This window comes from Marasmius oreades, chromosome 10 (assembly GCF_018924745.1).
Source record: "Marasmius oreades isolate 03SP1 chromosome 10, whole genome shotgun sequence".
In the NCBI taxonomy this organism is placed as follows: domain Eukaryota; kingdom Fungi; phylum Basidiomycota; class Agaricomycetes; order Agaricales; family Marasmiaceae; genus Marasmius; species Marasmius oreades.
This window is the reverse complement of record NC_057332.1, coordinates 683,994-1,700,728: the sequence shown is the minus strand read 5'-3', so window position 1 is coordinate 1,700,728 and position 1,016,735 is coordinate 683,994. Positions and strand designations below refer to the sequence as shown.

General features: G+C 47.3%; 361 protein-coding genes and 6 non-coding genes across 399 annotated transcripts; 174 read left to right on the top strand and 193 right to left on the bottom strand.

The window, feature by feature from the left end:
• The first annotated feature begins 15,791 nt into the window (after positions 1-15,791).
• E1B28_002624 (uncharacterized protein) lies at positions 15,792-17,169 on the top strand. The gene is made up of 5 exons (XM_043159554.1): positions 15,792-16,098; positions 16,159-16,382; positions 16,437-16,591; positions 16,654-16,872; positions 16,930-17,169. Exons 1-5 carry the CDS (start codon positions 15,836-15,838, stop codon positions 17,134-17,136), a joined length of 1,068 nt encoding a protein of 355 aa, XP_043003157.1. The 5' UTR covers positions 15,792-15,835; the 3' UTR covers positions 17,137-17,169.
• A 28-nt stretch (positions 17,170-17,197) lies between these two features.
• Positions 17,198-18,838, bottom strand: ACTR2 (Actin- protein 2). The gene is made up of 8 exons (XM_043159553.1): positions 18,768-18,838; positions 18,674-18,716; positions 18,270-18,623; positions 17,997-18,219; positions 17,875-17,938; positions 17,718-17,820; positions 17,490-17,665; positions 17,198-17,436 (listed from the first exon to the last, which is right to left on the bottom strand). The coding sequence occupies exons 1-8, from the start codon at positions 18,807-18,809 to the stop codon at positions 17,266-17,268; spliced, it is 1,176 nt and encodes a 391-aa protein (XP_043003156.1). The 5' UTR covers positions 18,810-18,838; the 3' UTR covers positions 17,198-17,265.
• A 15-nt stretch (positions 18,839-18,853) lies between these two features.
• Positions 18,854-20,889, top strand: E1B28_002622 (uncharacterized protein). The gene is made up of 11 exons (XM_043159552.1): positions 18,854-18,954; positions 19,028-19,098; positions 19,151-19,194; positions 19,264-19,340; positions 19,394-19,491; positions 19,553-19,755; positions 19,805-19,866; positions 19,917-19,977; positions 20,031-20,247; positions 20,304-20,408; positions 20,465-20,889. The coding sequence occupies exons 1-11, from the start codon at positions 18,915-18,917 to the stop codon at positions 20,735-20,737; spliced, it is 1,251 nt and encodes a 416-aa protein (XP_043003155.1). The 5' UTR covers positions 18,854-18,914; the 3' UTR covers positions 20,738-20,889.
• Positions 20,890-21,059: 170 nt separating this feature from the next.
• Positions 21,060-21,269, top strand: E1B28_002621 (uncharacterized protein; the record flags this gene model as incomplete). Its single annotated transcript, XM_043159551.1, has 2 exons — positions 21,060-21,185; positions 21,237-21,269. The coding sequence occupies 2 exons, from the start codon at positions 21,060-21,062 to the stop codon at positions 21,267-21,269; spliced, it is 159 nt and encodes a 52-aa protein (XP_043003154.1).
• Positions 21,270-21,310: 41 nt separating this feature from the next.
• E1B28_002620 (uncharacterized protein) lies at positions 21,311-22,349 on the top strand. Its single transcript, XM_043159550.1, has 7 exons — positions 21,311-21,423; positions 21,479-21,495; positions 21,552-21,704; positions 21,762-21,886; positions 21,942-22,100; positions 22,168-22,203; positions 22,256-22,349. Exons 3-6 carry the CDS (start codon positions 21,654-21,656, stop codon positions 22,193-22,195), a joined length of 363 nt encoding a protein of 120 aa, XP_043003153.1. The 5' UTR covers positions 21,311-21,423; positions 21,479-21,495; positions 21,552-21,653; the 3' UTR covers positions 22,196-22,203; positions 22,256-22,349.
• E1B28_002619 (uncharacterized protein) lies at positions 22,275-27,735 on the bottom strand (the record flags this gene model as incomplete). The annotated part of the gene is made up of 20 exons (XM_043159549.1): positions 27,505-27,735; positions 27,090-27,452; positions 26,736-27,032; positions 26,041-26,687; positions 25,872-25,988; positions 25,797-25,817; positions 25,462-25,746; positions 25,293-25,410; positions 25,157-25,242; positions 25,030-25,107; positions 24,867-24,981; positions 24,406-24,815; positions 24,046-24,344; positions 23,774-23,992; positions 23,610-23,727; positions 23,423-23,556; positions 23,128-23,367; positions 22,966-23,069; positions 22,523-22,914; positions 22,275-22,466 (listed from the first exon to the last, which is right to left on the bottom strand). Exons 1-20 carry the CDS (start codon positions 27,692-27,694, stop codon positions 22,275-22,277), a joined length of 4,425 nt encoding a protein of 1,474 aa, XP_043003152.1. The 5' UTR covers positions 27,695-27,735.
• Positions 27,736-27,820: 85 nt separating this feature from the next.
• E1B28_002618 (uncharacterized protein) lies at positions 27,821-29,291 on the top strand (the record flags this gene model as incomplete). The annotated part of the gene is made up of 5 exons (XM_043159548.1): positions 27,821-28,051; positions 28,108-28,196; positions 28,243-28,395; positions 28,448-28,521; positions 28,576-29,291. The coding sequence occupies exons 1-5, from the start codon at positions 27,881-27,883 to the stop codon at positions 29,289-29,291; spliced, it is 1,203 nt and encodes a 400-aa protein (XP_043003151.1). The 5' UTR covers positions 27,821-27,880.
• On the bottom strand, positions 28,529-31,266 carry E1B28_002617 (uncharacterized protein). 2 transcript variants are annotated; one of them, XM_043159547.1, is made up of 9 exons: positions 30,862-31,266; positions 30,676-30,805; positions 30,484-30,620; positions 30,359-30,427; positions 30,264-30,297; positions 30,171-30,205; positions 29,897-30,116; positions 29,487-29,843; positions 28,529-29,436 (listed from the first exon to the last, which is right to left on the bottom strand). In XM_043159547.1, the coding sequence occupies exons 1-9, from the start codon at positions 31,157-31,159 to the stop codon at positions 29,316-29,318; spliced, it is 1,401 nt and encodes a 466-aa protein (XP_043003150.1). In that variant the 5' UTR covers positions 31,160-31,266; the 3' UTR covers positions 28,529-29,315. The 2 variants fall into 2 exon arrangements, with proteins under 2 accessions (XP_043003150.1, XP_043003149.1); XM_043159546.1 differs by having other exon boundaries at positions 29,363-29,436; positions 29,500-29,843.
• Positions 31,267-31,349: 83 nt separating this feature from the next.
• On the top strand, positions 31,350-32,705 carry PSMA7 (Proteasome subunit alpha type-7). The gene is made up of 9 exons (XM_043159545.1): positions 31,350-31,401; positions 31,452-31,489; positions 31,551-31,592; positions 31,645-31,771; positions 31,822-31,946; positions 31,999-32,124; positions 32,174-32,350; positions 32,402-32,462; positions 32,521-32,705. Exons 1-9 carry the CDS (start codon positions 31,380-31,382, stop codon positions 32,616-32,618), a joined length of 816 nt encoding a protein of 271 aa, XP_043003148.1. The 5' UTR covers positions 31,350-31,379; the 3' UTR covers positions 32,619-32,705.
• On the bottom strand, positions 32,701-36,902 carry E1B28_002615 (uncharacterized protein). The gene is made up of 3 exons (XM_043159544.1): positions 35,991-36,902; positions 35,263-35,936; positions 32,701-35,202 (listed from the first exon to the last, which is right to left on the bottom strand). The coding sequence occupies exons 1-3, from the start codon at positions 36,880-36,882 to the stop codon at positions 32,962-32,964; spliced, it is 3,807 nt and encodes a 1,268-aa protein (XP_043003147.1). The 5' UTR covers positions 36,883-36,902; the 3' UTR covers positions 32,701-32,961.
• A 142-nt stretch (positions 36,903-37,044) lies between these two features.
• E1B28_002614 (uncharacterized protein) lies at positions 37,045-38,786 on the bottom strand. 2 transcript variants are annotated; one of them, XM_043159542.1, is made up of 7 exons: positions 38,542-38,786; positions 38,235-38,488; positions 38,118-38,171; positions 37,861-38,053; positions 37,531-37,793; positions 37,413-37,466; positions 37,045-37,356 (listed from the first exon to the last, which is right to left on the bottom strand). In XM_043159542.1, the coding sequence occupies exons 1-7, from the start codon at positions 38,607-38,609 to the stop codon at positions 37,160-37,162; spliced, it is 1,083 nt and encodes a 360-aa protein (XP_043003145.1). In that variant the 5' UTR covers positions 38,610-38,786; the 3' UTR covers positions 37,045-37,159. The 2 variants fall into 2 exon arrangements, with proteins under 2 accessions (XP_043003145.1, XP_043003146.1); XM_043159543.1 differs by having other exon boundaries at positions 37,045-37,466.
• Positions 38,787-38,800: 14 nt separating this feature from the next.
• On the top strand, positions 38,801-42,180 carry E1B28_002613 (uncharacterized protein). The gene is made up of 14 exons (XM_043159541.1): positions 38,801-38,966; positions 39,017-39,305; positions 39,371-39,457; positions 39,512-39,787; positions 39,842-39,905; positions 39,962-40,111; positions 40,169-40,247; positions 40,312-40,475; positions 40,535-40,902; positions 40,958-41,015; positions 41,080-41,249; positions 41,313-41,595; positions 41,647-41,712; positions 41,777-42,180. Exons 1-14 carry the CDS (start codon positions 38,839-38,841, stop codon positions 42,028-42,030), a joined length of 2,436 nt encoding a protein of 811 aa, XP_043003144.1. The 5' UTR covers positions 38,801-38,838; the 3' UTR covers positions 42,031-42,180.
• A 1,726-nt stretch (positions 42,181-43,906) lies between these two features.
• E1B28_002612 (uncharacterized protein) lies at positions 43,907-44,713 on the top strand (the record flags this gene model as incomplete). The annotated part of the gene is made up of 1 exon (XM_043159540.1): positions 43,907-44,713. The coding sequence occupies one exon, from the start codon at positions 43,907-43,909 to the stop codon at positions 44,711-44,713; it is 807 nt and encodes a 268-aa protein (XP_043003143.1).
• An 18,629-nt stretch (positions 44,714-63,342) lies between these two features.
• E1B28_002611 (uncharacterized protein) lies at positions 63,343-64,420 on the bottom strand. Its single transcript, XM_043159539.1, has 3 exons — positions 64,407-64,420; positions 63,561-64,357; positions 63,343-63,492 (listed from the first exon to the last, which is right to left on the bottom strand). Exon 2 carries the CDS (start codon positions 64,295-64,297, stop codon positions 63,596-63,598), a length of 702 nt encoding a protein of 233 aa, XP_043003142.1. The 5' UTR covers positions 64,298-64,357; positions 64,407-64,420; the 3' UTR covers positions 63,343-63,492; positions 63,561-63,595.
• A 23-nt stretch (positions 64,421-64,443) lies between these two features.
• Positions 64,444-65,655, top strand: E1B28_002610 (uncharacterized protein; the record flags this gene model as incomplete). The annotated part of the gene is made up of 2 exons (XM_043159538.1): positions 64,444-64,717; positions 64,781-65,655. The coding sequence occupies 2 exons, from the start codon at positions 64,444-64,446 to the stop codon at positions 65,653-65,655; spliced, it is 1,149 nt and encodes a 382-aa protein (XP_043003141.1).
• A 231-nt stretch (positions 65,656-65,886) lies between these two features.
• On the top strand, positions 65,887-67,143 carry E1B28_002609 (uncharacterized protein; the record flags this gene model as incomplete). The annotated part of the gene is made up of 3 exons (XM_043159537.1): positions 65,887-66,106; positions 66,158-66,626; positions 66,675-67,143. 3 exons carry the CDS (start codon positions 65,887-65,889, stop codon positions 67,141-67,143), a joined length of 1,158 nt encoding a protein of 385 aa, XP_043003140.1.
• Positions 67,144-67,325: 182 nt separating this feature from the next.
• Positions 67,326-69,733, top strand: E1B28_002608 (uncharacterized protein; the record flags this gene model as incomplete). The annotated part of the gene is made up of 12 exons (XM_043159536.1): positions 67,326-67,423; positions 67,485-67,749; positions 67,804-67,846; positions 67,897-67,990; positions 68,045-68,177; positions 68,229-68,427; positions 68,487-68,666; positions 68,717-68,881; positions 68,938-69,046; positions 69,109-69,165; positions 69,221-69,387; positions 69,444-69,733. The coding sequence occupies 12 exons, from the start codon at positions 67,326-67,328 to the stop codon at positions 69,731-69,733; spliced, it is 1,800 nt and encodes a 599-aa protein (XP_043003139.1).
• A 13-nt stretch (positions 69,734-69,746) lies between these two features.
• E1B28_002607 (uncharacterized protein) lies at positions 69,747-71,076 on the bottom strand. Its single transcript, XM_043159535.1, has 4 exons — positions 71,048-71,076; positions 70,441-70,994; positions 70,034-70,387; positions 69,747-69,971 (listed from the first exon to the last, which is right to left on the bottom strand). Exons 2-4 carry the CDS (start codon positions 70,978-70,980, stop codon positions 69,795-69,797), a joined length of 1,071 nt encoding a protein of 356 aa, XP_043003138.1. The 5' UTR covers positions 70,981-70,994; positions 71,048-71,076; the 3' UTR covers positions 69,747-69,794.
• Positions 71,077-71,167: 91 nt separating this feature from the next.
• E1B28_002606 (uncharacterized protein) lies at positions 71,168-78,627 on the bottom strand. The gene is made up of 15 exons (XM_043159534.1): positions 77,783-78,627; positions 77,506-77,731; positions 76,983-77,447; positions 76,714-76,914; positions 76,392-76,663; positions 74,453-76,334; positions 74,245-74,397; positions 74,054-74,183; positions 73,546-74,003; positions 73,248-73,489; positions 72,631-73,197; positions 72,460-72,574; positions 71,789-72,401; positions 71,457-71,737; positions 71,168-71,398 (listed from the first exon to the last, which is right to left on the bottom strand). The coding sequence occupies exons 1-15, from the start codon at positions 78,454-78,456 to the stop codon at positions 71,372-71,374; spliced, it is 6,306 nt and encodes a 2,101-aa protein (XP_043003137.1). The 5' UTR covers positions 78,457-78,627; the 3' UTR covers positions 71,168-71,371.
• Positions 78,628-78,752: 125 nt separating this feature from the next.
• E1B28_002605 (uncharacterized protein) lies at positions 78,753-81,847 on the bottom strand (the record flags this gene model as incomplete). Its single annotated transcript, XM_043159533.1, has 2 exons — positions 78,753-80,483; positions 80,537-81,847. 2 exons carry the CDS (start codon positions 81,845-81,847, stop codon positions 78,753-78,755), a joined length of 3,042 nt encoding a protein of 1,013 aa, XP_043003136.1.
• Positions 81,848-82,027: 180 nt separating this feature from the next.
• E1B28_002604 (uncharacterized protein) lies at positions 82,028-83,287 on the bottom strand (the record flags this gene model as incomplete). The annotated part of the gene is made up of 4 exons (XM_043159532.1): positions 82,028-82,148; positions 82,205-82,296; positions 82,350-83,080; positions 83,128-83,287. The coding sequence occupies 4 exons, from the start codon at positions 83,285-83,287 to the stop codon at positions 82,028-82,030; spliced, it is 1,104 nt and encodes a 367-aa protein (XP_043003135.1).
• A 168-nt stretch (positions 83,288-83,455) lies between these two features.
• E1B28_002603 (uncharacterized protein) lies at positions 83,456-84,452 on the bottom strand (the record flags this gene model as incomplete). The annotated part of the gene is made up of 4 exons (XM_043159531.1): positions 83,456-83,677; positions 83,738-84,022; positions 84,070-84,274; positions 84,328-84,452. The coding sequence occupies 4 exons, from the start codon at positions 84,450-84,452 to the stop codon at positions 83,456-83,458; spliced, it is 837 nt and encodes a 278-aa protein (XP_043003134.1).
• A 70-nt stretch (positions 84,453-84,522) lies between these two features.
• Positions 84,523-86,581, top strand: E1B28_002602 (uncharacterized protein). Its single transcript, XM_043159530.1, has 8 exons — positions 84,523-84,671; positions 84,726-84,844; positions 84,903-85,368; positions 85,421-85,596; positions 85,649-85,893; positions 85,948-86,168; positions 86,216-86,319; positions 86,378-86,581. The coding sequence occupies exons 1-8, from the start codon at positions 84,595-84,597 to the stop codon at positions 86,485-86,487; spliced, it is 1,518 nt and encodes a 505-aa protein (XP_043003133.1). The 5' UTR covers positions 84,523-84,594; the 3' UTR covers positions 86,488-86,581.
• Positions 86,582-111,465: 24,884 nt separating this feature from the next.
• Positions 111,466-112,092, top strand: E1B28_002601 (uncharacterized protein; the record flags this gene model as incomplete). The annotated part of the gene is made up of 6 exons (XM_043159529.1): positions 111,466-111,490; positions 111,568-111,685; positions 111,746-111,787; positions 111,842-111,930; positions 111,988-112,016; positions 112,069-112,092. The coding sequence occupies 6 exons, from the start codon at positions 111,466-111,468 to the stop codon at positions 112,090-112,092; spliced, it is 327 nt and encodes a 108-aa protein (XP_043003132.1).
• Positions 112,093-116,979: 4,887 nt separating this feature from the next.
• On the bottom strand, positions 116,980-117,523 carry E1B28_002600 (uncharacterized protein; the record flags this gene model as incomplete). The annotated part of the gene is made up of 2 exons (XM_043159528.1): positions 116,980-117,242; positions 117,295-117,523. The coding sequence occupies 2 exons, from the start codon at positions 117,521-117,523 to the stop codon at positions 116,980-116,982; spliced, it is 492 nt and encodes a 163-aa protein (XP_043003131.1).
• A 71-nt stretch (positions 117,524-117,594) lies between these two features.
• Positions 117,595-118,126, bottom strand: E1B28_002599 (uncharacterized protein; the record flags this gene model as incomplete). The annotated part of the gene is made up of 3 exons (XM_043159527.1): positions 117,595-117,665; positions 117,722-117,751; positions 117,811-118,126. The coding sequence occupies 3 exons, from the start codon at positions 118,124-118,126 to the stop codon at positions 117,595-117,597; spliced, it is 417 nt and encodes a 138-aa protein (XP_043003130.1).
• A 195-nt stretch (positions 118,127-118,321) lies between these two features.
• Positions 118,322-118,661, bottom strand: E1B28_002598 (uncharacterized protein; the record flags this gene model as incomplete). The annotated part of the gene is made up of 2 exons (XM_043159526.1): positions 118,322-118,592; positions 118,651-118,661. 2 exons carry the CDS (start codon positions 118,659-118,661, stop codon positions 118,322-118,324), a joined length of 282 nt encoding a protein of 93 aa, XP_043003129.1.
• Positions 118,662-120,246: 1,585 nt separating this feature from the next.
• Positions 120,247-124,613, top strand: E1B28_002597 (uncharacterized protein). Its single transcript, XM_043159525.1, has 12 exons — positions 120,247-120,465; positions 120,522-120,599; positions 120,651-120,827; positions 120,879-121,001; positions 121,060-121,624; positions 121,683-121,819; positions 121,869-121,985; positions 122,043-122,276; positions 122,338-122,730; positions 122,791-124,002; positions 124,063-124,238; positions 124,296-124,613. The coding sequence occupies exons 1-12, from the start codon at positions 120,421-120,423 to the stop codon at positions 124,498-124,500; spliced, it is 3,462 nt and encodes a 1,153-aa protein (XP_043003128.1). The 5' UTR covers positions 120,247-120,420; the 3' UTR covers positions 124,501-124,613.
• A 740-nt stretch (positions 124,614-125,353) lies between these two features.
• On the top strand, positions 125,354-125,436 carry E1B28_002596. The gene has a single exon. It is a non-coding gene; the product is annotated as a tRNA-Asp (tRNA).
• A 63-nt stretch (positions 125,437-125,499) lies between these two features.
• Positions 125,500-127,189, top strand: E1B28_002595 (uncharacterized protein). Its single transcript, XM_043159524.1, has 8 exons — positions 125,500-125,597; positions 125,658-125,798; positions 125,851-125,976; positions 126,039-126,062; positions 126,113-126,228; positions 126,287-126,558; positions 126,611-126,958; positions 127,012-127,189. Exons 1-8 carry the CDS (start codon positions 125,538-125,540, stop codon positions 127,125-127,127), a joined length of 1,203 nt encoding a protein of 400 aa, XP_043003127.1. The 5' UTR covers positions 125,500-125,537; the 3' UTR covers positions 127,128-127,189.
• Positions 127,190-127,368: 179 nt separating this feature from the next.
• TXNL4A (Thioredoxin-like 4A) lies at positions 127,369-128,063 on the bottom strand (the record flags this gene model as incomplete). Its single annotated transcript, XM_043159523.1, has 6 exons — positions 127,369-127,394; positions 127,449-127,518; positions 127,575-127,602; positions 127,658-127,705; positions 127,757-127,800; positions 127,851-128,063. 6 exons carry the CDS (start codon positions 128,061-128,063, stop codon positions 127,369-127,371), a joined length of 429 nt encoding a protein of 142 aa, XP_043003126.1.
• Positions 128,064-128,120: 57 nt separating this feature from the next.
• On the top strand, positions 128,121-129,507 carry E1B28_002593 (uncharacterized protein). Its single transcript, XM_043159522.1, has 4 exons — positions 128,121-128,377; positions 128,434-128,545; positions 128,598-128,730; positions 128,786-129,507. Exons 1-4 carry the CDS (start codon positions 128,130-128,132, stop codon positions 129,004-129,006), a joined length of 714 nt encoding a protein of 237 aa, XP_043003125.1. The 5' UTR covers positions 128,121-128,129; the 3' UTR covers positions 129,007-129,507.
• SYF1 (pre-mRNA-splicing factor syf1) lies at positions 129,054-132,385 on the bottom strand (the record flags this gene model as incomplete). The annotated part of the gene is made up of 8 exons (XM_043159521.1): positions 129,054-129,511; positions 129,565-129,646; positions 129,701-129,886; positions 129,942-130,229; positions 130,284-130,362; positions 130,415-130,656; positions 130,706-131,746; positions 131,813-132,385. 8 exons carry the CDS (start codon positions 132,383-132,385, stop codon positions 129,054-129,056), a joined length of 2,949 nt encoding a protein of 982 aa, XP_043003124.1.
• Positions 132,386-132,577: 192 nt separating this feature from the next.
• E1B28_002591 (uncharacterized protein) lies at positions 132,578-137,574 on the bottom strand (the record flags this gene model as incomplete). Its single annotated transcript, XM_043159520.1, has 11 exons — positions 132,578-132,754; positions 132,815-132,910; positions 132,968-133,498; positions 133,555-133,809; positions 133,872-134,110; positions 134,202-135,279; positions 135,332-135,536; positions 135,605-135,785; positions 135,841-136,010; positions 136,078-136,836; positions 137,009-137,574. 11 exons carry the CDS (start codon positions 137,572-137,574, stop codon positions 132,578-132,580), a joined length of 4,257 nt encoding a protein of 1,418 aa, XP_043003123.1.
• Positions 137,575-138,800: 1,226 nt separating this feature from the next.
• Positions 138,801-139,604, bottom strand: E1B28_002590 (uncharacterized protein). Its single transcript, XM_043159519.1, has 3 exons — positions 139,297-139,604; positions 138,987-139,244; positions 138,801-138,934 (listed from the first exon to the last, which is right to left on the bottom strand). The coding sequence occupies exons 1-3, from the start codon at positions 139,579-139,581 to the stop codon at positions 138,830-138,832; spliced, it is 648 nt and encodes a 215-aa protein (XP_043003122.1). The 5' UTR covers positions 139,582-139,604; the 3' UTR covers positions 138,801-138,829.
• Positions 139,605-139,612: 8 nt separating this feature from the next.
• Positions 139,613-141,009, top strand: E1B28_002589 (uncharacterized protein; the record flags this gene model as incomplete). Its single annotated transcript, XM_043159518.1, has 8 exons — positions 139,613-139,637; positions 139,692-139,802; positions 139,853-139,980; positions 140,034-140,254; positions 140,301-140,492; positions 140,553-140,636; positions 140,694-140,768; positions 140,834-141,009. The coding sequence occupies exons 1-8, from the start codon at positions 139,635-139,637 to the stop codon at positions 141,007-141,009; spliced, it is 990 nt and encodes a 329-aa protein (XP_043003121.1). The 5' UTR covers positions 139,613-139,634.
• GLT1 (glutamate synthase [NADH]) lies at positions 140,986-148,859 on the bottom strand. The gene is made up of 17 exons (XM_043159517.1): positions 148,077-148,859; positions 147,795-148,006; positions 146,350-147,736; positions 144,997-146,297; positions 143,243-144,942; positions 142,996-143,180; positions 142,880-142,940; positions 142,659-142,820; positions 142,381-142,595; positions 142,269-142,321; positions 142,138-142,212; positions 141,895-142,079; positions 141,766-141,845; positions 141,624-141,708; positions 141,276-141,567; positions 141,153-141,214; positions 140,986-141,089 (listed from the first exon to the last, which is right to left on the bottom strand). The coding sequence occupies exons 1-15, from the start codon at positions 148,757-148,759 to the stop codon at positions 141,511-141,513; spliced, it is 6,441 nt and encodes a 2,146-aa protein (XP_043003120.1). The 5' UTR covers positions 148,760-148,859; the 3' UTR covers positions 140,986-141,089; positions 141,153-141,214; positions 141,276-141,510.
• Positions 148,860-150,666: 1,807 nt separating this feature from the next.
• On the bottom strand, positions 150,667-152,652 carry POP3 (RNase P and RNase MRP subunit). Of its 2 annotated transcripts, XM_043159515.1 has the most exons (11): positions 152,456-152,652; positions 152,375-152,403; positions 152,251-152,323; positions 152,082-152,194; positions 151,988-152,028; positions 151,822-151,928; positions 151,696-151,773; positions 151,526-151,647; positions 151,332-151,480; positions 151,205-151,282; positions 150,667-151,153 (listed from the first exon to the last, which is right to left on the bottom strand). In XM_043159515.1, the coding sequence occupies exons 1-11, from the start codon at positions 152,609-152,611 to the stop codon at positions 151,116-151,118; spliced, it is 984 nt and encodes a 327-aa protein (XP_043003118.1). In that variant the 5' UTR covers positions 152,612-152,652; the 3' UTR covers positions 150,667-151,115. The 2 variants fall into 2 exon arrangements, with proteins under 2 accessions (XP_043003118.1, XP_043003119.1); XM_043159516.1 differs by having other exon boundaries at positions 151,332-151,647.
• E1B28_002586 (uncharacterized protein) lies at positions 152,653-153,994 on the top strand. The gene is made up of 5 exons (XM_043159514.1): positions 152,653-152,957; positions 153,036-153,479; positions 153,532-153,609; positions 153,665-153,717; positions 153,772-153,994. Exons 2-5 carry the CDS (start codon positions 153,462-153,464, stop codon positions 153,794-153,796), a joined length of 174 nt encoding a protein of 57 aa, XP_043003117.1. The 5' UTR covers positions 152,653-152,957; positions 153,036-153,461; the 3' UTR covers positions 153,797-153,994.
• Positions 153,995-154,887: 893 nt separating this feature from the next.
• Positions 154,888-156,402, top strand: E1B28_002585 (uncharacterized protein). Of its 2 annotated transcripts, none has more exons than XM_043159512.1 (5): positions 154,888-154,999; positions 155,056-155,134; positions 155,185-155,276; positions 155,324-155,729; positions 155,779-156,402. In XM_043159512.1, exons 3-5 carry the CDS (start codon positions 155,199-155,201, stop codon positions 156,000-156,002), a joined length of 708 nt encoding a protein of 235 aa, XP_043003115.1. In that variant the 5' UTR covers positions 154,888-154,999; positions 155,056-155,134; positions 155,185-155,198; the 3' UTR covers positions 156,003-156,402. The 2 variants fall into 2 exon arrangements, with proteins under 2 accessions (XP_043003115.1, XP_043003116.1); XM_043159513.1 differs by having other exon boundaries at positions 154,888-155,134; positions 155,779-155,936; positions 155,986-156,402.
• Positions 156,403-156,477: 75 nt separating this feature from the next.
• Positions 156,478-158,092, top strand: E1B28_002584 (uncharacterized protein; the record flags this gene model as incomplete). Its single annotated transcript, XM_043159511.1, has 8 exons — positions 156,478-156,764; positions 156,818-156,904; positions 156,961-157,293; positions 157,345-157,368; positions 157,427-157,531; positions 157,588-157,710; positions 157,771-157,878; positions 157,934-158,092. The coding sequence occupies exons 1-8, from the start codon at positions 156,681-156,683 to the stop codon at positions 158,090-158,092; spliced, it is 1,023 nt and encodes a 340-aa protein (XP_043003114.1). The 5' UTR covers positions 156,478-156,680.
• Positions 158,093-158,174: 82 nt separating this feature from the next.
• E1B28_002583 (uncharacterized protein) lies at positions 158,175-161,412 on the bottom strand. Its single transcript, XM_043159510.1, has 9 exons — positions 161,224-161,412; positions 160,348-161,170; positions 160,233-160,292; positions 160,089-160,179; positions 159,616-160,033; positions 159,351-159,565; positions 158,766-159,295; positions 158,392-158,700; positions 158,175-158,331 (listed from the first exon to the last, which is right to left on the bottom strand). Exons 1-9 carry the CDS (start codon positions 161,305-161,307, stop codon positions 158,180-158,182), a joined length of 2,682 nt encoding a protein of 893 aa, XP_043003113.1. The 5' UTR covers positions 161,308-161,412; the 3' UTR covers positions 158,175-158,179.
• Positions 161,413-161,926: 514 nt separating this feature from the next.
• On the top strand, positions 161,927-163,712 carry E1B28_002582 (uncharacterized protein). The gene is made up of 10 exons (XM_043159509.1): positions 161,927-162,420; positions 162,481-162,539; positions 162,600-162,739; positions 162,797-162,954; positions 163,015-163,195; positions 163,258-163,273; positions 163,329-163,441; positions 163,498-163,516; positions 163,566-163,611; positions 163,664-163,712. Exons 1-10 carry the CDS (start codon positions 162,053-162,055, stop codon positions 163,692-163,694), a joined length of 1,131 nt encoding a protein of 376 aa, XP_043003112.1. The 5' UTR covers positions 161,927-162,052; the 3' UTR covers positions 163,695-163,712.
• Positions 163,713-163,854: 142 nt separating this feature from the next.
• E1B28_002581 (uncharacterized protein) lies at positions 163,855-165,435 on the bottom strand (the record flags this gene model as incomplete). Of its 2 annotated transcripts, none has more annotated exons than XM_043159508.1 (7): positions 165,354-165,435; positions 165,117-165,302; positions 164,847-165,065; positions 164,670-164,792; positions 164,420-164,605; positions 164,014-164,364; positions 163,855-163,956 (listed from the first exon to the last, which is right to left on the bottom strand). In XM_043159508.1, exons 3-7 carry the CDS (start codon positions 164,976-164,978, stop codon positions 163,855-163,857), a joined length of 894 nt encoding a protein of 297 aa, XP_043003111.1. In that variant the 5' UTR covers positions 164,979-165,065; positions 165,117-165,302; positions 165,354-165,435. The 2 variants fall into 2 exon arrangements, with proteins under 2 accessions (XP_043003111.1, XP_043003110.1); XM_043159507.1 differs by having other exon boundaries at positions 164,847-165,062.
• A 115-nt stretch (positions 165,436-165,550) lies between these two features.
• E1B28_002580 (uncharacterized protein) lies at positions 165,551-168,054 on the top strand. The gene is made up of 7 exons (XM_043159506.1): positions 165,551-165,850; positions 165,904-166,131; positions 166,182-166,346; positions 166,398-166,861; positions 166,910-167,377; positions 167,445-167,795; positions 167,849-168,054. Exons 1-7 carry the CDS (start codon positions 165,590-165,592, stop codon positions 167,994-167,996), a joined length of 2,085 nt encoding a protein of 694 aa, XP_043003109.1. The 5' UTR covers positions 165,551-165,589; the 3' UTR covers positions 167,997-168,054.
• A 139-nt stretch (positions 168,055-168,193) lies between these two features.
• Positions 168,194-170,127, bottom strand: E1B28_002579 (uncharacterized protein; the record flags this gene model as incomplete). Its single annotated transcript, XM_043159505.1, has 5 exons — positions 169,894-170,127; positions 169,737-169,838; positions 169,500-169,688; positions 169,246-169,451; positions 168,194-169,195 (listed from the first exon to the last, which is right to left on the bottom strand). Exons 1-5 carry the CDS (start codon positions 170,093-170,095, stop codon positions 168,194-168,196), a joined length of 1,701 nt encoding a protein of 566 aa, XP_043003108.1. The 5' UTR covers positions 170,096-170,127.
• Positions 170,128-170,264: 137 nt separating this feature from the next.
• E1B28_002578 (uncharacterized protein) lies at positions 170,265-170,639 on the top strand (the record flags this gene model as incomplete). Its single annotated transcript, XM_043159504.1, has 2 exons — positions 170,265-170,425; positions 170,492-170,639. 2 exons carry the CDS (start codon positions 170,265-170,267, stop codon positions 170,637-170,639), a joined length of 309 nt encoding a protein of 102 aa, XP_043003107.1.
• A 441-nt stretch (positions 170,640-171,080) lies between these two features.
• E1B28_002577 (uncharacterized protein) lies at positions 171,081-171,923 on the top strand (the record flags this gene model as incomplete). The annotated part of the gene is made up of 4 exons (XM_043159503.1): positions 171,081-171,263; positions 171,321-171,398; positions 171,452-171,652; positions 171,708-171,923. 4 exons carry the CDS (start codon positions 171,081-171,083, stop codon positions 171,921-171,923), a joined length of 678 nt encoding a protein of 225 aa, XP_043003106.1.
• A 124-nt stretch (positions 171,924-172,047) lies between these two features.
• E1B28_002576 (uncharacterized protein) lies at positions 172,048-173,125 on the top strand. Its single transcript, XM_043159502.1, has 3 exons — positions 172,048-172,763; positions 172,813-172,867; positions 172,922-173,125. Exons 1-2 carry the CDS (start codon positions 172,060-172,062, stop codon positions 172,838-172,840), a joined length of 732 nt encoding a protein of 243 aa, XP_043003105.1. The 5' UTR covers positions 172,048-172,059; the 3' UTR covers positions 172,841-172,867; positions 172,922-173,125.
• On the bottom strand, positions 173,104-175,314 carry E1B28_002575 (uncharacterized protein; the record flags this gene model as incomplete). Its single annotated transcript, XM_043159501.1, has 4 exons — positions 175,263-175,314; positions 174,346-175,212; positions 174,083-174,295; positions 173,104-174,029 (listed from the first exon to the last, which is right to left on the bottom strand). Exons 2-4 carry the CDS (start codon positions 174,845-174,847, stop codon positions 173,104-173,106), a joined length of 1,641 nt encoding a protein of 546 aa, XP_043003104.1. The 5' UTR covers positions 174,848-175,212; positions 175,263-175,314.
• On the top strand, positions 175,173-175,752 carry HIS3 (imidazoleglycerol-phosphate dehydratase; the record flags this gene model as incomplete). The annotated part of the gene is made up of 4 exons (XM_043159500.1): positions 175,173-175,222; positions 175,276-175,366; positions 175,420-175,604; positions 175,656-175,752. 4 exons carry the CDS (start codon positions 175,173-175,175, stop codon positions 175,750-175,752), a joined length of 423 nt encoding a protein of 140 aa, XP_043003103.1.
• A 53-nt stretch (positions 175,753-175,805) lies between these two features.
• On the bottom strand, positions 175,806-179,537 carry E1B28_002573 (uncharacterized protein). The gene is made up of 18 exons (XM_043159499.1): positions 179,442-179,537; positions 179,232-179,392; positions 178,982-179,176; positions 178,829-178,928; positions 178,427-178,771; positions 178,267-178,370; positions 177,906-178,216; positions 177,405-177,853; positions 177,274-177,353; positions 177,090-177,220; positions 176,920-177,031; positions 176,816-176,865; positions 176,710-176,764; positions 176,538-176,658; positions 176,435-176,478; positions 176,123-176,372; positions 175,942-176,052; positions 175,806-175,889 (listed from the first exon to the last, which is right to left on the bottom strand). Exons 1-16 carry the CDS (start codon positions 179,476-179,478, stop codon positions 176,361-176,363), a joined length of 2,307 nt encoding a protein of 768 aa, XP_043003102.1. The 5' UTR covers positions 179,479-179,537; the 3' UTR covers positions 175,806-175,889; positions 175,942-176,052; positions 176,123-176,360.
• A 305-nt stretch (positions 179,538-179,842) lies between these two features.
• Positions 179,843-181,460, top strand: E1B28_002572 (uncharacterized protein). Its single transcript, XM_043159498.1, has 2 exons — positions 179,843-180,753; positions 180,804-181,460. Exons 1-2 carry the CDS (start codon positions 179,949-179,951, stop codon positions 181,382-181,384), a joined length of 1,386 nt encoding a protein of 461 aa, XP_043003101.1. The 5' UTR covers positions 179,843-179,948; the 3' UTR covers positions 181,385-181,460.
• A 471-nt stretch (positions 181,461-181,931) lies between these two features.
• Positions 181,932-185,853, bottom strand: E1B28_002571 (uncharacterized protein). Its single transcript, XM_043159497.1, has 20 exons — positions 185,566-185,853; positions 185,469-185,513; positions 185,399-185,408; positions 185,323-185,337; positions 184,494-185,266; positions 184,397-184,441; positions 184,323-184,332; positions 184,253-184,267; positions 183,775-184,193; positions 183,680-183,724; positions 183,617-183,626; positions 183,541-183,555; positions 183,226-183,488; positions 183,089-183,162; positions 182,909-183,027; positions 182,649-182,857; positions 182,554-182,596; positions 182,393-182,494; positions 182,226-182,335; positions 181,932-182,161 (listed from the first exon to the last, which is right to left on the bottom strand). The coding sequence occupies exons 1-20, from the start codon at positions 185,781-185,783 to the stop codon at positions 182,056-182,058; spliced, it is 2,646 nt and encodes an 881-aa protein (XP_043003100.1). The 5' UTR covers positions 185,784-185,853; the 3' UTR covers positions 181,932-182,055.
• A 1,461-nt stretch (positions 185,854-187,314) lies between these two features.
• E1B28_002570 (uncharacterized protein) lies at positions 187,315-189,819 on the top strand (the record flags this gene model as incomplete). Its single annotated transcript, XM_043159496.1, has 4 exons — positions 187,315-187,665; positions 187,728-188,401; positions 188,476-189,041; positions 189,095-189,819. The coding sequence occupies 4 exons, from the start codon at positions 187,315-187,317 to the stop codon at positions 189,817-189,819; spliced, it is 2,316 nt and encodes a 771-aa protein (XP_043003099.1).
• Positions 189,820-190,192: 373 nt separating this feature from the next.
• Positions 190,193-192,084, top strand: E1B28_002569 (uncharacterized protein; the record flags this gene model as incomplete). The annotated part of the gene is made up of 3 exons (XM_043159495.1): positions 190,193-190,544; positions 190,592-191,829; positions 191,881-192,084. 3 exons carry the CDS (start codon positions 190,193-190,195, stop codon positions 192,082-192,084), a joined length of 1,794 nt encoding a protein of 597 aa, XP_043003098.1.
• Positions 192,085-192,469: 385 nt separating this feature from the next.
• Positions 192,470-193,935, top strand: E1B28_002568 (uncharacterized protein). Its single transcript, XM_043159494.1, has 2 exons — positions 192,470-193,038; positions 193,103-193,935. The coding sequence occupies exons 1-2, from the start codon at positions 192,673-192,675 to the stop codon at positions 193,820-193,822; spliced, it is 1,086 nt and encodes a 361-aa protein (XP_043003097.1). The 5' UTR covers positions 192,470-192,672; the 3' UTR covers positions 193,823-193,935.
• Positions 193,936-196,251, bottom strand: E1B28_002567 (uncharacterized protein). The gene is made up of 10 exons (XM_043159493.1): positions 196,121-196,251; positions 196,015-196,061; positions 195,802-195,957; positions 195,453-195,755; positions 195,354-195,392; positions 195,219-195,291; positions 195,149-195,154; positions 195,018-195,079; positions 194,865-194,965; positions 193,936-194,810 (listed from the first exon to the last, which is right to left on the bottom strand). The coding sequence occupies exons 1-10, from the start codon at positions 196,175-196,177 to the stop codon at positions 194,209-194,211; spliced, it is 1,446 nt and encodes a 481-aa protein (XP_043003096.1). The 5' UTR covers positions 196,178-196,251; the 3' UTR covers positions 193,936-194,208.
• Positions 196,252-196,324: 73 nt separating this feature from the next.
• On the bottom strand, positions 196,325-198,362 carry E1B28_002566 (uncharacterized protein; the record flags this gene model as incomplete). The annotated part of the gene is made up of 10 exons (XM_043159492.1): positions 196,325-196,552; positions 196,612-196,725; positions 196,786-197,072; positions 197,127-197,300; positions 197,364-197,375; positions 197,432-197,585; positions 197,642-197,765; positions 197,829-197,942; positions 198,011-198,068; positions 198,123-198,362. 10 exons carry the CDS (start codon positions 198,360-198,362, stop codon positions 196,408-196,410), a joined length of 1,422 nt encoding a protein of 473 aa, XP_043003095.1. The 3' UTR covers positions 196,325-196,407.
• Positions 198,363-199,971: 1,609 nt separating this feature from the next.
• On the top strand, positions 199,972-202,630 carry E1B28_002565 (uncharacterized protein). Of its 2 annotated transcripts, XM_043160714.1 has the most exons (11): positions 199,972-200,031; positions 200,119-200,381; positions 200,445-200,808; positions 200,867-200,924; positions 200,984-201,097; positions 201,154-201,277; positions 201,335-201,491; positions 201,554-201,790; positions 201,846-202,123; positions 202,203-202,319; positions 202,380-202,630. In XM_043160714.1, exons 3-11 carry the CDS (start codon positions 200,542-200,544, stop codon positions 202,558-202,560), a joined length of 1,533 nt encoding a protein of 510 aa, XP_043003093.1. In that variant the 5' UTR covers positions 199,972-200,031; positions 200,119-200,381; positions 200,445-200,541; the 3' UTR covers positions 202,561-202,630. The 2 variants fall into 2 exon arrangements, with proteins under 2 accessions (XP_043003093.1, XP_043003094.1); XM_043160715.1 differs by having other exon boundaries at positions 199,972-200,381; positions 201,846-202,319.
• Positions 202,631-203,362: 732 nt separating this feature from the next.
• On the bottom strand, positions 203,363-204,316 carry E1B28_002564 (uncharacterized protein; the record flags this gene model as incomplete). Its single annotated transcript, XM_043159491.1, has 4 exons — positions 203,363-203,540; positions 203,596-203,891; positions 203,957-204,063; positions 204,118-204,316. The coding sequence occupies 4 exons, from the start codon at positions 204,314-204,316 to the stop codon at positions 203,363-203,365; spliced, it is 780 nt and encodes a 259-aa protein (XP_043003092.1).
• Positions 204,317-204,523: 207 nt separating this feature from the next.
• Positions 204,524-206,319, bottom strand: E1B28_002563 (uncharacterized protein; the record flags this gene model as incomplete). The annotated part of the gene is made up of 10 exons (XM_043159490.1): positions 206,202-206,319; positions 206,119-206,133; positions 205,784-206,068; positions 205,640-205,723; positions 205,570-205,576; positions 205,325-205,512; positions 205,186-205,265; positions 205,108-205,129; positions 204,936-205,051; positions 204,524-204,880 (listed from the first exon to the last, which is right to left on the bottom strand). Exons 1-10 carry the CDS (start codon positions 206,299-206,301, stop codon positions 204,524-204,526), a joined length of 1,254 nt encoding a protein of 417 aa, XP_043003091.1. The 5' UTR covers positions 206,302-206,319.
• Positions 206,320-209,346: 3,027 nt separating this feature from the next.
• Positions 209,347-210,103, bottom strand: E1B28_002562 (uncharacterized protein). Of its 2 annotated transcripts, XM_043159489.1 has the most exons (3): positions 209,927-210,103; positions 209,654-209,865; positions 209,347-209,589 (listed from the first exon to the last, which is right to left on the bottom strand). In XM_043159489.1, exons 2-3 carry the CDS (start codon positions 209,858-209,860, stop codon positions 209,413-209,415), a joined length of 384 nt encoding a protein of 127 aa, XP_043003090.1. In that variant the 5' UTR covers positions 209,861-209,865; positions 209,927-210,103; the 3' UTR covers positions 209,347-209,412. The 2 variants fall into 2 exon arrangements, with proteins under 2 accessions (XP_043003090.1, XP_043003089.1); XM_043159488.1 differs by having other exon boundaries at positions 209,654-210,103.
• A 645-nt stretch (positions 210,104-210,748) lies between these two features.
• Positions 210,749-211,213, bottom strand: E1B28_002561 (uncharacterized protein; the record flags this gene model as incomplete). The annotated part of the gene is made up of 4 exons (XM_043159487.1): positions 210,749-210,787; positions 210,849-211,018; positions 211,076-211,095; positions 211,149-211,213. 4 exons carry the CDS (start codon positions 211,211-211,213, stop codon positions 210,749-210,751), a joined length of 294 nt encoding a protein of 97 aa, XP_043003088.1.
• A 518-nt stretch (positions 211,214-211,731) lies between these two features.
• Positions 211,732-212,248, bottom strand: E1B28_002560 (uncharacterized protein; the record flags this gene model as incomplete). The annotated part of the gene is made up of 2 exons (XM_043159486.1): positions 211,732-211,943; positions 212,002-212,248. The coding sequence occupies 2 exons, from the start codon at positions 212,246-212,248 to the stop codon at positions 211,732-211,734; spliced, it is 459 nt and encodes a 152-aa protein (XP_043003087.1).
• Positions 212,249-212,919: 671 nt separating this feature from the next.
• On the top strand, positions 212,920-213,775 carry E1B28_002559 (uncharacterized protein). Its single transcript, XM_043159485.1, has 3 exons — positions 212,920-213,228; positions 213,285-213,396; positions 213,458-213,775. Exons 1-3 carry the CDS (start codon positions 213,001-213,003, stop codon positions 213,670-213,672), a joined length of 555 nt encoding a protein of 184 aa, XP_043003086.1. The 5' UTR covers positions 212,920-213,000; the 3' UTR covers positions 213,673-213,775.
• E1B28_002558 (uncharacterized protein) lies at positions 213,776-214,519 on the bottom strand. Its single transcript, XM_043159484.1, has 4 exons — positions 214,387-214,519; positions 214,215-214,329; positions 213,973-214,155; positions 213,776-213,914 (listed from the first exon to the last, which is right to left on the bottom strand). The coding sequence occupies exons 1-4, from the start codon at positions 214,442-214,444 to the stop codon at positions 213,830-213,832; spliced, it is 441 nt and encodes a 146-aa protein (XP_043003085.1). The 5' UTR covers positions 214,445-214,519; the 3' UTR covers positions 213,776-213,829.
• A 149-nt stretch (positions 214,520-214,668) lies between these two features.
• E1B28_002557 (uncharacterized protein) lies at positions 214,669-217,325 on the bottom strand. Its single transcript, XM_043159483.1, has 16 exons — positions 216,978-217,325; positions 216,827-216,930; positions 216,717-216,775; positions 216,609-216,663; positions 216,419-216,547; positions 216,257-216,358; positions 216,176-216,197; positions 216,041-216,115; positions 215,898-215,979; positions 215,612-215,842; positions 215,319-215,552; positions 215,244-215,264; positions 215,177-215,184; positions 214,997-215,126; positions 214,908-214,929; positions 214,669-214,835 (listed from the first exon to the last, which is right to left on the bottom strand). The coding sequence occupies exons 1-16, from the start codon at positions 217,192-217,194 to the stop codon at positions 214,785-214,787; spliced, it is 1,542 nt and encodes a 513-aa protein (XP_043003084.1). The 5' UTR covers positions 217,195-217,325; the 3' UTR covers positions 214,669-214,784.
• Positions 217,326-218,053: 728 nt separating this feature from the next.
• E1B28_002556 (uncharacterized protein) lies at positions 218,054-220,664 on the bottom strand. The gene is made up of 5 exons (XM_043159482.1): positions 220,339-220,664; positions 219,975-220,292; positions 219,080-219,885; positions 218,813-219,028; positions 218,054-218,756 (listed from the first exon to the last, which is right to left on the bottom strand). The coding sequence occupies exons 3-5, from the start codon at positions 219,414-219,416 to the stop codon at positions 218,302-218,304; spliced, it is 1,008 nt and encodes a 335-aa protein (XP_043003083.1). The 5' UTR covers positions 219,417-219,885; positions 219,975-220,292; positions 220,339-220,664; the 3' UTR covers positions 218,054-218,301.
• Positions 220,664-222,450, top strand: E1B28_002555 (uncharacterized protein; the record flags this gene model as incomplete). The annotated part of the gene is made up of 11 exons (XM_043159481.1): positions 220,664-220,835; positions 220,935-221,017; positions 221,114-221,205; positions 221,261-221,409; positions 221,479-221,522; positions 221,576-221,648; positions 221,718-221,877; positions 221,939-222,025; positions 222,083-222,100; positions 222,153-222,193; positions 222,270-222,450. The coding sequence occupies 11 exons, from the start codon at positions 220,664-220,666 to the stop codon at positions 222,362-222,364; spliced, it is 1,014 nt and encodes a 337-aa protein (XP_043003082.1). The 3' UTR covers positions 222,365-222,450.
• E1B28_002554 (uncharacterized protein) lies at positions 222,441-223,027 on the bottom strand. The gene is made up of 4 exons (XM_043159480.1): positions 222,906-223,027; positions 222,784-222,849; positions 222,673-222,726; positions 222,441-222,610 (listed from the first exon to the last, which is right to left on the bottom strand). The coding sequence occupies exons 1-4, from the start codon at positions 222,954-222,956 to the stop codon at positions 222,560-222,562; spliced, it is 222 nt and encodes a 73-aa protein (XP_043003081.1). The 5' UTR covers positions 222,957-223,027; the 3' UTR covers positions 222,441-222,559.
• A 151-nt stretch (positions 223,028-223,178) lies between these two features.
• On the top strand, positions 223,179-224,605 carry E1B28_002553 (uncharacterized protein; the record flags this gene model as incomplete). Its single annotated transcript, XM_043159479.1, has 4 exons — positions 223,179-223,275; positions 223,345-223,405; positions 223,967-224,059; positions 224,110-224,605. The coding sequence occupies 4 exons, from the start codon at positions 223,179-223,181 to the stop codon at positions 224,603-224,605; spliced, it is 747 nt and encodes a 248-aa protein (XP_043003080.1).
• A 3,445-nt stretch (positions 224,606-228,050) lies between these two features.
• Positions 228,051-230,675, top strand: E1B28_002552 (uncharacterized protein; the record flags this gene model as incomplete). The annotated part of the gene is made up of 2 exons (XM_043159478.1): positions 228,051-229,455; positions 229,519-230,675. The coding sequence occupies 2 exons, from the start codon at positions 228,051-228,053 to the stop codon at positions 230,673-230,675; spliced, it is 2,562 nt and encodes an 853-aa protein (XP_043003079.1).
• Positions 230,676-231,654: 979 nt separating this feature from the next.
• On the top strand, positions 231,655-233,028 carry E1B28_002551 (uncharacterized protein). The gene is made up of 8 exons (XM_043159477.1): positions 231,655-232,008; positions 232,067-232,078; positions 232,142-232,182; positions 232,237-232,270; positions 232,324-232,488; positions 232,551-232,653; positions 232,712-232,766; positions 232,824-233,028. The coding sequence occupies exons 1-8, from the start codon at positions 231,759-231,761 to the stop codon at positions 232,842-232,844; spliced, it is 681 nt and encodes a 226-aa protein (XP_043003078.1). The 5' UTR covers positions 231,655-231,758; the 3' UTR covers positions 232,845-233,028.
• A 4,747-nt stretch (positions 233,029-237,775) lies between these two features.
• E1B28_002550 (uncharacterized protein) lies at positions 237,776-240,794 on the bottom strand. Of its 2 annotated transcripts, XM_043159476.1 has the most exons (9): positions 240,653-240,794; positions 240,386-240,600; positions 239,732-240,285; positions 239,658-239,678; positions 239,548-239,599; positions 239,305-239,494; positions 238,606-239,255; positions 238,506-238,547; positions 237,776-238,447 (listed from the first exon to the last, which is right to left on the bottom strand). In XM_043159476.1, the coding sequence occupies exons 3-9, from the start codon at positions 239,923-239,925 to the stop codon at positions 238,160-238,162; spliced, it is 1,437 nt and encodes a 478-aa protein (XP_043003077.1). In that variant the 5' UTR covers positions 239,926-240,285; positions 240,386-240,600; positions 240,653-240,794; the 3' UTR covers positions 237,776-238,159. The 2 variants fall into 2 exon arrangements, with proteins under 2 accessions (XP_043003077.1, XP_043003076.1); XM_043159475.1 differs by lacking the exons at positions 240,386-240,600; positions 240,653-240,794 and having other exon boundaries at positions 237,963-238,447; positions 239,732-239,784; positions 239,838-239,968.
• Positions 240,795-240,818: 24 nt separating this feature from the next.
• YPT1 (GTP-binding protein of the rab) lies at positions 240,819-242,293 on the top strand. Its single transcript, XM_043159474.1, has 7 exons — positions 240,819-240,992; positions 241,054-241,173; positions 241,418-241,430; positions 241,485-241,568; positions 241,632-241,762; positions 241,825-241,928; positions 241,990-242,293. The coding sequence occupies exons 1-7, from the start codon at positions 240,927-240,929 to the stop codon at positions 242,084-242,086; spliced, it is 615 nt and encodes a 204-aa protein (XP_043003075.1). The 5' UTR covers positions 240,819-240,926; the 3' UTR covers positions 242,087-242,293.
• E1B28_002548 (uncharacterized protein) lies at positions 242,294-243,424 on the bottom strand (the record flags this gene model as incomplete). The annotated part of the gene is made up of 3 exons (XM_043159473.1): positions 242,294-242,614; positions 242,674-242,759; positions 242,815-243,424. The coding sequence occupies 3 exons, from the start codon at positions 243,422-243,424 to the stop codon at positions 242,303-242,305; spliced, it is 1,008 nt and encodes a 335-aa protein (XP_043003074.1). The 3' UTR covers positions 242,294-242,302.
• Positions 243,425-243,471: 47 nt separating this feature from the next.
• Positions 243,472-245,497, top strand: E1B28_002547 (uncharacterized protein; the record flags this gene model as incomplete). The annotated part of the gene is made up of 10 exons (XM_043159472.1): positions 243,472-243,754; positions 243,810-243,871; positions 243,928-243,966; positions 244,021-244,070; positions 244,241-244,329; positions 244,383-244,561; positions 244,617-244,781; positions 244,843-244,949; positions 245,008-245,202; positions 245,254-245,497. 10 exons carry the CDS (start codon positions 243,472-243,474, stop codon positions 245,495-245,497), a joined length of 1,413 nt encoding a protein of 470 aa, XP_043003073.1.
• A 193-nt stretch (positions 245,498-245,690) lies between these two features.
• E1B28_002546 (uncharacterized protein) lies at positions 245,691-246,072 on the top strand (the record flags this gene model as incomplete). The annotated part of the gene is made up of 3 exons (XM_043159471.1): positions 245,691-245,750; positions 245,806-245,943; positions 245,998-246,072. 3 exons carry the CDS (start codon positions 245,691-245,693, stop codon positions 246,070-246,072), a joined length of 273 nt encoding a protein of 90 aa, XP_043003072.1.
• Positions 246,073-246,291: 219 nt separating this feature from the next.
• E1B28_002545 (uncharacterized protein) lies at positions 246,292-248,119 on the bottom strand (the record flags this gene model as incomplete). The annotated part of the gene is made up of 3 exons (XM_043159470.1): positions 247,651-248,119; positions 246,569-247,587; positions 246,292-246,513 (listed from the first exon to the last, which is right to left on the bottom strand). Exons 1-3 carry the CDS (start codon positions 248,105-248,107, stop codon positions 246,292-246,294), a joined length of 1,698 nt encoding a protein of 565 aa, XP_043003071.1. The 5' UTR covers positions 248,108-248,119.
• Positions 248,120-248,374: 255 nt separating this feature from the next.
• On the top strand, positions 248,375-249,660 carry E1B28_002544 (uncharacterized protein; the record flags this gene model as incomplete). Its single annotated transcript, XM_043159469.1, has 5 exons — positions 248,375-248,670; positions 248,728-248,787; positions 248,851-249,013; positions 249,065-249,489; positions 249,632-249,660. The coding sequence occupies exons 1-5, from the start codon at positions 248,379-248,381 to the stop codon at positions 249,658-249,660; spliced, it is 969 nt and encodes a 322-aa protein (XP_043003070.1). The 5' UTR covers positions 248,375-248,378.
• Positions 249,661-252,808: 3,148 nt separating this feature from the next.
• E1B28_002543 (uncharacterized protein) lies at positions 252,809-253,164 on the bottom strand (the record flags this gene model as incomplete). The annotated part of the gene is made up of 2 exons (XM_043159468.1): positions 252,809-253,009; positions 253,063-253,164. 2 exons carry the CDS (start codon positions 253,162-253,164, stop codon positions 252,809-252,811), a joined length of 303 nt encoding a protein of 100 aa, XP_043003069.1.
• A 399-nt stretch (positions 253,165-253,563) lies between these two features.
• SNZ1 (Pyridoxal 5'-phosphate synthase subunit snz1) lies at positions 253,564-255,592 on the bottom strand (the record flags this gene model as incomplete). Its single annotated transcript, XM_043159467.1, has 13 exons — positions 253,564-253,609; positions 253,659-253,699; positions 253,761-253,796; positions 253,846-253,887; positions 254,048-254,073; positions 254,145-254,183; positions 254,239-254,414; positions 254,487-254,692; positions 254,752-254,841; positions 254,929-255,021; positions 255,218-255,253; positions 255,349-255,378; positions 255,476-255,592. The coding sequence occupies 13 exons, from the start codon at positions 255,590-255,592 to the stop codon at positions 253,564-253,566; spliced, it is 978 nt and encodes a 325-aa protein (XP_043003068.1).
• Positions 255,593-255,762: 170 nt separating this feature from the next.
• Positions 255,763-256,881, bottom strand: E1B28_002541 (uncharacterized protein). Its single transcript, XM_043159466.1, has 2 exons — positions 256,681-256,881; positions 255,763-256,627 (listed from the first exon to the last, which is right to left on the bottom strand). Exons 1-2 carry the CDS (start codon positions 256,861-256,863, stop codon positions 256,472-256,474), a joined length of 339 nt encoding a protein of 112 aa, XP_043003067.1. The 5' UTR covers positions 256,864-256,881; the 3' UTR covers positions 255,763-256,471.
• A 230-nt stretch (positions 256,882-257,111) lies between these two features.
• On the top strand, positions 257,112-257,769 carry E1B28_002540 (uncharacterized protein; the record flags this gene model as incomplete). The annotated part of the gene is made up of 2 exons (XM_043159465.1): positions 257,112-257,244; positions 257,303-257,769. 2 exons carry the CDS (start codon positions 257,112-257,114, stop codon positions 257,767-257,769), a joined length of 600 nt encoding a protein of 199 aa, XP_043003066.1.
• A 160-nt stretch (positions 257,770-257,929) lies between these two features.
• E1B28_002539 (uncharacterized protein) lies at positions 257,930-258,547 on the top strand (the record flags this gene model as incomplete). Its single annotated transcript, XM_043159464.1, has 1 exon — positions 257,930-258,547. The coding sequence occupies one exon, from the start codon at positions 257,930-257,932 to the stop codon at positions 258,545-258,547; it is 618 nt and encodes a 205-aa protein (XP_043003065.1).
• A 975-nt stretch (positions 258,548-259,522) lies between these two features.
• On the bottom strand, positions 259,523-262,945 carry E1B28_002538 (uncharacterized protein). The gene is made up of 7 exons (XM_043159463.1): positions 262,892-262,945; positions 262,686-262,843; positions 262,570-262,634; positions 261,927-262,517; positions 261,012-261,865; positions 260,552-260,953; positions 259,523-260,500 (listed from the first exon to the last, which is right to left on the bottom strand). The coding sequence occupies exons 1-6, from the start codon at positions 262,906-262,908 to the stop codon at positions 260,899-260,901; spliced, it is 1,740 nt and encodes a 579-aa protein (XP_043003064.1). The 5' UTR covers positions 262,909-262,945; the 3' UTR covers positions 259,523-260,500; positions 260,552-260,898.
• Positions 262,946-262,996: 51 nt separating this feature from the next.
• Positions 262,997-265,636, top strand: E1B28_002537 (uncharacterized protein). Its single transcript, XM_043159462.1, has 12 exons — positions 262,997-263,042; positions 263,096-263,283; positions 263,333-263,575; positions 263,626-263,707; positions 263,764-263,917; positions 263,981-264,483; positions 264,549-264,804; positions 264,853-265,004; positions 265,059-265,120; positions 265,173-265,382; positions 265,435-265,500; positions 265,556-265,636. The coding sequence occupies exons 1-12, from the start codon at positions 263,012-263,014 to the stop codon at positions 265,616-265,618; spliced, it is 2,010 nt and encodes a 669-aa protein (XP_043003063.1). The 5' UTR covers positions 262,997-263,011; the 3' UTR covers positions 265,619-265,636.
• Positions 265,637-265,715: 79 nt separating this feature from the next.
• Positions 265,716-266,819, bottom strand: E1B28_002536 (uncharacterized protein). Its single transcript, XM_043159461.1, has 8 exons — positions 266,748-266,819; positions 266,458-266,699; positions 266,328-266,406; positions 266,245-266,275; positions 266,186-266,190; positions 266,025-266,128; positions 265,846-265,968; positions 265,716-265,796 (listed from the first exon to the last, which is right to left on the bottom strand). The coding sequence occupies exons 2-7, from the start codon at positions 266,630-266,632 to the stop codon at positions 265,850-265,852; spliced, it is 513 nt and encodes a 170-aa protein (XP_043003062.1). The 5' UTR covers positions 266,633-266,699; positions 266,748-266,819; the 3' UTR covers positions 265,716-265,796; positions 265,846-265,849.
• Positions 266,820-267,122: 303 nt separating this feature from the next.
• E1B28_002535 (uncharacterized protein) lies at positions 267,123-268,193 on the bottom strand. Its single transcript, XM_043159460.1, has 4 exons — positions 268,059-268,193; positions 267,918-268,004; positions 267,527-267,867; positions 267,123-267,463 (listed from the first exon to the last, which is right to left on the bottom strand). The coding sequence occupies exons 2-4, from the start codon at positions 267,936-267,938 to the stop codon at positions 267,172-267,174; spliced, it is 654 nt and encodes a 217-aa protein (XP_043003061.1). The 5' UTR covers positions 267,939-268,004; positions 268,059-268,193; the 3' UTR covers positions 267,123-267,171.
• A 1,125-nt stretch (positions 268,194-269,318) lies between these two features.
• Positions 269,319-274,362, top strand: E1B28_002534 (putative NRPS-like protein biosynthetic cluster). Its single transcript, XM_043159459.1, has 6 exons — positions 269,319-270,439; positions 270,494-270,937; positions 270,989-272,227; positions 272,286-273,205; positions 273,262-273,610; positions 273,669-274,362. The coding sequence occupies exons 1-6, from the start codon at positions 269,347-269,349 to the stop codon at positions 274,253-274,255; spliced, it is 4,632 nt and encodes a 1,543-aa protein (XP_043003060.1). The 5' UTR covers positions 269,319-269,346; the 3' UTR covers positions 274,256-274,362.
• A 383-nt stretch (positions 274,363-274,745) lies between these two features.
• Positions 274,746-276,058, bottom strand: E1B28_002533 (uncharacterized protein). 2 transcript variants are annotated; one of them, XM_043159457.1, is made up of 7 exons: positions 275,854-276,058; positions 275,727-275,788; positions 275,659-275,664; positions 275,490-275,602; positions 275,055-275,435; positions 274,908-274,988; positions 274,746-274,860 (listed from the first exon to the last, which is right to left on the bottom strand). In XM_043159457.1, exons 1-7 carry the CDS (start codon positions 276,038-276,040, stop codon positions 274,857-274,859), a joined length of 834 nt encoding a protein of 277 aa, XP_043003058.1. In that variant the 5' UTR covers positions 276,041-276,058; the 3' UTR covers positions 274,746-274,856. The 2 variants fall into 2 exon arrangements, with proteins under 2 accessions (XP_043003058.1, XP_043003059.1); XM_043159458.1 differs by having other exon boundaries at positions 274,746-274,853.
• Position 276,059: 1 nt separating this feature from the next.
• E1B28_002532 (uncharacterized protein) lies at positions 276,060-276,852 on the top strand. Its single transcript, XM_043159456.1, has 2 exons — positions 276,060-276,227; positions 276,282-276,852. Exons 1-2 carry the CDS (start codon positions 276,204-276,206, stop codon positions 276,687-276,689), a joined length of 432 nt encoding a protein of 143 aa, XP_043003057.1. The 5' UTR covers positions 276,060-276,203; the 3' UTR covers positions 276,690-276,852.
• Positions 276,853-277,105: 253 nt separating this feature from the next.
• Positions 277,106-278,071, bottom strand: E1B28_002531 (uncharacterized protein; the record flags this gene model as incomplete). Its single annotated transcript, XM_043159455.1, has 2 exons — positions 277,106-277,849; positions 277,904-278,071. The coding sequence occupies 2 exons, from the start codon at positions 278,069-278,071 to the stop codon at positions 277,106-277,108; spliced, it is 912 nt and encodes a 303-aa protein (XP_043003056.1).
• Positions 278,072-278,112: 41 nt separating this feature from the next.
• On the bottom strand, positions 278,113-278,431 carry E1B28_002530 (uncharacterized protein; the record flags this gene model as incomplete). Its single annotated transcript, XM_043159454.1, has 2 exons — positions 278,113-278,229; positions 278,288-278,431. 2 exons carry the CDS (start codon positions 278,429-278,431, stop codon positions 278,113-278,115), a joined length of 261 nt encoding a protein of 86 aa, XP_043003055.1.
• A 251-nt stretch (positions 278,432-278,682) lies between these two features.
• On the top strand, positions 278,683-280,144 carry E1B28_002529 (uncharacterized protein; the record flags this gene model as incomplete). Its single annotated transcript, XM_043159453.1, has 3 exons — positions 278,683-278,818; positions 278,872-279,327; positions 279,384-280,144. Exons 1-3 carry the CDS (start codon positions 278,749-278,751, stop codon positions 280,142-280,144), a joined length of 1,287 nt encoding a protein of 428 aa, XP_043003054.1. The 5' UTR covers positions 278,683-278,748.
• Positions 280,145-280,349: 205 nt separating this feature from the next.
• Positions 280,350-282,069, bottom strand: E1B28_002528 (uncharacterized protein; the record flags this gene model as incomplete). Its single annotated transcript, XM_043159452.1, has 9 exons — positions 281,505-282,069; positions 281,241-281,443; positions 281,124-281,185; positions 280,929-281,068; positions 280,806-280,863; positions 280,698-280,751; positions 280,558-280,644; positions 280,444-280,502; positions 280,350-280,379 (listed from the first exon to the last, which is right to left on the bottom strand). Exons 2-9 carry the CDS (start codon positions 281,348-281,350, stop codon positions 280,350-280,352), a joined length of 600 nt encoding a protein of 199 aa, XP_043003053.1. The 5' UTR covers positions 281,351-281,443; positions 281,505-282,069.
• A 1,268-nt stretch (positions 282,070-283,337) lies between these two features.
• E1B28_002527 (uncharacterized protein) lies at positions 283,338-283,722 on the top strand (the record flags this gene model as incomplete). The annotated part of the gene is made up of 3 exons (XM_043159451.1): positions 283,338-283,501; positions 283,556-283,594; positions 283,653-283,722. 3 exons carry the CDS (start codon positions 283,338-283,340, stop codon positions 283,720-283,722), a joined length of 273 nt encoding a protein of 90 aa, XP_043003052.1.
• A 156-nt stretch (positions 283,723-283,878) lies between these two features.
• On the top strand, positions 283,879-284,433 carry E1B28_002526 (uncharacterized protein; the record flags this gene model as incomplete). The annotated part of the gene is made up of 5 exons (XM_043159450.1): positions 283,879-283,985; positions 284,037-284,094; positions 284,147-284,167; positions 284,232-284,267; positions 284,322-284,433. The coding sequence occupies 5 exons, from the start codon at positions 283,879-283,881 to the stop codon at positions 284,355-284,357; spliced, it is 258 nt and encodes an 85-aa protein (XP_043003051.1). The 3' UTR covers positions 284,358-284,433.
• Positions 284,434-285,056: 623 nt separating this feature from the next.
• On the top strand, positions 285,057-287,388 carry E1B28_002525 (uncharacterized protein). Its single transcript, XM_043159449.1, has 3 exons — positions 285,057-285,278; positions 285,332-286,226; positions 286,281-287,388. The coding sequence occupies exons 1-3, from the start codon at positions 285,073-285,075 to the stop codon at positions 287,100-287,102; spliced, it is 1,923 nt and encodes a 640-aa protein (XP_043003050.1). The 5' UTR covers positions 285,057-285,072; the 3' UTR covers positions 287,103-287,388.
• A 142-nt stretch (positions 287,389-287,530) lies between these two features.
• E1B28_002524 (uncharacterized protein) lies at positions 287,531-290,209 on the top strand. Its single transcript, XM_043159448.1, has 12 exons — positions 287,531-287,772; positions 287,826-288,156; positions 288,215-288,397; positions 288,449-288,606; positions 288,664-288,759; positions 288,812-288,936; positions 288,985-289,340; positions 289,396-289,577; positions 289,626-289,630; positions 289,684-289,733; positions 289,793-289,919; positions 289,975-290,209. The coding sequence occupies exons 1-12, from the start codon at positions 287,578-287,580 to the stop codon at positions 290,069-290,071; spliced, it is 1,905 nt and encodes a 634-aa protein (XP_043003049.1). The 5' UTR covers positions 287,531-287,577; the 3' UTR covers positions 290,072-290,209.
• Positions 290,210-290,230: 21 nt separating this feature from the next.
• E1B28_002523 (uncharacterized protein) lies at positions 290,231-295,172 on the top strand. Its single transcript, XM_043159447.1, has 11 exons — positions 290,231-290,308; positions 290,371-290,453; positions 290,516-290,662; positions 290,720-292,007; positions 292,060-292,209; positions 292,260-293,334; positions 293,394-293,897; positions 293,960-294,129; positions 294,185-294,708; positions 294,764-294,868; positions 294,924-295,172. The coding sequence occupies exons 2-10, from the start codon at positions 290,404-290,406 to the stop codon at positions 294,825-294,827; spliced, it is 3,972 nt and encodes a 1,323-aa protein (XP_043003048.1). The 5' UTR covers positions 290,231-290,308; positions 290,371-290,403; the 3' UTR covers positions 294,828-294,868; positions 294,924-295,172.
• E1B28_002522 (uncharacterized protein) lies at positions 295,173-298,480 on the bottom strand. The gene is made up of 7 exons (XM_043159446.1): positions 297,535-298,480; positions 297,434-297,467; positions 297,372-297,376; positions 297,184-297,319; positions 296,722-297,128; positions 296,196-296,655; positions 295,173-296,140 (listed from the first exon to the last, which is right to left on the bottom strand). Exons 1-7 carry the CDS (start codon positions 298,344-298,346, stop codon positions 295,613-295,615), a joined length of 2,382 nt encoding a protein of 793 aa, XP_043003047.1. The 5' UTR covers positions 298,347-298,480; the 3' UTR covers positions 295,173-295,612.
• Positions 298,481-299,191: 711 nt separating this feature from the next.
• On the bottom strand, positions 299,192-299,836 carry E1B28_002521 (uncharacterized protein). Its single transcript, XM_043159445.1, has 3 exons — positions 299,794-299,836; positions 299,687-299,743; positions 299,192-299,631 (listed from the first exon to the last, which is right to left on the bottom strand). Exons 1-3 carry the CDS (start codon positions 299,818-299,820, stop codon positions 299,482-299,484), a joined length of 234 nt encoding a protein of 77 aa, XP_043003046.1. The 5' UTR covers positions 299,821-299,836; the 3' UTR covers positions 299,192-299,481.
• Positions 299,837-299,910: 74 nt separating this feature from the next.
• On the bottom strand, positions 299,911-301,567 carry E1B28_002520 (uncharacterized protein). Its single transcript, XM_043159444.1, has 2 exons — positions 300,173-301,567; positions 299,911-300,113 (listed from the first exon to the last, which is right to left on the bottom strand). Exons 1-2 carry the CDS (start codon positions 300,731-300,733, stop codon positions 299,985-299,987), a joined length of 690 nt encoding a protein of 229 aa, XP_043003045.1. The 5' UTR covers positions 300,734-301,567; the 3' UTR covers positions 299,911-299,984.
• Positions 301,568-312,826: 11,259 nt separating this feature from the next.
• E1B28_002519 (uncharacterized protein) lies at positions 312,827-317,247 on the top strand. Its single transcript, XM_043159443.1, has 27 exons — positions 312,827-312,921; positions 312,972-313,180; positions 313,502-313,696; positions 313,751-313,804; positions 313,872-313,904; positions 313,960-314,075; positions 314,126-314,186; positions 314,237-314,275; positions 314,326-314,438; positions 314,498-314,519; positions 314,567-314,601; positions 314,651-314,681; positions 314,736-314,800; positions 314,863-314,900; positions 314,953-314,997; positions 315,050-315,391; positions 315,446-315,535; positions 315,589-315,817; positions 315,870-315,954; positions 316,022-316,032; positions 316,083-316,198; positions 316,258-316,378; positions 316,436-316,438; positions 316,499-316,575; positions 316,634-316,763; positions 316,813-316,838; positions 316,891-317,247. The coding sequence occupies exons 2-27, from the start codon at positions 313,176-313,178 to the stop codon at positions 317,089-317,091; spliced, it is 2,283 nt and encodes a 760-aa protein (XP_043003044.1). The 5' UTR covers positions 312,827-312,921; positions 312,972-313,175; the 3' UTR covers positions 317,092-317,247.
• Positions 317,248-346,559: 29,312 nt separating this feature from the next.
• E1B28_002518 (uncharacterized protein) lies at positions 346,560-348,239 on the bottom strand. Of its 2 annotated transcripts, XM_043159442.1 has the most exons (5): positions 348,116-348,239; positions 347,981-348,059; positions 347,789-347,928; positions 346,943-347,737; positions 346,560-346,884 (listed from the first exon to the last, which is right to left on the bottom strand). In XM_043159442.1, the coding sequence occupies exons 1-4, from the start codon at positions 348,209-348,211 to the stop codon at positions 347,012-347,014; spliced, it is 1,041 nt and encodes a 346-aa protein (XP_043003043.1). In that variant the 5' UTR covers positions 348,212-348,239; the 3' UTR covers positions 346,560-346,884; positions 346,943-347,011. The 2 variants fall into 2 exon arrangements, with proteins under 2 accessions (XP_043003043.1, XP_043003042.1); XM_043159441.1 differs by having other exon boundaries at positions 346,938-347,737; positions 347,789-348,059.
• A 320-nt stretch (positions 348,240-348,559) lies between these two features.
• On the top strand, positions 348,560-349,551 carry E1B28_002517 (uncharacterized protein; the record flags this gene model as incomplete). Its single annotated transcript, XM_043159440.1, has 2 exons — positions 348,560-349,000; positions 349,057-349,551. The coding sequence occupies 2 exons, from the start codon at positions 348,560-348,562 to the stop codon at positions 349,549-349,551; spliced, it is 936 nt and encodes a 311-aa protein (XP_043003041.1).
• Positions 349,552-351,042: 1,491 nt separating this feature from the next.
• Positions 351,043-352,612, bottom strand: E1B28_002516 (uncharacterized protein; the record flags this gene model as incomplete). Its single annotated transcript, XM_043159439.1, has 2 exons — positions 351,043-351,813; positions 351,872-352,612. The coding sequence occupies 2 exons, from the start codon at positions 352,610-352,612 to the stop codon at positions 351,043-351,045; spliced, it is 1,512 nt and encodes a 503-aa protein (XP_043003040.1).
• Positions 352,613-354,078: 1,466 nt separating this feature from the next.
• E1B28_002515 (uncharacterized protein) lies at positions 354,079-358,329 on the top strand (the record flags this gene model as incomplete). Its single annotated transcript, XM_043159438.1, has 14 exons — positions 354,079-354,212; positions 354,269-354,342; positions 354,395-354,450; positions 354,503-354,523; positions 354,581-354,670; positions 354,733-354,745; positions 354,805-354,887; positions 355,164-355,228; positions 355,281-355,592; positions 355,648-355,854; positions 355,912-357,085; positions 357,136-357,376; positions 357,434-357,768; positions 357,826-358,329. 14 exons carry the CDS (start codon positions 354,079-354,081, stop codon positions 358,327-358,329), a joined length of 3,309 nt encoding a protein of 1,102 aa, XP_043003039.1.
• Positions 358,330-358,536: 207 nt separating this feature from the next.
• On the bottom strand, positions 358,537-360,375 carry E1B28_002514 (uncharacterized protein). Its single transcript, XM_043159437.1, has 3 exons — positions 359,349-360,375; positions 358,865-359,291; positions 358,537-358,804 (listed from the first exon to the last, which is right to left on the bottom strand). Exons 1-3 carry the CDS (start codon positions 360,193-360,195, stop codon positions 358,699-358,701), a joined length of 1,380 nt encoding a protein of 459 aa, XP_043003038.1. The 5' UTR covers positions 360,196-360,375; the 3' UTR covers positions 358,537-358,698.
• A 929-nt stretch (positions 360,376-361,304) lies between these two features.
• Positions 361,305-362,122, bottom strand: E1B28_002513 (uncharacterized protein; the record flags this gene model as incomplete). Its single annotated transcript, XM_043159436.1, has 5 exons — positions 361,305-361,343; positions 361,403-361,538; positions 361,597-361,642; positions 361,888-361,935; positions 362,113-362,122. The coding sequence occupies 5 exons, from the start codon at positions 362,120-362,122 to the stop codon at positions 361,305-361,307; spliced, it is 279 nt and encodes a 92-aa protein (XP_043003037.1).
• A 172-nt stretch (positions 362,123-362,294) lies between these two features.
• Positions 362,295-363,613, bottom strand: E1B28_002512 (uncharacterized protein; the record flags this gene model as incomplete). Its single annotated transcript, XM_043159435.1, has 5 exons — positions 362,295-362,638; positions 362,687-362,837; positions 362,885-363,226; positions 363,279-363,463; positions 363,508-363,613. The coding sequence occupies 5 exons, from the start codon at positions 363,611-363,613 to the stop codon at positions 362,295-362,297; spliced, it is 1,128 nt and encodes a 375-aa protein (XP_043003036.1).
• Positions 363,614-363,822: 209 nt separating this feature from the next.
• Positions 363,823-367,489, top strand: E1B28_002511 (uncharacterized protein). Of its 2 annotated transcripts, XM_043159434.1 has the most exons (9): positions 363,823-363,929; positions 363,985-364,019; positions 364,075-365,101; positions 365,153-365,216; positions 365,265-365,546; positions 365,594-365,651; positions 365,709-365,779; positions 365,834-366,053; positions 366,105-367,489. In XM_043159434.1, exons 3-9 carry the CDS (start codon positions 364,210-364,212, stop codon positions 366,384-366,386), a joined length of 1,869 nt encoding a protein of 622 aa, XP_043003035.1. In that variant the 5' UTR covers positions 363,823-363,929; positions 363,985-364,019; positions 364,075-364,209; the 3' UTR covers positions 366,387-367,489. The 2 variants fall into 2 exon arrangements, with proteins under 2 accessions (XP_043003035.1, XP_043003034.1); XM_043159433.1 differs by having other exon boundaries at positions 363,837-364,019.
• A 176-nt stretch (positions 367,490-367,665) lies between these two features.
• E1B28_002510 (uncharacterized protein) lies at positions 367,666-369,649 on the bottom strand. Its single transcript, XM_043159432.1, has 10 exons — positions 369,502-369,649; positions 369,167-369,434; positions 369,016-369,111; positions 368,922-368,962; positions 368,661-368,871; positions 368,557-368,609; positions 368,411-368,506; positions 368,088-368,355; positions 367,948-368,033; positions 367,666-367,879 (listed from the first exon to the last, which is right to left on the bottom strand). Exons 2-10 carry the CDS (start codon positions 369,206-369,208, stop codon positions 367,729-367,731), a joined length of 1,044 nt encoding a protein of 347 aa, XP_043003033.1. The 5' UTR covers positions 369,209-369,434; positions 369,502-369,649; the 3' UTR covers positions 367,666-367,728.
• Positions 369,650-369,829: 180 nt separating this feature from the next.
• E1B28_002509 (uncharacterized protein) lies at positions 369,830-370,879 on the top strand. The gene is made up of 4 exons (XM_043159431.1): positions 369,830-370,009; positions 370,057-370,225; positions 370,285-370,750; positions 370,813-370,879. The coding sequence occupies exons 1-3, from the start codon at positions 369,843-369,845 to the stop codon at positions 370,747-370,749; spliced, it is 801 nt and encodes a 266-aa protein (XP_043003032.1). The 5' UTR covers positions 369,830-369,842; the 3' UTR covers position 370,750; positions 370,813-370,879.
• Positions 370,880-371,000: 121 nt separating this feature from the next.
• On the bottom strand, positions 371,001-371,817 carry E1B28_002508 (uncharacterized protein; the record flags this gene model as incomplete). Its single annotated transcript, XM_043159430.1, has 3 exons — positions 371,351-371,817; positions 371,225-371,291; positions 371,001-371,165 (listed from the first exon to the last, which is right to left on the bottom strand). The coding sequence occupies exons 1-3, from the start codon at positions 371,731-371,733 to the stop codon at positions 371,001-371,003; spliced, it is 615 nt and encodes a 204-aa protein (XP_043003031.1). The 5' UTR covers positions 371,734-371,817.
• A 1,215-nt stretch (positions 371,818-373,032) lies between these two features.
• On the bottom strand, positions 373,033-376,637 carry E1B28_002507 (uncharacterized protein). The gene is made up of 6 exons (XM_043159429.1): positions 376,250-376,637; positions 376,081-376,192; positions 375,939-376,031; positions 375,626-375,885; positions 373,685-375,575; positions 373,033-373,624 (listed from the first exon to the last, which is right to left on the bottom strand). The coding sequence occupies exons 1-6, from the start codon at positions 376,504-376,506 to the stop codon at positions 373,241-373,243; spliced, it is 2,997 nt and encodes a 998-aa protein (XP_043003030.1). The 5' UTR covers positions 376,507-376,637; the 3' UTR covers positions 373,033-373,240.
• Positions 376,638-376,690: 53 nt separating this feature from the next.
• On the bottom strand, positions 376,691-378,357 carry E1B28_002506 (uncharacterized protein). Of its 2 annotated transcripts, none has more exons than XM_043159427.1 (4): positions 378,147-378,357; positions 377,199-378,094; positions 377,128-377,149; positions 376,691-377,069 (listed from the first exon to the last, which is right to left on the bottom strand). In XM_043159427.1, exons 1-4 carry the CDS (start codon positions 378,238-378,240, stop codon positions 376,753-376,755), a joined length of 1,329 nt encoding a protein of 442 aa, XP_043003028.1. In that variant the 5' UTR covers positions 378,241-378,357; the 3' UTR covers positions 376,691-376,752. The 2 variants fall into 2 exon arrangements, with proteins under 2 accessions (XP_043003028.1, XP_043003029.1); XM_043159428.1 differs by having other exon boundaries at positions 376,691-377,064.
• E1B28_002505 (uncharacterized protein) lies at positions 378,339-385,233 on the top strand. Its single transcript, XM_043159426.1, has 17 exons — positions 378,339-378,476; positions 378,533-378,731; positions 378,791-379,437; positions 379,490-379,782; positions 379,837-380,326; positions 380,384-380,565; positions 380,622-380,676; positions 380,726-381,233; positions 381,289-381,906; positions 381,960-382,368; positions 382,426-382,746; positions 382,797-382,945; positions 383,001-383,214; positions 383,264-383,830; positions 383,889-384,270; positions 384,320-384,802; positions 384,856-385,233. The coding sequence occupies exons 1-17, from the start codon at positions 378,466-378,468 to the stop codon at positions 385,118-385,120; spliced, it is 5,793 nt and encodes a 1,930-aa protein (XP_043003027.1). The 5' UTR covers positions 378,339-378,465; the 3' UTR covers positions 385,121-385,233.
• Positions 385,234-386,957: 1,724 nt separating this feature from the next.
• E1B28_002504 (uncharacterized protein) lies at positions 386,958-387,573 on the bottom strand. Its single transcript, XM_043159425.1, has 4 exons — positions 387,484-387,573; positions 387,356-387,437; positions 387,156-387,306; positions 386,958-387,107 (listed from the first exon to the last, which is right to left on the bottom strand). Exons 1-4 carry the CDS (start codon positions 387,499-387,501, stop codon positions 386,990-386,992), a joined length of 369 nt encoding a protein of 122 aa, XP_043003026.1. The 5' UTR covers positions 387,502-387,573; the 3' UTR covers positions 386,958-386,989.
• Positions 387,574-388,023: 450 nt separating this feature from the next.
• E1B28_002503 (uncharacterized protein) lies at positions 388,024-392,387 on the top strand. The gene is made up of 18 exons (XM_043159424.1): positions 388,024-388,393; positions 388,458-388,784; positions 388,836-389,040; positions 389,095-389,297; positions 389,347-389,602; positions 389,658-389,761; positions 389,808-390,058; positions 390,109-390,404; positions 390,456-390,755; positions 390,811-390,871; positions 390,922-391,034; positions 391,087-391,199; positions 391,255-391,360; positions 391,417-391,597; positions 391,653-391,787; positions 391,839-392,086; positions 392,143-392,286; positions 392,343-392,387. The coding sequence occupies exons 1-18, from the start codon at positions 388,107-388,109 to the stop codon at positions 392,373-392,375; spliced, it is 3,363 nt and encodes a 1,120-aa protein (XP_043003025.1). The 5' UTR covers positions 388,024-388,106; the 3' UTR covers positions 392,376-392,387.
• A 185-nt stretch (positions 392,388-392,572) lies between these two features.
• E1B28_002502 (uncharacterized protein) lies at positions 392,573-393,101 on the bottom strand (the record flags this gene model as incomplete). The annotated part of the gene is made up of 4 exons (XM_043159423.1): positions 392,573-392,611; positions 392,672-392,719; positions 392,773-392,900; positions 392,963-393,101. The coding sequence occupies 4 exons, from the start codon at positions 393,099-393,101 to the stop codon at positions 392,573-392,575; spliced, it is 354 nt and encodes a 117-aa protein (XP_043003024.1).
• A 243-nt stretch (positions 393,102-393,344) lies between these two features.
• On the bottom strand, positions 393,345-394,577 carry E1B28_002501 (uncharacterized protein; the record flags this gene model as incomplete). The annotated part of the gene is made up of 6 exons (XM_043159422.1): positions 393,345-393,578; positions 393,635-393,692; positions 393,742-393,791; positions 393,845-394,226; positions 394,277-394,392; positions 394,443-394,577. 6 exons carry the CDS (start codon positions 394,575-394,577, stop codon positions 393,345-393,347), a joined length of 975 nt encoding a protein of 324 aa, XP_043003023.1.
• A 797-nt stretch (positions 394,578-395,374) lies between these two features.
• Positions 395,375-396,669, bottom strand: E1B28_002500 (uncharacterized protein; the record flags this gene model as incomplete). Its single annotated transcript, XM_043159421.1, has 5 exons — positions 396,287-396,669; positions 396,077-396,211; positions 395,912-396,019; positions 395,697-395,861; positions 395,375-395,632 (listed from the first exon to the last, which is right to left on the bottom strand). Exons 1-5 carry the CDS (start codon positions 396,656-396,658, stop codon positions 395,375-395,377), a joined length of 1,038 nt encoding a protein of 345 aa, XP_043003022.1. The 5' UTR covers positions 396,659-396,669.
• A 2,179-nt stretch (positions 396,670-398,848) lies between these two features.
• E1B28_002499 (uncharacterized protein) lies at positions 398,849-399,663 on the top strand (the record flags this gene model as incomplete). The annotated part of the gene is made up of 6 exons (XM_043159420.1): positions 398,849-398,932; positions 399,000-399,015; positions 399,076-399,149; positions 399,210-399,356; positions 399,421-399,546; positions 399,604-399,663. The coding sequence occupies 6 exons, from the start codon at positions 398,849-398,851 to the stop codon at positions 399,661-399,663; spliced, it is 507 nt and encodes a 168-aa protein (XP_043003021.1).
• Positions 399,664-399,980: 317 nt separating this feature from the next.
• E1B28_002498 (uncharacterized protein) lies at positions 399,981-401,838 on the top strand (the record flags this gene model as incomplete). Its single annotated transcript, XM_043159419.1, has 10 exons — positions 399,981-400,183; positions 400,239-400,354; positions 400,410-400,581; positions 400,631-400,719; positions 400,785-400,838; positions 400,893-401,220; positions 401,274-401,415; positions 401,485-401,533; positions 401,594-401,703; positions 401,758-401,838. The coding sequence occupies 10 exons, from the start codon at positions 399,981-399,983 to the stop codon at positions 401,836-401,838; spliced, it is 1,344 nt and encodes a 447-aa protein (XP_043003020.1).
• Positions 401,839-402,388: 550 nt separating this feature from the next.
• On the bottom strand, positions 402,389-404,444 carry E1B28_002497 (uncharacterized protein). 2 transcript variants are annotated; one of them, XM_043159418.1, is made up of 6 exons: positions 404,332-404,444; positions 403,507-404,281; positions 403,323-403,436; positions 403,038-403,262; positions 402,741-402,986; positions 402,389-402,693 (listed from the first exon to the last, which is right to left on the bottom strand). In XM_043159418.1, the coding sequence occupies exons 2-6, from the start codon at positions 404,075-404,077 to the stop codon at positions 402,605-402,607; spliced, it is 1,245 nt and encodes a 414-aa protein (XP_043003019.1). In that variant the 5' UTR covers positions 404,078-404,281; positions 404,332-404,444; the 3' UTR covers positions 402,389-402,604. The 2 variants fall into 2 exon arrangements, with proteins under 2 accessions (XP_043003019.1, XP_043003018.1); XM_043159417.1 differs by having other exon boundaries at positions 402,389-402,688; positions 403,507-404,278.
• A 144-nt stretch (positions 404,445-404,588) lies between these two features.
• On the top strand, positions 404,589-406,460 carry E1B28_002496 (uncharacterized protein). Its single transcript, XM_043159416.1, has 4 exons — positions 404,589-404,701; positions 404,752-404,988; positions 405,052-406,069; positions 406,127-406,460. The coding sequence occupies exons 3-4, from the start codon at positions 405,290-405,292 to the stop codon at positions 406,148-406,150; spliced, it is 804 nt and encodes a 267-aa protein (XP_043003017.1). The 5' UTR covers positions 404,589-404,701; positions 404,752-404,988; positions 405,052-405,289; the 3' UTR covers positions 406,151-406,460.
• Positions 406,461-406,673: 213 nt separating this feature from the next.
• E1B28_002495 (uncharacterized protein) lies at positions 406,674-409,092 on the bottom strand. The gene is made up of 6 exons (XM_043159415.1): positions 408,914-409,092; positions 408,244-408,854; positions 408,155-408,196; positions 408,046-408,108; positions 407,921-407,988; positions 406,674-407,864 (listed from the first exon to the last, which is right to left on the bottom strand). Exons 2-6 carry the CDS (start codon positions 408,823-408,825, stop codon positions 406,850-406,852), a joined length of 1,770 nt encoding a protein of 589 aa, XP_043003016.1. The 5' UTR covers positions 408,826-408,854; positions 408,914-409,092; the 3' UTR covers positions 406,674-406,849.
• Positions 409,093-412,169, top strand: VPS1 (vacuolar protein sorting-associated protein 1). The gene is made up of 11 exons (XM_043159414.1): positions 409,093-409,350; positions 409,411-409,470; positions 409,527-409,581; positions 409,643-410,078; positions 410,133-410,352; positions 410,401-410,730; positions 410,791-410,940; positions 410,992-411,101; positions 411,162-411,496; positions 411,565-411,796; positions 411,874-412,169. The coding sequence occupies exons 1-11, from the start codon at positions 409,189-409,191 to the stop codon at positions 411,890-411,892; spliced, it is 2,109 nt and encodes a 702-aa protein (XP_043003015.1). The 5' UTR covers positions 409,093-409,188; the 3' UTR covers positions 411,893-412,169.
• Positions 412,170-413,301: 1,132 nt separating this feature from the next.
• Positions 413,302-415,069, top strand: E1B28_002493 (uncharacterized protein). Of its 2 annotated transcripts, XM_043159412.1 has the most exons (4): positions 413,302-413,852; positions 413,912-414,184; positions 414,238-414,327; positions 414,570-415,069. In XM_043159412.1, exons 1-4 carry the CDS (start codon positions 413,328-413,330, stop codon positions 414,636-414,638), a joined length of 957 nt encoding a protein of 318 aa, XP_043003013.1. In that variant the 5' UTR covers positions 413,302-413,327; the 3' UTR covers positions 414,639-415,069. The 2 variants fall into 2 exon arrangements, with proteins under 2 accessions (XP_043003013.1, XP_043003014.1); XM_043159413.1 differs by having other exon boundaries at positions 414,238-415,069.
• Positions 415,070-415,170: 101 nt separating this feature from the next.
• On the top strand, positions 415,171-416,717 carry E1B28_002492 (uncharacterized protein). The gene is made up of 7 exons (XM_043159411.1): positions 415,171-415,395; positions 415,447-415,685; positions 415,755-415,763; positions 415,828-415,923; positions 415,974-416,019; positions 416,080-416,453; positions 416,513-416,717. The coding sequence occupies exons 1-6, from the start codon at positions 415,308-415,310 to the stop codon at positions 416,355-416,357; spliced, it is 756 nt and encodes a 251-aa protein (XP_043003012.1). The 5' UTR covers positions 415,171-415,307; the 3' UTR covers positions 416,358-416,453; positions 416,513-416,717.
• Positions 416,597-418,213, bottom strand: E1B28_002491 (uncharacterized protein; the record flags this gene model as incomplete). Its single annotated transcript, XM_043159410.1, has 4 exons — positions 416,597-417,289; positions 417,354-417,558; positions 417,625-418,064; positions 418,121-418,213. The coding sequence occupies 4 exons, from the start codon at positions 418,211-418,213 to the stop codon at positions 416,597-416,599; spliced, it is 1,431 nt and encodes a 476-aa protein (XP_043003011.1).
• A 564-nt stretch (positions 418,214-418,777) lies between these two features.
• WRS1 (tryptophan--tRNA ligase) lies at positions 418,778-420,526 on the bottom strand (the record flags this gene model as incomplete). Its single annotated transcript, XM_043159409.1, has 7 exons — positions 418,778-418,879; positions 418,948-419,473; positions 419,534-419,756; positions 419,812-419,858; positions 419,921-420,040; positions 420,093-420,356; positions 420,420-420,526. 7 exons carry the CDS (start codon positions 420,524-420,526, stop codon positions 418,778-418,780), a joined length of 1,389 nt encoding a protein of 462 aa, XP_043003010.1.
• Positions 420,527-420,626: 100 nt separating this feature from the next.
• On the bottom strand, positions 420,627-422,873 carry E1B28_002489 (uncharacterized protein). The gene is made up of 3 exons (XM_043159408.1): positions 422,373-422,873; positions 422,216-422,315; positions 420,627-422,161 (listed from the first exon to the last, which is right to left on the bottom strand). Exons 1-3 carry the CDS (start codon positions 422,707-422,709, stop codon positions 420,913-420,915), a joined length of 1,686 nt encoding a protein of 561 aa, XP_043003009.1. The 5' UTR covers positions 422,710-422,873; the 3' UTR covers positions 420,627-420,912.
• A 1,348-nt stretch (positions 422,874-424,221) lies between these two features.
• On the bottom strand, positions 424,222-425,508 carry E1B28_002488 (uncharacterized protein). The gene is made up of 4 exons (XM_043159407.1): positions 425,326-425,508; positions 425,037-425,269; positions 424,951-424,959; positions 424,222-424,889 (listed from the first exon to the last, which is right to left on the bottom strand). Exons 1-4 carry the CDS (start codon positions 425,414-425,416, stop codon positions 424,605-424,607), a joined length of 618 nt encoding a protein of 205 aa, XP_043003008.1. The 5' UTR covers positions 425,417-425,508; the 3' UTR covers positions 424,222-424,604.
• Positions 425,509-426,192: 684 nt separating this feature from the next.
• On the bottom strand, positions 426,193-428,201 carry E1B28_002487 (uncharacterized protein). The gene is made up of 4 exons (XM_043159406.1): positions 428,033-428,201; positions 426,564-427,979; positions 426,311-426,505; positions 426,193-426,248 (listed from the first exon to the last, which is right to left on the bottom strand). Exons 1-3 carry the CDS (start codon positions 428,117-428,119, stop codon positions 426,311-426,313), a joined length of 1,698 nt encoding a protein of 565 aa, XP_043003007.1. The 5' UTR covers positions 428,120-428,201; the 3' UTR covers positions 426,193-426,248.
• Positions 428,202-428,241: 40 nt separating this feature from the next.
• Positions 428,242-429,055, top strand: E1B28_002486 (uncharacterized protein). The gene is made up of 3 exons (XM_043159405.1): positions 428,242-428,352; positions 428,407-428,945; positions 429,005-429,055. Exon 2 carries the CDS (start codon positions 428,437-428,439, stop codon positions 428,902-428,904), a length of 468 nt encoding a protein of 155 aa, XP_043003006.1. The 5' UTR covers positions 428,242-428,352; positions 428,407-428,436; the 3' UTR covers positions 428,905-428,945; positions 429,005-429,055.
• Positions 429,056-430,072: 1,017 nt separating this feature from the next.
• On the bottom strand, positions 430,073-431,595 carry E1B28_002485 (uncharacterized protein). Its single transcript, XM_043159404.1, has 3 exons — positions 430,541-431,595; positions 430,354-430,482; positions 430,073-430,297 (listed from the first exon to the last, which is right to left on the bottom strand). The coding sequence occupies exons 1-3, from the start codon at positions 431,570-431,572 to the stop codon at positions 430,121-430,123; spliced, it is 1,338 nt and encodes a 445-aa protein (XP_043003005.1). The 5' UTR covers positions 431,573-431,595; the 3' UTR covers positions 430,073-430,120.
• A 240-nt stretch (positions 431,596-431,835) lies between these two features.
• E1B28_002484 (uncharacterized protein) lies at positions 431,836-434,425 on the bottom strand. The gene is made up of 14 exons (XM_043159403.1): positions 434,127-434,425; positions 433,901-434,071; positions 433,733-433,846; positions 433,611-433,671; positions 433,466-433,557; positions 433,388-433,408; positions 433,302-433,338; positions 433,195-433,244; positions 433,013-433,136; positions 432,837-432,956; positions 432,762-432,788; positions 432,425-432,698; positions 431,990-432,329; positions 431,836-431,926 (listed from the first exon to the last, which is right to left on the bottom strand). The coding sequence occupies exons 1-14, from the start codon at positions 434,406-434,408 to the stop codon at positions 431,903-431,905; spliced, it is 1,737 nt and encodes a 578-aa protein (XP_043003004.1). The 5' UTR covers positions 434,409-434,425; the 3' UTR covers positions 431,836-431,902.
• A 750-nt stretch (positions 434,426-435,175) lies between these two features.
• E1B28_002483 (uncharacterized protein) lies at positions 435,176-440,163 on the bottom strand. Its single transcript, XM_043159402.1, has 9 exons — positions 439,934-440,163; positions 439,802-439,882; positions 439,634-439,746; positions 439,417-439,567; positions 439,031-439,365; positions 438,913-438,980; positions 437,407-438,858; positions 437,137-437,352; positions 435,176-436,802 (listed from the first exon to the last, which is right to left on the bottom strand). Exons 1-9 carry the CDS (start codon positions 440,057-440,059, stop codon positions 435,238-435,240), a joined length of 4,107 nt encoding a protein of 1,368 aa, XP_043003003.1. The 5' UTR covers positions 440,060-440,163; the 3' UTR covers positions 435,176-435,237.
• A 785-nt stretch (positions 440,164-440,948) lies between these two features.
• Positions 440,949-441,308, top strand: E1B28_002482 (uncharacterized protein; the record flags this gene model as incomplete). Its single annotated transcript, XM_043159401.1, has 1 exon — positions 440,949-441,308. The coding sequence occupies one exon, from the start codon at positions 440,949-440,951 to the stop codon at positions 441,306-441,308; it is 360 nt and encodes a 119-aa protein (XP_043003002.1).
• Positions 441,309-441,330: 22 nt separating this feature from the next.
• On the top strand, positions 441,331-442,975 carry E1B28_002481 (uncharacterized protein; the record flags this gene model as incomplete). The annotated part of the gene is made up of 3 exons (XM_043159400.1): positions 441,331-441,343; positions 441,397-441,751; positions 441,804-442,975. 3 exons carry the CDS (start codon positions 441,331-441,333, stop codon positions 442,891-442,893), a joined length of 1,458 nt encoding a protein of 485 aa, XP_043003001.1. The 3' UTR covers positions 442,894-442,975.
• Positions 442,976-443,613: 638 nt separating this feature from the next.
• Positions 443,614-444,464, top strand: E1B28_002480 (uncharacterized protein; the record flags this gene model as incomplete). The annotated part of the gene is made up of 3 exons (XM_043159399.1): positions 443,614-444,002; positions 444,061-444,130; positions 444,198-444,464. 3 exons carry the CDS (start codon positions 443,614-443,616, stop codon positions 444,462-444,464), a joined length of 726 nt encoding a protein of 241 aa, XP_043003000.1.
• A 478-nt stretch (positions 444,465-444,942) lies between these two features.
• MFS1_3 (MFS sugar transporter) lies at positions 444,943-447,156 on the top strand (the record flags this gene model as incomplete). Its single annotated transcript, XM_043159398.1, has 13 exons — positions 444,943-445,116; positions 445,171-445,208; positions 445,264-445,279; positions 445,329-445,465; positions 445,544-445,692; positions 445,757-445,836; positions 445,887-446,301; positions 446,352-446,376; positions 446,424-446,447; positions 446,501-446,558; positions 446,612-446,714; positions 446,768-446,967; positions 447,025-447,156. 13 exons carry the CDS (start codon positions 444,943-444,945, stop codon positions 447,154-447,156), a joined length of 1,551 nt encoding a protein of 516 aa, XP_043002999.1.
• Positions 447,157-447,553: 397 nt separating this feature from the next.
• E1B28_002478 (uncharacterized protein) lies at positions 447,554-449,757 on the top strand. Its single transcript, XM_043159397.1, has 8 exons — positions 447,554-447,808; positions 447,873-447,995; positions 448,053-448,149; positions 448,204-448,309; positions 448,372-448,699; positions 448,753-448,896; positions 448,949-449,085; positions 449,148-449,757. Exons 1-8 carry the CDS (start codon positions 447,710-447,712, stop codon positions 449,344-449,346), a joined length of 1,233 nt encoding a protein of 410 aa, XP_043002998.1. The 5' UTR covers positions 447,554-447,709; the 3' UTR covers positions 449,347-449,757.
• A 1,080-nt stretch (positions 449,758-450,837) lies between these two features.
• Positions 450,838-452,582, bottom strand: E1B28_002477 (uncharacterized protein; the record flags this gene model as incomplete). Its single annotated transcript, XM_043159396.1, has 3 exons — positions 450,838-451,688; positions 451,741-452,080; positions 452,151-452,582. The coding sequence occupies 3 exons, from the start codon at positions 452,580-452,582 to the stop codon at positions 450,838-450,840; spliced, it is 1,623 nt and encodes a 540-aa protein (XP_043002997.1).
• A 1,609-nt stretch (positions 452,583-454,191) lies between these two features.
• On the top strand, positions 454,192-454,720 carry E1B28_002476 (uncharacterized protein; the record flags this gene model as incomplete). Its single annotated transcript, XM_043159395.1, has 4 exons — positions 454,192-454,243; positions 454,308-454,529; positions 454,595-454,615; positions 454,674-454,720. 4 exons carry the CDS (start codon positions 454,192-454,194, stop codon positions 454,718-454,720), a joined length of 342 nt encoding a protein of 113 aa, XP_043002996.1.
• On the bottom strand, positions 454,308-456,127 carry E1B28_002475 (uncharacterized protein; the record flags this gene model as incomplete). 2 transcript variants are annotated; one of them, XM_043159393.1, is made up of 7 exons in its annotated part: positions 456,083-456,127; positions 455,965-456,026; positions 455,769-455,911; positions 455,650-455,712; positions 455,144-455,587; positions 455,011-455,089; positions 454,810-454,952 (listed from the first exon to the last, which is right to left on the bottom strand). In XM_043159393.1, the coding sequence occupies exons 3-7, from the start codon at positions 455,865-455,867 to the stop codon at positions 454,810-454,812; spliced, it is 828 nt and encodes a 275-aa protein (XP_043002994.1). In that variant the 5' UTR covers positions 455,868-455,911; positions 455,965-456,026; positions 456,083-456,127. The 2 variants fall into 2 exon arrangements, with proteins under 2 accessions (XP_043002995.1, XP_043002994.1); XM_043159394.1 differs by having other exon boundaries at positions 454,308-454,952; positions 455,965-456,127.
• Positions 456,128-456,212: 85 nt separating this feature from the next.
• E1B28_002474 (uncharacterized protein) lies at positions 456,213-460,443 on the top strand. The gene is made up of 7 exons (XM_043160713.1): positions 456,213-456,421; positions 456,469-457,195; positions 457,262-457,488; positions 457,543-457,597; positions 457,657-457,908; positions 457,959-458,120; positions 458,174-460,443. Exons 1-7 carry the CDS (start codon positions 456,357-456,359, stop codon positions 460,301-460,303), a joined length of 3,618 nt encoding a protein of 1,205 aa, XP_043002993.1. The 5' UTR covers positions 456,213-456,356; the 3' UTR covers positions 460,304-460,443.
• Positions 460,444-460,650: 207 nt separating this feature from the next.
• Positions 460,651-461,536, bottom strand: E1B28_002473 (uncharacterized protein). Its single transcript, XM_043159392.1, has one exon. The coding sequence runs from the start codon at positions 461,481-461,483 to the stop codon at positions 460,656-460,658; it is 828 nt and encodes a 275-aa protein (XP_043002992.1). The 5' UTR covers positions 461,484-461,536; the 3' UTR covers positions 460,651-460,655.
• Positions 461,537-461,622: 86 nt separating this feature from the next.
• On the top strand, positions 461,623-462,539 carry E1B28_002472 (uncharacterized protein; the record flags this gene model as incomplete). Its single annotated transcript, XM_043159391.1, has 6 exons — positions 461,623-461,627; positions 461,677-461,835; positions 461,889-462,002; positions 462,055-462,170; positions 462,224-462,388; positions 462,442-462,539. The coding sequence occupies 6 exons, from the start codon at positions 461,623-461,625 to the stop codon at positions 462,537-462,539; spliced, it is 657 nt and encodes a 218-aa protein (XP_043002991.1).
• Positions 462,540-465,047: 2,508 nt separating this feature from the next.
• E1B28_002471 (uncharacterized protein) lies at positions 465,048-466,466 on the top strand. The gene is made up of 2 exons (XM_043159390.1): positions 465,048-465,135; positions 465,192-466,466. The coding sequence occupies exons 1-2, from the start codon at positions 465,051-465,053 to the stop codon at positions 466,451-466,453; spliced, it is 1,347 nt and encodes a 448-aa protein (XP_043002990.1). The 5' UTR covers positions 465,048-465,050; the 3' UTR covers positions 466,454-466,466.
• E1B28_002470 (uncharacterized protein) lies at positions 466,467-468,892 on the bottom strand. Its single transcript, XM_043159389.1, has 9 exons — positions 468,477-468,892; positions 468,298-468,417; positions 468,163-468,241; positions 468,085-468,101; positions 467,116-468,032; positions 466,987-467,063; positions 466,757-466,930; positions 466,641-466,694; positions 466,467-466,582 (listed from the first exon to the last, which is right to left on the bottom strand). Exons 1-9 carry the CDS (start codon positions 468,669-468,671, stop codon positions 466,563-466,565), a joined length of 1,653 nt encoding a protein of 550 aa, XP_043002989.1. The 5' UTR covers positions 468,672-468,892; the 3' UTR covers positions 466,467-466,562.
• Positions 468,893-469,279: 387 nt separating this feature from the next.
• On the top strand, positions 469,280-472,333 carry E1B28_002469 (uncharacterized protein). The gene is made up of 9 exons (XM_043159388.1): positions 469,280-469,989; positions 470,051-470,451; positions 470,503-470,638; positions 470,696-470,833; positions 470,895-471,108; positions 471,183-471,333; positions 471,390-471,578; positions 471,637-471,798; positions 471,856-472,333. The coding sequence occupies exons 1-9, from the start codon at positions 469,292-469,294 to the stop codon at positions 471,915-471,917; spliced, it is 2,151 nt and encodes a 716-aa protein (XP_043002988.1). The 5' UTR covers positions 469,280-469,291; the 3' UTR covers positions 471,918-472,333.
• A 150-nt stretch (positions 472,334-472,483) lies between these two features.
• E1B28_002468 (uncharacterized protein) lies at positions 472,484-474,774 on the bottom strand. 2 transcript variants are annotated; one of them, XM_043159386.1, is made up of 6 exons: positions 474,324-474,774; positions 474,183-474,263; positions 473,982-474,123; positions 473,286-473,918; positions 473,038-473,203; positions 472,484-472,981 (listed from the first exon to the last, which is right to left on the bottom strand). In XM_043159386.1, the coding sequence occupies exons 1-5, from the start codon at positions 474,647-474,649 to the stop codon at positions 473,075-473,077; spliced, it is 1,311 nt and encodes a 436-aa protein (XP_043002986.1). In that variant the 5' UTR covers positions 474,650-474,774; the 3' UTR covers positions 472,484-472,981; positions 473,038-473,074. The 2 variants fall into 2 exon arrangements, with proteins under 2 accessions (XP_043002986.1, XP_043002987.1); XM_043159387.1 differs by lacking the exons at positions 472,484-472,981; positions 473,038-473,203 and having other exon boundaries at positions 473,231-473,918.
• NTF2 (Nuclear transport factor 2) lies at positions 474,757-475,552 on the top strand. The gene is made up of 5 exons (XM_043159385.1): positions 474,757-474,903; positions 474,967-475,038; positions 475,098-475,202; positions 475,257-475,330; positions 475,412-475,552. The coding sequence occupies exons 1-5, from the start codon at positions 474,814-474,816 to the stop codon at positions 475,446-475,448; spliced, it is 378 nt and encodes a 125-aa protein (XP_043002985.1). The 5' UTR covers positions 474,757-474,813; the 3' UTR covers positions 475,449-475,552.
• E1B28_002466 (uncharacterized protein) lies at positions 475,553-477,466 on the bottom strand. The gene is made up of 6 exons (XM_043159384.1): positions 476,835-477,466; positions 476,526-476,779; positions 476,377-476,461; positions 476,264-476,310; positions 475,846-476,208; positions 475,553-475,789 (listed from the first exon to the last, which is right to left on the bottom strand). Exons 1-6 carry the CDS (start codon positions 477,266-477,268, stop codon positions 475,728-475,730), a joined length of 1,245 nt encoding a protein of 414 aa, XP_043002984.1. The 5' UTR covers positions 477,269-477,466; the 3' UTR covers positions 475,553-475,727.
• Positions 477,467-478,848: 1,382 nt separating this feature from the next.
• E1B28_002465 (uncharacterized protein) lies at positions 478,849-480,265 on the bottom strand (the record flags this gene model as incomplete). Its single annotated transcript, XM_043159383.1, has 4 exons — positions 478,849-478,921; positions 478,972-479,532; positions 479,593-479,831; positions 479,897-480,265. 4 exons carry the CDS (start codon positions 480,263-480,265, stop codon positions 478,849-478,851), a joined length of 1,242 nt encoding a protein of 413 aa, XP_043002983.1.
• A 304-nt stretch (positions 480,266-480,569) lies between these two features.
• Positions 480,570-482,695, bottom strand: E1B28_002464 (uncharacterized protein; the record flags this gene model as incomplete). Its single annotated transcript, XM_043159382.1, has 11 exons — positions 480,570-480,735; positions 480,804-480,920; positions 480,975-481,552; positions 481,606-481,754; positions 481,811-481,931; positions 481,985-482,050; positions 482,102-482,113; positions 482,165-482,202; positions 482,254-482,368; positions 482,416-482,487; positions 482,537-482,695. 11 exons carry the CDS (start codon positions 482,693-482,695, stop codon positions 480,570-480,572), a joined length of 1,593 nt encoding a protein of 530 aa, XP_043002982.1.
• A 461-nt stretch (positions 482,696-483,156) lies between these two features.
• E1B28_002463 (uncharacterized protein) lies at positions 483,157-483,443 on the bottom strand (the record flags this gene model as incomplete). The annotated part of the gene is made up of 3 exons (XM_043159381.1): positions 483,157-483,209; positions 483,262-483,368; positions 483,424-483,443. The coding sequence occupies 3 exons, from the start codon at positions 483,441-483,443 to the stop codon at positions 483,157-483,159; spliced, it is 180 nt and encodes a 59-aa protein (XP_043002981.1).
• Positions 483,444-483,613: 170 nt separating this feature from the next.
• Positions 483,614-485,468, bottom strand: E1B28_002462 (uncharacterized protein; the record flags this gene model as incomplete). Its single annotated transcript, XM_043159380.1, has 11 exons — positions 483,614-483,718; positions 483,774-483,890; positions 483,948-484,240; positions 484,295-484,338; positions 484,395-484,508; positions 484,570-484,691; positions 484,743-484,933; positions 484,995-485,109; positions 485,168-485,218; positions 485,278-485,354; positions 485,405-485,468. 11 exons carry the CDS (start codon positions 485,466-485,468, stop codon positions 483,614-483,616), a joined length of 1,293 nt encoding a protein of 430 aa, XP_043002980.1.
• A 176-nt stretch (positions 485,469-485,644) lies between these two features.
• E1B28_002461 (uncharacterized protein) lies at positions 485,645-488,743 on the top strand (the record flags this gene model as incomplete). Its single annotated transcript, XM_043159379.1, has 15 exons — positions 485,645-485,671; positions 485,838-485,901; positions 485,966-486,048; positions 486,107-486,151; positions 486,213-486,515; positions 486,571-486,930; positions 486,978-487,041; positions 487,099-487,192; positions 487,247-487,315; positions 487,369-487,646; positions 487,701-487,912; positions 487,966-488,102; positions 488,163-488,186; positions 488,246-488,578; positions 488,641-488,743. 15 exons carry the CDS (start codon positions 485,645-485,647, stop codon positions 488,741-488,743), a joined length of 2,196 nt encoding a protein of 731 aa, XP_043002979.1.
• A 248-nt stretch (positions 488,744-488,991) lies between these two features.
• E1B28_002460 (uncharacterized protein) lies at positions 488,992-490,973 on the bottom strand (the record flags this gene model as incomplete). The annotated part of the gene is made up of 14 exons (XM_043159378.1): positions 488,992-489,060; positions 489,111-489,170; positions 489,229-489,273; positions 489,328-489,402; positions 489,455-489,479; positions 489,533-489,721; positions 489,772-490,037; positions 490,086-490,116; positions 490,261-490,283; positions 490,356-490,362; positions 490,491-490,579; positions 490,640-490,670; positions 490,728-490,891; positions 490,962-490,973. The coding sequence occupies 14 exons, from the start codon at positions 490,971-490,973 to the stop codon at positions 488,992-488,994; spliced, it is 1,086 nt and encodes a 361-aa protein (XP_043002978.1).
• A 198-nt stretch (positions 490,974-491,171) lies between these two features.
• On the top strand, positions 491,172-492,080 carry CIAO2B (Cytosolic iron-sulfur assembly component 2B). The gene is made up of 4 exons (XM_043159377.1): positions 491,172-491,367; positions 491,425-491,577; positions 491,638-491,733; positions 491,783-492,080. Exons 1-4 carry the CDS (start codon positions 491,190-491,192, stop codon positions 491,875-491,877), a joined length of 522 nt encoding a protein of 173 aa, XP_043002977.1. The 5' UTR covers positions 491,172-491,189; the 3' UTR covers positions 491,878-492,080.
• An 868-nt stretch (positions 492,081-492,948) lies between these two features.
• On the bottom strand, positions 492,949-494,900 carry E1B28_002458 (uncharacterized protein; the record flags this gene model as incomplete). The annotated part of the gene is made up of 14 exons (XM_043159376.1): positions 492,949-493,245; positions 493,315-493,391; positions 493,472-493,574; positions 493,649-493,730; positions 493,802-493,844; positions 493,907-493,967; positions 494,023-494,078; positions 494,132-494,221; positions 494,295-494,310; positions 494,361-494,419; positions 494,471-494,507; positions 494,564-494,739; positions 494,790-494,796; positions 494,862-494,900. The coding sequence occupies 14 exons, from the start codon at positions 494,898-494,900 to the stop codon at positions 492,976-492,978; spliced, it is 1,116 nt and encodes a 371-aa protein (XP_043002976.1). The 3' UTR covers positions 492,949-492,975.
• A 1,272-nt stretch (positions 494,901-496,172) lies between these two features.
• On the top strand, positions 496,173-497,275 carry E1B28_002457 (uncharacterized protein; the record flags this gene model as incomplete). The annotated part of the gene is made up of 6 exons (XM_043159375.1): positions 496,173-496,207; positions 496,270-496,409; positions 496,482-496,668; positions 496,726-496,869; positions 496,923-497,067; positions 497,126-497,275. 6 exons carry the CDS (start codon positions 496,173-496,175, stop codon positions 497,273-497,275), a joined length of 801 nt encoding a protein of 266 aa, XP_043002975.1.
• A 705-nt stretch (positions 497,276-497,980) lies between these two features.
• On the top strand, positions 497,981-498,693 carry E1B28_002456 (uncharacterized protein; the record flags this gene model as incomplete). Its single annotated transcript, XM_043159374.1, has 3 exons — positions 497,981-497,998; positions 498,050-498,280; positions 498,340-498,693. 3 exons carry the CDS (start codon positions 497,981-497,983, stop codon positions 498,691-498,693), a joined length of 603 nt encoding a protein of 200 aa, XP_043002974.1.
• Positions 498,694-499,153: 460 nt separating this feature from the next.
• On the bottom strand, positions 499,154-500,645 carry E1B28_002455 (uncharacterized protein; the record flags this gene model as incomplete). The annotated part of the gene is made up of 3 exons (XM_043159373.1): positions 500,462-500,645; positions 500,044-500,405; positions 499,154-499,932 (listed from the first exon to the last, which is right to left on the bottom strand). Exons 1-3 carry the CDS (start codon positions 500,581-500,583, stop codon positions 499,154-499,156), a joined length of 1,263 nt encoding a protein of 420 aa, XP_043002973.1. The 5' UTR covers positions 500,584-500,645.
• Positions 500,646-500,749: 104 nt separating this feature from the next.
• On the bottom strand, positions 500,750-502,148 carry E1B28_002454 (uncharacterized protein). The gene is made up of 4 exons (XM_043159372.1): positions 501,844-502,148; positions 501,438-501,773; positions 501,341-501,387; positions 500,750-501,270 (listed from the first exon to the last, which is right to left on the bottom strand). Exons 1-4 carry the CDS (start codon positions 502,118-502,120, stop codon positions 501,073-501,075), a joined length of 858 nt encoding a protein of 285 aa, XP_043002972.1. The 5' UTR covers positions 502,121-502,148; the 3' UTR covers positions 500,750-501,072.
• A 596-nt stretch (positions 502,149-502,744) lies between these two features.
• Positions 502,745-503,318, top strand: E1B28_002453 (uncharacterized protein; the record flags this gene model as incomplete). Its single annotated transcript, XM_043159371.1, has 3 exons — positions 502,745-502,870; positions 502,932-503,208; positions 503,266-503,318. The coding sequence occupies 3 exons, from the start codon at positions 502,745-502,747 to the stop codon at positions 503,316-503,318; spliced, it is 456 nt and encodes a 151-aa protein (XP_043002971.1).
• Positions 503,319-505,134: 1,816 nt separating this feature from the next.
• E1B28_002452 (uncharacterized protein) lies at positions 505,135-505,992 on the top strand (the record flags this gene model as incomplete). Its single annotated transcript, XM_043159370.1, has 5 exons — positions 505,135-505,231; positions 505,301-505,499; positions 505,553-505,596; positions 505,655-505,801; positions 505,868-505,992. 5 exons carry the CDS (start codon positions 505,135-505,137, stop codon positions 505,990-505,992), a joined length of 612 nt encoding a protein of 203 aa, XP_043002970.1.
• Positions 505,993-508,502: 2,510 nt separating this feature from the next.
• E1B28_002451 (uncharacterized protein) lies at positions 508,503-509,359 on the top strand (the record flags this gene model as incomplete). Its single annotated transcript, XM_043159369.1, has 4 exons — positions 508,503-508,867; positions 508,920-508,963; positions 509,023-509,169; positions 509,235-509,359. 4 exons carry the CDS (start codon positions 508,503-508,505, stop codon positions 509,357-509,359), a joined length of 681 nt encoding a protein of 226 aa, XP_043002969.1.
• A 1,595-nt stretch (positions 509,360-510,954) lies between these two features.
• Positions 510,955-511,046, top strand: E1B28_002450. Its single transcript has one exon. It is a non-coding gene; the product is annotated as a tRNA-Cys (tRNA).
• A 339-nt stretch (positions 511,047-511,385) lies between these two features.
• E1B28_002449 (uncharacterized protein) lies at positions 511,386-512,591 on the top strand (the record flags this gene model as incomplete). The annotated part of the gene is made up of 4 exons (XM_043159368.1): positions 511,386-511,622; positions 511,680-512,055; positions 512,135-512,465; positions 512,531-512,591. 2 exons carry the CDS (start codon positions 511,386-511,388, stop codon positions 511,833-511,835), a joined length of 393 nt encoding a protein of 130 aa, XP_043002968.1. The 3' UTR covers positions 511,836-512,055; positions 512,135-512,465; positions 512,531-512,591.
• A 3,497-nt stretch (positions 512,592-516,088) lies between these two features.
• E1B28_002448 lies at positions 516,089-516,184 on the bottom strand. Its single transcript has one exon. It is a non-coding gene; the product is annotated as a tRNA-Cys (tRNA).
• A 3,368-nt stretch (positions 516,185-519,552) lies between these two features.
• E1B28_002447 (uncharacterized protein) lies at positions 519,553-521,584 on the top strand. The gene is made up of 3 exons (XM_043159367.1): positions 519,553-520,207; positions 520,267-520,393; positions 520,573-521,584. Exons 1-3 carry the CDS (start codon positions 519,557-519,559, stop codon positions 521,301-521,303), a joined length of 1,509 nt encoding a protein of 502 aa, XP_043002967.1. The 5' UTR covers positions 519,553-519,556; the 3' UTR covers positions 521,304-521,584.
• A 56-nt stretch (positions 521,585-521,640) lies between these two features.
• E1B28_002446 lies at positions 521,641-521,740 on the top strand. Its single transcript has one exon. It is a non-coding gene; the product is annotated as a tRNA-Cys (tRNA).
• A 2,950-nt stretch (positions 521,741-524,690) lies between these two features.
• E1B28_002445 lies at positions 524,691-524,783 on the top strand. The gene has a single exon. It is a non-coding gene; the product is annotated as a tRNA-Cys (tRNA).
• Positions 524,784-524,959: 176 nt separating this feature from the next.
• E1B28_002444 (uncharacterized protein) lies at positions 524,960-529,544 on the top strand (the record flags this gene model as incomplete). Its single annotated transcript, XM_043159366.1, has 8 exons — positions 524,960-525,296; positions 525,348-525,397; positions 525,448-525,699; positions 525,753-526,407; positions 526,471-526,511; positions 526,576-528,715; positions 528,778-529,237; positions 529,301-529,544. 8 exons carry the CDS (start codon positions 524,960-524,962, stop codon positions 529,542-529,544), a joined length of 4,179 nt encoding a protein of 1,392 aa, XP_043002966.1.
• A 1,271-nt stretch (positions 529,545-530,815) lies between these two features.
• E1B28_002443 (uncharacterized protein) lies at positions 530,816-531,813 on the top strand (the record flags this gene model as incomplete). Its single annotated transcript, XM_043159365.1, has 4 exons — positions 530,816-530,847; positions 530,906-531,259; positions 531,328-531,530; positions 531,587-531,813. 4 exons carry the CDS (start codon positions 530,816-530,818, stop codon positions 531,811-531,813), a joined length of 816 nt encoding a protein of 271 aa, XP_043002965.1.
• Positions 531,814-532,240: 427 nt separating this feature from the next.
• Positions 532,241-532,922, top strand: E1B28_002442 (uncharacterized protein; the record flags this gene model as incomplete). Its single annotated transcript, XM_043159364.1, has 4 exons — positions 532,241-532,244; positions 532,300-532,418; positions 532,480-532,733; positions 532,793-532,922. The coding sequence occupies 4 exons, from the start codon at positions 532,241-532,243 to the stop codon at positions 532,920-532,922; spliced, it is 507 nt and encodes a 168-aa protein (XP_043002964.1).
• Positions 532,923-533,097: 175 nt separating this feature from the next.
• Positions 533,098-534,185, top strand: E1B28_002441 (uncharacterized protein). The gene is made up of 7 exons (XM_043159363.1): positions 533,098-533,191; positions 533,248-533,286; positions 533,351-533,461; positions 533,525-533,628; positions 533,690-533,722; positions 533,783-533,904; positions 533,973-534,185. Exons 1-6 carry the CDS (start codon positions 533,159-533,161, stop codon positions 533,826-533,828), a joined length of 366 nt encoding a protein of 121 aa, XP_043002963.1. The 5' UTR covers positions 533,098-533,158; the 3' UTR covers positions 533,829-533,904; positions 533,973-534,185.
• A 273-nt stretch (positions 534,186-534,458) lies between these two features.
• On the bottom strand, positions 534,459-536,330 carry E1B28_002440 (uncharacterized protein). The gene is made up of 4 exons (XM_043159362.1): positions 535,953-536,330; positions 535,779-535,897; positions 535,201-535,713; positions 534,459-535,144 (listed from the first exon to the last, which is right to left on the bottom strand). The coding sequence occupies exons 1-4, from the start codon at positions 536,244-536,246 to the stop codon at positions 534,691-534,693; spliced, it is 1,380 nt and encodes a 459-aa protein (XP_043002962.1). The 5' UTR covers positions 536,247-536,330; the 3' UTR covers positions 534,459-534,690.
• A 469-nt stretch (positions 536,331-536,799) lies between these two features.
• E1B28_002439 (uncharacterized protein) lies at positions 536,800-538,555 on the bottom strand (the record flags this gene model as incomplete). Its single annotated transcript, XM_043159361.1, has 14 exons — positions 536,800-536,844; positions 536,904-537,092; positions 537,153-537,225; positions 537,284-537,308; positions 537,365-537,400; positions 537,446-537,467; positions 537,525-537,552; positions 537,613-537,631; positions 537,689-537,729; positions 537,779-538,043; positions 538,098-538,246; positions 538,302-538,315; positions 538,371-538,483; positions 538,537-538,555. The coding sequence occupies 14 exons, from the start codon at positions 538,553-538,555 to the stop codon at positions 536,800-536,802; spliced, it is 1,038 nt and encodes a 345-aa protein (XP_043002961.1).
• A 768-nt stretch (positions 538,556-539,323) lies between these two features.
• On the top strand, positions 539,324-541,120 carry E1B28_002438 (uncharacterized protein). Of its 2 annotated transcripts, XM_043159359.1 has the most exons (10): positions 539,324-539,397; positions 539,450-539,518; positions 539,574-539,640; positions 539,696-540,119; positions 540,179-540,271; positions 540,326-540,347; positions 540,399-540,581; positions 540,629-540,693; positions 540,746-540,920; positions 540,975-541,120. In XM_043159359.1, exons 1-10 carry the CDS (start codon positions 539,365-539,367, stop codon positions 541,002-541,004), a joined length of 1,161 nt encoding a protein of 386 aa, XP_043002959.1. In that variant the 5' UTR covers positions 539,324-539,364; the 3' UTR covers positions 541,005-541,120. The 2 variants fall into 2 exon arrangements, with proteins under 2 accessions (XP_043002959.1, XP_043002960.1); XM_043159360.1 differs by having other exon boundaries at positions 539,450-539,640; positions 540,975-541,089.
• A 142-nt stretch (positions 541,121-541,262) lies between these two features.
• On the bottom strand, positions 541,263-542,201 carry E1B28_002437 (uncharacterized protein). The gene is made up of 4 exons (XM_043159358.1): positions 542,128-542,201; positions 541,810-542,075; positions 541,537-541,721; positions 541,263-541,480 (listed from the first exon to the last, which is right to left on the bottom strand). Exons 1-4 carry the CDS (start codon positions 542,172-542,174, stop codon positions 541,457-541,459), a joined length of 522 nt encoding a protein of 173 aa, XP_043002958.1. The 5' UTR covers positions 542,175-542,201; the 3' UTR covers positions 541,263-541,456.
• Positions 542,202-542,303: 102 nt separating this feature from the next.
• E1B28_002436 (uncharacterized protein) lies at positions 542,304-543,458 on the top strand. The gene is made up of 4 exons (XM_043159357.1): positions 542,304-542,609; positions 542,676-542,926; positions 542,990-543,362; positions 543,419-543,458. Exons 1-4 carry the CDS (start codon positions 542,351-542,353, stop codon positions 543,439-543,441), a joined length of 906 nt encoding a protein of 301 aa, XP_043002957.1. The 5' UTR covers positions 542,304-542,350; the 3' UTR covers positions 543,442-543,458.
• A 599-nt stretch (positions 543,459-544,057) lies between these two features.
• Positions 544,058-544,936, top strand: E1B28_002435 (uncharacterized protein; the record flags this gene model as incomplete). The annotated part of the gene is made up of 1 exon (XM_043159356.1): positions 544,058-544,936. The coding sequence occupies one exon, from the start codon at positions 544,058-544,060 to the stop codon at positions 544,934-544,936; it is 879 nt and encodes a 292-aa protein (XP_043002956.1).
• A 1,052-nt stretch (positions 544,937-545,988) lies between these two features.
• Positions 545,989-546,418, top strand: E1B28_002434 (uncharacterized protein; the record flags this gene model as incomplete). Its single annotated transcript, XM_043159355.1, has 2 exons — positions 545,989-546,062; positions 546,130-546,418. The coding sequence occupies 2 exons, from the start codon at positions 545,989-545,991 to the stop codon at positions 546,416-546,418; spliced, it is 363 nt and encodes a 120-aa protein (XP_043002955.1).
• Positions 546,419-547,229: 811 nt separating this feature from the next.
• E1B28_002433 (uncharacterized protein) lies at positions 547,230-548,581 on the bottom strand. Its single transcript, XM_043159354.1, has 6 exons — positions 548,425-548,581; positions 548,160-548,370; positions 547,989-548,111; positions 547,850-547,930; positions 547,445-547,782; positions 547,230-547,377 (listed from the first exon to the last, which is right to left on the bottom strand). The coding sequence occupies exons 3-6, from the start codon at positions 548,088-548,090 to the stop codon at positions 547,290-547,292; spliced, it is 609 nt and encodes a 202-aa protein (XP_043002954.1). The 5' UTR covers positions 548,091-548,111; positions 548,160-548,370; positions 548,425-548,581; the 3' UTR covers positions 547,230-547,289.
• A 562-nt stretch (positions 548,582-549,143) lies between these two features.
• E1B28_002432 (uncharacterized protein) lies at positions 549,144-552,626 on the top strand. The gene is made up of 12 exons (XM_043159353.1): positions 549,144-549,298; positions 549,360-549,460; positions 549,513-549,839; positions 549,897-550,012; positions 550,067-550,583; positions 550,636-550,923; positions 550,981-551,000; positions 551,054-551,309; positions 551,361-551,837; positions 551,901-552,158; positions 552,233-552,310; positions 552,402-552,626. The coding sequence occupies exons 1-12, from the start codon at positions 549,271-549,273 to the stop codon at positions 552,447-552,449; spliced, it is 2,514 nt and encodes an 837-aa protein (XP_043002953.1). The 5' UTR covers positions 549,144-549,270; the 3' UTR covers positions 552,450-552,626.
• A 74-nt stretch (positions 552,627-552,700) lies between these two features.
• E1B28_002431 (uncharacterized protein) lies at positions 552,701-556,666 on the top strand. The gene is made up of 9 exons (XM_043159352.1): positions 552,701-552,724; positions 552,802-552,905; positions 552,970-553,860; positions 553,913-554,548; positions 554,599-554,951; positions 555,002-555,230; positions 555,284-555,803; positions 555,864-556,083; positions 556,137-556,666. The coding sequence occupies exons 3-9, from the start codon at positions 552,986-552,988 to the stop codon at positions 556,487-556,489; spliced, it is 3,186 nt and encodes a 1,061-aa protein (XP_043002952.1). The 5' UTR covers positions 552,701-552,724; positions 552,802-552,905; positions 552,970-552,985; the 3' UTR covers positions 556,490-556,666.
• Positions 556,667-557,433: 767 nt separating this feature from the next.
• On the top strand, positions 557,434-558,076 carry E1B28_002430 (uncharacterized protein; the record flags this gene model as incomplete). The annotated part of the gene is made up of 4 exons (XM_043159351.1): positions 557,434-557,509; positions 557,567-557,703; positions 557,758-557,820; positions 557,873-558,076. 4 exons carry the CDS (start codon positions 557,434-557,436, stop codon positions 558,074-558,076), a joined length of 480 nt encoding a protein of 159 aa, XP_043002951.1.
• A 413-nt stretch (positions 558,077-558,489) lies between these two features.
• On the top strand, positions 558,490-559,325 carry E1B28_002429 (uncharacterized protein; the record flags this gene model as incomplete). Of its 2 annotated transcripts, XM_043159350.1 has the most annotated exons (3): positions 558,490-558,750; positions 558,826-558,949; positions 559,006-559,325. In XM_043159350.1, the coding sequence occupies 3 exons, from the start codon at positions 558,490-558,492 to the stop codon at positions 559,113-559,115; spliced, it is 495 nt and encodes a 164-aa protein (XP_043002950.1). In that variant the 3' UTR covers positions 559,116-559,325. The 2 variants fall into 2 exon arrangements, with proteins under 2 accessions (XP_043002950.1, XP_043002949.1); XM_043159349.1 differs by having other exon boundaries at positions 558,826-559,325.
• A 750-nt stretch (positions 559,326-560,075) lies between these two features.
• On the top strand, positions 560,076-561,182 carry E1B28_002428 (uncharacterized protein; the record flags this gene model as incomplete). Its single annotated transcript, XM_043159348.1, has 3 exons — positions 560,076-560,621; positions 560,679-560,830; positions 560,888-561,182. Exons 1-3 carry the CDS (start codon positions 560,157-560,159, stop codon positions 561,180-561,182), a joined length of 912 nt encoding a protein of 303 aa, XP_043002948.1. The 5' UTR covers positions 560,076-560,156.
• Positions 561,183-562,596: 1,414 nt separating this feature from the next.
• E1B28_002427 (uncharacterized protein) lies at positions 562,597-564,437 on the top strand. The gene is made up of 3 exons (XM_043159347.1): positions 562,597-563,397; positions 563,463-564,083; positions 564,161-564,437. Exons 1-3 carry the CDS (start codon positions 562,718-562,720, stop codon positions 564,312-564,314), a joined length of 1,455 nt encoding a protein of 484 aa, XP_043002947.1. The 5' UTR covers positions 562,597-562,717; the 3' UTR covers positions 564,315-564,437.
• Positions 564,438-564,861: 424 nt separating this feature from the next.
• E1B28_002426 (uncharacterized protein) lies at positions 564,862-565,506 on the top strand (the record flags this gene model as incomplete). The annotated part of the gene is made up of 1 exon (XM_043159346.1): positions 564,862-565,506. One exon carries the CDS (start codon positions 564,862-564,864, stop codon positions 565,504-565,506), a length of 645 nt encoding a protein of 214 aa, XP_043002946.1.
• A 1,598-nt stretch (positions 565,507-567,104) lies between these two features.
• E1B28_002425 (uncharacterized protein) lies at positions 567,105-569,871 on the bottom strand. The gene is made up of 12 exons (XM_043159345.1): positions 569,641-569,871; positions 569,527-569,588; positions 569,295-569,468; positions 569,066-569,243; positions 568,926-569,014; positions 568,736-568,873; positions 568,459-568,679; positions 568,065-568,397; positions 567,908-568,013; positions 567,795-567,853; positions 567,332-567,724; positions 567,105-567,270 (listed from the first exon to the last, which is right to left on the bottom strand). Exons 1-12 carry the CDS (start codon positions 569,820-569,822, stop codon positions 567,211-567,213), a joined length of 1,995 nt encoding a protein of 664 aa, XP_043002945.1. The 5' UTR covers positions 569,823-569,871; the 3' UTR covers positions 567,105-567,210.
• Positions 569,872-569,890: 19 nt separating this feature from the next.
• E1B28_002424 (uncharacterized protein) lies at positions 569,891-571,003 on the top strand. Its single transcript, XM_043159344.1, has 3 exons — positions 569,891-570,102; positions 570,159-570,243; positions 570,304-571,003. Exons 1-3 carry the CDS (start codon positions 569,949-569,951, stop codon positions 570,842-570,844), a joined length of 780 nt encoding a protein of 259 aa, XP_043002944.1. The 5' UTR covers positions 569,891-569,948; the 3' UTR covers positions 570,845-571,003.
• A 126-nt stretch (positions 571,004-571,129) lies between these two features.
• E1B28_002423 (uncharacterized protein) lies at positions 571,130-572,194 on the top strand (the record flags this gene model as incomplete). Its single annotated transcript, XM_043159343.1, has 2 exons — positions 571,130-571,450; positions 571,499-572,194. The coding sequence occupies 2 exons, from the start codon at positions 571,130-571,132 to the stop codon at positions 572,192-572,194; spliced, it is 1,017 nt and encodes a 338-aa protein (XP_043002943.1).
• A 1,661-nt stretch (positions 572,195-573,855) lies between these two features.
• E1B28_002422 (uncharacterized protein) lies at positions 573,856-574,606 on the top strand (the record flags this gene model as incomplete). The annotated part of the gene is made up of 1 exon (XM_043159342.1): positions 573,856-574,606. Exon 1 carries the CDS (start codon positions 573,911-573,913, stop codon positions 574,604-574,606), a length of 696 nt encoding a protein of 231 aa, XP_043002942.1. The 5' UTR covers positions 573,856-573,910.
• A 355-nt stretch (positions 574,607-574,961) lies between these two features.
• On the top strand, positions 574,962-575,816 carry E1B28_002421 (uncharacterized protein). The gene is made up of 2 exons (XM_043159341.1): positions 574,962-575,124; positions 575,187-575,816. The coding sequence occupies exons 1-2, from the start codon at positions 574,990-574,992 to the stop codon at positions 575,742-575,744; spliced, it is 693 nt and encodes a 230-aa protein (XP_043002941.1). The 5' UTR covers positions 574,962-574,989; the 3' UTR covers positions 575,745-575,816.
• Positions 575,817-576,303: 487 nt separating this feature from the next.
• E1B28_002420 (uncharacterized protein) lies at positions 576,304-577,196 on the bottom strand (the record flags this gene model as incomplete). The annotated part of the gene is made up of 4 exons (XM_043159340.1): positions 576,304-576,558; positions 576,612-576,763; positions 576,839-577,075; positions 577,136-577,196. The coding sequence occupies 4 exons, from the start codon at positions 577,194-577,196 to the stop codon at positions 576,304-576,306; spliced, it is 705 nt and encodes a 234-aa protein (XP_043002940.1).
• A 300-nt stretch (positions 577,197-577,496) lies between these two features.
• E1B28_002419 (uncharacterized protein) lies at positions 577,497-580,792 on the bottom strand (the record flags this gene model as incomplete). The annotated part of the gene is made up of 7 exons (XM_043159339.1): positions 577,497-577,542; positions 577,614-577,734; positions 577,791-578,132; positions 578,193-579,436; positions 579,489-579,657; positions 579,711-580,040; positions 580,096-580,792. The coding sequence occupies 7 exons, from the start codon at positions 580,790-580,792 to the stop codon at positions 577,497-577,499; spliced, it is 2,949 nt and encodes a 982-aa protein (XP_043002939.1).
• A 393-nt stretch (positions 580,793-581,185) lies between these two features.
• E1B28_002418 (uncharacterized protein) lies at positions 581,186-584,271 on the bottom strand (the record flags this gene model as incomplete). The annotated part of the gene is made up of 2 exons (XM_043159338.1): positions 581,186-583,771; positions 583,825-584,271. 2 exons carry the CDS (start codon positions 584,269-584,271, stop codon positions 581,186-581,188), a joined length of 3,033 nt encoding a protein of 1,010 aa, XP_043002938.1.
• Positions 584,272-586,086: 1,815 nt separating this feature from the next.
• Positions 586,087-587,634, bottom strand: SF3B4 (Splicing factor 3B subunit 4). Its single transcript, XM_043159337.1, has 5 exons — positions 587,559-587,634; positions 587,431-587,497; positions 587,230-587,375; positions 587,035-587,163; positions 586,087-586,981 (listed from the first exon to the last, which is right to left on the bottom strand). Exons 1-5 carry the CDS (start codon positions 587,604-587,606, stop codon positions 586,394-586,396), a joined length of 978 nt encoding a protein of 325 aa, XP_043002937.1. The 5' UTR covers positions 587,607-587,634; the 3' UTR covers positions 586,087-586,393.
• Positions 587,635-588,247: 613 nt separating this feature from the next.
• Positions 588,248-588,968, top strand: E1B28_002416 (uncharacterized protein). 2 transcript variants are annotated; one of them, XM_043159335.1, is made up of 4 exons: positions 588,275-588,510; positions 588,561-588,602; positions 588,653-588,724; positions 588,784-588,915. In XM_043159335.1, exons 1-3 carry the CDS (start codon positions 588,329-588,331, stop codon positions 588,666-588,668), a joined length of 240 nt encoding a protein of 79 aa, XP_043002935.1. In that variant the 5' UTR covers positions 588,275-588,328; the 3' UTR covers positions 588,669-588,724; positions 588,784-588,915. The 2 variants fall into 2 exon arrangements, with proteins under 2 accessions (XP_043002936.1, XP_043002935.1); XM_043159336.1 differs by having other exon boundaries at positions 588,248-588,510; positions 588,561-588,968.
• A 224-nt stretch (positions 588,969-589,192) lies between these two features.
• CDC42 (Rho GTPase) lies at positions 589,193-590,783 on the top strand. Its single transcript, XM_043159334.1, has 7 exons — positions 589,193-589,248; positions 589,317-589,438; positions 589,612-589,674; positions 589,739-589,795; positions 589,845-589,917; positions 589,981-590,315; positions 590,375-590,783. The coding sequence occupies exons 3-7, from the start codon at positions 589,627-589,629 to the stop codon at positions 590,441-590,443; spliced, it is 582 nt and encodes a 193-aa protein (XP_043002934.1). The 5' UTR covers positions 589,193-589,248; positions 589,317-589,438; positions 589,612-589,626; the 3' UTR covers positions 590,444-590,783.
• On the bottom strand, positions 590,586-594,961 carry E1B28_002414 (uncharacterized protein; the record flags this gene model as incomplete). Its single annotated transcript, XM_043159333.1, has 16 exons — positions 590,586-590,737; positions 590,789-591,019; positions 591,077-591,099; positions 591,157-591,419; positions 591,485-591,544; positions 591,614-591,713; positions 591,787-591,949; positions 592,012-592,169; positions 592,242-592,463; positions 592,528-592,572; positions 592,639-592,797; positions 592,872-593,051; positions 593,102-593,747; positions 593,800-594,126; positions 594,178-594,446; positions 594,517-594,961. 15 exons carry the CDS (start codon positions 594,959-594,961, stop codon positions 590,876-590,878), a joined length of 3,204 nt encoding a protein of 1,067 aa, XP_043002933.1. The 3' UTR covers positions 590,586-590,737; positions 590,789-590,875.
• On the bottom strand, positions 594,517-596,654 carry E1B28_002413 (uncharacterized protein). Its single transcript, XM_043159332.1, has one exon. The coding sequence runs from the start codon at positions 596,612-596,614 to the stop codon at positions 595,217-595,219; it is 1,398 nt and encodes a 465-aa protein (XP_043002932.1). The 5' UTR covers positions 596,615-596,654; the 3' UTR covers positions 594,517-595,216.
• Positions 596,655-596,700: 46 nt separating this feature from the next.
• On the top strand, positions 596,701-597,462 carry E1B28_002412 (uncharacterized protein). Its single transcript, XM_043159331.1, has 3 exons — positions 596,701-597,039; positions 597,094-597,243; positions 597,294-597,462. The coding sequence occupies exons 1-3, from the start codon at positions 596,986-596,988 to the stop codon at positions 597,345-597,347; spliced, it is 258 nt and encodes an 85-aa protein (XP_043002931.1). The 5' UTR covers positions 596,701-596,985; the 3' UTR covers positions 597,348-597,462.
• A 382-nt stretch (positions 597,463-597,844) lies between these two features.
• Positions 597,845-599,754, bottom strand: ADE13 (adenylosuccinase ade13; the record flags this gene model as incomplete). The annotated part of the gene is made up of 9 exons (XM_043159330.1): positions 597,845-598,483; positions 598,545-598,718; positions 598,772-598,894; positions 598,951-599,131; positions 599,184-599,213; positions 599,275-599,393; positions 599,463-599,570; positions 599,618-599,660; positions 599,717-599,754. The coding sequence occupies 9 exons, from the start codon at positions 599,752-599,754 to the stop codon at positions 597,845-597,847; spliced, it is 1,455 nt and encodes a 484-aa protein (XP_043002930.1).
• A 39-nt stretch (positions 599,755-599,793) lies between these two features.
• On the bottom strand, positions 599,794-601,437 carry E1B28_002410 (uncharacterized protein). The gene is made up of 10 exons (XM_043159329.1): positions 601,218-601,437; positions 601,140-601,165; positions 601,075-601,087; positions 600,997-601,021; positions 600,872-600,932; positions 600,539-600,813; positions 600,432-600,483; positions 600,287-600,364; positions 600,147-600,223; positions 599,794-600,089 (listed from the first exon to the last, which is right to left on the bottom strand). Exons 1-10 carry the CDS (start codon positions 601,358-601,360, stop codon positions 599,958-599,960), a joined length of 882 nt encoding a protein of 293 aa, XP_043002929.1. The 5' UTR covers positions 601,361-601,437; the 3' UTR covers positions 599,794-599,957.
• A 1,056-nt stretch (positions 601,438-602,493) lies between these two features.
• On the bottom strand, positions 602,494-603,174 carry E1B28_002409 (uncharacterized protein; the record flags this gene model as incomplete). Its single annotated transcript, XM_043159328.1, has 2 exons — positions 602,494-602,913; positions 602,974-603,174. 2 exons carry the CDS (start codon positions 603,172-603,174, stop codon positions 602,494-602,496), a joined length of 621 nt encoding a protein of 206 aa, XP_043002928.1.
• A 3,916-nt stretch (positions 603,175-607,090) lies between these two features.
• On the top strand, positions 607,091-608,480 carry E1B28_002408 (uncharacterized protein). The gene is made up of 8 exons (XM_043159327.1): positions 607,091-607,201; positions 607,253-607,322; positions 607,376-607,486; positions 607,542-607,615; positions 607,671-607,800; positions 607,863-608,149; positions 608,220-608,249; positions 608,319-608,480. The coding sequence occupies exons 3-6, from the start codon at positions 607,401-607,403 to the stop codon at positions 608,023-608,025; spliced, it is 453 nt and encodes a 150-aa protein (XP_043002927.1). The 5' UTR covers positions 607,091-607,201; positions 607,253-607,322; positions 607,376-607,400; the 3' UTR covers positions 608,026-608,149; positions 608,220-608,249; positions 608,319-608,480.
• E1B28_002407 (uncharacterized protein) lies at positions 607,853-609,291 on the bottom strand (the record flags this gene model as incomplete). Its single annotated transcript, XM_043159326.1, has 3 exons — positions 607,853-608,200; positions 608,258-609,013; positions 609,085-609,291. The coding sequence occupies 2 exons, from the start codon at positions 609,289-609,291 to the stop codon at positions 608,498-608,500; spliced, it is 723 nt and encodes a 240-aa protein (XP_043002926.1). The 3' UTR covers positions 607,853-608,200; positions 608,258-608,497.
• A 170-nt stretch (positions 609,292-609,461) lies between these two features.
• Positions 609,462-610,507, bottom strand: E1B28_002406 (uncharacterized protein). The gene is made up of 2 exons (XM_043159325.1): positions 610,047-610,507; positions 609,462-609,981 (listed from the first exon to the last, which is right to left on the bottom strand). Exons 1-2 carry the CDS (start codon positions 610,245-610,247, stop codon positions 609,565-609,567), a joined length of 618 nt encoding a protein of 205 aa, XP_043002925.1. The 5' UTR covers positions 610,248-610,507; the 3' UTR covers positions 609,462-609,564.
• Positions 610,508-613,405: 2,898 nt separating this feature from the next.
• E1B28_002405 (uncharacterized protein) lies at positions 613,406-614,729 on the bottom strand. The gene is made up of 4 exons (XM_043159324.1): positions 614,650-614,729; positions 614,421-614,596; positions 614,006-614,362; positions 613,406-613,934 (listed from the first exon to the last, which is right to left on the bottom strand). Exons 3-4 carry the CDS (start codon positions 614,204-614,206, stop codon positions 613,518-613,520), a joined length of 618 nt encoding a protein of 205 aa, XP_043002924.1. The 5' UTR covers positions 614,207-614,362; positions 614,421-614,596; positions 614,650-614,729; the 3' UTR covers positions 613,406-613,517.
• On the top strand, positions 614,668-616,240 carry E1B28_002404 (uncharacterized protein). Of its 2 annotated transcripts, XM_043159322.1 has the most exons (10): positions 614,668-614,864; positions 614,915-614,947; positions 615,007-615,061; positions 615,117-615,275; positions 615,331-615,361; positions 615,414-615,474; positions 615,525-615,645; positions 615,704-615,870; positions 615,931-616,069; positions 616,120-616,240. In XM_043159322.1, the coding sequence occupies exons 1-10, from the start codon at positions 614,830-614,832 to the stop codon at positions 616,186-616,188; spliced, it is 870 nt and encodes a 289-aa protein (XP_043002922.1). In that variant the 5' UTR covers positions 614,668-614,829; the 3' UTR covers positions 616,189-616,240. The 2 variants fall into 2 exon arrangements, with proteins under 2 accessions (XP_043002922.1, XP_043002923.1); XM_043159323.1 differs by having other exon boundaries at positions 615,704-616,069.
• On the bottom strand, positions 616,241-618,338 carry ERF1 (translation termination factor eRF1). Its single transcript, XM_043159321.1, has 7 exons — positions 618,150-618,338; positions 618,049-618,088; positions 617,752-617,990; positions 617,265-617,697; positions 616,990-617,206; positions 616,423-616,939; positions 616,241-616,363 (listed from the first exon to the last, which is right to left on the bottom strand). Exons 1-6 carry the CDS (start codon positions 618,233-618,235, stop codon positions 616,635-616,637), a joined length of 1,320 nt encoding a protein of 439 aa, XP_043002921.1. The 5' UTR covers positions 618,236-618,338; the 3' UTR covers positions 616,241-616,363; positions 616,423-616,634.
• Positions 618,339-618,391: 53 nt separating this feature from the next.
• Positions 618,392-619,155, top strand: E1B28_002402 (uncharacterized protein; the record flags this gene model as incomplete). Its single annotated transcript, XM_043159320.1, has 2 exons — positions 618,392-618,714; positions 618,771-619,155. The coding sequence occupies 2 exons, from the start codon at positions 618,392-618,394 to the stop codon at positions 619,153-619,155; spliced, it is 708 nt and encodes a 235-aa protein (XP_043002920.1).
• Positions 619,156-619,951: 796 nt separating this feature from the next.
• Positions 619,952-622,466, top strand: E1B28_002401 (uncharacterized protein). The gene is made up of 7 exons (XM_043159319.1): positions 619,952-620,099; positions 620,155-620,324; positions 620,379-621,328; positions 621,385-621,434; positions 621,494-621,778; positions 621,833-622,057; positions 622,120-622,466. The coding sequence occupies exons 1-5, from the start codon at positions 620,018-620,020 to the stop codon at positions 621,685-621,687; spliced, it is 1,446 nt and encodes a 481-aa protein (XP_043002919.1). The 5' UTR covers positions 619,952-620,017; the 3' UTR covers positions 621,688-621,778; positions 621,833-622,057; positions 622,120-622,466.
• Positions 622,467-622,549: 83 nt separating this feature from the next.
• E1B28_002400 (uncharacterized protein) lies at positions 622,550-626,976 on the top strand. The gene is made up of 23 exons (XM_043159318.1): positions 622,550-622,635; positions 622,685-623,034; positions 623,085-623,300; positions 623,357-623,498; positions 623,557-623,655; positions 623,714-623,895; positions 623,956-624,073; positions 624,124-624,293; positions 624,346-624,438; positions 624,504-624,641; positions 624,696-624,818; positions 624,890-625,055; positions 625,112-625,175; positions 625,248-625,309; positions 625,361-625,456; positions 625,518-625,541; positions 625,599-625,639; positions 625,700-625,867; positions 625,927-625,972; positions 626,030-626,075; positions 626,136-626,379; positions 626,443-626,485; positions 626,544-626,976. The coding sequence occupies exons 1-23, from the start codon at positions 622,599-622,601 to the stop codon at positions 626,783-626,785; spliced, it is 2,910 nt and encodes a 969-aa protein (XP_043002918.1). The 5' UTR covers positions 622,550-622,598; the 3' UTR covers positions 626,786-626,976.
• A 133-nt stretch (positions 626,977-627,109) lies between these two features.
• Positions 627,110-629,244, top strand: E1B28_002399 (uncharacterized protein). Its single transcript, XM_043159317.1, has 3 exons — positions 627,110-628,258; positions 628,318-629,093; positions 629,159-629,244. The coding sequence occupies exons 1-2, from the start codon at positions 627,404-627,406 to the stop codon at positions 629,080-629,082; spliced, it is 1,620 nt and encodes a 539-aa protein (XP_043002917.1). The 5' UTR covers positions 627,110-627,403; the 3' UTR covers positions 629,083-629,093; positions 629,159-629,244.
• An 82-nt stretch (positions 629,245-629,326) lies between these two features.
• E1B28_002398 (uncharacterized protein) lies at positions 629,327-633,282 on the top strand. 2 transcript variants are annotated; one of them, XM_043159315.1, is made up of 15 exons: positions 629,327-629,389; positions 629,456-629,664; positions 629,727-629,831; positions 629,897-630,002; positions 630,076-630,147; positions 630,219-630,251; positions 630,324-630,694; positions 630,811-630,941; positions 631,017-631,230; positions 631,293-631,379; positions 631,457-631,714; positions 631,788-632,254; positions 632,305-632,356; positions 632,414-632,491; positions 632,560-633,282. In XM_043159315.1, exons 1-15 carry the CDS (start codon positions 629,375-629,377, stop codon positions 632,786-632,788), a joined length of 2,427 nt encoding a protein of 808 aa, XP_043002915.1. In that variant the 5' UTR covers positions 629,327-629,374; the 3' UTR covers positions 632,789-633,282. The 2 variants fall into 2 exon arrangements, with proteins under 2 accessions (XP_043002915.1, XP_043002916.1); XM_043159316.1 differs by having other exon boundaries at positions 629,327-629,664.
• A 647-nt stretch (positions 633,283-633,929) lies between these two features.
• Positions 633,930-634,229, bottom strand: E1B28_002397 (uncharacterized protein; the record flags this gene model as incomplete). Its single annotated transcript, XM_043159314.1, has 1 exon — positions 633,930-634,229. One exon carries the CDS (start codon positions 634,227-634,229, stop codon positions 633,930-633,932), a length of 300 nt encoding a protein of 99 aa, XP_043002914.1.
• A 10-nt stretch (positions 634,230-634,239) lies between these two features.
• Positions 634,240-636,628, bottom strand: E1B28_002396 (uncharacterized protein; the record flags this gene model as incomplete). Its single annotated transcript, XM_043159313.1, has 2 exons — positions 634,240-634,483; positions 634,542-636,628. 2 exons carry the CDS (start codon positions 636,626-636,628, stop codon positions 634,240-634,242), a joined length of 2,331 nt encoding a protein of 776 aa, XP_043002913.1.
• Positions 636,629-639,388: 2,760 nt separating this feature from the next.
• Positions 639,389-643,780, bottom strand: E1B28_002395 (uncharacterized protein). Its single transcript, XM_043159312.1, has 9 exons — positions 643,377-643,780; positions 643,308-643,320; positions 642,668-643,254; positions 641,934-642,609; positions 641,767-641,872; positions 641,372-641,685; positions 641,128-641,281; positions 640,377-641,063; positions 639,389-640,322 (listed from the first exon to the last, which is right to left on the bottom strand). Exons 1-8 carry the CDS (start codon positions 643,442-643,444, stop codon positions 641,008-641,010), a joined length of 1,974 nt encoding a protein of 657 aa, XP_043002912.1. The 5' UTR covers positions 643,445-643,780; the 3' UTR covers positions 639,389-640,322; positions 640,377-641,007.
• A 217-nt stretch (positions 643,781-643,997) lies between these two features.
• E1B28_002394 (uncharacterized protein) lies at positions 643,998-649,072 on the bottom strand. The gene is made up of 21 exons (XM_043159311.1): positions 648,433-649,072; positions 648,289-648,375; positions 648,025-648,231; positions 647,809-647,961; positions 647,679-647,754; positions 647,248-647,612; positions 646,883-647,197; positions 646,653-646,817; positions 646,366-646,588; positions 646,130-646,312; positions 646,018-646,077; positions 645,812-645,961; positions 645,732-645,755; positions 645,626-645,677; positions 645,516-645,562; positions 645,377-645,456; positions 644,932-645,325; positions 644,773-644,877; positions 644,685-644,719; positions 644,339-644,624; positions 643,998-644,272 (listed from the first exon to the last, which is right to left on the bottom strand). The coding sequence occupies exons 1-21, from the start codon at positions 648,886-648,888 to the stop codon at positions 644,226-644,228; spliced, it is 3,510 nt and encodes a 1,169-aa protein (XP_043002911.1). The 5' UTR covers positions 648,889-649,072; the 3' UTR covers positions 643,998-644,225.
• A 792-nt stretch (positions 649,073-649,864) lies between these two features.
• Positions 649,865-650,401, top strand: E1B28_002393 (uncharacterized protein; the record flags this gene model as incomplete). The annotated part of the gene is made up of 3 exons (XM_043159310.1): positions 649,865-649,895; positions 649,947-650,286; positions 650,341-650,401. The coding sequence occupies 3 exons, from the start codon at positions 649,865-649,867 to the stop codon at positions 650,399-650,401; spliced, it is 432 nt and encodes a 143-aa protein (XP_043002910.1).
• Positions 650,402-650,748: 347 nt separating this feature from the next.
• E1B28_002392 (uncharacterized protein) lies at positions 650,749-652,170 on the top strand (the record flags this gene model as incomplete). The annotated part of the gene is made up of 8 exons (XM_043159309.1): positions 650,749-650,920; positions 650,981-651,112; positions 651,171-651,261; positions 651,317-651,377; positions 651,439-651,632; positions 651,695-651,774; positions 651,828-652,005; positions 652,059-652,170. The coding sequence occupies 8 exons, from the start codon at positions 650,749-650,751 to the stop codon at positions 652,168-652,170; spliced, it is 1,020 nt and encodes a 339-aa protein (XP_043002909.1).
• An 813-nt stretch (positions 652,171-652,983) lies between these two features.
• Positions 652,984-654,848, top strand: E1B28_002391 (uncharacterized protein). The gene is made up of 6 exons (XM_043159308.1): positions 652,984-653,180; positions 653,238-653,879; positions 653,940-653,955; positions 654,016-654,113; positions 654,177-654,258; positions 654,325-654,848. Exons 2-6 carry the CDS (start codon positions 653,379-653,381, stop codon positions 654,399-654,401), a joined length of 774 nt encoding a protein of 257 aa, XP_043002908.1. The 5' UTR covers positions 652,984-653,180; positions 653,238-653,378; the 3' UTR covers positions 654,402-654,848.
• A 1,243-nt stretch (positions 654,849-656,091) lies between these two features.
• On the top strand, positions 656,092-657,604 carry E1B28_002390 (uncharacterized protein; the record flags this gene model as incomplete). Its single annotated transcript, XM_043159307.1, has 5 exons — positions 656,092-656,573; positions 656,631-656,688; positions 656,748-656,956; positions 657,010-657,205; positions 657,261-657,604. The coding sequence occupies exons 1-5, from the start codon at positions 656,334-656,336 to the stop codon at positions 657,602-657,604; spliced, it is 1,047 nt and encodes a 348-aa protein (XP_043002907.1). The 5' UTR covers positions 656,092-656,333.
• A 166-nt stretch (positions 657,605-657,770) lies between these two features.
• Positions 657,771-659,956, bottom strand: E1B28_002389 (uncharacterized protein; the record flags this gene model as incomplete). Its single annotated transcript, XM_043159306.1, has 11 exons — positions 657,771-657,951; positions 658,009-658,125; positions 658,186-658,766; positions 658,829-658,977; positions 659,032-659,146; positions 659,205-659,270; positions 659,325-659,336; positions 659,398-659,435; positions 659,497-659,611; positions 659,671-659,742; positions 659,795-659,956. 11 exons carry the CDS (start codon positions 659,954-659,956, stop codon positions 657,771-657,773), a joined length of 1,608 nt encoding a protein of 535 aa, XP_043002906.1.
• A 201-nt stretch (positions 659,957-660,157) lies between these two features.
• Positions 660,158-661,413, bottom strand: E1B28_002388 (uncharacterized protein). Its single transcript, XM_043159305.1, has 2 exons — positions 661,147-661,413; positions 660,158-661,077 (listed from the first exon to the last, which is right to left on the bottom strand). The coding sequence occupies exon 2, from the start codon at positions 661,027-661,029 to the stop codon at positions 660,418-660,420; it is 612 nt and encodes a 203-aa protein (XP_043002905.1). The 5' UTR covers positions 661,030-661,077; positions 661,147-661,413; the 3' UTR covers positions 660,158-660,417.
• A 380-nt stretch (positions 661,414-661,793) lies between these two features.
• On the bottom strand, positions 661,794-662,207 carry E1B28_002387 (uncharacterized protein; the record flags this gene model as incomplete). Its single annotated transcript, XM_043159304.1, has 1 exon — positions 661,794-662,207. The coding sequence occupies one exon, from the start codon at positions 662,205-662,207 to the stop codon at positions 661,794-661,796; it is 414 nt and encodes a 137-aa protein (XP_043002904.1).
• Positions 662,208-662,295: 88 nt separating this feature from the next.
• Positions 662,296-664,863, bottom strand: E1B28_002386 (uncharacterized protein). Its single transcript, XM_043159303.1, has 11 exons — positions 664,589-664,863; positions 664,494-664,532; positions 664,354-664,447; positions 664,168-664,295; positions 664,028-664,117; positions 663,892-663,969; positions 663,771-663,836; positions 663,576-663,713; positions 662,783-663,520; positions 662,535-662,633; positions 662,296-662,446 (listed from the first exon to the last, which is right to left on the bottom strand). Exons 1-9 carry the CDS (start codon positions 664,808-664,810, stop codon positions 663,317-663,319), a joined length of 1,059 nt encoding a protein of 352 aa, XP_043002903.1. The 5' UTR covers positions 664,811-664,863; the 3' UTR covers positions 662,296-662,446; positions 662,535-662,633; positions 662,783-663,316.
• Positions 664,864-664,956: 93 nt separating this feature from the next.
• Positions 664,957-667,362, bottom strand: E1B28_002385 (uncharacterized protein). Its single transcript, XM_043159302.1, has 8 exons — positions 666,868-667,362; positions 666,613-666,807; positions 666,484-666,551; positions 666,366-666,425; positions 666,233-666,313; positions 665,775-666,181; positions 665,512-665,716; positions 664,957-665,454 (listed from the first exon to the last, which is right to left on the bottom strand). The coding sequence occupies exons 1-8, from the start codon at positions 667,240-667,242 to the stop codon at positions 665,145-665,147; spliced, it is 1,701 nt and encodes a 566-aa protein (XP_043002902.1). The 5' UTR covers positions 667,243-667,362; the 3' UTR covers positions 664,957-665,144.
• A 78-nt stretch (positions 667,363-667,440) lies between these two features.
• Positions 667,441-670,057, bottom strand: E1B28_002384 (uncharacterized protein). The gene is made up of 12 exons (XM_043159301.1): positions 669,351-670,057; positions 669,209-669,302; positions 669,134-669,156; positions 669,045-669,074; positions 668,903-668,996; positions 668,752-668,851; positions 668,671-668,699; positions 668,451-668,619; positions 668,328-668,398; positions 668,053-668,276; positions 667,874-667,999; positions 667,441-667,818 (listed from the first exon to the last, which is right to left on the bottom strand). Exons 1-12 carry the CDS (start codon positions 670,012-670,014, stop codon positions 667,565-667,567), a joined length of 1,878 nt encoding a protein of 625 aa, XP_043002901.1. The 5' UTR covers positions 670,015-670,057; the 3' UTR covers positions 667,441-667,564.
• Positions 670,058-671,218: 1,161 nt separating this feature from the next.
• On the bottom strand, positions 671,219-671,752 carry E1B28_002383 (uncharacterized protein; the record flags this gene model as incomplete). The annotated part of the gene is made up of 3 exons (XM_043159300.1): positions 671,219-671,349; positions 671,405-671,609; positions 671,669-671,752. 3 exons carry the CDS (start codon positions 671,750-671,752, stop codon positions 671,219-671,221), a joined length of 420 nt encoding a protein of 139 aa, XP_043002900.1.
• A 391-nt stretch (positions 671,753-672,143) lies between these two features.
• Positions 672,144-672,469, bottom strand: E1B28_002382 (uncharacterized protein; the record flags this gene model as incomplete). Its single annotated transcript, XM_043159299.1, has 2 exons — positions 672,144-672,257; positions 672,311-672,469. The coding sequence occupies 2 exons, from the start codon at positions 672,467-672,469 to the stop codon at positions 672,144-672,146; spliced, it is 273 nt and encodes a 90-aa protein (XP_043002899.1).
• A 416-nt stretch (positions 672,470-672,885) lies between these two features.
• Positions 672,886-673,269, bottom strand: E1B28_002381 (uncharacterized protein; the record flags this gene model as incomplete). The annotated part of the gene is made up of 1 exon (XM_043159298.1): positions 672,886-673,269. The coding sequence occupies one exon, from the start codon at positions 673,267-673,269 to the stop codon at positions 672,886-672,888; it is 384 nt and encodes a 127-aa protein (XP_043002898.1).
• A 1,616-nt stretch (positions 673,270-674,885) lies between these two features.
• Positions 674,886-675,878, top strand: E1B28_002380 (uncharacterized protein; the record flags this gene model as incomplete). The annotated part of the gene is made up of 2 exons (XM_043159297.1): positions 674,886-675,587; positions 675,645-675,878. 2 exons carry the CDS (start codon positions 674,886-674,888, stop codon positions 675,876-675,878), a joined length of 936 nt encoding a protein of 311 aa, XP_043002897.1.
• Positions 675,879-675,946: 68 nt separating this feature from the next.
• Positions 675,947-677,242, bottom strand: E1B28_002379 (uncharacterized protein). Its single transcript, XM_043159296.1, has 5 exons — positions 677,092-677,242; positions 676,987-677,038; positions 676,573-676,932; positions 676,167-676,512; positions 675,947-676,116 (listed from the first exon to the last, which is right to left on the bottom strand). The coding sequence occupies exons 1-4, from the start codon at positions 677,193-677,195 to the stop codon at positions 676,180-676,182; spliced, it is 849 nt and encodes a 282-aa protein (XP_043002896.1). The 5' UTR covers positions 677,196-677,242; the 3' UTR covers positions 675,947-676,116; positions 676,167-676,179.
• A 1,108-nt stretch (positions 677,243-678,350) lies between these two features.
• E1B28_002378 (uncharacterized protein) lies at positions 678,351-680,497 on the bottom strand. The gene is made up of 8 exons (XM_043159295.1): positions 680,215-680,497; positions 680,028-680,157; positions 679,286-679,968; positions 678,960-679,235; positions 678,883-678,902; positions 678,649-678,824; positions 678,555-678,591; positions 678,351-678,496 (listed from the first exon to the last, which is right to left on the bottom strand). The coding sequence occupies exons 1-8, from the start codon at positions 680,441-680,443 to the stop codon at positions 678,455-678,457; spliced, it is 1,593 nt and encodes a 530-aa protein (XP_043002895.1). The 5' UTR covers positions 680,444-680,497; the 3' UTR covers positions 678,351-678,454.
• A 1,437-nt stretch (positions 680,498-681,934) lies between these two features.
• On the top strand, positions 681,935-684,320 carry E1B28_002377 (uncharacterized protein; the record flags this gene model as incomplete). Its single annotated transcript, XM_043159294.1, has 12 exons — positions 681,935-682,037; positions 682,094-682,181; positions 682,250-682,443; positions 682,505-682,671; positions 682,737-682,891; positions 682,951-683,101; positions 683,157-683,258; positions 683,316-683,505; positions 683,561-683,641; positions 683,700-683,726; positions 683,785-684,081; positions 684,146-684,320. The coding sequence occupies 12 exons, from the start codon at positions 681,935-681,937 to the stop codon at positions 684,226-684,228; spliced, it is 1,638 nt and encodes a 545-aa protein (XP_043002894.1). The 3' UTR covers positions 684,229-684,320.
• Positions 684,321-684,576: 256 nt separating this feature from the next.
• On the bottom strand, positions 684,577-686,151 carry E1B28_002376 (uncharacterized protein). The gene is made up of 5 exons (XM_043159293.1): positions 685,955-686,151; positions 685,532-685,900; positions 685,300-685,479; positions 684,700-685,237; positions 684,577-684,637 (listed from the first exon to the last, which is right to left on the bottom strand). The coding sequence occupies exons 1-4, from the start codon at positions 686,127-686,129 to the stop codon at positions 684,711-684,713; spliced, it is 1,251 nt and encodes a 416-aa protein (XP_043002893.1). The 5' UTR covers positions 686,130-686,151; the 3' UTR covers positions 684,577-684,637; positions 684,700-684,710.
• Positions 686,152-686,232: 81 nt separating this feature from the next.
• E1B28_002375 (uncharacterized protein) lies at positions 686,233-690,062 on the top strand. The gene is made up of 12 exons (XM_043159292.1): positions 686,233-686,320; positions 686,375-686,861; positions 686,913-687,729; positions 687,789-688,202; positions 688,255-688,357; positions 688,408-688,830; positions 688,882-689,011; positions 689,066-689,160; positions 689,210-689,290; positions 689,344-689,437; positions 689,490-689,753; positions 689,819-690,062. Exons 2-12 carry the CDS (start codon positions 686,430-686,432, stop codon positions 689,936-689,938), a joined length of 2,973 nt encoding a protein of 990 aa, XP_043002892.1. The 5' UTR covers positions 686,233-686,320; positions 686,375-686,429; the 3' UTR covers positions 689,939-690,062.
• Positions 690,063-690,539: 477 nt separating this feature from the next.
• On the bottom strand, positions 690,540-690,974 carry E1B28_002374 (uncharacterized protein; the record flags this gene model as incomplete). The annotated part of the gene is made up of 1 exon (XM_043159291.1): positions 690,540-690,974. One exon carries the CDS (start codon positions 690,972-690,974, stop codon positions 690,540-690,542), a length of 435 nt encoding a protein of 144 aa, XP_043002891.1.
• A 1,452-nt stretch (positions 690,975-692,426) lies between these two features.
• On the top strand, positions 692,427-692,864 carry E1B28_002373 (uncharacterized protein; the record flags this gene model as incomplete). The annotated part of the gene is made up of 1 exon (XM_043159290.1): positions 692,427-692,864. The coding sequence occupies one exon, from the start codon at positions 692,427-692,429 to the stop codon at positions 692,862-692,864; it is 438 nt and encodes a 145-aa protein (XP_043002890.1).
• A 634-nt stretch (positions 692,865-693,498) lies between these two features.
• E1B28_002372 (uncharacterized protein) lies at positions 693,499-694,509 on the top strand. 2 transcript variants are annotated; one of them, XM_043159289.1, is made up of 4 exons: positions 693,499-693,637; positions 693,690-693,766; positions 693,824-694,014; positions 694,088-694,509. In XM_043159289.1, exons 1-4 carry the CDS (start codon positions 693,540-693,542, stop codon positions 694,391-694,393), a joined length of 672 nt encoding a protein of 223 aa, XP_043002889.1. In that variant the 5' UTR covers positions 693,499-693,539; the 3' UTR covers positions 694,394-694,509. The 2 variants fall into 2 exon arrangements, with proteins under 2 accessions (XP_043002889.1, XP_043002888.1); XM_043159288.1 differs by having other exon boundaries at positions 693,499-693,766.
• A 486-nt stretch (positions 694,510-694,995) lies between these two features.
• Positions 694,996-696,556, bottom strand: E1B28_002371 (uncharacterized protein). Its single transcript, XM_043159287.1, has 5 exons — positions 696,264-696,556; positions 695,944-696,213; positions 695,624-695,894; positions 695,323-695,569; positions 694,996-695,253 (listed from the first exon to the last, which is right to left on the bottom strand). The coding sequence occupies exons 1-5, from the start codon at positions 696,367-696,369 to the stop codon at positions 695,083-695,085; spliced, it is 1,065 nt and encodes a 354-aa protein (XP_043002887.1). The 5' UTR covers positions 696,370-696,556; the 3' UTR covers positions 694,996-695,082.
• Positions 696,557-696,693: 137 nt separating this feature from the next.
• E1B28_002370 (uncharacterized protein) lies at positions 696,694-698,495 on the bottom strand. The gene is made up of 6 exons (XM_043159286.1): positions 698,005-698,495; positions 697,811-697,949; positions 697,461-697,752; positions 697,337-697,407; positions 697,108-697,283; positions 696,694-697,048 (listed from the first exon to the last, which is right to left on the bottom strand). Exons 1-6 carry the CDS (start codon positions 698,309-698,311, stop codon positions 697,011-697,013), a joined length of 1,023 nt encoding a protein of 340 aa, XP_043002886.1. The 5' UTR covers positions 698,312-698,495; the 3' UTR covers positions 696,694-697,010.
• Positions 698,496-698,842: 347 nt separating this feature from the next.
• On the bottom strand, positions 698,843-700,079 carry ADK1 (Adenylate kinase). Its single transcript, XM_043159285.1, has 4 exons — positions 699,878-700,079; positions 699,604-699,811; positions 699,358-699,543; positions 698,843-699,154 (listed from the first exon to the last, which is right to left on the bottom strand). The coding sequence occupies exons 1-4, from the start codon at positions 700,023-700,025 to the stop codon at positions 698,914-698,916; spliced, it is 783 nt and encodes a 260-aa protein (XP_043002885.1). The 5' UTR covers positions 700,026-700,079; the 3' UTR covers positions 698,843-698,913.
• A 2,020-nt stretch (positions 700,080-702,099) lies between these two features.
• E1B28_002368 (uncharacterized protein) lies at positions 702,100-705,124 on the top strand. The gene is made up of 5 exons (XM_043159284.1): positions 702,100-702,267; positions 702,341-702,875; positions 702,939-704,132; positions 704,183-704,962; positions 705,022-705,124. The coding sequence occupies exons 3-4, from the start codon at positions 703,512-703,514 to the stop codon at positions 704,948-704,950; spliced, it is 1,389 nt and encodes a 462-aa protein (XP_043002884.1). The 5' UTR covers positions 702,100-702,267; positions 702,341-702,875; positions 702,939-703,511; the 3' UTR covers positions 704,951-704,962; positions 705,022-705,124.
• Positions 705,125-705,382: 258 nt separating this feature from the next.
• Positions 705,383-708,077, top strand: E1B28_002367 (uncharacterized protein). The gene is made up of 4 exons (XM_043159283.1): positions 705,383-705,703; positions 705,759-707,065; positions 707,127-707,902; positions 707,960-708,077. The coding sequence occupies exons 2-3, from the start codon at positions 706,448-706,450 to the stop codon at positions 707,892-707,894; spliced, it is 1,386 nt and encodes a 461-aa protein (XP_043002883.1). The 5' UTR covers positions 705,383-705,703; positions 705,759-706,447; the 3' UTR covers positions 707,895-707,902; positions 707,960-708,077.
• A 201-nt stretch (positions 708,078-708,278) lies between these two features.
• Positions 708,279-708,648, top strand: E1B28_002366 (uncharacterized protein; the record flags this gene model as incomplete). The annotated part of the gene is made up of 2 exons (XM_043159282.1): positions 708,279-708,295; positions 708,348-708,648. 2 exons carry the CDS (start codon positions 708,279-708,281, stop codon positions 708,646-708,648), a joined length of 318 nt encoding a protein of 105 aa, XP_043002882.1.
• A 758-nt stretch (positions 708,649-709,406) lies between these two features.
• On the top strand, positions 709,407-710,717 carry E1B28_002365 (uncharacterized protein; the record flags this gene model as incomplete). Its single annotated transcript, XM_043159281.1, has 6 exons — positions 709,407-709,560; positions 709,612-709,748; positions 709,808-709,939; positions 710,011-710,171; positions 710,237-710,524; positions 710,573-710,717. The coding sequence occupies 6 exons, from the start codon at positions 709,407-709,409 to the stop codon at positions 710,715-710,717; spliced, it is 1,017 nt and encodes a 338-aa protein (XP_043002881.1).
• Positions 710,718-712,083: 1,366 nt separating this feature from the next.
• On the top strand, positions 712,084-713,951 carry E1B28_002364 (uncharacterized protein). The gene is made up of 5 exons (XM_043159280.1): positions 712,084-712,453; positions 712,516-712,580; positions 712,641-712,925; positions 712,976-713,237; positions 713,290-713,951. The coding sequence occupies exons 1-5, from the start codon at positions 712,343-712,345 to the stop codon at positions 713,746-713,748; spliced, it is 1,182 nt and encodes a 393-aa protein (XP_043002880.1). The 5' UTR covers positions 712,084-712,342; the 3' UTR covers positions 713,749-713,951.
• A 2,881-nt stretch (positions 713,952-716,832) lies between these two features.
• Positions 716,833-719,305, top strand: E1B28_002363 (uncharacterized protein). Its single transcript, XM_043159279.1, has 4 exons — positions 716,833-716,902; positions 716,954-717,788; positions 717,843-718,353; positions 718,547-719,305. The coding sequence occupies exons 2-4, from the start codon at positions 717,002-717,004 to the stop codon at positions 719,004-719,006; spliced, it is 1,758 nt and encodes a 585-aa protein (XP_043002879.1). The 5' UTR covers positions 716,833-716,902; positions 716,954-717,001; the 3' UTR covers positions 719,007-719,305.
• Positions 719,306-719,408: 103 nt separating this feature from the next.
• E1B28_002362 (uncharacterized protein) lies at positions 719,409-720,779 on the bottom strand (the record flags this gene model as incomplete). Its single annotated transcript, XM_043159278.1, has 2 exons — positions 719,409-720,162; positions 720,217-720,779. 2 exons carry the CDS (start codon positions 720,777-720,779, stop codon positions 719,409-719,411), a joined length of 1,317 nt encoding a protein of 438 aa, XP_043002878.1.
• A 169-nt stretch (positions 720,780-720,948) lies between these two features.
• On the bottom strand, positions 720,949-722,905 carry E1B28_002361 (uncharacterized protein; the record flags this gene model as incomplete). Its single annotated transcript, XM_043159277.1, has 9 exons — positions 720,949-721,146; positions 721,200-721,347; positions 721,402-721,556; positions 721,612-721,857; positions 721,911-722,167; positions 722,224-722,287; positions 722,346-722,405; positions 722,462-722,662; positions 722,717-722,905. 9 exons carry the CDS (start codon positions 722,903-722,905, stop codon positions 720,949-720,951), a joined length of 1,518 nt encoding a protein of 505 aa, XP_043002877.1.
• A 379-nt stretch (positions 722,906-723,284) lies between these two features.
• On the bottom strand, positions 723,285-724,364 carry E1B28_002360 (uncharacterized protein; the record flags this gene model as incomplete). The annotated part of the gene is made up of 1 exon (XM_043159276.1): positions 723,285-724,364. The coding sequence occupies one exon, from the start codon at positions 724,362-724,364 to the stop codon at positions 723,285-723,287; it is 1,080 nt and encodes a 359-aa protein (XP_043002876.1).
• A 2,890-nt stretch (positions 724,365-727,254) lies between these two features.
• E1B28_002359 (uncharacterized protein) lies at positions 727,255-728,846 on the top strand (the record flags this gene model as incomplete). The annotated part of the gene is made up of 4 exons (XM_043159275.1): positions 727,255-727,570; positions 727,622-727,996; positions 728,057-728,221; positions 728,272-728,846. The coding sequence occupies 4 exons, from the start codon at positions 727,255-727,257 to the stop codon at positions 728,844-728,846; spliced, it is 1,431 nt and encodes a 476-aa protein (XP_043002875.1).
• Positions 728,847-729,238: 392 nt separating this feature from the next.
• E1B28_002358 (uncharacterized protein) lies at positions 729,239-731,082 on the top strand (the record flags this gene model as incomplete). Its single annotated transcript, XM_043159274.1, has 3 exons — positions 729,239-730,156; positions 730,218-730,918; positions 730,992-731,082. 3 exons carry the CDS (start codon positions 729,239-729,241, stop codon positions 731,080-731,082), a joined length of 1,710 nt encoding a protein of 569 aa, XP_043002874.1.
• Positions 731,083-731,436: 354 nt separating this feature from the next.
• On the bottom strand, positions 731,437-733,478 carry E1B28_002357 (uncharacterized protein). Its single transcript, XM_043159273.1, has 3 exons — positions 733,432-733,478; positions 733,328-733,371; positions 731,437-733,273 (listed from the first exon to the last, which is right to left on the bottom strand). Exon 3 carries the CDS (start codon positions 733,077-733,079, stop codon positions 731,877-731,879), a length of 1,203 nt encoding a protein of 400 aa, XP_043002873.1. The 5' UTR covers positions 733,080-733,273; positions 733,328-733,371; positions 733,432-733,478; the 3' UTR covers positions 731,437-731,876.
• A 491-nt stretch (positions 733,479-733,969) lies between these two features.
• E1B28_002356 (uncharacterized protein) lies at positions 733,970-736,181 on the bottom strand. The gene is made up of 12 exons (XM_043159272.1): positions 735,886-736,181; positions 735,259-735,838; positions 735,194-735,201; positions 735,095-735,144; positions 734,969-735,040; positions 734,876-734,899; positions 734,628-734,811; positions 734,534-734,560; positions 734,440-734,475; positions 734,269-734,384; positions 734,122-734,199; positions 733,970-734,058 (listed from the first exon to the last, which is right to left on the bottom strand). Exons 2-12 carry the CDS (start codon positions 735,397-735,399, stop codon positions 734,012-734,014), a joined length of 783 nt encoding a protein of 260 aa, XP_043002872.1. The 5' UTR covers positions 735,400-735,838; positions 735,886-736,181; the 3' UTR covers positions 733,970-734,011.
• A 737-nt stretch (positions 736,182-736,918) lies between these two features.
• Positions 736,919-738,115, bottom strand: E1B28_002355 (uncharacterized protein; the record flags this gene model as incomplete). The annotated part of the gene is made up of 5 exons (XM_043159271.1): positions 736,919-737,106; positions 737,191-737,277; positions 737,333-737,453; positions 737,516-737,812; positions 737,873-738,115. 5 exons carry the CDS (start codon positions 738,113-738,115, stop codon positions 736,919-736,921), a joined length of 936 nt encoding a protein of 311 aa, XP_043002871.1.
• A 1,165-nt stretch (positions 738,116-739,280) lies between these two features.
• On the bottom strand, positions 739,281-741,735 carry E1B28_002354 (uncharacterized protein; the record flags this gene model as incomplete). Its single annotated transcript, XM_043159270.1, has 9 exons — positions 741,315-741,735; positions 741,003-741,249; positions 740,904-740,941; positions 740,701-740,844; positions 740,526-740,640; positions 740,336-740,472; positions 739,687-740,270; positions 739,507-739,623; positions 739,281-739,452 (listed from the first exon to the last, which is right to left on the bottom strand). Exons 1-9 carry the CDS (start codon positions 741,471-741,473, stop codon positions 739,281-739,283), a joined length of 1,713 nt encoding a protein of 570 aa, XP_043002870.1. The 5' UTR covers positions 741,474-741,735.
• On the bottom strand, positions 741,721-744,489 carry E1B28_002353 (uncharacterized protein; the record flags this gene model as incomplete). The annotated part of the gene is made up of 5 exons (XM_043159269.1): positions 741,721-742,587; positions 742,637-743,538; positions 743,601-743,952; positions 744,010-744,286; positions 744,371-744,489. 5 exons carry the CDS (start codon positions 744,487-744,489, stop codon positions 741,898-741,900), a joined length of 2,340 nt encoding a protein of 779 aa, XP_043002869.1. The 3' UTR covers positions 741,721-741,897.
• An 885-nt stretch (positions 744,490-745,374) lies between these two features.
• On the top strand, positions 745,375-745,911 carry E1B28_002352 (uncharacterized protein; the record flags this gene model as incomplete). Its single annotated transcript, XM_043159268.1, has 1 exon — positions 745,375-745,911. One exon carries the CDS (start codon positions 745,375-745,377, stop codon positions 745,909-745,911), a length of 537 nt encoding a protein of 178 aa, XP_043002868.1.
• Positions 745,912-746,139: 228 nt separating this feature from the next.
• Positions 746,140-746,933, bottom strand: E1B28_002351 (uncharacterized protein). Its single transcript, XM_043159267.1, has 2 exons — positions 746,833-746,933; positions 746,140-746,769 (listed from the first exon to the last, which is right to left on the bottom strand). The coding sequence occupies exons 1-2, from the start codon at positions 746,859-746,861 to the stop codon at positions 746,208-746,210; spliced, it is 591 nt and encodes a 196-aa protein (XP_043002867.1). The 5' UTR covers positions 746,862-746,933; the 3' UTR covers positions 746,140-746,207.
• A 568-nt stretch (positions 746,934-747,501) lies between these two features.
• Positions 747,502-749,010, top strand: E1B28_002350 (uncharacterized protein; the record flags this gene model as incomplete). Its single annotated transcript, XM_043159266.1, has 1 exon — positions 747,502-749,010. One exon carries the CDS (start codon positions 747,502-747,504, stop codon positions 749,008-749,010), a length of 1,509 nt encoding a protein of 502 aa, XP_043002866.1.
• Positions 749,011-749,684: 674 nt separating this feature from the next.
• E1B28_002349 (uncharacterized protein) lies at positions 749,685-751,051 on the top strand (the record flags this gene model as incomplete). The annotated part of the gene is made up of 2 exons (XM_043159265.1): positions 749,685-749,725; positions 750,013-751,051. 2 exons carry the CDS (start codon positions 749,685-749,687, stop codon positions 751,049-751,051), a joined length of 1,080 nt encoding a protein of 359 aa, XP_043002865.1.
• Positions 751,052-751,283: 232 nt separating this feature from the next.
• Positions 751,284-759,401, top strand: E1B28_002348 (uncharacterized protein). 3 transcript variants are annotated; one of them, XM_043159263.1, is made up of 19 exons: positions 751,285-752,157; positions 752,208-752,284; positions 752,334-754,982; positions 755,035-755,088; positions 755,138-755,266; positions 755,315-755,482; positions 755,621-756,351; positions 756,406-756,474; positions 756,534-756,596; positions 756,640-756,729; positions 756,786-756,890; positions 756,946-757,029; positions 757,087-757,147; positions 757,205-757,242; positions 757,295-757,452; positions 757,503-757,662; positions 757,722-757,770; positions 757,839-757,925; positions 757,984-759,401. In XM_043159263.1, the coding sequence occupies exons 1-19, from the start codon at positions 751,355-751,357 to the stop codon at positions 758,061-758,063; spliced, it is 5,655 nt and encodes a 1,884-aa protein (XP_043002863.1). In that variant the 5' UTR covers positions 751,285-751,354; the 3' UTR covers positions 758,064-759,401. The 3 variants fall into 3 exon arrangements, with proteins under 3 accessions (XP_043002864.1, XP_043002862.1, XP_043002863.1); XM_043159264.1 differs by lacking the exons at positions 756,640-756,729; positions 756,786-756,890; positions 756,946-757,029; ... (5 more) ...; positions 757,839-757,925; positions 757,984-759,401 and having other exon boundaries at positions 751,284-752,157; positions 756,406-756,554; XM_043159262.1 differs by lacking the exons at positions 756,406-756,474; positions 756,534-756,596; positions 756,640-756,729; ... (7 more) ...; positions 757,839-757,925; positions 757,984-759,401 and having other exon boundaries at positions 751,284-752,157; positions 755,315-755,634.
• A 47-nt stretch (positions 759,402-759,448) lies between these two features.
• Positions 759,449-761,160, top strand: E1B28_002347 (uncharacterized protein). The gene is made up of 12 exons (XM_043159261.1): positions 759,449-759,572; positions 759,628-759,669; positions 759,742-759,851; positions 759,907-759,969; positions 760,022-760,190; positions 760,252-760,261; positions 760,319-760,449; positions 760,508-760,528; positions 760,589-760,640; positions 760,698-760,718; positions 760,784-760,860; positions 760,914-761,160. Exons 1-12 carry the CDS (start codon positions 759,560-759,562, stop codon positions 761,057-761,059), a joined length of 855 nt encoding a protein of 284 aa, XP_043002861.1. The 5' UTR covers positions 759,449-759,559; the 3' UTR covers positions 761,060-761,160.
• Positions 761,161-761,180: 20 nt separating this feature from the next.
• Positions 761,181-762,984, bottom strand: E1B28_002346 (uncharacterized protein; the record flags this gene model as incomplete). Its single annotated transcript, XM_043159260.1, has 8 exons — positions 761,181-761,468; positions 761,527-761,630; positions 761,683-761,852; positions 761,908-761,921; positions 761,989-762,153; positions 762,210-762,407; positions 762,524-762,823; positions 762,877-762,984. The coding sequence occupies 8 exons, from the start codon at positions 762,982-762,984 to the stop codon at positions 761,181-761,183; spliced, it is 1,347 nt and encodes a 448-aa protein (XP_043002860.1).
• Positions 762,985-763,243: 259 nt separating this feature from the next.
• On the bottom strand, positions 763,244-764,545 carry E1B28_002345 (uncharacterized protein). The gene is made up of 4 exons (XM_043159259.1): positions 764,470-764,545; positions 764,160-764,352; positions 763,694-764,101; positions 763,244-763,622 (listed from the first exon to the last, which is right to left on the bottom strand). The coding sequence occupies exons 1-4, from the start codon at positions 764,514-764,516 to the stop codon at positions 763,311-763,313; spliced, it is 960 nt and encodes a 319-aa protein (XP_043002859.1). The 5' UTR covers positions 764,517-764,545; the 3' UTR covers positions 763,244-763,310.
• A 458-nt stretch (positions 764,546-765,003) lies between these two features.
• Positions 765,004-765,628, bottom strand: E1B28_002344 (uncharacterized protein; the record flags this gene model as incomplete). The annotated part of the gene is made up of 3 exons (XM_043159258.1): positions 765,004-765,182; positions 765,276-765,534; positions 765,605-765,628. 3 exons carry the CDS (start codon positions 765,626-765,628, stop codon positions 765,004-765,006), a joined length of 462 nt encoding a protein of 153 aa, XP_043002858.1.
• A 1,122-nt stretch (positions 765,629-766,750) lies between these two features.
• E1B28_002343 (uncharacterized protein) lies at positions 766,751-770,621 on the top strand. Its single transcript, XM_043159257.1, has 20 exons — positions 766,751-767,364; positions 767,422-767,506; positions 767,584-768,040; positions 768,104-768,141; positions 768,198-768,207; positions 768,262-768,315; positions 768,367-768,393; positions 768,453-768,461; positions 768,512-768,601; positions 768,653-768,834; positions 768,895-768,912; positions 768,971-769,043; positions 769,109-769,159; positions 769,226-769,304; positions 769,362-769,405; positions 769,462-769,790; positions 769,855-769,875; positions 769,945-770,080; positions 770,140-770,329; positions 770,384-770,621. The coding sequence occupies exons 3-20, from the start codon at positions 767,847-767,849 to the stop codon at positions 770,435-770,437; spliced, it is 1,599 nt and encodes a 532-aa protein (XP_043002857.1). The 5' UTR covers positions 766,751-767,364; positions 767,422-767,506; positions 767,584-767,846; the 3' UTR covers positions 770,438-770,621.
• Positions 770,622-771,102: 481 nt separating this feature from the next.
• E1B28_002342 (uncharacterized protein) lies at positions 771,103-771,704 on the bottom strand. Its single transcript, XM_043160712.1, has one exon. It carries the CDS (start codon positions 771,572-771,574, stop codon positions 771,260-771,262), a length of 315 nt encoding a protein of 104 aa, XP_043002856.1. The 5' UTR covers positions 771,575-771,704; the 3' UTR covers positions 771,103-771,259.
• A 2,014-nt stretch (positions 771,705-773,718) lies between these two features.
• On the top strand, positions 773,719-775,155 carry E1B28_002341 (uncharacterized protein). Its single transcript, XM_043159256.1, has 4 exons — positions 773,719-774,002; positions 774,074-774,551; positions 774,712-774,765; positions 774,946-775,155. The coding sequence occupies exons 1-2, from the start codon at positions 773,722-773,724 to the stop codon at positions 774,504-774,506; spliced, it is 714 nt and encodes a 237-aa protein (XP_043002855.1). The 5' UTR covers positions 773,719-773,721; the 3' UTR covers positions 774,507-774,551; positions 774,712-774,765; positions 774,946-775,155.
• A 1,641-nt stretch (positions 775,156-776,796) lies between these two features.
• Positions 776,797-780,507, bottom strand: E1B28_002340 (uncharacterized protein). Its single transcript, XM_043159255.1, has 8 exons — positions 779,776-780,507; positions 779,627-779,720; positions 779,472-779,533; positions 779,170-779,222; positions 778,977-779,114; positions 778,230-778,917; positions 777,962-778,164; positions 776,797-777,907 (listed from the first exon to the last, which is right to left on the bottom strand). Exons 1-8 carry the CDS (start codon positions 780,176-780,178, stop codon positions 777,149-777,151), a joined length of 2,400 nt encoding a protein of 799 aa, XP_043002854.1. The 5' UTR covers positions 780,179-780,507; the 3' UTR covers positions 776,797-777,148.
• A 635-nt stretch (positions 780,508-781,142) lies between these two features.
• On the bottom strand, positions 781,143-781,958 carry E1B28_002339 (uncharacterized protein; the record flags this gene model as incomplete). The annotated part of the gene is made up of 4 exons (XM_043159254.1): positions 781,143-781,256; positions 781,320-781,444; positions 781,500-781,696; positions 781,750-781,958. The coding sequence occupies 4 exons, from the start codon at positions 781,956-781,958 to the stop codon at positions 781,143-781,145; spliced, it is 645 nt and encodes a 214-aa protein (XP_043002853.1).
• Positions 781,959-781,965: 7 nt separating this feature from the next.
• E1B28_002338 (uncharacterized protein) lies at positions 781,966-783,202 on the bottom strand. The gene is made up of 4 exons (XM_043159253.1): positions 782,840-783,202; positions 782,573-782,774; positions 782,170-782,512; positions 781,966-782,076 (listed from the first exon to the last, which is right to left on the bottom strand). The coding sequence occupies exons 1-3, from the start codon at positions 783,095-783,097 to the stop codon at positions 782,178-782,180; spliced, it is 795 nt and encodes a 264-aa protein (XP_043002852.1). The 5' UTR covers positions 783,098-783,202; the 3' UTR covers positions 781,966-782,076; positions 782,170-782,177.
• A 95-nt stretch (positions 783,203-783,297) lies between these two features.
• E1B28_002337 (uncharacterized protein) lies at positions 783,298-785,650 on the top strand. Of its 4 annotated transcripts, XM_043159249.1 has the most exons (9): positions 783,298-783,383; positions 783,440-783,565; positions 783,623-784,277; positions 784,332-784,455; positions 784,513-784,656; positions 784,710-784,751; positions 784,806-785,002; positions 785,055-785,240; positions 785,293-785,650. In XM_043159249.1, exons 1-9 carry the CDS (start codon positions 783,324-783,326, stop codon positions 785,418-785,420), a joined length of 1,662 nt encoding a protein of 553 aa, XP_043002848.1. In that variant the 5' UTR covers positions 783,298-783,323; the 3' UTR covers positions 785,421-785,650. The 4 variants fall into 4 exon arrangements, with proteins under 4 accessions (XP_043002848.1, XP_043002851.1, XP_043002850.1 ...); XM_043159252.1 differs by having other exon boundaries at positions 784,806-785,240; XM_043159251.1 differs by having other exon boundaries at positions 784,710-785,002.
• Positions 785,651-786,054: 404 nt separating this feature from the next.
• E1B28_002336 (uncharacterized protein) lies at positions 786,055-787,403 on the bottom strand (the record flags this gene model as incomplete). Its single annotated transcript, XM_043159248.1, has 5 exons — positions 786,055-786,507; positions 786,561-786,712; positions 786,782-786,882; positions 786,948-787,326; positions 787,385-787,403. 5 exons carry the CDS (start codon positions 787,401-787,403, stop codon positions 786,055-786,057), a joined length of 1,104 nt encoding a protein of 367 aa, XP_043002847.1.
• Positions 787,404-788,474: 1,071 nt separating this feature from the next.
• Positions 788,475-789,907, bottom strand: E1B28_002335 (uncharacterized protein; the record flags this gene model as incomplete). The annotated part of the gene is made up of 6 exons (XM_043159247.1): positions 788,475-788,681; positions 788,737-788,809; positions 788,870-788,962; positions 789,018-789,152; positions 789,209-789,399; positions 789,452-789,907. 6 exons carry the CDS (start codon positions 789,905-789,907, stop codon positions 788,475-788,477), a joined length of 1,155 nt encoding a protein of 384 aa, XP_043002846.1.
• Positions 789,908-790,003: 96 nt separating this feature from the next.
• On the top strand, positions 790,004-792,954 carry E1B28_002334 (uncharacterized protein). The gene is made up of 15 exons (XM_043159246.1): positions 790,004-790,127; positions 790,189-790,256; positions 790,309-790,434; positions 790,486-790,707; positions 790,763-790,877; positions 790,939-790,988; positions 791,044-791,346; positions 791,407-791,478; positions 791,530-791,694; positions 791,746-791,868; positions 791,923-792,130; positions 792,191-792,270; positions 792,329-792,499; positions 792,562-792,672; positions 792,734-792,954. Exons 1-15 carry the CDS (start codon positions 790,043-790,045, stop codon positions 792,878-792,880), a joined length of 2,046 nt encoding a protein of 681 aa, XP_043002845.1. The 5' UTR covers positions 790,004-790,042; the 3' UTR covers positions 792,881-792,954.
• Positions 792,955-793,256: 302 nt separating this feature from the next.
• E1B28_002333 (uncharacterized protein) lies at positions 793,257-795,455 on the bottom strand (the record flags this gene model as incomplete). The annotated part of the gene is made up of 3 exons (XM_043159245.1): positions 795,246-795,455; positions 794,807-795,187; positions 793,257-794,743 (listed from the first exon to the last, which is right to left on the bottom strand). Exons 2-3 carry the CDS (start codon positions 795,072-795,074, stop codon positions 793,257-793,259), a joined length of 1,755 nt encoding a protein of 584 aa, XP_043002844.1. The 5' UTR covers positions 795,075-795,187; positions 795,246-795,455.
• A 517-nt stretch (positions 795,456-795,972) lies between these two features.
• E1B28_002332 (uncharacterized protein) lies at positions 795,973-798,190 on the top strand. The gene is made up of 8 exons (XM_043159244.1): positions 795,973-796,373; positions 796,430-796,540; positions 796,601-796,844; positions 796,927-797,039; positions 797,103-797,129; positions 797,182-797,306; positions 797,361-797,445; positions 797,499-798,190. The coding sequence occupies exons 3-8, from the start codon at positions 796,630-796,632 to the stop codon at positions 798,113-798,115; spliced, it is 1,182 nt and encodes a 393-aa protein (XP_043002843.1). The 5' UTR covers positions 795,973-796,373; positions 796,430-796,540; positions 796,601-796,629; the 3' UTR covers positions 798,116-798,190.
• Positions 798,191-798,507: 317 nt separating this feature from the next.
• Positions 798,508-799,716, bottom strand: E1B28_002331 (uncharacterized protein; the record flags this gene model as incomplete). The annotated part of the gene is made up of 4 exons (XM_043159243.1): positions 798,508-799,016; positions 799,078-799,261; positions 799,315-799,396; positions 799,451-799,716. 4 exons carry the CDS (start codon positions 799,714-799,716, stop codon positions 798,508-798,510), a joined length of 1,041 nt encoding a protein of 346 aa, XP_043002842.1.
• Positions 799,717-800,270: 554 nt separating this feature from the next.
• E1B28_002330 (uncharacterized protein) lies at positions 800,271-800,603 on the bottom strand (the record flags this gene model as incomplete). Its single annotated transcript, XM_043159242.1, has 1 exon — positions 800,271-800,603. One exon carries the CDS (start codon positions 800,601-800,603, stop codon positions 800,271-800,273), a length of 333 nt encoding a protein of 110 aa, XP_043002841.1.
• A 1,452-nt stretch (positions 800,604-802,055) lies between these two features.
• E1B28_002329 (uncharacterized protein) lies at positions 802,056-802,485 on the bottom strand (the record flags this gene model as incomplete). The annotated part of the gene is made up of 3 exons (XM_043159241.1): positions 802,056-802,101; positions 802,161-802,310; positions 802,367-802,485. 3 exons carry the CDS (start codon positions 802,483-802,485, stop codon positions 802,056-802,058), a joined length of 315 nt encoding a protein of 104 aa, XP_043002840.1.
• A 128-nt stretch (positions 802,486-802,613) lies between these two features.
• E1B28_002328 (uncharacterized protein) lies at positions 802,614-804,207 on the bottom strand (the record flags this gene model as incomplete). Its single annotated transcript, XM_043159240.1, has 6 exons — positions 802,614-803,117; positions 803,176-803,440; positions 803,493-803,658; positions 803,728-803,753; positions 803,821-803,950; positions 804,009-804,207. The coding sequence occupies 6 exons, from the start codon at positions 804,205-804,207 to the stop codon at positions 802,614-802,616; spliced, it is 1,290 nt and encodes a 429-aa protein (XP_043002839.1).
• Positions 804,208-805,271: 1,064 nt separating this feature from the next.
• E1B28_002327 (uncharacterized protein) lies at positions 805,272-806,486 on the bottom strand (the record flags this gene model as incomplete). The annotated part of the gene is made up of 4 exons (XM_043159239.1): positions 805,272-805,780; positions 805,842-806,025; positions 806,082-806,163; positions 806,221-806,486. The coding sequence occupies 4 exons, from the start codon at positions 806,484-806,486 to the stop codon at positions 805,272-805,274; spliced, it is 1,041 nt and encodes a 346-aa protein (XP_043002838.1).
• A 248-nt stretch (positions 806,487-806,734) lies between these two features.
• Positions 806,735-810,269, bottom strand: E1B28_002326 (uncharacterized protein; the record flags this gene model as incomplete). Its single annotated transcript, XM_043159238.1, has 19 exons — positions 806,735-807,183; positions 807,234-807,342; positions 807,393-807,517; positions 807,569-807,615; positions 807,669-807,780; positions 807,835-807,913; positions 807,969-808,076; positions 808,125-808,273; positions 808,330-808,519; positions 808,572-808,630; positions 808,683-808,823; positions 808,876-809,036; positions 809,087-809,200; positions 809,255-809,264; positions 809,315-809,462; positions 809,515-809,588; positions 809,648-809,812; positions 809,870-810,082; positions 810,137-810,269. 19 exons carry the CDS (start codon positions 810,267-810,269, stop codon positions 806,735-806,737), a joined length of 2,586 nt encoding a protein of 861 aa, XP_043002837.1.
• Positions 810,270-810,419: 150 nt separating this feature from the next.
• Positions 810,420-812,424, bottom strand: E1B28_002325 (uncharacterized protein). The gene is made up of 4 exons (XM_043159237.1): positions 812,124-812,424; positions 811,197-812,070; positions 810,723-811,144; positions 810,420-810,663 (listed from the first exon to the last, which is right to left on the bottom strand). The coding sequence occupies exons 1-4, from the start codon at positions 812,382-812,384 to the stop codon at positions 810,496-810,498; spliced, it is 1,725 nt and encodes a 574-aa protein (XP_043002836.1). The 5' UTR covers positions 812,385-812,424; the 3' UTR covers positions 810,420-810,495.
• Positions 812,425-812,450: 26 nt separating this feature from the next.
• E1B28_002324 (uncharacterized protein) lies at positions 812,451-813,496 on the top strand. The gene is made up of 3 exons (XM_043159236.1): positions 812,451-812,565; positions 812,623-813,187; positions 813,241-813,496. Exons 1-3 carry the CDS (start codon positions 812,491-812,493, stop codon positions 813,294-813,296), a joined length of 696 nt encoding a protein of 231 aa, XP_043002835.1. The 5' UTR covers positions 812,451-812,490; the 3' UTR covers positions 813,297-813,496.
• Positions 813,497-813,980: 484 nt separating this feature from the next.
• On the top strand, positions 813,981-815,330 carry E1B28_002323 (uncharacterized protein). Its single transcript, XM_043159235.1, has 6 exons — positions 813,981-814,102; positions 814,157-814,419; positions 814,489-814,851; positions 814,913-815,008; positions 815,062-815,109; positions 815,171-815,330. Exons 1-5 carry the CDS (start codon positions 814,030-814,032, stop codon positions 815,068-815,070), a joined length of 804 nt encoding a protein of 267 aa, XP_043002834.1. The 5' UTR covers positions 813,981-814,029; the 3' UTR covers positions 815,071-815,109; positions 815,171-815,330.
• On the bottom strand, positions 815,273-817,404 carry E1B28_002322 (uncharacterized protein; the record flags this gene model as incomplete). The annotated part of the gene is made up of 5 exons (XM_043159234.1): positions 817,143-817,404; positions 817,029-817,091; positions 816,817-816,977; positions 816,493-816,753; positions 815,273-816,428 (listed from the first exon to the last, which is right to left on the bottom strand). Exons 1-5 carry the CDS (start codon positions 817,239-817,241, stop codon positions 815,273-815,275), a joined length of 1,740 nt encoding a protein of 579 aa, XP_043002833.1. The 5' UTR covers positions 817,242-817,404.
• A 304-nt stretch (positions 817,405-817,708) lies between these two features.
• Positions 817,709-820,206, bottom strand: E1B28_002321 (uncharacterized protein; the record flags this gene model as incomplete). The annotated part of the gene is made up of 13 exons (XM_043159233.1): positions 820,053-820,206; positions 819,858-819,982; positions 819,686-819,800; positions 819,549-819,604; positions 819,329-819,499; positions 819,184-819,270; positions 818,787-819,102; positions 818,435-818,659; positions 818,246-818,371; positions 818,032-818,181; positions 817,931-817,965; positions 817,834-817,875; positions 817,709-817,771 (listed from the first exon to the last, which is right to left on the bottom strand). The coding sequence occupies exons 1-13, from the start codon at positions 820,171-820,173 to the stop codon at positions 817,709-817,711; spliced, it is 1,632 nt and encodes a 543-aa protein (XP_043002832.1). The 5' UTR covers positions 820,174-820,206.
• An 887-nt stretch (positions 820,207-821,093) lies between these two features.
• On the top strand, positions 821,094-824,583 carry E1B28_002320 (uncharacterized protein; the record flags this gene model as incomplete). The annotated part of the gene is made up of 16 exons (XM_043159232.1): positions 821,094-821,415; position 821,472; positions 821,528-821,669; positions 821,720-822,069; positions 822,123-822,635; positions 822,694-822,827; positions 822,881-822,906; positions 822,976-823,141; positions 823,203-823,467; positions 823,522-823,639; positions 823,701-823,714; positions 823,768-824,014; positions 824,068-824,092; positions 824,151-824,273; positions 824,331-824,480; positions 824,538-824,583. Exons 7-16 carry the CDS (start codon positions 822,891-822,893, stop codon positions 824,581-824,583), a joined length of 1,170 nt encoding a protein of 389 aa, XP_043002831.1. The 5' UTR covers positions 821,094-821,415; position 821,472; positions 821,528-821,669; positions 821,720-822,069; positions 822,123-822,635; positions 822,694-822,827; positions 822,881-822,890.
• A 1,928-nt stretch (positions 824,584-826,511) lies between these two features.
• On the bottom strand, positions 826,512-828,885 carry E1B28_002319 (uncharacterized protein; the record flags this gene model as incomplete). Its single annotated transcript, XM_043159231.1, has 10 exons — positions 826,512-826,832; positions 826,890-826,979; positions 827,052-827,138; positions 827,215-827,391; positions 827,460-827,467; positions 827,531-827,720; positions 827,803-828,388; positions 828,467-828,689; positions 828,773-828,804; positions 828,872-828,885. 10 exons carry the CDS (start codon positions 828,883-828,885, stop codon positions 826,512-826,514), a joined length of 1,728 nt encoding a protein of 575 aa, XP_043002830.1.
• Positions 828,886-829,553: 668 nt separating this feature from the next.
• On the bottom strand, positions 829,554-830,210 carry E1B28_002318 (uncharacterized protein; the record flags this gene model as incomplete). The annotated part of the gene is made up of 5 exons (XM_043159230.1): positions 829,554-829,582; positions 829,644-829,777; positions 829,839-829,891; positions 829,951-829,986; positions 830,124-830,210. 5 exons carry the CDS (start codon positions 830,208-830,210, stop codon positions 829,554-829,556), a joined length of 339 nt encoding a protein of 112 aa, XP_043002829.1.
• Positions 830,211-830,474: 264 nt separating this feature from the next.
• Positions 830,475-832,056, bottom strand: E1B28_002317 (uncharacterized protein; the record flags this gene model as incomplete). The annotated part of the gene is made up of 4 exons (XM_043159229.1): positions 830,475-831,434; positions 831,489-831,717; positions 831,770-831,861; positions 831,922-832,056. The coding sequence occupies 4 exons, from the start codon at positions 832,054-832,056 to the stop codon at positions 830,475-830,477; spliced, it is 1,416 nt and encodes a 471-aa protein (XP_043002828.1).
• A 1,722-nt stretch (positions 832,057-833,778) lies between these two features.
• On the top strand, positions 833,779-836,598 carry E1B28_002316 (uncharacterized protein). The gene is made up of 13 exons (XM_043159228.1): positions 833,779-834,571; positions 834,626-834,701; positions 834,752-834,822; positions 834,874-835,082; positions 835,133-835,172; positions 835,233-835,459; positions 835,522-835,558; positions 835,632-835,660; positions 835,723-835,795; positions 835,850-836,073; positions 836,143-836,225; positions 836,283-836,399; positions 836,460-836,598. The coding sequence occupies exons 1-13, from the start codon at positions 834,346-834,348 to the stop codon at positions 836,539-836,541; spliced, it is 1,494 nt and encodes a 497-aa protein (XP_043002827.1). The 5' UTR covers positions 833,779-834,345; the 3' UTR covers positions 836,542-836,598.
• A 178-nt stretch (positions 836,599-836,776) lies between these two features.
• On the top strand, positions 836,777-839,204 carry E1B28_002315 (uncharacterized protein). Its single transcript, XM_043159227.1, has 2 exons — positions 836,777-836,895; positions 836,966-839,204. Exon 2 carries the CDS (start codon positions 836,973-836,975, stop codon positions 838,734-838,736), a length of 1,764 nt encoding a protein of 587 aa, XP_043002826.1. The 5' UTR covers positions 836,777-836,895; positions 836,966-836,972; the 3' UTR covers positions 838,737-839,204.
• A 1,023-nt stretch (positions 839,205-840,227) lies between these two features.
• E1B28_002314 (uncharacterized protein) lies at positions 840,228-842,038 on the bottom strand (the record flags this gene model as incomplete). Of its 2 annotated transcripts, none has more annotated exons than XM_043159225.1 (7): positions 841,837-842,038; positions 841,690-841,775; positions 841,447-841,637; positions 841,316-841,385; positions 841,027-841,241; positions 840,826-840,947; positions 840,228-840,743 (listed from the first exon to the last, which is right to left on the bottom strand). In XM_043159225.1, exons 3-7 carry the CDS (start codon positions 841,463-841,465, stop codon positions 840,228-840,230), a joined length of 942 nt encoding a protein of 313 aa, XP_043002824.1. In that variant the 5' UTR covers positions 841,466-841,637; positions 841,690-841,775; positions 841,837-842,038. The 2 variants fall into 2 exon arrangements, with proteins under 2 accessions (XP_043002824.1, XP_043002825.1); XM_043159226.1 differs by having other exon boundaries at positions 841,447-841,519.
• Positions 842,039-842,181: 143 nt separating this feature from the next.
• On the top strand, positions 842,182-843,343 carry E1B28_002313 (uncharacterized protein). Its single transcript, XM_043159224.1, has 4 exons — positions 842,182-842,656; positions 842,720-842,807; positions 842,878-842,901; positions 842,962-843,343. Exons 1-4 carry the CDS (start codon positions 842,470-842,472, stop codon positions 843,203-843,205), a joined length of 543 nt encoding a protein of 180 aa, XP_043002823.1. The 5' UTR covers positions 842,182-842,469; the 3' UTR covers positions 843,206-843,343.
• Positions 843,344-854,641: 11,298 nt separating this feature from the next.
• E1B28_002312 (uncharacterized protein) lies at positions 854,642-855,729 on the bottom strand. Its single transcript, XM_043159223.1, has 5 exons — positions 855,622-855,729; positions 855,361-855,545; positions 855,226-855,293; positions 855,038-855,156; positions 854,642-854,963 (listed from the first exon to the last, which is right to left on the bottom strand). Exons 1-5 carry the CDS (start codon positions 855,698-855,700, stop codon positions 854,698-854,700), a joined length of 717 nt encoding a protein of 238 aa, XP_043002822.1. The 5' UTR covers positions 855,701-855,729; the 3' UTR covers positions 854,642-854,697.
• A 937-nt stretch (positions 855,730-856,666) lies between these two features.
• On the bottom strand, positions 856,667-858,826 carry E1B28_002311 (uncharacterized protein). Its single transcript, XM_043159222.1, has 5 exons — positions 858,270-858,826; positions 858,065-858,206; positions 857,196-858,008; positions 857,068-857,134; positions 856,667-857,003 (listed from the first exon to the last, which is right to left on the bottom strand). The coding sequence occupies exons 3-5, from the start codon at positions 857,924-857,926 to the stop codon at positions 856,782-856,784; spliced, it is 1,020 nt and encodes a 339-aa protein (XP_043002821.1). The 5' UTR covers positions 857,927-858,008; positions 858,065-858,206; positions 858,270-858,826; the 3' UTR covers positions 856,667-856,781.
• Positions 858,827-859,655: 829 nt separating this feature from the next.
• On the top strand, positions 859,656-861,059 carry E1B28_002310 (uncharacterized protein; the record flags this gene model as incomplete). Its single annotated transcript, XM_043159221.1, has 1 exon — positions 859,656-861,059. The coding sequence occupies one exon, from the start codon at positions 859,656-859,658 to the stop codon at positions 861,057-861,059; it is 1,404 nt and encodes a 467-aa protein (XP_043002820.1).
• A 1,509-nt stretch (positions 861,060-862,568) lies between these two features.
• On the bottom strand, positions 862,569-863,506 carry E1B28_002309 (uncharacterized protein; the record flags this gene model as incomplete). The annotated part of the gene is made up of 7 exons (XM_043159220.1): positions 862,569-862,581; positions 862,644-862,757; positions 862,867-863,029; positions 863,098-863,140; positions 863,227-863,273; positions 863,344-863,379; positions 863,431-863,506. 7 exons carry the CDS (start codon positions 863,504-863,506, stop codon positions 862,569-862,571), a joined length of 492 nt encoding a protein of 163 aa, XP_043002819.1.
• A 2,871-nt stretch (positions 863,507-866,377) lies between these two features.
• On the top strand, positions 866,378-868,419 carry E1B28_002308 (uncharacterized protein; the record flags this gene model as incomplete). Its single annotated transcript, XM_043159219.1, has 8 exons — positions 866,378-866,412; positions 866,479-866,491; positions 866,544-866,756; positions 866,814-866,905; positions 866,969-867,578; positions 867,628-867,784; positions 867,855-868,316; positions 868,379-868,419. The coding sequence occupies 8 exons, from the start codon at positions 866,378-866,380 to the stop codon at positions 868,417-868,419; spliced, it is 1,623 nt and encodes a 540-aa protein (XP_043002818.1).
• Positions 868,420-869,413: 994 nt separating this feature from the next.
• E1B28_002307 (uncharacterized protein) lies at positions 869,414-871,383 on the top strand. Its single transcript, XM_043159218.1, has 6 exons — positions 869,414-869,774; positions 869,831-870,301; positions 870,362-870,418; positions 870,468-870,572; positions 870,633-870,997; positions 871,045-871,383. The coding sequence occupies exons 1-6, from the start codon at positions 869,768-869,770 to the stop codon at positions 871,330-871,332; spliced, it is 1,293 nt and encodes a 430-aa protein (XP_043002817.1). The 5' UTR covers positions 869,414-869,767; the 3' UTR covers positions 871,333-871,383.
• A 4,389-nt stretch (positions 871,384-875,772) lies between these two features.
• On the top strand, positions 875,773-876,934 carry E1B28_002306 (uncharacterized protein; the record flags this gene model as incomplete). Its single annotated transcript, XM_043159217.1, has 3 exons — positions 875,773-876,629; positions 876,707-876,721; positions 876,777-876,934. Exons 1-3 carry the CDS (start codon positions 875,837-875,839, stop codon positions 876,932-876,934), a joined length of 966 nt encoding a protein of 321 aa, XP_043002816.1. The 5' UTR covers positions 875,773-875,836.
• Positions 876,935-877,049: 115 nt separating this feature from the next.
• On the bottom strand, positions 877,050-880,461 carry E1B28_002305 (uncharacterized protein; the record flags this gene model as incomplete). 2 transcript variants are annotated; one of them, XM_043159215.1, is made up of 4 exons in its annotated part: positions 880,203-880,461; positions 880,038-880,156; positions 878,112-879,985; positions 877,050-877,983 (listed from the first exon to the last, which is right to left on the bottom strand). In XM_043159215.1, exons 3-4 carry the CDS (start codon positions 879,971-879,973, stop codon positions 877,050-877,052), a joined length of 2,796 nt encoding a protein of 931 aa, XP_043002814.1. In that variant the 5' UTR covers positions 879,974-879,985; positions 880,038-880,156; positions 880,203-880,461. The 2 variants fall into 2 exon arrangements, with proteins under 2 accessions (XP_043002814.1, XP_043002815.1); XM_043159216.1 differs by having other exon boundaries at positions 880,207-880,461.
• Positions 880,462-880,996: 535 nt separating this feature from the next.
• On the top strand, positions 880,997-884,840 carry E1B28_002304 (uncharacterized protein). Its single transcript, XM_043159214.1, has 14 exons — positions 880,997-881,446; positions 881,510-881,678; positions 881,752-882,309; positions 882,364-882,470; positions 882,523-882,587; positions 882,639-882,671; positions 882,723-882,932; positions 883,002-883,121; positions 883,189-883,313; positions 883,370-883,623; positions 883,683-884,191; positions 884,259-884,283; positions 884,347-884,538; positions 884,598-884,840. The coding sequence occupies exons 3-14, from the start codon at positions 881,974-881,976 to the stop codon at positions 884,710-884,712; spliced, it is 2,091 nt and encodes a 696-aa protein (XP_043002813.1). The 5' UTR covers positions 880,997-881,446; positions 881,510-881,678; positions 881,752-881,973; the 3' UTR covers positions 884,713-884,840.
• Positions 884,841-884,899: 59 nt separating this feature from the next.
• E1B28_002303 (uncharacterized protein) lies at positions 884,900-887,352 on the bottom strand. Its single transcript, XM_043159213.1, has 15 exons — positions 887,235-887,352; positions 886,784-887,177; positions 886,621-886,733; positions 886,555-886,568; positions 886,350-886,498; positions 886,026-886,290; positions 885,933-885,973; positions 885,861-885,879; positions 885,785-885,812; positions 885,703-885,724; positions 885,613-885,648; positions 885,521-885,545; positions 885,389-885,461; positions 885,187-885,333; positions 884,900-885,127 (listed from the first exon to the last, which is right to left on the bottom strand). The coding sequence occupies exons 2-15, from the start codon at positions 886,803-886,805 to the stop codon at positions 885,095-885,097; spliced, it is 987 nt and encodes a 328-aa protein (XP_043002812.1). The 5' UTR covers positions 886,806-887,177; positions 887,235-887,352; the 3' UTR covers positions 884,900-885,094.
• A 3,870-nt stretch (positions 887,353-891,222) lies between these two features.
• On the bottom strand, positions 891,223-893,478 carry E1B28_002302 (uncharacterized protein). The gene is made up of 15 exons (XM_043159212.1): positions 893,288-893,478; positions 893,046-893,233; positions 892,881-892,993; positions 892,815-892,828; positions 892,616-892,764; positions 892,291-892,555; positions 892,200-892,240; positions 892,124-892,142; positions 892,039-892,066; positions 891,963-891,984; positions 891,874-891,909; positions 891,795-891,819; positions 891,656-891,728; positions 891,434-891,592; positions 891,223-891,376 (listed from the first exon to the last, which is right to left on the bottom strand). The coding sequence occupies exons 2-15, from the start codon at positions 893,065-893,067 to the stop codon at positions 891,341-891,343; spliced, it is 1,002 nt and encodes a 333-aa protein (XP_043002811.1). The 5' UTR covers positions 893,068-893,233; positions 893,288-893,478; the 3' UTR covers positions 891,223-891,340.
• Positions 893,470-896,547, top strand: E1B28_002301 (uncharacterized protein). Its single transcript, XM_043159211.1, has 9 exons — positions 893,470-893,765; positions 893,818-893,865; positions 893,929-894,009; positions 894,064-894,139; positions 894,198-894,220; positions 894,285-894,294; positions 894,347-894,509; positions 894,564-894,979; positions 895,034-896,547. Exons 1-9 carry the CDS (start codon positions 893,594-893,596, stop codon positions 895,926-895,928), a joined length of 1,884 nt encoding a protein of 627 aa, XP_043002810.1. The 5' UTR covers positions 893,470-893,593; the 3' UTR covers positions 895,929-896,547.
• E1B28_002300 (uncharacterized protein) lies at positions 896,048-897,415 on the bottom strand. The gene is made up of 2 exons (XM_043159210.1): positions 897,274-897,415; positions 896,048-897,218 (listed from the first exon to the last, which is right to left on the bottom strand). The coding sequence occupies exons 1-2, from the start codon at positions 897,323-897,325 to the stop codon at positions 896,650-896,652; spliced, it is 621 nt and encodes a 206-aa protein (XP_043002809.1). The 5' UTR covers positions 897,326-897,415; the 3' UTR covers positions 896,048-896,649.
• A 1,787-nt stretch (positions 897,416-899,202) lies between these two features.
• Positions 899,203-900,661, bottom strand: E1B28_002299 (uncharacterized protein). Its single transcript, XM_043159209.1, has 6 exons — positions 900,465-900,661; positions 900,402-900,413; positions 900,259-900,349; positions 900,134-900,195; positions 899,471-900,073; positions 899,203-899,419 (listed from the first exon to the last, which is right to left on the bottom strand). The coding sequence occupies exons 1-6, from the start codon at positions 900,573-900,575 to the stop codon at positions 899,276-899,278; spliced, it is 1,023 nt and encodes a 340-aa protein (XP_043002808.1). The 5' UTR covers positions 900,576-900,661; the 3' UTR covers positions 899,203-899,275.
• Positions 900,662-900,862: 201 nt separating this feature from the next.
• Positions 900,863-902,375, bottom strand: E1B28_002298 (uncharacterized protein). Of its 2 annotated transcripts, XM_043159207.1 has the most exons (6): positions 902,166-902,375; positions 902,100-902,111; positions 901,956-902,046; positions 901,834-901,895; positions 901,180-901,779; positions 900,863-901,130 (listed from the first exon to the last, which is right to left on the bottom strand). In XM_043159207.1, exons 1-6 carry the CDS (start codon positions 902,274-902,276, stop codon positions 900,987-900,989), a joined length of 1,020 nt encoding a protein of 339 aa, XP_043002806.1. In that variant the 5' UTR covers positions 902,277-902,375; the 3' UTR covers positions 900,863-900,986. The 2 variants fall into 2 exon arrangements, with proteins under 2 accessions (XP_043002806.1, XP_043002807.1); XM_043159208.1 differs by having other exon boundaries at positions 901,956-902,111.
• Positions 902,376-902,592: 217 nt separating this feature from the next.
• E1B28_002297 (uncharacterized protein) lies at positions 902,593-905,081 on the bottom strand. The gene is made up of 6 exons (XM_043159206.1): positions 904,733-905,081; positions 904,017-904,666; positions 903,647-903,962; positions 903,282-903,568; positions 902,922-903,218; positions 902,593-902,866 (listed from the first exon to the last, which is right to left on the bottom strand). The coding sequence occupies exons 2-6, from the start codon at positions 904,198-904,200 to the stop codon at positions 902,685-902,687; spliced, it is 1,266 nt and encodes a 421-aa protein (XP_043002805.1). The 5' UTR covers positions 904,201-904,666; positions 904,733-905,081; the 3' UTR covers positions 902,593-902,684.
• Positions 905,082-905,795: 714 nt separating this feature from the next.
• Positions 905,796-906,860, bottom strand: E1B28_002296 (uncharacterized protein; the record flags this gene model as incomplete). The annotated part of the gene is made up of 4 exons (XM_043159205.1): positions 905,796-905,939; positions 905,990-906,592; positions 906,650-906,711; positions 906,776-906,860. The coding sequence occupies 4 exons, from the start codon at positions 906,858-906,860 to the stop codon at positions 905,796-905,798; spliced, it is 894 nt and encodes a 297-aa protein (XP_043002804.1).
• Positions 906,861-908,162: 1,302 nt separating this feature from the next.
• On the top strand, positions 908,163-910,447 carry E1B28_002295 (uncharacterized protein; the record flags this gene model as incomplete). Its single annotated transcript, XM_043159204.1, has 10 exons — positions 908,163-908,590; positions 908,647-908,845; positions 908,899-908,958; positions 909,008-909,130; positions 909,188-909,224; positions 909,281-909,312; positions 909,371-909,577; positions 909,638-909,683; positions 909,743-910,011; positions 910,069-910,447. Exons 1-10 carry the CDS (start codon positions 908,416-908,418, stop codon positions 910,445-910,447), a joined length of 1,527 nt encoding a protein of 508 aa, XP_043002803.1. The 5' UTR covers positions 908,163-908,415.
• A 228-nt stretch (positions 910,448-910,675) lies between these two features.
• On the bottom strand, positions 910,676-911,686 carry E1B28_002294 (uncharacterized protein; the record flags this gene model as incomplete). The annotated part of the gene is made up of 4 exons (XM_043159203.1): positions 910,676-910,819; positions 910,870-911,472; positions 911,534-911,595; positions 911,659-911,686. The coding sequence occupies 4 exons, from the start codon at positions 911,684-911,686 to the stop codon at positions 910,676-910,678; spliced, it is 837 nt and encodes a 278-aa protein (XP_043002802.1).
• A 111-nt stretch (positions 911,687-911,797) lies between these two features.
• On the bottom strand, positions 911,798-912,270 carry E1B28_002293 (uncharacterized protein; the record flags this gene model as incomplete). Its single annotated transcript, XM_043159202.1, has 2 exons — positions 911,798-912,130; positions 912,196-912,270. The coding sequence occupies 2 exons, from the start codon at positions 912,268-912,270 to the stop codon at positions 911,798-911,800; spliced, it is 408 nt and encodes a 135-aa protein (XP_043002801.1).
• A 598-nt stretch (positions 912,271-912,868) lies between these two features.
• E1B28_002292 (uncharacterized protein) lies at positions 912,869-913,987 on the bottom strand (the record flags this gene model as incomplete). Its single annotated transcript, XM_043159201.1, has 4 exons — positions 912,869-913,012; positions 913,067-913,693; positions 913,753-913,814; positions 913,888-913,987. 4 exons carry the CDS (start codon positions 913,985-913,987, stop codon positions 912,869-912,871), a joined length of 933 nt encoding a protein of 310 aa, XP_043002800.1.
• A 767-nt stretch (positions 913,988-914,754) lies between these two features.
• On the top strand, positions 914,755-917,078 carry E1B28_002291 (uncharacterized protein; the record flags this gene model as incomplete). Its single annotated transcript, XM_043159200.1, has 6 exons — positions 914,755-914,785; positions 914,860-915,001; positions 915,064-915,463; positions 915,530-915,830; positions 915,893-916,893; positions 916,950-917,078. The coding sequence occupies 6 exons, from the start codon at positions 914,755-914,757 to the stop codon at positions 917,076-917,078; spliced, it is 2,004 nt and encodes a 667-aa protein (XP_043002799.1).
• Positions 917,079-917,325: 247 nt separating this feature from the next.
• Positions 917,326-920,319, top strand: E1B28_002290 (uncharacterized protein). The gene is made up of 10 exons (XM_043159199.1): positions 917,326-917,349; positions 917,423-917,492; positions 917,548-917,765; positions 917,831-917,899; positions 917,959-918,006; positions 918,066-918,092; positions 918,149-918,315; positions 918,368-918,502; positions 918,550-918,909; positions 918,968-920,319. The coding sequence occupies exons 3-10, from the start codon at positions 917,753-917,755 to the stop codon at positions 919,787-919,789; spliced, it is 1,641 nt and encodes a 546-aa protein (XP_043002798.1). The 5' UTR covers positions 917,326-917,349; positions 917,423-917,492; positions 917,548-917,752; the 3' UTR covers positions 919,790-920,319.
• A 240-nt stretch (positions 920,320-920,559) lies between these two features.
• Positions 920,560-923,137, top strand: E1B28_002289 (uncharacterized protein). Its single transcript, XM_043159198.1, has 11 exons — positions 920,560-920,772; positions 920,832-921,267; positions 921,320-921,421; positions 921,477-921,577; positions 921,636-921,755; positions 921,813-921,820; positions 921,874-922,081; positions 922,140-922,270; positions 922,330-922,622; positions 922,674-922,865; positions 922,919-923,137. Exons 3-11 carry the CDS (start codon positions 921,362-921,364, stop codon positions 923,108-923,110), a joined length of 1,305 nt encoding a protein of 434 aa, XP_043002797.1. The 5' UTR covers positions 920,560-920,772; positions 920,832-921,267; positions 921,320-921,361; the 3' UTR covers positions 923,111-923,137.
• A 115-nt stretch (positions 923,138-923,252) lies between these two features.
• Positions 923,253-926,720, bottom strand: E1B28_002288 (uncharacterized protein; the record flags this gene model as incomplete). The annotated part of the gene is made up of 5 exons (XM_043159197.1): positions 923,253-924,112; positions 924,167-925,536; positions 925,592-926,490; positions 926,542-926,659; positions 926,710-926,720. The coding sequence occupies 5 exons, from the start codon at positions 926,718-926,720 to the stop codon at positions 923,253-923,255; spliced, it is 3,258 nt and encodes a 1,085-aa protein (XP_043002796.1).
• Positions 926,721-926,876: 156 nt separating this feature from the next.
• Positions 926,877-927,351, bottom strand: E1B28_002287 (uncharacterized protein; the record flags this gene model as incomplete). The annotated part of the gene is made up of 2 exons (XM_043159196.1): positions 926,877-927,017; positions 927,073-927,351. The coding sequence occupies 2 exons, from the start codon at positions 927,349-927,351 to the stop codon at positions 926,877-926,879; spliced, it is 420 nt and encodes a 139-aa protein (XP_043002795.1).
• A 1,305-nt stretch (positions 927,352-928,656) lies between these two features.
• Positions 928,657-931,645, top strand: E1B28_002286 (uncharacterized protein). Its single transcript, XM_043159195.1, has 22 exons — positions 928,657-928,741; positions 928,811-928,871; positions 928,931-929,282; positions 929,337-929,350; positions 929,402-929,506; positions 929,562-929,571; positions 929,639-929,656; positions 929,712-929,737; positions 929,793-929,818; positions 929,878-929,912; positions 929,962-929,986; positions 930,046-930,057; positions 930,115-930,130; positions 930,186-930,225; positions 930,280-930,380; positions 930,436-930,495; positions 930,559-930,586; positions 930,648-930,705; positions 930,760-930,784; positions 930,841-931,033; positions 931,092-931,180; positions 931,257-931,645. The coding sequence occupies exons 3-22, from the start codon at positions 929,124-929,126 to the stop codon at positions 931,297-931,299; spliced, it is 1,083 nt and encodes a 360-aa protein (XP_043002794.1). The 5' UTR covers positions 928,657-928,741; positions 928,811-928,871; positions 928,931-929,123; the 3' UTR covers positions 931,300-931,645.
• A 386-nt stretch (positions 931,646-932,031) lies between these two features.
• Positions 932,032-935,797, bottom strand: E1B28_002285 (uncharacterized protein). Its single transcript, XM_043159194.1, has 14 exons — positions 935,707-935,797; positions 935,457-935,645; positions 934,790-935,364; positions 934,654-934,737; positions 934,417-934,597; positions 934,302-934,365; positions 933,798-934,245; positions 933,528-933,740; positions 933,312-933,466; positions 933,146-933,249; positions 932,661-933,085; positions 932,379-932,599; positions 932,233-932,316; positions 932,032-932,164 (listed from the first exon to the last, which is right to left on the bottom strand). Exons 3-14 carry the CDS (start codon positions 935,017-935,019, stop codon positions 932,136-932,138), a joined length of 2,238 nt encoding a protein of 745 aa, XP_043002793.1. The 5' UTR covers positions 935,020-935,364; positions 935,457-935,645; positions 935,707-935,797; the 3' UTR covers positions 932,032-932,135.
• A 221-nt stretch (positions 935,798-936,018) lies between these two features.
• On the top strand, positions 936,019-939,397 carry E1B28_002284 (uncharacterized protein). 2 transcript variants are annotated; one of them, XM_043159193.1, is made up of 11 exons: positions 936,019-936,109; positions 936,174-936,400; positions 936,455-937,096; positions 937,151-937,333; positions 937,386-937,532; positions 937,584-937,608; positions 937,662-937,752; positions 937,809-938,009; positions 938,074-938,236; positions 938,299-938,489; positions 938,563-939,397. In XM_043159193.1, exons 3-11 carry the CDS (start codon positions 936,898-936,900, stop codon positions 939,355-939,357), a joined length of 1,995 nt encoding a protein of 664 aa, XP_043002792.1. In that variant the 5' UTR covers positions 936,019-936,109; positions 936,174-936,400; positions 936,455-936,897; the 3' UTR covers positions 939,358-939,397. The 2 variants fall into 2 exon arrangements, with proteins under 2 accessions (XP_043002792.1, XP_043002791.1); XM_043159192.1 differs by lacking the exon at positions 936,019-936,109 and having other exon boundaries at positions 936,149-936,400.
• A 136-nt stretch (positions 939,398-939,533) lies between these two features.
• E1B28_002283 (uncharacterized protein) lies at positions 939,534-940,323 on the top strand (the record flags this gene model as incomplete). The annotated part of the gene is made up of 2 exons (XM_043159191.1): positions 939,534-939,932; positions 939,988-940,323. The coding sequence occupies 2 exons, from the start codon at positions 939,534-939,536 to the stop codon at positions 940,321-940,323; spliced, it is 735 nt and encodes a 244-aa protein (XP_043002790.1).
• Positions 940,324-941,056: 733 nt separating this feature from the next.
• On the top strand, positions 941,057-941,650 carry E1B28_002282 (uncharacterized protein; the record flags this gene model as incomplete). The annotated part of the gene is made up of 3 exons (XM_043159190.1): positions 941,057-941,252; positions 941,305-941,470; positions 941,521-941,650. The coding sequence occupies 3 exons, from the start codon at positions 941,057-941,059 to the stop codon at positions 941,648-941,650; spliced, it is 492 nt and encodes a 163-aa protein (XP_043002789.1).
• A 1,051-nt stretch (positions 941,651-942,701) lies between these two features.
• Positions 942,702-944,186, bottom strand: E1B28_002281 (uncharacterized protein). The gene is made up of 4 exons (XM_043159189.1): positions 943,400-944,186; positions 943,136-943,351; positions 942,858-943,085; positions 942,702-942,805 (listed from the first exon to the last, which is right to left on the bottom strand). The coding sequence occupies exons 1-4, from the start codon at positions 944,105-944,107 to the stop codon at positions 942,746-942,748; spliced, it is 1,212 nt and encodes a 403-aa protein (XP_043002788.1). The 5' UTR covers positions 944,108-944,186; the 3' UTR covers positions 942,702-942,745.
• Positions 944,187-944,257: 71 nt separating this feature from the next.
• On the bottom strand, positions 944,258-945,708 carry E1B28_002280 (uncharacterized protein). The gene is made up of 3 exons (XM_043159188.1): positions 945,088-945,708; positions 944,758-945,033; positions 944,258-944,698 (listed from the first exon to the last, which is right to left on the bottom strand). The coding sequence occupies exons 1-3, from the start codon at positions 945,238-945,240 to the stop codon at positions 944,441-944,443; spliced, it is 687 nt and encodes a 228-aa protein (XP_043002787.1). The 5' UTR covers positions 945,241-945,708; the 3' UTR covers positions 944,258-944,440.
• Positions 945,709-945,718: 10 nt separating this feature from the next.
• On the top strand, positions 945,719-947,395 carry E1B28_002279 (uncharacterized protein). Its single transcript, XM_043159187.1, has 7 exons — positions 945,719-945,819; positions 945,877-946,127; positions 946,198-946,395; positions 946,450-946,891; positions 946,951-947,059; positions 947,118-947,268; positions 947,335-947,395. The coding sequence occupies exons 2-7, from the start codon at positions 946,085-946,087 to the stop codon at positions 947,370-947,372; spliced, it is 981 nt and encodes a 326-aa protein (XP_043002786.1). The 5' UTR covers positions 945,719-945,819; positions 945,877-946,084; the 3' UTR covers positions 947,373-947,395.
• A 3,818-nt stretch (positions 947,396-951,213) lies between these two features.
• E1B28_002278 (uncharacterized protein) lies at positions 951,214-953,025 on the top strand (the record flags this gene model as incomplete). Its single annotated transcript, XM_043159186.1, has 15 exons — positions 951,214-951,242; positions 951,304-951,334; positions 951,388-951,414; positions 951,471-951,587; positions 951,643-951,661; positions 951,714-951,745; positions 951,801-951,880; positions 951,932-951,983; positions 952,054-952,136; positions 952,192-952,290; positions 952,342-952,445; positions 952,494-952,543; positions 952,605-952,740; positions 952,794-952,894; positions 952,951-953,025. The coding sequence occupies 15 exons, from the start codon at positions 951,214-951,216 to the stop codon at positions 953,023-953,025; spliced, it is 1,035 nt and encodes a 344-aa protein (XP_043002785.1).
• Positions 953,026-961,826: 8,801 nt separating this feature from the next.
• On the bottom strand, positions 961,827-962,898 carry E1B28_002277 (uncharacterized protein; the record flags this gene model as incomplete). The annotated part of the gene is made up of 4 exons (XM_043159185.1): positions 961,827-962,005; positions 962,076-962,195; positions 962,272-962,349; positions 962,421-962,898. The coding sequence occupies 4 exons, from the start codon at positions 962,896-962,898 to the stop codon at positions 961,827-961,829; spliced, it is 855 nt and encodes a 284-aa protein (XP_043002784.1).
• A 2,953-nt stretch (positions 962,899-965,851) lies between these two features.
• E1B28_002276 (uncharacterized protein) lies at positions 965,852-968,006 on the bottom strand (the record flags this gene model as incomplete). The annotated part of the gene is made up of 11 exons (XM_043159184.1): positions 965,852-966,198; positions 966,270-966,382; positions 966,438-966,591; positions 966,654-966,899; positions 966,958-966,996; positions 967,060-967,402; positions 967,461-967,507; positions 967,563-967,605; positions 967,663-967,802; positions 967,853-967,925; positions 967,989-968,006. The coding sequence occupies 11 exons, from the start codon at positions 968,004-968,006 to the stop codon at positions 965,852-965,854; spliced, it is 1,563 nt and encodes a 520-aa protein (XP_043002783.1).
• Positions 968,007-971,034: 3,028 nt separating this feature from the next.
• E1B28_002275 (uncharacterized protein) lies at positions 971,035-971,694 on the bottom strand (the record flags this gene model as incomplete). Its single annotated transcript, XM_043159183.1, has 1 exon — positions 971,035-971,694. One exon carries the CDS (start codon positions 971,692-971,694, stop codon positions 971,035-971,037), a length of 660 nt encoding a protein of 219 aa, XP_043002782.1.
• Positions 971,695-973,201: 1,507 nt separating this feature from the next.
• Positions 973,202-975,107, top strand: E1B28_002274 (uncharacterized protein; the record flags this gene model as incomplete). The annotated part of the gene is made up of 5 exons (XM_043159182.1): positions 973,202-973,275; positions 973,340-973,502; positions 973,560-974,376; positions 974,433-974,589; positions 974,651-975,107. The coding sequence occupies 5 exons, from the start codon at positions 973,202-973,204 to the stop codon at positions 975,105-975,107; spliced, it is 1,668 nt and encodes a 555-aa protein (XP_043002781.1).
• Positions 975,108-976,093: 986 nt separating this feature from the next.
• On the top strand, positions 976,094-978,080 carry E1B28_002273 (uncharacterized protein). 2 transcript variants are annotated; one of them, XM_043159180.1, is made up of 8 exons: positions 976,094-976,268; positions 976,358-976,372; positions 976,442-976,811; positions 976,862-976,873; positions 976,938-977,028; positions 977,081-977,142; positions 977,194-977,787; positions 977,840-978,080. In XM_043159180.1, the coding sequence occupies exons 3-8, from the start codon at positions 976,701-976,703 to the stop codon at positions 977,981-977,983; spliced, it is 1,014 nt and encodes a 337-aa protein (XP_043002779.1). In that variant the 5' UTR covers positions 976,094-976,268; positions 976,358-976,372; positions 976,442-976,700; the 3' UTR covers positions 977,984-978,080. The 2 variants fall into 2 exon arrangements, with proteins under 2 accessions (XP_043002779.1, XP_043002780.1); XM_043159181.1 differs by lacking the exons at positions 976,094-976,268; positions 976,358-976,372; positions 976,862-976,873 and having other exon boundaries at positions 976,439-976,811; positions 976,880-977,028.
• A 121-nt stretch (positions 978,081-978,201) lies between these two features.
• Positions 978,202-978,306, bottom strand: E1B28_002272. The gene has a single exon. It is a non-coding gene; the product is annotated as a tRNA-Arg (tRNA).
• Positions 978,307-979,073: 767 nt separating this feature from the next.
• On the top strand, positions 979,074-980,928 carry E1B28_002271 (uncharacterized protein). The gene is made up of 3 exons (XM_043159179.1): positions 979,074-979,517; positions 979,602-980,702; positions 980,754-980,928. Exons 1-3 carry the CDS (start codon positions 979,162-979,164, stop codon positions 980,788-980,790), a joined length of 1,494 nt encoding a protein of 497 aa, XP_043002778.1. The 5' UTR covers positions 979,074-979,161; the 3' UTR covers positions 980,791-980,928.
• A 271-nt stretch (positions 980,929-981,199) lies between these two features.
• E1B28_002270 (uncharacterized protein) lies at positions 981,200-982,075 on the bottom strand. Its single transcript, XM_043159178.1, has 3 exons — positions 981,763-982,075; positions 981,626-981,692; positions 981,200-981,556 (listed from the first exon to the last, which is right to left on the bottom strand). The coding sequence occupies exons 1-3, from the start codon at positions 982,044-982,046 to the stop codon at positions 981,377-981,379; spliced, it is 531 nt and encodes a 176-aa protein (XP_043002777.1). The 5' UTR covers positions 982,047-982,075; the 3' UTR covers positions 981,200-981,376.
• A 351-nt stretch (positions 982,076-982,426) lies between these two features.
• Positions 982,427-985,648, bottom strand: E1B28_002269 (uncharacterized protein; the record flags this gene model as incomplete). The annotated part of the gene is made up of 9 exons (XM_043159177.1): positions 982,427-982,820; positions 983,245-983,414; positions 983,470-983,738; positions 983,794-984,069; positions 984,185-984,392; positions 984,436-984,506; positions 984,557-984,848; positions 984,902-984,968; positions 985,017-985,648. 9 exons carry the CDS (start codon positions 985,646-985,648, stop codon positions 982,427-982,429), a joined length of 2,379 nt encoding a protein of 792 aa, XP_043002776.1.
• Positions 985,649-988,446: 2,798 nt separating this feature from the next.
• E1B28_002268 (uncharacterized protein) lies at positions 988,447-989,136 on the bottom strand (the record flags this gene model as incomplete). The annotated part of the gene is made up of 4 exons (XM_043159176.1): positions 988,447-988,563; positions 988,615-988,702; positions 988,769-989,017; positions 989,078-989,136. The coding sequence occupies 4 exons, from the start codon at positions 989,134-989,136 to the stop codon at positions 988,447-988,449; spliced, it is 513 nt and encodes a 170-aa protein (XP_043002775.1).
• A 994-nt stretch (positions 989,137-990,130) lies between these two features.
• On the bottom strand, positions 990,131-990,934 carry E1B28_002267 (uncharacterized protein; the record flags this gene model as incomplete). The annotated part of the gene is made up of 3 exons (XM_043159175.1): positions 990,131-990,409; positions 990,457-990,573; positions 990,635-990,934. 3 exons carry the CDS (start codon positions 990,932-990,934, stop codon positions 990,131-990,133), a joined length of 696 nt encoding a protein of 231 aa, XP_043002774.1.
• A 2,113-nt stretch (positions 990,935-993,047) lies between these two features.
• Positions 993,048-993,921, top strand: E1B28_002266 (uncharacterized protein; the record flags this gene model as incomplete). The annotated part of the gene is made up of 3 exons (XM_043159174.1): positions 993,048-993,374; positions 993,426-993,526; positions 993,579-993,921. 3 exons carry the CDS (start codon positions 993,048-993,050, stop codon positions 993,919-993,921), a joined length of 771 nt encoding a protein of 256 aa, XP_043002773.1.
• A 1,916-nt stretch (positions 993,922-995,837) lies between these two features.
• E1B28_002265 (uncharacterized protein) lies at positions 995,838-996,501 on the top strand (the record flags this gene model as incomplete). Its single annotated transcript, XM_043159173.1, has 3 exons — positions 995,838-995,936; positions 995,992-996,092; positions 996,144-996,501. 3 exons carry the CDS (start codon positions 995,838-995,840, stop codon positions 996,499-996,501), a joined length of 558 nt encoding a protein of 185 aa, XP_043002772.1.
• Positions 996,502-996,651: 150 nt separating this feature from the next.
• E1B28_002264 (uncharacterized protein) lies at positions 996,652-997,927 on the bottom strand (the record flags this gene model as incomplete). Its single annotated transcript, XM_043159172.1, has 7 exons — positions 996,652-996,984; positions 997,040-997,231; positions 997,281-997,325; positions 997,379-997,438; positions 997,489-997,644; positions 997,694-997,819; positions 997,880-997,927. The coding sequence occupies 7 exons, from the start codon at positions 997,925-997,927 to the stop codon at positions 996,652-996,654; spliced, it is 960 nt and encodes a 319-aa protein (XP_043002771.1).
• Positions 997,928-998,090: 163 nt separating this feature from the next.
• E1B28_002263 (uncharacterized protein) lies at positions 998,091-1,002,698 on the bottom strand (the record flags this gene model as incomplete). Its single annotated transcript, XM_043159171.1, has 21 exons — positions 998,091-998,579; positions 998,633-999,091; positions 999,145-999,318; positions 999,483-999,635; positions 999,687-999,785; positions 999,834-999,929; positions 999,982-1,000,032; positions 1,000,082-1,000,156; positions 1,000,210-1,000,251; positions 1,000,300-1,000,329; positions 1,000,385-1,000,492; positions 1,000,530-1,000,592; positions 1,000,664-1,000,885; positions 1,000,930-1,001,031; positions 1,001,083-1,001,145; positions 1,001,213-1,001,446; positions 1,001,510-1,001,956; positions 1,002,010-1,002,126; positions 1,002,175-1,002,453; positions 1,002,506-1,002,638; positions 1,002,688-1,002,698. 21 exons carry the CDS (start codon positions 1,002,696-1,002,698, stop codon positions 998,091-998,093), a joined length of 3,447 nt encoding a protein of 1,148 aa, XP_043002770.1.
• Positions 1,002,699-1,003,774: 1,076 nt separating this feature from the next.
• On the bottom strand, positions 1,003,775-1,005,254 carry E1B28_002262 (uncharacterized protein; the record flags this gene model as incomplete). Its single annotated transcript, XM_043159170.1, has 3 exons — positions 1,003,775-1,004,838; positions 1,004,901-1,005,139; positions 1,005,187-1,005,254. The coding sequence occupies 3 exons, from the start codon at positions 1,005,252-1,005,254 to the stop codon at positions 1,003,775-1,003,777; spliced, it is 1,371 nt and encodes a 456-aa protein (XP_043002769.1).
• A 1,589-nt stretch (positions 1,005,255-1,006,843) lies between these two features.
• E1B28_002261 (uncharacterized protein) lies at positions 1,006,844-1,008,884 on the top strand (the record flags this gene model as incomplete). The annotated part of the gene is made up of 2 exons (XM_043159169.1): positions 1,006,844-1,007,873; positions 1,007,923-1,008,884. 2 exons carry the CDS (start codon positions 1,006,844-1,006,846, stop codon positions 1,008,882-1,008,884), a joined length of 1,992 nt encoding a protein of 663 aa, XP_043002768.1.
• Positions 1,008,885-1,009,024: 140 nt separating this feature from the next.
• E1B28_002260 (uncharacterized protein) lies at positions 1,009,025-1,010,338 on the bottom strand (the record flags this gene model as incomplete). Its single annotated transcript, XM_043159168.1, has 4 exons — positions 1,009,025-1,009,301; positions 1,009,352-1,009,773; positions 1,009,824-1,010,225; positions 1,010,282-1,010,338. The coding sequence occupies 4 exons, from the start codon at positions 1,010,336-1,010,338 to the stop codon at positions 1,009,025-1,009,027; spliced, it is 1,158 nt and encodes a 385-aa protein (XP_043002767.1).
• A 224-nt stretch (positions 1,010,339-1,010,562) lies between these two features.
• E1B28_002259 (uncharacterized protein) lies at positions 1,010,563-1,012,759 on the bottom strand (the record flags this gene model as incomplete). The annotated part of the gene is made up of 7 exons (XM_043159167.1): positions 1,010,563-1,011,342; positions 1,011,395-1,011,577; positions 1,011,633-1,011,909; positions 1,011,964-1,012,026; positions 1,012,084-1,012,349; positions 1,012,398-1,012,603; positions 1,012,651-1,012,759. The coding sequence occupies 7 exons, from the start codon at positions 1,012,757-1,012,759 to the stop codon at positions 1,010,563-1,010,565; spliced, it is 1,884 nt and encodes a 627-aa protein (XP_043002766.1).
• Positions 1,012,760-1,013,126: 367 nt separating this feature from the next.
• Positions 1,013,127-1,014,245, top strand: E1B28_002258 (uncharacterized protein; the record flags this gene model as incomplete). The annotated part of the gene is made up of 4 exons (XM_043159166.1): positions 1,013,127-1,013,576; positions 1,013,627-1,013,821; positions 1,013,875-1,013,967; positions 1,014,018-1,014,245. The coding sequence occupies 4 exons, from the start codon at positions 1,013,127-1,013,129 to the stop codon at positions 1,014,243-1,014,245; spliced, it is 966 nt and encodes a 321-aa protein (XP_043002765.1).
• Between the last annotated feature and the right edge of the window lie 2,490 nt (positions 1,014,246-1,016,735).

Sequence of the window (1,016,735 nt, the reverse complement as noted above, 5' to 3'; positions counted from 1 at the left end):
GGAACTATTTGGACACACTAAGTCCATATGATTTGATAACGTCGAAATGTAGGATAAGGTCCGTAGGCAGGAAATACCATATGGGACGCCTATGTAGGTCCATTCCACATGCTGAAACAAGAATGAAGAACGGTCCAGATTGGTCCAAAACATATGATTCGAATACGGAAAAGCTCCGTAGACAAGATTCTGCACATGTAGCAGTCCCTAGCGATAAGACTCCGCATGGATTCGTAGCTACAGTGCATTATTTTTAGAGATAAAACAAGTAGAGATAGGATTACAAAGCTAGCGTAGAAGTAGTATAAAAGCAGCTCATGTATCCGTAGATAAGCAAGTACTACCCGTGCGTAGGAAAGTCCTGAGTGGGTTGCCCGTGAGTAACTGCTCTTGACACCAATAGAGAGATTTGCCCTGTCTTTGTGCAGTGAAACGATAAGATTTGATTTGAACTATACGAGACCGTCGAGGTCAAAAACTAGAGAACTATCCGTCCGTAGGCCGCCGAGGTCTTGATTACTGTTTCGTGATCCGTCGAGGGTCTTAGCGTTCGTGTCCGCCGAGGACTTAGTTTTCGTGTCCGTCGAGGGCAATAGTCTCCAATCGTTCGAATTAGTCTTACCGTAGACGAAATTCATAGTCCCACTTAGTCCACTGGACAATAAACAGAGCCCCTACAAACCTTAGAATCCCGTAGCTGTGGTGTTTTTACACTTGCAGTTACACATTGATTTCATAAGAACTTCATACGATACTGAGACTGTGATCTTGTGCGTAACCTTTGCCAAGCAGTCCACCCTTGCAATCTTTCCTGGTGTGTAGAGTTATTGATAGACTTTACACGGAGGTTTACTAGTTTTTGGGTTGATTTGGTGTTGGTGCTACTCCCGTAGCTCTGATATTAGGTTGACTCTTGAGTGGTATACTTCGCCCATTAACGAATTGCCTTATAGACGAGAGTCTTCAACGTTCTGAAACCTGTAGGAACCAATGAAGCAGCCTTTTAAAAACCTTCGTTCATTTGCATAGGCCTTGTCTCATTCGCAAATACTTGTAGCAAACATGGGGACACTTGATTTTACTGTCAATTTATTGATTTCTTTGATATTGGTTGAAAAGACAGAAACAACTCCTAGAAGTACATCTGGAAGTAACAATCGGACGGATGTAACTATCTAAAGTCCACTTTGGACTTAAGGAACGGAAATAATGCCGGTGGCTATAACTTACAGCTGGAAACAAGAAAAGGGGCGGATGTTGTCGATATCCAGTCAGAAAGGATATTCTACCAGGAAAGAACCATAGAAACAATCCCTGGAATGTAGATTGAACAGTTTTGGACTATTCCAGATCGGATAGAACAAGAGAGAACAAGGGAGCACATGGGGACTCGCCTTGGAAACAAAAAGGGGTCAGGATGTATCCACATGCAAATGTCAAAGATATCCGACTCAGAACAGGAATAAAGAAAATATGAGGAAAAGAAATAAGGAATATTAAATTCTGGACAGTTTTATAGCTAATTGACATGTACTATACCTGATTAAGGGTACTTTGGTATCTCTGAAAGGGATTTCTCTATATTTTCGACTTGTTACCATATCTTCGACTTTTGATTATTATTTATTCGAAAAAGCGTATATAAGGAAGGGTGGTAGCAGCAGTATTTTCCCCAGTAACCTATGACAGAAGCCTAAGTGCTTTCACTAGGGGACTCTGGCTCATACTTTGCCCCACTTCTTCAAAGTTGGTGTTTGTATTTGGAAAAGATTAGATTTGAACTTTGAATTTGTTTTGAATTTGTTGCCACTTTGGTACTTGGAAACTTTGAACTTGTAGAGTTGCTTTGACTCGAATTTGAATTGAATTTGATAATTCTATTTGAACTTAGAAAGAATTGAACACCTCCTCGAAGTAGTGAACTTTGTAGAAAGCCTTTGTCATTTTGACTTGTGAACACAGAATTTAAATTTGTTCTGAACCATATAAAGCCCCACCTTTGAAGTCCTATCTTAGAGTTCTCAGTGAACCTTGCTGAGAGCGTCCATTGATACCGACCTCCACAAATCAACTACACTAATTGCTAGTGTTGGGTTTGGTTTTGTGCACTTTGTGCTTGGAGTGTGTTTTGCTGCACCTTGTAGTAGTTTTTAGTGCCATTACCGTGATGAGTTAACAGCAGCTCAGAAATGCTATAAGGAACAGAAGGACAAAAAGCTTATACTGCATCCTGAATGGAAGGTCAGAGACCGAGTCATGGTGACAGCCAAAAACATCAAATCGACTCAGCCGACCAAGAAGTTTTTGGAGAAGTATCTTAGTCCTTTTGAAATCATAGCTCAACCGTCCACAGTTGTTTACACTCTTTGGCTTCTGACAGAACTCCGCTCTATTCATCCCATCTTTCATGTCTCTCAATTAGAATCTATCCTTCCTAATCCTATCCCTAATCATGTCCAGGACCTGCCCAGACCTGTTATCGTCGAAGACTCTGAAGACCATTATGAGGGCTCAGAGATACTCAATTCCAAAATCGACCAACAGTTCCGATGCAAGCTGCAGTACTATGTACGGTGGTTAGATTATGAAGGTACTGACTAAGAATACTCTTGGGTTCTGGCTGATAACTTCCAGGCCAATGAGATCATTACAGAATTTCATGCTAAGTACCCTAATATGCCGGGTCCTTCCGGATCCTTATGATCCTTATTCACTCATTTCACTCTGTTCAAACTCGAGAAAAAACCTTTACAATTACAAGGCCCAAATGGCCAGTTCGATCCGTATTATTTAGAACTTTCCTATATTACTAAGGTCCGACTTCAGCCGCTTACTTTCCCTTACTCTCCTGTTTCCATATCTTCATCCTCCCCTTCTTTGCCGGTTTCTTTTGGCTCTTCCTCAGTGTCCTTTTCTTTCGGTACTTCTACTTCCACTGATTTCAAGATCCTTCTTCTCTTTTTTGGTTTTGAAGGCCTGGCCTCCGCTTCCGGGATTGCAATCTTGGAAGATTCTGCAAATAGTGAGCAAAAAGAAACGAGTAACAAAGAAAGACTTACTTTTAGAATGACCAATCAACTTGGTTAGGAGCTGATTTGTCCGCTTCTGCTCTCCTATCATCTCCTCCATCAGCTCTTCCAACCTTGTGTTATTGGCAATATTCACGGCCGATTGTCCTCCTCTGGTGAACAAACATCCAACCTTCTTAAGGTTGCATGCTGTTACGGATGTGCGGAGATCGACCGGACATCGATAACAGTAGTTAAATTCTTTTTCTTGAGTCGACATGTTGTCCAATCCAGACAACCATTGCGAACACCTTCCTGTTTTCGAAACCCTATTCCCCACATGTACTATTACAACACAGGCCCATGTCAGGTCTGCTCTTCGCTTTTCTCATCTCGATATTCCCAAAACTCCCCGAAGGGTCAGCAGCGTTTATGCTTCTGATTCCGACGATCCCTACAACACTCTACTCTCTCCCAGTAAACTCCAAGGAACCATTGATCGTTCACGACGCTCTTCTACCCTATGACCCCGACCATCTCCGATACTCTCCGAATTACAAATGGAGGAAATAGGAGAAGAAACGCCCAGGGTTGATAAAGGCAAAGGTAGAGCTGATGACGCTGATGATCCACCCAAAGATGGAGGTGATCCAGATGAAGATCCGTCGGATCCTCCTGGAGGTGGCTCAGGTGAAGGTGGTGGCCCTGGAGGTCCTCCGGACAATTCCAGAGATCCGGGAGGTTCTGGTGGTGGTGGCAGCGGTGTTCCTCCAGGTGGTCCTCCAGCTGGCAGAACGCTAGGCGGTGCTCCTTACCGAAACCTGTCTGATAATTTCTATTCCGCACTCACCAGTTATCTTACTGTGCAGAACGCGTTGCTTCAACAGATGCTCCGCCAAAAAGCCAAACCCAAGAAGGAACCTGAGACTTTCAACGGTTCTGATCCTCACAAACTCAAAAATTTCCTCACTGGTCTACAATTACAATTTAATCACTACCCCGACGTTTTCTCCTCTGATCCATCCGCGAAGGTCAATTATGGCCTCTCTTTCCTCCAAGGTACTGCTCTTGAATTTTTCGAACCTGAACTATTGGGTAGTGAATTTTCCGAACAGGATCCGCCAGCATGGATGGGTAGCTATAAAGCTTGGGTGGTAGAATTGCAGACAAACTTTGGCCAAGTGGACTCCACCGGAGAAGCTTCGGACAAGTTAGATTTACTCACTATGAAGACTACTGACCGAATTGCTCGTTATATAAGTGAAGTTCAACTCCCTTGCTGCTAGAGTTGGTTACAGTGATCCAGGACTCTGTCATTCTCAAGGATCAGGTCTCCGCACTTCCTGGAGGCCGTCCGGACCTTTACCATCCGCTTCGGGCCGCTGCGAAAGCAGGCGACCAACACTATTGGCAACATGAGGCCGAAAAAACCCGCGCTGCTCGTGGTCAATCCAACAATAATTCCTCTAACAAACCGAAACAATCTACTTCCTCTTCTACTTCTTCGACCAACTCCCAATCCCAACCCAAGCCAAAAGGCAAGGGACAACAACCCACTACGACTTCAAACACCGTCGCTTCCGGATCGGGTTCCACCGCTCCCCGTCTTCCCTTCTTAGATAAGTTAGGAAAAGATGGAAAGCTGAATGCGGCCGAAAAGGCCCGCTGATTGAAGGATGGGTTGTGTAGCTATTGCAGGGGTAAACATAAGGTTGATGATTGTCAAAAGAAGAAAACTAACCAAGCTGCGAAAGAGGCTAAGGCCCGTGCAGCTACTGCTTCCACTATGGAGCTAGCCAAGTCCGATGGAAAGTCGGGAAACTAGGCTGCGACTCCGAGACCTCGGCACAAGCTCGGAGTTGCACTGCACCGGATCGTGTCCGAATTGAGGTTACTCTCAACGCAGCTGCACTCTCTTCTCCTAATTCTCTTTCAGTCCTTCTATACTCAAACGCTCTTAGTTTCTCGGCCCTTATCAATTCCGGTTCTTCACATTGTTTTATTGATTCAAACTTTGTTACTAAGAACCATGTACATACTGTACCTATTTCTCCTATATCTTTACGACTTCTTAATGGTTCCCTCGGTTCCATTATTACTTCCTCTGTCTCTCTTCCTATGAAATTTCCTATGGGAGAAATCATATCAATTGACTTTTATGTCACTTCTCTAGATTCTACCTGCAACTTAGTTCTGGGATATAACTGGCTCAACCGCTACAATCCATTGATTGACTGGTCTGAAAACAGTATCGCTTTCCAAACTGACACGCATCCAAATCCGGCTGAACGTCCAGGTCCCTCTATCGAGGTCTTGGACTCTCCTTACATTCCTCTGCTTGGCCCGAGTAAACGCCAACAGGCAAAACTCCACTATGCATCCAGTTCTACTCCTTATCCTTTTGAGCCTATTTATTCTTACGCAGATCTATTAAATGCCCCTACAAACTCGGTTCCACTCGTATCCATCATCTCAGCTCGCGCTTATTTGAGGGCTACTAAGGAATCAGGTGTGAAATCCTATACTATGCACTTGGCCAACCCATCAGCTGAAACGGTAGACAGAAAAGCATCAGATGTCTCCAATGAAGATCTTGCATGTATCCCTAAAGAATACCACAAGTTCTCTGACATATTTTCTCCATCTATGGCGAAGGAACTACCTCCACATCGTTCTCACAATATTAAAATTAATATCAAGGAAACAGCAGATCCTCTGTACGGTCCGATATATTCACTATCTCCTGCAGAACTCAAGGCACTTTGAGAATTCATTGACGAACATATCAGTGCTGGGCTCATTACTCCTTCCAAATCTCCTTTCGGTGCTCCAGTCCTCTTCGTTAAAAAGAAGTCCGGTGATCTCCGCCTTTGTGTTGACTTCCGTGGTCTTAACAAGATCACTAAGAAAGACCGGTATCCACTTCCACTTATCTCCGACCTTCTCGATTCTCCTCGAAAGGCTCGAATTTACACCAAGCTAGACTTACGTCATGCTTATCATCTTGTCCGGATCGCAGCCGGAGATGAACCAAAGACAGCTTTTCGGACCCGGTATGGGTCCTTTGAATGGCGTGTTATGCCTGAAGGTCTTACCAATGCTCCATCTGTTTTTCAACGCTTTGTTAACGATATTTTCTCCGATATGCTTGATGTCAATGTCCTTGTCTACTTGGACAACATCCTCATATATTCGGATGACCTCGAGTCCCATAAGGAACATGTCAAAGAGGTTTTCCAGCGGCTCCGAAAAAACGGTCTTTACTGCAAAGCTTCGAAATGCGAATTCCATACAGATACCATTGAATACCTAGGTTACATTCTCTCCCCCGAAGGCTTGCGCATGGACATGGCAAAGGTCAAAGTTATTACCGATTGGCCTGCGCCACGCAAAATCAAGGATATCCAATCATTCCTAGGTTTTTGCAATTTTTATTGGCGCTTCATTTACGATTATAGTGCCATTACTGTCCCTCTTACCCGCCTTACCCGCAAAAGTGTCAAGTGGAATTTCGGACCAGAATGCCAGAAGGCCTTTGAAATATTAAAGGAGGCTTTTACTCATGCTCCAGTACTTACGCATTGGCTTCCGGACCAAGAAATCATTTTAGAAACCGACGCTTCTGACTACGCTTTAGCCGCTATCCTCTCCATTAGAACCGAAGACGAGCTTCTCGCTATTTTTGAGGCTTTTAAACGTTGGCGCCATTACCTGGAAGGCTCTGGAACTCCGGTTGATGTGGTAACAGATCACAAAAACTTGGAATACTTCACCTCTACCAAGATTCTCACACGTCGGCAAGTTAGGTGGTCCGAATATTTATCTCATTTTAACATGATAATTCGATTCCGCCCCGGCCGCCTCGGAAGTAAACTGGACGCTCTCACTAGACAGTGGGATGTCTACCCTAAAGAGGGGGATACCGCTTATGCCAGTCTCAATCCACACAACTTCCGCCCAGTCTTTACCCAAGAACAACTTTCCATTTCCCTCCGTGCTACATTCCTTGAAGGCCCAGTTCTTCGTGCAAGTGTCATCATGGACATTGAACAGCTTCACGACGATATCCATACCGCTCAATCTGAAGACGAATCCCTTCGGGAACATTTCCGGTCCGCTTCGGATCCCGAGAAATCTCGTTGGTCTTTAGATGATTCTGGTTTTCTCCGTCTCGATGAACGAATCTATGTTCCGGATGCTAAAGATCTTCCATTACGAATCCTTCGCATCTATCACGACCACATTTTAGCTGGACATTTCAGTCAAAACCGTACTCTAGAAACTATTCGCAGACAATACACTTGGCCTCGGATCTGAGAATTTGTCCGAGACTATGTTAAGTCTTGTGTTATCTGTGTTAGAAACAAATCACCTAGACATCGACCATACGGAATGCTCCAACCTTTACCGGTCCCGGAACGGCCATGGGATTTCATTGAGGAACTACCAGGATCTAACGGCTACAACTCCATTCTAGTCATTATTGATCGTGCTTCCAAACAAGCTATATTCATTCCTACAGACACCACAATCACTTCCGAACAACTTGCACGTCTCTTCATTATCCATGTCTTCTCTAAACACGGAGTTCTGAATCATGTCACTTCCGATTGAGGCTCCAAATTCATCTCTCGATTCATGTGCTCTTTAGGCACAGCTCTGGATATGAAGTTACACTTCACCTCTGGATACCATCCTTCGGCCGACGGACAAACCGAACGCGCTAACCAAACTTTAGAACAGTACATTCGAGTCTACTGCAATTATCAGCAGGACAACTGGGACAAACTTCTTCCGTTAGTGGAGTTTGCATATAACAATGCTCCGAACGCTTCCACTGGCATTTCACCATTCTTTGCCAACAAGGGCTATCATCCCAACATCACTGTTCATCCAGAACGTGACATTGCCTCTGAACAGGCCCATCAATTCGTTGTCGATTTAGACGAACTCCACACTATGCTTCATGACGAAATAGCAGCCTCTCAGAAACGCTATAAGGAACAAAAGGACAAAAAACTTATGCCTCATCTGGACTGGAAAGTCGGAGACCGAGTCATGGTCACAGCAAAAAATGTGAAGACCACTCAGCCGACTAAAAAGTTCTCAGAGAAGTTATCTTGGTCCTTTTGAAATTATTGCGAAACCTTCTAGAGTTGCTTACACCCTTCAGCTTCCGAAGGAACTCCGCTCCATTCATCCTGTCTTTCATGTCTCTCAACTAGAATCTATCCTTCCAAATCCCATTCCTAATCGTATTCAGGATCTGCCCGGACCCATTGAGGTTGAAGACTCTGAAGACCATTTCGAGGTCTCGGAAATTCTCGATTTGAAGCTCGACTGACGGTTCCAATGCAAACTACAGTACTATGTGTGGTGGTTAGGTTACGGAGGTACAGATGAAGAATACTCTTGGATTCTGGCCGATAATTTCCGAGCCGAAGAAATCATTTCCGAGTTTCATGCTAAGTACTCCAATAAGCCTGGTCCTCTCACTTCATTATAATCACTATCACTCATTTCAAACTATACAAAAAAGTAAAGAAAAATCAATACATTTTGCATCAAGCCGACAACTTCCGGAACACTGCTACAAAAAACATTGTCTATATACAAACGGCTGAGTTCGGCCGATCTACCCGCTCCTTTACTCTTCTATCTCCATATCCTTTTCTCCTTCATCAGCATCTGGCTCGGTTTCCTTTTCCTTCTCCTTATCTTTTTCATCCCTCCTCCTCGGTACCTCCACTTCCACCAACCTCACTATTCTCTTGTGTTTCTTCGCTTAATTCCTTAGTCTGTCCAACTCGGACTCCAATCAGATCTCATCTGCTTTCACTCTATCTCCTTTAGTTATCTCGAGTACTATATAAGATGTACTTCTTAATAGCTAGTACTTTAGAATTTAACTCGACTCTGGTTATCATTGATCAGGTCTAAGACAGTTCGACTCAGGGAGACGTTGTCCAATAACTTCGGCTACTGTCAAGACTCGTCACTCTCATCTCTCTCATTGCTGTCCGAAACATTCCGATCACTTCCGATCACTTCTTCACTTCTTCTTTCTATCTAACTATCATTCTATTTGTCAGATCCACTCGGGTCCGGTCGACCTCCGCACATCTGTAACAGAGTCCCCATGTGCTCCCTTGTTCTCTCTTGTCCTATCCGATCTGGAATAGTCCAAAACTGTTCAATCTACATTCCAGGGATCGTTCCTATGGTTCTTTCCTGGTAGAATATCCTTTCTGACTGGACAACGACGACATCCGCCCCTTTTCTTGTTTCCAGCTGTAAGTTACAGCCACTGGCTTTGTTTCTGTTCATTAAGTCCGAAGTGGACTTTAGATAGTTACATCTGTCCGATTGTTACTTCCAGATGTACTTCTAGGAGTTGTTTCCGTCTTTTCAACCAATATCGAAGAAATCAATAAATTGATAGTAAAATCAAGTGTCCCCATGTTTGCTACAAGTATTTGCGAATGAGACAAGGCCTATGCAAATGAACGAAGGTTTTTAAAAGGCTACTTCATCAGTTCCTACAGGTTTCAGAACGTCGAAGACTCTTGTCTATAAGGTAATTCGTACTTTTTGTACTTCGGATAACCCGCAAATAGACCTGTGCTTTGACTAGCAGCTTGGGCTTGCTCTAATCCTCACATTATGTTCCCATTTTGATTATATTATATATAAAAATGTTAAAAATGTGCTTATTTAGGAACTAGTAGAGTTTATCCGCGATAACGGAGCATAGAATGTAATTCGTCTAGATTGACAACAAACTCATGGGCCCGTTTGGATGCGATATCGCGTTCTGGATGGACAGTGATGTTCGGATGATAACCCTTGTTGGCAAAGAAAGAAGAGATGCCAGTGGAAGCGTTCGGAGCATTGTTATACGCGAACTCTGCTAAGGGAAGAAGTTCATCCCAATTGTCCTGCTGATAATTGTAGTAGATTCAGATGTACTGTTCTAAAGTTTGGTTAGCACATTCAGTTTGTCCGTCGGCTGAAGGGTGGTATCTGGGAGTGAAGTGAAGCTTCATATCCAGAGCAGTACCTAAGGAGCGCATGAATCGAGAGATGAATTTGGAACCACAATCAGAAGTGACATGCTTCAGAACCCCCTGTTTAGAGAAGACATGAATAATGAAGATGCGTGCAAGTTGTTTGGAAGTGATAGTAGTGTCGGTTGGAATGAAAATGGATTGTTTAGAGGCACGATCTATAATGACTAGGATGGAATTATAGCCATTAGAATTCGGGAGTTTTTCAATGAAGTCCATGGATATAGAATCCCATGGATGGGCCGGAACTGGTAGAGGCTGAAGCATACCATATGGTTGATGTCTTGGAGACTTGTTCCTATTACAGATAACACAGGACTTAACGTAATCACAGACCAGTTCACGGATCCATGGCCAAGTGTACTGTCGGCAGATAGTCTCTAGGGTACAATTCTGACTGAAGTGTCCAGCTAGAATATGGTCATGAAAGATGCGGAGGACCCAGAGTTGGAGATCCTTAGCATCTGGAATGTAGATTCGTTCATCAAGACAAAGAAAACCAGACTCATCTAAAGATCAACAGGATTTCTCGGGATCCGTAGCAGACCGGAAATGTTCCCAAAGGGATTCGTCTTCTGACTGAGCTGTTCGGATGTCTTCATGAAGTCATTCAATGTCCATAATGACACTAGCGTGAAGGACGGGGCCTTCGAGCAAGGTAGCACAGAGGGAGGAGGAGAGTTGTTCTTGTGTAAAGACTGGATGGAAGTTATGAGGATTAAGACTGGCATAAGCAGTATCCCCCTCTTTAGGGTAGACATCCCATTGTCTAGTAAGAGCGTCCGGTTTAGTTCTGAGACATCCGGGACAGAAACGAATAGCCATGTTAAAATGAGAGAGATATTCAGACCATCTAACTTGCTGACGGGTAAGCATCTTGGTAGAAGTGAAGTATTCCAAGTTCTTATGATCTGTAACCATGTTGACCAGATCTCCAGAACCCTCCAAGTAATGTCGCCACTGTTTGAATGCTTCAAATATCTTGGTGTAGATCCAAGCCCTCCAAGGTGAGTCTAGAAGGTCAGATATAAGAGGAAGCGGATACCAGTCTTTCTTTGTGATCTTGTTAAGGCCATGGAAGTTGATGCATAGGCAGAGATCGCTGGACTTCTTCTTGACAAAAAGAACCAGAGCACCATAAGGGGATTTTGAAGGAGTGATGAGCCCAGCACTGAGATGTTTGTCTATGAAGTCTCGAAGTGCCTTGAGTTCAGCTGTGGAAAGAGAGTAGATTGGTCCATAAGGCAGATCTGAACCATCCTCTAGATTGATCTTAATATCGTAAGGTCTATGCGGGGGGAGTTCCCCGGCTTTCGACTCGGAGAAAACATCAGCGAACTCATGATACTCCATAGGAATACATGCGAGATCCTCATCAGATAAATCCGAGGCTCTTCCGGTCACCGACTTTTCCGTTGTGTCTACCATCTGCATGGTATAAGATCGCGCACCTGATTGCTTTGTAGCGTTCAAGTAAGCATGAGCAGAGATGATGGAAACCAGCGGAGTCGAATTGGAAGGAGCATTAAGAAGATCTGTATAGGAGTAAATAGGCTCAAAAGGAAAGTGAGAAGTTTTAGAAGCATAGTGGAGTTTAGCCTGTCAGCATTTGCTCAGGCCCACTGGAATGGATTTGTCTGAGTCCTCGACAGAGGGAGTCAGACGGTCGGCCGGATTCGGAAGCATGTCGGTTCGGAAAGTGATACTGTTTTCAGACCAGTCAATCAACGGATTGTAGCAGTTGAGGCCAGTTGTATCCCAGAACTAAGTTGCAAGTAGAATCTAGAGAAGTGATGTAAAAGTCGATTAGAATGGTTTTGCCTGTAGAGAACTTCATTGGAAGCGAGGCAGAAGATGTAATAACGGAGCCGATGGAACTGTTGAGTAATTGTAAAGATATAGGTGAAATAGGTATTGTATGTACTAGATTCTTTGCAACAAAGCCTTTATCAATAAAGCAATGGGAAGAACCAGAGTCCACCAGGGCCAAGAAATTATATGTATCAGATGTAAGAGGAACTGTAAGTGAATTAGAAGAAGAGAGCGCAGCTGCGTTGAGTGTAACCTCAGGATAGACACAATCTGGTGCAGTGCAGCTCCAAGCTTGTGTCGAGGCATCAGAGTTGCAGCCTAGTTTCCTGACTTTGCATCGGACTTGGCTTTCTCCGGAGTAGAAGAAACTGTCGCTGCACGGGCTTTAGCGTCCTTCACAGTCTGATTAGTCTTCTTCTTTTGACAATCCTCAACTTTATGTTTACCCAACCCACAATAACTACACAACCCTTCCTTCAACCATCGGGCCTTCTCGTCAGCGTTGAGTTTTCCATCTGTTCCTAACTTCTCCAAGAATGGGAGACGGGGAGTGGCAGAGGACGAAGCGGAAGCATTGGAAGTGGAAGAGTTCGAAGTCTGTCCTTTGCCTTTCAGCTTGGACTTGGATTGCGAAGAGGAAGAGGAGTTATTGTTGGAAGTAGAGGTAGAGGAAGAGGATTGTTTTGGAGTAGAGTTGGAATTGGAATTGGAATTGGACTGGCGATTAGCTCGGGACTTTTCGGCCTCACACTGCCAATAGTGAAGATCTATGGCTTTAGTGGCCGCTTTGAGAGGATGATACAATGCCAGCTTTCCACTGGTGATGTTACTAACTCCGTCCTTTAGATGTTCAGGAAGACCTTTGTAAAAGGCATGCTGAAGAGCAGAGTCACTATAACCAATTTTAGCTGTGATGTCGTTGAATTTAGTAATATACGGTGCGACTTTCTCATTCGACTGCATAACCAAGTAATCCAACTTATCTGCTGCTTCTCTGGCAGCATCCACTTGACCAAAGTTAGTTTGGAGTTCTACTACCCAAGCTCTGTAGCTAACCATCCAAGCTGGCGGATCCAGCTCAGAAAACTCGCTACCTAATAAATCAGGTTCAAAGTAGTCGAGAGAGGAAGGAAAGTCCGTAGTTGACTTTGGAAGCAGAGTCAACGAAGGATTCGGAGAAATAATTGAATTGGAGTTGTAGACCGGTGAGGAAGTTTTTGAGTTTGGTGGGGTCAGAGCCGTTGAAGGTTTCAGGGTCCTTCGGTTTGGCACCTTTCTTTGGTTTTGCTTTTTCACGTAGCATTTGCTGAAGCAGAAGATTGTAAGTGGTGAGGTAGGTAGCATAAGCCGAAAAGAAACCCTCAGCTCCGCTGCCTTGTGGCGGACCATGACTACCATGTTGAACTTATCATTTAACATGTAACCGTGTCAGTCATAAGACTTAGACACAAAACTCCTTAGACATTAGTACTTACTCATGTACATACGTTTGTCACTGTACTTACACTATCATTCATAAGCATAGCACTTATCTACCAATAGCTTATAGACCTCTACTTAGATGACTGAGCATTCTCTCACATCTACTTATATCTACCAATAGCTTATTGACCTCAATGAGTTAACAAGAACCTTGTTACTCAGACACATTCATTAGACACTATCTTTAGATGTAGTCTTACTAATGATGGGAATAGTCTTACTCATTCCTTACTCATTGACATGAATATGCTTAGTACAACATAGCTATTATTATATCTACAAAGTAGTATAAAAGCTAGGTAGAGCAGCGTGTAATGACAGGTCATTCTATAGGTCATTGTATACGAATATCCTAACGCTTAACTCTCACAAGTTAACTCTCTCAAGTCACTAACCGCAAATAGAGTCATGCACCACTGTGCACCAAGCTAACAGCAATGCCTGCTTTCAACACACCACCTCCACCACCGCCAGGGGGACCACCACCTCCTGAGCCACCGATCGGAGGATCCAACAGATCCTCATCGGGGTCAGTACCATCATCAAAAGAGTCATCCTCGTCATCATCCGCTCTACCCTTGCCTTTATTCCTCCTCAGTGTCTCCAGAACCTCCTTGATGTGCATTTCGAAGATGATCAGAGATTGTCGGGGGTGCGTTGGTTGGAGCTGCAATTGCTGGAAGAGCATCGGGGACAATTGACAGTACCTTGGAGTTTGCTCAGAGATAGTAAAGTATTGTATGGGTCATTGGAATCAGAAGCATAAATGCTACTGACCCTTCATGAAGAACTGGGAACTTGAAGATGAGATATGCAAAGATGAGACCCGACATGGGTTGTAATTGGAGTAGGACGGGAAGGAAACATAGAATCAAAGATCTTGAACTGATCAGAGACGTCGTCTGGAGTGAACGACATTTCAACTCAAGAAAAAGAATTAAACTACTGTTAAGGATGTGTGGAATGACTCGGAACTGAACAGAACTGAAAGGAGAAATGATAAGATAAGATATAAGATATGTACTGAAGGATATACTAAAAGAGGAATGATCTGAGATGAAGAGAGGGAAGAAACAGAGTTGATCGGAGTGTGTCGGAGAACAACGAGGAGAGCAAAGGAGATAGTGAAGAGAATGACAGAGTCTTGACAGTAGCCAAAGTTATTGGACAATGGCTCCCTGAGTCGAGCTGCTTTAGACCAGGTCACTGGGAAACCAGAGTCGAGTTTAATTCTAAAGAATGTAACTACTAAGTCATACATCTTATATAGAATAGAAATGTACAAGGTCTGAAATGGAGACAGTAGTCAGATCCACATTCAGACTGCCAACTCCCAAGCTGATAGACTAGGCTTAATGGAAAGTACGGAGATTAAGGTAAGTGGAGTAAGTAAGAATGGAATGAAAGTGATGTTGAATAACGACAGAGGGACGGGCAAGTGACCTCTTGCTAGAGGGAATCCTAACAGAAAAATGGGGGAAAAGAGCAGAAAGGAATGTATTTAAAATACATAACTAAAGTATATATATAACAGGATAATAACAAATACGAAATGGAAACGATTGTGGTGGAGTGACTGAAGCACCCAGTATCACCAGTCTCTAACAAGTGATTGTGACCAGTCGGTCTGAATCAGTCCAGCATGGATGTAACAACTCCCTTATATATTTTTGAATCCCTAACCTAGCCCTAACCACTAACCTAACTGCTACAGCCCTAACTGCTAACAGCCCTAACCACTAACCTTGAACTACTAACCAAAAACTGCTAAGTTCAGCGACCAGCATCACCATGTGGTCAAACCAGGCTTATAAGCCTATTGCGTTAAATCCCCACCAAAAGCTTATACAGATTTTCCATATAAGCTCTGCCAATGATTATAATCCAACTTCTGTATATTTTAAGCAATGGTTATAATCATGCTACATGGTGTGTTGACCTGACCTCGAGTGGTCACCAAAGAAGGATAGCACTGCTCCCTACACTCGGGTAGTTCCACGTGAGCAAATCAGCAACAACTGTGTATGTCTTTCGCTTAATCTAAAATTTTCTGTCTGTTTTATCTTCAATCTGATTCTAGGTCTTCAATTTCTTGGATCCTCTTGAAGAGGACTACTTCAACCATTTCCAAGCATTGCAGATCCAAACTTCCACTTCCTGAAGCTCCAAAGATCGGTTTCCTTCAAGAAATTGTTGAGGAAGCTCAACTCCAAGAGCAGTTGAAAGTGAAGGCCGCAATTGAGAAGAAGAAAGCGGAGAAGGCTGCCTTGTCCAAGGCTAGTTCTTTAAAACCGTCCGCTCTTTCTGTAAGTCTTCGTTGGGGATGAAGGTTTTCGGAGCTATTACCCTAATTTGGTAGTAGCATCAATTTATGCCGTTACTGTATGAACCCCGGAAACGGGCCAATTTTGCAACCGACCCTCCCAGGACCCCCGAAAATGGGAGAGAGGATTTCCTTTACACGCCATGAAGCGTTCACTACCCGCTCGCTTTCTACAATCTTTGACATTGGAACGTATCTCTTACCGATCCAAGAGCACTAGCTTTATTGGCCTCGGACGTATGGGTTACGAAATGGCGCATAATCTCTTTTCGAAACAATATGCAAATGCTCAGGATGCTCATTTCATCGTCTGTGATGCTGTACCCGAACGCGCTCAAGCTTTTAGTGCATCCTTTCTAACTCGATTTCCTGGCGCTAAGATAGCAATTGCTCGCACTCCAGAAGAGTGCGTGATGAATCGTTTTCTATCAATGAATCGCAATCTCTTTAACATCTCTCCGTTCAGAGCAACTCTAGCTTCACAAAATATCATAACAATGTTACCATCATCTCGAGAGGTCAAAACTGTCTACAACGATGGAATCGTGCCGACTCTGAAGAAACTATCGTCTACGTCGCACAATACACTCTGTATAGACTCGACCACACTGAATGTAGATGTTGCATGTCAGGTTGCCAGAGACGTTGTCGACACCAACTCTCAGATGATAGATGCTCCGGTATCAGGCGGTTGAATTGTTCATCTCCACCTGGCATTCATACTTCTAACTACTTGCAGTTTAGGCGTTACCGGTGCAAAAGCGGGAACACTGTCCATCCTTGTCGGTGGTACCGAACCAGCATTCAACCTCGCAAGTCCCATCCTCGCAAACATGGGACAGCGCATAATTCACTGTGGCCCTTCTGGTGCAGGTTTGGGAGCAAAGATATGCAATAACGTGAGTTGGAGAACGAACTCGATATCAATTTTTCGTCCTCAATGGTATTAATACTCTTCTAGCTCATCCTCGGGGTACAACAAATTGTCGTTGGCGAAGCCATGTTACTAGGAGAAAAACTCGGTTTGGATCCTGCAGTTCTTGCCAGTGTGGTCAGCTCCTCTACCGGGAGCTGTTGGTCGGTTTCTGTTAACAATCCCGTTCCTAAATCGCTCCCCGAGAAGTCTCCTCCTTGTGAAAGAGGTTACGAAGGAGGCTTTGCAACCTCTCTTATGTTGAAGGCGCGCAAAACTCGAGATCTGTACCATCATTGTTACGTTGACATACCCTTCCCACAGGACATGGGCCTCGCTACTGATATCGCTGCTACGGTTGGAAGCCCTTTACCGCTTGGAGAAGCAGCCGAAAGTCTATATGCCCGCGTCATACAAGAAGAGCCAGACCTTTCCCAGAAAGATTTCTCATCCATCTACCGTTACTTGAGCAAAGCATCATCCGAGGGCAGAAAAGTGAGAGTTGCACAGGAAACACGCGGGATATCGTGAACGCTTGTTTTGTAACATTTGAAACTGGAAGGAAGGACAGACAGATTTCAACCTATTGGGGATGAAAATAACAGTATTCCATTCACGTCCAACATTCTACAGTTCTGCCTGCGTTATTCACTACAAGTTCTAATTTCCCCCTCTTCCTAGCTTGTCTAATGCCGCGACGCCTTTTTCGTACCACTCCTCCCTTGTAACCCAAAATTCCTGCCTATTCTTCATAATGTCTGCAAGTACCGCACCACCGAGGAAAACCATATGCTTCCGTCGAGGAGGATCCTCAATTTTTATCTTGAATTTCTATGGAACAGCATGGATCAGAGTGCTTAAATAGAAAACGGATTGGAACTTACGTTCAATCTCTCCGGATCCCCGTTCAAAACTCTCGTCAGATATAGCTGCTTCATCTCCTTTTCCAGCCTACTCGGTAAACCGGGGTACATGCTTGATCCTCCGGACAAAACGATGTGCTTATACAAGTCTGCTCGAACATCAACAGCTGCAGATTGAATAGTTTGGAAAAGCATTTCTGGAAAAACAAGTGTTAATCAGGACTCGTAACGAAAGGTTTGATGCCAAACCTGCAACACCAGGTTGTTCGATGTCGACCAGATGTGGTTGGAACATGCATTCAGGTGCTTCGAAACGCTCTGAGCCGACCTTTATCATTCTACCATCGGGAAGCTATCGGGGCCGCGCCTGAGTATCCCTGAGGTAGAGGGTGAAGGTGACACGGACCTGATAGCTTTCCACTAACACCGTTGTTTCCTCCGACAATCTGGTGTCCAGATCTAAATCATAGCTTCAAATACAAAGAGACTATTTAGGAGATCGTTTGAATAGACATAAATGCCTCGCACCTTACGTAGCAAAACTTCTCTTTGATTTCTCTTACAGTCTCAAAGTCCGCAGTCCGGTTGAATGCGTAACCTCTCATTAGCAACAACTTAATCAGGTACCTTGTCACATCTCTTCCAGCAATATCTAACCGCCTGGTCAAGTGTGGGAGCGCGAAACCATCGTAGACGGGCACGATATGTGTCACACCATCACCAGAGTCCACCACGACTCCAGTTGTTAGACCTATATGTATCGGTTCATAAGTTGTACTCTAGAGAGCTGAACGAACCTACCTTGAGCGTACAAAGTCAGTACGGCCTGAATTGCCACGTATACACCTCCGAATCCATATTCCTCAAACATAACCTCACACATCTTCTGCCTATTCGCTCTGGGATTCATCGGCGGTTCCGTCAATAACACCTTCTTGCCTCTTGGATCAACACGAAGTTTCTCATCAAACGTGTAGTTCCATAGATGTTTCATGTCTTCCCAGTTTCTTATGATTCCATGTTCCATAGGCTGAGTGACTTGCAAGTAATTTCTGTTCGCAGCGGCGTCGTCTCCAACCATGATATCTTTGATTTGCGTTGTACTCAGGCGTTCTTCGGCGCGGAGAATAGGTCTTCCAACTATGGAAGGGAACACTAAGGACGAGTGAGACGCGAAGTAAATTAATAGTCGAGAACGCATGCACCATGTTCAGGAAAGTTGGAGCCAGCGTAGCCAACTTTAACGAACTGTTGAAATGAGAATACTCATAAGGGCTCGAGAAACACGGAGAAACGCACTCCAGTACCATTGTCAACCACCAGCGGTATCTCTGAATCCATGATCGTGGAGGTTGAATAGAATGATTGTCGGAGATGTTTGGTCCCATTTGCATCGACAGGCGACGGTCACTTTCAATCTCCTTTCACTCGTCGCATTAGTCCACGATGGCAGAATCTTCGTCAAAACCGAACGTTTTGATTTTTGGTCAGTTCTTCAGTGCCAATCAACACTTGTCGCAAAGTCTAAGTTACAAACTCGGATTGGAATCTCCCTTAAGGCGGACTCAATACCTATTCGCGGGCTATCACTGGATACATGGTTCCAGAAGGGAGTGAGCCCTTGGTTTCTGTGCGTACCAATAGATTCTTTTGTTGTGGATAGTTGGCTTAAACCATCTCAGCATGTTAGGATAGTGGACAAGTATTCTGTTCATCCCGCGACGACGTATGTTTGCTTCAATCACTTTACTCTCCTTGTTCGGTACTCAACTCCAGCGGATATGCCATATTCCAGTTATCTCGGGGTTGAATTCACAAATATATTGCAGAGACCAGAAGTCGAGTACAAACAAGCTAATTTAACTGTTCCCTGTACGCTGGATCTCCCTTCAAATGAGTGTCCCGGCTACATTGCTTCCACACAGCAATCGCACAATCTATGTTTGACCCACCAGATGGTCAAGCACCGTACGACTATGTTTTCGATTTGACTGGGGAGATTAGACCCGATCGGACAGACATGGTTTGTTCTAGAGACTATGGTAGATATACTCCACCCTTCTCTCTCACATTTTACATTCTAGATTCAAGTTAACACAACATGCAACGTCTCAAGATTTCTTGGACAGGAAGCTGCGAAGCGCAATGTCAAAGCTTACATCCGCGTCACTCTTCCCTTCTACGAGACTTCGAGCAAAGCCACCACATCCGAGAAAGATATCAAGCCTCATGGTACAATTGGCACTTGGTGGCACGAAACATTACGCGTCCTTGGTGCGATTGAAGAGTGAGCGGTATTCTATTAAAGCTTCCCGATTATGACGATTTGCATTCAGTCTGAACTTGGTAATTTTGCGGATTGGTTTCGCGTACGGACCTTATATTGACTACGGGGAAAGTGAGTCGAGTTTTGCGTCTGTCATGCGGGACTCAATTATCGCTTTCCAGTGACTACGTTCATTACGGTCGCTGCTGTATACGGATATCTCAAGAGTCCCATGAAGTCCCTGTAAATAATTCCTTCCCTTCTCGTAGCTGAGCGCTGATACTGTCTTCATTCAGTTGGTCGCCTGGGAAAAACCCCATGAATACGGTGCATTCTGATGATATTGCAGGTGCCGCTTGGGCATGTGCGCAGTGGATGGCTTCTCAAGGCAGACGGGCCGCGAATGCATCGGCAGGAGAAGAGCTTGTTTTCCATAACGATAAAAGCAAGCTCAAAAGTGTCGAAGGGATGATTCCTCATGATAAAAAGATCATTGCTCCGCTGTTCAATCTCGTAGGCCATTTATCCTTCCTGTGATGGCCATTTAATGTTCTGAGGTTCTCTTACAGGTCGATGACTCACAGAGTACGCTCTTAAGCGTCGGTCAGGCGGTTACCTCGTTTTTCGGAACAACATTCGACTTTTTCAACTTGCCCGAAAGGACGGTGTACAAGGTCGCTTTGCTTTTGTCTTTACTCTGCTGCCGGGGCAAAATAACTTTCATTTTCAGTTTATGGATGATGATAAAGCTGTTGAAGACATCAATGAGCACCACGTTGGTGGATGGACCACTATGATCCTGAACTCAAACCCACCAATCCCTCACACACCTTTATCCGCATACATGGACCAATACGCTCTTGAAAAACGAACGGTCGCGCTGGATAGTACGAAGATAAAACAGATCGTGGGATACAAGCTGAAGCGTCCAGAATTCAAGCATGACGCCATTAAGGATATCGTTGACAAATGGAAAGACGAGCAGAGTTGGCCGATACTGTAGTAATGATGATAATTCGTTATTTGTTCTTTCATTTTTCTCCGTTCCTTCTACATTTCACTCCCAAGCTTTCGTACAAGGTGCCCTTCGCGAACTATGCGTTTTCCATCATGATCGATACAACTTTACGTTGAGAGACGTGCGTATTGAAAATTGGGGCCTTTTCAATTCTAAATCCCGCGTTGTTCTGAATTACACAATTTGACAACGTTGGGTTCGGCTTGGCGGAGTTTGAATTACTGAGAGTGTTCGAAATATTGAGAAATTGAAAGTGAAAGACGTATTTCAGCTCTCAACAAGCTCGCACGTCGACCTCATCTGGTCCATGTACTCCACCGATACCAGCAACGCATACGAGCTCTTACCTCAAGTTTCAATGGGCTCCGAAGAACAACGTTTGAACCCTGACCAAGAGCAAGAGGGTGATCGAGCTGCCCAGTATATAGCGTTGGTATGGCTTCGTACATTCGATGTGTTCCAAACGATAATGAACACCTGGCAGGGATCATCTGGGGTACACTCGATACTCGATTGACTGTAACACAACGCGACTGAAAGTATTTAACCGTCCGTCCAGGTTACACTGTTTACGACGTGGTTTGTCGTCCTAAACAGTTCCCTTGGACAACTGGGCTGGTTTGCCTTCCATCCGCCCCTTCAAACGCTCGCCATCTTTCTTGTAACATATGGTATTCCCATTCCTTTGCAGTTTATGATGAGGAACCAATTGACCTTCTTGTATAGGGATCTTAACGCTACAAGTACGGACAAGCTCAATTGAACGTTTCATCTACGTTTTCACGAACTCACCTTGTAGCCAACTAATCAACCTCAGTCAAAGGCGGCTGGCTTCAGACGACATCGAACTGCTCTCTTCTACGTCGCATTTCCCCTCGCCACTTTGGGGACTCTGTCTGTCATGTATAACAAGAGGCTAAAAGGCTCTGGCCATTTCAGGACTTGGCATGGGGTAATGATTTCTGGAGTCACAGCCATCTCAGCCTTGTTGATTGAAACGTTACCCCAGACTTTTGGCATCCTCTGTATGGTTTGGCTTCTGCTTCAGGTAGTTTTAGGAGGTGGGAGTGTATGGTTCAATGGTGCAGCCTTTGGCGGGGGTGCACGAGCAAAGGCTGTTTGGAAGTATCATCGGTATCATTCACTTCCCGAATTAAGACTCCAATATTCTTAATTGGTCTCTCCCCAGTCTCTCAGGTTATCTTCTCTTCTTTTTTTTGCTATTGACAGTCAATCTCGGAGGCGCCTGGTCTCAATGGGGTCAGAGGAACTTTTCTTACACCATGCGCCTAATGGTATTCGTGGTTTCACCTGCGTCCATATTGACCGCAGTCTATTCTCGTATAAGGTGATTGACTCTATATACATGATTGAAATGAGCGATACTTTATACTAATAACTGCTCATTTGTGTAGGTTCTCAAAGATGAAATTCTTAACCTGAAGGGAAGAGTAAGTTGCAGGCTACATGATTGGCTCCTAAATAGTAAGGAAACAACTCAAGATGACCAGGTACCAAATAATCAAGATGATGCAGGGGAAGGAATCACTTCGGAAAGGAAGCCAGGCAAGAAACGCTCCAGACGTTCCGACGTCGCTGTCCACAGCGTTCGTTGCCTTGGATCGCGCATCTCTTCTGGAGCAGGGGGGACGAGGATTTGAGCGGCATGCATAACAAGCAATACGTTTTTTAGAGATTCGGGGACTGCTTCGTACTGTAATCTGGAATTAAAGCCTTGTTCCATCAGAGATGAACGGGGAACGGACGAACCAGTTGATCACCCTTGCTAATGTTCATGAAGCGATCCAGCAAATCGAGCACTTCTATCCATAGTATGCGAATATCTGCTTGAGCCTGACTTTCACGAACTTCAAAGTGCATGAAAGTCTTGCAAAGCAATGCAGATGCCCTCAGCCGAGTCTCAATCATACCTTGAGGATCTCGCTGGAATACTTGGGGTCTCAATAGCTCGTCCAGAAGGGGAAATATAACGCGGTTGAACATTTCCTCGACTTGCGTAGAATCTGCCTCGTCAAGAACCGGATGAGGAGCAAGTAAAGTCCGCTGTAGTTGACTTATGGCACTTTGGCGCACTTCACGAACAGCATTCGTCGACTGTCGGCTGAGTGAGGATAACAAAGGCAAAAAGAGTCGCTTCCAGGCTGCAGACTAGTCAATATTGAAATTGTCAAACAAGACGACCAAAGAATTACCTTCCTCGCGCTGCAAACCAGCTGTGTCAATGATGGGAGTTATGAATCTCTTTGCGCTGGTTAAGAGGTCGACGGCTTTCTTGCCGCGCTCCACTATGGGAGCGCTGCTGATGTGTCAGCGAACAGGACATTCGAGACATTCGAGAGATGAATATGGCCCACCTCGCGGTCAAATGTTCTTGCCGCCTACCTTGCCGTTGTTGAGTCTCTGCAGACAGACCAGCATGGATCACAAAATCCTCCAAGAGAGTCAATATCCCGGCAAAATTTTCGACATTGACAGACTGAAGTTCCCCTTCGCCAACAAGCAAGCTGACAAGGTCAAAGGAGGCACGGGCAGCCTCTGGGTTGGAAATAGTTGAGCGAATCAGCGCAAACACCAACTTCCATTCGGTCTGCGATCTGATGGGGATACATGAGTGAAACTGTTCGTGGAAAAACAATTGAGATAACTTACCGAATAACATCCCGGTGTTTCTGTATGAGAAGCATCACTCCGGAAATGACCTGCTCTGCTACCGAATTCGCTGTCGCTGGAGGAAGACCGGATAACAGGTCGAACGACAGATACAATTGATCTCTAAGGGAAGGCTGATATCGGGTTTATGGACAAGCAAATCATGGCGAACATGTACAAGGCGTACCTTTTGCGCGAGGATCAGACAAAGTCGTAAAATCCCAACCACGGCTCGCTCAACAAGAAGTATGCTGTAATGGGATGTCGATGACAGTAGCGCAGACAAATGCTCAAATACGACTGGCCTGAATTGATGAGTGGCAATTCTTTTAGTTCAAGAAATCGACATACCATACGTCCTCAATGTGCTGTGGTGCCTGGCAGGAGATACTCACCATGGTCTCTAAAAGGAATACGGACGCAGGATCATAGGGCAGCGTGGTAAAATGTTCATCCTGACTGGCATTGAACCCATCATCAGAACCTTGTTTCAACTTTGCAACTGTCCGTTCATGGGCAAGTGCTTCTAGTGACCTGATACAGGCGACCAATGCCTCCTGCTCCAAGTGCCTAGTCGAGATTAGCCTCGGTGTACATATTCTGATTCGCAAAGATTTACCCACATGATTTGGCTGTACAGTTCGTCCAGCCGGCAGGAATTTACACAATCAATGGTACTGAGAGTGTTTTCGATATCAGAATCGGTTGCTTCAGGAACCATGTTTTCCGAGCTGGCCCCGTATGGTGTCATGAGATAGGAGGAAAGTGTGGATAAAAGACCTCCATCTCCTCTTGCAGATGGACGCTGAGGTTGAGCCGCTCTCAGAGGAATCATCGATGCGCCTCCGACAAAATCTTCCATTTGAAGCATTCTGGTCGGAAGTAACGAGTGGAGAAACAGGTTCTGGAACGTTTCAAAAATCTTGAAATTTCTAGGTGGTCAGGTATGTTTCTTGATGATAGAGCGTCCGAGGAGAACATACTTGTGTCCAGCCCTCTCGCAAAGCGTTGCCGTTGCCGTTCACGATATTAAAGAGAACCACAGCTGCCATCTGTCCTTTCACGTTCATTCCAAATTTAACAGACAGGTTAGAGACTGTGATGAACTGTCCCTCGACGTCTACTACAGGATAGTTGGGCACGGTTGATTGCAATGATTCTGGTAGAAGACCCGTAGCCTGAGATAGGGACACTACCACGAAATCGAAAACTTCGGGAAGTCGGAAACGACCTGCCAGTGTGGCGCACTGTCTGAAGCCAGCAATGGACCTTTGGATTATATGCTCATCGTCAAAGCTCATGAAAGCATAAGCGGTGGCCGTAATAACGGGTTTCCACACACTCTTGAACATGTCGACGTCGAATAGAGCGGAGTTGCATAACATGTAGTCGGCTATTCGATTGGTCAACGACAGATTTTTATGACTTCAGATATGTTACTTACTGGCTGATCGTGAACGAACAAGTAGTTCCTTCCATGCATATTCGAACCCCAGTTGCCCTGTATGTTCTTCCGGCATCACAATCTCCCGTTTTCGTATAGAATCATAGATGCTCCGCTATGTCAACGTCAGTAGGCTTCCTGAACCTCCCAAATAGAAGTATACCAAGAACTCAGAGGAGAAATCCTGCCCATCATTAACACCACGGAGATTTCGCTGATAATCTTCGATAGTCATCCGTTTCTGTATATTAGTGAGCTTTTAGACCATCCAGAACGCACATAGCACTTACTCTAACTTGTGGATTGTGAAGATCTGTATTAAGCAAGATGATGGAAAATGCTACCACGTAGACTGCGTCTTCACTCTTGATTTCCGCTACAAATCGTTCGTTAATAATGGTACAAGTACCCGTGAGCTCGTCATACCTGGCCCTGCAGCGAAAAACTTCGAGGCAAACGTATAAGTTATCCGATCTATTTGTTGAGATTCACCAGGCAGGCGGAAGGTCTCCAAGAGCTCTCTCATAGCATCGGCGATCGGTTTCTAGAAGTATGGGAATCAAAAACCGACTGCTTGAGAAATTAACTAACGTACATTTTGGAAATCGAATAGGTCCATGAAAGCCTTCAAGATATCAATGTTTTCCGGCTTCGAAATGAAATCGCCCAGTAACCGCTTATCAACGCGAGAACATCCCTTTAAAAATCGCGCAAGGCTCATTGGTTTGGTAACTTCCGAGGATAGGTCCGCGTAGATGAGTCCGGCCTCTTCAAGAAAAGCCAAGCCAGTCTTCGGTTTCATATTGAATCGTGAAGCACCGGTCAGAATGAGTTTTTTCTGTGATTTGACTTGCATGATACTTTCAGCTGAACGATACGTCTTTGAAGAAGATCAGATTTGTATAACGGGAAGGACCAGAGATTACTGACAGGGGGCCATTCTTCGGATAACTGTAAGGAGAAGGGTCAGGATCTTCCCAAATGAGGATAATAAAAAGTACAAACACCCTCTGCTCGTTTTGCTATGTCGTTCACAAAAGCGAGCAACATATCTAAGCACATGTACTGAGCATTTCGTTGTTGTACATCCACACCACCGGTGTAATGCCACGGATGGACAGCCTTAATACTCATAATCAGGTGGATATTCTTTCGTTAGAAAGGAATAACTCACGTTCGTCAGAAATTCGATGAGCCTTTCAAATATGTTCTCGCAATTGATATCGCAATCATAGTTGGTGTAGAGGTCTACCATGAAGCTTGGATGACGTGAAATCTGGCTCAAGGTCTCTAAAAATAAGTCTCTTGTCTCCCCGCGAGCAGGAGCAACAAGCACGCGTGTTGGGGTTGGTGAACTTTGTTCGGCATCAGGCTCAAGTTCCGAAGGTCCAAGGGCTGGGGTGGCTGGTCTAGGTGATGCCGGAAATCCGGTTGGTTTCTTGGCCATTGGGATTTGGATTGGTTTACCCCCGCCACTGGGCATTGGGGGCGCAAGTCTGTCGATCGTGAAAGCGAGAAACAACTCTTGCTGTAACTTCAAATGACCACGCATTGAAAGGAACATTGTCGATATGGTGCGGAGAGTAGCATGTAGAACTGTCAAATTGTCCGATCGTGCTAGCTGAAAAAGAAACTTGCATCCCGGGTCAAGAATCAACCCCTTCAATGAGGCGAAGGCGCCAATACGTGGCCCTGCCTCCTCAAGGGCAGAATTGAGGATTCCTAGGGCAACTAAACGAGTAGAGTCTGTGTGTTGCTGATCGTTAGGATCCAGAACATTTACGATGACCCTCAAAAGCTCCAATATAGAGGGTAAGCTGACTAGGACATTGTTAACTTGTTGATGCGACAAATCCAATGAGGACTTACAAGGTGTGCGGGAAGATGAAACTGACATTGACGCAGGTGAATCAGCATCTCGGACGTGATTTCGTTCTTCGACAAGTTCTTGTACGGCTTCTTCTTGCGCTGCTTCAGATGGTCGCTCTGAGTTATCGGGTATTGGTTTAGTTGAAGCCACCTTCATCTTGACTTCACCTTCGGCCGAATCTTCATCACTAGAGCCTAGCTTTGTCTCTTCTTCAGCTGGCTCTAGCGAGTGTAGTCGTGAAAAGACAGTTCTGACGAGTGCATGCATCGTATTTTCAGCGGATCGGCGAAGTATCTCTGGAACAATTTTGTGGTATGGATAAGTTCACTCGGAACCACAACGGTATAACTCACCGCTTAGGCGCATCTGACAGCAAGTAGTCAAAACAGTCTCCAGCATTTCGCATACCTCCACGTCATTCAGTAACCCGCCAACATTAGAACCACACAGGCTATCGTGAATGACGGTCATGATCTTCAGAATAACCACCTCGTCGCCAGAGCTATCGCTTGCCTCAAATTTACAGTGGGATACGGTATGACTGAGCTCCGATAGGGCGACTTCCAGCTCGAGTGAGCTCGGGGAAATTACACCACTGACGAAAAAGGCGTGCAGCGCAGACAACGCTGCAGAAGTTATGGGTCCAGTCGAAAGGGGCGAGCGGATAATGGAGAAAAAGGGTGAAAGAATATTAGACAGTGGTACAGTGTCGAGGTCTATTTCGTCCAGGTCACATTAAAAACTTTTCGAGGACCAGAAACAACACACCTTCAATATCTCGAAGGTCCCGTTTAAGATCATGGAATCCTGCCATCAGCTCATATTCGCTACTACGTTTCCTTTCATCGTCAGAATTGAGGGATCGACTCGATATTCGTAAGCCGAGATTGCTGCCCAAAGCAGAGCCCCGAGCATTCATGAAATACGTAGACGACGACCACCGAGAGTTCTTGCGCATAACGGAGGTAACAGAGAGAATCTCTGAGAGTAGAACATGTTTTTTTGACACTCTGATACGCGTCGTTGAGCGAGAAGTTGCCGTGCTCATGGAAGGTGAGGAACACTACTTGGGGAACACGTCGCGTAATTACAAATATCCTGGGACCATGTCGGCGCTCTCTCTCTTTGGTACTTTACCTTCATTATGTCGCGACCAAACTATGGATGGCTTCAAGGGACTACCGTTCGCAAGTCGGGAATCACGTCCTCTAGTTCGAATGCAACCAGGTCCTCAACTCCCCAAGTCCAGAGTACTTCCTCCACCGTTTATGGTGGAGGTGTGAAGGATCCCTCCGGTAGAACGGCCGAATACTTTGCAAGTCATTTCTCGCCAAGTTCTATACCATGACTTCTCATACATATTCTTTGTAGTCAATGGACGATCAATGCCCGGTCTGCCGAAGTGACAGATATTTAAACCCAAAGTTAAGACTTCTTGTGAGCTCATGTTACCATAAAATGTCTGTGGCTGTTTTCAAGAGTGTCGCAATAACTGACTTCTCGAAGGTGTGAATCCTGTATAGATCGTTTATTCACTCTTGGTCCAGCACCATGTCCAATATGTCAGAAAGTGTTGCGCAAATTAGCATTCTCACCTCAAACCTTTGAAGACCTGGGGGTTGAGAAAGAAGTCGCGGTAAGGAGGCGTTTAGCAAAAGAGTGCGTCGGCATATCATTTACCATTTCCCACTCTACCTACGATTTTCTAAAGGTTCAACAAACGACGCGAAGATTTCGACGATCTACGGTCCTATAATGACTATCTAGAAGAAGTGGAAGACATCGGTGCGTTATCGTGTGTAATCGTTTGATCATAAATAACAGGGACATGTCTCCCAGCATTTAATCTGATCAACAACATCAACGTCCAGGAGACTGAAGCCCGCGTCGCGACCTACAAAGCTGCAAATGCAGCCTTGACCGCTCTCAACCTTCAAAGAGAGGAGGCGTATGCACTTGCGCTTAAGGAACAAGAAGAACTGGACCGAAAGGAACGTGAAGCCCGTGCAGCTCAACTGGCTCACGAACAACAACTAGAACGTGAAGAGAAGGAACGAGAACAACGCGAGATAATTGACAAACTAGAGACAAGTCAAAAGGACGCGCGCCAAGTCGTCGCCAAGTCTCGAGCAAATGCGGCAAAGCGACTCGCTGCTGTATCTGGCTCAGGGAAACCTTCTGGACTGGCTGCTGTGGGATTCGGGTTTGGGGCTGATTATGCCAAGTTGCTCAAAACAAGAACGACAGGAAAGAAGGCATCCAACTCGGTTCCCGACGAGCCCCATATTCCGCTCCAGGACGAGTGGTATGCGTATGATGATCTATTTGTCTTCAAGGACGGGTATGACGACGTTGTGAGTGAAGCCGTAAGGAAGGATCGAGAAGGCATTATGAGGGCCGGAGGCTATATGGTAGAGGAGGCGTGGCAGAGAGCATTGAGGTCTGCAGTCGCAGGGTTGGATATTTCACCCTTAGAGGGCTTGACTGAGAGAGGAGTACCAGAGCCCACCGGGCCAGTGGACAGCGGGACAGACGTTGTTATGGTTTCTGTATGATGTAATCTGGCAATACTAGTGTACTCAAAGGATAGAATATACATGAACTATCCTTTCGCTAGTCAACGCTTTCCTTTGCGCCCTCTGGCGGTCCGTCAAAGGTTCTGTCATTGGGAAGTAAAGAATCTGATATTTGTTCTTTCTCCTGAGAGTCACGTTTGAGTGAGTAGAAATGACAGAAAGTTGATCACTGACTTAACCTTCTTACCTTGCCACTGGCAAAGTTTGATCACCTCCTTCCACAGGAAATCGTCCTCCTGAATTTTTCGAGTAGATGCACCGGTCTTCTTCTCGTTACTTCGTTTGCGTTCGCCTAACAAAACAATATCGTCGTCTCCTTCAGCTAGTAAATCCACATCTCCTGGTGGCCGGGGATTGCTTTCACCTTTGAGACGCTTTCTTGCAGTCGAATTGCTTGCACCAAGGAATACTATCTCCTCACCGCTATGTCGCCTTTTCTGGCCTAGACTTGAGAGACTTGATCTTGCGTCTCGATTACGCTGGGTAGAATATGCATGTAGGGCAGCTTTCCGTATTGCTTTGTTGGGCTTTCTATATCTCAGGTTTAGGCTCCCAACATTAATATGCAATGACAAAGCACGTACATAGATGGGTCAAATACCAACAAGTTGATAACTCCTCCTTTTCCCATCTCGTATCCAACTACCAGTCGTGAATGTCCGGCGTTTTGAAGTATCAACGGCATACAGTCGACAGAATGGACGGGTGTAGCGCCTGACAAAGCCTCATGAAGTGAATTCGAGGGGGGTACTTTGTACTTGTCGAAATAATCCACTATCCATTTGGTGAGCGGCCGGATGTCGCCTGTGGCGAGAATAAGTTAGCAAAGAGGAGGGAGCACAGTACTGAAGTACTGACCATCGTCTTCAGCCTGAAAATCCGCCAATTCAGCACTATATTACGCAAAGATTAAACTAGACATCGATTTGACCTCGACGTAAGATAACTTACGGAATACCGCGATGTACAAAAGCAGTACATAAATCTAGACGGAAAGGATTGGGTTTAATTCATATCATGCGGGAAGAGAAATCGAAGATGTGGACCTGACGTTCCTATCCACTTGTGTGTTTCAACGAGTCTATGCAACTGCTGATATCCCTCTTGATCGTAGCCTGTGGTAGGGTACCGCTTTCAAAAGCCATGAAAATCCGACATTCATTATGCATACCATCCTTCCATGCTTGTTCAATCCATTGTTGCAAGTTCCGAATTCCAGGAGATATTGGTTTATCAAGAAGAGGGAAGTACATTGGTTGAAAAGGTTGGTCCATCAGAGCTGCACTTGCCATGAGGAAGTTGCGATAGCTGAAGAGTTAATCCTTCTTAGTAGGTGTCGGATGAGGCAGGAAAAGGGCCTTACCCACAGCCCCAACCCATATCCCACATCTGATTATTGATGTAGGTCGTTCGTTCATAGCTCAACACCGCCCGTACAGTTATACCCTGGGCATGAGATTTCAGCAGTGCCTTCTTGAGTAGGGTAATGATTCCTGGAAGGGTGAAAATAGGTGAGAGCCGGGCAACGATAACTGCTTTAGCTGCGCACCGGGGGTGAAATTATCAGGTGGCGGCTCTTCCATCGCTGGATACCAAAAGACGTCCTGCTTCTTCTCCAGATTACTGAATAAAGGTGGTTTCCATTTGTCCCTCCTTTTGTTCGCCTTCTTGAAGCCTTGAGGATCCTCATTAATGTTTTGCGAGGTATCTGGTTTCGTTGAAACCCTGCTTGATGTGGCGATCTGGCTAGCGTCAACACCAGAGTCATGGAGGTGGTGTTCGTAGTGCGCCTGTTTATCAGATAGCGAAAGAGACCCAATGTCAGTGTAGCATATTTGACACTTCATTGAACTCGTCAGAACGGGGAAGAGCCAGTAATAGTGTTGTTGAGGGTCGGGTCAAGCTCAAAACCTTGGGGTCGATCGGGTTTCCAAGGGTCAGGGCTGGCGTCAAAGTTTCTTTTTCACGAGTCACGCGTCAATGGCACGTGCTGAGTCACGGTCTGTAGATTATGCAAGCCGACGCGCGTTAATAACTGTTCAAACTCACCTCTTTCCCCTCGTCATTATGTCTAGATCATACGATAGAGGTGGGATGTTTTAGCTATTGCAGTGTTCAAGTTAACTCACTCAGTCCCAGCTCTCACTGTTTTCTCTCCTGATGGTCATCTTTTCCAGGTCCGTTCTATTGATCGCGTCTACACTGGCAACTTACAAGTATCGATGTTTTGGTTCCTAGGTTGAATATGCTTTGGAGGCTGTCAGGAAGGGTACATGCGCCGTGAGTTCCTTCATCAGCTCCTTTATTTATCGGTTTCAAAACAGATCACTAGGTTGGTGTGCGCGGAAAGGACGTTGTGGTATTGGGTGTGGAGAAGAAATCAGTGCTTCAGCTTCAAGATCCCCGTACTGTGAGAAAAGTAGTCATGTTAGATGATCATATCTGCCTTGCCTTCGCTGGTGCGTGCACTACTCCTTTGACACTCGTAATATAACGTACATTTCTCCAGGGCTCACGGCTGATGGACGAGTATTGATCGACAAGGCCCGTATCGAATGTCAAAGTCATAGACTGACGGTTGAGGACCCAGTGACGGTGGAATACATTACCAGACACATAGCTGGTATTCAACAAGTGTGTCATTACAGATCGCTGATTTTACTCCGAAACTCACGACGGAACCCAGCGATATACTCAATCTGGAGGTGTCCGTCCGTTTGGTATCTCGACACTTATTGTTGGCTTCGATCCTCAAGACACCAAGCCCCGTCTATACCAGACAGAACCGAGTGGTATTTACAGCGCCTGGAAGGTAAGGCTCCTCCAGGCTTTTTGCATCCCCCGCTCTGAACACGCCTCAGGCGAATGCCATTGGGCGTTCTTCTAAAACCGTTCGCGAGTTTTTGGAAAAGAATCATAAAGATGATTTATCAAGGGACGAGGCCATCAAGCTGACGATAAAGAGTCTTCTGGAGGTTGTTCAGACTGGTGCAAAGAATATTGAAATCAGCGTCATGGAAAGTTATGGGAAGATCACGGTGAGGGGTAACTCCGATATCTGGTGCAAACGTGAACTCCAACTCGTTTAGAATCTCGATCTGGAGCAGATCGAAGCGATCGTTTCAGAAATAGAGAAAGAGAAAGAAGCAGGTCGGTACCACCTTGTTCCCGTCCAATTAAACTTATTGAACCCAATATCATTGTCCAGAGGCCGAAAGAAAACGATCGAGGTTAGCAGCAACAGCGGCCAGTCAAGCTTCGATGACTTCAAGAGCGTCGGGGGGCGGGGAGGAGCCAGCGCAGTGACGACGTGTAATCCACACAAAAAACTGTTTTACCAATATTTAGGAATACTACATCGAGCTGAGTAACCTCGAAGTATGTTATCTGAGCAACTAAGAAAGAGAGATAAGTTATTGGGAGATGTGATGACATTTACAGTGTATATAAAAAAAGCCGTGAGCCCCTATAAGTAGAGTTCGTTGGGGAACAGGTAGGCCGTGAGCCTAAATCTTGAGGTGACACAATCCATTGCTACAGTGACGAGAGGAAAACTGAGGTGTAAGATGAAAAATTTGTGATGCGAGTTGTATAAAGAAAAGAGATGTGAACGATTATCCAAAAACAACACAGAAACAAGGAGAAATTACTATCTTTTACCCCCTCGTTTTGGCAGCCTCTTAATGTGACGTCCCTGAGAGTTCGCGGGTGCTGCTCCCATGGTAAAGAGAGCACCTGCCGCAGGCTGAGTCGACCCAAACCCGCTAGGTGACGCACCGAAAGCAGAAGATTGCGGTAACGAAGAGCTGGGGGTAGCAGGTGACGCAGGCTGTGACCCCCCAAACGCGAAAGGATTGGAAGAGCCTGTAAATGCAGGAGTGGGCTGGCTGAACGTCGAGGGACTACTTGGAGCAGAGCCTGATTGCGGGGGCCCGAATGGGTTTGAAGTGGTATTCGACGATGAGCCAAATGTGAACGGAGTAGTAGAAGTAGACGGCGATGGTCCAAACGAGAATGAGCCAGTAGTAGAAGGCCTTGCAGGCTCGTTATCTTGTTTGTTGAATCCAAAAGAGAACGGAGAGCTGTTGGGCGTGGTACTGGTGTAATCCGCCTGACCAAACCCGAACGATGAGCTTGCAGGTTTACTATCCGTCTTCATGCCCCCGAAGTTGTTGTCATTGGTACTTGGAACGCCAAACGAGAACGACGAAGAAGCTGTCCCGGACGACGATTGGGCACTTTGCCCAAAAGGTGAGGACGTGCTGGTCCCGAACGGGAACCCTGAAAGGGAGGGTCTAGGTTCTGCAGGCTTTTGCGTATCTCTCGTTGGACTTTCTTCCATTCTAACTTCATTGTCTGGATTTGGTGGAGGTGTCACGGGTCGTGAAGAGAAGCCGAAAGAAAATGATGGTTTGGACTCTCCAAATGGGCTTGAAGTAACCGGTGCACCGGTACCGAACGGGAAAGATTTGGAAGGTTCCGCTGATGCGCTGGATGCGCTCGTCCCGTTCCCAAACGACAGTGACTTGGAGCTATCATTTGTCTCCGTCGAGGACGTAGCGTTGCCAAATGACAATGGTTTAGCATCCGTTGTAATCGATGATGCGTTGGAATCATTTCCAAACAAGAATGACTTAGGGGCATCGCTCTTCCCAGTAGAGCTCTCTCCAAATGCAAAGGGTTTTGTTTTGGGAGAATTGGGAGAGATGCCTATTGCAGAGCTAGACCCAAAGGCAAATGTACTACCGCTGGTGGACGCAGACGACGTTGTTTTTGTTTCAGGTCCAAACGAAAACGATTGTGTAGGTGCAGTAAAGGAGAAGGGAGATGACGTCGAATCTGCCGAGGTTAACGCAGAGTTCTGGCCCGCTGAGGACTGACCAAACAGGGAGTCCGATTTGGGCTTTTCAGCGACAGAAAAACCGGAGCCGGAAGACTCGGTCTTTTGGGATTGCCCGAACAATGATGGCAAAGCAATCGGACCATCATTCGTAGCCGATTTGGGAGGCTCCGCCTGAAATGCACTTTTTTCAACGGTCCCTCCAAACAAAGAGCTAGGTGAGGTAGCTGACAACCCTGAGCTCTCAACGGTGTTGCTAAATATTGACGTACTGGCAGTGGATGACGCAACAGGTAAGGAAGAGATTTTGGGCTGCCCAGTACCTGAAATGACTGTTGCGGAGGGACCAAGGGAAAACGGGAGGCTGGTTGCAGAACATGAACCCTCAGTCGCCGATTTTGTGAAGGAAAATGAAAGATTTGTATCTCCAGATTTTGCATCGCTCCGTTCAACGGCCCCTGTAGCAGGCCCACCGAAAGGCGACGTTGCGTTATGCGGCGTGAAGCTGAATAAGGCGGGTATACCTTCAAGTACACCACCAGCTTGAGATGAGGATGCATCGTCCTTCTTCTCGTCTCGCCACAAGGGAGTGTTGTTCTCTCTCGCCGGCACAGCAGCGGAGACAAGCCCAGGACTACCGGCAGAAGAGAGGGGGGGCGTGGAGGAAGAGGGTACCGCAAAAGGTGATGGAGAGTTACTGGATAATTGAATTGGCGCAGTCGGCGTTTGCGATCCTGGCGTCGGAGTGTTTTCGTTGGAAAGAAATTTACTGGAGGCAAAAAAGTTCGGAATTTTTCCTTCTGAAGTCGACTCCGCAGTAGTACGAGTTGTGGATGTCTTTGATGCTATTTCAGGAACATGGGACGGAGACGTTTGGCGACCGGGTTCGGTAGCCGGCACAGTGACAGCGGACGGCGTTCGCGTTGGCTCCGGTGATTTGGTGCGCGGCTGTGACATTGAGAAGGCGGAGTCAGAAGGCGTGAGAGAGAACGGAAGTGAGGGGAGAGGTGGCTCCTTGGCATTCGCCGCGTCGGCGTCGGCGGCTGTGGTCTTAAGACAGAAAAATGTATTAGAAGTTCTGATTGAGAGGATGAAAACATGGCGACGCACATCTTTAGCGAAACTGAAGCCAGCCGGGACTTGGAACACCGGTACTTTTTTCGCAGCTTCTTCCAATGCCGCCATCTCAGCTCTAAATTCTTCAGAAACTTCTTCGTCTTCTTCGAACGCCGCAGAAAACTTGGTCTTAGAAGGGCGGGAAGGACGACTCAAGTGCGAACGTGATGCCCTCCCTACCCGAAGCGAGGACGCCTCAGGTGAGCTGCTACTGGTGGCAGAAGACTTCGCCAAACTGAACCAATCCTTGCCGGCAGGGGGAGGTGGCGGTGGTGGGACTTGGGTTGGAACTGGCTCAACCTCTGATCCAGCGGGCTTATCTGATAGCATCATGTCGTCTTTGCAGGGGTCATCATCACGACTCTTGTGAAGGCTCTCTTCTTCGTCCTGCCGGTGTTTAGCAAGTCGCTTCTTCAAACCAGTAGTCCCCGCGTATGGCTTGCTTTCGTTATGCGCCATTTCTTTCTTCTCCTTGCTACTCCCTCGCCTTCCTCCTAACCTCACTCGATTGTCATCCCCCATCAAAATGAGTGACTGTTTACGGTTGAACATAGCTGTGATGTCGGCATTAGTATTCCCTGCTGTAAGGACCTTTGACCGTAGGCGGGTAGGAACAAGTGGAGTCCGATAGAAGTCAAGTTCTTGAAGGACAGCGGATGGCTGAGTTTCTGTTGCAAAAAGTATGCGTAAAAGATGAGAACGCAACAAACGTCAACACGAACCTTGAACTTGACGACCAAACAGTAAGGAGTTCCTCTGAGGCACAGTGGAGGTTGTCTGTGATGTCTGACGCTTCCGTTGAGAGTCCACCAAGGAGCCAAGTGTAGACGTCCCAATTTTTGGCCGCTGTTCATTGACCTGACTGGGACCTCGAACAAAAACGGGATACGAGCTCAGAGATGTAATTGGCGGGGGCTCTGAGGTATCGCGCTGAGGTTGAGGAGTCATGGAACTGCGCATGATAAAAGATGGTTTCCCTGATAATGGTGGCATGGAATAATCTCGAGGACGCTCGGCGGATTGCAGTTTCGAGTGATTGAGCTCTGCAGAGCCTACTAGGGACGTCGAAGACATCGAGCCATCTCTAGATGGAACCCGATTGTACGTTGTAGTCGAGGAGTGGGGATCTATTATCATGCTGGTCGAAAGCTGCCGCCGTAAAGGAGAGACGGTAGATCGCGTATTGATGTCGGACATGGTAGTAGATGGAATGGTAATGGAGGCCGAACGACTGGGTGGATTATATAAGACAGGAGAAACTTGACGGAAAGCAGAAGCTGGGGGATCCAAATAACCACCACGGTTGACTGGGGGAGGAGACAAAGATGGAGAGTTAACTCTCATTCGCTTCGGAGCAGGACCATCATCTACAGTGTCTGTATTTTGAACTTTGGTTTGAGGTATAATTCTCCTACGTTTCCCAGAGAAGTCCTTCTCGTCTTCAAACTCCTCGGATGAAGCGAAAAGCCGTGAAAACGGTGCAGCTACGAAATTCTTGATACTGCCGAACAACGAGGAGTTCCTGACAAGAGTTTTCCTCTGAGGGTGTGGTTTTCTCCTACGAGAATCGCGGGAGGGCGTCGACATTGCGGACGACGATGAGGACGACATCATGGTTCTTGTCAAAGTTGCGCAAATGCCGCAATCGGAAGCGCGACAAAAAAGTGACAATTGTGACTCCACGTGCAACTTTTGGGCGCTTAAACCAGCATTCAGTTGGACGACCTACGACTGAGAAGGATTTAAACTCCTAATAGTAATAATACGATTGTGTCCGACGCTGTTATCATAATAGTAGTCAAGGCACAGTCTTGAACTTGTAAATCCAAAGAAATCAATTACACAACTTTAAATCTGCAAGTCAGACTACCCTACTGTTTGGCATCTATTTTTACTGATATTTTGTAGTGTGGTCTCGAATCCGACGATGTCTATCTTTGTCTCGCTGAGTTCCGTTAAGAACACCAGCCTGTATGTGGCCCGTCCATTCTCGAACGACAGGATGGTCCGCTGTAGGAGTGTGCCCGCAGGAATCAAAAAGCTCCAAGTGACGCGCAAAATTGGATGTACGGTTGAATAAAGGTAGCGCTGGTTTGATTGATACGACAGGTCAATTATAGTAAGTAGAGAGGGAAGATAATTACCGTCTTCGAGTACTCGACAAGATTGAGTTATAGTCATCTTCTGTTGCTGCATGACTGGCCGGAGTTACAAGAGAAATCAGGCTAGGAAGTAGCCTCACACCGATCGAAAAACACTTACGGTAACCACACACGACGATAGCTGCATTGCACTCTACCAAAGAATGAACAAGGACCAGCCCTTTCTTCGCTATGGCATCTCGGATGAATATACACGCTGCAGGCATGAGAGTCAATAAAGATTCTTTCTGGTGAGAAAGCCTGACGTCGTGCCGCTCTATGAAAGGCGGCAAGCGCAGTTCGCAAGGTGATATGGACACAACATGCGTGATACCGAGTTCTTGAATAAGTGAATAAGCTTGTTTGATGTCATCAGGAAACTCGCTGCAGATGAATTATGTATAAGGGGCTTGATGGGAAACACGAAGAGTTCTGATAAAGGTATATTTACCTGCTCAGGAGGAGCTGTTCGGGGATGATTGGAGTTGTATCTATCATCTGGTTCAAAAAGCGGGTAACGTGCTGTTCTTGCATGCGTTTCCAGTATACGTATGAGGGATTATCACTGGACGGGTAATAATCACATTCAGCAAAGACGTCGAGCTGTTTTAAAAAGCCGTAGTTTGGCATCACAGATGGGCGAGCTAGGATCGTAGCCATGATTATTCACGACGGACAACAAAGGCACAGGAATAAGTTGGACGTTACATTGTTGTATGAGCCGCAATGCTGCATTGGGGCTCATGCGTCTGGACTGCATGACTTGGGAGGTTGCAGACAGCACGATTAGCAAGTAACAAACTTTAAGCCTGTTCGATGACTCACGATAGGCGACCAACACGGTGGTACTTCTGGAGACCCCCATGACACAATGGACCAAGACTCTACCACTGTCATCGAGAGCGTTCTGAATGAACTTGCATGCTTTTGGAAGATGTATAAGGATATCTTCGTATTCTGAGTCGGCGACACTAATGGCGAGGTGGTTGGGGCCTGTCGAATGGGAATTCTGACATACAGAGACAATATGTGTTATGCCGAGACATTCTTGGAGTTCTGAAGCTTTGGCAGATGCAAGGCTATGCAAAAAGAGTTAGAACGAGCAATGGTATAATGTATGGCCAGTACATACTTGCCGATGTAGAGCTGGTTGTCGACGACGTGGTCGATACTGGGCGGAGAAAAGGACTGGGAATCCATGGATAAAAGAAGGCAATGTGCGGCAACGAGGCAAACGGAGAAGTTCCAAAGCTCCACCTAAAGACAACCGTAGGAAACTTGCTCCCAAATTTCCCATCGCGTGTTGACCGACAAAGAGACATCAGTGGTAGTAGCTGTGAATCGTACGCGTGAACGATGTACAGAAGGATGGGTGCACGTGTCAAATTTGGAGATTTGATACGTAACGCGTCATTCTGCTTTTAGCACAATGCAGCTGCTACGACGAGCTCAACGTCTAACCGCGCGGAATTACAGGCTTTACTCGTCGGATTCAAATGTACATCGAGGAGCAATATATCTCGATTCAATATTTCCAATTCAGCTAGGAAGATTCGAGTGCGCCATACTCATTACACTTCGGCATTTTAATAATCCATTTCATTCAGCTTACGAGCACACATACGTTACTTTCGAGAAGAACGTCTCCTCGATTCCATACGCAAACGATTTTCGCCCATATCTCTTCACAATCTTGCAATTGAAGCCATTGAAACACAAGCCAAGGACGGCGGCGTCTTCGTCAAGTTTCAGTTTACCTCTGACCATCCTGAGAACGCGGTCAGAGACATCGAGTACGAATTCAGAAGCAGAGCCAATGAGGGCGGCGGTCTTTCGTCGTGGTCAGGAAAGCATGTCAAGGGAGTATGGCTAGTTCGCGGTACACCCTGGCTCGAGGTCGGTTTTGTCTTGCATTCAAATAGCGAACAAGAGTCTCATATTTCGTTCTACGCGTGGTGAAGGACATGTATCGCTTCCCTTCATTGATGGTGAAGGTTTCATTCGAAGGTCCCGACGTCCATGAAGAGTCTCTTTACAATCTTTTTCGTGTGAGTGGCAGTCCACCGAATTGTTTTACAGCCTAAGCCAATCCATAATTCCAGCCCTTCGGTCGAATTGCGCGCATAACAGAACCAACGCCGGTTCCTCCAGGCTCCCTAAGGTCCTCCACCATCGTTTTTGAACGAATTCACTCGGCCACTATTGCTCGAAACGTTCTTCACGGCCTTGAATTCAAAGATAACCCATCGTCGTACACAAGATTGCGTTGTATGTATGTCGATCCCATCCAGGCCCATGCGATACGGGACTGGATAGCCAAACACCCCAAAATTGTTCTTCCCATAGTATTTTTCCTCCTCGGCACACTAACGTACACCGTTAGTGCAATTCCTCATGTTTATTAGACAAGTCTGACCACCCGTCATTCTCAGATATTCGATCCAATTCGTGTCTTGATGGTCGAGGGTAAAATGCTTGACTGGTTCTCAATCAAAGGCATGTTAAGATTGTACTTCAGGATGTCCCACCACACTCATACACGCCCCTTCCAGAATTCAGACTGTACCAATGGTTAAGAGCAAACACATACGATCGCCTTTATTCCCCACACACAACGGATTCTCGCTCTGGTTTTGACGGGACCTGGAAGGAAAGAAAGGACGCTGAAGCGTCCCTCAATGCCTACCTCAATGACCTACCCTGTGTGTCCAACCCCCAAGTTCCAGATACCTCCATCCATGACTATTTTTTTGAATAAGCAACCATCACTTTCGTTCACGGCCCACAGGGAAGCGGCAAGTCGACCATCATAGAGTCTGCCGTTAAACACTCCGGACGGTGCCCTCACTTATACTTCTCCAACGCGCTCAACCATGTTTATTTTCCCGTTTCTGCTTTGCAGGAGAACATTGATTATTGACTGCCGAATGCTTCAAAGGGCTACGTCCGAGACACAATTAGTAGATGCTCTTGCCAAGCAGACCGGATATTGGCCGATTTTCTCCTTCCTCAGCTCCATGAACAACATGATTGATCTCGCCAGTGTGGGTTTAATTGGACAAAAAGGTTCGTCCTTCACCAAATGGCCAGTCGACGTTCAAGTCCTCTTATGCCATCACTTCCAGCCGGATTCAGTAGCTCCATCGAAGAACAGCTCCAACAGATCCTCGACGTCGTTGCTAAAGCTCTCAAAAATGTTCACCTCTCCGAAGTCAAGGCCCAAAAGAAACAGCGAGAGAAAGAGAAGAATCACTTGAAGAATGATGCAAACGCAACAGCTTCTTCTGAAGCGGATGAAGAGCCCATGAATGAGAAGCAAACAAGCCCCAAAGAGCTCGAGGATGCGAAAAGAAAACATAGTAAAGACGATTTTTCAACCGTACAATCCCTTCCCATTGTCGTTGTGCGCAATTTCGCTGTCAAAGGTGGGCTTAGTCGGGAGCAAGTTATGGATGTGCTCGCCAAGTGGGCAGCCAAACTCGCTGAAAGTCAAGTATGTCCTTGTCCCCTCTGGAGCAGCAGAAAAAGAAAAATTCTAAGTGCCGTAGATTGCGCATGTTATCGTCATCAGCGACAACAGAGAAAATTCCAAGAGACTTGCAAAAGGTTTGCGTTCTAGTATACCACTCACCACAATAGGCTGCTTATGCTGATAATAATATACACCCAGCTCTCCCCTCGAAGCCTCTCAATTCGATCCCGGTCTACGACGCTGATCCAGCGACGGCTCTAGACTACGTTCACAAGAAACTGAAAGACGCCGACATAAATGTACAACTCAGCCGCGAAGAGGTAACATACATTGAAAGACTCGGAGGGAGATCGTCCGATCTTGAAAGCGTAAGTTGATCTTCTCGTTACCTCTGTTGTGACTCTGAGACACCTAACATTTACGCTCGTCAGCTCATCCATAAAGTCTCCAACAAACAAAGCGTGAAAGATGCTATCGAGGAGATTATCAATCGGAGCGTTGCTGAGCAGCGGAAATGCGCATTTGGCGACGATGCTGAGGATGCAAAGAGCCTTCCTTGGACTCGAGAACAGGCTTGGTTCGTCTTGAAGATGCTTTCTCAGAAATCAGAAGTTCCATACCACGAGGTTCTGCTGGATTTCCCATTCAAAGGCGACGAAACGCCGTTACGGAGCATGGAACAGGCGGAACTCGTTGCTATCGGTACACATAACGGTACGTTTCACCGTCCTTTCTTTTCGAAGTGATTTAATCTCCCTTTCTCAGGTCGACCTTCTGTGATAAGACCCGGCCGGCCTGTGTATCATTGGGTATTCGAACGGCTCGTCAATGGTTCGTGCTTCTATCCGATCATGAAAGACATGAACTCATATAACTCATTAATAACGAATGCCAGATCCGACATTCCATGCAATACAAGAGATCGCATTCAATGAGGCTCTGATGGCAAGCGCTTCATCTACTATCCAATCGTGCGAAGATGAACTCCTCAAGCTCAAAGAAATCGGCTGGACACCGACTGCTTGGTTTTGGACGAATCCCGCTGCGAGAAGAGCAGAATATCTGTTCGAAAAGATGTTAGCTTCTGAAAAGAAACTGGAGTCTCTGGAAAAGAAGAACGCGGAGTTGAAGAAACGACTTTCAAAGTGATGTGTGACCTCAATTTCGAAGGAAGGAAAGAGATGAATGTACATGAGCTTACACCCCTTTACAATACTCACTGAATACTGATACTAGAAAATGAGTGGATGTAGTACTATAATTCCAAACATAATGCGTCAGGTCGTTGTGAGTCCCCCATATCGTCGCTTCTGCGGTCTAGACCGACAACCAGACATCATCCTGATTTTGATGGTTGTTGACTGCAGTGTTGGACGGGCGGTGCCCCTTGGTGCCCTGCCTTTGAACGTGGGCGGTGGTTTTTGGGCACCGCCCTATGGGCACATTTTGAGGCAGCTGCCCTTTAGTGACCTGCCGAGTCCAGCATTTTCGTGATGACAACTAATCTGCTACTTTATATAATCACCATCTATCTCCACATATGTTCACGATATGTAGAGTCACATGACAATGCCATAAATACTCAGCACAAATGTTTCCAGTGGTCCTCCTGCCCTACTCCTGCATACATTGACCTTTGGTAGGTAAAATATGCCATTTGGACCCATTTCCATCATGGGAGGAACAAGGGACATGAGAATTTCCTTTGCTGGACTGTGTTACAGCATTATTACGGCATGGTCAACATATGTTCACGATATATTGAGTTTATGGGATATATATAAAGTAGCACATATCTGTACGACATGGGCCAGTTTTGGTGGTGTAGTCTTATCTGATCTGATATTCTGAACTCCGATATCACCAATTGTACTTTCTCAGACAGACTCGGACAGACTTGTGGAGACCACCATACATCATGGGAAAGGCAGTTCAGGGGCACTAAACCACCTGGTGCCCGCCCCAAAGGCACCGCCCTGCTGCCTTTTGACAAAGGCAGTGGCATGCCACTGCCCTTGACAACACTGGTTGACTGGGTGGTCATAACTATTTCACTCCTTTCCACCACAAAGATGATACCTGACAATCTTGAGTCTAAGAAATCGGAAGCATGCAGATGGTCACATTTGTCCAACTGTGGTTTTGCAGGCCCCCTGAAAATCCCAGTAGAGCCCTCATCCAAAACCACCGAATTTTGTAAAACTTTTAGCCATCTTTCATGCCAAAACACCGAAATTTTGACCAAAATTGGCCTATATGTGTCATGCCAAAACACCACCCAGATCACCGAAAAATGGCTCCCCACCTGGAGGCATCATGCCAAAACACCGAAAAGCCCCATTAGCATTTTGGCACTTTGATTGCCGTGGGTTTTCCAGGTTGTGGCAATCCAAAAAAACCCGGGACCACCGACAACCATCACACCACTAGCCATCATGCAACCCCAGTCTGTTTATTCGCAACCTGATTCATGGGCCTGCCCAACAACCCAACAACATTACAATTGACCACCAAGAACCCTCAAAAACATTAACATTGAGTTTATTTACATGTGCACTTAGCTTACTGGGATCTATGATTAGTTGTGTCTGCTACAAACAGCATGGAAAATGTGGTTGTGTGGAATGGTCCAATGGTGTGGTTGTGTGACCATCAAAAATCCATGAAAACCCAGGTCAACCCCGCCATCAAAGTGACCAAATGCTGATGCCAACATGGTCTTTCAAACTGATGGCTGAGGTGTGTGCAGAATACCCAGAGGTCTTACATCGCCATCACCCCAACTCATTGCCATTGCTGAGAAGATTTTGAAGGATCAGAACAAGAAGCAAAGCCACAAGCCCTCTTTGATGCACGCCTCCACCTCGTCCAGATTTCCCATGGCTCAACTGAGGTCATCACAGACAAGAAAGAGTGTTAAATCGTTGTACTGAGGCAATAAAACATGGCTAACTCTAGTAGAAGCCGTCCTCTAAGCAGTCAAAGCACTGCAGACCAGAAACCAAAAGACCGACAAAGATTCAACATGCCAAGCACAAGTTTCCTTGAACATGCAAAGTCACTAATAACCAAATCCCCTACCAAGATCACTGAGAGTGTGCTAGGGACGAAGAGAGGGAGAGAAAAGAATGATACAGGTGGGTGTTCGACCAGACCAGCTGCTGACTTCATGAACAGGCCCGAACTGAGACTGGACTCCCCCACACCAGCATCCAACAACAGTGGACAACTGCTAGACGAGGACTCCATGCTGGAAGACAATGAAGGTAGCCTCCTAAACACAGAGCAAGAAGAAGCCAGAAGGCTGCTCTTCGACACCACCCCGACACCACACCAACATTTCGACCACCTAGAAAATATCGTACTCGGCATAGCAAGCAACATCCAAGACGACATAGGCACCATACTCACCTGGGTACAGGATACTGCCGCATCCGCCAACGAAACAAATGAAAACATGAAAATCCTGGTCACCATCAATGCCAAGCTCCAAGAAGAGGTGGCAACACTCAAAGGGCAAAACAGTGAGACTCGGACTATGCAGAAGAGGATACTCGAGGAGGTCGACAAACTCAGGAAAAGCAACTCAGAGCTAACCTGTCTACTAACAAACATGGCACCTACCCAAGGTGCTCGCCAGCCAGACCGCACAGGCACCGTGCCAACTCACAAGACGACGACAACCTTTGGCCCAACGTTCAGGCTCACGCTACCAAGCAAAGCCCCAACTATGAAACCTGCTGCACGACCCACAGATGCACACCACCCATCACGTCTCGTCGTTCGTTTCATACAAACTGGAGTGAAAGAGGATGACAAAGAGGACCCCTGAGCCCTGATGGAACGCCTCAACCTCAGCATAATGTCGGCCGCCCTCAGCCACAAACTCAAAAGCCCACCAACTGTCGTAGCGGTCAACTACAACCGGACAAGCAGCAGCCTCATAATATACGTGAGAGAAGATCAAGCCACCACTGACCTATGTTACGGATGTGTGGAGATCGACTGGACCTGAGTGGATCCGACGAATAGAATGATAGATAGATAGAAAGAAGAAGTGAAGAAGTGATCGGAAGTGATCGGAATGTTTCGGACAGCGATAAGAGAGATGAGAGTGACGAGTCTTGACAGTAGCCGAAGTTATTGGACAACGGCTCCCTGAGTTGAACTGTCTTAGACCTGATCAATGAGATAACCAGAGTCGAGTTAAATTCTGAAGTACTAGCTATTAAGAAGTACATCTTATATAGTACTCGAGATAACTAAAGGAGATAGAGTGAAAGTAGGTGAGATCCGATCGGAGTCCGAGTCGGACAGACTAAGGAATTAAGCGAAGTTACTAGACCGAATGGACACTCGGCCAAGTAGAGATAGTGGAGTAAATAATGTGAATGTGTGGAGTATAAGAATGATAGTAAGTAAAAGCATCTTGGTCTTTGTTACAAACAATCCTTGGTCATAGACTAGGGACTGAATGGAAGCGGACCGTGATCCGGTCGGTCCGGAATGGATCCGGCACGGATATAACAACCTACTACCCTTCGAAGAAGAGATCAGAAGATGTGTACTGCAGGAAAACCCTCAAGGCTATGAACTGAAAATCTATGTTGACAAGAAGTGGTTCAAAATCCAAGTGGACAACGTACCAAGGAAGGACTGCTTCAGATACATCTTCAAGTCAGCAACCCTCATGGCAGAACTAACTAGGAATAACGCAACAGTATCAAAGCTCCATCAAGAGGAACACATTACCATGGAACCCAGGTGGACAAGAACAATGGAGGACCTTATGGCCCAAGGAACCTGTAGGTCTTCGTTCATCTTCAGAACTGACTCAGAAGAAAGCGCCAACAATATAATCAAATCCAAGAGCCTTGCCGTCTTCAGGACATACTGCGACATATGGCCTTACCAAGACCGCCCACCAGTCTGCCAATGCAACAACTGCTGGAACATGGGTCACCACCACAAGACATGTAAGATGGGGGAGACCTGCAGGCTTTGCACCTCAAAAGAACATACCGAAAAAGCACACACAGAGGCATGCACAAAATGCCTAGCGATCAGGGAGAGCGAAGGAACGATGGAGACAGAACAATCGGTATATGATCACGACCTCTGCTGCACTAACTGCCTAGCTGCAGGAAAAGAAGACACCGACCACATGGCCAACAGTAGAAGGTGCCCAATCCATCTAGATGTGTTTGGTACAGCATGTACAAATGAAAAAGTGGCAATCTGAAAAGGAACCCCATACCAAGTTGCAGGACCGAAGAGGAGCCACAAGAAGAAGACTGACAAAGACAACACCCCGCCACCTGCCACTACCACTACCAGTGCAAACGCCTCCAATCATTTTGCAGCACTAGGGGATATCAACATGGACCTCAACAACAACTTGCCACAACCCACTGCTGGACCTTCACAATGATTTGTACACCACAGCACATTTCAACGAAGCCAATCCGGGTAGCACAACTTAACATGCAGAAGAAAAAACAAAACCTTCTCCTCATGCTCAACCAGACCGATAACCCATCTGACATTATCATCATACAGGAACCGCCATGGGGATTCATCAGTACTGACAAGAAAAGCGGAGCAAGGAAGAATGGACCACCAAGCATGTCAGGCTGGATACCCATCCTCCCAGTACTGTCATGAGACCAAGATGGCCCCAGGCCACCCACGATGGCCTACATCAGAAACCGAGAGGACTTCACAGTTGAACTGCACACTGACATCTTCGAAGACCCTTACATCCAATGGCTCAATGTCCACCAGCCAGGACACCGCACAGTCACGATCATCAACATTTACAATGTCCGGGAACACGGCGAACAATGCATCCTACAACGGCTACAACGACTGGATATCAACTTTGAGAACCCCACTATCATTACCGGCGACTTCAACCTTCACCACCCACTATGGACAACTGGACTGGGAGACGCAGACACCCTCACCACAGCAGTAGGAGACTGGTTTCAGGAGAACGGATGGTCACTACTAAATGACAAAGGAAGAATCACCCACCCGGCTCGACATGGCAGTGAACGTCTATCGGTACTCGACGCAACGTTTACCAACAGCCACACCACTGGAAATGACATCCTGCGGGACTGGTTTGTAGACCCAACACTGGCAGGCTCTTGGACCACTATGGAATTACTTTCACCATAGACCAAGGATCAGAAGAAGTCGAAAACATAGCAGGAGTCCGGTACAATGTCAAGGATGTCAACATGGAGGAGTTCTATGACACTCTAACCAAAGCACTACAGGAGAAAGAGGAGCTGCTGGAGATGCTTCTCAATGACAGAATTCCCTCCCCCCTAGAACTTGACGAGATCAAAACTTCACTGACAAATGCCATACAGATGATGCTCGACAAGGTAGCAAAACCCAAATCGAACAACCCCAGAGCCAAACCTTGGTGGGACCAAGATCTAGAAAACATCAGGACGGAAATCGCAGAAACAAGGATGGAACAGGCAGAACAACAGGATCCGAGTTCTCCAGAATCTGTAGAAATACGATCGAAGATCAAGCAACTATGCAGGTAGATAAAGAGACTCACCAAACATAAGGTAAAGAGACTCGCCAAATATAAGGTAAAGGAATGGGCAGAGGAGAAGCTCAACACAGCCAAAGGACATCAGATCTTTGAATTTACTGACTGGTCGGCGGGAAACCGAAACTACCCAACGCCTCCAATTTATCAAGGGGTCAACTCACCCAAGGCTACAACCCATGCTGAAAAATGCAATAATGGGCGAAGTATACCACTCAAGAGTCAACCTAATATCAGAGCTACGGGAGTAGCACCAACACCAAATCAACCCAAAAACTAGTAAACCTCCGTGTAAAGTCTATCAATAACTCTACACACCAGGAAAGATTGCAAGGGTGGACTGCTTGGCAAAGGTTACGCACAAGATCACAGTCTCAATATCGTATGAAGTTCTTATGAAATCAATGTGTAACTGCAAGTGTAAAAACACCACAGCTACGGGGATTCTAAGGTTTGTAGGGGCTCTGTTTATTGTCCAGTGGACTAAGTGGGACTATGAATTTCGTCTACGGTAAGACTAATTCGAACGATTGGAGACTATTGCCCTCAACGGACACGAAAACTAAGTCCTCGGCGGACACGAACGCTAAGACCCTCGACGGATCACGAAACAGTAATCAAGACCTCAGCGGCCTATGGACGGATAGTTCTCTAGTTTTGACCTCGACGGTCTTGTATGGTTCAAATCAAATCTTATCGTTTCACTGCACAAAGACAGGGCAAATCTCTCTATTGGTGTCAAGAGCAGTTACTCACAGGCAACCCACTCAGGACTTTCCTACGCACGGGTAGTACTCTGTTTTATCTACGGATACATGAGCTGCTTTTATACTACTTCTACGCTAACTTTGTAATCCTATCTCTACTTGTTTTATCTCTAAAAATAATGCACCGTAGCTACGAATCCATGTGGAATCTTATTGCTAAGGACTGCTACATGTGCAGAATCTTGTCTACGGAGCTTTTCCGTATTCGAATCATATGTTTTGGGCCAATCTGGACCGTTCTTCATTCTTGTTTCAGCATGTAGAATGGACCTACATAGGCGTACCATATGGTATTTCCTGCCTACGGACCTTATCCTGCATTTCAACGTTATCAAATCATATGGACTTTGTGTGTCCAAGTAGTTCCAGCATATGGATCCAGAGTTCCGAATCGCCATAGCACATGAACAGCGTGGACTCCGAGATCCGTTGTTCATTCCTGCCTGGTTCCTAGGTACTCTATCTGTGATCTGGGATCTGTATCATGTCTTTTTGTCTTTTCCTCAGATCGGGACTCAATCTACGGTCATATCAAATTTCTCCTAGTCTGTGTGGTCCTATGTCCGATTTCTTGTCAACTAAAATCCCCCGTAGAAGTAGGTACTCCTAGTATGAAGGTCTTTTGACTTTGTTAAGTTCTGCTACGAACGGTTCTGTGAAGACTACAAGTCTTCTAATAGTACAATCCCTTGATATGCCAGTGCATAATAGAATGTAGAGAGTAGAATTTGGTGAATTACCGCTTAAGTCCTCTGCTCATAGTGTTCTACAGGTTTTGAACGGTCATACAGTTTTCTGACACGATCTACGGCTCTCTCTAACTGGTCTAGCTGCGCCTACGGCACATTCTACTAGCAGCACTAGCTTTAACTAGCAATTCGGGCTCACTCTAGTTCTTAATACGATAAATATCGCCCCGTAGCACTGTTTAAAGTGCAAAAAGAACCTTGTAGCATAGTCAACTAAGTCGCATTAGCGAGGCCATACATACTGAATTATATCAAGCACCGCACAACCTCCTGAACCAGGAGAAAGCAGAACTCCTCACAAGAAATACAAATGACCTACCCTTTGTACCAGTAACGGACAACGAAATTGAAGAAGCACTTTGGGGGACAAGCAATACCTCAGCCCCTGGATACTCCCGTTGCCCTTCGGAAGCCAGGGAAAAAGGACTTCTCAAAGCCATGCTCATATCGCCTCATCACTCTACTTGAGTGTCTCGGGAAACTTCTGGAGAAGATTATAGCAAGACGACTGACATTCCACACAGGTCAACTCAGGCTGGTACCTGACAGACAGTTCAGAGGACACTCACATAGCTCATCAGAAGATGCCATACTTGCCTTCATCAATGATGTCCATGCTGCATGGAACCATGACAAAGCAGTCTCAGCACTTACATTTAACATTAAAGGCTACTTAGACTTCGTAAACCACAACTGATTACTCTGTGAACTGTGACACCAATGTATCCCACTGGAAGAGGTACAATGGGTGGCAAGTTTTTTATCGGACAGAGAGGCGGCCATATGCATTGACGGGAAGAGAGGAGTAATGAAACCAGTGGAAAATGGAATTCTACAAGGATCACCATCATCATCCATACTAGCAGCCTTCTACACAGCCAACCTTCTGGATCTCCTGCAAAGGGAGCCTGGTATTGTCCCCCCAGATAACAGCCACTGAGCCACTGACCTCACTTTGTTCATGTACGTAGACGATGGAAAGATCTTCATCGCCTCAGACTCGCTGGACTTCAACTGCTGAATGCTAAAAGAGGCATACTATAAAGTGGAGGACTGGCTTACTAAATCAGGTCTGGCTCCCGATATTGATAAACGAGAGCTGATGCACTACACCCGCAGAAAACGAGACAAAGACTCATCACCCTCAATAGTATTCGACCATGATGCAGATGGAGTCAGCTGAACAGTATCACCAACTAGCTACATAAGGTGGCTAGGCGTATTCTTCGACTGGAAACTCTGGTTTGAGAAACATGTCAAACTCATAGCTGCATCATGCGAAGCGGCGATCTCAGGCCTAACAATGCTAGCGAACACAATATGCGGTCTACACCAGACAAAGATGTGACAGCTATACATTGCATGCATTCAACCAAAATTCCCGTATGCAGTTGGAGCATGGTGGAAGGGTTGCCAGTACCAGATCAAACTGCTGGAGAAGGTACAATGTCGAGCTCTAAGACTAATATGTGCCGCATTTAGAACCACGCCTACATGCACCCTGGAAATCGAGTCATCAATTCCCCCCATAAAACACCTGGTAGAGCTGCATCTGAAGAAGACAGCCATCTGCCTTAACAAACTCCCCCAATCCCACCCCCTTCTGCAATGCCTACCATCACATTGGAGGAATCTCAGCTTCAGCAACCAAGCCGATGCTCAACTTGAACCACCACCACTACCAGCAAGAAAGTCAAATGCAGCGACCCACTAAAGAAAATCCACCCCACTCATCAGCATTGCCCAGCGAACAGCAGCTGATCATGAACAACTAAACCCGTTCCTCACAGCGCTGTGGGACCACACAGTGCATGACTTCCAAGGAAAGTTACACCTGCAACTTACCATACCCAGGGACGAAGACGAGAGAGATCAGGCAGTACACGCACACCGCCTCTATGCAACGAGACTAGCAGCCGACCCCCAGACACTGTTGGTGTACTCGGATGGGTCTTTGATGAAGAAAGGTGGCTTCCCAGCAGTGGGAGCTTGTCATGAACTGAACCAGGAGTAGTACCTACCGCCGACTTTTCCTCCTATACGGTCAACTGCGGTTGGACTCAGCCTAATCTACAGCACTTAGATTTTTTCAGCTCCTGGAGAGGGGACAAGGACATACTTGACTTTCAGCGAGTTTGGCTGCCTGGCACTTGGCGAGCACATCCATTTGAACTTGCCGCCAGACTAAGCCCACCTTTGGCACACAACAACAATGGGAAGGGATTGTATGGCTTGAAATTCAATGACATCCAATTTAGGGGACTCAGAAGCTGTTGCTTCTCAAACCAGGCTCTCTGGTAACTTAGTCCAGTGCTGGGCCATCTGAATCAGTATCTGAGGTTTGATGATTGTGGTTGTGGATGAGAGGGTGCTGGTGTATACACCGACGAATCATTAATCATTCATCAGGATGCTCATACACATTACCGGTATGTCACTATTACTATTCATGATGTCAGGAGGGTGAACTGCTAATGCGACTTTTGACATCTACACTACATTATGTCCATTTTAGCACAGATACTAAGTGCTTTGGAACAATATAGACATCGTATGAGAACTAGAGTAAGCCTGAGCTGCTAGTTAAAGCTTATGGTTGCTAGTAGAGTACACTAGTACAGCTGAGAAACAGCTAGAGAGCATCCCGTAGAGCTAGCCTGAAAACTGTAAGACACTACGCGAGTGGTCACTATTCAGAAAGACCACTCTCTGTATTCTATTATGCACAAAGCGATTAAGGGATATTAGGTTGAGGCTTATGCTTCAGTACTGGACTCATAGCTAGGAGGGATGAAGTCATAAACAGACTCCTGAAGAGAGAGAGAGAGCACTCTCGAACAAAGATGGACTTAGAGAAAGGTGCGCTGAAGTGTTGAGCGCTAGTGGTTCATACGGACCGAGTGGATGCTACAGAGAGAAGTAAAACACACACCCAAGACCAAAGACAAGATGAAGTCAAGTGCGAGCAATCAGAGAGGTGTCCAAACATGTGCAAGCATCAGAGAGAGACTGTCTTCGGACAGGTTGGAGAGAGCTAGCGCTCTCGGATAGGATTGAAGATCGGATTCCATGCACCGAACCATATGAGTTCTCGCTAAGAGACTAACTGATGAATAGAGACCAGTGACGTTAAGAGCTAGACTCTTCCAGACCATGTGCAGATGCCTGGCGGAAAGAGCTAGCGAAGTCAGAGGCACATGCTAGCAGTATTAGCAAGCAAGAATGCAGCTAGATAGCATTGCCTGCAAGAACCCAGCATGAGCAGGCAAGCCCGAAGATGATTTGTAAGCTAGTGTAGAAATTGTATATATACCAGGTCTGTATCTGTAGTCAAGGCAAGCAAGTACTGCCAGTGTGTAGGAAAGTTTCAGAGCAACTGCCCACGCATAGCCTCCAAATAGAGATTAGATTTGCCCTGTTAAATCAGTGATTGGATAAGAGATTGGATAAGAGCAAGCAATTCAGAGAACAGTTCTGAGACCTTCAGAGTTATTCAGAGAACAGTCTTCGTATTGAGTTTCATAGTCCACAGAGGACCCCTAGCTTTCCACTCTCCCTTCTAAGTCCACTGGACACAAAGTAACCCTACTACAAAAACCCCTAGCTGTTCAAGTGCATAGCACAGATAGCTGTAACTAAGAGCTAGCTTTCCCTAGTCTTCAGTATTACCCTTTTTGAGATAAGAAGTGTACCCTTTGACAAGCATTTCCACCCTTGCAATTCTTCTGGGGTGTTGAGTGGTGATAGACTCTTCACAACTGGGATAGCTATATTGTTGAGGATTGATTGATTTGTTAATGCTACACATAGCACTGATAGGTTGGTTTGTTCTTGAGGATAGAGGTAGATATATCATTCCCAGCATCCATTAATGCCTAAAACAACCCAACACCCACATAGGGCATACTCCGAGGGGTACCAAACCCCAGTACTCCGACCTACTACAAGATCATACTCCAGACTAATGCTGGCAGACCATCCTAAAGGCCTATCAGCAATAGAGGATGACAAGAGCTGGTGACCAAGGAGAATGAATAATGATGATGTCCAGTATCGTGAATATCCATGAACTGTGTGGTGAACTGTACGACGAACCATACTTCTATAACAAGAGTAAACCTTTGGCAATGAGAGCATCCTACGATGAGGACCGTATCCTCACAAGCTGGTACTCCAATGACAATGAGAGCATACAATAGACAGTACCCAACGTACACCAGTGTAGTGTACCACATACCTGTAACCTAATCCATGTGTACCCCATCCTGTACTCTAACATGAGAGAAGGGACTCTAGGACAAGTCTGGACCCCAATTAGATGGTGAGTCCCCTGACAAGGGCGACCTGGACAACATAGAGTGACAGAGTGAATGGGGCAGAGGCGAAAGGTAAGTGTTAAGGACGTGCAGAATGACTCGGAACCAAACGGAACCGATAACAGAAATGATAAGATAAGATATAAGATATGTACTGAAAGATATACTAGAAGAGAAATGATCTAAGATGAAGAGAGGGAGGAAATGGAGTTGATCGGGATGTGTCGGAGAGTGACGAGGAGAGCGGAGAAGATAGTGAGGAGAATGACGGAGTCTTGACAGTAGCCAAAGTTATTGGACAACAGCTCCCTGAGTCGAGCTGCCTTAGACCAGGTCACTGGGAAACCAGAGTCGAGTTTAATTCTAAAGAATGTAACTACTAAGTCGTACATCTTATATAGGATAGAAATGTACAAGGTCCAAGACGGATCCAATAGTCAGATCCGCATTCGGACCGCCGACTCCCAAGCCAATAGTCTAGGCTTTAATGGGTAGTACAGAGATTAAGGTAAGTGGAGTAAGAAAAAATAGAATGAAAGTGATTGTGACACGTCGGTCCGGCATGGATGTAACAGTATCCCCCTCTTAAGGTTCTTGCCCTCAAGAACCTTTCCGAGACGGAAACTGATGTAAATATAATAAGGTGGAATTCGAAAAAAATTGAAGTGAATCGGATCCGTGCGGAGTCCGATGAACATGATTTTCTAAGTTGAAAACGATCGAGTGATTGCCGAGAGGCAAAGGGAGACAAATAAGAAAAGGATATATAAAGCTTACCATGTAAATTTCTAAGTCCATTCCCCCTTAACCTCCTTCTTCCACCATAATGAGCGCAGTCCCCACCGAGTTTCTTCCCCTCCTTACACCTCGACCCACCCTTAACAAACGAAGGCCATTCGACAAGCTGCGTCTGATCAGGGTTGAGCCCTTCGATGCATCCAAGTTCACGCGCCCCGGCGGAGTGTCCGATATGGAGTGGGCAAAGATGGTGCAAGACGAAAAGAGTCGGATCCGTGCAGCGCAGGAGGAGTTGGATGAGTGGGAGTGGGAAAAGACGGTTTTTGAGGATGAGGAGTACAAGAAGGAAGTGAAGTCGGCTCAGGAGCAGGAAGCGTGGGATATCGAGCAGGCTGAGCATAGGGAGAAGTTGGCAAAATGGAAGCGAGACGTAGCTGAGCGGGTCCGACGGAAGCTGGAAGAGAGAAGGAAGGAGACGATATGGAAGTAGAGGAGTAAGGAATATAGACGGCCGATGTCGGACCTGAATAGATTAAAATTGTATATAGATTTGAATGTTACTGGCCATTTGGGCCTTAAAATTGTAGAAAGTTTTCTTGAAATTAAACAGAGTGAAATGAATGAATAAGGATCATAAGGATCCGGCGGGACCTGGTCTATTAGGGTACTTAGCATGAAATTCCATAATGATCTCCTCGGCCTGGAAGTTATCGGCCGGGATCCAAGAGTATTCTTCGTCAGTACCTTCATATCCTAACCACCGTACATAGTACTGCACTTTGCATTGGAACCATCGGTCAATTTTGGAATCGAGTATCTCCAAGACCTCGTAATGATCTTCAGAGTCTTCGACGATAATGGGTCCGGGCGGGTCCTGGACACGATTAGGGATAGGATTAGGAAGGATAGATTCTAGTTGAGAGACGTGAAAGACGGGGTGAATAGAGCGGAGTTCTATTGGAAGCTGAAGTGTATAAGCAACTGTGGACAGTTGAGCTATGATTTCAAAAGGACTGAGATACTTCTCCAAAAACTTCTTGGTCGGCCGAGTCGATTTGATGTTTTTGGCTGTCACCATAACTTGGTCTCCGACCTTCCATTCAGGATGTGGTATAAGCTTTTTGTCCTTCTGTTCCTTGTAGCGTTTCTGAGCTGCTGTTAACTCGTTAACGGCACTAAAAACTACTACTAGGTGCAGCAAAACACACTCCAAGCATGAAGTGCGCAAAACCAAACCCAACACTAGCAATTAGCGTAGTTGATTTGTGGAGGTCAGTATCAATGGACACTCTCAGCAAGGTTCACTGAGAACTCTAAGATAAGACTTCAAAGGTGGGGCTTTATATGGTTCAAAACAATTTAAATTCTGTGTTCAGAAGTCAAAATGACAAAGGCTTTCTACAAAGTTCACTACTTTGAGGAGGTGTTCAATTCTTTCTAAGTTCAAATAGAACTATCAAATTCAATTCAAATTCGAGTCAAAGCGACTCTACAAGTTCAAAGTTTCCAAGTACCAAAGTGGCAACAAATTCAAATCAAATTCAAAGTTCAAGTCTAATCTTTTCCAAATACAAACACCAACTTCGAAGAAGTGGGGCAAAGTATGAGCCAGAGTCCTCTAGTGAAAGCACTTAGGCTTCTGTCGTAGGTTACTGGGGAAAATACTGCTGCTACCACCCTTCCTTATATACGCTTTTTCGAATAAATAATAATCAAAAGTCGAAGATCTGGTAAAAAGTCGAAAATATAGAGAAATCCCTTTCAGAGATACCAAAGTACCCTTAATCAGGTATAGTACATGTCAATTAGATATAAAACTGTCCAGAATATAGTACTCCTTATTTCTTTTCCTCATATTTTCTTTATTCCTGTTCCGAGTCGGATATCTTTGACATTTGCATGTGGACACATCCTGACCCCTTTTTGTTTCCAAGGCGAGTCCCCATGTGCTCCCTTGTTCTCTCTTGTTCTATCCAATCTGGAATAGTCCAAAACTGCTCGATCTACATTCCAGGGATCGTTCCTATGGTTCTTTCCTGGTAGAATATCCTTTCTGACCGGACATCATCGACATCCGCCCCTTTTCTTGTTTCCAGCTGTAAGTTACAGCCACCAGCATTGTTTCCGTTCCTTAAGTCCGAAGTGGACTTTAGATAGTTACATCCGTCCGATTGTTACTTCCAGATGTACTTCTAAGAGTTGTTTCCGTCTTTTCAACCAATATCGAAGAAATCAATAAATTGCTAGTAAAATCAAGTGTCCCCATGTTTGCTACAAGTATTTGCGAGTGAGACAAGGCCTATGCAAATGAACGAAGATTTTTTTAAAAGGCTGCTTCATCGGTTTCTACAGGTTTCGGAACATCGAAGACTCTCGTCTATAAGGTAATTCGTACTTTTCGTACTTCGGATAACCCGCAAATAGACCCGCGCTTTGACTAGCAGCTTGGGCTTGCTCTAATCCTCATATTATGTTCCCATTTTGATTATATTATATATAAAAATGTTAAAAATGTGTTTATTTAGGTACTAGTAGAGTATATCCGCGATATCGTCACGGAGCATAGAATGTAATTGGTCAAGATTGACAACAAACTCATGGGCCCTTGCGGATGTGATATCGCATTCTAGATGGATAGTGATGTTTGGATGATAACCCTTGTTGGCAAAGAAAGGAGAGATGCCGGTGGAAGCGTTCGGAGCGTTGTTATACGTGAACTCTGCTAATGGAAGAAGTTCGTCCCAATTGTCCTGCTGATAATTGCAGTAGATTCAGATGTACTGTTCTAAAGTTTGGTTAGCACGTTTGGTCTGTCCGTCGGCCAAAGGGTGGTATCCAGAAGTGAAGTGAAGCTTCATATCCAGAGCAGTACCTAAGGAGCGCATGAATCGAGAGACAAATTCGGAACCACAATCGGAAGTGACATGATTCGGAACCCTGTGTTTAGAGAAGACATGAATAATGAAGATGCGTGCGAGCTGTTCGGAAGTGATAGTAGTGTCGGTTGGAATGAAAATGGATTGTTATGACTAGGATGGAATTATAGCCATTAGAATTCAGGAGTTCTTCGATGAAGTCCATGGATATAGAATCCCATGGACGGGCCGGAACCGGTAGAGGCTGAAGCATACCATATGGTCGATGTCTCGGAGACTTGTTCCTATTACAGATAACACAGGACTTAACATAATCACGGACCAATTCACGGATCCGTGGCCAAGTGTACTGTCGGCGGATAGTCTCTAGGGTACGATTCTGACCGAAGTGTCCAGCTAGAATATGGTCATGAAAGATGCGGAGGACCCGGAGTTGGAGATCCTTAGCATCTGGAACGTAGATTCGTTCATCAAGACGAAGAAAACCAGACTCATCTAAAGACCAACAGGATTTCTCAGGATCTGTAGCAGACCGGAAATGTTCCCGAAGGGATTCGTCTTCTGACTGAGCTGTTCGGATGTCTTCGTGAAGTCGTTCAATGTCCATAATGACACTAGCGCAAAGGACAGGGCCTTCAAGGAAGGTAGCATGGAGGGAGGAGGAGAGTTGTTCTTGTGTAAAGACTGGACAGAAGTTATGAGGATTAAGACTGGCATAAGCGGTATCCCCCTCTTTAGGATAGACGTCCCATCATCTAGTAAGAGCGTCCGGTTTAGTTCCGAGACGTCTGGGATGGAAACAAATAACCATGTTAAAATGAGAGATATATTCAGACCACCTAACTTGCCAATGGGTAAGAATCTTGGTAGAAGTGAAATATTCCAAGTTCTTATGATCTGTAACCACGTCAACTGGATCTCCAGAACCCTCCAAGTAATGTCGCCACCGTTTGAATGCTTCAAATATAGCAAGAAGCTCCTTGTCGTGGACGTCGTAGTTGAGTTCAGGAGGCGTGAAAGTGCGTGAGTGGAAAGCAATAGGGTGAATCTCACCATCCTCGGTCCAAAGGGAGAGGATTGCAGCTAATGCATAATCGGAAGCGTCGGTCTCCAGAATGATTTCCTGATCAGGAAGCCAGTGCGTAAGTATAGGAGCATGAGTAAAAGCTTCCTTTAACGTTTCAAACGCTTTCTGACATTCGGGACCAAAATTCCATTTGATCTGCTTCCAGGTGAGGTGGGTAAGAGGGACAGTGATGGCACTATAATCGTAAATAAAGCACCGATAGAAATTGCAAAAACCAAGGAAGGATTGGATATCCTTGATCTTACGCAGCAGAGGCCATTCAGTAATGACTTTGACCTTTGCCATGTCCATTCGCAAGCCTTCGGGGGAGAGAATGTAACCAAGGTATTCAATGGTATCTGTGTGGAAGTCGCATTTCGAAGCTTTACAGTAGAGTCCGTTCTTTTGGAGTCTACGGAGTACTTCCTTAACATGCTCCCGATGGGATTTGAGGTCGTCCAAGTAAATAAGGATGTCATCCAAATAAACAAGGACATTGACATCAAGCATGTCAGAGAAAATATCGTTAACAAAGCGTTGAAAAACAGATGGAGCATTGGTTAAACCTTCCGGCATAACATGCCATTCGAAGGATCCATAATGAGTCCTGAAAGCGGTTTTTGGTTTGTCTCTGGCAGCGATCCAGATGAGATGATAAGCATGACGTAAGTCTAGCTTGGTGTAAATCTGAGCCCTCTGAGGTGAGTCTAGAAGGTCAGATATAAGAGGAAGCAGATACTGGTCTTTCTTCGTGATCTTGTTTAGGCCACGGAAGTCGATGCATAGGCAGAGATCACCAGACTTCTTCTTGACAAAAAGAACTGGAGCACCATAAGGGGATTTCAAAGGAGTGATGAGTCCAGCACTGAGATGTTCGTCTATGAAGTCTCGAAGTGCTTTGAGTTCAGCTGTGGAAAGAGAGTAGATCGGTCCGTAAGGCAGATTCTGTTACATCCATGCCGGACCGATCCGGACCGATGTGTCACAATCACTTCATTCTATTCTTACTTACTCCACTTACCTTAATCTCTGTACTACCCATTAAAGCCTAGACTATCGGCTTGGGAGTCGGCAGTCCGAATGCGGATCCGACTATTGGATCCGTCTCGGACCTTGTACATTTCTATCCTATATAAGATGTATGACCTAGTAGTTACATTCTTTAGAATTAAACTCGACTCTGGTTTCCCAGTGACCTGGTCTAAGGCAGTTCGACTCAGGGAGCCGTTGTCCAATAACTTCGGCTACTGTCAAGACTCCGTCATTCTCTTCCCTATCTCCTTCACTCTCCTCGTCGCTCCCCGACACACTCCAATCAACTCCGTTTCTTTCCTCTCTTCATCTTAGATTATTCTTCATCTAGTATATCCTTCAGTACATATCTTATATCTTATCTTATCGTTTCTCCCTTCGGTTCCGTTGGTTCCAAGTCATTCTGCACGTCCTTAACAGATTCGAACCATCCTCTAGATTGATTTTAATATCGTAAGGTCTATGCGGGGGGAGTTCCCCGGCTTTCGACTTGGAGAAAACATCAGCGAACTCATGATACTCCGTAGGAATACATGCAAGATCCTCATCAGATAAATCCAAGGCTCTTCCGGTCATCGACTTTTCCATTGTGTCTACCATCTGCATGGTATAAGATCGCGCACCTGATTGCTTCGTAGCGTTCAAGTAAGCATGAGCGGAGATGATGGAAACCAGCGGAGTCGAGTTGGAAGGAGTGTTAAGAAGATCTGTATAGGAGTAAATAGGCTCAAAAGAAAAGTGAGAAGTTTTAGAAGCATAGCGGAGTTTAGCCTGTTGGCGTTTGCTCAGGCCCGCCGGAATGGATTTGTCTGAGTCCTCGACAGAGAAAGTCGGACGGTCAGCCAGATTCGGAAGCGTGTTGGTTCGGAAAGTGATACTGTTTTCAGACCAGTCAATCAACGGATTGTAGCGGTTGAGCCAGTTGTATCCCAGAACTAAGTTGCAAGTAGAATCTAGAGAAGTGACATAAAAGTCGATTAGAATGGTTTTGCCTGTAGAGAACTTCATCAGAAGCAAGGCAGATGATGTAATAACGGAGCCGATGGAACCGTCAAGTAATCGTAAAGATATAGGTGAAATAGGTATTGTATGTACTAGATTCTTTGTCACAAAGCCTTTATCAATAAAGCAATGGGAAGAAGGCCAAGAAATTATATGTATCGGATGTAAGAGGAACCGTAAGCAAATTAGAAGAAGAGAGCGCAGCTGCGTTGAGTGTAACCTCAGGATAGACACAATCCGGTGCAGTGCAACTCCGAGCTTGTGTTGAGGCATCGGAGTTGCAGCCTAGTTTCCCAACTTCTCGTTGGACTTGGCCTTCTCCGGAGTAGAAGAAACTGTCGCTGCACAGGCTTTAGCATCCTTCACAGTCTGATTAGTCTTCTTCTTTTGACAATCCTCAACTTTATGTTTACCCAACCCACAGTAACTACACAACCCTTCCTTCAACCGTCGGGCCTTCTCGTCGGCGTTGAGTTTTCCATCCATTCCTAACTTCTCCAAGAATGGGAGATGGGGAGCGGCCGAGGCCGAAGCGGAAGTGTTGGAAGTGGAAGAGTTCGAGGTCTGTCCTTTGCCTTTCAGCTTGGACTTGGATTGCGAAGAGGAAGAGGAGTTATTGTTGGAAGTAGAGGTAGAGGAAGAGGATTGTTTCAGAGTAGAGCTGGAATTGGAGTTGGAGTTGGACTGGCGGTTAGCTCAGGATTTTTCAGCCTCGCGCTGCCAATAGCAAAGATCTACGGCTTTAGCAGCCGCTTTGAGAGGATGATACAACACCAGCTTCCTGCCGGCGATGTTACTAACTCTGTCCTTTAGACGTTCAGGAAGACCCTTGTAAAAGGCATGCTGAAGAGCGGAGTCGCTATAACCAATTTTAGCTGCGATGTTGTTGAATTTAGTAATATACGGCGCGATCTTCTCGTTCGACTGCATAACCAAGTAATCCAACTTATCCGCCGCTTCTCCGGCGGCATCCACTTGACCAAAGTTAGTTTGGAGTTCTACTACCCAAGCTCTGTAGCTAACCATCCAAGCCGGCGGATCCAGCTCGGAAAACTCACTACCTAACAAATCAGGTTCAAAGCAGTCGAGAGCTATACCACGGAGGAAGGAAAGTCCATAGTTGACTTCGGAAGTGGAGTCAACGAAGGACTTGGAGAAATAATTGAACTGGAGTTGTAGACCAGTGAGGAAGTTTTTGAGTTTGGTGGGGTCGGAGCCGTTGAAGGTTTCGGGGTCCTTCGGTTTGGCACCTTTCTTCAGTTTTGCTTTTTCACATAGCATTTGCTGAAGCAGAAGATTGTGAGTGGTGAGGTAGGTAGCATAAGCCGAAAAGAAACCCTCGGCTCCGCCGTCTTGTGGTGGACCATGACCACCACCTCCTGAGCCACCGATCGGAGGATCCGACGGATCCTCGTCGGGGTCAGTACCATCGTCAAAAGATTCATCCTCGTCGTCATCTGCTCTACCCTTGCCTTTATTCCTCCTCGGTGTCTCCAGAACCTCCTCAATGTGCATTTCAGAGATGATCGGAGATTGTCGGGGGGTGCGTTGGTTGGAGCTGCGATTGCTGGAAGAGCGTCGGGGACGATTGACGGTACCTTGGAGTTTGCTCGGAGATAGTAAAGTATTGCATGGGTCGTTGGAATCAGAAGCATAAATGCTACTGACCCTTTGTGAAGAACTGGGAACTTGAAGATGGGATATACAAAGATGAGACCCGACATGGGTCATAATCAGAGTAGGATGGGAAGGAAACATAGAATCGAAGATCTTGAACTGATCAGAGACATCGTCCGGAGTGAATGACATTTCGACTCAAGAAAAAGAATTAAACTACTGTTAAGGACGTGCGGAATGACTCGGAACCGAATGGAACTGATAACAGAAATGATAAGATAAGATATAAGATATGTACTGAAAGATATACTAGAAGAGAAATGATCTAAGATGAAGAGAGGGAGGAAATGGAGTTGATCGGGATGTGTCGGAGAGTGACGAGGAGAGCGGAGAAGATAGTGAGGAGAATGACGGAGTCTTGACAGTAGCCAAAGTTATTGGACAACAGCTCCCTGAGTCGAGCTGCCTTAGACCAGGTCACTGGGAAACCAGAGTCGAGTTTAATTCTAAAGAATGTAACTACTAAGTCGTACATCTTATATAGGATAGAAATGTACAAGGTCCAAGACGGATCCAATAGTCAGATCCGCATTCGGACCGCCGACTCCCAAGCCAATAGTCTAGGCTTTAATGGGTAGTACAGAGATTAAGGTAAGTGGAGTAAGAAAAAATAGAATGAAAGTGATTGTGACGCGTCGGTCCGGCATGGATGTAACAGTAAGGATAGGAAAGGATAAAGGAGAACCAAGGATAAAGGACAGAGGACAAAGGACAAAGGACAAAGGACAAAGGACAAAGAACAAAGAACAAAGGACAAAGGAGATCAAATTCTAGGGAACTATCTACCACTAAGTACTCCTTATATACCTATCTAATAGAAAGGGTTGTACTCTTATACTAATGACCCCTTCTCTAAGATTAGGAGTACTTTCCTATGAATCGACCCATTTCACATGATATCTCCCTTGATTGTATGTGCATTCGGTTCAGTTCAGCACAGTTTGTACCAGTTTGGGCTTTGATGGGTCAGCAGGAACCATTCAGGGACACGGTTCAGGCCGAAAACCTGACCCAAACTGGTTAAACTGCAGTTCCTGAGTAAGTGAAAATATATTAAACTTTCTGTGACAATGATGGCAAATAACATCACTTAATGTGACAGTGATGTGATATTTCTTGTGACTAATAGGTACAAGTGACCCATTGGGTCACATGGTTCGAAAACAAGGTTTCTTGGGCCGAAACCGTTCTATATTTTGTTTTTTTGGCAAACCGTTTATGGAACCATTTTGGCAATTCAGTTCACAGTTCAGTTTCAAACTGGCACTAGCCTGAACTGATGAGAACACTACTGTAGATTGCGCATGTTATCGGAATCAGCGACAGCAGAGAAAATTCCCAGAGATTTGCAAAAGGTTTGCATTCTAGTATACCACTTGCCACAATAGGCTGCTTGTGCTGATAGTAGTATAAGCCCAGCTCTCCCCTCGAAGCCACTCAGTTCGATCCCGGTCTATGATGCTGATCCAGTGACGGCTCTAGACTATGTCCACAAGAAAGACACCAACATAAATGTACTACAACTCAGCCGCGAAGAGGTAGCATACATCGAAAGACTCGGAGGGAGATCGACAGCTGTTTCAATAACTGTAGGCCGTTTTCAATAAATTTTAGATGATGACCGAGCGTTCCCACCCCATAAATGATATCATAGCACCCATGTCTGGAGAAGAATGAGGAGTTGGAGAAAAGACTTGTAAGATTATGTGTGACCTCAATTTCGAAGGAAGGAATCAAATGTAATGACACACGAGCATACACGCCTCTACAATACTCACTGAACGTGATACTAGAAAACGAGCGTGAATTTAGTACTATAGTTCCAGACATAATACGTCAGGTCGTTATCAGTCGTAGCTCGCCATGAACATGAATGGCGTACCAACCGTCCCTCATATCGCAAACATGTTGTCGCTTCTACGAACTACACTCCGCCTCATGGCTGTCGTGGAAATCCATCGCAATTCCTCCGTAGACGTCCCATGTCTGAAACTCGAGTATTGCGTCACCAGGGGCATTCCAATCAAAGACATCAACACTGGTCGTATCCGAGTCCGATTCTGAGGCAGCATCGCCGGACGCATTCCAGTCGTTATCAGATATCCAGAACGTTGAGTTAATGCGCTTTTGCTGATGATTACAATCTGGTTTAGTGGGAGTAGGAGGAGTGACTACGATCCCAAGCAAAGCCTTGGAAACTGGTGGTAAGAGTATGACCGGGGACTCGCACATCGGTGTCCGTTCCACATCCGTTTCTACCAAGTCACAGCTCGCCTCTTCCCCTCCAAGAACTTCTTCGAGCCTAAACACCTCTGGTGAGCGAGAAACCGATCTTGAAGCCACTGAGAGAGTTTGGCCACCGCGACGATACACAGAAAAGTTATCGAGGTCTTCGAAGAACGCGAAGCCAAACATAGTTTCAAGTTCAGAGCAGTAGTAAGAATCAGACATGGAGTGAAAAGGATCATTGTGGAGACAGAAGTCCTGTACGTTGGCGGGGTCCTGCGAAGCTTGTTTCTTGATTTGCGAAGGCACGGAAACGTCCTGCACATTGGTTATGTTTGAGAATGGAACAGGATTAGAACGAGAAAAGAGCGTGGAAGATTTAGTAGTGGGCATGATAGTGATGGTCAGTGGACAAGTGTAGTACTGGCTGGCGGGTCGCCGGCACGCAGATTACTGCGGATTAATTATAGATATACTCAGGTTGCTTGGCCACATTACTCACCAGGCGCAGTTCTTTTTCTCACCGATTTAGAGCTGAAATGATCATCGACAGCAAGTCCATGGATCCTCCTCCGCCGTATCTTCTGCAACCGCCGCCGCCCCCTTTCTCAGCTATCCCAGCCAAATCGAGTCTTAGAGCTCAGAGGGCAAGCTTCTCTACATTGCCAGCGCACATCCTACTTCAGATAGTTTACTCCACTTTCCCTCAATCAGACGGTCTCTATGACGGGCAAAGTAAGTTGGAAAGGCAAAGAGAGAATCTGCATTGGATGGTCACTTCTCTGAGGCTAGTTAACAGGGCGATCTATATCGGTATGTTCTGCTGTATGGTTTTCTCAGAGGTGTCGTTCGACTTATTCTTTGTTTGACTTCCAGCGAGTATGCATATCCTGCGTTCAACTTATATACCGGCGTATGACTCTCTCATTCGCCCACCATATACATCGGATCCATTCCCGTCTGACCTGGCCGGGGTCGGGTCGGATTCCATCATCATAGCCAATCATAGGGAGCTTTCTACGCTCGACCATTTCATTGCTCTTCTGGCACACGAAGACCTTTACCTTGACGCAACCTCACTCCATCTCCCACGGGAAGAAGCGTATAAAGACCTATTCGATCTAGCACAGCCAAGGAGTCGGCTGGAGGATCTAATCAGAGAAGAAGGAGAGAAAGCTGGCCTTATTTACACGGGTGAACGGCCGCCACCGTCTCCTTCACCTCCTATGACGGCAGATGATCTAACCCCAAATCCAAGGATAGTATTGGAAGACACTCCAGTTCCTGGAGCCTCGGTTCATCCTACTTCCTCACAATCAGCTTCTCCGACGAAACCTTCTTTCAACCCTTTCTCCAAGTCGTCGTATCTTGCCCTAGCCAAAGACAAGATACGTCGTCGTTCCACGTCCAAAACGCCTCCGTCACCATTGACGCCTACCTTTGACGGACAACAGGTCCAAGGCCAAACGAGTCAACCATCCGATCCGGAGCCGCTCCCATTTGCTCAATTATCTGTTTCTTTCTCTCCTCGGAAGGTGGGGCTTGTCTTGATCATTACTACCACGACGGCGGGGTCATTCCAAGGGCAAGACTTTGGTGCATTGAGTTTGAGCATCACTGGTCCGAAGGACGGGGGTCGCACCTTGAAGAAGAATTTGGTAGAACTTTCCAGACCTCGGGAAGAAAAACTCGAGATTACTGCCAAGAGAGTTGTCAGAAGTTTACGAGAAGTTCTATTGGAAGATACATGATGTGGATTGGACCATAGTCAAATGATTTGGACAACTGGAAATGCCGTCCTTTATTATCTTTATCAACCATGCGACATTATATACTCTTTCACACTGCGGTATCAGCCAACTCCATGGTGAATTACGCACAAGTCAGATGGCGAAACTCAAGCGTATACAGTCAATACGCCTGAGAGATTACTCGGCTAATAAATTCATTTCAGTAAGCTTTTGTCCACAACCCTCACAATTATGAACGCCCTCAATTCGCCCACTCCCCACGTCGCCCTCGGTTTCACGCTGGCTATCCTAGTCGTTTTTGTCATCGCCAGGAAGCTCCGAACGTCTCAACAAATAGACTACTTCGAGCTATCTGGTGTCCCAGCGCCAACACCGCTGCCCGACTTTGACATTGACAAGGCCAAGCCTAGGCCGTATCGCCCTTTTCGGTGGGAGTACCACCAGAACATGTGTACGTCGTTTTCGCTTCTCCAAATATCTCGATAACTAATAAGGCATTTAGCACTGATGTCTATGGAGCCTGATTGGTGGTTGGAGCTCGAATCAACCTATCGTGAACGTATTACTCAGAGAAAGACACTGCACGCTCAGCATGGTACGGCTATCATTAACGCTCTTCCTGGAAGCGAGCTAGCATGTCGGGAGCTGATGGAAATGGTGATTCAATTCCTCTGTGCTCGATATCCCAACCAGTTTCAGTACCATCATCGAACGGGCACCTTTGTCAACCGCATCCTCGAAACCACAACCGATACGAACAGAATACACCCTCTCGTTTTTCTAAATGAAAATGTTCCTGAAGACTTTCTTATCCCAATGGAGGATCCCAGGACGGGGTTGTATGTTCTTTGTGCTGGGGTGTCTTGTTCGGCAGTTGGATGGAATCTCGGAACGAAGATAGGGAAACCGCTCCATGAGATACATGCCCCCGTTCCAGACTATGCAGAGAAAATGAAGTTCTCGATGGACAGGTGACTGAGTCAATCTCGGGGCGATAACGCTTATGAATCTACTTCCAGGTTCTTCTCTAATATGCCTTGCGATAAACCTATTCAGCGGGGATCATGGGGTTTAGAAGACGGACAGCCGCTCTTCGTGTTACCTGGTTCCCACGAAATGATTGCACGTGAAACTAGACAGCGTCCAGATATGAAGGTCGAGGACATTTATTTGCGGGTCGATTGGCAAACTCTCAGAAGATTACCGAGGTCGAAGGCGATCGTCTTCAATTTCAAAGCGCTTTTCACACCCATGACTGATTTCAGGAATGAGCCCTACATTCCGCGTCTTCTGTTAAAGATATTACGAGAGGGAAAACCGTCCATTTTGCAGTATAAAGGATTGTGGCACACGGAACATGTCGCCTTACCTGCGTTGGAGAAGTGGGCAAAGGAACAAGAAGATAAAGGATTAGTTCCTGCAGATTGGAAAGAGAGGAAACTCGATGAAAGTCCTTTTTTCCCAAACTGGGACAAGCAGAGGAACTAGTAGACTCAAGTACTCAATATTCAATAGTAGGCTGTAAAGGATAGTATTGGGTTAATACAGTCGGCACCGTGGTATCCGTGGGAAATTCAGATATTTCCTGTGCGGTCGTTTGCACAAAACCATCCACATTTATTCCTTCTAATCCCTTTTTGTCCCTTGATTATCGCAAATAAACTTTGAAAATGGACCAGATACTGGAAGTGGATACAAAAATGCTTTCAGAGATTAGGCGGTCAGTGCGAGACACTGGAGATCGTGGATTGAAAGTCGCGTCTAAATGGTGCGTTGCCTCATCGTTTATCATCGTCTTTTCATTGGAATCAAAGACAGAAAATGACCAGGTCGGCAGAAATACTCATGTCTGTACCGAGCACAGTCAAGGACGCGATGATAGGCGCGTGGCTCCCAGATCCAACATTATCCAACGCTACCGCAACATCATTCGACCACCTCGATTTGAACCGAGCACTGGAAGCCGAGGAATCGGATGAAATAGAAGCCGCTCGAAGATGCATGGAATCTCGCCAATATCTACGCGTTTCTCATTTTGCTAAAGGATGCCGAAGTTCAAAAGGCGTGTTCCTGTATGTTTATTCAAAATTTCTCGTAGGTGACCATCAGCTTGCTTCCAAATTCGTCTTGCTGAACTGACTTTGAAAGATCAGTGAACAAAGTGCTGTGGCCGATTGGCACAAGGCTGACGGTAACCGACTTAGTTTGGGGGAATGTTTAGATCTAATTTCCTCCTCATAGGCACACGATTTCAACCGCCGCTTCCCATCAACAATTCAATTGGTGAACTGCTCGAAATCATCGAAGACTCCAAGGATCCCTTCCTGAAGTTTCTGTGAGTCGTTGCTTTGCTTGTTCTTGTATTCCCTCTCATTAGCTCCACATCCAGTAAAGCTCTCTTTTGCCAACGCCTCTCCCGCACAGAGGATGCGATAACTCTCTTGCTCGAATCGTTGTCGGCTTATCCATGGAACTGGTCGGCGTGGCTTCTCCTTGCAAGCTGCATTGACACCAAAGAAGAGGTGGGGCCATATTTTTGACGATTTTCTCGCGCTGAAACAACGCCATGTTAGTTGGCCAAGGCCATTACACGTTTAAATCTTCCTCTAAACCATCCTTTGCCTAACATGTTACTCCTCAAAACATACAACGACCTCCATTCTCCGACAGCTTTCGACCTCAAAATTAGCGAACAGCTGCTAGACCGAAATCGATTTCCAAACAGCCTTTGGGTTATGACCCAACGGGCCAGGACATTATTTAATCTCGCTGGTGAGGCCTACGCCCAGTCTTCATAGTGTGTTGATCTCTGCTAACACCTCGATGACAAGCCCTTAGCAAAGCTGAGAATCAATTTGAACAGATTCTTAAGCTGGACCCCAACCGCATTGACGACATCGATGTCTATGCAGACATTCTGTACGCAGCACAAAAACGGGAAAAGCTGTCCGCGTTGGCTGATACATTTAGTAAAAAAGACAAAGACCGACCGGAGATATGCTGTCTACTTGGTGCGTGCGTTCAACTGTCACATACTGTACTATCCTTGATTGATCTGCAGGTAACATATGTCATATGCGGTTGGAACATGAAAAATCCGTCAAGTATCTAAAACGGGCGACTCGCCTTGACCCAACATGCCTTCAGGCCTGGACACACCTGGGTTTCGTGTTTATGGAGATAGGGAATCCGCCTGCTGCAATCGAGGCATTTAGAAAGGCGCTGGGTGCGTTAAATTCGCTTCGTCGATTTGTTTGATATATTCATATCTTGTTTTTCTAGACCTTAGTAAAAAGGACTATAAGCCTTGGTGTGGGATGGCGCAAGCATACATGATCTTGAATTTGCCTCTGTATGCTTTGTACTATTATTCAAAGGCGAACGCTCTCATGTGCGGTAATCACCATTCCAGTCTATCTCTAAGGCTCATTGTTTCGTTTCCGTTTGATACAGATCTTACGAAGCCTCAGTGTTGGAGGGGGTGGCATCTTGTTATGAGATTCTCGGGAGGTGAGTCACGAACTTTGCCACTTTTTGGCGAACCGCGTTCCAAGCAATCCCCTAGGTATCAAGAGGCCATTGCTTGTTATAGACGGATGATAGCGCGAACCTCGAATACAAGCCAGTTGGTTTCCTTGCATCTTAAAGTAGCAAAGGCGTATCGGGCACTGGACGATCTGGCGGAAGTTGCAAATTGTAATTATTGTGTTATAAAGGCTTTCGAGGCCGAAGGTGAGTAGTTTTCTTTTCTGCGCACTTAAAGGTCTCCTATTCACGATGCCTTGAAGGACATTATAAGCTTGGGCAGCCCATTCCAGATCAATTGATGCGATCCATGGTCGAGTGTGCAGAATATCATGCACGAGCACCAGAAGGCAACTTGCTTCTGGCCCACGACTATCTGAAGGTATGTTTGGCAACGCCCGGAGTGCCTATCGAGGCCAGCACGGCGATGAACGCGGTGCGTGCAAGAGCACGCCAGATTGGTTCGAATCTCGCAGACGACGAAGGCCGCTTTTCATTGGAACATAGAAAAGGAATGCTATTTCGTGAACGTGGATATGAATCGGTAAACTGACTCATGTACTTATCGTAAAATGGTTACTGAAGTCGATGTAACAATTTCCATCATCCATGGTTCATAGTCCAAATGCAACTGTAGCCATACCAAACAAGCCATTCAAAACCGAAACCCGACCTTGTTCACCTGCCCCTGCCGCCACGTATAACGGTACAAAGTGATCTTCTCTGGGATTTGCGAGCCGAAAACCGCGGTGCGCAGTGAGAGCCATCAGTGCACGCTTACGCGATTCGTCCTGTAACATTCATTGACGGTCAATCCTGCTTGTTGGAGAACGACACGTCGTGACAGTCATACCTCAGGTATTTGTACAGCATCGACGATTGCTTTGTGAAATTCGTGATATAGGGGTTGGGCCGTATCAGGGTGAAAACAAGAAAAATCCCGCAGGTTGTGTATCGGAAGTCCGCCAGCAAGGACTAGGATACCGTCTTTCCTGAGTTCTGCTACTGCTTTGCCGATCTTCCAATTACCTTCAGGGCTCATACTAGCGTCGATAGATGCTTGCACGATGGGAAGATCGGTGAATTCTTCTCCAAACATAATACGGAACGGGACGAAAACCCCGTGGTCAAGGCCAGGCCCGGGGAACCCTCTTCCATCTTCGCCTCTCGGCTCCAGTTTCGTCGTAGTACGTGTCAGGTACCCAGCCTGAACCGAGAATAAGTAAGGAATGGCGAGGGCAAAGGCAGTTTGGGACTCACGTCTTTGAAAAGCTGTACCACCCTCTTGGTCAACGTCGAGTCCCCCCGAGACTTGAATTTTAACTGATAAAGTGCTTCCGGGAATCCGTAATAGTCCATCAAGAGAGGATTCTCATCTCCGTAGTCTGTGACCAGCCTTTCCCCCAGTGTTTCCCAGTGGGCGCTGAATACCACTATACCCTTTGGATTGTACTTCTTCAACAATGTCGGACCAAAATCTCGGAGGAAGTTAGCGAGCGGTCCGGTCGGACCCTGCCATGCTTGGATTCCAGCGCGGGCAGAGGTAGTTGTGCTGCTGTTGGGATATGCAAGCATCGGGGATCCATGGGCGAAGAAAAACGCGGGGATATTGTCGGGGGTAGCAGGAAGAGCGTCAAGGGAAGCCCGCCACCCAGCCTCAGTAGTTGGGATGGTGTTCAGCATGATCCTTGGGAGAAATCCGGTCAGAATTCGCGAGTGTATCGGCAGTGGTAGCAGTCTGAGAAATATTGCGAGTAGAGCGAAGAGTAGGAGACCTTTTATATGAGATGCACGTCTCATAACAGATTATCGTGCTCGTAACAAAATATGACATCCAATCAATCATCAGAGGGTTGACTAAACTCACCAGTCAGCAACTTCCAATCATGATTACACCGTCAAAGCTTTAGCGTGAGAGTAACGTCACCAGCAGTACAGCGCACTTGTTTGTGCAATTTAGGCAAGTGTTGGCATGTGTCTACTCTTGTTTTGAGTTGAGAACAGTATTTTTTACACCTTTCAACGCTTGAAAGGGGCGGACAATAAATGTTACAATACAGCGTGCAGTAAAGAGGCAGTTAACCCAAATAAACGAGGAGATATATGTGCAGATAGCAGAAAGACAATAAACTAGAGAAGACGAGGCACGGACAGAAGGAGAAAAACCGAAGAAGGAAGCATCGGCATTGGTCTACTCTTGGAGGATTGATGTAGCAACCTGTATGATCTTTGTTCAGATATCACCAAACAAAACGTAAATTTGAGCTGATCCTTACGCTTTCAAGAAGCATTGTAACTTCGGGGGCAATCCGAACGAATTCTTTGCTCCAAAAGTCATATTTTGAATTCCTGAGCAGCTCGATGAATGTAACCAGGGCACCCCATGGGTGAGGACGGTGCACGATAAACCTTTCAAGCAACACCTTCGTCATGACCTCCCTGAAGACATCGTCCTGTACTTCATTGAAAAGATGGAGAAGGAGCGCACTGAACCAATGGGTATGGGCGTTGGGATATCGGAGATGAAGGACCATTGCACTGAGAAGGTGGTGTTGCCCTGGAAAGATATATGAATAAAAGTTAGGACGTGAAGACTGATAATTCGCACCTTCGACGTCCATATTGTTGGCCAAATACTGTAGAGCAACTACACCTGGTTCAGTAGAGATAAAGTCTGAGCTACCGCTTCTGGCCTTTGCTTGGGCAACAGAGGAGACTCCAATGTACATCACAAGGCAGTTTATTAGCGAGAGGTTGTAACCTTCGGTTGCTCCTTCGGTGCTATTAGGGAGTCGTAGTCTTTCTTTGAGCGACATCAAGAACGAGGTAGCTCCCCGGTTTAGCAAGTATTGATCCAGATTGCCCCGAATATCAGAGTTCTTCAAGCTGGAGGTAAAGTCAGAAAGGATGGGGGGAATGGGGCCCATTTCGGGCATGGTTTCGAGAGAAACAGAACGGAGATGAGGGTCAGGGAGAACGATAGTACGCGGGAAAGCACTAAGGACGATGTTGCGGAGTTGAATGCACCGAGCGGGAATAGCGTCGCACAGGGTGAAATAATATTCACTGAGGAATTCGGGGAAGTCGTGGAGAAGGACGAGGAGTAGACGTAATGTTCCTCGGTATAGGTCTCGAGCTGCAGGTTGGAGATCTGCATCTTTTAAGAACGGCGCCAAAAAGCGGAAGAGGGACAACAGGAGCTTGTGGAAAGCGGACCATCCCTTAAGGATCATTCATTAGACGGCTCAAGATAGTTGAAGCGGAACGAACATAACATACCTCTCTGTTCTCTGAGAGCAACAGCTTAGGCATGAACAATCGATGAGATATCAGACACATCCAGGAGAACGAGAATCCAGGGAAGTGGGTAGGTTGCAATGAGCTGAAGGCATCGCTAGATATCACTGCTGTCAGCGAAACGGCTTGAAGCGTGAAAAAGACGATCCGCACCTGATACAAATCAAGAGATGAAAGTATGCAGTCCCAAGAGCCGATTCAATTGCATGGAAATCATTGATTAAGCTAGAGAAGAATCGGAAGAAGGGCTTCTGCTGGAACCGGGGCCCTTGTTCTTCGTGTAGGTTTGCGAGAACGAGAACAAATATAGACAGAATCTTGGTTAGATAATGAACTTTCATTTGTTCATTATGTCCCGAAGCATCACCGTGGTATTTGATCATTAGGACGATCAGACGCGACATGGCATCCAATTGTATGAAGGCACTACCATAATCTTCTGTGCCGAGGCACTTCATGTAGTGGTTGACACTGGACTCCGCACAGACCCGGAAAAAGAGTAACGAAACCTCGTCTTCCTTTCCGAAACCTAACCGAGTGAGCTGCGTTACATAAGTAACGAAATTCCTCTCGGGAGAATGGGAACGTTGGAATATGTTGACCCATCCTTGGAAGCTCAAGTACAACTTTTCCTTGGTGTTTTCTACTCCAGGTTTGGTGGATGGTTGACGAATGGTCCCTCGTCTGACACCCCGGAGGTCGTCAATCAACTTGTCAACCCTACTCAATCGGGTAAATAACAACGGCAAATGTAACATTAAAAAGCTCACTCTTCGTTGGCTTTTCCGTTCGCAGAGAGAGTTGTCAGTACATCGATGGAGAACGTAAATTGATTTTGGGTAGCAACGGGAGGTTCGCTGGTCAAGCATTCCCGAATCAAGCCTGCGACATAGTCCATCAAGTTTGGTCGAGGGTTCATAAATAGCATTTTGGCAAGCTGTTGATCCAACGGGGACACACTGATCAATTGACTTCTCAACAGAGTGTAGGTTACGGGGGTGTTCCATTTTCGCTATGTAGATATGTAAGCATGTCTGTAAAAGGCAGCCAGTGGGGTGAATCACTCACTTCGTCTTCAGCGTACAGAAGCCACGTAATAGCTTCTTTCGCGACCTCGTCGAATGAGCGACAGAGGCTTTCAAGCAAAGCCACGAAGACTTCACGTCCGAGATTGGTTGGCGTCTTGTACAATAACTGCACGATCTTTTGGGACATTGCCAGTGGCGTGCGTCCTCGTTCATGAGCATTGTCGGCCAATGTTAGGATATTGCGGATAAGGAATCGAACGTCATGATTGACTGGGAGAGGAACCAACGACTGGATCGGAAGTTGTGTGATCAATGCTTCAAGGTCACGAACCATGACTTGGAATCGTTCCATGGCTTCTTGGTGACCAACAGTGATGTTCATAGCATCAGGAGGTGCAGGCGAAGGCGGGAATATGCCAGGAATGTGGATAGGCATGGTCGAGCCTGGTCTGCTAGCATTTATCATAGTGAGGTTTTGTATAGTATCCTTGCGGGGTCCTTTGAAAAGATCGGTTTAACAAGGTAGCTGAGAAACGATAGGGACTTACCAAATGCTTCATACACAGAGACTTGAACAGGTTGCACCCCAGAGGCCTTGATCCTGAGAGGTTCGGGGAGCGACATGGCGAAGGTGGATGGCTGAGAAGTTGAGTCCCAATAAGTTTGGCCAGGACGGGTCTGCATTGATTCAAACACAAGACATAAGAATCCATCGCCAGATTACAGGTTTGAATCTTACCTCTCTGTGTCGCCGACGCGACTCGTAAGCAGCCGAAAATGCCTCGTCGACATCCGACACGGCGCGTTCCATTGCAGCCTTTTCGATGGCCGCACACGCGAGTTCCAGGTTATCAGACACCAGAATCTCGATCAGGTTGGCTTGTTGGGAGACCTGGATTCGAGGCATCAACGATCAAAACCCACGGTAAGCTGCCCGAAAACCCTACCTCAGCAAAGCCCTGTTCGAGCAACAAAGTTCTAATATTAGAGGCGAGGCTGACCTTTAACGGCTCCTTGCAAGTAACCAATGCCAGACTTCCTGCAAGTTTCTGTGTCATGGAGTGTGCAGCCTTGCGCAACCTCTCCTCGTGGGCTTCTGTAGCGAAGTCCTTCGCAACCAACTCTCTCGTTGAAATTCCCGCGATCGTCACAGACCTTTCCACCACAGGCGAAATGATGTCCCTAACGGCACGATAGACTGCGAATTGAACTGACCTTCTGAAAGACGGGCTGTTATCTAACGACGAAAACTGCCGGTTGATCTGCACACTTCTTTCGAGATTGTTCAGAATCGCTTCGATGAGGGGGCCGAGCTCTGTCGTGGGATCCGAAGCACTCCCGGTCAATCCCAGTACTTGCTGAGAGTCGCTTTGAGAAGGGGGCTGTCCAGACACAGGATCGTAACCTCCCATAGGCAAGGAGTTGATGTCTTCCACATATTCCGGTAAGGGAGGTCCGGCCAAAGAATCAACGGTAGGTCTGTTCCTCAGAACCGCGCTGGGTTCCACTGAATCCAAGTCAATGTCCAAGCTTGTGCATAACACCTCGATTTCGAACTTGTAATTTAGCTTGAGATCTGCAAAGAAATATAATTCCGCCAGAAGACTCATGATTCCCATGAGCCAAGGATTCGGTGGTCGGAATACTTTCGAACGGGACCCTGCTTCGAGGACTTTGCAGACAAAGGGAATAGCGACGATAGTCCTGCCTGCATCATACCCCTCTGTGAGAATGTCTTTGAACGAAATACTTTTATGCTTGATGGGTTGATCCTTCGCGAGCGTAATGGAACCAAGCCAACCTCCGACGTTTTTTAGCATGGTACGCTCCGACCCCAAACTCAAGGTCCGCTCGGAGTTCAGAAGGTTCATCGATTTGACAAGCGTTTCATGCAGAATGAACATGTGCAATGGCTTCCTGTCAAGTGCGTCAAGGAAACGCAAATACAGGGAATGGTTATTTGGCTCGGTGCTGATTCGCTGGTCGACCAGATAATTGGCGAACCACCTTGCGTAGTCATCTACGAACAACTCTTGCATCTCCGAAAGCTTGGCATTGAAATTGCTGGGTGCGAGATTATTGATGATGAAAAGGATCTTGTCGGACAACTCTTCCGGTGGTTGCTCCATCTCCCCTCCAATTGGGTCCGGTTGAATCGCAGTGAACACAGGCGAAACAGCTTCAGATGCCAGTGAAGCAGGCCGGGCATCTAATTGTCCTCCATCAGTCGTCGATGCCAGGTACCTTTGCAAGACGGTTACAAGGTCTGGCCGTGCCTCCGCAAGATTGGCATTCCTGGCCAAAGCCTCGCACAAGGGCCGCCACTCCTGTAAACGAGATTCAAACTGGGACAAAGCCTGGATTCCGAACTTGAATAGGTTAGTCTCCGGTGGACAGTCAAGGGCGTCCAAGATGTATCTGATTGCGATGCCGAGGGAGATGTAATCGATAAGCTTGTGTTGAATGAGGGATCCGAATAGATAGCCGGTCATCAGAAGCTCGCGCATGGGGTATGAGGATTGGAAAAATTTGTATTCGTCGAAGAGGAAGTGGAGCATGCAGGCGAGAATTTCACGATCGCGTGTATTGTCAGAGGCTTTGTATTGCTGGAGCATCGAGATGACTTCGTCAATAGAGGTACTTTCATCATACATCTGCCTGTAGATGCTGTCAACCTCTGACTCGATCTCGGCTGAGTAGTTGATCACCGCATAACCAGGTTCTACGTCAGAACCAAGAATCATGCTCATCAAACGCGGGTAAACCTGTAGGCAGTGGTTTTTCACGTCATTCCAGAATGGCTGATCGTCTGCGTCCATCTGGTTCTGACTGTAAGATGGGATTCATCAATTACTGTCACCTAGATGTTAGCTAATAAAGACTCACTTAGCCCTCAACATCCGTAGAATGATGGTAATGGTGTTGACTCCGAGAGTCATGGTTCGACTTTCTGGCGGCGGATCGGCGATGCGCATGGTTTTCTCGACTTGCATCTTTTCTTCAAGGAACGCCAGGACAGCGTGCAAGAATTCCGCACCGTGCGCTGCAACGTTGTCGATCAGCCACTTGTCCAAGTTCAAATACTCTCTCCGAGAAGCGAGGGAAGCGAGGTCTAGAGCAAAAGCAAAAGGCCTGACCTCCAGCAATGACTCAAGGATCTGAGGAGAAGTGTTAATTGGTCGGCTCGATAATAAAGTGTGCCGCCCACCTTCAAGTCTTGAGCCACATCTAGGATGCGAGTGATGTTTAATTGATTCTCCTCGTAAAAATCGCGGAACGCATTTGCAAGGTAGGCAGGGTCGACCTGCCATATCCTCATGAAGACAAGCTGATGGTTGGTATGGCCAGCTAAAAACATGGCCAAAAGTTTCCGGGAGTATTCTAAGCGAATTTCATTCCACGGGGCATCCTGATAACAAAGTTGATCTTCAGTCGCAAATGGAAGGGGACAAAGGAGACAAAGAGTGAAAAACGTACCGGGACCTGTAGCAACCCCATGTGTACCAGTTCCGCGCTGATCTTTATTGCCTTATCCAACATATCCCTAACAACGTTTCGGATTTCCGTAGATTCGGAGTCGGCCATGCGTACCAAGACTTGGAAAAGGTCCAAAGAATTCCATGTATGACCCTGAACATTGGCTGCCAATGATTTGATTGTCGGGCTAGCGACAACAACATCGTCTAGCGTGACGATTCTTTGACCGGGAAGATGAACAAAGTTAAAGGTATCGGCAGGTAGGGAAAGAAGGGCGTCGAGGAGGCGGAGTTGGTAGAGGGAGTTGGACCAGATTGACCAGAAACCTGTCACTGCATGCGAATCTGTGTCACGGGGGCTATTGAGGAGGATGGCGATGAGGAGTTTGAGAGTAGGCGTGTCGATGCCATGACGTTCTGGTTGATCGAATGACTTGATGACATTGGCCCAATTAATGGAGGAATGCTGGCGGACATCGACCTGAGGATTCGTATCTCAATGACAGCCAACGAGAGAAACTTACGAAGTTACTGAAAGCACGTATTAAAGCAGGAACATCGCATAATGTAGCGCCCTCGGTGGCTTTCCGACTGAGAGTGGCTACAATTTCGATGACTTGTTCATCTCGTGGAGGGCTTGTGTCGGAGATACCAAAACGAACAAATAATGCGCGGACTACATCTGGGTCGTTGGTAATGTCGGGACCGAGTTGCAGAAGAACTTGTATTAAAGTTGTGCCGGGAGGGACGCTGGATGGGATCTTCATTTAGAAGGTTTCTGGCGGACATGATAGAGCTTACCTCATTGTAGGGAATATCCGCTGTAGGATGGGAGTAACCGTCTCTTGGCCATACTTTGTCTGTGCAGCAACGATGAGAGCTTGTCGTTGAGACTGGTCGAGGACAGGTGACTCTTGTGGGAGATCGGAGAGAAGATTGGACATGAGTTTTGCGACCTGATGAGGGGAAAGGTCTGCGTGGTCGAAGGAAGGGTTGTGGCAGAGGCTCAGGACGGCGTCTTCAAACTCGACGTTGTTCTGAATAATGGATGTGGCCTGCGTTACAAGGTCCTTTCTTGTGGAGCCTGAAGCGATAGAGGCGGCGAGGACGAGGCGTTCCAAAGGGCGCAGCGACACGCGATCAAGGAATCGGACTAGATCGAAATGTCTGAAAATTTCGCCCTCGCCTTTGTCAATACCGTCACGAAAACGGTCAGCTAGGAAAGGATCTCGAGAAATACGGTGGATCTCTTGGGTAAGAAGACGAAAGGTGAGCGTCGACGAAGAGTTCGAGTGGGAATGGACGATGAGGCGGCGAATGAAGTGAAGATAGGTTTCTATGCCATGCTGCTCTGAAAGAGAGCGAATCTCCAGCTGGTTACGTTCGAAATTGTCCTCTGTGAGGGTAGAGAGAAGAAATACGATTTGTGCCTTGACGATGGTGTGGATGTTGGTGGAATTTGGGGCGCTGTCCATATGCGAGGTCCTCGAAGATGGGGTCAACGAGCGCCGCGAAGGACCAACTGTTGCTAATTTTGAGGGCCCAATCGTGTCAGGCAGTCGAGACCGGTTTTCAGTGACGGCAAGGGATGGCTCGAGGACGACGAGAACGACGAGGGAAGAAAGGTCGGACGCTGACGAGGTAGACTCACGGTTCGATTACATAATCATTTGCGGACCGCTACGTAAAGGACAAAAGCCATTGTGTAGTACACCAATTGAACACTTATATATGTGAACCCACGTCCATAGAGCTATTCGGGTCTTGCTACTCATACTAGTGTGCTCTCGGGCAGCCCCAAGTAACTGGTTCGGCTACTCCCGCTTCTTGCAATCTCAATCTTTTCCAGCAAAATCTCCGGTTTACTCGCCCAATACCGAACCGTATGTTCTCCTGCAGAAATGTCTCCAAGCTGTACCGTCCTTTTCCAAACCAGATTTTGCACTGCATCCGTCCAGTCTTTGGGTAGGTCGCCTACCTGAGCAGGGGCTGCAACAAGTCGTACACTGTTGTCTGGTGCCGCCGAGTCAAGGGCTACCGCGAATTGCATCGGCTGATTGGGATCCGTATCGAGAGCCATGGTAAAGTATAATGTGGCTGAAATGTCTTTATCCGTCGTAAACCAGTAGAACTTGTATTCGAGCCACGGCCCAAACGACGACAGATTCGCGGTCGCTGGGAACAATCCTACTGCACCAGTTCCATTGATTGAGCGGGAGAGATATGGCACCTCCCGGTAAGCCACGGTGTCTTGTTCGCCATTACTAGTGAAATGTGCAGCATTCATCGATACATACCCATCTCCTTGGACGAAACCCGAGAATCCAGCGGGAACGTTCAACTTTAGCACGGGTAGATGGACCTCCTCATAATCACCGGCAGTCGAATTGGCACGGATCAACGTCGTCTCGTTAAACCCCTCTGGTACCCGATCCCAGTCAATGCTCACTTCCACTCGGTTATCCCAGTTCCCCTTCGTGAGGCGGCCTTTCGTGGGTGTCAACTTTACCCATTCCTCATCACCTTGTACGGACCATTCCAATTCAGATCTGCCCCTCGCATACATCTCGAACCATCTTGTGCGTGCACCATATGGGTCCATCGACGGCAATGTGACACCCGGTTGCAGCACGCCTCTCGAGGGCATCGCCAATTCAGAGCCCTCGTTGAAAAGGCCTGGTAATGGACCAACAGTACCCTCTACAGACACCCCCATCTGGCCCACCGCAGGTATACTATCCTGTCTCAATTGCACATACGACAAACTGATCAGGGCATCCCTGTAGGGTGGCCTCCAATCGCTCGTAAATCCGTAGCGCGGTTGTCTCATCAAATGAGCCCACTTTCCATTCAAAATTGTATCGAACTCCTCCTCCAGATCGTGATCTTCATCAAACAGTCTCAACGCCTCTGCTGCCCAGTCATTCGCAGAGTTTCGTCTCTGGTTAGCGTACTGCGCATTCTTTCCTTGAGCTATCTTGATGGAAAAGAATGTTGTCGAAGCCTTTATTGGGTGTAGAACTAGCTGGAAAAAAGCCGGTTTCCAGGCTTCTTGCAGCCTTCCATTGACAGCTTCTGCTCGGTGCGACAGCGACTCCCATGCTCCAACGAAACTTTCGCCTTCCCTGTAATTCAATATAGAGTATGTTGTCGGCTCTACATGCTCATGCCTTCGAAGTCCCATCAACCTCGAATACCCCAGAAACAGATCCGCTATCTCCTTCTGGTCCTCTTTGGATGCAGACGAAAATTCCCGGGAAGCGTAAGCCTGTAGAAAGTCTGGGATGGTCTGTGCCGTGACTGCGGACGCGTTATACGCCATCGTCATGATCATAGAGAGCGGTGTTTCCATCGGCTTGATGTCCCCGACGTTTATCACCCAAATCCGGTCTGCCCCTCGTTGCTGGGCGGTCGACAACTGGAATTGTGCCTTCCCCAGCGAGTTCGTGTTAATCCACTTGTACGACCTTGGAGTACCAACGTATTCCAGGTGGTAGTATATCTATCATGCGAGCGTTAGGGATACTTTCAGGTGGAGGCGTTCCCCGTACTTACACCGCTACCTCCGGACCTCGCCTTTTCCGCTTCTGTAGGCAATCTTCGAATGTTTCCAAAGTTATCGTCTGAGAAGAATAACGTAAGGTCGTCCGGAACTTGCAACCCCGACTCATATATTGCCTGCACCTCCTTGTATAACGCCCACACCTGCCTAACCCCAGTTTCGTTTCCATATGTACTCTTGATGAGCTGCCTCTGCGTCGCGAGCACATCTTCCAGAATTGCCTTAGGGTTACTCCCTTCAACGGCGGAATCACCGTCACCCCTCATTCCAACGGTCACATAACTCTCGCATCCACACTCCTTTGCTCTCTCGACTCCTTCCTTCATAAACTGTGTCACATTGTCCTTGTTCACCTCCCAGTTCCACCGGCCTCTCCCAGAGACCAACCACTCATTTGTGGCACGCTGCATGGGCTCTTGATGCGAAGTACTCATCACGATCCCATACAGGTCCGCTGTAACCTGATTTAACGGATCATCCACAAAGAAGGAGTTTCCGGGAGGCGGGAACGAAGGCCACATAGCTGGCCAGAGGTAGTTGGCCTTCATCCTCAACAACAACTCGAATAGTCTCTTGTAAAACTCCGTGTCAAACTTCCTGCTTGCTGGAGAGAAATTGGTTTGCACCCAACTGGCAAGGGCCGGAGATTCATCATTGATGAAAATGCCACGGTATTTGATGGAAGGAGGTCCGTGTATTGTCATGGTAGGAAGGGCGAATATGGGTTCTGTACGTTGGAGAGTTGGTACATCGGCCCACCAGTACCACGGACTGACGCCAAGTTGCTCAGAGAGGGTATAGATTCCAAAGATAGTCCCTCGCTTGTCGGACCCAGCGACGACCAATGCTCGGGATGCAGGTATACCGTTTCCAGGATCGTCGACGACGGAAGTCATGAACGTTTCCCACTGACCCTCAATGTGAACAGTATCGTTCAGCTTCCCGGATTGGACTAGGGATCTGATTAGTGGGGATGTTATACTTCCAATGATGATGGCAGAGCTTGATTTCCCCGGTGGTAGCTCGTTATCGGCGGAAACGTTGAACTTGATGATGGAAGCGATGGTAGATGCTCGTTCGACTCCGGTAACGTTTGAAAAGTCTTTGGATAGGGCTTCTGCTGCGATATGAATGCCAGGGAAATCCTGGGCATCCACATAGATGGAGGGTACAGAATCCAGTTTTAGTGCATTCTGAGTATCAGGAGGTGGCCCAAACGAAACGAAGTGCGGTTCGAAGAGTGCAGTTACGATGCTATTCGACGCAAGAATGACCAAAGCCGATCCTAGTAGCAGGAACTTCATCGAGGAAGATTTCAGAAGCTATTCCATCGACCATGGGACGATGGAGTGTGTCCATGCGTCTGCATGTCACCGCATCGGACCGTGCCAACAGAATGCAATCTCATGACTCTTCTCGCGTTTTAAATAGAAATGGCGAAGTCGTTAATCCCTTAACTGGAGTAGTCGTTGAAAGAAAAGCATCTATTGGTGCGTCGACACTCTATAACCAATGCCTTTACAGCGTATGATTGTCCGCCCATCAGTTGTCTCTTCGATAGCAAACTTTGCGTCTGTCAGTTGTTCCATTACCCAGATTGCTGTTCTGTTGTCGTTGCCCTATTAGCCATATACTCCAGGACCTGAAACAATATTCCGTACTTTGTGTGTAACGTCAACCCTCCTCGGCCACAGAGAATCTCTGAATAACCTTCAGCAAGGGCCATAAAGATGATGAGTTGGTCTTGCAGCCACTGGTGTGATCACCGTGATTAGTATTCTTGAAAGAAAGAGATAGAAAACATACTTCATCAACGCAACCTCCTGCATCTAATTGCTGTATCAAAAAACTCGCAGCTTGCTCTCCAACTTTTCTAGCGTCCACACCTTTCTTTCCAACCGCACTGGCTCCCAGAAGTCCACCTCCATCCAGTTCAGCCCAAAGAACTATTCCACTTCCAGCACCTACAGTATCCTCACGCTTTTCTCTCTTATAATCAATGTTGACCTCCGGGTACCCCGCCTTCTTCAATCTATCCATCGCACCGTTAACCATGTCCCTCCCAAGCTGACCCGGCAGTCCGGCCAAATGCGCTATCCCATAGATTGAACGTACGTTGCCCCGCTCTAAGCACGTCATATTCCTCAAGGGACCTGGAGTTGGTTCAATTTCTATAAATAGTTCCCCTCCGCCTTTCGGATAGTACCCTCTGCGTTTGATATGCAGAGTCACGTCGGAGACCCCAAAAGCTCTACGAATCATGGGCAGGAAAACATGGCGAGTGTAATCCACTTGTGGTGCTTGAATTGCATTGGTTCCACCCTTCAAAGTAAGAGTGCGCCGTTTCTCCCCGAACAATAAGAGTGGTAAGGCAACTTGGAATAGTAATGTCGTTGCGCCAGCTGTGACTGAGTCAGCTTCATGGTGAATTGGGTGACTACTCTGAGAACATGTGGGCGGCGTAAAGTAAACTTCGCTTGACCCGTTTGTTGCCCCGATGAGCTCAGCAGATGCAATGTTTGCAGCAAGTTCCAGGCCTATATAATCTTAGAGAACTGTCATGATGTGCCATCGAAGTACTTACCAGTTCTATGCTGATTCTTGAGCCCGGGTTGTGACCTGCCAGCACGTATGTTCTGAATAGTTACAGGTTTAGAAAGCAATGCAGAAAGCGCGATCGCGTTTCGTAGAATCTGTCCGCCACCCTCGAGTACGCTCCCGTCGATAACAACCCTAGTGGTCATTGTAAAGGGATGGTATGAGTATGACAGGCCTGATACATATGACTCGATGGAAGTGCGCTTATCAGAGCCATTCACGTTTAAAGCGGCATCAAACCGGTGTCGACAATGAGAATGGAAATGAATTTACGCCTCTCCATACTTTTCATACAGAATATGGATAGATAACCATTACTTTCCACTGCTTCTGCGTTCCGCAATATTCGAAAGCGCATGCTTTCCCGTGAATAATGTCACGACGCCCAACACTGCGCCGTACAACAAAACCTCTCCAAGCTTAAGCCGAACCCAGTATTGGAATAATAACACTTCGAAAGCACCTAGTGTAATAGTAAATGGAACGACGTGCAGCGACAGAAGGTGGGTAAGGCGAAGGTTAGTGAGTTGGGACCACTACATATGATTCAGAATGAGTGTGGTCCGACATGAACGTGGGACAGAGGGCCTGCGTACCAAACCGATGAGGATTGCCCATGGCAATCCGGCAACAAGGCCAGCGAAGACCGCCGAAACAACTTTTGGTGGCGTCTTGGGTTCCGGACGGAACGTATGTTCGATGTCTGGTCTCTTGCGATACAGTACTTCATCAGGGTGCTCCGTGGCCGGATGAGATGGGGGAATGAATAAATCGAATAAGGGTAACTTCAAGGGTTTGAATTGGGATGTTCCAAGCAGAAGAGTAACTTGCAACGGAGACGTGAGTGTGGGAGGGAGGGATGATGGCGGTTTTGCCATATTCTGGACGCGTTTGAGTAGGGCAAAACAAAAAAGTTATGTATACGCACCAACTCAAACTTAACTTTCCCAGAAGTTGATATACGGAGTGGTTGTATGCCTTCTTCGGTTGTGTTTGCGTCGTAGAATCGTAAGAAAGTCTGCTGTGGTTGAACCCCGTTGCCAGTTTCCTTGTCCAAAACTTGGAAGCTGAGTTTCAGCACATCAGTTTGTGTAAGATTGAGGGGAGACAATAATTTTTGGGCGAGGGAGAGTCTATACAGGATTCCTTAATCTCTTGGGTCTACGTGAAGTAGTAAACAACGCACGGCTCTGAACGCAACTGGGTTCCGTCTGAAGAAGATACAATAACTCGAGGAGATTGAAGAGTAAAAGTTGACAACGCTTGAGCAGTCGAGGTCACCAACAACAGCACTGGCCCGACAAAATGCATTCTGGTCCCAATCGTCGTGGTCAATGGGAGAGTCGACGTGTCCGTGTAGAAACGCGTTACTGCGTCGCCCGTCACCCACCACCCGTCACGCTCTCTGCCGCTCAGTGACTCGATCTTCTCGTTCCCACCACCATTATCGACAATGGACCTCACCGTTGCCAGCGTAGAACATATCACGCGTGAATTCAGAGCAGTAGTACTATCTGGCTTTGGGAATGAGTGAGTCTCTAAGACTTCGTTGGTTGATGTTGACTCAACATTTTTATATGCAAGACTGATCCCTCTGACGAGCGATCACGGCTCAGAACCTTGTCCAAAAGCCCTGATTCCAGTGGCCAATAAACCTGTGATAGATTATGTTCTTACTTGGATAGAAGGCTCCGGTATCAAAGGTAATTTCTGTCTTTACCGTAATAAACAACTTCCTATGATCTTCACCGATATTCATAGATGTTCTTCTAATATGCCCTACCACCCATAAGGCTGCCATTTCGCATCACATTCATTCCGACCTCACTGCCGCTTCTTCTTCCCTCCGAATTGATGTTCAGACCTACGACGAATCCACGGAAACGCCTGGTGGAACGTGCGCCCTCCTACGGCATTTCTCGAGCCGAATAACTGAAGATTTTGTCGTCCTACCCTGTGACTTCCTCCCCCCGTCCACTCTTCCGTTAACCTCAATCTTGAACAAATTTCGTACGGAAAGTATCAGTGATGGTTCTCTTGCTACAACCTGCTGGTTCGCGGCTCACCAACAGGAGAAAAACACAATCGTGGAAGAGTGGGGATCGCCACCCGCGCCTTCTCCGATTGTATGGGATGAATCAACGGGAACTCTACTGCATATTGACAGCCCGGATGATTTGGATTGGAATTCAGAGGAACTTGAACTGAGGATGTCCTTGTTGTCTCAGTACGGTCCTCTCACCATGTATACATTAAGTCGTATTAATAGAACGTACCAGTTATCCCAGAACTCGACTTTCGACAAATTTTCAAGATTCACATATTTACGTCTGTCGTCGGTCTATTCTTGATTTGTTGCACGAAAAGCAACATTTCGATTCACTCAGAGAAGAATTCATGCCATGGCTCTGCAAAATTCAATATCAAAGGTTGAAGCAGGAGAAGTACGGAAGGAGTGTGTATACTCCTTCTCGTCCCCCCCCCCACTTTCACTCATTCTTTGATAGTTCTGAACCCTATCACCAATGCGGCTACTCAAACAGTGGCACTCAATCACTCTTCTCTTCATTTTTCAAAGGGAAGTCGTGCCAAGGCAGGAGATTATACACCCGACGAGGAACCCCCTTCCCCTCTTGATTCTGACGCGATCTCCGAATTTTCTAGTCTACGGGTGGGGATTGTCATACACCAAGGCCCCGGCTATGCGACGCGAGTCAATACGATACAGTCATTAATGGAAATAAACCGACGAGTGAGCATAAAATGATATGCGTGTTCTGTCCCTCAACGAATTCTTTTCTTCTAGTTGTTGTTGGATACAACATACTCCCTTCCTACAGATCCCAAAAGTCGTTCCCTCATTGACCAAAAAGCTCAGATATCATCGGACAGCATGATCGGTGACTTTACTCAAGTATCGGAGCGCACGACAATAAAGAAGTCGGTCGTTGGAAAACATTGTGTTATTGGTAAGATGGCGAAAATAGTTGGGTGTGTGCTGTTTGATCACTGCGTGGTTGAAGATGGGTAAGTTCACTGGTGATCCCGCGGATCCGTGCTCATCTACTCTGCAGTGCGAAACTAGATGGGTGTGTTCTGGGGAAGAATACAAAGGTTGGCTCCAAAGCCGAGCTCAGTCGAGTTGTAACGCAGGCTGGTTACGAATTCAGTCCCGGAGGTAAAGTTTCAGTTTTCCTTCGTGTCGCACGGAGTTGATGACAAACGTACTCGTGCAGAAACGACCAAAAACGAGAAACTTGAGGTTACAGACTGGACTGCGGAGGTAGACAATTCGGAGGAGGGAAGTGATGACGAGAGTGTGGACGAAAACGAGGATGAAGAATAAGAAAATGATTCTCTCACATACTTAGATGATAGAAGTAACCAAATTTTGTAATAACGTGACATAGTGTTCTCATTAGGTCGAACCTGACCTGTGACCCAAAAGCGTGACCCGGGCCGGTGACTGGGTTCCTGGTAAACCTGTTTACCAACCTGGGTTCGGCCCGTTAACCACGTGGCCCGACCTGAAAAACCCAATGGGTCCCGAAAAAAAATAATATATTTTTTATTTATACAGTGACCCAAAAAACCATCCAGTTTGGTACATAGTCCGAGAAAATCCTTAAATAACTCCATGGGAAATCAATATTACATAAAACTCTAAGTGTATGAAATATAGCCCTACATCCCTGCTACACACCTTATTTTGTTCTGCACAAAAGTATTGACATTTGATGAAGTTAATTCTAAAATATGAAAAAAATCCAACTGGACAGTTTTTTTGCTTGACTATTTTACACATGTCATTATGACATATTGCATGATATCATGTTATACAGTAACGGCATAAATTGATGCTACTTATTACCAAATTGGGCAATGGCTCCGAAGGGGTTTGACTTCTTCACGTCGCTTCCTCACCTCTCACCTAAATGTCTTCACCAGACCCAACAAGATGATCAATGCTACAACAAATCCACCCCACGAACACCATTTTTTTTTAGTTGGGGATGAAGGTTTTCGGAGCTATTACCCTAATTTGGTAGTAGCATCAATTTATGCCGTTACTGTATATCATTAAATTTTGAATGACATCATTATTTGACTCTCATATGACATCATATGCTCCACTTTAGAATATAAAAATGTGATATTCCAACAGCATGCCTCGCCTCACTCAATCTCAGAAAAAACAAATTCTTCATCTCTCTACCACTACTGACCTCAGTGCTGGTAGCATTGCTCAGCAAGTGGGCTGTAGCAAGACTACAGTGACCACCCTTGTCTCCAAGAAGCTACCTAACAAGGAGAACTCTGTTGGGGGCAGGCCAAAGAAGCTCACACCTGCTGATGAATGCTATATTATTACACAAATGTGCTCAGGGCATGCACCAGCGAACGTCGACCTATCTGGTAGGTAGCTGACCTACCTGATAGTTGTCGACAGCCTGAACCTGTATGGTAGTGAAATGATAATAGTATTACAGCAGATACTTAGTTTGAGTGTTTTTGGCCAGGTATCTGCCAGATGCAGCTATCCTGAGGTAATCTGGGAGTGAACTGAGCACCCACCATTGATGTAATAAGCCCCGACAAATGTCTGGTAGGTGGCTGAGCAGAAGCCACCATCCTGAGGTGATCTGGAAGTGCACTGATAAACTACTGTTGGTCAAATGAGGCCTGATCAGTATCTGGTAATCAACTGAACAAAGCACATAAGCTGCAGTGTGATACTCAGACAACCATCGGGCATGTATCAGGTATTTATCAGGTAAGTTAGAACTTTTACCTTCTAAAAGAATAATTTCAGCGTTACTTGTGTTCTGGCATGATTCTGACACTCAGTTATATTAAATTACAGCTTGGACAACAAAGGCTAATTGATCAAGTCCTTTCACATTGCAACGATAATGCAACTTAGTTGACTATGCTACAAGGTTCTTTTTGCACTTTAAACAGTGCTATGGAGCGATATTTATCATATTAAGAACTAGAGTGAGCCCGAATTGCTAGTTAAAGCTAGTGCCGCTAGTAGAATGTGCTGTAGGCGCAGCTAGACCAGTTAGAGAGAGCCATAGATCGTGTCAGAAAACTGTATGACCATTCGAAACCTGTAGAACATTATGAGCAGAGGACTTAAGCAGTAATTCACCAAGTTCTACTCTCTACATTCTACTATGCACTGGCATATCAAGGGATTGTACTATTAGAAGACTTGTAGTCTTCACAGAACTGTTCGTAGCAGAACTTAACGGAGTCAAAAGACCTTCATACTAGGAGTACCTACTTCTACGGGGAATTTAGTTGACAAGAAATCAGACATAGGACCACACAGACTAGAAGAAATTTGATATGACCGTAGATTGAGTCCCGATCTGAGGAAAAGACAAAAAGACATGATACAGATCCCAGATCACAGATAGAGTACCTAGGAACCAGGCAGGAATGAACAACGGATCTCAGAGTCCACGCTGTTCATGTGCTACGGTGATTCGGAACTCTGAATCCATATGCTGGAACCACTTGGACACACAAAGTCCATATGATTTGATAACGTCGAAATGCAGGATAAGGTCCGTAGGCAGGAAATACCATATGGTACGCCTATGTAGGTCCATTCTACATGTTGAAACAAGAATGAAGAACAGTCCAGATTGGTCCGAAACATATGATTCGAATACGGAAAAGCTCCATAGACAAGATTCTGCACATGTAGCAGTCCCTAGCGATAAGACTCCGCATGGATTCGTAGCTACAGTGCATTATTTTTAGAGATGAAACAAGTAGAGATAGGATTACAAAGCTAGCATAGAAGTAGTATAAAAGCAGCTCATGTATCCATAGATAAAAAAGTACTACCTGTGTGTAGGAAAGTCCTGAGTGGGTTGCCCGTGAGTAACTGCTCTTGACACGAATAGAGAGATTTGCCCTGTCTTTGTGCAGTGAAACGATAAGATTTGATTTGAACAATACGAAACCATCGAGGTCAAACTTGAGAAACTATCCGTCCGTAGGCCGCCGAGGTCTTGATTACTGTTTCGTGATCCGTTGAGGGTCTTAGCGTTCGTGTCCGCCGAGGGCAATAGTCTCCAATCGTTCGAATTAGTCTTACCGTAGACAAAATTCATAGTCCCACTTAGTCCACAGGACAATAAACAGAGCCCCTACAAACCCTAGAATCCCCGTAGCTGTGGTGTTTTACACTTGCAGTTACACATTGATTTCATAAGAACTTCATACGATACTAAGACTGTGATCTTGTGCGTAACCTTTGCCAAGCAGTCCACCCTTGCAATCTTTCCTGGTGTGTAGAGTTATTGATAGACTTTACACGGAGGTTTACTAGTTTTTGGGTTGATTTGGTGTTGGTGCTACTCCCGTAGCTCTGATATTAGGTTGACTCTTGAGTGGTATACTTCGCCCATTATCTGGTGACCACCGCAGGGGGGATGGAAATAAGATTACATTCAGTATCGAACGAAATATTGTGAAATTCCGGTAGTTTTAGCCCTACGGCGAGAACTACAAAAACAACAAAAACCAAAAGAACTTCTCTCAGAAAGATTAGTTCACAGCGACGTAATACTCGCACTTCACTAGCGGCTGGCAAACAAGTCCTACAGACACATAGTCTTATGGCTTTAGCATCTAGTACCCCAGCTCAAGTACAGAGAGCTGGTCAGTCTTCTCGATCTACGCGCAATTCTACGCAAGGAAGAGAAGCTACCCAAGTTATTCCAAACGATTTAAGAAACCCCGGTTTCTCTTTTGACAGAAGTCCGAGAGAAGCTTTCCGAGATACAAGGTCTATGCAAGGTCCTAGAAACCAAGTGTTAGAAACCCCATACGAAACCCCAGAGATTTTAACTGAAGATATTGAACCGTTTTCTTCACCGTTATCATCTCTACCCTCCGAATACAATTCAGACTTCGACCTACGGGAAGAAGAGTTTTGTTCTTTTGAACTAAACCCAAGTTTATTTCTTGAAAGACTGTTAACAAGTATGTCCCATATATCGAATGACCCAGTAGCGGCAGGTGTGCCAGATGAAGAAAGACCGATAAAGAAGTCCTGGACGGAGTTCTCTAAAGGTGCTTTGAAAGAATTAGACAAGGATACGTCGAAACAAAGACTCCCCACATTCAACCGTCTAGATCCTGGAAATCTACGGGAATGGATGGCGGCTATCCTACAATATGGGAAAGTCAAGGGCTGGAAGTTAGATGAATCTTTTATCATTCTAGCAATGATTCAAATGGAGTTCGAGACCTCTCGACTCCTGGCACATCATTTGCCATCTACGAGAGGCTATAGTTGGGCCGCCTTTGAGAAAGAGATGTTTGATTCGTTCCCGTCGATTAGGGATTTAGAAATAGGAGCACTGGAGAATTTAGATCTGTTGAAGGCTAGGTTCTCTGGTATAGGAGAAGAACAGCTACAAAAGCTTACTTCGTTTAATATGGAGTTTGAGTTTGAAGCAGACAAACTTGCAGGAAGTTTGTTAAATCGAGAGAAGGTACAGAAGTTTGCGGAATGTCTAGACCCGACATTCTGGCGAGAGATCAGAAAGAGGCTACGGGACCCTCACTACGTTTGAAACCTGCAGGCAGAAAAGCCCGTAGAAGTAGATAGTGGGTGGGTGGCTTCCCAGCTAGACCCTTTTGCTTTCTCCCAAGTTAGGGATATGGCTTTGACCATAAGTAATGAGTTAGTAGGTGATTGCTACGCACCTCAGGGCTTAGATCCTGTTAGCTATACTCTAGGAGTGAAAGCGGCGGCTCCCGTAGGAACCCCCTTGATCACTCGTGCAAAAATCGAGCCTACGATAGCTCCATTGTCTTCGTACAAGAAGGAAATAGCTTCTGACGAGTTGACAATGAAACTTTTGGCCTCTGTAGACGCACAGAATACTCGAATGAACGACTTTGCGTGTGCAGTTGCTGAACTTTCGAAGAAGATGCCTGACTTCAGTCAGCCTAACTTCTACAAAAACATGCAAGCTATGGTGTATTATAATGGAAGCCAAGGGCAGAGTAGCGGTGGATCTAGGCCTTCGAACCAGATTGCATCCAACTCTACGGCCGCGGGGCAGCCATATAGGACGTCTACGGACAAAAATTGCATTATTTGTGATGAACCCGGGCATTTCTGGAGAGAATGCAGGCAAGCACAAGAGCTATCTCAGAAGAAGTGGATAGTTAAGAATGAACATACGAATAGACTGGAGATGTACGACGGGAATAACCTCCCACCGCCTGATCCAGTAAAGAAAGAATCGCGAGCAGACAGAATTAGAGCTATCGCTAGAGAGAAGGGATGGCCAGGTGCTGAAAAGACCAGTTTCTTCTTACAAGGAGACTTGGATCTTGATGATGATCTCCCAGACCGTCAATCTGTGCCTACGATAGAAGTTTTGTTACAGAGAATTGCTGCTTTGGAGGTAGAGACTCGTCGCCATTCGGGCGACAGCTCAAAACTAAAAGGTCCAATGATGGACTCCTCAGATAAGAGAGATAGATCTCGAGATACCCAGAGGAGACCGGAGGACCCCAAAAAAATTAAATTACCACCAAAACCCCGAGTAGTGATATCTATGCCATCATTCTTAAGAAAACAACCGTATGTGATACCCCAGAGAAAGCCTTTCAAAGAAGAGGTCTCTGAAGAAGAAGATGAAGCAGAATCGGATGAAGAAAAACCTCCGTCGCAGGTCGATAGACGTCCTTCTACTCCGCCACTGAGGCTATTCGATAAAATTCAGCCTGTAGAACGTGTCCCACAACCAAGGGATTCTGTATTGCCCCGAAGCGTAATTCCTGAAGACAAGGGTGCTTCAAAATCTAAGAAGGTTCATTCTGAAAACGTGAAGAAAGCGTCTACGGAAAATCTTCAAAATGTTGAAACGAAAAGATATAAGCAACGGGTGATTCAAGACCTAATTGACCAGATGATGGCCAATCTGGCTAGTGTTTGCTTGAACAAGCTCACGGCTTCAGAAGAGTTCCGAAAGGCATTGCTACGGCGAGTTAGGAATAAGCATGTTCGAACGAAGAACTATAAAGCATTCCTTCAAACGTTAGACTATCCGATAAAAGACTCTACAGCAGCCGAGGAACCTTTTGATGAAGAAGCAGAGTTTGTGAAAGTAGATAATATTGAGACTGTAGATTCGTTCGAGACCTTGGAAGAGGAAGAAGACGGATTGGAAGCGGGTTCAGTAGTTCACCGAGATGTTGTGGAAGTTTATCGCACCGAGTTAGATTCTGAAGAAAAACAGAAGGTTGTGATAGTAGCTGGATTGTCCGAGGGACTCAGATGTGTTTTTCCTGAGGTTAACGGTTCTACGGAAAGAGTAGAAGTGGTGATCGATGGTGGATCGCAAATAATCGCGATTGACGCATGGGTTGCTCAAGGATTAGGCTTGCAATGGGATCCGAATTCAGTGATTCACATGCAGTCTGCCAATGGACAACTGAAACCAACACTGGGAGTATGCAGAAATGTACCTTTCAAGTTTGGTGAAGTAACAGTATACTTGCAACTTCATGTGGTGGAGAAAGCTCCCTTTCAGATTCTCTTGGGAAGACCTTTTGATGTCCTAATGGAATCGAAAGTGCAAAACTTCAAGGATGGAGACCAGTGGGTTACGGTTTCATGCCCAAACAAAGGAATTCAAAGTGTCATTCCTACATACATGAGAGGGGAAGGTATTAAGATAAAACCTAAGCGGGAACCAACCCTACGGACGCAGAGTTCAGAGGAAGCACAGAAAGAAAGAGAACAACGAGGGACTGAATCTTCAAATTTTCAGTCCACCTTGATGAATTGATAGAGGATCAAGGAGAGGTGGCTCTACAAATATCTGTAGATGCTCACGGTGTTCCACGAATTGAAAAATATAAAAATTTGATAAATACAAAATTCTCTCGTACGGAGCTGGCTGGAGCCTTCATAGAAGCTTCAAATAGTGAAAGGACTACTAGTCAGTCTGATTCAAGAGTGATGAAAAACATTGATATAAACGAAAAAGACCAAAAACACACAGAAGATACAAAACACAAAAACAGTGCTTCTATTTCTCCTTGTGCTACGGACAGTTTTCTTTCTTTATATTCATCAGCACTAGTTTCGAATTCCCTAGATTCCATACACGGTGAATCTACGGAACGAGAACGGTTACTTTGTACTACTAGAAGAGGTTCAACCCTCAAAGGCTTCAACAGCCAAAAATTGGCACATCGATCAGACTCTTCTCAACAAGATAAGATAGATGAGCTTAGTGAGATCGCCGTAGACGGCAGAGCTTTACTCTTGAAGGCTCAAGATACCCATAGCCTATGTGAACTTGTTGATTCGCTTAGTACGAATTTCAAGGATCTCGCTGATGCGTCGAAAATCGAAGAAAATCCAAATAGATTGATACCCCCATTGCTCAGACTACGAAGTTTTGTAGGGGGTGCAGTTGAAAATGAAGATGCATTTGATGCAATGCTAAATGAAGCATCTACACTAGTAGACTATCATCAGAGGATGTACGAAAATCACTACCAAACCGACGAATGTATAGCTTTGGATTCGGATAGGTTAGCTAAGGATCCTGAGAAACATGGAAAGACTTTGTTCAATGAACTAGCTTTTCATAAGGAAAGATGGTTGCAAGTCTACGGGACTATAGACAACTTTCCTAAGGACCTTTATACGGGCGAAACCCCGATAGATGAGATTCTATCGTCTACGGACTCTCTGAATGCCTACGTTATCGAACTGGATGTGTGTGTACAAGAGATGGGGCTTGCTCTATGCAACTTAGAAGGAAAGCTTTCAAGAAAGAGTCTTCCTACGAATTCATATAGCACATTTTTGAGTAGCTCGCAGTCTATAGAACATGAGAACTATGTTTCCCAGGGTGCTACGGTGCTTGGAAAACATACAGTTCAGTCGGTCTATGGAAAATATAAGCCAGTAGCGCTTAAAGTCCGACCACAATTGGCTAAGATGCCAGAAGAATTCCGAGTTCTTAGGAATATTACTGGGGATCCACTTGAAGGGATGCCAGTACTATCGCCGCACCCTCCTGAGTTCAGTCCAGGAGAACGGTATACAGAAGAACGTAAGGAAATCATAGAAAAGAATCATAATGAAGGCTTTCTATGGCCCGAAGAAATGAAATTGGTACACCATCTGATGAAAATCCAAGAGAAAGGATTCGCTTGGAGTGCAGATGAAGGTGGAACATTTCGTACAGATTTCTTCCCGCCAATTAAGTTTCCAGTGTTGCCTCACAAGCCCTGGGTTGAGCGTAATATCCCTATTCCACCTGGGATTTACGAAGAAGTCTGCCAGATTTTGAAGGACAAAATCGCAGCAGGAGTATACGAACCTACTACGTCGTCGTATCGATCGAAGTGGTTCATGGTACTAAAGAAAGATGGAAAGAGTCTACAGCTGGTTCATTCGTTAGAACCATTGAATGCCATCACGATTCAGCATTCTGGGATTCCACCTGGAACAGCTGAGATTGCTAGTAGCTTTTCTGGAAGAGCATGTATAGGAATGTTAGACATTTGGGTTGGCTACAATGAAAGGCTTATTGACGAGGAATCGAGAGACTTTACTACGTTCCAAACGCCCTTTGGCCCCTATAGATTAGTGAAACTACCTATGGGATGGACTAATTCAGTCCCTTTGTTTCATGAGGATGTAACGTACATCCTACGGGAAGAAATTCCTCATGTTACTAGACCATACATTGACGACGTACCTATATGAGGACCCAGTACTAGATATGAGTTGCCCGACGGAGGCTACGAGGTGATTCCTGAGAATCCAGGCATCCGTAGATTCGTTTGGGAGCATTTACAGAACGTGAATCGAATAGTTCAGCGAATGAAGTATGCGGGAGGTACCTTTTCAGGTCCGAAGGCTTTCATTTGTTGCGCTGAAGGAATGGTAGTAGGCCATAGAGTGTCCTACGACGGTGAAAAACCTGTAGAGAAGTTTGCAGAGATCATTCTCTCTTGGGATCCGAAAAACTTCAGAAGCAAAACTGATATTCGATCATTTCTGGGGACTGCAGGACAAATGTGCATGTTCATTAAGGACTATGCTAAGAAGACAAGACCATTGAATAAGCTCACTGGAGCTTTTGTACCGTTTGAAATGAACGAGGAAGCTTGTGAAGCTGTCCGAGAGGTTCAAGATGGAATCTGTGATGCACCCGCGCTACGGCCCATCGATTATAAGAATCCGATGGGTATCACTTTGGCCGTAGATTCATCTTGGCAAGGTGTAGGCTATTACTTGTACCAAGTAGACACCGAAAATCCGAAAATGAAGTTCTACAATTACTTTGGGTCTATAACATTCAATGAGAGAGAAGCACGCTTCTCACAACCAAAAAGAGAACTCTACGGGTTACTTATGGCGCTACGAGCGTCGAAGTATCAAACTTTTGGATGTAGACCATTAACCGTAGAAACGGATGCCAGCTACATTAAAGGAATGTTGAACAATCTGGATAGTGCTCCGAATGCTAGCATTAACTGGTGGATTGAAGAGATCAGACTCTATCATTTTGAACTAGTTCATATTAAAGGACTTGTACATGGTCCAGATGGACTTTCGAGACCTCCTCCTGGTGGGATATCTACGCCTAGACCAGAAGGATGGGAAGAATTCCTGGTCGACGACGATGGTCAGCCAGTAAAGTTTCGAATGGGAGATGGAATCGAGGATGAACCTTTTGACATTGATACGTTCAAGGATGATGTGGATCCGTGGTCGGGTTATTTGGTTTCATTAGCTGAGAAAGAACCAAAGTTGGCTACATCTGTCTTTTGCTATTTAGAAGACTTATGGTCTGCCGTAGATGAAGCAAACTTTGTAGATAAGATAAGAAATTGGGCGCTACGGAAACCTCCAGACTATGTTTCAACATTTTTGAAGCAAGTACCAGTGGTCCCGCCTGCCATAGATGACAATTGGAACGATTCTCATCCATATAAGCCTATACATGAATATACGAATGAGATTAAAAAGTTCGATGAGAAAGTTCCGCAAATTGAAGAGTGGCTTCTAGATCCCGAAGCGGATTTTGTACGCAAGTTGCCTAAAAACGAAATGAACAGTTTCATTACATTGGGATCAAAATTCTTTCTAGACCCCGATGGGAGACTGTACAAATGATCTATGGATGGTTCTACACAACATAGGTTGTATGTAGTTCCTGATAAGAGGATGTGGATGCTCGTAGCAAGTCACGATCATCTGGGACATAAAGGAATGTTTGCGACTAAGTCGATCATGGAGAAACAATTTTGGTGGCCGCATATGGATAGGGACATGGATTGGTTCGTCCGTAGCTGTCAAGAATGCCAGGATCGAAGGCTCGATCTCTTGAGGATACCTCCAGTGGTTACTCACACTCCGTCGCTGTTCCAAGTGATCCATGTAGATGTTTTGAGTATGACTCCCGCTAGCAACAGTTGCAAACTGATTGTTCACGGACGATGCGCACTATCCAGATGGTCCGAAGCAAGGGCTATTCAAAGTGATACAGCCAGGATACTCGCAGAGTGGTTCTTTGATGATATCATTAGTAGATGGGGTTGTCCTGAGGAGGTTGTTACGGATAATGCACCACAAATGATTGCTATGGCAAGGTGGCTTACGGACAAATACGGTGTCCGTAGCATTAAGATTTCACCGTACAATTCTCAAGCAAACGGAAAGATTGAGAGAGCGCATTTCGATCTACGGAGCGCGCTTTCGAAAGCTGTAGCTGGAGACCTTGCAAAATGGTACTGGTTTTTGAAGCATATTTTGTGGGTGGATAGAGTAACAACTAGGAAAGACCTAGGTTGCTCCCCCTACTTCTTTGTTACCGGTGCAGAACCTATACTACCACTTGATATTGTGGAATCTACGTGGCTAGTAAAGCTACCCAATAGGTTTCTATCACGAGAAGAGTTGATTGGCTTTCGAGCGCAAGCTCTGGCTAAACACAGAACGCATGTAACAGCTATGCGAGATAGAATTACAGAAGAAAAGCGTAGACGCTTGATCAAGTACGAACGGGAATATATACACACTATAAAACCCTTAAACTTTGAACCCGGAGACTTGGTTCAAGTACGGAATACCGCTATTGAAAAGAACTTGGATAGGAAAATGTTCCCTAGATACTTTGGGCCTTGCGTAGTCATTCGACGTACTAAAGGTGGCTCTTATATCTTAGCGGAAATGGATGGAACGTTGCTACGGGGAAAATATGGAGCCTTTCGCATCCTACCTCATGCAGCGCGATACCACATTGACCTTCCTACGGAAATAAAAGATTTAATTCAGCTATCTAAGGATGAGTTAGAAGCCATGGCTAACGAAGATGAACCAACTGAGTACGAACTTGGAGTGGATTACATCTTCGACAGGGCTCAAAACCTGAGGCTGAATGGTAATGCCTCAGCTACGGCAGAAAATGATAATGAAATTGAGCTACCTAGCGAATCTGAGGATCCAATGGATGATCCAGTAAGAGTTACTAGGTCTGCTAAGAAGAAAGTTAGATTCTCTCAGATCTGACTGAACATATGAAACCGAAAAATCCAGTTAGATTCTAATAAAATCTAACTAGTGCACAAGTATACGAAATGACAGTAATATGAAAGGAGCGGACACCGTTTATCGCTACAGCCAGCCATTGTTAAAGAGTGATCTACGGAAAGATACACTACTGAATAGACTCCATGGGAGCACCTGCATCCACCTCAGTAGGCTGGTTTGTAGACCTCTCCTGTGCTGAAGTCGACGTAGCTGACTGTTCGACGGAAAGGGCGAGGCGGGAAAGGACTAGCTGATTTGCCTCGACGAGTTTTTCGTAGGCTGCCCGGTACGCTGCTCCTTGGTGAAGGATCGAAAAGGCCGATGCATTGACCTCTGTACGGAGGAGGGTCTGAATGGCGGCGAGGTTGGACGCAGAAAGGGAGTCCATACCAAAATGGGCCGGCATGCTGGCTATGACCTTGAGTACAGAGAGATGCGTAGACTCTCTGCATTTCTTCTCCTCTGTCCAACAAGTTGTCATAAGTGATGCTACGGCCATGAATAAAGAGAGGACGGTCCCAAGGTGGACACTCACCCTCGGATTTGGGCGTAAGGTCTACGCCTGCCTTATCGATACGAGCCTTCTTAGCAGGCTTTGCTTCGATCTACGGAAAGATTAGAAATGATTTATATGAAACAAATAATGCGATCTACAGACCTCTTTCTTCTTGGAAATGTGAATTTTCATAGGATCCTTCCCTTTAGTGGCGTCCTTCATCTTGAAGTCGTCATTCTGGTAAAAGGATTGAGCCGTAGATAGCTTGAGAACGAACTGGAGGGCTTACTTTAGTGTTTGCTTCTTCAGTATCAGAGATTTCAATAGTAGCTTCGTTGCGAGAAGAGCTAGCTCCCTACGGCGAAGTCAATATCAAAAATTAGAAAGATTAATAAAATAAGAGCTTACATTCTTGCGCTTGATAGCAGATGCCTTGTTGCGCACAGCGCACATCTCGACGTAGAAGGATTTGGCCTTTACGAAGTCAACGCTCTTATCGAGGGAGAACTGTTCGATGTCGGCGGTGACCATCTCGACAACGTTGCGATAAAGATCAAACGCAACATTGTCTTTGGCAGACTGGTAGCTTTGGAGCTTGGTCTGAACCTATGGCAGAAGCATTACAATGAAACAGAGATAGAAGAGGGGTGCTGAACCTACCACAACATCGAGAAGCTGTTTGGTGAACAGCTCAGCGGACAGCTTGTTAGCGTAGGGACGCAACTGGCTGACTTGTTCAACAATGGAGCAGCGCGTTCGACCCAGATTTTGGTGGGAACAAATTCGCTATGAGTGGACATGTTTAAATTGATATGAGAATGTAAGAGTTGAGAATTGGTTACTACGAATGCTGGTAGAGCTGGGTAGTGAAGAATTGACTATCTACGGTCAACCTTTTATACCTTTTACGCTCTACTATCCAGCCGTAGATGACTTTCTCTACCTTATGGTCCTAAAGGACTCCCGGATCCAACATCTAGTCAACAGGAGTTGACTGCTCATTTGTTTGGGGGAGAGGTACCTTAGGTTCCTGAAAATTTGACCGTAGATTCAAGTTTTGCGATTTGAACACCTACATGAACATACGGGTGTACCTACGGATCCTGAAATGATAATCATCACTTAGAAAAAACTTATAAGCGAGAACCTACACGAGAGATGCATAGCGATAGGAATGATTGAACAATGTGCTACGGATAGATTCATCTAACTCCGAGCAAGACATGTGAGCTACGGCTGATGAGACTAACTTAGCAATTAAAGTTTTAAGTTGGACTTATTGGATCTTAGCCACGCAGTATGCAAATCAAACAAGTTTTGATTGAAATACAAGATATGAAATTAGAAATACAAAAGAAGGATTTAAGCGCCGTAGAGCGTACCAAAATACAAGATATGATGACTACAAGTCCACTACAAGAAAGAGTCAAGAAGGGCTACAGTAACTGTAGGCTATTGATACAATACAAGAAAAACAAGAAATGATTACAAAAGATATAAAGTTCAAGTCTACCAAGGCAGAACTAGTTCCGAAGTGAAAAGCTAAGCTCTAATGAGGAGTTAGTAACAAGTTCTAAGATAGAAATGTTGAACTTACCATTTACGATACATGGGATAGCCAAAAGCTTCTTCGAATGCTCGCCTTTCTCGAGCCAGTTTGTTGAGAACTGCTGTGGTGACTGGAGAAAGGGGACAATGAACAACTGAAGGAGAAGAAGAATCCGAAGATCCTTCATCGCCCTCGTCATCGTCGTCCTCCTCTCCATCACTGGAGTCCTCGTCGCTACTCTAGAAAGGGAGTCAGAAGGAATCTACGGAGATATTAGAGGACTCACCGCTTCTTCGGCCTCATCGTCGATCAAGTCGCGAGCTGTGATATCTTCCTCCTACAAAGATAATTAATTAAAAGAAAGGATAAGAAGAAAGAATGACTTACAGATCTTGCAGCTGGAAGTGTCTCTGGCTCCTTTGCAGCCTCGATTGCAGGAGGCTCGGCTACGGCAGCTGGGAGGTCTTCAGCAGTGGGCAATGAAGACATGGGTTCCTAAAAGAATCAATAAGAAACAGATTTATAAGGAATGAAGGGCATACATACCACAGGTGGGAGAGGAGCAGGCTCCTCGATCTCCTCATCTACGGGGGAAGGGCGTAGATCCTTTGTAGTCACCAAGTTTGGTGTACCCACAACTGGCCACCTAAGTGCCTCTCCTAGAGCCTTGACTTGATCTGGAGTCATTGTAAAGTCATCATCGTCTTGAAGACCCTTCAGAACCTCTACAGGATCTCGTCCGGCAGCCCGTAGCGCTAGTTGGCTGGCTTGGATGTCCTTCCAGATAAGTCGACCAGAGTTGTAGGCCGCAATTTGAGCCCGTCGAGCCTGATCGAAGGCTTGGAACTCTCGTTGAAGGCAGTGAGCGACCTTCGCCAAAACTGAAAGAGTGATTAGATTTGATCTACGGGAGAAAAGAGACACTTACAGATGTTATTGCTAGAAGCAATTTCAATCTTTTTCGCCCCTGTGTGAGAATCATCAGAATCAAAGTACGAACACTTTTGTTTCCCTGAGAAACATCGCTGGCAGGTGGGTCGACTACCAGTTTTGCCACTGGGGGCCCAGATTGGTCGACAATCTGTGTAGCCAAAATATGTGCATCGGTTGCACGGGGAAAGCCGATCGAACTAGATAGAATTATAAGATAAGAATGAAAATATACGAGAAGAAAGATAGAACTTACAAAGGAAACCGAACGACCAGCAGCTACGATAGATTTGAAGCTCAATTTAGCTTCGTCAAAATTGAACTGCAGATCCATATCTGTGCTACGGTGTCAAATTCAAAGGCACTAAAGAGAAATCCGAGAGCTTACTATGTGCAGCTCCGACCCATTCTTCAGGGAACACATGGGAGGGTGCAGAAGAAGTCCATAACTCATCTACGGAAGCTCCTGTACGAGTATTTGGCTCTTTCTTCTTCCCCTTTGTCTTGGAACTCTTCGAGGGGGACGGATGGGAAGGAAGATCCACGACCACACCCTCTGACTCAGAGACAGCAGTCATAGGAGCCTTCTTTGTTCGGGATCGAGTTTTATAACGCTAAAAGGGCGATTAGAAGACTTGGACAGATTTAAAAGAAGAAAAGAGAACACTTACAGTTGGGGGAGGAGATCCCGTACCGTCAGAGCTCTCAGCAAAGACCACTTTTGGCCGTTTAGACTGAGAAGGGCCAGCTGTAGGAGGTTTGGGAGCCTAGAACACGATAAGAAAAACAAATGAGACAATTTCACAGAAACGTACCTTTCGTTTTTGAACTGGTTTTGAGGGACCAGCAACCAGAAGTGTAGAAGGACCAGCTTCGGACGAACCAAAAGCAGGTTGAACATTTGTTGCCTGGGGCGAACCCATGACAACATCCTGGGAGCGCGTAGCTACTGCAGGAGGGTCCGGAAGTGAGAGTAAAGGAAGCTACAGTGAAAGCTGAGCGTCCAAGAAAGAGAAATGAATAGAAGAACTTACCGTAGGCGGAAGAGTTGATCGGGGAGCGTTCGGAAGATAGAATTCCGGGGGCTCGGAGTCAAAATCAAACCGCTATGAAAATGATAAGTAAGAAAAATGCAGTTAGAAAGAAGCGCTTACACCGAGGGTGGCGAGTAGATTGGTGAACTCGGATTCCCCATACATCCACTCATCTCCCGGTACTTTCCAGTCGTCGGCGAGAAAGGACAGTGTGGCCATAATTTGCAAAGCAGGGGAAATCCACATCTCGTCACGAAAACGCACGATTTGTCGGTAAAGGTTGTTCTATGGCGAGATTAGATTAGCCCCAGAAGGACTGAAGATCAAGGAAAACGTACTAGAAAAGAACTATTCTTGTGGAATTCTGCAAACATTTGGGGTTCCTCTGTCACTTTTGCGATCAGGCAATTGTTGAGGCTGCTGATCCAAGTATGAAGATATTGGAGGTTGGCCTCCAAAGCATCGAGAATTATGGGTGATGGGACATAAGGTTCTGATACTGGGGCCTTGCCCTTGCCCTTGTCTTGCTTGGAAGGCATTCAATAAGATCTACGGCGTCGCGTTAGTACGTGACACCGTAGAAACACATAAGAAAAGAAACAATCTACGGGCCTTGGAGCAGACTCCGAAGCCTCCGTAGATTGTCTACACACACCTCGAAGACGTGGAGGGTAGCAACGAAAGAGATGTGAAGAACAGCGGCAAAGAGCGACCGTAGAGTGGTGGGAGAAAGGGAGGAATGAAAATTTCTGCTAAGTCCAACTGCTGCGGTTTTTATAGCCAAATCCAACATATGAACCAGCACATGACCGTAGAACATCGCAGAATGTTGTAGAATATTCCAGATCTACGGAAATTAAAGCCTCGAGGCTGTTGAAATCATCTACGGAATGATGAGGCCATAATTAAGAAATGATGGAAGTAATTAACGACGGAACATTGCATTGTAGGAGTTCTGGCGTGGGAAAATCATTTTGATGTCGGAACATTTCCTTTTTGGGAACATTAGCGCTGGTCAGCATAGAGCTTGAGCTCAAAATTTCTCTAAGTCAGAGACTTGACGGTTGTACACTAGAGTGTACACCGTAGATAAGATTAAGTAGATCTATGGGCCATTTTGAAGGCTTTTAGTAGAACTACCAAATGAAAGAGCTGTAGATCAATTCAAACGATAGAAGATGATGTTGTACTCAGTCTGTAGATGGACTGGGGACAGTCCTCTTTTGTTTGGGGGAGATAATGTGACTTAGTTGACTATGCTACAAGGTTCTTTTTGCACTTAAAACAGTGCTACGGAGCGATATTTATCGTATTAAGAACTAGGGTGAGCCCGAATTGCTAGTTAAAGCTAGTGCCACTAGTAGAATGTGCCGTAGGCGCAGCTAGACCAGTTAGAGAGAGCCGTAGATCGTGTCAGAAAACTGTATGACCGTTCGAAACCTGTAGAACACTATGAGCAGAGGACTTAAGCGGTATTTCACCGATAACGGCACTAAAAACTACTACTAGGTGCAGCAAAGCACACTCCAAGCACGAAGTGCGCAAAACCAAACCCAACACTAGCAATTAGCGTAGTTGATTTGTGGAGGTCGGTATCAATGGATGCTCTCAGCAAGGTTCACTGAGAACTCTAAGATAAGACTTCAAGGGTGGGGCTTTATATGGTTCAAAACAAATTCAAATTCTGTGTTCACAAGTCAAAATGACAAAGGCTTTCTACAAAGTTCACTACTTCGAGGAGGTGTTCAATTCTTTCTAAGTTCAAATAGAACTATCAAATTCAATTCAAATTCGAGTCAAAGCGACTCTACAAGTTCAAAGTTTCCAAGTACCAAAGTGGCAACAAATTCAAATCAAATTCAAAGTTCAAATCCAATCTATTCCAAATACAAACACCAACTTCGAAGAAGTGGGGCAAAGTATGAGCCAGAGTCCCCTAGTGAAAGCACTTAGGCTTCTGTCGTAGGTTACTGGGGAAAATACTGCTGCTACCATCCTCCCTTATATACGCCTTTTCGAATAAATAATAATCAAACGTCGAAGATATGGTAAAAAGTCGAAAATATAGAGAAATCCCTTTCAGAGATACCAAAGTACCCTTAATCAGGTATAGTACATGTCAATTAGATATAAAACTGTCCAGAATATAGTATTCCTTATTCCTTTTCCTCATATTTTCTTTATTCCTGTTCCGAGTCGGATATCTTTGACATTTGCATGTGGATACATCCTGACCCCTTTTTGTTTCCAAGGTGAGTCCCCATGTGCTCCCTTGTTCTCTCTTGTTCTATCCGATCTGGAATAGTCCAAAACTGCTCGATCTACATTCCAGGGATCGTTCCTATGGTTCTTTCCTGGTAGAATGTCCTTTCTGACCGGACATCGTCGACATCCGCCCCTTTTCTTGTTTCCAGCTGTAAGTTACAGCCACCGGCATTGTTTCTGTTCCTTAAGTCCGAAGTGGACTTTAGATAGTTACATCTGTCCGATTGTTACTTCCAGATGTACTTCTAAGAGTTGTTTCCGTCTTTTCAACCAATATCGAAGAAATCAATAAATTGATAGTAAAATCAAGTGTCCCCATGTTTGCTACAGGTAATTGCGAGTGAGACGAGGCCTATCCAAATGAACGAAGGTTTTTAAAGGCTGCTTCATCAGTTCCTACAGGTTTCGGAACGTCGAAGACTCTCATCTATAGGGTGTTTCGTACTTTCTGTACTTCGGATAACCCGCAAATAGACCCGTGCTTTGACTAGCAGCTTGGGCTTGCTCTAATCCTCATATTATGTTCCCATTTTGATTATATTATATATAAAAATGTTAAAAATGCGTTTATTTAGGTACTAGTAGATTATATCCGCGATACCGAGTTCTACTCTCTACATTCTATTATGCACTGGCATATCAAGGGATTGTACTATTAGAAGACTTGTAGTCTTCACAGGACCGTTCGTAGCAGAACTTAATGGAGTCAAAAGACCTTCATACTAGGAGAACCTACTTCTACGGGGGATTTAGTTGACAAGAAATCGGACAGAGGACCACGCAGACTAGGAGAAATTTGACATGACCGTAGATTGAGTCCCGATCTGAGGAAAAGACAAAAAGACATGATACAGATCCCAGATCACAGATAGAGTACCTAGGGACCAGACAGGAATGAACAACGGATCTCGGAGTCCGTGCTGTTCATGTGCTATGGCGATTCGGAACTCTGGATCCATATGCTGGAACTACTTGGACACACAAAGTCCATATGATTTGATAACGTCGAAATGCAGGATAAGGTCCGTAGGCAGGAAATACCATATGGTACGCCTATGTAGGTCCATTCTACATGTTGAAACAAGAATGAAGAACAGTCCAGATTGGTCCGAAACATATGATTCGAATACGGAAAAGCTCCATAGACAAGATTCTGCACATGTAGCAGTCCCTAGCGATAAGACTCCGCATGGATTCGTAGCTACAGTGCATTATTTTTAGAGATGAAACAAGTAGAGATAGGATTACAAAGCTAGCATAGAAGTAGTATAAAAGCAGCTCATGTATCCATAGATAAAAAAGTACTACCTGTGTGTAGGAAAGTCCTGAGTGGGTTGCCCGTGAGTAACTGCTCTTGACACGAATAGAGAGATTTGCCCTGTCTTTGTGCAGTGAAACGATAAGATTTGATTTGAACAATACGAAACCATCGAGGTCAAACTTGAGAAACTATCCGTCCGTAGGCCGCCGAGGTCTTGATTACTGTTTCGTGATCCGTTGAGGGTCTTAGCGTTCGTGTCCGCCGAGGGCAATAGTCTCCAATCGTTCGAATTAGTCTTACCGTAGACAAAATTCATAGTCCCACTTAGTCCACAGGACAATAAACAGAGCCCCTACAAACCCTAGAATCCCCGTAGCTGTGGTGTTTTACACTTGCAGTTACACATTGATTTCATAAGAACTTCATACGATACTAAGACTGTGATCTTGTGCGTAACCTTTGCCAAGCAGTCCACCCTTGCAATCTTTCCTGGTGTGTAGAGTTATTGATAGACTTTACACGGAGGTTTACTAGTTTTTGGGTTGATTTGGTGTTGGTGCTACTCCCGTAGCTCTGATATTAGGTTGACTCTTGAGTGGTATACTTCGCCCATTAACGATATCGAGACTGTGATCTTGTGCGTAACCTTTGCCAAGCAGTCCACCCTTGCAATCTTTCCTGGTGTGTAGAGTTATTGATAGACTTTACACGGAGGTTTACTAGTTTTTGGGTTGATTTGGTGTTGGTGCTACTCCCGTAGCTCTGATATTAGGTTGACTCTTGAGTGGTATACTTCGCCCATTAACGATATCGAGACTGTGATCTTGTGCGTAACCTTTGCCAAGCAGTCCACCCTTGCAATCTTTCCTGGTGTGTAGAGTTATTGATAGACTTTACATGGAGGTTTACTAGTTTTTGGGTTGATTTGGTGTTGGTGCTACTCCCGTAGCTCTGATATTAGGTTGACTCTTGGGTGGTATACTTCACCCATTATCATGTCCAACGGAAAAGGTACCCCCAGGAGAATGGCGGGTACTAGTCACTAGCACCTGCCATTCTCTAAGCCATCAGAAGTGATTTGGGCGTTGACAATGGGAACAGCGACAGGACCAATGGTGGACGTAAATGTCTTTGCACAAGTCCTGTCGATAGCTGCAAGTGGTAGGAGAGGGTTCAGTATCCGGATGGATGAAAGGGACACCTGGCATGTTCAGTTAGTACGTCAAAAAGACCATGTACAATGCCGTTGCCAAGTTGGTTTGAGCTCTCTCAATGTCTTGGCATCTCACTTCCAGTACCATCCTCCCTCTAGCTTCTCCCTTCCAGGTCATAAACTCCTCAGACGCTAGCCTACCAAGCAACGATGTTCAACCCAACAGCTTTCCCAACGTGTATGATATGTGTTGACCATTTGTGTCAGCATTATGCAAAGAAAGAAGTGCCATGTGTCAGGAGGGTGAACCGCCTATGCATATGCCAGGCCTCAAGCCCTGATGCTGAGGATAGCATATGCCTAAAACAACCCAACACCCACGTAGGGCATACTCCAAGGGGTACCAAACCCCGGTACTCCAACCTACTACGAGATCATACTCCAGACTAATGCTGGTGGACCATCCTACGGGCCTATCGGCAATAGAGGATGACAAGAGCTGGCAACCAAGGAGAATGGATAATGAGAGCAGACCTTCGGCGGTGAGAGTGTCCTATGATGAGGACCGTACCCTCATAGGTCGGTACTCCAATGACAATGAGAGCATACGATAGACGGTACCCAACGTACACCAGTGTAGTGTACCACATACCTATAACCTAGTCCATACGTACCCCATCCTGTACTCTATCACCGGAGGAGGGACTCTAGGATGAGTCCGGACTGCGATTAGACGGTGAGTCCCCTAATAAAGGCGACCTGGGCGACGTCGAGTGACAGAGTGAATAGGGCAGAGGCAAAAGGTAAGGATAGGAAAGGATAAAGGACGAGGGACAAAGAAGATCAAATTCTAGAGAAATATCTACCACTAAGTACTCCTTATATACTATCTAGTAGAAAGGGTTGTACTCCTATACCGATGACCCTTCTCTAATATTAGGAGTACTCTCCTATGAATCGACCTCTTTCACATGAAATCTCCCTTGATCGTACGCCGAGTCCAACCGCAGTTGACCATATAGGAGGAAAAAGTCGGTGGCAGGTACTACTCCTGGTTCAGTTCATGACACCATGAGCCTATTTAGAGCATCCATCACACCATATTGAGAATCTGGTATCAACGGTGATCCTGCAGATGCAATTAATCAGTTCGTAGTTGATAGCTTGAGTAATGGGTGGGATTGGAGTGGGCATTGAGATAGGTAGCGTGGAGTTAAATGTGGAGGCGACTGGTGTCATTGTCAACGGTTCGTAATTTGTGCTTGAGAGGAACAGTCAGTGATGGTGGAAGGTCTCGAGGCTGGGATTTTCCATGGGTAATATCGTCAGTCATTCCAGACACATTGAACTCCAGCGCTAAAGGCGAGAGTGGTTATGACATTGCCGTTGCAGTTCTTGTTGTAGGGACATCTCTGCTGCCTTCAAGAAATCATCAGTTCTTCTGAACTGTTATCGCGCTGAAAATCGGATTTGACCCTAAAATGCATATTTTTAATCATTTTAATAACATTTGAGTTATAAAATAAGGGAATGTAGGACTAGGGTGAGCCCGAATTACTAGTCAAAGCACAAGCCTCTACATGAGACTTTAGCAGTACGAAAAGTACAGAATTAGAAAGATGAGAGACTTCGCGAGGTTTTGAAAATGGTAGAAACCTCAAGAAGCAGCCTCTTAAAAAACCTTCATCTTTTGAATAGAAGGCCTCGTCTTACTTGCGGAATGCTTGGGGCGAACATAGGGAATTGATGGAACACTTTACTTTGACTTCACGAAGTACTGTTGGACAACTCGGACTTAAAGGAATTAACGAAGGATATATTGGACAAAGGACCTACATGCAGATTTAAGATAGAAATATCCGGCTCCCATGAAGTTATAGGAAAAAGGAAAGGATTACTATGTTCCGAAAACAAAGGAAATCTAGACCTCGCGAGGTTGACATGACAGTTGTTACCGAAGACAGAAACACAGGAAATATGTCATGAGCGGCGACTGGTTCTTTTCCTTATTTAGAGGACAACAGGACAAGGGTGATATAGGAGATATGTTTCCAAGGATATGTGGGCAACTCGGAGACCTCGGGAAGTCTAGGCTCTGTCATCGTAACATGGATACAGACAGGGGATTCTTGGCTTATTATTTTATTCATGGTTTCTGGCACAACCTCTTGTATTATGCCTGATTAGGCGAGTTTCTGTTCAACTGAAAGGGATTTTATTATTATTCTCAAGTTTACTGCATATCTTGGACTTTTATTATTTTTATTTTGAAAAGTGTATATAAGGAGGGAGGGTAGCAGGAATTTTCCCTCCAGCAGCCTACGAGTGGAGACGCAGTTCACCTACTAGGACTAGCTCAAGGATTTTACCTTTGCCCCTCACTTCATCGAAGTTTGGTGTTTTGTGTTTGGATTGATTTGGACCTATTGCAATTTGGATTTGATTGGATTGTTATTGGCATTGAACTTGGATTTTGAAGTCAATTTGGACTTATATTGAATTGGAATTGCATTTGGACTTGATCGGAAATTTGAACTTGAACTTGAACTTCGCGAAGTCTTGAGAAAAGCTTTGTTGAATCCTTATTGTTGAAATATTGAATTAGTGTTTTGTCTTATCATTTGATAAGAAGGAATAGAAACTTGATTGAATCTTAAAAACCAAATATCCCTATATTCTCTCTTTCTTAGTGCCTCTTAGTGCAAACTAAAGCCTTAAGAATACCGACCTCCACCCCTTACACTTGTGTATACTCTTCTTGGTGTGGTTTTGGTTTGTGCACTTCGTGCTTGAGGTGTGTTTGCTAGCCATATTTAGTGGTGTTACACAGAGTTATTACCGTCGTCTTCATTGCCTGGTTTAGATCCATCTTTGTCAATGTTAGGCTGAAATAGAAGGGAAACAACGTCTTACCAATAGCCAAACAGCCCTACTATTCTCATAGATGTCCTGATAGGCTCTGGGTATCGTCTTTGCTGCTGTGTTGAGTGATGTAGGTCTTGGAGTCGTGGATGTTGAACGTTGCATTCGGAGGCTGTGTTCTCTGGTCCGAGCCTACTACGTCATCATTTGCCACGCATTTTCTTCCAATTTCTTTGCTGTGCTAATGCAAGAAAAGCACACCAAGCAAATAGATCAACAAATCTATTGCTCTTAGTATTCTCTAAAGGTGGGGGTTCGAAAGTTCGGCTTGTCGAAGGTTACGCCTTCTTTGATTTCTCGAGATGTAGACAAAACTAACTCTGATTGTGAAGTCTGGTTCAAGATAGTAGAATTCTCTACTACTTATCACAAATCTGCAACTCACCTAGTTTCTTGATGTGTTGTAGTGGAGTGGTAGAAGGAGATTAGTAGTGAAGCTTAGATGGAGAGCACAGAGATGTTGTATAAAGACAAAAGATGTTGTTAAGTCTGAGGCTCTAAGGCTCAGACTGTCTAGCTTATATACATGAATTCTATCTAGGACCCCAGATACTATACTAAGACCTCTAATACTCTATTTGAATAGTAGCACATGGTGTGCTTGGTAATTGAGACTTCAGGTACATTCCAGAACAATGGTTCCTTAGCAACAATCTGAGAAACCATATGGTACACTGGGTAATCCTGGGAAACCACATGGTGAAGCCTGGGAAACCATATGGTGCAGTGGGTAACACTGAGTAAATATATAGTACTCTGGGTTGCTCAAGCATGCTTGGCAACAAGGATCAACATCTAGACATCTAGCCTGCCAAGGCTGTTACTAGTGCGATCTAGATCTAACATAATTCCCCCTGGATCTGATCTACAATCTGAAGTGTCTAGAATGGTCTAGAACAAGTCCAATGGTCCACTCCATCTTTGGAATATCTAGTGATATGATAAGATAAACACATGGCACAGATAAGATAAATGTTAGATAGGGATAAGATAGTGAAATCTGTGACACTACTGATCTGTTTTTATTTATATTTATATGAATCTAACAGTCTGAAGCCTACTTCGGCTTATGAAACGTGAACAATCTGTTGTGGCCCAAGTGTCTAGAGTTCCCAAGTGAACTATTCCAAATTCCAAATCCAAATCTGTGTTCTGACCAAAACCAACACACACTGACAAAGTCAGGGCAAAATCCAATCACTTTGAGAGTTCCTGCTTAATTGTACAATTTGGGCAGTACTAAACTAAAGAATCCTAGCTTTTACAGGGCTCCTTATATACCGCTCGAGAACTAGAAAATATGAAAAGTAAATAATAAATGGATTTTCTACTGAATCTCTGATTTAGATGAGAAAAGAATTGGAATAGACATCGAATTTCCTTCTTCGGCCATTTCTTCGTCGCTTTTGAGTATAATCTTCTTCTTCCCTCTCTCTTCTCAGTCTTCTCGGTTTCTTCCGTGTGCAGTCCTTGTAGGTCCAAGCCCCTCTTTCTTCCGGTCTGAAGTCAGACGCATGGTCTGCATATTCGATCACTCCTTTCCATTCCACATCTTTCCGCTGCTATGATCAAATGAATCTCATATCTCTTGTTCTCCTAATCTGCTCGATGTCTGAAAACACTTTCCCTCGGACAATTTCTAATCTCCTCTTATCTGACTTCTCTTATCCTATCTCTGAGTAATCTAATCTTATTCAGAAGTTTTCAATCCCAGATCTAACTTTGCTCTAATATCTGTCAATGTCTTAACAATCTATCTGTAATCTGTTTTCCTCGATGTCTAATAGAAGTAAAACAAAATAGTATAATATCCCTTGATTACCCAAAACATGTTACCGAAGGCAGAGAGGCCAATGAACATAGAAGGTTTGGAAATAGCTGTCTTCTCGAAGTCCTATAGGTTTCGGATTACTCTTCTCGAAGATCTCTCTCTATTCAATTTCCTTCAAACAGAGGTCTAGGGTTTTGACTAGCAGATCGGGCTATCTCTAGTCCTCTTATTTCCACTAATTATTATCTGTTCTTCTTTCTTAAAAGCAAAAATTGAAGTCTTTTATAGTATTGCATAAAACAGGCACAAAAGCGCTCAGTCCCTCCTCTCTTGCCCTGATGTTTCGAGACACTACCAGTCAAGGTTCGACTATATTCTACATTGACCTGCCCTCAACTGGCCTGTGCACAGCTTCAATTTCTCATATAAAGCCTGCTCAGTCCAATTCTCTCCTTCTTCCTCTCCACCGCCATCCCCTTCCTCCTCCCCTATACCTCCCGACTTTTACCTTCTCTTCTCCAGTTGCATCGACGTAAATCCTCCTGTCTCCTCCTCAAGGTATGTTGGAATTCCATCTTGAGCTGTACCATTCTGATCCATCCTTCGTCTCTGTCATAGCAACTGGCGCTTTCAAGTGTTGAAGATTGACCTAGGTACAAGGTGCGTAACATTATCCTTAATTTTTTGACTGTTGTTGACTGTCATTTGTTACAGTTCAGCTCGCCAACCACCACATATTTCTACATATATGCATGCCAAACCTCCATTCAGACCGACCATCACACTAAAAACCTCAGTCACTTGTAAGTCACAAAAGAATCCATTTTTTCGTGATGTTAACTATTCACTTATTTGCTTAGGCATTCCAAGTCGTCATAATAGTTCAAAGGTGTGAATGACTCACCACGTCTTGTCAGACATCGTTCTGACTTCATCCTCAGGTGTTTGCTGGCATTGTTCGATGACTATTGATACTAGCAAGATACTAGTCAAGTGAGTTTGAACCAATATTGTCATCTGAGGACTGCGTTAATTTGATGTGTGTTGTCGGCAGCTGTTTGCTAACTGTTGAATCTTCGAGGGCAATTGTCATGTCGTACATACATTGTATCCACTTTTAATCATGTATTCATGTCCATTTAGTCATGTTCAATATATATTTGGTTCTAGCAACATCGTTTGAACTATTACATGCAGTCACATAAGTAATAAACACCATCAGCCTTAGAGTGCTCAGGCTGGGAAAAGAACTCAGTATAAAGCTACCTGGTCAATACAAGTTAGTCTGATTCCATATGATGTCATATACTATTCTGATGCCCTCTGACTGTTAGGACTCGCTAACTTCGACAACAAAGGTTTAGGAAGTTACTCAAGTTCTTCAAGTATCAGGACAGTTCAATGGTTTGATTAGAGGCAAGATGTGAGCAGTATATGCTTCAATTGGATTCTAATACTAAGTACTAGAGGTTACAAGTTGTTCTTAGGGTTTGTAGAAGTAAAACAGTGAATAGTATTCAAAGTTATACACTACAGAAGTAAGGGATATGTTGGGAAGCTAAAGAGAAGGGTACAAAATATCTAGACTGAGGTTTCGGCTTGAAATCTCAGTGCTTTTATATCTATATAGTATGTACTTGTTTGTAATTAAGGCTGTATACTATGACAAAATGAATATTACATTACTTACATGAGTTTTAATGGATCGGATTTCACATTGGGTGTCCAGGATGAGGCGTACGCTCGGCCTTCGTTCCCAAGGGGTTCTTGGGGGAAGAATTATCAGAATAAGGAAGGTGGGTGAGGTGTCGACTCGGCCAGGTATGTCTGTTCCTTAAAGTTAGCCATCAGAAGAGTTGATACGTACACGCATCTCTTCGGTGGGAGGAAATTGATGTATTTCCTCGGGTTTATAGTGCTTATTCCAATTAATATATAGATTTCGGTGATCCCAGCAATGGGTTGTCTCCAAAATCTCCTTGATCTCCTATCTTGATATGATATCGTGTACTGGGAAGATGGTCATGCTGATGCAGTGTGATCGTGTGATAACGGGTGAACAACTGGGTTCGGATATTCGGAAGTAACGAAAAAGGTCAAAGCGGACGGCTTTTCAGTCAGGGTGTTCAAGTCGTAACACTGACCAGTACCGTCAATCTGACGATACTGATCAGACGCTGTCAGATAGGACTTACCTATCAGCCACATCAGGCTAGCTGGTTGTACCAGTCTTGCCCATCTGAGCTTGCCTGACTGTCACCAAAGCATAAATGCTAATGTCAATCAGGCGACAATCAGGTGAGCTTGGACTTACCAGGCTGATCACACCTAATGGGGGGTATCAACGCCTGACCAGAGTGGTTGACATTCACTGGCATGTGGGGAATGCTACTGAGTTCACTCAAAACCTTAATATATCACTCTCCTCTTCTATTACTCCCCATACCACCTGCAATGTCCTTCATAAACACAAGTTTCATGCTGTAGTGAAGAAGAAAAAGCCTTTTCTCAGCATTCACCATAGGAAGGCAAGATTGAAGTTTGCTGAAGCACACCTGAACTGGACTTTAGATGACTGGAAGAGGGTTATATGGTCAGATGAGACTAAAATCAATAGATTTGGGTCAGATGGGCACAAGTGGGTGTGGAAGGAGAAGGGTGATCCACTGTTAGAGAAGGAAGTTGAAGGTACAGTCAAGTTTGGAGGAGGAAATATCATGGTTTGGGGATGTATGGGGTGGAATGGAGTGGGGAAAATGGTAGAGGTGGAAGGGAGGATGGATGCACAGCAGTATGTGGACATTCTGGATGACCACCTGCCAGATAGCATTGAAAATTTACAACTTTCGATGGACACAGTCATTTTTCAGCAAGACAATGACCCAAAGTATACCTCAAAAAAGGCAGCAAAATGGTTTGATGAACATGGAATCCAGCCTATGGAGTGGCCTGCACAGTCTCCAGACCTTAATCCAATTGAACATCTCTGGAATGTCTTGAAACGCAGGTTGAATGAATATTCAACATAGCCTAGTGGAGTTTATGAATTGTGGGAAAGAGCTGCTGAGGAGTGGGGTAAAATTGAAGTGGAAGAGTGCCAAAAGCTTATAGAGAGTATGCCTAGAAGAGTTCAAGCAGTGGTAAAGGCTAAAGGAGGTCATACAAAGTATTAGAAGTTGAAATATAGTATAAATTTAGTGTAGCAAAAAAACTGTCCAGTTGGATTTTTTTCATATTTTAGTAATAACTTCATCAAATGTCAATATTTTTGTGCAGAACAAAATAAGGTGAGTAGCAGGGATGTAGGGCTATATTTCATACACTTAGAGTCTTATGTAATAATGATTTTCCATGGAGTTATTTAAGGATTTTCTCGGACTATATACCAAACTGGATGGTTTTTTGGATCACTGTATAGCCATCCAAAAGATTTTCATGAATGAAACCCATTTATCCTTCCTGGCTAAGACTGTCAACGGTTGATAGAGTGGGAAGGCGAGTAGACGAGGAACCCTCCCATAGTTCAGCTTTGGGTCCAGATTGGATCTGCGATTCTTGTCCATTGCAGTGGCTCCATATCCTGTACGAATCAAATGAGTCGAAAACTCAACAAAGTCCTGTGCAGCCAACTCAGGAACGCACGAAACACAGTCTTCAAACTTTTTGTGTTTCAACTGTTCCGTTATCGCGGATATACTCTACTAGTACCTAAATAAACGTATTTTTAACATTTTTATATTTAATATAATCAAAATGGGAACATAATATGAGGGTTAGAGCAAGCCCAAGCTGCTAGTCAAAGCACGGGTCTATGTGCGGGTTATCCGAAGTACAGAAAGTACGAAACACCCTATAGATGAGAGTCTTCGACGTTCCGAAACCTGTAGGAACTGATGAAGCAGCCTTTAAAAACCTTCGTTCATTTGGATAGGCCTCGTCTCACTCGCAATTACCTGTAGCAAACATGGGGACACTTGATTTTACTATCAATTTATTGATTTCTTTCGATATTGGTTGAAAAGACGGAAACAACTCTTAGAAGTACATCTGGAAGTAACAATCGGACAGATGTAACTATCTAAAGTCCATTTCAGACTTAAGGAATGGAAACAATGCCAGTGGCTGTAACTTACAGCTGGAAACAAGAAAAGGGGCAGATGTCGACGATGTCCGGTCAGAAAGGACATTCTACCAGGAAAGAACCATAGGAACGATCCCTGGAATGTAGATCGAGCAGTTTTGGACTATTCCAGATCGGATAGAACAAGAGAGAACAAGGGAGCACATGGGGACTCACCTTGGAAACAAAAAGGGGTCAGGATGTATCCACATGCAAATGTCAAAGATATCCGACTCGGAACAGGAATAAAGAAAATATGAGGAAAAGGAATAAGGAATACTATATTCTGGACAGTTTTATATCTAATTGACATGTACTATACCTGATTAAGGGTACTTTGGTATCTCTGAAAGGGATTTCTCTATATTTTCGACTTTTTACCATATCTTCGACGTTTGATTATTATTTATTCGAAAAGGCGTATATAAGGGAGGATGGTAGCAGCAGTATTTTCCCCAGTAACCTACGACAGAAGCCTAAGTGCTTTCACTAGGGGACTCTGGCTCATACTTTGCCCCACTTCTTCGAAGTTGGTGTTTGTATTTGGAATAGATTGGATTTGAACTTTGAATTTGATTTGAATTTGTTGCCACTTTGGTACTTGGAAACTTTGAACTTGTAGAGTCGCTTTGACTCGAATTTGAATTGAATTTGATAGTTCTATTTGAACTTAGAAAGAATTGAACACCCCCTCGAAGTAGTGAACTTCGTAGAAAGCCTTAGTCATTTTGACTTGTGAACACAGAATTTGAATTTGCTTTGAACCATATAGAGCCCCACCCTTGAAGTCCTATCTTAGAGTTCTCAGTAAACCTTGCTGAGAGCGTCCATTGATACCGACTTCCACAAATCAACTACGCTAATTGCTAGTGTTGGGTTTGGTTTTGCGCACTTCATGCTTGGAGTGTGTTTTGCTGCACCTAGTAGTAGTTTTTAGTGCCGTTACCGTTGCACTGGCAATGATGTCTGCCTCATTGATACGTGTGGTCTCAGGGTGCAAGAACTTCAGCATGACGTCGATGTCCTTACGCTCCCCATCTTCAATGTGTTGAAAGAATCCCTTCATTACACTGGTGGAATGCCTGGCGAGGGCGAAGGGCCTGTGTAGCCTATCAAGTTTGAGAACCGAAGCCAGTTTCTTGTGTGGTTCATACATGTAGACATCGTCGACTGGTGCCTGGTCGTCATTAGATTGTCTTTTTGTAACCTTCAGAGGGGGTCCATCACTGTGAGTATTGACTTCTACAGAGGGACTGATAATTTCAGGTATATAACCCCAATGTTTGATTTGGAACCGTTGAAGGTATCACAAATCTGCAACTCACCTAGTTTCTTGATGTGATATGGAAGAGTGATAGAAGGAGATTAGCAGTGAAGCTTAGATGGAGAGCACAGAGATGTTGTATGAAGACAAAAGATGTTGTTAAGTCTGAGGCTCTAAGGCTCAGACTGTCTAGCTTATATACATGAATTCTATCTAGGACCCCAGATACTATACTAAGACCTCTAATACTCTATTTGAATAGTAGCACATGGTGTGCTTGGTAATTGTCTGATTGGAAGACCCCAGGTACATTCCAGAGAACAATAGTACTCTGAGTAACACTGGGTAACACTGAGTAAATATATAGTACTCTGGATAGCTCAAGCATGCTTGGCAACAAGGATCAACATCTAGACATCTAGCCTGCCAAGGCTGTTGCTAGTGTGATCTAGATCTGACATAATTCCCCTAGATCTGATCTACAATCTGGAAGTGTCTAAAATGGTCTAGAACAAGTCCAATGGTCCACTCCATATTTGGGATATCTAGCAATAAGATAAGATAAACACATGGCACAGATAAGATAAATGTTAGATAGGGATAAGACGGTGAAATCTGTGACAGAAGGATAAAGAGGAGAACAAGAAAATATGGGAGGTGGTCGATAAAATCAAAGCCGGTAGTCTGAATTGCGCCCTGGCGATTGAAGTACCAAATGTTGACCCTGGTGTCTATAGTTTCGTCAGTAAAGATCATATATCCTATCTTACGAGAATTACTGACCAAGTGCAGCGAAATTTATCATGAACACATGACCAAAGTGGGCGTGCAAGGTTTTTGCAGCATAGTCAGTGACTTGAAGCACTGCAGACATCTGCTTGGATTTGATAGCTGGCTTTTTGGCTGGAGGTTCGTCACCGTCATTGCTGAATGGGCAAGAATGTTTTGTAGAATGGAAGTTTTCCTTCTGAATCGCAGCGGTGGACTGAAAAGGGAGAGCAGCAATCCACATGCAGCTGTGCCTTGATTTGAATGCTGGACAGAGATGAGCACCACGCAACAAAGGTGGTAAGCATTGTCATGTCACTTGCCTTCTGTGCTTGATGATGATTGAGGGCTTGGGAATTGAGGTTCTGGAAGAACATCTCCAGCAACTAATATCAAGTTAGTTATTAAGTAAGACGAGCAACGAAATCAATTGGCGACTGACCAGAAACCGAGCCCAAATCAGCACTAGTGGCTAAAACTCAAAGATTTAGAGAGTGTATAAGAAAAAACCTTACTGAGGTATGCCCTTACCTGTTGTTGAAATCAAAGTAGTATCCATTGTAACATCAAGTTCTTCCACAATCTCACCCAGGGGTAGCACGGGAAGCAACTCATTCTCCAACATATCCCCAACCTTAGAGTTAGATTGCACACTCTTGTTGATGACCTTCCGACGAAGTTTAAATTCCGAACAGCTCTGTACAACTGACCAATGCAACGGTTCTTGAGGTGTCTGGATTGAGTTGCAATCGGATAACAGAGAGGAGGCAAAGACGTTGACAATGTCAGCTTTCTTGGTGTGATGACATGGAATAGTCTTTGGATTGTTTATCTGGAAAGCCAGCATTCTGGGGGGTTGTCTGTTGATGTCAAGGAATGGAAAGGACGTGGTGCCACAATCCATCAGCAGCTCGAGTGCTCTATTTGATGCCTCAGTGAAAAGCGTATGTCATGCGGTCTCACCTTCCATTGCACAGCTAAAGAGTATGCCATAACAGACCAGTGAGAAAAAATATTTTCTGAGATGACCTGTATTAACATACTATTCATTAAGCTTCTCCCTCACTTCATTCATTATTGTTGTCTTTAACTCGGCTTCTTTGCTTTGGAATTTTGCAGTTCCATTGGCAAAGTTGAGTATGCCAGCGAGAACTTCTTCGAGCAAGTCAGGTTTTGCTTGCTGTTTGGACATCGTGGGGTCACCACTATAATCTCCACGAAGTCTGCGGAGCATAAAGTGAAGGAATTCCTTGATACAGCATTTTTCCACGTTCTTGAGTTCTTTGACAAGGTGAGGTCGAACATTGTCCATTCTATAAAAACTAGCAGTTCAGAGAAGCTCCAAAGACATGGAGTAGAAATGAAACAAACCTGAAGGTCATCGTCTCTGAAATTGCCCCCAGTGTATCACTCTGTGGTGTAGTGAGGAGGTTTGAGGCCCAATGAGAAATGAGTTGATTCTATTTTATTACCCGATTGAGGTTGATTGCAGTTGATTGACACTGATTTTGTGGAAAGAGAAATTGACAACCACTGATTTTCACCGACTGTCTCCAATCTTGTAAAACATCACCTTAGTCATTACCTAACAGCAAATAGAGACTTTGAATCAAATTTATCTAAGTCCTCAATTTCGGACGTCATCCCCAGTGAAAAGGCTTTTGCACTGCCACATACACCTTACTCCAACCCTTTGCCCTGATATCAGTTATCAATCCCCACTCTTTCTCTCACCACCACCATCACCCTTCCTCTCCCCACTTCCACCTTCCCCACCTCTCCTTCATCTCATTGCCCACAATTCTTTCGAATATCCAAGGACAGATGCTCAAGTTGAGAAGATATCAAAGGCTGACAGTCAGGCCATACGAAGAGTGGATGATTTGAATCAGTAGGCCCTAGGTAAGGTCCCTTCTCTGTGACAATGGCAAGTATGTATTTGCACGAATACGTGCTTGTCATTGTTACAGAGTGTGTGGGTACACATCTACTACTTTGATAGGTCATGTTTGAGATGGCTGTCTGGGTTGGGTGGTCTGTTTGTAAGTTGCGTTGTTGTTGTTTTTGTATCAATTTCATGCAATTTGATTAGTGAGTTGACAGGCCTTCCCAGCAGTAAAACTACTCAGTACAGCCTGGGCAAGTTAAATTTAATTTACTTGTCCTGCCATATCAAAGCTAATATTTTTTTCCCCTTACCAAACCCTAGTTCATGATGTTGAAGTACAAATCAAATTGAGGTGATGGAGGGGTCCCATTGTTCCTTCGTGTGAGCTTAGGGTGCATCACCACCCACCTTCTGTCCATGTTCTGAGCTTGCTGCAAGCTCAGAAGTACCCTGAATGGAAGTAGAGCTGGAGATGAGGGGAGCATGTTTGGTGGTGGGCGTGACCTGGGTGAGGCTCCCAGTTCACTGGGGGCATGAGGGGGAGAATATTCGGGATATGTTCTATTGCATTTGCTGTTGTTGCCAATCAATGTACATGATGGTGACTGATGGCTACAGCTCACCATGGTTGTGCACTGTAGAGCAATTGCGGCTCGGGTATGTACTTACTAGGTTCCTTGTATGATGTATTTTGTTGTAGTAGCAAGAATATTATTTATTTTGATTATTGATTATTATCTGGAATTGGATGGAGTCAATTTGAATCAGATATCCGATGCATGTGTACACTACCAGGACTAATCAATTAGAGTCGTCTCAAGTCGGCAGATTGTCCAGACTTCCACTTACAGTCAACTCCAGTTGATTGTTCACAAATCAGTCAGTAGGAATCGGGTTCAGTCGACCGGAATCAACGCATTTCTCATTGGGTTTGAGGTTTGAGGTTTTCTGCAGGCCACCTTGGTCCCGCTAAAATATTCAAACTCCGAGCCATGATATCATGTCTCATGCGCGCGGAGTTTGAATTTGGGGGGCAAGAACGAGTTGTCGTAAACTCGAACTCGTAATATCGTTCGGCTGAAATGTTATCTCAATCTTACCTCGGTTAAGCTGCCGTCGAGTACGTTGCTTCTTGGTTGCTTCTCTCCTACATCCTCTTCGTCTCGAGACTTTATTACACCGCGTTCTGTCGGTTCAACAAGTTTGTAATCCTTGTACAGAAAGAAAGGAAGGGGCGGATTACAGCTTCATAGATGGCTGCTAATGGTACTGCACCATCTGGACTTTCGGCACCCTCAGTGAGTAAAGAATTCGATATCTTCGATGATGCTTTGCCAATGACGCCGGGCTATAGTGGCGACAATACCCTTTCTTCGATCCAGTGTCCGTTAAAGACATCCATGACTCGGGAAGTACGCCGAATATCTTCAAGGTCAGAGCACAATTTGTCATGCAACCAAGTAATTCACTCGTTCTGTCATAGGCTACCCCGGAAATATCAACCATCTCCTCCTCCTCTGCAGGCGTATTATTCGCTGACATTCATGGTTCTATTCATCTTCTGAACCAAGATTTTGAATCCATCAGTAGCTGGATTGGACACGTCGGTGGAAGAGTGACCCATATGGTGGAACGGAAAGGGATTCTAGTTACGCTCGGCGTCAGTTGTCAAGATCTTCAAGTCATTTGGTTTTGCTGCTGACTATAACAGGAAGAAGACGCCGTCCGTTCACCGCTGCTGAAGATCTGGGATTTGAACCAGAAAGATAAGCGCACCACAGCTCCTAGTCTTTTACGTTCCACGAAAATACAACTGGGAAACCGACCCCACCCAGTACGTCTTGATTGTGGAGGTACCCGAGACTATTTAATCTTGATAGCCACTCTACTAGGTAACCACACTTGCGTTATCGGCATCCCTCTCACATCTCGCTGTTGGCCTCGGTGATGGAACCGTCGTCTTGTACAGACACCTCGATCAATCCCTGGCTGCTTCATCTACATCTCTCACCGCGCTTCCTAAACCACGCGTCATTCACGAATCTCCGACTGAACCCATCACAGGCTTAGGGTTTCGCGAACCTACCGTCACCTCAACACAGTCAGTTAATCAAATGAAGCGCAATAGCGCAGAAGAGAACCATTTTGCAGATCCAAACCTTTACCTATTCATAAGCACTACCAGCCGCGTCTTGGTATATCAGGCGACTGGCCGTGGGTCGGGAGCAAATGCCTCTGTAGCTGACGAGATTGGCTGTGGGCTTGGTTGTGCAGCTATGGATGGAGGCATTAGCGCTTTAATACAAGGCGAGAGTTTGACTGCGATTCAATCTGGCGAAGCCGGTCTAGGACGAGGTATGGGTGGTAGGGATTCAGGACGTGCGATGATTGTTGCCAGGGAAGAGGCTCTTTATATGGTCGGAATCGACGGAAGAGGTAACTGCTATGCTCACGAAGGCGAGTGGAGCTCCATAAGCTATCAGCTATACCTTTGAACATTCTTTATCATCTTCAGGCCAAAAGTCGTCAATTCACATACATTCGGCATACGTTGTGATAGTCTCTCCTCCAATCCTTCCCACTGGCTCAGCAGCTTCGGCAACCGTGCGGAACATCGCCCGGGCAGGTGATACTGAAGGTGAAATCACCAAAGCAAGTCCCATCCAACTCGCCCTTAAATTTTGCTGACCGCTGAACGCAGGTCACGATCTTCGATCCCGCCAACAAACTTGTAGCCTTCTCTGGCCCATTCAAAGGAGTACGTGAGGTTATCAGTGCACCTTGGGGTAGCTTATACGTCCTGGAGGATGATGGTGAGGTAAAGTTGCGCCTTTTCTTCGTTGTATCTCCTAGGTCTCACCATTCTGTTGGCCAGTTAACGCACCTATCAGAAAAGCCGACTTCAGCGAAACTCGATATGCTCTACAGCAGAGCATTGTACAGCGGTGCTTTGACGCTTGCACGAACGCACGGTTTGGATGAGAGCAATATCGCCGAGATTCATCGGCGATACGGAGACTATCTTTACGCAAGGGGTGAGTATGAAGCATCGATGGCACAATATATCAAGACTTTGGGACACGTCAAGGCCAGCTATGTGATACGAAAGGCACGAGATTCCCATCACGTCGTTCCTGATTCGATAATAACACTTTTGCGGTTTGTTGTAGTTTTTGGACGCACAACGAATTCACAGCCTTGTCACTTACCTTCAAGAACTACATGCTCAGGGACTCGCAAACTCTGATCACACTACGCTACTCCTCAACACCTATACAAAGCTTAAAGACGTCTCTCGTCTAGACAGTTTCATCAAGACAGAGTCCAAATCTCGTTTACGAGATAACTCCAATAAGAATGCGGGCGTTGAGGCTGAAGTTGAGGAGCTTCCGTTCGACTTGGACACAGCCATAAGAGTTTGTCGCCAGGCTGGTTACTTCGAACATGCAGGATATCTCGCGAAGAAGTATGAGAGGCATGAAGAATACTTGAGGATCCAGATCGAGGATGCTGAAAGGTATGGTGATGCCTTGGCATATCTCAGAAAACTTGGCGTTGATGCGGTCAGTTACTCAGTCACTTATATATGTACCGGATACTGAACATAAACACTGTACTCATAGGCTGAAAGCAACCTCGCGCGCTACGGACGCGCCCTTTTAGCTAATCTACCGGAAGAAACCACGCAATTGTTGATTGATCTCTGCACATCCTCGGGTACAACTCTCGAAGTTATCGATGCTACCGCGGAAGACACACCCAATTTAGCGAACAACAAGTCGTCGGTTCTTACAGCTGCAGCCACTGGAGGCGCATCGTACCTTTCGTACCTTTCCCTCCATCGTGGTCAAGCCTCCGACACAGCAACGATACCTTCCCCTTCAATCAAGACTGTCAAAGGAGGGGATGCATCGTCCGTGCGTGATGAGACAAGTACGGTAAGGAATGGTGAAACTGGAAGCCACCACGACACTCCCCGGACTTTGTCTCCACCCCCATCTGCAGTATCGGCGGGAACAGCAGCAGCAACAACTCTGGCCGCTTCTGGTTTGGTCGGGACTGCAGTAGGAACTTCTCGGCCACCGAGGGTGCAGCCCGCGAAAAGACTCAGTCCTCGTTTATATTTCGCGCATTTCGTAGACCACATGGAACAATTCGTGGTTTTCCTCGAGACGGTCGCGATGAGAAGGTGGGGTCAGAGCGTTGATGTAGACAACAACAGCTTTGAACCTCCCTTGCAATCCCCGGTTGACGTGGAGAGCGGTGAAGATGACGAGGGGAAGGACCAAATTGCGATTTGGAATACCCTACTGGAGTTGTACTTAACCTTGCCTGGAATTTCCGCCACCCCAACTTCTCCTGCACAAAGCGAGTCTACTTTGAGGGAGAAGGCTTTACTAGTTCTGAAAAGTGATAATCTACCTTACGACCCCACACATGCCTTGATTCTGTGTTCGAGTCACGGGTCCACAAAGGGATTGGTGCTGCTATGGGAGAAACTGGGGATGTATGAAGACGTGTTGAGATTTTGGATGGATCGGGACAAGGAAGGAGTTCCAGAAGCATCGGAAGAAGTGGTCAGGCATCTGAGGATGTATGGTCTTAAGTACCCTCATCTATATCCTATCGCACTACGATTCCTGACATCGTCATCGGAGCTTCTGACGAAACATCGGGAGGACGTGGTCGAAGTCGTCAGTCACATCGATCAAGAGGGTATCTTACCTCCACTAGGAGTCATACAGGTGTTGAGTAGGAACGGTGTTGCTAGTGTTGGATTAGTGAAGGAATGGTTGATCCAGAAGATCAAGAAGGAAAGAGAAGAAATTCAAACTGTAAGTTGTTCTGCTTTTTCGTTCAGCTCCTTGTAACATTCGACATTGACTCTTCATTAGGACCAGGAGTGGATCAATTCTTATCGTTTGGAGAGCGCCGAAAAACTCAAACTCGTGGAAGAGTTGTCTGATTCAGCTCATCCGAAGACCTTCACCGTCACCCGATGCTCGACTTGTAGTGCACAGCTTGATCTTCCGAGCATTCATTTCATGTGTAACCACAGTTATCACCAACGGTAAAAACTCTACTGTTCAATTCGAAATCATCAGGTCTAACGTGAACTCTTGATTAGATGCCTTACTGGAAATGATACGGAATGTCCTAAATGTGCCCGAGAACACGGGGTCATTCGCGACATTCGAAGGAACAATGAAATCCTCGCTAACCAACACGATGTTTTCTTGGCCGAAGTCCAGGAAGGAGGATTCAAAGCTGTGGCTGGCGCTTTCAGCCGAGGAATTTTCAACACTCCGAGGCAGGAAGACGCTGTCGTTTAGTTATGGCCGATATTTCTATCCAGTTGCTACTGCTTCATAATAGAGACCCCCGATTACCTCCAGTTACCGTTGCCCCAAATCTGCCCACTGGCGCCAATTTCATACGCTGCCGACTGAGACAGTAGATAGGCGGGTGATCGCGAAAATTACTGATTCTATTGCAACTATAACTCACTGTTATACTGTTATACCTCATAAGCATCGATACCGACATTATCACGAATAATGTCCTGCATCCTGAGTATATTACCCTCATGCGTGCCTTCTACGTCGTTCACTGTCATGCAACCAACCACCCAAAACCACGCTGATCACTCGTGATTAACCCCATCACACAGTTCTTGTCTCCAGTGCCAGTCTGTGCGGATCGTTTCCGGAACGCGTAATCTCCGTCACTTGCCGAGGCCACAGGAAGTACTTAAGTACAGTAGAAACACGCACGAGCAAGTCTCGAAGGTGAAAGTGATAGTCGAAGTGACTCCGTTGACTATGGCCGTGCCAACTCTGTGATGTTGAGGATATATGTTCAGTCATAGTCAAAATGGGTACGAGGCCAGTGGTCTCAGTCGGATCCATGAATTGAACGAGGGTTATAGATTCGGCTTGAGCTAACGGAGTCAGTATTTTGACAGTAGGAGCAACTTGTGGCTCACCAAGGAGCGACAAAAGCTCAAGAAGACAAGGAGGAAGGCTTCATTTTCGGGGGTTTCTAGAAGGGAGATAAGCGAGGAGAAAAAAAATCAGCCCTGCTTGGCCGCTTTATTTTGAACACGATGTGCACTGAGTCTTGAAGTTCGTTCTTCTTATGCGTACGGCCATGATAAATACTTCTTTGCACTAGTAATTTTTGTAATCCCTGGTAGTATATCGGTTAGTACACGCGCCTGTCAACGGTTAATGGCGCGCGAAAGCTGGGTTCGACTCCCAGCCAGGGAGATCATGCAACGTGCAGTTTTTGCGTGGACAATAATATAATTTATAAATGAGAAATCGAGGTACCGTGCGTGACCTGTGCTTTTGACCACCATCTATCGATCATGTCTAACGTCGATACGTCCAAATTTCTGATATCCGAATCGGAACTCATTATCGGTCAAGTCAGCAGTCTCATTAATTGACAATATCATTACCATCTCACGCGCCGTTGGACAATCCAGGCTCGAAAGCATAAAGCAGAGGAATTAAAAACAATCGGTGAACCACTACAACTCTCTGGGAAAGCATTGGCCATTGAGGTAGTGGGGAACTCGGTTTGGATCGGAGACAATACAACTGCAGCTCGTAAAATTGACTTAGAGGTGCGTAGATAGCTTTTGTTCTTTCTTTCTTCGCTGACAACGTGAAGTTCAGTCGCGACACACACTACAAATATACCGGGGCCACAGAGGACCGGTCTCCGCCCTTGCTCTCTTCAAAACCGTTCCTTCTGATGGTTCAGAACCTCGCCAGATTCTCATCACTGGATCTTGGGATCAGGTGTTTCGAATGTCCATAAATCCCCTCCAGACACGCAAACTGACGGTTGGCTCACCTTCCAGACAATCAAGTTTTGGGATACCAATGTATGTTTCTTCCAGACAAGTTGTTTTGCTACTGATATATGGAGCATCAGACAAAAGAGATAATCTCCTCAACTGACGCGCACTCCGACTTTGTCAAGAGTCTGCTGGTCTTTCCCAAATTGAATCTTCTCGTATCTGGAAGTTCGGATAAGCTTGTACGATTCTGGTGTGTTCCATCTTCGCTATCCACCATTAATTTCGACACTCATTCGGTTCGCTCGTAGGGATCTGACATCAGCTTTAAATGGAGAGCCTCTACAGAGCAGCGGCTCGATCTCATCGCATACTCGACCAGTTGAATGTCTTGACGGACTGGAGCTCGGTAATGGAAACGCCGAACTCTACACAGCGGATACGATGGGCTTCGCTTTCCTTTGGGCACTATCCAGGGATAACAGTTCACCCCCAAGATGGAGAGGAACACTCAAAACAGAATTCAAGTATCATCGGACCAATATCTCCGATTTACACTACGGGAACGGTCAGCTATGGACTGGTTAGTCATTTCTTCCTATATGAAGGGACGTAAACTGAACAATCCTCCTAAGCTTCCCTCGACGAAACAGTGCACATTCGCAACTTATCTCCGGCCCTCGAAAAGCAGAAACCACCTCCGCCTATTACGCATCCTGTTGGCGTCCGTTGTATACTCCCCCTCCCTTTGTCTGTGCTCGCCGAGCCGTATCTCATTACAGGAGCCGGAGATGTCTTGCGCGTGTACGACACGTCGTCCCTTACTGAACCTGAGCTACTGAACGAATTCGACGCTCACTGGCACGACATCACGGATATCCGCCTGTGGCTACGGAAGTCCCAAAATGATGGCATCGTCAAAGTAGAGCCATGGATCATTTCGACTGGGATCGATTCGACTATCCGGAGATGGCGGTTACAAGGTGTGTTGGAATTATGGACGTCGTGTTCAACCCCTGGACTTATCTCATAACAGACATATTGGTGAGGAATTCTGTCAAACCCAAAGCCGTTCACCCGCCTGTGAAAAGTGAATTCAAGATGACCGCCGAAGAAGAGGAAGAGCTAGCTGAGTTACTTGACTCAGACTGATTTCATCCTCGCCGCGTGAACTATCCAAGACTATCGACTGTAGCAAAAAATAATGATACATACCTCCCTAAATCAAACGACGAAACAAGACTTCACTCCTTGGTTTTCGTCAGGTTGCTGAGTATCGGTTACTCGAGGCTCCGAGTAGCGTTATAGATTAAAACAGGACTCTTATGGCGAAAAAAAATATGATCATATAACAAGGGGAAATACGGACAAAGGGATTTGACCAGAGAGGAACTTAATACCTGTAACGTGTGGAATAATCTAAAAAGATATAGAATGAGTGGAGTATGGAGGTAGCAGAAAGTTTCGGCGCACCCTTGGGAGAAACAACAAGACCACGCCCTTTGGAGGCACCTCGATAAACTGTTTCAATGATGTCAATCAACTAAGAGGGGAATCATGTAAGTATGTTCGGCGAGAGATGGGGATGATGATGCTCACTTCTTGTTTATTATCCATAGCCCAGTTACTGGGGGAGGGAAAGGTCATTGAAAGCACATGGGGAAAGGGAAGATGACCCTTACATCTTGTTGTTGTTACCAGTGCCCAAATCGATCATAATGTGCTTATTCCTGGATTGATTATTGTAAGATAATCTTAACACGATAGCGCCACCGTCCCACCGATAGAAGAACATGACTGTGCATGGGTCGTATAACTCGTACATCTTGAAGGAAACCATGAGTGGCACGTCACAAAAAACCATACTGGACGCACCTTGTTAAAGTCTGGTACCTCTGTAATGTCGCAAAGATAAATAACCGCGAAGTTCTGGACCTTTTCTGCAACTGAGTAGAGGGTTTCGTCCATTGTCATACATTGACTATCCCAGTCATGGCCGAATCTGATGACAACGATACGATCTTCTTCAGATTTTATAGCTTCGTCGACGTGCCAGCCAGAGGGGAGATGAGGGAGGAAATAGGACATGGCGGTTGAGAATCAAGAGGTTGCCGCCTTGTAACGTGACGGCCACGACCATTCTCTGCAACAACGATGAGCGGCCGTCTCGCATCCTTTCGTGGCCCTTCGACTCCCACCTCATCACCAGTGCAGCATAGGACAGCCAGCGGCAGCGTACCCTCTTCTCCATCGTCTTCCAGAGTAAATGAATCGACCTATCACCGCAAAACCAGAACCCTACTCCAAGAATTACGAACTATAACCGAAACATGGGATGATCTCGTCCTAATCGATGGCTTAAAAGCTGCAAAAAGCCTTGTTGACACTCGTACGGATCTCGAGTACGACAGTCCTTCTCAGATATCCTTTCCAATGCCATTCAATCCAATTCACCCAGCAATGCGCTCTCACTCATTCCCGATCGTCTTCCTCGCTCTCGTATGGTTACACCAAAGCTGGCTATTATGGAGAAACGAATAGTTGACCTCGAAAATACCATCTCTAAACTGGTGAGAATTCTACTATAACGCGAAAAATCCTGACACTCAACACCAAAGTTAGCAAAAACAATTCAGAAGGATGTGTGCCGTGATCGAGAACTTTGAAGCCCTTGTCATCGAAGCACACAAAAATAAAGGATGGCAATGGGTAGAGAAAGAACCCCTGTGGACTACGTGGTCTCTCAACAAGTTTGGTACGTCAACTGGAGGCACTCAATGATGATAAGAATCAATGTTTAGCGGGAGTAGCATCCACCATTCCAGATATTCTCGTCCCCTATCACCGGTCGCTCAATGAACATGTCACTCTGGTAAACATCCTTCGAAGTCACTCAACTCCCTTCGAAACCTCCCGAATCGCCATTGCGAAATGGGCGGAGCAAGCTTGGCTCGAAGATTCCAGTTGGGAGATGCAATGGGAGGACTTGTGTGCTGCAGAGGTTGACCATTGGAACTCTTCCAACAAATAAACGACAAGTAGATTATAGTGGGTAGTACAAACAACAGAGCAAAAACATCAAACATCCTCATCGTCCGATATATGTATCTCATCTGCATTAGCCGCAACTGCAGCGGAAGCATCCTCCGGCGGCTGGTACAGGGCAGTCTTCGTTGCTGCAACAAATCCTCCTACCTGTCTCTCAGCGGCTGCCATAGCATCTGGCGCCTCTGCAATCTCCACCTTTTTCTCCGCCCCATTCTTAGCAGCGATCGTCTGAGCGGCGATGTAGTGTGCCTCCGTATTGAACTGTGCCTGGACACTACGCTTGATTCGAAGCATCTCTCGGAAGGTGTCTTCTGATCCCGTCTCGATTTCGAAATCGTTCCATTCCTTCCAGAACTTTTCATTAACTCTGGGATCGCAGAATTGAGATGCGTGGGCGTAGATAGCCCGTGCACGGTCGATTTCACCGAGTTTGCGTTCCAAGGCTGCAAATCGTAGACACATTTCTGCGGTCTGCCGATCAGGGAGTACTGCGAGGAAAGTGTCAATACACAGAGTGGAAGAATCATGACTTGAACCTCACGTTCAAGAGCTCGCTCATAAATAGGTCGAGTTGCAGGCAAGCCGTAATTAGCGGTCGCTTTGGCAATGTAGATGGTGAACATCTAGAGTGGTGTGATGTTGGTTCGAGGGACAGATGTAGAGAAAAAAGTACGCACCTCAAACTTGTCTTCATCGGCCACCACTTGAGTTCCACGCTCATAGATCGACATCGCACGCTTAATCAGTCCAAACTCCTCTTCGAACTTGCCGTACATGAGGAAAAGAGGCTTGCAAGATTTTGCAGGACATTTCTCTAACGCCTGCTCAAACAAATCTCTTGCACGTTCAACTTTGGTGCCGCCCTGAACAGCCCAGAGTTGAGTTGATCTCGAAGGAGCAAATGAGGAACCGACTTACATAGCGTTTAACAAATTTGGAGAGGTAAATATTCCAGATTTCAAAGGATACCGGGAAGGTGAAGAGTTCGACGCCTCGCTCGTATACCTTGAAGCTTTCTTCGAAGTATTTGTTGCTCTCCAAGAAAGCAGCATAGTTTACGATGATCTGTGCGTTCGCAATCCGGAGCTCAAGGATCTTGTCGTACACTTTCTTAGTCGTCTCAACGGTACCTAACGACTCCTCTAGATCAACGTAAAATGACCATAGTTTCAAGGACTTGAATAGACGTGTCTGGGCTGATAATGACTGATATCAAATAGTTCAGCTCGGGGGGTAATTCTTTGAATAGAAACGACGTACATGGTCGTGGTAGTTGATTTTGGTGTCCTTGGGAATAGCAGCAGCCCTCTGCAGGACCCTGATGGCTTCATCGTGATTTCTGGAATGTAAAACGATGAGTAAATTCCAAAGGTAGAAGAGATTCGAGGTACTCCTGTCGAATTTCCAATTCAGCCCATTCACACCACACTTCTGCGAGGTCTTCCACAGCTTTGAAGTTAACCTTGGTAGCATTTTCCAAGATTTTCCGTGCACTATCGAGATCTTCTTCAGCCTCGCCAGTAGTGCCACCTTCCTCGTAAAACTTGGCAAAATTAATGTATAATCTATGAAGGTTGGCAGTTGCTTTCCGCGGAACAATTGTTTCAAGAGCTTTGGTGTAAGTTTCTGCGACCTAATGACAGCCATGAGAAAGGGAAATTACAGTGACCGTCTAAACCTACCTTTTTATCGTCTTGACCCCACAACGCAACCCTCTTCTCCCACTCCTGCACATCATTCGGATTGCGCCTAATCAAGACATCGTTCACTAGGAACGGCCGTCTGTCCATCAACTCCTCAAACCCCTTCATATGTACGTCCAGCTCTTGCTCCGTCTCAGCAGCCTCCTCCTCGTCCTCCTCGTCGTTGAGACTGTCCATCAAGGCACTTATTAAAGACTCTCCGAATTCAGCATAAGCATCGAATACTTGTGTAAAATCTCGAATTGTCAAAACCGAAGCGAGACCTTTTTCGAACATTTCTTTTGCACGGTCAAATTCTGAACGTTTGATCCAATAGGTCGCCAAGCCCGTCCAAAGTCGCCCAGCTTGATCCTTATAGACAGAGAACCCGTCCTTCTCGATAACTTGTTCAATGTTTATCCTGCGAGGGCTCGACGGATCCTCATCTTCATCATAAGCCGGAAGAGCATTTCCATCTGCATCAACCGCAACAGGAGGACCAGCTACGCGTATAAGTTGTCCATCGACAGACGCCGGCTCTTGGTCCTCTACCTTCATCGCTTCCTTTTCTTCTTCTGCTTTCGCAGCAGCAGCATGCGATTCTATAGTTTCTTCGACATCCAAACCAACATCATCGGAAAACTTCTCCACCAGATTGATCCAATCTTCCAAAAGTTGATAAGGGCTTTTACCCTCCGGGCTTGAGTACTCCCCTCTGGCAGCTTTACGAGCCAACGAAAGAAGCAGCTTAGCAGCCTCGAGTGGCCGAGGAGAACCCAACACCGGAGAGAGAAGAAGGTCGGTGTAGTGTTCCGTTACGCTAGGGTCAATCGCAATGTATCGACGAAACGCTGCAACAGTGGTAGCACCACCTCGTTGCTCGGCCCACAGTAAATACCGTACCCATATACGTTGGTGAAGAGATGGAGGCAACGTCCTCAACGCTCTGTCAAACGTCCTTCGTGCATGCGAATGAGAAAGTGGTGAGGGGCATAGAGGGTGGAAAAAGATGGAAGAGTACATCAACCATAGTCGCGGTAGCTACAGAAAGAGAGTGTGTGTCAATCAAATCAAGAGCAGACATTGAGAAAAAGCCAGTAAACGCACCTTGGGCAACCACATCAGCGCACGTTCAAAGACCGCAACCAAAGATTTCCACTCCTCCCACCCGATGGCCCCATTCAACCCTCCCTCCCATCGCTCAAGGTCCTCTTTTTCATCCACCAACGCGTCCTTCATCTCGGGAAACTTCTTTCTACCACCCGCTCTCTTTTTGATGACTTGTTTCCCCAACACGTATGACATGCGCATCGTCAAATAGGACTTCCATAGTTTGAATGAGTTCGGAAACTGCACGAGTGCCGATTCGTAAAGGTAGGTGAGGCGTTGAAGAGTGAGGCGCGCATAAGGCGTCGAAAGTGGCCCAAGTAGAGCTGAGATCTCCTCTGGAAGCTCGTGCTTTTCAATTTTGCTTTGAGCAGCGTATAATTCCCGAGTCGTATGTATCGCTGTCCACCATGCTCGAAAAGATTGAGGATTTCGTAAAAGATCTTCTTCTCGGTGCAGGTCTTTGGAAGTGAGAAGGTCTGGGTTCGACTTTGGGTGGGGAATCGGATTTGTGAGAGGGAAGAGGGACTGGAGCTCGTCCAGCGAAGGACGTTTTTGGGCTACAGACGGCATCGCAGTCAACCACTAAGTCTTACTCTCCCACGCTGGGCTTGACAATAATTCAACATGTTACGAAAAAAGAATACAAAATCTTATTTACAAAGAACCAATACGAAAAGATCATAGCAATCCTGGAAAAACAAAGCTTGGCAATACACACAATCGTTCAAAACCCATCAAGAGGGAAAAAGTAAGTCAAATAGTTCATGACACCGGCACAACCTTCCGTCGTAGAGCATCCTGTACATCAGAGATTGACCTGGCAATATCAAGAGTAGGAGGTCCCCCCGGTATCGGAATGGCAAGGCGCTGTTTCGTTGTGTTGAGCAACACCTGAACGTTAGGTACAACTCTTGGAATGAAATCAGTAATAAGTTTGTCCTGAACCGAGGAATTATTAGCCACTTTCACCCCACAGAACAACAAGTAAGACCGTCACACCTCTGGACGCAGCATAGCAACTGATCGTTGCAGCCACCACAAGGAAGTTTTGAGCGATTCATCGCTAGGAGAAAGCTCTCCGACTAACGCAGATAGCTAAAAGTTCGAACATCAGCTAAAGGAAATCAAAAGTATTACAAAAGATATACGGACTCGATGAACCAAAGTCAAGATAACGGCCTGCGAAACAAGAACTTGGCCATTCAATGGCATAATCAACTCTGGATTTGTATGCGCCAGCAAGTCCCGCAGCTTATTGGCGTCCTGTGTATGTAAAACACCAAGATAAATTTCATCCCATTGTTCCGGCTTAATGGGAGGAGTTCGGTCGGTTTGGGTAGGTTGAGGGATAGTAGCAGGATGAGAAGCCTGGGGTGCCGCAATGGTTGTAGAAAACCATTGCGGTATTTGTTGAGGAAGAACTTGTGGCGGTGGGAAGTTGCCATGACCCACAGGGAAGTTGTTCGAGGCTGAAGATGAAAGATTAGACTGGACATTCGGCTGTCGGAGATGAGGTTGGTTCATCGACGACCCGCCACTCGATCCTGAAGGCGAGCTATGGGGCTGAGGACCGGGCTGTATGTGATGAAGGGGTCCAGAAGAGGGGGGAGGATGGCTCAAAGTCAAGAACTTCACTTGATCGGACAATGTGCGGACGGAACGCTCAAGGTCGCGTATAGAATTCTACAAAGAAAAACGAGTGAGCAAAACATATCGAAACAGGACCTTGAAGGACTCACCTCTTGATTCCGCATGGCTTCGTTCTGCCACCCAGTCAACTCGGTCTTCATGGAATGAATCTCATTGCGAAGTTCGCGAATGATTTCTTGATGCATGGCAGTCGCTTGTTGCGAGTAAACCGGCATGAGCGTTTTCGAAATGGCGTCCTTGATATGACGATCGATCAACGGCGCCAGGTTGTTGGAAAGCAGATGCGAGAAATGTCCAGAGATGTCGGGTCGCAATAACAGTTTCTCAATTTCAATAGGCAAGTTCTTTGTTTGAAAGGATATGAGTGCCACTGGACAAACAGACGGAAAAACTCCAGGGAACGTACCTGGCTAATGATGTCAACCAAACCAGACCCAACCTGATCATGCAGAGCAGTCTTGACCTCGTGTTTCGTGATGGCCTCAAGCGATGGCAACACCGAATTCTGAACTTCGCTCTTTACAGCCATCTCCACAACCCTTGTCGTGTTCTTCGTGAGCTCATTCGAGATCAACTTGAGGATCTTTTCTTGTCGTGAAAAATCTTCAGCTTGTTCATGAGCCCGAGCTTCCTCCATGCGTTGATCTATATGTACAGGTCGTGTCGTGATAGAGGTTTGTGGCGAACCAAAGTCAACAGAAGATAACAACACGAAACAAATTAACCCATGACTTACGTTGTTTGTCCATCTCTTTGCCGAACATCTTGCTGATACGATTATGAAGGCTTTCTTCCGTCTTTCTTATCTCCTTCGTGATCGCCTGACCCAGAACACTTTCATTAACAAGACCCGTGTCGCCTGACTTGTTGGTATTCCGGTCACCTCTGTCCTCACCACCAAACTTGACCTTTCCGCCCCTTCCACCCTTGCTCTTGGGCTCTGTACGGCCCTCATCCCTCGCTACATCACCTTCAATCTCCTCAGAGGGCGGCGTCCGCATCCTAGGCGGGTGAATCGCAAGAGCAGCAGTAGAGGCGACTGGTTGTTGCGACAACCCAACGTTCTGACCACGTTCACGTTGATTCTTGTTAGACGTGTTCAACGGGGGATGCTCATAAACAGCAGTAGGAGCACTCGTGATCTGAGCAGCCATATGATGAAGCGGCGTATAAGCAGGGAATTTAGCTTGTGCAGTATTCATCGCAGCATCAAACCACTCCTTCCTAATCAAGATCTGATCAACGCCACTAGAGTGCACCGAAAACGCGACCAGAGCCAGCTCCCCAGGAGGAACTTTGGCCGCAATACAAGCGGCGTAGGATTCATCCCCGTTCGGATCAGCATATTCGGTGAGAATCACAAAGTGTATCGTAGGCTTGATGCCACTGAACTCGACAACTTGTTCGAAATAGCCTCTGATAGCTTCTTCACCGTTGCCAATAGACGCTTCAAGATTGATTCTGAGAGCAATCAAACTGTCTCTGCGACTATTGGCTACCCAAAGCGTTTGAATACGCCCGTCATAAATGGAATGACCAAACATGTCAGGGTCTTCATGAGCACCATTCACAAATTTGACCGTGGATAGGACGCTCTTTGTTGTCATCGAAAGTAGCTGGTATATCGTGCCGTTCTTGCGTCCAACAATAATTCTTCCGTCAACGAAAGTGAGAGAAGAGGGCACGTCTTCTCCTCGGACTTTATATGTCGAGAATGGAAGTTGGTCGTGGATGTTCCAGATAGTGAGGGTGGAATCCACGGAAATAGAAGCAAGAGTGTAATGAATGACATCGAAGTCGAAAGCTACAAGCGGCTACAGAATGGGCGGTTAGCACTGTGTGGATAAATACGACTCATGAGCTCACCGATAAAAGGGAAAAGGCCTGACTAATTTCGTGCAAGTCGGACTGGACAAGAACTCGTCCACGCATGACGTCGGCATCAGCAAGATGAAGCAAGAAAATTTGGGATTCAGAGGCAACGGCCAGCGTATCGGGTTCCTTTGGATGCCATTTGACGAGATTGAGGGGCAAATGGTCCGTGGGTCCGACACACAGTAATAGCTGACCACTGTACACGCATTTAATGGAACTATCAACAAAGAGGGGGTGGGGAGGGGAAACGGTCTTTCCACTCACGGAACATCATCAGTAATAATATCGGGTAGCTCCCAAACCACAAATCCGCCATCGGAAGTGACACCTGCGAGTCTGTTTCCGTAAACGGCCATATCGGTGACACTAGTACTGGGAGGGAATACAGCTGGAAGCTGAAGAAGAGTACGGTCGCCGCTAGAGCGAGAAATCACCCGAATACGACCTTTTGAGTTACTATATTGAGACAAGAACTCGACAGGAATTCGTGTACCACATACCCTTCGTCATAGCATAAGCCACCCATGTAGTCGCACCGATAGTGGTTCCAGGTAAAAACACAGTGTCCTGTTTCACGAGGGCAATGGCAGTCGACTTGACGGTATCTCGGGGAGACTGAATCTCATCCAGTGGTTGCGATACATCAAAAATAATGTTCTGTGCCTGTGGGCTGCTTAAATGGCAAAATAGCCTAAATAAGAAAAAACGAGTACAAAACGTGGAAAAGTACAACGCACCTAGGACTGTTCACATTCTTGGCATTCCTCCCATTCTTTGCTCTCAAGCTTCCTCTTGTTCCTGGGCCAGGCGAGCTCTCCTTTTCCCTTCTGCTAGAGTTGTTACTGGGACCACCGGTAGACTGGTTATGCTGACCACTAGGGGACTCTAGCCGAGCACGCTGAGCCTGCGCCTTGGGAGGAGAAGAACGAGGAGAAGCGTTGCGGGGTGGGGCTCCAGCGGGTTTCGGCGGAAGAGGAGGAGGAGGAACGCGGCTCTGGTCTCCGAGAGTATACTCACCCCCAGCTCCGAAGTAGGGATCATAACTAGGGTGAGATGTCGGAACAGGCGGTGGAGGTAGCTGGGCACGAGCCAAGCTCTCCAACAAGTTATCCACGGACTGGCGTTTTGGATCTGTTAAAGCAGTCCACGAGCTACTATCATCGGTACCACTAGTACCAGTAGAAGGGTTTGGAAGCGGTTTCTTCTTGACAGAGCTGGTAGAAGACAACGCATCAAATGGAGAAACAAAGTCGAACATGGTCTTGCGAGGAGAAGGTGGCTGCTGCTGCTGCTGCTGTTGCTGACTGGGAGCAGGCTGGGATTGGGGCGACTGATAGGACTGCATGGAGGGCTGCACGGCTTGTGATGTTTCGATGGCAGGATCGTGCTGTGGGTAAGATCTATATTCACTCTCGTGCTGGTTGGCAGAATAAGGTGGCGTTGGAGCCAAGCCAGAACTTCTATGGTTTTCGGGATAGTTTGACCTGGGTGGATTTCTAGAGAAACAAGGCGCGAAAAAAAAAAAAGGGTCAACAGACGAACAAGCAATAACGGAAAATGGAATTGTAAACGCGACAGAATGATGGATAGCCATGCTGAACCCTCGTGTGGGTTGCCGAGTAAAATAATAATAATAAAATGGACATGCATAGGGAACGAGGCACTCACCCAGCCATCAACTGCTCGAGAAGAAACTTTCCCTGGGCTTCGCTATGAGATGGAGAGGTACCAGACCGCTGGGAGGAGCCGGGAGGAGTTGGAATTTGTTGAGCTTGCGGTTGAGAACCTGCTGCAGCAGGTGCAGGCTGACTTGGAGCGGAAGGTGGACCACCAAGGAGAGAGAGAAGAGCACTCTGCCTGCTATCAGATACAGAGGAGTTTGAAGGAGCGGGAGGGGTTGCAGGATCGTCTGAGATCGACATGACGGGCGTAGTTGGAGCAGAATTAATGTTGGAATAGTCATCAGCTACAGATTGGGATGAAGAGGGATGATGGTCGGAGGGCGAGGCTGAAGAAAGGTTTTGAAATAAAGACTCGATCTGATTCGGGGACGATACATTATGGGATAGATACGCAGGTTGAGATTGTTGTTGTTGAGCCTGCTGCTGAGACTGCTGTTGTTGATGTTGCTGTTGCTGCTGAGGTTGTTGCTGCTGCTGAGGAGAGATTGTATGCGGCGGCGACGAACCACGAGAGAACAGGTCGAGAATGGACGCGTTGGAACGATTTTCCATAGAGCAGAGCGCAGGGAACGACGGGGAAGGTGTTGAGATAGAGATAACGGCCAAAAGTTATTCTATTTTTCATTATTTTCTTAAACACGCGCCAAACACGAGGCTACGGCAATCCCCTCCCGCGTCACGCGACGTCCAGGACTCGGAAATGGAAACTGAGACGTATCGGTGACTGCAGCTGGCTAATCGAGCTCAAGTTACGCTTCAGGGCTTCATATCTCCATGTACAAGGCCCCGAAGCAGACACGTCGTGCACGCGGGATCCTTCTTCTGTGCCATCACTTGTTCCTACTCAGACTGCGGTTGCCCTGCTAGCTACGCGCTGCGGAAGAAATTAACACGGAGAGGATACCCAATCCCGAGTAATCACAACTTCAACCTTCAATAGAACTAAACGCCGCTGAACGGTGCTACTCCAATCCTCAACCACCGCTGTAACTCCCTACTAGAAACCACGAATGGCAAAGGAATTGGCATGGTTTGCAGCGGTCGACCTCGCGCCCAAGAACAGAGGGTGAAGGCAAATGTCGAACGAGTACCGTTGGAACTTGGACGGCAGTAATCTCATCACAGGAACTAAGAGCTCTTCCTAGACCCCAGTGAGCTGCTCGTTTTATGTTTCATTAAGCAAGTGACTACAATGAAATTGTCAAAGTCACCTCGCCGTCCAAGGTTCTACATGAGTCGGCCAACGTAGTTCCGAAGCGGTAGTCACAAGGGGAGTTGTAGGTAATGGTCAGCTCCTCGTCTTTTTTGATATCACGAATACCTGACGACTGTTTTGGCCTCACGCAGATCAAGGTAAGATCTGAACGTGTATGGAAGCCTGTGCTCTAGAAGACGAGCCCTCAGAGGGGCGGCGAGACGTTCACGATAAAAGCCGCTGGTACTATTTCCCATCGTGTACGTTACTCGTGACGGTGGCGCCAAATCCGGGAAACAGAGCCCAGAAGGCGCCAAGATTGGGGGGAAACCAAAGTTGATACATACCGTGGTTAAAGCTCGGCCAAAAAGTTTCGATTACTCGCGACGAGGAAAACAAGCTGACCTGCAAAGTGAAGGATTTTAATTGGTGTAAACTCACCCTCTTTTAGACCACGAAACTTGATAGCGACCGTTTCTGTGAAGCGGTTCAAGCTAGCTTCGCCGCCGTTTGTAATAGGTCGCAGAACACGCAGGAAAGTTGTTGATTGGAGGAAGAGATTGCAAGATTGCGAATGTGAGGGACATGATCGAGAGCAAAGAGGTTACATTCCTACTGTACTTTCATGACAGAATCTATTCGAGCGGCCTGTATACGTCTTCGCAAATTTCCTATCACAAAGACGCCCGCAAACAAAGTAGACAGGACATATTGCATCTGATACTCATTTAGAGGACACTCATGTGAAAGAATGGGGGCAGGCACTCACGCCAACAACAAAGCCTGTTTTATGTTTTTGACAGAGTCTGACTGTGTACAACGACTCGAAAGCGTGCAGTCCAACGACGAACTTGAGACTATATTCCGGAAAGCGACCGACGTACGAGGCGACTAGATGCGCTGGAACCAAGAACGGAGATGTGCTGTCTCTGGGAGCATAGGCCAAATAGGCGAAGAGACCTGTGAGGATGATAGCTGGAGTGAGCGTTGGCGGATATGCAAAGGTGTTGATCGTCGGTGCTTTGATCTGAACGGTCGGTCAATGACACCGATTGAGAAACAGATAAAGTGGAAGACACCATTCCCAAGCCTTCCTGAGCCACCGCCTTCATTTCCAACAGCCTCGGCTTGACATCGTCGTACCCGGACAGAGGTGGGTGGATCGCGACTCGTACGTCCTGCTTTGAGCCGCTCTTGAGAAGACAACGGAGAGTGATGGCGTTGGAGTCGATGGCGGTCATTTCAGCACTCGTTATCGGTTCAGCGACTTTCCCAAACCATTTGGCGTATGCGACTAGCGTGTCCGGATGACTGGACATGTACATCCGGAGAAATGTCGATTTTTCAGCAACTGGGTCAGCCATCGTTGGCGATCGAAGCAAGTGCGCGCGCTTCTCACCTTTGCTGTAACCACGTCATGGTAGCTAACCCACGCTCTGCCCTTCCACCCCCATTTTTTGACGACACCTTGTAGCACAACGTCAAACGCGTACCTCTATCAGAAGACGCCTTGAAAGCAAAGCAGACTCGGGAACACGCTCAACTCGCTCGTTATCTCAATCTCACCGACACCGTTCTGACCAAAGTGCGTAACCTCCTCGCGATCATCCATTCATCCCTTACACTCTCCTCCAGAGAAAAAACAAGGATTACTCAAACGATGCCTTTGAATCCACCACCGCCTTATTACGCGACAACCCCGAATTCTACACCATCTGGAATTACCGTCGACAGATCTTACTCCGTGGCATCTTTCCACAAAGGTTCATCGCAGTTGCCATCTTTACAATAAATAATGATAACCCCCCATCCCCAGTTCTGCCGTCCAAATCAAGGATATCCTCATCCAAGAGCTCTCCATGACCACCGAGGCCCTCCGCCGCCTTCCCAAAGTCTACTGGATCTGGAACCATCGTCGATGGTGTTTAGAAGCCATCCCACAAGGTCCAGATGACGATCCAACACAGTGGAAACAGTCTGTCTGGAACAAAGAGCTATACGTCGTCGAGAGAATGCTCGACACTGATCCTAGGAACTGTATGTGATACCCTTCCCACTAATTAAAAGTCTTACATTTCCCCAGTCCACGCATGGAACTATAGAAGATACGTCCTCGCCAACGTCGCTCATCCCAACTCTGAAACACACGAACTCGCCTATACCACCAAAAAGATCGAATCCAGTCTCACCAACTTTAGCGCATGGCACCAACGCTCCAAAGTGCTTTCGTCCCTGTGGGCCAAAGGAACGCTTTCGCTTGACTCTAAAGAGGAAGGTTCGTATTCATATCCAACCTTGATCGATTTACACATCACCTCAATGGCCCAACACACAGAGTTCGATCTCGTCAAAAACGCCATCTTTACAGAACCCAACGATCAGAGCGCGTGGATATACCATCGGTGGCTCATGGGCCTTGGTAACACCCCCTCCCCCTTCCGCAATTCCCATTTCTGGCGACTGACTGCTCTTTCAGGTGCTGATAAAGAGCTGTTAGAACGGGAGATATCAGTGATACAAGACCTCTTGGACGAACAACCAGATAGTAAATGTACGCCCCCTGTTTCATCCCCTACTCATAACCAGTCCCCCACTAACTCCCTCCTCGCTCCCCAGGGGCCATGGATTCTCTCGTACACTACAAATCCCTCTTGATCCAAACAGGCCCCAACGCAGATAAACTCACTCTCACCAACGACTGCTTAAGGCTCTTAAACGACCTTCGCACTATCGATCCACAGAGACGAACAAGATATGATGATTTGGGGGCCGTATTAAAGACCAACCAATGATAAATTGTATACAACAACGAAGCTTTATGCTCATGTATGACCCATTTTAGCATTTGCACTCTCCAGCCTTGCATCCACAGCTATCACAAATCACAAAGTCATCAGTTCCAGCACTGTAAACAAGGGGGTACGTTCTAACTCACGTATCACCGCAGGTACAGCTGCTGTTGCCGCAATTGGCATGGTCAATGGGGACTTGGACACTCTATACGAGAGTGGTTTTTGAGTAATGGGGTAATGACGACGACGACGACCGGAGAACTTACGGTGAACATGATGATGATGATGATGAAGTAGTAGTTTATGAGATATCATTTCCTCGTTTGCACCCCCTTTTTTTATACTCCTTGGTATTTGCTGCTATTTGGATCTCTCATCGATTGATCTGGACCTAGCCTAGCCACAAAATCACTGATATCTGCCATGGGATCCTAATAACATTCGATACAAAAGTAAATTACATGCATATGATCATGACCCCCCCTTCTTTTCGGCGCTCCGTTACACCTCTTGCGCATGCAACCCACGGGACAATTTCGTAGGAGGAGGAACAAACGTCTTTCGGGACATCAGTAAACAAAAGACCGGCAAAAAAAAACACAAGGCATCCATACCCTCGTTTTGATACCCCCAGCAGTAGGCAACCTCGTGTTACCACTCAACCACGCGTCTACTTCCGCTGCAGCTCCTCGACCCTCGCTATGAAAAGGCACAAGGCATAAATAAGGCAACCCATCAACCCATATCACAACTCACTTGATTCCCCATACGATAAGCGACTGTCCACGACGACAATCACCAGCAGCAAACACTCCTTCAACATTCGTAGAGTATTTCTTTTAAAACAAATAAGTAACGAGCCTATGCAAAAAAAAAAACACATACTTTAGGCGGTGTCTGAACATTCGACCTCGCATCTTGCTTCACTCCAAGCGCCTGAATCACTTCCATCTGCGGTCCCAAAAACCCAAGTGCAAGGAACACCAACTGCGCAGAAAAGAACTTCTCCGATCCCGGAACTTCCTCCATCTTCCATTTCCCTCCACTATCCTTGGTCCATTCCACACGAACTAACAAAAATTTCATGTGAGGAGGGAGAATCAGGTGATAAACTAAAAAACGGCTTACCGGTATTCAAACCTTTCAATTTTCCTTCTTCGTCAACGACAAAGTCTTTGGTCGAAATACAATATTCTCTCGGGTCTAAAACAGTCCTTCTTTAGTATCCCATTAGTAAAGGAAATCAAGTCTAAACACACCACTCCCAAAATGCGCCGCAACCTCCGTATGTCCATAATCAGTACGGAAAATCCTACGAAAACCATCAACCATCCACCACGCAATCACTTATAAAAAAAGACCAATACATACCGCGGCCACTGCGGCCAAGGATTATCCCTCCCTCTCCCATGAGTAGGTTTAGGCAACAACTCAAAGTTCGTCACCGACTTGGCACCATGTCGCATAGCAGTCCCAATACAATCATTCCCCGTATCTCCTCCTCCAATCACAATAACATCCTTCCCCCTAGCACTAATATACGATTCATTCTGTAACTCCGAGTCCAAAAGCGATTTAGTGTTCAACTGCAGGAAGGAAGGAAGGATTAAGAAACGATATTCTTCACAAACGAGATTTCTACACATTACCTGTAAAAACTCCATCGCAAAATGAATCCCATCCGTGTCTCTATTAGGAATCTTAAGATCCCGAGGCCACGTCGCGCCAGTACATATCACCAACGCATCATTATCTGCGCGTATTTCCTCGACGTCAATATCAACTCCAACATGAGCATCGGGAATGAAGGTCTAGGATAGTATACGTTAGATAAGAACCCCAGTGGGTCAATTTATAAAAACCAACTTACGATGCCTTCCGCAGTCATAAGATCAAGTCGACGTTGAACTACACCCTTGTCAAGCTTCATACTGTCATCATCGTCAGATACGGTAAAAACGTATGCGCCACAACACACACACTTACTTCGGGATCCCGTACATCAACAACCCACCCATACGATCATTGCGGTCATAGACAGTCACTATATGCCCAGCCTTATTCAGCTGGTCAGCACATGCCAAACCTGCCGGTCCAGAACCTATAACAGCCACCGTTTTCCCAGTACGGAACGACGGTGGGTTCGGAGCCATCCAGCCCATCTCAAAGCCCTTAAAGTGACAATCGTCCATCATCAGTCTAAAACGAAGACAAAAGAATAAAAAAAACTCACTTTATCAATGATAGCACACTCGATACTCTTAATCCCAACAGGCTGCTCGTTAATCCCAAGAACACAAGCTCCCTCACAAGGAGCAGGACAAACACGTCCAGTAAACTCCGGGAAGTTATTCGTCAACAACAATCGATTCAACGCATCTCTCCACTGTCCTTTAAACACCAAATCATTCCACTTTGGAATGATATTCGAGATGGGACACCCTGTATCAGATTGGCAGAATGGAACACCACAATCCATACAACGAGCAGACTGGTATTTCAATTCATTCTCAGTCAATCGCGTAGAAATTTCCTTCCAGTCCTTGACTCGTTTGCGTGGCGGTCGGTAAGCTTCGGCAAGGCGCTTGTACTTCATGAACCCTCGAGTCTTGTCCAACTTCCCAAGTCGCTGTTTAGTAGTAGACTCGTCCACCATGGAATCCTCCAAATCGACCACAGAAGGTTCGTGACGCTTAGATAGCATAGCATGCGATTGAGGTTGAGAGCGGTTGGGGAGTAGGATGTCCTCCAGACCTTCGGATGCAAGGTCAACCTGGCTGGCAGTTCGAGATGGAATCAAATCAATGACGCTAGATCGGAGTTTCTCCTCTTTCGCTCGAGCAGCCTGTTCCTCCAACACCCTCTTATAATCAAGCGGCATCACACGTACGAACAACGGTAAAAGATGATGGAAGTCATTCAAAACTCGGTTGGCCACTTCTGAGCTAGTGAAGTGCCGATGGTCCTCGATGAGACTCCGAAGCGCAGCAATCTCCCGGGGATCAGTGACTTTTCCGAGTTCCACCATCTCCATGTTCACCTTGGAAGTAAACGTATGAGCGGTATCGAGGACGTAAGCAATCCCGCCACTCATTCCAGCAGCGAAGTTACGACCAGTTGTTCCAAGGACTACAACTCGCCCACCTGTCATGTACTCGCATCCATGGTCACCAGTCCCTTCAACTACCGCATTCGCTCCAGAGTTACGGACAGCAAATCGCTCTGCAGCTACTCCCCGAATAAAGGCCTCTCCCGAGGTTGCACCATACAAGCAAACATTCCCAATAATGATGTTTTCCTCAGCCTTGAAAGCGGAGTTCTTGGGAGGGTAGACGATAAGACGACCGCCCGAGAGACCCTTTCCAACATAATCGTTGGCATCTCCTTCAAGCTCGATGGTGATACCAGGAGCGAGGAAAGCACCACAAGACTGACCCGCAGAGCCCCTCATCCTAATATGAATAGTATCTCGAGGAAGACCTTCTTCTCCGTAGAATTTCGAGACTCGATATGACAACGACGTGCCGAGCGCACGATCCGTGTTGACGACGTCACATTCAATATGAACAGGTAAACCCTTGGTAAGCGCAGGCTCAGACTCGTCGATGAACTTGTTGTCAAGACGGATATAGAGCTTGTGATCTTGTTGCCGTACACGGTAAGTGGCTGCACCAGGTCGCATCTGCCATGCTGGTTTCAACACGGCAGACAAATCGAGGTGAGCGGTCTTTGTCGTCCGCAACTTTTCGTTGACTTTTAACATATCAGCTCGACCCACCATCTCATTGATAGTGCGGAATCCGAGCTTAGCCATGTAGGTACGAAGTTCTTCCGCTAGGTAATAGAAGAAGTTGATAACCTGTTCAGGTTGTCCGGCGAACTTGGCACGTAGCTGAGGATCTTGCGTAGCAATGCCGACCGGACAGGTGTTGACTATTGGAACACATTAAGCTTTGAACAGAAGATGTGGAAGCTAGGAACACATACGATGGCATTTTCTCATCATGATACAACCCATAGCAATGAGAGGAGTAGTTGCAAACCCCCACTCTTCTGCTCCAAGTAGACATGCAATAGCGACATCCCGACCAGTTCGAATCTGACCATCAGTCTGGACAATCACACGTCCACGGAGGTCGTTGAGGACAAGTGTCTGATGTGTTTCAGCCAAACCAAGTTCCCAAGGAAGTCCAGCATATTTGATGCCAGTCCAACGAGAAGCTCCGGTGCCACCGTCATGCCCTGATATGAGGATATGGTCGGCCTTGGCTTTAGCCACACCACTGGCAACAATGCCCACCCCCACTTCAGATACGAGCTTGACAGACACACGGGCACGAGGGTTCGCACACTTGAGATCATATATCAACTGTTTGAGGTCTTCAATGGAATAGATATCATGGTGAGGAGGAGGAGATATGAGACCGACGCCAGCAGTCGAATGACGAGTCCTCGCGATAGAGCCCGAAACTTTATGGCCCGGAAGCTCACCACCTTCTCCAGGTTTGGCACCTTGCGCCATCTTGATCTGGAGTTCATCTGCATCCGCGAGGTAGTTCGAGGTAACACCAAATCGTCCTGACGCAACCTGTTTAATAGCGGACCGCATAGTATCCCCATTCGATAGAATCTGAGACCGTTCGGCGTCCTCACCACCTTCACCAGTGTTCGACTTTCCACCAAGACGATTCATAGCGACCGCCAGGGTAGAGTGGGCCTCCATTGAAATGGACCCATACGACATGGCACCTGTCACGAAACGGCGAACAATTTCGTTCCACGGTTCGACTTGTTCGATAGGAATGGGTGTGGCGTTCTCGTATCGGAAGTCTAGTAGACCACGAAGGTGAACGGAGCGCGTTTGTCCATCGGCATTGCGCGCATAAGCGTCATAAGCTTCCCGGTTTCTTTCTCTGACAGCATCTTGCAGGTTCGCAATTCCGACCGGATCATTGATATGAGCCTCTCCGCCGTCTCGCCAATGGTATTCTCCTGATTCTGGCATCCCGGGAGGGATGATAGTTTCACGAGAAGGCCAACCACGCTCGTGCAGTTCGAAAGCATCCATAGCCAAGAGGTCAAACGTAGCGCCTTGCACACGACTGGCTGAACCGATGAAACACCTTTCAACAACATGCTGGTGAAGACCAAGAATCTCAAAGATCTGAGCACCCTTGTATGATTGTAATGTTGAGATACCCATCTTGGACATGACTTTGAGGATGCCGTTGTCGACGGAAAGTCGGTAGTTGTCCATGAGGTCCCTAACGGTCTTCCCCCCCTTGATTCTGTCAAAGATGGATCAGCAGATTGAAAAGGAGAGGACCGTGCATTACTCACAAGCCCTCACGACCAACTTTGTGAATCGTTTCCATCAACATCCAAGGGCAAATGGCGTCGGCACCATAGCCAAGAAGAACACAGAAATGGTGAACTTCCCTCGCTTCAGCCGTGTCGATCATAAGTGCAATCTTAGCCCGCTTCTTCTGTTGCACGAGGAAATGGTGAACACCTCCACAAGCGACCAAAGCAGAGAGTGGCACGCGATTAGGTCCAGTAGCACGATCTGAGAGGATAACGACCTTGACGCCATCGTCTATCGCTTGTGTCGCCTCACTGCACACTCGCTCAAGGGCTAACTGGTAACCAGGTAGACCCTCTTCCTTGGGGAAGGTGATGTCAATGGTTCTAGAGGGCCAAGCGGCATACGCCAGCTTGAGATTTTTCATGGCGTTCATTTCCTCGATTGAAATGACAGGAGAGGGTAATAAGATACGATGACACTGCTGAGGTTTCATCTCAAGCAAGTTGCCCTCGGGGCCCACGTAGGCTTCAAGGGACATCACGATACTCTCTCGGATGGGGTCAATGGGAGGGTTGGTGACCTGGGCGAAGAGCTGTCGGAAATAGTCGTAAATGAGTCGGGGTTGAGTGGCCATCGCAGCGAGGGGTGCGTCATTGCCCATAGACCCTAACGCCTCCTTGCCATCCGAAACCATGGGCAAGATCAGCAAATTCAACTGCTCGACAGTATAGCCGAACGCTACAAGTTTGGGATCGGTGCTGAGGGTATAATCATCGAGCACCGGCTCAAGGTTGGCTCCGCCGCGAATCGAACGCTTCACGATGTTAGGAACGTGAAGAACGTGAGATTCTATCCAGGAAGCGAAGTTCTGTTTGGCGGCAGTGGTACGTTTGAGCTCCTTGTCATCGACTATCCTCCCCTCAAGAGTATCGACCAGAAGCATACGACCAGGCTTCAAACGCCCCTTCTGGACGACCTTCTCAGGTGGAACATAAAGTACTCCGACCTCGGATGCACAAATCATGATATCATCGCTAGTGACAATAAATCGACACGGTCTGAGGCCGTTTCGGTCAAGATTGGCCCCGCAGTATCGCCCGTCACTAAAAGCGAACAAAGCAGGGCCATCCCAAGGCTCCTGAAGACATGCAGCCCAGTTATAGAACGCTTTCTTGTCAGGCTCCATGTTTTCGTTACCTTGCCAAGCCTCAGGGATGAGCATCATTACTGCCTCCGGGAGAGAAACAACTCCATTGACGACGAGCAATTCGAGCACGTTGTCGAAAGCAGCAGAGTCGGAGCCACCAGTTTCAATGATAGGATAAAGAAGGTCCAGCAACTCGTCTCCAAAGTGCTGTGAAGAAAGGACACCTTCTCTCGCATGCATCCAGTTTTTGTTCCCACGAACTGTGTTTATTTCGCCTAAGACGTGCGAAGTGAGTACGGTTTCTAGAATCAGGTTGAAACGGTTAGAACGTACCATTGTGAGCTGCCCATCGCATGGGTTGAGCTCGATCCCAACTGGGGAAAGTGTTTGTCGAGAAACGGGAGTGCACGAGGGTAAAATGAGACTTGTAAAGGACATGATTCAGATCATGGTAGTAGTTGTACACTTGCGGAGGTGAAAGTTGGCCTTTGTACACGATGTTCTTCGTCGAAAGGGAGCAGACGTAGAATCCCTTAGCGAGAGTACTTTATAACAACGGAAAGTCCAGAATTTGAGCTCTGATTATTGGCAAAGGAGAACAGAAAAATCACCGACATAGTATGTGTGGCATGTTTTCGTAGAACGTATAGCTGACGTTCAAAGTGTTTGGCATCGAATGTGCCACCTTGACTTACACTTCCGTCGCCGTAATGGGCGCGGAGGACTACGAAAGGTTGGAGGATAGTAGGTTCCTTGCTACTAGCTGCAGGTCCTAGGATTGTACCATCAGTCGGCACCTCTCTCCACCCGAGAACTCGCAAGCCGAGATCGTTGGCAATCCTCGAAAATATAGCTTGTTGGCTCTGAAGTTGAATAGGATCTGCTTTGAAAAAAACATTCCCAACTGCATACTCGCCGGCATCGGGTAAAGTGCATTCTATTTCTCGCTCTGCTTCCCGAACAAAGAAGTGGTGAGGTATTGCGGTCATAACACCTGCACCATCACCATCTCTACTGTCTGCTCCAGTCGCACCTCTGTGTGTCATCGCGCACAAAAGCTGACGTGCGTCAGAGACGATCTTATGGGCCGGTTCACCTTTTACATGACAGATAAAACCGACACCGCAAGAATCTTTCTCGTTCTCGTTGAGGTAGAGACCCTGGCTTGCTGGCAATGAGCCTGCCCATGAAGTAGGATCGCGTTCGACGGCATGAAAACTGGTGATATTTTCTGCAGAAGCGTTGTCGGAAACTAGTGGTAAAGAGTCTGAAGATTTGTCGATAAGAGCGCAAGCCATGAAAAGGTAAAAAGATTATCAAGGCAAGAAGTTAATCTTTGTACACAGTACAATGCTTTTGGGGGGCGTAGACACTCGTAGGAGATGGTCAAGGTGAAAAGGACGAATTGTGTTGAAATTTGACTCCTACGCCCTACACGGATCAGCGTTATCCGTAGCCAATCAGAATCGTTCCGATATAATCCTCATCTATTCCTGCAGCTCCCGGACGGTTCGGAGAACACGGCATTCCGAAGCCAAAGCTGCAAGCGAAGGGCCAAGCACTAATACTGTAGTTCTTCAAACCCAAGCATCCGCTGACAAAAATTCCACCATACTCTGTCCACAAGCAGAGTGAACACCACACGAGGAAGGCTGGGCCGCAATGTCCAGTAATACTTACCCCGTGTTCCCTCTTGAGATGAATACAAAATAACAGATAACAATGGTTTTAAACTCTTGGCACAATTTTCCGAACCGATATTGATCCTTCATCACTTTCGGCCGTCACGAAGTGGCGCGCTCTAGTTGTGTAAAAACGGCCCGCGATCTGGGCCTTCAGTTGAAGAATGCTCAAGTCTGAATGTGGAAGACGGGGGGAATCCTGATCAAGATATTTTCCGTCAGAAAAGTTCGTATTCCTCAAGACTGATTCTTACCATTTAACAGATATGGTTATAGGTACTTACGTCCAACGAGGAGTCGGTGAGAAAATTCAAACACAAGCGTGTATTGCTTGTATGAACACTTGCATGCACATCGATGCCGTTGTCGGTCTGGGGTCTGATTCATCTGTCCGATTTTTTGTGAGCGCTGGTGAGGTGTGAGAAGTCGTGCGGAGAGCAAAGATAGTTTTCGTCCCTGACCAACCTCTCACACTGTCCTCGTGCATGCTTCTATCGCACTCGCTGAGTCAGAGAGATCTCGAAAGGTCTAGCTTATGGTTGAAAAGAAGTTCTGAACGTAAAAGAATTGACGACAAGGGGAGAGCAGCCTGTAGGAGAGGGAAATAGCACCTATTTGCAGCCCTCAAGAAGACCCGCCCACTCCGCGGGTAAATATATGAATGTTCGCTCATCTAGATATCGTATCCTATGTGTGCGAGGGGACAGAGCCGAAGCGATGTCTGCCATTCGTCAATAACGACAGTGAATCACAAATCAAGACAACGCCTTATAGAAACTTGCGGAAAGAATAAGAATCCTACAGTTCAACGATGAGGGTGTTGACGAGTCGAGTTGAGATCCAATCTTGAGTGGACAACATCGAGAATATATACTTCTCCATGATGGGGAAAGATCGACTGCCACAAGCCTGGTTGCAATTAACCATGTCCATGAACCCTTTGAGTCTTGACCGTTCAGTCTCTTCGAGATAACATAAGTAGAGTACCAGCATGATGTCGAAGGAGGACCATCTTTCAAATTCGAAGCTGTTCATCTCATCCTTCCTATCCAACACCACACTCACATTCCCGTGCGCGAAGCGTACAATCTTGCCTTTCGTTGTGTGTGACCGTTTCAATTTGGAAAGAGGGCGGTTGATCACGGGACCGTGTAGCGCGTCACCGCACGTTCGAACTTCGCGACTCTGGGTCGAGCTCGGAGTGGTATGTTCTAGGCAACGAGGTAAAAAGAGTTCTTCGGAGTGCTTGAAGTTGCGAAAACCACGGTGGTGAAGTGGCGTCGACCATATTGTCTTAATCAACTATGCATGAATACATTCTCCGCTGTCAGAGACGTGCTGGGTTTCTCGTACGAGCTACAGCCAGGATTCGGAATGTTGATAGCGGTCGAGAATCGTGGGCAAATACAAGACTTTTTGGGTCCAGCCCTCCAGTATTTTTATCTTCAATCGTAGAAATGACGCGTCCAGATCGTAATGTCTGTATGCTGGAGAGAGAGAACCTATTGGTTTGGTAGGTAACCGCGGAGATCATTGGAGAGGTCTTAACATGAGGGTGAGTCTGAGTAGGTTCGCGGGAACGGCCCTACCGCCCGGTGGCCGGGTACAACCAGCGTCTGAACACGCGTTAGCCAGCAGTGAGAGGACACATTCATGTCGCAAACGTAAACAAATCGGGATATAAAGCTCCTCCGACGACCTGAAATAAACACATTGACTGTATAATAGCTATCGCGAACACGAGGCGAAAGAAGCTCGACCAAGCCTGCCAGCCAAGTTGCCGGAAACATGATATGGATTCCTCGACCGAACCAGAAAACGGGGTCTTTCACCTTGGTCTTCATAGTCCCAGCAAAGCACACGCAAAGAATAGAACTTGAGTTCATATCAGGGAATAGAATTATTCAGGACTGGTATGGACCTTTCCTGGTAGACTAGGTTGGACGCCTTCCTCAATTGAACCCATCCGGGATTAGCCCGCGCCGTCGTGTAGAGCACAACAAACCGCCGCTGTGTTCAAAATTAAAACTGTAATCTTCAACGCGAGGACAGTGAGTCTACCTTTGTGGTGACCATTGTATTGCCTAACCGTTTCTCCGGATGCCATTTCCCATAGTCTGGCCGTGTGGTCTGAGGAAGCTGGTACGATTAATTAGTCGAGCTTCCGAGCAAAGCATAGCATCTTTACCGGTGACAAGATATGCAGAATCTGCGCTAAAAGCACAATCCCAGACCCATCGTTGGTGGCCGGCTAACACCTTCTCTTGTTTGAACTCGTAGTTAGGAGAAATGGACCATATCTTGACAGTCGTGTCGGCTGAACATGTAGCAAGCGATCTGGAGGAGTTCGAGCGTGAAGTCCAAGGGAAACGTAGTGCTTACTTCACGTCAGGACTGAGGAGACATCGAGTCAGATATTTGTTATGGGCGTGGAACGTAGTGACAGCTTGGAATCGAGGGTACCCAGAACTCTCGTCATTAACTTTCCACACATAGCATTGGCCCTAGCATCTAGTCAGCCTACAGATGACGACCGGCTACGAAACACGGACTTTATTATTACCTGCCACTAGACATGAACCATCCAAGGCCAGACTGACTGAACGTATCGGTATTTTTCCAGCTGGGGTCTGATGGTACACTGAGCAACGAACGACAACATTGACGCCAAGCCTCACCAGCTCATGCGAACAGATGTTCTCCGAAAGGTCCCATTGCTTGATACTACCGGACTGGTCGCATGAAATCAATTCGCCTTGGTTGGGATGCACGCAGACATCATTAACTGAAATCAATATCATGGATGGTCAGGGGCGTGAAGTGGCAAAAGGTGGTGTTGCCGACCAGGATTTGAGTTATCGTAAGTGCGGTGGAGATGGCCACTCCTGCTCCCGAATGGTTCAACGAACATCCTCTGAGATGAACTGAAATGACGTACCTGAGATCCCAAATCTTGATCGTCGAGTCTTCGCTACCAGTTACCAACCATTTTCCTTCACTGTGGAAGGATACGGATGTTACGTTCTTGGTATGGCCTTCAAAGGTGATGAGCTTTTGCGACCTTTAGTCAAATCCGCACATAATCGAGGTATTGAAGAAGAACGCACAGGTTCAGAGGAGGCACTTGCTATATCATAGATATTGACCTTCTTGTGGATTGCCGCAGCCAAAAGGCGTTTACTGGAATGGCATTGATTGGGTTTGTTTATTGATTTGGATAGCAGAGCTTACTCTGGTGATATAGCTAGACGGTTTACTTGCTAAAGGGAACAAAACTGAGCGCCGTCGGCAGCGATGATGATTGGAACTGACCCCAGATTCGCCTGTACGTGTTATTGTACGCGAACATATACCACTCCAAGCTTCCCAAAAACGAATCTCATGATCATAAGAGCCTGTCACCAATATGACAGACATATCGTGTCGAGGGGCATTATTCTTTGAGGCGGAAGATGTAGGCGCAGGCATAATGATACCGCGATGGTCCGTGCGCGCTCTTGTCGAGTTTGGCCTTGTTTGAGTTCACCACGTCCGCCGGAGTCAAGTTGAAGTTCTTCAAGTCCTCAAGGCCTTAAGACCGGCGCAGCAACTTCGAATTCATACCCTCATGGAACTCCAGGCGAAATATCAGTTCTGGACCTCTCACTTGTGGACTCACCTCTTTCCGGGCTTCACCTAACCGACATGGACTAGGGTTCTCATGACTTCGAGTTCTTCTGCCCACGGGCAGGCGTTACTGTTGATGTTTGGCGCCATGAATAATGTGGATCTGCTCAGCAAGTAATTGTGGACTTCATTGTAATTACGTGCAACGGCAAGTGTATAGATCAAATCGTGCCTAACGCTGTTCTGATCTATGAACCCACACCTACACCTATTTTCGATGATGCAGATCCATCTTCATAAACTGTAGCCTTCCTTTACGAGGTCCTTTGCAGCCTGTATAAACACAGCTTGCCCAATACCCGATCGCTATGACATGGGAGCCTCAATCTATTTTGGCTCCCGATTTTTCTTTTTCTTTGTCACTATTTCTTCCGATACTCTTTCTGTGACGACTCGTCTTCTTCAGAAAACCAAGTCCTAAATGATTTGACTTTCATGAAGTCTCAGATCTATCACATCCCGATTCAACGCGTTGAGAAAATCGCCTCGGCACTACTTCGATCGAAGGGGCCTCTCGACAAGTTCATTTACTTTGGGTCAATCCTTTTGCTGGTTATAAGAGCACTACTCGCTTGAACACAGGTTACTGCAACCACAGAAACCATCCAACTAGTCCTGAGACTGCAAGTTTTTTGGCTATTTAACAAAGAAAATGACCAGCACGATTCCTGTGAGTCGTCATCCTCGCTCCTCTTCAAACACTGACACTGCGCCTTTCATAGGTAGGCACACGAGTCTTCTACTACAGAGCCGACGGCGTAGTTCTCTATGGGACTGTTCAGTCGGTATCTTTGACAGAGGTCGGTAGGCTTCACGCGCCATTTGGGATCAAGACTTCCATACTTATGTTTCTAGGGTACACGACTTCTAAACATCAGGGCCGATGATGGAAAAGTTGTAACCCTTCCGTGAGATTTACTTCGCTCCGCGATAATCCTCTACTCATTTCTCGGATCTAACAGACTTGACGCCGTCACGAGAGTTTAGCGGGATCGCAGACTACGTACACATTACTTTTACTTTGTCTTTTCTCCTTTGTGGTTTTGATTGAAATGTGCCATCTTGGAATGGTTATTATTGTAGAACGTTTACTTCCTCGGACCTGGGATAGATTTAGATTATTTACTGTATCCACAAGCATCATTGTATCATTCAACTATTACCCTCGCAAAATCATGCACACCTTGGGCATATGGTCGTATGTAGAAATAAGTGATCATCAAGAATGTGGAATGGTTATCAGATTCGTCTAGAATCATCCATCGGTTTGACACGAGTTTCTTTCCCTCAAACTCATGTTCATGCGATGGATAGAAGCTTCTCGTCATTCCATCTATATATTTCCCGAATCGAGATCACAAATATCCGAACGCATGTTGTAAACTTGTTATGTCATCACTTCGTTTAGAGGGAAAAAGGGGGCAAGATTGCGATGGGAAAATCAAGGAAAAGCATTGAGCAACAAGCAAAGGGCATTGAAACGTAAGGACATTCGGACTGCATACATCCCTTCCTCATTCAAAAAGATCTACACGGTTCATAGAAATGCACTGACAAGATCGCTGATGATATATGCCGAAGAAACTAGTCCAGTTTCAGGAAGCTTCGGCTGCGAGTCTGGTATATGGAGCGGCTCCTGCGTGACGGCGTAAGTGGGAGTTAACTCCGAATCGGTATATTTTGACGAGGTACAATTCTTGAAGTGCTAAGATCTCCGACAGACAACAAGGCCAAGACTGACTCCGAGCCCACCATGGCTAGCAGAATGAAGAGGGATTCACGGTCACTTCAAATGATGATCAGAGGGTATATAAGTAGAGGCGGGGAGGCGAGAGTGACACCGTCGCGGAAACAAGAATCAAGTAAGTACTTCAAAGAGTCGTGTAATTGAGGGTCATAGTAGAGAACTTGCCATACGGCGGGATCCAGAAAGCAACATTCTGAATGTTTCTCTCCGTCGGATAGAGGAATCGGTCCACACTCGCTAGCGCCACCGAATTAATTATACCGAGACCGTGGGAATGCACTGCGGTCCGAAAAATGCCGCCAGTGTGACTTCATGCACCTTTGAATGTCCAGAGCGTCTCAAACTGACGAGCAGCCACTGACTCAGGATTCACGTCAGTTCTATTCCCTCTTAATCATCTCTCAATTGGAGTTGAACTCTTTTTAGGTGATGGTAACGTCCAGGTACATACTTTTTTCCCGACCTTGAAGAACGAACTCTTCACCGAAAACCCAACCAGGCCGCCATAGCTCGCAGTGCAACTCGAGCTATTGCACTTTACTACTCTCGTCCTGTCCGGCTTTTTAGACCGTCAAAAGGCATGTTAAGGTTACTCGTGCTTTAATGTAAATTTATACCCTCAAATTAGTCTCGGGATGGCAGATGTTGAGAGGGATTGCTTCGCAAGATGGGTTGGGATTGTCACCGCAGTTCGTCAGATCCCTTATCCAAACACAAGGAGTACGTAGTCAAATCCTGTTGGGTAATCTGTCTCTGAGCATCTGCAGTTTACAGTCATTGCTAAACATTTTATTCCTCCACTCCTCGTCAACACCCTACTCGGAACAATACTGTTCGCGACATATACAGAAACCTCTCAAATCCTGGAACCTCGTATCGCAAATCACCCGACGCTGACAGCCGCAATATCTGGAGGGGTTGCTGGTTGTGCACAAGCTCTCGTAGCTGCACCCGCAGAAAATGTTAGACTACTTGTAGAAGGTGGGACGGTGTATCACTCTTGGTCTCATGCCTGGAAAGACGTCTTCCGCGGCACTGAACTACGCGGTGGCAAGTCAAGGACAGAGAATATTGGAGATGTCCGTGAAATTCGACGTTGGATGAAAGAGGTCGGGGAGATGGCCGGCCGGGGTTGGGATGGCTGGGGATGGACCTGTATAAAGGACGCATCAGGTACGCCTCGATGTGTATCATTTTACAGTATCCTCAATCACTATCTCAGGCTTCGCGATATTTTTCTCGGTCTTCTCGATTACCAAGCGACTGGCCACGGATGCGCGAGCTCACTCAGAATCCACCTTAAAACGGTGCGAGAAGAGAGAAACGTTTCATCATCTCATTCCTCGCGTTCTTTACGGATTTTTACTAGTATCAGGAGGGGTAAGAGCCGCTATATTCTGGAGAAGCACTTCTCACTTCCAGTCCATAGGTACTCGCTGGATTTAGTTATGAACTTACCATTCGCCCTTGGGAGTATGCCAGAAATACGGCAAGACTCGCTTATTTACACCACCTGGCGCATCCAGGTGAGCCCTCAACCTCAATCCCGATCATCCTCGTACGGAAGTTTCGTGAAGACTGGCGTGCATTCTTCCGCGACCCCAGTGCCTCCATTCCACCTGGTACGGCAATATCACCCAGTAGGCGACGTTTATTATATGCATTAAGGTCCCTCGTGAGGGTTGGGCCCTGGGGCGTGTCGTTTCTGGTTTGGGAAATATTCGGACCTACACTAGATGAATGAACCTACTACTCTTACTCAGAGACTATACTTCTCTTACCTATCAATTGAAAGAACTAGATTTTCAATGTCCTGATTTGGTCCTCTTACCACGGTTCGAGCTCATGATTGAATTAATGGGTAGCCTTCGGCTGTGGACAAGACCGTGATACAATGCCAGTCTCTATGACCCTACAAGGCATTCAAAAGTCTAATCTTTCTACAGTACTGTATATTCGCTCTCAGTTGGAGGTGATTATATAATAATCGCGTACTAATTATTAGAAGGTCGTCGAAGGTCGTCGATCGATCCTACATTGTCACTGACTTGCTCAAAAGCTACCAAAGTGATTCCCGCGAAGCTTTGACTTTACTTGTACTCTCTTTCTTATTTGCTTTCTCAAATGCCTCGCTGTACTCGTAAAGGCTGTGACAAGGAATACTCCGAATCGAGTACTGAGCCTTGTATCTTTCATCCAGGTAGCCCAGTAAGTAATTCGAATTCTTAATTTTTTTCTTTGCCTCACGATGTCCTGGTCAGAAATTTCACGAAGGGCTCAAGTCTTGGACATGCTGTTCGGACGTGAATAAGCCTGTTCTAGACTTCGACGAATTTATGAAAATACCTGTGCGGAACCGTTTACCAATCGCGATTTGCTGTCGACATTTAACTCCTTCTCTCAGGGATGCGCAGAAACAGACAGCCACACGCATAAAGCTCCAGAACCAGAACCATCCGTCTCATCATCGTCTTCCCAGCCCACCATTAGAGAAGAAAAACCGATTTCCGCGGTCGAACCACCAAAAACAAGCTCAATACCCGTTCGGATTGTGAACCAAGGCCCTTTTACAGCTTTGCCACATCCAATCCAAATAGAGGAAGAAGACGATCTGGATGTTCCTGTGCAGGAAGGTACACCTTGTAAACGCAAAGGATGCAAAACGACGTTTGTGAGCAATGAAGTTAATCGAAAGGGTGAAGGTGAAGGCACGAAATGTGTTTATCATCCAATGCCAGTAAGAGAATCTCCTTTTCTTAATACCATACTATTCATTGATCGATTCCAGCCTATTTTCAGAGAGGGAAGTAAGGTGAGTCACGCTCGGATAGTCGACGGTATTGCTTCAACTTTCTAAATCCACGTTTTAGGGCTACCTTTGCTGTAAACGCCGCGTTTTGGAATTCGAGGAGTTTCTCAAAATCGACGGATGTAAAACAGGTCGCCATGTTTTCGCGCCAAAAACCGATCAGCAGGTGAACAGATAAATTAATTCATTCACCACAAGTGACTGACCAGGCGAGCTTATCAGATGACAGACGAACTAACAGATTGTCGCGTCGACCATTATCAAACACTCGACAAGGTGTACGTTTCTATATTTGCTAAAAAGGTTGAGAAGGAGACGAGCAAGATTAGCTTTGAGGAAAACCAAGTAAGTTTACGCTCTGGATCCGTCCCTCATACAGGCGTTCACCATCTTTTCCCTATACAGGTTTCTGTTGAGCTACGACTTCCTGGTTCAAAGCGATTCGTCAAGACGATTGAATTGTTTGGACCAATCGAACCATCCGAATCCATTTTCCAAATTTTCGGGACAAAGGTCCGTCACTTTCTTACAATTTATAGCATCATTGATCTCACCACCAACCTGACAGGTGGAGTTGATATTGAAGAAGCAGGATACCCGAAGTTGGACAATACTGGAGAAACCTGTTCATGACCTGGGAAATATTAGTCTGACTTTTGGGGTTAGTGGGCGAACAGGAACAGTTGGAGCAAAGAGTGTTTTGAATGAGCAGAATAGAAACAAGTAATTAGCAGTGATGTGTGCTGAACTCTACTAGTCTACATGTTCTAAATTTTTACTAGACTTACTCATGAACAGCATTGATCTACGCGAGTTATAGTTTACCTGGTTTCTCGATGGTTGTAAACATCTGAATGACATCTCCCTCCCTAAGGTCAGAGAATCCAGCGAGATTGAGACCGCACTCAGACCCCTTTCTCACTTCAACAACATCCTTCTTGATCTGGCGTAACGTTTCCACTAGTCCTAGTGATCAATTTTTGATCAGTTATTGAGTCTGTTGTACTTCTACGCTGCTCGACAAACCTTCATGAACGATTTCACCATCCCGGAGTACCCTTGCCTGTTTCGTCCTTTCCACTACGCCGTTGAATACTCTGCAACCAGCGACTTTCGTCGTTTGTTTTGACTTGACTTGGATCTCGAACACTTGCAGTACGGTAGCCTCTCCTGTAACCGTCTTCTCAACGACGACTGGCAGAAGCGCGACGACGTGGTCTGTGACTTGCTCAATTAACCTATAAATGATACCAGAACTCGATATCGAGACATTGTTCTGAGCGGCCAAGACCTCCATTGATCTTGGAACGTGGACATTGAAAGCCACGATTATTCCTAACAGGAGTAAAGTAAGGTGTCATAGTCCAATGAAGTTATCCATAAATATAGAGATGACTTGCCTCCTGCCGTTTTCGCTAGCGTCACGTCCGACTCTGTGACATCACCTACCCCTGAAGAAATTACTTTCGTCGTCGCCAGATGATTCCCAATTCCCTGCACCACACCGACAACAGCTTCAGCACTTCCGCTCACATCAGCCTTCACAACCAGTCGTAACTCTTTAGGACCAGTCCTCTCATCCTCTCCTTCGATCACCTTTCCATCTGCCTCTAGCTCTCGCCTTTCACGCTCTTCTCTCCGCCTGTTATTGATAGCTTCGACATCGACTAGAGAACCTTCAAGGTCTACTTTGCGTTGACGATTTGCAATCGCTTTCTTGATAGTTGACTCTGAACCCTGCAAGACGTCATCACCAGCATTAGGTAACGTTTTCCATCCAGAAACTGTGACCGTCATCCCAGGGCCTGCGGACTTGACAGATTTACCGGACGAATCGGTCATTACACGGACCTTCGCCTGACTCGTTCCGCTTACGATATGTGAACCGACCAGTAAGCTTCCACGAGAAACCAGGACTGTTGCAACAGCACTATGTCACTTTTCAGCACTTTGCACGTTAACGTTGCAAAAACGGGGGTACATACCCTAAACCTTTATGCATCTTGGACTCCAGAATGTGACCATGAACGGGACCGTCAGTCTCGGCACGCAGATCCTGCATTTCTGCTATAGCAGAGAGGGTTTCCACGAATTCAGGTAGCCCCTGTCCAGTCAAGCCTGATACGGCTACGGACGGGACGTCGCCTCCAAATGCCTCCAATTGTATGCCTTCGGACAGAAGTCTCTTTTGAACGGCTTCCTGATATTAAGTTCGTCAAATCTGCGACCTATTCCCGACAATGAACTCACGATGTCGACGCCAGGCTTGTCCACTTTATTGATCGCAACGATAACACCAAGATTGTCTCGTTCCTTCTTAATAATTTCGATAACCTCTCGAGTCTGAGGCATGATACCATCGTCTGCCGCGACCACGAGGACCACAATATCTGTCACTCCAGCGCCACGAGCACGCATTGCAGAAAATGCCGCATGTCCTGGAGTATCCAAAAATGTTATTGATTTAGGTCCGCCGGTGATATTGGTATTGCCAGGGACTGGAACAGAGAATGCGCCAATATGTTGGGTGATACCACCAGCCTCTCCTTTAGCAACGGACGCTGACCGCAATGTGTCAAGAAGAGTTGTTTTTCCATGATCTACATGGCCCATGATGGTCACGACCGGTGGGCGGTGGGGAAGAGTACTAGGATTGGGATGCGGAGGGCTATTGAAAAATGGGGTCACAATGTAAGCCAACTAACGGAAAATGTTATACGAACGATGGGTATATATCGAACGCCATTTCATCACTGACGATGGGATTTTTCCCGAACTCTTCTGCAAGCAGAACCGCATAATCGGAGGTCAAGACTGAATCGGGGTGTCAGAACAAAAATCATAGGTACCGAGAGATATGAGTGTACCGTGATCATATGAAGCCTCCTCTGCCATCCCTGACCGTTTCATCCTACGCCGAAGCTGTTCTAGACGTAAACTTCAGTCATGTGTGAGCACCGATCGACTCAAACTGCACCCCACCTAGCCGTACATTCAACAACTGGGCCAGGGTACCAACAGACACAACGGAGGGTATATAGACGTCGGCAATAATCCTCTTCTCCATAAACGCCTTTGGTTTCTTGACGTTCTGTTTCTCTGATGTGCGTTTGTATCTCTGTTGTCTATCATTTAGGTCTGGTTGCGACGATGACGGCAAGTAGTTTAACCGTTCAATGATGGATCCTCGCCCGCGAGACCTTTTGTGGGGCTGTGGGTAGTCTCTGCGAGTTTGGAAAGTGGAGGGGTGCCCTATGCCGGAGTCCATTCCTTCAAAGAAGCCAGATTCTTCTGTCACAACTACTAAGGGGTTTTGGGTGGTATTTGGGATATTTTCGTATGACCGAGGCACAGATTTTTGCTGCGCAGACTGTCCTTGCAAATCAGACGCGATATCTCTCCTGTCTCCGCCCCCCATCCGAGTCGACCAAGTGCTACGCCTGGTTTTTGAATTATCATGGGTATTTTGATCTCTTGGTCTCACATCCACGTGGGGTAGGGCATCTCTGTTGTATTTATGTCTATCTGACCATTCTGTGGAATTTCTAGAGCGTGATGGTGGTGAATGTAGTGATGTTGACCACGGCGCTCCTTCTGATGATGAACCCGAGTGAGGGTAAGGGTGTGAAGTGCGTCTGGAGAACGTTCCGGAGGGAAATGAGGGAAAAGATTTAACTGTTGGGCCTAATGACGGGGTAGTTTTAACGGTCTGCCTTGTGCCTGCTGATGGATTCCGAGCCTGCCATTTTGTACCAGCGGTGGTTCCTCCCTCGATATTCGGTCTCGCCCATTTACCCAAGTCAACCTGGTGTCAATCTTTGAGTGAGAAATCAGGGAAAAGATTCAGAAAGTAATCACTCTTGACTTCACAGCCGTCGAAGCAGTCCTTGACTGGATACATCTTCGACAGACACTTGGAACTACCGTTCCATGTCGATGCATCGACCAAAGAAACTAGTCTAACACGTGACATTCTCCATCCACCTTTGTGCCCTCGACAAGCATACTGTAAGAGGACCCATGAAAATGGGTGGGAAGGTCGGTTCCAAAATCGGCCCATTTCCGCGGTTTGTAGGTGGACGAAAATATTGCCTTTTATGGTAACTTATAGGTGGAAACTGTCACCAACCTCCGAAATTGGACCTCTGGTAGGTGGATTGCGGAACCAAGCTCAAAAAAACAGAAAATATAGGAAAAACAACAATTGTAGCTACTGTACATTGTATTCAATATATCATTGGAGTTCTCCTAACTTCTCCGGCCTCAATTACGGCGGTTTCGTCACAAGTGACCTTGGTCATCATCCATGTCCTCGCCTTTTTTTGTTGGACGCTACCAAATGGTCTCCCCTTCCCGAGCCGCCATTTCCCAACACAGGCCTGAAAGTGGGATAAGAGAAGAGACAATGAGGATAAGACGCTGCGCACCAGAGATCTTACAATGGTTGAAACGTTGAAGAAGGTTGAAGCTGAGGTGGCCGTAGGTGGACTGGAATCGACCTTTTCCGGACAAGGGCTGTGTAGGTGGATTATAGAACGGGCCTTGATGATGTCATCATCGCCGATAGGTGGACTCTGAGTGGTGGGAGAACCGACTCTCCTTCCTAAAATGGTCGCCGGTAGGTGGATTCGGAACCGACCCTCCCACCCATTTTCATGGGTCCTACTGTAAGTCTGCGACAGCCTTAATGCTATATCGTGATCTCCTTCTCAGGGTCACAACCATTCCGCTCTCTCGATGCAACTCTATTGGTATGTTCCATTACCACAGGCTCTTGAGTAGCAGTCGAAGCCGAAGTCGAGGTTACGCAATCAGTCGGTTTCCAACTTCACGTCGTCCTGTTGGTTCGGGAAGATCTCGCACAGGCCATGAAACTACAGCTAATCAAACGAAGGACTTTGCCCAAGCGGAAGATGCCCATACTCACTCCTCTGAATCAGTGCGTTCGGAACAAGAACCACCTCTAGGACGCAGTCAAAACATAGATACTAGTACTGGCTATTCCACGGAAAGTCTAACTCGCCTATTGTCTCAAGACATCTTAGTCGTAGAAAGGTTGGTTGGTTGGTTTTGACAATCAGGACGATCGCTCCTCATGACTGAATGAATCGCCAGGCAAATTGAGATGCTCAACATTTTCATCGGGTTCGAGCAAACAAATAAATACTCAATAAGTACGTTGGTCCCGCCTTCTCCATGTCGTGTCCGAACATCCACCTGGTGATGATGAAAAGATAGCATAGATGGAACCCCTCTCGGATTTATTGCCGAAGAGCCTGGAGGTCTTCTTTCTTCTCTGAGTCGACAAGTATTCGCAACCCATCGGCCATTCCGAGCACTCATTATGGATACTGAAGGCAACCCTATCTTATGGGCACGTAGTCTTATCCGACCTTTGTAAGTATGACTCTAAATTTAATCTATGCTCTAGATAAGACGACCTTTTGCTTGGATCAACTCCAGAATGTACAGCCAGCGTCCGTCAGAAACTCAGGAAACCACAGCAGATGGTGTTCCCATTCTCGACACGTTTGGAGAAGTCCAACAAATATGGCACCCGTGGAGACGACGATATGACCTATTTCTCAGGTAGTCGTTCTCCTCACTTCCCTTTTTCGTGTCGGCCTGTGAACAGACGTCATCTCCCAGAGAAAGTTCAGAACGAATACTGTCGGTTGCTAATGAACCCCAACCCGAACCCCAGCCATCTACATTCAGTCAATTTGCTACGGTCGATGCCCCATTTTTGGCTTGGAGTTTCGCTCTCCGGGACGCTCGAGACGAAGAAATCGCTTTCATTGGCCGGGAATTCAGAGGCTTAGGACGAGAAGTAGGCACCTCTACTTCCTCGCTGATACCGGAAGAGCATTCATTCATCTATATTCGATAAAGATTTTCACGGATACAGGTTGGTCGACTGTTGAAGTATCATCCAATTACGGGACTTTAGATCTGGTTCGCAGGTCAATACTACGTATCTTTCGGCCCTAGGCCTGATTTACCGACGGCCAATGAGGGTGGTGCGTCTCCCTCACGCCAGACAGTTGTTCGTAATCTCACTCTAGACGAGCGTGCGGTAAGATTGATCCTTCTTTTTATCCAAAAATGTTTCTCAACATAACTTCGCATAAGCTCGTCCTGGCGCTCGCAGGTGCGTTTGACTGACCATCCGATTCGGCTGTGCTGATCGGTGTCTGTAGTCAACATCGACTTCGATTACTTCTCCCGTCATTCGGGACACCATGGGTAAGCGTTCCATCTCGGGTTGGTTGTGGTGGTTCTGATACCCCTCTCCCAGTAGCCTATTCACTTTCACCCCTTGGGAATGATCGTCTCGGCCCCGATACCTGCGAATTGCTTTTGCTTTGAGTTCGAGGTGTCAATATTCAATGTTCATACACGTAATCTACACGACGGTAATATACAGAAACAGTATGATCATTCCGCCCAAATTCTGCAGAAGTCACAGGATCCAATGGTATGTTGCTGTTATGAGATGAAGACCTTCCTTAACTTGCTATGATCACAAGTTTCTCCGGTTCTCGGGCAAGTAACAGTCCCTCCGCTTTTTGCGGTCATTTCTTCCAACGCCTGATGGGATCTGATAGTAAGTTCTCGGGTATCATACACGTAAAGAAGTAACCTGACCTCTCGAGAATATACATACCCGTTCGGGAATGCCATAGGCATGTTGTCCTCATCCATGATTTTGCCAGTAATCTGACAGACTATGGTTGAGTTAGCGTGGTGACTCAGAGGGACGTCTTCTGCCAGCTTTCCCAATCCTAGTCCTTGTGAGCCCGAACTTGACTCCATATCGCAAACAGGGCAGTCGATTTTTTTTGTGGATTGATCGTAACACACAAGGAGTTTCAGAGATGCTAGCCCAGCGTAGAGAGCAAGATTGAGAAGGGGCTCATTTGGAAGAAGGTTGAGGGAATAGATCGAGGAACGAAATGACTTGACGAGGTTTTTCCAACGTATTGGGTCGTAAAGACGCTGCCAGGAGTGTTCGTATCTGTCAAGTGAGACAAAGACAAATTTAAATCCTCACCTTGTAAGGGCCGCAGCGGGTCTTGGGTGAGAAAGCCAACAACGCGGAAGCCTGGTTAATCTGAGGAAGGTGCGTCTCTTGCCAAGGTGTAAGGTATTTTTGCAGATAGACAATGGCGTCTTCTTTATTTTCAGCCCGGCATAGTTCGATGTATTCTTGAAGCCGAAGATCGAACTCGAGAGTGCTCTACGAAAATTGAATATTGTCAGATAATAATACCCGTCGAACTTTTGACGAACTGTTGACGTACTTTCGATTTCTTTAGTGCGTTCTTATTCTCGCTGCACCAGGATAATGCTTCCATGCAGCTGTGACACAGGAGGGCGCTTTCTATGCGCTGAATGTCATTAAACAGACTAATGTCTACCAGCGTCTTTGGCACGACTCAGTATCCCTTTGTGCAGATAATTCGAATGATTTAACGAACCTCAATTTTCTTCTCTTGTGCAATGTGCCGGGCAGTCTTCTCCTTTCCATTTCGCAAGCACCAGTCAATCAGCCATCGATCTAATCTTGTATCTGCCCATCTTGCAAATTCCGGAGTATCAGAATTGGTCATGTTCTCGAGGGAAGAGAGATGTTGGAGCCTTTCACGTATGACGTCCTGAGTTGGTCTCCCGGATGTGTCGTGCAGTTCTGAGAGCTACTGACTTGCACGATTAAATAATTTGTAGCCGACAGGTCGTCGATATCCCACCTTGCGCTTGAGCATGTTAACTCTTGTTATCATTCCATCGATACAAGTGATTATGTCTGCATTGGTCACATCGTTGGATTCGATGCGGCTCGCTATTTCGTTTGCTGTATTCTGGAGGGCACCGTATTCCCTTTCTGCATGTTTCTGTGAGGCACGGAAGACCTTGCGATAGTTCTCATATGGGACCTGGTAGACGTGTCAGTTTAAAAGGAAATATAAGAGTGCAAATGAGCCTACCCGGACGAAAGGTTGCTCAAAGAGAAGGCTTCCCTCGACATTCAACTTGGACATAACTTGGGGGGAAGGGAAAACGAAGAACACGTAATTAATGTCACTTGATTACCCCGGCCCGTGCCAGGAGCGAACGTGATGCATCACGTGCCTAATCTCGTTGACTACACGTAACGCGTTTGTGACTCTTCTGGTTTACCTGTCACACACTTACTGTTCTCGACGCGTTTACGCTCTCCACCATGGTATTCCTTCCGCCTCCACCTACGACTCGCCCGTCTTATGCAGAAGCCTACAATACGATACTCACTGCTCATCGTTGCTCACCTCTCACTTCGGCGTCATCAGTCATTATGCTCGTTGCCCCCGACGTCGACGCTCTATGTGCCGCCCGTATGCTCGCCACTCTCTTCAAACAGGACGATGTGATACACCGCATAATACCTGTCTCTGGAATTTCAGAGCTTGAGAAGAGTAGGGATGAACTCATAACCTACCAAGAAGTGTGTGTCATGCTTTCTGGTTTCTACCTTTTCGTTAAATCAATTACATCTAGTTGCATTCTTTAATTTTAATCAACATGGGAGGTATCCTGGATCTCCCCTCGGAAGAATGGTTTGGAGACTTCCAGCTCAAGACAAAGGTCCATGTCATCGACTCCACTCGGCCTCAGAACTTGTCAAGTCTCTTTGGCGGCGGACCGAATGGAGAGCGGATCGTAATCTGGGATGACGGTGGTGTGGAGAAGCTGAAAGAAGAACAGAAAGCATGGGAGGCTTTGGCAGTGAGTCTCGGTCGTTCTATTTTCCCGATTATCCTTGACGGGTGATTTAGTACGAGCCGGAACCTGATTCAGATGAAGAAGAATCGGATTACGATTCACCTGAAGAGGAACAAGAGACTGAGGAGACAGACTACGAAGAAACCGGGGCGAGGGGCAAACGGCGGTCAATCGGTGACGGGGACCGTGTCGGGAAGAAGAGGCGAAGAGATGAAGACGTTCGTGAAATTCTGTAATCTGGATTGTGCTTTCTCACATGTCTTAATCAGCGTCCTCGGCGAATGACACACGATGAGCGCGACGAATATCTCACTCGACTAGAAAAACATTATATGGCAGGAACATGGCATGGCCAGAGCGCGTCCGGCACAATATATATCCTCGCAACGGCTCTGGAACGCGTCGATAACGATCTTCTATGGCTATCTATCCTCGGACTCACATTTCAGTACACGACGGCGCGTATATCTCGAATATTTTACGAACGCTATCATTCAGTGTATTACGACGAGGTGTTTCGGCTTAATCCCCCTCCCCCAGAGGGAGAAAAAGCACTCAAATCATTAAATCCTGACGATCACAGCATACGAACCACTGAGGAGTTGAGATTCATACTATACCGCCACTGGAATCTCTATGATGCCATGTTCCACTCAAGCTACGTTGCAGGGAAACTCGGAATATGGAGAGAGAAGGGAAGGAAACGACTCACTGGACTTCTCGCCAAAATGGGGTCAGTCTTTGAACGGTGTTTATGTCATTGTACTCATTATCCGCGTAGCTTCTCAATACCGCAGACACAACAACCTTTTACCCACATGGATATGGATCTCAGACGCACTCTTGTGCAAAAGTTAAATGATGTTGCACCCGAGTACGGCCTTGTCGAACTATCGTATCCGTCCTTCATGCGATGCTTCGGTTATCGTACACAACCTTTGTCCGCAGCTGATGCAGTCGAGGGAATCAGTGCACTTTTAGACGTCGCAGGTGGACTGCGAATGGAGATTGAAGTGGAAGGAGCTCGAAACGGTGGTGAGTGGTTTGGTGGTGGGAGAGTGTGGGAAGCCCCCCGCGCCGCCAACAGATGGAAAAGAAATGGAAATGAAGAGCGTGAAAACATTCCTCCTGGGGGCACGGCTGCAGATGTAGGACTCAAGAGTAAACAAGAGCATGGTCGGGAATCACCCCTGACAGTGGTCCCGTGGTGGATTCGGAACTTTTGGACAGCGTATGATGCTTTGACCGAGTGAGAATGTTCTCACCAATGACTTGTGCGCTTCCCTTTTTTTGCTAATTCAACGGTGGTTTTATAGCATTGGTCCGTTGTGCGAGTCTTTGAAGTTATCAATGTCCTTGCATAGAACCATCATTGTTCGAGGCACCTCGATCATCGATAAACAGGACATCCGCACCATGCGCAACCACCGTGTTGTCGTCATGCAACAAGGACCGGACCTCCCTCTCTTCTCACATCCAGGGGTGCTGTCCCGTCTAGCTTTATGGCTCGTCGACGCCCTCCGGGACAAGGTTCCGGGAACGAATGTTAGTTGCCGTACGAAACGGAAGAGTCTCCCGTTCGTTGTCGCTTGTTTGAATGAAACAACTCATTCATACATTGTTGTGGGAGTAATGGCTGCTTTAGATTTCGGGGATGTACGCAAAAAGTGTGTCATTTCTATTCTTATGTTTTGGCCCGTTCTCACGCGTGCACATCCAGTGAGTTTGGTCTCGCATTTCTGGACGCAAAGGAAAGATGCAACGCGCGTACACGACACAGTTCATTTGACACGAGTGTTCTCGAGATTAATGAGGCAGACCTGAAGATGTTTCTGGAAACATTATGCGAGGGTCCGGATGGTTATTGACCGAGGGCTGCTTAATGTCCTGAGTATATCTTTTTGGGCTTGGGCTCCTGTTGTATTTTATTAAGTATCTCAGTATCAACTGTTTACCAACGCTACTAGATGTTGTATAACCACCACCATCACGCTGTCACTCCGAGCATCTGAGCAATCACATTGATTTGAATACAATGTCATGAAACTTTAACGATATGGATTTATTACAGTACAAGGTCCCAAACTCCGTGGCTGTTGACCCAAGCGCGTCCTTCCTCACGGAGAACTTCAAGTGCCTCCTCGACGTTCCATTCGCCCACTTGTTCCCACATTCCGTCCCTTCTGAGGTACGACAATATCCTCTGTTTGGTTGGTCCTTTAATTGACGACGTACCATTCGTGTGTTGGGCGCACTTCCACAAAACCTTGATCGCCTTCTCCACTTCGATCGCGAAATATTGCGGTGTAAGAGACACATAGGACTCTTCGTCAGGTTCAGGATCAGAGATCGCAACTCCCTCTTCTTCCTCTGAGCACGAGTGATCGCCAGCAGCGGAAAATAGGGAAACCCCTTCGCGTATTGCAGAGGTAGAGGAAGTGAGATCGAAACTCGACGAAGTCGATCGTTCGCGCCACGGATTACATATGGTACTCGTCCGTTGAACAGAATCGATCGGGTGTACGGGGCCGTTCCATAACACTATACTGCCTTCGCGTGCAAGTTGTATGATCGTTGTTTTCCATAACCGCTTCATTCTAGCCGAAAGCTCCATCTGGTCCTCTCGATATGTGACTAACGAAGTGGACTCCAGGGTTTTATGAGCCTCTCCCCCTTTCTTCTTACCTTCCCTGGCTCGTCTCTTGGCTTCAGCTCGGACTACTTTCCGAGCCATCTCTAACAGTTCAGGAACCCGCCGGAGAAACGAGAGGGTGAATCCGCGCAGCTTCAAACTAGTCGGGTCAAAGTGTATTTTGTAAGGCAGATGTGGAGTCGATATATCGAAAGGTATCGACCGAGAAGGACGGGGCGTTCTTTCGTTATCGACCGTAGTCCGATGAGAACCCTTAGTTGGTGTAACAGTAGCATATGATGCAGATTCGTCGTCTGATCTAGCGTCAGCAACAGAAGAGTAATTATCCATGTAATGTTTGACATAGATCCGGAAAGTAATGGCCGTGAGGTCGCGAGTACGGAGCCTGGACGGATGACGGAGCTTGCGCGGAGACTGCAAATACGTGTAAGTCAAAAACAGCACAACAAGAACGACAAAAATACCTGTTGAGAGGACGTGTTTGACTTTGTAGGGCTCGAGGCTGTGGAAGTAGATGGAAATGAATGCAAGGGTGCCTGGGGGCCTGTTTCAGGCATAGAACTCGAAATAATTGGGATTCTGAATGGTTCAGAGGACGAATACTTGGACTTGTGCAGTGATAGTACATGTTTCCAATGCATAGGTTGCTCATTAGCGGATGTACATCGCTCTATACATGATCAGTTCAGTAACTGCGTCTTGTACCATCACTGCACACCTAGTTTGTCAACGACAATTTGTCGGGTCTCATGAAACTGAGAAATCTTTCCAGTTATTCGGATGCGTTGACCAATGTAAGCGGTAGGCTTGGGTAGTTGAACGATGGAAATTTTTCTTTTCTTAGACGGGGATTGTGGTGGGGCAGCGCATCGATGGAGGCAGTCAATCACTGACGTTCCATCGTCAACTTTAGAACCTGTTAGTATAAATTTTATACAATCGATGGCTGTCGCACTTGTGCAGATTATCCTATGCTCCAAAACCTGCAGACCAACCACTACTCCAAGTAATCTAACGCTTCTGCACGGTACGCGTTTTAACCAAAAGAAATCTTCCCCTGCAAATGTATATGAGTGTTCCAGGCTCTGCAGATAATGACCACTATGGCGAACCTTTGTCGTGATGATGACGCATTTGAAAGACATCCCGAATGAAACAGGAGGCTACTGCTTCTGGCGTTAAAACCCATTTGAAAATCTCCGCATTTGAGGGTAGGGGTATAGATGGTTGATACTGAGACGATGTTTTCCCCCTCTTTCTAGGAGTTAGTAGGACTGATCCGGTAATGTTCTGTTGGATGGAAGTGAGGCTCATTAAAGCAGTGACGATGGTGGCGAGAGCGGAACAGGGGCGAGGTCTGACAGTCACAACAAATTCCCCGTGACCGCGTGTGCAAGCGTGTGCAATCCGTGTGATCGACTGGCTGCGATTTTTTAAATTTTCTGCAGGAGTTGCTTCTCCTCCTGTCTCAAGTAACTCAAGCATGGCAGATATCGCTTTAGCAGGAGTCGGAGCTATTGCTGCAGCTCTTACTGGCCGACATTTTCTACGGAGAGCAGGGAAAGGAGCTGCAGAACAATGGGCCAAGGGAGGCTTCAAAGCAAAAATGGACCGACAAGAAGCAATCTCAGTTCTGGGATTGAAGTTCGTTGTTTTCGATAGCTCCTATTGATTTTCAAATTTAAAAAATTCACTCAAATTCTAATATAGGGATGGCCCACAGTTTGGTAGCCGTTTGAAGGACGCACATCGTCAAATAATGCTGGCCAACCACCCGGATAGAGGCGGTTCGCCGTATCTTGCAAGCAAAATCAACGAAGCAAAGGATTTGTTGGAAAGGCTGGATAAAAGACGGTGATTTTGTTAACTTACTACTACCTTATATTTGGTAAGTTGGTTTCACTTAGCTTTTGATTTCCTACACTGACCGCAGGCGTTCAGTATTTTGTCGCACTACTGTAGCTCAAGACACCCCTACTCTCTGTTATAACACTCACATTCGACGTCATCAGACTTTTACTTAGGGAGCTACAACTTATCATTATATCTTCCGATTTCTTTTTCCGACAGCTCCTTTTCCCAAAGGGTTGTCTCTCCGACTCCGAGGGATGTGATTCACCGACTGATTCACCGGCACCACACCATGACGAGACGGTAGCCCCTACTAGCCCCTCCTTACAGGGGCTGAAACATGCCTCCATGGAAGTATAAAGTAAGGACACTTCCCTCCCCAAATCTCCATCATCAGACTTGATCTCGTATCACAACGCCAACTACACAACAAACTTTCACCACCATCATGCCTTCCATGAAATCTACTCTCAGCTCCTCCAGTTGTCAATTCGAGGCCCTGTATTGCTCACTCTGCGATAAATACTTCTACTCTAAGAATATGCTCCGTCAGCACCTTGAATCCTCCAGCCGTCATCCGCGCTGTGAACCGTGCAAGAAGAGCTTTCTCAACATGAACTCCCTTCGCAACGTAAGATTCTATTAACCTCATTCCCCGTCTCACCTAACATAGTTCCTTTCTCAAAAGCACTACGTTCTTTCGTCGCGACACAACTACTGCCGTGAATGCGATAGGAGCTTCAAGACGTCTTCTGGCTTTAGAGTCGTACGTTAACTTCTCGTTCCCCGTCCCGCCTTGACTCATTCTTATGTCCATAGCATATGGAACACGCTCCTTGCCATAGAGAGGATTTTGACGATGACGACGCTGCCGAGTATGATGACTCCAACTACCCCAAAGATTGGGAAGATGAAATGGCTGCACGTCTAGATCGACAAGCCCACAAAGAAGACCCTATTATCACAGAAAACGACTCGAGCCCTCCAATGAGTCGTGTTGAAGTTGGCAAAGCTATATTGGTATGTAACCTCCCCATCTTTTTACCATGAACTGTGCTCAATGGTGTTCTCTCAGGCTTTGAAGAAACGAATTGCCAAGCAGTCTAAGAAAGTCACCCAAAGCTGTCCCATTTGCCTTTCCGTCCCCAAGTCCATGAGCGCCGCTCAGTGTGGACATTTGTTCTGCACGTCTTGCATCACACATGCGTTTGAGAACAATCATGGTTGTCCAAGTTGCCGCAGACCTGGCAAAGTCGCTCAGCTTCGCAAGGTTGACCTTTATATCTCATGAGGGAACATTTCCCCCTCTGCATGCTTGTATTACATACATTTCCACTTGTATCTTTAGCATAACGAACAATGGGCATACTGCTTCTATATATCTACTTTGATCTAAGTGTGTTACATAATCTCCCGCTCCTTGCCCAATGTTCGCGCCCTTCGCGCCCATGTTAAGGCGGGCAGCTCTTGTGCCTTCCGTTCACCGACTTCTTCCCTCGAATTCTCGTTCATTATACCAAAATATCATCAAAAGACATGAGGACATGGCGACGGAACACGGTTCACCGTCATCATCCGGGGAAATGCATGATGCACTGGACGTCCTATCCTCGGAGTCATCACCAATATCAACTATTCCTCTCGATCCTGACACCGACTATGCGGCCCTCGCAATACCCTCACTTCAATCAAAAAACAAGGCGAATTTACCTCCCCTCATGAATATTCCACCACAAGAAGACCCTCTCCTCCATCACATTGCGTCGCGAATCATGAATCACGGAGAGCGAGCCAAAGCATCGCGTACCGTTTCCCAAATGCTCCTTCACCTCCACGCCTGGACTCGTTCACCACCATTACCTATTCTTCGACAAGCCATTTTCAAGCTCTCACCAGCTGTGAAGGTGATAGGACATAAGCATTCTACCAAAATGATTTACAAGCCTGTGCCGTTGAGTGAAAAGCAAGGGATTTGGTTGGCGACTGAGTGGATATTGGATGCTATAAAGGGCCGGCAAGGAGGTCCTACGTTGGCAGAAAGAATGGCTAGAGAGGTCATTCTCATTCTCAAAAACGAAAGCAAGACGCTTGAGAAAAAGGAGGCATACCACAAATCAGCAATGATGAACCGGTATTTTTTCGCGTTCCTAACTTTTTTTGTCATAAGCTAAGTTTTTTAGTGGAAACATAGCTATTGCCCGCACCTAGCAGTCATGTCGGAAAGAAGCCATCCAGGTTTGTTTTGAAACTTCTCTCCACAACTCAACTTACGCTTTGCCCTCATTCTAGAATTCTTTTGATCTGTCAGTGATATCCCGAAGTTAAATTGCCTTGAACACAACGTTATCGGGGGGAATTGATAAAGTTTTGGACCAGCCGCTCAGTTGGTCGAAGAACGTCTCATGATCTATCACTTCTCATACTTCAGACACATTATTTCATGCCATTACTAAATTAGTCTATTTCCAATACTACCGAGTAAACAGGCCCTCAAAAAAGCTCCTTTCTTGGATATCCCTACTCTTTCCTCTAATCCCCCAGATACCCCAGTTCGTTTTGACCATAACTCTCGGATCGAAATCGGCTACTTCCCACTTCTCGCTCCCAAAGGGATTAGGGCCAGGTGTAACAATCCATTCGAACTCACCAGCAACCCCAGGTGCAGTCGACAATGATTTCACATCTCTTTCTACGTCCGCCGGTGAGAAGCCTGTCACGAAGATGGGACATTTAGAGGCCAGCAATCTAGGAAGAACGGGACCCCATTCCGCAGGTGAGCTGATCTGAAGTACGGGTTCACCCGTTTCTGAAGTACAAGTTGGAGAAGGGAAGCCAAAACCGGGCGAGAAGAAGAAAAACACATCACTGTAGGGGTCAAGTGTTTCTTCGAAGAGATGATCAACATCTGCGTAATTGCTCTGTAGTCCTGATATAGACATCTGATATGAATATGGGGTCGTGTATGACGGCACACCATATCGTGTCAAAGATGATCTTGTCCATTTGAGTGCTGGTATTGGAGCCGGAGTCGGGGGTTGGTAGACATTGGGGACATAAAGTGGCTTCTCTACAATATCGGTGGCAGAACTATCGCTAGATGTCGATTCATTGGATACTGCAGGTTCTGCTTGCTCTGATGTCGATGTCGGAGATGTCGGATCGTCTTGGGCTTCCTTCTGGGGTGCCTGCTGTTGTTTCGGAAGGGAAACTTGTGGTCCGACGAAGAGTACATGGAAGTTGGCAGAGGGAAACAGAAACCCCAATTGCTCCCAGACATGAGGAGGAAGAGATGACTCTGCGCGGGCGCCGAGGACGAATATCCGAACCTGCGGTTTGCCAACCGAAGCCTCGTGAGTCTCGGGTGCCCCAGGTTCGACATGAAGTGTGGATCTGATGGCTAGAACTACTGTCAACCAGGCAGGCATAAGCGAAAGAAGACCGTAAACTTACCAGCCATAGAACGACTGCCCTCCGGTGTCAAACGCTGGTTGTTCAACATGAGTGAGCTATGTTGGTGCAAAACACTCCCGATCGTAATAGGAAATGTTAATAATTTACTCGCATGTCTACGTGACCGCTCGGTGTCCATGGAATTGAACCCGCGTGTGTACCAGAATACATCCCAATTCGCGAAGGAAAGAGCTTCGTCATACCCCTGAGGTCCTGCAAGGAACAATGGGTATTAGGCCCAAAAGTTATACAAGTGTACTCACCTGGTAATTCAAACTCTGGGAACTTTCTACCGCTACGCAAGTCGTGCTCGTCTTCGTTAGCTTCTCTGAGACGGGAACAATATTTTTCATGTTCCTTATCCTCCTTCCAATGTTCCTCCGAACAATGAGTCGGCCAACCACAATCCGGACATTCGAATGACACGGTTTTGGGTTGAGCCTGCGTATGTGCATGTGCATGACTATGTGATGCGGCACACACTGGACATGGTGCCATAGATGAAATGACTTCACCCCTGCCACGAACTTGCGGAAAAGGAGATTTTGAAAATCGGTGAAACAGGTCATCTTCGGAGAGCAGCGGTTCTGGCTCTGGTCGTTCCTCTTTTCCCTGTGACTTGGAGTTGCGACCAAAGAGCCCTAGAAAAGTTCGACGTTGATAGAGACATGGAGAACAATAGTAAAATGTTTGTCGAGGTCGAACACCGCGAAGAAGACGCGTCGATGACCTCTGACAGACTTGTAGAGGAGAGGCCATGGCCATGGCGTATTCCGGCAGACGCCCGGCCAACCCAAAAATGATTTATTTGACGTTGTTTACTATCGACTTCTCTACCTCCACTCTGTCGGAATGGCGGCAAGACAGGCAACAGTTAAACGTTCGACGACTGAAACTTCGATAGAAGTCACCCTCAACCTGGACTGTGCTCCAGGCTCAGGCATCAATCAGGTCATCGATGTATCTACAGGAATCGGTTTCCTCGACCACGCGAGTTCTGTTCATTCATTGCGAGAAAAGGAGAAGTCAACTTTTCATCGCTATCTAGATGTATAGCGCTCTCGCAAAACACGGAGGAATGTCACTCACAATGAAGTGTAAAGGGGATCTATGGATTGACGATCATCACACTGCAGATATGTGACTAATCCGACATTCACCGCTCTGTGAACCAATGTACCTCTACAGGACAGTGCGATTGCTTTGGGAACAGCTTTCAAGCAAGCTTTGGGGGAAGTACGTGGAATACGGCGATACGGGACTGGTTTTGCTCCTTTAGACGAGGTGTGGAACAACTCATCTTACATCCTTCCTTCCCGTCTTCTCACATTCTACAGGCACTTTCGCGCGCAGTAATCGATATCTGTTCAAGACCGTACTGCGTAACCGATCTCGGTCTTAAACGTGAAAAAATAGGTGATCTATCAACGGAGATGCTTCCCCATATATTCTATTCTTTTGCTATTGCCTCCGGATGCACACTTCATGTAGACGTCCTTCGCGGAGAAAACGATCATCATCGGTGAGTCTTTCTTCAATATGATTTGTCTTGCTTTTTTGACAGCACTCACAGTGCCGAGTCTGCTTTCAAAGCATTGGCACTTGCCATCAAACAGGCAGTCGAAAGAACTGGAGGTAACGATGTACCAAGTACGAAGGGCGTTTTATGATCAGGCAATAAAAAGAAATCCATTTTCCATCAATAGAATAAAAGCACAACGATCGCTGCGATGTTTGTTGTCTATTGTACCTTATGGCTAGCATCTCAACCCCAGAATATGCATTGTTTCTCCGGAGGTGGGTTGAGCTATTACTTCTTATGAGCTCGCTTGACAATAAAAATAGGAAATATGACGCACTTTAGCTTTCTCTGAGCACTTGAAAGCCTTCGCAAACTGGGGTATGTTGAACACCGTCCCGTCGACACGGAAATTGTTTGGTGAATGCGGATCGGTCCGGATACGCTGAAGCTAAAAGCGGATCGAAAAGGGAACGGATATCACATTCGATGTCAAAGCTGGATACATCGAAGAGACGTACTGCGGCAGCGGGTTTCATACTTCGTGCCCATACGCGAGCGAAAGATATGAAGAACAGTTGTTCCCTCGAGTAGTTCAATCCGGGAAGTAGATACTCATTTCCAGCCTTGTAAGAGGACTCATACTGAGCCTCCCAAGCCCTGAACGCCTGAACCAGCCCTGTATCTCCAATATTCTCCCCGGAGGTTCTAAGGAGTGAAGGTTTTTAGACGCGTCCCTATGGTTGGGCATGTAGTGACTCACAGGTTTCCCTGAATGCCGGTGCATCATGTTTGAGTGCCGTGGTAAGAACAGAACAAGAAGACGAGCTCACATTAACGTGTACCTTTCCGCCCTTCCCGTCGTCAATGCTATATTCTGTCATAAAGTAACCTCGTAAATGATCCGCGAAGAGGAAAATAGTGTTGTTATTTTACCAGAGTACTGCTTCACAATGCAATTTTGCTTCTTTTGGAAGCCCTCACTTGTAGAGTTGGTCCACCACTGCTCCAGCTTTCCTGCTTGGTTGTACAATCTACCAGCAGAATCAAAAGCATGCTAGGCCAAAGTTGTGGCATTATTCCTTGTCGTAAGAGCAAGACTCCTTACCGTTAGCTCGTGAGAGGCGACGTGTCCGAAAGCCCCATAAGATAGATATGATGGCCTACGAAGATGATTCTCAATGTAACCCAGCGAGACAAACATTTGCACTTGCCAGTCTTTATCGAAGAAAGGTGGCTGGAGGATACCGGCAGGGAATACAATCTAACGCAGAAAAGAAGTCAATAGTCACGAAGGCGGAGACGGAAAGCTGCTGACCTCGTTAGCGGGAGGATTGAAATAAGCATTGACCATAGATGGATACATCTCCCAAGATTCAGGGTCTCTGGCTCGTCCCAGTTGCAACCATTTCTTAATCTCTTCGCTCATGCTATGACAGATCTCAGATTGAAACGACAACTACAAGAAATCAACTTGAAAATCCTCACAAGGAGCTTATCATGTTCCCAAAGAACTTGTCATCGTCAATCTTCACAAGGCGGTAATAAAACGCGATTGATCGGGCATCAGTTGTGTCCGGAGAGAGTGGATATCCAACTTTAACTCGTATCGCTTCCGCCTGAAGGCGTGCCCATTAAGTTGAGAATACTTTGGAAACTGGAATAGACTTACTTTTTCTGCAGCAGCCTTCGCCGATTTTTCATCCATCCAGTCGACCTTCTTGAGGGACTTCTCAAAAGCTCGAACAATGTCTACACGACCGTTAGTGAACTAGTCATCGGAATGTAAACAAAGCTGCTCACCGTTAATGACTTTCGTTCCCTTTTGTTTGGACTCTCCTGCAAATGTTTCGTTGACGAAATATCGCCCTGCTGCAAATCCAAGAGTCTCCTCTACCTGCCTAACGCAGTACTCCGCTCGATCCCCGACAGCGCCCTTCTTGATACCGCTTAGAGATTCTGCCAGCGTCCTTTGAGCTTTCCAGGCATCCGTGTTCATTCCTAAGTGCGGAGAAAGGCTCAGAGCAGCCTGAGCTATGAGGTAAGCCTCGATGACATTTGAAGATGTGTCGTTCAGAATGTCGGACAATAAACCGGCGAATTCAGGAGAAGTCAAAATGACACGTTCGGGATAGGTGCGAGGCGCAAATGTTGAAAAATAGTCATTGAAGTCAATTTGCGGAAGTGCTTCCTTCAGGCTGGAAATAGGGGCGGGATTATACGTTGCAATGGGGTCTCCCTGCAGAATTTCCCTTCGAGTGGGCTTGAACAGGTTGGCATAATTGACTCAAAAAGGATACTCACAAGTCCAAACTGGCCCGAGCGATTCGGGTCTCAAAATCGAGAACGCCCTTTGCAAGCTTGCCAGCCCTCTTGGTGCGGTTGACAGGTTTCTTCGGACCATCGTCATCATCGCCGCTTCCACCCCACGGTGGCCAGGGCCAGGGGGGCCAAGAATCCCCTCCGGCTTGCTGAACCAAGCTGGCGGACAATTTTGGTTTTGTTGATGGAGATGAACTTTCGTCACCATCGTCGCCGTCTTCGTCCACAGCAAGGAGCAACTTTTCAAGAACCTCTTGATACACTTTACGGATGTCATTGTCTTCGTAATATTCCTTAGAATAAGTTTTAGCACCCGAAGTTACGGCGACTGAGTTCACAATACCTTTGAAGGAAGGCCCAGCTCCGGTTGGTTGAACCAAAGCACCATATGATTCGGGTCAACCCCTACATCACCCTCGATTTCAAATGCGAATAACGCGCCAATTCCTAACAGTGAGTGTAAATTCGGACAATCAACTCAAAGAGACATCAAGGAGATTTACGACGGGAGTGTAAATAGGCTATAGCCTCAGTCAAGCCGTCCCTCTTCTGTTCTTTGGAGGACACTTCAGTTTTTTTACGCCGGTACAAGTCCTTGAGGGTGCGTAAGAATTCCAGCAGAGGCTCTTGACCGATTTCGTCTAATCTCTCTTCCTTTAGACATGAGTTGTACAAACCGCGAAGTTTTTGCAGAACTTCCTTGTCATGAGACGAGGACTGGAGGCTTGGTTCTCCGCTACTTTCCAGGATGGCTTGTATCACATGTCCATTATCTTGAGCCAGTTGTTCGAAGTTTCCGAAGCTTCCCTTATCAGCAGGTAACGGATGGGCCTTGAGCCAGCCGCCGTCTTTAGTTGTATGATTGATGAGAGTGGGTACGGGTAGTGCCAATAGGAGATACTTACTGACGTATTCATAGAAATTCTCGCAGGGATCCTGAGATGTGTCGAGAGAAGAAAGAATAGAAGCCGAAAGGATAATGCAATCAGACGAAATGCAGACAGGCTAGAGTGGAAAGTTCAGAACCAAGGAGAACATTGCACTGCGGACGTTGTCACCTCTTCGGGAATCTTGGTCGGGGTAGGTGGGGCAACGGTCTGAGTATTTGTTTGCGTTGTCGTTATTGCTGAAGTTGCGGTCTTTGTCTGGGTCAATGTGGCGGTGATGGGTGGTGACGGTGGTACTGGCTGGCCATGGCGTCCTCGCTCCACGTTCAGCTTGTGCTGGAGACCGGCAAACAGTCCAATGAATACCTGGATGGGCTATGTCAATGGAAGCCCTTCGTTCCGACATAAGTTCGTTACGCACCGAGCTGAGGACCAATAATACCAACACGAGGACCAGGAGTATCTTGGTGAGAGGAGTGAGGGGTTCTTGAGCAACAGCATTGAGGCGCTCAGAGAGAGTCGGGGTTTCTGGTTCTGTATTCTGCTCTTCTATATCTGGGTCTTGAAGAAGAGGTGCTATCTCTGTATTCGGTAAGAACCCCTACTTAGATGTTGAGCTGGTCGTACTTGCCTTGGTCAGTCGAGGACCTCGGATACCTGTCCGCCATGACAGTAAGACGAACCAAGCTCCTATGCTGCGCAAGCCAGGCTCTGTTGAAATGAGGCAAACTGCTGTCTGCGGTAAGAACTTTGCGTCATGCTGTGCATTGCGTGTTCCTACCGTAACTTTCCCACAATCCGCCTGAGACCAGTCACTCAACTGTAGAGATCTCAACCTCTGCGAGAAAAGATAGGTGAATGAATGTAGGATTTCTATATATGACCATGAACCAAAATGTTTTGAATAGCTGTAAGGAGAAGTGGGTGTAAGGTACTAAGTACGACGTGAAGTTGTGCCGGTCGGCTGGAACGAGCTCGGAGTTTGAACGGATCGGCCATATCGGCTATAGAACGAGTTAGGTAACGCGACCCAGGCTAAAACCCTCAACTGACAAAAAGGAAAATGAAAAGGACCTGAAAAAATGCCCATCAAGTTCCATCTCTACCAACGACACCGGGGCCCTGAACCCAAGTGTCCATGTCTTCGACGTCGAGTGCGCTGAACCAGGCCCTGGAAGCTACTCTCGAATCTCGGGCTAAGCGAAGAATCCTCCGTCGATTACCACCGCCGTCGACACCCACTGCAACAACTGTTGTCGACTTCACTTCGAATGATTACCTCTCATTATCAATCTCTCCCCATCTTCATAACCATCTTTTGACTACTCTCTCTCATTCAGAACACATTTTGGGCTCAGGAGGGTCACGCTTGCTCGTTAACCCCGTCACACATCACGATCTTGAACTACGACTGGCAACTTTTTTTCGTCACACACAGGAAGGAACGTTACTTTTTAACTCGGGATACGATGCAAATGTTAGCTTCTTTTCTACCGTGCCTCAGCCTGGGGATGTCGTCGTTTATGATGAATACATCCATGCGAGTGTGCACGATGGATTGCGATCGGGGTGTAGAGCGCAGAAAAGGGTTTCTTTTAGAAATAACGATACGACGTCGTTAATTTCCGTTTTGGAAGGCCTGTTAGACGAGAATGATAAGAACGGGCTGGGGCTGAGGTTGAGGAATGGAACGTCCTCTCTGTTCCTGGCAGTTGAAACCGTGTACAGTATGGACGGGACCTTTGCTCCTCTAAAGGCGATGATTCAAGTCTTGGAAGACTTGCTACCGTGCAGGAATGGATATTTGATTGCGGACGAAGCTCATGCGACAGGGTTGTATGGGCCTCAGGGTCGCGGACGCGTCGCGTTGGAAGGACTCGAAGGACACCCCAGGATTCTGGCGAGGTTGTGTACGTTCGGGAAGGCGCTGGCTGCTACTGGTGGTGAGCTGGTTCAAGTGTAATCTCATGGCCTACCGTTGACCTGTTTTTAGCTGTTATCTTGACCACCCCACTGGTAGCGAGATACATGACCAACTACGCAAGGCCGTTGGTTTACACTACCGCACTATCCCATCTAGCTATTATCGCTGCATCATGTTCCTTCGATATGCTAGAAGATGGGACAGCTGAGGCACTAGCAGAACGGGTGTTGGGGATGAGTCGGTGGTTTTCAAAACAACTCAGAGAACAACTCAGAGAGGAGAACATCGGGACTGAGTTCCTTCGAGTTGGTATTGAAGAATTTGATAAGGAAGAACCGGAAAGGTCGTCCCTGCACTTCCACTCTCCAATCATACCGTTGTTGACCCCACCGCCACCCTCCTTGACCGAAAACAAAAGTTATTCCCCGGCCCACGATCTCTCGTCTCATCTTCTGACGAAATACCGAATTCATGCGCGGCCGATCACTTGGCCTACGGTGCCTAAAGGTCAAGATAGAGTTCGCATCTGTTTACATGCAGGACATACGGAGGAACAGGTTGCAGCTTTAGTTGAGGGGGTTGTGGAATGGGGTAAGATGAGGGCGAGAGCGGTTCAGGAGGGTAGAGTAATGGTTAGGAATAGACTTTGAAAAAGAGAGCGTTTGTATTAATTTGTAGAGTATCAGGCTTTATATCTAAATTTTCCCTCTAGATTTTACTTGTACCACTGAGACATCTCAACTGCAAAGACCTCAACACGCGAGGGAGCCTGGCAAGCCCGGCTCGTTACGGAAAAAGATACTAGTCGTTCTTCCTTGTGTCTGGTAGTAGTACCCGGCTGTATATGCACTTTGAGCAAAGTACGCGCAAGCGACTATCTTCTTTGCTCAGTGCAGATCGGCTAGCCAGGCTAGAGCGAACCCCTATGTTTGATTATTGACTCCAAGGACGAGTGTGAATGTGGTGCGCATCGCTTGGATTCTGCAGAATGAAGATTGAGATTGAATAACGCGAATGATTCGATGGCGTTGGGCTCGCTCTACAATTGAGTGCCACGGTATCCTCTGTGAAATTGTCACCGTAATCAACCGCCTCTCCTCGTTATGTAATGCTCCTCACAGATATGATTCAAGCAGGAGATGTACTTTGGACATGAATCCAAGAGTCAGTCCTCAAGGGGCTCACGGAAGGTGAATCTGCCCTAAAAAAGATCGAATCTTCGATAATCGTTCCTACATACAGACCTCGAGGCACGAACCAGACCGATACTATACATATTTTTATGATCGTAATAAGCAGAAATTTGGCCCCATTGATGCTCTCACTCGTCATCGGAGGACTTCTTCACAGCTGCCTTGCGGTGCTCGGGTACCTCCGCATCCTTTGGTTTCTTCTTATCCACAGCCTCGCCAACGAAAGTCGGGAACCTGGAATCCATGACAAGTAAGTGAGTAATTGGAGCATGCCAGATAGTCATCAACCAAACCATACCTTGGAACACCGTCCTTCGTTAATTCTTGGAAGCGATAAGTTATTATCGCTCCGACCTTGGGCGGATCTTTTCGCTGTTTATCGGTGAGACCACTCCCGACATTGAACGTCTTGGATAAATCAGTCAGTTATTCACCACCGTGGTGAAGACAATGCTCTTCACAAACCTTTCCGGACTCCATTCCGCACTTGAGAGCACCTGTAACATTAGCGTTCTTTCCATGGCCAGCTGCATAACCGGTGACTATGGCTTCAGCGTCATAGAACGTCTGCGTAGCATGTATGAGTTTCATTTCAAATGAACAAGGGTCACCCATTTGAGACACACCTTGACCTTCAGGAGAGTGCTTGAACGATGTCCTTCGTATTGGCTGGGAAAGAAGATGAACGGACTTGCAGCAAAGCTCAGAATAACAACCTCACGATTTGGGTTTCCTCAACATTAGTCCCTCACCACCTAGTGACTCGATCTCCTTCAGCTTCTCCAAAACATGATCCCGACCTTTTGCCTGTTCATGTTCCACAACGACGACATGTTCCGACGCGTGCGAACCATTTTCTCCGAAGAGGTCCTTCAAAAGCTTGATGCGTGCTTCGAAAGGCTTGTTTCCATGAGAAGGAATGTCGAAGACCTATAAAAAGTTACGACTGATCCCTGCCGTAGTTCAATTGAGGAGTTTTACCTGGAATGTGATGTTCTTCCAGTGAGGAGAATTGACCGTCTTTACAACGGAGACCGTTGACTGAAACTCGCGTCGTCCACCGAACAATTCACCATCCAGCGTGACATCCTTTGGGAGTTCTTCACGATAGAGCAGTAAGCCTCTGAGCTAACATCTCTAACCAATATTGCCAAAACTCACTGTCCAAAAACCACTGCGGAGGTGTGAAGGGATTCCCTAAGCGGCTCAACATGCGTTTCCCATCGTAGTACGTCCTATTGGCGAACGTGAGCGGTTCCGGTTACTCAGAAGAGAACGATAAGAGAAAGTAAAGATACCTAACGCCATCCAGTTTCTCAGAGATCCACCAACCGGTGGGGTCAATACCCTTCTCCAGATCCCACTTGTTTGCGAGCAGAACCTGAGGTGTTTGAACTGCCGTCGTTCCATTATCATCCTTGGCTTTCTTTGCCCGTTTGGGCCGAGACGACCCAGGTTGAGGTCCATCGGGATTTTTGAGCTGAATACGGGCTGCTTCATACTTGTCTCCGAGCAGAGATTGGAGGTGTTTGCATGTTCGAGCATTTACCGGAACACCACCCTATCGTATCATAATTAGTGGAACAGCAGAACAATCCTAACGGGCGATTTACCTGGTTGCGCCAAGCCTACACAGAGTCGGAGACATTATGAACATGATTGGATAAGACGCGCAAAGATTAAACGTACGGGACAAGTGCTACATCAGAGGAATCAGGTAAGACCAAAACCGGGAGTGAGGTGGCAACTTACCAGTAATAGTGATCCCACGTCCGTTTGATTTTGTATACAGAATTACTAATTAAGTTATAAGAACGTGAATGTGGGGAAGAAGTCGGAAAGCAAACCTGGTCTGAGACTGAACCTCTCGTTCTCCTCCGTCTGCTAACAGAACGTTGGGCTTGATACCATTGATTTCTGCGAGTTCGTCGGAGTTGCTCGCAACCTTATCGTCCCCGGTGTCCATTAGTTCATCTGTCTCGCTTTCCTCCATTTCCTCTCCTTCTCCTTCCTCCTCCTCCTCCTCCTCCTCCTCCTCCTCCCTTTTGCGCTTTCCTTTGCTGGCGCTTTGGGGCTTGGACTGGGGCTTTCCTTGAGCCTTTGTGGATGTAGGTTTCGATGATAATTTTGAAGCTGGTTTCTTGGAAGGAGGTGCTTTCGCAGGCTCAGGATTGGAGGCCTTAAACTTGATGCGGGCTTCCTCGTAGACTTCCCCGAGAAGTGTCTGTAAATGTTTACAAGTTCGTGCATTGACGGGTTTTTTGCTCTTTGTGCAGTAATTAGCGTAAGAGCGCTCATAAGTAACCGTAATCTCTTTCTCTTTACCTGGTTTCTCCAGGCCTGCAAAGGAAGGAACGTCAATCAGAAAGCCGTTGTTGAGGACTCAGATACATACCGGACAATTGCTGTAAGTAATAGTGATTCGTCATGTCAAACAATTGTTGCTGTTCTTAGAGCGAAAGACCTCACCAGTAGTAATGGTCGCCGGTACGTTTCACCTTATAGGTGGATTTACTGTCGGAAATGAGGGATACAGCTGCACAACATGCGGGATTACGGTAAATACCTGTTCTGTGATTTAATCTCGGTCTCTTCGCCATCTGCAAGCATGACCTTGGGTTTGATTCCGTCAAAGTTGGCAAGCTCGTCATGTTCAGCGTTGTTAATATCCATGTCATTTTGAGCCTTGGTTTCGTCGTTACCGACCTCCGCGGTCTCATTCACCTGGTCATCCTCACCGCCATGTTCCTTATCCTCCCGTTGTTCTGCTGGCTCCCGGCCCTTACCCTTATTCTTGGGCTTCTCGGCTTCGCCATCCTTTTCTTCCTTCTTCTGGCGTTTGACGGGTGCCCGTCCACGAGCTTTGGGTTGCTCCTCGTCTCCTTCTTCCTCGTCTCCCTCACCTTTGTTGCGTTTTGCGGAAGCACCACCCCTACTGCGTGGTTTTCCCTGAAGCTCGTCCTCTTGCTCTTCCTTTTCTTCCGCTTTATCTTTCTTGCGCTTAGCGGGTGCACGGGCTTTGCCTTTACTCCTAGGCTTCTTCTCAGAGTCGTTGTTTTCTTCCATCTCCTCCTCGTCATTGTCTTCCTTGGCTTTCACAGTCGCACGAGCTTTGCCTTTACTTTTAGGCTTCTTCTCGACTTTATCCTCCTCCTTGTCTTCTTCCTCGACTTTCTGGCGTTTAGCGCCTCCGCGAACCTTGCTCGCAGGTTTTTTGCTGGTCGCACCTTTCCGTGATTGACCATCTGGATTTTTCAATTTGATACGAGCTGCTTCATAGTCCTCTCCTAAGAGTGATTGAAGGTGCTTGCAGCTGCGTGCATTGACAGGATTCCCTGCCTGAATTGAGATGCTAAAATCAGGACGATTCGACTACGCACACGATCCCGACTAACCTGGTTCCTCCATGCCTGCACGTGGCCAGGTTGAGCGCTCATCCAACATGGCAACAGTAAGAACACGGTTACTTACTGGACAGGTACTAGAACAGGGGTTTTCAGCAAATCATAGTTGTTCATCGGCCAGAGATTCGCCCACTCACCAATAATAATGGTCGAAAGTTCTCTTGACCTTGTAAATCCCCTTACTGTTATGTTGATTAGCTGGAATAAATCATGAGAGGTTATTCCCGGACACACCTCGACTTTGACTTTACTTCGGTTTCTTCACCATCTACGAGATTCACATTGGGCTTGATACCATCGATTTCCGCTAGCTCGTCTGTAGACATGGTGGTTTCTGGCAGAGAAGGCGTCCCAGTCACTGAGTGAGGTCGTAATTTGAATTTGAAGGCGATGCACCCGTCGCAGGCTCGCAGCCAGTCAAGCTTCAAGCTCAAGTCAAGTTCACAGTTCATCGTCACCCACCGTCATTCTTGTCAATCTGAGTCTGGGAAATTGAAGCCAACAGCACGTGGCCAACGTGCCTGCCTCATTCTCTCATTAATGTACCTCGAACCTTGTACATTCCGCTCAGCGCTCTTGTCTTAAACCTTTGAGGCTCCCTCTCTCCAGCTCCAATCATTCTCGTCAGACCATTCAGAGGTGGGATTGGTGTAAATGAAGACCAACGAAACAGCCGAACAGCTGCAAGTTACGATGCAAGCATTTGGTGGGTTGCTCTAATAGTACTCAAGTCCTCAAATCTTTCGATCAGCATCGGGATGTGCATTGAAGGCACCCCGCAGCCTGTGCAGGTAAACCTTTCTTCGTCCACATTGGGCAGTAAAATCCTCTCCACGAATCGCCGTTGATACTCTGGAGGAACAGAAAGCCCGCGACTCGGGTTTCTGAATTTATTCCCGCTCCTCGAGGCTAAAGTTGGCCTACTGGTCGGCGAGAATACCCCAGGTTTCTATTTTGGATGGTGAGGGGAGCTCGTAGCCCCTATGTGGAAGACAAACTGTAAAATGTAGGGTGAGTGACGAGCTCACTCTCAATGAACGAACCAAACCTGTTACGAAACCGAAGCTTGCGCATGCATGAAGATGAAGTACGAAGAAAAGAAGCGTGATGAACCTAGAGGAGGGTATTGCAATACTGTTTAGTCCAGGGATTCAAAGAGGAAACATCCGCGGCGCCAGGTCACAATAGTACCAATGCTGTCGGAGTTGATCTGGGATTGCATTAGGAAAGGAAAGCTTTTTTCATTAGACCGGTTGGTTTCGAGAGACAATAACGCCAGCATGAGCTCACTAAGAGAGGGCTTGCGACCAGAGGCGTTTCACCAAGACATTGTATGCTCCTTGGTGACACGTGCCAGGAAGTAAGATAGATAGATCGACCATTCCGCTACAAATTAAAGGCTCCACTTGAACGGACTATGGACGTACAGTTTGAGAGCCAAGCATGAATGCATCACGATTGGTTGTCAAAGGAGCAATCAACCTCCAATACCGACTAAGCCCGAAGTCCGTAACTCTGTTCGTCAGCTTCCTTTCCAGACATGATAACTTGATGGTACCCGTCACTCCGAAAAATGATACCTCATCTCGTCACCGTCAACTCTTCGACAACTGAATGAACGAAGAGTTCAGGGCAAAGGGCAATATGATTGACGGGGATCTATTGAGTTCCTGACACTAGAGGAATGATAAGCGCTAGGAATAAGTAAGGTGACGGCCCGGGCTGACAATGACCTTCGTGGAGCGAAATTGCAAAACGGGGGACTCCTTTTCACCGTCTCCATTCTACTCCCGTCAACTATCTACAGATTCCCCATATCCCAGCCCAGCACTTCATCCTCCGTTTCTTGGATTACTACTGACCTTAAAGGCTATCTTCTACATCTTAGTTCGATCGAACAGTTTTCAGTTTTGAGGTTCTACCACATAGTGCGATCTCCTTCACCCATTTCGCCCCCGAATTTCATAGTTCAACTCCCTTGCGATGGGAAACACGGCTTCGCAACAGATTTCTAATCAAAATTCCTTAAAGAGGTTCAGTTCGCCTCGCCATCCCAGACATCAGTCTGTCAGCCGGGGCTCCCAGGGCTCCCATCCAACCACCAGCTCACCCGGCGTAGATCCGACAAGTGTATCGAGAGAGAGAGATTCTTCGGAGGCTAAGCATAGTAGAGATTCAAGGAGAGATACAACGAAGGAGAGAGATGGAAAACACTACGTTCATCGCTCACTGCGCGTGAAAAAGAAATCCCTCGAGCTCCCCGACCTCGCACCGCTTTCCTTGAATCCATATCAGCCTACCAATCAAACGAGCAGTAGAACAAGTTCGACATCTGTGAGCGCTGCCTAATTGTGATTGATCCTGTGTAATACTGATTTCTTCATGATCACTCGCAGTTCTCAAAGTCACCTTCCATTCCAATCCCTGGACAACAAGAGTCTCATCGACACAGATCCGTCAACGCGGTCGATTTTTACCAGCCGCCGCCGCCCCAATTAGTCCAACCGACCTATCGAGACGCTGCCCGTAAGACTGGCCATCAGCAATCGGTTCAACCTACAGCACCACATGTTCCTCATCCGTCACTTCCTCCCTTCCTCCAGCCTTCAATCACACACACATCCGGACTGCTGACTCCGTACGCGTCGACAAGCTCCTTCAGAGAGTCTTCAAGTTCGCCCGGCGGAGATTCTAGTTCGATTGCTACCCCCGCTCAATCATCGTTCGATGACCATGCAGGAGATATTACTATCACAGCTGATATATCCGAGGCTGTCGTGGAATCTTCTCAATTCAATCCACTCACAGTAAATTCCTCCATTCCCTTGGGAATAACCAAAGTCGAAGAGGATACTGTTCTACCTCTTCCATTGCCCCCGGTTTCCGTCATAGCCGACCTCGTCGGTTCTACACAGTCTCAAACTGACGGAGGGAAGAGACGAGAAAGCTCCGATGGCGGCGACACGGAAGATATCATGGTCAAGATATCATGGCATGGCGGTGGTAATGAGGTGTTTTTGGCCCGTCAAGGTGATGAGAAATATATGAACAAGATGAAAATGGAACGCGAGTACGTCACCGTCTTTCACCGTCTTTTAATGGATCACAGATCATCCACATGAACTCACATCTTCTATCTTACAGAGGTTCCTCAAACACTTTTAGCACTGCTCTCTATCTCGCTCACGGAACTCATCATATCCGCTTCTTCGTGGATGAACAGTGGAGAGTTGCCGACGATTTGCCGGCTACTGTCGATGATCTCGGAGGCCTCGCAAATTATGTTGCGGTTGGGCCCGGATTTGCGGATAAGACCTTGCCCGGCTCTCCTTTACCTACCTCCCCGCCCATGTCTACGGCAACTTCGGTGATACTTTTAAATACACCTAAATCTGGTACAGCACACAAGGTGGAACCACATACACCTCCGCGGAATCTAATATCAACCGGTTACTCTTTCTGGGATCAACCGGACGACGACGATGAGGACCCTCAAGTAGAACCGGTGACTACTTCACCACCAGGCCAGCTGCGGACTAAAATGGCTGGTTCAACCCCTACTGGCCTGATGCGACTTACCACGACAAATACCTACGTTCCGAAATGGACGAATGAGATTCCGTTGGAGCTCATAGAGGCGGCAGCACAAGAGGAGGCCTTCCTGGCGCATCAACAGGTACAGCAAGCACATTACTACAATAAAGGAAGAGGTATGTTCTTCACACCTCACCTTGACTCCGATTGATCAATCTATTGCACTCAGGTTACCCACGAACCCAAAATGGGTTCATGCCTCTTCCCAACATCCCACCCGCCCCCCGCCTTCCAAGGATTCTCGAAAAGCTAATCCTCAATCAACAACAAATCGTCAGGAACACTGTTACATCCGCAAGCGCGGCAGGTCCACTAGCCGGTGCCAGCTTAGCCTCCCCAGGTGGTATCACAAACCGGATTGGAGGGATACCCACTCAAAATAGAGAACGGGAGAGTAGAGACCGGGTGAGATCACCGATACGTGATCGCGAACGCGACCGGGAAAGGATTGGAGGTGTCGACCGGAGGCGAGAACGGGATAAACGGAGTCTCGGTATGACAACTACCACTCCAATCGAGGAGAAAGAGTTCGACCTTAGTAGCTCTAGAGACAGGGAAGAGCGGCTCTTACCTGTCACAACGGCTAGTGGAACAGATATTACTGGGACTCCAGAGAAGCCATCATTACCACCTTCCCGTGATAGCCCGAGAGAAGGTCGACCGATGAGTCCTCCATCGCGAGGCGAGAGGCCTGACCAGTTTGGGACAGGGAGGCATCCGGCGGTGGTTGACAATCGAACGATCGCAGATGATTCATCTGTTTTGCCTGTTCCTTCGCACGTCGTCATACACCATCTCTGCACCTCTGCCATCAAGAACGGAGTTCTGGGGGTGGGTGCGACGACGCGGTACAAGAAAAAGTACATGTCAAGTGTTTATTACAAACCGACTTAGTGAACTCCAGAAGTGTGGAGGAGGTTGTATCTATTGCCGTCAATATGACTGGTGGAGGCGCGGAAGGGGCTTAAGGATACCTTGGAGATGCGGTGACTACAGTCGCTTATCTGGATTCCATGGCTCAATTTCGAGAACGGTCACTGAGGCGGGTTTTTGTTAGGTTAATTGCTTCATTTGTTTTGTTGTCGTGTGCGCGAATATTCCCTTAGATATTTGTCCTCCACCCTGACGATGCGGCGCTGTATTTTTAGTAAGTCTTAAGTAGGTAAAGTTAATATTTTTGTTTACTGTAACCATGTAAGTAGGCGTAGCTAACCATGGTCTTGACTGCCCGTGGGTCTGACGCGCGCGTTGACTCTTTTATCCCACGATGCGCCTTCGACTCGAATCATCTCCTCCCCTTCCTCATGTCAAAGTTTGGATATCCTCTTCACAGTCTCAAAACAAGCTCAGCGTTCACTCCTCTCAAAACAAACCACGGCCACAATCCATCCTAGACTTGAAAAAAAAAATATGTACTACGATCAAACCGCTCTCTGAAACAGGCGCCGGCGCGAATGATATTATTTTGGAGTTGGATGGGTTTGAGCTGCTTGATAATTTTCCGGTGGACGAACTGATTAGAGAAGGGGATATCATTCTGATTGGAGCAAGGGAAGGCGTTGCGACAAGCACTTCACAATCGTGCCCTGAAATTGGCAAGAAGAGAAAGTTTAACCTGAGTGAGTCTCTCTTTTCTTTTTTTATTAAATACTGAATCTGAACACAGACCCGTCTCAAGCTTCTCATTCTGAACGTACCAAAAAGCGACAAAAACGCGTATCTTTTTCACCCTTCTCATCAGAGTCCTCATCCGATTCATCGTCTTCATCTGAGTCCTCATCAGATTCTTCATCCTCTGAATCCGAGTCAGACTCTTCCTCGGAATCTTCTTCGTCCTCGGAAAGTGACTCCGAGAGCTCAGAATCAGACACGTCGTCGGCTAGTTCAACCACAAGTCCACCCTCAAAGGTTCCTACCAAACCGAAACTTCCATCGCAGAAACTCCTCAACGGGAAGTTTCAGAAAGAAGATGTCTCCCGGACGCATGTCACTCCAGGACAAGGCTCTGCTCAGACACGGAAACGAAATCTGCGACGAAGGTTGAAGCAGCAATATGACGCCCCGGCTGCTTGTGGTGAAGAGCTTCTGCCGCCTTTACAGACCCCAAAAGGACTTTCGGAAGCGAATCAAGCACCTCTAGGCTCAAGAGAGTTCGTTTCGACCCTAAACCCCTCCAAGAACAAACAAGTTGCCTCTGTAAATCATGAAGAAACAAGGATAGGACCTGACCGAGTTGATCCTGCCTCTACCACACCCAATCTCGACGCTTCTCGAAACGCAGAACTCAATCTCTCCATGTTTTCCCTTGGTAACAAGAACAAAAAGAAGGGATTTAAAAAGCAGGCACTGAGTTTCCCAAAAGTGATGGGGAAGATCGTGTTTTCCGCCGCCAAGCACAATGAGCAGTTGCCTCAGACACCACAGCTACTCAACGCTCGGGATTCAGGAATGAATCAGGAGACACAGGACCCGGTGCTTCCATACTTGTCGGAACCTGTTCCACAGGCGAGGCCGAGATTGATATCGCCTAGTGAGAAACAAGCGCTCGGACTACTGCCCAGAAATGTCTGGGTAAGTTCAGTCAATGTCGAAGAGGGACTAGCAAAGGCGAAAAGGAAGAAGAAGAAACAAAGTCCCCAAGTTACCGAGGGAATTGATAGCTATCGCGCACATGGGGGCGGATACGTTAGCTGTCAACGGGAGGAAGAGGAGGTTGTTGATACCTTAAATTACGGAGACAGTGTAGAGAAACCTGTACCAGTCTTGGATGGAGAACACGATGAAGACGAGGCAAAATCGAAACTTCTTTGGTCGATTGCTGAACGGTCGTTCGATTCACTACCAACCATAACCGTGCAGGATAAAGAAGTAGTGGTTCATACAGGTGTCGTTGTTGGTTGGAAGGTCAGATTTTCTCCATTCTCAACTAACATTCCTTGCTAACTAGCTATATAGGCTTTGGCGTTAAACCCTATTACCTACTCCCCGGACATTCTTCTCCATCTGGCTACCGTGCTCTCGACCTCCTCGATTAGCTTTTCAATTCGGAAGATTGTGCGACCAGGATGGGAGGAATACGTGGAGGAAGAGGCTCAAGAGGAGGAGATCGAATGGGATCGAGTTGTGAGCGATGGATGGAGGATTGTCAAGCCAAAGTGAACCATATACGCTGGCCGATTCACCCGGGATTTCCGAGCTTTAGAATTCGTCTCTCGCCCGACGCCGACTGAGTCGAGATGGCCGGTTGTAAGGATGGGATGCGGCTGGGCATTGTAATCGGGTGTTGGCAGCTCTGTCACGTCCAGTGCCGCACAGACGATGCTCTACTATCCATTATGATGATACTGTAACAGATATAAACGTGTTATAGTGGGGACGACCAAAGGTCATCATTCCTTTTCCCGGAACTCCGATATATAAATTTGCTTGAAAACAATGCCGGTAACTTGAGTCGAGATGCGGAAAGCAATATGAGGCGATGATCTATGATTTCCGTCAACTTTGCTGTACTCGTCTTACTTACATCTGGACCTTCTCCTTGTACTTCCATCTCATTCCAGTATAGGCAATAATAATCCAAAATTGCGACGGATAGATGTAGAGATCTGATTGCAATGACTCAAACTTCTTTCGGTCAGATTCTGTCGTTTTCATTCTACCATATCTGCACCGCCGCAGCATCTCTTATAAGACTCTACTGAACGGATAGAGCACAAAATCACAAACATACCGGGCCATTTGACGGACATGCCTGTCTACACCCTTCACACGTTCAGACCTCTCCTCAAAAAGTTGGTCGAAACACCCGAATATTTCACTGCAGTCGATTTGAAGATAGCTTTAAACCATCTCTTTTCGCCCGAGTGTCTTGCACCAGAACATATCGGTGCCTTTCTAACGGCCCTCCATATCCACCGAGTGGAACGAAGACCGGAATCACTGGCTATTGCTGCGAGTGTTTTGCGAGAACGAGCTCTGAAGGCAATCGTCGTGAACGGTGAAAACGATTTCGTGGTAGACATAGTTGGAACCGGAGGAGATGGATACAATCTGTTCAACGTCAGCACAACTGCTGGGGTTGTTGCTGCAGGTGCTGGCGCGCGTGTTATAAAAGTAAGTATGTCTCAAAAAGAAAAAGTTTTTCTCATTACTTTGTGGACTAACAAGTTTCTGATAGCACGGAAGTAAAGCATCTACATCTTCTTCAGGTTCTGCGGATCTTCTTCAAGCTTTAGGATGCGCCTTCGAGCCACCGCCTGAACTCTCTGCCACACCGCCTGAAGCAACCCCGATACCACCAATTCCTTTTTCATTCATCCTCGCACCACATTATCATCCCTCACTTGCAGCCCTAGCATCATTCCGCAAAAATCTACCCTTCCGAACGATGTTCAACGTCCTAGGCCCCCTCATCAACCCTGCGTTTCCGCAAGGTATGGTGTTAGGAGTTGCCGAACCTGAGCTCGGAAGACGGTTCGCAGAGTCCTTAAAGGAAGGCGGCGTAATGCGTGGTCTCGTCGTTTGTGGATACGAACGACTGGACGAAATAAGTTGTGCTGGCCCAACATACGCGTGGGAGCTCATAGACGGTCAGATAACCGAACAAACGCTTACCCCAGACCTATTTGGATTGGATTCACATCCACTCGTATCCGTTGTTGGGGGGAATCCAGTTCAGAATGCGGAGACGTTCCGGCGAGTGTTGAATTCGGGCAAAAATATACCGAAGGATGTCAAACCTGTCCTGGACTTCATCTTAATAAATGCGTCCGCATTGTTGGTCGTAGCTGGGTTGGCCAGCGACTACAAAGAAGGCGTCAAGTTGGCGTTGGAGAGTGTAGTCGAAGGCAAAGCTTGGCAAGCTTTCGAAACGTTCCGGAAGCATTCGGTCAGCTAAATTCGACTTTGGCCAACAGGGTGTCGGCCGTGACTTGGGGCATCGTTTCTTTAATTAATCCTAACTTATTGAGCCTATGCAAAGAGCATAGGGATAGAAATACGGTTTTACCCAGTCTGAGTAGTAGAGATAGGCATGTAGATACATGGAACAAATACAATTTATACACAAGTCCAAAAATTGCAACCAGAAATGAGGTGAGAAGACTCAGTGAAGAAACACCTCACTTGGCCCAAATGAAAGTGGTCCGAAACAAAGAACAGGTTACAATGGTGTCCATATGTGAATTCCAAGATGGAGTCAATGCAGAGAATCCATGTCATCCGAAGCAGTAGGGAGAAGGTCTACTGTAGTCCCAAAGAAAAGAGAAACGGTCCATCCCGCCCTCATCCTTGTACGCCCGTCGTACCCCAATCAAACCCGCTCAACCCCCTAGACATCCTCGAACCAGAGCCATCTGGCATACTTCCATTCAGTGGCAGGTTCCCCCCTCCCGGTGATCTGGAACCTGATCTAGGTGTAGGTTTTCTCCCCATCTGCCCAAACTCCCCCGCTAAATCATACACCGACATCTTATTCGGTGTCGTTGGTAAAGATCCGCCGTTCATAGAAATCGGCATCGGCAAAGTCATGCTAGGAACGGTCATGGGCATCGCCATGTGCATCGACCCTCCGTTCATGACCATCAACGGATTCGAGTGAACTCTCTTGCGTTTTGTTATGGGTGCTTTGGTACCGTTGGGGTCCAAAAGCATCTGCAAAGCCCACAAGGTCATAAACGCATCATTTCCGGCGTTATTCAACTGTACCGGTGGCAGCATGAGCGGCGACCTTCGCCCGTCTGGCGACGGGTTGAGTGTAAATGTGCGGAGAAGGTTCTCGAGGGAAAGAGTTGAACCTGCTTGTCGAACGACTTGACGGTGGCCCTGAGAAAACAACTTGCGTTCAAAAACTGCGGTGTCAATCGTGTAGATGTTGTGTGGGAGCTCTGCGAGATTTCATTAAATCTTCGTGGCGCGAATGAGACCAAATTAGAACATACTAATCTTCATTTCTTCGAGACGGGCTATATCGCCGCTAATTCCATGCCCAACAAGTACAAGATTATTAGCGAGGGTGTCGGAGTCCGGGCTCGCGAAGCTGCTATTGAAGATGTTGGCCAAAATGTCCAAATGAATAATCGGGCGACTCTCACCTGATGATAGTTTCTATTACTGACGGTAGCTTGGTTTTCGAGACTGCTTGGCTTTCTCCGAACTACATGGATGAGAGAAGTAGGATTAGATCCTCATAGAGCCTCATGTATGCCCTGTCTCAAAAACCTACCGCATACTGAGTGTAAAACCGTGCGCCATCACTCAAGTTCAAAGACATGTGCGACAAGGAAGAGACTCACATGCCAGGGATACGTAGGAGAGTGTTTATTCACGATCTTGTTCACATGTTCTGAAACGATGTAGTGTCCTTTCCTGTCGATCATCGGCGGTCAGAGACCGTCCACGTGGGCTTGTAGAGAGATGATGATGCCCACCTGTAGTTTTCGTCTGGTATAGGCGGCCAATGACCCACACTGCAAAAAACGAAACGACAGTCAGACAAAACTGAACCGGAAACACGACGCGAGACTTGCGCATCCAAATGTCCGCATCTAACAGCTGCATATCCCCACTCCAAGATTGTCCTGTCATTCCTCTCGTTCCATTCAAAGTCGATAGCTAGAAATGTGTGTTCTCTGCTCTCCCATAGTTCTCTGATCACTTTCGGCTCTCCTGCTTTAATTCGCTGCTTTCTCGCTGAGACAACGGCAGCAGGAAGCGCATTGTACAACTTTCGATAGGTCATATAGTCGTGCACGTGTCGAAGTTGTCGTTGAGAGGCTTCAAAGGGTACAATTTGTTGGATGTTAGCAGCTTCCGGCAACGTCTCTCCAAAGCTGCCATGTCATGAGAAAGCCGTATTTTACCAACCTCAGGACATACCGAGTCTTTATCATCTTCAGAAATGCCCCGACCGAGGTAGGCCTTGTCACAATGTGAGCCTTTCCCGTAACAACATCCGTTACCACAATGACCGGCCATGAAAACGCCAAAAAGGCTTCGAAGGACGAAAACAGATGTCCCCAAGATTTCTCATACCTTCCACGCAAGTATTCTTAGCATCCAAAAATCGTATACAGGCCATTCAGTCCTTACCAAGGAACGTTGTGAAGCTGGAAGTGGCCTACGTAGGCAGAATATACCTGGGGTTTAATTACAATGAGATGTCAATCTTGGACACTGATTGAAAAGCCATGCTCACCGAATGAAGATCATATTCCCACCCTTTGGGATCGACCAGCGAGAAATCCGTCGACATACCTTCAAGTTGACGACGAAGATGCCACGTACAAGGTGAAGATGAACGGTCGAGTGAAAGACGCGAAAAACGCTTACACGTAATTTCCCGAATAGCATGGGCATTATATGGTGCTGTCGGCAATGACAAATTAAAGCCTCGGTAAGTCCGACGTCACGAGTCTACTTTCTTTTCAAAAAGGAAGGGAAACTACCTAAAATGGACATATACTTTTTGTCTACGTCCGTATGTTAAAGCTGTTGGACTCTAAGTCTATGCGAATGGTTAATGATTCTACGAGCAACCAAGGTGCCCCCAATTGCAAGAGCCGATAGGAATATTGCCCACAGGTATCCCGAGAGCAAATGTCTAGAAACTGACAGGGAGAATATCGTGCTATATGGAGACTCATTTAAGTACCCCGAAACGCGACGGAAACATGAAAGAATACTCACCTAGTAATAATGGGGCCAAAAGCTCTGGATATGCATATGAAGAGCTGTAGCAACCCGTTCGCGGAACCGATGACCGAAGGAGGTGTGTAATTTTTAACTAACAGCATGTTCACTCTGAGTGCGTGTTAGTCGCGTTAAGACCGACATACGATTGAAACGTTTTTTTTTACTCACAGATAGGGCCAGATCCCAACTTTTGACGTGGCCAAGACCACTGCGATCCCCGTCCATAGTGATGCATCATACCCGGAACTACTCGTTTTCCCCACCAATGGGTCATATACCCGTCGCGCTAAGATATTTAAAGCTGGTAAGGCAAGAAAAACCAGCGGCCACACGTTAACGCAGGCATAATATATTTTTGCGTGGTCGAAGCGGCGTAAGAGAACCGGGAGAATAAGGAATTGAGAAATGGCACCGACAAATCCAGCAAATCCGAGGGAGTAGCCAATTTGTTGAACCTAGAAAAATAAGCTGTCAAGTGCGCCGAATCACGAATGTGTCTGTGCACTTACCGAAAGGCCTAATCCTCCTTGTAAAACGGGAGAATAACAGAACAAGACGAATACCACTTCGAACGAGACGGTGAGGAAGCTCAGACTGAAGGCGGATGCGCAGATTGTGCGGAATATTGGAATCGACAAAAGAAGTTTTGTGGTGGTTCCGAAGGTCGGTTTACTCTCAGCTCCCTGCAATAGGTCGGAATATTAATATGAGCGTGACCCTGAAGAAACGTTGGGTTTCAATGACACCTTTTCGACAGTCTATGACCAAACATGATCAAGACATGAAAACGTGCTGCGCAAAAACCGAGGCTCACCTCTTGAAGAAAGAAATACGTCAGTAAGAAGCCTCCAAAATTGATGGCGGCAACCATAAGGCATGGTAAAAAGTACTGATACTCTTCAAATATCCCGTGCCGGTATTTCTCTGGCAACACATCTGGATCTGAAGCAAAACCACCAATGAGCGGGCTAAAAAGGAACATTCAATATCTCTGGCTATAAAGCAACAGTTTGGAATCACGTACCCCACGATAGAACCAATTGGCCACCACACCGTAAAAAGTGAGAACGCGAAGGCCTCGTTTGAAGCGTCTGTTATATCACATAAGACAGTGGGGATAATCGACACGTTCCCAGAGAACATTCCAGCTTTACGAGACAAACAGATTAACAAAGATGGAAGTCCGCACCAAAAGCAGGTCCTGGACATACCCAATGCTCTAGCTGCGAGCATCGCCGGAAAACTCGAAGAAACGCCAAAAAGTAACGTTGCGATTGTCAGTCCGAAAACGCCGGAGAGTATCACAGGTTTGCGCCCAATCCTGTCTGCGAAACAAAACACGTGTAGCAACTCAGAAGTGAGCGCTTACGGGGGAAAGCACACGGAAATTTACCAGAGAGAGAAGCCCACGGATATATCGCAAGGAGCTGAGCGAGTGCAAATGCGCTCTCCTGGAGAACCAGCCACTAGTGAGGGAAAAGCTGAGTGCCGACGGGGAAGCGTACCACTAATCCACTGTACAGTCCTATCTTCGACGGATCTTCAGAAACGTTGAGGTCGGCCAGGAACTGATTGATGTAGGGGAATATTTGCGTAAAGTTTAGGGGGTCCACGAGCCTCAGATAGCACAGAATAAACAGTTGCAGCGCAAACGAGGTGGAGGACTTCTTTCTAATCTGCCCATTTTGAAGAAGTGGTTGTTGTTCATCGTCACAGGTCGCGGCGGGCAATCGTGGAGTCGACATGCCTTTAACCTGCGTGGAGCCAACCAGTAAGTTACCTGAGGGACTGATGTTTTATATGAAATTGGATCCCTATTTGGTGGCATGTTGTGTACTTACGCATCGAGCCATTGTTTTGCCTCTGAATGAGCCTTTGAGCGTCCTCGACTCTACAGGTGATAATTCAACTCTGATTAAAAAGTCCCGACCTCGTGGTGTCCCTAAATACTGCGAATGGATAATGGGAGTAAAAACACGATGCAGCACATAAGCAGAACAGAAAGGGTAGACTGAAGTCCTTTCGAGTAGCGACATATCTGCGGAGGATACTCCCCACTGGCGTTAGGGTATCGTTTGTACACGAGCATCGAACCCGCAAATAAGCACTGATAGAGGGATTCGAGGAAAGTTGTGCATGGAGTAAGGGTTTCTATAATTTGCTGGATAGATTGTCCGATGTCCGAGTCTGTTATAGATAGTCATGAGCTACTTAGATCGAGAAGTACTTGACATGAACGCACATATAAGAATACAAAATACAAGTACTTCCAGAAGGAGTGCATCAGAATACAAGGAAGTCGCACATAACATGAAGGGTTGAACGTTGAACATCTGGGGTCGGGGAGTATACCGCTGTCTCTCGAGGGATGATCGATGAATGATTGAAGAGGTTGTACACCTTCAAACGTAATTGAATTAAGTTGACCCCCTAGCTTCAATTGAAACACGATGCAGCCTCTGAATCGACTCGCATTCCAGGGTCAAGTACGGTCTAAATCAGAAGCTTTCAACGGAATAACGGAAGACTTCCCATACCGGTATGTAACACGAGCGTCGGATCATAATATATCTGCAAAGGAGAAACAAGAACGAGGTGAAGAGGATCGTCACTTGACGGTGGTCCTTCGCACTCTGGAGGACTCTGCGGGTCGTGCATCCATCATGATCATTCACTATTTATGTGCATGCGAATATGAGTTGTTGACCAGATTCCCATGTTCTTAAAGAAGACTCCGACATCTGTTGGATTTCATTCCCCGAAAACACGAGTCAGATGACGCGCATTGCAACGAGAGGGTCTTGACTACAGCCTTCTCCTTCCCAAGGATCTTAGGAGGGGTTACGCATAGGAGAACAGCATGTGATCTTGAGGTATCTTCACATTGAGTCAAAATTTGGTATAGATAAAGGCCTAGGGAATATCGAAGAAAGTGCGCTTCCTGTGTTGGCAGGTCATGGGAGCCGTCCGCAAATTAAACTTACACCGCCAATAGCTGAATAGATAGCCGACATATGTGCTACTTTATATAATCACCATCTGTCTCCAGATATGTTCACGATATGTAGAGTCACATGACAATGCCCTAATTACTTAGCACAAATGTTTCCAGTGGTCCTCCTGCCCTACTCTTGCATACATTGACCTTTGGTAGGTAAAATGTCTCATTTGGACCCATTTCCATCGCGGGAGGAACACAGGACGCCAGAATTCCCTTTGCTGGATTGTGTTACAGCATGGTTACGGCATGGTCAATATATGTTCACGATATATTGAGTTTATGGGATATATATAAAGTAGCACATATCTGTACGACATGGGCCAGTTTTGGTAGTGTACACGTGATCGTGTACACAAATTGCTGTGCTTGCCCCACTCGACGTTGGCTCAACGCTCTTGCAACGCTCACTACTTGTAAGTTGCGGATACCTCAATTATAGGGAGGTATTAGCTTATTTTCCTTGATTTCCTGCCCCGCTGACCAGGCCGTGGACCCATCAGCTTTTTACCTTGTACCGTTGCGGAAATGATTCTGAACAGACGCTATCGGTACCCACACTCAACTTGCCGAAGGTCGAAGCGTTGTTCAGCTGCCTCCTCGGTTTCGCTCGCATTCCCATCGGCCGCGCAAAAAAACCTCATTAGTTCTTTTGTTACTATACAAAACTAGCTAACTGAGCTCAACCACCTTCGAGAGCTCGCTTGGGGTTGAGTGATACACGTGAAACGGCTCAGGGATGTCACAACCGAAACAAAATAAGCCCGTAAGCCCAAGCTTCACCAGATCTTTCTCGAATTTTCGCTTATGCCGCAACTCGGACCGTGAGTCAAAGTGGGGCTTGGTGGGGCTATAAATTCAAATCTCACACCGAACACGGATCTTCAGGTGCCCGTCTCCCTCTTGATCCAGGTTGTCCTTGTCTTATGGTCGCTGGAAGAGTCCAGTCTATTTCTCAAGACGAATCTCTTCCTCTTCTCCATGATCATCGACGTGATGTTGAGCACACGACCCGTCCGTTGACGACGTCGTCGGCGACACCCCTCCCAAAAGCCCAACTTACTACTCTCTGCATTATCCGACTCGTCGATCCTATCGCTTACTGCCAGATTTTCCCTTATATCAACGAGTTTATCAGCTACCTCAATATCGCAGATGAGCCTTCGCAAATCGGTTTCTACAGTGGGCTAGTGGTGCGTAGGTTCTTTTATCGCTTGCTGGAGGATATCACTGAATTCGTTCACCTACAAGGAATCTAGCTTTGCTATTGCCCAGCTATGCTCTATTTACCAATGGACAAAGCTTTCAAGTATGCCATCTCACTTTTGACCCAGTCGACCAAAACCTGAGTTCACCGGTAATGCTTAGATACCGTTGGACGCCGTCCAGTTATCATGTTTGGTACTCTGGGTGTCGCAATTGCGACCGTTTATTTTGGAATTTCGCGTTCTTTGACGGAAATCATCCTCTCTCGATGTTTAGGTCAGATTGGCGTTGATTCCTTTCCCTTCGATTAAGCAAGACTGAATTGGGTCTAGCTGGAATTTTTGCAGGGACCATTGCCGTTATTCACTCCGTGTTGGCGGAAATTACTGATTCTACGAACCAAAGTTTGGCTTTCCCGATATATGGGCTGTTCTGGCCCTTGGGTTCGATTCTGGGGTTCGTTGCTCCAATTTCTGATCCTGACCTCTGATCTGATCGCGTGCTGTCCAATAGCCCTTTGATGGGTGGGTCTCTCTCGAATCCAGCCGCCAAATACCCTCAGTACTTCGCAAACACAATCTTCAGCATACATCCTTACCTACTGCCATGTATAGTCGCTGGGTCGCTGTCATTTGGTGCGGTGATACTCTGTTGGTTTTGCTTGAAAGAGGTACGTGTCATTGTCTACACGTTGTACATGTTTTGCCACTAATTTTAGTCGCCCTAATTCAGACATTGCCACCCAAGCGACCGCCCTCTATACACAAAGTCGACGTAATGTATGACGAAGGGAATGAACAAGTCGATGATTATCGAGAGTCAATGGGTGCCAAAGACTTATTGTCCATTTCTAGGATCCGTGCTTTGAGCCTTAGTAGCTTTGCTCTCAGTTTCAACGGAACGGCGTTTGATGTGTTGTTTGTTCTCTTCTGCTATTCACCCATTAAGGGCGGCGGCCTAGGATTTTCGGTAAGCAGCCCCAACGTTTAGTTTCCGGCTACCACTTATTTATTACATCCGACAGGCATCCCAGATTGGTTTCAGCCTTGCGACGGCCGGCACATCTTCGGCTCTCATCCAGCTGTTTTTCATGCCCTCGGTCCTACGGCGATACAAACTCGTTGATATTTACAATGTTTGTATCGCCTTTTGGCCCATCGTTTTCGCTATCCTCCCAGTTCTCAACCTGATCGCTCGTTCCGGATCTAACCATGGTGAACTAGATGCCCAGTCGACTTCTTTATTGTGGTTAGGAATCATAACAACTCTGGCTCTCTCTAGGGTTGCGTGCTTGGCTTATTCGTGCGTTTTTGTTTCTTTTTGTTCCTTTTACTACTTTCAATCTTGAGGACGAGCTTGAACTGAAGATGCATCCAATTAGTGTCAACATGATCCTAGTCAAAGAGGCTGCTCCTAATGCTATGGACCTCGCCACTCTTAATGGTCTCGTTCAATGCTTTATGTGTCTGTCCCGTGCCATCAGCCCTGCCGTAGTTGGGTTCGTACCCCTATCGTTCATTTGCTTCTCCCCCATATGCTGACTCGCCTCTGTTTCCAGCGCCATCTTTTCAATATCAGTAGAATACAATCTCCTTGGCGGTTACTTCTGGTCGCTGTTCATGGTGATATGCTGTCTTGTAGGATGTGTGATGGGTAAAGGGATATCAGTAGGTGCTGACCTGCAAGAGAACCAAAAGCACGAACCCAGCACTCGGAGCATGTATGGTGCGTTTGAATAAACCATAAGGGTATTTTAGACCTCTATAACGGCACTGTACATATCGGAGAGGAATAAAAGGCAATTTTACGGTTCATGGAGTTTGAGTTTACTAGACGTCGTCGGACACTACATAAACAAGGACGTTCAGATCAATATGGATCCCTAGCCTCTGGAACATATCACGGATTTGAGTATAAGGCGGACGGTCGATATCCAACTTTCAGTCGTATGTCAACAAGCTAGTTGAAGGAACTAACTTTCACTCTTTGAGAGGACGGACCGCACTCCATCCTTCACGCTGATGAAACAGAAGCGGAATCACATTTGAACTATCCACTTGCAGGAAGGCTTCTTACTAGAGGGCAACAGCGGCGTATTGAGCCTCCTATTCCCGCCGACTGGCTTGGCGGCAAACAACACCGGCGTACTTAACGTAGGCACGTCTGTCGCGGCGTAGTACGTATCCTAGTACAGGCATAACTTAGAAGGGTCTAAAGAATAATCTAGACGATAGATCACTTCAAATTTCAGCAGCTGTAGTACCAGCCTTTGAATGGATAGAGATTTGGATACCACCGAAATATTGAGAGACAAGTTAGACTCCAGTGACTCCGACACCGGTTCTTAGCTTCTCAAACTCACGGAATCAGCGAACGCCAAATTGCAGACTAGATTGCAAAATATGATGATTTGCTGATAATATACGGATCCACAATCATCACCAGCACCATAGGTATAAAAAAAGAATAGCGAAGGGCGAAGGGCGAGCAAAACACGACCGAGCTTAGCGGTTAGTATGTAGTTATTAAAACCAAGTTCCTTTAAAGCTTATACCCTGTCTTGGAAGTAGTAGGTTCTCCTTTTGAATACAGTTCCTCCAAAACAGCCTTATGCTTCTTATACGCATCCTTCCTCCGGATCTTCAAAGTTGGCGTCATTGCACCTTCCTCAATCGTGAATGGGTCTACCGTGAGATGAATCCTCCTAATCATTTCAAAGCTGAAAGGAAAATTTATGTGAGTGACAAGCCGCTCCTGGAATACAACGAACATACCCCTTTAGACCGTTCTTCTGAGCTTCATTCCCCAACAAGTCCAAGATCTTCTCATTGACACGTTGGTCTTTACATACTTTCTCCAAAGCCTCCAAGTCAGTTGGCATTATCTTCGTGCCTATGACGGATTCCACTGCGTCTGATAAGTAGATGGGATCTGCCACTACGACGGCGAGGAGATACGATTGGAGGGGATCGCCATGTACGTAGAGTTGTGCAACTGCGGGCGAAGCGCTGTACGTGTTTTCTAACTTCTCAAGAGCGACATACTCTCCTTGCGCCAGCTTCATGATGTTCTGCGTGACGTTCCAATATCATTAGGCCAAGTACCAAAAGCTATCAATCCATTGCTTCGACATACCTTAACTCTATCAATGATCTTGAACCTTCCATTCCCATCAAGAGTGGCAACATCCCCAGTATGGGACCACCCTTCTTCATCGATTGTTTCGCGGGTGTTCTTTTCATCTAGTGCAACAGAGGATCAATTTACAGTGATATCTCACTGAACAGAACACAAACCCTTATAGTATCCTGTGATACATTGAGGTCCTCGAACGCATAATTCACCTCGAGGGAATGGTTTGTCTTCGGAAGTGTAGTTCATGCTGGGCACATCTACTAGTTTGACTTCAGCAATAGCCTGTGGAGGGCCAACCGTTCCACTCGATGTTGAATCTCCGGTCCAAGTCTTGCAGATAACGGCGGCATTTTCGGTCATGCCGTACCTACATGCGGATCCTTTAAAGGCGCGAGATAGACCTTGCTCAGAAGTTGCACTTACCCTGTTAGAGGAAAGTGAGCAATATATATCTGAGGACATAGGGGGGGAACACCAGCGCACCTTCTATCACGTCACAAACTAGTGCAATCTTAAGGAAATCGAGCACGTTTGGGTTGATCGGTGCAGATCCCGACACCACCATCATTATGTTTCCTCCAAGGGCGGCACGAACCTACGCTGTATAGTGTTAGTGTTCATAACCAACAGAACGTCTTCACATGCCTTTCGGAACACGAGTCTGTCCCACAACGGATGTGTAATGTCTCCCGTTCTCTTCAATCTCTCCAACTTGGCGGCCACGGCCTTCTTGAAGAGGAGGCCCTTTAATCCAGGTGCATTCCCGGCTGCATTTGCAGCTTGATATATTCTGTTCAACACTCTGGGGACCGATGGGAAAAGGTGTGGCCCCAGAATTTGACAGTCTTCCAAAAGTCGAAGTGGGTCGCCAGTGAAATATCCAACTTTTCCGCCGCACGCAAGCATCCCTAGTTCAACGGTGCGCTTGAAGTGCAAGAGATAAAGATCGATTCCATAGTGGTAAGGTAGGGGTACTGACCCCATAGATGTGTGCCAAGGGCAGGTATGAAATCAGGCATCCTTCATCGGGAACTTCCAATCCGTGGAGGTGGGCGGTTACACCAATGGCAAGATTCCGATGGGTGATGAGTGCACCTGAAATGAAATGTCATTCATCAAGACCGCAGAAGAAATGATACGAAACATGATACCCTTTGGCATACCCGTTGTTCCCTGTAGCAAACGAAGTCAGAAGAGAAGTCCTTCCGAGTTTGGACGGATCGACTTACGGATGTGTAAGATATCGAGACCAATTGATCAGGGCGAGGGGGTATGGGGTCAATAAGTCGAGCTTTGCCGAGAGCCTCCACTAAATATGAACGTCTATCAGTGTTATAACTGGTGTAACTGTCGGTTAGTGGCACTTACATTCCCTGAGTTCCATCAATTTAACGCCTTGAGACAGGCCCCATTCGACCGCGATGCGTTTGGCCTCTTCGGATAAGTTGTCTATTGACACTATCATCTTGAGCATAGGCACTTTAGGTTTGAGTTTCAGAAGGGTAGGAATATGATCAGAGGTAGTGAACAAGACGCTGATATGTGCGTGATCAATCCTGGAATAATTGGTCCCCGTCAAAACATGCTAAACAGGGGACAAAACACCGACTCACATATATTCTGGGTAAAGAAAGCGCCTTTAATGTGGGTAATGTATGGAATATGAATGTGTAAAACGCGCACCGACAACGTCTTTCCCCAAAGTATCATATATGCTCACACCAACTTTTGCGTATGCGTGGAGAGCAAGGTCTATCATCTGCCACTCTAATGGTAACTCGAAATGTCAGAGAGGAGATGGATGGTAAATATTTGAACAACGCGCACCGGGCCTGTTCTGGGACCAAATTCCAACGGTCTCATATTCACCACCACCCAAGTCACCATTCTTGAACAGTGAATATAGTGCACTGCCAATAGCTCGACGACGGTCATCAACACTTCCCCAGCTTTCCCAGACGAAATGGTTTGCAAATTTGAGCGGATTGGCGGAGATCTGTGGGCGGTGTCCTAACATGGGCTGGTTTCGCCCAACTGTTAACCCGTTTTCGAATATTTCGGTGACCGTTGAGAAGGTGAGAGGTGCATCCTTCGATACCAGTCCCCATATCGCTAGATAACCATTCAGGAAGTCTTCGAGGTTGTATACGACAGCGACAAACCGTTTCGGTAATGACCTAGGAGAAAAATAGAGAAGGATGAGTTAACCTAAATGAAATGATGATGATCAAAGAATGACACCAACCTGTTTGGCCTGGCTTTTTTGTACCGGGAACCTCTACAGATTGCTTGTCGAAAGGTGCGTCGTTGGGAAAGGGCACGATTCGATTTTTGACGAGGGGCATGGTGGTTGTAATGAGAGAGCCAAGTTCACCATGAGCCCGGAAGCCGGAGGATAATTACATGTGAATCCTTTTCGGACGGCGGCCCGAAATATCACCGGGTTACTTTTAATTAGATAATCCCGCAATTTGAATTTGAAGTCACTCGGAAACCCCGGAAACCCGGCTTATCCGATTTTCCGGGTTGGTCTTGCCCAACACTGCACAAATTTTATTCAAACACATGGAACAACGTGCGCCCTACTGTAAATTCCGCTGAACAGCACTAAATTTTCGATTTGTAACTTGAGTAATTGATACAGAGGCAGTTTCACGTTGGGGGCCCAGTTTCTGGTCATAAATAAACTGCTTAGCAACTTGACCAGCGAAAGCGTTGCAATCTCGACTCGGAGACAGCGAGGATTATGCGGTCGTGGTTGTCGGTGTCGTCGCCAGTTTCTGTGTTCCACAGCAAGTCATATTGCATGGTGAGGGACGAGCAATTGACCTTTTACTATCGAGGGCTAGTGTTGTGCGGGCTCGGGCTCAGGCTTTGAAGGGCTCAAGGCTCGGGCTTGCAGTTTGGAAAGCCCAAGCCTTAGGCCTGAGCCCGGGCTTCTAATATGTAATCAATGTACATCTTTTTCGGGACTGGCAGGTTACCAAAATGGTCCATTACACCGAAGTATTAATGGCCGGCTCTGAATTTAATATAAATAATTCACATGACCGTAAATTTGCCGTAAATATATGCCGGCTGCTGGCCCCACTGTTGCCGATTACTTCCAAACAGCTTTCTTTGCCAAATTCTGGCACTAAGTTCAACAGACACAAAGGAAGGTGGCTCTGGGTTCATAGAATGTACTAAAAATTTGATATTTTTACAGCCATACTTCTTTTAAAAATTTGTACAGTAAGCCTGGGCCCAGGCCCAAGCCGTGGGCTTAGTGCCCGGAGCTTGGGCTCAGGGCTTGGGCTTGAGAATTTACAGGCCCAAGCCCGGGCTTCAGGCCAAGCCCGAGCCCACACATCACTATCGAGGGCCCAAATGAATATTCCGCTATCTTATCTTGCTGGACAGTGCACCACAGCATTAGAGAGAGGGTGGTATGAATACCCCGATCGCAGGTACGATTCGAGAGACGTGCCGACTCGAATATAGAGGATTTTATATTTATAACAATCAATTCAGTCACGAATTACCTGCCAGCATCTCTAGATCCCCCAGCTTGGCAGACTAATAACCAATAATGCTCACATATCCAACAGACCATGTAAGGATATTATAATGTTTCCCTGTAATACAGTCCTGCCAATGTTATAATGAATGGCCGGGACTACAGAGCTCAATAGCCATTATAATGATACCTCTGCCAATTATACTAAACCTTTTACTAGGCTATTCATTTCTGTACGCATTAAAATGTACTTGCCTACTACCTGCCTTAAATCCTAACAGGTACAGCATTGTGTACACATTATAATATCATTTATAAGCCTGTGCATTGGGAGAAACCGTCAGTCAACGGCATTATAATGCATACACGGTGCTGCACACATAACAATTGATTTGGAGAACCAGGCACAAAATAATGATTTATCATCCCGACAGACTACAGTAGTACCTCTGCAATAGTATGTTTTTCCGTTGATGATCTGTTATAAAATTTTAAAGATTATAGCGAATCAATCGCCGGTAGTCAGCAAAATAAAGTAGCCAACCTCTTTAAAATACCTCATAGGACTCACAGTTTCAAATCTATCCCGCCCACTGAAAGGCAATACCCCGATCTCAAAATCTCACTGTTCCTCAATTCACGAGTATATGAAAGGTATACAGTAGTGAGGAAAATACCCAAGGGAGCATGATCAATGATCCTGAGGGTGGGAGAATGCTTGGAGCGGCAGCAGATGTACACCGAACATGTGGAAACATATCCACTTTTGGTAGGTGTTCCTGAAGTCAAAACAAGAGCAAATTGAACAAAAAGAAAACAAAAATTCCCGAGTATGCTTATCATTCCCCGGGGGTTCAGTTTTCATATAATCTTGACCCTAGATGCTTGTAGACTAAGTAACTAAATTCTGGAGTCTTTGGGTGCTGAAATGAAAAAGTAAGAATGGCCATTTTGGAGTAGAAAGCCACTTGCCTTGCACACTGCAAGGTAGACTATCATTCGAGATTCAGCAAGTCATAACTTATTCACAGGCTATGAGGGAAGCTCTGAAATCTGTGTGATGATGAGTTTCCAGTCCTCTGGAGGTGTTTTTAGAAGTGCAGCATGTATTGCTCTCATACAAGGTATATATGTGTGGCAGTGTCAGGGTTTTCCGACATGGTTGACAGTGAGTGTAGGATAAATACATGTATATACTGTGGAATGCGGGTATTGGTGGCATGGCCCACTAGTGATACTGTTATAGTCTTGATTCTGGCCACTAAGTAGTAACTGTATGCTCACCATAATAACAAAAGGCAGAAGGGATGGATGAGTGCAAGTACTGGCCAGTCGTGACATTATTGATGGCGGTGCGCATCACAAGCGCATCACCGACACATCACCAAGTCACCGACCATATCAAATATATTTGTAATCGATCGGCAATAACGGAAATGGGTGCCGCCTGGCCATTCAGTATTTTTGACGTGTCTTTTGATTTTTTAGCCAGTTGGGCACTAGTCTCCCATTACAATGGATACAAGTTCCTGTAACCTTGGCTATTTATGGGACTGTGGCAGGGGAATATTAATGACAACAGGCCGCTTTATCCATTCTAATGCAGGTAGGATGAGGGGTCAGGTTGGATGCGTACAGTAATGGCTGTAGTGGGTTGTGTTCATTATAACGTTGAGGCTACCAGTGAAATACTACGTATACCATTATAATTGATACAGGCATGCTGTAACACATGCAACTCATTATAATACCTTGTGCACTGTATTACAGCATATCATTATAATACTCTTACATGGTCTCCTCACATATCATGTACATTCATTACAGTAGTTCGTATGGAATTCAACCATTTGGAATAAGGAAAGCCAACTGAGTCTCTTTCGCTCATTCATTTGCTGGAGAGATCTGTAAAGTCGTGCTGTCAAGGTTTCATCCCACGGATGAAGAGGTATCGGAGTCATCTGATGACTTTGGGATCGATGGCGAGGACAACGAAATAGTCATATGTAAATCTCTGGGCGATCATCGATGGCAACTGGATCTTTGTGAGTTCCGATATCATGTCTCCAAGTTCTGATATTGGCGTGGCTTCGCTTGGTAGCTCGTCAGGATCAATTTCCTGCCCCGGTTTGCACTACAGTCAATGGTAAGATGGGCGGTTCAAACGTGACGTGCCTGTCAAAAAGTAGTGGGCTAACCTTGTAGACCGAAGTCCTCCAAAATACATCTGTTTCTGACGACGACCCCTCCCGGAGAGTGGTTTCACATCCCTTGTAGTGTAAGTAGTCGACTGTATCCTCGTCGTCAATAGTCGGCCAACGGTACAGGTATGATAAGCATGTTGGTGCCAGGACATTCAACACTTTGTGGAGAGTGACGGCCCCCAGACTCCCAGAGGCATTCATCTCCGCTGAAAAGGGGAATACGTGCAACGCTTTAAACGTCTTCTCAGATCTGGGGATGCACCATACCATGGTTTGAAACCTTCGCTTCGCACAAGATGGGGGTGTGGAATAGGCTGAGGAGATCGCCAAGGTACCAACATTGTCTGCATATGGTGGCATTGTTGGGCAATCTGTAGTTGGTGTATTGTTTTTTGAAGCGACTTTGGAAAAATAACTAGAGTGCCTGGCACAAAACAAGTGGCACGACTGTGTGTGCTTGTTTACAGTGTTGTTCACCGCAATGAAAGCGAGCATCACAAGGTAAATAAATAATCATGTTCGGCGCAATCGGGAGAAAGAGAGTAAATAATTCGTTCGTCCTTTAAAACAAAAAAATATTTGTCGATGCGTTGAAGTGTACAGTATGGACGGTGCTGGGATATAAAATTTCAGCGGTCCGCGCCTACAGTGTCACTGTATCTAATACTTATAGGTGAGGGCGAGAAAGGGGTGGTTCCCAACCACCGTAAAGACGTCAGTTCGTCTCCGCCCGAGGTGCCAACCCCTGGTTGGTGAGTATTGCAGAAGTCCTTGCTGTGTGTTTGTCCACTGCGCCAGTCATGAGGCTTCCGGAGACGAAGGGTTGTAAATGGCAAAATAGCGGATATGAATGCATTGGCAGCTGAAGTGGTTGTCCAATGGGGCTTATGGGACGTCCCACCTGGGATGCTCGATCGAACCTCTTCGCCTATCTCTTAGTTCCCCCGACAGCTCATTCAGTCACAGTTGCACCAGTCACCCAACATCGGCGAATCATCGTATGCAGTACGCCAACGAGTCCTCTCTGCCCATGGGTATTTCTCACTTTCTCGTCGCTTCATCAATGAGTTTCACGATATTGAACATAAACTATACGCAGGCGGTATATCCATGGCCAAGGATGTTGTCCTAGAACACACATTGAACATAATCAGCACTCGAGGAGGGGCAGTTCCCGAGTGTAACTCACTCGTCGCTCACATCCCTGCCTGCTATAACATTCAATTCCGCACTGTCTGACTCGATGGCTCCGGATCACCAAGCGGAAGATCGAGCGTGCCCAAAAGTACCATGTTATTCGTATATCTATAACTCCCAAACCTGCCATATATCCTGATCCCACTAGTGGTGGCACTGTATCTACCACAACAGAAATCTATGTCAGTAGCATGTCCACAGAAAAAGCTCCAAGTTCACCTCTTGGTAGAACTGAACTCCTAGGAACAATCACACCGATTAAACCGTCCTCCAGCTAGACAGATATATCCACGAATGATGTAGCCAGAGACATCGCGGGTCATCGTAATATGCCTCTGAATAAACGGCAGCAGCCATTCGAGCGGATCCTACGACAAGCTATGTCGGGATTGGGCACGCTGTCATTCGAGTCAGAGCGGATGGTGACACTAAGAAAACCTGTGGAGAGGAGCCTAAGTATGGGTGATTGCCGCTTAAGATAATCTGTGAATTGTGAGGTAGATAAAAGTTCCAGCGTCAAGATAAGTAGCTACCTCATGAAGATCCTAGACGCCTGCTTTGTGCTCTTTAATGGCGGCCACTGAGTGCTTTCATCGACATATCCACTGTTCTGGATATCTGGTCTCGATTCAGATCATATAGGTCGTCTTCGTTAACATCGTCGAGATATTGGGGTATCCGTGAAATAGTTGTAGCCCGGGTCTTCTCCCAATCTCACCCAGTGACCTTGTTGTTTCCGGCAAGTTTGACATCTTGTCGTACCACCTCCATTCGCTTTGGAAACAAATTCCTCCCGAGCTGTTCCCAGAGCCACTCTTCTAATCTGTCTTCCACTTCCATACGGGCTGCCCCAAAGATCTCGGTTAAACCATCATCTAGCTGCTGCTACCTTGAACTCCGTAAGCAAAGTCAAGGTGATATGAGGGGATTGAATTCTCCATGTACATCAACACTATTGGGTGATAGAATATGAAGCGATGACGTTTGTGGTTCAAGAAGTGGGAAATAAAAGGTGGGATCAAATACGACGCCGCAGATGATCGACGTCCGAGGCCATGAAGAGCGGCGCATTGGTCGTCGGTATAATCTAAAGGGGAAAAAAAAAGTTGGCACATATAGTAATCAGGTAAGGGCATAGAACCTACCCCAAGGAACTGTGATGAACGCAGCCGTGATTGTTTGGTTGAAGTGGAGGGACGCGCGTGCTTGAAGACCTGGTGTCTGAGATGTTGTTATTGAACCATCCTGACAGAGAGAGATTGGCCGGCCTCCAGGGTCTACTGTGGGTAATCCTTCGGCCACCTTCAAGAATGGTTGAAAGCTCCTTGGTAGATGGCCGGAAAGAGAGAAGCGGTCTACGGGTTCGAGAAGAATGTGAGTTTCGCCTTGCATTCAATATTTTAAGCCGCTCGTTTGCCACGCAATTTCTCGTATACGGTCCCACAAGATCGTCCCGATCCGTCATCCACTGGAACAGGTAACATATCCACGTATCGTCTGGTCTCGCGGGTTATGTATGGGCTTGAAAGTTGAATCGGAACAGTCGTGGCCTGCGGAAGTCTTCAGCTTTGTCCTCGATGATAGCGATACATGAGCACACTTCAACGCTCCATTTCCAATAGGACACGCCCATGACGGTATATCGGTTCTCCCCAACGCATCTTTGAGAAGTCCAACATGGTCACGGTCAGTTGCGAGCCTAAAAAGTGGTTATGTGATTCAGCTGGCGACACGAAACCTAATCGGAACACCCATACCCGACCTGCACGTATCTGGACGTCCATCAGTGTCCTGAGTACACTCCGGATTGCAGAACGAGAACATATGTCGACCCAAAATCTGTGAAGGAGTTGGGTTGAGTCAAAACCAGAGGACAGAATTATCAGTTGTTGATGGCAATTACTGGGCTGGTTTCTGGTTTCCATTTGAAGGGAGGTTTTGAAGCAGAGGCGGCGACGATGAGCCCATACAAAATTGACGGACCGAGGGTGTGGCAGTTCGTGATGTTAGCCACTCGCACCCTCGCCGTTATTCAAATTGCCGTCGGTTCCGCCCTTTCGTGACCGCGTTGAACTTCCAACTTAGTATGACTCTTCAGTCTTGCTTCAGTCTCTCCTCTATCGACTACTACCACTCAGTCGACGATGCCTGCATTGCGAAGCTCGAAACTTTTCGTTACCAAGATAACGATAGATTCATTGCAACCTGAGGTCATCCTCCATGGCCAAACTGTCAAACGTCCTGCTTCACCTCTGAACTCCTTGAGCTCAGTCGACAAAGCTGTTCACAAGGATGTACCTCCAGATAATACAGAAATGTATTATCCTAAGACCGGGATTGAGCGGAAAGCATTCCAAACGAAGGACGGCAAAGTGAGCTTCACTCCCACATGTACCCCGGCAAAGGACTCAATCCCGATCATGAATAGGCCGTTCCACCCCACCATTGGGATGTATACGACTTCACAAGAACCATCCCTTATGGTAAAGTTACTACTTACAAGGAAGTTTCCCGAGCAGTTGGCGGTTCTCCGCGCTCAGGTGGGATTCTTTTTCCATGGTTACTGGATGTCGAACTCGGCTCACTCAGTCTAAACCCAAGTCGGAAACGCATTAAGAAGTAACCCGTTTGCTCCCTACATCCCATGCCATCGTGTTATTGCGTCCAACTTGTTCGCTAGTGGATACTGTGGCGAATGGGGAGCGAACAGCAAAACTGGCACGCAATACTTTCGGAAGTTGGATTTCTTACAAAAGGAGGGTCTTTCCTTTAGTGACAAGGGCATTTTGCAAGATCCTGACAAGGCTCTGTGGTAACCAAGCTTCAGCGATGTCGAGCATTCTTCAATATCTCACTCCTCTTAGCTCAAAAACACGTCTTCATTGTAACACAGCCCTACTAAATCGATATCCCAGTATAAAACAAAGTCCGCTCTTACGAAGGTGCTCAATCTGAGAAGCCTTTCAAAACTTTCTACTTGCAAGTGGCCACAACCTTTTGGCCGGCTGCAGTTGCATCTGCAAGTGATTGTAAGGTTGTCTCCACGTTGGGGTCCGTCCTAAAAGCTCAATCAGCTGCTGATACCTAAATGAACTCCTCAAACGCGTGACACTCACGATTGAAGGGCAGTAAGAGCATCAGTAGCGGACTGAATACCATTCGCAACTTGGTCCCTTGAGCCGGCAGGTGAAGCTTGGCCAGTAATGATAGACAGAGCAATCGTCTTGATACCGTCACCGGCAGCCTTCAAACCTGTTTGGGCAGTTGTAACCGCACCAGCCGCAGCGGGGTCAGTAGAACTGAGGAGATATATAAGAATAATCGAACATTCCAGACAGCATTATCAGTGATCACTCACGTGTCCACATTTTTGAGGTTCTTGCCACTCTTGTTAAGAGCAGCGACGATCTGTCCTCGTGCAACGTTACATGCGAGGTTTCCAATTTGACGGGATTCTAACGAGACCGCGGGGGCTAAAGGAGCTGAGGATCAGCGAGGGTTTCAATTCACGTTTGAAGAGGGTAACGTACCAGCCAAAGAGGCAGAAACAGCAAGGAGAACAGAGACGAGAGGGACAGCAAAACGCATTGCGAATGTGTGAACGAAGATGTTATAAAAAAGGTTTCAAAGTCAAAAACAAGTGGCAAGTGACTAGACACCAGGTCAAGCTAAGGAAACCTCCTTTCTCGAGCAGGCCTTTATATACTTTCTGCAGGAGATAAACGGGGTTACGGACATACAATGATCAGCATCATTCTACCCAAGTCAGCATCAGTATCCCTGGAAACGAGCCAACAAGCTGAGAATCGTAACGCCCAATCAGGAAGGCCAGTCAAAATTCCAAATTGTATTACTGTAAGTAACCAAGAGACAGTTGCAATCTGTAAGTACCATAACCTGGTCTCTCCTCGGGTTTTGCTGTCTGAACTCAAACAGAATCGCGGAATCCCATGAGATATTGCATGCTCTGGAACGCGGCCTAACGAGGAAAAGGATAAAAATGTTGAACTCACGTCAACTTGTCTATCAAAGCACAAAATATTTCACTTACAAGAGGGGAATACTGCGGTATCCTAGTAGGTTCGTGTGGAAAAGAAAGATCAATCAGTATCCATAGAGGCCAGAGAAAGTCATACTGACATATGTCCACTCAATGCGACTTCGATATACGTGAGGTTTCGCTCGGTATGCGCGTTTCCAAGAGCTCCCATACCGTCTACGATAAAACTGTCTCGTTTGATTGCGGTCTGGAAACCCTGAAGACCACCCCCTACCAACACAGTTAGTGGATAGTTCGGTCTTGAAACCATCTTTCCTCACATGTCATACTTCAAACAGCAATCAGTTAGATGTGATTCACAGCGAATGGATGGAGAAGTGAACTCACTTCTGGATTACAAGGCGAGCCCTGACATGATTTATCAGCCAGAATCAACACTCGCGAATAGAAAAGGAAGTCTACCCCTCCGCTATCAAGATGAAATCGGCCAACCCGTGGGCAATGACCGTGCGTTTGCTCTTTTCAATAACATTCGGAAGAACAACCCAGGAAGAGGGATCACTTGCATCGCCTTTAGGGAAGACGTCGATATCCGAACATTCACTCCAAGTGACATTTAAAGGTGCGTGTATCGCCTTCTTGACGTCCTCGCGGTCGAAATAAACAGGTGGGAGTTGAATCTGTTCGAAGGAGCCGCTGTAATGTCATTCGTAACATCGTGAGCGAAAGTCGTCCAAGCATCAGTGATCACTCACGGGAAACCAAGAACATCCCATAGCACGGGGAAGGTATCGAAGATTCGGTAAATATTAAACGCCGGGTTGACTGCCAATGCCGCATCAAAAATAGTGTCCCAGACATCACACCTTCGACTCGAGTTTGGGACGGGTAATGGGCCGATAGGCGGGGCAACAAGATGCTCGTTGAGATAGTCCGTATATCCACATGACGCCGCAGTGGCATTAAGCTGAGCCATAAAAGATTGGCTACAAGCACCCACATCAGTATTGCGCTTTTGTGACAATCATAGAAGCTTCTGACTTGAACGCAAAAACGTTTTCATATTTCTGGACAAAGTTCACGGCAGGAACCTGTTCTTGCAAGGCATCGAGACCGAGTACGGCTATTTTTACGAGGAGTACTGAGTTTGGCAACCGAAATGGAGAGGGTGACATTAAACATACGGTCTGCAATCCAGATGCCCTGCAAGTCCCATCCAGGTAACTCGGTAGGGTGCTCGTAAATATAGTTCGCGATATCTGATTTACAAGACAAGATGAACATTCCCATTTTCTCCGACAGAAAGGTCGAAACCTTACATGGAACATAAGCCCCAGCATACTAGGAAATAAATGTGTCAATCCAGAGCAAGAACCAACGAGGAAGAACTGTGAACACACGCTTTCACCCGAAAGATACAACTTCTTCCCCTTGAGCTCGGAGAAAATATCGAGAAACTGGTTGAAAAATCCGACCAGCTGTTCGGCGAGATCATCTTCGTTCTGAATTTGGAAGTGGAGATTACAAAATTGAGCTTCATGAAGAAATTTGATGGGACGTACTCTGATATTTGGTTTCCCTTGCGAGAAGCCCGTACCGACAGGTTGTTCCACCCACAAAACACTCGATAAATTCGTCCAGCTGTGCTCATTGACAATCGGTTTCGCCGTACCGACACCCCATTGGAATGGCTAGACAAAAACAAAAAACTAAGAAAGAGGGACCGATGACGGTGGAAATTTGACACCTCACCCCGTTCTCCTGCAGAAACCCTTCGAGAGAAGAGCAGCCCGGGCCACCGTTTGTCCTAATTAACGGCATGATCAACACTGCAACACTTAGTCGAATATGAGCACCTACCAGAAAATAACATCGTCCAGTGTGCCTTGGGGACCGGGCGGGAAGAACCAAAAGAATAACTAAGACCCCATGTCAAGCAAAGCTTTCGTGTCGCATCAATATTGCCTGACCTTGCGAGTTTCATTCGGATCGGAAGAAATGGGAAGCAAGCCAGACCAACTTGGACCAATGTCGAAATCCACCTCAGGAATGCTCGTTCCGTCAACGAAGAATTCTAAGAGAGGTCAGAAGACGTTCTGGACTTGAAAAACTCGAACGTACGCGAAGCTTTGGGGTTCTTGAATGTAATGTTCTTGACTTGAGCCCGTGAGTCCAAAGTAGTCGCCAACGTGTTGGACACAGGTCCCGTGCGTAACCGTTCGGCTGCGGCTTTCTGGCGAGCATGAAGCTCGCTTCTCGACATCTTCACAGCATTAACCGATGAGGAGAGCAGGGCGGCTGCTACAAGGAGTCCTGAAGCCAACAATTTGAGTACCATTCCCGATGCTGCGAAGTGGGGACTTGATTGATCCCGCGGGGAACGTTGGGGTTTTTAAGTTCCACCTGCTGTCCAAGTAGAACTGAATAGAAGCTATATCATGATGCGCATGGCATATGGTACTCTTTAACAGATGGTAACCGCCCACGCAACATGCACAAACCCATGGCCATAAACCCCAGTCCCTCTCCAAATAAAACGCCCATGTTAACCGGCGCACAATGTTCATTCCATTGAGGCAAATTTTCTCCCAAGCTATTCTACAAATAAAACGCCCGTGGAAACACCTGCAGCCTTCTGATAAGCGAACAATAATGGCGAGACAGGATATCCTCCCGAGTGTGCATGTCGTGTGGTGGTCGTAGTGTTATTGTCGTAACATCTTTCCAAGTCAATCCTTCAGCTTGGTCTAGAACATTCACTCTGTTGGTGAGAAGAACTGAATATGAAAACTCCGCGATTTCGAAGATCAAACGCACAACATGAACGTGCCTGGTCATAGTAGCATGACGATGTTAACCATTCAAAGTTCCCTACTTCCCACTCGTTTTGGAGGTTCAAGTCGGTATGTGAACTATGCGGCTTGGATCATCCCGAGAGAACTCTCTGATCCGAGAAAGTAGCGAGACAAAAATCTGCTGTACGGTAGAGTCGGTATGCAGTCGAAATACGAGTCTAGAGGAGAGAGGAGATGCACATTTTTCACACCAGACTCGGAGTAGAAAAAGTTGAAAAAGTTGAAAAACGACCAAACCTTTGCTGTTCCATTTTCTTTCCTTTCTGACCCAGAAAGAAGTCCTACAAGTACCTTTGAAAACCTTCATAGGGTGAGAGGAGGTTCTCAAAGGGTGAGAGGGAAGGGACAGATAAGTATCGGTGCTCCGTTGCCATTCCGAACCCGTTTATTTATAAAAAGACTTTCATGATACTATCATGGACTACAACTTTAACTTGTCCATGTCCATTATTATCCATCATTGGAAAGTCAAACGAAGAGTAGATAGCGACTCGAGATGGGTGTTCTCCGTCGCATATGACCTTAGACGGTCACGGTGTCGAAAGAGTGAGTCGCACTGCGATCGGAGGATACTAGTCTGAGCGTTCTCCCTAATGGTAGGCGGGAGGTGCCTCAGCACGCAGTGCGAGCAACGCATTCTCTTGCGCCAGGGCTTGTATACGACGTTGTAAGTCAGCCACCTCGTCCTCGTCATTATTGCCTCCATCAGATACCCGTCGACCATCTACGTAGGTTCCGTCGATGGTTAAACGAACCTGAGGAGGAGGGCGTTTTTCGTGGCGTGTCCTGGGAGGAATAGCGTCTGCCGTAGCACTGGAACTGTCCAGGCTCCTTCGGGGCGATGGACTGTTTGAAGAATCTGATCTCGAGATGGTAGGCCCGCTTTCAAAACCTTGACTTGTGGTTCCAGAGGTAGACGTTGTGCGAGAAGTTATAGACCTCGCAATCTGAGCTTCAGTGCGTTTCCAAGAAGAGGGACCGGTCGTGTCCATTTCAGATCCCTTTCGGTAGGCGATCAAAGCCGCCTTGTCAAGAAGTGAGGTGGCTAGAGAAAGTGACATCGCAATAAGCTCGGACGTATTTGGTGACGATGAGACCTACAGGAGCAATCTGGATTGGAGACAATCTTCTGGACATGAGATAATGGTTCAGTCGGACTCCTCGAGATGTTCTGGGTACCCGCAGATGGGGCCTGATTATGCGAGTCGTCTTGATTGTGGTTCACTTGACGGATCCCAGGCATATTGACACCGACGAACGGCGTTTCCAGCTGTTGATCTAGGTCTTTGCTACTAGGCCCAGCGGAAGTAGTTTGATCTGCGTCGTGTCATTGTATGATGTGAGCCGCAGATGACAATTACCACTTACACATCGGTTCGTCAATATCGACGAGTGTTCGAGATCTACTTCGATGGTTTCTCCGTCTCCAGCACCAGAAGAATAAGCACACTAACGCTGACCCGCATATGCCCCCGATGACTCCCCCTGCGATAGCACCGGAGCTCGACCTATTTCCTAATGTTTGATTATGGCTTCCTGACGAATTGGGAAAGATGGAGGTCATAGTCCCCGTTGTACTGTGATGCGTTGAACTACGGGACAATGTGTTTTTACCGTCGTCGTCGTCGTCATCGTCATCACCAGACTGGCGGCGCTCAAGGGGTGGTATGGGGTATGATCTTTGGCTTGACAAGTTCGCGGGCATTGCAGACGGATGTTGAAAAGAAAGAAAATCGAGCAGTCGGCTTTACCGTGTTAAAAACAATTCGGAAGCACAGCTTGACCTTTGGCATCACCATGCGTGTTTCCGCCGTAAGTAACCAACTCGTCCACAAATCGAAATCAACAACAGTCCATGCCCTTCCACGCCCTTGGTCTTCGAGACAGAACAAAAGCTTCGAACTATACTCGTTCCCTGGTCCTCGAGGGTTCGTTTACGATTCACAAGGAGCTATTTGGTAGACATAGGTAGCTCAGACGCTACCCGACCGGGAGTGATAAAGTGGACTTTGTGCGGACTTGTCAGCGGTGAAAATGTTATATCCGCGTTCTACTGCCCTTTGTAGTTCAGCTTGGCCGCAGTATATAGGTCAAGCTTGAGTGTAATTAGTCACCTCAGTCCTCCAGATCCCAAAACACTCTGTGAATGCTTTGGTCGAAACAGAAGTACCGTCCTGTATGGAGAGTAAGTTGCCGAGCCAATGAAGAATGGATGAACCGACGATGAGTCGACGTGCGAAGCGGGTAGGGAGTAGTGACTGACTTCGAGGTACATAGTAGGTCATAGAAACAGACTCTCCTCGTCGGGACCCCGAGGAAGTGTTGCGACATCTTCCATTTCAGGTGTGGATGCCCATGTGTGCAAAGTAGCGCTGTCTGGGAAGTCGAACACAGGGAAACCTTTGAAGTCTTGGTGACGACCGGCGCTCAGGAGACTCCAACGATTGTATTGACTATGAGTAAAAGTAGCATTCCAAAATAAGACGGCGAGATTGAACAACATAAGCTGCAAGTTGGGTTTGAACTGGAAAGGAGCAGTTGATAATTTAGGCCCCTTTCTCCTTTGCATGATATTCTGTCCCTAATCAAAGGTTAAAATTTACCAGGAGTGCAATGTGCGCGCTGACGTTTGACGAACGAAAACTCACGGACTTCAAACTTGAACGTTGAATGTTAACGTTACAGTCGCTTGGGCGATGCGGTTACGTAGTGGTGTTCGCAGATATGATATCGCCTGTTTCCAAAAACGACCTTCTCGCCACACCATGCTTTTATGATTGATTCAATCATCCGACGTCCATATGTTTCGACATGAAAAAAGGGTGTGAGATTGACTGCGAGATCTTCGCCCATATTAATCAAAAACTTCAGGAGGCACCTTGCCGATGTCGGATATCTTGACGCTTAACGAGAAACGATTCAAAAGCGGAATTTTGGAAGAATGAGAACGTTATGACTCACCGATATGTCACGCCGGTTGCAATAGTAAGTACTGCTTCCGGTTACTACGTATCCTGCCGGACCGGTGACCTCGTTCACCTCCCCGTACCACTGCCGACGTTCTTCAGCTCTCAAATAGCTAGATCTGTGGAGATTGCATTAATCTCGGGACTTTACTGTCTCTGTGAGTCAAATATCTCGTTTATGATTGTTTCCCGCTCCCCGTTGTCATTATCCTTGATTTATGTAGATTCCGTTGACGTTGGGATTCCCCAAGTTATAGACAATTGCAACCTTCAAGTCGGAACCGGAAGGCAGCGACACATAGATATGTCCAACCATACTTTCAAAGCAGTCATATTTGATGTGAGTTCATGGCTTACGCTCCAACTCCACATGTCTGGAACCCAAAGTTTTCGACGACATGCTTGTAACTTTTTGACGGCTCGCATTGACTTACAGATTGGTGGTGTGGTGCTCCGTAGCCCTTTCATCGCGATAGCAGAATACGAACGACTTCATGGAATACCTGAGAATTACCTCAACTGTTCGATGTGAGATGTTCCGCCTGCCACGAACTCCGCTCGTATAATTCTTTTATTTGTGTAGCGTGGCGAGAGGTCCACGGGGTGCTTGGCAGAAATTTGAACGGGGTGAAATTGACCTTTTCCCATTCTATGAAGCTTTTGGTCGCGATCTCTCAGATACAGCAAATGGAAACCTCTGGTACAAGGCGTATTGCGAACGAAAGGGAATCAGTAGGTCTCATTCGCAGGTGCTTAGGCTTATTCGAGGTTCGCAGCTTATTATCCTCTTCGGAAACCCAGAATGCCCGCGGTTACCCGAACATCTGAATGTCAATGGCCGTGATGTGAGCTCTCCGTCGCCTTTTGCTTCCCAGATGAGAACCTGAGATACCGCAAGCTTTTTGGCGCAATGATGCGCGTCTCAAGAGCTTACGATCCGCATATGGTAGAGGCAATTCATCGTATACGAGGTTTGTTTCAATTACTTTCTGCGCCTGCAACATTCATAACCAAATTCGCCGAAATCAAAAATTTTACAGCCGCCAAAAAGTACAGGGTCATTGCTCTAACCAATAACTACGCACGATCTACTGTTCCGCCCTCTGAACAGGCGTTTTTAGGGTGGGAGGACGGCGCGACACCTCAAGATCTCCGCGAACTATTCGATGACTTTTGTGATAGTAGCACGTTGGGCACTCGGTAAGTTCCTGAAGTAAACCCACCACCATGTATCACAAAGCTGAATCTGCATAAACTGAAGGAAACCTGAACGAAAGTTCTACATGATCGCCTGCGAGCGTAACAACATTCAACCGCATGAAGCAATCTTCTTGGATGATATCGGAATGTAAGCTTTGTACTTCAAGGGTGGCCGGCTGCTCTGAAGGTGCCAAACGACCTGAAGATACCCATGGCTATCAATGTGACTATCGTTAGGCGATTCCCACTGAACTGCCTTTTACTTTCTGTTTCAGGAACTTGAAAGCCGCGAAGGAGCTAGGTATGGATACCATTCGTAAGTCCCTTAAATGTATACATATTTCCTTCCCATCTTCCCTCGAACGCCTGACAAACGCTCATTCCTTCCTCAGACGTGCCTATCGGAGGTACACTTCGAGCAGTCCAACAGCTTGGAATAAAGCTGGGGATGGACCTGACCGGGAAGGAATATGGAGCCAAACTTTGACTTGCGATAGGATCGAATGGAAGAATGAGAAGGGGCCTGAGTATGTTACGGGAGACTGTTCCGTGGATGAAGGGGTGCTTCCTGTATCATTCATCAATAGATGGTATTTGTTCTAATCCAGAAATGATTCATTTAGAGTACAAGGAGCTGCAGGAAGTTAATTTTATGTCACTCCACGAGTACGAATTTCTCCAATTAGAAAGGTTTATCGCAATCCGGCGTCTTGTCTTCGAAGTAGTGCTTGAGCTGATTCCGAGCGGAGTTGAGATTGAGCGCATATGAGAGGAGTGAGAGAAACAAAAACTGACAAGGGGAACTTTTACGAGGACTTCACGTTTCACGAGAGGGGTTACAGATAGAAACTGAATCCACGAAAGATGAATGAGTCAAGGGGAGGATGAAAGGAAAGTTTAACGCACCAACAGTGCGGCCGTACCCATACCCACACCCCAAAGACTCAAAGTTGGAACCCATCGTTTCGCCAACTATTCCAGCGTGTTCAACTTGGTGTGAATGGAAGATGAAAAGTGACTGGACGTACGGTGACGTTGGCCTGAAGAGGAGTTTGACGGTGAAAAATTAGTCTAGACATTTGATGGTGAAGAAAAGAGAGCGAAAAGTCGTCTATGGTCTTTAACGCCAGGCAGTAAAGGCAGTAAAGGGTGAACGAGCGGAACGTGTCCCGAATGTCCCGAACGATAATGCAGACGGAAGTCACGTGGAACCCAATTTTCAACCCTAATATCGGGTCAGATGCGGAAGATTGACTGTCAATTCGCAAACCGGCATTTAGTCTCGAGCCTCATCGACATCCATGGCCAACCCTCGACAGCGCAGGAAATCTCGTTCTTCTTCTCATCGGCCAGTATCCCATTCAAAAAATGCAAAAAGAACTTTGAAGAAAATGCCTAGTACGTCGTAGTATAGTCTATCCTCGTAGCTATGAGCTTTAAAAGAGATATTGACTTGTTGATGGATAGCAATACGTGCACCAAAAGTGCTCCAGGATGCGTGGGACAAAAATAAGACCGTTAGACAGAAGTGAGTAGTTATTTGTTCTTAGTTTTTGTCTCTTCTTGGGTTTACTATATCGAGGATTGTTTCGAGATTCGATGCTGGATATGCTATGCTCAGATCATCGTCGTTCTTCGTTTGCTTGCACTCCTTTTATCCCTGAACAGGACTCGAGCCAAGTTATTAAATCGAAGGAAGGCCCAGTGTCTACGCCCTTCCTTTATTACCTGGTTCTTCAGTTATATCCCTCGATTCCCGGGTTGCAGGACTATTCGAAAAGATTATATCTCGCATCTTCTGGATTTGAAACGCTACCGTTTTGCCGTCAGATCAAGCTAGAATGCAGGGCGGAACACTTCAGATTCGGAGTATGATGTTCTTGGGTGTCAAAATTTTCAGTGGGAATCGCCCTTGTGCCTGTACCACTGCCTAGTGTCCCGCATCTCTCTCGACGAACGATTTGATCCTGCTTAACACAGCGGGGTTCCTTCATCTGCTCTCTTCTGTTGTTAATACGTTTCCCCTTAACTCTTTCCATTCTTTTCTGCGGCTCTGAGCGATATGACCGTATGTTGACTCTAAATCTAGTTACGCCGCCTTAGGGCTCATTCATGACCTCAACCCCTCCGCTGCTGGTGGTGCCGAGGTTGTCGATGTCGACATCAACCAGAACGATCAAACGTAGGTTCCTTTTTTCTCATGGTACTTATCGGCATTGAACCCCACCTTAGTACTCACCCTATTACCGATTCCGCGGTTTCATCAACCTCAGAGAATGGCTCTCAAGGCACCAGTGCCTTAGGCGCAGGAAAGCCTGCCTTGCCCCCTCAAGGCAGTACCATACCGAAAGGATACGGTAGAATCGTGCGTGATGAAGTTGGAAATGTCGTCCGGATAGATTATTCCGACGAGGAACACAACGATAAGCTTGTCGACAAGCGGTATCAAGATGTAGACACGAATATGGAGCAACTGGAGCCCGAGCTGGACACAAGCATAAAGGAGAAATGGATCGAGGGAATGGGTAGGCAGACGGGCCGCGCCCAAGTGATTGTCAAAAAACATTTTGTAGAAGGTGAGTCATGCGATCGTTTGTGGGATCTTTCCCTTTCTCCTGTTGCCATCCGCTCGGCTCTATTATCCCTTCTCCGTTGTTTTTCAATTGAGTTTACATGTCATCGCGTCTATCTCTATACGCGATTATCCCCGCGCAACTCTACTAAGTAGGGAGACTGGCACACGTCCGCCGATCCTTCAACTCGTTTCTTTCTCCTACCATTTCTAGTGATCTTTTCGGCACCTTGTCAGTCTGTTTTGACCCGGTATACCGCTTCAATCCTATCTTTGATTTATTCTTTGCAAGCGTTTTCTGACAAGGCGTGTCGATCCTGCTTGGCTCGATCCATATCAAGATCTCTTCGTATTCTGTGTTTCTTTCTTTTTTTCCTTTTTTTTTTTTTTTTGCTTCGATCACTGTGCAATTTCTAGCCACCCCCAGACCAATTGGATTACTCTTCGGCCTCAAGTGCCGGCAGAGGTCGCGATTTTGAAGCCCTGCAGCCTTCGACGACTTCCGACCCCCACGGTGGAAGAACGAGTTTGCCACTGATATGCTGAATCTTGTCGAAGAATCAACTTTCCGCGTTCCCCAGGCCATCAAATTAAACCATCAAAGATACGGGCTGATACGGATGCGCCACTTGGAAATCCCAGGCTTTCTTTGTTCTTTTTTCAATCGTTCCGTCTATTTCATTTTTTTCACATCCATTTTCTTGAATCAACTCCGAGCATCACTGGAGCATTTCTTCCATACCAGTTGTCTATTCCTAGTGGGCTCTCATTCGAGTCGGCACCGGCTCACGGGACACATGCAAGATCTGGATTTTCATTTATCATCGTCATTGCATTCATTGGCACCGGAGGTTTTGTCAAGCGCACATTGAGTGACGCTTATATGTGGTCACCGGTCCTGATGGAATCAAACCAGACGCCGGACGGGTTGTGATATATATCGCTCGTCACGAGTTTCCCGGATCCACGTTTTCTATCTAGTTATTTTTGGTTTAGAGTTTCTGTGCTTAGGGTGATTTCCGTTATCACCTACTCATTTTATCACCCGGTGTCTTTGTTTTCCGTCGGACGGGCACGCGGTTCCAGAGTTCAAAGGACACTCAGTGACTGTTCCACCTTCAGGACTGATCCGTTTCGAAGGCGCCTTTCTTCAGGCCCTTACTTCCGGGGGTTATCGAACTCTTTTCCCCATGTCCACGTTTGCGAGCTGTGTGGTCCATCCCGTTGCGAGGATATCTTGTTCTTTCCCTTTTGATCCCTTCTCATGGGCTCTAGGCTATGATTGCTCGGTCTTTTGTCCCCTAGGTGTGGCGTGGTTCGTTCTCTTGACTCTTTTTTCGCATGGTTTCGTTGTCATACTTCCGGTCACCCCTTACCTTCCTTCTTGACTGTAGTCAGACAACTACAGCATTTAGCGACCGGCAGTACGACCACCTGTCGGCCCTGTAGGTCTGGTCTGCCCGTTGGCGAGATCCGGTTCGACTGAAGCCTTGATTTTCGTCATGTCAGACGGGTTGTTCGCCCCCCGTCTATTACCATCTTACTTTCGCTCATACTTCTGTCGTGTCGTTCTTTTTTTTTTTTGATTTGGAATCAGCTCTTCTTGTCGGTCAAACTTGGCTCTTTCTTTCTTACGAGACGATCTCAGATGCCTTTTTGTATCGGACCACCGTCCTGGGTGCAGCAGACGTCTCTGGAGTCACTCTTTCATTTGATCATTCTCCTTTACCCTGTTGCTATTGCTACAGCTATCTCCTTCGATTCTTATTGAATTCCACCATGGAATGTAACCACGACCTGGGGAGTTCGATGGAGCCCATTTCATACCTATACCGATAGTTACCTCCCATCATGATCACTGATCCTTCGCAACTGGGTTGGGTTGGATACTTGCTTTCTCCAGACTCTTTCCGGATGAGAACTCGGTCACGGCACAGGATTTAACTTTTTTTTTTCATTGCATTCTTCTTCTCCTCGATATTTATCAATATTCTGCAATTCCTTTCCGTTTGTGGACCATCAATCTTTTGAGAGGCGGGGGGCTGGATCGCCTTTCGACATGGAGAAACCTTTTCCCCCTCCTCTCAACCTTCGCGACTTCATACGCTTGTACGACCTCAGCTTATTTTCGGTGCGGCGTTCCCGCGACGACGAATTTAATGCTTTCTACCACCTCCTTGCTCTAACGGTCTGACGTTAGCTACCCGCTATATGGATTAGCGATCTAGGAGCAAGGGGTGGTTGAGATTGGTCTTACGCTATGCCATCCTATTGTAGCCACTCCCTTTATTCATCCACTTGGGGAACCCATACAACTGGACACACGGACAAGAGCAAGACTTTGGCGCAGGGCTTCAACGATATCTGTCGCGATGACTGTAATCAATTGGACTGGGGGACTCCGTTAGCACCGTAGAACGTTTTTCAGTCTCCGGCTGTCGGGACGAGACGGCGGGGAGGCCAGAAGCTTCTTTGCTGCTACGCCACTGTCGGAATCATCTTTACGTGAATTCTTTTCCACCCTTTCATCCTACCGCTTTCTTTACTATGTATGTATGGCGGATCGTCTGGCGTTGGGATCGGGAAACGAGCGCTCTGATACAGATGACACAGATGCTCGTACTTCGATCGACGGACCCGGTCAATTCTTTTCTTCTGATATCTCGGAGGATTTGTTTTGGCAGATGGGCTTGTGTTGTGTCGATGTCATTTCTATATTTTCCTTGTCGTACTAGCACGCGGAGATGTGTCTTTGATGGGTCAGACGTTTGCGTCCGTCGCGTTTCTGATCCCAACGCTGGGGACTACCTTTCCTACTTCGAGACGTTTTCTTTTGTGGGGCCTCCTGTGTGCGTAATTGGGGGATGCATGCACTCCTTCACTGGACTTTGACCATTACGCATTGGCGAAACTCCTCTCCTTCATTTATTATCATTACGACGGCGCGGGGAGTATCTTTTTTAAACACAATCTCCATTTTGTTGATTGATCCATGATTTGCACTTTGACTTGACACTTATTCTACTTACCATCTGTTCGCACGGTCTAACCGGCCAATACTAACGTCTTTCTCCCCTAGACCTCGACAAACTATCGACGCTACGAGCCGGGACGTTGACGGCATCGTTGACTGGGGTCGGGCCACGATTCACGTCGCAGGGCGAAAGAGAGTATCTGGGAAAGCTGGTAGAGAAATACGGCCAGGACGTAGAGCGGATGGCCAGAGACAGAAGGCTGAACACAGATCAACGGACTGAGGGAGAGTTACGGCGGGCATTGGAAAGAGCGGGAATGCTGTAGTGTCTACCGCGCTGGATGCAATTTTCCGAAAACGGCGGCTGGGATGCAAGGTTTGCAGGCAGAGTAGATAAGGTTCAAGATCCCTTTCTCCCGATGGGGTTAGCCGCAGATGGTTAGATGTAAAATATTGCCGTCACACGTCGCATGTGACACCTGTCACGCATGCGCGATCCTCGATGAAAACACCTGCAAATATGAACCACTTCCTTCTTCGACTTTTACTCTATAATTGACTTTTATATAAGTACTTGTAAAAAGAAATGGTCCTCATCATCACGCCCCATCCCTCCCCTGTTCCTCGATGTCCCCCACGACGTCAAACCACTCGTCCTCGTCGTCCTCTTCCCGTGGGGCTCCCTATGCACGCCGTCCCTCGGGGCAGCCCAAGTCCTCCAGGCAGCAATTCAGCGCTTGCGGAGCCTGTCGCATGCGCAGAGTCAGATGTGACCTCAAAGACCTTCCCATCCCTCTATCGGGTCCTAACCCTGCTTGCTCGAACTGTCGCGAACGTGGTCTAAAATGCGTAGATGAATTCGCCGATGTCAAAGCTGTCAAGCTCTTGAGGAGGGGTAGACGATTACAACAGGTTGAGGCCATATATGGCAAGGCCAACAGCAGTTCCAACGGCGACTCTTCCGGCGCTTCAACCCCAAGGCCATCGACAATACCCAATTTACATCCTGATTTTTTTGTATCGCTGTTTTGGTCGTGGTTCAGCATTCAGAGACCCGTCCTGGATCCAGTCGAGTTTCCGGCACGTTATATCCAGGCGCAATCTCACGGCCAACCTCTTTCGCCGCATACTACGATCATCTCTATGCTTCTGGTCCTGTGGGCTTTCAGTTACGGTCTCGACGAACGCGGTATTCCTTTCGCGAGCTCTCCAGGTCCAATGTCCTCGAGAAAAGGTCGCACTCAGTCTATGCTCGGAGAAATTCTCGAGCTGCTCGATATTCATGCGATCATGCGCAGTCCAACATGGGACGGGCTTCGCATCCTCCTGCTGTTGCAGCCATTGGTTGACGAAGACGATTCCATTCATCCGCTCGACAGAGTCGCACTGCGCGACGCCAGCCTTTCTCAGGTCGTTTCCTTGTCTTCACTGTCACTTTCTTCTGCTGCCAATCCAGAGGATCATGCAGCAGTGAGGACAAGGCTCTTCTGGTGCGCATACATCCATGAGAGTATCACCGCCGGCTTGCGTGGTGGCCGGCTTTTCCTCACGACTGACGACCTCGATCTTCTCGCCCCAGTCCCTTCAGTTCCGCTTACTCCGAGTACTCTCAATTTCACCAACTTACATCTGTTCAGCCCTACATCATATGGAAATGGTTATTCGAACCATTTACCTTCTCCGATTTCCCCCACTTTCCCTCCGGATATTACGCCACCCATATCCTCTAGGAACTCACCCCCACTAGGTGGTTCTTCAACGCCTCTTTCCCTTCCGTCTCCTGACTCTCATCTGTTCGCCACTCCACTTCGTTTGTCTACCCTCATCCGTAAAGCTCATCGAATCATATTATCACCAAGAGCATCAAAAACCATTGAGGCGAACGGCGGCATCGTCGACGCCGTTGCAATGAGAGATCTTTGGAAAGACCTCGACTCCTGCTGGGAGGAATTAGCTTGCATTCGAAAGGCAGGTCACGGCGGCGAAATCGAAAAGTGGACCAGTGCCTGGCAACTTATCATTTTTGAGTGCCGTAAGTCATCCACGCAACTTTCCATCTTCTAGACTTGCTAGAAGGCGTTCTCTTCTTCTACAGATAATTTGATCAAAGAATCCCTCAAGCAGTTGGCACGCATCCCGTCATCGCCTGTCTCCCCCACCCCCAACTCTCCCGGCTCCCTCTACGAGGTAGCCACCCGAAAGTGCTTCCGTTTACTTCCCTCGATACTTGGTGTGGTCAAATACAATTTGACTTACGAGGCCACTGACCTTTTCCGCTACGACACCGGATTGGTGCGTGATGGCCTCTTCTATGCTGCATATCTCAGCGCCACCATTTCGAGCAGCGATCTCGTAGACTACGTCACCTCCGTGCAGCTCAAATCTGAGTCAGTTGACGACCCCTCATCGTCTTCATATAACGTTGTCGGATTTCGCGTGGAGGAGGTCCGGCCCGGTCTTCTCCCTATCTTGGACTCGGATGAAGGGGTTAATGTCTGCCTTGCCGCAATGAGTGAGATGGGGTGGACATTTAGTAATGGCGCCTCAGGTAAAGGGGAGCGAGAAGATCTCGTAGGCCTCGTGAAAAGCGTCTGGGAAACACGCAAGGGACAAGGTTTAGGTCCAAATGGATTTTCGCCGCCTTATCCATTTGCGCAGGGTGCGACAGGCACCTTTTATGGGATGAATCCCATAACGGACAGTTTAGATGGAATACCTGCCAGGTATTTGTCTGGGCACAGTTCGTCGCCAACCTCCTCTGGTGGATCACCTCATAGTGACCCAGGACATCCGCACTTGGCGAATTCGATGTCAACCCGTTCATTAGGAGAACTTCCCTACTCGTCAACGATAACAACAACAAGACCGACGACATACATCCCGCCCATTTCTCACCACTCCCAGTCCAATCACTCTTCTCCCTCCTCGTCCACTTCCCTTCAACTAGGTTACTCCTCCCACCCTTCCCCTCATCAACTGCAATCTCATTCTTCACCGCACTTGCAAAACAATCACGCTTCGCAACATCCCATCCTCCCGCCGCTGACGCTTTCGGCCCTTGTGCGAGGTGGTCCTAATACTGCTCCAGAGCTGGGTAATGGGAACGGAGCGACATGGGTAGACTATACACCTCCCGGGACGGCTGGCAGCGGTGCTGGCTCGCCAGGCGTCGCAGGATTCAAATCTGAGATTGGCGACACTGATTTTTACGCTCAACCGACTGGCTATGCCATGGAGTACGCCACTAGCTAAATCTCCTTTCTAAACGCTTCGAGGTTTTGATTCTTTTATTTGTATCTTTCGCTATATCCCACAATGGACCTGAATTGAATTTTGGACAATGCATCACTTTGCCTTACATTACTTATTTAGAACATCTGTTTATTATTTTCCCTCCTCCCACTTGTGACTTCTTGTTGAATATATTGCACTAATTGACTCCCTCCCTTTTCCTTTAGTTACAAAAGCCCTTGTATCTTACTTATGTGCCACTATATTCTTAGCTCTCCGCGTGTTGGTCAAGGATGGAAAATCCCTGTTATATCTGTTGTTGTACTCACTATCCATACCATCTTTCGTTTTTATCTAAGTCTATGTTACATGTTACCCATTCTCCTTCGTTCGAGTCCCCCTTTTGTCCCAGCTCAATCATTGCTTATTGTCCCTGCTTGATCATCTACTGTCAAATTTATTTCCATCATGCGTCGAAGCCGTGGTAGGCAAATCAGATACACGCGAAGGAATCGCGAGGCCAACATCTTGATGCTCGACAGGCTTCTTATATTTCGAACAAAATGATATCAACAAGCACGCGTGGTAGATTTGCTCATTTAGACACACCGACGTCGTAGCACAGGCTATGATCCGAATCGAATATCCTGGACTTTTATTTACTTCCCTTGAGCGGCGGGTACAGTCGGTCGAAAATAACTGCTCCGCGCCGTGGTTGACACGATTAATCCGCTAGGTACCGCCCATATGCCGCAGTCGACTCGCCTTCTAAAGTGCTATCTGTGTAAGACCGTATAGTCGACTCCCTGGGTCCCATGCTACGATGGAAGGCAGCAAGTGTACATCTAGGGTCACTCCAACGGAAAGCACACCTCGAGGCTAATGAAAAGACTGTAAAGGCCTTTTTCGTCAGTGACGGCCCTCCCAGAGGTTCAACCACGAGACAGTACCACATGGGCGATTGTGCCGGTGGGGTAGTTAGCGCGGACTTAGCGCTGGGCACTGCCCCCGGTTCCACCAACCGCAATTTGGAATATAAATACAAAAAGCTTGCACGAACTCTCTTGCTTTCGCTTACCCATCAATATTGACGTCAAGGAAACGATGTACCAGCAATCTTCATATAATCCTCAGCAACAACAAAATCGATACGGATATGCATCCGGAGGATCAGCACGCAGCACACAAAGCACTTATGGAGGTTCCAACGCTTCAAGGCACTCGTCACAGCGATATTCCAGCCAAGCAGCACCTACTAGTGCAGATCCTCAACTTTGGCAGTACTTCAATAATGTCGATACCGATAGGTCGGGAACGATTACAGTGAATGAGCTGCAGCAGGCATTAGTGAACGGTGCGCCGGGGCTCTCCCTTACTCTAGGATCTTCTGACCGGAATCATTCATATTTTAGGAAATTGGACGAGTGAGTATGGGTACATAGTTGAGAGATTTGTAAAGGAAGTTAAATTGAGTCTGTTCCGTGCAGAATTTGATCTAGACACAGTAAAGATGCTGATGTCGATATTTGTACGTTTTCATTTGGAGTTTCTTTACTTCTTCTCCCTCTAAATTTATGGTCAGGACGTCGACCGAAGCGGGACGATAAGCTTCAACGGTACCTTGTATCCTTTTAGAACCTCTCCGTGCATTTGCTCACCTCAAACTTAGAATTCGCTGGTCTATGGAAATATATATCAGAATGGCAGAGCGTCTTCCGCCACTTTGACCGAGACCGTTCAGGCTCAATAGAAGGTCCTGAATTATCAGAAGCGTTGCGATCGTTTGGATATCATTTATCACCGAACCTTCTTAGAATGATAGAGCAGAAGTATGGTGCGTTGAATTCTGGGCTCCTCTGTCCGCGTTACATAAATTCTGATTTGAATGATCGTTAGCTTCAGCTCCTGAATCAGGGTACGGCCCACCCCCGGGAATTACTTTCGACCGTTTCGTCCGTGCTTGCGTAGTTGTGAAGACGTTGACGGAATCCTTCCAACGGTATGGCTCGTCCGGATCTTCCGTTGACCCCGAGTCGTCTAATTAACTCTTACTGCAGAGCCGATGTCAGTCGCAATGGATGGGTGCAGCTGAATTACGAACAGTTTATGTCGGTGAGTGTGCCCGCACAGGTTGAGTCGGGGCAGCAACTGATCTCGTTGGTCATATAGATGGTCCTCAGCGCTCCTTAATCTATTACTTATTGAAGCTAACCTTGATACTCAAAACAAATACAAAGTTATGAACCAAGATATCTGATGCATGACTCTCTCACGATTCTTACATTGTATTCATCGCTGTCAGTACTCGTACATTACTTTTATTACTTTTATCTAATACCGTTGCCTCCGTAATCCCAACATGTGACACACCAGATATGATAAGATCGGAACAGATGATCACTCTTGGCTCAACTGCGGGGAGAACTCGCCTTTAAACGCAACCACCACCACCTCCTGCTCACTTCTGGACCAGTGATCGTTTGACTATGTTTTGTAAGTGATGTTCTCGTTCAATTGTTAGCTCTGTGGCTTACACTTCCTTCAGTTTGCCTTCCTATTTTCTGTACGCCCTAAGATCTTTCCCCTCTGATCCTTCAAAGCTTCTTAATGAACCGTCAGTTGGATGCCAGAATAAAATAAAACCAGAAGGCAACGAACAGCCTGCTCGTTTATGTCCTCATTGTCATAATGGTGAACCGTTCCACCTCCTAACACCGTAACTGACGACTTACGAGGAAACTTGCAGCTTCTGTCTTTGCCGCGAAGAGTACGACCTGGTTCGAGTTGTTCTTTATACCTGTAATACCTTTCGAATCGAAACACATCTGGCTTTGCGGGATCTGTCAATGGAGAGCTCGAAGTGGACCTGGGTGCGCCACACGTCCGTTAACGTATCATAAATCCTATCTGACGCTTTAACTCTTCGCGGACGCAGCCAATGGGAACCTCCTGTCGCAAACGGTGGTGGAATCCACACCGGGCAAGGACTTTTTAGCATCAATCAACCGTCTAACTTCCAGCCGGGATATCAGCCGGGATATATTCCCTCTCCTCAGAGCAAGTGATAGTTGTGTTACGCACCAAGTACATCTACGCCTTTTTATCTTTCCTGTAACATTATGTTCAGTCGATGCCCGCGGACAATCCATATCCGGCTTCTTGTACGTCTTAGTGGGGGCATATGGTTCTTGTCCCTTAGTTCTCGAAGTCACGGACAAGCTGCCGTATTTCCTCGAAGCTTGCTGTTCCCCGCTGCACGTGCGACTTAAGTCCTTCGACGTCGATGTCAGGGCGTCCCATCACTTCCGCTGCGTGTCTTTTCCGGTTTCTTTTTTCCGAGCGTCTGGATCGGAAATATCGTGTGCGTAAAATTTCAAACATACATACCTTATGACTGACCTCCCCTTCAGGCACTTCTGTGGTGTCAGGAGGTGAAGTACATTGAATTGGATGTCCTGTTCAAGGAACGGCGGGGCTAGGGGATGAATTGATATACTCAAACGACTTGCGTGCCACCTTCCCTGGCCTTGTTTAGCTCTCCAGAGTTCGTGTCAATCCTGGAAGCCGGCATCTCAGTGACGTCAAGGACATCAAGCATACTCTATACTTGCCAGTGTCTATCTCGCTCGAAGGTTCATTCATTCCAACGGCATCAACTTGTCGGTAACTATTTCTTTTTCTTTTGACGCGGCTTTCTAACATCAAGACAGGCGCCACATAACGTGCATCGTATGAGAAGAAGCTGATCCAGCCTTCTTTACCAGCATTCGGTCGGACCCGGGAACCCGTGGGTTCCCGAATTTTCGCTCTTACGCTTTTGTCGCACTTTTTTTCTGTGATTAATTCATCATTATATCCCGGTGCTTGAGCGACCTCATGTGAAGTGATGCAGGAGCCAGTTACCCGGATGAGAGGCAAGGTATGAACACTGTCCTTGAGTTTTATCGGGTACTTAATGTGTCAACTCCTTGTCAAGCTCCAGCCTGAGAAATTGGCCTGGTAAGATGACGAGTGTTAATATGCCCATCTACTTTCTGTTCCCGGAGGTGATACAAGATATCTTACGATGAGAATCAATCCAAGATCCAGAATGGGACCAAGTGGCTCGATCTACATTACCCGCTGCAAATCTCTGAAACAAAAGCTGCCGCCAGTTTCCATAAACGATATTATAACAGCTGCATTAGCACTTCTAACCTTGCTGCTGCTTTGTTGCAATGGTGAGTACCGTCTACCTGCTTCAACAGACTGTTGGCCCTTCTGATTTCGGGACTCCATATTCAGCGCCACACCGCGCATCCCAAAGGAGCCGTTCGAACTGGGGGAGTGGGGAGTGGGGAGCGGCGGCGTAATTATGTTCTATTCAGCCTTATTTCCCACTCTCGTCACTATCTGCATACCATCGACTCAACTCAACCCTTACGGAACCAAGATTTCTCATTACACCTGGCAAAGCTATTTCGCATATCATGATGTCTGTTCAATCCGTGCTCCATATGGACAGTTATCTTTTTCTTTGCACTCGTTGACGCACTTCCGTCCTTCTTGTTTGACCTTTCCAGCCTCGGACTGCTGACATGAGGAATTCTTTGGTGTTGGCTAAATTAAGCCTCGAGTTATCAATGTGAGCCGGATGTATATCTGCACGTAAAATCCCTCAAAACGCGATATGACGACACGTTCACCCTATTTCTCAAGCTTGTAAGCACAATTCGGACTTGAACATGTATCATGGAGCTAAATTACCTCAAATCTATCTGACACCAGGCGAAATCATAACTGCTGGAAAAGTCGGCGACTACAACGAATGACAGTCATCACTAGGAGCATCATGAAAAGCTCCACTGGGAAAAGAACGCTAGTCCATGATCCTGGAGTACCTGGCATGACCGTGAGGATTGCCGTGAACACTCTAGCTCAAAGGTCGTTTTTGGACGCTCGATGCCAGAGTTCAGTGGAAGATTTTGGGCACCAGGGCAAGAGTCCCTGGCCTGGCTTTCTCTGATGGTCCTAACTCAGCTGATACTTTGGATCTCAAACTTTGACATCGCACGTTTCTCAAAATAGTTCCAAAGTCCACCAATTTGTCCTTTCAAGTATCCGATCAAATCTGCTCGAAGTACTGTGGATGAGATGGACCATCATTCCAATATCCGGTCAATCATCAATCAACGTTTCGACCCCAGGACAGCTCAAAATGATATTGAGTCAGACACATCACACGGCTCAAAGAAACAGAACTGGTGGGAACGGGATGAACGCCGTACCGGTGGAAGGGCGATGGGCTGAGAAATAATCATGAATAAGAAAGTGAAACCAACTTCACCGGCTTCCTTCAATCTGAGACTTAACGTTCACTACTTCTAGTGAACTCTTTCGACATATGCCCAGATTGCGGTCTGAACTCCTTCAACAACGGCGGCTCTCAGACGAGGTTAAAAGAGTCATATTCCTACTTGAGTACCGCTTGACAGATCCCGACCCTCAACTACAAATGAAGTTGTGCCCGCATGTTCATGTGGCAATAGGGTCGACACTTATGCAAACTGTCCATCTCTCATTTACGGCAAAATGGATGGCATGGAAAATGGGTAGTCCTTGTAATTACCCTTGATTCTCACGCAAGGCGGCGGCGTAAAACCTCTGACTGAGGAATTTACCTCCTGTTTTACTGCCGAGATTTGAATTCAGGAGGGGATTACGGGTGTCAACCCTGTCGCCCGCCGTCCCGTAGGTGCTTGATTTTCTTCCCTCCTTCCTACTTACTTTTCTTTTACTGTCGTAAGCACGGTACGGTGTCATCCCGACTCCCAGATCGATCCTTCGCCCAACAATGGGGAAGACAAAGTCAGTTGGACAGCCTTTCCGACGCTAAGCTTTTCAACACATCGTTCGATAACGAGCCATACAAACTGGCCTACAGGGGACTTGCGTGAGATCCTAAAGAATCGTGGGACTGAGGGATTTATACTAAGGTGCAAGCAGAGTAAAACTCGTATTGTCATTGATTTGAGAAACTTCGAATCACTACTAGCGGTAGGTCGCATTGGATCTAATATTCTTACGGGCGCGGAGGAGGATCAATGGTATACATTCAAATATCACGGAACGAGGGACGGCCTAACGAAGCTTGGGTCAGTGACATCTAGGGCGTACATCACCACAAGGAGTACCAGGAATCAGGATCTTACCGACTTTCTGGACCCCGCTCGGTAAGGTCCCTGTCGTAAGTTCAAACTGGTGAGGGGTCGGAGGGTTATTTGAGGGCACGGTCTCGTGGGTGACAGTCGCCCAGTGGGGGTGGCCTTGCGAAGACTCTTTCCCCTCAAGTGGCTGCAGGAAGCTTGAACTTCATTTCGACTGAGCATCACGCACGCGTGGATGAAAAGTTAATCACATATCTTTCGTACAAGATCAATGGAACCGTCCTACAGCTGCGACTTGCTTTGGAAATGTTGGATCGAAACTGACATTCAGGGCAAACTTCAAAGTGCCGGTCCTCCATCTGATCCTGTTCAGAGGGCGTTAGCTGTCTGTCAGAGCTGAGTGTTCGATCACTCACGTACGCATATACCTTGAAAGTAATCTGGTATTGCCTGCAGGATGCTCCGTTAGAAGTGCCTTAAGGATAGTAGAACCGCTCACTTCTATGCGAATACCATATGTAGATATATACGCATGTCCTATGCATATGTCATGTAAGATGTTCTCAATGACCTAAGCCCCGCTGATAAGTTAGATAGTCCACCCAGCTGTTAACAAATGGTAGATCCCGCCATTGGAAGATCGACTTCAGCTTTTCTGGGCGTGATGGCAGTAAACTTGAATAGGTTTAGCCTGTACTACGGTGGCAGGTGTGCTCCGAATGTAAAAGAAATATAAAATAATAGTCCGGGTCCCAGATGCGAGTGAGTCAGAACGTGTAAGAGGTTTTGTGACACGTCTCCAATCCTCAGTGATCGTGGCCATAGAGCGTCTACTGTGATTCGAGAAATGATCGCAGCTCTAGAAAATCAGAAGAATGAAGAGTTGGCCGTTTGTTGTCGAAACAACGCGGAAGTGAAAACTTCCTACCATTTACACAACCATGGGAATGACCACCAAGGGCATCTTCGTTGGAAGCGGATCGTGCCAGAGAAGATGGGACAGGCTGCACTAGAAGGCCCTTAATCAGATGGTGATGTGCCTATTCAGCCAATGTTGGTGACTAGTCCCGTGGATATAGAACTTTGTGGCCACGGTCCCTTACATACACCACTTGAAGTAAGGACGGCGTTTGCGAATGAGGCGGGCATCGATGAGCAAACAGGGCAAAATTCATATTCCTGTGTCTACTGTATCGATCCCTTGATTAATGTTCAATCCTAGGATCAGCGGAACACGTTGTCTCTGAGAGTAATCAAACTTGATCTTGTATTACATACCCATCAAGAGCATACACCAACGGAAGTCGGACCTTGGCATTATAGAAAGCTGCAGAGAACCCATCGGCCTCATTTGCAACATCACAGACCTCCAGCAAGAAACCTACGCCGCATACGAAACGCCGTCATCGCTGCCGCTCCGCCAATGAAACCTCCAGCAGATCCTAGACTATAAACAATCGGCGCCGCAGGCCTTGCTGGTGTTCTTAGTACGCCCTGAATGTTCGCTGGCGGCGGCGACGATTGATCCAAGTCGGGCCCCCGCTTCGCTCGGAATTGTTCGTATGTGACGTTACGGTCGACGGTTCCTAAGAAGCCCATGGAGGGTGGATGTGTCGTATTTCCGATGAAGTGGACAGTGTAGACGCTCTGTAGGACGGACCTCAAGTTAGAACGTGTGCCCGTTTTTCCTCTAAATAGATCTTACACGAAGAAAAGCATCTCCAAGTAGCCAGTCTCCAGAACCGACCTTGAGGATCATGATTCAAATTCAATGACGGCAAGGTAAAGAAGTCGAGCATACTCACGTCGTCATTGGCTTGTATCCCCCCGATACACCATCCACTTTCATGTTCACCTTCGTCCCAGTTGACATCCTCATAATCGATGGGAAGCTCTACATGACGGTCCCTGTTCCCCAAGACAAGCCGAATGTCAACGGCCTTGTTGCAACGTACCTCCCAGATCTTCTCATTAGTGTTATACCTAGCAGCGGAACCAGTCGCTCCCCAGATCGCGTCGACGTCACTAGTAGGACCCACGATAAGTGTGGTGCCGGTGTCGACAACTGCGATTTGTGTGTCGCGTACTCCACGGACGGTAGACGGTGATAATTGCACGGGTTGTCCATCGACGATGAAAGTTTGAATAGAAACCTTCCAGTAAGTGTAGCCACTTGCACCAGCCGTGGAAACAGGGGTGAAGAAAAATTCAGAAAGGTGGGACGCATATTTCTCATCCAGCTGCCCAAAGGTCAAAGAGGAGGTCGGATCGTTAGGTCCAGGGCTAGTTCCGAGTTTGATGGCAAAATAGGGTTCATCCAGATATTTAAAGATGTTCTCCAGTACCGTTGGGGCAACGTTGGGAGAGATCGACGCTTCCGAAGGGAAAGAAAGACCGAGAATTCCAGAGTGCCCGTTACCAGCCAGATTCATGTCCTTGATGTCGTCGGCGAGCCCTGTTCACGTCGAGTGAGGGAGGTGTTGTTACAAGTAAGGACGACGTACCAAAGACTTGAGGTCTGATCTCGAATGATCCTAATGACACCACGTCAAGGGCGACAACTCCTGATACTGACCCTTTGAGATATGAAAGATCGAATGGCGTTCCCAGAGTTTCTAAGTCCTTAGACGATGGTTGAGAATATCGTGAAACCGAAGAACAGTCTTTTGAGGAACATTTATCCGACACGACCCACTTATTTGAGGATCAATCCAACGAAACGTAGCTCGTATAATAGAAAAGCTCACTAAATCTGAAGAACCAGTGTCCAAGATCAATGGAAAAGATTGCCCGCCAATCCTTCATTGTATGAGATCAGAACAAAATGAAGTGAGGCGGAGTAGGTCTTCAAACACACCGAATCGGGACAAGGTAAGAGCTGGTTCGGACGATTGACAAAAAGCAATTCAAAGAATATAAACAAGCCCTCACAATTTGTTCTGATTAGAAAGCATCATCGAACTTTGCGAACGGCGGAATCGGAGCTGGTCATTCTGGACTCGAGTAATGGGAAGTTTGGAACCTTTTTGATACTCGCCTTGAGTAAAAGGAGTGGATGGATTTGAAGTAGCAGCTGTAGTATGAAGTACAGTCATTGATAAAAGAGCGTAAACCAGAGAGGGCATAATGACATGTATTAGAAGAGAGAAGAGAGAAAGGTTCACACGTGCGCGAACATTGTGGCGCAACCCATCAAGATTATGAAGACAACACAGCGATCATCTATAAAAACGTGTTTTTCTCTACAGACAGTATGTAATTGCATGAGGCGAATATGGTCGAATCAACGAAGAATAAGGTGTTCTGGGTTGTCGGCCCGACCAACGAGGTCAGGGTAAGTACTGTATGTCCGGCGTCAAGCTTCGAAGTGTTGAATGACATAGATATGGTGTTTTGACTGTCTTCCTGGAATCTAGATTTTTCACGACTGCTTCACAGCTAGAACTGTTGATTGGTCTAATCCAGGACAAAACACAAAAGACCACCTGGGAAGAGCATAATAATCAGTTACTTAAGGAGAATCGGGTCCCATAGAATGCGAGGTGGTCCGTAAATCACCGCGAAACAAGCTACTCGCCAACTCACCAGGATCATGCATCGCATCATGGCCAACTCGACTCAAGGTTGTTCATGATTTCCCCCGTTTCACACCGCCCCCAAGCACAATATTCGTCGATTTGACTGCCTGGAAGTTGAAATAAGGCTGGAATCCAGACTGCGGGAAAAGAAGACCAGCAACTCGACTGCAAAGAGCATGAATACCCCAGTATCGCATGCTCAAAGTAGAAGATTGCCTCTTTCTAGCGAATGTGTCTGTAGCGTTCCTGAGCCCATGAAAGGGATAGTTCGTACAAGGCCCGAGTTCCGTAAACAGGCTGGTTGAACGCCGGCTCAAGTTGAGAGCCAAATCGATTGCTGAGGAGCTGTGCCAAACGTGGCGTTAAAAACGATCCTCTTGGATGAACAACTTGCAGAGAGCGATGGACAATAGCGGGATGCCGAGCATTACATAATCCCCCCAGGAGCAGACACGCGTCTTCACTGCCTTGAGTGGCCTTACAACTCGACCACAACCTCTACATAGTTCCTCTCTCAACCGTCGTCCTCTTCTCGCAAACTTTTTACGATGCACACGAGTGAATACGATTACCTCTTCAAACTCCTCCTCATCGGTGACTCTGGCGTTGGCAAAGTTTGTCGTCTCTCTGGCTCGGCAAACAAAGCATTGAACGACTCCTTTTTTTCTTTCACAGTCTTGTTTATTGCTGCGTTTCGCAGACGACACATACACGGAAAGCTACATCAGTACCATTGGAGTTGATTTCAAGATTAGGACGATTGAGCTGGAAGGAAAGACCGTGAAGCTGCAAATCGTCAGTACCTTTCTGTTTTGACTCTTATCTTCTTTTGCCACTTCTGTGCATTATGTGTCCCGATTCTATCTCTTATTTACGCAACTTGCGCTCATTTGTGGCGAGGTGTCATGCTAAACTGTGTTGACTGGGGTGATACCCCAACGCCACCCTTATCATGTTCCATATTTTCTAACCCTATCCTCATATCGTTTCCTTCCGTCACCATGCATAAGCAACTGACAATCAACTTCAACTTATACAGTGGGATACAGCAGGTAGCTTGTTAGGTGTTTGGGGTGTGAGATGACATATTCTGATACACTCGACAGGCCAAGAACGTTTCCGTACTATCACATCTTCTTACTACCGTGGCGCTCATGGTATAATTGTCGTTTATGATGTTACCGACAACGGTGTGTTCTCCAGTTCATCTCGGATTGATCGCTCTGCTCAACATATCGATATGTAACTTCTAGACACTTTCACGAACGTCAAGCAATGGCTTCAGGAGATTGACAGATATGCATCCGAGGGCGTAAACAAATTGCTCGTGGGTAACAAGTCGGACTTGACGAGCAAGAAAGTTGTGGAGTATACCGTCGCCAAGGTGTGTTTTTAGTGTGCGTTTTGTTCGTAGTCATAGTAGTCATTAATACTCTTGACACAAAGGAATTCGCTGACCAACTCAGCATCCCCTTCCTCGAGACTTCGGCTAAGAACGCAACCAATGTCGAGCAGGCTTTCTTGACTATGGCGAAGCAAATTAAGGACAGGTAATGTTCCAAATGCCTTTTACTTGTCACGTCTTGATTGCTCATTCGTCATCAATTACAGAATGGGATCTTCATCGACTACACCTGGTGCGGGCAAGTCGACGGTCGTCACACCAGGACAGACCCTGGCACAGCAGCAATCCGGCGGCTGTTGCTAAATCTCCTGGTTCTTTTCCCCATCTCTTGATTTTCCCATATTCACATTTGCTATTCCTCATGGACCTCCTTCCAGCTCTTACCTTTGGAGCTGAACATTTTACCAAGTAGATCATGGGTCCTCCTTATGTTTTACTGTGAATATAGTACTATTGCATAAAACTTCTTATAATATGGCATACTACGATTAGCGTGAAATATGTTTTATGACTATGACTTTAGCTTGATTCTCGAGCTTTCCTCTTCGCCTGAATGTCTTCCCAGGTTTGACTGACAACAGCTTTCATTCTGTCACGCCATTGGGTACTTCCTTTTCCGTCTTCGTCTTGGCTTGCGATAAGCATATATGGCACACCTCGGTCGCCCGATATGCTCACACCTGGAACGAGAGGAAGTTCCGCGAGAACGGGAAGAGAAAGAGACCTGGCAGTATTATGAAAGGAAGCGGGAGGCCCGAATATGTACTGTGGGTTGGGGTCCTTGCACGTCGGGCAGAGATAATAGGCGTTGTTGAGGACTATCCCGGTTAGCTTGAGACTGGAGTCAGAACAACGCGTATTGAAAAAATGAAAACGTTTTCCATGCTCACCGGAATTTCCAGTTTACGCAGCATAGATATTCCCCGTCGTGTATCTGAGAGTGAGACGTCTTGCGGGGTTGATACCAGGATTGTGCCTTTCCATCGAATGAGCCTGTCCTAAAAGAAAAGTGATGGATGAAAGCAACTGACCATCGACTTTTACTAGCTGCCCCACACTTAGCGGTATGTCCCCCGTTCCAGGTGGTAAATCCACAACAAGGACGTCCAAAGGGGGGTATTTACCCTCAAACGACCAGTCTACTTGGAATAACAGCTGTTGAACGGCTTTTTGAACCATCAAACCCCTCCATACTACGGGTGTATCTTCTTGTGAACCTTGCGACCTCGGAAGAAGATACGCCATAGACATCGTCGGAACGGCATGATTCGTAACCGGTAATAGAGCACCAGAAGAAGTCGAAACCTCTGGTTCTTGAGCGTGTTTGAGACCCATAAGAGTAGGTATAGAAGGTCCGAATATGTCTAGATCCAGGAGACCCACCCGCAATCGACGACTGGGTAGCAGAGAGAGCGCAGTGGCGACGTTGGCTGCGATGGTGGACTTACCTACGCCACCTTTGCATGATGAGACCAGGAGGACGTGGTGGACGTTGGGTATGGATCGCTTTGGTTCTATTCCTCCAGCTCTTCTAGGTATTTGAGGTGCGGGACGAGAGTTGTTTTTTGGTAACCCAAGCGGATTGTCGTGCGGATTGCGGATGGTGGTCGTAAACAACCGGCGAAACATGACATTGATCATGACGCGCGGACGGGCCCTCGTTCAGTACTCTCTATTTCAAAACACCCATGAGCAAGCGCGTACTCATCTTCCTCGTCCCTCTCTTTCGCCATGTCATAGCAGCCGTAGTCTCCAAAGTCACCAAACCAGAATCACTGTCTCCGGACAACCCACAAGGCGAAACGAGTTCAGCTACTTTCTGGTGGAAACTCGGTGTTTCTGCCGTCTTGGTTCTCATGGGTGGTGTATTTGCTGGCCTCACGCTCGGCTTGATGGGTTTGGATGAACTACATTTGCGAGTTCTCTCTGCTAGTTCGGACGATCCGAAGGAGAAGAGGAATGCTACCAAAGGTGCAGTTACTCTCAACTTAGTCTCGGGATTCAAACTGATAGACGCTCTGTCTAGTCTTATCTTTGATGAGGAAAGGTAGACACTGGGTTCTGGTTGTCCTCTTGCTCAGCAACGTCGTATGTACACCCCACACCATCCATACTGACCCGTTGCTGAAAGTTCTAAAAACCAGATTATAAACGAAAGTTTGCCCATCTTTCTTGATAGTGCTGTACGCTCTTTGCAATTCTTCTGTTCGTGAACATCTAATTGCGACCGATTCAAGATTGGTGGAGGTATCGCCGCGGTGGCGATCTCTACGGCTGCTATCGGTAAGTCATGAATTCTTGGATCCTATCCGAGACAACTCACTTCTTTAAAAGTTATCTTTGGGTACGCCCTCTAATTCGATTTTTGCACTCTGACTTACAGTTTGCTATCCATATAATAGAGAGTGAGTAACGACGTTCTGTTACTTTTGTATAATTAGACAACCCCCTAAACAGAGTGATTCCTCAAGCACTATGCGCACGGTATGGTCTTTCGATTGGTGCCACCTGCGCACCATTCGTCTTGGGTCTTATGTGGATTATGGGTATGTATCCCACCGGCTGATATTCTAATCAAGTATCTGAACTGGGACAACAGCTCCCATTGCATATCCCATAGCCAAGCTTCTTGATTGGACACTCGGCGCTAACGAGGCACACACGTACAAGAAGGCTGAACTAAAGAGTTTTTTACAATTCCATCGAACTGGCGAGGAACCACTTCGAGATGACGAAATCAGCATTTTGAATGGCGTTTTGGAGTTGAACAACAAGAGCGTGCGTGCTCGAAGATCTTTCACTTCCTTGTGACTGAACGTGTTCTTTTACTCAGGTCGAACAGATCATGACAGCGATGAAGGACGTCGTGACGCTTTCGGCTAACACGATTTTGGATCATGACACGTTGGATCATATTTTGTCGAGCGGGTTTTCGAGATTCCCAGTCCACGAGCCTGGAGACAAACTTGCGTTCATCGGCACTTTATTGGTCAAGAAGGTATACGATTTGATTTTTACATCCCGAATGACTTTTGAATGACCACCGACTTTCTTTGAAGCTTTTACAATATGATCCGTCCCAAAGGTTGCCGGTTTCGAAATTCCCTTTGTCGATCTTACCTGAAGCACCTGGTTCTATCAATTGTTTTCAAGCCTTGGATTACTTGTGGGTATTTAGTTGTTGAGTCTTGCAGCCTCGATTCTTACCTCTTTCTTTTCTATAGCCAAACTGGACGTGCACATCTATTGCTGATAAGCAAGACACCAGGAATTGCAGGCGGAGCAGTTGGAGTAGTCACCCTTGAAGATATCATCGAGGAAATCATTTCAGAGGAGATCGTGGATGAGACGGATAGGTATGAAGACAATGTATCAAAGAGAAAGGCCAGACGGGCGACGACAGCTACTATCATGCGAGGGTGAGGGCGCACGCCTGCTTTGTTTTGATTCCTTTGACGAAGGTATTCTAGGATTGTTGAACGTGGGCTAAAGAGACGGGATTCCGGTGGTGCCTCCCCAAGGCTTGGACCGGACGACAGTACTTCACAAAACAGGATATCTTACGCGAACGTAGCCAACAGAGTCTTACAGGAAGAGCCACCTCAAGAGGAGGATGAGGAGGGGCAAGATACGGAAAGGCGCCCATTGTTAGGGAACGGTGTTAAAAGTTTCTACGGTGCTTCGGGGATTAGTGAGAGTCCTAAGGGAACGTAGGGAGACAACCAGTGTTTATAGAGCATTTCTTACATCCTTTAGCCCCTTTCATCTTATTACTCATTGACTTGACCTGCTCATTGCTTGAAATTATCATACTTTCATGTTCTGTTCTTAGGATGGAGTTATGGGCAGTTTAGGGTTACCTAGGGTTAGTTGACATCACCATTTGAATTCAAAAATCTTCTTCACTATGTTTTCCTCCGCATCATCCAAAGAAAACCCGGACGAAGTACTCAAGAACTTTGTTTCTGTATGTTATACGAAAAAAAACCGTCCTCGTGTTTCTTCTAATTAAGTACTTGCAGAAGACACCGAATACGCGATACACTTTCGACAGTGAACGAGACGCGCCTGTATCTGAAATATGTCGTGAAAATGGTCCACAAAGTCGGGAATGCATTCAGATACGGATGAACTCCAAACGAATGTTTGAAGCAATGCAGGTGCGCAACATCTATGCGGCAGGCTTAGAAGTTTTATTGATTTCTTTCCGGTAGTCTTTGGGCTTTTTCTGTGCTCTTCCCATCGACCCAGGTAAAACGTATATGGAGTGCAAGCCTTTACCTAAGTAAATTGCCTCGCAACATACCGTCCTACGAACCCATGTAGAGAGAAGGAGAGAGGGGGAGAGGGAGCATACCCATCGTGTACTCTTTCACTCCTTACTCAAATGACCCAGTCTTTGGGACAAAGTGGATAACCTCTTTTATCATTCGAATTACGAATTCAGCTCAGCATACAATCCTCTCGTCGTTCGATGGATGAATCAAAGTTAAGTATGCGCAGACGTTTTATACCGATACGGGTACCTTATTCCTTTCACCAACATAGTCGATCCCGAGAGCTCCCTCTCTTGCCAGGTCCAACTGAGCAGACGTGGCCTTTCTCCTCACTTCCGAGGCCCTCAAATCAATGGTTGACAGCTCGAAATCATGAAGCGCACGTCGCGTAGCCCTATAAACGTTTTTATACTCTCGCTCAATGTTCAACTTGTCCTTGTATTGACTCTCAATCTGATCCATGAGGGTTCAATATTCTCCTGAGAGACTAGATAAAAAGGAAGCTCACTATAGTCTGTGCATTCTTCAGTTGTTTATACATCGAATGCTCCCCAAGCAGCTGTTCATAGGGTACAATCTCCATCACCGGAGTTGGGGCTTGACTCGGTATTTGTGGTGTCGTTGGAGCGCTACCATTATACGGTGCAGAAGCGGGCGACTGAGAGTTGACGCCGCCAGATGTACTAGGAGCAGCGGTAGTGTTAATCATACTAGTTGTAGGTGGTCCACGATGTCGAGGTCCCCGAGGTGGTTCAGCACCAGTGCCTCGGAATGGTCCTCCTACTCCTCGTCCAACACCACCAACACTACCTCCACGGAAATCTCCTCTTCCTCGTTGTGCCATTTGCATTCGAGGCTGTCTTGGTAGCTCTCCGGCCCCACGCGGTTCTCGCGGTGGACTAGGTTGTCTCGGTGAAGAAAATTGGGGCGATCGTTCATAGGTTTCGGCGGGTGCTGTTGGTATCATCTGTATGTCTCCATCCCCGTTCTTCGTTCCAAGTGGTGACTGCGGTATGGGCGACTGCCGCCCACTATCAACAACCATACCCTTGGATACCGGTGAAGATATCGACAGTTGACGTTGTTGATAACTGGGTCTCGGGGGCGAACGAGTTCTGCTTCTATGCCTTTCCATTACCGGTTCCGACGTTCTACTTCCTGACCCTCTCCCACCTTCAACGTGCTCTCCGAACTCAACCTGAGAATCCCGTCGACTGCCTCTTGACGCGCGTGAAGGAGGACGTGAATGCCGCCGTGTCGACAGACGATCAGGAGAAAGACTTCGGCGCCGATCATCACGATATGGAGGTGGTTGGTGCCGGCGAGGGGAGGGTGAACGATAACGCGACCGAGGAGAGGGAGACCTCGAGTACGGACTCCCAATAGAATGGTTCCCAAGTCTTAGACGTTTCGGGGGAGGTGGTGGGGAACGGGAACGTGATGAAGTTCGACGAAATGGTGGTGAACGACTACGACTGTATCGACGTCTAGGAGGTGGCGACCTTGAGTTATGCCTGTAGCTGTCAGCTAGATAGATTTCCCAGTTCAGAAGTTAATTTACTTTTTTCGACGGAGGGGGGGAATACGCACGGTATCTCGGTCCAGGTGAAAGAGGTCGTCTCCGATGCCAGTCGTCTCTGCGGTCTGGTGAACGGTCGCGAGGTCGATAATAGGAAGGTCGATCTCTGTCTCTATCTCTATCATAGCTCGGTCGCGGTGGGGGAGAACGCCTTCTATCGAAATCTCGACTTCCTCGGTATGGGGGAGGAGGAGGACCTCTTCTGTCATACTCATCGAAACGAGACCTCTCTCGTGGAGGAAATCTATCCCTATCATTCCAGACTCTGTCTCTTTCATGGTCTCTATCTCTTGGGTCGTAATCTCTGTGATAACTTTCTCGTTCTCTTCGAGATTCGTAATGGTCTCCTCTAGGAAGGTAAGAAGACGAAGGGTATCTATCACGGTCGTCAGGTCCTGGAGGCCCTAGATGTCTCGGGGGACGATCTGGAGGAGGTTCGAATGTGGGACGTGGAGGCAGATCTGCCATGGTCGTTGTCGCTGTTTAAGTCACTGTCAGCATTCCACGGTTGTTTGTCCCTATTGTTAACGCAATGAGTGTTCTCTCTTTCCTTCCGCCATCCTAAATCTAATTCATAAGACCTCACGCAGTTGAATCTTTCCGTTATAACTCGTCGACGTTGTATAAACTCTAGCTGAGGATTGAAATTTTTCCCCCCCGGACCGCTAAGTGTAGGTAACGGACCGTGCTCGATATTTATGTAAATATCCGGTCCGAACCCTTTTTAGGCTCATTCAAGATGTCTACCACCAGGATTCCACACCAGCCTTTACATCCCTCCGTGATCGACAGACTCGATCCAGATTATGCCAAATTTCACAACGACGTCCTACAATACATCGTACCTCCACACACGCTCCCCTGGGACCCAGCCATTCGTAATGCCCCCGCTGTACCTGGAGGAACAGCCCCGTTGAAAGTTGGCAAAACGCAGGATCTGGACTTGACCCATACAAAGTTTAGAGTGTTCACGCCGGAAGGCGCACCCCCGAGCAGCAGTGGATGGCCAGCTTTTATCTTTTTCCACGGAGGTTGGCGTGTTTCTCTTATTTCAGCCTACACCCTGCTTATTCTGTCGACGGTTGTAGGCGGGTGGACATTTGGAAATATTAACGCTGAGAATTCGTTTTGCACCAATATGTGTATTCGTGAGTTTTCATCTCAAATGAATGTAGGGCGCCTGGTGATTCTCATTGTCCTGGATATTGCAGATGCTAAATGCGTAGTCTTATCGGTCGATTACAGACTTGCCCCCGAACACAAGTACCCAGCCGCCGTAGAGGACGCTGTTGAATCTCTGCAATGGGTGATCAAAAGCGGAGAAGAGATTCTCAACATCGATGTAACTAAGATTGCGGTTGGAGGTTCATCAAGGTAAATACTCAAGCGTTAGAGTATCCTAGCTTATTTTCACGATTCCGTCAGCGGGGGAAACCTGGCCGCCATCCTCGCACTCAAAGCCAGCGAACCTTCCTTCATGCCCTCACTCCCTTCCCCCCTCATCTTCCAACTCTTAATTGTCCCCGTCACTGATAACACTGCGACAGCTGACCCCGGTGGCCTTTGGGAATCCAACAAATTCTCCCCCTGGCTCTCACCTGATCGTATGAACTGGTTTAAAAAGAACTACCTACCCAATCAAGAAGACTGGACGAAATGGGACGCTTCGCCTATATTTGCGCCGAAGGAGTTGATGGGGAAGACGCCGAATGCGTGGATTGCTATTGCAGAGTTGGATATCCTTAGAGAGGAAGGTATAGCGTACGGTGAGAAATTGAAAGAGGCAGGTGTGAAGCAGGTTGAGACCGTGGTTTTTAAGGGTGGGCCCCACCCTATAATGGCTATGGATGGTACGTTGACATGATGTTTTTCAAAATTTCTACTGAGGTGGTTCTATGGTGTTTTTTCCCGTGGTTTTTAGAGTGAGTCAATCCCATACTTTTCTTTGCTGAAAATCGAGTGCTAATTTATCGTTTACTGAAACCCGATTAGGGCTGTCAAGCTGGGAGCAAAGTTGGTAGCGGATGCTGCCCATGCATTGGGAAAGGCTTTCGGAACCATCTGAACTGTGTCTTTGTGGACAAACCTAAACCCCGATGTATATGTTCAAATCATCTATGTAGGTTCATATGGATCCGATCCTTGATGACGCCGTTTCTGCTTACCTATGGCCACATTCAAAATTCGGGAAATCTTCATCTTGTTTCGATTCAGATTGATAATACTGCGGCCTTCATTGGTCGGTTCTTCACTGGCGACTATTCCAATAGTCACCCCTCCGACATCCCTCATCTTCCAAGACAATTGCTGCAGGATGAATGTCTCGTCTGTCTCGTCTGAGCTGCACTCATTTGGAAACATCGAGTTGAAACTCTGAGTATTGACGGTACGCTCTTCGATATGGTCATCTCCCATCAATACCCTCTGTTATAACTTTCAGAGACACTCCCGGACGCGCCTAAAAGAGGTCAACCTTCTCGTTATCTACATCGTTGAAAGTAGTGCAAGGGTAGGTGTCGGAATCGAGGTTGGTAATGGTTGGCGATGGTCTGGAAATGCCTGCCAGCGTCGACCTTGACACCTTTTAGTGATGCTCATTCGGTCTAGGCATAAGCAGTTGTTGGACCGAGATCTCGATTGAGAATTGATCTTATAACTCCTCTTCATCAACTTCGTGCAATTGCAGTTGCAAACAACATCTCATTTCAACTTCCTAGTCGTTCAATCCCTACCCCACCTTTCATGCTATACTTTAACTCGTTGTAATACAAACCTAACGGCCTCCCAATACCACCTTGCATTAGCAGCGCACTAACCGCAATATCCCTGGATTTATAGGCATGTGTTTCATCAATTCTTTTCGCGGGGCACTGACCGTTCTTTTCGCGCCAACTCAGGATGCCATTTCTAGTATCAGTTGATTTTCATCCGAAATACCCGACCCTTTCGAGCGCGCCACCGCCGGTCATTGCTGGGTCACCCCTTTGGCTATGGAGGCTGAAGCGCTGAATCGCTGATCCTAAGGGGCCGCGGGAGTTCTGCTTGGAGTCCATTCTACGCTCGGATTCAGAGCTGTTGAATTCCCCGCTTGTTGTTATGGTTTCTCAGCGTCCATGGAGTCGTTTTGGGGATGTCTTCAAGAAAAAAGAATACCACCACAATCAACCGATTAACCGTTCACGCTTAGGTCCGACTGGTGGCAGTCTGGAGGAACTACGAAGAGTTACTTCGGGGAGATGGTTTCCGCGTTCGACCTCGGGCTCAAGACGGTCTTAGACAAGTGAGCTTGGCTGGCAAAGGCTTGACAAGAATATCGACATCTGCCACACGGAATTCGAGCCGCAATTGTATATACATACTGTTATGCAAGTACTGGGGGTAGGTGCTCCTTGAAAGGCTCGCTGAGTCTCCAGTCGTACTAGCTTAGGATGTGGGATCTTTTTCCACCATGAACTGTTGATTCTAGTCCGAATACTACAGTATCGCGGGAAGACAGATGCCCTCTAAACATATCTACCTTTTCGACGAAGATCTATCTTGACTGGTCCAGCTGTCTCTTGATTTTTTCCCATTCGCCTCTCCTCGTACGACGACGGATTTGAGTACAAAAGGTATTCTCATTCAGGTAAATAACAAGAAATATATACCGTATTCAATCACACAATTACGTGGTAGATATCGCTATCGACGACAGAACCCGTGTGGTGGCACGTCCTTGAACGTCAGCCCTTCGAATGGAGACTCCGGGACGATTTTGAATTATGCATAAATAATGGCTAGCGAGGCTGTATAATTGAAACGAAAGACGTCGAATAGTACCCAATTTTGTTTTGGAATCCAGTTTTAATTTTCTTGATTTTAAGCTTTGCCACCCGCTAACCACAGTCCCCTGGATAAAATGCCTGGGATTGACCACCATCCTCGGGTATCCACCTGTCCCTGGAGAATAGCATCACGATCAAAGAATCGGTCCGTTTATCCAGGCGATAATATCTTACGACTACTCACAACGTCAGGCCGCACATCTCCCGAAACCAGTGAAGCGTGTTATATTAGCGATGCATGGAAGCTCTTGCAACTCACATCAAAGAGTCATCAAGGAGCAGAATGGCTACATGTTGGATCCGGCAGGGAACGTGGGTGAGGACAAGACGTATCGTGCTCCTGAGCCCAGCATAACACCCCGAATGATGCTCGGTTGAATCCATTCACAAGGAATGACCGATGACCCAGTGGAAGGGATGAACCTTTGAACAGCTGTCCGCGTCGCAATTCAAGCTGTCGCGTTGACGTTGAAGCTGAGTGGAAATGGTGAAGAGGGATGGCAAACTTGGTGGCGTAACATAAATCGTCAATGCATTGAGCTAGATTACGCGCCAGACGCCCCTTGGTTGATATTCCACGGCGCTATGGACCATTTGAGCCAACATGTCTATGCCATTAGTAAGTCTCCCTTGTTGAGTAGGACAGCATAGTAGACTGGCAAAATACGAAGTCATCGAGATTTCTCTAGCCCTAAGTACGGACTTTGGATGATAGGCAACGCCACGTTCTGGTTTTTGAAGACTCTCGGAGCACAAAGACTTTGCGCGTGAAAATACCCCAAGACGTACTAGGGCACGTTCAATGACTTATGTCCGTCAAATGTGATGTTATAGGCCAGCTCAAGGCTAGCTGCGTAGTTCGTAGCACGCGAAAAGTCTTCTGTCTTCGACAAGACATGCGCAAAAATTCTGAACGCTGAAAATTCATATTATCTGGAAATCACCCGAGATAGTCAAGAATAATAACCTACTACTACCATCGACGTGAATCCAGGTTCCGTGTCATCTGCCAACCGCCTAAATATATATTTTCGATACCGTTGGTTGCGAACCTTCCCGTATTGACCTCACCAGCGCTGATCAGTGATCACCCTGGCGTTCGCCACTCCTGCCCCGTGTCTGTTCACGTTCGACTCCATCGATACCGAGTCCCCAGGGTTCATTTACACAGAGGGTGCTTTGAAGTCGTATCCCATGCTAGTCAAAACCTTACCTTCTTAACTCCAGCTCTCGTGCACGGGCTAAGAGCTCCAACTACCCAACTTCATCGCGACTGCCTGAATGGCACCAAGCCAGGCGAAGAGCATTGCTGCCCTGAAGGACTTCTTGCCCATCTCGGGTTCTCCTAAGTCAAGGAGTTGGATGTACATCTTGTCGTGGTGGTCTGCAATGGGAGGTACACCTGCACACCTTGGTCATAAGCACTCAATTGATTCTCAGCAACCTCAGCATGGGAAGTATAGAGCCTGTGAATTTTGAAGAAGCCCCAATAATGACTGGTCGGGAGCGATGTCGTTACAAGAAGGTCAATTGCAAGGAGTCCTGACTGGAAGGGTATGGACTTTGAGTTTTCATCGGTGCAGTTTGGCAGAGACGCACCGGCCGAAGATAGGTGGTCTGCTGTAAGGGAGAGTTGGGACTGCGTTGTCTACAGTAGTGGGGCAGATTTAGACACTGTGCGTCGGATGCGTTGATAAGCATCTTGCATGAATAAAATGTGGTCCGACTCCATGGTTTTTGTTGCGAGGCACGCAATGACTTGGTCCTGGGTAATTCACGGTACTGTATGACGGTGAAAGGTGGCAGCCTGGGAGGAAGTGACATTTAGAGAACCTCTCCGACATTGATGAAAACAAATTTTAAAAAAACCTCGACTTACAGGGGGAAACGAGACACTGGCTGCAGTGTATCCTGGCATCGCTAGTCAGAAGGTGTTTAATCACGCACGGGCGAGATAGTTGGCAAACGAGCTCGGTTGAACGATCACTTTTTCTCTCTCTACAGACAAACCTAAATATCAAAAATAAAAACAAGAGATTTATTGATCGCAGATCGCGGTTTTGTATCGCTATCGACTTTTTTCCGGACTTGGGACGATCTCTACCATCCTCGGGCAGCCATCTGGCCTCCCTTGAGGTTAGCGTCGCTATCGCAGGATCAGTCAATCAGTAAGGAGATAGAACCCAATGACTCACATCGTCAAGCCGACCATAGCCGGTCCCAGATCTTCCGAAACCTGTGAGTGAAGGGTGAACCATGGAATCGATTGCTCTGGCGATGCATCTCCTCCGACTCACCTCGGCCAAGACCTTTGGGTTGTTATAGTGAGTAACCTGGAAAGGTACGATCAGCTTTCGGACGATCTAGCAACTATGAACTCACCGCTTGTACAATCGCACGAGCGCGCTTCGCGGCATCGCCGGACTGGAAGAAAGGAGCAATTACATGTCAGCTCTCAATATCATGAAATTGCATAACAAAGGTAGGGTGTAGGGTAACACTGAAGCGGAGCTCTTGGAATATATGAATCAACTCAAAGGAACGAACAAATGGTATCACAGATTGAAGCGTTGTCAGGTCGTACCTTGAAGATGCCGGACCCAACGAAGACTAGTGAAACATTCAATCAGCATCAGTAGAGTAGGGGCAGATCGAAATAAACGAGAAGTATGGAAACGTACCACCATCGCAACCCAACTGCATCATGAGTGCCGCATCAGCTATAAGCTGATAGATCAACGAGAACGTATGGGAAAGTCGTATGACGAGGCTAACCTGGCGTAGCGATCCCTCCAGCCGCAAAATTAACGACAGGAAGACGCTTCAAACGTGCGACTTCCTTGAGAAGGTGGAAAGGAGCTTGAATCTCCTTCGCGTAGGTATACAACTCTTCCTCGTTCATACTACTTGCTTTCCTGATTTCGCTGTTCACAGCACGTTCATGACGGACACTAATAAAGGCCACAACAGCGGAAATACTAATCAATCTTCCATCTTCTCAGAGTAGAAACAGCATTACTCACGCTTCTACAACATTTCCTGTTCCCGCTTCACCTTTGGTTCTGATCATCGCAGCTCCCTCGGATATCCGGCGAAGTGCTTCTCCCAAATTACGAGCACCACAGACGAAAGGAACCTTGAAGTTATGCTTATTGATGTGATGCTCATCATCCGCAGGCGTGAGCACCTCGGACTCGTCAATGTAGTCCACGCCAATAACTTGGAGAATCTGAAGGTGATCCGTTACGGCGTCCTGAGCATAACGTTAAAAGAAGATTAATAACCCACTTGAGCTTCGACGAAATGGCCGATTCTAACTTTAGCCATAACGGGAATAGTGACAGCTTCGACAATGTCTTTAATCATTTTGGGGTCGCTCTGTTCAGTAAGGGTTTTTCAAATTTCATTGATCAGGCCTCTGTTCAGTGTCGCAGGTATATATAGCATATACGAGCATCGACTCACCATCCTGGCCACTCCTCCCTCCGCTCTGATATCCGCAGGTACTCTTTCGAGAGCCATAACCGCACATGCGCCGGCTTCTTCGGCGATACGTGCCTGCACAAAGAACATTTCAGAAAAATACAAGAAACCGAAAAACCGCGTGGATTATCGTGATAGAACACGAGATTTTGGAGGACCGGAGCATCTTGGCCGAGCTGACGGTAGGACAGTTAACGGTCAAACTGTCGCAACCGAGGTTGCTTCTCCATTGTCTTCGTACGTGAAGGAATGGTAAGGAATAATAACTCACCTGCTCCGCATTAACGACATCCATGATCACGCCACCCTAGGTATTGAGTTGAGTACGGTACGTCAATCAGGACCAAGAGTAAGCGAACGGATAAGAGTCGCCATGAGCCATGGGTATAGGGTATAACATACCTTGAGCATCTGCGCGAGACCCGATTTGACCTATCATATCGGGAGTTCACAAGAAAAATCAGTTCGTTCCGAATTGTTCAAGATCGAAAAGATCAGACAATGCGTTTCTATGGGAAAAAAAACGCACCCCGAAAGTTCCAAGACTGCTGGTGGCATTTGAGGTATTTGAACGTGCAGGAGCGACTGATGGTGTAGCTGAAGATCCAGCACCTTGAGGTATAGGCGTCGATGCTGGGCTTGTCATTGTGGTGGTAGTTGTGGTACAAGAGCAAGAGTAGAATGACTCAAAGTAAAGTCTGATCCACACTCTGTGAGGTACGGGTACGACGGCAGTCCGCCGACCCGCCTCGCTCCGTATCGTAACCCTCCAGAAATTCTTCAAATGAGAAAAACTGCTGAATTCACACGTTTAGAGCTTGGAAGAAGGCATTTCTTAGACTTATGAAGGCTTCAGCGCTCGCCAACACAACACGAGCACGGGCATCATGGAGTTGGCTTTACATATCTAGTTCTGACCCAAACCAATCATAGTGTACGTCAGACGAATATTCTCGGTGCCATCGTCTGATTCTGCAGTAGCGGGAAGTAGTTCATGAATCGAATGGCCTCGGGTCCTCAGTAAACTGTAGCTCGATCGGGTATAATACCAGTCATACCACCGGAAAGCTTGATTATGCTGATGACGCTGCGCTGATTTTACTACTCGGCCGGGCGTTGGAAGGCAAGAATACGACCAATGAACCCAAAAGGATAACAGACTGCGAAGCACGGTGGAGGAGTTGTGTCATCTGTAACCATCGATCGATGGAGGGTCATTGCATAGTGAAAGAGCTGCCTATGGTAGCAACGATGATCCAAGGAAAGTAGAGTAATTGAAACAGATTCTAGAGGGCGAATTGAATATTTTGAGACGGAATCGCGGCAGGAAGATGACACGAGACAGAGTCCCGACTGATTCGACGGTGATGAAGAATTAATGGAATTGATAGAAAACCCGAGCTCGGAGTGTGAGTAGGTGGCACGAATACAGTCCGCTGACTGCTCGCCTTTGTTCGCCCGTCCGTGTTGGGAAACTGTACCTATGCTAGGTTCATGGAACCATTTTCAACTGGATCCTGAGTGTCTAGAAGCCCCTTTGGGAAAGCCAATCCATGACCTGATTCTTCCATCTGCCACCCTGTATGACTACGTGTCTGGACCTCTGGGTGTGTATTTTGAGGCTGGCAGCCTCGGGAGAACCTGAGGGAAATAGGGAAGAAGATAAATCCTTTGAAAGCGCCTGTCAAAGTTGTAAGAGATTGGTTTATTTCTCGCGGTTTTCCGAGAGGATACCTGAGCATCACCGTCTACATTTCGGATATAGAGGAGATAGCGGGAACCTCCGTTACGAATATCAGAATAAACGGGAAGACTGCCATGCTGAGTTCGCTTGAGAGAATAAAGAGGCTGGGCTGCACGGTGTTGCGAGTGCAGGTTACGAAGGGCAGAAATTTGGGGCTTGAAAGGACGAAACATGCTAGCGAAGATTACGTTATGCCTCAAAGAAAAAAACCTTTTTGGTCCTAATTTAGGCGGTTCCCAGAATGGAAGGTGCCGGCAATGAATTGATGACAGCCGCCGTTCGACGGATTTGGAAGTAAATCCTAATGGCTTGTGGCACTACTGTGTTACTTTTACAACCTCAGCCCCGCTTAGCATATCATTTCCCTTGGATCTATAAATCCCGTCATGTCGCCCTGTTGCTTGTTTCCTTCCCCCCCACAATGCAGCCTACCTGGGAGTCCCCCGATTTCTACCTAGCAAGCCTTTCTCTCCATAACCATACCCATCCTCAGACCCACCCTCAGACCCAACAGCTCTATTCCTTCTGGAATTCCATATTACTTTCCCCATATTGTGAGTATCCTGGTCAATGCTCAGTCATTCTTTCGAATTCACCTATCTATTCTTTTAGTACCTCATCATCCCCCTTCACCTCAGTCGGACGCTAGTTCGTCCCCTTCAACTTCAACCACCTCGATAACACCACCCCTTCCGCCTCCTAGACGTCCGCAGCAAGCTCTACACGTCATTTGCAATGCCCCCATAATAGCCCCCAAGCCCCTGCCCTACCACTCACCCACTTTTCTAAAGTTTGAGCTTCTCCCAGACATTGAGGAAGACCTTTCGCATCCCCCTTACATACAGCGTCCTTCCAAACGAAAACGCGAAAACGGCGATAGTTCCGATGAGTTCGTCACCCGGAAGCGACGGACGAAAGACATAGCTGGTCCTCCACGCCCACCCAGTGTGTATCAGCGCGACAGCACGGTGATGAAGCACCGCCAACGCAAATTAGCGTCACGCGGAACGACAGCAAACCCACAGCTTACTTCAGACTCCCACTCCAACCGTTTTCCAACTCACCGGGCACGCCGATAAGGAGACTACAGCTTGTCGATTGCTAAAACTTCACGCGCGATCCTCACACACGCTAATTTGACTTCCGAATTACGCCCAGAGTTAGTACCTCCGCACACACCCCGATTTTCCAACGTGCCATCCATGATGCCAATCACACAGTCTTACCGAATCAATCTGCATGGAATCACTTGTCAAAAACGTACTTTGTCGCTCGAAACCTCCTGTTTTCCCGCGATCGGAAGAGCTTCTTGGATCTCTTGGGTTGGCGTTCCTGAGCGTGAACAATTCTTATCCGTCTACACAGGGTGAATCAGTATACCCTTTGTTCTCTTCAGGACAGGTTTCCTCGAACTATTATTTCCGCCCTGTTCCACCTTTTCATTCAGATCGCTGTCGCGTATTCAATGGTTTCATTTGGCAGGCGGGGTTTACTGCGGCACAGCGCTACAGCAACAACAATTATTCCTTCCGTCCGCGTCTCACAATCGACATCCCGTCCCTATACCGAAATTCCATTACTCCACTAGCAACAGGGTACCCTGGATCTTTTGATTTCCAACACAAGGCCACCCATCATCGGGGTCCTGTCTTACATCACCTGTCCTCATGTTGTCAAATAATAATATCGACAAGTATGTCATCTGTGGCAGTCACTTGCTACTACCGACACCGAACCACAATTCGTCGGAAGGAGAAACCGATCGCGAACATCTTCCGCCGCGGCCATACTTGCACTGACACCGTCCTCGTCCTTCCAATTTCCCACCATATCGTAGCCTGTATCAGTATTCCATAATCGGACTTCCACTTAACCTTTCGTCTCAGTTCACCCGCACATACTGTATTACTACCAATGCAATCATTTTCTTCTAACATAAAAATAGAACGTTCGCATTTAATATATTGCAAATATTATTCTCCCCTGTCCATCCATCGAAATACATCCATCCGAAAATTCCAGAATGAATACCTCCATTTCCAGTTTAAGTGAAGAATCACACTACTCAACAAGACTCTTATCGACGATGTGAAACCCGAAGGAGTCCCTTGTGGACAGCCGCTGCGTCCCTATCTTTTATCGTCACAAGCTGTGAACGAACAGTTTCATCTAAGTGAAGCTTCGAAGGTCACCTCATGGTTGGGAATGAATAATAATGAAACACATGTATCCCTATCCTCGTTTGGTTTCCTGTTACCTACCACGAAACAACCATCACGGTGAGGTGAGACTGACGCCGAAGGCAAAAAACATACCGCTCGGGCCAAGTTCGGGCTTATCGTTTGAACTAGACAGTCGCCGAAGCTCGATGTGTCAGGCCTGCATCATTAATCATTGCCCCTCTCGGGGTGCGACATTTAGCCCGCTGTGGGTTAAGTATTGTCCACGAATTCAGTTAATTTCGGAATCAAGAATTATACGAATTTCAATCGAACGAAGAAGCCCGGATTCTTATGAGGATCAGCATTAGAAAGTTACATATTCCCAAGGAACTGAGTTCCTATCTGTTCACAGTCAATATTAATGCAAATACATAGTCAGGGCGATTCGCTTACCCGTTTCCCGTCAAAGTCTTGGAATTGCATACTTACAAGTGCGAGTATTTTCTTCGTACGACTCGGCGAGCGGTCCCGTCAGGAGGAACGTTACTGTTTTCGTAGAATGATGGCCTGGACGCTTCCAGAGTTCACACTTCCATAGAGCGCAGGGTTGACGCAGGAGGCTGGAGCCTAAGGCTTGGAGAAAGACCGTGCCCAATGAAATCATCAGAGAGCGGCGAGCCCTGGATGCACAACGGAAATATGCAAAGCGACGAACCCGCGGGAGTAGTACAGAAAACTCCTTGATTCAGGACCACCGATGGTCGTAGCACACCGTAAAGGCCGACACAGTCAGGATAATACTGTACAATGAGACGCCGCGAAAGCCTGGACCACCAGCACCACACTATGTGCCCATGTGCGAAACAATTAAAGGACGCTGAGTTGCAGCATGATAAGGTCATGAACCGTGAAAAGAAAAAACATTTTTGCGCTAAATCAAACTTGGTACACACCATGTCAATTTATCAGTGGCGACCTACTGTCCTAGAGCAAGGAAAAGGGACGCCGGAGGGTGAGTTGATGTACATATTTGGATTTCCATGAGTATCCGACAGGAGAGGAGGCTAGAGGAGGCCGTCCGAGTGCATGTATAGGCCAAGTATGGAAGTGTCTATGCAATTACCGTTTCCATGCGTAAGTTGCTACAGTTCGATGGACGTTTGGGTGCAATATCCAAGAATAGGGTCAGGTCTGGTCTGGTTGGTATCGCGGGCATCCACTGCCAGGGCTGTCAAATGCCCGACTACAAAGATCAAGCGACAGCCGGCAACGCAATGCAAGTATTGCTTCTTCAGCTTGACGATATGTATTATGACGGGGTCCGCAATGCAACAGGTGTCTCCAACAGACTCCAAGGGTTGCCAAAGATGTATAGATCATTAGGATTCAGGTTCGCCTGAAGGTTGAAGTGCGGAAAACGCATTCATTTAGACCATATCCAAGGAATATCAGCTTGCACCTGATATGCGTAAGGATCTGCTCGATGAAAGGAGCTTCCATAGGCGTATGGTGGAGTCAGATGTAGCTTGGATCTCCAACTCGTGTCCAATGAGACCAGCCACCTAGAGTCTCCACCCAGAGTCTCCAGCTTAATACATCCATGAATTGAATAGGTGTAACCGATGTCAATTCCTGTCTTTCATAAAGCCTGAAAAGTGAATAAGTAGAAACCTTAGTATGACAGTAAAACGTACTTTACCTGTGGGTTCACGATTGGCCCATGACAAGGGTAAGGCAAGTTGCGATAGATACCAAATATCCTTTTGGCGACGGAATCCCGTGGAAGTTTTTTTACATCGGATACCAGTAAGTGAGAAGGCGAGAACGACTTCACGACATGATCATCAGTGGGTGTACGTGTGTCCAACTTCGTGGACTAAGATTCTCACGAAATATTGCGATGGATTACGTAACTTTAAATAAGATAAGATTGAGCTGTTTCAAACTCTGGTACTCCTACTTGGCTCAATGCCACCGGAAAGTATCCCGTCAAAACCAGAACATACAGGTCTCATAATGGATTATAGAGATAGAAATACAAACAAACTACTCCCGGTCCTCAGCCCTGTCAAGTTGCTGACGTTTCCGCGAACCACTACCACTGTGGAAAGGAATCAAAATCAGAAGATCTCATAGTAGACGAGACGAATGGAACTTACCCTGCAGAATCCAGGCCACGTTTCTTCCCAGTACTTGCCTCTGACAGGAACTGATTCACACCGAAGACATCCCCAGTATCCTTCTCGAATTGTACGGGACCTTCCCGAACCTCCTGTTCGTTGGCGCCTTCGAAACCAACTTTAGGTTTGCCCAGACTGAATCGATCGTTATCCAGCGCCTTTCCAATTCCCTCGTCCGTACCTCCACCAAAGGACTCATCATTACCCTCCTGAATATCACCTCGGGCTTTATATATCGCTGCTGCAGCGGTAGACCCGTGGAAGAGGGGTTTGTCGTAGAGATTGTAGGACTCGTCTTCGGCAAAGTTGCTCGATAAAGACTCTTGGTTGAACAACCTCGAATCCAACATACTCTCCTTCGAAAGTGTAGGCTTTGCAAGCCCCAAAGCAACTTTCTCGGAGATGTCGCGATTCTGCTGGCGTGCAAGCTGCTTGGCTCGTTGTTCCTGACCCATATTGTTCATTCTCATTTCACGCTGCCTATCGCGCCTCTTCTCTGAACGCATCTCATCGCGTATCCTTCTAGCCTCCTCATCCTCCGCGCTATCGTTGGATTCAGCATCGGACCCACCACTCTCGCTATCGCTTCCATACGCCGCTAATGATGATTTCATAGCAGCTTGAGTTTGAGCTGAAGGTTTCGCGGATGTGATGCCTCCTCTTTCTTCTCGGGAACGCTGGGCGAGCATACGCAAATTCTGCTCCTTTGCTTCCTTCTCCTTTTGAGCAATTTTCTGCTGCATTAACGACCGTTGTCGCACTTCCTCTCTGGCATGTCTGTCTGCAACGAAAAGAGCTTCCGAGAATTTGGCGAAGTTGTCATTAATGTGAACCTGTAAGAGTATCAACGTCAAAGTCAAGGTTTAGCTTAACCCAAATAAAGAAGCGGCATACGTCTTGTAGACCTCTACCATCTGCCGCCAGACGCTTGTCGAGTGGGATGGTGAAACCCTTGTTGTTCTTCCAGTTAGAGATGCATGGAGGGATCATCCACTCCTTCTGCTCAGCCGCGGTAGCTTTCCGAGGCGGACTACGTAGCACGGGAGGAGGAGGACTTGGTGGTCCTCTTGGTATTTTCTTATGCTTGAAACGAGGTGGCTCTAGCGGGTCTTCCACGACTTCTGTCATTTTAATTATCCTCTGCTTGAGGCCATCACCATTCTGCTGCCCAGGAGTATAACGGATGAACGATGTTTTCCCTTGGCTGTCAGGAACGTTTTTGGGTTGAGCTGCCTTTATCTTGCCGTGGACAATCTTTTCGAGGGCAGCGCGAGTCTTTTCTGCCGTTTCTTGAACGTCTTCTTCGGATGGTCGATCCATAGAGCGATCAGTTTCTTCGAGGTCCTTTCGGTAAGCAAGGGGGACTAAATCTTTAAATTGAGATTGGACGATTTTGCCGTGTCGTTGGCCTTGGTGTGCTATGGCGTCGTAGCGAACATTTCCTTCGCTGTCAACCTGCAGAGCTAGTGTATTGCCAGACGAAGCCTTAGAGCTAGTTCATCAGAACTTGGGTGAAGGAAAATGGGTAGCAACGCACCTTCTTTTTCCCCATTTCCAACGGATATTGTGCGATTGGGCATTCTGGATAGGATCCACCATCACCTATGCATGATTCAGAAGACTAAGGAATAAAAAACGATTGATTTGAAGTACCGAAGTCCTCTTGACGCGAAGGTTTCCAACCTCGACGTTGTCCATACGGTGGGATGGTGGGACGTTGAATTACTTGTTGAGAGCCTTGACCCAGTTGTGGAACGTCGTCATCCTCGCCATCTTCCAAGGTGGGTGCGTACGTAGGTTGAGGGAGGACCCTACGGATATTGTAAGTCAACCGACAAGAGGATTAAACTGAACCTTACGCAGCCAAGGCGCTCATTATCGTTGTTGTTGGTGGAGGATAAAGCAGAAGACGGGTGGGAAAGCTCAGCACACTGCCACCCTCTTGATTTGCCGGACAAACAGCCTTCTATTGCCCCATTATGTTGGACCACTGCTCAATATCTCATAAAGGTTACTTGCATTCACTCTGGCGTATTTTCTGTTCTCTTATTATTATTTTTCAGGAGGAATAGTCTTATGGTCTCGCTCCTTCACTCCTGATGCATCCCAACTAGCCTCTTCTTCCGAATCCCCCGTAAATTCTCTAATTCGCGAAGCCCTGATCGAAGGACGAACGTCAGAGGAGAAATATGAAAAGGGCAGCTATGCCGTCAAATGGACGTTCGTTAATGAGTTGGAATTAATATTCGTGGTCAGTTTCTCAGACTCCCTCTGCCAGGATATCATCTAATACCATATAGGTTGCGTACCAGCGTATCTTGCAATTGACTTATGTGGATGAGCTCCTATCCGCCCTCAAAACTCTTTTCGTGAAATTATTCCAGCCGATAATAACAACCTTTGTAGCTTCACTACACGCAGTCAATTCTGGGCAAGTCGTAGCCAAGGACGCTATTACACCGTTCAACTTCGCCACCGCGTTTGAAGGCTGGAATAAAGTGTTTGACAAAGTGTTAAAAAGTTTTGAAGATAAAGCTGCACAGGTCTGTTCGACTTTTTAGCTACTTTTCTAACCACCAACGCAAACCTACAGGAGCGCCAGCAAAGGTTGAGGAACGTTAACCGAACTCAACCTATCATAAACTCGACTCCACCCTCAGACGATCCTGATATTGGTACGCTACCCACAAATTTTCAATAGCAAACGATTGCTCATTTCTAAATTCGCCAGTGTCATCTGATACTCCGCAGGACGAACAAACAATAGCACGCAACGTTCAGGCACTCAAAAATCGTTTGCGGGGGCGGGGCGGTAGACGTGGAGGACGTGGAGGACGGACGGTTTCGGATACCGGAAGTGGCAGAGATAGCACCCCCACCTCCGAGTACGTATATCTCTTTCTTCTCGTATCACCCGTGACCCTTACCGCGTATTTCCGTCTGGCCAGCTCCGAGTTCCCGTCGAAGAAAAAGACTAGAACGAAAGCTCAGCGTAAATGGGGTGATGAAGCCCCATCAGAGTCCGATATGGCTTCGCTTGACTTTAGTTTGGACAAAGCGACATCGCCAGATGATCTAAATTCCCGTGATCTCCAAGCCTTGGTAGATCAAGCATCGCTTGGAACCTGTAACCGTGATGGACTCTATGAAGTGAAAGACTGGGAGTTCTCGAGAGATTCAGCTGGAATGGATGACACCGATAATGTAATATCACGCGCACTGCAATCCACCGAGAAGGCGTCATCTTCCACGTCTGGGTCATTTGGAGCTTTGAGCTCCCTTTTTACAAGATTAACGGGATCGAAAATTTTGACAGAGCAAGACCTCAAGCCCGTGCTGGAAGGAATGAAGCAGCACCTGATGAAGAAGAACGTTGCGAAAGAGATTGCAGATAAAGTATGTGAAGCGGTCGGTGAGAGCTTAGTCGGAAAGAAAGTCGGAGGATTCCAGAGTACGCCCTCGTTTTTGACTCTGAGCTAGGACACTCTCTGACCGCTCTTCGCTGGGCTTCGATAGGCATAAATTCTGCCGTTCAGGTCGCCCTATCGACTTCCTTGACTCGGATACTCACGCCGAAGACTTCAACAGATTTACTACTCTCGATTCGGAATAAGCTCTCGTCGCCGCTCGCGTCTACTCAACAGCGCATGCCTTACACCATCACCTTTGTCGGTGTGAATGGCGTTGGAAAAAGTACAAATCTGGCTAAAGTATGCTTTTGGCTTATTCAAAATGACCTTCGCGTTATGATCGCCGCTTGCGACACTTTCCGGTTCGTTTAACAGTCGGGTGTCAACGCTGTCCTTTCTAATAGGTGTAGGAGTGGCGCCGTGGAACAATTACGAGTTCATGCTCGGAATCTCAGCATGCTGGGCGTCAATGATGCAGGTGACAGCAAAAGTAAAGTAGAACTCTTCGAGCGTGGATATGGGAAGGATGCTGCTGCCATTGCCAGGGAAGCCATCTCTTATGGTAACTGTGCTTCACCTGTCTACGTCGTTCATCTCTGACAGCTTTGTGTCATAGCTCGCGATAACGACTTCGACGTGGTCTTGATCGACACTGCGGGGCGAATGCAGGATAATGAAGTGAGTGTCGATCTGAGACTCCCTCTTGTTCAATCTTGACAGATACATGTAGCCTCTCATGAGAGCCCTTGCGAAACTAGTTGCAGTAAACAACCCAGACAAGATTCTATTCGTGGGAGAAGCCCTTGTTGGGAATGAAGCGGTTGATCAGTTGACCAAATTTGATCGTGCTCTCCGCGACTTTTCTGCAACTTCGGGATCTGGAAAGGAAAGAGGAATAGACGGCATGTTAGTCACGAAGTGGGATACTGTGGATGATAAGGCGAGCTTTTGATGATAATGACTAACAAACGATGCCTAACATTGTCATGTAGGTCGGAGCTGCGCTCTCGATGACATACGTGACAGGACAGCCCATCATCTTCGTTGGTTGTGGTCAGGTCAGTGTCCTAGGATCTGTATGCAAAACACGACTGATTCTTATTTCGTGTCTAGACTTATACCGACTTACGACAATTAAGGGTTAGCAATGTAGTACAAGCCATTTTAAGTGATTAAGGATTAGCTCGTGCCGGGCGAAGTTAAATGGTTTTTGGGGCTTTTTTTTCATTTCTTTGTCTGCGCCTTGTATTCCGCAGGAGATATTTACATTATAAGTGAGAGTAATAAATAGCTATCAAACCGCTTTCCATTCCTCGGGCATGCATACATGCATTGCGAACCACAGATACGATTCCTGAAACGTCTGTCACTCCGACGTCGACGTGAATAAACTAGAAAGTCACCTAATCAATTAGTCGGCGCCCTGGCTGCTTCTGGCTCATGTTTCAACAGAGTGTTCTCTACATTCGCACCCAGTCGCTGACGGTCCTCGATTGATAAGGCGCGTGATGCGGAATACCCAAGTTCTAAACCGAACAACGTTGGTTACACGCTCACATAAATATGTAAAGCAGAGACTCACTAAGACTTGGATATTGCAACGGGATTTTATCCTCCCGCACCGGTAATGTGGAAAGATCTAACGGGATTGGGGGACCAATCCAGGCGCTGTGGATTTCGTGATCTCTATGGATATGAATTTAATATATCTGGCTTAGGATGGGAAATCCGATACGGACTTACGCTCGCTGCGAACAATGTGTCAGTAAGCCACAGAACTGACCGATGTACTTAAGACTCACAGCATGCTCTGTCAGAGGGTGGACGAGAATACTGGATACAACGCGTTAGAATTGCCGTCACGTCCAAAAGCGAGAAGGACCACCTCAAATTTCCTCTGTTCATGCAAAGATATGAGAAAACGGAAGAGAATGTCTCGGCAGGAGCCCAAATCTCGTATGAACCTGTAATCAATTTACTCAAACGCTGAACTTGGTAACCCAAGAGAGACTGACCGATAGGATGCGGACCCATTGGTTCAATATTCACCCGAAAAAGAGGAACCGCCACGAACGCGCCATTCCGCCTCAACTTTAAAACAGCATCTCGCAATATCAAGGCTTCGTGGTGCTCCGCTGAATTTTTCTGATGAAAATAGATATCTTGGGGAGGTACGTTACTGTCAGCCATTACGACCGCGGTTGATAAATCGAGACTGGAGACCCTTGAGAGTCATTACTCACGAAAGTGCCACTCCCTGTTGGCGATCAGCACTGAAGTAACTAGCACTTGGGTTTGTACATACTTTATTTCTGTGGTAAGGACAGTTTCAAGGTCTGTAGGAGGCGACTGCGGTTGGCTCATCGTGGAACAGCACCAAATTTGGCTCAAGTCACGGCTCTTGAGCTGTCTTGAGTTATGCTATAGAAATCTCCATAATAGCATTAATTTGGTATGAATTTCAACCTCATCATAGTCATGCATGTTATATTATAATTACCACTCAGAAATTCTTCTGTACCCTAGTAGAGAAACAACCCTTTCATTCGCAAACGTGCCGAATAATCCCTTTCATTTCGGCTATACAGTGGCCCTCCCGGATGCGTCGTTCGATCAACATGTCACAGTGTAGAACGACCCAATGACCCCATTCCTTAACAACTTAGAGCCAAGATTCGTGCTCCCGTGCGGGTACCGCAACGAATAACGAGTTGAACGGGATACATTCGTCATTTTGGTATCGGACCGCTTTCTGGAGGATTCTCCTCCAACCATTTCCGTACACCTTGTTTAGCTATCATGGTTACAACCCTTTTCCTATCCTCTTCCTTCCGTTCTCTGTACAGCCTCATGATATACCCACAAACACTCCACAGGTCCTCCCACTCGGCGTCAAAGAGTTCCCACCAACCATGAGGGGATTTGGATGGTAAGGAGATTTTGAGATGGCGTGTGGTGAGATATATGGCAGCGCTAACTATTGTTGGTACCTGGTAAAGCGAGAAGACTGGTGTTTGCATCCTGAAAGATACAAATTGAAGCGGCTCAGCTTCCAAACAGGATGAGGATGATTGAAAAACGCACGCATCATTCAGATAACCCCAAGCTTTCGTACATGCATCCTCCCGACTTGTCAATCCAAGCACGCGTAGGTAATTTATCAAAGTCCCGTAGGGTAACACGACATGAACATTGAACCCCAGGCGTTTGAGTATCTGCATCTCAGCGACAACCAACGCGTCCTTTAGGTCGTAAAACGTTGAACCAAAGTAAGACATAGGTGCGTATCGAAATTCGGCGGATTTGGGATTGATGGTGTGGGATTGGTATTGTTGGATTAGGTCGTACACGTTGATGAGGTCCCTCATCCTGAGAGGGCATTCTTCAAGTTTAGATGCCAAGTACAGTGCTCCCATTCCTACATCCTGTCGATTGGTGAGCGGAGAGAGCAAAAGTGTAACGTTTCTAGACGCACCCCAATTCCAAACTGCTTCATAGACGAGACATACCAAAACCTATGGAAAAGAATCTGCGCAGTCGCGACAGCGACTTGTTTTCTGTCCTCCGAGGACGATATAAATTTTTGAGTAAGAGCGGAACAGAGCAACAGTCTTACTGCTTCAAAAGTAGGCCAGCCTCGTGAATGAGTTTTGCGCCATAAGCTCTGAGATCTTCTTCCAATTCAGAAGGTATGCCGTCTTCTCTGGAAGGCGTATTCTCTATTTGAGATCGGGTAGCAAGAGGGTACAGATCGAAAGACATCTTCTGAGCGCGTGTCGGAGATCTCTCACGCTACAACCACCATCCCTCTCCTACAACTTCAAGATAATATCTACAGAAGCAACTCAGGGACCTCAACTTGCCTCTTGTTATCAATATAGCCTGTAGAAGGCTTTCCGAGTCGAAATAACCAATTTCATCACCCTCTTACGATTGCCTCGTCTGAGAAAGACATAAATCGCTGCCACTCAATCTCTATTCAAGGCACTCAAGTGCGACGTTTCAACGCCCCAGGAGAATTGCTAGTGAAGGTCAAAGCCATTGCGCTTAATCCACCCGACTGGAAAATGTAGACAAGTGGTGCGTTTTTCAAAATAATACCCTAGGATCTGACACTGATGATGTCGAAAGCGTTATAGAGAATCCTCGATGTGGATCAAACTGTCATCAACTCGAACGTAAGGTTTTTCAAGAAAACCAGGACGACTCGAGGGCGTTTAACAATTCACGAAGTAGATGCAGACCTCGTGGCTAAGGTAGCCTTGTCTGGGTTGTTGACCACAATGTATCTGACGTGTTCTGATAAACAGATCTCTTAATCCGTGTCGTATTCGCAAGCTGCATCGATACCTGTCGGTTGATGCCAAGGCCAACCTATACTTGTAGTCAGTGGGGCGGTTCGTTGGGCAGTGGTTGATGGACTCGGTCGTGGTGCTGAACGTTTAAAGTTGAATAGGTGATCTCTGCAGCGATTCAGCTGCTCAAGTCCGCCGGTTCCTCTAGAGTATCGTTATCATTATTGCGTATGCATCAGGGCATCAAAGAAAAACTTGGAGAGTCTCGATGGTACAACTCACCTCACCGATAAGTGTGATCGTGGTATGTATTTATATACTATCTTGACGTTCGGTAGACCCGCCTTCAACTCAGCCTAACAGAACAGAGGAACCTGGCGACTTGTTTGGCACACCCGAGAGGAGTAGAACGACCGAAGAGCGGGAGAGTAAGTGGTAATAAAATTGTCGTATTCCCTTCAGGAAACTAAGTAAACTATCGATATGAGTCATGGCGAACTTATCAGGGCGAAAGCTCTTTGACGCTGGGTGTGTAACGATTTTGAACTTCCGGCCGATTATTTCCACGTAGCCGACCGTGTTTAACTCTTGACTTATTTCGTAATTTTTATGGATTCCTCTTCACGACTAGCTCGAGTAATTACTCGACTTCAAAATTTGCCTTCAATAGCTCTACCAACAGACTATCCAAGGCTATCAGGCTCTAATAAACTTATCGAAGCTGCTCTGAATGCAGAGCTTCCAGAACAAACCTCGAGCAGTCTCCTCAAACTCGCGCTCTTCAACGAGAACGAAGGAATTAGTGATGATGAATCGGTTGATGAACCCGAACACAGACCTTCCCCGTTCCATCTCCTTCTTGCAGCATTTGTTGTTCTGCTACATCGTTTCACCGGAGATACGGACATAGTTATTGGCTCTTCATCTGCAACGGATATCCACCCCCTCGTACTACGATTATCTATCGATCCCACCGATCCGTTCTGGGCTATTGTCAGAAGAGTTCAACAGGTGGAGAGAGAGGCGGAAGGAGACTCGGTTCCCTTTGCAGACCTCCGCAATGCTTTGAAACTCGAAGGTCCTATTTTCCGTGTTCGATTTTTCGACGAGACGGATTCAGAACGTCCTTTGGACGATTTTATCCGGTCCACAAATCTCACGACCGACCTGACAGTATTCGTTTCCCGTTCTGCAACCACTTCCGCGCGCTCGGCTATAGCACCCCATCTTAATCTCAGAATTCTTTACAATTCTCTCTATTTCCGTGAACAGAGGATTTCCACCATTGTTGACCAACTCTCCGTTCTGCTACGAAGAGTTTCACAGAACCCTTTATCTCAAGTTGGTTCGGTCCCCATCCTTACACCACGACAAAAACAAGCCATTCCAGATCCCATAGCCGACCTTAACTGGTGTGACTGGAAGGGTGCTATCACCGACGTTTTCTCAAGGAACGCGAAAGCATTCCCCGATCGACCTTGTATCATTCAAAGTCTTCCTGCGCAATTCCTTTCCGACCCTCAAGAAAAACTCACATATACTTATGGCGCCGTTCGACGTGCGGCAAATGTCCTTGCCCACCATCTTCTGAAAGGGGGAGTCCAGAGAGAGGAAGTTGTCATGATTTATGCTCACAGGAGTGTTGATCTCGCAGTTGCTGTGATGGGCGTGTTGAAAGCGGGTGCAACCTTCTCTGTTATTGGTGGGTTTTCTCGTTAGCATCATTTCAACGGTTTTCAAACCATTGCTCATACAGACCCCGCGTACCCACCTACCCGACAAATTATATACCTTCGCGTTGCTCTACCCCGTGGTCTTGTTATTCTCAAGGGTGCAGGTACTTTACACCCCACCGTGCGTGAATTCCTCAACACGGAACTCAAGGTCCGTGTTGAAGTACCAGCACTTCGTGTCCTTCCTTCGGGCGAAATCTTTGGTGGACTTGCTGACCCGAAAGATTCCGACGTACTATCCTCACACGCCAACTTGGGCGAGACTGATCCTAACGTCATATTAGGCCCAGACAGTATTGGGACACTGTCATTCACAAGTGGAAGTACCGGAATACCCAAAGGCGTCAAAGGAAGGCACTACAGTCTCACTCACTTTTTCCCTTGGATGGGAGAGACGTTCGGATTAAGCGAGAAGAGTAAGTTCACGATGTTAAGCGGGATTGCTCATGATCCTATTCAACGAGATAGTACGCTTTTTGTCCTTCGTCTCCTGTTCAGGAAAACTCATATCTTGCTAGTGTTTACGCCACTCTTTTTTGGAGCTTCACTTCATGTCCCCACCGCGGACGATATCAATACTCCAGGACGGCTTGCGCGTTGGATGGCTGATTCGGAGGTCACGGTTACGCATTTGACTCCTGCCATGGGTCAGCTCCTTGCTGCACAAGTAGCCAACGTCCCGGTCGTTTCGCCTTCTTCCGGAGTCTCTGCTCCTAGCCCTTCCGCTGCACAGATACCTACACTCTCCTCGGCTTTTTTTGTTGGGGATCTACTTACAAAACGTGATTGCCTACGTCTTCAATCTCTCGCACCCAATGTGGCCATAATAAACATGTATGGTACAACCGAAACCCAACGTGCCGTCTCGTACTACCGTCTTCCCCCTCTCTCTTCCGACCCTTCATTCCTCAAGAACCAGAAGGAAATCATTCCAGCTGGGAAGGGCATGATAGACGTCCAGCTGCTTGTGGTCAATAGGACAGACCGGAATGTAATGTGTGCTGTTGGAGAAGTTGGAGAGATTTACGTCAGGAGTGGCGGTCTGGCAGAGTGCTATCTGGATGACGCTTCTTCCAAAGAGAAATTCGTGGAAAACTGGTTTGGTGGTATTGCCAATATCAACAGCCTGAATACAACAAATCCTTCCGGTGGTAATCCGCAAGGGTCGTTATCCCGAACGACTTCTGGTACTTCGCTATCACCCAACAACACCAATAATATTGATTTAAGTACACCTCCGCCTGCCATACCTTCTCCAGCAACCGTTGGACATAGTCGTTCGCTATCAACACACGGTAAAAAGTCCTCGCATCCGCTTTATGCTGATACGATCCGCTTCCCACCTACTGGTTTGCCCCCTCCCGAAGCCCGATACTGGAAAGGTATTCGGGACCGTCTATATCGTTCTGGTGACTTGGGCCGTTATCTGCCCGACGGTACTGTAGAATGCACTGGTCGCGCAGATGACCAAGTGAAGATTCGGGGATTCAGAATCGAGCTGGGAGAGATCGATACCTACCTCGGCACACATCCCGGGGTCAGAGAAAATGTCACACTCGTTCGAAGAGATAAGGACGAAGAGAAGGTGTTGGTAAGCTACTTTGTGCCTGCTCAAGGCGCGGAAGTAAGCGAGTTGGAAAGTGAGGAGGAGAGTAGTGCTGGTGGTGTCGTGGTGGGCATTAGGAAGTACAGAAGGCTGATCAAGGAGCTAAGGGAGTACCTAAAAAAGAAATTGCCCAGTTATAGCGTTCCGTCTCGTGAGTCTTTCCTATTCGTCGTTCTCAACACATACTGATGATTATCTATCTTCGTTAGTGTTCGTTCCCCTCCCCCGTATGCCCCTCAATCCCAACGGTAAGATCGACAAACCGGCCTTACCTTTCCCCGATACTGCGCAACTTGCCGCCATCGCTTCGATTCCGAGCACTGCTACCAGGGGATCTGTCACTTCTGGCGCCAAATCTACTGTTCACCATCGCCCTCCCACCGCGACTGAACACACGATCCTTCAAATCTTTTCCAGGATCCTCCCATCCAACCCGGTTCCCGAAACTATTCCACTGGACGAATCGTTCTTCGACATGGGCGGTCACTCAATCTTAGCTACGCGCCTGATGTTTGAGATCAGAAGGGTTTTCGTGGTCGATGCCCCTCTGAGCCTCGTTTTTGGATCTTCCAGAGAAGGAGGCGCGGAAGAGCCGAGTGCAGAGGGCCTGGCAAGGGCCGTGGATCGTTTGAGGAATGATTACAATACATTCGGAATCGAGACGGACGATCCTGGTGATAAGAAAGGAGATGGCTTGCTGGTTCCTCCTTCTGGTGGACGTGGAAAGAAACAGAAAAACCAGATTGTCGAGTATGGTCAGGATTACGAGAATCTAGTGTCCAAATTACGGGTTTCGTATCCCTCTGCTCCGCTGCTTTCCGCATCGTCCTCGACGGTAATCCTTACAGGTGCAACAGGTTTCCTTGGAGCATTCGTTTTGCACAACCTACTTTCTCAACAACGCGTGCGAAAAGTTATCGCTTTGGTTCGAGGTAAGGATCTCCCCACAGCATTCACCAGATTAAGGGAGGCATCGATGGATAGAGGCGTATGGGACGAGAAATGGGTTGAGGAGAAAAGGCTAGAGATTATCGTTGGCGATCTGGGATCGGAGAGATTCTGTCTGGGTGAGGATGTCTGGAAGAGAATCGGGGAAGAGGCGGATGTTGTACTACACAACGGAGCTTTGGTGGGTGTCCTTGCATTCTGTTGGTCTGTCTTGCTGAATTGCCGTGTCTGTCTTAGGTTCATTGGGTTTATCCATATGAAAAACTACGTGCATCTAATGTCCTTGCAACACTGACTGCCGTAGATCTCGCTGCCACCGGAAATCCCAAGTCGCTTGTCTTTCTGTCTTCTACTTCTGCTATTGACACAGAACATTATGTTCAACTGTCTGATACCATACGAGTGGACCAAAGAGGTCAGGGTGTACCCGAAGACGATGACCTGGAGGGCGCAAGAGTGGGACTAAAGACTGGTTATGGGCAATCGAAGTGGGTTTCTGAGAAGCTCTTATTCGAGGCAGGTAAAAGGGGTCTAAGAGGGCATATCATACGGGCCGGATACGTTGTTGGCGACACTCAAACGGCAGGTCGGTTCTATCCACTCCCTATTTCCAGATAGAGTCCTAAGCTTTTCTCCGTTCGCAGTGACCAACACAGATGATTTTATTTGGCGTCTCGTCAAAGGCTGTGTCCAGCTAGGGCTAGTCCCCAACATTAACAACACCATTAACATGGTTCCAGTTGACCATGTCGCTCTCACGACCTCCCTTGCAGCCGTTTCCCCTCTTCCAGATAAACACGATTTCTCGTCAGCTCTTCATATCGCTGCACGTCCGTTACCCACGTTCAACTCGATGTTATCCACGTTGTCCAAGTACGGTTTCGCAACGACTCAGACGGAGTACCTGACCTGGCGGGGCAAGTTGGAGGAGCATGTCATGAAAGTCCAGGACAATGCTTTATACCCGCTTTTGCATTTCGTACTCGATGATCTGCCAACGAGTACAAAGGCTCCGGACTTGGATGATAGGAACACAAGAGAGTTGTTGGAAAAGAGTGGCGTAGATAAGGAACAATTGAACGGGACGGTTGATGACGCGTTGATGGGGAGGTATCTATCATGGCTTGTGAGAGCTGGGTTCCTACCGGAGCCGGAGAACAGAAATTCGGATATGAGGTTACCAGAGATGGAGGCGGGAAAGGTAAAGGCTGCTGGGAGGAGTGGGATATAATTCACGTCAAAAGTAATTCTCAGCTAGAGATCTAGAGACCTATATCTCTGAAGTAGCATTCATGTACATAAAAATTGGATTTTTCCTGCCTACTACATTATCAAACACTCGAAATGGCCGGCTTCCCGAGAAAATGATGCTTGCGTCAAGGTAACCTGTGCCACGCTTTGAAGAGACGGGTGGGAGAATTCAAATTTCAAATATTCATCCGCTTAACACGTTGAAAGAACGCTTGGTTCAATCCGGAAGATTTTCCTCTTTGCTGAACACAGACTGATTTCCGCAGACAATGCTCTGTTCGCCGTGTTACCGTCCAAGGACTTGCTTAAAGGCCTGAGATAAGTCGATGAAATTCGGAGTATATTCACGACGATTCCGAGAATAAACAAGGTCAATGGTGGATCGAATCAATCAGACCGATCATGATAATCCGATTTCTCCAGGACTTGGCTGTTATTCATAAGGAGCTAAAGGACTCGAAGTCTTTTCTGTCCGAATCACGACCAATGAACAAATTGAAATTCGTGTACTTACAACAATAGAACCAAGCATTACACAAGAGGTTATCAAAATATCCAGAAATCAAAGACGCGGCAACCTGTCATCTACGAGAAGTAAGTAGTGCTAGGAGAGAAGTAAAGCATCGGTTTACCCTCTAAAGTTGTTTTTAAGTTCTCTCAGTGCTTCCATGACCTTGCTCTCAGGTGTATCGGAGGAGACCTTGGCCGAAGCCCTACACGGGACACGTATGAGTAATCGTAATCAAGAGGTAAAATTCTTTACTCTGCGGGTCACAGACCTTACGGCAGAATTCCCAAGTCGCATGAATACGTTCCATTCCTTCTCATCTCCAATGGTAGTCAAGCCAGTAGTAATTTTGTTATTTGCCACCAACTCTTCAAGTCTCTTGACGCCTTCACTTTCCGGCTCGATAGACTTTGCAAATGCAAGATTCCCGGCTGTGTACTCGTGTCCATTGAGAACGACTGTCGAGGATGGCAAGGTGGCCAAATAATTCAAGGCAGAGACCATTTCTGGCGCTGTACCCTCGAAGAATCGACCACAACCGCCAATAAAGAGTGTATCACCGGTAAACACTCCTCCAGGGTGGTTGTTGTTAGTGGGATCAGTGACATGAAAACATATAGAGTCCTGAGTGTGGCATGGGGTGGCTAGACATCTTGCAGTAAGGTAAATCTAGCTGTTCAGGTTGAGAGAAGGTGGTGTGACCCACTTGACATGAATGTTTTCGCCAATCGTGAATTCGTCTTTGTCCTTGACAAGTTGGGTTAACGCAGGTGTTTTGTCGCTTCCGCCATAGATTGTGATACCGGGAAATGTTGAAGCCTGTGGTCGCTATCAAATGAACCTTTCCGTTTCAAGAAATTAGCAGATCTACGCACGAATTTCTGGGCATTTCATCACAGGATTCTTTAACATCCAAGCAATGATTAGAGGACTGTATACGCACCTCGTTGCCCCCGCTGTGGTCATAGTGATGATGTGTCGTAATACCCGCAACGAGTTCAACACCTGGCGATGGAAGCAGATCCATCAGCAACGCATGTTTTCATGCAATGTCATGCATCTCCACAGACCTAGTTTCTCAGCAGCAGAGACAACTTTGGCCACATCGTAGGGGTCAACTGCAGCGGCCTTCTTCGAGGGCTCATCAATGAGTAGATAGGCATAGTTGTCGTCGCGAACGGGGACGGGAACGATATGCATTGTTGGTGGGAGTCGGGGGAACTTGACCGTGCGGCCGAAGCGTGTTGCGGCTTGCATGGTGGGTGGCTGTGACAACCAGGCTTGGTTATTCCACAATTGCAGTGCATGGTCATGCTGGTTCATGCAGTGAGGCTCCTGTCTCTCGACGATTTTCTTCTCGTCCATCACTTGCTCTCGACTGAGATTATCCTTAACCTTTTGTGCTGGACACTTCGCGCATATGTCATCTGTCAAGCCGCCCGCTGTATGTTTTCTATCGATTCATTCCACGGAGTCGCTCACTTCTCGTGATTCATAGACGCCAGACGGCAATCCCGGAATTGATGTAGAACAGACCACGAATCCGGTCTCAGGAGATGGTTTTCAGACCTCGGAACCAGTATCGTCAATACCGACACAATCCCTCAGCGACAGTACTCCCTCTTCTACACCGAGCTCAACTCCCACAAACGCTGGTGTCATAGCGGGTGGTGTCATTAGTGGTGTAGTCCTTCTTGCCCTCATCATCGGTGCTTTTATCCTCGTTCGTCGACGAAAACGCCGTATGGCTCCATCCTCTGAGTTCCTCGCTCAAAATCCTCACTGGAGAGCCGGAACACCAAACTCCTTGTCCGAACTCAACGGGGACAAGCTTCCTCTCACACAAGGATCATATATCTACCCCCTTGCGCCAGAAAAGCAGCAAAGAGGGAGTGAACTTGCTTAATTTTTGGAGATTGGCCATTCACATCTGAGACTCTTAACGACCGATTCTATGACATGCAAACCGGACTATGCACACTTTTGCCACATAAAAGCCATTGTATTTATTCTTAAGCTATTGGTAGATGGGTTCGATATGTGTTCAATGCCATGACATGATGTAGCTCATCTTGGTTCACCGTGTTCGAGACTGTTGCGAAGCACACAAATAACATTCACCTAGTTATCGTAGTAAAGTTCAGCGATTCAAGGTCATATTGGAGAATACAATCACTATCACAGCCAAACGACTTCCATCATAAGTTAATATATTATTAGGAATTTACATCCTTCGAAGGACCCCGGAGGATGCAGAAGGGCCCAACGCACATTATATAAGAGCGCGACTTGGGACCACGTTCGGGCACGGCATTTCAAAATTCATTCCCAGTAAAGTCGAAGAATCTTTCTCCCAACCCCGACATTTTTTGCCCAAACCGTCTCAATCTTTGGTGTCATGTTATCACATTTTCCCGCAAGATGGACCGCTTGAATAAATTCGGTGACACCACCACCAACACCAAAGTAAAATACTTTTGCCGCGATGAGGCATAAGTATGGCGGAGGGTGCAAGCTCCTTCGCGAGTCCAAACCGCATTGACTGGCCCCTTCGCAGGCATGATATATCAGCTTAATTAGCGAAGGGACACTCTCCATCCGGTATACGGTTTCGGAGGTGAGAACCATATCGTACTTGCCACCCGCCTTGTTAACATCGAACGTTGACCATGACCCAGAGAAAATCCGCAAGGAAATGCGGTGTTCAAGAAGAGATATTTCGAATGCTGCTTTTACTTCGTCTGTGATGGGTATATTGGCAGCGACAGCAGGATCAGGGGCAGGGAAAACGTTGTCATCCCTCTCATCTTCGTTGTTAGAGATCTGAGCGTTACGAAATGTTTCAGATGCTGGAGACATGTCTTGTTGAAGGAATGTTAAGTCTCGATGGGAGGAATGAAAGAGAAACCACCAACACCACGCCAGTAAGATATTTGGAAATGTAACGAGTTCCAACGCTGACGCGTTGTAGTCCTGGAGGTGAATCTCAGTCTCTTTTGAGTGGACAGGGGATGAGAAAAGTTCGTTGAGAATGTGTATCGAGGGAATCGCTGTCCCACAACCAATCTGAAAACGTTACCAGTCATGCACAGGCATAAAAATAGTATATGACGGTGTTACCTCCAAAATCCTTTTGCCCCGAGCGACGAAGGCGTCGGTCTTCTTGCTCCGATCGAGATAATCGACCAAGTCCAAACTGCATTCCCAAGTCTTCAGTCCGCCTTCATACACGCCCGGAACTAGATCGGACGGTTGGTCGATGAAAGCCAGTGCAGCTTTGTCCTGCATTTTGATGGTAGCGTCCTCTTCTGGACCACTCCCGTAGGAAATCAGCTGGAACCTCGCGTCAAAGAGATCTCTTCGCGCGATAAAACGTATTTCGCCAGATGAGAGAGGTACTTGAATGGGCGAGCAAGAAATTTGAGACGGTAATGAGTCCAGCTGAACTTTTCAAAGAGAAACACTTAGGCATGACTCGGCTCTACGAAGTGGAACTGAGCGTACGAGGTATTGAATAGATATTTCTTTCAGCTGCTTTTGAGACGACTTTCCGTCGTTGGTCTCTCTGTTCTCTTCATGCGACATTGTACAGATTTCGGGTAAATCGTCGTCAATTTCGTCGACATCAAAGTTGAACTTGAAGCTCATCTAAGCAAGAACAACTGTCAGTACTTTTGCGTAAATCAGAGTCAGATGGTCTACTGCCTTGGATGTTTGCGCGAAGACTTGATCAAAGAGTGTCGTTCTAGCCTGGCTAGCCGATCTGTACTGAGCTTTGATAGTGCTTTGCTACAGTGTCGTTTGTTTCGCATCACGTGTCAGTGCCACTTACGCGAAAATAACCAAAAAGGGATCGCGTCGGGCGGGCTTATCCCTTTTGTATTCTTTTGAGCATTGCAACGCCACTTGCCAACGGTCTTTGTCCTCGTACCACCACCATCTCTCCTTGGACTTCCTCTGTCCGGATGAAACTTCTTTCGCTACTAGCTTTAGGGAGTGCTCTGCCCTTCGGTGTTTTTGGATGGGGTGCAGCTGGTGAGTTCTGGAGCATCTACTTCACATCTTGTGCTCATATATCTGTTCAAAAGGGCACGAAATTGTCGCTACGATTGCTCAAATACATCTGCATCCCACTGTACTTCCAACCATTTGTGAAATTCTCAACTTTACCTCCACGAACCCGAACGAACCCCAATGCCACCTTGCGCCTATCGCGGCATGGGCAGACAAGCTGAAATACCGCATGCGCTGGTCTGCTGCCATGCATTACGTTGGCGCCTTGGATGACCACCCGTCGCAAACCTGTGCTTTTCCTGGAACTCGAGGTTGGGCGGGAAGAAAGGACATCAACGTGCTTGGTGCCATACAAAACACAACAGGAATATTAGAAGGATATATGAAGGGGGAGAGAAACATCAATGCAGCCAATGAGGCTCTGAAGTTCTTGGTCCACTTTCTGGGCGACCTGCACATGCCTCTACATTTGACTGGGAGAGATAGAGGGGGGAACTCCGTCAAAGTATTGTTTGACGGACGCCAGACCAGTAAGTTGGCCTTATTGGTGTTTGACCATGTCAATCTTGACAATTGACTTTGTTAGGTCTTCATTCCTTGTGGGATGGACTCCTTATCGCGAAAAACCTCCGCACAATCCCTTACAACTATAGCAGACCTCTCCCAATCCGCCAGGTTGAATACAATCTCCGAGGTGCCATTTACGATCCCTTCGTTCGCCGCGTCATGTGGGAAGGAATATATGGCTCCTGGAAAGACGAAATGTCTGACTGGCTATCCTGTCCGCAAACCCCCTCTTCCGACTTGCCTGGTCAGTTTTCACAATCATCGTTCAGCTTCCCATGGAACTCCTTCTCTACACTCTGGACTTCGATTCGCTCGTTGATTTATCACACTGGTGTTCAACAGACGACCGATGACAACGTTATATGCCCCCAGTACTGGGCGCAGCCAACCCACAAGTTGAATTGCGAATTGATTTGGCCGAAAGCTCTGGATGAACCTCCCTACGGCGGTCATACGAGGCCGTCGGAGCGGTTCGTTACGGAACACGACCATCACCATTATTCATCTGTAGAGGCTGAATTAGCTCAATTTGACCTAAATGGCCGATTCATCGGAGGGGATGGCGATGACATGGAAACCACGGGGCGAAGAGGCCATGGTGGAGGTGCCAGTCCTTATCTCGAGATGGATACACCCGAGTACACGGGTGTCATCGCAGAACGTCGCATTTTGGAGAAGCTTATGGCGCAAGCTGGTATACGGCTGGCGGGGATTCTGAACATGCTCTTTGTCGGGGAAGATGATGGCAAAGGATTTTTGAGCGTAATGATGGACACTTGAGAAGAAGGTTTGGCAACCGCCTTGTACAGTATCAGAAACTCTTCTGTGATGGATGTGTATCTGCTTCTTTGTTGCCGAAGCACGCTGACCATCTTGACGACTAAATAAATGTTTGCATACAGTTTGCGTACAATGGATGGAACTAAAATTCACAAAGCAAAATTCGACGTAAACCCATGAGAAATAAACGAAACGAAAAACTAAGTTAGCAGTCTTGGAGCTTGAAAGGTCCAAACTGGGTAGGGATAAACCAAGGGGGTGAATAAGACCGACCGATGAAAACCTCGAGAACCGCGCACCTTTGCATCGTCAACTGAAGCGAACCCGTCAGCGCCATCTGAGGCATCCAGGTAAATAGCTAGAGTGTGTGCATCAGAAAAGATGGTCAGGAGAGGCGTTATTGAAGTACTCGCAGATATCGACGTTGACAATAACCGACGTGGCACCGCACTGGCTCCATATATATTTTGAGAAGGAATTGCTCAGGTCTACGCTTTTGGCTGTGAAATAAAGGATGAAAAGTCGAGCTGGGGCGGAGGAAAATCTGACGGACTAATGGGACCGTTCAAAGTTGCCGAAGCGGATGATTGGTCGCTTTGAGCCTGAACTAGAATGCTGTGAGTTTTTTGAATCAGAATTTCGAAGTTCGATAGAGACTTACAGTAAGCTGTTGCTGAATGTACGACGTTGGCTTTTGATTCAAGTTGAGCATAGCCATTCTGGGAGATGGAGCACCGGAGTGTAAGTTTCATCAGAAAAAGAAATTGTAACGGATTGTTCTTACATATTTGACGCTATCTACTGTGAATTTTTTTCCTGAAGGGACTGTGACTGCGATGGTAGCCTGGCAGTTTTGGCGGAAAGATTGAAGAGATACGGAGGGAGTGAATTGGCTGAATACCGCCGAGACAGAAGAACGGTCGGCTGCACGAGAATGATTAATGGTCCGATCTCTTGAGACGCTGGAGATGAGACTTACTGCTTAACGTTGTCGTCCAGCTGCCAGGAGGGCAGCCGGACCCATTGAGTCCGATGGTATTGCTACAGTTGAATTTTCTCAGCATGTTTTGACCATGTACAGTTTAAAAAGACTTACACGGCGCCATAGGACTGAACAGCGTCCGGGGGACTGTCAACAGAGGCTGGTGATGACAAGGCAGAAGTCGCCGACAAAAAAATAAGAGCAATGGAGGAAAGGTAATACATGTCGAGTGGCGAATGATACTAGGGATAATCAAGTTGGGTATGCAGCTTACTGGTTCGCTAGGAGCTTGACGGAAGCTTTTAAATGATCTGAATCTATTGGGGTTAGAAAAAAAAATCAATCTACGTTCTAGAAGACACAAAGCTCGCTCTAGACCTATCAAGCTGGAAGCCGGGGGTTCCGCGCAGCTTTTCCCGAAGATTTATCAATGGCCTTGAATTGAATCCACGACTAAACTACGAAAACGACCCTCGCTTGCCAAGTTGTATGTGGCGTTCTGTTCCACGGTTCGGTGAAAGAAACTGCCAGCACCAGAACCGGTGACAGAAAACCAAAGAAAATCCGCCCGCGAAAGGCGTGGTGACAATAAGTATTTGAGTTGCTTTTCTTTTTAGTTTTTCGTTGAACGCATCAAGAAGCAAGATCTACAGCAACAGAAGCACCGAAGGTCGCTTGTTATTTCTCGTTACCTTGTAGCGTCCGCTTTGAAACCGCATTCCATTCATCGGCCGATGGTATCTGCAAGCTGCGTATGCGTTTGGAAGAGACTGCGGAGGTGAGCGCCAAACATGATAAAATCACCGATTCGGAAAGGGTGGTACTACATTTTGGCTGGCTGATTTCCTGCAAGTTTTCGAATATGACGCTCTCGAACGTTGGGCTTGAAGCATTGACGCCTTGGAGAAGTGGGAAGAACCTTCGGTACTCAGCACTGAGCAAGTCGCACTGGCAATTCTCACTAGCACTGCCACCGGCTTTTACGGTCATGTAAGCGGAGTTTGGAAAGCGGTCTTCGCCGAAGTAGCGCCTTGTTCGTGAATGTCGTCCACCAAGTCTTCAGTTCTCTTCCAGAAATCTTACGAGGTCATGCTGAATTTCGGAAAGCCTAGTCCTCAACTCCATACGTGACAAAAGGCTTTCTTCGAGGCGGCAACGGCAACTCGCACTCACATCAAACGCGTCCAACAGAGTTGCGGTTCGACCTATTCAACGCTGAATCCTATCCTCATACTCATGATCGATATTACATTCAAAGCGCCCCAAAGCCGAGAAAAATATCACGAGAATCTCGTCGACTTCTCGCCAAAGTTCACCCGCATGGGTCTCAGTCAATTACTTCAAACCGTGCACGAAAAAACGGACTTGTTCAGGAAGAGGACTGCTTTTTTTCGGGTGTACCTTCCTTACCATCTATTCATTCATCTTTCGGGTTCAGTATTCGAATACATGATTATGATTTCTTTGTCAGTTTTACCCGATTACTACGCGCATTGATAAGTTTTGCTTGTTCATAGGATCCTTGCTAAGACCGTGCGGCACGGTCGTTTCAGGTAAGTGGGTCACTTGAGTTGAATGGCGACCATCACCTTTTGTTCCCTTCCAACAAAAATCTTCGGGTGCTTCTGTGTCCACCAGCGTAATTTCCTTGGCAGCCTGCCTATCTGGCCTGAAGTCGTTGTTTTGTCGAACCGTGGACTCGTCTTTCGCTTATGCCTTCGGGTCACCTCAAGATTTTGCAACGGCAGTGGCAGACTGAGCTACCAATTACCATCTGAAGGGAAAAAACTTCGGCACATTCTGGAAAGTCAGTTATGCTTGAATAAAGATCCGTCTTCTGCCGCTTCCTATCAAGCTTTAAAGCATTCAATCCCTTGTTATTCAACATGGGAGCACTTACGACAAAATACCTTCAAGTAAATACATCAAATGAGTCACCCTTTCTATTTGAGTGTCTACTTGTTGCCTTCTCCGATTTGCTCCCTGACTTTATCCATTTTTTCTCTTAACAGTTTAGTCGAAAGTCCCGAACACATGAGGCCAACGTTTCCCGTACGGCCCCCACTCTAGGTACCTGGATAGCGGCTTTCGCAAAGGCAGCATCCCAAATACGAGCATTTGAAAGGTTTAAAAAGCCACCTTTCTTGCTGGTACTGGTCTCCCCAGAATCGCTCGTCGTTTCTACTGTTCTCGTATCGACTCTTCTGAATCATGTTCTGTTCTCTCTTCGTGACCGTCGGTCTTGCGCTTTCTGTCTTTGGTTTAGCGATTGAGGTCGAGGAACGAGCCTTTGAGGTCACCAGAACGTCGAACCCGGCGACATCCACCACTTCGATTTCGGTCCCTACCAGCACTGGGCCACCTAACTTCAATATGTAGGGTTTTACTGCATGCCAGTTAATACTGATGTTAACATCATGGCTCCTCAGAACCTCTCTCGGTCTCAACGGTTCAGGTTGCCCTCCAGGGTATGGTTTAAATTCATTCCCTCCGGCGCACAACGCATAGCTCACTGATTTCCTCTAGTTCTGCCTACTACATCTTAAACAGTGCGTTTGATCCCCCTATAGCAGCGGATCCTTTCAAATTCGCCTAGATGAACATACCGCGGTCACCATCACGTTCAGCCAATTCGAAGCTAGCGCCGGACCAGGTATCCCGCTGGCCGCAGGCCGCAAGAACTGTCAGGTACTTTGCTGTGTTTCGTGTTGAACACCGAAGTCAAGACTTACCCATTGCTAGGTTTCTCTAAATGTCCAGTAACTCAATCCCTCCAACTCCCGCGCTAGAACCCGAAGCTACTGATATTTGCATAGCGTCCCCCAGGGATTCTCCTTCGCTATCGTCGATGTCGACTATGTAAGTCCTCCCTTTGCCTTGCCCAAAATGAGCAACTAACAAAGTTAACAGCGTGGTTTCTACCAACTGGATCCCAAAGTCAAGGCATTGCACGATTCCGTCTACTATTGTAACTAAACCTCCCTTTGAATCCTTAACGGACGTAACTTACGCTTTCTCAGTCCAGGGTCAAATCATTCAAGGTGTGTTTCTCCGTAATTCTTCCAGGACGGAAGCAACGGCAGAAACTAAATGTTCCATCTTCAGCCGAGGCAACATCTACCCTCAGTGGTCCCGTGGATGGTTGGTATTCCCTGCTCCTCAGTCGTTCACTCAACGTCTTACGCGTATATACAGGCAACAACTACGTTTTCCGCGACGAGTTCAATTTGACACCCACCATTTATAGTCCATGTGGTGAAGACACGGCATGCTGATAATCTACCTACGTATCAAAGATCGAGACTCATAGATCGATAGGTTCTCAACGTCAATTCTCAAGTCCGTGTGGACAATTCTGGTGACAAGAATGCCTCCGGATATGTCGTCAACGATTCCATTGACGCCAGCATTAAGCAGGTAAGTCAATCAGACAAATTTCGCTGATAGAATACTCACCATTGTCGACACTTCAGACCTTCAACTTCCAGTGGCTCACGTGTACGTGATGAGGATGCATTGCGTGGAAGTCGAAAGAAACGAATCTGCCAATGAATCATGTTCAGCGTTCAAGTTTTTTTCTTCTGGGTCTTGAGTTTTATGGTTTCATTCAATGTAATCGATGGTCAATCAAAGTTTGTAGTTATTGGTGTTGTTGTTTTTCTGTGAAACGATGGCGTGAGGAAATCTTTGACAGACTTGAGCGCACTTCGTAGATCTTTGCAGCATGACGTAGAACATAGCCCGTTTCGTAACAGTGTTCCTTGGCCGTCGTTCCAATACAGTGTCCACCGTTCACAGGTACGAGGAAGTTCTGAGAGACGCTGTCCCGATACAAGTTTGTAGAAAAATCGTGTGGAAACTTGACTATTAGCGAAGACTTACGTAACTCAAGACCGTATTTGGAGCCAAGAGCTCTCGTTCCTGCTCACTGTCGACGACGACGACGATGAACTGGTTTACTTCACTCTTTTCGCCGGGCTCGTCGCAGCGGAAGGGACAGGCGATAATCTCCACACACGAGGCCTTTTCTATCCCATCTGCCTCTCCAATACTTTCCTCTCATCCCGATTCGTTCAACCCAGACACCCCAAGTATCTCAAATTATACATATCCGCCAGCGAGTCCTGTGTCATACGGCTATCTTCCTACTTCGTACGTCCCCAAATTCTCTTAAGTATCCTTTTTAAATGGTTGTTCTTAAACAGGTCAGGCTCACGTTCTAATACCCTCTTGCCAATGCATCATGACCAACTTCACACACCGCTCTCACCTTCTTCATCATATCCTCCTCTCCAAACAACATGGAATAGACTCCGGCTGTGGCTTAGTCGCGAATACCCCGAATTAGGGGATACTCTGAACTACGGTATTCTTCCTCAAGACCTGTCCCAGATAGAGTTGCAATTCGGTTTCCCTCTTCCTGCTGTAGTCAGAGAGTCTTATCTTATTGTTGATGGACAAGAAGCGGAGTCCGCAGCTGGCTGTGCAGACGGACTGTTTTTTGGTCTCAATCTTCTTCCATTAGAAGAGGTATTGGAACAATGGAGATTTTGGAGAGAAGTCGACGAGGATCCCAGTACTGGAGCCAATCCTCAGTTACGGCAGCATATGCAGTCATTACCACCTGGTTGGATTCGTAAAGAGTATTCGCAACGGGGTTGGATACCGCTTATAGCGGATAAGACTGGCAACTATATTGGAGTGGACCTCAATCCGGCTGAAGATGGAGTAGCTGGCCAAGTAATCGTATTCGGACGCGATTTCGATACAAAAGTTGTTCTTTACAATGGTGACGGACGTACCGGTTGGGCCAAGTGGCTAGCCAGTTTCGTGGACGACTTGGAAAGCGGGGAAGGTTTTGAAATAGGTGGTGGGAATGACTCTGGTGAAGACAGCGAAGATGAACTCGGTTACGAGAGTTATTTCTACGATGGAACTGGTCGAGGGCAAGGCGACGGAGGTGGTGATGCAACACCCGGACTTCGCCTCGCGGGCGAGTACAAAGGCTGGAGCGTTATGGAGGCTTGGGCCGATCGTAGCGTGAGGAAATGGTATGAGAGCGGAGTTATCTCTGAGAAGGTCGACAATGAGAAAGTCAAGGTATGGTTTATCGTTTCCGACTACGCGACCGTAATAAAGCAGTTTTTCCACTAGGCGAAAGTTGATATAGATGCCCTGGAAATCAACCCGGCTGCTGCAGAAGTAGCTATTCCAGTCTTGGCTGATACAGACGACGTTGAGAGAAAACCCTCGTCATCACATCTTGAGACCAAAAGGTCGCCCTCCGAGCTCCCTACCATTTCCATCACGAAACCTCCGTTGCCCATTCCCATTGAACTACCGACTCCACGGGAGATTGGCGGGCTGCCGTCACCTCCCGACTCCAGGCACTCTTCTTTCGACGAAGATCTGGAGGCTGGAAGAAGATCCGCGAGGGAACATACGCCTCATACTGTTCAACGGTCACAAGCCGCTTCGTCGCCGTCTGGTCAATCATCTACCTCACCTGAGCAAGCGCGAGCAAATGCAAATGTGGCAGGTCAAGAGGACTTACTTGCAGATGCTGAACCATTAACAGACCCCACTCCTGTCATTCAAGCTTCACCTCTCCTTTCGTCTCACACCGATGCCCAAGTCATGGCTGAACCTGAACTAATCGAAGTTGGATCTCTATCTGTCGACGAGGATAAGTCCCAGCACGATCTCGATCCTGATCTCACGATTCGGTTGGTGGGGGGAGGAGGGTCATCGGGCATTCTGCCGGAGGCAGAAACTGATACCGACGCCGGGCCAAGAATGGAAGAAACGGACACGAACGAAAAAGCTGCGGACGCTGATGCAGAGTCGATCGTATCAGCTGGTTCAGAGACGGGGGCAGGAAAAGAGGCTAAGAAACACAAGAAAACCAAAAGCGGACTTGCTGGTTTGAAGAAGTTAGGACAACTCGGACGCAAAAAAGATTCTATAAGTGCATGAAAGACGTTGTCTCGGCTCACACGAATTCAGCGCCGTAAGGCACATTCTTTCCCCCCTATTCATACCTCTGCTTTCCAGGAAGATTCCTTCATTTTTCGTCCTTGTTTACGTTTTCAATAATGTTCATCACTTGCAGGGATTTTTTTCTCATAGCATCATTTACTGTTCTCTGTCTCACCACCTTTAGTAAAGCTAATTAATGCACATCTGCGTAACAAAAACCTTCATGTAACCATTCGTATACCCCATACAATATTCCTCTGAATCCATGACTTCTAGATAGGACACATATTCAACTGATCTTTAGACCGACCAGAAACTCTCAATTCTGGTAGGTTACTGTAGAATTTTTCTGTCCTGCGTAGCCCGTCGTTAGAGCTAGGAAAATTGAGCGCTTATGTCACGTGCTTGACGCGTTTGTTCGTGTGCGTTGACCTTCAACTTTGTTTTTTGTCTTACGACAAGTTCGGTCACGATGAAAACGCTCCTACGTGTCATCTTTCATCCTCTAAGGTCACTAAATCTCTGGGCAGACGAACATCGAGATGACGAGGGAATTGACGTCCTCTACGCACTGACAGTGTTTTTCGCGCTTGGGATCTGGCTTGTCATTCAGCGGGAGAGAAGGATGAAAAATAGCGCTATCCCATTCAGATTCAGGGCACCGGTGGTAAGCAAACATCTACCTCGAGGTTGGTCTATACTTCTGCTTTTGCTTTATAGGAAGCAGATCCTAAATGGACTTCAAAAAAGATTTCTCATCCCAACCTCGAGTCGCACCTCACTGAACCCGACTTGTTACTGGTTCCCCCTTCTCAAGGACGACGCTACATTACCAGCTTTGACCCGAGTAATGGGCTTCATATTGCGACAACCCTCGCAGATAATGCTGCTGAAATTAGGGCCAAAATTGAGAAAGCCGTAGAAGCACAAAAAGAATGGAAACATACGGATTGGACGCAACGTAGACGAGTCATCAGGAGCTTGCAAAAATGGTTGGTTGAAAACCAGGAGCTCTGCGCGCGCGTGGCTTGCCGGGATACTGGAAAGACGCGTAAGTGGCTAGTTGGTTACCTTAATGTTCAATGTTCACTGATGGAGATATTGACCAGTGATCGACGCGGCACTTGGAGAGATTCTTACCACCTGCTCGAAAATGGAATGGCTTATGGAACATGGAGAACGTGTTTTGCGACCAGAGAAGAGGTCGCGAAATACGATTTTGACCTACAAGGAATCTCATGTTCACTTCGAACCGTTGGGTGTCGTTGCTGCCCTTGTTTCCTGGAACTATCGCGCGTAATTTCCTAGTTCGCCCTCATACATTGACTCATGGCCGTCATTAGCTCTTCACAATGCATGGTCCCCAATCTTGGCCGCAATTTTTGCTGGCAATGGTATCGTCCTCAAATGTTCTGAAAATGTTGTTTGGTCGTCGGGATGGTTTGTCAACGTCATTAAAGACTGTCTTGCGACCTGTGGGCATGATCCTGAGCTAGTACAGGTATGTCGGCCTCCTGCTCAGATCGAAACAATCACACTCATCAATCACACCATTCAGCTCGTATGTTGCTGGCCTGAGGACGCAGATGCTCTGACAAGATCGCCTCTGATTAAACACATAACGTTTATTGGTTCTGAGACCGTAGGACGCAAGGTATTCGACTCAATATTTGGTTTTTTTCGTTGCTTGAATAGAAATTTTACAGGTGGCCATCGCTGCCACTGAGCATCTCACGCCAGTTACATTGGAGCTTGGTGGAAAGGATCCTGCTATCATCCTGCCAAACACTGAACTTGACAAATGGATCAGCATGTGGATGCGTGGTATTTTGTGAGTGATCTCCGACTCGCAGAGAGCGTTCCTCACTCCGGAACGTAGTCAGAATGCCGGGCAGAATTGTATCGGTATTGAAAGACTCCTTGTCCACGCCTCGCAGTTTGATAAGCTGTTCGATATGCTCAAGGAACGGATTGACAAACTACGGTGTGGTTCGGTGATGTCTCCCTCGGCTGAAGGTTATCTTTCACCTGTAGATGTCGGTGCAATGATCTCAGGGGAACGGTTTGAGGGTCTCATGGCATTAATCAGAGAAGCAGACGAGGATGGCGCTACGTGTGTGGGTGGAGGCGAATACAAGCATGTCTATCACGATTCCGGAACCTACTTCAAGCCCGCACTGGTCGGCATAACGAACGGTATCACGGACGGACGTCCAGCTATCACACAACACGAAGGTATATTTGGAGAAGCAGCTGGCCTTACAGGCGACGATTAACGTTCGTGTTATAGTCTTCGCGCCTGTCGCTCTCGTCATCCCGTATGAGAACGTCGACGAAGCTGTTGAGATTGCCAACGGCACTCGTTACGGACTGGGCGCGAGCGTGTTTGGTCCTGACCAGGAGCAATGCGTGCAAGTCGCGAAACGACTGGAATGTGGAATGGTTTCTGTTAACGATTTCGCGGTTTTCTATGTAAGTTCCTTCCATTGGTGCCAACGCCCTTGCTGACTGATCTCTCAGCTCAAGTGACGTCGTACATCTTGTTCCCCGAGCCAAGGTACTAACTTCCCTCTTAAAGCCAAGATTTACCCTTTGGTGGCACAAAGGCCAGCGGTTATGGTCGCTTTGGTGAATCTGATTTAATGTGTAACTTTGCTATTAAATTTGTACTCAACACATTTTCTTAGGTGGTCCCGAAGGACTTCGTGGTCTTACGAACTCCAAGGTTATTGTTGTCGACAGATGGCCATCGATGATTCAAACTGGTATCCCCAAAGTGCTCGATTACCCTATTCGCTCGCTTTCGATAAGCCTGTGAGCGGTTCCATCTATATATCTCTTTTGAAACTTACGAACATACGCCATTCAGCGAGTTTACGACCGGTCTTGTGCGTTTCTTGTATGCGGAAGGGCGGAGAGCTAGACTACAAGGCTTAATGAGGTTGATTCAAGCTGTCAGGAAATAGCAAGTCGTTGTTTCGGATTCTATCTAGTTTCTCATTTACGGACTATTAATCATATTGATGAATGAGGGCTGCCCAGTTTGTGGAAGTAAGTAGAAGTGCCCAGCTGGTTCGGAGATGTTATGTTGTGACACAACTCCAAATTGGGAAATAACACTTTGTAAACTTTCCACCATCTTTGTTCAGGTTCGGTAAAGAGAAAGAGTTGTGGTGATCGCCTCTCGTTTCAATCCGAACTAGGTATTCTATCTGTTATACAATATAGTCATTCTCTTTATTGATTATGAACCCATCGTCCGTAGGCCAAACACTTGACTCTCGTTCGGCTTCCGAATATGCCTGGGGATCCAGAAACACTGGTCAAACAGCGTATTGCGCAAATAGAGTGAGCATCTTTTTTTTTCAAGCCGTCTTCGTCCCTCTGTATGAATTAACTATTCGTTCAAGAGAAATCTGTGAACGACGAAGCGCGCTCCTTCGCGAAATGTATCATTTACTCAAGAAAAGAGAGAACGTGGGGACAGTCTTGAATTTCGACAGCGGGGAGGAAGGGGACCTTCACGTTTTCTTGAATAAATTTCAGATGAAGTCCGAGTGCGTGTTCTTCAACTTCATTCAAACACTCCATTGAAAGCGTCCGCTTCCTTGTAGCCCACCGCACAATTATTTCACCTCCACTCCGGAAAACGAGTTGTTCTCTTTGGCTCCAGCGGAAGTCAAAACTTCAAGTCCTGCCTCCTCACCCTCATCTTCCATCGCCAATGTTGAGTCTGCGCTGAGAAGCAGATCTGTCTCATTAAAGCCCTCTTCGCAAGTTGTAGTTAGCAAAGAGAGCCCAAGGTCCCCGGCTATTCCTCCTCAAGCTGAATCCGACGATGAACTTGATTTAATTGGCCCTTCAGGACCGGTTTCGTCATACAATAGTCCGCCCTCCACACGTTCCGATCCAATTGAAATTTCGAGTGCTCCAGAAGTGGCACAGGTGCTACCTATTGGTGGAGACCGCGAGGATGACGATGCTGTGGAAGATATGAATCATATTACACGAAGCGTTTCACCAAAAGTTCAGCCTAGCTTTGAGGCAGAGGAAACCATTCATAGTGTGGCATCGTTCGCCTGTCCTCCTCCTTCGCCGGATCAGCAGCAGGTCGAGGTTCCGTTAGCGCTAAAAGATGGGGAATCACGTTCACCCTCAGCAGACGCACCAGAAGACAAACCAGAAGTCAGTGGCGGACACGATACGCCACCGCAAGCCCAGAGCCATGAGGATAATATGGATGTAGATCATGATGAAAGACCCCCTGCTCCCAAGGAAAGCACTCCTCAATCAAACGACACACACCCAGATGTGGAAATTTTTCAAGAGCAGCCTTCAGCAGTTGACGCTAAGGACAGGATGATCGTTGACGAAACCATAGACACTTTCCCCCAGCCGAGAGAGCGCTCTCCGACCCCTGCATCTCCAATCGCTGTAGCGGAGCCGACAATCAGACCGAAATTATTTATGATATCCGTCGATTCGAATCCAGAGCCACTTATTGAATATTCTCAACCTTCTTCCGTGTTCGTACCTATTCCCTCTTCCTCTTACCGTTCTTGGAATAGTGTCCAATTCCCGGCAGACTCTTCTGTCGAGAAGGAGCAAGCCCCTGCCTCGACACCTTCTCCTGGTCGGGTGAGGTTTGACGTCGCATCCGCATCCAACTACCCATTACCGCCTCTCAAGTCACTCCCTATCGAATTCAATCCAAATAAGAAGGGGAAGCATGCTAAACAGAGGAGAAAAGAGCGCGAAAAAGCCGAAAAAGCTGGCGGTCAGGTGAACAAAGAAGAATGGACTCCTTGGGGCTTCAATCGTTGGGTCATCACCATCAAAACTAACCCTCTTTACAAGCGAGTTTCCAAGTCTACTAAATGTCTTATGACGCGTGATTGGAATGTAGAGTGTCATTATCCATCTACTTGAGGATTTGTTCTCATATACATTGCAGGTTGCCATGAATGAGCTTAGACTCTTACGCACCGCAGAGCGAGTAGAGTATCTAAAGGCCAAGGGACGCTGGAGTTTTAGGCAACCCAAGAAGCAGCGTGGCGTAGGCGGATCAACAAAGACTCACTGGGACTACCTCTTAGAAGAGATGGTAAGTGGCATTCGTTTTGCAATTTCGGTAACCATTTGAATCATCCCTAGAAATGGATGCGCACAGACTTTAGGGAGGAGCGTAAGTGGAAAATGGCATTGGCCTATAATCTGTCAACTGCTGTGTTAGAATGGCACGCAGCCAGCAGCCTGGAGGAAAGGGTCAAGCAGGGAATATGTGTTCTTTGGAAACCTCCGCGTCGAGGTACTCGATCAACGGATGATGCGGCTGATGCGGAAATGGTTTACGACTCTGCAGAGAACGGGCATGACAACGCAGATGCACAGCCTTCTCCTGAAAAGTCGGTTGTTGACTATGGTTCGGATGACGATGAGGATGAAGATCAAGACAAGGATCTTCAGAGTGTTGTTGACACTCTCGATGCCGCTGCCATACTGGAGGAATCTCTCGCCATGCAAGAGAACGGGCAGTCCGATGTAGGTTTAAAGGATCTAGAACCGAAAAGGGAAGAAATCGACGATCCCCACGCATTAGAAGACACAATGGTCGTCGACTCAATCGAATCATCAGGCGCGCAACAGACAATCCAGAAAACTGAAAGCGGATCCAACAATGTTTCTTCTGGTCTCAAATCCACATCCAATGACCCCGTCCTCGGATCTAAATCCAATACACACTCTTCCGAACCCGCTAATCATCAGTCGAAATCGCACAAAAGGAATTTGTATGCACCTATACGGGAGCAGGTCGCGTATTCCGAGATTGACAAGCTCTTCTTGGATTTGGATGACTTTCATATCTCAGGTACCGACCCCCAGGATGGTCAGCTTTCTCAGCTGGTACTTCCAACGACCGATGTCTCAGAAATATTCCCAGATATGCAGCCTTATGGCCTGCTTAATGTCGCTCTGCCTGTCATACCTGAAGGAAAAAGGAAGTCAGACAAAAAATCCGAGCAGGACCCTAATAAAAGGGTTGACGAGACAGAAAGAACCAAACTCCTTCCGGCCTCGAGATTCATGCATATAAAACCGACTTTGATTAGTGCTCTAGAACCAGCACATCACTTCAAGGACGGGCGATGGCTCTCTTTCGACGATGCACCTATTGCTGTTGACTACGAAGGTCCTCCAATGCGGGCGTTCAACGAAGACTTTGCAAATAGTATGATCCTGCCCTGAGGTTCCTGGTATCCTGTAATGACTGACACATATCTCCCACAGAACTTTTTGACAATAAGCCTCTTCCAATTCAAATTGTCACCCCCGCGATTCCGTCGATAACAAATGCACAGTCACCTGTCAAAGACAAGACTAAGGACAAACGATCTATTGACCATTTGTGGACTGCAAACGACGACGCCCTCTTGAAGTCTCTGATTGAAAAGTACCCTAATAACTGGGAACTGATCGCAGGGTGCTACAACGCTACCAGGAAGGTAGTTTCTACGGATACTCGTACCTCGCGCGACTGTCAAGAGCGATGGAGGCAGCTTTGGGAGCAGGAGCAGGGGCGACAACGACTGGAGTCTGATGGAACCTCGCCACCAGGATCATCTAGCACCGCCATGACAACACGCGGCGTGAAGCGATTAGCGAGTACCAGTGTGTCCAGCACCATTGCCCCTGCCGGTAGCGAGCCAAAGAAACGACGGAGGCACTTGTTGATTCATGAGACGATCCGTAAATCAGTCAAAAAGCGGACGGAGTCAGCCCAAAAAGCTAATGGTAAATTGTCGTGATATCTATACTATTAACTCCCAGGCTAAAAGGTACTCCTTGCGTTCTAGTGAAAAAGCCACCCGTCCTTCACGATACACACATTGCGTATAACAAGTTGCCGAAATATTCTCCAGCTGAATTGAGCAGGATGAAAGTTGAATCAGAGTTGAGACAAACTCAAGAGATGCAGCTAAGAAACCGGCTCAATGGGCAGCAAGTCCGTCCACTGACCGGACAGGTGAGTCTGGTGAAATGACTTCAAAAACAGAGTAACTGAATGTTGAACGTACCAGCAACTTCCCCAGCCTGTTGCCGTAACCGGAACCGCGCCTGCCAATGGAGTGAATCGACCTGCAGCGAGTGCTCCGGTCCTGCCTAATCAAAACGTTGTACCTACGATGAGATCTCAGCAAGCCCAAGTCCCTATATCCCAACAGCAACGTGCCACCACACCCCTCATCGCCAACCAAGCCCGCATGTCACCTCAGCAGCAACATCAACATCCACTCCTCCAGCAGGTTCAGCAAGCTCGACCACAGCAACCGCAAATTCAACAACAGCAACAGCTTGCTCTTTCTCAACAGCAGGCACTTGCTGCAGCATTAGCACAAGTGCAAGCGCAGAATGCCGCTGCAGTAGCAGCAGCCGCCAACGGCGGAGGAACGTCTGCTACTCCGATTATCAACGGTACGGGCAGTGCAGCTCAAAATCCACATTTACCTGTTGCATACAGCAGTGTTACTTCTGCATCTCGAGATGCTACATCCTCACCTGCACATACCTCTCCTCCTCCCTCACGTACTTCAGCCACACCTGTGTCAGTCAACTCTCCCGTCCAACCACAAACTCAGCCTACTCAACAGCAGCAACAGCAGCAAAATGGCACCATCGGAGCGATGGGAATCTCTCGGGGTGGATATTATTTGCAGAACGTGACCTATTCTCAGGAACAAATCCAGATGTTGATGATGCAGATGGTCCGTGTGTTTTCGTCCCGTTCTATTGAGCGGCAGGTTGATGTCTTCCCTTTAGTACCAACATCAACAACAGCACCAGCAGCAACAGCAGCAACAGCAGCAACATCAACAGCAACAGGGCGGGCAGCAACAAAATGCTGGATTCAATTCCAATGCACAGACCTAATGAGGTTTATGCAGGGTGTTGGGATAAATTTAGAGGTATCAATGCCGGCCTTTTCTTGAAACGTATGTATCGCGTAGTGGCTATCTTGGTGTATTATTAGTAAAATCGTTCTTTCATTTCCAAATCAACTGATCATCGAGGGTTCTAAGAATAAGAGCAGCTACCAAAATAACTGGCCAATAAAAATAATTTGGTAACATTGAAAGTACGATGACTGTCCCCAAGGAGTGCACATTTATAGGACGTGATACAATACTGCTTGAAATATAAAAACAAAAAAAAAACATAATATCATGCAGTAAGAAAGGAAAGGAAAAGAAAACCGATGTCTGTTCATTTATAATGACCGTGTGGGGGTGGTGTGCAAAGAATTAACTAACCAATAACAGAAGTGGGTGTCCATGGCGGCAAGTAAGTTCTCAAGTCCGACCAGCAAAAAGAAATTCAAGAAGGAAACGAAAGTAGCCTAGTAAGTGGTAGCTGATGTAACGCCGACGACGAACCGGGAATGACACGGTGGAAGGAAGGGTGTGGGATGATGTGCTTGAGAAGCTAAAGGAAGACTGGTGGGAGCGGAATCACGAACGGGGAGGGGGGGTGGACAATGGCTCTCTGAGCACAAATGCCTCTTCCTTTCGCTTCTTCTGTCCAGCACACCAAGGCGTAGGTACCGACCCACCAATACCGACCCAAGGGTCCGGATAATTGCACCCAGAAACCTTGGTCATTGCTCCAGCATTATCGTTGGCATTCGCCCATCCATTACCAAGATCAACCGACTTGGTTGGTTGCAAACCAGAAACGGTTAGAGTTGCACCAGTAAGTGTAGGAATAGCACCACTGGCTGTGTACGTGGGTAGGTTAGCCACTGGGCCACCTTCCATGATTGATGCAGGCGGCCATGGATATTGTGCTAAGTTGACTTGACCGTTTCCGTTTTGAATCGTCCCGGTGAACGGGTCGGTGTTCTGGCAGAAACCATCAGCCTCGCGAGAGTTCTTTGGCATCCAACCGTTTTCATAGCCGAGCTTGTACGACCAAGCCGGGGATTCCACTCTTCCGGAAGCAGAGGAATTACCAATTTTCCATGTCCAGAAGAAGTAATTCTGGAAGTGAACATGTAAGCGAATCTCCATTCATAGAAGGGGAAAGTGGACATACGTAAAGCCCATCCATACTAGCCATGGCAAACTGCTTGATTTGAGTCTTGGTAGCATCGTCGAACCTTGTCCAATCCGTCCACTGCGTACAGTCTCCAACACGAGGGGAGGGTTCAGCGGTAAAAGTCCCATCGTATCGAACGCCTTGTCCGACACCGTTGACCCATAAACCACAGTCATTGATGGCATTACTGAACTCTCCTGCAATAGTCATACCAAAGTCAGCCATAGACTGGTTGACGTCTTTACCCCAAGCGCATGGAGCACCAGTACGTGTTCCCCAACCCTCGGTAGTTTGTCCTCCGAACGCGATGTAAGGATGAGAGTCGAGAGCAATTCGATCAGCATTGGCTAGGTATCCTTTGAAGTCGTTTCGGGAGAAAAAAGCGTCATGGAATGATACCCATGGCCCTTTCCCATCGCCACATGCTTGGCGAACAATTCTGTACCCTTCCGCGTAACTGTCAAAAGAAAAATATAAACATCAGATCGGTCCGAAAAAAGCCTAGACGCCTCAGATCACTCACAATCCAAAAACTGTTGGTTCACCCATGAATATTCCTCGTGGTTCGTTGAGAATACCGAACATGGTAACGACGTCGCGATACTGAGGTTGGCAAATGAACTCGGCGAGAATGCGGATGTAGTCGAGCGTGCGTTGGGCGTTTGCATAGCCCATAACTCCGCGAAGCAGGTTAATTTCACCTAATCTACCTGAATGGTTCCATCCATTCTGACTGCCAGGAACGGCGTGGAGATCGAGGTTGACGCGGATCCCGTATTTGCGGGCCCAGCCAAGGGCTTTCACAAAATATTTCCAACCAACCTTTGCAAGGAAAGGTTCACCCGGCCAAGTTTCGATAAGCCAGTAGGGAATAGGAATACGGACGTAGTTCAGACCAGCAGCGGCAATTTCAGCGAAATCTTGCTCGGTCTGGGTTGTATGATGCTCAGAACAAACTATTCATCTAGTTTTGGTAGAAACTCACGATGAACGTTTTGTAATGGTCTTCGATTTGGTTTAGCCCACCGTTCTGGGCATCAGCTGCCATAGCGGTGTGGAGTGTCCATTCATCGATAGCCATGGGATCGGATTTCTGGTACTTTTCGAATAGAGCGGGAACGCTATGTGGAAATTTGAGGTTAGTCAGACTTGTCAAGGGAAAGCACGACTTGCATGAACTACAGGATTACGATATGGTCAGTTTCGTGAAATGCATTCAAAACGAAGTTACATACAGGCTCTATTGTGAACCAACCACCAAGGTTGACACTAGGGAAGATATGTTTTTAGATGAATACGTGTGATAATCTTCTCGGGCAAAAAAGGATGGACCCACCCCCTAATTCTGTTGGCATTATGATCGAAGGTTTCATTGAGTGCGGGTGTCCACGACTGAGCTCTAGCACCGTTGTTGAAAGGATCGTTGACGTCGTAATACCAAGATCCACCGTAAGAGTTAGAATACTTGAACGTGGTTCCATCCTCGAGCGTGACTTGACTACCATCTCCTCCAGTAACAGCAGCCACCTTGCCTGTGCTGCCTTTGCTACCGTCACCACTTTTCCCTCCATTATGAGATGAATCACCGGAAGAGTTGCTGGACTCGGAGTTTGTGCTATTGGGTTTGACAATAGCGAAGTAGACGGGTATAACGACGGCGAGAATGATAATAATGAGAGCGGCGATGGCCGCAATGATCATGATCTTGCGTTTTGACTTTGGCGAAGAGTATGCCGCACGCTTCTCCGACAAATGTCGACTACGGCCTATAGGGGACATCGACATTCCGCTATCCTCAGCGACCTCGTGTGGATCGTCTCGATATTGACCTTCGTAGTTGGAAAGAGATTGAGGATCGCGAGTATCGTTCAAGGCGTATACAGAAGAGGAGTATTCGGATTGTGAAGGAAACGTTTGGTGTGATGAAGCATAGGAGTTTCGGGCACTTGGACCATCTTGATATAACGCCTGGCCAAGAAAACGAGGTTGTGCAGCGCCCTCCGGTAGCCCCAAATCATCTCCGGGAAGATCTAATGAGTGTGTATGTGGGCTGTAATTGAAAGAAGCGCCTGGAACAGGAGAAGGTGGATGTTCTAAGGGAAGCGGGTCGTAGGATACATTATCTAAGGGTCTGTTTGGTTGAGCCATGGCTGCTTAAGAGCTAGATAATGAAAGGTGAAGGAGATATCCAGCGAACAACGAGACAATTTGTTGCTGAATATAGGGACGTACCGCAGATGGCCCTATGAGGAGATGGTGGTAGAAGAACAAGAAGGTCAACGTCCCAGTCCGAACGGAGCTGGACTGCGCTGCACATCGGTCCACCTCACATGCCAAGTTGTTGATATCAATCATTTGACATTTCCTCACCATCACGGTGCTGTGTTTTTTTCTTTCTATTTTATTATTTTCTTCATTTTCTCTTCGTTTTCTTGCGCTTTGTTGTGATTCAGGCCGCGAGTTAGTTCGGTTTGGTTCAAAACATTTCATGTTTGTCAGCCGGTCCGACAAATGAATGCTGTGCACCAAGCCCGAAGAGGCTTGTGAGGCTTGCAAGAGACAGCTTGATTGAGATACTCGCTTGCGAAGAAGGTTTCAAAGTGTAGGATACTTGTCGTAACGTACCGATGGCGTAGCTATGTGTAGTTGGTATTTCATGCTACTTCTGTGGCTACATCCAGTTCTGTCGGATGGGATTACACCACGTTAAAGACCTTAGGCCCCCTTCGTGTGAACGGCTTAACGTTAGGTTAGGTTAGGTTAGCCTCGTTTCCCGCGCCAAATCGCGCCAAGTCATGTAGTGTAGAGTCTTACAATAAGCTGTCACTCTTTGTCACGCTGCTCGAACCCGCCGCGTTGTCGCGTCCGAGTCTTGCCTCATATCCGATATTCCTTTGATTCTACACATTCTTTACCAACATGGAACACCGAGTTTTTTCCGCTTCTCTTCTTTTGCCTGCTGCCGTTCCTCCCGCGACACTGGAATATGAGGAGTATGCCGAGGTTGAAGGCATAAACGGGTCATTTTGCGATGGCAGATGCAGCAAACGGTGTCGCACGCGGCGAGTGTGATGAAGTGTTACAAGTGTTACAATATGTGACATAACGAGGCTAACCTAACCTAACCTAACGTTAAGCCGTTCACACGAAGGGGGCCTTATACTAATAGGATTATTGCAGTCTCCTAGTCTCCCGGCTGGGCCGGCTCTGCTGGGTATCTTGTTCTGAAGTGTTCCGTTCATTTATCATAAGAGTGCATTGATGAGTGGGAGCTACAGCATGTTCAGTGTTCGCCACTTGTCGCCGCGTATCGGTCTTCTAAATCTTCTTGACCGCCATGCCCACCCTCAAAGTCTCTTTCTTTCGAAAACTCTTCCTCACCCTCCCCTTTCTTTGCGAGCTGGTCACGTAGAGAGGCAAGTTGTGCTTGTTCCTGAACATCATACATCACAGCTGAACGATTGAACCTAAATCGCTGAATAACCGACCTTCTCATTGGCGTATCGTGCTTCGTCTCCTTGTTCTTTAGTCTTCCATGAACCGTCCTAATCTTGGGTTGGGAAGGATCGTGTTCCGCTAAAATAGAGGAACTTACTCGTGCAGTTGCGCCTGTTGAGGACATGACGAATGTAAGAAGCAAAGAACCCAGCAGGATTCAGACGTCATGGGCTTATCAAACCTTCCCACAGTCTTGGTCCATTCAGGTAACTTTCAGGTAGTAACTTACGAAGTACAACAGTAAGTTACAGTATCACTTCTCTTCAAGAGATTCGTACATTCACTAAGCTATGCAGACTTCTTGGCAGCAGCTTCCCCCTTCAGTTTCGCGACAACGTTTTTCACGAGGGGACTGTCCTTCACCCACTCCCGGTACTTCTTAGCATCTCGGTAAATGGAGAGTGTTTGCTCCTGACTCTGGAAACAATTCGTTGGCCTCGGTACGTACGGTCTACGGTCATCCTTTAGTTACTCACTCTGACTCCACTATTTGGACCAGCGCGGATAACATATTCCCAAGAGAAGTACATGGATTCTGCAGCGGGATGGTTGGCATATCGTGAGGCCTCGAACTGCTCATAGGCCATTTCAAGCGCGATTCCGGCCTTCTCCCCAGTAACTTCGCTAAACTGTGTGGCAATGTCGCGAATAGAAAGGAATTCGGTGACGAGTTTGATCGCTTTGCCTTGGAGGATGATAGATGAAGGTCTCGCTGAATAAAGTAAACAATGCGACTCGCCTGTCCATTCTTTTGGCTCTCTGAAAGCCGGAACTACCCACGCGCCTAGGTCTGAGACGGAGAAGGCGAAAATAGGAATATCAGGCATGAACGCGATTGTCCATGTGAAGCCCTTTTCTTCATCGTAACTTGGTGCGAAGAAACTCGTCCAAAAGTTTTCGTAATACATGGGAATGTATACGAAGGTGTAGGGAATCCCGGATTCGATTACTCTATCCTCTATCTCGGCCTTGGACGTCCAACTAATGGCCTTACATTCTCCCTCTCGTCCTTCAACGGTGCTGAAAACGATGTACATCACTCCAGCAGTCTTGGCGGCATCGACGATATTCCTTCCGTGAAGCTGTTCCTTCTTATAGCCGTGCTCGTAGAACTGGGTCAAGCCGAATACTCCCCACGCACCGGTAAAGGCAGAGGTTACTTCGTCGAGGTTATCAAGTTCGGCCTTGACGACTTCCACGCCCTTGGCAGCCAAATCCTTTGCAGCGGGAGATCCAGGGTTACGGGTCAGACCACGAACGGTGAAATTGTGTGGTTCCTTCAAGAGAAAGTCGACCACGGAATTGCCCTGTCTAGGAAAAATTCAGCATCCAAGGATTGAACTGCGATGTACAGTATGGGGCTTGGATCTCACTGGCCGGTAGCCCCAACTACAACAATTAATCTGGACATGAAAGATGGAGACAAGTGTGCGGAAAACGGGAACTTGGATGATCAACGGAATAACTTTCCAGGAATTCACCATTTAAACGAGGGTCATGAGACTGCCCAAATCAAACATGCAGGGTTCATGGCAGATTTCATTAGCTTGAAGGTGCGGCAGGATAAAGCAGACTGCTTGTAAAAATGAATGCGAGGCTATTGGTCGGAAGTCTGACGGGTATCGGTAGCGTAGAGAAGAAGTCCCGTTTGTAGGTAAGAAGAAGTAAACGAAGAGCGACGCCGCAGAAGTCAATTGATGTAAGGAGATTTCGGAGATGCAGTCTGTTGATGGAAAATGAGGAGGCTCGAAAATGCGAATCAGCTCGGAATTGTTGGAGAAGGCTCGGGAGGAGAAGGCTCGAAAATATCGCTCAGCTCAGTGGGGCTCAGAGTGGGAGGGGAAGAAAGGAATTGAATTTTTCGGTACAACGTTGACAGATTTTATGTATCGTACTAAAGCCGTGCGTGTGAATAAAAGAAGAGTAATAAAAAAAACTTATATGGCTAATCTACTTCTTTCCGTGATAAGATAATAGATAGCGAGAATCTAATCAATCGAAATCCAATCCCTATCAATCCTCGTCAACGCTGACTTAGACTACGCTTTGAGGTGGGCTAGGTCTCAACGCGGCGCTTGGCTATTTAACCACAAGTTGGGCTAGGACTCGCAGGAGCGGACGGAAAGAGGATGAAGGAAAAGGAAAACGAACGAAGAGAATCTCACCATATTTAAGAATTTGAAAGGTACGACAGTAAGCGTGAACACGCCGTAAGAAAATTGTATCTGCGTTCGAAATAAAGATAAGTACGACTTCTTTTAGTTAGGAAGATCAAGATAAAGAGAATTGTCAAGAAATTAGGATCAAAGCAGAGACTCATCGTTAAGCGGAATCCACGAGGAGGCCAGGGATCACTACCACAGTGGCGCAAATTTTAGAGTTCGTCCTCGGACTCTCCGAGAGTGGCTATCAATTCCATCTCCTCAGTCAACGAGCGTGGTGGAAAACGCAGGTAATACTCGGCGAGTACAATCCCATCAGCGAACCACTTGTTAGTCTGCTTCTCTACCAGATCCCACAACTCTTTCGGTTCAAGATTCCTCCAACGGTCTCGCATATCGGGTTCGTTATAAATGACTTCAGCAGCGTCTTTGAACATAGCAGCTGCGCCATAACGGCAAACTTCGATTCCGGACGGTAAGTGGAAAAGACAGTCCTCGAGGATGTCAAATTCGGAACATAGAGAGGTGAAAGAGGCTTTGTTCATAGTAGGAGTTTGGTAATAGACGTAACGGAGAGGGATGGACTTGATTCGGATGTAGTCGACAATTTCGGACCATGTAAGATAACAGTCACGGCGATAAATGGTTTTCGTTACTGGAAGGAAAGGAGAATCTGTATCGAAAAGGTTTGATTTAGCCTGTAGATCACGATAATTATACGGAAAAGAAAAAGGAAGCTTAGCGTCGCCATGATAAGGAAATCCAACGAAATCTGGATAGCTCCCGCTCTCGCACCAAGATATGAGGTTTTGTTCTGTATAAGAAAGACCGTCAGCAAATTCATTGAGCGGACAGCAATCGGCATCATAAGTAAAATGATTGAGTCCGAGAAATTTAACGGAATAAATTGGTTTCAATTCGAAAGGACCGGGAATCGGAAAGTGAACGGCGAATTGGTCGAGAGAAGAATATTCGGGTCGCATCAAAGATGCTAAGTTTCGAGATAAGAAGGAATAATCGCAAAGAGGAGGAAGGCCAAATGAATCAGTCGGAAGGGAGACCCTAGGTGACGGTCTAGCCGGACAGGTGGTAAAAGCATGGGGAATGCGAAAGTTGCAAAGATAACAAGGGACTGAGGGAGTCATGATAATAAAAAGGGGAAAGAAACGTTCATCAAGAAGTCAATCGAAAGCTTAAAAGGTAAAGTTAACAGTGAATAAAATGACGTTGCGTTCAGGGGAAAGAACAGAGGGAATAGAGAGGGAAAGAAGTCGGGGCAACGAGGCTAGCTTCGCGAAGCATGGAAATTGCAACGGAATTCGAGAATTGCTCGATATTGGCGTAAATCGGTAGCACTTGATGAGGTCCGGGAAGAGCGGTCCTCAGTGTCTGATTCTCGGGTCTAAAGAAAAAAAGTCGTAGCCGCTGAGGATGTACATGTCCTTTTAAAATGGCACCACTCAGCTCTCGTAAAACAAAAGCTCCAGTATCTTTCTTTTCGTGAATAATATATGGACCTGCGTACGTCCATTTGCCTTTTGCTCCCTTAAGTCCGTCGAGATGTGATTCCCTCAACCATACGTACATTCCCGGCTGGTAGTCGTGGAAGTCGAAGATGGATCCGCGCGTTCTATGCATGAGGTCAATTGATTTCTGTCTGGTACGTACGATTTCTCGATTCGCTTCTTCCCAGCTCGGACTTCTTCTCTTCAACTGCAAGATCCGAATGGCTAATAGGTCTTCGTGAGTACGGATGCGATCCCAATCCAGTGTTTGCCACGTAGATTCAGCCATGTCGAATGAAAATACTGGATGAATACCGTATAGGAGATAGTACGGCGAGTACCCGGTAGCTCTTGATACGGTTACTCGAGATGCGAATAAGGCGGCAGAGAGGAACGTAGGCCAAAGTCCTTTTGCATCACCAGAACACTTGAAGATCGCTTCGAGAAGGGGCTGATGGGCTCGTTCGATCGGAGCATTTCCTTCCGGATGGTACGCTGTAGACACTATGACAGTACAATTGTATTGAGATCGTAGTAACTGTTCGACTTCACCTTTAAACTCGCTCCCCCCGTCTATTGTGAATTGAGGAACGCAACCGAACCGGCATATGATATCTTCATAAATGAACCTTGCGACTGCTTTTGCCTTGAGTTCTTTGAGTGCTCGGGCTTCGTACCATAAAATCGTCGGTTCGATAGCTTGTACAATGTAATTCATGCCGCCCTTGCCTGCAGGCATGTGTATACAGTCGAGATTGAAGTGTCGAAGGAGCGGGGCTTGCCAAGAGACGTTGTAAGGAATGAGAGGGAGGTCCCGGATGAGGCGTTGGCACTCGATACAGGAACGAACGAAATACGAGACAGAATCGAACATATTCGGCCAATAAAAACGTTCAGTAAGAAGTTTAAAAGTAGCATCCCTACCTTTGTGACCAACATGATTGTGGGCTTCAGCTATAAGCTCGTCGCGACGCTTGGGTTCTTCAACAACTAATCGAGGAGGTCGATCCGAGTTTCTTGTCTTCTTGTTGTGCCATAATCGATTGTCATGAAGGAAAAACCTACGAGCAGTCTTCTGAAATTTCAAACGAGACTTAGCGGAAACGCACCTTTCGGGTATAGTGCCGTTAAGAAGAAATTGGCGTATTTCTCTCCAGAATACAGCGCCATCTTGATCAACTGTTCCGTACTTGTGACCAACGTGAGTAGTAAGTGTAGGTAAGTTCTCGACGTAATGTTCGTAGACGTAGAACTCAAAATCGACTTGTTCATTACCTAGAAGAAATTGATCAGTAACTGCATAAGAAGAAGTACGAATTTTGAAGTCCGGAAAGGAACGTAGCTCATAAGGCGAGTATGAGATTGAAACTTGTGCAAAAACCGTAGAAGAACAGTACATGTCCTCAAGAATCATATCTTCAATGGTGAGGGATGAAGAAATAGTCGACGTAGGAAGAGTGGAAAAAGATAATTGAGAAGAGAGGGAAGAATATCGCAGATACAACGATTCAAGAAGATACTTAGCAGGTAGAATATCTTGCTCAACGGTCAAATGAGCGTCAAGAAAGCTCTCGATAAAAGCGTCGATGGATTCTGGAGTTTCTGTCTTGTCCTGGTCTTCGGGATGAGGTGGACGTCTTGAGAGAGCGTCTTCGAGCTTGTGTGAATCGGCAGTTACATGATGTAGCTCAAAATCGAATAATTTGATCCATGTAATCCATCGAAGAAGTGGGGCATTAGGAACATCATCAGGTTGGCGAAACATGTAAACGAGGGACTTAGCGTCATGGTCCAATCGAAAAAATACACCCCATAGTCGATAGCGAAGTTCTTTGAGGGCTCGAAAGATTCCATAGACTTCTGTCTTCGGTTGCCCGTAGTTTTGTTCGCGTTCATTGAATGTACAAGAGCCGTAGATGGCGGGATGCTTCTTTCCGTCACGAATCTGATAAACCGCCCATCCAGCACCTTTCCACGACGAATCAATACCAACCACAATAAGACCTTCGTCGTTTTTGCGATTGCGGCGGGGAACTTTGAGAGCTGCTTCGTAGTCAATCTTGATAAGGACGGGTGCATTCGTGATACGTTCAATTAAAATATCCATTGCCTGTTCAGCTTCGTCAGTAAAAAGAAAAGGATCATCGAGACCGTCGGATTTATGAAGAAGAATGGTAAGAGGCTTAGCGATCATGGCGTATCCCTTAATCCAACGTCTGCCAACTCCTGCAACTCCTAGGAATTGCCGAACTTCCGTTACGCTCTCGGGTCTTCGCCAATTGATGATCTTCTTGACTAGATTTGGCTTGATGATCCATCCTTCGAGAGAAACGATTGAACCAACAATCTCCAACTTGAAAGCGGCTAGGACGACTTTCGTTCCCGAAGCCGTAATTCCAGCGTTGATGAGTGCGCCTAGAAGTAAGGATAGATTAGTAGCATATTCAAATACAAACCGTCTTATCCGAGAGTTGTCCGGAATTGACTCGTCATTATATCTCGATTGAGGACCTTTAAGAGTACAGTCATCTAGATAATTTTTAGCGATATCACTGACGGTTGCGAGAGAATGTTCAACGCATCTTTGAAACTCCTGTACCGAATTGGTAAAGCCTTGAACGAGAGTACATTGCTGTTTGGCTCCGGCTGGCGACGTAAAAGCTTGAAGCGGGCGAAACTTGACATTGACTATGCGGGCGTCGAATCCAGAATAAAGATCGAATAAACCGTAGAGGGAATATCCGAGGTGATCTTCGGCAAATTCGTGAACATTAGGGGGAAGTGAGGCATCCTGTATGGTAACGGAGTTCAGCTTCTGTAAATCAATGACGAGACGCAAACCGTTCTTCTTCTTGACTGCAAACAGCGGCGAACGATAACTTGAAGTAGTCGGCTCGAATCTTCCTGCTTTTTCTTGAGCCAAAACTTCACGGCGGACTTCATCTCGGATAGCGACAGGGATAGGAATTGGAGGTAATTGCCATGGCGTGTGTTCGATGGTAGGTATTTCGTAGTCAGGGTAATAATCTCTAGAAAAGAAACCTTTTTCTTGAAATTCGAAGGCAAACGCACCTTCCTTTTTGAGTACAACCCAAGCTATCAGATCGAGTTCCTGTTTTGAGAGTATGTTAGATTCTATCTTCGATAACATCATTTCCAACCGTTCCCGAGTTACTCTTGAACCAAAGTTTGAGGTTTCCCAAGGTGGCGGATGAATCGGTAAATCGAGAGGTTCCGGAGGCGGTATTGGTTTAAATTCTTGAGCAGCCGGATTAGGAAAATAAGTCGGTACTGGGCGATGTTTTCGATCCACAGTCTTGTACTTTTTGGCGGGAGGAGGTATAACTTTACCTGTATAAGAATCAAAGCAGTCTATTAGCGCACGTCTAGCCCAAGGAGATGAATCGTAGGTATCAACAGGAATCGAAAAATCAGTCATAGCATTAATAGAATGGTAGAGTAAAGAATCATATTGAGAGGGAAGAGGGGCATCAAGAAGAAAATCGAAGTCAGAATACTCAGCGTTTCCCAATAACGCTTCCATTGATCTTCCTACAACAGCCGGAGTCGCATGGAAGATCTGTTTGTGCGGCTCCATCTTCAGAAATCCGAATCGTTGTCACTATAGTCTTCAATTCTTGTTGCTTGAGACGAGTGGCGAGGACATCCGATAGTGGTTTTGTTGCGAGAATCATTGGCCTGGGTAAGATTAATGATTAGTGTGGCTCGTTTACCTTCGTCCGGATTCTTCCACAACATCAGATTGACTAAACCGGACTGATGATATTGAATGCGAGCGCAATAAGTTGTCAAGAACGGTTGTCCAAGTATGATATCTTGTTTTTCCATGCGTTGATGAGAAATGAAGATGTGGTGAGGGAATTCGTGTCGTCCGAGTTGCATTGGTACATCAATGACAACTCCTTGAAGTTGCTCGGGACGTCCGTGTATACCTTTGAGGCTCCAATTCATACCTTCGAAGTCAACGGCGAGCGACGCACGATCTGGTAAGTCAACAGAAGCAACATTAAGCTCAGAACCGGTATCAATCATAGCTGAAAAAGTCTGTCCATTGATCTGTATATCCAAAGCTCCCGTAACCATTGCGAAGAATTTCTTCGACGGTTCTTTCATCAATGCTGACGAAGCTCGAGCAACAAATTCCTTTAATTGTCGAGCCTGATTGACTTCGTTTACGTTAACTACCAAGTCTTCAACTCGGTACTTATCGTTACGTTCGTCTCTCTCTGTGAGGCGCATATTAATCATGTCGTCAACATGATCAACATCCTCAGCCGAATAGATAGCTTCAAACGAATGAGAATCAATATACTCAGCTGCTTTAACGTTGTATTCTCGGCGAGATTTTGTAGCTTCCGAAAACATCTTCTGTAGGCCAGGACTATTGCCGATTATCTGTACGATGGGAAGCGAGACCATCTGCGACATGAGATGATCAAAAACGGCTTTTGGGTCAGCTTTTTGTTGAATATCGGATGTAAAATGATACGAAGGCTTATCTGTTTTAGGTTCGTTCATCTTGATGTCCTTTTGTTCCTTCGATTTCGAAGGTACTGACTCCTTCCATCCTTCTCTACGGTTTATCGGGTTAGTCGGTGGAGGTATAGCAATAGACTTATCCTTTGGCTTCGGTTGTTGCGGAGGCGGACGTTCGGTTGACGGACCAGGAATGCCAGGACCTCGAAGAGGTTTAACCGGTTCAGCGCGTTCCTTTCCTTTCGATGTAGGTTGTTCGGGTCTAGCCATAGGGTCGTATCGAATAGTCGTATCCTTTCCAGACCTGGTAGCGGGATTAGCGTCATGTTCGAGAGTCGAAGAAGCAAAAACCGGATTATCAAAAGCGGGACGTCCGCCAATGTAGAGATCAAGAGTGCTAGTTCGGGACGTTGACTGGTGTGGTGGTACGTCTCGTTGGAATCTAACCTGTCGTTGTTTGTCAGTGACTGAAGGAGAAGAATCGGACTTAGCGATAGATGGGTGTTCCCTAATAAAAGCGGCTACGCCTCCGTGTTGAGTTCTTGCAACCTTCGGTAAGTCTTTGCCGTTGTCGAGGATGTACTTGAGTTGAGATTCATCCCATTTGACCAAACCTTCGGATATTAACGCTTTCGTCTCTGGACAATGTGAAGGATGAAGCTTGTGATCGAGTTGAGGTCCTTCCTTTCCGCATATAAAACATCGCTTTGTATCGTAGATATTCGAATTCGGCCATCTATTAGAATCGGAAGACGGGTTTTGAGGTACGGGATTATTAGGAGTAGAAGATAGGAACGACAACACCTGTGCTTGGCTCAACTTTAAAGCCTCCATTTGCGCAGCAAGATCGTCTATTGAGGCGGCTGGTACGCCTTGTCCAGTCGTTCTAGTACCTGTCTTCGATGTATCAGTAGTAGGTTTAACTTTACGCTCACCTTCGTCGTCGAAACGAATGCGATTCGGATCGGGATCTGAATTCGCCTTCCATGGGTCATAGAAGAGACTCTTCGGGTCAAATCGAGTATACAAAATGTCGAGTACATCGTCAATACTCGGCGCATTCTCTCGAGTCTTCTGGTCATCCTTAAGTTGCGTTTCTAACCATTGCCGTTGAGCCTGAGGAAGACCTGCAATAAAATAATAACGGGAATCGGCATCAGTGATCGTAGAATTACAAAGAAGAACACCGCTAAGTCTCTCGAACGCTTGATAGTAATGTTCAATGGACGTTCGGGTGACAAACGGAGACTTTGCATTTTGTTTCTTGCAAAAGTTTTGAAGATCTAAAATAGTGACCGCAGGAGCGAGGTCAGATGAACCGTAGAGTCGAAGCAGAACTTTCTTGGCCCTCTCCCAAGTCTTGTCGAGAAGGTCTATATTAAAAGCGGAATTATACCGGATAGTGTCTTGAACTGTGATGGAAGAATAAAAATAAATTTGATCTACGGCCTCGTTTTCCTTAAGTCCGGCTCCGTCGCACATGCGTTTCAACGTCTCGAGGAACACGGTAGCACGTGTACCGGAGAAGTACGGAGCATTGGTAGCGCCAGGCGTTGGCATCGGACTGATAAGCTGTACCTGAGAGCCTAGACTGGTGTCACGGGACATCGGATTTTCGGAATCGGATTCGGGATTCCACGGGTTTTGGCGGTGTTGTGAAGTAGACATGATGAGGAAGTGTGTTCGTCAGAAAACGCGGAAAACCAAGTCCCTCGCGGTGGGCTCCACTGCGGCAGGATAAAGCAGACTGCTTGTAAAAATGAATGCGAGGCTATTGGTCGGAAGTCTGACGGGTATCGGTAGCGTAGAGAAGAAGTCCCGTTTGTAGGTAAGAAGAAGTAAACGAAGAGCGACGCCGCAGAAGTCAATTGATGTAAGGAGATTTCGGAGATGCAGTCTGTTGATGGAAAATGAGGAGGCTCGAAAATGCGAATCAGCTCGGAATTGTTGGAGAAGGCTCGGGAGGAGAAGGCTCGAAAATATCGCTCAGCTCAGTGGGGCTCAGAGTGGGAGGGGAAGAAAGGAATTGAATTTTTCGGTACAACGTTGACAGATTTTATGTATCGTACTAAAGCCGTGCGTGTGAATAAAAGAAGAGTAATAAAAAAAACTTATATGGCTAATCTACTTCTTTCCGTGATAAGATAATAGATAGCGAGAATCTAATCAATCGAAATCCAATCCCTATCAATCCTCGTCAACGCTGACTTAGACTACGCTTTGAGGTGGGCTAGGTCTCAACGCGGCGCTTGGCTATTTAACCACAAGTTGGGCTAGGACTCGCAGGAGCGGACGGAAAGAGGATGAAGGAAAAGGAAAACGAACGAAGAGAATCTCACCATATTTAAGAATTTGAAAGGTACGACAGTAAGCGTGAACACGCCGTAAGAAAATTGTATCTGCGTTCGAAATAAAGATAAGTACGACTTCTTTTAGTTAGGAAGATCAAGATAAAGAGAATTGTCAAGAAATTAGGATCAAAGCAGAGACTCATCGTTAAGCGGAATCCACGAGGAGGCCAGGGATCACTACCACAAAGGTCTCCCAGGACTGCCAATGCACCTGGTTGGCAGGAGTACATTCATATCTTTTGCCCTCTGGGTACTGTGTAATCACCACTTGTAGCGCTGGATAGCTTTGGCAGGCTTTTCGAGGACGGTTGGTAGGCGCTATTTGTACCACTCAAAAACAACGAAATTCACCTTCATTTAATTTTTTTTTCTAGTTTTTTTTCTAGTTATTCTTTGTGCAGAATATCTAGATGAGGCTTGAGATGTTCACGGTTCCGAGCGTCATAGGTTTGTCCACCTGGATAGCCACCCTTAATTGGTATGAATCGAATCCTACGCGGGAAGGCTAACATAACTGAGTTATCTGAAACCTCCAAAGACAGGGCCGAACTTGAGCTCATGAGCCTGATTAGTACTCGGGCACAAATCGCTACCTTCTGCTATAACTCTCATTTGCAACTGACAACTGACCCTGAACTTCATACACAATTCTGCCTGGTTATCCCGTTCCGTGCGGGAGCTAATTGAATCTCGCGCTTCTATAAAGACCTTGTCTGCAAGTCTTCGCCACCTTCTTCCATACTCCCTTCATTCACGCCGATTCACTTTTGCGCCAGCTGAGGATGTCTGGGATTACGGAGGCAAATTGGGCTGCTGCTGCGTCTCTCGGGCTGGATAACGAGACCACATCCACTCTCGCCACGGCGTTGGGTTTGATTCATATCTTACAAGTCTACACTTCATGCATGGTAGGTGTTTTTGTGATCCATCGTCTGTGTCGTCACTCCTATGATATATGATATTAGATTACGCTGGCAGTTTGGGACTGGCTTACGTGCTTGAAAAGTGAATATTTCTATATCTTCTTGGCCTGGCCAGAGAATCTGACACCCCTACCTTCTTTTAGCGGAGTGGACATACATCTGGAAGCGGGAACGGAGCTCGATCAAGTTTTTATATCCGCGGACCCGCTATTACGGTCTTTTAGCCTTCGCTCTCAACCTCTGGTTATTCAACGGCAACTTTACTGTGGAACGATGCAGAACCCTGTGCGTCGTTATTCTTTCTTCCACCCGAAAATCAATCTGAGCATGTTCAGTCACTACCTCATTGCCTCCACTTGCATGTAGGTGACCCTGGGATCAGGTATCCGCATATTCGCTACTCTGTCAGACATATGTGACTTTCGAATTTGCATCCAGAGGCAATATTGGCTGTTAGAACTTATGCCTTTCTTGGAAGAAGCATGACCCTTGGAGGGGTTCTTGCCGCACTGCTGTTGGGCGAGACGTGCTTTCTGCTCTACGTCTCCATTGCGGGTGTACATCAGAACCCTCAAGTTTTTCCCAATTCTCCTTGTACGGCATCCGATGTTCCAGGAAGACATATAGTTTCAGGTTTCTGGCTCGCGCCTGTTGCTTTCGATTTAATCTGCACCTTTATGACCGTGTATAAGGCGCGCCACACTTGGCTCTCTAACTGACTCTGACTGACATGAGGTCGACGTTATTCAGGCTTTCCGGTTGCAAACGGCGGGATTTGAGAGTCCCATTGTCAAGATTTTCTTGCGAGAAGGTCTCCTTTACTTCCTCGTGGGTTATTCTTGGGCCAATTCCGAATAAATATGCTCAATTTTCCGCAGGCCGTTTCTTTTGTCAATGTCTTGAATGTATGTGGTTCTTGTTTTTGAGGAATACCCACCATTAACACCCTTTAAGGCAGCGTTCATGTTCCAGAGGTTCGTCTCTACAGGTCATTTTCCTGCCGCCACATTCCCTGATCTTTCCCGTCACCAGTAACGCCAACATTCAGAATATCAATTGTGCGCAGAACTGTTGTCCCTCAGTTAGGTATCAACTGATCGGTTTCTTAGCTTTCCTTGCCCTAGTACTCTCTCAGGTCCTCTGTTGTCGTTTGGTGCTAGTCCTCAGGGAGTCGGGAAGCGGGTTCGCGAACAACTTCTCCAATCACTCTGACAACCATGCCGCATTCCGACTCAATGCAGCGCGTGGAACACAGTCTGGCATCAGCATTCTGTTCAACAGGATTAGGAATGATGGGTCGTACATCGGCGAGGACGTGTATGGTGGTGTCAAAGTCCAGGTATGTCCGAATCTTAGTCCTATGTGTAGACGCGTTCACGACTGACACGCCCGGCGCGCATAGGTTGACGTTGAACGCGACACTGATCGCGCGAGGAGGAACACGTTTTAATGTTAACAGCTCTTCTATATCTGGGCTGCATAAAATCATTCGCCATTCCATTCCATTTTGCTAGCAGATGATTTTGTTGAATTGTTCAACGTTACATGAGTTTTGACAGAGTTAGGTACTCGACGAAAAAACGGATAGATTAACCGAACCGTATAGTATCATGGTTCTTCGTCGGATTGGGTTTGAGCTTGAGAAATCGACGAGAGTTTGTGAACAATCATCTTTGGGCGCGACACAGCCACGCGACTGAGGTTCCCAAGTGACCGTAATTTCCGACTGGCTATACTCACAACCGGCGAATTCAATCTGCTCTTAAATTCGAAGCAGCGAGGCTCTGGTAAGAATCAAAATCCCGATATCCCCGTCAAGCTGCTTACAGTACTCGAGTATATTGCAAACTTGCCAAGTCCTTCGATCCTCCTCCATCGAAGCATTTTCAAGCTTCAAGAGTGTTCCGCGTGGAGATACACGTCTCATGCTCCATTCTCTGCAATATAGTGTACAGATTTAGCTAATCGTCAAGTGTGAAGGAGGAAGATACATGTGGATATCGGTGACGTCTGGCTCAGACGACGCAGCTTAGAGTCTAAAATGAGGTTCGTCAATGGATTCTCTTTGCCAGCACATAGATGCCGAGCCATGTGTTTCATGCCCTCCCATGCGACAATCCTCAATGTCTTTGAGCATATCCATCCAAAGAAGGCTTGACCTTATGGCATGCACGATGTGATTATCCGCAGGTTGCGATGGGCTTGGGTCCGTTCTCTTCACTTCCCTAGGTTGAACACACTCGCCTTTGTATAAAAGGAGCTCTGGCCGGTTCGATGCTATCAGTGTTTCCCTGCGGTTTTCTTTCTTCCCGTTATGTTCCCTCTGATTTTGCTGGGCGTAGTGCTCAGTTGTATCTCTTTCGCTAGTTCACTCGGCACATCTTGTTCGAGCCCTATAGGGTCCGGCACTGCTGCACCTGGAGATCCATACTGGTTGCAGAACATCAAACACCAAGGGACATCTGCCTTCAATGCAAACCCTAGTGGTTATCAAGTTTTTAGAAACGTCAAGGATTTTGGAGCCAAAGGTGACGGTGTGACGGATGATACTGTTGCTATCAAGTCGGTTCCCATCTATTAACGCGACTTTCCTTCACTCATCACCCTCCTTCGTAGCAATGCGATATCGTCAGGAAGTCGTTGCGGGGGAGGACACTGCGCTTCTTCCACGTAAGCGCTTCGTGCACTTTGTTTACTCCAGACGTAATATTGCTGACGCTCTCTCTATCTCCCTTAGCCTTACTCCCGCCGTGGTATTCTTTCCAAAGGGGTAGGTACAATCCGTCGACCATCTTACAAGAGTTCTCTCTCACTTTTCTTTTCAGAACCTATCTTGTCTCGACTCCGATTACCCCTTATTACTATACACAACTTGTCGGAGACGCGAAGTCGCCACCCACGCTGCTAGCATCCGCGAGTTTCGATGGCATGGCAGTGATAGGCAAGTTGCTATGTCCAGAATGTTGTTGCTTCTACTGATATCCATGACAGATGCGGACCCTTATATTCCTGGTGGTGGTGGTGCACAATGGTTTACTAACCAGAACAACTTGTAAGTCTGAGCGGAACCTCGAATCCCAAGTAACTTACCACAGAATGTAGCTTTCGTACTGTCCGCAACTTCGTGATAGACGTCAGACGGTGAGAAAGTCTTCTCTCATTTGGAAAGCTCTTTCTGATCTTTGGGATAGTGTTCCTGCTACGAAGTCGCAAGGCACAGGAATTCATTGGCAAGTGGCACAAGCTACAAGCTTGTATAACATTGTTTTCCAGATGTCCACCGACGCAAATACTGCCCATCAAGGTATGTCCCGAATGTCCAGTTTCCTTGCCTCGGATATCCTCAGACCTGTTGGTTTTCAGGTATCTGGATGGAAAACGGAAGGTAAAAGGTAGAAAAATTGGGATGAGTCATTTCTGACCAATTTATAGCGGAGGTTTCATGGCAGACCTTGTCTTCAATGGTGGTAAGTGATCAGGGTACTTACCGTAATGTTTTTTCTCACGTTTTCAAAGGCAAATTTGGAATGTGGGTTGGCAATCAACAGTAAGGGCTCTCCACTTGAGTTTCTTCCTACGTCTATTCTTACCTCCGCGTAAGGTTCACGGTTCGCAACGTCACGGTCAACAACGCTAACACCGGTGTCTTCATGAATTGGAACTGGGGTAAGGTTTAGCATATCAATATATGGAAGGCAAGTCTCAATCGAGGTATCTCGACTGTTTAGGCTGGACATTCCAAGGCATAACTATCAACAACTGTCAGGTACGTGGCCTGCATCTCAGATGAGCCCTCGTTAACGTAACGGGACCAATAGGTGGGCTTTGACGTCCAGACTGGCGGAACGACCGAAGCTTCACAGGTGGGCTGACATTGCGAAACTTTGATTCTGTCATTTGACACCGGTTGTTCAGACTGCTGGCGCGGAGGCCATCATTGACGCTGTCGTCACGAACACTCCGATCTTTGTTCGTACAACGCAGCCGAGTAACGGTAGACTGGCTGGTTCGATTGTTCTAAACAACGCCCGGCTAAACAATGTTCCTACCGCGGTTGGAGTTGTGGGCGGGGGGGTGGTGCTTTCCGGAGGAACGACCACGATAAATTCCTGGGGACAAGGAAACATCTATTCGGGCTCCAACGGTTCCCCCACATTTACCCAAAGCAATATTCCGGCACCCAGTAAACCCTCAGTACTACTCGACGGAGCGGGACGTATCTTTGGAAAGACTCGTCCACAATATGAATCTTATGCGGTACATGTTTCCTTTCGTCATCCGAAATCCTAACTCAACCAATTACTCGAATAGGTTTCTCAATTTGTGAGCGTTAAAGATAATGGAGCCAAAGGAGATGGAAGAACGGACGATACTGCTGCATTACAAGCCATTTTCAATAAGGTTTTATTCACCTCCATTTTCAACCCGAACGTAAAACTCAATGCCGTTGGCAGTTTTCTGGCTGCAAGATAATCTTCTTTGACGCTGGAACTTATGTCGTCACTTCTACCCTTACCATACCTGCGGGCACTCAAATGGTCGGAGAAGCTTGGTCGGTCATCTCTGGGCGTGGTTCCGCCTTCCAGGACATCAATAATCCCCAAGTTGTGGTGCGGGTAGGCCAGTCAAATTCGCAAGGAATCGTCGAAATTTCCGATATGTTATTTTCCACGATGGGACCAGGTGACGTGAAGTGACATGTAACCTCATCTCTATCCTGACTACTCTTCCCTAGCTCCTGGTGCTATCGTCGTGGAGTGGAATGTTAAGCAGCCTTCCGGGGTCAACGGTGGAGCTGGAATGTGGGATTCTCATATCAGGTGTGCAAATGATCGCGACCCATAGCAACATAGGAACACATCCTGACTTTTTTCGTCCTCCGAACAGACTTGGGGGAGGTATGATATGATACCTTCTCAATGAAAGTGCTTCATTAAATCTTGTTCAGCTGCTGGTACTAACCTAGAAACGAACTGCCCATCGAGTGGTTCCGGAGGTTTCAATAACTGTTTCGCGGCATACCTTGGTCTGCACCTCACCCCTGCGTCGACTGCTTACCTTGAGGTCGGAATTTATTTTGTCTCGGTGTTGACGTCGACGTTTAACAAAGCTCGGATCCTCAGGGAACCTGGGTTTGGCTTGCTGACCACGACCTCGATGGCAATGGCTCGGGCCAGATTTCAATCTATGGCGGTCGTGGGATCTTGTCTGAATCGGCTGGACCTGTTTGGATGATCGGGACTGGTAAGATACTTTATTTTTCTTCCGTACAGAAACTTAGGTATTGACATTGCGCCACAGCTTGTAGGTTATTCGCTGTCCTCCATGATATCCTCGGATTTTCATACCGTGACTTCTCTACAGCGGAACACTTCACTCTTTATGAGTACCAGCTAGTCAACGCTAGAAATCACTACATGGGATTGATTCAAACGGAAACAGTAGGGACTATGTTTTCTCGAATTCAGGAAGCGTCATTACTGAGCTCACACATTGCAGCCCTACTATCAACCAAACCCCGCGCCCCCTTCACCGTTCCCAATCAATTCTGCATTGAATGACCCAACCAGTTTTGACGGTGGGGCTTGGAGTCTACGCATTATCAGCTCCAGCGACATCCTCATATTCGGTGTGTTCTATGCGATTCATTGCAATTATGTCTCCTAATGATATCACAGGTGCCGGCTTCTATAGCTTCTTCCGGGTGTGTAATATGATTGCGTCTCCATTTTTGACGACTAAAAACATCTGTTTAGAACTATGCGCAAACATGTCTCGACACGATAAGTTGTCAGAATCAGATCGCCACAGTAGACACCGCCTCCAGTAACGTTCATATCTACAGCTTATCGACTGTAGGGACGACCTTCCAGATCAGTCTGAACCAGGGAGGAGTTGTGAACCAGAAGAACAATGCCAATGGATTCGCGCAAACTGTCACACACTGGAGCCCGTAAACACGACCACGGTGTCAACGGTGTTTCACCCCGTTATGTATGGGGACGTTGTCATTAGTGTACTTAGCTTAACTCTGGATTTTCTTCGCTTTGGGCTACAATGTAACATGTACGATGTTTTCTTGCCAACTATATCATTTCAAAATCACAGTGCACTCCAGTATGTATAAAGTATATCATTCGAAGGCAATTTATTAACCTCGTTATTTGACTACTTCCCAGCAAAAGTGACCTGAGTCTGCTCGGTAACCGTAGACTGCTCGCTTCAGTAATTTCTATCGTCTTGTATTGTCTTGTATCCTCAATGGCGCCTCCACCCACGATGTCAATACACTAGGGGTGTTCAAAGTTGACGGAACTTCCAAGTGCCAAAGGCCTGGCACTTTACCTAATGTCACTCCGCCAAAAAGGGAAATCACACGAGGCTGTGCACACACGAATGGATGGCTGATCATTTTGATACAGGGATTTGATTAATTCCGTGAACATGCGTTCCCTGGTGCGCCTGTCGGCTAAGCAAGCGCCCTCGGGTAATGGGCGGTTGTACGTGGCATACATACGGCCGATGATTGAGATTGAAACTCCGACTCTGTTCCGAAGTAAATCCGACGTTATCGATAGGACGTCTCGCACCTTTCCCTAGGAGTCTCGAGCCTCAAACATCTATGTCCAGCCTCCAGGAGCCTGTTTCCGAGGGGTTGAAAAACTCTCATAATGGAATGGTACACAATATATAGTATTCGAGTTGGTAGGAGACTAAGTACAGTGTATTTGAGGATGCAAGGTACTTGAACATGTTGATTCGCCTGTATAGCGACTATCAGTGGAGTTTTAATATCGCTGAACATTCTGACCCTGCCGAGCGTGAAACGCAGAGTTCGCGTGTTCACAGAATTAATCAAATCCCTGTAATATAATATTTTTTTTTCTCTCTTCTTTCCTCATCATACCTCATTCCATAGTTTACGAGTAATATCAGAGAATTTATCTGCTTCATGCAATGACTTGTAGAGGGTTTTGCTCAATTCTGGGAACATGTGATTTTAGGTTCACACTCAGCAAGGACGGATCAAAGCGCTAGCAATAGTGTGCCGCGGCATTCATCAGGAAGCTTGCCCCTCTCCTAGGCGAGGTAGCTATCACACGTTGAAAATTGGTGTGTAATTGATTATATTTACACCAAGTATACTTATCTTGAAGCACTGTATGATTCAATTCCCTTAGAATCAAAGAATTGAAAGGAAAGATATATTGATCAATAATGTCGGCTCACTTCAGTTTGAGGTCAGAGTTTGAAACTCAATCATATGCCACCTATAACTGCCCATTACCCGATAATGGGCGAAGTATACCACTCAAGAGTCAACCTAATATCAGAGCTACGGGAGTAGCACCAACACCAAATCAACCCAAAAACTAGTAAACCTCCGTGTAAAGTCTATCAATAACTCTACACACCAGGAAAGATTGCAAGGGTGGACTGCTTGGCAAAGGTTACGCACAAGATCACAGTCTCAATATCATATGAAGTTCTTATGAAATCAATGTGTAACTGCAAGTGTAAAACACCACAGCTACGGGGACTCTAGGGTTTGTAGGGGCTCTGTTTATTGTCCAGTGGACTAAGTGGGACTATGAATTTCGTCTACGGTAAGACTAATTCGAACGATTGGAGACTATTGCCCTCGACGGACACGAAAACTAAGTCCTCGGCGGACACGAACGCTAAGACCCTCGACGGATCACGAAACAGTAATCAAGACCTCGGCGGCCTACGGACGGATAGTTCTCTAGTTTTGACCTCGACGGTCTCGTATAGTTCAAATCAAATCTTATCTTATCACTGCACAATGACAGGGCAAATCTCTCTCTATTGGTGTCAAGAGCAGTTACTCACGGGCAACCCACTCAGGACTTTCCTATGCACGGGTAGTACTTTTCTTTATCTACGGATACATGAGCTGCTTTTATACTACTTCTACGCTAGCTTTGTAATCCTATCTCTACTTGTTCTATCTCTAAAAATAATGCACCGTAGCTACGAATCCATGCGGAGTCTTATCGCTAGGGACTGCTACATGTGCAGAATCTTGTCTACGGAGCTGTTCCGTATTCGAATCATATGTTTTGGACCAATCTGGACCGTTCTTCATTCTTGTTTCAGCATGTAGAATGGACCTACATAGGCGTACCATATGGTATTTCCTGCCTACGGACCTTATCCTGCATTTCGACATTATCAAATCATATGGACTTTGTGTGTCCAAGTAGTTCCAGCATATGGATCCAGGGTTCCGAATCGCCATAGCACATGAACAGCGTGGACTCCGAGATCCGTTGTTCATTCCTGCCTGGTTCCTAGGTACTCTATCTGTGATCTGGGATCTGTATCATGTCTTTTTGTCTTTTCCTCAGATCGGGACTCGATCTACGGTCATATCAAATTTCTCCTAGTCTGTGTGGTCCTATGTCTGATTTCTTGTCAACTAAATCCCCCGTAGAAGTAGGTACTCCTAGTATGAAGGTCTTTTGACTTTGTTAGGTTCTGCTACGAACGGTTCTGTGAAGACTACAAGTCTTCTAATAGTACAATCCCTTGATATGCCAGTGCATAGTAGAATGTAGAGAGTAGAACTCGGTGAATCACCGCTTAAGTCCTCTGCTCATAGAGTTCTACAGGTTTCGAACGGTCATACAGTTTTCTGACACGATCTACGGCTCTCTCTAACTGGTCTAGCTGCGCCTACGGCACATTCTACTAGCGGCACTAGCTTTAACTAGCAATTCGGGCTCACTCTAGCTCTTAATATGATAAATATCGCTCCGTAGCACCGTTTAAAGTGCAAAAAGAACTGTGTAGCATAGTCAACTAAGTCGCATTATCTCCCCCAAACAAAAGAGGACTGTCCCCAGTCCATCTACAGACTGAGCACAACATCATCTTCTATCGTTTGAATTGATCTACGGCTTTTTCATTTAGTAGTTCTACTAAAAGCCTTCAAAATGGCCTGTAGATCTACTTAATCTTATCTACGGTGTACACTCTAGTGTACAACCGTCAAGTCTCTGACTTAGAGAAATTTTGAGCTCGAGCTCTACGCTGACCAGCGCTAATGTTCCCAAAAAGGAAATGTTCCGACATCAAAATGATTTTCCCACGCCAGAACTCCTACGATGCAATGTTCCGTCGTTAATTACTTCCATCATTTCTTAATTATAGCCTCATCATTCCGTAGATGATTTCAACAGCCTCGAGGCTTTTAATTTCCGTAGATCTGGAATATTCTACAACATTCTGTGATGTTCTATGGTCATGTGCTGGTTCATATGTTGGATTTGGCTATAAAAACCGCAGCAGTTGGACTTAGCAGAAATTTTCATTCCTCCCTTCTCCCACCTGCTCTACGGTCGCTCTTCGCCGCCGCTCTTCTTATCATCTTCACCGCCGCTCTCAACGTTCTCGAGGTGAGTGGGGACAATCTACGGAGGCTTCGGAGTCTGCTCCGAGGCCCGTAGATTGTTTTCGCTTTTCTTATTGTTTTTACGGTGTCGCATACTAATGCGACGCCGTAGATCACATCCAATGCCGTCGAAACAAGATAAAGGCAAAGGAAAGGCCCCAGCACCAGCACCATACGTTCCATCGCCGATAATTCTGGAAGCTCTGGAGGCTAACCTCCTTTATGTGCATACTTGGATCGGAAGTCTCAACAATCGCCTTATTGCTAAAGTAACAGAAGATCTCCAGATGTTTGAAGAATTTAGAAAGAATGCGTCCTTTTTGGTGTGTCCCCTTTCTTTTCTCATAATTCTTCTCCTTATTTTGCCGTAGAACGACCTACACCGTCAAATCGTGCGCTTCCGCGACGAACTTTGGATTTCCCCAGCTCTGCAGATCATGGCTACTCTCTCCTTTCTAGCTGACGATTGGAAGGTGCCAGGAGAAGAGTGGATGTATGGGGATACTGAGTTCACCCATCTACTTGAGGTTCTTGGTGTAAGTCCCCATTCCCATAGCCTTTCTCTAGCTTATCTTTTTTATAGCGGTTCGATTTCGATTCCGAGCCTCCTGAATTTTATCTTTCGGAGGCTCCGAGACCGGTTCTCCCATCTACGGTAAGATTCATGTTCATTTCATTTTATTTTGGACGCTCAACTTTCGCCATAGCTTCCTCGTTCCGCTCCTCCCACTTCTCCTGTGGTAGCTTCAGGCTCCCAGGATGTTGTCATGGGTTCGCCCCAGACAGCAAATGTTCAACCTGCTTTCGGTTTGTCCGAAGCCGGTCCCTCCACACTTCCAGTTGCTGGTCCTTCAAAACCAGTTCAAAAACGAAAGGTACGTTTCTGCGGAATTATCTCATTTACTTTTCTTATCGCGTTCTAGGCTCCAAGTTCGCCTACGGCGGGCCCTTTGCGACCAACACGGCCTAAGAAAAGCCGAACCTTTGTCAAGAAAGTCGCCTTTGCTGAAACTTCCGACGATGCGGGGTCTCCCCCTCCTTCTGTAAGTGACTTCATTTCTTATCAAGTTTTTGAGTCCTCTAACCATCTTTCTTAGCGTTACAAGACTCGATCTCGGACCAAGAACCCATCTGCGGCAGCCGTAGCTTCCGAATCCGAGACTGTGGGGGAAGATCCTTCTTCCAATCCATCGCCTTCAAAAGGCTCCAACTCAAAGGGGAAGAAGAAGGGTACCACTACTCGAACTGGAGTATCCGTAGACGAGCTGTGGACTTCTTCTGCTCCCTCCCATGTGTTCCCTGAGGAATGGATCGGAGCCGCACGAAGTAAGTTCCTCTTTCATTTAAGTTCCATGCTAACATTGTAGCATAGATATGGACCTCCAGTTTGAATTAGGCGAAGCTAAGCTAAGCCTTGAATCTGTTTTGAAAGCGGGTCGATCCGTAGCTTTCGTAAGTCCTCTCGTTCTCTATTCGTAGTCTTTCTCTGACCAAACTTATTCAGTTCAATCGTTTCTCTCCCTGTGGCCGCTGCACCTATTTCGGCTACGCAGATTGCAAGCCAATCTGGGCTGCTAGCGGAAAGGCTGGCCATCGACCAACTTGTGCGCGCTGTTTCGCCGGGAAACAGAAGTGCTCTTACTTCGACCTGGACAACTCGCAAGCTGGCCTCAAGAAACTCGAGGCTGCATCGAGCAACAACCTTCGTAAGTTCTTCTCGTTCACCTTCTTATCGTTCCATTCTCACTCTCTGCCTCAAGTTCTGGCTCAGATTGTCCTATGGCTCCATCGTGAGCTACAGGCGTTCGAAGACCTGCGGATCACACAAATGGCCGCTTACAAGTCCGCTTTGTCCGTCTGGGACAATATTCAAGACAGTCAACGCATGCTACGGGCTGCAGGGAGAGACCCAATCGAGGTCTTCAAGGGTCTTCAAGAGGATGAAGCCTTCAAAATGACACCTTCCCAGGTCAAGGCTCTCGGCCAATCGCTCGGATGGTCTTTTTCTGGCACAGCCGTAGATGGTGTTGAAGGGACCACACTTTCCCCAGACCCCTTGGTACGTTTTTCTTTCATCTACAAGGTCTTTCTCAATCATATCTGGATTCCATTTTCTAGCCCTCTACTTCTGTCGATCCACCCGCTCCCGTAGCTACAACTGGGGGCTCTGAACAGGCCAGTGAGGCTGTTGAGGAGGGAGAAGAAGTAGTAGGATCTGATGATTCTTCGTCGGGTTCTTCTTCCTCCGCTTCAGCTTCTCCGTCCGCCGTAGCTGGGCCTATAGCTATCTTAGAAGAAGCAAAAGAGGTTGAGGGAGAAGAGGATTTGGGAGTCCCTTTCACTCCTAGACTCGTAAGTCTTTATTATCTTTTCTTATACTTTCATCTATTCATATTATCATTCTAGGAAGAGAAGATTACTGCTAAGGACCTAATCGACGATGAGGCCAAAGAAGCAGTGAGTCATTTCCCCATTTTTCCGTAGGTCTGTTTCAACCTTCAACTCTAGAGCACCGACGATTCAAGTACGGAAGAAGAGGAGGGGGACAGTGAGGACGAGGGAGAATCTTCGGATTCTTCCTCCCCTTCTGTCCGCCACTCTCTCGATCCAGTTTCCAAGGCAGTCATTGCCAAGCTGGATCAAGACAGGCGAGCCGTCGAGAGGGCGTTTGGCCTTCAGCCGCGACGCAAAAGGTAAGCTCGATATTTCTCTCTTATAAATTCAAGGTTACTAACTCTTTGTTAGAGCTTAGTAGTCTTTCTTCCCTTGGACTTTTAATATCAAATCTGTAATCATCATTTTCATGTCTTCTTGGTTGTATCAATAGCCTACTTTTATTGTAGCTTCTTGATTCTTGTATTGGGCATCTGCCCTCATCTTTTGTATTCTTGGTATGCGCTACGGCGCCTAAGTTCTCTTTTTGTATTTTTAGTTTCATATCTTGTAGTAGAATCAAGACTTGTTTGATTCATATACTGTGTGAACTAAGTTCAAATGTGTCCAACTTAAAACTCTAATTGCTAAGTTAAAGTCTCATCGGCCGTAGCTCGCGTATCTCTATGCTCGGAACTAGATGAATCTATCCGTAGCATATTGTTCAATCATTCTTATCGCTATGCATCTCTCGCGTAGCTTCTCGCTTATACATTTTTCTTAAGCGATGGTTATCTTTTCAGGATCCGTAGGTACACCCGTATGTTCATGTAGGTGTCCAAATCACAAAACTTGAATCTACGGTCAAATTTTCAGGAACCTAAGGTACCTCTCCCCCAAACAAATGAGCAGTCAACTCCTGTTGACTAGATGTTGGATCCGGGAGTCCTTTAGGACCATAAGGTAGAGAAAGTCATCTACGCCTGGATAGTAGAGCGTAAAAGGTATAAAAGGTTGACCGTAGATAGTCAATTCTTTACTACCCAGCTCTACCAGCCTTCGTAGTAACCAATCCTCAACTCTTACATTCTCATATCATCTTTAAAATGTCCACTCGTAGTGAATTCGTTCCCACTAAAATCTGGGTCGAACGCGCTGCTCTGATCGTTGAACAAGTCAGCCAGTTGCGTCCCTACGCTAACAAGCTGTCCGCCGAGCTGTTCACCAAACAGCTTCTCGACGTTGTGGTACGTTCAGCACCGCTCTTTCATCTCTGATTCATTGTAATGCTTCTGCCGTAGGTTCAGACCAAGCTCCAAAGCTACCAGTCTGCCAAAGACGATGTTGCGTTCGATCTTTATCGCAACGTCGTCGAGATGGTCACCGCCGACATCGAGCAGTTCTCTCTCGATAAGAGCGTTGACTTCACAAAGGCCAAATCCTTCTACGTCGAGATGTGCGCTGTGCGCAACAAGGCATCTGCTATCAAGCGCAAGAATGTAAGCTCTTAGTTTATCAATCTTTCTAATTTTCAATATTGACTTCGCCGTAGGGAGCTAGCTCTTCTCGCAACGAAGCTACTATCGAAATCTCTGATACTGAAGAAGCAAACAATAAAGTAAGCCTTCCAGTTTGTTCTAAACCTATCTACGGCTCAATCCTTTTATCAGAATGACGACTTCAAAATGAAGGACGCCACTAAAGGGAAGGATCCTATGAAAATTCGCATTTCCAAGAAGAAAGAGGTCCGTAGATCGCATTATTCGTTTCATATAAATCATTTCTAATCTTTCCGTAGATCGAAGCAAAGCCTGCTAAGAAGGCTCGTATCGATAAGGCAGGCGTAGACCTTACGCCCGAATCTGAGGGTGAGTGTCCACCTTGGGACCGTCCTCTCTTTATTCGTGGCCGTAGCATCACTTATGACAACTTGTTGGACAGAGGAGAAGAAATGCAGAGAGTCTACACATCTCTCTGTACTCAAGGTCATAGCCAGCATGCCGGCCCATTTTGGTATGGACTCTCTTTCTGCGTCCGACCTCGCCGCCATTCAGACCCTCCTCCGTACGGAGGTCAATGCATCGGCCTTTTCGATCCTTCACCAAGGAGCAGCGTACCGGGCAGCCTACGAAAAACTCGTCGAGGCAAATCAGCTAGTCCTTTCCCGCCTCGCCCTTTCCGTCGAACAGTCAGCTACGTCGACTTCAACACAGGAGAGGTCTACAAACCAGCCTACTGAGGCGGATGCAGGTGCTCCTATGGAGTCTATTCAGTAGTGTATCTTTCCGTAGATCACTCTTTTAACAATGGCTGGCTGTAGCGATAAACGGTGTCCGCTCCTTTCATATTACTGTCATTTCGTATACTTGTGCACTAGTTAGATTTTATTAGAATCTAACTGGATTTTTCAGTTTCATATGTTCAGTCAGATCCGAGAAAATCTAACTTTCTTCTTAGCAGACCTAGTAACTCTTACTGGATCATCCATTGGATCCTCAGATTCGCTAGGTAGCTCAATTTCATTATCACTTTCTGCCGTAGCTGAGGCATTACCATTCAGCCTCAAGTTTTGAGCCCGGTCAAAGATGTAATCCACTCCAAGTTCATACTCAGTTGGTTCATCTTCGTTAGCCATGGCTTCTAACTCATCTTTAGATAGCTGAATTAAATCTTTTACTTCCGTAGGAAGGTCAATGTGGTATCGCGCCGCGTGAGGTAGGATGCGAAAGGCTCCATATTTTCCCCGTAGCAACGTTCCATCCATTTCCGCTAAGATATAAGAGCCACCTTTAGTACGTCGAATGACTACGCAAGGCCCAAAGTATCTAGGGAACATTTTCCTATCCAAGTTCTTTTCAATAGCGGTATTCCGTACTTGAACCAAGTCTCCGGGTTCAAAGTTTAAGGGTTTTATAGTATGTATATATTCCCGTTCGTACTTGATCAAGCGTCTACGCTTTTCTTCTGTAATTCTATCTCGCATAGCTGTTACATGCGTTCTGTGTTTAGCCAGAGCTTGCGCTCGAAAGCCAATTAACTCTTCTCGTGATAGAAACCTATTGGGTAGTTTTACTAGCCACGTAGATTCCACAATATCAAGCGGTAGTATAGGTTCTGCACCGGTAACAAAGAAGTAGGGGGAGCAACCTAGGTCCTTCCTAGTTGTTACTCTATCCGCCCACAAAATATGCTTCAAAAACCAGTACCATTTCGCAAGGTCTCCAGCTACGGCTTTCGAAAGCACGCTCCGTAGATCGAAATGCGCTCTCTCAATCTTTCCGTTTGCTTGAGAATTGTACGGTGAAATCTTAATGCTACGGACGCCGTATTTGTCCGTAAGCCACCTTGCCATAGCAATCATTTGTGGTGCATTATCTGTAACAACCTCCTCGGGACAACCCCATCTACTAATGATATCGTCAAAAAACCACTCTGCGAGTATTCTGGCTGTATCACTTTGAATAGCCCTTGCTTCGGACCATCTCGATAGTGCGCATCGTCCGTGAACAATCAGTTTACAACTGTTGCTAGCGGGAGTCATACTTAAAACATCTACATGGATCACTTGGAACAGCGACGGTGTGTGAGTAACCACTGGTGGTATTCTCAAAAGATCAAGCCTTCGATCCTGGCATTCTTGACAGCTACGGACAAACCAATCTATGTCCTTGTCCATATGCGGCCACCAAAATCGTTTCTCCATGATCGACTTAGTCGCAAACATTCCTTTATGTCCTAGATGATCGTGACTTGCTACGAGCATCCACATCCTCTTATCAGGAACTACATACAACCTATGTTGTGTAGAACCATCCGTAGACCGTTTGTAAAGTCTCCCATCGGGGTCTAGAAAGAATTTCGATCCCAATGTAATGAAACTGTTCATTTCGTTTTTAGATAACTCGCTTACAAAATCTGCTTCGGGATCTAGAAGCCACTCTTCAATTTGTGGAACTTTCTCATCGAACCTTTTAATCTCATTCGTATATTCATGTATAGGCTTATATGGATGAGAATCATTCCAACTGTCATCTACGGCGGGCGGAACCACTGGTACTTGCTTCAAAAATGTTGAAACATAGTCTGGAGGTTTCCGTAGTGCCCAATTTCTTATCTTATCTACAAAGTTTGCTTCATCTACGGCAGACCGTAAGTCTTCTAAATAGCAAAAGACAGATGTAGCCAACTTTGTTTCTCTCTCAGCTAATGAAACCAAATAACCTGACCGCGGATCTATATCATCCTTGAACGTATCAATGTCAAAAGGTTCATCCTCGATTCCATGTCCCATTCGAAACTTTACTGGCTGACCATCGTCGTCGACCAGGAATTCTTCCCATCCTTCTGGTCTAGGCGTAGATATCCCACCAGGAGGAGGTCTCGAAAGTCCATCTGGACCATGTACAAGTCCTTTAATATGAACTAGTTCAAAATGATAGAGTCTGATCTCTTCAATCCATCGGTTAATGCTAGCATTCGGAGCACTATCCGGATTGTTCAACATTCCTTTAATGTAGCTGGCATCCGTTTCTACGGTCAACGGTCTACATCCAAAAGTTTGATACTTCGACGCTCGTAGCGCCATAAGTAACCCGTAGAGCTCTCTTTTAGGTTGTGAGAAGCGAGCTTCTCTCTCATTGAACGTTATAGACCCAAAGTAATTGTAGAACTTCATTTTTGGATTTTCGGGGTCTACTTGGTACAAGTAATAGCCTACACCGTGCCAAGACGAATCTACGGCCAAAGTGATACCCGTCGGATTCTTATAGTCAATGGGCCGTAGCGCGGGTGCATCACGGATTCCATCTTGAACCTCTCGGACAGCTTCACAAGCTTCCTCGTTCATTTCAAATGGTACAAAAGCTCCAGTGAGCTTATTCAATGGTCTTGTCTTCTTAGCGTAGTCCTTAATGAACATGCGCATTTGTCCTGCAATCCCCAGAAACGATCGAATATCAGTTTTGCTTCTGAAGTTTTTCGGATCCCAAGAGAGAATGATCTCTGCAAACTTCTCTACAGGTTTTTCACCGTCGTAGGACACTCTATGGCCTACTACCATTCCTTCAGCGCAACAAATGAAAGCCTTCGGACCTGAAAAGGTACCTCCCGCATACTTCATTCGCTGAACTATTCGATTCACGTTCTGTAAATGCTCCCAAACGAATCTACGGATGCCTGGATTCTCAGGAATCATCTCGTAGCCTCCGTCAGGCAACTCATATCTAGTACTAGGTCCTCGTATAGGTACGTCGTCAATGTATGGTCTAGTAACATGAGGAATTTCTTCCCGTAGGATGTATGTTACATCTTCATGAAACAAAGGGACTGAATTAGTCCATCCCATAGGTAGTTTCACTAATCTATAGGGACCAAAGGGCGTTTGGAACGTAGTAAAGTCTCTCGATTCCTCGTCGATAAGCCTTTCATCGTAGCCAACCCAAATGTCTAACATTCCTATACATGCTCTTCCGGAAAAGCTACTAGCAATCTCAGCTGTTCCAGGTGGAATCCCAGAATGCTGAATCGTGACTGCATTCAATGGTTCTAACGAATGAACCAGCCGTAGACTCTTTCCATCTTTCTTTAGTACCATGAACCACTTCGATCGATACGACGACGTAGTAGGTTCATATACTCCTGCTGCGATTTTGTCCTTCAAAATCTGGCAGACTTCTTCGTAAATCCCAGGTGGAATAGGGATATTACGCTCAACCCAGGGCTTGTGAGGCAACACTGGAAACTTAATCGGCGGGAAGAAATCTGTACGAAATGTTCCACCTTCATCTGCACTCCAAGCGAATCCTTTCTCTTGGATTTTCATCAGATGGTGTACCAATTTCATTTCTTCGGGCCATAGAAAGCCTTCATTATGATTCTTTTCTATGATTTCCCTACGTTCTTCTGTATACCGTTCTCCTGGACTGAACGCAGGAGGGTGCGGCGATAGTACTGGCATCCCTTCAAGCGGATCCCCAGTAATATTCCTAAGAACTCGGAATTCTTCTGGCATCTTAGCCAATTGTGGTCGGACTTTAAGTGCTACTGGCTTATATTTTCCGTAGACCGACTGAACTGTATGTTTTCCAAGCGCCGTAGCACCCTGGGAAACATAGTTCTCACGCTTTATAGACTGCGAGCTACTCAAGAATGTGCTATATGAATTCGTAGGAAGACTTTCTCTCGAAAGCTTTCCTTCTAAGTTGCGTAGAGCAAGCCCCATCTCTTGTACACACGCATCAAGTTCGATAACGTAGGCATTCAGAGAGTCCGTAGACGATAGAATCTCATCTATCGGGGTTTCGCCCGTATAAAGGTCCTTAGGAAAGTTGTCTATAGTCCCATAGACTTGCAACCATCTTTCCTTATGAAAAGCTAGTTCATTGAACAAAGTCTTTCCACGTTTCTCAGGATCCTTAGCTAACCTATCCAAATCCAAGGATATACATTCGTCGGTTTGGTAGTGATTTTCGTACATCCTTTGATGATAATCTACTAGCGCAGATGCTTCATTTAGCATTGTATCAAATGCATTTCCATTTTCAACCGCACCCCCTACAAAACTTCGTAGTCGGAGCAACGGGGGTATCAATCTATTTGGATTTTCTTCGATTTTCGACGCATCAGCGAGATCCTTGAAATTCGTACTAAGTGAATCAACAAGTTCACATAGACTATGGGTATCTTGAGCCTTCAAGAGTAAAGCTCTGCTGTCTACGGCGACCTCACTAAGCTCATCTATCTTATCTTGTTGAGAAGAGTCCGATCGATGTGCCAATTTTTGGCTGTTGAAGCCTTCGAGGGTTGAACCTCTTCTAGTAGTACAAAGCAACCGTTCTCGTTCCGTAGATTCACCGTGTATGGAATCTAGGGAATTCGAAACTAGTGCTGATGAATATAAAGAAAGAAAACTGTCCGTAGCACCAGGAGAAATAGAAGCACTGTTTTTGTGTTTTGTATCTTCTGTGTGTTTTTGGTCTTTTTCGTTTATATCAATATTTTTCATCACTCTCGAATCAGACTGACTAGTAGTCCTTTCACTATTTGAAGCTTCTATGAAGGCTCCAGCCAGCTCCGTAGGAGAGAATTTTGTATTTATCAAATTTTTATATTTTTCAATTCGTGGAACACCGTGAGCATCTACGGATATTTGTAGAGCCACCTCTCCTTGATCCTCTATCAATTCATCAAGGTGGACTGAAAATTTGAAGACTCAGTCCCTCGTTGTTCTCTTTCTTTCTGCGCTTCCTCTGAACTCTGCGTCCGTAGGGTTGGTTCCCGCTTAGGTTTTATCTTAATGCCTTCCCCTCTCATGTATGTAGGGATGACACTTTGAATTCCTTTGTTTGGGCATGAAACCGTAACCCACTGATCTCCATCCTTGAAGTTTTGCACTTTTGATTCCGTTAGGACATCGAAAGGTCTACCCAAGAGAATCTGAAAGGGAGCTTTCTCCACCACATGAAGTTGCAAGTATACTGTTACTTCACCAAACTTGAAAGGTACATTTCTGCACACTCCCAGTGTTGGTTTCAGCTGTCCATTGGCAGACTGCATGTGAATCACTGAATTCGGATCCCATTGCAAGCCTAATCCTTGAGCAACCCATGCATCAATCGCGATTATTTGCGATCCACCATCGATCACCGCTTCTACTCTTTCCGTAGAACCGTTAACCTCAGGAAAAACACATCTGAGTCCCTCGGACAATCCAGCTACTATCACGACCTTCTGTTTTTCTTCAGAATCTAACTCGGTGCGATAAACTTCCACAACATCTCGGTGAACTACTGATCCCGCTTCCAATCCGTCTTCTTCCTCTTCCAAGGTTTCGAACGAATCTACGGTCTCAATATTATCTACTTTCACGAACTCTGCTTCTTCATCAAAAGATTCCTCAGCCGCCGTAGAGTCTTTTATCGGATAGTCTAACGTTTGAAGGAACGCTTTATAATTCTTCGTTCGAACGTGCTTATTCCTAACTCGCCGTAGCAATGCCTTTCGGAACTCTTCTGAAGCCGTGAGCTTGTTCAAGCAGACACTAGCCGGATTGGCCATCATTTGGTCAATTAGGTCTTGTATCACCCGTTGCTTATATCTTTTCGTTTCAACATTTTGAAGATTTTCCGTAGACGCTTTCTTCACGTTTTCGGAATGAACCTTCTTAGATTTTGAAGCACCCTTGTCTTCAGGAATTACGCTTCGGGGCAATACAGAATCCCTTGGTTGTGGGACACGTTCTACGGGTTGAATTTTATCGAATACCCTAGGCGGCGGAGTAGAAGGACGTCTATCGACCTGCGACGGAGGTTCTTCTTCATCCGATTCTGCTTCTTCTTCTTCAGAGACCTCTTCTTCGAAAGGCTTTCTCTGGGGTATCACATACGGTTGTTTCCTTAAGAACGATGGCGTAGATATTACTACTTGGGGTTTTGGTGGTAATCTTATTTTTTTGGGGTCCTCCGGTCTCCTCTGGGTATCTCGAGATCTATCTCTCTTATCTGAGGAGTCCATCATTGGACCTTTTAGTTTTTTGAGCTGTCGCCCGACTGGCGACGAGTCTCTACCTCCAAAGCAGCAATTCTCTGTAACAAAACTTCTATCGTAGGCACCGATTGACGGTCTGGGAGATCATCATCAAGATCCAAGTCTCCCTGTAAGAAGAAACTGGTCTTTTCAGCACCTGGCCATCCCTTCTCTCTAGCGATAGCTCTAATTCTGTCTGCTCGTGATTCTTTCTTCACTGGATCAGGCGGTGGGAGGTTATTCCCATCGTACATCTCCAATCTATTCGTATGTTCATTCTTAACTATCCACTTCTTCTGGGATAGCTCTTGTGCTTGCCTGCATTCTCTCCAGAAATGCCCGGGTTCATCACAAATAATGCAATTTTTGTCCGTAGGCGCCCTATATGGCTGCCCCGCGGCCGTAGAGCCGGATGCGATCTGGTTCGAAGGCCTAGATCCACCGCTACTCTGCCCTTGGCTTCCATTATGATACGCCATAGCTTGCATGTTTTTGTAGAAGTTAGGCTGACTGAAGTCAGGCATCTTCTTCGAAAGCTCAGAAACTGCACGCGCGAAGTCGTTCATTCGAGTATTCTGTGCGTCTACGGAGGCCAAAAGTTTCATTGTCAACTCGTCAGAAGCTATTTCCTTCTTGTACGAAGACAATGGAGCTATCGTAGGCTCGATTTTTGCACGAGTGATCAAAGGGGTTCCTACGGGAGCCGCCGCTTTTACTCCTAGAGTATAGCTAACCGGATCTAAGCCCTGTGGTGCGTAGCAATCGCCTACTAACTCATTACTTATGGTCAAAGCCATATCCCTAACTTGGGAGAAAGCAAAAGGGTCTAGCTGGGAAGCCACCCACCCACTATCTACTTCTACGGGCTTTTCTGCCTGCAGGTTTCGAACGTAGTGAGGGTCCCGTAGCCTCTTTCTGATCTCTCGCCAGAATGTCGGGTCTAGACATTCCGCAAACTTCTGTACTTTCTCTCGATTTGACAAACTTCCTGCAAGTTTGTCTGCTTCAAACTCAAACTCCATATTAAACGAAGTAAGCTTTTGTAGCTGTTCTTCTCCTATACCAGAGAACCTAGCCTTCAACAGATCTAAATTCTCCAGTGCTCCTATTTCTAAATCCCTAATCGACAGGAACGAATCAAACATCTCTTTCTCAAAAGCGGCCCAACTATAGCCTCTCGTAGATGGCAAATGATGTGCCAGGAGTCGAGAGGTCTCGAACTCCATTTGAATCATTGCTAGAATGATAAAAGATTCATCTAACTTCCAGCCCTTGACTTTCCCATATTGTAGGATAGCTGCCATCCATTCCCGTAGATTTCCAGGATCTAGACGGTTGAATGTGGGGAGCCTTCGTTTCGACGTATCCTTGTCTAATTCTTTCAAAGCACCTTTAGAGAACTCCGTCCAGGACTTCTTTATCGGTCTTTCTTCATCTGGCGCACCTGCCGCTACTGGGTCATTCGATATATGGGACATACTTGTTAACGGTCTTTCAAGAAATAAACTCGGGTTTAGTTCAAAAGAATAAAACTCTTCTTCCCGTAGGTCGAAGTCTGAATTGTATTCGGAGGGTAGTGATGATAACGGTGAAGAAAACGGTTCAATGTCTTCAGTTAAAATCTCTGGGGTTTCGTACGGAGTTTCTAACGCTTGGTTTCTAGGACCTTGCGTAGATCTCGTATCTCGGAAAGCTTCTCTCGGACTTCTGTCAAAAGAGAAACCGGGGTTTCTTAAATCGTTTGGGATAACTTGGGTCGCTTCTCTTCCTTGCGTAGAATTGCGCGTAGATCGAGAAGACTGACCAGCTCTCGGTACTTGAGCTGGGGTACTAGATGCTAAAGCCGTAAGACTATGTGTCTGTAGGACTTGTTTGCCAGCCGCTAGTGAAGTGCGAGTATTACGTCGCTGTGAACTAATCTTTCTGAGAGAAGTTCTTTTGGTTTTTGCTGTTTTTGTAGTTCTCGCCGTAGGGCTAAAACTACCGGAATTTCACAATATTTCGTTTGATACTGAATGTAATCTTATTTCCACCCCCTGCGGTGGTCACCAGATAATGGGCGAAGTATACCACTCAAGAGTCAACCTAATATCAGAGCTACGGGAGTAGCACCAACACCAAATCAACCCAAAAACTAGTAAACCTCCGTGTAAAGTCTATCAATAACTCTACACACCAGGAAAGATTGCAAGGGTGGACTGCTTGGCAAAGGTTACGCACAAGATCACAGTCTCAATATCATATGAAGTTCTTATGAAATCAATGTGTAACTGCAAGTGTAAAACACCACAGCTACGGGGACTCTAGGGTTTGTAGGGGCTCTGTTTATTGTCCAGTGGACTAAGTGGGACTATGAATTTCGTCTACGGTAAGACTAATTCGAACGATTGGAGACTATTGCCCTCGACGGACACGAAAACTAAGTCCTCGGCGGACACGAACGCTAAGACCCTCGACGGATCACGAAACAGTAATCAAGACCTCGGCGGCCTACGGATGGATAGTTCTCTAGTTTTGACCTCGACGGTCTCGTATAGTTCAAATCAAATCTTATCTTATCACTGCACAAAGACAGGGCAAATCTCTCTCTATTGGTGTCAAGAGCAGTTACTCACGGGCAACCCACTCAGGACTTTCCTATGCACGGGTAGTACTTTTCTTTATCTACGGATACATGAGCTGCTTTTATACTACTTCTACGCTAGCTTTGTAATCCTATCTCTACTTGTTCTATCTCTAAAAATAATGCACCGTAGCTACGAATCCATGCGGAGTCTTATCGCTAGGGACTGCTACATGTGCAGAATCTTGTCTACGGAGCTTTTCCGTATTCGAATCATATGTTTTGGACCAATCTGGACCGTTCTTCATTCTTGTTTCAGCATGTAGAATGGACCTACATAGGCGTACCATATGGTATTTCCTGCCTACGGACCTTATCCTGCATTTCGACATTATCAAATCATATGGACTTTGTGTGTCCAAGTAGTTCCAGCATATGGATCCAGGGTTCCGAATCGCCATAGCACATGAACAGCGTGGACTCCGAGATCCGTTGTTCATTCCTGCCTGGTTCCTAGGTACTCTATCTGTGATCTGGGATCTGTATCATGTCTTTTTGTCTTTTCCTCAGATCGGGACTCGATCTACGGTCATATCAAATTTCTCCTAGTCTGTGTGGTCCTATGTCCGATTTCTTGTCAACTAAATCCCCCGTAGAAGTAGGTACTCCTAGTATGAAGGTCTTTTGACTTTGTTAGGTTCTGCTACGAACGGTTCTGTGAAGACTACAAGTCTTCTAATAGTACAATCCCTTGATATGCCAGTGCATAATAGAATGTAGAGAGTAGAACTCGGTGAATTACCACTTAAGTCCTCTGCTCATAGTGTTCTACAGGTTTCGAACGGTCATACAGTTTTCTGACACGATCTACGGCTCTCTCTAACTGGTCTAGCTGCGCCTACGGCACATTCTACTAGCGGCACTAGCTTTAACTAGCAATTCGGGCTCACTCTAGCTCTTAATACGATAAATATCGCTCCGTAGCACCGTTTAAAGTGCAAAAAGAACCGTGTAGCATAGTCAACTAAGTCGCATTACCGAGGGTGCTTCATTAGGTGGTGACAGTGCGGCAAACGTGTCCTTTGTGACTACAGTGACTATAATGTATGACTAAGGTGTGACCCAAGTGCCAGGGCCTTTGGCACTTGGAAGTTCTGTCAACTTTGAACACCCCTACTATATCCCCAGTGTAGTTGTGACTGTGCCCCTGTATTCTGGAGCTGACCTCTGTGAAATGGTCAGAGGACTCAACTTGAACTACAAAATCAGACAAGCCGCTAATGGGGGAAGTATACCACTCAAGAGTCAACCTAACATCAGAGCTACGGAAGTAGCACCAACACCAAATCAACCCAAAAACTAGTAAACCTCCATGTAAAGTCTATCAATAACTCTACACACCAGGAAAGATTGCAAGGGTGGACTGCTTGGCAAAGGTTATGCACAAGATCACAGTCTCAATATCGTATGAAGGTCTTATAAAATCAAGGTGTAACTGCAAGTGTAAAACACCACAGCTACGGATGGATAGTTCTCAAGTTTTGACCTCGATGGTCTCATATGTTCAAATCAAATCTTATCATTTCACTGCACAAAGACAGGGCAAATCTCTCTATTGGGTGTCAAGAGCAGTTACTCACAGGCAACCCACTCAGGACTTTCCTACACATGGGTAGTACTTACTTATCTATGGATACATGAGCTGCTTTTATACTACTTCTACGCTAGCTTTGTAATCCTATCTCTACTTGTTTCATCTCTAAAAATAATGCACTGTAGCTACAAATCCATGCAGAATCTTATCGCTAGGGGCCGCCACATGTGCAGAATCTCGTCTATGGAGCTTTTCCGTATTCGAATCATATGTTTTGGACCAATCTGGACCGTTCTTCATTCTTGTTTCAGCATGTAAAATGGACCTACATAGGCGTACCATATGGTATTTCCTGCCTATGGACCTTATCCTGCATTTCGATGTTATCAAATCATATGGACTTTGTATGTCCAAGTAGTTCCAGCATATGGATCCAGAGTTCTGAACTCCCGTTATCGCGATATAAATCAGAAAAGACCTTAAAGATGCATATTTATACAATTTTAACACTTATGAGTTATAAATTATGGGATTAATAGGACTAGAGTGAGCCCGCACTTCTAGTTAAAGCATGAGCCTCTACAAGAGACTTTATCCGTACGAAATGTACAAAATTAGGAAAGATGAGAGACTTCGCGGAAAGTTCAGAAAACTGTACGAACTTCGGGAAGCAGCCGTTTAAAAACCTTCGTTCTTTTATTGGAAGGCCTCTTCTTACTCCTGGAATGCTCATAGCGAACATAGGGATTTTATTATACACTTTATTGAAACTTCAACGAAGTCTGGTTGGACTGCTTGGATATATGGAATTCTCGGATATAGAAATCCAAACAAGGATAAAGGAAGGAACATCCGATTCTCACGAACGGAAAACGGAAAGAATAGGAATTTCTCGGAAAACCAAGGAAACACGGACTTCAGCGAAGTGCACGTGTTATTTGATTTCAAGAGGGAAACCTTGGGGACAGGGCCTAGGATCGAGGCTAGATCTTCTCCAAAAAGGAATAGAACAGGAACAGGAAGAATGGATACGCCTGAAACAGGGACTCGTTCCCTAGGAAAAACAGGAGAATGCGGATATGTCGGGTACTTCGGCGAAGTCAAGTCCCTACATCGCAACCAGGAAACAAGGAACAGATATTCAGTTTAATATTCGATTGGGCACTTCAGCACATAAAACTCTTGTATTATACCAGATTAAGCGAGTTTCTGTTCGACTGAAAGGGATTTCATTATTATTTACCAGTTTCACACACATTTTGGACTTTTACTATTATCTATTAGAAAAACCGTATATAAGGAGGGCAGGAAAGAGGGATTTTCCCCAGCAACCTATGAGAGGAGACGCAGTTCACCTACTAGGATTCGCTCGAGATTTGACCGTTGCCCCAGTCTTCACTGAAGTTGGTGTTCTGTGTTTGGAAGGATAGATTAGATTATTGCAATTGAATTTGGTATTGGCATATTGTCTTGGAATTGAACTCTGGATATTGAAGTCAATTTGGACTTATATTGAATTTGGATTGCTATTGTCTAGTTTGGATATTGAACTTGAAACCGAACTTCAGCGAAGACTTGTAAAAGCTTTGTTGAAAAGTCAGATATCGAATTTTGGGATTTGTGAATCATATTGTCACTCTTGTAGTGAAAGAACCTTGATTGAAACTACTATAAAACCGAAGACCCCACATATTCTATCTTTCTTGGTGCCTCTTAGTGAAAACTAAAGCCTTAAGAATACCGACCTCCACCCCTTATACTTGTGTATACTCTTCTTGGTGTGGTTTTGGTTTGCGCACTTCGTGCTTGAGGTGTGTTTACTAGCCATATTTAGTGGTGTTACACAGCGTTATTACCGTAGCACATGAACAGTGCAGACTCCAAGATCCGTTGTTCATTCCTGCCTGGTTCCTAGGTACTCTATCTGTGATCTGGGATCTGTATCATGTCTTTTTGTCTTTTTCTCAGATTGGGACTCGATCTACGGTCATACCAAATTTCTTCTAGTCTGTGTGGTCTTATATCTGATTTCTTGTCAACTAAATCCCCTGTAGAAGTAGGTACTCCTAGTATGAAGGTCATCAGCAAAACCCAAGAGTCAGTATCATGAATGGTACGGCCCACATGCCTGGAACAGTTGGGACAGGATGGGTGTCCTGTACCATCATGATGTGACCACCCCATTGGGTGCAACTTTGTATATTATGTAGCTAAAATGTACAGCATTCCACAAAATGTGTCTAAAATGTACAGTTTTGTGCTCATCATGCATTGAAAATGTACAATACTTTACAAGATATAGTTAAAATGTACAGTAACCCACAAAATGTATTTAAAATGTACAAGTAGGGTCCATCATGTAACTAAAATGTACATAAAGCTGGAAAGATGTATACAAGTAAAAATCTACAGGGTATATTGCCCCACGGGGATTTTTCCACATTGTATATATGGTATATATTTATTTATTTTAGTTATTTTAGTTAGAATAATTATATTTATCAAGCTGGTTTAATTTAAAGATATGACAGAATAATTACCCGGGGATTGAACTTGCAACCTCAAAGTATGAATGACTGACAGGTAATTTACCAACTGAGCCAACCCAGCCATAAATTTCAAGGCTTTGCAAGCTCTAAATACACCTAGCACGCGCGCGCGGGAGATTTGCCGGTGGCACTGCCAATTTGCCGGTACCTTCCCTTTTTGGTTGAGTACCACCAACCCCACCAATCCCGCCCTTGCGCTCAGTTTTAGTAGGTTTTGGACAGTCCTTAGGTCATTTTAGGGGTTTTCATACACCCTGCATTCAAATTCAAGCTTATATGATTTTTTTAACCACTGTGTGAATTGATATTACTGTGTAAATAGACATATGACACATTCTAGACTGTCTTAATAGGTAGGCAAATGGTAGGTGATAAAAATATTAGAGATAGGTGGGAGTATGTATTTTTGGGTGCTGAATCTAAATTTCCACTTAGTTTGAGCCTGGGACTTCTCCTTGTGGCAATATCTACAAAGATATTGAATATCACCCTATCAAGAAATAATAATTAAAAGAGTAGAACAAAAATTGAATCACAGGTGGTTTGGGAGTGGAGTTTAGACATACTGACAGGTATAGCCACAAATTATCAGACCTTATGAGTGATAGCTGACCTCTCCACTAAAAAAATACAAAAAAGCGGAAAATAATATATTCTTAAAGTACTAAGTCAAGTACATGTGTGGTAGGGTTGTGCATGGGTGTAACTCAATCAAAACAGCTAACACACACTTAACCTCAGCCTTGGTTAAAAGTAATGTTAGGAACTGGGCCTGGCATTATTGAGGGACTTGGAGAACAGGTTATGAAAAGAAGAAAAGAGATATACTGAAGATTGAGCATTAAGACACTACATTCTGCAAGGCTCAGAAAAATATTGAAACTTCTACCAGTATTTCAAGTTATCCTGCCACAGGGTCATGATGGCAGTCAAGAAACATATAGATACTCTGTGTGCTGAGGGTTATGCACACTTATAACTTTTGTACATGTATAGAAATCATGCCTCATTACTTACAATATAGATCAATATGTCAATGACATTTACAGGTCCCAACAACATTAATAAGTCCTTCAAAATTGTTATAATAGCCTATACAGCCAACTACATGATATACAGTCATGTACATTTTAACTCCATCTTGTTAGTCATGTACATAACTAATACATGTCATTTACATCTTGTCCATTTCTCTACATGGTGGTTTATAATGTTCAGGGTATGTACATTTTAGTTGTATCTTCTATGTTTATGTACATGATGGTCCGGAATGCACCAAAATCTACATTAAAGACACATATTGTAAGCTATGTACATTCCAATAACATCATGATTAATTCTGTAAACTCAATTAAAATAACGAAGTCAAATGTAACAAACATAACAACCTTACTGACCATGTAAAGCCCTCCCATTCATGTTCCAGAGTCTTGGGTTTTGCTGATGGTCTTTAGACTTCGTTAAGTTCTGCTACGAACAGTTCTGTGAAGACTACAAGTCTTCTAATAGTACAATCCCTTGATATGCTAGTGCATAGTAGAATGTAGAGAGTAGAACTTGGTGAATTACCACTTAAGTCCTCTGCTCATAGTGTTCTACAGGTTTCGAACAGTCATACAGTTTTCTGAGATCTGAGATACCTATGTTCGACAGCGAAACCCACGCATGCTTGTACACGAATACAACCACGAGTGCCCACAATCCCCACTTTATCCATCAGTAAACATACAGTGCCAGCTTGTCCGGCTTTTTTCGGCTTTTTCCCCACCAAAAATATGGAAAAGCCGACAAGCTGCAATCTATGTCCCTTTTGGGACAAGTCGGTTCTGAGTGTGCACATGCAATAGAAGTAAATAGAATTACATAATATAATGGGACAAAGAGACCTGATTATCTATTAAAATTTTTCATCTTATCAGCGATTATCTCCAAAAAATGATCTATGTGACAGGACCAGGGTAAATTACAGCAGAGATCGAAATTTGCTGTGTGCATGACAATAATATCCATGTCCCCTCCCTCTACCATAGTATTTTTCATGTTCCTGTTTATTCCTACTGTTATCTGACATGCATCTATACTTCAGCTAACTTTTATATTCCCACACTCTTTTTTGGTAATAATTTGTCATCTCTCACTGTTTCTGTGGTCCCTCCTCTCCCCTTCTCTAACTGTACTATGTTGGTGGGCTTTTCCACAGGTTGCAGGTTTTTCTGTGCATGGGACAGGGGGTGGAATGGGGTAGGCCACCCTGTACAAAGTCCTGTACACAGTACAAGTCCTCTACCTGCTATTTATGTCACCCACTATACAACATGTACTGATTTGGCACAGAATACTTTCCCCCATGGGTTTGCACCTGTAAAATAGGATAGAGCATGGCCATACCTGCAGATAGGGAAGTTGGAACAGCACGGGTTGGTGGGTTTTCCTGTGAATGGTATGGGCTGGAATGGATTAGTCACCCTGTACAAGTCCCATACCCACCATACTTTTTTCCATGGGTAAACAGGTGTAATTACGCCTCTGACACAGAACAGGTCATGTGACATGAATATAGTGGGCCAAGGAACATAATCTTTCCCCCCATGGGTGATTCATGCTGTTCATTACCTGCAGAACTCCTACAGAGCGCAAGTAAGCAGGTGTATAAACATGCAAAAAAACTCAGCACAAAGGGCTGGGTTATAAGCTTGTAGAATTACATGAGACTTGGAAGTAATTACAGCTTTTCTTATCTATATATAGTTAAAAACGTAACAAAAAGTGTCTTGTGACTTGCCTGCCATCAAAAAAGCCGAAAAAAAGCCGAAAAAAGGCAAAAAGTATTATGTCATTTTGCTGATGCCTCTATTTCTTTCATATTGTTGACCGCAATATGCCTATGGGGGAACTTAATTCTACAACATACTACTTACTACACGTGACACGGGCCTTTACCTACAGTTACACAACGAAGCTCACCGAAGACATGGGCAGAGGGAAAAGAAAGGAGAAGGACTGGTGTTGCTCAAGGAGCACACCTGCGTGTCTTATGTAGCACTAGAATCCACTGTAAGTAAGATTGGACACCGTCAAGGTCTTAGAAATTAATTTCCCAATGGCCTGATGGAGCCCAATTGCACAATTTTTGAGTTTTTGTTAAGTTGATATCAATTCTGTCTGCCAACCTCAGGTCAACCACACGTTACAATTCGGCTTCTGAAGGGCATGGCAGATGTGCCTTATAGGGCATTCGTCACGATCGAGTCACACCACATGATGTTCCCAGTCCCAAAGCATATCTTACATGCTGATAAGGTGGTATAAAATTTAAGATCTGTGCGAATGAAATACAAAGATAGATACACTGCCAGAGCGCGCCTATATAGTGGACATGAGTGCTGGATTATAGCATAATGTTACCGTCATGATGTCTCACCAAGACCGGCTCTAGCTCTGCAATATACTGTGGGACAATATTTGTGTGATATATGCCTGGCGATCTTGCCATCATATGCCCGGCGATCTCGCCATCATATGATACAAGATATCGTGCAGATATCTTGAATATCTGCTCACCATACCTTGCACAGCCTATTCCTATATATTATGAACTCGTGATGTGAGCCACCAGTGGCTGTAGGTCCCCAATTCTGTTCTGTTGTATTCATATTTCAATGTTCTGGACGATACAGGAGCTTCACGCAGCATGTTAATCCGTAAATACAAATATATTTGATGTTTCTACGAGAAGGTACAAATACAGTAGTCCCTGCAACATTGAATGGTACGTTCGAAGACTGAGGACTAAGGGCTCAAATTCAGGTCATATTTCTTTGTGGCTTGCTCAATAAATGTAGTGAGGGTGCCATTCCACTGGGTACAATGTCAGTCATGGCTGTAATGTAAGATGAAACTCAACACTCACAATGTCTGGAAGACCTGGTATCAGCTTGAACAGACACAGTCTGCTCGCCGGAGCCAGTTTGACAAGAGCAGTGGTCCTGACGCCCATGGCGCCTTCCTCATCTTCATCGTCTCTTCACCTCGCTCCCAAGCTCTCCTCCTCCTCTGCTTCTTTGCCACTGTCCACGGCTGCTGGGTTCTCATCAGGAACCCTCCACTGGGTGGAAAGCACATCTGAGCGTTCTTTTTAGATGAAGAAATGGCGTACCTCAATCTCAACCCCTCCCCAACCTCCACTTGTTACCGCCTCTGTTTTCTTTGGTAGCTATGAACTCCAACCAGCCCAACCCATGGACATGGCTCATCCAATGAGCTCTCTCCGACCCTGCCTACTATGTCCCTGAATATCAGCAAGTACAGATAAAATCTTCCTGTGTGTCGTCAGTCAGAAGTGTTGAGCTTATGAGGAAATGTAACATACCTTGAGCCAGCCTCTTCCAAGTTGAAACAAAGACAAACAGTATTGGATTTAGTAAGACATGAAACACATACAGTAACAACACATCAAATGAAGACAGAGTAAGCGGACCAAATGTGCATGCAGAAGCGTTGCCATATGTTTTCTCGAACTTTGTGGTCCCTGTCTTGCATGCGCTTATCCAAACCCTCTGAATCCTCTGAGCCCACTTCTGAATCTTCCACACCATTGTTGTCCGTCAATTTTTGTTCACCATAGAACCAGCTTTGAATGAACGGCCCTTCTAGTTCAGTGGTAGTGTCCCATGTCGGCCAATTGGTGTTTGGAAAATCTGTGTATGCAGCTGCAAATGCCATCCAGTATGCTTCATGGCCCCATTCCCAGCCCTGTGAGTGGTGTCTTTGCTCAATGAAACTCGACTTCCACTGGGCGATACTCTTGTGGAGCTTGATCCAGGACTGGGTGCTCTGGTGGTCGAATGTCGGTCGTAATGGTAACGGCACTAAAAAAACTACTACTAGGTGCAGCAAAACACACTCCAAGCATGAAGTGCGCTAATGGGCGAAGTATACCACTCAAGAGTCAACCTAATATCAGAGCTACGGAAGTAGCGCCAACACCAAATCAACCCAAAAACTAGTAAACCTCCGTGTAAAGTCTATCAATAACTCTACACACCAGGAAAGATTGCAAGGGTGGACTGCTTGGCAAAGGTTACGCACAAGATCACAGTCTCAATATCGTATGAAGCTCTTATGAAATCAATGTGTAACTGCAAGTGTAAAACACCACAGCTACGGGAATTCTAGGGTTTGTAGGGGCTCTGTTTATTGTCCAGTGGACTAAGTGGGACTATGAATTTCGTCTACGGTAAGACTAATTTGAACGATTGGAGACTATTGCCCTCGACGGACACGAAAACTAAGTCCTCGGCGGACACAAACGCTAAGACCCTTGACGGATCACGAAACAGTAATCAAGACCTCGGCGGCCTATGGATGGATAGTTCTCTAGTTTTGACCTCAACGGTCTCGTATAGTTCAAATCAAATCTTATCGTTTCACTGCACAAAGACAGGGCAAATCTCTCTATTGGTGTCAAGAGCAGTTACTCACGGGCAACCCACTCAGGACTTTCCTACGCACGGGTAGTACTTTTTTATCTACGGATACATGAGCTGCTTTTATACTACTTCTACGCTAGCTTTGTAATCCTATCTCTACTTGTTTCATCTCTAAAAATAATGCACCGTAGCTACGAATCCATGCGGAGTCTTATCGCTAGGGACTGCTACATGTGCAGAATCTTGTCTCCGGAGCTTTTCCGTATTCGAATCATATGTTTTGGACCAATCTGGACCGTTCTTCATTCTTGTTTCAGCATGTAGAATGGACCTACATAGGCGTACCATATGGTATTTCCTGCCTACGGACCTTATCCTGCATTTCGACGTTATCAAATCATATGGACTTTGTGTGTCCAAGTGGTTCCAGCGTATGGATCCAGAGTTCCGAATCGCCGTAGCACATGAACAGCGCGGCCTCCGAGATCCGTTGTTCATTCCTGCCTGGTTCCTAGGTACTCTATCTGTGATCTGGGATCTGTATCATGTCTTTTTGTCTTTTCTTCAGATCGGGACTCGATCTACGGTCATATCAAATTTCTCCTAGTCTGTGTGGTCCTATGTCCGATTTCTTGTCAACTAAATCCCCCATAGAAGTAGGTACTCCTAGTATGAAGGTCTTTTGACTCCGTTAAGTTCTGCTACGAACGGTTCTGTGAAGACTACAAGTCTTCTAATAGTACAATCCCTTGATATGCCAGTGCATAATAGAATGTAGAGAGTAGAACTCGGTGAATTACCACTTAAGTCCTCTGCTCATAGTGTTCTACAGGTTTCGAACGGTCATACAGTTTTCTGACACGATCTACGGCTCTCTCTAACTGGTCTAGCTGCGCCTACGGCACATTCTACTAGCGGCACTAGCTTTAACTAGCAATTTGGGCTCACTCTAGTCCTTAATACGATAAATATCGCTCCATAGCACTGTTTAAAGTGCAAAAAGAACCTTGTAGCATAGTCAACTAAGTCGCATTAGCGCAAAACCAAACCCAACACTAGCAATTAGCGTAGTTGATTTGTGGAGGTCGGTACCAATGGACGCTCTCAGCAAGGTTCACTGAGAACTCTAAGATAGGACTTCAAAGGTGGGGCTTTATATGGTTCAAAACAAATTCAAATTCTGTGTTCACAAGTCAAAATGACAAAGGCTTTCTACGAAGTTCACTACTTTGAGGAGGTGTTCAATTCTTTCTAAGTTCAAATAGAACTATCAAATTCAATTCAAATTCGAGTCAAAGCGACTCTACAAGTTCAAAGTTTCCAAGTACCAAAGTGGCAACAAATTCAAATCAAATTCAAAGTTCAAATCTAATCTTTTCCAAATACAAACACCAACTTCGAAGAAGTGGGGCAAAGTATGAGCCAGAGTCCCCTAGTGAAAGCACTTAGGCTTCTGTCGTAGGTTACTGGGGAAAATACTGCTGCTACCACCCTTCCTTATATACGCTTTTTCGAATAAATAATAATCAAATGTCAAAGATATGGTAAAAAGTCGAAAATATAGAGAAATCCCTTTCAGAGATGCCAAAGTACCCTTAATCAGGTATAGTAAATGTCAATTAGATATAAAACTGTCCAGAATATAGTATTCCTTATTTCTTTTCCTCATATTTTCTTTATTCCTGTTCCAAGTCGGATATCTTTGACATTTGCATGTGGATACATCCTGACCCCTTTTTGTTTCCAAGGCGAGTCCCCATGTGCTCCCTTGTTCTCTCTTGTTCTATCCGATCTGGAATAGTCCACAACTGTTCGATCTACATTCCAGGGATTGTTCCTATGGTTCTTTCCTGGTAGAATATCCTTTCTGACTGGACATCGACGACATCCGCCCCTTTTTCTTGTTTCCAGCTGTAAGTTACAGCCACCGGCTTTGTTTCCGTTCCTTAAGTCCGAAGTGGACTTTAGATCGTTACATCCGTCCGATTGTTACTTCCAGATGTACTTCTAGGAGTTGTTTCCGTCTTTTCAACCAATATCGAAGAAATCAATAAATTGATAGTAAAATCAAGTGTCCCCATGTTTGCTACAAGTATTTGCGAGTGAGACAAGGCCTATGCAAATGAACAAAGGTTTTTAAAAGGCTGCTTCATCGGTTCCTACAGGTTTTGGAATGTCGAAGACTCTCGTCTATAAGGTAAGTCGTACTTTTGGTACTTCAGATAACCCGCAAATAGACCCGTGCTTTGACTAGCAGCTTGGGCTTGCTCTAATCCTCATATTATGTTCCCATTTTGATTATATTATATATATAAAATGTTAAAATGCGTTTATTTAGGTACTAGTAGAGTTTATCCGCAATACCGCTCTGGATACTACAGCTGTTGTCATGGCCTGGCAACGCAAGTTCGACAAAGCCATGACCTTTTGATCACCTCGGTGTCCATTCACGCATTTTCTTGCCTCTTTTTGTTGCCTGCTATCCTCAGACTCACCCTCTTTGGCATGTGTACATATCAGCAGTAATTTGCCCTCATCACTGTACATCCCCTCACTATATCCTCCATTCACTCTTGGGACCTGCCACGCCTCCCCCTTCCCATACCCTCATACCAATTCTTGGACACGAGTACTTAATGCACCTATGATCTTTTATAGCAATTTTCTTGTCATACACATACTGCAATAACACATAATTTTGATGTCCTTGTTGATAATATGCCCCCCCCCCCCCCCCTGGAAAAGAATAGGCACAGAATGACTGGAATACGAATACAACGGGGACCTACAGCCGCTGGTGGCTCACATCACGAGTTCATAATATAGGAATAGGCTGTGCAAGGTATGGTGGGCAGATATTCAAGATATCTGCACGATATCTTGTATCATATGATGGTGAGATCGCTGGGCATATATCACACAAATATTGTCCCACAGTATATTGCGGAGCTAGAGCAATCATGATGGTAACATTACGCTATAATCCAGCACTCATGTCCACTATATAGGCACACTCTGGCGGTGTAGATAGATAGATTACACAGCATGGTCCTGCTAGGGAACCGCCAGAACTACTAGTACTACCCTAAATCGAGCCCTCTCAGGAGGCGGTAGACTATGGGGCGACCAGCAGCTACGTATTACAGTACATCGAAATTTAGAGGGAATAGACTAGTGTAGTGTAATAGCAGTAATACTTTCGTCGTTGCCAAACTCTTCACAACCGAAATCTGATCCGGATGCGCTGACGTTGAACTCACTGTCACCGTTGCTGAGATCTTCCTCCACACTATCATCCCCACTGTGAATAGTTAATTAGGAAAGGATGGGGCTTGTTATTACCAGCCACTCAACTGTACCTTTCCAACCAGATGCCTCCAGTAAATGTACAAACAAATCCACAGTCCAAGACGCCAGTGTTAGCGAGTCTAGGAAACTCTAGACTTCTTCTTCAACGGCAAGCCCTTGATTTCTGTCGCCAGTGCCTCTCGCTTGGCTCGCTCTTCCTCCTGCCTAAGCATCACCCTGTCGGCAGCATCTGTACACTCCTTAGCATACCATTCTAATATATCATCGTGCTTGGCGTCATCGTGAATGAACGCAACTCCCTCTAAACTCCCTCTCCATAGTGCGATCCTCTCGTTCGCTATCCGAGATAGCTCCTTGTATTCCTCCTTACTACATTCTTTCTCCGCTTCTTCTGCATCATCCGTGCATGTATCTTCTAATTTGGATGAAGAAACGGCAGAGGCACTAGGGGGATTTTTCAAACAGTGTACACATAGACAAAATATCTTCCGTCCCACGTCGTACTTGGATTTGAATCTGGTATTAGGCATAGGTAGGAAACGATTATGTCGCCATTGCGGCCACTTGCCCAAAACCTTCTTCAGCGGCGTGACAAGTGCCTCTTGGATAGCTGGAGTGGGATGATTGTCGGGTGTGTTGATGTTGTGCAACATGATAACTATGAGGGGATGGACAAAAGAGGTAAATCGCGGAAGAGTGTCGTAGCCGCAGTCCTCGAAAGAGAAGGGGATGTGAGTGCCGTCGGATGAGCGATTGAATAACGGCGGTAATAACCATATTTTCTTGGTCGTTAGGTTCCAACGTCCTGGTAGGATAGTATATTCCCATGGGCCCGAACCAAATTCCTGAGAGAGAAAATTAGCTTTGGGTGAAACAAAAGAACCAGCGGTCTGAACCTCAAAACGTTTGCGCTCATTAGGTTCGCGAGGACGATTGTTATTGTAGATCAACATGTCGTAGGCTCTTTCCAAAACATCAGCGGTCGGAATAAAAATGAGCGAGCCATTTGTGAGATACTGTCTGATATCCTTCGAAACTGTAAATGCAAGACATTTGTGTACTGGTTGGCACCCATGGATAACGCACACCTGTAATTATATTGAATTTGCTGTTGAAGGGAAAGCCATTATACTCTAGACCAAAGATCCATTCAAAATGGCAGATGTACTGGTTACCCATGGTGAGCAGGAGAGGGCAAGGATGTCAGAGAAATATTTACACACCAATGATGCCGGGAGGCTCCATGGCGAAATGAGCTGAAATTGCCGATGCTCAATTGGTTTGTCCTCGAAGGGTGTCAATGTCTCCAATGAAACCATAGCTCAGTCGTGGATGGTGGTGTAAACATAACACCGGGTTGAAACCGTCTTGTGATCTGATTAATATACCAGCTATTTGTCAGCTATTTGGGTAAGTGCAAGCGAGGCCACGTCCTAAAGACAAAATTCCTTTAGGTCTGTTCTGCATGCCTAGTACAAGTGAGAGATGACATCAAAATGCAGGTGGCAATGGTCTGGCGACGATTTGCTTCCGTTTTACAGGTCTTTTAATACTCAGCTTGCAAGCTCGCCAGTGACAGGGTGACAGGCCTATGCAAATCCTATTGACGCGACGCGACGCGGGTTGTTGAGACCCAAACAACGCGTTATTAGTGTTAGTGAACCTTCATGTCGTCCCAAGTGAAACGAACATATGGGTCGCGACCCAAGACCATATTTCCCCCCTCTTCTCCCATATCCGTTGCATCATCCTCTCCACCTCCTGCACCCATGAAACGATCTCTCCTTTTCGTTCCCAACAGCCGGCCCACGAAAAGGATCAAACTGTCGAAACCCAAACAGAAGACACTCGTACAACTTCATTTCTGCATCGACAAATCCACCTTGCAGAAGTGCTCGAAATGCGACATGTCATATACAAAGGGCGTAGAGGAAGATGAAGCACTACATCGAACACATTGCTTGAAGGTCAAAAAAGGCATGGAGTGGGGAAGAGAAGAAGAGAAAGAAGAGGTCTTGGAAGTTGAATCTATGGCATTACTGAAAAGCGGGAAGAAAGGGAGGATTGTTTGTGTTCGGGCAGACGCAACCGGGAAAATTGGAGCGAAGGTACGCTGTCATTTGAGATCACCGGATTTCACTCTCAGTCGTCATATTACTAGTAGCTCAATACGATATACAATATGATGGACACGGCGCTCTCAGCACCCCCACTGTCACCAGCTATACTCAACAAATCTAAAGTGTATCTGTTCCTTCTACCTGCCTCGACTTCAAAGGAGAGGATTGCAGGGTGCGTTGTCGGGCAACAAATCACGACCGCCATGGAAGTGGCACCGCTCGCCGATTCAACAGGTTCTGATGATACCAAGGAAGAGCCTCGCTCCCCTGTCGTTTTGATAGATTCTAGTTCTGGCGTATTTTGTTACCCAAAGCCACTGCCAACGTCACTGGGCATTCCACGGATATTCGTTCCGTCAACGGACCGCAGACAAGGCATAGCTAGCAAGTTACTTTCTGCTGCAGCCGCAACCTTTATTCATGGATGCAGGTTGGACCCGAAGCAGGGACATGTTGCATTTTCGCAAACGACTGGGGATGGATTAGTTCTAATGCGTGAATGGGGAGGTGGAGGCGTTAGGATATATGATGAGGATTAACAATCGTTGTAACAGTTATCTAGATAAGTAGCGCTTACATGTAATAAAACTCATGAGATAAGTACATGTTATCAGAACAATACAGTATACACACCGAGTCAACGCAGACAAACTAATGCTGTCAAGAGAAGAGAGGGATATTTGAGAATTCGGGTATGCGCAAACAAGATTGCGCTTGCTTCGGGGAGGGGTATTCTGTTTCCATAGTCGCATAGTTGGATCGAAGGAACCACTGGAACAAAGGGAATATTGTCAGGGTATTCGTGTAGAATGCGTGGCGCGATATGCAGACTCGAGGGTAGTGATTTGAGGAGCGAGGCGCTGTTTAAGCTGCAAGACCCCCGTTAGCGGCTCTTAGTGCTAAGACTAAGCGTACGCGTTGCAATGCATCGGCCAGTATCATATCATGTGGCGGTCTTTCTTTTTCATGGTACATCTCCAGTTGTGGAGACGTCGAGAATCTATCCGCGTCCATATAATCGACCAACGCAAAGGAGAAGGCACGCTAGCACAAAGCAAAATCCTACAATCAGGAAGAAGTCCCTAGCTACAGGAGAAGACAAAAAAAAAGACCATGAGAACATGTTCAGTAAAAGAAACAACGGGGTAAGGCGTACTGAATTCTCTCTCGCGATGTGTCGAGTGCCTTCTTGCCGTCCTACAATCATGATGTCTCCGAGTTCGATAACCGTGTGACGACCTGTGCCGACGATGAGTCTGATGGCTGTCACGGTGTCCTGAGGTCGCGACTTGGACGACGCTTCTGGGAGGTTCAGAATAGCCACGACGCGGCCTGCCAAAGTCGTCAATGAGGCGACTGGTCGCGGTTACACCCCAATCTAGCATTGAGGGCACCTCTGAATAATCATCAAGGCCAAATTGGGACGAGTAGTCACTGCTGCTGGAGGAGGTGAATGCGGAAGAACCTATGTTGGATGAAGCCATCGATGGAGCTTCAGAGTCGACCATTACTTTATCAACCCTTGCGAAGTTGTGTGGGTGTAGGGAGTGTGAAGCAGGTATACACCGGCGCTACTGTTTCTGCATCGTGATGGCTCGAAGTAAGACTGAACCTGACTGAAGTCACCGTGACCGGAGGTTGGAAAACGTCACAGTCACCAATCTAGAGGTCAGATATCCGGTTAAGATTCCGTCCAGTCGTCTCGTCATATGTTTTCCACCCTCTAGCTTCATCCAAGCATTATATCCAACTCAAAGGATACTTTCTCCTACCTCATACCAACCGTGAGTCTGACTATAACGAGATGCAGGAATTGGAGGACAGCGAAGAAGTATTTTTGAAGCAAAACCAGCGGTTGAGTCCTATATTTCCACTTTCCGAAATCGAAGAACATGGTATCAAAGGAAGGGATAAAGCAGGAACATAATAGTTACAATCAGGTAAGATATCGATTATACACCATACACAAAAAGAAACATCAAAATAATGATATGATACTATAGGTTCGCAACGAATGATCATAACTCGGATCACTTTTTCAACACCTTCAACAACGCCTTAACACCCTCAATCCCAAATCCACCCTCCGTGGTAGGATAACAGACATACATCGGCACCCTTCCAGAATCAAACTTGGCTCTGAAATCGCCTCGTTTCAGTAAACCAGCTGTTCCAGCTACCTTCGAGTACACCTTCGACAACCCAGCAATTTTCCAACCTGAGAGGTTAGCTCTTGGGTGGAGTGTATCAGACGCTGTTATACCAAAGGTGACCTTGGGAGGTCGTGAAGGCGATGCTTTTTGAAGGAGCTCAAGCGAGGTATGGATAAGGAATTCAGACGTGCCTCGGGGTGCGGAAGGGAAAGAGATGGCATTTTTAATGAGGTAGTAGCGCGAAGTGAGAGCGGACTTGGACGGTATATCAAGAGAGAAATCGGTGTCGAGGGAGGAGGAAGATGAGGAGAGACTATGGGAAGAGAACATGGGGGATTGGATGGGAGATTCAGAATCCGACGAAGAGGCAGATCCGGAAGAGGTAGTAGATCCAGAAGCTCCTCGTTCGGGAGATGTTTCCGGAGAGGATTTGTGGTGCCCTAGTGCAGGAAGGAAGAATTTGCGTTTCTGTTTGAGTGGCGATACAGTTGGCACTGGAGTTGAGGCATGTACAGATGACACCTCAGAAGCAGGGGGCTGGTACGGCCCATGAATGGGAGTGAGGATCAAAATCCCCACGATGTGGCCTTCGTGGCGAGCGACCAAATATCGACGGTGCTGCTCATCTATCCATGGAAGTCCAGTGGTCTGCAGGGTACACGGTAAGTCCTCCGACCCAAAACCCGTAGAAAAGAGAGCAACTTACAGAGGCCAACTGGACGCCTTTCAGACCCTTACTCCTTCGCCACTCAAGTAGGCCGTCTTCCACTTCCTGTCTGTCATGCTGTGACCAATTTTCGGTGGTTTCCTCAACGGAAACACCAGCTCTCTCTGCCCTCCGAAGATTCTTTTTCAAATCCTTGACTGCACCAACGCCCTCCTTCCCCTTCGCGTTCGTCAAGTTCAGGATATGATCCGGATCGAGAACTTCCTCATGGATACACTCGACTGCAGACCATCCGAGACCACGTTCTTTGTCGTTGTTGGCCAAAACGGTCTCGAGAGCGAGATCGGTACAACACCACACGGGTTTCGCTTTCTGTTCATCAACTGCCCAGGACACAAAGGCCTTGGCAGTGGGACCGAGAAGAGAAGCATGGGAGGCGAGCGGGTTACCCCATGCAAAGATGTATTGTTTGTGTCGCATGTACCCTTGGATGGGGAGGAAGGTGGCAGTGGGGTTCTCGGCGAGGAAAGAGGCGGGCGCTTGCCATATCTTGTAGCGAGAGAACTCGAGCCAAGCGGTGGAAGAAGAGGAACCGTAGGAGGAGATCAGATGAGCGATGGAGGATTTATCGAAGGAGGAAGAGGAAGGAGACGAAGGCTCGGCGCGATCACGCTCGTCCTCATCGTCGTCAAAGTTAAATATGGATGACCTAGCGTCGGAGTCATAATTGGACTCTTGGTGTTGTTGGTGTTGTTGGGATTCCTGCACTGGGATTGACATTGTGTTTACAGGGGAGGTACAGGCAGGTAGAGGAGGTGTGTTGGAAATCGAGTAGTGGAAGGTTGGGTTTTTATAAGCCCGTACCGTGGCCAGAATGATCATGAGTAAGTACGCATTTATTGTTCGGACACCAAGCTCGTCTTGCTCCTCGGCGGAAAAGCTGTACACGATTCCTAGGGCATATAGGGTTATAGGCCGGGGTGCCCGATCGAACCGATGATCTAGCAACACCCTCTTCTGTAATATAACAAATGATAAACAGAGCAGTTCGACGGCAAAGAATAAAGTGTAAATGTGGTGTGCCAAAAAAACACAGGATGGATGATAATCCAAATTAAGGCTTACTGAAAACACTTCAGATTGTGCAGGGAGTCGATATATCACTGTCACGGTCACTCCGGCCATCCTCCGCGGCTTCGAGTCTGGACTTGGCGTGACCCAACTCCGAGCCTCGGCGTCATGGGTTGCGCGGACTGGGCAATGAGGACGACGAGGACGACGAATTCGAGGAGAAGAGCCACGGATTCGGTGTCTGACTTCGAGGAAGATTGGGCTATCGCTGGGAGGAGCGAAGATGGCGGATTTTGAGAAGGTGATTGGTCTAAAGGCTAATCGTCATTACTTTATGCGTAGGTATTCTTTAAATTTTTCAGTTGCGGCGACATCCTTGTACACCTGGCATTTTCGACTGTGACCATTATGCTGCCCCTTTCAGATGATTTGAAACACGCAGAAAGAGGGAGGAGTTGCTCTCCGTTGTGGGCAAAACGATCAAGCTCTACCGAAGCCATCGAGAATGGTCAATTCGGCGAGACTTGGCCAAGATGTTTCGAGACACATTCATAGGAGCCGTGCAAGCAATGCACATGGAACCTCTGATGAAGAACTGGGAGACGCCGCAGACTGTGGTCCTTCACGAAGTTGAGAGGCTTGCTGAGCAAACTGCCAAAGCAGTGCACTGATCCATAGGGAGGATCGCGCAGTACCATCGACAGAGATGAATCCCATATGACATCGTCGCCGCTTCGACAACTTTCAATACTTATATCGTACTTCAACGGGACATAAGTAATGTCCAATATCAGAGATGTTCGAATACACGATGTCAGGCCCGGGGTCACTGCATGGCATTCTCCATAGCCATCATCATAAGGGACGTCTTGGACAATTGCGGGCGAGTTGGACTCTTTTTATCACTGATATTGTTTCGTCGAATACGCGAGATGAACGCCTTCGGACTAGCCAGTAGTATGTACTTGACCTTGAACTTCCAGCTCGAGCTCGAGGTTGCTTCACTGTCTTACCAATGAACGGGTGGCTGTACATCGCCGCGTATTTGCTGATGTGGGCAGACTCCTGCGGGTTTCACCAGAACTTCAGCTGCTGGCACGGCACAGCACTGTCCGACTCGGCCTTTCTCCTCTTCAGCTCTTCAGCCTTCTTTGTACCGATATCTAAAAACATCCATGTCGAACAAAGGCTGGTTTAATCTCGAGACCGCAGGTGCAGGAATACCTGAAACGCAGTTCTTTGAGGGAGATTCGGCGTTCAAATTCTTAGGTCTTTCAAGGAAACAACGTTTATATGGCTTCATTGCTTGGTGTGTCGAAGTTCACCTCGAAAACCGCTAGCGATTGACAAACGTTCCGTATGCAGCCTTGCAGTCGGTTTCCTTTTGAGTTTGTTGGGTACTATCTTGCTGGTTCTGAGCTTCATAGTTCTCTTTGCTAGTACGGCCTCGCATCTTTCGTATCCTCTCAACATTTTCTTATGTTTCTACAGTTCTGTATGCTCTGGCTACCGTCGTGGCACTACTCGGAACGGGATTCTTGATTGGAGTGGGTTCTCCTATCGTTAACTGTGCCTTCTTGCTCTAACATTTGCACGTAGTTCTTCAAACAGTTGAAGCTGGTGAGCCGCATCAAGGGCTGTATTATTGAAACGCTTTTTTCACCAATCACTCGCTAGATGTTCAAACCCGTGCGAATAGTTGCAACAATAATCTTCCTGGGTTCCATCGGACTTGTCTTTGTTGGGGCGTTTGTCATCGGAAACGGGGTGCGTCTTTTACTATCTATGATGAGGAACTCGCAGATACTTACTTGCCTGCCTTGACCTAGATTCTTTGCATCGGTAAGCCCGGTATCGGCCTATCACGTTCACGTCTGGTTGTTCATGAACCTCTCTTTCAGTCTTCGTCATAATACAATACCTGGCCTACACCTGGTACACACTGTCCTACATACCATATGCTCGTTCCGCAGTTTTGAAAGCAGTAGGTTTAGGATAACCAGTTACTTCATTTTTACTGCCTGTATTTTCTTCCTATTGTGGTGTTTTGTTTCTTTTGAACCCGGCTATTTATCTTATGCTCAAATTGAAGGTGAATACATGAACCGCGTAATGCAGTGGACGCCAATTTCAACCTCTCTCTCCCACGTTACTTCGCCCTGGCGTGCTCTCAATCGACTAGAGGCTCATCATCCCTCAAAAATGCATCATATTGTATAACAGCAAATTTCCGTCGAAAAATCTTCCCCATCGCTGGTAGAAGTCGTTCCATTTTACCCTTCTTTTCCATTTTCGATCCTTCCAACCCAACCTCGCACTCAAATTGTAATATCCGTCATTTCCTCCTCTCGGAAAAACATTCTCAGCGATGCAGTAGACATCAAGGAGCCCTACCTCGACCCGCAAGTTCATTAGCCATTTCCCCGGAGCCGATTTCGCCCCTTTACGCGACCTCAAACTTTATACCCAATGGTAGCTTTGCCCCAGATTCTCTTCCTTTAACAACATATCGCTATGACTGGAGGATACGGCTCAAAAATCGTTTCAAGACAGTATCTACGGGTTCAACTCTTGACTTAGTGGAAGAACCTCAAAAAAAAGTTCCATTTGTCAGACGGATCAAACCACCACCATCCACTTTAGAACCTCACGAACCCTTTTATGATGCGGTACAGAACTACCAGGAACGGTTAAGTTCGGTTTTGCTAGACAAGTCGTCGTTACACTAATACTTCCAATTCTAGCTTTATACCGCTTTTACGCGCTGAGCAAGAACAAGAAGAATCGGTTCTTCGAGAACGTTTGAGCACATGGTCTCTGGCGAAACTTAAGGAGGAAGGTTATACCCTAACTGGGCTGAGCGCGTATTGGCAGAAGGAGACGCGTTTCGGTCGTCCCGTTGCTTCGTTTCTTTTGGGACCAGGATTAATTCTTCCTGAACACAAGTTCTTGTGAGTCTCAAGCCGAGTCAACAATTTTTTTCATGCTAAGGTCATCTCATTTCAAAGGAATGGAAATCAAATCCTTTTGTCTCGTATCGACCCCCTCCAAGAAGAACCCACCCGCGGCTCCATTATCTCTAGTACCACTTCTCAGCTCAGCGTATCTTTCAACGATCCTGTTGACTTAGATGCAGCAGAGAATGGATGGCGAATCGACCTTGGGCAGTCTCAGTACATTTTCAACTTGATGAAGGAAGCCGTGTGTGCATTCAACCAAGACGTAGCGGCTCAGGAGGCAACACAGTCGATGGCAGAGGGATATAACCGACAATATATTCTCCATGGTACGCATCTTCGAGATGTATTGCTACAGTCTTTCGTACCCTCCGAACGTCCACACAGCCATAGACCTCTGCAAAGTCCCGACGACCGAGATTATGTTGACCAGTCCGTCATAGACCATGGATACCACTACGGCTCTTTAGATTCTCAAGATTCGGTTGAGGAAACATCCAAAATTGACCTACCAAAGTCGAATATGAGTGGAGTCTTTCAAAATAATATGTTGATACATTCGTGGGCGGCCCGATACTCGAAACCTAATCCAGTGGTCGTCGAAGGTGATCCAGCGCTCGATGGTCTCAATGAATCGCAAAAGAGGGCTATAGCCATGATGATCGGAGAGAGAATCAGCTTGGTGCAAGGGGTACATCTCTCGATTCTATATCCGAACCCTTTTCTCATCACAAATTTCAAGCCTCCCGGTACAGGAAAGACGAAAACAATCATCGAAACCATCAAGGTACTCAAATCGCATTTTCAAGTGCCAGAACCGATTCTCGTGTGCACATATACAAACGTGGCCGTGGACAATCTCGTGGAAGGATTGGCAACTGCGGGGTTGCGACCTCTTCGAGCCTCATCTGCAGGCAAAGTTCGACCCGGCTTACAGGAGCACACTTTGGACTACAAGATGGAGAAACACCCGCTTCATCCGGAGCTCAAGTCCTTATTTGGGAGGAAGCAAACACAGGAGAAAGATTTGGATGGCGTTCGTGATATGTTGGCTGAGCTAAGGACGAAAGAGTTTATGGGAACCGCGTCAGATCGAGAGGTGAAGCGTGCGCAGAGAATACAAGAGGATATAGTCAGAAAAGAAAGAGTGTACACTGTCACAAAAAAGCGTTTATTCGGGTTAGAGCAGAGAATACGGAAAGAGATTTTGGATGAGGCGGATGTCGTATGTGCTCTATTTCAAATGTTAACTGCTCCTGATTCAATGCCCTGCAGCTTTGCACCACTTGCTTAACTGCCGCCTCGATGAGTCTGAACTTGGTCGATTTTCCCGTCGTATTCCTAGATGAAGCATCGATGTCAACTGAACCAGCGTCTTTGATTCCAATCATGAAAGGCTCTCGGCACCTTGCCTTGATTGGGGACCATAAACAACTCCCTCCTGTCATTGTTAGTCCTGAAGCTCAAGCAATGGGGCTGGGTATAAGTCTGTTCGAAAGACTCACACAGGAAGGCGGTAAGGCATCTCCAATCCTCCCTGTATTCGTCAACTAAATTCATCTTGACCCTCAAGTTGTCCCATCGATCATGCTAAACATACAGTACCGTATGCATCCCGCTATCTCCCTCTTCCCCTCTCACGAATTCTACAACTATTCTTTGCAAGACGGCACCGTTGACCGCTCCGGGTATATAAGCCCTCGACTTCTTCCTCCCAACGTGTCTCCGGCTCTGTTACCTCCAAGCATTGTGTCGATTTCTGAGCGGGAGGCGATATCTACCAGTCGGCCGCCTGTCATCTTTCTGGATCATACTGGGAACGAATCCCTCAAAGCTAAGAGTAGAGTCAATTGGGGGGAAGCTCATATTGTGGCTGCTGTAGTGGAGGATTTACTTTTGAACAATGATGTGAGTCAATCCTATATGAGGCGAAGCTTTAAAGCCTCTTATCACCTACGTATACAGGACCTGTCTGGACAAGACATCGGAATCATCGCGCCATACGTTGCCCAGATATCACTGCTCACGCGTCTATTCAACTCCGATCCCAAGTACGAACAACGGTTCCGCTCTGTCTTGGGTGATTATCGTGCAATGCAGTTGAGTCAAATAGAGATCAAGACGGTGGACGGCTTCGAAGGCAGGCAGAAGGAGGTCATCATCTTTTCCACTGTGCGGAATAATGCTGGTGGATATATCGGCTTTTTGGCCGACAGAAGGCGACTGAACGTGGGACTGACGAGGGCGAAAAGAGGTCTTTTCGTTGTAGGAAGTGTAAACACTTTGAAAGCCGGCAGAACACAGGAGCCTGGGAAGGGAGCGGAGAGTTGGAAACGGTATATTCAGTACCTGACGGAACAAGGGCTGATATTGAATCTGGACGGGGATTCATTGGCTAAGGTGTTGTATGGGAATGTAAACGCTGTGAACGGAGGAAGCAGTATGACGGAAATGAAGCAGATGTACTAACAGGCTGCTGGTTCCCTTGTAATTCCCTTCCTTGTTTCGTTAACCAATATGGTCGGTCTGGGTATTCCTTTTCGCACCTTCTACCCTAGGCATAAGTATAGTTTGCATACATTATTCTCTTCTTTTCGTGTCGTCGTGCATGCTAGCAAGATGTAATTTCGAAGTATACTACACTGTTTATATATCGGTTCTAACCGATCTGTAGAGATCGCGGAAACTCGGGCCAAGGCCATTGACCAGATATGACTCTTGGGAACAGGTAGAGGTCGGCTGCTCTGTTCAGGACCCTTAGAGAGCTATTTCTACGGAAGATAATATGTCCGGTACGATGGATACAATCAATCTTACAAGGTTCGTGGCATCACGCAGTTATTCTCTCCTTCCTAATCTCTTCACAAACATCACTGCCCTCCTCACGGCAGCGACAACACGCTGCCTCCTCGTTAATCGCGGCAGGAAATCAACGTCATCCAACCTGAGTGTAACCATAAGCATATTCATTAGATGTGAGTGGTAAAAGTAAAAATTCACTCACCACCGTGGAACATACCAATATTCTACGCGAAGCTTAAGGATCCCTCGTTTGTTACATCTCGGTAGGTACATCCTGAAATGCTCCATTCTTTCCTGTAAATCTATCTCTGCAGTCGAGCGCTTGTCTGGTGCATCATACCACAGCGCTTTGGCCTGCTCGGTCACGTCTTCAGGACTGAAGGAACAAGGAAAATCACACTGAAGCTCGCAGAGAGATGAAAAGTAGGAGCTCTGCAAGACGTTGTCCAGCATGTACCAGCAAAGATCCAGGCTGGGGAGGGAGGGAATTTTGAGGACTTTGAGGGGACTGTGGTCGTGCTCAGGATGACCTATGCTGGCAAGGCGATTCAGAAAGTACATGATGCATTCGGGAGAAGCAGAGAGTCCTATGCTTCGTAAACGGGTATATCTACTCAGGTCGAGGTACTCTGAATATTCATAATTAATGAAAATCACATGAGACAACCGCAGGTTCAATTACTCACCAAACACCGACCGTCCAATTGAGGCTTGATAATAACATCCAAAATATATTCCAAGCTCTTCCAGGGTCGAGCTAGCGGAGAGTAACACCTGGTTCACCATCGACAAAACTCTAAATGATTCTTTGTCGCGGTCGCTCTCCAAGAACGACAGATGCCACCAGATAAAACTCCGCAATGAAGGGGACGGAACGAGCAATTGGATTAGTTTGGCATCCCGCATGCGACAAATGGAGAGATACTCGAGACTGGCATGTCCTCCGGAACCCGAAGGCATCTCTGTGAATGTGCATTCGGACTCGGGGGAGGGACCTCTACATTCCGTCATTTCCATCGAGCGTAATACCGGAAAGGAGTGCAGTAACGCAGAGAATTCATCATACTGCGCGAACGTGCTGCTATACAACTCCAAGTCCGTTACGCCCTTGAAACCAGCGGATAACGTGCGTTTGGCCTCTTCCACCAGCATGGACCAATCGACCCAAAATAATGTCAAACGTCGTAACCTGTGGAACATTGTCGGGATAGTTCGTTTACCGTCCGAAGAATGCCATGTTAACAGCCTATTCAGCGGCAAGTGCTCTGGCTTTTCTGAACGTTTCGAGAGATAGTGGGAGATGGAGAGTACTTGAATGTTCGCTGTGGAGAATGTCTCGTAAGGGCTGTCGCACAGGCGTAGAAACCGTTTTACTGCGACCGGCTTTCCTGAGTAAAGGCTGATGGTGCGGAAGACAAGGGAGCGCGATATCGGATTCCACGCGCGACAGACGAGGGCACATTGAAGTAGATTGGGCTCTGGGAGCTCACCCAATATGAGAGAAAGGAGTTCGTGTGGTAATGCAGGTTGCATTGAAGGCTTGAAGTGAAGAAACCAGGGAAACAGCACCCTCGTAATAACGTTATAAATAACAAGCTTATGACCCGGCCCTTTGTGCCGAGTTTTTTTGCATGTTTATACACCTGCTTACTTGCACTCTGTAGGAGTTCTGCAGGTAGTGAACAGCATGAATCACCCATGGGGGGAAAGTTTGTGTCCCTTGGCCCACTGTATTCATGTCACATGACCCGTTCTGTGAATATCCTGTGTCAGAGGCGTAATTACACCTGTTCTACCTGTTACCCATGGAAAAAAGTATGGTGGGTATGGGACTTGTACAGGGTGACTAATCCATTCCAGCCCCATCCCATGCACAGGAAAACCCACCAACCTGTGCTGTTCCAACTTCCCTATCTGCAGGTATGGCCATGCTCTATCCCATTTTACAGGTGCAAACCCATGGGAAAAGTATTCTGTGTCAAATCAGTACATATTGTATAGTGGGTGACATAAATAGCAGGTAGAGGACTTGTACTGTGTACAGGACTTTGTACAGGGTGGCCTACCCCATTCCCTCCCTGTCCCATGCACAGAAAAACCTGTAACCTGTGGAAAACCCCACCAAGATAGTACAGTTAGAGAAGGGGAGAAGAGGGACCACAGAAACAGTGAGAGATGACAAATTATTACCAAAAAAGTGTGTGGGAATATAAAAGTTACATCTAATAACAGTTGAAGTATAGATGCATGTCAGATAACAGTAGGAATAAACAGGAACTTGAAAAATACTACATTAGCTCAAAGGGAGGGGACATGGATATTGTCGTGCACGCAGGAAATTTCGATCTCCGCTTTAATTTACCCTGGTCCTGTCGCATAGATCATTTTTTGGAGATAATCGCTGATAATCGCTGATAATCAGGTCTCTTTGTCCCATTATATATAGGAATTATATATAGGATATATGCTACATAGGTAAAGGCAGTGTCGCCAGTGGCCAGAACCAATTAATTTCCTTAGTTGACGGCCCGAATGGGAACAATTTAGCACGAGGAATTTTGTCATGGTTCATTGTAGGCAGGACGCCAGGATTCGAACGATGGGCTATGGAGAACTCAGAAGGATATGCATTTGAGGGTTAGCTAGGACTGCCAGTGTGTCATTGTCAAACGCCGGACCATCTGACCTCCTTCCCAGAGTCAATCTCTGTGGCTTATAGAAAGAATCCAGTGGAGCGTACCCGCTTTTTGACCGGTACGAACTCGTGGATATCATGTGGGGTCACAGCTTTCCGACCGAATCCCAAGCAAAAACAGACTGGGCTATTTCCAACTTTGAACTCGAACGAAAGGTCATTCTGAGGGAACGTCGAACAGCTGGTTGTGAATATATTCTATTAAGGTTAAGTGCTATACACGACGAGTGTATCAGAACCTTCGTGGTAGAAGGACCACGATGGATATGAAGGTGAACCTTGACCCTAAATAGCGTGTCAGTAAGTAATTTCATGCGGAAGGCAGTGAGTCGAGGGATGAAGGTAAAGTAGGAAGAAAAATACAAAATCAGTTACTCGATGCATTTCAGCAAGCACAGCTTGACCGCCTCCTGCTGTTGTACACTTGAGGAGACTTTGGTATGGCCAAGGTGCAATTGTGTCCGCCCATCGAAAAAAATCATCATGAAACATACAAGGATGCTAGCGGGTAAGTGGGAAAAGATGCTCACTTGATGGCGGAATTACGAGTACTATTGGCGATTCTTGAATCAAATCCCCTAGAGTAACGGGAGCGTCAACGAATGCTTGAAGAGAGAATATAAATGGAGAAACGGTGGAAAGTCAGACAAGGCTGAAATCGATTAAGTATTCCACACGGTGAAAACGTCGGAATGTGGTAAAGTATGGTAGAAAGGTGGATCATCATTAATGCGAAAAAACAGTGTGATACTCACCATTTCCCATTTCCCATCCATCAGTAGTTGACACGGCGACAACGGACAGAGAATTCAGAGAACAAGCAGAAAAAAAAATTTCAATCTCCGCTCATAATAGGCACGTGATTGCGCGCCTCTGAAGGGGTCCCAAAGATGTATATTCTCGCAGCGTGCTATTACAATGTCTGGCCCATTAGGGATCAGGGTCTACGCCTTGCTGGGCCTCTGGGCTTAGCGAATTTCTTGTCTTCTCCCGTTGCCAAAGGTGTTCTCATATGAGTTGGCGGTGTCTGAGTACCACCATCCCCGCCAGACGGATCGGATACCGAAGGCGAGCCACGGAAGACTTCGGCCACTAGGAACTCCTCGTTAATCTCCGATGGGTCAGAAGTTTCTATCTTTCGCGCATTCAAAACTGTTGAAGGATCGGGTCCGGAGATGGCTTGTATCTTGGCTTGAACTTCGCGAAAGAATACAACTGCTGCAGAGGAGTATATCATACGGTGTTTGATGGGTGTGTCAGATGGGCAAGAGTATATGAATACTAGCGGATTTGGTTAGATTGATCCAGTATGGGCCGACCGAGACTTACTGATTTCACGTTTGGGAGAACAGCCTTGAGGGTGGGGCCAAGCAAAGAAGACATAGGACGCGTCGTCCGTCGGAATCACAGATGATAGTTGGTTAGCCGTAACCTCTGTGCTGGAGTGTAGTACGAAAGTTTCTGCTGGTAAATCTACTTTCTGCACGAATATCAATGTATGGAAATCAGCTAGGAGATCGTACTCACGATAACCACCGCGGCAGCTTCCATCCCTTGCGCCAGCTCCTCGATTGCCCTCTCTGCATCTTCTTTCCATGGCATGCCAACCTTGCTCCCTGCGGCTCCGAGGTGGCTGGCTCGGCCAGAGGACCCTTGATATGTAGCATTAGATGCAGCACGCTCCGCAGCTCGAGCATCCTCTAGTTCTTTTTCACGAGCCGAGAGGGGTTTGGGTGCAGCTCGAGAGGCGAGGTGCGCTTTGTATCCATCCGGTGTTATATCGGACCTAGAGGTTGCAGATAAGGAGTCGGTGAAGGACGTCGAACCCAAAGATTTTAGAAGAGAAGCGCGCGTTGACGCATAAAGCATCTGTATAGGGAAATGAGGGAACTAGTGATGTGCACAAAGCCATTGACCAAACCTTGTCTCTGACTTTCGCGGTGTCTGGCACATAAAAAATCGCAAGCCAGTCCGATGGAGGATCGTCAAGTTTGGCGAGGACGTATGCTGGCACATCTTCCTGTAAAACATTGTGGTCTTGAAGCTTATTAAGGTCTTCTCTGAGTGACCCTCCAATCGGGATAGATAGATCATGAACCAGGGACTCTGCCTTTAATCAGTTGGATAAAGTGAAATACAGAAGGCCCTACCGTCTCTGATTGAAACTTTGATGAACCGGATATTCCCATGATCAACAGCAGCAGAGAACTGTTGGGCAAGATCTGGAGTGACAGTGATCCCAGACGATGCGGACATGATGGTTGGAAAGGAAGATGTTGAATAGGTGTGTTTTATCACAACCGTCGCTTTTTCGAGGGGGTTCTCAACAAGTCTGCTCAAGGCTGACAACAGTCATCTTGAGTTTCCTTGTGCCCCCGTAATAGTTGTAGTCTGAGATAGCCTTATATTCTTGAGTTCATGACGAGGAAATCGATCATGGAAGCGGTGCTCAAGCGCTCATTCTTACCGCCGCGTAATGATTAGGACCTTAACCACCTCCACCTCGCCCTTGACATCGGCTGAAGTTTTCAGCTCTGGAGCGTATTGCTGCTGTTGAAAGCTGCTAGAAACAGTGATTATTACTTTAGTGGTTCGAGAGAAGTAGGGTGTGCTCATGCACGAGCCAGATTCACCAAATAACGTGCCGTACCAGGCTTACAAGGTGCGTTCCATCATTTTCTGCTCTAGATCCTATCTCATGCCAGTTTCTTATCCAGCCTAAGAGACATTCTCGGAATGTATCTCTCACGAACTCACGGCCTTCGAGCTTTATTAGCGAAAAGCAACAGGCTCCTGTCCTTCTGGTCCAACCTTCACAGTTTTCTACCACGCCTTCCTGGGCACCAGCGACAATGACAGAACCGCCCCAATCTAACAAGGACGCGGCAAACGGGCTGTCCGTAGAAAGTTTTTCAGAACCGAAAGTAGAGCCAAAACCTCTTGAGCTAGAAGCGATTGTGCACCCTGAACCACCCGTAGCGTCCAGCTCTACAGTACCACCTTCGCCAAGCGTGGAAGGATTACGTACGCCTCGGAAGTCCTCTACCTTTAGGCGTGTCGTCCCTCGGAAGAATCAACCGCAAACTCCAACGAAAAATTCGACTCTACCTGCGCGCCAGAATGTCCCAGCTAGCTCGTCGCCACTTTCACGAACAGCCAATGCAACCGCTATAGATGATCGACCCTTACCACAGGGTACTACAGCAAATTCAGAAATACATGAACTTGTGATGCCAAAACCCATCCAACTAGCTCCTCCTCCCAGAACATCCTCACTCGTGGCTTCAACTTTGACGAATGGCGTTACGTCGATTATATCGTCGCCGCCTATAACGGTGACTTCTTCGAATGTGTCCTCACAGCCCTCTTCACCAACCAGGTTATCACCATCACCCTCTGTACCAGTCAAGGTGAAATCAGCACTCAAACGAGCGCCCTATCGGCCGGGTTTTCAACCTCATGGCTCTTATCGACCCCGGACAGACGAGTTTCTTGCTATGCGGCGTGTTGCGAGACACGGTACGGAAAATGACGGGCAGAAAAGGGTGGAGAGGACAAAGCTTGAAAGACGACTGGAAAAGCTCATTTCTCTCCATTTCCCCGAAGCCACGGACGCGAAGCCCGTTGTACTAGAACGCAGATTATCTTCTATCTTTGACGTGAGCTTGGACGACATAAAGAGTGCGGGTGGAAGCGCTTTATGGAAAGGCGTTGTCGGTGGTCATATGAAGAACGACCTCAGAGGTTAGTAAAGAATTGATCGTCCCGTTGTTCTCGTTGATAGTCATTATCTAGCCTCTGAGCAACGTATAACACCGTGGCAAGAAGATTCGGAAGTGAATAGATGTCCTATTTGCAGGTAATTCCGGAGATTCTACTAGTGTCGTTCTCCTCACATTTGCTACAGCTCTTCATTTCACCCTCTATCCAATCGCAAGCACCATTGTCGGCTGTGTGGAAAGATCATATGTAACCTACCTGTCAAACACCCCATACGAGCAGCTCAGTGTTCTACACTGTTTGTTGTTGACCCAAAGACGAGAAGGATAGAGGAAGTCGGAGAGGGCGTGGACTACGGTGTCAGGAAGAGAGCATCCTCTCACGAGAAGAGGAAGGACACAAGGGAAGAGGAAGAAGAAAAGTTTCTGAAGGGTGTGAGAATATGTAGAGACTGTCGTCCCATTCTTCTGTGCGTTTTGGAACTTTTCCTCAAACATTTCCATCTAATGTTCATAGACGACAACAATATATTCGGGAGACGGTAGTAGTCCCGACTTTCGTGCGATTATACGATGTCAGTCCACATTTCCATGTCACTGGGTCTTTTCGGTCTGATGTCCTGCAAATCAAGGCCTTTATCGCTCTAGAGAAAGAGATTGAAGCTTCGTTGCCTCATTTCCAAGAAATGGTGCTGAGCCTCGGGTATGTCATTGATGTTCTGTGTCGAATCAGAATTCCGCTTAACGCCGTAAACAGGCAAGATTCCAGTCCACAAACAGTCACTAAAGAAGCAACCGCCACACGCAAACGGCTCCTTGACGCCTTTGCGCAATACGATGCCTTGGCCAAGCGAATAAGAATGCTACCAGGTAACGATGGAAGTATCGTTAAACAGGGAAGCTCGCAGGACAGGGTACAAATGGCTATCACAACGAGGGCGAGTATCTTCTTGCAAAAGAATATGTTCCCGTTGCAGGTGAGTGAAAGAGTTGTTCTTATACGTCCCCAATCTGATTTTTTACATTAGTCGTTACCGAAACGTTCTACATCCACATCAAACACTCCGGGATCCACCTCTCCAACTCCAGAGGGGGCAAATACTCTCCCTCTTGACATCGATTCTCAGTTGGCTCATGTCCTCCAGCCACTACTGGAGCAAGAGGCGCTCTTGGAAACATTCGTAGAGGAAGCTACGGCACAGAGAAAGTTCGAGGACGCGAAGTCTTTAAGAGCGAATTTGAAAGAAATCAGAGAGGAGATTGATAGGGTTTTGAAGGCTGCGGATACTAAATCGAGTAGAGGGAAGTGAGACCGGGGATGATCCTGGTAGCTATTTCATGGGATTTATGTACCTTTCTCTTCTGACATGCTATGCTCTGCAATTGACCTTGCTATCTGCTACACTTTTCAGGACCACGGCAGCAAGCCTCCTTTGTCACTCACCGCCTATATGACACTGGACATGTGCACAGGAGCCTGTGTAAATGTGTATAAAATTGATTATAAGGTTCAGGGATTCATACTATCCGTGCTTTTTTGCCTCTGGAAATACTCTCCGTATTCGAAAATCTCCCTAGATTGGGTCTGTATGCCTACGGTCTGGCTTGCCGTTCATGGACGTACGCGTCTTCGACTCGTTGTTGCAGGTCGATCACCCTTTCGATTACGCTTATTATCTCGGAAAATATTCAAAGCACGCCTCGCGGGAAGATGGGACAAAACAGTCGATAGCTTTGGAGGAGCCATGGAGTTTTCCGTGTGGTGGACTCCGTCCACAGGGTGAAGGATTCGAAGCTCCTTGAATCTCTTGATCATTCGAATGCGACTTGAGAGCCACGTCTGCGGTTCGTAAACCGATGCACTCAGTTCACTACACAGGCTCAGATTAGACCTCACGAGTGGGAGCTGTGGCTTTAATTTGTCTTATTCCCGGTGAGCTTTCCCCCCCCTTCTGTGTTCCGATCCCCTCACAGTCACGGGGGGTCCGCCGTGTCTAATAACAGCCGATGTTTCCACCAACCTTATATAATGCCCGAGTCCGTCCCTTCGAGAAACAGAATCGCTGTTGTTTGGTCACTCTCATGCCATTTCTAGCCGGAATTCCACGACCTTCCGAACCAGAGTCGTTCCGCCCCCTCAAGATCCTTACGATCCTCTCTTTAAGCGACATGATCTTAGATTTGGACCACATTCTTTAGAGATCTCTTTTTGCCTTCATCGCAAAACCTGTCTACCACTTCTCTGTTCCGTTCGGATGTGTCTCTGAATTTCTTGGAGCCCTGGTATGCCGAGCCAGATACACACTTAATTTCTGCGACTTCGTTGCGGATGGAAATCCTACTGTTGGAGGCGCGTTTACCGAAGTGGCGTCATTGCCCTATGTTTACATCCTGGACCCTCCTTACATCCTCCATTACTCCAGTTACTCACTTGACAGTTGTAGGCAGCCAAGTCTGAGTCGGGGTTGCTGCCCATGCGGTGGGCCGCCGTCAACCAGATTAACCAAGAAGGCAAAAACTATGGCAAAACTTCCTTTCCACTCTGTTCTTTTCCTTCAAAGTCGTCGGTTTCCCAACGTTTTGATGCTATGGCAGATGACTTCCATCACTTTCATACCATGTACAAATACAAGTTTCACAATAACATTTATTTCAGTCTACCTTGATCACGACTTTTCCGACATGAGCCTGAGACTCGAGATGTGCGTACGCTTTGACTGCTTCCTCGAACGGGAAGACCTTGTCGATGACGGGGCGGGTAACGTTAGGATTGGCGGTGATCATCCTGTTCATGGCTTCGAATCTAAATTTCGAAACGGATACACATTAGACTCTTGAATGAATTTCAGTGCAGAAACAAGGCAGACATACTGTGCTACGGAGCCAATTTGAATACCTCGAATCGTCAAGGCTTTGAAGATACTCTGTAGGATCACATTGTCTTGACCATTTCCAGGCTACAGGGGTGGCTCGTCAGAGTAGATACAGGTTGCATTGGGAGGACCGCTTACCCCGGCAACGAACCCGATAGTGTGGATCCACCCGCCATATCGAACAGCGTTCAAAGATTTCTCAAGTGTTCCGGCACCGCCCACTTCGACGACATGGTCCACACCCCGACCCTTCGTGATTCCAAGAACTTCCTTGTCCCATTCAGGTTTCTTTTTATAGTTGATGAGATGTTTGGCACCAAGTTTTTGTGCAATCTTGAGTTTCTCGTCCGAAGAGGATGTAGCGATGACAACAGCACCAGAAGCGACTGCGAACTGAAGCGCGAAGCTGGTTGAGGGGCACAAATTCAGTCCACGCGGGTGCTGAGAGTCAAAACACTCACATGGAAACTCCTCCAGTCCCTTGAACGAGAACTATATCACCGGGTTTGAGAGGGACCGGACCCCAGAGCGCGTTGTACGCGGTCAAGGCAGCACATCTAGGAACTTCTAGACAGCCTTCAGAGTTTAGATCACAGTCGATACTCACGGGAGAGTTGAAGCTTCTTCGAACGAAAGATGATCAGGGATTCTGACAAGTGACTGTGATACATTCAATGATCCGTTCCCATGGGATGAAGTGACTGATCTTACGTGAGGACGGAAAACTTTATATTGGGTGAGAACGCCATGAGCCGACGCCCCGTGTCCCGTGGCTTGAATTTCAGGTGTTGGATCACCATGGACGTGGTCTGCGGCAAAGTTTGCGCATACTCGATCGCCTTTCTTCCAACCCTTGACGTCTTCTCCGACGGCAACGATCTCTCCGGCCATATCAGAACATGGTACAAGTTCTGAAGGGAGCCTATTGCGAATGTCAACAGCCAAACGGGTACCATTAACAAGGTCACTTACTGCGCTGGATATTTGCCGTTGGAGACCATCAGGTCACGGAACTATTGATATTAGATTCTTTAGTAGTTTCGAGCATAGGTTGCTGTCTCCTTACTTGCAGAGAGACTGCATGAGTCTTAACCAAGACTTCGAAGGACTTCGGGGGCTGAAGCGGTGCTTCCCGGGATTTCAGATTCTCGTAGGAGCCAATCTAGAGGGTTGATTGAGTATCAGAGAATAGCTCTATGAAGGAGTCGGAAACTTGCCTTGGTATAGTAGTATTCACGAGTGGTCTTCGGGAACGACATTCTGGCAGTGCTATCAGTTGTGGTAGGATCGAAAGCTGTATCTTCTGACTCATTGATGCGATAAAGAACGTCATACTTGACCTGGAAGGTGGGAGGATCACGCTAAATCAAGAGTTATGATATCGCCATTCGCGTTTTGGAGAAATTTCCGGCACGTGTACTATGGCATATGCGCCGAACGCCATTTCCGCCTTAATAACGTTGAGGAGCGCTTTTTTTTGGTCAACTAGTGATATGAGGTCGTGGATATTTAATAACAACGAAAGAATAACCTCAGAGAATGTAGGACTCACAAGCTAGAAGCGCGTTGTTCCCGCGCGACATATTTTTGAGGTTCCAGCCACCCTTCCAAGTGTCCCGGATGCTTGCAGATAGCCACAAGCCTTGGTCGTGGGCGTACAGAGCCGACAGGATACTCTTCTGGTAGACAAAAAGGACCTCCAAATAGGGAGATTACTATGTAGCGTGACAAAATCAAGTGTAAGGTATTTGAATTTGCAAGCACGTGCCGATATGTCGATCCGCGGACGCATGGCGAAAAAATTAAATTCAATCGTGAGGTACTGGACACGTGCATGCCTCTGAGTGTTGGCAAACTACGTACACAAACACAAATATTACTGTCTTTCTTGTCATGTCAAGCAAAACTTTGAGTACGGGAACTCTAAGCCTCCGGTTCATGCAAAATGCCAGAAACAGACAGTCGGAAGGAGTACTATTAGAAACGGCACACGTAGAAGACGACGGTCAATGGGAGGTGGCAAAGGAGGTTCGGGAATCTTGGGGCGTTGCGCAATCAAAGTCAGCGTTTACTACGATACCAAACTGATCATTGATCGTGTTTTTAGGAGTCGACCTATCAGCTCCGAGTCCTCATATCTTCCCTTTCTGTTCTCATCATTCCCCCCGGCACCCGATCAAGGGAACAGCATCGCCGATGCAGATATCCCCCACAGTGACTCAAAACCATTGAAAGGGAGGAGGGTTTTCCAAAAGGGCAAAGAAGTCCATGAACAGGTTCTTGTTTTCTATCAATGCTTCCATTCCCACATACGAAAAAGAGTCAATGCCCCCAGATCAGGCCAGTAACCGAGGCCAACACTGCACCCCACAATGAAGCTGGCGATGAGGAAACGGAACGACGTGTTTCGGATGATGTCCAGCGCAAGGTTACTCAATCTACCAAGGGCAAAAAGACTACAACACGTCTCACGATGTTGAGCAAGTCCAAGTCTGGCGAATCGGCTGGTCAATTGAAACCTGGAAAATCTATCGCAAAGTCTTTGCCCACGGCCAAACTAGCCATTTTTGACTCCTCAGGAGTCGGAACCGACCTGTCTTCTTCCACCCTTCTCTCCAGCACCACTAAATCAGAGAAGACAGCAACCGCATTGCCCGCTACCTTTGTGAAACCTGCTGGCGTTGATGATCCTCACCAATCAAACTCGGTCGTAGCCAACGCTGCTCGCGAACGAAAGCGGAGCCTTGTTGTAGAACAAGATGGTCCGAAACGCAAGAAGAAGAAGAAGAGCAGTTCTTGATGTATGTCATGAAATTTTGTTGTTGTTTTTTGAATATCTCGGTGGTTATGTTTTCCCATGCAGTTATACCCCCATACGGGTTTGTAGGAATGGAAAGATAAACATTTCGAACTATAGGATACACATTTAGATAACGGTCTACAGATCTAAAGGTTGCTACAAAGGAAGGAAGATATTAAACGCGCTGAAGATTACAAGTATATGTGAGGAATGAATAAATATCGACAGCTGTTGGAGCGAGAAAAGGCGTTTTAGATAGTATGTCCACTGTAGAGAAGGACGGTGGCCACAATGCAAGCATGGAGGAACCCTGCTCGAGCGACATTTTGATCTATCTCAAGGACGACATTTGGTCCTCTGCACTTGATCTGTGCAACCCGGGAGTTGTTATTAGCATTTACGCCTGCGGGATAGAGCTGAGGACAAAGAGTGGATGAGTTGACGCGGCAGATAGGCGTTTGTTCTTTCAGCTAACCGTAACAGTTCCCTGGGGGCCTGATAGCAGCATATAATCCTGCCCCCCAACTTGCATCACTCGGAACCTTCAAATGAATTGACTAATCAGCTTTCTGTGTTTCGAAATAAACAAAGAAGGCCTTACCTGCAGTCGGTGGAACGCCTGAGAAATTGGGAAGCTAACTGCTTAGCCACCGCTCCCCTAATTTCGACTTTGGAAGCCTGACTCCATTCGAGGAGACCGAAGCTCTTTCCGTCGGGGGTCTTGAATATGGTGTAGCCGGGCATGGCTGGGTCGGTGAAAACGTTGAAGGACGGCGTGTTGCCGGGTCCAAGAATCGTGCAGTTCAAGATCGATGGGTTGAACGAAGTAAAGGTATAGGTCAGCATTGGGGAGTTGGTCGCGTTCGGAGAAAACACTGGGAGTGCGCCAAAGACAGATGGAGGCGGCTCATCGTAGTTTGAGCCCCGTACACCTTGGTGGGAGGGGTTGTCGTACCAGACACTGAATGGGTTGGTCATGTCCATAAGCTGTAGCGGAGAGTGAAAGAAAAAGTACAGAGTATGGCGGTTTCAACACTTTTCTTTATAGTGTCCCTGCGGCTGTTCGGCGCTCAGCTCCAAAGAGTCAACGCGAATCCGTTTGTAGGTCCTGCTTCGTATCGTTGTCAAAGTAACATCGAAACATCGAGCCGATATCGAGGTTGGACTCAATGGACTGAAGGGAGCGCCTACACCAAGATATGTTATGATGACGAGTCTCGGATTTACTTTAGCGAACATCTCAGAAGGATTTGAAAGCTATGAACGACTCTTTGTTCAGGATAAGGAATAACCTTTACGCCCCCCTCGTCGTTGTAGGACCCGTCTTTGACACATTGAAAGGACATACGTATTCCTTGGGTGTCATAGTTAATCATCATCGACTCCCCCGATCAATGAATAACAATAAAGGTCTGACTTCGGTTGAACAAGTCTCCGCGGGGTGAACGTGGAAAACCAGTGCATTACTCTGAGCTAACGTGCAAGTCGGTCTAAACACCTCCATCGCGTTCCAAAGTTCGAGATCGCCGAATCGCCCTCAGGTCTGATATCTGACGAGCTGACATCGTCTGAAACTTGCAGACGACAAACGTAGCCCCGGATTGCCCGGTGTCCCCGTCGATCGTAGCCCTAGTTGCCAGCCACTTGACGGAAATCTCCGAACTTGCTCCAGATTGAACAAGGAAATCAAGCCGATCACACGAGCACCCATCATCGGCGACAGTCAAGTATACCATTTTAGGAGAAATCAGAGGCAGTGGTCATGCCGTCCATCCCGGCACCGCGAAATATAACTTTCACTTTGGGTAGGGAAATCTTATTGACAACCAAAGAGCTAGCTCCAAGTTGATTCGTTAGTCGCGATATAACAGCCAGAAGCAGCTCCCAGTCCTCACTTGCGCTTTCTCGAGAGATGCCATGCCACGGCATTTGACGCATCAGTTTCGGATCCTCGGCTGCCCAGATACGCGATTACGTAGCATTGGCATCGGAAACATTTCAGCGTGACGTCGTGCGAACCTCCGGGTGGCGTCGCTTCCATCTTCATTGTAGATCACACATTTGTAAGAGAATTCTCTTCGTTTGACCGGAATGGAAAGGACAATCCCACGCACCAAGTACTTACTACGAGTAAGAATACAAACGCGCATACAATTTCTAAGTAACGAAAAAATCAGGAGTTGATCATGACGCTAATACTCCGACTCGAGCTGGCGAGATGTGTAAGTAATACTTCGTCAAAATGCGCTAGTACTCAGGACAAACCGTGCTCAGATACGCCGGTTTTACGTTTTTCTAAAGTCTAATAACATTCCACGCAGTGCGAAATATGATAATAAAAAAACGATACTTGCTATGGACTATACGATACGTAGATATAATGAATGAACCCGAAAGCTAAATCGACCGTGATATGGGCGGAGTGGTAGTAGTAGTGATACACATCAAAACGACGAAAAGAATAGAATAAAAAGGAAAGAAACGTGAGTTATCATCCAGGATCATTCCCGTCAAGTCGAGGCTCTCTATCCCTAAACCTTCTCATGACAGGTACTTTGAAAGTTTGATTGGGAAGAGCACTCCTTGAACCTTCCGGTATAGGGGATGTTGGTGGCCTGATGCTGATCGACTGCTGTGCGCTGCGACTACGTGAAAGGCCGGGTCCGAGTTTTACTTCATCCGACAAACCGAGTGCACTCAACATTGGAGAGTAGGACCGAGAAGTCGAGGAAGCCGGTGGATGTGAGAATGAGGAGACATGAAGGAGTATTGCAAACTCCTCAGTCGCGTTCGTCAGTTGACTCATCTTGACGCGGAAGTCGTTAGAGGTTGTACCGCCATAAGGTTTGATAGCGCTGATTATTTCAACAACAATCTACGCCAAAACAAAGAAATCAGATCATCTCAGGCACACAAAAAGGTGGTGAGTTCGTACTTTAACAAAGATATTTGCCTCCTCGCGCAAAGCCCTTTTATCGACCGATGGATCACCGTCCTTCAACGCATGGATCATGTCCGAGAGACTCTTGGTCGAGAGCCTGGCCTTGGTAAGGCTTTCCCGCATGTCACTCCTGACCTCCAACATGTCTGACAAATGCCCTTCTACCATGTCCCAGACAAAGGGAGCTATGTCAATCGCGGCCTGCACTGCCTGGATTGCCTCCTTGTCCACCTGGATCTTCGAAGTCGACTGAGCCTCAGTATATGTCGTTCTAGATGCTGTTAAAACAGGCGACGACGATGTAGACGACGCTTGTAACGATGCCAGGGACCCTGACCGAGAATGATTGGTTTTCGAACTCTCTGCGATGGACGTGGATGAAGTCGATGCTGACACTATTACTGAACTCGTCGGAGATGGGGACTGAACTGTAAGAGTCATAGGCGATAATGTTACCTGCCGCTTTGGCGCCCGCAATATTGACTTTGTAGATGAAGAAGCGACGCTCCGCGGCATGGTTGGAAGGGGCACATCATACGACGGTAGAGCCTTCCCGATTTCCACATCTTTTGAGCTAAAGGATCCCGCATGCCGCCTGGCGGTATGTGTCCTACCTGCTGTAGACCTCAAGGATACAAGCGGTTGTGTTGAGCTATCCGAAGGAATGGATGTAGATGTAGAAGTGGAATGTGAGTCGGGGCCTCCAACCAGCGAGCCGAAATTGCTTGGCGGCGAAGCAGACGGGAAGGGTTTGGTATGTAGCAATAGCTTGATAGAATCGATCTGAGGGAGTATTGATTGCCACGCCAAGGCAATTTCAGCAGCAGCACCATATAAGGTCAATACTAGAGACCTCAAGTATCGAACGTCATCTGCATTGATGATTACTTTGAGCTGTAGGGATAGTACTCCGACAGTCTTCCCAAACACTGCGACCGTATCTCTACAACTTTCGATGACAGCTCTGCATACAGAAGCTGGTGGGACAGATTTACGGCTCAAAGCGTCAAATCGATCCAGAGAGTTAATAAACTGCATCATGTCTGCACTGGCAGGATGAAGCACTTTTTTTAGTACTGACGACAGACGGTCATCGACTGCATTGAGAGTGTAGTGTTCCAATGTGTGGTAAATTTGACAAACTGCGAATAAAATGCTTCGCGCAGTGTCAATAAGGTTGAGCAATGGCGTAGGTATGTTTGATGCGGATGTTGGAAGTGTGGAGAGTCGTCTGAAGTAGGAGTTGCGTTCGAATGCCATGGAAGGGACAGCACGCGTAGGCGATGTCTGGGGGCCAGTTTCCTTGCCCTGTGCCTTGTTTATATGTCGCGAAGCTGAATTTAACGAGGAGCCCGAGTCTTGCCGCTGAGACATTGGAGACGGATACTCGTCAACAGCGATAGCCTTCCCGTTGAGTAAAGGAGCAGGGCTGCGGTCAGCACACTCTGGGTTCTTCTTCGAGAAGTTCAGCTTTGCTGTTCGTAGATCCGGCATACTCTTTTTCCCGATGGAACGTGATCGACCAGGTTTCTGATCATCCCCTGCATATGATGCATTTCTACCGTGTAGCTGCTGCCTTTCAATCATTCCATCGACAAGTGCGTCCTGCGCCGGGAAAGAGTCAGATTCTGCGGGACTCGGAAGGTAACTTTCGAGAGAATGTGTGGGGGACGTTTCCGTACTATATGACTGAAGTATTCCCAGGTGCAAGGGTGGGGGCCTGTCGCGCGAGTCATATTGTGAGGCGGGACTGCCGACAGAGTCGGTGATGGATGAGACCGAGAAATTGGAGTCTATTGAGAACGATCTGGCGTGCGGCGTGACACCTTCGTCGAATTCACTCTCAGTGAGAGAAAGGCTACCCCAAGCACCATAACTGTCCTCGCTACAGACAATTCATTATTCGATACGAGGCGTATAAGCCATGAGACTTACATCCTTGAACTGTCGAGCTCGCCAAACCCGGAGTCATCATGGCTTCTGCTAACACCAGAGCACTCAATGTCTACCCAACGTTGCACGCTTCTTATCCAATTGTTCATGCTCTCTGGGTTCCCCGTGGAATCTATCCGTTCCATTACGGACTTTGGGGGCCATTCAATAGGGTTGCGTTCAACTTCTAGGAACGTCAACTTCTTGAACTTGACAAGATATGTCGGTAGTCTGGTCAACTTGTTACGCGTGAGGCAGAGAACCTGAGATCACATTGATTACTGATCTCAAAAAATTAATCAACGTCGACATTTACCTTGAGATTGACGAGATTTCCAGGTTGTGAAGGCAGCCGTTTGATCTTGTTGTGGCTGATATCCAAAGTGTCCAGCGAATGCATCAATGTTAACTAAGGACGCGTGAGCAAAACAGGGCTTAAAGAAGAGAAGCTTACTCACAACGTCAGGAAAGACCGAGAAACAATTGCCTTTGAGATTGAGATACCTGAGACGCGACAGCAATGCAAATTCCATGGGAATGGTTGTAAGACGATTGTAATTGAGCGCAATTCTATCCAGAATAACATAAGAGATAGCTCTATCATCTCAGGAACACGTATTGACGCACCTCTGAACCCGACTTTCATCCTCTGGCGGTTCCATCCCAATAGTAGCCAGCTCCTCTGCCGCCGCCCCTCCAATATCTGTGAGATTTTTCTTTGTAAAGACGAGAGTAGCTCCTTTATCGGGCGAGTAGTGTAGAGCATCTTGTATCAAAGAATGGCTGAGAGAGGTAGAAACGGAAAGAAACGATCCCTTCTTGCTGATGGTAGGGGAACGGGATACTGAACGATCAACATCCAGAGAGGGCATGAAAGCAGGCATCTACGGACGAGACCCGGATTGGTTGTCCTATGAGGGAAGTTGATCCTAGCTGGTCGTCTGGGTCATGAACAAGCAACAACAGACGATGAACGGAGGTTGTTGCTCGCTGTCAGCACACTTCAACCCGTGTGACCTCAGTCCGTGGCTGTGGCTATGCATTCACTGACTTGCCGTGCGGCGAATGTTGTGACAAAGAATGGTTTGATCAAAAACGGCGTTGTAGATTCTACAATGTAATACCACTGCTTAGAACCACATGGATACCGAGAAACTAGTTTCTTCTGCTCTCATCGCATGCCACCAACCTGCAGGCAAAAATAAAAGATCACCAGGCTCCAGTGTCGCATGCATTGTCAGCTTGCTTGTGATGACATGTCGCTCAAAATCTGGATATCGATCGCCTTTTGAAACTTCACCAAAGACATCGACATGCGAGGTGTTACTCATTGATGGACTGGTATTATTCGCCGCTGGATTCTCGCAATGTTGAGCGACATACGGATACATGTGTTTTGACAGTGCTGGGGACGTCAACCATACGGTCTTCCGTCCAACTATCTGGACTACCTCGAATATAATCAGTCTCATCAGTAAGGAGGATCGGGGAAAAAGGATGATTACCAAATAAGTTGTAGTACGGGTCCTGGCGTTCAAGTAAGTTCGAACTCACGACAACAGAGAGACGTACGCACGGTGTGTGCAGGGGAGATGGTTCCTTTGGGCCCAAGCCATCCATTTACGACAAGCTGGTCCTCATTATTGGGTGATCTATATTTGGGGTAGTCGGGAGGAGAGGGTAGAGAAGAGTAAGCATAATCTGGTATAGTAATATCGGAATTTAATTCCGGAAATTGCATCAAAAGGTTGTGTTGTGCTAGGTAAAGAACATCTTCGGGGACGGCTGACTGTCCATCCAAGTCAAGAGACGTAAGAAAATCATCCCAACTCATCAACATTTGCGTCCAATCATCTGCCCGATAGTCTGTGCCTACTTCGATAGGCACCAGTCTTCCAGGACCAGCAACTGAGCGAAGATAGGCTGCTGAGGACCAAGGATGTTCATTTAGAGCAGGCCAATTGCTGGCAAACTTCCGTAAGATGAAAGGGTTCGTGTAGGACTTGGTTTGGAAAGTTTCAAGAGATGGCGGAGAGTTCAAACTGGGGATCGCATGGCGAGAGGTGTGAAGAACGAGGGGCTCGTGAACGGAACTGTTCGGTTCAAAACGACTCCGGGTCAGAGAGAAATGATGCGATTGTACGTAATTTGACTGTATATTCGAGATGAGTGACAGAATTAGATCAAGCCGACCGTCCCCTGCTGCGCCTGCGATAATGATAGCACGGTCCAAGTAACCAATCGCATGTAAGGCGGTATGAGGAGAAAGCTCTGACAGTGAAAGGAGAATATGGGCGTCCGTATACATGCGCCTCCAGCATATTTGCGCCTCCCCGCTTGACATTTTCGTGTGGGCCAACTTTGCCAGCGCTTCAAGGGTTCCACATGAGTTTGAACGTGGCGTTTCAGCGACCAAATCTTGTACAGCTGATAGCAGGAGGTTAAAATTATCTTCACCACAACCAAGCAGCTCTATAGGCGGTGAATGAATCATTTATCCTGGTTTCAAGATGAACATGCGTACGTGCGGTGGCTCTATCGGATGTGTCCCCGAGTTGCTGAGAGATTTCGGCAATGATTCGAGTAGACCAACTGGTATCTGAAAAGGAAGGCTGCATTGGGATAAAAGATTACAACGACATTGAGCGGTGGCAAATTGAAAAAAGAAATGGGATGGGCAGAAAACTAGTGAGAAAATGACGTCGGACTTTGAAAAAACCTGGGGTCTGCAGAAGATAAAAAGGGACTCTCCCTCCGCAAGGCGTGAGAAAACCCCCTGCTTTGCATCAAATTAGTACGGCACAAACCGGCCCGGTGGCCATCCCTTCGTTTTACGGTATACTATGACTTCGAGGTTTAATGTCCCGCGATTCGTAGCGCACCTTTTCTTAACTCGCTCTTCGTCTTTAGGTTGGACCGGCTCCTCCTTTTACTCGACACCGGCTCTTCAACCTCAGTGAGGAATACCGCTGCAAAGCAGCTCGCTCAGCTAGCCGTCAAGAGTGTGAATAGTGATGTTACAATCGCGGAAGACATCAAGGCCAGAACCCAACATGTGCCTCCCACTGACCCTTCTGCATGGCGGGATCTTATGTCTGTTGTGGCACGGGTGAGTTTTGCACGGTTTTTACGCGTCCAAGGACATGAATTGAGACGAGACCGTTCTAGATAATACCCTTTTTACATTCGAAGTCATATGAAACCCGAAACGCGGCATCAACTGCGCTTTCACAGATATTCTCCTCTACTCCGATCTGGCAACCGTCTCCAAACCCGGAGGCCATGACAACTGATAGCACATCGCTCCCAACACCCGATTATCCCTCTTTTTCCATTGAGGAGCTCATACTTCAAGGCAAACTACTGCTAGCATCCTCAGGGAAAGAGTTCATCAAACCAGCTATACTTTCTAGCCCCGCAGAAGTAAAAAAAGCTCGTAAGGAGGCCATGGGTCGTCTCGGGCTTGAGTTTTTGGACGACGTTGCAGAGGAGATTGATTTGGACAAGGAGCTTGGAGCGGATGTAGAAGGACTCGGGGACGTCGAAATGGAGACCGTCAAGTCCGAGGCGCCCCCTTCGCCAAGCGGTCCTTGTCCACTGAAGGGGGAAGACTCGGGTCCAACCAGTCGATCTGCTACGCCTGGTCCAATCACACCGTCAGAATCTGACCAGCCCCAAGATCTAAGCGCAATGTCTGCCCGTGAACGAAATCGTTTAAAGCGCAAGCGGAAACCGGGTAATAGCGCTTTTGTCGCCGCACCACCCCCGCAAGCAGCAGGCGCAAAGTATAGCGCCTCGGCGGCTGGACCAGCAAAGTGTGTCTATGTCATCAACTTGGACCCTATTCTCTCGACTAACCTTACGTAGAGCAAGACTTGTTGTACCAGAGGAACACAACCAAGAAAAGTCTCGTCTCGGTAGCCCCACCAGCTCTGCTCCTGAGAAAGTTGTCATTGACCCTTCCAAGGGAGGTGCCGTTTCTGCCAAGGAGGTAAAACCATCCAAAGCTCTCGAAGTCCAGCACGGCGTTTGGGTCTGGGATGGCCTTGTTCAAGTCTTGGAAGTCGATCTATTCAGCGCAGCTTGGGAGGTTCGACATGGTGCTGCGATGGCGCTTCGGGAACTCTTGAGAATACAGGGCAGACACGGTGGAATGCAAGGTTCGCCGGCGTCTGTCTTTTCTCCTACTGGACTGCTTATATCACATTCAACAGATGGATTAACCGCAGTAGAGAACGAAATCACTCACGAAAAATGGTGCAATGACCTTTCTGCCAAGTTCCTCTGTGTCTTGGTTCTCGACCGGTTTGGGGACTTCGTCTCGGACCAAGTCGTCGCACCTGTCCGAGAAATGGTTTCTCAAACACTGGCTTCACTTCTCATACATATGCCCCGCCGATCAGTCTTACGTGTGCACTCGATTTTACTCCAAATGATAAAACAAGAATTCGTCGTGCCATCAATAGCTACAACGAAGAAGAAGTCGTCTAAGTCGAAAAATAATCACCAAGAGCAAAAGATGCATGTATGGGAAGTCCGGCACGCTGGGCTTCTTGGTATCAAATACGAAGTTGCCGTTCGTAGCGACCTATTCGAGGCCAAGTTTGCCGACCAGGAAGTGAAGGAAGAGGAAGTGGAACAAGTAGAATTTGATGGAGACGGGAAGGCCATTCTTCAAGATGTAGTTGATGCCGCTGTTCTTGGGTGTGTTGCATGTATTTTTCAACCGATTTTTCGCATTTGTATTAACACTGCCATTAGCCTGGGTGATCGGGATGACGATGTGCGAGCTGTGGCAGCTTCGTGCCTACTTCCTATTGCGGGCCATCTAGTAAACAACCTTCCCAATTCTTTGGAGCCGGTGTTACTCGTTCTCTGGAGTTGCCTTAGTGACATGAAAGACGATCTGAGCTCCAGCGTTGGCGCAGTAATGGAACTGCTTGGTCTGTATTCCAATGTGTTGTCAGTTCTTTCGCTCGCTAATTTACACGCACTCTAGGCAAACTTGTAGCATACGAAAAAGTAATCAGAATACTAGCCGATGATTCTGTATCGTAAGTCGTGTCTTTCTGCTTGCTACCGTACTGATCAAGATTGCTCTAGTCTACCCCTGAAGACCCTTGCACCTACGTTATTCCCGTTCTTCCGACATACCATTGCCAATGTCCGCCTCTCAGTGGTGGAGACTTTACATTCTTTCATGGCTGTCAAGTCGCTCCCTCGGGATTGGATTAGCGTACCGTTTTTGCAACTTCTGTTCCAGAACATCGTTGTGGAAGAGCGTTCTGATATACGGGATGCCAGTCTTTCGGCATGGCGTACCACATTATCTTTGATATCAACAACGCCAGGATGGATGGAAAGTCATATCAACCAACAAGTTATTCTGGATTGGTATGCCATTCTCATGACTCCCTTGGGCATGCCCATCGACCCTGCGCCCTTCTATCGACCCTCACTCACCGTTGACGGCGATGCACCGGAACGACACAATGTCGACAAAAACATGCTCGCTCAAGATTTGGCTCTCATCACGACAGAAATGATATACAAAGCCCGGATAGCTGCATCCACTGCGCTTGCTCTTTTGATCACATTTTGGCCGGAAGAGGTAAAACTGTTTTTCGTTGCTCACGTAAATACAGCGCTAACGCAGGAATCTCTAGTCCCTTTCCGTGGATAAGGTTTTCCAACCCATCCTGTTACATTATATTGATTCTACCAGCATGCTTCAGAAGCTCTTGTCCGCCGTAATTTCTGAGGAATGGGCACGAGGGCATAGCAAGATTTCCCCTCCCCTTATTGAATGTTCACCTCTCGCCAAAGAGCTGAGCGCAAAAACGTCGACGTGGCTTCAAGGAAATTCACCCTTTGCGTATCATGAAATGGCTCTTTCTCTCGCTCGCATTCATGCAGACTGTGTTGCCCTCCTTCATTCCTTTGCCGCCGACTGCAAGCTTCCTATCTCCAGTATACCGCAACTCGGAAGCGAAATCGACATTTCCGGTTCTCGGCCAGGTTGTTTCACCATTGAGACAGCACAAGCCGCGGTTGGTCCGATGTTCAATCGGTTGAAGGATAGCCTGGGAAGGGCGAAAAAACGTGAGCTGGCTGTAATCGTTGATAAGCGAGCTTTGGTCGTCGAAAGTATCGAGCATTACAACGAGGTGAAGGCTCAGCATGATATACGAGTATCTGCAGCGTTCGCAGCCGCATACGTTGCGTTCCAAAGCACTCCTGACAAGTTCAGTCCCATCGTGAAAGGTATCATGAATGGAATCAAGGTTGGTAATTAACTAGCATTGCATTTCTCGCGACTTCTTACGCAGTCCGCCAGACCGAAGAGAATGTCGATTTACAAGCCCGATCTGCTGTTGCAGTCGCGTCTTTTATCGAATTCTGCAGGCAACACCAGCTACCACAACCGCCAGAAAAGATAGTCAAGAATTTGTGTACATTCTTATGTCAAGACACGGAGCAAACCCCCACTTTCGCGTACACAAGGAAGTACACGGAAGGAATTTTGTCTTATCAGGCTGTCAGTCAAGCGCAACGTCACGGGAAAGATACCGCAAAGGACAAAGAAAACCCACCAGCTGAAGAATCAGCCAAATCACGGATATCAAGACGAGGAGCTGGCCTGGCTTTCAATGAGCTTTCCGCCAGATTTGGACCAGATCTGATAGTGGTAGTCCCTAACATGTGGACTTCGATGGTTGGCGGCCTTGAGAGCGCATTCTCAAAATGTCTGGTCGGTCTCCTGTGGTTATACTAGCGGCGTCGCTCATCTGATTACTTTTCAGGCAAATCTCCTGAGGAATCGGATCCCCTCATGGAAAAGCAATTTGGTCAGGATGTCATTGATTCACTCAGTGTACTTGAAGCCGTCGTGCCCACCATGCATCATGACTTGTGGCCGAAAGTAACTGAAACATTCCCTATGCTACTACTTGCCCTTCGTAGCAAGTTCGCTATCATAAGAAAATGTGCAGCGCGCTCTTTTGCTACAATATGTGATATAATGACTGCCGAAGCGATGCGCTTTGTTGTTGAGGATGTAGTGCCTCTACTTGGAGATGCGTTGAGCATGGTAAATCGCCAGGGAGCAACGGAGCTAATTTATCGTAAGTTCTCCTTTTTATAGCGTCCCATCTGGCTTTTATGCTCTTTGCAGACGTCGTCCAGCGCTTGGACATGAAAGCGCTGCCATATGTCATTTTTATGGTGGTACCGGTTTTGGGTCGCATGAGTGATCCCGACGATGATATACGGTCAACAGCTACGAATACATTTGCGTCGTTGGTGAAGATGGTCCCACTGGAGGTAGGTTTTTCCTTGATCACCTTTTCCCATTGGCAAATTTGAGTCGTCGGAACAGGCCGGCCTTCCCGATCCTCCCGGTTTCCCAGAAGAACTTCTAAAGCGTCGGGAAGACGAACGTCAATTTCTTGCTCAACTCCTTGACGGTAGTAAGGTCGAGCAGTATTCAATACCGGTACCCATTAAAGCAGAACTCCGGAAATACCAACAGGATGGCGTGAACTGGTTGGCGTTCCTTGCAAAGTATCAGTTACATGGCATTCTCTGCGATGGTAAGGTTTTTGCAGATCGTGACTTGGCGTTCCTGACACCTCGTGGCAGACATGGGCCTTGGTAAAACACTGCAGTCAATATGCATCCTGGCAAGCAAACATTTTGAACGGGCTCAAAGATTCAAGGAAACCAACTCACCTGACGCCGTTCACCTTCCCTCTCTCATCATATGCCCGCCCACACTGACAGGACATTGGTACTACGAGATTCTGAAGTACGTCGACAACCTGACGCCCGTTCTTTACACCGGCAACGCGAGGGAAAGAACGAAGCTACTTTCTCAGCTCAAATCATACGACCTGGTCATTACTTCATACGAGGTGGTGCGAAATGATATAAACAACTTGGAAGGTATCCGATGGCTGTACTGTATTCTAGACGAGGGCCACATAATCAAGAACGCAAAGACAAAGCTTACCAAGGCAGTGAAGTCGATACAGTCCCAGCATCGCGTCATATTGTCCGGAACTCCCATCCAAAATAATGTTTTGGAGTTGTGGAGTTTGTTCGACTTCTTGATGCCCGGATTCCTGGGGACCGAATCGTCCTTCAACGAACGGTTTGGCAAACCCATCTTGGCGAACAGGGATGGTAAGGCTAAGAATGGAGAAGCTGGTAAGTGACCTGAATTCTCATTTGCCCTTTCGCTCCCTAACCTTACTCGATCGGTCAGCGGCCCTTGCTCTAGAGGCTCTGCATAAACAAGTTCTCCCTTTCCTCCTTCGACGACTGAAGGAGGATGTGTTGAACGACCTACCACCCAAAATCATTCAAGACTATTACTGCGAATTGTCAGAAATCCAGAAGAACCTCTACGACGACTTCTCCAAGTCACAGGCTCGACAGGATGCAGAGTCGGCCGTTCAATCTACAGGGAAGGAAGGCAAGGAGCAACAGCACGTTTTCCAATCCTTACAGTATCTGCGGAAACTTTGCAACCATCCGGCCCTTGTCCTCAAAGATGCCGATTCGATCGACAAGGCCCTGGAAAAAGTCAGTGGGAAGTCTGAAGGACTCAATGATATTCAACATGCGCCGAAATTGTTAGCCTTGAAGTATGTGGCAACATGGCTTTGTTCAACGCAGTGCTAACCTCAGTTCTAGGCAACTTCTGTTGGATTGTGGTATCGGCGGCGGGTCAAACACCGTTCCTACGATGGACTCAGGCAAGAGTGAACTGATCGACACGGTGCCAGAAGACTCAAATAGCACCTTCTCACAACACCGTGTCCTCATCTTTTGTCAGATGAAGCAGATGTTGAACATCATTGAGACCGACCTTTTCAAATCCCACATGCCTTCCGTGACTTACATGCGACTGGATGGAGGAACTGACGCTAACAAACGTCATGCTATCGTGCAGACCTTCAATTCTGACCCCAGTATTGATTGCCTGTTACTGACGACACACGTCGGGGGACTGGGTTTGACATTGACTGGTGCCGATACGGTGATATTCGTAGAACATGATTGGAACCCAATGAAGGACCTCCAGGCGATGGACAGAGCGCATCGAATTGGACAAAAGAAAGTCGTCAATGTATATCGACTGATCACAAAGGGAACGCTCGAAGAGAAGATCATGGGGTTTGTGGCTTGCATGAATACAGTTGCCGCAGGTACTGACAATTCTTTTCCAGTTTACAACGGTTCAAACTCAACATCGCCAATTCGGTCGTGACGCAACAGAACTCAGGCCTCTCTTCTATGGACACCGACGTGGTACTAGATCTTTTCAGGCGCACAACTGAAGATGAAGGCACTCTGGCTGCTATGAAGAAAAAAGCCAAGGAGAGTGGTCCTGTCAGTCAGAAGAATCTGTTGACAGGCCTCGAAGACTTGCCCCCGGAAGACGAATACGATGGTTTAGATCTTCCTAGCTTTTTGGGAACTCTCGGGAAATAGTTTTTTATCATTATTGTTCTGCACTACATGACATGAAGATTTATTAGAAGTATAGTACCAGTATGTATACACAGATGTACCTAGTAGGGTCTTAATTCCACGTGAATCCGCAACACAGTCAAAAAATCTTTCGGTATGGGTGCTTTCTCTGAGTTTTTGGGGAGACTAGGGCATGACGCCAAAACTGTGGAAAGGCAAACGCCATGCACAAGGTCGTTAACCCTGCTATTGACCCGACCACAATGCCAATGAGCTCTGCCTTTGAGACGTGGGCGTGAGAGCCCAATCGTTTGTAGGAAGGATGGACTGAGCTATGGCTGACGCGGAGACATGAATTATTGGTGCCTATCCTCACAAAAAAAGCGGACGAGTAAGACAGGATAGTCTGGTTAAGCGACTGAGCTTGGACCGTGTACCAGCCGGAAGCTACGTCCACTGGTAGCCATACGAAGTGTTGTGCACTCTTAGGCACGTCGGACGACAGAACCCGCACCACGGATGTGACAGGGGTGTATCTTGGAACACCTTGGTTCGTTACCAGAAGTGATATCGATTCATCGGCCACCGGGCCACTAGTTTTAGTAGCAGTCCAGTAAAACGTTATGCTGGTACATTCTGTTGTGTTGTCTGGACTCGTGAATCGTAACATAGGGCTCTCCGTGCTTGACGTTGATGTAGCCGCATGTCCCGTTGTTGGTGTTGCTGGGAGTAGAGATCCGGATGTTGGGCTCGTGTTACTATCAAGACCGCCATGGTTATCATCACCACTCTCGCCACTTCCAGGGCCCTTGCAGAGGACGTAACGGGTCATTAGCAACGTTAGAAGCAAGAATGGCCCCATGGATTCAAACTGCAGTATGAAATAAGTGGCTTCAGCAAGTTTTCTGTCGATGAATCGTTAGGGGACTCACCTTCAGGTCCCCAAGAAACGTACAGCCGACCCTTTGCAATTGTCAAATGAAAGAGTACCCGGACCAGTGAGAAGGTTCCCATCGTCTTACATAGAAGCTATGTTACATGAGAAAAAAAGCGACTGATGGTCAGGGAAGTGGGAACTCTATCTCATTTAGCTCACTCACGTCTTGCATTCAATGGACACCGATCATTCGGCGTGGAATTTGATAACTCAATGCCTTGCAGGACGCGATTGCGGGCGGGTAGGATTTAGAACCGAGCGTAAAAGGATCTGTGCAGAATCTCGGTCATTATCGAAGGTTTCAAAACGCATAGTCAATGGTAAGAGTTCCTTGACGAGCCCTGGTTCGATGACATGATCGAGTTTCGTAAATACGATACACATAGGTACCACTGTCACAACAGGCATGAACGATCGATCTGGGAGACATGTATGTGAGAATGTCTGTCTGCAGTGCACCGGTCATTGTATTTTCATAAGATCATCGGGACACTATGAATATTAGGACTCGCCCCAGTCTCCATGGTTTGACCGCGAGAGTATCGAATGGATCCTCGAACTAGAATACCAGCAAGAATTTGTCCTCAACAGCACAAAACACCGATGTTCGTGCTCCGCCAAGCAAGGCATTTTCGTTTTCTGGTAGCCGAGACTCCGATAATCGCCAAAACCAAGGCTGAAAAGGACAAGGATGGCCACGATGGTAGGGCTAGAAACACTGCTCGGTTACAAATCATTGAGCAGGGCCTTGACGTTGGGTGGAGTCATGTAGAAGAGCGCCTTCCGAGCCTTCTACAGATGAGCTTAGATTTGTGACCATAGTGCAGACTGCTGGCCCTCAACGTGTTGACAGCAAAACAACTTCCGCCGCGAAATAGTCGAACTGATCGCCATCAACCCCTCGTAGATAGGCGTGGTCTGTCAGAGATTGAAGGGTCGTGGAAACGTCTTTTTTAGATGAAAGGCTTCACTATTCCATCGCTTATCTGATAGTAAACAACTGAAGAGTCGTCCGTATTGATAGCGAGATATATCTCCTCTGTCGCTAACTTCTCAAAAACCCCAGCCAACCTAATAAGAGCGTTATTTTATTGAAAGATGAATCCCACAACGACGAACCAGTCTACAGATATTGACTCCGTCACTGAACAAGGGACTACGTATAGTAATGCATCCGCATCTGTTGCAGTGACTGGCCGACGTCCTAAAATGTATCCGCGCAAATGAGGCGCTCCGAGATCTTGAACCTCAACATCTCTCCACTGTTGAGCTAAATAAATGGATTAATGGCCGTCTGGTTGAAGATTGGTCTAGATTACCTAGTAAGAGGTCGTTATACGTCTGAAACAACGCTCCGGCATGCTTTGGGTACTCGGAAATAAGACTCGATAATTCGGGATACTGTGCACAACGTCAACGGATAGCCCAAAGAAGCAGCTAAGCTTACCGATGGATGATTTTCCATTGATGTAAAGATATTCGTGGAGAAAGGCGGAGCCTCCAGTTGTGGGTCCGTGTTGGGACTCGGGGAGTGAGGAGTTATTGATCACGGGGTGTTCCTCTACGATCGAGTCTCTCGTCGAACGTGTCTTTGCACCACACAGTCAAGTTTCGAAATCATACAACAGTCTGTCCCTTATGATTATCCCATACTAGAACCATCTAGTGACCTCTAGAGAAGAACTCGCCACGCTACCAGCGATACTACGCCCCACCGCGAGTCGATACTAGTGTGGTAAGCAGAAGCAATGAATTTCACTTTTAATTGCATTTCGAAAAGGAGCGCTGTGGATTTCATTGCTGCTGCAAATCATTAGCCAGAACGCGAATTCCATCTTCTTTTTAGTGATGAATTATTTACAGTGATACTCATTGAACTCCACCATACAGTACTCAAGTCAGTGAAATCCAGTAGAAGGACATTCACACCGAATTCATCCAATTTGATCATGATAGTACTACGGTTGGCTCTGGCCACTGCTAATAACTTAGTTCTCCTGATTGGACCTTTCATCCTTTTGCGTATTCTTAGTCACGTACATCATCACGCTCTTGTGAATGGGACCCTGAATGTCTGGTTTCCAATATTCTCTTCCTCCCATAGTTGTTCATCCATTTCCTCAACCTGTCTCAGCTTTATCGTTTGATCCCGTCTCTGACACGCTCTGGGCAGGCTCGGGGACTGGGTACGTTTCTGCTCACCACGGAACCAGCGGACTCCGGGGAGTTTGCTTTCGAGCAGGTGATCATGCAGTTCAGAAGATAGTTGCTGGTGACAATCAAGTTAGAGCTGCCAGCATGGGAGGCCTAGGTGTTGGCTCGTGGGCGAAAGGGGGCATGAATAAATGGTACTACAAGTAAGTTGGACGGGTTGCTTACGAATTCCTTGGAATCTGAAATTTTACTTTTTTTGATTCACAGCTCGTCCTCGGCGATAGCAACCTTCGCCGCATCTTCTAGCTTCCCTGGCGTTGCAGTCTCGACAGTCGACATGGACTTGTTGATGTTGAATGCGATGACTGGCAGCGTTCTTAGGCAAATACAATTGCCCTCGCTCGTGACACAGATGGTATACTCGAACTCCCTCTTGCTGTCAGGGGCAGCAGATGGTTATTTGAGGGCTCATGATCCACGGACTGGTCTCATGCGCAATGGAGGCTCAGAAAGCTCAGTGAAGGCTCACTACAGCAGCATACGAGGCCTCGAGGCTCTCGGAAATTTTGTATTCACGATCGGCCTAAGCCTGAGGTCATATACCCTCTAGTTTGCTTACATTTCCAAACTGATCAACAGTTATAGACAATCGCATCCCTTCCCGGACCCTCTGGTTAAGGTGTACGACCTACGAAACATGCGAGCGCTTCCGCCCATTCCGTTCTCCGCCAGTCCTACTTTCATTTCGGTCGTACCGAATAGATCTTCAAGTATTGCTATCGCTTCGAATCAAGGTTTGATCAATATAGTGGATGTGACGAATCCTGGAGCGGTCAATGAGTTTTATCAGGTGTGTTGCAACCCATGAAGCTTGTCAATTGTTGTTAAACGCAGGAAATGTCAGCTGAACTTAACTTCTTACATCACATCGATCGCTATTTCTCCTACGAGTGCTTATCTTGCGTGTGGAGACGCAGAAGGCGCAATCTATCTTAGAAGTCAAGCAGAAGATACTCAAGATGTTCCACTGAACGGTTTCGAAGGACGTCCAATCGAATGGGAGGATACTCATGAACCTCTTCCCGATATTCAATGGCAGGATTCAACGTGCGTCCTCGCCTATATCAGAGGTAGATAATTACTCACTCAACTTCAGGCCGTTGAACGCCATTGGAATGCCCCACTATAAATCACAGTTATTGTCGGCATGGACTCCACAGTTTTCCCTCTCAACCCCGGCGTATCCGCCACCCCAGAAAATACCCCCGCAAGTTCTGAACACTATAAAGACCAATGATAATGTTGCCTACGCACCTTTGCCCAAAGAACTTCAGGGAAAGAGAAATATGGTACCCTCAGCTCCTCGAAAGAGTAACGGTCGTTTCCGTAGCGGCAAAGCGCGTACTGGCGAGGTGGGCCATTGCACAACCAGAGTATTCGTCTGCATTGACAATTGTCGTATCGTAGGAACCGGAAACCCCGATGGATTATATGGCGGATGACATTCCAAAAGTGTATAGACTTGTGGAGATCGAGTATTCGAAATTCGGTGTGGAAGATTTTGACTTTGGGTGAGTAGGGTTAGTCTGGATATGACTTGTGTTAAAATGTGTTTAGGTTCTATAATAAAACTGAGTTCAGCGGACTGGAAACTCACATTCTCAACTCCTACACCAATCCCCTTGTCCAAATAATGCACTATTGCATTCCTATTCGGCGTTTGGCCAAGTCACATATCACCACGAATTGTTCAAGGGAGCACTGTCTTCTTTGTGAGCTTGGATTCGTTGTACGGATGCTTGAAGACGCTCGTGGAACTAACTGTCAAGCAAGCAATTTCTGCAGGGCTGTTGGTGTGCTGGCTCATGGTATTGTAATCTTCACGGAGATGAGACAGACTACTCACATACTTCTGTAGCGTCCAATTTTATCGACCTCATCGATTACGGTCGAGAATCACACGAAGTCGATTATGCGCAAAAGATTCAGTCATTCCACCGATTCCTTATTGACCACATTGGTTTAGAGGGTAACACCTTTCCACAGAATCCCTCAATCGTAAAAGATACGTACACAAGCCTCAGCAGAGTCCCTGCGCCAATCACTCAACTACTTGGGCTCGATGCAAAAACCCTTATCACCTGTCTGCACTGCAAGGCAACAAGAGAGAAGGAGAATATGTCTCATATCATTGAGCTGAGCTACCCTCGCAAAGTACGAGTTGTCCTGTCGCCCTTGAGATTCGATATTTACAGAGAATGAAAGGCGCGGGCAAACGATTCACCGACGGACTTCCCTACCATACTTCGACAATCCCTGTTACGGAAAATGACTCACAAAGCGACTTGCCAAACCTGCAAGCACCTTGCAACATTCTCTTCTCGCCGAACGCTACCGACGAAGGGTTTACCTCTCATTATGGCTATAAATGCCTGTGTCAATACGGAAGACGATATGTCTCACTGGATAGATCATCGTGGTCAAACCCTCCTCAAGCCCTTTGTTGAGGTAAATGGACACCTTGAAGAAGGAGATGATCCTCAAGTAGCCACATATGAACTTCGGGTATGTCATTACTTTCGGGTGATATTAATATTACCATTCACCCCGTGTGTTACAGGCATTAGTTCTGCAAATTGTCTCCTCTGACCAACATCCACATTTAGTTGGGATAATTAAAGGTCTGACTCCGGTTTTCTGCCTTCTGCGACACCTCAGTGATCTTGAGCAGTTCCCGAGGCAGAATTTCAGCACGAAACTGGTAGTCCGTGGTATATCTTCAACGACTTCGTCGTCAGTAATATATCACAGGAGGAAGCATTGAGTTTCCCAGATCGCTGGAAGGTAAAATTTTAAATCTTGTTTATCATGCCCTGGAAATGACTGGCCTGCTTAGATTCCTTCAGTGTTGTATTTGGAGCGTGTTGACACCCGGGACACTCTAGATTTGAGTGGTCTCCCAGATCTTATTGACCCGACCATATTGTGTCAGGATACCTCGATTTCCTTGTATGTGCATCCCTATATTGCCATTTACGTGTTGTTCAGCGGCTTAATACCTCAGGAATCGCGATCCTGCGTTGATAAAACACAAATGTCTATCCCACGACGAGCTACCTAGACCTGGGACTCTGATCGCCATAGACGCGGAGTTCGTTCAGATGCAGCAGGTATGGTGTTGGGAACTATTAGTGATGACTGATCATCCAAATGTTCAACCCGACAGGAAGATACCGAGTTCAAATCAGACGGTACCAAGAAAGTCATTCGACCTGCTCGACTGAGCCTTGCTAGGGTCTCGGTGCTACGAGGGGACGGGCCCGAGCAAGGTCTCCCTTTCATAGATGACCATATTCACACAAGTGAGGCTATTGTTAACTACCTTACCGAATTTTCCGGGATTCAGTGTACGTGAAGTCACTAAGCCAGTCTTCTTTGTTTCCTTACTCCCACATTGGACAGTCGGTGATTTGGATCCCATCCAATCGCCGTATACTTTGACGCCACTAAAAGTCGTCTACAAGAAACTTCGGCTCCTTGTTGACCGTGGTTGCATCTTTGTAGGCCATGGATTGTCTAAGGATTTCCGAATAATCAGTAAGCCAAGGTCCTAGACGCTCTTCCTCCATTGACTCATCCCATACCCAGATATATTTATTCCGCCAGAACGTGTGATAGATACTGTGGACCTGTATTTCCTGAAGGCTCGACAACGTCGTCTATCATTACGATTCTTGGTTTGGTTTGTCCTCGATGAACATATACAAACGGACACACACGATTCTATCGAAGACGCGCGTTCGACATTGAACCTGTACAAAGCTTACCAAGAATTTGAAGCACAAGGTGTATTCGACCGGAAGTTGGAGGAGCTTTATAAGGAGGGAAGACAATACGTAAGTGTATTTACTGCTCAGTGCTGCCCCTTGTTCTCAAAAATATGCGACCACAGAACTTCAAACCACCACCACCGGCGCAGATAGAAGGGATGCAAGACACGGCGACAACATTTGCTCAACTGAACCTGGATCGCAGCAACCCGCAAGCACATGGATATCTGCTCAGTCAAGCCCAAACGCCTGTATCCATTCCATTCGTGAGCTGAAGTCAAATAATTTTTTTGAATGACATAACTGAACGATTTTCCCTCAGAATCCTTCTCGACATACAAATTACAGATCCTGAAACCGACGTTTTCACTATCTTCTAGCTGTCTTTTAGTGTATGTATCTAGACCTTTCCACGATGTTGTATCGATGCCCGTGCTGTAATTTGTTATGCTAACTCTTTGATGGACGTGCTGCGAATCGGAAACATCGAGTTCAGCCTTGTCACACAATGATACGTATACAGATCAAAGCAACGCGAAATGAGGATGTAGATCAGAAATCGTCGTCGTCGAAATCCTTCCTGCGCTGATACTGAGGTGAAGTATGGTCGATTTAGGCCTACATGGCGTTTCGATAGGGCATAATACGCACCACTATTGTGGATTTCTTCGTCGTACTTTGGCCTTGAGCCGACTCTATCTACATGAAAGATAAGTTGTCACGAGATGAAGGAGGGGTAGAGAAAAACGTACTTGTTCCAGAAGTTCGATTAATTGGTTCTCTGATACCCGTCCTCTCAATTGTCCCGACTGAATCATCCTCAACAGAATCCCTTCTATCTGCCTTGAGCGCTCTGGACTAACCAGAGATATCCGTGATACTGTTGTATGAGGTATCATCAGACTAAGGACTCGATGCGAAATTATCCTTGCTATCACATACGTCGTTCGCGAGCTGCGGTGTCGAGAACGGTAGCCATCAAGTCGCGGCGCATTTCTTCCTCTTGAGCAGCCTGTTTTCCGTCATCTGGTTGGGATCCTTGCAAACCTTGTGCTTCCGCAGGTAGCTTGATGTTGTCCATGACGGATGGGAAAACAAGAGGTGATAACACCAAAATAGGCAACTTCAAGGAACGAATCGAATGAAGGGGACATGGTGATGTATTAGCAAGTACCAGTACCAATACTAATAGCTAGTGATAAAGTACAGCAACTCCGTGATATAATTGATACATACTGAACGGTCGTCTACAAGTGAATATCGATACAGCTAAACCGTGAAGGAGAGAAAGGAGAGAAGATAGCGTCCAATATTCAAATCATAATCAACACAATACGCCAAAAACCACCCCGACGACGGCGATCGCAATGCTTGCACTGTTTAGCCTAGTGGAGATCCCAGCATTTTGATTGTTGGAACCAGAGGTACCGTTACTTCCCATTGCCTTGGACTTGAAAGCCTCGAAGGTATTTGGACCGGTTTCAACAGAGTTGACGCTAAACACCATCCCACTAGTGCAATGGTTAGCCTGACGGCAGTAGGCCCAAATTGGTTTGGTCTGGAGTTATATGATGAGGATGTGCGACACTTGGAAAGAGGGTGCGTATGACTTACATCGTTAACTTGAATAGTGTAAGTGGGGAATGTGGTGGATCCGTCAGCAACTGGGTGACTGCAGGAAGTTTAGAATGAGTGTGTAAACGAACAGTGCTGGTGCTTACAATCCAGTGTCAAAACCCGGTTGACCGGTAGCAGACAGAGCTTGGCATGGCTGGAAGAACAGGCGTCAATCAAAAAAGAACTTATCATGAAACCAATCCTCACCTGGTTGAAAGAGCTCTGGGTAACAGTATGATTCTTCTGTCTGAACTCAAAGGTCACTGTATCACCGACTTGGGCAGTGATATTTGCGGGCTGGAAAGCAAGTACGCCTGGGCCACCGACAACTACTCGGTGATCTTTCGAGCTTCCAGCAGGCGCAGTACTGGTGGCAGAAGTAGATGTCGAAGTCGAAGTTGTCGTAGAAGTAGTGTTGCCGGTCGCGGCAGCTTTGAATGCTTCAAATTTGTCGCCAGGATTGACGGCAAAAACCATTCCCTGCTGGCAATGATTGGCTTGACGGCAGTACACCCAAAGGGGGTCTGCGTTCTCGACGGTGAATTGAGCCACCGGGAAACCTTGAGTAACGGAATCCGCCACAGGAACACTAAAGGTCTAAGTCAGTCGACCGGAGGTATTCGAATAAGCTAAGCTCACAAATCAGAATCGAATCCGTCAGCTTTAGGAGAGCAAGGTGATTGCAGGGTGGACTGTGTAACAGTGTGGTTCTTTTGCTTGAAAGTAAACCGTATAATGTCTCCGACCGAGGCGTTCTGCGAAGCACATGAGATCAGATCGCTGAGATTAGAACACCTGAACTTACGACGAATTCGGGACTATATTTGAGAATTCCAGGACCTCCGACGACGACATCTATCGTTGCCGAGCGAACAACTGGAATAACAGCAAAGGAAAGGCAGGCCAGTGCGGTGAAAACATATTTTTGAGTGAGAATCATGGTGGATCTGGTTTGAAGCTTGAGAGTGAAGAAAGCACGGAGTAGTGGTGGTTATAGAAAGAAATAGACAGCTGGGGCTTTCCATTGCGAACGGGGCTTTTATAGTTTTCGGCGGAAAAGTGGAAGACAATGCAACAGTGTTTGAATACGAGACAAAAAGAACAATGGCGTTGTGGCTGTGCTCAAGAACAAAGAATACGATCACGTGAGTACCGCGGGTTTGCCAAATTTGGAACATCGCCTGTTGTTATTTTTCACACTTTAATCCCGCAGCCTCGATCTTCAATTGCAACAATAAGGACAATGCACTGAGGCAAATATGCAGAGCAAAATGCCACAAGTACGGATTGCGATTATTTGTCCGCCGGTGGAACTTTAGCGAACACGTTTGCAGTAAGTAGTAAGCCATATTCCTTATCTAGTGGTTTTCGAGACGACAATGGATTGAACCGCCGTTGCTTCGGATACATGTTACCGCTGAGATCAGTATAGTATGTAGTATTACTGTGTTCTGGTATAAGCTCGGTTGGGAGCTTGACCGAGGCCTACCTCAACCCTGCGACACGCGCAGAACAAATAATTACAAATACGGACCCACAGCCCTAACTTGGTAACTAAGTTATCACAGTGACCAGAATATAACTCAAGCTCTTCCTGTTGAGACGTCCACTAAGAAAGGTACCGAATTGACAGCGTTGAGCGCCAGGTAGGTTTGTAGTGATTACGGATTGGAAACTTACGAGTCAGTCAATAACTACATCTTCGATGATTTTCATTTTGCACCATAGAGTAGAACGCTATGAGCATGTTAACGGGCCTTCAGCCAACTGAGAAAAACGAACGCCACCGACAGAAACTCTAGATCTCAATATCTCCACAACGCTTGAGTGCACTAATATGTTATCCACAACCTCTGTTGCAGACGGTGACAGCCACAGAGTCGCATCCGTAAGAAATGGAAAAGATGCTCCGAGCGAGGGTTTTTTCACGTTATTAGGCAATATCGACAAGGTGTTGGTCTGATTTTGGGGCATCACAGTTGCGTTGTTGATTACCTATAAGTACAGTAAGTCGTATCAGAGAGGTTACTAAGCGATACAAGTCGTAAACTTGTCCTACGAGAACTGCGACCAAGTAAGTTCGTGCGATTGATTGAAGGTGCCGCATGAAAGTTGTCATGACAGCATGTCCTTGAGATGAATTGGGACTGAGGTAGGGTCCAAAGACGGAAGTGATAGTATCAATCACAATACATCGTGTCCTCGGATGTTCGGAAGGAATTGACTGGAAATATGAGGGAATACAGCAAAGGGCCAGGGAAAGTTCCTTCGTACCCGCAAACGATTTGTGATGACTTGCAATACTTGATAGAAGCTTTCAATTTCGACTGCTGTTGCGATTTGCAGTCGCTCCAGAGCTTCGATTCGAGTATCTAGGCTGGCCTTAGGCAGCAGATGATGAGAATCTTTGGTCCAAAACCAACAGATGAGGAATCGTACCGTGCACAGAAACCTCTCAGATTCCACAACGCGTACGGACAGATCTGGAGAGAAATCCCCACTTGTATCAATCCATACCACCTCTGACTTCGAATCATCTAAAAGAACATGTAGTGCGGTATTCAAGGCGAGAGTCTATGCAGGAAATTTGCTTAGTATTGTATCGGTGCGGGTGGCTGCGATGGAAACAGGTCACAGTAGATGACCTACGCTTTTCCCCGATTTATGGTCGCCGGAAACCTCGAAGACCCGAGACGCATCGAAACCACTACCACCTAGTATGGCATCCAAGCTCGGGCAATGAGAGGACAAGTAGTACGGCTGGGATGGCGCATATAAAGACCTAGGTTCTTTTGATATGTCGAGCGCGGAGACTCCTTTTGCAGAGGTTGATTCAGCTACATTCTTAATGTAGTTTTGTAATTCTCTCAAAGACACAGTCCCTGGTGGAAGGCGAGAGATGATTTCGAGAGCAGAAGGACCAAAGAAAATGTCTGTGGTCGTCGTTATACCTATCTTATCGAGTTCGGCAAGGACGCTCGCAGGAGATAGCTGTGACAGTTTTTGATTATCAAGGCGCATAGGAAGGCTCGAAAGAATGTTGCTGAGCGTAGTCCCAAGCTCGGGCAAGTACCAAGGCATCACGTGTGTATATCCCGTGGGAATGCTTATCCTATCTTGGTCTCTTCCAATACATAGCCCGAAGGCTTCGGGGTATGGCAACAGTGAACACATCCACTAGATACTACGATTACCTTTCGAGAATGCCCCAATACCGGCGGCTCCTACCTTGGACCACATGAACTCATTGACTTCGGGAAGTCGGAACTGCATTGTGACTTACGTCAAAGAACGATATTTAGTTTACCCTCCTGTTGCCTCCTTTGGAGTCCTGACATGTTGGTAGCTTGTAAGTATCTCCCAGCGCTCTTGACGATCTGTGATTCCGTCTGCTTCTAGCTCATTCGGCCACTCGCAGGTTCGCTTTATCGCAACGGGGTATCAATATTCCAGGCTTCGGTATGTACGTGACGCGTAAGAAGGTGATACAAGCGTTTCTTCTGCCTATCTTACAATACTCAATACAACCTATTAAATACAGGGTTTTCCGGCCCTTTGGAGGTTCAGCGCTGTATTGTGACAGGTAAGGTAGGGTATACCCATGATATCAAGAGTTGACGCACCGATCGATAGTAGGCGTAGGATGTCGTCGGACTGAATGTCAAAAGTGAGCTAGTCATCAGCGACCTTCGGTTCAATTTCTGAGCACTACTCACGGTGTGATACTGTAGTCAGGATACTCTGGTTCCATTCTTGTTGGGGGCCGATTCGGTGCCGTCGATACAAAAAATCTTAACGACCCGGATGAATCGCCATACTGCCGACACAGTTCAAACAGTGTCGAGTCGTTTAGCGCAGCACCCAGTGCGTATGCTCCCACCTCTGACTGGTATATCGAGTATCTGGAGTGCAGCCGGTCAGGGATGCGAAGCTGGAGGAACCGTTAGCGTCCTTTTATTCCGCCTGAACAATCGACACCCACTTGCGCGAGTATTCGCTCACGAATGCAAGACCCATCTGGTGACCCGGAAAGTTCAACCACCCGGTATTGTTCTGCATTCGAGCTGACTATAATACGTATTGTCGGCAAGACTGACCTATGCTTGAAGGTTAAACTGAAACGACGTCAAATAATTAGAACAAAGTCGCCCACATTGATCGCTTGAAGGGAACCCGGGGGTACAGATGGTCGTAGGTATCATTATGGGTTATCTCAGCTCACTACTTATGCTCCGAATCGGAATGCCATCAGGACCTGATTATCCCTCAGGATCACTACTGGGCGGAAGAGTCATTGGCAACAAATCATCAGAGATTGATGGACTGCGAGGGAACATCAATCCATCCGAGTTGGGCCACCATCCATTTTAGTAATTTCCGGGCAAGGTGCAACTTGAAGCCGCTGGTGGGTGAGTGTTCTCCAAAGGTTGTTGATCATAACACTGATTTCTCGGCAGAAGCAGATTGCATTGATATACTTTACAGTGAAGTAACAGAACTGGATATAGGTATACCATGTTCCATGAACCCGAACCCGGTTCCGTCCCCTCGCCACTGCAGCAATAATAACAGAGCACAGGATATCCGAATGAATATGAATACGCGAAGGAGTCGGAATATTACGAACGTTCCCCTTGTAGCGACAATACATAGCCACGGATGATTGACAGATATCCGATCCAAAAAGCTGCATCCTTATCTGGCGTGCGGACCACAAGTTTTATTCAGCTATAACGTGCTCTGCACGTTAGGAACACGACTTCTGGTTGCATCAATATGTATTGCGGGCCGCTTACACTCAAATCATACTCGAAGTCTGGAGATATGAAATCCCGTGGCGGCTTTTTCCAAAGGCGTTTGTGAAAAGCTCATTTCAGCTCATTAATATCTTTCACCGAAGAACTTTTTAGGTTTTAATGTAAGAAGTTATTTTCATCCATTGTTACGGTGTACGTGTGATCATGATTGAATCTTTCAGGCTTCTACTTCGTACGCCATGGTTCTTCTCTTTACCTGAGATTAAGTAGTGCAGCCTTCGGTGCCTTTCTGGCCCACACTGATGATCTTATTTCAAGTTCAGGCACACAGAAACGCGAAATGTTCACTGTCAGCGGATGCAATAGTCGCCGAATCATAAGCTGATCAGTCAGTGATCACGCTTGCACCATCTTATAAAGCGACTCCAAGTTCCCTCGTTTTTTCCCAGTCGCAATGGCTCCTACCATCAAAGTTGGTGATATTATACCGGAAGCAACCTTCTCTTACATCCCTTACAGCCCAGAGCTGGAGAGCGGTGTGAGTATCATACTCTGGGATCATGATTCATGCAGTAACATTAACTGTTAAACACCCGACTTATCAGCTCGTTTGTGGCACCCGTGAGTCGTTTTCACCGCTAGCACGATCAGACACGGGCGAGATCAGAACCTAGTTCACAGCCATTAAGCTTGATATCCACAAGGATTGGAAAGGAAAGAAGGTCGTTCTTTTTGCAGTCCCGGGGGCTTTTACAGTGCGTGGATCCGGCGTGTTTTGATCATCATCCTCGAATCCTGATTGATATATGCGGTAGCCTACTTGCCATGTGAACCATCTCCCACCTTACCTTGAGAAGTATAGTGAATTCAAGGCAAAAGGAGTAGACATCATTGCAGTTATCGCTGGGAATGATCCTTTCGTCATGAGCGGATGGGGTCGCTTTAGTGGTCTCAAGGATAAGGTGCGACATTGTTACACGAAAAGGCTCGAGATGCAACGTCTGATGAAGGAGCACTACTGCGAAGATTCTTACCCTCTCTGACACCGACGCTGAATGGTCGAAGAAGCATGGATTGGGAAACGCCAGTGCTGAGCAACGAACGGGTCGATATGCTATGATCTTGGATGATTTGAAGGTCCAGTACATAGATGTAGATCTCGGGTTCGTTCTTTTAATGGAGGACAGCGCGGCTAATTCCTTTATTTAGATCGAGACGGCGCGAGGTGTAGCTGTTTCTGGTGCAGATGCTGTTTTGAACAAGTTATAGAAGTTTATCGGACGATGAAAGCTGTACAATATGCCTTGATCACTTTGTAGAATTAGCGCCGTGCAAAGATTCCTGTAATTATGCCAGCTATCGTAAGCATCAACTTTCAAGGACTTCGCCGCGCTCTGCTTCATCCGTGATCGTGAAGAGCAGCAAGATGTCCCATCGTATCAGACGCAAGGCGCAAACTCTTGACTGTACTTACTTGCTTTGGCTGTACTGGCGGACATTCAAAATTGGAAGCATCGGAGATTCGGATGGCGGCATGGGATCCGTTGCCGTTTCGGCACCTACAAACCCCGTTCCGGCGGAGAGCAATGGAGAGCCCCGGGCGCGATTTCCTGCTCAGCACAACCGAGAAAATGGAAGCGAAGGAGGGTCCCGCCGCGGCGGAGTCAGTCATACCTATCACCAGTCACAAAGAGGATATCGATCCAGAGAGCTTCGCACCCCCAGATGGAGGTCTTGATGCATGGTTGACTGTTCTAGGAACGACAATGATAGCTTTCGGAACATTCGGGTGTGTCTACCCATCTGTTGTACCTTTACAACTGATCCAAAACCTTACTTTTCAGTCTTGTAAACGGATACGGAGGGTTTGCAGACTTCTATAAGCAAGAATATCTGTCCAACTACTCGCCAACTTTAGTGTCAATGATTGGTGCACTGCAAGTCTTCGTTCTCTACATTTGTGAGTCGTTCAGATCCACCTCCATTAGTTCAAGAGAGTTGACACGACAATGAAGTTGCAGGATTTGCGGGAGCCGTTTTCGATGCTGTTGGTCCGCGGTATCTCGTACCAGCTAGTGGTATCACAGTTGTCTTTGCTCTCTTTATGCTGTCGATAACGCGTCCAGGACAAATATATCAGCAGTTCCTATGTCAGTCTGTCTTGTTTAGTGTGGGTGCCACTTTCAGGTGTGTCCAGACCAGCTTATGAGGCTTCCACACTCATCGGTATCATCAGCTTCTTTCCTTCTATGGGCCTCATCCCGCACTGGTTTAAGCGGAAACTTCCTTATGCCATCGGACCTCTGACCGCAGGGGCAAGCATCGGTTAGCACGTTCGATATTGTTTCATAACAAACACCGAACGCTCGACGTTTTTTCCAATCCCTTAGGTGGTATAGTGTTCCCCATCATGCTTGCTAAGCTGATACCTCGGGTGGGTTTCGGTAAGTTGGGAACAAGATTGTTGGTAATTGGAGAAGCACTCAATTTCCTCGCAGGATGGACGATTCGGATCATCGCCTTTATGACGCTTTTCTGTTTCATTGTTGCAACTCTGACGGTGAAAGCCCGAAGGCCTACGAAGCCTCTTCCCCCTTTCCACATGTTGTTCGACTTTGGCGCCTTTCGAGATCCTTGTTACGTCTTTTTAGCCACAGGGTGCTGGTTTTCAGTTTTTGCTGTTTTCAATCCTTTCTTCTATCTCGGACTCTACGCCTCAACGGCCAATCCGTCCTCCAGCCTGAATCCCTACTACCTAGCTATCCTTTGTGCGACGTCGATAGCCGGCAGGACGATACCTGGTGTTATCGCCGTCCATGTCGGCAGGTAAACGATGATCATCTCTCCGGTTCTTCATATCTTCAACTTCTCCCTACCAGATTTAATGTGCTCTGTATATCAACGCTGATATCCGCCATCCTCATAATCGCCTTATGGTACACCTCAACTGCCGAGCCGAATTTGATAGCGTTCTCTGCGCTTTATGGTTTCTTCTCGGGACCATTTTTTGCTTTGATGCCGGTACGAAGTGCTTTGCGGTGGTTGAGCTTGATTCTAGGGTTTCTGATATCAGACCATCACCATCTCCAGGCCTGTGTATCGCAGATATCCCCCGTTGAGAAAGTGGGCGCCCGAATAGGTCGGTTCTTTCGTATCTTTGGAGTCCATAGCTCAACACGCGTTTGATCTCTCTTGGTAGGAGGTACATATGCTTTCATGGCGCCCGCAACATTCGCTGGCACTCCGATTACAGGGATTTTCATTAGAAAACAAACGATCCCCAACTTTCAGCATCTGATACTGTTCTCCGTGAGTGCCTTCATCCTAGCTCTGTTGAGCAAGTGTCTGATGAATCTCTGCTAGGCTGTAGGGGCTCTAATCGGGACTGCTTTCTTATTCGTATCTAGATTTATCAAAGAACGCAGGGTTTTCGCTGTCATATAGCATTCATCAAGAAATATTTATGCGGAGCAATATCGGTCCGAACCTGTCGGTCGGTTGACCAGTAAGGATTGTCGGTTCCAACAAAACAGGCACTTCGCCTTGACTTCGCCGAAGGTGTAAATACGTGGATCAATGACACATGCATATTTGCGTACCACCTTATCCATGTTACTTCTAGACCATCTTCGTTACTGTCACGTACAAACCATTATAAACTATAAGCGCGAACGTTTCTGAACAAAAAAAGTAATCGAGGTCAGCTAAAGAGAAACCAAAGAGAGTATGTCAACAAGAATTTTGATCAGTTAACGGTTTTCTAGGCCGCCGTTCGATATATCGAACGTAGTGCAATACATCGAGTTTGAAGTCAGAGCCCAGTGCGGTTCATCGTGCACGCGTGAAAGTGTAAAGATGGAAGCAACTCACACATCGCACTCAACCATCTTCAAGGTGAATCGTGATGGGCGAAAGGAAAGAAGCATCTATGCTTTAGATTCATTTTTATACTTAGTCACACGGACAGTGACGTGTTCAAGCAAATAAACGTAAAAGGTGGTCCCAGGTTGTTTGACATCAATTCAAGTAACATCCCACTGAAATAGCTGAAAAGGTAAACGAGATAGTTAGGGAGCAGGAAACACAACACCGAAAGCTCTGACAAGACAGCATATACAATAACAATACGTCCATGAGGCCAGCTCCGAAAAAGTACAATTGCTTCAAACATATTCTTTCACAAATTCACCCCAATCGTCAATCACCCTTTTCACAAGCACCTCCCATTCTTTACCCCTATACGGGCCTTTTTCAAACCGGGTGAATTCAAATATTTCCTTGTGTATTGTCCCACCTTGTCTTCAGATGTCAGCACAAGTCGTACGCGAAGGAGTGAAGCAACTTACAGTCCTTGCAAAGGCCACCGCCGTTCCCTAATCCATTCGTAAAGACACCAGCCGCATTCTTACCGTTCTTTCCTGCCCCCTTTCTTGGGGATCCCACCATAGAGGGAGAGGTCGGATTGGTCGCTTGGGTTTGTCCGGTGCCTTGGAACTTGCCCTTTCCTTTTCCTTTTGCAAAAGGTTTCCAACCCGGTTTGAGGTACGCTTCATTCACGGCTAGATCAGCGAGCTCCAAGTGAACCAGACGTTCTGAAAATCTGAGTCGGAACATAACGAATCTTGGAGTGATAGAGATCCCACCTAATCGATGACACCATATGCCCTTTCCACCCGCTCTAACACGACCTCTCATGAGGCTTTGTCCTGCGGTATCGTCGTCGTCACTATCTGGGTCGACAGTGCCAGGATACCACCCTCGTAAAACCTGCTCTTTCGACCCACATTGTTTGCCCCATTGGTTGAGCCTCTTCACAACATTATTGGTACGCCCTACTTTGAGCTTGATGGTATTCTGAGGATTTGGGTCTGCGTCGGGCACTGAAGATCAGTACATGTATGGTTGTTATTCACGAGTTTGAGACGAACAGCGTATTTCAAAAGTGTAGATATATCCCTCGATATCAGAGGACGATCTCTGTTTCTCCATTTCAACGCGCAGCGCAACTTGTGTGTCTGGATGCAAATAGTTCGGTATATAGTCTAGAGGGTAAATGCCGATGACTTCCATCAAAATGTGGTTTTATAAGTTCGCAAAACGACAAAAACTCACCGGTAAAGTCAACCCACTCCTGGGTTCCTGCAGTCTGACTACGAGCATAAAATCCCGTTGGTAGCAGCAACTCCTTCATATGCTGGAAACAAAACCTCTCTATTGTCTGCCCGCCTATCGTGTTGCTCCCCATCACGCCGGTGAGAGCGGGCCCGTTCTTGACCAGTCGCGTACAACGTTTCCCCGTTTTTGTGACACCAGAGCATTGTATCTGACCCGATGCACCAGCGGTATTGGAGGTTGGAGATGGTGGTGTTGAAGAGGCTCGTTGGCGTTTAGGTTTATCGGGTTTACTTGAATTCGATGATGATCCCGTGCCCGTGTCGACAGTTGGGGTGGATGGCTTACTTGCAATAGAGGTCCCGGACACTACGTTAGGAGTAGAGGGTGCTGAAGGATACGGATTGGCAAATACAGGCTTAGGAAAATTAGGCACGGAATTCGGTCGCGATGGCGGGGAACCGGTGGTGTGTTTGGGTGTCAAGAAATTCGGGTTTGAGTTCGGTGGATTAAGAGCATAGTGCATTGTCAAAGACGACCTTCTAGGTTGGTTTGCGTGGGGAATAGGCATACCTGGAGGGCGAGGCAATGATGCATGGTGATGAGGTGAATTTGGGTTGAAACCCCCAACAAAGGTTGTATTGGGCCGATCATCTGCAGAGAGTGAAAGAGATTGAAGCGGTCGTATAAGGTCTAGATTGTTCGTTTCTGGCCTGGATGGAAACTGCGGCGCTGAAGATGAACCCGAATCATTGGGTTTGCTTGCCTCTGACTACTACAGAGTTCAGTCGACGATGAGAAATACTAACTCATGTTAAGACATACCGGCAGATCAAGTAATTTAGCTATCAAGTGCTTCGCTTTTCCTTTGACGTCGTACGCAGTACCCATCGCCGGCGGAATAAACGACGCGCTCGTCGGGGCTCGTCGCCGTCGCGATCAACGACGAGAGGAAGTCACACGGACAAACGCCTCTATTCCGTCGCAGCTACACATTCTGCTGTAACGTCGTACCGCCTTCAAGCGCCGATGTAGCCGATAAATCGGTCAGCGTTTGATCGACGCAGGGCATGTCAAGTGTTCTTTGTAAATACGATGATTCCTCACCCGATTATAATAATCCGTCATGCCTCATTGGAAAGCCCCCTACGGTACTTGGTCTTCGCCAATAACCACAGAGGCAATAACTGGAGCCGTGAGTGATACTTGCTTCGCGGTTCTTTCTCTACTCATTCACACAACTAGTCTACCTTGAACGTTGTTTTGATTGATCCCATTACTTCTGTTGTGTGGAAGAGAGACCACTGAGGGAGGAAGCACCGCTCTAGTAGAAATTGAGAGCGGAAACGACAGTCATTGGGGCAGTTTCCAGTGCTGCTACGGGAGTACATGAGTATGGAGGAGGTGCAGCAACAGTCTACGAGGGTGAGGCGTATTTTTCGAACTTCAAGGATGGACGAATATACGAAATGGATGTCAAAGGTGGAGAGCCCATACCTGTCACATCTGGTGAGCTATACTTATTACCGGGCGTCAATTGTACAGGATCTCGCAGATGGAACATGCAGAAAATACGGCCCATAGATTCGCCTGTATCGATGTTCACCCACGAAACAGGAACTTTTGTCGCCGTCCTAGAAGACCACACAAACGATACACCTTCGGTCATGGCCAACACATTGTGTCTTGTGGATGTTGGAAATAGGAAGGTCACGACCAGCCTCGTTTCTGGCGTTGATTTCTATGCGATGCCTAATTTTCCTCCTGACGGACAGCGCCTCGCATGGTTTCAGTGGTCGCGTCCAGACATGCCTTGGGAAGGTACGCATGGCTGGTGCTGTCACCTCTGCCAATGAGCTCCACGTCGAGAACGTCGCCAAGCGAGTATGAAAAAGTCAACGCCGGTTACGTGTCTTGGGCTTCGAATTGCACATTTCTCTTTACTTGCGACGCGTCAGGTTCAGCAACCCTTGGAAATATACAAATGGTACAGCTTCTCCCGTTATTCAAGAGCCCATATCAGAGGACTTCTCAAATCCTATGTGGTCTCAGCATGTTTCCGTACGTTGTGTTAGATGAGGAGGGTACAAAAGCGGTCTTTACGAGCTATCGGGATGGCAGAAGTGTCCTCGATCTGATCGACGTCAAAACTGCTGTCAAGCAGGAAATTGAGAGTCCATATGTCGTTGTGGAGAATATGCGCGCGGTATCCCTATCCGTTCACCAGTTTGCTTTCGTTGGTCAGGAAATAGATGAAGGGCAGAGAGTCGTTCGGTGTAACATTTCCGACCTGGATACTTCTTCTCCCTCCACCTCATTCACCACTTGGAGACCCAATAGCAATATTGGACAATTCGACAGCTGCCTAGCTTCCGCTCCACAAGGCATGTACCACCCAAAGACGACCTCCTCCATGTCATGTATTTCCATCCTCATAACCACGAGTATTCCGGGTCAAGTGTTGACGGAGAGAAGTCTCCCTGTTGTAAGTGCGCACGGAGGTCCTACCGGGTTCAGGCTTAAGATGGTCAATCCAATATTTCACATCTTGTGGGTTCGCATGGTTCGTAATCGTTACTCATTAAATTTGTGTATCGACAATTCAGTAGATCGTTTTCAGGCTCGACGTCAACTACGAAGGTAGCTATGACTATGGTAGAGTCTAACTGATGTCAGGCCAGCCGTACAGCTTCATTGACCCCAGACGCGTTGTCATACGTGAGGTTCAGCAGGAGGATTCACCACGTTGGCAACTCTTCGGACTTTGCTGCCGGGACGTCACTATATGGTATATCAGGTGTGGTGGCGCCGGCAGAAACTACACACAAGTTTGAGTCTCAATATGGCTTCAAGTTGTTGGGCGGGACTTAATGAGGAGGTGCCGAAGAATTACACCGATAGGTCTCCCATTAATTAATCATATAGAAAGTTTTGCAACTCCGTTGCCAGTGAGATCTCCGTCACAGCTACAAACCAACGATTTGATTTCTCGTAGATTTTTCAAGGTGAAATCGACAAGGTGGTTCCGAAGGAGCCATCTACAATAACATCAAACGAAGAAGAGGACTTCTGGAGTATCGATTATATGAAGCGAGGGCTATGGTTTCCGTCAGAAAGACCACCAGCAAGATGCATTGCAACGAGAACTTGACTTGTACGAGAGAGTGCTAGGTTTGAAAAGTGTCTGAATGCCCGCCCAACCCAAGCGGCATTGGAATTATCTATAGGTAGCACTGCCAAGGTTCTTATTCGCACTGCGGGAGAGGAGGTAAGTCGACTACCATAGCAATCGAATCTGTCTGTAAAGTACAAAAGTAAATCGAAATGCATCAAAATCCGTCCTTTACCATTCATAATATTCTGTGTCCGTAGTCTCATATCCCTGATCATGTCCATCAGCTCGCACAAGGACGTGTAGATCCAACTTTCCCGGAGTTCTCAGCCTCTCATCTAGTTGAAACTTCCATGGTTGATTCTTATAGAGCTCCAATGTCTGAGTCAAAAACTCCTTTCCGCCTTCCTCGTCCAGACGTTCATTGAACGGCATATGCAGATTCCACCCCAAGAACAGCCTGTGTAATTCCCTTTTGTTCCTCTCTTCCGCTGTCCGAGCAAAGATAATTTCGTAAGAGTGCCGTTCGTTATTCAAGGCGTACAAGTACGCCACAAAACCATCATTGTGAGTGTACTCCATATGGCAAGTCTGAATCAGCCAGAGGGTACAGCCGCGTTGTAGCATCGATGAACGTTCCTCATCAAGATCCACTAATTCTTCGCGACCGTATAGATCAAGCGGAGGCTCCCAAGGGGGTTTCACAAACAGCGGATCTTCCAAAGATTCGGCATCACTAGCTTCTTCCTCCTCCTGATACCCATCTTCTTCATCAGGTTGGTGTATTTCTTCATCTTCACCTCCCGACTCAGAGGCACTATCCGCATCCATCATGATCGACTCCAAACCGTCAGAGTCGGAATCCACGTAGAGGTCATCCAGATAATAATGCCGTACGAAATACTCCTCGTCTTCGTCATCGTTGCGGACGCCCTCTTCAGGGAAAAAGCCTGCCCAAGGGTCTTCATCGCCGATAAGAGGACTCTCACTTCTTTGAGCGTTAGAACTATCTGTGAATGCCTTGTATTTCTTGATAGCCTCCACTGCACTCTTGATTAAAAATACGGGGGCAGGCCTGCGTGTGATGATGGCACGACAACAAGGGCAGGTCTTCTGTCGGGATAAGAGATATTCGGGATCTTCCGCATCTTCGGGGTCGATATCCATGTCGTCAACAGACAGAGGCGCTTTACGGAACCAGTCTTGAAGGCATGAAACACACAGAACATGTCCGCATGGAGAGAGACTGATGATGGGATTGTGTGGGTAAACATATAACTTAGAAAGACCATGAAAGCTTACGCGAAAGGTTTAGTCAGATAATCCATGCATATTTGACATTGGAACGTAACTTCAAGAGCGCTAACGAGCTAGGCGGAAAGATAGGTAACAGAAGATAAGGAAAGGAAGTAGCAAATGCTCTGTACCTCTTCATGTTTCGATGCTTTCGAGGAGAGAATTTGAAGTTGAGTCTCGTGCTCCTTCCGTGCCTGAAAAGGTCAGATCATGAAAACTGAGAGGTGAAAACAAATTTACTATCTTGCCAGCGTTGAGTTCCGTTTTAAGCTCTTCTATCCGCTGAGACAGGTGTTTAGCTACTAATGCAATAATAGCTAATGCCTTACTTTGGATTGTTTCTTGATCGTCTTCTTGTGATCTTGTACGGTATTCTTCAGCTCCTCTATCTCTTTCTTCATACGCTCAAACTCAGCCGCAGCTATCGGTCCTGAAAAGGAACCGGAATCCTCTGAAGGTAACTGCTTAGAGGAACGCACAAATAGGCGCTCCTTGCCTTTATCTTTCTTATTGTGCGACTTGTTCTGTGAGGTGGACGGCACTACATGGACGGAGAAATCTCGAGGGTTCGTATGTCGAGAACCAGGTGGCAGAGAAGAGCTACTGGTCGATCTGACCCGTTGACCTGGGTCTGAGAGTTCGTCCATGGATGCAAAAATGGATCGGGTAAGAGTAGAGGTAGAGCTTCGCGGTAATTTGGACGAAGTGAAAGCCACTGGAGATATATCAAATGGATCAGGTCGGGGACCCGTTCGCGAAGGAGAACGCGATTTGTGCCGTCTTGGGGTGGAAGCTTGGTTGTTTTGTGGCGAGGCCGAAATTCCAAACTCTTCGTTGGGATTGAATTCTAGTGCTCTTCGAGACAGTTGACTTCTCTGGCGTTTGTTATTGTTCGTGTAGGTCTGAGACATCTGGTTGCCCTTGTTACCAATTCCTGGGCCTGAAGAGTGACACGAAAGGATCAGAATCAGCTATAGATCATTGCTACCTGAAACTCACCGCACGATGTAGTGACGATGCAGGTGATAGTTACGGCTGCAGTCTAAACGCGTCTCGACGATCCTACAAGTATACAGGACAATAGGTTCCCTGCACGCTGCGAGTTCTGTATATGAGGCAATAAAGAGACAATAAGTAAGTAACGCTTGGAGAAGGACTGGACTTTGTCCCAGTTTGTCCACCGCGCGCTGCGCCGCAACGTCAGACTGCAGCAGACTGCCTCCCTCCCCTTCCTTCATCATCTTTCCCCTACCGAATCCCTTTTCAACGAAATTATGTCGACAAACGGTCCCGCTGGACTAGGTGGAGAGATTGTTACCATCGTCAACAAGCTGCAAGATGTTTTCGCCGCAGTCGGTTCTTCATCCGCACAGATAGACTTGCCTCAAATATGTGTAATCGGAAGTCAGAGTAGTGGTAAAAGTAGTGTGCTCGAGGTGCGTAAAATACACGGTAGCCTTGATAGCTCGTCTGGTTGACCAAGCCATTCCGTTCAGAACATTGTTGGAAGAGATTTCCTTCCTCGTGGCACTGGTATTGTGACGCGAAGGCCTTTGGTACGGAAATGCCTGTTTTGCATTGCTTTGCGTTTCTTATCATACCCCCCCTTTAGGTTCTTCAACTTGTTCATCGACCCGCGACATCAACACCCCAACAGAACGGAAACGGTACGCATTACGCGTCCTTGAAATCTAATTTTGACACTTACATCGGGGGGTCTTTGAATAGCTGTCGCAACCCCTGGTGGTGACCCTTCTGCGAACGCGGACGAATGGGGAGAATTTCTGCATCTTCCCGGCCAGAAATTCTACGATTTCAACAAAATTCGAGACGAAATTGTACGAGACACAGATGCAAAAACTGGCCGTAATGCAGGCATCTCACCACAACCTATAAACCTTCGTATATATTCGAACAAAGTCCTCACCCTTACGCTCGTCGATCTGCCTGGTCAGACGAGGGTCCCTGTCGGAGACCAACCGAAAGATATCGAAAAGCAGATACGAGATATGCTTTTGAAATATATCTCGAAACCTGCTTGTATTATCCTTGCCGTCTCACCTGCAAACGTAGATCTGGCAAATTCTGATGGTTTGAAATTGGCAAGGGAAGTAGACCCGGAGGGTAACCGGACAATCGGTGTTTTGACGAAGATAGACTTGATGTGAGTCTTTGCACTTTTTGTCCTTCAAACTCAAACTTAACCCTTGTATCTCAGGGATGTTGGTACAGATGTGGTGGATATCCTCGCCGGTCGTATCATCCCGTTGAGAATGGGATATGTTCCTGTTGTCAACCGTGGTCAGCGCGACATCGACTCAGCGAAGTCAATTGCAAAGGCTCTGGATGCCGAAAGAGACTTTTTCGAAAATCATCCTTCATACAAAGGCAAAGCGCAATATTGTGGTACCCCTTTCCTTACCAGGAAGCTTAACATGGTTTGTTGACTTGTTATCGCCGTGTTCGTGTTATTCATACTCTCTCAGATCCTCATGCATCATATCCGCGCAACTCTACCCGATATTAAAGCTCGGATTACCCAACAACTACAGAAATACAGTGCTGAACTGCAAAGCCTTGGCGGGTCAATGGCTGACAACTCCGCAAATGTGGTGCTATCCGTCATTACTGAGTTCACAAACGAGTTCCGTACGGTGATTGATGGGAATACAAATGACCTATCGCTGAACGAGCTCTCCGGCGGAGCACGTATAAGCTTCGTTTTTCACGAGTTGTTTAATTACGGAGTCAAGAACATTGATCCGTTTGACCAGGTCAAGGATGGAGATATCCGCACGTTGTTGTACAACTCTTCTGTGCGTTTTAACGTTCCTGCGCCTGGGAGTTGATCTGTGACACCCTTATCTGGTTGACAGGGCTCTACACCATCTTTATTCGTAGGCACGGGTGCATTCGATGCTATCGTGAAGCAGCAAATAAAGCGATTAGACGAACCCGGTCAGAGGTGTTGCCAGCTGGTGTACGATGAGCTTATTCGAATCCTTGGGCAGCTTTTGGGCAAACTTGTGAGTCCACTTTACATCGTTCGCATGATCGCAAACCGATATGTTCTACAGCAAGCTTTCAAACGCTATCCCGCTCTGAAGGACAGATTTAACAGTGTCGTGGTGGCTTTCTTCAAGAACGCAATGGTGCCCACAAACAAGTTGGTAGCTGACATGGTTGCGTGAGTTATCTACTCATGTTCGTGTCCATTTACGTTCACAATGCTCACCCAAACTCTTAGCGCGCAAGCCTGCTATGTCAACACTACTCATCCGGACTTTATCAGCGGTCACAAGGCCATGCAAATTGTTCAGGACCGTCTAAACGCGAACAAACCCGCTACGCCTACTCCTGATCCCAAGACTGGCAAGCTAGCTCCTGGAGCGATCAACAACAATCGTGATCTGGACGTTGAGCCGAAGAAAGAGGAACCTAGTTTCTTTGGAAGCTTCTTCTCTAGTGCAAAGGGTACACAGAAGAAGAAACCTACGGGGCCACTGATCGAAGCTCCTCCCCAGGTGATTAAACCACAAGCAGCGTTGAATGAGAGAGAGACTATGGAGACGGAAGTTATCAGTGCGTTCCATCTTCTTTTGCTTAGAGTATGTTCGGCGGTGAAGTTAATGGTGTCGTTTCCTGAACAGAACTTCTGATTCACTCATACTTCAATGTCGTGAAGAGGGAGATAATTGATATGGTTCCCAAGGCCATCACTCTCACATTGGTGAACCACGCGAAAGAGAATTTACAGAAAGAGTTGTTGCAGGAGCTGTATAAACCCGAGGTGCTGGATGAGTTGTTGAAGGAGAGTGAGTACGTTGTGAACAGAAGGAAGGAAGTTGTTGGTATGGTGCAGGCCCTTAATAAGGCGGAGGAGTGCGTTTTCTCTCTGCTTTGTGTGTTGTTTGTTCACTAACTGTATATCCTGTTGTGTTTTCTTCTTTTGTTCTCAGGATCGTCGCAGGTGTTTAATCCGGTCTCGCCCATTCTCTGTCGCTGTTCTCGTTTGTTGGACACTCTACTTCGATATTCATTTCCTCGTGTGTGGATCATTTCTAGAACTTCTCATGACTGCTACTGTCTGCAAGTCGCGAGCAGCGTGTTCTCGCCATTCATTCCTGGTCCTTATGCTCACTCCCCTCAATTATCCTACCCTAATACCCATCCATGATACATACTAGCGTAGTTGTATATAACGCAGGCACACTTTCATTTCAGGTAACATCGTGAGGGGGCTTTCGCTTTTGGCTTAACAGCATTGAGTACTGGTAAAGGCTTCAAGCTTCAAGGATGAAGCAGAGCAACACCCAGAGTCAAGTTATGATTCCATCAAAGTCTCAGGCGCTGTTCTCATCGAAAGAAGATCCATGATGCGAACGTATCAATCAATCACTTGGGGGCGGGGGCGGGTTGATATGAATGAATGAATGATCATGATGAATATATTGAGAGCATAGAAGGTACAATCGTCAAAAGAGCACGGCCAAAATATCATGAAATGTGACAAAGAGGATGCAGATACTCTAGCGCAGAATGCAAATAAGGGCACCTCAATCCGCCACTTCAGAGTCCACGCCATAAAAACAAACGAAGTTGAAAGGCGACGGGAATCAGACGGGAGTGGATCAATGACACCTACGTAATGAGACCGGTTAAATATACCCGTCCCCGGTTTCGGTAAAAAAATATTGCCAAGATTCAGGTAAAGGAGATGAAGGGCACCACTCGAGCAAAAGGGAGGTATGGAAACGAAGACTAAGTAACTTAGTAAGTAAGTGAAGGTGCAGGACGCAGCGGGAATCCGCATCCGAGCCTTAACAAGCAATGTGATAAGGAATCGTGTGACCACATGCTGTGCGGTGGCGTCGATCAATGACTCGAGCGCTAAGCGCTTATCAGATGTGACATGTTGCGAGAGCGACCGGCACGGCCAAGGAGAGGATGGTCCAGCGAATTGGAGAAAATCGAGGAAGCGATGCAAGCTTTGTCGATGTGCTTCGTGGATAACCATGTTCAGGTATCAAAAACTGACATCTAGATACTGGACTGGTTATAGGATGAACGGAAGAAATCGGAAGAGGTGATAGGAGAGCTGACGTGGTCGTTAGGGTGGACATCAGGTAAACATTCCTGGCGATACCCCGTTCAATTAAGAGCCTATTCGTTCGGATGGCTACGAAGCCTGCAGAAATCGACGTTGAGAGCAACGAACAGGAAAGGGTATGGTGTGAAGAAAACGGGCAACATGGAAGAATGGAAAGGGTAAAGGGTGACGTAACGTTTGCTTCCGGGCGCTGATGAAATAAGATCGGAGTGTAGCGGAGTTTGAATTTTGTAGTATATAGAGAGCAGGGAGGTCTCGCTTTCTTTCCTCCCATTCCCACGGTCCAAAAATTTTCATAGATAAATGTCTTTTGCATTACCCGCTCGCCAAGTCACTTTTGGTCGCTCGAATGTATCGCTGCAGCAACAACAACTCTTTCAACAACAACAGCAACAACAGGCTCAGCAACGCCAGCAACAACAGCAGCAGGCTCAGCAGTCACAGCCAGCCGCCACCGGCTTAGCTTTACCCACATCTAACCCCTACCTATCACGTCCCGGAGGCGGTCTCGCGTTACCCGGTCCTTCACCCCTCTCGACTTCCTTCCAACCCCCTGCTCAAGCTCAAACTACTGTCCCACAGTCGAGTGCCAAACCGTCAACTTCCTCGACGTCGCCCCCTCCCGCGACCAACGCGGTTGCAGGTCCATCTACCCCAACAGCCTCAGCTGCTACTCCTAAACCTCTCACCCTCGAACAACAGCATATCACCGCTGTCGAGGGGATTGTCCCGACTCTACAAAACATTGTCGCCACAGTGAACCTCGATTGTCGGCTGGACCTGAAAACTATTGCGTTGCACGCGCGTAATGCCGAGTACAATCCGAAGGTTGGTAAAGTCTCCTCGGGTTTGTTTACTATGATGCCCAACTTCGCTTGAATTCATAGCGTTTTGCCGCCGTTATCATGCGTATTCGTGACCCAAAGACTACAGCTCTAATTTTTGCCTCGGGCAAAATGGTGGTAACCGGTGCCAAATCGGAGGACGACTCGCGACTGGCGTCGCGCAAGTACGCGCGTATTGTGCAGAAACTCGGTTTCGACGCCAAGTTTTCCGAGTTCAAAATTCAGAACATTGTTGGCAGTTGTGATGTCAAGTTTCCCATTCGTTTGGAAGGTCTGGCCTACAGCCACGGACAGTTCAGTAGCTACGAGCCAGAGGTCAGTGGGCGCCCGTTTGTCATGGCCATGCATTTACTCACATGGACTTGTAGTTATTCCCTGGTCTTATCTACCGCATGATGAAACCAAAAGTCGTGCTACTCATCTTTGTTTCGGGAAAGATAGTCCTGACCGGCGCAAAGGTAAAGTCTACTCATTTTGTCTTCATGGCGCTCCTCTTGGTATCATGAAGCGCTCACGGCGCCCATGCTCTACCACGCTTCACGAGTGGTATACGTTTTTGAGCTCTGTACTGTCGTCTCTGTTTGGCGCTCAAGGCGTTTAGAGATGATGAGGTGCACTCGATGTATATCACGTCGTGGGACAGTGGATCTTGTCATTCGTCAACAACATCCGCTGATACCTCTCCCACCACAACCATTAGGTCAGAGAAGAGATATACACGGCATTCAATCAGATATACACCGTGTTATGTGAATTCCGAAAGCCGTGATCGTATCCTTCTTGACGTGGACTTCAGCTAGTCGATCGTCGTCGGTGCAGCCTACCTCGCCGCCTTTGCTTTTTACCCTTATCATTATTCTTTCTTCCCTTTCGATACCTTACTATGCTTCTCGGCGGGATGGCGAGGTTGGACGCCGTGGCTGGCGATGACGACCATGACGAGACGACATGCTCAGATTTCATAAAATAACGTTTCAGGCATTAATGGTTACCCAACGACGTACTCTTTTGTCACTGTATTATCTCTTGTTTCTCTTTTCCTTTTCTCTTTGTCGTATCAAGCAATTACCATCATCCCCCCCACCTACGCAAGCATTCCTACATATACAAACCGCTACACAGTTTCATGCATCTGTCTTTGTTTCTTTTTTTTTTGTTGGTACTACGGTGCCCAGAAAATATAGAACGATTGAATCCGAATTGGCAAATTATGTCCAACTTAGTATAACGATCGGTCTTTTCGGTGATTCATGCAAAGGTTCGGGCTCCTCGGAGCGGTAGGTCCGATCCGCCTCCATGTACCCGTTTCTGTCTCCATCTCGAAGCGGACCGCTTATTATGGCATACTGTAGCCCGCCGGATCGGACCTACCAGGCTACCACACTTAACAATCGACGATGAAGGACCGATATTTGATATCTCTTCCTTCAAAAACTCCATGGCTTCTGCAACTTCTACCAACGCGGTTACAGTCTACTGTGGCTCATCCACAGGAAGCGAGCCAACATATATCAAGGCAGCTACCTGTCTGTGGTCTCCATTCCTTCCAGTCCCTCTATTGATTTCTTTTTTTTAAGCTCTAGGATCAGCTCTCGCAAAAGCCAACCGCCGACTCGTTTATGGAGGTGGGGAAAAAGGTCTCATGGGCGCTGTATCTGGAGCTGTTATCGCAGGTGGAGGAACCGTAACGGGAGTTATACCTCATGCGATGCTTGCGGCTGGAGGAGAACAAGATAAAGTCCGGCCTCCTGATGGGCAAGCTGTGGATAAACCGGGAAAGTTTGTATCAGTGGTTTTAGAACCCGATACTGAGCAGGTGCGGGGTATTGCGAATACGTATTTTGTCTCATACGTCTGATTCCTTGTCCCATTACTTCCTGTTTAGCTCCAAACTGTAGGTAGAGATTTTGCCAAGTACGATGTGAAACTTGAAAATACCGACCTTGGGGATGTCATAGATTGTCGTTCCTTCAATGCATGAAAGAAAAGTTGAAATGGCCAGACGATCGTGCGGGTTCATTGGTTTACCAGGTGGTTACGGAACTTTTGAGGAGGTATGTCTTTTTGGGAGTGATTGATACCCAAACTGACTAAGGCCAAACAGGTTCTTGAAGCAGTAACATGGACCCAACTAGGGATTCACGATAAACGTATGTTCGTTTAGAAGAGCCCCTCAAACAAAACTTGACTTGAGCGACAATTTTGTCTAGCCGTCGTCCTTATCAACGTCCTTTCTTTCTACGATCCTCTCCGGGACCTAGTAAACAGCGCGGTCAACGCGGGTTTCATCCAGCATTTCAACAAATCTCTCATCATCTTTGTGGACGGACCTGCTTCTCGAGAAGAACATCAGACATTTGATTGGGGCACAGCAGCGTTAGATGCTCTTGAAAGTTGGCATCAGTCAAGACACGGGATGCCAAAAGGGTTTTTTGATTGGACACAAACACAGAATGGAGGAAGTGAAGAGAGTCTGAGTGTCACATAGACGCCACAATTCGGCCATCAGAGACGGAGTAATACCGATGCATCATTCAGCTAACAGGCATAATCAGAATATCTGCAACGCGTTTTCTTTTTCTGAGTGAGCTTCTCCGACCAATCTATGTGGTTGATCATTCAGTACATAGTGCTTCTGATCAGGCCTCCGAGTTGGAGATGTAATTACAAATCCAGGCGACGACAAAGAACCAGAAATGATACCATACTCTACTGGTAAAAGTACAATTAAACAAAGTCCACAACACTCAAAAGAGAAGGGTATGGTATAACCAACCGACCGCGAAATCCATCGAAGAGGTAACCCGGTGTATTCATTGAACCACCGTAACTCAACCTGGTCGGATTACTGATCTTACCTTCATTGACTTCACAGAGGACAATTTTGTCACTGGAGCCACGCCCTAAACGATGAGTCCGAGCGGTTATCCTTGCACGACCAGAATTGTTTGAAGTGACGAATAAGTTGTGCACCATAAATAGCGGGGATTGCGCGTCTACGTCCACAAGGAAGAGGGGGTCGTCGGGGGTATCGAATAAAATGTCGGTGCTATGAACAGGAAGAAATACGGTGAACGTTCGTACTTCGACGGGTCGTGGAACATCAGAGGCGTTGAAAGCAGCTACTAAGGTGAATTTTGTGCCCAAGGACGCACCAGAAGGCAGGGCGATCGTTTCGTCAGATATGACGACTGGTTCTGAAAACGTTCCTGGAAAGATGCCATGATTGAAATGAGTTTGAGTTAGCACCCCGACGTTATTTGGCGGCGGAAAGGCGTATGTTTCAAAACTCGGGTCCTGTTGGAGCATGCTGGCTGGTATGAAGCTTCCTCTTTCGCTGGTATGTATCACGAGAATGAGATTTGCTGACGGGATGTACTCAATATATTGGCGATTGTGGGCCTGCCATGTATCTGCTGCCTAGAAAGGAAATACTGGGATCAGGATCGGATTCAACAAGTTGAAAGTTGTTGATTAGACATACCGACGCAGGGAACCGATAAGTCCTTTCAGAGGCGATATCGTATATGGTGGGTAGGATCCCGGGATCGGTAGCGTTTTTCCCTTGATCAGAGAAGACCAAGCCATTGGAATTGCAGACACTCGGGATATCGTCTAATGGGGGCGCTCGAAGCTCGGCTATCTGTATCAGAGGGATTTTCTCCGTTGGCTGGAGTCGCAAGATAACCCTTGTAGGTCGGTCCGTCGTCAGTTCGGGCGAGCGACTAGTGGTGTTGAAAACTAGGATGACTTACACAGAATCATGGGTAGGGTATTTTCGTTTGATCATGGAAATGTGTATTTCCCCGTATTTCTTGCTTCTACCAGTTGGCCCGCGGTGGCTGGCGAAAAAATATTTGTAACGAGGTTCGGACTGGTGAAAGATCGGCTGGTCCCAGTCGTTACCTGACGTTTCGAGATCGAACAGAGTTAAAGAGGACCGACCCGCGATGAACATATATCTGCCATGGAACAATTCCATGAATTGAATATCGCTGGCAAGCTTGGTGATGTGTCGAGATGACCTGACTAGAGGCGATGGACGTTTCCAATTTTCATCGAGAAGGAGATAACGTTCGAGGTCGCGGTCATCATGAGACTCTAGAGGACCGTCAGGGAGGAATGGAGAGTATGTGAGTGCAGCTCGAGTCCAAACGCAGCGCTCTTTTGTTAGCCGGTAAGCCCGTCTGCATGTCTGCATGATCTGAATTCTAGTCCTTGTCAAACGTACGACGCGATTTCTGGACGTACCTGTCGGAAGACCGTCAACTCTAGTGGTGAAAATCGAGCCAGAATTTCCAACAGCGGGTCATTTCCCAAATCCAGCATGTTTTTAGGGATCATGGTGGTGGCAGCAGGTTGAAATAGCGGTCCAAATAGGGGATTGTTCAAGTGAGGGCGTTCCGAGCAGTAGTGGCATGCGTATCAGACAATGCATCAGTCGCCTAGAGGCCCTTTTATACGTGAGATGTACCTGGTGATAACTGTCCTCGAATGTGCTGGTCGGCGACTAGGAAGGGCCCCACGAACCTAGACAGCATTTAAGCTAAATCGGCTTTTCGGATGACTTACTTTGAATAGTAGACGTTATGTAGGGTTGCGTGCTTTATGCTAGAGAGTAAAGGCATCGCGTTGAACGGAATAAAGAAAGCCAGAAAACGAGATAATCTGCAGGTAGTGTCCAACATTTCCCGCGCTCAGCAATTCATACAGCCAGCGTCCGCGGTCGCGCCTGTAGTAAGGCCGACAAGACGTCATCCCGGCAACGCTCCGAAATTTCACGGACCACCAACATAATAGAACGGAATATTTTTCAAGCCCGGCCCTTGATTTTCTCTTTTCCTGCCGTCGTGTGGCGCTCGGCATTTTCAACAACTCGGACAGTCTACACACATACTGAGAATCTAGTCATGTCGCTGAAGCAAGTGCAGCCTTGCCAACAGAAGGATCAATCATTCTCAACTTGTCCATAAACGCGGTGACATCCTCCTCTGTAACTTTGGCCCTTCGCTATATAGAGACGAAACATCAGCGAAGAACCTTGCCACAGCAAGAGGGGAGAAAATGGATAAACAAACCTCTTGGAATTCACCGACGAACTTCTGCAAGACTTCTATACACCTCGCTTTCAGTTGACCGGTTAACAGGCGTCCGGCACGATAATCTTCACCCATCTTCGCCAGCTCATCATCATCGTCCAGAAAGAACGTCAAATATTGGTATGCAACATCAACCTCTGTGTTCCCGCCAAGCCTCCGATGCTCCTCCTCTGTCTCCTGGCCGCCCGAAAACCCATGTCTGTTCACCTTATTCTTGATCTGTGACTTCGTATCTGTCATAAAGATGCTGCTATTCGGATCGCTCGCACTCATTTTCGTTTGTGGACCTTGCAGAGCCGGGAAAAACATGGAGTGGATCAAACTGGGTTTAGGATACTTGAGTTTTTGAGCCACGTCGCGGGTGAGTCGGAAATACGGATCTTGATCGATAGCGCATGGGATTAATGTGGGGATGTTGGTTTGGGTGCCGAAAATCTGGGGGAAGGAGTTCGAGAACGATGGGGCGGCTTGAATGGCCACAAAATGGATTTTACCGACGTTATCGCTGTTGAAAGGAGCGAAATCATTATGATGGAATCGGTGAAGACAGGACAAGAAGACTCACGAATCAGTAAATCCGAACGTTGCTTTTGCTTGACTGTAAGTGATTTGCCTCGAGATCTTCGAAACATTTTCGTAGAAAGGTCCACCAACAAAGTCATAATTGCTGAATATGAATGTTTTGTTCAGATTGAATCCACATGCAATGATGTCCTTTGCATTCTGTCGAGCGAAGAGCTTGGTTTGCTCTACTTTTAGCTCGTGCTTGAACAGGAACTTTTCGTCGTCTGCGTGTTCAGTTGTTCAGGCATGTAACGTCCGTACATTTGGTTAATCCACTACCTGTCAGCTGGACAACCAAGGGTGCCTCAAATACGTCCTGGAGCCATCTGATCCCAAGAATAAAATGCATCAGACGTAACCCCTTCTGAAGAAATATTATGCGACGTACTTCGTGAAAACAAACGGAACCATATGCCCCAAATGCATACTGTCGCTACTAGGCCCTCGTCCAGTATACAAGAAAAACGGTTTACCTTGCTCATATCGATCAAGTATTTTGTCAAACTCCCTGAAAGATATGAGAAAAATTTATCGCAAACACGATGAAATTGATCACATACCTATGCGAAAAGAACATTCCCCTCCTCAAAAACACATGAGGTTTCTTTCCCGTCAATCTTTCAAACCTTTCTAACAGAGCTTCATCAATCCTTTTCGTCCCGAATTGCTGTATTAACTTGTCGTAATCGATAGCATTTTGTTGTCCGTCCTGGCCCACGGATCCTTGAACATCCCAAGGCGTGACGACTTGTTCATGGGATTGTGCGGGTGCTGTCCCGGGAGCATTGGGAGTGTTGGTAGATGCAGTAGACGTGGACGACTGGCTACCATGAAGGAAAGGGTCAATGTTGGATTCTGATCGGGATGTCTCGGAAGATCGTGCTCACTCGGCCAAGGAAGCCCCAGCCAAAGTATTAGTTATACCTTGCACCGTAGGAGGGGCAGTTGGATCTAAAGAAAGTTCTTCTGAGACCTTCATAGCTGGGATTGACATAGTGGGTGGTTAACGGAGCAAAAATTGAGTTCAGAGTAATCGATGTAGATCGAGTCATGATGGAGATAAGATCAGATCATGTCTTGATCCCTCCTGTACTAGAAGTAAAACAGAAGCCTTCAAGCCTTCAAGCTTCAAGCTTCAAGGGTGACATTTTAAGAGGGGTAATAATGATACATATGTATAAGATATGGGTAACTTGAGGATACAGAGGTGAATAAGGTACTGTGTAAAAAAGAACAACAAAAAACAAGGAGAAAACTACTATTGATACAGATGAGAAAGCAAAGCGATAACAAAATGTCGACTTGTACGGAACTGCATTCATGTAAGTATAGGTCATAATCGTAACCGAGTCGTCGTTGAAGTGCGCGCTCGAAAGATCTTCAGTTCGTGACTTCAAGAGGAAACACCAGGCCATCCTCACTTGCGTCAACGAACTCTGCATTCATGATAGCGTCAACCATAGCTGAAGAGTCACCGGAATCAAGAAAACCCAAAGCGTCGAAGGTCTGCAACGGGACGGGAGAAACTGGCTGAGGAGCGATAATCTGCACCTCCTCTGCATTGAATGAGAGTGGAAGACTATCCAACGGAGAAGGAGCGTCGAGAGGTGACACAGCACCGTCGAGATGCGGTGACACCGAAGACAATCCAAGTCCACCAGCGCTCAAATCGAAATTGGGCTGGAACAAACCGGGTTCAACTTCAGGAAGCTCTCCGTTGTTAAACATTCCACCATCTGTTCCCTGCATCCACCCCCACTGATTCCCATTCCTGTTTGTTGAGAAATCCTCCTGCCCATAAGTCGATGACGGTGAAAGTTTACTCAAAGATCCCCAGCTCCTGCGCATCCCTCCAGCGCTGGATGCGCGTCGTTCCCCAATGAGACATCGGTGTTCTATGGACATCGGGGTGTATTCGGGGTCCATTTCACTCGGGCAGAATCCCGGATGCATTATGGACATAGGAGGTGGCGAGAGAGGTGGTGCGGGATATGTGGAATGGAACGTAGAATCGGTAAGGCTAGGATTAAACAAATTGTCTTCCCACTGGCCGAAGGGAAGCGGAACCGAAGAGCTTCTTCGCGGCTGCTGGTAACCCCAACTGGAGCATGACCCAGTAAAACCTTCCGCAGGGACAAGCGAAGACAGACGCGGGACCGTTGGCAACGTGAATGGTGCGGGAGAGCTCGACTCGGAGTACGCAAGAGTAGCTGGCGAAGATATGCGCGAGCCAGAAGGGGAGGGAATATCGAGATTCAACTTCCGAGTAGAGCTATAACCATCACCATCATCAAAAAGGGTAGCTGAGTCGGAGTGCGAGTCTGCGTCCAGCTCTTCTTCATGAGCCGGTCGACGGGAAAGCCCGAGGGCTTTCTGACGATGATGCGCATCAAACCTCTTCATAAACGGCCCCAACTGTTCAGTTTTGTAGCCACACTTGTACAGCTCCGTGATGTAGCTGTTCCTTTCGAGTTGAAGTTCGCGCTGCTTTGCGATATCCATGGAGAAGTTAAGCTCGCCAGACTCGTCGTCGATGGCAGGAGAAGTACGTTTTTTCGAGATCCGTTGTTTGGAAACAGAGCCGGCGGGTTCCTGGACCTGTTTTCGTTTTTTGTGGACCGGTTTGAACCTGAGAAGAAAAGGAAATCAGAACAAACCCGGCTTTGGAAGGAGCTGAGCGTACTTGTAGTCAGGATACAACCTCTTGTGCCTCTCTTTTTCAATCCTGGCGACCAGGTCCCAATAACTTTTCTCTTCTGCTGGAAGTTGACGCCACTCTTTTCCTGTAAGTCAATAAATGATGAATAAATCAACAAATGGTCGCCACAAAAAGTTCGCACCTAGTAGCCTGCTCAAACTATCTCGTTCGTCGGTCATTCCTGGCTTGAACTGTGAACTCTTGCAGAAATTCTGTCTGAACATCATGAAGGCATTCGGAGGTCGTGGAATGTGACCCTGAGAACGCCGACGATGAGGAGGACCCCGACGTCTCTTAGTCGTCGTGCCGGCATTGCATGGTTCAAATCCTGGAAGTAATGACGACTGAAGTTCGTTCAGAGCATCCAAGTCTAGATCTTCTAGGTGGTCCAGGCTGTGACGGGTCTGCGCGTATGTCGTTGGAGTAACATTCTCGCAGAATGTGACTGGCGAAGATGTAGGGCGCGTCGCTACTGTCATCGTGACTTCGTGTTGTTTGTTTATTCTGATCGTGTTATTTGGTCGTGTAGGAAATCTAAGCTCGTAGCTGGTGTTGCGACGCAGTGTCCAATGGCGAGCGAAAGAAAGACAATAGCACAGATTAGAGGATGGATTCGGGGAACAATAAAGGGAGAACAATAAAGGATGAAGTAAGGAAGAGGAGGAAGTGCATTGTGTTATAAATATGAAATCCAATTGTTCCTTTACGCGAAGGTGGGAGGACCCCGAACACCAAACGTGGGAGTTTCGATTTTCACCACTTGACGAGAGGAGTAATGTGATGACAAACCTGTAGGTCCCGACCATCTGCATCAAAGCTGGCTTGTTTATATTTCTACGACTCTAAGGACTCTCTAGCCTTCGTTTCCAGTACTCTTCAGACACTCTCAACACAGTGGAACCTTTGGACCTCCAAGGACCCCATATCACTTCTTCAAGTCAACTGACTGGCGTTCGTGTTCCAGATTCGGACGATAGCTTGTACTAGGCATTTCCGTTTTTGGATGGTCGTTTATAACGGGACTCTAGCCCGAGTATAAGTATAAGGAGTGAGGACAAGACTAGACATAACGAGATCAAGAGGGTCCTTGTATTTTATTCTTTTCGAGGAGACGAGGTGGAAATAAACATTCGGTGCGCATGCAAAGTGGCCACTCTCATTTCGATTGCAAGCGAAAGCAGATAGTCTGGGGTGGTACTTTGTATGTCGGCTTTCAAGTATCTTAGTATTTATAGGTGTCGGTGAGCTCATTGTTTTCCGTTGACTCAAGTCGTTCATACTAGCGTCCTTCTATTCTCCTTCAGTGGTTGAATTCGAACAAATGAGCGGAGCTTTGAAACCAGCTCTTTTGGAAGACGATTTTTTCCTGTACTTTCTTTACTCTCCACCGCGTACGAATCTCTTCGGTTCATAGGCGGCATCGTCAATATCAATGGTAAGTATCTCAAGACTCAGAGGTCCCTCCAACCCACATGTCGTAAACTTCTCGCAAGGCACTCGTCGTTCAGTAATGCGAAACGAAAATAGAATATCCTTTTCCCCCGTGCCATGTTTAGACAATCTTGTACTTCGTGCGAACGCCGAAAGTCGTGCTCAACTTCCGTGGCCGTGAGATTCGGGACTTGGCCGTAGCGTTCTACTCCACAAGCAAAGGTCGTTACTTTATTCAGGCAACGTGCTCTACTCATACTTGGATGCCTTGTCCCCGTTCTGTCTTGTCCCCTCTTCACACACTCTCCATGCGGCCCCTACGTCCTCTGTTTTGTTCTTGCGAACACTCATCGACATCTCTCGACGTTCACTGTGGCTTGTCTTATCGTCTTGGTAACGGCTTGTACAAGTTCAGACAAGGTCCCAACCTGACTCTCCTTACATCTGCTGAGCCTTGACTAGGGCTTACATGGAACCAAGGAGATACAACAGGCGCTACCAAAGCCAGCCTTGTTTTATTGATGCTTTATCAACGTCCAGAATACAAATACAATACAGTGATCACATATAAGCACCTCGAAACCAAAACTCAGTGTTTGAGGGCCTGCAACGACAATATGCCGCTAACCCACCCTTGCTTCTCGTCACCACTCACAGGGTAATTCCAACCATCTGGCGTGTGACTCACGCTAATAAGGAGTGAGCCAAATTCCTGCTTACACCCTTAGCCGACTCTCCCAGACAAATCTTGGTCTAGGTACATCCTTCCTCTGCTCGTACCATCTGTCAACCGCGGCAAAAGCAGCCTGACCCCAGTTAAACGTCTCATGTTGCTGTTTGTCGTTGGGACCATCTACAAAGATGACTAGAGACTGGTTGAAGGATTCAACGAAGCCCGCCTCTATCGCGTTCTCGATTTGTTGTTTGAGCGGATCATAGAAACCTAAAACATTGAGGATAACGACGGCTGACATGCGTACGTCGTATGGACTAGAACGATAAGAAGCGGATTCAAAACACACTTACGCCTATTTTGGAGTCCAATTTGTGTCCACGTCGCCACCTCGAAAACCTGCTCAAGAAACGGGCTTAGTATGACCGTAAGTATCAGGAAACGTAATCTCGATAGTACCTCATCGTACGTTCCAAATCCGCCGGGAAGTCCGATAAAGCCACGACACCTTTTTGCCATCGCAAGTTTCCGGTCTTGTAAAGACTCGACGACGACCTGACAAAGGTTTGAGTCAGTAATACTTGGTTCCATGTCCTTAGAGGTTGTCCTTGCTTACTGTCTCGACCTGTAAACAGAAGCGCAATACTCTGTTTAATGGCACACGCTACTGTATGGTGACGCCCTTCAAATCGACACGCTTACCTGGCAGGAAGCCGGAGGCACGAACATTCCGTACCCCGTTTCCCTAGCACCACAGATGGTGTTCTCTGGGACCTTTTCTCGCTCCCCTCCTTGCTCCATAAAAGTCCGAAGGTTGATCGCAGTAACTTTTCCTCCCGCAGTGAGGGTAGCTTGGAAGACTGCCCCCATGAGGCCTTGCTCGCCTCCGCCGTACACAAGGCGTCGATTTGCGATAGCCAGAGACTTCCCTAATGCTGGGCACGAAAAGGTTTAAGGTATGTAAGGATGGTCAGATGAGAACCAGGCTTACATTGGGCTGCTCGAATGTATGCTGGGTGATTGCCTGAAGAGGAGCCACAGAAGACTGCTATCGCGTTTTCTGATACTGAACGGATAGTCATTGAGGGGAAAGAATGGTAATTGCAGAAGACTAGGAAGATCCTGTATGTTTTGGCTGTAGTCGTGGTTCAGGTGGGTGGATAAGAACCGGAAGATGTACCTACATACGTAAATGGCCTACGGTCTGAACCGAGTTCGATGCATTGTGTTCTCCGGAATAGATTTCCAAGTCCTGGTTTAGCTTGGATAAACTTGTACGCCACTTATTTGCCCTGTTCACATCATAGATGACCGTTTGGGCGTTGGAGCTATCATCACGAATGATGTTGGTGGGATACCGGAACAGCCCGGGAGAGCTGAGATACACCTGTTGGAACATGGATTTTCTGGATTTTCTGGATTTTCTGATGTGAACGCTCAATATGAACGCTCAAGCGTTCAATATGCAACGCGGGGCCTGTCGTCCGTTCAAAACCCGATGCCAGTTCAGGCTTTGCTCTTGAGTGCGGGATGCCAAAGTGCTCACGCTGAGAATGATGCTGAATGACATACGTATAGCCTGACCTTGAACTACTTATTCTCGTCGTAACACTTCCCACAGGGCGCCTTCATGCTATTGGCGACCGAAAACCCAGAGGCGCTGAGGATCCCATGTCCCAATGACGAGAAGCGTGGCTGACCCATACTGACGCCCATATGCATAACCCTTGATCATGAGAAACCCGTTTCGTGCCTGCAACTGATGTGTTTAGTGCTTCCAATGTCGGATTGACTTGCCTTGGATATTGTTCCTTGGTTGACTCAAGTTGCACGAAGTTTCCCGAAAATATTGGAAAAATTAATGTTTAAACGATATCCAATTGCTTTGTGAAATATAAATTGCAATCTGTAGCCCTGCAAGAGTCAAAAGTTAAAACCATCTAGTACTGCTAGTGGACGATACGTTGTGAACGCACCTAAAACAGTAATAAAAATACATACTCAAATTCAGTTCTGCTCGCGTTGACATTTTCATGCCAGTCCGACCACATGAAGTCTTCCAAAACATCCCACCGTGTTTCTGGTGTATACATAAAGTGCCCTCTGTGTTTGATAAAAGCTTTCGGTAATTGTGAGTTTTCCCGTAGTCGTTGTCGTCTATTAATGGCCTTCTGAAGAAACAGGAACCCGTTCGGCAGTGACCAATCTTCAGAAAAGTAGAATACTCACCGTATTCACCTTCAAATCGATTACGAGCGGGATTCGTCCTTGGTGTGCCAACGGAAAAAACACCTCAAAATTCGTATATCCGGCCCTTGAGCTGTCATCAGGAAAATACAGCCGTTTCCATTTACTCGCGCGGAGGTACCCACGCGATCTGATGTCGATGTACAAGGTCGCCTTTGGCGCGGACTTTGTCAACTGTAATTCAAGCTTCTGCCACTGAGTCGTGTTCTCAACTGGATCTCCAAACAACCCAAGCCCGCTACAGATCATATAGTGCGCATGCGTCCCGCGACGGCTGACCCGAAACTCCATCAAGTTGGGGAGCTCAAAGGTCTTCAAGAAGCCGCACCACCAATCCACCGATTCAGCAGGAAGGGTAAAAAGGTGGTCATAGTTGCGGCTGATAGGATAGAAATCTATGGTGCGGAGGTTATTTTTGGAGGGTAGGAAAGTCTGAGCGAGTGGGCATGAAATCGACAGAGAACGTAGAGACTCGGTGGAACTTGTAAGTCCAAGATGACGAAGTTGCGAAGGAACCCGGGCGGAGTGGATAATCTCCGTGATATGAGTGAGGCATTCTGGACTCATGGGGGATACCACCTCGAGAGATTCTAGTTCGTCGAGGTGAACATACGAGTCGTGGCTCCGCATCCATCCAAGTATCTTTTCCACATCTATTGAGTGTCCGTTGAGCTGAAGAGAGGCCAAGACGTTCGGAACGCCGGGGGCCCAGGTTGAAACAGGCACTTGTGCCCGCTCTTCCTCTTCTGTTGGTCGAGAATAGTAGAACGAAGTGACTGAAAGCTCCGTCAAGCCACCACCGCTCGAGCAATGTTTCAAAAAACGAATGAGGTCGTCTACATCCGAAAACCTGACATTTTCCAGGACAATTTTGCGCAATTTCGGAGACTGGACTGCTCTTATCAGGGCTTCAGAGGACGAGGTCGGTAACGAGTGGAATTGAAGAGGAAAATTGTGATGGAAGACCAGAGATATTTTCGTAAGATTGGGAAGTCGAGGAAGAATTCTGTGCAACGGGGCGTCTTTTTCGTTATACCACGACCGCCGACCATCGACGAGTTTCAGACCCTCGATTATTAGCTCCTGCGTACACTCTTCTAGATCGGGTGTCGCCTCGAGTAGTTCGGCAAACCGGCGGGTTCGGGAAGGGCCTACCAAGGATGGCAGGTGCCTCTGCATGCCTACTCGTACCCTATGCCACCGACCAGTGAAGAAGTTCTTGGGGTATTCCTCCTCACAGAGGCTTATGGTGGTGAAAAGTCTCCTACGCGCAGGAACGAGAAAACATCGAGCTGCTAGGGCACACTGGCGGACAGATTCTTCATCGAGCTCCTCTATTATTTGCTGTAGAAGATCTCTTGGGAGTCCGACCTGACATGATGGAGTGAATGATGTACGCTGTAGTGGAACAGTATCAATGGGGACGTCAATGAAATCAGTATGCCACGCACATTGAAACCCTTTCGTAGAACGCCTAGCATTAGACTGCTCCTCTTCGTAGACGGTCCTGTTGCATCGATCATGGAAGGAGTGTGCATCGTGTGGCATGTGCGAAGCAGGTCTCAGAACTGTTTCTACATATTTATATCTTGCGGTATAGATGGTTGACGTCGATACCGCGGGTTCTAACAGCAAATGCCATAAGCTAACAGGACCTGAAACGAGAAAAAATAGAAAAATAGCTCCTTCGTCGGTATCTCATCAGGTATTATTATTAGGGATTTACATCCTTCGAAGGGAGGATGCAGAAGGACCCAGCGTACATTGTCAGGTATGTACCGGTCAGTTGACCATAAGTCACTAAATTCAAGGCAGATTCCAACAGGTAACCACGATCATCATCATATGTAACAACATGACCAGCATCTCGCTCAAAGCTAAATCTTGCTTCTATCTTCGCCGTATCCTGGCATTCATCATTGTGCTAGCCGTTGTCCTTCTCGTCCATCAAACTCGAGCTTTTCGACTGCCCCGATCGACCAAAGCATCCACAGTGCGTGTACGGATAGACGGACAATGGAAACATGTCCGTCGGTCTCTCATGTTGCCTTCACTCCAGGATGAGATCGGTTTCGAGCATGAGCACGCGTCGCTGCCACCACAGTCCTTAACCTCGTCTAGTTTCTTCAGATTCAAACGTCGAGCTCTTGAAGGCACCGCAGAGATCCCACGCGAAAAGAGGGTGGAGCTACTCCCCGAACTATACTTTGCTGAAGATGCAATGCAAGAGAAAAGGTTGTCGTATGAGGAACTACGCGAGACCTTTCCGGCCACCCATGCAAGAAGACGAGGAACAAGTCCTAGAGAACGCTGGGCGACCTAATGATTTCCAGTACGCCAATTCAAACCAAGGTCTTACTCACAGTACGAGACTTCATGCATACTCAAGAGAATCAATTGACACTTGATCATGCTACTTACAGACTAGACAAGAACGCAAGAACGCGAAGACAATGCAGTATCGACATAGACATATGTAAAAACTAGACATACTTGCAACATACTTGACGTGCTTTGCGGGATTTCTGAAGAGGATTATGTTAGTGTTCCATGTTCATAGCAGCGAGGAGAAAGAAGATGTTGAATCAGACATCCAAAGGAAGGACATTTAAACCCGCATCGCGCCGACCCCCGCTTCCCGCCAGCGCAAAGACTCCCATAGGAAGCCTCGGCCCACGCTCAACCAATGTCTTTTGGGTTCAACATGGTATGAAGGGGAATATAAACGTTCCGCATTGGGGGAGTACTAAATGGACGCTCGAGTGGAAACTGCGAATGTAACGGAAAATTTCATCTTGCAAAAAGAGTAGAAAGTAGACTAATAAAACTTCAACTCACTTGCATCCTATCGCTCACAAAACAAGTACAACAAAACTTCAGTGGATTTCATAAGTACGGGCTAGACCTGCAGGTGAAGGAAAGGTTAGATCGCAAATCATAATGGTTATAACTTGAAATAGAAGTCAGACTAAATGGCACTGGCAAGTACACTGTGCAGCCCGTAGGCTGCGTATCTGTTGCGAACAGATAGCCTCTATTCCTCGGCATGGTCGTGTAGGACGGGGAAGAGAATAAAGTCATCATGGAAAGAAAAAGAAAAGAATGAAGGGGCACAAGGGAGTGAGACTCACCAAGAGGTAACATGAATAGCGAAAAGAAACGAGAGACGAAAATTTTTATAGCCTTCACTTTGCTTGTCCTTATTTGCTCGACGTGATTACATTCGGCAATTCCCGGCCGACGGCTCTTCAAAGTTTAAGCTTTACCTGCGCACACTGCGTTCTGAGTTGCGTCCAACTGAGAAGTATGATATTGAGTAGGTATACTATACCAATGTCCTTCGATTCACCAGCACATATGAAGAAACCAACCCAACCAAGGCTGGTTATAATAAAGTCAATAAAGTCAACACAGTGGAGGCTTCGACAGAAAGAAGAAGTAGCGAGGTCAGGGTCAATACCGTGACACTCGCCGCCCTCGGAATGTAGGGTCCATTGTGGTAAGAAAGACTAGTGCAATAAGGATAACGAACCGAAATTTTACCCTTCCAGACCTTCCAGGCTCGGCATCGCAGCTAATCTATCGATCTTCTGTTGATCGAAGCACCACTCCAACAAGAACGGTTCCGTCAATGCTATGAGCGTATTGGGAGAAGCAAGCTTCAATGCATCATAGGAATTTATTCGATCAGTTAACGTAGGATTAACATTCGAGGTCTATAGGGTGGACTACGCGTTAAGATTAAGGATAGAAAGAACAGCCAGGAACATACTGATTCAGTTTCATCTTCAACTTGATCAGCTGCATGCTCCGTTGCCGGGGTATTTTTCGTTTCTCCCCTTTCCTTCCTTTGATCGCCCAAGGTAGCGGCAGCAGAATTGCGTGGAGTAGGTTCAGGAGCCTAAGAATGTGCGTCGCTAGTCAAGTTGGTTTGTAAAGCAATATGATCCACGACTGACCCATGGTCCGATCGATCTAGTGTCAGAAATCCCTGCTGTAGCTACCCCATTCAATGCATTTTCTCCTACCACTGAGCCCCCAAGCTTATTGCTGTTCAACAGTCCCAAAAATCCGATGTCGTTGTTCATATTGGCTGCGTGCGTCTTTAATGATTGAACTGCAATGTCGTGATACCGAACAGGCACTGGGGCTTCAATCTTCTCCGAGAAAAGCTCTTGAGCCTGTCGAAATATATGCATCCGGGTTGCTGGATCGACATTTTCCGAGTCCTGATTCATGTATCGTTGTACATGATTTGGGCGACAATAGTCCAGATTCGAACTTGAGAGGTCAGGAAGGGGCTGGCCAGGAATGATGGGCGATGATGTTTGCACCATTCCATTGTTGAAAGGGAGAGAAAAGGAGGGAAGGGAAGCAAGTGGAACTTTGGTGGATTCAGTAGAAGCCTTTGAGTAGCCTTCGAAAATGGGACGGGAAAGATGCAGTGGTGGTGGTGGTGGTAAACGAGTTGTAGCTGGGCAAAAAGGAGAAAGAGTGTTTGTGAGATTCCTCGGATTGAGGCGACTGGAGCGATAAGGGAAATGTATGCGCGTTTTTGCAGGGAGTCCATAGACGGGAGCCCCAGTAAGAGGAGGACATATATGCTGCGGAGTTGTGCGCGTATACAAGTGATTGGGGACAACTGGAACGGTTGCAGCTGGGAAATCACGAACACGTTGAGCGTTGAGTCTAGAAGACTTGTGATCCTGATATGGAAATGAGTCAACGGGGTGCTTAGGGACTTGAAGATTCCTGCATGAGCTCAGTGGTGAAGAGAGGGTTGAGTTATCGTTCATTTCGTGTCTATATGCGAGAACAGGGCGAGTAAGCAACGGAAGTCGTGAGGAAGAAAACGGTTGATCTCGGGGAAGAGGATGAGAATATTGCATGCTGGTTGTACATATGCCAGCTGTGTCCTGCGCATGTCCCGTTCGAGGTAATCGCAAGGGAACAGAAAGTGGGTTCTCGTGGCGACCTAAAGTGTTGCTCATCGGTGCAGATGTGAAAAGCGTGCTGGTGAGAAAGGGGTCGATCAGACACGAACACACGCGAACGGTCACAGACCCTCACTCAAGTGTCACGAGTATTTGAAAACCTCCTGCCAGGCTCCAAGGGGAGATTTTCATTTATCATCACTAGTGGGGGCCGGAAGGTGAAAGCGTCAGTTGAGCAGGAAACACGCAGTAATTGTCGACAGCGGATTAAATTCCCAATCTTGCGCTTAGTATAAGTATCAGATCCAAGGCGAAGATCTTCGCCGTTTATTTCCTCGAAGATAACCACACTTAGATAACCTACAATAGATTCAACTCCGAGGATCTTTAGCCTTTCCGATCCGGGTACAACTAAGTCAGAAGCAACACGTCAATCACCATTCTGCCCACAGCAGTAAGAAAGCCATATCATACCTTTCCAGGATTCATTAAACACAACGGATCCACAGCCTCCTTGATCGTTCTCATAAGCTCAACAGTCCCCTCACCAAGCTCTTCGACTAAATACTCCTTCTTCCCAACCCCAACTCCATGTTCTCCGGTGCACGTACCGTCCAACTCCAACGCCCTCTTAACTAAACGATGCACAGCACCTTCAACACGCTTAAGCTCTTCTTCGTCTTTATCTTTGAACAGAATGAGAGCGTGGAAGTTGCCATCCCCGACATGTCCTACGATCGTGCTCCGAAGTCCGGAATGTAAGAGATCTTGTTTGGTGGAGTAAATAAGGGCAGGGAGGCGCGAGACGGGAACGCTGCAGAAGCGTAAAGTGTCAAATGCGAAGGGAAAGATATAGACAAGGAATCAGTGTCAATTTCACTCGCAAAGAAACACTCAGGAACGACTTACCAGACATCGGTCGTCCAGCACCTGGCTGAATCACCTCCTGAAGCCAGTGTACTCATCAACGCATACTTGCGCACTTCCCAAAGCTCCTCTGCCTCATCATCGCTCTTTGCAAATTCAAATCGGTCGGCTCCGTGTTTCTTGATGATAGATTGCAGAGATTTGGAAGTAAGTTTGATAGATGCATCGTCCCCTTGAATTTTGAAGAACAAAGTGTCCTTGACCGGGAGTTTGGAGCGTGAAGAGGTCAGGGACGCAGAGTTTATGGCTCGGATCACTGAATAGAGGCAGACATTGGGTGTACTACACGGCAAAAGGTACAGAAGACCGGGAGACGTACTGTTATCGTCCAGCAGCTCAATGCATTCTGAAATGGAGTAATAAGTAACAAGGTCCTAATCCACGCGGAACTCACGGAAATGAGCGCCGTAAGGACTGTTTAAAATTTCTTGCACTGCATTGACAGCCTGTTGAACGTCCGGAAATTGTGCCATTGCGACTTTGGTCGGAAGCATTGGTGCGAGACGGAGTGTGGCTGAGGAGAAAAGACGTGAACCGGGACATCTAGGATCACCCGAGGGAGAGAAGTACCTTCCGTCACAATCCCAAGAGTACCCTCAGCACCTATAAAAATCTTCGTAGTATCGAAACCAGCAGCAGATTTTCGCGCTCTTCGGCGCGTTTTGATAACTTCACCATTGGGAAGAACCACGGTCTCGAAGGTACAGTGTAAATTGAGAGGAAAGTACTTTTAGAGTAGCATGTTCGCTGACCAGGTTCAAGAACCACTCTGCTTTTGCAGTTCCGTATCGAACGGCGTTTGCTGTAGTAAAAATAAATATCAAATCGGGGAAGAAGAGAGGCGTAGAATTTGACGTACTTCCACTACATCCGGTGCCCACCATTCCACCTATTGTCTATTCGAAGTGAGATGAGAAGAAGGTGAAAAACAAACGACCAGCGTACAGCGCCAGGTCCGGGATCAAGCTTTCCTACCAGGTATGAGCATTTTGCGCAATGTGACGTACAGAGGAAGAGGCTTACAGGAAAGAATAGTGGTATGCCTTTATCTTTGAGAGTCTGATTGATATCTTCCCATCGTGCTCCAGATTGACAGGTCAAGTCGGAGTCGGCTTCTGCGTTGGAAGGTGAAGTGAGAATACGCACTTTGAATGGACGAGTTTCGTACCATTGATATCCATAACTTTATCCATGCCTGACATGTCGATGCAAATGCTTCCTGTTGGAAACTACCAAGATGGAGCTAAGTGGGATTCAACTATTCTAGAGACATAAGAGGCTTTGACTGACCCCAGAGTAATGTCCCTCCAAGCTGGTCGCGCCCGAATAAACAACCATGGGCATGATAGAGTCTGTTGCGATTTTTACAATTTGAACGACATCTTCCGTGTTTTGAGGGTAGACCTTTACAATAAGGCTTGAATGTCAGATTTTGAACGAGATATTAGCATAACACACCACGACAGAATGCGGCGAAGCGGGATGATATGAGTTGTCTGACGCGCCATGTTGTTTCAACACTTCAGGATCCGTAGAGACACGTCCTTGTTCTGGGAATGCAGCTTGTAACTTTTCAATCGCAACTTTGATTTCTTGTGGTGTAGCATAACCGCGTTTCTTGCCCTCGGGCTGTCAACTTCATGATAGAACCATTTAAAGACTTGAAAAAGCTTCGACAACGCACAAAAAGATACGAATCAAAATAATTCGTAGCGATAACAATTCCGATAGCATATATCACTGATTGGAACATTGCTCGAGCTTTCCAAGAGCCTGGAAATCGGGGTGACCATGGGGAGTAACGGAGGTATGCCAATACTTTCGAGCCGGGAGAACCGTTGGAGGTTCCCATCGGTGGTGGTGGTGGTAAGGGCCTTTTGGATGCATAAGAGCGTCTGAAAGCAGTAGCAGGAGGATACCGATTGACGCTCAGTCGACGGAAGACTGAGAACATGGACAAGGACATGGCAGGAAGCAAATTCTTGGTCAGTTACCTTTTTTGGTGTAGTTACTATCACCGGGTAAGGTGTTTTGATGCACTACGGACTTGTACTTCCCATGAGTATTCCTTCTTCGGCTTTGGTATGGGTATGCCAAACCATTATTCAATATCCATACTGGCCAAACCTCGATATCAGTGTCTTTTTATTGGTTGAAAAATCAGTCGCGCAATGTCACATTGCCGATGCCCGACTAGCACCGGGAAATAACCTCGTTGGCGAGGTTATTCACCCAAAATATTACCTTTGTTTAATAAGATGAAAACATTGTAAGTACTGAAAAATTAATAACCACGTAGATTCATCGAAAAACAGCGTAGGAATTTATTCCGGCGAAGTCCGAGTCCTTGCGAAGTGAACACAGGGCCAATAATAAATCCATCTTTTCACGAAACTGGATCGACGAACCGTCCCGGACGTGGGGCCATCAGGAAACAACCATTGCCGACTTGTCCGACTTTTTTCGGCTTTTTCCCCACCAAAAATAGGGAAAAGCCGACAAGCCGCAATCTATGTCCCTTTTGGGACAAGCCGGTACCGAGTGCGGACCAAGCGACAGAGGTAAACAGAATTACGTACGATTTGGTAAGAGTCGAATAAACCGTAATGACAGCTTGTGGGCTTTTCTGATCCATATATGATCAAAAAAGCGACGAAAAGCGGCTTTTGGCTTGCCTGCCATCAAAAAAGCCCAAAAAAGCCTAAAAAAGCCGAAAAGAATTATGGCATTTTGCTGATGGGGAAGTACATAGGTATATTGTTCATTATTTACGACAATTATATGCAGGATTACGATCATAGTTCTTCAACAGGCTTAACATCCTGCATACTCTCCATTACCTCACGAAACTCTGTCTCCGCGAAAACAGCAGCCTCCTTTGCCACAATTAACTTTTTCTCCAGTTCGTCCACAGTCATAGGCCGCACAGAATGGGGTCCTTCACCTTCCACGATACCAAGGCTATCAAAACGCTTCACTGTGTTTCCAATCCTAGGCATAAAGGAGTGTCGATCCCAGCCATTGTCGTTGAACGCCAAAACTGCCCGCACGGCGGCGTTGTTGATGTCCCGATGCAACTCTTCCAACTTCGACAACTGCACTTCCATCCAACGAGCCCGACGCTCGAGAGCCAGCGTCAAGGCAGCTACTTCGTCCTCCCGACCGTGACTGGTACTGGTACTGGTAGCACTATCTTCGCCGTTATCGTCAAGGAAATCGTCACCCTTTAGCATATCACGTAGAACTCCATCAAAAGACGAACTGTCATCCCAAGTTGTGCGAGGAAGCAGTCTCAGAAGATCTGAGATCGTCTGGGTAAGTGTCTCCAAAAGCTGTTGGAAGGACGACACCGCGTTATCAATGGATCCTGAGGGGACATTGTTGGCGAAAGAACCCCCACCAACTGACAAGGCCGATAGAGCATGAACAAGGGGCCCGTATTCCAATGGCATCTTTGCGGCAGGGTTGATTTTGTGGACGTCGAAGAACGGATGATTGGGAAGATCCATCACAGGATTCATGATGTTAATCTCCTCGAGGAGTTCGCCGATGGAGGTGGGGACGTTGCGCTCGACGGACTGAGACCGAGAATTATTTGAACTACCAGTATTGCTCTTGGTGGTGAGATGGGCATCGGATGCAGAGGCCGAAGGAACAGCGGAGTCTTCTTGAATGTGATCCTCCTCTTTGGTAAGTATTTTGATAGGCTTTGCGATAGGTTTGTTCTTCTTTGGTTTCTTAGACAGAAGAGGGAGTTGAGCGGTAACATCGGGTAGGTGAGCGACTTTGGTTACAGCTGGCGGGTTCACTTTCTTGGCTGAGGCCCCCTTTTGCGAATCGGTAGGTTTGGCTACTGCAGCGGCCGCCTTCTTTGCTGCTTTCTCAGCTTTCTCTTTCTCCAGGCGCGCAGCTTTCTCCTTATCCGCCTGAGCTGCTTTTTCCCTCTCTGCCTGAGCCGCCTTCTCTTTGTCAGCCTTCACCTTTTCCTTCACAACCCTTTCCTTCTCTGCCTTCTCCTTCTCCTGCTCGGCCTTCAACACTGCCGCCTTCTCCTTCTCAGCAGCCTTTTCTTGCGCGACCTTAGCTTTTTCAGCGGCCTTGATAGCGGCCTTTTCCTGCGCGATTCGCTGACGCTCGGCGGCTTTCTCAGCAGCGGCCGCCTTCTTAGCCGCCTTCCGTTCTGCTTTCTCCTTGGCTGCAAAATCTTCGGCAGAGAGGGAAGGGGTATGGGTATCTGCAGGTGTCTGTTTGTCTTTCTCTTCTGTTGCGGGAGGTTCTGTAGCAATGGTCGATGATAATGTTGGGAATTCTGATGGATCAAAAGATGGGGTATCCGTCGTTTCTGTATGCGGTAGAAGTTCTGCAAATGGCAATCCAAAGAATGAATAATATAGAAAACAAGTATTGATCAGCGGCAAGAAGACGAGGCAACGGTCATAAGAGTTGCAGATGAGGGGGGAGGGCGCAAGAACGGGGGACTCGGATGTTGATTGATCAAGGGCGGCTGTACAGCAATACTTTAGGGTCCAATGCGTCAATGAGTCCGAGTCCATTCACATAGAGAAAAAGAGAAGGAAAGAAGGTCGATATAAAGATAGCGTTCGGCCGTGAATTAATGCCGACAATAAAAATTCCGCACTAGAAGTACGGGGACTTGGTCCTTCCCCTCATCCCGAGATAGAAGGAATGCTTACCATGATTATGCCCATGCCCATCGCTAACACTTAAGGGTGTTCCCGAGATACCGGCACCGTGCTGCATGCCTTCAGGAAATGAAAGGCCGGGTGGAGGACCGTATGCTTGATCCATTGTCACATAGGTCGATCCTTGTCCTGAGGCAAATCGTGCAGACATGATTGCTGGGTCCACAAATCCCTGATGTCCTGATGCCACCTTGTAAGCTTGGGGATCTGAAATGTGCATGTTAATTCCGACTAAAACACCCTTCATATTGAAAGTCTCACCAACTCGATGAGTACCTGGATTTGCTCGACTAGATTGAATTAATTCCCGAAGTTGAGCTTCGCTAACACCAGGTTCAAACGGCTGGAACCTAGGCTGCTGTTGTTGCGACGCATACATGGCCGGAGATTGGTGGCTAACCAATGGTGACCCCATTTGGGACAAGGGCTGTTGTTGATATGTATAGTCCTGACGGCTATGCAAAGACCACTGGGATGGGGCGGGGGATTGTGGGACGGGAGATGGATGATAAACAGGGTTAATGGTGTCTGAGGTACTATGACTGGTAACAGATGAAGATATATGCAATGGGGAAGAAGTGCGGGCCCGAGGTCCTTGTCGGCTACGAGCAAAGCCAAAACGTGAGACCTTGCGCGACGTATCATCATCAACAACAGGAGAGGGAGGGCCCGATGAGAATACCTCTTCGATTGAATCGGCAAAAGGATTGAAAGACCCCACATAGTTCGAGCTTACCGACTGGCTCTCTAGAGGGATTGATCGTACTGACAAGGGGTCGTAGATGGAGTGATTAGGATTGTGAGGGTAGGAGTTACCAGTTGGTGAGACGAAGGAACCTGATTGTGAAACTGCTTGTGACCGAAGGGCAGGGAAAGCCTGCATGAAGTTGCCCATGAAGGGGGTGACAGCCTCGATCTCAAAGTCCGTGATAGGTTCTTCGGTGGTATCCTCACTGCTCGCGAGTTTTGGGTCAAGATTGAAAGTAAATCCTCCGAAAACCCCATCACTTCGAGTAAGATTTTGCAGAGTTCGATCAAAGTCTGGGAAGGGACTTTGCATAGCTACACTCGGTAATGCAGATTCCCTTCTCGCTTTCACGTCGTCGAGTAATGCACGGGCCGCAGTGGACATTTGATAGGTTGTCTGTGACGCAAGTAAAGGTGTTTCGGGGGAGGCGGTATCAACGCGAGGAGGACGGGGAGCGGGAAGACCTGGAGGTGCCGGTAAACCAGGAGGAACTGCAGGTAAACCGGGCGGAACAGAAGGAATAGACGAGGGTGCAGGGCTAGTGGATTGGGGACGATCTTGAGGAGAGGTTGATGCGACGTCTTGAGATCCGTGATCTGAGCCACCTGTTGCAGAAGGAGCTGGGGATTGTGAAGTCGGAGCCACAGCGGCCGTCTCCTTGACTGGATGTTTGAGTAGTTTGGGCGATTTGACTGCTGCCGGAGATGCTGGACGAGGTGGGAGCGAGGTTGGGGCTGGAGTGACTGGACGAGAAGAGGAAGCTTGCGAAGAAGGTTTGGGAACAACTCCAATAGTTTTCTTTTCGTGTATCCGGCCATTGCTAGAACGAGTGTCTGTCGTGACTCTTAGCTGCCGGGGAACAGGTGCTGTACCGCCGCGACGTCTATGGGTGGACGATGTCGAGGTCAAAGTTGGTGTCGAGGTTGAGGAATTTCGCTGGCCCCACGCCGCAGCTTTTGGGAGACCTTGAGAGAATAGGTTTGAGCTTTTGGGGAAAGCTCGAGCGAGAAACATTCTACCTTCTGCTTCGTTCTTGTTGGCTACAACCGTCCTGCTCCTACTTTCTGTAGCTTTCATGGTATGTTTCCTGGAAGCAGCATATGAGGTTGAGATATCTGAGCGAGAAAATACACATACAGAGTTGTCAGATCCTCTTTAGTGAAACAATCCTTTTCATCTCCCCACTCGTGTATGTTCATGCAGTTACGATCGGTGCAGGTAACGCTTCGAAGAAATGACATGCAATACTTGGTAGTGCCATAACTCGCTCGCATAACTTCACGGCCACCGCTGGGCGAAGGACTTCCATCTACTGCTGCTATCGCGCGCGCTGCATCTTCGCGACGATGATACGTTATGTAGACACCAAGGACGGGCGTGCCGCCTCCGGAAGAACTCCTTTTCACCAGAAGAATCTTGTTTATCTTCCCGTACTGTCCAAAGTACTCATGAGAGCGCAATGTTGGAATGAGCTAATGCACCGTTATCAGGCAGGATGAAGACAGAGAAAAAGTACGGCGTACTTCTTCCTTTGCAAACCGAGGTCCAATGCCAATAACGTAGACCACGTTACGCTGGACAACGCGCACATTGGCTAGGTTACGTCTTCCGAGAGTTTCAAGTTCCTTCCGTTCTCGCTCCCTCTGCTTCTTCTGCTGCATCAAGCGTTTATGACTAGAAAAATGGCATTGACAAGTGAGTCGCAGTTCTGAAGCAAATGTACCAAACGTTACTACGTACTCTTCAGTGGCGATAGGTTTGAACTCGACGCCATCATCTGTGTAAACTCTCCTGCACGCAGGACAACGCTTGTTAAGATTTTCTTTGATATGATGCCAGCAAAATCTGCAAATCTTTGAAGAAGCCCTCGATAACAGAGTTCTGAACCAAGAACGAGAAACGACATACCTGGTAACCGCAAACACAAGGTTTGAAGTTGAGGTCTGAAATATCCATCTCTTCGAGACAGAGGGGACACTCGGCATCCTCCTACATCGACGTAGATTAAGCCTCGTATTCTGGAACAAGGAAAGTTCTTACAGCTTCGTCGTCACTCCAATACGCGTCCTGAACGCCTGCAAGGACATGAGACTTGGACTGGTGTACGGAGAAACCTGCATGGACAACTGGTGCTGGAAGAGCATGATGAATTCTGGTCGTCGACATCTCAAATTGGAAAGCAATAAAGAGGACAACTCTAGATAGGAAAGGAGAACTTTGACAGCAGAGCAACGATGAATGGCTGGAAACGCGCGAAGTGACAAACTGAGGCCTAGTATTTGTTTTTTGTTTGTTTCCTTGTTTGTACTGCCTCTCCTCCGCCTCATGCACGGCGCAAGCACGGCGTCCTCAAAACAATATTCAAACTCGCGAATCATTAAGCCCACCGTTGAACATTTATCACGCAGTAACTTCTCAAGCTATTCTATGGTACATTACGTTCCAAGTGTCGTCTATAAAGCATTCTAGAGCTGCAGGAGAATTCAGGTCGGGACGTCGGGACGTCGGGACTAGTGTCGTTTCTCAGCGCGGCAAGGTGAAATCGGACATAGGAGTGAAAGGTCGAGGACTTTGATGAAGCAAGTGCAGCAGGCGTATTTACTTGCATACGACCGTCCAGTCGATTCCAGCTCCCTCCCCATACCGCTCGCAAAGCCATTCATTCGCTACTTTGAAATGCCTATTCCCAAGGAAACCACGGTGGGCAGAAAACGCACTTTAGCACAAGGTGTTTGTTCTGAAAGGCAAAAAGGCATGTTGGGAAGATTGAAAATCGGTACACTTCAGTCACCTCATCGATCCCGAGCTTCTCGCATGTTTCTTTGAGCAGGCAAGCCCCACGCCATGAATACTGTTCCTTTGCGGCCTTCAAAGCTGCCGTCGTCTGGCAGCCGCAAAATAGGTTCGCCAGGGCTGTCCTGGCTGACGGAAATTCGTAGTATTCATGAAAGGCTTTCCTGATAAGGCAATGATATCAATCCGGCGATAATGGCGCTTATCCCGGATCTAAATTTCCGACATAATTTGTTCGTATTTGGCACGGACAACTCACATCATGGCCAATCTCGTTTTACCTACTTTCGATGACAAGATCGAGGTTTTTCGAAGTCTGCTGGAACATAGAGGTTGTCCTGTCTATGATCCCGAGTTCGGTGAACATGACATAGCACGCATGTTCTGTTGTTGGGGGCGTAGCGAGCTCGGAGAAAACGGCACCGTCGAGCTCTCTCCAGTTCGCTCGCCCGTTCCTATGGGGAAGGTCTCCTCCAAACTACCACCCGTTCCTGCGAAGGAAGTCTCCCCACTATTGCCCTTTCCTCAGAGTGGAGTCATTACCGTTCAGTCTGAATATCTCCAACTCGAAAGGCGCATAATGGAGCAGTATGCTTATGACCATGCATATTCAAAAAAATAGACGCGGTGTTCTTATTACTGGGATGCCTGGGATTGGTGCGTCCGGTTCTCTTTCTATCGGTACATTTCTGATCTGATAGTTCATACAGGTAAATCAGTGTTTCTTCTCTATCTTCTGGCGAAAACATTGGCTCGCAAACAACCGGCATGCATCCATATCCAAAACCAGACATTTGCCATTCTTGGAGGCGAAGCGACAGATGTGTACATTGTTCCCAACTCTTCTGAAATTTTCTCATCTTCATTTCTGCACGACATCCTTTTCCTGATAGACATGAGCTGGACTGGTAACAACCCCGAATTCATGGGCGGGTCGAATAGGCTTTACCAGGTTGGAACGTCTTCCCCGAACCCGCGGTTAAAACAACTTAAGACTTGGCTAAAGGAGTCTCGCATCACTCCTCTGGTGATGAACCCACCCGATGTTTTGGACGTTGCCAAAATGTAAGCTTTCATAATGCTGTAGTCATGTTCTAGTCTGAGTTATACTCTCTAGCTTAACGCACGCGTTCCCCAGTTCAAAGCTTCCAGAGCGAGAAATGCAGAGCTTTGTTCGCCGCTTGGTTCAAACTTTTGGTGTGGACCTCCGTCGTTTCCACGAGGTCTTCAATCATCCTGGGTTTCAGTCAAACAGATCCATTGCTTTGGCCCAAGTGGTCGATGATTTCGTTGATGAAGTTCGGACTATTCTTGACGATATGAAGGTTGAAGAGCTTGTTAAGCTGATACGCGGTAGTTCAGACTCTCCCCAGTACTTCCATCGACTTATTGCCTCATATCGAAAGCGACCGCTCCTTCAGACTGACTTGTACCTTGAGCGTAAACACAGTTTGCGACATGAAGTCCGATCTCACTTGTTGGTGAACCTACTCTGTGAGGCCTGGACAAACCAGGCCGACAAGATGCGGACGATTATGGAGACCTTGCTCAGCTCCAACATGAAAGTGGCTGCAGCTCTCGGCTGGCTGTTCGAAGCTGAAGGACACACTCATATCGTCGCCAACCAGAGCCTCAACGTTTACCCGATGGTCCGGACACAAGTTGGAAATAACGTCCGTCTGACTCAAAATCTCAATGGGCATGCCCTGTCCATGGAGATCGGTCAACGGGTCATGCAGCTCTATGACTCTGCCTCCGACCCTTCAACAACCCATGAACGTAACGCTTATTATGTCCCTATGCAGGTCAATAATGCCCTCTTCGACTCGTTTCTGGCTGGTGAGAACTTTGGCGTTGCCTTTCAAATGACCAGATCGGCCAAACACAGCTTTGAAACTAAATCCCTCACCCGGCTTCGAAAGCGGCTTGAAGCGATCTGTGGCAAACCATCTACCTTTCATTTTGTCTTTGTTATCCCTCAGGGCAGGAATCTCCAGGTCAATATACCAAATACCGCTCTTACCCGGATGTTCAAGTACTATACACTACCCCTGGCCACTAAGTCGCTGGATTCTCAAAACCCTGATTTGGTAAACATGTTAAACGAGAATGGCATGGGTGGTATGCTAGGTGAGGTGGAGCCTGAGGATGGTGAATATGCCGAGGTTGGCGAAACAGCGGATGATGGGGACATAGTCATGGATTGATGAATATCGCCTCAAGCGGTCGAATGTATTCCTTTCTTTTCTCCTAGAGACTTCCATCCCTGCGATCCGTAGTAATCCGTATCTTCGATTAAGAGCAAGGAAGCAACGCGAATGAAAAGAGAAATGTCTAGTATGGTTTCTTGCACGAAAAATAAATAAATAAACAGAGGTGGTGAATACAGGGTGAATAGATTAACGCCGATGCCCACCACGACCTTCTTGCCCTGTGCCAGACGCTTGGCCAATTCGGTGAGAACGGCATAAGAAAGTGCATTCGAATGAAAAAGATGTTATGCACGAATATTGACAGGGGAAGGAACATGTAAATAACCCAAACAGTGAGCCATAGGCGTAGGTTCATATGTCTCCTTTACAGTATCTGAGAGGAACGACGCTCTGACTCAGCTGGAATTCTCGACCATCTCGGCTGATTCTAATAACACGACTAGCTGTTCAGATTACCAAAGTCGCTTGCTTCCATAAATCTCGATTCATTCTGAACACTCCGAGTGGCAACTGAACGGAGTGGCACGTGTCATTGTGTGCGCAATCGGCGAGATGGTGTTTATGTAGGCTCTTCTGTTCTCCGCACTACTTCCAGTCATTAGATCTATCCAAAACATCTCTAGACTCGCACTGAATACGCCTAAACAACCCTGAACATTCTAGACTAGTTGTCAAAACTAAAGAGTACTGCATATAGTTCGACTCAGCGGCTCGATGGACCTGTTTCTCGTTCCAAACAATCCCGAACAAACCGTTCTTGTGTCGCTCAACGGCGTCGCCCACTATCAAGTTACAACTGACAAGGTTCCAAATTCAGGACGTCGCATTTCGCGGCTTCAACGGCCAGCTGAATCAGAAGAAGACAGTATCATCGCAGAGATCGAATGGAAAACCTGGGAACAACCTACTGTGCTTAGAAGCCCTCTCCTGAAGCGTAACGTCTCGGGAGTTACTACAAGTTCAGCAGCTTCTTTCAAACAAAGAACAAACGGATCTGAAATCCATAACTCTCGTCGTCCACACAAGGCTTGCCGAAGAGTTGACGGGAAAACGGTCGGCGTGTTGGGGACAGAGTTCCTATACAAGAGAGCGCGTTTCACTCCGTGAGTTTCTGCGACTTGTCGTTCCTGGTTTGCGTTTGATGCTCAAAGCGAAGTGTAGGACCCGTTACTTCCTTGGGAACGACAATGTCGAGTATCGATGGCGGATTGTAAAAGGCGTGGGTTGTGTCGTGAGTTGAACAAAGCCTTCCTCACTCAGTACAGCTCCTCAAATTGACACCTTTATCACGATTGCAGCTAACACACGGCAAGACCAACGAAGAGATCGCACGTTTCACATACACAGCGACAGATGAAGGGCTCTACGCCGGTGAACGGAAGTCGCGGTTACGGATTCAACCTTGTTCGGTGGATATTGACTTGATTGTTTTGTCCTTCTTGATGATGGAGAAGAAAAGGCAAGATCGTGCAGGCGACAGGGCTTTCGCACTGATTGAGCAAAACCACGATGAGGATCCGCAAGGAGAAGGAGACGGCGGAGACGGCGGTGGTGGTGGTGCGTGAAGACTACGCGTTGTTCATTTTTCTGGGTCTTATTGGGTCATTTCTTATCATTTGAACGGGCTCGGTGTTGTGAGCTCCGGTACAGGACAGGACAACGGCTTTTTGACTATTTACCGGGAATATTGTATTCCTGCGCTTGAATGTATACCGTATCACCCCTTCACACTAATCGACAACTCGACGCCCATTCGCTTCATAGTACTGCAGGCTACTGAGCTTTGGCTCCGACTCCGAGTTCCAACACTAAGGATTGGTCCTGACTGTTGGTGAGCAGAACCTTCTGCATGACTTATACTCCCATTGGGTTTAGTCTGGCTGGTTTTCCTTGGCTAGACATATATCAACTGTGTTCCAGAACATCTCATGATTAGCATATAGCACGCAATTTCTTTTACAATCCGTGTCCATCATTTTTTTCTACCAGCGACCCCGATGCGGTCAAGGTATTTCACCACGCCATTGATCCTGGACCACCGCAATGTCGTCTGAAGAGATAACCAATCTCAAGCAAGTTCGAAAGAACTCTGATCATGGAGAAATCCATGCCACGACCGAAAATATCTTCACGGAGGATGCTTTGGACCCAGTTTATCAGAAGAAGGCTAGGGTTCTGAATGACGCCATTCAAGAAGTAGGAATGGGTCGCTATCAGGTAAGCTTGAGTTCACTTGATTGGATATCTTTGTCTCTAAGTTTCATTTCTCAGTGGGCACTCTTTGTCGTGGCTGGATTCGGATGGCTGGTGTAGGTCGTCCTGTCTTTCATTTCAGAATGGCTATTGACCACCGCTCCCGACCAGCGACAACCTTTGGCCTGTGAGTTTCGCGACGAGGAGCACTAGTTCCAGGCTGACATCTTGCGAAGATCGTCACAGGACTTATCCTACCACCCGTATTGAACGAATTCACCTTCGATGGGCCATTCCTCAAGCTCGGTCAGAACATAGGTCTTCTCGTAGGGGCCGTCTTTTGGGGGGTAGGTTCCGACATCTGGGGAAGAAGGTCAGCAAAAACTCTCACCTGACATAGGCACGATTTTTAGTATTACGGTGGCGTCTGACAGTGAACCATTCCTAACAGGGTCTCTTTCAATATCACTCTCCTTATCACCGGGGTCTTTGCACTTGCTGCAGGTGGTTCTCCAAATTATGTCGCTCTATGCTCGCTCGCCGCCGTCTGGTCAGTTGGAGTTGGAGGGAATCTGCCCGTTGACTCTGCAATCTTCCTAGGTATGTATTGCGTATTGACATGCCAACGACAGCTGCGTGAATCTTAAGCTCGGCTTGCTCATAGAGTTCGTACCTGCCACCCATCAATACCTCTTAACTGTGCTCTCTATTTGGTGGGCTTTTGGACAACTGCTCGGGAGTCTGGTGCGTACTATCGTTCATAGTATTACGTCCCAGATTAATCTCTGCTTTAGATCGCATGGCCGCTGATAGGGAAGTATTCTTGTACTTTGACTCCATCCACTCCCTGCACAAGGGAGTCCAATCAAGGATGGCGGTACTTCCTGTTTACCATGGGTGCATTCATGATGCTCTTGTGGTCTATACGGTTCTTCGTCTTCAAGCTATACGAAAGTCCAAAATACTTGATGGGAAAGGGACAAGACGACATGGCGGTCGAGGTCGTACACAAGGTTGCCGAGTTCAACCGAAAGACGAGCCATCTCACTCTGGATAATTTGACCTCAATCGGTAGTCTAAGCAAAGATAATATCGGCGGGAAGGCAGCGATCAAGAGGAAAATTGCAAGGTTCGATTCCAACCATATCAGGAGTCTATTTGCTACAAGAAGGTTGGCCTGGTCGACGAGTTTGCTTATCGCTTTATGGGGTACGTAACTGAACACTCCAAGCTTCTCTGTAATCCTGACTTTCGTTTAGCTTTGATTGGCCTCGCATTCCCTCTGTACGTTGATTGCCTATAATCAAGATGCCGGACTGACCTCGCGGTAGCTATAATGCCTTTGTAACGTATTTGTGAGTTTTCCATCCCGACTGAATAAGCACAACCCTGACTTGTATCCCAACAGCTTAGCCACTCGAGGTGCTAAATTCGGCGACGGGTCGCTCTACATTACCTATCGCAATGTGAGTCCTCTCTCCGAGAAACTGACCTTCAGACTATTGATGGAGGCTCTCAGCAAGTTATCCTGAGTGTCATTGGTGTTCCTGGAGCCTTGTTGGCAGGATACATGGTTGAGTTACCATTCCTAGGACGACGAGGGAGTCTGTCCATCTCTACTTGTATGCTGCTATTCGAACCCCTACAATAGTCCAGACTGATACTTCACCCCCAGTGCTTACCGGAGTGTTTATCTTAGCATCGACGACCGCCAGATCTTCATACGCGCTCCTTGGGTGGAATTGCGCGTACAGCTTCACCAGCAACGTGATGTATGGTGTACTATATGCCTTAACGCCAGAATTGTTCCCGACCAAGGACAGAGGTACAGGAAACGCTCTCACGGCGTGCGCAAACAGGATTTTCGGGGTCATGGTGAGTTTGTTTTATTTACAAGGTATCCATCAACCCGATTCAACATTCGCATTGCAGGCTCCGATTGTTGCACTCTATGCTGATCTAACAACGTCCGTTCCTATCTATGTTTCTGGTGCTATCTTTCTCTTTGCCGGATTCCTCGCGTTGCTACTACCCTTTGAGTCGCGGGGCCGAGCGTCACTCTAGGTTGTGGTGGCGAATCTTCCATGTTGCTGCAGTTCCATTGTATGTACCGCGGTGGAGAGTGTTCCTAGTTTCAATTCCGCATCGGGGTTTCAAGCGCGTACTTATCTTGGATTTCTAAAAACAATTGGAGTCCTCTGACTCCACCTGCTCTTTGTCTTTTTTTATGTTGGTGGGAAAAAGCATTTACTTTGATGTTGCTTTGATGTAAGGAAAAGGAAACCTTCGGATGACCGTTTCATTGAATTTTTGAACCTAATTGTTCTCGAGATCCAACGAGCATCTCTGACTCAAGAGTCCAAAGCTTTGGATATGTTTTCTGTAGAGCGAACAGGAGTCTTTTTAAGGGGAGAACGCCCTCAAAATCAAATCAAAACGTGACAATGCCGGCGTGACCCGTGCCGTAATCTCAAAGTTTGTTCCCTTTTGAGAAACAAAGACTGCGCCGTCGGTATGTAGCCCTTGTACTCTCCTCTTCCGCCTTTTAATATTGGCCTCCCACCTCCACAGTCTCGAGTTTCTCCCCCTTCCCCCTTTCTATTTTGTTTGGCATGCGATGGGTTGTTGCTTTTCAGAACCTGTAGATTTCGATGGTGAAGTCAATTTGTACCACTTTGACCTTCATCGGGCTGTCGGCAAAGGGGCATTTGGAAAGGTTTGTCTTTGTCGTTGTTCTCAACGTAAATTCAATACTTGATCTTATTTCTTTCATCGATAAGGTGCGAGTGGTCGAGCACAAGTTGACCAAGAATCTTTATGCCCTCAAATATATCGACAAGGCGCAATGTATACGGCAAAAGGCTGTTGCTAATGTTATACAGGAGAGGAGGTTACTAGAAGAGGTGCGATTCAATCTCCATCAAACTTTCAGCCAGCTTGTTCACGCCGATCATTATCAGATTGATAATCCTTTCGTCGTCAATCTCCGATATGCGTTCCAGGATGATGAGAATTGTTTCTTTGTTCTGGACTTGATGCTAGGAGGGGATCTTCGCTGTACGCCTTGAGGCTTTGATTCCGACGCCTCTCTGACTAAAGAATAACCTTCAGTTCATTTGGAGCGAAAGGGACCTTTACCAGAATTAGCGGTCCGACACTGGACAGCCGAAGTCGCTTCTGCGCTAGGATATCTTCACGGACAAAAGATTATTCACCGGTAAGCCTTGCAGTTCTAGCTCTCAACTTCTTAGAATCTTACTCATTCTTGTTCATGAATAGAGACGTGAAACCTGATAACATTCTTCTCGACTCGAAAGGGCATGCCCATCTTACGGATTTCAACGTTGCCGTCCATTACTCTGAACGTCGGAAACACACGAGCGTGGCTGGGAGTATGGCTTATATGGCGCCCGAAATCCTCGAACGGAAAGGTTATTCATGGGAGGTCGATTGGTGGAGCTTAGGGGTAACTGTGTACGAACTCCTATTCCACAGACGGCCTTTTGATGGGCGAAATGAGGACCAAATCACTCAATCTATTACGAAGCATTCCCTCAAATTTCCTGATCCCCAGTGCAGCGAGGATGCAATCAGTGCAATCAAAGGAGTGAGCGCATTGCCCGTGTCATTGACCGCAGATCTCAACCTTTTGACTTTCAGTTCCTCCAACGAAATAATAGCCTGCGATTGGGATGCAGACGGAGTAAAGAAGAGGTCAAAGACATTCATCGGCATCCATGGTTCAAAGGCATAGATTGGAGGATGTTACAAGACAAAGACCCCAATCCTCCTTTCTCAATCGACGTGTGTGATTTCTGCTTTTCGAATCACCAATGTGTCTAATCAGGCTCCGCAGCTGAAGGCGGCCAATTTCGACGTTTCCCATGAGCTGGACGAGTTCCTCATGGTCGAAAAGCCCCTCACTCATTCCAAGCGGAAAGCTCACCTTGATCTCGACAAGCTAGGGCCTGAGCTAAGGAAACTAGAAGAGCAGTGAGCGCACCCCTCTCTCTACTTTGCCCCTAATGTTTCCTAATGTGACTGGTCGATACCAGGTTCACTATCTACGATTATACCAAAGGCAGCCGCGTTTCGTATTACCCACATAACCAACCAATATCCATATCAGGAGACATTGACGCAGATCGAACGCTGTTGAATCACTCGCAGGATAGATCAACCCTTCAGCCCACCGCAACCATAGCTGAACGGTCACAAACCTCATCGACGATCAAACGCGGTTCTTCTTCCTAGCTGTAGACGCAAGCCCCACCCCCCGCTCGCAGGCATCTCCAAAACTGCCGACAATACATATCGCCTCATATTGATACATCCGATCCTCTTAGTTTACAGTAATTTCTTGGCTCCAGTTAGCCCTGGCATAATCATAGGGTCAGTGGCCCCATCATGTAGCATTGAATTTCTTGGTTTTTTGTCCTCTTGCATTTTGTGGATCGTTGTTCGCATTTTTCTTCTCTTCACAGTGTATACCTCCATATCATCATTCTCATCCTCCGCACTCACTCATTCTGTACCATTACATTCCCCTTCTTGGTTTTTCTTGAAGATGTATGTTTGTTTTCACGACTTCGATCATGAACTTGGTTATTCCTCATCGGTCATCCAACAGAAATTTCAATAGTAAGTAATTTATTTGGCTTCATGAGCAACGCAAAATAACCTGTCTAAGTATTCATACGTTGAAGACAATCCCCGGGCAAGTACACCGCGCGCTCGTTGGCGGGCGCTACTTACATACTTATATTGTGAGGGAGATGTTTACACATTTTGTACTTATTTTCAACTTTTTCACGGACGTGTACGTTGTGTGACTGTGTAGTAATCTCGCCTTGATCACACGGTGCGAGTGTTCTGTGACGTGGACGGTGGGATCCGACTGAAAATTAGGTGGTGATGGATGAGACGTTGTTGCCACTGCCACCTCAGTCACTTGTACCTCGACCGTTACCACCTCTTCTCGTCGCGTTTTTCTTTGTTTCCACTTGATCCCAGTCGCACCTCTTTATACCTGCCGCCTGTGTCGCATTCAAAACCTGACGGCTTCAGCTAGCTCGTCCGAATCTTCCGCAGCTCGCACGCAGCCCTAGCACCCGAGACGAGCCAGGAAAACCCGCCACCTGCCACCGCAACAGCAAGAGGTGAACTATCTTCTCCCGTAGCTCTTCCACGCAACTGATGTTACTTTAGGCACAGATATTGCTGAGCCCACCAGAAAGAATTTGTTTGATGAGCTCGAGGAAGGCAATCTGGATTTGAAAGACATCAAGGCAGGCGAGGGGCATGCCGTTCTACAAGGCTGGTTAGAAACTATGGCGTAGATCGTTCTGGCTCTCTATACGTACTGACTTGTAGTGTCAGTTCAGAGCGGCCGGAAGCCTGGTTCCGTACGCTACACAGAACTTTGCCAATCCCCACATTCCTTCTACAATACCCGCGACTGTCCAGGCGAATTACAGCTCAAGGATCCAGCGGCGGAACTAGTGGCGCTAGCGTCCCATTTTGTGATCAAATCCGGCATAGACAGGTGCGCCTTTAGATTCCTCCAGCCCATCAATTCTCCTGCGAAAAAGAGCGTCAGAGCGTCCGTCCACGGCGACCACTTGCGATCTTCGCATTTCGCCCATACTTCACCAACTTTATATATCCTTAGTTGACCGTAATCAACCAATGTCTATCGCCCAACCCCCATCTCAGACACGTCGACTGGCTCAGGCGAGGAGACCATTAATTCTTCAAGCTTCTCAGTCTGCTATTATGGCTAGTGTAACAGGCGTCCATGATCAAGGTTGAGATGATTGAGCCTGTGTGGGGGGTGAGACCCCTAATCATCTCTTCTGCTAGAAACTGTTCAAGCTGGGCCTCCCTGTCCTTCACGACCTTCGCGAACTGCTCATTTTCTTGACGGATTGTTATGCCTTGTGACTCGATGCTGCTATCCGATAACCGCCCGGCCATTTGACCACGAGAAAAATCAACAAAATCCTGGAAGAGCAGTTCCTGAAGTCGACGGGCTAACTCGATTTTGATTCCAGGCTCAGAAATAGAATGATTGGGATAAACCCATGATCGGTATATCTTGCGGTGAGTGCCAGATGTTAGCCAGACAGGAGACTGAAACTGAGAGTTGTTGAGGAGTGACATCAGCTCAACGCACGCAGTACAAGATGATTTGGACAGCCCCAAAAACGGGTAAGTGAATGATGCTAATCCAAGTTGCTGGAGATGGAGTGCAAGCGCAAGCTCCACATGGACTGTGAAGTGAGGCCTGCGTGTGCTGTTGATGATGGCGAGCCTGGGGAGCAATATAAGGTCGATAAAATCTGTTGCGTCATTGGGTAGGTCGTCAGGAAGGGGTGAGTGCTCGGAAATAATGTGATTCATGATCTCCACTAGGTCCATTCTGGTGAAGATGGTGTGCGAGCGTGTAGGAGGGGAGTTAGGGACCTGGTGAAAGACAATGTTGCCAGACAGGATGCGGCTCAGCCGTTTTGAATATGATAGGCCCATCAGGAGTGCCGTTGACTGAAAAAGCTTGAATATTTTGGGTACCCATCGGGCAAACTCCGTGGTGAGGCCTAAAAAATCCATCAGTTGTGGAGAAGGAGCTAATTAATAGTCATGACTGACCAGCGACCTTGAGATACATATCTAGGGCCTCCAGCTTTTTGTAATCACCTGGGTTATGATCATTAGGGAGGAGGTTGTGCTTCGTTAGCAACATATAGTCAACGAGGAGACCATTGCATTCCTGTAGGGTAAGGAGAGAATCGTGTTGGCCGTCGAGGGGCAAGTCGTCGGCCCGTTGTTCTTTGGTGAGGTGGCCTTTTCTCTCGTCGAGAGTATCCAAAAGCTTTTCCACGCCTACGAGCACTGAGCACATGAGCCGATAATCAAGAACGTTTTTCTCTCCAAACGCCACGTTGAGAACATCCCTCTGCTCCCAGTTCGAGAGATATTTTAGAGTCGCCTGCAAATAATTTTTTTCGCAGACCTTTCTGAACGCGTTGTATGAATGAATCCAAGCAGAATTGGTGAACACTCCAGGAAAGGGTTTGTAGGAGGGGATAGTTCATGACTTGGAAAGGAGGTGGGGACTCTTGGAGCGCCGCAGAACGGAGTTCGTCGAGGAGGTAGGAGAGATGGGCTTTGCTAATCGAAAGAATGTATTCATCTGAAGCTGTATCGTTGAATGTGTAGTAGATGTGAAGGTTGAGTTCCTCTTTCTGATCTTTTTGGGTTAAGCGAGCTGCCACAGCTGGATGGTTCCTGGGGTCTTTCACTATCACGTTCGCTGGGGCGTTGACGAGGCTTTTAACTCTCTTTTGTAGACGGTCGTCCATCTCCAACGCCGATTGGAGTGGTTCAGGGCAACTTTTGGTCTTGTGTACATGATGGCAAGAATCATTGCGAGAAGAGTGAGAAAGAAGTTCAACATAAAGTTCGGGATTGTCCAAGTCGTAATTCGACATTAGGGCTGCTCAATTCTTAAATTGACCGTCAATATTTTGACCGTTCGCGACCATCAACTGACCATCACCTAGAATTTCATACTCCGACAGAAGCCGATCGGCGGATGAGCGCACAAAAACTCGGGGCGTCCGATACTTGGTACAGTGGGACTCAAATCAACCAGTGAATTTATGTAGTCCATAGATGAATAAACTTGAGGTTCAAAGTAGATACTGGTGCAAGTACGTGGCACAATACTGAGAAGAGTAATTCTATTTTACCAATGGTTGTCAAATGGTTGTTGACTCGGATACACCGGTCTTGAACTTGACAACCTTCGTCGTTGGCCTCTCTCTGACTCGGACTCCATGTCCAACTCGTTGGATATCGTTGAGCTTTCCGTTGGACATGTCGAATGTATTCGGAAGTGGTTAGCGTGGGCATTGAGGACAATGGAAGGGCAATCCGGCGAGAGATGACCGCCAGGGTTGCACACCACGTGGCCGCCGATGTCGGAGTATGAAATCCTAGGTGATGGTCAGTTGATGGTCGCGAACGGTCAAAATATTGACGGTCAAATTAAGAATTGAGCAGCCCTATTGTGAACTTGGCGCCTAGGGGTGCGTGGGATAGTCGATAGCGGCCCGCCCTGATTTCCCATTTCAGTTGGCCAGGTCATCTCCGCCCCTTCACACGCGCGCTACAGAGGGCAGTTACTAATACCTCTTTGGCAGTGCTGCCGTCGACTTCACATGCCCCGTTATTTACCCATTGCCAGGCCACGAATATCAAAATTCCCCAATTGACACGGAGCAGGTGAAGGTTGAAACGTTGATATTCCAGATGAACGGTCCACGTTCTACCGCGCCACAACTAGGACACTAGGTGCGAAGTATACGCCGTTCGATTGGTTCTCGGTTTCAGATAATTCGCAGGCTACCCTACTTTGCGCACTCAATCGGGGTCGACATTGTTCCAGTCAGCAGTACCCAGTACACATGATTTTCGCTATGTGCGTCCTCGAATTTACCTTCTACACCTCTGCCTTACTCCTCATGAAACTGAAAGTATGGCACGACAATCGTGCCTCGCCGAAGCCCTGGATCCGACGCAAAACCCAAACCGACATCATCGACATCTACTCCCTACTGACTCTGATTGAGAGCAGACATTGCACCCTGATCTCCTCCGAGCACCGATGGTTCCCCGTCTGGTTTATCGAACAGGGTAAGGCACACGCTTGAGAGCTTTTGCTTCACCACCTCGCTATCAGCCGCTTTCCTGCTGAGCTTGACCGTTGGGTCAACGTGGGACTCATCGATTCTCAGGACTAGATGAATACCTCGAAGCGGTCGTTGTGACCGGCAGGCTGGGCGCGCAAAGGTGTTTTTTGGGAGTGGCTAATATTATCGGGCGATTCTGTAGCATCGGACGACTGGATTGGTGGGTCTAACACTCAACCTGGCGTTGAACGGAAGGTTCGCAACCGAAGTACGCGGCAGTAAGAATACGTATGTTTTTGTAGACAAATTTAGTCCTGGAGACTAGATGTTTACGTGATTCCTTTCGCTATCGAAGCTTTCCACTTGAAATCCAGTCCAGTCACGCGTTCCCTCTTGACTTCAAACCATGGTCTTGAAACCTCGAAGCAAAAGCCTTGGTATTCGATGTGTTCGGAAGTGTAGGCGATTGGAGGACTTCCGTTGTGCAAGAGTTTGTGTCAATGACGCCGGTTTCTCTTGCAGTGCTCCTTCCTATGCCTTCCATCCGTTGTCTCAATCGTTTACGGGACCCAACTCTTTCCGGAAAACACCATCCCAAAGCATATGCACATGGCGTTCAGCATCTTCCCTATTCTTACTATTGCTCTCCTTCGCATCATCATCTAGTACAGAATAGAAGCATACAAGATGGGGGTGCAATTGGCACCTACGATTCATGGGCGGTGGCCGGGGAACATCGACATAGTGAGCCGTGCACGACTTCCTCCTCACGACTTGCCGCAAGTATATTCAACAAATCCTGGCGACAGAATTTAGCGCCTTTGAGAAGGGTGCGTATCCCAATATTGATCAACTGGACCCGTTGGTTGATTATTTTGTTCTTTCTAGGGTTTGTACCGCCTTTGAATGAGTCCACTTGGCAAAGCACTTCTTGAACTGCGCTTTTGACTCTAAAAGAGAATAAAACACACGTATACGTATATTACATCCCAAGTTCCGTCTAGAACACATTCTGTGCTGCTCTTTAAAGCAAACCGTCTAGGAAGTCGGAAGATTTATTTGTGCTCTGCTTGAGTGAAGCTGGGGTTGATTCCTTAAGTGTGGAAGGAGTCGACTTTGGCAAATAATCTGCGATTATAGAGTCGAAATCGAGTGGCTCTGAGGATCCTGGAAATGCAAAGATCAAGTTAAAAACTTTCATGCACGGGGATATTGGGTGGCGTACCGGGCAAGCTTCGTGCTTTGACGGAGTTGTTCAGCATGGCAGAGACAATGAGTTGGCGAATAGCAGGACCATCGAGAGGCTACAGAATAAGCATTACGGTGATAGATGCAAAAGAGATAGAGGCTCCGCGAACCTTCTCTTGCTTCTCGGGGGCTTTACCAGCAGACTCAGCGGCCTGCTGGATGGGTGAAGGAGATTCTTTGTAGCTTCCCAGAGGACCTGAGGCCTTCCCTAAGAAAGTGAGAACATCTCCCTTGGTCAGCATGCCGCGTATACCGGTTCCGGTTATTTTGGATCCATCTGCTATACCGTTCTCTGTGAGAAGTCTTTGTACCGAAGGGAAAAGTGGACGTGAATGAGATGGGTGGATGTGGTGTGTGGGCGTCGACTCCGTCGGTGTGGATGACGGCGGAGGTGGCTGGGATTGAGAGTCGGCGGGGGGTGTCGATGTCGATGTAGATTCCGGTGCAGGAGTAGAGTCTTCCTTTGGAATTTCGAGGTTGGATATGTCGTCCCCTTCTTCTGCGAGTAGAGCAATGAGATTTCCGACTTTGACATTTTTGGTACCGTCCGGAACCTATATCGAAAGATTTCCATCTTAGTTAGCTTACGGATCGAACACGAAAAGCCAGAACGAACCAGAATCCTTCCAACAACACCGTCATCTTGAGCCTCAACATCTATCGTAGCCTTGTCCGTTTCCTACAGTTTCCACCTAGAGTAAATACTAATAACGTTGGATTTGCAGAAAGACTCACGATTTCAAGAAGAACGTCTCCGGCAGAAAATGACTCTCCCTCCTTCTTTTTCCACGACGTGATACCTCCCTCGGTCATCGTCGGGGACATTGCAGGCATTTGGAATTGAGATATTGCGGACCTCTTACTTGACTGGTGAAAACCTGCTTGTCATGAATGGGTCTGGTTTGGGGAGCACAAGTCGGATGAGGCTTACATCTTGACGCTGTGTGCCTTGCGGAGGATCTAGATACAGTGAGAACCGTTCCAGAGAGTGCCCTAAACGACATGTTAGCGGTAACAATCGAGGAGGACGTCGGTAGACGAGCACGGACGCGACGACTCGCGAATCCCGAGTTCGAGAGGCGCAAACTTCCGAACCTTCCGAAGAAGTTTGGTAATACAGTACCTTGGTGTCACCGAGCCGGAGCCACGGTACTATATATAGAAATCTTTCGGCTCACTGGTCATCTTTGAATTCAGACCAGTAATCGGGACTCATAATTCATGGCTTCAAGCTTTCATTAACCTTACTTATTATCTCCTCCTTTTCTATGCTCCTCCAGTCCTCTTAGGCGAAGCCTCTCATCACGACTTTCCTGAACGAATATGTTTGCTTGGATGCTTCAGAGGGCCAGAGCGCTTGGAAACAAGTTTTTTCTCAACTTTGGTTTGTGAGTAACCGCCCGTAAGGCTAATTCCTTCCGCTGACATCTTGTAGGCATTGTGCAACCCATCAAATTCGTATAATTCTCATCTCTGGAATCGTCATAACATCGCTGTTCTACCCTGCTCTCGACCTTTACGCAGCTTCACCTACCCCAATATTCAACCCGTTTCCTTCATTCCATGCCCACCGAGACCTGCTCGAGCTTTGGTCAGCTCATGAAACCTTAGTTGCACGCGAAGACCCCGTGTCTCGTGCACGATGCGGAACTGGAGCCACCGTTCGTGTCGAACGTGTGCTTGTGCAAAGTCCGTTGTCAGAAGACGACGACGGTGCTCTCAACCAACGCATTTTAATGACCACGCTTGGCTTCGAAACACGCCTACAAAACTACTTATCCACTCAGAACATTCCTTGTTTGAAGCGCACCGACGGTCGATGCCTCGTACTAAGTCCGCTGGCATTTTGGGATCACGACCAGTCTAAACTGCTTTCGGACAATACCATTCTAGATACACTAAGCTTGACCAGAAATGTTTCTCTGGATGGGATCCCTGTTACTCCTCAAATGGTGCTAGCTGGCCGAGGCTCATTAGAGCCCCATGTCGGAGGCAACACCTTTGATTTTGCAACCTTCCTCGCACTAACTTACTTCCTCAAGGAATCTGATTGCTTCGGAAACTCTGATCACATTGCTTGGGTGAAGGCGGTGCAGTCAACAGCCGGACAAGACGCTGAATTGATATCACACTCAGAGGAGCCTACTTTAATTGCTTTGGAGGTCCGTGCAGTTCTCTTCCAGTCTTTTCCCCCCCGCTTGTGATCACGAATATTCGTTTCCCTCCAGTATGATGCTACACGATCGCGAAAGAAGGGTTGGTCAGCTATATCAGCTTTACCCTACGTGGCCTACATCAGCTTCATCGTTTACGTCTTTTGGTCCATGCGCCAATTGACCTCCGTTCATTCTCGGGTTGGTCTGGCATTCACCGCTCTTGTGGAAATCATCGTCAGTACTATCACCAGTTTGAGCGTTTGCGCACTTGTCAAATTCAAAGTGACTCTGGTCCCATGGTAAAAAAAATGCTGGAACAGATTTGTTGTCTGCTAATTGTATTTACGTTACAGGGAACTGTTACCTATTGTCATCGTATTCGTGGGTGCCGAGAACATGTTCAATTTGGTACGGTATTATATATATGTGTTGCTCAAAGTCACTGATCAGTCATTCCATGATAAAAGGCAGACGCTATCGGGAAGACCCCAGTCACGCTTTCTGTAAAGCAACGAGTAGCGGAAGGGCTCAGCCGAGCAGGCACCTCAAATACTCTCAAGGTCGTCTCTTACAATGCAATTTTGGGAGTCATAGCCGTCTTTTCCAGCGGGGCCATCCGACAGTTCTGCATCTTTGCAATCGTCGTCTTGGTAGCTCATTGGTTCCTGGCTCACACCTTCTTCATCGCTGTGTTGTCCATTGACCTCCAGCGACTTGAGGTATGTCTTCTCATGGACTCAGTGTTATATTTTGACCGTTCCTTTTCTAGCTCGATGAACTTTTGCGGCAAGATGCCGGGTTGTCTCCTTCACTTAAACGGACCGTCTCTGAAACTGTGCCGATCAAATCTGGCTCCGCGATTTGGAAGTTTGGAGTTTTAATTCGTAAAATTTTGAGTGGCCGCGCGAAGAAGAATCTGAGCTTAGTTCTGGTGAGTTTACGGCTCTGTCGTCTTATATAGGGTCGCTGAACATGTCAACCCAGTTACTGGCGATAACGGCTACACTTTACTACGCTACCATGCCCCCCGAACATAATTCGGGAGCCGATAACAACCTTTCATCCTTACCCCGGGGCGCGTTGTCCAGGTATGGTGCCTCCCAGACCACTAACAGCTCCCACTTCCCAGACCGTCAAATCTGGAAAATGCTCAATCCAAATGATGGGCCTCTACATCTTAGGGTGGAATCACCCAGTATCTTAACGTTCGGCCCTGATGTCAACCAATCTGGTAACGCGCAAAGTAAACGAAAGTCACGTTGTCGACCCACGATATGGTGGTTTAAAATAATAATCTTACCGATCGCTGCGACAACTTTCGTATTATGGGGAATACTTCTATACCTGCTGAAAGACGCCGAACGTTTAGATGCTCAAAAGCACAGAGCAGAAGCAGAACCTGACCTTGATTCGAAGGAGCAGCCGCCTACCTTGGAACAGAAACTTTCCTTCTCTACTCTTCCGAGAGCATTCTCTAGCGACGTGGAACTCATCGCTACGAGCAATGATGGTCGAGTCGTGATATCCATCGGTTTACACAATGAGGTGGCGATATGGCGTGCTGGATCAGTCGAACAGTTTTCCATTGACGCTTCCAATGTTCTTCAGGCTAGCACTTCGCTGGCGACTTTGACCTTGACTGCAGTGTCAGTGGACCAGAAGGGAGATTATTGTGCTGTGGGCACCAGTTCGGGAGTCATAGCCGTATACAACATACAAAAGAAAAATGCCGTTCGATCTTACTCTCATCTCAAACTTCCGGATTTCTCTGCAGGTGTTGTTGATCTACATCTCTTCTCTTCCCCGACCTCATCGTCTTTCCCACCCCCGTTGCACCTTATTGCCATGTACGAGAACAACGCCGTTGTCAGGTATACTCTAGACGGGTCGACAGCTCCTGTCAATTTATGTCCTGTCTCTACATCCACACACGTTCTCTACTCGAAACTCTTGCCTTCGGTCTCGGATGGAGGAGTCTTGGTGGCGTTTTGCCTGGATAATGGTGTTGTTGAACTTGTCGAATCTGGCAATGGTGGTCTTCCCCTCATAAAGGACAATTTTTCGATCCAAGCTGGCCATCCTATGGATGCCGTTAATAACCTACATCTATGTCACACAGCGATTGGGGGTGAAACGCGTGTCGTCATAGCCACTGCCACAGAAAAGGGTGTCGTATGTCTGTGGGATGGACAGAATGGGGAGTGCATACAGATGTTGGATGACGTCTTTGGGAGGGTAAATCAACTCCGAGTCTTCCCTTTGCGGCCAGAGACGTGTCGTTTCTGCGGGAATCTTCCTCCGGAAGGTGTATGCCTTAGCTTTTCGGTCAATCATGTCGTTCGATTCTGCAAGGTTTATAGGCATGATGATACGCGTCGTTGTTCATGCACTATGACTAGTTCCCCTGCGAAGAAGATGCAGAACAGTTTTGGTAAGACATCGCGGAGGAATAGCGTCACTTCAGTAGGAACCTCTTCACCTTTAAGGCCGAGAAGTAGGGGACCGTCGACGTCGGATGTGTCGCCATTTCCAGTGTCTGGACATGGCATTCACTCCAGGAGAACCTCGGAGAAGGCTGATGCGAGCAGGAGGGCTTCTGAGGGTGCCATATCACCGTTAGAATCCGAGGAGAGAGAGCTGAGGAATCCTTTCGGTCTGCCTGAACCCAACGGGAAAGCAGGACCTTCTTTTTGGCAGCGAACCCATGCTGTTTGTACTGCTGATACTGATTGTGAACGCGGAGGCTGGGATATCCACGAAGGGAAAGTTGTAGGGGTGAGAAGAAGACCTCGACTTGTAACGCAAACAAATGGATCCATCGTAATCGGACCTTCTGTTTCGTTGGAGGGGCTTTCACGGGCAGTACTGAGTCGCTGGGAAATATGGACATTTGATCCTTGTTCATACGAGCTTCAGAGTTCTGTTATCTCTGCTCTGGCGACGGACGTCGATCAAGAAGTGTCCTCGTCAAATCATACCACTTCTACATCTTCTTCTCCCTCTCCCATCCCGCGTCTTCCGTTCACCCGTGTATCACCTTTCATCGTCACTCGGTCAACTTGTATAGCTGGTTTTGGTAATACTTTGGGGGTGTTCAGGTTTGTTTCGCAGTGAATTTTGACGGCTTACTCACTCTGCTTTGTGTATCGATCTCAAGAGAACTAACTGTATTTTACAACTTATAGTCATAGATAATATATTTCGAGTCTCATTCGGGATCCATACGTAGTTCACGCTATATTTTTATATTCTGCGCAGCTCGTCGACGTCGTACTTTGGCAAAATGTGGCTGCGATAGTTTGCACGGCTTCCCACATAAGCTTAACCATAAGACCAATTGAGGTGGACAGCGAGATTTGAGGAGATGCGTGTGCAAGAAAACGAGAGAATTTTTGGCAAAATAAGATTTTCTCTGGTACCGCATAGGCTACTTGAGATCATCGTAAATCAATACTTACTTACTAGTTTACTTCCTCGTTAGCCATGCATACCTCCCTCGTTCCTTCCTTTCCCCCATTGCGCTCTCTTGCCCCGTTTTGCATTGCTTACAACTACACCAAATAGGTGCCACAAGACAACGAAATATATCGGAGGTCGAACGGTGTTCAGTCAGATGCTCCAACAGATCAACGAGCAGGTGCTGTAAGGACTGCAACCGTTCCGAATTGGCGTTCTCTGTGCTAGTACTAAGAACAGCCAACCCTTCTTCAATTGGAGCAAACCAAGCTCTGAACTCCTCATCTGCTTTCCATCGTTGACAGAACGTCGCAAACCCCATGCAACGAACTTGTCCTCCGTCTTCCTTGGTATCTCGCACGATCATAATCTCACTGATTGCAAGTTGCTCACCAGACCATAGCATGAAGGGTGAAAGACTTGAATCAGTGAGAAGAGTCATACGAATATCTCCCAAGATTTTGTTGATTTCTTTGCTATTAGGATCAGCATCAGGTGGCATAAGGAACTGTGTGTCGTGACGGAGAATGTGAACCCAAGCAAAGAATTGTCCAAAAACATAGGATGTGTGTCGAATTGCGTAGGATCTTCGTCGTGCGGGAGAGTTCTCAGAAGCGTAAACCAATGCAAAGCCGTGGCTGACAATGTTGAAAAGTTTGTAGGAGAGGTCCTCTGTCGCTCGACATAGTGGGTCGCGGTACTTGGCAATAACATCTCGAAGCTGGTCTCGTCGTTTTCTGTCCTCCGAGTGAAAATTGATCCAGCCACTAATGACCGCCTGTGCCAGGGTTCCCAACAAAGCGAGAGCAGCAACAATAATTGCAACAGTGTCGACCATGAAAAGTGGAGGGCGTATTGCCGTAAACAGCAAGAAGCATGTCACGATGTCACAACTACACAGTTTTCCCAAGCCACAGACCAGAATTTCTGCTACCCCAGTCATTGAAACTGACCTCAAGACCACCAATATCTAAAGCATGAGGTGAGGATTATAGTCTCCAAGCGTTGCAGAAAATCTAATATGTTTGCAGCTCGAAGCTCGTAGTGTCAAGCGTGCGGGGTTCCGTCAAGGAGCTACTTGCTGAAGCAACTGGCGAGAAGAAAAGGAACTTTGTCGAAACCGTCGAGCTCCAGGTCGGCCTCAAAAATTATGACCCTCAACGTGACAAGCGTTTTTCTGGATCCGTCAAGTGAGTGATTCCACCTGATCCTTACTTATCGTCTTGTTCTGACATCCGTGCAGACTTCCAAATGTCCCCCGCCCTCGCATGTCGATCTGCATTCTCGCTGATGCTGCAGATATCGACCGTGCGAAGCAAATTGACCTGGAGTACATGTCTGTCGATGATCTGAAGAAGTGCGCAACCTTGAATTGCAATGCTTTGGTCGATCTAATTATGAGGTTGTAGGCTGAACAAAAACAAAAAGCTCGTGAAAAAACTCGCCAAAAAATATGATGCTTTCCTTGCCTCTGAGGCTCTCATCAAGCAAATCCCTCGTCTGCTTGGTCCCGGTCTTTCCAAAGGTCCGTTTTATCTGCATTCCTGTCCAAGTTGAATCACTAATATTCGTCTGCAGCCGGCAAGTTCCCCACCCCGATCTCACACTCGGAAGACCTCAGCAACAAGCTTACGGATGTTCGTTCTACCATCAAATTCCAATTGAAGAAGGTTCTATGTTTGGGTGTCGCCGTCGGTCATGTCCAAATGAATGATGACCAAGTCCTCGCTAACGTTATGCTTGGTGAGTAGCTTGTTTCTTCACGTCCTCGTGTTGTCTGACGCGCTTGCCCTTAGCCATCAACTTCCTCGTCTCACTTTTGAAGAAAAACTGGCAAAATGTGAAGTCACTTCACATAAAGTCCACGATGGGCAAGCCCGTCCGTCTCTTTTAGAGGGTATGCATGCTTGGAATGTAGCCTTGCACTTGTGCTGGTATATGGGCGATGGAGTAGATAATCTTTTGATGGTTGCGGTTGTGGTAAGATCGAGGCTGGCAGGGCCGTAATGCACAATATGAAGCCCCGCACGCTTGGACCAACAGCTCTAATGTGGTGTAGAGCTGATTGGGAGCTAATGCGGTCCTTTCTTGCCTTGATCGTCTTCACAATCAAACCATCTTATTGTACATGTAGCTTTCACTCCTATGCCACAATATGCTGCATTATCATTTCTGGGATGTATGTGAGTGAGGTCGGAATCATTCTACCCAACTTCTATTATCGAGGACGCGTCCCATATACTTCCCAAGTTTCGAGCTGGAGAGTGTTGTTGATCGGACCTTCAGGTTGGTATCCAACAACTACTTCCTGGGCTGGACAATTCCTGCTTGTGCTGCCGAAATTCGGACCACTCGTGGATTCACACGGTGACACCACGATTTCGACCCTTCGTTCGACGCCATCGAAGCCCTCGACGTTCGTTGGAGAGTGCATGACAAATGGAACACGATCAAGGCGAAGCTAGTCCTGTCACAGTCCCGTCACTGACGCGTTGGCAAACTGAGTAGTGAGGGTCCTGTAAAACGGAACCAAATCCTCAGCCAGATAATTTAGGGATTTGCCGGACCCAATAAGGAAACTTAACCTACCATATTGAGTAGAATGAATCGGGAACACAATCTGTGACATGCATGACTGATAAGATATAGATATCTCGTTGACACGCGACGCGACTTGTCCTTGTACTTTGCTCATCCCCTTCCTCGACGGCCAGCTACACTGGGCAGCTGTCACTTCTAAACTCTGAAATCTGGTGAGTGGATCTGTTCTCATATCTATATTATACTCTTAAATCCTCTATGATTCAATTTTCATTTAGCCTTTTCAAACGAAGATTTATTCAAGCTACTTCAAAGTTTCAAACCAATCTCAACATCGTTCCGAAACCATGACCTCCACCGCAACATGCCAAACGTTGACGGGATTTATTGAAGAAATATTCAAGATGCCGAAAGCAACATTACTTCAAGTTCTAGCAAGGAACCGGTGATCTCGGGGAAGGAGTTTGCATGCAAAGATGGAGTCTGAGGAATAGAAGAAATAGAGCCACTGATAGAAGGTGTAGACATAGTGAATTGGCCAAGTTCTGGAGTATGTTTTGGATTTGATATAGGCTGAAGGAATGGTAAAGGCTCGGAAGTCAAGCCAGGGAACTGCACAGGAGTGAAGGCTCTATATTGAGGTGGAACTTGGTATGGATTTCGAGTTTTGGTTGCTTATCTTTACCTTCCGAGTCAAAACCAAGAAATCTCAAGGGTTTGGTTGCCCGTGGTGGGTCATTTTGGGAAGTCGGTACAGGTGCATCCACTAGAACTCGGCTGCTGAACGGGTTTTTTTTTAAATCTTCTCTTCGTTTCGGTTTTAATAGGTAGCCTAACATTTATCGGTGGTCAATGAAACTAATTCCCGCACAGAACACTTGAAATTCACGGTAACGTTGATGGAGGATCCATTTGCGCAACCCGTCGGTGTAAGTATAACGTGATGGTAAAAAGATTACATACGTGTCACAGATTGTGTTCCCGATTCATTCTACTCAATATGGTAGGTTAAGTTTCCTTATACGGCTTCGGCAAATCCCTAAATTATCTGGCTGAGGATTTGGTTCCGTTTTACAGGACCCTCACTACTCAGTTTGCCAACGCGTCAGTGACGGGCCGGTCACAGGACTAAGGCGAAGCCACTTCACTGTCTAAGAAGGATGTTGGCTTTTCGCAGCCACCGGAACACGCCATGGCACTGCCGTGATTGCGATGCCATCCATTAGTGGTGGTGGGCATACGCGCGTTATCTCTGTTCTGCTTAGTAATGGTCAGACGTTGCCCATCTAAGCGAAACGCACTACCAAAAAGTGCGCACTGATCAAAAGCTTCAGCAGTTCGTACGCCTCAGCGATAACGGTTTTGAGGCTTGATCTGAGGAATACAAATTATTTTTTAAATAGTTACAGTCGAATTTTTGTGAAATTAAGTACTTATTTTCCAACATGCAGTACTGATAAAAGAATTGAAAAAGATTATTTAAATAATCAGTAAATCGGGCCCTGTAACTTTCTCGGTATGTACATGTAGAGTGTTTAACCAAAATATGGGGTGGTAGCTCGCCGCGTGTCAATTGGTGAAGCTCCTGGAAGATCAAAGTATGTGAATGAGCGTTTGTCCGGCGCTTGTTGGTGGAGTGGTCACAAGAATTCAACAAGAATTCCACTCTCAGTTAATGCCCTGTAAGTCTCAATATAGGCTCAATGCGACCTACACTAGAGACATAATACTAAATACATATTTGCTTATAATCTGTAAATAACAACTCTTTAGCACATATTCTGCAACGCAGATTTTTGACAGTGTGGATCAGCCGGTAACTTTTTAGTGACCGGCGCAAGCGAGCTTATCAGCAGAACCGCGGATGCCCACCACCACCATTAGTGCCACGACCATACCATCGCCAGCTTCAAATCCAACCTCCTTCTTACCCAAGAGCATGAAGCATAGTACGAGGAAATCTCTTTTTCTCAATGCTCTCCACTAAAACCCAGCTCTATGGCAGCCAAAACCGAATTCAAGGCTGACCAAGTCTACGTTTCTCATCCTTACGTGGTTACTTTCTCGGGGGAAGCGACAAATATCTACGAAATTGAATCATCAGGACTACAGCATATCACCTCTCTCTCCGAGCCAGTCACTGACTACCTTCCACAAAATTCTGTCATAGTCGATCCTTCCCGTGATGCCCTCATTATCGCTGGGAAGAGGGTCTACGCCTTCAACCTTCACGATGGTCAACTCCAAAATACCATTGGACTCTTCGGCACGTCACATGGTCCTACTATTTATGACCGCGGTCGAGTGTTGGTCACCCTCTCAGATGACACAGAAGAAGACGAAGAAGAATGCTGGATTTTGGCCTGCAACCCATTCGACTTGGAACCTGCAGGCTACTCGTTCCTCACTGAAATCCGAGTTGCACGCACCGAAACCTTTATGCACTACCACCTCGTCCACTCTTCAGCGGAATACGGAGTCGTAGTCGGCCAACACACATCCAAAACTCAACAACCTCTTATCCTCCACTACTGGAGCCCTGAAGGTCAACCCTACGACGACTCTCTTCCCCCCATTTATACCGTTGAAATCCCTATGACTCTCGAATGTGCAGAAAGCATTATAGCCGACTACGCCGCTTCCATCGACGACGACTGTTTTGCTCTTGCCACCCTCGAAACCGTTCTCGGCAGTCCAGACGCACCAGGAACACACCAAACCGTCGTCCGCACCCATCAATTACCAACCCTCGAAACCCTCTGGGAGTCTCAACCCGTCGATGGGCGATTAATTCACTTTTATCACCTCCCAGCGGAGGGTATTATCCTAGCCATCGGATCTCTTGTCGAGTGGGAGGATTCTTCCAATCCAGATAACATTGGCTATGGTACGTGGATACTCGCGTTGGACGTCGAAAATGGAGAACGAAAGCAGTTTGCGAAGTTGAATCATCGGAAGATCGGGAAGGAGTTGGTTGAGTGCGATATTACTACTTGCGTCGCGGAGGACGGAGAGATTATTGTTTCGGAGGACCCCAATCTCGTGTTTATTTCGTCCGTTGGGGATATCGCGACGCTCCCGTTCTCCAAGTTTTTGGATGAAGGTTTGTCTTCGGATACGTTCAGTAGATTGCATGAAACATGCCATTCTTCCGGTCTACAACTTAAAGACATACCGCGGTTAACTGTGACCAAAAGAGCGAGTGTTGGAGACGGATCTGCTGCAGTGTTGGACGATGACGGTTTCCTTTCGATTTTCACCTGGTAAACGGTGCGTTCGCTGGGTTGCACAACGATGTTTTTATTGTAGAGTTTTTTCACAGAGCTCCAAGTATTTATTGTACAAAGCTATCAAATTTCTATGTATTTAAAGCCATTCAAGCCATCGTTACGAGTTCTGGATTCGGGAAACGTGTCAGCTTGTTCGTCAATGTGCAATCACGACCAAAGCTCACCTTCAGCGGACGTGGGGTGAATAGCAACCGTCGAGTCAAAGTCTTTCTTGGTCGCTGGGGGGGTGATTTCGGACAGTCAACTGCGGCACCGGTGCAGAATCGAAAAAAATACATACCTTTCATCTTCACAGCAACAGCGAATCCTTGCATTATCTCATCACTTCCCAGACCAATGATGTGAATACCAACAACACGTTCTTCCGGGCCAACACAAACAAGCTTGTACATCGTTGGCTCCTTGTGTTCCTCGGGGATCATCGAGAAGTACAGAGCCCGGAAGTTGGATTTATCTAACAATATCTATTGTCAACGAGTCTCGACTCATCACAAACAACCGAACACTTACAGATCTTGACAGCCGCATCACCGTACTTCTTACGTGCTTCAGGCTCAGTAAGCCCAACAGTACCAATTGTAGGGTGACTTGCAGACATTAATGAAAGCAGTATGAGGGGACGAGAAAGCTGAAACTCACGAGAAAACAACAGTCGGTATATCTTCATAGCTCAACTTATCGTCCTTGAACTGCGGTGGCCCGAACAGTCTGTTCGAAAGCCTTCTCCCTGCTGCGATAGCGACAGGGGTCAGGAGAGCTTTACCCTGAACGTCCCCAATGGAGGTGATGTTCGGAACGGAGGTGGTCTGGTACTCATCAACGACAATGTTCCCCTTCCCGTCCAGTTTCACACCGTTCTCCTCCAAACCCATGCCCTTCGTACACGGGTGACGTCCGATAGCCCAAAGCAGACAATCCACTTCGATCTTCTCGCCCTTGTTAGTCTCCAAAGTCAAGGTCTGTCCCTTTTGTCCCTGGACTTTGACAACTTTACTGGTTTTGTGAATCTTCACACCGCTGTGTTCCATCCACGGAGTGATCACCTCTTGGATCGCAGGATCAAAAGTCCTGAGAACCGACTCTCCACGAATGATCAAATGGGTCTCGCTCCCCAACGCGTTGAAAACCCCGGCAAGCTCAACAGCAATATACCCGGCTCCGACGACAGCTACCCGCTTCGGTTGTTCCTCGAGAGCGAAAAACCCGTCAGAATCAATTCCGAGGCTGGCGCCTGGGATCTCATCGTCCTTTGGGGTAGTCGGAGTGCCGCCAACAGCGACACAGATCTGGTCGGCATTCAAAGTGTACTTCTCCCCACCAGGTGGAGTGATCTCGACAGTGTTCTTGGACGTCAAACGTCCGAGTCCTTGATGCAGCTCTATCCCGGCTTTATCCCAGTTGGAGTGGTAGATGTTGTTGAGTTTGCGGATGTATGCGTCTCGTTGAGTTTTGAAGGAGCTCCAGTCGAATTTGGGTGCGTCGGGGAGATCTTCGAGTTTGTAGCCTTTGGCGTGGAACATGATTTTTTCGCGTAGATCGGCGGCGTGCCACATTATCTGGTGTAAAAATGGTTTATATTTGAACTTGCAAAGGCGGAAGATGACATGCCTTCTTGGGTACACATCCTAGGGATGATATGAGATAAGTAGTTGATGGAGAGATTAGGACATGTTGAAGAGGACGCACCGACATTGACGCAAGTACCACCAGGGCGGTCTGTTGCTTCTATGATGGCAACTTTCTTTCCATACGATGCTGCACGTCTCTGAATGATCCAGAATCAGCGACGACGGTACTGATTCTCGAGAAAACCCCACGCACGGATGTTCCGCTCCCACCGCTCCCACCACCGATGACTACATAGTCGTACTTTTCCACTTGAGGTTTGTTATAAATGGGAGGCATCTTTGAAGGTGAATTAGTCGTAAATCTCCGCGAAATCTATGGCAGATTGACGAGTGAGTCGGATCTTTTCAAGGTGGATGGAAGGAAGAAATGACCTGTGTCAATCTTTGGGAAGCTCTGGTGGTGGAAGAGCCGGGGAAAGACAGCTTGGGGAGATAAGTAAAGGCCGCCAGAGTGCAGTTTGATTTATAAGAATCGATAACCCAATAATAACGCGAAAAGGCCGAAAGAGAGGGGTGAGCTCCCGACAGTAGCTTGGAGGGAAGTGCGGCATGGTACCATGTCGCCATCTTATCCTATCCATCCATCCGAAGCTCATTGACGGCCGCGGTTTACACACAGGATCCCGCTTCACCCCGTGTAGTCAATGGAAGAGGAACACTTGGAACTGCGCGTCTGTCAATTTCGATGATGGATTTGGTGATTACCGAGAACTCTGATACGTGTCTGGTTTTCTTATAAAGACCAGTTGGTGGCATTCACGAGCATCGATGCGGCAAGTCCAGGAAGGAGCGTCTGAGGAGAGCGCCCTGCTGCTAGACCCAAGTTCAATTGTCACTGCCATACCCAATGGGTATGGGGCGTCAATCTGGTATTCCTCACGCTGCAACCAAATCTCAATACAGATACCGGTATATCATATATCAGGAATAAGCTTCAAAGTGACAGTAACTGGTAAGTAAAGATCGACTGGCGTTGTGTAGAACCATGTAGGCGTCGTCTTTTAGGTGACGTACTGTCCCCTGTCCTGCCCCCTTTGGCCCAACACACTTTCTGAGACTGTACATGAGAATAATATACCAAGAGAAAAAAAAGGCTCCACGACGCCGAGCTTTGATCGTGATTAGGCGATGCTATAAATCCTGATTTTCAATCCCCGTGAGAAAATACAAAGTCTCCCTTCCGTGTCATGGCAGCGCCCAACGACCAGTCGTTTGGGCAGTTTAGTCCCTCTAATCCGTTTGACCCTCCTTCTTCTTCATCCAACATGTCCTCTCCCAGTCAGCCAGCCTCTCCTAACAGTAGTGCCTTGCTCCTGAACCCGTTCTCTGGTGGCAGCACAAATTCAAAGCAAGCAGGAGGGAAAGGTTCCATGGTTCTCTATCGTTTCACCTCAGAAAACGAATTGTCGAGCAGAAGCAACAGATTTTCTGCCAACTCTGCCTACTCCGACACAGGTTCTCTTCTTGCGAGAGTCGACGACAAGTATCCTGCATTCTCGTCAACCCCAACCACTCCTACTCTCTCTCGCAATAATTCTTCCAATCGTCTACCCCATGCTGCTCTCTTCGCCTCTTCATCTTCCACAATAAGCAACTCCCCCTTACCTTCATCCAATCCTCCACGAGGTCTTGTTCCCTATGAATATGACCCTGTCGCTGATTCCATGCTCAATGACGAAGAAGACGTCTTGCACGACCCCAAGGCATCACCCGAGCAAGAAAAGCGACTATACTCCAGCGCTTCTGGTGTGAGTTGGAGAGGAGTATGGAACGTCGGAATGCTCGTCCTTCTTGTCGCCGGCTTACTGTCTCTCTTCCTGCTTTATCCCATAATCTTAGAAGTCAGAGATGCTACCAGGAAAGCTCTTATCGGTGACAACATTCGGTACGAAGACTCCCTACCCCTCGACTCCTCCTTTGTTCATTTTAAAAAAAAAAATTCTCAGGGTAAACGCAACCGGTCAAATTCCTTCACTCAATGCCGTACGCGACCTGGTCGACCGAGACACTCCTGAATCAGCCAAGACTCGCAAAGGCTTCGATGGTGAGGACTACGTCCTCGTCTTTTCTGACGAATTCGAACAACCTGGTCGGACCTTCTATCCGGGGGATGACCCTTATTTCGAGGCGATGGACCTTTGGTATGGTGTCACGGCTGATCTAGAATGGTATGACCCTCAGCAAGTGACGACGAGAGATGGTGCATTGGTCATTACGATGGACTCTGCGGACTGGAAAACTGCTGGATCGACACCAGGATCGACGGCCCCCTTTACGCCTGCGGAAAACCATAATCTTACGTATAGAAGTGGCATGTTGCAGACATGGAACAAGCTGTGTTTTACAAGTGAGTCTGTCTGGACTGCCGTCGTTTTGGTGCTCATACGTGGTCTCTTAGGTGGATATATTGAGGTCTCTGTCATCTTGCCCGGTAAGGATGGTCAAGCGCAAGGATACTGGCCTGGTGCCTGGACAATGGGTAATTTAGGAAGAGCTGGATACAGGGCTACTACAGACGCGATGTGGCCATATTCGTGAGTGCCCAAACATGTTTACAGAGCGGCGTCAATTTCAACCCTTTCTCTAACCAGTTACGATGAATGTGATGTCGGAACGTTCATCAATCAGACAGAGAAGGGAAACACAGGACCCCCAGCAGCTGTCTACACAGATAAGGGTTGGACAGAATACGACAAACGGCTTAGCGTGTTGAATGGTCAAAGGTTGAGGTGAGCTACACATCTCATCTTTACTTTTTCAATCGCTCACCACCAACGCCACCACAAACAGTGCATGCACATGTCCTAATTCCGACCATCCCGGACCCTGGGCAAAGATTGACGGAACGGAACGTTACAGAGGACGGGGTGCTCCCGAAATCGATATCATCGAAGTACAGAAAGACCAGAAAGTAGATGAAATCACCGGTGAAATTGCACTCGGTAACGTAGCGAGTCAGAGTTCTCAGTTTGCGCCGTTCACGCACGACTATAATATCGATGATGTTGGTCTTGCCTTTTATTTTTGATTCCAAACGTCCAAATCATGGCTGACATTCCCCCGATCCTATGTAAATAGGTTGCGGAGGCCAACTTCAAGATCTACAACGCTTCACGGACATATGGCAACCCATATCATGGATCGCCTTTGCAGCAGGCCGTTTCTGCATTGACCAAGGTCCCTGCGGATGGTTTCCAGGGTATACCAAACAGAAGGTTTGTTACGTATGGTGAGCTTATGTTCTCTGGCCTTACTTCCAGGACGGCGTCTTTGACATCCCTCCAGGCTTTGAATACTGGGGAAACCCAGACGACCGATCCAACTCATTCGTCACGTTCCAAGTCGACGGACAACCCTCTTATCGAATGGGATATGGTGCTGTCGGTCCTGATAAAGGCGAGGGTGGAAGTCAGGTTGGGCAGAGAATTGTCCCGGAGGAACCGATGTATATACTTTTGAATATGGGCATAAGTCGTAAGTCTTCTGCGGTCTTTCATGTTATTATTTTCTCACCTGACCTCGCGCCATGTAGCAAACTGGCAAAATATCAACCTGGAAACACTGTTGTTCCCAGCTGAGATGTTGTTTGACTACGTTCGAATCTATCAACGCAAGGGTCATGTCAATGTAGGATGTAATCCGAAAGACTACCCGACTGCGGATTATATCAGTAGGCACCTGGATCAATATACAGGTGAGTTTCTTCCCTTCCGTAACAATACCTATTTTTTTTGATTTTTACAACTTGCAGCCATCAACGCAACAAAATGGACAGGAGGAAGCCCGCGCAACCGGTTGTATGATGGATGTTGATGAACGTTATTGGGTCCCTCATCGCCTATCTCCTCAACCAAAGTTCGACTCTTGGCCCGCTTAACGCGCTGATCTTTGTTTGTTTTTTTTTGTACAAACATTCACATTCATTCTTCTTTCCTCTACATCACACTGCTTGCTTCCTTTTGTTTTGTCCGAAAAATGTCGATCATTTTTTGTATCTAAACCCCCTCCCGCCCATCTCCCCCCCTCCCCCTCATGCCAATGCCATGGCACATATATTATACTACTACCCGCGCATTTTACTTGGTTGCTTTGCTTCCAATCTCTCTAATCTATTCATGGCTATCGTTATCTAGATTTCTTGCCGCTCTTTTCGAATCGTCCGCTCTTTTTGACTTACGGGCCTTTAAGGCTGAATACCATGTTATTAAATAGATTGGCTTTCACCTCCTGTGTCATAACACCCCTAAGGGCACAAATGACCGCTGCACAACTTAGGGGTGACCGTAGGGACAGACCGAGGTTGTATGGATCTGGTTTGTTCATCTGGAACCGGCGGATACTACCGGTAGCCAGGCTACAACCGTAACGACAAACTTGAGCCGAGATAACAGAAATTACCCAAACTCGGAGGCAATTGATTGCTTTTTATGCACAACAGCTGCAGGCTTTTGTATGTAGAATGTTATGACGTTCGACTCGCAATGTACCATTTATATACGTGCGCCTTGTTCGCCTCAAACAGTCTCTACCGTAGTAGATGACAACAGTGAGGGGCCTCCCATCTACACCTGAGCACCTGATACCCCCACTGCGAAGGTCCACCCTCACAATCGGTGTATGGCGATTACTCCTCCTCCCCGGTCATGCTATCCCACCTCAGTGAACAGCCCAAGGAACTTTCCGCTGGGTAATTTTCCAACGAAGTGTTGCATGGCGATCACTTCAGTTGCAGTTGACGTTCTTCCAACCGATCCCAGGAGGCTTATAAAAGCCCCTTCCTTCCGTGGTGATGGCTTTAAGTATGCCTAGCCAAAGAAGGAAATAAACAAGGGAGGAAAAAAATCGCATAAGGTGTATATGTTTCGGGTGGGTATATTCTATACCGAGAACAGTTCAGCTTTCCCCGTGAGGTACAAACGTAGAAACAACTCACTTGGGCAGAAAAAATCAACCATACAAGAACACCATCCCTACATCCCTTCAAAATCTAAATCCGGCATCTTGATATTTCTCAAAAGAGGGTCTAGAGACGCGAGCTCGTCCTTGATACCCGCTCGCGCAAACCCGTCTAGTTCTTTCAGAAGCGTGGAGGTTAATTTCTAGATATTAAAAGAATACATATTTTTCGTTCAGCTCCTGCCCATATCAGAACCCAAGGTTCAAAGCAACCGAGAAACGAACCTTGAATTTTCCATCAATCTTCAATACCATGTCTCCAAAGGTCGGTGACCACCCCGTACTCCCACTCGTCCCCTGCCCATGATAGTTCATCGGACCACCATTCGCGATCTCATAAAGACTCGCACTCAACGATCCTGAATCCCCGGCCCCAAGCCCATATCCGTTCTCGAGATCAGCTATAAACGCTGTTTGCGACGGAACAGGTATGGGACTCCCAGCATTACTCAACGCTGAACCTCTAAATCCCGTATTACCAAAATTCGAATTCAAATTAGGCGATTCCGATCCTGCCGCCGCTTGCGGTGCTGCTGCTGCAGGATCGGGCGGTGAGAAGAGGTACGAAACTCCAGGATGAGGAGCTAGCAAACCGAGAGGACCCATCATGTATTGGGACGAGTGGGGTAATGCAGAGGGACCGATGAGTTTGGCGATCTTGTTATACACCTCTGAGAGAACGTCTAGGAGGGATACGAGCGTTTGGTGGTAGTCTAGAGGAAAAGGGAGATGGGGTGTCGTGAGGTACGACGCGTCTCCGGAGGTATCGACATAGGAGCTTGAGTATTCGGTGACGACGCCGGTACCTGCACGTTTTCCGGTTTTTATACGGGCTCCAAATAAACGTTTGGTTGGTTTCTAAGGGGAAGCAGTTGTGAGTCGAATGTGCGAATAAGTAGAAGTGCGATCAATCGAACGCACGAGTCTGTTTTTATCGAGGTCTTCGGGTTTGGCTAGGTCGTACTCGACTAGGAGAGACAACAGGGTTCGGAGGAGGTCTTGGGGTTGATGAATATCCAGTACGTTAGATAGAGATAAGCCTAGGATTGCAAAACTATATGTCCTGATGAGAGCAAACATGTTTGAGCTGTAGTGGCAAATGTTGGATGCAAGTTGACAGACCGCTTTTTCATGTCATTATTATTGAACTCTTTGTCTAGGTCTGCCCGCGAGATGAGAATGGTGTGGAACCAATGACTTCGACTAGAAGAACTAAAATGTCAGACCAGTCACCGGTCGTTGCGAAAACTCAAATGAACTCACCCTTCATGTATATTCCGAATGTAAGTCAATGTCAGAATCCTTTTCTGAATTAGATCCCTTAGGTACTCGTCGGAAGTACTTTGTCCTACTGAAGGCGTAGGTATTGATTCTGAATATAGACTTTGGGCGTCCCATTCTCTCGCCACCGTGGTGGGTGTAGCTGTTGTGGGTGTCTGTGGGATCGAAGGAGGAAGATAAGTCGATGGCGGTGGATTGACTGGAGCTGATGGCGGTTGACTTGCTGGCTGCCCAGGAGCCTTGAAAGATGAGAGTAAATTCTGGGCAGAGCTTTTCCTTCGTATTGTCGGACGCAGTGCAGGATCCATTGGTTGATTCTACGGGCCTAGGAAGCACTCCCAAGTCGCAGGTAAGTAGAGTTAAGGTGGTGGGGGTCCTTAAGCTTCAATCTGAGTGCGGTATGTGAAAAAGCCACGTGGACGTCTTTTCTTTACCATCAGCGCTCCAGGCAACAGCGCGAACGGAAACCACCATGGGTGATATCAACGCTATCGCAAAGCAATTCACAGATTTCTATTATACGACTTTCGACACAGATCGTTCTAGTCTTGGATCGCTCTACGCGAGTATCCATTCTTTTGCTCATCTTGATTTTTTTTCCTGACTTTTTAATGACAACGTGAAGCGTGAAGCATCGATGCTCTCATGGGAAGGACAGCCAGTCCAAAGCTCGGCCAAAATTGTAGAGAAGCTTATAGTACGTTCATTTAGTCACGATTGTTTCAACTTCGTCGTTTATCTCTATTATCGCGACAGACGCTTCCGTTCGCGAAAGTTCAACATAAAGTCCTTACCATCGATGCTCAACCCTCTTCACCGACTGTCGCGAGCTTGATATGTAGCGTTACTGGACTTCTACTGGTGCGATATCCCTCGATTCTCTCTGGGTCTTCCCTGATCATATATCCAAAACAGGTCGATGATAGCCCGAACCCTCTACAATTCAGCCAGATCTTCCACCTTATACCTGATGGTCAAAGCTACTACGTGTAAGCATCCACTACCAACCCAGCGACGAAGAACACCCGTTTTCTGACTCGCATATCAATCGTCAATCTCATCATTTTCAGATACAATGATATTTTCCGCCTCAATTACGGCGCTTAAGCTTGTAAAGACCAGAGAGCCTACGAAGAGCGAGCGTGATCTTTATTTCTGTTGTACATCCAAGTTTTAGAAGAAGAGAAGTAATCAACTCGTACTTTGATTTTACGCGTGTCGCGTCATGAGGAAGTCGACAATATAACCTTTAGTTCACAAGTGGAAATATACACATAAAAACTGGAAGGTGTAGGTACCTTGATGCGAAAAGATTGTGGGTGAAAAGAGCGTAAAAAGTACAATATCTGTCCATAGTCCGACGGAAGGAAAGCAGAATTTCGGATATTAACAGCTGGCCAATCCTAGCCTAACAAGTTCATTACCAGCTTTGATGAAGTAGTAGTCACCTAGCGGCGTCGAAAACACATTGAGCGACGGCAATGAAGCAAAAGCGCAGACATACCATAAACAATTCCAGTCAAATAATTATTGTTCGGCCAATTGACCGTCCCGTTTGCCAGCAAACTATTCCAAGACGGACTCCAGGCGAGCTCAGTGATCTTTTGAAGTACTTTAACAGCTCCCCAGATCCATCTCTCCGCCTGCAAATCATCGGGCTCCAGACTGGCTAGCAGCAGTAACGCAGTAGCACCCGCGGTCGCAGCACTGGAATCAGCCGGTCTTACACCTCCAGGAACCTTGTGGTCTTGCAACGGTGCTTTAAAGTCCCATGGAACGATACCGTCTTGAGGAATGTTCGTGAGGAAGTAATTTGCAAGCCTTCGAGCAGTCACGAGGTAGTGTTTTTGGGATGTCCGCTCATACACTAAGAAAAGTCGGGTGAATCACTTAGCAGAGGGGGAAAGACGTGTTCTGCGTACTTTGAGAGAAGCCGTAGATGGCCCAGACCTGACCTCTAGCCCAAGCACTACAGAGTAGTCGGACAATCTGATCAGAGCTGGAAATAGCGAGTGAACAGGCAGAAAACGCGTACCTATCATCAGAATATCCTTGCGCCGTTTGTTTCGACACAACAAGTCCCGATTGGGCATCATATTCAACGACATGCCATGTTGATCCTTGCGAACATCGTGTTAAATTTTCGGACCTGGAACGTTGAAGAAGTCTTGATCATATGCTCACCATCAGGACGAATATGGTTTTTCATAGTTGTATCTGCATGCCTTATCGCTATCTCGCGCAACGTGTTATTCCCAGTGAGGTCTGCCGACACGAACAGTAACTCGAGGTTCATCATGTTATCGATGATCACTTGAACGAGGGATAAATCGGCGCTATCCCAGCTACGCGTAACACCGGCACCAGGAACGAAGCGATTCGCGAGGTCTGCAGCGAAACCGTTGACAACCGCGATAGCAGTTTCATTTTTAGAATTTCTTCCATCGATTCAGTTGAAGACAGTTGAAAGCCAACAGTAATCGCGCTACTCACATCTTCAGTTCCTCCAAAAACGCAAAACTCAAAAACCCGACATCGTGGCCCTGGGTGTTACGCCCAGGCAGCGCAGCCAGGCCATCGCATGCCTTCCTTCCCAATTGTAACCAATCCTTTCCTAGTCCTGCCACATCCGGATTTTCAGTACACAAGGTCTGCCGCGTGTGCATCTCGTACAATGTAGCAGGGAAGAAACCCGATGTCCATGTATCCGGTACGAAGTAATCCCATTTGCCGAATGGGGTGCCTGTCCATTGAGGGTATTGGGTAGGAGTTGGTAGCGATGAGTAGGTACGGAGGACCTTTTGAGGGATTAAAGGTGAAAATAGTTCAGGCGGTGGAATGTTGTGGATGTCGGTGTAAAGAGAGGTGATGAGAACCAGGAGACCGTGGCAAAAGACCTGGACTTTGGAGATGGAAGCGCCCGCCATGGGTTACTAGAGCGCACTGAGAGTAAAGAAGAGGAAGAGACATAAATCATGAACAGACAGTTGGATAAAAAGGAATGAACAGGCAACCCAGAGATCCGGTCAAACTGGATTTATTTACAAACCCCGTTTAGTCGATTCCGGACCCAAACTTGGACGAAACTCCGAGACCGGCGCTTACACTCGGAGCCAGCAGATTCCATTGCAGCACCACAGCTTGCTGAGATCTGGGCAAGAAAGGCATGTTAAAGGCATGTCGAGAACATGGTACCATCATGTGAAAACATCTTCTGAAATGGTCGATTCATCAACTCAGTGAAGATTGTGCGCACGTAACGGATAATAAACATAGCAGTAGGCTTTAGCACGGTGTCAGAACGCCGAGATACATTAGTCTGGGCCTAACAGCAATGAAAGATCCGCTCGGTGCGAAGGCGGCCAGGTCACCACGACCAAGGGTTGTAGGAGCAGCAACGAGGCGTGGCAGCCGAAAGTACGTAGTGTCGATCTGGAGAGTTGAAGGGGTTAATTTGACTTGATTACGACAACTTCCAACAAAACGGTGGACGCTGGGATCGCGAGAAATGTGAATGTAACCGTCGTGAGCCGAACTAGAGAATCTGAATCATCTTTAGCCAATTTTGGGTGGGCAGCGGTCCGACCCAGGGTTGAGAAGAGCGCCTGGGCGCTGTAGAGTACTGCACAAGAACGAACAAGGATTCTTCGGCAAGTCAGAGGTTGATCCGGAAGGTTAGGTCAACTGGCGAGAAGCGGGATGTCCCAAGGAATTTAGAGTATCAGTGGGTGCCGGAGGTCGATGTAGAATGAAGGAGTCCAAGTTCATCAGCTCAACTTGAAGATTGAGGGCGGCTGGTTATTCTGACCGGTCGTGCCAGTGAATTGAAACCACGAACTTTCTTGATCTCGATAGTCTAGTTTGCACTGGACAGAGAACACGCTAGCGATGCGACAAAAGGAGTTCTGCTAAACAATTTAATGTACTATGTGTGTAAGTTGGAGGAAACGCTAAGTACAGGGTGCAGAAAGAACATTCTCACCTAAGCCTCGAGCTCGCTGGTGCGCCGGCGCCCGCCACGGTGTTTCATATTGAAATAAATTGATAATTCCAATCGGAGGAAGCCTACCAGAACCCCGCGCGTACAGTAAGTTTTCCTCCTGCGCTCATCTAAGTCGTCCTTTCTCAACTCTTTTTGAACCTAGTAGCTCAAGTTGTGTTACGACCAAGCGAGGAATAGGCTACTATTAAGCCCTATGCCTGGATCTCTCCCCCAGAGGGTGAAAGATCAGTTGAAGATGGTGGGAGGATGAGTTAAAGGACCGAAAGGTAAGCGCCCACCTTTGAAAGAAATATGAATGCATTGGATGGAAGCTCGTTGAATATTACTGCCTGCCATTTGCTGACCGTATTATAGATACAAGTGACAAAACGAGAAGCCCAGCTTGGCCATTACAATAAACTGATAGTAGTAGATACAGTACGGGGGGGTGAGATTAGTAGTAGGGTGTGATGATCTGAGAACGCCTTTTTGAGGACATGGTTAAGAAGAATCCGTGCTTGCTGATCAAAATCCGAGACATGGAGTTTTCGCTGGAGTTGAGTGTGCAGAGCTACGACGAGCAAGTAAAATGCTGCGACTGTAAGGGAACGATAAATTATCGGAACATCGGAGCAAAAGACAACTCACAGATAGGCTTCCCTTTCTCTGTACAATTCCTCAACATTTGAAGAGAAACGGGATTCCGGAAGTGGATCGACCACAGAAGATTCATTGGCAGTGGGTGGGATCCTACTGAGCAACCTCCGAGTCATCCTGGGTTCCTTCACGCCGTGAGAAACCCGAGTAGTGTTTTCTTCACTTGAAGGGGGAAGGAATAGAGGTGTATCGACCATAGAGGAGTCGTTAGTGGCAGACGAAATGCGACTGCGAAAGGACGTTCCAGATTCCCAGATAATTTGTGTCGATGCGTGCGGCACCTTAGCAGTGTTTTTCGTACAAGAAGAATGAGAAGAAGGTACATCGGCCATGAAGGAGTCATCAACAGGTGAGAGGCTGAGCAAAGGTATGATTCTGGGCTCCCGAACGATTTGAGCTTGCCTTTCGTCGCGCGACATCTTGACATCATTCTTCGGACCAGAAAGGAGACGTGATGATTCGAACACAGAAGTAATATCAGCAGCGGGTGAGATGCTGCTGAGCGAAGACGGAATGATTCTAGATTCTTCCGGGTAGGTCAGTTCCTTGGGCCTACATAGGTAGATCTCATGATTAGTCCAAAACTACAGTATTAAAACGGATAAAACATACCTGTTGTTTTTGGTTTTCTTTTTCATACCAAGAGTTCCTCGCCTAGTTACATCCGGATTCAATCGACGGTGGCGTGAACGTGTTAATTCCATTCTGCCATCATCTTGAGTGTCTGTCGAGTGCGTTAACTCGGTGGCTGTGTTCAAGACCGTTGTATCGCTTAGCTCCTCGAGCTTGACCTTCAAACAGGGCTTGTCAATGGCGGACCCTTCGTTCGATTTCACCACGGAAGGAACAATCTATGGTTTTTACGAGTTTCAGGCATAGGGGGAAAACAGAGTGAACGAAGAATGAACAAAATAACCTGTATTTCGCATCCAGCAGCGTGTCTTAACATATCCTTGATCACATCAGTCACGAATGTACTCTGCAAAAGGCCACCGGAGGCCTTCAGAGTAAGCGAGGCTCTAGAGTTGAGTCCGTCGTCGACGTCGAGACAAGCGTTAGGACCAGAAGTTGTTAATTGAGAATGAGCGTCTTCGGCAACTCCACGAATGGCGATGTTGACTTCCTTTCGTACATCAGGTTTAGAGAGTTTGTCTTGAGGAGTAGGAATTGCAGGGAGCGGTTTGCGCGTAGGCCGCATTGATTCGGCTGTAAGAGAAGGACCACGGCGTTGACCTGGTCTTGAGTTGTATGGGTGATAAAGAGCACGACGATCGCGGAATCCCATGGCGGTTTTTTGAAATAAAAGTGAGCGAGAGCAAAGACCTCAATGAGAATATATGGAACGGAGGAAAGGAACAATGGACTAGCGTGAGACCTGACGATTACTTAAATATTGTATCACTGCCCGTCCGGAATTATCCCGCCTTTCAAGGTACTGAAGATAGATAGAGGGATATCCGCTGTGCACACGTATTGGTCTGTGTAAATCTAACCGCTCTATACGTGCGCGTATATAATCTAGCCCAGTAAGTATAACATTGGCAGTGAAAGGTCGAGTAAACAATGAGCCATCGTAGAATAGTTTTACATTATGGGTTGTAAATCCTCACGAGTAAAGGTAGCTGACTCCCTTTATGCTTTTGCGACTTTATAAAAGGCCTCTGGACGACCGATTGCTCACTTCCAATATCCTCACGGGGTACAGCTAACTCGAATTCGAACTCTCTGACGAGCGCGAACAGAAGGGCTTTCATTCTAATCAGCGTAGAAGAACCTGGTTAGATGACAGATGACAGAAAACCGAAGGCAAAGAAGAGACTCACTCCACAAGAGAAAACCGGTATCCTATGCATGACTTCGCTCCACCCAAAAAGGTCATCATATTTCCCCAAACACCAGGCAGCGCTGTATCGATAGATCCGTTTAGCCAGCGTTCAGGTCTAGGCAAAAGGCGATCAGTAAATAACAAGCAGACGAGGAGAGAATCAACCTACTTGAAATCCTTCGCATCTTTTCCCCACAGCTTCTTACTCCGATTCAATACTAGTATGTTGATCAGAATATTCTGACCGCTCTTAACCTCCACATAATCTCGACCCCCGACAGGCTCACCCAAAGGAATCACCCCGTTCCTTACTGCTATCCTCCTTGTCGCTGGTACCGGAGCATACAATCTCAAAGCTTCACGAACGAAGGAATCCAGATAAGGTAACGCGTTCAACTCATCCATAGTAGGACTGGACGTTGACACAGCCAATAGTTCGTCTCGCAACTTGCGTTGCACTTCAAGATGTTGCGCAAGAGCAAAAAGAGCCCAAGTCGTTGCCACGCTGGTGGTTTCATGGCCTGCAACTAGAAATGTTGGAACCTGAGCCAAGACGTCTTCGTCACTCATTCTCTCCGCGTCTTTCTCGTTCATGTTTGACTTAACGAGTAGGGAAAGAAGGTCCCTTCCAGCTGCTTTCTTGTCGGAGTCTTGAGCGAGTGTTCGCTTACTGTCATCCATAAGGTGTCTTCCAATGCGAATCATCGTGTTGCGAGCGTTTGTTATTATCCCCGATTGAAGAGCTGGCTGCGAAATCGAGGAGTGAACCAAGCGATTGAATGCACACAAGTTAAACATACCAGTCGCCTCAGAGGAGTTACATACACGCGAATTATGGGCCATATTTTTGATCTTGTCAATGATTGAGAAAAGATGGTGGTAAACGCCGAGCTCAGCTCGTTCGGTTTTCCGTCTAGCGGGTTGATAGAATTGAATTCATAATTGAAGCCTTGGTGCAGAATATGCCATTCAATACGGAACATTTTTCACGATAAGTATAAATACCTGCTAAACCGATAACGTCCAATGTCATCTTGCTTAGCCAAGACAAAACATCGATGCGAACTGTTTCATTAGCATTGGAGTTAGACCCAGCCTCAATTTCTAATTTCCAGGCGTCTCGAAGCTAACAGACCAAGATAAGGAATGGAGCATTGTGAGGTTACATGAAGATTTTACCTCCATGGATTTATTGACGAAAATATCGGTGAGTTGGCGGATTTGTGGTGCGCCGAAGGCAGGATTCTAGTTTCGGTGCATTTATGAGAAGGCAGGAGTAAAGGAGAAGCTATATACCATGACTTTTCGCTGTACGATTGTGTGAAGGACTGGATACCGAGAAGGAATGCGTAAACATACCTGGAATTTGTGTTTCTTTGCTTCAGTGATAAGAATGCCTATAACCCAATGCATCAGTCTCTCCGTATCGTGGTTTCATCCTGCCGCACCATCTCCAAGAACTTCACTCAACATAAATCTTGCTTCTTCCGGTTTTTGGTAATCGTAATGATTATTCAAGATATGTGAAAGAGCTTTTATGTCGACAGTGTACAAACGCCTGACCTGCGGAAAGATTAGGGTATGGACTACGGAAAGAACAATACACGAACACCGAAAAAGGCCCTGTATTGTATAGTTGGACCATATTCTTCGTTCCACTTTTCGAAAATGACGGAGTTTTCCTGTAGCAAAATCGATAAAGAACGAGTTGTCATGAAAGCAGAGGCTCACTGAAGCGAAAACTTCCTTGAGGTTGCCGAATATTATACTGGACAAGGGTGGTCCAGGAAAGTGCCGTATCGGTGAGGTGTAAATCCTATACACATGTCGAACGATGAAATAAACAGGAAGAAGACAAAGGCATGTTTGAGCGAGGGTAGCGAAGGTCATAGGCAGTTGGTGGATTGATGGGATGGCTTGAGCGAGGTCTTGATTATGATAAAACGAACATGAGATTATATAGATGAGTGTGTCGCCATCGGGTACCTGTCGACCCGACGGAGCGTGGTTCCCATCTGCATGACTGGATGTCCACCAAGTACCGACGGAAATATGCCGACTTATGTCTCAAGACAGAACTTGACATTTCTTGATAATGATTCTCATTTGGAGCTCAACATTGTGAGCCTATGTAATTTTTTGTAACACCATCGTAGATCATAAAGAACGCTTTGTCAGATTCCAGCTTCCTGTCGAGAACCGTTAATAGACTGAGAAAGAAGTGAAGAAGATTCAACACACACTACGCTCACAACAGTCTGGGGCCGGGAGACAGTTGCAGGCCAGAAATTCGTCATGTTTAACCACCTCCAGCTCTGACTATACGAGACCCGGACATCCGTGCCCTCCTTCTACTTGGACTTCTCTCTCTTCTTGCTTTCCACGAAAAGTACGCGCCGTTTGACTGAAATACGAATACTCAGTCAAGATAAAAGAACTGAACTTAGATAACTCACCTTTCGGGTCGTATTTGACAGCACTCAGTGGAAAGCCCTGGCGGACCCTTTGCGTCGTGTAGAAGAAACCTGTTTGTGCGGTCGAAATGAGACGCACGATCATCGTTCTTTTGGTATACGGGTCAGATTCCCAACAGAAACACATATTCCTTGCAAGCACACCTTGCTTTCGCTTTCGCCATGACGTGTGAGATAATATGGAATTGCCAGGATGGAGGCCCGAGGTCAAAGCAAGCGTGTTTTACGTGATATTAAAATTTCAACACTTGATCATGAGTGCCTGGCTCAACTAGAGTAATAATAAATATCCTATTCAGCCCATAACAGTGGGCTGCCACCCCGACTACTTCATCTACTTCACCAGATTTAATATCCGTTTGTAGTCCTGTTGTACATTTTCAAAGGTTTGTTGTAATTTCTCCAACCTTTCTTCTTTCTCCACTTGCATCAACGTTTCCTAGATGGATATACATCATAAGCTCTTGAAAGGAAAAAAGGAGTCAAAACCCCACGAAATTAAACCGGTATAGTCTCTCTTTCACTTGCAATCGGTACGCTTTCATAGCTCGCTCGTCGAGAGGGTCAATATGCATCTGGATCAGCATTTCGACCAGTCGAAAGAACTGACGCTGCAAGTAAGCATTTATCAACATGAATGGCAGCCTAGATATGGTGCGGTCACTTACCCCTGCAATCTTCAGTTTCACTCTCCACTTTTCTGCCCATCCCTTTTCTACTGGAGGTCCCATCTTTCCTTTCTTCGATTTTAGCACCTTTCCTATTTTCCCGACCCTGCCCCCGCCATGTGAGACGGCATCCTCACCAAACGCTTCCTTAATGAATGTCTCATTTGAGAGTAACATCATCAAATCATTTTTGTCTCGCAGATCCTCAAATGCTTCGGCAGGGTCTTCTACTGTGAGTTCTCCGATGTGCGGTTGCGAAAGCACGTAGTTGTATATTGCTTTATATAGTTCGGCTGTCATGAACGTTTGTGCATGAACGTTTCGTCAGTGAAGAAGGATAGACATACAACCATGGCCACTACGCTGACACGGTCCAATGATCACGAATTGACTATGGTATTGCTTTTGAGAATAAGGACAAATATAAAACGATGAATTGACACATACCTCAACCGAAGGCGTGTCTTTTCGGGGTAGTAGTAGAAGTTATAGAGCGACGAGTACCCAAGGAAGTGATATGTTGGTATATGAGATGCATCAGTGCGTTTCCGCTTTTCGTATCTGGAACAAAAACATCAACATCTAGGAGACATGTCCATGAAAGTGAATGAGGGCGACGTACAGGACCATAAAATCCCAATCACTTTCGTCCTCTTGGATATAGGACCCAGCTTCGATATACAGAGGAATAAATATCTGCATTCGCTGATGATATTTCCAGAAACCAGGTGTATCCCGCCTTGTCTATCACAAAGTAAACCACTGTTTGAAAGGAGCGAAAACGGTACAGCCTACATGGTAGACCTCATACACAACAGCATCTTCATTTTCAGGATCCAATACTACGTTCGTTGGAGCGAGCTTCCCTTTCCCTTTGAACTTCGGTGAAGGCCTGGTATATGAATGTATGAGTTGTCCGAGTGGTCGGAAATTTAGCGCATCTTCTTCGACTCGTTTATGAAAAGTTTCTTCATCTGTTTCAACATCTGATGGGAGAAAGCAAAATAGGTGATAACCAGAAACGATGCAGAAAATCGTATTACACACCCTGTGGTAAGAACTCGCGTAGTTTGGGCTCGACACTGTCTACTGTGTTTGACTGTAGCTTTTCGTCCCATCGAACAGAAAGAGAATTAAGAAGTGAGCCTGACGCAAATCGAAGCTGGAAGATGAGGGATAGTAAGAACGTCGAAGGAAGGTGAGGAAGCGGATAAACGGACATCAATTCTCAACCCCTTGAAGCCGTAAATCGTTTCGTCCTCTCCATATATCTGAAATGAAAAACACAGGTCATTCTCATGCATGGAACAGGGCGCAACAAGCCTCGTACAGGATAGGTGAAAGCCGGATTGAAATCCTCATAATTCTCGTCTTCTGCCATTGCTTTCTTGTCTTCTGGGGCGCGCACTGACGGAAAAACATGAGCATGGATTCACATCGTTTCAACCAATGCTCACCCATGGAAAGAAACAACGATTCGGTGGAGTTTGTTATCCATTCCCCCAGCTTTGAGTCGGACATTGTGGGAGATTTCGAATATGATCTTTGGGGTTTGAATGGTTTTTCCGAGCACCAGGTTCAACGCGTCCGATACTGTTGGGCGCGTTGTTTGTACTTCTTTGCATACGCAGCCCTTTTCCGCCTTCTACGACTCTATATGACGATTACCTCTATATCGAGGCTACTTTCCCTCAACAATGTCCTTAGGATTGCCTGAAACACCGGTAATTAAGAAGCCAAAGGCGACCCGCCTTCAAGGGGCTTGCGATCATTGTAGTGAGTGTTCCCCCTTGAAGTCCGACTATTTGACATAAATTGGCTCAGGACGGTGAGAAGGGGTGCTCTGCACTGTGTTCAATATTTCCTGATTGAATTGAGTGGTTATCTCAGGCGCAAAAGTATGTTGTTTCTATCTTGAGCGAGTTTCAAAGTCTAATAGGATCACTAGTCAAATGTCGGTATAGGGTCTCGTTACATCAGTGTTACGTGTGTTGCTTGACGAGTTCTTTACTATAAAGGCGACAGTGCCAAAACGCCCGATGGCCGATGCTCGAACTGCATTTCCTCGAATTTGCTCTGTCCTCATACTATTCCAGCAAAGGTAAGTTTCGACGTCATCACACAGGCTGCAAGGCTAACTAGATGTCCTGTGGGTATAGAAACGCGGACCCAAGGGGAAGCACACGAAGCTTCATAATCTGAAGGTGTCATTCAATCATCGACCAGCCCTTACTCGTTCTCATCAAATGCCAAATGTCGTTGTAGTCCATAGACCTTGACGGAATCCCAGAGTCATCACACTCTCCGAGTGGCGGAAGCGAGACCGGTATAGGTTGTCGATCCCCAGAAGCCCAAACACTGCGCCTAGACGAAGGTGGATTCCAAGACCCTGTTCTTGCGAACCATTTGCAGAAACTTTGTCTGGATGTTTCGGACAGCAAGTTCTTCGGTCTTACAAGCGCGCATCTACTTCTTCGACACGGTCATCTGGCCAAGAAGGACTGCTTCATGAACAAATTCGTCACCCAAACTTATTTCAAACGTGATCAATTCTGGAATACACCTCACGTATGTTTGCACATCACTCCAACTTGTGGGGCGTTCGCTGAAAAAAAAAGCGCAGTGGGAGAAATCTTTATCTTCGATTGTTTGTCTCCCCTTCGCTTTCCCTGAACACGACCTGATGTCGTGTTTGGTTTCTCTTTACTTCTCGAAAGTCAACCTTATCTACCCCATTCTCCATCAACCATCGTTCGAGGACGCTATCCTTGATGGGAATCATTCAATCGACCCTCAATTGGCGTCCATCCTACTCCTTGTGTGCGCGCTGGGAGCGAAATATGCGAATGACCCTCGAGTATTTCTCGAAGCCGAAGAAGGCAAGGAATTATCGAGTGGATGGCGCTGGTTTGAACAAGTGCAGGCGTATCGGGAGAGCTCTTCGCCTTTTTCGTCTTCATTGTACGAGTTGCAATATCACTGTGTAGGCTTCCACCTCCCTCTTCTGACCCCGAAATTTGATCGATGTAGTTGGCAGTTTTATATCTCCAAGGAACTTCTCAACCTTCTCCAACATGGACCTTGGTTGGAACTGGCATGTGTTGTGCGGTCCTTAATCGAATAACGAAATCGCTAACCAATGTTCTACTAGGAATTCGTTTGGCCGTGGAGATCGGACTGCACCGCCGGTTACCAGATAATCACCAGAAAACCGGCGAATATGAACTAAAACAACGAGCATTTTGGTTGGTAGTTTCTCTTTATTACAGCAGAAGAGGTTTCTTAGACTATTGTGTCAGGGTCCTGGTCTGTATGGACAAGATTCTCTGCAGTTGGCTTGGGCGCCCATGTGTGATTCGAGATGAAGAGTGAGTGGAGTGCGAATTAATTGTCTATTTCTGAGAATCTCTGGAAACTACAGCATTGACGCTGAATATCCCACTGAATGTGACGACGAATATTGGCAAAACGACGGCTCGCAGGCAGTATTCCGCCAGCCATCTCATCAACCCTCTAAACTATCCTTTTTCGTTCATTACCTTAAGCTGTGTGAAATCATCTCTTTTGCGATGGTCACCATATATTCTGCAAAGAGACCTAAACTTGCGATCGGCCTCTTGCCTGAGGATTGGGATACCAGACTCGAGAAGCAATTAAATATGGCCATGAAGAAGTGGTTGGATTCCATTCCTGAACATCGTAAGTTCAGCATGCCCGTCTTGCATGTTAAAACTCATTCGCACCTTCCCGAAGTTCGCTGGAAACCCAGACCCGACGACGACATCTTTCTCTCTCAATCCGTTTTCCTCTATGCGGGGTATTATTTCACTGAAATACAACTTCAACGACCATTCTTCCAGCATAACAGTCTACAAACCATATCTCTTGGGGCAGCCAAATCCGCTATCGAGGTTGTGAGCTGTCTCGTTCAGAAACAACAAGTGGTTTACCACCCAGAGATAATTGTCTGTCAACTGCCTTTTCCATTCTGTCCCGGCTAACGTTTTCAATTCTCCAGTTCTCGTGTTTTACTTCTATAACAGTACTATTAACAGATATGTGGAAGTCGAAGAGAAATCAACCGGAGTTCGATGGGTCTCAAGCGTTGGCGCACGCTAGAAAAGCGATTCAGACTCTCCACGCATTTGAATCGAGGTACTGAACTATCCATATTCCCCTCACTCGCAACTGACAGAAGCTGCTCGGGCTTTCCAGATATCTACTTGCAGGAAGACTCTGGTGAGTGTACTATTCATGGCCATAATGAACGAGCCAGTGATCTTACTTTTCTCCAAAAGCGACTTACTCGATGACTTTTGTTTTGGCCTTGACATCTCAGCTGAATCCTCGAGCGCAAGTCTTTCGAGCAAGCATCACTCGGGGGCTCGGTCATCCATAGCTTTGACTGTCAATTGCTCCAGTCTCACTACGCGACCTATCACGAATCCAGAATACTTGACAGTCTCTAGCCTCCCTCCCCACACGTACAGAGATACAAGTCCTTCTGAACTGAGCGGTCTTTATGTCAAACATTTCCCCTCTTCCCCGGCTACCGAACGCGATTCATCAATGGACCCCAATAGTCGTTGGTCGGTGGGACGTGTAGTGGGAAGCGAAAATGTAATTGAAGGGTACGTTATTCCAATGTGGGTTGAGAAAAGTCATTCCCGTTCTTACTCAGAGATTTACGCAGCAACTGCGAAGAGTACTTGAATGTATCATCCTCACTCCACGCGACCATGGACGTTGATTTCTGGCAGATACCTTCTGATACGCAAGAAGATTCGTTTATATAGATGGATACGGGTACTATGTACAACTTGACTACAGCAGACAAACTTACAGTAGACACCCGCGTTGTGCATATCTTTCAAAGTTGTCGGCCTCAGCAGTTATGCAGAACCAATTTAGGCGCTCTAGGTATCGTTCGATATTGAGAAAAGGACTTGTGTTGCCCGCGATAAGTCTGAGCCCCGTCCTTGGTATGTGCTGCCGTACATTCAGCTGGCGTCGTCCGGAAGGTATATCATAATGATGTCCAACACTAAGACGACGAAGCGGTTCCTTGACTCCTCTTCCATTCCACAAATTCGTCTAACAAAGTGGGCCACGCCTATGGAGTAATCAGTCCATGGTGATATCTTCTGGAAGAAAACGATTCACATCTCCACTTTGATCATAGCCTTCTAGCGTAGGTTTCACCGACTCGCAAAATTCAAGCATCTGAATCCGGAATGAACGTTAGCCCCTGGACTTGACTGTTCAACAGCAAATCGCATACCATTATCCATAAATCCTTGTTAGCCGCTTTATAGGTACCTTTCCCCTGTACATCCACCAATTAGTGAGGATTCAAGTGGGGCATCAAGAAGGAACTCACATTTATAAACGTGATGATTTCGGTCATGATAGGGAACCTCGGTGGTAGTATAACTGACCACAGCGCAGTGACAACCTGAATTCATCACGATGAGGAGTACTACCATACTTTAGCAATTGAAAAGTACCTCCATATCGATGTTGCGGGATTGCCTGCGAATTAGGAGAATGAGCGTATTGGAAACCTGTCTGGAGTTAACACCTACTCGGCCTTGGCGAGGTTGAAACAAAATGAATAAAACTGATGGAACGCGTGCCTCTTGTCTTTTGCGTAGGTCCAGTAAGACGTTCGATTGTATGATTCGTTCTTCAGTGGTTTCAATGGAGGTTTGTCCATAACTAAGAGGTCTTCTAGATCTGACAACGCTAGTCGCAGAATTTGGAGCGATGAGATCCTGATACGAGCAATCAGTTACGCCTGCGAGATGGATTAATGACTACGCACTTCAAGTTCGCCGTCCCAGCCACCCACTCGCCTTGCGTGAACGTGCCCAGTTCTTTTGCATTCAACTGCCACGACAATAATAACGGCAAGACACCTTCCATAGAAATATCTGCATCTTTGCATAACAGTTCCAAACCTCCAGGTCCTATAATGTCCGGGTCTGCCTCGTCGGCGTACTTTCCGAAAAGACTCAAAGCTCGTTCAGGAGTATAGGGTTCTGCGTTCGTGACTGCCTTTGTCATTGCTGATGTTTTGGCACCATTAACCTGAAGGAAGTTTGAGTTTATCCTTGTATCCACAAGAAGGCGGCCTACCTTGGATGGAGCGTTCTTATTCTCATTGTCCCTGTGGGCTTCGTCAGAGACACAACAGGAGAGTAATAGGCGCATGTGTGTGCATCTACAGCCCGTCACCTCCCAAAGGTATGGTTTGGTGACAGCCTTGATTGCACAGCACAGATGGATGGCAGTGAAGGATATGGCTGCTCACTCGTTGACGGTCTCTGGGTTGTCCTGAGAACAATGTCGAACACGTGGGTGATATACTTATTTAGCAACCCTCAAGACAATTTAGACGCCACTTACGTCGTGACTGATAATGCAAGCGCAAAAAAAGTCGAACAGCCCGCATGAAGGATTCGATTAATGGAGGAAAGAAAGGAATGAAGTGTTGACATCAGCCCGAATATCACGCAAAAAAAGACAAGGGCCACGACTCACGAATTCTTCTTCCCTTTTCCTTTGCTCGCTTTCGCAGCTGCCTTACCCCTCGTGGATGTTCTGGCTTTCTTGAGAGGAGGGGCTTCTTCCTTTCAAGTCACTTGAGTGATAAATGGCGAGAGCCATGGCAGCACCAAACATAAACATACCTCGTCCTCCTCTTCGGCTGAATTCCCAGACCTAATAACCAACGTGACCGTCAAGATGATATCTTCTTCGTTCATTTAGAGCACTAACGCGTTGACTCTTTTCGTTTTCGTTTTCGAGGTCGTCGCGTTCGAGCTTGTTGCTGCGTCCACTTCGGGAGCATCTACAGATTTCTTAGAACTCCGAGTAGATCGTCTAGTTACTCGCGTCGTTGAAGAGGCGTTTGCTACATTGGAATCCGCATCGCGTTTTCTCTGGTTGTGGGTTTTGGAATGCAAGTGGTAAATACGACAAGGTCATGCAAGGTATTTAGAACCTACCTACTTTTGGTGGCATACAGCTGAATATCCCTCAGTGAGCTGTGCGTATCAAGTTCAAGTTCAGATAGTCGTATTTCTTCGGAACTGAGGAAAAATCTGGTGAATAGCTATCAGGAGCTCGAAGCCCACTACGTCGGCGATGGGGGAGGATGAGTGTATACGGGGGGTCACGATCACGCGTTGGAGCAAAAGTGTGACTTCTGATTGAGTTACTCAGCTTCTCTCTGCGACAATGCCTGGAGAGATATTCAACCCCAACCCCACAGTCTTTCGCACCTCTGGAAAACCTTCGTCGGATCAGTATACCACCGATCCGAACTCCTTGTGGTTGGAAGAAGACGATGGCCGACATAACGGTATCGTGTTCGACGACGATGAAGTCGATCCGATAGACAGGGACGAAATATTCGGTTTGTTTGTTTTCGCCCTTTCCCCTTCGCTATTGTCCATACCTTATCTCTCAATAGACCTCATACGGTATATAAAAGACCCTGAGCATCCTGGAGTGAATCTCGAGGAGCTCCGCGTTGTATCTGCACCTCAATGTCGAATTGCTGGTAATTTTGTTACCATAGAATTCACTCCAACAGTTCCTCATTGTGGTATGTCGACTCTTATCGGTGCGTATCTGATTCATCTATCACTTTAGACCTGCTTAATTTCATCGTTGATGTATAAAGGCCTCTCTATCCGTGTTCGACTGTTACGAAGTCTACCCAATCGGTTCAAGGTCGATATATTCGTCCAACCTGGGTCTCATCAAAGCGAGCATGCAGGTACGACACATGGTAGTGTCTCGAGGTGACGTAAGCTCATACCACGCAGTCAATAAACAGCTCAACGACAAAGAGAGGGTTGCAGCAGCTCTTGAAAATCTAGCTCTGGTGAAAACCCTGGAGGACTGTCTTGATACTTCTTAGTTCAGCCACCGCAAGCTGTATCCTATGGGTTTGTACCAGTGCACCCGACCTCGAGGGTTCTAAGGAGACAAGGGCTACTTCATTCTTCATTGCGACTACTGTACCCGAACCGACGTGATTGGGACAGGCCCAAAGTCAATCATTTACTCTCAGGCTTAAGCTTGTATTCAGCTGCAGATAATAAACACAATGGCAGGCTTCATTCCTATATGTGTTCCACAGAATACATGTACAGGGTTAATACTTTGTTCGTTTCGTTCGATGTGGTGGCGGTGAGAGGAACGGGAACGGCGAGGATTACTTGGAGCCGCATTTGCAGTCTCCTTCCTTACAGGAACACCTGACGAGGGCCGTCGTTAGTGTCGCAGTTACGCAGCGCGTATCGGCACTCACTCCTTGTTGCAGTTGCAGGCAGAGCTTCCGCAGGCCTGATTAATGGGGATGGTTGTGACCTAAGGAAATACAAGCGTAAGCCTCTCGGTTTTGCAATGAGGGGAGAACTACCAACACTCTGCATGTTGACGATAAGTTGTGAGTAATTCGTATTCAGGTGCAATTTCTGAGTTGGAAAATTTGGATGGTACGCTCCCGTTTTTATAGGTCTCGCTTCCATGCTCTTACGTTGCTCTTGACATCATGGACTCTACTTCATTATGATTCATAAACCTAACTTGAAAGTTTTACAGTAATTCCAGGCAGCTTCTGGCCCGTAAGTCTTTAAAGCCGACAGATGAGCACATTTCGCCGTTCGGCAGGGTCCATCTCACCCAGATGACTTGATGAACGCCGAATAAGCTCAAACCACAGGACTCTGCCCGGCGTGCCGACAGAGATAACAGAAGGTTTAGCAGGTGGAGCAGGCGGAAGGACTTTCGTGAAGTCTGCACCTGACTTTAGCAGTTGAGCTAATCAAGATACCCAGCAGCTCACGGCGCAGAGACAAACGAATATAGAAGTAATCACAACGCCAAACCATATCGAACAAGCTTTAACTTTCCAGCGCTTCACAACATGAGTTGCGGAACCTAATTCACGAATAAGTGACATCTTGTTATCGAACATTCCCTTGACCTATAATATACATAATGCTTTGACTATCTACATGGCGTTCAATACCGCCGTGTAAGCTGGTTTGGGGTTGTAGTTGGTGTCGTAAAGCAATGGGGTCGAACTCGCTCTCCATGAGTTCGCGTCAGACACACCCCAAGTCGTGATGGACACACAATTCGGTGTGTTGAGACATGCTTTTACGACGGTAGTGTAGTCGTTCGGCGCGGCACCAGCGATGTCCAGTTCTGTCATGGCAATTTCACATCCAGTGGCGGCGAGCGCAGTGAGTGCAGCTTGTACTCCGCCAGCGCCACCAGCCTAGAATCGAACAGGGGGGGAGAACGGTCGGTCACTTGTGTTTATTATGGATTTATGAGAGAGACCTACGCCGAGATGCGACTGAGTGCCAATACCGTCAATAAGCTTGCCGCCAGAGTTGACCGAGTTGACAAGTCGGACCAGTCCTGCGATAGAGGAGGGTGAGTACAAACGTCGAACTATTCACCGTCGTCCGGTGTGTGGTAGATAAGCTTGTGCCACTTACCCTGTACCTTTGCGTTGTTGGAATCAAGGTTATAATCGTTGATGTACAGCTTGGCGGTCGGGTCAGCTGCTCTGGCTGCCTGGAAAGCAATCCTCACGAAGTCCTAGATAGCATGTGTCGAAAGCGAAGGCTATCAGAAGGGAAGCAGCAAAGGTAAGGAGGCATCCTTCAACTGACTTGGCCAAGAACTTGCGAAAAGACACTGCTGCGGAGAGAGCCGTCCTCGTTGAAGATTTCACTAAATTTAGGGCGATAACCACTGAGTAAATGTATGGCAACGAGGAAGACCTAAACTTACTTGCAGACATCCCACTAATACCCATGATCTACCTCAACTTCCAATCGAACTTAATGAGTTGGAAAGAACTTACAGCTTAATGGTAGGATAAAGTTAGTTTATTGCGAGAGAAAAAATCAGTCTTTCGAAGCACGCACCATATAATTTACCCTTGTAACGACCTGCAACATTGGAGATATGGGTTTGAATGACCGATGTCTGAGGAGATATCAAACGGGTCCTTAAGTCGATGTGACTATGGCGGCTAACGCACCAGAGTGGCACTGTCCTTGATGGCACTAACCCATGAGGGGAGCTGAGAGTGCCAGACTGGTGAAGGTCGTGAGGAAAGAGGAGATCATGAAACAAAAGATCATTCGAACCAAGTGTGTGTCCACGAATAAGCTTGTTGTTCGAGACGGCCCAGTTGACGAGTGCGTCGGAACCACCGAAGTTGAATTGCCCTCTGTTGGCTTTGGAAGGAAAAAAAAAAGGGGGGGGGGGGTCAAAGTTTGCCAAATTTTCATATTGAGAGGATGGCCATACGTTCGGTGGCATCCCACTGTCGCCACGCGTCAATAAGTCTATATCAGTCTGACAAAAAATTCATACCTTCATAGAGTTTTCGGGCGTGACGCCGCCAAACTGGGATTGTAGAAGGGCAGCATTCTCTGCGAAAGTGGAATAAACAACTTGAGTTTACTCGAGTTGAAGACACAAACTAGCGATGTTGAGGGTGCCGGAATCTGCGGCCGAGGCCTTGAGACAATTTCTGGTTAAACCAGTTTGCGGATATTTACGAAAAAAGAACCTACAAAGAATTTCTTCCCATGAGAAACAAACTTGCTGTTCAAGGTGCCACCAGCAGTTGAGGTGGAGCCCGAGGTGGTAGTTGATGTAGGATTAGATGGGATCGTCGTAGATCCAGAACCCCCAGGTAGACATTGGAAGTAGTAAGCGTTTATTGTAGTACATGTTGTTCCGGAATCGCCTTCAAGTCGGTAGTGAGTACGATCATTGGACGAGTTGGGTGACACTCACAAGTAGTCTATAAGGAAGATAGTACGTCAATGTTGGTGGTTTGGTGGTCGTTTTGTTATCAAGGGCACTCACTCCGCCAGTCCAGCCTATTCCACCACCTGTACAAGACATGAAAAACAGGTCACGAACGGATAGACCCAAGATACTTACACTGAAAGCGTTTATGAGTTCGAAGTTCAGCCGAAAGAAAAAGAAAAACTCACCTGGCCCCAGACAGGAACAGCCAAAGCCGTCCGTGCAACGATGGCGACAAGTACGAACGAGATCAAATGAAGCATGCTAAATTGCTTTTGCGAGGGCTCTCCTTCGAGGACTAAGAAACTCCTTCGAGCTTCATATATGAGCTTCGAACGAATACCGGCCGCCGTCGAGAGTGAAAAAGCTCGGAAGAACAACGGGCATGGAGGTCATGCAGACTAGTGATACGCGTATACTGGCCAGTTGGCACGACCTTCTGATTCTGGCGTGCATGTCAACCGAGAATCTGATGTCATGGATGTTGGATTGAATCAAAATAGAACGTTGGTAGGACGGAGGAACAGTGGTTCTGCATCACCGAGAAACAAGCCTGAGTAGCGGAGATCCCCGTTACTCAGGCTGGAAGTGAAAGGAAAAATAGCGCGTGGCCGTATTTAACTGTCGGAACACTTCTCGGAGTTTATCAATATCAATTCTTGGCCCCACTCAGCAAGCAAAGACACCTTGGTAGAGTTTTGCAACGCTGTAAGTAGTCTGTTGAAAGGTTGATCAGCGAATTGAAAGTATTATCAGAGCGGAGGGTCCTCGTCGTCCCTCAACTTCAATTCGAGTGCCAAAGCCAGCAACGACGCTTAAAACCCGGATAAACATGTAGTAACCGACCTGACACCTCACAATAAGCACTGAGAGTTTTGACCTTTCAATAGCAATGCTTTTGACCGAGTTATAGCACAGTTGGATCATGATGGTATGGACCGGCGGCCGCACTGACATAAATCGTCATGTCACGATGTATCATGTGCGTTGTGACACTCCGTGTCAATGCCAAGTTGACTCGTTTTCTCCTCCCGTCTCATGATTTCCAACAATGCAAAGACAAATCTCTCGCTCGACATTCCGGACCCCGTTGACTTTCCAGATCCCTCAAAAGCCCCTGGTCTCCGTTCCCTAGATTCTGCATTGCGATGTCCTATTTGCGGCGAGCTCTTCGACGGCCCTGTTACCCTCTTGTGTGGTCACTGTTTTTGCTCCCTTGTATGTGCAGTTCTTTCTTTCGCGATATCCGGATTCAAGCTAAGTTGTTCCTGGAGTAAGTGTATCCGACAAACACTCAACGAAAAACAGTCGTGTCCAACCTGTCGAAAGTCAGACGTCAATGAAGGTCATTTAAGGGTGAACTGTGCAATGGAGGAAGCAGTATCTGCTTGGAAACTCTCAAGGTGTGTATTAGTGTTTACATCCACACGGTCAAACTGGGTGGCTAAATCTACCGGGGCAAAAGGCCATTCGTTCTCGATCTTATAGCGAAAAATGAAGCTGCGGCTGCCGAACCCCCGAACAAGAAGAGAAAGCTTTCTCCAAACGATTCAGAGTCTGAACCGTCGGCTTCGTGTTCTCGTGTTCATCAAGATGATACACCACGTACGTTTATATGCCACGTTTCACTCATCCTGAAACTTGGCTCCATCTCAAATATCCGTCTACTCACCGTAGTCGACGAGTCCGTCTCGTGCCCGTCGTGCGGAAAGAAGGTGAAACTTGAGGAAATCAATGCGCACCTAGATCGGTCCTGTAGAGATCCACTGGTGTCACCGTCGCCAAGGAAGACCAGGGCACAATGGCAGAATATCCTAGGGCCGAAGAGTCAAGGCAACAAAGGGAAGACGAAGGGAAAAGAGCGGTGAGAGTGATGCCCGTGATACCCGTTCATCCTAGCTCAGGTATCACTTTTTTACAGGTCGAGCCACGACACAGAAGACGACGATCCGTTGCCAAAGAAGTCGTATGGCGTCCTGAAGGATAAAGCTATTCGGGAGCTGCTGCAGGAATATGATCTACCCGCCTATGGAGACCGAAATACCCTCATAGCGCGTCATCAGCAGTGGGTCGTCTTCACTTCCATGTGTGATTGATGTTCTGAAGAATCAATATCAGATGGGTTATCCTATACAACGCGAACTTGGATAAATCAGAGACACTCCGTAAACACGTTGACGCTTTGAGACGGGATCTTCAACAGTGGGAGGCACAGCAAAAGGGCAAGTCGAAGCGTGATATTGGAGATCCTGCAACGTACGAGGTCAGGCTCCATTTGTCCTTCTACGGTGATGTAGTTCTCATCGGAGAGGTCGATATAGCGGCAGAACCGGTCTGAGTTTGCAAAGCTCGTTGCTGCGGCTAGGCCCAAAAAGCCTGAATCCTCTATATCCAGCAATGGCGGAGTCGTAGAAAAAGACGACCCATCTGTGGCTACTCATCATGATATCATTGTTGTTGATGGCGATTGAGGCCTAAACTACAGACACTGCAGGTGGTGGATGCAGGTTTCGGTTCGCTGCGACCTTATTCTTCTGCTCAAGTACTCATCCTCGGGTGTATTCAGTGGCCATTGTTTTCGCCGCACCTTCTGTGCGCGTTGCATTGTCGTTTTGGACTAAGAACGGCCGTGACCTTAATCATGACAAGTCCAGTACTCTTAATTGTTGTTCTCGATCGGGTCACACGGATGCTACGCTTTGAATATTCCGGCAATTTATCAGTTCTGAACGCGGTGTTTCCGTGTTTCCGTTTCTCCTGGACAGGAGGCCACTTCTTTTTATGTCAACCTCTTTGTTCGCATTAGTGTCGTACCAGTGTTTTTGGCTCCAGGAAGTCATAGGAGGTCTTATTATTATTGTTGCCATGAATAACGCACCATATATACGTGCCTCAGTCGTGTACGTCCTTATTGTCTTGAGACAATTGTACGGCTGAATATGGACTGAACGTTGTTCTTGTGATAATAGGGACAATGGTATGCGGCGGGGCTCACGCGGCCTCACGCGGGCCACGCGGACGATCAGTTTCCCAGGGGCCTAAACCGGTTACCCTTGTAACTAAAACGAGGACAATGATCACGACCGCAACCGCTTTATAAAATAGAACAATAAAATATTTCAACGCCCCGTGTTTCCCAATCCCCCCAAACCTCCTTCCTTTATTCACTCTTTGTAATGTCTGAACATTCTCTCGTCAGTGTCTCGCTACTCATCCTCAGAAACGTGTTTCTAACTGTTCTTTAGTGCTCCACATCTAGCTATGACCACGAAAAATCACCTCTCAATGCACCCTCTACGGGCTCTCATAAAGTTAAATATCGAGGCGATTCCAACTGGGATTTCTTCCTCAACGCGATGCGGAGACAGGTCGACTTATTGTTGATCCTACCCCACTATCGTGCAAGATACCAACCTATTGATCATAGAATGAATATGTTTGTTGGTTGTGATGACGCTCCAGTGAAACTTAAACTGGTCAGTCGTTTACTTTACTTCCTCGTCAAAGTCAGTCCTGACCATCTCGTTTTTTACAGTGCCGTAATGTTCCCTGCTCCCGATTTTTCCTTGAAGTCCGCAGTAGAAAGTCAGACGTCACCATATGGCTTCCCTCGGACTTCAGAGGCCGTATTCAGCACACGGGAAAAGCAACTTTCTCTGCCGGATTCGTGAACCGAGTTATGCAAAACGTTCGTTTTAACGGTGTCGTTCACCAAGACAAGAATGAAGACCTTGTCGTTGTTGAAACCCAAGGACATGTCACCTTTCGTATGTGGGACGTCCAAACTGGCTCCCCTGAATGTCTTCAGAAGGAGACGTTGAAGCGGTTCTTTGGCTGTTCGAAGAAGGCACCGGAGACTACGATAGATTGGGATTTTCTTTTAGATTGATTTTTCTCACGATTTTCTCACCGTTTCTCTCTATCCCTGCCTTTAGCTTACTTTCGCTTTTCTTGATCAATATCGGGGACTTCGCCCCTGGTCTCTGAACACATTTCTTGTTTTGTTCATGCACGCACACGAACTCATCATACCCCATCCAGCATCTTGCTCACTACTGTATCATTATATCCTGTATACTGACTGATTGACATGTAGCATATCTATATACTCCTTTCCCTCTCTTCTTGACCTTACCTACGTTCTATGCCCTCTATGCACACTATATACAACTCAGGAGTTGACAGGTTCGACGTTCAACATTCGGCAGTATTTTATCACAGCCCGCTCGGTCCGAGAAAAGAACAAAGACTTCCCCCTTGAGTTAAAAAAGGCCCGACTTTCGTTGTCATTGTACCAGGAGGAAACAAAGGAGTTCCCAAATAAGTGGGTGAGTCTTACGGGAAGCACATCATACACTCCGACTCGCTTTGTTCTTGACATTCTTCCGTTCGGACTCGAAGCGACTGCGCTTCCGTTTTCCCGCCTCGGCTCCTCCATCTTCAAACTCAGTAACCTTCCTCTTCCTGTGCACATCCCTACTCCTCTCAAGCACCCCAGCCTTCCTCCCCTTTCTCCTCAACTCCTCATAAGCATCCCCACCACCCGCACCCGGCCTGGAAGCCCTCCCAACGTCCCTCAAAACATCCCCAAACTCATCTTCAAACCCACCAGCCGTACCTCTCCTCCGCCTCCCCCCTCCTTTCCCATCCTCTCCAACCCCAGCCAACCCACCACCCAAAGCCAAATCCCTCTCATCCCTCGCTCGGCGATTCGCTTCCCTCTTACCCATCATAACACGTCCAAATTGTGATTCTTCAAATTCAGTAAGGTCTTTGAGGTATCTAGCTCGGGAAGATGTCATGTTGAATGAGGGGTTGTTACCGCCGAGACCAGAGGAGCTTTCGGCGTGCGGGGTTGTACCGTCCAATGAGGCGTGGAGGAGGGTGGTGAGGGAGGTTGGGATGGGTCCGGTGCGTCGTTCCTTTTTGGATTTGGAGGTTGTGGTGGATTGGGGGAGGTATGGTGTGGGCGCGATTTTGGGGGGACGGTAGATACCGTCGGATGGTGCGACGTTGTCCTTGCCGGTTTCGGAGGCTGAGGCGTCTTGATTTTCCTCTTCATCGTCGTCGTCGTCATCACCGTCATTGGTGGTGAGGTTTTGAGGGTTCGGGCGGAAGGCTAGTGGGTCTGTAAAGAGTAAAATTTCAGTACAGAATAACGAGTTAGGATGAAAAAAATAATTCTTCTTCTGCGCATTTGTCTGCAAAAAAAAAAGAGAGAATAAGAAAACCAGCATACCGTTCACAATGTCCGTCCCTTCTGAGCCCTTCTCCTGAGATATCCTAACCAACTTCTCAATCTGATATTTCATCCTCCCCTCCAACGCTTTAATCTTCTCAAGTACCAACCGTCCCTCAATCATTTGATCCACCATGTCACCCATCCCAGAACCGCGCTGGTCGCGTTCAGGATCGCTAAACGATTTAGAAGGCGGTGATCTTTCTTGCATTCCGTTTTTGCCTTTTTCTTCATCCTCACCTTCACCACCAAAAACTCGGCGAGAAGAGAGGAGAACCAAGGAGTGCAGATACGAGAGGAGGACGTGATGTTTTAATGAGAGAAGAGATATCCCGTCTTTGGTGTCTAGACTTTCTGAAAGTCTGTCGGAAGGATTGAGATAACAAGTTTTTCAGTTGTGGAAATGGTGGTAGCTTACTTGGAACGAAGGGATTGTATGGCTTTTCGCGTGGATGCCATGCTTTCGGACATTTCGTCTAGGAGTTTACAGGCATCTTGGGCATTGACAGAGGACGACTGGGAGGTTTCTTCTATCGTCATCTTAAAGGCAGTTTGTATCGGCGTGCTCAGTATGTTATCAATGTCATGGACGTGAGAAGGAATCGTAAAAAAGTTTTAGCCGCCTAGTGTCCAAATTCAAGTTTGGCAAGATAACATTTCAACACTGTGACACTTCACTAGGCTAGCTTCGCAACTTAAACTGCACCAAAACCAGACAAGAAAAAGAGCTTAGGAAGCCCCGACAGGCACAGGTACGACCGCATTAAACCTCGTCGAAATACTCGAGTTCGCTTCAAAGTCTGGAAGGTTCAAGTCAGGGAAAACCTACCGGCAAACCCAAGGACCCGATCAGTATAAAAAGAACACGCCTCAAAGGGAGGGTTAAAAACACCTTCTTAACTTTCTTCGCCAGATACTGCCACCAATGTCCTTCGACATTCGTGAATGTCGTCTGCGCCCACCTCGCCTTCGCTCCTTCCTTCTTCGCCTCTGTGAGTGGATACTGATCTTCTGGAATGGGAAGCGGTTTCATGGCAGCACTCCAAGAAAAGTCGAAGAAGAAAGGAAACGAGTAACGTGGGGGCCCCCAAAAGGTGGAGAAAGAGCGCGGTGCCTTGGAGAGACAAAACGACCGCCGGTAAGCATGTCAAACATGTCGCCGACGTTGACGATGAGAGCGTCTTGGATTACGGGGACATCGACCCAATCGCCGGAGGGAGACTTAACCTGAGGCGGGACGAAATCCGCTTTGTTAAGGACTGGTCAAGGCAAGATCTAGATTCAAGGGGTCGCTTACTTGAAGCCCGGGGGAATCTTGAGCGAGTATGGTGAGGTAGCCAAAGTCTGGAGGGATACTGTCAGGACAGCTGGTTGAACAGCTGGCAAGTGCATACCCGAGTGTTCTCCAATGCCACTACCACCTGAGGCTCCGATTTCATTGGGTGGGTACATGAAGAATCTGAACAGAGCCACTGGTTCCGGCTCGAGTAGATGCGCATTCATATATCTTGGATCGAGCGCTAGCGCCATGGACAAACCCATGGTCAGAGTCTTGCCTAGCTCGGTAATCAGTTCAATATATTTGAGAACTGCGTCGCGCATTCCAGGAACATCGGCATCTGGGGGGAATTGGTTGACTCCATGTAGGGGCATTCCATTCAGTTCATGAGTCGCAGGATGTTCTGGACCGAAATACACGCCTTCTTTGCGATCCACTACTCCATGGGTGCCTAACGTTGAACGTTTAGCAAGTTGTAATGAACCGCGCATTGACATGCCAGGAAGGCGGGGAATACACACTCTCGCCAGAAAAAGGCATATAGCCGCGCCAAGCAGGACCTCCAGTACGAACATCTATCGCCAATTTCTTTTGTTCGGGGAGGTCAAAGAAAGTTTTCGAGCAGCGCAGGATATGGATATCTTGTTGCAAGGAAGACGGAATTTGATGGCCTGTGATTTGGATCAAACCCCAGCTAGAGAACGCATCTCTCAGCTGTTGTGCGACGGCCTGAACGGATGGATTTGAAGGGTCTTTGGTGGTGCAGAGAGGACTAACGTCGATGACTGGAGGCGACATGTGGACAGAGATGAGATATGGATGGGTCAGGGTTTTATAGCCTGCATTATGGCAATTGCCGTATCTTCTAGAGATTGGCTTGCAACTAGAGGACTTGGAATTGGATCATGTTATAGGGGCGCATACAACACTCGTAAACAAGGGTCAAAGCACCGTCCGCATTGGCGAGTTGACGAGGCTCAAGCCCATGAGCTTCAACTTCAATCTCTATGGACTCAATATTAGTTACGTACCCTTCCTCAGACCGTCGGGTCTTTTTGAGTACAGACGAATAGGAGCTATAATTCTGGCTACCGAGGTCCGTTGCCAGTTGTGTCCGGTGATCGATTGATCTCCGTCTACCGCCGTCTCTCCTCTTTTAGTAAAAAGGCGGTGATTTCCATCATTAGTCATTAATTTTCCCACGTACGACCTTTGCCTCCGTCGTTTTTCTTTCGCACCCGTGCGAAAAAAAGTTACCAAGTACTATGCCGCTCTACGACTTACGAATTACTCTGAAAAGCTTTTTGCCAGCGCGCAGGTTTTCCCTCTCTAAAACTCCCGTTAAACAGGATAAATTTTACCTCCTCATGAGCGAAAGTCTCCGTTCAGGATCGACAACGAACTATCGGTGTAGTTCCGTCAATGACAGGGGATGAATTACTTGAACAAGACTATTCTGTGTTACCTCTGCTCACAAAGGGAGTTGGAGGAAAGTTTACGATGGTATATAATGGTCTACCAGATTGGGATGATGTTGGTGTTTACTATGTAAGTGTGATTCATTGCCCCGGCTCTTTTCGTTTGGTTTTCACTTTCTTTCGGTATGTAGGATTGGACGTGCTTCCGGAAAAATCTTGCAAAATTTGAAACAGCGGGAATAATCTCAATGTTAACCAGTCTTCAATCGATCTTCTTAGCTGGATCTCGCATCGTTTTTCATGCTTCCTTCCTTGAGCGTAGTCCACAGCAGATAGCATCATCCGCAGGGATGCACCATAACGACGCCTCACTGGGAATTCCCCAAAACGGTCGACTTTTTCGAACGCTTCGTTACGAACTGTCTGAATCCATGATGTTACTGTCCTCCCATCAAGTTCAACCTGACGGTATGTGAACGCTACAGATGTTCAAGGTTATATTTGTTCCTGAACATGGATTTACAGACTCATCTGTTGAGATGAATGGCAAAGCCTCAGCTCGCCTAACTAGATCATAATATGTTCTTGCAAAAGGTTTCGCACGGAGGCCGTTACCAACTCGAACTATCATATATATCATCCTTGGTCCCTGATGCTGAGCTCAAGTAGGAATCGAGTGTTCATCAATAAGCACAAGGCCCTCAGCATAGAAACAAGCAACAGGTCATTCAGGAAGGCGATGGACCATCACTGCTCCCTATTATCCTCCGATTCGAGGTGTTACCACTGGAGGATATTGCAGGCTATTTTCGCCTTCCACGGAGACGACTTGATGGCTTTACAAGCCCGACCTCAATCTATCTGAGGCTTCTGTTGCTACTGGTTGGAGATGGTACACTTCGATACCATCGCGGTGTTCCAGCCTCCAAACTGATTTTGGCGATTGATGTACTCGGGCAGTTGAACTAGAGGTGTACGAGCCACAGCGTAAAACAGCTCAAAGTCTCTTTGGGGATGCACCCTTGGTCTATCGAATTAGGCGTAAACCTTCGCTTTGATTCGACGTTGACGATCAACGAGAGACACTGGAAAACACTTCCGTGTCCAGTTCTATCCGCACAATCCTTCAAGACCAGGCTCTTGAAGTCGTTTATTCCGATCTCCACCGTATCTATCTGATGGACAGAACCTTTGACAACACTGCTTTCTGTTAACCTGTCTATCTTGTATTTGCCCGTCGCTTTCCCTTATTCTACCGCCAGTACGCGGTATCTCCTCGTTCCGTTATGTTGGACTTCGTCTGGAAATAGAAAGTTTTTACCTGAAGATACATCGCAAGATTACCGCCCAAAGCATCAATACCTGTATCCCCTCACAAGAAATCAGAACAATCCCCTGGACCACTCTCATCATACTCAAACTCTCTTTGCCTTCGACTTCATTCACGTGATATCAAGGGAGAAAGAGGATGGAACAACGGAAAATAACACATTGAAGCTTCAGCACATAGCCAGCTCCTCCCGTCCCTTCGGTATACGACGGAAATTACAAATCACTGCAATTCGGTAAAATAACAACAGATCACGGATCTGTTGTTTTTTCGAAAAGGCAGACTCCCTCCTGATCCGATGACATGACAAACTTTGATGCTCACGGCCTATGAAGAAATTGGACGAAGGAGCTCTTATCCAGGTGGTTTATGTCTAGAGTGGTTTCCAAACTGCGATGACCTGGAAGGCGTCTGAAATTGGCGTCGATTGCCTATAAGGAATCGGTTGTCAGTACAAGTCTCTTTTGGATTAACTTGAAGTTTGGTTGTATTCGTCCCATCAAGGATAGGTACGACTTCATCAGCTTCCAACGCGACGACATGTACCACGATTTACGCTAGTTTGACATATTAGAAATTCCACAAGAGCGGGGCAGCGAAAAAGTATGTTCCTGGTTTGTCGCAGGGGAGATAGGCTGTGAAAGCGCTCTTTCTGGATCAGTGTATTCGGATTGCCGCTGTTCAACTTTCAAACTGTCTTCACTAGACACGTCCTATCCATAAACGTTGCAAGTGGTAGTCAAGTGCGCCCATCGTGAAAACGTCAATGTCAATATCGACAGAATCGAAATCTTCCTTGGCAGGATACTGGTGCATTCGATCTTGCTGCAGCCATCCTAGGCCTATAAAAGCCGTTCAACCTTTCGATTTTCTTCAACTCACAGCTCCTTCGTTCTTCTTCTACTTTCCTTTTCTTTACTAGGCCGTGCCTCTTTTCCACTTTGTCTACTTTTCGTTGCTTAGGACAACCTTTCAACACTTTCTTTCAAAGCATAACCAGTCCGTACGATCGCCTACTTCTCATGATGACGAGCTGATATTTCTCTCGTAGTAGCAGCTACAAAATGTTCGCTCGATCCGCCGTTCAGCTCTTGACTATCGCTGTCCTCGCTATTCGCTCGACTGCGTCTCCTTTGGCTTCAAAGCCTGCCTTTGCACTGGGTGAGGAACCTTCTCTTGCGTTCCACGAAGAACCTACTCATTCAAGAACTCGTATTTCTTTCCATACAGCTGCTCGAACTGACCACTCCTTTGATGGTTTCAATGGTATCTCCTCTCTAGACAACTTTGACAATTTCTACGGCGTGGGCAACTTCCACCATGCTGTCTTCGACCAGGTCGTTGTCCATGAACAAGAGGTTGTCTGCCACACTCAGGTTATAGAGGTCATACAGCAACGTCTTGTCGTGCTTCAGGAGATGGCTAAGAGGTTTGTTTTATGGTCTGAATTTGTCGCAAAACATCAGATTTACCATGTAACAGGATTATCACAGAACAAATCTGCGAAGTCGAGACTCAGACAGTTGGTAAGCCCTCCCCTTCTTAATCTCAAAGTTTTCTATGAATATACTTATCGCTCCGTAGTCTTCTCCCAATTCCACGCTTCCCTTGGCAATTTCTACAGTGACCTCAGGCGTCAGTCAGGCAAACAAGTCGGATTCGACGACAAGATTGCCGGCAAGTTCCCTGATCTCGTTCAGTCTGACGGATCTCTTTCCACCAACGATCTCGGTTAGTAGTAGGGCTTTGCCTTTCTGAACCCCAGACCACTGACCGGAAGGTTCCCTTACTCAACAGGTTTCACCGGTTCGGAGGTTGGAAGCAATACCGTTGTCCCCGCTGGCAGTAATTGGAACGACAATACTTCCCCTAATTCCGTTGATTCAGCATATTTTGCAGCTCAGAGCGCACGGTTTCAATGAGCGCTAAAAGGCTGTAATGTCACGGACCCACGCTAGGGACTTGTAAGGTCGCTGGTAGACGTGGAGGAGGAGTTCCTCTTTTGCCGGAGAGGAATACATAATTTATACGGATCATCGAACGTTATATACCTGCTAGTTAATAGATTGTGTTGAATCGTCAGTGGACAAAAAATACAAAAAAAAGTTGAAATGCATAGAACAATGGCGAGATAAGCGCGCTTAAACTGGCTGAAAGTTCACTTTTTACTTCATCACCGTCGAGACTTGTTCGTCGTTCCCCTCACAATGTCTGATATAAAGGATATTTTTATTATCTTCAGGATCTGCCCCCCGAAGAGAACAACTCGTCAGAAAGAACCCCGTGGGACATGCTTTCCTGCCAGTGGCCTCGAGATGGCCAAAGCACCATCGACAAACTTGAAGACGCCAGGAAATTCTTCAAATTAGGCTGTGTTCAGGAGTGCGATGCTGAAGACTTGGCACTTCATCAGGGCAAGTAGTCCAGATTCAGGTTGACTCTGTTCCTTGATCTGCTCTTCAACAGCTTTTGGAAGGCTCAAGGACTCTTCGAGTGCTTTGACGCGGTATATGTGCCGATGGAATCAAATAGGCTCGAGACTCAGAAACTGTGGACGTCATTATACGTATACATTCCAAGAAGCTCGCTGCTTTTACTTCAGGAGGCAAAACCAGAAGAACTATCTAAAGTGGGGAAAGCGTCGCGTTTACTATGACCTCAGTTGGACCGAGGTGAAGGGCAATGCAGGTGCTGAAATGGAGTCGGAGCAGATATGGGCTGGCACCGGGTTGAAGGTACAGGAAGGTTTGGAGTCCGGATCCAGAAATGAAAGTCTTTCTGTCAGGGAGCAAGAATCCTCGTTCTTACAGCGACATCCAAAATTGTAGCGCAATTATGATTTTGTGTAGCTCCCCGCCCTTATTTGTAGTAAATAAAAAGTATTCCAAAATTGGCAAACCATCCCGACGCCCGAAGTTTGATCCAGCCAATCGGCGTAGGAGCTCTGCTTCCCCGCCTTGTCCCCTCAGCAACGTGATACCCACAAAGCACCAACTTACCTCATGGTTACCAAATTTGGATTACTTGCTTTATTTACAACAAACAAAGGCGGGGAGCTACACAAAATCATAATTGCGCTACAATTTTGGATGTCGCTGTAACGTCGATCCTTTCGACGCGTCGGTCGAGTGGGTCACTGGAAGCAGTTCCTCGTACCTCATTGCCCTGGTTTCTTCAACCTGATGGGACCGCCGAAAAACCACACCTCATCCATTGGACCTCTCACTCTTCAGCGAATAATATTTTACAACGTCGGTCAAAGGCGGATGAGGCATGGAGTGTTTGTGTTGTGACTGCAAAGCCGAGCACGCCCATTTTAGGGGAAGATCCCTACCTCCTCAACTGGAAATCTCAAATGGTACTCGGCCAGCGTCACTGAGCAGACCACAGAATGATCGCTCGCCCTCGACCTCGGTATACACCGAGGTTCTCTTCGCCTGTCGATCTGTCTGCGCAAACCGCCCAGTCGCGATGAAGGGTCAGCCATCGTAACCTCCCCTCGTCAATCCCTTTACCTTCGAGGACAAATCACATACGCATAACCAATAGCCTTTACATCCAAGGCCTACATCTTGATTCATGGTTACCCTCAAAGACACCATCATCATATCCGATAATACATGCCTCTCTCATAAATGAATACGTTCTGGACTTCAAGGTCGAGACTTCACGGTTCAGCGTCCATTTTCTTGTTGCAGAAGATAAACGGTATCATGGGAGGCGAGAGGAATTACAGTTTACACGCTGCGACATGGCCTCAAGTGGGTATGCGTCCCATCAAGGATGGCTTTGGCTTCATCAATCTCACTACTTCCTTCATGTCATATTAGGATCGTGGCAGCCGCCATATTCACCGAGACTTGCTTCCCAACAAACGCCATCTGGACTGTCCTGACATATACGAAATTCCACAAGAGTGGTACGACCTCAAACGCGTGTTTTATACCGCGACACTGATAAGGTGGCTGTGTGCGCACTCATCCTGTATCTTGCATCAGTCTCCTCGGGCTGCCGCTGTTCAACTTTTGTCAGTGGGTACGCGTTGCCCATGAATTTCGCGAATGGTAGTCAAGTGCGCCCACTGTGAAAACGTCAATGTCATGGATCAACGCGACTGAAGTTTGAAAGAACCTGTTTGTTCATCTCCACATTAATACCGGCGCCTTCAACCAGGCGGCACTTTGCCCACGAAACTATAAAAGCCGTTTAGAATTTCGACTTTCTCCATCTCACAGCTCTTTCGTTCTCTTTTCCCTCTACTTTCTTATCAGGCCGGGCTGCCTTTGACTACTTTCTTCTTCAAATCCTTTCGTTTTAGGACACGTCTCCTTTCAACACTTTCCTTCAAACATTACTACAGTCGGTGCCGACTCCTCTATTGATATGACGGTGGACTGATATTCTTCTTTTCCTCATCGCAAGCAACTACGACATGTTTGCTCGACTCGCTGTTCAGCTCATAACCGTCGCTGTCCTCGCTATCTGCTCGACTGCGTCTCCTTTGGCTTCAAAGCCTGCCTCTGCACTCGGTGAGGGGAATTTCCTTGGCATTGCTCGAGATCCTACCCATTCAGAAACTCATGTTCCTTTCCTCACAGCTGCTCGAACTGACCACTCCTTCGATGGTTTCAATGGTATCTCCTCTCTAGACAACTTTGACAATTTCTACGGCGTGGGCAACTTCCACCATGCTGTCTTCGACCAGGTCGTTGTCCATGACCAAGAGGTTGTCTGCCACACTGAGGCTGTAGAGATCATACAGCAACGTCTTGTCGTGCTTCAGGAGATGGCTAAGAGGTTTGTTTATGGTTTGACTCTTTCGCAAAACATCAAATTTACCGTGTAACAGGATTATCACAGAACAAATTTGCGAAGTCGAGACTCAGACAGTTGGTATGTCCGATTCTTGATTTGAATGTTTCTTACGATTATATGCTGACCTTTCCATACAGTCTTCTCCCAATTCCATGCTTCACTTGGTACATTCTACGACGACCTCAGGCGTCACTCAAGCCATCAAGTCGGATTCGACGACAAGGTCGTCGGCAAGTTCCCTGATCTTGTTCAATCTGACGGATCTCTTTCCACAAACGATCTCGGTTAGTAGTAGGGCTTTGCCTTTCTGAACCCAGACCACTGACTGGAAGATACTCTTGCTCAACAGGTTTCACTGGCTCAGATGTTGGAAGCAACACTGTCGTACCCACCGGCAATAACTGGGACGACACTACTTCCCCTGATTCCGTTGATTCAGCATATTTTGCAGCTCAGAGCGCACAGTTTCAATGAGCTCTAAAAGACTGGAATGCTACGCCAGGGAACTTGCAAGGTCGCTGGATGACATGGCCAAAGTTCTCCGCTTCGAGATAGACTATTTATGCTTAGATCGTCGTACCTTTACATGTAGCCACCGCTAGTGAATCGATTGGGTTAAATGTCGTTTAACTGTTTTTGATGAATGTTCGAAGGTTTTGGACTAATCTATCGTTTACGTCTGAAACGCTGTCTCTACGACATAGGACCCTTCAACTTTCAAGATAAAAATGGATGCCAGCGGACATTAGCAGACGTGCCTGTAAAGGAACGAACAGGAATTCTGATTTTAGGAGTGTACGCTCTGCCTTTGGGGCGCCATTCTAGTAGATACCAAAATATCCAACCTCCAAAACGTCAATAAAACTTGGCATGGAACTTCAGAACTGGACCCATGAACTAAAGTAGTCACCAGACGATCTCCTCCGTCCGCCACGTAGATTGATTAAACTTGATTTGAGTCGGCTACAAACTTTGAATTTCTAAGAAAACGTTCAAACAACAGTACTGCGTTACCTCGATCCGGACGAGCGAATTCACTTTGTACCACGACGATGTATCGGTGATTCTTAGGGTTAACCAGGATTGCTTTTGACAACAGGCGCCGGGTAATAGACACGAGGGTTCGGTGGCTTCCATCGTATGAACCGATGGGAAGAACATTCCGGAATGATAAAGCAGCCGTGAACTAGCTTCATTGTTCTCTTCCATACGAGGGTGTCCTGGTTCAGGAAGGACTTACGTCGGCTTTGCTCGGTCGCCGCGATTCGTGGATTCCCTAAGTATAGTATTGGACGTTGAACCTGTCTACTTGAGGCAGACATATGGAATGACGGGAGATAACAAGCGTACGTATTATCGGGTCTACGGTGATTCAATCCAAGTTGGTCCTGTTTTTTAAAGTTTAATCTCAAGCTTTTCCCTTTCCCAGCCTAAAAAAATAGCGAGCGGGACAGCATTTGTTAGTCCTGGGTCCATGCGGATGGAACGTTCACGTACAAAGTGCATTGCGCGAGCATTCGTGATTCCGTTCTCCCTTCTCTAGTCATTGACGACCCCGCTAGAAGGGTTTGAACTAGACTCGGTCAGACGACGTCGTGGGTGCGGGAGAAGGTCGAAAAGGAACGTCGGAAGTCTCGTTGTAGATGACCTTTTTGGTACACAACGTCTTCCGACGCGTAGCCTGTCCATTGAATCGGACGTATTCGGTCGATGGCTTGTCCTTTAGTGCGGCAACTAGCGAATACTACAAGCCAGAACTAGGTTAGTGCAACGGTTTGCTCGACTTAACTGGCAAGAGATTGATCAAAAGGGCTTGAGACTTGACGGTTTGAATGCTCGGGTGTAAGCTTTCCGAATTACGAGTTTGAGGCCATGGTCATCGATCGCAAGCAGTGTTTTTTTATGGACGTCAGTTACCGGGAGGGTACAACGTTCATCAGGAGTATCTGAGCGAGATCAAGTGAGCTGAAAGACTTGTGAAAGACTGCTCTTCTGGCAATGGCATTCAGTGCTATGGGCCATCTGTCCGGCCATGATCCATGAGGATTAACTTTAATATCTCTGCTAAGGTGCCCGTAACTCAGTGGTAGAGTGTGAGATTGCAATCAGTTTGACACAGTGTATTATCTTGAAGCCCCGTGTTCGACCCACGGCGGGCACTAGATTTTAGTCAATTATGTATACAGATCTAGAATCAAGCTTTACATCAATGTTTAGGCCAACAATGGCTAGTACAGCCCTATTCTCCACGCTCCAAATGACCCGTGGCAAAGGCTGAGGTTTCTGATGACTGCCAGTGCGTTGAGGCTTGTAGCTCCACACATATTCATTCTCACTGACAGCCAGCTCCTGAGCGAGCTCTGACGATGTTCATGTCACTCGATGGCGTTAGCTGATGAACGTATGGAGTTGAGACGAGCCTAACTTGAAACATTGGAGATGAACCTGCTGTATTGATAGACTCGGAATTTCCGCACGTCAAAGTAAGTCGGATTCTGAAATGAAGCATACCACTAGAAGAGCAGCGAGTACTAGCAGATGCGCAAAAGCAGACAAAAGCACGCCGTCCCGGGCCGCAAATCTCCAACTTGTTCCCGACTTCCACGATGTACCTCGACATTCCAGACACTTTCGAATGCATAATTATAACACAATTCAAATGAATGAACTTAGTCGGCGTCTGGCTTTTACCTTCGCGCACGTTCATATGTCTATGACCAGGAGACTCACAGATGAGGTATGTACATCGTGCCGTCCTTGATGCATTTAGTATTGATACAGATGGTTTCCCGAGTTTTCATCCTCCTCCTCCCGCTCAATTCAAATTCATTGCAAGGCATCGGTGGCGCAGTTGCTGGTCGTAACACGTGCGAGTTGGACAAAAGCCGTGACTGTTCCTCGACGTTCCTTTCGACTCAAAACTAAGTTTATCTCTCCTCTACAGGGATAAGTCGGGTATAGATGATTCACACCGGCCACCGGCACCAGTGGTCATGCGAAGTTGCCAACGGGGCCACTGGCACTCAAACATTCGTTCTTCGCCGTTCGTGAATGATGATGAACGTGCAACTTGAGATCCACTGGCAACTGGAGGCTATTTTTGAACGCCTTTCTCGCGTTTGTCAAGTAATTACGCGTCCCTTCCGATTCCCGACGTTGAATGAAATGTAGTAAGCCCACTTTTGATTAATCTAGCATTCTGAACGTGGTTACAACAGATCGTTTTTTAAGTGATTTTTATTTTTATAGGGATCGCATCCATATGTAAGGACGTCCTTAAAGACCCAATGAACAAGCGTGGCTAAGTAGTAATCCTGGGGTGCGAAAGAAACTCCCAACACCTTCCTTGCAGACGAATCAATGGGGCGTGGCGCAATAAAAATTGAACAGAAGACTGGGAGACAAGGATCTGTATACTGATAGAAGGTCGTTCCCGACGCGCAATCGGATATCGGTACTCATATCTACAAGATAAGGGCTTACGTTGAACTTTATGTATGTATGCATCCTGCTTTCTCACCTGCCTCATTTTGTTATCATTCACATTCAGCCTCAACCTTACGGCTTAGTGCACAGAGGCGTGAATACTGCTTATTCGAAATATTGAGTCTCAGGGCTTACTGAATAGGCTTCTCATCTTCATAGTAGATTATTCACCAGTTTGAAAGAGAGCTCGTAAGCACCCGGTGCCGAAATTTTACTCATTCTCACTGTCAGTGTCATTTAAAATTCTTCCATCCTGAGGGCTAACACGCAGTCTTCGCTTATCTTTATCTTTCTACACCGCTATGACCGCTTCTACCACACGACTGTTTCGGGGTTCTCCAATAATCAATGCAACCTCGAGTAAGTAACAAAGGTCTCTCCCGTAATCAAGACCGTGTAGTTTGCTTGCCGCATTCAAAATTCGTACTTATTCAGCAGCAGCTTTTAGGGTTTCTCAGCCAAAGGAACCAATCCAAGAGGGAACGTGCGTCTCGTCATTCTGGTAAGACTTACCGAGGAATCTCCTGGAGCCGTCCAGGTCATCCCCATCAACATGGTGGCGTGGCAGGAGACCCATTCGAGAGAAAGAAAGCAGAAAAACAGAAGGTTAACGGTTTCGTCAGTGACTGAGTAAGAGCCTGGTGTACACACCTGATCGATATTTATACTCTCTTTCGAACTCAGAAAAGAGACGCAAGGTACGCAACAACTGACACTGTTCTTCTCGTCACGTATCCACCTCGCGTCTCGGCAGGTCTCGGTGCTCATCAAGTGCTCATAGTAGCTTACTTACAGCAGGACAAAGCCTAGAACGTCCTGCACTACCTAGCCGGATTTTGATCATCAACGGCAGTTTCCCTGTGCTTTCTTCTTTGTTCGACAAGGCGAACTTACTGTAAGCTGTAACGTTTCATACTTAGATGATACTGATAGACCCGGAGTATTTCCTAGTATCCCGTCTTACGGTCTTCCTTCATAGGTTGCTCGAGGGAAGGACCAGGGAGAGGGACCCTGGGTAACCCTCTTCAAGGATTGACACATCCGGGACATTTATCCCAGCAAACGCTTTGTCCTCAGCCGTCAACCTCGAGGAAGACGAAAACGTCAAATGGCGAGCTATCCCATATTGGTTTAGACAATTCTCATTTTCCTCCGGGTATGTTATATCCATCTATCCGTTTTATGTATATTCTTAAATAAGTTATGAGATCTGATAGGCAGGCTGAATAACTATTGTTCTAAATTTAGCATCCCGTTCCATACATACTTGTGAAAGCTGTCATCTCATCTCTCATCTCATCTTTGTGATTTCTGATTCTCTGCTTTGATAGCATGGACCAGGAAGGCTCCAATGGCAGACGCTGTATTGTTCGTGCCTGTTAACTGGTATAGGTGAAGTCTGACCGACTGGCGGCCATGCTGTTCGCTCAACCGTCCTTTCTAAAACAGTGAATGCTTGTAACTTCGGTGAAGGGCGTCGGTTAAACAAGATCTACTCTGTGTCCGTGTTTCCCATCTTCCGAGGGGTGTTGTAATCAAAGAAAAAATACAAAAAAAAACAACGACATTCTCGATGCCTACGCCACCCAAACTTCCGGAATACCCTGTACCCAAACTTGGGTATGAACATGCTCAAAACCAAGGATTCGAGATATGAGTTTCTCCCGCCCAGTTCTACGCGTGGCCCCCCGAGGATGGGCACTTTCAGAAATCTTCAAACATCACCATCATGATACAATTTGTATGTGTATCACACGCCTTCGTCCTCGGGTTACGAACGTGAAATTGATATTCGTGATTGAGAAAACTTTATTTTTAGTATCACACGCGCGCACACGACCTCGGAAAACTAGTAAAACTGGCTGCGCAGGCTCAATGGAAGGTGATTTCTCCTTAATGAAATAACGGAATGGGATTTGACAAGAAGTCTGGTAAACGTCGACGTCGTGTTGTCGTTCGCAATGCACGAGTGCCAAGCTTGCCTCTAAGGGGAGGGGAAGGACAGAAAGTTCATGTCCTGAACCCCGGTTCTCGGGGTGCGAGACCACGCCTTCAAACTTCACTTCTTGATGTTTGGAGTGTTTGGAACACCCGTACGACCTTACCCCCGGGCCTTGCCCTTCTAAGTTCATTCCGTTTGTTCAATTCGGCCAACATGGATCACAATGCACAGGACGGGTTCAACGCTCAACGTTCAACCCCGCCATCCCGTGAACTTTATTGGTCGACCCGACCCATCCCCTCATCAAGCATTTCAATTTTCGACTTCAGACTTCGTTAAGGCTGCAGGCACAGATTGAGCACCCCCCGCCCTCCCCCTACGCCCTAGTACCGTTCCCGCAGCCGGTATTTTAGGACCACTCACACGCGCACACGACCGTTAGAACCCGTCCCCCCCCCTCTATATCGATGATTGCAATCGACGCGTTTCACAAGGTTGCCTTCGCTGATTGGCCAGGCTTGCGGGCTGGGTATGATCATGGTTTGGTGGGAGGTAGTGTATTTTACTTTGTACTTACAGCTTGTGATTGCGACTTGCCTTCCTGCACTACGGGTCTGAAACCCGGAACTTGGAATTTATCACTGGGCACACTGGTCCGGATTTCCTAAGGTACTAGGTATCCGTCGAACTTGGTCGTACGACCCGGAATAGGACGACCTTCGAAGTGGGATGAACAAAGTTCATTTGAAAAAAAAACACACACAAAAAACAGCCGGCGAAAGGTGAGCAGAAGCAGGTACAGATTGACGTCTTCCCGTCCCGTGGGTGTGATATCCTCAAGAGGCTGTCTTGACTCCCCCCCTCCCCCCCTGATTCCCTCGGAAATGGCCACAATCCACATCACCTCGTATGATCGCAACGATTTACTCGAACCACCTTGAAGGCCACTTGGTCTTGGACTCAACCTTCGTTTTCTCGCACCATCTACATGGACGGGGGCGATTTCTGAGTCTTCGAAAAAAAAAAAAAAAAAAAAAAAGGATTTCGTTCCAGCTGAAGTTCCCCCCCGGGCACCCTTTTAACGCGCGGCGACGCGGAGTTTCTGTTCAATGTTCAGATCACAGTAAGTAGACCTTATGGGATCGTCACTCGTAGTCCTCACTTGCTGTTTCATTTCGGAACCGTTCGAAGAAGTAATACATGCATGTTTGAATCTTGATTACTACTACTGAATCCGAGCTTTTTTCAGCTCACACGACCTGGAATTCATTCACTCAAGGATCTCCCGGTCACCGGGGTGGGCCGGAGTTTTAAAAACCTGGTAGGTAATGTTGAGTTGTATTTTCTGACTGCGGGTTGCCGAGCTTTAGTGTACTATAGTACTTAGTCCATTGATCATTAATAAATGCTGTATGGAAAGGCCTAGGGTACCGGCTAGATCTAGTTAAGAGCTTTTCCTTGTTGTCCGGGCCAATAGGATGTATTCTGGAAAGGGAGGAGGGGGAGCGGAAGTTGGGCGGGAATTCCGATGGTAGATTATTTGTAAATTTCGATCCCCATCCTACGTATACAGCTCCCATGGTAAAAGAAGTTTAATCAAAGGGGGGAAATCCCTCACATCGCCGTTATTGATATCACAATGAATCATGATCGGGCCAAGGAGACTATCCCAAAAAAAGGGCTCAGAAAGCAGTGAAGGGTCTGGAGAGGAGTCTGGCGGAAGCAAACCAGTCGTTACTTCTACAAAAGTCTTGAAAAGATTCAAAGAGCGACAAAGTGCCCGCCGTGGGTCGAACACGGGGCTTCGAGATAACAAGACGGTTCTGCTGAATGTATTGCAATCTCACACTCTACCACTGAGTTACGGGCACGTTATGGGACTTGGCCCCAGCTTTCCCTTATTTTCACAATACTTCGCGGCCTCAAATTACGGGCCTGGCAAACCGCAGCAAGAGAGCTGTTGAAATAGCTGTTGAGAGGAGATGACGCAGTAAATGGACGGACTGAGAAACGTGCGCAGCCACGTAAAATAGCCGAATGCTGCATCGATAAAAAGATAGATTACGAACGTTCGCGGTGTATGTAAATGTATTACAAGCTAACGTGGCGACACGTAAGTACGACGACAAACGCCGTCTAGATTCCAGCTATCCAAAAGTCCGAGATCGAAGGTTCTAAAAATAACATGAAAATTCTATAAATAGCACTCTTTCCCAACAACGTCGCTACGCCAAGCTCCATTCGCCGTTTCTCAGGCTCTTCTTCGGGAATAATTGAGATGTGTGAAAAGCTTTACATAGGAATAGACAATGCCTTGACTTTGTGAACTTTTTTGGAACCCTCGAAGCCTTTGGATTTAGCGACGTGACTTTGACGCCACTAGTCGCATCCGAAGAGCATCGCAGAAACAAGCTCTTGAATTTGGGAAAAGGGACTACTTTTGGAGATGCCTAGAACCTATAATATCTATCTGACGGTAGGAGTCTGGTACTCAACTCAGGCTTGGAACGGCGACCTAAGTTAGAACTACGTTGTAGCCCGAGTCCGACGTCCCAATTGTGGGTGCCCATGGACACCTACCTTTATTCACGATCCATCCGGGAGCGAGATAGAAATGAGACGCCCGTCTCCTTTCTCGAATCGGAGGAGGCGCGCTAAAGACTCAGTCGACTGCCAGTAGCAGGTGGCAAATGGCAGCTTCAAGTTCCGGCTAAGAATTCGAGCTCTACTAATCATGGGTTACAAGCCCATTATTAGTATCCAACAGATTGCCCCCGACGTAGATGCGCGGGAAAAAGGGGGTAGGATTTTCAAGAAGGCGTAACCAGTTGGGTATGGTCATGGGTGCCAGGTTCCGAAATGCATTTTTTTTTACCCCACAACACCGACGTAGAGGCGCAGGACTCGCCGGATCATGAAACGCGTCCTTCAAACTTGAGATTGGGGCAAAAGTTCAAGTGGGGTGGTGACCGTGTACATACTTGCACAGTGTCCTTTTTTCGTCTCCCAAGCTATAATGGTATTTCTGATCGAAGAAACCAAAGCTTCGGATGGGGTGGGCCCTTGCCAAACTTCAAAGTGGAGCAAGTTCGGGAAAGTCTCCCCCCCTCTCCCCATCCCCGCCCACTCGTGATCATAAAGGAAGGAAGCCAGGAAGGAAGTAAAAGAACGTAGGTGGTCTATTACGTGTTAGTACAAAGTTGGGAGCTTTGCACTTGATTTTGCAAAGGGAGAAGCACGAAGATGAGAACCCTGCTGACCTTGATGGATCCAACGGTACGGCGGAGCTTAATCTCCGTTTTTTTGCTTTCTGCTCCCTAGGTATAGAAACAGTGGGAAAACACTTCAAGTCACGGGGACACGGCCGGTGGTCCAAAGTCCAAGGGTGGCTCACCGATTTCACGGTTGTTTTTTGCATTTTCCTAAAAGTGCTTTCTCGGCCGGAAGGGGGATGATTCAGAATTGAAGAACGCATGAGTCGGAGTCAAGGGGCAAAAAAAAAGGATTGGCAACGGGCGTAAATCACCTATACAGTAAATCCTACCACACCCCGCACGGAAAATCCTCCTGTAACAAAAAAAGAATCAAGTACACGGACGGACGGGGATGATCGACGCGGGAAGTCACTGACAAAAAAACACTTGCAAAATTGAATGGACGTTGACCATTGTGTGTCCTCCCAATGATCCTGATCTCGGCCGTGCACGAAAAGGAAGGAGAAGGGATTTTCGAAATGTAGCCTGTTGTGTCGCTTTATGGTGTGCGTCCAAAGGTAAACATCCGATATATTCAATGGCCGTTTGAGGTTTCTGGGGAAGGATGTTTTAGTAGTGCCTTGCATGGAGGTAGTGATTCTCCGAAAGACGAAAAAAACAAAAGGCAATTCCACACCGGAAAGTACGTGTCCTCCCTCTCTGACCGCGACATACAACTAAGCATCAAGATCAGGAGGGGGGGAGGGGAGGGGAGCAGGTGAAATCGGGCATTTCCACACGTCGAAACAAAAAAACAACGAAAATCCTGATTTTCCTCCCACCAGTAGGTTAATCAAATGTAATGAAAAACCACCCCTTGTAAGATGTCGATTGGAATCTTGACGGAATCTTGTTCATTGAGAGTTTGGGAAGGGGATTAACCGTTGGACCATCGGCATTTTACGCTCGATATAACCTTGTCGGCCGTTGCGGAAAAGATGGTGACCTCGGCCGGAAACTGCGATTTTTTGGCGATGCTTCAAGGGTCTGTCTATCGAATTGTCAATGCGAATAACAGTAAGCGAGAGAGAGAGAGAGTGGGTGGGTGGGTGGGAGGTAGAAGTAAAGAGAACGGGGGGAGGGGAACAAACCAAAAGAATCGCGGCGCCATGGACACCAAAACCACGAACACAAAACCACGGAGGGATTAGACGATTAACGACAATCCTCCTGGGATCAGAGAAGAAGATTAGACCCCAGGTGATCGACAATCCGAGTGCTTCGACGTGGATGAGAGGGAACTTTTGAATCGTCGAGGAACACTTGATCTCGGCCGTGAAAGTGGAAGCGCCACGAAAGGGGACGGCCATACCATTGCCCTGGAGAGACAGAGAGAAGGGAAGAGCGGAGTGGAATGAGGGGGAGGAGTGGGGTGGGATGGTGTGGTAGACGGAGGAAGACGAAAATCCTGATGTGCCCGGGTGTACGTAGTGATGTCGAGGATGTTGGACTCGGCCGCCAGTAATATTTGGTGAAAGCCAAGTCGCGTCGATCGACGTGGAGGTCGATGGAGAGGAGGAGGGTTGTCGATGGGATGAACGACGATGAAGACGCGTCGAGAACGCGCTGGCGTGGATTGGGATACGGCCGGGGAGGAAAAGCAGGAAGGAGAGTCGGTCTCTCCTGGCCTCTTTATGAAGGACCCGAGGTGTGGATAACGCCTCGGAGATTCAGCAAACCGTTGGCCATTTCCTTGTTTCCCGTTGGTCGCGTGCAACAGATGGTGAAAAAAGGAAAGTAATGTCCAGGACAGTATGTCCTTGCTGGCTGTACCTACTTTTGACGGCCAAAGGGCAAAGGTCACGCACGCGACTTCGGAAATCGCCGCAGAAACGGCGGAAGTAATCGATACTTCCAAACAGGGTAACTTTCTGAAAAAGGCAACTGCCAAAGTCAGCGAGATCCATCGGACAGATCGAGATCTACCGTGGGAAGGGCTGAAAAGTTATATCATAGCACCGACGTTCCAACTTTTTTTTCTTTTCAACAATGACGACCCGAAGAATTCGTTTTGCACCATTGCCAGATCCTCGACGCTCCGTCATCCTCACCGACGATGGCAAAGAACACCCTCTTCCAGACAACGGCGAGTGGGACGAAAAGGCGGAATGGTCTTGTATCCCAGAGAGTCTCAGTCTCGCCATCATAGGTCTGCCACCCACTCCCACAAAGACGACGACGTATGTCCAACAACCCATTGCCTCCAAATCAAAAAAACGTTCTTCTCTCGCATCCTTCCTGCGTTTCTCCCATTCACACTCCCACTCATCCTCCCCATCAACCTCTCCCGAGTCTAGCCCCAACGCAGGGTACGAATCTCTCTCATCATCCTCTTCAAACTCCAGCATCCACACCCTCACCCCCACACAATCCAACGATAACTCTTCCCCTTCCGCCGCTACCCCCAAACACTCTTTCTTCAAACAATCTTCCGCAACTCTTCCCCTCAACTTTGGCAGTGGCCTCTTCCGTCCTTCATCGAGGGACTCTCCGTCTTCCAACAAATCACGTTCCGCAGCCGAACCCTCCTCTTCATCTCTATCTAGATGGACATCAGGCCCATCCAAATCCTCACCCTCTTCTCCCCCTATGAACTTTGGTGTCCCTTTGTATCGCACTCAGAGTACCCAGAGTTACAAGGTCAGCGCCCCGCTCACTACGTTTTTTTGCTCGTTCCTGACCCACTCTATCACCCCTAGAAATCAAAGCGTCTTGCAGAACAAGCACGCGCCAGCGGTCTCTTATCCTCACTACACTCTGACAAAACCAGAGGCGGCCAAAAGTTATTAAACGGACGAGTTTATGGAGCCAAGCGGAACTCAAAGGGTTAGTCAACAGTTTCACATTCCCTCGATTACCAAACCCAAGCCACATTTTGGGTGTCACGCGTCACACCTGCATTCTCCATATTCCCGATCGGGCTGCGCTTCGGGCGGGTCTTGAGTGCGGCGTTCTTCAATCCTTTTTCAAATAACCCATCTTAACCGCTTTTTTTCTTTTTACAGGTATTCCTGTCAACCACTTCAACTCTATCAGGGACACTGACCCTTCTGAACCTGAATTCGTCGAATGGGGCTATGGAGGCATGGGCGCCGTGAGACACCAGAAAGATGGTGTTGGTGGTAAAGTCTGGTCGCGGTTAGCGGCTCAAGCTGACGACGAGTCTGCCGATGGGGGTGGCATGGAGTGGGTTAGGAAGAGGAGGGAGGCAAGAGAAAGAGAGAAGAAGGAGAGAGAGGAGGCAGCAGATCAGGCGCAGAAACAAGAAGAACCGACACCCCCGAGACCTACACCTATCACACCTACACAGAGCATGATCCGACAGGTGTCTACAGCTTCTTCTACGAAGAGTACGCCTACACCATCGAGACAGCAGAGTCTGGCGAATGACGCGGCAGATTCGCATGTGACGAGGGCTGTTAAGGTCCCTGCACCTGTGTATAGGCATCATCATCATCATCGGAAACAGTCATCATTACAATTACAAGCTGTTTCTCCTCCAGTTGAGGAGCCGGTTATCACAGTTGAGGAGCCAGTCGAAATGGAAATGTCGAGTCCGATAACTCCACCTTCGTTTTCGACGTCTTCGTCTTCCGAAGACGAAGATTCAGAGGAAGATACGGAAGGAAGGGAGGGCGATGAGGATGAGGAAGATGTTCCGGAGAGTGATACCTTCCGGATGACTTCTCGGAGTGCGGGGGTTGAGAAAGTTAGTGGGCATGGGCATCATCGGTGATGCACTCACGATCTTCTTTTTTCTTTCTTTCTTCTTTTTGGAGTGTATATCATGGGTTTTTTTAGCATTTCTCCATCATCAGTCAGTCGTGCACAACTCAATCCCCACCTCATTGATCGCAATTGTCTTCATTTGTCACATCTTGCTCTGTTTATTTTTGTTGTATATAATCGTGAATTCATTAGCCACTTTCAGTATAATCAGAAACAAACTCCAAATGTCTGATAAATGAATCAATAGTTGGAGTTGTGTGGAGTGCTAAGCTAGCATTCCTTGGCGACATCATCGATGGTGACTTGCTTTGAGGGAAAGTGCGATCCACGATTTGAAAAAGGTAGTGCCCGTAACTCAGTGGTAGAGTGTGAGATTGCAATTGCCAGGTTGCCTGGGCCGTTTGCATAATCTTGAAGCCCCGTGTTCGACCCACGGCGGGCACTATCATCAGTGATGCAGTTATTTTTTAACTCGTGTTTTTCCTTTCTTTTTCTTCGTGAGCTTTTTGTTCTAGGAATCAAAGTTCAAACCTTATACTACTGTATACATATCAATTCGGGTTGTTTCTTCTTTTTTGGAGTTCGCCAAGGATCGTGGCGCGCGATTTTTATATTATATTACCTGTTCTAACTTTTAAGGAACTAAAGTACCTGACTCCACCGCCCCCCTCGTACACGTTACCCACTTACGCGAAAATAACGCGGTCAGCTGCAGCCTACTGCAGGCGGGAAGTGGCGGTCGTATATACGTATGTAAGTAAGTAGTACAGGTCCGTAGTTCGCTGTTTTTTTTTTTTTTTTTTACTGGATCTGTTATGGTTTTTTTTTTTGTTGCCCCTTAATGCTTACCCACAGACGTTTAAATTGTATTGGCCAAGAGCTTGTTCCTAGTGTTGTAAGTACGTATACGCGTCGCTACTTGATCTGGGAAAAGAAAAAGAAGGGAAAAAAAAAGGGTTGTTGCGAGGTACCCGGTTACGGTTACGCGTGTACGGTATCGTCGGGACTCGGGAGTTTAGCGAATCGCACGTTCGTTCTTTGAACTTTCCAGTCGACTCAGAGTTTGAGTCAAAGAGGTCGTGGGTCGTGGGTCGTGGTTTGTACGGGTTCGACATCCAGTCAATTGAGCATTTCGTGCATCATGCATCATGCTTTCACCACCCTTGAATGGTGGACGTTGGGATTGGGATTAACAGAAATCAGATATGGATTAGTGATGATTCTCATTGACAGCCTTGCATAGTCAAAAAGGAAAAGTAGAAATAAGAAATTTGTAAGAATATCATATTGTGCTGACATGTGCTTACTACTCACCCCATTTATTCGTGTTTGAATAAACAGTCAAAGCAGATCTGTCACTTGTCCAGTGTCAAAGCAGTCTAGAAAAAGGGACGCGCAAGCAGTTCTTCCCGGTTGTAGCCGATTAAGCCATGTGCATACTGGAACTTTGCTGTACTACATTTTGCTGAGTACATTTATCATATATTCCTATGACTCTGAGTACTGTAGTTGGTTATCTCGGACTAGAGTCAGGCCGGATGGACGCGTAATAATTGATGACCGGTAGTCGGTGACTATAAACTACACCGCTCTCGGAAGTGTCCCGGATACATACATACTTGTTGAACCTGCTGCATAATGTAGACTTGAGAGGCTGTTCGCAAGGATTGTGAGCGTTAGATGCATACGCATACGCGATTATGATTTGAAGAAAGACTGGAAGGTGGTCTGGGATCGACCCCCTAAGAACCTGCAAAGTTCACAAACACACACTCCGAAATTGAAAAGGCTGTTTTCAACGTAATGGTAATGAACAGACCTAACCCTTAGATCCCTATCGTCTATAAGACTGGGGGAGTGAGTCTAGTCGGAGACCGTCCGAGTCCTTTCCCAAAAGTGATAGGGGAGGAAATGTGGGCCTACAGATCTGGGTCTTAGCCAGTCCCAGATCTGGTCCCGAAGCATTGGACGTTGAACGTTGAACCCCAAAAATTCAAAAAAAAGGACAATTCCTGTCAACCGCAAAGCACAGAAAGAGTAGTGGGTAGGCGGGCCCGCCAGTCCAGAACGCCTAGGTCATCATTAATTCATTACCACCACTACACAGCCTGGACTGTTCACATGGTCGTTGGATGGAGGAAACGGGCATGACTTGGCTCTAGGCTGATGAGGTACATAACAGGTTTCGCCTCCGAATCGGGAACAACAATACAGTGGGCCATCGATCGCCGTCTTTTTGAGGGACGGAGGAAGACTATATGTAGAGAATGGCGAAGCAGCGTTATGGGAATTTATTCTTTATTCTTTCTTTCTTGTGGTCGAAGGAGTCCACGATAATTTCCTCCTCTCGCGCCAACTAGGGTCCACGAATTGTATGGAATCGAAAGTTGCGTGGTTAAATGAATATGATGAAATTGAGGAATATTTGCGGTAAACAATATTAAATGAAATGAAGGGGGCCTGGATCTTTCTGAGTCTTCGTGCGGCAAAGCTTAGAACAATCGATGAAACAGGGATTCCGTTCCTGTAATCGCTGCACGATAGGACAGCGTATATCGGACGCAGGTGAATAGTGAGAACTGTAGATGGTGAGCCGCCTGGTCGTTCGATGGACGTTCACAATCGCGATGAGCTTGGGATTTAGCCCTTTCTTGACAACACTGGTATGAACTAGACCTGACCACAAGTCCGCGTTAGATACGACGAGGTATTAGTGAAAATCGATGGTCGGTAACTTGTCAAGTAAACTCACATACTCGGGCCACCCACGCCCACGCCCACACCCACACCAGTTGTTCTTCGTTCATGATTATTTGCGCCGCGTTTAGGGGTTCGAGGGAAGTTGGGCTGGTTCATAATTCGGTGCTGTGAGCCTAAACGTCAAAAATGAATGATGATGAAAAAAAGGGTCGTCAGCCCAACAAGTCCCTCAGGTCTCATGCCGTGATTCAGGGAACCACCTTTGAGGCCCTTGTTTTGGGTTCCTTCATTATAGGTAAAGGTTTCATCGGAAGGTTTTGCCAACCAAACGTTCGGAGGTGGTCGCGTTTCCATACGTCGGTGTAGGACAGCAAGGCGACGCTGACCACAGAGGTACGGGTATGTTGTTGTCGCAGCAGAGAAGTCCTTTCCTCGGACCTCGATGGTTTGCTTTTGCTTCTGTGAAATGTTGGACGTGTCTGATTTGAACGGTCGCCCCTGGATTTCAACGTTCGCACCTTGACTCGGAAATAGCATTACATCTCGACTCATGGTTCTCTTTATCGTTGGACCCGTATTTCATTCGAACAAAACTCCGAATGACAACTTCAACACCTACTGGTCCTGGGTGGATGTATCCGTGTCAAAAAGCCAGGCATGAGCTTACATTTTACTTCGAGACCTTAACAATATGGTGCCCGTAACTCAGTGGTAGAGTGTGAGATTGCAATAACCAAAGACAATAATTGAAATCTTGAAGCCCCGTGTTCGACCCACGGCGGGCACTATTTTTTACCTTTTTCTATTTTTGTTTTTGAATTTCAACCGGTAGTTATACTGTACAGACAGTTTCATTAGCTTTTTTACGTCGTTGCATCCCCATGTGACACGTCCGCCTTTCCTCTGCACTTGATGCATCCACAGTCCTTGTAGCTGTCTACTAACCTTTCCCACCCGAAAATCATGTCTGCACCAGATGAACTCGTTCCCCGTCAGTATCAAGAAGAAATCTTTGTCCAAGCACAAGAAGGAAATGTAATCGCAGCATTGGGGACTGGAAGTGGGAAGACCTTCATCAGCATACTTCTCATCAAATGGATTGCGACTCGAGAAGTTTCTCGAGGAAAAGCCATCATATTTCTTGTTCCAAAAGTCCCTTTGGTTGAACAGCAGGGAGAATTCATCGCGAAACACACAACTTTACGCGTCGTTAGACTGCACGGGGCTTCCGCGCATGAGCTCACAGATAGGGCAAGTTGGGAGAAGCTATTCTCAAAGAACGATGTATTTGTTATGACAGGTGAGTTCTGTTTGGCTTGGTCTAGAAGTGCGTTATCAACCCTCCCTCTAGCACAGATCTTCCTGAACCTTATTACACATTCTTTATGGACGATCGACAAGGTCAGTCGTTGTCTTATATCCCAATCTTCTTATCCTTATGAGTTTTGAAGGTCTCGCTGTTGGTCTTCGACGAGTGCCACCATGCACGGAAGAACCACCCTTACAATGGTATCATGCGCGAGTACATGCTCGTTTCAGAGGAGAACCGTCCGAAAATCTTTGGGTTGACGGCTTCACCGATACAGAACGCGAAGAATCCTATAAGCTCCTTAAATGAATTGCAGACAAACATGAACGCGAGAGTTATCGGTGTCCTTGATAACGTCGCTGAACTTGCGAAGCATTCTCCCAAACCGGTTGAGGTGAGCTCCGCAAGCGCTCAAACGTATTCTCACTTAGCACATCTTGCATTCAGGTGATATCGGAATATTCGTTGCCCTCAGAACAATATCAATATCCTAGCCCCTGGTTATATGATTACCTCAACGTGTTCGATCTTGGCACTCTAAACGTTCTATCTTCATCGTGGGTTGAGATCGAAAGACGTTATCATGCGACGATGGCGAATCTCGGTCCTTATTGCGCATCTCTGTACCTATTCTTGGAGATAAAACGGTCGATCCTTGCCCTAGGTCAACCTCAGGTCCACAAGGATGTGGATAATGACTTGATCGTCCCCCAAATCACAGCTGATCAAGAAATTCCCAGCGAGATAGTTTGCATCGCCGACATCCTCTCAGAATTCGAATGTTTCTTCAGCTCTATCGATGATGGATCCGTTCCTATCACCATTCCGATACAGTGGTTCACTCCCAAGGTCAATGTTCTCGTCGAAATACTAAAATCGCATTACTCCATGACCGAGTTTCAAGGGATCATATTTGTCGAACAACGACAAGTTGCAGCGTGTTTAGCCAAAGTTCTGCCTCGGATAAAAGAGCTGGAAGGATTGGTTAGATGTGGGGAGGTTGTTGGAAATAATGCAGATGCGAATGATATGGCTAAAGTTATGGGATCGGGGAGTCATTCTGGTACGGTCAAACTTTTTCGAGAGGGAGCCCTAAATCTGTGTATGTGTTTTGATCTTGTCGTGCGACGAGTAAATGTAAATATCTTTACTCAAACCCCTCTAGTGATCGCCACGTCAGTTGCAGAAGAAGGACTCGATTTCCCGGTATGTCTCACGTTTCTTCGCCTGGTTCCCAAACTCAACTCTATTCCTCCTCGGGGTGCTCAAGGCATGCGATCTCGTCATCCGCTTCGACCCACTCCAACACATGGTGGGGTACGTCCAATCTAGAGGTCGAGCCCGAAACAAAATCTCCAAATTCATTATCATGCTTCCCGCTGGCGATTCTGTTTCCTTGGCTCGATACCGTGCCTTCACCTCAGCAGAGTCAGAGTTGACGAATTTATATACTTACCTTGCTCTGGCCGAAAGCCCTTCTGCAGAAGAACCTGAAGATGTAATGGACGACGAACCCCTAGACCCCGAAGATCTAGCTGAACGAGAACGTTTCGTCGTACCCACAACGTCAGCATTTGTGAACTACGACAACGCGATCAGCTTGATTGAACATCTTTGTTCACTCATTCCGCATGACATTTACACCCCACCCCACCAACCGGTCTACACTGGGGATTTCCAGGCTACACTTGACCTTCCAACGAGTTTACCGTTGACGGCTAATGATCTTTCCTATGAAGGACCGATGAAACGGTCTAAGAAGGAAGCAAAGAGAGCGGTTGCGTTTACTGCAGTCAAGAGGCTTTATGAGCTGGAGGTGTTTGATGAATACCTTCTTCCTGTGTCCTCAACCGATGCGAAAGAATCTGGCGTGGAGGGTCATGTCGTGGATGCGAAGAAACTTCCGATAATGCTCGATGTCCTTGTCAAGGATCCCTGGACGATAGGCGACAACTTGTGGGTGCATCCGGTTCATCATGATGGGGTTCTTGTTGCTGGGTTAGTGACCGGAACGCGTTTGTATCCCACGACTGTTCAGCATGTCAATGGTGAATTTGGGATTGGTCCTGGTTGTGTGATGGCTTTTCCTGACGACGAGAACAGTGACGAGGAACCTTTTCGTTGGATGATGGAGGAGTATACGAAGCTCTCTCTCTTTCTTCAAGTGACAACTGCGACTCTTTCTGGTCGCCCTAGTGCGTATCTTATACCGGTTACTGTCGACTTGAAACCCGAATACGACGTAATGAGGCGGCTGTTATCGTTTCCTAGGGGACACTTGGACTGGACTGGGATCAAAGAGGAGCACTATCAACGATTACTCGTGCGCAGCATTAATCAACCTGGTCGGACGCTGGTACTTCATAACATCCGAGACGACCTTACACCCATGTCATCACCTTCTCCTGGTTCACCAGAAGCAGCTTCACCGACGTACCACGAATATTACACCAATCGATGGACTCGGAAAAAGAAGAATGAGGTTACAATGTGGAAACCTTTCGTACCAACAGAGGGGCCTATGATCGAAGTGACGCGAAGAGTACTTTCTTCATCGGGTGTGTACCGTCTTGATGGACAAGGTAGTAATTCAAAGCAGTCCAGAAAGGAAGAGACGCAGCTCATACCTCAAGGCTGTTGCCCCTGGTTCGACATCCCTCAGACGATTTCCCTTGCGTACCAGGCTCTCCCCGTTCTATGCCAACGAATCACGGACGTATATCGTGCACGTGAATCTCGTTGGGGAATCGGACTACCGACAATTCAGGATGATCTGTTGATCCAAGCGTTGACGATCCCTAATGCTGGTGCTAGTTTCAACAATCAACGATTAGAAACTCTAGGTGATGCCGTTTTGGAGCTATGCACGACTGTTCATTTTTTTAACAAGTTCCCTCATAAACATGAGGGACAGTTGTCGTCGTTGAGGCAGCAATATATCAATAATCGGTTTTTGTGTGGACGTGCTCTCATTGTGGGCCTTGAGGGGTACCTCACTTCTGAGAAACGCAGGCAGAATAGGGTGTGGAGATATGTTGAGGGTGGTGATGGTTATGATGAGGAAGAAGACGGGCGGAATAGTAGACGTCGTGCAAAGCGGTCATTTCCAAGGCGGAGTCTTCAGGACTGTATGGAAGCTATTTTGGGCGCCGCCTTTCTTACTGGTGGTATTCCGATGGCGTTAGATGCAGGGGTTTCTCTAGGACTTTCTTTTGGTGGACTGTTGCCGTGGTATCAGCGTTACGGCCGTGTTTTGGAGAGCCCAGTATCGCATTTGTTCACAAAATTAGAGGAGAGGTTGGGCTACGAATTTCGGAATGGGCAGTTGTTGAAGGAAGCTGTCACACATCCTTCCTTCTCTTCATTCAGCGATACGGGTACCTACCAGCGACTGGAATTTCTCGGTGATGGTCAGTCCGTTTTTTTAGACCTTTTTCGTCGTTCTGATATTTCAAACAAAAAACATTCATAGCTGTCCTCGACCTGGTAGTCATTCACTACTTGTACAATAAATTCCCGAACGCAAGTTCCCATCAACTCGCGTTTCCTCGTACCAAAGCGGTCTGTGCTCCTGCTCTCGCCTCTCTGGCCGTCCGATGTCTGGGCGTACATAAATTCATGCTCGCGAATAACGTAGCGCTCAACCTCGCCATATCGCAATACGTCCCTCACCTGGAACGTGCTTCGGCGGAAATAATTGTCCGAGATGGATGGCGATATGATCCACCCAAGGCGCTCAGTGATGTCTTTGAGAGCATTATAGGTGCTGTCCTCGTTGATTCTGGGTGGAACTACGAAAAGACGGCTGTCATTGTGGAAACCCTTATGGGTGAGATTTTGGAACTCCTATCGCCGTCGGTTTGTAGGGACCCTGTGACGATCCTGACGGAATGGCTTGGGAGTGTAAAGTGCCTTCAGAAGGTCCAGTTTAGGTGTGTTCAATAACTAATTTCCTCCACCTCCCCTGGGTCGCGCTAATAATGCTGTTCTCATAGTCGTGGAAACCGCGATGGAAGGGAGGGCACTGAAGTCCATTTACATGGCGTTCTCATTGCGGGACCTATTGTCTCCAACAGTCCGGCGGTCGCCAAGAATATGGCTGCCGAAAGGGCGTTTTCTATTCTGCAAGATGGCAACGACGAACGGTCACTTGGAAAGATATGTGATTGCCATTCACATCGCCCGCAAGCTATAGTGGTAGCGGAACAACCTACACAGGGTATACAAGAGTGTTGCTAGAAGCTCCCACTGCCTATTTTTGCGTTGCTACCTTCAACTTGTTACTGTTCATTATCAGCCCCACGATCGGGTTAAACTCTACCTCGGTTCAAATTTTTGTGATTGCTTCTCTCCGACGAAACGACATCGACCATCGAACACCTCAATCGGATCTCTCCACCTGCTGTGGGGCGCAACCCGTTGCCCGACGTACTCGTCGCCAATACTTACCGTTTTTTGGCGGATTTCAATCTTCACGTAGTCGAACGTGGCTTGACGTACTACAACCTATCAGCACCAAGGCCTATGCCGCCGAGCTCGGCCAAACCTTGATGGATATCTTGTGCTTTAGGCTTCACCTTTACTTCAAGCTCTGTTCTAACTCAAGGAGAAGTGACAGCAACTGCCAACGAAGGTTGCTTTGCGACATGAGGGTCAGGCTCGTTATCAGTCCGTGGTTCTCAAGGCTGCTGCAGGTGAGATTTTCCCCTGGGTTCGCATTTATTCTGATCAACTGAAAGAATTGTATTGCATTATAGAGGGCTTCAACTAAAACCCTACATTATGTCGGTACCTGTCAAACGGCCGATTTGCTTCATTCACGCCCGATCAGTTTTCTGTGGATGGATTTACACAGTTGGTTTTTCCCCGCCGTTTTCTGGATGATCAGTTCAAGTTATCACTTAGACCTTGTACTGTCGAGGACGACGCTACTCTCGGAAACAAAAAGGGACTTTGACGGGAAATTTTCCAAAACACTCGCGGACTCCAGTCCCGGAGTTGACCGGCGACCACCCAAGTCATGAAAACACGTCTTATCCCTCAGTGCATAATACCATCAAAGAGCTACAAACTCGAGCTTCCGAACACGCGTTGTACCTGAATGATCTTGTTATGGGGTAGCATCGAAGAAGTTTGTAGATATTTCTTTAGAAAGGAGAGGTTGCCTTTGGAGGATGGGTGTGCGTACAGGCGCAATCTTTACCGTTGATTTGCGACCATTATGATAGGGTCAAAATGAGTACCGAGCGAATCCCTTAATCGAACAACCCTATCGAAGTGGGAACAGTTTTGTAGAACCATGTGTTGGGTGGAAAATTTTCTCCTAGCCTTTTACGGCGTGAAATACCGTATGTAGACCGTCGTAAAATCAATTTGTAACGCCGCGGCTGTCAATTTGTCCACGAACATCATTTCGTCTCATTCACAGCTCGCAGCAAAATCGCAACACTCCGTAAGAACGCACCTATCTTGTTACACCCTAGCATCCGCTCGACGGTACCCTTCAAGCCATGGCCATAAACTCCAACGAAGATACTGAGTTGTATGCAAAATTCCAGTCTTATTGTTGACCACAGATTGACTGATGTATCGATCCTTAGTAACGATGCCCTTCGAAAGCACGGCATTCTACCTCCACGCGAACCAGCACCTCCTACACCTTCGCCACCACCTTCACCGACGTTCAGTGATCTGCTCAACGACTTTACACCCTCTGAACTACGTGAAATCGGCGAAGACGCACGAGATGAGGAAACTGAAAGGATGATTGCGGCTTATCGCCGTCAACGAATCGCTGACGAAAAAGCTATGGATAAGAAAGCTAGATTTGGAAGAGTGTATCCTATTGGAAGGGATGACTACACGCGTGAAGTGACCGAAGCAAGTAAAGTTGATGAACCGGACGATGAGAATGAGTTGGGCACTGCTGTAATTTGCTTTCTTTACAAGGACGGGTACGTCTATGCTTAACAATATCACGCAGGCCGGCTTTCTCTGATGGGCTTCGATTCTCTTTTTTTAGCTTTCCTCGGAGCGAGCGAGCATTCCAACATGTAAGAACACTCGCGGCTCGATATCCTCGCACCAAGTTCGTCACTATAGTGGGGGACAAGTGTATACCGAACCTTCCAGACTCACGAGTGCCGATGTTTATCATATATAAGAAGGGGGAAATTCTGAATCAAGTTGTCGCTTGGGGTGCGGATAGAGAAAGACGGATAGAAGGTTCGTCATATTTGCGAGGATTTCATGCTGTGAACATTCAGTCCTTCTGTTATCAGAATTGGAAGCTTTGCTGTTAGTTGGAGGTGCTCTTCATCCGCCTGAGCGCCGACCACCTGAAGAACGCAAGGGCCTTGATAACTCGGATGAAGATGACGACGATGGTGACCATTCATCACGTACGCGGTCTGCCGTTGCCTCGACGAATGGTAAAGCACAGAAGAATATTAGAGGGAAAACGAAAAAAGGAGACGATTCAGATTCAGATTTCGAATTCGATCTTTAGAGCTCTGATTACTGAGGTTTGTAGTTCTTGCTATCACAACGCTCTGGATGTTGAACGAAATTTAGATGTTTTTTGTTGTTGATTAGGTCTTCGTTGCCCTCGGAATATCAGCTATTTATTTGGAATCGGATGATGGTCTTGTAGAACGACAACAACCTGTCCTTGGGTCGACCACAAGGTTGAACGACTGAAATTCCCAATCTCAGTCTCGTTCACATTCATGGTCAATTTTTATTCAGGACACCACGCACGTGATGGAAACGCGTGACGTCATATCCTTCTATTGTAGGGTCTCACTTCGTGAGACAATATCGGTTGCCCTATAAATTCAACCATTCAACCACAACCACAACCACAACCCCAGCTCTTGTCCGTTTTTTGTACCCACTATTCCCAACTTGAGTCTCTCTTTCTCTCAATAACCAGCATGGGTATGGTCAACACGATATCTCCCTTCAAATGGAATGACTCAATTTTACTTTGAAGCCGGTACAAAACGATCTTCAGAAGGCTCCGGTCCCAATACTAGAGCGTCCAAGGCCGCAAAAACAGACAGAAAGGCCACAGCGGGAGGTACAAAGAAAGGTGGCAAGAAGGGAGCTAAGGTATGCGCACGTCATTGACTTCATATTCCTTGTCATCGAATCACCAATTGAACCTTGTTAGGCTGCATTACCCGCCTCTACTTTCAAAAGCAAAGCCCTCCCACTCCATGTCAACGTCACACACACACCTCCCACTATTCCCGATGATGAAACTGTCCCTGCAGCTACTGCAGATCCTGGATTCTTGGGCAGTATGACTTTGGTTCCAAGTACGTTTAATACGGGTAGTTACGGGTGGAAAGGTAGCAAGAGGGTCACGATCGAGTTGCAAAATGGAGAGGGCGAGGAGAACGAGAAGGTGCAAGTTATGTTGACGTAAGTATCTTGTATTTCCCCGTGTTTGTTGCTCGGGTTAACCCATCGCACATTACCAGGTTCAATGCCACTGTTGTCGGAAGCAAAGGTGCTGCTGGTGAACACGAGGAAACAAAGGACGAGGGGGATGCTGAAGAAAAGGGAGACGAGACGGCGAAAGGCGCCGCTGAGGAGAATACATCTGACTGAAAACAATCATTTCGGATGTTTCGTTCACTCCACTCATGGGTTAGTTATAGTTCGCATAGCGAATTTATTTTTATGTAAAGCAAAGGAAATGGATTGCTGGAGCCTTCATCGTTGAGGTCCTTTAGCGACTTGAACGCGGGAATTCCGAATGATGCATCAGTGGGTGTGAAGACATCGCGAACTGTATTCCCTTCTGTCATACTTACGGATTCCTCGTTGACTCGATCGATATCATTATGCCGACTGTTGAAGTCAAGACCAATGTCAAGGTCCGTTTCCCTCTCCGATTCTTCAATGATCATATCAATTGACCAATGGTGGATAGATTGACGACGTCCCAGCGTACATCCTCAAGTTATCCAAGGCCAGCACTCAGATTACGACCTTCCAGTCTTCAACTCGTCAGTTGACAAAGGAATACATAACAGTTTTCTGTCGAAACTCTTTCCAAACCTGAATCTTACATGAACGTGATCGTGTCTCAAAATGTTCCAATGTCCTTTAACGGAACATTGGATCCTGCGTTTCAGTGCACGATTGTGCGTTTGAGACCCCCTCTTTCATGCCGCTACATTATGCATGTTGAACATGGACAATTCTAGACCAGTCTTGGAAACATCAACCCGGACGCTAATGTGAAATACAGCGCTGCTTTTTCAAAATTCTTCGAGGAGACACTGAAGGTACCTAATGATCGAGGGTATATGTGAGTAGCGAACTGCTTCAAATCTATAAAGGGGGAAAGGTTTTGAAGGAAGATATTGCAGAACGTTCATCGATCCAGGTCGAAGTCATCTTGGGTACGTTTTTGGATCATCAGTGCGAGGACTCTTACATGACTTGACGAATCCGAGTATCAGGTATCAAGGGACAACCTTTGCGGAGCTTTTCGGTGGCAAGAAGTGAGGAACGAATTAAGAACGAAGAAGAACAGTTGGTATGAAGGACCAATGTTTTATCCTTGTGTGAATGGTACATGGTGGTTGGTGTGATTGCAAAAAATTATCATGATCGCGGCCTTGAACACGTTTGCTGAGCGGTTGGTTCCAGGTTGACCCAATATGCCGACCGTTGATGCTTGAAGTCCAATCAAGGCGTGTTTCCCTCTCTCAAAATGATCGACCTCAAATTATCCAAGACTAGCGTTCAGATTACGACTGTTTCCAGTCCTCAATACGTTGCTAGTAATTTACGATCACGGATGTTGGATTCTGTATTTCAGTGCACGAGAGTGCGTCCGTATGGACTTCCTTAGGCTTGTTTTTGGTTTCTCCTTTTAGGAGATTGCAATGCGAGCCCGGGAAAGATCGCCAAAAGCGAATTAGAATGAGTACAGCGCGGCGCCGCTTTCTAACCCTTTTCCCAGTTCTTTGAGGAGACGTTGAGCTTCCTATCGGGGTAGGTGAGGCAGCGAAGCAACAGGGAGAAAGGGTCCTTTGACAAAGCAAAAGCAAAATATGCAGAAGATTCATTGATCCAAGGGAAACTCATATTGGATACGTTGACAATCAATTACAATCCATTGGTATATTTGGTGTGAGGATAGGACATAGAACTGTTTAGTACAGGAACCTTGCGGAGATTTCTAGTGGCAAGAAGTAAAGCGAGGAACGGCTATCCAGGAAGGTGCGAAGAACGTGTATTGGTATATATGAATGAAGAAATGTAGAGAGTGCGTAAGATCAGTAATCATTATGAGAGTATAAGTAGTCAAGGTCCCAGAACAAAGAAAAAAAGGAAACATCATCTATACATGTATTGGTCACCGCTACCAGCCTTCCTCTCCGGCTCTACGTCCTCTGAAATTACACTCAACAAGTAGGGGAACCAAGGCATGCTCGGGGTTATTATAGTAATCCATCAGCGCCCAACCTCTCAATCGCGGCTCTTCAGCCTGAGCACTAATAGTCTTCTCATTGTCATTGAGGGCAGTGGATGAGCTGGAGGACAGATCACGTTCATGCAAAGTCGCATTCTCTGCAGCACTCTTCGACAACATGTCCAGCAGCCATTTTCCAACCCGGCTATTCACACCCTCCACACCTAACCCCAACTTAGGCCAACCAAACCCTTGCGCGATAGTCGGCGGAGACGCAAATGGGAACGATGAGGCCGAGAAGAACGAGATCGACAATGTTGGTTTAGGATTCAACGGAGGAAGAAGAGTTTCCGTCGCAAGTTTGACTTTCTCTGGAATAAAAAGGAATGATGGAATCGCATACCTGTATTGAAGGCGAAGATTAAATCATTGACGAAGCTTGAAGATATGTCCTCTCACCAGTCATGCGTCCTTACATGTGTTCCCTCACACTCCCAGGTAAAACCGTTCCTCTCACTATCCGGCCACGTCGTCGGATGTATTCCCAGTTTCCCGTCGTCCCAAGAATCCCATCCGTTAAACCGACTAAACAGTACAACCTTCCCTCTCACCTCACCCAAACTCGGAATGCTATTCTCCAAATAGAACAACTCCAACCCTCCAGGACTATTCGCAATCTCGTCATGTACAGCTCTAGAAAAGTCTTGTTGCGAAGTATTACTGTAATCTTCTTGCTTTATAGACATGACCACCGTTTCTCTCGACGAAACTGGGTTGAAAAGGAAGGCATAGAGTGTAGCGAGAATCGCAGAGAAGGGTGTCTTCTGTGGGTATACACCGTGGTAGGCGATGAGAGTTCCTTTAACGAGGGAAAGACGGATGTCTATGACGCGGATACCGGATTCGAGTTGGACTTTGAGAGGTGTGTCGAGGGTTTGACACTGGGATATCGGCCATCCGTAGAATGCCATGCTAGACGCCCCGTTCGAACGCGTGTTAATGTTATAAGAGAGCAAAAAAGAGGTAGAGGAACGTACGTATCATGAGTCCCTGGTAGCAGAACGGATGATAATGGTACATCATCATGAACGTTGCAGAGGAAACCGGCGAGGTTTCGGCGAGGAAAGATGGCTATTCGGTAGTGCTTCTTCTCAACCTAGGGTTCCAAACTCAACACCTGAAGACAGTCATTAGGATATTCCAACACGTACTTTCACAGAGTACATCCTCCAAGGGCTATCCTCAGGAAGTTTGATGGCTTGCCATGACGCACTTAGCGACAGAGAAATCTCTGTTACAAGACCGACAGTTTTGACATCTTCTACTGCTTCTTTGTTTGCAGATGAGAACGATAGATGTCGACAACACCTCTTGGAGATGTTGATGCTAGTCGACAGCGAGGGTGGTGAAAGCAACTCCTGTTTGTACGAGACAGTACGCGATTTAGATTCCCATGAACATGCTATTTCTTGCTCCGTGAGATTGAGAAAGGTAACTTTCAACATTGAGGCTTAAGGGAGACCAATAATTATAATGTCTTGAGGAGGCGCACGGAGCGTGTGGTGGTTGTGGTCGTCAAACAGCGATCCAGCGCTTTTATCTTATCTTATCTTTGGGCCTTCAGTGGGTGCGTTGACACGTCTACTTTTGGCCACCACGGCTGGCATGCTCTATACAAAGAAGAACGACTATCTGACGGGCTTGCCAGGCTACTGATAGCAATTTGTCATAGCTCAAGGCTCTATTCCCTCACGAACCTACTGTTATAACGACCTTCTAGTGTTCACAACTAGCGCTCGCGCGAAAAGTACATCCGACTCGGCACGATATTGTCGCAAACTCCCACTGTCTACTTATAACTCCAGCGAGCTGGCAGGGGTAAGTTTCTAAAAGAGTACTTCGGCCATCCATTGGGAGACCGACGCATATCATCTGCCGTTCCATCTTCAAAGAATCCTCAAGTGCGGAAACCCGAAAGAGAACGATATCCATAAATACATACTCATTCTTCACGATGTTCGTGCATAAATACAGCAGATATGATTGTTTGGATCTTCATCAGATAGTGATATCAATAACCGGAGCTTTACGGTCCCTCGAGCTCTGCATGAAAGAAAAGGAGTCAATGATGATGGGTTCCCATGAGAGAAAAACCTCCCTACCGTCGATTGTGTTCCATCTTCAGCGTCAGCGTCATCACTTGAATTCCTGTTTTGCATCTCTATTTTGAACGGATCGTTACTAGTATATTGAACGGGTGGCATCCCGTCATCCACAGTTTTTGTCTGTTGAGATGTGATGTTGACCCGTGCTCCCAGCCGATGGGGAAAATGTATCGTATTTCGGTCCAGCTATAAACATCATGATCGTTGAGAAGCTGCGTTCGCAAATTTCGGGAGGAAGACACTGACTGTTGCATCGGCGGACATATCGACTACGTCAACCTTTTCATTCATGGCCCGCAGTTTGAATCGAGAGTTAAGGCTGCGTATAGGATAACCGTTTAGCGGAAGGTTCATCGTTGAACAGCCCTGCGACTCACTTGGCTAGGAAAGAGTTGGAAAACACTTATGGATATGAACGTGAGATGAAAGAAGATCTCAAGAGGGTTTCAGCCGCGTACTCTTTGGTAGATTCATATAGACCGCCATCCAAGCGACTGTTTCGAGATGAGTAGTTAGCTTGTGAGAGAATCAAAACTTACATCTGCCGGGTAACGTTTTGAACTGCGCAAATGTCCCTCAGTTCTGACACAAATAACGCGAATAAGATAGATAACTTACGAATATTAGGATCAAAACGGCTAATAGGCTGAGCGAAGAACAGAACATGATCACTGTGCACGTATAGGGTTATATCGTTAGAACATACCCTGTCAATAAACCGGTCTCTGATGGAACCGTCATGTTAGCCTTGTATCGAAATCGCTTTAATCAGAATTACCGACCTATTGTCCAAAGTATGAGCTTATCGACGATGGCAAGCGTTCTGCCCGTAAATCAGCGTTACACTCTGTCGTTGGAAATAGACGACTCACGTGTCATAGGCTGAGGACCTCTTCATAGCGAGGTAGTAAACCAATACACACGGAATGGCAAGGTCTGTAAAAGCCCCAACGGACAGGATACCGACCAAGTCCCATTCCCAGTCCGTTGTATATTGATCCAAGGAAGTCATTATTGTGGCCTCTACAGTTGCGACCACCGTTCCGACGAATCGCACAACCAACAGGATAACGCAGAGACCCGAGATGTACCATGTTCGAGAGAATCGGTAGATTCGCGTAATATAATAACCTTGAACTGGAGGGGCATCGGTCAAAATCAAAAATTGTCCAGGATTTCACAAGTTCTTACCGAGTACGAAAACAACTTCGGAGATGATGAGATTTAGTGCAATCGACAAAGGCACTTTCATCGTCCCAACTGCTTGATTACCGAACTGCAGAACTGTGTAGAAATAGAGCGCGTGGAGGGCTGAAATAGAATGTCCAAGCTCAATCAGCCTGGTAGGCTTTCGGTTTAGTTCGGTCGAAGAACATATTCAATAGAAGGTCATACCAGACGGCCCACACCTGATGATAGGTAAGTATAGAACTCAGATCCACAAGAAGCCAAGAGAAGACTGACCAAGCGTTTCATCCATTTGGAGTCGAGCGGGAACAACTGATAGTAAAGAAAGGTTTGCGCTGTCGTGACGCCAAAGAGGAATATGGAGACTATGATGCCGATCTCGAGTGCCCCTTGAATATATTCGCGTTAAACGGAACACCGTTGCAATCTTGAGCCACTATACCTATTTGACCGTCAAACATTTTGAAGTATCCGTCAGAGCCGTATTGAACAAGTTGACTCGTAAGACAGAAACGAGCGTCTCAAACCGGACGAGGGTCTATATAGGCAGTTCTGCCTAACGGAGTGAGAGAAAACAGCTAGTTTTTGGGTGTAACTAAGAATAGGATCAACGAAAGGCAAGCCTGAGAGCATGAGACGAGTGGAGCGAGTCAAAAGAACTATCAGCGGCAGGGATCAAGTCCTCGATGCACTTCAACACATGAACAGTTCCATCAACAAAGTTATATCAGTGTTTCAGCGCCGCATCTCAAGGACCAAGATAGTTCCCGTCATCGATAGGGGACACAAAGAATTCGTCGCGTAAAAGTTTGGACTGTGAAGTGAACATTGAATATTGAATGAGCAGCCTATATTCTTGAGCTCCAGCCAAGCCAGAATGGGTCCAAGAAAAGCTCAACAGCCATAACGCCAGCAGGAGCGCGTTAATGAGGAATATCAAGGGAGCCTGAGAATACTTGAAGACAACCCGTCTTTCTAACGGTACTCGATCCCCTTCCCTTTTGTTGATTGGGTCCGATTTACTGGGCTCTTGATCTCTGGTGTCGAAGCGAGGCTGAGTCTTTGCCGGTCGAAGTATTACTCGGAACAACTGCGAAAGATGCTTGTATGTCGCTAATGGGGATGGAAGACAAGCCCAGTTGACTGGTAAGGGGTAAGTACAGCAACGGGAGGTCTTCCCACGTGGTTCCCGCTTTTTTTTTGGCAATGACATTGACCGTGACGTCTCACGATTATTCTTGAGCTTACCCGCGACGAGCATGTCCCATCCATGTCTTCATCTATCAATGAACAGATTATTCCTGTAACGACCCTTGATATTTGTCTCCAAATTCGAATTTAATCTTACTTCTCAGGTCCTGAAAGCCTCCGTTCACGACGTTCGACACTTTACATCCTTACTCCGTGGTGTAAATTTTGCCAATGTTCGACATTTCTTTTGGGTATATTCGACTTGTTCATGGCTGATGATCTATGAAGCGGGCTGGAGTGACTGTAACTCAACACGGACTGGTGGTCGCTGTGGAAGAAGCCCGGACATTGTTGGGTGTGGAATCATCGACGCGTTTTTCCAACACGATTTTTCAATGTTCTGTTACTAGGCACCGCGTACATCTTCTCTGACGTTTTCGATGAATACGAGTATCACTCAGAGTCTCTCAAGACGCGCTCTTTGCAGCACCCTCAATCACAACAAGACGAAGAAGACATTGACATCGAAAACACTGCATTCGAAATACAACTCAATACACTGATAGAATGTCTTAACATATTTGGTACGGCCGGCGGCACAGGATCCTCTGGTAGTGGGAAGCGTGTGCAGTTGAAGCAAGACGATGAGGAGGAAAGCAGTGACAACCAGGGTGACAACAACGAAAGGAATGGATTTAGGAGGCAATCCAATGGACGCAAGAAGACAGGCCAAGGGGGGAACACTTCTTTGGACCTATTTTTCAACAGGTCAGATAGAAGGACTAGCATGCGAATGACATATCTAGGTGAGGGGTCTCCCTTAACGCTACTCATGTGAGTCGTTTCGCTTTCGCTTCTACAATATTTCTATGTTCGCTGAATGAAGAAACTAGTGCTGAAGATTCTTCTGGACCGACAACAACGTGCGAAATATCAACTTTTGAAGCCGAACCACAATTAGAACTACCCTTCGATGCTAAGGATACGTAAGCATGAGACGTTCAGCTGATCTAGTAAAGAATCGCTCAAGCTCCTCGTAGGAAATTGAAAGTGATATTAAAGGTCAGAAGATCCATGAATCTTATTCTGAACCTCTCGTGACTCTACCTGTAGTCTTCTTGGTTGAAAGAAGCATTATCGGAAATCGATCCGTCATGCGACAAGTTGACGTTCATTGCGAACCCTCCGGAAAAAGCTGACACGGATGGTACAGTCGCAAGACAAGAGGAACGGACGCGAACTCGTGCAAAACCGATACTCCGTATAAGAGCGACGAGTATGCATGGAACTACAGAGGTGATTCACCTAGTGTCTAATGTGCACTCTTCTAACGCCATTTTTAGATGGAATACTTCAACGATAGAGATGTTCTTGAAACTTTTGACTGTCTTGAACCAGTGAGCTTTAGGTGAGTGAAACTCCGCTCAGATCGTATATCAATTTACATGACCCTCCCCCAGCTATCGATTTGTCCACATAACACGCGCGATGCGGGCTCTCCAGACTTCGGTCAAGACTTCTCTACGGATCGACGGGGAGGGTTTGCTGAGCCTTCAATTTCTCATGCCGGCTCAAAGAGCAAGAAGGGAAGGCACTGGTCACCGGGGGGGCCGGGAGAATTTTATCGAGTTCTGTGTAAGTTTTCTCCATTTCCAACTAGAAAGATTGTTGACGTTCCTTTACCCCCAGTGTCTTCCGTTGGATGAAGACATCAGCTAAAGGTCGTGGTAATAGAATGAATGAAACGTGTGTTAGATTGCTACTTAAATTAGTACAATTTATGAGTCGACAAACGCCCATCCGCAAATCTCAAGGCGAGGTCGTGAACTACATGTTGAGATTGCTTTCCATTGACCGTCAGAGTGAAGAAGCTGAAGTTGCCGAATGCCCGTAACAGAATGTATTCTCGGAAAGGTCGCTGTGCCCCGTCGTGTTTTTGGCACGGATGCTGTTCACTTTGCGGATCTACATCTGTCACCTTCCCTCTCTTACTGTCTTTGTAAACAAAATGACAAAGGTTTCAAGTTGGTGAAGCCAACGACGGCATGGTTGAAAGGCTGTGACAGATTGCTTCTTCGATAGATATCAGATATCAGGTAACAAAGCACCTGCTTGGTTGTTCGGGCAGGCCGCAAGTTCCTTTCTACATGATAAACACACCCAATCTGATGTTAGAACAAAGAAAGTTCCGGAGGCTACCGGGGGATTTTGTGTCAGACTTGGGGGTCAAGCATAAGGGAATGGACCATACCTGTCCCCTCTGTTCAAACGCTAGCCAGTCCCCAGTTCCTGTCGGCAGTAATCCCATTGAACGGCACTTCCATAATCCTACTCCGAGAGTCAACATGTTGCATATAAAGTAGACAAGTTTTTGTAGCAATAAGGTGGAGAGTGACTTTGGATTCTTGGAGTTAAAGGGTGCGAAGGGTGCAAATGCTTAAACGAATGTTTGTTAGTTGTCGGCACAAAAGTACGAGGGCACCTTTCAGGTGCCCATGCAGCAGGATTATCTAGAAATACTCACCGGTGTTCATAGCGGCAAGATTCCTAAACGGCGACAAAAGCAACATAAAGACGATGCCCATGCTGAAAATTTGAACGCCTCCTCCGGACATGTAAAGCATGAAGCCCTGCATTGGCAAAGACTTTGCCGGGGAGATTGCAAGATCCCAAGCACGATCCTGTTTAAGCTGCTGTTGGCGGGGAGCGGTAACGAGAGATTTAGAATTCGAAGAAGAGGAGCTTTTGGTAGATTTGGAGAATCCTGGAGGCGTAGGCAGGTTTTTCCATCTGGAAGAAGTAGGTTGTAAGTAAGTTGAGTTTAAATGGGGTGGTAGAGTACTTTGAGGATGATTCAAGGGAAGAATAATCCAGCCTGGAAGATGCCATGTTGTGGACAAAGTCTGAAATTGAAACGCCAGCAAACCGGCGACGCCTACAGGCACCTACAGTAGCCCACGTGATCAGCTTCCATAAGGAGAACAGTCGGGGTTTATTCTACCCTCAGTTACTGTACAATATAGGCATTCTACGTGTTCCTTTCTCCCTTTCTCCCTTTCTCCATCATGTCGATTGTGACGCCCGCCATCGAGGCTTTCCGCTATCTACTACAGCCTATTGCACCCTTTATTTGGTTTGGGCTTCCTATCAGTACACTCGACGTCGCCGCTGCTTTCCGTCTTTGCATCGTACTGCGCCAATTTCGGGAAGACTTGTATAGAAAACATGTCAAGGTTCATGGACATACCTCAGTAGAAAGTCGGTCGTTCTCCAGGAGCGCTTTGACTGCCTTGACCGTAGTATTTGGCGGGGAGGTTATGGCATGTATGTGTTCGGATATTGGATTCGTTGGTTATTAGTATCATATTGATTTCTCCAACCGAATCTCAGGTCCACTTATTCAGGTTCCTCCTTCGTTCATGGTCTCTGGGCTCGCTCCGGCACTTTACACCGCTATCCAAGCACTCGTCGATGCACTTCCTACTGTTCCCGAAGCCTCTTTGAACTTGGAACTTCCCTTGTCCTTATTCGACGGATTCTCTCGTGCTTACCTATTGTGTAACCTTATCCCCCCTGTGGTCACCATGAATAAGGATTCAGCCCTGTCATTATCTCCATGGGCCCTTCTCGTGGCTTCTTTTGTACGTGCTGCTCGTCCTTACATCCGTGATGATATGACAATCAGAATGTAATGCATCCCATAGCTGACAGCGAATGGCGGTTTTTTCCTCACAAACATGCTTTCCTTCATGAATCCCACCCCAATCACACTCACTACTCCCCCGGAACTGCAACCTTACGGATGGACCACTGTCGATTTGTGGTGTGCTCCACTCATTACTGGGCTCTACGCGCTTCTCACACACGCACAACCTTTCTGGGCTGAGATGCACACCGTGATTAGTACGATGTTGGGTGCAGGTAATGGGGAGAAACCCGTAGAGGCTGTGGATCCCGAGACAGCTAGAGCGGCCTGCGCTATGATTCTTGCATTCTTGTTCACGACCCGTACCATGAAGAACTTTTCAGGGGTATGGCAGACTCCCATTACGGAAGTTGAGAAGAAAGTGGAGAAAGGTAAGAAGTAGCGACCGGTTGCACAATAGTATAACTGATATTTCTCCGTTTTCTAGAGATGAAGCCTAAAGCACGATAGAGGTTGATTAGAGAGCGTTAACATCCATCCCTTCCATATCCATAGACATCTGCATTGTGCCGATCCAACACGAATCGTTGACGAACGCCTGATGCCGTTTGCGAAATAAATAAGTATGTGTCAATTTCAATGACTTGACTTTGAACGTGGTAGACGGAACTTACATTCGCATACGCTTCTAATAATCACACACTTGAAGTTGCCCTGTATGTGTGGTCAGTCGAAAATGATCTGACTGGATTAACTCTGGTGGTGGTTAAACGGACCGACGGTCCCTCAGAAGTTTGGCATCGCCAATGTTTGACTTACCGAGAATGTCGAACGCTGTGGCAACTGTGAGGCTTCTGAGTCGACGTATTGATCTGGCCGCTGTTCAAGGTCGTGTAGGGTCCTTGATTCGGCGCTTCATAGGAACTTGTCGAAATGTAGTGTAGGTTTGGGAAGGATAGATCCAATAGAATGGCGCTCATAGATAATTGCGCAATATCGTAGCTTTCCCTAGGAAGAATCCTATCGCTAGTGCTGGATCGAGAATAAGAAAAGTGGAGTGTAATTATAACATCGTGTGTGGTTAAGGTCCCACGTGTATTCGACCTTGTCCCGGACGATCACCATGATGTCTAGCCCCGAGCCGCCGTCGTCTGAAGATTTTAGATACCACCCCAAATTCGCATCTTTAGACGCCGACATCGTCCTACGCTCTAGTGAAGGCACATTCTACCGTGTTTCCTCCTTTGTTCTTCGCTCTACCTCTGCTTTCTTCAACAGTTTACTCTCTCTTCCTAGAGGCGATCATGACAATGATGAAACGCATCCTATCCCAATTCCTCATCCCGACTGTACCGTAACCCCCGTTCTTCTCATGCTGTGTGGCTTTGAAATTCCACGTTGGGATTCCTTTGACCAGGTGGAAGAAATTTTGGTACTCGTCGAGGAATGGGATACCGCAGGACCGTTATCCATAATTAGGTCAAGTATCACCGCGCCCATGTTCCTTGCGGAACCTCTTCGTCTCTACGCTGTCGCTTCTCATTTCGGTTGGGAAGACGAGATCAGACTGAGTTCAAGTCACACGTTAGGTCTCAACCTTTACGCTGAAGAAAACCAGAAAACATTGGAACGGCTCCCACCTCGATCACTACTCGCTCTGATGAAGCTGCACAGATTGAGGAGGGATGTTTTGAAAGGGTATTTAGATGACCCTGACGTCTTTCATGCTGGAAATTTGACGGTTAGAGTGTGTGATAAGTGCACCCAGGAAGTTGACAACTCTCCTTGGAGAGAGTTGAAGGCAAAGATCTTTTGGGAGATGGATAAGAATCCCAAGGGGGATTCAATAGGGAACTGGCAAATGGAGGATTGGCCTGAGACGGCAGCTTGCTGGAATGCGAGATGTCGAAGGCTGGGATGTGGACATTTACTTTATGGCAAATTGGATACGCTCAATCACTTGAGAAGCTGTTTGAAGCGGTTGCCGACTACGGTGGAGCTGTGATCTGTTCGTCTCTCCAATTTATGATGAATTTCGAAAGCTGATACAGCGCATGAACTGGCAGATGGATAGTTTATCGGTCGTTTCGGTCCACTTGCTTCATGTACACATACCATGCTTCCTTTCCTCAATCCACATCCCACATGCATCTCAGTCTCAACGTGTGAAATGAGCTGGATCCTTCAAGTCCATCGCTGGCGTCGAATGAGTGAGGTAAGCGGGCTCTTTATTCCAGCTCTCGTACGTGCTCAAGTGCTCTCTTATAGTATTTCACTGTCCCGGACGACTAGATTGAACCCAGCTCAACCCGACCTTTGTCTTTTCACGTTACCTCCTTGTCTGGGGCCAGTTCTGCCACTCTGCCTCGTAGACCGGCTAAATATTCACTGGGCGAAAACTCTGTGTTTTAGCCATGCCCTCATGCATGGTTTTACAGCGTCTTCCGAACCAATTCATATCCGAACTGTTTTCCATCCCTCATCATCCATCTTTTACACCCTCCCCCAATTAATCTCGATGATACGGTGAAATTTCAATTACTTCGAAACTTCGAAGCACCCTTCAGCCGAGCATTCCCGGTAGGGCTTGTGGATGGGAAGACAGAAGTCTCCTGTTTGTGTCAGGTCGAGGTCTTATAAGTATATGGATATCCATGTCTAACCGCAAAGCTGGGAGATTGATATTTTCATGCTGACGGTTATCAGGTGTATAACTCGTTGACCAAGCATTCCGCTGCAAGGAAGAACTGTCCGATGGGTTTGAATTCAATCGACGATAATCCCTATCGCAAGGAGCAGGATAGAAATGGTACACTTCGAGCGAATTGCAGCCTACAAACAAACGGGGGTGCCAGAGACGTTACCGAGCCAGTATTTGGTCTACGACCTTTCTCTGAGATCCAGTGGTTCGACCAAGGCTCGCGCCTTTCCACGATTGCGCTGCAAAACGACCATGGACTACATAGTTGTAGACCAAGAACAGACTCCCCAGTCCCAGAAGTTCCAGGGTAGTGAAGACAACCAATTGAAGGTATTCCAGACCCTACCACGACCATCATGGCCAACACAATCTGTTCAGCCAAGTCCGGAAACGAATGGACTTCTAACGAGCTGGAAGCGTACAACATCAGGTTGGTCTTTCAGGATGCTCAAACTTTCTTCGAAGAAACACCCTTACCTGCTCCTGCCATTCACCAGGACATCCTCACCGCCGCCACCGCTGATGACGCAGCCGACGACGCATCCTATAACCTCCTCACTCAACTCGATCTCGCAATGCCCTCCAAGTCGGAGGGAGTCAGCAGTCGTTGATTTACTGTGGCACTTTTCCGCGCCCTTGGGTATCTTCATCGTCCTCGAGCAATTCGCACTCGCAAAGAGTTGCAGCTCTTCATATGCGGTGAGGCCAAGTACGCCAACCCTGATGTCTACAAAGATGATAAATGTAAACACGATCCGCACGCTCGACTCGTTGCAGCGGCCATAGCCGCATTTCAGGACAATAATTCTTATAGGGGGTTGGCGGGGCTTGACCCATTGAACAGTAAGGTATGTGTTGTGTTATCGTATGCGGCGATGCGCTCCCTTACTCGTATTTGACTTACAAGGTCATGCCGGATGTAATCATGTTCGGGACATCTTCCAAACTTTTTCAAAATCCCAGTCACCCAAGAACTGACTCGAGGTGTTGAACAAGGACAATTCCCACATAAGTCCACCACCATCTTTGGGCATGTCCCTGATATCCCACGTCCCAATCGTAGGTTCAGTGAGGGCATGAAGCCCCCCCACAATCGACGTTCCATCCTACAATGTTATAAAGCTTTCAAGAAATTTATTTTTTGACCCGTACTAGTGAGTGGTGTTGTCGCTGTGTCCCAGGCTCGTTGTGTATTGGCTCAGTATCCGCTGTAATCAATTGCTCCGCCGACCTCCTTTCTATTAAGGCAATCATCACAGCGCCGCCGCCGCCTGTGACAGTGGATTATTTGGCTGCCCAATCGTCACTGAACAAACGACAACCCCATCTAGTATGTCAAACCTGGAATTTTGGCTTGACCAGGAGTTTGTTGTGAAGCTGGAAGGAGGTTAAGACTACTCGACGTGCCTTGGCTCTCGAACTGAGAATTACAGTTGCCTCGTACTTGCTGTGGGCAGGAACCTGACTGTTGACGGCAGTGTTCCGATTCCCGAATCCTCGAAGGCGGGCTTTTGAGCGACGTCTGCGTCGTTTACTGTCCATCGAAAGATGGGACTGAGATTAATGTGCTTTACAGGTATCACAGTGGGATTTCCACCCGAGAAAACCATAAATAGAGTCGTATATCAGACATTATACAACGATGTGGGTACAGGAGCTACAATGGCATGAAACAAACGATCGAAGGAGCGGACCTTAACGGGAGGACATCATGCGCCTGTCTGATTTCGTTGTGGTGCTTGTCACTACGAGAGAGGGAACCCAAACATATTCAGAGTCCATATCGAAAAACGTGAATATCCATGGTCTTACATCCAAGCCGCGATCATCCATGCTTCGTGTCTAAACGCCGCTACTGCTTCAGAATCCGCATCTCTATCTGCTCGCCACGCCCTGCGTTCGAGCGAGAAAGCAATATCACTAAAAGCTCTCGCGCAATCTTGGTGGGACCCTCGATACGACGTGAACAACTCTCGATGGGTGAATATGGCTTCGAGGTAATCCCCACCCGTGGTTGGGTAACCCTCTATGGCGATTTGTTCCTGGAGAACTTTGAGGTACGTGCATCCGTAGGTTTCGTTGGTGGATTTGTCGTTTCTTGATTGCGTGGGCGGTTTGGACTGATTGGAGTATTCTGACGTTGTATCTGACTGAAGGCGTTTTCAAGGTAGATTTAATCAGGCTATGCCTTTCCCTCAAATCCTCTGAAGTACTCACCAGAGAATCGTCTGACATTACTTCGTCTCGAACGTCCAGCGTCGGTTGATGAAGCCTTGGCGTAGCGTCGATAAACTCTTCCTTTCTCCAGGAGGATCAGTATACCTTGCTATTTTTGTTGAATGAACCTCCTTCTCACCTTCTTGTACCCGGAGGCCAAAGACATTGAACCGAGTAGATCGCACAGATCACCGTCCACAGGTTTGATGATGCTGGTGTCGAATGGTATTGTTTCAAACATAGAGATACTTCCTGTGGAGACCTATGTTGCTCAGAAGAAAGGTATTGAATGGAATCGTGGACGACTTACTTTGTGAGCGTTTGAGGATGTTAGTAGTGATGTACCGACCGAGAAATCAAAAGAAAGGATTGCTCTCCATACCTGCACCCTTACACTCGTATTTCAATCCCCAGAGCAGTGGCACGCTTAGCCCGCCTGTAGGCCTCGTGTCATCAAAATGAGCCTCACTCGAGGCTTCCGCTATCTGATCCGGATCAATAATTTTTGCCATGCACAGGACCTGTATTATATCATATTTAGCTGGCAACAGATCGAGACAAGATCCAGGACGTACTTGAGTAATCGTCATAAAACATATACAGCATACTTATGTATATGGGCGCCCGAGAATGCGGCCACCGTGAGCAGAGAGAAGCAGACCGAACCACGCTCGGAGCTTGAAGCTCGAAGTTCCAGTAATAGGCGACTTCGGGTTGCAAGTCAGAAAGGCCCTGATAATCCCGCCGGCAGAGCCCTCATGATCATCCAAAACCACCGAATTTTGCAAAAACATTTTGGCCATCTTTCATGCCAAAACACCGAACTTTTGACCGGAATTGGCCCATATGTCTCAGGCCGAACCCTGCCGCGGACGGCCTTCGGCGATAGGAATTTCTGGGTCTGTTCTGCGTGCCTATGGACCTGACACATGCGAGATGACATCAAAATGCCTCCACTGCCAGTGAGTGAAACTCCCTTCGCACCAGATGACACGTCGACGTGGATGATGATTCAGCCCATTGCTGCTGCTGTCTGCTACAAAGTGAGAGAAAAACAAAGAAGAATAGACCATCGGTACTGCGGATACGTCACAATACTCATTCACTGGCTTTTCCCCTCATTTTCCGCCATATATAAGGTTGCATGCCCGTACCACCAAAAAATGCCAAATCACTGAAAAATATCCAAATGGGGTAATAAAACCACCGAATTTGGTCCAGTCCTGGATGAGAGCATCAGGACTCACTGGGGACCTCAAAGACCGTCACAACTTGGACCTGTGACTGTCACATAGGGACGTCACGTCGTCCATTCCGAACCCTGCCTCTGCCAACTTGAACTTGCAGTTGAACAGAAATCCTTGTCCTCCTCCCTCCTTCATTCTATAATTTCTTGAATACCCTATCGGTCCAAATTTAAAATGTCGGGTGACTATCCGAGCCTTCTCCGTACGTTCACGCAACAACTTCAAGTTATTAATGTAGATAGAACTTACAGCTGCGCATGCAGGCTCGGAGGAGATGAGCTTGGTCCAGCTTTTCGTTCCAACCGAAGTAGCACACGATACCGTTGCAGAACTAGGAGAACTCGGAAATGTTCAATTTAAGGATGTCCGTGCCCTGCCACCACTTTCTCGTGCGCCTTCTGATCTTTTTTTTGTAGCTCAATCCCACAATCAACCCTTTCCAACGTTCTTTTGTTGGAGAGATTCGTCGAATAGATGAAATGGCCAGAAGGGTTCGGTTTTTCTCCAATCAAATCACGCAAGAGAAGGATGTCGTTCCTGTCCGGCCCCTATACGAATGCGCACCTCTAATCACCGTAGGGCCTCGTGCAGCTCAGACCATAGACGAATTAGATGTAACTCTCGCCGAACATGAGTCAAGGCTTATCAAGATGAATGAAAGTTATCAGAAGCTTAGCGAGAGGACGAGGGAGCTCGTTGAGGCGCGACATGTGTTACGAGAGACCGCCGTGTTTTTCGACAGGGTGGGGAATATATGTTACTTCTGTGTACGCGAGGCTGATTCAGACTAAACTCCTCAGGCTCAAGGCCAACAGCCTGTAATCAGGAATTCATTCGACGATAGCTCTGCCCCTTTGCTTCAACACGAGGATCGCGAAAATCAGTATTCTTCTGCCAGTGTTCAATTTGACCTTGAGTGAGTTTATCGGGTCACCTGTCCATCCCAAATGACTGAGCCCTTAAATATCAGGTTTGTCACTGGCGTTATTGACCGCGCACGAGTCCCGACGTTTGAACGTGTCCTTTGGCGTGTCCTCCGAGGCAACCTTTACATGAACCACACTGATATTGTCGAGCCGTTTGTTGATCCTGTCACTGGTTCCGAAACTCGCAAGAATGTCTTCATTATCTTTGCCCATGGGGATGCTCTTCTCGCGAAGATTCGCAAAGTATCGGAGTCGATGGGTGCCACTTTGTACCCTATTGACGCTAATGCTGACAAACGTTCGGACTCCCTGCGAGAGGTCACTGGCCGTCTCGAGGATCTACAAACAGTGCTCTACAACACCGGCGTCAATCGGCGCACTGAGCTGATGAAGGTTGGGGACAACTTGAGGAGCTGGCAGGATGTTGTGAGGAAAGAAAAGATGATCTATGAAACGCTCAACCTATTCAATTACGACGTGAGGAGGAAGACACTCATTGCTGAGGGTTGGGTTCCTACTCGGGATATCGCCATGATTCAGTCGGCTCTTCGGCACGCTACAGTGGGTACATTTTTGTCTCTGTTGAGATGGATGATCTCAGTGGCTCTTACAGGAAGAGTCCGGGACCAGTGTACCGCCTATCTTGCATGAACTGCGCACACACAAGACTCCTCCTACCTTCAATAGGACCAACAAATTTACAGAAGGTTTCCAGACCATCATGGATAGTTATGGTATCGCTCGTTATCAGGAAATCAATCCTGGGCTGTTTGCAGTCGTTACCTTCCCGTTCTTGTTCTCCGTTATGTTCGGTGATATTGGACATGGTTTCATCATCTTCCTATTTGCTTTGCGCATGATCCTAGGCGAACGAAAACTTGCTAAACAGGATCTTGGGGAGGTAAATCAACGTTATTTCATCCTCATGATTTCGGGACACTGACACGTGTTTCAATAGATTGTCGGCCAATTCTTCTAGTAAGTACTTCTTCGCGTCAAATTTGACGTTGCATCCTCATACCTGGGCACAGTGGTCGTTATATCATTCTTCTGATGGGGGCCTTCTCTGTCTACTCCGGATTCTTGTATAACGACATCTTCTCCAAGACACTGAGCCTATTCAGTAGTGGATGGACTTTTCATGAGCGAGGCGAAAAACTTATTGGTGAGTCGAACGGGTATGTTTATCCATTTGGTTTGGATCACGGTTGGTACGGGGCCGACAACCGCCTGGTGTTCTTGAACTCCTACAAGATGAAGATGTCTATTGTGTTGGGCGTTGTTCACGTACGTTGTACCACTAGTCAAATTTGCTCGTTTGCTCACTCAGTGAAATAGATGACATTTGCATTGTGTTTGCAAGTACCCAACCATATCAGGTTCAAGAGGCGACTTGATATCTACACCAACTTCATTCCCCAAATGGTTTTCCTCCAGTCCATATTCGGATACCTGGTTTTGTGTATTTTATACAAGTGGTCGGTGGATTGGACCAGATCTTCTACGGCACCACCATCCCTGTTGAACATGCTCATCTCTATGTTCTTGTCACCCGGAACAGTCGACTCAGATTTGCAATTGTATCGTGGACAAGCATTCGTGCAGGTTGTTTTGTTACTCTTGGCGGCGATCTGCGTTCCAATTCTGTTGATTGCGAAGCCTTATTTCATTTGGAAGGAAATGAAACAAATTCAGGGTCAAGGTTATGTTAGCATTGGACAAGGTGACGGCCCTCGCGGGAGTAGCGATGAGCACCTTGAAGGAGAGGAGGAGGGAAATGGGCGTGCGATCGCGGAGGATGCCGAGGAAGAACATGTAAGTTTTGTGTACGATCAACCTTGCCGCAAAGCTGTTCTGACCAACATTACGCCTCTCAAGGAACATCATGATTTCGGCGAAGTTGCGATTCATCAAGTAATTCATACGATTGAATTCTGCCTCGGTTGCATCTCGCATACTGCTTCATATCTTCGGTTGTGGGCATTGTCTCTTGCACATGCTCAGCTGTCAGAAGTGTTATGGGAAATGACTATTGAGGAATTTCTGTCGCCTGCTGGTGTTGGCGGGTGGATCGCATTAATCATTATGGGACTGTTTTGGTTCGGCGCGACTGTGGGCATCCTGTGTATCATGGAGGTAAGCGTTCAATTCCAGTCATCGATTTCTTTCCTTCGCATCCTTCCGATTACTGATCACCTGCTCTTATTCAGGGTTTATCCGCATTCCTCCATGCTCTCCGACTTCACTGGGTTGAAGGAAACAGCAAGCACTTTGAGGGCGGTGGTTATGTACGTGAACCATTTATTTACCACATGGACAAACGTTCGTGTGCTGTGCGAATTTTGATAAGGTTCTGACTCTTTTCATTCATTCATCCAGGCCTTCACTCCGCTCACTTTCGCTAATCCAGAAGCGGATAAAGAGTAATGGCGAAACGTATGATTAAACCTCTTTTACACCTCCACATTTGTAGTTACGTCTGGGGTAATTATTGTCTTTATGCCCCGTAGCTGTAATAGGCCGAAGAGGCCGAGAAGTGATTGTTACGGTCGGAGCGGAGCTTGGGAATCAGATTGACATAATCCCGGCAAATATGTAAGAACCAAAAGCGGTGTAGTTTTCAGACTCCGCCCGGTGACCGAATAAAAGATACGGCATGACTTACTTTCACACATTCTTTTTTTCTTTGTGCTCCCATAGAGGTAAGGCAATACTGTCCTCATCGTCCGACTGAGACGATGAGCTCGTCAATGCATATGCTGATCATCATACTTTCTAGGCATTTTTGCCAGTAGATTCAGAGCGTTTCTATTGTCCTTGTCCCTTTGTTTGCCTTCACGTCTCCATAGACATCTTTAGAAGTATCCTACATACCTTCACGAGGTATGTCAAAAAGCGATTTATGTCTCAAGTTTTTTTTCACTCATCGCTCTCCTGGTGTCGTTAGATAACTCTTATAGAAAATGCCCGCTGCAACCGCTACCGCCTCCAACGCTACTATTCCTTCCCCTGCCTCCCTAAAAGCTGCCGTCAATCCCACCGTTGTGGATGGTCAGATTGACGTCTCGGCACTCTTTGTCGCTGACAAAACCTCTCGTGGTTCGGCTGCCCAGCACCTTGCTGCCGTTGCTCAGAAAGAGGGTCCCTCAGCCCTGCAATCGTCTGGTTTTTCCGATGCAGTCGTTAAGGCTCTTGGGGACAAAAAATCGCCCGCTGCCCGTGAGGGTGCCGCTGAGGCTGTTTCTACTATCGTGGCCTCTGGGTCGATCAAGGCACTCGAACCCACTTTCATCGACTCTGGCATCTATGCCGCCCTTCTCGAGACCTTCGCTGACAAAGTGCCTGCTGTCAGGACAGCAGCTGTCAAAGCAGTGAAGGAATACACTGCCAACATGAGCCCTTGGGCTACCGCTCTCATTCTTCCCACCCTTCTTCACGAACTCAAAACCGCCGGCAAATGGCAGGTCAAAACTGGTGCGCTTGTGATTCTCGACCAGTTGGTCAAGAGTGCACCTCTCCAGACTGCTCGTTCCATGCCAGAAATCATCCCCGTTCTCTCCGAAGCCATTTGGGACACGAAAGCCGATGTGAAGAAGGCCGCGCGTGAAACGCTCAACAAGGCCACCGCTCTGGTGTCAAACAAGGACATAGAACGTTTTATTCCTGCTCTTATTAAATCTTTGACTAATCCCGTCGAGGAGGTGCCAAACACAATTGCCCTTCTCGCGGCCACCACATTCGTTTCCGAAGTAGATTCCCCTACATTGTCTCTCATGGTTCCCCTTCTCTCCCGTGGTCTTAACGAGAAGCACACCGCTATCAAGCGTAAGGTCGCTGTGTAAGTGCTACTTGTCGACTCTAAATGTGAAGCGTGTGTTAATTGAACATAGCATCATCGACAACATGTCCAAGCTCGTCGATAACGCTGCAACTGTCCGGCCATTCATTCCCAAACTTCTACCGGGTCTGATCAAAATTGAGACTACCATGGGTGACCCTGAAGCCCGTAGTGTCGTTGGCAGAGCTATTGCCACCCTCCGTCAAGTTGGAGAGGTCCCTGATGGTGACGGTTCTGACCTTCCACCCGTCAAGAAGGCCGAGGTCTCCCAGCTCGCCAGTGGGCTCGTTTCAGTCTACAAGAAGCTTGGTGGTGAGATCGATGCCTCCCACGTCGCTTCCGTCTACACTTCCGCCCTTGCAACCAACATGGTCAATGTTAAGAACTTCGATGTGCCTGAGTGGGACACGCTTGCTCCATATCTCGCCATGGTCGTTTCCTCCCCTGACCCTGTCACTGTTGCTCGTGAATGGGTTGTCCGTTCCGCTACAGCCGACATGGATGATGATGAAGTTCCTGATGACGAGGAGGAGGGCGAAGATCTTTGCAATTGTCAATTCTCGTTGGCTTATGGTGCCAAGATCTTATTGAACACTGCTACCCTCCGTCTCAAACGTGGCCACCGTTACGGTCTGTGCGGTAAGAACGGTACCGGTAAATCAACCCTCATGCGTGCTATCACCAACGGGTAAGTGGCAATCATTCTACCCTGAAGCCATCCATTAACTCCGGAGTTAGGCAAGTGGAAGGCTTCCCGTCTCCTGACGAGGTTCGAACTTTCTATGTCGAGCACGACATTGACGGAAGCGAGGAAGACACTTCTGTCCTTCAGTTCATTCTCACTGACAACCGTATCCTCGCTACTGAAGCTGAAACTAAGGATGCACTCTCCAGTGTCGGTTTCAATGACGAACGTCAGAAACAGGCCATTGGAAGCTTATCGGGAGGTTGGAAGATGAAACTTGCTCTCGCCAGGGCTATGCTGTTCAAAGCTGACATCTTGCTCCTCGATGAGCCCACTAACCATCTTGATGTTGTCAACGTCGCTTGGTTAGAGAGCTACCTCACTAGTCTCAAGACCTGCACCTCCAGTGAGTCTTGTCCTTGCTTGCTATTCTTTGTAATTTTATAGTGTCCATAGTTATTGTCTCGCACGACTCTGGATTCTTGAACAACACCATCACCGACGTACTACATCTGAACCGCTTCAAGCTCAAGAGATACAGAGGCAACCTTGAGACGTTCGTGAAGGCTGTTCCCGAGGCCAAGTCCTACTACAGTCTCGAAGCCTTGGAGGACTACAAATTCAAGCTTCCCGACCCACCTCTTCTTGAGGGTGTCAAGACCAAGGAGAAGAGTTTGTTGAAGATGTAAGCTTGATCGTTACGACATTGAACATCGGTTGCTGACATGCTACGTCCAGGCGCAAGGTTGGATTCCAATACCCCACGCAAGCCGTACAACAACTCTACGACATCACCCTTCAAGTTTCCCTTTCTTCCCGTGTTGCCGTCCTTGGACCCAACGGTTCTGGCAAGTCTACCCTCGTCAAGCTCCTCATCGGTGACATGGAGCCCAACAAGGGTGGTGAGATCTGGAAGCACCCCAACTTGGTCATCGGCTACGTCGCTCAACATGCTTTCCACCACATCGATCACCACCTAGATAAGACTCCGCTCGAGTACATGCTCTGGCGTTACCAGACCGGTGAAGATTTGGAGGAAATGACCAAGGCTAACCGTCAAATCACCGAGGCTGAGGCGCAGAAGATGAAGGAGGGTGCACTTATGATTGTCGATGGCCAGAAGCGTCTGATTGACGAGGTCATCACCCGTAAGAAGCTCAAGCAGTCCTACGAGTACGAAGTTTCCTTCAAGGCTCTCAGTTCCTCCGAGAACATCTGGGTGCCCCGTGACGAGCTCGTCAAGCGTGGGTTTGAGAAGGTTTGGATCATGTCGATTCCTCTATGAACTTCTATTGATCATTTTCTTTCCTGTATGCAGAAAGTCATTGAGGTTGACACCCGTGAAGCTCAGCGTCTCGGTCTCCTTCGTCCTCTCGTTCGTCGCGAGATTGAGAAGCATTTTGCTGACTTTGGTCTTGAGCCCGAGTTCGTGTCTCACAACACCATGAGAGGCCTTTCTGGAGGTCAGAAGGTCAAGATTGTCCTCGGTGCCGCCACCTGGCGTCGTCCCCATGTCATCTGCTTGGATGAGCCCACTAGTGCGTTTCCTTTGATTTCGTAATTGCTACGAAGTTGCTGATCAAGTATACAGACTACCTCGACCGTGAATCGCTCGCTGCTCTTATTGCTGCTCTCAAAGTGTTCGAGGGTGGTGTCCTCATCATCACTCACAACAGGGACTTCTCTGAGTCTCTGTGCACGGAAGTTTGGGCCATGCGTGATGGACGCCTTGAGGCTTCCGGACACAACTGGGTTGAGGGACAGGGATCTGGAGCTCGCATTGACAAGAAGGATGGTGAAGAAGAGGACCAATACGATGCCATGGGTAACAAGATTGATAACAAGAAGTCGAAGAAGCTCACTTCGTCTGAGGCTCGTAAGCTGAAGAAGGAGAGATTGGCAAGGAAAAAGAGAGGTGAAGATGTCACTGACGATGAGCTTTAAAGGTTTTTAACCTTTCGCGCTGCATCGTTTTTCCGGGACTTATGTATACCTCTCTCTTTTATGACCATCTTCTTCTGTTGTTGCCTCGCTTGTGTCTGTAAATCTACTGTACCCTTCATGTCTTTATGTCTTACCTTGTCTACTACGCCATATAATTCTACTTCGTTTTCTACACGACGTGTCTGTTAAGTCCACTATTCTCGTCGAGTCCGTTTATGTATCTGTCACTCGGTTTCAGATGATGGCTTTACCATGCATTCAAGTCTCATGAACCACATCGAACACAAGTTCAGGTCAAGTTCAGACTCCCACACGCCAAAACCCACGTTTCTTCATATATAATGTCGTAATCATGTCTTGCACCAGGAATCACAATCGGGAGTCGTTCCTTCGTTATCCGACGAGATGGATCATGGATGTTGCAGCTTTTTCTCCAGAACTTTGATTATCATGGCAGTAATGCCAAATGGACGTCGGGAGTTAGTATTTTGAGGTATCCTTTAGTTGATCTCTGATCGATACTCACCTTCGTCTCGAAGTCGAAACAACTGCTGGCTTGTGGGACTGCGGCTGTAACTGGAGCAGAAAACCACGTTCGCCAGCCTATAGCCGCACCTAGCCTCATCTCGGCCGCATGTTCGATCCAAAAGACGTATTTTCTTTGACAAATTTAGCAGTTTTCACCATCGCGATTGACCTTGTGTTGTTCCAGTGTTGTTCCGCCGCAAAGCTGCCATTCAGCACGTCTCTCCCGTCTTTAAATCCGCACGTAAGGATCTGGATCCGTATCATGAGCGAGGGCGTGAGTCCAGGCTCGTTGGAGACGTTTTCACTTGGCCGCTCCGAGTACAAAATGGAGAGCTTGAAATTGGTTTTCCTTTTATGCACCTTTTTTGCAATCACGCCCCACACTCAGCGCTCGGTCCCTCGTCGTTCTTTCCTCCATGCTACTCGAATTTTCCATGCGGCCCCTTCCCTTCATCGTTCGCAGCGCCAGAAATACAAACGTCCGGAGACGATGCAAGTTTCTGTCCAGCTGTTCTTATTGACGCAGACTTACCCATGCTTTTGTTATAGCTATACACAAATGTCGTCCAGCCAGATTTATGATATTGATGCCTGCTATATTTCCACTCATTAGTCGGAAAGCGGTCACTCGATGGAAGAAAAAGGAGGGTGAACCATTCTCGGCAGGCGATGTTCTTTTGCAGATTGTACACATCCCTAAACCGTCCTCGTACCCCTTTACTTACTCATGGTTGTCTTAGGAATCGGATCTCACCTCACTGGACGTATGTGCAGAGTTTCCTGGGGTGTTGGGAAAGATCTTGGTCCGTGATCCCAACTTACTCAATTCCCGAAGACTGATGGTTACTGTTACAGACTCCGGATGGGAGTACTGATGTCCCCGTGGAACAGGTTATCGCACTCGTCGCAAAAGACCAAGAAGACTTTGCAAACAATCAGTTCATTCAGCTGACGTCAACGCCGTCAACCAAACCACCGTCCTCGAATGTTACATCCACCTCAGCTTCCAATGTGTCAGAACCTAGCTTTCGGTTCCGTACCCACCTGCGTTCTCGGTAATGCCTCGGTCTCCTGTTTATGATCAGAAGCATGGCGTCTACCATCGATGCCTATTATGTCTTTCCTCATCACCATCTAAACCATAATTGCATGGCGTATCTTTATTGGCAAGAGGGTCCACCCTCAACGAGTTTCGCTCCACCTTAGTCCTGAACGTTGACTCATCCCAAGACCCGCGGAGTTGAGTCAGTGTGAAATTTTGCCATCAGAAATTTGAAATAATTAAGCTAGAAACATGGTGGCCGATTGTTGAAGGTTGACGTTGCTTTGCCATCCTCTGGACTTTCTGAAGTCTTTCCACCTTGGGCCCGAAGTTCGGGAAATCGATACAAAGAAGAATTTTCAACCAGACCGACGGTGCGGCACTTGGAGCACCACCCGACCGGTTCATTCAGTAACCTAAATTCCTAAGTATGAGTTTTCAAATTGGCGAAAGACAGCATTCCCTTGGAGGTGTTGACTCTCAATCAGTAGGTTTCCTGAATGTCGAAACCCGAAGTTGGAAGTCGGAAGATTCGCGGGAACAGGAGGGCTGTGGGAGAATAGTTGCTAGCCGAAGGTGGGCTTTACGCGGAGCTGTTGCGTGGCGTCGCCCACTGTCACTCAGTCCTTACCACCTTGAACCGCCCACTGGGATTGAATCGAACGCACCAGAGTTCAGGCTGGGGACTTCGGTGAGTCATTCTCGTTGGAAGTCGAGAATCAAGATCCCTGGGATAGCACTGACTAATTCGCTTCGGTTCTCATAGACTATGAGTACCGGTTACCGAGCGCCTTTGGTTTGCATCGAGTTCCAGTTTCAAGAGAGCCTGAAGAGTCGGCGCTTCAGCCATCAGAAGCTCAGTGTTACAACTTACCTACAACTTGAAGAAAGTACGCACTGTTGGTTCCAACTCAACACTTTGTTTGAACTTGGATCCAACCTCGAGGTTTGGTGGTAATAATTTGGATTTGTTTCCAGAGGGTCGCGCAGTACTATTCGTGGTGTGTCGCTTCGAAAGTGTTCGATAAACCAATCGCTGTAGGGTCTCGTGAATAGGAATGTTGTTTGACATCGCCGGAGCTGTTATGGGTGGGCGTGCGCACTGGCGCACCCGAACTGGCCGCGACCTGTACACAGCGCAGAAGGTATTGGGCTCAAGGCCAACGTCTTCGCGTACACGCCTGTCGGCCCAACCGTCGCTGACGTTAAAAAGGGGACTTTCAAATTCTTGAAAATCAGAGATATCGCAAGTTGCGCTGAAGACCTTATTGAGAAAGAAGAGTGTGGCTGGGGTAAGTCTTAAAGTAGCTTCACGCTTGTCTGATAAATTGTATCGTATGGATAAACCGTTACCGTATCATTCCTACCGTTATTTCTGGTCTAACTGGTTCACTGTGTGTAAACACTGATAGATGGCGGTAAAGCCAGTGAAAGTTATATCTACTACAGTTGAATGTCCAAGTTTTTTTCCGTACGTCTGGACCACTGTGACCGATTCGGTTTCGAGCGGCCACACTTTCGATGGACATTGCGGTTGACATGTCGCGAAGATCATTCAGGCACGGAGGAAGGAAGTCCTTTCTGGCCGTATCATCTAAGCGGGAAACTCGGACCGCATCGAGGGCGGATCATTGACTATTTTTTGTTCCAAGGGGCCAAAATAGTGTAAGTACTCGAATATCGTTATCGTAGCTCCAGAAAGAAAAAATATCTGAGCGCACCGCAATCTCGGAGGATGCCGGTAAACTAACCAACATCCGAATCCGACGAATCCGACAGCTGTCGGAAGAACATCCGATCCGCTAGGCGCCCGAGATGGAACCGCCAACTGGCGAGGGAACCGAACCCGAACCGATCTACGAAAAAAGAATCACTTCTGGACTACAGTCTCTTTTCAACACCGTACAAAATGGAGCGCGCCCAAAACACCATAGCTGTTATCAACGGCTGGAGTTCCTGAAACTTCTAGTGATACCTATTTAATGTCCATGTTCCAGTGGGCTTATTGGTCGCACTCTTCTACTTTCTGCTCACAGACAAAGATATGAGTAGAAGAAAACCCAAAGTCATTCTGTGAACTAATCCTCCCTTTAGACCATGTCATTCTCACACTCTGAAAAGTCCTTCATCAAGTGCATGGTTCAAGAGGTTCTCGAGAAGTGCAACATCCCACTCGACAAGCTTCCGTTTGACCAGGACTTCTACGACCAATGCAAAGAGATTTTGGAATCCAAATACCATTTACCATCGTCGATCGGGCCATACCTCTTCGTCGGAGTCACCATCGCCTTCACAGCATATTCCCATCTTCCACACTCCAACCGAGCGCACGTCGCCATATTTACCACACTTGTGGCAGCGTTGGATGATAATAGTCACAAACGGATGGAAAGTTTCAACGATCGGTTCGTGAAAGGACTCCCACAGGACGATCCTATCCTTGATGCTCTGGCAAAAAGTCTTTCCGAAGCACATGAATATTATGGCCAGATACAGTGCAACTTGATTGTGACATCCACATTGGATTTTATAACTTCTTTGATGATGGACATGGATATGAAAGTGAGTTGTCTACATTGTTATCATTCATGTAGTTGTTCTAACCCCTATCTTCTCTAGAGCTTAGCCCGCTCGCCCAGTTTCGCGGCTTACTGTCGGAGTATCTCTGGTATTCAGGTGGCCTACACGATGTTTATGTTCCCAAAGGACATCGAGTTCACAACGTATATTCACTGTTTACCTCACGTATCGATTTACATCAATTACCTAAAGTACGATTCATCTTCATTCGCTTCATCTGTCATATTCTGACCTAAAATCTCGTGCAGTGACGTGCTTTCGTTTTACAAGGAGGAGCTTCGGGGAGAGGAGGAAAACCTTGCATCTATGCTCGCAAAGGAATCTATGATCACGAAGCACGAGGCTATTCGACGCCTTGCTGATCACGTCGTCGAAGCTGAGAGAAATATCTCGAAAGGGTTGGCTGGCAACCAGTCTGCCTTGGACATCTGGAAGAGCTTCAAAGTAGGATATGTTCGTTTCCATACCTCATGCCCCCGATACAAGTTGGAGGAGTTATTCGAGGTCCCTCTTACTTCCCGAGAGATTCAGAAAATTGGCTGAGAACTTGAGGTCGATAGAAAATGTATCACGTTATCGCAGTACTATTATAATATGTACAGATGTAATATTTAGTAGTAGAGTCAATTGTAACCTTTATCTCCATAAGCCGGGGCTTCACGACGTGCCTGGTTAGCTACGTGCCGAATATGAAACAAAAAAGCTTTCGTTCATGGCAAAAACGGTATTAGATTCACCTCTGGTTCGATCACTTCGTACAATCCATTCCCAGCAAGTCGGAAGATATCTGCTTATTCGCATCTTCCCGGTATAAGGTGCAGAGAGAACAGCTTGGGGTGGTGGAGACATTCCGTCCCAGTTGGATCCCTATCCGAGTCAATTGTACCTTTTGATTCTTGAACCTCGAATGCGCGCGCCAAAATAACAATCATTGAATTTCTCTGACGGGATGCTTGCACAGGCTGCATAGTTCCTAAAATGAGGCCTTCCTCGATATTGTTGGATACCGATGTGAAAGTGATATTGATGATGGTGATAGACCGTGACAGGCTTTCCGTGAACGTTGCCTTGTGAATACCTCCAAGGCTCTGACGGCTCACACGACGCTTTCCGACTTCTAAGTTCTGAGATCTGAGCCCCCAAACTGCAGGACCAGAACCCTTGGTAACCGGGGACCGGAATGCGTCAAGCTACAATCGAACCCGTTCAAACGATCTCATCGAACACCTTCCAGCGAGAGGGGATATGTTTTCGGATTTCTATGGCATGAAACGTGCTCGTCGTTGGAAGTGTTGAAGAGCCTACCTCGAGGAGCTGAAGAGTGGTGGAATTCGCGAGGTGACCATGAAGGACGACGACATGTTTACGCGCCATGTTCCGAGCCCATCGTTGATTGAATCCTTTTGACCGGACCAAGCACGTTGACTTTGGGGAAATACCGTGCCTGTCTGTAATCAGTTATCTGGGTGAAACGAATCTGTCTGTTTGAACTCGACTTGACGAGGTTTTGACTTTGATAGCTGCCAACGAGTTGAGTAAAGTACCCTTGCACTAGGAACGAGCGTATGCAGCGACCCTGCATTCCCAAATTCATGGCCGTCAAGTGGTCACTGGTGAAGCCCTGAAACGCTTCCCAAGTGAATATACTAATATTTTTGCATCACTGTAGAGTATAACTTGAGCGGCGGTCGTTTGGGAAGTCGTTGTGATGAATAGAGTCACTATGAGTAGCGATTTGTCGGTATATTGAGAGGAATGAAGCTATCCTACGTAGTCTGTCTTTGACTCGTAACCATCTTGGGTTCTATCACAAAATGTTGGTTGCTTGATTCCAATGCTGCCGCAGGAAAGGATCGGATTCGATTTGAGTTAGGCGTCAATGAAAGTCCACAGCGGTAGTGACTATATGAACAAACGAGCTAGGCTGAATGCAGCAGCACCTTCCGTCATGCCGAGAAATTCCTTGAGGCACGGCAGCAAAAAGGGACCAACACAGCTTTTGTCTTTTACATCCATGACGATCTCCAACGGCAAATGGCTGACTTAACAACACCCAACAATCCTGGCAAGATACCGCCATGTCCTCAAACGACGCTTTCTTACTTCTGAGTCTTCCCAATTGCACGATCAGGACACCTACCGCTACTCAAACTGGGATCCTCGCCTTGGAATGCGTCACGCTTCCTCCATCAGCTCAAGCTACGTTCGGCCGCGACGTTTTCCTTGTTTTCAAAATTAACGAGCTGGAAATTCCCATCGACCCTGCTCGAACGGTCTCACCGAACATTAGCACCTCCAACGAGAGGGAATATGTTTTCCATGGCACAGACACGGACCCGTTGGTATTTACGCTGACCTTCAATGAATCCTTGTATTCAGCAGGTCCATTGACGGAAGATATGGAGACATTCGAAAGCGTACTATCTCAATACGCCAACTTTATCCAGCGCTCGGAAACTCCGGTCACTCCACCAAATGCTCAGCAGTCGACGAGTGTAAAGGATCAAGGTCAAGATTTTCGAGGACGTCTTCTTTTGAGAGATGAAGGCACTGGAGAGATCGTTGGAGAGTTTGATAGAAAGATAGTAGTGCGAGAGGATCCTACTTTACATCAGAAAGGGCACGAGAGCGATCCAGTAGTGATCGAGATACCCGAAGATGCAACGTCTCTGGGTCACCAAACGGCTATCGAAGTGTTTGCGCGAAATGTGCCTCCAGATCAACATGATTGGATGACAAAGTCTGCTACGCTGGTCAGGTACGTTGATTTCGTTGTGGACGTTCTTGCCCACAGAAATTCCGGTTTATTCAATTTTTATACAGTGACGCTATATCCGGGACAACGAATCTCCTCGTGCGAGTGATATCTTCAGCTTCATCTTATTACATATCCCATTCCACCCCTTCAGCTTCCGCGCACTCTAGTACGAACTCCTTACCGAGGACAGGTACACTTGCAACACCTAGCCCAACACCACCTCCACCTCCATCCAGAGCAGCAGTCTTTCTTAGTTCAGAGCGAACTCGGAAGGGTCTCACGAAAGTGCATGCAGTCAGCGCTACAGCTGTCAATGTCAGTTCCAAAACGACAGCTTTCATCGACGACATGATCGGTCGCATAGTAGGTGGTAAAAAGGACCCACAACCCCCACGCCAAGGTGCACCGCCTCCTTCAACGAACCTTGCTCCTCCGCCTTATTCCAGCACGCCGAATCTCGGCTTAGATGGTAAACCTCCTCTTCCGCCTCGCGGTAGTCGGCCCTCGTCTCCTTTACCCGCTTCGCCGGGAGGGCAGACTCAAGGACCTGCTCTTCCTCCAAGGGAGCTGGGAACCAAAGCTCGAATTGTGCTTTCAGCCGATCTTATTTTCTCGACGATTGAAGAGTCGACAAAGAAGATTATTACCATTGGTGCCGAACGTGCGGATGCCATGATACGCCACAAGTACGTGCGGGCAGAGTTTTTGTTCCTTTGACACTTTCCTGACCCTTGTGTGCATGTTTGTTGTTTGCTTTTTTTAGGTTCGGACATGAAGTTGCACAGAGTTCCGCTGCTGTTACCGGAACTGCTCGTAATATCGGTCTTGTGTACATTGATTTGCAAGGGATAGGCAGGAAAGCTATAGTGAAGAGGGTTGCAAAGGCTTATGTGAAGGGCAGGTCTAGCAGGAAGTAAGATGCTTCTATTGCTTTTAAATAACAATCGGAAGATGGACATGGACATCGCAGCATGTATACACGAAGCTATACTAGTAAATGACCAAGGATACAAATTATTCAAAATCAATCCATGAAATTCACAACGCGTCATAATGCCGCCGTTCTTTTACAATATCATTCTTTTCGACTCTCGAGAATCTCGGTGTCCCATACAACAAAGCCTCTGTGCGCACATAATCTGCGAGAATCTAAATGTAACGTCAAGCTCAAGTTCAAGCACCAAAGGTTCTGTTCTCAGCAAGCAACCAGAACGCAGGACGGCTTGAAGCTACCGGAGGAACCTATGTCGGTTTCGTCAATGTAACTCATGAAGCACAAGCATTGGGGGGTGATTCTTTCAGCTGGTCAGTGAAAATAGTAATGCATGGTTTTTTTAACTGACTTCCGCGAGGCTGGTGGCGGCGACACTATACACAACTTTGGCCTTTTAATTACATCCAGACGATCATCCTCAATGCAGTGGCCGACTTAACAACACCCAACAATCTTGGCAAAGTACCACCATGTCCTCCAACGGCTCACATGATGCTTTCTTACTTCTTAGTCTCCCCAAATGCACGATCAGGACCCCTACTGCTCCACAAACTGGGACCCTCGATTTGGAATGCGTTACACTTCCTCCATCAGCTCAAGCTACGTTCGGTCGCGACGTTTTCCTTGTTTTCAAACTCAACGAGCTGGAGATTCCTGTTGACCCCGCTCGAACAGTCTCATCGAACACTGGTATCTCCAACGAGAGGGAATTTGTTTTTCATGGCACAGAAAAGGATCCGCTGGTCTTTACGCTGGCCTTCAACGAATCTGTGTATTCAGCGGGTCCATTGGCAGGAGATATGAAGACATTTGAAAGCGTACTATCTCAATACGCCAACTTTAGCCAGCGCTCGAAAACTCCAGCCACTCCACCCGACGCACAAAAGCCGATATGTGTAAAGGACGGAGACCAAGATCTTCGAGGGCGTCTCATTTGGAGAGATGAAGGCACTGGAGAGATTGTTGGAGAGTTAGATAGAAAAGTCGTAGTGAGAGAGGATCCTAATTTACAACAGAAAGGGCACGAGAGTGATCCGGTAGTGATCGAGATACTGTTTCCCGGTCATCCTTACCCCACAGAAACTCAGGTTTGTTTCTATACAGCGGTACTATAACCGATACAACAAACACTCTTGCGGGAGCGATATCATCAGCTTCATCCTATTACATCTCCCGTTCCACTCCTTCAGCTTCCGCCCACTCTAGTACGAACTTGTCTAAAACTGGTACACCTCCACCATCCAGAGCAATTGCCTTTCTTAGTCCAGACCAAACTCGGAAGAGCTTAAGGAAAGTGCACGCAGCCAGTGCTAGAGCTGTCGAGGTCAGTTCAGCAAAGATGGCTTTCATCGACGACGTGATCGATAACATAGTGGGTGCTAAGGAGCAACAACCCCGACGCCAAGGTCCACCTCCCCCTTCAAATCTTGCTCCTCCGCCCGGAGAGCAGACTCAAACTCCTCCAACTCATCCAAGGAAGCTGGGAACCAAAGCTCGAGTTGTGCTTTCAGTTGATCTTATCCGTTCGACAGTTGAAGAGTCGAAAAATAAGATTTTTACTATTGGTACTGTCCGTGCAGATGCCATATTGTAGCCACACGCACCCTCAGATTTGGCGGGTCACATGCTATTTTCGCACGCTTGTGCCAGTGTAGAAACGTTCAAGTTCCCCGTTCGGTCGATGCAAGGCTAGTTCACACTAACACATAGTATAGTATAAACCTTAACGTAGTGTGATTCTAGCTACTGGTCCATAAATAATGTTGAAATCTCTTTCTTTACAGCTTGTACACTTCCAGAAATATCCAGAGAGGTTTGATTTTTTTTGGGAAGTTGATCGGGACGGGTTAGCAGTTGGATTTTAGCGATTCGAGGTTAGTAGTTAGGTTAGAGGTTTGGGTTACTGGTTTGGGTTAGGGGGTTCGGGGTAGGGGTTAGATTCGAAGGTATATGAGGGGGACTGGGGGCTTGCCCCCAGTGGATGTCCAAAATGAACTCTATATAACCTAAAACTAAAGCATGTATTTTAAATTGATTGGTGGTGTAATGGAGAAAGGCGTCAAATTTGAATTGGATTTTGCTGGAGTCGATCGTTCGATTCTCGCTTTTGCCACATTATAAACGTTGAACTTAGCAAATTTTCTGTGTCAATGTCACGTGTTTTGTCCGGGGGTGGGAGACGAAGGACCTGCCAGATCGACTAAAATAAATCGAATTTCTCTAGTCTCTGAGAATCGGATAATAAGTTATTGTATTCAAGTATTACAGGGCATTATTTACAAAAAAATTCTGTAGAATTATCGGTCTAACTTCGAGGAACTAGCCTTGCATCGACCGAACGGGGGACCTGGAACGTTTCTACACTGGCACAAGCGTGCGAAAATAGCATGTGACCCGCCAAATCTGAGGGTGCGTGTGGCTACAATAGATGCCATGATTCGCCATAAGTACGTAGGGACCACTCTTTTTGCTCCTTTGACACTGTTCCGATCCTTGTGGGTTTGTTTTTTTTTAGATACGGAGATGAAGCTGCACAGTGTTTTGCTGCTGCGGCCGGAACTGCTCGTAATATCGGTCTTGTGTACGTTGATTTGCAAGGGATAGGCAGGAGAGTTATTTGGAGGGCTGCGAAGGGTTACGTGAAGAAGCACAGGTCTAGCAGGATGTAAACCACTTCCATTACGTTTAAATAACAATTGGAACGCGCTTGATGTTTCATTGAAGTATGTATCGCACAGATAGATTAAGTGTGATTCAGAATGACTTAGGTATGTAAAATACAAATTGTTCAAGACCCGTTGCACCTCAATCCATGAAATTCATAACGCGTCAAAGTTGATATGATGCGATGCCCGCCGCCTCTCGAGTTCGTCTTCCCTCTACAAAACGGGAAAAGTATTAGCGTAACAAGCCATTAAGAACGCAGGAGAGCGTACAGACCTTCTCGTTTAGATGTAAAACAAACACGATCACTGCCAAAACAATCGTACCGATAATCATCGTAACAGTGACCCATGGTATCCAATCTCCAGGTCTCAAAAACAATTCACGTTTCCAAGCTGTCCCTTTATCCGCTGAGGGCCGAATAACTAGCTTAGAGTTGGGTATGACACCCTCGATGTTGATGTAATGTTGATCCGAGTGTATCGTAGACCCGACAAAAAGATTCTCGATGTAATTGTTCGTTCGACCGAGACCGAAGAAGGCATAGGGTGATTGTAAGGATTGGTATCCCGTTTGGGGGAGTTGTCCAATTTGAGCGGCAGAGCGCCGACCAGATGTGTCGAGAACGGTGTATTTATACGATGCGCCGGAATAGCTGACACCGAATGGCTTCATAACGATAGATGGTTCGTCAGCTTAGGACATCATAATCCGAACAAACGCAGCTGTAACTACTTACGTGGTAAGACTGGCCATCTTCCGAATAACACATTCCGTTGCCGCAAGCTCCGTTTAAGACTGAGAAGGCAAATGGTGAGACGTATGAAGAATTACGCTAAGAGTAACACGTACCAATCGCCTTGAGGAAAAAGGCATCATAGTAGAAGTTATTCTGAACGAACATAATGTTCCCTTGCATGCTTTTCCCTGTTCGCTGTACCATAATATCCCGCGTTCCCTATGTGCTTCGATGAGCAAAGAGATAAGTTCTAATTAAAGAGTTCCTTACGTCTTCATCCATATCCATGAAAACCGCAGATCTTGCATCCTTTATGGTCTCCAACGATTGCACGCCCTTGATGGCAGTTTTCCATCCCCTCCTTCCACTACCACCCGAAGAACAACCCAGAACCTTGTCACCACAAGGTACGGAATATATTAGCTTAGGGACTTGTCCTTGCTGATTTACGGCAATCAACAGGATATCAGGGAAACCGTCCAAATCTGCATCCCCGAGGTTGAGAGCAAGCGGTATCGAAGGAGAGGTTGTGGTGTCTTCAACTAAAAGTCCAGGTGGCGGGGAACTAGTCAAGATTGAAGAAAGGGGGATCCTGACGAACGTCTACGAAGAGATGCCAACAGGTCAATAGAATAAACAATGATGTTAAGAATTCAAGACGCACGTCGCCTCCCTCGGTCAAGTCAAACTTGAAATCTGGATCTGGAATACATAGATCCTCAGGAGTGCGACATCTACTCGTGCCTTTTCGAAGAAGAGCTTCTGCCGAGCACAATGGGAGCTGCTGGTTATAGGCAATGTTGATGTAGCAGTCGGTTCCAATTCCAGTTGACGGGTTCACATTACGACATGTTGGGAACACCAAGTCGATTGTACCATCACGATCTAAATACGAGTAATTCTTGAGGACGGCTGCAGCAAACAGACGAAACCGAACATACCCATGTCTGCGAGAGATACTTGTAAGGTACCTGTGGGTAACGGGTGTTCTTGTGCCAGCGAAAATCCATCCTCTTTATTGTTGACCCATATTTGAAAGAATTTGCCGCCTCGACCGTCGTCACATACCAGGAATACGTCTCGAGGGAGGGTTACCATCGAACCGCACATGGTCGAACATTAGGACATTACCTGCTAGACAGTCACCGTTCAAGTCTATCACGGCGTTACTATGAGGATGTGATATTTTACACTGTTTCCCGTGGAAAGGTGCGTCGGTTCTACAAACTCATAAGAAGCCGGACAAGAAGGATCAAGCAGGCAGAACCCACATTTTGAATAAAGGAGATCGAGTTTCGGACGAGTTCCAAATGTTTTCCCAGACTTGAAATTCTTTATCCGAGGATTGAGAGTCAGGAGTCATGCCCAACAAATCGATCTTCATGTCGCCGTTGAGGTCGATAGGTATAGGCTGAGATAGAGAGGAGGATGGTAAAGAAAGTAAGTTACCTGCAAGTAGTGTCAAGTCACGACCCAGGGTTAAGCGTTCAAACCACTCACCAAAGCCACCACTCGGTAAAGCAGGATATAGCGTTAGATCGAGAGGACTATTACTCTGACTGGGGCTCATCACCAACAAATCCAACTGCCCAGAATGTGTGAAGTCGGCTGGGACAACGTTATAGACCTCGTTTGGATGTTTGAATGAGCCCGACTTGTCGAACTCGAATTTCTCTGAAACGAAATTCTTCTCAACATCTTCCGCAAGCAAATCGGTCCGAAAATAACGAACCATGATTCCAGAGAAATACTGATAATGTCCTTCGGTCATCTTCTAACATGAGAACGTCTAGGCTATACTTATGTGAGTCATTGAAACTATATGGAAGGTAGAAACCAGACGCACTACTGATCTCCATTGAAATCTCCAAATGCAATAACTCGTTCACCACTCAGTCCCAATGAACCTGCATCAACTAACGAATTCCCGGTGAATCTCTTTGGTGGAAACGGCCATATTCCATGCGCTGGAGACACAAGAGATAGTATGGAATAGAGGATGGCGGCTCTGCAAAGCCGTGGCTGCATAGCGGTAGATAGCGGTAGACGTGGTGATGACAGTGAGAGGTGAAAAGTTGAACGCTATCGGACCGCTAGACCCGAACTGTCGCTCTTACCCTCATCGTGGCGACTCGCCCGAGTCTTAGGGAACCAATGATGGCCGAATCTGAACTGCATCTACATGAAACGACCTCAGTTCCGAGAGTGAAGTCTGCACCAAAAGAAAACCAGATTCCTACGGCGTTCTTGTATTATCCAAGTGACGACGGCACCGATGAAAATCTCCTCATTCTCCTACATGGCCTAGGTAAATCAATAGTTAGGATTACATTCTAGTATTACTAAAAACGTTTCTTTCTCAAGGAGACACACATATACCTTTTTCAAAGCTGGGAAGACAACTCAAGTTACCTCAAACCGCCATACTCGCTTTGCGGGCTCCAGAAAAGTGAGTTGCTATCCATGCTATGGTATACGATCTTTCCTGATAAGAGAAGTTGATTTCCAGGATACCTTTCCTTTATGAAGAGGCTTATCAGTGGTATCTTTCATTCGATCAACTCGGGGATCTCATAGATCGACCAAATCCCACACCCGCGCTGGATTTACTTTCAAAAGTCTTCGCTCATCTCACCGAGCAATGTGGATGGTCTACCAGCAAGATTCACTTATTCGGATTTGCCCAAGGAGGGTCTGTAGCTCTAGAGTTTACGATAAAACTTTGGAGGCAACAACTGGGAATAGGATCGGTCGTGTCCATCTCCGGACCATTGCTTTCGTATCCGACACTATCTTCACCTTGCTCATCTCCCATGCTTGCTGTGTATAGACCACCTCCAGCAGAACCCAGTCTTGCACCGGGAGATATTACCGCGTTAAAGAAGGCCTTCGGTTTCTTCAAGGAGGGAAAGTTATCGTCAAAATCTTCCGGAATGCCGTCGTCTAAGGATGAGTGGGAGCCGATCATGAGGTTCTGGAGTGAAAGACTTAGTAGGAGACAGGTGGATGGATTGTATGAAGTGATGAGTGGAACTGCTCCGCCAAAATAGCCGATATTTCTATAATTCCAAGTTGTACAGCTGGTATGGTGGTCGTCCCAGGATCGTTGTGAACGGTTGGAACGCCTACCGAATACGGAAGATCCGGAAGAAGTTTAGTATGTTTTACGACATGAAGAGTTGCTTGAATAACGCCTCATATTCTGCTTACATAAATGGGATTGATTTGGAGGATTGAACGTCGTGCTCGTGGACTGAGCTCAGGCTGGTGATGTCAGCGTTGATGTCAACGAACTGATCGTCTTTGAAAACGCCATTTCCTAAGCTACTACCACCATGTCTCCAGTTCACAATCTATATCCTATCTCAAATCATAAACCACAGGACTCTGCTTCCTTACATGGCTTCTGGGCCTACTTTGGTATCTGCTCTGTTATCGGAATCGCTTCGGCAGGTCTTCTCTATTCTCTCTACAGTTGTTACCACTCGGCAGGTGTTAGAGAACGTGCTAGCATCAGGAATTCTTCTTTTGAGCACTCAGAGGCGAAGGAACGAGATCAACGTAGTATCCGTCTCAAAGGGAAACGCGAAGCCCGTAGTTCTGGCGTGTGGTCGGAATTCTATCAGAATCGTTCTGAATCCAGTGTCGAAGCCATGGTCCGCAAGTTTCCTGCAGTGGTCGTTTCCTAAGTTGATATTTCACAGAGCCCGATCCTTCGCCAATCGACCTCGCAATCACCTTCACCTCGTCCATCGACACCTGACCTCGTACCGACTAGCTATGTCGACTTATCGTATCCTGGCTTCAATTCTCACTCGCCTACTCTTTCAACTCCTCCTGCTACCTATGATCCTACTCGCGACCCTAGCCCATGCAATCCAAGTAGCACAACTGATACTATTCAAGCTCGCAGTGACTCACCCTCACGCGCACACCCGTCCACGCTTCGCCCCGGCAGAACAACTACATTTGACCGCAACAGCATTCCCTTTATCGCCCCTGAACAACTCGCACACCATCTCATTGACCCAAAGCTTGCCCCGATTGGAGGATCCTTCAGCATGTTTGCAAACAATCCCGACGCCCATTCTATACCAGTGATGCAGGATATTGGGATTCAACCAGTTGAAATGATATCGAACCACACGCGCCGTGCGACGACTGCAAGACCTCTTTCGAAGCCGAAACGTCGACTAACGGATGGAAATGCATATTCCAAGACACAGACAAAACAAAGCTCTCCGGCTCAACGCTGCCCTTTGGGACCTATAAACATCAATTGTGCCCCCACGACAGTGACACTTGACTCCAAGAACTCTGCATTTCATAACACCATAAACCCGTTTGTTAATCATCAGTTGGGGTTGGAAGGTTGGGAATATCATGACGCCGTTCAGTAAACACCGTCGGTCTCAGAACGACGAGCAGGACGCTAGGGGGAAAGCACGGAAAGTATAACAATATGGACTTGTAGCCTATCTAAACCAAATTGCATCCAAGCTAAAGCAGGCATCGCGGTCTAAGTATCACTAATACAGGGAGAAAGGAGTTAAATATTTGAATCCTGGATGTGTGTGGTTCCAGTTCCGCATTGTGAGGAGTCCATGTAAGAATCTTTTGAGAATGAACAGTAAACACAGTATGAAGCCGCGTTGAGGATGCAAACGTGCAGCAGGCTTATTGGATGCTTATTCAGTCTTATAGGGATGTAGAGGACAACCCACATCCTATAGGCCTGTGGGAGGCCCCAGTTTGGATGCCCAGCAGACTAGCGAGTGCCCACAGCCGTGAGAGTGGGGTCTATGTTAGGCACCATGCAAACACTGCGCTTCTCCACGAACTGAATGGGACAGCTGACTGGAACGTCGACCCCGGGTGCGAAAAACGAGAACCAGAACGGGGTATACTAGGGTATATTCGCACCTGGTGTCTTAGCTACTACGCGATAGAACTGTGGACCCTCCATCCCCACCTGCACCGCGTCAATTGGGGAACTTTGATACCTGGCAGTGGGTAAACAATGGAAGTCGACTATTCGGGCATGTGAAGTAGACGGCGGCAGAGATAGCATCCACGCGCGGTGAGTGAAAGGGTTATCTGCGTGGGGACTATGGGGCGCTGTCGTGGACTAGGGACACTATCCCACGCAGTAGGTGCCAGCTTTGCTCACCACCATGTCGAACTACGACTTGGACAATCCCGAACTTTACGTTGAACTTCTTCATCATTCTCGCCATCCTGTCGATGTACACAAGACCAAAAGTTGCCCTGAACCACTCCAGTCGGCGCTGGAGACGAACGACGGTCTACAAAAGAGAGTCAAAATCCTCGTCAATGCCCTAGCGAACGTGATAGTGAAATACCCCCGGAACCCTCCAGCTGTGGCAGCTCGCTTAACCCAAAAAGATCAGAAACAGGAACTCAATGTTCACATCTACACATTCAACGATACAACTTCAGACGAAGACCCGAGCCCATCTCTCCTATCTCCTCGATGAACTACGTTCTGTGCAGCCCGTAATCCAAGAGTCACCACCACCCTTCCAAGTCATAAACTATCGCCTCCTACAAACCCTTTCCTGGCGCGTTCACCAATTCTGCTTGGATACATTGATTGATTCAACGCGTTCAGAAAGGCCAGCGAAAAGAATATTTGCAGGCTACTAAGAAATACCTCTCGAAACGGGAGCGGAAGGATGATCTGAATGTCACGTTTGGAGAGGAAAACGTTCTAGACTATCTGCTCATGTGCTCAGTGCTTGTAGGAGTGGAAATGCTTGTGAATACTACCGCCGAGAGAAAAGCCCACCTCGTCAAAGAACAACAGGCCGACGACTTACCCCTCGAGGACCAACCTGATGCTCTCCTCACCCACAAGAATGCAATCGTCTCCTCGCTTCCTATATGTTACTAACGAAGCACAACCTCCTCCCTAATGATCATAACCCAGGTGATTACAAAAAGCTGGAGGCCCTAGATGTGTATCTCAAGATCGAGGCTGGTCAGTCATGGCTATTTTTTATCTCCTCCGCCACTGATGGATTTTAGGCCTCGACACAGAGTTTGCCTGAAGGATACCCAAAATATTCAAGCTTTTCCAGTCCACAGCACTCCTGATGGGCCTTTCACATTATAAACGGCCGAGCCGCATCCTGTCTGGCACAATTGTCTTTCACCAGATCCCCAACTCCCCTCCCATGCGCTTGCCTACTATCTTCACCAGAACAGACCTAGTGGGGATCATGAATCACGTTATTTCCAACCACTCACCCCTTCCTGATGACCTACCCGATGACCCAACAAACTTCATTGATGTCATATTACTCCCCAGGCTCGCCAAAGCCAACAACACACACAGTCGTCACTTCACAATCCATGCGGAGATTGCGCTTGCACTACATCTCCAGCAATGCGGATTGGCGTCATCCACTTACCCGTTTTTGGGGCTGTCCAAATTATCTTGTACTGCATGCATTGAGCTGATGTCACTCATCAACAACAACTCTCAGTTTCAGTCTCCCATCTGGCTAACATCTGGCACTCACTCCAAGATATACCGGTCATGGGTTTATCCTGATTACATTTCTGACCCTGGAATCAAACTCATGCTAGCCCATCGACTTCGGACATTGCTCTTCGAAGAATTTGTTGATTTTGTTCGCAGACAAATGGCCCGGCGGTCGTCTGATAGCATCGAGTCACAAGGCATAACAATCCATCAAGAAAACGAAGAGGACTTGAAGGACTTCGAGGACTTCGAGGCCGAGCATAAACAGCACGTGGCGGGGGTGATTAGAGAAAACTACGAGTAGGTGGTCACCTCCGCTTCTTGATTTTCTGACACTGCAGTGCATAAGCTCAACGTCTCAACCTTGATCGTCACACTGTCCTTGTACTTTCCACATTATTCTCCTAATCTGTAGCCTCTTACACTAGCCATATAGCAGACTGAGAACTTCGAAGAACTGAGCCGATTAATTGTCTCCTCTCCTTGCCTGAGCTGGTTGATGTGTTTGAGATGGGGTTGGGTGATAGCGTGCATTACAACAGACATTGGTTACAGTCGATTAAGGATACGTATGGAAGCTCTATGCGGCGAAGTTGTCGAGAAATACCAAGTTCGCAAGTGAACGGTCGAGTGGCCGTAACTCCGGGTACTGTGGTCCTGACGTTGCTTTGACATCTGCTTTCCACGATGGTATCTTTCTCAAGCCTTCTAACAAACCTAAATCATGGCTCAGCACCCTTCATCTCTACCTTTCTGCTCATCCATCTCACCGCACCAGCCTTGGCCAACGTTGGTGGTTCAGAAATGGCCAGTCAGGTGATGGTACGTGACGCGCACAATTTCTCAAGCATATACGAGCTGAAATGGACTCAACTAATACATAGATCCTCGGAAGAGAATACTACCAAACCTCTTTTGGTGAAAAATATCTCTTACTAGGTCCTATCATTGTCCATTCTCTCTCCGGAATCACCAGACGACTCCTCGCTCCCGGGAAACCCATCTCCCTCGTGCATCTTGCCGCATACCCACTTCTCCTTCTCGCCCCGATACACTTCTTAACCCACCGTGCCATACCTGCTCTCCCATCTGAACCCATTTCTTCGCTTAGCCCAAGCGAGCTAGACTACCAGTTCGTCGTTCATCACCTACACAAGTACCCAGTTGTATCCTGGACGCTCTACGGCGCGTTAATTCTGACAACGATCGTACATGCTGTTGAAGGTGCCGTAGTGGTATGGAATACTTGGACTCCTAAGATGAGAGTGAACCAGCAAGGGAAAACACGAAGTGTCAGACTCGCAGCCGCGTTGATGGCTTTTGGTGGGCCAGTGTTATCAGGTGTTTATGTTCTCTCGAGGGAACTGCCGTTCTTATTGAAAGGCATGGCTGAACGGTTTGACGCGGTCTTGAGAAGTGTGCCTATTTACCGTCTGGAGTAGTTCCGAGGTACGTTATGCAAATTGTATGAACTTTTGGCTACTCGTCTAATGAAATGTCTTTTGAGATGCTCTGCATAATAGTCGTCCCATTCCTCACTTTTCCTGGTCTTGTGACGCTACTAAAACTACACTACACTCATAGTACAAGTACATCTGCAACGGGAACAACTTCAACACCTTTACCTTTACGACTGCAACCTTGTCCTTATCACCAAGTTCATCCGCTTCATTGGAAATACAACGGTTCATCACCACTGTTCTTCTATGTCAGAGTCAGTACTGTAGCAATAAAATCAACCGTTGAAGCATTTCTGTCAAGCACTTTGATACCCGAAGCAAGTCCTGCGTTAGACTGAAGCCGTGCTGCAGACAAACGACCGCGACCAATCGTTTTCCTTCGCCCACAGTATCGTCAGCGTTCTCGGCAAGCCTGCGTCGTCGAATGCTGTAGCATGTGCGCGTCGCGAGTTACTATCAGCCTGAGTCGCTTTTATCTGTTCATCTGATGAAAGCTCAGGAGTACAAGGTTGGAATCCTTTATATTAGTAGGCTAAAGTTGTTACTCTGCATTGAAAGGAGGCAGTTCCTGTTTCCTCCCCTTGACAGGCCAGACTTCTTCCATCGTGTCCGCATTCCAGATCCTTCCTCCTTTCGCAACATACTTCAGTTGAAGAGTGGACCCAATCGGTCCCTCAAGTAGATCCACACCACCAGGATATACCAAGAAATCACCTAGCTTCCCTTCAGCTAATGATCCGACAGATCCAAATAATCCGAATGTCTGTGCGGCCCACGAAGTAGCTGCTTGCAAAGTCTGATAAAGTAACGTTAACAAGTTTGAAGCGAATGATTGCTATTTAGATTCACCTGGTAGTTGGACAATCCGCCCTGTTGCGTGAAAAACAATTCTGCGTGATAGTTGAGGCCAAGTGGCGGCTCGCCATGGGCACCGATCAAAGTTTTGCCTCCTTGACTGACCATTTTGGCCAAGGATGCAGAAGTATTGAAGAATTGGTACGCTACAATAAGTCATGCGTCATTTTCAATTCCGGGGGGAAAGTCAAGAAGGAAATGAAGCAGCGAAAAGTACGCACAGCTTTTGGGACGAGAAGTGGACTCCGCCAACGTATAAAGGATATCGTGGCGGATGAAGCGACGAAGCTTATCGTTGAACGGTATGTCCTCGTGAGTCCAGACATATTGTTCACCGAAGGTGCTGCCATAGTGGACAATGTGAGTAGGCGTTATGGCGGTTCCACTTTGTGCAAGGAGTTGTAGAATGTCGTCGTAAAGTACCGGGATCGGAAGCGAGTGTTCATGGGTAGTCATTCCTAGGGTGGTGTTGTTAGAGAGGAGCCTGTAGCTAAGAGACAAAGAAAAATTATTTTCACCATCCAAAATATAGGTCAAACCCCAATCCAAACTCATACCACCCTCAGGAACACAGAGCATACTCAAGTTCTTGGCAGCGAGCAACAACCTCTGCCTGCTAGCACTGTCGGTTGCGTAATAGCCATGAGCATGGAGGGAGGATTTTCAGCAGGGCTGACAGCTTACCGGATGGGTTGGTTATAGTTTTTGTACGAGATACCGTAAGGTCCTCCTTCAACCTTGATTCGGGTCAGGATAGCCTTCGCATCTTCTTTATCGACTGCCGTTTGATGAAGTTCATTGTCAGCAGCTCCGTAGATGACAGAGCCGGTGTGCAAAATTCTTGGTCCGATGAAATAACCGCTTTCCACTCGTGCACGTTCAATGAACGTGTTCAATGAACGTGTTCACCGTATCGGTACTCGGGCTGAAAGAGAGAATAAAAAAGTGTTGTCAGCTATGCAAAGAACACTTGCGGTAGAGGCGACCGGTCCATACTTGTGCATTGTAGTAACCCCATAAGCCAGGAAAGTCTCCATCTCCCACGATTTGGCCGGGTGAGGGTTGGTAGCGCCACTCCAGTGGGCGTGAACGTCAAGGTATCCAGGGACGACGAAGCCTAAAGATGGTATCATAAGTCCGGGATTGATTGAGGATTCACAATCGCAAACGCACCTCCGTCGGCCTGAATCACCTCTGCGCCGTCCAAATCACCATAATTCAATTCTCCAACTGACTGTATAACCCCATCTTTGACGACTAATGATCCTCCCCGAATGAGATCGGTATGCAAATCACCAGTATGCATCGTCAGTATGGTCGCATTCTGGATGACGACTTTGGAGGTCGTTTTAGCATCCTTCTTCAGACGCGCAATGTCAGTCGAGTGCTTGAATATAACCTCCTGGAACTCGAGAAGTCCTTTGACACAAGCAACGCCAAACGTTTCTGGGTCGCTTTCAATCTCCGACTGGCATTGACTGAGCTTGGATACTTCGAGTGAATGCAGGAATGGACCTTATGGGTGGATAAGCGTTCAGAGGACCCAGGTCACACATCAGATGTAGGAGTGCTTACCCAAGAACCAGAATAGTTTCTTGCCATCACCACTCCATGTCAGGGAATGACCTCCATCTACACCGACTCGGGCGAGACCCTCTGTAGAATTTCCTGGCTTCGACCACACACCCTGATCATCCTCTCCGCCGCTCACGCTGCTACCCGGTGCAAAGTAAGGATTAAGGAAGTCCACAAACGCGACATTCTCAACAGTGAAGCCAGAGTCATCTGCAACATTTCGGCAAAGAATGTCACCCTCCTCCACACAATCGAGCCAATCCCTGAACCGAAATTGCTTTGGCTTAACGGAGGCACGGAGCTCTATACTGGTCCTTCCCTTCGCGAGGGTATAGTGAGGAGGTTGACCGCTTTTGACCGTTTCACCAGTCAAATCAATGATGAACGCTGTTTGCTCTTGGTTCACGAGAATTTTGTCTGTATCGACGAATTGGATCTGGATCGCAGAGGAGGGTCCGACCTGTGAAGGTACGAATCGTATGTTGTTTAACTCCAGGGTGCTTGCGCCATTGTCGAGAGCCGCAAGGTCGAGGTCTGCGACGTAAAGACCAGGCTGCGAAGTAGCGACCATATCCCCAGTCAGCGAATCACCTGCAGTCTTCACGAATGCAAACTTCCTCTTTGTATCTCCAGAAGCAGACAGAACCGGGCTACGATACCTGCCCAAAGGGAGACCGCTAATTTCAAAGGCCTTCCTGGATCGCAAATCCGCCAATTCAAACGAGGTGAACGATTTGTCCGACCAACGCCCATGTACTATCATGCTCCCGGATGTACCAGGTACAAATGAAGGGAAGTAATAAGGTGCTGTCGATTGGAGAACAGGAACGTTGGTGATGTTTGGCTTGCCAATGTCCTGCACAACGGTTACTCCGGCGGCTTGGAAGACTGCTCTTTTCCCTTCCTGATCGACTCTCAAGTCTTTGAAGGCGTATAGTCGTGAGGTATCTCGAGTTTCTAGCCCGACCAAGTCAACAGAAGTTTGGTGGCTGTGCAACTCTCCGAGGCGCACCTCGACCAGAGCACTGAACGGAATGGTACGAGGTGGACTGGCTATGACTCGCTCTCCAAGCTTGTTCTTCTTCAATGGAACATGGTGAATCTGCCCGGCTGCCCATATAACAATGCCATCGCCCTTGGGCGTAAATGCGAAGGATGGATATGTTCCCATGGGAGCATAACTAGGAGTATCATCGTATGTGAGCCCATCCCAAGCGTAGTTCACCGTTCCAGTTTCGAGGTCCCTACATGACCACCTCATTAGATCGGATATCAATCAATGAAGGAGTTACTTACTTCAATGCCAAAACCTCTTTATCTCGAACACGCCTCACAAATGCTAACGTTCTACGGTCTCTAGAGAGCTCGGGGCGAGACGCACCTCCAGGTGCGGAGTCTACCAAAGTTTCAGTGGCGCCAGTTGTAAGGTTCTTAGTGATAATGCTGTATATTCCCGCATGAACGTCTGTTGCATTTCGTGAATACCACGGTTCAAGCCAAAATTCCTTTAGGGCTGACCTTTACTATACTCAAAGACGGAGGCATCAATCACGTTCTTTGAGAAAATTAAACCGTCGTCTCCGTTCCAAATAAGTTGTTCAGGTCCGATTTGTTGGTCGAAGTAATCGACTCCTGGAGGTAGTGTCCTGCTCACCACGCGTTTACCACTCTCAACAGGAATAGGATCTTGTCCCTCCCCTTCAAGTGAAGGAAGAGGATACTCCCACCCCTCGCCAGCACCAAGCGATCGTGAAGAAGTGTACCATTTAGTGGCAACCACTGATTTCCCGGAGGGGTGGAATCGGGCATCAGACACCCAGCGGAAGGTCTCGTTGGTAACTCTTTTAGCTGTAGATGAAGAAAGTCAAAACAAAACTCGGGTCGGGCAATGGACGACGCTCACCATCAGCCCGGCCTTCACGAAGTAATCGCCTTCGCTGCCTTTCCTTTGTTTCCGCAACACCTCGGATCAACAAATCTTCATCTTCGACCCTGAAAGATCTTGCTTCTTCTAGGTAAGGGTTCGAGTTCGACCTCAAATCCATTGCCTCACAACCTTTCCACTTTGTAACCCAGATATTCTCCAATCCAAGTCCAGCGTCACTACGGAATACCAATTTGTCGCCGGCAGGAGAGAAATGGGGGTCAGAATCGAAGGGTACCCCTTGTAGAATAGGACGAGCTTCAGCTTGTTCGCCAGCAAACTGTGAATCCAATACGTATCGACCAGGAATGCAATAGATTTCGCCCAGCATATCGAAGACGACATCGCCAGAGGTAGGATGTACGTCAAGTCGTAGCCATGTTCCCTCGGTGACGCGATATTGCAGAAGACGTGGATAGGGAAAATCTGTGGATATATCCCAAGGAGTTTGGTTTCTGATAGGCCATATGTTATCCTGAAATGAATCCGCTGGATCGTCGTTCTCTGCGAACGCGTTCAGCCTCTCTACCAAGCGAACTTTAGGAAGGAGACTGATGAAGTTGGTGAACGTGACGGCGACAGCAAGTAGAACGAGAACTGCGAAGACGCGCTGTTTCGACCGAAAAGGTCGACCAACACGGGGGTTCTCCCACTGAGCCTCAGGTTGGGTCTTCATCGCGGGACTCGACAAAGGTTGTCGTTTCTCAGCCCTTAAGTATAGTTAAATGCATTATTTGTACGCTTCTGTCATCAATAACAATAATTGCGCTACATCGTCGGTTCAGTCGGTTCAGTCGGAGTCACCTGTGGGCATCCGATGACTCCGAGATCGGAGATGAACTGCCGACATATTGCTTCTATTACTAAGCATTTTATTTGTTCCGGATGACCCGGTGGTCCGTGACCGTTATCGCCGGCCGTCCCAACTGATAACGTTGTGTAGTAACGAATGCCGACACGCCCGATGAAACAAGATCTAGTGGCCCTTCAGATCGATCAGATGCAAGTAGCGTTAGATACTGTAAGAGAATCCAATGAGCGCAGGAGCGGGTAAAATGATCCAGATAGTTCAGCCGACTAAAGCCTTAAACACCTCATCAACTCTTCTCGTCACCCTACCTACACCCAACCAGACTCCGATAATCGCAGCACAGTCCACAACAAGCAGACCAAGGGCCGCAGCTATGAATCTCGGTGCAAATACTTTCCACACCATCAAATGCCTTCGGAGGATTGCAGCACTTATGGCTGTCCCGAGTAGAAGAACGGAGAAGTATATCATCACCCCGAGTGCAGCCAGGGCCGATTCGTGGTTGATTGGGTTAGATAACGAGACAGACTTCTGACCATCACCTTGTTCTCTCTCTCTCGGACTGCCTACACGAACTGCCTTGGGTTCTCTATTCCATAAACCGAGCAAGGGCGCTCCGACCCCAACCAAAATCAACCCTCCGAAAGAATTGAGCAGCACCGTGAGAGGTGAGAAAGGATAGGCGACGTTAGGTGTTAAAATGAACGCAGATTTCCATTGAATACTCGATATTGTTGCTTGGTGGCCAGTAGCGTAGAACGTATGCAGTCCCAGCAGTGAGACGGTCATCACATCTGCGAATTTTATGCGTGGGTGGAAGACCTCCGTGCTCGTACGTCGCGATATATCATTCGTGTCCGTGTCTTTATCACCGTTTCCCTCAATCAACTCGGACAGACGTCCACTTTCAAAGGCAGCTTCCAATTCCTTTACATCTTTCACTCCATCTGCAATTTCCAAATAACACATAAACGCGACTGTTGCTAATCCGAGTACGACCTGAGCAGCCAACTGCGATGAGAACCATACCCATATCAAGAAGATGGAGTAAAAGAGCAAGTACGGTGCCCCGAAGGCGTTGCCGAACCCAAGGATCCTAACTTGCTTTTTGCCGCTCTCGTCACCCTTTTGTACCTGGATGCACAACGGTTCTCTGAACCAGAACCATATCCCTGGCAAGACGACAAATCCGAGTGCTATCCGAGCTAACCAGGTTCTCGTCAACCGTAAGATTGTAGCCGCAGATTTACTATCTCCCCAAGCAGTAGTGGTTTCCGCCCACTCCAACATCCAACCCACGCTGCCTGCGAGTAAAGCTGGCCCCAGGATACCATTGTTCCATAACGTTGCTAACCCTCCATTTGATTTTGAGGTGCCCAAAAACACTTTATCGACAGCGTACATCACTCCGAATCCGACAGGTAGCACCGCAACAAGTATATGGATTGGTGCGCTCGATGACGAATAAAATGTTACATGGCAATAGGGCTGTTGCTCTTCTCTGCATACAGTATAGTATCCCATTGTCCGAACACAAACTGCGAACACAGCCGAATGGATGAGAATTCGTCGGCGGAGACGCGAGGTCGGAGCTCGCACGCCGGTGAGGATTGCTGGGAAAACTGATGTGGTAAGAAGAAGATAGAGAACAATACGGTCTTCCCAAAAGGTGAAGGAATTTGATAGGAAGGATATGGCGTGAAAAATGAGAACGAGAGGAATCGAATAAAGAGTGTCGGGGAGTTGTGGTGTTGAGATTCCTATTGATACCACGCAAGATCCGAATGGCGCACAGAACAAAACAAGGTCCAAAGTGCCAATACCCAAAGGCTGGAGGTATTTTTGGAGGGTAAAAGAGATAATTAACGCAACCGTGGTACCAGCGACAGCACCACGGAGGCTCATTACGAGTTTGTGATTAATCCAGTCTTCCCATCGATGATCGGCGCGTGATAACCTGCTGTACACTCCCCAGGCAGCCAAGACCCCAATACTCATCAAAGCCAGACCCAAACCCATCAGTAATGGGTTGAATTGTGCCCACATCGACCTGCATTCGGAGAGAGCAACTCGGTTGTAATTCGAATGAGCAATAAGCTTCTCATCAGCGTTAGATGTCAGTGAGATTACATTCCAAGCGGAGAGTAGACGTTGCCAACCATCGTCCAGTTCTCCGCCAGAAGGGCTCTCGCGATACGTCTGCAGATAAGTGTGGATTTGGGCAGAGTTAAGGTAAAGAGCACGAGAGAAAGTTGGACCGAACAGCTCTGGAATAACTGAACCAAGGTTATTGAAGGGAATTGGCAAACCAAGAAGTAGGGATAGGGTGGGTAAAAGATCGATTTGTTGAATACGTCTGTGTGGTACTGAAGTGCCCGGAAAGGTGGTGTACTCAATAAGACCAGACGTAACTGGGGATGAATCGGGGCGCAACGGGAAACCCTTGCTATAAATCCATAGCGCAGATGATGTCTCGAGTATGTCATCTCCACCATGGTCTCCAGAGGAGTCCATACCGTGATCACCGAGAACCACCAATAACGTGTCGTCGTCGAGCAATTCTACGACCCGGGTGAGGACATCATTCATTTGATCGAGCTTTGCTTTCATGCTAGGGTGGTCTGGACTGACTCGGTGCCCGACATGATCCACACCGAGGAAATGTCCAACGATAAAGTCAAATGGCTTGTTCGGGTCCTCCAAGAGAGGAAATAAGTGAGTGACGACACCGTTATCGACAGTGTGCAGGTCTTCCACGTTGAACGAATCATAAGGAAAAGTGAGATTGGGGTGAAAAGAGTCTGGAAAGACGGACATCCAAGTGTCGTCTCCCATGAAAGCACACTATGGGAAAAGGATCAAAACCACGAGTGAAAAAGGAAAGTACCGACACGCACCGTTTTGCCTGCAATTCTCAACTGCTTGATAATAGAGTCCTCAGCTATCGAAGACGCTCCAAAATTGTTTCCCAAATCAACAAAGGTCGGTAAAGACCCGGTTGTAATGCCCTTGATGCGTTGTAAAGTCGTTGTTGGAGGGTCAGCATATGCATTGAAAAGGAAGGAGTTTCGAGGATATTTGGCTGTTAGTTGGCGCGGTAAGGTCAGGATATTATGGTGATACGGAGATGGCGGGGATGGTGGATCTGGCGAAACAAAATCGAAACGCAACGCGTCGATAATCAGCAGGACTGTGCGACTATGGGTTGCTGGAAGTGTCCGGTTGAGGGAGGTTATCTCTGTCAAAGCCAGTCGCGTCAAAAGAAAACCGTTCTTGAAGAGATACAATCCAGTTAGGTGCACGAATGCTAGCCCAAGGAGGAGGAAGACGGCCCTCGAGCTCATCGCATGTAAGGGCAGCAGACGGGTCGGACAAGACTGGAAAATTTGGAGGTCCAATATTTCTTCTGTTTCCGCCTAAAACTGGGACCACCCAATATTTGTGCCAGATGCCAGAACTTGTATAAGTAGGAGGACCGTTGAAAGTGTGGGAAAAAGCGAGACCTGCCGTATTTGCCGAGATGCCCTTTATTTTCGTTCCGAATGCACCCCGAAACTCGTAAGTACAAACACTGATTAGAGCCCTCATTTTAACTTTTTTTTTTTAAATCTACGAGCATTTGTTACAAATTATCATAGGTAAATAGCATACTTCCCAGTGTTGAATTGCAATCGTCAAGCTTGATTCAGGGAAAAAAGCGCGCCAGTCCTTGACGGTCCTCAGTGTACCATTCAAGTTGAACAGACAAGCTCGATTCAGGCTACGCCCCGAGGTCCCTCTATTCTGACAGTGTTAACATAAGTATACTATGAGCCACACAAGAGTAGTCAGAGGTTGCGTGACGAGAAAAACTGGTAGCACGGTGGAAGATCGAAGGCTTCCGACACTTATATCGTGTACTCGAGCTCACTGACTGCAGAAGTTGGATGCAACACATGTCGGGCGTCCGACCGTTCTCCGGCGATTCCAAGGTAAAATGATAGTAATCGACTGACTCGCAGGTCGCTGGAGGTGTGCAGTACCTAACTGATTTCGTCACTTACTATAGTAGAGCACACGGGGGCTCCTTGAAGTTCCCCAGCTGTCCCCACCTCACTAATACGCTTCCGAGCGGAATGAATGTATCGTGCCGGAGTTCCCTACTAAAACATAGAAAATCAGGTATCTATTAGTAACCTAGGACAGAACGTACCAAATCGATGAGATATGGGGCTAAAGTGAACAGCAATCGCCATACCGCATAGAATTCTCTCATGTCAGATACCAGCATACGCCTTTACCTGATATAGCTTTTTCTATGGCGAGAAAAAGAGTTCGATCGCCAACTCGATTGTGGCCCTGGGCCTGTACGGATTTGGTACGAGTTCTCTGGAGCTGAAGGACAGCCGCTGGCTATCTAGATTGTTCATGGATTTCATAAGATGTATCAAGAAGAACGAGCGCCATATATCGTACTTGTTCATAATCCCGTCCTTCGAAAGGGGGCTGCGCTCGCTGTTTCAGAAATCCCATAAGTCAAGGAGGGGAGATTGTCCCAAGATTGTCCTCCATAACGAGGCGTTCAGTTGATTAAATTTGGACGGTTTCGGTTTTGATTCGCCGTTGTCGACTGCCACGCAATTAGATCACTAAATTACCACCGAGTGTCGTTGTTACGGCTTGAGGTTGCCAGCCACTCTGGCAGCGGCGTGGAATTTACGCGACTCATAGAGTAAGACGCGAAAAGTACTGGCAATGATTAATGATTGTCCCATCTTGTTCGTCCATTTTGAAGGACGCCACAACGGGGTATCCCTGCCGCACATATCAGTCTTCTGTAAGGACAGACGGGGCGCTCGTCCCGTAATGAGGGAGTAGAGGGGAGCTCTGATAAGATTGCCATAGAATATCGAAGGTACATGACCTTCAGTTCGGAAAATCAACGCATCCTTCGTCAACCTAACGCGGGGTGACCGATGATCGATGTCAGACAACTTATCAAAAATTACCGTACTCACGTCGGATATTGGCGACAAGGACTTAACTGTACATGCATGTGGAGAGATCGAGAACTAGACCCAAACGTCGATGGACTAGTGTCCCAAAGACATACCGCTTGTTTCATCACTTGAAACATAGTAACGAACTCTATCATCGAAACTCAAAAAGATGACCCTTCTGACACGACATCGCTAGAATAATGATTGTTGGCAGATATTGATACAAACACTGAAATTGGTCCTACCAAGGCCAGACACTCTGATCCTTCCATTCACTTCACGTAACGGTTTCTTGGTTTTCGATGTACCAGGAACACAGCCAACTTGCGAGTAAAGGTATGCATGACGAAAGCCAGCTGGTCATGATGTTGCGAGCGACCGAGGGCCAGATAAATATTTCATAAGAAATGAATTGCATCTCGAAGCCAAGAAGCCAAAAAATGCAGCGATGTATCGATGTATCGATCGAGGCCAGAGCAACTAGGTATTATTGTTGAAACTGGGGTTGAAATCCAGGGGGTGGTGGTGGTGGTACATGGCCAGGGAAACCTTGGACATTGAATCCAGGAGGTGGTGTTGGTGAAAACTGACCATACATTGGCATTTGAGGTGGTTGCATAGGAGATGCGGGTGGCATTCCTGATATGGCAGGGGGGCCCATACCAGGAGGAGGAGGCATTTGCATCTGCATTGGTATCTGTGGGGGCATGACAGTCTGTTGAGGCGTAAACCCTGGAGGCGGTGGGGCTTGCGCCAAAGCGCCGGCAAATTGGCCTTGGTAAGGGCCTTGGAAAGGCATCGGAGGCCGACCACCAAACGCTATCGGTGCAGGTGGTGGCCGAGCAGCAACAGGTAAAGCGTTGTTTTTCCGTGCTTGAGTAGCAAGTAAACGTTCAGCAGCTGTGCCATGACGTTCTCCCTTTCCGTCCTTCTTGAATGCGTACTGAACTGTGATAGCCTTGTTCATTAAGAACTGCCCGTTCATTGACTCGATAGCGGCGTCGGATGCCTCAAAATCCGTGTAAGAGACAAAACCGTAACCTTTGGAGGAACCAGTACTAGGGTCCCGTGCAATCTGACGACGAAACTTGAGCTCACCCAACAAGCGTCATCGCGGTATCCACGCACCTTTGCAGTGGTAGCCATGAGACCGAACGCACTGAATGTGTCATAAAGTAGTCGCTCGTCGACATTTTCGTCCAAGTTACCGATGAACAAGTTCGCTCCCACGTCGAGTTGTTTCTTATCAGAGGATGCCTACGAGAAAAGATGACGCTATCAGTTCTATATAACCAACAAAACGAGCTCGTAAATCGCGCGTACCTTATTAACCCGAATAGGTTTCCCCCACAATTTGATTTGGTTCATAATTTTGCATGCGTATTCCGCATCTTCCTCTGTCAGGAACTCGCAGAAGCCGTAGCCTTGATGAGCCATTGATATTCGGTCTTTGGGAAGGTGCACATTGACTGGTTATTTGACAACTCTTAGTGATGTGACGATGACGGAGGGGAAAAAACTCACCGACTGGCCCCGCCTGTAGCATAAGTTCCCAAACAATAGCATCTGTACAACGTTCATCGAGGTTTCCCTGGACGAAATTACACCGGTAAGTGTTTGCTCGTTGAAGAGAAGGGTAGAAATACACGCACAAGATAGACAGTTGCTTCTTGGTTTCTGTCATCCTGTGGACGCGACATGGGGTTCCCAGTCCAAGTTGAAGCCGAGTGTTATGGTCTGTTTGTGGCTTGACGCCGTGGCTAGCAAATTTGCTTTGGAACTTTAGTTTGTGCTCTCACTATTGACCTCCACCCACATCCTCAATGTCAATTTGAATTCGCGTTAGAAAATATCAATCTCACTGCGGAAACAAGTAGCAGTTACGTATCTGTAATCTCTGGCCCTAGCAACACCCCGTTTGAACAAGGACAACTACTCTTGTTACGACAATCATTTCTGCTTCTCTGCGTCCTCAAGACCTGGTCGATCTCCATGGAATATATTTATGCAATATTCCGATCACTTCGATTACTGTTTCTGGACGATATCTGTCCCTCGGATGCGATACCGTTGACAACAGCCGTTATGTTCCAGAGGAGAAAGCCTTTAATCCCATTTCTGCTAGGCCGACGCTCTCGCTGTACATCTATCACGTCTTTCGACCCCTGTTATTTATGTCCCGCCTTATGGAAGGGGTAACAAACAATCTATTCCTGTGCTGATCATTTTGGACTCATTACTGCTTGTCACCGGCCACTTACCAACTGTGCCCCAAAAGTAGCATCTGACTCGGTACCTCATAGCTTGTTATGTCTAACGCAAGCTCTTTGTATAAATACACCGCAAAACTCGCTCGAAGCCTGGACATCGTCCGAGACGCCAACTCACTGCACCCGTCCCGTCCTCTCTGCAAAGTACGGCGATGTCAAAACGGGTCCTCTATCTGTTAATCTCGATGCTCATTTTGGGCTTCATTGTTTCTGCTGCTCCCATTCCTGCTAAAAAAGCGGTAGCGGGGAGGTCTCTCAAGCAGCTCAAGCTGAAACGAGGCGACCGCAGTCCGCTGAAGCGCGATGACCCAAACCTTCCCAAACCTTCCGGCTAGTACGTGCGATTCATAGAACAAAACAAGCTTGCTAACAAGTACATTGTAGCCCGACCAGGCGAGATGATGCGTACCCTCCTCAGCCTTCAAAGTGGGTGCATCTTTCCGAAAGATTTGATAGACTCCCACATTATTCTGCAGAAGCTATAGAAAGTAGACAGCCAGCCAACCGTGACTGCTACGCTATCTCGACCTAACTAGTCCTGTATGTCCGTCAGCTACCTGTCTTCCCAAGCCACGCTGCCTCAGTTATTGATAACATACCCTACCAGTTTCTCGGTGTCGACTCCACTGGCCTGTTTCTATCCGCTTTATGTATAGTGTATGGTCTCATATGAACATCAATGCTTGACTCGTATGTAGTGTAGATCTGTTTTAAAAGAACTTGTTCCGCTTTTTTGGCCTAGTGTTCCCGTCCGGATATCAGTTAAAGACTCAACTGTTTATCTGCGCGCCCAACTTGGGTTGCACTCAATATATAAAGTCATCAAGTTCAAGGGGGTCCATCCTTCCCGAATCTCCTGCTCAAGTGTGTTGGATGCACGATTCAGAGGTGTGGCTGATGCCGGCGCTGCGGGCCAAAGCTACCCAATTTAGGTTAAAACCCGGACCTTGGTGTGGTTTGGTTTTTGTCACGTGATGGCCTGCTGTGCAGGCGTTGCAACCAGTGCTTCTCAGGCTCTTGCGACCAAATTCACACCAGTCCCTTTACCAACTACGTCTGTTCTCTAGACTCTGTATGTCCCCTTCCCCCTCAATTTATCCTTACTCATTTCTCTTATTCCTTTTACTCAATTTTATGCAGGTTCTCCACTGAGCGATTCGACTCAAGAGTAGTTCCTCTCCTCCAAGGCGATCAACTTCTTGTAGATTTCTGCTCCTTACATCAAAGCGCCTTTGTGCTTTCTCTTCATTTGGTCCTTTCGAGTGAGTTCTCTACTTTATGTCATTCAAATCCCTACGTTGTAGGCTCTCTCCATTCTCCGAAGCGTCATCCACGAGACCTTCGGCTACCAGCGCAAAACGAGGGACGAGGGATATGACACCATCATCATTATTTTCATGATAAGGCGAAGAGATTAACTGACTTGGCTTCTCAGGTCGTATATTGGACAATGCAGACTATCAAGTGTGTAGTAGTTGGCGACGGTGCTGTGGGTAAGGTGAGTATAGGGCTCACTCCTCAGTTACTATCATTTACTAATACCGTTGGCCTTCACCGCAAAGACCTGTTTGTTGATATCGTATACCACCAACAAGTTCCCCAGTGAATATGTGCCAACCGTATGTCCTAACGACTCGCTCCGCAAACCATGGATTCAACCTCTACTAGGTTTTTGATAATTACGCTGTCACGGTCATGATTGGGGAGGACCCCTATACATTAGGTCTGTTTGATACCGCCGGTGCGTGAAACAGTTCGCTTCTCGTTTGAACTCGACTTGACTTTACCCACTCTTCGCTTACAGGTCAGGAAGATTACGATCGTCTTCGTCCGTTATCGTACCCACAGACGGACGTTTTCCTTGTCTGTTTTAGCGTAACATCTCCCGCATCGTTCGAGAACGTGAAGGAAAAATGGTTCCCAGAGGTGCATCACCACTGTCCTGGTGTCCCATGCCTGATCGTTGGGACTCAAATTGATTTGCGGGACGACGCTCAAGTTATAGAAAAGTTGGCGCGACAGAAACAACGACCGGTAACGAACGAGCAAGGTGAAAGACTTGCACGGGAGCTAGGAGCAGTGAAATATGTCGAATGTTCGGCGTTGACGCAAAAGGGGTTGAAAAACGTGTTTGATGAGGTCCGTGACTTTTCTCTCAACAGTCACGATAGACTATATTCAACAAAGTCTCCCTTCAGGCTATCGTTGCTGCCCTTGAACCACCCGTCGTTAAGAAGGGCAAGAAACTGGGCTGTCTCATTCTGTGATTTTTGTTGACACCGTTATGACGACTGTTCTGTGCACATTATTCATGACTTCTCTCCAACGTCCACAACGCCCATGACAGATCTGTTTATATATCCTCCCTTCGTTATCTCTCTCATCCATCTTCATGCTAGAGTACAAGTGCTGAGGGAAAGCTGGGCTGTGACCACGATGATACCGCGTTCATGATTCGGTTACGGAAACGGAACATATACCGGGAACCTCATGGGCGCTTGTTTCATTTATCATTTCCCCCCCTTTTGTATTTCACGGCCTAATTATTTACTTACACTATTCTAAATTTCTGGGTAAGTTTTAGCTTGCGGTCAAGGAAACGACAACCGAACCTGAAGGAGCGCAAGAAACCAATTATACAAGAATAACCTAGTAAGTACAATGGAGGTATCAAGATGAGATGGATGATGATTCAATGTTCAAACGCGGGAATCCGAACAGGATTTAGAGTCGGAGCTGTACACTGTAACTGTGGAAGATGCAGGCTGAGGCCACCAACTCAACAGTCCAGACTTGGTCCCAGTTATCAAAAACCCTGGGCGATTACCAGAAGCTTCCGAGGACTATACGAAGAAGAAAAAGCCGTCAGTTTGGAGCTCAAGCAGCTGCCGTTCCCATACCGCGGTAGCCCCGATGGCATCATCTGTGGTTGAATCATAAGGAACCAGAAATCTTCAGCAAGCTAAGCTAGAAGCCTCACCGTCCTCCACTCTATGGTCTAGACCATATATAAGATTTCCACTTTTCGTATCCCATATGAAGGCACAACCTTGGTTGCTTCCGAAGAGTACACCCTGACCTTGAGCAGCGAACCTCGCACCGAACCCATCAATTTCCAGCCCAACCTTGGAGTAGGCTCGATCTAGTCTACCCCTTCCTTCCTGCTGGAGGTTGACGAGTAAAGATGTGGTCCTTAACGTTACTAATGCGCTACTTTTCGCTGCATCGGCATCGATATGGGAACTACGTAGTACGTAGGGTCGGTCAGTGAGGCTGTTAAGTTCGGGTCAAAGAACAGATAACGTTACATTTTCCCCTTCAAGAAAGCTAACGCGCGTAAGGTCCCGTTCGGCACTTCACAAATCCACCTGGCAGGAAAGGAATGGTGTCATCTGTCCACTCAGGCTGTCACCAAGAAAGTAAAAAATGGAGCTCACAAAACACCTTCATTCGTTCCACCGAGGAGTGTTCCGCCATGTATGAACGTCAACGCAGTCACATCAGGCCTCATGATTGACCGCTGTATCTGCCATAACCCTTGGATATGAAAAAGGGAAATAACGATGATAAAAGATGGTGAAAAGGAACCGTAATAAAAACCGCTCCTTACCCCTATTCCATTGCCACACTTTGACCGACTGCTTGACGGAGATTGCGATCAAGTCTTTTGTGTACGCCATACAACAGCACTCATCCGAGGACAGCAGGGGCTTCCGTACGACTCTGCGATCTAGAGCGTCCGCGACCTTGCCCCATGTCCAGTGATTTTGCGCCTATTGTGAGCAGATGCGATAAATTTCTCGGCCATCTCGATTCACGAGTGAAGAGTACTTACTGTTCGTATCCATTTACCAATAATACCGTCCCCTCCAAAAATCATGATTCCGGCATCACCTTCCATCCACGCAAGACTGATAACCGGAGCATTATGCCCCAACCGCGCCATTTCAGCCCTAGTGTCACTATTCCATATTCGTATTGTTTGATCGGCACCTGAGATGAAAGTTTTTACCGAACCGAATCCTCAGCGACGGTGTAAGGTTTCTTTTTAAATAAAACACGCACAAATCAAAGCGATCAACTTTCCATCACCACTGGTTTCTATCTGTTTTATTGACAAGGGACCATCGCCCGCGAGAGATGCAGTGAAGTTGGCTTCGATTGTGGGCCACGGATACAATTTGCGTTTTTTCCGGCATCGTCCTATCGCGTCCAACGCATTGATAGGTTCTCGTTTGATTCCACGGTTTAAAGAGGTTATTGGTTTCGGTGGTAATGGATGTGTTGCTGTTGATTGCTCGCGTTGAGTACAGGGGGCCGGGGAGAAGTGAACGTATGTTGTTCCACCCACCAGGAGATCGTTTATCAGCGTTGCCGGATACAGAGTTGGCAGTGCCTTCGCAAGGAGTTTGAGAGCCCACGAAGATATAGATATACCGTACAGAATGGGTAAAAGACGTACCCGATGGTTGAGAAACAGGCGGATGTTTGGGTGTATCACAACATTTCAGACTGGAGGAAGATGAAGAGGTGGCACGGGAATCACTGGCAACGGCAAATGGTTGACTGGAGCGCCGTTTCGGCGTCAGGGGACTAGGAGAACATGATTCCCGTTTAATACCTGAAAGTTTTACCTCATGTCATTTATGGACAGACTAGAGGAGGGCGATAAGGACAGACCAAGAACAGACTCACTTGGAAATTGTCGTGACGAGCGTTGTTCGGGCGGCTTGGTACTGCCGGAGGATTTAACTGCAGCCTTGGTATCAACCGAAAGTGCGGGTAGATCTGAAATACGTGAGAGCAAGGAAGGTGGGCAGCACGGTGGCTTTGCGTCAATCGGCGAGGAAGAATGGTCAACAAGGTCGGATTTTCCTGAAAACACGTGAGACTCGGATAGAACTTCCGATATATCACGAACAAACCTTGTATTGGAGGAGGGTCAGGGAGTGTCACGCAATCCAAACGTTTCCATTTGGAAATGGTATCTTTCCCTTGAGAGGGTTTGCCTTGTGGTCGTCGAGGAGGTGAAGTCGGTGGCGGGGGTGGGGGTGGGGGTGAGGCAGATGGAGGGGGAGGCAGCTCTTTTGGCGGTGGCGGAAGCGGTGAGGATCGTGAAGGATTCAAAACGTTCATGATCATTGAGGAGGTATGATTAACTGCCAAAGCGTTTGTTTTCGTAGGAATGGCATTCGAGCGCTTGTTCGGTCCCCACCCACCTCCAATAACCACGAGTTTTTTGGATTTGGACGCGTTGACCTTTGCCGCTACGGCGGGGGGCATGAAAGTCCCAGGACTTGATGGCCTGATGCCAAGGGAGTTATGATATGTTCCCGCAGGAACACATGGACCGTTCCCAGATCTTTCGACTGCAGTTTTCGTTGCCACAACCGAACAACACACATCATCTCGAAGTTCTTTAGCGTGTGTTTGGTCAAGAGATATTTTAATGTTGGATGCCTTTGCCTTCATACGGGGTATAGGGGATGTACGACGTCTCGTAAGGCTGTTTGGATTGATTCTAGTACTATCAGAAGGAAATGACGATGTTATAGAGTCTGTGCGATTCGGCTGAACAATCTTAGTGAAAACACAAACAGGGTTTAGACGATTATCCACTCACTTTCGTGGTATCGGGTGTAATACATATCCTAGATTCTTCACTGTCCGTTTTTAATCGAGAGTCTCCAACAAACTCTGTCACGAAACCCCCAGAGACGAAAGGATTGGGAACCGCTTTGTTTCCGCCCTTAGTCTTCTCTGTCACTGCCATTACACTTAACGGGGCGGGGTTGCGAGCGAGCATCGGCTTATGGTCGAGGACCTCGGAAGCATCATCTTCTGCCTCAGATACCTCCATGTCCTGTATTCCAGATTCAGCATCAGAGGAACACTGCATATCCTCATCCTCCCAGTCAGTGTCCGTTTTAGCAACACTTGCTTGACTTTTCTGCTTGACTAGAATTGGAGAGCGATGAAGGAACAAATTGAATTCACTCACTGAACAAACAACAGGGCGACTTTGCCTGGTGAGAGGGTCGTACCTCGGCTGGTTCTTGATTTCCTCACGTGTAGCTGTAACTGGACTTCGGTCTTTCGATCCTGATCTTTCCTTACAACCATATTCACATGTAGAACGTTTCGACAAGTCGGTCTGAGTGAATACAGATCGACACTCCTTTGGTTGAGCTGAAAAAGATTGGGACAGGACACTTGAAGCGGACTGAATGGCGAATGGAACGCTAGGATCAGGAATCGAAACGGGTTCATCTGTATTTTCACGTTAACAGAAACATGAGTCTTCCGCCTAACAGTGATTTTCAAAAGAAAAAACACGCGCCTTCAAGTTTCACCTGTACTCGTTCTCGTTTCATCCAAGTCTTCCTCATCTTGGGGGGAACAGCAAATTTGGGTAACGGAGAAGGAGATATTTCCTCTTCTTCTGCAACTTGAGTCTCTTCTTCGTAGGAAATATCATGGGTATCAATGGTATCCGCCGACAACATGAGAGCTTGTCCCTTGAGTTCCCCCTCCTCGACCGTAAGCAAAATCTCTCTTCCTGGCCTGACATCGATGCGCTTTTGAGCAAACAGGCCGAAGTAGGTCACCCGAGAAGGTTCTCCATCATCACTTGAGTCGTCGTCGACTTCAACGCGTCGCAATACAACGTGAGCCTTTATAGTAGATCTGTGTCGAGTAAACCGAAGGGGGCCTTTCACGCCGAGGACCGAAGACACTAATATCGGTTCGGTAGATTCACTTTCGGAGAGACTAGAATCCTCCATGCAAGTTCAAAAGAGGGACTAATGTTGAGGGTGAAGACTTGTCAAGGAAGGTGAAACCACCAGTTACGCGACGACACTGATCCATAGGCTTTAGATATTATCACGTGTCATACATACGAGCTCAAATTCAATTTGCGCAAACTAAGCCATGCATCGTGTTTCTCTACGAGAAAACAGAAATAAGGAAAGGATGGGGGCAGATAATATCGCCAATCCAATCGACAAAGATTAAACGGTAAAAGAATGAACTATAACTTAGAACAAATCTTCCCTCGGGCTATATTGGGCTTCCAGGTCTGCATCGCTCCTCCTCGCGAAGTCATGGCTAAAACGTAACCTCGAGTTCGAGAGCAATTCAATCGAGCTCTCTGAATCCGACACCTCCACATCCGACCATGGATCATCAACCTCCATAGCGAGTTCTGAGAAGAGGTCGGAGCTCGAGGAGGTGCGCGATAGGATAGGTGAAATATGCGGGTTGTCAAGGAAAGAGGACGAGAAATCCAGAGTTGGGAGCACGAACGAATCAGACACCGCGTTTGGAGAGAGTGATGCGCTTTCTGGTGTACTAAGTGGTCCGGAGATGCCTGATAGAATGGAAGAGGTGTCGGATGATTCGTCGTCCTCGTCGTACACAGACCTCTGGACGTGCTCTTCTTCAAGAACACACCATCCAGTTCCTGCTTCCCCAATGATGCTACGAACTTCGGCAATGGACCAGCCTGTAAATTCGACCTTTAAGATGGTACACACCCCCTCTTTGTCTACATGGCTAGCGTATGATGAGCAGACGACACCCCGTTCCCAAACATTAGCGGCATCGAGACGGGAGAATAGCGAAGAGACTTTCAGCGTATGCAACTCATGATTATTGTGGGTCGACGCTAATAAGGAAAGCGGCAAAAGAGGATGACGTCCTGAGCTGCCGTTCGGATCGAGTGGGACTCGACTGGTGGGGGTGGGGGCTAGAGGAATAAGAAGATATGTCGTGATATCGGGGACGATAGGGGTAAAGTATTTATCCATCTCTTGAGTGGTAAGGACTGCGGATTCAGTGGGGGCAGCATGGGTGAAAGACGGTGTTTGGTTCTTTGGCTTCAACATCTCCCCCTTGGACGACTTGTTCCCCTCCTGAATCACTTTCTTCATCACTGCCCGATCCCTCTTGATCTGAATATCCCAATCTGCTTCATATAGAGCTCTGCCGGTGATCGGTACGTTCTGAACGAGGTTCTGGAAGACTGAACGTCCTGAATGGAAGTTCCTTGCTGTTCCTAACCCAACTTGAGCAACCGAACGGGATGCAAAGGTGGGTGCATGTGGAAAGAATAACGGTTGAACGGGTCGTGCCAAAGCATGGCGAACTGGATATGATAGCCTCTGTTGGATCGTACTCATACGGCCTGGTGCTGCAGCACGAACCGAGTGAGGGAGAGTCGAAGCATGGGAGAGTTGGAGGCCAGGTGTGGTGAGATGACCGATGAATCGAGTGATGAAAGTGCGGGTTTGGGACAAGATTCGTTGTGAAGATGAAATATTCGACGGGGCTCTGGGTTTCACCCGCAAGTAGGCGGGTATATGGATAGATCTGCCACTAGGGAGTAGCTTGGACACACGCGGAATACCGCGCGGTCCATGCGATGACAGTTGCATCGCTGAAGTGGTGGTTCTCAGTTAAGGAGCTCGAGGTGGTGGAGCTCATACTTACGAGAAACGAATTGCCGCCAGTATTCGTAATTGATTGACGCACACGTGAAAGCTATTGACAAATTCGCCGTCACAGTGTCACAGTCATACGTTACGTCGTGAACTGCGCATTGGAGCCTCTCCTCCTCTCGACTACGACAGCGACGCATCATGATGACTTCGTCTCGAAACCCTCCATCGTGTTGGAGGATTATCTCATGCTCTACGTCACCCAGTTTCACCCAATAAACGGTATATAAGGAGCCTCTTGTAGCTCTGGCGATTCTCAATAACCTCACTTCAATCACCTACAACATACAACAACTCTTATCATTATCATGGCTGACACTGGACGTCAATCTTTCACCGACAAGGCCTCGGCTGCTCTGAAGGTACGTCGGCGAAGCGTTCAAGTTCGTATACCGCGCTTATTAATTTTCTTGTAGCCCGACTCTCAGAAATCCACCACCGAGCATATGGGTGACAGCCTGAAGGGCAACGCCGACAGTGCTGCTTCTACCATGCAACCCCAGGGCGAGAAAACCACTGGCCAGAAGATGGGTGACACCTTCAGCAGCAACTCCAACAATAACGATGTACGTCTTATCTTGTACAAAGGTTAACAATGACTAATAATTACTTACAGAGGTCCATGCTTGACAAGGCAAAGGATACTGTCGGGCTCGGAGAGAGGAAGTAGATGATCACTATGTATTCATGAACATGTGCGGTTCGGACTGCAGTAACATATATAAGTAGCTTATTGTACAATGTATCATGATCCCACCTTCAATACATGTAAATCTCGCAACTCAGAAATAATTTTCCTATACATTCTGCGTGTTGCATGTGAACAAGTACTTATACATGTTCTAGCGATGACCATCGCTTTCCCACTCTGTGCCCGTGTTATGTAACCATTAAAAGAATGAAGTGGCGTGACTTCAGCTCAACGGCAAGAGGGGGAGAAGGACAATTCGGTCATTCAAGGTGAACTTGGTTACTCTTTGTGGTCTGATAGCTCTTCCAACGGACGTTTTTGTTGAAACGCAACCTACGCTCCAGTTATAAGTATAAAACTGGTCAGGTATGTACGTGTGTATTCCTATATCGTTACGTAGAATTACAGGGATTTCTAGCGATTTAAATCTATGCCCATATCATCTCACATTCACTCTTTCGTCTTGCGCCTAACCTTCAGACACTCAACTCCACCTTCGCAGCCCCTTTAATGGCCCGCTGAGATTTTTCGTCTGCCAACGCGGGTTCCACCCAGTCCTTCAAAAACTTATCCACCTGCTGCGGTGCCCGTCCAATAAAACTCTTCGGGTCCAACAGCTCGTCCAATCGGTCCTTGATCCCACCGAAATAAGGGTCCTTCTTTACCCTTTCAATCAAATCATTCTCCAACCCCAACTGTTTCACCTGATACGCTGCTTCATGTGACAACACCCTAATCTTCTCATGTGCCTCTTGACGATCTCCCCCAGCTTTAACGATCGCCATGATGATGTTTTCAGTAGCCATGAACGGTAATTCCTGTGCGATACGCCTTGAAATAACGTTGGGATAGACAACGAGGCCTTCAGAGACATTTTGAAGTGTGGAGAGGACGATATCAGCAGTCAAGAACGCCTCAGGGAGGGTTATGCGACGATTTGCGCTATCGTCCAGAGTACGCTCAAACCACTGGACGCTAGCAGTCATGAGAGCGTTTTGGTGCAAGACCATGAGGTGACGGGCGAGACTGCAGACTCGTTCGGAACGCATGGGGTTACGTTTATAGGCCATTGCGGATGAACCGATTTGAGTTGATTCGAAGGGTTCTTCGATTTCCTGAATTAAAAACACTCTCCGTTTATCATACGGTCCACGGTCAATTGTGATAAACCCTTACCTTGAGATTGGCCAACAAACGAATGTCCGTAGCGATTTTATGAGCAGTCGCACCCAGCGACGCTAGGGGCGCCAAAATATCAATGTCGACCTTTCGGGAGTAAGTCTGCGAGGTGACTGGGTACGCATACTCAAATCCGGACAACTCAGTTACCAAACGGTCGAGTTCTTCCACCTGCGAAGGTTTAGAAGACGTAAACAAAGGAGGAAACGAGGCCTAATCTCTACCTTTTCATGGTCACCGTCGAACAGCGCTAAGAAACTTGCCTGCGTGCCGGTGGTGCCTTTTAGACCTCTGAAACCGATATCTTCGCGTGCTCGTCTGAGATTCCTAAGGTCCCAGAGGAGTTCCTAGTGTGCGCATATCAGTTGATAAGAGAGAAAGAGAAGAATGTCCTGATACGTACCTGAATCCACAAGGTAGCTCTCTTTCCTACTGTAGTGAGCTGCGCTGGTTGAAAGTGCGTGAACCCTAAAGTGGGCAGATCTCGATATTGTGCGGCAAAATTGGATAATCGAGAAATGAGGACGGTCAGTGAGCGGATGAGGTAGTCCAGGCCATCTCGAAGGAAGATCAGGTCTGCATTACTGTGCACGAAGTTAATCGAGCGTAGACGCTTGATATCTGGTGTTCACTCACTCGGTGACAAAGCACGAAGTTGCTCCTAGGCTAAAGGTAAACGAGGATTCACAGTCAATTGCTATTCAGAGACGAAATAAAAAAAACGCACTGAATGATTCCCGCTGCTGCGGGTGCGACCGTACCAAACGTATGAACGTGGGCCATAACGTCGTGACGCCGCTTTTTCTCTTCCTGTGCTGCAATTGCAAATTGTTCTGGATTCAATTTCTGTTTCGGAGATCGGTAAATGCCATTGCTTGTATTGAGTATATATAAAAGGAATTTGTTACAGCTCACCAAGTTCGCCTTCATCTGCTCGATTGCCTCATCGCTGATCGGTAGTCCAAGCTTCTTTTCCGCAATTGCAAGGCTAAGCCACAGTTTTCTCCAGGTATAGAATCTGTTCTGTTCGCTATTGGTTCCGAGTTTCACGTTTGCACGTAAAAACCTACCGAAGGAGAGAACAAATGGGCCATTTCGTCGCTTGCATATCGGCTGAAAACAAAGTGAGGATAGGATTAGATCGAGGATAGAAATTCAGGCTACCATACCTTGAGAGCGGAGTCTGGTATGTGTCGAAACTTTCCATGGTGAAGGAGTCCAAGATGTTCGAGCAGAGGTTCTAGATTCGAGTTTCATTCTTATTCGCGCAAATGTGTGCTGGGCGGCCCGGCCGCTTACTAATGATTAAGTAGGGCCAAAGCAAAGCTCGTTCTACTCATGATCAAGTACTTACGCCTGCACATACAAATGTCCATAAAGTCCACGCCACAAATAGATCGTGTCCGACATTTACATTAATAACCATCCAGAGAAGATCATCGCCAATCCCACCATACTGTTCGGAGTCGTTGAAAATGCTCCTGAACTTCCTGGTACAGGCAAAAATTTGGATGCATCCTCTTTCTGTTCCTCCGACGTTTCCTAAGATTGATAGATATGCGTTAGCACAAGCTCTAGATCGAAACAGGGATGACTTGCCTTGAAAGCGACTAAACCTACAATGACACCCAAACCGAAGAATACGAATGCTATCAAGAGCCAAATTACACCCCAAACTGTGGACGATGTAAAGAAAAATGAATGACAAGGTTTAACATGATCAAGTCAAACATGTTAACCTTGAGAAGGGAAACATCCGCAGATCTTGGCGAAGGCAGAGGCGTCTGAGGTGTTTACTTTCCGAGCAATGGTATCATCTTATAACAACGGGACCAATGAACAGCGTAAGAAAACAGAAGAAGCCACGACACGGGGTCCACGTACCTACAATATCCCACAATGCGTACATGCACGACATTACCCCAATAAATAGAACCTGCGTTTAGGTATTCAATGTCCATTAACGGCTATGTCCGATGCAGAACACTCACAAGATATCTCAGCGCAACCCCCCCTGCTACGAACCAGAACAAGACAATAAGACCAGCCATTCCCAGAATAAGCACCCAAGTTAGCCAATCCTTCCTAGCCCACCATAGAGTGAAGAGGAAAAACACAGCAAGGACTATGCTGGCTATTTTGCTGGCGTTCGTGTTGAATCCACAAGCGATAAGACATGCACCGATGAAACAAGAACCGATGTAACCAGCTGGGAGAGTGATCCAAGATATTCCACCGGACATTTTTGTTACACCACCTTCGTCGGCTGCAGGAAAATGAGCATTGAGATAAGATTATCCACGGAAAGAAGAGCGACCACGTACGATCCAGTTCTATGGCATGGATGCGAGCACAGGTCAAAACACCCGCAAAAGCATGGCTCATCTAATCGGTATGATTTCATCAGTTTCGATTTCGTTGTCCATGTTCGGGAGGGAGACCAGCATACTTCATGAAACCCGACTGTCAATAACCTTGAGGATGGAAGGTCACTGCAGTTCTTGTAACGAACGTCTTTGGAACATACTTGAAGGGATAGACTGTTGGATATGATCAGACCTTGGACTAATTCCGAGCTCGAGAGCGACTCACTGATCCAGCTTAGAATTGGCACATGCCTGTTTCGAATTAACGATACTGAGCTTTATTCTGCACGAATACACTCCTCACCATAGTATGGCAATCACAACGATGTAACAACCAGCAACAATCAGAGTCGTACGCTGAGTCGGATTGGGAGTGACCCGTTCTTGGAAATCGCGTGCGGCGAGAAATAGGTTTAAAGTCGTTGAAGTGTCATTCAGAGCAGGCATTCTCGTCGTTGATGGTGGAAGTGGTGGGAAAAGGACTAAAAGCCAAGTCCGCAGCAGCCCCGCGAGCAAGACTGGTTTTGCTGATCGCCGCAAATGTCAACCGATCGGGCTGTAACTACTCGTTTTGGCCGGCACTCCGATCACAGTGTAAATGGACCAAATTTAAGATCTATATGTACCGAAAACCTGCCCAAATTAACCGAAAAGTATGTCCAATAGAGTCGCATCATCTTCATGAAACGCTTCACTGGACTCCCGGTAGGTATCGTCAAACATGCCCCAAACAACCCCTTCCGAGATATAACCGCCTCCAACATTTTGAGTCTCCAGCCAAATCATCCTCCTGGGCCTCTATCCGTGCTCATCAAGATTTTGTAGTCTCCTTTTCATGTAATTCCTGTGCACTCGCCTCTTACTGCGGCTCCTCGTCGACGAGTGGTTGCGATCTTGGATGCAACATGGCGCAAGATGAACCCGACAGTCTTCGACCCCATGCACCGCTCTTCACATTTGTGGTTTTTTCAGGGGAGACTCGTCGCTTCGACAAATCGATGTACCCTTCGCTTCGAGTGAGTCGCGGACGATTTCAAGTTGATATGGCTATTCTCGACGTACCCTTATCAACGCGCAGCATAACAACGACTTCATTCCTGCCCACACGAATGAGCTTTTGAACGGATCTTATACGCCTTCTTGAGAGTTCAGAGAGAAGCATCATTCCCTCAGTGTTATCGTATTCTAGCTGAAAATTATTGTTATAAATGTGTAATGAGAAAAAAAGCATCCCAGCATCCCCGCAATCTGACGAACTTGCACCATGACAGGTTCATCAACTCCTGGGTACTTTTGTTCATAGTACCGCATCGTTGAGGACAGACAATTAGGGACGATGGGTGGATTGGGAACACGGTTGACCGTTGAGGGCAACGAGTCAGAATTTTTTCAAAGTAATTGCACCTCCTGCTCCTAATGACACTGCCTCTGAACTCACTCCGAGTCACCCATCATCAACCCTAGTGGCAAGAGCATACATTGGCATTGTAAGTAAAACGTTTTTATAAAAGTATTCAAGGGCGATTCTGCCACGAAAGCTATCACACGGTTATACAGGACTAAGCACGGAGTCTGCGCGGTCAATTAACCAGCTCCCAATTTCCGTCTTTCGTCCACTGAGCGGTGTGTGTACTGTCTCCTTTGCCATAAACAACCGTCAAAGCGGGGCCGGAATAGTCTGCAATGATCGTGCTGGTTTCCTGATGCTGTCCAAACCAAAGCACCACGGTCTCGACCGGCAAGATACTGACGTGAAAGCCATGTTCAATAGATTTGCTGACGAAGAAGGGATTCGAAAGAGCAGCTCCTGGCTTGGTTGGGTCCACGGAGTAAACGGCTGCGGAAAATCGGAGGTTGGGGTCGTTGTTGGTGAGCGTGAACGCCTTGCCTGGAGCAACAGTGCCCGAGGGGTTGCTGATGGTGCCCGTCTCGCTAATTTCGATCGACTGGCCGTACCCGATGGGTTTCACCGTTGTGGAAGCTGAGACGAGGGTACCTGGCTGTAACATCCGATAATCAATAACGTTGATATAGATTCAGAGACGTCAAGGTTAGCTCACCTCCACAGTTTCTGACCCAGCGATAGCGTAGACTGGTTGCCATTTGAAGTTGTTGGTAGCAATGTACTTTGAATTACTCTTCCAAATCACGTTGGCTTTGGCTTGACCATCAACCAGCTTCGCAAGGAAGAGGTCGTAGCCCTGTTTCTGAAGGTAATCGACTTGTGCCGGATCGATATTGACGTTGAGAGTGAGCGACATCGCAAGTGGTAGAAGTGAGCAAGTTTGGCTATGCGAGGCTGGTGTAGGAAACTGATGAGTTCCTAGGAGGCTACAGCAGAGCCCTTTTATACTGCTCTCAGAGGCACTTGAAGAATGTACGGTCTGTCAAAGCACCCGAAAGGTCGGGTTATTCGGCAGATGGCCTAGTGACCAACTAGTTGAAGAGACTGTGCCAGAGCGGAGGTTACTGTCTCCGACGTCCAAAACAATCCTCGCGAGGTCAGCTAGAATTTTGACACGTCCCACAGCAAATAGAAACGATACCTGAGGCCGCCTGAATAGGGAATGTGAAAACAGCGAGGTGGATTTTGGGGGACAACCGTGAAGAATATTTCCCGTCGACCCTACTCCTCGCTACCCAGCAATTTCTTGTGATCACTGGAGAACATCAAATCTCGTACCTCCCCCAGGCGTAGAAAGAATGGTTCATCGGCCCCAAATCGGCCTGACCCACGCCACTCTTTCGCTCGTTTCCTCGCCACTGTCATCGATTTCTCTCATCGGAAGCCTCATGACATGGCTGCGACAACTTGAATGCTGGAATTTTTCCACTTTTCACCAGTAGCTCATCTTCTCACTGTGGTTCTCGATGTTTGGATGCATGCATTGCGACTTGAGGTTCTGGCCGGTTCGTCTCCTCTAGTTCTTAGAGCTGTCTGTCTATTTCGTGGGCCCAATTCTTCACGCAGAGGGGTTGGGCGTACGTAACGAACCACTCCGAAGCGCAGACTTCAAGTCCACTGTCTAATGTAGGTCAGAATCGACTCCCTCTCAAGACTCAATCTCTATGATCAGGTCAGATGTATTCGTAAGAGCAGAATTGCATGCGTTTTAGACTCGAATCCAGCAGCGACGCACGATGTGGGGCATCTGCCCATCACCACTGGCAACCGCTTTTGAACGACCGTCTTCAAAAATTTGACGCAGCGACCTGGCTCGAGTCTACATGCGTTCGTCGTCTTTTGACAGAGTCCATCCAAATCTGATAATACTGTTCGTCGCTCTACCAGGTCCTAGAACTCGTGTGGTAGCCATCAATAGAGTTACAAATCGCTCGACTCTCGCACAAACCTACCCTCGAAAGCAAGGCGAATGTGCGTTTGGAGGATTGCTATCAAGATCTCGCGCATGACTCGACCCTAGAGCTCCGCCGACTGGGACGGCGATCACGAGAAATTGCTGGATACCGAGTAGGGAGATTGAAACGACGAGAAATATTTTTCACGAGGGGTCCCCAAATCCATCTCTTGTTATCACATTCATATTCCGCCGTGGTTCTTGACATAGGACCTGGGTGAGATCTTCCTTTGCAGGCAGGGCTGTTCTTCCTTCAGGTATCGTTTATGTTTGCTGTGGGACGTGTCAAAATTCTAGTTGTTGAACCTCAAATCGGGACCTCGCGAGGATTGTTTTGGACGTCGGAGACAGTAACCTCCGCTCCACAGTCTCTCCACATGTCTATGTCCCATTGAAAACTCCACTTGATATTAGTGCTCTACGATGCGAACGGATGTGGCGAGTCCAGGCAATTCGCTGGCGTTCAATTCTAGCCATTGTGCTGTGATATGGTGTTGAGGGACGTTCTCACATATCATGGAGTCGACAGTCATCCCCATCTGTGAGCTTCCATTCCTTCCATTGAAGAACGGTCCCCGGTGCCCCTATGGTGTATGGTGTCTTGACAGAACAATTCTCAAGCGTGTCTAGAAAACCTTCCGCTCTCTGTTGAACTAGTGGCGTCCTCACATGTCGTCGCCGTATGTGAGTCAATGATCCCTGTGCAATCCTCAATAGCCAACTCTCCGAGGTGATCTGATCGCAGACTTCATAGCCGCGTACATGCGTCTATGTGACATACCCCAAATGCAGCCTTGACATCGACATCGAAGAAACGGACCCATTGTGTCCCTATGGTGCGCGGTGGTCTTGAACATCCGACTAGTTGAAGTCTCCACAGCTCGTACTAGCGGAGAGAGTTGTGATATTATCCGGTTCAGGTTCGAGCGGTTCTGCACGGTAGCGTTCTTCGTCGCGATTTGCTCTCTGCACCGCCATAGATATTCCCTCCGATGGCGCTCTATTCATTTGACATGCTGCTGCGAAGACTGGTCAAGTATCGAATCAAAGATGCTAAGTTGACTGCGATTGGTGGGCAGATGACTTTGGTATGGTCCTTTCTTTACTCACTAGACTTCATGACACTCATCTGCAGATCCGAATCCCTCACTGCGACACAGGTTCCGGGGAAGCTGGCCAACATCCGTCTCTGAGTTTCTTCTCCGGCCGCATTTTCGAATCCCGTCCTCTTTCCATCATGTCTGCACCACCTGAAACACCTTGACTCCGATCTGGTGATAGTATTCCCAGTGGAATCCTCCTGGGTGCCAGAGTCACAGGCGATTAGTACGCTACCCTGAGAGGGACTCGACGCACCTCTCAACATCTCTTGAACACCAAACCAAGCAAGGACAGAGTTGCAAAGGAGCTATCACGCCCGGGATACATCATCTTCTCTTCGTCGTCCTCGCCCCCTCGTCCCCTGACACCCCTGCGTTTTCTTGTCCTGCCTTTGCCATGAGCTGAGCAAGATCCTGTTCGTCGGTCTCGGAAACTGCTTTGAGCTGTCGGTTCGAACGAATTAGTACGAAGTATGCCAAGATTTGCTTGATCATGCAATTCACCTTCATCTTGATGACTAGGGATCCACTTTCTTCTTCTATGGTACCCTGTATTGACTCGATGCCCGTTCGATTCGATCGACAGCAGCGTACTGGGATTTCAGTAGGATCAGGTTGGATAATTCGATGGGTATGTTTCGTACCTTGTCAGTGGCGTTTGTACCAAGGACATACAGAGAAGGGGCCACCAGCTTCATTTTGGTGGGAACTGCTTCACTGCTTTTCTTCTCGCCAGCCCGAGGAGCCTTCTTGATCGCGTCGATGCCAGCAGGAGTGTAACTCCTCACAAGTTACCTCGATATCGGCTCGAAGCTTAATGGGCTGAGGAGTTAACCGACGAGCAATAGTCGCCGTCAGGACTCAAAAACCTTCACATCAAGGGTTGAAAAGGCAGTTTCTGGTTCCCTAGGATTATCCGTGAGCTATACTTCACTTCTAGGGCTGATTTAATGCCAACGTACGTCAGGATAAGTTTGGAGGCCTCGTAGGGGTAACCATAGGTCTTCCCTAGCGGCCAGGCACTCTTTTTGTACAACATTTCCAGCTTCTCTTCATCATTTTGTGAGGAATAAGGATTCGCGTCTTCACCCAAATCTTCCTCCTGAGCCTCTTTCCGTACTCATCGAGATTTAGACTCCTGTTCTTGTGATTCCGATCTCTGTGCGCTCGTCTCTAACTGCAGCTCTTCGTCGACGCAAGTGGTTGCGATCCGAGTCTTGAACACGACATGGCGCAAGATAGACGCGACAGTCTTCGACTTCATGTACCGCTCTTCACCTTTTGTGATCTCTTCAGGGGAGACTCATCGCTTCGACAAATCGATGTACCCTTCGTTTCGAGTGAGTCGCGGACGATTTCAAGCTGATTCTCGACGTACCCTTTCCCTTATCAACACGCAGTACAACAACTTCATTTCTGCCTACACGATTGAGCTTTTGAACGGATATTATGTCTTCTTGAGAGTTCAGAATCATTCCCTCAGGGCTTCTATTCTAGCTGAAAATTATTGCATCAATGAATTAGTATAAATGAGTAATGAGAAAAGCATATCAGCTTGACGTACGCCCCCATCTCCGCAAACCGACGCCTTGCACCATGACAGGTTCATTAACTTCCGGGTACTTTTTGTCCGTAGTAACGCATCGTTGAGGAACAGGCGAGTAGGGACGATGGGTCGATTGGGAGGATAAGGTTGTAACCAAGATAATTTCACCGCCACCATCGACTCTTACTCTCACCGTCATCCTCAGGCCTGGCTCTAGGATTCAACAAGTACTATCCACGCAACTCCGACGGAGAGAAGCATGACGGTCTCGATTCTTACAGAGGTTGGTCGCAGCCTCCTGGACTTGCCACCAAGCTCACCTCACCCTTACCAGGCAAACACGCGTTGGGCGGCAGAGCACGTAAGACTGACCGAGGCATTCTAATTGTCAGATATTGAACTCCGTGCGTATCATATGCTCGAAAGGCGAGGACCAGCACTCACATCAACTTTACAGTGGGACAACAACCACATCGAGATGGATGTGCGCTACAACGCCGAAAAAAGATAGGAAACTATTCCTCGACGCCTATGTTGTCTTTCCGATGAAATCCCCACGGATCCCAAGGTCAGTTTTCGGCTTCAATTGGATCCTACCGTACTCAGCTAGACTCCGCATCCAGAATACACGTTATGTCGTTGTCTCAGGAGCGAGGTAGAACGATGACAGAGAAGAATGGAAGGTTCGTCATACACGGTAAGTCAGATCAGTCTGTAATCCTTGGCCCGTTGTGCTCACAGACAATGTGGAGATACTGATGAAAACCGGAGAACGTGGGCTGCGTTGGAAAAGTCAACTGATGCTCAGAACCACTATAAGAATGTGCAAGTCCCGCGTCTGGAGTCTCTGTTGGATGTTTCAGAGCAGTGCAACTCAAATCCGTACGCCCCAAGGACTGATATACTTTCCCTATAACTCTCAAATTGGCTGAGGATGATGAAAGGGCGGTGAAGAAGGCAAATGATCAATGGAACAAAGCACGTCAGGAGAAGCTATCCCTCGAGAGCCAACGTCGCAAGTTACCACCCACCGCGACATCCATTACCGCTGTCATGCATTCGGACACATGCGTCCTCGTCGCGCTCGTCCGGTGTCGCCAGCTTTAGCGTTCGCATCCTGAACAATGCCGCTAAACAGTCCGCGAAACATAAATATGGGTAGAACGCCTTCACAATTCGAAAGATAAGTCTGTGGGAGGTTGTGCCATCACAGGTCTTTGACATCAGCATGGTACGTCGAACAGTTTTTTTTTTCTCCGACTTTCCGCACGAACTAATCAGTCTTGGCCGGTGACCCTCAGCTTGGCAATCTTACATGATCAAGACTGGAGGTACTTACCCACTTCGCATACATCTTTTAGAAACTCACAGGATCCCACCTGTTCGCCTTCCCACTGGAGGTAACCAGAAGAAGGCTCAAGCCCTTCGGCACAATTCGACAGCACTTTTAATGCCTTGTGAGCAGGTGTGAGTTTGTACAGTATGGCGACTTTATAGCGAGGTGGCGCTTACTATCAGCTTTTGTCTATATGAACATTGGGATTATGAGTAGGGTTAGGCTGTTGAGTATTGTTATTGCTCACTCCTGCGGGACGCTCTGAAGTGTAAATATGTTTGAAGGAGCTATTCTTCTGACGTCTCCCGATTGAGATGTCTCCTTGATGTTTTTCAGATCATCGACCAGCTGCCAACCCTCCTCTTTCGTCCACTGAACAGTGTGTTTGGTTTGTTCCTTGTCATAAACAACCGTAAAATGGGGGCCGGAATAGTCTGCAATGATCGTGCCGGTTTCCTGAGCCTGTCCAAACCAAACCACCACGATGTTGTCGATCGGCGTGATCTCGACGGGGAAGGTTCTTGGAAGAAGCCCGCTGATGTAGAAGGGGGTGAGAGGTGTACCGTCTGGCGTGGCCGGGTCCACGGTGTAAACGACTGCGGAAAAATTGGTATTGGGGTCTTTGTTGGTGAGCTTGAACGCCTTGCCTGGAACAGCAGAGCCATCGGGGTTGGTCATGTTACCCCACTCGTTGATCTCGATCGACTGGCCGGGCTCGATGGGTTTCACCTTCGTGGAGCCTTCGACGAGGGTGCGTACCTGTAACATCCAACAATCAACGTTTGATGTCGGCCCAAAGACGTTCACTGTCAGTGTCAAGGTTAGCTTACCCCCACAGATACTGACCCAGAGATAGCGTAGACCGGTTTCCATCGGAACCTGTTCGCATAAGTGAAATCTGGATGACTCTTCCAAATCACGTTGGCCTTGTCTCGGCCACTAACCAGCCTCGCAAGGAAGAGGTTGTAGCCTTGTCTCTTCAAGAATTCGATTTGCTCCTCAGAGTCGATAATGACTTTGAGAGTGAGGTCGGACATCGCAGGTGGTCGAAGCGAGCAAGTTTGGCGTGTGATGCTGGTGAAGTTGAGTTTACAGCAAACGAGATACGAGCCCTTTTATGCTCTCAGTTCGATCAGGAAGGTTATCACTGCCTCGGCAGCAAGAATGTTGCACGAATAAATCTCGATAGCTTTCACAGCTTTCTTGAGCGTTGATGTAGTGTTTATAGAAGTATTCAAGGCTGATTCGGAGTCAAGACGCGACGAAAGCTATCACATGGCTATACAGGACTAAGTACAGACTCTGCGCGATCAAACAACAAGCTCCCAACCACCTTTCGTCCACTTAGCGGTGTGTGTACTGTCTCCTTCGCCATAAACAACCGTCAAAATGGGGCCGGAATAGTCGGCAATGACCGTGCTGGTTTTCTGAGCCTGTCCAAACCAAAGCACCACGGTCTCGAGCGGCAAGATATCGACGGTGAAGTCTTTTCCAAGAGATTTGCTGATGAAGAAGGGATTCGAAAATTCAGCTTTTGGGTCGGCTGGGTCCACTGCGTAAACGGCTGCGGCAAAATTGGTATTGGGGCTCCTATTGGCGAGCCTGAACGGCTGGCCTGGATTGACCGGGTTCGTGGGGTTGGTGATGTTGCCGTCCTTGTCAATCTCGATCGACTGGCCGTACCCGATGGGTTTCACCTTCGTGGAAGCTGAGATGAGGGCGCCTGGCTGTAACATCCGATAATCAATAACGTTGATATAGATCCAGAGACATCAACTGAAGGTTAGCTCACCTTCACAGTTTCTGACCCAGCGATAGCGTAGACTGGATGCCATTGGAACGTGTTGGAAGCAACGTACGCTGAATTACTCTTCCAAATCGCGTTGGCTTTGGCTTGATCCTTAACCAGCTTCGCAAGGAAGAGGTCGAAGCCCTGTTCCTTCAGGAATTTGACTTGGTCCTCATCGATATTGACTCTGAGAGTGAGCGACATTGCAGGTGGTCGAAGTGAGGAAGTTTGGCTGTGTGAGGCTGGTGTAGGAGAGTGATGAGATTTGGGAGCTACAGTAGAGCCCTTTTATACTCTGAGAGGCACTTGAGAGTGCATGCACTTGACAGCGTACATAGGTGGATGTGACATACTCCAAGTATAGCTTCGACATCGACAATGGACACTGTCACACCGCGGTGCACGGCGAGTCGATCGGTAGTATCATTCGAGGCACAATACTACCCGTAAACCCTTCGTCTGACATTAGATAGCGGGGTCTCGCCCTAGACCAGGTCCTCCCAGTAACTTGTAAGGCGTAATCCCGAATGTTTGTGAATGTCCCAACTCTGACGTGCTCACATATACAAGGTGGATAGCGAGCCCGAGGGGCGAGGGTGTGTACATATGGCCTATTGTCGATTAAAAGTCGAGTGTTGTTTCCCGTGAATCCCTCTAGTCTCCTTGCGCACGAAAAAGATAGCCGCGAACGGTCAATTTTTTACAGGCACAATGCCCGTCATGTCCGGAAAACCTTATATTTTGGACATGGGGTCAGAATATTTACAAATTACAAAGGCAGAAACTGGCGAATTAGGGTGCACGTGGAGAACACTACAATCCGCCAAGAATTGAACAACTGGCGCAATTAGGATCTGCAAGTTAATTTCATGAGAATAGGCGAGAATTTACCGACGACAATTTTGAGAATTCACTGAAAATTCGCCCTTGAAAGCCCACTGGCATCGCTATCCATCGCTTAGTATACTATAAGTGGAAGTCAACAGTGTAGCTACTAGCTGTATCTTGGTTGAACGGCCCTGGGCCTGAAACCAAACCGAGGCCGAAACTTGCCGAACGACCTGAATTTACGACCTTGAAAGCCGGCAAATCCACTCGGTTCCGAGGTTTCCGACGCACGGCCCGCCCTGGGGGTCGACAGGACCTGAGCCCTATCCGGATAGGAATGGGCGAGATTTTAGGGATGCCGGAGCCCCATCCGGGTAAACCAGGCCAAACTTTCGCCAATCCCTGGGCCAGTTTTCCGAATAAAAACAGTCCCGCCTATGCCTGAGCCCGTCCGGATAAAGTGAAGGCCAGCCGGTGATGCCGATTTATCGGTAGACTCGCGTGTACACTGTAGGGCAGTTAGCTCCGTCCAGCTCAGTATGGAGATTCAAATATTCAAACCTTTCTGTTCATATTTACAAAAAATTATATTATATAAGTAGATGCCTACAGTCCGGATAAAAATTTCCTTTTGGGATCCGAATAAAAGTCGGGGGTCCGGACTCAGGCATTTAATTAGGGCTGCCATGCCCGGGGCTCGGCTCTTGCCCCAGAAACTGCACAGCCACACTGGACAAACCGAGGTCGGGCCGTTCCGACAGGATCACGAGCCAAACCATTTGCCGTGTGGAGTTGAAAAATCCGTGTTCAACACCCTTCTCCTTCAATTGTAGTCATCGATTTCAGGTTCTCATCGGAGCCTGATGATTCCTGACATGGCTGCGACAGCTTGAATGCTCACTTTCCGCCAGTAGCTCATCTGCTCACTGTGGTCCTCGGTGTTTGGACTTGATGCATGGTTGCGACTTGAGCTTCCGGCCGACTCGTCTTCTCTAGTTCTTGGAGCTGTCTGCCTACTTCTGTGGGCCCAATGCTTCACGCAGAGGGGTGGTATTTGGTTGGGCGCAAGGGGACCAACTACTCAGCGCAGATTACAAGTCCACTGTCTAATGTAGTAGGTCAGAATCGCGACATGACTCCCTCTCAATCTCTGTGGTCAAATCAGAGGCATTCGTAAGAGTAAAATTGCATGCGTTCTAGACTCGAATCCAGCAGCGACGCACGATGTGGAGCCCTACCCCTTCACCAGCGTAACCACTTTTGAACGACCGAATTCAGAACTTTGACGCAGCGACCTGGCTCGAGTCTACATATTGTCTACATATGTTCGTCGTCTTTCGATGGGACTTCTCAGATCTGATAATCCGTTGCCAGAACCTCAACATGACTTTCAATACACAAATACTTGTGTGGTAGCCATCGATAGTGGAGTTAAGGACCTAGTTTGCAGCACAAAACGAAAAACAAGGCGAATGTGCGTGTGGACCATTCTGCTGGATTGCTATCAAGTATCTGTTGGTTCTGGCTCGGATAGCGCGCATGTCTCGAAACTAGAGATCCACAAAAATTTGCTGGGTAGCAAGTAGGGAGATCGAAACGATGGAAAATATTTTTCACGGGGGACCCCCGAAATCCGCCTCACTGTTGTCACATTCATATTCCGCCGTGGTTCTTGACATGTACCGGTAACAGGACCTGACTATTGTGGAAATATGGAAAGAACTCTATATTTTGTGTAGGCTTTACATCTGGTTTATATACTAGTAGTCCATGTACCTAGAATGTTCTTGTATGTACTGTGTTCTGAGGAAGATGAGTAAGTAGCTGAGTAAGAAAGTAGGAGAGAAATAACCAGAATATTCTAATAGTTGTGTTTGCGCTTGCCGGAGTTGCTGGTCAACTCCATTGATCTACAACACTGACTGCCCTGCCTGCAAAGGAAGACTTCATTCGGGTACCTATTGATCCTATTTGCTGTGGGACGTGTCGATGATAAGAGGGGTGGAATGGGTGCGAATTGTCGGGAATTGTTCGTACATTCCAGGAACGAACGTGTTACGTCGTGATTCGTGAACCAACTCCGGCCGGTGGATTCCGCAATCCCCGCAAATACTAGATTTTGTCTCAATTCGCTGTTATATATAGTAATTGTGGCGTTCTCACATATCAAATCGTCCTAATCTGTGAGCTTCGATTGCAGAAACGGTCCCCGGTGCCCCTATGGTGCCTGTTGGTCTTGATAGAACGTTCAACTCACTCAGACAACTTTCACAGCGTGTCCGGAAAACCCTCTCTGTAATTGAACGTCGCATCCTCACATATCATCGCCATTTGTGAACCTGTCAATGGTCCCTGCGCAAACCTCAACAGCCCGCGACGATCTGATTGCAGGCTTAATATATGATAGCGCACATGTGTGTATGTGACATACCCCAAATATAGCCTTGAGATTGATATCGAGGAAACAGACCATGGTACACGGAGGTCTTGAACACCCGACTAGTCGCGGTGCAGAGCTTACGTAGTACGTGTAAGGCCGCGTAGAAGTGGTCAAGCTTCAAGCTTCAAGGGTCGATTCGGAGTCAAGGGGCGACGAAAGCTATCATATGGATATACAGGCGTACTGTAAGTACGGACTCTGCGCGATCAATCAACCTGCTCCCAAGTGCCGTCCTTCGTCCACTCAACGGTGCGCTTGCTGTCTCCATTGCCATAAAAAACCTTACAACTGGGGCCAGAATAGCCTGCAATGATCGTACCGGCTTCCTGAGCCTGTCCAAACCAAAGCACCACGGTCTCGATCGGCAAGATATCGACAGAGTTGAAGTCTTCTTCAAGACCTTTGCTGACGAAGAAGGGGGCCAGGTCAGCTCTTGGCTTGGTCTGGTCCGCGGCATAAACGGTTGCGGTGTTGTTTTTGGTGTCTTTGTTGGTGAGCCTGAACGCCTTGCCTGGAGTGACAGGGCCCGAGGGGTCGGTGATGTTGCCGTCCTTGTCAATCTCGATCGACTGGCCGTACCCGATGGGTTTCACCTTCGTGGAAGCTGAGACGAGGGCGCCTGGCTGTAACATCCAATAATTAACGTTTCAACGTTATGTCGATTCAGTGACGGTCACTGCGAAGGTTAGCTCACCTCCACAGATTCTGACCCAGAGATAGAAAAGACTGGTTCCCATTGGAACTTGTTGGAATAATAGAACGCTGATTTACTCTTCCAAATCACGTTGGCTTTGTCTTGATCCTGAACCAGCTTCGCAAGGAAGAGGTTGAAGCCCTGTTCCTTCATGACTTGGACTTGGTCCTCATCGATAATGACTGTGAGAGTGAGCGACATTGCAGGTGGTCAGAGTGAGGAAGTTTGGCGGTATAAGGCTGATTTAAGAGACTGGCGAGTTCTTGAGAGGTTACAGCAGACCGTGACGAGATGGGACTCATGCGAGCCCTTTTATACTTGTTAATCTATTGGGAACCCCAGATTTGACAGCTCCACCTTTATAGATTGCACTGGTGATAGATGGGCGCATCCGGAAAGTGACTACGGTGCTCACCTATGTAGTACATAGTTCGGGTAGCCCTGTGCCGCGCGGAAGTCGAATGGGAGTCAATCCTCAAAATGCCTGACTGGCCCGATTTTATCCGTTTCCCAAGAAAGGCATGTACCTAAATACACGTCTTTTTTTTCATGTATGAATATGAGAGAGAAAACTTGTGGTGAATAGTTTCCCTAGAAAAATATTGAATCAGAGGGAATTTTAATGTAGAGGCAAACATGCTCACCAATTTTCAGACCTTGCAAATTACAAGCTGCGAATTGATCACGACGCGTGCCCGAGCTGCTTATCTTATCGTGTATCATGTGGCGAAGGATGGCACTAGCTGATCACCACGAATCTATGACACTGCCACTTACATCCGTCTCCCCACCTTGGTCTGTAAAAAAGACAATTTTTGTGGAACATGACGGCGAAGAAAGAAAAACCGATACACTCACTGTAAGCCGCAGCCTCTTTATACCAGTCTTCAAAGCTCATTCAATCGTAAGTATTGCAGGATCGACCGCAGGCGCCATTGAAGCGTGAGTGCGAACCTGTGCGAAATCTCAAGGAAAAATAAATAAATGGAATATTGGTCCAGCTTCGTGACTTACCCTATGGAGTTTGTGAAGACGCGTTCACAATTTGGGGGCAAGGTGAGTACTTCGAGCATATCCTACATTTTTCTCCCAATAATCATACGTTTCCCAGAGACAAAATCCCATGTCAATCATTAGAGATACCCTTAAAACACAAGGCGTAACGGGCCTCTACTCAGGATGTATGGCTCTAGTAGTAGGGAATGCTGCAAAGGCTGGAGTGCGATTTGTCAGTTATGACCATTTCAAAGGAATGCTCGCGGACAGCCAGGTGCGCATTCAATAATCAATTCTTACTCCGATCAAGTTCTCATATGTCTGTGAAGGGGAAAATAAGTGCACCGCGGAGTCTTCTAGGTCAGTGTGGCTCATGTAAAGGGAAGGGAGAAGGTCTGACAATCGCGACCAGCCGGACTTGGTGCAGGAATGATGGAGGCTATTTTCGCGGTCACCCCTTCAGAAACAATCAAGTCCGTCTCTCTAATCTCCATACTCTCCTCCCGTTTTGACTCTTGAGAAGGACAAAACTCATAGATGATGCACACCGGCCAAACCCTCAATATCGTGGTTTAATTCACGGTACAGCCTCGATCGTCAAACAAGAGGGAATCTTTGGGATATACCGTGGACTGTTCCCGGTTGTAAGGAAGGTGTAGTTTCTCCCAGAGACGGGTCTAACACAGGACTTTTCCCTAGTAGATGATGCGACAAGGCGCCAACTCGGCTGTTCGTTTTACGACTTACTCGACATTGAAGCAGTTTGTACAAGGGACCGCTAGGCCTGGGCAACCGCTGCCCAGTACTATCACGTTTGGGATTGGTGCAATAGCAGGGTTGGTTACCGTCTACACAACGATGCCGCTGGAGTAGGTGCACTTCAGCTATACCGACAAAGTACATCTAATCCTACCAATCTTCCCCGCTAGTGTCGTGAAAACCCGTATGCAGTCCTTGGAAGCCAGAGCACAGTATAGGAACTCTTTCCATTGTGCCTATCGGATCTTTACAGAGGAAGGTATCCTACGCTTCTGGACAGGAACAACGCCGAGACTTGCTAGACTGGTCGTAAGTTACCACCCCCCTCTCGTGTGCCGAGGATTTATTTTCTTCTCTAGTTGAGCGGTGGTATAGTCTTCACCACATACGAGAACATTATCAAGGTAATAGGTGGTCGTTCACCGTAGCTTTTTAGCTCTGTTTGCGATATGATCAAGTATTCGAAGTAACTTGGACTAGTGGACGAAGTACGATCATGTTCGTTTCATAAACACCGCGAGCGGTAAACGATGGCAGCGTCCTTTACGTTACAAAGCACGACTACTCAACTGATAAGACACAGTGAGATAAGATACGCGTATGCTGAATAAATAGGTGAATTCAACACAATACAACACGGCGGGGCTAACTGGAAAACATACCTGAACCTAAGAGCCAAGAATGTTTTGAACAGAAAACATCCACATTTACGCCAACAATGAACGGTCCCAAATACAACATCAACACCTTTCGTCGAGTTCTCCACGACGTTAACACCGCGCCTTCCACTGATATCCAACATCTTCCCCTCCCCTTCCCCCACCCCGCCCGACAATCCAAGGATGGACGGGGCTCCAAAGAGCCAGCAATACCGTCAGATGTCTTCGTCATCAGAGTAAAACTCGTCTTCTTCTTCATCTATTGTTACAAGGTTGCTGAAATCAACCTTGTATCGGAGTAAACCGCCGATACCACCGAAGCCCTTAACGAATTGCGCGCCCTCTTGCGAACGATTGGTAATGAACTCCAGGTTGGCGCCGAACTCCTTGTACTTCTCAGCGAACCACTCCAGAAGAGGCTGTGGTTCCTCTGCCTGCTCCATCTCGAGACCGGTAGACTTATCCATGAATTTCTCCCTGTCTTTCTCTTGTTCCTTGTTGGCGTAAACAACAGTCTCCTCTGGAGTCAAGTCAGGAAACCAAATTGAAGACCACAGACAAGGCTCATACCTCCGGCGGCGTTACGAAGAGTGTAACGAGTCATGTCGAGATTCTCCCAGACGACGAGTGTTTCAACAGCACCAAGCTCGAGTGCTTTGAGGGTATCGTCGATACCGAAACAATACTTTCCGGTATCCTGGCTGATTTCATCAAAGTACTTCTGAATAAGCTTCTTCTCCTGAACGAACTTTACATTGGCCAGTGATTCTGCGGCGAGTTCGATGGCCTATGGTTTACATGTTACCCCGGCGCAGCTTGACATATGAGGGGAACAAAAACCATACCTGATTGAACCCGTTTTCTCCACCGTAACTGACATCGACAACCTTGATGACCTTGGCCGAGAGACGAAGATCGAACATGTCACTTTGACTCAACTCTGTCTTGAAATCCGCGGAACCGGCCAAAACGAGTCCGGTGACATTGACCTTGTCGTTGGTAATGAAATGCTGAACCGCTAATTCAGCAACTTTCCTAACATAGTTGTGGCGCTTCTCATCTCGAAGTCGAGAAAAGCGAAGGGCAGATTGACCACCACGTCCGTGCTTCTTGGGAAGATCCACGGTGAATTTATGGACGACTTCTCGAGTGTTGCCAGAGAGAGTACCAAATAAGGTACCATTACCGTCCATGACGATAAAGCCAAATCGAGAATCTGATTCAAGGAGTTCGGAAAGCGCTTCGGTGTGGAACTTGTTATCACAGAGATAAAGAGATCTGCAAAGAGAATTCGTGAATGATTACAAGTGGTGAATGATAATGGGAACATACGTATTGATTGGTTTATGTGGTTCAAAATCAAACGAAACCTTCTTTTCTTTTCCTTCATCAGTTAAGATCGTTCCAACGAAGAGCACGAGGCCGTTCGGAGGCACACGATTATATAGCTTTAGACGTTGCTGAGTACTGGTAATGGCTGCCAGTACAGAAAGACGGTTGACTCGAGACTTGATATTGGATGCTGTACCGTATTCCTGCGTTAACATAGCTGAAGCCCTGGAAATTTGATCCTATCGAAAAAAGCTCAGCCAACACCGCATACAACGATCTGGAGAAATCGAGACCAACCTTGGGTGGTAAAATGAGGCTGATCATTGAAGTACCAGCCCTAAAGATGTAACAGAGGATAATCAGCAGAACTGGTATTTGAGATCGGTTGTGGACGTTACCCTCTAGCAGAGTCAAGACTCTTGATGAGTTTCTTGACTTTCCACATTTGGATATTTTGCTCTGCAGCATCTGGCTGTTGACTCATCGTACACTCTAAGTCGAAAGTATACACAGAGGAACGAGGCACAAGAGGTCTTTTGAAGTGATGGAGGGAGAGAAGGAAGAAAGAAAAAATCCTGTACAGTCACCACGTGCTCTCCAACCACCATCCTTAACGCCAATCCCAACTTAACGGGTCGATATGAGCACTGCCAACGGCCCTGCTCGAAAACGACTCAAGTTGACTTCGGAAAACAGCTCAGCTCAAGCAGCACCTATTCAGAGACCAGCAGAGAAGCCTGAGAATGAGAAGGAAACGTCAGCATCCCACAAAAAAGGCAAAAAGTCAACGTCAACGCGCAGAAGACTGGTGGCACCTCGACCATTTCCTGTGGTGGCGAAGTCTGTTTCGGCCACTGGCCCTCGCTCAGGTCACCACGAGAAAAAGAATTACATCTCTATAACGCGTAAAACTTCGTTAAGTACATATATGCGACGGTGTAAAGACCTTGTTCTGAAGAATGGGTGCGTTTCAGTGTCAGATGGCGTTTCTAAAGCTTCCCATTTAACACTTGCTACAGCTACAAGACGTTGTATCTGAGTGCCATGGGTGCCGCTATTCCACATCTATTGCGACTGACATCCGCACTCCCTCCAATATTACCTTATGCGAGCAACGAGATTCAAGCAGAAGTAACAACGTCGACCACTCAAGTTATGGACGAAATCATTCCGGATGACGAGGACGAGGATATTGAATTTGATAAGAGGAGCAAATCGACACTTATGGCTACAATCAAGATCCGTGGAGGCGACCAGTGCCACCCGCCACCGGACTCCACAAAGTCGAAGAAAAGAAAAAGAGGCACAGGTGGTAGTATGGCAAAGTGTCAAGATGCAGAAAGCGGCTCCGTTGCAATGATTGTGCTGGAGGAGCCTGAACAAGTGGATATGGAGATGGTTTGAGAATGTTATCATGGCGGTGAACAAGCTTCCTTTCCTCACTCCAGCGTGTTATTGAATCCACGTACTTAGGACTCCCAGGAAGACGACACCGCCATTACGATTCAAATTGACCATGAGGGAGCCAGATAGGCACAATGAGTCGATAAGACTGTGCTTTGTTATATGGTTGTGTTTTGTCAGACAGCATTACACCTTGGAAATTGTTCGCAGACAGAACTCCAAAAGAGTTGATCACACCCTGTGAGTCGCGTACAACGCTTTCCGGCTTTCATAGTATGAACTACGTTATTCGGGAAAGGCGCCTGGAACCTTCTTGTTCAAGCCATTTTCTGATACATCACTTTCGACGGATGTCGTTTGCGCCGATAAGCCTTTCTCAAGCCGACAGCTTCACGAAAGATCTGCTGCACCACTGAAGTAACGTGGAATATCCTGCTCTTTGGACGCGCACGTTGCAAAGATAATCAATGTGAAGATGTCGGTTAATCGGGTAAGTTATATCAGTGAACGTAGATGTTCAGCTGAGCGTCTGTACGCGTGCACGTCGATTTGGTCCTCAAAGCTAACTAGGAGCGGGATGCGTGTGTAGTGGTCTCGATGTCGCGACAATGTCGATATGGACGAAGATTTACTGTGGCCCCACTTGGGTGCTCCAATGAGTTTCCACAAATGAAAGTGAATTAGATTTATAGTTGAAACGGAGCCGGCCCTATCCTCCGATTGTCCTGTACTAATCATGTTAATCACGTGGTGCTTGACTCAAGGTCGATGAGTTCGGCGTCACGCAGGAAGGCAGTCCTTGAACGACTACAACGACACCAGCCCCCCCACACTACTTTTCCATCCGTTTAAACTGCTCATCATGTCTTCTGACTATGATATTTCTGACGATGACGGCGATTATTATGACGATGAAGACATGTTCGACGGTACACAAGATGATGGTGAGTGGTTCAGAACGTTACCCTTTTCTCGAAGACGACCCAATGTGCTGCCTAGCCGACACGGATGATGAGATGGACATGGACACCTTTGGAGACGACTTTAAGGTCACGACACAGCCGAAAATGAAGTCGTATGAGATTGACTACCAACCTCTGAGCCAGTCCGCGGTAGAGGTACTCATGAAGAAAGACGTCGAGCAATGTTGTTCTGTGCTCGGAATCGATGTGAGCTCAATCAAACGTACACTATGATTCGATATTAACCCTAGTAATTTCCAGGAAAACATAGCGAAGATTCTACTCCGATATTTGTCATGGAATACGGAGAAACTCATTGAGAAGTACATGGATAACGCGTCAGCCGTCCTTGTGGCAGCCGGTGTTGCGCTTCCATCGCCACGAACTTCTCCCACATTGCCACGCTCACACAGCGTGGCATCTCAGTCTACTTCCTCCCATGCAGGAGGTCGTGCGACGAGGTCATCATCGAAGCTACAATCAGTTCTGTCATCATCATCCCGAATTTCTTCGCGACTTTCTCCTCCACTGTCGTCGAAATCTGCAAAGCTTCCTAGGAGCGAACCCGAACTCTTTGTTTGTCCCATCTGTTTTGATGATTCTCCTGAGCTGCAAACCCTTGGACTTGACTGCGGGCACATGTTCTGCTCCGAATGTTGGCATGCATACATGACTGCAAAGATTCGGGAAGACGGTGAACACTGCATTCGCTGCATGGCGGAGAACTGTGCCTTAGTAGCGCCAGATGCCTTCATCCGTTCTGTGCTCGTCCCAGATGGCACAAGTGCTTCCCAAAGCGAAGGCACTCTTGCATGGGCTCGCTTCCAGGAGCTGCTGGTCCGTAACTATGTTGGCGCTATGTCCAATCTCAAGTTCTGTCCGCATCCTGGATGTACGAACACTGTTAGATGCTCCGCTGCAGCTTCCAAGTCCAGCCTCATTACGATCGTGCCGATAGTCTCTTGCGGTGCTCGTGGTATCCCGGGCTCCGAAGAAGATAGAAAGGCTTCAAATTTGTCTGTTCAGGCCAAAGAACACAAGTTCTGCTTCGGGTGCCCTGTCGAGACGGATCATAGACCGGTGGTATGTGCTGTGGCCTGGATGTGGTTAAAGAAGTGCGAAGATGACAGTGAAACTGCAAACTGGATCAAGAGCAACACGAAAGAGTGTAGTCAGTGTCACAGTACGATCGAGAAAAACGGCGGTTGCAAGTGAGTTTGTTCGTTTCTCGTGTCAAGGTTAAGGCTAATAGGTGTTTTCTCCATAGCCATATGACATGCAAAAAGTGCAAGCACGAGTTTTGTTGGGTTTGCATGGGTGGGTTTTACGTTCTTGGTTCTCTTAAGAAACTACCCATTGAAATGGTAGTGAAACAGGTCCATGGTCGGAACATGGAACTGCGTGGTATTCCTGCAACCGTTATGACGAAAAGACTGGAGTAGAAGCGCGGGATGCTCAGAGTCGAAGTCGTGCGTCATTAGAGAGATACCTACACGTAAGTGAATCGTGTAGGCCTTGTTTATCTGGCATTCTCATATTACCAGTATTACAACCGTTGGGCCAACCATGAACAATCCGCGAAACTATCCCTTGATCTTTACGCCAAGACTGAAAAGAAGATGGAGGACATGCAGATGACATCGCAGCTTACGTGGATTGAGGTAGGATATCTTTACATTTCTGAGAAACTTGGATTTCTCATCAAAGAACCTCAGGTACAATTTATGAAGAAGGCTGTGGAAGAGGTGGAGAAATGTCGAACGACTCTAAAGTGGACGTATGCTATGGCATACTACCTTTCCAAAGGGAACGAGAAAGATTTGTTTGAGGATAACCAACGAGATCTGGAAAAGGCTGTAGAAGATCTCTCAGAGCTTCTCGAGAGCCCTATCGATGCTGAGGCGATCACTACCCTTCGACAGAAGGTCACCGACAAAACGGTGTGTTTCCATATTTTTTTACGAAGACATAACTAAAATGTTTACATCCCCTTCTTACAAAGGTCTATGTCGCCAAGCGAAACGACATCGTCCTCGAAGACACAGCAAACGGCTTCCACGAGGGAAGATGGCGATGGAACATTCATATCGACGGTTTTGACCCTCCGGAAACGACCGTCCAGTGATTGCAATAAGTATAGTGCGGTTGCTGGATTATCCGAATATTAGAATATATCATGTAAACGCATTCTCCTGTCAGTTGCCCCTGCACACTCTTACTCTCAGTCGGACTTCCCAAGCAAGTTTCGCTACCTTCCTCCCCTCGAATTGTTTCAAGTAATTAGCTGTGTTGTGTACCTAACTACATCCTATATAGTACTGAATAACAAACATAACGATGACTGCCTCGAATTGGATTTAATCGAAGAGACTGCAGTAAGTGTGTCGTTACCTAAAAGTGACTAGACGCGTGAGGCGTTATGTTACGCGTCCCCCATATTCTTTGCCACCATTATCGTTTCTACTGGTACTACATCAAGGAATGTACGGCAAAGAGAAATCACAAGATGCAAATACAGGTAAGATGAAAAAAGCTCTACGATGGATATCTCCTTATCCCAAAGGAAGATCAAAACACAGATCCCGGTTTCATAACATTTTTTGGGAAGTTGCCAGAAAAGTCGCCAGAGACCGGGACACTGCGACTCTTCCACCGATATCAGGGCTCGGATTCATGGTATGCCGTTTATGGCCCAGACGCACTCTATGTCGCGCAACACATCTACCATACGAATTCTGTCATCAAATATCTTGGATTTGGAGGAAGAGATGCAGGGCTGCCATCCGTGACACTGAAGACGAGTATGGCGCAACAACTGTTAAGGGAGGCGTTGACTATCAAACAATTGCGGGTAGAAATTTGGGAGCCTGAGTCGGGTCAAGGGAAAAAGGTCAATAAGTTCAAGTTGGAGAAAGAGGTGTGTTAATAGTTTTGTCTGTCATTCATACTGTAACGCTTCGCTCAAAGGCTTCTCCGGGGAACCTACAAGCAGTAGAAGATATGCTTTTCAGCCACTCTGATCTCACGACGACGCCTGTTGTCATAGCTATCAAAATCTCGTCGACTCCAGCTGCGGCAGGGAAGGCTAAACAGAAGACCATTGGAATAGCGTTCGCCGATACCAGCGTAAGAGAACTTGGAGTTTCCGACTTTGTGGATAACGATTTGTTCTCGAATACTGAAGTGCGTCCTTGTCAACTTGTTCTTCTTCTCAGCCGGTCTGACCGCTTGACCCGTAGTCAGTTGTAATTCAACTATCCGTAAAAGAGGCCATTATACCAACGGGAACAACGGCTGGAACATCGGAACGTGATATTGAGTTGCACAAACTAAAAGGTGTTTTGGAGCGTTGTGGAGTTATCATAACAGAACGAAAGCCAAGTACGAGGAGGTTCCCCATAAAATTGTCAGCCACTCAACGACCGCTTCATTACTACAGGTGAATTCACCAATAAGAGCATCATCGACGATTTGCCTCGTCTTCTTGTCTCCTCAGAAGTTTCCGAACTCTCCTCAGCAGATGCATCCGTTATCATACGTGCGTTCTTCCTCATCTGATACCCCAATGGTTACTCATCTCAAAAGGTCGATTCTAGCGCAGCTCTCACTTCCGACTGCTCCAGCTGCATTGTCAGCTTTGGTAAATTATCTGTCGCTCCTTTCTGACCCATCCAACCACAACGCGTTCAGAATACGAACGCACGATCTGTCGCAGTACATGCGCCTTGATGCCAGTGCCCTTCGTGCTCTGAACCTTACAGAAGCGCCAGGGAATTCTGTGAGTCTGGCTTTGTTGTTCCTCCTTGTTGAATATTCAAGATTGATGCGTTATCCACAGGGAACAACAACGCGTAATACTACCCTCTTGGGTCTTCTGAACAAATGTAAAACTTCTCAAGGAACCAGACTACTTGGGACGTGGCTAAAGCAGCCACTGGTCAATTTGCACGAAATACGTTCGTTGTTGCGCTCTTCCATTCGAGCGGGCTCACCCATGGTCTTGCAGATAAACGTCATAATCTGGTTGAAGTCTTCGTCATGGAGACTAATACACGCCGAACCCTTCAGGACGATTTCATGAAGTTAATGCCCGATCTCCATCGGCTTTCGAAACGCTTTCAGAAGGGACATGCGTCCCTGGAGGATGTTGTCCGAGTTTACCAAGTCGTTCTCAAGGTATATATGGCAACCACCGGGCTTCAAAACTTTGACTGATGTCCTATATTAGCTCCCTGGAATAGTTGAAGCGCTTGAATCGCTCCAAACTGAACAGAGCGAGTATGCAGACCTCATCAATGAAGTCTATCTCGAGTCTCTGAAGGTACGCCGGGGAACTGCACACGGTTGCATAGCTGCCGGCCTTGAGCTGACCTCGCCATTCACTAGCAACACGAAGAGAGTCTTTCAAAGTACTCCGAGATGGTGGAACAGACACTTGATCTGGACGAAGTTGACAGGCACAACTACGTTATCAAGCCAGATTTCGATCCTAGATTGCAACAATTGTCTAAGAAGATCTCCGAGGTTTTTATGTTTTCCATTGCCTGAAAAGGGTTAGTCACATCGTTTTTCTTTCAGGCACGGGACGGACTCGACGCGGAACATCAAGCAGCAGCGGAAGACCTTAATCTCGATATCGTCAAGAAATTGCATCTAGAGAATAGTCAGACATACGGGTATTGTTTCCGTGTGACAAAGAATGTGAGTTCGCTACGGCTACCAGTAGTTTACAATCTCCAGGTACTTATTACCATTTCTTTCATCTTTCGAAGGATGCTCGAGGATTGTCAAAGTCGTATATCGAGCTCGGGACCATCAAGAGCGGCGTTTTCTTCACTACCAGAAAACTCAAACAGTATGCGAACAATTATAAGGAGTACTCAGATCAATATGCAAGGACGCAAAGCGGCTTGGTGAAGGAAGTTGTCAATATTGCGTGTGCGTCCCTGACTCTGAGGTGATCGCGACAACAATATCAATCCAGCATGAAATAGCGACATATACTTCAGTTTTAGAAGCACTTGACTATGTCATAGCTCATTTGGATGTGATTCTTAGGTCCGTGATTTAGTTTTCGTTTTCTCATGTACAGTCAGCAGGCAAAAAGCTAATCTTGAATCTCAAATCAAGCTTCGCCCACGTTTCTGTTAATGCCCCGACACCATATGTTAAGCCAAAGATGACCATGAGTGGTGTGTTTACTATTCCCGTACTCTTCATGGACTGATGTCGTTATCATCTAGGTACCGGAGATCTGATTCTTCAAGAGGCCAGGCACCCCTGTTTGGAGGTGCAAGAAGATGTTTCCTTCATCCCTAATGATGTTGAGATGATCAAGGGTGAGATAACTAGTGACTCACAATCCCTGTAGTACTCGTTGCTGAACTTGCAGACACACAGATAAGACAGAGTTCCAAATCATCAGTGAGTAGCATGATCTCCCCGCCATGTTGTGTGTGAATACAAACTTCGGATGCATAGCTGGTCCAAACATGGGTGGGAAATCAACATATATCCGCCAAGTAACTTCTATTTTCTTTCCTCCCCGTTGCAGTTTCGTTCTCACTTCCACCCTCCCATAGATTGGCGTTATCGCCTTAATGGCGCAAGCAGGGTGTTTCGTTCCCTGTATTGAGGCACAAATACCGATATTCGATTCTATATTGTGTCGTGTCGGGGCTGGAGATAGCCAGTTGAAAGGGGTGTCTACATTCATGGCTGAAATGCTTGAGACTGCCACCATTCTACGAGTGGGTTATAGTTTACTTTTGTTGATCAACTGAGGTCTCAGCTTTTGTTCGGTTTTTAGTCTGCTACGAAAGATTCGTTGATCATTATTGACGAACTGGGTAGAGGTATGTATCGCACTTTCATAAGTAAAGTTAGAGAACTCGACGCTCAACGCTGTCCAGGAACATCCACCTATGATGGCTTCGGGTTAGCTTGGGCAATCTCGGAGTGAGCGTTCTCTTCTATTCGATCTCTCTGAAGATCTTGATTCACTTGACCTAATTTTAGGCATATCGCCTCGAAAATTCACGCGTTTTGTTTATTCGCAACCCATTTTCATGAATTGACAGCGTTGGACCAGCAAATTCCCCACGTCAAAAATCTACATGTAGTCGCTCACGTCGGCGAAAAAACATCAGCGGATGAGAAGCAGGATATAACGTTGCTGTACAAAGTGGAACCCGGGATATGTGATCAGAGTTTCGGGATACACGTTGCGGAAATGGCAAAATTTCCAGAAGCTGTTATCAAGGTGAGAGTTGTCGTCTTCATCTATCGTCCTATCGGAAAATATTTACACCGGTCACTCCTCTAGCTTGCGCGTCAGAAAGCTAGGGAATTAGAAGATTTTGGTGGCGGTATGTCATCAGTTAACTTAACTTCCTTCCTCACTTGTCGCTGAAATGCACACGGTAGATGGCAAACATATGGAGGAAGATATACCTGTTGAAGTGACCAATGAAGGTATCGAAATTGTTCAACACCTGTTTCGTTCTTGGGCCGGAAAGAAAGCGGTGGACGATGATGATGATGTAGTTATGATAGATGACGATGTTGACGTTGAGAAAGAGCTTGAAAGGCTTAGAAGTTGTGTGCAGGAGTTGAGACCGAGGATAGAAGGAAATCCATGGTTGCAAAAGATGCTCCTTGAATTGTAATCGTCACAATTCCCCCACCGCTTGCTGGAACTTCGCATGGTATCTTGGACTGCGTCTGTAACATACGTGAATAGCACTGTATTTTTAGAGACAACCATAGTACTAAAGTACTACTGTACATAGCATATTAGATTTCAGATCTTACTTGTGCGGAGTATCATCTGGTGGAATGTTGCTACAGTTTTGACCGACACATTGACTCACAATGAAAGAACAAGTTGTAAAAGAGACTGCATCTACTACTCAGAATGAAGATGATTGGAACTCCCTATGACGTCTTCCACTACTGTGTTCGGATATACTTAGCGCCCGACAATCTCCGACATTGAACGAGTCTCTCATGTGGCAGTCCGTGACGTTCATAAGTTTCTCCCGTTATCTCTCGGCGTTCAAAGCAGGTCTTTCTGGGTCACTAGTGGATAATCCTTGGAGCAACCACCAAGCAACTACTCGTACACTCGGGCTTTTTTGGAGCCTTTTCAACACCACGGAAAAGATCAAGGGCCGGCTTATATGAAAGGACATCGACAGGAATATCCACGGTCGAACGTCGGATAGGCTTAAAGGAAAAATATTGGCAGAACTCAGCCATTGATATTCTCCAAAAACGTCCGCTAGATGTATTCAACGAAAAAGGTGTGCTGCACAGCATATGACACTACTCTCTTTCGTTCGAAGACTCCGAACATCTACCCTCTCTATGTAGTCATGCCAAGGATTCACGGCACCCGCACTTTGACATGGTCTCGTCGTATCGTCGTCGGCTACACTCAGAAATTTCCAAGGAATAGTCCTGAGCATTATAAAAGGACATCGTTTCCGCTGCTAGCCACCAGTCCTCAATTTCGAACAATGTTTCCAAAGCTCTCTCTGCTTTCGCTGGCTCTCCTCGCCGTCTGCGTCTCTGGCCAGCAAGTCGGCACACAGACAGCCGAGACTCACCCCAAACTCACCTGGCAAAAGTGCAGTGCTGGTGGATCCTGCACGACCCAACAGGGTTCCGTTGTCCTCGACTCAAACTGGCGTTGGCTTCACTCCACCAAAGACACCACGAACTGTTACACCGGCAACACATGGGACACCACTCTCTGCCCTGATGGCAGCACCTGTGCTAAGAACTGTGCCCTCGACGGTGCGGATTATAGCGGCACATACGGTATCACCACTTCCGGGAACTCCCTCTCCTTGAAGTTCATCACCAAAGGACCTTTCTCTACCAACATCGGGTCCCGTGTGTACCTCATGGATCCCACCGACTCCAAGTATCAGATGTTCGACATGCGTAACCAGGAATTCACATTCGACGTCGACATGTCCAAGCTTCCTTGCGGTCTCAACGGCGCCTTGTACTTCGTTTCCATGGACGCTGATGGCGGCGCCAGTAAATCTACCAACAACAAGGCCGGTGCCAAGTACGGTACTGGCTATTGCGATACTCAATGCCCTCACGACATCAAGTTCATTGACGGCGAGGTGAGCAAGCTTTGTTTGACACATGTTGCGCGTGTTTAATTCACAGTGCTCTCCTTCAGGCAAACGTCGATGGTTGGGAATCTTCCCCCGATGACCAGAACGCTGGTGCGGGCAAATACGGAGCTTGCTGCCACGAGATGGATGTCTGGGAAGCCAACAGCATTTCCTCTGCCTACACTCCTCACGTTTGCCGTGGGACCTCTGGGGGTCAGACCAAGTGCTCTGATACTGACTGTGGTGACGGTCCCGACCGGTACGACGGTCTGTGTGACAAGGATGGATGCGACTTCAACTCCTTCCGTATGGGCGACACTAGCTTCCTCGGTCCTGGCAAAACTGTCGACACCAACCAGAAGATCACCGTCGTTACCCAATTCCTTACTGAAAACAACTCCACTAGTGGAACTCTCAGCGAGATCCGTCGCGTTTACGTCCAGAACGGGAAGGTTATTCAGAACTCGAAAACCGCCGTTGCCGGCATGAGTACTTACGACTCAGTTACCGACCAGTTCTGCGAGGACCAGAAGACAGCCTTTGGTGACATCAACTCATTTGCGGACAGGGGTGGATTGGCGGGCATGGGACAGGCTTTCGCAAAGGGAATGGCTTTGGTTATGAGTTTGTGGGACGACCATGACGTCGGCATGTTGTGGTTGGACTCCAACTACCCGCTCGACAAGGACCCATCTACTCCTGGTGTTGCTCGAGGTACTTGCGACGCTACATCTGGCGAACCCGAAACTGTCGAGTCGCAGCACGGAGATGCCACCGTAGTTTTCTCCAACGTCAAAGTTGGACCCATCGGTTCGACCTTTGGCCACTAAATGCGAAAAAGGTAAGGCTTGCTTATGTTGCTTTCCTGTCATTTGGCACTGGCTGACTTATATTTGAATACTTCAGTTGCAGATAGAAAATCGAATCGTAGAATTTTAGTTGATATATAAAGCTTGTACAGGCTATTGTCTATTGTATATACTCAAACATGCATTCATTTCGTCGAATTCAATTTAACTAAGTGAATACACATCGATTGCTGGCAAATGGCTGGAAAAAAATCATCGACGTTACATAAGGCTAAACTCTTACCTCAAGTTCTTAGTCCGGGTGCCCGCAACGATGGGCAGAAAAAAAGTCAGATATCTTTTCCCCAACTGATCCCCTACGCTCAAATTCCGATTTACTTTTTGACTTCGCTAGAGAGGGCACAATAACCGTGGTGGTGGAAAACGCGCTCCAAAACAAGATGAATACCGCACCGATTTGCTCCAGAGGTCCGATATGCGAAACGAGCGTTTCGAGGCGTACTACAAAGCACAAATGGTATTATCGGAGGAGGAGTGGGGTCAGTTTCTCGATGCATTGAGCAGTCCGTTGCCTACGACGTTCAGAGTTGCTGGGAGCCGTCTGTACGCACACCTCTGCTCATCGAGTCGTTCAAACGATATTGATACTGTTTTATATTTCGCAGAACTGCAAATTCATTGAACAAAGCGATAAAAGAAGTTCATGTCCCCATATTGAGCAACGTCATATTCGAGGACCAGAAGATTCCTCCACCTGTACAGTTGCCTTGGTTGGTTTTGGGCTGACGCATTATCGAGAACTCTACGACAAGTTGACGACTCATCTGGCATTCAGGTATCCCGATGGCCTTGCTTGGCAGTTCAATGTCCCAAAAAAGGTTTTGCGAAAGTCGCCCGAATTCAAGAAGTTTCATTCATTTCTTGTCTTTGAAACTGAAGTTGTGAGTATAGGATTCCCACAACTCGTCCGTACCACCTGTCGAGCGAGAGTTTGAAAATGCTCACCTATTCAAGGGCAACATCTCGCGTCAAGAAGCGGTCAGTATGCTACCTCCTCTGTTTTTGGACGTTGAGCCACATCATAGGGTTTGTTTTCTACGTTGTAGTCAAGGTCGAATCCGTGGTGATCTATCTCGGTTCTCTTTTACTTCTGTTAGGTTATGGACATGTGTGCGGCTCCTGGATCCAAGGTGAATCATCGTTTACTTTCTCTGCTTGACTCGATCCCTTCTCCTCAACTTCTGTGCATTCATAACCGACAGACTGCCCAGCTCCTCGAAGCCCTCCACGCTCATGATACTCTCACCGCGAGTTCTATCCCCTCCGGTCTCCTGATTGCGAATGACAGCGACTACAAACGTACCCATCTTCTTATCCATCAGTCAGCAAGACTTCCCAGTCCTGCTCTTATGGTTACAAATCTTGACGCGTCAAATTATCCTTCAATGAAAGTTCCAAGCGTTCCTACTCATCCCCAACCGCCCTCAAGTAGCATTAATGTCAAATCGAAACTCACTCCGCTCTTGTTCGATCGGATATTGTGTGATGTCCCCTGTAGTGGGGATGGTACACTTCGAAAGAACCTTGGGATTTGGAAGACGTGGCAGCCGAATGATGGAAACGGGTTACATTCGTAAGTGATAGATTGTCTTATGGCTGCCTAGCTTTTTCACCCGTTATTTTATTGTTATTATCTTCTTCTTTCCATAAAGTAATTTGCTTTGCTCAATTTGTCTAATTCTTACGCAGGCTGCAACTCCGCATCCTTCAACGTGCCATGAAGTTGCTAAAACCCGACGGCCGAGTGGTGTATTCCACCTGCTCAATGAATCCTGTCGAAAACGAGGCAGTGGTTGCTTCAGCATTAAATACTAACTCTGGTGAGTGTATACTTTCGGTTTCAGAGTTCTCGAGCCGGCTTTATTATCGGCGAAAATACTTATCGGTTTTGAAAGATTTCCATCTTGTCGACGTTTCATCCTCTCTACCTTCGTTGAAACGAAGGCCTGGGTTGAGTGCTTGGAGGCCCACAGCGGACAAGGCTGTGAAAACAACTTATGAAACATACTCGGCCTTCCTCGAAGCGAATCCTCAAGCTGCTGCTAATACAAAATTGACCGAGGGACACTGGCCCCCTTCGAATGTTGCGGATTTACACTTGGAGAGAAGGTTAGGCTTTATCTGCTCCTACAACTGTAAATGTCATATCTCACTCCTCTGGCTTTGAATAGCATGAGAATATATCCTCACCTACAAGATTCTGGCGGATTTTTTGTGGCAGTTTTGGAGCGAAAAACGGGTGGCCCGAGTTCGAAAAGGTTGGTTCTGGCTGCGAGATAACTCTCGGTGATTCTAAATCGCACTAATTGCTGATGCTTATGATCCCTCATCTAAGGGAAAAGAAGCGCGCTGTTGAAGAGACGGCTGAAGGCGACAACGAACCGGATACCAAGAAACCACGGCTGACTGAGGAAACTCTGACAACGACATCAACACCACAGCAAGAGACGGATATCACTATGATGGGTGCTTCTGTGAAGAACGACGATCTCTCGATCTTTGACGATGCGAAAGATGCAGCGAGTGGTGGAGCTTTCAAAGAAATGCCTTATACGTTCTTATCGAAGGACGATCCTGCACTGGTCTCTTGCATGTGAGTTGGGTAACTTACTTTGCATAAGCTCTAATCATCTCATCGGCCCTCTGTTTTACTTTTCACCTTACAGACAACGTCTCCATCTCACATCAAATTTCCCCTCCGAAAACATACTGATCCGAAATCCTGAAGGCGACGTCGTTCGATCGATGTACCTCACCAACTCGATCGTGAAATCCGTCATTCAGAATAATGATTTTACGCGTATCCGGCTCACTTCTGCGGGTACGAAGGTATTCACCAGGCAGGAAGGTGCAGGTGCCAAGGTACATCCAAAATCGGTGCTAGAGGAAACGAAGTCGAAGGAAGAACAAGACGAAAATCGCCGTTCAGTGCCATCATCGGCGTCGCCGTCAAACGTAGGTGTCGGACCACAATACCGTATCCTCGGGGAAGGTTTACCTGTGGTTCTTCCTTACGTTGAACCCACGCGAATCATTGAAGGTCCTATGTCTGCGCTCAAAACATTAGTGGAATCGTATTACCCGTTACTTGAAAGTTTCGAGGAGTCTTTCCGGGACGTGATTCGGCAATCAGGTGAGACGGACATTCTTCTTCCCGTAATCCATCCCCTGAAATCTTACCAGAACTCGGGTGCCATGTTGTCCGATTCCCTCCCGGGGAAATACAGGGAGGATCGTAAGAGTCCATCTACTATCTTCCACTGACATCCGTTGACGAGCCTGGTTTACTTAGACTCAGTCACGAACTAGTCCTTCCGATATGGAAGTCCGGTGTTTCGATGACCCTAATGATAGATAAAAAGGCCAAAAAGTTCGTTTCGTTTCGAATGTCCCATATGTTGCAAGTCTGAACACTTATGGTTCTTGATACATCGACAGTGCTCTCAGCCTACGTGTATTCGGGAAAGAATTACCCTCGACGGCAAGCGCCAGGCAGCGGAAAACAGAAAAAGCTATTGTTGACGCTGCCGGGGCTGACACCGTTGTCCTCGACGATGAGGGGGAGGGGGGTCACGGAGAGGTTGTCGCTGAAGAATCATCTGACGAGGTCACCGTCTGGCCAGATATTAATATTGGGTCGGAACATATCGTCATACAGGGTTTGTGACGCCAGAAATACCAGAAATTATTTGATGTCCTGGTGTATGCGTCGAGAGCGGTGTTCATGGTCCGTGTTCAACGCGACTCTAGGACCAACTATGTAGGCCCGGGCTGGGTCCAACTTCGACTCAGTCCCGTTGCTTGATACACGCCATGGTCATCCATCATTATCCCACTGTGGCACCAAGCACTTCTCAGAGTGGCCTTCCAGTCAAGCGTGCTGTGTGTTTGAGACACCTGGGTAAAGGTCAGCCCACCATTGGCCCAGGTCATGATCAATAAACCTCCTTTACCTTGGGTTACCTCCCAGTCTATGAACAAACGTTCCTAAGTACCAAGTTGTTTCGATGAATTAATTCTCTCCCCACACCTGTCTTCGGATCTCAGACAATTCGATTACCCACGTTCTTTCTCCAGTCATTTCTACTTGGGATAGATCTCGAAGGGTCCCTGACAGAGCCTGATTGTTGGCATCTTCTGCCAAATTTAGCATTACACCAAAATATATGCGGTTTAATTTAGCGTTCATAGGAGTGAAAACCGATCTCGTCCATACATACACTTACCACCGTCTCATCACCACCTTACCAGACCATAGAACTTTCTGCCAACGCGATACATGTGGTTGAATATGTGTTACACTGTCGCTCCTACTCTCCGTAAATGTTCTTTCGAACTCGGGACTATCGCTATTGGAGACTCTTGGCCCGGATTCCTTCAACTCTTAAGTCCACAAGACCGGGAGTCGGACCGCGAGATAGACAAATCGTGTAAAAAAAGCTTTCTAACTTGTGTCATTATCGTCGTCTAAGGATCTTGTGTAAAGACGTGAATCAATAGTGTAGCTAGAGTAAAAAATGTATAATGATAATGATGATGCTGCTATGTAAGAGAGACGATGGATTGTGCGAAAAGAGTTGTAGAGAGGAGAGAGAGAAGCTGGTAACTGGAAAAAGTGCAGGCCAAAACGTCCGTTCTGTCGACAACAAATGGGGATTGGCGCCTACCCATGTACAGAAGGAGGTAAGAGGCAGGGAGGGGTAGGCGATACGGGTAAAACAGAAAAGAAAGATGAAGAGGTGGGAACGAACCAGGGCATCCAATGACTGTAGGGAGAGGGGTTGGTCGTAGAACCATTGCAGATAGAACTATATAGTACAAATCCAGAGATCAGATAAAAATAATACGGCAGCCATGGTACGAAGCCAGGAACAGGGTAGAACCTCGTAGAGAACGAATGAGATCGAGTTGATGGATTGGAGGAAGCCTGGAAGTTGTACGACAGAAGTAAATCCAAGAGGCAGAACGTGTTGCCCGTAAATAAAGAGACTGAAACCAGATCGAATGAGGGCGTCTGTTACTGTCGAGACGCAACGATGAATAGTAGCGGAAGGAAAGAACAGAATACAAGTACACGTATCAAGAGAAATGAGGGGAGCACCGTGCATATGACTACGCCTATACGGGAGTGGGAGACCTTTCCTCGGAAGTGCCGCTGATAACGGAAGTTGGTGTGACTGATCCACTCCTTACAACTGGAGCTGTGAGATGTGGGCAATTGGCGTATCCTTGCAGCCTTGGTGACGAAGAGAGAAGAAATTCAACACTATCAGACGAGGACGACCGCGAAAGATCCTCAGTGGGAGAATTGGTCTCGGAACTCGAACAGCCGTTCAACTCAGTTCCAGTGTAAAAGCAAAATCTGGAGAAGTGAAATTTAGCGACAAGCTGAACCCAGGAAAGACAAATTTTATCCTCACCTGCTCAGAAACTGATGATAGTTCGTGCTCTCGGATTCAATATCCCGCGCCAAAGCGGCCGTGAGCGTCGAGATAAAATCATCCGTACAGGGCGACGACGAGGTTGAACTGTTTGACGAAGGCGATGACAACGCCGGCGTTGCTTCCGACAGCGGAGACGCAATAGGCGGCATCAAAAAGGCACTTTGAGTTTCAAGCGCCAAGTCCGACATCGACCTTGGTGTGACATCGAGCGGGGAAAGCGTGAAGTACTCTGCGGAAGACACGCAAAATGATGTCGTTATGCCCCCCTCGTCCGACGACGACGATTCAAAATCCATGACGCCCGCGGGCGTCCTTTTCAACCGAGGTGTATTTTCGAGAACGTCCAAATCATACCCGCGATGATGGTTTCTCGTGAGTCGTTCTTTCTGTAATGGAGAGGGGACGTCCTCCAAGTCAGATGAAACGAAAGGTGAGGGTTGGAAGGTATCATCGTCGCACTCCCTGGGCGACCCAGGAATTGGCTTCCGTGAGACATGCTTTAAGTTGTTCTTAGGGGACGTAGTGGGATGGGAATTCATTCTGGCGTGTCTGCTCCGAGAAAAGGTTGCCGTTGGAGACGGTGGCACCCAAGTTTCACTGAAGGACGAACCAAAATCGTAGCGATCAGCAAGGGACTTGCTGGCCTTGAAATCAGGTAGCGGTTTTCTCTGATGAGTTACGCGACGTGCTCCCATCATGGACGAAGCGTTCAGCTCGCTATCCTGCTTCTGGGCCACCTCTTCAAGCCTATTTCGAAGGGCTGATATATCCCCAGAGGAACGGGAATCTTCAATGGAGGTGCGCCTACTTTCCGCGGGGGGCTGAGACTGCCTGAAGAAGGAAATCATGTAGTCCTTTCCACCATTGTTATCCCAAAATTCTCTCCCACCGACGGTATAACGTATAGCCACCATCATCGTCTTCTCCTCTAATCGTGCCAACATATCGTTCAACTTTATCACGAAGGTAAAAACATCCACGTTGCCGGAAACAGATTCCACATACTTGGCGGTAACCTCGCTAGTGGTTTGCCAATCATCGAAAGTAAACCTGGCAGCTACCCATTTCTGGTAGGCTAAATTCTTGACCCTGACACGTCCCACTACCGATGAAAGCTCCGGTAGTAATTTCATCTGCTCCAATGCCACGTTCGCGGCTGAATTGATCATCGAGGGCATATTGACAACCTTCATCGTCAGATTCTTCTTGTCGTCTCTTCCGAAGATAAAAGCGGGGAAATCACTATCTGTTTCGTCAGTTGGACTCCCATCCCGCGATACAGCGAGAGGTTTCTGTTCCGCTAAGAACAACTTCACCCGCTCAAGACACGTGTCGAACTTAACGGCCTTCGGGATGGTCGGCGTCGAGGGTTCGCTCTTGCTGGAAATGCCGCTCAAGCCGAGCTTGAGGCTACCACTTAACGAAGATCTTTTGAGGGACGATTTTACCGGCTGACCTGACTTGTTGCGAATCACAGATGGGACAGGGGTTTCGGGTGAGGTAGGTAGTGTTGACTTGGGGAGTGAAAGGATGCCGGGACGATAGACATGAGATTCTGACAAGGTTCGATGTATAGGAGTCTTGTCAACGACTGTAGGGGTGGGTGTCACGGTGGATGTTGATGGCTTTGGGGTAGCATCCTTTGCAAGCTCTTGTTTGAACTCCTCCTCCGATGAAGAAGAATCAACGACAGAGAGGTGGGCCCGTGTAATCTCTTTCTTTGAGCGAGGTGGACGAGAAGGCGTGAGGGTGGCTTGAGAAGGTGTCGTGACTCTCAGAAGAGGTCGAGATTTGGATTGAGGGGACAGAAGAGCTGGGTCCGAGGAAGTGTTGGGTCTCACCCGCCTACGCAGGCTTATCGGACCCGACTTCTCATCTTCTGGAGGGGTGGCGTGCTGCACAGTTATCTGGACTGGGCTCGCAGTCGCTTTTGGGGGCGATACAAATTGAGCTGCTGCCGTATTTATGCGAGACGACGACGAGCCCCTGCGAGGAATGATAGGAAGAGGTGCACCCGTACTATTAGAGTGCCGAGACATAACCGGCGTTGAAATCGTGGACATTATGTGTGGTTGAATCGTCGCGATCATTAAGTGTAACTGCAAATAAGATGAATATGAAAAAGCAATGTCAAAGCCAAGATTGTCATGAAACGTACTTAAACAGAAACGCTATACCTAAATGAACTGCAAAGACCGTTTTCTGATAGATGATTGGGATGGTTCCTCGTCGGCGAGATCGTAGCTAATTGACAGACCGCTCTTCCAGTGAGTGAACAAGAACTTGACAGTAAGACCATTACTCACAAGCACCGCCGATACTGACTGAGACCTGAACTGACCACGAGCTTGGACCGATTGAACGAAGAGCTCGTCGAGCGAGATGAGCACCAGATGGCTAGTAGCAACGAGCAGTACAATGCCTCAGGCTCAGGCGGCTTGGGTAGGGGGCGTGGTGGGGACCTCGGAGGGAGGGTAGCTAGGGGGCGCGGAACAGATTCTTTAAAGCGGTTTTATTTCAATACAGCCGCGCTCACGTGCAAAAAATAGCGTCATTACGTTCTCGTAATGGTATTTGCTTAAGTAAGTACACCATCCCCACCTAGTCCCGCTTGTCCCAACTGCTCCTCAAGCGGATGTTTCTCTTCTGTGCCTCTTCCAAGGTAATATTCCGGGCCTTTTCTCTTATTTATTGCTCTGAAAAATCCCATTTCCTGCAGGAAAAAATGCCAGTGTGCCTGACTAGCCTGCCGGATGACGCTTTGATGATACAACGGGCGGTTACTGGTTACCAGCCTTCCCGCAGCCGTCGGAACCCACGATCGCACGACAATCAAATCAATGTCAGCGGTCGTGCGAAACATGTGGAATAAAACTCAACAACGCCGACTCGGATATTCACAAAACCAAGTCAAGGTCAATAAACTTTGTGCGAGATGTCTTTCTTTTCCTTTTCTTCAAGGGACTGCAGGGTCGACCGCGCCCAACCGCGCTTCCTATTTCCTGGTTTTCTCCTACTCGGAGGATTATCAACCAACACCGCGTAGGTCGCGAAGGATGACGCAGCGACGCAGTGACACCCCTTCTCTTTGACTTACAAACTGCATCAGTTCTTGGAAATCCAGAAAACACGAAGAAAACATCTTGTTTTACTCGCTTCACCTTCAAAATTAGAACCAGAACTACGAGTAAAGCACAGCCATAGCTCGTGGCGTTCGAGTTTGCCATATACCTGGGCATTGTACTTCGCTACCCATTAAGGCCGCTAGCAAACATAAACTTGTGGCTGGGGATACTTGGGAGGGGACGAAACTGTTCCGTTGGCCCTATGCGCATCATGCGGGTGTACCGCCTACCGCTGGAGAATGGACCAACAACACGAACTGCGGCGCTTCATCGCGGCCATGCCGGTTTCCTTTCCTTTGCTTCCCCACAAAGCGATGCGATTAACCAGATCAAAATACCAGGGTTACATTAAAGCTCGTCCAATCAAAAGATTTTCGGCGTTTTGGCTATATGATTACAGGAGGAGGACAAGTCCACTGGTAGCCCTACAACAACGTTACTTTAGAGCTTATGGTTGCTGAATTTTCTTTTCCTTTCGACTTCTCTCTGCGACAGTTTGAAAAGTTTCCATTCCTCAACTTTGCCGACGGACCCGAATCCAGCTCACCGCATAATCATAATGTAGGCGTCTACCTATTCCGCACCGACCTATCCGGCTCCATACCAAAGTTCTGGAAACTACTTGCCCTTTTCACGGCCGTCGGGATCTCAACAGGATGTCTTTCTTTCAATCTTGCTACCCGACCTCTCCTTCCATATCAATACAATTGGCGCCCGACTCGAGCCACTCGCCGCTTGAGTGGCGCCTGTCTAAACGATTCGGGGTGAAACAACGACGGGTATGCTTTTACTTGTGGGGAATTAAATTGATTTTCAGCAGCGGCCGAGATTCTATTATGTGGCAGTCACGTCAAGCTACGACCCATTGGCCGTTGGGTTTTTTCCTGTGGGTGATCAATTCCGAATTGTTTATGTCTTTCATCGACTCTACTCCCATCAAATCGTCCCGCTGGCGTCGGTTTCTAGTATAAGCTCCGGCTTCCATGAATATTAATAAACTCGCTTCCTCGAATGAAATTTGAATGGGCAGGAAGTCTAAGTAGTGGTGTGTGTTCGATTCGACCACCCCCAGCTGTCGAAGAGAATTGAGACCTGCCCCAGGTTTCCTTCTCTTCCCCCACAAGTTCCCCAGATCTAGAACACGGTCATCCAATGCCTTACCCCACATTCCACATGCCGAGGGGAATCATGGGTTGCCCACGGACGACGACACTTTGGGGACTCGGAGTAGAGATCCTACTACCACGGTGATAACTTAAGATGGCCTCTTCTGTTCAGGAAAAGCTGTACTAGTCACATTGTCAACGGTATCTCTGCGACTCAGTGGCCAAGATACACGGGCCGGACTTCTTGACGTCCTGCTTACTTTACTCTGTTTCATCCGGAGCCTTTGGAATATACTGAATCCACAGTATTACTGATACCATCAGGTAACGTGAGTTTCTTGCTCAATAAAGTCACAATTGACGACTCATTCACGGTCCGTACTTGAAGCTTGACGTCTTGCTCAACTTTACTCTGTCTGGCTCTTGAATATACATACCATCATCAAATAACGTGAGTCTCTTGCTCAGCATCTGGAACTTGGAACTGGCATTTGAAGTGAATACAATTCCGGATCACAACTTCCGACTTCACCCGCTTTGGGCGGAACTATTCGAAGATGGCCATCCAACAACATTCATCGATCATTGTTGGGCGGCAGAAAGTTGTTGGTACAAACACCTAGACTCGCATTGGGCGCACATACTTGCCTCATGACTTCCTTGGCACCTTACCTCACCCTCAGATCTTTCCGCACCCCTCCGAGTCTGAACTAACCACCGTAAGTTACCTAGTGTTAATAGTGAGGTTCATTTGAGCTTCCTTTTCGGCCCACTCCTATGTAGAGTCCGTAGTAAGTCACTACATGCACTGGTCAAACCCCCCAACCCCTTTCAACTCGGAAATTTGGGACGAGCTGGGGTGCTCACTTGTGAGCTCAAATCACGACAACAGCTGCGAGTCAGACGGGCAGCGTCTCGAGTTCCGACTCGGAGGACTCCAAGAGCCTGCGCACATTACACAAGGGCGTCTATTGTGTCTTGGGGTAAAAACGGAAACTTCAAGTCCCCATTAACTGGTCAAGGTCCAGGGGTGTTTCCGCCTCCCACTACTCTCGACCGGTCCGTCGAAGAACCTGTCGAAGTTTGGAAGTTCCACGGCTCTAGGGAGTGGGCGGGCTTGCAAGAGGAAGTGGAGGTTTTCCACGCCCCGCCCCCCGACGGGACCAACCTTTTCCGCACGGGAAAAGATATCCACGGCTCCCGGGTCGTCTGTGATTGGCCGGGGGCGGGGGCGGGGCGCAGGCTCTCGATACCAGCGTTGAACGTTGAACGTTGGACGCCACGTTTCACTTGTGGACTTGGTACATAATGTTTCCTGAAAATCCGATTCGGAACACTACTAGGCGTAAGTCCTTAACTCGAAATTCGAAAGTGAGTTCGATCAAGGTCAACGAGCTTCACAGGGTTGGTGGAATCGGGATCATACTCAGTTCGAAACAGAGCTTGCCGGTCGATGAGGTGCTTTAGTACTTTTAGTACAGGGTTGGGGCAATTTAGCCTTGGGGTCAAATCAGACTTGCATGTGCCTATCGCCCGATTTGAGGGTCAGGAAAGCCTGTTTTATGTAAGGAAAGTGTCACCTTTGTCTAACAATCCAGCCCCTAGCTTATCCCTTTTGGCCCTTCTGAAGAACATACCAAATGGGGGGGAAAGATGTGCAGCAGCCGCTCCTGCTCCTAATAGATTTAGGCTGGTCCGAGTCGCATCCGAGCTTGCCGCCCGTTACGAGTCTAACGATCTGCGTGCAATCGTGACATCGAATCGACACCAAGATCGTGTTGACAAGGGGGTGTTGATAGAAAGATCAGGTGAGTTTGGTTGTCGGGGAACCGTCTGTGGATTGAAGATCGAAGGTGTGTGTAAAATTATATGGAGGTAATCCTACCCACAGTAATCTGTGTTGAGTTGGTTAGGACTTGGATAAAAATACAACTAATTGAACGTTAAGTTACACTACAAGTGCCGAAGATAAAGATAAAATAGAACGTATCGTAAAATCCTGTAATCCATCCACAATGGCTCGGAGTCATTTCGAACCTTTCTATGAGGGCATCGTCTCCACTAATGCTCCAAAGGGTAAATTCATCCCGATAAGATCAGCCTTCGGTTTTCTGCGGAAGGGACCAAGAACGAGCTCTCATTCCTCTTTCATGGAACTTGGCCCTAGTCCGATACAAGAAGGAACCTTCAATTTGAATCAGAAAAGCTCTGTCATATCACGCTTCCTGCAAATCCTCGCTCCTCTTCCACCTTTTTCGCGTGCTCGCCTATATGCAAAAGACAATGTAAGTCAACATTCAATTGGAAATGATGAAAATCACGTTTGCTTACCAGCCAAAGGGACGAACACGCTCAGTGTTCTCATCGCATTGACAATCACATCTAGCTCTCCCTCAAGCGCGTATGCGGGCAATGACGTCATCGTGCCCACAGCCACCGCATTCAGCAGCCGAATGTAGAGCTTCGCGACTGATAGCCAACATGCCTAAAAAGCACAGTCATAAAAAGAACAATGAATAAGTGACCTGATCGGAAAAAGAAGGGGGCGAAAAGAATTGGGGAAAAGAAAACTCACACTGACTAAGGGGTCCAGATATTCATAGTCTCCCTGACTCAACTGCCTTATCAACGACATGATGAAGTTCGCAGCTTGGAGTGGAACAGACCCATTGCTTAGGTCAATCTCCGACGATTGAACGACACCACCGTGTAGGTGGATATTGCAGACATTCACGAGTGTGTGCACCGAGAACAGTTCGACATCCAGAAATGGGGCTTGAGTTCGCCATGCTTCGTAGCCGACAAAGAAAGGTACACAGCTCGAGAATCGTTGGAGAGCGTGAAGAGTTTTATTATACTCAACCCAATATGTGTCCGTTTTGTTGGATGCTGGGGGGGAGTTGATGACGGATAGAATCGGGGATGAATTGAGCGGGAAACCGCATGGGCTTGAAACGCTTGAACACTCACCTGATGCCAACCGAAACGTCCTTTCATACAACGTAGCTGCTTTCGCCTTCAACGCGGGCATGTAAACGCCAGAGAAGCTGGAGTCATTGTTCATCACTTCTTCATCCTGTACCGCACATCAATCTCTAAGAAGAGTGTGAGCGGAAATAATCAAAAGGGAAACATACCGGTGGTTCAGGCCAAGGTGTCTTTATCCGCCCTCGATGATGTTCCCCATCCGGCAAAGCGACTGGTAACCCATTTGCTACAGACCAGCATCGATCCACCATGAATACCTGCCAGAACGCCGAGATTCTATTTCGTAATTCAAAACTATTTTTGGGGGGCGGTATCGGTATTGGCGAGGCTCCGGATGGTCCCAGTCCTGTGATTAGACCGGGAAGTGGATTAGAGCTTGTTGAAGGCGAATTGTCCGAGCGGTAGGAAGCACCTTGAGAGGAGAAGCTTTTTGGGTGTTGGAGCTGATGTAGTCCGAGACCTACCGCGAGTCTTGCAGCGGAAAAGGAGTGGCAATAACCTTCTAAGATCCGACTGTTGGAGAAGAGATATACGGCCAGTAAACACGACGCCTGGACAACATCAGAGAGTCGGTCCGAGTTGTCCAGGGCAACAGTGATTTCGTGAAGGGTGCGCGTGAGGAAATTGTTCTCTAACTCGACGAGGAATGGTGAACGTGCAAAATAACATGCGAGGAGGTAGATCGAGTTCCATAATGCAGGATGAGGTTCGGTAACTTGTTGATGCATTTGCTGAACATGAAGATGGGGAGATTTGGTAGGATCGAAGCGAGAGAAATCCCCGTCGAACCAGCACTGATGACGATGGGCGTAGAATATATCCAACCTGAGATCATGTATTAGCCGGCCAAGTCGGAAATTCCCATCGCAATAAAATAACGCACAGAATCTGCTTGTTTTCTTCCGGAAGCGGTGATTTTGGGTCCCAATGCAACAGGTTAGAGAAGGAAGTGTTCACAAGGCCGTTATTAAAGGGGTTGGAGAATTCCATGTTGGAACCGGAGATGCTGATACTCAAAAGTTGATCCAGGTCCACCTCATTGTCGCTACCTGTAGCAAAGGGACTCCCAGTAACGGACCTCGATACAGGACCCAAAGAACCGCTGGAGGATGATGCCGAGGAGGACGCAGAAAAGCTAGGCCATCCTGCGACCGAGACTGGGCGGGAACCACCCACGTCGGCAAGAGTCGAGAAATCGATGTTGTCCAAGTCTGGAAGGCCGAGTAGTTGGGCGGTATCATGAAGTTGTACCGGTGGATCATACAATCCGGGTGAACCAGACGACGCAGCAGCTGTACCACTTTCGCCGTCTTCAGGTCCTTCAAGCTCTCGTATTCGTTCTTCCAACATCGCGAGCTTCTCCTTCAGTTTCTGGGTCCGGCTCTTTTGCTTCTTGTCTTCGTATTCGCATTCTCCATCCCTCTTCATCTTGATACATGACGAACAGACTGGTCGTTTACCATCGCATTTCTGTAATACAGGTCAGTCCGGTGTAGAAGGGTGAATAATAGGTTGTAACGCACGAGTTTCCGCTTGCTTCAGGACACAATTAATGAGAACGACGTGTCTCATAGAGAGCCAGTGAAACTCACCGACATGCTAAACATGCAAGGCCTCTTTGGAGCGGTGTAGACTTTTCTATTTTGCGGGTGGGAGGCATTTTGCGGGTCTCGATTAGAGAAGTGTAGGAGTGGAGAATAGAACAGGAAGGAGAAGAAAGAAAACCTCAGCGCTCATAGTATACTGTAAGCATGACAATGCAATTAGTGTGACGGAGATCAGCATCATTATATCAATACAGAAGTTCGCCACTTTCTGGGACCCTGCCGGAAGCTGTCGGAAGTGAACTATTCCGGCCTTTTGGCGACGGTCTGTTGGTTACGTTGGGTGTTTCAAAGAGTTGAAGTAAGACGGGAAGATACAACATATAGTGGCGTTCGAGGCTCGAGCCGCAGTTGGCTTTGCCTTGGTCTGGCCAACGAGTCAACGTTTCAACAACCGCACGCGACCTGCGGAAGTCTTTCGGCTCTTCCGTGCAACGTGTCTCGGCAACGTCGGCTTTTGTAAATTTAAATTCGCTGCTTTGCAGAAAAATCCTTAGTTGTGCCGTGATGCGATAACTTGTTAGAGAAAAAGTAGTATGATCGAAACGAAAAGGAATCATACTTACACGGAGAGAAAGTACCTTGCGCGCACGCCGGAGATAAGATGTAGCACTTCTAATTTACTACTGCGATCAACGGTACCAAAAAAAACATATTTGGTCGCCATTTGCACTACATTGCACTGAAGCTAGAGAACAAATGAAGAAAAATATCTATGTTCGGTCGTAAGATGATAGTCGGCATTCAAGCCAGATCAATCCTTCGTAATCCTTCGTAATCAGGTTAGAAAAATGGGAAATGAAACGTGCACGTGATAGATCGTGATATATACATCTTCTAATGTCGTGACCGTAAACTCATCGTACGCGTCCTCATGGTCGGGACTAGGAAAACAAATCCATCGTTAACCGGGTGAACAGTAAAGGACAAAAACAAAAAGGAACACATACACATCCTCAAACCATTTATATCCTTCACCCTGGCCTTGTTCAAGCCGCTCCTCAACAACACCACACGCACGCACGACCATGCAAGTAGGAGAACACCAAATGCAACGGCAATCAACCAATACAACGGCGAGAGGCGGAAAGAGCCTCCGAAGACGACGTGGAGAGGAGGCGTGTAAACAATGAACATGCTCAAACATGCACCGGCAATGATACCGACAAAGTTCCATTTGTTGCCAATAACGTTGCGACCGAATGGGAAAGATAGACGGGCTTTTACTGCAAAGACCTGTCGAGGGATGATCGATGAGCATTAGGGAGGGATGGAAGCGGACAGGGGAGTACATACGTTGAAACATTGGATGATGAAAATCGAGAGGTAAACTAGAAGATAGACGAAATCAGTTTATTCATCTCAACGAATGGGCGAAACTCACCTATTGACTGAGCTTGACCGAGAGCATCTACTTGTTTCTCTGCACTTATTGTTTCTCCGCGACCGTTGACGAAGGGTGGACTGTCCTTCATAAAGTACTGAATAGCTATTGAGGTCTGTCAGTAAAGCTCATTGTACGGGAACAATAAAGTTCACTCACAACCCGACTGTTGTGCACGCTTCAAATCCGTCGGAGAGAACCCGTTTACCCAAAATACCACAAAATAGGCTACCATCTCCCCAATAGCCATAATGAGCCCTGCCTCCAAGTAAGAGTAACTGAGTAACTTGGCGTCGACCAGCTTCTCATCATCCGATTTTTCAAAGCGATCTTCCCACCACACCTTGGTGAACGGTGCCTTGAGAGACGAAAAGACGCCAGAAATCCGGCTTGGGGGGATAGCTTGTCCGGTCTCAGAATCGCGGCGCAACGTTTTTGTACGACGGAGAGCACGTCGTTTACGAGTGAGGATGGATTGTTCGTTGACGGGTTTCCGAGGTATCATACGCATTAACCCGTCTATTGTTTCGGGTTTGTCCCAAGCGAAGGATAGCTTGTCATCGGAGGTTCAGTTTAAAGACTCAAATTGGCTGTCGTCACTCACAGCAACCAAAAGTTCGAACCCTAGATCAATAACCAAAATTAAAATGGCCGTCAAAGGAGCCGGAATTGGGACAACAACATCTGTAGGAGATGGAGGTTAGCCTGACAAACCAAAGTGCACAGGCGAGAAGAGGACGCGCATAGTAACTGGGGAAGAACTTCTGGAGTACTGTGGGTAACAGTGTATCTAAGTATGGCAAGCGTGGTGAGCGAACGGCTTCTGCGCCACATAAAAAGGATAGAAACATACTGGATCGATCGCTTGAGGTTAACGAAGATTTGCCTGCCTTCGGCCACACCCTCTGTCCGGGTATTAGATCGAAGAACGAAACGCAGGCGGATAAAAAACCACTCACTGACAGTAGAAGCAAAGTTATCGTCTGGCGGCATACCAATAATCAGGGCCATAAAGTCGAATTAAAAAGGAGGAACATACCCAACAAAATCATTTTCGCTGCCTCCTTTGAGACGTCAGAACCGGAAAGGTTCATCGCAATACCCAGATCCGCCTTTTTAAGTGCAGGTGAGTCATTCACACCATCGCCAGTCACTCCAACAATATGCCCGAGTGCTTGCGCGCGTTTGACTGCAAACCGGGATATCAGTTTGTAAGGAATATAATAGGGAGAGTTTGAATCTGACCGATCTCGAGTTTGTGCTTAGGACTAGTCCTTGCGAAAACTATTTCTTGTTTATTGAAGACTACGACAAGTCCATGAGCTTCAGCAAGAATGGTGGTAATTTAGAGCCTTACTTTGATCCCATTGCCACCCTTGAAGATGATCGATATCATCACCATGTACAACAATCGCATGGACTTCGTCGTCGTAAATTTCCTCTACCGGTCTTCCAGTCTTAGCCGCTAACGTTTCCCGGGTATCTCCGATGATGAGGTTGATTTTCCGTGCGATAGCCTCCGCTGTTTTAGGGTGGTCGCCTGCAGACAAGCAGTCAGTTTAGCCTTTTAGAATTCTGAGCGAATGTACCAACCAGTGACCATCATAACCTTAATCCCGGCCAACCTTAGAGTGCCGATAGCCTCTCGAACTCCATGTTTCGGTGGGTCTTCCAACGACACGAGCCCTACGAAACAGTAACCTTCACTAGGATATCTGCCGTCGTTCCGCGAAAACTCGTGATTTGAAGGATATTCACGCGAGGGGAGGAGAAGCTGAGCGCAGGCGATCACACGGTGGCCTCGGGATGCCATGTACTGGTGAATATCGGATAGGGCTCGTAAGGGGAAGTGAAGCAAGGATTGCCATGCTGGAACTCACATCGTAAGCCTCTTCATATCTTTTCTTGAAATCCTCCGTAATCGGGGAAGCCATAATCTCTCCGTCGTCTTTGACATGCAGATAGGTTGTACATTTTGCTAGCACTCTTTCGGGCGCTCCTTTGATGTAAGACGTGAGGACTCCAGTAGGATGGGGTTTCTCCAACTAGAGTAACCGAAGATTGTGTTATTTGTATCTTCAAGATGACTTGAGCGAGCAAAATGTCTTACGATAACCAGAGCCCATTTGTTGGTTGAATTGAACGGAATTTCGAAAACCCTTTTCCATCTCCTGACGTACTCGTCGAAGGCTCTCAAATAACGACCCGCGAATCTTGTCAGGCCAGTTTCGGTGGCATCTCCCAAAATTTGTCGTTGGTCTAACGGCACATCCGTACGATCAAACTTCACCCTAGAATTGAGCGCCGCGATGTCGACGAGTTCTTGCATGCCCGGAGCTTCCATTGAGAACATTGCTACATCATCTTCGTCATTGTTGGACTGGAATGCAGAATACATTTTGTTGCCGTTCCAAAGGTTGGTTACCTAACTGAGGATTAGACCGTGTACGTTGAAAGAGGAGGAAGCGAACCTACCGTCATCATGTTTCTTGTTAATGTTCCAGTCTTATCCGTGGCCAACATCGTCAAGCTTCCCAGGGTCTCAACTCCTTGTAAATCCTTGACCAGCACTCCTTGTTCGCTCATCCTCTTCGCGGCAATACTCAGGAGCAATGTGACAACACTAGGCAATCCTTCTGGGACAAAAGCAACCAATATTGACACGGCAAATGTCACAGTCTGGGCGGCTCTTCCTTTGTAAACCGTAGTTATTCCGACGACGAAGAAAACGATGGCAAAAATGATAGCGATCGCGGATATTTGGATAACGAAGCGACCAATTTCACGCGCCAACGGAGCTTCGTTGCCCTCTTCTCCTGATGTCAACTTGGCGACCTGACCTGAACATTGGGTGTAAGTTCCAATTAGGTGGCACTCGAAACACTAAGAGAACACAGGACACCCACCAATCAAAGTATGATCCCCAGTTCTCGCTACAACCCCCCATCCTTCTCCATTGACCACCAAAGTTGAATTAAAAACCTATGCATGGTAGTCGATGAGCAAGGAGGCGCGAATCGATCGGGGAAAACGAACCAGATTTTCAGCCTCAACGGGCCTCGCCTTACTTCCCGCCAATAAAGGCCGTCGTTCCTGTGGTTCAGATTCGCCTGTGAGACTGCTGTTATCGACTTTGAGATCTGTGGCACTAAAAATGACAAGATCTGCCGGTGTTTTGTCTCCGACTCTCTAAGGCATTTGACGCTCTGTTATCGATGCATTCAGATTCGGAGAGGAAAAGGGTCGACGTACAATTAAAACAACATCGCCTTTCACGAGCTCACTCGCGGGGATGTTTCTTAATGTACCATCCCTAACTACATGGCAGGTAGGGGGAATCATAGCGAGGAATGACGCGAGGATAGCTTCGGATTTTTGAACCTGATACCAGTCGATGAAAGCGTTCAGGAAGGCTACAGCAATAAGAATTGCTCCGAGATATGTGTTCGCGAAGTTGTTCTAGAATATGAACGTTTGATTTCGTGAGCGGTGAGCATACAAAATACCGTGGCGTACCTTGAAATCAATGCCAAGAAGGATGTACTCCAAAATACCGGCGAGAATCAACAAGATGTTGAACATAGTCAGGAGACGGTCGATATACTAGCAATCGTAAATCATCAGAACTGTGAAACTGTTCGTATGAACAAAAGAACTGACCTTCCTAAGCGCACTCTTCTTCTTCGGCGGAGTCAATACATTCTTTCCATCTTTCGCTGACCTTTCGCTTGCTTCTTGTTCCGATAGCCCGAATGAGTTCCCAGGTTCCTTGGTATCTACCTCCGTGTTGAGCTGGGAACCAAGCGATTCGATAGGGAGTGTGTGTTCCGTTATGTCTACAGGCTTTTCGTCGAGATTTCCTGTTCCTTTGGCTTCGGTAGATGGTTGTTCGAGATGCTCATACCCAGCTGCTGCCAGTTCTCTGTCCTCCTGAGTGAGCGTCCGTTTAACCTCAACGCCCCCTGGGCGTCTCTTCTCGGACTGTTCATGATTTTCTGGAAGGGGGTTTTCGGGAAAGGCGACAGCTCGAACGTTCGCAGGAATAGTGGATTGCTCCGAGTCGTCGTGGCCGCCTTGAGATTGGTCTGGGACACAAACTTTAGGTTTTTCTTCCATGACTATGCAGGAGAGTGAGACAGGGAAGAAAGTAGCCCGAGAAATATTGTCAGATAAAGCACACTTTTATCTGGCAAAAAATAGAATTGATCATAAGAGGAACGATTGACAGAGTGCGGTACTTTGTTGATTGGTTCCGCCGCCAGATGATGACAGCACAGAGGTAACGAACGGCCAAAATCCCTCGACCCGTCCAGAACAGATTTCCAATGTACGCGTGCTACACGTGCGCATGCTTTTGTGTTGTCCTTGCTAACCATATAATGAGGGTGGAGCCACATATCCCCATGAAATTCCATGGACATCGCGAGTCCACCTGAAATATTTGCCACAGATACGAAGTGCACGGGAGAAGTTTTACCAGAGCATATGTCGGTTCCATGGGAATGTTGTTGATTGACATTAGATAAAACCAGAATCACAGGAGCCTGGTCAAAAATCAGGGGAGTTTAGTTGTAAGGGTCCATGCATATGGGTCCATGATCGCTCGAAAACAGGCTCCTCAACCACGTGACACGTTTGTTGCTAACTGGAATTCCAGCACCCCTGATCAAGCGGATAGTCGTGCGATCATGGCCAGCATTGAAGAAAGGTCCTATCTTCAATCACTCGTAGTGCAGACTCTACGTCCATGACAGGCTCGATGGTTTTATTCAGGTGGGTGGCTCTTTTTCCTCTTCAGATCAACCAGTAGACCGCAAACTTGTAGCTTGAATGGTTAAAACGTTGAACTGTCACAAAGTACGGAAGATTCATAAGCAAACTACAGACGACTTCTCGATAGGAAAGGCAGGACCCCAGGCAGTGCCCTAAAATGCCTGAGCCCTGACTTCTATTGAGTTCTATCCGGACGCCAGCCAAATTTCTATCCGGACACGCCTCAGGTATTTAGCGCTATTTTCTGGGGTCCTAGAAAGGCTCACTTGCACTTGTCAGGCCCGCCTGTGTGCTGATTGTAATCGTGGATCTTCTTTTGATGACCTTCTCAAGCGAGACTGTCCCTGACGGTAGGTGTTATCTGTGAAAACCGCCTTCCAACTGCCTAAAAACAACCACAGCCTCTGTTATACGGATACAAAGCTACCTGCCCTGCTCGTCCTCACGGAAAGCACTAGCAATTGCTTCCACCATCCAGTCCGCGGCAATTGTACTGGTAGGACTGTCTAAGTTCATCCAGAGATGTCCCGCCCTGTTTCCTCCCGAGTTTATGATTAGCCTTGCAACGCGTGGAAGCCCGGTGAAGATGGTCCTTCCTTTTGATGTTCCGGACGACGCGGAGAGATGGGTTGATGAACAAGACAGGCGAAATAATGGATGCTTTGACGACTCTGACGTCAGTCCCATATCAACCAGCTTCCTGCCTCTTCTGCACATGTCTCTCCGTGAAATCGAACGGTCGTGAGTTTTTCTATCATTATGCTCACAGCTCGCAACTCATACTACCTACTCAAGGCTTTCTTCCGCCAACGATGTACTGGCATCCCCGTTCCTGTCACCAGTTGGGTCACAGTGAGCTACAATCCCAAGAAGTTGAACGATTTACACCGGCGGACGCTGAGATGTTTCCAAGTCTCAGACTCCACGGCACTTGAGACGTCGTATTTCATCCCAAGAATTGGTCCGGACGCCTATCCTCCCATGACAAGCCGCCTCCAATGGTGTGGGAAATGCTGGTCACCAGGTGTTGAATCTGAATAGTCAAGAATCGTCTGAACCCTTGGAAGTGACAAATCCGTGAAACATAAGACTCCTTTCGAAGCGGGAGAGTGGAATCCTGCCCCACGGTTGGATCTAACAGCTGATTTCTCGTCCTTCTTATAAAGAAACACCTGAAAGTATAATGGTTTACATCATTCAATAATGGCCGAATACGCACACTTATCCAACATCAACACTGAATTTGCAGACGCCCTTGCAAAACTGCCTCCTGCTCCACCTGTTCTTTCAGAAGACTTGGCTATTTGTCGAGAAAACTATCCCACTAAAGTTATTCCTGCTTGTCATGCATTGTTTGAGGGCTACATGCCTCCAGGTGTGTTCCTTTCGTTACACTTAACTGATCGCACTCGCTGATACTTCGATCCCGCGTCAGAGTCCGCCTACAAAGTAACGGATCGTCGTATCGACGTCGACGGGGCGCAATTGCTGGCTAGGTGTGTGGTACCGACACCGAAAACTGGGGAAGATGGGAAGTTCCCTTTACTGTTCTGGATTCACGGAGGGGGTGAGATCATCTGCATTTGCGTTGGATTTCTCGACTAATTATGAGGGCTCCTGAACAGGCTGGACTATCGGTGGTGTTGATTGGGATGATTATAAGGTTCGGAAGTTGGCCGTAGACCAACGAATCTCTGTTGTCAATATTGATTACAGGTACATAGTAGTTCATCCTAATCCTACCGATGACCGGAACTCATTCCTATTTCAGGTTGGCGCCAGAAAACCCTTTCCCAGCTGCTCCTAATGACTGCCTGGCTGCTCTCAAATACGTCAGTGAATCACGATTTACGCCTTTGCTTATTCAACGTTAACGCTACTTTCTTTTTCCAGGTCGCGTCCAATGAGGAATCCTTCTCGGCAGATTTATCAAGAGGATTCCTGATTGGAGGTATGTCGGCTGGAGGGAATCTCACAGCAGTCACTACCCATCAGTACCTCGACGATCCTCTCTCCAAGAGTAAGCCACTCACCGGGCAGCTACTTGTGGCTCCCATAATCTGTCATCCCAAGGCGTACCCCGAGGCGTGAGTACTAAAATATTTGGTCACAGCAGGAGGGAACGTTTTGCTGATATTGAACGGTACAGGTACAAGTCCCAACTACTGTCGATGGAGCAGAACAAGAATGCCCCTATCTTGAGCCGAAGTATGATGAATGCTTTCTTAAGTAAGGCAGTTGTCAGCACCGAATCGCCTCGACACTTAATCACACGAGTGCAGACTGGTACCAGGGCAACCCATCGGATCCCCGATTGTCCCCGTTACTTTTCCCGTCTCACAAGTTCAAGGTTCTTCCTCCCGCCTTCGTTCAAGTCTATGGGATGGACCCGTTAAGGGACGATGGTCTGTTGTACGAGAAGGTAATGAGAGAGAATGGGGTTAAGACCAAACTTGAGATGTAAGTTTCTTCATCTCCATCAAGATCGCTCACCCCTGAATCTCTCACCGAAGATATCCCGGCGTACCCCACGCATTTGAACTCGCCGCTCCCTCGACAAAGCTTTGCCGCAAGTTCGTCGATGACTTTGAGAAAGGCGTGCAATGGTTACTACATGCTGTATGAGTGGTTGTAACAATATGTATTGTAAAGTTAGCGACGCAGCTACTTGGCTATGTTCCAGAATGGATACAGTAAATTGTGGACTCCCGATACGAAGATCACAGTAAGTGGCGGGAACATTCAATGACCTCTCACGGTAAATCTTAGCAAAAAAAAGACGGCAATAAATGGCGAAAAGGGCGAAAAGGGCGTTAAAAAAAGCTCACTCTCACTACTCACCCCATATCGCGACCCGCATCTAGAATATGGAGACTTGGTTTTATTTCATCGGTCCACATCTGAGTATCACCCTCGAATCGAGGGTGATTTTCGTTACCTGGTGGCGATAAGGCCTGCCGAACATTCTCCACCCGTTTTATTACTTAATCTTTTTACAAAACAACCCGGCAGCCGGGTTTCAATCCATCCCGCATAGCCGTAAGAATGACATCTCGAACCGGGGCATTTCTAAAGATTTCTATCTTTTTCTCGCCCACACTCATTGTTACCGCCCCTGGATTCTACAACCCCAAACCGCTCTCCATCTACCCTCGGACTGTTCCACAACCCTTACACAAAGCAATGGTCTACACGCTCCTTCACCCTAGTGTAAAGCACAGTACATATTCAGGTATATTTACATCTCGTTGACAATATACTTTCCGCACAGAAAACACCAAAAATCGTGCTTATGTACGCAAGTTCAACTGGTATACGGCACATATCTGTTAGTCTTGCCAAAGTTGAAGGCGTTGTCGAGTGTATCACGTTAAAGGCACGCTGTCACATGCCAGGAAATTTAAATTCCCACTGTGACCGGGCTGCAGTCGAGTACCACTTCGCCTCATGTAATACGTTACCATACGCGCAACCAAGGCGTTTTATGAACCACGACCTTACCCCGCGACTGGCTTCATTTCGCGACACCTACCAGACATGTGCGGACGCTATTATGCTGGTTCCACGCGCTCACCATGAGGATCTTCATGGATGAAAAATTAAAAGGAATCAGGATGGAACTACCATCATTCGGGGTGCGTTTTCACGAGTCTTTTCATTCTACGGATGTGTCAATATCATAACATGCGTAGGTAATTGCGTAGCATCATGAGTATGTTCGTTGTCGGGCCTGGCACCAAAGGGACGTTTTTTCCATATAGGGTCGGCGATATTCCACAGTCGGGAGGACAGTACTCACTCTTGTGCTCACTCTGTGAGTGCGGGACTCCGAGATGACGACAAGTTTCCACCTCCACATTTTCTCAGTTTCGACATTTGACCCATTTGATTATTTGATCATTATGGCGTTTAGGGTCAAATTTACATACGGTTACCGCCCAGTTACCACGTTTTCCGAAATGATTCACACCTATCAGCAAGCTATCAGAAAAATTTTATCTCGCCTTGGTCCTTACTTCACCCTTTCCTTTATGGAAATACGGGAATTGCTTACTGCCGCCTGTTCAGGTATAAAAGAGCAGCCAACTTCCTGTTCTACTTTTCATCCCCCATCTCTCTTGCGATCGAAACGAATCATTGTACACTTGACGCGTCCGCACCTTTATCTCAGTTTGTTTCCTACCCTCCAACGTTCAACTTACCACTTCACCATGGTCCGCCTTGCAACTCTCTTCTTCCTCGTTGCTTCCCTCTACACCGTACTGGCTGTCCCCGTGCCGTCCAACTCCAGTACTGGAGACTCGCTCGAACAGCGCAGTCAATTCTGGGGGCGTGTGAGTACCCGACTCTACAAAACTCGTTCCTGACTCAATTTAAATTTTAATGTTTGATAGGCCACATTCTTCTATGGTACGTTGGCGGTTCTGAACACTTAACCACTTGGAACTTATTCCTGTTCGATCGATGTAGTTGGCTTAGGAAACTGTGGATGGAACAGTGTTGATTCCGACTGGGTGGTGGCCCTATCATTGGGCTCAAACTACGACAACGGTGCCCATTGTGGTCGGGTAAGTGATAATAAAAAAAATACTCGATGGGAGTTCGACCTCATTCCCTCTCTTTGTTCTTAGAACGTTCGAGTCAATGCCAACGGTGTCTCCCGGACGGCCACAGTTGTAGACTCGTGCCCCTCATGTGGATGGGGAGATCTCGGTCAGTCTGTCTTCCGTTTTTCTCTCGTCCGATGGTTGCTAATGTTTCGCCCATCGTTATTTTAAGACATGTCCCCATCCTTCTTCCAGAATTTTGCCTCGCTTGATGCCGGCGTCTTCCAAATGTCTTGGGATTGGGCTTGAAAGCCACTCTCATTTCTAGACCTATAGAATCCTCAACCATAGAGGCAAGTAGCAGGAATCTCCTTGCCAAATCGTAGAAGAAAAAAAAGATAGAGTGCACTGGGTGCAACTGTATTGTACCGGGTCTTTTGTGTATTTTTTGATGTCGTTTGTTGTTTTTTTATTCTCTCCTACGTATCCTTTTTATTTCGGGTATTACTAAACCGCGGTTGGACGTCGACGGTCGCGAGGCACGGTTCACTTGAGGTGGATGTCTCTTACCCGTTCCTCCCGGTGGCGAAAGGGCTTGTTTGTTGTAGTGTTACGAAAATTATTATACTTAACGTAGAATCCTTGTTCTAGAAATTCAGATACTTATCATTATCGTTGTAAACATCCTTACTACGGGTGTTCAAAATTGCAATATTCAACGTTCAATGTTTAAGCCGAGTGTGTTCGATTCCAGTGGCGCAGTGGATTTCAAGCCTGTTCGCTAGCTATATTACTGGGGCGTTTAATGTCATCTCGCATGTGTCCAGTACATGTCATGCAGAATAGACCCAAAAACAATAGTAACTTTATTGTTTTTGGGTCTGTTCTCTGCGAGATGACAACAAATAGATAGATAGATTGCACGGTATGGACCCAAAAACAATAGTAACTTTATTGTTTTTGGGTCTGTTCTCTGCGAGATGACAACAAATAGATAGATAGATTGCACGGTATGGACCCATTTGCTGGCCATAGCGATAGCTGATCTGACGCGACGTAATAATTACAATTTTATAGTACAATGTCTTTGATAAAGTGCATTCATTACAACAGACCATCCGAAGGAGATCTAGAAGAGCTTTAGCTTTCCGACATGAGGGAAAAATTGAAGATATAAACATATCAACAGGAATAATAAACTAATTCTAACTTCTACAGGATTATCATTTTTACATACATCGAGTCAATTCTGGTGGCACGAACGACATGGAAGTTCGACCCACGAAAGGAACTTGGGAAGCAACAGTTCTGGCTAGCCTACTGTATGTGGGTTGCACCCTTCAGCCATTTAATTAATTTTTATGTTGTAGATGGCTACATCTATAGTACTGTTCCGAGCCGTTAACAACAAGCCCAAAAGTAGTACATGTGCCGCGTAGTGAACCTTGTACGTAGTCTTCAGCCCATCATGAGAACGTTGATCAATAATGTCGAGTGGGATAGGACTAGAGTAAAACAACGCGGCGGTGGACAGGAAGGTAAAGCTAGCTGCCGCTTTCGTTACTTACGGTTGTCCCCCCGAGAGTCCAGCAGCGTAGCGCGAATACCGATCTGTCTGATCATCTAACGCGGTAGCGGGACAGGGGAAACTAAGAAACGGGAAGGAGTGGGGGCTGGTAGGAACTTTGAATACAGCAGGCTGTGAACATCTTGGTGTGTGGATGGTTTGAGTTGCTTCCACGGACCGCTCATCCGGCTCCAGAATTTTCTTTGAATTATGCAAACCTCCGATCCTAGTGTGGCTCATTTACCCTTTTGTTTCTTTTTCTCCCTAAGATTTTGCCCACTGCGGAAGGAAAAGGACACAACGTACATGTTACCAAAGTCCATGGGATATCTGGGGGCAACCCGTCGGGAAGAGCTCTGAATTGAGAGAATTAAGACGAGATGGACGGTAGTATTTAGTATAACCGTTAGCTGATGGTGTCGCGCCTCCTTCGTGATCTGGAACCATCTGCATCAGCAGTCAATGTCGACTCCCGCCCACCTCCCGCACCCGTGTGAGTTCACTGACTCCGAGAGCGTCGCAAACTTGTCTTTCAGCCTTCACATCATCGGTCGACCGTTCTGAGACCGAAATTTAGATTCATTGATATCGTGCTAGCCCACACCTTCCTCATCACACTTCAGACGATTCCACATCCAGCGAGTGTATATATTCAAGGCCCCCTCCACAACAACATGGCGCAAGTTTCGAATGCTGGGGATAGCTTACCAACCGTCATGAGGGAGAAGAGGAAGGAGAGGGATACATCACCAGAAGAAGATGGCGAGGCGGAGCGTTACAGTCAGGCGAAGAAACGAATATCAGAGTCTCGAGACTCAGAGGGATTCAGCCGTCGAGACATGAACGGGTTTGGCGGTGGGAACCACACGCCAACTGTAGCTTTCCTCGGGCCTTTAGGCACATACTCTCACCAGGTATATCTCCTAATAACCCCCCCTCCTGTCGTAGATGGTTTAGCTTCATTTTACCAGGCTGCATACGAACGGTTCCACGAAACAGCCGACTTTGTCGAGAAGGGCAGGATATCCGGTGAGTCTATCAAATGAAGCTGATTATGGGTCAGAGTTTGATTGTTAGAATTTCCTCAGATGTCTTTGATGCGCTGGGAGAAGTAGACTTTGGTGTGATACCTCAAGAAAACACCATCTTCGGTCCTGTCGTGGAGACGTATGATGCATTACGAAACATCGATTCTAGTTTCATATGTGGGGAGGTCACTCTGAAGGTCCAACACTGTCTGCTTGTCAGAGCGGGAGTGAATATTTCAGATATTACTTGTGTCATGAGTCACGAACAGGTGTGTGGATGGTCTCAGAAACATGTATGGGATGGAATTGACGTTCGCAGTAGGCTTTAGGTCAATGCAATGGATTTCTCACGAAACACTTACCCGACGCTGCAACGACGAAGATGACCTCGACTGCGGCGGCAGCTGAGACTGTTTCCAAGTCAGCTGGATCTACCTGTGCGGCGATATGTTCCAAGCTATGTTTGAAGATGTTTGAAGGTTTAGAACTTTTACGTGAGGGTATTCAGGATGAGAGTTGTGCGTGATTTTTCGCTCTCTTTATGATCTGTCCCCGTCACTGACGTTCTTCAAGCTAACTATACCCGCTTCTATGTCATGGCAAAAGATGCCAGGGCCGCTCTACCTACACCACACAATACACCCCACGCTCATGCTCTACTCCGAGTCGATTCGAATGCGGAAAGCAACGGCGGCGATATCGCAAATGTGATAAAGGCGCTTGAAATACCTATAGCACGAATAGACCGTCGACCCGCTTCGAATGGAAAGCCTTTCAATGATTTATATTTCATCGAGTTACGAGACTCCTCGTGCCCTCCAAACGGCTACCCGACCAAATGGGATGAAAAAGTGCAAGATGCGATGGAGCGTATACGGGCCGCAGGTGCAGAGGTCAAGTTACTCGGGCTGTGGTAGATTTGCTTATTGACGCCCGATATGTTCGGGGCTCATGCAACAGAGGTAAAGAAGACTCAGGTGTGGACAACTATGGCAAGTTTGCAAAATATGTATACGTTGTACTTGGGACAAAGGTCTCTGTTTCAATAATCAACACACCTGTGTTGCGATGGCGGCAGTCGCATTACGATCTCTCTTGCCCGGGGCTGTAGTTTTTCACCAAAAGTGGTAACTGGCTTTCTGTGTTCTTGTCAGACTTGACAAACGGTCGCTCGACAATCCGACCGCTTTTAATCAAATCCTCCTTTGGTACCGCCAGTTCGAATTCGAACGCCCTGAGCAGGGTGAAAAGGAGAACTTTGATTCTATGCAGGAGCTTTCAGTCGAGTTTTCACTTATAAGCAATCAGAAACGAGACCTACTCGACAAGAGAGAATCGAAACCCGATACACGCCCTTCCACCACCTCCGAAAGTCATCATATTGCCCCAGATACCTGGGAGGGATGTGTCGAGAGAACCATTCAACCAGCGATCGGGCCTGCAATCGTCAAACAGTTAGTTAGATGAATCAGCAAAAGGAGAGGATGATCGTGTTGACTTGAACTCAGCAGCATCTTCGCCCCAAAACTGTTTACTCCTGTTTAAAGCTGATAAACTTATGGTAATCCCCTGTCCTTTCTCCACCCGAACGTAGTTTTGCCCGTTTACCGGCACACTCAAAGGGATCACACCGTCTCGGGCTGCATCTCTCTTGATCCCTGGTACAGGCGCATGCACTCTAAGCGTCTCTCTGACAAATGCTTCCAGATACGGCAAAGAGTTCAGTTCATCCATGGTAGGCGTGTCATTGGGCAATGTCAAAAGTTCGTCACGTAGCCTGCACTGCATATCGGGATGTTGAGTGAGTGCATAGAGTGCCCAGGCGGTCGCTGTACTCGTTGTTTCGTGTCCGGCCACTAAGAACGTCGGAATTTGGGCCAGGACATCTACATCCTCCATTCGTTCCGACTCCTCTTCATTGAGGTTTGATTTGATTAGAAGTGATAACAGATCACGGGCACCCGTCGCCCCTCCCTCTTGCGAAGCAAGTGCTGCTTGCTTGCTTTCAGTGATGAGTTTTGTACCGACACGCTCCATGGTAGTACGGGCTTTCGTGACCAGTTTCCCTCGCATGGTGGGCTTTACAGTGGGTGAACCACTTTTATCACGTTGAATAATCTACATGAAGAGGGCAAACATACCAGCGGCCGCAGGATAGGAAACATTAACCGAAGAATGGACCAGATGCCCAAGTTTGACACTTTCCCGCTGAAGATGATCTTGAAGGCCTCACTAAGCTCGTCAGCATGTTCTTCGGTCGCTGAGAGTGACCTAAGATCGTAATTGAAACCTGTCGCAACGGGGTACAAACAGTGCAAGGATCAGATTGTGTTCTGGGACGTACCCGCCAAACCGATGACATCCAAGGTCGCTCTGCTTAACCATAACATAGAGTTGATACGGGCGACTCCAGTTTGGTCTGTAGAGCGGTCAATCTGAGATTGCCATACGTCTCGAAGCTGCGTTGACATGGGAGTGATCAACTCGAAGAAGAACCAAAATATGATAGGTACCCGCCTCCATAGCCTTCTCAACGAATATAGTCGTAAGCTCACGAATTTGAGCGTGACCAAACGCTGGATTCTGTCACCAGAGGTCAAGACACGTAGTCTATGCAGAGTAATTTGAAATCGTTACCATCACTTTGCGCTAGAATGAAACTTTCCTGTTGAGCCGAGTGAGTTTCCAAGAATTGAAGAAATATACATACCTGAAATTTGTGTTTGTCCTCTTCGGTTGTTAGAACACCTGTTGCCGTGAATATGAATTGAGACGACCGTGTCGGGGAAGCTCTGTGGAAAATATGTACCATTTCCAAGGAGCTCAGTCAAGGCAAACCGGGTAAGGTCAGGTTTGTGGTAATCATAGTGATTCATCAAGATGTGGGTGACGGCTTTGCTGTCCGCAGTGTAGAGCCTGGTTTTCTATCGTCAAAATTCAAATATATCAGAAGTAATTAGTTGAAGTAATTGAGGAAACTCACCCCCAGAAAACCTTTGACACGAAAAGTCGGACCATATTCCTTCGTCCATCTCTCGAATAAATCCGTTTCTCCCTGTCAGGCTAGCTTTATTAATCGAAGCATGAGATATAAGAGACCACCGCACATCACCATTGAGTTCGTTTACATTTCCAAAGAGGAAACCAGGATCCGGTGGTCCGGGGAGACGTCGTAAAGGACGAGTATGCTCTTTGTATAACCATCGCAAAACATAAAACGCCAGGAAACATGAGGAGTATATGGCGAGATGGGCAAGAGTCACAGTCATGGTTGGCCAAAAAGGTGTTCTCGACGTTGATTCCAGTTGATCAGTTTACGGAAGATGATGACCATCTCGGATGATGAGAGACAACTTTCAATTTCAATTCTTGATTTTTGAACGGCGTCGTTCAAACTCCGCCAGCTCGGCATCGTCGGGAGTCGTTCGACAAACAATGCTCCATCCTCTTATCCCTCACTTGAAAGAATCCATGTTTTAAGTTCAGGTACGAAGCACTTGAGCTTGAAATTAAAAGCGGGAGTGAAAGAAGAAGAAGAAGCATCAAGAGGAAATGATAGGCTCGATTCCAGCCGACCTCCCCATCAAACCATTGGCCACGCCTGCCAGTGAGCGCGAACCGGTTGAATAAGTTCATTTTTGACTTTACAAGACACAGCTGCCAGCAACCTATATCCCTAATCTTGTTGGACTCTTCCTCAATGAATAATCTACGAGTACAGCCAGTGGATTCAAGGAGTCAAAAGCCCCGCTTTCTCGAGCGTGTTCCGCATCCTCACATTCCTCGTAACAAGCCCCATTTCCTGAACAAGCACTTCACACTCCTCCTTTACCCCCGTAGGCTGACAATCAAACCACTCTCTCATCTCCTGTCCATTGATAAAGCCCTCCATCTCCTCCGTGCACACCATTCCGTCCCAAGCCCACCTGGAGTCGTGGTGTATATTCGGTGAACCTCGAACATGGCACAATGTCTGCATATGCACCGCTAGTATTACTAGCGGGTCGTCTCTTCGTTCCTTTAGCATTTCAAGGAATGGGAGGACCAATAAAGAGGTGATCCCGGGGTTGGATGCTTCTGAGAGATACTGCGACTTGTACTCGAGTGTGCGGATGTCATCTTGATACAATTTGAGAGTTGGATAGGCTGGGAAAATGTTGGGCCAGGCTATTGGGGAAGGTATTCTGTTGTCGCCCTCGCCAAGGCAAATAATAAAGACATGAAAAACGAGCTCGGCAAACTTGGGGCGCCCAAGTTCGATTCGATCGGGGACTGGGTAGTCTGGTAGCCGGAAATGATTGGACTTGACGGTGGTTTGGCGGGCGGTCTCGAGCAAGGACATATAGTCCGAGTCGTATTTTATGTACAGTTTAGACTCGGCGGCTAAGAACTATCGATTTATTATTCCATCGGCGAATGACAGTTAGGACCATGGAGATGAAAAAACGTCAAGACATACCGTTTGCAATATTGATGGGGGCCTGATAGTATGCCAACCTGTTATTCGTCCGTTCAAATTCGCTGAAAGTTATCCAGTCATTATGCTTGTACCAATCTGATGAAGAACCAAAGAAGTGATGAGGCGGCGGACGAGAAAGTGGGAGGTGCATGATGAAGAGGTGACGAAAAGGGGCCTCTGTATATTCACCCCACCAAAAAGGGGTTTCGTATATGAAGCACGCTTTGGGCTAGGACAGTGGATTGGGAGCAAGAAGTAGAAGTTGCCCCGAAGCCTGTCTCCACATGGGCCTGCCTATTCTGACGCACTGGACATGCTTATAATTGACTCAGCTGTACAATTGAAAGCCTAGTGTATCATATATGTAGGGTTCCGTCAACTCGAAAGCAATCTATTCATTGCACACCATTGCCATCTAATTACTGTTATCTAACAAGTCCCAAAAGGTGTCTACGTTCGTAAATACGAGCGTTCATTCCAGATTTTCGTGACCTCGGTAACTTCAAAGTTGTCTCCTTCCACCCACACAGATCGCCCTTCATGATCAGTACACTGAGAAGGTCGAAGGCAGAGTAAGCGCTAGCATAATAATAATGGAAGTAGCAAAAACAACCGATGCCACTCACCAGGGCCACGGCATGTATTTTTTAAGGAAGCCCACATTCTCCAGGAGTGACCTCAACGGCGTCCACCTGGATATTGCCCAACTGAACCGCCTGGCCGTTTGTCAGCTCATCCATCGCCGACTGAGCAACGTTGAAGCCATTGCCAGCGAAATCCATTCCGAGGATGTTGACGCTCTTGCCCTGGTAGGTGACTCGCCAACAGCTTCCACACTTGTCCGAGTTCCATCCTGTGATGGCATCGACTGCACCGATGCGAGGAAAGCTAGGAAGGGAACCAAAGGTGGAATAACCTCGGTTTCCTAGGCCGTTCGTGCCATCCGAACAAGCTGTGGTGCTGAGAGAAGCACCGGAATCATCGTAGTGGTTATCGTACTGCAATTGAACAGCAGCGACGGAGCTAGCAAGGAGAGCGACGACGGTGACAGAGAACTTCATGATGGCGAGACAAGTACGGGTGCGACTGGTAAGATAACTGAAGGCAGGCTAGTGTGAAGCAAACTGAAAGAATCTTACCTACCTACCTTTATACGTCTGAGCTTCGGAAATTTCGGGGGAAAATTAAGCCGCAGTTTAGAAGAAGCGCAAGTTTGAAATTGGGGTCCAAGGCAACCAATGCCCGCCACTTTCATTCCGTCGAAGATTCATGCTGCAATGTGCGTGTGTTCCGCCTGGAACTGCACGCGTAGTATCCGACAAAGATGGTCAAAGTTCAGTCATTCACGACGGTCACTGTGTCGACGGAAATTAAGTCGAAGCCCATACCTTCCTAAAAAGTCCGAAAAGCCCTAAAACTCTGCCTTCTGCCTTCTGCCTTGAGGCTTAACTTTCCCGGCATATCGCAACGGTGTGATGGCCCATACACTGGGTGCGCAATAGCATAACGTTTTGAGTTAAGGTTTATGCACAGTTCATGCAAAGTATAGTGGATTTATGCTAGAATTCATGAAAAAAAGTTAGCGTAATTCTTAACTTAAAGAGCCCTGCGCTATCCCTCACCCAGTGGTACCTACCGGAAGTGCAAGGCCAACCAATGAACCTGGATGCGGGTGACTGGTGAGGATGGTAAATGTTGCGCTGACCTTCGCGTTATTGTGGAGCTGCAAAATGAAGGCTTGAAGCTCGGAGGATATGCAACAAACTCGACACTTCAAAGATCCATAGAAGCCAAACGAACTAGAAATAGGTAATCTGAAGGTCGAGCATTAGAAACACAATACTGTAGAGTGAAGGAACAAGCGTGTATAAACGACCAACCAGTGAAACAACAATTAAAAATCACAGCAGGTTACGGGCATATAGGTTAAGGGGAATCCAAACAAGAATAATACAATCGGAGGGTTGGGGGATGAGCGAAAATAACCAAGAAAGAACAGAACATAACCCGATGGAAACATACAAGAACGTAAGAGTTATAGAAATCCGTGAACATGTCCCGTTGATAACTGAACTTGAGCGTGACGATAGCGTAGTAAGATGGAGAATAAGGCAATCACGACAGAAGTGGTGGGAGGCAGACAGGCCGGTTTCCCGGTTGACCTTCAGAGCTACGAGGAAGCCTTGACCCACTTTGCTATCTCTTCAGTCACCTCTTGAGAATGACTATGTGTTAAGTCATGACCGCCACCGTCAATGGTGACGATCTTTGAGTAACAACCCGCGAGCTTCTGGCCATCGACCTCAGACGCAACAGGGAGCAGGGACTGAATAATCGATGCATATCTGTATGGGACTGTATTGTCGGCAGTACCCTGGGGTGGAAACCGTATGAGCCAACTGAGAAACAAGAAAACAGAAGCAGCTCACATGGATGATAAGCAGCCGACGACCTCTCCAGACGCCATCCTTGAAACTTTTTTCTTCGCCACGAATAGGTCCGTCCCTAAGAGAGGAGGATAGTGCACCATTGTATCCAGGTAGATGAGCGGACTGCAGGCGAACGATCTACGGAGCACATGCGTGGGTACACGTCGAAAAAATGTAACAGCAAAGGAGTGTTACCTCATGAAGCGGGTTGACAGGTAAACTTGGATCGTTGGGGGAGTTCATACGATATTTTATGAATTTCTGTACGTAAGGTGATTAAAATGGATCTTAGGAAGATGAACTTGACGGTTCATACCTGCGCAATTAGGCTGGATGAAATAGCTTGAACTACAGGCAGAGAGATGACTTTCGCGGTTCGAGGGAGGTCGGATGACTGGAACCAATTTGCTTAACATGACGATCATTGGGTCAGGCGAATGAAGACAGCGAACCTGAATAAGTCCAGCAGATGATATTATGATTGCCCGATCTTCGACGAGGTGAGGAAAATTTGCTGTGAAGGCGGCTGCTATAGCTCCCCCCTGCTCTCGATAGTCAACACACGAAGACGACCATTTTCAAAAAAACGAACCATAGATAAACCCGCAACCACCGCCTTATCCCACTTTACGTACTGCATCAAAAGTGCAAGTTGTGTGATATACAACCGCGTGTCATACGTTGTCTGTGGCGCGTCTGAGTATCCACGCCCGTATAAGTCTGTCCCGACAGAACCTTTGTGAGCATGAGAGGGAAGAAAAAAACAGGGAGTACGCACCATACACCATTACGCGTAGCCCTCTCTTAGCTAGCCCCGGTGCAACATCGTGCCAAACAAATCCAGGTATTGAAAGCCCGTGTATCAACACAATCTAATTTTCATTAATGATAAGCAGCCGCGCGAATTGACGACCATACCTTCTGGCCATTTTCAGGTCCGAACAGCCAATATCGCACCTGCAACGACCGGAAGTCAATTAAGAGATGGTGCGGAAAAGACAGCCACAACTCACCTTCCCAAACGGTAACCGCACATAATTGCCTCCTTCATAGAAATCTTCAGGATAGATACTCCAGGATTTGCTCTCTCTCGGTAAAGACCCCAAGCCTGGGTGTATTTGAAGTGATTCTGGCGGATGAGGGAACGAAATTAAGAAGTAGCCAGTCAATAAGAGAGGTGGAAGGATCAGGAGAGCGTAAGACAGGCAGTGAAGAGGACCCGTTATGGCCACCATTTCGTGGCGGACGTGGTGGGCGATGAGCCAACCGTGTACAACTAAGGCAGAGCATGACAAAAAACTAACGTGCACGTGGCTTTCCGGTGGTAGACGGCCGAGTCGCGAACTGTCATTGGAGCCAATCGTAAGCGTCGAGGCACTGATAGGTATTTATATTCTCAGCAACTTAGTATTTGCCACATTAAAAACATCTAGACCTAAGTTAGAAGCGCCAGATCTACTTCGAAGTACACATTTACAAAAAGTCGTGAAATGGCCTACGGCCAAACTGTTCGTGGTACACCGACACCTTTTGTGCGAGCGTTGAATATAGTAGCGCCAAATATGCCCTTCACCGTTCATCGGGGTCCATACCAAGGAGCTCCCATTGATCTTGAGCATCGGTGAAAGCCTTGCGAATCATCGCAGCCTTCTTCTCCGTTCGGGGAATGAAGGCGAGAGGGTAGATCTTGGGGATGGAGACGAAACCATCTGTGAATGACGACTCGTCGTTCATATCAGGGAGGATGTCCGCTCCAGTGACGGAGTCTTTCCTGGTTTTGAGATTGAATGCCCAAAGGATACGAGAGAGAACAATGAAGAGGGAAGCTTCTGCAATATCGTGACCGGGACAGAAACGTCTTCCCCATCCGAAAACGTAGCTAGAGGAAGGGAGTAATCAGCACTGTGGAAAGACATGATCTATTTTCTGAACTTACTGTACGCGGTCCTTGTAGTTGGGCCCACTAGCCCATGTGTTCTTTTCCTCGTCCTTCTGCAAGAATCGCTCTGGGTTGAATGCAAAAGGGTTTGTGTAGGTTTTGGGGTCCATGTGGATAGTCCAGACATTGCCGATGACCTGAGAGTTTTTGGGAATCAAGTAACCCTCGTAGTAATCATCTTCGTCGGAAGAGTGAGCGATACCTGTTGGATAGGATGAGTGAAAGAGTTTCATGAAAACCAAGAAAAACGGAAAACTGACCCATGATAGTGGGGGGTCTGCGCCTGAGGGTCTCCTTAATGCATGCCCGTAAGTATGGTAATTTGAACTCGTCTTCAAAGTCTGGCATACGGTCTTCTCCAACAACAGCGTCGATTTCCTCGACACACTTGTGTAGGAAGTGGGGATGGGAAGCCATGAACATCAAGAAATTCTGCATTGTCGTGGCCGAGGTATCGGATCCTCCTTCGAGGATAGTACCAGCAGTGTAGGCGAGAAGTTTGTCAGTCAAATGACCATCTTCACGGACGCCTTTACCAGGAGCATCTTGGATACCGGCTTCAAGACGCTGCCTGAGGTAGGTGGTAACATAGTTGGTAACGTGCTCTTTGCCTGCCAAGAGATCGGACTTGCAGAGATCAACGAGACCTCCGTACAGACCCATTTCCCTGAACAAACCTCTTCAGCATGGTGCTTTCAATGAGAAATGATGATCATACCAGTCATGTAGCTTACGAGCAGCATCCCGCCATGGAGCAAGGAAGTCGGGTAATTTGCGGACGACGGGGAAGGAGTCGGCACTAGGTTCACTTGAGTCCGCGAGTCTCCGAACAAAACAAGAAGTCGACTTACAGGTATTTCCCGGGTTGTGCTTGCATCGCGAAGTTCGACATGATCTCGTAGACTTTGTGGCTAGATTATGAAGTTTTAAGCCAATAGGATGGAACAAGATCGTGATGCAAAGACATACAGGTTGGGGTTGTTGACGAAACGGTTGACGCGAATACCATAAATCGCAGTCATCGCAACACTCGTCGTCTAATGAGAAGGAGAAGGGCAAAAATTAGACATTGAAGAGGAAGTTCGAACAATTACTCACGTAGCGACGAGGGATAGCAAACCAGTGCGTTTCGGGGGCTTCCTCTTCCTTCATGCTGTCGTATTTAGTCGAAAGACTATGTTCTCCATGTTGCATCAAGTCCCAAAGGACAATCCGAGACTCGAGCTCCTGAGTTGGACGCATGCCTTTGACGGTGGTAGTGTTGAAGATTGTCTGGATGGTCTTCTTAGCCGCCTGCCAGATGACACACGGTTAAAAATATAATCTTTGAAAGCGACGAATTGAGTGATTTACCTTCCATTCTTTCTCATAGGGCAACAGCACGAATCGTTGACCGTCACTCATGATATCGTGGGCGACATGAGGGGGAGTACGACTGGAATAGGTTTTGGCGCGGTTGTCCAGAATCTCGTGTGCGGCTTCGGCGGTGTTGAGAACGATGACAGTCGATCCACCAAGTCTAAGAGAGTAAACTGGCCCGTATTCTTGTGCCCATTTGCGGAACTGCAAATACGGCTTGCGTGATGGAACCTGGAAAAGGTTTCCAATGATGGGAGCTCTGGGGGGGCCTGGGGGAATTTTCTTGTCGAGTTGTTTGTACTGGTATTGGTACACAGCGTACAAAGACACTGCTGCGATCCCTAGTACGAGGGCGGTTTCATATCCCATATTTGGAGAGCCTTCGACGAGAAGATTTCGTGAGCAGAACCACTAATGAGTACACTTTATATTCTACGATAGCCTGGTTCAGGGTATCGGACATGTCGCGGCCGTGGTCGTGGTTGATGGTCAAGTTTGTTTGGTTGTCCGCGGATAGGAGTTACCTTGGACGATGTACACGGAAATACTGTTAATCACCATTATCAAGGGCGAGTTGTGTATTCAATCTGTAGATTACTACGGAAATAAACACGGTAAGGGTAATGCGTTGACCTGTTAAGAGAGCCAAACGCGCGGCCGTAGCAAGTTAACTCGGTCTATGTACGCCACCCTATACAGTCCCTTTCGCTGGTGGATCACCCGTCACCGTCTCCCATTTCGGTCCTTCTTCAACGTCCCAATCGCCATTGCAGGCCCAGTCCCAATCAACCGTATCGAGTAGCTTCTTCTGCGCGCGCACAAATGTTTCCACTGGGCACATACCATTGTTATTGGAAGGACATCCTTCGATACCGGACAGTGGGGTAACACCGTCATTGATTATCACTCTGATTTGTGGCCCTGGTTGCGAGTCACACGATAAGACTGGGAAGGATCAGAGGCCTTAGGTTACGAGACACTACAAGAGGGAAAAACTGACGTTGGAACTGGATGTTTGTCGCGAATGGGGCCAGCTGGGTCACTCGGAATTTTCTGTTCTTAGGAATATGGTCGAAAGGTAACGGTCCGTCTTGCGCGAAATTCGTCAAGTTTAGCGCAGTGATGACTTGAGGTATGTGTGTAAATCACGTGAGCGACGAGTTCAATAACCGTACTCACTGTTTAGGACGACCACTTCGTGGGTGGCATCTACGTATAGACTCTGGTTGACCGGGAAAGTCCGTATATCACCGTCGAGTGTGAAGTTCATCGAGAACTTATTATCTTCCTGAGTGACAGGTTTGCGTTCCAAACGGCTAATCATTTCTCGCACCCATCCTGCACCCTGAACGCGTCCGACCGGAGACCCGAAGGCAGAGTTGTACCAAAACGACAGATCAAATCTGACATAGGGTCAGAACAGATAATGTGGTGAAAAGCGAATCCAAACGAACGCGTAATTGAACCCTTCCCACTCCTCTTCAGTGAACAATTCGCAGAACTTGGAGTAGCCGATAGCAACAGTCTGGAGATGGTTTAATTTTGGAGAAAAGCGATATAAAGGCCAGGAAATGCACCTCATATGCGCACATCTGCTGCATAGTAAAAACGTCTTCTATGGTCAACTCGTAACCGGGTATCTGAGCTTGGAGACGTTTTCTGGCAGACTGCAAGTACTTCTCGGCCCAACGTTTAACATACCAGGTACCACGGTCGGCAACAGAGCTACGGCCAGTATTCCGGCAGCTGTTGTCTGGGGTATGAGCATTACCTCAGGACCTAATGAATAGAATTTACCTATAGTAAGGCGCTAGAGTATTGTTGAACTGAAGATCCGACGTTGACGTGGTGGAGCTGCGAGAGGCAAAAAGTACTTACCCCAGGGGCCTCAATAGTGATGCTCTGCTGGTATTGACCTTCGAGTGGGAGACCAAAAAATCCTAAAGCAAAATTGAGAGCTGAGTGAAGCATGCGATCCCTGAGTGGAAATGTTTAGACTGGTTCCCGAGTTGAAGGATGTGATACATACTGAGATTCGGTTCTGAATACTGGAATTGTGTTGGTATCCGTGAAATTTTCCAACAGGAAGCCGTATTTGAGGCGCATGGAGATTCCGAGATCAACTGCAAACAAATGTCAGAGAGTGCTACGCGAGCAGTACGTCTACGCACAGAGTTGTTGTCGTCCAAATGGTGTGAGCACTACAGTTCCGTCACCGTTAACCCCAATTTCGTAGTGTAAGATGAGGTTGGACACAAACATTCTTCGCCCAATTTGTACGTCCTATATAGCACAATTAGACGTTTCGAGAGGTGACAGCCAGTAAACTACCCACCACTCGTTCAAGAAGTTCAAATCGCCTGATGCTGTCCATTGACTAGCGGCTTGGTTGAGCCGTTTAGCAAGGGTCGCAGGTCCAGCATAAGAAGCTGAAAGTGGTGAGTTCATGTACGACACATTCAGAAACGAAGGCTTACCCGAAGCAGTCGGATACCTTGCTCCGTGTCTATGCAAGAAATGTAGACCCGTAACTCTACACGTATCGGGGACCTCTGGTCCTGAATCGATTCCAAATCCACCCTTTTTGATGCTATACCAAGGGGAAAGATTTCCCCACTTTTGAAATAAGTCGAAGTGACTGTGGTTGTGTGGTCCTGAAGACTCTGGGACAACGAGTTGTGCCGCCCCAGTGTGGATAGGATAGCTGGGAGCGGTCACAATGACTGCCGGTTCTCCGCCTGTGGGGGTTCCACCAGCGAAACCAACGTCGGTTGGGAACAGGCTGGGGAACACATTGGTCGGGGATAACGGAGGGTAGTGATGTACCGTTGTTGAACCGACCCACGGAGGTGCTGCTGCTTCCCGATGGGTACTAACAATCTCAAGGGTATCGGAACCACATGAGGATACACTGGCCCTGCCGAACAAAGCGTATTGTAGGAGTATACAAGTAAAAACACCTCCTGCAAAGGCGCTGACGAAGTGAAGAAGTGAGAAAGAACGTCTAGTGAGCCAAGAGGTTGGAGGTTTAGGCTCATCGTCGTGTTCCTGCTTTGCATGTGTAGGTAGCAATGTCTCGTACTCATCGCCACCGGCAACGACAGCGTACTCGTGCCCACCAGACCTAGAAGGGTTGGTCATCGTGGTGGAAGTAGAGCAAATTCGAAAAAGCCGAATAAGGTTCGCTCGCGGGAAAAGTTCATTCAAAGCCCATCATCATCAATGTCAGCAATTTGAATCACTCCTCAATTCAAATTAGAATCGTCTTCATAGTCCTCAACTATCACAGTATACGTTCCTCAAGTTCTTTATTTCCCTCTGCTAGTCGTCGAACGTCCTCGTAGCCGTTCAGTATGGCACTCGAATCGCCCCGTTCGAATACCATATCGTCGTGCTCTGAATGCTCCTCTCAAATACTTTTCAAGCCACGCCGCACGCTCAGGGTGGAAAGACTTCTTATCCTTTATACAATAGCTGTCATCCTCATTCTCACAACGGCTGTCATACTGGCCAATCACAGTCAACCACCTGCTGCAGGAATATATGTCGCGTATCAAGTCTTAAACCTCACATTTCTTCAACTCGACTCAATTTCAGACATGCTTCTCCAATACCTCTGGGCCTGTACGACTTTGAGTGAGTGCTTATTCTCCCCTTCAATATGTTTCTTCTGAAACCAAACTTGACTTGTGTAGTGTCCATAGCGGCTACCAGGACACTCCCAAGCCCTCAGAATGTTCTGCTCTTCCTCATCTTGAGCGTGTTGCACTTCAGCGTCTATCCTTTGTTCTTGCATGTCATACGAAGTCGACCAGTATCGTCACCTGGGAGCTGCTGAACCGGATTTCCTCACTTCAGAAACGAAGTGGTGAATGCTGCAATCCCGGCCTCCGCAACAACGCAACAAATACGAATGTTTTTACAAGACTATGGGTTCTTCAGATTTTCCACTGGTTGTTCTGCGTTTACGCTCCGTTGCAAAGCCCTTGCTCACATTGGTCACGATGCTGTATGGCCCCAGGCGTTGTAGCCTGACATCCGGTCATTGAGATACTTCTTCGGTCAAAGTCCGTTTATACGCATTCCGATAAATGCAAGCCATTTTCTATATCTATGATCTCCTCTCGCAAACCTGCGGAATTCTCGATGTATGGGTTCAATGAATGGGTGCAGGAAGCAGAGGAAGCGATTGTCAATTGTAGACAAGGAATTCAGATGTCGTTTCGACTAGTCCAGCAAATCGGGGAGTCGGAGAGTAAACTTCAAGGCTGAGGAAACAGGTGAAATTTTATTCAACATCGACAGAATTTATAGATCCTTTGATGGGACTCAAAAGCGGCAATCCTCATGCTGTTTCGACAGAGAAACCGATGCGAGGAAAATGTACCCGAAATGTACCCAAACTTCCTTGTGACTCCAAACAAAATTCCTCTTGATTCATGGAAATCAGTTTGCCCAAGTGCGGCCACTCCTTACCTGTTTCGTATGCTTGTTAGAGCGGGAGAGCATTTATCGAAGGGAAGACACAAACCGCTGTCGTCGGGGCGAACGCGAACCATTTGAGTTTGTTTAACTCCCAGCCACTGCGCTTCGATTTCGTCAAACCCAATGGTTTCGTCAGGTTCGTGCGAGGCCTCGGCTATCTCACGAGCAGCTTCTCTTCCATCTATGGGGGACCGTTTCGAGCCCAAGCCTTTTCTTGAAAGTTCGAGTCTATCAGTGAGACGCGTCATCCACTGTTATGCAAAGCGAAGGTCAGTTGTGTTCCTGGAAGATGTTCAGAAGACATAGATACCTCTATCATCTTTGGGAACTTGACTTTGTTGAATAACGCATCAATCACTTCAGGGTAGAACAATCCTTGAGCGGCATCCACCATGTCGCGTTCCAACAATCCTCTGTTATGGACCTAGGCGTAGATGAAATGCACCGAGAGGTCGGCTAAACTTGGCGACTTTGTGTCCAAAAGCCATTCTCTTCCGTCTTGAAGCTGTTCTTCTATTAGTGCCTAGGGATACGTTTCAGAGGCATTCGAGAAGCTGCGGAACAAGCTGACCATATGGGCAGTTAAATTTGACAAGGCTTTTGGGCGAGCCTCAGCGAATTCTTGCGGGACAATCGGTCGTCCGAAAAGCTAATGTGGAGTGTCGCAAGTCAACCGGCGAATGCCAATGCAACAATCAAGGGTTTTCTCACAAGCGACCTGTCTTTTACAAGTTCAGGGTTCGTTCGCTCCCAAGATAGCAGACCGAGAGAAAGTCTCAGAAGTACTACGTCTCCATAATGCCTTGCAAACGCTTTAGATAGGCCAGTATTTCTGCTCCCGCCATGTTTGTCGGGTGGAAATATTGTATCGTAACCTTCAGACGGAGGGAATCTGCGTTCTAAAGCAGAAATAATCAAGCTGGAGACACTTTGAGCACCCACAATTGCTGACACGATTCAGGAACTCTTGCCTGCTATCGCAATAGATGTCGTTGCCAATGGCGAGAATCGGTATACGTCGGTATCCAATTCCAAGAAGCTCTGTGATTTCCGGGCGTTGAGACACTGTTGGTAGAACCTGTGGTGTAGCTCTCAATGACTCGGTCCTCATAATTGGGCAAGGCAGCTTACATTAACCCTCTTGTGTGGTATCCCCTTCAACACAAGAGCATTGTCAACCTTGTCGCAAAACGGACTGCCATTGTATCTTCACAATAAACAACATGATGACCAGGTACTCAGTGGAGGATTGCCAACCATAATTAAGCCACCGCTCACCTGTAAAAAATAACATCTGCCATACTGATGAAGAATCAAGATCTTCCTTCAAGGAATGAAAACTGTCCCCGTGTCGAAGAAGCCGCCTTTTGTACTTCATGAATCGAAATCCCGTGGTTGAGTCTCGAGACTTTGACTACCGCGGGTAAATACATGGAATTAGCTACCGTCATGAATCTTGAAAGGACCGGTTACAGGTCAAGCCGGGACACACGAGTATCCGGACAACCTTTCCCTAGGTAGCCCTCTTCATTCACAGGCATTAGAGAAAGAATATTCGTGGGTCATGGCGTCTGTTTTTCCCAAACTGTGAATGACTGGTGTGTTGTAATCACTTTCGTGCAAAGCTCCAAATTTCGATGAGATGTACAAGCGGATGGAACGGAATGTATAAGGTTCGAGAACAGGTTCAGTGGAGCGATAGCAAATGAAAGAGGCAATGGCAAACGAGCCTTTGAGAACCTCCAAAACGCCGACTCTTGAACGATAAAGAGGTGTAGTCCATACCGACTTCGGTACGTGTTTGCCTCGCTCGCTATTAGGAACGTATGCCCTCGGATGTTTGCACCGCTGACTCAACGCCTTTGTCGCTTTTTCGCAGTTCAACCCAGCCCAGCCACCATGGTTTCCCATGTTGTACCTTGATGAAACAGCCTTTTGGTTTCTCTGCGGAGATCTAGGGGGGAAATAGTCAGGGATTCTGTGTGAAGAATGGAAATTACGGCACACTTAAGATCCCTGGTTCGTCGTAACTTTTAGCTGTATTTTTTCGCACAGAAACACATCATTTCTGATTTCGCATCCCAAAGCTCATGTCAGGAATCGAGTTTGAAGAGATGCGAGATTCATTCAAGATCTGCCATGCGACGCCATGCGACACATATTCCTGCAGCAGGTGGTTGACTGTGATTGGCCATGACAGCCGTTGTGAGACTGAAGATGGCAGCCATTGTATAACAGAGGAGGAGTTTCTCCATCTTGAGTATGGGACGTGATTCGCAAGAGATTTGAGGAGCATTCAGGGTACGACGATATATGGAGCCTTCGGGTGCGCGCGATCCTGCAGGAACACCACACTGGCGATGAACTTCCTCCCGTGACTTCCACGAGCGCTATCAGTGCGCTACCTCGAAAAAGTCGGTCACAATGTGCCGCCGTCGACTGAGATTGGATTTGAAACAAACAAATCCGCGGCAGACGAGAAACGTACCTTTCTTCCGAAGCAACCACAGTAAGGGAATGGACTTGAATTCTTTGGTTTGGGGATATAGGTCGCTGGCAGCTGCGTCTTGTAACTTCACCCTACACATCAAAAATGAACTTATCTAACCGGTTAGCACAGGAGGGGGGCATATTGGGTAGCATGTCCGATCCGTTGACCCCCAATTTGGACCATTTTTGGTACATATTTTTGGGTCAATTTGGGCAGATTTTTGGTACATTTGGATTTGGGTGGGAAATTTGGACCATTTTTATGTACCATTACTGATACAGCCTCACACCTACACCACTGATTATTTTACAAATTTTTTGGGTATACAACAAATTAAAACGGTCCGGCACTTACCCTCGGCCAGGACAACACTAGCGACCCATTATTATGTACATACGGATCGGACCTGGCTACCGACGAGGCCATTTACGCACACCAGGGATCGTAGGTGGTGCTCAATTTGGGTGATTTTATGTACATTAGGATCGGAGTGTCGGCCAAAATGAGACCCCTTTTTGGTACATCCCGGATAGGACAGTCCAGGGTATATGCCCCCCTCCTGTTAGCACTCATTGGCAGGCATTAACTTCTATGGACCCCGTAGGATACCGAAGGAATCGTTGAGTGTGGCCTTTCCTGTTGGTAAAATTTTGTACCAAAGAAGAAAGAATGAGATGCCGAACCTAAAAACTTTAAGCACCCACACTCACAATCTTCTACACTGCTTACCCAATTCGAGTACACACAAGTCACCACAGTACATAGGTCTGACCAATAATCTTCACACTGACAGCCTACAGGAGCGCTATTTAAGTCCACTGGCAGTTTCTCGTCTGAATTTGGAGATCAGTCACCAGCTCGGAACCACCTATTGCTGCCACTTCTCAATACCGATGGCGGGAAGTGGTATCCACAGCTGGAAGCTTCAAGCCACTCCAGGTCGAAGCCGAGGAGGTTATAGTACCTCCATCCGAGCCTTGCCGGGTCTATTCAGCATCAATCCGGGGACGGAGTTAGATGATCTTTCGAGGTGAGTATGTCTCTAAACACAAGCGTGACCACTTTTTCGGATGCCGACATACCACTAGCAAGGAAGGCGGCCGAGGCCTGGTCTTCTGTATCAGTAACGGAAAGAAAACACAACGAGTTGCTAGCTGAACAAGAAAAGCTGGAACACGCCCGGAACCATCCTCTCTATATCTATTGCCCAGGGAACAGGGCTGGATCCAGGGGTTCTAAATGTACTCGTTCCGGGAGTGTCAGAAAAATATCGACTCAGGTCTTTAAACGGAGGAAGGCTCCCAAGGGAAGCAACGGAACGAAAGTAGAAGAGGGACCCTGCAGCTTTCGGGATCCGGATATTTCATTCAGCACCAGTTTAGCCTTCGGAAGGTCGTCCTCTACGCCTGCTCGCTACGAAAAGCACACTCTCAAAGGTAGCCATAGCCCTATGTGGGGTCGGGATACGTCAATCGAGAGTCCTGGGTTAGAGCAAAGCTCACCGTCGACGTACCCTCTGACTGAATCGCCTGACGCCTCCATGAGCACTCTGAAATTCCGCTTAAAACCCTATGACATTAACCTTGTACTCATACAGTTTCTTCCCCAGTGTATTCCCAGCCCCCCTGTTTTGGAAGGGAAAGGGACTACCGCTTCCACCTTGAACGGTTTCTCGACGAACTGGGATTTCCCGCCTCCGTCAACGCCTGCCATTCCTTCCCAGTCATCCCAGCCTTCGGTTGAGGATTGAGATCACTATCACACCCCGCCTTCCTGTTATCACGAACCCCGACAGCTGGCAGCTATGCCAGAGTTGCAGCTTCTTGGCGACCTATACCCGTTGCAGCATTATGCCGCCAAACCCTGGAGGGGCTCCCACTACCTGGAACAAATAGTCTGCGGATATACCCTCCATGACTTGTCATATGGCATCGCTCAAGATGCATTGATGATTGAAGATCTAACATTCAAACTGTCGAATGCGGAGGAACAACATATGCCTGAAAGGCTTGACAATTTCAATTTCTAGTTGTTGGTAAACGAGTTGATCTTATTGAAAGTTGTGAGACGAACGTTTCACCCGTGGCAATAACTTATGTTTTCTTCGCGGATTGTTTATAGGTAACTTGTAGCTGCGTTTTACTAAAAATTCAGTTGTATTTACTTTACAGACTCACTGTACATTTCCCTTGTTCAAAATACCCATCAGATACCCTTTTCTTTATCGTGAAAATTGTGGCACAATGGATGAATCAACTGCGACTTTTCTTCGACGATTCCCGTTAGTCTTCGTTGATATGTTTGGGAGAAAACTCACTGGTGCTGAAGATCTATGCCTTCACCCAGAATATCCTACCAAATGGCGTGGTAGTTGAATCCTCATCAGGAACTCGTTCTACATAGATACCCAACTCCGAGATTGAGAGACCAGAACTGCCAATGTCGGCTGCATCAACTATCAAGTGGCTAGGACGTGAGGGCGTCGAAGTGTCCAGCTCCCATTCAAATCGGGATGCATTTGACTTCTTCGGGGCATCCCCAATGACGTAGGTGAATTCCTTGACTAGAGTGTCGACATCCGATGAACTGCAAGTAACATGGACATGAGCGATTCCAACTGCTGAGCACGGATGTTCCAAATTTGACGGCGGTTCGACGGGCACCTGAATGGAAGAGACTGAGCTGACCACCGCACGGAATTAGATGATACGTTTGAGACATACTCGTAAGGTTCTGTCGGTAACATCCCCGCAAAAGAACGGTAGTATGCCATGTTTTTTTTGTAACGAGGAGCTTATTAACCACTTCAGCACCTTCCCATCGGGCCTCTCTCTTCCACCTTCGTGCTCAGAAGAATATAAATCATGGCTCCCGTCTGCTCTTGCTCGATTGTTAATGATGTCAGAAATTCGACTGCCTTCCTCTTTGGAACCGTTCCCTAGAAAAGCGTAGTCAATCCAGCCGTTAGGCATCTTCGCCCATCTATGACCCGCGCGTTTCTGACGTTCCGGAGAATCTCGAGGATATGAAGAGAACGGAAGGACAAATGAGATCAGTTCCAAGTACACGCCGTCTTGCAGTACCTGTTCGACGCGCATTCAATCGGCACAGAGACATCATTCCGAACAGATACGCACAATCAGTGCATTCTCCGTCAGTCCATCGGCATGCCTTCCACCTGGAAGAACACTGTGTAGCCTTCGGTATCTCGTCCGGCACGATATAAGAATTGAAGCTCATACTTGAAACCCAATTTCCTAAACTGTTCAGCAGTCTCTTCCACAGACCCTGGAGAAGTCATATGAACGATATGGTCCAGTGTTCTTGTAGAGATAGAAGGGCTCATTGCGACGAAAAAGTCACCAGAGAGGGCGGCGTGAAGAGGCCTGCGTGCTGACCAACCTCAACTCACCTCAAGTCCCGCGCTCTCACTCTCAAACTCCCACCTCCGACTACAGACAATTACGCACAATTGCAATAACCAACCTGTTCTTTCCGCCATCAATAAATCAGAATCGCTGCTTTTCGAAGATATCTGGTTCAAATTCTTTGGTCTCGTACTGTTTACACGAATTCCATCCGTATGCTCATGGAAATACAAGATACAAAGAGAAATCATACTCCAAGGTCTACTGAACTACACGTATATATCTCTGGGCGAATACAGAAACGAGAACAACCCTCTGTTAAAGCCTTAGCACTATCTGCAAAATCAAGGTAGGAAAAACGAGCACCGACATAGACTGGGCGTACGACTGGAACGCAGAATGGGTTAACGACGGCTAGAAATCCACGGTCATCGGCATACACCTTACGAAGGGAACGAGCAAAAATGATTATGGGATAATTTAGTCCACTAGTGCGAAGGGACGATAAGCGGCCAAGAAGGAAGGCACACGTCATGGAAAGGATAATCCACGACGAAAATCTCCAAATCTCAGCTACACACGACGCTGTCAGATGAATAGCTCAATATGGAACCATCACTTAGGCACGAAATCAGGTCGTCTTCCAGTCGTTCTCGCAGTGCGCACTCGTACCTTTCAAATTCCTCGCCTCCGCGGCCATCATTATGATATGCGCAATCGCTCTCTACTTCAGGTCGCTTGCTCGAATGGAGCTACATGTTCATCATTCGAAGTTTCCCAACTTTTGGTAGCCTTCCCAACTTCCCCCCATATCGGCGGAAGCAGCAGTATGAACGCCCTCAACATCACCGCCATTGGTTTTGCACATTGCGGGGTGGAGGGGTTCCATCGTTCTGTCTATGGACGAGAGCGCTGATAGCGGTCCCGCTGTTAAATTGTTACAGCAGCCTCCATTCACGTCGATGTATCATATTTCCGGATGTGGCTTTTAGTTGTAAAGGTATTTTCGTTCATATTATCTTTGGTTCGAGACTTTGCGCTGGAGGAAACGAGTACCTGTTTACTTCGTCTCTCTGTATATCCAGGAAGGACTGTGGATAATGCACATACATACTTATTCACAGTAAAACGATTGCTGGATGGCAGAACGATGATCATGTATTCATGGGAGGTTTACGGGGGAAAATAACAATATGATGCAGCGCGTTCTCTAGATGGAGGTTTGCAAAGTAATAACTTAACTCAAAGGTGTATTGCTGAGCCAGCGAGTGATGAGATCCTGTTAATACCACTGAATCAATCGCCGTGCAGAGAATCACCGCAAGGAACAAACGTACCAAAGCGGCAGAAGGTTGATCATACGGGACCATATGGCTGAGAAATATCTGTTAGACTTTCTTCGGGTCATCAAGAGAAATAAACCAGGCTTACCCCGCCTCATAGACCTCGACGAAAGTGATGTTGCCTGCGGTGAAACCGCCTCCACCAGCACTCCGAACACCACCTGCCTGGCGACCGTCGGCGGAATCAATCCATGGGAGGGCCATGGCACTGGCAAACTCTGCCTTGAACGGCGTGTCGAGAGCTTCCACCCAAAGTTCGTTACCCTAAATGAGGTACAATCTAGGTTTCTTACGCCAAATTCCAAAACACGGTAGTTCTTACCATATAGTTACACATCATATCTGACAAGGGCAAACGTCAGAAAAGGCTCTCGAAAAGTCGCATGAAAGTATGCATACCGGCATTTCCAGCGTAAACAAGCAGACGAACACCGTCTGCGATTAAGTCGGGAAGTAACAAAGCGCTGTTGTGCATACCGTCGCCTTGTAAAGTGAAAGCTTTGTTTACATCCATGTTGCATGATTGGAACGTCTTCTGGGGGTTAGCTCCCAGTGGGACCTTGTTCTTTAGGTCATTCATCCAGACATCGATCCATCCCATTTGCTTATAACAAAGATCACCGTCCCTAGCTCGATCACACTTCTTCCGAACGTCGTATGGGTTAAGCCCCGTTTCTACAACACCATAAGTAAAACCATCCGAAGATAGACACCAAATGACATACGAATTAACGGTCCCATGATTTGCGAGTTGCAATACAACACAGCTGGTACGCAGGTGAGTCTGGAGTTGTATTTATAGCAAGATTCGATAAGCCGTTGACATGTCGGTATCTTCGTTCGTAATGCAGCGCACTGGGGGTCCTCAGGATCAGGATACACAGGGTAGGGCCCTCCACAGACGTAATCTGGTATTGAACCATACTGAATCTTCGGGTCTGTCAGGCCGTTCGCCAAGATGACTGACGCAAGGTTGATGTGCTTCAGATACGGGTTGGGAGCCAACAAAAGTTCTTGGTTCTTCTTGTGAATGACGGTTGCAATATTCGGACCATAGGTGCCTCCGTAACTCTCCGCAGCGAGGTGGAATGGCTGGGTAGAGTATTTCGGGTACCGGTCCAGGAAGAGTTGAAGGAAGGCGGTCACGTCTTGTCCTGCGGCAGGGCTAGTACTGACGGTGTCACCATCCTCGTCGTATGAATAACCGACTTGAACAGGCTGATCTAGGAAAATGATGTTCGCGTGCTTGTTCCAACTGTAGGGATTGTAAGTGGTGTTGTGACCTTGGTTGGCGATACTGCAAGGTCCCAACTCGAAAAGAAGACCGGTCGACGAGCTGCAGCCTGGCCCACCATTCAACCAAAGAAGTAGAGGTGCTTTCTCAGGTGCTTCTCGTGCTTCAAAGAACCTATAGTTATCGCGAGTCAGCGGTTCAAGTAGTTGTCAGGGTTAACATTCAGGGTTTACCAGAAGAAAAGGTGCTTGGTTTCCGAGATATCGAGATATCCAGAGTACTGCTTAACATCTGGGTCGCACAACCTGGGCTCTGTGACACGTAATTGGTGATTGTTGAACAGGGGGTGTGATACAAGTTCGTCTAGAAGATGTAGAACATGAGTTGCGTAACGTTAATAACGATACACAATGTCCTTACAGAGTAATTCATTCTGTTTGATATATTGCTTCCCTTCATGAGACCACCTCTCCATGTCACTCTTGTCGTTTAGGATTGACTTCTGCGCATCGCTCAAGAAGTGAGTGGTCGACTGCTTGACCCGATCCCACTCAGATGCAAGATTTCCTAGAACAGCTTGTCCGACAGGGCTTGGTGAAGCTAAAACAGAAGTAGATAGTAGTAAAGGGAGGAAGATCCGCGACCTCATGGTGGATGTCGTTGAAGCCGTTGGTTCGACTGTGGTGCGTAATCATTGTGCACCCACGCCCATTTTGGTGATAAGATAAGAGCTGATTTCGGGTGCGCCGGCTTCCCCGAACCTTCGCCGGCAATCACAGCAAATCCCGATCGCCGAGGTTGCCTGGTTCCAGAGCGAGAACCAACCAGCTTGAGACTCACTATTTAGTGTCATTAAACTCTTGCCATTCTTAATTTGAGTGGATGAAGACACGGGAAGACACGGACATCGGCGAAGGATGGACATCAGTGGACCTGGGACCGATGAGATGTTTAATTATCGCCCAATCACCCTCTTAACTTGAACAGGCCCCATGCCTGGAAGACAGGAGAACGGACAAGCCATAGATCCCTGTCAAAAACACTCCAGTTCTGTTTCTCCCCATCTTGGTAGGAGTGATAGAAAGTCTATATCGCCACGCAGGAATCAACCTACTTAATGATAAATGGACACCTGAGCTCACCCTTGAGTCCGACTCGTGGCAGGACCGGGAGTTGTGTCTGCTATTGAGTGCACAATAATAAGCTGAATAAATGTGCGGCTCGTCGCGAGTTTATTCATTATCATTATTACCAGGGATTTGCATCCTTCGACGGACCCCGTAAAGTTATTCGGTGTGTATACAGTATCTCCCCCAGAGCAAAGTCCAGTATAACCAAAACCTGACTCAAAACAAGGGGACAGAAAAGAGGGAAAGACAAACTTGAAACACTCACCAATACCCGATCATATTCACATAGCATTGAGGACGAAACGATTCGGATACCAGGGGGCTTGGTTGGACATAACGTTCACGGCACCCCTGCCTGAAAATGTGGAATAAAGATAATACCAGCCCCACAAGAGCGCTCGGCCACCATGGTACCACGACTGTCACGGTGTACAGGGCTTCGGGGGCGACGGCTTACCACTCCATAGCAGACGGACCAATGAGTAGGTCATGCTCGATATCGCGAATCTACTCACATTGAAAATAAGGAACGTGAATGTCCTGGCTCTGTAAGTCTGGAAACGGATTTGAATGTGAATATTTGAATCCTCACCGCTATACGGAGAACCTCAAACCAGGAAAACGCAAAGGAAGTACTAGTTCACCCAAAAAGTGATTCCAGAAATCACCCATGGGAACTTGGAAGGATCTGAGATCGCCGATAGACGATTGTGTGGAATTCAACAGTGATGTTTTTAACATTAGGCACACTGGCGGAAGTGTTCAAAATTTCATGAGAGAGGATGAGCGGGAGAAGAAAAGGATCTGTTCACCTTCTGCTTGAAATACGAACCCAGAAAACCTTCCCAATGGGAAGCTACAATCGAAGGGTCGCGCCAGCTGGATACTCGGATCTTGCCGGACCATGCCACAATACTCGGATATACCGGGCATCAAGTACCGGGAGTAATTGCCCCACTATAAAAGAAGGATGAGAAGCCTGGAACGGCTACATACCTTCTGCCAACACCATGGCCTCAAACGAAAAGGACAACGGGATTGACGCTGTGGGCGAAAAGCGCGAAATTGCGTCGAATGAGCAAACTACAGATTTACCAGCTGGCACCTCAGTGGGTATGTGGCTCTAGGCTCATTTCTCCGAGTCCTACTATTATTTACACATCCTGCAGATAGAGATGGCGATCTCACTCTCCGTGACTACATGCGCTTTGCCGCTATCACTCGGTCCAAGGAAAATGCAGGACCAGGAGGTTTTCGGTATTTTATCTCCACTCACATCGACTCGGTGTTTGGTAGTGTTGAACGTTGACCCCTCCAATCTGTAGTGAACCGGCCCCAGGAATTTTAGGGAAAAGTGGGGTAGATCAACAAGAAATAGACGCAGCACGACGGGCCTTACGCACGGCTGGATGGATGTCAGTCTTCTATCTGATCACCACGGATATCCTGGGGCCATTCAATGCCCCGTTCGCATTGTCACAGGTGGGATATGTGCCTGGTACCATTCTCTACGTCGTTAGTGAGTCCCCCCCACCCCCCGTTTTCTAATTATGTATAGCTGAACCTTAACTCGCTTACAGTGGGTGCCGCCGCCTGTTACACGGGTCTAATTCTCTCCAATCTGTTCTGCAAGCTGGACTCGTTCGAATACCCTGTGAGAACCTACGCAGATTTGGGCGGAAGAGTTTTTGGGCACTGGTTCAAGCACATGTGCACCGCGCTCCAAAGTCTTCAGTTGGTCATCAACGTTTGTCTATCCGCTTTGCCGTTTCTCAACGAGGACGACTTAACCGACTTAACCTTTCTAACTAGGTCGGTACTATTTGCCTTTCAAACGCGCAATCGGTCGAACAGATAGCGAATCATCACAAGTTCTGCTTCTCAGCCGCCATTATCATCTGGACCATCGTCGGAATGGTAATCGGCCAAATAAGGACCCTGAAGTCCTATGGATGGCTAGCAAACTCGTGAGTATGTTTCTCACAGTTTGATTCACGAGATTCTAAATTGCTATTTTTGTCATTAGTGCAGTGTGGCTGAATCTCACCGTCATCTTCACGTCCATGGGATTCGTTGCTCACTCTCCGCCCAATTTTGCCTCGGCGAAAGCGGCGTACGGGATCGACCCAGGTCCTATCATCAAAGAGACGTTCGTTTCTCTTCCATTGTTCTCAAAGGTATGTGTGGAATAGATCTTGGCAATTGCTGCCATATACTCAATTCGGGGTGAAGGTCAACGGTATCATGAACATGGTTTTCGCGTATGGTGGAGCGATGATTTTCCCTGAGTTCATGGCAGAGATGAGAAGACCGATGGACTTCTGGAAGGGAATGGTAGGCCGCGGACCAGGAATTTGAATTACTCCCTCTGACTAGTGCAACTCTTCCCAGGTCTGCGCTCAGCTGCTCATAACGACCGTATACCTTCTGTACGGTCTATTCGTGTATTCGTTCCAAGGCCAATATACTTTGCCCCTGGCTTATCAGGGTGTAAGTAAGCAGGCGTGGCAGGACGTGGGGAATGTCATTTCAGTAATAACTGGCATTATCGCTGCCGGTTTGTATGGTAATATTGGTATCAGTGCGTATTGGCCTCATCCCTTTTATTTAGTATGTTCCTCTGATGTCTTCTGTAGAGGTTGCCTACTACCAGATCGTAGAAGGGTGGTTTCATGGACCTGCACTCGTAAGTCGCCGAGGAAAACTCGTATGGCCATGTAAGTTTGAATTGAACCGTTTTGTCGCCAATACTGACGCCCGGACGATCTACCTTAGTTGTAGTTATCATCTACTGGGCTCTCGGTATGTCTTATAAATGTCCGGATTGAGAGCTTGGAGTTCAAATTTCCTATCCCGCCAGCTTTTATCGTGGCCTCCGCCATCCCGCAGGTTCAGACAATCTCGGGCCTGATCGCTGCAATCTGCATCATGCAATTCACGTATAGCTTCCCGCCTCTCATTTGGTTAGGGTATCAAATTCGCCTGCACGCGGAGGGACTCCACGACGTCAACGGCGATTCCGGATCGGATAATTCAGATCCGGGTGATTCCTACCTCACTTGGTCCAGATGGAAGAGAGGTTTATTCGGTGGGAAATGGTATTTCAATCTGTTCAACCTGGTTTTCTTCCTCGGAAGCACGGCTATGGCTTGCCTAGGTGAATCCGTTTCTCCACTCCCAAGGTCGCTGGTATTTATCTGGCTTTCTCTTTTCCACCCCAGGAATGTATGGCTCTGGCACAGCTATACGTGAAACCTTCAAAACGGCTCAAGCTACTTCTTTTGGATGTAAATCTCCTGTTTGATCGGCGTTCCGGATATTGTTTTGCTCGATATATCTATAACTTTCCACACCCGTCGGAAGTACTGTAACTGTTACTATGAATTTGAACGTTCGTCATAATTGTGAATTCATATCTGAAGATCGGATCCTTCACCTGAGGTACTTGTGGTTCGTTTGAGGGCTACACAAGGGTAATTGGACACAAGGTTCAAGTTGGTCCCCTGCTCATCCACTGGGGAAGAAGATTGATCAAGCGGGGGGTAGAACTCTGTTGCAAGAAGGCTGACCGTTAGTTGAACAATGACACCATGCCTAACCCAAGAACAAGAGCAAGAAGATAAGGAGTGCCGTGGTTTTAAGCAACACAGGATTGGGGTGACACGACTTGATTACTTCGAACTAACAAATACATGGATTATGTCGCACATGGCCTACAAAAGAAAAGTCGTTGTCAACAAAGGGAGACAAGCAGGAGCTATCAAAATCCTCGTACGTGGAAACATTTTACACATCGAACAAAAAATCTTCATTTTCATCGTGTTTCAACAAATCAGCTTTCAAACTTATAACATCTAGTTCATCCTCGGTTTTCGTATTGATGGATTTGGTAGCGACAACCTGGCGACGGTATGATAGTGGGCCCGTAGTAGTGGATGGCTTCGACGCTCCAGGCCGACCACGGACTGGGGGTAAGGCAGACTTATGAGTTGAGGCAGACGTGGCTGGTCTGCGTACAGGAACGGCCTTGGGTTTGACTGTAACATCGCCCGAGAGTTTGGAAGGGCTACGCCCCATCGCCATCACAGGTTTGAGAGCAGTGCGGGTGTTGTGGGTTGAGACAGAGGCTACTCGAGTGCGGGAGTTTGGGCGAATGACAGAAGATGATGTATTAGGGCGGGTAGTAGAGGTAGGGGGTATGTGGGTGGTTCTAGGGACTGGGACAGGCTTTGATGAATTGCGCATTGTGGATTGAGTAGTGCGTGTCGGAGGTGGGTTCTTCTTTCGGGAGGCATCAAAGGGGTCATCATCCTCTATATATCAAACCGTATGGATGTCAGTTTCGGTAAGGAGGTGTGTGGGTATGAATATATACCGAGCTCGGGAAGAGGAATCATGTTCCAAGGTATGGGAGCAATGTCTTCCGCCCTCGGAGCGATTTCAGGTGGCGGCTGTGGCTCGTCAAGCACGAGGTTCCGTGAGAAGCCCATTAGCACCTTTCCAACTTCTCTGTAATCCGGAAGCTGAAAATCCAACGGCGGTTGATAAGGTAGATCTAGGATATCCATCGTGAGGCCGCGTTGAAAGAAGCTGGCGAACCAACATACCAAGTGTGTTGGGTGGCATGTATTCAACTTCATCGTAGTCTTCTTTGACCTCCAGCACCCTCGGGGGGGCAACAGGAGCAGCTATTTCTACCTCATCGTCGCTGAGATCCCAATGGTGTTTCGTGTTCAAAGGCGTCTCGAATTTTTGGGATTGTTTGGGTAAACGTATATGTTTCCGGGTAGAGCTAGGTATTTGCGGAGAATCTGGGGTTTCGGACAAGTCTCTATTAAAAGGAGTCTGTGTATGAATGGACACGACGCGATTTGGAAACGGCGTCTTATCGAGGAAGGGTCGCGAGATGGTATTGAGCTGTATAGGTGGGTCACCCTTGCCCGCTCGAGGAACGTCTTTGAGCTGAATATCGCCTTCTGCAGGATAATGGAAAGTTACTAGATCATCAACGTGGAGATTGTAATACTTACTGATACTCTTGGACTGGAGGGGTGTCTGGGGAATACTGGCCTTCAAGTTTCCTTTCCCGAGCGTAGTTGGTGCATTTCGAATGGCGTTTTCATTTTGGAGACCTCTTGCTGGTGTTTTGGCTCCAAATCGCTGAGTACCTTCCCCATTGCGGGAAATCGGTCGTGAATTGAGCATGTCGAGGTGAAGCGAAGTAGTTAGGCATCACGAGGACGCGAGGACTCATGTGATGGACAATGAACCGAATTAGAAAATTTTATCTGAATTTAGAATTTGACATCCAATGCGGAGCAATAAAGCGACGGCGCATTAATTCGACTGGCGTGGTTCACACCCTATTTGTCTGGCCATTACCCACCCATTTTTTGGTGAGCAAACTCAGTACTTTTCTAACTAAAGAAATCATAATGACCTCGCTCAAGGCAGCCGGGAGAAGTGGGCTTTCGCTTGAAACATTCATTTCCCATCCCAACAGAAATGAGGGACCTCAAGGCTCTCGGGCTGCTATCCATCATTGCATACATCCCTTTGCTAGTCAGTTCTCAAAGCTGTGAGAACTATGGATTCCAAAGCCAGTCGTCTTGTTCGTGCCCAACTGGTTTCGGTGGATCAACCTGTTCAGAAATCGCCTGTGGTGGGACGCTATTCCAAGGCACGCAACGCCCACTGACCCGTACGACCTCCGGACTCGCGAATATCACAGCATCTGGATGTCGATGTGAAGGGGGATGGGGTGGGACTGCTTGTAATGTTTGCCAGACTGCCAATGCGTGCCAAAGTGCATTTTCATCCGTTTCGTCGGGTCTCACTCCAAGTACCGGGCCTGCTGGAATAAGTACGAACACGACGATGGTTTGCAATCAGACCCCAAAGGTTTGGGCTTCCAGTCAGATGAGTTGCAGGGTTGAGGTGCGTGCTTCTCTTGATTTCTCGTGCAAGAATAATTGACATGATTCCTAGAATCCGACTCTCAAAGCTATCTTTCCCGGTGCTTCATCCCTGAACATCATCCGTACCGCCGATCCATCTCTCAGTCCCTTACCCAATGTTACCTCGTTTGGCTCCTCTGGCACGATATATGCACAACTATTCTACGACGGCCAGGAACAGTTCTATTGCCATGCCGACTCCTGTACACAATCACTCGACAAAAGCGGTGCTGGCTCGGCCAACTGGAACTGCCAGAATCTTCAGTGCACATGCAAAACCAATGCCGCGTTCTGTGGCGGGGTGCCAGCTTCGAATCTCACCACGATCCTCAATGGTTTGAGTGGCACCGTGGCCATCGAGTGCGGTGCCATCGATGGCTCCAGTAACCAGGCATCTTGTGCGTTCAAACAGAACACTATACAACAGGTCTTTGGTTCAAATGGTTTGACATTGAATGGCTGTTCTTTCGGCGAGTGCGTTCGGCAGAATGTGATTGACAACAATGCTGCCGTCTCGAATTCCACCTCAACTGATTCTGCTGGAGGCTCCGCTCTAAGTGGCGGTGTCATCGCGGGGCTGGCTGTAGTTGGAGGCCTGCTCCTCATAGCCCTGCTGTTCCTTTTGTTTGGTCTTTTCACTCAACGAAGAGCACGACGCGCAGGGTATAGCAGCCCTGATGGGGGAGGCATTGCGGTGGAATGGAACAACGTCAGCTACGCCATTCCTAACCGTCAGGGATGGTTCAAACGCAAAAATTCCGAGTCTGTTAACAGTGACAAGGTCGTGTTAGACGCAGTATCTGGTCGCGTATTACCGGGCCAGATGATGGCCATCTTGGGCCCCAGTGGTATGTTTGCCTCTGTTTCTGATCCAATGCATTTACTCAAAAATTTCTTCCATTTCCAGGCGCCGGAAAAACTTCACTAGTTGAGATTCTAGCTGGAAAACAAAAGTCCGGTGTGATGACTGGACAAGTGTCGTTCCCATCTCGTAGCTCTTCTGCGGCCTCTAAACCTCGAATCGGATTTGTTCCGCAGCAAGATGTCCTTCCTCCTACACTTACGGTCTACGAGGCTCTTCTCTTCGCTGCAAGGCTTCGACTTCCCGAGGGTCTATCCGATGTGGAAAAACAAGAACGAGTTGAGATACTCATGGAAAAACTTGGCATTTCACAAATAAGGAACACTCGCATCGGTTATGGAGCCGATGCCAGTGGGAGTCGATCAAGAGGTATCAGTGGTGGTGAGATGAGGCGGGTCAGTATTGGTTTGGAACTGATAGCAAGTCCGGATATCTTGATACTCGATGAGCCTACATCAGGTATGTTTCACCTTACAGATATTCAAACATTCGCTTACTCGGATTGTCGTAGGGTTGGATTCCGTTTCAGCTTGGAGGGTGGCTAATGTCTTGCGCTCAATTGCTCATGATCCTTCAAATCCAACTGCTGTCATCGCTTCCATACACCAGCCCAGGTAGGCGTTATCCAGATATCTCAACGACTTTGAGTTGATCATGAGCCTAGTTCTCAACTATACCAGTCGTTTGATACTATTCTTGTCCTTGCACATGGGCACACTTTGTACGGTGGTCCGGGCGGACTTTCCCCTATCGACTACCTTGCGAACTCCGATGAGGGTGTTCCACATTACCAGCAAGGATATAACGTAGCAGATTACCTTTTAGAGGTAGCGAGTGATCCTCCCCTTGGGTTATTACAACACAAGAAGGAACAACAGCAGTGCGAGAGCCTCGAAAACGGACCCGGACATCCCAACAACGACAAACTTGAGGTTGTGGATGAGAAGTCCACAAATGGACTCGCAAAGGAAGGATCACATGTGGCTTTGGTCGATGGGGGAGCAAAACTTTCTCGTTCGAAGTACAGCACGACATTTTTGACCCAATTGCAATACCTCTCTGGACGGGAATGGAAGATACTTCGGAGGTGGGCTTTTCCCTTCAATGTCATTGGCTTTCTCGCTGACGTCTTAATCAGGGACAAGACCTTGTTCTTCACGCATGTAGTCGTCGCTTCGGTACTTGGTGTCTTCTGTGGCGGATTGTACTTCCACACAGACACTAGCATAGCTGGATTCCAATCGAGAGTCGGATGTCTATTTTTCCTGGTGCGTTATCTTAAGAATCACTTTACTTTTTATTGATTCAATCCAACTAACTAGGGTGCACTCATTGCCTTTTCTTCTTTGAGCGCTCTCTACAACATCGTCGAGATACGACCTCTATTTCTTCGTGAACGTTCGAGTCTATATTACAGGTTGGTCGTATCAAGTCATAACCGAGTGGTGTTTCTGAAGCATTGCTAGTCCTACGGCATGGCTACTCTCTCGCTTTCTATTCGATGTCATACCGCTGCGCATCATCCCCACGATTATTGTCTCGACTATGTTCGTCTTGGTCCACTTTCCAAGTGTTGCTTCATCTAATCACTTCTCGTCAGAACGTACTGGATGGCAGGTTTAGCTCATGAAGCCGCGAACTACTTCAAGTTCCTGTTCATCTTGGTTCTGTATACCTTGGCCATGACCCTCTTTGTGTGTTTCCTTTCCGTTCTTCTTTTGCAGTCCTCCTAACTCCAGAACTTAGAACTTCCTCCTCGGTACTCTATTTCACAACGGAGGCATAGCAATATTACTCTCTGCTTTGACCGCTCTCTATCAGATGACCTACGCTGGGTTCTTTGTCCATCTGAATTCCATTCCACCGGTGCTACGATGGCTTCAATGGCTATGCCCGTTGAAATACTCCCTCGAAGCGCTGGCGGTCAATGAGGTCGGCTCAGGGTTGATGATTCAGGATACCCTTCAAGGTGTCCCAGTCAATGTCTCCGCGAGCCTGATTATGAACTTGGCGAGTTCTTAACTTCCGAACTCAGAATACTGCGATTGACCACTTCTTTCCCCATCCCATTCTAGTTGTTTGGCTTCGGGTCGAATAATTACTATCGTGACGTCCTTGTCCTTTTCGCCTTCATAGCTGGCTTTGGGTTAAGTGTCATTGGTGTTGTGTGGCTGAAGGTTCGGGAACGGCGGTGAAACGTAAGTGGTGTAGTCTCTATTTTGTGGTCGTTCTTGGGGCTCTCGGACTTGTTTCTATTCCTGTAAAATACTTGACTTGTTGATATTTATCCTGTTTCCCTCTCATTTTTTCTCGTTGACCTCCGCATGCTCATGGCTACTACCAGGCCATCAGCCCATCAGCCCAACTGGCTCAGACTGATAATTGAAACCATTCGTTGGTGTGGTTGATCGCCATTCCGGTGAATGCCAGTTCCATGTCTCCCAGGCTTCTCACTCAATGACATTAACTGCACGTGCTTCTTTCGCAGAGCCATTGGACTGTCAGAAACTGGTTAGATCATCCAGATTGTCCTATACGGTGTCGATGATGACCTTGCTTCCGTTAAAGATGTGGATGGGTAGTTACGGTTGCATTATGAGCTTTCCTCTGATGCATTTCTGAGGGAAAAACGTAGGGCATTCTGTATTTTACTGAATAAGTACATTGCGTCATGTCCGTGGTAGTCCGTGGTGTGTACAAAGGGTCCCAAAAGTAAAAGATGAAGGTTTGACCTACACAACAAGTGAGTCCTTGCTAACAACGATTGATGAAGAGAAGAACAGTAAAACATACCACTTAAAGTCCACAGTCAGATGGGGAGAGACGCGTTGATTGAACGTCAATTGTTCCAAGAGCAACAGCTTGACCACCGGTCAAATCATCCATCGCTCGTTGTGCGACATTAAACCCAGTACCGGCGTGGTCGATAGCGACGACATTGATGCTCCTTGTCACTCCTTGCGAATTGGTGTAGGTGACACGGAAGCATGCACCGCAGTTGGGAGAGTCGAATCCAGCAATAACATCCGCCGCACCGATATGGGGGAAGCCAGGTACTGAACCAAATGTAGGGAATCGACTAGCGAGCCCATTGACGCCATTAGAACAGGCAACTATGTTCATGGATCCATTGGCATCGTCATAGTGGTTGTCGTACCGGAGCTGGACGGCACCAATATAGGTAGGTAGAGCAACGAGCAAGGCAGGAAAGAGGGTAAAAGACAACTTCATGGTGCTCAAGTACTAGACGAGGTCGACGAGGCAAAGCGGAATTCGCTGGGGGAACGAGAGGATTTGCTATTGGTATTTATACCTGGCAAACACGCTAAGTAAAAGCAAGGGCCAGTGGCAGTTGTCAAATTCGCGGACCGAGATGTTTGGATTTGAGAATCGCAGGAAGGCAAGAAAAGGCCGCTATTCGTGAATTTGGGATCAGGCGGACTCGTATATCAGGGGAACGAAGTAATCCCATGTCCATTTCCATCGACAACAGCCTTCAAAAAGAGCACGTGGAAGGGACGGAAATCGGTTCCAGAGTTCGAATTCCTCGTAAAAGTACGAAGATATAGTCGAGTCCGCGCATTCCCAATACCGGATATGCAGTATACTTGGCGTTTGTAAATGCCTCAATGCTTGCGAAGGCTAACGAGTTCGGATGTGGAGGATCTGAGCCCTATTCACCCACTTCTTCGCCAACGAGTGACGACTTGGTCTTGTATGGAATCTCGATCCATGAATGTTGGGCTTTGCATTCCTTGGACTGCTTTAGGCATCCAGAGCATCTCCAGACTCAATCAATCTGCGGTCTATATCAACTTGGAATGTTCCAGTCAGCTGGTCGGAAAACTTATAAATGTGGATATAGCGAACTGACCTACTACGTCCTCGAGTCTTTCAGCTTCTTGATCTTCCCAGATACGTCAAATCCATCGAATCTAAATAACTCCCGATTTATCGAAGGAGGTCATGACATGCGCTGACAACAAAAATCGTTTGTGAATAGCAGTTGGGAACTTGGGGAGAAGTGGACTGGAGTACTTGCAACTGGAGGAGTAAGTCGACCGCGTGGCTTACGTCACCCAACGGAACTTCCGTCCGGTCGTCGTCTTTGCTTCCAACGCCTCTCTTGCTCTAGGCTCTAGGCTCTTTCCCAAGCGCTGACCTTCCAAAACCAAGGCTGGTAGGACTTGAATCTTGAATACTTCAACATTGACTACCTCAAGAAGCGCATGCTTCTGGTACTACGGGTACGAACGACAACTTCGCGTTGACTCTGGATTTTCGGACACTCTTTGCCTTCATTCTTACCGTTCTATTCATAATAGGCTTCTCTGATGACCTCTCTAACCCACTTTTCTAATATTGTCGTTGTCTGAATCACCAGCTACCTCTTCTCAACTTCTCAAATACACGCGTCAATTTTCTGGCTTTCCCAAAACATGTCAAGAAAGTCCGATATAGAACGCACTTCTTCTGATATTCCTGTTCACTTGTGCATGTGATCTAACTCGGTCGAGCGAAAGCGGCGTATTCAGACCTTCCTGGCTTGTCATGACGCAAGTTTCCAAAGCTATAGTGACGGCTTGCCATTTGAATAACCATTCCAATCCTTTAAAATGGCTTGTATCTCAATCGTACTCATAACTGTCGCCAGTTCTCAACCTAGGTGGAGCATCAGCAAAGATGAAGTTCATCTCTCTTCTCAACTCGCTCGCTCTTGCCACCGCTACTCTTGCCGTGGACGTTGCATGGGATAGCGCGTACGACAATCCCAACGGCGCTCTGACGACTGTCGCTTGCTCCACCGGTGCGAACGGTCTCATAACCCGCTTCAACTTCCAAAAGTTCAGCGACATCCCCTCCTTCCCCTTCATTGGTGGTGCTCCGAATATTCTGGGTTTTGACTCGCCCGCTTGTGGTGCATGTTGGGAAATCTCGTACACCAACGAGACCGGAATCACCAAAACAGTCCACTTCACTGGTATCGATGTTGGTGGAACCAATTTCGTTACTGGACAAGGAGCTCTTAACCAGTTGACCAATGGACGAGCCGTCGAACTCGGCATCGCTCCTGTGACCGCCACTGCAGTGGGTGCATCGGCCTGTGGTCTGCCAGCGTGAGATTCATAGCTAACGGTAAGCATGGTCAAGTTTAGCCTTGAGTCAGGTGGAGGGAACTAACTTCCTCTCTTACAGTCATATATGGGAAACACGGACCTTTTACCATAGCTTTAAACGAACATCTGGACATTCTAGTCTCGAGTCGAATGCGAACTTCTTTCGGTTGCTTTGAGTGGGGCTTGAGGTCAATCTTTTTGTTATAATAGTATTCTGCTCGAGCCTTCTGAACGTAATAGTACTGCTCCACTATCCATGAGGAGGATTGTATTGAGACCGAAGGCTGTCACTTCCCAGCAGTAGGGTATCGAAGCGCAAGCTGTTTAACGTCGGGACCGAGTGAGATCGCGAGTCAAAGATCCAACCACATGAAAAACGGGATTCTCTTTTCCACATGAAGTTGACAGGCTACACAATTGTTCATGAAATCCAGGTAATGTTGCGGTCTTTGCGCGTTCTTGAGTGCTTTGCGGGCAGAAAATGCTTACTGAGAAGTTCCGCTTCCATAAATTTGAATCATATGGAAAGGGGTCTTAAAGCGGGCTATTGAAACGGCAAACCTCAAGGGGACTGAAGTACTAACAAGTACGGTGAAGCCGTTGGTCATCACATGATCGCGTCTTTTCATTCATCTTCGGGAACAGAACTCCCTTTCAACCGACAAACGACGACCAACTCATGAGCAAACGTGCTGTATCAGAAAATCAATCTCATTTTAATGTCGAAACAGCTCACACATACGACGAACATCCTTTACACATCGAGATGGCCAGGAGGTCTGAGAATCAGTCGCTACACCATCGAAAAGGGATAATGAACGGTCAATAGAATCGCAAAGGCTCTTGTCGATGCCTATCCATGGGATGAGGAGGGAACCACGGTTTTGGATTATGCGTGTGGTACTGGTGCGATTGCTTTACTGCGATTCTATCGCTTTGGTTCGTTTCTCTGAACCCACATAGGTCTGAACTCGCGACAAATTCTTCCATATGTGATGTCCATCACAGGAGTTGATATCAGTCAGGCTATGGTCGATAAATATAACGACCGGGCAGATAAGCAGGGCATCTCTCCTGCAGAAATGAAAGCCATATGCATAGATTTGGAGGGAAAACCGGGGGAACTAGGCGACTCTGAATTCGATGTTGCTGTGGTGAGCAGTCCGTCTATGGATCTGATTTTTCTGATCATCAAGTGATAATCTTATCCGTCGTTCCATTCTGTAGTGCTGTATGTCCTATCACCACTTCGTCAACCCAGCCCAAATAACGAAGACACTTGCATACTTTCTCAAACCAGGAGGCTATTTATTCGTCGCCGATATCGAGAGCACGCCGGATCGAGATGAGATCATACCGGAATCTTCAAACCACGTCGTAGTTCACAAATATGGGTTTTCTCGTGAGGAGATCCAATCCTTTTTCGACAATGCGAACTTGGGTTCTTTCCAGTTCTCTTGTGCCACGCGCGCCCAGAAGAACGGACGGGATATTAATGTGTTTCTGGCTCAAGGGATAAAAGTGACCGCGTAGCAATCTGCAGCCGAAGGATTGCTCAGCTTGTCACCAGTAAAGAAGACCCAGTACTCCAATCCAACTATGTACACCTACGATGCATATGCACCTGCATTCTTTTTCTGTAATCTATCTACAATCAGCTCAAATTCTCAGCAACGCACTCGTGGGCCATCAGCGTTGGTAACCAAGTCTTCACGAGGTGACTAGTCATCCACCAGTCTACTAACGTTGTCCATAGACAACATAGTGAAATGGGAACCTCGTGTATCCGTCCGATTGGGATATGTTAGATTTAATCTCGTATGCCATGCTTGGCTGGCGTGCACGCGTGCACGTCCTGCGTTCGCCTTCCGTTCCGGCAATTCCGACTCTGGGACCACCGTGTAAACTATCATACATCATCTATCTATCTATCTGTTCCAATGTCATGCTCATCATTTTAACGATGGTCATTTTGCAGTGCCGAAAAATGAACTGTCGAGTGGGGTAGTCCAGTAAATCAGATATATTTCGATGGGCCAAGATAATTAACCATCAACCAGATGATGGACGCGTCAATGATGCCTTAGTGGGCAGGCCGCGGTCTGCAGAAAAGCCAGTACGCTTGATATAGATGTGATCGATTGAAAGGTGCACCGGAATACTACATGACTATGATACAACACACGGTAGATATCGTTAAATTAAGCTACCCCATCAAGATTTCAGCTCAAAGCTGGGTTGTTCTCCGCGAAGTATTCGTGGTTGTCAGCGTTGTCGATAGCCTGAGTCGGGTTGCTCTCTGCAAGGGCACGAGCACCAGATTGTCCGTAAACATGATCATCAGTACCAGCAATTTGGGTGAAGTGGGAGGACTCGTGGATAAGGGTTCCACCCTGAAGTCAGAGAAGAAAAAAGGTTTATTTGAGAAACGAATGTCGTGTACGAGAAAATAGAACTCTTGCCTTAGAGTCAGTGCCTGACAGGGGAGCCTCCCAGAAGACAGGGCAAAGGTGAATAACTCCGAATTCATTGAGATTCACAAACGCGTAGGTGCCAGCCTCATTGCAACTACAGTCATAGGTATTGCCAGTGAAAGAGTATCCCTTGATGTTGGTGTAATGGCTGGCGACTGTGGTGTGGTGAGCGGCGGTGAATGTACCGAACCACTCAACGAATCGGGGAGTGGAGGAAGTGTGCGAGTTGACGTAACTAGTGAAGGGAGGTTTAGGATATCGACGGTCGTAGATCAAAAGATAAAACTACCTGCTGGCCGCATTGGCATAGCTCGCAGCCTGGTTTGCAGCAGATGCTACCTGAGATTGCTCGCTAGAAGAACAAGACCTGTAAACCTCCCTCTTAGTAGGGGGAGGGGCAACAGCTAATCGTCCAGTCAACGAGGAAGTGAAAGGGGCTTCATGAGCGGCTTGGAGTTCCTTGATCTCGTTGGTAGTGGGGTCGACATGGAGGAAGAGGTTGTTAGCCTGAACGTCATAGGTTCCCTCTCCAGGACGAGTGAAATTGTAGGCCGCAGACACTGGCGGTAATGAGAATGGTATCGACAAGGAAGGAACGGGGTAACTCACGATCGTGCTCCAGTTGAAGGGATTCTCCGGGCGCGAGAATGACGAAAGCGTCGTTGATGTTGTTCTTGACGACGTATTCCGGGACAAACTTGACTTTGGCGCCGATGAAGGAGGGGGATGCACCTTCAGCGTTGCTGATAGCGAAGCTGTTGGTAGGGATTGACGAGAGAATCGTTCGAGGGTCCTTCAACAACTTCAAGGGCTCATTACCGCTGTTGACCAGAGAGGCCGTGACCTTGAAGTTCTCAACTCCAGCGAAGCTGTTGGCGCCTGTTCTATTACTTAGCTTTAGCCAATGTAAGAAAAGAAAAACCACCCACCAGAAGCACTAGAGACGGCGAGGGAAAGTCCTGGAGCAGCCGCGACGGAGATGGCGGACAAGCACAGGCCGATTAAAGCAGAGCGAAGCGTTGAGGAGAACTGCATGATAACTACCGGTGAAAAGCCGAGTGAGAGAGGTCTGGAAATCTGAAGAGGCCACTTGCGAATCTCATCCTTTTAAACGAGATGAAAGGGCGCAACCAGTGCCTATTGAAGACACTAGAAGCTATTCAGTGTAACCATACTTTGCACGGTTGAGCAACCATGAGCCAATTCTTGTGATAAAGGTTGCTACATGTGTACGAAGGACATGTGCTCATCTGCCCAATTCAGTCGATTTGGGCGACGCATGTTACGATTTTCTGTCGGTTGATAGAGATAAAAGCTCGCATCCTCTTGTGCTATATATAACAGCTGCACAATGTGAGATCCTGTTCTGAGGATTCAGTTAGAGTGCCCCAAAATGGTCAATCATTAGGTTAAGTCCACCAAAATGACATAACTTCACAGGATTACACGCGCGCCTCCTTATGGGTAGTACAGATGACCTGTGGCTTCGATGGCCAGGCTGTGGAAGCCAATTGAGCTGATCAGATCTTGTGAGAATACAAGGTCGATTTCGGTGATACCATCTGTAAAGGTAACAATCCATATTGTTGCTGGCATAGGTTTAGTAAAAACTACAATGTGGTGAATCCAGATGGCGAGGTCTATTCGGTTTCGAGTCGATAAAAGAAGCCAATGGCTCAGCAAGCTGCGCCCATCCAAATCCCGTCGTAAGGTCCTATATCATCATGCGGAAGTAAGTCAGTAGGCGGTTTTGATGGGCGGATGGAAGCTTACCGGAGTGGTCCTTCACATTCCTCCCGAAGATGCCGACGGCTCCAGCACTGCACTCTTTGCTAGGATTATCGTGACCTGGACACGAAATCCATGCATCATCTTCTCTGATATGCAACTCTCCGTTACAATGATGGAAACCCAAGGTTTGGGCAGGCATGACGGGAACCGGATCTTTCCTATTCCGATGATCAGCAAATTTTCTGGTCTAAAGCAAGAGTCGACAGCTCACTTGTTAGTGATATGATAGAGAGAAATCGTAGAGTGCTGATCGATATAGCGTGCGAATGCGTCGTTACCCACCTAACGATAGCGCATATATCAGGTTTATTCAAGTTGATCGAGATGAAACCAACCCTCGGCATACCATACCCAACCATTGTAATCTTCGTCGTGGGTGCAAGGTGAAGAGCGAGATACAATGAGTCAAGCAGTGCTAAAGCACCTCCAAGTGAGTGCCCAACGACGGCTACACTTGCCTGTGGGTGATGCATCAAGGTAGTGGTGACAGCTTGGAGGATGTTTTCTGCAGTTTTTGCGTGTTCCTCTTTGAATCCTAGATGAACTTTGATAGACCATGGAATATCAGGGAAATATTTCGATCGCAATGGTACTGGGAGGAAGATCGCGTCGGTTATGATAGCTTGGCTGCAATTGAAAGAAGGGTCAAACGAAATCTTATCCAGAAATTCGAGCGATTCCTCACATCCTGGAACGGTCGGTGCCTTGGTGTCCTATGACGACAGTATTGAGACTTGCATCGAACCCAACATACCAGAATTGCACAGCAGCTCCATCCCCTCCCGCATCAACTACTTCGAATGTTGGATTGGCTCTGCAGTCCTCTACAATCGATTCTTCAGGAGTAGGAAAGACCACTATGCGACCTCAACGACATACCTCCACATGTCCAGTTCTTTATTTGCTGAGAGGGACAGTACGCTGCACTGGCATAATGTGTAAACGGCCTGAAGCAGGCCACCTGTTTGTCTGAAAGAATAGAGTTTTGGTTTCGTATGGGCGACGCGAGGACATGACCGAGACTGAAGAGAGAGACGAGGAGAACGAGCGTGTTGAAAGGAATGTGAGGATTGTAATTTGATTCGCCCATTAGATGACAAGTGGAGAAGACAAAGGATTGAGCGAAGGTACTCCCAAATCGCCCTTGGGCCAATTCTTCGATCGTCTCATCGTCAACAGTGGTCATCGCTAGTTAAGGCGAGCTCTCCGGGTCGACAGATGCCATGGTAGAAAGATAATACGCTCTGGTAAACGTAAATCAATCGTTCTGAAGTTGAATGGTCCGACTGCACTTTGTCATATATTGAAACATCTACATTGTGAGGCCAGGCCTGGGGTCCAGGATGGTGGTTGCAACTGGTGAAACGCGGGCAGTCACAGCCACGAGTTTTGTGACACTCTCAGTTTGATATCCACCAAGTTACATTTTGTCAAATGGGAACATACGTTCGTACATGGGTAACTCCATCGAAGTCTTCGAGTTAGGGGTCATTTTCGTTTTCTCCGGACTGCACCCGCCCCCTTAATGAAGCGTCGCTTAAAGTATGTCACTGAGAAAGGGAAAGGCTAAAGAGCGAATAACTATGCTTGTCCTTGGTCTCATTTCCGGAGGTAAAAAGGTCTCCGTCATGCATTTCTTACCCGAAGCTTTGTCCCCGATCGAAAGCGAAGGAGCGACCTTGCAGGAACATACTACGGTGGCACCATGATGATCACTCCAGCATGTCTAAAGCACGGTATATAGAGGCAATATCCGTCGAAGAATACATCTGTCATGTATAGGCAGCTTTACTTGCTATTACTGGGAGAGGCACCGGTATAGATCTTCTTCAAACTGTCCCACACCAAATTCGGACTTTGAGCAGCATCGATGCCGTGCCAGAGTCCACAGTTTTTGTAGTACTCTGCCACAGGACCGGTTTGAGAGTGGTATACGCCGAGACGCTTGCGTAATGCCTCAACGTTATCGTCCGAACGTTGGATTAGTGATTCTCCGGTCACGTCGTCCTTCATGGGGACTTTAGGAGGGCTTATGGGAGAAAAAGTTTGAGCGTTTTCGAAACAAGAAGCAAAATGTAAGACGGGTAGAAAAAGTGGTTGGATAAGCCTTTAAACGAGGCACGATGCCACGGCAGTGGTGCAAACATGTCTGGAACGGAGTAGGTGCCAACGGTTACATGTCGAGAAGCGGAAAAAACCGGGAATGAATAATTGCGAGCGAATTCAACTCACTTGAATTCCTTGTGGTACGTTCTTCCAGAGGCGGGATGAATTAACCTTCCAGTAATCCTCGAAATGAGCAGCTGGTCGTCAATCAGTAGTTGCACGACAGAGTCCAGTTTCTCCTTTCGTGACTCCAACATGCCATCCAATCTCTGCGCTTGAGGAACTGTTCTTGGGAATCCGTCAAGGACGAAACTGTCGAAGAACGCGTAAGTTGGTCAATGTAGGACGTTGAGTACGACGAAGACCTCGCACCCATTCTTGCAAGCCTTGTTGTTTTCCAGTTGTTCTTTAATTATACCGACCATGATTTCATCCGAGACAAGACCTCCTGCGTCCATGATCTTCTTCGCCTCGACACCTAGAGGGGTCTTTTGAGCCACCTGCTCTCTCAGCATGTCACCCGTTGCGAGATGACATACGCAATACTCGTCGCGTATCCGTGGGGCTTGGGTTCCTTTACCTACAGAGAGAAAAGATCAACCATCCAAGCCGAGAAAGGAAGAAAAAACAAAGACACTCTACGAACCAGCACCGGGAGGCCCAATAAGAATAGTCCTTAGCTGTTGGAGAGGGGAAGGCGCAGGTGTCTTTGTTTTCGCCTCCAAGCTCTTAATCTTCTCGTTGAGCTGGCTGACGAGAGATTTGAGATATTCGAGTTCTTCCGGTGCGCCCATGGTCTAGATGCAGACGAGACGTAGGTCCGTGATACAGTGGTCGAAGTGTTCCGATTCGAAAGCTCAAGGCCATAAACTTTTCACTCGGCCGACCGAACAAAAGTTCCCACGCATTCGGGCGCGCCGCAGGAGGCGGCGTTACTCATGGATCAATTCGGAGCTCTCGTATTACTGTATTTACAGCCTACCTTCAGTTAGCGTCTACATATACAGCATCATGAGGCACGAAATTCATCCTAACGGCAAAGTTACTGGAAGGACAGAACTTTTAGGTAGAGCGGTTCGGAGTCTCGAAGTGATCACATTGGACATAGATCGAGAGGGTCGTCTCCTCCCTTGCCATGGGAACACATTTCAGGATTCTGGACATGCGTTAGTAGGTGAATATTACTGAACGAAAATTCCGAACCTCGTGCTGCGGTAAACTCAAGACTTACTTACATCCCCGACTGAAATAGGATGTCAACCTTTTTGACTCGGAAAGATGTATGGGGTTCCTTACTCAAGACGTCAACACCGGGATAGACGAGGTCGTGAGGAAAGACCAAGATCTTGTTGCGAGACGTCAAAACAAACCCGTGCCCGAATGCGGAACACCTGGTGATCGACTCGACACAGGCGCGGACTAAATTGAGGAGACCAGTACTGATTGATAGACCATAGTTAGCTTATTTGAGTGTAGGACTCAATCCGAAAAAACAAGGACTTACTTTCAATTCTTTATTTTATCGGAGGTATTGACAGTGAGGCCAACCTCAGACGTTTGAACAACACTGCCTGTTGATGTTTACGAGGCTCTGGTTCGCGTATACTAGAATAATGACACCATGAATCAACTCACTCAAGGTGCATGCAAAGCCGCCAGCCGTTGGCTATGAACCGTTGAACACAGACCATCGTACGAAGGACCATGAAGGGGATGTTCCTCTTGACGGTTGCAACTTTGACAATCAATTGACCATAACGTATCGCGTATTACTTTGAGTCCATTAAAGATGACTACATCAAAAAAAAGCTCGACGTTACTCACATAGACACCATTGCCAGCATCAGCGGCGAGACGTCAGTCACCCACTCTCCGGAAAGTTGTTTTCCTGTTTCCTTGGTCGCTGATCAATGATGATATGACCACGATAACATGTGTTCGACTTGGACTTGTAGGGAAGGGTTTCGCCAAGTTGAGAGATCAGGATTTCATGAACCGTAACGCTAATATATGTCGCAGCCACCTATGTGCATTGCGGGTGGTGGTTATGAGTGCCACTGATATCTATTGGTAGTGTAAGTCTTTGGAGCGACGATGCTACCACGCACAGCACCTTTAGAAGCCGACCATCACTTTGATAGCTATCGAAGTAAAACCAAGTCTGCAACGCGAGTAACGCCCAGAGGGAGGTTTCCGAACACCGTTCCCGACAACGCCCATCCTGGTATTATTGGGCAATTCCGAATCGATGTCAGAGAGAGAGAGAGAGAGAGAACACCGACCCAGAATGTAACAACTGGTGGCATAGTTGGCTCACTAATGTGTAGAAGGTGTACAACCAAGAGAGCTGGATAAGTCACTGTAGTCCGATTCGGCTGAGTGCGAGGAGATGCCTCATCTTTAAGCCAGTTGGCGAGGTCGGTGATCGTGTTTGGTGCCTTTCCTATCACTTATAGCAGACACTTCAAGAAAGTTTCGAAGAGGTCTTTGCCATCCAGCAGCTGCAAACATCGAGTTGCAGAGGTCCAGTTAAGAGACCGAACCCCAGTGTCAAGTCCTCCGCAAATCACGTCACATCATATTTCCGAGTAAAATCTTCCTTTGAAACTTTGAGGTAGTCAGTAAAAATTTTAGTTGGTTTACGGTTTGGATATGCATTAATGATGTTTAATACCACTGAGAGTATCAGAACTTGTCCTGAAGACGCGGGCCACCCGCAGTTGCCCTACAGGGCCTAAAGCCGAAAGTTTTGAGTTTTCGCAAGACATGACTTCACATTCGGGCCTTGAGTGAGTATGTGAACGGAATTGACTGGTACGTTCATGGGAGTTGGGATTGACAAAACCCACTGGATCGTACTCTTTACGTAACGCTAGCACTTTTTTGGAGCCAGGGAGCAGACGCCTAGTTATTCCCCGCTGCCAGCAGCGAACGTTAGCACATTTGCTTGTGAATTCTCAAAGTCATCATCATGTTGTTGACAATAGTAATGGGTTTCTAAGGTGCGTTTTTTCCAGTCATCGCCGGCATCCACAGGTGAGTTGAACATTCCCGCAGTTCTGCAGTTGTAGAGAGCGCTCTTTTATTGAAACCTCCATCAATCCAGCAGAGTTAGCATTACTGGCTAGGTTTCGTGCGCCATCATCGAAAGTTCGAGTTCAATGACCCGGAGACTCCAATATCATGTTTCGAATTCTATCGCTTGCGTACACATACTTATCTGCCCGACCCGCAACATCATGGTCACTATCTGAAGCCGAGGAGAGGGCGAAATCGGAAGTACGAAATAATCAGCTCAAAGCCTCAAACTGGGTCTTGGCACTCAATGCAAGGAGGAAACTCGCTATGTACGCTGTCATCCTTTTGAAGGGCCTTCGCTTGACCTATTCAGGCGGTTGAACATCGGAACGGTCCACTCAGTCTCCGTGCGACATCTCTTTCGTTCATCTATCTCACATCGATAATGTGCATGTTTCAAGTGTTGAATCATATTGCCGGAGAAATAGGTAGAGGTCTTACTTCCAACCGACCTGTCAAGTACTGCCCTAGTTGCTCCTATGACTTGAAGTTTATCAGATCGCGGCAGCAGGTATCGGGGAAACGACGCGGACGGAAACGAGTTGAATATACAGATTCCTTATGTCGTGGGTCCCTCGTTCGTCATTAGTTGGTTTTTTTCATGACTGAACCTCATTACTTGTTTTTAGATTTTATAGGAGCTAGAACTAGTCGCCTCTCGCTCCTTGACACAAAGAAGTCGAACGCTGAGTTGCTTTGGCCAAATCAATTGTGGATGATCTTAGGGTCAATAGAAGACTACGGAAGGAATCTGGCAATATTTGACTTATTTTTGGTTCAATTCTTCGGAAGGATGCGCACGGGATAGCTAGATGCGGGATCTTTGGCGACCTTTCCCACACTAGGTGTCTCATTGGCACGCTCGACGAAATGACATTGGATAATGGAAATCAGGGCCAGTTGCACCCACTCAAGTCACTCGGGTACCTCACACAAAACCTATCCGATTATTGTTGGGCAGGATCCGATGAATACACAGGTTGCACAACCACTGCATTGAATCCCCTCTTGACATACATTGCGGATAGTTTTCGGGCTGGCGATGGAATTCAGCAATCGGTAACGACGCCTGGTGCCCCAGTGTGTTAGGCCCTCAATCCACCACTTTTCCTTTATTTTCCCGTTTCAATATTTAAGAGACAGGAACTGAGGGGTTTCTTCAGACTATCAGTCCAGATTTTCGTCTCGTCTAAGGCTCTCGTATGTTCCCTAAAGCTTCACTTCTTTCACTTGCTCTCCTCACAGTTGGTGCACTCGGCCAACAGGTCGGCACCCAACAATCTGAGACCCATCCCAAACTGAGTTGGTCCAAATGTGCTGCCGGTGGATCCTGCACGACCCAACAGGGTTCCGTTGTCCTCGACTCAAACTGGCGTTGGCTTCACTCCACCAAAGACACCACGAACTGTTACACCGGCAACACATGGGACACCACTCTCTGTCCTAATGGCATCACCTGCGCTCAGAACTGTGCCCTCGACGGTGCGGATTATAGCGGCACATATGGTATCACGACCTCCGGGAACTCCCTTTCCTTGAAGTTCGTCACCAAAGGACCTTACTCTACCAACATCGGATCCCGTGTCTACCTCATGGATACCTCTGATTCCAAATATCAGATGTTTAACGTGCTCAACCAGGAGTTCACGTTCGACGTCGACATGTCCAGGCTTCCTTGCGGTCTCAACGGAGCTTTGTACTTCGTCTCCATGGACGCAGATGGCGGTATGGCTAAGTCCACTAACAACAAGGCTGGTGCCAAGTACGGTACTGGTTACTGTGATACACAGTGCCCGCACGATCTCAAATTTATTAACGGCGTGGTATGTTTTCTCTCCTCTACCTCCTCTGCAGTAGCTAATTGATCGATCAGGCTAACTCGGAGGGCTGGGAACCTTCTGACAACGATCAGAACGCCGGAAAGGGTAAATATGGGACGTGCTGCAATGAGATGGATATCTGGGAAGCCAACATGAACGGTGCCGCCGTGACTCCTCACGTCTGTCGCGGTACCTCCGGTGGTCAGACCCAGTGCAGTGGCATTGACTGTGGTGACAGCCCAGACCACAGGTACGATGGTCTCTGTGACAAGGACGGATGCGACTTCAACTCCTTCCGTATGGGAGATACCTCCTTCCTTGGCCCTGGCAAGACCGTCAACACCAACTCGAAAATTACTGTCGTCACCCAGTTCCTCACCAGCACCAATACTACTTCCGGAACTCTCAAGGAGATCCGTCGTCTCTACGTCCAGAACGGCCAGGTCATCCAGAACTCGAAAACTAAGATATCCGGGATGAGCTCCTACGACTCTATCACCGATGCTTTCTGTAACGCCCAGAAGCAGGCCTTCGGTGACACGAACTCGTTCGAAGACAGGGGTGGAATGGCAGCTATGGGACAGGCTTTCGCAAAGGGAATGGTTTTGGTGATGAGTTTGTGGGACGACCACGAAGCTGGAATGTTGTGGCTCGACTCGAACTACCCTCTCGACAAGTCCCCATCTACTCCTGGTGTGGCTCGCGGTGCTTGTGACGCCGCATCAGGTGACCCCAAAACGGTTGAATCGCAGCACGGAGATGCAACCGTGGTCTTCTCTAACATCAAGTTTGGTCCCATTGGATCGACTTATGCCCATTAATCAAATCTTCAGGTCTGTCTTTAGCTGTTTCGAAAGCCTTTATTAGATTCTGACTCGTCAATCCTCCTCAGTGTACCCGTGCCGTCTGTTGTTCATCTTTGGCTGTGTGATGAGCGTATACCACGTCTTGTTTGATATGTACCTTATACACGGCAATATTATGAAGTTTCCGCACAGTTCAAAGATTGAAACGTGAAATGGTTCACTGACCGCAAACACCTAGCTCGATTTGACCTATTTCCGATTTTGAGCCGTATCCTGTTATAGTCTACTGCATTTGCATGATCCATAACACATATGCTGACGTATTCGCGGACGGCGAAGTGTTCTAATCGGCTACCTTGTAAAAATGTGTCGAGTCAATGTCAGGGCAGTTGGCGGCAGTTAGCGGGTGTCCAGCATCCCAAATATGGTAATTAGGGTATGTGACTTGTCGACCATAACGCACTTCCGATTTTTGTCTTTTCCGCTCGGTCAGAGCTCTACTTCTCTCGCTTGTGCTCCATCCTCACTCAAAGGACTCGGGAAGAGAGCTCCCTGCAGGCACCGGTAAAGCACTTTCCATTTGTCTCTATACATACAAGAATCACAACCAAGATCCTCAATACAATTTAGTATTCATCGCATTATCGAAGGATGAAAAGTGAATCTGGACGAACCTGATCAATCTAACGCTAAGATCTACCTGATTGCTGTGCAAATTCCAGAAAAGGTTGGGAAAAGAGATAGTTCGGGCAGACTTAACCAAACCAGGTGAGAGTCAAGATTACTTTCATTGGCGCGTCATTCACAATACTTGATCTTTGAGGAATGAATTCAATACGGACATTTCTCGAGGTGTCTGGTAAAGAGTCACAGCCAGTTATTGCTTGACAGCTCATTCCTCGGTCCCAAAGCCAGGTAGATGAAGCTTGCGCGTGTCCGTGAAGAATTTGATCCAGGCTGATTATAAGGTCATTAAAGTGCCGGACGGAATCTGTTGGAGTATTTGGTGCTTAATTTGGGACAGTGGTCAGAAGAAAGGTCCTCACGAGTTGGCTGCATACGTCACTTTTGGCGATTTCTCCGGTGCAGTTGTGAATACTAGCACTAACGAAACAATCTTAGGACCCATGATGCAGTGAAAACTCTGCATGAGACTTGCTCATGGTCTCGGACGACATTGTCTACCTCGAACGGAACGGGCCGGTCTCTCGGTCATCCTAGCTTTGAGACAGCAGGATCCAAATGTCTGTCCACCGAGTGGGAGACTTTACCGTGGTTACGTGTAAATGCGTTCTACTTTCGCGGTTACAGCGGGTCGTTCTCGGACTGTTGTCGACAAAGTTCAAAAATAGATTTACGCTGTTATAACGCCTGCACACACGGATTGAGTTCGTCTGCCGCTTTGCCGCTCTCCAGTATTTTTCCGCGTCCAACATTATTTAAGAGCCTTTAGAAACGAGAGCATTTCTTCAGGCTCACAGTTCAGCTTTTCGCATCGTCCAAGGCTCTCGAATGTTCCCCAAGGCATCGCTCCTATCTCTCGCTCTTCTCGCTATTGGTGCGCTCGGCCAACAGGTCGGCACCCAGCAAGCTGAGAGCCACCCCAAATTCAGCTGGTCCAAATGTGCGGCCGGTGGGTCCTGTACCACCCAACAGGCTTCCGTTGTCCTCGACTCCAACTGGCGTTGGCTTCACTCCACCAAAGACCTCACGAACTGCTACACCGGCAACACATGGGATAGCACTCTATGCCCTGACGATACGACCTGCGCTCAGAACTGTGCCCTCGACGGTGCGGACTACAGTGGCACCTATGGTATCACGACTTCCGGGAACGCACTCACCTTGAAGTTCGTTACCCAGAGTCAGCAGAAGAATATTGGATCCCGTGTTTACCTCATGGACACCTCGGACGCCAAGTATCAGACATTCAACTTGCTCAACCAAGAGTTCACCTTTGACGTTGACATGTCGAACCTTCCTTGCGGCCTCAACGGAGCTTTGTACTTCGTCTCCATGGACGCAGACGGCGGTATGGCCAAGTCCACTAACAACAAGGCTGGTGCCAAGTATGGTACTGGTTACTGTGATACACAGTGCCCACACGATCTGAAGTTCATCAATGGCCAGGTATGCTTTCGTACTTTTTCCACCTTCTCGCTTTGCTAATCTGCTCGTGGACTCTTTTCAGGCCAACGTAGAGGGCTGGCAACCTTCTTCAACCGACCCCAACGCTGGATCGGGAACGTTCGGGACATGCTGCAACGAGATGGATATTTGGGAAGCCAACATGAACGGTGCTGCTTTCACTCCTCACGTCTGTCGCGGTACCTCCGGTGGTCAGACCAAATGCAGTGGCACTGACTGTGGTGACAGTCCGGACCACAGGTACGACGGTCTCTGTGACAAGGACGGATGCGACTTCAACTCCTTCCGTATGGGAGATACCTCCTTCCTTGGCCCTGGAAAAACCGTTAACACCAACTCGAAGATCACTGTCGTCACCCAATTCCTTACCAGCAACAACTCTACTTCCGGAACTCTCAGCGAGATCCGCCGTGTCTACGTTCAGAACGGCCAGGTCATCCAGAACTCGAAAACTAACATTGCCGGCATGGACTCCTTCGACTCTGTCACTGATGCTTTCTGTAACGCTCAAAAGACGGCTTTCGGTGACACGAATTCCTTTGAAGATCGTGGTGGGCTTGCTGCCATGGGACAGGCTTTCGCAAAGGGAATGGTTTTGGTGATGAGTTTGTGGGACGACCACGAAGCCGGAATGTTGTGGCTCGACTCGAACTACCCTCTCGACAAGTCCCCATCTACTCCTGGTGTTGCTCGCGGTACTTGCGACTCTGCATCAGGTGACCCTCAGACGGTTGAGTCGCAACATGCAAGTGCTAGTGTGGTCTTTTCCAACGTCAAGGTTGGTCCTATTGGATCCACTTTCGGCCACTAATCTTCAGTGTACGTTGATTCCGAATTCTCTCGAAATTTGAATGAACTCTCACTCGTACTTCTCAGTTCGTCGCCTTTCGACTTTGTTTGATCCCAGAGGTCATCACATGTACTTACATACCATCTGTATTCTACATGTACATTACCATGTAAGAAAACAAAAATTGATGCCGTTCCGAATAAAGCTGCTCGCACGTATCGATGCTGTACTCGATCTAGTTCGCTTGAAGCCTTCCACCATTGAATATTGATTATTGATTATTGATTACCAACATTGTTGCCGCCCAGGCCGGTCTGGGCCTATAAACCTGTTTACTAACCAACTTAAAATACAGATGCCTGCAACTTTTTCTCTTTTCTCTCCACACCTCGTTTCACCAGCAACATGAGTCGCGTACGCTTGTAAATCCGGAGTTTTTGGGTGTGTGGGCACTTGCTGAATCCACCTGAACAGGCGTAACGTCCATGGACCCATCTCCTCGATCACTTTCGAGAGCCAACTCGAGCTATCATCGGCATTTCTCACTTTATTCGAAGTAGTCGAGTGGAGTTGGGTGATCGATCCGTCCCTCGCACGAGGGCGCTGTCGTCTATCTGTGGCACTCGTTCTCGCCATCCCGAGCTTGGAGACCATTCCCATCTCCCCGTTCAAGTGTCTTGTGGCGCTGTTACCAACGCCAGGTCAATGTGCCCAACTCTCTTATTTTTGTACCCGAATATTGTCGAAGAAAACTATTCAAGCTCAAGTGCAGTAGTCAAGCTCGCGTACTAGCACCTCCAGGAAAATGCTAGACCTCATCATTAAGTCGATGGCAGTCAGTTTCGCCGAAATTTCAGGTGGGAGTCCGTGCGTTCCTCAGAATTTTTGAGGGCCAATGCCCTCGTTTCTGGAGAGTCGGAAAGAGTAGAAGATTTTCAGATAGATTTTCAGATACCCAGCGAGCCTCTTTGTTATCGCTCACCATCCCCGAGGAGGACCGTGGAACCGAACTTAACCGAAATGAAGGACAACTCTTTAGGCGAGTATCTATATCGTCAGTCAATTTCACGAGTTTGATTCCGCTCTTCGGAGAGGACTTGGTTCTCCTTCTAGTGGCCTACATTCAAGGATTGTCTCATGGCGGCGGACGTGAGGTTACACAAGGAAATTGTTTTCTCCTTTTCTCCTTTTCTCCTTTTACTCCCCCCACCCCCCTTACTCCTTTTGACCGAGAAATTTCAAACACCCTGCAAGACCGCAAATGACCGACCCGCCCTACTGCACCTCACATAGACGCCTACAATGAGAGGCGACGCGCGTTATTCTCGGCCCCATACCAAGAAAACCGTTAACTTTGAACAGTCCTGACGGAAACCGAATGTTTGCATCAGGGTTTCTGGACACCCTATCTTTTCAGGACCCCTGACCGGTGACCCGGCAGGCAGATGGAATGATTTTGCGTTGTTTTGGATCGATCAAACACAGAGATTAAAAACAGCATTTCCATCGTCTCCTTCCTTACCACTTACCACCATGCCCTCAATCAAGGTCAAGACCCGCTTTGGCAAAACCGACTTCAAGTACACAATTTCCACGCCCAACAACCCTAACGCCAAGTCGATAGAAAAGAACCTTCCAACGTTGTTTTTCATTCATGCAGTCTATTTCGCGCACGACGTTTACCACCGTAAGCGACAATATCGTCATTCACTTAAGTGACTCTAATTTACTTTCTCAGTTCAATTTGCCGACCCCAGAGTCAGGCGATTTAACTTAGTTGCGTTCGACCTTCGACAACATGGCGAAACAACTGGCGACAAACTTCCCGAAGGATATGGACAGCGAGAGGCGACAGAGGACGTTGCCAAGCTTATGGTAATTAAGCGTCGCTTTCTTGCGTTGTCCTTCCTTTCTCACCTATATATCCACTCCAGGACGCTTTGAAGCTCCCCGCGTGCCATATTGTTGGAATGTCTCTAGGAACCATCATCGCATTACAGATGGCAGTATCGTATCCTGAAAAAGTTGCTTCATTGTTTCTCATTTCCCCACTCGGGATTGAAGAGGTCCGCGGACGCTTTGACAGTTCACTCTATCGGTATACAGCGCTGACTTTTTCTTTTTCTTTACTCGACAGCCCCCCGACATCGCCGCGGGGAGAAAGGAAATACACGATTGCTGGTGTGAAGCTTTCACAGACTCCACAGGCGGGAAGATAGACGAATCAGCACTTATGGATGCTGTCTACGGCGGTCTCCAGCTCGCCTTTAGCAACAAATCATCTACACTTATCTCTGCGTAAGTTATCCCCAACGCTTGGTTAGGCAGTATTTGAAATCTGAACGGAACGATTACAATATTAGGCTGATCAAGAATACTCTTCCCCCAGCAAGGAAGAATTGGGGGCCTAAAGGTCTCGTACAACACCGCATCGCTACCTTGGACATTTTCGTCAACAGAACATCTCATTCTAAAGAAGCCCTTTCTAAAATTAACGTTCCCATCACTCTTGTTCACGGCCTTGACGACGTCGCCTATCCTCTCGAATACACACTTGAGCAAGAAAAGCAGATGAGGGACGCTGGCATCAACGTCAAAGTGGCCAAAATCCAAAACGGTGCGCACTTCGTCGCCGTGGACTATGGAATTGAGTGAGTTCGGACGTTGGGCTGGCGGTGCCTCATACTGATTAGTAACAGGATGAATCCAGTTTTACACGATCATGTCATGGACGCTGTCAAAACCGACGTTCCACCCGCACCTGCGGATGCAGTCTCACCGTGGGACGCTAGACTTCGGAAAAATGGATGGATTCCTGGCGATGTCTCGGACGAGGATTATTAAACGCAAATTTCTTCCATCGTCTTTGTTGTCACCGCAGCCGTTTGATTTATCTGGTATACCAGGGGATTGACCTTCGTCCCCCTCTTTTTTTTTATCTGCATGTATCATTATCATTAACCATGTCCACTGCGTCCTTGTTTCATCATTCTATCGCATGTTCGTATCAATGTAAAATTGCTGCTTTGTTCATCATGCAGGGATCATGAGTGCATATTATCTTGAAAGTGGAAGGAATCAGGACGAATGAAAGGATTCTTGATCATCTGTTGTGATATTGGGAGGAGTATGGTATTCCTTATGCTCGCTATAACGAGAGCACTTTCTGATTCAAGCATTTGCACATGCAGTACAAGTCCCACAAAGCGCCACAAGGGTCCCATCTTGGAAGCAGTCACAAGGTGAAATATCAGGTGCAGAGTGGACAGCCTCCCTCATCAGGCACAAAAACCGGATCATAGAGAGGGTCCGGTGGGAACGGATGAGGCGTTGAGACTTCGCACCGTCGTTGGGTGATACTTAGACGAAACACTGACAGTCCGGGCCTTCGTAGGTATTGCAACTAGTATTGGGAAACAGCCTAGAAGCCGCAAGCTCCTCGAACCTCTTATCCACGACCAGCTGAAGCCTGAGAGCGTCGGAAGTCGACATCAATCAAGATTCAAGAACAATCAGGTTTCATGGTGAGTACATCGACGAAACAGGCAGTGATAATGGAGTTATTGAGGTGACGCTGCAAGACGACCGGTCGAAATTTTTCACGGGCCGCTGAAAACAAGAGCACCAACGTTATACGATGCTTGGGGGATTTTAGCATCAAAGACATGCGAATCCTCGACAGCCGGAGAGATTTGGAGAGTCAGGAGAGGGTGCTTATGGACGGGATAACTTGTGCTATCCGAGGACGCTGTGAAGGTGCAGACAGATAGAATCGGAAGGTATCCCCTGTACCGACTAAAAAAAGAAGAAGGTGGGAAGAAAGATGGGTTGTGTGTAAGATAGGCATGCAGATAGATAGATAGAGCTGGTGCACGAAGTCCGGTCTGTGACATGCCACTCGCAGAATCAGGATGAGGCCTTTACGACGAAACCATGGTCTCGTAGATCATTAACGAAACAGCGGTAAGTCGAGGAAGTCTTGAGGTTGTTTTAGTCGTGAGTGTTTGAAAATGGACTGGAGGCTTTATGGCAATCGGGGAGGGATCGATATAGTATATTTCCTTTTTCAAGGTGTTCAAGTTGCGCTATGTCTAGAGCAGTGGATGAGAGCTTTGAGTCTCAGTTTGGTATCCCTTTATTTCAGCCTCGCTGCGATGAGCCATCTTTTCTTCTTGACGATACTGCATTCCGGGATCATTTGAGGTCTAAAGGAGATGATGCTTCCATAGCAAGTCCAATCAACATAAAAGCTTTACAATCGAGAGATGAAGGGATGTACTTTATCCTGATCTGAGGCGAGAAGACTTGTAGGGGTGGGTGGTAAAGGATACGCCGTAATAGCTCGTAATAGTCACCGGTTCACCAGCTGCCTTTATGTAAATGCGAAACTTTCTTACCTTTCCTTCGCCTCCCCGTCCCTCTTGTTACTCTACATCCTCCCTCGATTCTGAAGGTTTTTGAGAACGAATATGCCTCCAAAACGAAAGTCCACTGGTCAGGACGCGACCGCAGCGAAGAAAGCGAAAACTACGAAGACAAACACTGCAGCCAGGTTGAAAAAATCTAAACGCGTCGAATATGTATGGGACACGCGTTTTTAATTCCTGCAAAGCTACCATGCCGTGTTTTTACTTTCCAACAGAAGTCTTCATGGTCAAAGGACAAGCCCGAGGGTAAATGGGCTCGTAGAGCTGTTGATTGTTGGAAGTGAGTTACGCCTTCTTTACGGTCGGGTCCCTTACAGATCTCTCGAATTGTTCCCTGTAGCTTATTACCGCCATACGATACCTCCATCGACGACTCCCGATGGAAAGTATACTATGAAGAGCGTGCTGCTCTTGACAAGGTCAATACGCGTGGATCGAACGCGTCCGAACCTATCGTTTCAGAAGAACTCGGTCAGGATACTTTCCGTCTCTTATTCAACGCCAGTAAGAGTGTCTCCCAAACCATGTACGGTGCAGTTGCGGACGAGGACGAATGTGTGGCCATTGCTAGGACTCTTCGTGGCTCGTTGTACTACACAGACCTTTGGGGCAACGACGAAGAAGGGTGAGTGAAATCTACAGTGATCCTGTGAACCGTCAGTTCATATTTATCAGAGGAGATTCTGACCCGCGTACGGTCAATGCAAAGACGCGCCTTTACTCACCCTTTGGGCTCGGCACATCTATAGACTTGTGCTGGAATTATCATTACCGTGCCCGGATGTTCAATTCGTCCGAGAAGTTTGCCGACTTGGTCGCCATGAGCAGAAGTATACACGACTGCGACGCAAAAGAACCTCGAAACTGTTCAGCCATGACCAAAGACCGCAATGGGCGCCCAAAGCCTGAAGAGGGAGCTATCAAGGTCATCAAAATGGTATGTTCCTTGGCATTCTCTCTGGCGCAAGGTTGATGCGTAATTTTGACAGAATGGTTCTTCGATCTCTGGTACGACTGCGAAGAATCTTGAAGAATTTGAGACGACTCTTTTCGGCGCTGCAGGATGGCTGTCCCCTCTCAAAATGTTCCACATTGTTGCCCATGCTGGCACCGTAGCGCACTACCAGGAAGCGCTTGGTAGTCAGCTGCTCAAGAGAGCAGGTTTGGACAAGTTTAAGTTCTGCAAAGATGAGACTGACGGGAAAGCGTTGGCGGATAAAGAGGCTGTCAAGTTCAAGGAATTGTGGGAGGAGTTGAAGACCAAGGGTGACAAGCCAATTTGTGTGCCGCAACGACTCGTGTTGGCTGCACACAGTCCTGAAGAAGACGACGATGAGCAGGGGGGAGAATGTGAGAAGCCTGCCGATGGGGAAATGAACCCTGAGGAGCCCGAGAATGGATCTGAGGATGGAGAGTATGACGTGGAAGAAGGAAAAGAAGAGGTATGAGATTTGACAAAGATTTCTATTACTATTTGAGTCTCGCGATGGAAGATCTATTTTACTCCCATTTTCGTGAAAAGTCACTCTACTTCCATAACCATTAAATCTAGCCTACATACATGAGTACAACTTCAAGCCTATTACTTACATAGACCTTGCCGAGATTATCTGTCGAAGCTTTAGGCGGGGGTCTGTCGGACTAGTCGGACCCAGAAATCCGAACTTGAAATCACTGCTACCGTTGGAGTGTCAAGAAGAGCCGAGGAACTCATCGTATCTAGCTAACTTCTTACGACTTTCCTTCCACTCTCATTGCGCACGGGACACAAATAATCATACTTGCATAGAGCTCGCCCTTGCTGTGTTGCTTATTGTACTAGGCTCATTTCTTTGACTCTTGATCCCCAGTGAAAATCGACACTATTACTGGCACTTTGCCAGCTATTATCGGGTAAGCGCAAGCGAAATATCTGCCGCTAGGTGGCAACGGTCTGGCAATAGCTAAAATCGATAGTACCCTAACTAATATTTGAGTGATTTTTGCTACGGAGTCACTATTTCAATTTTCGGCAACATTACATCACAAAAAATCGCGAATTGTGATATACTGTTACACAGTTTGTCACCACGTGTCAGGACGTTGAAACCAGATACTCCAATATCATCCATTATCTTTTGCCGGGCAGATTACCAAGTCAATATATTTTTCCATCATCTATCTGGTATGAATATTTTAAGTTGTCAAACCCTGAATGATCTCCAAAAGGAAATAATGTGGAGTTCATTCACTCCTGAATTTCTGACTTTGTCATCATAGCGTACAACTCCCCAATAATTTTTTTGTTTGCTTATCTCATAATGACTATAGCCTGCCTGATGTAATAAATAAAATAAGCTGGTTGTGACAGGGAGTCCTTCATGCCACAAAATTTAATGGGGGTATCATTCAATGTAGGGCTTCTACATTAGGACAAGGGGGTGCCTTTGTTGGCCTTGTTAGATGTATCAGCAGTGACCATCTTAGAACTGTATAATATTCAGGATCATCACCTGTAGAGCAGGTAGAGTAGTAGATGAGTGCATATTACATGTCCTAAACTCAGATTTTGAATGTGGGGATGAACCTGTACGTCGTAGGTATGGCCGGCGCGCGCGCGTAACGCAATCAAAATCGCTAGCACTAGGCCTAAATTTGACCTTCAACAAAATAGTACTTGTAAGTATGAACTAACTTACTCGGTTTCGGTTACTCGGTACTGCATGCATGTGACTGCTATCTAAAAACCGTAAAATATACTAAACCAAAATATAATAATTATAATACGTTACTCTATATATAGCTTGCAGTCACGTCAATTGGTATCAGAAACAGAAATTAAGAAAATCCCTGATATAGCAACATCAAGTGCACCATATATGAAATAATTACGCCGAAATGAGCATTACAGATTTTTTTTTGCCCCGGTGTAGGGCAAACATTGATAATGTCATATCATGTCATATCTACATTATATTTGATGGTAGGTCGTCAGATAAGTGATAACAGCAGATGAGGAGCCATCGTAGTTAGCGTTTACCCCCGTGGTTTTAATCCGGTATAATCCAAAATAAGGTATCCCATCATCTGGCAGGGAAATGATACTGATTCTGCGATAAGATATCACAGGCACGTCATGATAATCCATTATCCCAATCCCCGGATTTTTGTGATGTACAGATACTTTTCAAGTTAAATAAACTGGTTGGTTCATCCCTTCCCTTGCTGCCCCTTGAGGTTGCTCCCAGGAAGGTAAATTCTTGATTTGGTTGCATTTTTAATGCGGGAGAGCTACGTTAATCAAGAGTTTTCATTTTTTGAGTTCATTACGACATCGCTCATGTACATCTTGAAACGTTTGTAGTGACGTACGTACAGTACTATCGATTTTAGCTATTGCCAGACCGTTGCCACCTACACTACCAAAACTGGCCCATGTCGTACAGATATGTGCTACTTTATATATATCCCATAAACTCAATATATCGTGAACATATATTGACCATGCCGTAACCATGCCGTAACACAATCCAGCAAAGGGAATTCTGGCATCCCTTGTTCCTCCCGCGATGGAAATGGGTCCAAATGAGATATTTTACCTACCAAAGGTCAATGTATGCAAAAGTAGGGCAGGAGGACCACTAGAAACATTTGTGCTAAGTAATTAGGGCATTGTCATGTGACTCTACATATCGTGAACATATCTGGAGACAGATGGTGATTATATAAAGTAGCACATATGTCGGCTATCTATTCAGCTATTGGCGGTGTAGCGGCAGATATTTCGCTTGCGCTTACCCGATAATAGCTGGCAAAGTGCCAGTAATAGTGTCGATTTTTACTGGGAGCTTGATCCTCCCCGAGTCTACCTCAATTATCACGCAAGAAGGGGGCAATATCACAACACGATGCATTGAGTCAGTTCAGTTTTACTTGGGAAGCCTCAAAGATTGCTCGCAGTCCAGAGGCTCTGTTTCTCAATGGGCTTCCTGCTGTATACGTACCTCCTGGACACGGTCATCTGCCTTACAATGCTGTCAAGGGTTGCCATGAAATTAAACCCCCCAAGTACGACAGCCGAGATGTTTTTGTTGGGTGCTACGTGTGCCTTGTGAAGTGAGTGTATCTACGGTTATTATTGATACTTCCTGCCAAGTAGCCTACGCGAACAAGTCTCTAACGACAACTGAAACAAGCTCACCGTTACCTCCCGAATCCTTACCAGAGCGAGTTGGCTATTACCCTGATTACAGAATTTATCAGCCTCAAGGCTTGCCGTACACCTGGCCACAAGGCGACGTCTCGGACTAGGAAAGAATACGCAATCAAGCCGCCGTTCCAGTTTGCCATATTCACCAAGTTTTCCAGAATCAGGGTTGCTGTATATCAGGTCTTAGACCCCACTTTCTGATTGAATTTCTCGCACCGGTGCCTTCCCGCTGGTTGTTTCCACAGTAATATTACCATACTTGTTGTCTCGTCTTCATGGATGTAATAGAATTATTTTTCTGACGTGACCAAGCGGAAACGTGGATGTACTGCCTTTGGGAGCGCGTGCACGGTTTTACCTGCCCATCGATCATGATTTTGAGCTCGTCACTGCTGGAAAGTTATTCCAAGTAGGTATGCACTATTGTTGTGCATTCTTTCTGCTCAATGACTCGGATTGATTAGACCCAATCAGAACTAGTACCTTTAGTACAGAAAGAAGGATTCCCAAAAATGTCCGACCAAGCGACCCCCTTCATACCGCCGCTAGGAACTCCCCATCCTCCCAGCCCACATCCGCGTATGAATGGTTCTGCAGGCTATGACTCTGGTAGATTTCCTTCAGGAGGGTTATCTTATTCACCACAAACATCTCGCAACACAGGCTATCTCCCGCCTGGGCATTACACCCCCTCAGGTTACGGAAACTTACCTCTAGGCATCGACACCTCGGGTCGGCCACCGGTTCAGCCTGGGGGACTAAGTGCCGACTATACTGGTTACCCGAATTTAACACCAACGCCACAACTACAAACTAGCAACACACCTCTTCCACCCACTCCCGGGAGTCAACGACAACCAGAACCGTCGCCGATGTGGCCAGGACCTGGAAGTTTTGGAACGCCATATCATCCTCCGATGCATTTCTATCCAGGAGCACCAGGTCCTTATCATACACCTTTTATACCACCAATGGGAACGCCTTTTATGACGCCAGGTGCATGGCCGTTACCCCCACACCAAACGCCATATCAACCCCAGCAACCTCCATTACCTGGAGGGCCACCACCGCCCGTAGGACCACCACCATTCCAAGGATACCCACCTGCGGCCATGTTCCCTGGGTATCCAATGTATCCTGGAATGATCCCGCCGCCGGCAGTGGGTCCGTATGATATGGCAGCGCTGCAGACTGCGTTGGGCGGGCCAGCAGCACCGCCGGGTACACAGGGTGGGCCATTCGCGAGAGCAGGAGAACCAGGAGTAGACCGGTTAAGTCCTTGGGCAGTTGGGAGGCATTGTACGTCTTTTGACTTGCATCCTCCGCATCTCATCTCAACTAAATTAATAATAGATGGGCCTGTCCTAGAACCTTTCCTAACTCACATCCTTAATGTGAAACCGATGATAAACCCCCTACTCCTTCCCCACACCCCAGACGCCGACCGACCCTACCTCAAATGGAACATGCTATTCGCTTCCAACATGTGTCAACGTTCTGGAGATGCAACTCACGTCTCATGGAATAAAGGTCGAAATGAACCCGCAACCTTCCCTCGAGTAACCCGTCTCACACTCGTTCCTTCCCTCTCCACCGGTTCACTTCGTAACGCCGCCGCGACTATTCACGGTGGAAATTCGCAACAGAACAATAACCCGCTCCCTACAGCATTCTTAAATCAAGGAGAACAAACACCAATACCGTTTATGATACCGGTTCATGCATCTAAACGTGAAGTTGGAGTGACGTGCGGTGATGTGATTGACGGAATTTATATGGTTCTGTGCGAGATGTCGGGTGGGAAAGAGTTCAGTGTGCTACCGGAGAGATCGGACTTGAAGAGGGCTGTTGCAGCTGCCTACCGGTATGTTTTTTAGTCCTTTCTCTTTTTCCTTTTTGGGGTTTATGATTCTTGGTGGTCTTGAGTAACAGTGTAAAGACTTTGTAGTTCCACCTTACTTATTTCAATGTCCTCTTATCTTCCGTTTTGCCCTCCTTTTTATCATTTTACCGAACAACCTGCTAAAGCTCTTTTTCCCTCTTTCCCTGCCTCTCAGACATAATCGGTCCCGAGCTCCAGGTGTACCGGGCGGAAGCCTCGGAGACGGACTACGAAAGATGGACTGGCTCTGTCTCGACGTCTGGTTCGGTGGTATCCGCTTTCAAGGTTGCGAATCAACGATCCGAAAAGCCTGCGGTTTCGGTCGAGGTGGGACCTTCAACAACACGACCGAAAACCGGATCCCAGAAGACGATTACCCCGCGGATAATCCTTGTACATACGAGTTGCTGTGTGTGAGGAGGACGCCTATGACTAGAGAAGAGGCTGAGCAGGAGGCTGCTGAGGAGAGAGTGAGAGTTGAGAGGTCGGAGGCGGAAGAGAGGGACCGGGCGACTCAAAGGGACAGGAGGAGAAGCAGGGCGGATATGTCTTCTTCAGCTAACAGCTCGAATATGGGTCCTCCGTTCGTTGCTAGGGTGGACACGGAGACGGATTCGAGTAGTGTGAGTGCGTGAGCTTCCAAGGAGGCTTCACTGAAAGTGAAGCCTCAATCTATAAAGGCTAGTTTCCTGCCTTGGGTTTTTTCTCATATCCATCCGTTATCGCTATCCTACTGGTTCTGCATCTGCATGCTCTCTACAACACTTCTCACTCATCATTCCCCACAAGTCGCTGTATTTTATACACACTACTATTGTTTCTTACGGATTATCATGCTATAAACTAGAAGTTACACCTACTGTAAACTCCCCAGAAGGTCCTCTCTCATTCGAAGAAGCCCATTTGACTAGGAGAATTACGAGGTGTCGCTGTATAGATTACGAATAAATAAACGAGGAGGGTCGTAACAATCTACTATAATCACGTCCATAAAGTCCATCGCTGAAATGATGGCAATACATACACACCATTCCGCCCTAAGCTCGCAACGAATCTCCCCACTTTCTAACCACCCCCTCACCGATCTTTTGAAACGGAAACCTCTTTGCATCTCGCATGATAATCGTCCCGTGTGCATTATACACATCATCGAAGAACGCCAGCTCTTTCTTGATCGGAAGAGTATTGAGCTGGGAAGCAATCCTTTTCTGTAAAGGGGACAGGACGTCCTTTCCCTTCGACGCCGGCGGAAGGGTAGAAGGGGTCGTGGAGGTCGTGGAGGTCGTGGAGAAGCTAACTTCATCGGCAGAAGCGGACGTTGAGAATGAGGATGGAGGTGACGGTGACGGTGAGGAATCGCCATGAATCAAATTCCCCACCGTTTCTTCAACAGCCTCTTCCACCTTTGCCAAAACCTTAGCAAGGGTTTCCGCACTTTTCTCCCCTTCCTCCAAGAGCTTTATCCGTATCTTGGACTTATTGCTCGCCTTCATAAGTCTCACCGAAAGAAGCGTGATCACGACCGGTACGAAAAATGGGAGTGAAATGTAGAAGAGGATATTAAGTGGGAATCGGAAGACTAGGAACGGGGGCATAAACGGTCGTTTTCCTGATTTCTTTGATTCTTTCGATTTGATTTTTGGTGGTGGAGAGGTGGGGAGGGTGTATGATTTGATGATGCGTGGGTAGTCGTCTCGTAAGGTTATCTGAATGCCATTCGTCGTATGGTCGACAAAGGGATCGTCTACTTCGATGGCTGCCGTTACGTATGGAACTGTTAAGTCGTATACACTTTTCCGGGAGTGTCAGTAAAAAGAAAAGAAGAATAAAAGCAGGAGGACCTACGCATTGGCGAAGATTCTGAACTCCTGAAACTTTGCAAGTGCCTGGTAAAATATTCTCTGAGGATCCGCCATGACCTCCAACAACGGTCTCCCTGTATGAGACCACTTATCGACACAGTAAAACTGTTCTCCTGTTCTCGATAATAACCGTGGGCCCACGATAGTCCCCAGATAGGACATCACGGATGGATATCTTGGCAAACCGAGATGTGGTGTAGCGATGGAACTGAAATTCACTGGGGTAACGTCGTCGAAAAAACGCTTCTGGTATAAGATGCCAATAACGTAGCGGGATACGAGACCGCCCAGAGAATAGCCAGTTATAGAGAATCTGGTTACAGCTTTTCCTTCCTGCGAGAGTGCGTGCACCTCGTCGAGAACCTCCTGAGCAACACGTTCGCCACCCCAGTCTATGCCATCGTAGGTCGAATCTTCGGAGTTTGCCTTTGCTACCATGACATGGAACTCCGGTTTTTGAGAGGCATGAAGCTCGAGTTGTTTGAGGTTAGATGGGTTGCCCCACATACCGTGGACCAGAACGAGTAGATGAATAGGCTGGGACATTGTGAGGGGGACTTGCGAACAATCATCAATCATTTATTGATTTGGTGGCAGTAATATAGGACGCGTCATCGGCACAGCGACTTACAGTACCGGAAAGTTAACCGGATTATATCATTTTCATTATTAATATACTACATAGATGAATTATTGAAGTATGAGTCTACAGAGTTCATAGCTCATCATCTATACGAGTCGCAAATAAGGACTCGAGAGATTGGATCCCTCGAGACCAGATACTACTCGCAGCACCGATACATCCCGCAGTAGTTTCCTTGCAGAACTGAATCAATCCCTCCACTCTCCTTCGAGATGCTTCAGCAGTGGTGTTCGGAAGATCCTCCTGGAAGCCCTGGTATTTGAAAGCAGGCTGTAACACGGTAAGCAAACGTGGATATATCACTTTTAGAAAACAACCCTCACCTCGATTCCATCATTTTCCGACGCATCGTTCTGCCTTGCTAAACGGCGGAAGATATCGACAGCATGTAAACTTTCACTAAATCTATGAAGCGTGTTGAAGAGCGCAACAATCTCTGAACGTTGAAGGGGGTTGGCATCGGGTGAACGACTAGAGACGTAGGGTCAGCATCGGGGCTACCATTACAAAATGGGCAATGCATACCTCAAGGAAGTTTCATCGAGCTCAAACAGAACTTTCAATGCAGTAGCAAGACCCATAGTCTGCACTTTGCCCCACAATCGACACTGATCACAATCAACGCAATCCATGATGCGCGTAACGTTGCGGAAGTGGTGCTTAAACTCTTCTTTTAATGCCTGTTAAATCCAGGATGATTAGTTGCGCCAGAAAAACCTAACGCAATCCCCTCACCTGGGCATTGATACCACCAAACAAAGCCTTTTCGTCAAATTTACCCGCCTCATGAGCAATACCCAGAACGTTGTTTAGGCGCAATGCTACCGCTGCACTATCGGCTCCCTCGGCGTAGTCGTATAGGAAAAGATGAGGTCCTAGACGCGCAACTGCCCGAAGAAGTAACACCGTATTGAAGTAAATATATTCTAGGCGCTCCGGATAAGACGCAACGCGTGTAATGTAACAATTGAGGTTCGGAGTCTAGATTTCAAGAGAGATAAGTGATTGTTTTAATTTCAATATAAGACGCGTACCCATTCTCCAGTCGTATGGTTCAGATAGTCCAGACAGATGTGAGTTGAGATGGAAGCGTGAAGACCGGATATGACCTTGTAATACACACGTTCTTCCAAACATGTCTGCGCTTCATTCAGAAGATCGGAGGAAGACTGAAGTGATGATGGAGAGAAACAGTTCTCCTCGTATATCGAGCGCCATATTTGTCGAGCCCCTTCTCCTGTGTATCCTGTATACCGTTCCGGAATTTGCGATAAATCAAAATAATCGCCAACTGTTTTTTTGATAGCTGAGAGATGATGAAGACGAAGAATAAAGTATAGGCCACACCTTTAGGGTCTTCTAGGTAACAAAAATCTGAGTCGCGATAGTAACATCCTGCTAACTTGTCGTACTAAGTGCAGAGTTGCGTCAATATCTCAGCTGGGGGCATGAAATAATGTAGCGCATACATTTGTGACATGATCAACCTTGCTTAACGTCTTCATCCTCCATCTATCGGGTATTTCTTGCTGTAGAAATAGAAGAGTTTAGATATTGTTCGTCATTTTCAATATCAAGGACACACCTCATCAACAGTGTCTAACGAACACGTCGGCTCTGTACACATTGCACTCTCCTCCCAAAATGGACACCCTCGATACATGTCCATCTGAATATATCGGAAGAAGGGTATCTTCACCAAGCCTTTCAAACTTTCATACAACGCGTTCTTGACATAGTCCACGGTTTCATAGTCGCATGAAGTAGCTTCTATCGGACCTCTTGGCTATTCCGATGTTCAATAGACATCTTGTTTTCGTCTTTAAAAACTATAACGCACCTGAAGGTTTTGACACTGTGTAACGTCCAACACAGGCAAACTATTGATCGTGTCCTCCTGAAATGTTCCCTTCGCCGACGTCAACGTTTCCTCTGAGTCGCGGAGAGGGTTCCTGTGTCCAAGTAAAGAGTCACCGAGGCATGAAAGCGAGAGGCTCAGCAGGAAGAGAACCTTGTACTTGCAGGCCATTGTGTTAGGGTGACCGGTGAAGGTGGGAGATCAAATTACTCCGAATGACATCCAAAACAAAGCGACACGTCACCCAGACGGAAAGTTCTTTATGGGCTTTAATTACGGGCGGCCAGGAGGGCGATACGAAAAGGGTCAAGGGATGACAAAGGAATGACAAAGATATGTAGTAGTGGTCTGAATTCGATGATGCAGATACAAGCGTTCCTTCTTTCATTATAAGTTGCTGAGCGTGTGCTTTATTACTCATATTGGTTAATCATAAAACTACAAGTAAAAATACAAACGTTATGTGCCAAATGTCCTCAACAAGCTCAGCATGACCGAATACACCGCTCGAGTCCTCTGAACCTCAGGCTTCCTACGGACACAGAACAGACTAAATTTGCCACGACCTCTTTGAATTTCGTTCCCTCTGGAGACCAACCACCGATGGAAGGGGTGTATTCCCCGCATGTAACGTATTAAAATCCTGAAGATCGAAATATCTCGGACCAGGACCCACAACGGTAGAAGCATAGGAAGTAGTATGCCCCCAGGGCATCGGCCCAGGCATAGGTGGAGGGGTTCTGTACGTAGGAGGTCCATTAGGTCCAGGACGAGAGTGAGAAACGAAACGCGAGCGGGGTCCAGACGAATGAGGATAATGATCGATAGGTCGAGGAAGTGGACCAGGATATGAAGGCAACGGTGGGGGTGACGGACTGCGGTAGGTGTGACGAAGTCCTGGACCATGGCCAACAGAATAATGCCCCGGCGGATACTGAGGGGGCGGGGGGTATCGAGGATGTGATGAGTACTCCATGTACGGATCGTAGAACGTCGGTCTTGGAGGAGTAACATAATGTGCATCTGGCATTGGCATCCCCACAGTCGAACTTCTAGAGGGTGCGTCCGATGTCCATAGAGATGCCTCTGTGTGTATACTGGGAGCACGGAACACCTTATGGCCGTGGCCCTCCATAGGTGATCTGTGTCCGTTATCTCGTACAGAATGTCGGGGGAGTGAAGCTGATCGCCGGACATCGGCTGATTTTTCTCTGGTATTGAGAACTTGGCGGTGCGGCGGTGTAAGTGGTCGTAAATGGTGATCCCGAGAGGTAGCGGGATGTCTGTAATGACGGGAGGTTCTGTTTCGAGTGGAGGACCTGGAACGTTCGCTGGACCGATCAGAGCTGGGAGACCGTGTCCTATACCTATGCTGGCGAGGGCTCTGCCTCCTCCTCCCGTGCTGCGATCTTCTACTTGCCTCAGAATAATGGGAGCCGAGGTTGAGAGACTTCGAGCTGAGGTGACCATCGCTGCCTCTGTGTGTATGACGGGTCTCTGTATTTCGACCGCTTCGGCTTTCCCTGTAGTCGACTACTCGGGAGGAGGATACGATGATTGGTTCTGTCGATCTACCTCGTTGGTTGTTCCCAGAAAACGGTGAGGATAATGTTGCGAGGAGTCTTTGCATTGCATGAAAGAGACGAGATTATTCACGAAGCTCCGTTCAATATAAATCGTATGCTATGTGTGCTGTGGATGCGGTAGTAGTTTGTACAACAAATGCGTTTCCAAGAATCGTGTTCTGTGGAAACCTTGAGAGTTGAGAGTTAAGGTGTTCGTGGGAGTGATTTTGGAGTTGTCATCATACCATCTTGGGAAACATCTTGATGCAGTTTGTATGGGGTCCTCCGAGGTCATGCATATGAGCGTTCGACACTCAATGACAGCGCTAAGCAGCCAACATTTGGACGAGGTGATACCTAATCGGGTTAAGCCTAGTATTCAATCATTTGTTATCCTTCGAAGAATATAATCGTTTACTTACCATACCTAGTCAGTGACTATGGAAGTACGCCGACTGAGGGGAAAGGCGGCTTGAATAACACAGCTGCGTTATCGAACAAACGAGGCTCGGGAATGGCTATTGACTCAGTTTGTGGCGATTTGTACTTGATTGTCGTTGACAGTCTCCACAGAATATGTATCTGGGTGTCCATTCTTCCTGTAATTGTCTCCACCTTCGACGAGGCGGTTAACTTGGTTCTCGGGCCATTCCTCGATGGATTGAGGAACTTCGTTCAGAATTCATAACGGGTTGTTTCGAGTTTTGGCAGTCGGATCCAATCCTATACGATAACTTTCCAGCTTCAGTTCCAGGTAGTTTACAATATAACTTGCCACGCACCTGAATTCCAACCCAGATGGACATGCCAGTGAGTTCGCCCAACCTAACCCATCCTTTGTCAGTACTTATCGGCTAGATCGGTTGCGTCTTCGAAGCTTTACATCGTCTCTTATTGGGCAGGTCGTATTTTCGTTGTTTAGCGGACGTAGAGGCTGGTTCAGATATGGGCATCGAGGCAACGTTGGTAAACGGTCACGCGTGTCCCCTTGAGTATAACTTTCGACACAGGGCTCCTATCAGAGTCTGCGGCGTTAGCTTCTATTATTTCCCTGTCGATGTCAACAGTCAGTACTTCAGTCCTGAGTCGAAGTAAATAATGAGCAATTCTGACAGGAAACTTGCCCTATTGTATCGGTTCCCGTCGGCGCATTCAAGATACGAGCTAGAGTTCCAGAACCAACTCTAGGCAGAAACGGACTGGCAGGGAACGATTCAAGACCAGTCATCGCACCCCCAGAGCACCTGAATGAAGAGGGAAATTTCTACGAAAAAAATGCCCGCGCCGGTCCATGCCGACACTTCTCCCACCTGATCCCAGACAAAACCGTTCGTGGTCAGAATTTGTTCGATTTTCTCTCTTGTAATTACTAGCTCATCTTTATGAAAATCACTCACTTTGCTCGCCGCCTCTAGATTGATATCCGGCTTCTTGGTCCTAGCAAATCTATTACCAGGCGCTCGTTGCTGAATGGAGGATGGCTGTCGACACTGGGTCTAGGAGCTGAGGCTTGGAAGCGCAATCTAACCTTGACGTATAGTGCTCGACAGGCCGGCATGGTACATGTACCCCATGACATTCTGAGATGCTGGTGATGTGCCAGCTCGTTCCATTTCCATACGTACTGAGAGCATTTATACAGCTTCACTCAACATCATTGGCATCCGAGAGTGTGACAGATCGGAACAACCTTCTTCCTGCGGTTTTTAGCCTTGTGTCAACGTTTAATGAATGTCCAAGTGAGGAAAAGTTGTCCCTGTGGTTCGCATGCAACTGAGGTTTTGGTTTTCTTCCTGCTAGCGTGGGTCGTTGGGTCCATTGTTAACCTGGAATATACGAACAGTGTACTCTGGTTGATTGTCCTGGCGTGGGTTCGTACGCCAGAGTTTCCTTTCAGTACGGATACTCATGAAGATTACTGGTACCCATCAATCTCTAGATGGGCACGCGAAGTCATTGAATCGTCCTTTGTGGCTCCCACATACTTCGACTCCGAGGAATAACGCCACCGATGGTTCAGTCATTTCATTCATCATGCTACAAGCCAACTGAAGCTATTCAGGAACCCTCCACGACCTACCATCAAAGAATCGGTAGGCTTGTGGCAAGGACAAAATCGTGGTAGTTTCTTCTCATTCATTACGCATTCTATACATTACTCCGGATGCCGCTATCATAGGTGTTACAAGTGGGTGTGTATTCGTAATATCACCCCGTGGGGCATCTGACTTTCTGTGCCCTTCCCCAAATTTGCCAAAAACCGGTAGATGAAAGTAGGGACGGCCATCAGGATCTGCCACTCATCCCCAGAAATCGCTATATCGTGGTGCAGGCCGCTCGGCCACGCAGTTCTTTCCCGCTAACCCCCACCTTTCACCTGAGTTTCCTTCTTGGTCATTGGTGCTCGGGGGTGCACAGGCTCCGATCTCGAAAGTACCTGAGGCACGAAAGAAATTCGAAATATTGTCCAGTTCTCTTCGTGTCGACGCTCAAATGGTGTGGCACATGTGCATTTTCGACGTCAAATGTTTACCAGGACCGATTTCAGGTTGCGATTCACATGCCCTCGGTTGCGAGAATATATCAGGGATGGAAGGGATAGTCACCCATCATGCAAAGCAGTGGTCTGGTGATTCGCTGATTATCGAGGCGGTGTTGAACGTTGCACTTGAAACCATATCAATCGCAATAAAAGTGTGTACCGAGTCTGTACTGAGTAAGTATGTACGGGTCAACGCTGAACGTTTGCAAACCAACCCTCCATAATCAAACCCCGACCTACCCGATGCCGGGTTTGACCCGGACCTCCGTTTGGGTATCCGTTTGGGTATAAATATAAACCAACTTACATCTTTTCGTAATTTCCCATTTTTTCTGGTCGCCAACTACAGGTCTTTCTACAGACCTGGCAGCGTCAAGCTGAAGCTCAAGTGGCTGGTGAAGGTGTTGTCCACCATGTCCACCATGGTGCAACACGCGTCATCTCAAACTGGTTCTGACTGGGCGTACTCTGAAGATATTCCTGGTTCGAGAACTGACCCTGACGATGGACCGTGGCCCCGTTCGTACCAGATCTTGGAGGAAGACGACATTTGGCACGAACTTAGGCTGCTGGCAAAACCACAAACCTTTCATTTCAACACGGTTCGAGGGCGGCGCGCCGACTGTATCAATTTTCAACCGTCACCATCGACCAGAACACAGGATCGATACGTGGTCAAGCAGCTGGGAATCAATGGGAGGCAGTGGACTTTGACGGGTGTGTTTGATGGTGAGTTCACGTAGCTTTTTTCGCGACTCCATTTCTCAAGGTATGAATCAGGCCATCTCGGCGATGTGACTGTTGAACACGTCTCACATCATCTACCAATTATCATTCAAGAATTCCTACAGAATGCATTCGAGAATGAACCATCACGTCTCAGTGATCCAACCTTCATTTCCGACTCTTTCTCGCGTTCCATCACTGCCTTTGATGATGCTATTGCAGGAGACGTGTTAAATCTTTTTGGAGGTATTGAAGGGTTATCAAAATACTCGGATGCTCAGATCAGGCAGATTATCAATGACCGACATAAAGGTGGAGCCAACTACACTAAGGCGCGCCTGAATATGTACGGAACTACCGCCTTAGTTGCGCTCGTCGACCCGGATTACAAGAACCTTTGGATCGCCAATCTCGGGGATTGTAAAGCTAGTGAGTGCGTTTCGTTATGCTTTGAAATCTTACTTAGTGACCCTGCCGTTTTCGTTTCAGTCTTAGTATCTCCGAAAGAAGACGATAAATGGGAAGTGAATGTGCTCACGCGCGACCATAACGGGGACAACGATGCAGAAGTTGAACGTGTCCGTCAGGAACATCCTGACGAACCGGACTGTGTCATTGACCGCAGAGTACTTGGTGCCCTCGCTCCGTTTCGCGGTACGTATTCTCCTATCGTTCCAGCATTTGCTTACCGTGAATTCACATAGCCCTCGGTGATACGCCGTTCAAACAACCTCCCGAATTCACTCGTCGAATTCTTTTCAACCTTCTACCCGGATTTCAAGATACTACTCCCTGGGAAGAGTTTCTCGCACGGAACCGCACCCCGCCGTATATATCCTCCGAACCTGAGATAACACACTGTTTCCTTGACACTATGGCTCAGAAGGGATCTATACAAGGCCCGAGGTTTCTTATCTTGTCCTCAGATGGGTTTTCCGACCTTTGCAAGGGTGAAGGCCAGCAGAGGATCATAACGGATTGGGCGAAAGCTGTTGTCGCCGAAGGCAAGACGAGCAACTGTGCTTTCGCAGGCGTGCTCAATTCATTGTCCTCGAATGGCAATGCAGAGTCGAATATTAACAACATCCTTCCTACATATCCCTTGTCTCCTACTTCCCCTACTGCTCCAGGCACTGGCAGTGAATCGCGGAATATGGCGCTGCGTTTGTTGAGGCGCGCACTGGGCGGTGAAGACAAGCTCAGGGTTTCGAAAGTCTTGACACTAGATATGGACGATGCATGGATTGATGACACCGCTATCGTTGTTCAAACGTTGTGATGGCGCTCTTCTGACATCGTCTTACTCTCAAACGATTGGATTTCTCTGGGCCATTCTCCTATCATTATCACAGTATTCTCCATATTAATTGTTCGTGGATTTCTTTGGGTCATGTTCTTATCATCATCAAAGTATTCTCCGTATGTTCTATCGCATGGTTTAATTCGGCGTTCTCTACCATATCCTCTGTTAAACTCTCCTTGCTGTCGTTTTTGCTTTTCATTGGCTTTCACCCGATATATTGTTTTAATGTGTACTATACCCTCCATATTATCATCGTACTAGCATACCCATCTGTATTAGTTGAAAACCGTTTGTACATAGTAGTTAGTTGTCTCGTTCCGGAACAAAGATGGCGGGCCATCACCTAATTATCATCTTAATCGGCTACCATGATCTTAGTGGTCTACATCCTATTCTGCTCATTGCTACTAAATCTTGTTCGCTCTTTACCCACATCTGATTCTCTATTCAATGGTTCTGGAATCTTCAACCCATCAGCGAGGTCCGGCCTTCAAACATCTCCAAAATCTTTCTCCACGACCACCGCAATGATGACCATGTTCACTACTACAACCGTGTTTCTCACTCAAACGGTTACTTCTAGCACTGCTAGCAGCACTTTAGACCTTCCGACAACAGCAGAGGAGTCAGGCTCACCGATATCAACGGGCTCAGTCTTGTCGCCAGCCTCTAGTGCTTCATATACGTCCTCTAGTACGACCGTGGCTTCGACATGGATCATGCCTGCTCAGATCACCAACATCGCCCAAGCTTTCAATATCACAAAATTTGGGGACAATCAGAGTAACTCAAAAATTGTCAATCAGATACCCGCTAATGCAAGCGCAAGCGAATCCTCTTCACCAAACGTTCTATCAAGTACCGATGTGTTATACGTACCAATAGCCTCACCTTCCGCTCTTGGCCTTCGATTCCCGTCTCCCGGCCTTATCCAGATACCCTTTGAAAACCATAGTGATAGTGGGACGTCAAGCTCAAGCCCGGATGACCACCAGTCAAGCTCTCAGTCTGTATTACAGATCTTCTACCCTCAAGGTTCCATAAATCCCGCCAACGCCCCCCGAGGAGGTTCCCAATTTTATGCCTCTCCAATTGACATCTCCTCTGCACGGAACGTCACGTTCTCGTACGGCGTTTTCTTTCCTGTCAACTTCGATTTCGTAAAAGGAGGAAAATTACCTGGGTTGTATGGTGGACATTCCGGATGTTCTGGTGGGGACACTGCGACGACATGTTTTAGTACCAGGCTAATGTGGAGGGACGAGGGGAGGGGAGAGTTATATCTGGTGAGTTTGGTCATTGTCTCTGATCTTTCGACCGGTCAAAACATCATTTTCCTGTCCACAGTACGCGCCAAAGGACAAACAAAGTCCCGATCTGTGCTCTGAAAACCACACGGTCTGTGAATCTACTTACGGCATCTCTATCGGACGCGGTACATTCTTGTTCCAACGGGGCAAATGGACATATGTCTCTCAAACTGCTACACTCAACACACCGGGACAGCAAGATGGATGCTTCACGTTGGACGTCAATGGGGAACGGGTTATTGATAGGAAGGATATATTTTATCGGGATATCACTTACTGGTCGGAGAGCTCGTCTGGAAGAACTACAGGCAACCCTAGCAAACAGCCTTCGCGATCGCCCAAGAAGAATATACAACATATCCCTTCTCACCTCAAATCCCCACTTGCGATTCCATTGCCCTTGGATAGTCTTGATCCACCTCCGAATCCTAAGATTGGTGGCGGCTTATTGGGAATTCTAAGTCGGAACGACAGTCGAAATGTTGAGCTTGCTCCGGATGAGCTGTCCATCCAGGAACCCGATGACACTCAAACACATGCTGCTGGGGTACAGGAGTTGGACGACACGGAAGCGGAAATACGCAAAGTGACCTCTGCGAGCAGTCAGCTGTCTCAATCTCAGTCCTTCGAGGCTTTATCTGCGTCAGGTCGTGAAGATTCTGCGGTGTACGGACTCGATTTGGTACCTATCGCATCCTCACCAACTCACCCTGTTGGGTTCGTTGGGATATTCTTCAGGTATGTATCTCTCTTTCTTGCCTCGCTCAAGGTGGTCGGCTTGAAGTCATATCAATCTTATTTGTCTCGTTAGTACGTTCTTTGGTGGCCATCGACCAGACTGGGCTAGCCCGCGCGACCAACATGTGTGGTTCAAGGATTTTTCGTTGGTTAACAATGGCTGAAGGACCCAGAAGTGGTGGTTTGGAAACTTGGGAGCTTTATTCCATGTTCATCTACCCTGATGGGGTACCTTATGACGTACTTTTCTCACTTAAATTTCCCCTTATCTTCACGGACCAATACAGCCGATGAATGGTTTCCGCTCTTTTCACTGGCATCATGGACTAAATTCAACTGATGCTTATGATGTCGACTTTTGGTATCGTACTTACATCCTTGCGGGCTGCGGCGTAATCAGATTTATATCAATCTCTATGGACACCCGTGCTAGCCACTAAGGGACGCAAGGAATTGTTACGGGAGTCGGGACGCTCACTTGTGCGTAAGTAAGCGATCTGGTGAGATGGCGTACATAGTACGCTACCTCGGTTTGATAAAACAATATCTCGAAGGATACATACATGGATTTATAGTAAGTCCTTCTAAACCAGAAAGTTACATATTTCAAAACAGTAAGCCTACAGTATTTAAGGATTATACCAGTCGAGCACCAGAGAAACCGAAAGTAGAGTAACAAGGCAAAGGCGAAAACCTGCATGAAGGTTTCTCGTATCGGTCGTGAGTAAAGCATGCATATGTAAGTAGTAAGAACGAAAACTTCGTGAATAAATAGGTTATTATGTTAGACCACCCTCTATGAAACCCAAGACGTGGGAAGTGCAAAATCTGCCACATCAAGCCGTATATGTAGCATTATTACAGAACCAAGGAACAAGAAAGGGAAGAAGAAAACAGAGTCCTGATGATAGGTTCACATTATTCAGGAACAAAAATGGAAAGGAAAACGTCGCCAAGTTCATGAGTGGCTCATAAACGGCGTTAACCGGTGCATCCGTATCGTCACAGAAGGAGGAGTTGACGATAGGAACGGCCTACTGGACGCAGCCGTAGTGTCTCCGGCGACACTCGACTGTGTACGGCGTAATGAATGAACCTTTGGCCGCGCATGTGAATCGGAATGACGTTGCCCACGGTTGCTGCTGATGTGGAAAGGACGCGTAACGACAGCAGATAACCGTTGCATCAACGTGGATGGTGACGGTGGTGGTGTCGAAGGGAAAGGTATCTGGACCTGGGAGGAGGATGTAATGCTTTCTGTTAGTGGGCCATCATAACGTCTCGATTTCGGTGTCGAGCTCTGGGGTCCGTGCAAGAAAGGGTTGTCAGTGGAAGCGAGTGTGTTGAAATCGAACGACGATAGTGGATCGATCTTCTCCCAATCGCTAGAGCTGGTAACACTCGGCCGGCGAAGAGGAGATAGTGGTTGATCTTCGTCGATTTCGTGACGGTAGGCGACGGTGCTAGGCATTGGAGGTGGATGGGTTTGAACACGGGAGAATGGGGGCCTCTTGGTGATTTTCTTCCTTGATGTTACAGGGACTTCCTCCCCGGCCACAGAGAGATCAGAAACGGATGAAATACGCGGACGTCTTGTGCGAAAGATCGAAAATGGTCGCCGGGCTGCGTTTGACTGCTGCTGCGGGACGACAGCAGTAGTACTATTAGACGCAAAGCTAATCGTATTTTGCCGTTGACTAGCCGTTGATCGGTTCTGCAGCGGTCGTCCTGAAGGCTTGCTGTTCTTTGACGAGCGCGAAGATCCGCTGTCATCATCGTCTTCCTTCCAGTTGTTCAACACGAATATCGGAGAGTCACTATCTAACCTCTCTCTAAACCTGCTTCCGGATTTTTCTCTGAATCGACACGCCTGGGGAGAAGATCCAACTGTATCCGTACTAGGAAAGTCGCAGCAGGTAGTATTACTAGTTGCACTTCTCCCGTCGTTAAAGACCCATGTTGCTAATGGACTGTTTTCTTCAAACATCCCAAGCTTAAGGTATGCATCGAAGACAGATGCACGAGCGGCACTTGCACGGATAGCCGAGCCATCGGACTTCGTTAGAGGTGTACGAGGTGTACGAGGGCCACTGGTAGAGGAAGTTAGGGAAGACCTGGGAGTTGTCGCACTGGAGTATGGAGCCGCGGGAGAATGATTCATGAGTCAGTTTTTTTTATAGATTCCACAAATGTGTGATTTAGGTTCGCTGATGAGGCGAACAAAGAAAGAGAGGGGGAACGTGGCGGACTCGAGGCGGAAAAGAGGAAGGGAAGAGATGATGGTGGTTACAATCCAAAGTGAGATATGTTTTCCGAGCCCTGCCTGTGGGAAATTATTATTTGTTTCAAGCTTTCCTGTGGATGGTAATCTTTGAGTTTCCTTGACGATTGAGATTCGACTTGAATTACAATCTCAACAACGTTCGGTAACATCGGTCGAGCTACCTGGGTACCTTTGAGAAGACTCAGAGGTCAAAATCGTTAGTATTGTTCATCCACTGGCCGTTACTCACATCTACGGTCTTTGGAGCCATGAAATCATTGGATGGTTTAGTGTAAGTTTAAATTGGTAGTGCCGGACGCGGCATTAGCGCTCCCACGACCTTGCGGTTTTGCGATACCGAATACAAAGGTATACCTGAAGTGTCAGATTTTGAGATACACAACTCGAATGGCATTCATTTACATTATCTAAAATGCCCTGAACAGTTGGGACAACAAACAAACAACGGTCATTTTACGATCGAAACGACTGACTGCAAATGAATGGAGGAATAAGGTAAGTTATGATATATGAGGCCTTCACACGCCCCTCTCGGTGCTGTTCCAGAATTTTTATGAATATTTAACTCGGCTCAAAGAGAACTTCAAAGAGAGTCAAGTCAAGTCCCTATGAGCTTCCAACGAATAGGAGATCATTGGAAGTCCGCATGGTTCAGCGCTCAGAAGTACACTTTCTATCAAAGCTCCTCTGACACACCTCAATGTCCCAACCGACTCACGAGAACGATGGAAAACACGCGACGCTTGCAATTGAGCACAGAAAGAAACGGGAGTCATTTAAATTTAAATTGTATAGACAAAAACACCTCCTCAATTTATGGATATGGAATAGGAGTTGGTGTTTAACGTAGCACTTCCTACAATCACATATATACCGATTAGCTCTGATCACGACAACCTTTGACAACATAAAAACGTACCGACAAAAGGTTCCGTTCCGGCTTGTGCTTGTACAAGGAACTGAGACGAAGAGACCCCTTGGTTGGCGGTGAGGAAATCTTGGAAGGGAAGAGACCACGCAAGTTAAAAGGATGCTAACAGTCCAAGTAGAGTATAAGATAGCCTACTAAGGAAGCCCTTCAGATCAGAATTGAAGTTGGTAATTTCGTTCGGCGCTACGAAGGAAAAGACCGTCCAAGTTGAGACCTGTCCTTTGAAGAGCCTCCAGGTGACACCATTGACGCTACGTTCCGGTCGTAACCCAGTCTACGGGGAAGTGACGAGGAATTGATACATACTTGGCAGTGCCAATTTGGGAACCAGCAGGTCCGGCGCTGGAGAGGGAATATGGGTCTCTATAGATAAATCTAATGCAACCCGAGCATTGCTTACCCTCCGCGGGCACTAAGCCATACCATACTTGTAACGGAAAAATCGTAAGTCAGCAGGAACAACGGAGCTCGAATGAAAATTCATTCCAACTTACATCTCAAACGTTGAACTCGAAGAAGCGCCTCCAGAATTGGCCACAGTAGAGAGCCAAAGATCATACGAGACGTCTGCAACGAGGCTAGAGGATGCTCCGGAATACGACCATGACCACGCTGTGGGTATTGATTGGATATCAGAGATTCGTTTTCCGAGTCCCTGTCTTATATCGAGATTGGCATCTGAGTATAGAGTAGTCAGTTAGGCAGATATGCATTTTTGCGAGAGATGGTTATCAGGACGGACAGCTTTTCACTTGTGACGGACCACCTGGAATGGAAGAGAAGAGCCTTAGCTAAAAAATTCCGAGTACTAATCAGAAAATAAAGCAGTGCTCACCAACCCAATTGTAAGTCGTGTGCCAGGTAATACTGTTACCATTCGTCGCTGTTACTTGTGAGCTCTGTGACCCTAAATGGCGTGATGAAAATAATTGGAGAATGAAGGAGACAAATTTGCACGAACCGCTCGTAGCAGCAGATTGTCCCCAGAGGTTATTTTCAAGAATAAAACGACTGATGAAGGCCTTAGTTCGGTTATTTCGGTGTGTGATTCTGTGCTTACCCATTAGCCTGGTGTGGTGTAAACTGAGCTTCTAGTGTAGAAGGATAAGTGAAAGATCAACGTACTTCGGATTCCGTAGCAAATTGTGCAGTCAGCACGGATCCTCTCTTGACAAGTTCCCCCTTTTCCTGGTCGGGAACAGGAACAGCCAAGACGGAAGCCAAAGAAAGGCTGAGAAGTAATAGACCGAAAGACTTTCTTAACATTTTTACGGGTGAACAAGTCTGAGGAACAAGGAGAGGGTAAGCCTGGTGCTTATCCTTCTTCGCTCTCGTAGTGAATGTAGGGGGCGTTTAAATACAGTTTCTGACACTCTCTTCCCGAAAGACGGACCGTTCGAGAATTTCATCCATGCGGACGAGGTAAAGACATGGTTGTCGTTGCCGTTGCGAGAGCAAAAAACCCGCTGGTCAAATGCCCAATGCCAACTGAGTCCGAAATGTCATGTTATCCTGCATTCGAGGGAACTTGAATCTCTTTTTAGGCTCCAAGCATTTGACGGGAGATGTGAAATAGACTTTTGAGGAAAGTTAGTTACCATGGCTAAAGATAGTAGGCCTGGAAACTCCGGACGAAAGGATGGTCGTCGCGAGTCTAACTGAGGACGGTAACAACTTGCAGGTGGTTTTCGCGAGGTCTATCCTTCTTCTCAGAGAGTTATTCCGAGGTCACCAGATGGTACTGATACGTACAGAGAGAGAATTTGAAAATTTTTGTTGAATTGACTGCCTCTTTGCCAATATTTCAGTATTCGTTTTCTGCTCTCTTGTTGCCACAACCACAACTGAGCATCCCTGCAAAGGTATTCATTCCATTTTCCGTTCCTTCTTCTTCTAGTATCTGAAGAGCACATTCTTCTCGGGCTTCTACACCTTGCGGCGTTCACCAACGGGCAGGAATGGATGAAGATGGTCGATATACTCTCGCCGCGAGATCATGGTCAGACTGTCGGTGCCAACAGGAGGGGGGCATATTGGGTAGCATGTCCGATCCGTTGACCCCCAATTTGGGCCGTTTTTGGTACATATTTTTGGGTCAATTTAGGCAGATTTTTGGTACATTTGGATTGGGGTGGGAAATTTGGACCATTTTTATGTACCATTACTGATACAGCCTCACACCTACACCACTGATTATTTTACAAAATTTTTGGGTATACAACATAGTAGAAAAAATTAAAACGGTCCGGTACTTACCCTCAGCCAGGACAACACTAGCGACCCATTATTATGTACATACGGATCGGACCTGGCTACCGACGAGGCCATTTACGCACACCAGGGATCGTAGGTGGTACTCAATTTGGGTGATTTTATGTACATTAGGATCGGAGTGTCGGCCAAAATGAGACCCCTTTTTGGTACATCCCGGATAGGACAGTCCAGGGCATATGCCCCCCTCCTGTGCCAACGCCTGCAAGTTTAAGCTCCGATGTCAGTTCCCACACGGTTAGCCTTGTAGTTTTTGTTCCACAAAGAATTTACAACTACACAGATAGTGGAAGATGTCTTAACTAGTCACGGAATAATAGCAGAATGATGTCTAGAATGATTTCTTCAAGACTTTTCATGATGAAAGAATGTATGAAGATTTCTGTTCCTAATGCAATCTCTTACACGAGATAGGAGGTATCTACCCAACTAGCATAGTCGCTCCCAACAGCGCTAGAGATAGAGTAACTGTTCGCTTGACTGTCACTCAACACTGTAGCGAAGCTTGCACGGGCTAGACTACTGGCGCCAGTTCCAGCAGTCTTGTAGTCTGCGTATAACACATGTGCGACACTGTTGGCGTCCCCGTCCCAGAGGATCCAAAGCGCCTTGTTCGGAGCGACTTGAAGATTAGTGTTCTTGAAAATGACTCTGTAAAAGTGATTGGCCTGGGAGGGCATCTGAAAGAATAAAAACAAGAAACTTACTTGGCGTAAGCTGTGGAATGGAAAATGGAAAGAAGAGCTAAAGACAAGAGCGTCTAATAATCGTGAAGGCTTTACTTACGTGACCAGGGACGGCCAAAGTAGTAGCCACCGCTTGTGCCAGATTCTGCACCTGAAGCTTGAATCACGGTATTTGCGTTGAAAACGTCTATGTTTCGTATTCAGTGAGGAGGCGAAATAATCCAGGCAGAAAATCGACTTACAGCTTCCGGCGTCGTCTGATTGTCGTCCACTGGCTGTGATGTATCCTGGTCCTTTGACGGCGATCGTATTTCCACCGAAGTAAGCTAGGCCCTGACGTCCGTAGATGAAGTCGGTCTTTCCCTGTGAAAGGAAACGTCAGAACGTCGTTCAACGGGTGGTCACGGCTCGTGCGCAGTGCGTACTTCGATATAGCCTTTTAGATACACTTGTGTCCCCTGATTGGCGTAAAGAGTATCCTGATACCCATAGAACGCACACCCATAGAACCCTGCACGGTTTCCATACTGGCTAAGGGCACCTGCCTGAGTGCCAGGACCACGAGTGTTCTTGACGTTTACGTTATACATCTTGAAGTTGTCAGTGTGAATGCGAAGTGTTCCAGTCTCGTCATTGGAGCTACTCTGATCGAGACCTGAGTTGAAGGAGATCGTGGCTTGATTTTGAGTATAGGTAGAGGTATCCGTCGTATATCCATAGATCTAGTGTACGGGGTTGAAGGTCAGTTATGACCAGGGTTGCTAGAGAGCCTAAAGCCTTACAGTTAGAGCGCCTTTTCTGGTGATGTACACCTTTTCCGTGTATGTCCCAGGGTAAATGAAGATAGACCGCGTAGAACCGTCGTTGGGAAATGAATTGACTGCAGCCTGAATCGACTTGAACTCCCCGGACGCAGTAGTTCCCGCTCGAACAACCACTGCTCCAGATGGGGGCGAGGTCCGTGAAGCGGCTATAACAGCCTGGACAAAGACGAAGAGGGCCGGGAGGATGAAAAGGAACTGCATGGAGAACCACACTATTGTTGGAGATCCTCGACACCGGTCGACTCCAGTTTAAGTACGAGCCGGTCGGAATAACGACGGGGCACATTTGAGAGTCATGTTGCATGAGGGACCCGAGATTAAGGTGGGTGGTGAACAATATGTTTGCGGCGGGCCGTTGAGGAGTACTGCTAGGTCACCAGTGTGAGTTTTCGGGAACTGTACCCGTAGCCGTTTGCATAGAAACTTTTTTCCGAGTCTGCCAGATGACCAAAAACACAGAAGAACTGGATGGAAGCATCTCATTCCTCAGACTTAAGTGACGGTGAACGATGAACGGTCGCTAATAACAAAGAAGTCAAACACCGACCGGTCATGATGATGAGGCACAAAACGAGGCGTCCTTCCGATTCTTTGTTACCGAATCCGCTTCCAATTCCGCCCTCGTGGATTCCTCTTTCCTATCCGGATAATCTAGGTGGCAGAATACCTGCCATCAAGGCATTTTGTAGTATTTGAGCGCGTTTTATCCGTACCCCCACCTCGTTCAGGTACAGTGTCCAACATCGTCGAGCCCTCCAGACTTTCATGATAAAGAGCAACCGGCCTCTTCGCCATTTCCAGCTTTCATTACACCCGAGGAAGCTGAACGATAGATTGAGAAGATAGTTCGTGGTCTTTGTACACTCATTCTCGAGAATCTCAAAATGATGAACAGCTTCGTTTGCAGCATCCAGCGCAACTACGAGACCGCATCATTCTGGATAGTGATTTTATACAAAACCCAAATCGCCAAATCGAGCCTAAACGTAGACTCCTAGAATCAGGTTCACAACGGTAAGTTGCTCGGTGGAATATCGAAGTAAATGTATTGCGAAATTTGCTGTCCAATCGAATCACGAGAAAGGTCGGGTACGCCTTGATTTGCTTGTTTTCTGTAGCGAGCGCGAGAAAGGTTGGGTCTGTAGTAGAACCAGTATGAATATGTCATGGAAGCCACGCCTGAGGCCTGAGGAACCGGACAATCAGGATAACTTGGAGGGTGGATGCGTGCGGCAGAAAGAACAACACACGGTCGTTCTCACGCGTTTTTGTAATAACTCTTGTATCCAAAATTGATAGTTAGAATTCCGAAATATAGATTAGTATAGTACACCAATATTTAAATAAACGAACATAATCGTGTCATCTACTGCTCAGGATTATACAATTTGACAATCAAAGGAAGCTGACTTCCTTTCTGCTCCTCTGACTTCACGAACGGTCTCTGTACAATCGAGGTCTTCTTTCCCAAGTCTTCCACCGGGACCGCCAGTTCAAACTCGAATGCCCGTATAAGAGTGAACAAAAGCGCTTTGATCCTGTTATCCAAAGTCAATAATCTTTCACCGAAGCAAGGGCGGGATAACACTCACTCGACGAGAGCAAATCGATACCCTATGCATGACCTCGCTCCACCAAGGAAAGTCATCATGTTCCCCCATACACCAGGAACAGACGTGTCGATCGAACCGTTCAACCAACGATCGGGCCTGGTATCACGGAAAAGAGGGTTCAACAACACGAAATCTGCGAAACGATAAGTTACCACTCACTTGAACTCTGCCGCATCCTCCCCCCACAACCTCTTATTCCTGTTAAGCGCGAGGATACTGATAAAAATCGTCTGGCCTTTCCGCACTTCCACAAAGTCCCTCCCACCCACAGGCTCATTCAACGGTAAAACCGTATCACGAACGGCCACTCTCGTCGTCGAAGGTACAGGTGGATGCACTCTCAACGTCTCCCTCACAACTGCGTCAAGATACGGCAGACTATTCAGTTCATCCATTGTTGGGGCATCCGTTGACACTCCAAGCAATTCCTCCCGTAATTTCCGTTGAATTTCCGGATGTTGGGTAAGCGCGAATAACGTCCATGTCGTTGCAGTACTAGACGTTTCATGGCCTGCGATGAGGAATGTCGGAACTTGTGCTACGACGTCTTCGTCTGTCAGTTGGTGGGTTTGATTTTCGTTCATGTTGGACTTGACTAGGAGGGAGAGGAGGTCTTTTCCGGCATTGTCTTTGTCATCGGTTTTTTCTGAGAGCAGCCTCCGTTTGGAGTCGTTTAGGAGTCCTCTTCCGATTCGGTCCATTGTTGAACGAGCGTCGCGGATCGTTTGATCTACAAGATCCGGCTGGTGAGGAGAGGGGGTGGATCAGATATGGCGATTGAATTCATTCCGGACAAGGAAAAACCCACGAATGCTCTAAACACAGGAAAATGTGCCCTCACGAGTTGCCATATCCGCGGTCGAGAACTTTGTGTGAAGATGACAGTGAATGCCTTATTAAGCTCGTTATCCGCCGCCGAAAGTGCGTTGAACTCGTAGTTGAAGCCTACGATGGATCAGATATGAGATATCGTCGGAGCACGACTAGATTGAGCGCACCAGCTAAGCCAATAACATCCAAGGTCATCTTGCTAAGCCACTTCAGGACGTCCAGGCGAGTTTCGCCCTTGGTTTCCGGAACGAGATCGATTTGGGACTTCCATGCGTCCCGAAGCTAGCAAAAAAATAAAACTTGTTAGATACAAGACTCACATCTGGTACAAAGATAGCGCACCTGCAAGGCCTTATCCACAAATATAGTCGTAAGTTGCCTGATTTGGGCTGGGCCAAAAGCTGGATTCTGGATTAGAAGAAAAAAGTAAGAGTTGAGCTGCCTTATCTCGTCAATCGCGGTTGGAGGTCGTACCATAACCCTCCGCTAAAAACATAATCCCAATGAGTAACTCGCTTGAAGTCGGGAGATTTACAAAACCGCACCTGGAATTTGTGTTTTTCCTCCTCGGTGAGGAGTAAACCTGAACATAAACATAGCTGCTAGAACCGATAGGCCAACTTCAAGGGCGAAAGGCTACGCACCATCACCAAAAATTTCAACCAAGGCTTGTCGCATCATATCCGGTTTCTGAAAATCGTAGTGGTTCATCAAGATATGATTCATAGCTTTGGTATCCGTCGTGTAGAACCTGGTTTGCTGGAAATGTAGAAGGTAGTTGTAATTCGATCCTGAAATAGAGGGCGCTGGAGTACGCACACCAAGAAACCCATGATACCGAATAGTGGGACCGTATTCTTCAACCCATTTTTCATGCATTACCGAGTTTTCCTGTTGGCATTTCAAGCAAACGTGAACCCGATGATACAGAAGCAAAAAACCAAGCAAAAACGTACGGCAGAAAAAACCTCATTCAAATTCCCGTAGATCCAACTTTTTCGTGGAGGCCCTGGTAAGCGACGATTGGGGGAAGTGTATTCCTTATACACCAATTTGAGGACATGATAGACCAATAGACCGGATAAGGAGTAGATGGTGAGGAGGAGGAGAGACATTTTTAGGTCTTAGAACCTAATCCTGGGGCTTTTTAATAGTCATCAGCAGCTTTTAGTTTTACCGTACAACCGCTCCCGGATCGCGGTACCTTGGGCCTTAGACATGGGAATCGGGATTGTAGCTTAAGTTTCAGACTGCGCATACGGGTATTCCTGGGAGGGTAGCTAGGGTGCCGACGACGCGCGGCAGCGTAGAGACTGACGAACCGCGTAACCGAGCATGACGAATGGTTCAGGAATTAACCAGGCACGGTCGAACGAGTCTTCCCACGACCGAGTATTAGTATGACTCTGAGCAGTAAAATGATGGAAGAAACGCTAATCAAAATAATCGAAACGACGAAAAGCAAATTAAGACAGCTTCTCATACCATGAGTACGTGTACACTACCAGTCGTATTACAACTTCCACGCTCCCGCCCTCCTCAAAACCCAAAGTCCCCACACTCATATCCAACCACATCCGGACACCCAAGCCACTCAAGCCACTCCCTCGAATGGAAGACCACCCGTCTTCTCGGCCATTTCTCCAATTCTACAGACGTGCTAGGAGATGAATGACGAACTACCGCAGCACTTGCAACGCTCGAATTCTGCCTCGTCGTCGCCGTGATCGGCGTGGGCTGAAGCTGAGGTATTCTATTATCCGACGTTGGTCTCGCGACAGAGGGTAATATCGGTCTAGCACCAGAAGGTGCCGATGTCGGAGTAGACGATGGAGAAGGATGATATGTCGTAGACGTATGCGAATACCCAGGGGTATGTGAATGGGATAACGTTCTAGATGGAAGAATCGTCCGTGTTGTAGAACTACTTGAGGGAGCGGACGTAGAACTCGTCGCGGGATATAAGGTGCCAGGAGGAGCTGCGGGGGCACCAGACGCTATCATCGATTGTGAACTGGTTCCCGGGGCAGAAGGGTATCGTAACGTAGGAGAACGGTTTCCCCTGTCTTTCTGGCTGCCCAAATTACTGTTCACAGTCCAATAAGTGTTTTCAAGTCTCAAAAGCTTGACCATCGGGAAACCTTGTTCAATGATCTGGGCAGGAGAGCGTAAGGGCGAGTCCATGAGACCCACGTAAACAAGGGAGGCTGGAATACCAGGACGGAGTTGCTATTTGACGTCAGTTACTTTGCGAAGGAAAAAAGGCCCTCCGACTCACATTGAAGAACGCCACAGCATCTCTCTGCGCTGAGAGACTCGCTCCTATTCCATCTAATACCAACGCTTTGACGGTTCGAGGAATCAACCATCCACCTAACCCGGGTGCCAAATCTTTCGGCCAAGAAATCGTCAAAGCAGTCAATTCCGTCAACGTCGGTAGCACACCCCAAACACCCGAATCAAACCCAGTCAACCGCTGAATTTCGGCGTTGGTGTTCGAACTCGTCAATGGCGTACAAGGAGCAGTTAGAGTCAATGACCGAAGCTCTTTACGACCTCTGAGAAATTCAGCTATGGATGGAAATAAGTCTCGATCATTTAACCTCCGGGAGACGCCTCCTCCAATCGAGAATGAGAAATGGCGTAGGAAAGGTAGGTTTGAGGACATGGAACGGAAATGTTGTGAAAGGACACAATCGACTAGGACTGTCAAGCAAAGACTTTCAATCTGACGGCCATGAATAAGGATATCGGGTAAGAGGTTGGGAACGCTCGCAGGTATGCAACCAGTGAAGGCAAGGTGTGTCAAGTTTCGCAGAGCGAGTGATTCTGTTGGGGGAAATCCGCTGGACGGCGTTTGTATCGACAGTCTGCGAAGAGAGACATTATTTTGGGCGACGAAAAGTGTGGTTGATTGCGGGGCGACAGCAGCGGTGGACGGTGAGGGATTTGAAGAAGAGGCTGACGACGAGAATTGGGTATTGTAAGAGAAGTGTGCCAGGTGTGTAAAGTTGAGTCCAGACAGATCTAGAGCGCTATCCAGGATTTGTAAGGAAAGGCCGTGAATTTGAGGTCGTGTGAATTCGAGGATACGGATGATGGAAAGTGCTCCTTCTACCGAGGCTGTGATGTGGACGTTCTGAAGGTTGATCAATTTGGGAAGTGCATTTGCTAAGATGCCTGCATGAACACGTATCAGCTTGAACAAGACCAAAAAAGAAGTAAGCGTAACGAATACGCACCGACATGGAAACCTGCATCTCCATCCAACTTGAACGAGAACACTCGTAATGTTCTGATAACTGATGCAAACGAGTTATCTGTGATGATTCTCGCCAATATGTCTGCACTCCTTTGGGAATGTCGATCTTTGTCCAACGACCATTCATTTTCCTCTTCTAGGTATTCGGGCGACAGTCCTGAGAAATGAAGGTCTAGCTGACGAAACAATAGTTGACTGGCGACGTGGGACACTGGGTTTGGCACAAGAAGCAATGTTTTGAGATCTTTCCGCGGGAGGAAACACGTTATTTCTCGCCATACTTCGGGCGAGAATCGGCTTCTGGGGAGGTTAAGTGGTTCAGGAGCGAGTAACTGCAACACAAGTATCAGTGTGATACTAACAGTGAAGTTGAGAGCTTTCATACCCACTTTTTCTACATTGACGGAACGTTGGTGGAGCAAAGCTTGAGCCTCTGGGTTATCTGGATCGGCAGCCAATGCAGCTTGAAGGTCTATTTGCATGTAGTGAGTCATGATCGCAACAACGATGGTGGTCTCCGGGATACCTTCTTGTGCACCAAAAACAGAACCAGCATTGAGTCTAGCCCTCGCACGTATGATTCGAGCTTTGGCGGTGTTTTCGGGTGACAATGTTGGTATCAGTAGACAGGATTGGATGGCGTTATCAAAAACAATTCTAGACCGACTACGCATTGCGAGAGTTAGCACCTGGCAGCAGACCTCACTGGAATGGGAAAGGATGTAGAACTTGTAAGTCTAGAACACGCACCCGTCATACTTGAGGGTTTTCATGGCGTAGAGCAAGAGGTCAACTTTTTGATTATCTGAAAGACATGTAGCAACATCACGAAGGCTGGCTTCGACGATGTTGGGATTGAATATGCTCATGGTGGTTGAAAAATGAGGAGATATCGTACAAGCGAGTCGCGGACTCGTCCAGTGATATAAGCTTTGTTACCAACATCAACGACATTCCGTATTCATGGCCCTGGGACCATGGTCCAGACACGAAATCTCGAGTAGAAGTTTGATCGGCTATTAGTGCCGATATAAGGTTAGACATGCCTCCTCGATAAGTCGAGGTCCATGCAGGCCCCGACCCCAGAGTCCAGACCACAATGCTTGCATGCTTCCACATGGCTGAGTACATTCCAGGTCCAGTCCTCCGAGACGAACAAGTACCGGTACCAGTTCTGGAAGACAAGAAAAAAAAACCAGTGGAAGTTTGGGGGACGTCACAGGGCGGCTGAGTTTTGCTTATGTAGATTCGTACGGGGACCTGAGATGCGTCAAACGATTTGAATGAATTCACCGAATGAATTGAAGATAAACCAGGGGTACCCGAGAAAGTAAGTACCTTATACGGTTGTTATACGGTATGTAAGGTGTACGTACATAGCAACCACCGCGACGCGACGCGGGCCCTCGTATAATTCAGAACCGTTTTCATTATTGGTTGCTCACTTTCGAGCGCTCGGGCACAAACATCACCGTTCTTCAGCTGCCGCCAGTGACGGCATATAGCCACATACTAGTGAACAGCGTGGGTGAAGCATTGACACCCACATATGAGTCGCCGTCGAAGTGGTTCTTGTGAGGGTTGAAAGGATAGTCGAAGCGTGTGAACTTCATACCATCCCCCTTTCTTTTCTACCATCATCTTCTCTGCAGGATCGCCCGTCTCATCACTTAATCTTGATCCTGGAACTCCACACTGCTGAGCAGCATACTCGGGCGGCGCCTTGAGACCACAACCTTTCCATTCTTTCGACCATGAAACTCCTCTGTTTGCTCGCCCTCTTCTGTCTAGCATTTTCTTGCGTGGACGCTATACCGCTCACACTACTCGGACGTTCATACAACGCCAAAATAACATCTCTAGGAGGAGTCAAACGCGAAATCATACCTCGCTTGGACCGTGCTGCGCGTTTTCAAAGTCGTATTGCCGGTCGTAGAGCACGACGCGCTATCACTATTCCATCACTTCATTTGCGGAGTAACATCGCAGGAGACACGTCCACGGAGTCGATAGCGAATGAACGCAGGAACCAACCACAGGAATGGCTGTCCCATAGTGGCCCAGCGCCCCCAGCGGCAGCAGCACCTCCACGACCTCCACAACCTACCCAACCTACACTGTCTCCATCCCCGATTTTGCGCTCTCCTACGCCTGGTGCGACCACCGCGCCCACGGTCATTCAGGCACCGAAGAAGAGTGGTTCACTGACTCGACTTCATAAATCAACGTCTAAAAAGGAGGAAAGAAAATATGGGCACAGCGGACGCGCCATTGGTAATTTTTCGACTTGAAGTCGCTTTCAAAAAATCCTGTGTTTCTGGACTGGAATCAATTGGCTTATGATCTGAGCTGGAAACTCTTCCCACCTTTTCTCGTCGTCTTGTACTCGGCGCCGTGTACAGTATCAGGTACATATATCGGGATCCACGGGCGCCCATTTGATTATTGTAAATTAGTATAGGTATCCTTGGATTTGTATGTCAAAATTTCGGATTGTAAATGGCACGGTAGTCTCAGCTTGTATTCTTGCTCCGACGGTCCCCCCGATCTTGTCAGTCATTGTTCCATGTCACGAATACAGGTTCCATTAGGCACAACAGATCCCCACCTCAGTCGCAGAACTTGGTTTTTCTTCGGCCATCCCGAGTTCTTCACTCGTTCTCGAGAATAGGTCGTTGAATGCTTCGGACGCCGTGAGAGTTTCTGCATGCTGTACTCCTTCAACTTGCCCATTACTATCAACACTCAAAGCCTCCATCTGTTCTTCCAGCATTTCCATTCCACCTATCAGCAGACTCTTCAATCTTGTTTTCTCTGTCTGACTCATCGGCGATGTTTTCAAATCGGAATCAGCAGGAAGGTCTACCACAACGCCAGCACCCGCACAAGGGTCCCAAACTTGCAATCTCAAGACGACGACCCAAGCTTGATCAAGATCATCTAGCCAATCTGCAAGTTCCGGAACTTCCTCCAGAGTTGGTGTATAACCAGGGATGCAGGAAAGTACATCATTCGTCAGTCGAAGGAGGAATGTTGTGCGTAATGACGTGGATGGGTCGAAAGGCGGAATTTGCAAGATCATGGCAAGGAGAGATCGTGTTGCTTCAAGATAGGAACACAGATTTTTTAAATTTGAAGTGGGTTCCAAGCTACAGGGACGAGATGTCATAGCTCCACGTGAAGCTAGAGAGAGGAGAGATTGATGAACGAACCGTTTCTTGTATGCTCTGGTGAGCTTCATGAATTCGTCTTCGAGATAATCCACGAGTTTTGCTCTTGTCTGATGGAAAGCGGTCCTAGTTTATGCCTGTCCATTACTAATGGCTTCGATGGATCCGGTAGCAGGTCGTATGTTGTCACGAGTGTTTTCACAAGATTTAGCAGGCGCCAGTGTTATTTAATGTGCGGTTTAGTTCCGAGCCACCAAAGTGCCTCGCAGGGAGGACCTCTGTTCTGAAGATTTGAGAGTATTCGCACAATGTGAGTGGTATCTACTGAAATTCTGGGCACGAGGAACGAGATTAGAACACTTTCCAACAGTCGTACCCCACACTGCAGGTCTTTACCCCACAATGTCATCCTTGAATACGGAACACGTCTCTTTCTCAGGCTCGGCTTCGTACACAGGTTCGTCGGGCGTGAACTGGAACGGGATGCGTCTAGGCCATGGGCAACAAATAGATGAAGTTGAACAGCATGGTGAGCATCATCCGTGCAGTTTTCAACGTGTTTTTCAACTTGGATCCACCCTTGCGGCCGCCTTTTCTTCCCCTGTATCCGATCTTCTAAAATCAAATCGAAGCCCCTCTTTGGCAGAACGCACACAAATCCGGTACACTCTCGAGAGTGTCCAGAACGCCATCGACCAGGTTGAGGCCACTATGCGCTCACTGGAATCTGCCCTACGTCAACTGAGGGGTCAACAGGAGGAGCTGAGGATTTACGCTCAGGATCATAAAGCTATCCTTTCACCAGCACGACGACTATTTCCAGAGCTTTGGTCCGAAATATTTCTATGGTGTCTACCTGAGCACCTAGAACATCATCTGGCGAGGAGAAGCGCGGGTGATAACATTACAGATGTGTCGGCCTTAGACGCTCCCCTCCTTTTAACAAGAGTATGCTCCACATGGCGAGAGATTGCCCTGTCCGCCCCCAAACTATGGTCCAACATCGCTTATACCGTGTGTCGTCCTTCAGCGTCGAAATCTCAGTTGCAGCGACTGAAAACTTGGCTGTCGAGATCCGGCATCACACCCCTCTCAGTTGTCATCTGTAGATCGTTCTTTGACGCCAATAACCACCTCGATCACCCATACTTATACATCCCGGATCCTATTCCCCCACTCAGCGACGATCCCGTTTTACAGTTCATCTTCTCTCAGTCGCACCGGTGGGAGAGTGCGGAAATGATCCTTCCAGCTAGTGAATCCGCGCAGGCTCTTGTGCCATTGATGGATAACCTACCGAATCTAAGACGTTTGACATTTGGAATGTTCTGGAATGACACTACTGCGGCAAGCACTGATTCCCATTCAAATGTCTTCATTGGCGCGTTTGAAACTGCACCTCGACTTGAGGATGTGGCATTCGTGGAGCAAGCGCGGTTACACATAGCGTTACCCTCTTCCAACGCGTTGACTAGTCTCTCCGTGGAAGCATTGATGTCTCCTCTTGATGCTATCTCGATGCTATACCAATATACGAACCTCCAAACATGCAGTTTGAATGTCATGACTACACTTTCACTACCGACCACCCAGTTGGTTGTTGATGACCAAAGGCCCGTGCTCCAAATGCGATCCCTCACCCTTAAACTTTCCGGAAATACCGTCTGTACGTACGGGAGTTTCCTGAGCCGCCTCCACCTTCCGCATCTTTCAGAACTGCGTATCCGATCGTACAAGTGGGTTCAAGGTCAAATTATTCCGTTCTTGGAAGAACTTCCTCCAATGCGATCGTTGGAGCTGAGTTCTCCGTCATTGTCAGCGGAACATCTGGTGGAGTGTCTTGGCCTCCCATCTATGCGTACTGTCGAAGAACTTTTCGTGGGACAAGGAATCATATTTCATGTTCCATTTGTACCTAACGAACCCGGATTCGCGAATCTGTTCCGTTCGGGAAGGTTTCTCCCGCGACTTGAGCAGGTGGGATGGGTATGTTTTGGGAATGCTACCACTGGATATGATGCTGCGCAGATTGCTTGCATGCTGGGGGCGCGGATGGATGATGTTGGAGGACAAGATGAACGCAGCTTTGGAAGGTTTCGCAGTTTCCATTTGACGCTTAATAGAAAGTGGGGTGATCTTGGTGGGAGGAATGTATTTTTTGGTTTTGAAGAGTTTCAGTCGCGTGGTGTCTATGTGGATGTGCGAGTTCGAAGGTATTAGGATCTCTGCTTACGCTTACAAATGATAACCTTGGGAAGACTTGGAAGAATAGATATTACTGACTCACTCTGCACATACGGATGGGCTATTTATTCTTGGGTGCATAGCATTGGATAGCATCTGTCAACCCCAGACACGACGATGTACTCACGCATGTCTTTTCAGGAATGCACGCCTGCGACTGGTATGTATATGCCCCTTTCAGTTTAATTTGGAGAACCGCTTCTCCGCGTTTAGGTTTAGTAAATGCGCCACAGCTACTGTGCCGCCACCCGCGAGTGGTAAGTACGTTCAAACAGCAGACTGTCCGTAAAGGTTGATTCACATTCCCAAAAAGTAGATGCGATAAAAGCCGCCTGCGACTTCGCATTCCAATAATACCCCGCAGTTCTGTTGACGGGCGAAACGCGCAAGGAGTCAGGACGTGTATTATTGGTGAGCGCGTCCCCGCATTGAGGCCGAGGCTGTTGAAGCTGCAATGGACTCATCAGATGTACGCAGCTAATTAAAAAGCGCAGATCCAATAGCACTCCGTCCTTCTATAGTATTCAGTGGGAAATTTTCGGAAGTTTCTTTCCATATTTGTTTCGAACGGCGGCTCCCGATGCACAGGCCCACCAAAAGCTTCTAAACCTATCCTGTTAGCTGTGACTAGTAAGTTCAGCTTCTGTCCCATGACGAAAAGGTTTGGCGCCAGAAGAAAGTCTATAAATCTGTGAGTCCCAGGTTGTGAAAATGGTCAGAGCCCTCTTTCGCTATGCTGTCCAGCTACCCCACACTTATCGTCGCGGTGTTTATCGCGATAGTTATGGTTCATTCTCGCTCTTGTTTTCGCCTGTTCTTTGGACCAGGAGGAAACGAGAGCGAGAATGAGTCCTTGTTCAGCTGGACTCGACGAAACACACTGGTACAGCCTGTTACTCAACATAAATCATTGAAATCTATTCAGCGACTACTTGATCCCGGTCAGCCAACCGATATTGATACACTTCTCATTTCCAGATCCATTCCCAATCAGCGACTCGTTAGAGCGTTTGGACTTACCAACACGTTCGTAAGCGCTGGCACCGCTGTCCGCGACCAGTTTCGAAGGGATGCCTTGGCGCTACTCAATGGTAGAGCATCCCGTCTAGGATGGGCCGAATACCTCGAGGTAGCTCTCGAGTCCGTAAAAGCTTCACTGTCGGACGAGAGGCCCTTCGATCAATTTATTCAGATAACCACCCTTAGAATCATTTTGATCGTTCTGCTAGGGGTACCCAGTCTTCCGGAAGAGCTGAACGGTGATGATCTTCAAATCACAGCAGGTCTCATTTCGGAACTATGGGATCAGTCCAAGACCAGTTCACCCACAGACAAGGTCAAGCTCGACCTGCTCAATCTGCATCTTCGCCGACTTCTCGTGCGCGACCTCGATGCGTTCCCGAATCCTTTAGATATCGTCATACCCGCTTGGGAGACCCTTTGGAGGGTTATTGCCACTACAGTCGCTTACGTTCATGATAACCAAAGTTATCGAGAGGCTTTTGGTGGTTTACGGAACAGTCAGGACCCAGGGAGGACGTTCTCAAGCCCCAACGCCGAAGATGGGTCTAGCGTCCAGTCTATCATCACGGAAATTTTACGTCTGCATCCGCCGTCTAGGAGGATACATCGCGCAATCAGCTGCTCTCCCTTTTTTATTCCCCGAGCCTTGAAGGGAGTTTTTCGCAGCACACGCCTTGAAGTTGCTGATATTGAAGCTTTGCATCGTTCGTCGGAGATTTGGGGTCCTTCATCCAACGAATTTCAGCCAGCGAGGCATGATGAATCCAAGGAGAGCGAAGGGATAGATTCGGATCGGAAAATTTTGGCTTTCGGGAGTGGTCGTTTACAGTGCCCGGCTAAGAAATGGGCACCACTGGCTGCTGCAATGGCAGTGGCCGCGATTCTGGAGTTTTTGGAATCGGATTCGGGTTACACCTTGGTCAGGGGGGAGACAATTGGAAGTAGGAAAGGGTGGGAAGGGTGGATGATTAGGAAAATGCACGACATTGCATGAAGCGCTCAGTACTGCGGCTATGTGACCAACAGCTTTGATTAATGATTTCTTGGGTCTTTATTTGATTTTCTCCAACTTACCGCAGATATCGTGATTCCATCTATACCCCTTGTAACAGAGTTCAATATGTTTACCGGAATATGCAAACGACACTGACCGCCTGGCACTGGCTATAGTGACTGCGCGCCTTTGTTTTAAGGCGTCAAATTCGACACTGGTTGACGTAAGCTTACCTTACGACCCCAATTGGCTGGACTCTTGCTGGACTCCGGGCTCGTTGTTTTCCTCGTTCCTCCTGTCATCATGGCACAATGGGGACAACAGCCGCAAGGGTTCCAGTATCCAATGCAGACTGGATTTCCAGGTGCCAATCCACAATTTCAGCAAAACCCCCAATTCCAGCAACAAAATCCACAATACCAGCAGGGTTTTAACCCAGCATCTGGAGGTCTCCTTCCTCAAAGAACCGGATTTCCAGGACAGATGCCTCAAGGCTTTCAACAGCCTCAGCAGACTGGTTTCCCTGGACCTGGTTTCATTCAATCGCAACCGACAGGGTTTCCGGGAGGTGGTATGATGCAACAGCCTCAACAGCTTGGGCTTCGGCCAGCTCCTCCGCCACCTCCTGTACCTCCTCTTCCAAATCAGTTTCAGCAGCAGCAGAGTCCATCTCTCTTTCTTGGAGGGCAGCAGCAGGTGGGTGCAAGCGGGTTTTTGAGCCCATCCCCTGGAGGTGGTCCTGGAATGGCGCGTCCATTAGTGCCTCAAATGACCGGTTATGTGGATCCTAGATTGCAGATGATGTCAAGTACCTTCATGCCTTTGAACACTTCTGCACCATACGGTGCGGGAGGGGCACCTCAACTTCCATCTCAACAGCTCCAAGGTGGTCTAAATCTGCAGCAGTCTTTCCAGCAGCACAATCAGGAACAAAGGGGAACGACGGCACTCAAAGTTCCTTGGGCTCTATCGAAAGCCGAGAAGAAGCAGTATGATCAAATCTTCCGTGCGTGGGATGCGCAGAGTACGGGATTCATCAGTGGTCAGACTGCGTTAGAGGTATTTGGGCAGAGCGGATTGAGTAAAGACGATTTAGCTCGGATATGGTATGCCTTCTTTCTAATATTGATGAACTGCATAACATGTTCACGCTCAGGACTCTTGCTGACGTGGACGATCGCGGAACGCTCAATATCGCCGAATTTCACGTAGCAATGGGTCTTATCTATCGCAGTGAGTCAACTGGCTTAGGTTTTCTTGTTCCTCTTCTGAGATTATCCAGGGCTTAACGGAAATCCCATACCGGACCAGCTTCCTCCAGAACTTGTACCGCCTTCAGCTCGTGATCTCGACAGCTCTGTCGATCTTCTCAAAGACCTGCTCAAGAACGAACCTCACAGTACCGACTCCAGAATGAGAAATCGTTCTTTACTTTCCTCAGAATCCTCTCTTGACCCTCGACGTGATGCCACTATCTACAAACACAGTGACGAGGGCTCAGCCGAGAGTGTCTACCAACCACGTTCACGGCACGTCGACCGTAGAGCTGTTCGTTCTAGGAATGAGACCGGCGCGGAAGCCGACCTCAGTGACGTTAAACGCATGCTTGACAATATCGATCGGAGCTCTGAAGCGAATTCTTCCCGTACTGCCGAAGACGAAGCCCTCGATGGTGAGATGGAGGATCTCAAATATCGCGTCAAGAGAATTGCTGAAGACCTTGAGTACTTGTCGAGGCCTCCGAGAACAAATTCCAAGGATGATGAAAAGCGAAAGTTGGAACGTGAACTTCTTGCTCTGAGACATGAGAAACTTCCTGAGGTCGAAAGGAAGATAAAAGCCAGAGATGAACGAAAGGAGAGGGAAAAGAGACAGTGGGCTCGTGATCGAGATCGTGCAAACGACAGATTCGGACGCTATGATGACCGAGACGATCGAGACAGAGAAAGGTTTGGGTCGAGACGTTATGACGACGACAGGGACAGACCTTATTCACGAGGAGCTTACGACGATCGGTCGTACTCTAGAGGCTCTTATGATGATAGACCATACTCGAGAGGCCCTCGTGACGACCATGACCGGCCTCCTTCTCGTTCTCGAGATGACTACGGTAGACCTAGTCCAGCTCCTCCCAGGGAGAGGTCTCCACCTCCTGCGCCTATAAGTAATAGAGAACCTCCACCAGCTAGACCCACTCCTTCACCTGCACCGTCTACCAAGAAAATGACGCCAGAAGAACGAAAAGCTGACATTCAACGGCGCCTCCAGGAACGTAAAGCTGCTTTGGGTCTTATTGCCACACCCTCCGCTACACCCGTCGATACATCAGTGGAAGATCGACTCGATCAAGAAAAGAGAGAAGCTGAAGAGAAGGCCAAAGCAGCTGAAAAAGAGGCAGCGGAACGGGAGGCTTTACGAAGGGAACGAATGGAACAACAGAAGGCATTGAAAGAAGGAAAGGTCTCACCAGCACCACCTTCTGCCGTTGCACCACCGTCTCGAACTGCACCCGCCCAGCCTGTACCTCCCGCGAAGAAAGCTGCCCCTCCGCCTCCCAAACCTAGGGCTGCTCCTCGTCCACCTCCAGCGCCTAAAGCAGCACCAGCACCGCAACCACCAGCGCCAACACCAACGCCACCGGCCCCACCGGTGCAGCCAGACGTTGATGCAGAAGAGAAAGCTCTTCGTGCACGGGAAGAGGCTTTACGAAAGCAGCGTGAAGCTCGGGAAGCTCGTCTCCGAGAAATAGAGAGGCAGGAGGAGGAAGCTAGGCGTGAAGAGGAAGCCTATCAAGCCAAAATGCAAGCGCTGAAGAATAAAAATCCGACTCCTGCTCCGGTTGAACAGCCCGCCATTCCAGCTGTTCCACCACCACCACCCCCTCCGACAGTAAGCCCACCAACCGAGAAAGGTAGTACAAACCCATTCAGTCGACTCATCAAGGAAGGAGGGGTTGTATCGACACCTCCGCCTGCTGCTACTGTGACAAATCCATGGTCAAAATCTGCACCCTCATCTTCTCCAGCGCAACCAGCGCAACCAAAGGCACCTACACTACCGGCAACTCAAACTTCTGGCCTACCACCCCCAACCAGGAGCACGACAACGACTCCAACGCCAGTCATGTCACCCTATCATACGGTATCCTTGAGTCAAGATGATGACTGGGATGTCGTTGAGGAGAAAGAGGATGATGATTCAGATAGCGAAGATGAAGGTGTCAAGATTCGCAGCTTTAAGGATGATATCGCCAGTAAACTGTTTGGAAGGACTGCTGGATCGCCAATCGGTAGTACACCTGCTTCGCCAGCACCTATTGTGCCTACACCCCCGCCCCAAACATCTTCGGCGCCTCCCATACCTCCCGCGCCTCCTGCTGCACCTACGACCCCCGTCCCTCCAGTGAGCGTCGGTCCACCGCCGCCACCACCGCCGCCACCACCATCTGTAAATGCTCCACCATCCTCGGGTCCCCAAGATCGCGGGGCTTTGCTCAGCTCCATCCGGAGCGGTCTGAACCTTCGTCCTGCTAAGACTGTTGATAAAAGTGGGCCTCAGCTTGCTGGTAGTGTTTTGGGTGATAGCGCGCCTCCCGAACACATCCTGAATGCTGCGGCTTCACCCTCACCACCTTCCGAACACGATACGTTACCTGAACCCTCACCTATGGCTTCTGAATCGTCATCTACATCTACTAATCGCCAATCCGTGGATTGGTATGCGGGTTTAGCAGCTGATGCGACCAAGCAAACGTCAGCCCCTCCTGTAGCATCTGTAGAACGACTACCATCTACCCTTGAAGAGGCCGAAAGCAGTGACGATGAACCGGAGGATCCTGTCGGCCGGATCGGAAATCATACAAATCGCATTCCAGATATTCAGGTTGAAGAAGTTCCCTCAGACTCGATGGCAGATATTGACATGTCTAAGGGTAAGTTCTCGTCGTTCGCGGATGTTCTCCACTCATGTTGTTGCTACCTCAGAACTACGGGCTCGTTCATTATACGCGTTCGAAGGGGATGGTCCTGAAGATTTAAGTGAGTTGTCTAGGTAGCTCTAGTCGTTCAATTCCTCATATAACCTCAGGCTTTGCCGAAAACTTGGTCATCACCGCTCACCCATCGAAGACTGGGGGAGACTGGTGGTATGGTACTCTGGTTAGCTCCGGCAAGTCTGGTCTCTTCCCCAAGACCTATGTACAGGAGATTCGACCAGGTAAGGGACTTTCATGTCTTCATTGTATCCTGGACTAACATGACGCAGTGACAGCCAAGGCGATTTATGCATACACCGCTGAAAACTCCGACGAGCTCTCAGTCTCAGAAGGTGAAGAAGTGACTGTAGTAGATCAGAGTGACGATGAATGGTGGAAGGCCGAGCAAAAGGGCGTGGTTTTGATTGTTCCCGCTGCCTACCTAGAAGTTGTCGAGGGTTAGTCACTACCTCATATCCCCTAGTTCTCTTCTATCGGTTATCCTCAAGACAGACAGGCTAAAATTGATTTTTTTTCTTCCCTTTTATCTTCACATGTATCGCCGCAATAAATTTCTATTTCTTTCCTGGAAATAGATTTACACGTTGCATTTCATGCAGCACGCCAGCCATATGATGGAACAATGATGGGATCCCGCCCGCCTCCCACCACACCGTTACAACCCGAGGTTATCTCACCTAATCATTCCAGCGATAAGCCAACCGTGAAAGTACAGACGCAAAAGGACTCTGACAGTGATAGTGATTCCGATTATCTCTCCTTTGACGGGGGCGAGAGCGATAGCGATGCGGAACATGGACAAGAAACGAAAGAGGACCGTACCGCTCGGGAACACGAAAGACAGATGGTTCTTGAAGCCGCGGGTCTAATCATTAAACAGGACGTGAAGTCACCTCTCATCAGAAGAAAAAGCAAGCGTAGACCTCCTCCTTCAGCACCACAAAGACTGTCCATCTCTTCTTATAAAGACCTGCCATCCGTTCCCGATGACGAACCTCCCACTGACCATATTACACACCTCAATGACGCGTTTGACCGATACGAATTGTTCAAACAAGCACAGCTTGACTCTAACCGATTTTCTGTCGCTTCTTCTGTCGAGACTGGGTCTTCCTCGCCCTCCGCGTCCGTATCAACCTTCTCGATTGCTTCGCCAACTCAAGGACAAGGAGAGGGACGTGGTTTCCTTGGTTTCTTAGGTCGAAAGACGCCAGTTGAAACTGAAAAACGCACGCTAACAATATCAGGTCCTATACATATTGCCAGCGAAGAGACGACACGTTCGAGCAGCCCAGCGTTTGGAAGTGTGAGCCTCATTGGGTTCTCGAAACTTGCTGAAACACTTACCAGAAAAATTTAGTCCTGGGCCAGCTTGGTGGATAAAACAGCGTTAGATGGTATACCATCTGATGAAAGACGTCGTCAAGAGGTGCTTTTATCTTGAACTGCATACTTTGAACCTGACCCCAAACTGTTCCCTTCTGTCAGACAATATTCGAGTTAATTGCGACCGAAAGCGCCTATGTCCATGATCTGCAGCTCATTGTAGAGGTAAGAATTTTTGCGACGTGGGGTTGATTACTTATCTGGCTAGGTCTTCTATTCGAGTATGATACCTCTTCTGGACACAAAAGCAGTCACCGTGATATTCGCAAATATTGAGGATATATTACTCACTAATACGGTAGGAAATACTTCCATTCTTCTCAATCCACGGCTTCATCCGGTTGCTGCGTCTAGAGCTTTGTTAGTTCTCTGGAAGAGAGGCAGAAGGACTGTCGACTGTACATCGACAAAATCGGGGATCTGCTTCAAACGCATCTACCGAATATGACTGTATATACGGTCAGTAAAGAACGACCGAATACGGCGAATTTGATAACTGACCTACTCATTCCAGGAGTACTGTGTCAATCAGTTCAATGCCATTCAAGTATTGAAGTCGCTTCGAGATACAAACCCTGAACTGTCTTCGCATTTAGCCGTCGGTCACAGTTGATTTGAGCTGACGGTGCTCGCCTCATAATCACTTTCCTTCCAGAAACTCAGAGATGACCCTTCGACCAGAAACCTCGACCTATCCAGCTATCTGTTGATACCCAGTACGTGGAGTCTGATTAAGGTTTTTGAGCATAATAATATTAAGGATCCACCGTCAGTGCAAAGAATAACGCGATATCCTCTACTCATTCGACAGGTAATCCCGATTATCTTACAAGTGGAAAAATCACTCGATGTCCGGGTCGTAGGTTCTTCAATATACCACCGAATCTAGTGAACAAAATGTGGTACGGAAGTCTTTGGAAGTGGCTGAGAAGCTCTTGGACAGGATCAACGAAACAATTCGGGATCAGGAAGGACAGGAAACCCTCAAGAAGGTTTCTCAACACTTGTGGATCGGTCAAGGGTTCGTTGTTTTGCTCGCTTATTCTGACATCACTGCCAATTCTTCCTCAGTCGTTTGGATTTGACTGCACCTACCCGGCATATGGGCCCACGAAAGTTAATCAAAGAGGGAGACCTGATGAAAGCCAAGAGTGGTCGGAAATTACATGCTTTGCTCTGTAGCGACATTTTGGTCCTTGCCGATGCTGCCGGCAAGAACTTGTACCGAATGGCGAGTTTTATTTCTTGAAAAAAATTCCGGCACGTTGAGCTTATCTACCACTTCATTAGCCCATTGCGTTATCGGAAGCTCAAGTCAAAGATCTCCCTGGTGCGAGAGGCAGGTGTCGTCTTCTTGTTTTTCAGTCCTGCGATTCAGAGACACGCACTCATCCCCTACTCCTGTAGATGATCTTGGATTCCAATTGACCCTGCCCTACCCACGAGGTGGAGAATCTATAAATCTTCGAGCTTCCTCAGTACGAGATTGTCAACGTGAGTTTTCTCTCTACAACTCTTGCTACGTGGTTCTTAGCCCCAACTTTGGCGTCAGTATGGATGGAAGCTATCGAAAACGCCTGTCGAAAATGTAAAGAAGCAGAGCGTCGTGCTGCCCGTAAATCCCGGGGCTGAGTATGACAATATAATGGACTCCGGAGCGGATTTGAAGTCATTTTTTAAAGGGAACTTACGAAGAGTTTTTATAATCCGATATCTTTCATTTATCAGCTTTAAAGCCCATGTTACCACGATACTTCAACTATGTGATAAATAGGCAAGTGCATAATTCATATATGTGATATCTAGTAATACTTCAATAAACGGATGACATGCGAGGTGCAGGCGAGAGTTAGATAGATATCGAGTATCAGCCACAGGTGACTTTCCGAACGAGAGCGGTCTCCAGAACCGACTTGTTTTTGACCTTCACTGCGCCTGCTGATAAAGGTTTGAGGCCGTTCCTAGGCGCATACTGTACTTCCAAAGCCAAGGCCTTTGTCAGGATAGGTTGAGGGGGCAGACAATGTGCGATGTATCGAGAGATAGAGAATCAGACGGTGAGTGGAAAGTAGTATTTCAGTGAACTGTGCGTGGTCACTCCTTTTACCACGACGTGGGATACAATAAGACGTTAACAACCTGGTGGGTGTTTTCGGTCGGGGCGGTGACAATGACAACGAGAGTTGAAGAGCAAAACATGTAACACCACGGTGGGAGGTATACTGAGAATGGAGTCCCTGGAGGTTTTCAGCTTTAGCGATCCGATAGCGGTGGAAAGATCCGGGATTTCGATGCAGAAAGTTCGTTGCCGTGAGTGCCCAGTCTTCTTGCCCTTGGAGTTGCTGTAAAGGAGAGGTTCTCTTCCAGTGGTGTATCGGTTGGCTGGGATATAGAGTTTAGCATCAAGTTCAGGTAGAGTGCAGTCATACGTCATTCGACTAGCTGGTATGAAATCGTATGTGAAACCGTGGCATGGAAGGTCAAGAATGGATCAATTGCATCCACTCTACCAGCCTGGGCTTCGACAAAACCGACTATTGGGAAAACGCAGTTTCTAGCTAATGCCTCGCAGGCCTGGAAATTCCGTTTAGACACGAGGAATGGCGGTTTACTCACTAGGGATAGCGTAGCTTTTCTTGAGGCGACCATCATAGGCTGTTTGTCCTCCATTCGGTCCAAAATTCCTTCTGAGACGTGGCACTGTGTTGTCTTGGTACGGATGTATGGAGAGAAAAATGGACATACAGAGCTCACGCTACCGATGAATGTGGCACGACTGAGATGTTCGAGAAAAGAGTGGAATGATAGATATTGTGCTCGGTGTAGGAATGAAGACGATCGTGGATGTATGAAATGGAGAACAAGGGTACGAGCCGGGAACAAACGTTGGACTGTTATTGTGATGCATGGTGGCTCCGAGGGGTTTACTCAGATGGATGTCTCTGAAGATAGTGGAATAAAAGGACGTTTATTTACTAGGGGTTCAGGCGTCGATCGCTTATAAATATATCCCACGTGCTTCCTCTCCTCCGGCAACTACCATACCGGTTCTCGGTTTATCTCGATGTTAGCCCTTTATAAGTTCCCGGTTTCATATTGACGGTCTCCTGAACCATAAAGCAAAATCCATGTCTACACCCAGTACGTGCGTGGATTTTATCTGAACTGCACACTTCACGACTAACAGCAGTGCAAGACCTCAAGGTACCTACACTTTTCGATGTCCAGGGCAAGATAGGTCAGCGGCACTCTTCAACATTTACGTTTTCGGATCAGAAAAGAACTGAGGAGACTTATATTTTTTGACCAGTCCTCGTCACTGGTGGTAGCTCCGGAATTGGGAAAATGGTCGCGGCTGGGTTTGCACAGAACGGAGCGAAAGTGTATATTGCGTCGAGGAAAGAGTCTCAGTTGAAGGAGGTGCGTTGCCTCGATGGTTCAGACCAAATTCTAGATACTCAACGTTAATAACCAGGCAGTAGCTGAAATTCGCCGAGGAGCTACGGGTTCGGTGGACTATATTGTAGGGAACGTCGGCGTGCGTGTTCTTCCTTTGCAAGTCTCTCAGAATACCGAACCTTCCTTTCTAGTCGAAAGCGGGCTGTGATGCGATCATTAACGAATTCAAGAAACGCGAAAGCAAGTTACATGTTCTAATCAACAATTCTGGTGCCACATGGGGCGCACCTTACGATGATTTCCCGGAGGAGAAGGGATGGGATAATGTGTTCAATGTCAACGTCAAGGCCACCTTCTACAGTGCGACCTTGATACTTCTTTCTCATGAGCCTTCAAGCTAACGAGATTTATTCCATGCCAGTGACTGTTGGGTGAATTACACTCAGAACGTTATTCACCCGTTATACTTGGCTGACTCCAGTCTCTAGGCTTACAGACCTCCTAAGCAAAGACTCAAATTCGTATGACCCTGGTCGAGTCATCAACGTGTCCTCAGTCGCCTCTGTAAGCCCCGACGCTCAGACCGTTTTGGCAGCCAAAGGGAACGGGACATGGAGTTGTTAGTAGAACCTCTACTACAATCCAGTCGTGTTGAATGCTGACACCATTTTGGACAGATCAGCCTAGTAAAGCCGCAGGCACGTAGGCTTCTACAGATCCGTACGAAACTCTCTCGGACTAACTGAGAATGTTGGCAGTGAACCACCTGACTACCGTATTGGCCTTGAAATTAGGCCCTAAGCAAATCACGTACGTGGCGAATAACCTCGCTTTGAACCAAGCTCACGACTAAACCTACTTTAACAGAGTGAACTGTGTTTGTCCAGGGTACGAGTTAACTTTTCAAATCCGTATATAACGCGACGCGACTAATCGCTCCCATTGCTCCATAGAGTCTTCCCGAGCAAAATGACCGCATTTGGTTTAAAAACAGCTGGCGAAGAGACTTTCACTTCCGTTCAACCCTCAGGTAAGTAAACGGAACGATACTTGACGGCTAGACTGAAATAACCATCTAACCAGGACGGTACGGGACACCACAAGATGCTGCCGGTGTTTTCATGTTCCTCTCTTCGCCTGCATCTGCCCACGTCACCGGTGCTCATATACTCCTCGACGGTGGGGCAAGATATGTCTCCCCCTCGATTAGTCAATCTTCTAAACTTTGAAGAAATTCTCGGGATTTCTTATTCATTACTATACATGTTTTCGTACACCGTAACCAATTCATGAAAGACGGAGATATAAACAAATTCTCTCCGTTGAAACGAACCCACGAGCGACCAATTCCTACGCCTCATTCTCAGCCCGACTGGCGATTTGCAAACTTGCCATAACATCAGCAATATCCCTTGAATCCTCACGACCGCGACCATGTCCAAGCTTGCCAGTTTGACCGCTTTTCTCCACAAGCGCCAGAATTGAGCGATACATTTCTCTGTTAAACCCGACACATTGCAGTCCGATGCAAGCAATCTTGAGGGCACCAACTCCATACAACTGAGAAACTTCGTATACATTTTGCGGTGCCATGTTCTTGCGTCCAGAGAGTGTTTTCTTGCAGAGAAATAAGTTGATCTGTTGTGGCAGTCATGTTAGTCGTAGGAAACGGACTAAATAGAAGAAATGGGTCAACCTCTTGCGATAAAGCATCCCATTCCTTTGTGGTCAGATCATCTAACCTGAAAGCGCGATAAACGCCGGCGTAGTACCATGTACCATTCTTGTTGTAGAAACAGTCTGGAGGGCTATCCATGTCAAAGTTGTATTGTGGTCATCGCAGGAAACTGACCCGTTGGTTTTGTCAGGGTGCCAAAGAGGTCTGCTGGGCTCCATTGATGTGCGGTACTCACGCGAAAGTGTGTGGTGCATTTATATGCGGGAGTGAGGAAGTATCCATGCTCTTCGCGCTGCGGGCACCAATACGTAGTTAAATCATCTAAAACATGATAGTGCGGCAACCTGTAGAAGGTCATGATCAGAGTAGTTCTCATTTTGTGGAAGCTGAAACACGTACTGGCGACGAAGGTCCTGATGCGCATATATGCAAACACTGAGAAGTGCATTCCGTGGTTGGAGGAGACAGTCAGAAACTCACAGCCGGAGCGTTGGAAAGAAACTCGTGGAGAGCTAGATGAGAAGGTAACATGATAGGTTTGAGGGAGCCGTCTGGTGCGTCTTCTGGGAGAGGCAATGTTGATAGCAATTTGTTCCGGATTTGTATCACGTCTTCGGCTTCTACTGGGGGTGTGGAACGAACGATCTACCGGACAAAAACAGAGTTGGATCGTTCGTTTGGAAGCCCGGCATCGTACTCACCGTGAAGTCGAGGTCATTATCATCGACAATAAAGATGGTCGTACCGCTACCGTGGCTTCCGTTTGAGGTTAAGGAGGTTTGCGACGAGGCACGAGAGAGTACAGGAGGAGAAAGCTGCTGAGAGCAAATATAAGGCTTTGTATGCGCAGTCAAATGGCTCTTGCTATTGAAGTTGTCTCCGACGTTGACGCGTTCTTTCTGTTATTTGCTTGAAGAATCGGCAATATGATAGGCGAAGCATGGGTAGTACATGCCTTGGTTTCCTGATCTTCACCACTCAACAAGCTGTTGTGTGTTGAATCTTCCTTCAGAACCTTGATTTCATTGCGAAGATCTTTGATTGTGCTTTCCAACTTCTCGATTTCTTGCTCGAGTTTGACGACTTCTGAGTTGACCGTAGGATCTTTCTCGTCTTGATTTACAGATTCAGTGATTGCAGCTCCTGTTAGTTTGTTCTCTTTTTGAAGGCGTTCTAATAGCGCAGTTTTCTGACGAAGGGAGTTGCAAGCTTCTCCTAGACGACCGACAGTAGCATCCCGAGCATTCATCGCCTCTAGAACTTTGGCTCGTTCTTTCTCAATCTCAATCGCCATGTCTACCATTCTAAAGAGATCCTGAAGGTTGTACAATATTAGAGGAAGGGTTCCTTCAGATGAAGTAATCTCACCTGTACTTTGTGTATTTCAGGCAACGGCGACGAGCCATCAGGTTCGTGCGATGGTAGCGACAGGCCATATGAGTCATTCAATTGAATAGAGTGAGGTTTGACGGACATGTTGTTGATTCTAGGTGATCAATGGAGTTACTCGATGAGAAGCCCTGCAGTGTGGGTCTACAAAGACCAACAAAGTCACGTGCCTAACGTCCCAGCGCTGCAAAGAAACCGCAACGGAAACATACAAGCTCAAAGCGCATTCATACAGCAAGTGACTCACGACCTTCAAGTAGATGGCCGAGAAAGAAGGGGTACCGAGGGCTCGATATATTTCGTTATGTACAGAGACGAGCCTCTAACTTCAAGTTTATATTGGAATGTGGCGAAAATCCGAGTAGATGGTCCGATAGCTTAAGAACACAAGGACAAGCACCACCGTGCCAGATTTAGCGGGTATTTATCACTCTCGCATCGGATGGTCTTGCAATGAACGTGGATGAAGGGTGTCGGTTTAGAGAGTTGGTAGAAAAAGGAGAAGACGATGAGGACAAATCGTCTTTTGTGACCGGATCTTTGTGAGATATCTCATCAATTTCCTCCGCTTTAGTGGAAGCATTACGAGTCTTCCTTCCCCTCTTCCGTTCACGTTTGTCTAACCCTTTTAAATACCGGTAATCGAGCGACCAGTAGTGCCGACCAGCCTGTTTCTCGGACTTGACAAAGCACTTTTTGAGGGAAAGTAGATGACGGACGTTTCCCTATAAAATAATTTGGATCGATACCGAGTCAGTGGGAGGATCCGATGTACAATAATTTCCTCAAGTCTCACCTTCCATTTCGCGGCCGTGTCGGGATTACGAAGGTGTGCAAACTTTTTTTCAAGACAGGAATAGATATCAGCCAATGTAAGCCTCGCCTCTCGGCTCGACCAAATAGCTATCTGAGTGAGAGCGACGTAAGTGAAACCTGGTGGTGGAGGGTCGGGAATGGAGTTGATATGGACAGGAACGGTGCTCGGTATGTTGTAGGTTTCCCTCAGGATACTCTCCACTTCAGAAACACTGACGTCGATACCGAGTACTGGAGGGTAGGTTTCTTGAGCTTCACCGGGATCTAGGACTTCTACTACTGGAAGTTGGGGAGTTGCTATAGACGACTCGGAGTGCGAAGCGGAAAGCCTCTGATGACCCGGGTACGCTGCTAGTGTCCCTGGCAAGGAGGCGTTGTCTCGATATCCCTAAGTACGACAAAACGACGTCAACAGAGTCAAGAAGTGGAGAATCGATGTGGCGTACGAGTTGCAAAGAGCCATCATGAGTCGGATAATCTTGTGAACCTAGGCTGGTGTTGTACGTCGCAGGGGGAGGCTGCGCCTCTGTTGGGTACCATGATAGATGGCGACTGATCGGGGGAGGGTCCACCTGGACGCAGTGGTCGCCACAATTGGCTAAGGTATCGAATATGTGTGATCGACCGGACCCGGTAAGACTGCATAGAAAGGGACATGACATGAATGTTTATACGGCAGCATTCCATAAGAGGTGAGGAGAATGATAAGGTTTTGGTGTCAGTATTTGGTCCAGTTGAACACACAAAATGACCCACGTTATGTAGTCACTATTGCCTTCACTAGTATTGGTCCTCGTATTCATTCTGCCAAGGGAAGGACGGTTGGGGACGCAGAAACAGAAGCTTTCTTGACGGAAAACGCCAGGACCTGCCTGGATTTTATGTGCTCTGCATCATGAGCGTGTTACTTTGGATATGTTTGCAAAATTATGCCCTATAAGGCAATTTTAGGACGGATTGGCTAGAAAATAAAGACGCTGCAAAAAGGAATTGCCTTCCACCTGGTTTCGGGTCAACAAATCTTTCCCACGAAATACATGGAATAATCGGCGTGGGTTTGCAAGGTAGTTTCCCTAATAAGTATACCGGTTGACGCCTTGAGGAGGGGTTTCGTGCTCTGTTCAAGTCGCGGAGGAGTGAGGAGGTTCGTGTTATTGTAAGTAGATGCAGACTTGGACCTTTGAAAGTTGTGTGAAATTGTTTTGAATAAGGACTCGGAGACTTCTACTCACAATCTAAAGTCGATTTGGATTTTTTGCATTTGTGCGACGACAGGTGCGAGTAGAAATTTCAGTGAGATTGAAAGAAAGGTTTGATTTTTGAGCTGGTTGGCAGCTGGTTGGCAATGAGGAAGGAAGGAAGCGAAGTTGCCCAAGCGCGGAGGGTTACGATAAGATAAGATAAGATCGGCTTCCGGTGATACGGTTCAGATGGGATATACAAAATGCCCCGCATTTCAGTTCCTGTAACTGTTTCAAGATAGCATATGTATTGTATTATATTACGGTCAAAGGTTCGTGAGTACAATGAGAACCATTTGCATAAGTACGAGTCCAACGTACGGATCACCACAAAACCGCAGACAACCAGCGAAGAACAGTGCATGTTCATGAGACTACGAGCCTGTTTGAATGTTACGAAGAATATTGGGAGTGCAGGTAGCCGAGAGAGGACTGAGAGCATGACGCTTAGGAATGCAGAGAAAAACACCATCTTACTCATCAAACGCCGAGCCGAAACCTTACGTGTCGAAGAGTAGGTGGGAGAGACGGCTGAGACCCATACTCGTTGCATCGCGTTGGGGAGAGTAGTATCACGTTTCTGAGATAAATTTCTCGTCAGCTCAGACAAAGAAACGATCGAGAAGGGAACATCAGCTACGCTACCGTACCAGTTGAGTCTTGCGCCTCTCCATTGCACCGCCTGAAGATTCCAAAAGGTTAAGCTCGCGTCTACAGCGAGTTTGACATAGTCGTCTCCGCTAACGGCGCGTATCGCTCTCCCGACCTCACCGACTGAATCACGAGAATCGGAGCTACCGCCTCTTCGCTCCTGATCGAGCCAATGCCGAAACTTTGTCCTTCCAAACCATTTCTTGTTAAAGAGTCGAATGAAGGAACGTTCGACCGCACGTTTCTATTTGTGATCATTTGTAAGAGGCTCTTCGTTGCGACCGAGGGTTGAGATTGGCGAGAAGGTGTATCATTTGCTAAGCGGCAAGGTTAAAGCCAGATACCAACAACTGTCAACCGTCGGCGTATCATCGACATGCCAGAGGACTACAGCACTAACATCAATGCAAGATATAGATGGAGGTGAAAGGACGGTACTAACACCAACCATAAAGACGCTTGTATCAACGATCGCCCAAATTGACGGGATCAATCCAGTGCCGATTGTGACTATAAACTTGTCAGTTATTTTATTGAAAATGAATAGAACTTAGAAAGAGCACAGAGCGGGTCGAACAAGTGCCTAGAAGCCAGTTTTTCTGTTGACCTTATGAGTGGCTACGAACGCTCGAGCCGTATGGAAAGTACAGTTCATACAATCGTGTTCGTATGGGGTCGACAATGAAGCTGAACACCTGACGATGTCCGAATCCTCTAATTGACTTTGTCAGTGAATTAAATCTCCTTCATTGAATGCGTCCTTCACGTGGTATTGAGCCGCAGATACTTATATACATCTGACCTGTGATACGGCCAATGAAGAGCTGAGTGAAAAATCAATCAATAATAGTCCGTAACCGTCGCACCGTGACTTCGTGAGCAAGTATGCACCATCGCCAGAGATGTCACTACATGCAGAACTTCACTCGGATTAAATGGATGCATTTGCAGATCTTCGTGGATCTGCTAGAGTCTCGTCAGCTGCGGCTGGGGTGCCGATATAAGGAAGATGTTTGATATTCGCATGTATATCAGCTCTGTGAGGAAGGATGCCTTTGAGAATCAATTGAGCGAATTTTAGACGAGAGGGAACAAAATGGACGTCACGGTCCAGGCGCGGCAAATAACTCCGGCTGTGACCAAGATGTGACTGAACGCGACCATCACTACTGATCAAGAGTTCCTCAGGCTCTATCTCTTAGTCCTCGATGAAGGTCCATATTCGAACGACAGGGTCACTGAGAGGATGTATGTCCGTTCCAATTTTCGAATTTAACTCATGTTCAATTTACAGTTCTCACCCCAACCCCAACCTTGCCCGAATCCGTGGTCCTTCAAAGAGTGCTATCATAGAGCCACCGACAGCTCATGCCCTCGTAGAGGGACATCGGGCCCTAGCTCCGAGGGAGTTACTTTTTCTTGACCGCTTAAGGAGCTGAACGGGATATGTCGCGCGTGTAGAGGCCAAAGTGAGGGCGAAGTTTCCCGAAGCTATCTCTATTTATATGAAAGTGGACGCTTTAGTGGATGAGATTATCTCGCTGATAAGCGGAGAATATCATGGGACCGACCACCTGGATTCTCGATACGCAGATCTCCCGCCTTTATCTCAGCTCAAACTAGTTTTTATCCAGAATCCCTCTTAAATGCGAATATCACTTGACGAAACTCTGGAATGGAACGGAACTAGGGAAGATGCAGACTTTATGGATGGCTTATGACCCGAGTTAAAACTTTGATTAGAGATGGAGCATAATTGGTATGTATGAGTCAGTTCGTCTTCAATACTTTGAGGCTGCTGACGTCGTCCGGCAAGACTGTCGATTGGCTTTCCGTCACGTTGGATAGGTTCTATCTAGGTACAAGCAGACTCAAGCTAATCAAACGGCCCGACTTTAAAGGTACGCGGTGACAACTAGTTTTCCCCGTCGACTGCGGCGTTAACTAATGCACTGAACGCAATACTTCTGTCTCGTAGCGGTTATATCCATTCATTACATTTGCTCTTAAACGTCCGGATCCTTTTCGAACCAGGTTTTCAGGATCCAGTATGGCGGAATTCGCGAGGATTGAAGAATACCCTTCTTACTCGGCGCTTATCTAAAAGATTCCCGTGCTTCATTCAATAAATTGGAGCACCAGTCCTTGCCGCACGCCTATTATCTATTTTTCGATTCCAGATGTCATGTGTTATACGGCTCTTATCAGCTTCACGTCCTATATAATGGAGCCGTCCCGCGGATGTCTCCGATTGATTCACGTCCCCACATCTCCAAGATGGGTTTTCCGGAAGACGAGAAACAAGATTTAGTACACTCGCATTCCACTCAAGATCTTCATCACCTTGAAGTCAAATCCAAGGAGGTGGACACAGCAGCCGAGTTGGCTTTGGCAGATTATGGCGAGCTCGATCCCGCAGAGGCGTTGAAAATTCGGTAAGTTCTCGTATTCTTCTATCTCGTTTGCTCCTGAACAGAATCATAATCGCCCTTTTTTAGGAAGAAGATAGACCGTCATATTCTTCCGTTGATGTGCAGTATGTGTTGCTCGTTTTCTACCATCGACTATAACCCGCTCAGTTCTCATTTCCAGTTCTGTATTGGCAAGTCTACCCTTCGTCATGTCACTCCACGGTCCAATCTTAGACGGTAAGCAGGATTCAGTTTATGGACAAGACCACCCTGGGGAGCTCCGCGATACTCGGAATTAGGTCAGCTCCTTTCCTTTTCTCTTCCTCCAACAACTGAAGTTGTGGTTGTAGAGAGGCTACACATCTCACCAATAATGAGTAAGTGATGTTCTCATCGCCTCTTGCGCATGCCTCGTTCTAATTGTCGATTGATACAGGTACAACTGGTGAGGATATCTAACCCTATGATCTGTGTCGTGATTAACTTTTCCTCCAGGCTAGGAACGATATTCTATTTGGCGTACTTGGTATGCGAATATCCTCAAAACCTTTGTTTACAACGCTTCCCTGTCGGAAAATGGATGAGGTGATGTTTTCTTCACTATTCATTCTTTCTGGTGCCTAATATCTTTGTTAGTATCAATATTTTCGTTTGGGCGGTCGCCCTTTGTTCTCATACAGCATGCAAGAACTTTGCTGGACTGTTTGTTGTCCGATGTATTCTAGGCGCTTGTGAGGGATCTATCACCGCAGGTTTCATGATTGTCACTTCAATGTTCTACACTCGAAATGAACAGACTGTGCGTGTTGGTTATTGGTGTGAGTTTCCCTCCTATTGAGTTGTTGAGGCAATGACTCAATCCGATTCGCCCGATACAGTTTTGATGAACGGGACAGGTAATGGACTTTGCGGCTCCCGTAAACGATATTATACTGATTTATCGTTCATACTTAGCCCAGATTATGACCGCCTTCATAAGTTTTGGAAGTTTGCATATCAAGACAACCGGATTTGAGCCTTGGCAATGGCAAGTCATTTGGTTTTGTCTGTAGACTTATCGAGAATATCAACTCACATGAGCCATTTGTATAGGCTGATGATCATTTGTGGTGCCTTAACCCTCTTTTGTGCGCTTGCTTTCTGGTAACAAGTGTCTCATATGATCCCAGAGGAGCATCCTGCTGATACTGTGCGAATTCACCTGTGTAGGTTCCTTTTTCCTGATTCACCCACCAATGCGTGGTTCCTCACCATGCGGGAGAGAGCAATGGCAATTAAACGTATTAAGGTAAACTATCAATACCCTATTTCTCCAGGGAGAAAACATGACTCACCGAACGCGTAGGAGAACCAAACGGGGGTGGAAAACAAGCATTTCAAGAAAGAGCAGTAAGTCCCGCGTTCGTTTTGCACTATAAGGTGGACTGACCGGTCGCTTGTATTAGGATGATTGAAGCTGTGACTGATCCAAAAACTTGGCTTTTTGCGCTCTTCGCTGCGCTCGATAACGTTCCAAATTCTCTGACAAACCAACGCCAAATCATTATTAGTTCGTTCGGATTTACAACTTTTCAAACCACTCTTCTCGGATGCGTGGACGGTGTAGTCGAAATCGTCACGATCTGGACAGGAGTCCTTCTTTGTTCACGTATACCGAACAGTCGTGCATATGTGGGCGCTATATATATGGTGCCTAACGTTGTTGGAGCGATTCTCATCAACGTGTTGCCGTGGAGCGACAAGGTCGGGTTGCTCTTTGCTGAGTGGATCACGGGTACGTTTCAAAATGTTCTGTTATTCCCAGTTTTTCGGAAGTCCGACATTTGATTTTTACATAGGTGTCGGAACCACTGGCTTCGGTAGGTTGCTCGAAAGTTTTCTTATTAAGCTCGCCGATGGGGAACGCTGACCGATCCCGTCACAAACAGTGCTGGCCCTTGCATGGGTATCTACAGTCACTGCGGGACATACGAAGAAGGTCACTGTGAACGCCATTATGCTGTGTGCGTACTGCGTAGGCAACGCTACGGCACCCTTCATGTGGCAACAGAAATACAAACCTCGGTGCGTTCGGCCAAGTATAACACAAGACTAATTTTCCAACCCTGTTTTCTCGTTTCTAGTAACCATGTTCCGTGGATCATCATAACAATTTGCTACTTGACCTGTGCTATGATTCTTCTAATATTGCGTTTCCTCCTCGCAAGAGAGAACAAACGACGTGATGCTGAATCCCGCGACGATACGTACGATGACGCGTGGATCGAGAGAGTCAATGAAAAGGGGGAAAAGGAGAGGGTTAAAGTTGATAAAGTTCGTACTCGGAATCTAAAGCTTGCTCTACAGGTCTAACTCTGCGCCGTATAGGAATACCTCGACCTGACAGACATTCAGAACCGAGACTTCAGATATGTATTATAAGGCATTACCGACTGTCTAATGGGCTGGATAAGAGTTTCTTCTTCCTTTCTTTGTACGATACCGGCTTTGAAATCGGGACGGTTACTGCTTGACTTACACGAATCCGTTTTGGATGAAGGATGGCCAAGCCATACTCAATGGAAGAACTGGAAGCCGATGACAGTTTCAGCAAACCTAGCCACCCAAGTATAAGTATGCACAGCACTGTGTGTCTTTCGCGCGTCATCGATTATCCCTTTCGTACTTTGATGAAGATCCGAGTCCTGGAGCTTGTGCAGTGCCATTTGATTTTGTTGAGTACCTAGGTTCTCAGTCCTGGGGCTGTCCCTGGGAAGCTGGGCCTTGCACACCTCTTTCTCACTGCGGCTGCGGTTATCATCGGAAAACCTTGTATCACTCAATTTACAGCATTGTTAGTTTTTCACACACTGCGGGAAGCGCTGATTCAGCTGGTGGCTTTCAACCGCAGAATCGGAGGCCCGAACAGTCGCCCTCCCTGTGAATAATCAGGATTGCATCCAACGGTGGTTGAATGCCGAAGGCAATGTCTTCTCCAACATTCTGCATTGCTTTGAAAAAAAAAAAAAAGAAAGTTGCACGACTCTAAGAGGTAGCAAATGCACATATAAGCACGCGTAATAACGTATGGCTCTTCAAACATAGCACCACCACCATCAATTCAGGATTTTCCTCAATACAAGACAAACACTCAACAAACTACACTTAAAAACCTCAGTTAACAGTTCGGATTGGCTTGACCAAGCTACCAGAGGCCGTAGTTTGGTACTAGCACGAACGAGTGGTATTCAGAACTCGGATTGGCTAGACTAAGCGACCACAGGCCCTGGTACGGTACCAGTAACAACGAAACTGTGCTGAGAGTGCAAGGATATCGGTCATAGAGACTTCCGGTTGTCGTATCGTACGAGATGGAGTTGTAGTGACAATATAGAGGAAGTGCCGAATAATGGGTGTCGCTATCAATATGACGATGCGGTCAACATTCCACGTCGTCAACGCTGGTCGATGACTCATCGTAACGGCGATTTCCTCGTTGTCAACAACCGCTACGCTTCTATGCTTGACATCACAGCGATTTCGAAAGCGAATTCTGCAGATCACCAAGGGTTCTCTCATCTCGTACTAGCCGGTCTCGCAACATAGGAAACTGGGTCTGCTACAACTTAGACTCGGGAAAGATGTCTCAGGCACATCGGAAGGTTGAGCTGGCATCTCCCTACAACGGAATTTAATGGCCCCATACCACCCATATGCCTGTTTAACCATTTGCTTACTAATGATACACCACATCACGAAATCATGCTGAGCGATTTCACTCGACACAACTCTGCTATCATGTCGCCACGGTTGCGATGTCCCCCGACCTCCTACATGACTCGTGCGGTATATCGAGGCCATTGGGCAGCAAACGGGAAGTTTTTTCACTGGTCCGTGAAGGCACTGAGATCCCAATGCGCGTACACCTCTTGCCACTCCATTCTTACACACTGGTTGATCGACCTCCTATCTTCTCTCTAGCACATGGCCCTGTGCTCTTCTCACTATTACTGCATGGCCTCCAGGTCAAAATAGACCAGATTTTGAAATAGTGTAGCGTGAACATGCACGTCATTAATGCGAGCAAGTCTGAGTGGATACCTGGGAAGATACCGAGACCGTTTCCTGACATCAACTTCTACATTGCCAATCAATGCCTCAAGCACGTCGAAAATTTTGCTACATCGGCATTGTTTTATCGTCAACATCCTCTTGTAAATCGTTTTTCGTCGAACATCTCGAAAACCGTGCCAGAGAAGGGAAGAGTGTCGCAGTTGCCACATTTGCAATGGAAAATATGGTTGGGGATCACCCACCTAGAGAGGCGAGATGGCTTTACTAGGCAAGAGTGGACCCACACCTCACTTTTGAATGCGAAATTGTGGTGGAAGCGACAAGGAACTCCCTTGATGATTTTGATGATGTACAGAAGTACTTCCTCAGATGCATGCTGGGTGTACACTGTCGCTCCGAATCATCTTTCCTATACACCGAAACTGGGCTTATGCCCATTCAAACAAGAAGGATAGTACTGACACTTTGATACCTATTATACCTCTCTCAACTTCCACCCACACGCCTCGCACACACAGCCCTGCGAGAATGTCATTCCCTTCTCATAAATGGTGAGGATTGTTGGCTGCGTGACATAGTCACCGTAATCTCCAACAATCACCTCCAACGCCATCCCATCCTAAACGGAAACTGGCTAACATCTATTGATCAAATAACAAAGGTCATCAAAGAAATGGAAGGTGCCACAAGGGAGAACGTTCTGATGAAGATTCACGAGTCAAAGAAATTATATATCCTACAGAGCCGGCACCCTTCTCCTGATCATTTCGTCTATAACGACTCCTCATTTAACAAACTTCAACCCTACCTGCTCGTTCCCACCGCAGACCACCGAAAGTCACTGACACGCCTAATCATGTCAACCCACCGCCTCGCCATTGAGACCCTTCGCTGGGGGATAAACGGGTCCCGAGAGGACAGAGGGTGTGTCGACTCTGCAAATCACATGTAGAAGACGAAATCCATGCAATGTTCGAGTGTTTGGCAACACCAACCATCACAGGGAGAAGGAATACGTTCTTCGGTATCGTGGTGGGAATAAAACTGTCAATCTACAGCGCATTTTACAACAACGACTATACCGCAGTTATCAATGCATGCCTGGATCGTTCAAAACTGTGCTCAATATTGGCAAGTCTCATGTGCTGTCGACATTTGAGGAGAGGACGACAACGAGTACTGGATGCAACGCAACAGTCCCACACATTTCACACCATGTGGAGGATGCCTTTTGCATCCCTGACGAGGGTGACCGGGACGATATTCTGTATAGTTCATAGAAACAAAAGACCGTTCACTTCAGACTGAAATATGGGTGACTAAAAATGAGGTTTATTGCGTAACAAAGTGCCAGTACTAGTTCTACTTGCTTGCTTATGGTTTCGGACGTGTGTCGGGTGAGTTGCCATGAGGTTTTCTAAGTGTTCGCCCGGTGATACCTACCAACGTATGTGTTAAATGGGCTGACTGCGGTGTATACGCGGGGCATGCACTAATGATTTCCGGAACGGCCACACCCGATATACGCCGACGTACATAATGTTAGGCACACCATACATGTACGTCGGGTCCTTCGGCATCCTACGGGGTCCAATGAAGGATTTAATTTCCTAATAATAATAATATGGAAAAACCGTACCCAAAGAAAAGAAATGCCCTCTTCTCAGTATTCTCACGCTCGTGCTTCCTCCTCCACCTCTTCCACATTTTCGAAGGGGACAAACTCTCTAGCAATAACGTCTCTTCCCAAAGAATTCTTCCAGCCTCACCTACTTTTGCACTTGTATACCCATTTTCAAACGTATGGCAAGATAAACCAATGGGTTCCCTTACCTGGATTCGGACGAATTTTGGTCGTTTATGAAAATGAAGACGACGCAGAAAAAGCTAAAATATATTCGGATCCGATTGTTCTGAACGCGACCGAGGACAGGTGAGTTTTTTGTTTTTTTTTTTGTTTTTCATGGTGCGCAAGAACTAAATCACGTCGTGCCTTGTGTCTAGACAGGAACTCGTTCTAAGGGTTTACCGTGCGGATCCTAATCCTCTAATATCCGACGTAAACACCGAGAACCAATTTCTTCAACCACCTGGGTCAGAACAACAATTCCTCACCTCACCAGGCGGTGAACGTATGAAAGAAATTTTACCGAATCCGACATCAGTTACAGACGAATTGATCGCTGCTCTCAAAAACCTTTATCTCCAACAAAATCACAACCGAAAATCTGGAGTTGAGGTTCTTATGGACGCCGCCGAATCCGGAGTATCAGTTGTCGTGGAGGACTGCGATTTCGGAGTCGACGAGAACCGCGATACTTGGGAGGAGGATAGCAACTGGATGTATGGTGTTATGACGCCTTTGCGGACGATGTGGAGGCCGTTCTGTGCAGCGATCCCTCCATTTACGTCGTCTATGTCTGTGCCGGTGTATTGAGGTTTCCTGTGACCCCCGTTCGTGTGTGTTTCCTTTTGTCAATGGGTGAGTAACTGCATACATTATTCCTTCTTCACGATGAAACAAATTCAGACCTGTTCTGAGCCCTACTGGGATAGATGACAGCCATTATATTGCCTTTTTTTCTGAACATTATGACCTTCGAAAGCCCTCCTTCTTACTTGATACTGACTGTCCTTTCCAGACTCCTACTTGTACCATTCAATCCCTCCTAGCTATATTATCGAACTGTTATATTGTAAGTTTTTTGTCCTCCTTTTTTCCATCCACTTTCATATCTATATGATGAGACGTATTCAGACCTGTTCTGACTTTGGTGGAGACAACATCAATATTGCCTTATTATCTCTGATCACTACCTTTCCCTATTTTGCATCAATGGCTTGACATTGTATTGACGGTTCCTCTTACCCTCCAGGTAACCGGCTGTGTATGTGTGTATAGCGAAGTTTTCTTGCTCTTAATGGTCTCGGGCAAAGGACAATAGACAATGGACAATGGACATTCATGTATCATGTAGCACATCACTCTATCTAAGGTGTTGTCATTTTTGTGGCAGAATTCAGAATGTCCGGATATGATCTGAAATATCGATTCTAGTTGTCCTCCGACGACCTCAAGGCCGACGGTGGAGGATTTTCTTATGCCTATGGCATTCAGTGATTAGGAAAACACTCCTTCTGAGCAATAGACAACGACGAGAATTGATGTGGAAGATAGCCACATTCCAACGAAATTTCCAAAGTGGTTCAACACACTCGAGGTCACCAGTCAAAAGCCCGGGCTGCGGCCTTTCATCAGGGCCCCAACTTCAAGCCCGTCCTCTGAACCCTCTACGAAGGGTGTGGTTGGGATCTGAAGCTGACGCGCCACCAGAGGTGCGGCGCATTCTTTGGTAGTACCTGCGGAAGGTCCTCTGCAAGATTTTCGGTTTCTCCACCGGGTCATCACCTACGCCTCAGCAAAAAACAGATGAAGACTTCAAATATCTCGGTGCAACGCATGTTATCGATTGTCCTCAAGTACCTATGATCGATCTTTCTTCTGTTGTTCTGTAGTTGGCATCAAGATGGTGTTTGTCGTTTTTGGTGGAGGGGAAGAAGTTGGTATTTCCGAGTCGCTCTTGGCCGAGAGAGGGTCGTGTTTGCAATGTCAACCCTGCTATACAGGAAGAAAGAGGACGAAAAGCGTTGTAACCCCCCCGAATAGGATTCTTTCTAGCCCAAAGGTGAACGCGACACCCGTTCAGGATTCTTGTATCCACGCGCGGCGGTCCGATGGCATCCGAAAGCTTGGCTAACCACCACCACCTCTGGGGCTGCCACCTTCTTCCTCAACGCGATTTCCGCGCAAAATCTTCAATACGAGTTCTCTTTTGGCGCAGTATGTAGTTCTGCCGTATATGATTTCGGTGACCTGCACGACGTTCAGCCTCATACTTCAGTTGAGTGGAGTCTTTCGTCGGTAACGTGCTTTCGATGGTCCACCTACGACCTTCAACTGAGATCAAATTCGCATTGATCTGTAACGGACAGAAACTCATTCTTCAAATTCAAACTGCTCACAAATCGTGTATCACTCCCCCTCTTACCACTCACAATCGAAAAGTCGCAATTAACGCATGAGGTATCAGGCTTAGATAGACTTCCCAGACGAATTACGCATAACCGAAACCCCAAGTCTGCAGAGTAAAACCTACTCATTACAGTCTTCGAGTGGCATTTACTCTCAATGAGCTGCAGAAAAAGATACCAGATATACCGGACGATGATCTGGATGCCTACCGGAAGGCGGTGAGTCACTACGCCCCGCTCTATACGAAGAATCCAAACCTAGGGTATTTCATAGACTTGCAGTCGATTCAAGCAGAATGCTGATGTTTGAATCCGGTGCTCAGAAAAATTCACGGCCTTGGGTGTATTCCCCTTGACGACTTGAAGACCGTGTTGGCGCCCGGCTTTACGTTTTATCCAGCAAGAGCCAGAAGTTCTTGGAGTTGCGCAAAGACCCGAAGTTTTTGTAGGATGACTTTTTCGATATAGGTGAAGATAAAGAGCTCTTATGGGATCGGTGGTGACCGGGCTTGGGACGCCATATAACGCTATGATACTAGTATGGTATGTTATCTCTCGAGCTGCCCAAAGACCAAGCCCGTTCATGCCAATTCCTCATTCTTTTGTAGTCTTCGGGTCACTCTTGTCCAACCTGGCACATTCCGAACGAACGGCTTCACATATTAAATCTACAGTCTCTCAGGTCATCTGAAATTGGTTGATTCTGCTATGGGAGCGGTCTAGGCGAAATTGTCCGAGATAGGGAGGATCTGAAGCTCCGAAGAATTACGAGTCCTGGTTTTCCATGATTAGAACGGGATGTATTCTCAACGTGCAAGAACATCCAGACTCGATACAGCTGCTATAAAGAAAAGGTATAAGTTACATATCACAAATCTTAATTTAAAAATGCGCTGGTGTGGTTAATGATGAGTATGCTATGATGGGTAAGTAGAGAATGCAAAAAAAAACAACCAAACAACAGTGTAAGAAAAGAAAACGTGAAAACCGTAAGAGTAGAAAAGAATCCTGTACGTACGTGACCAAAACAAATCAAGCAAATCGCAGCTAGCTGATATCCATCTCATCGACTCTCTGTCTCTCTTTCCCCTTGGAACTCAAATGACTTCGTTTGGCAACGCCAGTCTCCACAATACCGTCCATCTTAGCCGCCCCGTTGACATGGCCATTGACAGCAGGACCATCGTTGGAGCCGTTCATGTTGGCCAGTAGCCCCATCCTCTCTTTCAAAATTTCCTCTACTTCCGCTTCCAGCCCTTCGTAGATACTGCGTTGCGGAATTCCCCATATTCTCCCTGGAGTTTCCTTCTCCATCGCCTCAAAAACTCCACCGACAGTATCCACCCACTTTCGACGAGTTTCAACAAGGCTGTTCAGGTGCTCCGCGACCACTAAATGATTGGTTTCCGGATCCGGTCCTAACCCAAGGGCGGCAGGACAAGGTGGTGGAGGTTCGCCATCAATCCCATTAGCATTCGGAGCTGGGGTTCCGCTAACACTCGCCGAAACGCCATTTACTGACAACGCAACTGAATCTCCCCTTTCTTTGTCCTTATCCTTCTTCCCCTTCTTTCTGCCTCTCGTACTCCCCGAATCCCTTTTTTGCAGCTTCGCGTAGGCTAAATTTATATTCTTGTCAAGGGAATCCCTCAAATCGAGGTACTCTTGATAACTCAATCGATCTTTTGCAATAGCTGCCACTCGCAGCTTACGTGCGCGATTCGTGGCCGAGACGGTTCGTAGCTCAGCTTGAGCATGGCGCAAAGCAGTAGCGATCGGATCGTCGACTTTCTCAGAGTAGTCGGGCTGAGATGGTTAGGAGTGAGCCATCCCCAAAAGAAAAAAATCAACTCGACTTACCATTCCACTGGCATCCATTGTGACTGATCCTTCACCTCCCTCGCCACCACCAGAAGAACGAGGACCCATTAATCCGTATGCTCTCATAGTGTCCCGAATCCTAGTCTCCAAGTCCGCTACGCTCACCACCTTATCCCTTTTCGAAGCTGCAGCACCGCTACCTCCTGGTCGGCCCTCCATAGCGTCCTCCGCTGCTTTTACACCTGGGCGAAGAAAGACAACGAGACGACATCAATAGGGAAACACAACCACCCACAAAAAACAGCACCTTTCCAGCTATTCATTGCACCCTCTATCGGCATCAACGCCGATATCAGCCTCTCCGTCAACGGTCCATGCCCATGCTCTTCATTCTGCAGATCTTCATCCTTCAACGTCGAAGGATCCCATTGCGGTTCTGGAGCAGCAAAACTCGTATTGTGTGGATCCCAATTCTTATTCCCTGTCGGTTCAGGATCAACATTCTTGACACCGTTATCTAAGTCATCCCAGACACTCTCGTACCACCGCCCCAGCTTTGGCATGACAAACGGTTCCACAATGTCTCCTTCCCATTCTAAAAAACCAACGTCTTCTTCTTTGATGGCACGTATCCATGGTTCTATACTAGCGTAGAATGTGCCAACCAGGATCTGTGCTGGGGCTTTTAATTTACTGAAGTCGTCGTGGATATCAAGAGGATGGAGAGGATGTGCAGGGTGTGATGAGGGCGGGCCATGTAGTATCGGTTCGTACTTTGGAAGGTGGGGGTGTCGCGGGAGGGGTAATTGACTTGTTGGCGGCTGAGAAGAAGAAGGATCGGAGGAAGACGGTAATTGACTGGTGGAGGGTTCTAAAGAAGATGAAGCTGCTGCCTCCGCTACTGCAGAATAATGTTTCTGAACGGGCGTATATTGTGGCCGTGTTGGTAAGAGAGGAGCTATTGGCGCGGAGGGTAACGAGAAATCCGGTAGATTCTGCACATATCATGTGTCGGTAAGCAGGGCAAAACCGCAAACACTGCGGAGAGATTTACCTTGAAGTATCCTGTAGTACTTCCGCTAGCCGACGCAGATGACGGGAAGGTTTTTGTTAATGAAACGGAACCTTTATTCGGATGTCCGTGAGCATTTGAGGAGCTCGAGTGCGATAAGGAGGGGTGTTGTGGCGTAGCCTAGCCATAAATGATGGGTCAAAAAGCACGAACACTCCGGTTTAACTAGACATACCGAGCCAGCACTTGTTCCAGTTCCAGCCTTAACGGACTTCACGTGTGACGGTTCTGAGGAATTGCGCGTGTGAGGAGGCGGCGCATCAGATCAGGAGAAGGTTATCAAATTTTCCGTGACATACACCGCGTCGTGGAAGAAGAGAGATAAAAAGGGAAATCATTAGCGAATGGCACTTGCATTGACGTGGTGTGAAAAGGTATGAAGGTAAAGACGAAAGCTTGGAAGATGAGAGCGTAAATGTAACAGTCAAGAGTCCATGAGAGAAACATGGAGAAGAGAACTATGATGGCACAACATACCTGTTTCAACTTCACTTCCCTCGTCTCGCTTCCGCTTCTTTTTCTTCTTTTTGTCTTCCGATCTTAATTGACAAATTGACGGGAGTTTAAAGGAGTAGAGAGAAGAGCGGTGGTTAATTCTCAGAATGTTTGATCAATCACTGGGGCATACTTACCCTTTATCGTAAGATACCTTGCTCGAGGTTGGTCCACTTGACCCACTCTGGGCTAGTCGTTGTCGTATAGTAGTAATATCCGTAGGAGGAGAATCTGGACCACGAGAGTAAGCCCTTTGGCGAATCGCGAAGAGGTGAGGTAAACTGACGATCCCTCTCTTTCTTGATCTTTTCAACCCTATCACCAACTGTGCTAACACTCCGACCAGACGAACCACCTTCGGTCAGCGTGACCGAGGCGCGGGACCCTCCCCGCTCTCTCGCTTTCTCCCGGTCTTTCTCCCTATCTCTGTCCTTTATCCGCGTATCTTCCGGCCTTTCTCGACCTTTCCCTTTATCTCTTTCTCTGTCCTTCATCCTCCGAAAGCTTTCCTCCACAATCCTCACATCCGACTCCGCTTTCTTCGTCCGATCGACACTCCGTTGCTTCAATATTTTCAATTCTGAGAACAGTGACTCGAGTTCTTCAGTTGGAGGAACAGCATCCTTGTTGAGAGGTTGTGTAAGCAACGAAGAACGAAGCTGTGTGACCGCCGGGAACGAATTGAGCATCGCGCCCGAAGTTCGAGACCTTGACGAAACCAATCCCTCAGCGCTGCGTGAGCCAAATTCCGGTGAGAGTGGTCGAAATTGTTTTTTGAAGAGTGCGAAGATCGAGGAAAGTAGAAAAGAATAGCTCAAGGCCGATCCAGGTATTATTGTCAGTTGGGCTTTAATGTAGACAATAAGGTGACTCCTGCGGCGGATGAACACGAGGGAAAGAACTGAGCAGAGCGTCTGTTTCCTCTAGTTAAAGATTTCGGCGCCCGGAGGAGACAATGGTGGAATAAATTAAGGATTAGATCGCGTCGGTCGTGGTAAGAAGCAAAGCCTGAAATCCGTCACGGTCCAATTTCCAGTCACGCGTCGACGTTTTTCCCGCGCGGGACGTGCCGGCGGCATGTATTATTAGGAATTAAAATTAAAAAATTAAAAACCCTTCTCCGTACGTCTCTAGTGCTTGCTTTCAACCTGACATACACTTCCGACCAGGCTCGGTCTCTTCCCACTGGAATTCCTTTTATAACTCAAACTCAACTCTGCTATCGACTCCACTTCAAGCTTCTCTCACAGACCACCTGAACTGACCGGTGACGGTAACACGAACAACCCCGACGGTCTTGCCGTCCTGCAGTCCCTCGACCTTTGTAATCTAACTCATTGCCTCCGAAATATCATATATCAACGACCGCAGTCATGATTTCGGGGTCTTCAACGTTCAAACCGAAGAAAAAGTCTGCCCACAGAGGGAGACAGATGTCATATTGGCGTTTGGTGAAAAGATGATCTGGATATCCGCCTTATCCACCAGAGATCTCTGCGCCTCGTTTTGCCAGTGATTCTGCGCCCTTTGGAATTACTTTTTGGTTTCTACTCCAAATGTTACTATACACCCATAACGCGAATAACCTGATCCATCGAAGAACTTTCGCTCGAGTTTCGTCTTGTCGTATAACCTTTCCAGGACCTGGCCTTTCTACGTCTTCAAAACCTCCTCTCGCTCCAACACCGACTTCTCTAACTTGATGAGAATCGTAGTCCGAGAAGGGTATTGTGAATTGGGAGTGTTATGAGCGGTAACTCGGGCAGGCTGAGGGGAGGAAGACGAAGACTCGGATTTATAGGCGTATTGATAGATAGATCGGATACGCACAAAACATAAACCATCAAGAACAGCTTCGACAATACCAGCCGTGAATGACGAACAGCTAAGCTGAGAAAAATCTTTCGGTACAGAGATGTGTCTTTCGATCAGAGGATCGTTGTCTACAATCATATCTACATCACTAGTCATCCAGCTGCTGTAGTGAACAAACCAAGAGGGGAAACGCACATTCATCTGCATTCTCAACACTCTTCTCAATCGCATCCGCAGGTTTCCCGAATACCGCACGCCATATGTGTGTGTGAATAAACATGAGAGCTGGTAAAAGTCTGATTTCGCGTTTGGGTGCTTTTGAGGAGGATTCCGCTCGCCAAACGGTAATCTCCAGGACTCTAGAGCCAACACGGTATCCGAGTGTGTTTAAACTAGGGCAGCATAAGTTTTGGAGGCAGTCAAGAGCATACAAGAAAGGTCATACCGCCGTTCGAGGTCATTGATACCTGTTACTCGGCTTTGTGTGTATTGCACGAGTTCAGAGAAAAGGAAGCTAAACGCTGATCCAGAAACGTCTGCCACACGAGTCTTGTTCAGATTTCTATCGAGTATACTGGGTCGGGGTGGCCGGGGAACGTTGGACGATACATGTTCAATGGACGAGGCGGTCGATAGTACTGAAAGTCGCGACATTGTGGCTGTGTAACAGTGAACTGTATTTACTGATCATACGGCCAAGTTCTCAATTTCAAAATAAAATATCTAATCAATAGATAAGCTAGCTCAGGACGGAGCACTCCCGGAATGTGTGCTACAAGTTCAGAGTCAAGGACCCAAGAACAAACGGAATCTGCGTGAATTTATAGACCTGAAAGCAAGTAAAGATTGACGAAAAGATACTCACCTTCAAGTTCACTTCGCCCTCTTGACTTTTTTTGACTTCTTGGGACTGGAAGTCTCTTCTGCCATCTTTTTACGCTTGCCCTTGGTTCTTGAACCATCCGCATTCTTCGGCTTCTTGGGTTCAGGCTCAGGGGGACGTGCTTGAATTTCTTCAACGTCCATATCAACATCCTCCGGTGGTGTGGGTAGATGGGATCCATAGGGCATGAACTTATGCGTGAGCATTTCTTTCGAGTACGAGAAGCGTCTAGGATTCATGAGCTCGATCGCTGCCTCGTCATCTATCGGCGTTGCCTTCACTTCATGAGATGAAACGACTAGGCGGCGTGCTATTGGCCTGGGAGCTAACAAAAATCGGAAAAAAGATCAAAAAATGGGGTAATGGCAGAGAACACAAAACGCACCCAGACGAAGTTCATCCTTCTTGCCTCTTCGTGGAAGTAGACATGATATATTCTTGATTTCTTCGCCTCCTACAGGGGGGTCGGCATCTCTGTATTCATATATATCATATTTCCCTTGCTTCGAGCTTATTGTTCCAAGTTTCGGGTCTTTGGAATTGGATAGACCTTGGATAGAAACATTTTCTAGATGTTGTGGTTTTACCTACAGACCGGAAGCTGAACGGATGAAGGGGGGGAAATACAGCACAAAAAACCGGACATACGTACACCGTCTGGAACCCGAATTAACCAAAGTTCAAGGTCCTTGTTCCCTTGAAAAGTATCCCAATCCCACTCGTCCTCATCATGTACATCCTTCATCGCACTATATTTGTGAGGCGGTTTGTATGCCCAACTGGGATCTTGAGATTTGTCCGTCGATTTTTCCTTGTTCACTTTTCCTTTTCCTTTCATTTTTCCTTTCCATTTTTTTTGAACGGAGGTTGTACTACCTGATGATGAAGACTCGTCCGAGGAAGAAGGCATCAGGCGATGTAGGTGGTACTAGCGCGTTGTTAGCCTGGCTAGCCGATCTGTACTGGGCAAAGAAGATAGTCGTGCTTTGCTGTACCAGTACAGCCTGGTACTCCTAGCGCGTTGTTTGCCGCTTTCTGTCATCTGATCATGATCCAACGGCAAACCGGGCCGTTTCGCGCCTTATAAAGGTGAATGTGAGTCATGACGAAACTCCCTTTCTTTTCCAAAGGTAAAAATGCAGCCTCCAGTGTTGACGATTGCTGGCTCTGATCCTAGCGGAGGAGCTGGGATTCAGGTGAATCCAGCCTCCAACCCTCGCAATGTCATGTCCCGAAATTTGATGAATCCAAGGCAGATTTGAAAACATTTGCAGCTCATGGATGCTACGGGATGAGTGTCCTGACCGCGCTCACTGCACAGAATACGACTGGGGTTCAAGAAGTCTTTCCCATCACGTCCAGCTTCGTTGAACAACAAGCTCAGTTCTCCCTGGGATCCCTCATTCCCCGTTCTCTTATATGAACTATATTATAGATCGACTCGGTCCTAGACGATATCGAAGTTCGCGCGATCAAGACTGGGATGCTTTACGATTCCGATACAATCAGGGCTGTTGTACGTGCTTTGAAGAAGCATTTTACTTCCACAGGGTTTCCCCCTCTCGTTTGCGACCCAGTTTGCGTTTCTACTTCCGGCCATACTCTCTTACATCCGGATGCAGTCGAAACTCTTGTTTCGGAACTCTTCCCTTTGACTACTCTCATAACTCCCAACAAATCGGAGGCGGAATTACTACTATCTTATTCCAAAAACGCGTCGGCTTACCCAGAGATAAAGTCGTTGGAGAGCATGGTTGGCGCTACTCAAGACCTTCTTTCTCTTGGTCCTCAAGCCGTCCTCATTAAAGGCGGCCATGTGGTTGTGAACATCGCTGATCTGGACAAGTTTTCAACTCAACACCCCGATGTCCTTATCGTACGAGATGGGCTATTTGACGAGAATATGGAAATTCTGCAAGTTGGGAAGACACCCTCCATATCAGAACAAATCATAGTCGTCGACATGTTACGGGAGCATGAAGGGTCGATCAGTATATTTGCACGGCCCCATATAGCAACGAAGAGCACACATGGGACAGGATGTACTCTCAGCGCTGCCATTGCTTCAGAATTAGCTCAAGCACAATGCCGTTGGTTTTTCATCATATCTTGCGCTCGCTTCACTCACTGGAAAATACCGACAGTGGTTGAGGCCGTAAGGACTGCAACCGTGTACACTCACCGCGGTATCGAGGGCGCTCCAGGGATTGGACGGGGAAATGGTCCATTAAATCATCTTCATCCACTCAAAAGAGTCCTTATACCGTCGTAAGTAACTCGAAACTTGCTTTTATATATTCGAGCTACTAACAAATTCGAGTAAAGGAAATCTGCTTGTAATCCTTACCCGTTTACCCGATTACTGATTGAGGAATCTGCTACGATCTGGAAGGATTTCGTTCAACACAAGTTTGTCAAACTACTCGGTCAGGGCATTCTCCCGAAGCAATGTTTTACCTATTTCATCAAGTAAGCCGACGTGTTTGACTGCTCTCCCGTGGGTGAACTGACAAAATGAAAAGACAGGATTATCTTTACCTCAAATACTATGCTCGTGCTTACGGGTAAGCTAATCCGTCGTTCGGAGTGTCCAGTTGTATGTCGACCTTTCCCCGCAGTCTGCTCGCTGCGAAGTCGACATCTTTTCCAGAAATAGCCTCTGCTACGCGAATAATCCTGGATATTCTGAAGGAGAGCGGAGCACACAGGACTTTCGCTGCTCAATTCGGAATCTCTCTCGAGGATCTAGAGAACGCGGAAGAAGGCCTGGCCACCGCTGCTTACGGCGGGTATCTACTCACGACGGGTTTGGAAGGTAACACTTTGAGACCAACTCCTGGTTGCGTGACGTAAAAATTCTTATACAGGTGACGCGACGAAGTTGCTCATGGCGCAATTATCCTGTTTACTCGGTTATGGTGAGGCTGGGCTTTGGTTGAAGAAGAAAGCGACGGAAGAAGGATCTACGGTGGCACTCGAGGGAAACCCATATCGGCGATGGATTGAAATTTATTCTGGTGAAAGCTATCAGAAAGCTGTTCGAATCGGACTAGGTTTGTTTCTCCGATCTTGGCTTTCGGCGTGAAAACTGAGCCACGTTTCCAGAGACTATTGAGGCGCGAGCGGAGGGAGACCCTCCTTCGCCCGCTCGGTTCCAAGAATGGATTACAGTCTGGAAACGGTGTACTGAGTTTGAAAGAGGGTTTTGGGATGCGGCTATGCAGCTGGAATGATAAAAGTGGTGGTGCTATTTCGAGTTAGCGCAGCTGCGTTATCAATGACGTGTCTGAGCACTGGAATTACCCTGGAGAAATGGTTCCGAACTGGAAGCTGATACAGAAGTTCTCTCGCTCGTAAAGGAACGTAGACCTGACCGGTCCTTTCAGATGAGCATTTGCATGTACGAATATTAAAGGACCTGTAAATCCGAGTTTAAAATTGACGTACCCTACTTGTGATTGAGCCTGCCAATTGAGCGTTCTGCTTTCAAGACGTGGGAAGTGTCCCTACCTTTGAGGTATCACTTTATTTCCATTTCCCCCCTCTTACCTCTGCGACGACCAATTGATCTATTTTCCTCGTTCAACCTCCACCCCGTGCAACTTATGGGACGCCTCTTAGCACGCTGTTGCGATACTACAGCTGGAATAACTCAAGCCTGAAATTGCCGACTCAAACAAGTATGATTCACCGGCTGTATATTGATACACTTCATAAAGCGACAGAAAAGTATGAAGCAAGTAGTTACTACTACATTGACTGTTTTATTGATGAACTCTGATATGTCTAGTATTGTCCAATAATATAAACTTCCCAAAAAAATGAATCAGTAAAGTGACAAGCGGACTGTGAATCAGAGGTCGACGGCTAGTGGTAATATCCCTTATCCCATCCCGCTCCACGGGATGTATGGGAACCATGATCATGGGTGTACGAAGGGGGGTTTTGGTATGGTGTATCGACCATGGAAGGCGTTATAACCGGGTCCAAATCAGAAGGTCTTCTTTCGGGCTTGGAAAACGATGGAGATGACTCGATATCGATATCTTGAGAGCTTGGTCTGACCTCTGTCAGCGCGATTCCCTGCTCGTCCGAAGCAGCCACTTCCGTATCTTTCGACTTCTTGCTCTTCGACTTCTTGTCCTTCTTTTTGAACTCGCTTCCTTGGCCTACAAGGACAGCACCGGGGTGCCATATGTTGAAGATGTTCATACAAATTATCATCATTGTGGCCTCGAGAGCATAGAATGCTGGTTCATTCTTAGAGATCCCGGAGTCAAAACCCCCAGCGAACTCGGTCAGACGGTAGATAGTCCGAATCTGCTACGAGGTTCAGAGCACGCTGCCGGTGAAAAAAGGTGGAAGATACGTACAGTGATCAGCAGGAGTGCACCATAAATCGGGAAAAGTGCCTTCCTCCAACTAGTTTCCCTATGCCGTTGACCCTCATTTTCCAAGGCTTTCAGTTTCACTTGACACCTGATGACCAACACAATGAAGAGCACGATGGAGAATTGCTGCGCGCCTGATTGGAGATTGGATCAGTCATCCCGTTGGTCTGATAGCACTGATAGCCACTGAAACGGTATCTTACCGACGCCGCCTTGGTAAACGTGAAAACCTGTGACCTTGAGTTTCGGAGCGTCCGACCCAGATTGCGCCAAAATCGCGCCCGTGCCTTGTATAAGAAATGACCTGATTAAAATCGAAGGCACTTGGTAAACCCTCTGGCAGACACGGATGCTGAACGAAGCACTTACATGACGTCTAGGAGTACGAAGATGACCGATAAAACGTGCGCACTCAAATGACCCACTCTCTTATCCGGTAAGAAATAATAAACGACTCGTCCAAAGACCATATAAACGAAGGCGTTGATCCAAAGTGGTGCCAGCTGAACCAGAAGTTGGGACGGGATACCAAAACCTTGCGGGCTGATGTCGTAAGCCGACAGGGCTCTAAAAATGTAGCTGGTCGTCTCCCACAGTCCAGCCATGACGACGACCCAGCAGAATCTTTTCCGGAAGTATATGGCTTGCGCGAAATGGAGGATGGTTGAGAGGCCAAACAGGACCGAAAACGCGATGGCGGCTGAAAAGTTGATACAGTAAGGGTATGGATAGTCGGGATCTGCTAGATCTGCGAAATGGGGAGTGTCAGTTCAGATTCAAGTCCACAACAACGAACGGCCACTGACTGCAGAAGAAGTTGGGCATACTGGCAAAATCGTTTCGAGGACTCGTTCAACGACAGGACTAGAAGAACGGATCGGAGAGTTTCTTGCGTATGGAAAGCACCTCTCAACATATATTTATATAGTATGGCCAGAGATGGCGAGACTCCAGTCGTAATTCCTGTGCAATCACATTTCCAAACATGGGGAGAGGAATAGGGCCTTTGTCCATCGTAATAGAATCTGCCGCTGTGGATACCAAAATAGTCTTGAAACTGAAACCTGAAAAGCATATACATTCGTCAGTAGTAATACCTGATACTGCGGGGATCCGCAGCTCTTCGTCCAAGAACTCAACAAAAACCAGAGGCGGTGAAGAACGACGATTCATACGGCGCTCGTCACTCTGGTTCCAGGTTCAACGTTCAACGATCAGTGTATCAATCCTCCTATCTTGCATCAATCCTCGCCAAACATTCCAACATTCCATCGTCCGTTCGAACGTTACGTAGTGAACGGTAACACCACAGAGAACGTTCTGTGAAGGCTCATATGGTCCGACCACGGTCAAACTGGTCCTCTTCAGCCCCGAGTCTCTGTAGGGTTCCAGGTCGTAAATCCAGTATGGTGCTCCATTAACCCGGTATTACAACACAGAAATGATGCAAAACTCGTGGCCAATTGCAGGTGCGGATTACTGCGTAGTATTTCGTTCCATTCGGATGGTCGCGTCACGGCGGTCCATCATCGGAATAGGAACCCGCCCAACCCCTTCGCAATCAAACCTCGGGAAGAATGTGCAAAGCAAGGTAACACAGGAAAACCGGGTGTTTAGGGCTCTCGATCGAGTTCGACAGTTTGAATGGAGGAACCAAAAAGCGACACCTGAAGATCTAGAGAAGGTTCAATGGTTTAATTTCGGCTGTGCAATGAGATAAGATTAGAGATTAGATAAGATATGCAAGAATTAGCCTGACTTTCACTGTCCGGATACAACATGAACTCAAGTTATGGGAAATGGGAATAGGTAAGTATAGAAGGATCCAAGCAATGACAGTGTCTTTGCTGCACTTGGGAAACGACAACTTGTTCGCGGTACCAATCTTAAATGAGGTTAATCATCTTCTTCCTTGAAACGCCATAAGCCTTCATACTCCAGTTCGATTTCGACTTTTGGCCTTCCGGCGCTTTCAATTTTGGCAGTAATCTCAGTTTTCGCGGACTTGGTTTTCCTCACTTTAGGGGTTTGAGCACTAGGGCAGAGTTTATCTTTGCTCAAAGTGCACTGCTCGCAGCGTGGACCGACGGGGAGACAAATCATCTAGTTAACGGTCTTGTGAGTACGAAAGAAACAGTTGTTTTGAGATAAAAAGCACCTGTCCAAAGCCAACGAGCATGTAGTTGATTTCCGCGTGAAGGTCTTTTGGAAGCCACGATTGTAAATTCAACCTTGAAAGGAACGACCAACGGCTTAGTGTCGGTGAGCAGAAGGTTTGGCCAACAACACACCTCGTTTCTTCGGGGTTCTTCGTCGGGAGTTTATGCCATCCCAAGCGATTGGTGATTCGATGAACGTGGACGTCGACGCCGATGCCTTGATTACTGGGAGGGAGAAAGATGGATAAAAGCTCTGGTTATCGAAAGGTAGGTTCCATACAGATTCCATGCTACTTGTAGGGCCAGGAAGGCCATCTTGGGGCCCACGCCAGGAAGTCCACAGAGTTCGTCGACGGTCTTCGGAACGTCAGATCCGAATTCATCTCGGAGCTGGAGTGCAGCTTGCTTAAGATATCTAGATGGGAGCAGTTCGTGGCAAAGAAACACAGAGCAAGCACAAAATCTACTCACTGAGTTTTGCGCCTCCAAAAACCCACTTTTCCTATCGCCTCGGATATCGTTTTCTCTTCCGCAGCGATCATCGTGTCCACAGATATAGTGCCTCCAAGCGCTTCCCGGAGTTTCAAAACAGCAGCATTGGTGACTTCATCTTTCGTTTGCGAGGAAAGCATCAAAGAGACGAGGACCGCGAATCGTCTATTCTGTGGATCTTGTGAGACTCTGCTTTGGAATGGGTATCGTGATGCAACTTACCTTTGGATCCTTTTCCGCGTGCTGAGCTTGGTGGCAGCCCATCGTGTCCACGGGTGCTATTACATTTTTCCTCATCTCTTTGATCTTATCGTAAACTTCCCTCCAATTCTCTGGTGCAGGATGAGGATCCTTCAAAGACTGTGGTATAGGCTTGGATTTTCGGGGAGATTTTGACGGTGAGCGGTCGACTTTCATCTCCTTCCCTTCTTTAGACTTCCGTGATCCCGTCTTTCGTTCAATCATCGGTTCCAAAATCGTTTCTGATTTCGGGACGAGGTCCTGACTGGATCCTTGCACGAATTCATCCTCGCCTTCTTCCAGTTTGACGCGTTTCGCTGGCCGTCGTGGCTCTGGGTCCTCCTTGAGCTCAAATATCGTGACAGCAGGGTGGCAAGAGCTAGCTCGAGCTGCGAGCCTGCTCGACGAGCGCGTAGAAATGCGCTTGACCGTAGACATAAGAGGAGATATGGTGGTGGGAAGATACCAAGAATCACAAGCAAAGGGCAGTTTAAATTGGAGGAGGGAAATTCCCACGCGCATACGTTTTTTTCTTACAGCTGCATACTCGACCTGATACCCATCGGCATATCTATGAGCTACTTGGATATGAATCTAGAACTTCCCGGAGGCGATAATCTTCGTGATGTTACCACCCTTTTTCTCGAAGCTGCAAGCGGTATGACTTGGTCTCTGAAAGAGCGCAATTATTTCACTCAAAAAACAATTCGGAATAAAAGCCATGGAACCGGGCAGTATGGTTGTGATAGACGAATTTCAGCTGCAGGATGCGATGAGCGCAATTGAAGTGAGTGTACTTGGGCATCTTTGAGTGCGTTACAACTGTTCAGGATTAATAGATCGGTGAACCGCGACTTGACACTGGGATGAGGCTCGAGAAAGACCACAAAGTACCCTTCCATCCGTTAACGCCTCTGTTACCAGAAGAAATTTGTTGGATAATTGATAGAGCATTTGCGTACGAAGTAGGATTCTAACTTTCGGTGCCGAGCGAAAATATTGACCTTGAAATTCAGATAGAATGGCACTCAGCGAATACGCTTTCCCACACAGTTTTCACACTGTTATACGTGCATTGTCTTCAAGAGATTGACCCTGATCTACTACCCTATCTTCTCAATGCCGACCCTCAACGCCCCATGGAACTCATAACCGTTGTTTTGCGCGCGTTTGTATCCGGTTTACTGAAATGCTGCGACTTGTCATGGAAGGAATTAATAAGGGGAGGCCTTAATGATGCAAGTCCAAGCTTTATTGTCACATTATCCAGGCTCTTACCCCTTGTCCGTACAGACCGAAGATTGGCATAGCGAAAAATGTGAAGTTTCGCTGTTAGAAGGATGGCCTGTTCAAGCGGCGAAGGTACGGTTGGATGAAGCGTTAAGGTGGCTATCAACTACTACGAAAGGCTCGTTCGTTTCTTTCGTCAAATCAGAGATATGAACGACGCACTTACTGTTCAATTTTAGTCCCTTCACTTTGGTGCCAAGCTCTTACAGATCGGCTCTTACTTCGAAAGGTGTGTCGTCAATATACATCGTAATATCGTAGTTCGTTGAAGTAGCTCTTTCTAGTCCATACTGGAAGTGATGGACCATGGTGTTCACAACATGGAAGATATCCGACGACTACTTGAGGTGGCTCAACACCACCTATTCCAGATTCGATCCAAGGCTCCCCCGCCTGACCCCCTTGAAGATTCTCTAGCGCGTCGGGCATTCAATCCATACATCTCCAGACGACTTAACACATTTTTACCAATCAGAGTCCTTGAATTACCAAGTTCCAGCGAGAGTTGGGAGAATTGGGGAAACTTCCTCGGAGGATATGGCGAAATGGTAGCATTATCCGAAACGCATGAAGTTTTGAGCTGGGAAGTAGGTTATACGTCGATTCATATCTTTCTTTGTAACTTCTACTAACCAGAGGATCTCCAGCTCGTCGCCAATTTGCGTACATGGCTTCGCTCTCCACCGCTTCGGCATGGGTACATCAGATCGTCCATACAAGTATGCTTTGTGCGCTATCTCATCATGTACCTCTATTTATTGCTCTTATAGTCGGTATTTCACGATGGCATCCAAGTGTTGTACAACTTCCCATCAACGTGGCTCCTGCAAAGATTCTTCCACGAAACTCTCGGGATAGATTACTCCGAGTTTGCCGTCGCTTGGGGTGGACATAGTAGCCCTAGACTGGTGGAGATGGAAAGAGCGTTGATCAAGGTAAATCGCTCCAACATAAACATGGAGGTCTGAGATAGAGTTCTGGCACAGACCGTCATTCCTCATATCAAAGGCTTGTGGTTTAATCCACCGCGAAGGAGAAGATTGTTGGCAAACGCGCTATTGGAGTGGCATATGGTTTACGATATGCTTACTATCATGGTGGACTCAGTCGTACGCGCTGTTTCGTTGCTCGGCATCTGTAAACGGATAGCTGAATGTTCCTAGGATATCCGGCCTGCTTCCTCGCTTGTTTTTAAAATGCCTTCCGCGGCACTTCTGTGGCGGCTTTCGACAATGAGGGAGGTGATTTTGTCAGGATTTCAGCTGCAATTGTACAGTCCCGCAGAACGCCCGTTTGCATATCTTTACGCTTCCCAAGTCATTGACGTCCATCTCTCAACGATAGAGAACGTGATGACGATTGTACCTCCTGGTCGGTTGCTTTACTTTCTTTTCGTTTTGTGGCCTCCATTTCTGACATCCATGATGGAAGAATCCCAAGCACGACAAGAGATGGAGTTTCAGCAGAGTTTCCTCACCGCGTTACAGCTCATGTGCACGGCCATGTTCTCAGTGCGTACTCGTTAATCGAGCATTCGCGTTCGTACTCAAAAGTTCGGGCTTTTGGCAGATTCTGTCCCAACTTCCGACCGAAAGCTCATGGATCACGCTTCGTGAGGGTATATTACGAAGATACAAATGGGCTTTCAAATCCGAATATGATGATTATGAAACCCCACCGGCTGCACACCCAAATCTGGAGACATATATAGCGGAGGTGTACTCGATGAATGAAGATGTCGTAGGTTTCCTTCCGCCGATTTATGCCGAGGTATTACATAACACTCGCACTGTTCATCTTAGAGCTTTTCCCCATCGGATTCGTTTAAATTCGCGCACAATATTCTGGAACATCTAGTGAAGGATCGCAGCGGTGGTGGATGGGCGAAGCATTGGAAAGATGAGAGATTACAGGTCGGTGTCTTGCCACTTGACCGCACACCATCAATATTCTGATCGCTTTCCACGTATTTAGGTCGTGCAAGGCCTTATGAACGCGTGCGAGGAGCTGGGACACCTACGCAGAAAAGATAGTGATTCTGTCAAGCTGTTAGATTGGGGGATCGAATCGAATCCATCTCCGTGGTTCCCTTCCCTGCAGCACCGCTATAGTCTCGCCTAGCCAGACTCTACCTATAACGAGCTCCTCGGTTGAATTTGATGATCGCTGTAATATGAAGCACCGCTAGGCCATCCTTGTAGCGCGTTGAGCGTTCACTTCACTGCTCCTATCTCTACACGCTTCAGCAGATTGTCACCTTTATCACTCATCCTAAAGCGGGCTCCTCGTTTGGCGTCGCTTTGCAATGATTCTATTTCCACTCTTCACTCAGCTGCAGTATATACCCAACTTGACCTTGAATACATAAATCTGCTTTCAAATCATGAAGAAGACTAGTGATTTTTTAAGTACAAGTAACTATACAAACTACTATATTTCTCAGTACGTGCACCTAATAGATCTATGTACTTAAGTTATGAAAGAAAGATAAAGAATCCTACTTCATCGAATCCTGCGAATACTTCTGCTCGATATTGTTCAATTCATCCGCCAGATCAGAGTTCATCGAGATATCCAAGGCCGAATAACTCGATGAATCTGCTTCCCCTTCATGAATATCAGGGCCATTGTCAGTCTCTTGCCGTTGTTCCAAGCCCTTGGCGATTTCTTCCAACCTCTTTGCTGAATCGCCTCTCTTAAACGGCACCTTGAACGACTTGTTCGAAGCATTGGAGGGGAGATTATGCCTCCTCCTCATTCCTAGGACAGGAAGACCCGAGGCTGGTTTGACCTCTTGGGCATGAGGAGGTCTTTTAGGAGCACTCGCTCCAACTCTCTCCTTTTCCCTCCCCATCTTCACATGATCCAAGCCAGGGACAACGAACGGGCTTGATGAGGGGGAAGGCACAACCACCCTCTCCTTTCTTTCCTTCCAGTCCTTCTGTTGCTCCTTTGTGGGTATGGGCAAAGACCCATACACCGAATCAAAATTTGATCTCGATGATCCGCGGTCTCGAGAGCTTGTTTCAAAGCTGAAACCGGAACCAGCCGACGTACTGCGCGAAGAGCTTGAAGACGGAGGGGCGCTTGTGGAAGCTGCAAAAAAGCACGGCAAAGAGGATAAACCTGACGAATTAGATGGTCGGGCATCTGGAGACGCAGATGTCTTGGACCCCGAAATCCCGTCGGGACCAGAAGATAGAGCGCGTCGAATGTCTCGTTCTCGAGCAAGTCTGCTTGAGGTCGAATTCCGGCTATCAGCGGAAGGTTGGTGATTCGAAGTTGGTGGGATTGATGCTTGTCCTCTAGTTCGCAGAGGCGGCATTTCAACCGTTGCTAAAGCAGGCTCCTGAGGCACCAAGGGGAGCGATTCTCCACTTCTTACGCTTCGGGGTAGCAGAAGAGGAGGCGGATGGAGAGGTATAGGCAAACGTAGATCCACATCCATCGCCATCCCACTCTGATTGCCATCCACGTCCATCCCGTCGTCGACGGTGACATCGTCAATCACTTCACGCTCTTTTCCCTTCGCACTTGTTCTTTCGCCACCCTCAACAGCGAGGATATGGACATCATAACCCCCATGACCTCGCCTCTGCTTCTCAACGCGTCCAGTAACTCCACCTCCCCACACCTTCCTCCTTTCTGCTTTCGACCTTCCTTTAGGATTCACCTTCATCAAGGGTTCTCCTCTTCCCTTTGACAATATCTGATTGCTACGATCCATATCCTTGGAAGCTTTCTCCATAATCTTTTGAATCTTGCCGAAGTACTCATCCGCGGTTGCCGATAACTTTTCGACGGATTTAGAGCTCGACGGGCACTGATCATTGTTGTCATTTTGATTTCTGCTTTTGACACATTCGGCCAATGGAGGACGTATTCTTGAAGTTGGAAGTCGAGGATTCTTCGCAACGTCAGTTGAGAGTGTACCTGACGTTACTGGTTCATGGTAAGTTCTGGTCTTGATTGCACGTCGTTTCACTTTTTCACAAAGAAAAAAGTTTTGGTAATGGTACGAACAGACAGAGTTAAGGCTGTACGTACATGACCTGGCATCCTCCATCACTTTCCTTAGTGAAGGTGTCTGGGAACCTTGCCATTCAACATGATCAAATACAGGTTGGGATGAAGGCACCAACACCTCGAAGTCCAGGTCAAGGTCGGAACAGTGGCTACTAGAAGTGGCACGAGGTTGTGCCCGCGAAGGGATTTCGGGAACGCGAAACTGGAAGTCCCCGTTACTGGCTGGAGTTTGGGCATCGAGAGTGAAATGTGTATTGGAATGAGAAAGAGTTGTGGGACGTTTTTTCATGTGGGTTATAATCAAAATTGCGGATGTGGGGGGAAACTTGAATTATTGAATGATTGTTGAAAGAAACTTTGATAGAACGAGAAAGTTGTGAATAAATCTGGATTGTCCCTGACCTTGCTTTGGTTGTGTTAGTTTTCTTTGGATAGCTCACCTGCGAAGAATTCCATGTACTCATCAAGACAAATAAGAGACGGTTCGAGAATACCGCATCGACCCGTCCAAAGGCGGCAGCTTGTCCACTGTTCCAGAGGCTTCCTAGTTCCTGAATGATCATCATGAATCAGGCAGATTCGGAACGAGGAACTCACGACGCGTCCTGAGCCTCAGAGCAGGCAACGCCACTGGTAACTGGATGTGCGATGAGGGGTAGAAGAGAGTTGCTGGCGCACGGACCCTGAACACTATTATAGGCGTGAAATATGGTCTCGTGATAGCAACTTTGATCCAAACGCGACGCGCCAGAAAATCCGTCTTCCCGTTCTATAACGAGGGCAAACTACGACAGGAACTACGTACGCTTTGACTCCAGCATTTCAGTAATTAGAACGCGTTATGTGGCTTTGTGGTACACTTGGTGAATCTATCGGTTTAATCTCTGGATGTGCAATAAGCTTCGGCCTATTCGCCGCATTCTTCCCTTTCACCATCGCCAATCTGTCAGCAACGTTCTCCAATTCAACTGGGAACATGAATCCTAATCAGTTACCCCTTCCTCGAGCAATATCCCTGAGTTCAAAGTCATCATCGTGACTCCGGCAGGCTAGCAGCCCAAACGGACGCTTTCCGTCCTCCTTTCTCTGTCCATCCCAACTGTAACGAGGTTGGAAGTGCAGAGCTGACCTCCGTCATCCAGGAGCGAACAATCAACTTCTGTTCAATATGTACCCGCGTTCAGGATCAGACCGTCACCCACAACATTTCCTTCATTGCCGTGATCTCCTGCACGAACCTTGTTCCTTCAGCCCGAACAGGCATCCATCCTGACGCTGTCGCAGCCTTGGTTGGGCTTTCAGCTTCGTACGGCTTCTCTTTTCTTGCGCAAAGATCGCGTATACAACGGATCGACCATTAAGGTCATTGTTTTCGAATAGCACTGATTAATTTCGACCGAGATTTGAAAGGTGGCATGTTGATATGTCTTTTGGGTTGACAGGGTTCATGGTGTCTCAATTTGGACAAGGACATGGTTTATTGTGCTCTATTCCTTCTTTACAGGTCAAGTATTTTCAATCTGCACGCTCAAAAACGTCTCGCTGCCAGTGGTCACCTACCAAGTACAGAATGAAGACGCTGTCTCCAGTATGTGAATCCAATGAATCAATGACTCGGATTGACTCTTCGCAAAACTCACCCAGCATTTATCATGTCGCTCAGAAGCTCCAAAGTCCAGTAACGCAGTCGAATCGGCGATTTATATAATCCGTGACCAAATCGATCATATCTCGTATTGATATCGTTTGCAGGCGGTATGTAGCCAAATAATCAAGTGGTACTTAAATTGAACGTTCAGTTTCCTTCAAAGTCAGAAAAATCTTCCGTTTTACGAGACCTTTTCATGAGCCCTCATCCGAATCCATCCGTAGAACTCATTTTCCTTGGGACAGGAACATCTTCCGGCCTCCCCAGCATAGCATGTTTAACCCAACCACTGGATGAAAAAACGCGAGGATGTAGGGCATGTTTGTCGACGTTGAAACCAGAGGGAAAACACAACATCAGGAGGAATACCTCAGCAGTTCTAAGGATGAAGGGTAAGAAAGGTCAAACACTGTGAGTTCGTCGTTTCTTCCACTTTAGTTTCTCATTGTTAACGCCGAACCCATTTTCAATACAAATGACTTCTCCAATTTAGAACGATTGTCATTGATGCGGGGAAAACTTTCCAGGCATCAGCTTTGGAATGGTTTCCTAAATACGGTCTTCGGCGAATAGATGCGTTACTACTTACACACGCCCATGCCGATGGTAAGCTTGACTGTTCTACTGTTGTTGTTTTTGGTGATTTTATTGAACTCATTGCTCAATCAGCCGTGAACGGGCTTGATGATCTACGAGGTACGGCATATTAGCGTTCACAACGAATCAGGGAGGCCTAATCGGTGTTCAGAGTGGACTTTGAGGGGCAGCATACAAACATATATTGACGTATACTTGTCGCAAGAAACGTTCCAACAAGTCAAGCGGTCGTTCCCGTATCTCGTTTCAAAAGAATTTGCATCGGGAGGGGGAGATGTAAGAACGGACCTATTCTTGCAAAATCCTCAGAATCTGATCTGATCTTGGCAGGTTCCCGATTTTGTATGGCACATCATCGACGACGGGGTTCCGTTTGAAATAAATGACACAGGAGTGTTTGTTACACCCTTCTCAGGTATGTGCATGTCCGCCAGTACCGCGTGTTACTCTTACCAAGTATGGTCCTAGTACAACATGGCCGGATATTCTCTACTGCTTGTTCGGCCTACATTCCCGGTACCCCAAACGAATTCTTAGCTGCGGACGTTAAGCCTGCCGAAATGCTAGAAAAGATGAACATGAACGGACTGGAGTCACCCAAACCTGCCAATTTGACATTTACTAAAGAGATCATACAGCCCTACCTCTCCTTCGGCTTCAAATTCCAAGAGCACCTCGTCTATATTTCCGACGTTTCCCATATCCCAGAGTCTGCCCGGTCGATCATTCGAGGTGAGAGGGATGGGAAACGCCCAAGAGTCTGTGTTCTGGATTGTCTACGTCTGAAACGCCATACGTCGCACTTTGGGTTGGATCAAAGTGTCGCAGCTGCGAGGGAACTTGGTGCTCTGCGTTCATACTTCGTTGGGTTCTCAGATCGTGTCAGTCATGAGGAATATGTGACGATCACAGAAGTTTTGGGTGGTATAACCCATGCAGAGGAGGAGCTGTCGGTGAAGGAGAAAATTGGAATAGGTCTGCTGGGAGAAGGAGAGAAGATATGGGCAAGGCCAGCTCATGATGGGTTAAGAGTGTTAATAAATTCAGAGCTTGGACTTGTCCGAGACGATACCTACGACAAATAATTGCTGAACTTTCCAGTTGGCTTTACCCTAGGAGACAACTGCACTCTTTCAACGTGTACAAGATATAAAAATAAAGGACACTTTCTAAAGCATTTCACAGTGACTCTTCGTCGACAATTACTTTGAGAGAGAATCTATTGATGTAACATTTGTCGGAGCTGAAAAGTTTCGATTTATGAACGCCCATAATCCAATGAATTTTTGATTGCGGAACGAGTACGTTCATCGATGGCAGTTATCAGCAGCAAGCTCCAACCTAATGTTAGTCGTTGTCGTTTTGGTTCGACGACGTCACCGGTCTGGTCTGAGTCCACTGTCAGATAAACCGGCCAATAATAGATGTCAGAACGCAGTGGTGTCGTACACATTGAGAGACATGTTTGCGTATTCTATCATTCCTCCGGATGTGCAATAACCTTCGCCCCAGCAGCCTTCTCACCTTTCACCATCGCCAGTCCTTCAACAATATTCCCCAATCCAATAGGAAGGTCATGAATCCTATTCGGTAGGATTACCCCTTCCTCAACCAGTCTTTCCAAGTTCTTTATCATCTTAACACCCGCAACCCTGTGCGTCGGCGCATGAACAATCCCTAACACTCCAAACAAACGCTTTCCGTCCTCCTTTCTTTCTTGTATGCTAGGGTTGACAGTGCAAACCTGACCCCCCTCAGCCAAGAGCGAAAATCCAACCTCTTCGCCTCCACCAAAAGCGTCAAACACCATTTTCAGCCGTGATTGAGATGTCTGCTCTAGAACAGCAGAAGGAAGATTGGTAAAAGCCACTTGATGACGATCGATGACATGTGTTGCGCCGAGAGATTTAAGGTATTCTGTCTGTTTCGCGGATGCGTAGGTGATGACGCTGGAGAATCCAAGGACCTTACGGAGGATTTGGATGGCTTGATTAATCCATAGTTAATTCAAGTTTCCAGAAACGAAAGGAAAACCGATGAAACGTACCGTACTGGCCGACCGATGTACTTCCGCCGAGAACTAGGGCATGTTCGCCTGAATACTTCACATTCTGATCCCAGTTTGGATTCAAACCAGCACCGATAGGTGGTTCAACCATCATTCCGTAGGCCCCGCAGACAAACGCGACAGGTATTGATGCGGCTTGAGAATAGGACAGTTGTGCCGGGATCTGAGTACAGATAAAAGGTTAGCGCATAAAGCCTACAACTAGAGTTCGCGAACCTTCGCAGCCAAGTCAGCCGAGATCAAAGCGTATTGTTGAAATCCATTCACGTCAGAGCGTCCATATTGACCTTGGAAAAAACTGAGAAGGATTCATTAGAACGATAGCATGATAGGTTTGACTAGTCATACTCACACCCTCGTTCCTTTCTCCCACTGCTTTGCGTCCACGCCTTCTCCAAGTTCTACGACATCCCCCGCATTGTCTGTCCCCAGAACCGAGGGATAGTCGTTATCAGACAGGAGGAACCCTATATCACGAATCTTCCAGTCAACTGGGTTTAATCCCGCAGCCTTGATCCTGACAAGGAGCTCTCCAGGCCCTGGGTTGGGGACCGGACGAGTGCTCAAGGCAAACGAGCCGTGTTTTTGCTCTAGTAAAAGCGCCTTCTGGAGTGCCATGGGTAATGAGAGAGAGAAGATTGACGATAAGACATGTTCGAGCAATTGCAAGTGGGTTTATATATGAGAGACGCGTCGATAAGAAGGTGAAGATTGGACGTGGGAGCTTCAATGAAAACACGAGCTTTAATTGGTCATAGCCCGGTCAACTTCGTCAGCAGCTTACTCGCCTACATACTTGATGGCGGAGCGGATGGGTCGGTGTAGCCATGATTGGGAGCCGGCAAATGCATTTCAGCTTTCGGCAGTCAAAGTGCCCGGCGCTTGGGATTATCCGCCGCGGTACCCGTTCAACGCCTTGAGAATCGGGTGAGCTATACTGTCATTGTTGTTGCATCCATCGTCCATAGGTCATTCTCGAAGGTCGACTAATTAGAATTTCTGAATAAGCCTCCTAGTCTATTTTCAGCTTGTGTTACTCACCGTACTTACTTCATACCGTTCAGCCGGGACTATCGATTCTGCTTTTAACCGATGGATAAGAAGTATTGACAATGTGGCGGCGGCCATGCACTTAGAATGGAGTAGGTCATTGGAAGTCCGTATCTTGACCGTCAACCCTCTGGATGTGCATTTACCTTCGCTCCAGCAGCCTTCTCTTTTTTCACCATCGCCAATCCCTCTGCCGTGTTCTCCAATCCAACCGGAAGACCATAGATCCTGTCCAGTATACTTACCCCTTCTTCCACCAATTTTTCCAAGTTCTTGATCATCGTGATACCGGCAGGCCTGTGTATAGGCATCTGAACAATCGCGAGTAGCCCGAACAGACGCTTTCCATCCTCTTTTCTTTCCTTCACGGTGTGGTTGGTAATGCATAGCTGACCTCCTTCAGCTAGGAGAAAAAAACCGACTTCTTCGCTTGCACCAAAAGCATCAAACACCATTTTGAATCGGGATTGAGATGTCAGCTCCAAAATAGTAGAAGGGAGGTCGTTCAAAGGTACTTGATGACGGTCGACGACATGCGTTGCGTCGAGAGATATGAGATATTCCGTCTGTTTTGCGGAGGCATAGGCGATGACGGTGGAGAAGCTTGCGGAAGTGTTGAATGGCTTGATTAACCCCATAATCAAGCTTAAGTATCAGATTTGAATGAAATCACTTCCACGTACCGTACTGCCCAACGGATGTATCTCCACCGTTAACTAAGGCGTGTTCGCCTGAATATTCCACGCCCCGATCCTAGTTTGGATTCAAACCAGCACCGATAGGTGGTTGGACCATTGTTCCGTAGGCCACGCAGAAAAACGCGACAGCTATCGACGCGGCTTGGGAATATGATGATTGTGGGCGGGATCTAAGTACCAACGTCAATACCAGAGGGGTTGAATGAATAAAACAAGTTCACAAACTTTTGCAGCCAGAGCGACCGGTATCAGAGCGTATTGTCGAAATCCACTACGATCAGAGAATCCATGTCGACCTTTGGAAGAACGTTGAAAGGATTTGTCATTGATGAGAATTGGGTAATAGGATTTGCTGGCTGCTGGCACTCTCGTTCCCTTCTCCCACTCATTTGCATCCACACCCAAGTTCCACAACATCTCCTGCAATGTCCGAGCCCAGACCCAAAGGATTCTCCTCATCAGGTTGGATTAATCCCCATTCCTGAATTCCAGTCAGCTGGATTTAATCCTACAGCCTTGATTTTGACGAGCTCGGAGCAACTCCACGATAAACCGGCCTTGTCTTTTCTCCAGTACGGGAGCCTTTTGGTCTGGCATGGTGGTATAAGAGGGAATCGATGAAATACATACTCGAGTATGGGTGTGAGGGACTGATGACGGGCACCTGAGAGACAGAGAGAATTGCTACCCGGGTTTCGGAACTGATTGCACCCTAGAAGCATGTGACCGTGCTGCAAAGGATCCATGGCATTGGCTAGGGAAATGATGTTGTACTTGTGACAAAGTGGTGAAACGTTCGCGTGACTCCGAGCGTTTGGCTTGAGCGATGTTATTGACAAAAGAGTTATACACGAAAGAGATGAAAAGATAAATAAGAGCGATAGGGCATGTTGCCTGGAGCTTGCTCGCCGAAAGTTTTCACAACGCATATCTGAAAACACTTGAGGCAAGTCTCACGGCCGGAAAATTCGGTCAACCGCATGCTTCCAAAACCTGAGTTGAGAAGATTTGAGAAGATTCCGAAATTGAGACCCGAAGCGAACCCGAAAAGAGGATGTAGCAATCACTTGTGAATTTTGGTGTGGTAGAAATTAGTAATACATCGTACATGGCAAGCCCAAAGATCAAATGGAGACAATAGGAAGTGGGAATGATCATGATTTTGAAACGCGAATCTGCGAGAAAGGAGGGACATCCTGAACAGTGAATTTACTTCATCCGTGGCTTGATCACACATCGAAAAGGGCTGGCATGGCTGTATGAACGCGGCATACCAATCGTCAGACAATGAGTGCGCAACACAAAAACACTCACCTAATGAGACCATCAGAGTACCTGATATCAGCCAAACCCTTGATTGGCCTCCCTGCCTCATCCTCGGGTTCTCCGATATCAAATTGAGACAAGATCGATGCCATCGCCGTCCAAGCTGTCAACCGGGCGAAGTGTAGCCCTGCGCAAATCCTATAAGAAACAATCAAGACTACAGCACTGTGCAAGAAGTAATCGGGCGTATTCACCTCCTCCCAAATCCGAACGGGAGCATCATTTCGTCCTCATTGCATGTCCCGTCTTCGGTCAGGAATCTATCTGGAATAAAAGACTCAGGTTCCGGGTAGACAGTTTCATCTCGAGTCATGGCCCTGGTGAAGGTGTTAATAATATCGGTGCCATTTAGTAGATGGATATATGATAGCTTACCAGATATTACTGATGACGGTAGTTCCTACTTATCGAGGTAAGTAAGTGGACCTCAGAGAGAAGCAGTTACTCCCCTTTTGGAATGAAATGGCCGTCTATTATGTCGTCCACGAATGAGGCATGAAAAACACCTAGAGGAAGGACCGGTGACCAACGTAGCGCTTCGCGAAAGATGGCCTCTACGTAGGGTAAACCAAACCGATCCACATAGGTTGGAAGCCGGCCTTTCCCCACGACAACATCGAGCTCGTTTTGTGCCCGTTTCTGAATTTCTGGGTGTAGAGCCATAGCGAGGACAAAGGTGACGAGTGCAGAAACAGTCTGAACAATAAAAATAAGATTCAACTTCAACTTAAGAACTGATTTGTTCTGTTGCCACGCACAGTATCTGCACCGGCTGAGAACATTGGTTGGCGTCATTGGAATGAAACAATTCAAAAACACTGGCATACCGGCGTAGGCTGTAGTTACAACATCTTTTATAATGTCTTTTTGGTGCTTGTCTCCACCATTGACTGTATGATCCTCCAGTAGTTTGGCGAGGAAAGAAAACTTCCCTTTTCCTGTTGCCTGTTACAAAGCGAGTGTTTAGCAGCTTGTGGAGAGATGGTGGCCGGTAGTCACATACCACATTATTTTTGACGAATTCGTATGGTACAGTCCGCATTTCATTTAGCATTCCTCGAGTTCTTCGTGCGATCCGTTGAAACTTAAAGACTGGGAACGCAAGAGGAAGATGGCGCAGGAACGGTAGAACGTTCACAACAAATGCAGATGGATGTACAGCATCCGAGAGTGTCCCGACCGATTGTTCTGCGAGGTCGACAAACCGGTCATTAGATGGTGCGATATCGTATCCATATACAGTTGCGATTATAGTAGCGGCAGAATAGCTAGTGATTTCCTCATGAGACCACTCAAGTTGAAGGAAAGACACACCCTCACGTTCTTATATGGTTCACAAATGAATCAGGGTTTTGACGCAAGCTCGACACGAATTGCTCAGCTTTTGAGGAAAGCACATCCTGGTAGTTCGGAACCAAAGTAGCCCGAAATCCTTCTTTATAAAGCCTTCTATGTATTCGCCAATCCGATCCATACCGCATCAGACCTGAGCAAAAGCAAAGGATGCCGAGTTAGTCAGGTTTGGTATATCGCCACACATGCACAAAAATCATACCGGTGTTCAATTTCATCCAACCAGTTCTGTTTGGAACCGCACAATGAGATCAAGATATGTGACAGTAATCAGCGGCTGATAGCACCTACGCACAGGTCTAGCATAGGAATCAAAGGGCGGTCTGAATAGACTCGAGAGCGCTTTTCGAACATCCTGTCAGCAAGTTCACGAGAGTTGACGACAACAGTATGTTGTCCGATGACCTCGAAATGAATCAGGTCACCTACACGGATGTGTTGAATGCATCTCGACTTGTTTCTTCTATGGATAATAAGACGCACCGTAAATTTTTCCCCACTCGCGATATATTTTCCATGGATGACTCGCGGGAATATCGAATAAGTTTCCCACAAAAAACCGAGGCCTGGGTCCAGGAGGGTAAGGTGTCTTGCTTCGTTTTTTTGCGCGGAGGGAGATGAAGATAATGGCCAGAGTGATAGTTGTGGTTACAAAGGGCCAGGACGGAATGGTCGGAGACATGGTCGGGCGTTGGTGGGATGTTTGAAGATGTATATTAATGAACGGACGTGGAACGTAGGCTTTATATATTTCTAGCATGGGAGTAGTTTGAGTGTTCCAGGTTCGAACGCGTGAGCCAAAGTTGACCGTGACGTTGGTATCAGTTCCGTTCGCTGCCCCGATGGATGGTGGAGTAAGCTTGTGAAATTATTTTCACAAGCTTCCAGATTGCATCATTGCGGTACGGGGTCAGAAGTCGTTTCAATGGCAAGGTAGACCTTCTCTGTTGACAATGTGAGAAACGAGGAATCCCATCAGATCAATGATGACGATTGGGGATTGAAGGGTCCACTAATCTTGGAGTACACGACAGAAGTCGTATCGATATATAGCCAGGTAAATGTTCTCTGTTGACAAAATGAACATCGAGTCCCAGGCAGAATGTCTCGTGGGCCTTTCCTTCCACAGCTCTTCAAGTCTAAACGCGAGTCGTGTCCTTTATTCTTGAGCAACGGGATTTAGGGGTTAGGGAACGAATCCAGAAGAGGCCAAACTTGAACGTAGTAAATAGGAGAGTTGGAGCACTCTACCAATTACCTCAATGACGATATATTTGACCGGTGACCAACACATAATGGCCTTTGAACAATTCTAGAGCTTGTGATGATACGAGTAGTCATATGCTTCCTCGTCGTCCTCGATGTATAACCGTGACGTTGTGACCTGTGTATTCACAGGAATCCTTGAAAGGGGTTCGTTCGATGCTATCCTATTGGCCGATTTCGCGTGACATCTATCTAGCCTCGAGATGGACTACCCTGCAAGACTCCAGTATACGAAACTCCATGTGAATGAAAAGGAGGTTGGTGGAGTTGGTGTTATTGCCGCGTAATACTAATAATGAACATCAGCACGAGTGAACAATAGGCAGACGATCGTTCCCCACGTATGACGAGTCTGGGAGTCCTAGTCAGGGACGGGAGCGTGCCTGTGAAGAGTTGGCGGTCACCGGTCACCAGTCTGGTCGGAGTCCAACAAAGATTGTGTACCACACACGATATTGAGAGACATGTTTGCGTATTCTATCATTCCTCCGGGTGTGCAATAACCTTCGCCCCAGCAGCCTTCTCACCTTTCACCATCGCCAGTCCTTCAACAATATTCCCCAATCCAATAGGAAGGTCATGAATCCTATTCGGTAGGATTACCCCTTCCTCAACCAGTCTTTCCAAGTTCTTCATCATCTTAACACCCGCAACCCTGTGCGTAGGCGCATGAACAATCCCTAACACTCCAAACAAACGCTTTCCGTCCTCCTTTCTTTCTTGTATGCTAGGGTTGACAGTGCAAACCTGACCCCCCTCAGCCAAGAGCGAAAATCCAACCTCTTCGCCTCCACCAAAAGCGTCAAACACCATTTTCAGCCGCGATTGAGATGTCTGCTCTAGAACAGCAGAAGGAAGATCGGTAAAAGGGACTTGATGACGATCGATGACATGTGTTGCGCCGAGAGATTTAAGGTATTCTGTCTGTTTCGCGGAGGCGTAGGTGATAACGCTGGAGAATCCAAGGACCTTACGGAGGATTTGGATGGCTTGATTAATCCATAGTTAATTCAAATTTTCAGAAACGAAAGGAAAACCGATGAAACGTACCGTACTGGCCGACCGATGTACTTCCGCCGAGAACTAGGGCATGTTCGCCTGGATACTTTAAATTCTGATCCCAGTTTGGATTCAAACCAGCACCGATAGGTGGTTCCACCATCATTCCGTAGGCCCCGCAGACAAACGCGACAGGTATTGATGCGGCTTGAGAATAGGACAGTTGTGCCGGGATCTGAGTACAGATGAAAGATTAACGCAAAAAGCCTACTTCAACTAGAGTTCGCGAACCTTCGCAGCCAAGTCAGCCGAGATCAAAGCGTATTGTTGAAATCCATTCAAGTCGGAGCGTCCATATTGACCTTGGAAAAAACTGAGAAGGATTCATTAGAATGATAGCATAATAATAGGTTTGACCGCTCGTACTCACACCCTTGTTCCTTTCTCCCACTGCTTTGCGTCCACGCCCTCTCCAAGTTCTACGACATCTCCCGCATTGTCTGTACCCAGAACCGAGGGATAGTCGCTATCGGACAAGAAGTACCCCATATCACGAATCTTCCAGTCAACTGGGTTTAATCCCGCAGCCTTGATCTTGACGAGCAACTCCGCCTGTCCTGGTTTTGGAATTGGACGACTGCCCAAAACAAGCGGGCCTTGCGTTTTCTCTAGTAAGAGAGCCTTTTGGTCTGGCATGGTGGTAAAAGAGAGAATTGATGAGGAAACATGCTCGCCACTTCGTGGGTATATGAGGGAAAACTAAGAAAGATCTTAGATCAAGCTGCGCACAGTAGACCCGTATTTCTCCCAGGACGAAGCTTGTGATAATGCTCATAACCATAATGTTCCCATGTAAAGTAACGATGATGTACCTAGATGAGTAAGTAGAAAAATGAGAACGTCGTGCCTCTCAGTACAAAGATGCGGATTTATAGACTTCATTTCTATTGCTCGGTCAATGAACGTTTCATGGCAAGGTCAAGTTCCCGCTGAAATATTTCTTCAGCGTCACCGGTGGGAGGCGAGGTCGCGGTTACATCCGGAAAACGAGAATGTGATGGTGTTGATGCAGATGTAGTTATGGATGACGATGGTGTCGCACCGTCGTCACCTTGTTGTGGCTCCCCACGAATGACTTTTTCTGCCATCTTCGCAAGCCTTTCTTGCCTTTCCTTCGTACCAGCTTTGGCCTCTTCGAATCTTCTAAGTATTCCCTGCTTCTGAGAGGACGAACCGGCTTTGGCAACCAAAAGACCATCCGAAACACGAGTTCTAAGCTGGACGCGTTCTTTATCCTTGCTGAAAAGCGATTGAACACTTTTGACAGCGCCCTTCATGGGATGCTTGACGACACCGACAATGCCAGCGGCAGGTCGCAGTGTAACATTGGCAACTGCAAGACCGTTCATTTCAAAAAGATCCATTCGTAAAGTCACGACTCACAGCTTCGCGCAGAACCTTTGATAGCGCCAACAAAACCTTCCTTCTGGGCCCCTTTCCAAGGTTCAGTGACCAACCCAGTGATACCGTCGTAGTAGCCGTAGTAGAGACCCTTAACGACAGTCATTGAACGAGATCAGAATGTGGGCGGCATGGTCTTACCTTTCCTGCTTCTCTCAGACCGCTCGAAAAATCCTTAACTTGTCCAGGTTGCCGAACTTCAGACCCGTATAGCTCTGGTAAATTTTGGAAGCCCTCGTGTATGGAAGACACAATCTTCATAACACCTACCAGTTCGGATCATGTCAGTAAAGAACGATTCATACAAGGCCACGCACCTCTAGGTATAGCGGTAGTTGTCTCGATGATCCCTTCTATTGGCGATCTGGTAGTGGGTCAGGTACATCCGGGACATATAAAAAGAAAGAAAGCAGTTACGTGAATATCTGTACAATGCCACCATAGAAATGAGTGACTGTCCAGAATATCGACGTTGCACTACCCGTCAATGGATCGGTAATAGTACTCTTCGTCTCATACTCCTTCGGTCCTAAAAAGTGCCAAATTCAAGGCCAATTCCTTTTGTAGAAGTACACAAACGTACGGTGTAAATCCAATGTCTTCATATTAAGTTTACCAGCATCACTCAAAACTTGAGCGGCGAATCCGCTAAGTTTTAAGCACTAAAGATCATCCTGTTGATTAGAAGTACTCTCGAGAAAGAGAACAACGACCTACATATTCTGTAGACCACCACACCGCGAGTCTCGACGAATCAAGGTCACATCTCATATTCTTCAGTGGCAAATGCCTATAGAAGCTGTCAACACCTCCCCTGACGCCATCCTGAAAGAACATTAGTAGTACTAAAAATATATATAGATGCAAACATGCCTCTTCCCGTATCTGTGTCGCCATCCTCGCGGCAGCCTCTTTTGCCGCAGGGCTCACCGCAAACTTGATGGCATTGCAAAGGTTGTCAACATTGAGCTCTTTGTGAGGGATAGGAGCGGGCCCGGCTCCAGCCCTGTGTATCATGTTTCCTGTGACGGCTTCAGCAAACATGTCAACTAGGTAGTACTATCCCGAGATGATTCACCCCAGAACGCTTGGTCACCAAAGAATGGCACTACAACCGTCGGCCTACCCTTCGCCAACCCGGCGGCAGTTGTCCCCGCACCACCGTGATGTACAACCGCAGAAACTCGCTCCTTGTCGAACAGCCAGTCGTGGGGAATGTTTTCGAGGATAAAAATATGAGGTGGCACTGTCACACCACCTATTCCACCCTTTGACAAAGGTCAGTGCTATTAGGGTGGAATAAATTGCAGAAGGTCTTACCCACCCCGCAGACACTAGAGCTCGCACGCCCGCTTTCTTTGTCGCTTCAAACACGGTTCCTTAATCCACTGGTAAGTAAAGCCATGCGAGAAAAGGCATCGGATGACGCACGAGTCATAGCGGTGGCATCATCGACGACTACTGAGCCGAAACCAATATAAATCGGGGGACCACCAGCAGCCAAGAAGGCCGAAAGCTTGTTCGGTGGTTTATATGAGGTTGCCAGGTCCAGGAAGTAGAAGCCGACAACGTCTGCAAGAGCGATCAGTGGCTGTTCTAGTAGCCTTGTCATTGGCTAGAATACCGATATGATTTTTCCAGTCCGAAGGCTTCGGAACAAGTGCAGGGCTCATGCAATAAGTCCAAGGTACTTTAAGGGTATCAATAAGACTTGGACCCGACCGAAGCGAGAGGGGTTTGAGGTCAAGGGTACGTGAGCGAAATTTATTCACAATATCACCAAGTCTGCATTTCGGTGAGATCTTCGAGTGACTTGAAGGTTGACGGTAACGTACCCTTGCCAAGTGAGGATGTCCGCAAGAGCATAACTCAGATAGTTAGTCAGACCCTGTTTTGCATTTGATTCCTGTATGTTGACCAGAGGATGATGGAACTCCGTCGTGGGTGACCTGTTCGCAAATTTAGTAGGTCAAAACACCGACGATCCATTCTTGCCGACGTACCACGGCATAGCTATACGTGAAGATGAGCATGAACTGCGATCGAGTAATAGAAGGGCGTACTAAAGCTCATCAGTAATGGAATACCGAGTGCTTCTGCACAATGAATATGAGCAAATGCAGGTGGATTGGATATAATGGCATCCGCGGCAAATGTACGGCCAGTCTTCGGGCATGGAGAGTGACAAGAGCCCCAGCATCCGTCGATCATCTAGTTTTTCACTGTGAAAATACAGAGATGAGATTCGTAGCCCGTAAATTACCTCGGTGAGCATCTTCCGCTTTCTGGGAATATCGCCATTAGTGAGAGATTCGACACCCGGGATCAAACCTGGGTCTTTAGATTGAATCCGTTAGGCTTCATGTGACGATGACCATCGAACATGCTAAACATACTCTTAACCATGTAGCTCATGAGATCTCTAGGATCCCCTCCGATATCAAAAAACTCCAGTCGATGTTCTTCCACAAGAGAGCGAAAGGTTTCGTGTGACGCGATGCGCACACGATGTCCATCCTCAAGAAGCTTTTTACCCAAAGCTATATACGGCTGAACATCACCTATAAGAATGATTCAGAATGAACCGTCCATGCGTTGAAGCCTAAGATCACACCTACCTCGACTGCCAACAATCATAACGACAATATTCATCTTGGGAGCGTCTCTCCATCCTGATTTATCCACCGCAAACTCCTTGACCTCTTTTGCGTGTTCAGAAGGAAGGTCAGGAAGTTTTTCCTTCAAATTGAGGGAAATAACGATACTTCCATCCGCTTCGATGCGCGCTCTCGAGTCAAGGCCTTTCCCGAGCTTGATGTATTTCACAAAGTCTAGTAAACTGTCAGTATGACTTCGGGTTCCGTTGAGAATGACGAGTGACACACTAATCCTTGGATCTGTCTGTATGCTTCCCAAGTCTATACGCGACTCCTGACCTTCGTCGATCGACGGGATTTCATCGTCCTCAAGCTCTTGCATATGCAGAGAATCTAGTTGCTTGTCGGACATCTTGGTCATAATGGTAAATGTAGAAGCGACACCGCGCGGAGCACCACTAAAGACTCCAAGTCCATGGTGTTTCCATTTCGGGCAAAGTCATGTTGGCACTGGTCAGTCAATCACGTGGCCTCGCGCGTGGATGACAGTTAAATAATACTCAGACTGTAGGAACGGCGAGCTTGGACGAACCGATCTCGTCAAGCTGGCTATATTTCATCGCATCTATATAGATTACGAGTCGGGATCATAGAATTCCCAATCTCCTGACAATCTCGAAACATAAAACTAACAGTGATTGTCCTACAAGGTCCATCATAGCCGAATGTATAGGTAATGCATATGTGTCCGGGTCACGACCACGAGCCCACAAGAACGTTGTAAGGATGCGCGCAAAGTAGAGGGATATTAATACCTAAACAGAATGTACAATCGTTAATGGCCGACTGGTAGACTTAAAGGATGAGAACTTACAGCTACACAAAAGAATCCAACAGATAACAACACAAAAAATATGGGTAACCGAAGCCATCCAAGGCCTTTGAGTACGCTCAGGAACACCAGCTCAACCGGTAGCGTGATAAGTAAAAGAGTGATGGTTACAAGCTTGGGAGAGGGCGGTGGAGTATAGGTGCCAGGCGTGAGCGCGGGTGTGGGATGGGGCTCATGATTGCTAGATGATGGTCCGTTTGGTTGCGGGGAAGGGGCACGAGAAGACGATGGTGTTGGGTAGACCGCCCCATTCTCCTCGGGACGGTGTCCAATGGATCGATTTTTGGGTGCGTCTTCTTCCTCGTTTACATTCACGTGGCGAGAACGATTTTCGTGTATAGATTCCAGATGTAAAGCTGTTGAAAGCCGGGATGTGAAAATTGCGCCAACGGCACCGGGAAGCCCTTCATTATACCAGTTGAGTTTTAAGATTCAACAAGAGGGATTGTAACTCGCCACTAATAACGACGGCCAGTAACGCAAAACCTTGGTAGCGACTGACGAACAGGTCCAAGATCATGCCAGTACCACTGCTGATGACCATCGCCCCGAACAACGGCGACCAGCCTTGCGTAAGTAGTGGTCGCACATGCCGGTTCTTGAGAGCGAGTATTAAGCAGCTCACCCATATAATCAGTAGAAGCACGAGCATCAGTACCATGATGATAGGAATACTTAATATAGCTGGGTTGTACATGAAAGGAACGAGGATGGTGGAAGTGACGCCGATCAGACAGAGTGTGACGAGATCCCCGAGGCACGAGGCTATTGGAGGTGCAATGTTATCAGGATCGAGGGAGAAGCGTAGACAAATGAGCACTATCCCAGACATGAGGGAGCCGAGTAATAAAGATGAAAGGGATGCGGAAAGGATGCAGGTGGTGACTACGGTCAGGAAAGCTTCCACCGTGGTCTTTCGAAGGGGTTCTGATGGAGTGGGATGGGGAAGAGGTCGACGTCGTAGAAGTTGTTGGGCACTTCGAGCCAATTGCTCTCCCGCGGGTTTAGCAGCTATTGGCAACAAGAAACCAAGTAGGAAAGCCAGGCTAGCCGCCACGAAGCTGACTACGGCTGCCTGTACCTGAAGCAATGCAAGGTTGCCCAATACAACCTCCCTTCGAGTCTTTCTGTGATTTAGGTCTCCAGCATTCGCAGCAGTTGCTAACCTGGCGGAAAGATTCATCTCAAGATTTCCTTTGAGATTTAGGATAATGGGAATAGTGATAATCAGCTGATCTAATGTTTTCATAGGTCTCCAATGAGACACTTGATCCAGGAGTTTCCCAGTAAACAAAAGGCCCAACGTAGTAAACAGGAGAGTTGGCGCACTCTATAACAGAAGTCAGTCCAAGAGGACTGCCGTAAACCAAGTCGTGAACTTACCTCGATGACGATATTTTTCACTTGTGACCAGCGATTCACTGGTCCTTGAATAACTTTAGAGCTTTGTGATGACCCAAGTAATGCTTCCTCGTCGTCGTTTAAGTTTCCATTTCGCGTCTCCTCGTCCGAGTTTTCCTCGTCGTATGACGTGACATTGTCGCGACCTGTTCGCACATAGGAATCGTTTCGGCGATGAAGAGGTTCTAGTTCGATGTTATCCTGCCCGTTTCGTTCCAAATATGAGCCGACTTCGCGTGACATTAATCTAGTCTTGAGGAGAAGGAAGTGGTCATTGAGAAAGAACTGGAGCGTGTGAACCTTTTGTAACTTTCCTTTCAAACCTCCATCATCGCTGCGACGTTGAGCAATGGATTCGCCTTTAGACAAGCTCGAATCTCAGGTTTGGCTCACTCTTGATAGTAATGAATCAATAGAACAACTGGTATGAACTCATTGCTTGACACTTTCTTTAGCAACTATTTGAGAATCTTTCGTCCAGCTAGCCTTTCCTCGAACATCCGGACATACAAAAGCTCTCACAACACCGCCTCGCTCAAGGTCAGCATCAACGTCGACGCCTCCACGTCAACCTAGAAAGCTTCGCTACAAGAGATCTTCCCGACTTCCAGCAGGATGTCCAGCAGAAGCCGCTCTTCAGAGTCTCTTGGAGTCAACCCATATTTCTGATTCTTCGCCGAAACACCGGTCACAAACTACCGTGAAGTCGCTCTTCTCCATGAAACCTTCCAATTCACCGTTTCCCTCGAATCACCCTGCCGTCAAATGCAAGTCTATGGCAAGACGGTCAACGTACACTGACGGTGCTCCCGGGATTCAAAGTTCCTTCGCACGTCCGACGTTCATCCGCTCGCACAGTACCTCACAGATTTCACTCGTCTCTGCTCAGGGCGGTTCCGATTTCTCCTCAAATTGTGCCTCAAATGTCCGGTGCAATGCAGGCAGCATGCCCGGTCGGGGAGTCAAGCGTGTTCGTAGTAAGAGCGAACAAGGGAACGAAGGCATTGAGGACTTCAGCTCAGAAAGATTCGTTCCAATGAATGGTTGTAAGTCTGGCAATATAGGCTACTTTTGGACCATATTGATATTATTTGATCAGCTTCTGGACGTGGTCACCCTCCCATCAAGAAGTTCAAGATGCTTTGTGTTACTTGAACTCTCAGAGAAGCCTTGGTTTTTGGTGTCACTTGTATTGTCGGAGGATATGTTCTGTTTCTTCTATGGATTGTGGATCTCAATTTACTCGATTTTATACTGTGTTGTTTTCTTGCAATGTACTTACCAGATTGCCTCTCGGGCGCGCGGTTTACTGGACCATATATTCGAAATCAGTTGGATGGGCTGACCTCTCGCACATTTCCCATAGTTTATCCCCCGCAGCTACCTTATATTGGTACAGTATAGATATCGATTTGTGACAACCGACCAAAGCGTCGAATGTGCAAAATCCTAGAAAAGGAAAATCAAGAGAATAGAACAATTCCTTCAGCTGATCAAATCCCGGCGCTATCGACTTTTGGCGGAGCGGAGCTGCATATTGGAGCATTTTTTATCGGTGCCGGTGTTCGTTGGCTGCCAGAACGGGGTCAAATTTCGGTGGTTTTATTACCCCATTTGGACATTCTCGGTGAAACCTCTCCCGGCCTGGGCTGATTGGAAAGTTGCGCAGAACTTACTGTAGAAGAACTTGGTTCGAAGTTGACGTTGATGACCATCGATCCTGGCCTTAATTTAAATAAAGCTGGAACGAGCCTTGTGCTCTTCCGGGAGAATAAAGAAGGGGGATTGTGTCACACCACGTGTTGTCGTGAAAGCCGCTGTCACATTTCGACAATGCGGCTAGCTGCCAACCACCCAACAACACTGCTTTCATTTCCCTTTCCCCCAAATGCTCCTGCTAATATGCGACATATGTCAGGAAGAACTATCTATTGACAAGTTTCTCTTCCAGTCGTCTTGTGGTCAGTGTGCAACATTCACTTTCGATAGGATGAATACTCGAATAACGTTCCTAGGCCATGGATTCTGTACTACATGTACAGACGCCACCAAGTCCCGGGAGACCTGCCCTCTCTGTAGGAAGCCCAAACTGAAGAACGTTCCACCCCACCGTGTGTATCTCACTCCATCGACTTCCCGGATCGAAGACCACGCGACATCCCTAACGAACTCATTGTCGATTTTGGACAGCGGTTCGACTCCAAAGCAGTTCCGGAAAGTTTCTTCGAAATTAAGAACTATAGCTAATTCTAAAGCCTTGGGAAATAGTGATATCGCAGTATGTTCTCGTACTACCGGTGGCTTGCCGTGTCAAAGTGGCCTTTATCGACCTCTTTTATTTTTCCAGGTACAATTACTTGCCTCCGCCAAGAATATGGAAGAACGCCTACAATATATTCCTCACCAACTACAACTCGAACGTGATGAGAAAGTAGCTCTTCAACGAAAGGTTGACCTATGGCACGCCCGAATCCAGATGGTAGAAAGCCAGGAACGTCAAATCAAGTGCCTCAAGGCCACCATCCGAGAGTCAAACCAGAATGTAGCACGTCTTCAATCCGAGATCAATAAACTGACCGTATGTGCGGATGGTCTGAGGAAGGAACAAGAGAAGCTCCAGAAAGTCAGCGACCAACAAAAGAAAACCATTGCGGAAAAGGAAGTACGGCTTTCTGATTTACAGCTTCAGGTTGAAGATCGCGAGAAAAAGGTGAGATATGGTTCTGTTTCCTCTCTGTTTCTTCACGAAGGATAACAAAATACTGTTTTAGAATCGACTCTTGAAACAAAAGTTGAAGGCGGTTTCGAAATCTACCAGACCACCAGCTGACGGTAATGAGTCGCTTTTCATAGACTCGTCGAACACGGTAAAAAGTTGACCCTCCTATGACATTTCTTGTTTCTGAATCTTTGTTGACAGGGTCATTGATGTTGACCAGTTTGTAATCGCGTACGCCCTAGGATATTCGTCAGCCTTTTGATTTATATATACCCACCATGTATTGCTATTCTCACAACAGGCCTTGCAGGTTTTCTTCCCGCCTGCGCATTGCATGCCTTGTATCACGATTTCACTGAAAAGTGACGAGTGTCGTTACTTGCAGAACATTATCTAAGAATTAAAATAGCTCTCATTTATCATCAGTTTGAGATTCCAACGGCGTCCCATTCGCCGTGTCCGAATCTTGTTCTCCAATGCTCTCGTCGCTGTCTTTCCCTTTACCTCGCCTTCCACCCCTCCCCCGTCCACCCCGGCCCCGACCTCTCGATTTAGCAGCTTTCCTCGTCGATACAGGTTTCTCTTGCGTCTTTTCCTCATTCCCGTCCGTGTCTTCGCGAGTAGAGGCTGTTCGGGATTTTCCACGGCCGCCCCCTCTACTCGAACCAGAACCACCTCGTCCGCCCCTCCCCCGTCTTGTAGCCACCCGAATTCGCGGGGTAATAACACCAGGTTCCGGAGTATCCATATCATTGTCATTATCCCCATCATAAAACTCGTTTCTAGCATTCGTCCCAGGATCATTCCTCTGCTCCCCCGCTTCCGCAGTCCCATGAACCTCTTCCGCCCTCTCCTCCTCCGTCCTCTCTTCATCGTGAAGAAACCCTTGTATATCCGGCGGTATCTCTTGAAGAGCTACACTCGGTGCACCTTGTAGATATCTAAGCTTACTCCGAATGGTCGTAGTGATATGTTGTATAGATGCAGCCGAATTCTGGTTTTCCACTCGACCAATGAGCGGAGGGTGTAACTTCCACTGAGAATCTGCGAAAAAAGAGTCGTATACCGTGGCCGGAAGTTCATTAGGGATAGAAGCACCGACGAGGACAGAAGTTTCGTAAGTCCAACATCGACAGACGTTTTTCATCGTATATCCACCGCCACCGACCACAAGAAGAGGGACGTTGTAAGCTCTAACAAAATTGACGCACTCCCCGTGGGCAGCGATGGAAAGGTTGAAGGCTCCGAGTCGGTCGCTTCCAAGAGAATCTGCGCCGCACTGGAGCACTATAGCAGACGGGCGAAATGAATCGACGGCGTCTCCTATGACGGTTTTGAAAATCGTGAGGTACATATCGTCGTCTATCCCGTCCAGGAGGGGAACGTTCAATTTGAAGTATTTTCCTGGTCCTTGGCCGTCGTCGTCGAGCTTTCCGGTGCCGGGGAAAAAATCGCCAGTGTACTTGTGGAAGGATACGGTCATTACTCGATCTGACCGGTAAAAGGCCAGCTCAACTCCGTCTCCGTGGTGGATGTCTATGTCGATATACAACACCCTCGGGTAATAGCTGAAAAGATGAACACAGAGTCAGACTGAATGTTCAATTCAGTGAGCATAAAACACACCCTTACCGAAGCATCTCTAGTATTGCGAGCACGATATCGTTTATATAGCAGAAGCCGCTGGCTTCACCTCGTTTAGCGTGATGCAGACCACCCGACCAGTTAATCGCGATATCTGTTGTTCCTGCACAGAGTTTACGGGCACCAGCTAATGAGCCCCCTGCGTACATTCGGCAGAAATCGAACATGTCTGAGAAGATAGGACAATCTTCACCACAATTGAAGGTTTCTATCAGGTGCTTCATCTCCGCCTGGTTGCCGGGTGTGACTCTGTGTCAAGTTCACGCGTGGTTAGTGTGCAGTTCTTCATTCCTTGAAAAGTGAAACAATTACTTGGACAAAAAATCGATGTATTCAGAGTCATGATAGGACTCTAACTCGGCTCGCGTTGCGGGCCGAACATCGTAGATGTTGTGAATCTGTTTATCCAGTCCATAGCCCATGACAAGTGCGTTAGTTAGAGCGAGTCTTGCTGGTTTCATTGGATGATATTGCTACAAGACTGTTAACGGGGCCTAAATATTGTGAAATTTGACCAAGCTTACTCCAAAGTGATGTGAACCGACATGCTTTGGAAAATAGTAGGAGACAATAGGGCGAGAGTGAGGCTGTATACAGTTGGATTGAGACACACCGGAACAATTTCAGATTTAACTCACATGAATTCTTTCAGTAATTGGTTGTGCAGTACCGTTACTTCCTCTATCAAAAAAGTAAGGAGAAGAAGAGAACGTTGAAGTTGGGTTTCGATGAAACATTCAGCGGTCCGGACCGTCGGATTAGGGTACTGAGTATCGCCAGGAGTGCGACTACGCTAAGAGGACTCTTCTCGCAGTTCGTGTCTGGCTAGGGTCTAATCTCGTTGATATTCAGTACTTCCAGAATTGTTGCGCGGCCAGTGTTGGAGGTTGATGCTGAAAACTTGAACCCTTGTCAAAATTCAATCTCCGATCGGATGCTGCCGAAATCGACACAGACGCTGACGCGAGTCACGACAGTCTAAATTGAACTTTTGTTTTATCGCGGCTCAAAGAAGAAAAGGGTCGAGCAACTGTGTTTGCAATGTTTTATAAACTCAAAAAGGAGAACAAAAAGAACAAGAAATAGGCTTTCCAGGAGACCAGCGGATCGCACGGGGCACACAATGTTGGATCAAACCACTCCGAAACACAGGGGGAATTACAAGATACTTCAATGAAACTAGTAACCACAAGCTGCCTGTGTTTTAGTGGCGGAATAATACTGCATTGTTACTGAGGAAGTTGATTCCATTCGCTCGATAATTGTCCTAATAGGTTTTAAAATGACACCGTCAGAAAACCAGGCGTCAAGGAACAAGAACGACATTACCAGGATAGAATCAATGTTGTCGGCATTGAGTTCCAACAAAACCTGTCACTTCGTTAGTGGAACTATTGGAAAGAACGGTAGCCACCGTTGATCATACCGGATTGGTACTACTATATTCCGGCCAGACAGGTCCTAAATCAAATCGACGATCAACAAGTCAAACGAGAGACTAAAAAACAAACCAAGGTGAGTACTTACTCTGTGCTCCCTTGCCATCGTTCGGATCCAAGGTTGAAACAAAAGAAATCCAATAATCCATAATCTTGTCGCTGAGGAATATGTGATTCAGTGGTGCTCCGGCTAGCGGGACGAGGCCGTAGACGTAAAAGAGTTCGGTGCCATGCGAAACTGCAAGTCGAATATATGAAAGGCTTGTTTCTCAATGTGCCATGATGACAATCAGATTACTTACCTCCAAGCGCAGGCGGCGCGAGCTCCAACTTTGGTCCAGTGAAAAGATACCCGTACGCTTTGACTCCAGCTTGAGCCGCAGTTTGAGTCCAAAGTCGACGTACGGAGTGGAACATCAAGTCACCAGCTGAAGAGATCCGAGAGGAGTACTCAATGAATGGAGAAACGCTCGCATAGTACAACAACTCACTAATGGCTGAAGATCTCTTGTATTGGCTACTCAGTCCGAAAGTGTCACTTCCCGTGTTGAATGGGGAACCAAGGGTAGGATCATTAGGATACAGCTGAAGTAACACGTCCGCAGCGTTGTCGAGCTCGGTACCTCCTGATCCATCACTCGTGGTGGTACAGTTTGAGATGATCCCGTTCCGTACCATATCCGAGGACGAGGTCGTATTAGATGTAAACAGAGTCGCTAGGAATGCGCAAAGATCAAATTGGGCATCACCGTTTGTGTGAAAAAAAAAAACAAAAAAAAACAAAGAGTCAAGTCGAATCGGATTGTATTGTGGCTCAATAAAATTATCAAATTGAGAATTTACCTTCGTCAAGATCCGTCCCAGATATGAATGGAATCCTCGAAAACCGACCCTTGGCGTACATCTGTGAAGGAAGTTCGGGTAGTAATCCATTCGGTCCATCCAACGTAGGTGCCCATGGGAACTGTTCGTTAGCTTCTGCGAGAGATATGTCCGTAGCTTGCAACAGCGAACTCGAACTTGCGCTTCTGATGCAATCAAAAGTGTTCGCGGAGGTTGAGGAACAACCCTGGATAGCATCGACGAATGTGTCCCAGGAATTTTGTCTCCGAGAAGCGGAGAAAGTAAACGTTGTTCCCGCACCACCGGATTCCAAAATCTATTGACAGTTAATGACCCGGCGTTTGTACTCAAAGTAAGAATTCAAAAAAAAATCAGTACACTTGGACTGTCAACTCACCGCACCTCTCACGTAGTTTTCTATCCCTGAGTTGAGAAGTAGGACGCCAACAGATACGGCTCCGGCACTTTGACCGAAAACTGTCATCTATGAATTGCTTCATATGATATTGACTTTGAAGGCGGTCCCATAGTAACCAGCGTACCTTAGTAGGGTCACCACCAAATGCAGCGACATTCTTCTTGATCCACTGCAGTGCTGTTATTTGATCCTTCAGTCCGAGATTCAGAGCGTTGTTCCGTTCAGCCTCAGCCCCCGCAGGGAACCCAAGTGGACCGAGGCGATAATTTAGGCTTGCGTAGATGACTGGGGTGCCCTATAGGTAGTTCAATACGAAAGCTGATGTCAAATAGACAAAAACCTACCCGATTTATACTCTTCAATACCAAAGGATACCCGTCGTACTGAGCAGAACTTCCAGCTGCAAACCGGGCACCAGGTTAATGGTAAATGTCAGAACGGTTGATGAAGAACGGGACGACAATGGACTATGAAGAATTACCAAGGAAGCCACCACCGTGGATGAACACCATCACCGGCAGAAGTTTGTTCCCGCGAACGAGATCTGTAGGGCGATAAATGTTCACGGTGAGACAGTCTTCCGAACTCGCGGAATTCTACAGTGAAATGTCAAGAAGTCGTGATATTTTTATGTAGAACAAAAGAAGACTCACCGCAGGTGATTGCAGGCAAGCTGGGCCAAAGTGAGTGGCATCGAAAGTAGAGACGTTGAGCGTCGGTTTTAGAACAGGTTCACGAAGTCGTAAATTTCCGATAGGAGGTTCAGCGTAAGGAATGCCTACGGAAAAATAAAGATAGCTAAGTAAGCATTGACGAACAGATATAGATTTGTGGCAGCTGCAGTTCACCTCCAAAAAATTCGAGAAGGAGGAGAGTATTGTTGCCAGTTAGAACCGTGTTTCCGAGTTGAACTTGAGCAGCGAGAACACCGGAGCAGAAAAATGCTACCGCGGGGAGACTTCTAAACATTGTTGAAGAACTCTTTGAAGCCGAACATCATGCATCATTCCAAGGGCACTCACACCAGAAAAGCGAAAAATTATTTCGAGCTTAATTGACTACTGAAGGTAGCTAAATCGGGATGTAGATACACTCAAATGAAATATGATTTGATATCCAGTCAATCAAACCATTTGAAATCGTACCCGATACTATCCTATTCGGTATTGATTTCAGCCAAACAGAGAGGGAAATTGATTAGAAAACTATCTATCTGGCCGAAAGGTAAATTGCTTTTGTTTAGATCATTTTCGGTTTTGGGTAAAGCGAAATGCCGGATTTTAATTGTGCAGAATGCCGGACCGATTTTCTCCCAGCGAACGTTAGTGGGGAAAAATCAGTACGGCATTCAAGTCAGGTGAAATCCGGCATTTTACTTCGCCCAAAACGGGAAGTGATTTGTGGAAAATTTGCCTACTCTTTGGCCAAATAGATAGTTTTCTGTTCAATTTCCCTATTTGTTCATCTGATATAAATACTGAATAGGATAATATCAGGTACAATTTTGAATGTTGTGATTGGCCAGATATCAAATCATATTTCATTCAAGTGTATCTACATCCTGATTTAGCTACCTTCAGTAGTCAATTAAGCTCGAAATAATTTTTCGCTTTTCTGGTGTGACTTATATGTCCAACGAACGTGCCAAGGTAACTCTAGTCATGGCATCCAATAGTGTTGATAGATAAATGAATTGTAAAGCCCTGACAAATGAAAACAATCAGATTCGGAGTCATTGGCATGTCAATAGAATCGTTGCTTACTCGACTTCGCATTCCAGGACCAATCATCCACTGAATTTGTGCATTCGATTTGGAAGGCGTGCCGGTGAATGTTTGAACATGGTTGAGTGCGCTCCGGCCAAAATTGGAAATCACTCACAACGTTCACACGCTCCAATTCTTTCTCAGTGACCACTTCATACACCTCGGGGCTATAGATTGATTATATTTCGCGCGAAATCGGTTCATATTTGGAATGAAACGGCCAGGATAACATCGACTGGGAACTCCTTTCATCGGTGACACCATTCCTACGAGCATACAGGTCGTGACAACATCACATTCAACGTTATACGCGATTCGACGACGAGGAGACGCGAAATGGAAACTTCAGCGACGAGGGGGAAGTATTACTTGTGTCATCGCAAGACTTTAAGATTGTTCAGGGTCAGTGAATCGTTCGTTACCGGTCAAATATATCGTTATTGAGGTAAGGTCATTAAATACTTGGTTTCCGCAGTCTTTCGGGACTGACTTCTGTTATAGAGTGCGCCAACTCTCCTCTTTACTACGTTGGGCCTTTTGTTTACTTGCTTCCCTAGATATGCAAGAGCTTGACGACGATGAAATCCACTGTCTAGTACTTACAGAAGGACTTGAGGTTGACTTGTCACTCTCTAGGACTGAGGGAGTATGAGACGAAGAGTACCATTACCGATTCGTTGACGGGTAGTGATTTCTATGGTGGCATCCTTTCCCTTAATGTGTCCCGGATGTGTCTGACCCACTAACAGATCACCGAAAGAAGGAATCATCGAGATATCTAGCTTGGAGTCATGGGGGAGCCCGGAGCCTCAAGCTTCGAGCCTAGTAAACTTATCGAACCGAAGTTTATGGTCAAAGAACACCGTTAACGCCCATGCTCGACATACGTAGGGAACGATTGTCTTCGATATTGTTCAAGAGGAAGAGCCCGCGAGATGTTCTACCACTCGGACTAGATACTCATTTTGTCAACAGAGAAGATGTACATGGCTATCGATACGACTTCCATCGTGTACCCCAAGATTACCGATGTAATTGGGAGCCTTTCCTCCAGTGACAACAACTTCACAAACCGTATAATCGTTACAACAGCCTATTTGTGCGTATCGTCATTATCGATCTAAGCAACTCGTTCCTTACATTTGCCAACAGAGAAGTTGTACCTGATTATTGATACGAGTTCAGACAAGATTAATGATGCAATGTGGTCACAAACTTACTCCAACGTCCGCTCCCGGCCTTTTTGCACATGCCGTCAATGCCAAGGCATGCAATTTCCACTGGAGATTTTGTTATCTGTGGGGTGTCACTGGGGCAGCGAATGGAACCAATACCGACGACCTAGTCAACTTTGGTCGACGCCTTCAAAGCTAGAAGACTTAAAGTACTCCCATGCTACAAATATATAAAGCCGACGTTCCAGGTCCTTTCATTGATATCGACCTTCAACATCTCATAACCAGCACCTGATTATGTCTCCGACCATTCCGTTCTGGCCCTTTGTAATCATAACTGTTACTCTGGCCGCTACCTTCATCTCCCTCCGCGCAAAAAAACGAATTACTTACCCTCCTGGGCCCAGGCCTCGGCTTTTTGTGGGCAACTTATTCGATATTCCCACGAGCAGTCCATGGAAAACATATCGCAAGTGGGGTAAAATTTACGGTATGTCTTTTTGCCCATGGCAGAAAAAAGTGGAGCTACATTCAACACACTCGTATAGGTGACCTGATTCATTTCGAAGTCATCGGACAACATACAGTTGTCGTCAACTCTCGTGAACTTGCTGACAGGATGTTCGAGAAGCGCTCTCGAGTCTATTCAGATCGCCCTTTGATTCCTATGCTAGATCTATACGTAGGTGATATTCAGCCGCTGTGTACCACGTATGTCTCATTTTTGTCAAACAGGACTGGCTGGATGAATCTAGCCACCGGTATGACCTTTGTGAAGGCATATACCAAACTCGAGGCCTGACCACTTGGGATGTTTTGCTTTTGCTCAGGTTTAATGCGGTATGGACAGGATTGGCGAATGCATAGAAGGCTTTATAAAGAGGGATTTCGGGCCACTGTGGTTCCAAACTACCAAGATGTGCTTTCCTCCAAAGCCGAGCAATTCGTGACGAACTTGCGGCAAAACCCTAATTCGTTTGTGGACCATATAAGGACGTGAGTTTTGTGTTTATCCTTCAACTTGAGTGGTTTCATGAGCGGTACATGAAATCACTAGCTATTCCGCCGCTACTATAATGGCAACTGTATATGGATACGACATCGCACCAACTAATGACCGGTTTGTTGACCTCGCAGAACAGTCGGTCGGGACACTCTCAGATGCTGTACATCCATCCACAGTTGTTGTGAACGTTCTGCCATTCCTGCGCCATCTTCCCCTTAAGTTCCCGATTTTTATGTTTCAACGGATCGCACGAAGAACACGAGGAATATTAAATGAAATGCGGACTGTACCATACGATTTCGTCAAGAACAATGTGGTGTGTGACCACCATCATACTACCCATAAGCTTCTAATACACCCCTTATAACAGTTAGCAGAAAAAGGGAAGTCTTCTTTCCTTGCCAAACTCTTAGAGGATCATACAATCAATGGCGGAGACAAACGCCAAGAAGAAGTGATAAAAGATGTTGTCACTACAGCATACGTCGGTAGGCCAGCCGTGCTTGTCTTGTCTTCAACACGCCGATAACCTTTAACCCACTTTTTTAGCTGGTGCAGATACTGTGCGTGACAACAAAAAAGTCAGATTTTGTGTACCCTTATTTTTATTTATCAGACCGTTTCTGCACTTGTGACTTTTGTCCTCGCTATGGCGCTACACCCAGAAATTCAGAAACGGGCCCAAAATAACCTCGATGTCGTCGTAGGAAAAGGCCGGCTTCCGACTTATGCGGATTGTTCTGATTTACCTTACATTGAGGCCGTCTTGCGCGAAACGCTACGTTGGTCACCGGTCGTTCCTCTCGGTATTTTTCATGCCTCCTTTGTGGACGACATGATAGATGGCCATTTCATTCCAAAAGGCGAGCAACTACTTCTCTCTGAGGTCCACTTATTTATTTACCTCGATAAGTAGGAACTACCGTCATCAGTAACATTTGGTAAGCTATCATATGTCCATCTACTAAATGGCACCGATGTCGTTAACACCTTCACGAGGGCCATGACTCGAGATGAGACTGTCTACCCGGAACCTGAGTCTTTTATTCCAGATAGATTCCTGACCGAAGACGGGACATGCAATGAGGACGAAATGATGCTCCCGTTCGGATTTGGGAGGAGGTGAACAAGCCCGATCAATATCTTGCACAATGCTGTCGTCCTGATTGTTTCTTATAGGATTTGTGCAGGGCTACATTTCGCCCGGTTGACAGTTTGGATGGCGCTGGCATCGATCTTGTCTCAGTTTGATATCGGAGAACCCGAGGATGAGACAGGGAGGCCAATCAAGAGTTTGGCTGATATCGCCTACTCTGATGGTCTCATTAGGTGAGTGTTTTTGGTGTTGCGTACTCGTTGTCTGACGATCGGTATACGTTTGTACAGCCATACCAGCCCTTTTCGATGTGCGATCAAGCCACGGATGAAGTAAACTCGCTTCTTAGGATGTACTTTAGTCCTCGAAGATCTGCAACGTTGACGTTTCAAATACATAATTATTCCCATACCTACTTTTTTTCGATATCGGAGATGTTGGGACCACCTTATATGGCTCGACGGATGGTGTATTCTTGTTTGATCTCGGACTTGCCACTGTGTACATTCCAGCTTTTGCTGACATCCCAGGCCAGAGTCAGCGTCCGGAGTGAACTTCATATGAACGGAGAACTAAGGGTGGGCTTCGAACTTCCAAAGCCATCGCTCCTAGTAGTACAATACGAAGGGATTCCCACCGTGTGGTATCTATTGGTGAGGCCGTAATAGGCGTGAATTGGTTTCCTGCACAAGGCAAAAGATGAGGAGGTTCCACATACGGATGAAAAGAGATTTCTTAGCTTACCACATACGAACGGGTTCGCAGAAAACCGACCCTTGGCATAGCATCCGTGAAGGAAGATCAGGAAGTATGCATTTACCCCATCCGATGCAGGTACCCAAGGAACTGCTCATCGGCTTCTGCGTATTTTTTATGCAATCGAACGTGTTCTCGGAGGTTGAAGAACAACCGGGTATGTTCACAAATGAGTCTCAGCAACTTTATCTCCGAGAGGCGGGAAATATTAACGGGATAGCTGGATTCTAAATCTACGAATGTTTTCATATCGAGCACGATAATTTCTTTTCAAGCCTGGGTCAGTAAGGACCAACAGCAGTATACATTATACCGTTAACTCATCTGCGTAGTTCTCTATCCGCTGGGTATAGAATACCTATAGATATAGGCCAGCACTTTCATCAACGGCTGTCAACTTTCATTATTCGACCTTCAGCCCTTCAGCAATACTAAAACTTCAACTCGAGTACCTTGATAGGATCGCCACCAAATTCAGCAGTGACCCACTCGACTGCAGCTAACCAGTCCTTCAAGAATTCAGGCTGCCCTTATCTTCAGCCCCGCGCGGACTGAGGCGAAAATTCACTCTTCAAGGCGAAATTGTACAGGACAACAGCTGTGGGTAACCGGGTAATGTATCAGCCGCAGTCATGCCCGAGATTAAGGGTGATGCATTGATAGCTCACCGAAGAAGCCACTCCTCTACCACTCATAGTCGATTTCCGCGAACGGAATCTACAGGACGAAAAATGGTTGAGGGTGCGACAGTCTTCCGAGCGTGATATTCTATAGGTGCATTCATAAATTGTGAGAGATAGTCTTGAAAAAATATAAAGAACACACCTAAGTTGATTGCAAGCGAATCGGATCAAACAAGCCACGTCGAAGATCGACCCGTTGAGTTTGAGAACGGGTTCATGGAGTTGTAGGTGTCTAAGAGAAGATTCGGCGTAAATAATACTTAAAGAGTTTGAGGGTAGCTTAGCATGAAGACCAGCGCAAAATTGAGGCACTGTACTTTACATCCAAAGAATTCGAGAACTAAATGCCAGTGGGTACATGAGTCAGGTGTGCCAATTAGAGCTGATGGTCTGAGTTGAACATGCACATTCAAGCATCGTTCAATGAAGTGCTGCAACATTCGAAGTGCTCCAGTCGACACAGTGAAGTTGTTTGTCTACAGTAACGTTGCGAGAAATTGCGAGAAACCAGACCGCGTGACTGATTTCATATGAACTTTAGGTGACCGTGCAACATCTAAGGTTGCTCTTTCTCAGGCATTTTGACTTTTCCGTCGACCACGTTCCGAAGTGGCCCCATTCCGAATTGGACAGCTCAACTCACAAGATCTTCTCTATTATGACTCTTTCCGAAACTAATACAAGTTCTCGAGATCTCCACCTAGAAGTGGCTTTTGAACGCTGTGCTACGGCTGATTTACTCCACCCATTTTTGTCTTGGCCAGTTCGCGTTAAGTTACACCTACAGGTGTTCTACATCCCCTTTCAGTTCTCCCTCCCCAGCCGTCAAGCCTTCTGATATTCATGCCCACAGTCACCGAGCTTCCCAAACACCGCCTCTGCTCGTTTCTCCAATTGAAGCTCTTCCAGTCGTGCCTTGTCCTCCTCGTCGAGCGCGAAGGAAAAGACCTTGACGTTCGAGTGGGCATTAGAGGACACTCCAAGTCGAGTTCCGACGATGACGGCCCCAACCTCTGGACGATCAAGCACCCATCTTGTAGCGACGTTGCTGATCTCAACATTGTGCTTATCTGCTATCTCCTTTAGCGTCCACAGCAGGCGTTGAAAATCTGCCCAGGTACCCCAGAGGAGTATCATGTCAAAGTACTGATAGACAGCGTTAGCCTCGTACGGCCCGTGCTAGAGTAAAACAGGTTCACGTACCTTGCGCTGAGAGGGCGTCAGCTGGGGCGTTTCAGAATAAATATCTGGAGCGGCTCTCCCTAACCACTTGTGTGACAAAAACCCGCCACACTATAAGGTGACCCCGTTGAGAATTTTATCGTTCGGTCGGGTAAAGCGGATACACGTTGAAGTGACACTCACGAAAGACCCATAAGTCAACAACTGAATACCATACTTGCGGCATACGGTGGACATGTGTAAAAGCGGTCTACTATCAATCATAGAAAACTGGCATCCGCAAGGGACAAGAGAAGTGAATCTATTTTAAGTGGGTTATTTCCAATTTGGGAATAAGGCGACTAACCTGAACTTGATTAGAGACGATCCCCAGTTTGCCAGTCTTGTTCAGGAGGAAGGTACAAGCCTCCTCAAGGTGCCTGGAGTCGAAATTGCAGACTCCTATTTCGGAAACGATATTCGGGTGTGATCCGGTTAGCTTCACCAGTTCAAGGAGGACTTTGAGGTATTCTTTGTCTCGATACTAGAGAGAGATAATTTTGAGAAGCTCGTCGAAAAATAGCTGAAACAAGCATGAAACCTACGTCGTACCAATGGAACTGTATCAAGAAACCCGGGAACAGTGAGTTTCCAAATGTCACAAGGATTCACAGAGGCCGCACGTACCTGCAACATTTCTAACTTTCCGCCAACACGACGATAGCGCTCCATGACTGCTTCCAGCACAAGCTGTGCTGTTACCGGCTTTCCCAACGGACGAAACACACACCACTTAGTGGCGACCACCAATTGTTGGCTGACATGTTCCGGTACGCCATTCCGAAACGCGCCGTAGATGAGTTCTGCGTCACCCTATTAGATGAGTAAAACAAAGGGTGTCAGTATTCCGTCCCCGTCTCCCGATATTCCAATGTTCAGTAATCATAATACGCACATAGTGATCTGCCATATCAGCCGCTACGAGTCCCGCCTTTACGAGTTGAGCCAAAGCCTCGTTCTGTTTCTCACTAGACGCAGATCCCCATGCTGGCGAGGATAGCTGCCAGAGTCCAGTTATTAATCGAGGCATCTTGACTGTCCCGAGATTGGTGTATTCCAACTTTTCAACCTGAGCGGAGTCGATAGTTGTCAGCTCCAACACATTAGCACCGATGTCATTGCGCGATGGGCGTGACGAGAATGATATCCCTGAGTCCTCTGCCAATGAGCACGCGCTCCCGTTTCCGTTTCGATCCGGGAACTTGAGCGATAAAAGATCCTCCACCTGTCTTTGAGCTCTTCGGAACGGATAGGGAAGTGGCGGGACTGAAGATGAACAGTATGTTTCACACCCGTCCAATGCCGACTGAAGTTGGATGAGGGATGAACCATGCTCTTGAGTAAGATTTGGTTGGGATTCCTTGAGGGCTTGTACGGCCTGAACAATGTCCCCACATGCAGACTGAAGAGAGACGTCTAAAGGATCGTCGGCTATCCAGCGGGCTTGTGATTCCGGGATGGCTTTGACGAAGTGTGTAAGACTGATTTAGGGTCATTGGGAAATTAACTCAGTACTGGGAAGAAAAGAACCCGGACACGGGGAAGCGACGACAACTTACTACGGGAATGATTCGATTGCCAATTTACTTGAGAACAGACATCTCGTCGAGGTAAGAAATTCACTATGACGGGGGCGGTCGCCTCCGAAAAGTTCACAGGGAGGTATTAGTGGTGGCGGGGACTCTAAGAGTCTCTTGCGAACATGTTCGACAAAGACGGTTTGGGCAGTGAAACCTTGAGAGATCATGGTCCGTAGTGATGACCTCAAAATTGAGGCAGGCACTAAAAAGAGGACCATCGTAACGAGGCGGTAAGGAAAGGGTTGTCATTAACACGTCCCTGGGCGATTCAAAAGGCTCACTCACGATGAGAGATAAGGACATCATCCATCATATTGCTAGAGTTGGGGGGCAAATCACAGTCAGCGTATCCCAGAGAGCAAGAAAGACAACCAGAGTACTCACACATGGCCAACCATTGGTGTGCAGTAAGAGCGACTGGTACTTTAGTCTGAAGTCCAACCTATGTTTCCTTGCTTTTTAAAAGGCTACGGGGCGGAGGACGAACCCGGCATGGTCTTGAATCAATAAGGAGAAATCGCAGCTGAATGACGAACTGCACTGCCCTCTTGTAAATGCCAAAGATATCTGTCTAGTCAGGACTCAGATCCTTTGGTGTCATAAACAAACTGCCAGTTGCGCATGCCAGCTATCCCCAAAGACGTGATCCTGCCTTTCATCCTATGAATTTGTCACGGCTACCCTGTCGACAGTCAATTAAAGCAACAGTCCCGGGAAATGAGCGCCGTACGGATGAGTGATGAATGGAGGATGTATTCCAGTCCCAGTCCCGTGGCACAGACACTCAGACGTCTAGGTGAGGATTTGGCATTTCACCCGTGCCGGATTCAAGCACTACTACCACCGGTAGGTAGGGTACGTAGTGCTTAATTGCATGAGAGCAGGCCCAGCGTTCCCGGCGCGTAATCGTTCAATTGCAAGACAAATCAGCTGTTCGTCTAAGAAACCGCACATAGAATAGTCATGTCAATATTTCAATATTCAACCGTGCAGGAGAATTCTTTGTTCACCGAACGGTCTCTTTGCGTGTAGCGACATAGTAAAGTCTTCCCGACCCTTTACTCAGCTAACTTTTTGACCTCGTGCGTCGCGAGCCTAAAATGGAAGAAGGAATGAGTTTCAAGTTGGGGGCTGTGGGTACAGCAAGATTTCCGACCCGGTGTACGGGCGCAAGTCAACCCACTGTCTATTGCTCTTCGTGTGTAGGCGCAAGTAGTAGCGTGTAGATGATGGTCCGTCCGTATCCATGTGTTGCTTTGCACAGGAATTGAGGGTAACCAATAACCGACGCTATTGCTTTATTTACTGTTGCCCAGGTAAAAATATACAAGCCAGATGACGATGTACTTACGACTGTTGTTGATATGAACTGAGTTGGCCACTCGTAAAAGCGAACATAACCTTCTATACCAGACGTCAATCAGAAATGAGAAATGCTATGTAATTATGTAGATGACACTGACCTTGAAATGCCCCCTCTCAAATGAAGGTGGCGCGGTCTTTCAACGTCCAATCTTCAACGCAACAATCTGTCTGAACAACATATCTCGGCGGGAATGCGTAGCCAACTGCATGGGGGAACATGACTAGGCGCCTTTTACTTCGAGTCTCGACTCCAAATTTACCCCTGCAAGACCTTTAGTTGCGAAACGCCATCCCAGACGGGACAAGAGTCAGGATACCAAGGGCCATCGATAACACGGAAGCGACATTCCTTCACCATAACACCCGTACTGACTTAAACCAAAGGTGATAAACCCTTCGTCTAAACCTAATTGCATGTATCTGGGAAAAGCGCAGCTTCATGTATCGGAGATCATGTCTTTCAATCTGTAACCAAGGTTCGAATCAGGTCCATCTTAAGTTCCAAGAAAATCAATGGGATTGTAGAGGATCGCGGCCATAATAAAATAACGAGTCAACCAAGTCCTAGATTCAATAAATGACGGATAGATAAACCCACATATGTAATCTTCCTCTTCCTATTTTACATTTCCTTCTCTCCTTCTAGTTTCGGGCGTATGTGCATGGCCTTGGCGGATGCATGACTGATGAGGGTTACCTCACCGGCCCCGGCATGCGGCTGTAGCTCCTCGTTCTTGACTCCTCTACACCTCAAAGCATAGTCGCGACACGCCTCCCTACTTTGAGTAAGTTCCTCATCGTCGCGATCCAACGCAAAGATATTGAATCCTGGAAAGTTCTGTTCAAACAGCGCCTTCAAATTGGGCAGGAGATCCTTATCAGGGGCGTAGGTCCCGCTATTATTATCGAAAACCAGCTCCCACTCCACTTCTTCGTCGGGGATGGCATCCGAGAACGCACCCCACCCACCCTTGGGGCGTGGATGGAACTCGCCAGAATACCGCACAGCCTCAGCGCAGTTAGCGTGAAGGGCATGTTTCGAAGCGAAATCGACGAAGAAAGCTGCGCCTGTTTCGGAAAACCGAAAGGATTCGTCTTCGGCCGAAATGATGTAAGTGTACACTGCTGGCTTGACTCGTTTAGCGAAGGGACCAGGACTAGAGCTTCTGGCTAGTCTAGTCTCCTCTTTCGTCAATTCGGTCTCATGCCATGGAATACGAGCGATCTCGGAATGGAGCAGCTCCATAAAGTCCTCTCGTTTCTCGATGAGGCCGAAGCCATTATAGGTGCTCCGTGCGTAGAGCATGCGATGACCGGCCTGAATAGGAGATCGTACAGCGATGGAAGCGGGGCCTTGGAAGATGCTTTGTGCAGCTTTGTACTTCCGATTCCAAGGTTGAAGATGATCCTGAAAATGGACCCTGACACCGACAATATACATCTTCCAAGTGGAGTACAATCTTCCATTCTTGCCTTCTGAATTCGTGAATAAACCGACGGTAGGTGAGGAGTGTCTAGAATAGCGTATGGGACCATCAAATAAGAAGGGATATTGCTTGTCGTTTGAGCGTTGTGCATCAATCTGTGGCCAGCATTAGTGGAAAGAACTGGTTCGAGAAACTGCAATTACACACACCTTCAGCCAGAATGTACCCCTATTGTTCCTCCTTAATAATGGTCCTTCAAGTTCAACTTCTTTCGCTCCTGGTGCCACGGAGCATTTGAACTTTCCAATGTAATCGTCATGCGGGGTTCCGAGGTCTTTGTCGAGAACTTCAACACTGAGATCGACGGTTGAGGGTACGTTCTTAACACGCCAAATTTCGTTCCATACAGGCGTTAACGTGTTGACCTTCACAGTGGAGCTAGAAGGGTGAATTGACTGAGGATTTCGGTCTGAGATCTACGGAGACTGACACGAATGAAATTCGATTATCCAACTTTGCAACGAAATAAGGATCAGCAGACCCAACAACATCCATCTTCGGAAGACCAGATGCACCAATGAACTGTATGGAGAGCAATTAGACGTCAAATACTACTGAACGATTCAGACGACGACAACCCACCTGAATTGTTAGATCGACATATGGCACATTCAAAAGCTTCTCCCCGGCTAATGACTTGGATACAGAGGCCATGTCGCGAGCATTCGACTTGGCATTGTGTAGGGTTTCTCCGACGCGCTCCAGAATATGAGACATGCTGAAAGGGTTTCGGCGGTTTGACTTGACTTTCATCCCAGAGAAGGAGAAAGAAAAAAGCTTAGATAGGAAAGGTGAAGTAGTGAGATAGGGCTGCTTACCGTAAAGTTATGAAGAGACCCAGAGTCTGTAGCAATAGTAGTAACTTATGTAACAAGAATGAAAATCAACCGAAATTCATCGTCCCAATTCGGCTATCTCGGGAGCGCTGACCCGAGCTCGCCGAATATCGTCCGAGTCGTTATTGCGAGCGGAGCGTAGCGGAGCGTAGCGGAGTGAGCAATTATACGCCCAGGAGAGGTCAGTTGCGTGAGCCAAACATGAACAAACTGTCCGGTTCGACCGCAGTCCAAGTAAATTTCGTGTTTCTACTTATATGGATACTTTTTCTTGTCTTAAACTCTAAGTACTGTTAAAGCAGGATAAACACTTTCTTTCCCAAAACCTCCGAGAAATTTCAATAGAACGACACAAGAACGACATAAAGTTTGCTACGAGGTCGTGAATTGCGATAAGATAAAGATAACGGCTCGGCCCGCTTAGCCGCGGCTGTGCCCTTCTGCTCTAGGAGTTCTATGCTGGACCTTTGTTGCATTGTAAAGAATTAAGCAACGTCCACTGAGTTTATAGTCGACCGGGCATGATGACATGCCAGTGGGATATCACAGCGAAGCGAGCCTCTGTGGGCCTCCCACACTCAATATTAACTCAATAGGGCTCAGATCTTAGTGATTCGTACACCCGAAGGGTCGCATGGCAAACTGATAGGCAAGCCGGCATAACTTGCCGATCCCAACACACCTGCACGGACGCCTTTCTCACTGCAAGGTGTAGGGGATTGACGACGACGACGATTCTCGCACACTGTCCTTTTTGTCTCCAATAGCGCTAATCCGCTCTCACGACGCATCACCTCAGACGGTGTTTGATACCATATTAGCGCTCTGTGCTCAATAATTCACCTGTAAATAGTCTCACATCTGACGCCTTCTCATGCATATAACAAACCCTTTGACTCTCATTATACACCAACAACATACCCTTCGATCGAGCTTGATTACATGTAATGACTATGACTATCAATGGGCAGATTTGTGAGGGCGTGTTGATGGGGTGTGAGGAAGAAAGAAGCTCGACGGCTTCGCCATCGGCTGACATGATCACATGTTGTCACGGCAAGGGCTGCCGGCTCGCCTACCAGTTTGCCATGCGACACTTCGGGTGTACGAATCGGTAAGACCTGAGACCTCTTGTTATAACTTACAATGCGTTTACACATCGTTTACGCTTCGACAAATCACCTTCTTATTTGAACCACTTATCAGCAGTGATTGGGGACTTGTTTTCTGCGAGTGAAATCTTGTTTTGAGGTCAGAAAGGATATTCGCATTTGATCAACATTTGATCTGCGTCCCGACTGCTGTAGTTTGCTCAGTGCTCACCCCAGCTTCGTGAAGGCCGTTAATGTTACTGTGATGCGTCGATTTGTCTCTGCACTACCGTTGCTCGAGAACCGTCACGCAGTACATGGAATGTACATTGCTACCGATCCATTTGAGCAGTAAACTGCCGGAGTTCTGTGGGTGCGAAACTTTTGCGTATCCGGCTAAGGACTCACAATAGATCGTGGTCAACGAGTACTTGAGCTCTCAACCAATGCGAACCTTTCTCCATTCCACTCGTTACGGAGCGGCCAGGTTTTCAGGCTCTCGTGAAACCAGGCAAAGGCAACTCGCTGGACATCATAACCCGTTCCAATTGAACCCAGCATAAGTGAAAGGAGGGCTATATCATTACTTTACTTTAGTGGAGTCAAGCCTGCATTGGATTGAGAGAGAACGTTGGACATCAGCGCTTCCACAGCACCACCTTAGCGCTCTACCTCCACGATCTCCCCGACGCAGAATATCGCTCCTATCAAGCTCTCGAGCTCTCGAAGGATCCTCGTAACGCCAGATACGGAAAGATAAAGATTCGACTTTTGCGGTCGTATTGCGATTGGAGAGCCGGCGCGGTCTCCTTCTGGAACATGCAACTGGCTGCAGCCTGTTTATCGCAACACGGGACGCACTCCTCTGACTGGGTCTCGTCGTGCATAAGGACACATATAGTAGATTTTCTGATGATGGAAGGGGACTAGTTAATTTCGAGTCAGATCTGGTGTTCATAATTATGGCAGGCCAAATGTCACCGGGGAATAAGTGAGTCAGCTCACCTCCACCTCCATTTTCCTGTTCCGCACACTCTCGACACAAAAACCAGGAAAATTCGACGAACGACGACCTTTCAATGACGAACGAACGAACACCTCTTATCTCCGAAGAAAATCGCCATATCAGCCAACCAATCTCAACTACACAAGAGCGCATAGAAGCTCAATTACCGGAAAGAAGTCAATCTTCGGACAGTCTACCCAAAAATGCCCGGGAAGCGCACAATATCATCTATGAACGGTTTTCGAGGAGGGAAAAGGCGGTGGTAGTATCGATTGTATCATATGTTGGTATAATTCCTCGTACGTCTCTCGGTTTCGTCCTCTGAACTGAGTCTAACTCTTCTTCCGTGCTAGTGTTCGTGTCAGGAACTTTTTTTCCATCGATACCGGATATCGCGAAAGATTTGGACACCAACGCAGAAATGGTGAAGTAAGTTGCTCACTTTTTTGGAACGGATGGTCCCCTTACTTTTCATCCAGTCTCGCAGTCAGTGTCGCCGTACTCGCTGCCTCAATAGGGGTTTTTATTGGTGCTTCATTCTCAGGTTTTTGTACGTACATTCAGTTTTTTCTGTTGAATCTCGCCTTGAATTGCTGCTCAGATGGTCGGAGACCGGTTTATATCGTTGGTCTTCCCTTCCTAGTCATGGGATCCCTGCGCGTAGCAATGTCTAAAACTATTGAAGAATTGATGGTCTGGAGGTTCTTTCAAACGATTGGAGTGTCGTTTGGCCTATCAGTAGGAGCAGCTGTCATCGGAGATTTATACAAGCTTGAAGAGAGGGGTACAGCAATGGGAATTTTCTTTGGTGTGAGTGCACATATACCACGTCTTCCTGGCTGACAGTAAAGCTCTGCTAGGCATGTTTGATCGGTCCAGCGCTGGCACCGGTTGTGGGAGGTGAGCTACCCGTCGAATCGACATGGTGAATTATATTGCTGAATTCGTGCATCCTACAAGGTCTCGCTGCACATTACGCATCGTGGCGAGTGATGCAGGTCGGTCTAGGTGTAGGGGGACTCGGAGCATTCGCATGTGTCCTATTGTTTCTCCCAGAAACGAGTTTCCCTGGGACCCGAGGCATCGACAAGCGCAGGGCAGAGCTTGGTACGGATGACATTCCCTTCACGATCCCGAACCCCTTCGCGGCAATCGCACTTCTTCGAAGCCCTAATATCACCGCGATAGTAAGTTGTTATCATGTCATCCCTGGGTTCTCGACAAGTGTTGATCGACGGTTATCTTTCAGTCTCTTTGTGGAACGGCTGTCTTAATGACGGATTACGGTGAGTAATGAAAACATACAGAAAGCGTTTCGCATGTATTCATTGCCATCATATCCATTCCTTTACCTTTCAGTATTACTACTCCCTTTACCCTATACCATCGTGAGTATCACCTATCTATTGTCTTTGCTTTGTGTGATTCGGCGCGCTGAACACGGTCATAGGCTAAGCGTTACGGAATAGAAAATCAAGCTGTCATCGGATTGCTTTATGCGCCCATTGGTGTGGGGAACTTTGGTGAGTCGACCAGCCTCCACCCTCTTACTCGCGCTGATTCCATACATTTCTCAGTTGGAGCACCGCTTGCGGGGTGGCTTTCGGATCGAGTATTGAGAAAGATGCTGAAGAAGCGTGGTGGAGTATGGTGCCCAGAAGATCGATTAAGACCCACGTTGTTGGCTGCAGCGGTATTTGTACCGCTATCGGTCCTGGGGGTCGGAATCATCGCTCACTACGTGCCGGGACCTCTGGGCTTGACCCTCATCATGATATGCTTTTTCTTCAATGGATTGGGGGTGAGTTCTGACTTCTGGAATTCCCAACATGAGGTTTTCGCCTGTACTGAAAATGAATTCATACCTCAGGTAGACATGGTTCTCAGCCCGTGTTCAGCATATGTTGTAGACATCATGCATTCCCGCAGTGCCGAAAGCGTGGCCGCTACCAGGTAAGTAGACGAGACAACATCCTTGATAACGTGAACGTTTGCTGACGGTACACGTAGTGGTCTGCGTTCTCTTCTGATGTCCATTAGTGTGTCTGCTATCGCACCGTCAATCAATCACTTTGGTATTCTGTGGACAAACACCATCTCCGCCTTGATTGCCTGGGCCGGATTCGGGTAATTTTCTCCTTTCATATCTCTTCGAATTCCCACTTGTTGACTTGCTCTCTTGACTAGTCTATTATGGACGGTGATAAAGTATGGGGAGACAATGAGGAACTGGGTAAATGTAGGATACTCTACCGCAGAAACCAATTAGTGAGCCGCTGCCAGTCATGAAACGTGAATAAATACTTGAAAAAAGAAGAAAGGTCGTAGAAACGAGAAAGTTCTAGCATCAAGGAGAACATATAAAGCTGTGAAGATTGCCCCAATTAGTGCCTCGAGGCGTCCGTAAGGAGTTCGGACCTATCACCGGCAAACCGCGGCGGATTATGTAAGGTGACATGTGCCAGCAACGATTCGGATATGGGCGGAATTCCGTGGTTGGAGTTCCTCTGTCATTACCACCACGACCTCCATCATAGCCCTTTTACCGCTTGCCAGCCTAGCGGTCGATCCCCTGCTTTATATCATGAACTTCATTGTATCGCGTTAAATCAGATTGTTGTTGGTCAGTTCAAGATCAAACTCGGCGTTGACTCGGTTTTTTCTGACTTTTTTTTTTGCCTTTTTTTTTCAAGGACTCTAATGCTTCCTACTGATAATATGAAGGTCTCTATTGACCCCACGAACCTTGCCTATGAACCCCCCTTCTACTTCATTCCATCTAATTATTTCTCAACTCTGCCTTCGACATCTCAATCTGATCTCTTTGGATTTCATTGTAACAACAATTTTGACTCTTCGAAACAATTTTCATTCCGACGTCGATATCCCCATCACCCCAAAGTCGATGTAGCATCATACCCCTCACCACCACCCACCGCCTCGAACCCGAAAAGAAGCGTGTCTTTACCATCTCTGTCAACTGGCAGCGAAAGTTTAACTGGCACGGACAGCAAGCCGAGGTCCTTCGGCGGAATTCTGGATTCGCCACTGGTGGAAAATCATATTTCTACCAATAATTTGGCCCTCATTTCTCCCCCTGCGTCCGTTCGAACGCCGACTTTGCCTTTGCCCTCGAACGACGATGATTTCGCGAGCGACGAGACGTTAAAGGATGATCAACAAGCCTTGCTATCCCCACTTTCTCCGGAGTGGACGTCTTCAGCAATTGAGGACCTACACCACACAAGTGGGCCGGATGGAATTGTGTTGCTGTCCTCGAGTCATGATGCCAGTCATGATTTTTATAGTCAAACGCACGAGGATCCACTGGAAGACCTGTGGACGCCACAGTCCAGTGAGGTCGAGCTTACTGACACGAGCGAAAATATCCGGCCTCGTTTCTCCGAACCACCTACCTATGACGCAGAGGAACCCATCTCGTTTCTTCCTCGTTTTCCCCATCCTAGCTCACCCTCAATATACTCCTCCAGTATGGACATCTCCGAGCCACCTGATTCCCCTTCATGGTCTCCTTCCTCTTTACCCGAGCTCGAAATGGACGATGGTGACTCGGATAGCGATACCCTATTGACCCCGCCCTCACCGTCATCCAAATCTCTCTCTCTACCTGGAGCGGAGTGTGAATATGACCTCTTCGACAGTCATATGGCCTGGTCCGGTTCAGAACCTGATCTCCTACAAACAGCCGAAGAAACCTCGCTATCCTCTCTTAGTATCAGTCCAAGGCGAAACCAAGGACTTTTACTTATTGACGACGCCAATGACTTTCCCACCCCTCGTTCTCCTTCACCCGACAATTTTGATTTACACCCGTCTGTTTACGCCAATTGTTCGGATCCCGACGTGGCAAAGTTGGTAGCGCTGCGAAGGAAGTCACAGTTAGCCGAAAGGTTTGCGAAAGAAGTTGAAGAGAGGTCGTTGTCTCAAGGTTCTATGTTTGTGAGAGCCGATGCCAGGAAGAAGCGGAAGAAAGAAAAGGAAAGGGTGAAGGAAATCACTGCAATGTTGAGGCTCAAGTTGGAGACAAACCTGCCATCGAATGAAGAGGCAGGTGATGTTGGGAATGAGGGCCACCGTTGTCATTGTCCGTCTCCTGAAGTGAAAAGGGCGAGGGCAAAAAAGGCCATTTCGAGTATACCTCAGTTGGTTGCACGAATGACCTTTCGTAGAAGGGACGGTTCAGATCGACCGATAACGCATATGCCAGCGCCTCCGAAGCCAAAGCCGTTGTCTAATCTGAGGAAGTCTTGGGGTGCGGATGATGAGGACAGCGACGAGGATGATAGTGATGACTATATGGGCTTGGATGATTCGATAATGGCTCTGAAGGGCTTCGATGATTTTTCCTCGCCACCAACCTCGCCGGCGACCACCGATTCATCTTCAGACTCTGGATGGCCGATGATGATCGACGAAGACTGTGAAGGATTTAGCGAAAAGTAATAGAGGTGTTTTCTACGCCTCGCGGGAGTGGAAATGAGGAATGGTACGTTAGCCCTCCAGCTTTCGTCCCCTTTCCCCGATTTGCATTTCCTCGCTCCGATGAGTTTCAGATAGATGTTTCTCGTTTTTCCTTCACTTGCTCTGTATCCTTTTTCTTACGGACGGATATTACATTGACTTTGGGGTTTCTCGCATTGGCTCTCTTTTTGCTTTGCTTTTGACTAATGTTAATACACCGTTGTTTTGTCTCTTCAGGAGGTTCGAAAGTTTGAACTCATGAAAGCAAGACCAGTTTCAATCTGATCAAGTCCCCTTGACGCGAATAAAGGAATAACAAAGTTGAATCGAGTAAGGAAGAAACATAGCTAAGTGGAGATCCAACATATCTATGAACGAATGTACTTTTTTCCAGTAGGCTTATTGACTATGCCTGAAACTAACAAGAAACATTGAAACGCCCTGTTCCTGTTTCCACGAGGCCTCGCGGTCCGCTGGGTTTAGTCCCCTTTTTTCACTCATTGTGGAAAGTACTGGCCTTGATAGTCATACAAATGGTTTAACCTTTAATGCCTTTCGGTCACAGGCGGGCTTTGAAATTCAACGCTCGTTGTGGATCATCTGGTCAAGGAACGTTGATATCCGTCCAAGCGCGCGGCCGCACAATGAGCGGGAACCAATATCATTTTCTCTCTTTGCTATCAACGGATGGCATACGTCCATGACACGAGGCTCTAGTTCTTGCTAGGCTGGGCTAGATGAGAACTCATGATTCAGACGGGGTGCAATTCGTCATCTCGCGGAGCCCCAACTGGAGCCCAAACTTGTCGTTTTCTTTTCTCTGTTTTTTTTTGGCTTCTTACTTACCTACGCCCTTTTCGGGATCCCCGAAAGCCCGGATGCCCTCGGAGCTTGGAGATCTGTCGAAGATATTGTGGATACATTCAGTGCGGTAAAAGGCAAGTGGTTGAAACGGGACGGGACGTGCACTGTCCGGAGTGACTTGTGCAAGTGACCTGCTAGAAGTAACTGACTTGATAGCTTCAATTCCGAGCGTACTAGCACTCGTGTTTCTGAGCAAGTCTCGTACTCAGCCAAGCTTTGCCCGAGTCACATCTCGGGCTGCGTGACTGGATAATGACGACGGGAGGGCGGGTGTTTGATGATATCCCGCCTTGCCAACTCGGGGCGGGTTGGAGCGTCGCGAAGTCCGGCATTCAACACCTCCAAACTCTAAATGTGATTCTTCAAGCCTTCGTACATTTACAGGTTTCATCTCGGGAGCTGGAGTGTCATTCCCGCTCTTCATCCTGCTCGATATCAATTTTAGGATGTATATCAACTCGGAGGAGACACTAGTAATCTAAGACTACTTATTTTTAGTTTGTTATCATCACAAATAATTTAAGGTGCACTACAACATCCGGCTCGTAATCATAATACTACAGCAAATACACCGAATCGACAGGACAGAACAGGAACTGAAGGATTCCCTCAAGCTGGTGTTCCCCTCGACTTATTTTGCCTCCAAATCTCTTCATCCTCTTCCCCGTTGGTCAAGTTTGCAGACCCTTTCTGATCCATGAAATCCAACATGATGGGTTCAGACGTGACCCCCACCCCGCCCGTCGTTGTCGTCGCTCCCCTTCCACGACCACCATGTGGTGGATAATGATCATCACCAGTAACACCATGACTGACCACCCCAATAGAAGTTGCAGCACCACCCACATTCGTCAACGTAGCCGAACTAGACCACGTCCGTTCATGACTTGCCTTACTTCCATCTCTACTGATTTTAAGTTTTCTAGAAGCAAAATGAATAGCAGTAGACATGAATGATTTGGTAGGGACCGGTTTATGATCGTGGTCGCCGGCATGGCGGAGGAGAGCAGTGACGACGACGGGGACGTTGGCGACGATGAGTGAGACGCAGTCTTCGACTAGGGCGGAGATGATGACTCTGATTCCGCCGGTGGTTAGGATGTAGGCTGCGTGTACGAGGGAGACCTGGTGTATCAATTTTAAAGTTAGAGTTGGACTTGGAAAAGAAGGAGCGCTAGGTTCGGGAGGAAAGAAAATAAAAACTTACGATGGTGGTCACGATGCATGTGGAAAAGATGACGATGAGTTTTCGGCGTAGTGCCTTGTCCTGGAGGTGCAGGAACACTCTCAAGGGGGCGAATAGTAAAAACATGTCCGCAAGGATATCAGCTGTTTTGTTAGGTTTGAAAGAAGAACACGGGTTAGTAAAGTTGACGTTGAGTCAGATTAGGAACACTTGAATGCTCACTAACGAGTTGACATATTGCTACTTGTTTTGTTAGCGGACATTGCGGGCTGGCCGCGTCCTTCCACCCCGGCATAGGTTCACAAACCCAGAAGAGCTGAACGATCATCACGACGACGGCGATGAAGTAGATGATTGAAACGCCGATGTAAATAAACCGTCGCGATGGATTGGGGTCAATGCGAATAATACTGAAAATGATAGATATCCGTGATGCCCTGTGAGAAAAAACGAAGAAAACAAGAGATGAATGAGATGGAACAAAGATGGCAAACAGTCGGTTAAATTTTACCAGATGACAGTGTAAAAGGTGATCGCCATAAGATAATACGCCGCGAGTCGAGACAGCTTTGAGATGTCGCCTTGAAGACAATCAGAAAGTTGGAGGTCAAAGAGTGCTCAGAAACACTTTGTAGGGCTTACTTGGATTCTCAACGTGCATGAACACGGCCCCTATCTGCGCAATGAGGGTAAGAAGCGCAAATGCTGCCCATGCCTAGAAAGTACGTATTAGTCCTCTTTTCGGACGTAAGATGAAAAACGCGTCGGATATCAGCGGAACCAGCCCACTCAACCCCACTTGAAAGCGGGAAATACGAGTGCGAGCGCGGTGTCTAGCTCCCCAAGTGGGCCACAGTGCATCCCCGGGTGCTATTATTCACTCACATCGTCAATCCACCACCTCCCCTTCCGAATCCACAGTCGATATAATGTGGTACATATCGCGACAAACGCGCACACCGACTCGGTGACTGATGAGTCGATTTTATGCGTCAACCTATGTCCAATGCGTAAAACTAGGACTGGACCTACTTTTGATTTGGACCAGAGGGTCCTTGGCGTTGATCATAATATGGAGGAGGAGGAGGAGGAGGAGAATATTAGAAAGGCGAGGAAAGCGGCAAGCGAGAGTGGGTGAGAAGTCGAAGCATATATACAGAGGCCATCGCTATTTACAGTAATATCTACAAGTAGAGCATGCATCGCGCGCTGGCGTTGAAGAAGCCGGTCATGGGAGCGCTCGTCAGGATCTTGTTGACACGCTGTCATTGTGCCATGATGGGGATTTTGTGATTTTTCCACGCCACCAAACTTCGGCAGCACCGGAGGGTTGTAATCCGGATGTGAGAAAGTCCGGGGAGATCTCTCCATGGATTGGTTCACACTGACCCATCCCAATCAGCTTCTTCACTTCCCACTACCATCTCTCACAAGATTGCCGCTTTTCTTTTGCGTTGTCGGACCTGGCAAACGATGTGAACTCCTGATCTTCATGGGGAGTCCTTTTGCCGCCTCTCAAACATATCCCCGGTTTCGCCACACTTTCATCGTCAGGGGAGATTTCGCGTGTCAAAATGGAGGCTAGCGTGGGTAGCACCAACAGTTAAACATGCTTGCAGCCGGTTTTCTTTTTTGCTACAACTCACCCAACAACCCACTATCATCATGAAGCTCGTAACTGCTCTTTTTTTCGCCCTCTCCATTGTGGCAGAAGCGAAAGCGCAAGATCTGTACCAACCGGTTCGTGTCGACAACACCACGCTATGGGTCAACTCCATAGTCGGCAAGAATGGCGTGTCGACAGTAGAGTGCTGGGGTATTCAGCCTCCTTTCGTTGTTTCTAGTCAGGCAAGTTTTTCCTCTTCTTTGAAACTGATAGGTGCTAACGAGGTTCCGAATCATGGTCTATAGCCAGGAACTGTGGGGAACAAAATTTTGCAGCTTGGACAATTGTCCAACGCGAGTTATTCGGTGTTTCCAGACGGTCACCCCACTGATGCAGGGTACTGAGTGGTTTCTTCTTCGCTTTCTACTGTCCAACGATCTGACTGGAGTTCTTTTTCGGGAACATAGGTTGCATAATGCGCCTAACGCACAGTATGCCTTTTTCCCTTCCTTATAATGAAATCCAGCTAATGTGCTTCCAAATCGAAACAGATGGGTCGTCCTTTTGAGTGGTTCAGGCAATATCAACTTCCCTGACTCGCCATCCACACCAAACCTTACTGTCAAAGCTCCCGAACTCCTCATCGCGGTCGATACACCTGGGACATCTCGAATTGGGCACAGGTCTGTTTGGGAGGCTGGAACGTCTGTGATTCAGATGCCTTTGGCTCCTGGCTTTGTGCCTGGACATAAGACGATTAACGGAGCTTGTCCGCCCGTAGCCCCGAACCATTGAAAGAGTTTGCACGTAATATCGAGTACATGTCGTTTTCCCCCCTGGTTCCTCTGCCATAGGGTGGAAACTCCGTAATGTTCTGTCAAAATAACTACATGTATATCAAATTGTCGACCAATGGCTCATGTGGTTTTCCAATAATGGCTTGCGGGTGCGTTGGCATGGGTGCAATGGCGGTAATGTCAACGGTCTATTGAATATGGTGCGTACTACATCCCGGTGGCTGCTATTAATCACTTCACCACCGTGATGATCAATACTCGCTATGCCAATGTTACTCTCGCGCCAACAGCGGGGGGGGGGAAGAGAAATATAACCTGTCGAGGTTTGAGTTACATCCCAATCATCCATCCACATTATGACCTTGTACAATTAGTTCGCAACTCGTTTGACAACTGGATTCACACCGCCAGTTACTTATTCTGGCTGTTTTGGGACACAGCTCAGGAACTGGAATCTTCCAATCGTTATGAATATGTTGAGAACACCTCGAGTCCGGGAGAGCCGGGCGGACGTATATTGGGAAGTATCACGGCCTATCATGACCTTCAGAATCCCAATGACGGGATCGTTCAACGTTCAACAGCGTCGGATCTCTGTGTTTTCTCATTTTCGAACATGCTCTGATGTATCAATTCGTTTGCTGCCTCGGGATGTAAATCGGTAAGTTGTTTCCTCTGTTTGCGACTCGCGAGCAAGAAGTACCGTGAGGTTGAGAGACCATTACAGTACCCTTTTTCTTGTCACTCGGACTCGAGAGAATCGAGGCTTATATATGTATGTATGTGCTCGAAACTCCGAACACGAGTCTTGCAGGAATAATATTCGTTCATTCACAAAAGAGGTAGAAAGCTTGATTGTGACAGTCTCGGTTCTTCCACGACCATGCCAATCACACTTTGAAGCTATGGAACGTGCGAGAAGCTCAAGTACTCGAGTACTCAGACCTCACTCGGATATCGGATATTGGTTAGCCGGAATGATATCTTTGGTGGCGGCGGCCGAAAAATCCGACGACTTTCCCATATTTTTCCTATTTTCCTCGTGCGCACTTGAAGGATATTAGTTGAGTGGAGTTCTAAGCCGCCACCACCGTAACCGTACTTACACCCCCTCCTGATCATCAATATCAATGGCGGCGTTGACATTGATGGGTTTCTTTGACTCCCGAAACTTCTTCGGAGACTTCTGGGCGGCTTTGACAGACTAGAGTACGCTTGTGGAACTGATTTCTGATTTTTTTTTTAAATCGAAAAAGAAGGGCTCTAACCCAAAGCTCTCACTTGACTGATAAAGCGGGGAGTATATGCTCAAATCATACCTATGTGAGCGCCCGAATTCTCGGTTCAAGCATACTGACCTATTTCAGTCAATTCGGATAGGGGTGTGACCTGTGACATCCTCATCCGAAATTGGGAATCCGGATGAGCGGCCACAAGCCTGTGACTGAGCCAAAAATTTGAAGTACTCGGCACCGGGCCGCCAGGGGGCCCCCATAGGGTTTGGTCACAGTCGCTTGCGGTTTCGCATGAGCCACCTGTGACCTGTGACGATCCGAAAAATTTCGGAAATTTAAGGGATTGTGACGTGTGACCATCCGAACTGACTGAAATAGGTCAGTAGCTGATTGTGTGCATGTGTGAAAGAGAGAACAACTTGAAAAAAAAGACTTTGCAGCGGTAATGCATGTGACCGTGTGACCGTGTTCGAAATTACCCGGCCATACTCCAGGAGGGGGGCATATTGGGTAGCATGTCCGATCCGTTGACCCCCAATTTGGGCCATTTTTGGTACATACTTTTGGGTCAATTTTGGCAGGTTTTTGGTACATTTGGATCGGGTAAGGAAATTTGGACCATTTCTATGTACATTACTGTACTGCAGATGCCGTCGAAGCATGAGTCGGCATCGAGGTTCCAACAGAGCGAGAGTGGTGACTAAGCTCCTTGCTCCTGCCTTGTCACAGTTCTCCACGTTTGACGCTCGCTCAGCGTTCGAACCTTTTTCACTCGTTTTTACATTCCTTTCGACTTGAGGCAGTCAAGTCCACCGGGTACACGTTCCAATGACTCACCAGAATGAACCTCTGGGCTCCCACCGATCCAACACGAACACTGCACAACCCTCGAGAGGAAATGCACTAGCATTAATCCAAGGTATCGCGATGGAAGGAGCCTCGTCAGGAGGAAATTCAAACCAAAGTCAAAGCGGCCCTTCAACACTCCCAACGCTGCCGAACCGAAGTCAAACTACTACTCAACACAGTACAGGAACGACGGCTCCACTTCCTAATCAAAACCCAAGGGAGCCACCCACTGTCCCCCCTCGAACGTACACACAGGCGGAAATGGACTCGGTGCTGCAACGTCTAGCAGTACTCGAAGCAGTGAGCAGGCAACCGATGGTAGCTAGCACGGAGGATATCGAGCGTGCAAGAGAGCTGGCTCGAGCTACAGCTGAACTCTCGAAAAACAAACCGCTCCCAGATCCCGAAGAAGGTTTTAAGGAGGACCCACTGAATTTTCGTGAGTAATTCTGTCCAACTCCCCCCTCCCCATATTTCCCGGCGATGAGGGCCACGTACATTCCGGCGCTACAACCAGAAGGCGTAGCGCCACGTAGGCCATTGGCCACAGAAACGGCTATAAGCCACGTTCAAGGCCTGAGAGCCACAGAAATAGGCCAAAGGCCACGGTAAAGGCGTTTCTGCGGATGCCACGTCCCTAGAGCGAGCGGAACATGGGCGTCGATTACATTTGAAGGCGGTTCAACCCCTCCACAGGTGCGACTGCTGGGGAATGATTTCGATGACCATGTTCCCAGCTAAGTACAGACCCTTTGCCGCCAACTCCAGATTGCACTGAGTCATAGTTGCTAACGCTGTCGTGCATGTCACAGCGGTCTGATCGAGTGAGCGAGGCAGTCAAGTCAAACAAATACATCGCCTTGTCAGTAATTGCAGCACAAGCCGAACAGTTTGCCCCAGAGGAGGAGGAGATCACGTTCAAAGACGGAACCTGGAAGGCAAAGCCCCTAGACCGAAAGGGTGAAAGATCTCTGCCCTTCAATAAGTGGGTAGGCGCTAGCAAGGCGTACGTCAAGTTAATCCAGGAACACCACGGGAATGTGAGAGCGGACAAGATGGAGACTCACTTTGAGAGCGTAGAGAGCATCTACAACAGTCATGGCGTGGCAGTAGCATATCAGTATGATATACGCCAACGAGAATTAGCCTGTGCAAATTCAAGGCATGATGTCGCCCCTCTCGATCTTGCATCTTTAACTCTTATTGCATCAGCATCAGCATCATTATCATTGAGTAGGCTCGAGAATCTCCAGGCATCTGTGAACGCCCTCCAAGGTGGAAGCTCCCGCTCTTTCTCGAGTGGTACATCCTCTCCACAGAAGCATAAATCATATGCACGAGACCCCTCTCCCATCCCATCAAAGCGAAAGACTGTATCCTGCTACAGATGTGGTGGTTCTGGTCACCTGATCGACTCCTGCAGTGAGACAACCACCAAAGCCGGAGTCTCCTGTGCAGTTGTAGTAAAACGTGGCAAACATCTAGCCTTGGCGGCACCTTCTGGTAAGCTCTTTTGCTTTCGGAATGCCAGAAGCTCGTCATGCCATTTCGAATCCAGCTGCTATGGATTACATGACTGCAGCATCTGTGGCGAGTCAGGACATGGTGCAGCCTCCTGCAAACACCTTGGATGATCACCCATGCAAGATCATCACACCACTTGACGCAGATCTCATTGAACATACATTGAAACAACAAAATCTTCTTGACGACTGGTCTCACGTTGTACATGGTATCCGACACGGCTTCGACGTAGGGATACGAGACAAGCCAAATTGCACATACACTTTTCAAGAACCACGCATCTTCAAAACTAGACCCAAAATTTATATCAACATACATCGCAGAAGAGGAGGCAGCGGGACGATACTCCCACCCATATACTCCAGCAGAGCTAGAATCATTAATTGGGCCATTCTGAACATCTCCATTAGGACTAGTGCCAAAACCACATACAAACAAGTTCCGCCTCGTGCAGGACATGTCATACCCAAGGAAGGATCCAAACATGCACTCCATCAATGCCAACATTCGCTCCGAGGACTTCCCAACTGCATGGGGGACTTTCGACAAAACAGTAGACCTGATCCTCTCCCTACCCCCAGGCTGTCAAGCGGCAACGTTCGACATATCGGCAGCCTACCGCCTCACCCCTATTCGTCCAGACCAGCAGTGGGCCTTGTGCATCCTATGGGAGGGCAAGGTCTGGGTAGACCGTGCAGTAATGTTTGGCTTGACCTCAAGTGCAGGCATATTTGGCTCAGTAGCAGACATGCTGGTTGCCATCTACAGGTCATACGGGTTTCAGGCTTTATTGAAATGGGTGGACAATTTTCTTGTTATATGGTTTCCAGGAGACACATGGACAGAGGAGTACTTCATCTTGCTGACCTCGTGTCTTGGAGTACCATGGAGTCTGACAAAACTCAGAAGGCTGGCAGTGATACAGAGGTATATTGGCTTCGACTGGGACCTGGACACGAAATCAGTGTCACTTCCAGAAGAGAAACTCAAAGCGGCGATGAATCTGTTAGAGGATTGGCAGAAGGAGAACGCCAAATTCACAGCGAAGGAGGCAGCGAGTCTCCATGGGAAGCTGGTACACGTCTCAGGCATCTACCAATTGATAAGGCCTTTCCTACCATCAATATCCTACTTCGCCAGAATGTTCCAGTCAGCAAGATCACACCTTCGACCAACTCCAGCTGTCCAGAAGGATTTGTCCTGGATACAATACCTGTTGCGGGTGTCAAACCCTATCATGCCATTGAAGCCAAGGGAGCCAATAGACATGCAGTGGTGGGGGGACGCCAGCACTTCATTCGGCATCGGGATAGCGATCGGTCCTTTCTTCACAGTCTGGAAGTGGGCTCAAGATGTCAAAGTCGGCCCTGGTCACCAATACGATATTGGATGGGCAGAAGCAGTCGCAGTGGAACTTGGATTGCGCCTACTCCTCCAACTGCGCACTGGAGGGCATATAGACTTCACAGCAGGAGACAGAATTCTTGTCCGTTCAGACAACGAAGGTGTAGTTCGGGTTGTACACAAGGGACGCGCCAAGAACAGAGAAGTGAACCAGACACTCAGGCACGTATACTTGCTTCAGGCGCAGAACCAAATTTCCATCAAGGCAATCCACGTTCCGGGCTCCACCAACATCAGCGACTCATTATCTCGTGGAGACATAGCATCATTTCAGCGCAGTTTCCACTCAGCCTCTCAGAACACCTCGCTGACGCTACCAACCCATCTTTCACAGATGCTCGTACCTTGGTTTTGATGACGTTTAGCCCATATCAATCCCCACCCAATGTTCCTCTGGGAGTAAATGGTAGAGGGCTACTTGAAATGAAAGAATCACCTCTGCGGCCTAAATGTCGCGCAAATGAACGAATCTTTAGGTGGATAGGTACCAACACCCCCCCAGCAAGGGTTCTTGATCATCCTCTGCTGCAGTTCATTGCAGAACGTTCTTTGGAAGCCTCTCTGAAAGATACAGCGGGTTACGGCTCTGGCCTCCGGAAATACCATATATTCTGCGACATCTTCTCAGTGCCCGAGAACAACAGACTCCCAGCCAAATTCCCCATCTTACTCTCCTTTGCACTTTGGGCAGCGACACTACCTGAATCTGTCGACGAGAATCTATCAGAAGGAGTACAGTTTGAACCAGTCTCCACTGACGTGGTACAGAAATACCTGTCAGCAGTCCGAGCATGGCATATCGCCCAAGGATGGAATGCTCCACTGACAAAGGAAGATCACGACAGGATCAACTGGCATCTAAGGGGTCTGGAGCGCTTGCAGGGATCACGCAAGCGACCGCCAAGGCCCCCGTTCACCCCATCTATGCTCACCGCACTCAAGACAACCTTGAATCTGTGCGATCCCTTTGACGCTTGCATTTGGGCAATGGCGACATGTGCTTTCTGGGGAATGATGAGGTTCGGAGAAGTATCGGTGAAATCCAGAGCAGACTTCAACCCAAACGTTCACCTCAAAAGGGAAGATGTCATCTTCGGACAAGATGATCTAGGCAATCCATATGTGACCCTCCTACTACCATCAGCCAAAACAGCCAAGCTTGGTGAGATCCAAAAGGTCCACATATCGGAACACAAGGATCTTTGCCCACTGGCAGCTCTCAAGAACTTAGCAGTTGTTGTGCCAGCGAAGGCGAAGGACCCACTTTTCTCATGGCGAGACACTAAAGGTTGCATCAGGCCCATGGTAAAGAAGGCTGCAATCGATCGCATCAATGCAATTACATCGGCGTGGGGTTGGGGAACTTCCTTCGGCCACTCCTTCAGAATAGGTGGAGCATCTTACTATTTGTCACTAGGGAAGAACCCAGAAATCATCAGGTTAGCAGGAAGATGGAAATCTCTAGCCTATGAAGCATATCTGAGGGCCTTTGAAAAGGTAGTAACAAGGCACATGGACACCTCAGGATTGTAGCTTCGTCACTCAAGTTGGGCATGCAGCGATCACACTGCGGGTCTTTCCTCAGCATGGGTAAGCAGCGTGATCTTCCTGCGTTCCTGGTCAAGCTAACGCTTGCCCTCAGCCCAACCTACAGCTCCCTCGTATATAGCTCGGACCACAATAGACGACGTTGGACAATACAGCCTCACATCTATTCTGCCTGATTATTTTACTAATTTTTAGGGTATAATGACTTGTAAAAATTCGAAACGGTACGGTACCTGCCGCCAGCCAGGATAACCCTGGCGACCCAATTTTATGTACATAATGGATCGGACCTGGCTACCGACTAGGCCATTTCAGCACACTAAGGATCGTAGGTGGTGCTCAATTTGGGTCGTTTTATGTACACTAGGATCGGAGAGTCGGCCGAAATAAGACCTTTTTTTGGTACATCCCGGATCGGAGAGTCCAGGGTATATGCCCCCCTCCTCATACTCCTCCTTTCGATGGTACTATCTTAAGCTGTGTCACCGCCACAACATCTTTGAGGGCACGTTCTCATGGGCAGTCTTACTGACAAATGGCAATTTAGGACTCAAAACGAGGGGGAATATCATGGATCATATCGAGAGATGTATCAAAGTGCCACTGCAGTGACAGCTCCGAAACTGCCACCATACCATGCTTCGTGCCGAGAAAATGAAAAGCTCGACGTTTAAGTAAAGCCTTCGATAGTCCGTGTCTACCGTTCACGGTCCTAGGCCTCGGAGATTGGGTCAGTGTTCGGAGCCTGAGTGAGTGGTCCTCTTTCATCTGAGGTATACTACTCAATACTTGTCAGGCTTTCTCTTTCACCAAATCACCCAAAAAAATGGCCAACTTCCATCGCAGTTCTATTTTTGACAATCTATCGTTTTGGATAGGAGGCGTCCGACATTGATAAATTGAAGATTCCGTGAGCTCAAGATCATTTCAATGCATCGCGAAGGTAGACGGTGAGACGCTGAATGAAACGTTGATACGTTTGCAATAATGCATTATGTTGAAACCACAACTACAGTTCATGCATTCGAATTCTCAAAAGTTCCAGACCAGCCGCTGTTAAGTTCTGTGTCTGTTCACTGCGCGTCCAGTGTTGGAGTTCTGTTTTACAGAGGTTCACAAGTTTCAAGCCTGTGGTGACTTTAAGTTTTGGGGTGCACCCCTTAATTATCTCACAGAGAGTCCGATGAAGGCGCGGATGATCAGGAAGGGAAGGGAAGTCCCATGATCATGGAAGTTCCATAGGCCCTTGATGCAGGCTAAATAGAATCATTTCACTCCCTCAGTTGTTTTTTTAATATAAAATAGGCTTTCTGTGGTTGGTGGGATTTGCTACCTGTGTGAGATCTCCTATTCTTACTATATCATCCAGTGCACAGTACACTACAGCAGTTCTTCGAAAAAGCTTGATCGTCAGCTGTTCGCGTTTTTGTTTTTGCAAGTTGCAGTGACGGAACTGGATCGGACATAGGCGAAAGCAAATAAGTTACTAGGCTTCCAATCAAATTTATTCGACGCAGTAGTTGTCGTTATCCTGGACCATCGGCTTCGACAGACTAGATCGGACACCGGTGAAAAATAAATAAAAAAACTACGGTCGCTGGATTATTCGACACAGTTGTGAAATGACTTTGCTGTATCCATCAACGCCGAGATTAACTATGTACATATCCTATCTTCGCGAGCGGTTCTTGCGCTCAAAATGTGGGAATGTCAAGCGAGATACTTACGTTCGACCTCTTCCATTGCGATGATTTGATCCAAAGAAACAGATACACGATGTCATCATACACCATCCTCTTGCAACTCAGGAACACCTTTCCTTCCATTTCACACCACACAACGAAGCCAGAGGCCACTTCCATCGCCATCTCTCTCTCACAGCCTTCACTTCTTCAACCGTAGCCCCCAAGCCTCCGTGCGCCCTTCAAATACCAGTTTGATCCGTCTCGATGTATGATCACTGGCGATAAGTGTACCCACGAGTGTGTAGGATACTTCGAGTGGTGTCAGCATTTCGTGATACCCATGGACAAGTCCATATCCGATGGCGTTGCAGAACCACCCTAGAATGTAAATGTGAATGTGGATTTTGTGAGTGAATGTTCGGAAGGACGTCGATGAAGAAACCACTAAAGTGCTCCGAACATAGATCAGGATAGATATCCGAGTCGTCGAGCACGCTTTGTACATACCGTATCTGCAGGTTCTCCGTACAGTCGTCGGAAGAATTTCCTTGGAATTTCCTCCCCGTCTCCTTCGAAATCAGACAAAGGGGCAGTCCGATCTCTAGATAAAGGCTACACACATACACACATTTCAGTTTTTGTTTCCCGGTTCGGTTTTGGAAGAGCGGAAGGTAGTATTCACCCTAAACATTTTCTTATCCCTTCAACTCCTCAGGCCTCAGGTATCACTTTATTCAGTGCTACAAGGGAGTTTGATGCCCAATTTTTGAATTCAATACCGGGGGACGAAACAGAAGAAACACGTACTTTAGCAAATCCACTGTTCATAGCTGAATTGTCACGAATTTCTCGAGCAAGTGTCAGTTTGCTGTCAATCATTTGTCGTGGCTATTCATGGATTTCAAGGTATGTTGAAAGAAGAGAGGAACGAACAGCTTCAACGGGTTCGTTGACAGGCAACTATGTACCAGGGAAAAATGAACCGCGATCGTCAGTTGTAGCTGATTGTTCGCACCTTTATCTGAAGGATCGGAAGGATACATGATGCATGAATATTGAATTGTAGCTTGTCCAGAAATGCAGCATTGGCTATGTCTAGTTTCGACGTGAAGGTGTTATTGTGAGGTGCGAGAGTCGGAAGGCTTGTGATTGGATTTTTTGAAACTCCATTACTCTCACCCCACTGCTAGGTCAGTATCTGAGCTACGGGTTTAATTGTAGCTGTGGAATAGGTATGTAGGGGGGTGTACTATTCTGGGTTTCGATGTGCAAAGCACGGGGATATGCAAAATGGGTCAAAACATGGTCTTCCCGTTTTTTTGTGGGCTCAGCAATTTTTTTTAGGCTTCTTAGAATACACATGAGCTTGTATGTATAACTGTAGCCACCACCAGACAGAGGATATGAAATGAGAGGCAAAATACGGTACAGATTGTGGTGTGATATGAGTGTGACAGCCCAGGAACAGTACGTTCCTGAACGTAAATCAAAATTTTGGATATGTAGTGAAGTGTAAACAGGTACGTAGACAATAAATACAAGATTCTAGAGGCAGCGGAGCGAAATGTGGTGTAAAATAAGCCAAACGAGTCCCCAAAGGTCCCCAATCGACCAGTAAGCGAGACGGCGGTGGGGCTGACCATCAATGCGATGATGGTTGCGAGCGGCGAGGAATATGCCGTCACCCCATCAAACCAGCAACCATGCCAAAGAAAACTGACGCAAGCCAACTTTGGTCATGGCGCGAGCTTTGCTCCTGGCCGATGTGTTGCCGGACGTGACGATACGTGACGAACCGTTTTGCACTTCTTGTTGCACCCTCGGACAGTCTCCGAGGCTTCTTGCAGCTATCCTAAAATCCTGATAAAATCAGGTTAACATCCTGAGCACCATTAGAATACTCTATTCAAATTTCTGATATGGTAAGTGGTGTGTGGAAGTGGTTCTCGAAAATCTTGCTTATCCCTACACAGAATAGTAGTAGACGTCGACAAAAAAAGAAAACGGCGATGCACGTTACGCATGTGACCGTGCGACCATCGGACTCGGCACCGAATTACCCGACTCTTCTCAGTCAAAGCTGCAGTCACCACCAATCTTTGAAGGTACTGTACGTTCTCACGGTGACTAGTCTTGCCAGTGACAGCTCCGAACTGTCACCAATGCCATACCATGCTTCGTTCCGAGAAAACATCGAAGAGTTGAAGTAATGCCTTGGCCTTGGCCCAATCCCCCAGGCCCCAGGGGCCAGGACTCGATAATCAGCGTTTCAACCATCCTATTAGGCCTCGGAGACTGGGTCAGTGCTCGGAAGTGATCGTCCTGTTTCAGCCGAGGTACGACTAAAGCTTCCCCCTTTCATCGAGCCACCCAAAGAACTCGGAAGGCTAACTTCCAATCGTAGTTCCATTTTTCGACAATCTATATATCGATTTGGCCAACAACTGACGAATTGAAGATTCCATGACCGTGAGCCCCAAGATCATTTCAATCCATGGTGAAAGTTGACGTTGAAACGCTGAAACGCCGACGCATTATGTTAAAAACCACAACTACATGAGTTATCACGTATTCGAACTCTTTAAAAGTTCTTTCTAAACCCGCAGCTGCTGAGTCCTGTGACCGTTCATTGTTCACTGGTGTATGTTTCAAGCGCATCCAGTGTTACAGAAGTCTGTGTGGCTTTTTAGTTTCGGGGTGCACCCCTCAATCTCGCAAGAGAGTCCAATGAAGGCGCCGATGATCGCTGGAAGGGAAGGGAACATGACCAAAGTTCCATCCACCCTTAATTCCGGTGGGATGCTTGGAGCATTTTTTTATAGGCCTTCTGTGATTGGTGGGATATGCTCCCCGTGTGAGATCTCCTTATCGTCTCCAGTGCACAACAGCAGTTCTTCGAAAAAACCTGATCATCGGCTTTTCGCGTTAATTTGCAAGTTCGACGAAACACTGGCGAAATCAAATAAGTTTACTAGGCTTTGTTATTCGACGCAGTAGTATCAGTATCCTAGATCATCGGCTTTCGGGTTTACGGTAAAAACAAAAATACTTACTGCGGTTGTTATTCGACACAGTGATCCCGACGGGCGCTTTCACTGCCAATGACTTCGCTGTTATCGATCAAAACCGATGTAACATACTTCGAGCGGTCCTTGCGCTCACCCCGGACGCAGTCCAAGCGCTCAATGTCAAGGGACATAGGTTCTTCCATTGCAATGATTTGACCCAAGAAACACACGTTGACATCATACACCATCCTCTTGCAACTCAGGAACACCTTCCTTCCATTTCACACCACACAACGAAGCCACTTCCATCGCCATCTCTCTCACAGCCTTCACCTCTTCAACCGTCGCCCCAAGCCTCCGTGCTCCCTTCAAATGCCAATTAATCTGCCTCGGTGTATCGTTGGCGATAAGTGTGCCTACGAGTGTGTAGGATACTTCGAGTGGTGTTAGGATCTCGTGACACCCATAGACGACACCGTATCCGATGGTGTTACAGAACCAGCCTAGAATGTTAGCGTGAATGTAAGATCGTTAGTCGGATTTCGAAGAGCGGGAGAAGACCAAAAGCGCTCCAGACCTAGATCAGGATAGATATCATCAAGCAAAGTTTGCACCGAATCCGCAGTTTCTCCGTACAGCTGTCGGAAAAAATTCCTCCCCGTCTCTTCGAAATCAGACAAAGGGGCAGTCCGATCTCTAGATAAAGGCACACGCACACACAGGTTTTAGTTTTTTATTTCGGAAGAAGCGGAAGTTAGTATTCACCTAAACATTTTCTTATCCTTCAATTCCTCAGGCATCACTTTACTCAACGCCACAAGGGAATTGATACCCTATTTTTATTATCATTTCAATACCGGGGGGGGGGGGGAAACACGAGAAATTTGCAACCGTACTTACTTTAGCAAACCCACTGTTTACGGCTGAGTTGTACAACGCGTCACGAACTTTTCGAGCTAGTGTCAATCGTTCTTCGTGGCTAGTCGTGGATTTCAAAGCATGTTGAAAGACGAGAGGAATAGCTTCTGGTTCGTTGCTCGCGTTGAAGGCTACACAGGCGACGATGTACCAGGGGTTTTTCCAGACTTGAAAAAAAATAATTTGAAACCGCGATCGTCAGTTGTAGCTATAGCTTGATTTGGTTGCATTGTTAACGCGCACCTTTATCCGAAGGATCGGAAGGGTACATGGACTGGAGCTTGTCCAGAAATGCAGCATTGACTAGGTCTACTTTCGACATGGAGGGTGTGTTGTGAGTCGCGATCGGTTGACTCGGACTTGCGATTAAGATTACAGTAATCAGTTTCAAACTCCGTCACTCTCACCCCACTGCTCCTCCGTCTCCATCGATTTATTGATTCTTCGCGTTTTCTTTGTACGTATTGGAATCCCGTTCATCTTACATATTCGGGCGTCCGGGAAGATAGCGATAAATTTAGCATCAAAGTGCTCATTTTGGAATAATTGACTCACGTCATTCCATTTGCTGTACTGTATTCGAGAAAGTTCCTTGCTGCGCATTATCCGTGGTCACGGTTGTGGGTGCTTGTGGGTGCTCCCATCATTATTCCGATAAACCCGAGGCTTTTAACTACCATCCACTGCACCTCGGAAGACCTCTCTGACTTGCAGATCTCTCCTCGGTGCTGCGGTGGTGAGGATTTAGATTTTGGTCGGAAGATCAATATGATGGTGCCTTTGGAGAGGAAGACTAAGCGAAGGAACCGGGCTATGGAACGAGCTCTGCTTTACCGAGTTGAAGATTTTACCTTTATCAATCACAAAAACTCTTTCTTCCGAATCACGTTGGTTCTGCGATGCCCACCCCCCATCTTAGTACTTACTATTGTCCTTTTGGTATAAGCTAGATCATATCCACTCCCATCTGGGCGTAAGTAAAGACCGTCCGGCCCGTCCGGGCCATGTCAAATCAATCCCCGAGGATTCGGAGTCGGATATAACATACATAACTCGCAAAACGCAAATTAGACGCCAAAACAGTGTCGAAGGCCAGGCCTTGAACTTGACCAGATGTAACGAGAGATATAGGTAGAGGTGGTCTTGCATTAAAGTGATTTACCTGGTTGTCACCCGGCTTTTTCTCCCGCAGAGTTGTATTTCGGGAACTTGAACAATGTTGATAACACAACTCGACCCGAACCTTCTTCCAATGAGCTTGTTGGGCGATCGCAGTCTAAGATTCAATGCCGCTTGAGGGAAATCAATTTAACACAAACTTGAAGGCGAGAAATTAAAATTAATGTTAATGTTCCTACTAGCAAGTGTACCATACATCTGCTACGTACAGAAAAAAAATGCGCTCACGGCCCACCTCCACCTTTCGGCCTCGCAGCTCTCTCCTTCTCTTTCCTCAACTTTTCGATATAAATAAAAGTAACAAAGATCTCGTCCACCATATGTTCACCAGCCGGGAATATCTCGAGATAGGCGGAGCCTGAGGAAGGTTTACCAAAAAGAGATTTATGGATGGATCTGCGATTGAACTTTGCTACCGGTGTCTTCTCTTCGTTGTTTAGAGCGAGCTGGGTAGGGGGGGCGGGGGGTGAGTATATGGTATAAGAACACTAGTAGTGTTTGTGGAAGTACCTCCGAATGCCAATAACGCAAATACCACTTGTACTCTCGTCCATCTTTAGCAGTGAACACTCTATGCCTGATGATACAAGAATGAGAATCGTACTGGTAAAAATGGGAATCGGAAAATCGTATCGCACCTTCCATAGGGACCCCACCCTTGTTTCCTAAAAAATGCCTTCGCTTCGATTTCCTGTCCATCTCCCAGTCTGAATTTAGAACTCGAGAATAATCTCCAATCGATCTGAGCGAGGTACTCAAAGATACGTGGAGAGCCTGAGCTACTACTAGGTCCTACTCCAAGTGATGTCGACGAGGAGGTAGCTACTCCAGATTCGCCATTCACGAGCGTCTGGTGATCATCAACGTCAACATCATCAACATCAACACTCTTCCTATCGACGTCAATACTGGCCGTAAGACTCCCAACTTCCGATTTGCGGCGCTTTAACCCGGAGGAATCTGTATGGAGTTCGACGAGGTTGTATGATTCTCCGCCGGGTTCGTACGCCGAACCCGCGTGAGCTGGTTGTGGTTGGTTGAGGGGGGGCAGGACGTGTTCGTGTTCGGATTCTCTAGTTTTCGTGATGGTCGTGGTTCGGTTGGAGAATTTGAATGGGGTATGGACTTTATAGACGATATGATTATGAGTATGGTCGTCGTAATAGGTGTTGTTGGTCATGGCGTTCCAAGCCCATGATGTGGTTTGGTATAGTTTCATGGTCGTCGTTGAGCTACCGTGACATGAGTGAGCTGAAAAGGGGGGTGTTTTAAAGACATGGATAGCGTCGATGGGTAGATGCGCAGCAAGCGCACTGTGGACGTTGACAAGACCCAGGTTGCGTTGGACGTCGATCGTTTCATTTTTCATTTTTCGGTAGCCACCGGCATTTATGATCACATTCAACAACTCCTATGGCGGTCAACATTTCAATCGCCCGCTCATAACTACTCTTTTGACAGATGAGCGCTATATACAGTAGTGCTCCAAAGGCTAAGCCTTACTTACCACGAATAGCCTTCAGGCTCCCTATTGGCTCTTCCATTCTGTGCCGCGAGGCACGCCGTTATTCTTATCCGACTTCTTTTTCCGAGTATAGGCACCAATCACGACGAGTCAGTTCGAATAATTGCCGATAAGTACACCTGTTCTGGGGTTTGGGCGTCCTAGTAGGGTCTATAAGGGTCGCTGTCGGCTGAAAGGCTGAACTTACTGTAAGTGCAAGTGTAAGGGTAAATCAGAATCCAGAATCTAACGCTTTTGGTTAAGCTCGTTTTATGCGCTTCTGCCTCCCCACGATCTTTGGGCGGCCCTTGTCAGGCCGGAGAAATTCGAAGGTGTCTCCACAATGGCGACAACTGAACGCCATCGTGGTATGAAGCATGCAAATTTTGATGGGAATTGTCAAAGCGTCCACGTACAGAAACTGTCTGGATGACTTGGTGCTACTCGACCATCTTTTGTTTGGATGTAGCCTATCAGTGACAGTTGTAACCGGAGACGAGCAGTTTCGACAGTGTCAACCCCTCGTTACCTCGAGTCCGCGTGAATAGCATGAATTCAAGTCATCCACCTGAGACGACACAGTGACATGGAAGATCTTTCCGGTGTCGTGACGTGGATAACGAATGCTCTGAGCCCGTCGACATCGTCGCCGACAACCTCGTAAGTGCCGTCGCAACTGCGTCATGATGATTAGAGGAACCAACATAATACGCCTTACCGACCGCCTCCCGCTAAACCGACGCTTTCATCAGAATCGGCCTTTCCAATAGGACCCTACGCAGGCTGTGTTCCAATGTGCTGCTTGCTCGCTTATCGGTTAAAGTGTTGAAACGAGTTGAAACGAGATGATAATCTTCCATAGTCCAGTCGAGTCCCGCCGTCACTACAGTTCAATTCCCTACTGTCCATGACTATAATGGAATCATCGTCCACGATTATCGATTTCCCATGTTGCTGTTATCCCATTCAAGGTCTCTTCCTCTCCCCGCCTGTAACGACATTGCACATGTCAATGTCAAAGGACGGAATTCTCTAGGCTGTGCAATAGGGCGATGTTAAATGTAGCTGCATATGGGAACGTCGATCTCCACAATCTCGACTACTTACAGCATCGAGTGTGATACATTGACTTTCCTTTTCTTCCTATTTGATGTCGGTGATAAGCATACAGTTGAACCCTTCTTCCGAGCGTCGCCGGACGAGTATTGTGCCTTCTGGAAGCCTCGTCCACAGATTCCTTCCCGTGTGCACTCGAGGTCTTCAAACTTCATGAAGGAAACAATGTCGTTACTCGATGAGGAAGAAGCGTTTTGTACTTTTGAAGCGAGTGCTTATTTTAATTATCTTCTGATGACAGCAAGGTTTGGTCAGATGAAAAAGTAGCTGATTGTACGGAAAGTCGGGAACAAGGTGTGACTAAAGGATCCGGGTACCCAGAGTACAGACCATGTGGGATGATGAGGTAAGTCAGGGGATCATATAAGCTGTGCGTTGGCGACTCTTGTTCCTCCTCCCTCTTCCCCCCTCTCTCAGCATAAAGTAGAGTTCTCCCTCACGACTAACTTTCTTTCCCTCTGTATCTATATCTTCTCTAATGTCCATCCGAACCGTCCAGACAAAGCTTAGAGCTTCCCCATCCTTCAATGTGCTCACCGCCATCGACACCAACTCTCCGCCTGGTCTAGCGTATAAAGCTCAGGATATCGAGCTCTATCTGGAAAAACCTTCCCAGCCGTCTTATCATCATCATCATTCGTCTGCATTGTCCCCGCATCCTGGGTCGTTCAACCGTCGCAGCGCTACCTCCGGTACAAGCACTCTCAGTCCCTTCGCTTCTCCCTACAAGCCCCGCTCGGCACCTCGCACCACCAGTCAGATCCAGTTCCAGAATCAGACGCAGCGTGCGGGTGCCCGGGCTGGTCGAGGTCTTCCTGCACTTGGCTCGGGTCAAACCCAGGAGCAGGGGCACGGGCTTGGGCTCGATAGCGAACTCCTCGGAGCCAACTATCCGCAGTGGAGTTCGGGTTCACCATCGACCTTGGGAGGAGGGGGGCTGAGTAACAGTGGCAGCTTTTCGATGGATCCGATATTCAACGGTGTACCCTCCTACTCTGTTACACCCCGTTTTGACCCATTCGGAGATTACCCCGGACCCGAGAAAACCTCAACATTGTCGATACCCCGAACTTCCACCTCCACCTCATCTCCCCACCTCACGTCGTCTCCTGCCAACTCACCCTTTGGTGCTGGCACAGGTAACGGGCCGGCGTATACCCATTATTATTATTACGACAAGGCGACGAACAGTCCAATGCTTGCCTACAGTTCAGGCTCAAGCTCACGTCAAAGCATCAACAACAACAATAACCGCAACCGAATCCATCTTAATCATCCTCGTAATTCGTGGAATCATAAAGTTAGAGGGAACAATAATAATTACAATTACAATAACCGACGTCTTAATCTTCCAACCTCCAACACATTCTCTTCTTCTCCATCTCGTTCTCCTTCGCCTCCGTCGCCCCAACAAGTAACGTTATCGTTTACGTCCGTTCCTAACAGTACTTCTTCTACTCCCACTCCTTCGCGTTCACCTTCTCCACCATCTCCGACGTTCCTTCCTCATATTCCTGCTCCTACTTCTGCGAGTCCGCTTGTAAAGGCTGATATGTCGCTGGACCCGGCTCCAATTCGGACGAGGAAGAGGTCAAATGCGTTTAGGGAGGCACCTAAATATGCACATGACCATGCGCAACCTACTGCCCCTCTTCCTCTTTCGTCTCCTACACTTCCTGCGATCAAACCCAAAGAGATCGAAAAGAAAGCTGATAGTTCTATGGTGTCGAAACTGGTCGCTGCGATGCTATTGAACCGGGTCGATGCAACGGGTCGATCACGATCGCGGTGTGGTGGGAGTGCGATGAAGCGCGATGGGATTGGAGGAGTGTATGTGAAGAGTGGGTTGTCGAGGGTTGTTTTTGTTGAGTCGGTGGTTTAAGTTTCTTCTGAGACGTGAACTCTTTTTACGACAAAAGTATTACTTTCCTTTTTCTTTTGTTTCTTTTTTCTGTCTCTTTTCTTGGGTGTACTACTTACTCTTTTCTCTCTCTCTTTCTTTATTATTATCGTCCCCCCACCCCCCGTTGATCATTTTGTACAACAACAACAACAATAACGACCAGTTATCGATATCTTTTTCTTTTCTGTTTCTTGCGCATTTTTTATATAAATAACGTAGTATGGATATTAAGTATCATCTATATGTATGTAACAAGTTTCTTGGGGAGGTTTTTTAAAAATGTGTAGAATATGTGGTGTAATTAGTTTTCTTCTCGTAACAAATGGGTTTTTTGTGACTTTCTTTTGAGATTTGAGTAAGGATGAGCTAGAGGATTCGGGGCTACAACTTGTCGATTTCTCGCTCGGTGACTTTTTTTCGTTCAGTTTAGATTGAAGGTAGGTCCGGTACTTACAATACTATCGATTGTGTACTACAGAGTTGACCGGCGAAACCTTTTTCACGCGCACATTCAACTGAGATATCGTATACTAACCGCAACGTACGCATGATAATTACATAGTACACATAGATAGTACCTCTACATACATATACCAACTTACTGGGTACATAGTACATAGTACATTTCGATCTTTCCGGTGCGTGATCAGGAAGTTATCTTCCACTGCTGTAGAAGGTCGTCGTCTTGGTACGGGTACCATATGGCACGGCCATTTTCCTATTTCCCATTTCACGTGTAGAACGTCGAAATTATTTTTGTTCAAACATTTGAAAAAAAGCGAACTTGACGATATGCATAGCAATGGCGGTGAAATGCATTATGGAATCCACGGGTTGAACGTTGTTGTGATTCGTGCCGTACGGATGGTATGGTATTATTAAGAGCTCTTGTGTCTGTACTGCGTGCTAGCAATTGGACAACGATTGTGTGGGTGTGGATGTGGGTCCAAGGGTTCCCGGTTGATCGATGATCATTCGAGCCTCGAGGGGTTTCGGGGTTTTGCACTAGTACTTCACTTGGTCCCTAGCTCGTTGGCGACGAGGGTTCTGATCGAATAGATAGATAGATAGATTCGAATCACATCCCCTTCGGACCCAGTGGATGCCAGATGATTAGGATTCAAACGTTCCAGCCGCGAATGGAACGAGATGAGCCCGAGCATAGAGAGAAAGAGGGAAAGGGTATCCTGGTAGCATTAGCGCTTTTTCATTCCAAGATACCGAAGGTCCTTTTCAACAATCGCTGAGGTTTCGAAGGAAATGCAATGAGGTGAGCCCGATCAGAAAGAGGTCTCACGGGCAGCGCTTGTTTGAACAGCTTGTGTGGCCCCCCTGTGTCAGCTTTCAAATTTCAAATTTCACCAGTCACCTCCCGTGCTAATCATATTACAAATTGGCGAGAACGTTCCAAGACATGATTGCGGTGTTGACCATTCAAGGAGTTCGGGTTGGAATGTATGGTGTGCAAGCTTGCAATTGACGGTACGACTAGTAGGGGTACCTAGCGAGATGAACCCGATCAAAAAGAAGGCTACTTACAGGTCGCATTTTTTTTTTACTAACCTCAGCAGCCTTGAGATATGTTTTTGTTTCCCCCCTGTGTCAATAGGTGCCGGTTGATCAAGAACGGATGTGTCACTTTCAGCCTCCGATTTTTGCCCCCGTGCGCTAATCTTTCTGAAAGAGATACTCCCGAGATTGGCTAAGTGTTGGTGGTGCCAGGCATGATGTGGCTTAGGGGTTAGTAAAGAGGGGGCCAGAGAACGATCGATAGTAATCTCCTTACCTTTTGTTTGAATCGTCACGAGAAATCGACTGATCCTTCCTTTCTTCCTTCCTGAGATCGGGTCTACCAAAAGGGCCAATCGATTGGGGTCCACTAGCCTCGAGTCCCGTAAAGAACGGTAAGTACAGGCACCCAACTTCACCGGACTGAGTTCGGAGAGTCACTACTCATCCAGGATGAGCGACGGTACTAGTTGCAGCAACACAAAGACTTAACCGCTTAACCGCTTACCTCGCTTTCGCCAGCTCCATATGCATCTTTTTTGGAATTGATTCTGTGATAACCCAGAAGAAGTAAAAAATCAATCAGTAGTATGCAGGGTATCGCACGAAAATATTTAGGCATGAGGTATCGTCTCACCAATGTAATTTGTGCTGACTTGAGCTTACTCGCATCTTGACTTTTTGCTTGGAAGGCAGAGAAACTTGATATCAAGGAGCTTGATCATCTCGTCAGGAAAACTGTAGAATTAATTACAATTGCCCATGTGAGCGCGAAGATGGTCTGAGAGAACTAAAGAACCATCAGCCTTTCAATTCGGTGTGCCGTCAACTAGGAACGTGCCTTCGAGTCCATACAGAGCATAAGGGCCAGGTTCTCTTGCTTCCTGGTTCAGGCGGCGGGAAAACGATCTTGACATCTTGACGAATGTAAATTTAATGGCAATGGCAGAGACTAGAAGTACTTCGGTTTCTGCAACAGCCGGACGAAGTCCTGCTGAGCTTACAAGCGGCTGGGTTCCAGTTTAGCTCGGAACGCAGAGTTCAAAAGGGCCCGAGTCTTGACTCGAGCGCATACGGATGGTATGTTCTCCGAACCCTTGTGTGTAGCGAAAGCCGTTCCAAGATATAATGTGTATGTTCAAGTCGTCTCTGGGCCTTGTCTGTGTGTTTTGTGAAAGCGTGTTAGGACACGATATGTTGGCTGCGGTGACCGAGCTTTACCACGCACACGTTTCTGGGACCAAGTCTTCGCGCGCTTTGACAGACTTTAGGGCGTAGAGGCGCACCTAGAGTCCAGACGCATTCAGGCTTGAGTCCAAGTAGGATAATCATTCGAGGAGTTCGGACTTTTGGCTTTCTACGCCTACCTGGAGGCTGGAACGCCGCTTGGGACCCCTAGCCTGTTGGCGACAGTCCCTTACAGGGCCCTGTTCCGGATTGGGTTATAATCGGGACTGGAATGAGATGTGAAACCAATCAGAAAGGAAGAGGGGAAAGGGTATCTTACAGGTCGCACGCGTAGCGCCTGTTGAATAGCTGGCAGTCTTGAATTATTTATCCCCTCTGTCAGTAGGTTGGTTTTGATGAAGAAAGGATCGGTCGTTTCAGCTTTCACACCAGCGCTGATCTTTTTGAAGGAGATACTCCCGAGATTGACTGAGGCAAAGATCATGATTCCTTAGTGTTAGTAAAGAACGAACAATAGTAATCTCCTCACCTCTGCCAGTGTCTGGATCATCCCAAGAAATCGACCAACCCTCGCTTCCTGAGACCGGGTCTACCAAAAGGGCAAATCGATTGGGGTTCACTAGTCTAAAGCCCCGTCAAAGAGTGGTACAGGAACCCGTTGTAGGTACTCAGCCTTGGGGTTTGATCACCGAACCGAGTTCGGAGAGTCACTGGTCATCCAGGATGATGCACAACCCCAGCGTACTAGCAGCTCCATATGCAATTTATCTTTGGGATTGATTCTGTGTTAACCCACAAGAGGAGAAAAATCAGTACTGGTGGGGGAGATGTTGGGCATGAGGTGTAGTCTCACCAACCGTCAACGTAACGAAAGGTCTTTGTGCTGACTTGGGCTTTCTCGATCTTGATTTAAAGATAGAGAACACTTGAGGTGATCACCTCGTGCCAGAAAAATCGCAGAATAGATGATACTTACCTATAATCTCCGGGAGGTTGTACAACCAGTAAGCAAGGATTCGGAGACAAAGGAATTGAGAATCGACTTCCTGGAGTTCGTGTCCATTCCGCGCTTCAAGTCGGTAAACCTTCAACTATGAACGTGCCTTTGAGTCCACACAGAGCGTCTGGACTTGAATTCCTTAATGAGTCTGCGACTCTGCGCGTGAGGGTTCAAAGAAGCGGGTTGCTCGGACCGGGTCACCGAATCGTCTAACCGGTCACATGTGTCCTTCTGGATAGTGACAATTCTCCTTGAACTCATTGAAGCATCTTTAATGATCTTAGTCTCATACAGCCACCACACTTGCCTCCGACTTCCTTCGAGACTCAAAAGGACATTTTAGCACTCCAGACAACCTACAACTGCCACGTGTGAGATGATAAAGGTATTATAATTATTTTTTCATTGTGTGCTTGTTTCTTCCTTGTTTTGTTGATCGAATTGATTCTAGGCCATCCGATATTGGGCTTTAATTAACCCCGTCTATCGTTCAACCTCAGTGCTTTTCCTCGAGGCCTCGACTGCTCGTGAATTTCGGGCAAGCTATGTTACCTATAGGTCCCGACTCCCGACACGGAAGCGGTTGAGGCAGTGACATCTTAAAAAAGTTCACCGAGCGTCCGGGGAAGCGGGATGGATATCAACGAAGACCTGTGTGTACTTGTCTCTGCATCTTTAGTCCGCAGTGGGCCTTATTTCATACTCAACTTTCATGGTTTCATAGTCTAGATTGTCCCAGTCTGGATCAATGCAGTGCAGTTTTCATCGTTGTGAATCCTTATGGGCCCTGTTCAGCGATGATGCGTTTCGCGTTCCATCCTGATGTTGGTGTCGTTACGCTATTCAGCTGGATTTTACCGTGAATCCACCGAGCACTTGTTCCTTACTCGGTCGAAACCACTTGATTGACTTGTTGTTCCTTCGTACTATTCGTCGGTTATATTTCATTCCCGTTGTGGAATCTTCACAGTCTAACAGGTATTATGTTCCATCCGTGCTCTTGATGAAGTATTCTCAACTAGTTGGAATTTCGGTTAATCAGCGTATTACGATTTCAGTGCCGAGGCTTGGCGCATCCCAGTTGTACATTCGAAGACGCCATATTCTTTCTTGACGGTGGCTCTATCAGGTTACTTAGGTGAGTCGCCATTGAACTCTCATCTGTGATACTTGAACCAGATTGACTGAGAATTTTCAGGTATCGACTTTCGAAGATTGTCGATGTAAGATGTGCTCTTACGAGTCGGTCATGCACAGCGCTACGGTGCATACAATTCCCGTTTACCTGTGCTCTCCACTCAGAGTTGCGGTAGCGGCCTTGATCGCTTTACAGTTGGTTGACGAATTATTAACGGTTTATTGGGATTGACTTACACACATTCAATGTGGCGCTCAAAAAAGTGATTCTGAATCTCTGTCATCCATTTCCAGGGCATTCTTTCGGATCGGTCATCGTTTAACACAGTGTTGTAACCGTTTCGGATATTTGCGGACATCATCGAGGCTCTGTTCTAGCCGTTGCCTTACTGACACGCACCACCTGCCGACCTTATAAAAGGCACCATGTATCCCTACTCAGGACCATAAGAATCGAAACGACATGTGGAACGTCAGGCGAGCTTGTGCAAATTGCAGGTAGGACCCCATTGACTCGATCCACCTCCCATCCTACTTCGGCTGACCATGGAATTTTCGGAATAGGAATCGAAAGATAGTCAGTCATCAAACTCGTTTCCTTCCAGTACCCAAACTGATATACGAATTAGCGCTGTGACGAAGTCAGGCCGGTTTGTGGTCAGTGTACGCGGAGAGGACCCTATCGCGGACTAGAATGCGAGTACTCAGATCATTTGGGGAGAACACCTACCGAGGTGCTTGAGGATCAAATTTATGAGCTCGAAAACAAGATTCAGGAGCTCGAAGATCCTAAGATTCAGCCAAGCTCTATTCGACTCTCACACCCATATTCGGGTCCCCACGTATGTCGCTCCTCTTCTCGGTCAGCCTTGTATGGATGTTTAACTATAGATAATCAGAGTTTTAGTCCAGGCCCCAGTCGTAATGTTACAGGTTCATCGGTGCCCGGACATGCAGACCAGGACCTTCCGCTTGAGCTGAGAAAATCATTGTACGTTTCCACGGTGCCTATCACTTTTTCCCCCGACGCAATGCTTAACGCACAATGCTATAGACTGGCGTTGTTTTTGAGTCAATCTTTCAACGTCGGGTTCTTCCTGAACCCTACCCGATTCTGGCAATCCGCACTGTCAAACTTGCCACCAGGTCACCCTGACCGGCCGACGCCAAGCCTCCTCAACACAGTTTATCTTTTAGCTTTTTATCTTTCCCGTCGATCGAGGGGCCAGGATAACGCGCAAACAACACAACAAATCCAGCTTTTCCTTTCGCATTCTCTTCAACAAGTCTCAACGATGCTGAACAGCACGCACCCTCACAGAGTTGTGCACGGTATCCAAGCTGAAGTGCTCCTGAGCACTTACTTCTTTGATATGGGCAAGATTGTAGAAGGGAAATACCATTTGAGCGCTGCCGTCTCGCTCGCGATTGGAGTAGGATTACATCGGATTCGGAGTGATATACCTGCTTCCTCTCGTCAAGAAGCTTTACCTCCACCTCGAGATAGTATGGAAGAGGGAGAAAGAATCAATGCGTTTTGGACGGTCTACATGCTTAGCAACGTCTGGGGAGCTGTAGAGGGATCTTCGGGCTCTGTATTTGAAAGGAACGGCAGTAGTACGATCGATACTCCTTGGCCACTGGACGTGGCTGACTATGAACAGGTGAGCTCTTTCTTGATTGAGCGGTAAGGGATTAGGCTAATCTTCACAGTATGGTTTACCGTCCAACCTCGTAGGAAACTCCACCGTGCATAAATTTCTTTTGGGTAGTGAGGACCAGTCGGCCGTATCCTCAGCAAATTCTTTGAATGCTCAAGCTTCGATTTTGCTCGAAAGAGCAGCGAGTTTGACATCTCGGTTTCATTCCAGTGAGTCAAGAGCGTCCCGTCAGTGATCTTGCTTTGACTCATCTACCTCAACCGCCTTATTATCGTTTAGATATGTTATCTGCAGAAGAACGGCAGGCCTTTGAGAACTTTAACTCCCTGGACAACCTCATTGACACATTCATCGGAAGTCGCCTCCCTCCTATGGACGGATTAGATCCCACATCCCGCGTTTTCGGCGCTGCGCTGTTGACCCATACATTCTCGTACGTTTCGTGTATACAACTCCATTCGCTCTTCTGCGACAGAGAGAAAAAGTCAATGGTCAAGTCTCTCGCAGCTGTGGAGGCTTGTATAGCCCTTCTGGGACAAGCAAGGAACGCTCCCTTTATTTCGCCGGTTATGGCTATGTTATGGATGAATATTGCCAAAGTGATCTTCCAGCAGATTACACGACTCCGTCAGGCTAGTCGAGGATCAAGAAATCGCGGGGATAAAGAAGGTCAATTGGTACAGGCACTCAAGCAACTCGGGGAAACTCTGAGGATATTTGGTGAGAGTTCAGTTCTGATGAGTGAGTTTGGTTCTTTTTCTCGAGTCCGGATATAAGATTTATGATTTATGATTTGTGTGCAGGGAATCAATACATGAATCTGCAGTCTACAACTAACGCCTAAGATTCTATCTCGGAGTTACATCATCCTAGGGCGACTTCGTTACCACCTTCCTTCCGGAGGCAGCGTTTACGTTAGAGCTCCCATCGTGTCGTCTTACTCATACCCGCCGTCGTTACTTTTGAGCTGGAGGGGGAGGCGTTCTTCCCCTGGCTAAATCGCAACATGTCGTAGATGAGCGATTATGGTTTTCATACGGCCAGACAAGGAGTTCTCTTCTCTCTACTTCTAACTTAGATAGACGGACGAGCGACCTAGATCAGTACCTACTCAGACAAACTAACTTATCCGGGCAATTGTTCATCTCATACAACCTCCAGAACCATCCGTATCCTTTTCAATCTGTGTAGCTTTAGATGTTATTATTATTAGGGATATTTACATCCTTTGTACTCCATAGATATGTTAATCACCCACGAAGCTCTCTTGCGGTCTAGCACGATGCACGATGCCACTTCGCTGAGTTGCTACAAGTAGCAGTCAAGTACTGTGTGCATAGGAGTACAATAGCGACGGATAGGTGAGACAGAAAAGAAAATCGCGTTGCAATCTGCGATATGAATGCTGTTCAAACTATGGAAGATTTTAGGGTTTCCGCGACGTAGGGTAGTAAGCAGCTGCGCCTCTGAATCTGGATTAGGCTTGGATTATTGTACATAGCTAAGTAGCACAGACTCACTTTGACCTTGAATGGCGATCCCACCGAAACCGGGACCTTAGATAGTTTACCCGCTTCGCCGCTTTGATTGAACTTGAACTTTGCTTGAACTGTTAGAGATTGCAATTATCGACCTAATAACCCCTCATGACGGCCTATTCGATTTTGACGGGACAGATGAGGGTAAATTCGCAAATAAGTAAGGGTTGCTGGTGAAGGGCAGCACTTCAAGCGCTAGTTATTACTGTAGTACGATGTTAATTAGAGGGCTCGCGCGCCTAAAGCCGAATCGGAAGCGTGTGAGCCCATTACTGCCGAACGCTGGCCCTCTGATCCTCTCTGATCCCATCATGTCATCAAGCTTAGTGCCTCTACGCACTCGAGTCTTCTTGCTCACCTATGTTATCTCGGAAATCAACTCGCAAAAGCTACAGGTCCCGTTCTCACTTTCACTCCGGACACAGGAGGAGGCAGTTCAAGTAATTGCTAGTGTCACTTATCGACATATCACTGGGCGTCGCCGCCAGGCGGGCAAGACAGAACACCAGCAAGTTCACGACTGTGCTGCTACTCTCCTCACAGATGGATGTAGTGAACATAGGGCTGTAGCAGTCCTCAGCAGTCGCTTGGATAGGGATTCATCTTCCGTTCTTGTGATAATCAGCCCTCCCCGCAAGAACGTCGTCTCTAAACATGCAAAGTACGTTGTTATCCTCCATGATTGACCAATCTCGCCGGTACTCAGTATATTGAAAGGCCCGAGCTCGTTGAATATGCCGATACACTTATCAACCTTCTCCAATCTCACGCACAAACACGCAGCCCTGTCACTCTGCACAATCTTTCAAATCATATCTATAAGCATCGCCATACCAAAGTCAAACTTCAATCGCAATCGCTTTTGGATGCTTTCCTACGAGGAAGTGTGGCCGCTTGTAAAGAAAAAGTTGTCGAAACCCCTAGCTACCATTGTTAAGCAACTCCACGAGGATAAGGAACTTCCCCAGGGTTTCTTCGAAGAACCAAACTTTCTGATCCTCGCGGAAGATACTCTCACCGCCCCCATCCTTCTCATGTATCGGATTGTTACTGCGATCACTCGACCCACACGGTCAGATTTGTCGCCAGAAGAGCACATTCACACTGGCATTGTCGTCTTGAAAGAGATAATTGACCTCGTTCCTCCTGGGTACTGGCGTTTGGAGTCAGTCGATGATAACTTCCGCGGTATGTAAATCGTTTCTTCTCAGACCAAAGCTTGCACTGAGCCAGCCCCACCGCCCTTAGCATGTTTTGCCGCTCAGGAACAGGATGTGACCTTGTCTGCAGCCACCGATTGCGCAGGTACGTTTTGACGATGATCTATTAGGAACCAATCTGACTTGACTCGCAGGAACGACCGCTCTTTTCTCCAAACCCCATTGGGATCTTCACTTGCGCCCTGTTGGCCTAGACGAGAACATTCCTGTGGAAACGCCCTCAATGGGCGTTGGTGAAGGTGCGTCCAACATTACTTGCGAAACGCTTGGACACTCATGCTCACCTTATTCGGGGAAAGCCGCGAGGATCTTTCTGAGAGGTGTCGCAGCAATCTATCAATATGAAGCGTCACATCGCACGTTGGTCAATCATTCTCTCTGCAAGCGCAACGTTCCGATCAATCTCTCCTTTGTCGAGCTGGAACGCCAGACCTTGAAGAAGTTGTCACATTCAGAGCTTCAATCGTTGCTGGAATCATGGTCTCTACCGCCCAACCGACTGGCGAAGGAATGCCTGGCTTGTGCGGAATCTTCAGTGTATGCCCCTCACTGCGCGGCTGCTCCTATGGCCGTTTTTGCCTACTCTCAGGTACATGCGAACACTGAAAAGCTGAACGGCTACACTACCCCTCCTCCGCCTCCCGATGTTCTTAAAAGTTGGTTTGTGAGTGGGCATTTACTTGGGCGTTTCGTTCCCTGATTGGTTCTCAGCCACCAGCCTCTCCTGAGCACGACTGGGCCCTCACGATTGGCACAGCTAAGAAGTGCTGTCCAGCCTGCTCCCTCCTCTGCTTAACGCTCGAGAAGGTGTTAGGTGTCGAATTCAATATCGCTTCAGGCCATACGGACTGGTCTCCATGGTGGGCCCCCTCCTGGCTTCCTGATTGTGCGCTGGAGATGATGGAGACGACTTTACTTGATTTGCTGCGCGAGCTTCTCTACACCGATGACTCCGACAACAGACAGGGACTCGCCAATACTGCTGGTATCCTCCGCTGAGACGGGCTTAGACGGCAGGCTTTCTTGCATTCGTCTGGATGTCCCTTGCTACCTGGAGGTCACTTCAAGCAAGGTTGACGCTTGAAGTTTGTGATTGTCCAGGTTTCTTAAAGCTTTTCATTCTCCTCACTCCACTTGACATGTCATTCCGAACACATATATCAGTCTTGTCCTTGTGTGTGTGTGTATGTTAACACCGTCCGGAATCTTGATGGTTTTTCAGAGTGCCATGTTATGCAGACGGCAACCGAATGTCATCCTCTCACTATCCAACTTCAACTAAGTATGAGCCTCAACTTGATCCGCGAGGCAACAACCACTTGGTACTCAGTCTGGACTCTGTGGTGATGTCGCAACTATCTAGGGCTATCTAGGGCGGTCACGAAGAAGCGTCGGAGTCATGATATTAGATATGCTATATGTTAGATCACCACAAAAGAATACACCCAGTACATTCCCCCGAGAGGAAAAGAAAAGATACAAATGTGTGAATACTACAGGATTAAACCACTGATTTGATCAATGGTGATACATATTGCAAGGAAACAAGGTGCCCGAACGCGCAGCGGTTATGGGTATATACCAGTTCCTTCCCTCAAATCTAGGGGGGATGATCCTCGACTCTCTCGACAGTTTTTCTCAAGACCTGAGCCGAAAAGACGATCAAGATAAGTTATAACAACTCAGACTGACGTGACTTACCCTACATGTGAATTGATCACCGGGTAACAGACCCATTCCGCGTTGCCCAATGCATCCCATGCTTTCGAACGCTCATCGCAGCTCTGCCTAGGCTAGGTGTCAGGATGTGGTGAAGGAAGCTAAGGGTAGATCTTTCCGAATACAGCGCCCGTGGGGTATGACAAGCATCAGGGGATGGCAAATGGGTATCAGTCGCCACCAGAATGTACATGGAATGTCAGGGGGAGGGCGATGGACGTGCTGGTTGTTGCTGCCTCTTGGCACTTAGAACGGCGGGGGTTGAGCATGGCGAAGAATGATCCGACATAGACTATGAGATATTCCATGAGGTTGTGTTGGTGTACCGGCAAGAGGAGGACGTACGTCGGTTAGAAGAAACTCGAGCGCCAGAAAGATGAAGTTGTTCGGCATCAGGTTGTACTACGGTAGGAGTGTCAAATGGCGAACTCGGATAGTGTAAGGTGCAGTGACTCACCGTATAAAGCACCGATAAAGAACATGCACTGGCAGACGTAATGAGCAAATATCCCTCAAAAGACTGGTCACCGCACCTTGTGAGCAACCCGAGCCCAAAGTGTATCGCATGACAGCGGAGATCCTGGAGTCCAGGCTGCCGACAGATATTTTATTAGAGATTCGAGATTCGAACTGCAGATTGACATAAGCCACTTACTCAGACTTTTCGAACGAGGCGTTTTTCATAGTCCTGTCGAGATCATAACATTGCTGCGGCGATACTGAAGTCGATGGTAGTTGATGAAACCAACGAAGTGTTGATGGCCCACTGGACTTTCTGTGTCAGAATAATGCATATCCTAAGATTTTGCAGACCTTACCGAGAAGCGCTCCAAGTCGCGGAAATTGTCGATAGTGTATCTATCAATAGGTCTTTATGAGTATCATGTGCTGTCTTGATGCATTACAGTTACCGCGTAGGGAAGCACCGCAGAAAAACAAGTAAGGCAACTGATGGAATGTCAGGAGGGAAATGCTACTAACGGATCCCGACGGCTTAACATTTTCATGCCTCAAGTCATAACGTAGCAACCCGTACAAGAACGGGCGCAACCACCCACGGAAAGAGCGCTAGGGTAAAGCCTTGTCAAGACAGCTATATAAAGACATCGAGAACGCACCGTTAAATATGCCAACTTGGAGTACCCTCGACGGAAACCCCCGACTGATTAAACAGTGAGTCCTGCGCTCGAGCGAAGTATGATGGAGGGGGATACGAACGGATCCAGACCCGATGAGCCTAAGGCTAAGAACAGGGTGAGTGTATGTCAGGAGGGTACAGGTCGGGTAGATGAACCTTTGAACAAGCAATATGATCACGGCCTATAGTGGGAGGGTGTGCCGGTACCGTTTCACATTTGAGGTGAAGGTTCATAATCATGCGGACATGCGTTAAGTGAAACTTGAAGCTGAGTGAATTTGAACTGTCAGACCTTGCAATCACGGGCTTAGTACTTAGCTTCTCATGATGGGCACATTCGATTTCTACGTGACAGATGAGGGTAAGTTTGAGGTCCCAAACAAGGAAGGGTTGCGCACCTGTGCACACTGCTCGCAAAATCCGCCCAGAATGTCCATTTGAAATTGCCCTCCCGAGATCAGATTAGTCCTCATTATTCACTCATACAGGTTCTCCATCTGATTGCGCGAAGATATGTTTTTGTATTTCATGGGCCTACAATGTACAAGAAGGAAGTGTACGGACTGCCGGCTCTGTTCTTCGACATGAAGAGACGTTGAACGAGATTGAAAAATCAGAGCACTAAGACATACGAACTCTCTATACGCACTGCTTTGGCACAAACCCCCTTTCAATGTAGGAAAATGTTACCACTGGAGGTCTGCAATTTGACGTGAGTGCGAGGATAGAAAGGATAGGATTCAGGCTTTTTTTAAAATTTTATAGCAGCTCGTGACCACGTGATAAGATATTGATAAGATAACGTCGCGGCAGAAGCTGCGGCTTCACCCTCTCAAGCTCTGGCTCTGGCCTGTCAAATAATGGCTCGTGATGGTTCGTCTCGGGGAACGAGAGGTACGGTCGTCGTTGACCCAAAAAAGTGGCGTTCGTTCATGCTTCTTAAGAGTCCTGTATACTAGGCGATAACAAGTTTCCAACTTTTCAGAACGTTCTCAACTCAGAACTCGAGGGTTATTTTCGTCTCCCAGCAAGAACTCAACGTTGCACTCGTTCCATTGGTTCAATTGGGACACGTCGAATGTCGAAACTAAGTTTCAAGGATGGACGATTTTGTCAAGTCTGTCCGAATAAGTCTGGGAAACCGACGGTGCCGCTTTCGAATCCGACGTCGTGCTCTTCACAGTTCAGCATGGTTCAGAGGGGCATACATAGTCGGACGTTGAAATACGCTCAATGGCCCAGTTCCAACCACAGACTAGTCATTCTGAGCACTAATTCTCGGCTGTAGTAAGTTGGGGCACCAAGACTGTAATGGATTCGATCTATCGCTGTTCAAAACTGTCTTCAAATCGATTCGTTACCATCATTCTTGAAGGAAATCCTATCGTCAGTATTGTTCGACCAGCCAGAACGCGTCCAAATGAGGGAGGCTTACCAAATTGGAAGCAATATTACCGATGGAATTGGTTGATCATCCCTCTTCTGCTTCTACCGTCGCCTGCCATCACTATCTCAAGTTCTACTCCATCAATGCACGGTCTACCACCATTCCTCATCGCGGTGCTGGGTCTGACTTTGGCCACAATTGTTCTATCCTCTAGCGGTCCACGATCTCCGAGTCGTCAAGTTGCGCACCTCGAACCATAGGGCGAGACAAAGAACGGGACATTATCGTCCAACCGCGTTAGGCGTTCCGAAGAGCGAGATGCCCTTGTCGGCAACGCGGACGAAAACAACGACGTAGCTTTGAGACTGCATAACGAGCAGAGGAAGTGTTTCGACGCTCTGCCTTTGGATTGGGATAATCATTTTTATTTAGAAGCAGTTGAATGGACCGCGCAATACCAATTTATGCATAGGTGTGTCGAACGGTCCTCGAAGAGCGGTGAACGAGGTCGCTAACTACGATTTCTTTCTTTCGTTTTTGTCCGTTTTGTCGCTCGTCAGCCCGGTTCAAGGTGAAGGAGAGAACCTAGCTACCAGCACGAAAAGAGGATGGACTATCGAGGACGCTATGGATGCATGGATGGACGAGCATAGTACGCATTCTTCTTTCCCCAAATCAATGTTGATGAAACTGACTGACCAGAATATACGATTCTCCAGACGAGTATGACTGTATGCGTTTCAGTCCATTGTATTGTGAGGATCCTTGATGTTTATTAACACCACGCAATGGATAACCAACCTCACCGGCCATTTTACACAAGTGAGGTTTTCAGTTCCTTCCTGGTCCAAGATTTTGGCTAAATGTGGCTGCTGAAGGTTATTTGGAAAAATACTCAGCGCGTGGGTTGCGCTGTGACTGATTACTTGGAGCATACCATTTTTTGGAAGCCTTCCAAATTCGCCGTGCTATTCACCGAGTGGCAATGTGCGAGGCCAATACCAGTGGGTTTCGAAGTCCGATGGATATTCGATTTTTGACACCAGATGCAGGGTGGGTCAGCCAACTTAGAGCTGCACTTTTACCCAACTAAACCAAATCTATAATTTATTATTATTGGGCGCGTGATTGGTGCGTGAGAAGCTGTTGTTACTGCTCGGTTAGATTATCTTACTGTATCTTGCTCACATGGCAGCAAATTCGCCACATGCACTGCCCTGATTCGGTAATGCTCATCGATCTTTTCTTAGGCTCTCACCATGGACCTCGAGATCTTAAAAGGTCTCAAAATCACTGACGACAAGGAGAAGATCACATCGAATCAGACGCAGGTGACAGAACAACCGAAACAGCCTGAACACCTATTCGACAAACTTTCTAATGCATTCAACGGCGCCGAGCATAAAGTCCCACCTCCAGTTGCTGCACCTTTAGCAGAACCTGAGCATCAAGGACTGCTCGACAAGCTCAGCCATGCCGTCGGAGGATATTCTGAACCGCCAAAACCACCTATCCATCCTGTTGAGCCAAAGCATGATGACTTTCTCACGAGAGCTTCACATCTCTTCGGCGAGAAACCAGAGCCTACTCCCCCTCCCCTTCCTTCAAATCCCAATCATGGAAACCTTCTCGATAAGATCACCGATGTTCTAGGCGGTGATCGTCATGAAACAGCGCAGTCTCCAACTCCACCACCTCCAGAACACAAGAATATCTTTGAGAAAATTGGCGATGCTTTGAGTGGAGATAAAGATACCCCCCCACCACCGCTACCACATCCAGCATCGAAATCCGAAGGACTCTCGGATAAAATACAAGCTGCTTTGCATGGTGGTGAGCAGGAAACGGTATCGCAGACGGAGAACAAGGACAAGAAGGATATCTTTGACAAGCTCGGGCTGGGACATCAGCCTGAACCGGTTCCGCCCAAAGAGGAAAGTTTATTGGAAAAGATTGGTTCAACTTTCAATCACGACGAACCTCCAAAGGAACCGACATTCGGGGAGAAGATTGGTAGTAAACTCGGACTTGGAAAAACGGAACGTGAAGAGGGTACGTTAGTTGCTCTATTTCCCGCCTCACTGTGATGTGCGATGAATCTTCCTTCTACCTTTTTTTGTCCCTACAAGATCACTTGGACAAAAGTACGTATGCACACCTTTTTGCTTCTTCAACTCACTTATTGTTAAATCCTTGTAGCTATCGATTTCATTCAGGAGCATGTTATGCAGCATGGAGATCAACATAATGAGGGACGATTTGAGCAGTGGAAAGATGACCGTATTGCGAATACGATTCGTTCGCAGTATCAGCATGCTACCGGGCACGAGTTTCCAGGTTTGAAGGAGAAGAAGTAATGACGGCCCTCCTCGTAGGGGGTTGGCTGGAAGTTTCATAGGTAAATGCTATGTAGTTCAATGTATTAATATCGCTCATGGCATTGGCATGCTGAACGGCGTGAGCTGGTCGGAGTTAAATATCGAATATACCCCCATGGCTCTTATTCATATGATCGTAGATGGATTCCCTCCCAAAGACACGCATACAGACCCAACAGATGTGAGCGCCACATTTGCAGGACATATGGTTGCACCCCTCCGTCTTCTCAATCCACACCTTACATGATGGGCACCGCTTCGCTCCCGCTCCCTTCGCCCATTCCTCGTTGAGACGGTCCTGACGGGCGAGATCGAACTGATCGTGACGCTCCTCGCAAGTCATTCCATCGTGACCCTCTTCGTGGCATTTCGTGCAGACCGGTGCGAGGCAGGATGGACACTGCCGGGCTTTGGTAGATGTACTCGAGCGGTAGAGCTGCTTGCAGTCTGGAGTCTTACAGTATCTGAACGTCGGTTGGTTCCGTTCGATGTAGGTCGTGAAAGCCTTATCCAGCAACGTGTTGAACTCCGATTCCGACTCCATGTACTTCTGGATCACAGGAAGCACGATAGCTTTCCCGCACTTGCAGTCATTGCCTACACATAAGATGGGGAACTTGTTGATATCGGCGGCAAAGAAGTGTCGAAGGCAAGCCGTGCAGTACTCGTGTCCACATCCGAGCTTGACCGGGGTGTCAACGTCCATCAAGCATATCGGGCACGACGATTCGGATTGCTGAGAGGAGTCGGTGTTGACGTTGGAAAGGGACCTGTCGACCAAGTCCCTGAGAGATTGGCGGGCGTCGTCGCCGCCTCGAATCGCAATACGAGCTGGGGTGGAGAAGTCGAGCGTAACACTGGCCTTCCCATACGCTTCCCGAAGCTCCGATAAACCCTCCCGGATGAAGAACCGTACCGACTCTGGTTTCAGAGTCTGTGTGTATTCAGAACGAGACAGCCTCTTGATTTCCTCCTCCATAAGACCTTGCGCTGTTGCAATGGCGGCCGGTATCCGTATCCCTTCAATACTTTCAACTTCCAATCATATCGGATGTAAGTGCCTGTGGTATCGGAGACGGTCACCAGAAATCTCTGCCCTTCGACAGTAGAGAACCAGGTGTGCCAGACCTTCTGAAGAACCTCTCCCGCCACCAACCGTTCAACCCGAACCTTAAGCATCCCGACTGCTTTCGTGTCATTCCCCCCAACACGAAGACTGGCTGTGTGGTCGAAGACTCGAAGGTGAAGAACACTGTCCTTTTTCCCCTTCGTATCCTCTACGAATGCGTCCCATTGTTTCTTCTGAGCATTGTATTGTTGGATAGGAATGATGATTTGGTATGGATCGGAGAGGGTAAGTAGGAATTTCGAATCGCCGATGTAGAAAAACGTCTTATCATTCAGTTGGTCGTGCACGACTTTCGCGTCCTCAAAACGGCTGAATTTCATTCGGATAGAGCGGGTGCCTTGTTTAGCGTTAAGTCGGGATGGTTCAAAGTCTACAGAGCCCCCGAAATCGACGGCATCTCCATTCATGATGTTGTTAACATGCCCCTTCAGCAACTCCTCCACCTCATCCTCGTCGTACTCACTCACAGGAAGTACTTGAAAGGAATTAGGGCGAAAGAGCTCCCGGACCTTCTGCTCCGGAAAATTCATGGGGACACCACTGATGAAAAGAGAAGTAGCGTCTCTGTTAACCACCCCCCTGCGTCTGTCCTGATTCCGACGATTAACATCAACTCTGATCTTGCGACCGTTGATAATCTCTCCATTCAAAAGGCTCAGTTTGGTAACTGCGTCTTCCTGTGAGAAGTAGGTCGCGACAAAACGTCTGGATGGTAGCCACCAACTGACAAGCAGCACTCCGCCGTTGAGAGAATCCATACCACCCACGTTCCCATTCTCGATGATCTCGACATTCAAGGCCTGCCCGCAGAAGTCCGTATTGTCAAGACCCAACGCAAGCTCCTTGCCGCGCTCGGCTTCACTGACGAGATTGGCCTCTCTCGAGTTGCTCCCAATTTTCGACCTCAAGTCGACAAGGTGGTACATCTCCTCTTGCATCCCCTGCTGGTCGAGAAAACAGCAGACATCATGGTATTTCGCAGTAAGGGGAAGGTTCGAAATTCGGATACGACGTGCATCGAAGCCGGGAACGACACGTTCGACATTTAGACCTGCACCAAACTTGACGATGGTGCTGCCAAGAGCTAGGTACTGGATTGTCTTTCCAGACTTCAATCGACGTGTCTCGTCATCTAGGCGAAAGGGTCCTGCTTCTCTGCTGTGCATCAATCTCTCCCTCTCTGCGAGTTCCTCCGAGGCCCGGTGCTGTTGTGCTCCCACCTCGATATATAAGGCGTCCTTCACGGCGGGGTCATGACCAAAGGTGCATCGGTCGCCTTTATCGCAACATCCACGAGTCCAATAGATACAGGGTCGCTGTGGTGTCCAAAGGGGACGGGAGGGTTGGCTAGGTTGAGGAATCGGAGGTGCACTCCTAGGTTCTTCCTGGACCTGTCGCCATTGCGCTTCGGTTGCTCCGCCCAAGGCCTCCTTTGTGGTTGCTTCATGAAGAAAGGTGCATCCGTCTCCTTTGGCACATCTTCCTCGAGCCCAGAAAATACAAGGTTCGGGTGGTTTCAAACAGGAGATGGGTTGCAGAATGGTTTCATTTTGAAGCGTAGGTTCTGTTTTGGTCGGTCGTGCTGTAATGTGTGGTCCAGAGGCTACTTCCACGTCGCTGTCGTGCCGGAAGGTGCAACTCTCCCCTTTCGTACAGATTCCCTGAGCCCAGAAGACACAAGAAGGGGACGAAGCCCATGAGCGGCCTAGTCGCAGGGTCGAATCCGTGGCTGCAACGTTTGTCACGGAGGGTCTCTGCAGTGGTTCAACGGGATCGTGACGGAAGGTGCAGCTATCTCCGTTGATGCACCTGCCTTGAGCCCAGAAAACACAGGTTTTGGCTACTGTCGCGAAGCGCGAGTTTTTGATCGAAGTATCCTTAGGTGCCATAGGCTTATTTATCTATTAACGGCAGTTTTAGAAGGCATCGTCGATGTTAAACGAGTCGGCTCACCTGTGGATCTACAGCTCTCTCATCACGGCTGTGACTCTTGCGACATCCGACTCCGAATCTACATTGTCCAATTTGAAAGAAAGGGCAGATTTGCGATTGAGGTAAGTTGGAGCTTTTGGCTAGATAGAGGTTAGACATGGTGGTTGAGAAGAAAGGACGACAGACCAACACGTTGACCACACTGACTGCAACAGACGCTCAGTGCTGCAAACGATGTAATCGATAGACTCTTGGTGCTGTAACATCCGATCCACCGCCGACGTATCTCGAATAGTACCTCATAGTCAAAACCTTATTCAGTACTAGAATTCGAATTGCTCGATTTTGGTGAACAATAGCGTTGAGGCGTCATCGATAGGTATAAGGATTATCCTGGATTGAGGATTCGTTCGAAGATCTCTGTAAAGACTTGAGCGCTAGAAAGTAGAAACAGCTCGCCGCACGTGGCAGCACGCGTCACCACGCATCGCATGTGGTCACATGCTAACTTTGAGTTTAAAAAGTTTGTCCTCCAAAGGAATCGTAAACTCTGACAATGACATGGAAAAACGGAACTTGAGTTAGTTGCCCGTACGATAAATCTTCCTTCTACCTTTTTTGCCCCTAGATCACTTGGATAAAGTACTGTACACATGCACACCTGTTTTGCTTCTTCAACCCATTCATCGTATAATATTAAATTCCTTTCGCCATCGATTTCAACATATTATGATCATGGAGATCAATGAGGGACGATTCGAACAGTGGAAAAATGACCGTATTTGCGAACACGATTCGTTCGCAGAATCAGCATGCTACCGGGCACGAGTTTCCATATTTGAAGAAGAAGTAATGACGGCCCTCCTACAGGAAGTTTCATAGGTAGATGCTATACACTTCAGAATTAATATCGCTCATGGCATTGGCATGCTGAGCTGGTCGGAGTTGTTACTTGCTATGGGAGGGAATGTATTATGTAAACGGGATTGACTTTCTTCCGTTACACTGGCAAGCGCGAAATTTTTTCCTGCTCCATTCGTCGTGTTCAAGTTGAAGAAGAGGACCCGAGAATCGACAGATTCTTAGCAAGATTCGCAGGCTTTCTTTCAAAGTAACGGGTTATGCTAGCTGTGGGCGTTTTTCTGGCACTACGGACTTCCGATGAGTCGGATGGACACTCGCGAAAGGTACATGAACGGGAAGGGTCAACCCCATCGTGATGCACGGCGAAATTCAAAGTCAGCGTCGCGATATGTGCAAAACCGTGGACTGTTTCTTATGGACTCCAAGCTTGATCCTGCCGTCGCCAGAATGCATTTAAAAACAAATCGACGTTTTCGGGTTTCCCTACTCCGATCTATGATTATTGGCACCTTTTGTCGGGAGATTACAATAGTGCTGCAGGTCCCTTGTTTGCTGCCGTGGGCCAGGTAATCTATTCTGCTTCTTCTGAACATCGTGTCTTATTTCCGAGAATAACAGATTTCTTACAGGGCGCCACCACGATATTATACTTAATGCAGGACGATGAATCGCTCAGGGTTTTCCCGAAATGTAAAACATTATACTTCGGACACCCTGTCGTTGGCAGGTTCCGACAACTTAGCTTCAGGAAACGTCAAGCCGTGAGTCCAAGTATCGACGATGTACATGTGTCTTTGAGTGAGTCGCCATCCAAAGCTCTACGTGTGTCAATTTGTGAAAACAATAATATTCTGAATATCGGGTAAAACAGAATGATGCCCGCGTCCTTCTCCCTTCAAGTCCAGCAATTATGGATTGCGACTCAGTCAAACGTGACGTCTACCACCTTCAAAAACCCACTGTGCATCGCCACGGAAAGTGCATTTGTCTCTGCTTGCTTAACCACATAACCACATAACCAACACCCCCCTATCGAGCACATTATATCTTCTTCTTTCTACCCAACTTCTCATCGCGCCTCCGCCAGAACCCCATGGGACGCCACACACCAGCTGGTATTCCCTCTAATCCATCCAAACTCGATGATAAAGCTCCAGCGGACGACAGGAACTTCCTGACCACCCTCCACCTCGGCGTTTATCATGTCTTCCTCGAGAAGAAGTCGTTGAGTGGCTATGGCCTGGACTTTCAACAACCTCTGAATGAATTCGCCAATGAATGGCTTCCTCTCGCTGCGTTGACGAGACGCCTGCTTTTCGAGATCGCATCGCTCGATCTCAACCTTCTTTCTCTCTACATTGCTCTGCATGCCTGCGAGGAGATCAAGGACTTGTTACTGTTGAGCGTTGGGACTCATCTACTACAGACAGTAAGTTCTTTACATCTCAGTCACCTCTACTTCGGATACTCAACTACCGCAAAGATAGAGTCAGGACTGATCAACCGGTCACTTGACTATGATACTCTACTGAGAGCCTTGTTGAAACGAACGCTCATCGTGGCATTATTCTCTATCATTTCTCGTTGGCGGTGCGTTTTTTTCTTCGCCTTCCGGGAATCAGTCAAGTGATGTAGAACGTAGTCGCCACACCTTTTTTAAGCTCAAGCATGAAGTCAAGTATTATTTTGAGGAGATCCTTCTGAATGGTGCGTTTACTATCGGCGAGACGTTTCTAGACCTGAGATTCTGCTGTACAGCCAAGCTGAATATGGACCTTCCTACGCTACATGGTGCGGTGGCGCGTCTCTTCTCATTTACGGCTCATGTTTACCTCTTAGTAGATAACGACAGGGAGCATATCACACCCGATGCTCCCTGGGAGGCCTTCGAGAGATTCATGGACCTGACTTTACACCTTTTAATTTTCATTGCTAGGATAGGACTCGTCGCTAGCTTGATGCGTTCCGGAAAACATGGTCTGGTTTTAATATTACTATGCATGGTCCCTGGAGCTCTCAATTTCTTCGCTTCGAAGAACATATGGATGATCCGTAAGCTTATCCTTCGTCTACCTTTCTCAAACTTTTGGTTAACGGGGTTGCTTTTTTTTCGATTCGTAGCGAGAATCTCCCAGGCTGTGAACCCAAGTTACCTTAGGATGCGATCACTCATGAGGCTTTCCGACAAGAAATACAAGCACGACATCCTTTGTGGCAACATCCCGCGATATATCGTAAATGGTACGGTATCTCATCTCAATTGGTCATGTATCCACTTACTGACGACGGGGCTATCTGTCTCCATCAGAATTCAAGAAAGCAAGAACAGCACTGGGACCCACGGACCTAAATGGCCCAGAAAACATCTACCAAATGAATGAGCTATCGTGGTTTGTCAGTACGTTTACGGACGTGGCGACAGATCTCCCCACGGTAACAACTTTCCCTTTTGTTTCGAGTGTTTCCTGGAGGCTGAAGTAATTTTGGAGATTTACTACGCACTCGTCACTTCTTTCTATTCGAATCGGACGAACATAGCGATGATAGCTACGCTCTATCAAACTACCGCTGGTTTCAACATGTGTTTCAATAGGTTATTCTGGGCATTCCGGCACTTTGGGCAGAGTTTTTCGAAGTTGCGGGAGATGTATGACCTACAGGACTTAAAACCATTCGTGAGGGATGGCGATTTGCCTTACCCGAATGATAAGGAATCATCTCTTGGAATGGCACTCGAGTTCAGGTGTGTGTCTGTTCTATGGGCGCTTTTACAACCTAGATACTGACCCTCATAACGTTCAGGAACGTCTCCTTTCGTTATCCCGGTCAACCCTCAACCAACAAAGCCCTCGATCAGATCTCTGTTCGCATTCAACCCGGCCAGCTTGTCGTCATCCTCGGACAGAATGGAAGCGGGAAGTCAACTTTGATCAATCTGGTTGCCCGGATGTTCGACGCTTCGTCTGGTCAAGTTCTGGTCGATGGGAGTGACATCCGGTGCTTGAAGATTTCTGATTTGCGGGACGCTGTCGCCGTTTTGACCCAACAGCACCAGCTTTTCCCTTCGTTGTCTATCTTGGAGAATGTTGGAATTGGATGTCCTGACGCTATGATAAATGAAGATAAGGTCATGGCCGCCGTTCGAAAAGGTGGTGCCGAGGGAGTCGTGAAAAAGCTTGCGGCGGGAGGATCAGGACTACATACCGTTCTGGATCCTTTCACAGACCAAGCACTTTTACAGGTGGATGAGAAAGAGGACTGTGCGCTTGTGAGAAAGTGGAAGGGTATGACGAAGATGGCTGATGTGTCTGGTGAGTTGATTATCTTACCTATGGTAACTCTTCCTTGCGTCAGGAGGTTGACCTCTGTATCTTCAAGGCGGAGAACGACAACGCCTAGTAGCGTATGTACTTCACGGTTCTCAACCAGCATCCAATGATACTGACATGTACTTTTTCATACAAAGGGCCAGGGCATTCATGAGAATAGACAATTCGAAGAAGGTAAAGCTCATAGCAGTGGACGAGCCGACTTCGGCCCTTGATCGGGTGGGCGAACACGAAATGTTCCGGAAGCTTATGGAGGCAAAGGCCGGCAAGACGATGCTGTTCGTCACTCATCATTTGGGACTAATGACAGAACAAGCGGATCTAATCTTGTACGGGTCATTTTTTTGTTTCCAAAAACGATTTTTTGACTGTTGTCTATAATCACTAGATGCATGAAAAACGGGAAGATAGTTGAACAAGGAAAACATGGAACTCTTCTGGCGAAACAAGGAGAGTACTTTAAGCTGTTCAGCGCTGCACAAGCTCTGATGGGGAAGGTTTAAGAATCTTCATCAGCATTTGTGGATTAAATGGTCACACAACCACACAATCTGACTCCACACAACCTCATCTTCCATACTGTTTTTAAAGTAGACACTGTGCAGATCTGGACTCTACTTACTAGCACGTGGTTTTGTAATTGTTTTTGCAAGATATGTTTCTCGTTTTTAGGCACCTCTTCGCTACTGTCTGGTGTGTGCGTTGGTGGGGCACTCGTTGAACAATTCACGAATGTCGACACGAATATGGCAAGATAAATTAACCGCCTATTAATAGCCATAGAATATTCTTACAGTTACAACACAAGGCAAGGCAGTGAAGTGCGAACATAGGATACTTACGCTCATGACCTTTATAAACGGAATGCAAATGCAACTTTCATCCTTAAACGACGACGACGACGTCTTTAATATCATTCTAAGGAACTCGACTGTCAGTGCAGCAAACAAACAAGTAAAAAGTAAGTCTTGACTGACTGCAGTACTTGGAGTTTCGTCTCCAGGGCATACATTCTCTTCAATGGGTTTGGAATACCCGTCCGATTCAACAGTCCTGACCTTTTGCGTGGAAACAGTCACTTTTGCTCCTAGTCGATGAGGGAAATGGATGGTATTTCGGACACTCTATCAACCGAAGAAATGAGTAATCGTGTTCAACGAATGGGCCTTATAAACTAACCGAATCCGGTCCCGACATCTCCAGCACATCTGTGCTCTCTTGCATGGCTCTAAGTTTGACACGAGAGTTCAGACTGACCGTCCAATCATGCTTAGATACAGCAAGTATAAGACATGGACGAGAAGATCTCACTTGGCGAGGAAGGCGTTCGAGAACACTGGAAACGGTTCGTGTCAGATCATCACGAGGTTCATGGACAATGATCTTCAATAGAAGAGCCTTACTTTTTGGCAAGCACATGTAAACGGACATCCATGCGACTATTAAGAGGGGTCAGCGCTTGGCGTCTATCACAAGGTTGGCGTAGAGCATACATTTCCCTTTTAACGAGAGGTACTAAAATCGGAACGTCAGTCAGATTCTTAAGTGACAGTATTGAATGGTCGTCAGACTCACAAAGATCAAAATGAGCACTGCCAGAAATCTACGGTTTGTCAGTATTTAGACTTCCAGAAAGTGGAAATGTTCATACCCAGTTGCTAATCCAGTCTCTGTTGGGACAGAACTGTCGGAAACAGCTGCGGGGGAGGACGGAGAGGCGTACCAACTGTCCAAAGAATCAGCTTGTCCACTATGGCGGCGGTTCTATGTACGTCATGAGCCTCGTTGAATCACATGAATCAGAGAAAATAAATACGTTTTGTATGCCGACGATCGCTGGGCATACAAGAAATACACCAATCCAAAGGGTATAACTAGATCGACGAATGAACCGATAGAGAGCAGCGTGATGAGTGCCCAATTCCAATCTTTTGTGTACTGATCCAGGCTGTCCATCAAGACCGCCTCAACGAATGCAACGAAGGTGATCACAAAGCGCACGAGTAGCAAAAACGAGCACCCGAATGTGAAGAACCAAGTTCGGGAAACCTTAGTAATCCGGTGTAGAAAATAGCCTTGCACTAGGTATGAACACAATCAGCTCGCGAGAGGCAAGTGATAACGGGATATCGACAATCACCAAAGACAAAAACGATCTCAGATATAATGAGATTGACTGCGATCGACAAAGGTGCTTTCATATGAGGCACGTTACTGTCGCCGAAGTGCAAAATAGTATAGGCATAGAGCGCGTGAACAGCTGAAATGGAGTGTCCGAGCTCGAAGAACCTGTCGTGTAACGGTAAGCATTGGTTCATCGAAACTGATTTAAGGGTTTCCCTTACCATACGACCGACACCTGGAAACTTGCCCTCAGTTCAATTTCACAAGAAAGCTCCGGGGCTTCTCACCAGTTGCCTCGTCCATTTCGGATCATGGGGGAACAGTTGGTAATATAAGTACGTCTGTGTCGTGGTGATCCCAAAAAGGAACGTGGAAGTCACGATCCCAATCTCCAAAGCACCTGCACAGTCGTGAGCACGGAAGCAACAGGCCTAGAATTCGTGGACGAACCAATTTGACCATCGAAAGGCATCCTGTTAGTGCTCGTATGTAAACGAGAACCAATGTTTCAGTCCAGGCAATCCAGGAATATATAGACAAATCGAGGCAGTGGGAAGATACACCCAGTTTATAGTTGCTCATCACTATCTTCTCCAATATCAAGATGGTCCTAGTTCACGGGATCCTGAGGTAACGGGTGTATGTGAAATTGAGTCACAGGCCGCTCCCTAAGCTTGCCCTAAAGCAAGCGAGTAGAACATCAACGCTTCAACACCCAGCGTAACTGGAATAGACTGGAAGCTCTCCATCCAACACCGATGATTCATGGGAAAGGTTGTACTGCTATGGGCACAGTGCTGTAGCGGCAGGACAAAAGACATCAAAATCAAAATCCTTTGTTCATCTATCTCAGTGTTGATTGAATTCCAAGTAGGACAGGTTTTCTATCGTAACGACTTACTGGCTTCAAGAACCCGGAGTCTCCTTGGTTTGGTTTGATGCAACTTGTCCGAGGAATCTGAAAGTGATTCAAGAAGCTTGCGTGGCCCTAGCGTGTGCACCGCCGGGGGAGGTGTAACAGTCACAGTGACAAACCACGCGCAGAAGCAGAAACCAATCAGAAACATAGACTCTAGATTTTTGGACCGAAGCGTGTCGTTCTATCGGTGCGAGAATAGTTCTTGGGTTCAATTTGCTGTGTTCAATCAACCCCTGTTTAACCCGATGCCACCACGAATAGATTCTGGGGGCTTGTGGATGTACAAGCAAACTCGGAGGAAACAGGATAAATGGCTTATGGTGTATGTCTGTGGAGAAATCGAGTTTTTCAAGTTTTTTCAAGTTAGAAAAAAAGGGGAGAAAGAGGTAAGGGAGAGAATATCTTGAAGTACCGTAGACCTTGAATACAAGATATTTTGGCCCAAAATTCACGCCGTATCTGGTTCTTGATGAATCGACGTTATCTCAATCAAGACCATATAAGGTAGTTCAACGGTTTTCAAGTCGGGCGTAGGCTTATGCCGTTAATACTATTCTGGGTAGGGATATGCAACACGTCTGAGATCCATTTACACACACCACATACCATCTTAAAAATTTGACCAGAACAGTGTATTAGTGCTCAAATTGTTAACCTGAATTTAGCTGAATTTTAGGAGACTTGTACGAAGTCTTGGAGAGTGTCCGAGGGTGGAACGAGAAGTGCAAAACTTTTTGTCACGTATCGTCACGTCCAACAAGACATCGGCAAGACATTCTGCACAGCCAAGCCTCGCCGTCGCCGACCGGTCGATTGGGGACTTTTGGGACTCGTTTTGCTTATTTTACACTACCTTTCACTCCCCTGTCTCTACAAACTTGTATTTAGCCTTATCAGTGCAACAATTGCACTACATATGATTAATCCTAGACTCAAAATTCAGTAGATTCTCGCACTGTAAATTAATCCTATCACTACAATATAATCCTATCATAATCTAAGGAGAAGCAAGTACAATCCCAACCAACAAAAATAAGGATTAATCACATTATAATTCTATTTAATTCTACATAATAGTATCCTTGTTAATCCTATATAATCCTATGTAATTTTATTGGCACCTAATTCTACACTAATCTCACCAAGATAGATTAATCCTACCATAATCCCACCAAGCTTGGATTAATCCTACTGTAATCCAGACTGTGCATGTGACATTGTTTAGTATCTGTGAGTGGACTTAATGTAATCAACCATCACTGGGGGTCTGTAGACTTCACTCTGGAATTCCCTACCTGCAGCCACTTCCTCGCAGCATACAGATAGTGCATGATTGATGGGTCCTTGTGATTATGCAATACAACATGAAAAGAATTCAAAGCAGTCAGAATTTATTGGAAATAAAAATAAAATGACTACACACCTAGAGTCCAAATAAACTCCTTCACATTATATTGGCCAATTACTGAGCCACTTGAAAGTTGACAACAATGCACAGAGGAGAAACACCATATTGGGGATGGTGGAAGTAATGCAGAAGAGAGGAATGCGCCAGACATCAACAAGACTTGCACGTGCTACAGGTTGACAGATTCATGGGAAAGCTGGACTATAACAGTCATGCCACGGCTGCGCAGCTGCCACTCGCCTCTTCTTCTCAATCCCATCTCACCTGCTAACACATCAAGTCAGCTTGATGTCCCTCCCAATTTATCACAACAAGTTACAAGTCTGCAAGGTCAAGAAGGGTTAGAAGTGAGTGAAGAACTGAGAAAAATAAGCCAAGAAATGCTTTTCAAATGGGAAGTGAAAGGAAGGGTGAGTTGTTGTCTGCACCCAAAAAATATATGCTAACTGCAAAGTGCAAATGTTGGGTACCAGCTTTTTATAATAAACTTGATTGAAGGCAGCCAACCTCAACTCCAAGAGCACTACTTGGTGTTTCAGCAACTGACCCAGATTGGATTAGATTAGGATTAGATTAGGATTACACAGGATTAGATTACAGTTGGATCATAGATTAAATTAGATTAATCCTACCTCCCATTCAGGATTACATAGGATTATCCAAGGATTATAGTCCTTTTTTTTGAGTTGGGATTACATTTGAACATCTTGAATTATGTTAGGATTATATACAAGTAATAGGATTAAACTACAGTGTGAGAATCTACTGAATTTTGAGTCTAGGATTAATCATGGGAAATGATATTCCTGATCAGTGTTGTTTACATCTTGCTATGTCTTGATATTTCTACTCTACAATAAATATCACACTGTTCCTGGCTTGTCACGCCATGATCGCCACAGACACTTCACTGTATTTTAATTGTCTTGTTGGATCCTGTGTATTCCGGTGGCCACAATTGTACATACAAGCTCGTATGTACTCTAAGAAGCTTGTAAAAAATTGTTGAGCCCACAAAACGACGGGAACACTCTGTTTTATGAAATGTTACATATCCGGTGCTTTACACATCGAAACCCAAAATAGTAGGGGAATTCAAAGTTGATTTCGAATGTGTATTTCGACGTTATTTCGAGTCTATTTCGAACTTGATTTCGTCTCAAAATCAGGTCAAAATCATGTTGTGGAAATATGGAAAGAACTCTATATTTTGTGTAGGCTTTACATCTGGTTTATATACTAGTAGTCCATGTATCTAGAATGTTCTTGTATGTACTGTGTTCTGAGGAAGATGAGTAAGTAGCTGAGTAAGAAAGTGAGAGAGAAATAACTGGAATATTCTAATAGTTGTGTTTGTGCTTGCTGGAGTTGCCGGTCAACTCATTGATCTACAACAAATCAGCTTTCAAATGGGGAGTTCAAAGTAAATTAGCTGATTTCGGCGTGTGGCAGGCACTGTGCCAGGTGGTGTTTGAATATTTGAATAGTGCCTCATGTATAGGACCCCTGGCAGTGCCCTATGAGTTCTATCACCAGCCAAATTTCTATCCAGACACACCTCAGGGATTTAGCGCTATTTTCTGGGGTCCTACCTGGACCCAGTGTACCGTTATTGTTTTTGTTATCTTTCATTTTCATCTGATCTTCATGACTCGTACTACAGATCCGGAGCATCAGGATGCTGCCAAAGCCGTCTACCATGCATTTCTTACATGACCAGAGAAGTAGAGGGAAAATTAAGACTTTGACAGTCATGCGGGAAGGAATTGAATAGCATTTCGATACGACGAAGTTTTTTTTAAAACTCAGCCCAAACCCTGACAACACGCCGAGGAGCCCAAAATCAGTCAACGAAATCAGTGTGAAATGAGCAAGTTGATTTGGGTTGATTTAGAACAAAATGAACTCGAAATAGACTCGAAATAACGTCAAAATACGTGTTCGAAATCAACTTTGAATTCCCCTAATAGCAATTGCCTCGTTTGACTTAAGCCCTTGGCCAATCATTTTCAAGATGACATGAGCGTAAATGAGTCATCTCGCAAATTTTGCAGCGAGGTACAATGACGTACAACGACGATATGATAAGATAACCGGCTGGGCATAGCCACTGGCGGTCGCTCGCTCTTCCTCGACGGCTAGCTACGTGAGACAGCTATCACTTCTAAGGTTTGCAAACTGGTGAGTGTATTTCTGCATATCTCTACATTATACTCTCAAACTCTTCATGGTTCAATATTTGTTTAGCCCTCTCAAGTAAAGATTTATTCAAGATACCAATTCACTATTTACAAATTTTACAACAGATTTGCTGTCCTTCAATATTTGCTGTAACTGATTGAGTCTTCATTTTCTTGTGATAATTTATTTTCAGTGACCAGCTCCTGTGTCATCCACTGTGGAATTGTTAAGGGAAACTTGCAGAAAGGCATTGGCAAGGGTATAGATTATAATTTCACGAAAGCGCATTGTCAATGTTTGCAGGTGTTAGGGGTAGCTTATGCCAAATCGGGCATAAGCCTCCACAGACATACGACTTGAACCGGATAAATTAACCACTCAGGAGTCAACAGGCATACTCAAAGGAGGGGACTCCTCACAACGAGACCGCATAGTAGAATATATAGGTTGAACAAAGTGATTTCCAATACAACTACAAGCTCATACTCCACTTCCCTTTTTACATGATGATGAAATCTGTATCTTTGCGGTCATTCTACTCTGAGAGTTAGCAACAGCGAATATGAAGAAATAAAGAGCAAAAGCAGCTGACTGTGGAACTTGGAGTCCCGTCTCCAGAATACTGTGCCGCCTCTTCGACTTCGACATCAACTGGCTTAGACAACCCGTCGTCGATGGTCCTGACCCTCTGTGTGCTGACAGTTACCTTTGCTCCCAGTCGATGAGGGAAATGGACAGTGTTTCGAATAGTCTGCCAGCGAAAACAAAGTCTGAGTCGCTGTTTTTATTCCCAGAACGAGTGCTGAAAACTAACCGGATCTGATGACGCCATTTCAACCGCGTCGCTGCCCTCCTGCATGGCTCTCAGCTTGACACGAGAATTCAGGCTATCCGACCCAGTCATGATTAGTAACGGCCATGGGCAAGTAGAGAGGCAGTAACGGAAAGCTCACTTGGCGAGGAGTGCGTTCGAAAACACTGGTGAAACGTGTCAAAATATTATAGCCACCGTGAAACCAACCGAAACCTTACGTTTTGGCAAGCACGCGTAGACACATATCCAGGCAACTATGGATAGGGTCAGTGCTCAAAGTCAATCACAGGGATGATGTAGAGTTTACATCTTCCTGGTAACGCAAGGTACTGGAACAATGAGTCAGCCATATTCATTTCCAGTGATGTAGACGTCGAGCTCACCATAATCAAAACAAGTACGGCCAGAAGTCTGCGATTGTGTCAGTATTAGATATCTAGGAAGCGTGATGACCGGAAATACTCATACCCAGTTGCTATTCCCGTCTCTGTTGGGAAATAGAACGTTGGAGACCGCAGCGGGAGTTTAGGACGCAGAGACGTACCGACTGTCCAAAGGATCAGCTTGTCGACTATCAAAACGGTTCTGCAGATGACGTGAGCTTCATGGTATCGTAAAAATAAGAGAATGAATACGTTTTATACGCGACGGCTCGCTGGACGTACAAAAAGTACACCAGTCCGAAGGGGACAACTACATCGAGGAATGCACCTATGGTTAAAAAAGTGATTATCGCCCAATTCCACTGTTTGAGGAATTGGTCCAATGTGTCCGTCAACAATGCCTCGACAGCTGCAAACGTGGTGATCACGAAACGTATTGATAACAATATTGCGCATCCGACTGTGAAGAACCAAGTTCGTGAAACTTGAGTAATGCGCAGTAGAAAATAGCTTTGTACTGAGTTTGGAGAAATCAGCGGGTGACACCCGACCAACAAGAAGCGCTGATGATAATCACCTAGCACGAAAACAATCTCAGATAGAAAGAGATTGACTCCGACCGTTGGGGGTAGTTTCATGTGAGGAACATTGTTGTTCCCAAAACGCGTTACGGTGTAGGTATAGCATACGTGAGTAGCCGATATGGAGGTTGCCAGCTCTAGAACCCTATCATATACGATGAGTTTTCATCGAAAATGAGGGAGAGATTCCCTTACCATACAATCGCCACCTGAAACCCGACCGTCAGTTTAAACTGATACACAAACAGCAAGAGATCTCACCAGTTGCCTCGTTCGTTTGGGATCATGGGGGAACAAATGGTAATAAAGGTATGTCTGGGTAGTGGTTATCCCGAAGAGGAATACGGCGGTCAGGACCCCGACCTCCAAAGCACCTACACAGCCATGAGTACAGGAATCAAGGGTTCCTAGAATTTGTGAGCATACCAATTTGACCATCGAAGGGCATTCTTCCAACACGCTCGAAAACAAGAACCTCAGCCCCCTCCTATATAAACCTCCAGACAGTGGGAAAGTACCGCAAGCTCATCATTTTCTTCTAACTATGATGGTCGATGGCATCTTTCTGCTCGGTGGGTCCTGAACCGCCCTTTTAACAGCGAAACTAGACAAGGCTAAACAGGGGGTCAGCACCCGTTTTTACATCACCAAAACCACCCATTTCGAACACAAGTATAGGTTACATGAGAACCTTCACTTTGCCGCACATGTAGGTATACTTCTGTCCCATCTCTAGAAACCTTAATCTCCCTATCATGATTTCAAGAGTAGTCGGTATCGCAGCGCTGATAAGATTCGAGTAAGGACAGATTTACTCTCACAGGCTGGAAAAGCGGATGGTGGTGGTGCAGGATAAGTGGGTCGTGGCCGGTGATCGGTGGCGCCCCAGCCCAGTGCCGAGATGGGCATGTGACAACAGTCGTGGCTAACATTCAAGTCACAACTGCCACAACAATCATTAAATCTTGATCATCATGGCCTCAGACGACGAATCCGTTTTGACTGAATATGACGAGCTGGAAGGGGAAGAAGAAGAAGGATCAAGGTCTTCAAACAAGAAGAAGGCGTCTACGAAACACGAATATACATTGAAGAACGCCTTGAAGCAACCTCGGGCAACGACATACACCACGCAAGCTCTTTATCGTAAATTTCTCGAGCAGTTCGGGACGTCTCAAGTGACTGATGAACGCTTCAGAACAGATCCATAGCGGTGACATAGAACTTGATCCCGAATACCAAAGAGGTGCACAGCAAGTCCATATTAAACGCATCTACGTCTTTACTGATTCGTGTTCCGGTCATGCAGATGTCGTGTGGAAGGATGAGAAGCAAATAAAGCTCGTTGACAGCATTCTACGGAATTTTTACATTCCACCTGTCATCTTCGGTGTGTTCTATCAGACCAGGGTGATGCCTTTCACTCAGTACAGTTGCCATCCAGCATATCGTGCCGAGGACGATGGCACAGAATTCCGAACTTGTATTGACGGAAAGCAGAGACTGACGTCAATTCACCGGTGTGTTGAACAGATATTTTTGATTTTCGTACCTTGCTGAAAACTTTGCTTTCAATAGATTTATGGATGGGCTCATACCTCGTCAGTACTATATATGGTTTCTTCCCTTATCTTGGACTGACTAAGTTTACGAAATCTTTCACAGACAAGGATCAGTAAGTTAAGCTCTTTTCTTTCCTTATGGGTTGTCTACTGATGGCCTTCCAGCTATACTGGCGAGTTACTGTGGTTCAAGGACAATGGCGATAATCGAGGAAGAACGAAGAAAAATATTTTACCTGCAAAGTTGCGGACCAGTTTTACTAACAAGCAGATAGTATGTGTGGAGTATTCGGATCTGAGAGATTGCGATGAGAGGGACATATTCAAGGTGTGTCGCCTCTTTGTTGGGAAGGGTAGTATCGAAATTCACCAGCGTTTCTAGCGCGTCCAACTAGGTGTTGCTCTTACCACTGCAGAGAAAATGAATGTCATCAAAACTCCTCGCGCTGACTTTGTCCGATTCTTAATGGAAAGGTACCTTACCGCTGAGAGGCTGGGTAATCCCGAGATACCATGGTCAATGGCCCGAGGGACGGACTTCAAGTGTATAGCGTCCTCGGTCTTTATCATCTCAAACCGCGCGCAAATGACTTTCAGTGGAACCGTCCAGGTGGAGAATTGGCTAGCAGAGACGAACAGCAGCTCTCTCCGTGCCTCTAAGAACTCGAAAAAGACGAGTGGGTCGGATGATAATGATGGGGACTACAATGATTCGTCAGGGGTACCTCTGCCAGATAGCTTTCGGCAGAAGGTCATCGAGACATTCGAAGTCATGGTAAAATTGGCCAACAACAAGAAGTGAGTACTTTTATCGTCAGTTTTACCCGGGTTCCGTTATGATCTCTCGTCTAGATATAATCAGGCATTCAGACCTTCACCAGCTGCAAGCAACATCTCTCCCATCGAAATCACCGGTATACCTGTCCTAATTCACAACGTTTACGTGTCCCCTCCATCTTCTTCTCCTGCTCGTGGCGATGATCGAGTTTCTTTGCAACGTCTGAGCGATCTCATACTCCTTTTGCGCGCGTACCTTCACAAAAATCATACAGATGTTCGGCAGAATTCTCGTGTAGGCAAAGACATGCTCCAATTCTGCCTTGGCGCATCGAAAGATCCCAATCGATTTTTCCAAGAACATTCGGAGCTGTTGGGATGGAAAGCACCTTCAAAGGTGAAGCGCGGAGCGAATCGGTCTGCTACTAGCTCTAGCAAGAGGAAGAAGGCTGCTACCAAGGAGGAATCGTATGATGAATCCGAGGACGACGACGAAGAGTACCAAACGACAAAAAGGCCTCGCACTTCTGCGATACAGGGAGCGAGGAAATCTACTGGTGGGAGAGCACCTCCTACTCCTCAGCCCACAATAGGGCCTTCATCAGCGCCAGTCTCCACCAGAAAAAGCCCACCAAATCCTCAAATGCTTCCATCTCCCGATCCTGCCTCTACACCATCACATTCCACGGTCAAATGCGAGCCCGAGACGCAGATGCCGCTACCATCGCAGATGTTTCCGTCCTACCAGTTTACTGATATGCAAGCAAAGGAGTGGTATCAACAGCAACAGCAACAGCAACAGGCAAGGATGCAAATGATGGCGGGGTCTAGTATTGGGATGGATCCCACGTTGATGGCCTATCTAAGCTCTCAACAGGCGTTCCCGTTCATGAACCAAAGCCTGCCGCAACAGTCACTCATTCAAAGGGGTGGCAGTAGTACGGGAGATGGCAGGCAACGCCCGATGTAGTTTACAGCTTGTCATCCCTTGCGATTATTCTTGTGTTTCCAAGTATCAGTATCATCATGCACTCTATATTGTACTTTAGATATATACAGTTGTCATACAATAGTTATTATCAGCTCACGTCGCGCACTTTGCGACTCAAATCCGAGTTATCACCTCCATGGTTATACATGGATCCAGGATATCGCTGTTTTCGGTGGACACATTCCGATTGGGGTTTGTATGGGGCGCTAATAACTGATGGTGAAGCGTTGATGAAACAAACGTACCCGAGTCATCCTAATAATAAAGCTTGCGCAGAGCCTATGAGGAACCGACCGAAGGTCGGCGACGAGTAGCGACACCTCTGAATCGTGCATCCGATGGGTTCCTGCTATCTTGATAAATATATCAATCCTGTGAAGTAAACGTAAACTTGAAGGCGGCTTCTGGGCGCTGGCAGTTCTCAGATGAGGGCATGGCCCCGTGTCTTATGCTCATTTCCACCTCCAGATACACCATTCATGGAGCCTCTCATCATCCCATTCTTCCTTCTCTTTCCCCACCATCCCCTCGCCAAGCTCTTCCCTTCCCTCCTTAACACAAACCAGCCCTCCAGTCTCCATGATCTCCCAGAATTCTCTAATAGCGTCAAGGTAAGCTATACGCATGGGATAACAAATCACAGCTCGGGCTTCGGGAACGTTGCCAAGCCTCGTAGCGTTCCATCAGATTCAGAATGCAATCAAGGATAAATGTCAAGTACACACCAAGTGAATATCGTTCGTGAGAGTAGCCGAGGATGATCCTCCGTGTACATCGTATCCGCCGCCACTATGAGAAGAGCTTTATTTTCGGGTGTGAGCGTAGTCAGACTATTTCCGTCTTCCCCGTCCCCCGTTCGGGTAAACAAAACGAGTTGATTCGGAGTATTCCAATCTAACGACCCGCAGAGTACAGTTCCTCCTCCAACGAGCTCCTCGTTCAGTTTTATGTTATCCACTAGACTAGGAACGATGGTTGGAAGATCCGTCAGAACGACCGCCCCATTCCGACCAAGGCTGGATCGGAGAATAGATGCGGCGCTGAGACCGACCAGACCAGTTCCTGCACCTAATTCGAGGACATCGATCGTTATCGTCGAGGTGTTTTCCGGATCATCTTCTGTCTTTGTCCGGGGTTTGGTGAACGGAAGTTGATCTTCGAGTTTATGAAGTAGATTAGCGAGGACAAAACTTGAACCCCAAGTTTGAAGATAGAGATTTTCGGCATGAATAATAGGTGCTGCCAATGTCAAAGATATAGAAGAATTATCTAGATAGCGTAATGTTGAGTTTCAGAAGTTTCACTCCACGATGTGTTAGCGTACCTTCCTTACTACGTATGACCGTATACGTTCTTGTAGAAAGGCTCAATGACATTCTTCGCAGCCTTGAGGGCAGAAGAAATCCTCAAAGACTAGGGCTGCTAATCATGTCATGCCATGGTTGACCACGAGAGAAAACGTGCAGATTATCTAAGCTCAGGCGAACATCCGGTTGAAGGATAGCATGGGGGCGAAACCTTTCTTCAAGTACACTAGTTGGAACCTATCCATACAACACAATTCAGGCGTGCTATACACGATAATCGCGGGGTGCCCGTGTGCACCGAGACGCGTAAACGCCTACAGCTTAGTCTAGTTTAGTGCTTAACACACCGAACGTGGCGTTCCGTTCCGCCAACTTTACTGCGAATGACCTACGAACGCCTTGGAACTGGCGAGGTATGCAAGCGAACCTCCTCAACCAACCATGGACCGAGACACGACAGTCGCGTTGTTCACGGGTTTTGTCGCGTTCTGGGGAAACAGATCTACCGTTGGATTTCAAGTGCTGTAACCAAGATGATCGACGCAAACTGGTTTCGGAGGAGATTTCGGAGGTTTGAATAAGTGGCTCTGAGGCATCACTGGTTTGATAGTCCTTGGAGTCCGTCGAAGACCGGGGGTGGACTTCTGGACAGTCCTCTACGGAGGCATATAGCGCTCCGCCTTGATAGTAACAAGAACCGGAGATGCAATGCTGAGTCGGGTAAATCAGTTCAGTTAAATGTCGACCGACTTAAGACACTTGTAACGCGCACCGAGTACAAGGTAAACGTTAGAACTACGGTACCGCATCTTGAGCATTGCGAAAGGGGGCTGCTCTGGAAGTATATAAATGAGAACTGCAAACATAGGAATGAAGGAGTATGGATACCCTTTCTGTTTCGAAAGGCTTGCTTAGCGTGTGGAGGCTTGGATGGGCTGCCTCCCAATGCTGATCCAACGCGGCGTCGTTAAAGAATGAGACTCCACAAACAGTGCAGGCGAATTGGAACATGTTGAGGATAAGACGCAAGGCAAAAAAAGGAGCCCACAGCTGGCTTATATACTGGCGTTAGAGGATGCGAACCGTGGCGTCGACAACCCCGTTGATCGGGAGTGACTGGTTCCAAAAACATGTGTCTAGAAGGGTTAGAGTGAAGTCCCCTAGGGAGATCTACGGGACTTGGGGCTCGCGTCGCGGGTCTGAGAGGATAGAAACAAGATCGAAAATAGGCGTTCAGTGACATATTAGCAAAGAAGAACTAGGGGCAAGAATGCTTACTGGTCTCCATCTTTTGGGGACTCCTGAGGTACTATCATCACTACAAAAGACTGTCTCGAGTCTATAAGAACCTAGAAACTCCAACATCCGTTAACTTTCGGTGTTTCAGACGCCTTAAAATTAACCTCCTCCACGGTGATCCAACGCCTACAAGGAAGGTCGTCTCGGTGTGGTTCCAGTCTCTAGACACCGACGTAATGACCAGTAACAGCCGTCGGCTTTGGAAGTCGCTGTCTTCAGGATAGCTTTCGGAGCACAGATCTAAGTAGATTGAGAGTTGTCAGAAGCATACTTACGGGCGATGATGTCCATGAGAAGAGAGACTAAGCCGCGTAGACGCAAATATTTTCACGCAGTCGCGTGACTGAATGCCGGAGACTGCCGACCATCGGTGCCAGTGAACGTGCAAATTATTTTTCCTACTATTTCTCCGTCGAGAAGCTGTCCTTGCTTCCAGTGGGCCATAACTACAGACGTATTCGGAACCCGATATTCAATGGATCTCCATGGCATAAGTCACGGTCTCGTCACATTGGACGTTTTTCAACTTGACCGTCGTCTTTGCTGTCTGACATGACCAACTCTAGAGGCGGTTCAACTTCAGTTTTCTACTAATGTTTATCAGAACCTTTCCCTCAGCTGGCGCTCGGTGCTCAGCAATCGCCGGCTGATACAGTAAGTCGACAAATTTTACCTGTTGCTTGTTTCTCTGACGAGTCCTCTACAGTGTTACACTTGGCGTCAGATGCTACGCTCAAACAAGTATTCGTAGTCTTCCATCATTTTGTTCACCAAGATTTCAATGCCGTTCGCCGTCTCCTCGCCCCACGCATTCGTCCACTTCTTCATCTCCACATCTAATTCTGGCGTTCTATCGCTCCCGTCCTTCTGACTGTGAGTCCTTCCCCGGCTGGTCGAAGAGTCTACTTTACTTACTTTGCCTTTAATGATCCCAGTGGATTTGCTGAGGGTCCCAGCGAAAGCATCGTGCCCTATAGAATCTCGAACATCCCATGAATACTGAATCCCGAACGGGTCCAGTTCTAAAATCTGACACAAAGTTTCCATCTGCCCTTGCGGGTCATTCACGAGTTTATCCCCGTCGACGACGATGGGCAGATGTTTCGCAATCGAGGCACCTCCTGCTGCCTCAATTCCCTCTGGGGTGGAAAACCATGCCTTGTAGCAGTCATATACCATTCGCTGCCACTTAAACTGTGTATCCCAAGGGCTGTCCTTGTTGGGGAACGGAGCTCCGATGGTTTCCATCGCTCGTTTAAGAGAGGGAATGAGGCGGCACGGGTGGCGAATGGTCAAAATGGGAGTAAATGTCACAAATAGGCGGTCTGGAAGGAATGTTGGGTTTGGGATGGGTAGGAGTGGCGTCGCCGCGGCCCCGACGTTTCTCTCAGCCTCTGGAAGATCCAGTAGGTTGTCCACAATGGGCGCGATTGGTCTGTCTTCAGGCGTGATGTCGTCCAGTGTTATGTGCGGATACATCATATGGTACGGGTGTTCTTTGACGACGAGAATTTTCCCCTAGAATTATTCGATGTACACTCGTACTTCAAAAACAGAGGATTCATGTACGCGGCCTACCTGAGCTTCTATCTCCGTAATCGCGCATTCAAACTCTTGAAGTTGGGACTGAAAAGTGGCGTCTAGATGGACGAGTACAAAATTGGAACCAGTATGAAAACCAGAAGGTGATAAAGCGAACTAACTTGAATACTTCTCCTTTAATTCGTCTAACAACGGATCTTCAACGTTTTCTGTTCTCCTACTCGGGCTTTCAGGCCCCCATAACATTGCATACTGTTGAATCCGACATCAGGAAGGCGTGAACAGTCCGAATGTTACTCTTTACCATGAACGGGTACTGCAACTATTTCAATGACAAGGTATGGACGCGAACGCTCCAAGCACTCACCAGTTTGACTCCTAACGCAGGATGGCTTTCCAGGAGGCGAAGAAATAAGTTGGAGCATGTTCGAGCATGAGAAAACACAAAAATTCGACGCCGTTGAACGAATTCTACCATAGCGATTGAGGCTGAAGTCAAGATTACAACCGCGATACTCCCTTTATACGCCTCAGTGCTCACGACACGGGACTCGAGTTCTCAGGAATGAGTCAGAAGTAAAAATCTCTATAACGTCGTGAGGTGTGAGCGTTAAATTTACGCCGATATTTCACCGAATCTCGATTCCAGCCAGTGGTAAGCATCATTTTCAGTTCAAAATGAATCCCGGGCGTGGCGCGCTTGCCCTTCCATCTTGCATGCACGGACGGGCACCTCTCATTAAATAAGTCATTCGACCGTTTGATCTGTCGTAAAGAAGTTCAGAATATTCTTGGAATATTCTACTTAACATCTCGAAGCTGACTTTTGCAGCTGGGTTAGCGTGAAGCATTCAGAGTGTTGTGTCTCTGATGAGTCCTCTACAGCGCGTCAGATGCTACGCTCAAACAAGTATGCATAGTCTTCCATCGTCCTGTTCACCAAGAATATCAGACCGTCCGCCGTTTCCTCCCCCAACTCTTCCGTCCACTTCCTCATCTCCTCTTCTAATACTACAGTTTTATCGCTCCCGTCCTGCGACTGTGAGTCTTCCCCGGCTGGTTGAAGAAACTACTTTACTTACTTTGCCTTTAATGACCCCAGTTGAGTTGCTGAGGGTCTCACCGAATGCGTCGTGCACAACTTGCCGAGCTTTCCATGAATACTGAATCCTAAGTGGGTCCAGTCCTAAAATCCGACACAAAGTCTCCATCTGCCCCTGTGGGTCATTTATGAGTTTATCCCCGTCGATGACGATGGGCAGGTGTTTTGCAATCGAGGCACCTCCTGCTGCCTCAATTCCCTCCGGGGTAGAAAACCAGGCCTTGTAGCAGTCGTACACCATTCGCTGCCACTTATAATGTGTATCCATGGAGCTATCCTCGTCGGGGAACCGGGCTCCGATGGTTTCCAACGATCGTTTGAGAGAGGGAATCATGCGGCATGGGTGGCGAATGGTCAGAATGGGGGTGAATGTGGCAAATAGGCGGTCTGGAAGGAATGTTGGGTTTGGGATGGGGAAGAATGGCGCTACCGCGGCCCTACTCTCTCTCTCAGCCTCGGGGAGATCCAGTTGTTTATCTACAAAAGGTGCAATTGGTCTCTCTTCAGGCTCGACGCCGTCCAGCGTTACGTGTGGATACATCATATGGTATGAGTGCTCTTTGACAACGAGCGTCTTTCCCTGAAATTACCTGGTGGACACTCGAACTTGAAAAGCAGAAGATAAAAGGCCTACCTGAGATTCTATCTCAGCGATCGCGCATTCAAACTCTTCAAGCTGGGATTGGAATGTGGCGTCTAGATTTCCAGGGAAATTTGGCAATGGGTTTGAAAGACAAGATGATAATGTGAGCTAACCAGAGTGCTTCGCCCTCAACCCGTCCATCATTGGAGTTTTAATCCCTGCTATCCTCCTACTTGGGCTTTCAGGCCCCCATAGCATTGCACCCTGTCATCTCCGACATCAGGAAGACATGAACACCCAAAAATGTTACCCTTTACCACGAACGGGTACTACAACTTGACTTTCAATGTCAACATATGGATGCGAACGGTTTAAGCACTCACCAGGTTGACTCCTAAAGCAGGATGGCTTTCTAGGAGGCGGATAAATAAGTGGGAGCATGTTCGAGCATGAGAAAACACAAAAATTCGACGCTGTTGAGCAGTCTGCGTCATGGCGATTGAACGTGAAGGTTAGAGACCCCGGGATAACTCCCCTTTGTACGGCATGGGACTCAAGTTCTCAGGAATGAGTAAAAATCTCTATAGCGCCGTGAGATCTGAGCGTTAAATTTATGCCGACATTTCACCGAATCCCGATTCCACCACTGGTAAGTCGAAAACTCGAATCCCGAGCATGCCACGCCAGATTTGCCCTTCCATCCGGAGTTATAGAAGCATGTACAGATGGGTACCTCTTAAGTCGTTTGAGTATTCCAATGATCTTGACTTTGGCGGCGATAGCGCCGCACTCGATAACCTCAAAAGAAGGTACTAGGTCCAACCAACTCCATGTTCATTATAGCCCCAAGTACTAACACATGTACCACATCCATTGCAAGTCATCTTGATGGATGACGACGTTCAGAGAGTATAACATGAGCTTTGGTCTAACCAGAAGCGATTAGGCGGTGCAAACTGAGCTCCACCAAGAGTCCTCAATGCGTGGCCAGCTCTGCTTAGAGTTATACCGTAGTGCATCTTGGTCACCGACGATTTCCCACTATGAAAAGCGACCGGTCGTGCGACCAGGGAACGATCCAAAACTGCATACAAACAGGTTAGTTGTTCCTGTTGGATAGTAGTGGACGAGGCACGAACCAAACCAAAGGGCACCAGAATCGCCCTTTGCGGAAACAGGAACTTTGGAAACACCCTTAAAGGGCTCTATGAACACAATTCCCGGGGCAATGTCTATCCTCGAAAGGTAACCGAAAACCCATCCCGTCTTCATGCCTTTCATGAAAAGGTAAAGTGGTTTTTTGGACTGGTCTGCCGCTTTCAGGGCTGCGAGTTCATCAATCCTGATAGGGAGACCGACAGCACTCAGTTGAGCAAATTGACTCTGTGCGTGTTCTAGGATCTCTTTATCCTGTGGTGATGCATCTGAATCACAAACTGCGTACAAGATGCTTTCAGAACGGACAATTGGGGTGCTGGAAACGATTAGAAAGGACTTACCGAAATCACCGATAACCTCCTGGCAGGTCGAGACTTGCAAAGCTGTGAGCTTTGCATTACTAAGTGAAAAGACTGCAACATCGTTCTGATGTTCAAGAGCGTTGGCAAAAAGTGCGGGGTGGTAAAAGTTGAAGATCTTGTTCGTTTTTTTGTCCACAAGAACGTGCCCAACTTTGTCTTTCGCAAGTGGACAATTATCGCAGTCGGATTTGTAGCAATAATCACACTCTTCGCTGAACGGAACGTGACAGAGAGCGACAAGGTGCTCGTCGTGGTGAGGGTCGGCGCTAAAGAGATGTTGATTAAGTCAAATTCAAGGAGCGAACGGCGAATACACGAAAACAAAAAGCAGGTAAAAGACGTACAATTTTCCGTCTTTCAAAGGGGCGGAGTGAAACGCATGTCCTGCAGTCATGACCCAGGGCTTGGGATTCTTCGAACCCCCCACGAGCACGACCAATCCATTGGTAAAGCCACCAATGAACCCTAACGCGCAAGCCCCGATCATAACATCTAACTCGAGCGTATCCTGAGGGAGAAACTGAACCTCGATGGGGACTTGTCCATTCGGGGAGTAGGTCCAATTGCAATCAGTCCCGGCCCATCCCTTCGGCAGAGGGGATGAACTCGTCTGAACGGGTGTTTTTTCACACCGAACGAGGCCAATATGGCTTGCATTTTCTTAAAGAGATGTTAGGAGGTGAAACATCCATAGTCCATGTTCGAGGAACTCACGTCGAGAGTCATACCGAATGGCAACAGAGGTGTTGAATTGACCAAAAGTGAGTGCTGATCCCAGGACTTTCAGCTCGGCGTTAAAATTGAGTTTTGTCAAGAGAGCTTCGAAGGCAATTTGTTCTGGAGAAGGTTTGACGGGATCGCAGAAGTCTTCGAGCGAGATGAGTTCGTTTGAAGGCATGGTGCTTTGTGAAGGTCACGAAGGAGATGATGAGGATGAGAACGAAAAGGCATCTGCTTTTATGCAAGAAGGCAGCAAGAATTGGATAGCATCCAGTCATCTGCGGTGGCAGGTTCGCGTTCCTTCAATACTTTTGTCAGGACCTCGACCTTCAAGGTTAATGTTTACCTGTTCAAGACCCCCTGTACGCCAGGTACAAGGAACCCGTTTCTTCACTGTCGATGTCAAAGCTGTTCCTGGGAGGATGCTCACCACCTTCGGCACAGGGTTCATCGACATCGATCATCGTCAGATGTTCAAGACCGCCGTTGTGCTTGCTTAATGTCGATGTCAAGGGTGTACCTGGAGAACACACTGGTAATGGAACAGGAGGTTCGGCATTGAATATTGAGTATAGGACAGTCGACAAGCTCACGAACGACGACACCATGGAACGCCAGGAATAATACTAATTATTTTCGAGTACCTTGAACCATGTTAAAATGTCAGAAGAACCACTTGGTTTTTGGACACGCTGGAAACTTTTACATACCGATATTATTACTATGCTGCGCTTCCGTCCTACGATTGCTGTACAGCTTGAAACCAGTTCATTCGGGCTTTGTGGACGAGTATTACGAGAACATGAGCTCGAAGTTGATGAGAGTCCGAGTTGGTGAGGAGGAAGCAAGGAGGCACCCTTTTACGTTCGGGCCCGTCAATAGACTTTGACTCGACTTCTGCTCTTTCCTTTCTAGACGTCTCTTCCCGGAACGTCGCGTGGGCTTGTGTAAATGGGCAAGGACCTCCAAATCCAAAGAATGTAGAAGAGTCTATGCCGTTGGGTTAGAATTCCTCAAGGGGTTCCTGAGGTTGTCGTGGACTCGTGGAAGGGACGGAGGATTATCGTTTGAACTTAAGGGCAGGCTGTTTGGTGCATGACCGAAACGCCGAATCTTTCCGGAGCCTGCTCAATCTTTCATCAATGTCATCTGCGGCACATTCGAGCTGTAACGGACTAAACTCAATGTGGTTTTTCTACCCTCCCTTGTCAAGACCTTCGCGCCGTGAACCATGGTAATGTATATGGATCGCAATACCATGTCTGGTCCGCGTCACGACTCGTACCTTTTACACGCTGGTTTACTGAGACAAACGAGTGAGTTTTAGGCGTATAGATAGACAATCTATTGGAACTATTGGAAACCCGTAGTGGTCAGTTTGTGACAGGGAAGGTATCGTCGATACTCATTATAGCCTGTAATGTCGGTTAAATCATTATATCCTTGATTTCTTTCATTAGGTCTACTCGTGAAGGTTTCAAAATTCAAGGACATTTTCATTGTGTTTTCCATACAATTTCGAGCACCATCTTTGATGGAAGAAGGAAAATGTAACGGGAATGATCTGTGTCTTCCGAAGATCTGTTAGTTTGAAATAGCATCAGGTTCCGGACTTGAGGTATGTTTCTTACGACCTTTGACTCCAAAGAGGCGTTTTCGATCACGGTGTTCGAACTCTAATACACAACCTTCAGTCAGGTTCAGCTGGCACCATGAAGTTTAGCGTTCAACACTCAGAGTGTGAGTTAAAGTATTACCCACCCCTACAGCGCGTCAGATGCTACGCTTTAACAAGTATTCGTAGTCTTCCATCGTCCTGTTCACCAAGAACATCAGACCGTCCGCCGTCTCCTTCCCCCACTCTTCCGTCCACTTCCTCATCTCCTCTTCTAATACTGGAGTTTTATCGCTCCCGTCCTACGACTGTGAGTCCTTCCCCTGCCTGGCGAAGAAACTGATCTACTTACTTTGCCTTTAATAATTCCAGTCGAGTTGCCGAGGGTCCCACCGAATGCGTCGTGCTCCATAGATTTCCGAGCTTTCCACGAATACTGAATCCCGCACGGGTCCAGTCCTAAAATCCGACACAAAGTCTCCATCTGCCCTTGTGGGTTATTTATGAGTTTATCCCCATCCACGACGATGGGCAGATGTTTCGCAATCGAGGCACCTCCTGCTGCCTCAATTCCCTCCGGAGTGGAAAACCAGGCCTTGTAACAGTCGTACACCATTCGCTGCCACTTAAACTGTGTATCCATGGAGCTATCCTCGTCTGGGAACGGCGCCCCCATGGCTTGCAATGCTCGTTTGAAAGAGGAAATCATGCGGCATGGGTGGCGAATGGTCAGAATGGGGGTGAATGTGGCAAATAGGCGGTCTGGAAGGAATGTAGGGTTTGGGATGGGGAAGAATGGCGTTGTCACGGCCCTGCTCTCTCTCTCAGCCTCCGGAAGATCCAATAGTTTGTCCACAATAGGCGCGATTGGCCTGTCTTCAGGCTTGATGTCGTCCAGTGTGACGTGTGGGTACATCATATGGTACGGGTGATCTTTGACGACGAGTATCTTTCCCTAGAATTACGTGGACAATCGAACATCAAAAACAGGAGTTTCATTTACGAGGCCTACCTGAGCTTCTATCTCCGCAATCGTGCATTCAAATTCTTCAAATTGGAATTGGAATGTTGCGTCTAGATGAACGGGGGAAATTTTGGAATGAGTCTGAAAGACAAGAAGATGATAATGCGAGCTAACCGGAATACTTTTCCCTCAATCCGTCCATGATAGGAGTTTTAATCCTTGCTATCCTCCTACTCGGGCTTTCAGGCCCCCATAGCATTGCACCCTGTCAACTCCGACATCAGGAAGACGCGAACACCCGAAAATGTTACTCTTGACCACGAACGGGTACTGCAACTTGACTTTCAATAACATATAGATGCGAACAGTCCGAGCACTCACCAACTTGACTCCCAACGCAGGATGGTTTTCCAAGAGGCGGATAAATAAGTGGGAGCATGTTCGAGCATGAGAAAACACAAAAATCCGACGCTGTTGAGCGATCTGTGTCATGGCGGCTGAAGTCAAGATGAAGACCAGGATACTCACTTATATACACCCCACCTCCTACGGGACTCGAGGAGCTCCCAGTAATAAATAAATAAAGATCTAGATTTGTGGGTTGCCAACACACGTTGACATTGTGCGGCGATTGGCCATAAGCTCATCGCTTATGAGGGATCCCTGTCAAGCTTCCAGAAAAACATCCAATAGCCGAGGCCAACAGAGAGGAGAGGAAGAGAGGAAGCGAGGAGAAGACTTCTTTGAGAGTAATTTGGGACCATGGGCAAAGCCCGAGTCTGAACACTACGAGAAAGATACGATCTGCAACGGTCTCTTAGAATTTCACGCCGGTACCACTCACTATAAATATGCCATCTATTCGCTCAACTGGCTAAGTATTTGTTGTTACATATGGACCATCTAACTACCTTATCGCGGATTAATGAAAATTAATAGCCTATACGTCGTATCTGTACCTACCTGTCACGGTCATGTTAACGTTAGAGCACCAAGTCCTGGGTGTGCCAGTTTTTACAATAAAGGGATGTTGCGATAGGTTTTCGAAGTTGCGGCAGACCTAATTTGCCTGTTATGGGTCATCCGTTACTGGAAGATGATACAAGAAACAGAGGGAAATAAGGGATTGATATTGAGGGAGCGGTGGTGTGGAAAAGAGGTCGAGCGTAGTTTGGCATGTTGAACTCGAGGTAGCTTCAGAGTCTTGGCGAAAAATTTTGAGTATTATCTATTATGGAGGAAGAGGTCAAATAACGAAAGAATGAAAGGTGCGCGCGCACCTCTGTACCATCTCAAAATCCAGATACACATACGCGTAGAAGCCATGTTTTTGGACCATGTATTCCCCGGTGAATATGTTAGGAGGAATAGGGCTGTTCAATTCTAAAATTTCGCGACCTGGCGGAGTTTGAATTACACGATTTGACAGCGTCGGTTCCCCTTGACGGAGTTTGAATTACAATTGAACCGCCCTACAGCAATATGAGAACATGATCAAGAGAGGAACGAAGCTTGTACTTAGTACGTAACAACTCGTAATAGAGTTGAGCCGTAGGGTGCCTGAGAGTATCAGTCGACACCCACAGTCTTTTTTGGCGTCGCCCTTCCCACTCAACATATAAGAAGCCAATCACAACCCGACCCAATCCCAACACAACTCTTCATCAACTGTTCTGGGTTTAGGTCGTGTTGGGGTGGGTGGGAACTTGGAGGCTTAACCTTTCCCGGCCTTCCGGAGGATTTAAATTCCACATGTTTTAATTGAAAGCTCATCCTGACCCGCCAACTTGACTGCCACTCAGTTTGTAACCCGGATGTCGCAAGCAATCCTACCGAGTCAAGAAGTTGACCTCGAGAAGGACTCTACCGATATCTGTACTAGAGCCTCTGGAGAGGACTCCGATGTTCTGGATGAAAACGTCCTCGCCCGAACGACCGAAGCCAATGCATTGACAAAGCTACTAACGACTTGGGGCGTCGAGACTAGAGGTACGTTGAAAACGTCGATGACTATGTAATGATACTGAAACGTTTCCATTGAACAGGCATCCACCCTGTACCAGAACACAAAAGGACTGATACCCAATACCACAAGATATTCTTCCTTTGGTGTGCATTCAATCTGAACATACTGTCATTCTCTGCTGGAACGCTGGGCCCGATGGTGTTTGGGTTAGGAGTAAGAACGTCGTGTCTGGTCATTTTGTTCTTCACATTGCTTTGCTCGCTGCCCACGGCATATTTGTACGCCTCCACTTCCTTCTCTCCCGTGTTCTTTTATGAACGCCCACTCCCAGAGCTACTTGGGGACCTCGACTTGGTTTAAGACAGATGGTTCAAGCTCGTTATAGTTTTGGGTTCGCCTCGGCTCAAGTCCTATGTCGGTGCGCTTACGATTTCCACTAGTTATTACGGCGTTATGGTGCCGTGTATACTCAATCTGGTCAATCTGTTCGGTTTCTGTATACTGAATTGCATACTCGGAGGACAAACGCTAGCAAGCGTGGCGGATGGCCATCTTAGTTGGTCGTGCGTGCAATCCAGATTCTACGAATCAGATACTAAATACTGACATCGACCGTGAAGGGTTGGGATTGTTATCGTCGCGATCATTTCGCTTTTTGTGCGTTCTCATGACTTCGTGATTTACAAAGCCTCTATATAAAACTTTGATTGCAGGTTTCCTTTTGCGGCTACAACGTCCTGAACTGGTGAGTTTAAGTCTCTTTGTTACGCTTTTATCACTAAGTTCCATTATTCCATTTTGAGGTACGAACGATTGGCATGGTTCCCTGTCTTGATTGTCTATCTTGTCGCGTTGGGGGTAAGCGGAAAACACCTTTACGACGTTCCTCCAACCCAACCAATCACGCCTGCGGGAGTTCTTTCATTCGCCTCTGTTGTAGCGGGGTTCGCTATCAGTTATTCACCCTTGGCCTCGGACTTTACAAACTATTATCGACCGGATGCTCCCAGGTGCGTGCCTACTCTGATAACGATAGAACATTCGTTCATCGAACGAGTCTGCTCCTCTAGCTGGAGGATCTTCTCTTATACATACTTTGGTTCGACGATTCCGGTTGTGAGTCGTACCCCATTTTCTGCAAAATACCGGCTCATTTGGGGGACGAATTCATTCAGATAACATTACAATGTTTGGGTGCCGCTGTGGCAGCAACGGCCCCATCCATTCCCTCTTGGGAGGCGCATTCAGGAACTGTTGGTGACCTTGTGTTAGCCATGCTCGGCCCTGTCGGAAATTTTGGAAAATTTTTGACGGTCCTACTCGCCCTTTCTGTGACTGCAAGCATCGCCACGAGTATCTATAGCATTTCACTCAATGTGCAAGTCTTCGTGCCCAAGTTATTGGTAGTTCCACGATACGTCTTTTCAATCGTTGCCACTGCAATGTGAGTATGACCACCATCATCTTGACGCCTAGGTTCCTTACCCATTCACAAAATCAGTGTGTTACCGGTGTCTATCGCAGGGTCACACCGATTTTATGAGACACTTACGAATTTTCTGAGTCTTATCGGGTACTGGGCATCCGCCTTCGTTGTTATCGTGCTTTTGGAACACGTCTTATTTCGACGTTGCGATTTCTCAAAGTACGATCTCAAAGTATGGAATGTCCCGCAACTCTTACCGTCAGGAGTGGCTGCGATTGCCGCTGCGGTCCTTTCGATGGCTTTGGTAATACCTTGCATGGATCAAATTTGGTTTGTGGGACCAATTGCAGAACGGGGAGCCGGAGATATTGGTTTCGAAGTCGCATTCGCCCTCACTGGATTGTTGTACATACCATTCCGGGCGTTCGAGATTAGGATAAGGGGAAGACTCTGAAGGGAATTCTGTACGAGTTTTCGGGAAGAAATATTCATAGTACGCGGTCGTTTCAAATCTCAGTGGGGATAAAAAGTAAAAGTTTATCCCCCCGCTACGTAACGGTACAAAAGAAAGTGAAAGTTTTTACGATTTATTCGAGACCATTCACCCTCGACATGCAAAACGCCCGCCAAGTCGTCTTGTAAGGCTACCGGCTATCCAATATTCAATATCCGGCAGTTTTCCTTAAATGCTACGTTTCAGAAGATAGTCGTAGTCTTCCATCGCATTATCGACCAAAAATCGCATCCCCTCCGCCGTCTCTTTGCCCCACTCCTCCTTCCATTTCTCCATCTCCTCTTCTAAAACAGGAGTTTTATCACTCCCGTCCTACGACTATGAGTCCTTCCCCGGCTGGTCAAAGAAATTGATCCACTTACTTTGCCTTTGATGATCCCAGTTGACCTGCTGAGGGTCCCACCGAATGCTTCATATCCCACAGACTCCTGAACATCCCATGAATACTGAATCCCAAACGGATCCAGTCCTAAAATCCGACACAAAGTCTCCATCTGCCCTTGGGCGTCATTCACGAGTTTATCTCCATCAACAACGATGGGCAGAAGTTTCGCAATTGAGGTACCTCCTACTGCCTCAATTCCCTCTGGGGTGGAAAACCATGCCTTGTAACAGTCGTATACCATTCGCTGCCACTTAAACTGTGTATCCATGGAGCTATCCTCGTCGGGGAACGGCACCCCCAAAGTTTTCAATGCTCGTTTGAGAGAGAAAATCATGCGGCACGGGTGGCGAATGGTCAGAATGGGGGTGAATGTGGCAAATAGGCGGTCTGGAAGGAATGTTGGGTTTGGGATGGGGAAGAATGGTGCTGTTGCGGTCCTGCTCTCTCTGTCAGCCTCGGGAAGATCCAGTAGTTTGTCTACTAAAGGTGCGATTGGTCTGTCTTCAGGCTTGACGCCGTCCAGCGTTACGTGCGGATACATCATATGGTATGAGTGTTCTTTGACAACGAGCGTCTTTCCCTAGAGGCTAGAATTACCCGGTGGACACTCGAATTTGAAAAGCAGGAGATAAAAGGCCTACCTGAGATTCTATCTCCGCAATCGCGCATTCAAACTCTTCAAGCTGAAATTGAAATGTGGCGTCTAGATGGACGGGGAAAATTTGGATTAAGTCTGAAAGTTGAGAATGTGATCCTGCGAGCTAACTGGAATACTTCTTCTTCAATCCGTCCATGAACGGAGCCTTTATGTTTGCTGTTCTCCTACTCGGGCTTTCCGGCCCACACAACATTGCACCCTGTCCGAAGTTAGGAAGAGGTGAAAAGCCGAGTTTGAATGTGACTCTTTACCATGAACGGGTACTGCAATGACTTTCAGTGTCGACGTATGTACTACGGATGTGAACGGTCGAAGCACTCGCCAGTTTGATTCCTAATGTAGGATGGTTTTCCAGGAGACGAATAAATAAGTTGGAGGATGTACGAGCATGAGAAAACACAAAAATCCGACGCTGTTGAGTGGCCATACCAGTCATGGCGATCGAAGTAAAGCTGGTGACCCAGAATGATTCGTTAAATACTCCCTCGCGGGACTCACGAATTCTCAGGGAAGAAACATGATAAACTCGAGCCTGCCAATGGGACAGCAGGCCGAACTTCTCAATATGTTTATAGTAAATCTGATAATCCACACGAACATGTCAGTATGACCTGGTGTTTTATTCAGAAGGGCCAACCGACGTACCCCATTGTAGTTTAGTGTCGCTCGGAAACAGACATGTGTGAACACTAGAATATCGTCGACGTCCAAGGCTGCCATAACAACAGAACGCGTTGTCCACACAACGGTAAAACCAACGACACACCCTGACCCATTGACGGGAATTTCAAGCCATAAGGCGTTTATGTTTGAAAAAGCTAAAAAGCCTGTATTCAAGGGCGCGAGAACCAAAAAATAGATGCTAAGTGTATTCCAACACCACAGCTGAGTCAGATGGAACTCGACTCGATGGCAAGAGGCGGAGAAAACCGCATCGTCGAGCCACAGCTCACCGCGTTGCGACTCCGAGTCCCATGACTGCGGGGAATCTCACAATTGAGAATAGCCAAATGACCGTGACTGGGAAGGTGAGATCCATGGTCATTTCAGCAAGCCCAGATTCGTGACAGCCCCCGACCTTACTAGTCGTTGGACAGCCTGTGATGTTTGATAGCAGTGAATAATGTAAGCTGCAAGGTACCACACACGCACACGACCTTAATGCTACGGTTTCTGATCATGGTCGTAGTCTTCCATCGCCTTCTCGACCCAGATTTCTCATTTCCTCCGCCGTCTTCTCGCCGCGCTCTTCCATCGATTTTGAAGTTACGGGCCACGGGACAAGTGGCGCTGGCACCGCACATGCACGCAAGCCTCCTTAGATGCTGCGCTCCAAGAGGTAATTGTAGTCTTCCATCGTTTTCTCAACCCAAAATTTCATTCCTTCCGCCGTCTTTTCGTCGGTTTCTTCCATCCATTTTTGGACCTCTTCTTCTATAACAGGTACTTTATCGTTCCCGTCCTATTGGATCTGAACTTCAGTCACTAGGGCTAAAAATACGGAGTGGCTACTTACCTTGCTCTTAAGAACCCCCGTTGACTTGCTGATTGTTCCTATGAACGAGGCTTTCGGATGATTTTCTGGAAGGGGTTGGGCTTCCCACGTATACTGAACCCCAGACGCGTCGATGTGCAAGATTCGACACCACGTCTCCATCTGCCCCTGCGCGTCATTGACAAGTTTGTCGCCGTCGATAACGATAGGCAAATGCTCGGCCACTGCTGGCCCTCCGGCTGCCGCGATTCCCTCTGGCGTAGAGAACCAAGCCTTGTAGAAGTTATATATCATCCGATGCCATTTGTATTGTGTATCGATAGGAGAGTCTTCGTCGGGAAAGCTTCCTCCATACACTCGCGTTAATACTCGTCTGAAGGAGGAGACCATGTGGCATGGGTGGCGGATGATTAAGACGGGCATGAAGGTAGCTAAAAGGCGGTCAGGAAGTATCGTTGGATTCGGAATCGGAAAAGACGGTGATCCAGGGAGAGTTTCCCTCTCTGATTCGGGAAGATCCAACAACTTATCGGTTAGAGGTAATTTCAGTGTGTTTTCACGCTTGATCGTGTCGATGCCAGCATTTGTATAGAGAGTTCCTGCGTCCATCATATGAAAGGTGTGTTCTTTGATAACCGCTGTCTTTCCCTAGATTGTAGAGTCCATTGAGGATTCAAGCTTCATATCTTAGAAGCTTGGAATCTTACCTGTGCTTCGATCTCTGCAATCGTGCGTTGCATTTCGTCGAGACTATATTGAAATGTTGCCCCTGTAGGTTTAACAGAAAACATGTGGATCGATTGTCAAGGGAAAACGATGTATAGGTAGGTCAAAGCTCGTACCGCTAAACGCCTCCTTCATCTTCGTCCTTTCCAAAAATGGATCGATCGTTGCTCTCAGAGTCAGGTGTTCAGGTCCAAACAGGTAAGCGTCCTGTCCCATATGTGAGTATCAAAGAACAGCAAAAGTAAGGCTGCTATCCTTCACCAGGAAGGGGTACTGTGAAGGTGGTCGGTAAGTCTATGTGGCTTGCATATCGTACAGTACTCACCACTTTAACACATAGCGCAGGATGATTGTCCAACATGCGAATAAACAAATTGGACGAGGTTCGATAATGCGAAAACAGAAAGATTCGCCGGTATTGGTGCTGAGAGGTTGCAGTCATGGAGATCGGAATTGGGACGAAATAGTTGGAACACCTCAACTTTATACGTCCTATCTCACCCACGATGTAAACAAGGGGATAGACCGTTGTTATCGGGAAATAGCCTAACAACTTCGTAGCCAGCGCCGAAACTCAAATATATACATATTCGGAGTCGTGCCATTGAGTTTAGACAGAATGTAAGTAATCTTGAGTGTCCCGTTGTAGCTAGCCTTTCAGGGGGGTAAAATTTCGTTCATATATTAGAATTAGATTGCCACGCACTAATGTAGTGTTTGAATGAGATGTGCCGTCTGGACGTGAACTGGGAGGCGGAGGTGTACATATCTATTCTTTCAGACACATCCATGCAAGCGGTCCGAATGAAAGAAGGGCGGGACCATTTGTTCGAGACAGTGACAAATCGGTGCAAGCACCGCAGCAAATCATCTCAGAAATTACCTAATTACCAACTCCTGCCCCTTCACCCCCACCTTGCTTGAAGCATTAACTTGCTTCAACCCTCCGTCTGGCCCCTCTGACCTCTCCAATCTTCCTTGAAATGGCTGCTTTGATTTCCCAGCAATACGCATGTACGAGGATTCCGCCTTCTTAGCATTCTGACTAGGATTGTTTTTTTTTTTCTAACAAGAATTTGACCCTCTAGTTCGTGCTCAAAAATCCATTGGCCTCATCGGTGGAACTCCCGACTACAAACCAGTTGAAGGTTTCACTGCTCCAGATGCCACTGCACGCACTTACGCCTACAGTGCTGATGGGAGGCTCTATGCTTATTCATTGCCAACGGTGTATGTGGTTTCTAGCCTGATCTCATTAGAATCACCAATCTGAAGGAGTTGTAATTTTTCAGTGTCAGAATATTCCAGGCGGAGGGCGCTGTACTACTGCAAGAGCTTCCTATTCCTAACGTCATCGAGTTCAACTTTTCTCCGCGCGGAACTTACATTTCAACCTGGGAACGCCCCATCAAATTAGAAGATGGCACTCAGCACAAAAACCTCCGAATCTTCTCTACGTCGACAGGAGAAGAACTCATGACGCTCAGTCAGAAGTCGCAGGAAGGATGGGACCTTCAGTACACCATTTCAGAATCACATGCAGTTAGATTGGTTGGGCAAGAAATTCAGGTGTTCCGTCCAGCGGATTGGGGTAAAGGCATCACAGATAAGCTCAAGGCTGAAGGCGCTAGTTCTGTCACATTAAGCCCTGGCCTCAACCCGTCTATGGCCGTATTCATTCCGGAGAAAAAGGTGTGTTTGTCCACACGCATTCATTTCCTTGGTTGAGGTTGTTCAATGCGTTTCCGTTATGGACAGGGTGCACCAGCGAAAATCAAGGTTTACAGCCTTGTCTCATTGTCAGATCAGCCAACGTGCCAGAAAACTTTCTACAAAGCAGATCGTTGCCAAATCAAATGGAATACTCTCGGAACGCAGGTCCTCGTCCTCACGCAGACAGAGGTAGACAACTCGAACAAGAGCTACTACGGCGAAACTGGTCTTTACCTCCTTAGTGCGGCGGGCAATTTCGACTGCAGGGTATCTCTGGACAAGGAAGGTCCCATACATGACTTTGCGTGGAGTCCCAATTCAAAGGAATTTGGGGTCGTCTATGGATGTACGTGATGCTTTTTGCGATGCCCTTTGAACTTCACACTGAAATGATTTTCTAACCCATAGACATGCCCGCGAAGACCACTATATTTGATCAGCGCGTGCGATCCGTTCACTCATTTGATGCTGCGCCCTACAACTTCATATCTTTCAATCCTCAAGGTCGTCTTTTAGCCCTTGCTGGGTTCGGTAACTTGGCGGGCAAATTGGACATATACGATCGACGGTCACTAAACTCTCCGAACTCAGCTAAGCTCTGCACTATCGACGCACCTAACACATCGCACTGTGAATGGTCTCCTGATGGTCGCTTCCTGCTCACTGCCACCCTCTCACCTCGTCTCAGGGTCGACAACGGTATCAAGATTTGGCACGCCTCCGGTACTATGGTGCACGTCCAATTCACGGAAGAATTGTATCAAACTTCATGGCGTCCCATACCTCTGGAACAGGTACCCCCAATTCCTACCTCAGGTCCAAACAATGGTGTGGGTGTCCCCCCACAGCCGAGTTCCGCGATGCGTGAGCTCGAAGCTCAAGGAGGATTAAAGAAGTCTCCGCCGCCTGGTGCTAAGCCTGCGGGAGCGTATCGACCTCCTGGCGCTCGCGGCCTTGCGACGCCCGCCATCTTCAAACGTGAGGATGAGGGTGGATTACCATCCAGCCACCCTGGTTCTGGTGCCAACACCCCGCAGAGAGGGTATAGTCCTGCACCAAACGCGAGTGGGCGAAGTGGACGTTATGTTCCGGGTGCTGCTCCCGCCGCTAACGGGAAGCAGAATGGCCATACCAATCCATCTCCCAGACCAGGACACCCAAGAAATGATTCTAGTGGAAAGGACAAAGCTGAAGGAAGAAAAAGGAACAAGGGTGCGAAGAAGGGGAATAATGTTGAGAAGAATGGAAATGGGGAGGAGAGACCGTCGCTCGAGCTTCCTCTGCCCCCTCCACCAAATGGGGACAATGTTTCTGTTGACATCGAGGCTGGCTTGATTACTCCCGTTACGCCAGGTGTAGATGTATCTCTCGACCCCATCGCAAAGAAGGTTAGGAACTTGACCAAGAAGGTATGTTTTGTCTGTCTCTGGCCCACTAATGCTGAAGTTGTTCTTTTCATGCGTAGCTCAAGGCCATAGAAGAGCTGAAAGAGAAAGCTAAACGGGGTGAACGACTTGAGGCAACGCAGGTTAAAAAGATTGATGGTGAAGCTGAGATTAAGAAGGAACTTGCTACACTCGGTGCTCCTGCGTAACCTCCGTTTGCGCGAGTTCCTGCTACATAGTAAACATAGGAATGGTTTCGCTTCACATATCTTTTTCTTGTATACCTATCTTTGCCCGTATCATTGCTAGCTAAAGTGCTGTCGTTGTTTCATTCAAGCTAGGTCGGTGCTTGGAATTACTATGGTGGCTGTGAACCAGCTTATAACCTTACCACATCTCCCACCATTTCCACAGCTTGCGTCCTTAACCATGTTCAAGTCTACTTTGGAACTCATCTACACGATCGTTCTCCCGAAACCCGTATGTATTTTACGCCTCTTTAGTTCTACAAATCAAATCCAACTCAAATGGTCGCCTTATCGCCTCTCGTCAGTCATTCCAAGTGCCACCCTCAAAACCAGACCCTGTATATTTTACAGCGACACACTTTTCGACTAATGACTGTGAGTTGCTACGAATGCTTGAAAGGGAACGCAGATCGTAACTGTTATCCTCTAGCATATTTTGAGGTTTCCAGGACACCTGACGCAAGAAGGAGTAATTCGGTCAACACGATGTCTTCGATATCTATGAAAGCACTCACTGGGCGTACCGTGTGTAAAAGAGCACACACACCACGATCCACCGCTACGAGAAGGACCAGATCGGCGAGGAGGAACACGATCAGTTGTTGTCCATGTAGCTGCTCGTATGAGATATCTGGATGTGGATCTGCGGTTCGCCTTCTTCTTTTTTTTTGCAATTGGGATCCAGCATGGCGCTCAATTTTTGTCGTCATCAGAATCGTTCATTGCCCTACCAACTTCCTGGTTTAGAATTTATGTCTGCTATTGCATCTTCGCTTCTTCTGGTGAGTTTTCTTTCGAGTTGTTGAATTTATCAAAGCGTTGATTTTTGGCCTTTGCGTAGGAATCGCCCGCACACCGACCAATCCATTCTACGCCGAGAAAAACACCTGTTGAGTTTGCTGCATCCTGTGATACGGTTGAATCGGGTACTCATCTCTACCTTTTCAGCATCTACGTCGAGCATCTGCTCCAAGCGTGAGTAAGATCTCCGTAGGTCATCTAGTCGAAGACTCTTTACGTGCGGTACCTAGGAATCACCAACGCCTTTAACGCGCGAAAGAAAAACAGGAAAAGTGAATCTTTGCTCTTAATCTATTCATCGAACACGTTGATCCTCGGTTTTCAGGAGTCAAATCACCAATCTTCCGGGTCGCCATTTGTTGGTCATAGAAAACCCGCGTCCTTTAAAGAGAATAATGTGAGGTTAAGCATGTGAATGGAAGCACCAGTCTAACGTCTTCATTTATTAGTCCATTGGATCGCATGCCAATATACTTGGACGACATCTCCCCAAGAAACCAAGTCTTGATGACGATGGCGAAGATCAATCAAGAAAGCTCAGACGCTCCAGTGGTCGGATTGTATCGGCAGGCGGAGGGGCTAGCGTGCGTGACTTTCACTCTCCTTGGATCTTGACGTTCACGCACACTAGCCTTCTTTCCTGGAAGCACTTAGACGGAGCTCCACGGGCTCGTCAACATCTCTGGATGACCCTCCGAATGCCGAGACAGAACTCCCATTCTCGGACGATGTGCAAGAAACACTTTCTACGACAGTACCGGCATCGCTTTTGGCATTCACTCTCGATTTATCGCCCATCATGGAGGACTTGCACATCTTCACTACCGATGGCCTTGGACCTGTACTACCGAGTTTACCAAGTTTAGCTACTGTTGGGACAGATTCAACGGGATCCGGATACATGCACGGAACTGGGGCCATTGCTGGTATTCTTGGTGTGAGGGAAGAGGAGAAGGAAACGGCACGAGAGGAGGAGGTTTGCGATATCCCGGTATGCATATGCGCTTACAATCCCCTTCCTTTTATTCGAGCTCATATTATTGCAATAGATCGGCGAAGACAGCGAACCAGAAACTCATGTCTACCCGGGGGCTCAGCCGTCTCTCGATACTGTCCGCAAGCCCTCTCTTGTTTTGCAACACGCGTCGGTTACTTTCTCAGACGGGGATCAAAGTCTTGCTCAGCTTCCCGCGCTCACCTTGACCCAACCTACACCCGAACTCGGTTCAAAACCGGTCTTCGAAGCTATGAATCCTCTTTTACCTAGTATTTCTGAGTGCGGACTTGGGAATGCCATGCAGGAGGAAATACCAGCCGAACATCGTCCTGTCCTAAAACCTACGTTGGCTGCTGATCAAAGCGTCTCTTCACTGTCTCTTCCGTTGGCGCTGCAAGCGAACTCTGTTCCTATCTCACCGAGCTCTTCTCAATACTTGCAACTGCCCTCACCACTGGCAACTCGTGCTATGTCTATACCCACATTCCCTCGGTGTACTTCCTGTGGCTTTGGTTTCGGATCTGGATTTGACGTGGCTAGTTCTTCCGATATGTTGAATGTTTCACGAATACCTTGTGGACGATGCGAGGAGCAGTGGAGTAAATGTGTACAATGGTATGCTGGATATGGGGATGCAAAGCCCCACGAGCGTTTGAACAGAGGAAATAAGCGTTTTTCTTGGTTACTTTCCCGAAAGAAGGAAGACGCAACTCCGTCAACTAATAAAAAGAAACGACGTTCGCTCTTTATTCTACCAGGAGTTGCGAAAAGGATGTCCATTGCTATGCCCACCGTTACTACTCAAATTATCACAACAGACGAGGTCGGTGTCGAAGCAGATGATTTGAGGAGAAGGAAAGTTTATCGAAAGTGACCACATCTTGACATACCTTGATCTTATCTATTCTCCATCTAGGGGTACAGTTAACACATCGGAAGAACCTGCTGACAAGAAAAAGTCAAAATGGAAGAAAAGATTCTCATCGTTACTTCACTACACTAAGAAGCGAGCTTCGGTTCACGCGGAACCACACCAACATCAAACTACTATCCAGCGCTACTCTACTATCGGCGTTCAGACGGAAGACGACGCGATCTGTGGGGAATACCTTCACGAGCGAAGAGATCGCCCCTTTAGCTCTGGTTATCCCTCGCAACCACCTTTACATCCAAGAGTTTCGGGAGATTCGAGATTTCGAGAAGAAATACACGTTATAGATGAGGATGAAGAAGCATTCCAAGATGCTATGGATGCCCTTCCTCCGTTGCGATACCGATACCTATGATGATACCCCACTCTGTTGCGATACCCTCTCAAGAGATACCCTTCTTCATTTCACATCATTCTTTTAGAGCCCACCTTCCTGTCCCTACGATGTCCTTAACTTTCCTTCCTGTGCCACTTATTCTCCGTCGTGTGATTCAAAGTGGTTTCCATAATGTTGTGGCTTGGTGTTTTCCGCACATCTCATTTTCGTACTGTAACTCAATGGTACTTGTCAAATCGTAATAAGTGTCAGGAGCAACGCCTCGTTTTGTAGGTTCCTGACCCAAGTTACTCATTATCAATGAAGCTTGGTCGCCAGGGGCGACGCCTGGTGTTTGACAGCTAAACCCGGATCAAATTTGTGACCAATTTGTTGTCCCAAATTGGTCTTGAAAAAGATATTCTCCTCTTCAGACTTCCTCTCTTCTTTGTCGGCTTCGACTAATTCGCTCAATTCGACTATTGATAACTAGTTGCTCACGTTGGATGTTTTTTGGTACCCGAAGTTTGACGGGAATCCCTTATAAGCGATCCCGTTCAGAAATGGCCATCGCACGATGTCAGCGAACGTACTAAAAATCTATCTATTGGTGGGTATAGCGTTCGTCTCCTGCAGCATGATAACTGATATATGAATGTCTGCATACAGTCGATAAAAATTCATCCGAACATTCTGAACGGTTTCAAGATTTCACTGCGCCGTTCCATATGGGCTTGAAGCACTATTCTTGGTGTCAAAAGTTTTCATTCCAGGGCAATCTGTCCATGTCAACTGACGGAGTGTTCGTATTGGGGAGGTCTGCTATTCTGTGGGATCGCTTCGTTGATGACTCCTGAAGGGCAACGGAAAAAAAAGAGGGACGTTGACACCACCAAAGATATCCAGGAACGTCAAAATTTCATTGAACTCGCCCGGAGGAAAAGGAAGAAAAGCCTCTAATGGCCTTCGGACTTCGAGTTGGCATCGTATCTACTGCCAACCTTCACCTTCATTGGGCACCAATAACTGCGACAAAGCGAATGCACCGGCGTCGAAGGGATTCTCTACGCAGTTCTCGTGCCTGTCCCTGTAGTAGTACGAATACGTACGTTATTGGGCCTTCCTATTCCAATGTTTTCTAATTACTCTTATAAAAGGCTTTTAGAAATGAATGTGCCTCTCGAACCGCCACTCCAACCATGCCTCGCAAAGCCCACAAGATGGGAGTCATATCTCCTTCACTTCTCATTCTTACCTTTGTATGTCATTTTTAGATCTCCACCCTCGTGATAGACTAACCGAATGTTTATTAAGTTATTAGAGATGGTCTGCGCCATTCCAAATCCAAAACGTTCCATCTCAGAGGGAACTTTCAACCTTCCTAATGGCAATTGGACATCACTTGGATGTTTCTCGTGAGCGAAAGATTTCCCTCTCTTTTGATATACAACTGAACTCCTTTCATCGATTCAGCGACATCTCAACTTCAAGGACATTACAAGGAGCATTTACTTCAAGTAATACCAACATGACTATCGAGCTTTGTATTGCCGCCTGTGGTGATTTCGTGTTTGCTGGAGTTGAATTCGGACAGTAAGTGAAAGCATACTCGATGACCCAGCCGTGATGATAGACACTCTCTATTTCCAGTGAATGCTGTACGCCATATGCCATTGCAAAACTTGAAAGGCTAACTCAGATCGCGTTTTAGACTGTGATTCCACCATCCAATTACCCGGTGCGCCTGTTGCTGCAGACGAATGCAACATACCTTGTGTAGGCAACTCTTCCGAAACTTGCGGTGGAACCGGTAGTATCCAAATTTTCACGGATGGAGGAGAAAGTCCTGTTCTTCCAACTGAGTTCGGTACCGATGCTGGAGGATTCGAAAGCGAATGGTCTCTTACAGGATGTTTCGCGTACGTACTTTTTTCTCCGTCTACATTGTATCGGTGTTGAGCGCTTCCCTCCTTCCAGAGACGACCCATCCTCCCGCGTACTGGCACAACCAATTGTTCTACCAAATGGGGTGACAACCGGGGCTTGTATAGAAGGTTGCTTAGACGCTGGCTTCTCCATGGCCGGTGTCGAAGATGGGAAAGAGTGCTGTACGCTCGCGCTTCCTTGTCGCATGTTCGTCGATTGACGCGTTTCTTTCGTTTCAAAGGGTGTGATGGCCCAAGTACCGTGCTTGGATTGTCTCCAAACGCGACGAAAGTGTCAGACACTGACTGTCGGGGTGTTTGTGTGGCGGACCATAGTCAATATTGCGGAAATGCGAACCGTATAGCAGTCTATTCAATGATCGAGCATGACCTTTCACCTCCCGACCCACCCAGAAACTGCAGCGAAGCCTTCGGCAATATTACTATGGTTGCGATGACAAGTGAGGGCGAGGAGTTCCCGCTAAAGATAGTGACAGTAGAAATGGTGCCAAGTGTGTCATGGGGAGTGTTATCTGTGAGGCTTATCGATCCTCGTTTTAATCCTTTTCTCATGTTCAATATACAGGCTTGTCCATTCTGCTGTAGCGACTACAAGTTCTTCACCTTGACAGACCTCGTTCAGTCGCGCTCCCTTTTGAACCCCACCAAACAGCTCATGCTTTCAGTCGAACCTGTAGCCGGAGAGTCGCCGAGTTTTATGGCTCCCCCCGTCATTAATGGACCATTGCCGCAAGGAGATCAATCTTATTGTGTCATGGTCAGTTTAGATTTCGGGTTTACTGTGAACTGTGACTAATTCAAACTGAGCAGGGTACCACACAGACGCTTCTTTCGTTCAGAAACGAAACCAACGGGTTCGCTCTCTGTAAGAACAACTCCGTGATAGCGAATGGTAGAATGGACGTCGTCTTCCAACCTATAGCTGATCATCCTAATTATGCGTTGGAGGATTGTGATGGCATTGTCATCAAAGTATCAGGCTTACTTCCAGTACCTGTATAAGGGAAAAGTTGCAGATATATACCCACATTAGCTTCCTTTACTTTTATTCATAAACATAATGCTTGCTACAGAGATATGTACGCACAGATGGTAGAAGGCCAAGAAAACAAGAATCCGTGGTTAATGTACGGGTTCAACCCCATCAAGATTTGTTACCCTTCAAAATCCCTCCACTTGCTCGCCTTGACTCGCGTTCCAAAGCTTCCTGAACGCGACCCTGTCTGGAAAGTCGCCTAAACTTTCCCGCTCTGGAAGCTACCGGAGGACTATAATCCGATTCAGGGATCTCATCGGCATCAATCAAAGTTGGCTTGAACTGCGGACTGTTCCGTTTGGATTGTGTTGGTCGAATAGGGGACGTTGATAGCCCTCGAATTTGTGCGATAGACGGCATCTCCTTAATTTCCAAGTCTGATTCCCTAGTCGTGTCCTGAGGTGTAACCGTTCTTGACAGGGGGAGGTTCACGTCAAGGCCAACCGAAGACCTTCTCCTCCTCGATCTGTCCAACAAATCCTCCAACTTTGAGCCTAATTCCGAGAGTATACACTCGGCTTCATCGAGACTACCACAATCGTTCCATATCCCGTACACAAAGGATTCAGGAAAACCGTACTGCAAGACCATACGTTCAACGTTCATCTCTATCAGCTTCGTCTGGTCGACCTCGGACAATCTCATCCTGAGCGGTTTCCCGAGGTCGAACGTTCTTCTGGTCGACGAAGATGGAGCCCACTCTCCTACAGAATGTCCGTGCGAAACTGCGCTTATTGATGAACGGCTGGGAAGAGAACGTCTGCGAGCTCGAATGAGTCGTCGAAGATCCAATTCTTGTAGTTTGTTTTCCCCGTTCACCATGGCAATTGTGTGGCGACGATGTCTTGCATCTTCTTCATCTGAAGGGACGGGAAGAGCCGTGGCCCTAGCCTTCCCTTTATCCGCCGCTTGAGGGAACTGTGGTTGAGTTTCAGACGTCTCAGACGATGAGAAGAGGCTATCATGAGCTAGTACACTATCAGGACTGAACAGGGTGATCGAAGAAAGAAATGTGGACTTACTCATCTGTGTCTCGCCTTCTACCGCGATAGGTTCAGCTTGTTCGATCTGATTTGGCGGGGAGGCGAATGATTCTGGCGCACGTTTATCAGGCGAAACGCTGCGTGCTGTCCCGTCTTGAACCTCTTCAACACTCATGGGCTCATCTCGATCGCTACCTTCGCCAATTTGAATCGGTGGTGGAGATGAAGGTGGCAAGTCAGCACTGGATTGCCGAACTACTTCAGGTTCCGCGCTTTCTGGCTGCAAAATTGGTTTCTTGACAATTCTGTGATTCCGTACAGGAAGCGGTGAGCCTCGTTCCCGAAGATTGGCAGCATGCTCTCGTTCTTTGCCTTTAGGAACTGTGGCAAACAACTTTTGCTGCAACCTTTGATCGTCCTCATCAAGGACCATGGCGTCATCGTCAATTTTTTCTGCCCCCTCCTCCTCTTCCTCCTCTTGTTCACCAGTATTCTCCTCATCGCCCGCTTCCGCGCGTCCAGTCGTTTCTGCCTTTTCCGATAACCTAAATGGCCGCTCCAAAAGCCTCTCTCTGCGGTCCGTATCCAACTTCCAGATAAACTTCTCCAGAGTCTCGATAACCCTTTCCATATCGCGTTCGCTGACATGAGAACGAATGGAAGAATGAGAGAGCATTTGACTTTGAGGCATATCAAAGGGATGTCGAGTAAACCTCGGAGTTCTGGGGGGTTGAGACACTGTATCAAACGGATGAACTTCATCGGCATGCTCGACTTCAGTCGCACTTTCTTCCTCTTCTTCCTCTTCGTCAGTTTCAGCTTCAGATTTCTGTACTACACGCGCATGTCGTTCGTAGGTAGGAGCCTCGACCTGGATGTCGGCATTCTCGCCATGCCCTGAAAGCTTCATATCGACCTCGCCGTCCGAACTCAGCACGACCTTCCTGGAGTTGGCAAGACGCAGTGATTTCGGCCGCTCCCTGGGAGGCGTGGGGGTTGATGCGGGAGAAGAGGTAGACGAGCTATGACTTGACCCGTCGACAATTACCCGTTTTCGTACGGGCTTGGAAGTCGAATGTTTAGCTTGGGTTGGCGGTGGTTTCTTAATGCGTGTTTTGCCACCGACCTGAGGGATCAAGTCTTCAGCAGCATCTGAATTGGGATCGGGGCCAGCCTTTGGAGGATTCGGCCCTACGAGTTGTATCCTGTAGGGCCCTTCCAGATACTTAATAGGTTGTTTAGATTTCACTTTCGGTTGTGGGTCATCTTCTGCTTGTGTCGTCGAGGTCGATCGGTTGTCACGCGGGATCTTGTTGTGCGAAGGTTTCGAATTAGAAGAGGCCGGCTCTGAAGACTGAAGAAGTGGATGAAGCTCCTCTTCTTCATCCGACTCTCTGTCGTCTGGTTTTCTGAGTGAAGGATGTCGGTCAGAGTAAATTTAGCTATCACAGTGAGAACACGAACTTCGGAACCACGCGTTCGTCGTCTACCTTCGCTTCAGGGGGGACTGCGAGGAGATGATTGACCATTGAATCATCCTCCTCGTCAGACCCGCGTCCTAACACATCTTCCCCCAAATCATCATCTCTTGCACGTTGCGTGAACAGAGGCGAATCGGGGACATGCTTCACGTGTTGCGTGAAAAGCGGTGATTCACTGCCGAGACGAGCTTCAACTTCGAGGCTGGCATCCTTGTTCTCAGCGGGGTGGGCAGGCGAGGATGACTTGGGAATGGGTATGGGTGTGGCCTCTAGTATTCGTTGGTTGCTGTCTTTTCCTTCCTTCCCTACGGCTTGACTTGACTCGATGGTTGTGGTTGATTTGATTTGCTGACGAGTGGCTCGAGAAGTCGAGGCTTTGACCTCTTGAGCCGAGATTCGTTTATTGGACGCTGGCCTGCCGTCGACCGACTTTACGTGAGAGACCTGACGAGGGCTACGCTTCAAGGAGGCACCCGCCGTAGAAGTCGACGGTACTGGATGACGACCACCACCCTTGCCCTGGTCGACATCTACATTTTCTCGTCTCCGAGGTATCTTGCTGAAAGCTACAAACAGATGCAGTTCCGGGTCTTCATCGATGCTAACTTCTTTTCCCTTTCCTTTATTATCAGCTTTTTTCATCACCTTTGGCTTCTTAACGGTGGCCGCGTCTTCCTGGGAAGCGTTGGACACCCTCTTCCTTTTCTTGCCTTCGTCCTGCTTCACCTCCTTCTCGGCACCTTCGATACCTCCGGGTTTCCAGAGGCCATTTTTCTTCTGGAATATTCGAATTCGCTTGTCAAAATAATCCGAATTTTTAACGTATCTGTCCCTCCAAGACTGCCATGAGTGGGTTGCAGCCCATGCACTTTGCCCGGTCAACTGTAGGATAATAAAGTTAAACTAATCAGATTCAAAAGATTAAACACCTACATTTTCCACCATATCTTGGTAGAGTTTCTTCCCTTTTCTTCCCTTATCAGAACCAAACCTGGCCATGAACTCGACGAGATGAGCATCCTCGGCTTCGGTGTAGGCTGACCGAGTAGTACTGGATTATCATTGGCTTGACGCGTATACTACAGAGCTGAGTACACACACCCATTAGGCATCTTGTTTCACTTGGCGCTCTCAAATTGGGGATGAGGGAAAACCATCCACTGAAGACGTTGATGGTAAGCTGGGAAAAGGGTTGAGTACACGGTCTGTCACACTAGGTCATGAGACCGCACAAGCCGCGTTTGTCACACCGTTATCATATGGCATGTTCAAATACTACGTGCCAGCAGAAACTGAAAATCTGGCATCGCTTTCTCAGTGTATCTCCTCATTAAACTTGCTGTCTCATCATCCCATTCTTCCGCCCACTTCTTCATTTCGTCGTCTAAGACCGGAGCGTCAACAGATTCCTGTGTAAGAATTCCTGAATACTTCCTCCCAATGACAGGGATTGGCTCGTCTCACCTCTTTTCGTATAACCCCAGTCGAACGACCAATTGTTCCACCGAAGTACTCATATGCTATGTTTGGAAAACTCTTTGTCGCATCCCAGGAGTACCTCGTGTTTGAAACGTCTAGCCCCAACATCTCACAAAGCTTTTCCATTTGCTCTCGCGTCTCGTTCACAAGCTTGTCTCCGTCGATAACTACGGGAAACTTGCTATTTATTCCATTTGACGCGTACCAGCCCTTGTAGCAATTATAAACCATTCGTTGCCATTTGAACTGCGTCTCCACAGCCATGTCTGCATCGAAAATGGTTCCGCCAATAACTTTAAACTGCCCGAAGGAAAGAAGGGATGGTTCGGGCTGGGTGTCGTATGATGATTATAGGTTCGAACGATACAAAGAGCCGGTCAGGCAGGAACGTGGGATTCGGTATTGGAAGCGATGGCGACGGTACCGCTTGAACGTTGGATCGTTCCCTTTCCGCGATATCCAGATAATGGTCAATGATCACTGGCTTGCGTGTTTCTTCGCGCTTCACGTCGATATTCGCACTGGTAGTCTCGGAATACATCATTTGGAATGCGTGTTCCTTCAGCACGAGGGTTTTTCCCTGTAAATAAATTACGGATCAAGTTCGACTCAAAATGCGGAGGCTGACTGTCAAACTTTGGCTCTGTTCTCTTCAATCAGACGTTCCATCTGGTCTAGACTGTCTTGGAAGGTAGCATCTGTACCAACAGAGAAGTCGGTCAAAGAAATTGATACCTTAAAAGTACTCACCGTCTGGGTTCTGCGCGAGGAACTCGTCTAACACCGACGACTTTCTTGTTAGCAATCGCTCCGGTCCAAAGCGAAAAGCATGCTACTGCGGGTGTTCATTCTATGACTTATAACAAGTCAATCAATTTCATTACCATGAAAGGATTCTGCAAGCGAATGGGAAAGGGATCGAGATCTATAGTTCTAGTCACAGGCTCACCCTGATAAAGGTAAGAGAGGGATGGCCTTCCAACAACTTAAGGAGTAGGTTGGACGCTGTCCGTGGATGAGAGAATATGAAGATGTGGGAAGACATCGTGGTCAGAGTCAACTAAAGCACGCATTACAGCCTGTTCTGATTCAGATCCTCTCTCGCCACACATTTGCACAGTCACATGACACTCTGAGAAAAGTCCCCACGCTAGCGTTGCGTCAGTAACCTACCAAACTTACCAAAAACCAAACTTACAAGGTAAGTTACCAGTAAGTTACCTCCGGGTCTGGGACCCCCCAAGCAAGTCACCAATGCATCACATGATCCCTCAAATTTACCGTAAAGGGTGTGGGCAGGCGCCGCCATCTGTGCTCCGAACTTCCAAGGATGTGACTTATGACTGCAGAGGGGCTTTGGAAGAAGTGGTTGCACTAGTAAATGAAAACAAGACTTTGGCCTTGCTGTCTAGGTACTCAATAGTATTGTAGTTGAGGAGAATGTGCGTGAAGAAAATTTTGGCTACAGCGAATAATAACGTATATTTGGCAAAATTTGAGATCATGTGACCTTAGTTACGTTACGGTAAGTTACCTGACCCGTCCGGACCCCCGCCGTAACTTACCTGTACTGTAACTTACCACCAGTGGACCAAACTGACGCAACCCTAGTGAGCGGCCTCCCGCCCAACTCCCTGTCATGAGTGTTCCAGCTGTAAGTTGTTCCGTTTCTGCTCATATATGAAACGGAGCACTCATGCCTACTAATCGCTGAATGCTCTAGAATCTTCGGTGATAGTAAGGATTTTCAAGGTCTTCAAAAGCGTTCGGCTCAGCGGTTGAACGTGAGTGTCAGACTCCTCGTTTGGGCTGAGGATGGTCTGAAATTTATATTTCCCTCAAGATAACCATCTGATCATTCTGTCACTGACGCTCCCGGGAGGCCCTGAAAAAGAGGAATCTAATTCTTTAATTGGTTTCTCCGTTTGTCACAGGGATCCATGTGGAACTAGGTTCTGGGGTATGGAATATTATTATTACAATCGCTTTCCCAGGTTGAGCGTCCACTCCCTTCACTTTCCTTCCTTACCTTTACAATGTCTGCGGGGCTTCCCGTCGATACAACCGTCGACAACACTCTGGGGGCGGTTCTCGTTGGGTTTGCGGTTGCTTGCACCATCTATGGCATTCTCCTCAGCCAAGTTTTCTCATACTTCTCGAGCTACCCGCTGGATCGTTGGGTTTACAAGTTTCTGGTGAGTTAGGCCGTCTTTTGGTCTCGTGGGTTGCTAAGAAGGTTCCTTCCCTAGGTTCTTCTTATATTGTACGAACCATTCAACCTCGTTTTTGCACATTATTGAAAAAATGCTCGAAGAGTCATGGAGACCTCAGATCAAGCACTAATAGGACACGTTATCTACCATTACGGAATAACCAACTTCGCCAAACCGTTCGTGCTCTTGAAAGGCGATGTAACCTGGTTCGTGGTCTTTCTATCTTATTTTCTCTCTCTACCCTGTGCTGACACTTCGAAGGTCCTTTATTGTAAGTTTCTGCGCCCTCTCTTATTCGCTGCACACGATGCCCTGACCACCCAAACATGCGAATTCAGTTACAGCAAACGATCGGCGTAAGCCCTCCGAATTTCTCACCAGTTCCACTGAGAACCGTTCCCTGTCCTCCAGGATATCGTTGGTGCCATTGTCAAAAGGTAAAAGATTCTTTCGCTGGAACTTCACCTTTCTCATCTCTTGGGACTTCTGCAGCTCATTCACCCTTCGAGTATGGAGATGTGCGCTTTTATTCCCTATACCTCGCCTCTTCCCTACTGAGATTATGTTCTTATCGCAGTCAGCGAGTGCAATTGGGTCATAACTGTCATACTTGTAAGTCAGACCTTATACCCTCTCATCGTTAGATTGACTTCGGGTCAAGATGTCCTTAGTCTTCGGTCAACTGGGTGAGCGTGCCGTTACATTCATCCTTTCTTGTCGTTAATATGAGGCGGCCGGCTCATAGCACTGTCTTTGGGTATGTTCTATTTTATGATCTTCCTATGTTTCTGTAGTACTGACATCGTGAATTAAGCATACACCGTGAAAGCGTGAGACTCGTTGTTTAATTGAACTTGGCGAACGTAGCTTACGTGTTCGACCTAGCTTCCGGCTCTCAAGTGTCTTTCAAGCAGTCCAATTGCAGGTAACAAGTCCAGAACGGACTGGCGTACTATAATACTTACTGTGATTATCCTAGACTCTTGGATCAGTTACCCTCGGAGTCGGCGTTTTGACGGATGCTGCTATCGCAGTTGCATTGTGCTATTTCCTCAATCGCCTTCGGACTGGACACCGGCAGTACGTGAACGAACCATTTATCCCGTGTTCTTTTTTGATGGTGATCATCCAATAGCTCGGATACATTAGTGAATAGTTTAGTGCGGTATGCTGTCAATACCGGCGCTATAACCAGGTATGTAATGCGGGTTTTCTTGATGGGAGCGCACTGAAGTCTTCCCGCTCTGTTACTTTTCAGTGCCGTCAGCTTGACGACTCTAATTTTGGTAAGGCGCCCTTTCTTGTGCAACGGTATCCAGTCCTGAAATAAACGCTTTCGGCCGCCAGTACAATCTCTATCCGCACAACCTGGTCTTCATAGCGACCTTCTTCATCCTCAGCAAGTGTACGTCACCTTCACTCTTCCTATGTCGTGATTTGTACTGATTCCTACCCGTAGTCTATGCAATTTCTTTCATGGCAACGTACGCCCTGATTTTTACTTTTACCCGCATGCTTCAAACTGACGCAACCACTCTAGTTTGAATACTCGCCGAGTTGTCCGAGGTCAAGGTACCGACAGACAAGGCACTGAGAGGCAAGGGGGAAGCAACGATCCAGAAAACAATACCAATATGTTCCATCTCGGAACCCGTTTGCCCAGCATGGGACCGAACGATATGGATGGGTGGGAGGCTGCCTTTACGCCTTCGAAAGTTGCAATAACATCCGTGGTATTTTTTCGTTTCTGCTTTCACGCCGTCGCATGATGCTAATGCTAAATTCCTGCAGACATACTCGGAGGCATACTCGGAGGCACCGTTCAGCTCCTACCATTCGCAATCACAATCCACACAATCGCAAATGGATAGATTCCAAAAGTGAGTAATGTATGTTCCAGTTGATTCTGCCGCCGGGTGCTGAATTCCATGATTCCTGTCCTTTGTGACGTATCAGATTAGAATACGGTGAAGCCATATTATTATTAATATCAGATTAGAATACGGTGAAGCCATATGATACCGTTTCCCACTCCAAAGAATTTTTTAGGTTCAATTCTTTTCGCCACAAAATCTCCCGGGAGACCCACGGTACATATTCAGGAGAAGAATACCTTTGCCATTCAGAATTCAGAATTCAAAAATTCCGCGAGTCCCTCAATTCGGATTTGTAGCATATGTACCATTATCTTTTAAGGACCCATTCTTTCAGAAGCTCATGGATCTCCAGCTATCACACACTCCTTTATTACACTACCTAACATTTACTCGTTTCGGGTTGTACTAATTCTTTGACGTAACCTGCTGGATTTTGATAAATCTTATATCATTCCTTCTCTTTCCCTCTGACTCGTCGCTTCAAGCTGAAGCTGCTCAAAAAGTCGATGTCGAATGCACACAACGGATGCGTATACACGCCAAGGGATTGCGCGAGAGACCCTATAGTACTTTGTCCAGAAGGCCGGAATGAATTGAGGTTCAGTATAATTATAATTTACTTAGGCTGTATACTATGAGGGGTTTACATCCTTCGAAGGACCCCGTGAGATGCAGAAGGACCCAACGTACGTTGGTATGTAAATACTTAAGCCGAGATCGATCGAGCTACCAGGATTTGGTCGTTCGTTTTGATGATGGTATTACCATCGATTACATTTAATAAAGAAAGTGATGATTGAGCGGGTCCGAGCGCTATTCGAGCCTTAACTGTGCGCTTAGGTACTTACACACATGACGGGTTTTTATCTTCATCCAGAATCCTATTACAGATTTATAACGTACAAAAAGATGATTAAAATCGGTCCAGACACCGGAATCTTCAGCCAACCCCCGTGCCTCAGTATTCAGCAATTGGAATGACTTTGCCTGTAAAAAATAAACAAACCTCAGAACCCAATAATGCCCTCAACTTCCCAAGCGTGAAGAAAACGTACCGATATTAGAATACCCTCTCGCTCCCTTCCGCTTCCTCTTGTCCACAAGTTCGACGTCAGCGCTCCCAAAGAAGGAATATTCAGCTGAAAAGGAATATTCAAAGAGATCAGTATAAAAGCATGGCGAAAGAAGGGGACCTTCTTACGCAAAACAATACTTTCATAATCGTCATCGTCATCCGAACTAGACCCATTGACCGGTCTACCCGTTTTCGAATCTCTCAAGATGCCAGCATGATCGACAAATGGCGTCGGAGGCTCATTTGCAGCTCGGTGTAACTGACTTATCGTCCTCTGAATATCGTACAAGTATCCTTTGAGCGTATCAAGGAACCTTCTCGTCTGTAGATGTTTTGATGATGCACAGCTATGTATAAGACGTAGTAAGCACACAAACAGCTTTTTTTGAGTATAGCGAGCCAACTCACACAGAAAGCGCTTCATCCTTGATGATATACCCAATTCCGAACCCGTCCGGGGAGACAGGCCCAAATCCAAACAGCCTCAACGCGGGATTTCCACAGTTCGAAGTCGATAAGATCGATGTGTTCAACAACTCCCAGCCAGGATCAGTGAAGATCCTAGGCGTCATCTTCCGAATTCTCCTGGCAACCTCCGATATGTCAGACCTCGGAGAACCGTCCGAGAGGCTTTCGTTTTCATCGCTTGACCCTGCCGTATCAGGCGAATCGAGAGAACCATCGTTCATCCGTCGTTGAAGACAGTATAACGCGTAAAGATGCCGATCTTGTCCGAGACCTTGACTACATTCTTTGGTCAATTTGACGTGTCTCTCGCAGGCTTTACGGAGAGCGCCGACTTTCTCCGAAACAGAGGCATCGGAGTAGAAAGTCTACAAGGTTATCGAGATGAGGGTGAATTCGCACTTGATAGCTATTCACGAGGTTCTTACCTTGGTGAAATTGACACTCTCGGGTTGGACGGATCTTATCGCTTCCGTGCGCCCATGTAGGAATGCCTTAGTCATCGCCGGCTCGTAGACACATTCAATTCGACCTAGAGATGTAAGTACGCTGCTCGTGAGGTGCCATCTCGGAAAAAACAGGAATTGAACTAACCGTAGAGCCCGAAATAAGCCGCCTGAAAAGCCATTTGTACGAAGGCATCGGGACTAAAACCGTGACTTGTGATAAAATTCTTCCCGTATCCTTTGAACTCCAGTGCTTCACAATCATTCTGACATATCAAGTCGCTGAGTCTGGTCTCTGCGAACCTAACATTCGTACTTCGTCAGCACGTGAAATCAACCCACGACGGAATGCGGAGGACGGTACCTGATGTTAACACGAAGCTCGGGCGTAAGGTTCCAGTCAAGCTTCTTGGGTGCAGTATCCATAGCATCTTTACGTTCCGGCTTCTTCTCTCCTTTAGCTGGCTTGTACGACTTGGCGTATGGCGAAAGCGAAGCGTGGAACAATGTAGGTGCAGATGGATTGATTGAACGCGCGAGTAGCATCAATCCCTCCGTGAAAATATCGGCGGCAAATCTGCAAACCCGGCGAGATCAACGGGACCCGTGTACATTAAAGAGATTTATCACGTACCTTAGTACAGTATGGCCATCTACACCGGTATGCTCAAAGTTGATCCCCGCCGCACCATCACTACACACGATGATCTGAAGCTTATCATACCATCTGTTGACGCATGTGCCCACTTGGACCCCGTCTTCAAGTCCATATGTACCGCAAAGGAAGTTTGCACATAGTTGACCTAGATTGTCCTTCAAATCCGCGTTGTCGTCAAGGCAGACGATGAACAACGCCTTGTCGACCATCTCAAGACAGTCTGCGTTGTGTTTCTCTGAAGAAATCGTTGTCCGGATCTTCGACCATGTTTTGCGGTTCTCGGTTGAGAGTACGCCCACTGAGTTTTGAGCTACTTCGCGTCGTGACCATCTGTCGGCGTCGTTGACAATAGCTTGAAGGTTGCGAATGATTTCACGCTCAGTGAGCAAAGGCTGATTATTCTCGTCCATAACTGCGAACCAATCTGGACAGGAGTGTGAGATGTTGTAGCGTGAGGGAGAGAGGAAAAACAGAACGCACAAAACTGTCCCCGGCGTAACACGACAATGTGGTGAGAATTTGCTACCTCCATTCTGCATCCTTTCTGCGAGAGCGATTGGTTACTGCGACTATGGATAGAGAATGGATGAGTTACCTTCGTCGGAATTCTTGCAGTACCGAACAACCGGGTATATTGGTCCATGTCGAGCGGAAGGCCACGAATGGTGTCTGGTTGCAGTATGCCAGCCCGTAGATCATGAATGAAGCCGAGTGACGAGACAATTAATGACGCTGCTCTTGGTAGTTGAGAACCTCTATCCGGGGTCGGGTCGTTTCTAATGCGGTAGATGTTCAGCAGAAAATGAGATGAGAAGAGGTTCAAGACACATACTCCAGAACGAAGTAGGGATTGAGAGCCAGCACGACAGGATCGCTATGAGATAGGTACGACTCGTACCAAAACTCTTCGATGTAACTGACGACATTTTCAATAAGGTGTAGAATTGGGCGATAAGTACCATACTCACCTAGATTTGTCCTTAGCATACTCCTTCAGTTTTTGCTGCAGTATCGGTCCGTCTTTCTCCAGGAAGTCCTGAACGGCGAGCTGGGTCCTCATATGTTCCTCCTCATCTTGAAGACCTTCAAGCGCTTTGAGATAACGTTTACATGTGTCTTCTAAGGAAGGAATTGGTAACTTGGGGAGCTTGTCTTGATGCTGAAAGGTGACTCCTGAGGGTGGGTCGCTTTCGAACATGGTGGTCGGGGTGCAAGTGTTAAGCCGAGGCTAGCTCCGCGCGTTATGGGGAATGAAGGACGGATGAAGACAAGCGATCGATTTGTCAAGTGAAAGTCCAGCTAACCGCGTTAGGGTATGTTAGCCGAAAAGATTCCGGTATCGTAGGGCTGAACCAAACAAGCAATTAACTCGTCAATAATTACAATAGAAGATGGATGAGAAGGGATGAGAAGAGCAGAACAGCTGCACAGGTACCCGAAAAACCCGAACACTGACGAACACTGACGCAAATATGATACAGTTCAGTCACCAGGCCTCTCGCTCCCACTGCTCCATTAGAGTCTATCTTCGTATCCTGAAGCGCTAGTAAACAAACGTGGCAGGCGTCAGGATCAATTACTAAGAAAAGCCAAGACCCAAGACCCCAAGAAATCGATGAATTGAGCCCAACGCACCTTCTTTGAAATTTGCAGAAATACCGCCGACTTCTTGATAGATTCATTGTGCAGGGCAGAGAGAGGGAGAAAATGTTATGAGGACCAGATCATCGACGTTGAGGTGGATAACGGTGGATCGGTGGTCACTGGTTCAGGGCAGGTCCACGGGCACCATGCGTAATACTCAGCCTCTCTTTGCCACAAGTCCTTTTCATGCTGCAATCGAGGGCGATCCAAATGGTACGTGGTCAAAAGAGTAAATACTTACCAACATCCTCCATACCCATTTCGTGGGGAAAATAAGAATCGAATTATATTGGTGTGATTCCTCGGTGATGGACACGTTGTACAACCCCAGGCCAACCTCAGGCTGCAGGAGACTGACTTGACCCGCAACAGCCGCAGCAATCTACCTGCGAGCTTCAAAATTCAAAGGGTTCCCGCGTCGACTCCTACAACTACTGCCATGTGCCTTGCGGTCTCCCGTTTTCCTCTTCTCCACGATGTCAGCAACAATGTCAACAATGAGTGCAACCCCTGGATATTGCATGCTACGTCTACCCGCTTTCATGGTTCACCGGTCATGAGACAGCCTCAGAACGTCATCTTATTTCTGGACCTTTGCGAGCCTTATGGTCCTCTTACGTCTCTGGCGGCCTTCCGTAGCTCAGGTGTGCTATAAATTCAAAATTTCTTTTGGTTCGAGTTTATACTGACGGCCATGCGGACACGTAGCTGGGTAAAGGCTCTTTCTGCCTTCCATGTACTTTGCGGTGTTCTCGTGCATGCAGAATATGTGGAACCGTCTCGACTTGATTCGTGTCCAGGCTACAATGCCGTGAATGTCACGACCAGCACCAATGGGAGGACTATCTCTGCAGACCTGGTTCTCGCAGGTACACCTTGTAATGTGTTTGGAAAGGATCTTCAGCAGCTGAGACTTCAGGTGGCATATGAAAGCGGTATTTCGCTTTTTAAACTTGTGAAGTGTTTCATCTCTTACCCCTGCTCCACAGATAATCGAATCCACCTCAAAATCATCGACCCGCTACAACCACGATATGAAGTTCCTGAAAGTGTTTTCCCTCGCCCTCAAAGCGGTAATTCGACCCTCAATCCGAACATACAATTCACATACACCACGACGCCATTCTTGTTCAACATTTCACGAGTTGGGACCAACGAAACCCTGTTTGCCACTTCCGCTGGGCATCCTCTGATCTTTGAGCCTCAGTATCTCCGAATCAAATCTTCCGGCTCCCCAGCAGATGCTAACATCTACGGTCTCGGAGAACACACAGAGACATTCAGATTACCCACCAGAGACCTCACCAGGACATTTTGGAGCAGGGATTCATACGGTATTCCCACTGGTACCAACCTCTACGGCAACCATCCTGTTTACTTCGAGCACCGGCTAACGGGTACCCATGGGGTTTTCTTGTTAAGTTCGAACGGCATGGATATCAAGATCAATGACACACAACCAGGTGTAACGTCAATCGAGTACAACGTTATCGGTGGTGTCCTGGACTTTTACTTCTTCGCCGGATCCAACCCTCTGGAGGTTTCCCGAGAATATGCTAAGATTGCTGGCGCTCCCGCTGAGGTGCCATACTGGAGTTTTGGGCTCCATCAATGTCGATTCGGTTATCAAAGTATGTATCATATTACCTTTGCGCTGGGGCTCCAACTTCATAATTTATTTGCAGACTTTGTCGACGTTGCTGGTGTCATAACAAACTATTCGGCCGCAGGTATTCCATTGGAAACAATGTGGACCGATATAGACTACATGGATAGACGGCGTGTCTTCACCCTTGATCCTGATTATTTCCCTTTATCTCGAATGCGCGAGATAGTCGATCACTTGCATGATAACGGGCAGAAGTACAGTAAGTCGAGCCTAAATGGGAAGTGGACTTGTGTTAATTCTTGTCTACTCAGTTGTAATGGTGGACCCTGCCCTCGGTTACTTCCCCAACGAAGGGTATGCTCCGGTCGACCGCGGCATCGAGACGGATATATTTTTGAAATGGCCAAATGGAAGTGTTGTTATTGGTGTTGTCTGGCCGGGACCATCAGTTTGGCCAGGTAAAGCACTTTGCTTGACGCTCTTCTCCTTACTGATCATAAGTACATCAGACTGGTTCCATCCCAAGGTACAAGAGTACGTCAATCCCACTCGCACACGAGGCGGCAACTGATGGATATCTGGTCTAGCTTTTGGAACGGGGAATTTGAACTCTTCTTCAATGAAACGGAAGGTCTGGACATCGACGGTGTTTGGATCGATATGAATGAGCCCGCCAGTGTGCGTCTCTTTCTATCTCACTGAGTAAAGGAAACTCATTTCCCATCAACTCCTAGTTCTGCAACCTCCCGTGCACTGATCCTTGGGAGCAGTCCAGAGAACGACAGTTTCCACCTCCTAGGGCTTTTCCACCTCCGGATATCAACACGCCTATCTTCGTGAAGGCAACGAAGAAGAATAAGCGGTCCATCCTGGACCCACCATACGCAATTTCGGACGCTGCACCGAACGGCGACTTGAGCGCCACCACTTCTCCTGTGGGTATACCATCGCGCGATGGTTGTCATTCTTATCTTAACACTTAACATCTCCTCGTTCTAGGTGAACGCAACACATTTCAACAACCTCACGGAATACGACGTTCACAATCTGTATGGTACTATGATGTCTACCTCAACTCACCTTGCTATGTTGAACCGTCGTCCTGAACTCCGAACGCTCGTCATCACTCGTTCAACTTTCGCCGGTGCGGGGCGTCATGTTGGTCAGTCCAAGACTTTTTCACGAATGAACGTTCCGTGTTCTTACCTCCCTTTTCTGCTCCAGGCAAATGGCTCGGAGATAATCTTAGCACATGGGAGCAATACCGCTTTAGTATTGCCGGCATGTTGGGCTTCACAAGTATTTACCAGATACCGATGGTGGGGAGTGATATCTGCGGGTTTGGGGACAACACGACTGAGACTCTATGCGCGAGATGGGCGATGTTGGGCGGATTTTATCCGTTCATGAGGAATGTAAGTGTCTTTCCACCCCCTGTGTCTAGTGTTTCTGTACTTGTCGGTTCTCATATCCCTGTTTTCCCTTTAGCACAACCAAGATACCAGTATCTCACAAGAGTTCTACAGATGGCCTCTGGTTACCCAAGCCGCAAAGAACGTCCTCGACATGCGCTATCGTCTCTTGGACTACATCTACACTGCCTTCCACACCGCATCACTCGACGGCACACCCGTTTTACAACCTCTGTTCTACCGATTCCCCAACGACACCAACACCTTCTCAATCGAGCACCAATTCCTCTACGGCAGCTCCATCCTCGTTTCTCCGGTAACCGAAGAAAACTCCACCTCGGTTACGATCTATTTACCACCTGAAGGAAGATACTACGACTTCTTGACTTTCGCTCCCGTTCCCGAATCGCGAACCGGCAACGTTACGCTTACGAATGTGGACTTTACAAAGATACCTGTACATATCGTTGGAGGGGCGGTGGTGCCGTTGAGAGTGGAGGGAGCGATGATTACGGATGAGTTGAGGAAAAAGGATTTCGAGATCGTGATTGCCCCAGACAAGAATGGTGTAGCTCACGGGAAGCTTTATGTGGACGATGGAGTGTCTATAGGCCAATCCCGTCAGACGTTCCTGACGATGGAATATGGGAATGGGAGGTTGACGATCACAGGGGAGTTCGGACATCCTCTGAATGTTAAACTTAAGAGGATCAGGATTCTTGGCGTTCCAAAGCGGCCGTCTGGGGTCAATTTCGGTGGTCAAGCGAATTTGAACACGACAAAGGAGGTTGAATATGATGGAGAGAAGAAGGTTCTTAACGTGGAGCTTGGCACCGCGTTCGAGAGCGCATTTTCGTTGCAATTGCTTTAGTTTGTATCACTTCGTTGAAATACAAGTCAATGCCCGTAAATTTGAGTAAACTGAAACCGCCCTACGCCTGGCTATGTCGGTGGTTGTCGATCAGTGTTGTTTACTCTAAAGCCCCTTTCACATAATAGTTCATCGCCGCAACGCTGCTTTCGAAACCGAGCATTCTTCGTACCAAAATGCTGAGTCGAGTGCGAGTGGTTGATTCTGGGAGGCGCCGCTCGGCCCGCTTCATCTCGCGCCAAGGGAAGTTGCAAAAGTTTCAAATTACGACGACAGTGGACCCTCAACTACCGAAACCATCTCCAGCTCCCAAATCAGTTTCTACACCAATAACTCGTCGTGGTAAAAAATACTACACTCTAGAGAAAGCTTTCCCATCTACTCCGAAGCGCTTTGAAGTCGCGTACGAAACGAGCGGCCTCTACTATGGCCCAGTTTCAACGAATGAATTCTTTCAAGAATTCATGCCTTACAAAAGCCCTGATACCCCCAGGAAACCACCAACAAAGAATCGTCGAGACATGATGAAAAAAGTAGCTTCAAAGGGGACCGAGGAAAAGATGTACAAAGCATTTGTGAGTGGTTTCTCGCTCGTTATGTACTTAGAGTTCATTTTCCCTTTCATTCCAGGTTAAAGCCCTTCAGTCTTGGCCACCTGCTCAAGATGAGCGGAAGATCAAGCTATTTTACCATGATAACCATTTGTTACGCGATCCAAACTGCGCTGGTCTCAGTGTCGACGTTGCTGTTGCTGACGCCAGGACGGAACGCTTTTGGGGTGGGCCTCATGGGAAGCATATCTTTTTTACGGAACACGAGTCTCACACAAAATTCAAGCTTTGTGTGACTTGCGATCCATTCGTTGATCCAGAGGAGACGAAAGAAAGAGGAGGCCCGGGAGGAACTGGAACTGGACGAGGAGGAGGGAGAAGGAAAGGAGGAACCGGCAGCAGCAGGAGTTTCTGATCTGGATATACCGTTGCCGCTGGGTTCCATTTCTCCTAAGGTGATGGCACAGAAGGTGACGATTGTTGAACGTATCCCTGCTACTCACTGGAAACAGTACAGATTTGAGAATCGAACTAAAGCTGGAATATCTTGTCGGGGTCAGCTAGCATATCTTGCAGCTGCCGCAATGACTGTTCAATATCGGACCCACTTTTTCCAGCTTGTCATCTTTGGTAGGTTCGCCAGAATTCTCCGCTGGGACCGGTCATGCGCCATCGTCTCTGAACGCTTCAACTACACCAAGAACCCCAATATAATATTCGATTTTTATCAACGTCTTGCGCAGCTGGGCTCCACAGAACGCGGTCATGATCCTCAGATCTCCTATGCAACTAAGAAAGAAGCAGATCTGGCTCGCACCAGATGCAGTGGTTTTTCTACGGGCAGCTGGCATGGTCATCCGAAAAGGGTCCCTAAGCGCGACATTGGAAGTCAGGCCTTTCGCAAGCTTGAGATAACAGATGGGAAGCAATTCATAGTCTGTGTCCCCGTTTTTTATCCAGACTCATACTCGCCTTTTGGACATTCTACTCGTCGCTCGCTCGCTTACTGCATTACCACCGGAACAATTCACTTCATGAAGGATTTTCACTCTCAAAACTACCGAACGACGCTGAAGGAAGCATAAGTCTATTGTCGTATTGAGGAGAAGAGAAAGGCTGGTGTGGTGGTTCCCCGTGGGCCGTGCACAATGGTAGCTGGTGGTGATGTCCCTGGCACAGAATCCATAGGACACCTCTACTGGAAAAAGCCCTGGATTTGCACTCACATCCAGGAGCCTGTTTGTTTGATTGGCCATCGGATAATCCTTAGGGAAGTGGGCTGCAGCGTACAGAACTTCACCAATTGTAAAAGCTTGTTGACTGCAGCTGCAGATGCTATGGAGGGTGAGTTTCTCGTCTGCAATTTGTTTTTAAATAGCATCTGAACAAACTCCAGCACATTCCTGGCTTCATGACAAGCTCCACATTCTCCACAGGGATATATCACCTGGAAATATACTTATGGAACTTGAAGATGAAACAAAGGGCATTCATGTTCGTAGGGGGTTGCTTATCGATTATGACCATGCACTGGACCTTGACCGAGTTGTTGACGACGTTCTGTAAGTTTGTTTATATTTCTGAGACACCACATTGACTTTTGCAATTCTAGGGTACCCCTCAATTCTTCTCTATACGCCTGCTTCGTGATGAACTCAGTGTTCAGGACAGGGGAGATGATCAAGAATCCTGTTTCTACAGTCTTGTCTACCTCGGCTTGCTTCACCTTCGCCACAAATTGAGTGGTCAACCCCACAAGCTACACAACCTGCTGCGTAATCTGTTTGAGTTGGACTCCCATGCAGGAAAAAAGGTTGCATTCATAGAAAGAATCTATTCGGAATTAGGCTGGGAAAATCCTGGAATGCGGGACATGTTGAAAGCACTGGAGGATGTTTTTATGCCACACTATAAGGACGGGAACTTGCCGACAATTCCTTGAAGGATTTTAGTGATGTAAACTGGATGCACAAGATGATTCGGGAACATGTGGAAAACATGCCAAACCCTCCAGAAAGGGAATTTATCATCAACAAGTACTACTCACGGGCTGCCGCTTGGCGAAGGAGTAGGAAGCCCTGTCATCATTGGGGATAGGGTGTACATGGGTTGTTTTTCATGTCTTGTGTGTCGTGTAACCTCTGACTTTTGGAAAGGCTGTGGGACAGATATAGCCTTATGTAGCAATAAAACCATCATTCGCAGTAGCCAGGCACTTGCAGTGATCTAGCAAGAAACTGTGTACGGCCGACGGAATCTGCACTCTGTTTCGTTAGCTAGTACGAACGGTCGTGAACTTTTTAAAAAAAGCATGGAAACTCTCTGCCAGTCTGCGAATATGCCCTTGAGTTCTGTCAAAGTTACTTTCGCTTCGAAACACCTGCACGATACTTTTTCAGGAGGGGGGGGATTATGCTTTCGCCTCCAACGTCCTAATGCATTCCGCAGTAATACGTGTTGCGATTGTTGAGCTGAACATAAAAGGCCGTCTTTTCCGAGCAGGTCTCAACAGCGGATTCCTCGACGTACTCGTACTTTCAACTGCCTCTGAACCATGCGAGCTTTTGGAGGGCGAAACCTGATGCTTTGGAGATGTTCCCCTATTTCGACAAGTAAGCGCAGATTTGTTTTTTTTTTTTGGTCCTATCGGTTCGCTGAGCACCTCCCCCTGCCCCCGTCCCCCCCCAACAGGTATTGAACCGCTATGCTTGGATCGCTAGGAGCCACGCTGCGGCTCTCACCCAGAATGGTACCGTCTTCCCGGGAGAAAGTGTGTAGATCGCGGTATTCTTCTGCTCGGCAAATGGTGCACTTCTATTAGTGTTTCGTAGAGTATGTTACAATAATTCGATACTGTCGGTGTCTTTGTCAAACGTCCAGCTCGCGCACTCAGTACTCTAAGGTCCCAATTTTGAGTGAATGCGAAGAATAAGAGACCAGATCACTTACCCAACAATCCGCATCTTCAGGGGACGGCTCAGGGACTTCCCACGTCTCATCGCTCAAGACCTTATCTATGACGACCTTGATCCCATGGTTCATGACATTACTCGACCATCCAAACCGTTCGATAGTAGTGTATCGGATAATGTTGCCTAAATGACAGCGAGATTCCATGGCATAACCAGCTCCAGCACAGCTTGAAGAAACACCGGTACAAACCCCCATGGCAATTGGCTAAACTCTGTAAGTCAGGAAAGTCCTTCAAGATAGAAATGAAAGCGTACATCAGCGTTGTTGATGACATGGGTAACGTGTTGAGTGGAAGGAGGCGAAGGTAGATGAAGCCTTTGAGAAGCCATTTGTTCCCCAGGAGCTTGGAAAGCGACGACAGGTGTTCCAAACGTGACGCCAATAAGTGACGCCAGAGACCCTCCCAACGAATGGCCGATTATCCAAATATTTGCTTCCGGGTACATGTAAGTTATGTTGTTGTATAGATTCTGATAGGTCGTTAACAGCGACAAATGTGATTAAGAGGGGACACATACCATGCCTATAGGATAAAACAAACTCTCCTCTGCCAAGCTCTTTTCCACACAGTTCGTATTGCACTTGTATCCACCCTCGTAGCACCCGCAGACAGTCGACCATGTAGGACCAACCCTCGCACAGCAGCACGAGAACAAGAGGTTGTCATTGAGCTTGTCCTTCGCCGTAGTTGGTCCACCATGTATCCACGGCAATGAGGTTCCTTTGATTGATACCACAACAGTCGAGTTATCCGTGGATACAAAAACATGACCACGAAATCCGTCAGCATCAGGTTCCCAACCATACGGATACGTCGCGTTCCAATCTGGCCCAAGGTCATACCAGCTCTTACCATCTGGTTGAGTATACGCATTCGCAGTCATATTTGCGAGTAACTGCAGAACTTCCCGGTTACGCACATCAGGTCCTCGGACTTCAGTCGCTGACCAGATTAGAGACTCTGATTCAAGGCGTCGTAGCGAACGGTAGCGAGCATTAGAAAACGCGGAGAAGGATGGTGGGCGATATGTAGTGATTGATGTAGTGTCGATGGAGAAGGTCTCGGCTGATAATGCTCTGGGTTCATCTGAGAAGATTATTCGTGAATGATCGGTAATGGCATGAGTATGTCGTAGCTGGAAGTGCAGCTGTGAGGTCGTTTCTCGTGTCTTCCATAGCAGAGAAGAGAGAAATAAACTGAGAGATGTGGGGAGAATGGAGAACATGGCGGTCGCAGTTGAACCAGCGAGTCACTACCACTCAGAAGGCAGGATTTGGCATGTAAGCGAAGAGACGAAGAGCGGTGACATATGACATGTGACTGCCCTATCACCTCCTGCCCCTATCGTGGGGTGAATTCTGTGTTCCGACAAAAATTTCCTGAACATATTCTTATTACCGGTACCTTAAATTAATGACCGTACAATACAATGGATCAGCTGTTTTTCTTTTGAAAGGACGCATTGCTAATGATTAGCAATGCGCTAAAGGGACCGACCCTCTTGACGCGTCAGAACGGGAAAGCAGATAATGATAAGAGAAGAAGGTAAGGGCAGTAACTATAGTGTTGGACGATCATTATGGATGTCACATCCGCCTCCGAGTTTACCAATGCCCCTGTCAACCTGATCTTTGAAATGAGTTGGGTTCCACCTCAGCAAGTACTTGACCTTGTTACGCCTATCAGAAGTCGTGCGTTCAGTGTTGAGAAGCATCGTTCTCGTTATCTTCTGAAGAAACGTCGGCGGTAGGCTTTCTGCTTGCCACAACACCTTGTGCAGAGGTGACGAGTTTGATTCCCAAAGACGCACGTAGAGCTAAGGTCGAAAAAGGAATTAAAGGAAAGTCAAGCATCAGACATCTGATACTGACGCACCGTGATAGACTCTTCATGCCTTATCGCTACCCTCCCTGCCATCTTGTTTGTCAGATTTGGACGTAGGGTTTTTGGGCTTCGGTGGCTCAAAGGATTCCGGGTCCATCGGGTATGGATATGCAACAACGAACCGAAACACTTCGTCGTTAGGAGGTGGCAGAGGAATTCGTGCCGGAGCAGGCCACTCAACGCCCATGTCTTCAATGGGCAGTTTGAGAACTGCAGTAACTGGGAGCAAAGCTTTTGGTAGTCATCGGATAGCAGCGGCTCATGGAGCTGTGGTATTCGAGAAGTGAGGTTGGCGAGGTCTAGATGTAAAGGACTACTTGCCTTGAAAATCAACATCTTTTCCACAGGTGGAGGTTGCGAGAAGAATTTTGATTTATGGAAACGGGTTTGAGCAATTGAGGTCAAGTCGCTACCTCTAATGGTATTGGGGATTTCTGAAACAAGGGTACACACGCTTGCCCAAGGAAGTTCCATCGATGGAAGGAAACATGGGTGTACCCGTGTCAGGATCTAAGGGTGCAACGATGCAGAAGAAATGGACGACAGGTAAACAGTTCAAAAGCCAGTCATAGACCGGCTTAAACTTTGGGTGCAAAGCCAAAGACCGTTCGTGGACGGTAAATAGAAAAGAAGAAAAAAAATAAAAAGGGTTACTTATTTTAATAAGAACTAATCCTTTTTTTGAACCGGAGTGAGTGCAAAGTCAAAGGCTGGCAGTGGGCGACCTGTGCGTTCAAAGGCTGGTCCTCGCCGCTCGAAGCTTCCTCTTCGAACGATGCCCCACCGAGATAGAGGTGTTCTTCCTCTTAAAGGGGTCCCGGTATGGCCCCGGCATTAGCGACCAGTCATCGCTCTACAGAAAAAAGGAAGAATGTAGCGTGGTGGTCGGATCTCTTCAGCAGTGTGGCAAAAAGGCAAGCGGTGACGGTGAGAAAAGGGTCTAATAGACCTACTTCTTTCTACATCGACGCGCACATTCGCGCTCGATACCTTTTCCTCGTCCCCCCGTCGCTCCCATCGGCCAGGGCTTCCCCTCGATGTCAATGGAAGGCTGTAAGTCGTGCATGGCTTACCGTTGTCCAAGAACTGACCCGTACTTTGCCCTACCAGTGCCTGTATTCTCGACAGCTTCAGCCGTATTCGTCGTGGAGAGATAGGCAAAAAGGAAGGAATGTTCTTTCAAGGAAGGGTCACCGAGATACCCAGGCGTGGGGTCTTTATCGCTGTCAAGACAAAGGTACTTTGGTTACCGCCTTCTTTCAAGCACCGTACAAAGGGACGCGACACTACCAAAGAAAGGGCGGCATAAAGAGATTAGATGGGAGAAAGAACCAACGGTTCTCCAGGCATTCCTATCTCTGGTACGTTCTTTCCCAAACTTTCTACATCTTATCTACTGTGACGCCACTCATTCCAAACCATTCGTTGCAGCAGGTCCTGTCACCCACATTTACGGACTCAAAATCATCATACCTAACTCAGGAATCATGGGACGATTAACCTCGAATCGTGAACGCAGGCGTTCAACAGCTACCAACTCTAGCCCAAGGCACAACACGACTATCATCACGAATGGAAACCAAAACGGTAGCGGTAGTGGGACTGGTATCGGAAGTTTTCAAGACACCCGTGCGTTATGAGTTTCTCCTGTCTCAAAAGGTGTTGTCCCTTATACTCTTCAAGGCACGGTGACGGAGAATAGCAATGGCGTCGATCTCAACACCCAAGGAGTCTTTCCACCTTCCGCACCTAGGTCTCAAACAAAAGCAGACTTCGATGTGCCACTCTCCTTTCCGAGTATCAGCGATAATGGTAGTATTGTGGGACCTCATCGCACACCAAAGGACAGGAGGAAGACACAATCGTTGAACGAAGACCAACCTTATTCTCATTACCATACACCAAGATCGAAAAATTTATCTTCGTTGTCAGCCACCTCTGTGACGCCGTCAAGTGTGTCGCCACATCGAAAACCACGAACACGAAGAACATCATGTCCCTATCCGAAATCTCGGGTGAAACCTCCAAAAAGACTGAAGCTATCCGTGGATGACGCGATGGACCTTGACGAACTTGTGAGTTCCAGGGATCTAGATGTCCAGATGAAATCCGACTCAGAGCTTAGGTGTGTTTGTCGCCTTTTTCTCGTTTTTTCCCCCCCATTCTTATTTAATCTCCACCCAGACCTTCCGGTGCACGAAATTATATGCACAGAGCACCCGTTGGTTCAGCTTTGGAGGACGTTGACATGGAAGAACTGACGGGGACGAGGCATCATCATCACCAAGTCGCAGTGGGTTCCTCGGACTTTGATGTTGGGACCGAACCAGAGAATCTAATTCTGGTCATAGGTACCCCGAGATTCAGAACTCGAAATGCTACTTCGAGGGGTACTTGAAGAAACCCATTCTCTACAGTCGCATGTCCAGGGTCTCTTAAGGTTTGTGCAATTGAGGGGTTCGAGTACAACACACATGTCACAGGCGAACCTGAAGGTTGGAGGTATGTATATACTTGTTCGATGTCGCTCTAGGAGATCTAGCTGAGGTGCCTGTTTTCTATATTCAGGTCTAGTGAATCGCAATGTAAACGTATCTAGGAATTAAAAAGAGGCATTGCTGCTTGCGCCCAACCCATGTTTCAACATGGAAATGTGTAATCCCGCTGCTCACAAGGAACCAAATAAGTTCTTCAAGGGGTCATGATATTTGACTTGGAGAACGTTTATTGATCATGTCTCCAGCGGAGGTTCCTGGTAAAACGACGGCGTCAATATACATAAGTGTAACTGTCAGAGCTTTATTGACCCAACGTATTGTCAATAAAAAATAAGAATCTGCCTAGGCGTCGTTCGCATGTGCATGTATGCAGAGAACTGTAGTTACTCTGTACCGCATCTTGGTGTGCCTAGTACTGAACCGCCTGTTGAAATATAGTCCCGTTATTGTGTGCGGCGATATGATGCACGAGTTGGCCAAAATCTATTAGAAAGATGGGTTAAGTACTCTCGTTCGATGCGGAAAGGAAGGGATATGCGGCTCACTGGTCGAGAAAGGGCACAACGTCCATTGCTTTCAGGCGTCACAGTATAATCCGATCGATTTGTTTCTGAAGCTGCACCGGAAGCTTCAGTGTGATGGAATGCAATGTACCCCTTTTCAACAAGTAAGAAGTGTCGCACAGACCTATTGTGTATGCCAGTCAGATGCTAGTGGATACGGGAAAGAAAGGGTGCCTACATCCGTCGTTATTGCAGTTCATTCCTTCCCTATAGCCTTTATAGCTTCACGAAAAGCTGGGTTTTCCCGTGCGTTGCTTTGACCTTGTCGACCGGAATGAGAGGTGTATTTGGGTTCCAGAAACGTGGGTAATTTTCTGTTGGGCCATGCAAACTGGAAGTTACATAGATTTACATCTTGAAATCGTTTCAGCTTGTTCCCCCCGAAGATCGCCGTTTCGGCGACTGGTACGGATTGAAGGGTGCTTTCTGCCGGTGGCACGAAGAGGTAAAATGATGGTAGACAGAGGGGTGGACAGGGACGCTAATATGTATTGAAGGTTGATGGAAGGAACCGAGCTTGACTCCGATTGAGAGCAGTGACAAGGGAGCTGGTATTCAATATACAGCCTCAGGTAGTATAAGGAGGCGCTTGAAGCTGAAAGGATTCGACGCGTCTGTAACATCCAGGGCACATATCGCGATGGAGCAGAAGGAGGACACTGGACAGTGCTCAGGCTGCGGCGCTCCAGGCACATTTCATGGTGGAAATCAAGTGGAGATGTCACTCAGTCTGGAGTTTGGACAGATGATGTGAGCATTTCAACGCTCGGGTAGTATATCAACTTCTTTCCTGGCGGTGGCCTCAGCGCCCAGCATTTGAACGATGGGCGAGGATGGGTGAGAATGGCAAGAGAATGGCATGCACGCGATTCAAAATGCGGCCCGGAATATCACGGACTGGTGTCACGGTGGTGTGACTTCTCCTATCGTCGTCGTAGGCCCTCGTAGGCCGCCGCGCACAACCACCTTCGTTCATCGCCTTACACTCATTTGGGTACAAACCACCGATTTCGAGATACACAGTAGGTTCATCTCATTTTTTTTCAATTACAATCGAAACGGCACTCACGGTCTCCTGATATATCACAGACTATAGTAGCTTCTATCGGAGGCGCCCATAAATTTAGTTTAGGCAAGATGCGCGTGGAGATTCAGACTCGTTTCATCCAAATCGAGTTCCAAACGGGCAAGGACTGAACAATTAACCAATTCCGTCGTCGATTTGAGGGTGGCTTCTCGTTTTTCTCATTGGGAATGGCATAGTGGAAAACAGACGAAAAACGTCGAAGGGAGGGCGTTGGGACAGTTAGTGGTCGCGATTTTCTCCATAAGTACTATACTGACCTCAATCTTTCAGGACTAGGGCAAGCTACCCTATCCCGTTCTGAATGATACTCGGCGGCGAATCCGACATGATCGAGCAAGTACATCGTGACCGCAACCTACCTCTCGCCAGAACGCATATCATTTTTGGATCAGCTTCGGGATACTCGACAAATTCGAATACTATGATGGTGCAGGCATTCGAACTCAACTTAAACTTACGGAAGCGTGGATCGTATTGGCCGAGATATCGGCGTGGTTGTCATAAACACACCCGTTCTGGTTTCATTTCGTAGCCTCAGATACGCTCTTCGTATACACCGAATAACCTACATCTTCTCTCATTTGCAACGGGATGAGAGGCGACTAACCCATGGGTGAGCAATCCTTTCACAGCAAAAGGTTTTTTCTTTTGAAATTCCAACATTCAGAATGTCGGCCCTCCGTGGTTGCTATCACCGGGTTGGACGAAATAGAAGTTGCTGCTTGGCAGAGATGTACTTCCTAGTGTACGTCAAGTTCACGTGTCCATCGTGCAACCTAAACCCTCCGGGAAACATCGAGGTCCTGCTATATCATCGACTACGACCGCCAAGGGGCCCTGTTAGGTTGTATATCCACCGGACGGGCCACTTTTAAGCCTCAAGACCTGTCCGCATGGCCACAATTGGCTAAGCTACATATCTCAGATACGCGCAGACGCGCAGTTCAAGAGTAGACTTCCTACCTTGAGCCTTTGCGCCCTGATTACGCACCGGCTTGAGAGTCGATTGAATGTTGAAGCCAGTATTGGTCTATCTGGTCATTACCAGTGCTCTCCAACATTTCTTGATCTCGGCTCTGGATTCTATGGGTCATTAGAGCCTTCCTTCCACGTTCCGTATCTGAAAGTTCAGTACGCCTCCGTTAATCCGAGACGTTAGTGCTCAATTAAATCGAGATTCTACAGTTTTCCGGCTCCATTGCGACTTACCATAATAGTTGCGAGAACCCAACATGCATGGTAGTCTCGGTTTGGAATTACCTATTCTTGGCCGTGTATACGTGCGGCACGCAGACACTGTTGATCGTTAATAGTGAAGGACACAACCATGAACCTGCTTTCCTTCGGGGCCTCCGAACGACTCAAAGCGAATCAGCTCCTCAAAATACACGTGAGGGAGACTCCATCCTTAGATGTTTAAACCAACCAGAATGTTCCCAGGACGGTCATGGTTCTCTAAAGATGGAACACTTATCTGTATATCCCGGTAGAGAAGAGGTGTGTGGGATCTGTTTCCACTTGATAACGTTGTTCTGTTCGCGCTGACTCAATCCGATAACGGTCACTGAAATGGTATATGGTGGCGTGCATCATCCTCATGGCAGTCAGCTGCTCTGTCGATTTTGTTTTCAGCGCTTTGGACGAGTCGCTCCTTCTTCCAGATGCAGCTGACAGCAAAATAGTGGTAGAACTGATTGCAGTTCATATGCATGTGAACGTCCGAACATCTATGGCAGCGTCCCATGTGATGAAGATGAACAAGAACGGTACGATGTGGTTCGAGTTTCTAACTTTAAATGTGAAAACATGTTAGTTGACTTCTTCAGTAGCGCTCTCAAAACTCGATGGACACAAGGCAGAGCTTTACATACCTACTAACATTAAAAAACAACGACGGAATCTTCCGTTGGAGATCAGTCTTCTGTGAACGGATCTACACAATCGAGTACTGAATAACTCGGCTAACAATGTTCATGGTTGAGTCACTGTTCTGTTCGCTCGTTGCCGCTGACATTGAACTTTGCAGGCACCCTGTCTTTCCTCCCCTGTCTTCGGCGGAGTGCACATGTTCTGACAACGAGTTTGCCTTGAATTCAGTTCATGGCGTACAATGCTGCTTCTTCCTCCCACGACTCACCTCGGCATTTTCGAGCCTGATTGGACTTGTTTCTGAGATTCGAAAACGTAACTGGCGTTATATTCGGACTGTGCGCGTGTCCGTCAAGTATATAGAACAGCGCTCCATTGTTCCCTTTCCCGTGATCCTCGTCGCAACATTACTCGCAGTTCGTCGTTTGACATGGTAGGGTTTCTCGACAACTCGTTAGGGTGCGGCTTGCCTGCTACCATCCATCGTGATCCTGACTAACGATCGCTTTGACTCGAGTAGAGGCCTCCTAGGAGGAACATGGGCCAATTCCGTATGTTTTTCGAAACTCTACGGGGAAAATGACACTAACTCGTTTACCTCCAGTATCTTTTCATGGTTGAGATAATCATGGTATGTGCAGAAAGCCTCTCTAAAAATGTATCACGTCCTGAGATAGAATCCTCTAGGCCTTCCGTTACTTCTCTCGTTTTCGAGAGGATCCCCTCTGGCTGAAATTTGTCGTCTGCATGACACTTGCCGTCGACCTGACGTCGACAATTAACCATTATGCCTGTGCCTACATGGTGTGTACGAGGTACCCGCACTACGAGCCGCCGCTGACTAAGCTTTCTTGTTTAGTATACAGTTATTCATTGGGGTCGGTGGTTTTAGTTTGCCCTCAACATACCGCCACTGACATGGATCCTCAGGCGACCGCGATTTCCTCCAAAACCAAAATTGGGTAGCGTCCTTTCTCTTCCGTGTTCGAAAACATATTTATTGACCTGATTCCTCAGACTTTCCCAGTATACCTCGTGACAACTGGGGCTTCCGCGGTCATCGTACAACAGTTCTTGATCTATCGATTTTGGACGCTGTAAGCTCAACGATTTCTTTCCTTTGACCACTTCTAATTTGAGTGCCTTAGGACAAACGGTCGCATTGTAACGGCTTACCTGGCGCTTGCAAGTCTCGCCGCGGTGAGTTGTTGGTACTTCACCTGAAATTATGATGCTGGTGCTTTATATGCTGACCGGTCCCTCTTGCTAGTTTGGCGGGGCAATCGCAACCGCAGTGATTGTGGTTCAGCATTCTACGTTTGGAGAGAGAGGCGCGGTCAGAATACCTGTGACGTGGGTTTATCCCTCCTCTGATACGTACCACGGTGATCGTGACTCTTAAGTCCAGTATCTGGCTCATTGCAAGCGCCGTTGCGGATATCTCCATCGCGGCAACACTCATATTCGTCCTCCAAAAATACAAGACACCTTTCCGAAAGACGCAGAGGTAGGTTACACAAAGAATGGAGATTCTAAACACCACTTACTTTGGGTCTAGTCTTATCAAGCAATTGACAACGCTCGCCATTCAGACTGGCTCTCCTGGCTCCATTCTCGCAGCAATAGCCCTCATAGTTTATCTCAAAGACCCCGACGGAAACAGTTAGTAGACTCTCATTAGTTTGTCATACCGATTCTAACCATTAACAGTTTCTGTCGGCATCGGATTCACTTTAGGCCGTGTCTACGCCATCACGTTGGTATGTGGCTTGTCGCTCTACTCAGCGATCCCGAGGATCTTGAACACCAGTGATTGTTTAGCTCAACAATTTAATATCTCGAGAAAAAATCCGAAGAATAGGAGCCCAATCCGCGAATGGATTTACAGATCTGCACATAAGCGGTATCTGCAACGCGAGTGTACCGGGGAATGCATCCCGAAATGAAACTGGCATACGTGCGTCAACTGCTTTTCCTACTATGAGTTCTATCGTTCATTTTGTGATTCAGACGTTCGTTGCACTGCTGAAATTCACGTTGACGAGGAAAGATCTTCGGATACAGCGGCACTTTCTCCCACTGTAAATGAAAATCATGAAGACCGAGAAGAGGTGATCGTTTAATCATCATTTATTCGCATAGATGTTGACATTTCTGCATTGGTCAGGTCACCAAGAGCAGGAAGTCGTCCCAGGATGACACTCAAAGTTGCAAGAAATTGGACATAACTTCTATGGTGTGAACTGCCGCCGCCGCTAACGAAAACAGAAAAAGATATTATGCTAGCATATACGAGGCACCCCCTTAATTTACTTTGTGTGCAAGCTACTGAGGCTAGTCATTACCTTATATCCCAGATGACATTGTATATTATGCACATTGCGGCGAGAAGAATGAATTCGTAACACCGGTCTAGTACTAGTATCACTGAACATACACGAAGTTAGTCTTCATCCCAATCCTCGCTCGCTCCCGCAGGTACCCTGGTAATGCTCTAGCCTCTAGTTGATACACTCCATCAAGGTCAGACTTCGCCCGTGCACGCCGCGAGTCTCGTATTCGCGGTCGAGCCAAACAAGGTCCAAATAGTGTCCTCACGACAACATCTACTTTTTCGCATACTTGAAAGTTGAAACGCTCCAAAAGTTGTGCCAGACGAGATGCACAGAATATTCCAGTGTGTTTTTCGACATTGTTTCGGTCGCTTACTCATATTTCCTTGTTCTCTACCAGGCCTTTTTGTTCCTCTCAATGGGTGCGGAATCGTGCACGCTTGTTGGGTCAAAGTTTCTGCATCGTAGAACATAGAACTCCATCGAATGCAACAGTGCCAAAGATACTTGCTTCTACTAGCGGTCGAACGGCCAAGGAATAATGCGTCAACATAAGCTTCAGTTCTGAAGGAACATTTCTGGAATCCACAGCTTAAGCGAGTTGTAACGGCTACCAGGTTAGTTGGATCTCTCTTGTCGACTTGCATGTCTCATAACTAAAACCTTACTTGAAATCAGCTTGAAACGACGTGAAGAAGTCCTACTGCGACGGTCTAATCAAGACAAAAGCTATCTACCGTACCCGATTAACGTATCATTAATGGTGAACAAGTCGGACAAGCATGTGTCAACCCAATTATTGACGAGGTAGACAAATCATTCCTTTCTCTTCGATTACTTTCCTGATTTGCTAACCTTTTAGACCCCTTCCATACGATACAGTGATAGTGTTATACTTAAGACAATTGCTCATGGACGGGATGGAGAATCAACGTTCAATGTTCGACGAAACTTTTTTGTTTTTGCTGTAGTCTCCTGGATCTGGCTAGACTCCAATATCTCATCGACAACTTGCTGAGGGGCGGTTTGAGGAAGTTCCAGAAGGCACGTTTCGCTACGGTTATCCTGTCTTCAGGATGCCCACAGCTAATCCTCTTCGGAGAGAACCCCGGACATCTCATATTATTTTGCATGATGTTCTTTCCGGCCCAATTTCCTACGTGACTCGGACGGCTAGAAGAATTTCCATCATACCTTTTCCTTCTACGATGCGATATCCCGCGCACTCTTTCGCTGAAAGACGCTTGGGTAGCCGTTCCTTCACCAACATCCGCCATCGGGAATGACCGAGCTATTCTGGATTGTCGGGGTTGTGATGTGGGCTCTTCGGCGCCCGCTAGGACCTGTCGGTGTTTTAGTTTGGCATTCGGAAGGAATTTCGAGTACTGTCGAGGTATCTTGGATGTATAGATAAGACTTCGTTTGAGGTAGGTGCATTCTTCTCACTTCGCATCGTGGCGAGTTTCGCTAATCGCTACGTGTACCTTCTATCTGTAGTGTTGATCCGCAACCTTCGAAGGCCGAAATCTCAAAGAAACCTTTCAAAGTTCCAGTACATCTCGGAATCATGCTGTAGCATCCAATCCCTTTGAATAAAAGTCTTGAAAATCTAACCTGCCCGAACACAACGTCAACATCACCGTGGTTGGGCTACCCCTTCGTTTGACGGAATTCTCGGACGGCCAACATATCCGTCTCGTTTTAAAAGACTGCTGCGCAACTCTGTTGCTAGAACAAAAATGCTTTGCATCGTTCTTACAGGGTGTGCCATGGGTCGACCCATCTATCACATAATGCAAAGGTGGGGTGGGGGCATGAAAGGTCGCTTGAGGTATGTCATTCTCTGATTCTGTGCTCTACCGGCCATCACTAAGCCGTACCGTTCCTTTCAGGTGTTCCCCCTATCGTGAAACGCAATATTAAACAACGAAACACTTCATTTCGAGTAATTCCGTACAGCACAGTACTTTCGATGTGAATTAATATATGCAGCCATCACAGGCGTGTTGAAATCATGAACTGTCAAACCTTTCTTCTGGCGCCAGGCTATTAACGATCCCATCTGCAGCCCAGCAGCAGCAGCCGCTTTACAGGTAGCCCGAATTTCTTGGTCCACCTTCATTTCCCGAATCAGCCCACCCTTTTGGTTGCCAAAGATTTCTATCTCGAAGGAAGCTTTTACCTCATTCCGGGGTCCGTCTCCAATCCTCTTCCTATTCTTCTTTCTCCCGTGACAGAATATATGTAAACTTCGGGAATCCGACTTCATCCCGCCAGTTCCGCTTCATTATCGATCTGGCCAGATTCGGTTTTCGACTTATACCAACCTACAATCTCACCAGTGACCCAGTAACGCCTTTGGAATGGGTTCGAAATCATGATACTTTCTGAATCCCTCCTCATCGCGGAATACCTCGACAAGATACCTCACGTACTGCCCGACGGCACTCTACCAACGATTCAAAGGGAACAACAACGATTCAATTACTTTTTGCAGGGTTTTCTTATACACACAAATGGTCACAACGTAAAGTTCCACACAACCCCATTCCCTTCGCACCCCAGTCCTGAATACAACAGTATCGAAACAACGGTTCCTGCATAGACACAGTCAGATAACACCCTTCACGGTCGAATGACTCGACTTACGTACCAGCAATCTTAGCGGACCACGGCAGTGTCGGTGTGCCAGACCGCTTTACCGCTCTTGTTATAGGCGACCAAGTTTCCGTCGTTCTGGCAAACGAGACTGAAGGGGCGATCAGTGCCATTGGTCGCAGATGCCAAACTGCGGTGTAATTGGGATCGTAACCGACGCAGTTTCCTGCATCTTCACGAACGACACGTTTTTGCCATCGATGGACCAGAGCTTTCTACTACCGTCGAGGAAAAGGCCGGTCGTGACTCTGAGTTCGACACGTTTGCTGGAGGAGATGAGCCCGTATCCACGACAATGGCACCGTTTTCGGGGAGAGTGGAACCGTAGGGGTGAACGTAAGACATTGTAGTTGTTAGAGGAGAGTCTTGGTGAATTGAAGCAGTTAGCTTTGTGTTCTGGATAACTCGACGACTTGTAGTCAGTCTTTTATAGCTTTGTTCAAGATTTTTCTGACCCTTCTCTGATCCAGAGCTAGGATTTCTTTGCGAACAACACGGGTGTGGACGCCACCACCACCCAGTGGGCCATTTTGACGAACTTCGATATGTTGAAATATGAATAACTCAGTAAAGCAGAAGGGCATGTTACCAATGCGTTACAGCGGGAACAGAAGGCAGTATTGGCAGTGTGTATGTTGAGATGATTGCCCTGGGGCCTGAACAGTGTCGCAAGTGGTAGAGGTGCATGGTGGAGAGAGACGGTTAAGTATCTGAATTCGGGGAGTCTGAGCTGAGCAGCAGCACTCCATACAGCGCCATTAGAATGATGTCCGGTGTCATAAGTGGCTATAGAAAGCTGTTCTCGGCTTGAGCAAAGATTCGGGAAACATTGACCATGTCGATCATTAATTGAATCGGTTTTTTATGGATGCGAAGAACTGTGGGAGAACCTTGAAAGCCTTGTATTGTTTTACTTCCGGGTTTCTAAATCCCCGAGTTCATGTTTTGGGACCGTAAACCTCATGTCACTGTACGGTTCAAGAACTTTTGAAGATGAATATGTACTCCCCGTAGACAATTATCATCTACTGAATCAATAATCGTCTACTGAATCACGAATTCAGAGTTTTTTCATTGAGCAGACGTGGAGCATCAGGAAAAAGGGGTCTGACGCTGAGCTGCGTTGAACGTCGTCGGCGTGCGTTACGGGCGGTCGCACGTGTGAATTTCCTGAGCTCATGCACCTATGTCCATCTTCACATGTAGGTGCGACTGGTCTGGGACGCAGAACAAATCTATCAGAGTCTAAGGACAATGTATGTACGAACTGAACTATCTGCGAGACAGTGATGACTGAATGTCTAAGGTGGGTGCGACGTGCCAGACCTCTGTCGAGGTATGGACTCCGGGGGAGTTAGAGCGAATGCTTGACCACCCGCTCTAACGACAATCAGCCAATTTTGTCTGTATAAGAACAGTTATGCAATCTGGATGTTAAACAGAATGGATACAGTTCGGATGGTGTGAAAAGGAATGCCCTATCTGTGAAAGAAACAGAATAAACCGGGATGGTGGGTGGGTTTGAAAGCCTTGAGAGACAAAAGACGACGCTTTGGTATCGCAAAGCGCGTCGTCGTGGAGCGAAGGAAAGAAGCAACTGGTCACGCGGACAGTTGCTTCTCACGAAAACTCGTGTTCGGACCTCCGGGCCGTACACAACCCTTTCCTGAGCTCATGCACCTATGTCCATCTTCACATGTAGGTGCGACTGGTCTGGGATGCAGAACAAATCTATCAGAGTCTAAGGACAATGTATGTATGAACTGAACTATCTGCGAGACAGTGATGACTGAATGTCTAAGGTGGGTGCGACGTGCCAGACCTCTGTCGAGGTATGGACTCCGGGGGAGTTAGAGCGAATGCTTGACCACCCAACTCCATGAGCCTCAGCACGCCCGTCAAGGATGAGAGGAAACTCACCCATGACCACCCAACACAGCTGCGGCGAATGCCATCAGAGACGCCCGCGAATCCCAGAGGAGGGACAGCTATTGACCCCAATGAGATGGATCCTAGCAACCTTGTCCAGATGTCGCCAGTACTTCTGGAAGGCGTCTGAAGACCAACGACCCGTCGCTTTGATGATGTTCGGGTCCACGCCTTTCCCAAGATAGTGGGTTGTGCCCCCAATTCGGAAAGAGTGCCCAGTAAACTTCCCGAACCTCTCCCAAACGCCGTTACATCTGTCCATGAACGCCCGTTTCGTCAGGACCACTCGACTCTGGACGCCGAGTTCATTGACGACTAGATATGAGAAAAGCGGACACTCCTTGGGCGAGCCGTTGACCTCAAGGTGATTGAACATAATGTCAACCGGATCAGTATCGTCATCTTGCACCGGCAGGAAGATGTGGTCTCCCCGATTAAGCGAGGTCTTCGTACTCGGCAGAAAAAGATTGTAGGAGACTGCCCCCTTGTCGTTGACCAGTTTCAGGTCACCGACCACTGGATGAATGAGGTGATTGTATCGGTCACAGTCCGAAGATGACGGCAGTAGTTCTCCCAGACGAGCTTGACCGTAGAAGCTAGCGGCAGCGGCGTCAAAACCGTCACAGGGATCCAAGGTGTCGACCAAAGACTGAATCATCTCCAGAGTAACCGGTTTACGTTTCTCATGCACGGAAGAGGGAGGTACCATGCGTCCCACCGACTTCAGAACCTGATCCAGCGCGTTACCCCCCAGCCATTGATAACCCTTAGACTGATAGTTGTAGCGAAGATAGCGGATGTGTGACCGTGCGGCCCCAGCAGACATGCGCCCCGCCATAGTATGCGCAACGTATTCTACCAGGCACTTCTCTGAGGGTGGAAGAAGCGAGTCGTCATAGTAGCCGTTCACGTCGGCCCAGCCATTGAAACGGCTGCACGCGCTTTTGATGCGTAGCTTGGTCGAGTCCGAGAAAGCTTGGTTGAGGACAGCAGAGGCTGTGGTAGAGTAGGATACAGAGTGAGACATTGTCGAGGAGGTGGACATAGAGATGGAAGATGCGAGATTTTTGGCCCAAGGCGGAGTGGTTGTGGCCGCGAAATGGTCCAGGTGGAAGCGCATAGCGAGTATAGAAGTCAAGAAGGTTGTTTGGACAAAGGTGAGAGAGGGATAGTACGGGAGGCGGCTCAGAGGTAGAATGCGACGTGGAGGTAAGAGGACACGTCTGTGTGTGACTGGTGTGACTTTAGCTGGCTATTCAGAGTTTCCGGAGAGTGCCGACATGCACGTGACTGGCCGTTTTTTGCGACTGCGGATAACGGGTATGAGGAGTCGAGAGGCTTCAATTATGAGGATGATACAGAGCGGGGTATGTAGAGCGGCATCGCGGGTATACAAATGGTAATCAGCGGTATGTAGAGGAGATAACGGGGTCGTCACAAATGTCGACGCAGTATGTAATAGAGGCAAGATGGACGTAGGATAGAGAGGTACGAGTTCGGAGGCTACGAAGGATACGCAAAGGAGAACACGAGAAGTATATAGTAATCACGTACAATAGGTGTCGCACAGATCGTATCGCTAGACCGTCAGGCGTGGGTCATGATACGAGACGGGGTCGTAGAGAAACGAGCGTAGATGGGAAGGCAGCGCCGGAGGATGAGGATGCAGGATGGAGCGTGATGGCAGTATTCCCCGGGACGGACCGTCTGCGGGATTCACTTTTGTGTTCACGTACGCCATCGATATCCAGATACCATGGTCCTGGAAGAGACCGACTATCTTTCGCAAGACCATGTTCTGCTCCGTTCCCCGTGAGCGGCCGGAATCCAGGGCACCTATGACACCCTGGTTGTCAGAGTGAAGACGGATGTGGCGCTTGGTCAGACCAGTCGAAATTAGCGTTCGAACAGCCAACTCCACCGCCACCATCTCAGCCCATCCAATATTGCGACCGTCCGATTGCCAGCCGGATCGGAGTTCCCACGCGAGCCAATGCTCGTTGATGATGATACCGATCCCCCAGCTCGTGGAGGCGTCCACAAACAACAAGATGTCATCCAAAATCGCAGGTGGGCGAACGATGTTAATGCCCACAAATTCCTCAGATAGGCGGTCCATCCACCAGCCAAGGTCGGATTTTAGACTATCCGAGAGACGATGCCGGATGAAGCGTGGTTGACTATCCTTGAATCCCGCCTGGAATTTGTAGAGATTGACGAGAAATGCTTTGCCGTCTGGCGTGACAAGCGTGACGTGGTTGAGTGTGCCAATAAGAGACTCCGCTTCTTCACGAGTGTGGCTGTCATCGGAAATCCAGCTCGCGAGTTTCGCTTTGTACTTAGCCTTCTTGGCCTCCGGGAGCTGCACTGTCCTGTCTGTCAGGGACCAGAGAAAACCAATGTAGAGGAAGGAAAATGCGAAGTCGACAAACTTGGAAAGAGCCCACGGCCAACCCAAGATCTTGGCAATTGCCCACAAAAGTGAAGCGTCGTAGGAGTATCGGGTAGCGCCTGACGAGTCCCGGCCAGAAGGATACCGGAAGGCAATGAAGTCATCAACCCACTTGATAATGTCCTCAACCCCGAAGTGTTTCAGGATTTCCACCATCGCATCGGCTATGTGGCCCCAGACGCCAGGAGCGGAGGATTCGCCGAAGTTGAGGGTCTGGTCCAGGTGGACAAGACCATCCAGCTGTAGCGCAATGAACGGCCGGACTGAGGGGTGTAGCGGGACGTTTCGAAACGCCCCTTCCACATCGAATACGGCTGCTTGGGATCCCTCGGGTGCGTCGGCGACCAACATATAGCAGTCGGAGAACGTACCCCAGCGACATGGGTAGCAATCGGGATCAATGAGAGAGTTTACGGAGGTTAGCGCGGGGTGAACGGCCACTGGTGGCCCGTGGATGGAGGGTGTCGCAAGCGGAGGAAGGGAAACGCGTGGATAGGAATGGTTAATGACAATTCGGAACTTGCCGGGTCGCTGTTCGACCACGGCCATCGGCGCAGTGCGGAAAGGCCCGATTAGACTCTCCAGCTCTGCTGGAACATAGCCCTTAGAGATTCGGCCCAGCTGAATCTCCTCAGCGAACTTTGTACGTATCACCCCTGCCTCCATCTCTGTCTTAAAGTGATTTGGAGGCGAAAAGGTCTCGGCTACCCTGTAGCCCTCGATGCCAATAAGAAAACCATCGCGAATCCCTGCCGGGATGTCGCCGTACTTCTCCAGTAGTCCAGCCTGAGAGAGTAGGAGTGACCACGCCTCATGACGGAAGCGGGTCACGATGGGGAATAGCTCAGGAGTGGTGTTGGGAGCCGTGCTCCTTGGAGCCACAGCATCCACACCCGTGGTGGAACTTGCAGGAGGATCGAGAGCATCCCCTGGTGTTGAAGGAGATACAGTACCGGTTGCCATCCTTGTCGACGAACGCTCTGGAGGCCGCATCGCGCCAGACGTAGTCAGAGTCGGACTTTGCATGCTCCCCAAATGAGTGCCGGCATTTCCCCCCCCCAATCCAACAGACACCCTTCGGTTTCTGCGGCTTCGAGGTGCCTGTAGTGACGGGGTCGCGAAAGGAGTTCTCCCGAAAGGACCCAGAAGATCGCCGTTGGGTATGACCTCCAGGAGGGAGGCGGCCGGCCTCCCTGACCAGATCCCAAGTGACAGGGTCCCACACATCAATTCGAAGGTTATCCTCAGTACGGCGGATGTGCCATTGGGCAATGACCTTGCACGTGTAGTCCCGGTAGGCGGTAAATAGCGGCTGGAAGTTGTGCTTTCCCAGAATCATATCGAACAGACGCTGGATCATGTCTGCTATGGCGCCAGCCAGATCCTTGTCCTTCTCCCCCCGTATATCATAGAATTCCCGAACGGCGAGAGGGAAATGCCGCGAGATTGCATAGAAATCACCGATCTCGATTCTGGAGTCCGGGATGTTGTCGAGACGCTTGTGGTACGTTTTCGAATCACCAGGGATGGACGAAGTGGCAACGATGGCGGGTGAGAACCAACCCAACGATATGTAGTAGCTCCAGTGGTGTTTGCACAGGCCTTCCAGCACCCATAGCGGAATGAAGGTCATTTTCGTGGAGGGTGCCACCGCTTGACCCTCCCTGGGGTCTAGTGGAGTCTGACGCTTTCGCTTTCGATCTCTGCTGCGGCTCCTCGAACGACTGCAGGAGCTGTCACTGTCGGAGTCCGAGCTACTACTGCCATGGGAGTGACGACGACGCCGGCGAGATCGCCGGGATCTCGAGTGGCTGCGACGCCGACTGCGACCACGGGAGTGACTGCGGGATCTGCGACGCTTCGAACGGCGGTGAGACCTTGAATGGCGGCGAGACCTCGAGCGGTCGCGTGATCTCGAACGGCGGTTGGATCGTACCCTCTCTTCCCCAGCGGCGGGCTCGGCGGCACCTGCTATGCCTGACCTGGGATTGTACTGAGCCCTGTCAGAAGCGACTCTGGCCAGAGATGGGGGTCCAGCGGCTAAGGAGGGAAGGGCAATAGCGCAACGCGAGTCAGCAAAAGGTTGGGACCAAAAGGTAACCCGGACGAGGCCCACCTATGGACACAACAGGCCGCGGCCGACCACCTCCCGTAGGAGGGGCAGGGGTTTGAGCCCCAGAGGCGCCCGCGTGAACTAGGAAACGAAGAAACGCCAGTCAGCGAAACGCGATCGCTGAGTGCATGAAAAAAAAAAAAACGCCGCACCATTCGGAACTGGAATCAGGTTGGGACGCACAGACGACCCCGCCGGCTGCGGGTCTCTGATGGGTGCCTTTCCTTTGCCCACGAGTAGGACGGGGGGTCCCAGGGGTGCACAAGGGGTGCCGGGAACGTTCTCGACCCCATCCCGAGAGGACGCTGACTGTATGCGCTCCGGTGACTCGAGAGTGGAGGAAGAGGCAGCGACGACCAACGCGGGAGGATCAGTGGGGGCCAGCGTCGGGCTTGCAGCCGTCGTCCGTCCTCGGTACAGATGGGTGACGTCGACTTCGCCGCTGAGATCCGACGACGCGTCAGGGCCAGCAGCTTCGTCTTCCTCCGAGATCGCGTCTCGCACCGGGAGGAGATGAGGAGGTGTATGCGGCTTGGTCAGAGCTTTGCGGTGGTTGTCTCTCGGTATCTTAGGCGGCGGCCTGAGATCCTCGTTCTGGTTCAGAACAGACACGCCTCGCTTTGGTGGCATTGTATGAAAGGAGAGTGGAAGTTGTGTAAAGGTAGGCAGGAGAGGACCAGGAAACGGTCGAGCGCGAGATTCGAAAGCCTTGAGAGACAAAAGACGACGCTTTGGTATCGCAAAGTGCGTCGTCGTGGAGCGAAGGAAAGAAGCAACTGGTCACGCGGACAGTTGCTTCTCACGAAAACTCGTGTTCGGACCTCCGGGCCGTACACAACCCCGCCACGAACGCGGCTCAGCGGTAGGTTAGTTAATTCCGTGAGATGAACGCGCGCCAACGCTCACTAATGCTCGGTCGCCGCGGCCAACATCAGCGTCGACGTGCACTGGGAACGCATGTACACGCACTCAACAGGTCAATTTGCCTGTGTATACTCATTTAATAGGGCTTCATTTATGTTCAGAACAAGACAGTAATGCAAAAAAAGACATTTATTATGATTGTTCATTTAAAATAAAATACAAACAGATGCTAATTAAAAGAAACTAATGGCACTATCAGCCCTTTCAACTCTCTCAACTTTCAACTCAATGGGCAAGCAGATTCGAAGTAAAAAGGTGGAAAGTCTGAAAATGAGGAATCAATACAAATTGAATGTAGAAGGAAGGATATAAACTCACATGGGTTATGATGTTCTTGGGTCATGTTCTAGTGGAAGGAGAATCATAGTCAAGACAATGAATGTACAAAGGAAGGAAATAAACTCACATGGGATGGTGTCAATCGAGAGCGAGGGAGAGGGACAAAGATATTGTGGGATGAGAGGGGGGAGGGAAGGGAACAAGGGACAGCAACAGTCGTGCACAGAATTTAAATGCGCTGCGCCATGAGGTTAGTGTAGCCGAGTAGCCGAATCCACGGACCACTCGGTCATTGCGGCCTACAGTGTTCACATCGTTACGATCAATGATGAGTGCTGTAGGCCGCAATGACCGAGCAGCCCTCACCGTCACTATAGCTGTTCAATTCCTACCCTACACTTATTCGAAAATTTTTCAAACTCTGCTACACACGTAACTTACCCCGACTTGTCCGAGCTAAGCGCCTTCCCACCAGCCGCCCGCAGTCGTTTTTTTTTTCGAATAAGGGCAACAATTTTACTTTAGTGTAGTGCAATTTTCAACTTAGCTGTTTTTTTAGCTAACATTGTGTCAGCACACTCAACTGTTGTTGTCCCTCATTGCATTCCCTCAGTCATACCAACCCCACATTATTTAGCTAAACTTGTTTATAAGTATGTCTAACATAATTTAATCAATAAATAAAAGGGACTCTAAATGAATGAATGTTGATGCCCGTTCACTGTAGACTCAACTTGCGCTAATGCGTGTCAGGAAATATTCTAACCACCCCCACAGTGTAACACAGTGTCACGCTGTCTACGCTGTCCACGCTGTGGGTGTGCGTTGGGGGTGCATTGGGGGTGCATTGGGTGCGTTCAGACCGTCAACAACGTGTCAAATTCCCTGATTGGCCGACGCTGTTCAACGCAGCTCAGCACCAGACCCCATTTTCCTGATGAGAGGGCCCTGAAAAGCCTGGGACTCGGAGGTGTTGGGAAATGTTGGTCTCATAATGTCGGCAATGAATTTCATGGGCTCACAATGGGGTTCAAGATTTAATATCTAAGACTCCAGCGAAACGTTTTCCAACTGTAAATAGTATCAGACCATGTATCGTCAAAACGGAGGCAAGATGAATGGTGCGAGTTGAATCTGCAAGAACACTTGGACCTCGTTCAAGAAAAATTTCAAAAAAAGTATACCATATACTATGCAGGCGATGATTGATTTCCCTCCGGGACGCTGTTAGATCGAACAAACATCGTTCAGTACATGGGCGCCGTGTTCTGTATCATATAAAAGACAATTCAAGCTACAAATCTAGTACTGACTCGGACCAGGAAGCCGGACAAATGGGGAAGCCGGACGTTCGCTTATTGTATGAGAATGTGTAATTTAACTACCACATTTATAGTCGTAAAATTGAAGCTTACTGTCTGATTGAGCTGTGGGTCAAGTCCAAGGGTTAGGTGTGCATGAATGAGAGAGATATAACGATTTAAACATGTGTTGTCCAAATTAGGCATTAATTCCTTAATTTGGTAAATAAATCATGTGACCACATGCCCACACCGGTATTATGTCCTAATAAACCAGCCTTCTCCTCTTACTATTATATGGTTTATTGACACTCCCCAAGCCCTGACAGGTGCCATATTGGTAGTTAAGTTTATGGAGAGGGTGCTAGAACTGAATATCTTGATTTTCCCCTTTTTTTTTCTGACAATACAATGGCAGAGCCATTGTGAGTAGAGTTCTTAACCAATCAACTTCAAACCTTGGGGGATCTGAACTACACTACTAAAATAGACATTTCATCATACTTGGTGATTTTTTAGAATTTTTCTGTCAGGTATATACAGGTGGTTACAGTGGTTCATATTTATCTCTATATTTGAGCTCAAGTTCAGGCCTATATGACCTTCAAAGATAGCTAACCCTACCAAACTGTAGCTCCTAAAATTCCCTACACAACAAGCCCCAATGTGTGCAATTCTGTCAAAAATTGGGGGAGATATACTCTGATATACTGGACAAGAACAGTAATATATTGGTCACATGTCGCTTTTGCACAGCCACTATCAGTGCCTGCCGCCCTGGTATGTGGGTGTCCGGCTACCCTGTCCAACCGAGGTTTCGGAGGTTGCGTACATAAAAAAATCATAACTTGAGCTCAACACTCCCTAAAATCGAAAAAAATTGGGGAAAGCTATTCAGGATGTATAGCATTGAATTGAGTAAAAACAAACTACAATAAGTTAAGTATTTATCGTGGGAAGAACAATATACCAATAAGGTGTCCGGCTTCCCGGTCCGAGTCAGTAATTTATATAAGGTTACTCCGATGCTAGACTAAAAACACTGAGACAAAAAGGGGGGAGGAAGAAAGCTTCAAGCTTCAGGCCTTACATAGGCCAATCGAACCTCGTTCCAAGTTTGCACAGAATCCGTTCACAACTTCAGAACGGAAACTGTTCTGCTCACTGAATATGATACCTAGCGCCTTGTCCGAATTGACCTTCCACAGAACCTGTTTGGCCTCATCATCTTCACCCATGAGTTGTTCTACCACCTTCGGGTTCATCACTGGAGCTGTGAGCGCGACGAGCTTGGGATCAATCCGTTTCGACACTTTCGCAACCATTTCCGGATCTGTAGGCGCAATTGCGTGCTTACAGAACTCGATTGCCTCGTCCAGCTCCTTGTCAGTGAGTTGAGGGTCTGATTCGGTCGATCCTTGAATCACTAAACGTAGATTGAAGCCAGACGTCAGTATAGTAGTTTAATACGATCCACTTGCAACCCCACCCACTCACCGGGTCGAAGGAAGTTGAACGCCCTGTCAAAATTATCTTCATTTACTTCGGACAGAATTGGGTCCGACTGGGACTTGATCTGTCTATACGCCGCCCAAACGACAACTAAGAATCTGAATAACTCATATTCGGTGCCGATCCATCACTTCAACTAAAATTAACGCATACCGTGTGTATGATGTTCCAAATTTCGTGGTGTGGAAAGCACCAGCTTCCTCGTCTGTACAATGCCCGCGGATAGCTGCCGCGACTGTGCAGGCAGCCGAAAGTGCACTGGTGAAGGCGAGGTGCAATCCAGACGAAAATAGAGGATCAATGAAAGCTTTTTGAAGAGAAAGGAAATTCAACCGAGCGCATTAGATTATGATGAAATAATCAACTCACCACCAGCGTCACCAGCGATACGGAATCGGGGACCTGCGTACCGGTTGGCTGCATAGCTGTAGTCTCCCGCACTTTTGACTGTTCCGGTGAAGGTTGATTTTTCCAAAAAGCGTAGAAGCCCAGGTGCTAGCTTGAGCTGTTCTAGATAATGTTTCGACGACTTGTCTTCCTCGGGTCCGAGTAACATTTCCGCTCGTTTTGCACGACTTATCCGTTCTTCTTGAACTATTCCAACGGAGGCTGTACCTGGTATTGACGCAGAATGTCAGATCAGAACTCCAAAATAGCCTTTCATCCAAATCACCGTTGTGTAGAGGGATAAACCACGCCCAACCGGATTGATCTGTGAGATGGGGATGCGCCGATAAGTTGATGTTCGTGCGGGTAGGAGAAGGGTGGTCCTCACCAGTCAAGGCCTCAAACCATGGAGCATTCTCTCTCTCAGTTCCAGGAGAGTACATTCCAGGATTTTTCCAGTATGACCAAAAGGCGATATTCCGAAGCGATGAATTCATCGTGCGGTTCTTGAGATATTTGGTTGACATAATCCCGGTTCTTCCCGATGCATCAATAAGCCACTCGAAAGAAGTGTTGCCGCGTTGCCCGGTTTTGGTCGTCCAAGAGGCCGATACCGGGACAGCAGGGTCGCTAGGTGAAAACTGGATCTCATTGACCGTGACTCCTTCGTATACATGGGCGCCACTTTCCGCTGCGTGTCGTAGAAGGATCTCATCAAGTTCGGAGCGAACCTAGCAATAGAGACAGTCAGGACAGACCCGTGCGTCCAGTCGTGCCCGAGTCACTTACGACGTTCCAGGCACTATTCTCTTTGTCAAATGCGACAAAGTTTGTATCTAGAAGATCTTTTTTAGCTTCCAATTCATAGGTGGATGAATTCGGGTAACGAACAGCCTTCCTGTTTGAACTGATTGAGCTTTATAGCGGCCCCTGGCTAAATAGGTGCTTCAGCTTCAGCACCGGGTCCCTGACAGGTTGGAACTTCTCTAACCTTGACGATAAAACCTCGTCGTTCGACCTTCTCCCTGGCGCCAATGAACGACAAGAATGTCTTAAAAGACGGGAGCATGCTCTCTCCAATGTGATAACGGGGGAAGTGCTCCCTCTCCATAACGACAACGTCGAAGCCATCTGTGTTGTGTCGTGAGCATACAGTCGTCGTCTGAAGGATTATAAATTACCTCGAGCTAGGACAGTCGCTGCATACGATCCAGCGGGGCCTCCACCTATAACAAGTATTGTAGTGGATCGAGGCTAAGGTGAGTATTCAGAAAGGAGTGGATCAGTAGTCGTTATACCAGCGATGAGAAGACATACGATGGGTGAAATCGCCATTATTCAGGATTGTTGTTTACTCCTCCTTTATTTGAGCTTATATATATCCTCAGAGCCACCCGTACTCCTTAAGGTCACACGTTAAAATTGCTTGAGATGTCATCTAGTTGACAACGATATTCAGTCATGTCAAGTGAAAGTTATCAGGATCGGAGTACTTGTAGGACCTAAACGCTTACCGAGTCTGACTTCGAATCAAGCTGCCGAAAAATGTACACAACTTCGGAAGAAGAATCAGCTAGACCAGAAACAGTCGACCGAAAAATTTGTGATGATCCATCTCTCCATTATCGAGCGCCGCAACTAGGATCTATGGAGGTGTTTTGAGATCATGTTCTAAAAGTCAGCCGATTCCGGAGTTTGAGGATTGAATAGCGGCGAATTGAAGCTCCCATATATCTGGCATTGCTGGCGCTCCCACACCGCCCTCTTGCCGCCCTCGAGACTGGAACAGAGCAAGACTGTTAGAATTGCCCCATTCACGCGGCATAGGACCAGAGAAAATGAATTAGAGACGAAAGCCAGTATCGTTTAGTGTGGGTTTGTGGTAGTTCGAGTCGAAGCCAGCGAACCTTTCCTAATCAAGATATGTTATCTGGTCGGAGATACCGCCAGTTACGCTCCGTACTGGAGGCTTGCACTAGCACTTCATTGTCAGACCAGAATCCTTTCCCTTTGGGATAAGAGTATGGTATACTTACCTGTCATCGGGGCTGTACTCACTCCATCAGTTTCAGCCTAGCCTCACAAACGGTGGGAGCATTATGGAGTGGCAATGAAGTGTGAAAGTTCAGAGCTAGGGAATCGAGACTCGCGACGTTGCGTATGTTTGATAAGACCCAACTCGGGTGATCAGTGTCACGAATTCATTCCTGTGGCCGTTTAGCGTAAAATTTATTTGGGATGTAAGATATACTCACCTGCTTTGATACAAAGGGGTTATACTCATGACTCAACGAACTTACTAGCACGATTTCTTTGACTTATTGGCTGTGCCAAAAGGTTCGCACTATGGGGGGGAAATCGTAGACCACCTCGATCTTCATCTTCATGGTGGCCTAACGAATGCTGAGGTGTTAACGTATATTCGACAAATGATCGTATGAGATCAATACCTTTTGTGTCTTCATAACTGTCGTTCTTGGGAGAAAACGCCCGTATTTGAGAATTCTTCTCGACGTCGTAAACGTGAACTATGATAGTGCGAAGGGCGAACGAACTGTTCCACAGAGATTATTGAGATCGACGTATCAAGAAAGGTGGCTTGTAGCTTTTAGAGACGTATGTTCACTTAAAAAAACCTCCACGACGGCGTTTACAATGAGCGTGATGCTGTATTTCGAGTCAGGATCACGGTGTGATATATAAAAAGAGAAATAACCCCACATCATCATGTCGTGGTAAGTATATGGACCACTGGCGTGTACGAGTCCAAGAACATGAGGATTTAACAACGAAAGTTTTTTCACAACCCCTTGGTGTCGACTGAGGGGAAAGATAGATTGCTGTGGTTGCAGTAAACCGGGTACGCGGGTACAGTATTTGGAAGGGAAACGAACAGGACGACTCTGCCCGTACACAACATAAGGTCTGACGGGGAACGTCACTGTAAGGGTGCATCACATCGAGCAGATCTCCCATCGATAGCAGTCTACGATGGTGAACTATCAGTAAATCATGAATCAGTGAGAAACACGCACCTGGCATTCCACGATTTCGCGAGGAAGTAGATGCTCAGTCCCTCTACGTCTCGTCTCGCACATTTCTCCTCAGAATTTCTCTTCACCCAAACTCGAAGTGTGAACGCGGAATTTAATGTCGTACCGACAACGGCCCTAGGCCCTTAGCACTAGCAGGTCGAAAACATTAGCAATGACCCTGGTAAGAAAAATCCACTAGTACATGGTCCATGGTCCTTACCTGTTACTGTGCGCAAATTTTCTGTATTAAGATCTGTGGGAATCCAAAAAGAATCAATTTCTCCCAATGTCACGGTGATGTGACAGTATGCGTCACCACGATCAGGCGCCGCGTTATCAGATAACTTGTCAGATAATAAAAAGGGAACTAGTTCGCAAGCGGCCAACCAAAGCGAAGACTTGTTGCTCTCAATCCACTGGAATTTTGAATAAAGTCGGCGTATAAAGTTGCAAGGACCCGTGAACGATGATATTATTCAGTTCCGAAAGCGCGTCGCGTGGCGCTTTGTTCGGGTCTGAGTGACGGGACTCACCGGGGACAATCTCCACTTTCATCCCATCGACACGGTCTTTTTACCACCTGAACATTAATGTGCTACTATGTGATTTTACGAGACTGACACTTCCGACATGCTCCAGGCTTTGAGTCAGAGCTCTCTCTCTAGCACCTCTGTCTCCACATACTCTGGAAGTCGGTATTTGGTGCATAGTAATCGTCTGGTTTGGAGTACATATTCATTTTTAGAAAATTTCAAACAAGGCATGGAGTTTACAATCCCAAAACATGGACCCGGGAATTTAGAAGTGCGGAAGTGAAATAATACAAGGCCAGTTCTTCGCATCCATGAACAACGGATTCGATTGATGATCGACATGGTGAATGTCTCCTGACTGGCGTACTTTAACATTGCCCTCGATCGGTCCGTCGAAGAACTTTTGGTCAAGGTGAGAACAGTTTCTATCACCACTTCTGACGCCGTACATCATTCTAATGGCGCTGTACTGAGTGCTGCTACTCAACTCAGACTCTCCGAGTTCAGATAACTCTCTCTCCAATAGAGAGCTCCATAGACCAATACCTTATTGCGACAATGTTCAGGGCAACATGCACACTGCCAATACTGCTTTCTGTTCCCGCTGTAACCGGTTCGTAACACGCCACTCCACTTTATTGAGTCGTGGCGTTTTGCACCCGCGTTATCCACAAAGAAATTCTGAACTAGAAAGGGTCAGAAGAAGCATTGAATAAAACCTATAAAGACTGACTACAAGTCGTCGAGTTATCCAGAACACAAAGCTAAACTGCTTCAGTTCACCAAGACTCTCCTCTAACAACTACAATGTCTTACGTTCACCCCTACGGTTCCACCCTCCCCGAAAACGGTGCCATTGGTCGTGGATACGGGCTCATCTCCGACAGCAAACGCGTCGAACTCCGAGTCACGACCGGCGGTAACCTCGAGCTTTACCTCGACAACAGTAGGAAACTCTGGTCCATCGATGACAAAAACGTATCGTTCGTGAAGATGCAGGTTGACGGAAACTGCGTCGGTTACGATCCCAATTACACCGCAGTTTGGCACACTGCGACCAATGGCCCTGACCGCCCCTACAGTCTCGTTTGCCAGAACGACGGAAACTTGGTCGTCTATGACAAGAACGGTAAAGCGGTCTGGCACACCAACACTGCCGTGGTCCACTAAATTGCTTGTACGTAAGTCGAGCCATTCGACCGTGAAGGGTATTATCTGACTGTGTCTGTGCAGGAACCGTTGTTCGATACAGCCGGTATATTCAGGACTGGGGTTCGAATGAATGAAATTGTGTGGAACTTTACGTTGTGACCATTTGTGTGTATAAGAAAACCCTGCAAAAAGCAATTGAATCGTTGTTGTTCCCTTTAAATCGTTGGTAGAGTGCCGTTGGGCACTACGTGAGGTATCTTGTCGAGGTATTCCGCGGATGAGGAGGGATTCAGAAAGTGTCATGACTTCGAACCCATTCCAAAGGCGTTACTGGGTCACTGGTGAGATTGTGGGTTGGTAGAAGTCGAGAACCGAATCTGGCCAGATCGATAATGAAGCGGAAATCACGATAGGGGGACACTGAAAGGGACTGTATGTCGTTAGCGATAACCGGTGTGACCACAAGATTAGAGAATGGCATACCTCGAGCGACCATTCATGCCCCTATCCTACCTTTGCCTTATGTGATAGATGGGTCAGCCCATATCACGCCTGCAAGAGAGCACCAACAATGAGGCGAGAGGAGATAACGAAGATGTGGACTTGCATCATGCGAGACGAAGACGTTGGTCTTCCGAGAATTTCGTCAAACGAAGGTAGCGCAACCACAATGATGTTGCGGTTGTCAGACAGATTGGTTTTCAAGACCTTCATGCAAAGGGATTGGATGGTATGACATGACGCCGGAGGTGTATCTCGTCTGAAAAGGTTCCTTGTTGAAAATTTTGGTCTTCGAAGGGGGTGGATCGACACTATAGATGAAAGGTACGCATAGCGTACTGATCGGCATCAGTGAAACCCGCGATGTGAAGTAAGAAGAAGAATTGACCCACCTCAAGCGAAGTCTTAACTATACATCCTAAATCCCTCGACTCCAAATGCCAACCTAAAATACCGGCAGATCCTAGCGGGCGCCCAGGAGCCCGCATCGCAACCCAGAACAGCTCGGTCGTTCCTGATGGCGGATGTTGGTGAAGGAACGGATACCCAAGTCTTTGAACGAAAAGAGTGCGCGGGATATCGTATCGTAGAGCGGAAGGGCAATAGATAGACAACGGTATGGCGGAAGTTCTTCCACCCGTCCGAGTCGCATGGCATTGGAGGACCGAAAAAACATCATCCAAGATATCCGGGGTCCTCTTCGGAAAGGAACAGCCATGGGCATCCTGAAGACAGGACGACCAGAGACGTGCCCTCGTGCAACTCTTTCGCCTCCTTCAACAAGTTGTAGATGAGAGATTGAATTTAGCCAGATCGTGGAGACTATAGCAAAACCAAAAAGTGTTTGACACTAACAAGCAACCACGAGCGAAGAGGCCTGGTAGAGATGAAAATATGAGCAAGTGACCGAAATAACGTCGACAAACGCACCGATATTCTGTACATCTCCGAGTCTGGCACAATTTTGGATCTATACAAAAAAAGTTAACATTGTCGCCTGTAGCTTGACCTGTCTGACACGATGGCGCACGTTGCAGACGTGCTTGCCGTCATTGGGCTGCAGCGATTGGATTGGAATCAAAGTCCATTCTTCCGGACCCGGGCCGAAGTTTGGTTACTGATACACGTGATCACGTTGTTGTGAGACGATTGCAGCGCCTTCAGAACTGGTTTGACTCTTGACCTCAGCACTCTCAAGGCCTTCCTTGTCATCGACAACGGATGAGTAGGAGGGAACCTCGCGCATCTCTCGACGCAAGGCAGAATGACGCCTTGTTCGAGTTTGAAAACTGTAAATAATTGCAACTTCATGTCTTCGATGTCTGACCCGGTGGCATTTACAGTCAAGAAGAAATTCTTGCTAGCAAATAAACATATCACAAAGTGAGTAGCGAGTTTTAGCAAATGACCATAATGTTCTGGATGAGATTCTGACTCCAATCTTAAGGCTCAATTCTACGCTGAGCGTGCGGATCGAGGAACTTAATGCTCAGATATCTACACTCTATACCGAAAATCTCCGACTTCGCGCATCGGAGATCGCCCTAGCCGCGCAACTCAAGCGTGAGCGTGAAAAGTCTAGACAAATTATCGCGGAGACGGAGGTCGCGGTGAGTGACACTAGGTTATCACATCCAACACTGATAAAGATGAACGGTATCGTGCAGGCCCTCGGATTGACGAAACGCCTCAGTTTTCTGCGTCAAGCGTTCCATATAGCAGAGCAAGCACCTCAATCACCGTCCCCCACTCCTCCCAAAGCCACTCGCCGTCCTGTATCCCAGAGCGGCTCTAGTCCCACCTCGCCGGTTGCCAACAAGCTCTCCCGTGTCCCCACGGTTTCAAAAATACAGGAGGATGATGAGCTCGCCTTGTCATCCGAAGAGGAGCCCGGAGAGCCAAATAATGTAAAATTCAGCTCACGGCGGGGAGCTAAAACCAAATCTCGGCTCTCAGCATCCAGGCTTCCGCTACCTTCCAGAATAGCGTCACCACCTCCCCCGGAAGCTTCGACCTCATCCGTCCCACTTCAGATAGATTTCGAATCGCTGCCGCAGACAACAAGCAAACGGAAAGTGTCTCGTCGGCAGAGTGGTCTGCTGATTGATACCCGAATGTCTGGATATGACAGCGCACCTGGCGCAAGCTCACTCTCCATATCGAGACCGTCGAGTCCAGCCTTTGGCTCTCCAATTCGAAGAGCTGCCGGATTGGCAGAGGAACGTGATGAAAACGCTGTTACCAAAGATCTTTACGTCGATGGCATTGAGGGAGAGTTTGAGGAAGCGATAATGAAGAAGCCCAAGTCGTTTTTGAAGAAGGAGAAGGGACTTGCGGTTGCGGAACCTGTCGAAAAAAGGAAGGGCACGCTTCGGGAACAAAGCGATATCCTCATGAGTGAAGGTGCAGGGAAGAAGCCGAAACTGAAGGACGTAACGAACTCTCCTAATAGTCGGCCAGTGGCTACTCCAGTGGACGCCGCAGGTGTGTACTTTTTATGTCACTCGCACAATCAATGTGCTGACGTTCAACATCCTCAGCCATTTCAGAGCTCGAAGTGGGAGCCCCTTCCTCTTGTACATCACATCTCCCAACGCCATCACCGCCTCCCGGTGAGTCAGAAGGCGATGAAGTCACCGGTGGCAGAGAACGTCGTACAAGAAAAAGTGTAAACTATGCGGAACCCAAACTCAATACGTGTGTCGACGTTCTCTCCATCTTGGACATCACCCAGTTTATTGATAACCCGATTTAACAGGAAAATGCGGAAGCCAGACCCACCTGAAGGCCCCACAGCCTCAAGCAATAGGAAACGCTCTACTGGAGTCCGGTCTTCGATGCCATCATCGTCATCTTCCTCAAGAGCTCGCGCAGTGGACATCGACAACCCAGAAGAAAAGGGGGCGGAGACTGACCCTCGGTCCTCCTTGGAAAGGGATGAGCCGACGCGTTCTGGTCATGTTGGGACCACAGATTTGCTTGAACTACCGCCTTCTTTTTCATCTACGTTAAGACGAAATAAATCCCGCCCCATCCTGATTGAGGACGAAGATGCCGATGACGGTGGTGCAGATGCAGACGAAGAATTCGTTCCTTCACTTGGGAGAGTGTCTTGGGTCAACGTGGGTGAACGTAGAAGAGGAGGAAACAGGAGAGTCACGGGTGGTGGCGCTGTGCACTCGATGGACGAGAGAAGGCATAGCATAGCGCTATGATGGAACTATGTTTTCTTGTTTTTACCGCATCTGAGCTGTGGGGATACCTTTAGGCTACGCACTTCCACCTCTTTCCCCTTCGTTCCATCTTCCTTCCCTGTATTCTACTTCTACCGATATTCATGCATCTACATATCATTATGCGTTTACTACGTTTATACCTATTTCCCTGGTTCACGCTTGCATACCCTCACCACTTTACGCGCTCGTTCCGGTTGTCGCCTACTTTTCTCCCCATTATTCATGCCCACTTTGACGACGCGAACGACCCCCACGTACTACATATCAAGTCCGACGCATCGTTTTTGCGAGATACACAGATATTATGTAGAGCTGCGATCGTTGGCGTGACTCTCACCTAACTTCCATCTCACGGCCGCAGGATAGGCAGACCGCAGCTCGAAACTCCGTGCAGAACGACCGACGAGTGGATCCCAGCCCATTCCAAACCTTACACGCTTGATTTTAGACATTTTATGTCAAGGCAAGTGCGTTCCTTATAACTTCGCAGTTGCGGCTGTCATCTTCTCTCATAGTTCACCCCTTTGGAAGATTCTTCGCTATATAGAGCGCATGAGGCATGAGATAACTTTAGTTTGGCGCTGTCCTTCATTTGCTGAATGCTCTGTGAAACAAGTCGCGTTAGTTGACAGCCCAGACCCAGGGATCGTCGACCACGAGACAGTATGTTTCCCCTCGATTTGAATGGCCCTCGCTGGGACCTCAACCATACTCGAAGCACTTCCCTTCCCTTCCCCACTGGAACGCTACTATGTCGGATTCTAAACCTAAACCTCGATCCGTCCGGACATGGGAAGCTCGAAAGTATTCGCTAGCATCCTCAGTGAGGAGTTGACAGGGACGGGAGCAAAAGGATTTTGGTTGGAAGAGGTGAAGAAATGGCCGGTATAGTGAGGCAAGAGAAGTCATGAAATTTGGGGCCAAGAAGGCGATGGAAGGCTCAATCTAGAACGTAGCATCTAAGGCCAGGTGTTGCCTCGTCATTTTGCGATCATCCGCTCATCGAAAGGTTACTAGGAACTTCTTGCACAACTTCAATAGATTGGGACTCGTGATGTTGGTTGGGCCATTTTAATCGTGGAAATCGTGGAATCTCTCTCGGCGCGCATAAAAGTGTACACGGGAGAGGACGAGTTCGAGGTGGGAAACTCTTGAGCCGCATCTAGTAATTTGCCATGACTGTGTTCTCAAAGAATGTTATTGTTCCTTGCAATTGCAACATTGGGCAGCTTTCACCCTCAGAGGTAAGTGTATTTGACTGAAGAAACACCGGTTCTGAATGTGACACTTACTAAACTCCTTCGATCCAGCAGAACCATACTAGTACTACTTGACAAATTACAAACTCATAACACTCGGGTGACGACGTGCATTCTACCGACCCACGACATTTGCGGTATTGAATTAACAGTCCGGGTACTGGGGCGCTCGGTCCTTGTGGTCGTACAGCATGTGGATGATCAAACTCGATGACAAACTTGACCTACAGAGGTACTTTCGGCAAGCACGTATTCCTGAGAACTCTTCGAGGCGTATATAAGGGAATCCCGCCTTTACCTCGACTTCGACGCCATGACAGTAACCGCTCGACAGCGTCGAATTTTTGTGTTTTCTCATGCTCGAACGTCCTCCAACCTATTTATTCGTTTGCTGGAAAGCCATCCTGCCTTTGGAATCCAACCGGTAAGGTTCCCCTGATTGCATTCAAGAAGTGCCGTTGAGAACTATTGCAGTACCCTTTCCTGGTAAAGCTTGGCATTCGGAATCGACTGTTTTATACCCTCTTACTCTCGCAATACGACGTTGCAGTATGCTTTTCTCTTTGGCCCCGAAACTCCGAGTAAGAGAGCAGCAAGCATTAAAGCTCCATTCATGGAAAAACTGAAGGAGAAGCATTCGAGTAAGCTCACTACCTCCGAAGTTCTTAGAATCTCACATTTTCCTCCATCCAGACTTCACATTTCAATCCCAGTTTGAAGCTATGGAACGTGCGATTGGAGAGACAGAAGCTCAGGTAAGTCATCAAAATCGTGAGTATTAGAGTTCTCAATGTCCCACTGTGCAGGGGAAAATCCCCGTCATCAAAGAACACTCGTACTGCATGATGTATTCAGACATACTTCGGAACGAAGACAGATCGATCAAACCGATTGTAGACAAATTTCTGGATCTCCCCGAGGCAGAGAAGGAGGACGTGGCCACTGCAACACCTAGTTTCCCTATTCCAAACCCTACCTTCCTTCCAGACCGCCTATTTGCCACATTCACGCCCGTTTTGAATATCCGCCACCCATGTCGCATGGTTCCCTCTCTCAGACGAGCTGTACAAGCTATGGAAGCGGTTTTCCCTGATGAGGACACACCCATCGACACCCAGTTCAAATGGCAACGAATGGTGTACGATTGCTACAAGGCCTGGCTCTCCACCCCAGAAGGTATCGAAGCAGTAGGAGGTGCCTCGATTGCAGAACATCTCCCCATCGTCGTCGATGGTGATAAACTTGTCAATAACGCCGAAGGACAAATGGAGACTCTCTTTCGGATCTTGAATCTTGACCCGTCCGGGGTTCAGTATACATGGGAAGCTCGGGAACCTGAAGCGGCGCAGGCTGTATTTGTTGGGACACTCGGTAGGTCGACTGGGGTCATCAAAGGGAAAGTAAGTAATCCAGTTTATTGACCAGCCAGGGGAAAACTCATAGGAGTCGTAGGACGGGAGCCATAAAATTCCAGTATTGGAAGAGGAGGTGAAGAAATGGACGGAGGAGTGGGACGAGAAGACGGCGCAGGACATGAAATTTTGGGTCGACAAGGCGATGGAAGACTATGATTATCTTCTGAAACGTAGCATTTAATGTCGTCTGCGTTTATAGCTCAAATTAATTCACTATTAAGCATAGAGAGGTACCAGTAAAGTCGGGGTAACACGAATCTGGACTTGCTAAAGTGACCCAGAATCTCAGTCAAATTGTTAGCTTGTTCTCGGTTGTGAGTTCCCCTAGGGTTGGCACAACCTGTGATTCAACGTCGCGACGCGAGCTGCACGACTGATTCTTCTGATACAGAAAAAGTTAACCACAGACGAGATTCGAACTCGCAACCTTCGCCTCAATTCTGCAACGTCCTAAGTTACAACTCGGATAGGAAAGCGACGCGCTAACCATTGCGCCACAGTGGCTTCTACCCCCACTCGCCAACGTGAGCATCTCATTAAGATTTGCCGCGCGCTTGCAGACACGATCAAAGACTATTATTCAGGGTACAATCCTACTAAAGAAGACGAGCGAGAAAAAAGGATAGGGAGGGATGTGGCTACGCTAGAGCGGTATTCTCGACTATGTGCATGGATAAGACAGTTTGGTTCATCGATGGTTTGGAGCTTTGAAGCAATTCGGACCACGCTCTCTTCCTGAACTTGAGGCCATTCCCCGGAGCCTGAAGGCCGCACCTTGCACTTCACTGTCCTTGTTGACACTAATATTGGCGGTCACCGTCTATGTTGTAGCTAATTGCAATTGCAGACCATAAGAACGGATTCGAGGTTATGGTAACATCCCTGAGCGAAAGCGCTTGGTGGAAGCATCCTGAGGTACAAGCTTGATGTGAATGCGATTAGTCGACGACTCACTACACTGAAAGTACGCATCGCGCCGGACGACGCGTTCAAGACTTGGCGTTATCACCCACACAACGAGGTAAATGAAGAAGTTCCCGGTGACGCGTATCGTGCCTCCGACCGAGTAGGTAGTTGTAAATCGTATCGCATGCCCGCTTGCGTCGTCACCGAAAGTACATTGAACGTTGGATAAAATGTACCGTTGATGTCTAGTTCTAACTAATGAGAGAGAGGAAAGCGGATGAGGAAGGATGCTGTGCATGTAATGGCGAAACGTTCAGTTTTCAAGCACTGGTGAGCCAGGCGCTGTAAACGGTTCACACGCTAAACTTGCCTGTTTTATCATCACCACCTTCCCCGACGACTTTGGCAGACGACGACGACAGTGACGAGCGCGTCTACGCGTGGTAGACCAGTATGAGTCTCCTCAAATTTCTTACACTTCCCCTTAGACGGCATTCTAGCTGGAGGCATCCCACTTTGACTACCTCTTTGCTGCGACGCCGTTACCGTGGCACTATTCTCGCTATTTCGTCCACGTTCACTTTCGTCGTCGCTGGATCAACGATAGCATTGGCTAGCGGGAAGAAGATACAATGTGATCATGAAGTAGACGAAGACGCTGAAGGCGCCGCTGCCTTTCCATCTCGTTTCCACAAGCCCAAATGGACTGCCTCACAATATCTTTCAGCAGATGAAATCTTAGCTGGAGGTCCTTCTTGGTGGCCTGGTGGTTCCGGGATCGATCGTTGTGATGCTCTAACGGTTCCCTCGTGCGTCTTTCTTCGTTCTGTCTAATCCAAGAATTACAAGGGCTGAGAGATCAAATACTTTGTTTGCATTTCGTGCTGTCTCAGAAACCACGATTCCGAGGACTACATTGCCGTTTTCTTTGGCTCAAGCGAAGAAGAAGATCACAAAACGTACATCGGTCTTTTTGACGGCCACAACGGAACGGCAACAAGTGAATTCTTGTCGGAGCACTTGATCTCTTTCCTCCAACGATCCCTGGTTAAGCTTCCCCAACAATTCGACTATTCACTCGAAGTCCAGGGACACTCCTCCTTTGAAGATGACATCGTTCACGACACTATCAAGTATGTCTTCCGAGAAATAGACGAGGCAATAATAGACCCAACCGAAGTCTTTGCTTCGACCTCTAAGGCGAACGCTGTCCGCACTTTACGACACGCTTATTCTGGATCCTGTGCATTGGTCTCAGTTTACGACCCAGACACTCATTTGCTTCGCGTTGCCCTCACAGGAGACTCGAGGGCAGTTTTAGGGCGGAAGATCAAAGCTAAAGATGGTGGGAGGGACACGTACGCAGTACACGTTCTTTCGGTCGATCAGAATGCTCACAATCCCGCTGAAGTAGCACGTCTGAACGCTGAGCATCCTGGGGAAAAGGTTGTTGAGAATGGAAGAGTCATGGGTTGGGGTCCGTCGCGATCATTTGGGAATGCAGCGTACAAGTGGCCATTGGAGACTCAGAAGAAGCTAAACGAGCGATATCTGGGAGACCGCCCTATGGATCAGAAGAAGACACCTCCTTATCTCACTGCGGAGCCTGTGATTACCAACTTTGTTGTCGAGCCTGGAGATTTTCTTGTCATGGGGTCAGACGGTTTATGGGACTGCTTGACGAACGAGGAAGTGGTCGGCCTAGTGGGCGTCTGGTTAAGGAAGAACGGTGACGCTGTCAAAACCACGTCTCCACGGAAAGACTTCGAAAAGGAGAGGGGTGAAGATTTACAGACATATCGCCCCAACCAGTTACCAGTCACGTTGCAAAAGGACGACACCGTGTTCTACAAATGGTGGCGAACGGAGAAGCGTTTCGTGAATCGTGATCGTAATGTTGCGGCGCACTTGGTCAGAAACGCCTTTGGGGGAGCAGATGGGGATCTTACGGACGCGCTTTTGAGCTTGACCGCTCCTCGTTCTCGACGATACCGGTAAGCCTTCAATTTTTCATTTCAATGAAGTTTTCCTCATAAAACATTTAGGGACGATATCAGTGCGTTAGTTACCTTCTTCAGTTAGAAAGAAGGCATTCCTCTACATACACATATTCACACGGAATGCTGCACTTCTCTTCTGCAATGTTTTTTGTTATCTTGACTAGTAGAGAGCATATTCAGCACAATTTACTGTGGTTACAGCCACATGCATCGATTCGAGAACCATCGCATGGCATCCTCAGCAGCATCATCTACTAGTACAGCGAATTGAGACAGCTTGGGGCATTGTCGACATCCCTCCGAATCGGGTCTCGATGAGGAATCAACGTCTCAACAAGTGTAAAGATACAAGAGAGTTACAGTGGAGCCGTCGTCGTTATCCTCATATCAAAAAAAATAATAATTAAGTAGATTCTAGGTTTTTCTGATAACAAATGGTCGGCGGGAATACAAACCAAAGCCAAGCCCAAGTCCCGCCACCATTGCCAGGGGAGACCTGGAAATTTTGAATCTAGGATTTTTTGGCGACGGAAAGTCATCCAGTAGGGAAAGTTCAACGTTCAACCCGCATTCGGAATTTGTCGGAGTACTACTTTCACCAAGAGAGTGATAGTTGGGTTAACGACGGCTGTGCTCCAGGAATGGGAGAGGAAAGGGTGTTGAATTTGTTATTTTTCACGCCTTCGAGCCGTTTCAACGTAAACGAAAGTCAGCATGATAGCGTCTATCATGGTTTCTCCTGCAGGAAAGATTTCCAGGACTGCCGATTTCTTCTCGCCAAAGATACCCAAGATGTTTCTTTGATGGAACTTGGCAACTTGTGTCCTAGATCCGTCATTCAGTTGTAACTGATATTTGAGGGAAAAGATCGGTTGTTCAACGTTCAGTACTCGGATGTTAAGCATGCAGCAGCAAACCTCTGAGTGCCGAGGCCCTAAAACCCACTTGTACTCCTTTCCATCCTCTCCAACAAAGACACGATGTCTGGCCACACAAAATGAAGTTTGTTGTCAGTGGTCACGAAACAAAGCTTCAGGAAAAGGAGACGACTAACCTCTTCCACCCTTCCCTTCTGAACAGTTTCTTCGTCGCTATCTCCTCCCCATGAGCGAAGATATGATAGCTTTTCCAATCAACACGAGCAAAATGTGCGAACCTATCTCCCCTGCATCCGCTCCCGCTTTCATCCTCCCTTCGCGGAATGTCATCCGGAAGAAGCTTGGTTACGGTCGTTGATCCTCCTGGTAATGTGCTGGTAGTATGAACTTTATAGAGGACTCGCCCACTTTCATCCGCGTACGTCGAATTGAGATGATCTCCCGAGAGTGTAAGCTTCATGGAATTGATGACGCTAGAACTGAAACCTGGTCGCGGGCGGCATTTTCCAAAATTTGTTCTCAAGCTATAAGTATACAGTAACAGCCATCGGCGTGCGCAGCAAGCCCCGAAACCATTGAATTCGGAACTTGTCCGTCGAGCTCGAGGATGGTTTCATCAAAAGTCGTTACTTCGACTTCTGAAATTCCCATCACAGGATTCTACATAGACATCCTTCTTGTATTTCGTAGTACTTACATATAGGTGATACCATGTGCCGGGGGGCATAGTAGCATTGCTCCGTAAACGAGAGGATGATGTCCACAAAAATGAGAGCAGAGGTCGAGGAGCGGTGCTGGAGGCAGAAGTTTGTTGCATCAAACATTATGCATACCTCTCCTTCACAATACATTTTGATAGCGACGCACAGGTTCTAAGAAGCGCTCCTCAAACTTGTACTCTTCTGGGAGGAGTGTACCCCGCTCTCCAGGAGACCACCAATCATATTCCCAGTCATACTCCCATCCTTTTTCTTCCATGGTCTGTCGGAGAACGCACCTCAAATACGCATAGTCTGGTTTGTCCTCGAATGCAAGAGATCTGCAGTGCTCAAAGAATGGCGTGAAAACGGGTGGGGAGTTAGAGAGTAGGTCTGTGAAAGGCCTGCCACGTTTCATTTCCCCAATATGTCTGAGTTTGGAAGGTATGTCAGGTGCGTATATGCCTTGCCAGGGGAGTTGGCCATGGAGGAGATAGAGAAGCAGATTGCCGATCGCTTCGATGTCATCGCGTCGGCTTGGTTCTGTAATCACAAAGTGGAAATGTCAGTAGAGTTTGTTGTATATCAAAATAAACACGTGGTATTAATCTCCGTTAGTCTATATAGTTACTGAATACGTACAACCACACCTCAGTGTCTAACCGTCACTGAGGTGTAAGTCGTCTTCTCTTCTTTTCCCATATTCAGAAGTACTCATCTTATCCTCTATAGTATACTCTCTTTAGGTACTATATCTTAATACAAGTGTCTAACTGTCACTGAGGTTATACTCTCTTTAGCCACTCTCTCGCACTCCGGAGCTCCGACGGACTCCGACGTTTCTCCGTTCTTACACTCTATTCAACACTGCGCATCACAGAGTTCCTCTCAACTGGAAGATGCAGGACCTACCAAGGCCAAAGTGGACATTGTGACTTGCATAACGCGGCGTGCCAATACCTCCTCGTCCTTCCCTGTTTGCCTGTCGTTGGGTCCAAGAATAGCTTGCACAGTCCCATATCAAATAGATAAAGGCGCTTATAATCCTCAAGCAAACCCATCGCAAAATTATCTGGATTGATATCGCGTACGATAACTCCACGAGAGTGAACCTCTTCAATGGTTGTGAGCTGAACCATGGGTAAGCTTAAAGAACACTAGAACCAAGATTCAAGTGAGACACACCATTTGTTCTCCAAGCATGAGAACCGTCTTCAATGACATTGCTCCTCGACAAACACGACGAAATTTTTCGAGAGTTGGTCCGAGTTTATCCATGACTAGCACTTGCGCAGTATTTTCTAAACCTGCCCAGTGGACCACCGGGATGCCTTTCACGCCCTCTAGTTGTGCATAGATCGCTGCCTCGTACGATAATGTTGAGGATTTATTGACCTCCACCTTGATAGCAACCCCCGCTCCGGTACTGAGTTGGATTGCATTCCATACACATCCTACAAGAAAAAATATGGAGGAGTGTATTACGCTAATGAAAATGAGGAAATATACCATAGGAACCGGTGCCGAGCGTGAACGTGACCTGGTAGCAGCCTCGTATCCTCAAAGGGAGGAAGTTTTGCAGAACTTCGGGCTTCTGTGCAGGCGGAGTGTAGGTAGGCTCCAGCAATAACGGTAAGATGTGCTCCATACCGGCCACTGTGTAGGTCGGCACAACGGTCGGTATGGTGAGCTTAGCGCTCCGACTCCCGTGACGTTTGATGAAAGTAGTAGGAAAACCTGCTAGAGCTGCTGGTTCTGCAACGCCGTGTAAGTTGGGTGTCACTACTAAAATCTCGTTCATCGAGATATCAGGGTTTGAAATTTGGCAGAACCCGAGGAGACTCTCCCATGTGACAGATTCGCGATCTCGAGGTACATCACAAAACGTGAAAAAAAATACCGGGGACTTGAGAGACAATGTCACGGTTCTTAGCACCTGGTAAGGCCAAGACGCTATATCCATTTTGGACTAAAGTCGAGATGGAAGTGAGAGCATCAACGTGAAGGCTCGGCTTTGATAGGTGAGCGAGCACATCCTGGGAGACTGACTGAGGTTCTGTCGCGCCAAGATAACGGGCGATCTTCTGGACGATCGCACGGGGAGAATCCTGGAGACCGTTTGCACGTTGTAGCGCTGCATATTCAACGTACAAGTCCATTAGCTCCTTCCTGGTACACAGCAGATGGGAATATAGTGATCAGTGCCTCTTGCAAAGGACCATCTGTATTTCAAAGGTATGTGAGAGACGGCTTTTGAGCAAGTCTTCCTAACTTACAAGTATAGCATCGCAGTCTAGCGCGATGACCTTTATCTTCCCCGCTTCAACACACGAGACCACGGGAGCCATTTCCATCTCAAGAACGGGTAGGTCTTCCTCATCTTTCCAATCATCTGCTAGCTCGTCCTCTTCGCATACTTGAGGGTCTCCGTCGTGGGGTATAGGCAAAGATGCTAAATGCGCGAGCGAAGGTCTGACCGTATTGATCGGTGGGTCAGGGTCTCGACCTGTCGTTAGCGCAGGTGCTCGAAATATTTTACCCGACGATGATAAGCGAGGTAGGGCCTCACCCGAGCGTCAGTGCCGTGTCCTTATACATGACCTGATAATTCACCAACCTTTCGCATGGATTCGATGTACTGTATAACAAGTCTACACCCTTCCCATGTGTAATCCAAGTAGAATCTATGTAAAACGTATGAGTGGATGTCAACATGATAGTGGATGACCTACTGGCGAAATAATGCTATTTGCATAAACACACTCGTGTCCAGAGGGGCAGGAAGTGCTTTGAAGGGAACCAGGTCGAAGGAGAGTGGAACATAGCGAGGCAGAACAAATATTCGTGGCTGTTCCCTGGGAGAGTCCCCGCTCCATGAATCCCATCCTGGCGGTGCTTCCCCCCCGTTCCCTGTTTTTCGAACACCCGGAATTGAATGTCCTGCTTCCTTTAACGCGTTGAGAAGGCGTTCAATACTTGGTTGATCCAATTGGTATTGTTCAACTTTGACGAGTCGTTTATATGTTTGCGAACTCAGGAACCCTGCGTTTATGCGTGGCATAATGGAGAGGTATAGAGGATGCTGAAATGGGAGAGGGGGTACGACAGTCAATGTCCTCGCAGGATCTGTGTTCGTTTGTGAAGGATGATTGAGTATGAGATATTCATTATCCGGCTTTTCATGCGAGATGACAAAAAGATTGGGACGGCCTTGCCCGATAGTGAATTGGGTTTCAGCTCCGTTAGCCTGTATATGGAGGGCTAAGAATGGTGTCGTGGCTAGCGATGGTGCGACACGTTGGGCATACGTTGCCCAAGCTGGTGGCCGTGGCAGTAATCTTGCTGCCACGAAGCTGTGCAACATGGTGAAGACTGAGATTGGTGAGGAAAAGTGAAAAGTGATAGGTGATTGGCTATCTACGTCACCAACTCAGGTATGTACATAGAAGTAAACACCTCGATAGCTCTTTGTAAAACGCAAACGAAGAAAGATGAAGAAAAGAAAGAAAAAGAATACCGGTAAGACAGTTTAGCTTTGTTATATACAAGGTCGGGTGTGTGACTGACAGTGACAGATTGAAATTCGACACGTGATTGCCTTGATCTCCATAGTCATTGTGATACAAACGACACTAAAGCAATTCACTGCTGGCAGAGCCTACTTTCTGGCCAAAACAATTAACGAGGAAATACTGTAGGAAATAATAGCAAAAATGTTGACATTATGAGGCCAAATATGGTTTATATCCGACTCAAAAACTCCTTTGTTTATGGCACAATCTAGGCCTTCTTTGTTGTACCAGATTAAGGCAATTTACGGTACCAAAAAGAGGAAATCAATGATGGTAGATATTCATTCAAACCTGAAACGGAAATGCTGGCATTCATGCCCCAGAAATGGAAAATTTCTTTGATAGAAAATGACCGATTTATTTTACAGGATATTTTACCTTTCTGGCAGTCCATTTCCAATACCCGATAATCGTCCGTTTTGCGTGCGAACTTCGGGTATTGGTCGTCCGATCATCATCCGCTGTCGGCGGGAAAGCGTATATCGAGCAACAACGGTGGGAACCAGGGAGCGTACAAGCGAATTATGTATGTCGAGGCAAGCTTTGGATGGACAGATCGCCTTGAGGTAAAAATAATTGCAATACATCGAGCGTACATCAGGCGATTATACGCTCGGCAGGCGAAAGTTGGTACAACGAATATCAGCATCTAAGTACGGGGTATAGAGCCAGAACTATGCGAGCATGAGCCACAAGAGAAAGGTTTGACAGAAACAAGCGACGGGAGAATGGGTCTGATATTCAAATCGAGAAAGACCGCCGAAGCGGTGTCAAAGCCTTCTGTGTTCGCAGATGATCTTTTCGATAGTCTTCGCAGCGTTGTTTACGTCCTGGTGTACAAAACGTTCCGAGTGCAAAATGCCGCCTGGAACTGGGTGTAAGTGCATTGTGAATAGAGAGCCACGATTAGTTGTACAGGTGCATATATCTTCCAGCTTTTTAAAATCTTGCGCGAGCATCTTCAGGTGCGTGAGGGTCTCTGAAGGATACGTCCACCAAAAGTAAATACATAGTAAAAATAACATACCAGCTTTGTGGCTTTTATTCACTCGCCAACGCCCTAAAAAATTCCATCACGCGATGCGACACTTCTTCTTGTGTTGAAGAAACCTTTTGCTCGCGTCGTTGGACCTTCCAACCTTGAAAAACAGTTGTCCCCCCCTCCTGAGCCTTCCTGTCAACAGGTATAACTCCCCAGCAGCCTCAGCCCTCGAAACCCGCTTTCTTCGTCTAGCTTTGTACTTGATCTCGTACTTGTAGAGGGACGGTTTAGAGAAAACAGACATGAGCTGTCGATGCGGACGATGAAGACAAACGATGAGTGCATGGCACAAATGTGGTCAAACACTGCACTCCCCAGTCTCAATTCCCCCTTCATCTTCTGCCAACGTTTGACCTGACACCTACGTAGTTCGCATTGTTTAGCAGGCTCGTGGTCAGTATGTTCAGTATAAAGGAGGTGTCGAGGTGTGAAAGGAACTATCCGAAACCGATAGGTCCCCTCTTTCTTATTACCCACCCGAACATGTATGACCTCTTTTGGTTCAGCTGATGTACACGGAGTTCAAAGGAAGAATATGGTGTATAACTTGCCTGTGAGTCTACCCGTTGTTTCATGTTTACTTTTTTGACCACCCCTCTTTCTATTTCTCTTCAGCGTATTTCTAGTTGTGGTCTCTGATACAAGCTACACGGCTCTGCTCATCCAATTTCCATGAAGTCTGACATCATCTGTAAATGTCACTAAAGCTGGAAGCCCGGAAGCTGGAAATCGTCCATTTCAATCAACGGCTTCGTCTAAATATCATACACAACTCGAGCTCCGACCTATGGGTGGGAATAGTTTTCGTTGGTACCAGTTTCGGACTGACTTGCGCTCGGTGATACGAGGAATCGTCGCATAGTCTTGGAGTTCAAGAAGTTGAGATGACGAATATCGCGTTGGGATCCCTCAAGTCCACGTATCAGAGTTCCTTGTTTGGGATCCATCCGTAGTTAGGATGGGCCACAATCCATATTGAACTACGCCCCTTGATATAGATCGGATACCCCAAAACTATACTCGACTTGAAATCGCCAGGCTAACGCCGGACTTGACCTTGCTTGCAACCATGTTGTTGACTCACCACGTGCCCGTTGACGATCCCCACCCCCTACATGCAAACATCCACGCACCATTGCTATGCTCGACAGTGTTCGACTGAGATCCGGAATTGGAGGGTGTTATCGTAATTATCAGTGAGCCAGAACTGGCGTAAATAGATGTGAGAGAACGTTAGCGTAGACATGGGATGAAGACGTTGGTGACATACAGGGCATCTTTTTCGGACTTTGCACCTTGCCTGTATTTTCTGAAGATGAGACTGGCTGAGAGGGTTCTTCGGTTGACCATGAGCAATGAGCACGGCGACAAAAAAGTAGCAGGGAATCACCTAAATAAGGAAACAATTTCGCAGGAGCACGTATTATATAATTATGAGGGTGCAGAGACCATGCAAGCAAGGTAATACTTACCAACAATGTAAAGGCATAACCCCGCCCCAACCATCCGAGTCTATCCCAAGAATGGGCGAGAGGTACAAGCTCCGAGTCACCCCATTAGCCAGGACACAATACACACCACGGTAGTAGCCCTCTCACCTCCATGGGTATCAATAACGGAACACGCGACTGGTTGATACCAAACAGCTGCATCTTCGTTGCATCCCTGGAATTCCCTCAGACAGGATCCATAATTCACACTTGAAGAACAACATACGTAGCCTCTCTTCAAATCCCGTCGGTCTATTGGAGGAGCTTTAACTTCTATCGCGGTTTCTTCCAAATCCGATTCGACGCCTAGACTTCTAGCTACAGGAACGGTGAACGGGATGGTCAGCATCTACCTCATCGATGAAGAGCTTCCGACTCACCCGGTATCTTTCAAAAGGAACGGCGCAAACATCGAGGCCCTCTCTTTCCTCCCACATCCAATATCCGACCAATCCTCGCTTTCACTCGGATTAGCTGTAGCCACCTCAGATGGTTTGCCTTGGATTGCTATGATCTCCGTAGACATGGGTACGAAAGTGGCTACGATGCCCCACGCCGAACTAATGGGCGGGAGATTGATTCGGTTCGGGATATGCTTCGCAGAACCGCCGAAAGTCTTTTCCCCACGCCTGAAAACTGTTATTAGTTGCGATCTTTGTGCACCAAGCCGGAAGGTGATTCCAACCCACCTTCGCCACATCTTGCCCTTTATAAGACCCCACCGCAACTCTTGAACCACCGTCATCATGGATTTCGGCAGTAGACACCCTCCTTTCAACGCTCAAATCCGACTTTACTTCATACTGCTTCAACCGAGAATTCCAGCGCCAGTCCACCAGACGATCTACGCAATGGATGTCCTTGAGCCTGTGAATAAATCCACGTCGGATGACAGGAAACTACGATATTCATTGATTCACCGTGAGGAGGAGGAGAGACATCACAAGAATAGATGTGGATGCTGAGAGATAAAATGGGCGCTCGTGATGACACCCGACTTGGCAATTTCGATAGTCCACCTCAATATTTGATGCGCTCGTAATGGGACAGTCTACCTCCATGTCAATGTCTTCATACACTGTGCGAATGCAAGAGCCGTCGCTCTCCCTCTGCCAGACTGGTTTGTGATAACGCAGCGCTGTCGCGGTATAGATAACAGAGCTGTGTAATACATCTGAGTCCACATTGTTGCATGCCAATACAGAAAGCAAACCTTGCAAAGTGAAGTCGCCACATGTTAGGTAGTGCGCGTTGTCAAAATGCTCGTGAATGTTTGATCTTTCGTATATGATTATGCCCGTTGAATCTTTCTTGCTTGGTGAAACGACCTCGAGGCCTTTCGGTCTAGGCATGTCATTGAACTACTGGCGAACACCGGCACCAACTAGATTGATTCGCTCAAGGGGCGGAATAAGCACCCTTGTAATATAGTACAGTGCATCTAAATGAAGATTGCTAGGAGATCACAGACTGGGGCGACCTGCGTAGAGAAGGTGTTCGGGAGCTCGGACGGCGTGTATGATCGCCGTCCTTGGGTAATAATGATGTCAGAGTATAGGGATTTGGTAGGCATATTGAGGAAAGTTGGTGGTACAGTTTTCGGGAGTGGCTGTGGCTGTGGCTGTTCGTCTACGAGAGAGGGGAATTCAATATGAGAGGGCTCACCCCCCGAGGAACCGGTTCTAGGTGGTTTTGTTGATCCGGCTGTGTGGAGTACCAGTCTCCGACGTTCTTCAAGAAAGCTATGGGAACTGATCGTCCGGTGACAACATGGGTGGGTTCATCGCGATCCTTCCCGGACTTCTACTCCTACTCGACGTCAACCTCGACACCCAATCACCACTAACGCTCAAACTCAGATGTCTCCTACTCCACTCTCTCACAGATCTACTGAAGCTCCTAGGCCGATACTTGAGGGCTGGCATAATCTCCCCTCGCGATCCACGGGTAAGCGCCATAAAGATGAGAACAGTGAGTGATAGGCACAATTGAGCGATGCCAAGTCGTTTTCCCAGAACAATCTGCGGTAGCAGTCAATAACGAGAGAGGAGAGGGGAAAAGTACAAACCTCATCCAAGAGATAATCAACCTTCGACACCACTTCACTGTACTGCCTCTCCATTCTCCTCCTTCGCTGCTCCCATTCCTTCGCATCTCGCTGAAACATCTTTGCTTGGGCTTTCTCCTAAAGGTCGAAAGGGTAATCGTAAGCATTCGTCGCAGAGAAGGGAACAGAAAACACCCACAATCCCCTCCATCCTCCCAACATCCTCGCCAAGCCTTCGGAGTATCTCCCTAACCCCACAGGTCTGCTCTTCATAGTACTGTGCATACAACGTTTGATTCGCTTCGATCGCAGACAACCTGTTCATGATAGTCCGATATATCGATTCACCTCCGGTAGCAGAAGGCATTGTTCGCGTAATAGCAATGCTATCCAAAGTCGGCGAGGGCAAGGAAGCATATATCGTGGTGGCGATAGTTGCAGTCGAGGAACCTGGAGGGACCGTTTCGTTATTGTTCTTCCCCTTTGCAGTTGGGGTCATGTCGTTTCGGATGGTGGTGGTGCAAAAGTCTTCGCTATGCTAACCGTAAAATCCTTGAAGACCCCACTGAAGAACTCGAAGTTCGCTAGTCGAATGGTATCTATCCTAATATGATATATCATCGCATATGAGATTGGTGGATTTCGGATCCGTAGCCACCTAACGGGAGGAAACATGGTGTCAGAAAAAACTGACTTACGAATGATCCAAGACACCCACCAAATTGCTGAGTAAATAACGAGTAGTTCGAAGCAACTTGCACCGGATACGTGTACGCATCACCCAAGGCTTTTCGGCTTCCCTGAGTGGAAGTTACCGACCCGGTCGTCTGGTTTACCCACTGTAGCCACCCCTCATCAGCATATCGTGCTTCGTTGATATAGTTCAACGACTAGTCACGTCGACTTCGTCCGTTTCAGCTCAGTTTCAATCTTCAAATTCCTACGAGCAGTAATCGTCGTCCAAACCGTAACATTCCCGTCTGAAGATCCACCGGTAGCGGTCACCTCAGCATCCGGAGCATTATACGACGTGATTCGCCCAGTACGAACGTGCAGAGTTCCCGAGATGAACCAATCGGAGTTGATCATAGGGTTCCGCCCTTGTCCGGCTACTTTCAGCGCTATGTTGTGAGCTGTATCTTGAGTGAGAAGAACCTAGGAAAGGGGTGATATCGATCCAATACGTAGGAGCATCACACGTCCCATAGGCGGTTAATGGGCGCCAGTTTGTCGGAGTGATACCACCCGTGCAGATACCGCAGACGAGGAGCTGAACTTCTCGAAACGAGCCTTTCTCAATGAGACCCGTAAATTCTGGAAAAGCGCTAAGAAATTTATCTGGAGTGTCTATTGAACGAATTTATGGTGTGAGCCTCTGAAAAGTGTAGAATTGAAAGCTTACGCACCGGTATATCAAAACTCCTCAGCCGAATTTCCCGAATAGAAAATCTCCGCGTACACTTCCATTATTGCATCAGGGATTTTAACTTGGGTAGTTCTGCCCAGATCGTTATCGGTTGTGAAATAGTTCGACGTATTTGGGGAGAGGTTCGAGAGCGGCAATAGCAAGTCTGAAGTTTTGGGAGTCTGGAAAGATGCCGTGGGGCATAGAACGTAGCAGTCAAGACCACTATATGTGTCGTGCAATAAAAATGAATGGATTTGTCAGGTAGGAATGAAACTGGCGACCTACCGTTGAAAACACCGTCCTTGAGAAAATTAACCAAACATCAATTTTCAATCGGCATACTAGAAGAGCTGCAGCAAGCTCACAGTTCTGCTGAGATGATGTCGTCGAAATCCATCAGAAGCTCGCCCTCTTTGGCAAACAAGGGGGTAAAGTAGGTAACGTCTTTAATCCTGCGAGTCACGGAGTCTTAAGAGATGAGCAATAAGGAGAAACGTGTGCAAAACACTCACGTATTCGCCAAACTGATGTCCAATCATCATAATGTGTATGGCAGAAATTTAGAATGTCGTACTTTCAACATTGGAGAGATATATCGACTTTCGTAGCTTCTTGGGTACAAATTGCGGGTCAAGAATGGAGTATGCTCACGCCAAGTCTGTCATACTGAGTTCCGATACTAAAAACTGCGATGGTCAGAACTAAGCGGTGACACAAATGTAAATATCGAGTGCGTATCACAAGTTCAGACTGATAGTAGCCCATCTTCCCACTTCTCCGCAACCTTCTCCCGTTGAACACGAGTTGAAAAGTCCATGTTCGCATAATTAAAATGATCCGTCGACGGTACTTGGAAATGTGGTGAGACCTTTTCTTCATGAACAGCGAACTGAATCGTTGAATCCGGCGTCGAATTATTCGGAGACAAAGTCGATCGGTTCCCGGCTGGTCGAATCCCAGAATCTGACTTCCACCACTGCCAGCCAAACCCGATCATGACTCGAGTAAAGTCAGGTAGGTTAGCTCACCCAGCCGCTAGAAACCTTTGTCCTGATATCACGTGTTGCCGATCAGATGCCTCATGCACGGCTTTTCGGAAAAGACCGATTCTCTTTGTGCGTGGGTTCCATCGTATAAAGGGCAGGAACGCTCGCATCGGCACTCGTCCTCTTTCATAACCACCACCAATCCCTTGATTCTACCAATGGCTGACAAAACTCTCGAAAAACCAACGACGTACATCCGCCATGCGAGAAACACATCTCATCCCTATAACCGCTCTTCAAATATACAACTTGCCACTCCACCAGAGACTCCACCCCGCCAGAAGCAACGTCCTTGCGCGTCTGTGAAGAGGGAGGAAGTGAAGAAAGTGAAAGAGGGGAAGGAGGAACAACTTGATCTCCCTCTTCAGCGCGCTGATGCCACTCCCGGTATGGAGGAAGTAAAGAAAGTGAAAGAGGAGAAGGATGAACAGCTCGATCTCCCTCTTCAGCGGGCTGAATTCATTCCCATTATGAATGAATTAGAGGTAGGGATGGGTTCGAAAGCAAGCCGGTGCCGGCTAATGTGTCCTTTCAAGCGCCAAAAGATCAAGTTGGACGAAATCACCGAATTCTTGCAAGAACAGGTGGGGATACTGCGTTGCGGCCTGTGTGAAAAGGTCTTTCGAGACCCGTATGCGTGAGTGATCCTCCGCCAATTCTCCCTTGCAACGACGCTCATGTCATATCAGGTTGGACTGCGGTCATGTTTTCTGTGCCAAATGTCTCAACAACTACAAACACTCAAAGATACGGGCACCAGACTACGCGTCCGAGCCCCTCGTATGCCCCGACAAGAAGTGTCAGTCAAAAATATTGTTTGGCCCATGGGTTTCTCGGTCGCTGGGAGCGGTCGCTGACTTGCTGGGGAAGGAGTTGCCGGTTCTGAGAGGACCAGAGACTTATTATGATCTGATCTGGGTTGGAAAGACGGAAATACTGTGGAAATTAGATTTCCTCAAGTTCAAGAGGACGCTGTACTTTCGTCGTAGGGCATTGCAAAAGATCAGGGACTACGACGCTTCGCTCCTGTAATACGTTACTTCAAGTATTTGATTGACTCCTCCGAATACAAACGAAGTGAACTATATGGAAAGGTTGAGTGAACAGAGAGTTAAAAACGGTAGAAGATGGAATACCAAGTCGTTTTACACGGATCCGCACACGAGTAAGCCACGACGAGAAAAATAGGAAGATAGGGGGGAAGGACTGCTTGGGTGTAAAGTAGATGTAAAGAAGGAAGTGGTGGCATACTTGTAGTCATATCCACGTCCTTCAGGTTGGACAGTATGCGGCTAGTCCATACTAAGCGGCTTGCAGCCAGCCTAGCCTCCCTCCTCTTGGGAGAATAAAAACTAGACAACTGAGTATTAGATCGCTATTAAGGGCAACTGAAGTGACTTACTTGAGGAAATCGATCAAAAATTGATTGATATTGAATGGTTAAACGAGTTCCGAACGACGATTTGAGGAAGGATAGCGGAATGGGCGGATTGGATATAACGAAGGAAGGGGAGACTGATGGGATAAACTCGTAGTTATATCCAATATTTACACCTCGGACAGCACGCAGCTAGTCCAGGATAGGCGGCTCGTAGCCAGCCTAGTTATGGTATGCGCGAAAAGTTGAGAGTTGGAAGCTGAGGAAGAAAGCGGTGAAATCGAAAGCGTGGGACTTTTGGCGAGTGTCAGTTCTTCAGCCTAGTTCCCACGCGTCATTTGGCTAATCTTCGGACTTCCCTTCTCTCCCTTCACATCTAATAATAATAATATCAGGACGCAGGCCATTGACTGGAATACTTTTCAAGTTATTGACTTTCAACTGTGAGTTTTTTTATTTCTCTCAATTCACATGATTGATCGTTCTTCCCTGTAGTCGGTCGCAACAATTGGGATCCACTGGCATCAGGCTGCGGTACTCCAACGAACTGGCTGCATGCCGTTCGTTCATGAGGGCATTACTTCAAGTATACCCTCTCAACAGGCTTAGCTACGTCGTTGGCCTGTACCCTTTTCACCACCCCCCTTCTTCGGACGCTTCTTCGGACACTTCTTCGGACACTTCTCTCGCAGGACACCGGTCTCTTTTCTTGCCTTCAAACGCCTCAGGTGCTCTTTCAAGTGCTCAAGGACTGTTCCCTTAACCCTGAACACTCCAACCTGCCAATTAAATCTGGTGGCTTTGGTTGAACGCCAAACTGCGCCCAGGACCTCTCGCGACGCAACAGGTTTCAATACCTCACCCTCGGAACACCGGTCTGGTTTTGTTTGATCTTTGTACCATCAACTGTGAGTTTTTATATCTTTCGGGCTTGATTGCAAAGTCTCATATCCCGACGCTTCTACTCCCTAGTATATCACACGCTCGACTTCGGTGTACGGTTTCTTGCAGTGAATTAGCTACATGCTGTTCGTACTTTTCAGTCCATGACTTCACGTCTGGCTCATCACAGGCCTAGCTACTTCGTTGGCTAGTATCTCAATGTACTAGCCCTCTTGTGAACGCGGGTGTCTGTGACGGTGCTCATGTTGGAGTAGACGAACGGACATTAACACCTATTATGTAAATAGCATACTATATTACCGGACACGAGAGTCAACACGTCTTTAGTCTTGACTCTCGTGTCTCAGGTATGTTACATAGTTTATATCATCTAATACACAGTCTTGACTCTCGTGTCTCAGACGCAACAGCTCAACTGTCACTTGATCCCGATACTCATATAATCCATTTCGCTATAGATTTCCCCCCGGTTTCCCGCGTGAACTCACTATCCATCTTTCTCAAACTTGGTTCCAGACCGCAACGGGTGAGCGGGATGGTAGCGGAAAACGGACCGTTGACTGCGTCATCGCGATTCGGTAAGCCCACGTTTTTCACTTGTTCTTTGTTCTTCCTACGTTTATCTTCTCTTTCAGCTCCCCTTCCCTCTTTTCTTTCAACCATCATCATGTCGTTTCAAACTCCCGCGGATTCGCCCAACCACATTGAAAATCATGAACAAGAAATTCAAGGGCTCGACGTCCACATGCAGGAAACCCAGCTCAAAGTGAGGGCAAATAATCCCCCATTCTGGTAACTCATTCTGATTGTGCGTTCTGCAGAGCGTCAACGCTTCTTGGGCCTCCAAGGACTCAACGTCGAATTCCTGTCTTCAGCTACTAATCTGTTACAAATGCCAACGCCTCCTTTCAAATCCCCATACGTGAGTCTCCATACTCTTCTCCCTTACATTCGGCTACTAAGTTCGCGCTAGTATTCGATGCGGAGACACCTTTTGCGCAAAGTGCCTGCTCGACGTACGAAAACAGTCCAGGATTGAGAAGGTAGACGGAAAGGAGGTGGAACACAAAGAACCCACCTACGAGGAATACAACTTGCTCTCACCTAAATGCCCGAAATGCAACAAGAGTATCTCTTTTCGGCCAATTCCCTCGATGTATCACGAGCGATTAGCGGCGAACTTTTCTGCTCGATTCGGTATACCACGGTCTGCTCCCGTGAAACTCGAGTGGCCGCAACCTCATCCGATGATGATACAGATGGCGAAAATGAGATATCTACAAGGTGAAGACGACGACGACGACGACGAGGATTACTCGGATGATGTGTAGGCCACGCTCACTTAGTTTAGTTGCTCTGTATATTGTACATATAATGAATTTCCTGCAGCAATTTTGTGTCAGTTGTACTTGTGGTGTAGCGCAAACTTCCAATTAAGACAATCATTGAATGCGAACGCTATTCGTAAAGACAACAAAGCTCTAACGATTACTTACTTCGCCAGCCGACTCTCTAACAGTGCCAGTGCCAGTCACAGCGCGGAACGTTGACAACATCTCTTGTAGAATCGTTTCCCATTCCGCCTTTGCACTCTCCTGCTGATTATTCTCCAGCTTGTCGATACCAAGCCACCACCATTTCAGTGCGACGAGCGCCAGAACCCAACCGTCTTCCCCCCACCGGTCAAGAGTATTCCATTTCCCATCGAAAGGTGGCAGAAACTTATCAACTGGTGGCCCTCTTGCTTTAGGTTGAATATGGAACCACCATCTCCAGACTTTGGGAGGGAAACTGGATCCGAACGCCTGGTCAATCTGAGGCTTGAAGTGGTTCGCGTTGAAACGCCCAGCGCCCGTCGCTTGCCTCCACTTTCGAAACCGATATCCCGACTGTTTTATTCGTGCTTCGTTCCTTGGCCGCCCAGAACCGCACAAACTCAGAGTATGACAGACTGGCGTTGACGTCGAGATACTCGGACGCGGCTTCTCGCCAATCCGAGGTAGTCTGTGGCCTTGAGGGGGGGGTTATGTTTTGTGCCGGACGTAGATGACGGGGGTATCGCTTTCGATTGGTCAATGCTTGCTGACGTCGCCAGCATATCGAAACTCACGATTATCAAAGCTAGAACCTCCTCAAGTTCCTCAGAGCTCCCATCCTGTTAACGCCTCTCAACCGGCAATAAATATCGGGTGATTATGGAATGTGAACCTTGACAGGGCGACTTCGAGTTTCAAGTTCTGCGGACATAGTAGTCGGGTCATCGGCGTCCTTGCAACATGGTCAGTCGATAATCACAGTGCGGGACGAGCCATCCTCACCAGTCTTTTGAGTAACTCGTCTTTCTCGTGTAACTCCTTGATCTTTTCTTCCATTGCGTCCTCTAACATCTGAATGTCTACCTTCAGCCTGCGAAGATCTTTATACAGTCGTGTGTTTTCAATTCCTAGCTTGGCAATCGTCTCGTTCTCCTCAAGCTACGTGCGCGTTCAACAATATAACTCATGGACGAGAAAACTGACTCGCCGTAAGATCATCAATTTCACGTTGCAGAGACTCATTGTGAGCTCTCAATTTCTCAATCTCTTCTTCGTATTCCTTGATTTTTTTTCTCTCCATTTCCGACAACTCGACAGCGGCCAACCGGACCTTCTGGTGCTAATTTTAGTTTATGTCTTTGTGACTGAAAGTCGACGGCAAGATAGAGCTCACATTGGCAGGCGCCGTACTTTCACTTTCAGAGTCTGCTTGACGCTTCATTATGGCTGTTTGTAGTTGGGGAGTGGCTTGCTTACCCTGACAATACCAGCTTTATATGAGCGCATGAACAAAGGGCTTTGAGGTCGCGACAACTGACAGGACTTTCGTGTTATATAAGCCTTATCACAAAATACAATCATGTCGCGCTAAGATCTATTTTCGGTCATGCAGAACTATCTTTTGGTGCCTCGTATCTGAAGTCTCGGACGACGAAATGTCCTGAGAGCTTGAGCTTGTCTCGTTCATAGTCCCTCATATTCACCAAAAACCCGTCCGCAAAAACTGAGAGAGGAAGTTTGATCGGTGTCCTTCGGGTGGATATCTGATCCACGCATGTCCTGCGCATTGAGCCTGTGGAACGAACAACCAGCTCCTCGTACTTCTTGATCTCGTCCATCGACTTGTATAGTGCATTGATCAGCGAATGACGCCATGGAAGCTTCAGAACCTTCACGATGTCATTTTGACTTGTTACCCCGGACATCGTACCCATCACTTCCTCCACATCCTTCTCTTCGTCCGACATACCATCCATCCCGAGGACTTCAGTCACATCGCTGACATACTTCCAGAATTCGACCGCTTTCTGGTCCTCCCTACCATCTGAAATCGCGATCATGTCATTCGAGATCTTCATCCTTGCGTCGAACTTCTGTAGCAATGCTCGATGCTCGATAAGACGTTAACGAATAGGACAGTACTCACCGCACGCCGGAACCCCACTCTTCCATTACGGACGTTGCGCTTGATGTTGTCCTCGTAGAGACGGCTCTTCACGAGTTCCTGATTGTTCGCTTCCGCCTTTGATCGTGGAAGAGCCCTGACCACGTCAGAATAAAGGGCAGTGAATCGATCCTGTAGCATGTCTCCCCAGTAGATAAGTGGACTTGGCCCAAAGCGCGCTTTGTCCGGACAGTTGGCGACGATGTGCTCCAGCAGCACTTTGAGCTTGTACTTTAAATTTTCGTTCCACGCTGACGCTCTGAGCTGAGCTGTGTCGGTATAACCATTTTTATCAAGCCACGTCTTGTGGACTTTGGGTCCGTATTTGGCTGGATCCCGCTTGAACAGCTCCAGACGTTCGTGAGACACTGGATCCCCCAAAAACAAGTCCATGGCACGATCTCCATTCAGGCATTCGAGTATAACTTGGCGGCATAGTGACTGAATGGGACCATTGAGCAGTAGATACATCAAAGTGAGAGGAAAATTTTTACATTCATTTCGTTCTTATGCTGGTTTTCAGTGTCGCCTGAGTGATCCTGTGGATGCATTTGAGCATATTTGCAGTAGACTTTACTTTCGTCAGACTCGTCTCCCTCATTCAGAGATGGATCGTTGTCTTCCAGCTCGTCGTCGCCTGCGTTTCCTGAATCATCGGGTGTAGTAGCCTGCATCGAAAATCAGTCACATATCAACTGCGGCGTGCAGAAAACTTGCATATCTGGAGCCTTTTGTTCTTCTCCACGGGGTTGGGTTTGATCCAGAGTTAGGTAACGGAGGGGTCTCCAGTTTTGAGGGTGAGTGCAATGCAAGCAAACGAAAAACAACTCACCGCTACCGGCCCGAGAAGTTGGTAAGTTGGCCGGGCCTTCTCAGCCGCTCTGACCTCGTCAATCACAGTTTGTCGACCTAGTTTCGCTATCCGCTTCCCTCTTCTGAGCGCCTGCCACACTGTGTCGTTAGTTGGCGGGATAGCGTTCAATTTCTGAAAATTTCCTTGAGTAAGCATCCGAAAGGAGAGGAAAGCATGGCTGACCTGGTTCGCTTCCTCCAACTCGCGACGTAAACGGCTGATTTCTTCACTAGAATCGATAGGTGGGGGAGCGGCCTCTTTGCCTTTCAGGCGCTGAATTGTCTGCTCGCGGGCTCAGTTAGGCCCATATGAAGATATCAAAAGACTTACCTGGTGGGCTTCCTTCAATTCAACCTTAATATCAGCTAGTTCGTCGGCGAGATTGTTCATATCTTGGTCTGTGCGTTGACTTCCGTCTGAATCTCGCTAGGTAGTAATGAGACGTTAGGATGATCAATATTCTGCCATGATAACGGACCTTTAACTGCTCCATTTGCCGGCCCAATCTTGCCTTGTCGACCGCAAGGTCCTGAATGGCGGTCTTAGAGAAAGAAATGAATACGTGAGGAAGTACTAACGTCGAGGTTGCGTTTAACGTCGCTGTATTGCCTCTGCGTTGCCAGATGAGAAACCTTCTCTTTAATATATTTATCCTGTCGGTGATTGAGTATAAAGTGCATTCTTGTTCGCATAAAACAAAAAAGACCTTAGCGGACATGTAGTCATTATCCAATTCCTTATATCGTTGCTGGAACTTCCGTCAGGATTAGGTAGCACGAGTAAAAAAAAAAGTAACCTCGCAGAGGGAGTGGTCGTTCGTGGGGGTCTGCAGGGCGTGATCGTCGGTGTGTAGAAAACACCTTAAACAATTGCTTGCTCACCTGCAACTGGTCTTTGAGTGCATTGATTTCTTTCGAGCGTTCCAAGTCCTTCTCTTGCAGCCGAGACTTTTCTTGCTCGAGGGACCCTAGCTCAGCCTGCGAAGTCTTCTTTGAGCTGGTTTTGAAATGGTGCCATCATACTCACGTCTCGAATCTGTGCATTTTCCTTTGCTTTCCGGATGTCTGCCTCCAGCTTTGTGGTCTTCTCCTGATGGGCATGACGGGAATTAATGACTGCCGTGAAGTAAATGAATCGAGAGATTCACGACGACCGCTCACCTCCAGTTCTTTCGTCCTTTCGGAAACCTTGTTTCTCAGCTCGACCTGAAACGGAGTGAGCTCTTCAGTTGAGGTCGGTGTCGATGTCGTGAGTAGATTTACCTCGGTGTCTGCCTTGAGCTTAGTATTGAGGTCTCTTTCTGCCTTCAATGCAGCGAGTACCTCCACAGCACTCTGTCCTCGTAGTTCCGAACAGTTCCCGCACGGTATCTTCTTGAGAGCCTGAAAGCCAAGATTAAAAATCGGAAAAGAATCGATTTAAATACACTCGCCTCTAACTGTTCACTGAGGTTGGTGATCTCGGTGCTGCGATCCTTCCTCTCCCGATCCAACTGAGACATTTCATTCTTGAGAGAATCTAGCTCAACCTGATAACTTCATTTGAGTTTGTTCTGAGTTAGAATGTAGAATATACTCACATTTTGGGTCTCTGCGTTCTCTGTCGCTTTCTGTAAATCTGCCACCAGCTTCATATTCTTCTCCTGATCACGAAGAGTGTTAATGACCGCCGTGAGCGAAGGAAACTAGAAATTGACGACGGCTGCTCACCTCCAGTTCTTTTGTCCTTTCGGAAACCTTGTTTCTCAGCTCGACCTGAAACGGCGTGAGCTCTTCAGTTGAGGTCGGTGTCGATGTCGTGAGTAGATTTACCTCGGCGTCTGCCTTGAGCTTAGTATTGAGGTCTCTTTCTGCCTTCAATGCAGCGAGTACTTCCGTAGCGCTCTGTCCTTGGAGGGCTGAGCAGTTCCTGCACTCAACCTCTTTGAGAGCCTGAAAACCATCCTGTAAAGGAAGTATCAATGGAGAAACGAATGACCCGATGCAATGCAATTCCGACGGCAGTACCTGTTTTTCCTTTTCATGCAAGCGTTCCATTTCTGCAGTCTTTTTCTTCCACATTTGAATGGTGTCTGCTAAAGAGCTAGACTCCATTTTATGCGCAACCTTTAGTGCTGCAATCGATGCTGTATTATGGATCTTCATGTTGAGTGCCTCTTCCTTCTTTTCGGTGAGCAGCTCATTCCACCCCTTAGATATTTCTTCCACCTCGTTCACGATATCGTCTCGCTGCTCTGTCAGATCAATCATTTTTTGGGTCAACTCCGTAGCTTTCGTGGCTTGCGCCTTCGTCATTCCGTTCCAATCGCCTGATTCAAGGTGTGAAGGCCGCCTTTCCCCAAGTAATTTCTTCTTTTGTTCCAATTCCTTCGTCCTCTCCTCTAACATCGCGGTCTTCCTCTCAAGGGCCTCGTTCAAAGTCTTGACCTCCTCGCTGAGTTGGTGTTGCTCCAGCTTCGATAGGTTTTCAATGAGGTAACTAGCAGATATAGCAGCCGAATACTTACAGCTAATTTGACATTGAGTCGGAGCCCTGCATCTTGCGAGTGGGTGTTTTCATTTTTCATATGTTCTATTATTTCCATAGCATTGGAGAGTTGTATGGTGGTGATTCCGAGGTCATGCTACAAAGAATTCATTAGATGTTGCGCCTATAAATTCGACCAACTCACACGTAATCGCCTCATGATTCCGCCGTTGTGCACTAATCCTTGAGTCTTGTGCGCGATCCTATCATCCCGTTTGTTAAGTTGATTTCGTAGTTGCACGATCGTGTCATCCCGTTTTTTGAGCTGATTTTGGAGTTGGTCCACTTTGTAGCGATGGTAGTCTACTTCGAAGGACCGATGATCTGACTTCGTCACTTTAGTGGGTTGGGTTATTGAAGGCTCGTCTTCGCAACGCCTTTTCTCGACCTGGGAACCAGCCGCGTTTGGATCTGGAGACGTATCCTAGGTAATATTGTGGAGACGTAAGAGAAGGCAAGGGGGGAAACATGCCTACCATGGGATCGTCGACGGGGCGCGGGTGGGGGGAGGTTACGATAATATCGTCGGCCATCGTGGAAATTACGTCCAAGAAGATGAGGTTACGATGGACAGATTGAGGAGTATTGAAAGAAGAGAGGGAAGGCGAGCTGAAAGAGAAGATCAACCTGGAACAAAGAAAAAACAACGTGGGCTTACCGAATCGACATGACGCATTCACGGTCCGTTTTCCGTTATCATCCCGCTTACCCGCTGTCTGGGGTGTTCTGAAGTCAAGTTTTGAGAGGTGAACTTAAATCTGAGACTTGAAACCGATCGGCGAGATAGAGAGCTCACAGTTGACGGTACAAACGCTAAATATCGAAATCTGTTGCTTTGCAAGGCCTTGGACTCGGTTTGAGTGTTCAATCACAGTCACCGGATTAATCGGCAAACTAGTTGGTTCGCGACTTGAGAAGTCCAGCACACTTGAGAATCCACCTGAGGGTTTTTAAAGGCATATCGAGAGAAAAACAGACCAAGAGAAGCGTCCGATGAAGCGTCCAATTGAAGTGTCCGAAGAACGGTGGTGGTAAACAAACCTATATAGGCCAACAATATAATCAAGCCTACTTGAAGTAACGCCCACTATGAATGAGCGACATGTAGCCAGTTCATTAGAAGAACAGGTGAGGCCAGTTGGAGAAGAAGTGAGAAGTGAGAATACTTGGCCAATAACACGTGGCCGAAAGAAATCCCACGCTTCGGTTTCCTGCTTCACCGTTATGTGATTCAGCTCCAGTTCGTAAGCCGATACAAAACAGGACCTGTCGAAAGGAACGACACTCAAGTACTCAAAGCTCGAAATATAGTTGGAAGCATACACCGGTGAGTACCCGTAATAGGACCATTTCCGGTGGTCCCTTTTGTAAAACTATGGTAGTCAGTAGCAGACCGGAGCAATCGAAGATGACTTACTTGTTTGGCAACCAACAGCGGCTTCAGGCAATCTGTAAGGGGAAATGGTTCCCGGGCATCGAGTACTTGTTGGCATGACTGTAAGTTTGAGAACATCGATGTGAATGAAAGAAGGTGTCTTGGTTGACGGCGTTGAGTGCTACGCGTTCCCGGGCATCGAGTACGCGTTTGCACCGCCGAAAACCAAGGCGTATGAAATGAGAAACCATAATAGGATCAATCACCAGGAATAGATAACTGAATGACTTGTAAAATTATTATGGATTTAAAAGAAACGAACTGCAGTGGTAAAGGGCATTTGTAATTTAAAACCGAATCTCAGTGATAGTCAGAGATCTGTAAGCGTAATTAAGGGTATGTCCATGTCCACCAATTCAGATCTAGCAAACTCGAGGTCTGTCATGGAGGCGCCCAGCGCAAGCTGCAATTTTTGGATGTGGCAGCCCAAATTCAGGATAAACGTCCTAATCAACTCCATCTCGAGGCCAATGTGACCAAAACGTCCGCAAAACGTCAGCTCCTTCAGCTGAGGAACGACAAATGAAATGAGGAGTTGATGATAGAACAAGGTTTCTCTGCTTGGGTACGGCAGTGTCAGAGCCTCCAGGTTGGGTAATGTAAACGCTTCCATGGGAAGGTAGGGCATGCGCGCGAAGGCGGTGATGCTACACGAAACGAGAGAAGTGCGTGCAGCACGTAAGATCGCGACAAACGAAGGTATGGCACATTGTTGCGCCTCAAAGTGCGTCAGTCGAGAGAACACATTCGAAGGTGAGTTGCGGGGTTGAAAAAGGTAATTGTGGTTCTGAGGATACATGGCAACACTGAGGGAAGTGAGATTGGGTGCGTGACCGATTGCGGATAGTAGCATGTCCATCAAGTAATATTCATCCGAATGACGCCTTGGTGGATCCTCGTTTGAGCCAGGGAATTCAAAGCTGAACGACTCCAGACTATCAAAGTCGTTTCTGAAGGAGTATGGGATAATGACAAAGGCTGGCGGGTCGACAATCAGATGTACCGACCTCCAGCGGTACCGATGTTGCAACAATGTCGAGAACAGGGACCCCCCTAACTTATGTTTTCCTAATTCCATGGAATCGGTAACCACAAGGCGGAAGTCGAGCTTGAAGGCTTCCCATCGTCTGAGGGCGGTGGACAAAAGCATGCTTGGTGAACGGATGTCTGCGGCGTCGCACAGTTCGCCTAAATCATCAACATCCACCGATATCCTGGACGTCCAAAGCCTGGACTCTGCGATTATAATACCACACCACCGTGTACAAACAGAGGCGATGACGCTGGCGTTGCTGAGGTCGCTCTGGCAGTGGAGAATAAATATTTCGGAGAGCAATTCCGGAGGGAGTTTTGCAATGAAACACGGCGGTGGATCTGCATAAAAAGGATACCTGAATGTCAACTCGGCATCTGATGGTAGGCAAAGAACTACTCACCAAAGCAAAATTTGTAGAGTTTATAAAGGAGATTTGTCATCTGTGGTGCTGCGGCAAGGGCTTCGAGCTTCTGGGCTAACCTGAACCAGTGTGAGTGGATCAACGGGATTCTCAAGTTGAGGGTTGAGGAAGCAATTACCTGAGATGCATTCCCAACGCGACGCTCCACGAAGGTATGCTGGGGCAGATCGCTCCCATCGAAAACAGTCACGTATTTAAGTAAATCCAGGGCTCCACTTCTTTCAAACATAAGCGATTCGAAAATTGACCATGAAAGAGAACTCACCCTAAATCGGATCGAGAGATCTGACCCCGCAGGTCGCAGATGCCCCAACCGCCCTTTGTAGCGCTCATGAATCAAGGACTTAACAAAGGGAGTCCAATCTATCCATTGGCCGGTAAGCCCCGCTGAATCATCATGATGGAACCTAATTAAGTTTGTGAACGCTAGACACAAAGGAACGAAGGGTGACTCCGGTAACGACGTGATTGGCATTATACCACGTTCAAGAACAGAGGGAACGAACTGAAAGGTAATTAAACCTAGGAGAACAAAGGAAAGCAAAAAACATGGGCTAACCGAATTGGGATGACGCAGTCAGCGGTCCGTCTTCCGTTCCCATCCCGCTTGCCCGCTACCGGTGATGAGTTGAAATCAAGTTTTGAGAGAGGGACATTGAGTTCAAGATGGAAGACCGGGAGAGTCGATAGTGAATTGGATGGTATGAGTATCGGGGATTATCGCGAGTGACGTCCAGTGCCGTCACTGGATAGAGTGCTTTGGTTATTCGAGGAAGCTCGAGCTCACAACAGGGCTAGACATTGAGGTATAAGCCAACCATGTAGTTAGGCTTGTGAACCAGGCGTGAAGTCATTGGCTGAAGAACTACAAATAGCATGTAGCTAATTTGCTACAAGGAAGCGTACGCCAAAGTTGAGCTGTGATCTGTAAGTAGAAAGCGTCGGGGTAGGAGACTTATAAGCAAACCTGAAAGATATAAAACTCACGGTTGATGGTACAAAGGTCAAAAAAAAACCAGTCCGATGCCCCGAGGGTGAGGCCTTGGACGCAGTTTTTTTGGGTGTTCAGCCAAAGTCACCAAGTTTAATCGGTAGATTAGGGTGTTCACGGTTCAAGGAGAGGTCCTTAAGTACCAGATATAGCGCCTGAGGCGTTTGAAGGCAAATTCGAGAGAGAAAATAGACCGATGTCGTGTGAGAGAAAATCGTCCGAAGAAGCATCCGAAGAATGGCGGGAGTTGAAAAAATGTAGGCCAACAATGCAGTTAAGCCTATTGAGAGGGTATACTTGAAGTAACGCCCTCATGAACGAACGACATGCAGCCAGTTCGATTAGCAGACCGGATCGCCAATGCCGTCTGCAAGAACAGATGTTAATTGTGTATTAGAGAGAATTGAAAAGTCAAAGTCTTACACTTCATAAATCAAAGACTTGCATTGTCGTCGATGGCTTGCTTCAGCATGAGTGATTAAGAGAGGAGGAGAAAACACTTGGCCAAAGATGCGTGGGAATTGATTTTGAAGGACCACTACGCCAAAATAATCCCACGCTAGAGTCCCGCTCACTCTCTCCAACAACTAATTTCAGCTTCACTCCTCAAGAACAAAATTTTCAATTGCAAAACTCACCTATCGGACGCCAAGAACTTGAATACGGACTTGACCTAAATCGAACTCACCTCATCTGTTCATTCGAAAGTGTTTACACCTCTGCTTCAGGCTGGTAAGTACACGCCTCCTTGTTGTCTGCGCTACACGTAGGTTGGCTACAAGCCGCCCAATGTAGATTAGTCGCATGCTATCTACGTTAAGCCTGGATGTAACTACACGTTCATCCATCCAATTCAAGCGCCTGCGCTTCCCAATTTCATCTCAGATTTCGGACGCTCAATGCTCAACCATATAGGGCCTTCACTGGAAATATGGCGACGTTGCATATTGATTACACAGCTCTTGATGGGCAGGTAGCTGCCTATATGGACGATGGACAGTATTTGGTGACTTCCCCGAATACGTTTGTTGTGTACAAACCGTTTCTCGGACCAAGAGAAATATATTTTCGCAAGGATTACCACTTTGGCCCAGACAATCTGCTACTCTATCCACAACCTTTCATACCTTTACGATGTCATTGGGCTTCCATCCCTCGTCGACCCACCGTCAAGGACAATCGTTTGCACAAGTGGTGGGATGAGCCCCCGGAATGGACTTTCATTCAGGACACCGATAGTGCAATTCAAGGCATGGGACTATTTGCGTCAACTTATGTCGAGGATTTTGCAAAGGATTATCAGATTCTTCATGCACGGGTCTTTCGCTACTCATCGCTGCTGAAAACCGAAGGAAAAGCTGCCAATTCTCTCGTACTGGCGCTCGATCGCCAGTTGCTCCAAACTCTTCGCCATATTAAAACAGTTTCTCTCCCTCTCCATCTTGCTCGCCAACTATGGTCGTTTTTTCAGCGATGGTACCTCGAATTGGTGGGTGCGTTAGATTGGGTGGAAGTGTACAAACCAGTGATGGACGGTCAGAAGTCAAAGTCCGATTTCATCTCAATACAAGCATCGGCGGCTATGGGGGCCTTTGCCTATTCAATTGCCGATTGCGAATTTCTCTTTTGCGCTGGCCTTCCGTTCTGGTATGTGTGGTCCGCCGAACACCGTGCTACCAAGCGCGTGGACTCGATGGTTGATCTAACTACCCCCGAATCAATCGGAATTTGCCTGGATGACTTGACCTCCCATCCTCGGCAAGTTATTTATGAAGGTCCCAGTACAGATCTCCAAAAGGCGGTCTCCGTCGAGAAGTTTGGCATGACCATTGTCGACGCTGGTAGCAACCCGTTTGCCGTTCCGTGTGCTGTCGTTATCCCTGCTCCGTCTCAACCCATTTCGTCTCAACTTGAAGTCGGACCATCCAGAACCAGCAGCAAGCGTTCACGTCAGGACCCCTGTGAGTCGCAAAAGCTACGTGCTGCGTACCCATACTGAACCTTTTCTAGATAAAAAAAGTAAACCCAAGTCAAACCCGAAGCCACAAGCAGAACGTGATAAATTTGCAGAGATATGTGGTCCTTCATCGCCAGACATTCCAGATGTCTGGGTTGAAGCCCTTGGCGCAATTGATAAAACTCGGAGGCCGAAGAAATCAGATGTAGCCAACGGGGGTTATGCGTTTCCAGATCCAGGCATGGTTTTATTTGCGCCTCAGGAAAAACAGCACCGCCTGCTGCGATCGTGGCTACAGTTTCGTTCCATACTAATATTCCGCCATACGATGAAGCCTTGTCCAGCATCCAGTGCATGGTCTCCCCGGCAATGGCAACTTCTCCTTGCGATGACCGACGAACATCCTTCCAAAGCGGGATCGTACGTGGCACAGGAGCGGTCGGTAGTTCAAGATCTATTGGGCCAGTGTTTGAAAAATTATGGGTTGACACACGTGAAGGTTGAACCGCATCACATCACTTGGCGAAACCATCGACACTCGATTGACTTCCTCTCAAACCCAAAAAATATTAAGGAGATCATTTGGGAGGTGTACGAGTTGAATTTTCGTTTCGAACTTCGTGCCTTAGATTCGAAACTACGTGGAACGATCGACATGCCATCTGAAGTCGACCAGGGAGATTTCTTCAGGTCAGAAGTGAAAGAATGCTTCCCGGATGCAACATCGGTTGGCCACCAAAGCTGTGTAGATTTCAATACCGCAGATTGTGGTCTAGCTGCTCGCGAGCTCAAGGACCGTGCCGTCTATTTCCTGAAATTTTGTAAGCTCCTCAAATCTTGGCCTGGAGGATCAAGGGCAGAGAAGATCTTGAGCGGGAGAAGGGAAGCAGGAGATTTCTCGGAATTTGAACTAGAAGAGATGGAACGTTGGGCTACCAGGTTTTACTGTCAAACATTTTATGAAAATTTCGGTCGTCCTCCCGTTCTACCTCACGCTTTGTACACAAATCTGTGATTACTTCACCTTGTAACTGGTAAATATCATTTTGTATCCCTACGTTGGCTGTTACAAGGACAGAAAATCATATTATATTGAAATTATACCTGAGAGTTTAGTACAAACTAGTACTACATAAATAGAGTGGCCACAGCGAGTCAGCGGTAATCGTATTGGTATCGGTACCATAGGAGGTATAATAAGAAAAGTGTGATAAATGCAAGGAATGCAGAAAAAATTTGAGGGAACGACTTGTGATAAAACAATGCAAGTAGGGTAACTGCGAGAGAGAGTGTGTGTGTAAGGAAGGAACGAAAGACTGGCGCTGGTTCGGTGTGTATGATTGTGTGGTGACCCGCCGGAATGACGGAGATTCTGAGTTCATTCCCAGACGCTAGCCCCTCTTGTCTCTTCCTGTTCATGAAGGATTCAAAACTAGGTGAAGTATCAGCTTGTAACGAACATAGAAGTCAATGATGACTCACTGTGCCACGGGGTAATCCCTGTGCCCCAGCCTTATCTGTGGTTTTTGGCCAGCTCTCATCGCTGCAAGATACTCTGGTTTAAAGCGTTCAGGAGCGATGCCAGATGGTGGCTCACGCTCCGTCACCAGAGGGCTTAGCACTCCTCGAGGCCGCTGTCGTCCATGTCGCGAAAGCTTCTCGGGCGTTGTGTGATCCACCATCTCAAACAGCGGACGAAAATCTGGATGGCGAAAGTCGAGTTGATGAACGAGTTTGACTTTTTGTCCCTCAATCTCCGAGTCTTCGTCGTCGGAGATGCCAGCCAGGTCTAACTCGCGTACTGAACGAAGGACAAACGACCAGAATTCCACCCCCTCTTGTTCCTCCTTCTGCTGAGTTTCTATCTGCATTTCAATGGCGATTAGCAGCCGCCTATCGTATTTCTGAAAATCAATGTGAGACTAGAGTGATTGAACATTCAAATGTTACGCACATCCAGCCTATTGCCCGAAATTGTGCCATTATCAGATGGGTTGGGTTCCCCCCCTTGCGTTTCCTTCCCCTTGAAGGCTGTCCTAAGCACAGTGTGGATCCGTCTTTCGAACCAACGCCTCCACCAATCGGGAGTACCGTATTGCAACAGACTTGGAGTATTCGCTGCTATCGCGCTTGCTTGCTTAGCCAGTCTATGGATAATGGTTTGGTTCCAAGGTGAATTTTTTGAATCTTCAAAGGTCCCGTTCATATCGAGGTTTTCCTCGACTTCCTCGGGCCCATGCGAATCAGGGTCGGTTGCAAAAGCAGTTGAACGCTCCTTTTGGACGGAGCGAGTGGTTGCATCTTGCATTCGAGTTTCACAACCAAAAGCCTCATAAAAGAGTCGACGGCCTAGGTGCTATAACTTGAATTATGAGTCATCTCAACGAAGTTCCTGTGCACGAAGAAACAAACATTGAGATTTTGAAGTGTCGTCTTAGGAATGGGAGGTGAGTCTTCATTCGTGGCCATTCTTAAAAGACATGTAGTTCGGCCGGTGTCGTATCATACACGGCGTCCTTTCCGCGCCATCTCTGTCGTCTCCGAGAGCTCCTCGATATCCAGCCACACGGTGCCTGTCACTGGTAAGGTTCAAAATCTCATATGTTCTCTGTAATATCTGACATTCCCTCTGATTCGAAGCTTCTTTAACAACTGTTACTTATATCCGCCACTTTGAAAACACTCTTTCCAACCTATTTGGGCACAGCTAGATCAGGCTTCGACTCTTTCTCGGACTGTGGGTGGACTTCCCCGTGGTCAGCATCTCGATGTCGAACCACTTCACCGTCAACAAAATCACCTCCTTCGCTGCTACCAGAGAAAGTCTTTGCCACGCCTTTGGATTCAAACTGGTCCTGACTCTGAGCAGACTCACTGTCAGAGGAATGAGCGTTTCTGCGTTGTTCGTCGACAACTTTGACTTGTCTCACCACAGGATCCCGGGCTCGACCGCTGGCAACGCGGTCACTGTATCCACCGTGAAGGGTGTCTTCACGCCGAGTGTCATAGAGAGAATCCCGCGGTACGCCATGTTGTTTGACTGAACGAGATTGGAGAGCCCGTGCCTGACGGGAGTTTCGTTGCTGATTCGTCTCCGGGTTGGTAAACTGACGATCATCCCGTTCTTCCAAACTCCTGCGGAAAAAATCCTTGTCCGCATCACGATCGTTGAGACCGTGACGGCGGTAAATATGCCTGTCCGCATCACAATTGTTGCGACCGGGAGGTTGCGAAGAATAGTAATCGAGATCTCTCAACGTTTCATAAGGATCGTGACGCTGAGAGAGATAGTCGAGATCCCTCATCGAATCATACAGATCGTGATGTTGTGAGGGAGAGTCGAGATCGTTCGCCTTATCATACAACCTTTGTGGACGTGGAGTGTGGATGAATTCGGATGGAAAGTTGTGGGATTCTTTGGACGGAGAGGACGAGGCGGGATCTGTTTTATTATAATACCAGTTCAAGGCAGTCTACAGGTGACAATCAGAATTACATTCATCAATAGGGGGGTCTTCAACTTACTGGGCGGTATAAGTACGCAGCGTAAATGACAATTAACATGAAAATCAAGTTCCACCGAGTCAAAAATATTTCAGCTGAGGTGAAAGATGATTTCCGCTTCTTGCGGAACAGGAGCACGTTAGCGTCCTGACCGGCAGTTGTGCCTACTATGGCCACATAATCCCACTTGCTGTCAGCAGACCCCTGGAATAAGGTAAACGAATTAGGTATAAAAGATGAAGAGGCTGTTATCACTCACAGCTACTGCTTGGACAAGCCCCCCTTTCGGATAAGCAAGAGTCTGTTCCAGCTCGCCATTCTCAACCCTGTACACGGCCGCATGGCCAGAGTCGGAGCCAGCGACAATGCACTTCTGATCTTCGAGAAATGCGAGTTGTTTGGGATAATGTATGATGACGGGGGCACTGGGCTTAAACGTTTTCAGGTGCTTGAAGTCGGAGGAGGACAAGGCCTTGATATCGCTTCCGGTGTGTACAATCAGCACACCACCCGTTTCGTCAAGGATGGCACTGCCCCTGTTGAAAGTCAGCAAAGTACGACGGTATAGACTAAACAGTGAGGCGACTCACAGCCTCTCGAGGGGCGCTTGCTTTTTCCATTTGCAGACCCCATTCTTTTTATGAAGCAATGCACTACACATGATAACTCTTCAGCGAGACATGGCAGATTATCGTGGGACCAGGACTCACATTTGTCCCGTCATGGAAAACGCATAGATGTTGCGGGAGCGGTCGAATTGGACCGTGCGAGGAATGAAATTGGGCTCGAGAGAGACTGAAAAGACTTTGGAGAAATTTCCTACAGATGACAGCTTCCAAATCGTCACGGTTTCGTCATAACAGCCTACAGCAATATGTGCAAGGGCTCCGGGACTGATTTGAGCTTCATATGCGTGTAAAGATAGGACTTGCTGTGTGGTGTGGCTAGGTACAGCGTGCTTCAGGTGCTCAAAGACCTATAAGTGATTGAGCAACGACAGTGAGCGATTCAGTTTACGACTCACCCCTTTGGAATCATTCCACGACCACGCATTCAAGTCACCGTGTATGCCTCCCAGGAGGATTACATGTCGTTTGATATTCTCGAAATAGACCCAGGTCGATGAACTTGGTATGCGTTTTGCGTCGATCCCCGAGACAGAGACGAACCTGAAGGGTATTCCTACGGCTCTCATCGTCTCCATGTCCCAAATGCTAACCCCGTCATACCCTGCAATAGATTTATACATATACATTGGCAAACGAGTAGCGGCTTACCTGTACAGGCCAGGAATCTAGAATTGACAGAGAATGATATAGAGAGTACGGCATCTTGCGGGCCTGTTAGAGTGGCATGGAGTCGGTATCGACTTGAGGGTGGCATCATAGCAGACAAAATGAAAAAAAGGTGGTAGAAGGAAGAAATGGGGAGCGGAGAAAAGTTCAATGAGAAGGTTATACATGTATGAAAGAGAACGCCACTCTACGTATACGAGTCCAACGGACAAAGCGCGGTTAATCCCAGGCGAACCCTTTGTAACTTGACAATGACATGGAATCGTTCAAAGCGGACAACGCGGCCTTTGATGGAAGTGGACACATGGCCGCGCTGAAAGTAACCTTTGAGAACCTTTGAGCCAGTTAAGAAAGAGCGAGAGCCATATTTAAACCCCTCCAAACGCCATGACCTTCAACATCCCTCCGTTTTCAACATCCCTCTTGTCTTCGCTACTGCCTCTCAATCTCCTTCTACCATGCGTCCCGTTTGCGTTGAGCACATTGACATGTTTCAGCGTCCAGGTTTATTGGGCCACCCTAGTCCTTCTCGCCCGCCTCGCCATCATGCTAGTCCTGCCCGCCCCCTTAGTGCCTTTCGTCACAATTCCCCTGACCGTATCAGTGGTCCTGCCCGTTCCTCTACCGCCACGACCTCACGCCGAAGCTCTCCATACCCTACCACCTCTCCCCGCCGAGACAAAGCACCACATCTTCGTGTTCGTTTTGCTTCCGCTTCTCCACGTTCCGCCTCGACACGCCCTCCTACCTTGCCTGCATCAAGCAACCGCTTAAATAGTGACTTGTCGAGTAGTGAGGAAGACGACAACGACGACGAGGAAGACCAGGAAGAAGTAAGAATGGAAACAGACACGGAGACCATAGAGTCTGACGCAGACTCGGATAAACCCATAAACGTTCATGTTCGTGTGAGTATCCGTAACATCCGTCAATATGAGAAACAATAACTTCCTCTTAGCAGAACAACAACTTCGAAGTTGAATCTGATGCCGATGTTGATGGTTTCATGGACGATTCTGACGACGAAGACACGAAACCCGATGGAACATCTAAAATACGCAAACCACCAGGCGAAGTTGGAAGACCCAATAGTGGAGGTTACAGTCTTGAGAAATTTCTGAATTGGCCAGCCTCGAAATACCACTCAGTCATGGTGTGTTATGACATTCCTCGATATTTTTGTCATAGGCTAATAACCTCGACAAGGCTTTTGTAAAGAAGCAAGTACATGCAGAATTCAACTGTGCCCTTTCTCTAACTGAACAATTGCCGGAAAACCGGGAGAGAGTTTGGAGAAATGTAAGACCGCAGTCCCTCGTTTCTCGTTCACTGCTCACCCTGCCTGTTAGTGCCTAAAAAAATTTCCTTGGCTCGATGACTACCATAGGCTGTGGCCTGTGGATGATTTCGCAGTCAGCCGTCTCAAATATGCAAAATCGGTTATAAAGAAGAAAGAACGTGAGGCGCTTCTCGAAAAATGTTGCGATAAGTCTGAAGCCAAGGGGCCTCGGAAGACAAAGAACCAAAGGAGGAAGACGTCAGTTCGCGCTAGTGCACGTCTCGGGAGAAGAGAGTGAGAGTCAGGGATAGGTGGTTACGTTTCGTGTACATTTTTTAATGATTGATTTTCCCCGTCTGTTCTCCTTTACTCTAAGACACATTAATCGATCATCGTCTCTATAATCGTCTCTATCTGCGTGAAAGCCTGTGCTGAGAGAATTTGAAGATTAATCGCTCCGTATACCGTGGCTAGACACGTTCTGTTTAACCCAGCTTGCTGCGTCTCAGGACCGCGACTTCTTCCGAAGTCAGCTCCCATCTCGCTAAATGCCCAATTAGTTGAGACGAGTCGATAACCTCCACCTCTGCGGCAAACTGAGTTGAAACAAGTTTGGCCTCAAATCCGTCATTCCAAAAGACGCTGAAAGGATCCGCTGTGGAGCGTGTACAGCTTTCACATCGTCGAACCACTAACTTGATGCTCTTGTCCTCTCCATCTTCAATAAGATATTCAATGCGACCGGCGAGCCAACGAGCATCACCCGATGCGAAACATACATGACTGTCGTTTGCATTGGAGCTTAAAACGGAGTACTTGCTACCACGGATTATCCGATTGTGAAAAGACTTGGAAGGGCGAACCGGGAAAAGAGCGAGAACATTCGGAGGGACTTTCTCAACAGAAACCTCTGAACGTAAACCGATGCTTTCCTCATCCTCTGAGGAGCCATAGCCATAAGACCGAGAAATGAGACTGATACATTCACAGATCAGACCAGGACGATCATCATGTAGAAGTAACCACTGGCGGAATCCAGCTCCTTTACAGTAAGAGTGTAAGAGTGTACTCTCAAATTCACCTACAGACAGACAAAATTAGACTCTTGAATAGACTCGGATATTCTTACTCACCGATCTTGTGGTTTATAGGAGTGTTTTGTAGCTTCCTAATCATTCTTTCCCCAGGGAAACACCAGAAGTTATGAACTGCACCGAATAGGTCCATGAAGTCGTGCACATGAAAGCCGAGATGATGGCTCGGAACTGAAAATCCAGGGAAATTGTCCTTGATTCCTTGAATGTGCAGACGCCAGCAGTTCAGAAAATGGCTACGATCCTGAAGGGAGGGTCCTCGTTTCGTCATATTGATGGAAGCGCAGGTTAGATACATCGAAGTCCTCAACGGGCCTGACATCTGAAGCGCATCATCTGCCGAAATCGGGGATTCCTCCTGCCACAGGCTAAGGAGCGCTAGGGGAACATAAATTTCAAATAGAACTCGCCAATTGTCTGTTTTGAGGGTGCCTGCTGCCGGAAACCCGACGTTCTGGGGAGGTTTATCAACCGAGGTTGGTACGATAACCTCTTTGATTGCCCGATGTATCCGTTCCAAAACATCTCGGGATCTTATTGCAGGCCATGATGCAGCCTGTAAGGGCTGAGTGAGTCTCTGTATTGATAACTCAGCGGCCGTTCCATCGAGAAACCTAAAACATACCCAAGCCACCAGATTATCTATCAGTCGCGTGCCTTTGTCCGATTCAGTTTCCGATTGAGGAGGAAGGCGGTTGACATCCACGCAGACATATCTGAGAGCATCGACGGTACGTCGCTTGAGCTGTTCCCGCAGCACATCACTTGTCTCAACTGGCTGCCAGAGGAGATTGTGAATTTGACCTATCCCTAGTGCAGTGCGGTAGCTCATGTTCTGGGTGAGACTGTCGAGCAGTGCGCTACGTTGCGATCCTTCCAGAGGGACGACTTCAAGTTCTGGAAGGTCAGGGAGATTGTTGACTAGCCGTTTTCTCGATTTCATGGTGAAGTTGGGCCAGGAAATCTCGTCTTCAATCACTTCTATGACACGCTGTTGGCAATTGGTTAAACAATTTTGTTATTGTATAGAGAATGTTTACTTGCCCACTCAACTAACACATCCGCCAACTCCTCCTTTTGAATGTTCTTTCTCGTGAGAGTACGAAAGTGTGATAGCTTGCCATCAGGAAGTGCCAATACAATGGAGCATATGAAAGCGAGAGCCTCCCAACTATGGCTTTTGAGGGACTTCTTCATTTTTGTCTGGCCGTCTGCAGTGGAGTCCCTCACCGAGAGTGTCTTTGAAATCGCTTTCAGTTGCCTACGAACTTTGTCAGTGAGGTGAGGTGTCAGCTCGGCTCGCTGTCTCTGCAGCCATTCAGCTACTGGACCAGGTAGGTCCACCCAGTCTATGGCAAACAGGCGGTCCTCCAGCTCCTCTTTCTCCTCCTCCTTCTCCTCCAGCTCCTCCAGCTCCTCATCTTGGATGGTTGGATCCCGAATGAATGGTAGTAAAGGAGGGGGGGTAAAATCGTAGTTGAAGGCAACTGTGCCGGAAGGGAGCTCTTCATTGTCTTTCTTGCCCTTCATAATATCGGGATTTTTGAGGCCTAACGGTCCTCGCCAGAACATTTGCTCACAGCGGCTAAAAATGGTGTGCATGGGATCAACGACTACCTGGAGAGATGTGTTCCAGTAAGGAAGCCGATGAAACTCGGAGTACCGTGCTCCGTAAAGAGTTTCGATCTGTAATC

Excerpts from the sequence above, each read along its gene's own strand:
- E1B28_002493 (XM_043159412.1), top strand. The coding sequence starts at position 413,328 with ATGTCTTTTGCATTACCCGCTCGCCAAGTCACTTTTGGTCGCTCGAAT. Across the intron at positions 413,853-413,911 it reads ATGCCGAGTACAATCCGAAG|CGTTTTGCCGCCGTTATCAT; the intron begins GTTGGTAAAGTC and ends TTGAATTCATAG. Across the intron at positions 414,185-414,237 it reads TCAGTAGCTACGAGCCAGAG|TTATTCCCTGGTCTTATCTA; the intron begins GTCAGTGGGCGC and ends ATGGACTTGTAG.
- E1B28_002585 (XM_043159513.1), top strand. The coding sequence starts at position 155,199 with ATGTTGAGAGGGATTGCTTCGCAAGATGGGTTGGGATTGTCACCGCAG. Across the intron at positions 155,277-155,323 it reads CCCTTATCCAAACACAAGGA|TTTACAGTCATTGCTAAACA; the intron begins GTACGTAGTCAA and ends GAGCATCTGCAG. Across the intron at positions 155,730-155,778 it reads CTGTATAAAGGACGCATCAG|GCTTCGCGATATTTTTCTCG; the intron begins GTACGCCTCGAT and ends TCACTATCTCAG.
- E1B28_002565 (XM_043160714.1), top strand. The coding sequence starts at position 200,542 with ATGGTCGCTGGAAGAGTCCAGTCTATTTCTCAAGACGAATCTCTTCCT. Across the intron at positions 200,809-200,866 it reads GTTTCTACAGTGGGCTAGTG|GAATCTAGCTTTGCTATTGC; the intron begins GTGCGTAGGTTC and ends TTCACCTACAAG. Across the intron at positions 201,492-201,553 it reads GTTGGTTTTGCTTGAAAGAG|ACATTGCCACCCAAGCGACC; the intron begins GTACGTGTCATT and ends GCCCTAATTCAG.
- E1B28_002469 (XM_043159388.1), top strand. The coding sequence starts at position 469,292 with ATGGCAGCGCCCAACGACCAGTCGTTTGGGCAGTTTAGTCCCTCTAAT. Across the intron at positions 470,834-470,894 it reads TTGAATGGTCAAAGGTTGAG|TGCATGCACATGTCCTAATT; the intron begins GTGAGCTACACA and ends CACCACAAACAG. Across the intron at positions 471,799-471,855 it reads GCACCTGGATCAATATACAG|CCATCAACGCAACAAAATGG; the intron begins GTGAGTTTCTTC and ends TACAACTTGCAG.
- E1B28_002487 (XM_043159406.1), bottom strand. The coding sequence starts at position 428,119 with ATGCACACTCCTTCCATGATCGATGCAACAGGACCGTCTACGAAGAGG. Across the intron at positions 427,980-428,032 it reads TTCTACGAAAGGGTTTCAAT|CGTACATCATTCACTCCATC; the intron begins GTGCGTGGCATA and ends GTTCCACTACAG. Across the intron at positions 426,506-426,563 it reads TCGATTTGAAGGTGAATACG|AAGGCCATTAATAGACGACA; the intron begins GTGAGTATTCTA and ends CTGTTTCTTCAG.
- E1B28_002432 (XM_043159353.1), top strand. The coding sequence starts at position 549,271 with ATGTCGGGTGACTATCCGAGCCTTCTCC. Across the intron at positions 549,840-549,896 it reads CCGCCGTGTTTTTCGACAGG|GCTCAAGGCCAACAGCCTGT; the intron begins GTGGGGAATATA and ends TAAACTCCTCAG. Across the intron at positions 551,001-551,053 it reads ATTGTCGGCCAATTCTTCTA|TGGTCGTTATATCATTCTTC; the intron begins GTAAGTACTTCT and ends ACCTGGGCACAG.
- E1B28_002280 (XM_043159188.1), bottom strand. The coding sequence starts at position 945,240 with ATGGAACTTCCTTGGGCAAGCGTGTGTACCCTTGTTTCAGAAATCCCC. Across the intron at positions 945,034-945,087 it reads AAAAGATGTTGATTTTCAAG|CTCCATGAGCCGCTGCTATC; the intron begins GCAAGTAGTCCT and ends CGAATACCACAG. Across the intron at positions 944,699-944,757 it reads GGCATGAAGAGTCTATCACG|CTCTACGTGCGTCTTTGGGA; the intron begins GTGCGTCAGTAT and ends TTTCGACCTTAG.
- E1B28_002484 (XM_043159403.1), bottom strand. The coding sequence starts at position 434,408 with ATGTCCTTGTCCATGTTCTCAGTCTTCCGTCGACTGAGCGTCAATCGG. Across the intron at positions 433,847-433,900 it reads CTTCGCCGCATTCTGTCGTG|GTCTACCCTCAAAACACGGA; the intron begins GTGTGTTATGCT and ends CTTATTGTAAAG. Across the intron at positions 433,558-433,610 it reads TAAAGTTATGGATATCAATG|AAGCCGACTCCGACTTGACC; the intron begins GTACGAAACTCG and ends CTTCCAACGCAG.
- E1B28_002379 (XM_043159296.1), bottom strand. The coding sequence starts at position 677,195 with ATGAGCCCTTCTATCTCTACAAGAACACTGGACCATATCGTTCATATG. Across the intron at positions 677,039-677,091 it reads TTTAGGAAATTGGGTTTCAA|TGTTCTTCCAGGTGGAAGGC; the intron begins GTATGAGCTTCA and ends AAGGCTACACAG. Across the intron at positions 676,513-676,572 it reads TTACCGACAGAACCTTACGA|GTGCCCGTCGAACCGCCGTC; the intron begins GTATGTCTCAAA and ends TCTTCCATTCAG.
- E1B28_002424 (XM_043159344.1), top strand. The coding sequence starts at position 569,949 with ATGATGGCCGAATCTGAACTGCATCTACATGAAACGACCTCAGTTCCG. Across the intron at positions 570,103-570,158 it reads CATTCTCCTACATGGCCTAG|GAGACACACATATACCTTTT; the intron begins GTAAATCAATAG and ends TTCTTTCTCAAG. Across the intron at positions 570,244-570,303 it reads GCTTTGCGGGCTCCAGAAAA|GATACCTTTCCTTTATGAAG; the intron begins GTGAGTTGCTAT and ends GTTGATTTCCAG.
- E1B28_002412 (XM_043159331.1), top strand. The coding sequence starts at position 596,986 with ATGGCTGACACTGGACGTCAATCTTTCACCGACAAGGCCTCGGCTGCT. Across the intron at positions 597,040-597,093 it reads AGGCCTCGGCTGCTCTGAAG|CCCGACTCTCAGAAATCCAC; the intron begins GTACGTCGGCGA and ends ATTTTCTTGTAG. Across the intron at positions 597,244-597,293 it reads GCAACTCCAACAATAACGAT|AGGTCCATGCTTGACAAGGC; the intron begins GTACGTCTTATC and ends AATTACTTACAG.
- E1B28_002289 (XM_043159198.1), top strand. The coding sequence starts at position 921,362 with ATGCCTCGCAAAGCCCACAAGATGGGAGTCATATCTCCTTCACTTCTC. Across the intron at positions 922,271-922,329 it reads CGAAGATGGGAAAGAGTGCT|GGTGTGATGGCCCAAGTACC; the intron begins GTACGCTCGCGC and ends TTCGTTTCAAAG. Across the intron at positions 922,866-922,918 it reads ATCAATCTTATTGTGTCATG|GGTACCACACAGACGCTTCT; the intron begins GTCAGTTTAGAT and ends CAAACTGAGCAG.
- E1B28_002440 (XM_043159362.1), bottom strand. The coding sequence starts at position 536,246 with ATGTTGAAAGTTACCTTTCTCAATCTCACGGAGCAAGAAATAGCATGT. Across the intron at positions 535,714-535,778 it reads CTACCAGGGACTCATGATAC|CATGGCATTCTACGGATGGC; the intron begins GTACGTTCCTCT and ends CGGGGCGTCTAG. Across the intron at positions 535,145-535,200 it reads CATGTAAGGACGCATGACTG|GTATGCGATTCCATCATTCC; the intron begins GTGAGAGGACAT and ends CCTTCAATACAG.
- E1B28_002332 (XM_043159244.1), top strand. The coding sequence starts at position 796,630 with ATGAGCCCTCATCCGAATCCATCCGTAGAACTCATTTTCCTTGGGACA. Across the intron at positions 797,040-797,102 it reads TACACACGCCCATGCCGATG|CCGTGAACGGGCTTGATGAT; the intron begins GTAAGCTTGACT and ends TTGCTCAATCAG. Across the intron at positions 797,130-797,181 it reads CGGGCTTGATGATCTACGAG|AGTGGACTTTGAGGGGCAGC; the intron begins GTACGGCATATT and ends ATCGGTGTTCAG.
- E1B28_002370 (XM_043159286.1), bottom strand. The coding sequence starts at position 698,311 with ATGACCACTGTTGACGATGAGACGATCGAAGAATTGGCCCAAGGGCGA. Across the intron at positions 697,753-697,810 it reads GGCACCGACCGTTCCAGGAT|CCAAGCTATCATAACCGACG; the intron begins GTGAGGAATCGC and ends TTTCAATTGCAG. Across the intron at positions 697,408-697,460 it reads TTGGGTATGGTATGCCGAGG|GTGGGTAACGACGCATTCGC; the intron begins GTTGGTTTCATC and ends CGCTATCGTTAG.
- E1B28_002385 (XM_043159302.1), bottom strand. The coding sequence starts at position 667,242 with ATGGGATATGAAACCGCCCTCGTACTAGGGATCGCAGCAGTGTCTTTG. Across the intron at positions 666,426-666,483 it reads TTCGTCAACAACCCCAACCT|CCACAAAGTCTACGAGATCA; the intron begins GTATGTCTTTGC and ends TTCATAATCTAG. Across the intron at positions 666,182-666,232 it reads GCTCGTAAGCTACATGACTG|GGAAATGGGTCTGTACGGAG; the intron begins GTATGATCATCA and ends AGGTTTGTTCAG.
- E1B28_002372 (XM_043159289.1), top strand. The coding sequence starts at position 693,540 with ATGAGCAAACGTGCTGTATCAGAAAATCAATCTCATTTTAATGTCGAA. Across the intron at positions 693,638-693,689 it reads CACATCGAGATGGCCAGGAG|AATCGCAAAGGCTCTTGTCG; the intron begins GTCTGAGAATCA and ends AACGGTCAATAG. Across the intron at positions 694,015-694,087 it reads CTGAATTCGATGTTGCTGTG|TGCTGTATGTCCTATCACCA; the intron begins GTGAGCAGTCCG and ends TCCATTCTGTAG.
- E1B28_002378 (XM_043159295.1), bottom strand. The coding sequence starts at position 680,443 with ATGAGGTCGCGGATCTTCCTCCCTTTACTACTATCTACTTCTGTTTTA. Across the intron at positions 680,158-680,214 it reads CAAACAGAATGAATTACTCT|ACGAACTTGTATCACACCCC; the intron begins GTAAGGACATTG and ends TACATCTTCTAG. Across the intron at positions 678,592-678,648 it reads GTCGAGGTCTATGAGGCGGG|CCATATGGTCCCGTATGATC; the intron begins GTAAGCCTGGTT and ends GATATTTCTCAG.
- E1B28_002551 (XM_043159477.1), top strand. The coding sequence starts at position 231,759 with ATGTACCAGCAATCTTCATATAATCCTCAGCAACAACAAAATCGATAC. Across the intron at positions 232,183-232,236 it reads AGATGCTGATGTCGATATTT|GACGTCGACCGAAGCGGGAC; the intron begins GTACGTTTTCAT and ends ATTTATGGTCAG. Across the intron at positions 232,654-232,711 it reads TTGACGGAATCCTTCCAACG|AGCCGATGTCAGTCGCAATG; the intron begins GTATGGCTCGTC and ends CTCTTACTGCAG.
- E1B28_002400 (XM_043159318.1), top strand. The coding sequence starts at position 622,599 with ATGTACGGCAAAGAGAAATCACAAGATGCAAATACAG. Across the intron at positions 625,056-625,111 it reads GGAAGTTGTCAATATTGCGT|CGACATATACTTCAGTTTTA; the intron begins GTGCGTCCCTGA and ends AGCATGAAATAG. Across the intron at positions 625,176-625,247 it reads CATTTGGATGTGATTCTTAG|CTTCGCCCACGTTTCTGTTA; the intron begins GTCCGTGATTTA and ends TCTCAAATCAAG.
- E1B28_002503 (XM_043159424.1), top strand. The coding sequence starts at position 388,107 with ATGTCTGGTTTCCAATATTCTCTTCCTCCCATAGTTGTTCATCCATTT. Across the intron at positions 388,394-388,457 it reads ATGAATAAATGGTACTACAA|CTCGTCCTCGGCGATAGCAA; the intron begins GTAAGTTGGACG and ends TTTGATTCACAG. Across the intron at positions 391,788-391,838 it reads TAAGGATTTCCGAATAATCA|ATATATTTATTCCGCCAGAA; the intron begins GTAAGCCAAGGT and ends TCCCATACCCAG.
- E1B28_002410 (XM_043159329.1), bottom strand. The coding sequence starts at position 601,360 with ATGCCTGCTCTGAATGACACTTCAACGACTTTAAACCTATTTCTCGCC. Across the intron at positions 600,365-600,431 it reads CGCATTGTGGGATATTGTAG|ATGATACCATTGCTCGGAAA; the intron begins GTACGTGGACCC and ends CGTTGTTATAAG. Across the intron at positions 600,224-600,286 it reads CGGATGTTTCCCTTCTCAAG|TTTGGGGTGTAATTTGGCTC; the intron begins GTTAACATGTTT and ends CATCGTCCACAG.
- E1B28_002504 (XM_043159425.1), bottom strand. Across the intron at positions 387,307-387,355 it reads GTATAACGACCTCTTACTAG|CTCAACAGTGGAGAGATGTT; the intron begins GTAATCTAGACC and ends CCATTTATTTAG. Across the intron at positions 387,108-387,155 it reads GAGTCAATATCTGTAGACTG|GTTGGCTGGGGTTTTTGAGA; the intron begins GTTCGTCGTTGT and ends CGCTCTTATTAG.
- E1B28_002576 (XM_043159502.1), top strand. The coding sequence starts at position 172,060 with ATGTTCGCGCCCTTCGCGCCCATGTTAAGGCGGGCAGCTCTTGTGCCT. Across the intron at positions 172,764-172,812 it reads AAATCAGCAATGATGAACCG|TGGAAACATAGCTATTGCCC; the intron begins GTATTTTTTCGC and ends TAAGTTTTTTAG.
- E1B28_002496 (XM_043159416.1), top strand. The coding sequence starts at position 405,290 with ATGGTTTCAGTGGTCGCGTCCAGACATGCCTTGGGAAGGTACGCATGG. Across the intron at positions 406,070-406,126 it reads ACATCTTGTGGGTTCGCATG|GCTCGACGTCAACTACGAAG; the intron begins GTTCGTAATCGT and ends GATCGTTTTCAG.
- CDC42 (XM_043159334.1), top strand. The coding sequence starts at position 589,627 with ATGCAGACTATCAAGTGTGTAGTAGTTGGCGACGGTGCTGTGGGTAAG. Across the intron at positions 589,675-589,738 it reads GCGACGGTGCTGTGGGTAAG|ACCTGTTTGTTGATATCGTA; the intron begins GTGAGTATAGGG and ends TTCACCGCAAAG. Across the intron at positions 589,796-589,844 it reads CCAGTGAATATGTGCCAACC|GTTTTTGATAATTACGCTGT; the intron begins GTATGTCCTAAC and ends AACCTCTACTAG.
- CIAO2B (XM_043159377.1), top strand. The coding sequence starts at position 491,190 with ATGCCTGGAGAGATATTCAACCCCAACCCCACAGTCTTTCGCACCTCT. Across the intron at positions 491,578-491,637 it reads TGGTATGTCGACTCTTATCG|GCCTCTCTATCCGTGTTCGA; the intron begins GTGCGTATCTGA and ends TGATGTATAAAG. Across the intron at positions 491,734-491,782 it reads TCATCAAAGCGAGCATGCAG|TCAATAAACAGCTCAACGAC; the intron begins GTACGACACATG and ends CATACCACGCAG.
- E1B28_002523 (XM_043159447.1), top strand. The coding sequence starts at position 290,404 with ATGCCTGGGGATCCAGAAACACTGGTCAAACAGCGTATTGCGCAAATA. Across the intron at positions 290,454-290,515 it reads CAGCGTATTGCGCAAATAGA|AGAAATCTGTGAACGACGAA; the intron begins GTGAGCATCTTT and ends TATTCGTTCAAG. Across the intron at positions 294,709-294,763 it reads CGTACTTCAGCCACACCTGT|CAGCAAAATGGCACCATCGG; the intron begins GTCAGTCAACTC and ends CAGCAGCAACAG.
- E1B28_002492 (XM_043159411.1), top strand. The coding sequence starts at position 415,308 with ATGGCTTCTGCAACTTCTACCAACGCGGTTACAGTCTACTGTGGCTCA. Across the intron at positions 415,396-415,446 it reads ATATATCAAGGCAGCTACCT|CTCTAGGATCAGCTCTCGCA; the intron begins GTCTGTGGTCTC and ends CTTTTTTTTAAG. Across the intron at positions 416,020-416,079 it reads ACTAGGGATTCACGATAAAC|CCGTCGTCCTTATCAACGTC; the intron begins GTATGTTCGTTT and ends AATTTTGTCTAG.
- E1B28_002404 (XM_043159322.1), top strand. The coding sequence starts at position 614,830 with ATGACGGCGAAGAAAGAAAAACCGATACACTCACT. Across the intron at positions 614,948-615,006 it reads ACCGCAGGCGCCATTGAAGC|CTTCGTGACTTACCCTATGG; the intron begins GTGAGTGCGAAC and ends ATATTGGTCCAG. Across the intron at positions 615,646-615,703 it reads ACCGTGGACTGTTCCCGGTT|ATGATGCGACAAGGCGCCAA; the intron begins GTAAGGAAGGTG and ends TTTCCCTAGTAG.
- E1B28_002363 (XM_043159279.1), top strand. The coding sequence starts at position 717,002 with ATGTCCGACCAAGCGACCCCCTTCATACCGCCGCTAGGAACTCCCCAT. Across the intron at positions 717,789-717,842 it reads TTGGGCAGTTGGGAGGCATT|ATGGGCCTGTCCTAGAACCT; the intron begins GTACGTCTTTTG and ends AATTAATAATAG. Across the intron at positions 718,354-718,546 it reads GCTGTTGCAGCTGCCTACCG|ACATAATCGGTCCCGAGCTC; the intron begins GTATGTTTTTTA and ends CCTGCCTCTCAG.
- E1B28_002436 (XM_043159357.1), top strand. The coding sequence starts at position 542,351 with ATGTCGATTGTGACGCCCGCCATCGAGGCTTTCCGCTATCTACTACAG. Across the intron at positions 542,610-542,675 it reads TGGCGGGGAGGTTATGGCAT|GTCCACTTATTCAGGTTCCT; the intron begins GTATGTGTTCGG and ends ACCGAATCTCAG. Across the intron at positions 542,927-542,989 it reads CCCTTCTCGTGGCTTCTTTT|CTGACAGCGAATGGCGGTTT; the intron begins GTACGTGCTGCT and ends TGCATCCCATAG.
- E1B28_002595 (XM_043159524.1), top strand. The coding sequence starts at position 125,538 with ATGTCTAACGTCGATACGTCCAAATTTCTGATATCCGAATCGGAACTC. Across the intron at positions 125,598-125,657 it reads CGGAACTCATTATCGGTCAA|GCTCGAAAGCATAAAGCAGA; the intron begins GTCAGCAGTCTC and ends TGGACAATCCAG. Across the intron at positions 125,977-126,038 it reads TCACTGGATCTTGGGATCAG|ACAATCAAGTTTTGGGATAC; the intron begins GTGTTTCGAATG and ends CTCACCTTCCAG.
- E1B28_002433 (XM_043159354.1), bottom strand. The coding sequence starts at position 548,090 with ATGTTTGAAACAATACCATTCGACACCAGCATCATCAAACCTGTGGAC. Across the intron at positions 547,931-547,988 it reads TGGCCTCCGGGTACAAGAAG|GAAGAGTTTATCGACGCTAC; the intron begins GTGAGAAGGAGG and ends TCCTGGAGAAAG. Across the intron at positions 547,378-547,444 it reads TGGATGATCGCGGCTTGGAT|TGACAAGCACCACAACGAAA; the intron begins GTAAGACCATGG and ends CCTCTCTCGTAG.
- SF3B4 (XM_043159337.1), bottom strand. The coding sequence starts at position 587,606 with ATGTCGCGTCCACAGGATGACAGAAACCAAGAAGCAACTGTCTATCTT. Across the intron at positions 587,376-587,430 it reads GCTACAGGCGGGGCCAGTCG|TCAATGTGCACCTTCCCAAA; the intron begins GTGAGTTTTTTC and ends TCAAATAACCAG. Across the intron at positions 586,982-587,034 it reads TCATGGCTACCACTGCAAAG|ATTGCACGGGACCCTAGTAC; the intron begins GTGCGTGGATAC and ends TTTCGTCGTCAG.
- E1B28_002511 (XM_043159433.1), top strand. The coding sequence starts at position 363,972 with ATGCACGAGCCAGATTCACCAAATAACGTGCCGTACCAGGCTTACAAG. Across the intron at positions 365,217-365,264 it reads AATAGATGTCCTATTTGCAG|CTCTTCATTTCACCCTCTAT; the intron begins GTAATTCCGGAG and ends CATTTGCTACAG. Across the intron at positions 366,054-366,104 it reads AGAATATGTTCCCGTTGCAG|TCGTTACCGAAACGTTCTAC; the intron begins GTGAGTGAAAGA and ends TTTTTACATTAG.
- E1B28_002351 (XM_043159267.1), bottom strand. The coding sequence starts at position 746,861 with ATGAAGCTCACCAGAGCATACAAGAAACG. Across the intron at positions 746,770-746,832 it reads ACCAGAGCATACAAGAAACG|CTTGGAACCCACTTCAAATT; the intron begins GTTCGTTCATCA and ends TCGTCCCTGTAG.
- E1B28_002486 (XM_043159405.1), top strand. The coding sequence starts at position 428,437 with ATGACCAGCATCTCGCTCAAAGCTAAATCTTGCTTCTATCTTCGCCGT.
- E1B28_002298 (XM_043159207.1), bottom strand. The coding sequence starts at position 902,276 with ATGACGCAGACTGCTCAACAGCGTCGAATTTTTGTGTTTTCTCATGCT. Across the intron at positions 901,780-901,833 it reads TCGCTGAGATAGAATCTCAG|GGAAAGACGCTCGTTGTCAA; the intron begins GTAGGCCTTTTA and ends AGGTAATTTCAG. Across the intron at positions 901,131-901,179 it reads CTGGGGTCATTAAAGGCAAA|GACGGGAGCGATAAAACTGT; the intron begins GTAAGTAAAGTA and ends TCACAGTCGCAG.
- E1B28_002391 (XM_043159308.1), top strand. The coding sequence starts at position 653,379 with ATGACGACAAGTTTCCACCTCCACATTTTCTCAGTTTCGACATTTGAC. Across the intron at positions 654,114-654,176 it reads ACGGTGCCCATTGTGGTCGG|AACGTTCGAGTCAATGCCAA; the intron begins GTAAGTGATAAT and ends CTTTGTTCTTAG. Across the intron at positions 654,259-654,324 it reads ATGTGGATGGGGAGATCTCG|ACATGTCCCCATCCTTCTTC; the intron begins GTCAGTCTGTCT and ends CGTTATTTTAAG.
- E1B28_002514 (XM_043159437.1), bottom strand. The coding sequence starts at position 360,195 with ATGCAACCTGCATTACCACACGAACTCCTTTCTCTCATATTGGGTGAG. Across the intron at positions 359,292-359,348 it reads AATTGGACGGTCGGTGTTTG|AGTACCTCGACCTGAGTAGA; the intron begins GTGAGTAATTGA and ends ATGAATATTCAG. Across the intron at positions 358,805-358,864 it reads TATTGGTATGTTCCACGGTG|GTTGGATGACGTTGATTTCC; the intron begins GTGAGTGAATTT and ends GGTTACACTCAG.
- E1B28_002535 (XM_043159460.1), bottom strand. The coding sequence starts at position 267,938 with ATGAAGCAGTTTGGAATTGGG. Across the intron at positions 267,868-267,917 it reads TGAAGCAGTTTGGAATTGGG|GATGTAGGAATGGGAGCACT; the intron begins GTGCGTCTAGAA and ends ACCAATCGACAG. Across the intron at positions 267,464-267,526 it reads TGGGGTTATCTGAATGATGC|GATGCAAACACCAGTCTTCT; the intron begins GTGCGTTTTTCA and ends TGTATCTTTCAG.
- E1B28_002495 (XM_043159415.1), bottom strand. The coding sequence starts at position 408,825 with ATGTCTCAGACCTACACGAACAATAACAAACGCCAGAGAAGTCAACTG. Across the intron at positions 408,109-408,154 it reads AACTCAACGCTGGCAAGATA|GCACGGAAGGAGCACGAGAC; the intron begins GTAAATTTGTTT and ends TGACCTTTTCAG. Across the intron at positions 407,865-407,920 it reads TATCTGACTAAACCTTTCGC|TCTCTCTCCATGCGGACATG; the intron begins GTAAGCTTTCAT and ends TCCCATCATCAG.
- E1B28_002270 (XM_043159178.1), bottom strand. The coding sequence starts at position 982,046 with ATGAAGCTTACACTCTCGGGAGATCATCTCAATTCGACGTACGCGGAT. Across the intron at positions 981,693-981,762 it reads AGAAGGGAAGGGTGGAAGAG|ACATCGTGTCTTTGTTGGAG; the intron begins GTTAGTCGTCTC and ends TTGTGTGGCCAG. Across the intron at positions 981,557-981,625 it reads TAGGGCCTCGGCACTCAGAG|TTACAACTGAATGACGGATC; the intron begins GTTTGCTGCTGC and ends CTCAAATATCAG.
- E1B28_002437 (XM_043159358.1), bottom strand. The coding sequence starts at position 542,174 with ATGGCATCTTCCAGGCTGGATTATTCTTCCCTTGAATCATCCTCAAA. Across the intron at positions 541,722-541,809 it reads TCTTGCCGCTATGAACACCG|CATTTGCACCCTTCGCACCC; the intron begins GTGAGTATTTCT and ends CATTCGTTTAAG. Across the intron at positions 541,481-541,536 it reads CGTTTGAACAGAGGGGACAG|CCTCCGGAACTTTCTTTGTT; the intron begins GTATGGTCCATT and ends ATCCCCCGGTAG.
- E1B28_002425 (XM_043159345.1), bottom strand. The coding sequence starts at position 569,822 with ATGCAGCCACGGCTTTGCAGAGCCGCCATCCTCTATTCCATACTATCT. Across the intron at positions 569,244-569,294 it reads TTTACCGAGTGGTGGCTTTG|GTAACTTACTTTCTTTACCA; the intron begins GTGAGTGGTTTG and ends CACTACTTGCAG. Across the intron at positions 567,271-567,331 it reads TTTTACATCTAAACGAGAAG|AGGGAAGACGAACTCGAGAG; the intron begins GTCTGTACGCTC and ends CCCGTTTTGTAG.
- E1B28_002593 (XM_043159522.1), top strand. The coding sequence starts at position 128,130 with ATGAGCGGCCGTCTCGCATCCTTTCGTGGCCCTTCGACTCCCACCTCA. Across the intron at positions 128,378-128,433 it reads GACACTCGTACGGATCTCGA|CAATGCGCTCTCACTCATTC; the intron begins GTACGACAGTCC and ends CAATTCACCCAG. Across the intron at positions 128,731-128,785 it reads GTGGTCTCTCAACAAGTTTG|CATCCACCATTCCAGATATT; the intron begins GTACGTCAACTG and ends TAGCGGGAGTAG.
- E1B28_002562 (XM_043159488.1), bottom strand. The coding sequence starts at position 210,019 with ATGCCACCATATGCAGACAATGTTGGTACCTTGGCGATCTCCTCAGCC. Across the intron at positions 209,590-209,653 it reads GGAGGACTTCGGTCTACAAG|TGCAAACCGGGGCAGGAAAT; the intron begins GTTAGCCCACTA and ends CATTGACTGTAG.
- E1B28_002606 (XM_043159534.1), bottom strand. The coding sequence starts at position 78,456 with ATGGACAGCGCCCCAAATTCCACCAACATCCACACCATCGTCAAGGCA. Across the intron at positions 72,402-72,459 it reads TGCTCTCAGAGAACAGAGAG|GGATGGTCCGCTTTCCACAA; the intron begins GTATGTTATGTT and ends ATGATCCTTAAG. Across the intron at positions 71,738-71,788 it reads CAACAATATGGACGTCGAAG|GGCAACACCACCTTCTCAGT; the intron begins GTGCGAATTATC and ends ATATCTTTCCAG.
- E1B28_002421 (XM_043159341.1), top strand. The coding sequence starts at position 574,990 with ATGGTATCTTTCTCAAGCCTTCTAACAAACCTAAATCATGGCTCAGCA. Across the intron at positions 575,125-575,186 it reads AAATGGCCAGTCAGGTGATG|ATCCTCGGAAGAGAATACTA; the intron begins GTACGTGACGCG and ends ACTAATACATAG.
- ERF1 (XM_043159321.1), bottom strand. The coding sequence starts at position 618,235 with ATGAGTCAACAGCCAGATGCTGCAGAGCAAAATATCCAAATGTGGAAA. Across the intron at positions 617,991-618,048 it reads GCCTCATTTTACCACCCAAG|GATCAAATTTCCAGGGCTTC; the intron begins GTTGGTCTCGAT and ends TTTTTTCGATAG. Across the intron at positions 616,940-616,989 it reads TCTTCGTAACGCCGCCGGAG|AGGAGACTGTTGTTTACGCC; the intron begins GTATGAGCCTTG and ends ACTTGACTCCAG.
- E1B28_002488 (XM_043159407.1), bottom strand. The coding sequence starts at position 425,416 with ATGACTATCCGTTCAGTATCAGAAAACGCGATAGCAGTCTTCTGTGGC. Across the intron at positions 425,270-425,325 it reads ATACATTCGAGCAGCCCAAT|CATTAGGGAAGTCTCTGGCT; the intron begins GTAAGCCTGGTT and ends TTTCGTGCCCAG.
- E1B28_002441 (XM_043159363.1), top strand. The coding sequence starts at position 533,159 with ATGCCGACTGTTGAAGTCAAGACCAATGTCAAG. Across the intron at positions 533,462-533,524 it reads CTGCGTTTCAGTGCACGATT|ACCAGTCTTGGAAACATCAA; the intron begins GTGCGTTTGAGA and ends GGACAATTCTAG. Across the intron at positions 533,629-533,689 it reads CCTAATGATCGAGGGTATAT|AACGTTCATCGATCCAGGTC; the intron begins GTGAGTAGCGAA and ends AAGATATTGCAG.
- E1B28_002550 (XM_043159476.1), bottom strand. The coding sequence starts at position 239,925 with ATGCCCTCTCTGGTTTACGCTCTTTTATCAATGACTGTACTTCATACT. Across the intron at positions 238,548-238,605 it reads GGATACAAGCCAATGACGAC|GTCGGTTCTGGAGACTGGCT; the intron begins GTGAGTATGCTC and ends ATGATCCTCAAG. Across the intron at positions 238,448-238,505 it reads TTGGAGATGCTTTTCTTCGT|AGCGTCTACACTGTCCACTT; the intron begins GTAAGATCTATT and ends TCCGTCCTACAG.
- E1B28_002522 (XM_043159446.1), bottom strand. The coding sequence starts at position 298,346 with ATGGCTCAACCAAACAGACCCTTAGATAATGTATCCTACGACCCGCTT. Across the intron at positions 297,468-297,534 it reads AATGCCAACAGAATTAGGGG|TGTCAACCTTGGTGGTTGGT; the intron begins GTGGGTCCATCC and ends TATCTTCCCTAG. Across the intron at positions 296,656-296,721 it reads GAACCAACAGTTTTTGGATT|TTACGCGGAAGGGTACAGAA; the intron begins GTGAGTGATCTG and ends TTCTTTTGACAG.
- E1B28_002290 (XM_043159199.1), top strand. Across the intron at positions 918,316-918,367 it reads CGTCCTTTAAAGAGAATAAT|TCCATTGGATCGCATGCCAA; the intron begins GTGAGGTTAAGC and ends TTCATTTATTAG. Across the intron at positions 918,910-918,967 it reads AGGAGGTTTGCGATATCCCG|ATCGGCGAAGACAGCGAACC; the intron begins GTATGCATATGC and ends TTATTGCAATAG.
- E1B28_002536 (XM_043159461.1), bottom strand. The coding sequence starts at position 266,632 with ATGGCTGACAGTAACGTACCTCCCCAAGATATCTATTTTCATCAGAAA. Across the intron at positions 266,407-266,457 it reads AATGGGTCCGCATCCTATCG|GTTCATACGAGATTTGGGCT; the intron begins GTCAGTCTCTCT and ends AATTGATTACAG. Across the intron at positions 265,969-266,024 it reads GTTGCAATATCCAAGTCTTA|AACTTGGGTATTCCGCATCA; the intron begins GTGAGTCTCTGC and ends TGTTCGGTTTAG.
- E1B28_002413 (XM_043159332.1), bottom strand. The coding sequence starts at position 596,614 with ATGCAACTGTCATCGCATGGACCGCGCGGTATTCCGCGTGTGTCCAAG.
- E1B28_002398 (XM_043159315.1), top strand. Across the intron at positions 629,832-629,896 it reads CCACCTGTACAGTTGCCTTG|GTATCCCGATGGCCTTGCTT; the intron begins GTTGGTTTTGGG and ends TCTGGCATTCAG. Across the intron at positions 631,380-631,456 it reads GGTGGCCCGAGTTCGAAAAG|GGAAAAGAAGCGCGCTGTTG; the intron begins GTTGGTTCTGGC and ends CCCTCATCTAAG.
- E1B28_002356 (XM_043159272.1), bottom strand. The coding sequence starts at position 735,399 with ATGTTAAGAAAGTCTTTCGGTCTATTACTTCTCAGCCTTTCTTTGGCT. Across the intron at positions 734,561-734,627 it reads TCGAGTTCAACGTTTGAGAT|TATGGTATGGCTTAGTGCCC; the intron begins GTAAGTTGGAAT and ends TTCCGTTACAAG. Across the intron at positions 734,385-734,439 it reads TCCCAAATTGGCACTGCCAA|CGTCAATGGTGTCACCTGGA; the intron begins GTATGTATCAAT and ends ACCGGAACGTAG.
- E1B28_002325 (XM_043159237.1), bottom strand. The coding sequence starts at position 812,384 with ATGTCACGCGAAGTCGGCTCATATTTGGAACGAAACGGGCAGGATAAC. Across the intron at positions 812,071-812,123 it reads TGAAAAATATCGTCATCGAG|AGTGCGCCAACTCTCCTGTT; the intron begins GTAAGTTCACGA and ends CTTCTGTTATAG. Across the intron at positions 811,145-811,196 it reads ACTGGCCGTCGTTATTAGTG|GGCTTCCCGGTGCCGTTGGC; the intron begins GCGAGTTACAAT and ends GGTATAATGAAG.
- E1B28_002470 (XM_043159389.1), bottom strand. The coding sequence starts at position 468,671 with ATGGCGACATGGTACCATGCCGCACTTCCCTCCAAGCTACTGTCGGGA. Across the intron at positions 468,418-468,476 it reads CTTCCCAAAGATTGACACAG|ATTTCGCGGAGATTTACGAC; the intron begins GTCATTTCTTCC and ends AATCTGCCATAG. Across the intron at positions 466,931-466,986 it reads TGATGCGGCTGTCAAGATCT|ATAAATCCAACTTCCGGGCT; the intron begins GTAAGTGTTCGG and ends AGATATTGTTAG.
- E1B28_002302 (XM_043159212.1), bottom strand. The coding sequence starts at position 893,067 with ATGCCCTTCGATGGTCAAATTG. Across the intron at positions 892,994-893,045 it reads GCCCTTCGATGGTCAAATTG|GTGCTTTGGAGGTCGGGGTC; the intron begins GTATGCTCACAA and ends ATGGCTGTGTAG. Across the intron at positions 891,377-891,433 it reads ACGGGACTCCAAGTTCCACA|AATGACCGCAAAGATACAGA; the intron begins GTCAGCTGCTTT and ends CTCTCAGAGTAG.
- E1B28_002497 (XM_043159417.1), bottom strand. The coding sequence starts at position 404,397 with ATGGGTACTGCGTACGACGTCAAAGGAAAAGCGAAGCACTTGATAGCT. Across the intron at positions 403,263-403,322 it reads CTACACTTTTGAAATACGCT|ACCCAAATCCTCAGAATACC; the intron begins GTTCGTCTCAAA and ends TGCCCGACGCAG. Across the intron at positions 402,987-403,037 it reads CATATGGTGTCATCGATTAG|AACGTCTGGTTCACTTGGAG; the intron begins GTGGGATCTCTA and ends TCAGATTTTCAG.
- E1B28_002394 (XM_043159311.1), bottom strand. The coding sequence starts at position 648,888 with ATGGAAGAAAAACCTAAAGTTTGTGTCCCAGACCAATCTCAAGGCGGC. Across the intron at positions 648,232-648,288 it reads TTCTTGGCATTGATTTCAAG|AACAACTTCGCGAACACATA; the intron begins GTACGCCACGGT and ends TTCATATTCTAG. Across the intron at positions 647,755-647,808 it reads CCGTTGAGGCTGAAAATCTG|GTTTTTAATTCAACTTTGGT; the intron begins GTTCGTTTTCCC and ends TACCATGCATAG.
- E1B28_002538 (XM_043159463.1), bottom strand. Across the intron at positions 262,518-262,569 it reads TGGAAATGGGGAAAAAGAAG|GCTTCGTCTGGCAATACACT; the intron begins GTGCGTTGCTAC and ends ACTAGCTCTAAG. Across the intron at positions 260,954-261,011 it reads CGTGGCCTGGATTCTGCAGG|TGGTAGTGGTTCGCGGAAAC; the intron begins GTAAGTTCCATT and ends TCCTTTCCACAG.
- E1B28_002286 (XM_043159195.1), top strand. The coding sequence starts at position 929,124 with ATGTCTGCGGGGCTTCCCGTCGATACAACCGTCGACAACACTCTGGGG. Across the intron at positions 929,738-929,792 it reads GTTGGTGCCATTGTCAAAAG|CTCATTCACCCTTCGAGTAT; the intron begins GTAAAAGATTCT and ends GGACTTCTGCAG. Across the intron at positions 930,226-930,279 it reads TTCAAGCAGTCCAATTGCAG|ACTCTTGGATCAGTTACCCT; the intron begins GTAACAAGTCCA and ends TGATTATCCTAG.
- POP3 (XM_043159515.1), bottom strand. The coding sequence starts at position 152,611 with ATGCCTGCGCCTACATCTTCCGCCTCAAAGAATAATGCCCCTCGACAC. Across the intron at positions 152,324-152,374 it reads CGTCTAGCTATATCACCAGA|TAAACGCCTTTTGGCTGCGG; the intron begins GTAAGCTCTGCT and ends ATGCCATTCCAG. Across the intron at positions 151,154-151,204 it reads ATACAATGGTCACCACAAAG|CGGCGGTTTGTTGTGCTCTA; the intron begins GTAGACTCACTG and ends TTTTGAACACAG.
- ADK1 (XM_043159285.1), bottom strand. The coding sequence starts at position 700,025 with ATGGGCGCACCGGAAGAACTCGAATATCTCAAATCTCTCGTCAGCCAG. Across the intron at positions 699,544-699,603 it reads AACAAGGCTTGCAAGAATGG|TTTCGTCCTTGACGGATTCC; the intron begins GTGCGAGGTCTT and ends GTTCTTCGACAG. Across the intron at positions 699,155-699,357 it reads ACGTACCACAAGGAATTCAA|CCCTCCTAAAGTCCCCATGA; the intron begins GTGAGTTGAATT and ends TTCTCCCATAAG.
- E1B28_002466 (XM_043159384.1), bottom strand. The coding sequence starts at position 477,268 with ATGGCGGGCGCTTCCATCTCCAAAGTCCAGGTCTTTTGCCACGGTCTC. Across the intron at positions 476,780-476,834 it reads TTTTTGGAGGAACTGAAGAT|AAATTCTAAAAATGAAACTG; the intron begins GTGAGTAGCGCG and ends AATCGATGGAAG. Across the intron at positions 476,209-476,263 it reads CATCTACGGCTTCTCTCAAA|TGTATGAGCGGACATCCCAA; the intron begins GTACGCAGAACA and ends GACTTTTCTTAG.
- E1B28_002507 (XM_043159429.1), bottom strand. The coding sequence starts at position 376,506 with ATGCCTGCTTTCATGCCCTCTCTGGATGTTGATCGTTCAGTATCCCGT. Across the intron at positions 375,576-375,625 it reads GAGCTCGACAGTTCAAGGAT|CGAGGACAGTTATGGTGCTT; the intron begins GTAAGTCTCATG and ends AATTGTCTGTAG. Across the intron at positions 373,625-373,684 it reads AGGCAAATATCTTTGTTAAA|ATTGTTGTTGAAATAATCAG; the intron begins GTACGAACTCAC and ends GTTTTGGCGTAG.
- E1B28_002597 (XM_043159525.1), top strand. The coding sequence starts at position 120,421 with ATGGCTGCTAATGGTACTGCACCATCTGGACTTTCGGCACCCTCA. Across the intron at positions 120,466-120,521 it reads CTGGACTTTCGGCACCCTCA|TGGCGACAATACCCTTTCTT; the intron begins GTGAGTAAAGAA and ends GCCGGGCTATAG. Across the intron at positions 121,820-121,868 it reads CTGAAGGTGAAATCACCAAA|GTCACGATCTTCGATCCCGC; the intron begins GCAAGTCCCATC and ends CGCTGAACGCAG.
- E1B28_002473 (XM_043159392.1), bottom strand. The coding sequence starts at position 461,483 with ATGGTCGACACTGTTGCAATTATTGTTGCTGCTCTCGCTTTGTTGGGA.
- E1B28_002614 (XM_043159543.1), bottom strand. The coding sequence starts at position 38,609 with ATGGATTCCCAGTCCTTTTCTCCGCCCAGTATCGACCACGTCGTCGAC. Across the intron at positions 38,489-38,541 it reads AACCAGCTCTACATCGGCAA|CCTTGCATCTGCCAAAGCTT; the intron begins GTATGTACTGGC and ends CTTTTTGCATAG. Across the intron at positions 38,054-38,117 it reads ATTGCGGCTCATACAACAAT|CTCGCCCATCTGTGATGCCA; the intron begins GTAACGTCCAAC and ends CTACGATCCTAG.
- E1B28_002307 (XM_043159218.1), top strand. Across the intron at positions 870,419-870,467 it reads TGCAGCCACCGATTGCGCAG|GAACGACCGCTCTTTTCTCC; the intron begins GTACGTTTTGAC and ends CTTGACTCGCAG. Across the intron at positions 870,573-870,632 it reads CTCAATGGGCGTTGGTGAAG|CCGCGAGGATCTTTCTGAGA; the intron begins GTGCGTCCAACA and ends ATTCGGGGAAAG.
- E1B28_002357 (XM_043159273.1), bottom strand. The coding sequence starts at position 733,079 with ATGAATCATTCTCCCGCGGCTCCATACTCCAGTGCGACAACTCCCAGG.
- YPT1 (XM_043159474.1), top strand. The coding sequence starts at position 240,927 with ATGCACACGAGTGAATACGATTACCTCTTCAAACTCCTCCTCATCGGT. Across the intron at positions 240,993-241,053 it reads GTGACTCTGGCGTTGGCAAA|TCTTGTTTATTGCTGCGTTT; the intron begins GTTTGTCGTCTC and ends TTTCTTTCACAG. Across the intron at positions 241,569-241,631 it reads TTATGATGTTACCGACAACG|ACACTTTCACGAACGTCAAG; the intron begins GTGTGTTCTCCA and ends TGTAACTTCTAG.
- E1B28_002617 (XM_043159547.1), bottom strand. The coding sequence starts at position 31,159 with ATGAAGTGTCAAATATGCTACACTGACATTGGGTCTCTTTCGCTATCT. Across the intron at positions 29,844-29,896 it reads TTGGTATTTGACCCATCTAT|AAAGCCCAACAAAGCAATAC; the intron begins GTACGTGCTTTG and ends CCTGAGATATAG. Across the intron at positions 29,437-29,486 it reads TGGCAAGGTAAGAAGGTTAA|GAGAAAGAACAAATATCAGA; the intron begins GTCAGTGATCAA and ends CGTGACTCTCAG.
- E1B28_002541 (XM_043159466.1), bottom strand. The coding sequence starts at position 256,863 with ATGTTTCGTCCTTTCAAGCCCCAAATTTCTGCCCTTCGTAACCTGCAC. Across the intron at positions 256,628-256,680 it reads ATGTAGACGGTGATGCTCAG|GCGCTTTCAAAGGATTTATC; the intron begins GTATCCTCTCGG and ends CAACTTTGACAG.
- E1B28_002368 (XM_043159284.1), top strand. The coding sequence starts at position 703,512 with ATGTTCCCTAAAGCTTCACTTCTTTCACTTGCTCTCCTCACAGTTGGT. Across the intron at positions 704,133-704,182 it reads TCAAATTTATTAACGGCGTG|GCTAACTCGGAGGGCTGGGA; the intron begins GTATGTTTTCTC and ends TTGATCGATCAG.
- E1B28_002534 (XM_043159459.1), top strand. The coding sequence starts at position 269,347 with ATGGATTCCTCTTCACGACTAGCTCGAGTAATTACTCGACTTCAAAAT. Across the intron at positions 273,206-273,261 it reads TACTACACAACGGAGCTTTG|GTTCATTGGGTTTATCCATA; the intron begins GTGGGTGTCCTT and ends TGTCTGTCTTAG. Across the intron at positions 273,611-273,668 it reads TGGCGACACTCAAACGGCAG|TGACCAACACAGATGATTTT; the intron begins GTCGGTTCTATC and ends CTCCGTTCGCAG.
- E1B28_002313 (XM_043159224.1), top strand. The coding sequence starts at position 842,470 with ATGAAGCTCGTAACTGCTCTTTTTTTCGCCCTCTCCATTGTGGCAGAA. Across the intron at positions 842,808-842,877 it reads GGTCACCCCACTGATGCAGG|GTTGCATAATGCGCCTAACG; the intron begins GTACTGAGTGGT and ends TCGGGAACATAG. Across the intron at positions 842,902-842,961 it reads CATAATGCGCCTAACGCACA|ATGGGTCGTCCTTTTGAGTG; the intron begins GTATGCCTTTTT and ends AAATCGAAACAG.
- E1B28_002273 (XM_043159181.1), top strand. The coding sequence starts at position 976,744 with ATGCTCGAACGTCCTCCAACCTATTTATTCGTTTGCTGGAAAGCCATC. Across the intron at positions 976,812-976,879 it reads CTGCCTTTGGAATCCAACCG|CTTGGCATTCGGAATCGACT; the intron begins GTAAGGTTCCCC and ends TTCCTGGTAAAG. Across the intron at positions 977,788-977,839 it reads CTGGGGTCATCAAAGGGAAA|GACGGGAGCCATAAAATTCC; the intron begins GTAAGTAATCCA and ends TAGGAGTCGTAG.
- E1B28_002364 (XM_043159280.1), top strand. The coding sequence starts at position 712,343 with ATGCCTCCAAAACGAAAGTCCACTGGTCAGGACGCGACCGCAGCGAAG. Across the intron at positions 712,454-712,515 it reads AATCTAAACGCGTCGAATAT|AAGTCTTCATGGTCAAAGGA; the intron begins GTATGGGACACG and ends ACTTTCCAACAG. Across the intron at positions 712,926-712,975 it reads TGGGGCAACGACGAAGAAGG|AGGAGATTCTGACCCGCGTA; the intron begins GTGAGTGAAATC and ends CATATTTATCAG.
- E1B28_002281 (XM_043159189.1), bottom strand. The coding sequence starts at position 944,107 with ATGTTCTCCATTCTCCCCACATCTCTCAGTTTATTTCTCTCTTCTCTG. Across the intron at positions 943,352-943,399 it reads TGTTTTATCCTATAGGCATG|AATCTATACAACAACATAAC; the intron begins GTATGTGTCCCC and ends ACGACCTATCAG. Across the intron at positions 943,086-943,135 it reads ATGTCATCAACAACGCTGAT|CCAATTGCCATGGGGGTTTG; the intron begins GTACGCTTTCAT and ends TACAGAGTTTAG.
- E1B28_002279 (XM_043159187.1), top strand. The coding sequence starts at position 946,085 with ATGGGAGAAAGAACCAACGGTTCTCCAGGCATTCCTATCTCTG. Across the intron at positions 946,128-946,197 it reads TCCAGGCATTCCTATCTCTG|CAGGTCCTGTCACCCACATT; the intron begins GTACGTTCTTTC and ends CATTCGTTGCAG. Across the intron at positions 946,892-946,950 it reads AAATCCGACTCAGAGCTTAG|ACCTTCCGGTGCACGAAATT; the intron begins GTGTGTTTGTCG and ends ATCTCCACCCAG.
- E1B28_002371 (XM_043159287.1), bottom strand. The coding sequence starts at position 696,369 with ATGCAGTTCTCCTCAACGCTTCGCTCTGCTTTAATCGGCCTGTGCTTG. Across the intron at positions 696,214-696,263 it reads CGCCGTCTCTAGTGCTTCTG|GCGCCAACAGCTTCGCTGGA; the intron begins GTGGGTGGTTTT and ends GTAATAGAACAG. Across the intron at positions 695,254-695,322 it reads TGTCAGGCACTGACTCTAAG|GGTGGAACCCTTATCCACGA; the intron begins GCAAGAGTTCTA and ends CTCTGACTTCAG.
- E1B28_002324 (XM_043159236.1), top strand. The coding sequence starts at position 812,491 with ATGGATTCGCCTTTAGACAAGCTCGAATCTCAGGTTTGGCTCACTCTT. Across the intron at positions 812,566-812,622 it reads ATGAATCAATAGAACAACTG|CTAGCCTTTCCTCGAACATC; the intron begins GTATGAACTCAT and ends TCTTTCGTCCAG. Across the intron at positions 813,188-813,240 it reads ATTCGTTCCAATGAATGGTT|CTTCTGGACGTGGTCACCCT; the intron begins GTAAGTCTGGCA and ends TTATTTGATCAG.
- E1B28_002580 (XM_043159506.1), top strand. The coding sequence starts at position 165,590 with ATGGTATTCCTTCCGCCTCCACCTACGACTCGCCCGTCTTATGCAGAA. Across the intron at positions 167,378-167,444 it reads GCGTATGATGCTTTGACCGA|CATTGGTCCGTTGTGCGAGT; the intron begins GTGAGAATGTTC and ends GTGGTTTTATAG. Across the intron at positions 167,796-167,848 it reads TTCGGGGATGTACGCAAAAA|TGAGTTTGGTCTCGCATTTC; the intron begins GTGTGTCATTTC and ends GTGCACATCCAG.
- E1B28_002347 (XM_043159261.1), top strand. Across the intron at positions 760,641-760,697 it reads TTAGGCCCTAAGCAAATCAC|AGTGAACTGTGTTTGTCCAG; the intron begins GTACGTGGCGAA and ends CTACTTTAACAG. Across the intron at positions 760,719-760,783 it reads GTGAACTGTGTTTGTCCAGG|AGTCTTCCCGAGCAAAATGA; the intron begins GTACGAGTTAAC and ends ATTGCTCCATAG.
- PSMA7 (XM_043159545.1), top strand. The coding sequence starts at position 31,380 with ATGTCTAGATCATACGATAGAG. Across the intron at positions 31,772-31,821 it reads TATCTGCCTTGCCTTCGCTG|GGCTCACGGCTGATGGACGA; the intron begins GTGCGTGCACTA and ends ACATTTCTCCAG. Across the intron at positions 32,125-32,173 it reads GTATTTACAGCGCCTGGAAG|GCGAATGCCATTGGGCGTTC; the intron begins GTAAGGCTCCTC and ends AACACGCCTCAG.
- E1B28_002300 (XM_043159210.1), bottom strand. The coding sequence starts at position 897,325 with ATGTCATTGAGCCTTTCTACAAGAACGTATACGGTCATACGTAGTAAG. Across the intron at positions 897,219-897,273 it reads GGTCATACGTAGTAAGGAAG|ATAATTCTTCTATATCTTTG; the intron begins GTACGCTAACAC and ends TACGCTATCTAG.
- E1B28_002613 (XM_043159541.1), top strand. The coding sequence starts at position 38,839 with ATGCAGCTGCTACGACGAGCTCAACGTCTAACCGCGCGGAATTACAGG. Across the intron at positions 40,903-40,957 it reads CCAAACTCGCTGAAAGTCAA|ATTGCGCATGTTATCGTCAT; the intron begins GTATGTCCTTGT and ends TAAGTGCCGTAG. Across the intron at positions 41,596-41,646 it reads TGCTATCGGTACACATAACG|GTCGACCTTCTGTGATAAGA; the intron begins GTACGTTTCACC and ends TCCCTTTCTCAG.
- E1B28_002304 (XM_043159214.1), top strand. The coding sequence starts at position 881,974 with ATGGGACGCCACACACCAGCTGGTATTCCCTCTAATCCATCCAAACTC. Across the intron at positions 882,471-882,522 it reads TCTATCATTTCTCGTTGGCG|TCGCCACACCTTTTTTAAGC; the intron begins GTGCGTTTTTTT and ends TGTAGAACGTAG. Across the intron at positions 883,624-883,682 it reads GGAATGGCACTCGAGTTCAG|GAACGTCTCCTTTCGTTATC; the intron begins GTGTGTGTCTGT and ends CATAACGTTCAG.
- E1B28_002489 (XM_043159408.1), bottom strand. The coding sequence starts at position 422,709 with ATGACAGTAGCGACGCGCCCTACATCTTCGCCAGTCACATTCTGCGAG. Across the intron at positions 422,316-422,372 it reads TAGTTTGAGCAGGCTACTAG|GAAAAGAGTGGCGTCAACTT; the intron begins GTGCGAACTTTT and ends ATTGACTTACAG. Across the intron at positions 422,162-422,215 it reads AGGTTGTATCCTGACTACAA|GTTCAAACCGGTCCACAAAA; the intron begins GTACGCTCAGCT and ends TTTTCTTCTCAG.
- E1B28_002303 (XM_043159213.1), bottom strand. The coding sequence starts at position 886,805 with ATGCCTTTCGATGGTCAAATTG. Across the intron at positions 885,649-885,702 it reads CCTCTCGTTAAAAGGGAAAT|TCGCATGGATGTCCGTTTAC; the intron begins GTATGCTCTACG and ends CCCTCTTAATAG. Across the intron at positions 885,546-885,612 it reads TTACATGTGCTTGCCAAAAA|TGTTCTCGAACGCCTTCCTC; the intron begins GTAAGGCTCTTC and ends AACCGTTTCCAG.
- E1B28_002518 (XM_043159442.1), bottom strand. The coding sequence starts at position 348,211 with ATGGTTTCATTGGAGACATTGACACCCTTCGAGGACAAACCAATTGAG. Across the intron at positions 348,060-348,115 it reads GGAGCCTCCCGGCATCATTG|TACATCTGCCATTTTGAATG; the intron begins GTGTGTAAATAT and ends ATGGGTAACCAG. Across the intron at positions 347,929-347,980 it reads CAAATTCAATATAATTACAG|TTTCGAAGGATATCAGACAG; the intron begins GTGTGCGTTATC and ends TTGCATTTACAG.
- E1B28_002468 (XM_043159386.1), bottom strand. The coding sequence starts at position 474,649 with ATGGATCCTGCACTGCGTCCGACAATACGAAGGAAAAGCTCTGCCCAG. Across the intron at positions 474,124-474,182 it reads AATAATGACATGAAAAAGCG|GACATATAGTTTTGCAATCC; the intron begins GTCTGTCAACTT and ends TGCTCTCATCAG. Across the intron at positions 473,919-473,981 it reads ACCTCGATAAAAACAGACTC|AAACCAACCAAACGTTTATT; the intron begins GTGCGTTCGATT and ends GCTTCCCCTTAG.
- E1B28_002559 (XM_043159485.1), top strand. The coding sequence starts at position 213,001 with ATGCCTGCATTGCGAAGCTCGAAACTTTTCGTTACCAAGATAACGATA. Across the intron at positions 213,229-213,284 it reads TCCAAACGAAGGACGGCAAA|GCCGTTCCACCCCACCATTG; the intron begins GTGAGCTTCACT and ends GATCATGAATAG. Across the intron at positions 213,397-213,457 it reads TGGCGGTTCTCCGCGCTCAG|TCGGAAACGCATTAAGAAGT; the intron begins GTGGGATTCTTT and ends TCTAAACCCAAG.
- E1B28_002416 (XM_043159336.1), top strand. The coding sequence starts at position 588,329 with ATGTCAAAACGGGTCCTCTATCTGTTAATCTCGATGCTCATTTTGGGC. Across the intron at positions 588,511-588,560 it reads CTTCCCAAACCTTCCGGCTA|CCCGACCAGGCGAGATGATG; the intron begins GTACGTGCGATT and ends AGTACATTGTAG.
- E1B28_002454 (XM_043159372.1), bottom strand. The coding sequence starts at position 502,120 with ATGTCGCCTCCAGTCATCGACGTTAGTCCTCTCTGCACCACCAAAGAC. Across the intron at positions 501,774-501,843 it reads TATGCCTTTTTCTGGCGAGA|GCACCCATGGAGTAGTGGAT; the intron begins GTGTGTATTCCC and ends GTTCAACGTTAG. Across the intron at positions 501,388-501,437 it reads TGGCATTGGAGAACACTCGG|ACTTTGGCTACCTCACCATA; the intron begins GTATGCACTTGC and ends GTATCCCTCCAG.
- E1B28_002315 (XM_043159227.1), top strand. The coding sequence starts at position 836,973 with ATGCTTCCTACTGATAATATGAAGGTCTCTATTGACCCCACGAACCTT.
- GLT1 (XM_043159517.1), bottom strand. The coding sequence starts at position 148,759 with ATGGCTTGCGCTCTTATCGACAAATCTTCAGACTCTTTACCACTAGTT. Across the intron at positions 142,941-142,995 it reads TTGATGTACGGGATCCCGAA|TATGAAGCTTGACAAGGGTG; the intron begins GTAAGTGTGTGT and ends CGATGATGACAG. Across the intron at positions 142,213-142,268 it reads TGCGGCGCATTTTGGGAGTG|ACCCGAGAGAATATTGTATT; the intron begins GTGTGTTTAGAC and ends GGACTGTTTTAG.
- E1B28_002485 (XM_043159404.1), bottom strand. The coding sequence starts at position 431,572 with ATGAGCAACACTTTAGGTCGCCACGAGAACCCACTTTCTGTTCCCTTG. Across the intron at positions 430,483-430,540 it reads CTAGATCGATCGGACCATGG|GCTCCTGAACCTACTCCACG; the intron begins GTCAGTCGTGGA and ends GCACATTCTTAG. Across the intron at positions 430,298-430,353 it reads TTGAAGATGAAACTGAATCA|ACCTCGAATGTTAATCCTAC; the intron begins GTATGTTCCTGG and ends TCCACCCTATAG.
- E1B28_002624 (XM_043159554.1), top strand. The coding sequence starts at position 15,836 with ATGAAGCGTTCACTACCCGCTCGCTTTCTACAATCTTTGACATTGGAA. Across the intron at positions 16,592-16,653 it reads GAGCAAAGATATGCAATAAC|CTCATCCTCGGGGTACAACA; the intron begins GTGAGTTGGAGA and ends ATACTCTTCTAG. Across the intron at positions 16,873-16,929 it reads CAACCTCTCTTATGTTGAAG|GACATGGGCCTCGCTACTGA; the intron begins GCGCGCAAAACT and ends CCCTTCCCACAG.
- E1B28_002427 (XM_043159347.1), top strand. The coding sequence starts at position 562,718 with ATGTCCTCAAACGACGCTTTCTTACTTCTGAGTCTTCCCAATTGCACG. Across the intron at positions 563,398-563,462 it reads AAGTCTGCTACGCTGGTCAG|TGACGCTATATCCGGGACAA; the intron begins GTACGTTGATTT and ends ATTTTTATACAG. Across the intron at positions 564,084-564,160 it reads GATGCCATGATACGCCACAA|GTTCGGACATGAAGTTGCAC; the intron begins GTACGTGCGGGC and ends TGCTTTTTTTAG.
- E1B28_002525 (XM_043159449.1), top strand. The coding sequence starts at position 285,073 with ATGAACTGGTTTACTTCACTCTTTTCGCCGGGCTCGTCGCAGCGGAAG. Across the intron at positions 285,279-285,331 it reads TACGGCTATCTTCCTACTTC|GTCAGGCTCACGTTCTAATA; the intron begins GTACGTCCCCAA and ends GTTCTTAAACAG. Across the intron at positions 286,227-286,280 it reads TCGACAATGAGAAAGTCAAG|GCGAAAGTTGATATAGATGC; the intron begins GTATGGTTTATC and ends TTTTTCCACTAG.
- E1B28_002557 (XM_043159483.1), bottom strand. The coding sequence starts at position 217,194 with ATGGTACTCAAATTGTTGGCTTCAGGACTCCTTGTAGCAGCCGCCCTG. Across the intron at positions 216,664-216,716 it reads CTGGACGATGTTATTTTCTG|GACAAACGGTGGCCCGGGCT; the intron begins GTAGGTGCTCAT and ends GCCGTTAATTAG. Across the intron at positions 215,980-216,040 it reads GGGCATCTGGATTGCAGACC|CCGTACTCGGTCTCGATGCC; the intron begins GTATGTTTAATG and ends TCGTAAAAATAG.
- E1B28_002478 (XM_043159397.1), top strand. The coding sequence starts at position 447,710 with ATGGGTTGTTGCTTTTCAGAACCTGTAGATTTCGATGGTGAAGTCAAT. Across the intron at positions 448,310-448,371 it reads GGACAAAAGATTATTCACCG|AGACGTGAAACCTGATAACA; the intron begins GTAAGCCTTGCA and ends GTTCATGAATAG. Across the intron at positions 448,897-448,948 it reads ATCCTCCTTTCTCAATCGAC|CTGAAGGCGGCCAATTTCGA; the intron begins GTGTGTGATTTC and ends CAGGCTCCGCAG.
- E1B28_002607 (XM_043159535.1), bottom strand. The coding sequence starts at position 70,980 with ATGAGACGTGCATCTCATATAAAAGGTCTCCTACTCTTCGCTCTACTC. Across the intron at positions 70,388-70,440 it reads TGGTACAGCTTTTCAAAGAC|GCTGGGTACCTGACACGTAC; the intron begins GTGAGTCCCAAA and ends TTCTCGGTTCAG. Across the intron at positions 69,972-70,033 it reads ATGCTGTACAAATACCTGAG|GACGAATCGCGTAAGCGTGC; the intron begins GTATGACTGTCA and ends TGAATGTTACAG.
- E1B28_002537 (XM_043159462.1), top strand. The coding sequence starts at position 263,012 with ATGTTGGACCACTGCTCAATATCTCATAAAG. Across the intron at positions 263,708-263,763 it reads CTCAGACGATCCTGATATTG|TGTCATCTGATACTCCGCAG; the intron begins GTACGCTACCCA and ends TAAATTCGCCAG. Across the intron at positions 265,383-265,434 it reads GGGATACTGTGGATGATAAG|GTCGGAGCTGCGCTCTCGAT; the intron begins GCGAGCTTTTGA and ends ATTGTCATGTAG.
- E1B28_002533 (XM_043159458.1), bottom strand. The coding sequence starts at position 276,040 with ATGCAAGCCGCAACACGCTTCGGCCGCACGGTCAAGTTCCCCCGACTC. Across the intron at positions 275,789-275,853 it reads CTCTGCTGCTGAGAAACTAG|GTGTTGAACTCGTTGCGGGT; the intron begins GTCTGTGGAGAT and ends TTCCATCGCCAG. Across the intron at positions 274,989-275,054 it reads CTTGGGAATTCTGCCGTAAG|GGCTTCGGCCAAGGTCTCCT; the intron begins GTCTGTGACCCG and ends TGTCCCGTGTAG.
- E1B28_002572 (XM_043159498.1), top strand. The coding sequence starts at position 179,949 with ATGTCTTCGACGTCGAGTGCGCTGAACCAGGCCCTGGAAGCTACTCTC. Across the intron at positions 180,754-180,803 it reads GGCGCTGGCTGCTACTGGTG|CTGTTATCTTGACCACCCCA; the intron begins GTGAGCTGGTTC and ends ACCTGTTTTTAG.
- E1B28_002311 (XM_043159222.1), bottom strand. The coding sequence starts at position 857,926 with ATGAAAAATGAAACGATCGACGTCCAACGCAACCTGGGTCTTGTCAAC. Across the intron at positions 857,135-857,195 it reads GGGTGGGGTCCCTATGGAAG|GCATAGAGTGTTCACTGCTA; the intron begins GTGCGATACGAT and ends TTGTATCATCAG. Across the intron at positions 857,004-857,067 it reads TGCGTTATTGGCATTCGGAG|CTCGCTCTAAACAACGAAGA; the intron begins GTACTTCCACAA and ends CCCCCTACCCAG.
- E1B28_002568 (XM_043159494.1), top strand. The coding sequence starts at position 192,673 with ATGCCTGTCTACACCCTTCACACGTTCAGACCTCTCCTCAAAAAGTTG. Across the intron at positions 193,039-193,102 it reads CTGGCGCGCGTGTTATAAAA|CACGGAAGTAAAGCATCTAC; the intron begins GTAAGTATGTCT and ends AGTTTCTGATAG.
- E1B28_002395 (XM_043159312.1), bottom strand. The coding sequence starts at position 643,444 with ATGCCTCCCACCCGCAAAATAGAAAAGTCTACACCGCTCCAAAGAGGC. Across the intron at positions 641,686-641,766 it reads GACGTTTCGGTTGGCATCAG|CATCCAACAAAACGGACACA; the intron begins GTGAGTGTTCAA and ends ACTCCCCCCCAG. Across the intron at positions 641,064-641,127 it reads CGTGTTCGTCCCTTTGGCTG|GCGAGCACGCGAAAAAGGTG; the intron begins GTAAGCAAACGT and ends TTTTGCATATAG.
- E1B28_002338 (XM_043159253.1), bottom strand. The coding sequence starts at position 783,097 with ATGCCTTCTTCCTCGGACGAGTCTTCATCATCAGGTAGTACAACCTCC. Across the intron at positions 782,775-782,839 it reads TAATTCGGGTTCCAGACGGT|GTAAAACCACAACATCTAGA; the intron begins GTACGTATGTCC and ends TCCGGTCTGTAG. Across the intron at positions 782,513-782,572 it reads GAAGGATGAACTTCGTCTGG|CTCCCAGGCCAATAGCACGC; the intron begins GTGCGTTTTGTG and ends GATTTTTGTTAG.
- E1B28_002271 (XM_043159179.1), top strand. The coding sequence starts at position 979,162 with ATGAGTCTCCTCAAATTTCTTACACTTCCCCTTAGACGGCATTCTAGC. Across the intron at positions 979,518-979,601 it reads GATGCTCTAACGGTTCCCTC|AAACCACGATTCCGAGGACT; the intron begins GTGCGTCTTTCT and ends GTGCTGTCTCAG. Across the intron at positions 980,703-980,753 it reads CCTCGTTCTCGACGATACCG|GGACGATATCAGTGCGTTAG; the intron begins GTAAGCCTTCAA and ends TAAAACATTTAG.
- E1B28_002337 (XM_043159249.1), top strand. The coding sequence starts at position 783,324 with ATGCAGCCTCCAGTGTTGACGATTGCTGGCTCTGATCCTAGCGGAGGA. Across the intron at positions 784,278-784,331 it reads ATTAGCTCAAGCACAATGCC|TGGTTGAGGCCGTAAGGACT; the intron begins GTTGGTTTTTCA and ends AAATACCGACAG. Across the intron at positions 784,657-784,709 it reads TGTTTTACCTATTTCATCAA|ACAGGATTATCTTTACCTCA; the intron begins GTAAGCCGACGT and ends CAAAATGAAAAG.
- E1B28_002532 (XM_043159456.1), top strand. The coding sequence starts at position 276,204 with ATGTCATCTGTCAAGCCGCCCGCT. Across the intron at positions 276,228-276,281 it reads CATCTGTCAAGCCGCCCGCT|ACGCCAGACGGCAATCCCGG; the intron begins GTATGTTTTCTA and ends CGTGATTCATAG.
- E1B28_002342 (XM_043160712.1), bottom strand. The coding sequence starts at position 771,574 with ATGAGAGAACCCTTGGTGATCTGCAGAATTCGCTTTCGAAATCGCTGT.
- E1B28_002341 (XM_043159256.1), top strand. The coding sequence starts at position 773,722 with ATGCCCTCTTCTCAGTATTCTCACGCTCGTGCTTCCTCCTCCACCTCT. Across the intron at positions 774,003-774,073 it reads CTGAACGCGACCGAGGACAG|ACAGGAACTCGTTCTAAGGG; the intron begins GTGAGTTTTTTG and ends CCTTGTGTCTAG.
- E1B28_002582 (XM_043159509.1), top strand. The coding sequence starts at position 162,053 with ATGCTATATCGTGATCTCCTTCTCAGGGTCACAACCATTCCGCTCTCT. Across the intron at positions 162,540-162,599 it reads AACAAATAAATACTCAATAA|ATAGCATAGATGGAACCCCT; the intron begins GTACGTTGGTCC and ends GATGATGAAAAG. Across the intron at positions 162,955-163,014 it reads CGATATGACCTATTTCTCAG|AGAAAGTTCAGAACGAATAC; the intron begins GTAGTCGTTCTC and ends GTCATCTCCCAG.
- E1B28_002376 (XM_043159293.1), bottom strand. The coding sequence starts at position 686,129 with ATGCTCAATTCACGACCGATTTCCCGCAATGGGGAAGGTACTCAGCGA. Across the intron at positions 685,480-685,531 it reads CATGCCACCCAACACACTTG|ATCTACCTTATCAACCGCCG; the intron begins GTATGTTGGTTC and ends TGGATATCCTAG. Across the intron at positions 685,238-685,299 it reads GATTCCTCTTCCCGAGCTCG|AGGATGATGACCCCTTTGAT; the intron begins GTATATATTCAT and ends TTTGATATATAG.
- E1B28_002388 (XM_043159305.1), bottom strand. The coding sequence starts at position 661,029 with ATGTCCTTGCTCGAGACCGCCCGCCAAACCACCGTCAAGTCCAATCAT.
- E1B28_002323 (XM_043159235.1), top strand. The coding sequence starts at position 814,030 with ATGCTCCTGCTAATATGCGACATATGTCAGGAAGAACTATCTATTGAC. Across the intron at positions 814,103-814,156 it reads TCTCTTCCAGTCGTCTTGTG|GCCATGGATTCTGTACTACA; the intron begins GTCAGTGTGCAA and ends TAACGTTCCTAG. Across the intron at positions 814,420-814,488 it reads TGGGAAATAGTGATATCGCA|GTACAATTACTTGCCTCCGC; the intron begins GTATGTTCTCGT and ends TTATTTTTCCAG.
- E1B28_002299 (XM_043159209.1), bottom strand. The coding sequence starts at position 900,575 with ATGGTAGAATTCGTTCAACGGCGTCGAATTTTTGTGTTTTCTCATGCT. Across the intron at positions 900,196-900,258 it reads ATTAAAGGAGAAGTATTCAA|ACGCCACTTTTCAGTCCCAA; the intron begins GTTAGTTCGCTT and ends TCGTCCATCTAG. Across the intron at positions 900,074-900,133 it reads TTACGGAGATAGAAGCTCAG|GGGAAAATTCTCGTCGTCAA; the intron begins GTAGGCCGCGTA and ends GAATAATTCTAG.
- E1B28_002340 (XM_043159255.1), bottom strand. The coding sequence starts at position 780,178 with ATGCTCAATTCGTTCCCGGCGGTCACACAGCTTCGTTCTTCGTTGCTT. Across the intron at positions 778,165-778,229 it reads TGCAATGAATAGCTGGAAAG|GTGTAAAAGCAGCGGAGGAC; the intron begins GTGCTGTTTTTT and ends TTCTTCGCCCAG. Across the intron at positions 777,908-777,961 it reads CAATGGATGCCAGTGGAATG|CCCGACTACTCTGAGAAAGT; the intron begins GTAAGTCGAGTT and ends TAACCATCTCAG.
- E1B28_002405 (XM_043159324.1), bottom strand. The coding sequence starts at position 614,206 with ATGTCGCTCACTCTCACAGTCATTATCGATGAGGACCAAGTCCAAGTC. Across the intron at positions 613,935-614,005 it reads CTGGGTCAGAATCTGTGGAG|CCAGGCGCCCTCGTCTCAGC; the intron begins GTGAGCTAACCT and ends TGGATGTTACAG.
- E1B28_002586 (XM_043159514.1), top strand. Across the intron at positions 153,610-153,664 it reads AGTCGGTATCTTTGACAGAG|GGTACACGACTTCTAAACAT; the intron begins GTCGGTAGGCTT and ends TTATGTTTCTAG. Across the intron at positions 153,718-153,771 it reads GGAAAAGTTGTAACCCTTCC|ACTTGACGCCGTCACGAGAG; the intron begins GTGAGATTTACT and ends CGGATCTAACAG.
- E1B28_002316 (XM_043159228.1), top strand. The coding sequence starts at position 834,346 with ATGACGAACGAACGAACACCTCTTATCTCCGAAGAAAATCGCCATATC. Across the intron at positions 835,083-835,132 it reads CAATGGGAATTTTCTTTGGT|GCATGTTTGATCGGTCCAGC; the intron begins GTGAGTGCACAT and ends AAGCTCTGCTAG. Across the intron at positions 836,226-836,282 it reads GAAAGCGTGGCCGCTACCAG|TGGTCTGCGTTCTCTTCTGA; the intron begins GTAAGTAGACGA and ends CGGTACACGTAG.
- E1B28_002284 (XM_043159192.1), top strand. The coding sequence starts at position 936,160 with ATGCGGACACGTAGCTGGGTAAAGGCTCTTTCTGCCTTCCATGTACTT. Across the intron at positions 937,609-937,661 it reads TTCCATCCCAAGGTACAAGA|CTTTTGGAACGGGGAATTTG; the intron begins GTACGTCAATCC and ends TATCTGGTCTAG. Across the intron at positions 938,490-938,562 it reads TTTATCCGTTCATGAGGAAT|CACAACCAAGATACCAGTAT; the intron begins GTAAGTGTCTTT and ends TTTTCCCTTTAG.
- E1B28_002386 (XM_043159303.1), bottom strand. The coding sequence starts at position 664,810 with ATGGTGGCCATAACGGGTCCTCTTCACTGCCTGTCTTACGCTCTCCTG. Across the intron at positions 664,448-664,493 it reads GACCTGAAAATGGCCAGAAG|ATTGTGTTGATACACGGGCT; the intron begins GTATGGTCGTCA and ends AATGAAAATTAG. Across the intron at positions 663,970-664,027 it reads CATCTGCTGGACTTATTCAG|TCATCCGACCTCCCTCGAAC; the intron begins GTTCGCTGTCTT and ends AATTGGTTCCAG.
- E1B28_002622 (XM_043159552.1), top strand. The coding sequence starts at position 18,915 with ATGGCAGAATCTTCGTCAAAACCGAACGTTTTGATTTTTG. Across the intron at positions 19,492-19,552 it reads GACCCGATCGGACAGACATG|ATTCAAGTTAACACAACATG; the intron begins GTTTGTTCTAGA and ends TTTACATTCTAG. Across the intron at positions 19,978-20,030 it reads AAGAGTCCCATGAAGTCCCT|TTGGTCGCCTGGGAAAAACC; the intron begins GTAAATAATTCC and ends GTCTTCATTCAG.
- E1B28_002474 (XM_043160713.1), top strand. The coding sequence starts at position 456,357 with ATGTTTGCTTGGATGCTTCAGAGGGCCAGAGCGCTTGGAAACAAGTTT. Across the intron at positions 456,422-456,468 it reads TTTTTTCTCAACTTTGGTTT|GCATTGTGCAACCCATCAAA; the intron begins GTGAGTAACCGC and ends GACATCTTGTAG. Across the intron at positions 458,121-458,173 it reads AGAATCTGAGCTTAGTTCTG|TTACTGGCGATAACGGCTAC; the intron begins GTGAGTTTACGG and ends ATGTCAACCCAG.
- E1B28_002611 (XM_043159539.1), bottom strand. The coding sequence starts at position 64,297 with ATGCCCACTACTAAATCTTCCACGCTCTTTTCTCGTTCTAATCCTGTT.
- E1B28_002521 (XM_043159445.1), bottom strand. The coding sequence starts at position 299,820 with ATGTCCTCAACAGGCGCAACTGCACGA. Across the intron at positions 299,744-299,793 it reads CAACAGGCGCAACTGCACGA|GACGGTTCATGGAAGACTAA; the intron begins GTAAGTTCCTCT and ends ACCCAAGATTAG. Across the intron at positions 299,632-299,686 it reads CACGATACGCCAATGAGAAG|GAACAAGCACAACTTGCCTC; the intron begins GTCGGTTATTCA and ends TATGATGTTCAG.
- E1B28_002285 (XM_043159194.1), bottom strand. The coding sequence starts at position 935,019 with ATGTTCGAAAGCGACCCACCCTCAGGAGTCACCTTTCAGCATCAAGAC. Across the intron at positions 934,366-934,416 it reads CTGCAAGAATTCCGACGAAG|AAAGGATGCAGAATGGAGGT; the intron begins GTAACTCATCCA and ends TCGCTCTCGCAG. Across the intron at positions 934,246-934,301 it reads GTTACGCCGGGGACAGTTTT|ATTGGTTCGCAGTTATGGAC; the intron begins GTGCGTTCTGTT and ends ACTCCTGTCCAG.
- E1B28_002312 (XM_043159223.1), bottom strand. The coding sequence starts at position 855,700 with ATGTCGAAAGTAGACCTAGTCAATGCTGCATTTCTGGACAAGCTCCAG. Across the intron at positions 855,546-855,621 it reads TTCCGATCCTTCGGATAAAG|TCTGGAAAAACCCCTGGTAC; the intron begins GTGCGCGTTAAC and ends TTTTTTTTCAAG. Across the intron at positions 854,964-855,037 it reads TGATATCTATCCTGATCTAG|GCTGGTTCTGTAACACCATC; the intron begins GTCTGGAGCGCT and ends CTAACATTCTAG.
- E1B28_002602 (XM_043159530.1), top strand. The coding sequence starts at position 84,595 with ATGGACCTCACCGTTGCCAGCGTAGAACATATCACGCGTGAATTCAGA. Across the intron at positions 84,672-84,725 it reads CTATCTGGCTTTGGGAATGA|ACTGATCCCTCTGACGAGCG; the intron begins GTGAGTCTCTAA and ends TTTATATGCAAG. Across the intron at positions 85,894-85,947 it reads TAATGGAAATAAACCGACGA|TTGTTGTTGGATACAACATA; the intron begins GTGAGCATAAAA and ends CTTTTCTTCTAG.
- E1B28_002554 (XM_043159480.1), bottom strand. The coding sequence starts at position 222,956 with ATGTCTAGACTAATTTTTCACCGTCAAACTCCTCTTCAGGCCAACGTC. Across the intron at positions 222,850-222,905 it reads CTCTTCAGGCCAACGTCACC|TTGGCGAAACGATGGGTTCC; the intron begins GTACGTCCAGTC and ends ACGCTGGAATAG. Across the intron at positions 222,611-222,672 it reads TCCTCGTAAAAGTTCCCCTT|CTCAAGCACTACTTCGAAGA; the intron begins GTCAGTTTTTGT and ends GCTCGGAATCAG.
- E1B28_002520 (XM_043159444.1), bottom strand. The coding sequence starts at position 300,733 with ATGTACATCGTTTTCAGCACCGTTGAAGGACGAGAGGGAGAATGTAAG. Across the intron at positions 300,114-300,172 it reads GTCCAAATAGTGGAGTCAGA|AGTCAGGAGCAAACACTCTC; the intron begins GTGAGTAACTAA and ends AATTGTTTCCAG.
- E1B28_002620 (XM_043159550.1), top strand. The coding sequence starts at position 21,654 with ATGTATAACAAGAGGCTAAAAGGCTCTGGCCATTTCAGGACTTGGCAT. Across the intron at positions 21,705-21,761 it reads ATTTCAGGACTTGGCATGGG|ACTTTTGGCATCCTCTGTAT; the intron begins GTAATGATTTCT and ends ACGTTACCCCAG. Across the intron at positions 21,887-21,941 it reads GCTGTTTGGAAGTATCATCG|TCTCTCAGGTTATCTTCTCT; the intron begins GTATCATTCACT and ends GTCTCTCCCCAG.
- E1B28_002367 (XM_043159283.1), top strand. The coding sequence starts at position 706,448 with ATGTTCCCCAAGGCATCGCTCCTATCTCTCGCTCTTCTCGCTATTGGT. Across the intron at positions 707,066-707,126 it reads TGAAGTTCATCAATGGCCAG|GCCAACGTAGAGGGCTGGCA; the intron begins GTATGCTTTCGT and ends GACTCTTTTCAG.
- E1B28_002408 (XM_043159327.1), top strand. The coding sequence starts at position 607,401 with ATGTGCGCTACAACGCCGAAAAAAGATAGGAAACTATTCCTCGACGCC. Across the intron at positions 607,616-607,670 it reads TGGAAGGTTCGTCATACACG|ATACTGATGAAAACCGGAGA; the intron begins GTAAGTCAGATC and ends GACAATGTGGAG. Across the intron at positions 607,801-607,862 it reads GAGCAGTGCAACTCAAATCC|GGCGGTGAAGAAGGCAAATG; the intron begins GTACGCCCCAAG and ends GGATGATGAAAG.
- E1B28_002348 (XM_043159263.1), top strand. The coding sequence starts at position 751,355 with ATGGCACAATGGGGACAACAGCCGCAAGGGTTCCAGTATCCAATGCAG. Across the intron at positions 755,089-755,137 it reads GGATGGTCCTGAAGATTTAA|GCTTTGCCGAAAACTTGGTC; the intron begins GTGAGTTGTCTA and ends ATATAACCTCAG. Across the intron at positions 755,267-755,314 it reads TGTACAGGAGATTCGACCAG|TGACAGCCAAGGCGATTTAT; the intron begins GTAAGGGACTTT and ends AACATGACGCAG.
- E1B28_002406 (XM_043159325.1), bottom strand. The coding sequence starts at position 610,247 with ATGTCGCTCACTCTCAGAGTCAATATCGATGAGGACCAAGTCAAATTC. Across the intron at positions 609,982-610,046 it reads CTGGGTCAGAAACTGTGAAG|CCAGGCGCCCTCATCTCAGC; the intron begins GTGAGCTAACCT and ends CGGATGTTACAG.
- E1B28_002571 (XM_043159497.1), bottom strand. The coding sequence starts at position 185,783 with ATGAACTGTGAACTTGACTTGAGCTTGAAGCTTGACTGGCTGCGAGCC. Across the intron at positions 184,442-184,493 it reads GAGATTAAATCACAGAACAG|TAAATCCACCTATAAGGTGA; the intron begins GTATTTACCGTA and ends CATTTCCGACAG. Across the intron at positions 182,336-182,392 it reads GCGGAATGGAGTCCGGAAAG|ACGTTCAATGTCGGGAGTGG; the intron begins GTTTGTGAAGAG and ends GATTTATCCAAG.
- ACTR2 (XM_043159553.1), bottom strand. The coding sequence starts at position 18,809 with ATGGATTCAGAGATACCGCTGGTGGTTGACAATGGTACTGGA. Across the intron at positions 17,939-17,996 it reads GAGAAGTTTTGCTACGTAAG|CTATGATTTAGATCTGGACA; the intron begins GTGCGAGGCATT and ends TTGTATTTGAAG. Across the intron at positions 17,666-17,717 it reads CGAACAACCTGGTGTTGCAG|AAATGCTTTTCCAAACTATT; the intron begins GTTTGGCATCAA and ends TTGTTTTTCCAG.
- E1B28_002510 (XM_043159432.1), bottom strand. The coding sequence starts at position 369,208 with ATGTCGTTCCCGAAGACCACTCGTGAATACTACTATACCAAG. Across the intron at positions 368,507-368,556 it reads GAAGAAGCTTCAACTCTCCC|ATGTGCTGCCTTGACCGCGT; the intron begins GTGAGTATCGAC and ends AGAAGTTCCTAG. Across the intron at positions 368,356-368,410 it reads GGGACTGGAGGAGTTTCCAT|CTTCGCGCTTCAGTTCGCAG; the intron begins GTGAGTGTTTTG and ends CCCCTCAACCAG.
- E1B28_002375 (XM_043159292.1), top strand. The coding sequence starts at position 686,430 with ATGAGGGACCTCAAGGCTCTCGGGCTGCTATCCATCATTGCATACATC. Across the intron at positions 689,291-689,343 it reads ACGATTATTGTCTCGACTAT|AACGTACTGGATGGCAGGTT; the intron begins GTTCGTCTTGGT and ends ACTTCTCGTCAG. Across the intron at positions 689,754-689,818 it reads CGAGCCTGATTATGAACTTG|TTGTTTGGCTTCGGGTCGAA; the intron begins GCGAGTTCTTAA and ends ATCCCATTCTAG.
- E1B28_002483 (XM_043159402.1), bottom strand. The coding sequence starts at position 440,059 with ATGTCGACGACCAGAATTCATCATGCTCTTCCAGCACCAGTTGTCCAT. Across the intron at positions 439,883-439,933 it reads ATTGGAGTGACGACGAAGCT|GAGGATGCCGAGTGTCCCCT; the intron begins GTAAGAACTTTC and ends ACGTCGATGTAG. Across the intron at positions 438,981-439,030 it reads AAAGAGGATCTGACAACTCT|GAAACATACCATGAAAGCTA; the intron begins GTATGTGTATTT and ends TGCTGCTTCCAG.
- E1B28_002524 (XM_043159448.1), top strand. The coding sequence starts at position 287,578 with ATGAAAACGCTCCTACGTGTCATCTTTCATCCTCTAAGGTCACTAAAT. Across the intron at positions 287,773-287,825 it reads TCAGATTCAGGGCACCGGTG|GAAGCAGATCCTAAATGGAC; the intron begins GTAAGCAAACAT and ends TTTGCTTTATAG. Across the intron at positions 288,398-288,448 it reads CCTTGTTTCCTGGAACTATC|CTCTTCACAATGCATGGTCC; the intron begins GCGCGTAATTTC and ends GGCCGTCATTAG.
- VPS1 (XM_043159414.1), top strand. The coding sequence starts at position 409,189 with ATGTCGACAAACGGTCCCGCTGGACTAGGTGGAGAGATTGTTACCATC. Across the intron at positions 409,471-409,526 it reads TTGTGACGCGAAGGCCTTTG|GTTCTTCAACTTGTTCATCG; the intron begins GTACGGAAATGC and ends CCCCCCCTTTAG. Across the intron at positions 410,079-410,132 it reads TTGACGAAGATAGACTTGAT|GGATGTTGGTACAGATGTGG; the intron begins GTGAGTCTTTGC and ends CTTGTATCTCAG.
- E1B28_002583 (XM_043159510.1), bottom strand. The coding sequence starts at position 161,307 with ATGCATCGACATGGAACGGTAGTTCCAAGTGTCTGTCGAAGATGTATC. Across the intron at positions 160,034-160,088 it reads GCGTTCGATATATACCCATC|CCCTCCGCATCCCAATCCTA; the intron begins GTTCGTATAACA and ends ATTTTTCAATAG. Across the intron at positions 159,566-159,615 it reads ACAAGCCTGGCGTCGACATC|GAAGCCGTTCAAAAGAGACT; the intron begins GTGAGTTCATTG and ends ACTTAATATCAG.
- E1B28_002509 (XM_043159431.1), top strand. The coding sequence starts at position 369,843 with ATGTCAAGCAAAACTTTGAGTACGGGAACTCTAAGCCTCCGGTTCATG. Across the intron at positions 370,010-370,056 it reads TGGGGCGTTGCGCAATCAAA|GAGTCGACCTATCAGCTCCG; the intron begins GTCAGCGTTTAC and ends TCGTGTTTTTAG. Across the intron at positions 370,226-370,284 it reads GCAAAGAAGTCCATGAACAG|ATCAGGCCAGTAACCGAGGC; the intron begins GTTCTTGTTTTC and ends CAATGCCCCCAG.
- E1B28_002558 (XM_043159484.1), bottom strand. The coding sequence starts at position 214,444 with ATGCGTTTTGCTGTCCCTCTCGTCTCTGTTCTCCTTGCTGTTTCTGCC. Across the intron at positions 214,330-214,386 it reads TGTTTCTGCCTCTTTGGCTG|CCCCCGCGGTCTCGTTAGAA; the intron begins GTACGTTACCCT and ends CAGCTCCTTTAG. Across the intron at positions 213,915-213,972 it reads GCTCTTACTGCCCTTCAATC|GACGGACCCCAACGTGGAGA; the intron begins GTGAGTGTCACG and ends TTGAGCTTTTAG.
- E1B28_002471 (XM_043159390.1), top strand. The coding sequence starts at position 465,051 with ATGCCCACCACCACCATTAGTGCCACGACCATACCATCGCCAGCTTCA. Across the intron at positions 465,136-465,191 it reads ACCCAAGAGCATGAAGCATA|CCAAAACCGAATTCAAGGCT; the intron begins GTACGAGGAAAT and ends GCTCTATGGCAG.
- E1B28_002519 (XM_043159443.1), top strand. Across the intron at positions 314,801-314,862 it reads CTTCATGAATTGGAACTGGG|GCTGGACATTCCAAGGCATA; the intron begins GTAAGGTTTAGC and ends TCGACTGTTTAG. Across the intron at positions 314,998-315,049 it reads GAACGACCGAAGCTTCACAG|ACTGCTGGCGCGGAGGCCAT; the intron begins GTGGGCTGACAT and ends CCGGTTGTTCAG.
- E1B28_002399 (XM_043159317.1), top strand. The coding sequence starts at position 627,404 with ATGTATTCAACGAAAAAGGTGTGCTGCACAGCATATGACACTACTCTC. Across the intron at positions 628,259-628,317 it reads TCAAGTTCATTGACGGCGAG|GCAAACGTCGATGGTTGGGA; the intron begins GTGAGCAAGCTT and ends GCTCTCCTTCAG.
- E1B28_002301 (XM_043159211.1), top strand. The coding sequence starts at position 893,594 with ATGGCCTCAGACGACGAATCCGTTTTGACTGAATATGACGAGCTGGAA. Across the intron at positions 894,010-894,063 it reads CATTCCACCTGTCATCTTCG|CATATCGTGCCGAGGACGAT; the intron begins GTGTGTTCTATC and ends GTTGCCATCCAG. Across the intron at positions 894,510-894,563 it reads ATGAGAGGGACATATTCAAG|CGCGTCCAACTAGGTGTTGC; the intron begins GTGTGTCGCCTC and ends CAGCGTTTCTAG.
- E1B28_002447 (XM_043159367.1), top strand. The coding sequence starts at position 519,557 with ATGACGACCCGAAGAATTCGTTTTGCACCATTGCCAGATCCTCGACGC. Across the intron at positions 520,208-520,266 it reads AGAGTACCCAGAGTTACAAG|AAATCAAAGCGTCTTGCAGA; the intron begins GTCAGCGCCCCG and ends TATCACCCCTAG. Across the intron at positions 520,394-520,572 it reads AGCCAAGCGGAACTCAAAGG|GTATTCCTGTCAACCACTTC; the intron begins GTTAGTCAACAG and ends TTCTTTTTACAG.
- E1B28_002334 (XM_043159246.1), top strand. The coding sequence starts at position 790,043 with ATGAGCTACTTGGATATGAATCTAGAACTTCCCGGAGGCGATAATCTT. Across the intron at positions 791,695-791,745 it reads TGGAAAGAGCGTTGATCAAG|ACCGTCATTCCTCATATCAA; the intron begins GTAAATCGCTCC and ends GTTCTGGCACAG. Across the intron at positions 791,869-791,922 it reads CTATCATGGTGGACTCAGTC|GATATCCGGCCTGCTTCCTC; the intron begins GTACGCGCTGTT and ends GAATGTTCCTAG.
- E1B28_002438 (XM_043159359.1), top strand. The coding sequence starts at position 539,365 with ATGTCTTCATCTATCAATGAACAGATTATTCCT. Across the intron at positions 539,519-539,573 it reads GTGGTGTAAATTTTGCCAAT|CGGGCTGGAGTGACTGTAAC; the intron begins GTTCGACATTTC and ends TGATCTATGAAG. Across the intron at positions 540,348-540,398 it reads AATTGAAAGTGATATTAAAG|TCTTCTTGGTTGAAAGAAGC; the intron begins GTCAGAAGATCC and ends CTCTACCTGTAG.
- E1B28_002505 (XM_043159426.1), top strand. Across the intron at positions 382,747-382,796 it reads AGCAACGGAGCTAATTTATC|ACGTCGTCCAGCGCTTGGAC; the intron begins GTAAGTTCTCCT and ends TGCTCTTTGCAG. Across the intron at positions 383,215-383,263 it reads ACATGGCATTCTCTGCGATG|ACATGGGCCTTGGTAAAACA; the intron begins GTAAGGTTTTTG and ends ACCTCGTGGCAG.
- E1B28_002401 (XM_043159319.1), top strand. The coding sequence starts at position 620,018 with ATGTCTTCTGACTATGATATTTCTGACGATGACGGCGATTATTATGAC. Across the intron at positions 620,100-620,154 it reads CGACGGTACACAAGATGATG|CCGACACGGATGATGAGATG; the intron begins GTGAGTGGTTCA and ends TGTGCTGCCTAG. Across the intron at positions 620,325-620,378 it reads GTTCTGTGCTCGGAATCGAT|GAAAACATAGCGAAGATTCT; the intron begins GTGAGCTCAATC and ends AGTAATTTCCAG.
- E1B28_002590 (XM_043159519.1), bottom strand. The coding sequence starts at position 139,581 with ATGGCTGACCCAGTTGCTGAAAAATCGACATTTCTCCGGATGTACATG. Across the intron at positions 139,245-139,296 it reads CTCAGGAAGGCTTGGGAATG|ATCAAAGCACCGACGATCAA; the intron begins GTGTCTTCCACT and ends CCGACCGTTCAG. Across the intron at positions 138,935-138,986 it reads AAACAGGCTTTGTTGTTGGC|ATGCAATATGTCCTGTCTAC; the intron begins GTGAGTGCCTGC and ends AATGAGTATCAG.
- E1B28_002506 (XM_043159427.1), bottom strand. The coding sequence starts at position 378,240 with ATGCAGCCTTCCTTTTCAGATACCAGTTGGTCTACTCGAATCATTGCC. Across the intron at positions 378,095-378,146 it reads ATCCGATAGAGCCACCGCAC|AGCTGCTTGGTTGTGGTGAA; the intron begins GTACGCATGTTC and ends CACCGCCTATAG. Across the intron at positions 377,150-377,198 it reads CCATCTCCCCTGCACACACC|GACCCGTACTACAACTTATT; the intron begins GTGCGTACGTCT and ends CTTGAACGCCAG.
- E1B28_002297 (XM_043159206.1), bottom strand. The coding sequence starts at position 904,200 with ATGCCTTCAAACGAACTCATCTCGCTCGAAGACTTCTGCGATCCCGTC. Across the intron at positions 903,963-904,016 it reads CATTCGGTATGACTCTCGAC|AAAATGCAAGCCATATTGGC; the intron begins GTGAGTTCCTCG and ends CATCTCTTTAAG. Across the intron at positions 903,569-903,646 it reads CCTTTGAAAGACGGAAAATT|CGCCGACCCTCACCACGACG; the intron begins GTACGTCTTTTA and ends ACATCTCTTTAG.
- E1B28_002615 (XM_043159544.1), bottom strand. The coding sequence starts at position 36,882 with ATGATGTCGTCCTCATCGTCGTCCGCAATGTCGACGCCCTCCCGCGAT. Across the intron at positions 35,937-35,990 it reads GTTTGGTCGTCAAGTTCAAG|AAACTCAGCCATCCGCTGTC; the intron begins GTTCGTGTTGAC and ends TTTTTGCAACAG. Across the intron at positions 35,203-35,262 it reads GCTTCAGTTTCGCTAAAGAT|ACCACAGCCGCCGACGCCGA; the intron begins GTGCGTCGCCAT and ends TTCTGTCTTAAG.
- E1B28_002384 (XM_043159301.1), bottom strand. The coding sequence starts at position 670,014 with ATGACCAACCCTTCTAGGTCTGGTGGGCACGAGTACGCTGTCGTTGCC. Across the intron at positions 669,075-669,133 it reads GTACAAATTGGGCGAAGAAT|TGCTCACACCATTTGGACGA; the intron begins GTTTGTGTCCAA and ends ACGGAACTGTAG. Across the intron at positions 668,399-668,450 it reads AGCAGATGTGCGCATATGAG|ACTGTTGCTATCGGCTACTC; the intron begins GTGCATTTCCTG and ends AACCATCTCCAG.
- E1B28_002343 (XM_043159257.1), top strand. The coding sequence starts at position 767,847 with ATGTCTCCGATTGATTCACGTCCCCACATCTCCAAGATGGGTTTTCCG. Across the intron at positions 769,044-769,108 it reads GGATTTGAGCCTTGGCAATG|GCTGATGATCATTTGTGGTG; the intron begins GCAAGTCATTTG and ends CCATTTGTATAG. Across the intron at positions 769,406-769,461 it reads AAGCATTTCAAGAAAGAGCA|GATGATTGAAGCTGTGACTG; the intron begins GTAAGTCCCGCG and ends CGCTTGTATTAG.
- E1B28_002431 (XM_043159352.1), top strand. The coding sequence starts at position 552,986 with ATGCCCGCTGCAACCGCTACCGCCTCCAACGCTACTATTCCTTCCCCT. Across the intron at positions 554,549-554,598 it reads ATGCGTGCTATCACCAACGG|GCAAGTGGAAGGCTTCCCGT; the intron begins GTAAGTGGCAAT and ends CTCCGGAGTTAG. Across the intron at positions 555,804-555,863 it reads TCAAGCGTGGGTTTGAGAAG|AAAGTCATTGAGGTTGACAC; the intron begins GTTTGGATCATG and ends TCCTGTATGCAG.
- NTF2 (XM_043159385.1), top strand. The coding sequence starts at position 474,814 with ATGGGTGATATCAACGCTATCGCAAAGCAATTCACAGATTTCTATTAT. Across the intron at positions 475,039-475,097 it reads AAATTGTAGAGAAGCTTATA|ACGCTTCCGTTCGCGAAAGT; the intron begins GTACGTTCATTT and ends TTATCGCGACAG. Across the intron at positions 475,203-475,256 it reads GCGTTACTGGACTTCTACTG|GTCGATGATAGCCCGAACCC; the intron begins GTGCGATATCCC and ends TATCCAAAACAG.
- E1B28_002556 (XM_043159482.1), bottom strand. The coding sequence starts at position 219,416 with ATGCCCGCGAACTTGTCAAGCCAAAGATCATACCCCATACCACCCCTT. Across the intron at positions 219,029-219,079 it reads CGATATTGACGAACCGATGT|ATCAAACTACTTCCGCTGGG; the intron begins GTAAGTGGTAAT and ends GACACGACGCAG. Across the intron at positions 218,757-218,812 it reads CTCCAATCCAGATTGCTCCT|CCACCTCACTTCTTGACAAG; the intron begins GTAGGTCTCATC and ends CACTTTCTCTAG.
- E1B28_002573 (XM_043159499.1), bottom strand. The coding sequence starts at position 179,478 with ATGGCGGACAGGTATCCGAGGTCCTCGACTGACCAAG. Across the intron at positions 179,393-179,441 it reads GAGGTCCTCGACTGACCAAG|AGATAGCACCTCTTCTTCAA; the intron begins GCAAGTACGACC and ends TACCGAATACAG. Across the intron at positions 177,221-177,273 it reads CGAAGGCTGCTGCAGAAAAA|GCGGAAGCGATACGAGTTAA; the intron begins GTAAGTCTATTC and ends GCACGCCTTCAG.
- E1B28_002567 (XM_043159493.1), bottom strand. The coding sequence starts at position 196,177 with ATGTCGACGGATTTCTCGCTGGTCGATCCCAAAGGGTGGGAATATGAT. Across the intron at positions 195,958-196,014 it reads CAGCTTCACAACGTTCCTTG|GTATGAGAAATCTTGGGGAC; the intron begins GTAAGGACTGAA and ends CTTGCGTGGAAG. Across the intron at positions 194,966-195,017 it reads GTAATAGAAACTATCATCAG|CAGCTTCGCGAGCCCGGACT; the intron begins GTGAGAGTCGCC and ends CATCTTCAATAG.
- E1B28_002345 (XM_043159259.1), bottom strand. The coding sequence starts at position 764,516 with ATGAATACGAGGACCAATACTAGTGAAGGCAATAGTGACTACATAAC. Across the intron at positions 764,102-764,159 it reads ATGATGGCTCTTTGCAACTC|GGATATCGAGACAACGCCTC; the intron begins GTACGCCACATC and ends TGTCGTACTTAG. Across the intron at positions 763,623-763,693 it reads ACACGGCCGCGAAATGGAAG|GGAAACGTCCGTCATCTACT; the intron begins GTGAGACTTGAG and ends ATTATTTTATAG.